Here is a 1,153,433-nt window from a genome sequence, read left to right on the forward strand (position 1 = left end):
ACTGGTTGTTAGACAATTAATGAACTCTAATGATTGACTAGCTAGTAATTTCTCTCTGATTTTCCTGGGCTTGAAAAGAGAGAGGTGTTTGTACTATGGGTACTTTAAGAAGACTTGAAGTCTTCTCTTCCAGGGCATGGCAGGTTAAACCCCACAACGAAGAGTTACTGCATAGAGATGACCAGACATTTATTGGAAAATGGGAGAATCCTTAGCAGAGTAATAGCTTTATAGCACCAAAGGAAGGGGTCACTTTCTAAGGTTCCTAAGTTGAGGAAAAAGTCATGAGGTACAATCTTATCCTGGCAGTGACACCTAATAATTGTGTAGACTTTAAGCAAGATACTATGACGGAGTACTGTTTTGTTGTTGTTGCTATTGTTGTTGTTTTAGGGCCATGCCTGGTGGTGCTCCGGAGTTCTGAGCTCAGGGATCACCCCTGGCAGGCTCAGAGGGCCATATAAGATGCCAATGAATAAACCCAGGTTGGCCGTGTGAAAAGCAAATTCTCTACTCCTTGTACAATTTTTCCAGCACCATGGAGTTCTGTTTTGTGGTCAAAAGGTAGACAATCTCTTACCACTCTGCAGGGGAAAATCTTGTAGTACTAAAATGCTTCGATGGCCTTTCTATTACCGTTTAACAAATCACTACCTTAGTGGCTTGAGAAAAAGTTTATTATCTTAGTTCGTGTGAACTGGCTTTATTGAATCGTATGCTTAGGATTTTATAAGTATCAAAGTATTAGCTGAACTTGTTTTAGTCGAGACTTTTCTGAGGAGGGATCAATATTGCGAGCAGAATTTATATCCTTGCAGCTGACTAAAGGAAATCTTTGTTTTCTTTATTCTGTTATCTGGTGGTCCTCTTCAGCTCCTAGAGGCTGCCCTCAGTTCACTGACACATGAGTCCCCCCACAAAGAATGCCTTGACATGGTTCTTTAAAGCCATGAGAAGAAATGAGTTAGGTGAAACAATTTTATGGAATGCAATTATGACTTCAGTGTACATGTAATCACATATGGCCTGTCACATTGGTCATATTCTACTGTCTAGAAGCAAATTGAAGGGTTGGAACACACAGGGTTATGACCACCAGCAGGACATGAGTCATGTCTGCTATAGAGCCTGAACTTCAGACCAGGGACTTTGTTCAAACAGTCAGCCACACTTCTCCCAGCTAAAACCAAAACCTAACCCTTCTTATCTTCAACCCCCTCTCCTCCCAAGACACAGCCCACAGTTCCCACAATCCATTTATTTACTTCTTCTTTTACTCAGTTACCATTTGAACACCTGCTACTGTGCCAGTAGTATGTAATAAAGCATGGAAACTTCTTCCAATCTTCTCTGTCCAAAATTAAATGCCAGTCAGAGTTAAGGAGTACTTTGATCCAAGAATTTGGGAACAAGATGAAAAAAAAAAGTATTTTTTGAAAGTAGAAACTAGAATAAATATATGCAAATGCTCATTTCAGGAACAGTCTGTCAGAAGATGTAATGTTGAGATTGGGGTGATTTTAGACTCTTGAAAGAAGACATACCTGAAATGTAATTGTTGTAAGCTAAATAGCAATTGGTCTCATATTAAATAGATAGATTGAAGTAAAATGATTATTTTTCTCTTTAAATTAATAAAAATGACCTGTGGTCAAGATTTTACTGTTCCCAGTTACTTGTCACTTACCCATATAAGGATTATACATCCCTGCCTATTGTTGTGTGATTTATAATATCCCTTTGAGAGGAATTTACTTTCTTTTCTCTAATGTAGGCTGTGGTAATGTGTCTTGCTTGGGTTAATGAAGTACAGGTAGGAAATGGGATGGCTTTTCCAAGTCATTACCTAGGGGCCAGAGATACTACAAGGGTAAAGGAATTTGCCTAAACATGGCCAACCTTGGCTGAATCCCTGGAACCACATATGTTATGGTCTGTTCCACCAGTGCTCCAGTTCAGGAGTGATGTTCTCTCTCCATGGTAAGGCATGTTCTAGATGGGGGTTGTTTTTCAGCCTGGACTTTGTAATAAAGGACACGAGGAGCAGAATCACACATGTAGGGACATAAATTGTGTGAGAGAGACTGATCTTACTGCTTTTAGCCCCTTAAATCTTGGGGGTGCTTAGTACCTCGTGTAACTAAGAGGTAAGTTGGTACAATATTGAACCTATTGTGTTTTCTATACATTCGGGAGGGTGCTGCATGGCATCATTTCTGTTGCAATTGGGTTTCTGCTGAGGCATCAAAGCAGAGGAAGTAGAGGACAGAAATTTGAATGATATCTTGAAGCTTTAATTTAGAGAGCACTGGGACTTTCTGACCATTGAAATTTCAATTACGCATTTCAAGGAGACAGAAATAGTTGTCACCAAGGTTGGAAGAATGAGATTCAAGAGATTGTGATGGAAGGCAATGGTGGTCATAAAATGACAGGAGATGTCCCATCAAGGCTGGCTTTCTTCGCATACCTGCCACTATATGTTAATCTCCCTCTTTGTAGAGAAAATTGGAGGAGCCTAAGGCAGCAAGGTGTCCTCTGACCCTTGAGAAAGACACTACCATTCTTAGATAGGATTTTGGGAACGAAAAGACCCTTGAAGCCATCATATATAACCCTTTCATTTTACATATGAGAAATTTGGGAGCCAAAGAATAGAGGCAATTAATTCACTTTACAGGGCTCACCTAGGCCCTGGGGGGAAAAATGGTCATACCTGTATTTCTCCATATGTGGGGTATTCTGAGATTCTCTTTTATCCTCTGTGAGTTAGTGGACTGAGACTTGATTTTGCTAAGTCTTTGTATCTCTAAGTCATCTCACCGATTCAAGGAGTGAAGCAGACTGCACCCTCAGCTTAGGGCTCTCCTAAGATGTAGCCTATAATATGAACCATGGACCCTAGACCCCTTTTGAAATTTAATCAATTTGTTTTTATTTATCTTTCTTTCTACAACTCTTTGCTTCCCTTGAAAGCTTGAAGCGTTCCCGCAGGATGCTGGAGGCTCAGTTGTCCTATGTGAGTTTTCTAGTGGACTCCACCTCCTATACACTTTTCCCTCCTCCAGACGTATGTAACGAAATCACCTATAGGGATAGAGAAGTCCTGGTAAAATATTACATCATTAGACCCATGTACCATATACCATCACCCTTTGAAATACCTGAACAATCTTCCTCCAGTTCCCTGTGCACACTGTCAAACTCACACCACCCACCTCATGCCACATTTTAGTTTTGTTGGCTTGCTTAGACTCATGGAACACAAGTCATCCTACCATCAGTTTGATCTGAACTGAGACTAGCACACCACAGGGAGCTTAATTCTTCTACGAGTTTGTCCTTGATTGCTCAGAGTTCAGCATTATATGGGCAAAATCCACAATATTTTGTGAAGACAATGTATAGAATCAGCGTGTTAGCTACTTTTGTTTCTGGATCTGTGCTGGCCTCTTTGGTGACTTCATTTGTTTGCTTGGTACTTGTATGTGATTTATTTTCTGAACTAAGTCTCACGAGACCAGGTCAGGCCATTTTATGGTACTGATCCTAATGACAACTGTCTTAAATGTAGCTCAGTGGCACATAGTCTTCAGCGCACGCTTTGACGAGAGAAGGGAAAATCTATAATAAGCCCAGAAGATGGGGTCTTTCACCTAGCATGGGGAGGCTGCTGCCCTCAATACTCAGGGCATAATGATAATTAAGGGACCCAGCCCAGATAACTTTCTTTAACTTTTGGTTCCTCTACTTAGAAATGTCATGTTTGTGGCTTCAACTCTATCAAGAGAATTGAAGCTGAAAGATAGGCAATTTGGCCAGGCTTCAAACCCACTTAAACTTTGGTTCTAAATTTAGATGTGATCTGGAAACTCGAGTTTCAGGTTCCTCTTCACTTGGGCAAAGCCTGAATTTCAAACAACTGCACATTTAAATTTATTCCTTCTCATCATCTTTTGCTTCTTTAGAGGGACCACACCCAGCAGAGCTGGGGAGCCACCTATACAAGGTGGTGCTGAGAGGGCATGCAGTACTAGGAATGAAGCCCCAGGCCTTGTACATGCTAAGCATCTGCTCTACCACTTGAACAATCTTTCTAGCCTTGTTTTGTTCATGATTTGTCCAAACATCTTCTTCCCTTTTACAGATAGGAATGAAGTTGGGAGTAGCAAGTGGCCTTGGTGATTACACCCAAGATTCCAAATGTGAAATAATTCCCAATCCTAGTTGTAGCTTTCTGTCTCCTTAATTTTTTAAAATCGAGGCATCATAGTTTATAGTACTATTAAAGTCGTTTCGTAGTTGCAGAACTACCAGCCCCTCCACCAGCATTTCAAAATACCTCCACCATTTGCCCAGATCTCTTTTTCCCAACCCCATTTCCCTTAGTTCCTAGTTCTATTGATAATAGCTCAGATTAAACCTGGGTTAGTTGCATGCAAGGCAAGTATCCTACCCACTGTGTCTCTCTGGTCCCTCCTTTTTTTTCTTTCTTTCCTTTCTCTTTTCTTTTCTTTCCCTTCGTCTTCCTTTTGTTTCCTTTCCCTTTTTTTTCTTTCATCAAATCTAGAAACGGTCAGGGTTTACTGTTGTTTCTGTGCTTCCAGATCATGTCTGGAAGTGCTTAGAAGACCATATGTGGTGACAGTAATTGAACTAGCAAGTGCCTTAACTCCTGTATTTTGTTTTTCCAATGCAATCATCTAGTATCTGTCTTTTACTTTCTGACTCCATTAACTCAGCATAACACCTTACAATTTCATCTAAGTTGCAGAAAACTGCAAAATATCATCTTTTCTTTCAGAGCTGAACATTATTTAATTGTGCATCTATTGGTGGTTGTATCTTCCATTTGATTTCCTGTTCCTTGTTTGTTAGTATGATTCAGTTGTTTGAATTAAGAATTTGAGGGTCAGGGCTGGAGAGATAGCACAGTGGCATTTGCCTTGCAAGCAGCCGACTCAGGACCTAAGGTGGTTGGTTTGAATCCCGGCATCCCTATGGTCCCCCATGCCTGCCAGGAGCTATTTCTGAGCAGATAGCCAGGAGTAACCCCTGAGCACCACCGGGTGTGGCCCCCCCAAAAAATAAAAAAAAAGAATTTGAGGGTCTGGTGAAGTAGCCCAAAAATTGCACATGTGACTCCAGTATCACACCATCTCCTGAGCATTGTTGAGAGTAGTTTTGGAGCCCTGGGCTGCATTGGGGAGACCTGGTGGTCCCTGACAGCACAGGATTTGAGTATCATAGCATTCTTGGACTTTAGCATTGAATTTCTGGCTTGATTATCTTAAACACTACTGCCTAAAACCAACAACTACAAAAGCAAACAAAAGGAGGCTGATATATCTTTTAAGAATTTGACAATAATCTAATTATGGTACTGTTCAAAGTCCAGTCAATTTAGAATAGTTTTGCCTTCTGCCCTGCCAAGATTCAGGGGTTAACTGGTTTGTGTGTTGCAGTGGGAGCAAAGGATTTAAAGGTTATGATTAGGGACTTGTGCAAGAATTTGAGTTTGGATGTTTATGTTATGGCTCACCTTTACTCTTTTGGAGAAAGAGAACATTAATTTCCTGGGAACATACAAAGGGCCTCAGCTGAGGTGGCAGTCTGAAACAGCAACTTCGAAGCTCTGGAGCCTGGAGGCCCTCATCCCTTTGGGTGTGGTAAGTTACTGCTGTGGACTATGAGGCTGAATTAGCTGTTCCCTTCTGCTTTCCTGGCTTCTGGGAATTTGCTAATAATTTTCCTTGTCTCTTGACCTGGGGAGCTCCATCTTCTCTTCACATGCTTCTCCCTGGGTATAAGCAACTGGGTCCAAATTTCTTCTTTTGAAAAAGAATTCCAGACATATTGTTTGAGAGGCTCACCAGAGCCTGGTTTGACTTCATCATAATATATCACAACCACAACAACTTGTTTCCAAACAATGCTGGCACATCTTGAGGGATTAAAGATGAGAATTGCATAGATGATTATGACTTTGAAGCAGGGAGAGCACAATTCAACCCTTAATCATTGTCTTGTTTGAATGTAGTAGTCTCCAAGTCAGGATGTATCTTTTAGATTTAGTCTACAAATTTGGATGGTACACATCTTGAAGAAGTTACAGTTGTGTTCCCTTCTCTCCTCAGTATTAACCTAGCTTCCCTTACATTTATCTGTCCAGTTTCTACCCATCTCTTATTTGTACATGTTATATATCTGTCTGTCTGTCTGCCTACCTACCTACCTACCTACCTACCTACCTACCTACCTACCTACCTACCTACCTACCTACCTACCTATCTATCTATCTATCTATCTATCTATCTATCTATCTATCTATCTATCTATCTATCTATCTATCTATCTATCTATCTATCTATCTATCTATTACCTATTACTTTGGGAATCTTTAACTAGATGATCTTACTATACCAAGGTAGTCTTAGTTGCTTTCTTTTGAGGAGAGAGCCCTGGTTTGGGTTCCATTATGGCCTCAGTGACCTCTTTCTCTTTGTGTCTTGGTCCCTTCTCTTGTAATGCAGTAAACACGGGAGCAGAGTTTTGTCCTAGATAGGTCTGGGGGTGAATTTTTTATTAATGTTATTACCATTAATGAGGTGTGGAGAGAAGCCAAACCTGCAAGTCTGTTTTTAGGTCCTCAGTGTGTGACTTTGAAATGTGCAGCATCCGTCTTTACAGATGTTTATGTAATTTTAGAGGGCTGAAGGCACCTCTTCAGTTTGTTCATGGAGACTAAGAGATTTCACTAGAGAGGCAGCAATCTCAGTTTATTCATTTGTTCATTCTAAAAATATTTCTAGTACTATTAGAAGGACCAAGGAGTCAGAAAAAAAAATCAGACAGAACATTTTTTCCCAAATTGCTTATAGGTATTAAGAACCATAATCACGGGGCTGGCGAGTTGGCGCTAGAGGTAAGGTGTCTGCCTTGCAAGTGCTAGCCAAGGAAGGACCACGGTTCAATCCCCCGGCGTCCCATATGGTCCCCCCAAGCCAGGGGCAATTTCTGAGCGAGTAGCCAGGAGTAACCCCTGAGCATCTAATGGGTGTGGCCCGAAAAACAAAACAAAACAAAACAAAACAAAACAAAAAAGAACCATAATCAGCAGTAGAAATGTTTTCTTTTTACCAGAGAAGCATATAGCTAGAGTTTTCAGGAAGGGAACAATTTTCATTTAAGAGTATATGGGATAATCAAGTGAGTTCAGAATAAGAAAAAACATTTAGTTGGAACATAAAATAATAAAAGTCTACCTTTACCTTGTAGGGGATGCTCCCAGCATCAGTCAACCCAAGAGTATGGTGTTCATCTGTGTGAGTCTCACTAAATGGAACTAGTGGGTTGTTAGATTCCTGAAACACTTTCCCTGTGATAGTAAACATTCCATAGTTATATTTTCTCTTTAGGGACATCATCCTAACTCAGTAGGCCTCTATGACCCAAAGAAAGTTCATTCATTTCCCAAAGCATATAAGATATGGACAGTCTGCCTCTTTACAGTGTTTCCCTTTGCCAGAAGAGAATTTCTGGGGTCTCTGACCAAATTTCTTTGGGATCAAGTTAGCTCAGTTTTCTGGTTTTGTAAACAGGAGTCTCAGGTACCAGCTGGAGACCTCCACTGGGAAAGACCCACCTGTGAGTATGGGTCACTGACTCACTCTCTCTCTCTCTCTCTCTCTTTTTTTTTTTTACTAGACATAATGCTTTCTACCCTGCTTTCTTCTCATCCACACCACACCCATGGCCATGAACTGAAACTTCTTTGAGTTGGAGAACATTCTGTCATGAAGGTTCTGTTCTGTTTCAGTAATGCTGAAAGAATATACATTTGATTTTCATTCATAATAATGCATTGGGATGTTTTGGGGGTGAAGACTTGATTTAGTTCCCTTAGTAATTCAGTGAGGAGATTGGAATTTGAGTTAGCTGTTGGTTAAGGTTGGGCCAGGGTTGAGGCTCTTTTGCTTAGGTTTTTACATGGTTGTTGTTTTTAAGACCACCTTATAGTAAATCATCCCAGAAGAAGAGGCATACATGAAAAGGGGCCTGGTTAATTTCTTCCCCAGAAATTTGTGAAAATTGCTCTGAGTGAGCATGGTGTGTTCTCTGATGCATGGCAACAACAGTGTTTTTTTGTTTTGTTTTGTTTTTTATTCTTGTTAGTAGTTAGGGCTTACTCTTGGCTCTGTGCTCAGGACTTACCCTTGGTCACAGAGGGGCTTTGGAGACTATATGTAGTTCCAGGGATCAAACTGAGTTTGGCAAAATGCAAAGCAAGCAACTTAACTCTATACTATATCTCTGGTCAAAGTGAAGACTTTGAAGAGAAACCAAGCCTCATTCCCTGTGGTAAGGTGGTGGGTTCCATTGTCCCAGGAAATGCGATAAGAAGTATCTTAAATATCCTAAGAAGTTTGCTAAGATAAGTATGCTAGGATAGCACAGGTCACGAGGTGCTTGCTTTGCATGTGACTGACCCTGGTTCTATACCTTGTACTACATGGTCCTACAGCAAAGCATGATTCCTGAGCACAGAGCTGGGGGTAACCTCTGAAATTGCCAGGTGTGACTCCTCTCCCCAAATAACAACAAATAAAGAAATTAGGAGATTGATTTTACTCTGAAAGAGAAGCTAAAAAGAAAATGTCAGAGAGTGGACCATGGATTTACATTGTGACTCAAGGAGGAAATAAAAATTCCCCTCTCTGGGACTCAATTTCCTTATTTTGTTGTCAACTAAAAAATCTTGGCTAGAAATAAAAGAATGTTCAGACACTTTTAAGAGCCAAATGTTTTCTTGCTTGTTTGATAGAAGGCCATACCCTGCGATGCTCAGGGTGTACTCCTAACTTTGTATTCAAGAATCACTTCTGGTAGGACTCGGCGGGGTGGGGGGGGGCATATGCAATGCTGAGTTGGCTGCATACAACTCTTACTTATTATTCTATCATCTCTCTGAACCAAGAGACATATGTTATGATGCAAAGGAAACAACTTTTTTTTTTTTTCACATGAACTTGCCTGGAAGGAAAATATTCCAAGTCTCCTGTCCTGGCCACATGCCCAGTGCTATCTTCATTAAAGCCTGTCTCCTCCATTTCTCTCCTCAGAAAGAAATGTTACCTCATTGCTCACAAATGTCCCCTTATAGTCTCATAGTACTGGCTATAAGGTCTATGTTAGAGGACACCCTGGGTGTTGTCTCCCAATGCAGGGTCATAGAATTGGGGGCCCACCAATCTTACTGCCTCCCACTTCTCTCTCCCCTCCACTTCTTTTTTTCTAGTAGTACTTTGTACTGAGAGTTCCCTCGGTAAGAAGTCCTCCATGGAGAAGGCAATGCTTGGGTTTCCCAAAAGCCAAAGGTTGGACCCTTTTTCAGCAGAGAAGGATTGAACCTCTCCAATCTTGCTGCTTCTGTTTCCCTTCTGGAGAGGGCAAGACTGGGAAAATTCTCTCAAAACCAACATGCAACTATCCTATATGCTCTCCCTAGTACAGAGGTCCAGTTCATCACTGCTCTTTTTTTTTTTTTTTTTTTTTTTTCAGAAAATAAAAGTTAGCACCTTCTGGAAATTTACCTCTTTAAGTGACCAAATAGAAAGACCAACCCTTCCCCCAATTGTACCTGAGATTGCTATTGCTGATCCTGGATCATTTCATTGATCTGAGCAAGTGGGTTTGAAGTTTGAGTCCCCAAACACTTTGAGGTGTGCCAAATGTTTCTCACACATGAATCTCACTCTTTAGATAACAACGGGCTCTCATCAAGTATATATGATTATTTTATTTTATTTTGCAGTGCTAGGTGTACAACAAGGCAAATGGTCTGTCCCTGAGCCTTATCTCTAGTCTCATCTCAAACATTTAAATGGAACTATGTCTGCTTTTAGTTTCTTTTCTTTCCTGGCATTTATAAATGGAGAGCATGAATAGAACCAAACTTTCACCTTAGGGGACCCAAGAATATGGTTCAATGGCAGATACCCTTCTTCCATGCACGAGACAGTGAGTTTAATTTCTAGCACCACTCCATATCACTGAAGCATTCCTCAGGTATGATCCCCATAATAACAACACATTGTCCCATCATCCCCAAGAGCACAACTAAAGTGTGTGAGTCACATTTATTGATCACAACAAAGAGAACAGCAATACAAGAGGAAAAAACAGTGCTTTAAAGAAAATCAATGGTCAACCTTTTGTTTTTCACAGGCAACTTCACAGTACAGCATCTTTCCCTCCCAGGCATCTAGTGACTGGGTAAGCAAAAGGCTAGCCTGGAAAGAAGCCAATGTTTAATTAATAGTAATTATTATTCTAACTGCCAGTTGAGTATATGGTGATGTAGTCAAGGAAATTGACTGAAGTGGAACAATTTGCCCTTCCAGAAAGTGGTCCCAGAAGGGTCCGGCATTTGGAATATCTGGAGGTGAATTTAAATAGTTGCTTTATGATTCCCTCATTACGGAATGCATGTCTTGTCTCTGACTTGGGTGGCCTTTCTTCTTCCCTCCTTCCTCCTCAGCCTCTTTCCCCTTTCCTTTCTCTCTCTCCCTTCCTCTTAGTTTTCTTTTTTGAAGTTTACCGAACATTTTTTTATTAGAAAAAGAATTTGTACCCATTATAGAAAAATTGAGGAAACAAGCACCATCACCCATAACAACATCCAAACATCCAGAGAAACCAGTCTTTTGGAATATATTTATCGGTGTTATCTTTTGGCATTATTTTGAGTTTTGTTTGCATGTTGTAGATGTTGAACTAACTATACAGTAGGTACAATTTTGCATCCTGCTTATTTGGTAATAATTATACTATAAGCATTTCCCTATGGTCATTTGAAAATCATTGCAAACATTATCTCTATTGGCTGTGACTCTGAAAGGTTGATATTAGCTTCTTTGTAATTTGTTGTTTCTAATAGGCTGCGGCTGGGAAACCACCCACAGAGCTGGTTAGGACTGTAGGAAAAGTAAGGGTTAATAAGCCTGTGATCTTTTGGGAAGGCTGGAGGGGGTATGGGGGGGGCTTTCCTTTAGGAGTTTATGCTTTTGAATCTTGTGACTTGCTCTGTAGTTTCTCAAAAGTCCCCTTTCATTTATATTTTCATTCTTGATAAGGTCTGAATAATTGAGATTACCAAATAATTGACCTCTTGGAAATAGTCAAGAAACCCAGCACACTTGAGCCTGGGAGGGAGCTCAGAGGTAGGTTGCTTGTCTTGCATGTGTCTCGTTCCTGCCACTGCAAAAAAAGCAACATCTGCTTTGGTCTCCTTAGAGAAAACTTCACTTGAGGAGGTAGGATAGTGTCCTTGCTAGAAAGTGCCTGCCTTCAAATCTCATGCCTTTGCTGGGGACATCAGGTAAATTGCAGTCTCAGTTTCCCCTCCAAAACTTGGAAGCTGATTAGATCCACCTTGCAGACTTGTCCTGAGAAGTAAATAAATGAATCAGGGTAAAGTGTTTAGGGCAGTGCCTAATGCTTGATTAAATTCTAACCAATGCTGTTACTGGGATCTGTTTATGGAAATGGTATTTTCACATTGCGTTCTCAAAATTTTGAACCTATTCTTTAGGCTTTTATTATTTTTTTAAAATTTAATTTGATTTTTTTGAGATTTGGGAGGGGAAGGAGGAGTTAGCTCAGGGAGGTAAGGTTGAGAGGGGAAAAAGGCAAATGGGTAGCAAAATAGGATTCAAAATTCAAAATTGGTCTCAGATCTCAATCCCTAATACTGGGCTGGGGATCCTCCGGGTTCAAGGACCCCTGATACTGCCAAAGTGATTAGGAAGTGAGGGTTAAGGTTCAGCAAGGGAAGGAACTAGACTACAAACATAAAAGTGAAGGAAGGGGCACAGAGCCAGGATGGCAGGGAGGTGAGAAGGGCACATAGTTCCTCCATAAAGCTTAGGCAGAGAGTTTGCAAATAAAACCTTGGGTTTCTGGGAGGGAAAAAGAAAAAGCCTAACTATAGAAAGTACAGTTTTTCTTCCCAAATATACAAAACAATTGCATTCTGGTAACGAAAGCAACATGAGAAATAGGAACAGGAAATAAATTAATTTAAAAATATCTGCAAACATGTATTCTGTGGCTGGGCTGACTGGCCAGAAGTAGGCTGGCTTGTTTTCCCTCTGGTTGATTAATAGGACAGAAATGAGGAGGTGTGAATTTATTTTGGACCTGGGCGGGGAGCTGGGGGGCCCTGGCCTCCACTCACTTAGGTTAAGTTTGCATCTGTAAGGTCCAAGAGGGCGTCTACCTACTGGCTGTCCTGGGAAAGGAAGGGAAGCATTTCAGACTGAGCTCCATCCTAGAAGCAGTTTGTGACCACTTTTGTACGTAGTATGGGGAAAAGCTATAGGTAACTGAGGAGTAAGACTTCAGGGTCCTTTGACTGTTCTGGTGAAAAACACTGAGCTGTCTAGGGAGGGGAGATGATGTAGGCCAAAGTATTCCCTGGGATGAGCAGAGGAGCAGCTCAGCTCCACGGGGGGGGGGGGGGGCGAGGGGGGGGGGACCCAACAACACAAAATTCCACTGGACTATTTTCTTCACTGAGCATGGAGAATCATTTAGCGCCATGGAAGGTGGTTGAGGAGCAATAAATAATCTTCAAATGAGGGAAGGCGGCCATCTGGGAGGTACAGAGAGGGCGGTCATGCTGAGAGCATTTTAGCTGCATGCGAGCTTTGGAGTCCAGAGAAGGCTGATTTGTTGCAGCCTGAAACACTGATAATTGAAAACAAAGGCATCTTGAAGACCAATCTCAGTAGGCCTCACTGTCTCACTCCTTCACCCTTCAAAGTCCCATGTCTACCCCCTCAGACACCCCCCCCCCCCCATCTCCTTTTCCAGGAAAAAATGGCTGGGAACACCCTCAGAAGTAAAAAAAAAAAAAATCATCCTAATGAGAGAAGACATTTCCTTGAAGAAAATTTGACTTCTAGTTTACAGCTTTATAAGCGTTTCACGAGAAAGGTCCCGTCTCAGGCACTAACTCAAGGGCACATAGTTTCCTTTGGAGCAGTCTGATTATTTGTACAACATCTGCAATTAAATGCAGACTCTCTGCTGCCTCATTCTGACTTCTGGGTCTCTCGACACACACGTGCCTGCATGCTCATAGTTGCAGGAGCACAGACACGATGTAGGGCGGCACGCACTCCAGTGTAAATCGCCTGGGACACGCATGTGCCCACAGAAATCCGCCTCCTCCAAATCCTCTTCATTGGAAACAGATCTCTACTTCTCTGCTCCTTCATTTTGATGATTGAAATGTTCCTCAGCCCAGAGTGTAGGGGGGTAACAATGACCTTTAACAAAACTCTCCAGAAAACTAGAATAAAATATAATTATCTAAGCACATACTTGGCCTCAGAAGGGACGGTTGCATAATGTGTGAATATATAGTCATTTTTATAGATATGTGTGTGTTGGAAATGTGTGGAAGATCCTGGGAAGAAAAGAAGAAAGGGGCCAAGAAGATCAAGGGGTAGGGTGCTCCAATATGCTCCTGTGGCACTGAGAACTTAGTGGAGTTCTAGAAAGTTCCAGATTTTTTTTTTCTTCTGGCATGGCTCATGAGCTCCCATGAGTACAGAGCAACTTTCAGGAGGTGGTGACAAGTAACCCTTTTATCTTGCATCTTAAGGATACTATTGAGAGAAACTGCTCTTTGCTCCCTTTTTTAAGTCAATTTTAAGAGGCAGGCAGGAAGATCAGAGACCACTTACATCAAGCAGACAGCAAGTAGGCAGTGGCACTTCAGGTTTTGAATCACAAAAAGACTAAATTTATGACTGATCATATCATCATGTACAAACTACTCCACCACCTCTCTCCACACCAGTGCTCCCTGTACATTGGAACCAGTGGTCTTCTGGTGGTGAATTTGTTGTGAATGAGGGCATGGAAGCTTGTAGAAGCCATACTCAAAGGAACAGTGCTGCCTGGCGGCCCAGTCCTTCTCTCTGTTTTTGGAATGCACTTGGAGGAAGGAAGGGGCTAGAGAGCCCCTGTCCCTCCCTGTCCTTCCTCTGCACCTGGTCCTGGAGTCTGTCACTCAGATCAATTGGGGGGGGGGGGGAACAAAGAGTGACAGCCCATCTAGGAGATGGGGATGACTCTGGAGACAGGTTCTGGCTTGCTTCTCAATTTTGCCCGAAGCCAACCTAGGGAAATGGTGCTCACTTGTTTTCAAAATAGCTCACTCTGATGATAGGTCCCCAGCTCCTCTTTCTTCTGGAAGCTTCTCTTATTCCAGCTGATCCTGTCTTGACACCTGAGCCACCCCCAGAAAGGCTGAGATGCTGTCCCCCACCCAGTCAGTAATGTTAGGGGTGATTGTCCCTCATTCCTGGGGCTGTATTTGCAACTCATCTGCTTTATCCAGGAGCCCCTTGGGCCTCTACCCCCACCCTCCTTGCAGATCTGTGCTGCCCCCACCCCCAAAAAATCAGAACACCCCTTGGTAATGAGAGTCAAAAGTGATACCCAGGGGTACACAGGAAGGCTCTGTGGGATTGAGGTCATTGATTTGGAAGTTAGATGCTGACAGTATGGATGTTTCATCTCTGGTAAACTGACTTTATCACAGAAAAATAATTTTCCATGAGGCATGATATCCCGTCCCCACCCCTGTCCCCAGCCCTGATCCAGCCAGACCCCTCTGAAGTCAGATTTTGACATTGAGTTTCCAGCTCTGTATCAAGGATAGCATCACTGGAGATCGCCAAACTGCTATTTAGACATTTTAAAGATGCAATTTGAGTTCCCAGCTTGGGGGAAGGGGTGGATAAAAGAGATTATATGATAATGATATGGCTGAGAAGGCTTGTCAAATAAAGTGCCTTTTCTCTGGCGGGCAGGCTATTTCTGGAGCCGGGCATGGGTTATTCGTGAGAGATGTGTTTATCCTAATGGGAAGCAGGACCCAGCGAGGCTGTGGCTCCCTGCACAGTTTGTAAAGCCTTAAGATCCCACAAAGATTTGTGGTGTCCAGAAGACATGCTCAGTCTTCCTTGACCCTTCCTGTATGTGCTGACTTGTTTCTGACAGGGACCAGAAGAAAAAACTGAGTTTGCTGCAGAAACGGGGCAGAAGGGATTTATCTGGTCATGCCCCTCAGTGCTGTGGTAAACAAGAAAGAGAAAAAACTCAGTGCAAATAAACTGAAAAGATAAAGAATTTACTAGAAAGTTTAGCAAGAGTCCATCCAGAGCCAGTGCTTCCAGTGGGGCAGAGATCCTAAAATTTTGTTCCCTTATGAGACTAAGAATTGAAATAAGGTGAGCAGATTCATTATGCATTTGATTTCCAATTAGTTTTTGGTTGCTACAATTCAGAAACCTTTCAATATAAGATTATAGAGACAGATAGGAGATTAGAGAAAGAATGGTTTCAGAGAAAATTTCCTACCCAGAATATGCAGAAGAGAATCTTCTCATCCCTCCTGTTTTTTCTTCAACCCTTTATCTTACCACCATGCATGCCTTAATCCTGAAGAATAGTGCTCATTCATCCCAGAGTTAAGAGAATATGAAAGGTTTTTCATCCTTCCTAACTTTCTACTAAATTCCTAATGATTCCTACTAAATCCCTTTTCTCCCCTCTCCCTCCTCTTTTCCCCCTTCCTTCCCTTCCTTTCTTCCCCTTCCTTCCCTTCCTTTCCTCCCCTTCCCTCCCCTCCCTTCCCTTCTTCTTTCCTCCTCTCCTTTCCCCTTCCCTTCCCTTCCTTCCCCTCCTTCCCCTTCCCTTTCTCTTCTCTTCCTTCCCCTCCCTCCCCTCTCTTTCCCTCCGCTCTCTTTCCCTCACCTCCCTTCCCCTTCCATGCCTTTATCATCCTTTCCCTTCCCCTTCCCTCCCTTTCCCTCCCCTTTCCTCCCTTCCCTTCCCTATCCCTTCCTTCCCTTCCCCTTGTCTTGTGAAGACAATGTGAAGAAGAGAAGGGTACTTCTCTTCCTTCTCCTCTCCTCTCCTCCTCTCCTCCTTGTCTTGTGAAGACAATGTGAAGAAGAGAAGGGTACTTCTCTTCCTTCTCCTCTCCTCTCCTCCCCTCCCCTTCTTTCCCCTCTCCCTCTCTTCCCTCCTTTCTTTTTCCTTCCCCTCTCCTTCCCTTCCCTCCCCTCTCCTTCCCTTCTCTTCCCTCCTCTCACTTTCCCTTCCCTTTCCTTTCCTCCCCCCTCACCTCCCTTTTCTCTTCCCATCCCTTCCCTTCCCTTCCTTTTTCTCCCCTCCCCTAACCTTCCTTCCTTAGTCTCTACTAAATTCAGTCATCTCATTTCATCTCATCTCCAGTCTTCCACTTTCAATCTTGACTGCCTGAGGGCAAGAATCTGAGTGCACTAACACATTTGCTATTAACCATATTTTCTTGACTTCTGCATGCAATTAGGTGGCCCAGAATGGGGTGAACATCTATAGTTTGAGAAGCTTGGCAGGAGGGAGGCTAGGTGCTGGGGGTTTTCCAGTAACCTGCTGCTCTGCCTTTGTCTGTTCTTTGTCCTTAAGCTGCAAGATGGCTGCTGCCTGGGCTCTTAATTCTTTGGTCATATTTGGGGCAATGAGAAGGCACCTCTTCTCTTTCAGCCTGTACTGGTCAACTTCAGTTATATCCTAGACTGATTGGCCTAATCCATGGGTTTGATCCTAATACACATGAGGATCTAAACTACATAGAGGCACCTGAGATAGGTACCACCTGGCAGGGTCAAGTATAGGCCCTAACTGGATTCATAGGGAGGACAGGGAGAGGGCATTGGAGAGACCTCGGCCAAATATGTAGAACCGTGTTCCAGCAGAGCTTGGCTAAGGGTTTCAGTTGAGCCAGGCCTTTCTGAAGCTGTCAGAATAAGAACAAAAACAGAAAAGAAAGAAAGAAGCATAGACATATATACCATGGACCTATTAATATGTACCTAAATATAGGCCCAGAACATTATATCCATGTGCTATTCTAATAGTGAAGCCCCAAGCCTCATCTCAACCAAAACCACATCATACCTCGGTTTATCCTCCTATAATGTTGAAGGAGTCTCTTGCAAAAGACAGAAGCACTAGGAATGTGTTGACATAGGCTCAGAGGATTCACATTTAAAGTCTGAGCCCAGAAAACAAAAGTGGACGCCTATAAATATGCTTAGCCCTCAGTGACAAACACAGTTGCAGAAGCCAGAAGTAGGATTATACTAGAAGAAGATGCTCCTTCCCTCTGGCTCTTATGGGAGGGACCCTGGCCAAGGGACTGCTAGGTGTTAGGTGTCCTATTTAATCTTCCCCTCCCATCCTACCATACTGTATACTTTACATTTCCACATTCAAAATTTCTATCAATTCTTGTCATGCTATGGATGCAACAATGCTACCTTACCATCCTTTGCAAAGGACTTTAAATATGCTAAATGAATGTTTCTAGACACTTTCTAGGTTCTCTTCTCTGCCTGCTCCCCACATTGTAGAGTGGAAATTTCAGCACCTTGCTACTTCCCCCTTGCCTCCACTGCCTGGGAAAAGCTTAACAAATCTCCTCAGAGTTATCCAAATCCCTTCAGAGTTTTCCTCACTGCCTTGTTCAGCACTTGGGGGCTGGGTTTCCCAGGAAGCCACCCATGTTTCCTAGGTCTGGGGAACCGACTCTGACTGGCCACAGTCACTGAGAAAAGCCTGACTGTGAGCTCAGGGCTCAGAGATGGAAAGTGCAGGGCTGTGGGCCCAGGTCCAAGATGGAGCAACCCTGCTAGGAGTGAGGGGTGCTTCTGCTGCTTCCTCTAATCCTGCCCTTACCCCCCTGAAGATAGGCATGGGCTTCTCTTCTTTGCAGTGTACCAGTCAGGACTGAAAGGTCTGAAGGATGGAATTTTCAGATGTGAGGGCAGAACTTCTGGACCACTTGTGGGGATCCTCAAAAGAAAAGCCTCCCTCTAATCCTGCAAACCCATTCAGGATTTCTTAGAAACCGCTCCATGATGTAAATGCTCTGAGGGAAAAGTGGTCCAGTCCCCCATGGTGCATGGCATAAAGTAGTAACTGTAGAAGCTGCTCATAAGATCTGAAAAGGGTCTTGGGATGGATGGACAAATGGGTTTTACAAAGGAAGAATGGAGGCTGAGAGATTGTCTCCCCACAACCACAAAGCCATCTCTGATGAGGTCTGATCTCTCGTGAGAGATAGGGAGGGGAACCCAAAAGCTGGCTCTGTTTCTGTTTCTGCTAGGCTCATTTTTGGTTGTAGTTGGGGCATACCTGATGGTGTTTGGGGTTACTCCTGGTTCTGAGCCCAGGAATCACTCCTGGTGGTGCTCAGGGATGCCAGGGATCCAAGTAGGCAGCGATATTATCTTGCATCATATCTTTTGCACACCACCCCTTAGCTTAAATCAATGGCTGGGGGTCACATTGAGGCACAGGTTTACAAGGACCTAACTTAGGAGTTCTCTTAGGAATAACGGTTCACTGGCCACTTCTTCAGTGTTCATGGCAACTTTATAGAACATGATTAGTGTAGATAAGGGAATCAACTGAATATAAAGACAAACATATTTGTAATTTTATTTGTAATTACATTTTTGTAATCATATTCCAACTTAAAAATGAGAGAAATAGGTTTAAGAGAGAAGCAGAATTGGAAAAGGAAGAATGTATAGTTAATCTATTAACCCTAATAATTTAGGCTCTATCCTTTCACACTAGAAAATAATTCATATACTTAAACACATTACATGAAGTTATAAAAATGTGAACTTTTAATGAGCATAGTCTATGAAAGGACAAGTATATTTATGGTTATCATGTAATATATATGATTTAACCTTTTATTTCTCAGATTAGGGTTGCCAAATGTGTTCTGCAGAAGCCTAGATAATAAGCATGTTTAACTTAGTGAGCCATATTGTCTCTGTCTTTTTCCTTCAACTCTATTCTTAGGTTGTGAAAGCAGCCTTGGACAAGAAGTAAATGAGTAAATGAATGGATAGGACTGTGTTCCAATAAAATCTTATTTATGGACACTGAAACTAAATCTCATGAGTCACAAAATATTGTTCTTATTTTGATGTTATTTCAACCATTTGTAAATATAAAATCTATTCTGAGCTGTTGACTATAATAACATAAGCCGCAGGATGGATTTGCCAATATCTGGCAGTGATGGTGTGTTGGAGAGTTCTTCCTGGGGGTACATGCAATGATCACTGATCTGATGTCTGCTCAATACTAAACTTACAAATCAGCCTCAGTTTATAGAATTGTAATTGGCAGACAATATCTTACTAGGATATTACTCTTTCTGCAGATGTATGTATTTCTATGGTGTGAATCCTAGAACTGGAGTTACTGATAAAAACATGCCAAGCTGTGCACATTTTTAGTGTTGGTGCCTCTTTTTCAATTTATCTTCGCCCTTGCCCTCATTAATTATTTCTATAATTTAGGGTCAAGAGCATGTTTTTTTGATACCTTCTATTTTCTAGTCCAGTTATTCTTTATACCACAGGTAAGTGAGGTTGTTTGGTATTTGATATGGAACCCATTTAGTTGTCCAAGACAAATGAGTGGATGATGAAGAGGTGGTATGTACGCACAAGGAACTGCTATGCATCTGCAAGGAATAATAAAATCATGCAATTCACTGCAACTTGGAAGAAAGTGGAAGATTTAATGTTAAGAGAAATAAGTTATAAGGGCTACTAGTTCACAACAGTGATGGCTCTTCTTCCTAGGTACCTCTCCATCCTAGTCAGGAGGGTGATACAATCAGATTTGACTTTTAATTTATATTATTTTTAATTTAATTATATATATGTTTGGTTTGGGGACCACACCTGGTGATGCTCAGGGATTACTTCTGATTTTGCACTTAGGAATTATTCCTGGAAGTTCTAGGAAGACCATAATGAATACTGGGGATTGAAATCAGGTTGCTTTCATGCAAGGCAAATGCCCTTCACTATACTATCTCTCCAGTCCCTGACTTGGTTTGAAAACATCACTTTTCAGTGTGGAAAATATCTTGATGCAGAGAAAAATTACAAAGATTTCCCACAGAGTTTCTAGGAACACACTGTTTCTCCCACTATTGACATCTTAAATCAGAGTAGTGCATTTATCATCCCTGTTCATGTCATACATGTACCACTGATAAATTTCAAGTAACTGGGCTTCAGACACTTGAAACATCCCCAGTTTCCTTCTCATGTCCCTATTTGTTCCAGGGTTTCTGTCCTGGATCACACCTTGAACAGTTTCTTTCAGTAGGAGAGTAAAATATGGCTGTGTTGAGTACAATGTCTTGAAAGGCCAGGTCTGGAGTCAAAGGCTCCAGGAGGAGTCTGGGACAACGATCCTACCAAGGGGGAAACTCTAGATGCTACAGAAGGTGAGAGAAGGCAGGGAACAAAAGATACAGAAATTAAAGCAGATTTGATGGATGATAAGATTGTCACTTGCTGATGAGTTAATGTAATGAAGGGAAGTTGGGTAACTCTCTTCTACTCCACAAATGTTCTCTAGGCAGCAGCGAAGGTCTGATGAGCTACCAGGGGAATGGGTTCTATACTCTTCAGACATGCAGCCAGGGACTTCACCTGCCATCCTCACATCTTGCTTTTTCCATTTCACAGCACCCCAACCTCGGCTTCCTGTGAATGTGCAAAAACACAACCCCACTCCTTACAAGAAGTTCAACATGAAACTAATTTTCACAGCCTTCCCTGATCACTGCCAAGAATATATATTACCAATTTCCAGTGGAAGCTCAACTGTCTCTTTGTAAGAACTTGGCCGCTGACCATTAAGTTTGTGGGACCTCATGTCAGAGGCTACCTGGGGAACTGAGTGCCTTGCTGCCCAGTGAAAGGAATGGAGGGGGTAGAGCCTGAGATTCGTGGGGTGCAGAGTAGGGGTGGGACATGGATACACACCCCTTCAAGTTGCAGCCCATGGTTAAGAAAAAATGTCCAGAGAAATCCTGGTTGGCATGTTTCTAGCACAGATGGAAGAGAAATAGGACAAACTGGAAATGGGTTCCAAAAGCAACACACGAGGGGCGCCTGCTGCCAGCAAATCTGAGGAATGTTGGCCTGTGCAGCAGCAGAGAAATGTATTCACCCTATTGGAGAGGGGAAGACGAGAAGACAAATGGCTGTTGAGAGAAGTCAGGGTGCTTAGTGCCAATTGCCCAACAGGAGCCAGGAGGAAGGGGCGCAGACAGCCAGGCGACAGGCATCTCGGGCTGCAGGGCTCACAGCTCACCAGCCTGCCCACCCTGTGCCATGTCCTCAGCCACTTAACCCTCCCATCCAGCCCAGCATCCTGCCCCCATGTTTCTCTTGTCCAGCCCCTCTCAGGCTCCTCCTTTCATCTGCAAGTCTTCTCCTCTGCTAGATCCCACTTTACCATCTGAGGGTGGGGTGGGGAGCTGTGTGTCTTCTCGAAGCGCTTCTCTATATGCCTTATTTACAGTATGGATGTAATACATCCTACACTACAAATTCCCATTGTATGAAGGAAGCCTCAAGAACTCACATGTCAGAGTGCGGGTTCATATATGGTAGGACCCCAGTGTCTTCCAGACTGTAGAAGGGATTGGAATTTCCTTTCAAGGGAGAGGGTCCTAGACTGTGGATAAGAGCAAGAATTTTCCAAGAATTCCTTTCTGAGCCTTATTTATGGCCTGTATATCCTGATTATTTTGTAGAATCTCCAATTGTTTTAAATAAGCCCCTTATCCCCTTAAACGAACAAGAATGATCCGGTAGCGAAACGAGACTATTCTGCCATCTGTCTTGGTCATTCTGGTCATGTGTCTCATCAAGTGGGGGACCTAAAGAACAGAAGTTTCTTTGTCAAAGCTCTAGAAACTGATAAGGCCAAGATTAGGATGCCAGCACATCTGAAATTAGAGGGGGAATCCCTGTTCTGGATTTTCAGAATGTTTCTCATACATGCACCACAAGGGGGACTCTAAGAGGTGCTGGGGATTGAACCTGGGTTGGTGTTATGCAAGGCAATTGTCCTACCTGCTGTACTCTTCCTCCTCCATCTTGCCATTTCTTTCCTTGTTAGGCATAGCTTTATTCTAGAGCCCACCTTCTAATACCTTCTGGGATCCTAATCCCTTCCGAAGGGATTAGAAAGTGAACTCGACCCAATCACGACCCAACATATACCGTCAACCTTCAAAAGTAGTTGAAAAACTGAATTTGGACACTTATCCCAATCCCCAGTCTCTACAGTTGTGCCTGTCTTCTGACTTTTATTTCATCCTAACATTGCACACTAGAGTGAAACTAGAGTTTCACTAGTGTTGGCAACTTGGCTATCTCTTCTAACTGTAAACACCTTGAAGGAATGAGAAGATAGGAATGTCTTCTTTGAGCCTGATTTGCAGCTCCTGCAGCTGATGAGGGTGGAGAACATGCTGTTACACCCACCCTGTAACTTAGAGCAGTGACAGTGACTGGGGAAGGACAGGTTGAGGGATGGAGGCAGTGAGAAGATGAACAGAAATATCAGGACTAGATCATATCTTCTCATCTCATTGCCCCTCTGGAAGAGTTTGACACCCAAGGAAGATTCTAGAAAAAGAAATACTTCCCAAGATGTATTTGGAGACGCCGTCTAAGATCCCCTACTGCCACTGTGTGCAACAAACTGAACAAACTGAGTAACTTGGTGATTATTGCAGGGATCACTCTTGGAGAGACTTCAGGGACCATATGTTATCAGGGACAGAATCCAGGTCAGCTACATGCAAGGCAAGCACTATACTATTGCTCTGTCAGGAAGTTGGAAATGAGCCTTTTGGGAAGTTATAACTCAATCCTTCTCATGAGGTTGTGGTCACACTGTATCTGGGACTGAGATCTTCTTGAAGGTTCCTTAAATTTGGTAGTTGTCTGGATACCTGGAGCAGTGAGTCCCCCAGTTCTCTCTCTCTCTCTCTCTCTCTCTCTCTCTCTCTCTCTCTCTCTCTCTCTCTCTCTCTCTCTCTCTCTCTCCCTCCTCCTCTCACACAGTCTCTTTGATGTCTTTGCAGCAAAGTGGCTTCAGGGAGACTCTAGGCTCAAAAGGCTTGTAACCTAGGGGAGCACTGCAGTCAGCCATGGAAGTTACAGGTTTTCACACTGTGGACTGCAACAAGTTAGAAGTGAGTTCTTGAGTTGCTTGTGTTCAAAGGGATGAGAATCAAGTACTCACTAAGAAGTGAGTGTAACACTTTTGTGGACATGGCAACTTAAGATAGAGAGGTAGTTTCTATCAAGTTATGTGTCTAATGAATAGCAGAAGTGGGCTTTGGGAGAGGAGATATGTAGACTTAATGTCTCCTTTTCTTGGGTGGAAATGAGCACCCAAGTAATTCTCTGGATGTCTGAGTGCCCCACAAGGGTCCAAGAGTGAGATGCAACTCAGGCCCCTGTGGTGCTGGGGAACCTGTGTCACCTAGGGAGTGTTTAGTAGTCCTCCAAGGATGCAACAAGTGATGCTTGGGGCACCTTGCAGTGCCATGAATTAAACCTGAACTTGGGGGCATGCTAGGCATGTGCTCTAACCTCTACACTATCTTCTGGTCCCCATCAGTTTTTACTTTCTCTCTTCCCTTCCCCTATCCTCCACTCCTTTTCCCTCTCTTCTCCTGTCTCCTTTTCTCCAACTCCCCTTCTCTTCCCTTCCCTCCCCTTCTATTTTCTACACTTCCCTCCCCTTCTCTTCCCTCCTCTCCTTACCATGTCCTGCCATGCTGAGAGGAGAGGAGCATTTGGTTTTGGGGATCCAGCTCAGACCTAATATGTGCAAGGCCTGTTTCATACCACTTAAGCCATATCCCCAGGCCTAGCTTATTAAGAAACAACAGGAAAATACTGGGAGAGTTTGGGATGAGAGGGTCTAATTTGGAGGTGAAGGTTCTTATATGAAGTTGGTAGAAATCCTTGGTGGGACAAAATACCAGAGGGCTGTTACCAGAAGACAGATCTTCCAGAAGTAATGTCCCTTACTAGGGGTGGAACACTTGTAACAAATGCTCACCGGATGGCAAGGCAGAGTACAGAGAGATCTGATCAACACATCACCATGAGAAGAAAAATTTAGAACCAGAACTTTGTGGTGTTTCAAAACCCTGGTGGACTCACTTACTGCTTTATGAGAATCTTATTATTCTCTTTCCTCATGAAGGTGTAAAGGGCGCTGCACTAACTCCTGGGAACTGTGGGTAAATAACAATTGGGCAGTATGGACCCAGCTGCTGCTGGGCAAAACAAAACATATAGTGTGTGTGTGTGTGTGTGTGTGTGTGTGTGTGTGTGCGCAGGAAGCACTGGTGAGAGATCCCACCACCAATTAATGCAAAAATTGAGATCAGGAGGTGACAAATAGGTTCGGTCTTTGGGTGGGTCATGAAAAAAAAAAAGGGTAGCATGTCTCCTAATATAGAATCAAGTTTGTTTTCCTAGCTTGGGATTCTATTTGAGGTGAGGGTTGGGTTTGGCCATTTCGGGCTGTGCTCAGGGTTTAGTACTGACTTTGAGCTCAGGAGTTACTCCTGGCGATGCTCAGGGGGTCACATACACAGACCCACTGATCAAATGCAGGTAATTTGAATGCAAGATCCGTATTAACTCTCCAGTATTCAAACTTTGTGTTCTTGGAATATATTTTCTAAAAAAAAAAAAAAGTAATCTTGTTTGAAACAGAAACTGGGATTTAATTAACCCAAATTTGTTCCTTTCAGAGATCCTGGAATATTTATTACTTTGCACAAATCCACTGATATTCAATTATTAAGCACCTCCGCATTTTACTACATATGGAGGATACTAAATATAAAATCTTAGTTATCTTAAGTTTATAGGAATGCTTCCTGGCTTAAAATAGTTTTATGAACCAAACCTAAAACATCATTTATCCAAGTATTGATCACAGAGATATGACAAAAAGTGGCTACCTTTCAGAGAAATTACACCTGAGCAGTACTTTCTAGAAAAAAATTTATTCATAATAATTTTTACCAAAATATACAATTACAAACATAGGAGAGTGAACTTAAACACCTTGGGACAATCCAAAAGGTGTGGCAACCTTCAAATTGAAAAGATGGTTTCCTACAAGTTCTGATGGAATATCCTGCTTCTATTTTTTCCTCATAAAACACACTGCCTGAAAGAAATGTGAAATTTATTATGAGAGGGAACATACTAACTTTCCAAACATCTCAGTTTGAGGCAATAAAGCAATGATAACTTGGAAAGCATCTCTCTTTCCACACATATCCATTAACACGTGTCTAGTCCCAGCCCATCACCTCTGCCGGCAGACTGACGGCAGGGGGGATGTCTGGTGAATCAGAGACACACAAATTAAAATTCTCTATCAGATTCTCCACTCCCACCATTAAGCTAATCCAAACTCCAGCTTTGTCTATTGTACTTCCTCCACAGTTTTCCCAGCCAAGGCTTCAATGACTCAAGTTCCACCATGTTCCCCAGAGGGGTTATATGTAGCCAAATAGAACGAATTTACCATTTGGAATTTTTTTGTCTTTTATTGAGTCTAATTTTTCCTTTCCTTCTTTTCCTACTGTCATGTTCTTTCTGGACCCCTTGGACCACCCACAGTACATACTCAAATGTGTGGATTAGAATTTCTCAACATTTTCCTTTCTGTGATATACTAGCAAATTGTTGGCAGTCATAGTTATGAATTTGAGGCTCCATCCCTTAGATTCAGACACTTTGGTCCAACCACCTGGTCCATGAAACCTTTGATTCTTGAAGATACCAATGAACAGATATCACTTCTTCTGCCTGGGAACCCATATCCTGCACTCAATTCTCAAAGTCAATTTGTTTTCCATTTCATTCAGAAGTACAGCAGGTTTCCCCACCACAGGGATGCCCTCGTTCTGTGCTGCTTCAAATTCTCCCCGAAAGCTCTCTCAAGGCTCACCACCCACTCTATCCATGTGATTTAGCTCAGTTTCTACATAGGAGGACCAAAGTGATGGGACATGTTCATGCCTCCAATGGCCTTCATATCCCCTTGCTTCTCACCTTTGGAAACTCTAACTAACATACCTAGATCTTTTGTCACTTCATCTGCTATGGTTTTCAATCTCAGACCATGACTACCTCTTTGTTTCTCTTGACTGTATCCTGGGTCATATCTCCAGTTTTCTCTTTTAGGTCATAGACTTTGTGTAGTCTATGACTAGCTATTAAATGCCCGTTCATTGACTTTTTGTTCAAATGAATTAATTCACTAGCCTTTGTGTGAACTGTGCCCCATGGTTCATGCAAAGGATGTCACCAGGCCACACAAGGTGGTGCTGGGGTGTCATAGGGTGTGGGAATAAAACCTAGGGTCTTGGACATCCTAGCTAAGTGTTCTTCTGCCCCTTGAGCCTAGCCTAGCCCTTCACTGAATTTTCCATTTCTGTTTTATTCACAGGCTTCTACTTTCTAGAACTGTTTTATTCTTTTACCAATATGCTTATCCTTTAATCATATTTTAAAGACAGATTTTTATTTATTGAAAGAGTATATATCCTAACAAATAATTTCTAAGTAAGAAGCATTGCAGGTTGATTTCTCCTGGTTCTCTTAGTACTTGGTTTCCACATAATTATGGTGACTTTTAGTTGTGAGTGTCTCATCTTCCTCGGAAATAGTTAGATATCCTCAAGGCCTAAGGAAGAGATGAGTTCCTGATTGCTTCTTTGGTTACCTCTTGGTTGCTCATCTAGACAGATGGGACCACTTTTTGTTCATTTTGAAGCCACACCAAGGTGGTACTTAGGGCTTATTCCTGGCTCTATTACTCAGCAATCACTACTGGCAAATTTGGGGGCCCATTTGGGATGCTGAGGATCGAACCTGGGTTAGCCACATGTAAGGCAAATGTTATACCCACTGTATTATCACTCTGTTCCCTAGAAGAAAATTTTTTTATTTTTAAGTAAAACAGGTTTTATTTGGAGGTACTGAAGAAGGGTAGAGATGATAATAAAAAAAGAGAGCGCTCCAAATAATGCACTCAAAATAGCATGAGATTCTCCAAAGGTGGCGAGAACCCTGGTACGCAACCCAGCATAAAAGCATAAAAGTCCACATCTCAAGATGAAAATGTGAAAGACATGCTTGGGCACCATTGACCCAGGCAGCTCATGTGCCTAGATGAAATCATTTTAATCTAAATATTTTGTTTTTATTTTTTAAAGAGCATCCATGGAATACATTTTTAAAATTGTATATAATTTATTTCCTTGCAATAATTAATTGCAAATTAGTTTTCACTAATTACAATGAGTTCATTTATTTATTTATTAAATATGGAAGTGGTCTGGCAAATAGTTCTCAGGAGAAATATTCCTCCTTTACATTCCAGTGCCAAGACTCAAGACATGACTTCTTCCTTGTAGGGGCTACCTATTGGGAAGGAGTTTGGGTTTATTCCTAGTACTTTCTTACACTGAGTGTCTGGTCTTTGGAGGTCATAATTTTATGGGACATCTCTTGACCACAAACCCTCCAGACACCAGATACATTCATAGTTTATTGGATCCAAAAATTCTTTCAAGGAAATGAAAACTTTGATGCTCATCTCTTATTTTCTGAGTTCTGCCCTTGTATACTTTGGGTCTGAGTTTTCCATATTTTCACATTAACTCATAAAAGGGTTTAAAAAAATAGGAAATGTTTACCCCTGCAGTTTTAGTTGTCTTGAGCAGGATAAGTCTGAGCTCTTAGTCTACTACACTGTGAGAAGCAGAAGTCTCTCTTCAAATCCTACCTTTTCTTTTTATATTTATTTATTTATTAAATTTTTATTGTGATTGAAGTGAATTGCAATTCTCTCACAGTAATATTTAAGGCACATAATGACAATGAGTGAGGGGCATTCCAACCACTAGTGTTGTCCTCCCTCCACCCCTGTTCCCAGCATGCATCTCACATCCCCCTCTTTTACCCTCATAATGCTAGTGTAACTGTTTCCCCCTTGTACAGATAGGAAACCTTTTACAATCCGTTCAGTGAACATCCAGGGCCCCTTTTCTGTGTCTCAATTGGGTCTAACCACATTAATTTCAGGATATTAAAAAACAATTGTCTCTTCATTTATAGGTGAGGGATGGTCCAAGCTGAGAACACACCTAAACCTGAGGGTGTTTCCCTGCTGTTCCATCCCACTCAGAGCTGGTTCATTGACCCAAGATCATTCAGACTCTCATTCTCTCTTTCTTCTGATTTATTTTACATTCCCCCTTTTCTTTTAGTTCCTTCCAGCTTACTCTCCAATGTGAACACACAATAAATCTTATAGAATTAAAGTCACTCCCTTTACTTTATTTGGGTCTCAACAAAATACTTTTCTCATGAGCCTGAGGAGAGCAAAAGCTTGTTGTTTCAAATGAAAGGAGCAGTAAGTCTAGGGAAAAATATTTAGACACACAGTTATAACATACACTAGTGGGGAGACCTGTGTGTAAGTATATACTGACATTTCAGACTCTTAAATAGGAAGAACATGAAGTTAATTCAACAAATATCAGTCTGCTGTGTGACATGAATACTTGGTACATAAAAATTGTCAGGAGATTCGGAAAATGGAATAGTCTCCCTGAAACCTTTCCAAATTGTTCATCATTTGCTCATTCAGTAAAAAGAGAAAAATCCACTGGGTAAATCCTGCATGCTATACCCTATGCCCTCAGTATGGCCACTGGTGAACAAAAGAGACATAGTCATTAATAGGGGATGCAGTGTAGGCGCATGCAATGGTGGTCATGAGTCTGGACAAGGAAGAGGATAGTAAGTAGTTTAATGGAAAAAGTATCAGAAAGAGTAGTGGGGAGTCGAATCTTAATCAATAATTTCTTTTCATTAAAATAATTTTATTACAAGTAAGACCAGTTTTATTAATTTTTTCACTTGTCTCTTTTCACTGTTACAAAGTTGTTTGTGATTGAGTTTGTCATGCAAAGCATACACCCTTCACCACTGCATATTTTCCACCACCAGCGCCCCCAGTTTCCCTCCTGCATCTCCCCCTATCTTCTCCCCTGTCTGCCTCTGTAGCAGACCGTTTTCTACTCTCTCTCTTTTTTTCCTTTTAGACACTGTGGTTTCTAAACAGGTTGTTTCTGAAGGGGTATCATATATATCACTTTATTTTCTTTCAGCACCCAGTTCTTATCCAGAGTGATCATTTCCAACTATCATTGTCCTAATGGTTCCTTCTCTGCCCTAACTACACTCCCTCACTATTTGTGGCAAGCTTTCTACCACGAACTGGTCCTCTATTGTCTTTGGATATTATTACCATACTATTTTTTTTTATGTATCCTACACGAGTGCAATCATTCTATGTCTATCCCTCTCCCTATGACTCATTTTGCTCAGCACAATACTCTCCATATTTATCCATGTATAAGCAAATTTCATGACTTAGTTTTTCCTAATAGCTGCATAATATTCTATTGTGTAAATGTACAGTTTCTTTATCCACTCATCTGTTCTCAACAATCCCAATAAAATGTTTTTTTTTTTTTAAAGAAAACAAAGAGTGAGTGTTTTCCCAAAAATACTTACACCCAGGCCTCACTTCCAGAAAGTCTGTGTGATAAATTTGTGGGGCAAATTTTCTTTTTTTTAATTATTTTTGGTTTGGGGCCCACACCAGAAAGTATTTAGGACTTATTCCTAGTTCTGTGCTCAGGAGTCAATCAGGGTATAAGGCAAACACCCTATTTGTTATATTAATCTCTCCAGCCCTCAAATTTAGAGCTTTCTAGGGGGTTTAATGACTAGCAACAGTTAGAAACTATTACTTTAATCAGTAATTTAGAACAGAAATAACCAAGAAGAAGCATTGAGGATGGGCATAGAGTACAAAGGCTTGGATTCACTCAGCTGTGACCGTGGGAGGAAAAAACACACCAAAACTCCTGCTGAGTTTTCTCGGGGACATTCCCAATAGCCCCTTCTGATTCAAGGTTGGAGAGAGAGCACAGTGGTAGGGCATTTGCTGGGAAGGACCCAGTTCGATTCCTGACATTCTGTAAGGTCCCCAGCCTGCCACGGGCGATTCCTGAGCCCAGAGCCAGGAGTGACCCCTGAGCACTACTGGGTATGGCCCCAAAACCAACCAATTAATCAACCAATAAATAAAGTTAAAAAAAAAAAGGTCAGTCTCCTAATACTTATCCTTCTCTCTGCTTTTCTCCATTGTTACCCATTATGACGTGATACTAACCAGTCTGTGTAGGAAACTAGTTTTCCCAGAAAGCCTGAGGATTTTATCATTTTTGGGGAAGTTGACCTGACCAAGGGCTCATGCTCCAGCTGCAAGCCCAAAGTAGGATCTCTGCCTTCCTCTGTTGATGGCCTGCAGAAAAAGCCAGGCCTTCTCAGTAGCTCTTGTTTAGCCTCTCATCTCTCCTCTCCTAATCCCTGAACAACTGGCTTGAAATATCCAAGATGAGTCTAGGTGGGAGCATAAGGCCCCAGGTCAGAACAGAGATCATGTTCTATAGGGTCACGATTGTGTCTCTTTCTGAAAAACATGCACAAGACCTACAGGCTAGGAGGGCAGGATCAGCAGAGATCAGCGGAACAACCCCACAGACTTCCATTTGGGTTTAATTTACTGTTAGTGCACCAAATTTTGGGACCTACCAAGACCATGTAGCAAGACACTTGCACAAAACTAATTGAGTTGCAGAGGAAACCATTTCCCATGTTTTCACTCAACTCCCAATTTTTCTCTTTTATTCTTATATTTGGTTTACATTCTTTAACTAATAACCACATCAATGATAATGCAAATGATTTAATAAACACCTTCATGTGTGATCCAAGGGGTTGATTGCTTTATAGGCATTATTTCTATCTTTTTAAGAACATGCAGTATCTAGCCTTGTATGCAGCCAACCCAGGTTCATTTCCTGACAGCCCTGAGTCCACTAGGAGTAATTCCTGAGTGCAGGAATAAATTATTGATAAATAAAATAAAAATAATAAATAAATTCTTAAAAAAAAAAAAAAAAGAACATGCAGTATCACTGGTGTTCCATTGTACAGATATGGGCATTGAAGTCCAAAGAGGCTAAATAAGCTGCTCAGGCTAACACAGGACTGAACAGGGAAATGAAAAAACTACTGCCTGCCCTCAGGTTACTATTCCTTTCTTCAAGCCTCAATAAACCTTACTAAAATCCAGTTCAGAATCTCTCCGCCCTTTCCTCACAACAGTCCCATAGGAAGCATTGCTTGCCATGGCATAGGACAGCAAAGGGAGGACGGTTGGTTCACAGAGCTGAGTTTGTGGGAACTGAGAGAAATCTAGATCTTGAGTAAGAAGGGTCTTTGGGACCTTGGTGGAGGGAAGATACTTTGGTGACGGCTGTGGTGTTGACACAATGCAAGCATGAAACTAACATTCCCAATATTAGAAATCACTGTGCTTCAATAAAGATTGTTTTAAGAAAGGTGATTTGCAACTTCATGATTAGTTTGGCCTCGATGGTGAGCTGACCCTCTGTAGTTCCGTGGGGTTGTCCTGGTTTCTTTTCTATCCCTTAAATCTCATCCATCTCTAAGATACACAATCTTTCACTCAAAGAGTCCCTGGCATCTTTTCTGCTTTGCAAAGTGACGTGGACATAACCATTCTTACTCAGAGGTCAGCACGTGTCCGATACTGAGTGGCCTCACTGAGGTGATTCTAGTCCCAATTTTGATATTTCCCAGGGCTCACTGGAGGACAGAAATGTCTCAGTGGCTGGGTTTCCCCTGATTGTCCTCCTGTTGTTGAAACCAGTAGCAGTCCCCCAATTGCTTCTTCAAGCTTGCTTCAGGGAACTGTAGATAGGATGACTCTAGCCACTCCTGTCTTCACAGACATCCACAGCTCTCTCTACTTCATAACTGCTGGGCACAGGAAGTCCCTTCAGTTGAGGCTCTCATGCTGGGCTCCCTCCAGGAGGGCTCAGGTCAGGAGAGTTTATCATCCCTTCCCCGTCCCATACAATGCTCAGAGCCCTCTTGCCACAGTGCTGACCTTCCATAAATGTGGGCAAAACTCCTGGTTCCAGGAACTGAGCTGTGACAGTGCCATGCCCCTCCTCGGTCTTCCTCACCCCTCTTCCTTTCTCTCTTTGATGGCTGGGTCCCAGGATCCACATATGGTTCATTTTGGTATTTGAAAAACTTTCCTGGCCAGAGGGTTCTGGCTTCCAGGAAGGCTCCCATGGCCTGTGGGAGTCGGAAGCTAACCAGGGGGGCAGGGGAGGAGCCTGTGGTCAGGCTGTCTGTGCTCCCCCTTCAGGAGCAGATGGTTTCTCTTTGACTCACCTCGACTTCCAGGGTGAGTTTTTCTTGCTGTAACCAGCCAGGCCACAGGGAGTAGCCTTGGAGAAGCCCAGAGCCCCTAGTGTACTTCCATTCTGCTTCAAGGACATGAGCATGGCCTGAGCTAAGATGTTCGCTAACCAGGTCTTTCTGCTCAGCTGCCCCAAAGCACATGTCATCTTCTGATCAATAGGGAAACCCTATGATTTTTCCTCCTAACATCCAAGGCTGCCTCAGCCTTCTCTGATTTAGCAAGATTACTCTATGTCAGTTACTTCGTTGAATCCCATAAATAGATCCATCTTTTGGAAACAGCTGACTTCCTCCCACCTACTCTGTCTTTCTTCCCTTGGGTCTCCTGGACATTCACACAGAACACCTCACTCCTGACCCTTCTGCTTTGGTAATGCATAGAAATTTCCCCAGCAACAAGCAAGTCTCTAGGTTATTAGCTGGGTGTCTTACGACACAGCTAAGTTCTGACTCTCTACCTAGAAGTAGCATCAGATTCCCCAAATGGAGGACTCTGGCCTTAAAATGGTACCATCCATTTTGAATGCTAATAGCAAGAAGGAGGTTTCTATTTGACCCTCAAAGCCTATAAGTTTTTCTGATCTCCCCAGGTTTGATCCATTTGCTAGATCAACTTAGATTCAAGGCAAATATGTATGCACTCCAGTTTGTTAGTGGATGACCTCTCTGAGGTATTTCCAGGGCTCTCTCCATCTGCCCATCTATCTGGGCATACCCTGAAATATTTGCTATGGGTATTTTAAAGGAAGCTTCAGCATGTAGTCCTGATATGACTTCAACTCTATTTCAACCCTTTCACTTATTAGGAAAAGAAAACCTCAACCGTGTTCTTTTTCATGACATCCCCAGAACCCACCCAGAGTCACCCCCCAAAACAAGGACACTCCTCTTACGCTTGTTCAGAAATTAATAGGGTCTAAGATCACAGATCAAGTCAATAGATGTTCCTCAGCCTTTTATGACAAAAGATGTCACAGAAGTCAGGGGCTTGGTGCCAGGAGCTGAGTTGCCATCAGTCAATTTCTGGTGCTAGTATCCCATCATCAATATTCTGTTCTTATATTTCACCAACAGTATCCAGTTCTAGTATCATACCATCAAAATATGTTCTAATATCCCACCACCAATATCTGGTTCAGTTTCACACCAGGTCCATTACATCCCTAGCAGTTCTAGTTCTGAACACTTTTTTCAGACAGGCCCACTAGCCTTTGTCATAATGCCTTTTCTGTTTCCTAATCTATGATAACAAAAGTCTTCCATTCTTCCCTCCCTGACTCTTACAAAACATAAGACTCAACCTTCAATCAACCCTCTTTGGTATAGTTCTGGCCTTGTTAGCCAAGCTTGACTGACGGAAGCAAGACAGTTACTGCTCTCCTGGACATCAGGCCTGGATGACACATTTCACACTGCATTTTATTCTCCACCCTCTACATTAGAGATTGTGATAAGCTATGTTCCATCACCAACCCACTGTCCCCAGTGGCACAAAGCCTGCAGCTCTGATAGTTTTTGTTCTGTGCTTTCTGAGAAGGCCGAGTTTCTGCAGACGTCATTCTCTCAGCCACATCATGGCCTTGGTTTTCTCAAGAGTTGATAGCTGGGAAGTGCTCTAAAATCTAGACTCACCCATCTCCATTCCTCAGCCTTGACACTCCCCCTTCTTGGTGCCTGGTAGTTCCACTACACAATTTCCTTTCCTCCTTTTTCCTTCCAATTTTCCAAATAACCAAACAGCTTCTGTTTCTTCTGCTCCCTGTCAGCCGTTGTCTTCACAGAGACAACTCAACCCTAGTTAAAGCCGTAACTCATAACTCTGTAGGAGCCACAAATCTGCACCCCCTCCCCACTAATCCCATCCAAGTCTACTCCATGAATGAAAATGAAGTGGGTATTTGAGCAACAAAATAAATAACACAGTATTGGATTATAAACCAACGTCTAAAATAAATATCCATCAGTCCAAACTTATATAAATAAAAGACTCAATGAATAAATAAATGGTAGCTAAGAGACAAATGTTCCTCTGAAGAATTCCAAATTATGTCTTGATACTCCTCTAGGAGAGGAGCTTGGTTGGAGTTGGAATATGGGCTCCTTAGAGCCAACTGCAGACTGAAGATAGGGATCACAGAGACATCAGCAACCCTTGGATCAAGGTTCACACTCACACACACACACACACACACACACACACACACACACACTTTGAAATTTGTGGAGAGCTCATGTTATCTTGTTTTCTTGCAGGGAGAAGGGTGTTGCATGAAACCTAGAGTATCAGTCTTACTGGACAAACCTAAGTTCAGGGTGCTTTACAAAAATGCCTGGTTCAGTGCTTTTTACAGAGTGAAGGTCATCAGAAATGCAGGCAGAGGCAATGTTCTAGCCAAGAGAAACCAGAAGAGTTAGGCTTGCTGATACCATGGCACTCTTATGAAATCTTGGAATAGAAATAGGCGTGGGTGAAAAACTGGGTAAAATTAAAATGAAGTATGGACTTCAGTAAGAGTCAATGTCCCAGTGATGGTTTCTTTGGACAGTTATACCACAGAGGCACAAGATGGCATTCAGGAAGACTGGAACTGGGTAGAGGCATAAGACCACACTTTGCACTTATTTGTAACTTTGAATTTTTAAATCTTTTTTTTTGGGGGGGGTCATACTCGGCCACACTCAGGGGTTACTTCTGGCTCTCTGCTCAGAAATTGTTCCTGGCAGGCTCCTAGGACCAGATGGGATGCTGGAATTCGAGCCACCGTTGGTCCTGGGTCAGCCACTTGCAAGGCAAAGGCCCTAACACTGTGCTATCTTAAGTTAAATCTTAACTTATTCTATAAAAAGTATTTAAACAGATGAGATAAACCAGAATATTTGTCTTTGGGGATATGATTTATTATACAATTAATATAAACATATAATCTTATTACATATAGAATTCAAACAAAAGCTTACCAAACATTATCTGACAGAATCCTGCCTGCCCCATATCCTGGTTTTCTGTTCATGTTCTCAGAGCTAATAAAGTCAATTATGGCTTTAACCTAGGAGCTACCTGCTGTACCTGTTGCTTTGCCAGAAGTGCTTCATCTTTATAACAATCCATTGAGCTTGGCACTGCTAATCTCATCTCACAGAAAGAAACAGGAATAGGAGATGAAGGACACTGGCCAAGGATGGTAGAACTGGAATGAGAGTCCATGTAGTCGAATGTCAGAGTTCATGCCTTAACCACTCAGGTCACTTTTACTATGTGCATATCACCCTCATTAGTAACAACTCATTAGGAAACACCTTTTCACTTGTATGCACTTTTGTCAGCTTTCCTTTTATTGTTAATAGTACATAAATGCACCTTTCTGTCAGTGATTATACTCACCACCATCTTCCTTAACTGCTCAAAGCCAGTGGTTTGCCCTCAGGGCACATCTAGAAAGTCTGGTAGAATTTTAGAATATTTAATACTTACTTTTCAAATAAATGAAATCCCTGTTTAATGCCAGCCACTGGCCTTTGGTCGGTAGGTGTCAGAAATCCTGCTCAACATCCCATAATGCCCAAGGTAGAAGCCACCACTACCCTTGTACCACAAAGACTTATCTGGCCCCTATGACGGTAATGCCAAGGTTATAAAACTCTACTCTTGTGACGAAACCAGAAGATCTTTAAGATCTCTAAGATCTAAATGGCCATACTAAATGGTCTCACCCAAAGATTTCTTTTTGTTCATATCCAGCATTTCTAACTCTATTTTCTCTGTCTTGTTCTTTCCCTCCTGAATGATTTCTTTCCTCCACTCTCCTCCCAGGCTTCTCAAAAACTATATGTGTGGCACCTCTTACAACAAATCTTACTTTATGCTCAATTGAACTCTAAGCTCTTGAGAGAGAGAATAGTGAGGGGCTCCATTTCTATATCAGCCATGGGTTCCAGCATGAAATGTCTGGTGGATGAATCAGAAAACCACACTACTCCCACATCCCCCAAAGTCTAACTCTTCTAGGTGATGTTTTTATGGGTGTCCCAGCCCCAGAGGGCTCTGTAGAACTCAATGTAGATCTAAACATCATATCTTATTCTCTCAAGTTGGTCTCTCATGGCCATATGGGCCAACTTCCTTTATTGCTTCTTATGTACAACCCGAGAGAGCCACTGGACCAGTGAGGCCTTGCTCCAGAGTTCTCACACATCTGAACTGAATTCTTGCAGTTCTTAAGATAATGCCTGATGATAAATTTGTGTCAAAGAAGGGGTCATAGGCTGTTTCTGTTCTCTAATCCAGGGCTTCTCAAACTGTAATGTGCACATGAATCACCTGGGATCATGTGAGCTACAGACATGGATTTAGTAGGTGGGTAGAGGGCTCTGAGGCCCCTGCATTTCTAGCAAATTTGAGATGGGGGAGGGTGGAGGCAGATGCGGCCAATCCAGGGACCACACTTTGAGCAACGGAGCTTTCTATGTTGATTCAGTGTCTAGGTGCCTTCAGCCTGCTTCCAAAATTAGGCTCTGAAATGTTTGCTTGTGCCTTGGCTAAGCACCCAGCCTCCCTCTTGGAAAACCCAACTCAAGTCCAGCAGGACTGTAACAAAAGCTTGCAGGAGAAACAGCAAATGTTTACTGGGAGTGAAAAAAATTAAACCAAGAAATAAGTCAAATCAAATAAAGCAATGCGGCAAACTCCTCAAGCTCTAAAAGCAAGAAAACAAACAAAAAAAGTTCTCCAACAATCACCCCAGCAGGAACTTCAATGCCCCTTCCAGCTTTCACAGCCACTGTTCAATGTCCATTAGAATGTCTGTTAAGATCCATCAAGACACAGTTTTCTCCGGCAATCCAGCGCTGCCCCGCCGCTGCCGCTGCACTCTGTTCTCCATCAGTGGGATTTACGCATATGGAACAGAGTGTGGAATTGGACCCATTACATTCAACTTCCTAGATCTGACATATTTAATACCTACTTTTCGAATAAATGAAATCCCTGTTTAATGCCGGCCTGAAAAGGTGCAGTTGGTTAAGGGAATTTTCCCGCCAGTACTATGGGAACTTTGCAAGGCAGTTTTGTCAACCTGGCTGCTTGCTCTGAGACTTGGGGACCAGCATAGACCTACGAAAACACTTTTTATCACAAACAAATACAGGCACTATTATAAGCCACTAGAAGAAGAGCTATTTTTGCTGTCAGGTTTGCAATCACTCACATTTAGTGCTGTCTGAGAATTGGGTAGGAGAAATTTCCAGAAGTCCTAGGGTCTTTGTACCTATCTTTATGGCATGCCATCCTAGAGAGATTTGTGGGGCTTGTGTTTGTTAAATCTCATAGCAGAACTATGTTTTGCAGGAGTTGGTTAATGTGAGGGGGCTATTCCTGATTCAGTGCTCAGAAGTTGCTGGTTGTGCGTAGTGGACTGCCTGGTGCCAGAGATCAAACCCTGGGATTCCATATGCAAAGCTATAAATTGGCTTTGCATTGATTGATTCTCAGCTTCATGAATGTTCTGAGCTGATCTTTGAGGACATAGCTCTGGGTATTGGGACCTAGAAGCAAGGCTACCACTCTTCCAGCAGATGAGAGAGAGGGGGACTCCGCACAGTACAGGAAGAGCCCTGGGATACCAGAAAACTGCAATTTCTAAGGGAGGACCAACAGGAGCCCCTATATCCCATCTTCGACCCCAAGAGCCCAGTGGCCAGACCTCACTTGCAGGGGAGACTCTTGACTCGAGGCTGACAGAGAAATGGCATGTGAAGGAATCAAGGTGAGGGAGGGGAAAAATCCAGAGAGGAGGTCATGTCTATTGTGTTTGCTTCCTTTTATGAATGAGGATGACAAGAGACTTAAAAACATCAGAATGTGCTCTGTGAGCTCATAGGCCCAAGTGGAACAGCAACTCAACATGATAAAAGGGGAGAGGATCAAAGGGGAGAGGGCAAAGGGGAGAGGTCAGTGAGAAGGTAGTGTTCTTTCCCTTCTTGTAGGAAATCCAGTGTCTGTATCAGTTGCAGACTACACTCACAGTGAAGCCTCTCATTTTTTTGGGGGGAAGGGAGGAGAGGTCTCTTGATTTAGTTGTGGGCCCCGCAGTGTGATGCTGGGAATCAAACATCAATCCTTAAATAATGGTCCCTGACAATACCTCTCTTTCAACACTGCCCTTGGGTTTGGGGTCCTGCAATGCCTGCAAGTACATGTGGGGTGCCATTAGAGTATGGATGGGATCTAGGTGTGAGAATTGAACTCTTGGTTTTCTCATAGTCCCTGCTGGCTAGAAGCTCAACACACACGGATAGCCTCAAGAGTAGAATAGAAATGCCAGTAAGAACTTGGGGGTGTCTGTAAACATCCTCAGACTCTCAGTTCTAGTTCAGGCCTCAGTTTATCAGATCCAGGCTGGTTCTCTTGCCCTGTGCTGGCATTCCATCATGCAGCAACCTCTTGGCATTGGTGGTCAAGACAGCTCAGGCTGGTTCTCTTCTGCTTTGGCTGTTGCAGGAGCTGTCGGCCCTGCAAGTGCTGAGCAGCTGGGCTGGGAGACAGATGGAGTGAGGGAACACTCCCCCCACCCCCACCCCTCGCAATCGCAGCCCCAACACCAGAGCAAACAGCCCTGTAAAAGGCACTTACATTTATGAACTGTTTCTAAGTGTATGGACATTGATTTATGGCCCTTGGCCGGATCAGATATTGGACTCTATTTTAGGGCTATTTCTTTCTTCCTTTCCTTTTTCTTTTGGATATTTTTAAAAAAGTATTAATATCACCATGCTTATTCTTAATATAGCCATTAAGAACTTCTCAGAGTATAGCTGGGAGTTCTACTATGGACTAGAGTTCACCATTGATTTATGTTGGGGGCCGAGACTTGGGAGAAAGCCTTTTCTGGTTGGCCCAGAAACCCCAGTCACAAACCCCAAAACAGGATCCTCCAAAGGAAAAAAAAAAAAAAGATCCCTAAGTGGCTTGCTTAGGGGAAGTCAGGAGACGCAGGAGGATAACAAACTGACTGTAGAAATGAATGAATCCTGCAAAATGAGCTCTGCTGCTTCTTGGAGGCCTGTGATCTGCCCTTGCAGGGAGCCAAGATTCCCTCCTGCCAGTGCAGGGGACAGTGATGGCTGCTCCAAAAAGGAAGAGAGAGCTGTTTATTAAACTTCAGCTTGTCTTTCAACTGGCCAGGCTCTTGGTAAATGAGGATGAAACCCGGGGTACAAGTTGGTGGGGATGGGATCCTGCGAATCCTAGAGAACTTTTCCAGGCAAAAAAAATTTGCTGGTGATGTGCCTTATTGCTTAGAGACCTGTTTTATGTCAAGTTTAGAATAGAAGAATGTTATTAGCCTCTTCCTACAGCTGCAGCCACCGGTCCTATTTGATATCTCTCCCAGTCAAAGGTCTAGAGGGCTTTGAAAGAAAGTGAGAATGAGGAAGCTCCGTTCACCCCAACTGTTCTGCACACCCACAGCTGCCCCTCAGGAAACAAACAGCAACTTTGACTTTGTCCAATTCTTAAATAAGTTTTCATTATTCCCCTGGATCCATATTTTCTGGTGACTGCTAAGAGAGGGAGCTAGCCTGCACTGAACATCTTCCTGTGTCTACATTTTATTTATTTATTTGGGGGGGGGGCACATTCAGCTGTGCTCAGGAGCTACTATTGCTCTGTATTCAGGGATCACTCCTGGCAGTGCTTGAGGAGGGACATATAGGATGCTGGAGATCAAACCCGGCTTGGCCACATGTAAAACAAATGTTCTTCCTGCTATTCTGGCACCAGCTGTCTAGGACTTGGCAAGACTTTTCTGGTTTTCACGCAGATACTGCTCTCTGAAGTGTGAACTGTTCTCCCTATTTTTACAGATAAAAACAAAAAACAAAACAAAAAAACAGGTTGGGAGATAATGAAGTATCTCAGCCACTGGGAAGACACTGAGATAAGGTAGAAACCCAGGCCAAGGCCTAAGCTACCAACGATGTCCAAATCTCTGTGTACTCATTAAAGGCAAAGCCAACCCTTGCATTACTGACCATGATATGGTAACATTGACTCAGCACAGCATGTCCTTTAGAGAATGTTCTGAGAAAGCTTGTGCCAGCTCGGTAGTTGTCATTGACACAGACCTCACCTTTCACCACTGAGTCTTTCCAGCCTAAAAGAAGAATTAAAAAAAAAAAAAAATGCCAACACAGTTTTTTGGTTGGTCCTAGCCCACTTACAGTAACCATCTTGGGCACCAGGTGGCGATCGAGTAAAGCCAAATGCTGATATTTCAGCAAATGAGGGGAACTTCAGTGAAAAGTGGGCCCAGTTTTCTCGTGGGGTGGCATTTGGAGAAAATAATATGAAAGGCAGACCTATCTATCTCAACACTGAGCTTCCACAGTCTCTTTCTCGCGGATTCAGTGGAACAGGTTGCAGAAACCTGGATGGGAAGGGTCACAACATTCAGTCAGGAAGGTTCCGTGTGTTAGTCTAAATGGCCCTTTTCCAGGTGTTCCAGCACCCCCTCAAATCATGCTCAGCTTCAAGTGGCCCTCCAAGGTGCCCTGAGTGCAACAGAGCTTTAAATATGGTGGCACCGTGGGGTCCTCCTAAGAACCCTGCATCTGGGCAGAGACACACTGACCATCAGAATTAGGTCTGTCTATCTCTTTGTTGTGTTTTGGGGCCACACCTGGTGATGCTCAGGGCTTACTCCTGGCTCTGCACTGAGGGATCAATCACTCCTGGTGGAGGTTGGGAGGCCATGTGCAGTGCTGGGGCTGAAACTGGAAACAGCTACATGGAAGGCGAGTGTCTTAACCCTGTTCTTTCTCTCTGAAGGGCCTTTTGTATTAGCTCCTTCTCTTGTTCTTATTATAATGAGGCTGAAGGTGTTACTGTTGTGCTGCCCCTATTGGGGTCGCTTTCTCTGGTTGTGGTATTTGACCAAGATCTAACACTGATGCAGAATTCCTGAACTTTGTTTCAGGAAACTTTATTTCAGACTTTCTGAACAGCAGAATTCCTGAACTTTGAGCCTCAGGCTCACAAGGCAGATGCTTTTTCCACAAAAAGTATTCCGGAATCCTCAGCTAGAGCTTTCTCTCCGTAGCACCATCCCCTCTCCTGCTATTCAACCACTGGGGAGACAGGGAGATGGACAACTGAAAACCTTCCTTAGGAGCACAGGTCATAACTGAACGGAGAGTTTGCTGTACCTGACCTCCCTCTTCTCCCTGTCCCCTCTTCTTTCTATTTCCTCTATCAGTCCCCCCATTTTAGACATTCCCTGTTTGGGCTCAACATCATTGGAAAATAGGCTGACTAGCTCAATATTGAAGATGGTATCTCTGCAGTAGCCTTTCTATTCGGAAAGTGGCATAGAGCAGTCTTTGGGCTAAATGTTCTGGGGTTGGTTTAAGTGGTAAAGAACAGACCGAGCAATGGTGCAACAGCAGGGTGTTTATCTTGCACAGGGCTGACGTAGGATGGACTGAGTTCGATCCCCTGAGCCAGGAGTGATTTCTGAGAGCATAGCCAGGAGTAACCCCTGATCACCACCAGGTGTGGCCCCAAAACAAACAAACGAAAAACCCAAAAGAAGTGGTTCTGAACTTCCTAAAGGCTAGGGGCTAGGGAAGGGGAAAGGATTCTTTCCTTTCTCTTCTCAGGCAGTGCTAACAAATAAATGGAACCACCCTGCCATTTATTAGCTTCTCTGAGTCTACAAGTTTTAAAGTCTCAACCTTGTGTTTTGTTGACAGAGTGAGTTCATTCAGCGATTCATTACATGGGCCAGAGAAGGGAGAAAACGGAAGGCCTCATGATAACACTCATGTAGAGTTTGTTGTGACCCGAGCTCTTCCTAATTGAAGTCACTGGGTTGGTTTTCGCTTCTGTACCTGTGTGTGTTTAAAATGGGATATTGTAGAGTATAAACGAAGCCACATCACAACCTAACGATCTGGAAAATCTCAGTTTAATAAACAAAGCTGGCTTTGAGCTACTCAGGAGAGCCATTATTCACTTGTGTATACACACACACACACACACACACACACACACACACACACGTATATGTATGTGCCCAGAGGAACAGGATTTCAGACGTTCTGTACTTGTCTTTTCCTCCGTAGTTCAAATGAAATCCAGTTTCTGTCTCTCGCTCGCTCTCTTCCTTGCTTTCTCTTATTACATTTCTTTTTTTAACAGCACCTTAAAAATATAATGAACACAGCCCTCTGTGCCACTCCTGTGCCAGGTGCAGCCGGGGGCACATTTTTACAGCTGAGTTACATGACCTGAAAAATATGGAGCCCATAATGAGGACATTGAGAGGCTCCCTGGCCTCACGTGGGCCCATGCCTGGTATAATAACATTCCTGGAGAGAGCAGTAACTGAGCAGCAGCGCAGTTGGGACCCGAGTCCTTACTCAGCATGAGGAATTATATATATCTTGGAACTCTTTCCCGAACCTAAACATTATTGCTAAGAAAGGGAGCACAGTGTGAACGTCCATGGCTCTGCAGACAGGGTGTGCGTGAGGGCTGTGTGCTGTCCAGAGGCAGCTGGGCCAGGCCCCACTCAGCCCAGGCCAGGGAGATGAAACTCAGCTTCCCACTCTGGAACCATCCCCCACTTTTTAGAGGGTGTTATGGACTTTCCCTCTCACCCCAAAGTCTGAGAAACTCACTGCACTGTCAGAGCTGAGTGAGCATCAGTCAGGAAGCCTGTTTTCTGGAGCTTCAAGTCAGCTTGTCCCCTGACCTCAGCTGTCTGGAACCACAACACGAATTGGTAGGAGAGCAAGACGATGTCTGTCAGCTACAGAAATTAGATAACCAGAAGTGGCTTTTGGGAGGGGTGGCCTAACCTAAAGAGAGTTTGGTTCATTTGTTTATTTATTTACTTATTTATTTATTTATTTATTTACTTACTTAGGTAAAATTCACTAAGCCTAATGAACTATTTCCTGGGAATAGTTTTGTGGCATTTAGTACATTTCCAACATTTTGCAAGCACCAACACCTCTGAATACTACCAGGAAGTTTCCATCAGCCCAAAGATAGTTCTTAAGCTATCACTCACTCCCCATCCCTCTGCTCCAGAAACTTCCTATCTGCTCTATTCTGGAAATTTAGTATCAATAAAATCATAGAATAGAAATCTCTTCATGGAAAGGAGAGATTTTTGAAAATCTTTTATCCGTGTAATAAAATAAGCATGGAGTACACAGATTCTAGCCATCTAGTTTGCCAATATTTCATAACCAGTCAACTCCCAAGTAAGCACCACTCAAATCAAGAAAAAGAATAATGCCAACCCCCAGAAGCCCATTTACTACCTTCCAAGGAGAATCCCAGTGTCCTGGGTTACTTAATCCCCTGAGTACTGTTGTGTGGTTATGTTCTATCTTCCCTTTCCTTGATGTGCTTATATTATACTTGATACATCCATTTGACTGTTGGACTTTGGGTAGATTCAAAGTTATAGTTATTTTTTAATTATAATGATTTGGATCACACATATATGTATAATAATGTTAACATTTACCTGTTTAAAGATTAGAGTAAAGGTCCATTGGAAATAATGACGATTAAAACTTTTAATTTACATTAAAATATAATCTAAACTTCATGCTAGAAATATGTTATTAAATGAATGAGACCAGACTGCTTTATGAGTCCAATTTCTGGGTACTCATTTTTCTCTTCATTTCACACATTATGAAATAATAATAATTTTCTTCTGTGGGGTTATCTTTAAATATACCCAGGATAAAATTTGCATTTGACTCAGAAAAATAGATTTTCTCATTTATTTATGTTTGCTTGAAAGGTCCAATCCTGTATACTCAGGCACTATTTCTGGATCTATGCTCAGAAATGATTCATGGAGGGGCTCAGGGGACCATTAAAAAAAAAAAACATTTATGGTTGTGATAGGTACCATTATCTCACCTCACCACTACCAACTAGCCCCAAAGACCTTCCATAATAGTATCCTTATGCTATTTCCATTCCATCTACTCATTCTTCCTGCTAATTCCTCCAACCCTTTCTTGTGTTCTTAGTTTTGATTTCAAGACTAATGCGGTTGTTATCACTTGAAACTGTCTTATCCCCTGTTTTGTTTCTCTATAAATCACAGATGACTCAGATCATTTGGTATTTGTCCTCTCTTTGGCCGAAGTTACATATTTTTAAAAAAATTTTATATTCAAAGCCATTAGACCTATCTTAGACAAGAGTCAATTGAAAGTGTCAACAGAAAGAATAGGATCATATTGTCTGAGAAAGTTGGTGTCAAATGCTTCTGAGGTCCCAGTGGCTCAGACTTACATATACATAATATGGTGAGGAGTGCTGTGGGGAAGATGGGCAAAGAGAAAAGCTCTCTTTGTGTTCTCTCCCCCAAAGCAAGGAAAGACCTTGAGAGTGAAAGGGCCCTAAAGCTTGAATAGTCCAAATCAGCCTCCAAGGTTCTGACTCACCTACCTGTACCAGGCAATGTCTGCTTCTTTCAACTGAGGCCCACTTTGCGGCCTACCTGATCAGCCCATTCTCTGTCTCTAATTTCTGTGAGACTAAGTGACAGGAAGTCAGCCCACAGTGGGGAAGAGGTCTGCCTGCTTGGATAATTGGTGGTTGTGGAGGCAATTTGTTACAAATCCGGGCTTGCCTGGTTCGAAGTCCTGGGACTTGGTAATCTACAGCTCGTGCCTAAACCTGACCACCATGGAGAGAGGAGGTGCTTTGAGTCTGTGGTCCGAAGGTTTCTGGTAAGACCCAGAGAAAGGCAGGTGGGCCTCAATATATCCCTTTCCCAACTGCCTGGGACACGTTGTCAAATCATTGCTCTTCAGAACAGTCACAGACCAAAATGTATTTCTCCTTCTCTATGACAAACTATGTCTTGTCCCATTACGTTTCCAGTGAGAGCAATGATTTTCACCTGTAGGTTATGCCTTGGTCTGTTCTGTTTCTGGAATAAAAGTTTGATGTAGCTGCTTTGCACACAAGAGACAAGAGACAAAGGTCAATGGCCTGCAATCCCAAAGACACCCAGACCTCTTTCCTCTAGCATATATGCAGAAGCTTATTGTTAGGGAGCCCTGAGGCCCTCCTCTTCCTGCTCGAGAGCCCATGAGGACCTGGGCAGTTGTCTGGCATTTTCTTTTTATGGAAGATGGTAATTACTCCAGCTTTATTTCCTTCCATGCTGAGAATGTTGTATGCACCTTGCACCATTTAACATCCCTTGGCATAGTACATCTCTGTGGAAAGGGGCCATGAATGCACCATTTGCCCAGAAAATCCTTGGGAAGAAGGGATTTTTTTTTTTTTATCTCTCTGGAGAGCCCAGGGCAGGACCTCTCTTTCTGGGTAACCTTGGCTCTTCTCATAGCTTTTTCCACTCTCATCCTTCACGGTTCAACCTGAATTTCTATGTCTTTTGAAATGTCCTTCTATTGTTCCCCTACACCCAACTCCTGTGCCACTTGTCTCTCAGCTTCTGTGTCTTTGGGTAATCACTTTTGCCCAAGATCAATGACCTTTGTGATCTCACTGTAGTCTGACTTCTTTCTATAATGCTCTCCTTAATCAAATTAAAAAAAATAAACTCAAATTGTGGGAGAAGGGAGGAAGTATGGGCCACGTCTTTTGCTAGTATCCTCCTGCCTGATTTTCAATGTTTCCACAAACCTCTAGCTATTGATGACAATGGTGTGAATTAATTATGTGCTTGGATTTCCCCCTCTGCCTCCACTGCCACCATCTATTGTGAATCATGGCTTTAAAAAATACCTATTGAATTCTGTGAAATTTAAGGCCTGAGATGCTAAGTGGATTCGAGGTGATTATTCATTACTTCTGATGGGTGGTGGGTGCCCCAGGATCCTCTGGTGTGCGCAGCCAGTGTGGCTGGGTTTTGTGGGGCAGGGTTTTTAGGTCATGTAGCGACGTCTGTCATAGGCATGGAGAGGTAAGGAGCAGCAAGTGTGCCGCACATTTGCCATGCTTGGTTGGTCTCCCCCAACTGCTTCATCTTACAGTGGAAGAGACGGAGGTGCAGAGAGGGGAAGTGACTTGATCCAAGGAAAATCAATTTCCTAAAAGGACTTTGCGCTTGGGGCGATGAGCTAACACATTGGCACCATTCACAGGCGGCTGTCTCGAGCCTGGTCTCCCTAAGACCATCTTCCGCTTCCCTTTGAGGTGGTGGATTTTGACACGGCAAGACCTATTAGGAAAAGGCATGACTCAGATCTTCTGAAGCCACTAAAGAGCATATTAAGCCATCGGCAGCTTTTTCTGATTTTCGGTTTTCTTGCAGTAGTTGAAGGGACTTTTTTTCCCCCCTTTAATGTAAACAGACGTTCCCTCTCTGTAGCCAGCCAAATGCCCCAGTCCCCCCCCCACCCCCCCCACAACCTCTTCTTGGGGGAATCTGTTCAAGACTAGCAGTTTTTATGACTTCACAACATAAAGACGTGGAAAAAAACCCAACTGGATGTCATAAGAATTTGTGCTGCTCTTTCTGAGTTCCATCCCCAAGGTTCTGCTGCGACTCTGCCCTCCTCATTCCTCGACGTTGGCCATGCCCTGTCATGTTGTTTTCGAGTCTACTTAGCATCGACTTCACCCTGAATTACTTTCTTGTCAGTTGTTTAAACATCTCTAGTCCCCATCAGCTGAGAGCTTCTCCAGGGCAGGGACCATGACTTATTCTTTTTCTAACCACATCTTTCCCCCAGCCCACAGAAGACCTTGAACTATGCCCTTGCACTGCACACTTCTTTATGCCTGCCCGTGGATACACCATCTGTGAGGTGCTGCCTTGGGCTGCCGGATTTACTCAAGGAAGAACTGTCTGGGCTAGTTGAACTGCATTTCACATGGGCTATTTGCATTCTCATGGAATCAGGCCGAAGAAGAGTAGGACCCTTCTTTGAATAGCTAGGTGCCTCTAAGTGGAGTGAAAACACATAGATGGGGTCTAGAAGGATTTGATTTGTTTGTTTTGGGGGGTGGGCACACTGACGGTGCTGAGAGTTACTCCTGGCTCTGCACTTAGAAATCATTTCTGGCAGGCTCCAGGGACCATATGGGATGCTGGGGATTGAACCCTGATCAGCCCCAGGTTGGCAACATGCAAGGCAGACTCCCTACCGCTGTGCTATCACTATGGTATCAAAGTATTTGATTTAAAGGGTATATTTGGAAAAACTGGAGAAGTGATAGCAAAGAAGAGAAAACAGCTTTAGAATCCTAACTATGATGCCTTTAATTTTTTTTTTCTTTTTGCTTTTATACATTTTTCTGTGAAGATGTTCAAACATAAACTAAAAACTGAGGAAAGAGGATAATGAATCCCAGGGCCCTCCATCCATTGATTATCTTAAACTTGCAAGCCATCTTGTTATATCTATGTTGCTGTCTGTGTCCAGTCTGGGTTTCTTTGAAACACAACCAAGAGATTGTATCATGTCACTTACGTTTCAATATATCCTTCCAAAAGAAAGGAATTGTTTAAAAAGCTACTCATTCTGTTGTCACATGTAAAAAATTAATGGCATTAGATATACCTTTCTCTCAAAGATTGACAATCAGTCATGATTGCTCTTACATTTTTTTCCTTATATGTAAACAGCTTACTGTTTACTTATTTGCTTTAATATCTACACATTGAGACTGGTCAAAATGTTTCTGGGAACTAGAGAGATAACACAGGAGTGAAGGCTCATACTATGCCCACAATTGACCCCAATTTGATGACCTCAACATCAAAATTGACCCCAACATCACATGATGCATCTCTGGGTACAGCCCTACAGGCACCCATCACTGTCCATGTAGCCTGTCTAATATTAATAACCAATATGGAAGGGCCAGAGCAGCACTGTGTTACGTATGTATGTATGTATGTATGTTTGTATGTATGTATGTATGTATGTACGTTGGTTTGGGGGTCATATCCTGTGGTACTCAGGCCACTCCTAGCTCTGCATTCTGGAGTCATTCCTGGCAGTCTTGAGGGACCACATGAAATGCCAGGGATTGAACCTGGATGGCCATGTGCAAGGTATATGCCCTACCATTGTGCTCTTACTTGGGCTTCAGCACTGTGTTCTTGAGCTCTTGTACTGAATTTCTGGCTGATTGACTGAGGTTTTCAGAAAGGGTCCCTGGTCATTATGTCTGTCACAGTTTCTCTAGGTGAATCTTGTGCCCTGACTTCTCTCTGTACCTCCCTCTGCTATAGTCCAGCCTTCATGAGGGTCCACATCATGTCTGCCACCTGCCCTTTAGGCAGGAACTTGCCTGGGAGCTCACTGTGATCCTGGGGAACTCTGATGTCATATAAGATGCCCTATCTCCCAGTGCCCCTATTTGGCTTCCTTATGCCTTTGGGTCCCCAGAGGACTAGTTATTCTCTAGCTTAAGCAAAACATTGATCTTTTTGTGGTTTTGAATTTGACACTAAGAAATTTGACCTTTACACAGAATGCAAGCTCTCATAGTAGGTTCCAGGAATTAAAGTTATTCTTAATCAAATGAGCAAGCTCTGGTTTCTGGAGTTGGCATGCCTCCCTCAAATCTACACAAGGTATTTCACGCCCACCCCACACACTATCTGCCCTTTGATGGCCTCCAGCACTTAGCCAAAGGCCAGATATCTGCCATCCCACAGCAGAAGACAAAGCCACATGGATGGTGGGATAAGATATCTATGTAGAAGGAGAACAGCTCTAGATGCTGCAGTTTGGGCCTTTGTTGTTGTTTTGGAGCTATCCCTGGTGGTGCTCAGGGCTTACTCCTGGCCCTTTGCTCAGGGATCTCTCTTGGTGGGGCTCAGAAGACTTTGCATGGTGCCAAGAATTGAACCTGGGTCTACCACAAGCAAGACATGTGCCCTACCTGCTGCACTCTTTCCAGTCTTTGCGATTTGATTTTTTGAGACTAGCTGGTCCATTGCCCAATAATTGCGCATGAAATAAGACACACAATCAGCAGTCAGAGATGAGAACTGTCCACACAAGAACAGATAGGAGTTGGACTCCTTAGTTACCCATTTCTGCACACACACACACACACACACACACACACACACACACACACACACACATATACACACACATATACATACACACACACACACACACAGTCTGGCATTTGGGGTGGAGATGGATGCCTAGATCATGGACTCTAGAGCTGTAATTACCATCCCATCATCATGAGGACATTGTCTGAGGTCCAAGACCCAAGGAAAGGGATGATGAGGCTTGTAAATGTGAGGGGTGGTGCTGCCCTGAAGCACACAGCAGGGACAGCCAGTGACCAGTCCTCTCTGTGTGCTGAGCTCATTCTGTCTTCAAGTATGGTGGGCTAGCTTCCAGGTGGAGTTTCAAAGAGGAGCAGAAACTGTCTGAGCAGGAGAACTCAAGACTGCAGAGGAGTGGGCTGCAATGAATCCTCCAGGGATGCAGGAGAACCAGGCAGGAGAGGGGGCAGGGCCCCAGTGAGGATGCTCCCTGCAGCAAAACACAGTGATCCAAACTAGTGGAGGGAGCAAGGAGATATTATGAAAATATTCATTTGGGGTGAGGCAGAGAATAATTTGCCTGATGAAAAGATGGTTCTGGCTTAAAACTTCTGTGAGAGAAGACAGGAGAGGAGGAGAGAAGAGAGGATGAAGAGAACAGGAGGGGAAAGGAAAGGGGGAAAGAGAGGAAGGAAGGGAAGGTGAAGGGAAGACAAGGGAAGAGGAGAGAGGAGAGAAAGGGAGTGGAGGGAAAAGGAGATGGGAGAGGGGAGAGCGGAGCCTCCTTTGATGTCTTCTGGAGAAGTGATGCTCAGTGACTGTGCAGGAAAGAAAGCAGGAATGTCAACGTCTTGCAAAGGTTTTCTGGACAGTAAAAAGATTGATCCAAGTGTGCTGATTGTGGAAAACCTGGGGGATCAGGCTACCACAGCTTCTAGCCTTAGTGGGGCAGAAAAGACTGGCTTCCAGCCATAGGACCTGGTGCTCAGAGAGAGCCAGCACTGCTCAGGATCAGCAGGGCAGCAGGGGTTCCCTAGAAGGCAGCCTTCGGTCTGCCCCAGAGAGGAGGACAATGTGGGTGGCCTCTGCCCAACAGACCCAGGTCTGCCACCACATGGAAGATGGTGCCAGGCAAAACCAACCAATAGGGACCCCCACCAACCAGTCAGTTCACAGTGAAAAGTGCAGCAGAGTCTCTGGGGGAAGAGAACAGTAGATCTCTCTCTCTCTCTCTCTCTCTCTCTCTCTCTCTCTCTCTCTCTCTCTCTCTCTCTCTCTCTCTCCTCTCCCTCCCTCTCTCTCTCTCCTCTCTCTCTCTCCAAAACTGTAAAGAGCGAGCGAGGGGAACATTCTATTAGCACCATCTGGCTGGTTCTTTAAATAGCTCACTCCAGGAAAGAAATATGTTCTCCTTGCCTTAATTTATGTCTCTACCTTTTTCTTCCAATAGGCCAGCAGAAGGAAATGGGGGGGAAGGGAGCAGGCCTGATGCCTTGCAAGGATTCTGCAATGACTTTGGTATGCTACTGCCTACACTGCAGTATTTAACCCAATTATAGGATAATAAGGGCTCAGACAAATTATCTGCAAATAGATATGTCTATATGTAAACCCTCGAATTTGGAGCATGCATCTGGAGCCAAAGAAAAGTTAAGCGATTAGTCTGAGAGAGGAACCGAGCTCAAGGCTTTCTTTCCCCCACTCCTGCACCCTGGGCATGGAAACCCAGGTAGGGATAGAGAAGTTGGTTTTGGCTTGCTTTTGTCTGGTGAACAGTTTGACACTGAGGTAGAAAGTGAAGTTCTTAGTAGCCCAGCGATACAGGGCACACTCAGGAGCCCCTGCTGAGATGGACCCTCGCACAGATGGCAACTTCTCCCCATCCCCACCTCCATCCTGAAGTATAGATATTCTCTCCTGTGCCTTCTAAGAACTGCAAGGAGCCCCACCTACCCTCTATCCTCCACTCATCCCCCCCCCCTTAGAAATACTCCCACCAGTTTACAAGAAATTGCAATGGGGATTCTGGGGTGTGGGGACACAGCAGAGCATTTGCAAAAGAGTTGAAGTTGGCATTTTATTGCCCAAGCCAACACCAGACCTACACTGAAAGAATTTTAAAAGCCCCCTCATCCTGGGACTCATTGGGACCATCTAGCCAGGAGGCTCAGGAAGAATCCCAGGCCAGGTCCTCTGTAGATGACCTGCCACCTTCAGAGCAATGCTGGAGGTTTGCTTACCTCATCTTTGACAACACACTTTATAAAAGGGGGCTGGAGAGATAGCATGGAGATAGGGCGTTTGTCTTGCATGCAGAAGGATGGTGGTTCAAATCCAGGCATCCCATATGGTCCTCCGAGCCTGCCAGGATCGATTTCTGAGTGTAGAGCCAGGAGGAAGCCCTGAGCACTGCTGGGTGACCTTCCAAACCAAAATAAATAAATAGATAAATAAATAAATAAATAAATGAGGGAAAGCATTCATTTCCTTCCACCACCACCATCCCCCCTCCCGAAAGGGGGAACAAACTGAAGATGAAATCCTATATGCGGCAGTGTAGACTGCAGGCTCTGCCCTTTTCCCCATTCCATCACAGGAATGTGTTGGCCTGTATGTGCAATGTACCCCCAACATCATGATGGGGTCATTCATGTGGGGTTTGTGTTCTTAGAGGAAGGTGTCCTCTCTTGGGCTGGGATGTCCATCTCACAGCTTTCACTTCTCGCACCTTCTCTACTCACCTCTCCTTTGCTTTTCTACTCACACATTTCCTCATCATTATCCGTTCCCCCTATAGCTTCAAAACTGTTTTCTGGGACTGGACCAATAGCACGGTGGACAGGGAGTTTGCCTTGCATGCAGCCAGCCCAGGTTTGAACCCTGACATCCCATGTAGTCTTCCGAGCCTGCCAAGGAAAAGTTTTGAGTCAAGAGCCAGGATTAATCCTGAAGTGCTGGCAGGTTTGGCCTAAAAGAACAAAACCAACCAAACAAACAAAAGCTGTTTTCTTTAGACAGTGTTTGCTGTTTTACATGGACCAATAGATACCAGAGCATAGTCAAGCTGTGGGATATAATTGGGCTTCTCAGAGAGAAAGAAGGATAGCACCCCTCACAGCTTTCCCAGGCCTGGGGGAGTTGGTCTTAGAATGTTGCACTAGTACTGGTGAATGGGGGAGTCTTTACATGACTAAAACTCAAGTACAATCATATTTGTAATCAAGGTGTTTAAATAAAGATTAAAAAAATAAAGAATAAATGAGAGGACACAGATCTGAAAAAAAAAAAAGAAAGAAAAGAAGATTGCTAAAGACTCCTTAGTTTTCCCTCATCATCATTTCTAAGAAAGTCTGAAATCAGTTTGAGCTAGTACAAGAACTGGAAGATGGTGGCAGGGGACAGGGTCTAGGGTTTGGGGAGATGCTATAAGAAGAAAGTAGGAAGAAGAAAGAAGGGCCAGAACAATCAGATGTTTAGCCACAAAAGGACCTGTCTGAATTCTTGCAAGACAGACAGACACATCTTATCTTTCCAGGCAGCCTCTAGCCTGCTTCTCCCACCTGTTTTCTGAAGGTGTGTGTCTGTGTGGGGAATGGTGGGGTTTCAACTCACATCAATTTCCAGAGAGCAGGAGTCACTGAGTAGGGGTGCAGGGCAGGCACGTGGAGAGCACAGCGTGTTGTTTTTGTAGACAGGAGGGAGGCCTGGTTTTCCTCTGACTGGGGAGGTATCCAGGTGTTTTTCTACAGCCCCTGGTGCTGGCCCGGCTAGCAGCAGCAGCACAGTTCAATGTTTCTTTGCCAAATCTACATTTTCAAGAGGTTTCAGGTATCAAAAGCCTCCTCCCTGCCAGTCAAAGCAAACATTTCGGGGAAAGAGGCTCAGATGGAGCTAGAAATGGTGGAAGATGCAGGAGTAAAAAGAAAAAAAAAAATTCTAGAAAGGGGAAAAACAGAAAAGAATAGTCCCTTCAGCTCCCCGTTGACCTTTCTTTTTAAAATAAATGGCTAAGGTGAGCAGGTTAAGTCTGTTCAACTGTGGAAGGAGCTTATCTCTCTCTCTCTGTCTCTTGTCTCTCTAGCTGTCACTATAGCTGTCACTGTCTCTGTCTGTCTGTCTCTGGCACAGATGAGAAGAAAATTTGGAAGACTAAGGAAGGCCCCTGTGACCCAAACAGAGACCATCCCTGCAGGTAGCCAAAGGAAGAGAGGTGTAGCATCAAAGGGGAATATTGGTTTGGAGGCAAAGCCAGGGTGGAAGGGATCTGAGCAAGAGTGAAGCTGTGAGTGGGGCCCCAGAGACTCCCCCAGCCAGCCCCAGATTTTCCCTTGTGTGTCTGTACCTTAGTCTTTAGGGATCAATAACTGTAGACTGCCGCCTCCTCCTATAGGGCTCAGCATTCTTCTCTCTAATGACTCATGAAAGCATAAAATTAAGACATTCTGGGAAGCTAGGGGGACGGAAAGCATTAGAAGAATGCTCGTGTCTGGCCTATTCTGTTGTTTTCTTCGCCTGTTTTCTCTTCGAATTAATGAATGAGTCACGGCAGTCTCTAGGCCTGTAAAATGTCTCCGGAGAGGGAGGCAGGGAAAACTGGGATCTGACAATCTCATTTTCTCCAGCTTTTTTGGACTGTTCCAACCCACGGCTGTTTTTCCTTTCCTCTTTCTAGCTGTCTCCAGAGAAGGGGGTCTTTCCCATTAATAAGCTACACAGTTAGGGGTTCTCCCTCCCCTTCCTCTTCCCTCCTCCCTGCTCCCTGTCCCTATCCCATCCCATGACCAGATGACCTTGAATAAAACCCAGCTGCATTCCGGGTTCTTCCAGAACCTGAGGGTTCAGCTCTGCCAGGGGACACAGATAGGAATCTGAGTTCTCACTGCAGACCTTTGATTTATCCTTGTGATCAGATCCCAAAACGGGTGCCCCAGCCCAGGGCCCCCCTGAAGTGAGTAGGGAGAACCCAAGAACAATCACTTCACTGAACAAACATACTGAAACCTATATACTGCTTCTGGTGTCCCCCATCTTGCCTCCAGGCCCCCTCAATCTGGGCTCACAGCAGCTGTCTTCTCCTTCTGCACCTGGCTCCAGAGTCACTCATATACCAGTAGCTCAGGAGGGGCCCACAATCCATAATTTCTTAGGGAGTCCCTTTTCGTAACCCACAAAACACTCTCCTTTCAATGCTAGCAATAGAGACTCCTCTGATATCAAGAGGAAGAAGCCTTGCATGAGAATTGACTCAGAAGGACCCCACCAGATTCTCTCACACTTTCTCTCTCTCCAACTCTCTCACTCTGTCTAGTCTCTGTCTCTCTGTCTCTGTCTGTCTGTCTGTCTCTCTCTCTTTCTCGCCCGCCTTCCTGGATGATCGCTGTCGATGGCAGAGAAACAACTTTCTGCCTCCAAGAGCCTGTGACATCTGTCTTCTGGAAAATCACCACCACCACCCCCTTTTTAATGGTGCACCTATTTCGTGGAAAGCAGCTAAATTGTGCATACTAACTTAAGCATACTCACTACCAGGCCATGAGATTGAGTCGTAGAGGCTGCAGACAACGCCCTTAAACAGCCCTGAATCATTAGGCAGGTTCAACTTGGAATCAGGTCCAAAACTTCCGGCAGTCCGGGGTCTCTGCAACCTCTTTGCAAAACTCTGGCTCATCCCCAGGCTTGATATTGAGGACATAGTAATAAGGCTGGTGGCCTCCCCACCAAGATCAAAGCTTCTGGAGATGGGCTAGGGGTAGGGCTAAAGAGCGCAAACTTTCCCTCATGACTTCCTCTCTCCTCATCCCAGTCAAAGACCAAAATGCTTGAAATAATTTTGCCAAAAGTCAGTGAGGTACATTCATGCCTTACTATCCTGGCACACAGCGACAAATATGTAAACCATGAATGAGGTATTCCATCCTCTGCACTGTTAAATGAGATTTTGTCATGACATGGACAGTCTGCATTTATATATTTTCTTTTGAAAGGTTCTTGCTTGTTCAATATGGTCATTTGCTTAAAATAAATTGAGGGAATACTGTTTATATATGCCAATCTCAGAGCCAGGAGAGGAAAGCTGATGTTTATGCAAGATGTGATTATAAAAATAATGACCATGTTTGTTCAGCAAACACTCTGGGACTCCAAAGACATTCCAGTGGAAAGCACTGTCCTAATCCAGGGAAGCTGCCCTCGCTCAAGTACCTTGTGGCATCTCTTCTGGAATTGCCTTCAGAGTCCATTTGTGTGGGCCACACGGAAAGAAAATAAACCGCGCCATCCCGTTTTATTATTGACCGAAAAATTCTATTACCCAGCATGATTACTCACACCTAATTCCCTCGAATTGCCCTCAAATGGCTTTCAATTTCTTTTAAATATCAGAACAAGCTTCAAAGATGAAAATGAGCACATTTGAATGGCCAATCTAAAAATGTAGGGTCTGGGGGAAACACTGAAAGAATTAAGATATAGGTGGGGAGGCTAGGGAAGCAGGCAGAGAGATGGTTCTTGAAGAACAGGGAAGTTTGGTGTGACATTCCAACTCTCAATTGACCAAATCTTTTGTCTCCTTACTCCTTCTTTAGAGTCTCTGAACAAACACAGGCTTTATGATGATCACCAGATTGGAGAAATTGAAAGTCCAAGAAAGAATATTCTGTGTCCTAGCAATTGAGATCAAGGCCATGTGTGGCCATAACCCAGGCCCCTGATCCAGAAGTTTAGGAGGCAGGAGGCAGTGGACTGGATATCATGGAAAAGAGGATGTCTATAGAGAAGAGATTCAAGATGAGGCCAAGGAAATGGCCAGGGGAGGGCTGGCTTCTGACATGCCTTTGGGGGCATGTTAAGGAGAAATGCAGAGGAAGATACTGTGATACAAGAGCAGGAGCAGTTTCTTTTGCCTGAACCAGGGTGTACAATGCAGACTGGCTCGCCTTCCTGCACCTAAAGTTCTGCAAATGGCCTGGGCATCCCAGGCAGAAATCACTGTGACAGTTGGCAGTGAGCAATAGGAGATGGTGGCTGGGTGTGGGGACATCAATCCCCATGAATTAATTAATTAATTAATTGATTCTGGAATTATCTTGAATAGTCAGTCCCCAGCATCAGAGATGTGGTCCTTTCTGCTGAAATTGTCCCGGAGTGATTTATGCTGTCTTTCTGGTCTGTGTGATTTTGGGCCTTCCAAAAAATGTTTGAACTCCCTCTGCTATTCTTAACAAATGCCTTTTTGGATAAACCTGCTAAAATGGACTCTACATCTTGGCTTCTTTGTAAGCAATTTCTTCACCATTTCTGCCACCAATGACTTAATGTTAGGTTTGGAGAAAAACAAACTCAGGCCAACTTCTTGGAGATTCTGGGCATCATCATTTCTACTGCTCTGTAGAAGTAGAAAGTGCAGCTCAAAACCGACTGTAAGAGTAAGAAAATGACACACTAGGAACATAATGGAAGACCAGGAGTGGTTTCAACTGGGTCAGGGTAATGCCTCCATTTCTCGGTGATCTTTTTGGTTCCGCAATAGATAGATGCAAACTTCCTATCCATACACCACAGCACTGAGAGCTTTCTGTGACACCACCTCTAAGTACAGCAAGAATCCTGTCCTTCACTCTGATTAGGCCAACCTGAGTCAGTCAATATGGCCAGAAGGAGGGTATTTGTTGCTGAAATGGAAGAATTGGCTTATGCATCTATATGGAGTGATTTATTTCCCCAATAAGTATGGCTGCCCCTATGAGAGAAGATTGGGTGGGAGCAGAAGGTCATGACATTGTCTGCTTTTCTGAGGAGTTGGTATGTGGTCCTAGATACACTAGGACACACCAGGAATCTTAGTCACAATCATCACTGAAAGGTCAAGAATTCAGTTTCTGACAGAACTGATTTGAACCCCTGCCACTCTCAGAAGAAAGATTTTACGAGTGACTTAATCTTAGCACCTTTCAACTTTTTTGCCTACAAAATGGGTACAATTCAACATGCCTTCCAAAGAAGTAATATATGAAGAGTTTTTCTACCAAGAAAGCAATAATGAAAATCTTTGAGATACTTTAAATTCCTAACCTGGCGAGCTGGCACTGTTTGCCACTTGCTTCCTCATCACTGCCCCCTATGGAACGAAAAAACTATATAAATCATCCCCCCATTGCATCCCTGAAAACACTGCATCCCTGAGAGAAAGTTAGGAGCTAGATGAGGTTTTTATTTCAGAGAACTGAAACATGATCTCATTGCACAAGACCATAAGATTGAGATTTGGATTTTAATTCCTGAATAAATGAGGAGCCATTGGGAATCAGTTAAAAGGGAGCTCTATGATGAAACTTGAATTAAAAAAAAAAAAAAGCTTCTGGCTGCCTTGAATCCTGAGGGGAGTGTGGAAGCCAGAAGTCCTTCTTGAGGTTTTTGTTTTATTTTGTTGTGGTGGTAGTGCTCAGGGCTTGCTTCTGGCTCTGTGCTCAGGTATCACTCCTGTTGAGCCTCAGGGGATCATTTGGGGTGCTGGGAATTAAATCCATGTCAGCCACATATAAAGCAAAAACCCTAAACACTCTTCTTTCTCCGACTACTCCAGAAGGTCTTAGTGTGAATAAGTGGGTCATGGACTCGAATGGGGGCCCATAGGAGACATTCACAGTGGTGGGGAGAGAGAGAAGATAGATGGGATAGTATCTGATGAGTCCTTCAGAGAAGAAAGCTGGTGTTTGTTCCAACTTTCTGACTAAGTCCTAAGGTTTTTCAGGGACCTTCTAGTTCCAGGCATCAAGCTTATAGATTCTTTGCATTTGCACAGTTACTGCAAGAGATGAGTTCCAAGTGTGAGCACACCACTGCAAGTGGAAAAATAGGCTCCAGACCTGGGGCCCGAGCAGCCTTATTCAGTCTTTGTCTGGCTGTGTTTTGGAGCCTCCAGACAGTGGTAATGTTCCTGGCCAACAGGTGACAGCCAACCCAGGGCTTAAATTCCCCCTCCCCTCCAGGGGCACCACCCAGGGCATCAGAAAGGTGACTCAAATCCAGCACCACAAATCTGGGCGGAAGGAAACACCCTTAGAAGTTTACCATTGGAAAGCCTATTATTAGGTTTCTAAACTACCTTAATCCAGCCATAGAGGCGTGCCCTACCTGTATGCAAATCTCTTTTCCACCTTTCAATGTAGGGCCATTAGTCACCCAGGTCTTCTGGCTTCCTTGCAAGAGCAGTTCTGCCCTCCAGAAATGAATTACTCCCGGCGGCACTGGTGCCTCTAAAGACTACTTAATTCTAGGCACTCACATCTCAATTCATGGTTTAGCAAAGGAGCAGGCAGACCAGCCTCCTTCTCCTGGGCATAGATGTTAGATTACACCTTATTTTACCGAAAACAAAGATCATTCCTGTTTTGTTTTGTTTTGTATTTGTTTGCTTACGATGTGGTTTCACCCAAAACAAAGATCATCCCTAGTTCCTTTGTATCTGTTAGTTTACAACTTGGTTTTATCCCAAAACAAAGATTGTAAACCTTACATGTAAACCTGGATGGGACTGGCTCAGGATAGCCTGAGCTATCTGTCCTGACTCCCCCACTGAGGGTGGTCTCCATATGCAATAAAAATGGCAATTCTGTCAGGCAGCTTGCTCTTCACACAAGGTAGAAGATTGCCATTCTACCCATGTTTCACCCTCAGCCTGCTTTGGATTATTTCATGTACTACCCTGCTTCAGACCCATTCACCTGAGGCTGGCAATCTGGCGAGTAGGTGATTTTATAGCTAGAGGTCTGGACCTCTTCTTTTAAAGCTCAGCTCAGAGATACAGACCACATTTAGTTTTGTCAGTGCTCTGGCACCGCTAAAAACAAAACAAAACACTTCATTGAGGGCTATAGAAAGTGGAAAGGGCTGTAGTACATATTTTTCATGTTGGAGGCCTGGGTTTCATCCCCAGTACTTATCATTTTCTGAGCACTACCAAGACTGAGCCTGAGAAAATTGATAGAAATAGCCCCCTGAGCATTATTTTTTTGAAATACACTTTGTGTTTCAAATAACTACTGCAGCCCTTATGATGACAGCTGCGTAGTAGGAACCCAGAACACTCTTAGAACATTCATTTGAAGAAAAATCTCAAGTCCCCACATCCAGGATTCTAGAATGGATTCTAAGGGCCATGGTCAGTGCTAGAGAAGCAGGCAATCATGAAAAGAGCAAGTGCTCCAACTTTCTTTCTTTTGGACGGGGGTCACCCTAGCAGTACTCAGGACTTACTTCTCTAGCGCTGTGCTCAGAGATCATCCTGAGAGTATTCATGGGACTATATGGCATGATGGAGATTGAACCCAGGTCAGCTACATGCAAGATAAGCTCCCCACCCGCTGTACTATTGTTCAAGCCCCTCAAACTTCCTTTAAATGCTCCTTCACCATCTGGCCCCCAAAATGTAAAGAGACCTATGATCATGTCTACTTCAAGTGAGAGGGTGAAACAGTTGACTCACCAAGCTGTGTACCCAGTGTCATCTCACTTACAGGAGCAGAACTAGAGGTTCATTGAGGTCCCCATCTCCTGAACCTAAGTCCTAACCACTATACACACACTTCCTCCAACCTCATCTAGGGAGGAGCGTTGTGTCCTAGAAGCAAATATGTGTGTTCTTTCAGGTTACCTTCTTAATAGGGTTCTAGTAAGAACAACTCCAACTTGGCAGAGAAAAACAGAGACCTCTGTCCCTGTGACTATACAATTAAATGAGAGAGAAAGTGATGAGAACCCCAACTCAGGGGCTACAGTGACTAGGTGATTACCTTGGAGGGCATTTGGGGGGGGCACACCCTACCATGCTCAAGAGATATTCTTGACCCTGTGCTAAGGGATGACTTCTGACAGTGCTCAGGGAACCATCTATGGTGCCAGGGATTGAACTCAGGTTAGCCACAGGCAAGGCAAGTGCCCCACAAAGCTGTTTTATCACCCTTGACCCTGGAAGACACTTTCTAAGTAGGATCTCAGTCCAGAACATTGGAGCCAAGCATTCCAACAAAGTCACTTATGTGGAAGGTTTCCTTCTTGTTATTTTTATGTATAGAGAGCAGCTTTGAATCTGAGTCTGCCTAAAGAGACAGAGAGACAGTCTTGAAGGTATAGAGAGCTTTGTCTTGAGATCTGATGGTCCCCCTGGAAGAGGAGATGGAGGGAAGTTAATTAGAGCCTTTGAGAAGACCATGTGGATCTGGGGAAAGAAAAACAATTCTCAATGGGAGGTATTTGCTACTAGGGAGACCCTGGATGGATCCAGGGATGCTAGTCCCGTGGATTGAATCAGAAGCTCCTTTCCTAGACAAGCTGGAGCCTCAGGTTCAAATCCAATAAGACAGTTAGCTGAGTCATCCTGAAAGGACTCTTCATCCAGTCTGCAGGTGATTTTCTATGACAGGACCCAGGATCTGAAAGAGGGGCACAGGCAGGAAATTTGTAAGCAGAGGTTGGATTGGGAGAGAATAAGCTTTGCTGGCTCGGCTGGCACTGTCACCCAATTCCTTATTTTGTCCAGGAGACTTTGATTTCATCCTTTCCTGACTCAGCCAGAAGACACCCAAGTCAGTGCTATTTGCAGTTAGGTTCTTGGATCCTAGGCCAAAGACCAAAGGCACAGAATGGAGGGTAGATAATATCTTCCCTCTTCGAGGGGAGCCAGAGAACTCAACAAGATGAGAACTAATCAAGACCTGGCCTACAAAGCCAGGTGGGAGGAAACATTGGTCCCTTCCCTTTGCTATCCTAACTAATCACCAGGCAACTTTGTGACTTAAAGCAACACTATTTTTTTTTTTTATCTCTAGGCCTAGGGGTCAGAAAGCCTAGGGAACCTGCTAGTAGGGAACCTACTAGAATCCTCTCCAAACAGGCTATGACGATTCTGGTTGTTGGCAGAACTTAATTTCTACCTGGATGCCAGTTCCAATTGCTTTCTTCACCACCAGGCCCCTCCAGAAAAGAGCAAAACTGGGCTGAGTTCCTTTCATACTCCAAATCTGCCTTCCTCTTCTGGCTCTCTGCTGAGCAAGATCTATGATGAAAATCAGTTCATTCAGTCTAGGCTCATATCTTTCAGTCCATTATGATAAGGATGTAACAATGTGTTCTAGAATGTTATAGAAAAAGGGAGAGAGGGGTAAGAGTTTTGTGAGCTTGTTTTCGAGTTCCCGCCCCCCCGCCTTTTTTTTTTTTTTTTTTGGTTTTTCGGGGCACACCCATTTGATGCTTAGCTCCTGGCTAAGCACTCAGAAATTGCCCCTGGCTTGAGGGGACCATAGGAGATGCCGGGGATCTAACCGCAGTCCTTTCCTTGGCTAGCGCTTGCAAGGCAGACACCTTACCTCTAGCGCCACCTCACCAGCCCCTCTTTTTTTTTTAAATTAATATCTTTATTTAAACACCTTGATTACAAACATGATTGTGGTTGGGTTTCAGTCATGTAAAGAACACCCCCCTTCAGCAGTGCAACATTCCCACCACCAATGTCCCCATCTCCCCCTACTCCCATCTTCTGTCTCTATTTGAGACAGGCATTCTACTTCTCTCCTAATCAACATTGTCATGATAGTTGTTAGTGTAGTTATTTCTCTAATTGCACTCACCACTCTTTGTGGTAAAACTTCCCATTCTAAAGTGAGGCAGAATGCTGGGCACTGGACACTGGAGCTACTAGACAAAAGTCAAACACATATTCCCAACCTCTGAAAGAACTTTCTCTCTCTGTCTCTCTCTGTCTCTGTCTCTCTCTCTCTCTCATTCTCTCTCCCTCTCTCCCTCTCTCTCTTTCTCTCTCTCCCTCCCTCATTCCTTTTTCCTTTCCTTTCCCAAATGGAGAACACAAGCCAATCTCAGGGTACATTATGGATGATCAACTCGAAAGTGAATGGAAGGGCCCATCACTTCCTGACCATGACATTGACCTTGATCGTGAGAAGCTGCTCAGGCGCCTGCTCCCTGGCAACTACAGGCTGCTGCACCTCCCTTTGCACTTGGTCGTTCTTCTCATTGCTGTTTTCTCAACATCTAGACAAGACTCCACACACAGCAAACGCTAATGTTTGTTGAATGGAGACACCTACGAGGTTAACACTGCTGCTGGAAGCTGAAAGGGAGTGAGGGAATGTCAGAGTCCTGCTCCAGGTGAACGGGTCTGAAGCAGAGTCACCTTGAGAATTAAGAAAACAAGATGGACACTAGAGAGAAAACATGGGGGTCAGGGGACTAAATGCCTTGTGGGCAGAGAGCCCCGACTGTCCTCTCCATTGGATATTTATTGTTCAGCAATAATTGGTCATAGAAAGAAGAGTAGATAACAACAGATTCTTTAGTACTAACTAAACCTAAGGAGGTTTACAACTTTATAAGGAATGTGAGGAATGAACAGGTTTTAGGTATGATTTCTGGAGTGTGTCTTCCTCTAGGGAAAGGTAACAGATAGGAGACTGGGCTTCCACTACTCCAGGATGTTCTGTGAATAGTGTGGGCATTCCGATGACTTGTGTTAAGAGCCCTTCAGTTTATTATCTGTACCTTTTCCCTGAATCCCAGACCTCTAAATGCTTAGGGTTTTTTCCATTACTGATTTTTTGAGCATGTAGCTTCCTCCTATAGGGGGAGACCACTTTTGGTAGCTTCTCCCCACTACCTTCCTTTACTCTGGCAGGCTCAGGGGACCATACGGGTTGCTGGGAATCAAACTGGAGTCCATCCAGGGTTTGTTGCATGCAAGGCAAACATCTTACTGCTGTGCTATCTCTCTGGCCCCCTCCAACTTTTCTTAAGTGGAATCCAGATGCCATCAGTAGAGGTGTGGTTCCCCCCCCATCCCTGCTCAACACCTCCCTCCAACTATACTGCATGTGAGAAAGCCACACCCTCCCCCATCTTTCACTTCACCTTTTTTTCCTTAAAAAATTTCCTTTTCGGGGTCACATCCAGCAATGCTCAGGGCTTACTACTGGCTCTATGCTCATAGATCACTCCTATTTGGAACTTGGGGAACCATATGGGATGCCAGGGATTAAACCTGGGAATGTCACATGTAAGGCAGAGCTCTACCCATTATACTATCATTCTGGCCCCTCCTTTGTCCCTATCAGCCAATACTTTACTGTGGTTAAGGCTTTCAGGTCAGCAGACCCAGATCCATCTGAGATCCTCACATCTCAGAAAAACAGTGGGCTACCCCAGCCCAGTCTCCCCATGAGGGAAAGGGGAGTCTTAGTAGAGGCAGGCCCTTTCCACAGACTCCCATCTTCTCCAGGATTGTTCCTTGGACACTCTGGGGAGATCAGTCAATCTAGATTATTATCAGTAGGAAGTCAGTAAATTCCTCCCCACACACTTAGGGTTCATTCTCATTTGTATGCACTGTCACCTTCTAAGGGACCCTGCAGTCCACTGCAGGGAGGGACCCCTGGGAACCAAGGCAGTCCAGGATTCTGGACTGTTCTTTCTTGGCTTTCTGGTGTCTCCTTTCCTTGTCATGCACTCTCTCCCTCTCCTTGCTCCCATTTCAGCCAGAACTTGAGAATAGGTCTCTGAAATGGAGGTGACACTCAACAGTGTTATGATCAGTCTAGTAATAAAAAGCTCCACATGTGACTGGAACCATAATACAGCAGGTAGAGTGCTTGCCTTGTACACCACCCATTATGGCCCCAAATCCACCAGGATTGCTGTGCACAGAGAATGGATTATAGATGGAGAGTCCTTTCTAGAGGCTCCTTGTATCTTAGTTGACAATAGTCCTAGCTAGTTGCTTCAATAGCTCCCACACCTGCCCAGGCCTGTCTGAACCTACAGAATATATACCTCTTAAACACACCTTCCAGCATTTTTAAAGCAAGTATGGGATTTATCTAGAATCTCTTAATGGCACAAACTCAACACTAAAATATCATCTTTCTCTTCCACTTCCACAAGGATTCCCTAATAATCTGTTATCTAAATTTTCATAATATGTTATATATAAATCAGGGCCACAAATTCAAGCAACTAGATTAAGGGGGAAGGAAAAGAAATAAGAGAAGAGGAGAGGAGAATATAAGAAAAGATGGAAAGAAGGATGTGATAGAGAAGTAAAAAATGGTTTCATGATGAATAAAATTTACTTTGGAAAAAAATAGAATTAACATGAGGAAGTGAGCCTATACAAAGAGAAATAATGATTGAGAAGTCTGAGTATTGAAGACAATGAATTAAGTATTTGCTTTTTTTTTTTTGGTTTTTGGGTCACACCGGCAGTGCTCAGGGCTTACTCCTGGCTCTAGGTTCAGAAATCACTCCTGGCAGGCACAGGGAACCATATGGGATGCTGGGATTCGAACCACCATCTTTCTGCATGAAAGGCAAATGCCTTACCTCCATGCTATCTCTCTGGCTCTAAGTTTTTGCTTTTTGTTATTGTTTGTTTGTTTGTTTTTGGTTTGGGGCCACACTCAGTGATGCTCAGGGGTTACTCCCAACTATGCTCTTAGAAATCGCTCCTGGTTTGGGGGACCATATGGGCCACCAGGGGATCGAACCATGGTCCGTCCTAGGTTAGCGGGTACAAGGCAAATGCCCTACCACTTGTGCCATTGCTTTGGCTCCAAGTTTTTGCCTTTCTTTAGGGAGGAAAAAGGTAACTTTTCCCTAAAATACATTATATCAAAGAAGATAGTGAGGAATAAAACCTCTTTAAATATGCAAAGTAGTGAAATGTTTTTTTAAAAAGTTATTTTTTTTTGAATTATATACAAAGATGCTCAAAAAAATCAATGAAATGCAAAATTTTGCCAAAGCCAGCTCAGATTTTATGGGTTTATTCATAAACTTTAAAAAATAAAACTTTTGGGCCAGGCGGTGGCGCTAAAGGTAAGGTGCCTGCCTTGCCTGCGCTAGCCTTGGACGGACCGCGGTTCGATCCCCCGGTGTCCCATATGGTCCCCCGAGCCAGGAACAACTTCTGAGCACATAGCCAGGAGTAACCCCTGAGCGTCACCGGGTGTGGCCCAAAAACCAAAAAAAAACAAAAAAACAAAAAAACTTTTTCAGTGTTATTTCAGTGCAGAAGTTGAAATTTTGTTTTCTCTTTACAGAAGTGACAAATTGACCTTGGAACACCCAGTCCACTCTTAACAGAGTAAAAGAATTTTCCTCACCTTCTGCTGAGTTAATAGGCATTGGATTATTTTCACATAGCTAGTTATAAAACTATTTTACTGTTGTAAGAGCGGAGGTTCTTTTAAAGAATTGTCTCAGGGGTCTCAAGACTGCTTCAAGTTTTCTGTCTTGCTAAAAGAACTTTCAGATCCTATAACCAGGTTATAATCATAGGAGAAATTGGCAGAGAGCAAGGGACATAAAACAAGAGTTCTATGTGCTAGGCACAAGTTTCTAAGTCCTTCTGCTACAGGCATATAGGACATGATTTATCTCCGATTATGAATTGTAGGCACATGTAATAAGAAAGTTATGCCTTGGAAATCCCATTTCATCTCAAGTGGTTACGTGGTACTACATAGCCAGCAATGACAACTGGAATTTAGGATGTCAAGGTAACCTAATCAGGCATACCTTATTGATTCTGAGGTAATCTGAAGCTGAGACAATTCTGCGACACGTACCCCGATATCTGACATGTCCCAGTCATCCTATCAAATCCACACAACAAAAGTATCAATGAACATAAAGAACATCCTGAGGGCCATATACCCAGAAGTAGGCCAGTGAGGATTCAAGTTTCCCATGCATGGAAACTTGGCAACAGAAACAACCAAACTTGCTGTGTTAACTCTCTTCTAACGAGGATGCTTGTTGCTTTGTTTCTATGATACACGAATGCACTGCAATTTTTTTCAAGAAGTTAAAAAGACTCGGCATCAATTATTGATACCTTTAAGCAAATGATCAACCCCCTCCTAATAGTTCATTAGATTCTTATCCTACATCAAAAACAAACAAATCAAATTTTTATTGTGTCTTTTGTGCCTACTAAACTCTTTGAGATTTTTCTGACGACAAAAGTGCATTTCTATGTTCTCCCTAGGAATAATGGATTCTAAGTTATTAATTTGTCTTATATGCTCCATATTTCTCCAGTAGCCTAATACTATTTTGAATGCTACAAGTAAAGTGTTTTGTGATTAGAGATTTTTGTTTCCCTGGATTATTTTTGTTCTGTTAAATATTATCATCATAAACATGGTTCAGAGACCTGTATATGCTAGCAGCAACCTAGGAAGATGTGTAAACACTTTTATGAAAATGCTTATCTGATTCGGGAGCTACCCAGCGAGCCAGTGAGTGAGTGAGAAATGGCTGCATGTGGGGGTTTCCAGGCAGAGTGCTGACTGCTCTACCTGCAGAGTCTCCACCCGGCTGTGCTTCTTCTGAGGAAACTGAGCACCGGAAGGGAGCCCTGTCCTACCCTTCTCTGTCTTTCCTGAACTCTGGAAGCTCTCCTCAGAGCCCTGGGAAGCGAACCCCAAAGAAACTACATTCGGAAGCTACCCAGCGAGCCAGTGACTCTCCTCAGAGTCCTGGGAAGTGAACCCCAAAAATACAGCATTCTGAAGCTGCCCAGCGAGCGAGTGAAAACTACGCCTGACCAGTGGGGCCTGACTGTGAAAAACTGTGAGTGCTGCCTGTGTGTGTCTCTCTGCTATCCTGTTGCGTGAACCTCCTGAGAGTGGGCTGAAAAGAGGCTCCAGAAGGCACTTAGCTCCACTTCGCTACGCAGCCGTGCGCTCTTTCTAAAAAAAGAACACCATCACAAGAAGAAAAAAACCACACTAAGAACTGTGCTGGATCACAGAAGCAAGAATTTCTCTCCAGACTGTCTTCTCAGCTGCGTGCTTGGGCCTAAGATTTGATCCTGTGTGAGGCTTCATCCACGGAGAACTCCCCTACCTTGGAGGCAAGTCGGCCCATCCAGAAAGGGCAGAGCCAGAGAAGTGTGTTGCCTGCATCATATAACCAATGAATACCACCACAACACGTAGAAAAACCCACAATACAAGTGTGACAATGGGGAAACAACGCAGGCCAGCATCAGACATAGAGAATGAAGATGACAATTCTGATGACCAGTTAACGACCAATCAACTAATCAATCTCTCAGATAAGGACTTTAGAGTAGCAATATGGAATATACTCAAAGAACTCAAAGAAACCATGAATAGAATAGAACAGAACACTAATAAGAATCAAGAAAATATGAAGACAGAAATCACAAAACTCCAAACTGAAATAACAGGTCAACTAACAGGCCTGAAAAAATCAGTAAACGAAGTGAATGACAAAATGGATAAGCTCTGGGACAGGGTATCAGAAGCTGAGAATAGATTTGGTGCTGTGGAAGATGAGATACATAACAATTCCATACAACAGGAGAGATTGGAAAAAAAACTTAAAACAAATGAACAGACAATGGAAAAATTAGTCAAAGAATGGGAACAGATGAAAATAGAGGTCTATGATAAGATCAACAGAAACAACTTAAGAATCATTGGAGTCCCAGAGACCCAGGAAGAAAATTTCCAGGAAGAATCAATGGTCAAGAACATCATTAAAGAGAAACTCCCAGAGCTAAAGAATATATGTGATCAAATCCTGCATGCTCGAAGAGTACCAACCAAAAGAGACCCAAGAAAAACCACCCCAAGACACATCCTAGTCACAATGACAAATCCCACAGATAGAGACAGAATTCTGAAAACAGCAAGATCAAAAGGGGAAATTACATTCAAGCAAGCATCCTTGAGATTTACAGCAGACCTGTCACCAGAAACACTTAATGCCAGAAAGCAGTGGTGGGATATTGTGACAAGACTGAATGAAATGAATGCTTCACCTAGAATACTGTACCCAGCAAAACTCACTTTCCGGTTTGACGGAAGAATACATGGTTTCACAGACAAAAAACAGCTCAGAAACTTTACAGACTCAAAACCAGTCTTAAGAGAAAAACGGAAAGACCTAATCTAAGACAAGACTGACCAAAAGACACACCAAATTTTGATATAAAGATGGCATTAAATCCCAGGACAATTCTTTCTCTCAATGTCAATGGACTAAATGCACCAGTTAAGAGACACAGAGTGGCTAAATGGATCAAAAAACTCAATCCAACCTTCTGCTGCCTACAAGAAACGCACCTGAATAGTCAGAACAAACATAGACTCAAAATAAAAGGCTGGAGAAAAGTTATCCAAGCAAACAACACCCATAAAAAAGCTGGAGTGGCCATACTAATATCAGATAATGTAAACTTTATACTCAGGAAGGTTGTAAGGGACAAAGATGGACATTTTATATTAATCAAGGGGTATGTAGAGCAGGAAGAAATAACTCTCCTAAACATATATGCACCAAATGAGGGGCCAGCAAAATATTTAAAACAACTGTTGACAAATCTGAAAAACAATATCAATAACAACACAATAATTGTGGGGGACCTCAACACTGCTTTGTCAACACTGGATAGGTCAACCAGACTGAAACCCAACAAGAATATACTAGACCTGAGGAGAGAAATGGAAGAAAGAGGCCTAGTGGATATATATAGGACACTCCATCCCCAGAAACCTGGATACACATTCTTCTCCAATGTACATGGGACATTCTCCAGGATAGACTACATGCTGGCACATAAAACATACCTCCATAATATCAAGAGGATAGAAATTTTGCAGACTACCTTCGCTGACCACAAGGCTCTGAAATTATTTGTGAATTCCAAAGGGACTCAGAAGAAAAACTTTAACACCTGGAAGTTAAACAGCCTCATACTCAATAACCAGTGGGTCCGAGATGAAATCAAGAAGGAAATCAAAAGGTTCCTGGAAACAAATGACAATAAAGACACAAACTATCAGAACTTATGGGACACAGCAAAAGCAGTACTGAGAGGAAAATTTATAGCTTTGCAAGCACACATCAGGAAGGAAGAAGGAGCTTACCTGAGTAGCTTAATGACACAGCTAATAGAACTAGAAAGTACTCAACAAAAGGACCCAAAAATAGGAAGACAGAAGGAAATAACAAAGCTGAGAGCAGAAATCAACGAAGTGGAAACCCAAAAAACAATCCGAAAGATCAACGAAAGCAGAAGTTGGTTCTTTGAAAAAATAAACAAGATTGATAGACCACTGGCAAACTTAACAAAGAAAGAGAGAGAGAGAAACTTGATAACTCGTATTAGGAATGAAAAAGGAGAGATCACTACTGATATGACAGAGATTCAAAGGGTAATCAGAAACTACTTTGAAAAACTCTATGCCACTAAAAATGAGAACCTGGAAGAAATGGATAAATTCTTGGACTCTTATAATCTTCCACGGTTGAAAGAAGAGGATGTAGCATATCTAAACACCCCCATCACCATTGATGAAATAAAAATGGTAATCAAAAGTCTGCCCAAAAACAAAAGCCCAGGCCCAGATGGATTCACTAATGAATTCTATCAAACTTTCCAAGAGGAACTACTACCAATCCTGGCAAGACTCTTTCATGAAATTGAACAAGTGGAAACACTCCCAAATAGCTTTTATGAAGCCAACATCACCTTGATACCTAAACCAGACAGAGATGCTACGAAAAAAGAAAATTACAGACCAATATCGCTGATGAATGCAGATGCAAAGATCCTCAACAAAATCCTGGCAAATAGGATTCAATACCTCATTAAGAAGATCATCCACTACGATCAAGTAGGTTTCATCCCAGGAATGCAAGGATGGTTTAACATCCGTAAGTCTATCAACATAATACACAACATCAACAACAAGAAAAATAAAAACCACATGATTATATCAGTAGATGCAGAGAAAGCATTTGACAAGGTCCAACACCCATTCTTGATCAAAACTCTCAGCAAGATGGGAATGGAAGGAATCTTTCTCAATATAGTTAAGGCCATCTACCACAAGCCAGTGGCAAATATTATCCTCAATGGAGAAAAACTAAAAGCCTTCCCTCTAAATTCTGGCACAAGACAAGGCTGTCCTCTCTCACCACTCCTATTCAACATAGCACTGGAAGTACTTGCTATAGCGATTAGGCAAGAAAAAGATATCAAGGGAATCCAGATAGGAAAGGAAGAAGTCAAGCTCTCACTGTTTGCAGATGACATGATGCTCTACTTAGAAAACCCTAAAGACTCTACCAAAAAGCTTCTAGAAACAATAGACTCATATAGCAAGGTGGCAGGCTACAAAATTAACACACAAAAATCAATGGCCTTTCTATACACCAATAGTAATAAGGAAGAAATAGACATTAAGAAAACAACCCCATTCACAATAGTGCCACACAAACTCAAATATCTTGGAATCAACTTGACTAAAAATGTGAAAGACCTATACAAAGAAAACTATAAAACTCTGCTCCAAGAAATAAGAGAGGACACGCGGAAATAGAAACACATACCCTGCTCATGGATTGGCAGGATTAACATCATCAAAATGGCAATACTCCCCAAGGCGTTATACAGATTCAACGCTATCCCTCTAAAGATACCTATGACATTCTTCAAAGAGGTAGATCAGGCACTTTTGAAATTTGTTTGGAACAATAAACACCCTAGAATAGCTAAAGCAATGATTGGGAAAAAGAATATGGGAGGAATTACTTTCCCCAACTTTAAACTTTACTACAAAGCAATAGTTATCAAAACAGCATGGTATTGGAATAAGGACAGACCCTCAGATCAGTGGAATAGGCTTGAATACTCAGAAAATGTTCCCCAGACATACAATCACCTGATTTTTGATAAAGGAGCAGGAAATCCTAAATGGAGCAAGGAAAGCCTCTTCAACAAGTTGTGTTGGCACAACTGGCTAGCCACTTGCAAAAAATTGAACTTAGACCCCCAGCTAACATCATGTATGAAGGTAAAATCCAAATGGATTAAAGACCTCGATATCCGACCCCAAACCATAAGATATATAGAACAACACATAGGCAAAACTCTCCAGGACATTGAGACTTCAGGCATCTTCAAGGAGGAAACTGCACTCTCCAAGCAAGTGAAAACAGAGATTAACAGATGGGAATATATTAAGTTGAGAAGCTTCTGCACCTCAAAGGAAATAGTGCCCAGGATACAAGAGCCACCCACTGAGTGGGAGAATCTATTTACCCAATACCCATCAGACAAAGGGCTAATCTCCAAAATATACAAGGCACTGACAGAAATTTACAAGAAAAAAACATCTAATCCCATCAAAAAATGGGGAGAAGAAATGAACAGACACTTTGACAAAGAAGAAATACAAATGGCCAAAAGACACATGAAGAAATGCTCTCCACATCACTAATCATCAGAGAGATGCAAATCAAAACAACAATGAGATACCACCTCACACCACAGAGAATGGCACACATCACAAAGAATGAGAACAAACAGTGCTGGCGGGGATGTGGAGAGAAAGGAACCCTTATCCACTGCTGGTGGGAATGCCGTCTAGTTCAACCTTTATGGAAAGCAATATGGAGATTCCTCCAAAAACTGGAAATCGAGCTCCCATACGATCCAGCTATACCACTCCTAGGAATATACCCTAAGAACACAAAAATACAATACAAAAATCCCTTCCTTACACCTATATTCATTGCAGCACTATTTACCATAGCAAGACTCTGGAAACAACCAAGATGCCCTTCAACAGACGAATGGCTAAAGAAACTGTGGTACATATACACAATGGAATATTATGCAGCTGTCAGGAGGGATGAAGTCATGAAATTTTCCTATACATGGATGTATACAGAATCTATTATGCTGAGTGAAATAAGTCAGAGAGAGAGAGAAAAACGCAGAATGGTCTCACTCATCTATGGGTTTTAAGAAAAATGAAAGACATTCTTGCAATAATAAATTTCAGACACAAAAGAGAAAAGAGCTGGAAGTTCCAGCTCACCTCAGGAAGCTCACCACAAAGAGTGATGAGTTTAGTTAGAGAAATAACTACATTTTGAACTGTCCTAATATTGAGAATGTATGAGGGAAATGTAGAGCCTGTTTAGGGTACAGGCGGGGGTTGGGTGGGGAGGAGGGAGATTTGGGACTTGGGTGATGGGAATGTTGCACTGGTGATGGGTGGTGTTCCTTTTTTTTTTTTTGGTTTTTGGGCCACACCCGGTAACGCTCAGGGGTTACTCCTGGCTATGCGCTCAGAAGTTGCTCCTGGCTTGGGGGACCATATGGGACACCGGGGGATCGAACCGAGGTCCGTCCAAGGCTAGCGCAGGCAAGGCAGGCACCTTACCTTTAGCGCCACCGCCCGGCCCCAAGGGTGGTGTTCCTTTTATGACTGAAACCCAAACACAATCATGTATGTAATCAAGGTGTTTAAATAAAAAAAAAAAAAGAAAAAAAAAGAAAATGCTTATCTAACCCTCATGATCATGGATCATGACTCACAGATTACTCTCCTTTGTTCTTATTAGTTAATTTTCAATTTCTTCCAGGCTTGTCTGTAGACTTTATTCTATATTGCTAGCTAGAAAGCAAGTCTTCAACAAGATCTTTGCGTCTCAGAACCTCAGTGAAAACACATGGTCAGAAACAATTTCTTCAAGGAGTGACTCATAGATTCTGAGCTAACATCATCTCCACTGTGTTGAGTGAACGTTTCCAGGATTCTTTTTAGTCCAGGTAGATGACTTCCTAAAAGCAAACTGCTGACAAATGTCCAGCAGAGCAGGAATACATTACTTCAAGCTCAGTAACCTGGTAAAGGGAATCTAATGATGGCTTTTTTGTTTTCTTTTTTGTTTTTAATTTTATTTTTCTACTACAGATTCACAATGAAGCCTTTATTTCGATCTACTTTTAACCATTAGGTCAAGAGCCTCTAAATAATCTTTGTCTACACTGACTCTTCAAAGCATAGGAACAAAGATAGTTTTCTGTCTATTTTGAATGACAATAACTTGCATTAGATAACATAATATAATAATACAATAATAATAATGTAATAATAAAATATGTCTTTATAATTTTTATTTAGGAAGACTTAAATGGTCTGCTTTACTGAACAATCAAAAATATGCTGCAGTGTCCTAACTTAAATTTAATTTCACTTGTCATATCTGGCAAGTCCCCTACTACAAAAAGAGTTGAATGCCATATATGGACTCGGACACCCATAGCCCTCAAGGAAACTGGTCTTATTCCCATTCTATAGCTTCCTAACAGCCCATGAGTCCTAACAGATCCTTCTAGAAGAAAGGAATCGACCAAAAATGTAAGTAAGGAAAATAAAGGAAAATTGCTTGAGATAAGTTTTGGAGGCTTCCTCATTTCAAAAAAGAAAAAAGACAAAATAAGAATAGTTTTTTCAAATGGGATATTGGAGATTATTGAAAATATAATTCATTAGAAAATCTTCAAACAGAATTAATTTTCTGGCCATAATAATGTTCCATACTATATACGATTGAGATCTATTGACCACACTACTAGAATGTTTTTGTTGGTTAGTACTCCAGAATATCTGCTAATAAATTAATCAGACTGAAACAATATGATAAGAATAATACTTGGATATTATTTATCTTCCAAGAAAGGACTATACAGAAAAATTATAGGCAAGGGTATAATTAGATGTTCTTTCAGTGCTAAGTGCTGCCTATCAGGTGGATATTCTCTAGCACATTCTAGCACATGTATATCTTTAATTTTCCACTTAATATCAATTTGGAATGTTTTATAGATTCATAAAAATAGATGTTAATTCTTAGAAAGGTGTGGGTGATGCCAATGACTTTTGTCCAATAACAAAACAAATGAATTTTGCTCACAGAAGATGCAACTACGTCTGCCTGGAGGAAAAGAGCTCTAAAGATTGCGGTGTGATTGCTTTGTGAAACAGCTGCCAGTTATGTATCTAAACTAGTAATCCTATTCGATCCTTATTTATTTCTGTCTGTAAGTAGTTTTCTCTTTTCAATTCCCTTTGAATCAGCCTTCACTGGCCTGATAATCACACATGGTCATTTAAAAACAAACAAAAATCTGAGCACTCTGCCCAATGAAGAAACATCAAAGATAAGTTTCTGAGATAAGTTGCTGAGATAAATTTCTGAGCAGTCCTTTTAAAGCATCATAGGTTCTAATCTTCTGACTTGTCAGGAAAACAAAGAAGATACTGTATTAATCATCAATTGTAACCTTGAATATTTCCCAACACCCTGCAACTAACCCCAAAAGTATGCTTTGGGATACTGGAGAAGCATTGGCATAAAATAAACCAAACAACATATTCCTGAATAGAAAAACAATTTACAACTTGATTATTTCAACAAAAACATGGAGGGTTGATTCTGCTGGTAATAGAAATGTGAGAAGTAAAGAGTACAGAAACATCGTATCACTAAAGTTGAAAGTGCCAACCACTTAAATATGTTTTCAGAATGGCAATTCCATCCCAGAGGAGCTCATGTTCCACAAAGAAAGTTTTTCAGGATCCGAGGGGCCAGAGTGATAGCACAGCGGTAGGGCGTTTACCTTGCAGGGGGCTGACCCTGGACGAACCTGGGTTCAATCCCCGGCATCCCATATGGTCCCCAGAGCCAGGAGCAATTTCTGAGTGATTTCTGAGCACATAGCAAGGAATAACCCCTGAGCATCACCAGGTGTGGTCCAAAAACAAACAAACAAACAAAACAAAAAGTTTTTGATGAACAAGTATAATGTAAAAGATGATCATTAATAAATTTCACATAATACAGTATTTAAAAGCATCAATATTTCTGGGGGAAAGATAATTATTTTCTATTAGTAGAGAAATAAAAGCCTTTTGCTAGACTTTGTAATAATACTAAGCAGTTAATTCAAAAAGCAATACCTAGGGGTTAGTCCTGGTGGTCATGTCAACCTTCCGAGCCTATGTCTAAGAAAGAGATTGTAAAGGGGAGACACTCCACAGCGCTTTTCTGAGCTATATAGATGTTGGTAAAAGGCACTACCTTGGTGTTCTTGTTCAGACAGGCTAATTTAATTTCATTAGCAAGGAAGATTCTACAGGGAAGCGTGGGAGGTAATTTTCCTTTGTGAAGAACATCTGCTCTCTATAATGTCCATTAGAAAAAACCCCAGCCCCATAGGTCTACCCCCTTGTTCCCTGGAAGATGCTTAACAGATCTTGTTGGTCCACTAGATCTCAAATGCTTCTAAACTCACAAATCACTAGAACTTAGATAGGTTCAGGAATGTTTAACAGGCATCCTCATCCACTGCTAGTGGGAATGTTTGATCTTTTGGGAAAACAATATGGACACTTCTCAAAAACCTAGAATTGAACTTCCATTTGACTCACCAATCCCAGTTCCAAGCATCTCTCCTCAGGACCCAAAAACTATTCAAAAAAGGCATCTGTGTCTGGGGCCGGATCGGCGGTGTAAGCGGTAGGGCGTTTGCCTTGCACCCGATAACCTAGGATGGACCTCTGTTTGATCCTCCAAGCCAGGAGCAATTTCTGAGCGCATAGCCAGGAGTAACCCCTGAGTGTCATCGGTGTGGCCCAAAAACCAACCCCCCCCCAAAAAGGCATCTGTGCACCTATGTTTATTGTGCTCCTATAAAAAAAATCATGCAATTCATCTGGAATTACATGGTTGGAACTGGAGAGCATCATAGTGAGCTACCTAAGTTAAAAGAAGAGGGACAGATACAAAATGATTTCTCTCATATATGGAATAGAAGAAGCATAGAAAGGGAGTAAGAACTGGTCTATAGATCCTAGTTTATCTATGGTTGTGAGACAGGTGGAGGTGAATAGGGACAGTGAGATTCTGAGGGCACAGAAGAGGACTGAAGGGAGAATTAGGGACAATGGTGGAGGGAAACACCCAGTGGTGGGGTGATGGTGTTGGAATATTATATGCATGAAACCCCAACATTGACTCTATTGTAAAATTACAACTCAAGGTTACAAAAATTTCAATTTAAAAAGTAAAAGGAAAGACAGTCATGGTTGCTTTAAAAGAAAGTTTTGCCTTTTATGATGGCAGGCTGGGGTGGGGTGGTGGTATGGGATGGACTCTGGAATATTAGTCGAAGGAGGTTGACATTGATGGTGGGATTGATCCTGAAACATTGTACATCTAACCCCCAACTTTTTAAATTAAAAAAAATGAATTTTTGATATGAAATACATAATGCAAAAAAGTCATTTCAACAGAAGTATTTTTATATTAGATTAAAACAGTCATTTTTATCATAGACATAGTTTTATATCCTAGATTTATACAGTCCCACAGATTATAAATTGTTAAACCACTAAAATATGAAACTGCTTTTTTGGAAACTTAGACATCAAGACAATAAAATGTCAACCATTATTGACAAAGTTTCAACCATTTCACATTAAAGTGTTGTAAATAGTTTAGTGATATGTAAAAGTCAAGACCTTGAAGATATTTTAATAGATTTTGTTTATTTTGTGGAACTGGAAGTAGCAACATCTTGAAATAATATATCTAAGTTTGTCCCCAATGCCTGAGAAAAAATATTTTTTACTGCACAACATTACAGGAACATCTTGTTGGATTTAGTACAGAAAACCAGCATAATGCTATGAGAATATTTTCTATTTCAGCCAAAATTTTAGAAAAATTTCCAGATGTTTTAACTTGGTCTAGTCTAAGTCACTTTGTTCAGTTATCTTTGAAAGACACAGTAGGAGCTGTAAATAAAGTAAAGCTTTTAAAAATCATACTTTCATAAGTTGATATTTTCCATTGTTCTCCAAATAAAACATTCTTAGGGATTGACTAATATAACTGAAGAGTTTATAATAAACAAACTGTAATATGAGTAGCAAAGATGGGGTGGGGAGAGTAGCGAAGTCAGTTTGGAAATGGCCTCACAGTTTGGAGATTTGGGGGTTTTGTTTGTTGCTTTGTTTTTTGTTTGTGGGGCCACCACACTTGGCAATGCTCAGGGCTTATTTACTTCTGGCTTTGTGCTCCTGCAAGGATCACTCCCAACAGGGCTCAGGGAACCATATGAGGTACTGGGGATTGAACTGCCTGTGAGGTAAATGGCTTTGCCTGCCATACTATCTCTCCAGCCCCAGGAGATTTGTTTTAATGGAAATTATGGACAAGCAATAGTTGAGAATTTAAGAACAAAAAAACCATTTTCTTTAGAAATTCGCTTTAATAAATTATATCTTAACAAAAATATTAATACATTCTTTTGTTTCATGAAGTAAAAAAGTTTCTTGGGTGGTTCATTGTGGGCCAGAGCATAAAATGATGGGGAACAAGGCAAGAAGTAGATGATCTAGACTCAGAGAAACACAAGACACCGTCTACATTCCCTTACTTCTGGGTTCTGCCTAATGTCCTCTCAAAGCTGACCTGTAAGATCTCTGGGTATAACATTTGGGTTTGCAAACTGGAGAAGCAGCACTAGCAAGAAATGGAGAAGGGAAGGAATCGGAAGTCCAAGCAACCACAAAAGATGCTTTCAGTTGGGAACCTAGAATCCTAACAGTCCTGACTCAGGGTCTTACCACACTATTCTCTCCCCAGATTTTAGTGGCAGCTCTTTGGCCCTCAGGCTCTCCACCTCCTCAGGCCCTAGTTGAGAGAAAATTCCTTACTGCCAGGAGTTTCCTGGGGTTCCCTCCTTAAGAAACATTCCTATTTTAGAAAATTATTTCAAATAAGCTTAATTAAAGGTACCCTGACTGATTTCTATTCATTTGTAGTAACACCAAAGAGTATCTATTCAAAGGAAAAAATTCTATTACATTGGGGGAGAGGGCATTGGTGGGGCTCCCAACTAGTGCTTTGGGGCCTTTAGTTAATCATGGTCATGATTCAGAGCAGGGACAGAAAATGGGCACTGTTCTTGCCCTATAGTGCTCAGGGAGGCCTCCAGGACTGCACCCAGTGTTGCTTGGGGGGGGGGGGCTGCATGGTGTCAGGGGTCAAACCAGTACTGCCACAAAGTACTATGTCTCCTGCCCCTGGAATTTTAAAAAAAGAAATTAATTTTGGGGGGTCTGGAGCAATGCTCTAGCAGGGAAGGCACCTTGCATGCAACTAACCCAGGTTTCATCCCATGTGATTCCTAGAGTCTCAACAAGAGTGATCCTTAAGCACAGAGCCAGGAGTAAGATCTAAACACTGCCAGGTGTGCCCCACAACTCCCTCAAAAAGAAAGACAAAGAAAATTATGCCTATTGTTTATAACAGAGTAATAATGAATTTATTTTTAAATGTGCTGAATTCTAACGTGTAACTGAATATTTGTTTTAAAGATGAACAAAATTAATACAGTCAGGTCAGTTAAGTGTAATATTACAATAGGTCATGTATGGTGTTTGTTCCTTTATTACAGGAGGTGTGGAATATTTGAAAGCCAGTACCATGATTTGTCATAGATACCCAGTGAGTGGGTGCATGTTTTCAATAGTGACCCAAGGCATCCACCAAAACCATGGATGCTTCTAAGATGAGTAAAGCCCAATTGGTGGTAGAAATCTATTTTAGGAAGAACTTTACACAATCCAGAATCTTGTTTGCTTCTTTGTTTTTATTTTATAGTCACATCTGGTAGTGTTGGGGAGATAGGGTTACACATAATTTGGTGCTCAACGGTGAAGGGTCACTACACATAGTAATCAGAAAACTATGGGGTGCTGGTGATGGAACCAAGGCATAGCATATGCTCAGACCATTGAGCTATCTCCCTGGGCCCTAGGAAAAAAAATTTTAAACAAAGAAATCTTCTGATTTCTTTGGGTCATTGCTGGGTTGAATCATCACCACCATTTTTCATAACAGTTAAAAAATGGTTAAGGACCATGATCTATGTGTTTTTCTTGGTATTTGTCTTCCTCAGACAAAGACCGGGGAAGGGAAAATGGATTCTACATTCTAGCTGGGAGTGAGGGCTGACCTGACCTCAAGTCCTGAAGGAGCCATAGGTAGCAGAGGGGGGACCTGGGGGAACATCTCTAGCCTCCTCACCAAATCTCTGGGAAAGAAAACAGCTCCCCACCTCAGTCCTCCTGACTCCCAGAAGGGGTACAATTCCCACAATGTGGGGTATGCATAATTGGAGGGGAAATGGCACAAGCCCTGGGGATATAGCCTGCTGTCTCCTGACTAGACCTTCTCACTTTAGCTGTGGACCATCCTGTGGTCTCATAAGCAGGGGGCCCAAATAGAGACAGTATTCCCATAAGCCTGGAGCCGACACAGGTCCAAGTACGTTCTATGCTCTCTTCATGAGTCCTGGCCTATCAAGTCTCAAGAAGTTTTTGAGTGAAAGAGGGACTTCCCCCACACTGATGCTTCAGACACAGTGTGGGAAGTGGAGTCTGGTGAGAGGCAGTAGGATGGACAGCTGGGAGGGCTGGGGGCACCCCAGGAGGTCTGCCTGGCCCAGTAGTGCTGACCTCCAGCCCCTGGGCTCTGCAAAGCTGGTCTCGATATATGACATATGTTCTTCTCTAAATTTCCTCCTTAGCCACAGGGAGATTAGAGGGAGGATGGTCAGAGTCAGGGGTTTTGAGAGAGAGCAGACAGTTCCCATGGCCAGGGCCTCTACGTGTGTTCCATCGTTGCTTTAACCCTGTCTTCCATGCTTCAAAAACACACCCTGGGAGGCAGAAGAAATGTTTTATATATTTGTGGTCTCTCTCTCTTCTCTCTGTGTCTCTGTCTGTCTGTCTGTCTGTCTGTCTGTCAGTCAGTCAGTCAGTCAGTCTGTCTGTCTGTCTGTCTGTCTCTCTCTCTCTCTCTCTCTCTCTCTCTCTCTCACACACACACACACACACACACACACACACACACACCCTTCAGTCAAGTCATTCTCAGGTTTTGCAAGTGTCACACATTTTATTAATGCGGTTGCAATGATGACACAAACACTGGAAGGCCATCCCCCAGGGGCAGAGGCAGCTGGAGGTCGGGGTGGGGGTGTGCAGCAGGACAGGCAGACTGTGCTAATCCTCTCGCCACTCTCCAGAGCACAGAGGAATCTGTCAGCCATTAGGAACCACAGTGTCAGGCCGGGGCTGCCCCCAGAGGAGGCTCAGAGACAGTTCAGGACCCGGTGGCTGAGCCCGCGGTTTGGAGATGTGTCTGAGCTAAGCCGGCTGTCGGCGCCTGGCCTGAGTGTCCAGCTGCCTTGAAGGTGGGCCAGCCTGCAGGGCTCCTCGCCTCAGGTGACTGGTTCTCTTCACATCTTCTCTGGAAAAAAGAGACTCAAGCAAGAGCAGCTCTCAGGGCTGTGTGAGGGCTGGTGGTTTCTGGGCCAGGTTCTGCTCCTCACCAGCCCATGACTTTTTCTCAGGTGAAGTGGACATACAGTCTGGGGAGGGTAGAGTTTGGGGGTGAGGAGAAGTGTAGAGGTCAGGCCTAGAGTGCAAAGACACCTTTACCCACCAAAGCCACAGAAGTCTACTCACCTTCCTCTTAGTATCAGTGATTTTGCCCTTACACTGCAGCAAAACTTCAACCTTCCTGGCTCCTCTATCTACAGCCACCCCAGGAGCCACCAATCCAGGCTTGTCTCCCCTGGGCTAGCCTCCTTCCCCCATTCATTTCCTACCAGCATCCAGGAAGCATATATTTACTACCTTCCCAGACCAGTGCTAAGCCCGGAAAGTTCGTGAATACAAGTGGTATAAATTCCGATTTGGCTACTGACTAGGTGTACAACTTCAGGCATTGTACAATTTTTCTGAGCCTCAGATTTCCCAGAGGGAGAGAGTGATGGAGGCTTTAGCAAGCTGTTGTGGGGATGGAATCGGGGTTGTCAAGTAGTTGGCAGACTTGACACCGACACTGGCTCTCCTCAGCTTGGCCTTTTCTCCCCAAGGGAGCCATAGCACTTAGCATTCTGTGAACACCCTGCAAAAATGGGGCCTGCATAAGGTCCCAGGTGTGGCCTGGGGAGTCATCAGGGTCAGCAATGATCCATGAGTCTTTCCCTGGACACTTCTGGGGTTGCTGACCCCTAGCTAGAAGCTTTATAGCTACGAGTATCTTTGGAGCTTTGGTCACTGTTCATTGAGTTTTATTGATTTCTCTCTCTTTTATTAGCAAACAAGCAAACCAAGACCAAGGAAATGGCACCTAGCCAATGGGAAGCTGAGTGATTGAGTGGGGAACATGCGGGATGGAGCCCGAAGGTCTGGTTCAAACCACATGTCTCCGAACACATGTGCTCTGGTGCTTCTAAGGCGTTTAGCCTCGCCACATCCAATCCCGCTGCCTCTGACACGGGGCGGCTCCTCCCAGATCTCTTGGTCTTGTGAGCTGGCTGGCAAGAACAAAAGCATCACAGAGACACAATTAAAATGACACGAGGGTTGACAACCTTTGGCAATGGGGCTGCCACTGTTATTACCCCAGCTCATGAAACCACATGCACGATTGTGTTCATGGAGATCTCTGTGGTGTGGAAAGAGCAGGAGGCGCTGGCATCTTGGGTGTAAACTGGGATGCTGTCATAATCTCACTGCATGACTTTGGAGATTCATGGCCTGCTTTGCAAAACCAGAGACCGGGTTTGGTAAAGTGTCACATCCCTCGTGGGTTGATGACTATGAGCAGATACTAGAGACTTTGACGTGCAGCAAACCCACACCAGAGCTGGATGATCCAGACAGTGACAATCTGTTGACAATGTCAACAATTGGCTGCTTTTAGCTGGACTGTCTTGGCGGTCACCGTGGGGGTGCCAAGGGAGGGTTGGGGTGCTGCCCGGGCCATCACTCCCACCATGTGCAAGGCAGCTGTGGGGTTGCAAGCACATATCTTTGGAAGGAAAATCATTTTTCTTCAACAAAAAAATATCTGGGAATTGGAGATGTGGATTTTTTGGCGTTGGGGTTTCTTTCACAAGTCCTGTCTGACTTCTGGCTCCTACCCCGAGTGTTTTTGCTGAGACCAGAGTGGGAAATCTGCTTCACCAGGAACTTCTCACTGGGATTCTCTGCCATCAGCCCCCCCGCTCACAGACCTCTCTTCCTATTTGGTACTATTTATCTCAGTGGACCATCATAATGACCCATCCTCACGAAGAATCACAGAAAATCAGGAAGCCATAAAGCTTCTGCATTGGAAGAGAAACTTGGATCGACTTTTCATATCTTATTTCCATTAGGTTATATGAAATGATAGTACATTTGCCAAAACTGGACATTTTAAAGTTGATGCATCACATTGGCTGACTATTGAGCCAATAACACAAGCACAGAGGGTGCTCTGATGGATCCCCAAACTGCACACAAGGGATTAGGAGTTACCGTCACTTCAACACCAGTGGCCAGTTTATTCCTGCACTTGTTGTTGCAGCAGATCATTAAAGAAGATAAGTAGGTGCACATGGTAATAGTTTATAATTAGCTTGCAATCTCAGGAAGCCCTCAATTACACTGAGAAGGTTAGGCATCATCACTTGAAGACTGTTTAAAAACAAGTTCACCTGTCTCTCTTACTGGGCAATAGGGTAGATTGGCAAATTTAGAAGAAAACAGGAATCACAGAAAAAAATAGAGAATTGCTCAGAGATGTGGACTTGTCTCCCTTCCTCCCTCCCTCCCTCCCTCCCTCCCTCCCTCCCTTCCTCCCTTCCTCCCTTCCTCCCTTCCTCCCTTCCTCCCTTCCTCCCTTCCTCCCTTCCTCCCTTCCTCCCTTCCTTCCTTCCTTCCTTCCTTCCTTCCTTCCTTCCTTCCTTCCTTCCTTCCTTCCTTCCTCCTTCCTTTTTCCTTCCTTCCCTGAAAGTACTTGAGGAAGCATATATAGTGCCAAAACTCAAATCAGGATCAGCTGCATACAAGGCAAGCACCGTAACTGCTGCACTACTTTTCCAGACCCTTGTCTTCCATTTCTTATGTCTCCACACCCAGAATAGCACCTAGCTTCTAAAAAACTTGGAAAGGGGTTCATTGAATAAATAAAGAGCCAGTTCCACTTGGGGGGTGTCTCTGTCTCAAAATCTCATACAACCCCGATCCTCACCACTGAGCTAGCCTGTGATTTAGTCCTCAGTTATGATCACTTTTGGATAAAACTATAAAAGGTCAAGGTCTGGGTACAGTATTGTAATCAAAGGGGAAAATTAAAGCCTCTTCCTGAGCACCTAATCTTTCCTGTGCATGTATAGCAGGAACCAGTGTGTTGAACTGCTAGAAGGAGGCAGAATTTTTTAAAGAAGTGTTGGGAAGGGCACCAAAGAGGTCTCCAGGAGTAGCTCTGAGCCTGGAGGGTCAGCCTTAGGCCCAATCCGATCTGTCCTCAATGGGCCTGGGCAGCTTTTCTAAGCAATTGTGTCTGTAATTTACTGTTCCAGGACTTTCCTCTGTCCAAGAATATTCAAGTCTTGCATTTACCTTCTTGTTTTGTTTTTCTTTATTGTAGGGCCCTACCTGGTGGCACTCAGGGCTTACTTCTGACTCTATGCCCAGGGATCACTCCTAGTGAGTGGGAACCATATGAGGTGCTGGGGTTTGAATCAAGGTTGGCTGTGCAAGGTAAATACCTTCCATGCTGTACTCTTGCTCTTTCCCCAAGTCTTCCCTCTTCTTGCAGAGTATCTGTGGGCATGTATGTGAGGTAGAGGGGAGAATTTTAAACAAGACACCCTCTGACATGCTCTGACTTCTATTTTATATGTTGTGTTAGCCCTTCAGCTGAGCTGCACTGTGGCCCTCATTAGAGATTTGGTTCTTACCTCAGACCTCTGGGGCTGCTGTCACTGGGCTATGTTCTATGCCCTGGCATTGAGTCCCCTCTGCCCAGAAAAATGCCCCCTCATTGTCCAGGACTTCTGGTTCCAGTTCCATCCTAAAGTGTCGAGCAGAAACCTGGCTCAATCACAGATACTCATATCTATTCATTTTCCAGAGCTTCATCTTCCTTCTATTGGATCTTCAGTGACCAAAACTTGGGGGCCTCACAGGAACTTTGATTCATATAACAGAATCCAGCAGAAGGAACTGGCAGCAGATGCCAGGATGCCTCTTCGACTGGCATTGTGCTCAGATGCTTAATAAAACCAAATCCTGGAAACTCGGGAAATAAAAACTGAAAGACATAAATAGGGAGATATTATCATGGAATTCTTGTGATTGTTTTATGCTCTGGAGGGGCAGATGGTGACTAAAGGACTCTGCCTCAGGAAAGAGGACTGGCAGGGTGGTTTGGGCTTGGAAGGCAGTTAGCTGTTTATAGTGGATCCTGGATGAGGCTCCATGTTCCAATAGGGATTTTCTCTCACGAGTTTTGTCAACTTTCCTCCCACTTCTTCCCTGTAAGCCTGTTAGACCTGAGTCCGGAAGAGGGTGTAATCAGATGTAATCAGGATGGGGCTTTGTGGGGTGCTGGTTCCTTTCCCTTAAGTGCATCCTCATGTAGGAGGGCAGGATTGGTTCCAACTATGCCCATCTGGTCAGAGGAAAGGACCAAGTTTTCCTTTGCATCCATGTCTCTGTTAGAAGTTGATTCCACTCTCCTTCCATGATCTCTGTGATCTTATTCTTCTTTCTCTGCTACAGAGAGCCACATCACCACTCTGACCCTGCCCTATTCTGGAACCCAGTCATGGGACTGTGATTGAAGGAAGGAATTTCATCAGGATGTCTGGGGTCTCACTGAGAGTCTAAAAACCAGAGCTGATGGGCAGGAGTAGCTGCAGAAGCTCCCTCTCAGGGAATTTATCTGGGGTGGATCTGATTACAGCTAGCCGTTGAACTTTAACATATTCTTTTTGTTGTTGTTTTAGAGTCACACCTGGAGGTGCTCAGGGGTTTACTTCTGGCTCTGATTCAGAAATTACTCCTGGCAGGGTTGGGGGAACATCTGACATTCTGGGGAATAAATCCCAAGTTGAACACTTACAAGGCCCTACCCACTGTGCTGTCACTCTGGCCTCACTTGAACATATTCTTGACTCTCTCTACACTCTTAGTTTTTCCTCATTTGCAAGATAGGAGTCATGAGTCCTGCCATTGGCAACAAGCTGGATGAAACTTGATGACATTATGTGAGGTGAGATAAGTCAGACTTAGACAGGTTTTTTAAATGACATTTTATGATCTGATATCACTTGAATGTGGAACCTAAAGAAAATGGAAGTCAACCTCATAGAAAAGAGGTTGCCAAAGGCTAGGATATGAGAAAATAGGGAGAGGATGCAAAGTAGTATAGACATTCAGCTATAAGATGGATCAAGTCTGATAACCTAAAGTATACCATGATGATAAGATAATATTGCATTGTTTACCTGACACACTTGCTCAGAATATAACTTAGTTTTTTATATACATACATATGGTGATAGATATTTCTTAATTAGATGGGAGGAATCTCTTCATAATGTATATGCATATCAAACTACCATGATGTATATTTAACATGTGTTGCAATTTTTTCATTTCTACTGCCATAAAGCTAGGGGGTAAAGAAAGTAGCAAGGATTAAATAAAATATTCCATGTAAAACACTAAGCAGAATTCTTGGTACAAACTGTGTCCTCAATTTCTTTTCTTCTTCCTCATCTTCTTGGTCCAGACCTCCATAGGACAAATTAGACTGGCTTCTGAATTCACTAGCATCTCCTGGACCACTGGCTCTGAAGCGCCAAGTGTTGACCTTGGGAAAGATGATGTGAGTCATTTCATGGTGAGGAAAGCACATCTTTAAAAGATTTTCCTCTAATTAAGAGCAAACAGGCACTGCAATATAATTTTGCATGCCATTTTCACAATGATTACTATGAAGGCACTATTTTGTTTATTTTTCAAAAAAGTAAAGTCTAGGAATAACTAGACTGGTGGCCATACATTCAGAAAGTGCTGAAGCCAAGTTCTGCACCAATTGGATCAGGTGTCAAAGTCCTTGGAACATCTTGGCTCTCATGGTACAGATGTGTCCTTCCAACTTTGCCTTGCCCTCTAAAACCATGTGTGCTGTGGCATATTTGGGCCAAGTTCTCAGAATGGGATCCATGGGTTGGAGTAGACCAGACAGGCAAAGACCTGACTCAGGCCACATGGACATTACATGGGAACAATTGGACCAGAATGGTAGAATCTTACTGGGAACATGTTGGAAAACAATAAAGGCCTGATTGGACACATTCATGACCATAGATGAGGTAAAATTACTATAGTGAAAAACTTTCCATTTACACAGAATTTAAACATAAACTGTCTGCTTGCTATCTAGAAAGAGCTTGCCAAGAAAGTGCTAGCATAAACAGATTTTTCCAAGAAGATTCTTTATTCTGGGTAATCATATTCAATTTAGTAAATATTCTATCACACTGCTGGAGACATAGGACTGAATGTATCTCTCCCTTTCAAAGGCAGCTCCCAGCCCAACTTTAGAAGCAAGCTCTTATACAAATAATACTAGGGGTGTGTGTGTGTGTGTGTGTGTGTGTGTGTGTGTGTGTGTGTGTGTGTGTGTGGTGGGGAGTAGTCTGCCTGAACAACGTGACAAGAGAGATGAACTGGGTTTGGCAAGGTCCAAGAAAGCATAAGACTTAGTCAATTTTTTTTTCAGAAACCCATTCCCTTTAGAAGCATCTTTAATTTAAAAAATAAATATGTCTATTAGAATTGTCCTTACCAAATTATTAAAGCAGGAAATCACTACAAATTTTTATAAGCCTGGTTAAAACGACTGTGTGAACTTTAAAGTAAGATTTCTCCTTTTATTTATTTTAAAATAATATTTTATTTTATGACTGGGGGATGGGGGGGCCACACTCAGCAATGTTTACTGGTTACTTTTGGCTCTTCTTTCAAAAGCCACTGCTGATAGTGCTCAGGGGACCATATGGGATGCCAGTTATGGAACTCAGGTTGGCTGCATGCAGGGCAAGATCCCTACTCACTATATTATTGCTTCTTCCTCTAAGACTTCCTCTTTTCAAGAAACATTCTAGAAATTGGGGGCAGGAGGAAACTTTGGCAGTGCTCAGTGGCTGCTCCTGGCTCAGTCACACAGCACTGGGAACAAACCAAGTCTGCCACATGCAAGGCAAGTGCCTTATTTCCTGTCCTATCTCTTCAGCCCAACACCTCCCTCTCAGTGCAAATTTTGATCAGCCTCTTTGTGGTCTGTATGCAGGAAGGTGAAGCATTCCATTTTTTCAGGGAATCTGAGAGCATTTTTCCAATGAATCTTGGACAAAAAAAAAAAATGGTCCAGATGGCCTCCGATTTAAAGTTCAATGAGGCTAGCACGCTAGCACCATCTGAGATAAAGGTCTATGAAGCTGTCATTTAAACACATTTTCTGAAGAGATGGGACAGGATTAACTGGAATAAAGGGCAAATCAAGAAAAGGCAATATACAGATATAAAATTGGCAAGAGGGAAAATGATGCAGAAAGAAGTAATTTTGGACAGTGAAGCCTATTTTGGAAAGTGGGTAAGAACCTTCTGTGAAACAGTATACAAAATCTTGGAATCACAGGGAGTCAGTGTGGATGGCCTCAATGGTTACCTGCCACGGTTGCTGAATCCCTTTTAAGCTCCCATCTCACACAACTGTCCTTGAAAGCTCCCCAAACTCAATAATACTGACTCAGCAGGCCTGGGAAGCACCGAGAAAGCCTTTGGGGGAAATCCAGCGCTCAGATCTTCTCATTCTGAGAAGCTTCACCACCACCGGAAGGAAGAAAAGATCATGAAATTCAGCACTTTTCAGCTCACCATCCCTCTGCACCCGGGTGGCACTGGCCTGGGTTTGTGGCTCTGCAGCTATTTTTACCCCCAGATTTCCGGAATGGTGACCAATCTTGGTTTCAGGACACCACAGTCAACTCCACTCCATCCTTTGCAATCGTAAGAAACCCAAAACCCAATCTAGTGTGCAGCTGTGTGCGGCCAGCTCTTTCTTTCTCCAAACAGCCCCACCCCCCAATAGCAGCATCCAGACTCCATGTTGGGGAGTGAGGCCGCCTTACTTTGACTTTTCAAGGGTCAGTTTAAAAAAACTGACTTTATACATGACAAAGAATACCAGATTCCAGAGTCACCTTTGAATTCATCCCAGAGGGGCAGTTGAATGGTCCTATGGTTTGTGGTGACCTCAATTCAGAACAGTTCCTTACAGTACAAAGGGCTACTTTGAAAGTTATCTTCTCTGACCCTATTTTAATGGTCACTAACACAACTTCTTTCCTCCTTAGAACCTCTCACATCTGACCTTCCAGGCCCACTTCCCTTCCATGAAACTTTCAGGCTACAGCATTTTCCCCCAAAAGATTGACATGTAGCAAGTTATTGTTTTGGGGGAGGTTCACACATGGCTATGATCAGCACTTACTTACATGGCTATGATCAGCACTTACTTTTGCACTCAGGAACCACTCCCAAGGAACTTAGGGAACCACCTGGGGTGCAGGGGATCACATCTATGTCAGCTGCATGCAAGGCAAGCATCTTACTTGTGGTACTATGACTCTGGCTCCTGCAGATGCATTTTGAGAAGGAAGCATTTTCTCACAGGGAGAGAGAGAGAGAAATAAAATATATGCTGAAGAAAAATGTTCAATCCAGGTAGGTTTTAGCCTAGAAGACATGTGAAGGGATCCAATGAAGTGGCAAACTCTACTCAAGATGTGTTCAGGGGGACTATAAGGAAGCAATGAAGGACAAGGAAAAAGACTCCACAGTGTTCTTCTCAACAGTAGCCAATGCCTGTGGGTATCTTGGGGGGCGGGGGGGTTGGTGATAGCTATAAAATAAGGCCAAGAATAATTTCTTATAATTATTGTTAATAGCACAATTAACAATGGTTGGAGACAAGAGAATCCTGCCTGAAGGCCAGAGTCTGGTTATATATATATATATATGTCTTTTCTCCTCCCAGGAGTAAGACCTCACTCCTACTAAACATTTCATATGTCTTGGCACCAAAATGTTGTCACCCCAAAGCAACTAAATAGACAACTATTTTCTTTATTTCTTTTTTGATTGACTACTGTTTTTTGAGCTTTAAGCTAAATTATTAGGCCTTTCCCCATTGGATTTCCCTCAGAAAATTAACTTGTATCAAGAAGGATTCCATATAGGTTAGACACTAAGTCTACCTGCTCAGGGAGCTCAAATACTGGCCACAGCTGCAGCCTCACCGGTCCAGCTTCCGATGACTATTCATCAGGGGATTTGAGCAATGATGGCTATGTTCCAGGTTGGTTACTGAGCTGCCGAGTGAGCAGCCTACCAGCCAGGGCACCCCAGAATTTCGAAGGCCTGGCAGAAAGTGGCAGTGGGGTAAGTTGAGGTGGGAGGAAGCACCTGTGGTAAAAATAAGTTACAAAAAGAACAGACTCCAGAGCCAATGTTTCATCATGTAATATTCAGTCATCAAAGCCTGGCCCCCAATAACCACTCACTGCCCTTTTCCTCTGTGTTGGCTCCAAGAAGCACTGAGCAAGAGGTAGCTGAACAAAATGCCTCATTCATAAGAATCTGGTAAATGCAGGCAAGTTCATGACTTGATAATCCCTGACAGCCCTCATTAAATCAGGGACTGCAGGTGTGAAGGCTGTTGCGGATGGGGGTGGGTGGGTGGGGGTGTCACCAGGGCCTAAGGACCAGAGCGCTGTCAGTTGAGGGACCTTGTAGGACAGGGCAGTTTTCCAAGTGAATAAGGGAACAGTGCCAATTCTGAATGAAGGCTTAAGGCAGAAATATTTTTATGGCAAGAATTCAGGAGCTAGTCTCTTGATTTGCTGTGTGTGTATAAATGTTTGATTTCTTTAATAAAATTGAACTCCGGATTTCCCCCACTGGCAAGAAGCAGGCTGCAGTTTTTGGTGGATAGAGTTCTACCTCTCCTAGGCATTAGTCAGTTCCTTAAAACTCACTTGGTTCTTAGGGATCAACCCTCATTAACTGCAGCGTTCTGTGCAGGAGTTTCCAGAGAGCTGCCCTCAGCAGCCACAGGAGGCCTTCTCTCCACCTAACATAGCCACCATGTTTGGTGTCCATGGATGGCCATGAAGAGAGCGTCTCTCCTGGGCAAGCAGTTCTTCTCTTAGGGAGTTCTTTCTCCCAGAACACCTCAGGATCTTACTAGAGATCTGAGTGTGATTCAGGGCATGGCTGTTAGTTACTAAGGAGTGGGTTTATGTGAGGTGGGGTGGGGTGAGGTAAGGATTAACTGCTGCTGTGGCTGTGTGATTTTTAGCAATGTCTGTAGGAATGTTTGAGGCCCAAAATGTTTCTTTTATACGGAGTTTTGGTTACTGATCCTTAAAATCTCTAAACTCAGAATTTTGTTCATTTTGGTAAGCATGCTCCTTAAGGAACGTAAGGTTAAGGATGTAGTCTAGGGTTCTCTCTCTCTCTCTCTTTCTCCATCTCTCTCTCTCTTTCTCCATCTCTCTCTTCTAAGATGCAGTTTCTAAGTCAAAGGGAACCAAGAAGCAATATCAAGGATTGAAGAACCTAAGTCTTTCCACCAGTGACTTTCTTTCCATCAGCAGACTCCTAACTGGTGAGGCTCAGTCACAAATTTATATAGTATAGATCTAAAATAAAACCTATTTTGAGAATCTCTTTGATCCCTGATTTCTTTACTTATGGAATTGAGACAATATAACAACAATAACAACAACAACAACAACAAAAAAAACCAGAAAAAAAAAAACCACCTAACAGGCAAGAATTACTAAGAATATGTCATTAAATTCAGAAATTAGCATCATACTAATCAAGAGGAGACTTACTCTGTGCCATTTTCCAGAAGAAAAGATGGGTTGGGTGCAGAATTTAGTATAGTGGTTAGACAGCATACTTAGCGTGCGCTGAGCTAGGGTTTCAACCCCTGGCATCTCATGAACTGCCCCCCCCCCCCAGCATCATTTAGTGGATCCTTGGAGGTCCCAAGTACCACAGGGAAGGTCTGGATACCTGTTCACCCTAGAGCTTGAGCAGCATCACATCCATGATTCCATGAATTGAACCAGGAGCTAGGTTATTAACAATAATGGGGACACTGAAATTCCTGAGCTCTACATGCAAGTAAAGAGGGAAGCCATTAAAAGACTTCCATAGATCCTTCTACAAGGTTTTGGTTATTGATGAGTACAGAATTTTCTCTTCAAGAATGAAATAAAAGCTTGGATCCCAAAGACACGACTTTGTGAAATCCCAGAGTCAGTTATTACAGAAAGGAAGCATTGGCTTTAGAGTCTCTCTCAATACTAATCCTTTTGGGAACATCAGAGTTTCAACTTCAATATATTCATTAAAAGCTATGCTAGATAAAAAGTATATGTATTATCAATTAATTCATTCACCTGGTAATCCAGAGTGAAACCACTATTTGAGGAATTGGGAACAAAAACACAGAAGTCATTTAAAACAATCCAAACCATTGAAATTCAACCACCGTGTCAGTACACTTTGTGAGCAGACAAGAAAAATGTAAAACTGAAGCTATTTCTAACAGCTTTAGCTAAGCTAAATAAACCTAGAGGGGAAAATAAAATGATTTCTTCCAACTAAAGGTTTTATAAGCAGAGAAAAATCAAATGCTTTTCTTAAAAATTCTAAAGGACAAACAAAGCCCTTCAAAAGTCCATTAGAAATGGCAGGTATGTTGGTGATTAAGTGTGAGAGGACATGCAAGAAATGTTTTTGGAAAATTGTGGGGCAACTGGCTGGGACAGCATACATCAGAATCTTCAGAATTTGACAGTATTAGAAATGCATGCCTGGAGCTACAAACTGAAACTCAGAACTCAGAAACCAAATCCATTCTTAACTCCCCCGCACAAAACTTACCTCCCCACAGGACAAAAATCTAAGTCTTCAGGAAGCAACAGTTGTTGAGAAATTCCAGGTAAAATATTTGACATCATTAGCATTTATGGAGGCCTTCCTTCTCTGTTTTTCTAATTGGCCTTTCTTGGTGCATTCATTTTCGTTAGGGCTGCCATAAAAAAATACCACTGGGTCACTTAAACATCAGAATTTTATTTTATCACAATTCTGGAGGCTACAAGTCCAAGATCAAGGTGTTGGCAGATCTGGTTTCTCCTGAGGCCTCTTTCCTTGGCTTGCACGCAGCTGCCTTCTCTTGTGTCTGCACATGGTCATCTTTCTATGCATGCATGTTTCTTTGTGTGTCCAAATTGGATTAGTCAGATTGGATTAGGTCCCACCCTAAGAGCCTCATTTTAACTTAACCACCCTTTAAAACCCCAATTTCCAAATATAGTCACATTTTGAGGTACTGGGAATTAGGATTCCAATGTATGTATATAGGGGGAGGTTACAAGTCAATCCCTAGCATGTTATGCTTAATCTCTGTATACCTTTGTAGTGAAAAAATTCTGCTGTGAGTTTTTTCTGTTTCTTGGTTTAGTCTGTTGGTCTTTGTTTTTACCTTCATATTGCTTTGCTTTATGACTCTGTAGCCTCACCTCTCTGTATGTCTTCTGAGTCTTTTTAATCCTACCCTTATTCCAAGAGTCCTCACATACTCCATTTTACCAGTTTTATTCCAATATATAATTATTTCCTATGAAACTATTATGAGTGATGGCAGCAGAAATATTTACCTTCCTTGGGGATTTTTTTTTCCTTATGGAAGTTGCGAGGAGATTTGACCTTAAATAACTATAAATCAAAAGACATGCTGTGAAGAACACAGACTGGAACACAAGATGACAGACTGGAGCCTGCAAGTCACATAATTATGGGACCAGGCAGAATAAGGTTTCCGTGAGAGAAACCTGACCCAGGAAAGTGATCAAAGAGGGATTTAAGCAAAGCAAAAGTTAATGATCGGGTGGAAGAGGGATTATTAATAATAGTAATCATGATTGTTAAAATTTGCTGAGCCTATAGTATGAATTAGGTCCTCTGCTAAATACTTTGCACATTGCACCTCATTTACAGTCATAACAATACTATGAGAGATACGTTTGTCTCAGAGTGAGTTTGAATTGAAATTCATGTGAGGTTAGAGAAGAGGGAATGGGACGCATGTAAGATGGTGAGTAAGGAGATCCCGAGTTTTTCTCACCTGAGATCACAACAAATCTACACAGTGTGGTTTATCTATGTATGAACAGAAATTCTGCAGCTAAAGGACAGAAACCAAACAGAGATATACTCTCATTAGGAAAGAAACCCTGGTAGGGTGTTTGCCTTGCAAGCTACCTATCTAGGACAGACCTTGGTTCGATCCCCTGGTGCCCCATATGGTCCCCTGAGCCAGAAGCGATTTCTGAGTGCATAGCCAGGAGTAACCCCGAGTATCACAGGGTGTGGACCCCAAAAGCAATCAATCAATCAATAAACGAAACCCTATGGTAGGGAAATTGAAAAGAAATGTATACCATGAAAACAAGGAATATTATGCCAATAAATTCAGCACCCTAATCTTATAATCCTATACTTACAGCACTAGGATGTGAGGAAAGAAAATATAGGATAGGGTCGGAGCATTTGAGAGTTGCTATCTTGGCAACCTCTTACAATATTGCTGATATCATTACCAATGGGCATTATAAAGGAGCCCACAATCTGTAATAATAGACCCTAAAGTAAAAATTTCTTACGAGAGTTCCAGCTTCCCGTCCCATATAGCTGAACAAACTAGGAGTATACAGACAACTACCAAGTTGCACTGGTGAAGGGGCATATTCTGTTTATGCCTGAAACCCAACTACAAACATGCCTGTAAACATGCTATATATATATATATATATATATATATATATATATGCATATATATATCCAAGCCGTCCTAGTCTTTATAGAACTGCTTGTAAGCAAGTCACAGACTTACAGCTATAAAGTATCTATCTACAGTTATAAAGTATAAACACACCAAAGATTAGCTTGGGGTCTTGACTGCACCCTTGCCAGCCCAATTGCCAGCCAAACTCTGTTTCCAGTCAATGAGTACACACCTGACACCAGTTAGAACTGAGTTTCCAGTTTTCTTTCATATCTGCCTCAGCCTAGATTCTTCAGCCACTCCTGGTTTCTGCATAACTATGGAAGGTTATGCACTTGCAACAGCAGTCACCAGCTAAACCCACTTCAGCTGCAATGCCACAGTCAGTTGCAGGCATTAATGATTGTGAATCCCCCAACTTCTACCTAGTCCTACTCAAACACTGATCCCCAAATCTCTCCCAGGGTTTCCAGAGCATCAGTTTTAATGAAGGAACTCACTAAGAACCCATCAAAGTCGTAGTGAAAGGAGGATATAGAGAGAAAGGAAATTCAACCAGACACAGAAAGAATGAGAGATTTATGAGAAACTTCCAAGCAGAAATCATAGAACTAAAGAATACAAAAATTTCACTAAAAATACAAGAAAGAAGCTTGACAGTAGCAAAACAGAAGCTGAATAGTGAATGAGTGAGCTCAAAGATAATGTAACAGAAACTATATCTCCACCCAAAACTAGCCAAAAAGAAAAAAAGTTAAATTTAGAGATAATATTTATGGAAAATTATTATAGGAAAAGATTTATATAACAGAAATTCCAGAGGAAGATGTATGGGAGGAAGAAATAGAACTTTTATTTGAAGAAATAATTGTTGAGAACTTCTCCAAACTGAGGAAGGAAAGAGACACACTGATCCAGGCAACTGGAAAAAAAAACAACAAACTGATGTATGTCAAGGTACATTAAACCCAAAATAGCAAAAATCAAAGTTAAAAGGGAATTTTAATAGCAGCAAGAGAAAAGGAAAGCCTTACATATTTATGAACTTCCATAAAACTTTCAGTAGATTTCTTTGGGGCTGGAGTGGTGGCACAGCTGTAAGAAGTTTGCCTTGCACACAGCTGACCTAGGACAGACATGGTTCGATCCCTGGTGTCCCATACGGTTCCCCTAGCCAGGAACAATTTCTGAGCACATAGCCAGGAGTTACCCCTGAGTATCATCAGGTGTGGCCCCAAAACAAAACAAAACAAAACAAACAAAACCCCCAAACTTTCAGCAGGTTTTTCAACAGAAGTCTTCCAGTCAAAGGAAGTGTTGTGATATAAACAAAGGAGTGAATTTGGAAAAGATCTTCAAGCAAGAATACTCTACCCAGAAAGGTTTTCTTGCAGTATTTGAAGGAGTGAAAAGGAGCTTCACAGACAAATTCATAAAAGAATTTATTAATATTAAGTGATCTGTGAGAAATACTAAAGGGACTGATATAAAGTAGAATCGATTCCATTTTAAGGCAACAAGTTACTAAAAAACAAAAAAAACATAGAAAAATGTTTCAGAGCAAAAGAGCAATAATGGGGACTTTTGTAATGTTTTGTTTTGGTCAAACACACCCAGCTGTGCTCAGTGCTTACTCCTGGTTCTGCAATAAGGATCACACTTGGTAGGGCTCTGAAGACCTGAGGGGGTACTGGACATCAAACCCAGGCCTGTTGCTTGCTATACTCTCTTCAGCCCACATAATGCGGACTTCTAATACAAACATGAAATTTATTTGCTTTAAATTTAAAATAGACTACAATCTTATAATCTTAAAACTCTTGATGTAAGCACTAGAACTTATATATATATGTATATATATATATATATTACAATGGAATATTACTCAGCTGTAAGAAAAAAAATAAAAATAATGTAATTTTGTGTTATATGGTTGGAACTTAAAGATATCATGCTGAGTGAAGTCACTCAGATGGAAAGGGAAGATACAGAATGATCTCCCTCATGTGTGCAATATAAAGGAATACAGAAAAGGATCAGCAAATGACCAAGACAACAGAACTGGAGAGTTGCTCTACAGAATAGAACTTACCTGAGGGTGGTGGTGTGGAGTCTTCTAGATATTGGTGGAAGGAAGTAGGCACTCTGCTAGTGGGTGTGCTGTTGGAACAATGTTTGCACAAAACTCTCATGAACAGTATTGCAAATCATTATAAATCATGATGTTTCAAAATAAAATGTTTTTAAATACAACATCAACAAAATAAAATCCTAAAATAATTAAGAGAAGCAGATAAGAAGGAACAAGTAAAACCTAATCACTATTTTATTTGGTTTTTGTTTGTTTGCTTTTGGATCACACCAAGCAATACTCAGGAATTACTCCTGTTCTGTACTCAAAAGTCATTTCTGACAGTGCTTGGAGAACCAGATGGCATGTTAGGGATTGGACCCAGGTCAGATCAGATAAGATATGTCTTATCTACTATACTACCTCTCCAACCCTAACATTTATTTTATAAAGGGAAGATACCATAGTATAAGAAAAGAGAAAAGACAAAAGAACAGAAATAAACTATAGTAATAGCTGCAATTCACATAGAAAATAACAGTGTATATATTTTTGTTTTGTTTTTTGACCAAACCTGAAGATGCTCAGCAGTTGCTCTGGCATTGAATTCAGAAATTACTTCTGGAAGTTCCCAGGGGACCATGTAGGATGCCAGGTATTGAACGAGGGTTGACTGCATGCAAAACAAATGCCCTACCTCCTGTACTATCTCTCTACCCCAACAACAATAAATTATTTTATCTCAATAACTTTTTTGAACCTCAATAATTTGAACTCACAGTCATAGGAATTGAATGGGGCAGAGGATGGACCAGAAGTAATATATTATAAAATAAAATTCACGGGCCGGATGATGGCACAGAGGTAGGGCATTTGCCTTGCACACGACTGACCCATATGGTCCCCAAGCCAGGAGCTATTTCTGAGCGTATAGCCAGGAATAACTCAGGTGTGGCCCAAAAATAAAAAATAAAATTGAACTTTCTGTTATCCACAGGAAATTCACCTAAACTCCACAATAAACATAACGTTAAAGACTGGAAAACAGTCAAATAGATAAATGGTAATCTAGAAATGGTAGAGATAGCCTTACTTTTTTCAGATAAAATAAACTTCAATCTAAGAAAGGTAACAAGAGACAAACATTATATTATAACTAATGGGTTAATCCATCAAGAGGACTAAATACTCATTAATAGGTACAAACTAAACACAGAAATCTCAAAGGGTCCAGAGAGATAGTACAGCAGGTAAGAAGCCCTGAGCACAGCCAGTATGGCCCCCAAACCAAACCAAACCAAACCAAACCAAAAATCCAAAGGAATCTCAAAATACATTAAGCATATATATATATTTTCATATATGACATATAGAAAGATCTCTGAGGAGAGAAATCAGTACAACACAATAGTAGCAGGGGCTTTAATATCCAACAATTACAATAGGACAAATCAATTAGACAAAATGTCAACAAAGAAAAGAACAACAGCCTTAAATGTATACAAGAATCTAATAGACTTTATAGGCAATTATAATGCTTTCCACCCCAAATACACATTGTTCTCTAGTATATATGAAATAGTCTCAAGAATAAACCAAATTCAGTGACACAGTGCTAATACATTTATAAAGATTGGAATAATAGGAGTCAGAGTGGTGGCACAGCGGTAAGGCATTTGTCTTGCATGCATCTGACCTAGGAAGCGTCTGACGGACCGTGTTTAGATCCCCCAGCATCCCACATGGTCCCCAAGCCTGGAGCAATTTCTGAGAGCATAGACAGGAGTAACTCCTGAGCATTACTAGGTGTGGCCCAAGATAAAAAATATTGGAATAAATACTACTGTGAAAGATATGTAAGCCAGTATGATCAAAATAAAAATTAAAAAAATATTGGAATAATATCAATAATATCAAATTGGAAAGGGAAAGGGAAAGCTTTTATTTGCAGGTTATTTACAGATGGTGTGAATAGATAGAAATCATAAGACTTCACTAAAATCTTAAAATTAATAAATAAAAACTATAAAATGTCAGGTTACAAAATCAACATACATAAAATTGGTTTCATTTCTGTATGAACGTAGAAAACTAGAAAAGCAATAAAAGAAAGTAATTCTATTTACATCGTATAAAATGTAAATCCAGGGGCTGGAGAGATAGCATGGAGGTAGGGCGTTTGCCTTTCATGCAGAATGTCGGTGGTTTGAACCCCGGCATCCCATATGGTCCCCTGAGCCTGCCAGGAGCGATTACTGAGCATAGAGCCAGGAGTAACCACTGAACGCTGCAGGGAGTGACCCAAAAACCAAAAACAAAATATGTAAATCCATAATAATAAGTTTAACAAAGGAGGTTAAGGACTTGTACATAGAAACCAACATGCAATGTTAAAAAATAGAAAACACTATGAGGTGAAAATATATTAATTTAAAGAATTAATTTTGTTAAAATAACCATCCTACCAAAAGTATTATAAAGACTCAATGCAATCCCTATTAAATTCCAGTGGCACTCTTTAAGGCAGGGGTCTCAAACTCAATTTACCTGGGGGCCGCAGGAGGCAAAGTGGGGTGATCCTTGAGTGCAAAGTCAGTAGTAAGCCTTGAACATTGGGGGCTGTGACCCAAACAACTAAAACAAAACAAAACAAAAAAAGATTCCTCTAGGGCAGGGCCACAAAATGTATGCAGGGCCGTTTGCGGCCTGCCAGCCGCGAGTTTGAGACCCCTGCTTAAGGAAATAGAACAAATTTTACTGAATTACAAAGGAATCTGAATAACAAAGCAGTCCAGAAAAAAAGAAAAATTATAGCTTGTGCCCCCATAACTTTAAATTTTACTACAGGATTTTAATAACCAAAACTGTTGTATGAACTAAAATTGTACTCATAGATAAATGCAACAGAATTGAGAGTCCAGAGTTAAATCCTAATGTATATAGACAATTAATTTATAGCCAATAAGTGAAGAATATAAAATGGAGGAAGAAAATACTCTTCAACAAGCTGATATTGGGAAAACTGAATAGGCTTACGCAAAAGAATGAAACTAGATCGCTGTCTCATGGCAGGCACAAATGTTAACTTAAGACGGATTAAATATTTCGATGTTAGATCCCAAACCATAAAATGCATTGAAGAAAACATTGGCAAAACACTCTATAATATTGGCTTTAGTGATATATTTGTAGATTTGACTCCAACAGTCATGAAAAGCAAAAATAAACAAGCGGAATTACATGAAACTATCATTAAAACAAAAGACATCCCACTGAACGGGAAAATATACTTAGATGCCATATATCTGATTAAAATCTAATATCTAGATATTATCTATATATGTGTATATATAAATGCAAACAATATCAAAATTGTATTTATAAAATGAAGACAAGAGCTTCATCAAAGAAGACAACAGATACCCAAGAGAGAACAAGATGTAAGGTGCTTGCCTTGCAATACTGCTGACCTCTGTTAGATACCTAGTACCATACATAGTTCTTGAGAACCACTATAGTCACTCCTGAAAACAAAGCCAGAACTAGAACATGAGCACGACAGGGTGTGGAGCCAAAACAAAATAAAATGTCAATAGGTACATATTAAAAAATGCTCAGGGCCAGAGAGATAGCATGGAGGTTAAGGCCTTTGCTTTGCATGCTGAAGGATGGCGGTTCGAATCCTGGGATCCCATATGGTCCCCCAAGCCTGCTGGGGTGATTTCTGCGCATAGAGCCAGGAGTAGCCCCTGAGCACTGCAGGGTGTGACCCAAACAGAAAAAAAAAAAACTCAATATCACTTATTTTGAGGGAAATGAAAATCAAATCAACAAGGGTCAGAGAGATAGCACAGCGGCAAGGCATTTGCGTTGCATGCAGAAGGATGGTGGTTCAAATCCTGCCATCCCATATGGTCCCCCGAGCCTGCCAGAGGCGATTTCTGAGCATAGAGCCAGGAGTGCTGCCATATGTGATCCAAAAACCCCCAAAAAAAAAAGAAAGAAAGAAAGAAAGAAAGAAAGAAAGAAAGAAGGAAGGAAGGAAGGAAGGAAGGAAGGAAGGAAGGAAGGAAGGAAGGAAGGAAGGAAGGAAGGAAGGAAGGAAGGAAGGAAGGAAGGAAGGAAGGAAGGAAGGAAGAAAGAAAGAAAGAAAGAAGGAAGGAAGGAAGGAAGGAAGGAAGGAAGGAAGGAAGGAAGGAAGGAAGAAGGAAGAAAGAAAGAAAGAAAGAAAGAAAGAAAGGAAAGAAAGAAAGAAAGAAAGAAAGAAAGAAAGAAAGAAAGAAAGAAAGAAAGAAAGAAAGAAAGAAAGAAAGAAAGAAAGAAAGAAAGAAAGAAAGAAAGAAAGAAAGAAAGAAAGAAAGAAAAAATTAAATCAAATCAACAGATTTATAATTTTGTTCTTATTTTGGGGCTCATGGATCTGCATTCAGGAACTACTCCTGGCAATGCTAAAGCACCATATGGGATGCCGGAGATCAAACCTGGATTGACCACGTGCAAGGCAAATGCCCTACTTGTTGAATGGTAGATATGATATATCTGATCCCAGAGATATAATTTCATGCTTATGAAAATGGCCTAAATAGGGGCCGGAGTGGTGACACAAGCGGTAGGGTGTTTGTCTTGCACAAGCTAAACTTGGAAGGACTGCAGTTTGATCCCCTGGCATCCCATATGGTACCCCAAGCCAGGAGTGATTTCTGAGCACATAGCCAGGAGTAACCCCTGAGTGTCACCAGGTGTGGCCCAAAAATCCAAAAAAAAAAAAAAAAGTGGCCTAAATAAAAAATACCAGAAAGACCAAGCATTATCACAGGATACAGAGAAATGTTAATTGGTCTAGTCCCTATGGAACATTATACAAAGATTTCTCAAAATATTAAAAATATGTTTAAAGAGATCCAGCAATTTCATAGGTATACATCAAAAAATCAAAACCACTATATATACATACACACACCTAAGTTCATTATATATATAATATATATTATTATTATATATTACTATTATATATAATATAGTATATATATAATACTATTTACAATATTCAAGCTATGAATACAAACCAAGTGCCCAACCCATGCAAGGATGAGAATGATGTGGTACAGATATACAATGTGAATGCATTCAGCTCTAAGAAAAGATGAAATATTTCCTCTTGCTACAACACGGAGAGAATTGGATGGGCCATCCTAAATGAAAGAAATCATAAGAAAAAAAGACAAGGGGCCGGGCGGTGGCGCTGGAGGTAAGGTGCCTGCCTTGCCTGCGCTAGCCTAGGACGGACCTCGGTTCGATCCCCTGGCGTCCCATATGGTCCCCCAAGAAGCCAGGAGCAACTTCTGAGTGCATAGCCAGGAGTAACCCCTGAGCGTCACAGGGTGTGGCCCAAAAACCAAAAAAAAAAAAAAAAAAAAGAAAAAGAAAAAAAGACAAATACCAGATGTCTTACACATACATAAAATATAAAGAAACAAAGCAGGGGTGCATGGGAAGGGAACCGGGGACACTAGTGGCTGGAAAAGTGCACTGGTGAAAGGTGGTATACATTCTCTGACTGCAACTCAATCATGACCAATTTTATAAACATGGTGCTTAAATAATTTGTTTAAAAAATAAATAAAGGTTGGGGCCGGAGAGATAGCACAGCGGTGTTTGCCTTGCAAGCAGCCGATCCAGGACCTAAGGTGGTTGGTTCGAATCCCAGTGTCCCATATGATCCCCCCGTGCCTGCCAGGAGCTATTTCTGAGCAGATAGTCAGGAGTAACCCCTGAGCACCGCTGAGTATGCCCCCCAAACCAAAAACAAAAAAAACAAAAATAAACAAAGGTTGAATAATAAAATTCTTATTAATTATGTCTTTAAAAATTGTACATAAAAACCTCTTTTAAAAAATTATACTGAGGGGTGGGGAGGGAAAAAAAATTATACTGAGAAAACATTTATATACCTACCTAACATGTTGATATATTTCCTTTTCCAAACACAGGTCAGTTACGAGTTCCAGAATCAATTCTCACATGATTTTGAGATTAGTAAAACTTTTCCAAGATTTAGCCTACTCTTTCTATAGCTATTGTTCCTTCTCTCTCCAACCAACCTTGTATTCCCCAATAAATAACATCTTATCTGTAAGAGAGAGAGGGAGAGAGAGAGAGAGAGAGAGAGAGAGAGAGAGAGAGAGAGAGAGAGAGAGAGAGAGAGAGAGAGAACAGAGGACTAGACAAAGACAAGCAAAAACAAAACCCTTGCATGCTGACCCCAAAACTGAGGTTACCAACAGAAAAAGAGAAAAGTGGTTGAAATGATGGAAGGGATTTGATAAATGGTGGCAAAGAAATATTGACACTTGAGTGGCAGGCGAGATAAGTTATAAACATTTTAGATAGAAATTAAGTTATACCCTAAAACATGTTTAGTCCCATAAATCAATATGTGCGTTCAACAAAAAAGGTAGAAAATTCATTTCTAAATATTATTTAGAAATTATCCCCAAAACCTTTAGGTTAGGTTCTCCATATTCTATACATCCAGGTGCTATTGTCCATATTCCATAGATTCAAGCACCATTTTCCAATACTTCATACATTCAAGTTAAAATATCTCCTCCTGCATACATCCAAGTTAATTCTACCATACAAAGTCCTGATCACTACAGGGAGAAGATGGGGGGGGGGGCATCAGGAAGATCTATGAAAAGACTTGGCAAAAGCTGATCATTGGAGGGAAACAGAAGGTCTAGGATTCAGAGTTTATACTTAATAGTTGAATCATTTCCAATTTTTGATTAAAAACAAGTCAGAGTGTGTGAAGGTACCTGATATGCTCAGTAGGTTCACTTGGCTCCCAACTGTGGCGCGTGAAAGCTCAGATTCCCTCTGTGCCCGTGGGTGGAACATGTTCCCCCATCTTACACAGCTTGCATTTTACTTGCCTGAGAAAAGAACAGGAAAAGCTTTTCTTCTTAGAGGAGAACTCTAAAGAAATATCCTCAACACCAGTCAATAGTATGTACTGATACTATAAATTTTGTGCTGGCATTGTTTCCCTTTGGGGTCACACTGGTGGAACTGTGGGCCACTGGGTGGAACTGGATGGATCAGGAGCCATTACAGAGTTGGCCATCAAGCCTGGGCTACTGAATGCAATTTGTAAGTGCTCCAGTCCTTTGAGCCATCTCTTTTGGTCCTATGCCAATGTTTTATTTGTAGGCATCACTCCCCGAGCTGCATGACCTGGCGATGTGGGCTGGGAACTGAGTGCTTGGGGCCAACCAGTGCTACACCTAGCAGTGTTTGGGGAAGGTCATGTAGTTCCAAGCACTGACCTTAGACCCTTGCACAGCAGGCATGTGCTCTACCACTTGAGATATCTTACAGGCCTTGTGCAATGCAAAAAAACTTTAAAAATAATTTTAAAAGGATCTTTCCAACATCCCTCCATAGCACTATACTGGCTATGGTAACAGCACAAACATAGCTGGATGCCTGGCCACCTCAGAAACCTTGAGCTACAAAGAACCATGGCCAAAGACACGACAGAACAGGAGGCCCAGAGCACTAGGAAAGAGCGAGCCTTTGGCAATTGTTGATGGCAAAATGGATGCTGTGTGGTTAAACCAGCAGGATGGCAGCTATGCCTCCTGGCTTCACTGGGGTCTTCATGGGAAAGGTCAGAATTGCCCCCCCCCCCACCAGTGCATAAGGGACCACAGAATGGATTCAATGTGGGGTCTTGGTAGCTCTTTGCACCCCCCTGGTCTGCCTCCTGGGATCCCCACATACCATGAGGTCCTAAATGACAAGCTGCAATTACAGTAAAGTGCTAAAGTTACAAGTTGTTCTAAACACTCCTCAACAAAGAATATTCAGTGAAAAGGAACCCCAGGCGGTTATAAACCCTTTCTGCAATGTAGAAACCATAAGGTTTGCATCCAAGAATGTGTTGTCTGTTTAAGGCTGGCCTTTATTCTTCCAGTCGGGTGCCAGTGGCATGCATTTCAAATGAGCAGTTGTCTGTGGCCCCAGAGTCTGTGGCTGAGGCATATCTAATCAGGTTAAGCAGCCGTTCATCCCAGCTGTCAGCTCGCTGGAAATCAGAACATTATCTGCAACCACACACAACTCAAATGGAAGGCTACAGCTCTGAGCCCCAAGTCTCCAACTCCCCCCCTGACCTAACTGTGGTGGCCCCTGGTTTTCCCCCTCTTCCTACGTGACGATGCACAACAGTAGCAATGCTATTTTAGGGATTAAAACAGCTAATTGCAGATTTCCATCATGACCAGCCTCCTCGAACACAGGTTTGGAGAGCACGTTGGTGGTCTTTGCCTGCGGGAATGGTTTTGACTTGTTTGCCCAGGGAAGTCTCTCGTCCACACCCTGGGCCCACAAAGCTGTTAATTGGAAGTCCTTCCATGTGGGCCGTTGGGTTCTGAGTGTGAGGAATTTGGTAGGAGTGTGAAATAGCAAGTGAAGTTCTCTTGGTCTCTCTAGGACAGCCAGAAGGGCCTTTCAAAGTCATCTGGGGTGGGGGTGTGGGGTGGGGAGGAGAGAGAGATAATACAGTGAGTAGGGCACGTAAGATGAATCTCCAAAACCCCATATGGTTTCACTAGGAGTGATCCTGAGCACAGAACCAGGAGTAAGCACTAAGCACTGTTAGTTGTGGCCCCAAGTAAAAATAAATAAATAAATAAATAAATAAATAAATAAATAAGTAAATCCATCTAGCACCAGAGATTTAGGAGATAAGGCACTTACTTATCTTGCATATACTGATACGCATAGAGTTCCCTGAGCCCAGAGCCTAGAATAACCTCTGACTACTTCTATATGGCCCCCAAACCAAACCATACAGCAAGAAAATAATAAATCAGTCTCTCTGCTTGCTGGCTGGCTAGATGAAGAAACCATGTCACAGAGCTAGCTCATAGAAAGTTGAGGCCAATAGTGGGACTAGATTCTGGATTCCTGACTTCTTTTGGAGATGTCTGTACAACTCCATCATGGAAGTGCATGGTTAAGTTCAGACTCTCCTAAACACAGCAGTGTAACTTTGGGGGAATTACTTTACCTCTTCCAGCTGTTAGAGAAGCATCTATAGAGTGAGGATGCGAAAGCCTGCCTGTGAGATTGGTCAATTAACAAAATGACATCATAACTTAAAGCTCTCAGCACAGTGCCTGACCCCTTGGTAAGTAGCCCCTTGATAGTGCTTCAGGCTCCTGTACTAGGATAATGACATGTGACTTCTTCCACTAAGGAATGTTCTGCCGAGTCTCACCTGGGAAGAGAAACATTAATGCAAGCTGGTTTGCAGGCAGTGATGGCCCCTAGCTCCCTAAACACAGTCTATCATGTATGCAAGGTGGTCTCCATGGGGCCTGTGGGACCTAGTCCTATGAAAGCTAGGAACATAAGGAGACTGGGAGGGGGTAGAGAAATTTAGGAGAAAACATTTGTTATTTTCCACCCAGGGATTATATACATATTATTTATACACCAATGAACTTACCATATTTCAGTGCATAATGGTCATATTTTGGTGGGTTTTTTAATCCAAAAATTGTTTTATAACCTTTTATTGCATAATCATTGCATGGTATAATTTTGCTTGGCTTACCCCTTCACAGCATAGCAGCTATGTATTCATCAATGGCGTATGGATGTGCTTATGTCTTCTCTGGTACTTGAGCTTCGAGCCTAGAATTGTCCATAGCAGCACACTATCATTACATGTAAATAGACCCTTTAAGGATTGTTTGCACTCTTTCTACAAGGAGTGTATGATGAATGGGGCTATGACCACCAATTGATGCCCACTGGAAATGATAAATGCCAATCCTTGGAACTATTATTCATGTGGGTAATTAAGAGTTGGGATCTTAGGCCACATGAAACAGTCAACAAAAGTTACAAAAAGATGTGAATTTTCAAAGGCCCTAGATAGGTCATTATGGTGAAGTGACAAAGTGAACGCATGTTAGGGAGTGATTCTGAAGATGGTGGATCAGATAGGAAACTGATAATAACAAAGCAGAATTGTCAGACACAGAAGATTAAATTTTTTTAAGTCTGTACTTCTCAACACGGTAATAAAATTTCCCAAGTATAATATTTCTACTACAATGAACAAATCAATTACAATGAATAGATATGTTGACTTTTTTCAGACTGAAAAAATATTAGCTAGTCAGTCTCAAAGAAATTCTATTATATTATTTAAACCTTAGAGAGCAAATCAATAATATTTGGCTTAAGAAAGAAAATTCTGAGATTGCTTAGAGAAATAGTTGGGAGAAAGATTATTTAGTGAGTTCAAAGATTTTTCTTTCATTAACTTTATCTGAGTCCTTTTGGGTTCCTATCACAAAATCATCACAGACAGGATGATTTATAATACTAAATACTTATTTCTCATAGTTCTGGAGGCCAGAAGTTCAAGACCAAGTTACTAGTAGATATGATTCCTGCTTTATGATTTATGATTTACCTGCTTTATGATTCCCAGAGAAATCAGGCGAGAAAGGAAGGGAAAGTGGGCACTCTCTGCCTCCTTTGGAAAGACACTGACTACACTGTCCTACTCACGATGTCTGCCCCACCTCCAAATACCATCTCCTTGGTAATTTATTTAAGTTCCTCTCAACAAGTTAATTTTGGAGAAGTGGGCAGATATGTAGAGACTATAATAGCTTCTTTCTCTAACAGGGGTCTTCAAACTACGGCCCGTGGGCCACATATTGTATTTATTCCCATTTTGTTTCTTCACTTCTAAATAAGATATATGCAGTGTGCATAAATATTTGTTCATAATTTTTGTTTTTACTATAATCTGGCCCTCCAACAGTCTGAAGGACAGTGAACTGGCCCCCTGTTTAAAAACTTTGAGGACCCCTGCTAAGAGAACACAAAATTCAACTATATAGTAAACATCTTTATTAATTTAAACACTAGTGTCCTTTACTACCCTTGATTCTCAGCGAGATCTTTATATACAACTTCTTAAAATCAAACAATAACCTTCTGGTGATATGGCCTTGCAAAGAATCTGCTCAGTAATGAGGTTAAATTTTGAGACTTGGGACATTGGTGATGGGAATGTTGCACTGGTGATGGGTGGTGTAAAAAAAAAAAAAAAAAGAAAAAAAAATAGGCTCAAAAAGAATTGTGAGCCCATGCTCCAAAAAAAAAAAAAAAAAAATTTTTGAAAATCACCAATACAATACTAGTCAACTTCATTCCACATTTTATTCAATAACAACTTAATTCCAATCCTGCAATTTACCCAATGAAGAATAGGCTAGTTCAAAACCAGGAAGTCCATTAATACAAGGTCACACTATAGTGGATTTAAGAAAATAAAATCCATATTCCTTCCTCATCCTAAATGCATACAAAGAATTTTCTATGATTCCACAAATATATACAACTTGAAAGCATAAAGCCCTTGCTGTGGACTCAATGTTAGTGTTTAAAATGTATGTGTTCCTCCAAAATGTGCATGGAAATCTTACACCCAATGGCAGCAACGAGGAAGGGAAACTTTGGGAGGGGATTGAGTCATAGAGCTTAAGAGGGGAGACTCCATCGAGTTTTTCTGTTGTTTCTGTCCTGCCCTGTGAGGACACAGTGAGAGGGCAGCAATCTACAGCCTGGAAGAAGGGCGTCCCCAGAGTCCAGCCATGATGGCCATCTGAGCTCTTATTTCCAGGCTCCAGAAAGAAACTTCTGGTGTGTAGAGACTTTTGGTGTGAGGCAGAAATTACTGGTGTGTAGAAGCCACCTAATTGCTGGGATTCTATTATAGCAGTTGCAAAAAGCAAAGAAAACCTCTTCACAAACTAGATTTTAATGGGTATTTCTTTGGCCTAATGAAGGTCATATTATGTGCACAAACCATGATAAATATCACATTGAGAATATGATAAATATTGGGAGTGGGATAATATATGGGGAAGGTTTAAAGAACAAGAACATAAAATTTTGTTTTTGATAACAAAACCTTGATAGAATACAGTCTATCAAGCTCTTCTAAGAGCTGCAAAATCAAGAATATAAATTAATAACTAGGAAGAAACTCTAGATGCTTCCATTGACTGGCCTGACATTATAAAGTTGAAATAACTCCCTTACCCGTGCTACAAAACCAATACCACCCTAAAATAAAAATGCTTTGTTGAGGGGCCTAAGCTACGGCTTAGTGGCAGAGCACATGGCCAGCACAGGAGAGGCCTGAGTTTGTCCTCCAGCACAGCAGGCCCACTCCAAGCACTCCATACAATATCATTTTTGTCTTTTTGTAAATGCCATATAATTTTTCTAAACTTATCGTTGAAACATAGAATTTTTACCAATGATCATGTCAGCAGAAGAGAAGTAAAAAGTAGATTTGCCTGATAAATATTAATCCATACTGCAAAAAAATCTCAAATAGTAAAAAAAGAAAAAAGTAGACAAAGACTTTAGAGGCCATTCACAGAAAAGGGAGATGCAAAAGTCATAGTCATAGGACTTTCCAAAGTCATAGTCATAGGACTAAAAAATGTCCTATGGAGATGCTCAGATTCATCATAAATCCGAGAAATTCAAACTGAATCAACAATAATGTACCACTTTATATATTGAAATGGAAGCTCCATGTACTACTGGAGGACTTATAGATATGTGCGTCCACTGAAGTGTCCTGGCCGCATGCAGTCAAGGAAACACCTCTCAACGCCCCCCTCGCTTGCATGTTATGTCTGTAAATCTATCCCCGAGGCCCATGGAATTCTGTATGAACATGCGCACCAGGGACTTTGGAGGAGGAGGTAGAGGAAACCTTCATGGGTCCAAATAAAACAACGAAACCATGTGCTACAGAATCCTAGAGAGCAGAGCACTGTGCGGTGATGTGGCTGTATCTTTAAATGTGCAGTGCATTTCATGAGGGGGAAAACTGAGAAACAAAGTGGGATTCATAGGACTGTCTTATTTATACAAAGTAAATATTTGCACATTTAAATATTTAAATACCATCCTACTACGCACTTGCAAGTATGTATACACATTCAAGGGAACATCTGAAACACATTAGAGCAGTTGACTATGAGGAGGGAGACAGATGGGGGTTTGGAAACCAGTAATCTATGGACAAGATCTGACCCTCACTTGCACACCTCACTACGGACAGATGCTGTGAACTAAGCATCCTGCCCTGCACCTGTGCTCCATTAACAGGTGAGGGAGAAAAGATCTTTGTGTGTGAAAGAAAGTTCCATTCTTGGCATCTCGTTTGAGATGATGCAAACGTCAATTGGAGTGACTTACTCCCCCCTTAAGAAATTTCTGTGAGTTTGTGGGATTTGGCACCTTTCAAGCTGAGGGATTCTGGCTGTGGTTAAGTCATCTCCAGGCTCTTGCTTGCTTCTGTTATGTCTTAGAGAACCAGAGCCTGAGGTTATTTGAAAGTCAGTAGTTGGAAAACAATACTTCGGAAAGCATAAATATTCATAGCAAGAATTGGTCGTTTTAACACCAAACAGGTAAATTGGAGAGAGATCAAGAAGGCCTAGCTTGAAAGATTGTTTAAAAGGTAAGAACAAAAAATAGAAGCAATAGATGCAGATTAATGCAAATTGATATTTTTTTTAACTTTTATTCATCTTGGAATATTTTGCCCTGAAGAAACATTGTCTCAAAATTTATTTCTAAATGTTAAGTTCCCCCTTCTGTGCAAGACATGAATCATACACTAATACATTTCATTCACTGCCAATCTGGGGAATGAGCTCTTATAATCCCTACTTTAAAAGAGAAAAAAGTTGAAACTCAGGACAAGTTACTTTCCCAGGGCTACGAAGGCAAAAAAGTAAAGGAGAATTAAATCCAGATAAGGCTGGCCAGCTTGAAAGCACCTGCTCTTTCTATGACTATATATTAAAAGGAATTTGAGCTTAACTGAGCTTGTAAAGAGACCTATTTTTGATTTTATAGTAGGGTGTGCAGGATTCAGGGCAGAAAAATAGAAATAATTCTGTGCTTTGAATTAATGTGATTTTTGTGGCATAAAGTAAATACTAATGAAATCTCAGGAAAGGTTAAAGGAACTCATCTTTCACCTGGAAGAGTAGGATAGATCCTCAGAACCCTGCAGAAATGAGCTGCCAATCAGAAGAGAGGGGAAAATGTGAGCTCAGGTGAGTAAAGAATCTATTTGAGAAACCAGCCCAGGAAGCAGGTATCATTACCAATGTTTTTACTAAGCATTCTAGAAGATAGTGACCAGACACTGGGAAGCTGTGTAGAGTTGGAATATGTGCTTCAACTGCCTCCCCACATCCATAAAAATGAAATGATCCGAAAATGATATAAGATTTGAGCAAGAGTTTTTGTCTTATTTTTGTATCTGATTATAAGAAGAGAAATGTCAATCAGAGCTTTGGCCAAAAGGGAGCCTGGGAGGTGCTTATCTTAGTTTCCTGGACTCTGTAGTGTAAGAAGTTGTCAGAAAGGTGTGGTTTGAAGCATTGACTGGAACATGTCAAACTGTTGAAAATCCATAATTATTCTACTAGAGGGAAGAAAGTCAGTGACTAGCCTCTTTCTTTTGAAAGGGGCTACCCCCATGGGCAACACACCCCTGTACTTTGTAATTATTCATGGCAGTACGCATGTATTGGAAATGGAACTTGAGTCTCCTGTATGAAAAGCATGCACTGCAGTCCATGAAGTTATCTCTTGGACCAATGAATGAACCTCCCTTTTTGCTTGTGTGTTTGCTTGCTTGTTTTTGGGGAGACACCAGAAATGCTCAATTGCTTCTTGAGAGGCTCTGGGGAACCTTATGAGGTATCTGTGATTTAGAACCTGATTGGCTATGTATGAGGCAAATGCCCTACCCACTCTACTATCTCTCCTACTCCCATCATTCCATCATTTTTTGAAAGAAAACTTTAATATACCCCATTCCTCCTGAATGGGAGGTCCAGCCTGACCCGGTTTAGTGCCCAGATTCAGTTCTAGGGTACTTGGGGTCTACAGTGCTTAGGAGCAGTACTCAGGAGGCCATGCAGTGTCATGGATCAATTTCAAAACTCCATTTATGCTATATATGCACTGTACTACTTTAAGCCATAATCCTAGAGTCTGAAACATTATTGATTTTAAAGTGGTAGCTTATTTAAAACCATATGAATTATACTCTCCCTTCCAAATTCTAGAAAATAATATCATAAAGGATAATGATACTCTGAGTTAAGGCTTTCAAAATCTCTAGTTTCAGTGGTGATGACTTCTGACTTTTTGGGGCACAGGATGTGTTGCTGGCAAGCTATGGGCAGCTGTTTAAAGGTAGAAGCAAAACATAACAAGAAAACTGAGGACTTCACACACCTCTCTTCAGGAGACAAGGAGAAAGTGGAAGATTTTCAGCCTCAGGAAAGATTCCACATCTTGGGTAGCCTAGGCAGCTAAGACATTTTAAAAAGTAAATGCTCTCCTCTTTTAGATCCAAATAAATATGAGCAACAGGAGAAATGGACATATTTTTCACCAGAAAATTAGATTACTGCTAATTCAATCCTTAGGGTCACTCCAATGTCAGAGTCACATAAGAAGTGAAGTCTGTCCCCCATCCCTATCCCTTCTAGTCCTCCTCCTCAGGTTCTGGCCACCAAGTCATCTCTACCACCTGGTTTAGTTCTAGAACTCTAAACTTGTCCCTGTCTCCTTCTCAGTGTTGGAAGCCAAGCCTGCATTACCTCTTGCTGCCTGCCATTACCTCAATGTGACCAAACATTCACTTTCTACGATATCCAGAAATCATCTCAATGTGACCAGACAACCACTTACTGAGCATTGGCAAGCCATCCCCAGAAATCTGCCAGGAATCTTCAGATAAGCTACTTACCTAACCTCTAATATTTCAGAGTTCTTATCTGTGAATGGATAATCATAGCTCCTACTTAATTCAACACAGGATTGACCTAAACTCAATAAATCATTGTCGAGTTGTGCCTTAGAGTTGTGCCCGAATACAGTTGTGCCTGAACACAACTGTGCGGGGACAGAGCCAGTGGTGGCTTTTATCAAATTCATGGTTCAGGTAAGGAGAGTAATCCTGAAGGTCTTGCTCTCTTGCTCAAGGTCAGAGTGAGTGGATTGGGGCTTACACTGTGAGGCTAAAACTCTTATAGAACATCTGTGTCCACATGTTGCCATGCTGCTAAGGCCAGAGCAGACACTAACACAGGCTGATATATCCAAAATAGGCCAGTGACACCACACATACCAACATTATCTCAACCTGACTGAGTCTTAATACAGGTCCTAGATTTTTCTGGCAGTGTCTGTAACTGACCAAATCAGGCTTGGTGTTGAGAATAAGTGTGGGCTGAGCCCCCTAGATGGCCAGAACTGAGGGCAAGGAGTTCTCAGATACAATAAGCTATCCCTTAGTGATATGGGGAGTTACTAGCCGAAGAAAACTTAAAATTCTGTGAACAGGAAGTGGAACCTGTGACCAGAAGTAGCTAATGCAGGGATGAGAAATAAATCTGGCTGAAGTCCTAAGGCAGGTTGCCCACTAGGAAAGAGGAAATTTGCCTGACAGCCCAAGCAGCTTCTCAGGTACTGATGCAACTCGGTGGATCTCTTCAGCCCATGTGGCCTCTGGCATATCTCCACAGGATACTCAACAATTACCAAAGAGGAAGTTTGAGGACATGGGTAAAGTGGTCAAGGGGGTGAGTTGTGGGCAGCGGGACTAAGTTTCTAAGAGGGAATTGAGAGGTTGAGTCATGGGGTTTCTTGTTTAACTTTCTCTCTGCAGAAGAGCTGTTGAAAAGACCTTCATACCTCAGGAATTAGGCACTGAGCATCTAGGGGATCACTCAAGGTTGACCATCTTTGTTTCCCAGCTCTCCATCTGAAGAACACACTTTCCTCTACACTTCACTACTTGGAATAATGGCTGGAATATGTGCTCTGGGGTCACTGCCCATATCCACATTCTTCCTTCCTGTCTTTGTGAGGTTTTAGCAATCCACACAGCATGAGAGGTGAAGAGTTGTGTCCATACAGGAGAACTGTAAACTCTCTAATGATGCAAAGTGGGCAGAATAAGATAATGGCCATGACAAGAACCTTCTTTAGTGGCAGTCAATCCAGATTTGAACTCCAATCCTCAAAAGTCATCAAATGAGGGGCCGGAGCAATAACACAATGAGCAAGACATTTGCCTTGCACAAGGCCAACCTTCATTAGATCCCCGGCATCCCATATGGTCCCCTAAGCACTGCCAGGAGTATTCCTGAGCACAGAGCCAGGAGGATACTCTGAGCATCACTGAGTGTAGCCTAAAAACAAAACAAAACAAATCTTCAAATGATGGTAAATCTTTGGTCTGGATTACAGAACTGAGAATGCCAAGTATAGAGGTCATGGGAGGGTATATAAGAATGTGGACTTGACATAACTAATAAGAATATTGGTGGAGAGCATGCAGGCAGTTTGGTGATGGTGAGGTTAACTGTGTACAACAAACTCACAAATGTTAGCACTGTGTAAACACATGGTCAAAACTACAATAAATAAATAGACATTAATAAAAACTTGTCATGGACTGGAGAACTTGTATGGTGGATAAGACACTTGACTTTTTTGCATGGAGCCAACCCTGCTCAACCTCTAATACCATATATGATCCTCTGAACCTCCCAGTAGTGATCCCTGAGAGCAGAGCCAGCTCCAAGTAGAATTGGATGAACAAAATAATTAAATTAAATTAAATGTTTGTCAATGGGAGTGGGGAAGCAACCTTGAGACAGTGGTGGAACATCACTAATATAGCAGTAGTGATGGAGATGGGGCATCATATACTTGAAATTCCATCATCAACAGTATTGTAAATCATGGTACCTAAATAAAAATAGAAGAGAAAAAATATCAAATCTTTCAGAGCTTCAGGTTCCTCATCTGGGAAATAAGAATGTTCAAAAAAGGCAAGGTGGATAGAGAAATATTTAGCACAGAATTGACATAGGACCACCAGCCTCTCTCCCCATACACACACACAGGAGATACAAAAGAATCATGATAATAATGATGTTCCTTATGGAAACAAGCTCTGGATGGCACATAATCAGAATGGGGAGTTCCAGAATCCCCTTCTGAAAGCTTTTGCCCCATTGCTTTCAATGTTCATTGCCCTGTTTTGCCACTTTTTAATGCCACATTGCCACTGGCTATGGATGCCCTGGATTTTGAAATCCCCATAAATAGGAGTTTTGTTTTTGTGTAAACTAAGATACAAGACTAGATTCACATCCTGAAAACCAAATATCTCTAGCCATCAGAACATTTTTTCTGGATCAGAAGCAAGTCTCTTGGGTCCATTTTAGAAGATGGAATTTCCTATTTAGGGTCCAGAGTAGGTTTTTGCAGAGGGGGCCTTTAAAGGGGATGTTCTTGGCTAGAGAGATAGCAGAGAGGTAAGGCACTTACTTGTCTTGCCTGCAGCTGGCCGTGGTTCAATCCTTAGCACCTTTTGGGGACCCCTGAGCACCATCAGGATTGCTCCTATGAGCACAGACAGAACCAGGAGGAAACCCTGAGTACCTGGGGTGGGGTGGGGTCGGTGTTCTTTAGGAAAGATCAGTTGACTAGAAACAGAGAGAAGGGAACAAACAGTGAGAGGAGCAAGAAACAAAGCAAGCCTTGGGGCCAGTAGGAACTAAGGGACAGACTGGGGAGAGAGTTTGGGTTGAGGGTTCCATCCACGCCTCCGACTGGAGAGGTGGGGTCTCTTTAGGAAACTACCTGGTTTGTACTCCTCGGAGTTTTTCCAATGCCATGTGGAACTGCCAACATTTTCCACATTAAGAACAAATCAAAAGAAATTTTTCACTAAAAGCTTGAGTTAGTGGAAGGGAACGAAAGCAAATCAAATTCATGCAAAACGAGAGGAAATTAATTTTTAAGAAGTCCAACCAAACACCCTGTAATTTTCAGTGATTTCCTTTCAGGGAAACTGTGACCACTGTCACTATAAACAAAGTCGAGAATAAATAAATAAAAAGGGAAAGAAGGTTGTGTGTGTGTGTTTTTTTCTCCCTCCCTCCCTGATGGATGGTTTATGGAGGCTTCGGGATAAAAGTCCACCCCTAATTGTTCCCAGATGGTGCCTGCCTCTGCGGCAGCAGCTTCGGGGGGTTTCTTACACGCCTCTGCCCCAGGCTGCCCAGCACATGGGGTTGCCAGGATCTGGACCCTGGTCCCTTTGCCTGTGGTTGCAGCCAAAGAAGAAGGGCAGCAGAAGGTCGCAGCCACAGGCGGGAAGGACAGACAGCCACAAAGCCCTGTCACCAGCATGTAAATGACGAACACCCACGTCAGCACCCAAGTCTTCTTTCAGAGCTCTGAGCCCATGTCTGGCTCTGACACCGAGCCTGGGGCTTCCCAAGGGCATTCTCTCTGCAGCCACCTCCCTTGTAGTGCTAGCTGCCATGATCTTTGAACCCAGTCTGGTCCTGACCCCCATGGAGAGGACCTGACAGGCTGATTTAGCTCCTTATTCCAGAGGCTGCGGCCCTTCCTGCGTGTCATCACCCCTGTGGCTTCCAGACTCACCCCTTTCCAAAATGTTCGTGATCATTGGAGAAACAATCAAGTGTCTATGTGCTTTTGAGGCTAGAAGAAAGGTTTGAATCCCCTCACTTCGTATGGTCCCCCTGTGCACCCCACCACCACCAGTTTCCCTGCTGCTGGCCTGCTGCCATTAGCACGTGAGTCCAGGCCTGGGGGATCACTTGTGGAGCATCTCTGGTCTCCCCCACTCCCAGCTTCCCCCATTGAAAAGCGAGTCTGGCATGTCACGGGAAGCCATTCTCTCTCGTGACTTTCTCATTCCTCCAATAGAGGGTTAGCAGAAGTTCATCCTAATTCTGTACCAGGTTCCCACTGTTTGACCTTCTCCTCCAAGTATATTTTAGGAAAAGGTGCTTCTACCAAACTAGTTATTCTTTTTGTATTCAAGATGATGAAGGCTTTTCTCTTTCTTTCTTTTCCTTTTTTTTTTGGGGGGGGGGGCACACCTGGTGGTGCTTAGGGGTTACTCCTAGCTCTGCAACTCAGGGTATCACTCCTGACAGGCTCAGGGGACCATCTGAGGTGCTGGGCATCGAACCCAGGTCAACTGCATGCAAAACAAATAGATGCCTTAGTACTGAACTATTGCTCTAGTCCAATGAAGGCCTTTTTTTTATAAAGAACTTGAAAAATCAGAATCACTAAATATCACTTGCAGCCATTGCCCATTTCTTGCAAAGCAAATATTATGATGTATTGGGGTAAATGAATCAGAAACAGATGGATCACATTGATGATCTAAAATGCACAGAATCGCAACCCAGAGCAAATTAAGAGGCAGGAAGATTTTGGGTTTCCACGAATCCAAAAGGAGCTTGAGCCACTGGGTTGAGCCGAGCCATCAACCTGTGAGTGTCCAGAGCGGGACTTACATGCCCTCTGGTGTGCTCGATTATTGGAAACAGGGAGCTACTCTCAAATTTCTGAAAGACAGATTTCGAAAATGAGCCACTCAGATGTCCAATCAACCTTCTGCGTTATTCCCTTAGTGCACATGGCCCCATGGAAGATGGAAATTAGTTTGGAGATAACCAGTTGCTGGGTTTGGCATCCATTCTGCAACAGTTACATGTGTGATTGGTGGGGTTGGGAGTGTGTTGGGAGAGGTGCCCCCCACCCCCCAGGCTGAAAGATCAGTGGTTTTAACAAGAATGTGAAAATACTTTATTTTGTGACAAAGTTGCTCTAGGCTAAGCAAATCGGTTACAGATTCTCTTGAAATCTGTCCGGACTTCCAAAGCCGAAGAAAGGGGGCTGGGGGCTTTAGGATTTTACTGAGCCCCATATTGAGAATGAAGGTAGAGATGACCAGTTTTAGAATGGCTTTTTTCTACTCAAATGGTGGGGGCTTCTTGGTTATCTTGGGGTTGTTAAGGGGAATACACCAGAGAGCGATTGCCATCTTCTTGGTTCTGCTCTGTGGTGTTGGCTGCGGTGTCCTGAAGCCCCCCCAGGGGGGACCCGGCCAGCAGGAATTAGCTGGAAAGGCTTCTCAGACAACCGCACTCCTATTTTGCTGAGTAGAAGAGCAACCACACCTGTAAAAAATCTGAAAGAGGTTAATAATAAAGACCCAAGGCAGCGTCTCACTGTTCAAGGGTACCTTTATTGGCTACAGTTCCTTCTTATATAGTGAAGGAGAAGGGGGCAGTACAAAGGTGATGTCAGTCATACTTTTGGCGCGAAGGCCCATACAAGGCAAGGATATATTTCAGGTTTCAAGGAACAAAGAAATTTAGGCATTCTCTAAATAAGGAAGTGGGCAGTGGGTCTAGGGGGGCTGGATGACCTTCAAGTTATGATGAACGTGCTGTTTCCATGGAAATTTCTAGTGACCTTCCAGCTGCATTCCTAATTGCTTAACTATCAGGAGGTGGTGCGAGATGTGCCTGCCTCAGTGATCTTGAACAGACAATGTAGCATACACTTATTGATAATAGCCTAGTTCACTCCGAAATGTGGTCTTAAGGAGTGAGGCCTAGTTTCTGATAACGGTACCGGACAGTGTTGCTCTCCTCCGGGCTAGAGTTAATTATATCTACAGTTGCACATTCCTTTCTCTATAGCTCAAAAACTTACAGCAAGACTGCAAAATAGCTTTTAGGTGAAAAGCTGGAATATGGCAGAAAGAACAGCAAAATGGCCTCAAACAAGTCAGTCCCCAACATCTCCCCCTTTCTCTTCTAATAAAAGAAGGAAAGTCGTGAGCGGGTGGAAGAACCGTGTCTTAGGCATACAAGGTTTGACCAGGTCGGACACGGCCAAAGCCGCAATTAAAAGGTGGCTACAAACGCCGTGGGTGTGCACAGGGATCCGAATTATGCGCTGTAGCCTTTTTGGGCCGTGCCCTAACTGGGACCTTGCTAATCCCGTCGTAGGTGTCTCCACAGCCAAGAGCACAAGTGCCGGAGCGAGCTCCGCTTGTTAGCTATGCGCTCTATCTCCTGGAAACTTAGTGGCTGGAAAGGCGGCTTGGTGACTAAAGCCAAGTTTTCACAGGAGTCACGCGGGGTTAGACGCTGGTAGTTAACCTGAATAGAGGTTTTTGTCTGTTCATCTACCTGGTTCTTAATAAAGGCAGTGATTTTGCGGAAAATCCATGGGCCAAGAGAAAAGAGCAGCATGAGGCTAATAAGAGGGCCCACAACGGTGGACAAGATTGTGTGGAACCAAGGAGAAGAGAAAAACCAGCCCTGGTACCAGCCTTGTTCTTCATCGAAATGTTTTTCAAAATCTTTTATACCGTCACCAATGTGTTGAACGCTATTCCTAACTAATCCAGGTTTATCTTTGAAAATACAACATTGTTCCTTAAGGGCTACACAGACTCCCCCCTCTTACATAAGGGCAAAATATAGAGCACGACGATTTTGGAGAACAACATCAGCAAGGGAACTAATAGTATCTGTGAGAAATTGCAGACTAGTTTTGATTTCATTAATGTCTTGTTCCACTGCTTGAGTAAGAGTGCGGAAATTGGATTGAGAGGATACAAGAGAGTAGATACCAGTGCCAGCGCCAGTAGCGCCAACAGCAAGGAGCACTGCAAGTGTAATGGAGGTGAAGGGCTCACGGCATTGTCGAGAAAGGGATTGAGAAGAATAGGAATAGGGTGAGGCGGCAGGAGAGGGAAAGATATGTTCTGAGTGAATGGTGATTTTTGGAATGAGAATAACGAGAATACAGTAATCATGTGAAAGGAGGAAAGAAGAACGAATGACAAAAGGAGTAAGACCAGAAGCACAGGCAAAATAAGTACCATTGGGAGCTAACAGATAGGGTTGTGAGGAGGAAGAATTGTAGATGTTAATAGTTTCGTTGCACACGTCAAGTAATTGGCTAGGAAGCAGGGAGTCGTTAGGCTTAATGCAGAGGCCAGAGCCTACGACTTGACCGACTGTAATGCCATGTTGAGGTTGTGTGTTCCAACGGAGGTCAGAGGGGTTGGAGGTAGAGGAAAGGTTGCCAAACACTGCAACACCTTCATAGAAAGGAGGTTGAGGAGAAAAACAAAGCTAACATCTTTCATAGGCAGGATTTGTAAGGGCAAGAGCAGAAGCATTTATGAGATTGAGAATAACCTGAGAGGACGGAGAAGGACCTGAAGGCATAGTGAGCTGTCTGAGAGAAGGAGAGGCAGATGGAAGAGGATAAGGAGGAGAAGGCATGTGTGATGGACCTGAATGAGGATGAAGAAAGGTGTTAGGACCAACGGCGAGGGGGTGAGAATTCGGCAACTGTTTAAGTAAACGGAGGGAAAAAAGAAGTCCAGGGTCGGTACGCCTAACGTAAAGTCTGAGTCCCCATTGTACGGGTTGAGTCCAGTGATGCTGACGTCCAGCAGCAGTAAATTCGATGATGAGGGGGTTACACCAACCACGGGTAGCAGAGGATGCATCACAGTTCAGAAAAGGAGGAGTTGGGGGGCGTGAAACGGTGATGAAGTCCCAGGAGGAAGAGGGTTTCCAATAAGCAGTTCCGGTGGTTTCACAGCCCCAGGAGGCGCAAAAGTGTTGGTTATGAGCGCCACACTTATAGTCGCTGGAACGGGGCCGGTGGTGACTAGGGCAGACGTAGAAGGTGGTGAAGGGGTGGCGTAGTACATCACGGCGAATAACAGAGTTGCAGCCACCGCTAGCAGGGGAGTAATAGTCATCGGGGTCAACAGCACGAGGTTGAGGCAGGCGGAAATTGGAGGTGCCCCAGTATAGGCTTGCACCCATGGTTAGGGCACAAAGGTCGACTTGCAAGACCGGCCAAGGGATGGAGGTAGAGAGGATGGAGGTTGTTGGTGGCATCGGTGGGCATCCAAGGCAGCTAGGCAGAGTGTCTAATTCAGCATTGTCAAAGGTGGAGTCAGTTAGAAACAGGTTTGCAGGAATGGCGTCTAGCAGGAGGTTTATAAGAAAACAGCTTGGCAGAAGGCAAAATGGTTACTTCATATAAAAATTAAGAATTTGCAGAAAACATTAGCAATTTACATTACACTAGTTATTTTTGAATACCACGGGAATGCTATTTGACCTCTGTTAGACTTTGGCATAAAAGAAAATTTATAATTAACAATTGCTAATTAAAAAAATTTTTTAAACTGAATATAAAGGATTTTTCTTAAACTTCTAGTTATTATGTTAAAGCTGGATGCTATTTTTTAGCCATAAATACATATTCTATAGGCTTGAACTTACACATAGCAGGAAAGCCAGGTGACTGCAAAGTCCAGAAATTCTCCAGGGAAAAGTTATCCCCGATGGCCATTGAGAAATCTGGGGTTTGCCATCCCTCACACTTTCCGCCATGTTCTTAGAAGGACAAAGCTAGCTTAATACATAATTTTTAACACATGATTTTTAATTGTAAGATGCCAGTTTGTGAACTGACCAGACTGAACCAGGTTGAAAAAATTAATTGAAATTTAAAAAATGGATAAGGCTTTAAAAATTGTATTATTATAAAATGTAGAGATAACAAATAAACAGACAAAACAAAACAACACTAAACACAACATTTTACACTTGTGGCCACTTTCATTCATCACAACAGACACATAAACAGACAAAAGGATTGATTTAAGACTTATTTATAAAAAATTGACAAGCGCTTTTAAATATTTAGCTAACATGTTTGTGAGAAGAAGAGAAAAAAAAATTTTGTAGAAAAACTTTTTTAGTTTTGAGAAGTACTTAATGTAGATGGAGTGGAACTTTGCTGAAAATAAATTTTAAGGTTTAGATTTAACACAAAACATTTTTAAAACAATTTTAATTTGAAGTTTAAAACATTAAGTAAAATGGTTAATGAGCACTGTAGAAGGAGTCTCTACTTGGAAGTATGAAATGATTTGCTGTAAATGAATAGGTTTTCTTTAAATTGGTTTTGCAGTAGAACAGTAAGACAGCTGCAATAAAGTGTTAAAATTTTTATGATTAAACACAATAGCATGAACTATGATTATTAAAGGTATAAAAAACTGATTTTAAAAATACAAACAACTGTTTTTACTATGAAGACTTTATGTGAATAATTTGTAAAAAATATTATATACTAAATTAACTAAATGCTTAGATTATTATAAAATATAGTTAAAGACATCTGATACATTTACACACTTAGAACTTAAGACTAAAATTATATTTAATACTAGTTAATTTGCTTATAAAGTTTAGTTACTTTTATATATTACTTATAAAATTATATATAATATATTTTTCATTTATATTATTTTTTTTTACTGCGACACAAATATACAGATTTGTATAATGTGCTGATATTTTGAATGCACTTAAAATAATAGTTTTTTCAATGCAGAAATAAAGAACAACCATTGCTGTAGCACAAAGTTAAAACTAAGGGTACTATAAAGCACACCTAGGTGTTTACTGTGCATTAAATTAACTATATTGTTTAAAAAGGCTAACCACATTATTTTTCACATAATTTTGTAAATACTTTAAAAATTAAAATAAAACTTTTAATAGAAATATAAGATTTAAATTTAACACTTTTGTGTTCGTTTGGATTTTAAAACACAAAGAAGTTTTTCTTTTACCAACATTTTGTTATCTGTAAAGTGACAGAATTATGACCTTGCTCTAAAATTTTCTGAGAGGCATGGAAAAAAAAAAAGTTTATTGCCCTTATCTTCTTGTTGCTTTTTAATGTTTTAATAATTACTTTACACCACTTAATGCACTAAACCTAATAACACATATTTGACGAAGTGTAGGGCTGACAAGGTGAAGCAGAGTTTTTCACTGATAACTCGGGGAGGGGCCAGCACAGTTAACAGCAGGAAGGCTAGAGGCAAATTATTTACAGTTAGCAGGGTGTAATGATATAGAGAAAAAAAAAGCAATCTTTTAAGATTAATTACTAATTTATTGGAATTAGAGGGAGTGGCAACCGAAGAGGGGAGTCTGGGTTGCAAAAGCACCATGAGAATCATGGTTTTATTAATTGATTTGAGAATATGCAAGAGATGCTACTTTTCAGATTTTTTTTTTTTTGAATAACAAAGATTGGGTATTTCAAGGTGAATTGGAAGGCTTAAAGTGGGAGTGTCAGGGCTTGAGCTGGCTGTTCTCCAAGGCTGGCAGGAAAGAGGCTGAAGGAGGCTGAGGATTGGTTTGAGCAAAGTAAAGGGTACATTAGGCTCAGAAGTTTTAACAGCAAAGTGTAGATATCGCAAGGTTTTATGGCTTAGCAGATGATACTTTGTAATTATCCTGCTTACTGTGCCCTTAGAATTTTTTGTAGGCACTGCAGCAGTTTCTGTTTTATGGCACTTAGCCTCACTTTCATTAGTTTGTCTCTTTGAGTTCTCAAGAGGGGGGGCCTGGCCGTGGAATTCAGTGGGCAGAGGACAGACAACTATAGATTTAGGAGGGGGGGGGAACGCCTGAAAGGCAGAAACCTGTGAATTAAGAGAAGCAGCCTGTTTTTGAAGGCTTAAGATTTGTTTAAGATTTTCAATTTGGCCAAGTAGTTTCATTTCTATAGCTTTAAGAGGGGGAGCGGTGAGAGGAGGGAATCTGCCATGGTTAGGGACTGAGCGTTCTCCTCGGTGGAGGCTGCTGAGCAGGCGGGGGAAGACTTTCTCCATTAGGGAGAAAGACAGGAAAGGTAGCGCTGGTTTTTGAGCCAAGAGCATTATCAAGTTTGTTAGAGAGGTGAGAGACCATGGATGTAATTGTGGTGAGTTGGGAACTCAAGTCAGAAAAAAGGGGGGGGGGGAAGAAAGCAGCAACAGTTTGTTGCCGCGTGTGGGGGAGCTGCTGGAATGCCAGCTCTGGGGAGCGACTTCCAGGCACGGAGGGCAGCAAGAGCCATGTTGGCAAGCTGGGACCTGGAAAGTGTGTGCTGTACCTTTAAGGTATGAAAAGAGGCGAGGCCAGCTATAAGAGCTTAGAGATCAGGATTCCTGCCTATCTGCAAGGGCTTTGCAGCGGAAAAAAAAGTTAACTTCCCAAAAGACAAAGAGTTCAGCTTTTAGATTCTAAGCAGGAGAGCGTGTAAGGGGCTTGGGGGCCATAGGAGGTTACGGCTTGAAACGGCTCTTTGAGGCTTTTCCAATTAAAGGCTTTGTATTGTTGCAATTGCTGGCTAAGGAGGGGAGGGTGGTGAGGGGAGTAAAGGTTTTGGTGAAACAGGGACGGAGCTGAAGCTAGGGAAGTGAAGGGCTGTTTAGGATTTTGCACAGAGGGTGCAGCGGCCTCTTCTGTAGGGGTCTGGGTGCATAGAGCAGAAGCATGGACAGAAGTAAGGGAGGGATATAAATGAGAAGCATTAGAGAGATCTTTAAGAGCATTAGTTACTTTGGAGACAAAGGTCAGTGGTGGAGGGAGGACAAGGGGAAGTATTCTCAGAGGGAGAAGGGAGATGAGAGACAGAATTAGAACGAGAGGGAGTCCTGGAACACTCACGGGAGACTTGTTGTACATGAGATTCAACGGCATGGATGATGTCTTTGGCGGTTCCGGCATTTTTAGTTACAATGATATCTCTTAACAGGCTCCAATATTGGAACATAATTTTTTCCTTCTGTGAATCATCATTATTTACAAAATAATCACTCATTTCATGTCCTACTTTGTCCCAAGTGGACGCAACAATTTCTGGACAGGTAATAATAAACCAATGACATACATTATGAATAAACATAAGAAAATTACAAATATTCTTTTTTGGTAACCTCTACATGTCTGGCTTTCAACTCAGACTGTATATATTTAATGAATTTAAGTTCAGTACTCAATGAAAACACCCATGGAAGTGAAGCCAACGGGCGAAGCCCCAAGAGCCAATCAGGGGCGGTGATCAGAACGACTGAAAAAACTGCAGTTTAAATATTTGATTAAGGCTAACTCGTTTCAACGCCTACCCGGATGGGGTATATCCTGCGATTTACGAAACAGCTCCGGACTCGCCGACCCGTAGTCGTTCGGAGTGTGGCGGTGGTCTTCGAGCCCAGCGTTGGGCGCCAAAATGCGGTGTCCTGAAGCCCCCCCAGGGGGGACCCGGCCAGCAGGAATTAGCTGGAAAGGCTTCTCAGACAACCGCACTCCTATTTTGCTGAGTAGAAGAGCAACCACACCTGTAAAAAATCTGAAAGAGGTTAATAATAAAGACCCAAGGCAGCGTCTCACTGTTCAAGGGTACCTTTATTGGCTACAGTTCCTTCTTATATAGTGAAGGAGAAGGGGGCAGTACAAAGGTGATGTCAGTCATACTTTTGGCGCGAAGGCCCATACAAGGCAAGGATATATTTCAGGTTTCAAGGAACAAAGAAATTTAGGCATTCTCTAAATAAGGAAGTGGGCAGTGGGTCTAGGGGGGCTGGATGACCTTCAAGTTATGATGAACGTGCTGTTTCCATGGAAATTTCTAGTGACCTTCCAGCTGCATTCCTAATTGCTTAACTATCAGGAGGTGGTGCGAGATGTGCCTGCCTCAGTGATCTTGAACAGACAATGTAGCATACACTTATTGATAATAGCCTAGTTCACTCCGAAATGTGGTCTTAAGGAGTGAGGCCTAGTTTCTGATAACGGTACCGGACAGTGTTGCTCTCCTCCGGGCTAGAGTTAATTATATCTACAGTTGCACATTCCTTTCTCTATAGCTCAAAAACTTACAGCAAGACTGCAAAATAGCTTTTAGGTGAAAAGCTGGAATATGGCAGAAAGAACAGCAAAATGGCCTCAAACAAGTCAGTCCCCAACAGTTGGCTTTGAAAAAACTTACATAGTTTGGAGGCCAGAGAGATATTACAGTGGGTAGGGTCTTGCATGCAGCTGATGTTGGTTTGATTCCAGACATTCATAAGATCCCCAAGTCCAGCCAGGGGTGATCCCTAAGTTTAGATCCAGGAGTAAGCCCTGACTGAGCCCTGCACACTGTATGTCCAAAACCAAAATCAAAACCAAGACCAAAATTTAGCTGGTCAGTGACTGCCTCTCCCTGCTCTGTGACAGCCATCCCACTGCTCCCATAGGAGTCCAGAGTCCAGTTTGGAATGGGATTCTTTCCTTTTCTTTCCCTTTTTTTTTTCTCTTCTGAATGTCATTCTTTTCAAGTGACATTGACATGACAAGTGACTGAGGAATTCAATCCTGGATTTAGAATTCAAGTGAAATTTCACTCATTCCACGACAGGCCTGAGTGTGATCCATCCTAGAAATGATCAATTAATACAGTAGCACCCACTTAATATAGTTTAAATGTGGATCCCTATGTCTGTAACCCCCTTGGTATTTTCCTCTAAATCAGGTCAGATACGTCATCTACCCAAGCCAGACCACAGATTCCTCGGTGGGAACTCCCTCTTCCTCTTTGCTCGATCTGGTTCATCAGGAAACCCCAAAAGTACTTCTCAGCTTAAAATGTGTTAGTCTACACACTGCAACTATCCTTCCAGGCTAGCAGAATCTTCTCTCTTGATAATCTCAACCACTTCTGCCATTTCCAATTCCAGCCCTTCTGGTTCAGCAGCCTGCCCTCCATATCCTCCATCGAGCTGCCCTGAAACCATTTTTTTCCTTAAAATAGAAGTCCTAGGGGCCGGAGAGATAGCATGGAGGTAAAGCGTTGGCCTTTCATGCAGGAGGTCATCGGTTCGAATCCCGGCGTCCCATATGGTCCCCCATGCCTGCCAGGAGCAATTTCTGAGCCCGGAACCAGGAATAACCCCTGAGCACTGCCTGGTGTGACCCAAAAACCAAAAAAAAAAAAACAAAAAAAAAACAAAACAAACCAAAATAGAAGTCCTAAGGGGGCTTTTCTTTACATGACTGTAATCATACAACTGCAATTGTGTTTGTAATCATGGTGTTTAAATAAATATAATTTAAAAAATAAAAAATAGAAGTCCTGAGCACCAGTAGGTGTGATCTGAAAACCAAAAATTAAATAAATAAATATATAATTATGATCATTTGTTTTACCTGCAAAACTACATAGTTCCCTTTCCTTTATAATTAGATGTAGGTGGAAACTTTTCACGGAGACCTTCATGCCTGGCAAGATCCAACCCTTGTTTCTTTTCACTCCTACCCACTTTTTCCCTTCCTCCAAGACAGCCAGGTCCTTCACTCATATACAAATACTTCATAAGTTTCTTCTCATGATTTTGGTTTCAGTTTTATCTTCCTATTTGCTCATAAATAATGGTTATAAGATCTTGGGGCTTTTTTGTAGGAGACCACATCCAATGGTGCTCAGGGTTTGCTCTTGGTTCTGTGCTCAGAGATTACTATTGGTAGGACTCGGTGTACTATATGTCGTGACTGGGATTGAATGCTAGAGTTGTCTGTGTGCAAGGCATGTGTCTTAACTCCTGTGCTATCATGTCTCCTGTCCAGGCTCAAAGATCTTAATGTAAGTCACTCACTAATTATATTATAAAATAGAAACTTCTGCTTAGAGCAGATCTTAACTTCTGTTCAGTCCCTGGCAGGCATTAGCGTAGGATATATGTTTGTGTCATGCATGTATGTGCTGATTAATATCTAACACACATTGGCAGCTGCTCCTGCAATGAACACATTGGGCAATTGAAGAGGAGTTGATAGGAGCAGAGATTGGGCTCATGAACAAATTTTCACAATAAAATAATCCATCTGTAACCTTCAACCTTCCTAGTGTAGTAACTCCTATGGGGAGCAGAGGAAGGAGAGGGAGACCTATAAGCAAGGGAGCCTCTCAGCAGTTCCCTGGGCCCAAGTAAGTTGAGGATCCTGGGACCCTCAGATGGGTGAGTAATGATGAATAACTATGAACATTCCATTGTACCAGATAAAAATGACAGTGAAGGGCCCGAAGAGATAGCACAGCGGAGTTTGCCTTGCAAGCAGCCGATCCAGGACCTAAGGTGGTTGGTTCGAATCCCAGTGTCCCATATGGTCCCCCGTGCCTGCCAGGAGCTATTTCTGAGCAGACAGCCAGGAGGAACCCCTGAGCACCGCTGGGTATGGCCCAAAAACCAAAAAAAAATTTTTTTCTAAAAATGACAGTGAAGTATAATCCAGATTAATCCTTTGTCACATGAGAGAATGGAAGAAGAATTGACTTAGGACTGGGACAGAAGGAGATGCCTCTCAGAGCATTTGAGTCTCTCTTCCAGTGCCAGTCTATTCTATTACAAAACAATGCGTGCTTTCCTAAAAACAGATAAACACGATAGAAAATTAAGATCCAGTAAAAAAGGGGCCGGAGAGATAGCATGGAGGTAAAGCATTTACCTTTCATGCAGGAGGTCATCGGCATCCCATATGGTCCCCCGTGCCTGCCAGGAGCAATTTCTGAGCACGGAGCCAGGAAAAACCCCTGAGCACTGCCGGGTGTGACCCAAAAACCCCAAAAAAAAAAAAAAAAAAAAAAAAAAAAAGATCCAGTAAAAATAAATCTCTTAAAAGTTACCAATCCAAGAACCAGTATTGCTATTATTTTGATCTATTAATTCCCATTCTTTCTTCTCAATTAAAAGTAATTTATTGAGATGAATTTTTCTCCCTTCTCGCTCCTTTATCTTCATTCTTTCTCCTTCCCGCCATCCTTTGTTCCCTCCCTTCCTCCTACCCTTCCTTTCTCTCTTGTTCTTTAGTGCTCTGAGCAGCTATCATGTTGTGTGCACAATTTTCTATCCTACTTTTTTTTCCATTTAGCCCAAGCATTTTTAGGTTATTACCTATGCACTGAGTAGTTTTGTTTTTATTTTTTGCTTTTTGTTTCTTTGGGTCAAACTGGCAGCACTCAGGGATTACTTCTGGCTCTGTGCTCAGAAATTGCTCTTGGCAGGCTTGGGGGACAATTTGGGATGCCGGGAATCCAATCGAGTCCGTCCTGTGTTGGCTGCATGCAAGGCAAACACCCAACCACTGTGCTATCTCTCCAGCCCTCACTGAGTAGTTTTAACATTATTAAAAGGATGGATTTACCTAAAATTTAGCTTACTTTTTCCTCCAAATCTCCTTTATGTTGACTAATTTTTCACAAAAAAGGGAATATTTTACATAAACAACTTAGTATAATTTTTAGAATATATTAGATGGATTTTTGAAGTTTGTCTACGCATTTTTATATTTGAACTTGCATTTATTTTATTTATGTGGTCAATAATTGTTTTGAAATCTTTCTCTCTCTAAATCTCCTCTTGTCAACCCTTCGATGATAAAGTAACATCAAATGATTGTGTGTGATCTCCCTAGTTTGTCAGTTGCTAGAGACTAAGAGCTGCTCAGCAAAATTCTTTCCTTCTTCTCTTTGGCCATGACAAAAATTATCTTTCCCAGTTTTTTTGCTGTCAAGTAGTTGCATATTAGCCAACGAACTGTGAGAGGAAGGAGAGGATATTGTTCCACCTCTGGGCCTGACTATGCACCAAATATCCCTGTATACTTCTCCAATTTTTTTCTTCCAACAACTGAATGCACGATGACTTAGAGGACCCCAAATAATAATCCACTAGAGAGAAACAACTTGTCCCCAAATGACATAAAAGAGACCTCATTGACTTTCTGGTTTATGTGAACAAAAACATCACTTTTATTGTACTGTGCACACACGGTGTGGTTTAGGTCTAGTCGGTTCACTTTTAAATTATTTTACTTCTTTCTTCCCCATCCCTTTCCCTTTTTTGTTGATGTCATTGTTTCAATAATTGAGGTGGGAGGGTCACACCCATTCCTAGCTATGATGCTCACCCCTCCGCTACGATGTCATCAGGAGTCGTACTCTTCTGGCACTGCTGACTCACATGCATACTTCTGCAAAGTGAATAAAGCACAGCTGTCGCCACTGCTGAGGACTATGGCCCTGGAGCCCACAAAGTCAGGGACATGCTAAAGTTTCTCAGGAACCAGTAGCATGGGAGACCTCAAGATACCAGAATTTAGATGCCTTCCCTGAGCCATCTTCCGGGAGGGACAGGCCACAGGAGGGATCAGAATAGCATCACCCAAGGCCATAGCAAGGACCCCATTTTCGTCTTCCTGAAGCCCCTGACAGAAAGGGGCGGGGAGGGATAGCATAGGCAGGTTAAAGAGGCAGAGGTGAAACAAACACTGAGGATTTGGGGGAGCTCTATAGTTGGGCTTGGGGGGTCTTACTCATAGCAATTCTAGGGTCTTCCAGAGGTGACAAATTATCTTAAACAGTTGGCACAAAATTATAAGGTGTTAGTTCCTTAGCTGCAGAATGTAAAAACCCACATCAATGGCTGGGTAATAAAAATATCATTTCATATCCCACGCAGAACAAAAGTGTCCTCAGGGCCCATGTTTTTGCACAGGAGGAAAAACAGACTCTGTCTGACACCTGGGAGGCTTGGAGAAATTGGTCACCCCAAGACTTCACTGGTCAGAGCTGAGTCCCTCAGCTCCCTGGGTCATCACTTTACTTCTTGTAGAAGGATGCACAAGAACTTGTTTCACAGAGGTTGGGAAAACTGAGAGGAATAAAAGGTAGCATAACTGCCTGGAAAGTAGCTTTAAATTGGCTTTCTTTGGTGGAATTCTATCACAGTAACACAGACTATGACCTTAGATTTAGCAGACACCTGACCCAAGTCAAATAACTGGCCAATTTGGAGAACACTTTTAGGCTTTGTTTGTGTTCCAGGTATGGTTTTTATTTTCATTTTTAAACATTTTTACCCGTCCAATATTTTTTTTCAGAATAGGTTTGCTGGGCTTTGGGAAATAATTTGGCTTAGTTAGTAGCAAACTTTGAAAATGAGCATTTGGGTTTGGTTAGGCTTTTTGTTGAAGGAAGCAGTTCAGGCTGGTCTGGGGTATCTAGCTTGGCTGAGTTCAGAGCCTGACTGTGAGATTTTCATTCCTTTTCCCTGATATGCACTGGGGTGCGTGCAAGAAGAAAGCATAGCAATGCCCCAGTGCAACTGAATCCTGCAAGTTGTTGGGCATCATAAGTTACTTGCAAAAAAAAAAAAATATTTTCAAGTATCTTAAAACACAACAGTTTTAGAAATTTCAGGCCCTAGTGTCCCATTCACATGGAAGCACCAAGGCTGAAACAGTTTTGGTTTTTATTTTATTTAAGAGTTTTAGCCAAAAAAAAATCCCACAGATATTTGGAAGAACCAGTAGCAGAACCAGGTTTTCACCTTGAAAGTTTTGGGCTCTAAATTCTAAAATCAGAACCAATAGAGCCTATTGATGGATTTTAATTTCTGGCCTCACACTGTGAGAAATTCTGAATTTCTAGAACATGTTGGAATTGCCTACCTCCACATTGCTTTTAGATGCTATTTCCCAGTTACTTTGAATCAGAGAGATAAAATGAATCAGGAAGATAAAGCCAGAAATCAGCATAAATAACCCCCCTGACATCCCTATACCCTCACTCGATAACCCTTATGTCTGTATCTTCTGGAAGTGGAGTCATGTCTTAATAAGATTCCTTTATTTCCATTGCAAGCCCATCCATAGTGATCTCTCCAGTGTCTCTGTGGCTTCTCACTTTCCTTTCTGATATCTCAAAAATAGAGCAGAGATTTGGATTCATAACACAGCAGAGACTAAGTAAATGAGTGTGCAGTCATTTGTTTTGCATAGGTTTTCCAGGGCTAGTGATTTGCTTCCTGGATCACACTTTCCCTAGATTAGAATATATGATAATAGCCCAATAATATCTCACCAGTTCTTGGCTCCATTTGATCAGGATAGAACACTGTTTGTTTTTTTTTTTCAAAGTACTTCTTGGAGAACTCATGCCCTCTCTCCTCTTTTAGTTTGGGATCATCCTATTGCTATGCTGCTTCCAGATTTCTCAGTGGAACCTCTTATTTACCCTCTACCCTTTACCTTATTAGATTTCAAACATGAACCCACTTGTATTTTTAGAACCAACATACCAGAATGGCAGATTTCAAGCTCTAACTCTTCAATACCATGATTTCTCTCGTACCTGGGTTTGAACTAGTGTTGTGTATGTAAACATTTTAATGGGATTATTATGTTACTGACCCTACCCTGATCGGTGATTGTGCCCTACCCTAGGGTGTGACCTGGCATTCTGCTCCCACCTGATTATGCTCCCACCATTGGGTGGTACCTGATTCTGGGGCATAAAAACAAGGGTCTGTGGAAGGCGAGAGGCTTTTTGTCCTGGACCTATTCTTAGGCCTTTTGGCTTCGGCCTCTTCACGGAATAAAAAGCTGTTTTCTTCGGAAGCCTGACTGCCTGTTGGCTTTTTTTCCACCGCATTCACCTCAGAACCGCCGACTGAACAGGGTAACAGAAGTGTGGTCCCAGCTGGAGGAGAAAGGCCTCATCCTCCATCCCTCCATCAGTCAACCTCTTCAGGGCTGACTTGCAACAAACTTAGTAGGTCCTTCAGGCTCCAGGTTTCTGTCTCCTCTTTTGAGCTTGTGTTTCTCCAGGTGTTCCTAACCCTTTGGTTAAATTTCGTTCCAGGGGCTAGGGAGATAGCACAGCGGTAGGGCATTTGTTTTGCACACAGGATGGATGGTGGTTCGAATCCCGGCATCTTATATGGTCCCCCGAGCCTGCCAGGAGCGATTTCTGAGGGTAGAGCCAGGAGTAACCCCTGAGCTCTGCCGGGTGTGACCCAAAAATCAATCAATCAATAAATTTGGTTCCATTAACTTTGCTCTTGAGTTTCCCAAGCACACTTAAGTTAATTCAAAATCAAATAGACCTCCTCTGCATATCTAAGGGCATAGGATTGGCAGGGCTGTAATTCAATGGTAATTCAGCACATATCTTGTATATGGAGGCCTTGGTTAGATCTCCGTTATGAGGTGGGTTTAAATTAGCTACATTAGATAAGAAAGAAAATCCTACACTATAGATTCTGCAGAAAATAGAGTTATTTACCAAAAATCAGTTTGCTACCAAATCAATTCGTATTTCCCACTTCACTGCAACCATTATTCGGGAAAAAAAACAGAGGTTCCTATGACCCAAATTATTGCTAGATGAGGCTATTCTACTACTAACCCAAATAATGTTTCTGTGAACTTACAATGTTGACAGTAATTTATGCTAAGTGAAATAGTTCCCACAATCTTTTTTTTACTTCTTGTTTTCAGTTCTAGTTGACTGGAAGTGAAGCACAAGCACAAGTAATCTTGTAGAGATCTTGCTCTGCAGAGCATTCTTCAGAGACACCCCCACTTTACCTTACAATTGCCCAGGTCCTGCTCATAAACACCTGGGTAGAACCCTTTCTGCTTTCACAAAGTAGTTAAATTTCCATCTTGGAAAAATTGTCTAAAGGTCATATTTATTCTAATTGGGTAGGTTATCTGCAAATACAGACAATGACAAGTCTTTCTATTCCTTACAAGAAATAATGATTACTTCATTTCATTTTCTTATATTAATTCACTCTTTCTTCAAGATAACCATAAGTCTACTGTCAATTCTAATAAAAATATATGTACCTTTTATGGATAGCTAAAATAGTTCAACATTTGCTTTTTTGTGTGTGATTTATTTCATTTTTTTTATAATTCTTCTATTTTTCTTTTTACATGGGGCAAAATTTCATCTTTTTAAAAATAGGTCCTGGAGTAATATAGCCTTAATATAGCTAGCCTATGTTCAATCACCAGCACCCTTTTAGTTCCTTGAGCCCTGTCAGGAGTGATCCCTAAGAATGGGGAGAAGATTAAGCCCTGAGTATCATCGTGTGTGCCCCCTATTAAAGCCAAACATAGGTGGAGCCCTCCATTAAAGCCAAACATAGGTGAAGTATTCTATAGTATAAAGATGCTATGTATTCTTTTTTTTTGGGGGGGGGGTCACACCCTGTGGTGCTCAGGGGTTACTCCTGGCTGTCTGCTCAGAAATAGCTTCTGGCAGGCACAGGGGACCATATGGGACACTGGGATTCGAACCAACCACCTTTGGTCCTGGATCGGCTGCTTGCAAGGCAAACACCGCTGTGCTATCTCTCCGGGCCCGCTATGTACTCTTTATTCAATGTTCCACTGAAGGACACTTCTACAGCTTCCACTTATTAGTTACTGCAAGTAACCATGCAACAAACAGTGTGTATATACTACTTTGTTTCATGTTTTCATAAATATACCCAACTGTGGAATTGCTGAATCATATATAGAACTTCATAAAGATAGAAGGTCTATCTTTAGATCTTCTTGGGGACTTTTCATAGTATTTTCCAAAACAGTTACATCATTTTACTTTCCCACCAACAAAGCAGGAAAATTCCTTTTGCTCCATACTTTTTCAAACTCAAGTTCTTACTGCTTTTGATTATGTCATTTTCACCACTTAAGATGATATCTCACTGTGATCTTAATTTGCTTTTCCCTGGTAAACAGAGGTGCTGAGCAGTTTTCATATGTTACTTGGCCTCTTTTGAGAAGGGTTCATTCAAATCTTCTGCCTAGTTTTTAAAATATAATTTTATTTGGTTTTGTTTGGGCTCAGTTGTATGATTATTCAGTTGTATGATGTGTAAATATGTCAATATCTTCTCCCATCCAGTAGGTTGTATTTTTGTAAAACACACATATACACTTAGTTTAGTCCCAATTATTTATTTTTCTTTAATTTTCTTTGCTGTTGGAATTCTCCAACTTCCTAAGACAAAAGTTATAAAGCATTTTTTTATATTATTTTTGTGTCCTTTTAGTTTCAGGTCTTATTTAAAAGTACTTAATGCTTTTTAAATTTAGTTTAAATTTGAGATTTATGAGATTAGAGAATTATTTTGCACGTGGTTGTCAAGTTTTCCCACACCATTTGTTGAAAGAGACTCTCCTTTCTCCACTAATTGATATTAGATTGTTAGTCATAAATTGTAGTAAATGTGTGGGCTTAGTTTTGGGCTTCTAATTTATGCTAGTTGTCTGAGTTTTGTTTTCTTCTAGAATTATGTTTTTATTACTATTGATTTGCAGTAAAGCTTTAAGTCAGTAACACAAAATCTTCGTTTTTCTTTATTTTCCTCAAGATTGCCATAGATGGGGCTCGAGAGATAGCATGGAGGTAAAGTGTTTGCCTTGCATGCAGAAGGATGGTGGTTCAAATCCCAGCATCCCATTTGGTCCCCTGAGCCTGCCAGGAGCATTCTGAGCTTAGAGCTGGGAGGAACCCCTGAGCGCTGCTGGGTGAGACCCAAAAACCAAAAACCAAAAAAACAAAAGATTGCCATAGCTATTTGAAATCTTTTAGATACTATATAAAGCTTCAATTTTTTAATTCTTCTTCCCAAACTATGTTATTAGAAGTTTTCTTGTGGGGTCTGAATGATAATGGAGCAGTAGGGTGTTTGTCTTGCAAGTGGCCGACACAGTATGAACTTGGGTATTCCAGGCATTCCCATATGATCCCCCAAGCCTGCCAGGAGAGATTTTTGAGCACAGAGCCAAGAGTAACCCCTGAGCTCCACCGGGTATGCTCCCCCAAAAGAAGTTTTATTGTAATGGCTTTTATAGTGTTTGATGAAATGATTGTTTTGATTATATTCTTCCCATTCATAACATGAAATGTCTTTTCATGACTAGCCTTATTTTGGAATTTGTTTTGGATTTAAAAAAAAAATTGGGCTTGGGACCACATCTGTAAGTAAACAGGCTCGGTGCTTGGAAATCACTCTTGCTAGAATATGAGGGATTGAACCCAGTTGTCTGTGTGCATTCTTCTGTACACTGTACTAACCCTCTGTGGCCCTTGTTCTGCTTTTTTCTTTTTTTTCTTAACAGTTTCCTATAGTTTTTATTTTATGGGTCTTACACCTTTTTTGTTAAACTTAATCATAGGTATTTAACTTGTAACTGGTATTGATTTCTTGATTTTTTTCTTGTCATTATTATTTGCATATAGGAATGCAACATGTTTTGTATATTGATTTTATAACCAGTCACTTTGCTGTACTCAATGAGTGTCTAATCTTTTTGTCGTTTGTTGTTGTTGTTGTTGCTGGGGAACAAACCCAGGGCCTTACCAATGCAAAGCATGGATACTTTACCAGTTATCTATATCCTTAACCTTTAATCGCCTTTTAATATAAAAGTTTCTTTTTAATAAGTAGTATTATATCATCTGATAATGATAGTTTTACTTTTTGTGTATCACTTTTATTTCTTTGCTGACTATTTTCTCTAACTAAACCCTTTAATATTAAACTAAATAGAAATAGTTATAATAGAACCCTTGTCTTGCTCCTGATTTTAAAGAAAAGGCTGTGAGTTTTCACCATTAAAACACGAGCTATAAATTTATAATATATGACCTTTTTTATACTGAGGTATGTGCCCTCTAATCCTCCATTTTATTGAGAGGTTTATTAATTATCTAGTCACTGAACAAGTCATATGTTTTCCTAGCATCTATTTTTTTCTTTTATTAATTATATATAGTTTTTCTTCTACCTCAATTAAGTTTTCAGGCTATAGATTTATGATCCAAAAAAAAATGACTGCTATTTGAAGTCATTAAATTATAGGGTGACCTGTTATTGCAACAGAAGATAATTGATAAACCCTGAAGCAAAGGGATTATGCTGGCAGGTTACAGACTTGCTGGGAAGAAGTGAGCAAAGTCGCCATAGGAACTCAAGAGCCTTCTAATAAAAAGTAGTCTGATATCTCAATTTCTCCTTTTAGAGAATTCAAATTCAGAATGAATCTGAAACCCAGTTTATAAACCAAGGACATGAGAATGCAGCACATTTCCAGAAATAAAACCGGTGGGTTAGCAGTGATTCAAGCTGAGGATCCTCATGAATAAGTAAAAGGCAGAGGAGCGCTCCAATTCTTTACATAGCAGGGGGCCCACTGAGAACAGCCAGAGGATCACATTGATGTTTGGGGAAGTAGAAGGGAATGAAGAACAGAAGTTGAGAGAAGCCTCAAGCATTTCCTTTGAAACAATACTAGAGGTTACATTTTTGACTCCCAAATAGAGGCGCATTAAGATTACAATTTCCAGTTCAAATTCCCATCTGGAGGAGGAAGACATTGTTTAAAAAAATGTAACAGAAGCTGTTAGAAATACCCCTTCTGTTCACAAGACTTGCCACTCTCTTCCCAAATACTATTATGTGGAGCAGAATACAAGGAAGTAATCTTTAGCATATGAGAAAAATTGTTCAGAACATTCCCACAATGGAGAGTTTGAAAATAAGTTCTTGCCCTCGCTGAATTAATGAAAGGTTAAAATGCTGATTTTTAAAATGGTAAGCCAAGGCTCCAAGAGTAGTTAGTGATTTGGGTGTTTTGTTGTTCTTTTCTTCCCCAGAAATCAGCTAATCAGAACACACCTCCACCTTGCTGAACTTGAACTCTAAATGTATGCTTAAGGGAGGCAAAGCTGACAGCTTGGGGACTTGAGGGTCCCATTAGCAGTCATCCACACCCATTACCTTGTCTCTCTGGATTTCCTCTCATGCCACAGTACTAAAGCTCTTTGCAAAGAGAACTAGCAGACAGATTGTAAAATTTGCATGCAGATCCTTCTTGATAGTCAAAATGCTTCAAGATGTGGCTGGGGAGGTTGGGTGTTGGACTTGTTGGCTTTGAAAGGCTATTCCTGGTCTCAGCCTTGTTTCTCAGGATGGGGTTAGGGCACTCTGGGCAAGCAAACCTTTGCCTGCTTTGTAGCAAGAGATTTCCCAGAAGGGACATAAGATTCAGAGAGGGTGACCAGCTGGACCACTTGCAGATCCAAGCTCAGAAAGGCAGGTGGAAGCTGTGAAGAAAGCTCAGTGTGTGAACACAATGGATGCACAAATCCTGACCCCTGTCTCTCATTGTGACTTGAGTTCATTCAAAGAATGAACTTGGGGCAAAGGCAAGGCCATATTCCCACCAGGTCGTTTTACTGTACCATCAAGAGATCAGTAAGGTGGACCCACTATCTGTCAGGCCTTTGCCTTTCAGCTTTGACCTGGCAGGTTTCTGGAATTTCCCTTCCAAGGGGTCCATGAATTTGAATAAGAAGAAAAAGTACATTTTACTTTTTACTCACCTGAAGTTAAAATTTAATATTTTCTTTAAAGTAGAAATGCATAAAAATGTCTTCATATTTTAATTATTTATACACGGAGTATTTCTGGTATCTATCAGTTATTCAGGAGTATATAAGACATTAATTGTACTAATAAAGCTTGGTAGTTTTAGTGTTATATAAAAAAAGAAAGTGCCATTGTCGGAGCAGAAGTACAGTAGGTAGGGCAATTGCTTTGCACAATGCCAACACAAGTTTGATCCCTGACATCTCATATGTATCCTGGGTCCACCACAAATGACCTCTGTGTTCAGAGCTAGGAGTAGGCTCTGAGCATTGCTGGGTGTAGTCCAAAACAAAACAAAACAAAACAAAAAATTTTTTTTACAAAGATACCTATAAAACTCTGTCACATGTCTCACATTCATTAAAGTGCTGTTATTTAAAAACTGCTTTGGGGGACATAGTTGTGGTGCCTGATATAGAAGAATAGGCCCTGAGAAGTCAAAGTCATTCACATAATACAGCTTTTAAATTTTTTCCTGAAAGGAATTACAAATGTAGAGTAGATCAAAAACAAACCTTATTGAATTTTTGGGGGGTAATAATATACAGGGTTAGAGAGATAGTGTAACAGTTAAGGCGCACTTGCCTTGCACATGGCCAACCTTAGTTCATCGTCCAGCCCCGCCTCTCGTTCCAACCCCTCACACCTGGAGAGATCTTGAGAACAGAGCATGAACAAAAACCAAAAATCAACAAAACCATGGGATCTTACATTTGTTTTGTGTATACCTGGTTTGGATAGACCTCCAGAAGAAGTTCAGAGGTTCCTAATCTTGTCTGCAGCACATTCTGCTGTTCAATGTGTGGGCTGCCAACATCTGAAATGTGATCATTGTGCACATGCCAGAGGAATATCCCAAGGACAAAGGCCTCGATTTTGCTTTAGGTTACATCCTTGATATGCAGGCAAAAAAACCACAGGAGAGAATGATTTTGCAGAGATCAATGGGTTATAATTTGGGCTCTGCAGTTTAGCTGCTTGATCAATAGTTAGAATTCTATTTAAATAAGTGGGGAGGTGGTTAGCAGTCATCCCCCAAATATATAAATTAGCCAATTATGGGATCACAGGCCTTAATCTTCTGGGAGAAAGGTTTTACCCACTCCCTCTGAACCGAGGACAAAGTTCTCCAGAAGTTACATAAGGAGGTGTTAACCTTGAATTGGGGGGATTTCATTTGGGCCCCAGCTTGAAGGCTACTAGTTCTTCTATTGTTTTGTTTCCATTAAACCCTCCTGCTGTTGTAATGACTGTTTGTACTCTAGGTCAACGGCTCTTTGACTTCTGGCTACTCTTACCCACTATTCTTACTGCACTCCCCACAGTAAATTAAAGCTAGTGGGACCTCCCTTAGCCGTTATAAAAACAGAGCCCTTTGAGGGACATGATGCAACCAAGGTTGTATAAAGAACCTCCATACTCCTTCTGCCCTTCCTTGAGTCACTTTCCTTGTTTCCAGCGGTGGTTTCCCTCTTTCCTTCCTGCTCCAAACCCCGTATTAAGGCAGAAGTGATTAGGCACATGAATGAAGGAGCAGGGATGTCCTTTCTTTCTATTTCCTTCAGTCTGCATTAGGGCATCCTCTGTCCTTTTAAAAGGCTTTCTCTCAAGCACTTCCAGTCTGAGAACACATCTTATCCTAAATATGGAAGTTGCCTCAAATTACTAAGAGAGGTCTCCAACTCTGGGCTTTCATTAGGACCTGAGACCCTCCTTAAAGAGGACATTATGGCCAAGGAGTGGCCTCCAGAGAAGCTTAAAGCACCTCTAAGTTTGCATATGAACTCACCTGTTCCTGCTGAGCATGCACTCATACACAGTCATGCAAGGAGACACAGGAGGCACAAGAATGTACATGAAGTTGCATTACATGCCCAACTTTCTTAGGGCTTCCTAGAAGAATTAGGACCCAGGGGTATATGAGAGTCAACCTGGATGTGGTGATGGTCCTGGAAACACTGTCATATCTGCTCCAACAAACCCAAGTGATTTCCTTCAAACCCTACTGGTCTTTAATCCTGTGATGCCCAGTGGCCCCCACTCTCCTGACTTCCATATGCCTTCAGATTCCCATTTATCCATTTTCAGGAGGGGGTACACTAGACCAATGATTTATACCGTGATATTGCCCTCTTAGAGATAATTTCATGCCTAGAAACTGTCAAATGCTCAGCTACTTCCTGGAGGTGAAATATTTATTATAACCAGAATCTGAATGAAATGACGTTTTGCATTTTTGAAGGCTTTGATTTTCCCCAGGAACACCAGCCAGTACATGATTGGATTATATTTCAACATTGTTGACGATTTCGGTAAATTTGTCCCTGAAAGCAATGTGGCTCCCTGTATCTCTCCCATCATTGAACAGATGGTCAGAGGCCTTGTGCATAGGTACAGTGCTGTGCTCCTCCTGGACTTCCAGAACCTTGGTAGTGTCTATGTCAGGGCATGGGAACCTGTCTTAAACAGCCTTTTTTTTTTTTCATTACAGGGAGATGCTGACTTTCAACATCGTGGTATATAGCGGTGTAATCCCTTTTCACTTCCTTTGAGGTTTGCCACGGAACTTTATGAGAAGCTGGACTGCTTTTGAGAAGGTGGAGAATCCCTGTTGAGAGGAAGTGGTGGTTTCCCGCTTTGCCTGGGAATCGGGGCTTGAGAATGGGAAGAAACCTGGAAGATCATCCACAGGTCCCCCCACTCCCATCCACTGCAGTGAGATCTGAGGGTCCTCACTTACCTCCACCTGCTCTCCTTGTAACAGCTGAGGGGACTGCAGGACTGAGGACCCAAACTTGCAAGCTGTGAAGAACTCAGCAGGAGGTGCTGAATCAGATTGGGCTCCAAATTGCTCAGAAGATCTTAATCTTTTTTGGTTTTTGTTTTGGGGCCACACTCAGCAATGATCAGGGTTACTCCTAACTCTGCACTCAAGAGTTACTCCTAGCAGTGCTTGAGGAGTCCTATGGGACTGGGTTGGCCTCATGCAAGTCAAGATCCCGCCCCACTGTTCTCTTGCTCCTGCCCCAGAATGTCTTCCTTTAAAAGCATCAACTCAGAGGAATGCCAAGCTGGTAGCTAAAACTAGCATACCTTGAATGTGTCCCAGTGCCTGAGTTCCACACCAGTGGATGCCAGGAACATTAATTCTCATGCTTCACTAGCCTAGTTGGAAATGGCTAAATAGATGAGACGAGGAGAGAACCCTGAAAAGCTGAAGGTTGGGATACAATGCACCTTCTGCATTCGGCATAGTTCTGCTGCATATTGCCACGGCCTTTCCCTTTTACCTTCTTCCCTCCTCTCTGCCCCCTCACCTTATGGGTTTGCAGCTACCTTGTCCTGTCTCATGCTCTGTGCTGACTCTTCCCACTGGAGGCTATTTCCCACCCATCCTGGGGGCTGACACAGAGCCCTCTGTCTTCCTCTGGAATGCAGTAGCAAATCTGAGTGTGGTGTTGGACAAGGAGTCCGGCTCCCCCTATAAACTTTTTATAGCTTAGGAAAATAAACATGTGGTTTAAGGTCTTTGCATAGGCAATGCTCGCCGAGTTTGAGCTTGCTTTACAGAACTATGAAAGAAAATATCGGGAGAGCTAATAAATTTCTGAGCCAGGCAAGGGAGGGACTGTAGTCCAGAAATCTTGGGAGAGTTTGGGAGATAAAAAGAGGCGTTATCTTTGCAGTCCTCCTCTTGCTCTCTCACACTTGGAGCTGCCTGCTTGAGGCAGCTAACTACATTCCTACGTTCCCTGCAACTGCAAAGCGCGGTCTCTCTGATTATGAGCTAGACCTGGGAAGCAGGGAGAAGAGTCTAAGAAGAAAATGTGGGGGGAGTTGGGTTCTGAAACTTTTCTGAGTTGGCCACCAGTGTACTTCATTCAATTAACTCTCCAGGTATCTGCTCTTCAATGTCTGGAGTTCAGAGGAAGCAGGAGCCCATTAGATGTGTGTATGTCCAGGGAAAAGAGCAGCAGGGAGAGCTTCCTGGGGGGCTCTTTTCACTTTCTGGTTTTGTGTAAGGGCAAAGAAAGGCACATGCAGATTTCCAATCAGGGTTCTGAGCATTTATTAAAAACCATCACCATTGCTCTTGCAAGCATCCATCAGGCATTTACTCTATGCCTTGACTCCAGGTCACCATCACTAAATCACAGTACTGAGAGACCAGCTTTACAATTCCTCTACTGCAATTGAGACAGATTGGTAGTCAGTCCCCTGTCCATAGTCCGCATAGCTGAGAATTAGTGATATCAAGCATCAGCTCAGGCTGTTTGTTTCCCCCAAACCTCTGCACCTGTTGGAACAAGGCTTGCAGGAGCAGGAGAGGGGAAAGGAGAAAAGACTCTATAATTTTATCTATTTATGTGAAATTTGTATTCAAGCACTGAGACTTGCAGGGCTGGTATCAATAGTTTCAGTCAGACCATATTCCCTCTACCACTACCACCGCCATCAGTGGTGGAGTCTCTCCACCAGTGTCCCAAGGGTTTCTCCTACTCCCCACTCTGCTTCTTAGTAAACTTATACTTTGATTTAATTATTATAGTGTGGGTCACATTTTTCCCACTCGTGTTGGCTCTTCTGGTTTTGATGTATAAAATTCCCTCATATCAGCACCGCAAAAGTTTTCAAGGTCACGTCTAATGTCCTCTGTTACTTCCTCTTTCTCTGCCACCTCCCCCCCCTTTACCATTTTCATTTCTGCAATCCAGGACACAAATCGAGACTTTCCATTACCTTGTTGTATTACTCTGTAGACCACAGATACGTCAGAACAATGGTATTTGTCCTTTTCCCTCAGACTGACTTGATACTCCAGGAGATTATTTCCAATGGGTAAATTTGGAGGCCCTGGCGATGGGGAGGGGATAGTGTTATGCAGAAATACAGAGTCCGTCTGAAATGGGAGCTTTAGTCACCTGCTGAAGAGGAGAAAGGGAAGCCAGGGGGAACCTTGGAGAATGGGCAGACTGGGCATATGGCTTTGTCCCCACTAGGATGGATTTACCAGTCATGGTAGATGATCACATCAGAGCCTTCCATAAACCAGGGCCCCAAGAATTCTCAGTTCTGTGTGGCCCCACCAAGTTTGTCCCTGTCCATTCAATGTGCCCCCAGGTCCCACTCTGCACTTTGAACTGCACAAGTATGTGGAAAGATGTTGCACCTCCCTTTGGGGCATTTAAAGGCATGGTGAAGGGAATCCTTTTAGGGAGTCATCAGCTCATCATTTTATTCTCTTTCTATTTTTGCTTTTTGCTCTTTTTGAGGGGAGGAGGGACGTTATGTTGGGGTTACTCTTGGCAATGCATTCAGGAAATACTCCTGGCTGTGTTCTGGGGAATCATATGAGATGCCAAAGATAGAACCCAGGTTAGCTGCATGCCAGGCTAGTGCCCTACCCTTTGTACTAGTGTTCAGGCATTTTGTTTGTTTTATATTTAGGCCACACCAGCAATGCTCAAGTTGGTTACTCTGACTCTGTATTCAGGGATTATTCCTGGAAGGTTTAGGGGTGCCAGGAATAGAACCAGGGTCATCTGCATGCAAGGTAAGCTCCCTACCCACTGTATTATGACTAAATCCCTCCCTCGGTTTGATTTGTAAGTTGAATATTGCTTCCAGGCAGCCATACTCAGACTAGTACCTAGTTGGTTGTGCTCAAAACCCTCACTTCCCAGTTGGCCCAGTCTAGATTCTGGACATGGGTGATGGGATGCCTGGCCTCAGGAAGAAACCCGCAGCCCCAAAATCAACCCAAAGAGCTGAGCTGGTCACTCTGTTTTTGTTTCCCAATTTCCTGCTTGAGACCAAGTGAGGACAGCCAAGACTGCAAGGAAATGCTGTGAATCAAAGATACATCTGGAATCTGCCAGAGAGCCTGGGAGACCAGTCATTCCACAGCTGGGGAAAGTGTGGGCTGGAGGGCAGGGGTTTTCTCAAGGCTTGGGGCAGGTGGGCTGGGAGCCAAGTGAGGACAGGGGATGCTCTGGGCTGGAGAATGGGATGAGTCACCCCCAAGGAGGTATTTTCCTCACATGGTTTCAGTTCTCAGGTCAAGCAAGGGCTGGGTGCCTGAGGGGAAAGCCTGGTCCAAGCCATGAGGAAATCCTGAGCCTCAAGCTCTGCTGGGGTGTGGCTGGAAGGCAAGTGGACTGCCAATAAGTGATTCCCAGCATGTTCCCTCATGTTTTACATTTTCATCATTTCATGTTGCAGCCCCATCTACAGTAATGGGATCTGCAGAGGCGTCAGGCTTCCCAGATGGCGAGCCCAGAGGCGGAATCTGAATTGGAAAGTGACTCTGTTGTCCTGTCCGGTGCTAGACCTTGATGTTCAGTGTCACTCTTGGAGATTTAAAATTTTGTGCCCTTGAGAATTGCGTCCTTTCTGGCATCCTCTTCCCCCTTCTTTCTTATTCCTCTTTTCCCTCATATCAGAGTGGGAGTTGGAGAGGGCTGCTCTTCTGAGCCCACCCTACTCTGGGCAGGAACATGGGTGACATGACAGCTGCAGGTCAATGTTCATGGCCTCCCTCATTTCACACAACACCCCCACCCCCAGATAAATCTGCACTTTCTGTTGATCTGAGGCTCTCAGAATTCTGGACTGGTGTAGAAGTAAATGTCGCAATCTCAGAAAAAGAGACTGCAGTTCCTTCTAAGTTAAACTCAGCAGGAAGAGATTGACTCAAAGGGTCCCCTCTCTTGGACAGCATGAGCCCCTCCATTTGGGAGATGTGTCCACCCCCCCCAAATAACTTTTTTGAAACATTAAAGATGGAATTATTTATTTATTTGTTTAGGTTTAAGGGCTAGACCTCTTAGTGCTCCCAGCTTATTCCTGATTCTTTGCTCAGGAATCATCCTAGTGGTTCTTGGGGGGCTCTATGTAGTGCCAAGGATTGTACCAGGGTTTTCAGCATGCCAAGCAAGTGCTTTATTCACTGTACTCACTCTTTCTGACCCCTAAAAAGAGGATAGTTATGTGACTCAGAAACTCTCATTGCAGTAAATAATATCAAAAAGTATATACATATCAAAATTGGAAGCAATTGTCCATATAAATTCACAGTAGCATTCTTCATTATAGCCAAGGTAGTCATTACAGGCAAGGGGATGAATAAAGCAGATTTTACAATGTATTCATCCAGTGGAATATTATTCAGGTGTTACATATAAATGACTCAGGTGTTACACATAAATGCAGCATTTGTATCCTAGCATTTGTATGTAAATATGTATGAGCCCCAGGGTTTAATCCTCAGGATCTTCCCAGAATAAGATGGCTATTTTTGAACTATGTGGATTTTATTTTTTTTCACTAAAAATTGTTTATAGATGGGGAGAGTGTACAGCAGGTAAGGACTTGCCCTGTATTGCCAGGCCCTGGTTCAAATCCTCGGAACCACATATGGTCAGTCCCCTAATAACTGCAAGGAATGATTCATGTGTACAAAACCAGAACTAACCCCTGAGTACTGCCAGGTGTGCTCCCCCCCCACAAAAAAGGAAGACTAAAGAGAGAAAATAAAGACTGAAGACAGATAGGTAGTACAGGGTATAAGACACTTGCCTAGCATGCAGCCCACTTTACCTTGAGCACAACCAAAAGTGATCCCTGAGCAAACAGCCTGAGTATGCTTGATGGCCCCCAAACAAACAACAAAATGTTTACAGAGGATCAAGAATGTGACTTATTGGTCGAGCATGACTCTTGCAGCCAGATTCCTGGTGCTACAAGTGTAAGCTATGCACCACCACCAGACATCACAATGACAATAATAAGAGCAACAAAGGGAAGGAGTCCCTAATAAGAGATGCTGGGTGTGGCTCTTCAGCATGCCAAAAAGTAAAACAAAACACTACAATGAGAATAGTTAAGGGGGATAAAACGATACATTAAAATATGGTTAGAAGGGACTGGAGAGACAGTAAGGTGCTTGCCTTGCATTGCAGCCAACCTAAGTTGGATCCCCAAATCCCATATGATCTCCTGAGCTTTGCTCGAAGTGATTCCTGAGTGTAGAATAAGGAGTCAACCCTGAGCATCACTGGTACAACCCCAAAACAAACAAAAAAGACTATACCATAAAAAAAGTTTCCCCCTGAGCCTCAGACCTATCTACTCACCTAGAACTCCCTGTTCAAAACAGGATACAAATGGGGGGGGGGGGTAGGAAGGTAGACAGGAAACTGACATCTGCCTGCCATGTGCCCAGAACTGGGGGAACTACAACGATCTCACCCACGCTGCACTAAAGTTAACCCAGCAAGGCACTACCCTTCCCCTTGTCTTCTCCCAGCGGGTCCCCACCATCTCTGTAATTGTTTTTTTTTTTTTTTTTTTTGCTCCTTCCATGGATTATGTGGGGGCCAAGTACTTGGTGATCAGAAAGGTTCACAGGCACATTCTGCAGTTGAGTAGGAACTAGAGCAAATCCGGATTTTGAGTTTGGCTTAGGGTTGAGTTGTTGGGCGCATGCACCACCTGTCTTTCTTCCAGTACTCTCAAAGGTACCAGTGCCTCTGTGTGCTAACTTTGAAGCAGAGAGCTATAGTTTCACCTCTACAACAGTCCCTTCCCTCTGTTCTCAGGAGCTATTCATTGGTCTTTGGGCTTTCCCCAGTTTTTGCCTTTCCCCAGTTTTCCAGGAAACTCCCACACCTGAGCTCCTAAGGACCCATCTGGGTCTTTTCCTTAGCAGTTACACCACCTTGGGAGTGGATACAAGTCAGTCATCTGAAACTTCTAGTTTGATGCTTTGGAGATACTGAAAAGGGAAGTCGTCACTACCTTGGCCCCACCCTTAAGGGAAGTCGTCACTACCTTGGCCCCGCCCTTAAGGAAGTCCTCACTACCTTGGCCCCGCCTTTACCCCCTACCTCACCAATGATTCGTGTTACCGTAGCGGAAGTCCAGCCCTCAAGGACTCTCCTTCCCCTCCCACTTCCCATCCTATATAAGGGGGTAACTGAGAAACCACGAGGTCCTTTTGTCCCCATTCTATTCTGGGGGCACTTTGACCCTGGCCATTCCGAATGGTCAGTATTAAAGCACTTTTCAAAGCATTTGCTGGGACCTCAGCCTCTTCATTTCTCTGCGTCGGGCAGCTAGATTAGGACGCCCGAATCTTTCAATACCAATCGCAGCCACACTTTGCATTTGCCCTAAGAAAGTACACTGCATCTTATGCTTTTATCTTTGTACTTGGTTTAGAGCCAATAAATAATACTCTTTACATTTCCATTTGAGTCATAAGACTTTCTTAAACCTGACACCAAAGTTTCACTGTGGGCTGTTCCTGGGCCACCTGGCCTGAAAATCTTTATTTAGTTTGTTTATTTGCTTCTATACTTCCCAATAGCACTTTGGAGGCCCAGAGCATCTTCCTAGTGATTCTCAGTCAACTCACCACTGATTCAATCTTAGGGTTTGAGGATGCTTGGATCACAAGATATTGAGAATTGCACAAGCTACCCTGGTGGTACTTAGGGGCTTCTACGGTTACACCTGATGATGCTTGGGGGAACCATCTATGGTTGCTTGCATGCAAGACATGTGTTTTACCCTTGCTCTCTCTCCAGCCAGTATCTTTATAGTTTATTGGTACCTCACTAAGAATTACTGAAGTCAAGGCTACTTTGTCTTTGTGGGCCAGATAATTCGGTGGTGGGATTTATTGGTGCTCAGAGGTTTTCAGGTCCACACCTGGAGATGCATAGGGAGCATTGGAATGCAAGGAATGGAACCCAAGACCTGGCATAAATGTTGGCATGTGTTTTATCACTTGAGCTACATCACTGGTGCCAGGCAGCATCTTAAGCTAAAAAGCATTTGCTGCTGAAGAAAGAGGGAAAGTGAACCTGGAAAATACTTGGATTTGGGATGTGGATGGGGATACTCTAGGCACTCCAACCCTAAGCAGAGTCAGTGAACTGCATGCAGGTCCTTCTAGACAACATGGAAGATGAGCACGCCAGCCATCTTTGGTGCTGCAGTTGTTTTATTTAACAGTTCTTTATTTTACAGCTCATGGAGGAATATTTCCCTGGGCTATTGCAACCCCAGAATCAGGAACCTCTGTGCAGGGACTTCAACTCCAACTGTCACTTGCTGCTTAACGTGTGACTGACAGCAACTTGGTCTCCCTCTTTCTCACCACCACTCATCCTCACTCCTCAGTCTCAATTGTCCAGCTACACCATTTGTTGGGTTCTCTTCCAAACTGATCTCATCTCCTACCAGTGTCCTGGGCTTGCTTGTATCTATATTGCCATGCCCACCCTTAACTATTTCTGCTGATGATTGATCACACCCCATTTACCAGAACTTAAAATAACCAATTGGATCATTGTGGCATTCTTCCCCTCATTTACACCCTAGCCCTTACATCCCTAAACGGGAGCCCTACTTGGCATCTCTCATTCTTTCCAAGTCAGACCTTCAGGTGACAGCCAAGCCCCCTTTTATTTTCTAGGAGGGCTGAGAGCACAGGACTAGTCCTGGTTCCTCCTGAGATCTGCAGGAGGTCCCACATTTTCTTTTTCAGGTTGTAATTGAACTTGGGTTTGGGAAAAAACAAAGTCTCAGCATGACAACAAGTAAGGAGGCAGATGGAGCCTGATGGATTGACCAGATCCAGAGCATTAGAACCTATGGACTCCCACAGCCCAAGGCGATATATCCTCTACCGTGCAGTGCTTCCAAAACTGGTTTCTTCATATGGAAGGAAAAAGCCTTTACTTGAAAATAATACAGAGCATTTATCTTATGGCAGAGAAGCCACTGTGGATTTTCTAGGCTCTAAGGTTGGGAGTAAGAGGGATTAGGACAGGGAAAGGGAGCCAGGCAGTCAGAAGAAGGCAGACAATGTAAACTCAAGCCTGGTGCGAAACTAGGAAAGGGGGTTACACTCTGGGGGCAGAACTTGGAGATGGATTGACTCAGGTTGAGAGAACCTGAGAGCAAAGACAGTGTGAGCCCTTGCTCCAAGAAGAACAGGGAAGAAGGAGAAGGCCAGAGCACAGAGGGGCTGGATCTGTTCCCCCAGCCACCAGGAACTGACACCGGGTTCCCCCTCACATATGGGCCTAATTCAGGTGGAGGGAAATCTTGCTTAAAAATTATTGCTTTGAATAATGAAATCTTTGTCATTTGAAAATTCCTAAAAGAAAGGGGTGGGGGGAAAGACCCTTCAAGTCCTGACTTATGGGCAGTGTGGTGATGGAAATGAATTCATCATCTCCTTTGCCCGCATGGGAATGGGAGGACAGGGTTGATTCATAAGGGGGCGGTGTGTGGCCCATCCCCGTGTGGGCAGAGTAGTGGCTGGGCTGCCCAGGGGCCAAAGAAGGAAGCTCCAGGGAGGAGCAATGGGGATGCAAAGAGCTGAGCCGTCAGACTCTCGTTGGCACATTCTGGCCTCAGGTTTTCCTGAGGATTTGCCTGGGCTGTCAAAACATTTCAGAGCTGCTGCATTGGGACTGCCTGCTGCTACAGAGAAAAGCCCATAATAACCCCATAAAATGAACTGTATTTTTGCCTGCTTCACACCCTGAACCTCACAATGATGAGGAGACTTCCAGACACAGTCAAGTGTGCTCACTGGAAGCTTGACCCCAATGGCATGTCCTTGAACAGCTGTCTCAGAGATTAATCTGTGGCAGGACCCTTCAAGGGCTCAGCACCACTCTATGTGATGGGAAGGGGCCTGCCTTCAACCTCGCATACTGAGACACATGTGTCAAAGCCTCTGGGACCAGATTCCAGGTTCACAGATGACAAGGCAGCTCCCAAACTGGGCCAATGGCCCATCCCTTTCTGGACAAAGTTTTGGCCACCAGAAAGCAGGTCCTTCACATTGCATTGAGAACTGCATTTATCTCATTGGGATCTGAAGTGGGGAGGGGGCAGGAAAGGGGGTTGTAGAGCTGGGAGAAAATCTTGGGTGAGTTGAAAGTTGAGGGGAGGCTTCAGAGATGAGGACAAAGGTGGGCAGACTGTTAGAGGTGTCTGAGGAAGTGTGTGGCTCCCTCTCGGTATCTTGTTTCTGGTCGAGAAATTATTTCTCCCAGAGCACTGTGGATACAGGAAAATGGCACAGGAAAGAGGGAAGGCCCAGTCTTGTAAGTCCCTACTATATAGTTTAGAAAAAGTCACAGACACCTTTATAAGAGTTTCCCTTCCTCCTTCTTTCCTCTCCCAGCTACTCAAGATCCTTGAGCTGCTTTGATTTCTAAACAGCAAGGTCCAGGACAGTGTGTCTGGAAGCTGACCTAAGCCCAGGCCAGCACCACCAGGGGGTTCCCAGAGCTGACAACCCTCCCCCTCCAAGACAGGCTTCCTACATGCCCATTCTCTGCAGGAATCCACGTTAAAGGTTGGGCAGGGTGGGTGCTAGAGCTGGTTGACACAAGGCTTTCTCTGGGACATTGGGACCTGATTCCTTGAACTTACAGCTCAGATAAGGACCTTCAACTGCCAACTTCCAACTGTGACCTTAAAGCCTGCAGGCTCCTTCCCAGCCTCTCTCACTGCATGTCTCCTGACACTGAGAATTGGTCTTCTACACCTGGCAGCAAGGTGCTGTGTGCTCTGCAAATCAAGACCAGTAGCTGCAGACATCTGGGTGAGGGCTGATTACAGAACTAGTCTAAGACTGCAGACAGTTCTGGGCAAGGTACAGAAGGAGTGGAGAGAAAATAATGCTGATTGGAAGGGTCTCCAAGGCTGGTGAGAACCCACAGGCCAGGGGGAGCTGGATGGCTGGGCCCTGGGCCAGGTCAGAACTTGCCAGTTTCCCTGACTGCAGAAAGATGTCAGAGAGGGAAAAAGACTGAGGGGGAATGTTTAATCCACTTAAGAGAACAAATAGCTTGTAAGTACTTTAGACATGTCGTTTACATAGAACCAACTGATGTACTTAATTCCACTTCATTCCTCATTGTTGCACCAAAGGAAGTGCTAAAGCACTCTCTTCTCGCCAGAAGCCTTTTCCAGGTTGCTTTCTGTTCTCAGCAAGAATAAAAGAACTGCTAATTGGTGCATATCTTGCAAATTTAAGGTTCAAGAAAGTGGGGGCTTGGGAAATCCTGGCACCTCTATTGTTGGAGTCTGGGAGCTTTATTTTGTTGTTGTTGTTGTTGTTGTTGTTGCAGGTAGATGCTAGTGGAGTAGTGGTGGTTGGTAATATAGAGCAGAAAAAAATAGTATGAAACCCAAACCAATCCAAAACTCAATGGCCTTTGACATACTGAACCATCTAAAAAGGTCTAGAAAACCTGTGAGAAGCATAATTCTGGGCCCAGTGCACTCTGGACTTTTTAGGAAAGAAGGTTCCAGCACTGGAACAAAGGCCACACCAAGGTTATCCAAGATGTTAAGTAAGCTCTCCCACCATACTGTACCCTAGCAAGACTTGGAAGACAACCTGGGAAAATTAATTCAAAACTAGCATGATAGAGACTAAAAACACACAGTTCCCCATTCGTGGAGTCGTGGACATCTCTAGCTGAGCTGTGGGATTCATTTATGTTTCACAGTTCACTTTGTTCATTTTGAGAATTCACTTGCAGTTTCCTTCAACTTCCTCACTCTGGGCAAGCTGTGCTCTCTCTTGAGTTTATGACTCTTTTCCCTCATTTTTCTCAAATAAGTTGTATTTTTATTTTGTTACTTATCTCCTTCCTAATTTTTTTTTTCTGGACAGAGATTAGGTCTGAATGTCCTTTTCCTGAAAAGATCAACTCCTCACTGAAGTCTGAGACTGAAGCTCCCCAAGAAATTCTTGGGTAATTGAAATAAGTTTCCATTGCATATAGTTCCAGTGTGACTCGGACACAGTTTGATGAGAGCTGTATGGGGCTGGTAAGATATCAGGTCTGTGCCATGCATCAGTGCTGACTCTCAGCAGACCTTCTCCATGGTGACTGAGGTGGGTAAAGAAGGTGGAAACTTCCCTCCCAAGGGTCCACCTCTCCTCTCCTCACTTTAACATAACACCTGCAATGCTCTGCCCTCTCTGGCAATTTCCAGGCATTTCATGTCATGTGTGTGTGTGTGTGTGTGTGTGTGTGTGTGTGTGTGAACACAGAAAGTCAAGGGGTAGCTCCATAACCCCCATGAGCACTGCACCACAAACTGATATGGGATTCCTGTCAAGCATCACACACAAATGTGTAAGCACCACAATCAAGCATGCGCTCAATCTCTGGACCTCACAAGAATAAAATATAAAATAAATTATTTTGTGCCTGCCAAGGGGGTGCAGACTTGGGGGAGAGTTAGAAAACTGTGGACAGTGGTGGAAGGAAGGTTACACTAGTAGTAGATTTGTGTTTGGAACAGTGAATGTCTGAACAACTATTACAGACAACTTTGTAAATGATGGCGTTTAAATAAGGTTAAAAGAAAAAAAAATTCACAAAGCATTTCCAGTGTTTGTTTTTGATTTCTTGAAGAATATTCTGTAATTGATAATGAGTTCAGGCAGCTGGCCTGCTTTAGAATTGCCCTCTACTCCTTGAGATGGCTTGCCAGGGCCAGGGAGGGGGCATCCCCAGGAAATGAGGTAGCTAACTCTGTAGAGGAGGGCCATTGCTGGACAGCTCTAGTGTGTTGCCTCATGGGCCTCTGTTGAGCATCATGGGCCTGAGGAGCTGGGATTATGTTTCCACTGCCCACAGGGCGTCTCATAGGTCAGAGTCTTCCCTACTGGTCTGGGGTGATCTCTCAGACATACCCTGTGCACCTCAGCTCTGTCGTCAGATATTCTTCTCACACCCAGTATGAGTGAATTCAGTGCTATTGTTCAAGGGATTGGCCTGAGCTAGATTCAAGCAAGCAAAACCCTTTCATTGCCAATGTAGTTTCCCCAGGGATTGCCAGTTCTCTGCCCAAATACAGATTATGTTTCCCTGCCCCTTATAATGATTATAGGACTTGATCTGACCACAAATGGGGCATGATCAAAGAATTCACCATTCACTGCTGAGTGTGAGCTGTGAGCATGGGACCAGGCCATCTGTCTCAGTGACCAGCAGATGGTGGCAACTCTGAGAAAAGTAGCTTAATCCCTGACGGTTATTCTACACAGCTCTCTCCTCAATAGGTCAGAGAACCCCTTGGGAGACAGCACAACAGGTCAGAGCACAGGCCTTATGTGGCAGAGTTGGGTTCAGTCATTGGCACCCATGGTCCCCTGAGCAGCATCAGGAGTGATCCCTGAATACTTAGTCAGGAAGAGCCCCAGAACACCACTGGTATAAATCAGAAATAAATATTTATTCATAATAAATATATAAAATAAATAAACAACAATAATTTAATTAAAATAATAAATAAAAATAAATGAGAAATAATATCTCTAAGGTTGATGCCTAAGTGACAGAACACAGACAGTTCTCCAAGAGTGGAATGAGACCTAACCCAGCAACAATTGTCTGTTAGAAAAAGTGGCTTCAAAATGCATTCAGGACTCTGCTTAACTTCCCTTTGTTCCTGCTCAGCATTAGAGATTTACCCTGTGCCCCATGGGACCTTAGGGGTCTGAGTCAGATGACTTGTCGTAAAATCCTGGGCTGGATTACAAGGAACATAAATCTCATTTCATTGTGCAGCATACAGGGTTCCACAGGGAAAGAATGTAGCTTTTCCTGGGATAAGAAAGAACCCAATAATGGGAACCTAAAGGCTGCTTGATACTAACGCTTAAAATTGAACTCTTTCCTGGGGCTGGAGTGATAGCACAGTGGGGAGGGTGTTTGCCTTGCACAAGGTTGACCTGGGTTTGATACCCGGCATCCTGTATGGTCCTCCTCACCCCCGAGCCTTCAGGAGTGATTCCTGAGCAGAGCCAAGAGAACCCTTGAGCACCACAAGCTATGGCCAAACAAACAAACAAACAAACAAGTGTACTTTCTCCATCTCCCTCTCTGCCATGACCATCACTGTCCCCGATGATGATGTCCCTGATGTTGTTCCATCAGCCTGATTCAGCTTGATAACAATTTAGAATTCCAGGTCAATTGAATAACATGTTTCATGAGCAAGAAATCAACATTGTTAATTTCTTGTTGGTTATAAGTTACTGGGATTTTTGGTTTCATTGGTTACCATAGCATACTCTTATTCTTTCTTCCAAATGCTCTCTATGGCATATCTTGAATCATTTTATTGAACAAATGTTTGTACATCATGAGCTGTCCCGAGCTTTGAGGATATAGAAAGTAGTAAAGCTTAGTCTATTGGCTTCAAAGAACCGATTGACCATTTGACAAAAGACAGACCAATTGACAAAACATTTTCCATTATCTTCAACCTCATGCAGTTCATGTTGAGTATTAATATTCTTTTACATTTTCTTACTATAGTTTAGTGATGTCTTCACATACTCTCTTCATCAAGACTCAAAGTTCTAAAGGGAACAAAGAGGGTCGATAAAGACGTGACAGTTTTTAATTGACAGTTGGTTGAATAGTTGGAAAAAATGAATGGGGGAAGTAGGTAAAGATGATTAGTAGATATATAGGTGAATAGAACAATTGGATGACTAGATGAATGATTGGATGGATGGTGAGTGGGTGGATAAATGTATAGGTGGAGGGAAAGATAGGTGAATGGATTGTGGTTGTAGGATTCATGGATGATAGTTGTGTGGGTGGATGATGATTAGACGAATGAGTTGATGGGTGAAACCACTTGGAACTGATTGAAGAGGCATCTTCTTAGGGCCAATCCTATACCTTTTCTTCATATCACACAAGTTCCAAACCAAGAGGGACACAAGTTAGTCTTATTGGCAAGTCTGGTATTACTGCTTTTAGACATTTATCTGAGTAGTATTAAAATTCTATCCCCATTTTTTCTTTCTTCTTTTCCCCACTGAGAACTGCACAGGCTCTGTGTTTAACCTCAACTGCAAACTATCCAGTTACCTTGTTTCATGGATTCTAGCTGAAGAGACACCTTCTAGGTAAGTGACAGAGACTTATTTACTCATAGCTTATCAGGCAGCATGAGCCTGATGTTTGCCTAGTTTCTGTGTCAGAACAACAACAACAAAAAAAAACCTAACAAAACAAAGGGCCAGGAATATGACTCTGCACTATAGTACTTGCCTTGTATGTGTGAGGCCCCAGGTTCAGTCCCTGGCTTCACAAAATATAATCAAACCCACTTAGTTTCATGGATCCTCTCCATGTTCCACAAGTTCTATAAGGACCATGCAGGGTAACTGATGGGGACATTGCATCACTGTAGAGGGGCTGAGTTAGGAACCCCCCATCTTTTATATTGGGCTGAAAACAAAATTGCCCAATCTTGGTCATGGAGAGATGCATTGGCTTAATTTTGATTTTAAAATGAACTTTAACAATAAGGGCCAAAAGAAAACCCAGTAAGGACCATCCATAGTGGTACTCAGTGGTCCCAGGTCCACTTCTGGTGGTACTCTGGTTCTACAATACTGGGGTGACCAAAGCTACATCCAACAGTACTTGGGATGCCATGTGGCACGAGGGATCAAACTCAGAGCCCTGCACATGTTGGCAAGTCCTCATCTGTCTCAACTAGCTTCCTGGTTCTAGGAGATACTATCTTAATTTTACGAGATAAAACAAATCTGTTTTCTGCTCTAGAGACACTATATCTTCTAAGGTTCTTTCTATACAAATATCAATGAAGAGACAATCTGCAATGCATATATATATATATATATATATATATATATATATATATATATATATATATATATATATATATATATATATATATATATATATATATTGGTTTTGGGACCATATCTGGTGGCACTCAAGGTTACCCCTGGCTCTGTGCTCAGAAATTGTTCCTAGCAGGCCCGGGGAAACTATATGGGATGCCGGGATTCAAACCAACGTTGGTCCTGGGTCGGCTGCTTGCAAGGCAAATGCCCTACCATTGTGCTATCTCTCCGGCCTCATGAGCATCATTTTTAATGCCTCTTCTCAGAAGATTTGCAGCTACTGACCCTCAACATCCTTTCTCACCGTTCTCTGACAAACCATTGTCTGATGGTTTATCCCAATGGTTACCTAGTTAACTAGCTAGGTAATCACTTTGGTAAGTTAATTGTATGTCTCCCCCCAAAAGTTTCCCAATGCAACTGTTTACAAATGTAAGTATATTTTCTAATCTTATTGTTTCTTGCATAAAAGCAATTATTATACATCATTATACATTTCTTGATCACAATAGGTTTTTCTCGTTCTTTCCATTTTGCGGATAAACCCATTAATTTAGTCAGCTTCTTACAAACACATTTTTGCTATTTCAAACAATAGTACAACAGATGATCTTGAATTATGAGCCATTTAGAATAAAAAAGAATTGCTTACTGGGCCAATAATAATTCACTTTGTAATTTAGGGACACGGGCACTCAATTGGTCTTCATCAAGGTTGTACTATTTGGGGCTCTCACTAACTTCACTTCTTTTATCAGTCAAAGGCCAGAGTCATTCTGAATAGGAAGCAGGAGGTAGGCAGGAAGCAAGATCTAAAGTTTTTATTCCTTCCTTCAATTTTGCAATCTCCTTTCAGTACAAGCTAATGACAGAACAGAGGAGAGAGCTGCTGGCAAGGTAGCAAAAGGGGTAGTATGTCCTAAAGAGGAAAAGAGAATGGAACTGAGAATTCATAATTTAATAACTGACATACTTCAAGGTATACGTACTGTCAAATGCCTGACTTTTGGCCAATCTGAAATTTCAATGGTGAGAAACCACAGATTTTGGTTTCTGTCTCAATAACTTGGGGGGAGCTGGAAGAGGAGGTGTGTGTGTGTGTGTGTGTGTGTGTGTGTGTGTGTGTGTGTGTGTGTATGTGTATGTGTGTGTGTGTGTATGTGTGTGTTGTGCTACCAGGGACTGAACTGCATCAAGGCTTGTGCATTATTTTACCCCCAGAACCCTCTGAATGACATTCTAACGTACATTTCTCTTATTAGGAATAAGATAGACTTTTTTTTTTGGTTTTTTTTTTGGGGGGTCACACCCGGTGGTGCTCAGGGATTACTCCTGGCTATCTGCTCAGAAATAGCTCCTGGCAGGCACGGGGGACCATATGGGATACCGGGATTTGAATCAACCACCTTAGGTTCTGGATTGTCTGCTTGCAAGGCAAGCAACGCTGTGCTATCTCTTCGGGCCCAAGATAGACTTTTTGATATATAAATATTAATGTTCTATTTCTGTGCACACATGGTTTATATCATTGGACCATTTTGCATTTGTCCTTTGCAGCAACATCTGAATGCAAGTAAGCATGATTTTGGAACTGATGGACCTGGTTAGAGTGGGAGAGGAAATAGGGGGTAGCAGTTCTAACAGGGGAATTGGGAGTAAGGTGACATTCAGTGTGGGAGATCACTCAGCCTTCAGGATGACCTTATAGCACACTGTGAGAAACTCTGGCTCTGAACAGCCACCCTCACCTTTGAACCCTAGAGATGTCTTAGGATCTCCAGACACTGAACAGTTAGATTGGATAGTTTGCGCATGCTCTGTCCTTGGGACCTTTGGGAGACCCATACCAGATCCCTAAGATCCCTAAAATACTGGTGGTCTCTATCAATGCCACTTCCTCAAGTGACTCATCTGATATGGGAAATTCTGCAGTAGAACTTTTTTTTTTTTTAAGGAAAAAAGACCTTGGAAAGTACTGAAGACTTTTATTCAAATTCAAGGTATATGGCACTGGATAGGAACCATTCTTTCCAAATGAGAACAGAAACCCTCATAAAATAGTTAAATCATGTAACAGGCTGGGAAGCCCCTTACTTTTCTTGCTGAGAACCTTGAAGAAGGCAGAAAAATTCTTGAACTTCCCAGAGAGAGGGCCATGTGGCAAAGAGCATACACTTGACTCCCCCAGTTGAGCTTCCATTCTGGGCCTGTTTTCGCTGCCAAAGACAGGGAGAGGAAATTACACAGAAAGAGGATGTTTGCCTTTGATTCCTAATAGTCTCTTTATTAAGGGAATGCTATGGAGTGGTTTGGGTTTATTTCATTTTGGTAGGAGTGGAGGCTCAGGTCACACTTGTGGCTGTACTGGGGGGGGGCAGGGTTCACACATGCACAGAGAGCACTCTCAGCAAGGCAACGTGGGATAGGCCTGAATGAACCCCTGTCCTTGGATGCATGAATAAGGCAGGTGTTCTTCCAAAGAACCAGTCCTAGGTCTGGTCCCCTGCACCCACTATAGGTTTTCCTTCTCAAGCTCATAACACCCACCGTGTGATTATTCTCAGTTTACCAATGAGAAACAAACAAAGCCCCCACAGAGAGCAGGAAATTGGTTGCAGGGTGAATGCAAGGAGGGCGAGCTAGTTCTTGGCAGCTCATCCAGGCTGGTAGGGTTTAGTAGAAGAGACTATGGGCAGTAAATCTAGAGCTGGTTGGGAAGGGTTGGGGAGCACCAGAACAATGGGGAGAGATTAGGAAGAGGGGTATTCCTGATGGGTGATGTCTGCCAAGGTAAAAAAGAGTGTGATGGTCTGGGCAGAGTGGAGCCTTTCTGACTCACATATGATGATCTCTGCAGTGTCAGAGACCGTGCCCTATTCAGGAGTACTCTCAAAGACAGTTTCTACACCTATCAACTTGAATGCAAGCTATGTGGAAGGCCTTGGGGGGCCCTAAATCAAAAACTGGATCAAGGGCAATGTACCCTGCCCATCCAATGCTGATCAAACCACACCATGGCAGCTTGGGCTTAACGTCTTCTGGAGGTCATCTTCTGATTGCCTGACTTAAGCTAGGGTCTTTTTATCCCCATTTTGGATAAAAGGCTGAGGAAACGAGAATAAGTCAGTAGCCCAGGTTAGCTGCACATCAAGTCTGAGTTCTGATTTGTTTTGGCCAGGCCAGCTCTTCCTGGGTATTAATCGAAATACAGAGGTAGATATGTGAAATATACTACTCCCTTTAGCCTGACTTCCTCATTTGAGTATCCAAGGTATTTTACACTATAGTAAATAGTTTTCTAGACATATATATATATTTTTTTTTTTGGTTTTTGGGCCACACCCGGAGATGCTCAGGGGTTACTCCTGGCTGTCTGCTCAGAAATAGCTCCTGGCAGGCACGGGGGACCATATGGGACACCGGGATTCGAACCAACCACCTTAGGTCCTGGATCGGCTGCTTGCAAGGCAAACTCCGCTGTGCTATCTCTCTGGGCCCTTTCTAGACATTTTTAAAAAAAATTTTGGGCCACCTGGTGATGGTCAGAGGTTACTCCTGACTATGTGCTTAGAGCTTCTGGCTCTGGGAACCATATGAGACTCTGGGGGCTCAAATCGCGGTTCGTCCTAGGATAGCGGGTGCAAGGCAGATGCCCTACTGCTTGTGCCACTGCTCTGGCTCCTCCTATAAGCATTTTTTATATTAAATAATCCTTTACAAGACTTTAAACATTTATTTTTTAGGGGTACAATAGCACCACACTTACCAGCAAAGTACCAGTATCTCTCCACTACAGTCCACTAAGCCTTTGTTTTCAGCTCACCACTATTTGCAACCTTGGTTCTCTGATTGGATCGAAGTGTTTGTTTTCTTTCAGGTTTTTTTGGGGGGGGGGGTGTGGACATATCTAGCAATGTTCAGGAGTTACTCCTAGCTCTGAATCAGGAATTACTCCTAATAGTCCTCGAAACAATATGAGATATCAGGGATCAAACCTGAGTTGACTGCCTACAAGGCGAGCTCCCTACCTGCAATACTATCTGTCTGGCCTCTCAAAGTGTTGGTTTATCTCTACCCTTGGCTTGCTTCTTTTTATACTACATATGAGTGAGACCAGCTGGTATTTGTTTTTGTCCTTCTGACTTATTTTGTCTAGCACGAACACCCTTCTAGTATTATCCATGTTGTAGCTAAAGGCAAAACTTCTTATTTTCTTACAGGTAAGTAATATTCCACCGTATAGACAGGCAATTTCTTTATCCATTAATATGTTTGGAGTTATTCTCAGATCTTGACTATTACAAATAGCAGGCAATGAACGTAGCTGTGCACATAGGAATTTTAATACTTTTTTGTGTTCTTCAGATCAAGAAATGCAGTAGTTCTGATTTTTGGTTTTGGTTTATGGGTTACACTCGGCGGTGCTCAGGTGTTACTCCTGGCTCTGTGCTCAGAAATTGTCTCTGGCAGGCTCAAGGGACCATATGGGATGCTGGGAATCGAACCAGGTTCTGTCCTGGGTTGGCCTTGAGCAAGGCAAATGCCTTACTGCTGTATTATCGCTCCAGCTTAAGTAGCTCTATTTTTAACTTTTTTGAGAAATCTTCAGACCTACAAAGTGTATGCATGCATTTGCACGCAGAGGTTATTAATTAACCACTTTCTCACCGTTTCTGACTTTTTTCTCAGATAAGCAAATCCTCCCTTATTATCTTTTCACACAGAGAGAGTCATGGTTTAAGAATCACAATTTCAGCTGGAAAATGTGTTTTAAAGGCCTTTGCTTGTTGCCAACAGCAATCTTTGTAGCAAAGAATTGGAATGATTTGGGGGCCCTCCCTGTCCCATATACACGCTCTCTAAGTGGGGTGACACTTCAAAGCATCCTCCCTGCTTTCAGAGGTGCCAATGATCTCGTGATGGACTATTTCCTGAGTCCAGAAAGCTCAAACATTCATTCTCAAAACTGAAGAGTCCTTCAGTACAAAGGCAGTGATACCCAGAGCTCTTCCTGGGTCAGCAGGATCTAAGTCGGCCTCATTCTTCCAGGTAACCCCCCAAAAGGAAACTGTCCCTACTCAGACCCAGGTGAAGCCATTAAAAAATGTCTTTTGCTTTTTCCTCGCAAAAGTGTTTTTTTCTCTCTCTCCTTTAAAGCAAGGGGAAACAAATGCACATTTGTTTGGGGGTGTATCCATAAATTTCAGCCTCAAAGTAAAACATGGTATTGAATGTTTTATTTCTATTGAGAGAAATAGAATGCCTGTCTAGGATACAGACAGGGGATGGGGAGGAGGGAGATCAGGGGCATCGGTGGTGGGAATGTTGCACTGGTGAAGGGGTGTGTTCTGTTTATGATGGAAACCCAACTATAATCATCCTTATAATTATGGTGCTTAAATAAAGATTTTTTTAAAACAAACAAAAAAAACACAATAAGAACCTCCTGCACTTCAAATGAAACAGTGACAGTATACAAAAACTACCCACATAATGGGAGGAACTATTCATTCAATACCCATTAAAAAAGAAAAAAAATTCATTACCTACTGTCCTAGACATAAGATGGGAAAGGAAAGGAAAAGGGAAAGCTTTCTGTTCCCTGCAATAATAATAATAATAATAATAATAATAATAATAATAAAATAAAGGTAAAGACCCACATAAGAGAGCTCCATGCTACAAAGGGGGGACAGCTGCAAATGAGGACAGATTCCTGGGGTCCCGGGGGGGGGCGGAGGCTAGGGCAGCAGCTTGCTAGGAAAGATGAAGTAGAGAGGGAGTTAAAGTAAGGGCCAAGTCTGTCTGCAGGGACGAAGGCATTGAAGGAAGGACGCTGTCTAACCTCTCGGCCCTCTCTGCAGCCAGTCCCTTGGGCCTATGGACTGCAGGAAGCACTGGGCAGGGCACCCGGCCTCAGCTGCCCACGGCTAGGCACCGCAGTGTGGGTCTTGGAGGGGTGCTCCCGTGCTTGACAGAGCGTTGGGCTGAGCGTTTAGAACCCGCTCTGAAATTTTGAAAATATCCACCTAATTCTAGCTGACACCCCGCACTGCACCTGGCCAGTGCCCAGATGGCAGAGAGCACTGGCCCCTTCTTAGAGGGACGAGTCTCCTTTGAGCACATCATCCTGGGGCTGAACCAGCTCTGCAAAAGGGCAAAGGAGCCAGCAGAGTCGAGCTGCTTTTAGTAAGGAGAACCAGGACCAGGAATTCCCTCCAGTCCTGGGCACGGTCCAGGGGCCAGAGCAGACAGCGGCCCAGTGACAGATTCACACTGCCAGGGTGGCCTGGGGGAAGTTAGTGCAATTCTCAGCCTCACTTTGCCAAGTAGGGACAATCAGGATTCCTGAATCATTGACAGTCTATGGCCATCTCGACTACTGGACTTTTCTTTTGTGTCTGAGTGAGTGTGTGTGTGTGTGTGTGTGTGTGTGTGTGTGTGTGTGTGTGTGTGTGTGGTGTTATATTGTGCTGTAAACCCCTTACCTGCTGTAATAGCATTCCCCTGAGAATGCTATTTATTTATATTATTTATTTATTTATTTATTTTAGACCTGAGAAGGGAGAGAGGGACAGTGGGAAGACCCGTCCATGGTAGGAAATTTGCCACAAAGAGAAGGGACACAGGTAGTTGGAACTATCTGATCCGCTGGGTGTTGAAAGGGAGATAAAATGACACGCATGGCAACCCTTCCTTAACAATAGTTTAAATGAGAGAGAGACAGAGACAGAGACAGAGAGAGACTGAGAGACAGAGAGATTGAGGAAGAGAAAGACAGATTGAGAGAGAAAGAGAGAGAGAGAGCGAGAAAGAGAGAGATTGGGAAAGAAAGAGACAGAGGGAGATTGAGAGACAGAGAGATTGAGGAAGAGAAAGACAGATTGAGAGAGAGAGCAAGAAAGAGAGAGATTGGGAAAGAAAGAGACAGAGGGAGATTGAGAGACAGAGAGATTGAGGAAGAGAAAGACAGATTGAGAAAGAGAGAGCGAGAAAGAGAGAGATTGGGAAAGAAAGAGACAGGGAGATTGAGAGAGATTGAGAGAGAGACAGAGAATTTAGAGAAAGATTGAGAGCGAGAAAGAGAGAGATTGGGAGAGAAAGAAAGAGTTAGAGAGAGATTGAGAGAGAGAAAGAGAATGAGAGATTGACAAATTGAAAGAGAGAGAGAGGGAGGAGTAAAATTCCTGCCCCAGAGGCAGGTAGGGGTGGGGTGTGGGAGTGGGAGGGAAACTGGAGACACTGGTGGCAAAAAATGTACACTGGTGAAGGGTGTTGTATGCTCATGACTGAAAAATCATGAGTAATTTTGTAATCACGGTGCTTAAGTAAAATTATTAAAAATAAAATAAATAGAGGGTGAGAGAGAGGGGAGGAAGAGAGTGAGAGAGAGAGAGAGAGAGAGAGAGAGAGAGAGAGAGAGAGAGAGAGAGAGAGAGAGAGAGAGAGAAAGAGAGAGTTCAATGGGCTAAATGTGTTTTGCATGCAGGAGGTCTGGACCAGATCCCCTGAGCAATTCCAAGATTGACCTCCAAGCACAGAGCTCAGAGGAGCCTAGAACACCCCTTGGGTGTGACCCATCCCTCCCTCCCATTCCTACTACTACCTTGCAAATTACTTGTTGCTTTTGAGGGGCAGGACACATCCAGCTTTGCACAGAGCATACTCTTGCTCTGTTCTCAGGAGCAACGACTGAAGATTGAACCCAGAGTGGGCTGTGTGCCAGGCAATGCCTTACCCACTTTGCTCCGCCCCCTTGTTCTTTTTGATCCTTCCTTTCCAGACTCCTCATCCTATCTTCAGGAACATCTTATCAGCACTACTTGCAAAATATCGGAATGAAACAAATATGTTTAGGCATTTCTTGTCAGCTTTTTTTTTTTCTGGTCCAAGCTCAATATATTTTCAATGTGTTCCAAATTTTGCCTGGTTCTTGCTACTTATATTTTTTTTAATTTTTTTTAAAATTTATTTAAACACCTTAATTACATACATGGTTGTCTTTGGGTTTCAGTCATGTAAAGAACACTTATATTTAAAGGTCCCAGAAAGTGCCATGCACACACACACACACACACACACACACACACATTCTTGCACATGTGGATGTATGCATGCTAAACAGTACACAATAAACAAAAAATCTCTCGACGTCTTTTCATTAGGTCCTTCCTTCAACAAGAGTTATTCATCTTAATAACATCGCCATTTCTATCCTTGGCTTCCTGTAGTCCCCCAGCCACCAGAATGATTCTGTTAAAGCATAGACTCTTCCAACTGTCTCCCTGTCCCTTGCTTTGGGGGCAGTTGGCATCCTGGAAGCAAGTCCATTAACATGTTGGTGGAGAGGGTCAGGGTATGAGGAAGCAAAGCCAAGACCAACACCCTACAGGAGAGCCAGCCTAGAAACAAACCCCTCCTCAGCTGGGCCTCTGAAAGAATCAGCTTGTAGGGAGATCCTGACATAAGCTATGTGAGAGGTTAATCAATTAATGGGCCCCAGAATTTCTGAACCCCAAAGGTCACGTCTGCAGATAATGTATTAAACAACGACCAATAACAAACATATAGTTTTGTTATCCAGTAGATGGGTAATATAACAAATTCCTGCAAAGTTGTGTCCAGAAGGAAGATCGAAGATAAACTAGAAGTTCCTAGACTTCTCTGCTTACTGATCCATTTCCAGGGGGTGAAAATCATCCCGTGATCCTTTGGAAACATGCACCTATGCAGAAAGTACCCCTTTCTATTGTACCCAGGATTGTCCCGCTCCATCCCTTTCACCCCATGACACCCACTTTGGCAAACAGTGAGCTAGAAGCACATTGTTAATAAAAGTCAGAAGTGTCTCTCACAGTCTGGATTGGAGGAGGCTGGGGCGGCAGTGGGGTAATGAAACTGCTATGAGACAGAAGGTCATCTCTGTCATGTCATGGCTGAAAATTCAGCCAGAGTCATGGATAATTATGTGGACACAGAGAACAAGCCCACTCCTTCCTTTAATGATATTTTCAGTCAGTGATATTTTCAGTGATATTTCAAGTTCAAGATATTTTCAGTCAATGTGGTCAAAATTTCGCCATTTCTTGCTACTTATACTTAAAGATCCTGGAAAGTGCATACACACTCAGAGACAACACGGCCACACGTGTGAATACATGCACGCTAAAGAGTACACAATAGATGTAAAATCTGAAACTTGCTGATTTAGAAGATTCCTGTCATCTCCAGATGCCAAAGAATGCTCCAGTGCAAACATGTCTTTCCACTAAAAGCTCAAATCAAGGGCACTTCTGGGAAAGCATGGTCCCCAACCAAAGCTGAGGATGTACTTGCCTCACTCTTTGTTAAGTCTCCAAGAGATTAAAGTGGTGCCCTAGAGGAAGAGTACCATTTAACTGGACAAAAAGTCTAAAGTGTTTAAGGACATATTTCATAGCTCTTCTCAATCAACTGGGCTTCTAAGAAGTTAGCTAGTCATTCTCTTAGAAGGTGAGGAAGACAAAAGATTATTTTAAAGATTTATTTATGTGTTTGACTTTTGTTGAAAGGAGACAAACTAAACAGTGTTCAAAGGAACACTGTAAACTTTAAAAAGTCACATTTAGATACTGTGATTTACCATGTTAAGAGTAATGTTTCAACCATCCACTGTTGCTACATCATGTCTACCACGATTGTCCGAGTGTTGTTCTACCTGTCTCTCATTCCCACTCATGACCACCCTTAGCACTTAATATACTCAATGTTGTAGGCCACTTTCAGGGACTTTTCATTCTTTTACTATGTGTCTTTATATTCCACAAATGAGAGAGAGATCATTTGATGGTTGACCTTCCTACCTTAGACTCCCTTTGCTCAGCACAAAGCCCTCCATTTCCATCCAGGTTGCAGTGAATTGCAGGATTACCTCTTTTCTTTTTAGAGAGTAGTATTTCATTGTGTATATAGACCAGATAATTGGGCACTTGGGTTATTTTCAGAACTTGGCTGTTGTGAATAGCACAGCAATGAACATAGGAGAGCATGCATCTTTTTGAATGAATGTCTTGGGCTCTTGGGGTAGTCGCCAAGTAGAATTGCTATATCATATACAAACTTAATTCTAAATTTTGTCGGTAATTGTCACATTGTCTTTTTTTGCTTGACTGTTTTGTTTTTTTGGTGGTGCTCAGGGGATACTCCTGGCTCTGTGCTCAGAAATCGCTCCTAACAGGCATGGGGGACCATAAGTGTCATCACTGGTATGCGGCTTTCCGGTGCTCAGTCCTCTGTTCAGCTTTTATGGGACACAGACAAGGCACTCTGTCTCCCTCAAGCTGTCCTATTAATTACTGCACCCAGCCAGCTGCTGTTAGAGGAGTGCCCCCTCTCCCTGCTCTCATTGTAGTTCTCAATTAAAAAATCACAGTCACTCACTACAAATGACAAATGTAAAATGATATTGTTGGCACCATTAATCATTAAACTCCTCCAAAATATCAAAGAGATGAGAATCCTTCCTAACACCTTCTTTAAAGCTAACTTTATCCTGATAATGAAAGCTACCGAGAAACTACAAAGAGAGAAAACTACAGACAAATCTCATTGATAAACAGTGATGCAAAAATCCTGAAAAAAATCTTAGCAAACAAAATACAACAGCACATCAAAAATATTATACATCATGATCAAATGAGTTTCATCCTGAGATACAAGGATGATCCAATATATGCAAATCAATTAACATCATACACCACATTAGTAAAAGTAAATATAAAAATCATATGATCATACTAATTGATAAAGCATTTGACAAGATCCAACATTCATTCATGATTAAAACACTCAGAAAAATAGGGGTAGAAAGAACTTTCCTTAAGATCATAACAACTATCTATAAAAAGCCCATATCTAATATTATTCTAAATAGTGAAAAATTATTTATTATTATAAATGATGAAAGTATTCCTATTGAGGTCAGAAATAAGACTAGGATGTCTATTGTCTCCGCTCTTACTCAAAATAGTATTAGAAGTCCTAGCAACAGCAATCAGACAAGAAAAGGAAACCAAATTGAAAGAAGACAACTATCTCTACTTGTAGATGACATGATAATATACATCAAAGACCCTTAGGTTTAATTAAAAAAAAAGCTCCTAGAAACAATAAACCAATATATCAAAATGACTGGCTACCAACTCAACTCAACAAACTAAAATTGGTTGCATTTCTGTTTGTTTGTTTTTGTATGTTTGTTTTTTCGGGCCACACCCGTTTGATGCTCAGGGGTTATTTTTGGCTAAGCGCTCAGAAATTGCTCCTGGCTTGGGGGGACCAGATGGGACACCGGGGGATCCAACCTTGGTCCTGATCCTTGGCTAGACCTTGCAAGGCAGACACCTTACCTCTAGCACCACCTCGCCGGCCCCTGGTTGCATTTCTTTATACAATAATAATATATAATAATAATAATAATAATCTGATTCAGATGAAAAAGAAAAAAGAGATCAAAGAATCTATCCCATTTAAAATAGTAACAAATAAAACCCCATCAAATACATAGGAATAAACTTAACAAATGAGGTAAGAAACCTATACAAAACAAAACCTATACAAAACAAAACCTATACAACAAAATCAACTTAACAAATGAGGTAAAAAATCTATACCACAAAACAAAAACCTATACAACAAAAACAATTTAGAAACATTTAAATAATTTGAAGAGAAAATGGAAAAACATTCCATACACAAAGATCAGAAGAATCAATGTTACCAAAATGGTCATCTTACCTATACCTATACTACTATATAGATTCAATACAATCCATATACAAATTCAGACAACATTCTTCAAAGACTTAGAACAATCAATTATAAAGTTTGTGTAGAACCATAAAAAAAGACCCTGGATAGTTAAAATCATATTTAAAAAACACAAGAAACTGGAAGGAATCTCATTACCTAATGTGAAGCTGTACTATAAAGCTACTCAAAACAGTCTGATATTGGAACAAAGATAGACTTTTGGACTGATGGTCAGAATAGTGTATCCAATGACAAAACTCCAACTAATTGAAGTCATTGGTCAACTAATTGGTAATTGGTAAAGGAGCTGAGAACATGAAATGGAATAAAGACAATCGCTTCAACATATGGTGTTGAGACAATTTGATAACAGCATGTAAGAAATTAAAGCTGGGTCCATATCTCACACCTTACACAAAAGTTAACTCAAAGTAGATCAAAGGCCTTACAATCAGACCTCAATCTATAAAGTACATTGAAGGAAACATTGAAGAACATTCCAAGACCTAACCTTAAAGGAACCTTCAACAATATGATGCCATTGGCAAAGGCTACAGAATCAATTCAAAACAAATAGAGCTACATCAAACTAAAAAAGAAACATGGGCTAAAACTAAAAGACAACTAATTGAGTGGGAGAAAATATTTGCATTCAACACACCAGGTTAACATCCTGGATATACAAAGTAATCACAAAGATGAATCACCCCCCCAATCTAAAAACCCCATCAAAATTGGGGAGAGGAAATAAACAGACATCTATCTTTCTGAGGTAGACCAACAAATATCCAATAGGCACATGAAAAAATGTTCACCATCTCTTATCATTAGGGAAATCCAAATCAAGATAAGATTTCTCACATAGGATGTGTGAGGATGGCACATATCAAAAATATCAAGAATACTGGGAACAATCTCTGTGAGCCGTTATATGGTGAAAAGGAAACTCCCAATCAGTGCTTTCTGATTCACTTGAAAAGTGAATATGAAAAGCAGTATAAATTCAGAATTGAACTGCCATATGACCCATCAATCCCACTTTTGTGTATCTATCCCCAGGAAAGAAAAACATTCATTCAAAAGGATGTATGCACACCACTATTCATCCAGTATTCAATATAATAGCTAAAAGTTGGAACCAACCTAGATTGATTGGGAGGCATTGGTGGTGGGAAGATTGGTTGCACTGTGAAGGGATGTACTTTTATGACTGAAACCCAATTACAAACATGATTGTAACCATGGTGTTTAAGTAAAGATATTTACAAAAATTCATTTAAAAGGGTATATATAGATCACTATTTATTGTTGATCTTAATATGATAGCTAAGATATGGACTCAACCTAAGTGCCCAATGTCAGATGAGTGTTCTATAGTTGTGGCACATATACATAATGGAATACTATGGGTCTACAAGGAACAATGCAATCATGCAATTTGCTGCAACCTGGTTGGAACTGAATATCATGTTTAATGAAGTAAGCCAGAAGAAGAAAGACAAACATAGGATGATCTCACTCATTTGTGATTTATAGAATAACTGAATAGAAAATGTAGTAAAGGATATCACCTTGACCTCAGAACTTAGGGAGGAGGAAATAAATCAAGAGAAGAAGAAAGATGATAAAGTGAAGTAACGGGGGAACAGGGATCAGGGTTTTAGTTACACTGTTGATATGGGAGAGTGGTATAGTTACATACATTCAAAGCACGGACTCAACAGCACTGAGAACATGAAATCTATGAGGAAAATAGAGGACTTTGAAATAGTTCCCATTTGTTTTAAATAGTTCTCATTTGTATCTTAATTATTTTTGTTGGTCTTGTTTTCTCATTGCCTTTCATCTGGCTTTTCCCCCTCCCCCTGAAGAAGGGTTTTGAGTGGATCTTAATAAATGGGAGGCAGGAGAGCTTAGGAGAGAGCTGCCATCTAGGCTTGTGGTTCCAAATGGTGGAGTGATTGGCTTGTGGGTGATAGCTTGCAGTGTGAGTTTTCTTTGTTGTTGTTGTTGTTTTTTTTTTTTTTTTTTTTTTTTTTTTTTTTTTTTTGGTTTTTGGGTCACACCCGTTTGACGCTCAGGGGTTACTCCTGGCTAAATGCTCAGAAATCGCCCCTGGCTTGGGGGGACCATATGGGACGCCCGGGGATCAAACCGCGGTCCATCCTACGCTAGTGCTTACAAGGCAGAACCTTACCTCTAGCGCCAACTTCCCGGCCCCAGTGTGAGTTTTCTTGCCTGCTATAAACCCCATATCCGTGTGGATTACTTATTGCAGGGAATTGCTACTGAATCAGCCTCTCCTGTTCTCCCTGGATAGGGGGTATGGGATACCCTTTTTTCTCTGGGAGTTGTGGGATAATCAAACCTCAATCCAACTCTCAAAGAACAACACATTACAACACCAAAACTTGTAATGGGCCTGTCAAAGTGGCAGGCAAGAGTGGGAGCAAAAGGGAGGAAGTATGGAAAAACTGAGGGAAAGCAGTTGACATTGGTGGTGGGGTTGGAGTTGAAATAGTATATGTCTAAAACTATCAATAACATTGCAAATTATGGTTCATTACTTAAATAAAAAAATTACTGAAAATATCTGCCTTTCATTATACAGATTTAATGCCATCCCTCTAAAGATACCCATGACATTCTTCAAAGAAGTGGATCAGACACTTTTGAAATTCATTTGGAACAATAAACACCCTCGAATAGCTAAAGCAATCATTGGGAAAAAGAATATGGGAGGAATTACTTTCCCCAACTTTAAACTGTACTACAAAGCAATAGTTATCAAAACAGCATGGTATTGGAATAACGACAGGCCCTCAGATCAGTGGAATAGGCTTGAATACTCAGAAAATGTTCCCCAGACATACAACCACCTAATTTTTGATAAAGGAGCAGGAAATTCTAAATGGAGCAGGGAAAGCCTCTTCAACAAGTGGTGTTGGCACAATTGGATAGCCACTTGCAAAAAATTGAACTTAGACCCCCAGCTAACATCATGTACGAAGGTAAAATCCAAATGGATTAAAGACCTCGATATCAGCCCCAAAACCATAAGATATATAGAACAGCACATAGGCAAAACACTCCAGGACATTGAGGCTAAAGGCATCTTCAAGGAAGAAACTGCATTCTCCAAGCAAGTGAAAGCAGAGATTAACAGATGGGAATATATTAAGCTGAGAAGCTTCTGCACCTCAAAGGAAATAGTGCCCAGGATACAAGAGCCACCCACTGAGTGGGAGAAACTATTCACCCAATACCCATCAGATAAGGGGCTAATCTCCAAAATATACAAGGCACTGACAGAACTTTACAAGAAAAAACATCTAACCCCATCATAGGGAAAAGAAATGAACAGACACTTTGACAAAGAAGAAATACACATGGCCAAAAGACACATGAAAAAATGTTCCACATCACTAATCATCAGGGAGATGCAAATCAAAACAACGATGAGATACCACCTCACACCCCAGAGAATGGCACACATCACAAAGAATGAGAATAAACAGTGTTGGCGGGGATGTGGAGAGAAAGGAACTCTTATCCACTGCTGGTGGGAATGCCTTCTAGTTCAACCTTTATGGAAAGCGATATGGAGATTCCTCCAAAAACTGGAAATCGAGCTCCCATACGATCCAGCTATACCACTCCTAGGAATATACCCTAGGAACACAAAAATACAATACAAAAACCCCTTCCTTACACCTATATTCATTGCAGCACTATTTACCATAGCAAGACTCTGGAAACAACCAAGATGCCCTTCAACAGACGAATGGCTAAAGAAACTGTGGTACATATACACAATGGAATATTATGCAGCTGTCAGGAGAGATGAAGTCATGAAATTTTCCTATACATGGATGTACACGGAATCTATTATGCTGAGTGAAATAAGTCAGAGAGAGAGAGAAAAACGCAGAATGGTCTCACTCATCTATGGGTTTTAAGAAAAATGAAAGACACCCTTGTAATAATAATTTTCAGACACAAAAGAGAAAAGAGCTGGAAGTTCCAGCTCACCTCAGGAAGCTCACCACAAAGAGCGATGAGTTTAGTTAGGGAAATAACTACATTTTGAACTGTCCTAATAATGAGAATGTATGAGGAAAATGGAGAGCCTGTCTAGAGTACAGGCGGGGGTCGGGTGGGGAGAAGGGAGACTTGGGACATTGGTGATGGGAATGTTGCACTGGTGATGGGTGGTGTTCTTTACATGACTGAAACCCAAACACAATCATGTATGTAATTAAGGTGTTTAAATAAATTTAACAAAAAAAGAAAATATCTGCCTTTGATTTACATTATTCCTTTCTTTCTATTTTCTTTTGAGTTGATGAGATTCATTTTCCATCTTCTTCCAGCTAATGATGGCCTTATCGTTAATATTACTGCTTTTCTTTTTTGAAGAAGAGCGTTTGGCTCATGCCTAGCAGTGCTTGGGATCTACTCCTGGCTTTGTGCTGGGGTGTAGCAACCCAGGACTGCCACTTGGCCAAGCGGCCTGGGAGAGTGAGAGAGGGGTAGAAATAATGTTGTGAGGTTCTGAAAAAGAGATGAGAGAGATGGATAATTTACCAAAGAGAGAGAGATTAGAGAGAGAACCTAGAGAAAGATAAAGGCGTAGCAGGCAGCATCTCACTGATGCTTTATGCCCAGGCCCAATTACCATTACAAGAGGTTAACATTATATATGTCAAAACTGGAGATAGAACTGGGGTTGGCTACATGCAAGGCAGGCACCTTTATCTCTGTCCTATCTTTCTGGCACAACATCACTGTTTTCTTCTATTCTGTTGGGAGTGTGTGAGAGTGTCATGTCACTAACTGCTCTGAAAAGAACCCCAAGTTCTGATAGAGTATTTACATTCACCTGGATTATTTATTTATCTATTTCTCTAGATATAAACAATAAATCCCCTTCACTTTTCTCTCACTAAAGTCATAGCCCAGGAACCACAGGTGGGTGTCTCATCACCCTCCCATGTACCAAATATTCCTGCAAGAGCTTAGAAAAACTGGTTCAACATTTTTTGAAATAAATAATCAGACTTTCTGCTCTGGCTGACCAGTTCATCCTTTTCCAGTATTCCCCTGTCAATTCTCATTTGATCATGGGATCATTTTATGCAAGTAAACAAGCCTTCAGCTTTCCCCATTGCAGATGGGGGAAGTCATCTCAACCAAGAAAAGACAGATTGATTCCAGAACATTCTCCTAATATTCCAGGGTGCTAGTCCCATCAAAGGTTATGATGAAGCAAGGGCGGAAGAGATAGAGGAGGCAAGTTCAGTGGTGTGTCCGAGCAGTGTTGCCAACTAGGAGTCAGTAGACTACAATGAGCTGAAGCTCCATTTGTGGGTACAAAGGGCTCTGATGGGTGCAGGAATGGTGGGAAGAGTGAACGCAGACACCAGATCTTTTTTTCCCTGTCAAGTGCCATCCAGGAGTTTGTGAAGCTTTCCTGCCCCTGGAGACCCTTTGCATATCATTGACCATAAATGATCATCTCCTTCCTCCCACCCCTAGCTCCTAAGTACCTAAGACTAGATGAGTCAATCCTCATCTAGATCCTTGGTAGAGCCAAGTATATCAGTGCTAGCACAAAAGGCAAAGGGTGAGATCCCAGTGCTGCACCTTTCTCCACCAACTTGCAAGATGTCTGAAAGAGCTGTCCTTAGCCCCTGCTCTTATGATCTTCCTTTGTGGCTTTTACTGATGGGGCTGGCCTTTCTCTCTGCCTCTTCCTCTGGCTGTTTATTTGGGTCAACGATCTTCTTTCTTTCATGTCTGAGTGGTTTCCTCCTGATTGTTCCCTGTATGTTCTGATGTCTGCAGGGGAAGATTCATGCCACTCCCTACAAGGGGTGATCTGGTGGGGAGGGTGGGGAGACAAACTCTGCCCTGTGCTGCCTCTTCGGGAGTTACCACGGCCTGCCACAACTGACCCAATAACTGGGCACATTTCCTTGGACTTGGGCTAATAAGAGTTTTCCTTGAAAAGGAACTTTCCATTGTTTGTTTTAAAAGTGAAATGAGCATTTTTTCCAACCGCAAGGGCCATGCCGAAGGAGCCTGTAATTTCTAGGATCCAAGACGGGAACTTAAAAACAAAGAGGAGCAAAGGAAAATAAAAACAAGCATTTCAATTAAAATGGATCATTCCTGCCACCTCCTCACTGGGGGCCCCTGAGGAGCCCTGGGCTTTTTTCCTGCTGTCCCCAACTCTAATGAGCTCGTCCTTCCTTTTGCTTGGCACTGAGCAAGTGGTACCTGTAGCTTATTAGACATGAGGGATTCGTGTCAAAGTCCAAACTACATTTCAATGCCATGCAGAGCAATGCTCAATTACTGACTTTGCTCCCCTCAGCACGACCTACTTCCAGGGCAGGTCTGACATGACCTAGGAGGGAGGACTGTGGAGAAAACTCTACAAACTTCAGCAAATAATCCCAGTGAGGGTGATGGGAGTAGTTGTGCATGCTTATTAGGAGTCAGGAGGCAGGCTGCAGAGAAGGACCAGATTCATTTGGCAATTTTTTGATCTTCTTTCCCAAAGCAAGTCTGGGTACTAGGATGCCTAGGACTTAATTCTTACTTTGGGGGGGGGCGGCAGGTTAAGGGGACAAAAACCCACTTGCATGTCTAGATCAAGTCAGGTTAACTAAATAAGTACCCCACAAAGGTTAGAGCACTGTGCCTGGAGGCTAGAGAAAGCAATGAGACTGCAGGGTTGAAGAGTACAGAGGAAATAAGAGAGCTGGTGTCCCAGGGAAAAGTACATTTTTCTTTAATAAGGCCCCAGGAGAGGAGGGTCTCTGTGTTTGGTGCAGTGTGTCTGAGTAGAACTGGGTGTGTGGGGGGCATATGAATGACTTCCAAGGGGTGTGAAAGGCTGTAGTCAATGTTCAAAAGAGCTTGGAATGGATGAGCCGAAGAGCTCAAGTTCATTACCAGGATGGAGTCTACCTTCCATTTGTGCAGGGTTTGGCTGCAGAATTTATGAGAACTAGTTTATTCTCTGGTGTCTTGGCACATTCCCTTCATGTCTTGATTGGAACCAGGGCAGCTGTAAGTGCAAACGTTTTTGTACCTTAGAGTAAATTATATCTGCATTCCCAGAGAAGGCCGTGCTGAAAGTAGTTCTTGTTTCCAGGGGCCCCTCTCCCCGCCTCCAGAGACCTGAATTCCGTGCCTATGCTACTATAAAGTTGATGAATGCATGCCAGGCCCTAATCCAATAGGCAAAGGCTTTTCTTTTCTCCTCTCCTTTCTGCAGGGAAAGGAAGCTGAAGTTTTTAATAAGGTAATAGCACCTTTTTTATATTTTCCTTTCATAAATTATCAAAATTGAATGTAGAATAAGGCAGCAGCTTGGCCTAAAGGAAAGATTACTGAACTAGGTAGGAGTGTCAACTGGTGGAACCGTTTTCACAGAGAAAATGGCCAATCTCCAGCATAGTTGAGGTCCTGCATGGTGCTTGGCCCATCCACCACTGCTGGCAGGCCAAGTCCCCTGAGGAGCTCTGCCATGTGTCTCGGCCATATGGGGAGTGAGCAACACCTGGGAAAAGGAGAAGGGGGCGGGGGAGAACGGAAAACTCATGTTCCCAAAATGCAGATGGCAGCATTATTTGAAACATTGAAGGGAGAACATCTTAAATGTTCACCAGTAAAAAGATTAATGATATTATCTATGTATGAGAGAAGTGAACCAGTCTGTATTTATTACCATGGTTAAGTCTCAGGAACATAATAGCAAGTCGCAGAAGGACTTACTTGCATGATAAAAGGCTGCTTTTGAGCAAGTTTCAACTCATGCAAGAATGAGTTAGAATACATCACAGACACCAGCCTGCTATACATACATACACATTTTGTGAAAATAGGAAAATCCCCGATGATGCCATACACTGAATCGGGGAGCATGGTAGTCTCTGGAGAGGAGAGTAGAAGGATAGAATTCCCAAAAACTTTCAACTGTCATAGTGTCTTATTTAAAATCAAAACAGGGGCCAACTGTGACAAGAGACCCACAGTTGAGTGTTGGAGTGTGGGCCTCACACATACATATAGGGCCTGGCCGCAGCCTTTTTGGTCACTAAGGCACCACAGGGCTCTGGGCAAGGCCCAAATTCTAAGGACTCAGTTTTCTTACTAAAGACAGAAATTTAAACTTGAATATCTAGTGTCCCCTTTTGTGGCCCCAAGATGGGAACTGAGGCTAATGAGGGAAAAAGTCCCCTGAACAGACATCCAGTGAACTGACACAGTCAATCAGAACAGAGGGTCTTTCTGGTGTCGGGAACTTTTTGGCCTGCATGATCTCAAACTGAGGCACTGTCCAAGATGTGAAGGAGAAGGTTCTTGCCACTCAGGCTTCCCAAAGGCCCAGGAGGAGCTATAGCACAAAGGACATAGACATGAAGGAGCTTGTTTCTGGAGATTGGACTCCAGACCGAAATTCTACTGGCAGACCAGGTGACTGTGGGAGGTCATTGCACCTCTCCTGATTGTTTTACCAATCTCAATTCATTAGAGAGCAATGAGTATCTAATTCTTCCTAAGCAGGGTGCTGGTGATAGCCATAGAGACTAACCCCTGTCAAATATTATAAAATGGAGCACCTGATTTATTTTTCTGCTTCTCCCAGATATTCTACTTTTCTTCCCAAAACTGCCCACTTGAACCAAGGGTCTCTTCTGTTCTCCCTATTCAACACCCCATCGATAAATACACTTCCTTTTGGAACAGAATGGCTCCCCAGCTATACATAGGTTTGAGTAACCTATATATAGGTTTTATTCATTGAGTAAATTATTTATGGAATGTTTGGTTCTGTATTGGGTGCTGGGGACACACGGTTCTTGTTCTCACAGATCATCTATTCTGGTGAGAGCAGACAGAATCATCCAGTAAGTCTTTGTCGGGTGGTACAAAGATTGGCAAACCTTCTGTTTTGGATCAATGGAGGGGGGCTGCCTGAAGTTACAATGCCACCCCCAAAAGTTGTGGTTGAGAGAAGAGCCTATGCAGGTGTGACAGGGAGAAAACAGCAAGAAGATTCCAGAAGCTCAAGTGGGAAGTGATTAGGTGCAGAGCTAGAGCTATGACTGAGGCATGGAAAGGATGGCGCAGGTCCTCTTTGGGCTTGCTAAATTGGACATGGCGGTTGTCCCAAGAGGGTGGTTGAGACTGACACTTTACATTTCGATTTTGAAACCTCCCAACCTTTTCTGGACCTCCTGTAATGACACATTCCAGTAGATGTTGGGGTCATTTACTAAAATTGAGGTGTCATTCACACAAAACCATCAACTACAAAAAGTACAAGCTAATAAATACTCGATATAGTCATGTTTGGGCTACGTGGAGCTTGAGGATATGACAGCCAAGAAGATGACTTGTATGCAACTGGATCTCTTTATATGAATCTATGAAGATATTCTGGGCAAAGTCACGAGAGTATAAGATATCTTTAAGGGGCCGGAGAGATAACATGGAGGTAAGGCGTTTGCCTTTCATGCAGAAGGTCATTGGTTCAAATCCCAGCATCCTATATGGTTCCCCAAGCCTGCCAGGATCGATTTCTGAGCACAGAGCCAGGAGTAACTCCTGAGTACTGCCGGGTGTGACCCAAAAACCAAAAACCAAAAAACAAACAAAAAAACAACAACAACAAAGATATCTTAAAAAGATACAATAAATGGGGCCAGAGCAATGGCACAGCAGTAAGGCGTTTGCTTTGCATGCATCAGACTTAGAACAGACCATAGTTCAATCCCCTGGTGTCCCATATGGTCCCCCAAGCCAGGAGCAATTTCTGAGCACAGAGCCAGGAGTAACCCCTGAGCATCACCAGGTGTGCCTCCCCTCAAAAAGATACAGTGAATGAAAAGCTTTGAATAATTCAACATCAATGTGATGAGAGGGGTCAGAGGGATAGTACAATGGGTAGAATATTTGCTTTGCACATGCCTGACCCAGGCTCAATCTCAAGCATTTCATATGGTCCTCCAAACACTGCCAGGAGTAATTTCTGAGTGTAGAGAAAAGAGTTACACCTGAGCATCAGTGAGAAAGCTGTCCCCAAAAACAGTGAGTTAAAAGAAAAAGGAGACTGAAAGGTGTTGAGAATATCTGAAAGGAAACACCAGGCCATAAAGAGACTCAATAACCTCAGGAGAAAGAAAGAAAAGGAGGGAGTCAAGGTCTGGACCCCAAGAGATCCAAAGATAAAATTTCTACTAAGAACCAGAAAAGGAAGAATGGAGACTCAGTTTGGCAACATAGGGGACACTGATTAGCCTGACCAGATAGGGGACTCAAAGAGTCTGGGAAGATGACTCATCAAGAGAGCACATGCATATTCCCCTGAGCAGCTCAGGGAGGGACCCCACATGATAAACTGAAAAGGTAGGCATCACATTCTCCTGGCATAGGGAAGCTCCCAGGTCCTTTAGCTTCCAAAAGTATGGTGCTAAATGTCTCAATTTCCACACAACTCTCCTTCCCTTCTCTGTCATGTCTACTGGGGGTGCCCTGTGCCCATTGTGTGAATTAAAATGGGTCCTAGGGGCATTTGTGATGGAACAATCCTCTAGCCACATGCAGTTGTTATCAATGAGAGACTTCCCAGTCTCTCTGTTTGGCTCTTTTGGGGGCTGAATGGGCCTCTAAGTCTGTTGTGTTGCCTTGACAGTACTGAGACCCCTTCTTTCGTCTCTCCTGCACTCCTGCCAGTCTCCCTCTACCACATTCCCTTTGTTGGTTCCAGCTGTTTCCTAGTCTCTGGGTTCTGCAGGTGTCGTCCTTTCCTGCTCCCTTGGGACTCTCATTTATGGCGATATTTTGCCCTTGGTGTTTACCTTTTTGTGGTTTTTGGAACTCAATAGATTGTTCTGCCCCAGATTTTTTGGCTCATGCCAAGTCCTGGCTTCTAGAATTGCTGTGAATATCCAAATTCTCCTCTGAAACAGACTCTTCTGTGCCTCTTCCTTTTAGTTCCAGAACTCCTGGATTCCATGGATGCTGCCTACTGAGTAGGACCAGGTCCAAGAGCTCATGCCACTGCGGAACAGAAGCAATGCCAGTGGTCAGATCCAGCAAGATGAAGTCACTGTTTCCCTCAGCTGCTTCTTCTAGTGGTGTTCCTCAGGAAATGGAGGTTCTGCTTCCTTCTCCAAATCCTATTTCCTTAAGCCCCTGTCTGGGGGTGCTGTTTTGCCCCGCACCTCCAATGTTCTATATGGTACTCCAAGCCTGCAAGGTGCAATTTCTGAGCGTAGATGCCATTGAGTGTGTCCCCAAAAACAAAACACATAAAACAAAAAACAACCCTCTCATAAAAAAAAAAAAATCTTCCTCAAAAACCAACAAGAACAAAAATCAAACAAAATCATAAAGGACCAGAAAGATCTAAGCACAAAGCCAGGAGTAGGGCCTGAGCATCTAAATAGGCTTGGAGGAAGAGGATTATTTCTACTAGGCAGGTTACTTCCTTATAGTATTATCTGATTCTTTCCTGTATACAGTACTAAGAGCAGGAAATGCAGCTCAGTTAGGATCAGAGTCAAGCTTGTGTGTCAATACTTCCCCAAGGGTCTATCAGTCCAAGGAAACACACACTTGACCAGATACGCCTCCCTAGTGATGCTAATATTGATTGAAGGTGTTCAGGTGTCATTGTGCTCCCTAGTGCCATTAACACATGTGTGTGAGGGGCCAGAGAGATAGCATGGAGGTAATGCATTTGCCTTGCATGCAGAAGGTCGGTGGTTCAAATCCTGGCATCCCATATGGTCCCCTGAGCTTGCCAGGAGCAATTTCTGAGCATAGAGCCAGGAGTAACCCCTGAGCGCTGCGGGGTGTGACCCAGAAAACAAAAACCAAACCAAAACAAAACAACAAATGTGTGTGAGCATCACAACCAAGCACATGTGTGACTCCAGGTCAACCACAGAAAGACAAAGGGAAAGGGGAAATTTTTATTTTGAAAATAAAAAAACAAATAATACACTAATTTTTCAAGTTTTATTTTTTTATCTTGATTTAGGGATGGAATGTACACTCGAAATAACTACTGGTTTTTCTCTCTGACTATATTAAAAGTACACTTAAATAATCTCTTTCATATGTGGGATATAAAGAAATATAGTGGAGAAAGAACAAATGTCCAAAAGAAAAAAAAAAAGAAGATGAGAATTGGACTTCAATAGGAAGCCTGCAATGTCAGGGTTAAAGAATAGGACAGGGAGGAGAACATTATGACAGTGGTTGAGGGAAGAGGTCACTCTGGAGAAAGAGCAAGTGCTGAAAGGTGGTAAAGTGTTAAGCATAAAAATCTGGACCTGAGAGATAGCATGGAGGTAGCGCATTTGCCTCGCATGCAGAAGGACAGTGGTTTGAATCCCGGCATCCCATATGGTCCCCCGAGCTTGCCAGGAGCAATTTCTGAGCGTAGAGCCAGGAGTAACCCCTGAGCGCTGCCGGATGTGACCCCAAAGCAAAACAAAACAAAAAGGCATAAAAACCCTATGGATAGGGGCCAGAGTGGTGGGGCTATCGGTAAGGTGTCTGCCTTGCAAGTGCTAACCTAGGATGAATCACAATTTGATATCGTAGCATCCCATATGGTCCCCCAAGCCAGGAGCGACTTCTGAGCACATAGCCAGGAGTAACCCCTGTGTGTGGCCCAAAAACCAAACAAAAAAACCAACAACAATAAAACCCTATGGATAACAGTATTGTAAATCACAGGATTTAAAATTTATGGTTAAAGCGCCTCTGATAGAAACAGAAAGGGGTGTGGAGGTAACTAGGGACATGATGGAAAGCAGGGAACTGCTAAAAGAATTGGTGCTAGGACATTAAATACCTAAAACCCAAATGTGAATAACTTTGTAACTCACTGAATACTATTAATTTAAAAATTAGACAAGGGACTGGAGAGATAGTATAACAGATAGAACACTTGCTTTGCATTTGGCTTATCCCGATTCTATCCTTAACATTCCACATGGCCCCCTAAGTATATCGCTAGGAATGATTCTTGAGTGCAGAGCCAGGAATAACCCCTCAGCACAGCCGGATATGGCCCCAAAACTAAAAAACCAAAACAAAACGAAATTAAAAAAAAAAAAGAAACGCAACTTTGCTGTAAATAGCCCATATAATATGCAAATATTTTTAGTATTTTTAATTAATATTAAGTGTAATTCTATAAGTACTTTTAGGCAGCTTTTGCTACCTTTTTTTCTGCCCAAGAATTCGTTGCCTTTTCTTCCACACATCATCAACAGAAGTGGATGCCAGCAGTTAACTCCAGAAACTCGAGTTAAGTCTAGAAATTCTAATTGAGATTTTTTTTTCAAGTCCTTACATTGATTTCTTAGTAGTCCAAAAGATGATCAAAATGGAAGACTGAAATTATTCTGCGTTGGTCTCTCTCTCTCCCTCTCTCTCTAATTCCATATATCAGAAAATTATATGACTTTATCTTTTCTTATGGTTGAGTGTTATATCTATATTCCATTGTGTGTATTTATCATAGTTTCTTTATCCAGTTATCTATTCTTGGGCACATGGGTTGTTTCCAGAGTTTGACTACTGTAGATAATGCTAAAAGGAACACAAGGGGGAAAATCGCTTTGCTTTGCTTTGGGCTTTGGGGGATATATTCCAAAACGTAGAATTACTGGGTCAAATGGAAGATCAGTTCCTATCTATAGGCCTAAAACTCAATCATGAATAACTTTTTAATTAATTATTTTCTTTTAAAAATGCAAGAGGCAAATAGCTAACTTTGGTTTCATCCCAGGCATATAGATTGGGGCCTGGGTGATGCAGGATTGTGTGTGTGTGTGTGTGTGTGTGTGTGTGTGTGTGTGTGTGTGTGTGTGTGTAGATATATACATGCATGTACATATTTTTGTCTTCTTTAAATTTAAACACCATGTTTATAAAGTTGTTCATACTACAGTTCCCCTCTCCCCACAGATAAAGTTATTCATGACTGAGTTTCAGCCATACAACATATAACAACCTTCACCATTTTGTGTAACCTGTCAACAGTTTTTCTCTTTCCCTCCCTGATGCCCTCTTCCCTTCTATCCATCCTCCCCACCTGCATTTTACTTCTCTCTCTCTCTCTCTTTCTCTCTCTCTCTCTCTCTCTCTCTCTCTCTCTCTCTCTCTCTCTCTCTCTCTCTCTCTCTCTCTCTCTCTTTCCCCTAATTAAGAAAACTTAATTTGAATTCACATGAGGGAGAAAAGTTTTCTTCTGGCTGGAGAGAACATGAGAAAAATGAGGACTCTGTGTTTGGAGCTTAATTAATGACACAAAATTATGCATTTATTATCTAGAAATATATTCGCTACTTTTATTTTTCCCAGGAGCTGAATGCATGATTTAATTCCCTTGCCATTTTTTTTCCTTGACTTCCCTGCTTATCTATCTCTTACAAAACCATCTCAAGAGATGACGCCTCACAGCAGCATGGACAAGGAGGGGGAAGCCAAGAGCCACTGTGGAGATCCACAAGCTGTGGCCAGGGTGGCTAGAGAGAGAGAGGATTTGTTTACATCCTGTTCCTGCCCTGTCCAGTCCAATGGCATGTTATTTCCACTGGGCAGTTGCCAGTGCCAAGTTCTGTCCTGTAGTGTCCAACCTTGAACATTTCTCTGGATTATGTTTCACCTAAGGATTAGCAAAAAGCAGCGAGGGGAAAAAATCTGAGAAGGTGTTTGGCAGAGGGGCTTAGTGCTGTGTTAGCACAATCTGTGAACATTCGCTGCTAATTGGAGACCAGCAACAAACTGGGGCTCCAGGAGTCCAGAAATGCTTCATCTTAAATTACTGACAAAGGTGCCTGGACTGAACGATCAAACATCTTTTGTTTGGGGTTTTGATTGTTTGTTTTTTAACTGCTTCCAAGGGAACTCCAAGTAAACAAACAATCTCATTCCCAAGGCAGTTTCTCAGCTCTACTAAACTGCCTAAGCAGTAGTAAACAGCTGCACTAAACTGAAGGTGAGATAATGTTAGGGTGGCGGTGGTGGGGCAATAGCTTCCTTGTAGCCTCCTCATGTGGCACCGGGCAATCTCAAGAAGATCTGGGGGCTACTATAGTCCTTTCATAAGGATTGGAACTGCTTCATTTCTTCATCACTGCTTCATCGAGCTACGAAAAGTGGAAGTCCCAGTAAATCCCCAAAAGGATTTGAAAAATGAAATCATGCTCAGGCCAGCTTTTGGCTAAAGAATCGGAAACAGAAACTTCCTGTATCAGACTCCCTCCGTCCCTACATCTCGTCCATGTCTGCAGAGCAGAATTGGGGGTCAGTGGGTGACAGTGTGGGTGGGGTCCATCACCTCCCCTTCCTCCTTTTGTCCTGAATATACAGACGGATGGACAGGGTCCATCACCTCACCTCCTTCTTCTTGAATATACAGCCTTGGGTGAAGAGGCCTTGGGAGAACTAACACGTGCCAGAGAGAGTAAAGAGGCCCATGGGGCCTGTCTGTGTTCAAGGCCTCTGCTGCAACCAGACCTTGCTCCCGCAAAAAGTTTACAATCCTTCTGCGAGGCCAGGGGGAAGCAACACTTTAGCAGGTACTGAGCTGCCACCAATAGCTCCAGAACCAGAAGCTCCAGGTCGGGTTTCTTAGGAAAACCTTGAGACCCACGGCTTTCCTGAAACGGTTTATAGCCCAGGCGAGTGCCTGAGGTCACCAGCTGGTCCCATAAAAGCTGAATGAGGGTTGCAGTCCTGGGTAAAAACCAACAGTCCCTGAGATGTCAAGACATGGCGAAAAGACTGAAAGTGTGCTCTATAAGTCTGGGGCTGAGCCATGGAGCCAGAAACGACAAAAGTGTAACAACAGAAACCGTGAAAAATACTCTGGCAGAGTTCACAGGGAGAGGCAGATTTCAAGAAAAATAAGAAAATTCACTCTTTGAGAATAGTGGAATAGTGACTGAGGGTGTTTAGGAAAGAGCATCTCGTTGGAATTATTGACTCAGGAGGGCCCATCACTGTGCTAAGGCCAAACAGGAACCAAGAAGAAGAGCCTGTCTTCCCAGCCTGGATTCCTGAAAGGCCTGGGATGTGCTTTGCCTGTGGAGCAGTCACAGATTATCTAGAATGAACTAACTTGTTCTATGATCCTCTTTCAATTGAAATCAGGACACCATTTATATCCACTGCCAGCCTAGACAACATTTAAGAAGGACTTCTTGAGTTTATCATGCTCCTATTTCTCCAGGGCCAGGGCCAGGGCTCCTGCAAGCCCTGTGAATCATGTACAACCAAAGAAAAGTGTCCTCTTGGAGAAGAATTACCAGCAACGTCTTCTCTTAACATAAGGGAGAGAAATTAAGACGAGCAAACTGGAACTGAAGTGATAGAACAACTTTGATCCCCTGACACCTGATACCTGAGTCCTTTTGGCAGTAACCACTGAGTGCAGAGAAAGGAGTCAACCCTGAGCACGACTGGGTATGGTCCAAAAACAAAAACAAAAAAGTGCAAAAAGGAAGAGAAAAAAAAAATGAAACTCCCTGAGGGCACCTTGCTTCTGGTTAACCTCCCTGATCACTCCAATCCCCTTGCCAGGACACAAAATTTGGCACATAAAACTAAGGCAGAAAGTCAGGCCTTATGCATTGTCTGGTGCCTTTGTACAGTGTAACCTCAACTAATTTAATGGATGCCTAGTCCCTAAGAACTAGGACGCCTGCTCCTGGTAGTGACTCTGTGTACTCAGAATAGGACTAATAGGATCCACACTGTGTGGCACTAAGATTAAAAATAGTGAGGATATGAGGAAAGGCTTACTTCAAAAATGGCAGCCTTTGCCCCACAGACTTCTTGGGACTTCTTGTCTGGACTAATTGGCCCCAGGAACTCAGGTGAGCTGAAATAAAGACTATTTCTTCAAAGACAGAAACTCAGTGATTGCTCTCTGCAAGACAAATGTGGTGGCCTGTGAACAGAAAAGAGGCCAATGGGCAGATGGAGTTCTATAAAAACCACATGCGAACCATGCGTCCTTCCTTTGTCGGGGCTCACCAAGATGACAAAGCAAGTGTGTGAGACATGCCCTGCACAGGGACGTGTGTGACCCCTGGAGTGGTCGGGGGAGGCAGAGGTCAGTGCTAACCGCACTCAAGACTCAAGATTCATTTCCTGTCTGGCCTTGAGTTCCAGGCAAGTGAGGAATTCTCCTGTCCCTTGCTTCTCAGTACCAGTGACAATACCGCCGAGTAAGCCAGACCTCGCAGCCATAGTTCAAAGACTCATTCTGTTCTCTCAAAAACATTCTATAGGAATTTTCCATTTTTCTTCCACCATCGACCAGTCTTGCCAAAACAATGTTAAAAATAGATTTGGTAATACTTTTCCCATTTGTAGGCAGTCATGAATGTTTAACAGTGGGTATATCCAGTAGAAAGCACATAGCTTTAGAATAAGCCATTGAATTATACATAACGATCTAGAGGAAATATATATTTGCCGAGATTTATTTTGAAAATTAAAGCAAAACAAATAAAGCAAAAAACAAACTTTGTGCATCGTATACTCACCCAGGGAAGTTACACCTTTTAGTCACTCTATTTTCTTGTAGAAAAACATTTGTTCAATGCACACAATTTGGGGGGGAGTAAAATATGTGTAAACTTATTTTTAAAGTGGTTCTGTTGAGATATTTGGACTCAGCACCTAGGAGAAATTCTCTCAAATCAAGGTCTGAATTCTAGATCTCAAAGTGTCACTTTATTTCAGAGATGTGCTTGTCTGAATCCACACTGCTTGGAAAAGGCGCATGGTTTGGGTTAAGCTGGGAAGTGGTTAGGGTCAGAGGTCCTTCTGCTGGAAAAAAATTTACTGAGTTTGACAGGTGGGCATATATTTTAGCAAGATAAAGCCTACAGAGAATGAGACATTACCTTGAAAAGTGTTAATGAAGTAAAACATAATTATAGTGTTTAAAGTATGTAAGTACCATACATCAGTAACTTGATTTGTGGAGTGCCCTAAAGAACACCAAATAAACCTGCTTCAAGAAAGGTCCAAAAAACTGGCCTAGTTAGTCCTTAAAGAATATTTCCAGTTGGGCCTCCTTAACTTTTTTTTATTTTCTTTTACTTTTTATTTTACAAAAATGTAGATACATAAAATGGAATTTCTTCTAGCTCTCCATTTATCTGTCTATCTATCTAATTCTGCTATAAGCCGTGGTGCAAAAATGTTTCTTAGCACATTTCATTTTGAAACATAGATTATTCAGAAACCCAATGATAAAGGTGAGCAAAACCTTTATAGTTGTGTGTCAGACCCCCTTCTTGGAAGAATCTCCAATATGCTTTTATGCATTTGTAGGACAGAGATATGCCAACTTCCTGAATTTCCAGAGCGACTTTTTGTCAGGAGTTAGAACTGATCAAATGACAGAGAATCACAATTTGGGGGGGAGTAAAATATGTGTAAAATTATTTTTAAAGTGGTTCTGTTGAGATATTTGGACTCAGCACTCAGTGTGGCTTTATAAATACAAAGATGACTATATGAAACCATCCAAAGTTTCTCTTTAACCTTGGTTCACACTTTTTAATCTCTAGATGTACTGCTACAAATGGAAGTTTTCTTGGGCAGTCCCAGGCAGAGATTAACCTTCTTCTTCCCCCAGGCCCTAAAAATTATTTTGACCGAAATGTTTAAGTCAGGGGTTTCATGTAGACACAGCTTAAATGAGTCATTAAGAATTTCATTGGTTAAAGTAGGCATATTTTTTCATGGTAGACACAATGACATAACAGTAATAAAAATGTAATATTCAAGTAATTGCTGTAATGTAATTACAGTTTGGTCATAAAGTAAGATTAGAGGTCTGGGGTGCTGTTTTGTGGGTGTGCATTTTAACGTCTGAATGTAGTCTTCAAGGGGCCTATCCCATCACCCTGGAATGCTGCTGCAGTTCATCACGAGGAGACTGGGAGCCTCGCTGAGGTAGCATTGTTTAACCCCAGCTACCCTTTCTTTGGCTCCAGATATCAGCCACCACAGTAACGAAAAAACTGTGTTTCTGATCCTATGTGAACAACAGAGGAGACAGATAGAGGTCTGATGCCACCTGGCACTTCAGGAGTTCTAGTCTTGGGACCTGTGATGCTGCGGGCTTGGTCCTACTCTAGCCTTTAAAAGAAGTAATTGTGGATTGTCTGAACAAACCAAGAAAAAAAATGGACATTTTCCCAGTAATATATTTTATCAGTGAATTTGTCACTCCTGATAAATCTTTGAATTGGTTTAAGTGAATATTTTTCTTTTTAAAAAAATTAATGGCAAAGACTAAGGAAATAACATTTAAGCAAAAGAAGTACTTTGCCATTTGTGAGTCAAAACAATAGAGACATTTTAATGAACAATATTGCTAATAAATCATAGGAAAAGCATCAGGTTGCATTTTTGTTGCTGTTCCTAAGTTTCCTTTGTAGTTAATAAATAATTGTGGGCAGAAAAGGGGTCTATGTAAATAATCATTCTTTAAACAATCCCCTACTTGTACCATCTATAGTTACTAGTTGGCATTCTATAAAGATGAGCTTTTACTTTCTCCTCTTTATTTCTATTGTTTTTTGTTTTTGTTTTTGTTTGTTTGTTTTTTGGGTCACACCCAGCAGCGCTCAGGCATTACTCCTGGCTCTATGCTCAGAAATCGCTCCTGGCAGGCGCAGGGGACCATATGGGATGCCGGGATTTGAACCACCATCCTTCTTTATGGAAGGCAAACGCCTTACCTCCATGCTATCTCTCCGGCTCCTCTTTATTTTTATTGTATTATTTATACTACATTATTCCATGGGTGATAATACTTAACTATCATTATTTATCATTATTATCACTTTGTCCCAAGTTTGGCCAGTGGAAACCCCTCCAAGCTCCTACAGTGTCATGGTCTTTCAGCAATTCTTTACTTCTTGATAAATGATGATATTCCAGATTCATTTCCCCCAAGCATCTTTCCTGGCTCTGATCCTGGAAGAAGCTATTTCTCCTAGCAGTCTGAATGCCAATGGAGAATACTTAGAAACTAAGATCTGGGAACCAGAGGCAAAGGGACTTCACTTTTCAAATGTAGAAAACTGAGTTTAGTGTGACTGAGGGCATTTACAAGAAGTTGAACACATGGTCAGAGTTGAAGGCCACTTCTGGATTCTTGAAGGAACTGGAACAGTGTATCAGGATTGCTACATCCAATATCATGTGTATGGCACACTGTCGAAGATCTAGTGTCAACAAACGAATCAGATAACCTTTGCTGATACTATTCTAAGAAAATATTGTTCTTTATGTTTCTGATCCACACACACATCATCGTGGACTATTTCACAAACAGAAATGTAAAGTTCTAATAGCTGGAACTTGACATGCTCAGGATCTCTGAATATGAGATCTGTGCTCTACCTTTTTGTTTTTGGTCATCCAATGAGGCTCAGGGAGTCATTTCTGAATGTTGGTGAGCAGTAAGCATCTAGTGCTTGGGAATCATGGGCAACTTATGTTTAAGTCATGCACTTACTCCCTTTGTGCCATCTCTCCAGCTCCTACAATCGCATTCTAAACCTAGAATTTGTGGCCCTGTTTTCCTGCAATGATAAGGGTGCAGTAGTCCAGGTTATGTTGAGCCAGACAGTGGCTACTGTAACCTGGACAAATGTAGGCAGAGGGTTTCCTCTTTTAAATCTTTTGAGTGAAGTCATGGGAAATCAAAGCTTGGGATTGGGTAGACCCAAGAGAACTCTTGGCTTGACTTGACATCTGTTTAAGAAATGTTACTTCCCTTCTCAACAGCTCTCTCACAAACAGTGGTAAGTTTAGAGTGGTTTACCCCGTTAGCTCAGCAGGCTGCTTGAGTTACCCGGATCATGTATTGCCTTATGTGTTGAGTCGAGAAGGGCAAAGAAGAGGCAGAATTTCTAAACTGGTGACCTTGAGGGTCCTGACTTAAGGTGTGTCCGACACAAATGTAACACAACTAAAGAATGTGGGACAACTGGAAAAGGCTCCAGTAAGTGCCAAGTTGGCACTGATGATTTATCCTAAGCAGGAAAAACTATAATGGAAACATAAGATTTGTCTAAGTCACTCAACACGCCTAACACTCAATTTTCATTCTTCAAAAAAATACATGGTTAGAGCACTGAGAATCCTAAGAGGAAATCAGTTTACTTACTATCTTTGCACTCCGATGTGATATTCTCTGAACTTAAGAGTTGAAAATGCTTTGCTCTTCTCAAATCCAAGTGCTCTGTGATGTAGTATTTCAATAGAAATACTACCATTACAAGTTCCTTGTGATCATAATGACTCTTCTTTCCATTGACAATTTGAGGGGGAAATGTCGGAGGGGAAATGTCGGAGGGGAAATGTCAGAACCAGGTTTCAGCTGCCAACAAGTTTCACAGCTCAAGTATTGACAGGATGGTTGCCTAACCAGAAAATTAAACCAAGGAAGCTTATTTTAGGAGCAGGTCTGTTCGCCATCTACAATATGTATAACCAGGAGATAAACAGGAAGTGCTGAGCTGGCTTGGTTTACTCCTACAGGCCCAGAAAGAAATAAAATCAGTGTTTACCAGATGGAAAAGCACAAAGTTGGTACAGAGAGAAGAGCTATTTTCATGGTTCTAAAAAGGTATTACAAATAACAAAGTTTTAAACATATAATTAAAACCTATTTTTAAAAAGCTTTGATTAGTTTTCCTTCAAAAAATAGACATTTTAGGCAGAAATAAATTTCTCAAAGGTCTGACTTGCTGGTTTTTCCTAATCTATACCCTATAAATGTCTTCTTAAATATCAAATTCTAAGAGTAAAAAGAGTGCCTGAGTGTCATTTCGCAAAAACTCAATATTTTTGCATAATAGATGGGGCTTACACAGACCCAAAGGTAAAGCAATTTATCAAACGACGCAGAGCATTTTAAAGGGAAAGAGAATTTAAAATCTAATTTCTCATGAGTCAAGAATTATAGATAGACTGGATGTCTCAGTGTTAGAGGAAGGTATAAACTTTGAATTGAAGGAGCTAAATGCGTTGCCAGTATGGTGTTAGTCAGAAGCTAAAAGACAGTCCAAACCAAGTCAAACTGCCCCATCATCAGAATCTTGGGGTAAATCTCTTTCCTCTTTTAGAATAAAGCTACCCCTCCCCCCGCAAGAGAGGTTGATTAGGAGTCCTGATATTATCAATTTGAGATTAAGAAAATGACTGAAAGGTGATAGGATCCAGGGCAATAAAGAATACACTAATGGAAATAAAGATTATTTTTTGTTTGTTTTTTGGGCCACACTCGGTGATGCTCAGAGGCTACTCCTGGCTATGCCCTCAGAAATCTCTCCTGTCTTGGGGGACCATATAAGAGGCAGGGGGATCGAACCATGATCTGTCCTAGGTTAGTCGCCTGCGAGGCAAACGCCTTAGCACTTGAACCACCGCTCTGGCCCCTAAAGATGATTTTTGTAAGAATAATTCAGAATGCTGCCTGTGCTTCTGAATCCCCGAAGGTTTCCTCAGAGGCCTAGGGAGTGCACCCCCCAAAACTGCATTTTGAAGCTGCTGAGTAAGTACATTCTGGCTGCAGGGGTCACTATCCAATAAGCTGAGGTCTCTGGCCTGTGGAGGCTCCACCCTGCTGTGCCTTTGTTCACTCTGAGGACTGTCAACTAGAGGCAGCAGAAGAGTTCCCTTCGCCGCTGCGCACTCTTTCTAACCAATGAACCCCACCACAACAAGCAGGAAATGGGGAAACATCGCAGGCAAACACCATCCACAGAGAATGAAGACAAAAGCTCGGATGACCTAATAAATTCCAACCACCTGATTAAACTTTCAGATAAGGAGTTTAGAATAGAATTATGGAATATGTTCGTAGAACTCAAAAAAAAAAAAAAAGCATAGATCGATCTGAAGAGAACACAAAGACAGAAATCAGAAAACTCCAAACTGAAATAACAGATCTGTAAAACACGGTTGCTCAACTGAAAATCTCAATGGATAGCCTCGCCAACAGGGTATCAGCAGCTGAGGAGAGAATCGGAGTACTGGAAGATGTGATGCAGAAAAACTCAACACAACAGAAGAAATTGGAAAAGAACCTTAAGACAAATGAACAGGCAATGAAAAAAGTACTCAAAGCATGTGAACAGATGAAAATAGAAGTCTTTGATAAACTCAACAGAAACAACATAAGAATCATTGGAGTCCCAGAAACCCAGGAAGGAGATCTCCAGGAAGAATCAACCGTCGGGCCGGAGAGATAGCACAGTGGCGTTTGCCTTGCAAGCAGCCGATCCAGGACCAAAGGTGGTTAGTTCGAATCCCGCTGTCCCATATGGTCCCCTGTGCCTGCCAGGAGCTATTTCTGAGTAGACAGCCAGGAATAACCCCTGAGCGCTGCCGGGTGTGCCCCCCCCTCCAAAAAAAGAATCAACTGTCAAAGACATCATCAAAAAGATACTCCCAGAGTTAAAGACTACATGCAATCAAATCCTGCATGCCCGAAGAGTACCAGCTAAAAGAGACCCGAAGAAAAACACCCCAAGACATATCTTCATTACAATGACAAATCCCATAGATATAGAATACTGAAAGCAGCAAGATCAAAAAGGGAAATTACATTCAAAGGAGGATCCCTAAAACTTACAGCAAACATGTCACAAGAAACTCTCAAGGCCAGAAGACAGTGGTGGGCTATTGTGACAAGACTGAATGAAATGAAGGCCTCACCGAGAATACTGCACCCAGCCCGACTCACGTTCAGGTTTGAAGGAGAAATACACAGCTTCATGGATAAAAAAAACAACTCAGAAACTTTACAGGTAATAAACCAGCCTTAAAGGAAAAACTGACAGGTCTACTCTAAGACAAGAGAGACCAACAAACACAGCAAACTTATCTACAAAGATGACATTAAATCCTATGACAATCATCTCCCTCAATGTCAATGAACTAAATTTACCAATTAAAAGACACAGAGTGGCAAAATGGGTCAAAAAGATGAATCCAACCTTCTGCTGCCTACAAGAAACACATCTGAATAGTCAGAACAAACATAGACTCAAAACCAAAGGCTGAAGGAAAATCATCCAAGCAAACGACACCCTCAAAAAAGCTGGGGTGGCCATATTGATATCTGATGACACCAACTTTATACTCAGAAAAGTGGTAAGGGACAAAGATGGACGCTATGTACTAATCAAGGGATATGTGCAACAGAAAGAAATCAGACTATTAAACATATATGCACCTAATGAGAGACCAGCAAATTATCTAATACAATTACTGACAAATCTGAAAGAGGAAATCAATAATAACACAATCATTGTGGGAGACCTCAACACGGCCCTATTAACACTTGATAGGTCAACCAGATTGAAACCCAACAAAAACATACTAGCCCTGAAAAGAGTTATGAAAGAAAGAGGACTAGTAGATATATACAGGACACTCCATCCCAAAAAACCTGGATACACATTCTTTTCCAATGTACATGGGTCATTCTCCAGAATAGACTACATGCTGACACATAAAACATACCTCCATAAAATCAAGAGGATAGAAATCTTGCAGGCTACCTTTGCTGACCACAAGGCTCTGAAATTAGATGTGAACTACAAAGACACACAGAAGAAAAACTTTAACAATTGGAAATTAAACACCCTGCTACTGAACAACCAGTGGGTCCGAGATGAAATAAAAAAGGAAATCAAAACTTTCTTGGAAACAAATGACAATGTAGACACAAACTGCCAGAATCTATGGGACACAGCAAATGCGGTCCTGAGAGGAAAATTTATAGCTCTACAAGCACACATCAGGAAGGAAGAAGGAGCATATCTGAATAACTTAATGACGCAGCTCAAAAAATTAGAAAATGATCAACAAAAGGAACCAAAAATAGGGAGACAGAAGGAAATAACAAAGCTGAAAGCAAAACTCAATGAAGTGGAAAACCAAAAAACAATCGAAAGATCAACGAAAACAGAAGCTGGTTCTTTGAAAAAATAAACAAGATTGATAGACCATTGGCAAAACTCACAAAGAAAGAGAGAGAGGGAAATCTGATAACCTGTATTAGAAATGAAAAGGGGGAGATCACAACAGAAATTGCAGAGATCCAAAGGGTAATGAGAGACTACTTTGAGAAACTTTATGCTACTAAACATGAGAACATAGAAGAAATGGAAAAATTCTTGGACACATAACCTTCCACATTTAAGTATGAGGATGTAGCATATCTAAACACCCCCTTGACTACTGAGGAAATTGAAACTGTAATCAAACATCTGCCCAAAAATAAAAGCCTAGGCCCAGATGGTTTTCCTAATAAATTTTTTCAAATCTTTCAAGAGGAGCTAATACCAATCCTAGCTAAGCTCTTCCATGAAATTGAAAAAACGGGAACACTCTCAAACAGCTTTTATGAAGCCAACATCACCTTGATACCAAAACCAGATAGAGACGCTGCCAAAAAAGAAAAAAAGAAAATTACAGACCAATATCCCTGATGAATGCTGATGCAAAGATCTTCAACAAAATCCTGGCAAATAGGATCCAATGCATCATCAAGAAGATCATACACTACGACCAAGTAGGTTTCATCCCAGGAATGCAAGGATGGTTTAACATACATAAATCTATCAACAGAACATCAACAACAAGAAAAATAAAAATCACATGATCATAACAATAGATGCAGAGAAAGCATTTGACAAGGTCCAACACCCATTCTTGATCAAAACTCTCAGCAAGATGGGAATGGAAGGAACCTTTCTCAATCTAGTTGAAGCCATCTACCACAAGCCAATGGCAAATATTATCCTCAATGGAGAAAAACTAAAAGCCTTTCCTCTAAATTCGGGTACAAGACAAGGCTGTCCGCCCTCACCACTCCTCTTCAACATAGTACTGGAAGTTCTTGCTATAGCAAGAAAATGATATCAAGGGAATCCAGATAGGAAAGGAAGAAGTCAAGCTCTCATTGTTTGCAGATGACATGATACTCTACTTAGAAAACCCTAAATACTCTACCAAAAAGCTTCTAGAAACAATAGATTCATATAGCAAGGTGGCAGGCTACAAAATCAACCTACAGAAATCAATGGCCTTTTTTACACCAATAATGATAGGGAAGAGATAGAAGTCAGGAAGGCAATCCCATTCACAATAGTGCCACACAAACTCAACTATCTTGGAGTCAACTTGACCAGAGATGTGAAGGACCTATACAAAGAAAACTATAAAGCCCTGCTCCAAGAAATAAGAGAGGACACATGGAAATGGAAACACATACCGTGCTCATGGATTGGCAGGATTAACATCGTTAAAATGGCAATACTCCCCAAAGCATTATACAGATTTAATGCGATCCCCTTAAAAATACCCATGACATTCTTCAAAGAATTGGATCAAACACTTATGAAGTTCATCTGGAACAATAAACACCCTCAAATAGCTAAAGCACTCCTAGGGAAAAGGAAAATGGGAGGCATTACTTTCCCCAACTTTAAACTGTACTACAAAGCAATAGTTATCAAAACAGCATGGTATTGGAATAAAGACAGACTCTCAGATCAGTGGAATAGGCTTGAATATTGAATCAGTGGAATAGTTCTCAGAGAACATTCCCCAGACATACGATTACCTAATTTTTGACAAAGGAGCAAGAAATCCTAAGTGGAGCAGGGAAAATCTCTTCAACAAGTGGTGCTGGCAGAACTGGTTAGCTACTTGCAAAAAAGAGAACATAGACCCCCAGTTAACATCATGTACAAAGGTAAAATCCAAATGGATTAAAGACCTTGATATCAGACCTTATACCATAAGGTATATAGAACAGCACATCGGTAAAACACTCCATGACATTGAGACTAAAGGCATCTTCAAGGAGAAAACTGCACTTTCCAAACAAGTGGAAGCAGAGATCAACAGATGGGAATACATTAAACTGAGAAGCTTCTGCACCTCAAAAGAAATAGTGCCCAGGATACAAGAGTCACCCATCGAGTGGGAGAAACTATTCACCCAAAATCCATCAGATAAGGGCTAATATCCAAAATATACAGGGCACTGACAGAACTTTACAAGAAAAAAACATCTAATCCCATCAAAAAATGGGGAGAAGAAATGAACAGATACTTTGATAAAAAAGAAATACAAATGGCCAAACGGCACATGAAAAAATGCTCCTCGTCACTAATTATCAGGGAGATGCAAATCAAAACAATGATGAGATACCACCTCACACCGCAGAGATTGGCGCACATCACAAAGAATGAGAACAATCTGTGCTGGCAGGGATGTGGAGAGAAAGGAACTCATATCCCCTGCTGGTGGGAATGCCGTCTAGTACAGCCTCTATGGAAAGCGATATGGAGATTCCTCCAAAACCTGGAAATTGAGCTCCCATTTGACCCAGCTATTCCACTCCTAGGGATATACCCTCAGAACACAAGAATACAATACAAAACCCCCTTCCTCACACCTATATTTATTGCAGCACTATTCACAATAGCCAGGCTCTGGAAACAACCAAGATGCCCTTCAACAGACGAATGGCTAAAGAAACTGTGGTACATATACACAATGGAATATTATGCAGCCGTCAGGAGAGGTAAAGTCATGAAATTTTCCTATACATGGATGTACATGGAATCTATCATGCTGAGTGAAATAAGTCAGAGGGAGAGAGAGACGCAGAATAGTCTCACTCATCTATGGGTTTTAAGAAAAATAAAAGTCATTTTTGTAACAATCCTCAGAGACAATGAGAGGAGGGCTGGAACACCAGCTCACTCCATGAAGCTCACCACAAAGAGTGGTGAGTACAGCTATAGAAATAACTACACAGAGAACTACCATAATCATGTGAATGAATGAGGGAACTGGAAAGCCTGTCTGGAGTACAAGTGGGGGTGGGGTGGGATGGAGAGATATTTGGGACATTGGTGGTGGGAATGTTGCACTGGTGAAGGGGGTGTTCTTTACATGACTGAAACCTAATCACAATCATTTATGTAATCAAGATTTTCAAATAAAGAAGAAAGAAATGAATAAAAACACTTAAAAAAAGAATAATTCAGAATGTTAAAAAATGTAGAAGGGTTGTCTGAGGTTAATTAACAATAATAATTTAGATTTCAGAACAACATCAACATTCATAGTAGGAATAGTGCTAAAGAAGAATGGGTACTTTTTTAAGATCAGGCAATTCAAAACAGCACTTAAACATGGCCATTATTAAAAATGTCCAGTCTCAACAATATTACCTATGTAAGTAAAAGCTATGCTCAGATCTCCCTTTTCTTTTAGCTACAAAAGACTAAAATGAGTAATGATAGCTACTGTTTGTAAAGACATAAAGAAAGCGACTTTTGGGGTTTGTTTTGGGTCATATAAGGCTGTGCTCAGAACTTATTCCTGGCTCTGAGCCCAGGGATTACTCGTGGCAGTGCTCAGTGAACCATATTTGATGTCACGGGTCAAACTTGGGTGAGCCACATACAAGGCAAGTGATTTATATCCACTCTGCTAGCTCTCCAGCCCCCAAGAAAATAATGTTCAACTTCTGATAATAAAAATGAGAATGCAAACTGGAAGGTATGTCAGGTTTTAAAAAGAAAGGGTATTTTCCATGCAGTAATTCCAATTCTAGCAGTCTACTGTAAAGCAAATTAATAGATACTTCCACTATCAGTTTAGCAAATTGCAAATGGCAGCTTTCCTTGGCTGCTTTCTCTTCTTAAGAATTAGAGTCTTGGGGCTGGAGAGATAGTAAACAGTACAGCGGGTAAGGCATTTGCTTTGCATCTAGCTGATTTAGGCTTCATCCCAGCACCTCATATGGTTCCCCTGAGCATCACCAGGAGTAACCTTTAAGCACAGCCAGGAGTAAGATCTGAGCACAGAAATGTGTGACTCCCCTTATCTTCCCTAAAAACAAATAAACAACAACAACAACAACAAAAACAGAGTTTATGGGACCAGATAGTACAGCGGTTAAAGCATTTGCCTTGCACACTGCTAACCTTTGTTTAACCTCCAATACCACATATGGTCCCTTAATGTGAAGTGAACCCTGAGAACAGCTTGGTGCCCTCAAACCAAAACTAAAAAAAAAAAAATCAGGCCTCTCCCTTTCCATTAAATTTGGCAGGCCATTGAGCCAACTATGATCACAAAATGTGGTGGAAGTGATGTGACAATATTAGGGAGTGTCACAGAATCGAGATTGCAGCTAAGGTGGATGAAAGAGAAAGGAGTTTATTCATGTGGACCAAGAGTCCAGGTAGTCCTGGCAACTCTCTGCCCCAAGCCAAGGATATTTTATATTTTAATAATCAACCAAGCTAGCATTCTCACACAAACCAAGTAACAGTGAAATCTGGTATGTCCTGAAAGACAAGACGTTCGTTCTTATGCAGACTTAGTTGCAGTTGAAGCTGATGTGCCTGGCCATGAGGAACAGAAGTTCTGTACAGGGGGTGAAGCAATAGCACAGCAGGTATGGCTCTTGTCCTGCTGGTAGCTGACCTGGGTTTGTTCCCTGGTATATCATATGGTCCCCTGAGCAGCACCAAAAGTGATTTCTGAGTGCAAATCCAGGAGTAACCCCTGAACACCACTGGGTGTAACCCCCAAACAAAACAAAACAAAAACAAACAAAAATGTTTTATACTAATCATACTGCAGGCTGCTATGATCAGCTTCCATGCTTATAAATCCTTGTCATCTATTTTCCACCGCCCAATTTTTCCTCAGCCTCCCCCTCCCCCTATAATCTATTTTGGCCACTAGTTGGTCTTCACTTATTTTTCATCTCTTACATTTAACCTTTAACCTTCTGATTTGATTGGCAATGGGGTTATATTCTCTCTGCACTACTAACTGCAGCCTGACAGTCTCCAAAAGGGTTCTGATGAAACACATCAATCTATTCACAACACATGGCCCAAGTAGGATTAGGAAGAGCAGTGACATTGCTGGGCCCAGAAACCGGGAGAACCACAGGGCCCATGTTGCTCACACATTGGCCAATACCTCCCCTGAGCGAGTCTTGGTTTGCTCCAGGAATCTCTGTGTATCCTCTCGCATGAGTTCTGATTAGCAAGGAAACAGTATTCCTATCATTCAAATTCAAATTCAAATTTGACCCAAATTCCCCTTCCTTTGCAGAGAGGGCTAGCCTTCATCTGTTGTGTAGGAATACTGTAGCTAGGCAGTCTAACTGATCTTATATCACCATTTTTTTTTAATTTTTATTTTGACCAAAGTGGGTTACAAATCTTTCACACTAATTTTTTAGGTACATAGTGATATTGAATCAGGGGCACTCCCACCACCAATGTTGTCTTCCCCCAACCCCTGTTCTCAGCATGCATCCCACATCCCCCTTCTTTACCACCTGGGTTGCTAATATAAGTGGTCCCCTCTGTGTCTAGCATGTTTGATCATTTTTTTTACTTAATGTTCATATGACTGTCTGGTCTTGGTGCCCTCCATTATTTCCCCCTCAATTTGTGAGGCAAGGTAAGATGGTTCAAATTTGATGAACTACTCTCATATATTCTTCATTTTGTTGTTGTTGTTGTTGTTGTTGTTGTTGTTTGGATTTTGGGTCACACCCAGTGACACTCAGGAGTTACTCCTGGCTCTGCACTCAGAAATCGCTCCTGGCTTGGGGACTATATGAAATGCTGGGGGATCAAACCGTGTTCCATCCTAGGTCAGCTGCATGCAAGGCAAAAGCCCTACCGCATGCAACACCACTCTGGCCCTGCCTACCTTTTTCTATTTGTAGAGAAGAGCAGGCTATGTTGGACTTGTGGACACCCAGGACAGCAGGGCTCATTCCAGTTGTGTCTGCCAGAACAGTTCCCAGAAGGATGGGCAGGATGACAGCCCATTTAGCTTTTAAACCAGGCAGGATCACTAGATTCCCTGGAAGGATGTTTAAGTCTGGTATAAAGAAAACGAACCAACTAACTGACTTTTTTGTTGGGTAGTTCCTCCTAGATAGGTGAATCACATGCATTTTCAATACACAGCTCAGACAGTCTTATATAGTTTAAATTTGTACCATTAAAGCAAAATACCATTGTATGTTGAAAATACAATTTAGAGAAGAGAGATAAAGTTTTAGGTTGTTTACTTTGTTCCTTTCATTAAAGACCTTTTTTCATTTAAGATAGAACTCATGGGGGCCGGGCGGTGGCGCTAAAGGTAAGGTGCCTGCCTTGCCTGCGCTAGCCTTGGACGGACCGCGGTTCGATCCCCCGGTGCCCCATATGGTCCCCCAAGCCAGGAGCAACTTCTGAGCACATAGCCAGGAGTAACCCCTGAGTGTTACCGGGTGTGGCCCAAAAACCAAAAAAAAAAAAAAAATAAGATAGAACTCATTTGTCAAAATGTTTTAAATCATGTTTATTTTTACTATTTAGCTTTCCTTATATTCCCATTCTATCCATAAAAGATTTAGAATATTTAACCATTAACACATTGGTTTTCTAACTTTGAAATTGTAACTAGCAATAAATCGATGGTGATCTTCACCATTCCCAGTTCTCATTTGTTGCCCTGAGGAGGGAATCAGGTGACTATTTGGCAATAGGGACAGCGATGCAGGTAGTGTGGTAACTAAAGTACAAAGGCATATATATTATTTTTAGAATCTAAAATGTTCAGACTTTGGTCCTAGATAATGCCTTTTCTCATTGTTCATTAAACCAAATCCCTTATGCAAGGAGCCATGATAGTATTGTACAGTAACCTGAAGGCCTGGGCTTAAGGACTCTCATCCCATTCCCTAGCAGACTTTCTCAAGCTTCATGGAAGAGTTCGCAGGGTTTTATGTGTACCTAGCCCCAATGAATGGCGTCACAAGGGAGAGAGACTCTGTGGACAAGCCACAGATGACTCACAGGTGCTTACTAGACCCCTTGTGGGATCTTAAGCATGTCTTAGCTCAGGACCATCAGCTCAGGAGCATCAGTATAAATCCCTGACAAAGTTCACATCTCAAAGCACTGGAGTTTGAGATGGAGGCCTCTCTCCATCAGGCTGAAATAATGTGCATGGAAGAGCAGGTGGGATCCCAAAGAGGTTCCATGGCCTGAGAACTGTGAGACCAAATCATTCCCTCATACATGCATTAATCTAATCATCTAGAGTTTAAAACATTCCAATATTAAATTCCTTAACTAAGATCTACCAGTGTTATCCCAGCATTCCTAGTATAGATAAATACTCTCCTCTGGATCCATCTCGGAGGCTCTCATATTACCATTCCCAGAACCTAAACTTTAACCAATCAGTGCTATTTCCAGCACACCTATTACCAAATTAGTGCCACCTCTAGATTCATCCTGGCATTCCTTAAATTCCATCAGAAGAGGACCAATGCAATCTCTAATTCAAAGGTTTCAGATGTAATCCTCAAGTAGGTTTCTTAGGTCAATGTCCAGCCAGTTTCTTCAGGTCCTCCTATCCCAACTTTGGTCCCTTCTTGTACACTTACCAGTCCAGATGTCCAGCCTTAAACCAGTATGTTGTTGCTGGTTCATATCTGCAATTCCACCTAACATGTGTTTCACCCAAGGTAAGACAGTTCATTTCTCAGTTTAGAAGACTCTAAAATAGCTTCAGAGGCGCTCACGTCCCCGTTCTGCAGCCAAGTTAGTGGACTGTGGCTCTGGAAAGTGTTGGGGTTGTGGCCAGCCAATCTCGCTGGGGCTCCAGAAACGTTAGGGAATGCCACAGAATCAATATGGCAGCCAAGGTGGGTGGAAGAAAAAGGAGTTTATTTGTGCGACCGTGAGTCCAGGTAGTCTTGGATACTCTTGGCCCTGAGCAAAGGATCCACAGTGTTTTTATACATTATAATAATAATCAAACAAGCAACAAGCATTCTTACACAAATTAATTTCCAGTCAAATCTGATATGCAGGGGCCGGCGAGGTGGTGCTAGAGGTAAGATGTCTGCCTTGCAAGCGCTAGCCAAGGAAGGACCCTGGTTTGATCCCCCTGCATCCCATATGGTCCCCCCCCAGACCCGGGGCAATTTCAGAGCGCTTAGCCAGGAGTAACCCCTGAGCATCAAACGGGTGTGGTCCGAAAAAACAAAACAAAACAAAAAAACCCAAATCTGATATGCCCTTGAAGAATAAGACATTCTTTAACACAAACCAAGTTATGATGTGGTTGGCCTTGAGGAACTAAATTGTTCTGTACTAATATTAGTAGCAGCTACTATGATTAGCTGGTTTGGGTGCCTCTATGCTTGTAAATCCTTGCCAGCTGTTTTTCGCTACATAGTTTTTCCTCAGTTCCCTTCACAGTGGAAATCTGAGTTTCCAAGGACTGCACTACAAGCTAATGCTTCTCTTAAAGGCAGCTGACTTTTAAATCCAACTGCTCTGTGACTACATACTATGGGAAAGTCCAAGATTGTTATAGTAAGAAAAAAAATCAAGTGGATCATGGGGGTTCTAAATTTCCAAACTGATAAAGCTTTAAACATTTAACTACGTTTTTTTGAGATCTCATCTGGCAATCCTGGTGGGAAGGAGTGAAATGCACTCTAGGGGCACTGACCCCATGTGAACCATGTACTCTGCCACTTGTGCTACATTTCCTGACCCTGGAAAAGCCTTTTGATCCATTAGTCCAGCTCAAATACCCCCTGAATGCAGCTGAATAACGAACAAATGAAGTGCAGTGGGGTAGAACCACTCAGCAAAGGTCTGCCTGAATCTTTACCTGCCCTTATGCAAAAATAAGAAGCCATTTTCATAAGCCACTAAATTTGAACTTTTTTGTTGAACAGAAAATGATAATTGAAACAGAAATAGGCAAGATACTAAGATACCTACTTTCTGGAAAGCAAAGTCTTACTGAGGATAAAAGGAGTCTGGACTGACTACTGGGAAAAAGGAAGTTATAAATATATATTGACTATGATCTTTGAGTAGTTGCAGAAATTATGACTGCAGTGGTTAAACAATTCTTTTGCTGCTATTTTCAACTCACTCCCATTATCCTAATACAAAGAGGCAATAGCAGTGATTGGCCATATGTCTTGGTATTTAAGTTATAAGACATCAAAGTGGCAATATTGGTGGTGGAAAATGTGTCCACTGGTGAAGTGTGGTGTACATTTGATGACTCAAATCATAAAACTCAGTCATAAACAGTTTTGTAACCACAGTGCTTAAAATATTATTAAAGAACCTAAACAAAAACAAAGGTAGCTCATGAAATGAAGCAATGCCATCCCAGAGTGGGCAGGTGAAATGGTATTTTATATAAGTTTTTCTGTATTTATATAATGTGAAAATAAAGTTTGCATATACCTCACAATTAGTCTGTTGTATTATTGGATTGAACCTATATTTGAGTCAGATATTCTTGCTTGTTGCCTCATATCCTCTTTCTGCCCCAGAAGCACAGTCACATATCCATGTGATCATCTTCAAGCTCCTTTTGATATTATATTTTGGATTCCAAAAGAAATGGACAGATTTAAGGAGTCCTGGTTGTATCTTGTAAAATGTCCCTCAACTGAGATTTGCTAGATAATTTTCTATGATTAGCCTGAAGGTTTGTGTTTTTAAAAAGTATTATTCTGGCAGGGTCTTCCAAGCACTACTCAGTGAGCCTGGCAGCTAGTCCTGGCAATATGCAGCCATTAGGGCCTGATAACTAAATGCTTGTATCTGGTGATAAGGCACTACATGACATGTCACATAGCTGATGTAACTGGTCATAATACAGTTGTTTCAAAATAATGGAAAGCAAAGTTATTGAGAAAAATAGAAAGAAAAACCCAAAAATAAAATGGAAGAGAAGAAAAAAAGAGAAAGCTCAGTAACAAGTATATTTGTGGAAATTATTGAATCTCCAATAAAGTCATTAATATACTAGCAGAAGGTTTAGTAAGCTCTTTTTCTTAAAGATAAGAAATAAAAAAATACAACAAAAAAGGCATGTGTGTGGCAGTTGTTATTGTTTGCACAGGCACAGCAAAATTTGGGAAAAATAGAAAGGAAAAACCTTTGGCCTAAAAACGGGGCCGGACGGTGGCGCTAAAGGTAAGGTGCCTGCCTTGCCTGCGCTAGCCTTGGACGGACCGTGGTTCGATCCCCCGGTGTCCCATATGGTCCCCCAAGCCAGGAGCAACTTCTGAGCACATAGCCAGGAGTAACCCCTGAGCGTTACCGGGTGTGGCCCAAAAACCAAAAAAAAAAAAAAAAAAAAAAAAACCTTTGGCCTAAAAACAGGGAGACTTTACTGATGAAGTATCCTGGCATAAGACCAACTCCATGCTCCAGGCATGCTAAGTTGTCTAACCTCAAAGTCTTTCTCTGTGGTCCCAGTAAAAGCTCTTCATGATCATGAATGTTGCTGTAGTTAGAAATCCTGGTTTCTGTACAGGTCCTATGTTGAAGTCAAGGTGATGCAGAGTGTCTTCTGGTTTCATCTCACTATTAGATGGCAACACAAAGAACCCTGCCATGAAAGCAGGTTGTTGCTGTTACCAACTTGTCGGGGTATCATATAACTCGCTTTGGAATAAGTCAAGGCCAGAGCAGCAAGTAGGGTCTTCCCTGGTAGAAGTTCGATTCCTGGTGCTGGCGTAGAAAATCATGATTTTTTCCATAGATGCTATCCAAGATTCAGGGCTGAATGCTCAATGTCTGATCTTCTGAAGCCTAAGTCTAGTTAGTCATTATGACAAGTGTTCAAGGTGTAAGGCCTCATTGAAATATAAAATGTATGTATTCCTTCCTCTATTAAATAAGAACTTGTTTGCACATGTAAGATTCCCTATTTTAATGTGCCTAATCTAAAAGGTACAATGCCACATGGTACTACTGGTGAATATGGGGGTAAAAATAACAAGCTAATCAATCCCTATAACCTGGTTCTAACATGAATTATAAACACTAGAGAAACTTACCTACTAGAATTCCCTACTAATTAAATCCCCCAAATGCCACTACATTAGAAGATCAACAGTAAGAGTTATACCTATTAAAGAAATACATCTAAAGAAATATTCAAAGGACATATACATATCCCCTTTAATTCTTTTAAAATAGCCTCGGGGGTGGGGATAATATCTGGAGCACAGCTTTAGCCTGTAATTTGGTCTTGTGAAATCTAAAAAATGGCTCCCAGCAGTCACATATCAGGAAATGTCCTTGACCTGGGGGCTTCTCAGAAACTGAATCTGGTAGCAAGCAACAGTGAAGGGAAGTGAGGGGGAAGAGGGCCACCATGAGCAAAATCAGCAGCAGTGGCAGTGGCAGTTGTTTTTGGGCTGAGAATCTATCTTTTCACTTTGGGAGCTGGTTGGCAGCTGGCTGGGTGGGGGGAATGTTCCACTTCCTCAGGAGTTAAAAACTGAGGGTAAAAAGGGGAAAATAACAGATAGGGGGTGAGAGAGTGAAGGATTAGAAAGGAATTTGTAAGGTGGTAAGTGAAGGGTTAAAGAGGGGTTATATATAACAGGTGGAAGGTCAGTATACAACATAGACAGACATTATGTATATTATATATGGGCACTAGACAGTCATTGAGGTGGCCAACACATACACTCATGTGCACACGTAGACACTGAGGCTCGATCCATGGATTATAGTCGAAAATCTGGCCTAAGTGAAATGGGACTAGCTCGTAATTTGTCTTCAAGTGTGTCTATGTGATTTTCTACCTGTGTAATTCTACGATTATGACTTGCTGACATGTTTTTCAGTTCCTTCGTTTCCATTGGTATGGATTCTCTCATCTTCTGAGAGAGTTCTTCTTTGAGCTGGCTGATTTGTTCATCTTTAAATAATTTAATTTTGCAGGCTAGTGACTCCTTGATTTCCATTGATAAACCGTTAAGTGTTGATTTCAGGTCCTCATCTATAAGGTTCAGGCATTTGGAGACTTGATTCTGACTTGGAGATTAGCCAGGATTTCTCTCCATATCGCCCACAGTCGATGTCTTCTTTAGCTTCCTCATTGATCTTTGCATTTAGTGGTTTGGAGTGCTGAAGTATCAGGGTGTTGAAAAAAGTGCTAGATCCAGTCTACCAGGAAGTCTATGATATATATTGACATGACCACGTGCCCGTGTGGTTTGGGGAAAAGAGGACTGATGGGAAGGAAGCGGGTGTCAGTAATGGTACTGGAACCCAGCAGGAGACGGGGGAAGGCTGGAGAAGAGGCGCTGTTCCCGCTTAGAAGATGGGATTAGGACTTCAGCTTCCCTGTGATATCAGCTTCCCTGTGGTTAAATGCAGTGACAGGATAGACACAGAGATACTGAGAGTTCTGGCTTGTCCTCATTCCTCTACATCCAGCTCTTCTTGCTAAGGGCGATTTTACTCCCCATATGGTGACTGTCGGCCCAGGAAGATGGTGGTTATGAAGAAGCATGATTCCTACAGAATCTCTTATTACTCTTCATTTTGCAGCTACTTTTGGCAGGAAGTTGTGTGGTTGTGCTTTGCTTCTCAAACCAAAGGGTTGGGGACTGTTTTCGTTTCTCCAACTTTCTTCCTTCTGAGGCTTCGTCTTTACCAGTTATTCCCACAACTATGTAAGACATAATTTCTATAATAAAATCTTTATTCATTCGCAAAGGTCCTGAGTCTATGGCCGAACTCTGCTAAACACATCAGTCAGATGGATCTGACTAATGAGAGATTCATCCTTGTCCTGAGAGCAACCATAAAAGCTGAACAAAAGGTAGTGGGGTACAGAGATTGCAAGGGAGTAAGTTGTTCTTGCCTTATATGTGGCTATCCCTCGTTCCATCTCCAGTACTGCATTTAATTTTTGTTTGTTTGTTTGTTTTTGGGCCACACCTAGCAGCACTCAGGGGTTACTCCTGGCTCTGCACTCAGAAATCACTCTTGGCAGGCTTGGGGGACTATATGGGATGCCGGGGATTAAAACCAGGTTCATTCTGGGTTGTCATTGTGCAAGGTAAACGCCCTACCACTGTGCTATCACTCTGTTTCTGCATTTGCTTCTTTAAGCGCTGATAGGAGTGAGCCCTGAGAACAGAGCCAGGTATAAGCCCCAGTGGAGGAGGCTATAAATTCCCCAATAAACAAAAAAAATTGTGTGAAAGTTTTCTCTGCTGTTGTAAAAAGTTATCACAAATTTAGTAGTTCAAACAACACAAAAATTCATTTAAAGTTCTGTCAGTCAAAAGTTTGGTCAAAGATTTATTCTCATGGAATAAAACCAAGGCATTTTTTTTCTGGAAGTTGTAGGAAAGAACAAGTTTCCCCGCTTATTCAGTTTTGTAGAGTATTTAGTTGTTTGTAGCTGTAAAATAAAGGTTCCTGTTTACTTGCTAGATGCAAATCACTATAGATTCCTTAGCTTAAGGCCTCCTAACTCCATCTTTTTGTTTTGTTTTGGTTTGGTTTTTGGATCACACCCGGCAGTGCTCAGGGGTTCCTCTTGCTTTATGCTCAGAAAGCACTCCTGGCAGGCTCAGGGGACCATATGGGATGCTGGGATTCGAACCACCGTCCTTCTGTATGCAAGGCAAATGCCTTACCTCCATGCTATCTCTCCGACCCCAATAACACCATCTTGTAAGCCAGAAAAACCAGTTGTTTTCATGCTCCATCCATTTGGCCTACATTTTATTTTATTTTTGGTTTCTGGGTCACACCCAGTGACACTGGAGGTTACTCCTGGATATATGCTCAGAAATTGCTCCTGGCTTGGGGGACCATATGAGATGCTGGGGAGATCGAACTGTAGTCCATCCTAGGTCAGCTGCATGCAAGGCAAATGCCCTACCACTGCTCCACCACTCCAGCTCCTGGCCTACATTTTAAATGCCCTTATCTAATATTAAGAATTCATGTAATGAGAATGGGTACATCCAGATAATTTTGCTCCTTTACAGCCACTTGACTAGAACTTTTATTCTCTTTTATAGTATCATAAATGCATTCATAGATTTGGGGGATTTGGATGTGAAAATAATGGGAAGTATTTAAGGCATGGGCCTAACAGTCAAGCAATTATAGATTTGAGGAACAAATTTACAGTAGGTTGGGCCCCTGTCTTGCACATGCTTATCCGGGTTTGATCCCTGGCATCTCATTTGGTCTCCTGAGCACTGTCAGGAACAATACCTTAGTGCAGAGCCAGGAGTAAGCCCTCAGTATAATTGGGTGTGGCCCCCAAATAAAACAATAAAAAAGTACAGTGGGTAAGATATTTTCCTGTAAATAACTGGCCTGATTAGATTTCTTGTACCATATATGGTCCCCTGGCACCACCAGAAGTGAGCCTTGGACTCAGAGCCAAAAGTAAACCATGAGAACTCCAAGATATGACACCAAAATGAAAGACAAAAATAGTTTAAAATAATAAGAAAAGGAAAAAAATGGAAATCTCTTTTGCCAAGAGAGAATCTGCCGATGAACAGAGAGAAAGAGAAGCCAGGCAGGAGGTAGTCTTCCTGGGGAGGCAGAAGTCGGAGTGGCTGGGCTGCCACTGGAGCTGAAGGGCTCAGAGAGAAAACTGTGTAGATGTGAGCTTGAAATCCCATGTGCAAGTTCACCTTGGGCCGTATGGCGACTCTAATGCTACATATATGTGAGGCGAGAGCAGAAGCTAGGAAGCTAAGGTGAGCGGAAATCCCATCATTTATGGGGCAGGGAGTTGATACTGGGTTTCAGGACTCACTAAGGTGGAACGGGTTTAGTAGAACAGCGGAAGCTTTCAGCGGAGATCTCATGAGGTACTTTTAAGGAAATAAGGATGATGCAGAAATACATCAATCTTTACCCCACACGGCTCACTTGGGCTGTCAGAAAATTAAATCCACTCTGGAAGAAATAATCTGGAGCTTCTATATTTAAAGACATATTTTGAATCACCGTGAATTACAAAGTTATTCATAAATGCATTTCAGGTGTACAATATTCCAACACTAATCCCTCATAGGGTACACTTCTCTACACCAATATCCCCAATTTCCCTCTCACTCCCTGGTCTGCCTCTTGGTAGGCACTACTTTATTTTTTCCTCTTTTGCTTGTTTCTCTCTAGTTCCCCCTTTTTTTTTTCATATACATACCTGCACTCAATACAAAAATATGAAGCAGAGTAGGATACAAGACAAAGTGACTGAAAACCACAAGAAAAAATACCTAGACAGTCTAAACAAATATACAAGCAACCCAAATATTGGGGGAAAGGGACTTGTAATTTTTAAAAAAAGAATAAGTGGTGATTGTAAAACTGGAAAACTAACAAACCCTAAAGTTAAGAATTCAGTAAGTGAATAGAATTTTAACAGCAAAAGATTCATGAAAATATTATGTATCAGCTGATAACTAGATTCAAGTGAAAGACATGGTAATCACAGAAAAGAGCATAGAAGATACACAGTAGATGGTAGACAGTCTGAGATACTCATGACTAAAGGCTCAGAAGTCAAGAAGGCATGTTTGGTGAAAAGTGACGAAGGCTTTTTCAGGAAAACATATGAAAGAGACAAGGCCACAGATTCAAGGAGTACTACAAACTCCAAGAAAAGTTTTAAATTCCAGTCTACACAGAGACTCAGTTAGAAATTTAATATAACTGGTAGATTGATTACCTTGCATGTGGCCCTTCCAGGTTTATGACCCAGCACTTCAGTTGGTTTTCTGAATATCACCAGAAATCATTTCTGAGTGCAGAGTCAGAAGTAATCCCTAAGCATGGCCCGGTGTGCTCAGAGATCACTTCTGGCAGTGTTCAGGGAACAATAATGGTACTAGAATAGAACCGAGCAAGGCAAGCACCTTCACCTCTGTATTACATCTTTGGAGCCCGGCTAATTCTAATAGTATTTAGTCATCTAAGTTTCTACATATTTCGTTTTACAAAAATTTATTTTAAGGTAGTTAGTTTAAATCAATTATAACTTCATTATAGCAATCAAGAAACACAGGTTAGTATAGGTTATTATATATTCAGGATTATGATGAGGATAAGAATGGGGACAAAGGGCCAGAGTGAACAGAGCTTTTGCCTTGCATATCTTTGATCTTGGTTCAATCACTAGCACCCTATATGGTTGGTCCCCTGATCCACATCAGAACTGAGCCCTGAGCATTACTGCTGTGATCCTAAAACCAGAAAAAATAGGAATTAAATGCAAGAATATTAATAATTACACTAAATGCAAATTAAACACAGTTTACAGGCAGATATAAAAGAGAGTCTTTGAGTCATAAAACTGGGAGTAAATAGGAGCTGGAGTGATGGCACAGCAGTAGGGCATTTGCCTTGCATGCAGCTGACCCAGGACAGACCTGGGTTCAATCCCTGGTGTCCCATAAGGTCCCCCATGCCAGGTGCGATTTCTGAGCTCATAGCCAGGAGTAATTCCTGAGTGTCACCAGGTGTGGCCCTCCCAAAACAAACAAACAAAAACTGGGAGTAAATAGGCTTTCAATAAGAAAACTACTTTAAAGATAAATACATTTAAATTATTGAATATTAAAAGCTAAGTATTTAATATTTAAAAGATTAAAATAGCCATGTCTACATTTGGCGAGTTCCGTAATCTTACTCTGTTCTCAAAAGAGATGTATACAAGCTTTGAAAAATCATGGGTACACAGCTGTGTGGCTGAAAATGGCAATTTTGGGAGAAGAGGGTGAGCCAACTTCCGGCCCTGCAAATACAACCTACACTAGCTGTACCCACTGTCCACAACCGCCACTTTGACCATTTCCCAACTTCACCACTCAACCACAGAGCACTGCAGAAACAACCAAAGTGACCAAAACTCTAGGTATGCTGGCATTTGAGCTGACATCTTCAGGACATTTTTTTTTTGAGTGAGTCTGTGCAACCCCCCCCCCCCCCAATACTCCTCACATTCTCTGTACTTCTGGAAGTCCTGACAGCCAAAACCACCCTCTAAAAGCAGCATTATCAAGCATTGTGCTTGTAATTCCTGGACAACTCAACTATTTTTCCAATACTGTCATCTTAGTAGAAACACACAGATTTAGACATTAACACGAATTCAAAGTCACTTAATGTTCAAAAACAAGTAACAGAATCAACTAGCAATAGATTTCTTGTTTTTTTTTTTGCTTGTTTGTTTTGTTTTGCTTTTTTTGTGGTTTTTGGGTCACATTCGGCCGTGCTCAGGGGATACTCCTGGCTGACTGCTCAGAAATTGCTCCTGGCAGGCACGGGGGACCATATGGGACACCGGGATTCGAACCGATGACCTTCTGCATGAAAGGCAAACGCCTTACCTCCATGCTATCTCTCCAGCCCCAGCAATAAATTTCTTAGCAAATCTTCTGACAATGACCTCAGTGTGAGATACATTACTTTTCTTACTAATGCCCTTTGAAAAATAATTTCACTTCCACTTACCTAAAATAAGAAATATAAAAAATATTATTTCGTACCTGACATGGGGGTGGCTTGGGAATGATTGGGAATCTGGAGGCACTAGTGGAAGAAATTGTTCCAATAGTGGCATGGCAGGATTGGTCTTTGAACAAATGCATTATGAGAACTATATAATACATGGTATTTAAATAAGGTAATTTATTAAAATTTAAAATATAAGCTATGGATACAGATTTATTAATATCAAATCATGTAGATCTCAGAACATGAAATGTTGCTAGATTAAAGAGAAATATAAGAATATATAAAAAATAAAAAGAATGGGGCTGGAGAGATAGCATGGAGGTAAGGCGTTTGCCTTTCATGCAAGAGGTCATCGGTTCGAATCCCAGCGTCCCATATGGTCCCCCGTGCCTGCCAGGAGCAATTTCTGAGCATGGAGCCAGGAGTAACCCCTGAGCACTGCCGGGAGTGACCCAAAAACCACAAAAAAAAAAATAAAATAAAAATAAAAATAAAAAGAAATATAATTAAATGGCATCAAGGGTACTTACACATTAAGATTTATCATTTCAAAATGTGTGCGCAACTAAGAGAGAACTGTGAATATACTGAGCAAAAACTAAAAAATATTATAGAAATGCAGATACAGGCACAACATGAACATAGATATTCAACATATCTCATAATAAGGGATATTTTTCAGAGTATGAAAATCAGTTAGTGTATACAAAAACTGAAAAAAAAATAAACCAAGTTAGACTGACATTTACAGAATGATACCCGACAATGAAATTGTACATTTTCAAATTATAGAGTATAATTATAGAGTATAATATTCATAAAATTTAACAACAAAGTATCTAGAACAATCTCAGAAGAGATGGGCAGTACAAAACAGAAAAGAACCAAAGGTTGCTTCTTTGAAAAATCAGTGCAACTGGGCTGGAGAGATGGTCTAGACAGAGGTTAAAAAGCTTGCCTTGCATGTGGCAAGCCCTAGTGCATTCACTGGCACGGCAGGGGCCCTGTGACTCACCAAGAGTACCCTCTGCCCAACTCCCTCCTACAGAGCCTCTGCACATTTCTGGATGTGACCCCTCAAATCAAAATCTAGCAAAGAAAAAAAAATTAACTCAACTGATACATTCCCTTCAGACTGATTAAGATAAAAAAGAAATATTGAAAATAACAAGAATTAGAGAAGAAAAACTGCAGTTTTCAGATATGTGAAGAATTTCATGAACAATTATGTCAGTACACTTGTTACCATTCAGGGGTCCTCAAACTTTTTAAACAGGGAGCCAGTTCACTGTCCCTCAGACCATTGGAGGATCTGACTATAGTAAAAACAAAACTTATGAACGAATTCTTATGCACACTGCATATATCTTATTTTGCAATGAAGAAACACAACAGATACAAATACAATATGTGGCCCGCGGGCCATAGTTTGAGGACCACTGCTAGATACTAAGACCAAGTATCTTGAAAGACATAAACTATCAAATGTCTGTCAAGAACAAACAAGTAACCTAAATAGACTTACATTTATGATGTAGTCTAGATGGACTCTCTGATGAGTTGGAATAAATGAATAATTAAGTTTGCAGAAATAACATATTAATATTAATTCTGCAGTAAATGACAGAAAGTATTCAAGGCTAATTTCCTACTCATTATTAGCTGATATAAAAATAAAGGAAAAATTGCAAGAAAATTTCAGGTATTTCATGAATACAGACACAAACTACTAGCAAATCAAATCCAGCAGAATATGAGGTTAATACATTTACCTAAAACACACTCAGAAATACATTACACAGTGATAATTGCTTCAATAATGAAAGACTGGCTCAATACTCAAAACCCAACCAATGTATTTTACCAACAAAAGGAAGTAAAAAATGGTATGATCCCTAGCCCAAGAGATGCTCAAAGGGCTGAGCACATAACTTACATATGGGAGGCCTACATTCAATGTTTGAGTACTGCTGAAAGTGACCCAATTCCAGCACAAAATCTATAGTAGCCATTGGACACCACCAAGGTGATTATTTTTTGAGAATAAACAAGCAGCTCTTGTATTAGTTATTTAAAAATACCCAGAAGTAAAGATTTTTGACTTATAATTATTTATAATCCTATTAACAAGTGCAGCATATTTTGATTAGTGTCACCCAAACTATTGTACAATGTCAGTAACATTAAAAATTGGTCCTCAGGGCCCGGAGAGATAGCACAGCAGCGTTTGCCTTGCAAGCAGCAGATCCAGGACCAAAGGTTGTTGGTTCGAATCCCGGTGTCCCATATGGTCCCCCGTGCCTGCCAGGAGCTATTTCTGAGCAGACAGCCAGGAGTAACCCCTGAGCACTGCCGGGTGTGATCCAAAAACCAAAAAAAAAAAAAATTGCTCCTCAACAGTTGACTAAATTTCTTTTTCCTACCTAGTAGTTTAAAAATGCAATCATGAATGGTATAAAGAGGTTAGAACCAGGTTGCAATAAAATTAATTTCAAAAATAGAGAATCTAGACAGTTTTCATCAACTTAAAATGTCTTTCATTGTGATGCAATGGTATACAACTCTATGAACATACATGATCAATGTATTGAAATCAAAATTTAGAAAAGTAAAGTGTGAACTTTAATTGTCATCAAAGTCTGAATTCTATTTTTTTCCCTCGATAGTTTTCTTTTCTAATTTTGTGCAGTTTGTTTCAAATTTCTTCTCTGAAATGGTGGCTCCATTTAATTTCCACTGTAGTTAAGAATATCCAACCAGCCGAGTTTCCACTCTAAAGTCTTGTTGCTGAAGTCACCTGTGTTATTCCACACCCCCACCGCCAATAATATATTCATTTCTAAGAATGCAGAAAAAATATTCATTAAAATTCAACATCCATTCATTATAAACAGCACCCAGCATACAAAGACTAGAAAGTGAGTTCTCAATGTGATTGAGTGTCAAAGAAAGGGACTTTCTTAAGTGATAAAGAGGATGAAAGAAAATCTTAAGGAGAAATTAATGCTTCAATACTCAATTCTTTTTTGAGGGGGGCCACACCCAGTGGCACTCAGGAGTTCCTACTGGCTTTGTGCTCAGAAATTGTTCCTGGCTTGGGGGACCATATGGGATGCTGGAGATGGAACCTGTGTCCCTCCTGGGTCAGTGGTGAGCAAGGCAAACATCCGACCTCTGTGCTATCACTCTGGCCCCTGAAATACTCACTTCTTTACTCGCAAAATGAAGAAATAAAAAGGAAACAGCTAAGATTACTTCCAAAGAGATTAACATGATATGTAATTGTTTGGGGCCAGAACAATAGTACAAAAAAAATCCCCTATGAAATCCATAAAATAAAAAACCCCACAGATGTCAATTCTTCCATTATTACTCAATAGTATATCAGAGATTCTATTCACTGCAATGAAAAAGAGAAAAATAAAAAGCAAAAAATGTTATAAAGAAATTAATATTGTCTTTATTGATCACATAATTTCTTTTTACTTTATCTAAAGAAAATGCATCACAAAATTGGCATAGTTGACCATAATACATTTGTTTCCAGGTAAGTTAGAGAAGTTATTAAAAATAAATAGAAAGAAAAAATTAAAAAATTAAAATAAAGAAGGAAAAATTTAAAAAGTAAGAACAAGTAGTAGCAAGCCCATTTGTGAAAATTATTGTATCTCCAATGAAGTCATTAATACAATGGCAACAGGTTTAGTAAGCTGTTGTTGTTAGCTATCCATTAAGTTAAGTTGACGTGATCCTATAGGTATGACAGCATTAAGCAAATGAAACTCAAAGCACTATTATTGATACTGGTAGCTTTTATTGTGTTAAAAAAAAAAGCACTGTTATTGATACTATTGGCTTTCTCAGCTACAAGGCCTCCTGGAAGAAGAAGGATGTGGGGAGAGGATGCCTACTCTTGCTCCAAAGAGCCTTGGTGATATCAGCCCAAATACCTGAAGTTTAGTCAGATTGGTGTTCTGAAAAGAATTGTAAAGGGGTGATAAGGCAGGGCCATTGGGAAAATGGTGACTCTGGGTGATGGACACGGCAGGTCGGGTTTTGGTAGATGCAGGATTGCCCTGCCCTTTCCTCCCGAGATTTACTACTTTCTGCTGAGTAGCCAGAGTTCATGTGAGTACATGAGTTTCACTGCTTTGTTTACATCTCATTTGGAAAAGAGTGAGTCTATGGAACTGGCTGGATGTGAACATAGGGATTACATTTGTGGGCATAGTTACATTTCTGTTGATAACATGATCATTTACAGAGAAAATTCCAAAGTACATATGAAATAAAACAAAAAGTTATCACAGTGAATAAGTGAGTAACAAGGTTAAAAATAAAATGTTCATAGAAAGACTGAATTTATTTTTATGCACTATTAAGGACAAACTGGGAACTTAAAATAATCTTTTTAATAGCATTGAACATAAAGGAAATATCCATGAATAAGTATAACAAATGTGTGATTTATATGCCGAAACTATACAGACTGAATACTGTATACAAACTATATGACATTGGTGTGGGAAAGGCCTAAATAAATGAAGACTTTAGCATATTGAGTAGAAATTTGATTCTATACTTAATATAGTTAATAACTATACTCAAATGAAGCTTTAGATGCAAAGCATTTCCAATAAGTCTCAGCAATTTTTTTTTTTTTTTTTGGTCACACTCTGTGGCGCTCAGGGGTTACTCCTGGCTCTGCGCTCAGAAATCACTCCTGGCAGGCACGGGGTTGACTGCATGCTGTGTATCTCTCCAGCCCTCAGCAAATGTTTTGTAGAAATTTTCAAAGGATCTAAAATTATTTTTGAAAGGAAAAACCAAAGGATTCAGAGATTTAATTTCATGAGTGTATCATATTTAATGATAATGATATCCGTATGGGATAAACGTAAAAGTTCATCAAACAAACAGAATCTAAAACAAGACTAACATTTATCCATGGGCAACTAAATTTAGAGAGGTGTGTCAAATAAATTGAATGATAAAGGATAATCTTCCCATAAATAATGTTCCAACAATTAAACATTCATATGCAGAAAAAAACAAAATAACCCCTACAATGAGATGAGACACTACCCTAAAAAAGGTGTTCCCCCAACTTCCTATTTCCCTAAACCTCTTCCTTTGATATGTAAAAGTCCACTAGATAGTTACTTTTGTATTTTACCTTATCTTTCCCTTCCTGGGATTGGGCATTGCTTTGAATAAAGCAAGGAGTTCTGGCTTCTGATGAATACAGAGAAGCAGCACATGGCAGAGAGAGATTATGAGGCAAAAAAGCAGACTTTCTCCAGCGACTCTCCTAACAGCTTGGTGTATTATTTCTCCACCACTGCCCTACTTCATCAGACCCGTCCACCTAAGGGATTAGAAACACGGTGTTTGGGGTGCTCTCACTACTTGTGGATTTTTATTTACATTGCCCTTTGTGCCACATGCAAAAGAAAGCCAAAATAAATCTAATATCCCAATGTGAAAGTTAAAAACATTTCATAAAGAAAACAGGAAGAAAGTATTTATGAGTTTTAGTTAGATCAATACTTCTTAGAAAAGAGAAAAAAGTATAAAATAAAAAAATTAAAACTGATAAAAAGGTTTCTTCAAAATTAAAAATTTCAGCTGGTCCAAAGCCACTTTGAAAAAAGTAACATTCAATTTTTGTTGGAAAATAAAACATGTCAGATTTGGTCACCAAATTCACACTGGCCAGCTCAACAGATTCACTCTTTCTTGACTGAGATGAAAGCCAAGCTGTGAAGGATCATGGGTACATTGGCCCCGCAGCAGAAATCTGGCAGTCTCCAAAGAAGAGGGCAGGCCAAGCACCAACCCCAAGCTATACCTGATGCATTATCACAGGAATCATCATTTTGCCCACGGCACCTGCCTCATCATCCCTCTCTGATTCCCTGCAGGGACACCAATATGAGCAAACTTCAGGTGCACAGGTCTTTGGGTTGATATCATTAGGGTTTTTTGGAGCAAGTGTGGGCACAGCCCACTCAGCCATCTTCTGGGAAGTCTGGCAGCTGTAATACAAGAACTGCAGTATCAGTAACAGCGCTTTGAATTTCTGGATAGCTCCATTTGTTTGATACTTTCATCTCTATCGAACACACCAATGTAACAGAATGGACAGCTCACAACAAGAGCTTGCTAAATCTTATGCTATTGTATTAATGATTTCATTGGAAATGCATCATCTATACAAATGTGCTTGCTCCTATACTACTTTTTTCTCTTTTTTTAAAAATACTTTCATCTTTTCCTTTTCCTTTTTTATTTCTTTTCTTTTTTTTTTTAAATAACTTTCCTCTCACTTATTTAGAAACATATGTATTATGGTCAACTTTTCTCTCACTTATCTAGAAACATGTATTATGGTCAGCAATTCATTTCCTTTAAATAAAGTTAAAAAAAAATATAAAAGTCAAAATTGACTCAGTAAATGCAAAAAAAATTGTTTCAACAGCATAAGTATGTTCTACTATAGTAAGAGTTTTTGGTTTTGGGGCCACACCTACTGGTACTTAGGAGTTTCTCCTGGCTTTGTGCTCAGAAATTATTCCTGGCAGGCTCAAGGGGACCATATGAAATGCCAATGAAAGAATCAAGGACACTGCATGCAAGGCAAGTACTCTACCTACTGGGCTATTATTGCTTTAGGTCCCAAGAGTTATTTTTTGCACTGTTTACAAACAACAGCCAGAATATGGAAACAACCCAAAGGCCTAAAATAGAAGAGTAGCTAAAGAAATTGTGGTACATATACACAATGGAATTATATGTAGCTGATAGGAAAATTGAAGTCATGAAAAATTTCTATACATGGATGGACATGGAAACTATTATGCTGAGTGAAGTAAGTCAGGGGGAGAGAGATAGACACAGAATAGTCTCACTCATTTGTGGGATGTAAGAAAAATAAAAGACAGTATGTTAATAATACCCAGAGAAAATAGGAATGAGGGCTGGAAGGACCAGCCTACAATATGAAGTATACCACATAGACTGGTCAGTGAAGTTAGAGAAATAACAATTCTAAAAACTATCCTGACAATGATAGTGAGTGAGAAATAGAATGCCTGTCTCAGAGACAGTCAGGGGGTGGGGGAGGAGGGAGATGCGGGGGGATTGGTGGTGGGAAGGTTGCACTGGTGAAGGGGGTGTACTTTTTATGACTAAAATCCAAATGCAAGCATGCTTGTAACCATGGTGCTTAAAGATTATTATTATTATTATTATTATTATTATTATTATTGTTTCTGGGCTACACCCAGTGGTTCCCAGGTTATCACTGGCTCTTTGCTCAGAAATTGCTCCTGGCAAGCTCAGGGGACCATAAGGGGTGCCACGATCGAACCTGGGTCCGTCCTGGGTCAGCCGCATGTAAGGCAAACGCCTTACCGCTGTGCTATAGCTCCAGCCCCAAAGAAATCAACCCAGGATAGACCAGAGTTTGATTTCTGGCATTTCATATGGTCCTCCAAGGCAGGAGCGTGTCACAGGGTGTGGCCTAAAAACATAACAAATAAAAAAATAAAGATATTAGTAAAAAAAAATTTACAAGAGATCTTGAAAATGCTAACAGTTATTTTTTAAAATAGTTTTCTAAAATTGAATCTGTTTTCATATTTTCATAATTGTGTTTCAGTCACACAATGTCCAACACCCATCCCTTCATCAGTACACATATCCCAGCACTGATGTCCCAGTTTCCCTCCTGCACTCCCTGGTACTTGCCTCCCTGGCAGACATTCTTCTCTCTCTCTCTCTCTCTCTCTCTCTCTCTCTCTCTCTCTCTCTCTCTCTCTCTCTCTCTCTCTCTCTCTCTCTTTCTCAAAATGCTCATGAATACTCATCAGCAAAATGCAAAGTAAAATCACACTGAGATGCCACTATCCCCTTATTGTAATGGCTGATAGTAAAACAAAACAAAACAAACCACCAGGCAAAGAACAAAATAAATCCTACCAAATGCTGGCAAAGATATGGAGCTACTAGAAATCTCATATTTCCGGTGTGAGTGGTATAAATAGTATAAACTACTTTGGAAAAAACACTTTATTATAAAGTGAGATATTCACTTACCATCTAACCCAGTATAAAGTGATGTCTACTCATGTTCATTGCAGCTTTATTCTTAAGAGCCTCAAACTGGCAATAATCAAAATGTCCACTCAATGCAAATGCAATAAAAACTGTTTCACCACAGAAGTGGCACACTTAAGATAAAATCCTTTACAATAATATAAAAATGATTAGAACTCAATTCCTCTCTACCTGTCACATCACATATTGCTCCATTCTCCATTTGCTCATAATTTACCAATCACACTAGCCTTGCAAAACCATTCCAAACTAGGTTTGTTTGGTTTTTATCCCATCTGATAGTTCTGATTCTTACTTTACTTACATGGCGGTTCATTTTCATTAAATTACTATTTTAGATGTAATAAAATCATGTTTATATTATTTCAGAGATTTAAAACCAGCACCCTATAATATTTATGCTAGAAAAATATCTTCCACCAAACTTAAGTGATGTATTGATGCAAAAAGGTACTTTTCAGCAATAAAGGGAAAGGAGTTACTGATACAGCAATGACATGGATGTATCTGCATTATGGTATGTGAATGTCATAAAAAGAGATGAGAGGGGCCGGAGTAGTGGCACAGAGGTAGGGCATCCCATATGATCCCCCAAGCCAGGAGCGATTTCTGAGTGCATAGCCAGGAGTAACCCATGAACATCACCAGGTGTGACCCAAACAAAACAAAAAGACATAATAGAAAGACACATAATAACTTTGGATTAAAATTCACATGATTATTTATTTATTTATTATTTTTATTGTGGTTAAAGTGAATTACAAGTCTTTCACAGTAATATTTAAGCCATATAGTGTCAATGAATGAGGGGCATTCACCCACCACCAGTGTTGTCCTCCCTCCACCCCTGTTCCTAGCATGCTTCCCATATCTCCCTCTGTTACTCCTCATAATGCTAGTGTAACTGTTCCCCACTTGTACAGCTTGTTGTAGATTGGGTATCGATTCTGTTGTCCTTGACTTTGGGTTTGGTGTTCAAGTCTGATCATTTTTTATTTCCACTAAATGTTCGTACAACTGTCTGGTCCTGGTACCATCCATTATTTCCCCTTAAATTATGAGGCTGGACAAGATGATTCCAGTAATGTGGTGCTGTTGGAGATATAAAAGATAAGAGAAAAGAAAAGAAAAAACAAAAACAAACAAACAAACAAAAAACTAGGAGGAGTTCATCTAGTTGTTATAAATATCCATTTAGAAGAAAGGAAAAAAAGAAGAAAAAGGTAACAAAACAAAAAACAAAAACAAAAAGGAAAAACAAGGCAGTAACAAGAAAAATACAAAAAAATAAACCCCAAAACAAAAAAAGAACAAGCCAAAAACCAAAACCAGCCACTATGAAAAAGAAACAAAAAACAATAACAAAAAAACCCAAAACAAAACAAAAAACAAGAACAATCAAAACAAAACAAAACAAAACAAAAACAATCCAGCACCTACTTTGCTATTTTTCTGCCTGGTGGATCTGTCTAGTGGTGATAGTGGAATATTCATTGACTGCATTTGGTGTTTAAGTCAATGGATAGTGGAGTATTGAAATCTCCTACTACTATCACATTTCCTTCCATATGTTTCTCTAGGATTGTGAGTAAATGCCTTACATATTTTTGCTGGCTCTACAGTCGGCCCATAAATATTGATCAGAGTTAGTACTTCTTGGTTTAATATTTCCCTGATCAGTAAGTAGTGACCCTCTTGGTCTCTGAGCACTTTCTTGAGGTTGAATGCAATTTGATCTGATATAAGAATGGCTGTCCCGGGGCCGGGTAGGTGGCGCTGGAGGTAAGGTGTCTGCCTTGCAAGCGCTAGCCAAGGAAGGACCGCGGTTCGATCCCCCCGCGTCCCATATGGTCCCCCCAAGCCAGGGGCGATTTCTGAGCACATAGCCAGGAGTAACCCCTGAGCATCAAACGGGTGTGGCCCAAAAACCAAAAAAAAAAAAAAAAAAAAAAAAAAAAAAAGGAATGGCTGTCCCAGGTTTTTTTTTCCCATTGGCTTGAATGATTGATTTCCATCCTTTAATTCTAAGCCTGTGCCTATCCTGTTCTGTTAGGTGTGTTTCTTGCAGGCAGCAGATATCTGGTTTTTGTTTTTCTGATCTGACCCTCTATGTCTTTTAATGGGGGGGAAGTTAGCCATTTGACATTGAAGGAAATTATTGATAGAGAGGGTTGTTGTGCTATTGTATTGAGTACAATAGTGGTTGTTACAATCGAGAGTTTGAATTGTGTAATACATCTGGGTAGTTCATTTAGAGGGTTTGGTTAGCACAAATAGTGTGAGTTCTTTCTTGTATGAGAATGTTTTTAGTTCTCCCTCCCATATGAATGAGAGTTCTGCTGGGTAGTGGACTCTAGGTTGGACGTTTGTCATTCACTAGTTTGAATATGTCATTCCCGTCTTCTTGCTTGAATTGTTTCAAATGGGAGATCTGAGTTGATTCTTATGTTCCTTCCTTTGTATTTGAGGTATTTTTTCTCCCTACTGCTTTAAGAAATTCATGTTTCTCTTTTTTGCCACTTGAATTACATATGTCTTGGGGTTTGTTTATTAGGTTCTAATTTATTAGGGACTCTTCACCGACAATGGCAACCCTGGTAGTCTGGCCTCAGCTCTCACCCTGGTACCTGCAAAAGGTGCAGACTGCTCCCCACCTGAATCCCCAACCACCGACAATGGCGACTGCCTGCCTCAGCTATCCCCCCCAATACTTTTATTTTATATGCAACTCTGGAAAAGGTAAATCTATAAAGTCAGAAATCAGAGTAGTGGTTGCTAGCAGTTAGTGATGAGCAAAGGATCAATTACAAAGAAACGTGAAAATTTTGGCATTCACATATCTTCATTGTGGTGGTTACAGCTACACAACTGTGCTTATTTGTCAAAAGTTATTGAACATACATCTAAAAAATAACTGCCGTATATGAAGCTTATTTTTTTTTAAAGTTAAAGATGGTTACCTTTACTTTTTTTTGGTTTTGGGGCCGCACCTGGTGAGGCTCAAGGGTTACTCCTGGCTCTGCACTCAGAAATTGCTCCTGGCTTGGGGGACCATATGGGACACTGGACTTGGAGAGCAAACCCAGGTCCATCCTAAGACAGCTGCGTGCAAGGCAAACACCCTACTATTGTGCCACTGCTCTGGCCCCTACCTTTACTTTTTTTTTTTAAAAAAAAACTTTTCTTTTTGATTGAGGTTGTGATCTACAGTACTGTTAATGATGGTTTTCCATAATGTAATTCCAATTCCACACCCCCAACCAGTGTATCAAACTACATCCTCTAAGTACCCCAACTCCCCTCTTGCCCAAACCCTACCCTCTAATTCAGTTGCATGAACCAGTTATCTCACTGTGCTGACTTTGGCCTTTTGTTGCTACCTTGCTATGTATCTTTAAGACCTACATTCAAGACAGATCATTCTGTACCTGGCCCTTTACTTCGGGTTCCTTTCTCACTACAACCTTAACATTGGCTGTTAAACTTTTACATAATATGTCATTCTCAGCGGCATGAGATATTTCAATGTTGTTTAAATTTTGCATTTCCCTAATCATGAATAAGCATTTTTTAATTTTTTTAGATTTTATTTTATTGAAACTATTATGATCTAAAATGTCCCTCATAGTTGAATTTCAGATATACAGTGTGCCAGGACCATTCCCACCACCAGTGTCAACCTCCCTTCACCAATGAACCCAGAACGTCCTATATCGTCACCTTTGGACTCCTGACCTTCCAGTATAACAAGCCCCATCAAGTTTAAATTGTTAAAATTTAGGTCCCGGGCCAGAGAGATAGCATGGAGGTAGGGCATTTGCTTTGCATGCAGAAGGATGGTGGTTCAAATCCCGGCATCCCATATGGTCCCCTGAGCCTGCCAGGAGCAATTTCTGAGTGTAGAGCCAGGAGTAACCCCTGAGCAGTGACGGGTCTCACCCAAACACCAAAAAAAATTTTTTTTAGGTCCCTTGATTCTATTGTCATTGACTTTGGTTTGGATATTTAGTTCTGACCTTGTGGGAGCACCTATTTAAAAGATAAATAAAATAAAAGAGAAGAAAAAAGGGTGTGTGTGTGTGTCATTTTTTTTTCTTTTTTTTGCATAGACACAGCAAAAGATGGGGAAAGTAGAAAGGAAAAATCTTTGACCAGAAAGAGGCAAGACCCTACCTATAAAGCATCCTGCCATAAGACTCTTGGGTAATACTAAGTTGTCTAACACCAAAGTCTTTCTTTGTGGCCCCAGTAAAAGTTCTTTACAATCATGGTTATCACAGTAAGGTTTCTGTAGTTAGAAATCCTGTTTTTTGACAGATCCTATGTTGAAGTCAGGGTGACATGAAGTATCTTCTGGTTTCTCTGACCTTTTGGAGGCAATGCAGGGAACCCTGCCCTGAAAGCAAGTTGTTGCTGTTCTCAAGTCATCAAGGTGTCCTATGAACCCGCTCTGGAGCAAATCGATGTCAGGGCAGCATTAGGGCCTTCCCTGGTAGAAGTTTGATTCCTGGTGCTGGTGCAGAGAACCGGATAAGCACTTTTTTAAAAAATATGTTTAACTGGACATTTGGAAAGTGTTCATTTGTGAATTGGGTCACTGGATATTTTTATTTTTGTGTTTTGTAAGTACTTTATAAACTTTGGATATTAATCCTTTATCTGGTGTATTATGTATAAATATTTTCTCTCATTCAGTTTTATAATAGATTAGTTTTTCTTGCTGTGCATAAATTTTAAAATTTGAGGTAGTCCCACTTGTTTGATTTGGCATTATCTTCCTTTGCCAATATCGTCATTCTTTGTCAGTATCATACTCTTTAATAGTTTTACTAAGACATAAAAGCATATGTAATCTCACTTAAAATAACTTGAGGTTGCAGGAAAATACAGCTTGAGTAAAAAGTGAAATAAACATGCCTGCTCTTTTAATATAATTCTATTGGAAACTTAAATACATTAATCACAAACTCTTGCTTGTGGTGACTCAATTTCTTAGTCTGGAGTGAAGAGAGTACAGGAGTTAATATACTTGTCTTGCACACAGCCTACCCAGGTTCAATCGCTGTCACCACATATGGCCCCAGAGCAACAACAGGGAGTGGTTCCTCAACAAAGATCCAGGAGTGAGCCCTGACTTCCACCCGGGGTGTCCCTGGCCAACCCCTGAAGGGAAGCATATTCTTAGTCTGTGATGCATCTTATTTAGTAAATATAAAAATGTAAAAACATTTTAAATAAAGTTACATTGAAGAACACAGTTGAAGAAATTCAGAGGATGTTGGAAAGTCAAGGAAAAGCTTTACAGTTAAGACTCGAAAAAGGAAACAAGCGAGGATAAAAATGAAAAAGAATCATTTAAAGGGTAAGACAGAACAGAGAGTAAAATGATTTGGAACTAGTGTTGCAAAAATTGCTGCAGAATTAAGGACTCAATAATTTTTTGGGTAAATATTGATGGAATATGCACTCTATGTTAACCCTGCTCTAAGTGCTGGGGACATAGAAGTAGACAAACAGACTCAATTCTTCATCTCAGACAGTCTAGAGGGAGGAGACAGTCAACAAAATAAATCAACATTTGAAATGGAATGTGAGTATGAGAGTGACAAATTGTGCTAGGGCAGAGGTCAAGGTTTCAATACTTAAAAAGGTGGTTACAGAAGGTGTTAGTGGGAAAGTGATATTTGAGAAGACAAAGGGGAGGGAAACAGGAGGATGAAGGTAGGTGATTTTAAACAGAGTAAGTTCAGCTCACATCCATCTAGCTTCCATCATAACAATATAAAAAGATAATCATTTAATGTAATAACTAGTAACACTTAATAAAAATGATTTACAGAAAAAATATAATCTTCATTTTAACTGAGCAAGAACTACTTAAAATTCAACTATAAGAAAAATCACACACTTCAATTTATCTTTAAATTCTACTATACTCCTATCACCTCTTTTCCTAAATCTACTCCTTTTACACTTTCCATTTATATGGGGTTCAGGAAAAGTTGAATGACACAGTTTAGTATTATTGTCTGTGAAAGGGGGTTAGAAAAAATTGGGAGGAAATAGCCTATCCATATGAAAATAATAATCACATAATATTTATTGTCTGGAATTGCAGTTTTAAATAGGAAGGCAATAAAATGTCAGGGAAAGCAAAACTTCCTAAAGTTAATATAATAAATATTTTCCCAAAATAAGACATGAAAAAAGTAGAGGTAATTTTTTATGTAAAAGGAAAAAAATCTACTATAAGAGCCTTCAAATGTAGTTTACTCACCAAGGAGGAGCTCATGAAATAACAGCAAAGACTGTAAAGGCACACAAAGCAATAGGCATCTTTATTGAGGAACCAAAAGTATATATATAATATATTATAAATATATTTAAAATTATATTATATAATATATATTTTTGTCACTCTGGTAATGCTCAGGGATCATTCCTGGCAGTGCTCAGGGGGACCATATTGGATGCCAGGGAGTGAATCTGGGTCTACCTCAGGCAAGGCAAATGGCTTACTTGCTGTGTTATTGCTTCAGCCCGGATATATGTTTTTTTTTTTAAACATAACAAAATCACTAACATACATTCTATAACTTGGGTTTTTGTTACCTATAAAATGAAAAATAAAAGCCTTAAAGCCACCAGGATTTCAGATTTTGTCACTTTCAAATAAATATGTATTTTACAAATCACTATGCCAAATAGGCATATATTTAAAATATGTCAAAATATGTAAAGACAAAATGTTTAACTATTAATCTGATTGAAGTGGACTGACTCACAGTTCCTTTAGATAATTTCACAGTTTCTCACACTCCTTAACAAGCTTGGGAACTGTAGAGTCCTGATTACTTGGCTTTCAACAATGTTGAAAAATGATTATTTTTAAAAGATAAAACCAAATTCTTTCCTTCCTCCTTTCTTTGGGGTGACACCTAGCTGTGTTCATGGCTTTGCACTGAGGGATCATTTCTGATGGAATTTAGGGGACCATTTGGGGTGCTGGGGATCAAACCCTGGTCAGCTGCTTGCCATGCATGTTAAGCACTCAACCTACTGTAATGTCTCTCCAGCCCCAGACAGCTGACATTTTAATTGCAAGTTACTCGAGTTATGAGCTACTGCTTTTAATTAACAGCAATCTCATTATTTTCCAACTAAAAAGGTCATCATAGCCAGGCCATGACCCAAAGCGATCCCTCAAAATAAAAAAAAATAAAATCATTTCTATCTCCTTTAAGTGAATCTCACCCTAAAATGCCTTATTATCTTTACAATTAACTAGGGGGGGGGAGAGGGAGAGAGGAAGGGAGGGAGGGAGGGAGGGAGAGGGAGAGAGAGAAGAGGGAGAGAGAGAAGGAGAGGAAGAGGGAGAGGGAGAAGACAAGGGAGAGGGAGAGGGAGCCTTACTGGATTTTCAAAGATGGTACTGTATATAAAAATTACCGGTATTGCCTGTAGGAAAAAAAAATTACCAACAAATCTATTAATGGTTTTTTCTTGTTTGTGTTGATTGAGGTAGAACAGAAAGCTTCTTTGGTCTCTAGTAGTGCAAAAATGATTGGGGTTGCATTTCTTAGTTCATTCACTTCAAAAGAACTTCTAACATTTAAGTCACACTGGGTTTTGGAGCTATAGCATAGCAAGAAATAAGAGCATTTGCTTTGTACATGGCCGAACTGGGTTTGATCACTGGCAACCCATATGGTTCTGAAGTCTGTCAAAAGTTAATTTTTTTTTTTTTTTTGGTTTTTGGGTCACACCCGGTGACACTCAGGGGTTACTCCTGGCTATGCTCTCAGAAATCGCTCCTGGCTTGGGGGATCAAATGAGATGCCTGGGATTGAACCCAGGTCCGTCCTGGGTGGGCTGCATGCAAGGCAAACACCCTACAGCTGCACTGCTTACTGCTTCTGCCCCAGAAGTTAATTTCTGAGTGGAAAGCCAGGAGTAAAACCTGAGCACCACTGGGTTGGCCCACAAACAAATAAAGAACAAAACAAACAAAAATGCTGAAGTCATGGTGAACTACCACATTTTCAAGATAGCCTTAAAATGACTTTTTGGATATACTTTCATCCCATGCGAAACTCACCACTCATGTCTTCTGTTATTTGGCTTTCTGTGCTTTGGCTTTGGAGTCTTTCTGTGAGACTTGTGAAGTTGATATCATGCTGATTAGGCTTCTGTTGTCACCCAATAAATTGCCAAAACCCATTTGCGTTCACTTTCTCTCAAATTTTTATTATAACACCATGATTTACCAAGTTGTTCATAATATAGTCATTTCAGTATTAAATATTCATACGCCAATTCCACCGCCACTGGGACCTCCCCCTCGCTAGAGTGCCCAATCTCCCACCTACAACCACAGCGTGATTCCCTGCAGACACAAACAAACTTTCTTCATGTTGATTGTTATAATACAAATGCAAATATCAAATTTAGATCAACGCAGGTCAATTTTTTTAAAAATAATTTTTATTTTGACCAAAGTGGATTACAGATTTTTCAAGTAATTTTTTAGGTACATAGTGACATTGAATCAGGGGCATTCCCACCACTAATGTTGTCCTCTCTCCACGCCTGTTCCCAGCATGTATCCCATATCCCCCTCTTTTGCCCCCTGGACTGTCAGTATAGTAGTCCCCTGTAAAGCAGGTCAAGTTGAAATGATTACTATAGCTCTTTATGATGTTACTAAAGGTAGCGTCCAAGGATTGACTAGGCCCTGTGGTTGTCTAGTGGAGCCTTCTGTGTTACTACTTAGGTTCACTGAGGTTGGTAATTGGTAGATTACTATGTAACTTTCCCATCAGATGGTTCATTGCCTATTCACAGGCCTAACTTTCACAAGGGTGGCAAGCTAGACATCAGCTACAGCAGTCATCGCTGCTTAGCTCTGCTTGAATGCTTGGCACACAGAGGTCAGTGAGTTGTGATGAGAAGTGGCTAGAGTTCAACTATTGACAGATTATGAACTTGCCCAAATAAACACCCTGGAAGAAGTCAACAGAAGGGGATTTGTTCTGAGGCAAAACAGATCTAGGGCTGAATTAAAGAGGCTGATAACTATTAATAAAAGAATAATTTCTAAAAAAAAAAAAAGAATAATTTTTAACTAAAATCATCCTTAGTGACTTAGAATTTCTTCTTTATCTTTCTCCACTACTACCCCAAGCACACATTTATTCAGAGCTAACCATGATGAGTGTGTGTGTGTGTGTGTGTGTGTGTGTGTGTAAGTGCCATCTGGTACTTGGTGACACTCCTGGCAGTGCTTAGGGAACTATGTAGAATTAGGCATTGAAACTGGGCTCCCACATGCAGAGCACATGCTCCACTGTTTTGAGCCATTTCTCCAGTTCTTGGATCAACTATCACTGTATTGATTAATTAATCAACAAATACTTAAGGCATATGTTTAATTATCATTGGCCCCCAAATGTATATATTTTTAACAGTCTAGAGAACATGGCATCTGTCTACATAATTATTTTCTATTATATGCCTGCGATCTTCTAGTACACACATAACATTTGACTTTAGGGAAGGAATATTAAATTAAAATAAAATATTTTGTAATCAAGCTATTTCTGGTATTGAGGAGTGCTTTCAGAAAGGTGTATCCTGAAGTTGATCATACCAGAGGGCACTGAAAAAATGGAGGTGGGGTGGAGTAGTAGTAGCTTCAGGTGTAATGTGTGTGTGTGTGTGTGTGTGTGTGTGTGTGTGCGCATGTGTTGCTTAAAGAAGCCAAATTTCCAACAGGTCACCAAGTGATGTTTCCTGAGAAAAGGGAAGTAGACCAAAGAAACTTGGAAAACTGTTTAGGGTTTCTCAGAGCAGCAGTACCTTTGCCTTATCAGAAATTTTCTCTTGGGCTGCAGTGACAATACAGTGGATACGGTGCTTGTCTTACACATAGCTGACCCAGGTTTGATCACCCACACCACATCTGGACTTGAGCTCCAACAGGAGTGATTCCTGAGTGAAGCCCAGAATACTACTGGTCGTGTCACTCCCCTGGCCCTCTCATTCCTCCCCCCAAAAAATCTTAATTTAGTGCCATGTCATAGTGATTTTGAACATGACTTGGTGGTCAAAGTGCTGGGTACAAACACCAGCCCTATTGTGGGGACTCTTGCATCAGGCACTTTATGTTCTAGTCCTCAATTTCCTTTCTAGTGTCTGTGGCCACAGGGAGCATAACAATGCGGATCTTGCATCTCGTCATAGGCTGTGCGTGTTAGGGGAGAACTCGCGTAAATCGCTGAGCTCACTGGGTGGCATGCTGTGTGCTGTAATTACTATACCAAACTTACTATTATTAAAATGCTGACCTATTGTATCGTCATTTATGATAGCAAGTTCAGTGTTATCTGAAAGATGTGAAGTTATGAAAGTAATCATTTTTATCCTTTATCTTTTAACATCTTCTGCTCTTTTTATTTTCCTTTAAAAATAGGAATAATGACTGTTGGGTGGAGATAAGGATAAAGGGAATATGAAAATAATACTCTACACAGAATCTCCATGGCTTCCAACAGTGAAAAATTGTATAAGGGTTTCTTGGGACTCTGTAGGAATTGATTGTTGAAAAATATGTTTCACTTGCCAAAGTCTTCATAAGTTATGACAGTTTGAATACTTGATATTTGCTCCAGAAAACAAATGCATGTCTCTCCCTCCCACCTATTTTCCTTCTCTCCCTCTCTTCCTTTCAGGCCTATAGCATCACAATCTTCACTACATTTGAAACCTATGTCAAGAGATATGATTTTTCTCATATTTGAATCTATAAAGGCATCTGGCCCTTATTTAACCATCACATTTACATCCAATTCCTGCAGGCATGGTTTTGTTGTTTGAGCTTGGCTTGATGCCCTCTGCAGAAAGCCTTTGCTTGAATGAACTCAACTTCTTCAAAACTGCTCAACCCTCTGCACCTCCTCTCCCCTCCCCAGTTTCATGCAGCAAGAGCACAGAAAAGTTCTTGGATTTCAAATGAGCAGATAAAAACAGGAAAATACATTACAGGAGAACCAGCTTTATGTGGGGGCCATCACTATGACATATTCAACTTGACGCCCTTATATTATTTGCAGAAGTGTTTATGTACTATGAAATGTTCAGCCAGAGTATGCAGGAAACTGTAAAATGCTTTATGAGATATATACATGGTTGATGGTAGAATTTTAAATGCAACCTGGGAAGGCTCTATCTAAATTCCAGGAGAGCAGATGAGGGAGTAGTTTTTCTTAGTGACTGAGTTTTACACAAGGGGTTCTACAAACTGGAAAGAAATACCTGATTTGGAAGCAAAACGTTTTTTCATAAAATTATACTTTATAGACAAGAAAACTTGTTTTTCTCGGACCAAGAATCACGTTCTATTAATCTGTCTTTAATTTGCCAAAAGTATTAAGAGTGCCTTGCTTCTAACTTTATAGAAAAAAGAAACAGGAATAAAGAGTTTCCTAGATTCAGGAATTATATGCAATACTCAAAATTACTTGTGTTTCTAGTGACTTTTAAATAAAAACTCTTGGTTCTAAAGCTGTAATATTATTTATTTTTTTAACCTAGTATTGCAAAATATGAAGCCGGTGAAGTTAATGACATAGTTTGCAAATAGCATGCTCAGAAATTCATACTTCCAAATTTAGGTTAAGAAGAAAATATTTCTATTTCCTTACCAGTGTAAACCTTCCACAAGAGGCTACTTATTTGTCTTTTAAAACCTTATCTCAAAATTTGAGATATCTCCAACACCTAAAAAAAAATGTATTTTGTATATTCACCTTTGATTTAGATTTGAATCTGATCACTGAATTCCCACCACAGTGCCTTTGAAGATTTTAATGTAACACTTATGCTTTAGAATATGTTCATAGTTATACCTTATAAATTAAGGTAAATTTAAGGTAAACACGCTCCCTCCAAAATCTTGTTAATATGTTATGCAAATCCATCATGAGATTAAAAGAGACCAACACTAGTGTGAGAAACAGGGAGTGGTGTAAGAAGTGTTTCTGGTCTCTAAACTGTCACAGACATTATGGAGTGCTTTTGTGAAAGTCAGTTTCCTTCTCAAGGCCAAGTTTTTCCATCAGTAAAAGGAGTGGCTATACTCATTTATTTTTAAGATCATCCTCTGTTCTAACATTTAGTGATTTTTACACATAACATTTTAATCATGAGAGAGTCATTGGTTGAAGTTAACAGTTTCTGAAACTCTCCTCTATATCCCCCTATACTCCTTGCTTAAGACAATTTTATTTTACTTTAAATTTAATGTTATATAAAGTGTCAGAGATAGAACTCAAGTGTAGAAAAGGGGGAAAAGAATTAAAATATTAATATTGAGCAATTATAGGAATATCTAGGCTGGTTTGGGACAGACATAAATGACCTTTTTCTATTTCTAAATTCAACTCACTGGCTTGTGATGAACAGTGAAAGGTTATTATATGGACTTACTGGGCAAAACCAGATTTTTATAAATAATTACCTGTCAGACTATTCAAGATAGACAAACATACACCAGACCAACAAAAACACAGTCTTGTCATATTTCTGAGAGAAATGTACATTGAGTCTTCCTTCTCTGGAACTATAAGGAGATCAGGTAAAATAAAATGCAAGAAAAAATATAAGCCCCATATTTTCTGTCTTGTGCATACTTTCAAATGTATAATGTGGGAGAGAAGGAATTTTGATGTGAAAAATTAGCCTCTGAAAATTTTATACCATCTATAAGCTTGGCAGATCGAAACCAAATACAATAAATGCTGTCATTTTAAACGTTAGGATGTTTACTGCAAGCTTATAATTTTCCTTGATTAGGGATGCCAAGAAAAATAAGAATGATGATAAAAAGAAAAGTTTAATCATACATTTCAACAAGCACAGATGGAACATTAAAACCCTGTGGCGATTTTTTGATATTATATATCTGCATTTTTTTTGTTTTGTTATGGACATGAAGATTTTTTCCAGAAGGACTAATACAGACCAGGTAAATGATAGTTAACAAATGTGAATAATATGGCACAGTCACATTAACTGATCTTCAAAAATATTTGGTCACTGGAGGATATCTTTCATGCTTCTCATTTTTGTTTCCATTAATCCTTTACAAAGGCTGTGTCAATGTGTGTAAAAATCGTGACAGAAGTTACACAAAACTCTTACAGAATTAAAGAAAAACTACCAATTTTTTGTGTAATTCAAGTTTAATCAGGAATTAACCAATTACAACTGAGTCATTTTGGTTTGTTACCAAGAGTTTATAAATGAATAAGAACTCTCTGGAGAAAGTGTAGATGTCAGAATAGTGGTTTAGCTAGGAATTAGCAACAAGGAATTACCCTGTCCACACTTTCAGTTTTGGTAGGGTAGAAGAAAAGCAAGCAAAAACCAAGTCCAAGTTTTATTGATTTAGACTACTTTGCTTCTAAATGGGTATGGCGTGTTTGTGACCCTGTGAGAGATAGGCCTAGAAACTAGAGGGCAGAAAAAAGAAGAGAAATAGGGCTGGAGAGAAAGTTTACTAGGTAGGATTGTATGTGGCAGACCTGGGCTTGATCCTCAGGAACCCATATGGTCCCCTGAGCCCACCAGGAGTGATATCAGAGCACAGAGCCAGGAGTAAGCCCTTAGCATAGTAGGGTGAGGTTCCAAAAACAAACAAACAACAGAAAAAGAAAAGAAGTACAGATGAGAAAAGATTGAAAAAACACGAGACAACTAAGTATGAAAGGGGTAAAGAAAGCCAGAAATGACATACTGTATTTTTCATACCATAAGATGTGCACCCCTCTCCCCCCGCCCAAGTGTGTCTTATGGAGTGAATGCCGCCTGGAACTGAAGCCTAAGTGCAAGAGAGGAGAGCATCTAAAACCCATGTGTCCAGGGGCTGGAGCAGTGGTGTAGTGGTAGGGAGTTTGCCTTGCACGCAGCTGACCTAGGATGGACCAAGGTTAGATCCCCCAGCATCTCATATGGTCCCCAAAGCCAGGAGTGATTTCTGAGGACAGAGCTAGGAGGAACCCCTGAGCATCACCAGGTGTGGCCCAAAAAACCAAAACCAAAACCAAAAAATCCCCCCCAAACTATGTGTGTCTTAAGGTCAGGTGTGTCTTTTAGAGTGAAAAATATGGTATTATCTGTAGGGCGAAGGGGTGAGAAATGTGGGTGGGCTACTAGGTCTGATCTTCCATTATTGTGACTTTATAAAGTAAAGATTTTCTTTAAAATATGTGCAGGTAGAGTCAACAAATGCTGGAGAATAAAGTTAGTGAAATAGTTTTAGGGCTTGTTTCCTTTATTCCAAACCTGGATTACAAAATGCTTTCACAATGAAACAGACTAAATGTCGGGGTAGGGAGATGAAAACCCCCAAATCAACCAGCCAAACAAAAGACACTGCTTTTAAGATAAGTGAGCTCAGGGCAGCAAATCCATTCCAAATTAAAATTTCAAAATCGTGTGATGTGCATTCTTGTCCACCTACACATTATCCCAAACATCCTGCAATTAATTAGCTAAACAGCCCATCTAGTAAACAAGACTAAGCATTGAGGGGGCTGGAAAGGCTCTAGAGTCAGCCCCTTGATGGTCACAACAAACGAACCCACTCACAAGGATACACAGAAGGTAAACTCGTCTTTTATTTTGTCTATGGCGAGGGGAAAGGGGGGAAGAAGTCACCTTCCTGGAACACTGCCTTTTCTGTTGTAGTCCCAGTGACATCAGCAGGCCAGAAACGCCATCCCATTTCTGCGGTAGGCACTCTGTCAAAGAGAAAAAGAAATCTGCAATGAATTATCACATCAAGTCAAACCAGGAAAGAAAGCAAAAAGGCAGGCAGAGCTTTCTTCCTGTTTTGTACACTCTGCTGGCTGCAGCTAATATGCTGCTTAACCTGAACATTTCTGATGGCAAAGCTATAGTCACCGTTCTACTACTAAAAAGTCAGTGTGGTTAACAAGTGGTTAGTGATTCTATTTTGGGGGAGCAGGAGATATGCAAAATAAGACCTCCATTTTGTTAATTGATTGGGCTTGGTTAGGCGAAAGACATGTTGTGTTGACTGTTTGTCCTTTATGAACATGTGTTCTCTATTGGATATGCTCAAGAATCACTTCTACGTATCTTAATAGTCTATAAATTACTGACTTATTATGGCCTTCTCAAACCTAATTTATAGTCTCAGAGAAAAGTTATTGAAAGAGACACTAACAGAACCTTGTCCTTCCTCCTGAAAAAGGTGATTTCTAGAAAGTTCTGCATTTTAGAGACATTATAGAAAACTCAAATCTAAATTATTTTATATGTAAGCATGCAGAAATCAATATTTATGGTAGGATAAAACAGTCACATAATAGAAAATGGCATAGTAAGTGTAAAAATTTATTCCTGCAAAGATAGTAAAAATCCATGCTTTTGCATCTCAAAATGCATATTTTACATTTGGAGTGAGAAGAGATGGCTTAAGAGACTTGTTCTGAGGGTCTTGAGACCAAAAATAAAGCAGAATTGGAATCTAGCACTTAGGAATAAATATATTGCCCCTCACCATTTTATTATTTCTACTAGAAATAGTCAATTTCAAAACACAGAATCCTTAATTTATGACATTTTCCTGTTTCCAGGGGAATAGGGAAAATGACAAAAACTGTGGAGCTTTTCTGGAGTTTGAATTCTTTCATTCAAAATGTTTACTTTCAACAGGCTTATTATAGGAAATACATAGTAAAGCATTAAAAAAATCAAGATAATGTTAGGGAAGAGCTGAAGGTTTTAATTTTTAAAATATGAATTCAACTATACTTTTGATTTTTTTAAAAAAGAGAGAAAGTGAATCTAATTTTTTTTTTTAGAAAGACACAACACAAGGTGCAACAAAAATGGTTGCATGGATAACTGCAATTAACTTCAAAACTTTCTTTCCAAATAGCCCGCATACACAGGATTTACTATGGTTGTCAGTCTTTGGGTTCTGGCTGAAATTTCATCAGTTGATTCTGCTGTTATGCAGTTAGTTCTGTCTGGACCAGTATTTTGGAGGATAAGAATTTCATTCCTCTGCATTCTCTCTTTGGGCTCCTTATCATTTCTGGACCATTGGATACTTGTAGATTGTAGCAAATTTTCTAAAAAGGTTTAGAAAATTCTAACTTTACCTCTTAAGATTTTTACAGGTTTAACAGTGTTAAATGAGTTCCTCAGAGAGCCACAAATGATGTGCAGAAATTGATAGAATCTTCCCACACCCCAGGCAAGGACAGCCGAAGGCACTGAATTTGCCTCCTACCACCAGGCTGGCCTTAGAACAACTTCCAAAAGTCCTCCAAGCTGCTTCCAGACCTTGTTGTTTAAAAAGTTTAAAAGCTTACAACTATATTGACATTTTTGACATAACATAATATTTAAAGAATAGGAATGTTTTATATGGAGATAAATGGATGTGGATGTAAGGCTGGATTCACCTTAATGAACATGGCTTGATTGGGCTTAGTTTGAAAAACAACTGTTGACTCAGGGGAAGATCAAGTCTTGGTTAAGTCCACCAGAGAAATGTCCAGATTTAATCTCGTTAAAGTGGACAGAATAAAGCAGTTCTACTCTGACTAAAAAAAGTAGGGTTCCTACCTGGAGATATTGGGGTGGGGCATAAAATAACTATGATATATTATAAAGTAGGCATGATTTATAAACCTATTTTACATACCTGTGCATTTGGGGTCTTATAAAAGTTTCTCAAACAAATAGAATTGTTAATAGAAAATACTTTGGAATCATATGCACTTAGGGCTTCATGTATGCAGAAGCAGACACTCTAGCAGCCTCCTGAGCTACCTTCCTAACCCCAATTTTATTAATAAAAGGGTCACTTTTCAAAGGTCACTTAGCACGGAGAGATAACTCATCACTATTATTTCCTAAAAAGGAGACAGATTACTAGGTTACTGTACATAGTAACAAAGATCCTTGAGTAGTGAAAAATTAATGAGAAAACCAGTGTACAGCTGAACCAGGAATAAAGTCTTCCTGTTCTAAGTCTAAAACAAAGGAATAAATAACTGCATCTAATTAGTAAGAGCAATTTCAGCATATTAGTTCCCATAGGTCTTCTACTTCGAGTCACTGCCTTTCCCTTTCAAGGTAAGGAATTTGTATGTTGTCTGCACAAGGCGATTATGAGAACATCCCATCAGCCATCCTCTCCAAAACAAGCAACTTTAAGGAAAGATTGATGAAGACAGCTCATCTTTATGTCAACTGTGAATTTCTCTCTATTTCTGCTGTGAATGTTTAAACTAAATGGTGTGGGGCCTTCCAGAAACCACATTCTCATGAAAAATTTTGTTTCCCACTTATTCTCTGTCAGCTCATCTGAATGGTTTCCACTTCCGTATCATTATTGACAGAGAAAAATTCAGACTTACCAGAAAGACCTAGGGCCATCTTATACTACTGAAAAGTGTAAATGAAGTGTAATTAAGAATCACGCTTTCTTAAAAAAAACACACACAAAGGAGCATAAAACACCTTCTATATGCTACAACACAAGCTTCTAAAATCTGTTTTATTAATAATTCTATTTGTTTGAGAAAGTTTGGCAAGACCCTGAGTACACAGGTATACAAAATAGGCTTACAAAACATACCAACTTTATAATAAACCATAGGTTAATTTATGTGACACAATCAATTATGTCATCCATATAGGTCATGACTCACAGTTTAAGAAGGCTATTTATTAGATCAACTAACCTGTTATTTTTTTTATGTCATCAACCTCTGTTCTCAACAACTAGTTCTTCCTATGAGAATAGGCTGGAAACAATCAGGTATTCTAGTATCACTCTAAGTAACTAAAAATATATTTCGTTTTAAAAAATTATTTAAACACCATGGTTACAAGGTTGCTCATAATACAACTTTTTTCCTCACAGACAAAGCTGTTCATGACTGAGGTGCAGTCAGATGATGTTCAATAACCTTCACCAGTACGTATTTTCTGCCACCCAATGTCCCCAAGTTTATCATTCTGAGGCTTTTTGAAAAATCAAGGATCAGACTAGCTTCCATTTCTTTATATTTGATTTAGTTTAGCTCCAAATTGTGACCTAATACTAGAACTCCAATACATTTTGCAGATTAAACAGATTCTATCTCTTGCACTGGGCACTGATGGGAAAACGTGGACACTTTCAGAAGAAGTATTTTTTCCTTTATCTTATCAGCATATAAGTAACCTAAATATTTGAATCTCAGATTGGTGTATTTTATTTTATTGATCATCATCAGCTTCACATTTTAAGGAATATAAGCAAAAGATATATGGTACTTAAAAAGTAAAACAGCATAAAATTTCTCTTATATATGTAATAAAAAGAAATCCAAACAATGCCTTCCTTGTATGCTGTGCATACTGGATTGATTCCTGGCATTACATATGGTTCCCTGATCACAGCCATGGGGTACAGACACAGGAACAGCCCCATAAGCTTCATGGGGTGGGTCCTACACACCCCAAAACTAGCACACCCAAACCCCAACTAGTAAGCCCATGGATACAGAGAATTGTGGTGGTTAAAGGTAGGTGCAGTAGTGGAAGAAATAGGTAAATGTGGATCAAAACATAAAAAAAAATACAAGAAAACCAATAAGTTTTAAAGTTATTTTAAAGTCAATAATTTTCCCCTTTTGCAGGCAATAATACTAATTGCAAAAAAGGGTACTTTTTAAAAATAACAATAATACATTGTACTTTTCCTGCCTACTGTGAAAAACAATCTAAAGTTAGTTACTTATTTTTTTTTCTCTGCATTCAGTAACAATAAATGCTATGAGGATGTTCAACTTCCTAGAACCTAGGAATTTGCATTTGGAAAAACCATGTAACTTTTGTCCTGTATGACCATAGTGACAGATATGAAAAAAGAATCTATTTGCTGGCATGAGGATATGTCAAGAGGGCCCAAAGAGGTACTGAAGCGAGCTGGAACATGATGAGGAATGAACAGGGTCTCCTCTGCTGCATGTTATTGATACAATCTAGTTCTTGTTCAAAACTGAATCTTAAACAGACTCAGCTCCTCCCTATCTAACTTTCAGCCTTCTACAAGATCTCTTATTAGATATATCTAGGTACCAGGTACTTGATTTTGAGTTGGAAACAAAGATAAGTAGAACAGTTCCCAATTTTCTGGGGAATTGAAAATTACATTGAAATAAGACATTCATGTGAACAAATCATTACAGTTCTAAGTGGTTAGAAATAGGAACAAGATATGAAATACAGGGGAAGCATACTGCTTGCCTAAGAAAGAAAATAATTGTGCCACAAAACACATCCTGCCATTCCAAGTAAAACACAACTGTGCATATGTTATTTGTGCTATAAGTTTGATTAATAAGATATAACTATAATTAAGATTGCTATAGATAAGATTACATTCCCCCTCTCCAGCCCAGACTTAAGATTTTTTTATTATTATTTTTATTTTAATTATGACAACAAAGATGCAAAGAAAGAGGACAGGGTAAAGTTACAGTGGAAGCCCAATCACCCATAAACAAAATTCACGGTATTCCCATCAATGATATCCCAGCCTTGAACTTTCAGCCAAAGAACATTGAGAAAAACAAAACTAAACCCATGTACAATACAATTACTTTGTCCCTCAAATCCCCAGTTGTAGTACATACTATTTCTTAGCAGCACACAATATAATCTAAAGACATTAGACTTATGTAACTCCTTAAACATTGAGGGGAAAGTACATTTCTCTAGTTCCATGCACATGCTTACTAGTTTAAGTTAACCTCAAAAGTTTTAGTGGGTTGTTTTTCTTAAGGATTGGCGTCAAGGGAACTTGGTAAAAAACGGTATTAAAGTGGCATTTGTTTGCATAGGCCCACCAAAACATAAGGGACATAGAAAGACAAATTATGGTCTAAATACAAGGAGACCCTACCCCTGAAGTTTCCTGGCACAGGACTGACTCTAGGCTCCAGGCAAACTAGTTTGTCCAATTCAAGTCATCGTCTTTAGTGGCAATACACCTCCATTCCTCACATAGTCTCTGTTGTTGGTATCATGCTTCTGTATTAAAGATCCTGGAGTCTGCATATCCCATATTGCAGTCAGGATGGTGCAGAGCATGCTCTCGTTTCACCTCACACTTAAGGGGCACTAGAGAGAACCATGTCCTGTAGAGCAGGTCATTGTTGTTGTCAAGTCTTCTCAGTGTAAACGGAAGTCTCTTTTTAGGGGGTCGATGTCAGACCCTTGGTAGTGTCTTTCCTGGTAGAGGACTGCTTCCAGCTGTTGCTATAAAAGACCTTGGATGTTTCGTAGATAGCTTGCCTGGTTCCGGCGTGAATGGAGGATTCCCATTCTTCTGAGGCCTGTGCCAGGTCATTATATCAATGTTCAGGGTGTAAGGTACATTGTACTGAGATTTATTAGATAAGGACTTATCTGTATGTATGGTGTTTTCCCATTTTAATGTGTCTATGCAAACAAGGATCAATGCCATGAAGCATTATTGGTGCATCTGGAGGCAATAGGAATAAGACCAGCAATTTCCATGACATAGTTCAATCATAGGCATCAAACTGAGGGACAGTTCCAACAACAATCCTTACTATACAGCTTACAAAGAAAAGACAAGATGAAAAGTGGATAGAAACATCATGGTAGAAAAATATATAGAAAGTTACATCAGTTAAAGAAAATACCCATAAAATATTCAAAAGATATATGTGTTCAATATGTGTTCAATTTGTGTCCTTCTAAATAGTTCTGGGATTTGGTAGAACTACTGTATGTCTTAGGTCAGAGATTAAAACTATGTGTTACTAAAGTTAAGAAGGATAAATCTGGGGTACTGATGGTTGGGAGGAGCAAATGTTCTCGCGGGGCTAGCGCCCCCACGCGGTTTGCAAAATGTAAACTGGTATGAAATTTCCAGTGACAGCCTGAGTATAGCTGAGCAGCTATCTGACACCCACCTGATCAAACTCCACCCCCTAAGCCCCACCCTAGGCCAGTGTCCAGGCCTGGCCTGGGAGTGGGAAAAACCCAGGGTGCCCCGTCAACTCCTACCAGGAACCCACCTGGAGATCCAGAGGAATGGGGGAGAGGGGGGTCGGGTGACCCAGGTCCAGCCCCCCCTGACCCTAGGCCGGACCAAAAGGCCGCTGGCCCATGGGGAGGCCTGCCAGCTGCCCGTCCGTGCCGGCTAAAAATCCTGCTCCAGCCAGACTTAAGATTTTATTCTTACTGTGACCCTCCCTGATTCTTACTCTAACTTTAACTTTTTTTTTTTTTTTTGGTTTTTGGGCCACACCCGGCGATGCTCAGGGGTTACTCCTGGCTCTATGCTCAGAAATCACTCCTGGGATGCTGGGATTCGAACCACCATTGGTCCTGGGTCAGCGCTTGCAAGGCAAACGCGCTACCGCCGTGCTATCACTCCGGTCCCTCTAATTTTAACTTTTATGTAAAAGAAAATAAAATTTCCATGGTAGGAACTGTCAGCAAGATACCTTGCTTTTCTCTGCCAAGAAATACCTGAAGAGCTACAAAAAGACTAAAAACAGTTCTGAGGGCTGTCCTGCACTACAACAGAAAAGCTGCAGAGAAAAATGCAGGCAATTTTTTGAGGAATCTCCATATTGTTTTCCATAAAGGCTGGACTAGAAAGCATCTCCACCAGTAGTGAATGAGAATTCCTTTCTCTTCACATCCCCACCAGGACTGATTGTTTGTGTGTGTGTGTGTGTGTGTGTGTGTGTGTGTGTGTGTGTGTGTGTGCGTGCGCGTGCATGCGCACGTGATGTGTACCAGTCTCAGTGGCATGAGATGGTATGTCATTGTTGTTTTGGTTTGTATTCTCTTATGATTAGTAATGTGGAACATTTTTTCATGTGCCTTTTGGCCATTTGTATTTCTTTGAGAAATTGTTCATTTCTTCTCCCCATTATTTGATGGGGTCAGATTTTTTTTTCTTGTTAAGTTCTGCCAGTAACTTGTATATTTTAGATATTAGCCTCTTATCTGATGGGTATTGGGCGAACAGCTTCTCCCATTCTGTGGGTGCCCTTTGTATTCTAGTCACTATTTCTTTTTATGTACTGAAGCATCTAGCTTAATATATTCCCATCTGTTTATCACTGCTTCCACTTGTTTGGACAGTGCTGTTTCCTCCTTGAAGCTGCCTTTGGTCTCAATGCCATGGATATCAAGGTCTTTAATCCATTTGAATTTGAGTGGCAATTGAGCTCCTATATGATCCAGCTATACCATTCCTAGGAACACAAAAATACAATACAAAAATGCTTTCCTCACACTTATATTCATTGCAATGCCATTTATAATATTCAGACTCTGAAAACAACCAAGATGCCCTTCCACATATGAATGGCTAAAGAAACTGTGGTACATATACACTATGGAATATTATGTAGCTGTCAGGAGAGATGAAGTCATGAAGTTTTCCTATACATGGATGCACATGGAATCTATTATGCTTAGTGAAATAAGTCAGAGGGAGAGATAGATATAATAGTCTCACTTATCTATGGGTTCTAAGAATAAAAGACATTATTGTAATAATGCCCAAAGGAAATTGAGATGAGGGCTGGAAGGACTGGCTCACCGCAAAGAGTGGTGAGTGCAGTTAGAGAAATAACTACACTGACAACTACCATGACAATGTCAATGAGTGAGAGAAGTAGAATGCCTGTCTTGGAATACAATGGGGGAGTGGGAAGAAGAGGGAGATGGGGGACATTGGTGATGGAAATGTTGTACTGGTGAAGGGGGGGCTGTTCTTTTTATGACTGAAACCCAACTACAATCATGTTTATAATCAGGTGCTTAAATAAAGATATTATAGAATAAAAAATAAAAACAAGGCAACATTTTAATTCCTCATCCAAAGCAGCTCAATGCAAAAAGGAATTCTTCAGAATTTCAACCTCTGGAAAAGGAGAGCAAGAGTTTTCACCAATAATAAACTCATAAGGACCCCTAGAGTCCCCTTTTTTTCTTTCTTCATTGGGGCTGGAGCAGTCACTGCAGTGAGACCAGTCTCCACAGGCTCCACTGGTTGCATTCAGGTATTAGGACACCACTTAGCCTTGTCATGCAAAGGACTAAAGTGATCATTATTATCTGTGATGCACCTCCAGGGCTCTGAGTCTTGGCTTGGTTTTGCAACCGTAAGGGCTTGAGGTGTTAGATTCCATGACTGACACCTCTTTTGCTGTGCGTCTACAGATGCTGCTGTATATCAGTCCTGGTAAACTAAACACTCAAGAACTTCCTCACATAGGCAAAGAACTAAGACCTCAAACTCCCACCCACACCGATTAGTTCCAATTGAAGCATTCTCTAGTATGATATTGATTCTGTGTGAAATCACAAGGAAAAAAATTGGGATTTCAGAGAAACAAACAAAACATGGTTTCTTTTTTTTTTTTTCCTTTAGCCGCCGCCCAAAACATGGTTTCTCTCTCTGTGTGTGTGTGTGTGTGTGTGTGTGTGTGTGTGTGTGTGTGCGCGCGCGCGCACGTGTGCAGTAGATGAAAGGCCTTCTAACAATATATCTTAGTTTTAAATCTCAAATTTTCATTTTTATGCCATACCCAGTAGTGCTTAAGGCTCATTCCTGGGCCTATGCTCAGTGATAACTTCTGGCAGAAGGATAGCTGGGGATTGAACCTGGGTCAGCTGTGCGCAAGGCTTGCTGTACTATACCTACGGATCTTCTAAGAACATATCTTAGAAGTTACATATTGAATTGCAAGTCCTCACACTGAGACTATAAATGCATTTGTTCAGCAAACAGGTGGAGAATTGTCATGAGTCAATCCAAAGACAAATGTTTTGTCTCTATGGCCTCAAATGTACATTTCTCGTCTACTGAGAATGTCCTACTTGTAAAATATATGAAACTGAAATTTGGGAGGGAGGAGATGGCTAAAAGTCATGCCGGAGCTCCAGGTTTGGTGGCTGGCACTACAAAAACCTGAAGTCTGTAAGTGAGGGAGGTGGGAAAACTTCTCTGCAGAATGTTGTTGGCTTTTTTTGGGACAACCCTGAACTTCAAATTAAAAAATTAAGTTCTTGTTCCATACATACAGCCATGCTATTTAAACTTGTTCAACACTGATTTTAGCAAGTCTCTAAAGTTCCTAGTCTGTGCCTGGTGGTCCCAAGAGCACAAAGATGAGGAACACAGGCTGAGTAGTTGCTGAATTTTCCAATTTAATGCTAATGTTTTAACTACCACCAGGAAAATGCATTGAGGCCATTCTCCAAGGTGGGAAGGAGGGAGAAAACAAGGTAACTTCTTATTTGCTTTTCTGTTTTTAATCATAACATTTAATTTCAAATAACATTTAAAAGAGCATGAGATTTGTATGTTTCTTAAAGCATGGAGGGGCAGGAAAATGCTGATACATGGTTTTATGGTTTATGAGGTACAGTTATATCCATATCTAATTTAGTCTTACCACAGCTAGTAAAAAATGTCTTCTTCTGAAGTGTAGTGTTAGAAATCAAAATATTAGGCCTGTATTCTTCTCATTACATTACCTTCTATTTTACATAAAAAAGGAAAACACCCTCCCCATAAAACTGGAATAATTAATTTTATCCAGGTTATGAGACACACAAATTCCCTTTAGTCCCAAGAAACTAATTTCTAGCTAAATATCCCTAATGGACAGCTAAAATTTTTATTTCAAATTTAAAATAGATCAGTCTGGTAGAATACTTCAGAGTGTACAAACGGATCTGGGATCTAAATCATTTTCCATTTGGAGGCTTTCTTAATTAATGCTTATTTTCTAAACTAATTTTGAGAATAGCATATGGAGAAAGAAACACATGGGGAACATTAAAAATAGCAGGTAGCCTGGCTCAAATTCTTCAGAATCAATGGAACTGAGTGAAATTAAGGCTCTGGAATGTTTTCAAAGCAATCCAGGTGATGGGGACACAGAGTGGGGTGTGTGTTTGTGTGTGTTTGTGTGTGAGTGGGGTGCATGTTTGTGTGTGTTTGTGTGTGTGTGTGTGTGTGTGTGTGTGTGCTAGATGAGACGCAGAATGGTTTTGTCAACAAATGGAACATGTTCAGGAGCTGGAGTGATAGTACAGCCTTGTACGCTGCTGACCCTGGTTCTATTCCAAGCATCCCATATGGTCCTGAGCCTGCCAGGAGTGATCTTTGAGTGCAGTGTCAAGTACGGCCTGCTGAGTGTGTTCCCAAAATCCAAATAAATAAATGAATGGAGCTTTTTTTCAGAATTGGTCATAAACAATATTTCTTAGTGGAACTCTGATTTTGACACTTAATAACAGAAGTTAGCTTAAAAATCATGCTTTTTTGCCCAAACAGCAAATGGGTAATTTGTATCTCTCATAAGCCATGTGTGGATCAGTGTTGTTCTTTCTTTCCAGAATTATCATTACTGAGTACGGTCTACTAGCATAATAAAAAAGAAATTTAATTCTATAATGTAAAAGAAATTTGGAAATAAATCCTTCTAAATAAAGCTCAAGAAGTAGTTAATCTAGAATCAAGGAAGACTAGAATTGTGGAACTAAAAAATATCTTTGGATATTCCAAATATCCAATTTGGAATATTTAGTCCAATTCCTAAAGTAACTGATGAAAAACTAATGACCCAAGATGGTGACCTCTCCTTGCTCACCTGGGGATAGCCCAGGATTTTGAATTCAGTTTAATGATTTTTATAGATGGCTTTTTTTTTTTTTTTTGCTTAAAGCTATGTGTTTAGCTTCTCTGACCTTAATGGGGAAAACAGATGAGGAGAAATAAATTGTTTTTCCTCATTAAGAGCCCTTGGGAGCAAAACAAAAGTGAAGGAACAAGGGAGAAGTGTGTGTGTGGGGGAACCTAGTGATGTCCAAAACAGGGCAGCTGAGTAGTAAGAACAAGAGAGACCATTATGAGTTTTCAGTTGTATTTCTGGTTCTTCTGCCCTATGATTAATTTTCCCTTGGAGAACCACATCACTTCTCTGAGTGTCCCAAATAATAATTTAATAAATGAAAAAAAAACCAAATAATTTAGATCTACTTAATCACAAGATTCTGTAGCAAAAGTATTTAGGTTTAGGAACTTCATGAGGTGGAATTAGAAAGGTGGTGCTCAGCATCAGCTTTAGGCCCAACAACTATCTACCTTATTTTGACCTATTTGGAATTGGCCAAATTGGGTTAAATCCATTTAACAACAAAAACATCAGGCTTATGCTTTCGTTTTTCTCCTAAGCTATCGTTAACACACAAGTAACTATCTGTACAGCAGAGTGTGTTTCGGATGGTTTGTGGTCACTGAATTCTTCTTCATCCCACAGGCATCAAGAGAGCATTGATAGGCACAAGTGCTCTAGCTACTGCATGGCTTTGTTGCAGGAGAAGATAAGGGAGGTAATGGGTACACCAAGTTTTCACTTGTCTGAACTTAATAGGTCAGAGTAGGTAAGTAAGTAAGTGTTTGATTCACTGGGATATGCTGGGACTTAAGGTAAAGTATCTCTTCCTAATTTTATGTCAAAATGCTATTTCACAAGACATGGTTGGCTTTTCTCTCTGACAACCACATTGGTAACGATATCAAGATATCTCAAATTCCTGAACCGGAGAGATAGTATGAAAGTAGGGCGTTTGCCTTGCAAGGAGAAGGATGGTGGTTCGAATCCCCGCATCCCATATGGTCCCCCGAGCCTGCCAGGAGCGATTTCTAAGCATAGAGCCAGGAGTAACTCCTGAGCGCTGCTGGGTGTGACCCCAAAACAAAAAACAAAAAACAAAAGATATCTCAAATTCCATTGCCCAAAGGTGACCCGTGGCTTCACTGGGCCAGTCTCAATTCTCCACCAGTCCCCCTCCATTTTGCCTAAGGAGATGATAGTACTCTGAGACACATATTGTTTTGCTTTAATGCAAATCTCTGAAACTCTGGAACTTTATATCAAAGCTATGCAATAACTTTTTAAAAGATTAAAATATGCCCTCCTTTTTGTTGCCCTTGTGCCTGCGTGTGGGCAAGGGATTTAATTACAATGAATAAAACGGAATGGTGGTCTAAGATTCCTAAAATCAAAGTGGGAATCATGACTGAATTTCATTAGCAAACATAAATACAAAAAGGCACATCTTGTTTGTACCAGTGCCATGTGATTTTTACCCCTTTTGATAATTTCATTCTAAATGATATTTTGGAGAATTTAAATTGAACCATATGATGTATAGCACTGGAACATGTAAAGCTCTTCATTAAACATGTTCTTTTTTTATACTTTCTTGTGTTATCAATATCCTATGAAAATCATGGAGGGTGTTTGTCAGACATGGAACCCTGATTTAAGAATGGAGGGAGTCCTGTTTTTTAAGCAAAAGTCTTCTCTGACTAGCAGAATGGGGAGAGAAAGAAGGTAGATGTAACATTTATTCTCCTTCTATTACATCATTGGGGTCTCTAATACTCGAGGAACATAACATTTTGTGGATGCATTTCTCTAAGTTTGTCTTATTCTTATCATTTTAGCATTCTGTGTATAAAATCTCAAAATTAAAAGTACCACTATAACTTCTAATTACTGAAATTATTTCAGTCAGATACGAGAGATATTAACAATTTTGTTTTGAGGCAAAATAACTATGTGGCTGATACCAGCACATTGCATTTTAGGGAAAAATGGTATTTGGGGAATGTTATTTTTAACAATTTTGTATACTAAAAATGAGCTATTTCTACATATAAACCACCTTTCAAGACATTACTGCACTTTAATCATTTATGATTAATAACAATTTAGTGCTAATAAGATCAAACTATTCTTCAGCTACCATATATATTTTAATTTTTGACCACACCCCATGACGCTCAGGGATTACTCCTGGCTATCCGCTTAGAAATCGCTCCTGGCTTGGGGGACCATATGGGACGCCGGGGGATCAAACTGCGGTCTGTCCTGGGTCAGTAGCATGCAAGACAAACATCCTATCACAGTGCCAAAGCTCTAGCTCCCAGCTACCTTAAAGTATAGCCAATTTATATATGTCTGAAATTATTAATTACAAATACATATTCATATGAACAGTCTCAAAATGGCAAGAGTTAGTAACCCACTGTCTCCATTTGGAGGGGTTCAAGTCCAACAACAGTTAATTCTTATTTTTCTTGTTTAAGCCAAAGACTCAAGAGGGCAGGAACCCAGTTTTGATGGTCCAGAGTATAAGGCAGCAATGACAAGTGTCCATCATTCAGTGCATGAGGGTAAAGGACTAGCAATTGCTTAATTCTTCTGAGCAATGAGAAATTTTACTGTATTTCCTCTGAGAGCAGAAGCTGGGATATTCTCAGCCCCTAAAAACTCGATTTAGGATACACACATATATTTCCCAAGGGAATGATTGTTAAGAAAAAAAAATGAGTGGAAACAATAATTGGTGCCTCGATTAATTCTCAATTACCACTGCAAACATTTCTAATAGGTGGTTAAAAAATAAAAACAATCTCTTTGTATACCAGAAAAGATATTGCAGACATGTAGCTAATAAATAAAATGAAATAGTTTCCTATATGCCAGAAACAAAAAGTTGACTTTGGAATTAAAACCATATTGCCAATTATACTAGTACACCTCAAAAAGAAATACTTAGGTATAAAGCTAATAAAATGTTTATAATATATAGGAGAATAATGCCAAAATCCCATGAAAGAAATTAAAAAGCACTAAATAAATGAAGTAAAAATTGTTATACCCATGAAGTGAACTTCCTTATTTGCCAGAGTAAGAAAATTGAAGCAATCTAAATCAACAAGGTAAAATTGTTTCATTGGATATAGACAGTTTTAGTTGAAAATGTTTGTTTAAGGAGTTACATAAGTCTAATGTCTTTAGATTATATTGTGTGCTGCTAAGAAACAGTATGTACTACAACTGGGGATTTGAGGGACAAAGTAATTGTATTGTACATGGGTTTAGTTTTGTTTTTCTTAATGTTCTTTGGCTGAAAGTTCAAGGCTGGGATATCATCGATGGGAATACCGTGAATTTTGTTTATGGGTGATTGGGCGTCCACTGTAACTTTACCCTTTCCTCTTTCTTTGCATCTTTGTTGTCATAATTAAAATTAAAAAAAACAAAACAAAAAAAACAAAAAAATAAGAAAATGTTTCTAAGTGGCTAGAGAGATAGCACACTGAGGAAGATGCTTACATTGCATGCCACTGACCCAGGTTCAATGCTGGGCACTGCATATGTTCTCCAGAGCCCTGCCAGGAATGATCCTTGAGCACAAAGTCAGGAGTAAACACAGAGTAAACACATACACATAAACACATATTGTGAAAATTGCAATTAATAATGTTTATGCACATAACATACATTTTATTCTTTATACTATTTATTGTGTGGCAATCTTGTGCAGTTTGTTTTCAGTCATTAACAATGACAAGATTAAAAAAAACCACATTGTGTTAGTAGCTTTTGCCACATCAAAAAACCCACCAGCAATAGTTGTTTATCACTAGTTCAGAGGTCCATTTGGGATGTAAAATCATTTCTAATTAAGGCTCTTAAGAAGTCATTGAAGACAATGATTACTAACTTTAGAACACCTGAAGGTCAAGGGTAAGCCCCAGGGTTAGTGGTAGAGCTATCTTGTAAGGATGGAGCCTCAAGTTTGATCTTTGGGACTGCCCCATGTTTTGAATGTGATTTGAAGGGCACTGCCATCTGTGATCCTTTGTGTGGCAACAAGTATGTGGGAACACCACAACCAAGTGTGAGATCCAAGGCAAGCACTGAAAACAAGTCATTGAAATAACAGGGGAGAGGAGAGGTGAGGAGAGGGAGAGGGAGAGGGAGTGGGAGAGAGGAGAGAGAGGAGAGAGAGAGTGAGAGAGGAGAGGAAAGAGGAGAGAGAGGAGAGGAGAGAGAGGAGAGAGAGAAAGAGAGAGAGATATATGCTGAGATAGTGTGGTAAGAATGCCAGGGTGTATTAACTATATATAAGGCAGGTAATTGACAAGGCATTTATTGATAATATATTATTCACTCATTCATTTACTTATTCAGCAATACAGAAAGCAAGATGTAGTGGACTCAGCAGTGATCACAGATGTGGTTTCCATCCTCTGTGTACCTTGTTTAATGAGGGAGAAATAGTGAATATAATGGATGAAAATAATAGGATTAAAAATGAGAATATAACATATATAAAATAACAGTTCCATATAAAAGGGAGCAGAAGTGCATGGAGGTGATCAAGGAAGGCTCCTGAAAGAAAAAAATTCAGCTGAGACCTGAGTAAGTATAGGGGAGAGTGTATCAGAAAAAAAAAGTGTCTTGGAAAAGAATCATGGAGGAAGTGCTTGACCAAGCTTATTTACAAATTTTAGGCTATTGGCTATGATTTCCATACAACTTAAATTTAAACCCAAGGCACTAACTCACACACAGAGGTTCATCAAAACTAAGATAAGAAATGCCCATAGTGTTTGACAAATTATTTGAAATCATCGCTTTATAGCAAAAATATACTTGGCGAATTACATTGGAATTTTCTGAGGTCTTCATGTCTGGCATGTAAGGTTAGAGGTTGTCATTTCATCTTTAAAAGAAGTGAAAAATGAAACCAATGGAAAGATTAACAACTCTAATTATATCCAGGAATGAAAGGAGGTCACAGGGAAAAGTTCTTCTCCTAAAAATGGAGAGACAGAAACACTGAGAACTAGAACTTAAGGGAGAATAAGTCTACAAGCAGGAATCTCTGCAGGAATAAGTGCCAAGGCAGAGAAACCTGAAGTGTCATACACTAACTGCTAGAAGCTCAGAATGGACCAATCTGAGTGTTAGGGGACTCAGATACGTTTTTGTGGGTTTTAACTCCTGGAGCTCTACTAGAGTTCCACAATGAATAAATATCACCAAAAAATGTTCTTAAGCTGAGAAGAGGGAGAAAAGAAAAAAATTAAAACACTGTGAAATATATTTGAGAATTCTGTTCTTTCTAACAGTTTGCTTCCTGGGAAACATTAACAAAAACTTATTCTACTGGGATTTTACTAGAGCCTAAAAGACCTGGGAAAAGAGAAATACTTTAATTGAATATGCCATCCTCTATCCTTTTTTACATGATAGGTGGGAAGAGAAGAATGGATGGATGGCAAGGAAGTAGGAAGCATTTCTTAAATTCACAACCTAGAGATGGAGGTTCATATATCATAGGGTTGACATCATAAAGTCAGATCATAGGGCAACAGCATGGTTCTCCTCTCATTCAATTTTAGTATCACATTAATAAATTTATAGAAGTTCCTTCTACCTAGAACACCATGTGTCTGGCTAATAAGACAAAACTACAAGCTAAAAGTTAAAAAATATACAGTTTGAAGAGAGAGCAGGCATCTAAATCTGCTAAACTGAATAGGATTTTGGCATTAAAAATTTGGGTATTTAAGCCAATGATTAAGATGTAGGAGCAATGGTGGATAAAGAATATTGCATGCAGGTACAGAATAAAAATATACACAGAGATAGAAATCCTAAGAAAATTTATTTAAAAGCAATGATGGGAATAAACATTGTTATAAGAAATGAAGAACTCTTCCTTGGGGCTTATTTTTTTCTATTAAAAATTTTTATTTTGACCAAAGTGGCTTACAAATCATTCACAGTAGTATTTTAGGTACATAGTGACATTGAATCAGGGGCATTTCCACCACCAATGTTGTCCTCCCTCTACCCCTGTTTCCAGTATGCATCCCATATCACCCCTCCTTTGCTCCCGGGTGGCTAGTATAAGTGGTCCCTTCTGTGTCTAGCTTGTAGTTGGCTTTAGATTTGATGTTCAAGTCTGACCGTTTTTTATTTCTACTCAATTAGTAGACTGGATAAGGAAAAAAAAAACTGATTTTGTGGATGTAACAATAAAAATCTCTGAAATTTAAAGCAAAGACTACAAAGACTGGATGAAGTGAGACAGAAAATTTAAAAACTTTGAATCAGTTACATGTGGTATAATATTTGCACAATGGGAATATCAGAAGAAGGTACAGAAAATAAAATTATTTGAAAAAAAAAAAAAGGACTAAGAAGTTCTCCAAATTAATGCTAGATATCACACCACAGATCAAGGTTGCTCAAAGCATACAAATCAAGATATAGTGGGAAAAAAAAAAACACACCCCAAAGTGAAACAGAACCAAACTGCTCAAAATAAAACAAGAACCTCCCCGTCACTCCAAAATCAAATAAAATACAAAGACTTAATCTAGGTGTATCATATTCTAACTACAAAACAAAATCAAAGATAAAATTTTAAAGATTTCCAAGAATAGAAGGCACTTTTACAACTGAGAAGGAAGAGTAAGAATGACAGCTGACTTCTCAGAAACCACATAAGCCAAAAAGGAGTTGAGTGAAATAAAGTTTTGTGAGAAAAATAAAACACCAAACTAGAATTCTGTACTTATAATTCTTTAAAAATAAAGGAGAAAAAAACCCGAGGTTTGTTTTTGGTTGATTTAATTGTTTTATGTTTTTCCATAAAGTATAAAAGAAATTTTTAGGGCCCGGAGAGATAGCACAGGGGCGTTTGTTTGCCTTGCAATCAGCCGATTCAGGACCAAAGGTGGTTGGTTCGAATCCCGGTGTCCCATATGGTCCATCGTGCCTGCCAGGAGCTATTTCTGAGCAGACAGCCAGGAGTAACCCCTGAGCACCGCCGGGTGTGGCCCAACCCCCACCCCCCAAAAAAAGAAATTTTTAGATTGAGGTCAAATTCCTGAATCAATATTAAAGAAAAAGTGAGAGTATAACATAACTTTCAAGTTTGTTATCTGTTAAGCTTGTTCAAAATAACCAAAATTTTGTTGCATATTTAGTAATCTGTTATGTATACTTATGTCAAAATGAAATAAAGTGACAAATAGAATAGGAAGGAGGAATTTGATTATTTTGATATCCAAAAAGATATATTATTGGTAAAGTGGTATAATATTATTGAAATATCTGAATGGACTTGGATGAGCTGCAATGTGTATTGTAAACTCTTAAATTATTTAAAAATATAACTGATCTATTATGAGAGGTACAAAAATGAATTTAAGATATTCAATTAAAAGCACAGATCCAGGTATAAGCATGGACACCACTAGTTGTGACCTTGAAAAACAAAAACAAACAAGTAAAACCTCCCATGAAATCCAAAAGAAAGTCGGAAGACAAAATATGGCAAAGAAGGCAAAAATACAAAATAGAAATAGCAATAAATATTAATTTAATTATAGGAATAATCATTTTGCATGTCATAATCTGAATCAATCAAGAATGAATTAAAAACAAAAACTAACAGTTCAACTTGTCTATGAGAACATAATTTTATCTATAAAGAGCCACATCTAGATTAAAAGCAAATAGGTCATGAAATTTTCCTATACACAGATATACATGAAATCTATAATGCTGAGTGAAATAAGTCAGAGGGGGAGAGAGAGAGAGAGAGAGAGAGAGAGAGAGAGAGAGAGAGAGAGAGAGAGAGAGAGAGAGAGAGAGAGAGAGAGAGAGAGAGAGAGAGAAACAGAGAGAGAGAGAGAAACAGAGAGAGACAGAGAGAGAGATGCAGAATAGTCTCACTCATCTATGGGTTTTAAGAAAAATAAAAGTCATTTTTGCAACAATCCTCAGAGACAATGAGAGGAAGGCTGGAACTTCCAGCTCACTTCATGAAGCTCACAACAAAGAGTGGTGAGTGCAGTTACAGAAATAACTACACAGAGAACTACTATAATTATGTGAATGAATGAGAGAACTGGAAAGCCTGTCTGGAGTACAGGAGTGGGTGGGGTGGGATGGAGGGAGATTTGGGACATTGGTGGTGGGAATGTTGCACCGGTGAAGGGGGGTGTTCTTTACATGACTGAAACCTAATCACAATCATATTTGTAATCAAGATGTTTAAATAAAGAAAAAAAAAGCAAATAGAAAAATTATTCAAAGATATAAAAACTACATCCTCATGGAAATAGATGTGAACATTTTCAACAAAGTATTAACAAATTAGGGATGGAGTGATGGTAGAGTAGGTAGGGCACTTGCTTTGCATGCAGCCCACCCAGGTTTGATCACTGGCACGTCATATGATGCCAGGAGCACTGCCAGGAGTAAATCCTGAGTGCAGGTCAGGAGCAATCTAGAGCATCACCTGGTATGGCCCCAAACCAACAAACAAATTAATAAATCAGTTTCAACAATGTATAAGAAGGACATTTTTATATACCATGACCAAGGTGGACTTTTTTCAAATGTACATGTCTGGTTTAACATTTAAAACTTAATGAATTGTAATCTATCATGCCAACAGGTTAAAGAGTAAAATTTATACAAGCTTATCAATAGAATCAGAAATAGCATTTGGCAAAAGGCAACACCAGGCCATGATTAAAAAGTCCCATAAAGGTAATAAAGATTATATATAAGAAACATAGAGCCAATTTAATGGTGAGAAAGTGGAAGTTTTATACTAGATCATGAACAAGGCAAAGGTGCTTTTTAACACCTCTGCCTTTCAACACTGTACTGATAGTGCTAGATGAAACAGTAAGACAAATCAAACACTTAAATGGATAGAGAATAAAAAGGAAGAAATAGGGGCCAGACTGGTGGTGCAAGCAGTAAGGCATCTGCTTGCACGCACTAGTTTAGGACGGACTGCGACAGTTTAATCCCCTAGCATCCCATATGGTCCGCCAAGCCAGAAGTGATTTCTGAGCGCATAGCTAGGAGTAACCCCTAAGCAACACCAGGTATGGCCGAAAACCGAAAAAAAAAAAATAGAAGGAAGAAATAAAATCATTTAAAATTAGCAGATATGCTTTCTACATAGAAAATATGAAAGAACTGATAAAAAATTCCTGGCATGAACTAATAGGTGACAAAAAAAATCTATATACAAGAAAATATACTGCAGACATGTAGTTAATAAATAAAATAAGTAGTTTTATTATACACCAGAAACAAAAAGTAGAATTTGGAATTAAAAACATATTGTTACATATACCAGTATACCCCTAATAAAATATTTAGGTATTTTTTGAATTTCATATAGCAGGAGATATTCTTTTAATATTTAGTTTTAAAAGCATTTTGCTCTATTAGTAACTGACCAAATTTAAAAATCAAAGATCTTGGGAGGCCTATAAAATGTTGTAATGGTGAAGGGGGATGTTCTTTATATGACTATTCAACTATAATTATGTTTGAAATCATGGTGCTTAAATAAGGATATTATTTAGAAAAAGTTCAACACCAATCTTAGACTAAATGATTAAGAAGCCAGTGAGATTTCTGATACCAGCTGTTTGGCAAAAGTTGAGGTTACATACATTGGTAATAACACAATAGAATTATAGGAGAAAAATAGTTGAGTCAAGACCATTCTGTTTTTTTGTTATTGTTGGATTTTACCTTTGAACCACATTGGTAGTGCTTGGGGCTTACTCCTAGCTCTATGCTCAGGGAGCACTGCTGATTTATATATGATGCTTCGGCTTTGCTTTGTTGCAAGTCAGCCCCTGAAAAGGTTGACTGATGTAGGGATGGAGGATGAGGTCTTTCCCCTCCAGCTCGGAGCACGCGTCTGCCACCCTGTCCAGCTGACGGTTCTGAGGTGAAACGGCGGGTAAACAGCTCGCAGACAGTCAGGCTTGTGGAAATATTAGCTTTATTCGGTGGACAAGACTGAAGTCCAAAGTCTAGCCTCAGTTCCAGCAAAAAGCCCCTCGCCTTCCACAGACCCTTGTTTTTATCCCCCAGAATCAGGTACCACCCAATGGTGAAAACTGAATCAGGTACCACCCTAGGGTGGGGGCAGAATGCCAGGTCACACCCTAGGGTAGGGCACAATCACTGATCAGGGTAGGGTCAGTAACATCATAATCCCATAAAATGTTTACATACACAACAGGCTTCATGCAAGGAAAAACACCTTAACACCTGTATCATCTTTCTTGTCTTGTTCAGAATCATCCTTTTGAAAAAAGAATGTTAGGAGCTGAGGAGATAGCTTAAAAGGCTACAGCACACACATTAGCATGTGAGATCCTGCAGTTCGATACCCTAGGAGACCACATTCCCCTGTGCACTGCCAGGAGCAACTACTCAAGCACTAAGCAGGGAGTAGCTCCACAGTCCAGTGGGCTGTGGCCTGTAAATCAAGAAAACACTTCAGAATGTGGCTGCTATGGTTCAGTGACTCTTATCATGAACTTTTGGAGAAAGGGTTGAATGAATTCTACCATTATGTCTTCTATCCAGGTGAACTGAAATGAAATGTAGGTAGGCATGATATAAAGTATAGCCTTTGAATGCATGATTCCTACACTGAAATTAATTCAGTGAATCATTACAAGTAGACATTCAAGAAGCTGCAAGGAAAGCGATCTTGCAAGTGAGTCTTTCTCTGCATGTCTCATCCATGTTGTAGTACCAATGATGGAGGCAACTAGTCCCTCCACTCTCGGGATTGACTGGCCCCTATGCATGCAGTCTCTTGCTCCCCACAGCTGTGGGAGGTGAGAGGTGGTAGGTTAATGTAGCTGCCAGGAGAAAAGATGAGAGGGGAAAAAAAGCTAAAGAAATATAGTATTTCAATCAAAGTTTGAAATTTGTAGAAGTGGTTTTGGTCTCCATATAATAAAAATATTTATCCAAGAAACTCCTGCTCGGGCGTGAACATTCTACTTCTAGAGGAATTTTGTTTGGCAAAAGGCTGCAAAAGAGTGGAAGCTAATACAGAACATGTCTATAAACAAATTTATTTAGTTAGCACAGATTGACACATTCACTAGAGGATTTTAGCAATTACATGTGTAAAACGATTTCCTACCGTGGTTTCCTTTTGTGATTTTGCTAATTTATTCAATCTAGGCCATTTTCATGCATTGACTGTTAGAAGTCATTTAGCCACCCAGGCTGAAATGAACCTATGGAGACTCTGCCTTCTTTCCAAGTTCTGACATAAACATAATTATATGGTGATATTAAAGAGTCAAACTTCTAATAAAAGAAAGTCAACTTAAGTCATAGTATCTTAAGACATGATGCTATAGTCTGATTTGGAAGAAGACAGATTTGGGAGCTTGGACTATTATAATATACAGGAAAGTATTCAGGAAAATACAAAATACAGTACGCTTATACCTATATTCAACATGTATTTTTAACCTAGTTATCATGACTTATAATCAAATCAGATGCTTATAGAATTGTTATCTTTAACAAATGTTTGAGCATTAAAATGCATATTCTTAATTCCATTAGCATTTGGATTATGATTTTCTAATAATAAAAATTTCTACTTTCACTTGCCTCATTAGATTAAAATTTCTACCTTAGAATTCTACTTAATACTATTTAGATATCTTATGACATGTCTTTATATCATATTCCATAATGCCTAACATTGAAAGTTCAATAAATTTATTGTAAATAAAAAATTGTCATTTAGGTAGTCAAATATAGAAAGCCAATATACATGGACTTACTTTTGCAAAACAATTTTTCATGCTTTGAGGCTTTATTTCTCAAATACATTTTTCAGATGTACCTATAATTAACAAAATACCTAACAGCTTTTCTATGGAATAAAACTTAAGTATATATTAAATATGCATGTGAAATAAAGTCATCATACTTGCCATTTGGTAATCCTTGTCCTTGACCCAGATCATAAGTGGGCTCTAGGTTCAACATGGCAAAGTATGACAAGGTCCTGCCTGGCATTCGAAGGTAGAGGGAATTTGGAAGAGCGAGTAACTAGCCCACTTGAAAATTCTCTAGGCTGAGCACAGAAAAGTAAGATGAGAAAATAATAAAGAGCAACTTCCTTACCACCTTTAATTTTGCTTAAAAAATAAGTCAGGGGCTGAAGTGATAGCACAGTGGGTAGGATGTTTGCCTTGAATGATGCCAACCCAGGTTCAATCCCTGGTATCTCCTATGGTTCCTTGGGCACAAACCAGGAGTGACCCCTGAGTACAGAGCCAAGAGTAACCCCTGAGCACTGCCAGGTGTGGTCCCCCTCAAAAAGATAAGCCAATCTTTTCTATAAATGAACAGGTGAGAAGGAATTCCATTATTTTACTGTTTTAGAGTTAGATGGCAATTATGTATTCCAAAATATTCCAAAATGTCAATTTCTGGGGGGGCACACCCAATATCAAAAGCTTTTATCTGGGAGTCCTATCCCAAGCCAAATATTACAGGGTGTGGCACTTGGCCTTGGTTTGATCCCTAGTACCACATAGGGCCCTCCAAGCAATACTAGCAGTAATATGGGCGTATTCCTGGCTCTGAACTCAGAATTACTCTTGGTGGTGTGTGGAGGACTCTATGTGGTCCTGGGGATCAAACTGAGGTCATGTGTCATATTCCTGTGCTATCTCTCTGGCCCAAAATGAACATTCTTAATTGATAAGAATTAAGAAAAATGTAATGATGACAAATTTATTTATGCATAACTTTAATGTGCCACTTTGAAATTCTTTTCCTATTTGGTTACTTATATCATAATAAGATCAACACAACCATTCCTATGGTCATGCTGCTACAATATTTGTTGACAATTATCTTGTTGATAATAATGGCATCTAGGTGGTGTAACTTGTTGAGTTGTAGTCTAAAAACGATAGGCTAAACTGGTTACTCCCAGAAGCAGTGCTTGTGACTTGACTTGGAAACAGACAATTTGCCATTGTAATTTAGGTGAAGATAAGAACATTAACATAGGGATCACTTTAGAAGAGACAAACATATACAGGGAAATTGCTAATTGAAGAAGAGACAGATAGAGTGATGCATCTTGTAAGCCAGGGGATATCAAGGACTGTTGGTCATCATGCAAAATAAGGAGACATTTTTCCCTTAGATTCTCAGATCAACCTCATTGCTATGAAATAATAAATTTAAATAATAAATAAATAAATTTCTGCTGTTTTAATTCATCCGGTTTGTGGCACTATTACTGTCCTATGAAATAATACAGATTGGAACTAAGAAGACACCAATTTAGAAATTGTTTGAGAGCCTGGCGGAGGGCTCAGTGACAAGCAGCAGCCCTGCAAGCATGAGATTGACCACAGGTGCTCAGAGTGGTTCTTTGGGTTCTGCTGTTCTGGGGCTCCGTGAACACAATCCTACTGCACTCTTCTGCTCAAATGTGTGGGAGCATCAAAGCTACAAGACCCGTGAGCACAATGGCTAGAAGTGCCACTTGAGGGAGTACACAAGTGAGCACCTCAGCAATCCTCACCAAGCATTTACAACTAGGACTTAAACTAGTACAGCTAAAGGAGCATGACCTGTAACAAGCTCACAAAAGACAGACTCCTAGAAAGCACAGAGGCTGGGTATGCGAGTACCACAATCAAGCATGTCTGTAATTCCTGGTCATTAAAATAATGTGCAGGGAGATGAGAATGTAGATTAATGCGAATAACCATGTATATGTAAGGCTCTGGGTTGACTCCTTGTTACCCAAACAAAACAAAAAGTATTCACGCTTAGTGGTACATTTACCTTGGTTTCAATAATAATGACAAACTCTTCTCCTTACTGTACTATGTAGATCTGTGTGGTGTGGAAGAAGTCTGGTTTTTCCCACCTATTAGGCTTAAGTAGGTCAATAGCAAAACAAGGGTCTTTGCTGAAACCTCAAAACATTTAAGTCAGTTCAAGAGGTAGAATCAACTGCTTTTATAATGATGTGATTGCTACTTTTCTGGGATGAGAGCTCAAAAGAGGTCAGTCCTATTTCTATTTAATCAGAAAATGTTTCCATTCAGATTCATGGGCCATCATCACTGGGGACAATGACTGGCCCCAGAGAGTACATTTTAGTATGGCATTTTAGATAATACATCCCAGGTAGTAAAGACAAAGTGAGAGTCTTAAAGCTGTGAAATTTTTATCTCAAAAACTGTATGATATAGATGATAGGAGAACATAAAGTAATAGCCTGAAGGAAGAAATCTGAGGTATTTTAAGAGCTAAGCTGCTGATAATGGCCATTATACCACAGTCTTTTTGCTTTAACTTTAAGTAATTAAGATCAAGTTACTTTAGCTATGGCTAGTAAATCCCTAGGATCAGTACTTCCCATTTTTATAACATATAAAGGAATATTAAACATATATTTTTATGGTGTAAAGTCTTTGCTATGAGGAAATATTAAAATAAATGAAACACTTATATGAGAGTTGTATTCTGGTAAAAATGACTAAGAAAATGTGTAATTAATACTTAAAATCTTTTAAATGAGTCTAAATAACTTTATTACCCACAAACAGGATCTACATACAGCTAAAATACATATCAAGACATGCCAATTATTTTCTCTACAGACAATGCTTTATGTGTCTTTGGGCCTGGGAAGGTTTCATTCTAACTCTAGATATCTTGCAGAATTCTGGTTTACAGGTTTGAAAGTGCATCCCGGGAATCTAAAGGTTTTCTACTTGTTAATTAGTTCACAGACAAGCATTTATTGAATACTTATGATGTGTCATTAACTGGCGGTCAGCTTGGATTATAAACATACTCCATCAAAATTGTTAGTGGTTTGAGATGGTCTGTCAGTAACTACAAAATATGGCAGAGCTGATAAGGGCTAAGAAAATAAATAAGGACACATCTTGCCTGGGTACATGCTGCCCAAGTATATGCCACCTGCATCTCTCCTCTTGAGATATGTACTTTCACACTTTAACGCTGGCATTCTCCGCCTTTGGAGAAGTCTACAATCCCTCAAGTGCAGATTTCTCTCTTTTATCCTCTCCCTTCCTTTCCTCAGTACCTTTAAATAAAACTTGCTTTTACTTAAAAAAAAAAAAAGAAATGAAAATAAATAAGGCAGAGGGAGGAGAAAGAGAAAGATGTCTCTGATACACCTGCATCTCTCCTCTTGAGATATGTACTTTCACACTTTAACGCTGGCATTCTCCGCCTTTGGAGAAGTCTACAATCCCTCAAGTGCAGATTTCTCTCTTTTATCCTCTCCCTTCCTTTCCTCAGTACCTTTAAATAAAACTTGCTTTTACTTAAAAAAAAAAAAAAGAAATGAAAATAAATAAGGCAGAGGGAGGAGAAAGAGAAAGATGTCTCTGATAGAAGCCTGAAGGAAGTTAAGGAAAGACTCATGCATATACCAAAGCACAGGTATCTAAAGGAATGTAAGAACAGAATGGGGACAAAAATAATATCATATTTAAAAGGAAATCTTTGGTAAGATGGTAGGAGCACAACAAACATCTGAACATAAAATTTCAACATAGTCTTGTAGATAAGCCGTGTGAGAGAGGTGTTGAGGAGCTGGTGAGACATGGTTCTTGGTATAAGGAGTCTCATTTTGGATCAATAAGTATAAAGGGGGGGGTTACTTAAGTGAGCATGTGTCTACATATGTGTACATGTATAAGAGTGCCTGTGCTTTAAGCACTCCTAAACATATAAAGCTATTGCAGAACTCCTATTATTCAAGGATGGTTGCAGCCCTGTTCAGGCCACATGGTCATTAGACAGTTTCAGAATCAAAAAAGGAAGATGAATTGATTTTCAGAGGTATGCTGTAAAATCCTCATTGTCAACTGCCAGAGATAATTCAGTCATATCTCGCAGGCAATCAAACCTCTAGCAACATATATTTGCAAAGGAAGACAAAAAGTTTTCTAATCACATTTCAGTTCCTGTTTAATCTCTAAATATAATACAAACTATTGAAATAGCCTGTCTCAAGTCAGATTTCTAGAATATATGTGCTGTTATGAAGTACTTTATTTGATTGTTTTTTTGGGCTATACTTTTCAGTGCACAGGGCTTACTCCTGGCTCTGGACTTAGGGATCATTCCTGGCAGGGCTTCGGGACCAGGCAGGAGATTGAGCCTGAGTCAGCTGTCTGCAAGGCTGTTGTTATTTCTCTATCTCATTCAAAAAGTATTTTAAACATATCAATGACATATAGCATGTGAACGGTCTGTATGTTATGAGGGGAAAAGTGCACTGATGTCATTATTGCTGTGAAAATCATCTGGAGAGAAATGATGTTTGAGACACTTATTTGCACCCTCAACATTGGTCATAAATATTACTATGATGTATGGCCTGATTTTGCTTTTGTTTTTACTTTGAAGTCTTAAAAATAATTCCTTTATCCAAAACAACTTATACAAACTTTTATAACAAGGGACTTGGAGTTTTAGTAACTGTTGACAGTGCTAGGTCAACTCGGTAATAGTTGACATTATCTTTTTTTTAAACTTTATTTATTTATTTATTCATTGTTTTTTGGGCCACACCCAGCGTTGTCCAGGGGTTACTCCTGGCTCTGCACTCAGAGATCGCCCCTGGCAGGCTGGAGGACCATATGGGATGCTGGGAATTGAACTGGGTCCCTTCCGGGTTGGCCACATGCAAGGCAAAAGTCCTAACACTATGATATCTCTCTGGCCCTATAGTTGGCATTATCTAAAGTATCTTTGATTTAGAAATAAATAGTAAAGTTCTATTCCTTTAGAGATAGGGGCAACTAGTATCAGTTTAATAACAAACTTGTCAAGACATGAGATCATGAGAATGATTAATGCTGACGATTGCCTTGGGATTATCTCACTATAAGGATGGATATAGACATTACTAGACATTACTCATTCAAAGGGTTTTTCATGTTTTCACATATGTATATGTATATATATATTTATAATACATGCACCTATATTAGAGGATTTAGAAAGAAAAACAATTCTTTAAATTGTCAGTCATGTGAGAACAATTTGATGATCTTTACTCAGACATAGGGGGATGTGATTAATGTGTGGTGATGTGGTACCAGGAAGGCGGGCAGGCCTGCTTAGCCATAGTCCTGTAAGACAGGAGTGACTATTGATCACCTTACCACATAGTAGAAGCACAAGATTATAGCAGTGACTCCAAAAACAAAGCTCACATCACAATGAAACACACATAATGTTAAATGATGTCACATATTTTTGGCAGAGCAAAGAGACATTGCTTAATGAAATGACTGGTGTTTATTGCCTTTTGAAAAATATTGTTATGTAAAAAGGAACTATTACATGGGAAGACTTTGGACAGTTAACTGACAGGGTGGATTAGATAAGAAAGTATCCAATATCACTATAAGTTCTGAAATATAATTAAATAGAAGGCTGGTTTTAGGACATACATTTTGGTGTTAATAAAAATCTTGGAGGCAAAAGTTATTATCAACTGGTTTATATTAACACTGCGATAAAAATGAGAGAAATGAGAAATTTCAAGATGAGGTCTATTACACACATACAACACAAGCACAAAACAATAAAATAATCTAGAGCTAACATTAACTTTAATCAGAAAAGACTAAACATTTTCATAAGATGCACAATGAAGAGGCCCACACTAACCATTTCTATTAACCATTAATACCAGTATACAAGTCAAGAAAAAAATAAAAGACATATAGTTTTGAAGTACTTGTTATAGGTAACAAAATTGTCTGCCTAGAAAACATGAAAGAATTATAAAATGAGAGATACTCATTGATGATGAGAAAATAATATTGTTAAAAAAAAGTTCACAAATGATTGCAGTTTTTAATTCCAAACAGGCATTTTTGCAGAAAATTACAGATTCCAAATGAAAATGCAAAGACAGCTCATTCTCTAAGCCCATGTTCTCTCTACATAATCTTGCTCACATATCTGTTTCTTTGCTTGCCTCTTTCCACTCTGGGGAAAACTGCTTTCTTTCTTAAAAACATACTTCACTCTTTCTCTTCCATCACAACTTTCTAAGTAAATTTAAATAAAAAATACCTTGTCAAAAGGAAAGAGAAAGAAAGAAGAAAGAGAGAAAGAGAGAGAGAAAATGCAAAGAAATTTGCACAGCCAGAAAATTCAGAAAAAGAATGAGGCTGGAAGATGTCCATTACCTGATTTCAATACTGAGTCTAAAGCCAAACTAATCAAATCAGTACGGTAATAGTATGCAGATAGAGATGTAGATGAGTGGAACAAATAAATGCAAGAGACCTAAAATAGACACACATGCATCAAGTGATTTTTCTAAACTGGCTGCCTAGGTAAGTCAGTAGGGGAAAGACTGATTTTTTTTTCAGTAAAGCTGAAATAAAACATCTCTATGCAAACAAAACAAAAAAACAAACAAACTTGATCCTTACCTCACCTCATATGCAATAAATGACTACAGATGAATCACAGATTCAAACTTAAAAACAAAATATAATGCCTAGAAAAACACAAAGGAAAAATAGTATGTCAAAAGTTATTTTGTCTAAATATCTTATATGTGGATGATGTGTATTTATAAAATCAACTAAAGTTGGAGAACGCTTGTTGAATGCCTAGTATTTATCAACACACCAGCTAGGATGAATACAGATATCTAAGGCATACTAACAGGTATCTCCAGGGTTGCCCAATATAGTAGACATAAGTTATACCTAAAAGCTATGACTGGAAGAGATTAGCAATCAGTGAAAACTCTATGCCGGAAGTGTGATTCTGGAGAAGTGTTCTTTGATAAAGGTATATAAAGGAATGTGCTTTGAAAAATTGTTTTGCGATCATCTCTGACTCTTGGTACATCTTGTATTCTTTTCTACCTTTGCTTTCTTCTTCACTAAATTTATATTTAAAAATCATGAACATCTCAACACAAGTGACTAGTTAAGGAAGCACATAGTTGGTTTCACTAAGGTGCAAACTTTTTTTTCAAAATTGATAACATCCTTTATTTATGTGTTACATGGGGGATCCAGAATTGGTTCATGTGCATTTCAGAATTTTATATAATAACATATACATTATATTAGATTATATATAAGGTACAAACTTCTAAGATTCAAGAGACTCAAGAGTAGTACAGACACTAGAAAGGCTTAGGGAAAAACTTCTGCACCCTCAAATAAACAATGAGGAGCTAAAGGCAAAAGGAATAAGAGCTAATGAAAAGAGAAGCTAATGAAAGAGAGGAATGATAGAGACAGACGTGTATACTACAGGAAAACTGAAAAGTGCCTGTGGAGAGTGCACTGGGAGGCCTGAACTTTGTCTTTTCTCAATTGAAAATATTTTTTGAAGAGTAATGAACGACTTTCATGACATAAGGAAGTTTTGAGAATTAAAGTTTTCTTTGACTTTCTTGGCTTTTATCTATGTTTTAAAACAAAAATTTTAAAGATGCTTTTCTTGGGAACTGATCTTAAGGGTAAGAGTGAACCCTTAGGCATAGATCAGCGACTATTCTGAGAACTGAACCTTGGCATCACAATAAAGGCTAATACCTTATTTCTTACATTTGACTTTGGGGTTGTGCTAAATACTATATACCTTTTCAACTGCTCTTAGAGCTGTTTTGCTACGCATAAAATGCCACCGTCTTTCTTGTGGAAATTTTTTTTTTTTGCATTTCTGTAAATGACCTGAGTCTATGAGTCTGGTCATAATCAAGGTGTCTTTACATTAAAAGGAATCAGCTATAGATCCCAATTTCCTTAACCTTTTTCCACTTGAAACTCCTTTTTGCCCAGGAAATGCAGTATGAGAGTGTTGCCAGAAAACCATGGATCCATCATACCATTGATTTTGAATTAATTTTGATCATAGAAAATTCATAAAACTTTTACAGCTGCCAATTGTTTTGGTGACACCACGATTCAATATGTGAAAATCCAGTTTCTGGATCAATTTTTATGTAGAAGTAGGATCCCACCATTAATTCCAGTGTTCAGTTAGGAAATAAATGATTTAGGAGAAAAAAACCCCAAACCTCTTTGCTTTTCAATTAATTCTGGGTTTTAATTTCCTGATCTCATCCCTTCTGATAAGAAAAATATTGGATATATTCTGGTATATCTCTAGTGTGTCTTTGCCACTAGATGTTTCAAAACAGGATTTTTCTGCCTGGGAGCTTATTAAGTGTACCTTTCTATTTCAAATGGGTAGACAATAAGGTAGTCTAAATTACTCGCTCCTAAGAATGTTCCTTCATTTATTTCATCAACTATGCAGCTGGCTTCAATAAGAATAGATTTTATAGATGGCAGGAGGTTGATATGATAGAGCACAAACCTTGCAGATAGGAGGCTATATGTCATCATTGGCCCTGTCTGTTATGGGCCCTGACTGCTGCTTGTTGTGGCCCCAGCAACAACAACAACAGAATACATTTTGTTTATGTTTGCACAGTTGAGAAGTATTTTTATAAACAGCATCTCACATGATCTATACAATAGATCTGTACCATGATTCTAGAAAAAGGTAAAATTAATGTCTCCATTTTAGATGAGAAAATTACAGCAAAAGGAGCTAAGAAAGACATGCCTAAATCCCATAGTTCAGTAGTAGGGGCAGAGCTAGCAGCCACTACACTTCACACGATTGTATTCTATCTAATAATCCTTAAAAAAAGAATTGTGGAAAGAGAGAAATCACTTTGTTAGCTTGTGGCTAATTTCAATACAGATGTGATATTAGAGGCCATTATAGCTAAAATATAACACATGGGATACATTTAGTAAAATTTAATGAGGTATCAGGAATATAGTATGCAGTCAACAAACATTTATTGAAGAATAAAATTTCAAAATCTATTTATGAGTGGCAATATATATATATATTATATTCTTTGAGAGATGAGCATTCTAAACAAGTTTTCAATTTTTATCCTATGTGCTTGTAACTCCAAATTTCTAGAGAAGTTAGAAAAGGCAATTCAATTTTTAGGTTGGATTAATCAATCTTGGAGGAAAACAGAGACAAAGTCAAACAAAGAATCATAGTCCTTCTTTCAGAAAGAATATTCTCAGAAAATAACTAAATATTGCGGGATAAAATATCAATCAACAGTTTTAAAGACCTATATTAGATGGAAAAAATCATGCAGGAAGAATAAAGGAGAGCTATTCCAGCAGATCTTGGAACATTCTGCCTATATTTTCCTCAATGTATTTTATAGATTCTGGTTTGTTCTCTAGGTCTTTGATCCACATTGAATTGACTTTTGTGTAAAGTGTGAGACATGGATCCAAACTTAATTTTTACATATGGTTTTACAGTTTTTCCAGCACCATTTAAAGAAGAGAATTGCTACATGTTCTCAGTTCCTTTGTCAAAAATTAGCTGACCATATATGTGGGAGGCTTGTCCTTTAGCATTCTATTCTGACTCATTAGTCAGAGAACCTATCCCTATTCCAATACCATGCTGTTTTGATCATTATGGCTAGACAGTATTTCAAGTTAGATAATGATATGCTTTCTAGTTTCTTATTTACAGTATTATTTAGTCTATTCAGTGTCTTTTATGATCCAATACAAACTTTATTATAGACTTTTCTTAGACTTTGAAGAATATTGTCTAAATTTGGATATGTGGATAGGAATTACTATATATATGCGAGTATAAGCCGACCCCCCAATTTTCCCCTAAAAAAATGAAAAAAATTAGTGACTCGAGAATAAGCTGAGATGGAAAATGAAGAACCACTGTAAATTACAAAAATAAAAATATATACCCAAAACAATTACAAAAATTAAGGAATGTTTTTCAATATTTATTGCTAAAGAAAAACTGTAAACTAGCAACAATAACTTTAAAACTTTAAATAAAGTGCAGAAAACAATAGCTTAACAGGTAATCAAGCTAAATCATAGGTTAAAATCTGTCAAAACTGGATTTCTCCTCCTCCTCATCTGTATGTCCAAACAGAGCTTCTGCTATATTTGATGTGAGGGGATCAGCATAGACATTGCTATCATCACTGAGCTTGCAGATATCATATCACTGCTCTCAGTCTCATACATAGCGCAGAATATTGCGGGTTAAATAGTTCAGTGGCATCCAGTTCAGTTCACCGCCTTGTGGACTGAGCTGAAGCACCACCCTCTCCAGCAGAAGGGCAGAAGACCAGAGTCTCCGTGCATTTGATTCAATGCACGCATACCGAATCAAATAATCTGTATGACTCAAGTATAAGCCGAGTTCAGGTTTTTTGGCACAAATTTTTGTGCTGGAAAAACACGGCTTATACTCGAGTATATACGGTACACTGAATTTATAGTAGCTTAGGCAAGATGGTCATTTTCACAATATTGACTCTTTCAGGTAAAAAGCCTGAAATATTTTTTCATTTCCTAAGGTCTTCTATTTACGTAAGTTTTTCAAGTGTTTATGGTATAGGCATTCCACTTCTTTAATTAAGTTGATTCATAGGTACTTGATGTATTGGAACACTATTTTGAATAGGATAGACTCTATAATCTCTTTGTCCTCTGACACATTATTTGTATATAAGAATGTGACTGATTTTTGTGTGTTGACTTTGGAGTCAGCCACTTTGATGTATTGATTTAGTGTTTCCAAGAGCATATTTATGGCATCTATGTATGTCAATATATGCACGTCATCTGAAAACAGGGATAACTTGACTTCTTTCCAATTCAGACCCCTTTGATTTTCCTTTACTGCGTGACTGCTGTTGCTAAGACTTCTGATACAATAGAAGAGTGGAGACAGTGGTCATCCTTGCCTTATACCTAATTTCAGTGAGAATTACTTCCTCTTCTGAATTAAAAATCTAAGAAACTGAAAAAAGTCATAAAGTCAAGAATTGTTCAAAGAATATGACCAAAATCTGAGACATGAAATGCCAGTTAGAGGAAAACTTTTATGCATCAGTCAACCAATTTTAAACATCACTAAAGTCAGAATGTATTTATATTAGAGATCCCCCACCCCCAATCTAGAGATGCTTAAGGAACAACTTTATTCAAGAAAGATAAGAACTTAAAATAAAACTCTGTTTAATTCACAGCCATCTTGCTCCTTTCAGTTCCGCTATTCTCTCAGTTCCTGGTGAGGTACTTAGGGGGTCATATTCTTCTTGACATATATTAGACAGGTCAACATAGATGTCTGTTTTTTGAATTGAGATGGGTTCTTTAAAGTAGTAAGAAATTGTCATAGATTAGCCAAAATTATAGATATTAGGGATGGAAAAGACCTATTAGATCAAGTGTGTCCCTCAGGGCCACTGCTGGAGAAGTAATAGAAATAAAATGATTCACTAGCTCCAAATGTTCTCTGAACAAAACACTCTCAAATACAAATGAATCTTGGAAATTTATGACTGCAATAGTAAACTTTTATTTTTTTAAAACTGTTTATGGAGAAGCTGGGCTTATTTTGTATGGTATATATTGATCTATCTATCACACTACACAATATGTTTCTGAGCCACTGCTTATTGAAGGCTTATGTCCTTCAATTATCCTTTGGTTAACTAAATTTATATTTGAAGAACTACTGATTTATTTAGAAGCTAAAAACAGATTATGTCCAAAATTCAGGGTCTTTTAGGAATAAAACCAGTTTAGGAATCAAACTTACATACTAATTCTTATCTTTTAGGAGACTTAAGATCCAATGACAAGTCTGTGTCTATCTATTAGTTTCTTTACATAAAAATAGGCTAGAAAATATTTTATAAAAGATTCTACAGGTTTATTATATAACCTCACAGGAAATTTACAGAAAAATCATGTTATGAACTACTAGTATAGCCTTCTTAAATTGATCTACTTGATAAAATTATGGTGTCTGGAGTGATTTCCATATAAAGCTGGGCATCAAGTCTGTAGTGATGAATATGGATGATATTGCATCCATATCTTTTACTTTTTAGCCCAGGATAAACATGATACGTTTATATAACTTTTTTTTTTGTATTCTAGTGACGAAGGAAGAGATTGAGAATCAATGTGTTTAAGTATTTGAACCAGAATTAGAAAAATGGACACCTGAAGAAAAGTAGTCATTGGTGATACTAGACAAATTATACCTCCAATAAAAGCAGTCTTCCATTTGCTTTCACCTTTCATATAATTCCATTCTTTGATTTTACACACTGTGCCTGACAGTGACACGCTCAAATCTTGTTAAGCTTTGTTAACTAGTTAGTGAGAGCTCTGCCATGTGCTGTTGATCTCGTCTATGGCACTCACCTGAAAAGGCTCTTTTAGAGACTGAATTTCAGCAATGTTTTAATTCTACACCATGACTTCACTTCTAAACATGACTATCAAGAATGCATCCTTTGGGGCTGGAGAGATAGCATGGAGGTAAGGTGTTTACCTTTCATGCAGAAGGTCATCGGTTCGAATCCCGGCGTCCCATATGGTCCCCCGTGCCTGCCAGGAGCAATTTCTAAGCACGGAGCCAGGAAAAAACCCTGAACACTGCCGGGTGTGACCCCCCCCCCCCAAAAAAAAGATTTCATCCTTTGAAAATCTAAATGAAGAAGGAAAACCCTTGCTTCTCAACTTCTGTAGCCCTGCTTCCCTTCTCCATGCCTTTTTTCCTAATCCTCCCCAATAAGAAACATTTAAAGAAAAGGAAAGAGAGTGAAAATTAAACATAAATTTTGGGGTTGTTGAGTTAGTACAGTAGGCAAGATTCTTGGCCTTTCATGCAGCAGACTAGGGACTGATCCCCTATCTCTGTATATTTCCCTAAGCACCTCTAAGAGTGATCCCTGAGTGTAGAGCCAAGAGTAAGCCTGAACATTGCTGGATGTGGCCCTAAAAGCCAAAATAAACCATATTATTTACTATTCTAATTTGGAAAGCCAAAAATTGTTCACAGAGGAACAACTATAAGTTTTAATAATCTTTGGGCATACAAAAAGCCTGATTCTCTCAAATAACTATTATTTAATTTACATAAAATTAATGATACTTCTTACATATTTGTTTTAGGTATATTAGAGTACTATCACAATACTCTGGTTTGATATCTCTAACTTATAAGGTTCATTTCTGTCACTTCAATAAAAACCAAGTCTAAACTGAAAGTTCTAAGTTCTACAATGAATTTTTTTTTTTTTTTTTTTTGGGTTTTGGACCATGCCTGGTGATGCTCAGGGGTTACTCTGGCTCTGCACTCAAAAATTGATTTTGGCTTGGGGGACCATATGGGACGCTGGGGGATAGAACTGTGGTCCATCCTAAGTTAGCATGTGCAAGGCAGATGCCCTACCACTTGTGCCACCGCTTCGGCCCTACAATAAAATCTTTTAACATTTCTAACTAATGTCTGAGTAGTTATACTAGGTTATGCTTTACTCTCGCTTCTAGAGATTACAGGGAAATAAACTTTTGAGAGGCTGGGAAAGCCTGGATTGTAATTACTGTCTGTGGAAGCCCAGATTTAATTCCAAGTACCCAGATCTGGATGTATCCCCGGAAGTGGCACTAAAACAAAGCAAAAAAGAAAAGAAAAAAGAAGCTTCTGATTCTCCATGATAACTAAAGTTAACATACTATATACTGTTTACTCTGTGCCAGGCACAGACTAAGCATGTGCATTAAGACATTTAATTCTTTTCACAACTCAAAGGTGTTGGATGTTAGTAGGGACACAGAATTTACTCACGGTTGTACAGATACTAACTGGATTGGTGATGTGTACCATGGGCTTCGCTGAGCCTATATTTTATTCTTGTGGGGTGGGAGGTTCTAAGTGGTACTCAGAAGGTAACTAGGGAACTAACAGGGCAGTTGGTTCAGTAAAAGGGCCTGAGAGTGCTGCTTAGGCACTGCTATCCTGGGGATCCTCAGGCTACCCTGGAAGTCCTGGGGACCTCCAGGGCCACATTGGTGGAACTGGGGCCTCATCTGGTAATACTCAGGGGGCCATGTGTTTGGGATTCAAATCTATACTACACTATTTCCCATCTCCACTTAAGTTCTTAACGTTTTGACAAAAATCATCACCCGTTTGATGCTCAGGGGTTACTCCTGGCTAAGCGCTCAGAAATCGCCCCTGGCTTGGGGGGACCATGTAGGATGCCGGGGGATCGAACCGCAGTCCTTCTTTGGCTAGTGCTTGCAAGGCAGACACCTTACCTCTAGTGCCACCTCACCAGCCCCCCTCTTTCTTCTTTTAAATTGATATTTATAACCTCTAGATGAACTCCTGCCAGGTTTTTCTTCTTTCTTCTTTTCTTTTATCTTTTCTTCTTTTTTTCCCAACAGAACCACATAACTTGAACCATCTTGTTCTGCCTCATAGATGGGGGAAAAATGGATGGTACCAGGACCAAACAGTTATATGAACACTGAATGGAAATAAAAAATAATCAGACTTAAACACCAAATCCAAAGTCAATGACAACAGAATTGAAATGCAATCTACAACAAGATGGACACAGAGGGGACCAGTTACACTAGCAGTCCAGGGGGGTGGAGCAAAGGAGGGAAACATGGCATGCATGCTGGGGACAGGGGCAGAGGGAAGATAACACTGGTGGTGAGAATGGCCCTGATATGTTGTCAATATGTACCTTAAATATAACGTGAAAGATTTGTAATTCACTTTGGTCATAATAAAAATTATTAAGAAAATAACCCTGATGTAAAACACTATTTTCTAGGGGCTGGTGCTATAGTATAGCAGATATAGTATTTGCCTTACATATGGCTGACCCAGGTTTGATTCCCAGCATCCTATATGGTCCCCTAAGCACTGCCAGGAGAGGTTCCTGAGCAGAGTTAGGAATAACCACTGAGCATTTCAGGTGTGGCCTCCCGCTGCAAAAAAAAAAAAAAAAAGTCCATGCTATATCCTACTATTATTTTCCTACCTAAAAGATAAAAAATATGGTCCCAAGTATAAGGAAAGAAATGAAATAGAATGGAGGGGAAGAGGGAAAGACATAAAACATAACAAGGATTGGGTAGAATGAAAAAAGGTACATTGAAGGTACTAAGGAATGATAGACCTAAATAGTGAAACCAGAGAGTCAACAACACTGAACTTATGAGAAAAACTTTAACAACTGAACTTAAAAAGGTGTCTATGAAGATGGCAGTCTAGGGGTAGGGGTGGAGAATATGGGAAGGAATTTAGGAATATTGTTGTAGGGAGGTGGGACACTGGCGGTGGAATTAGCATTGTATATCTCGAACTAAATTATGAATAACCTTGTAAATCATGGTACTTTAATAAGACTTTCAAAAAGTAGAAAGCAAAGTACAAAGTAAGAGCACAAATGTGTTCTTGGTGAGGTTTATGCTAGAATGAAAATCATCATATTCTTCATTCAATTGTACAACATGCAGTTGGTGGGTTGTCAAAGAACAGTAAGAACAAAACGAGGAGTTCATGTGCACTTTCAAGAAACAATACAATTAATTCTTCCCCCTTCCAGAGGTCTTTCTGCTATGGAAAAGGAAGGTGCTAATAGACTTGAGCCCCACTTCTTGGGTGAGCCAGTTCTGAATGGTATATGCTTCTACTGAAGTTTTTCCTCTTCCAGGTTTTGTGGTCCATTATAACAGATAAGAGGTAGCAGACATCCTGTCTCTAGTGCACTCTGAAATGAATGCAAACCAAAGGAGAAGAGAATCAGAAAGCACAGTTTTTCTTATTTTACTCTCCTAATGAAACTGTGTCCTTTATTTGTAGTACAGTTTTTTTCATATCTTTCCACTACTTTTACTGTGCAACCACAGGTATTGACCTGAAATACGGTGCTTTTGACCCTTGGTCAATTCCAAATCCTCATATACAACAGGGAATCAAAAGTTAATAAATAACGAAGACTACTACTTAAAAGATGGTATATGCAAGGTTTTGTGAGCATGTGGGCAGAATACTTATATCAGATATACTCATTATCTATGTACTCAATTGAAAAATTTACTTCAAGGATAGCTATTAGGTTCCCTTTCATCCTTTTTAGAAAAAGGGACTTTTTTTTTTTGCCTGTCTGAAAGGCAATGAATGAAGCATTCCCATTTCTATCACTCTTATTTGAGAACAAGACTGAAAAGCTTCATATTATCTGCTGTTACTCTTTCTCAAACTTTTAACAGTTTCAGTGAACGTTGTGCAAGGAAATAATATTCTATGATTTTAAATCTCCAGGGAAGAATATGGTCATTTCCAGAGCAGAGTGGGCCTTTGCTGAATCTGCTACTTTGTGAGTGAAACAGGAAGTTAAGCTCTCTTTTATTATACCTTTTTCATTTTTGAAAAGTTTCCCAAATAGTTCTAAGTAAAGTTGAAACAGTTATTAATGTCAAGAAGCCAAGATCTTTCTCCAGGGTTTGCTGAATGAGGAAGCAAGAAAAGTGTTTATACCAAGCTGTGCTTTGCTGATTCTGCTTGAGCCAAAGCAGCAGAAAAGAGAGAATAAATACGTGAAAAAGAGCTAGTGCTTATCTTTGAACAAAATCACAATGTTCTGCCCTCAGCTCTGGTAGTCAAATGTGGCGATTGCATCCTTAAGAGAGATAGTTTCTTCTCTGAAAGACGACACACTAATTATAGTGCTTCTGCCAGAGGGAACTCACACATGCAAACCATTATGTAAAATATAATTTATTTTTTTTTAAAGAATACTCAAGATCATTAGACACGGTTTCTTCAATGCTAGAAAATCAGGCCAAAAATGAAAACAAACAGTTTCAAGTATTTTGCACCATAATTCCAGCATGCATTTATGGAAATCTAGTAAAAGTGTCTGAAAATGTGGTTTGACATTTTATGCTGCACTGTTTTTCTCTTTTTCCAGTTCTTTTACATGTGTCCTCTTATCCTATATCACTTCAGTTTCACCATATTTCAAATATTCACATGTGATAGCTACAGCTATTACCAAATAGTTGGGCTTTGAGGCAACTAATGAACAACAGGAAGCAGCCCAGAAACTTGCTATAAATTAAACAAACTCCTTATAAATTAAACAAGGTAACATATGAACACAAATGAAGGGCATGACAACATGACATAATTTTTAAAAACAGCAATTAAGTGTATAGCACTGCTTTCCCTAATGATGTGCTATGCTAATTGAAGGCTAAAGTGATGATTCTGATGATTTAACAGTTTGACATGGAATTCATAAATGAGAATAAAATTTGTAATAAAGAAATCATGGTAACTTTGGCATTTATGAGTATAAATTAGGTATATTTATTATGGAAGAAAGATAGATATATATTTCAACTCAATCAATTTTCTATATAATAAACAATTCCCAAAACATTTAGGCTGAACAGTAAGCAGTCTTTTCAAATCCAAAGAACCAATATTCCTTTATTAACTGTTCAGAATCTAAATGAAATATTATATGAAAAATTTCCATTTTTATTGCCATTGGTTCTTTTCTCTAAAACTTAATCTTTTTTTGTATTTTCATCATGTTTTTAATGAATAATTTAAAATTATTTGAGGTTTTTTAAATCTGGTATGAGCAAAACAATCCAGCATTTTTCATACACCTGAATTAATCAGAACATTCAGAAAAAAATGTCATAACTGATCTCAAGTTGATTAAAAACTTATCTGAGTATTCCAAGTATTGAGATCTCAAAAATATTATTTGACTGCATTGTCCCAATATAATATATTGAAATTCCTAGTGAAAGGGTAAAGTGTTTATATACATAATCAATTTTTTCTTGCTTCATTCCTTTTGCTAGTGAATTGGTATGGATATTTCTTGTAGCAATAAAGACATCCGTTGACTTTATGTGAGGAAATAAATTAACAAGGACCACTCAGATAGCTAGTAACCTTCTATTACCTCTGTCCCAGGCTCAATACTGTTTGCGATTCCTAAGCATCCTTGAATACATAATTTCAAATCTTGTGGAGTGGTCCCTGGACATTCTACTTCCCAAAGTTATTGAAAGATGCATTTGGGAAAAGAGACAAAGAAAAGATCACAATGCAGTCCGGATAAAACTTAATCTTTTAACAACTTTTTTAGGTAGATATTCTGAAAATACAGTAGAATCAAGGCATCATTCATAACACCTATATCAAATATGAAGCACTACAACAGGCAAGTAAATTCTACCTTTGTAAAGGGGCAAATGCAGGAAAAAACAATCCCTGAAAAGGCTTAAGAGTTTGCTAATGAAAGGGATATCCTGATTGGGGAAGCATCCTTTCAGGGAGAAATCTGATCCCTGGAGTCTTTTGCACTGACTGTTTTTACTCTGCTTTATGGGGAAAATACTGGTCAGTCAACATTTTTTTTTTAAATTTTTTTGGTCAGTCAACATTTTTAATATTTTTATGTAGGGCCAAATCCCAATAGATGACCTGCTGATAAGGGTAATAATGCTCTGCCTGGAGGTTCTGGGGCCTCTAGAGTTACACCAACATGTAAATGGTGAGTCATGTAGTGTGCTAGGTATCAAATTCAGGGGCGAGTGCTTGGGTTATCTCCATGCTGCTACTCAGATAGATTTTTGATAATAATTTTTAGCTCAATATTAACTGGCTTTATGTTTTATAATTTAAATATATTTATTGTGAAATTATGTTATATATTACATATCACTATATAAATTATTATTTTTTAATTCTATCTTTATCTAAACATCATGATTCCAAATATGATTGTAATTGGGTTTCAGACATAAAAAGAACACTCTCTCTTCACCAGTGCCACCTTCCTATCACCAATGTCCCCATCTCTCCCTCCTTCCCCCGTCTGTATTCGAGACAGGCTTTCTATATCCCTCACTCATTGACATTGTTATGATAGTTCTCAGTGTAGTTATTTCTCTAACTGCACTCATCCCTCTTTGTGGTGAACTTCATAACTTGAGCCTGTCTTCCCGGCCCTCATCTCTAAGAATTATTTCAATGTATTTTATTTTTCTTAAAACCCATAGATAAGTGAGACTATTCCATGTCTCTCTCTTCCTTTGACTGATTTCACTCAGTATACCAGATTCCATGTACATCCATGTATAGGAAAATTTCATGACTTTACTTCTTCTGACAGCTGCATAATATTCCATTATGTATATGTACTGCAGTTTCTTTAGCCATTCATCTGTTGAAGGGCATCTTGGTTGTTTCCAGAGTCTGGCTATTGTAAATAGCACTGCAATGAATATAGGTGTGAGGAAAAAATTTTTGTATTGCATTTTTGAGTTCCTAGGGTATATCCCTAGGAGTGGTATAGCTGGATCATATAAGACCTCAATTTCCAGTTTTTTGAGGAATTTCCATATTTTTTTCCATAAGGGCTGGACTAGATGGCATTCCTACCAGCAGTGAATGAGAGTTCCTTTCTCCTCACACCCCCGTCAGCACTGATTGTTTTTGTTCTTTGTGATGTGTGCCAGTCTCTGTGGTGTAAGATGGTACCACATTGTTGTTCTGATTTGCAACTCCCTGATGATTAGTGATGTGGACCATTTTTTTTTTTTTGTGTGTCTTTTGGCCATTTGTATTTCTTCTTTGAGAAATAAACTGGCTTAATTTTTTATTTTTTGGTTTTTGGGCCACACTCGGCGGTGCTCAGTGGTTACTCCTGGCTGTCTGCTCAGAAATAGCTCCTGGCAGGCACAGGGGACCATATGGGACACCGGGATTCGAACCAACCACCTTTGGTCCTGGATCAGCTGCTTGCAAGGCAAACACCACTGTGCTATCTCTCTGGGTCCTTTGCTCTTTTTTTTTTTTTTTTTTTTTTTGATTTAACTGGCTTAATTTTTTAAATGCATTCTTTGATTAGTCAGATAAAAAGGCACTCCAGCCTCTAGATCATATTACTTCTGCTATTATTATGAGACATTAAGAGAAGATTTTCCTTGTAAGTCCTTTTAAAAAAATAATCCTGGAGTCTCTTTTTTTAAAAGTCCCTTTTCCTATATAAAAATATCTTCTGGTTGTATTCACTTACATATATGTAGGAAAACTGGTTAGAAAACCTTCATAAATATCTTTTAAACTATTAGAACATGCAACTGGAAATAAACTCTTGATTGTATTGGTTGAAATTATATGTATTTTTGCATTAGTGACAACAGATGAAGCCTGTTGATATATGGGGTAACAAGTGCAAAGCAGGAGGAAAGTAGTGACTTTACTCTTTGACTCCCGATCCTGTCATATTTAACTACTTGCAGCTGTCAGAACACATCACACTCTCTTCCGCAGGCCTCTATACTTTATACTCAGGCTGAAGAAGCTGATTTATTTTATTTTTTGCTCTTTTACTGCTTGGCTGACTTCCACTAGTAATTTAGGTTTTATTTGTATTTATTTATTTCTTTTTGATTCTGGGCCATACCCGTAGATGCTCGGGGGTTACTACTACTGGCTCTGCACTCAGGAATTGCTCCCAATAGTACCTGGGAGATGATACAAGGTGCTTAGGATTGAACGAAGACTAGCTGTGTTCAAGGCAAGAGCTCTCCCCATGTACTATCTCTCTAACCCCATACTTGATGTTTTACATTAGATGATACAGCTCTAATGTTACAAGCCTTATCTAATGTTAAGATAAAGTTAGGTTGCATCTTTATGTGTCCACAGCACCTGAAACAGGAATTACAACACTATAGTTGTCCACACACTTGCCTTAGGGAAGGGAATGCAGCATAATCAAAACTTTGCTCCGTCCACCCAATTCTCACCCTACCTTGTATCGATACCAATAATATATCTGTTACAGTAACACATCAGCAAGATGCCAATAATGATCATCTAATCTTGGGATTTACTGTGTATTCTTCATGCGCTAAGCACTATTGAAAAAGCTAAGGCTTATTCATTTACTCTGCAGAATATCCCTATAAGGCAGATGCCACTGTACCTATATTTTATAAAGAAACTGAGACGCAGAGAATCTTCTGGATCTTTCTAAGATGCTTTGTTTTAAAAACAACTTGTTAATTTGGATGAATTTAGTTTGTATGCTAGAAACAAAGGGAGAAAATAAAACAGTTAATTGGTAAGATAATGTTAGGTTGAGGTACCTGAAGCTTTGAGATACAAGTGGGCTTGACATAAATATGGCCATTTCATGTTTCAACATTCATCTATTAGTTAATCTATAGTTTAGTCTTTTTAAGTGTGTCCTAACCAAAATCACTCACAAGCTCCAAAGCATCCAAAGCAGCACCATATTCTCTCTCTCTGTCTCTCTCTCTCTCTCTCTCTCTCTCTCTCTCTCTCTCTCTCTCTCTCTCCCCTCTCTCTCCAAATATATATATTTGGTCTTTGGACCACACCTGGTGATGCTCAGGGATTATTCTTGGCTATGTGCTCAGAAATTGCTCCTGGCTTGGGAGACCATATGGGACGTTGGTAGATTGTCTGTCCTAGGCTGGTGCGTGCAAGGCAGACACCTTAACGCTTGCACCACCGCTCCGACTCCACTCCTATATCTTTTTATGCTGCACAGTAACATGACTGAAGAAAGCATTTTGTTTGCTTTGGGTACATAACCAGTAGTGCTCAGGACTTACTCCTAGCTCTGTACTCAGGGAGCACTACTGGTGGGGTATTGGGGGCCATATGAGGTACAGGGGATTGAACCCAAGCCAGTCATATGCAAGGCAAGTGCTGTACCTGTTGTACTAATAATTCGGTCTGATCATAACCATGTCAGCAGAGTCCAGTTTCTAGAGTGGTCTAAAACTAATGATTTCTCTGCCCTATATAGAACCCTTCACAGAATAATGACATTAGTTGTAAGATAGTCAACTCATGCAGACCAGGTTGAGGATCCCCAAAGAGGTAAAAATCAGTAATACCATGTTTTTCCGTAGTTTTAACTCACGCATGATATAAAGCCCAAGGTAAAAAGAAAAGAAGCTGGAGTTAAAAATGATTTAAATTTGTCGATTTCTAGCACTTCTTGAATAGTGGCAGGTTTGGATTGGGCCTTTCAGAGTTTGCACTGCTCTAACCTGAGGCAGCTTAAAAATTAGACTTTATATAGAAGTTAAAAAAAAAAAAGGCAAAAAAAGTCCACCTAACTCAGTACAACTGACAGTCTGTTCTAAGCTGTATTGCCCCGAACCAGAATGTTTTGTTTGTTATACTCCAGAAGAGGGTGATACTGTCTTTCAGTGAAAGGTATTTGGGATAAAAATAACTTATAGACTACTAATCCAAAGCTATCTAAGGCAAATGCTCATGGGAGGGAATCTGACTTGTTTTCAAAGTGAAAATATTTTTGAGTTCACTGGAGATTTTAATTTCAAAATCTCCAAATTCAACAATTCATTTGCCTCTGTAAACTTTCAAATGGAAAGCTCCAATATTTAGAGTAAATACTGTCTAACCTTTCCCTTCATACCAAGTTTTCTTTTTCTCTCCTGTCATAAGTGTTATATCCTGGCAACCGAAATACAGAACCCCTTTGTAGTAAAGCTATCATACTATACCACTCAGAATGTGTTGCTAATGAGGTTATTGCTTAATAGAACCATAGAAGGATGTTGAAAAAAGAAAATACTCTGACAAATGTGTTGACCAAAGGATGCCAACAACTCTCCCAGGGTCCTGTCCGAAATTCAAGGATTGAAGGGTGGGGAGAAAGTAAAAATGAACTTTAGTGTATGTGAAAAATCATAACATTGAAACATAAGTCCATTTATCTTTTAACTATTTTTCTAGTTCTCTTCCAAAATTTTACTGGTTATTAAAACACCGCTGTGTAAATAAAAATGTTCTGCTTTATAACTCACTCCCTATTTCTTGTTCTTACAATATAATAATGCCATTGTTTGTTATATCATACTTATACTCCGAGTAATAGGTTTTGATGTGAAGTACTTTAAATAGCACATTGAGGAAGGGCTTCTGTAGAAAAATGAGACCGGGTGATCAAATAAATGCAGAGGAGGGAGTTCAAAAAAGCACTCAGAAAGAATTCTGAGTTACTAAAGAGTTTCTATACCACAATTTTCATTGACATAAGCAGCAGTCTTCACAAACATCCCCTTACCTCTTAGAGTTGCCTGAAGTTCAGCTGTCCACTGATATTGGGGAATGCAGTATCAGCATTTTAGTAAAGTTTTAGTTCAGATTCTGAGACTGGGAATGCGGGTGCAAATGAAGCAATATATTTCAATAGCTAATAACCTTTGCTGTGATGAGCAAATGCTGATTTCTCTTCAGGTAAAAAGCAATCGTTTGGGGGCCAGAGTGGTGGCACAAGCAGTAAGGCTTGCCTACACTAGCCTAGGATGGACTGCTGTTCAATCCTCTGGCTTCCCATATGGTCCTCCAAGCCAGGAGTGATTTCTGAGAGCCTAGCCAGGAATAACCTCTGAGCATCACTGGGTGTGGCCCAAAAACCAAAAAGTAAACAAACAAACAAGCAAACGAACAAAAACTAACTGTTTGGGGTATGGGAGGTAGTTCAAAGAGCTAGTGTTCATGCTTTGCATATTAAAGACCTGCCATCTCTGGCACTACATGATCCTCCAAATACTGACAGGGGTGACCTCTGAGCACCTCTGGGTGTGGCTAGAACAAAACTTTCAACTGCTTCATGTACTGAATAATCTAGAGCCATTAGGACCACCAAAAATGAGTGCTTATGACAGCCTATAAAACGTCAACACTCTCAAAGATAAAACACAACATGCACTGTAATTAGAATCACAGACTGTAGGGCTGCAATGGGCCTTTGAGGTAACTTAGTTCAACCTTCTCATTGTACAGTTGAGCTTGAGTGACTTTTCCAAATGTTATTCAGCCAGTTAATGGCTGGATTGGGAGTAGAACCAGGTCTCCTGACTCTTATTCCACTGCTTTTGCCATTATAACAGGCTGTAGCCATGATATACTATTTAGACAAGGTCAGTAAACCCAGGCGCTATCAAACTTAATGGGGAAGGGATTCCATTAAAAAGAGACCTGAACAGAAAACTCCCTGTGTATCTAACTTATAAAAAATCAAGTTGAGCAATATGTTGGTACTTTTCAGTTAAAAAAAAAAAAGGCAAAGTAAACTAGGATCCAATTCTGAAAGAATATGTTAGAAATGCTTAAGATTAATAATATATTAAATGCAGACTTTCAAATTCTAACTTAGTGAATTAGGGGAGTGAGGACTCTGCATTAGGAAATAGCAAACATTTTTTTTTCTCCCCAATGATGGTATGCTTAAAAAAAAAAAGGCACTAAGTCAGGAATGAATAGACCTAGTTCTGAACTATACTCTGCCATCAACTAATTGAGAAACTATGACTTGGTTGAGAAACCTTAACCGAGGGCTGCTGGGAAGATGGCTCAAAGGACTAGAGCACATGCGTGGTATGCACAGGCTGCAGGTTCGATCTCCAGCATGGTCAGGTGTCCCCCATTACCACTGGGGAGACCACCACTCAAAGCACACATGACGAAAAAGACATTTAACCTTCAGAATCACAGCTTTGTAGTCTATAAATGAAAAGAGTTGTTTTCAAGAAGTGCACTCTAAAAGTTCTGCAAAATCGATGACAAGAGAGACTAGGAGCACTGGTAATGGGTGTGGTGCTGAAATTAATTAAACATTGATTTTTTCAAAAGGGGTTACAAGAAATAGGGGGAAAGATCAAACTGAAAATTATTTCCCCAACCTCTATGGGGAGTTCTGCTTTGATCTGATTTTGATAATAAGCTAAAATGAAGGTCTTGTATTAAGAACTAGTTATGTGGTAAAGTTTAAAAGCCACTGAAAAATGTAAAGTACTACAATGTTTCTTATAAATCTAATATTTATGTTCTAGCTTAAAAATACTTCAATGACAACATCCCACCAAGGATGAAGAAGAAGCTTATAAGACGGCACTGCCTGGGGCCGGCATGGTGGCGCTAGAGGTAAGGTGCCTGCCTTGCCTGCACTAGCCTAAGAGGGACCACGGTTCGATCCCCCGGCGTCCCATATGGTCCCCCCAAGCCAGGGGCAATTTCTGAGCGCTTAGCCAGGAGTAACCCCTGAATGTCACCAGGTGTGGCCCAAAAACCAAAAAAAAAAAAAAAAAAAAAAAAAAGGCATTTCCACGACTTAACCTTCCACTCCTTTTCTTCCCATCTTCAGTCATTTCCACCAGATAGACTTCATGCTTTAGTAATTTCAAAACATTGGTTACCATGCAATGACCTTTCATATCTCAGAAACCTTGTTGGCATCTTTTCCACTGTGACTAACCTAGTCCTCCTATCCTTCAAGATGCAGCTCAGACAATCTTTCCTTTTTAAAATTTTCTCTGAATCCCAGACTAGCTTACTCTACCTGCTTCTACTTTATTTTGTGATGGGTTATCACAGTAGTTAAACATTATATTTAAGTAAAATAATTCTATGCTGACTTTCTACTTATACATAAAGTCACTTTCTACTTACACTATATTTACACATATTTTTATCTGTAAGGATCTTTTATTTAAAACCATTTGTTAAAACACTAATGTTTAAAAATTCAGTAAAGATATCTACTTAAAGGGAAAAACCCAACAAAACTTGAACTTGACCAAAATAATAAATTTAAAAAATTCTGAAAAAGTTCTGCTAATGAAGTTTCTTTCTTTCCTTTTTTTTTTTAAATAATTTTTATTGTGACCATAGTGAATTACAAATCTTTCACAGTAATATTTAAGGTACATAGTGACAATGAATCAGGGCTATTTAAGGTACATAGTGACAATGAATCAGGGCTATTTCCACCACCAGTGTTGTCCTCCCTCCATCTTTGTTCCCAGAATGCATCCCATATCTCCCTCATTTGCATCCAGACTGCTAGTGTGACTGCTTCTCTCTGTGTAGTGTGTTGTAGATTGGGTATCGATTTTGTTGTTGTTGACTTAGGGTTTGGTGTTTGAGTCTGATCATTTTTTATTTCTACTCACTGTTCATACAACTATTTGGTACCCTCCATTCCTCATTCTCCCCCTTCCCCAATTCATGAAGCAGAACAAGATGATTCAAGTTATGTGGTTCTGTTGGAAAAAAAAAGAAAAAAAACTAGACAAAACAAAACATAAAATCTGGGAGGATTCTGTCTAGAGGTTATAATAGTGAAATTTCTTATTGAAGATGTATTTTCTTATTTGTTTTGTTTTTTTTTTGGGGGGGCACACTTAGCAGAGCTCAGGGATTACTTCAAGCTCTACACTTAGGGATCACTCCTGGTGAGTTTGAGGGCCCTCTGGGATATCATGGATCAAACCCAGGATGGCTGCAAGGCAACAGCCCTACCTTCTGTGCTATCATTCTGACTGAAAGATGTATTCTCTTATAAGGAAATTCTTTGATAAAGATGAAGTGAATCTCAACAATATCTATTCTTAAGCAGTTAAAAAGTTAAGTTAGAGAGAGCAGTACACCATTTAAAAACTGTTTTAGTTGCTATTCCAAATGGATTAAAGACCTTGATATCAGACCCAAAACCAAAACGAGTCTCAAACTCACGGCCCGCAGGCCGTTTGCGGCCTTCCATACAACATTTTGTATCAGTTCTGTATATTGAACAACACGTAGGTAAAACACTCCATGACATTCAGACTAAAGGCTTCTTCTTCTTCTTCTTCCTCCTCCTCCTCCTCCTCCTCCTTCTTCTTCTTCTTCAAGGAGAAAACAGCACTCTCCAAATGTGTGGAAGCAGTGATAAACAGATGGAACTATATTCTGTATCTCAAAGGAAATAGTGACTAGTATACAAAGGCCACCCATAGAATGGGAGAAACTATTCACCTAATACCCATCAGATAAAGGACTAATATCTAAGATATACAAGATACTGACAGACCTTAACAAGAAAAAAAAATCTAACTCCAGCAAGAAATTGGGAGAATACATTCTCAAAGAAGAAATAAAAATGGTCAAAAGGCATTTGCTCCACATCACTAATCATGAGGGAGATGCAAATCAAAACAACAATGAGGTACCGTCTCATGCCAGAGACTGACACACATCACACAGAACAAGAACAATCAGTACTGGCGAGGATGTGGAGAGAAAGAAATGCTTATTCACTGCTGGTGGTCTAATCCAACCTTTATGGAAAGTGATAAGTATGGATGGGTGACAAGTGCTATGGAGAAAAGTTAATTGGGATGAAAAGCAACAGGGACCTGTTAAAGGGATGGAGTTAACATTATATTTATGGGTTTAGAGAACAATTGATCAGGGGAATCAATAGGAGATGAGGGAGTAACTCAATGTGGGTATGTAACAGGGCAGTAGTAGAAAACTGCAAATGGGGGCCGGCGAGGTGGTGCTAGAGGTAAGGTGTCTGCCTTGCAAGCGCTAGCCAAGGAAAGGACCACGGTTCGATCCCCCGGCGTCCCATATGGTCCCCCCAAGCCAGGGGCAATTTCTGAGCGCGTAGCCAGGAGTAACCCCTGAGCATCTAACGGGTGTGGCCCGAAAAACAAAACAAAACAAAACAAAAAAAAGAAAACTGCAAATGGAGAAGTTCTGAGGTAAGAACCATATGCAGTATTTGACAGTCAGCAGAAAGGCCTGTGTTCTTGCAAAAAAATGAGCAACAGGGTGGTAGAAAGTTAGGAGACAGAGGCCAGAGAGATAGAACAGCAGGTATGATGATTTCCCTGCATGTAGTTGGCCTAGGTTTGATCTGTGGCATCCCATATGATCTCCTGAGCCTGTCAGGAGAGATCCTTGAGCACTGAGCCTGGATTGTAAGCCTGGTGTGCCCTCCAAATCCAAACCCAATCCAAACAACAACAGCAATAAACATTAGGAGTGAATGTTAAGAGGCAAGATGATATAGGACATTATAGTTACAGACTTAGAAGACATCAATTCCAACCTTCTGTTCTTGAAGGGCAGTGACATTAATAGTAACCTGAACTCTCATGAACAGAATTTAAGCGGGGGTTAAATTGTATGTGTTAGAGAGGAAGAAAGGAGATAACTTGTGATGAGAAAGGGGAAGAGCAGGACTCCTACTTAGCAAGAATGAGTATTTCTTCCTCAGAAAAAGGTCTATAAGAGTCAAAGAAAATTGGGTTTGGAGCGGAAACACAGTGGATAGGCATTTGCCTTGCATGCTGTATCCTATGTGGTCTTCCGAGTCTGCCAGGAGTGACTTCCGAGTACAGAGCCAGGAGTAACCCCTGAGCTTTGCCAGGTGTGGCCCCCAAACAAAAAACCCCAAAACAAACAAAAGAGTTAAAGGAAATTAAACACATTTTTTGAGGTGAAAACAAAAATAACTTAGAAACCTATGCTGGCTTTCAATTTTTTTATTTTTTATAAAACTTTTTATTTGTATTTAAAGAACCATGATTTACAAAGTTATTGATAACTGAGTTTTATGCATTTAGTGCTCTACCACCAAGACCATCACCAGTGTTAACTTCCTTCTATCAGTGTTCTTATGTTATTTAAAAGCAGAGCAACTAGGTACTGGGATGAGAGTACAGTGAGTATTACTTATTACTTGTCTTCCTCATGGCCAACTCAGGTTTGATTCCTGGCATCCCATATGGTCACCAAGCCCATCAGAAGTGATCCCTGAGTTCAGAGCCAGGAATAAGCCATGAACATTGCTAGGTGTGTCCCAAAAAACAAAACAAAACAAAAAAACCTCCCAAAGCAGATCCACCTGACTTGAGTGTACAAAACTGAAGGGTAAGGAAGAATAAACAGTTTGGATACAGTCCTATTGGCATGTCAATGAACAATCACTTTAAATTTCTTTACCTCCCCTTACCTAGTATAGAAGGAAAAAGACACTAGGGTCTGCATGAATCAAGTTTACTGCTTAATTGGGAAGCCTGAAGAAAAAAAGATTAAAAATGATGAAAGCAAAAGGTTTTAATGGATGTCAAATGAAGTTCAATTTTTTTTTTGCACTAGTGTATTATGACAATTTCTCTTCTACTCCAGAAAAGCACCACAAGACCTGAAACCAGGATTGCAAGTCCTAGAGAGAGCTCTGGCCACACACATTTATTATTCCCCACAGCCTTCCATGACTACTTGTGTGGAAGTTCTAAATTATTCTTCAGCTGGCAAAACATGAACTCTCAGAAAGGCAAGTAGGAAGGAGGCTGAAATTGGTATAAGCAGAAATTATGATCATGGGTTGTTCTTAAGTTAGAAGAACAGCACATTTAGTTAAGAACTAGCCCTTAATTATAAGATGATTTAAATCTTAGAAGTTTATAGATATTGTGGAAAGAAAGCAAAAGAAAATATCACAGCAATTGTTAAAATAGCATTGACTAAAAAGTATTCTATTTCTAACATGCAATAAACTAAAAACATTCACTATAATTATTAAAAATTGGGCTAGTACTCAAAGAACCATTCAGACAGTGGTCTATAAAGACAGTGGTCTATAAATTCATATCAAAATAAAAGGCTACCAATAATTTTCAATCCAGAATTGAAATATCATTCTAAATTGAAAATTACGTTTTTCACCAACATTTAATGAACATTAAGCCAGTCAGAATTCTAATCTCCTTTGCAACTACCTCTTCTAGCAAGTTCTTTTTAAAAAATTGGTAATAGGGGCTGGCGAGGTGGCACTAGAGGTAAGGTGTCTGCCTTGCAAGCGCTAGCCAAGAAAGGACCTTGGTTCGATCCCCTGGTGTCCCATATGGTCCCCCCAAGCCAGGGGCAATTTCTGAGCGCTTAGTCAGGAGTAACCCCTGAGCATCAAACGGGTGTGGCACCAAAAAACAAAACAAAAAAATTGGTAATAAGCAATTCTACTTCCAATGCTGATTTATGATCATAGCCTGCATATATAAAATCCCACAATAAACTTGCATGACACATGGTGGAATCTCATTGGTTCACACCCTTGCAAAAACCACAACCCCCCTCAATTTTCAATAAAGAGGAGGCCTCTTTACCTAAGTGCACATTAGCTGTTGGCTTAGGCAGGCTGTATGACATGGCTGCCTCCCCAGCAGGCAGGCAGGCACACCACAGCAAGGCATTCATTAAGCTATTGAGTTTCATTCCAGTAACCATTCAAATACATTCTTCATTGTACCAGAAAGTATATTTGTTTGATGCTGGAACTTTGATTCCCCCCTCCCCCCCCCACCATTTCATGCCCCTCACCCTCACTTCTATTTTGGTATTTGTTCCCATGCTGACATAGTCACAAAATTTCAGTAATTCTCAATGGGTCTTTTGGTCATTAGTGCAAATTAGTGAGGTTTTACTGAATATGGTCAGATTTGATTTGCCAAGTTCTTTTCCCGTTAAGGTTTTAAACCCATGTGTATTTCAAGGGAAATCTAATTTGTAGGTTTCGGATTCATTTACACTCAACTCACAAACGTGGTTCTGTGAGTGCCTTCATAGCCCATGTACTAGAAGCCACAGGAGCTGGTTTCCCTTCCTTTTAACAAGTTCTTGTTAGAACGTTTGCTTTGAAGTAGTTATTTGGACCATGGTGGAAACAAATAGAACCAAACCCCAGGAAAATGTAAAGTAAAATTTAAAAACCCAGTTGAAAACAGTTTCTCTTGCCCCAATAATTATACTTTTTAAAGAAAAAATATCTACGGATGGAACCATCCATTTGAGTCCTTTGAGGATGATGTCATCAACCGCTTTGCCTATAAGAACTATGTCATATGGACTCTATTTCAGGGTCATCTGTGAAGAGGTAGCTCTCTGCTCAGACCCTGTCATGTCTGCTCTCAGTCATTCATCCCACTGACTGTTCAGTCACTGATATGGCCAGCAATCCTGTCTCCATCCATATCCGCTGGGTTTGTGTTGCCAGGATTCTTTCAGCCATTTCTTCTTATGGGGTTCTCAGACACATCGACTCCCAACTGTATCCCCCTCTTTCAAATTCCTGATTGCTGTCTATGTGCTGGCACTTCACCACATCAAAAAATGCTCAGCCTTTTCTGATGGTTGCTCTAACAGATAGGGCATCTTTTCTTTCTTATCACTTATCAGAGACTCTCAATGCTATTTCTTGGCTGAGGTATCCAACTGTAGACCGAGAGCTGTTTTCTTTGATCAAATTGAGCTTCTGTGATAAATGATTTGTGAAGATGGTAGGTATGCTGCCGATTCTAGTTTCTCTTTATCACTCTGGACTGCACTGAATGAAAGTGACAAATCTCAGAGAGGATACTAATATCCATTCCCACAGTATGTATCGTCAACAGTGGGATGGGAATGCTAATGTGTCTTCGTGAATGATGGAACCGTGGTTAAAAGGGCAGACCATTACTAGAAGTGACAGTTCTTGAAATAACAAAAGTAAACAGTTCTCAATATTAAGAACCCACCAGTTTGCTTTTTTTTTTGACTCGAGTGTCTACTTAAAGACAATGAAGGCTGTGATACACCAAGGTCTGTGATAATACCAAAATGTCTCTTATGTTGTAATCCATTAGTTTTTTGCTTTTGGGTCACACTAGGCATCTCACAGATGTTAGCCCTGACTTTGCACTCAGGAATAAGTCCTGGAAGTCTTGGAAAACCAACTGGGGATTGAATCCAGATTGTTCATCTGCAAGAAAAACTACTTTACTCATTATACTAATCATTCAGCCCTCTAAAGTCTCTTTTAAAACTAAATGTTACCTTATAAACTAGTCCTCCTATCCAATTTCTAAAGATTCACTTCAAGAGAATTAGGAGGAAAAAATCCATGGATGCTGCTACGTGCTGAGGTGACTCATTGAAATAGAGGCAAAATGGGGTCCATAATGATTGTCTAGTAGATTGGGTAATGCCTTGCACACGATCACCCAGGTTTGATTTTTGATATACCATATGATGCCACAAGCCCAACCAGAAGTGATCCCCTGAGAGTAGAGCCAAGAGTGAACTTTGAGTAACACCAGGTAGTTAATGGGAGCTTCCAGTGCAGAAGTACACCAGGTAACAGATACTCAGGATGCTAGCACCACTCACCAAGCTGTAGTTTGGAGGAGTCATCCTGAAATAGGTACTGACAAACGAAAACAAATAAACAAACAAATAAAAAACCAACCTAAACATAATCCTGGGTCTACAAAGATCAGCTTGTTGAATACTTGTTATTTTTAGATACATGTAATCATATTTCTTGGTAGCTGTCCACACTGGTTAGATTGAGATGCCACATCAAGTGCTAGATATCAGCAACTAGGAACTTTAGACCAGAGTCTGGGCAAGCATTAGAGTAGCTACAGGGCTTGGGTGGCACAACCCATTGTCATCTCGGTGTACATAACTCAGAGCCATAGAAACCAGATTGATCTTGCAAGTATTTAATAAGTCTCACAAGGCATTAATGGTGGCTAGAAGTCAGCAGAGTCAATGGGAACAGGCCAATATTATCAATGGGAGCACTGGAGCACTACTCAGAAAAGCTGTAATACAAACTTGTATACTTTATCCAGAAAGAATAAAAAAGAATGTAGAAATTCAGCAGCATCAACAGTGGAGGAAAAAAGCCTCAAAATTCTAATGACATTCTTCAAAGACTCAGAACAATACTAAATGTAAAATTCCCAAATAACCAAAGTTACCCAGAGAAAAACATGGAAGGTATTATAGATCCTGCCATTAAATTATATATAGTAATCAAAATTTATAGTAATCAAAACTGTGCTTATTGGAATAAGGTAGTTTCTCAGATCAATGAAACAAAATTGAGAGTCCAGAGATAAGCCTTAAGATTAATGGGCAGTTTATCTATGACAAACTAACTAGGTTCATGAAAGGAGCACAAAAAACCTCTCCAACAAATGTATGGAAAAATTGTACAACCACAAGCAAAATATGAAATTAGATCCATAACTCACAATTCACAAAATTTAATTCAAAGTAGATTAAAGATCTCATGCTTAGATCCATAAAATACATTGTTAAAAACATATAGAACTATGCAGGATATGAATCTCAGAGATGTCTTTAATGATTAAATTGTACTTGCAAAGATAACAAACAAAAAATAAAAAAATAAGATTACATCAAATTAAAAAGATTTTGCATGGCAAAAGAAATGTGGGCTAAAATATAAGATACTTTACTGAATGAGGGAAATCATTTGTATACAATTATCAGATAAAGAACTAATAGCCAAGATATATAAAGTACTCATAAAAACATTAACTTGGGGTCATAGAGATAGCACAGCGGAATGCAGAAGGATGGTGGTTCAAATCCTGGCATCCCATATGGTCCCCCGAGCCTGCCAGGAGCGATTTCTGAGCGTAGAGTCAGGAGTAACTCCTGAGCACTGCCAGCTGTGACCCAAAAACAAAACCCATGCCAAACCAAACCAAAACAAAAAACTCATTAACTCCATTAAAAGGTGAAGGGAAGGAGATGAACAGACTCTTCCCTGAAGACAGAGATGGCCAACAGGCATAAACAGAAATCAAAGCAATGTAATATCACCTACACTAATGGAATGGCATATATCAAAAAGTCTCATATCAACTAGTATTGGAAGAAATGTGGTGAAAAAGAAACCTGCATTCACTGTTGATGGGAATGCTACCTGATTTACCCTGTGTGAAAAACAATATGAAGACTCTGTAAGAATTTGTAAAAATGTCCCACATGACCCACTTCTTGGCAATTAGGTACTAATCACAAAACATTAATTCAAAGAGATAAATTGCATCTTTGTTCATTGCAGCACTTAGTACCATAGCCAGGATGTTAAAAACAATCCTAATGTCTGACAGCAGGTGAAAAAAGAAGTTATGAGTTGTTATATATATGTACCTACCTACCTACCTACCTACCTACCTACCTACCTACCTACCTACCTACCTACCTATCTACCTACCTACCTACCTACCTAATCTATCTATCTAAACACATAATGCAGCTATAATAAAAGATAAAACAATGCAGTTTTTTGCACTGTGGATGAACTGCAGGACATTATGATAAATGAAATAAATCAGACGGAGTACAAATACCACACAATCGCCCTTATCTATGTAATATAGAGAGATAAGACAAGGGTATAAACAGTATTGAACAATAACAAACTTTTGACCTTGGATTACAAATTTGATTACCAAATAGTAGAGGGAAAGGCATTGGGGGAATAAAGATAAGATAAAAGATGACACAGGGACCATGGTGGGTGTTCTGATGAACTTTGGTGATGGTGGTAAGCAGAAACTTTGGACATCAATAACATAAACTCTAATACCATTGTAATCATGTTACCAAAAATAATAAAAGCATTAGAAAATAAAGTAAAAATCTTGAAACATTTCCCCCCCATTCTCAGTATTCTCCTTTTAAGTATGAAAATAAAGATGTTTTCATTATTTTAGTATATTAATTATAAGTAGCTTCTAAAAGAACTGTGTCCATTTTCTCAAGATATGATTCTTTTAATTATGGTATATGAAACATAGTAAAACGAACATCTCTGTTTCATCAGAATAGTACAAAACAAATACTTCATTATATGCAATTTTACCTTAAAATATGAGCTTTAGCTAATGTACATGCTTAAGAATTGATGTCTATAACTTTCTTTGACAGGCAAAAATAAATAAATAAATAGACAGTTGACAGATGAATAGATATTTTTCTAACTAAATAAGTGAAACAGTACCTGTAGATAGTGGGTAAACAGATGTTCAATGTAAAACCTTCATTTTATTTTATGTTTTTGTTTTCTGAAGGTTCTACAGTGCTCAGGGCGTACTCCTAGCTCTGCATTTAGGGATCACTTCTGGCCTGGATCCAGACCATAAGCAAAGCTAGGGGTTAAACTTGGATTGGCTCAAGCCAGACAAGAGTCTTACCTACTATACCATCTCTCTGATCCCCTCACTATAAACGCCTATCAAATTTTCTGTAGGTCTATTATTTTATGTTGCATAATTTCCATGACCAAATATTGGGAGATGGTGCTAGAGCAAGAGTGCAGCAGGCAGGGGATTTGCCTTACACATAGCCAAACTGGGTTTGATCTCCAGCATCTCATATGGTTCCATGAGCCTGCCAGGAATAATTTCTGAATGCACAGCCAGGAATAAGCCAAATGCAGCTGGGTGCCCATGCCCACCCCCATTGAAAGAAAGTGTTATATATATATATATATATATATATATATATATATATATATATATGCATATGCCATTCTCATTTTTGTTTCTTGAAATCCTTTGTTATATTTTTTATTTCAGTGACTGGTTTTGGTTTATGAAATGCTAACCTTTTCCTTAAACTGTTTAGTGAATACAAGCCACATGGAATGAAGAGAGACTATAATGTAAAAGAAAGCTGGAGAAATACTGATTAGATTATGTTTACCACCTGCCTTTCTCCCTCTACTCCATTCACACCTTGAAGGCCCAATGTCCAATTCTGACTATTTGAAGACAAAGGTTGTTAGAAGGTAACTGAGGTTAAAGAGGTCATAGGGTGAGGCCACCATCTGATAGGAATTTGTGACTTTATTAGGTGAAATAGATCTTTTGCTTTCTCTTCCATGTTTTTGTACTGAAGAAACACTGTGAGGAGATAGCAAGAAAGCAACCATTTGCACCCAGGAAAAAAGTTCTCATTAGGAATCAGACTGGCTAATACCTTGATCACATATTTTCCAGCAGAACTGTGAGAAAATAGGTATCTGTGGTTTGGGTTACTTAAATCTCTGGTATTTTATTAGTGGCAGCAGAGATGACTAAATATGAAGTCTGGAAGGTAAACTTCCAGATTACTTCTATAAGTAGTTTGCATGCAAATAAAAGAGGGAAAAGAAGAGCTGATGAATTAGTACATTCATAATTAGAATGATGGAATGTTAAACTGGAAGAAATTTTAACAACCATATTGTCAAAATGTCATCAAAACTCTCATTTTATGGTCAAGGAAGCAGAAGCTCACAGAGGTCAAATGATTTACCTGGGTTCTTCAGAGATATTAGTGGCAGAGTCAAGGACATTTAAACCCAAGTGTCTTGGCTTGTGCTTTTTTTTTTTCTTTTTTACCACACCATGCAGTTTCATAACACTAAATGCTGTGAGCAAAGCATTAGCAGTTAAAGCCTAATTTCTTTTATTCTGTTCAAGTCTTTTATTTTCCCCCAGGAATTCCTCTCTAGTTTTCTGATTTTCCTTTCTACACTTAATTTTTATTACATTTTAATTTTCCTATATAGGATAACACTTAGAGATGTCTTCTAAGCAAATACAAAATGTGCATCAGTAAACAAAAAAGTAAGAACTTATATAAAACCCAATACTTGACCTTAGACAAATATTGAGTTATGTATTTATAAAGTAGGCTTGTGTGTCTAAAGGTAAACATGTGCATGCAAAAGGCAAATTACTTCTGAAGAGCTGCTCTTTATGACACAGAAAGATGGTCTGATATAATAATAAAGCTATATTTTCTTCTTAAATCAATAATTTATTATTGAATTTAGCATAGAAATACATCTTTATAACACTTAAAATATCTATTTTGACAAAACATTCTCATAAACAAATCCAGAAAACTAGGAAACTAGATGAGCAAGTCTCAGAATTTTATAGGGTAATAAAATATTTTGTAACATTATTATTTTTGTCTCTTTTGGTTTTTGTTTTTGGGCCAAACCCAGCAGTACACAGGGGTTACTCCTTGCTGTGCACTCAGAAATCGCTCCTGCCAGGCTCAGGGATCATACGGGATGCTGGGGATAGAACCCCCAGGTCAGTCTGGGTCAGCCGTGTACACTACCACTGTGCTATAGCTCCAGCCCTATGTAACATTATTTAAAAATAATATAACATGTAAAATCAGAAATAATGGAACATTAATTTATAATGCTTATAGAACATTTAATCTCATTTTCCACCAGGTATTCTCAGAATGTCAGATGATAAATAACTCTTAATGATGCTCCTACGTGGAAATGTGCCAATGATATTCAGAAATTGGAATAACATGCTACAATGTAGCTTCATTATAGACAGCTACTGAATGTTACAAATAATTCATTTCTAAGTATATTTATGATAGTTATAAGTTGCAAGTATAAATATGGCGCACAGCAATGTGATTTGTCACCACTAAGTCTTTCAAAAGAATGTGCTCTAAGCTATGAAGATAATTACTACCGTAATTTCAAAAATATTTTGAGAAAAAGACATCACTGTTTAGAACTGTAGACATAATCAAGGACGTCTTGTTTTGTAAGACTCAACCTCTGAGGACTATGTTCTGGTTATATTTAAAAACAAAACAAAAGAAAACCAGTCTATGTACTTTCTAGTTTCACTTGTCTCTTAAAAATGACTAAAACAGTATACACATTAGTTGAAGTCATGGTTCAGCCTTAAGCACTGACTACATCGAAGACTAGATTTACCCTTTGTCTCTGCCCAAAGCGGCAATAGAATTAGAGGAAACAACCTACTTCAAAACGTTATTCACTGTGTTAAATGCGTGAAAGTTATTTAAAAGTTATTTACATTCTCTATCTTAAAAAAGTTATAAACATGAATACTTAATAAAGTAGGGGGCAGTAAATGACTGATTCCTTTAAGAACTTATCAGTAGAACTGAAAGAGCTATGATAGGACTTCGGAAATTAATTAGAATTCTATTCAATCTATTTTCATAAAGACAGGTCTTCTTAATTTCAAGAGACATAGCTTTCTTCCAAAAGGCATCCAGAGCTGTGGGTATAAGTAACATTCTATATCTTGTTCTTTTCATTTTGTTTTGTAAACCCACTTGAGTGGAGAGTGATTTGTGATGTACCCATTTAAATGCTACAATAGTCAATGATATGTTTCAAAATTAACTAACATTGCTTGAAATATGTAGTATAAATAATGTGATTTCATGAAAGACTCAAGTTCAAGTCCCAGTTCTACTCTGGGACCTAAATAACACTTACATGAATCTTTGTTTTCTCATCATCATAGTTTTGTGATCATCAATCAGAAAATCATCATCTTCAACTGTCCTAGGATCTGCGCAAAATTACCAAGATCACTAATTACAGAAGACTGACTACAACAATTGTGACTGAGCAGAACGTTTCCTGGGACCATAAAGAAAGACTCTATCCTAGACTTCATCCTAGAATCTGTGCAAAAACCAAGATCCCTAATTACAGAGGGTGACTTTGACAATGGCTAAGCAGAATGTTTTCTGGCACTATAAAGAAAGACCTTGAAGTTTGACAACATGTCCAGAGCCTGTAGTGGATCTCATGACAGTATGCTTCAAAGGTAGAGATACCCTGTATCTCTTAGGCCAAGGGGATTTCCTTTCTAATGTCCCCAACATTTACTGCACCTATGCAAAAACCCCAAAAATCCCAAACAACCAAAAAACCCTTGCCATATCTGCCCTTTTATTTTTAATTAGTTAAATAAGTTGTTAATTTTTTCTTCTTTTAACTTTATTCATATTTATAGATTCTAGACAAAAGCTCTTGCCTGCCTTTTTTTTACAGAACTACAGAACATGAATCATCTTGTTCTGCTTCATATTTCTATAACCCCCCAAAATCCCAAACAACCAAAAAAAAAACATTTGCCATATCTGCCCCTTTATTTATTTTTAATTAGTTAAATAAGTTGTTAATTTTTCTTCTTTTAACTTTATTCATATTTATAGATTCTAGACAAAAGCTCTTGCCTGCCTTTTTTTTTTTTACAGAACTACAGAACATGAATCATCTTGTTCTGCCTCATATTTCTATGTCTCCCTAAAAACTGAGAAAAAAAAAGTGGATGGAACCCAGGTGGTCAAACCTAAATACCCAAACCAAAGTCAATGACAATAGAATCAAGAGACCCTAACTACAACAAGCTATGCACAAAAGGGACCTGTTACACTAGCAGTCCAGGCGGCGAAGTGTGGAGGTCTGGGATGCATGCTGGGAACTATGGAGGAGGGAGGTCAACCCTGGTGGTGGGAATGGCCCTAACTTACTGTCACTATGCATCTTAAATACAACTGTGTAATTCACATTGGTCTCAATAAAATTATTAAAAAATCATGGAGCCAGCTAGGTGGCGCTAGAGGTAAGGTGTCCGCCTTGCAAGTGCTAGCAAAGGAAGGACCAAGGTTCCATCCCCCAACCCATTTCTGAGCGCTTAACCAGGAGTAACCCCTGAGCATCAAATAGGTGTGGCCCGAAAAACCAAAAAACAAAAAACATCATCTTCATTATCACTAACTCTGGGATTCTTTTTTGTTTTATTGTAAGAATTTATTCAAGAGACAAAATTGATTAACATAATGAGGTAAGCTAACATAACATAATATAGTGACGTAACATAACATATAATTGATATAATAATAATACATGTAAGTCAAAGAAAGTTTCTGATTAAAAACATATTTTTTTCCATAATGGCTTACATATCTTTCACAGTAGTGTTTTAGGTACATATTAACATTGAATCAGGGGAATGCCCATCACCAACTATGTCCTCCCCCCATTCCAGTTCCCTTTCTACAACCCATGTACCCCACCATCACCCCCTGGGCTGCTAGAGTAGGTGGACCCCTCTTTGTCTGGCTTACTATTAGTGATCTCATATCTGTTTGGTCCTGGAACCCTCGTTTCCCCTTCTATTTAAGAGGCAGAGCTAGAAAAATCGAGGTATGTGGTTTTGTTTGAAGGCAAGAAAAGCAATAGAATGGGGTACAAAATAAGAGAAAAAAAGAAAAAAAAAGAAGTCAAAAGTCAAATACGCTGAAAATGGGCTGAGTCTCTCTAGAGGCTTCCAACCTCAGTTTGAGAGAGGATGTGAAAAAGGTAATTGAAATACCACAACAATACAGAAAAAATTATCAAATTAAATAACCGGTGAGCACTACAGCAATAAAGATAGGCACCACACAATAGTCTCGGTTCTGAAATCAACTCATGCTCGAATGCAAAAAGAAAGAGAAAGACAAGACAAAATAAAATAAAATAATATTGGAGACATCAACCGTAATCTCCACACCAAAATAAAGACGTCAAAAAAAAAATCAATCAATTGATAAAAACTCTGGGATTCTTACTATAATCCCAACACTACTATAAGGGCTTTACATATTTCAACTCATTTAATATTGAATAGTTATGAGGAAGGCTCTGTTAATGGTCACATTTTTGACATTAAAAAAAGAGGCTAAGAAGTTAACTTGCTGAATGGTAACACTTAATCAAAAGAGTTGTAAGATCTAAACAAAATAATGAAGATAATTAGTAATGGGAGACTGAAGAGATAGTCCAGTGGGTACAGTCCTTGCCTTGCATGTAGCTGACCCCAGATTGATATCTGGCATATCACAGCCCCTTGAGCACTCTTAAAAGAGATCCCTAGTGTAAAGCCAGGAGGAAGACCTGAGCATAGGCAGGTGTGACGCGCGCGCGCGCGCGCACACACACACACACACACACACACACACACACACACACGCACGCACAATATTAGTAATGGGAGAAATCTATGATATCATTCAGTTAGAAACTGCAACTTTAAGATGGTGAACTGAAGGTACTAATGCTCTTCTATTTTCTATCCTAATAGTACTCTATGAACAACTCTCTCTGCTTCATTCTTTTTGAAGTAATTTTTATGTTATTTCATTAAGTTCTCTGTGTAAAGTTCCTCTAGGGTACAGAAGAGGTAGGAAATAGCCATAGTTTAACCCATATTTATATATTTCAACTCATTTAATATTGAATAGTTATGAGGAAGGCTCTGTTATTGGTCACATTTTTGACATTAAAAAAAAAGAGAGGCTAAGAAAAGAGAGGATATCATCAAGTCAGTATATAGTAAGGCTAGAAAAATCCAGGTCAACTCCTTGATCGTGATGATGATGATGATGATGATGGTGATGCAATTTGGATGGCTTCCTATGGTCCTATCTCATTTATCTCATTCTGATTATCTTCAGAGCACTGTGCCAAAGTATCTTAGGCACATTATCTTGTTTGAAGCTAAATTTACCTTTGAATGTGTACTTTAAATGATACTTCATTTTAAAACACAGAATGGCTGAACCTGAGGACTTTTGGGAGTCAAAATTCTAAATCGAGTTGTTTTGACTAAATACAAGGTCCTACTAAAAAGAATAATAATAAAAAAAAACGTTAGGCAGATTAGTTAATGGGGGGTGGGTTGAAGTTTGTCGTTTAGAATGAAAGCTTTTTTATCTTCTAAGAGGCCCTTCACTATTTTTTGAAAGGGGATTAATCTTGACACTTTCAGCAGAATTTGGCAGATTTGCCAAATGTATTAAAAAATAGCTGAATTACCTTATAGTCCATTAGTTACTTTACAACAAAATTCCATTAGAAAAAAGCTCACTTAAGATTGGGCAGGGTACAAATGAAGTATGTTCAGCAGCTCTTGGCTGTGGCCAATTATCCAATAAAAATTTCCTACTCAAAATCACCAGTCACTGGATTAATATAGCTTAATTCAACATTTGTGTTTTATATAGAAGAGATAAGGCTTCTAACTTGGATTAATACCTTTTTTTTTCCTTCCCCAAAACAGGTCCCAAGTATTTCTTTTCCATCTCCAGCTTGAGTTAGAGTCACTTCCTCTAAATTGGTGCCTGATTAATTCTTGCTGCCTGGTATTCGGGTTCTTGTTAATTCTCTCCCATGCTGAAATAGTTGTTGAAAAAAATATTACATGACCTTTTAGGGACAGAGCACAGAATTTCTTTCTTCTCTCTTGTATAGCCTGATTTAGAATAAGCCAGCTATATGCAATGAGAACGTCTTAGCACTATGTGGAGAACAGAGATGCTGCTGCCAGACATTAGCCATTGTTAGCCATTGCTGACATTTGACGGCACCCTTATGAAAAACCAAAAGCCAGAACTGTTAGGCTAAATTGCTCCAAAATTCTTAGCCTGCCGATATCACGGGATAATAAATGATCATTGTTTTAAGTTCTATATTCTGGAGTTCTTGGTTAAAGGTATAATAGAAACAACAGATAAAATAAGATAATGAATACTGTTGCCAACTTCGAGATCATACAGCAGCTTACTGTAAAATTATCTTATAGTTCATAAACCACCATCATTACACCAGTTATTACACTATAATATTACAAATGATCACAGTTGCTCAAGAGGCCAGGATTTAAGTCATGCCACTTGGATTTATAACTGGTTGTTTAAATATTATAATCTTTGTTTTGGAAAGGGGTACTTTTCAAGATAATCATATACATATATACAATAAGGTTATCTCTAATCAGTGAGCTATTGAGTTTATAACATTGTAGAATTCTACATTTCATACAATTATTAGTAATAAATGCTTATCTGTATTTTCTCAGCGAGACAGAAAGAGAAAGAATTTCCTTAACTTACTTTTTGAAGATATCTTATGATGTTGCTGTTTTTACCACAGTGAAGAAATGTTAGATTACTAAAACGAGGAGAATGTAAAAAAAAAACAAACCAGCATAAAAAAACACAAACAAACCCTTTTTTGCTGACAATAACCATTGCATTACATTTTCAAAGGAAGAAATTTTACCAATCCTGTGTACAAAGGTTTTCATTTCAACTGGTGCAAAGATGTCATAAGATTTTCAGATAGGGAATAGGCACTGTACCTCAATTTTAAGCAGAGAAGAAATTATACCCATGAATTAATAGAAATTTTTTGGTTTCTAAAAGTCTGGTATTTCACACTGGAACTTGGGAAAATATTTAAGAGAACTGCTAACTCCACAATACCACTTCCTAAAATTTCTTTGCAAAGGAAAGGTATTTTCACACTTCAAAAAGTCTTTACTAAAAGCTAACTTTGTGTCCTACTATGAAGAGAATTTCAGAAAAGTATCTATATGAATATATATATATTCTGATAATTTAAATACCAGGACATTAATATCCCTGAATGACAAAATGTAAAAATAATCAAAATATTTGGTTTATAAAACACCCTCTAGTTCTGCCTTAAATATTTCATTCAAAATATTTCAAAAATGAGCAAAGCAAAAAATTGGTTTTAAACACTCAAAAGCATAGCAAAGATTATTAGTTAAGCTAGACTCTCACTTCTGAACTTAACCAAATGAACATCATCTTACAAGTTTCAATTACTTGTTCAGAAAATTCTTAGCATACAGACATAAGCAGATATATGTGTAGATAAAGTTTTGGTTCTTCTTCTGAAATAAAAAATAATACAATATATTCTAGTTTCATTGTTTTGATTATCAATATATTTCAAAAATTATTTAAAATATTTTATGTTAAATATACCAACCATATTTAAATATATTTCTCCGTTTTCTAGGCTGGTAATTCTATTAAATTTTTTGGGGGGCCACACCCATTGATGCTCAGGGGTTACTCCTGGCTATGTGCTCAGAAATTGCTCCTGACTTGGGGGAAACATATGGGACTCTGAGGGGATCAAACCACGGTCCGTCCTAGGTTAGCGCCTGCAGGCAAATGCCTTACCTCTAGCGAGCGCCACTGCTCTGGCCCCAGTAATTCTATTAATTTATGTACCAATATCATACTTTGAATTATTATAGCTTTGCAATATCTTAACATATAATATGGCTAATTAATAATCTCCCTACATTATACTTTTTGAGAATTTTCTGGATCTTTCAATATATTTGATTTTTATGAGCTTTAGAATTGCCTCATCAGTATTCCTCCTAACCCATCAACGTTTGTTATAAAATTTGGGTTCTAAATGATTTGATTTTTTTTCTAACATAATCCTCTAAAGTAGGCACTTCAGGATGAGCTTTGCCATATGCTACACTAATATAAAATATACTATTTTATCTTATACTTTATATCTTTATCTAGAATTTTGCTACTGATGAACATTAACATTTGTCATGTTCTTCAATCTTAATCTCTTTAGTACACTTTAGTACTAAGCAGGGCATATATTATGATTCCTAAGTTACAGATCAAGAGGTCTATGGACTTGTACTCAAACAATGGGCAGAGAATATCTACTCCTATCTTTCTGACGTCACTGGGCATGACATCTTCTAGTTCTATCTATGATGATAAAAACAGCATCACAGTTGTTTCTTAGCTAAGGTTCCATAGTATTTCATTGTGTATATAATATCATAACTTCTTAATCCATTGCCAGTAGTCAGAAAGAGAGCATTAGATTCAGAATAATCTCTCCAGATGTGGGGTATGCAAGTAGATGATCTAGCAACAAAGGTCCAAAGGCAACATAATGTTTGAATTGATCCACACAATTGAGTAGGGATTGGTGGATGAAAGGCTTTTCAGGAGCCTCACAAGAGCTGATAAATCCAATGTGCCTCTCTTTCCTTCTCAGTCTGATTTCTTCTCCCAAATTCCTTAACCAGACATTCTGTTAAGAGACAACTTAGTGTATTTTTTCTTAGTTTATATTTCAACATCCACACATCGTTTTCATCTTACGAATTAAATGATAAAACTGAAAACTTCCTTATTTATGCCACAGAATTTAAGTAACGTTTCATAAAACAAGAAAACATAGAGTTGATTGAAACAGCTTTCTTAGGGTACACCATAATTTATATTAGCCAGAAAATTTTTAGTTAAACCATTGTTTCAGTATGAGTTTGTGCCAACTAACTGTAGATAGAACAATTAATTTTGTTAATTATTTTCTGAAGATGTGTTATTTGAGACATATATGTTGCTCTTGGTTTTTTTTTTTTTTTTTGGTTCATCTTACATCTTTTCAAAATTTAATGACTAAATTTTTTGGTTACCATTTACATCTTTTGTTTAAGTCAAGGTCATATTTGGTATAAGGTCAAATTTGATATTTACTTCATCAATATATCCTTTATTGAGGAAGATCCAAATACTTGACCTTTAAACTGTTCCAAAAAATGTCATCACTAATAGTGAACTTTGACCACAATTTCTAATAACACATTTATAATAAAATGCATTGCTCAGGCATACACCCAAAACCTTCTAGAATTTCTGCCAAATATCTGACATGTATATAATTTCCTTTGCTAGTTGTGTTAATACCATTAGGATGGTAGTGCCCTTCAGGTACTTTCAGAATACTTAAACAAAGCTAAAAATCTATTTCAATTTTTAAACAATTTAATGAGGTCTTAGAAAATATTTACCCAACTAGATGCCTATAAAGAAAAGCTATTATGCTTTATGTACTTTACATCTAGACTTACATTTAAGCCAATTTAGAAGTTTTATAAGTTAGTACTGATTTTCAGCCTGTGCCACTGTGGTCAAAGTGTTAATTTATAAATATATTTAAACCTTTAATTATAACATAGATTAATGAGTTGATGAGAACTTTTGAATTTATTTGCCCTTTCTCACTGTTTGTTTGCTTGTTTGGGGCCACAGCTGGAAGAGCTAGGAATGCTCAGGGGACCTTGCAGGCTCAGAACTAAACCCAGGATCTCTTATGTGCAAGGCAGGAGATTACAATGAGCCATATTCATGGCTCCCATTTTTCTGACTTATAAGCTTCTGAAGTACAGATACTTCTCTTATCCTTACTGAGATATTTTCATGGTATCTGTCAGGAAAAATGAGTATTTAAATATATATATATTTAATTTTAGCTATTTTAAAGTGTGTAATATAGCAGTATTAATTACATTAATAATGCTACACCTATCAGTGAGTTTACATTAAAATACTCTTGTTAAGGCTCTGTGATTTGCAAAGTGATTTACAGTTGAGTTTCAGGTATCCAATATTCCAACACCAATCCTATGACCAATTCATTCTATGAATGTCCCCAGGTTCTCTCCATACCCTGCTTGTCTTCTCGACAGGCACATTTTTTTTTCTTTTTTGGCAACACCTGGTGACGCTCAGGGGTTACTCCTGACTATGCACTCAGAAATCGCTCCTGGTTGGGGGACCATATGGGACGTTGGGGGAATCAAGGTTGGTTCTAGATCAGCAGCGTGCAAGGCATTGCTCTGGCCCCTCAATAGGAACATTTTTAAGTTTGTTTATTGTAGAGTATATTGCATGCTTAGTGTTGTTGGCTCTGTGGTTTAGATATATAGGTAAAACACATCTTTATAGCAACATGTACCCAAGGCCCCCAAACCTCTACTCATTATCTCGTCTGCTTCTTGCCTCCTCCTTCCCTTGATTTCTTTCCTTCCATGTCATTTTCATTTCTATGATCTAGGGCCAAACCTGGCATTCCCTCGTTCTGTTATCCATATACAGAGATAAGTGAGACCATCTAGTATTTTGCAATCGTTTTTCTACTCACTTTATGTAACCCGTAATCCAAGTTCCTGCATAATTTTACTGTTCCTTGCAGCTGCATAGAACTCCACTGTGTATATTCCACACCTTCATTATCTACTCATCTATCGCTGGACACCTAGATTGATTTCATATCCTGGTTAACTGTTGCAATGATCAATAATGTGTATTTTTGAATAAATGTCTTTGTGTCCTTGAGTAGATACCAAGAAGTTAAGTTATTGGGTTATTCAACATCTCTAGTATAACTTTTTTTTTTTTTGAGAAATCTCTATACTATATTTTACATAGTGGTAAAACCAGGTGATATTCCCACCAGTGGTTAATAAAAGTTCTTTTCCCATCACATTCCTTCAACATGTATTTTTTTTAATTTTTATTTTAATTATGACAACAAAGATGCAAAGAAAGAGGACAGGGTAAAGTTACAGTGGAAGCCCAATCATCCATAAACAAAATTCACGGTATTCCCATCGATGATATCCCAGCCTTGAACTTTCAGCCAAAGAACATTAAGAAAAACAAAACTAAACCCATGTACAATACAATTACTTTGTCCCTCAAATCCCCAATTGTAGTACATACTATTTCTTTTTTTTTTTTTTTTGGTTTTTGGGCCACACCCTGTGATGCTCAGGGGTTACTCCTGGCTATGCGCTCAGAAGTTGCTCCTGGCTTCTTGGGGGACCATATGGAACGCCGGGGGATCGAACCGCGGTCCGTCCTAGGCTAGCGCAGGCAAGGCAGGCACCTTACCTCCAGCGCCACCGCCCGGCGTACATACTATTTCTTAGCAGCACACAATATAATCTAAAGACATTAGACTTATGTAACTCCTTAAACATTGAGGGCAAAGTACATTTCTCTAGTTCCATGCACATGCTTACTAGTTTAAGTTAACCTCAAAAGTTTTAGTGGGTTGTTTTTCTTAAGGATTGGCGTCAAGGGAACTTAGTAAAAAACGGTATTAAAGTGGCATTTGTTTGCATAGGCCCACCAAAACATAAGGGACATGGAAAGACAAATTATGGTCTAAATACAAGGAGACCCTACCCCTGAAGTTTCCTGGCACAGGACTGACTCTAGGCTCCAGGCAAACTAGTTTGTCCAATTCAAGTCATCATCTGTGGTGGCAATACACCTCCATTCCTCACATAGTCTCTGTTGTTGGTATCATGCTTCTGTATTACAGATCCTGGAGTCTGCATATCCCATATCGCAGTCAGGATGGTGCAGAGCATGCTCTCGTTTCACCTCACACTTAAGGGGCACTAGAGAGAACCATGTCCTGTAGAGCAGGTCATTGTTGTTGTCAAGTCTTCTCAGTGTAAACGGAAGTCTCTTTTTAGGGGGTCGATGTCAGACCCTTGGTAGTGTCTTTCCTGGTAGAGGACTGCTTCCAGCTGTTGCTATAAAAGACCTTGGATGTTTCGTAGATAGCTTGCCTGGTTCCGGCGTGAATGGAGGATGCCCATTCTTCTGAGGCCTGTGCCAGGTCATTATATCAAAGTTCAGGGTGTAAGGTACATTGTACTGAGATTTATTAGATAAGAACTTATCTATATGTATGGTGTTTTCCCATTTTAATGTGTCTGTGCAAACAAGGATCAATGCCATGAAGCGTTATTGGTGCATCTGGAGGCAATAGGAACAAGACCAGCAATTTCCATGACATAGTTCAATCATAGGCATCAAACTGAGGGACAGTTCCAACAACAATCCTTACTATACAGCTTACAAAGAAAAGACAAGATGAAAAGTGGATAGAAACATCATGGTAGAAAAATATATAGAAAGTTACATCAGTTAAAGAAAATACCCATAAAATATTCAAAAGATATATGTGTTCAATATGTGTTCAAATTGTGTCCTTCTAAATAGTTCTGGGATTTGTTAGAACTCCTGTATGACTTAGGTCAGAGATTAAAACTATGTGTTACTAAAGTTAAGAAGGGTAAATCTGGGGTACTCATGGTTGGGAGGAGCAAATGTTCGCGGCTAGCGCCTCCGGGCGGTTTGCAAAATGTAGACTGGTATGAAATTTCCAGTGACAGCCTGAGTATAGCTGAGCAGCTATCTGCCACCCACCAGATCAAACTCCACCCCCTAAGCCCCACCCTAGGCCAGTGTCCGGGCCTGGCCTGGGAGTGGGGAAAACCCAGGGTGCCCCGTCAACTCCTTCCAGGAACCCACCTGGAGATCCGGAGGAATGGGGGAGAGGGGGGTCGGGTGACCCAGGTCCGGGCCCCCCTGACCCTAGGCCGGACCAAAAGGCCGCTGGCACATGGGGAGGCCTGCCAGCTGCCCGTCCGTGCCGGCTAAAAATCCTGCTCCAGGAAGGGAGAGGGACCCAACATGTATTTTTTTTTGAAATGTGCTACTCTCACTACTGTGAGAGGATATCTTATTGTCATCTTAATATGGATGTTCTTTGCTATTTAGTTATGATAAACACTTTTTTTTAGAGAAGTGTTTGTTCATTTCTTCTCCTCATTTGCTGATAGGGACAGGTTAAGAGCAGTGAAGGAAAAAGACAATTTTCCAAGTGGGCATCCCAGTGTAAGCCCCTCTGAACTACCAGCCTAAGTGATTGGTAGGATCTGATTTGAAGGAGCCAATGGACTTTCTGCTCCTTCCACGGTTGATCTCCTGGGCAGTAGGGGAAACATGATAGTGACGTGGGAAAGGCACACTTCGATATTCCAAAAAGCAGTACAGAACCCTGCTACAAATAGTAAATAATACTGAAAATTCAGTCAGTAATAATGCTCTATATAATCTCTGTGAAAAATAATTTCAGAGTGGAAATGCTTAGGATGTTTAATAAACTTAAAGAAACAATGGAATGGATAGCCAATAAAACACAAGAGCATATGAGAGTTTAAATGATAAACCTCTAAACAGAAATGATAGAACTAAAAACTTGGTAAGTGAAATGAAAAACTTGTCTTGCAAGCAATGACTTCTGAGGACACATCAGTTAGGTATTTTCTTCTTGAAGATCCTTTAGTTGTAACGTCACGGAGTGTTTTACCTAGTGTTCCTCCATATACCTTAAGGCTCTGTGTCTGATATCAAGGTCTTTAATTGATTTAAATTTGACCTTTGTGCAGGATGTTAGATAGAGCACTTCTGAGTTCACTTTTTTTGCATATGGTTCATCAAGTGTTTTAATACCACTTGTTGAAGAGGCTTTTCTTGCTCCATTTCACGTTTCTTGCCCCTTTATCAAAGATTAATCGATTATATGTCTGTAGAACATTCTCTAAATACTCAAATCTATTCCATTGATCTGAGGGTCTTTATTCAAATACCATGCTGTTTTAATTACTACTCCTTTGTAATACAATTTAAAGTTTGGGAATCTCCGATCTTCTTTTTCCTAAGGGTTGCTTTAGCTATTCTTAGGCATTTATTGTTCCAAATGAATTTCAGGAGTGTCTGATCCACTTCTTTGAAGAATGTCATGGGTATCCTTAGAGGAATTTCATTAAATCTGTACAAAGCTTTGGGAAGTACTGCCACTTTTAATGATGTTAATCCCCCTAATCCATGAAAAGGGTATATGTCTCCATTTCCTGTGTCCTCTTTTAATTCTTAAAGTAGTGTTTTGTAGTTTTCTTTGTATAGGTCCTTCACTTAAATTGACTCCAAGGCATCTGAATTTCTATGTCACTACTGTGAATGGGATTAATTTTTTAAGATCCATTTTTTTCTCTATCACTATTTGTATATGAGAAGGCCATTGATTTTTGTGTGTTAATTTTGTAGCCTGCCAGTTTGCTATATGAATCTATTGTTTCTAGAAGCTATTTAATAGTCTTTAGCATTTTCTAAATATAGTATCATGTAATCTGCAAACAGAGCTTGACTTCTTCATTTCCTATCTCAATGTCCTTGATATCTTTTTCTTGCCTAATTGCTATGCCAAATACTTCCAGTACTATGTTAAATAGGAATGTCAAGAGAAGGCACCTTATCTTGTACCAGATTTTAGAGAAAAAAACTTTTAATTTGTCTTCAGGAGTATAATATTTGCCATGGGCTTGTGGTAAATGGCCTTGACTATATTGAGAAAATTTCTTTTATTCCATCTGTTGAGAGTTCTTTTCCTTTTCTTTCCTTTTTTTTTTTTTTACCATAAATGGGTAATTTGGATCTTATCAAAGTTTTCTCTATATCTATTAGTAGATCATATGGTTTTTATTTTTCCTTTTGTTGATATGGTGTATTATGTTAATTGATTTATGCATGTTAAACCATCCTTGCATTCCTGGAATGAAACCTACTTGGTCATGGTTTATGACATTCTTGATGAGGTTTTGGGTCTTATTTGCTAGGATTTTGTTGAGGATCTTTACATCTGTGTTCATCAGAAATAGTGGTCTGTAGTTTTCTTTTTTGCAGCATCCCTGTCTGGTTTTGATATCAGGGTGATGTTAGCTTTGTAAAAACTATTTGGGAGTATTTCTATTTTTTCAATTTCCTGGAAGAGCCTGAAAAGGATTGGTATTCTTGAGAGGTTGAATTCGCTAGTGAATTCATCTGTGCCTGGGCTTTTGTTTTTCACAAGACTTTTGATTACCATTTTAATTTTCTCAGTAGTGATGGGTCTGTTTAGACATGCTAGATCATCCTGGTTCAACCATGGAAAATTATAATAGTCCACAAATTTTTCTATTTCTTCCAGTTCTCATATTTCGTGGCATAGTTTCTCAAAGTTGTCTCTGATTACCCTTTCAATCTCTAGTATCTGTAGTGATCTCCCCCTAAAAAATTAGGTCATATTTATAAGAATATAACATCTAACAAACTGATGTCTTAATATATTAATAATCCCATTAATTGTGCTCTTAATATCTAGTTTTCTAAGTAGTTAACTTTAGTGCTTTAAAATTTTTAGACAAAAAGTTATTGAATAGATATTGATAACTTAATGCTATGTCTACCACAATATAGTTTGATATGTAGTCATTCTCATAACATCTATTTAACTTTCAACTTTAACCATATTAAATGTTCACTCGCAAAATAACCAAAGGGTAAAGTGACTTCATTACAATTGAAAATGATAACTCCTGGAGCCACGGCTGATGGAGCACTGGGGACACAGACCAAAGATCTGTGCAGCACTGAAACCCTAGATGTTAACATTAAACCTCTGGCCCAGTTCGCTGAGTACCATCAGGAGTGGTACCCCTAGTCCTTTGAACACTGCTTGGGTATCTCCTTCATTCCAAAATAATACTTAATTCCCTAAAATTTATATTAAAGTTCCTTCATATTGGTTGCGTAAGTGGTGCTCTGTTCCTCAGTGCTGAATGAGCTGCTGAGTGCAAATGTCAACATCAGTCAAGGAAGTATATGTTAGCTTCAGTTATAGTTCTGGCAGGATGCCAGGAAAGGAGATGAGTAATTTTTCCAATATGCTTTGTTCTTCAATGTGTGCTTAATATAACTATCGACTAGAAGGTATTCATTTTAAAATACTGTTCATGAGTTAGCCTTGGCATGACTTTGCCTTTGAGTTCTGTAAAATCATTAATACTTGATAGTTCTAAAGAAGCAAACACAATCATTTGCTATTCTGCTATGATATATAAAATACTTGATTGTTAGTAGTGTGTCCATAATTCTATATACAATAATTTCAGAGGGACCCAAACTAAGCAAGAAGTTATTAGTGTGGGGGCTGAAAAGATAGAGTAGACCATAGGTGCTTGCCTTGCACTTGGTCAACTTGTGTTCAATCCCTGGTATTCCATGTGGTCCTCTGAGCCACACCGTGAGTGATGCATGAGCACATAGCTAATAGTAAGCTCTGAGCACAGCTGACTGTAGCCCCTCCCCCCAAATAAAAGGCTTTTTACTTTGTCCATTAGAAAAAATTTTTTTCTTTTTTTTGGAAATACATATCTTTATTTAAGAACTATGAATGTAGTCATGTTTCACTTATATTAAAAAAAAGAACACCCCCTTCACCAGTGCAACATTCCTACTACCAAAGTCCTCTTCATATCATTATTTGATTCAGCCTTTCACCCATCTTTTAATCTTTTAACTCTAAACCACAGAAAATATTGTACTTTGCTGAGGGAATTACCAAGAAATTTCAAACGTGAGCCCTAGGTCTGCTGAAATGATCCTGGAGAAAGTGGGTTCAAGTGTAGAGGTGGTTCAAAAAGAGTAAACAAGAAAAGTCCAGAAAGTAAGAGATGAGATCTAGAATCCTATGAGCATGTTTACATTACTTGGGGCTCAGATTCTTATTGCATATCTGAACCCTGTGAAGTATGAGCAATCAAATGTTGTCTCAAGATTATGCTGGTAGAAATGCCAACTGGTCCGTATTATTTTAAAAAAGAATACGGAATTTCTCAAACAACTAGAAATTGATTTTCTGTTCGATCCAGCAATACCCCTCCAATGGATATACCCTAGGAATCCAAAAATACAATGTAGAATAAAGCTTACTGCATTCCTATAATCATTGCAGCACTATTCAAAATAGCCAGAATCTGGAAACAACCCAAGTACCGAGAAAAGATGAATATATAAAGAAACTTTGGTAAATCTACACAATGGAATACTACAAAGCTACTAGGAAAAATGAAGTAATGAAATTTACTTACACATGATAAAAATGAAGTATTAAGCTGGGTGAGATGAGTGAAAGGGAGAGGAAAAAACATAGAATCACATTCATCTGATGTCCATAACCCTCCCCAAAGATATAACTGTGTTTTACAGAAACAATTTTAATAGCTCTTATATAATAAATAAAGATAACAAATCTTTATAATATATAAAGACTAAATTTGTGATTTAATCTTAGTGAAAATTCTTTCTGTTTTTCTTAGGGAAAAATTAGGCAGGGCATCAGAAAGCTTGTTTATATAACATTAACTACCTTTCTTTCTCCTGAGAAATAAATATAAAAAATAAATTTAGTTTGTAAAATAAAGAATACAACTTTATTGGATGCAAAAAAGATAGACATTAGAAATTACACAAATAAAATATTATTTTTTTACCCCAACCCCAGGCAAATAAAGGTTTTCTGGAAACATGTGAATTCTCGTTTGTCTTGAAAAAGTTAACAATTCTCCTAACATGGCCTAAGAGAATGAGTAGAAATAATATGCATCACAAACTTAAAGTAACATCAACAAATAATTTTGTTGAAATATGGATTCTGTTATCCAGATATCTGAAACATTACATTTACATGTATAAAATATATTTGAGAAGACATTGACTTGCCATTGGTAGATTTTTTTTTAGAATCAATGAAAGCAAGAGTAGAAGACTCTTTTCTAGGTAAAGGCCCTTCCTTGATTGTCAATTTGGAAACTAGCTGTACACTCCATATTTTACTCTTTCGTTTCACTCCGAAACTTCCAGCTTCTCTAAGCTGTCATTCCTGGAAAAGCCTTTGGCCATCACTTTCTATAACCACAATTTCTGTAGCTTTTCATCTTTTTGCCATACTCTTTTGAATTTAAGCCTCATTTCCCATATGTGGTCAGTAATGCCACCACCACCGGAAGTGAAATTGTCCTTACTATGAGCTTCTTTTGCCCACAAAAGGGCAGATATGTGAGGTCAGAAAAAGGAGTTCAACATTCATGAATCTCAAGATACTTTGAAGTGAAGCATAAAAATACAGTTTTTATACTCATTATAAGTATGGAAATAAATACAGAACCAGGAGGAAATTTCTGAAAATTTTAAAGAAAGTCAACTAGGGGTAATGTGACTCCATTTTCTCAGATGCCAAGAAAGGATAGAGATACTTTGTAATTTTCAAAAGGATGTTGTGGGCAAAGTATCCTTGTCATCCACAAAGTTATATTTTATTAGGGTAATAACGATGCCCTTTTTATGATTGAAACCCAACTACAAACATGTTTGTAACGATGGTGCTTAAATAAAAATATTAGGAGGCTGGGAAAATCTACGCCTGCCCATTGGTTCCCGACTGTGAGAAACTGAGTGTTGCCTGTGCGTGTTTTCCCACTAGTCCTGCTTCTGAACCTCGTGGGAGTGGGCCGAAGAGGGCCCAAAAAATAGCTCTCCCAGAGGCTCATCAAAGGGCTGGAATGCCAAGGAACTGTGTTCGACCATGAAAACTGGCTATCCGCAGTATTCTATAGAAAGGCAGGTCCCCTGGTTGTGATGTCAGGCTGTGAAAGTCTACGCCGGCCCAGTGGGGCCCGACTGTGAGAAACTGTGAGTGTTGCCTCTGCGTGTTTTTCCACTGTCCTGTCTCCTGAACCTCTTGGGAGTGTGCCAAAAAGGGCCCAGAAAAATAGCTCTCCAAGAGGCTCCAGAAGAGCACTTTGCTCTGCTTCGCTTTGCTGCGGTGCGCTCTTTCTGATGAAAGAACGCCACTGCAACAAAAAGAAAAAAATCACACTAGGAACTGTGCTGGATCACTGAAGCCCAGCATTTCTCTCCGGACTGTCTTCTTTGCTGCATGCTCGGGCCTAAGATTTGATCCTGTGTGAGGCTTCATCCACGAAGGGCTCCCCTTCCTTGGAGGCGAGTCGACCCACCCAGAAAGGGCAGGGCCAGAGGAGTGTGGACATGCACATCATTTAGCCAATGAATACCACCACAACACGTAGAAAAACCCACAGTACAAGTATGACAATGGGGAAACAACACAGGCCAGCATCAGACATAATGAAGATGACAATTCTGATGATCAGAAAACAGCCAACCAACAATCAATCTCTCAGATAAGGAGTTTAGACAAGAAATATTGAAGATGCTCAAAGAACTCAAAGAAACCATGGATCAAGTTGAACAGACCACTAATAAGAACCAAGAAAATATGAAGACAGAAATCAGAAAACTCCAAACTGAAATAACAGGTCAAATAACAGGCCTGAAAAACTCAGTAAACGAATTGAATGACAAAATGGATAAGCTCTCCAACAGGGCAACAGAAGCTGAGAATAGAATTAATGCTGTGCAAGATGAGATAAATAACAACTCCATACAGCGGGAGAGATTGGAAAAAAAAACTTAAAGCAAATAAACAAACAATGGAAAAATTATTCAAAGAATGTGAACAGATAAAAATAGAAGTCTATGATAAGCTCAACAGAAATAACTTAAGAATCATTGGAGTCCCAGACACCCAGGAAGAAAATTTCCAGGAAGAATCAACGGTCAAGAACATCATTAAAGAGAGACTTCCAGAGCTAAAGAATATATGCGATCAAATCCTGCATGCCCAATGAGTACCATCCAATAGAGACCCCAGAAAAAATACCCCAAGACACATCCTAGTCACAATGATGAATCCCACAGATAGAGACAGAATTCTGAAAGCAGCAAGATCAAAAAGGGAAATTACATTCAAGGGAACATCCTTGAGATTTACAGCAGACCTGTCACCAGAAACACTCAAGGCCAGAAAGCAGTGGTGGGACATAGTGACAAAACTCAATGAAATAAATGCTTCGCCTAAAATACTGTATCCAGCAAATCTTACTTTCTGGTTTGACGGAAGAATACATGGTTTCACAGACAGACAACAGCTCAGAAACTTTACAGACTCAAAACCATTCTTAAGAGAAAAACTGAAAGACCTACTTTAAGACAAGACTGACCAAAAGACACACCAACTTTTGATATAAAGATGGCATTAAATCCCAGGACAATTCTTTCTCTCAATGTCAATGGACTAAATACACCAGTTAAGAGACAGAGTGGCTAAATGGATCAAAAAAATTCAATCCAACCTTCTGCTGCCTACAAGAAATGCACCTGAATAGTCAGAACAAACATAGACTCAAAATAAAAGGCAAGCAACACCCATAAAAAAGCTGGAGTGGCCATACTAATATTAGATGATACAAACTTTATACTCAGAAAAGTTGTAAGGGACAAAGATGGACATTTTATATTAATCAAGGGACAGGAAGAAATAGAGCAGGAAGAAATCACTCTCCTAAACATATACTCACAGAATGAGGGTCCAACAAAATATTAATACAATTGTTGACAAATCTGAAAAATAATATCAATAACAACACAATAATTGTGGGGGACCTCAACACGGCTTTGTCAACACTGGATAGGTGAACCAGACTGAAACCCAACAAGAATATACTAGACCTGAGAAGAGAAATGGAAGAAAGAGGCCTAGTAGATATATATAGGACACTCCATCCCCAGAAACCTGGATACACATTTTTCTTCAATGTACATGGGACAATCTCCAGGATAGACTACATGCTGGCACATAAAACATACCTCCATAATATCAAGAAGATAGAAATTTTTCAGGCAACCTTCGCTGACCACAAGGCTCTGAAATTATATGTGAATTCCAAAGCGACACAGAAGAAAAACTTTAACACCTGAAAGTTAAACAGCCTCATACTGAATAACCAATAGCTCCGAGATGAAATCAAAGAGGAAATCAAAACTTTCCTGGAAACAAAGGATAATAAAGACACAAACTATCAGAACTTATGGGACACAGCAAAAGCAGTACTGAGAGGAAAATTTATAGCTTTGCAAGCACACATCAGGAAGGAAGAAGGGGCCTACCTGAATAGCTTAATGACGCAGCTCATAGAATTAGAAAGTGCTCAACAAAAGGACCCAAAAATAGGGAGACAGAAGGAAATAACAAAGCTGAGAGCAGAAATCAATGAAGTGGAAACCCAAAACACAATCCGAAAGATCAACGAAAGCAGAAGTTGGTTCTTTGAAAAAAATAAACAAGATTGATAGACTATTAGCAAAGCTAACAAAGAAAGAGAGAGAGAGAAAAACTTGATAACTCGTATTAAAAATGAAAAAGGGGAGATCACTACTGATATTGCAGAGATTCAAAGGATAATCAGAAACTACTTTGAGAAACTCTATGCCACTAAAAATGAGAATCTGGAAGAAATGGATAAATTCTTGGACTCATAACCTCCTACGGTTGAATAAAGAGGATGTAATGTATCTAAACAACCCCATCAATGTAATCAAATGTCTGCCCAAAAACAAAAGCCCAGGCCCAGATGGATTCATTAATGAATTCTTTCAAACCTTCTAAGAGGAACTACTACCAATCCTGGCAAAACTCTTCCATGAAATCGAAAAACGGGAACACTTCCAAATAGCTTTTATGAAGCCAACATCACCTTGATACCTAAACCAGACAGAGATGGTTCCAAAAAAGAAAATTACAGACCAATATCCCTGATGAGCACAGATGCAAAGATCCTCAACAAAATCCTGGCAAATAGGATTCAATGCCTCATTAAGAAGATCATTCACTACGATCAAGTAGGTTTCATCCCAGAAATACAAGGATGGCTTAACATCTGTAAATCTATCAACATAATACACAACATCAACAACAAGAAAAATAAAAATCACATGATCATATCAATAGACGCAGAGAAAGCATTTGATAAGGTCCAATACCCATTCTTGATCAAAACTCTCAGCAAGATGGGAATGGAAGGAACCTTTCTGAATATATTTAAAGTCATCTACCACAAGCCAGTGGCAAATATTATTCTCAATGGGGAAAAACTAAAAGCCTTCCCTCTTAATTCTGGCACAAGGCAAGTCTGTCCTCTCTCACCACTCCTATTCAACATAGTACTGGAAGACCTTGAGATCAGGCAAGAAACAGGTACCACAGGCATCAAGATAGGAAAGGAAGAAGTCAAGCTATCCCTGTTTGTAGATGACCTGATACTCTACTTAGAAAACCCTAAAGTCTCTATAAAAAAGCTTCTAGAAACAATAGTCTCATATAACAAGGTGGCAGGCTACAAAATTAACACACAAAAATAAATGGCCTTTCTATACACCAATAATAATAGAGAAGAAATGGACATTAAGAAAACAACCCCATTCACATTATTGTCACACAAACTCAAATATCTTGGAGTCAACTTGACTAAAGATGTGAAGGACCTATACAAAGAAAACTAAAACTCTGCTCCAAGAAATAAGAGAGGTCACATGGAAATGGAAATACATACCTTCCTTATGGATTAGCAGGATTAATATTATTAAAATGGCAACACACCCCAAAGCATTGTACAGATTTAATGCGATCCCTCTAAAGATACCCATGACATTCTTCAAAGAAGTGGATCAGGCACTTTTAAAATTCATTTGGAACAATAAACACCCTAGAATAGCCAAAGCAATTATTGGGAAAAAGAATATGGGAGGCATTACTTTCTTCAACTTTGAACAGTATTACAAAGCAATAGTTATCAAAATAGCATGGTATTGGAATAAAGACAGACCCTCAAATCAGTGGGATAGACTTGAGTACTCAGAGAATGTTCCCCAGACATACAATCATCTAATCTTTGATAAAGGAGCAAGAAGTCCTAAATGGAGCAAAGAAAGCCTCTTCAACAAGTGGTGTTGGCACAACTGGCTAGCCACTTGCAAAAAAGTGAACTTAGACCCCCAGCTAACATCATGTATAAAGTTAAAATCCAAATGGATTAAAGACCTCAATATCAGACCTGAAACCATAAGTTATATATAACAACATGTAGGTATAACACTCCATGACATTGAGACTAAAGACATCTTCAAGGAGGAAACGGCATTCTCCAAGCAAGTGAAAGCAGAGATTAACAGATGGGAATATATTAAGCTGAGAAGCTTGTGCACCTGGAAGGAAATAGTGCCCAGGATACAAGAGCCACCCACTGAGTGGGAGAAACTATTCACCCAATACCCATCAGATAAGGAGGTAATATCCAAAATATAAGGGTACTGACAGAACTCAACAAGAAAAAAAAATCTAATCCCATCAAAAATGGGGAGAAGAAATGAACAGACACTTTGATAAAGAAGAAATACAAATGACCAAAAGGCACATGAAAAAATGCTCCACATGACTAATCATCAGGGAGATGAAAATCAAAACAACTCTGAGGTACCACCTCACACCACAGACATTGGCACACATCACAAAGAATGAGAAGAAGCAGTGTTGGCGGGGATGCGGTGAGACAGAAACTCTTATCCACTGCTTGTGGGAATACTGACTAGTTCAACCTTTCTGGAGAGCGATATGGAGATTCCTCCCCAAACTGGAAATTGAGCTCCCATACGATCCAGCTATACCACTCCTAGGAATATACCCTAGGAACAGAAAAATACAATATAAAAACCCCTTCCTTACACCTATATTTATTGCAGCACTATTTACCATAGCAAGACTCTGGAAATAACCAAGATCCCCTCAACAGACGAATGGCTAAAGAAACTGTGGTACATATACACAATGGAATATTATGCAGCCGTCAGGAGAGATGAAGTTATGAAATTTTCCTATACATGGATATACATGGAATCTATTATGCTGAGTGAAATAAGTCAGAGAGAAAGACAAAGATGGAGAATGGTCTCACTCATCTATGGGTTTTAAGAAAAATGAAAGATATGTCTCAACAATTTTCAGAGACAAAAGAGGAGAAGGCTGGATGTTACAGCTGACCTCATGAACCTTAGCACAAAGAGTGACGAGTTTAGTTATAGAAATAACTACATTGAGAACTTTCCTAACAATGAGAATATATGAGGGAAATAGAAAGCCTGTCTAGAGTACAGGTGGTGCCGGGGAGGGGAGGAGGGATATTTGGGTCAATGGTGATGGGATTGTTACACTGGTGATGGGGGTGTCATCTTATATGACTGAAACCCAACCACAATCATGTTTGTAACCAAGGTGTTTAAATAAAATTATTATAAAAAAATAGAAGTATTATTATTAAAATATAAAAAAGCACAAAATAATGATGTAATAAAAGCCTGTATGAATTTTTTTGAAGCACACTGCATATTTTAGGCACTGGGCCAGAAACTCTCAAGTGCTATTACTAATACTAAAAATTACTTTTATAAATGATTGTTCTGATGCACATACAAATGATCTAATTAAAAGCCCCTAAAGATTATAGAATGTTAAATAGGAGCCACACAAGACACTACTGACAAAAATTCTCCTGTCTTCAACAGTTTTAAAATTAACTCTACATGGTTGTAGATTTATACATTAAATACACATACATTAAATATACATAAATATTACATGTATAAAGTTAATTGGAAATATAATACTCATATTGCTGGTGCTGATTTTCTTAAAATACCACTTTTTTTTTTTTGTGGTTTTTGGGTCACACCCGGCAGTGCTCAGGGGTTATTCCTGGCTCCAGGCTCAGAAATTGCTCCTGGCAGGCACAGGGGACCATATGGGATGCCGGGATTCGAACCGATGACCTCCTGCATGAAAGGCAAATGCCTTACCTCCATGCTATCTCTCCGGCCCCAAAAATACCACTTCTATAAGTATTGATTCTTAGTACTAGAACTGACTACACAATGTATATATGAACCACAGCTGAGACAACTTTTATCTTGGAGAACACCTCTGTAGAATGTATGCATTGTTAGGATAATAAATGAGTTTATTAAGTTTTTTGAAAAAAAAAAAAAAAAAAGTTCCAGGATTGATGGCACCATATTCAGGTAATGTAGTTTTATCCTTAGCTTACAATAGTTTATATATTATCACACTGAGATACTGAATATTTAATATTTAACCATTTTAAGTGTTTCTGTACCATTTCATTTAAAAATTAAATTAAATTCAATTAAAAATGAAATTAAAAAATTGTAAGTAACATAAAAATTGGGGTGTTATTTCAAACAAAGATTAAGTATATATCTGAAAACTTAAAAACCAATTTTAGGGTTGAAGATATAGTTCAAAAGACTGAATGTGGCATATGACTGGGCTGGGTGGTTTGAGAGGATGCTTGCAGCTGAGTGATAAAACGAAGTGGGTTAGACCAAATGACACAAGGGCTGTTCACAAATAAAAGTACTTTGATTAGAAAAGGCTGCTGGGCCCGGAGAGATAGCACAGCGGCGTTTGCCTTGCAAGCAGCCGATCCAGGAGCAAAGGTGGTTGCTTTGAATCCCGGTGTCCCATATGGTCCCCCGTGCCTGCCAGGAGCTATTTCTGAGCAGACAGCCAGGGGTAACCCCTGAGCAATGCTGGGTGTGGCCCAAAAACCAAAACCAAAACCAAACCAAAAAAAAAAAAAAAAAAAAAAAAAAAAAAAAAAAGAAAAGGCTGCTGCCTCACTCCCTGCCTGTTTTCTTGCATGAGGCAGCAAAGAGGATGACAGTGAATATAACCTCTTTAGGACCCAGTACAGGGTAAGCTGTCTCTGCCCAATAAGGGTGGAGCCAGAGTAGTGCAGCTGCTCTTCTTTGCATCTTCTAGTAGCCCATAAACTCCACCATAGCACATAGTAAAAACCACTCTACAAGTGTCACAATGGGGAAACAACGCAGGACAACACCATGCGTAGAGAATGAAGAGGACCTGAAAAGTACCAGCCACCTAGTTAAGCCCCTCAGATAAGTTTAGAGTAGATATATGGAAGATACTCACAGAAATCAAGAAAAGCATAGTTATAGTTGAACAGACTGCAAAGATAGAACTCAGAAAACTCCAAACTGAAATAAGAGAACTGAAAAACTCAGTAGATGAAATTAAACCTCAATGGAAAGACTCTCCACCAGAGTAACAGCAGCTGAAGACAGTCAAGAGAGCTGTAAGATGAGATGCAGAACAACCCCATAAAGCAGAAGCAATTGGGAAAGAACCTTAAAGCAAATGATCAGACAATGGAAAAAATCCTCAAAGAATGTGAACAGATGAAAATAGAAGTCTTTGATAAACTCAACAGAAACAACATAAGAATCATTGGAGTCCCAGAGACCCAGAAAGAAACTCCCCAGGAAGAGCCAACAGTCAAGGACATCATTACAGAGAAATTCCCAGAGCTAAAGACCGTATGCAATCAAATCTTGCATGCCCAAAGAATACCAGCTAAAAGAGGCCCGAAGAAAAGCACCCCAAAATACATCCTAGTCACAATGACGAATCCCATAAATAGGGATAGAATACTGAAAGCCACAAGATCAAAAAGGGAAATTACATTCAAAGGAGCATCTTTAAGATTTACAGCAGACCTGTCACAAGAAACCCTCAAGGCCAGAAGGCAGTGGTGGGATATAGTGACAAAACTCAACGAAATGAATACTTTGCCTAGAGTAATGTACCCAGTCAGACTCACTTTTAAGTTTGAAGAAAGTATACACAGTTTCACATATAAACAGCAACTCAGAAAATTTACAGACTCAAAACCAGCCTTAAAAGATAAGCTGAAAGGTCTACTTCAAAACAAGACGGGTCTAAAGACGCATCAAACTTCCACACGAAGATGGCTCTAAATCCCATGACAATTATCTCTCAATGTTAATGAGCCAAATGCACCGGTTAAGAGATACAGAATGGCAAAATAGATCAAAAAAGCTGATTGTAACGTTCTGCTGCCTACAAGAAACAAATCTGAATAGTCAGAACAAACAGACTCAAAATCAAAGTTGCAAGCACACATCAGGAAGGAAGAAGGAACCTACATAAATAGCTTAATGACACAGTTTATAAAATTAGAAAACAATTAACAAAATTTTGAACCCAGAATAAGTAGGCAGAAGGAAATAACAAAGCTTAGAACAGAAATTAATGAAGTGGAAACCCAAAAAAACAATTCAAAAGATCAACGAAAGCAAAAGTTGGTTCTTAGAAAAAACTACTAGCAAAATTCACAACAAAACGATGAGAAACTTAATTAACCAGATTAGAAAAGGGGGAGGCCACTACAGATAATATAGCAATCCAAAGGATAATCAGAAACTACTTTGAGAAACTGTGCCACGAAACATGAGATCCTGGAGGAAATGGAAAAAAAAAAAAAAGACATTATTGTACTAATGCCCAGAGATGATAGAGATGAGGGCCAAAGGACTGGCTCACTATATGAAGCTTACCACAGAGTGGTGAATGCAGTTAGAGAAATGACTACACTAAGAACTACCATGACAATATTGATGAGTGTGAGAAGTAGAATGCCTGTCTCAAATATAGGCAGAGGGTGGGGAAAGAGGGTGTAGGGGGGCACTGATGGTGAGAATTTGCACTGGTGAAGGGGGGTGTTCTTATTTTGACTGAGGCCCAACTATAAGCATGATTGTAATCATGATGCTTAAATTAAAAGACAATAAAAGTACTATAATTTAATTTAAAAAAAGGACTGAATGCATCTCTTGCATACAGGAGGCCTAAGTTTAATTGCCAATAATGCATGGTTCTATGAATATTGCAGGCAGTGACCCAGGGCATAGACAGTAGACCCTTAACATCACCAGGTATGACCCTAGACAAACGAACAAATGCCAGAGAGAAACCCACTTTCAAATTATGCAGTGTATATCAGCACAATAATGGCAGCTCAATTTGCAAAATCACTTTCAGTATTAAGTCTAGTTCTAATTAGGATGGTTGTTAGCATTCCATATTATAACCACCTAAATGACTAATAAATATTTAGGAAATAAATTAAAAATGATACAGCACTTATTAGATTTAAAAAAATAGCTCTTATAAATCACCTCAAAACAATTACTACAAATAGCCACAATTTTATGGGAGTCTCTGTGTAGTATGCCCTGTATTACTTGGTAAACAAAGTCAAAGAATGCAATGTTTGGTCCAAGGATGTGAACCTGAGGGGGTCCTACAGTGAGGAGACCTCCACAACCCAGTGGTGCTTTGGGGGCTCCTGTGCCACAATGGGCACTTCTTTAGGTGGAGGACATGTGATGTTGGGGTTTGAATTCAAGTCTTTAATTGCTGGTTCAAATATTGAACATTTTATTTTATTTCAATTTACTTTTGGTTCTACTTTTTTTTTGCATTTTTTCTTTAAACATCTTGATTACAAATATGATTGTGATTAGGTTTCAGTCATGTAAAGAACACCCCCCTTCACCAGTGAAATATTCCCATCACCAATGTCCCAAATCTTCCTCCATCCCACCCCACCCCCACCTGTACTCTAGACAGGTTTTCCAGTTCCCTCATTCATTCACATGATTATGGTAGTTCTCAGTGTAGTTATTTCTATAACTGCACTAACCACTCTTTGTGGTGAGCTTCATGAAGTGAGCTGGAAGTTCCAGCCCTCCTCTCATTGTCTCTGAGGATTGTTGCAAAGATGACTTTTATTTTTCTTAAAACCCATAGATGAGTGAGGCTATTCTGCGTCTCTCTCGCTCTCCCTCTGAGTTATTTCACTCAGCATGATAGACTCCATGTACATCCATGTATAGGAAAATTTCATGACTTCATCTCTCCTGACGGCTGCATAATATCCCATTGCGTATATGTACCACATTTTCTTTAGCCATTCGTCTGTTGAAGGGCATCTTGGTTGTTTCCAAAGCCTGGCTATTTTGAATAGTGCTGCAATAAATCTAGGTGTGAGGAAGGGGTTTTTGTATTGTATTCTTGTGTTCCTAGGGTATATCCCTAGGAGTGAAATAGCTGGGTCGAATGGGAGCTCAATTTCCAGTTTTTGGAAGAATCTCCATATAGCTTTTCATAGAGGTTGGACTAGGCGGCATTCCCACCAGCATTCCCACATCCCCGCCAGCACCGATTATTCTCATTCTTTGTGATGTGTGCCAATCTCTGTGGTGTGAGATGGTATCTCATCGTTGTTTTGATTTGCATCTCCCTAATGATTAGTGATGAGGAGCATTTTTTCATGTGCCTTTTGGCCATTTGTATTTCTTTTTTTTTTTTTTTTATCAAAGTGTCTGTTCATTTCTTCTCCCCATTTTTTATGGGATTAGATGTTTTTTTCTTGTAAAGTTCTGTCAGTGCCCTGTATATTTTGGATATTAGCCCTTTATCTGATGGGTATTGGGTGAATAGTTTCTCCCACACGGTGGGTGACTCTTGTATCCTGGGCACTATTTCTTTTGAGTTGGTTCTACTCTTGACTTTGTGCTCAGAGGTCATATCCTTAGCAATGCTCAGGGGACCATATGCATTGCAGGGGAGCAAATCAGAGTCAGCCACATGCAGGCAAACACCATAACCCCTGTATAATCTTTCTAGCCCCACAACCCGCAATTGAATATCTGCCAAATCACCTGCTTTTCTTCAAGAAACATCCTAAATCCGACAAGTTATTAAAGCCATGGAAAGTCTACAAAGGCTCTATCTTCTCGATAAAATTTGTTTTTTTTTTTCTTTCTAGAGGCTTTATTTTCCCCTTACTGAGAAATGAAGTCCCCATAGGAGATTCAGTTCCAGGCACGGTCTTTTTCTTTTTGACAAAATAAAGTCTCATAAGAGAAGTTGATGCCAAAGAATACTTCTCTGTCACTCTGGTCTTGCCTTGGCATAGAGTTTCAGATGGTATTCATTTGGATCGATGATATAACATGACCAGTCCTCTGTAAGTGGCTTGACTTGAAGTGGGTAAGGGCAGAAAAATATAAATTCATCTGTCCATAGGCAACCAGAAACATACCAACTCATCTTGGAATAATTTAACCAATAAGATGATTTAGAGGACAGTTCAGTGGCACCATTTTTGGAAGGTAAAAGCTTAGCAGAAGGAACATAAATCAAAGGTGACTGGCAGGTAAAGGATATATGCAGCAATCAGCCAAACCATGTGCACACTGGCACAAATTCAATAAGATCATTTATAAAATTTTTAAGGCAGGGATACACAAAAGGGGGTCTGGTGCTAACTAAATCCACAGATAGCTTACATGCCACTGAAATAAACACTTCCAGATGCTGGTGGACAAAAACCTTTCACAGAAAGAAATGTTTTCTTTCATAAATCTGAAAGAAGGACGCTTAGCAGGGAAGGGCCAACAGTCTGAAATTGAGGCTGAGTGTCTTCTAGATTGGAAGAGCTGACTGAGGAGGAATAATAATTTGGGTAATGAACTATATATAGAGGGACATCATTTATAACACTGCCATAATCAGTAGAACTGGCTTACTGTTAAATAAGAAAAAATACTAAAATAGTCAATCAGTTTCCTAAATTTTTATATCTGAGTCAATGTTGTTGTATTTTCTATATAGGTTCTTTATGGAGTGGAGGGTGGTGGTGGTGAAGATAACAAGTTTACACATGAATAAAAGTCACAAATCAAAGTTCAGAAAAATTATGCTTTAAAATTAGCACAAAACTTTTGCCGGCATGATTTCAATGATGGGAAAAAATTAAACAACTCAATTACAATCATCATCACCACCAAACTCATTAAAGGCTTAGAAAGTCAATTTGTTCATCAAAACAGTTTAACAGAATAGGGGACTTTCGAGTCCTACATATTAACACACCTAGAAATCTAAGCAAAAGGACAGAATTTGTTCTCATCTTAATTTTTAAAGTTGATGGATGCATTGACTTCCCTCAACTTCTGCAGGGAATTAATTCTCTTGAAGTTATGTTTTTCTAGTAAGTATTTTCTACAAATTCTTTGTAAGTATTGAAGCTTTAATTTTATTTTTGAGAATATTTTTTAACTGACTTTTATGTAATAACCTTAATTACAAACTTGTTATCTTTTAAAATTATTCTAAAAGAATAGTTTAGGGTCTTGTTCTACTTATTCCTTTTGCCAAATATATCTTACACTGTTTTTCTTTTTTGCCCACACCCGGTGAAGCTCAGGGGTTTACTCCTGGCTCAGAAATCGCTGCTGGCGTGAGGGACTATATGGGATGCTGGGGGATCGAACCACGGTCTTACCACTTGTGCCATCGCTCTGGCCCCTTAACAATATTTTTCTTTGTGCAGAATACCTCTACTTTATAGAGACTTTTCTAACCTCTTGTCTGAAATATTGCAGCCATCACCTACTTAGTATCTTTGCCTATATTTTATCTACTAGGTGAACCTTTACTCCAGTTCACCTAAGTTAGGACTTCACATAAGTTGTTTTTCTATAATACTTCCATTCATATCATCCCCTTGTTCATATTTAAAAATAGCTACCCGGTTATCACTTGCCAGTTGTTTAAAATCTAAATTTAAAGATCTTATTAAAAACCCAAGTTATATCAGAGATAAAATGTATCTGTATTATTTAGAGAGCACATATTGGTATTTGCAAAATATGTCAAGGAATAATTCAGGGTTCCTACAAAGCAGAATTTGGTAAGTGCTGATCTAAGACACAAAGTCTAGGTAAACAGGTTTGGAATTCACAGTCTTTGCCACAATGCATCATCCTAGTTTTGATGCTTTTGTGTCCTCTCTAAACATTCACAGGCAGTTAAATTTTGCCGGAGCAATCAGCCTGCTTTCACACACTGATGTTTTTCTCCTTTTATTCCTAACCTCATCAGACCTGAGCCCTTAGATTTTTCTCCACCTGTTTGTAATTGCTGGCCTAAGACACAAAGTCTAGGTAAACAGGTTTGGAATTCACAGTCTTTGCTACAATGCATCATCCTATTTTTGAAGCTTTGTGTCCTTTCTAAACATTTCACAGGTAGTTAAATTTTCTCCACAAAATTTCTCCACATTCAGTGCAAATTATAATCTTTTTCAAGCAGAGTGTGCCCTCCTCACTGTCTGAGCCACTCTTGTCCATCCTCTAATTACAAAAACAATCATGTGGAAGACTTCCAAGCACCTTTATTTATTTATTTATTTATTTATTTATTTTAGACCACATCATCTGGTTATGCTCAGGCTTATTCCTAGGTCTGTGATCAGTAATTAGTCCTAGTGGTACTTAGGGGACCATATGAATTGCTGAGGATTAAACCTGGGTCAGGTGAATGTCAGGCAAGTGCCTTACCTACTGTACTATCTTTCTGGCTCTCTCCCAAGGACATCTTTCACTATATTGAAACATCCAATAAATAACTTGTCTATATATATGAAATCCCAATTTCAATACACTAATTTGTAAATGCTTATTGAATTAATAGAGACAGAGCTCTAAGAATCTCAGGTCCTGCAGGAATGAAAACTCTGGCTCTATCATTTTAACTCATGTATTGTTGTATAAATACAAATTCTAATATACAGATTGATACACGGTTACACTTAATTCATACTCCATAAATAAACGATGTCTTCTGTATGTGAAATATGCATATGTTCTATGAAGAATACATGGGCTTTGGGTATTTTTCAAGCAAAAGTGACAGAAAGGTTGGTAGAAGTAAAAAATTTTGTTTGTTGTTTTATTAATTATTTAATCTTCCTTTTACCCAAGATGGTTAAAAATATTGCTTCACACCAGAAGCTGAAGTAAAGTTAATTTACCCACAGAAGGATCAATTCTTATATTTAGACAGTGGCTTCAGAGAAAAACTTACATTATCAAGATTTTTTTTTAATCTTACCTTTTAGTCCCTTTTTAAAACAAAACAAAACAAAACAAAAAACAAAAACACACAATCATCAACAGTTTGCTTGGATGAGGAATGCTTGTCAACATTAACTTAAGTAATTAGGCACTTACTTGATTATATAGTCATGGATGTTTTAGGTTAGACCAGGTATTCGAATTAAATCGAAGCCAGATATATAGCCTCTAACTTCTCTACTGGAAACTATAAAATCTGCACAAATGTTTGAATTGGAATTGACAGGAATCTGTAGGCCAGGTTGTGAGTTTCTGGAGACTCAAATATACTCCCTTTGTGGGTAGTTCCCCCATGGACATAGCTGCTCGCTCTACTGCTTGTCCTTCCTTACACCTGGCAAATCCAAAGCCTGACACTGGCTTCTGCCCTCATGGCCTCTGCCAAGTAATCAGTCAAAATATTTCTAGATCTGGAGCATCTACTTCACATTTTGGTTAGATGCCCAGAACTGCAAGTGTACTATGTCAGGTGGGAGAGCCTACCCAGGTGCCAGAGTAAGAATTAACATCTGACTGACATATGGGCTATGGATTTTCTCTTCTCACAGTTTGGGGTCATACAGAGGTGGTGTGTGGGGTGGAAGATTTGATCTGTGCACACATAGCCTAGAGGATTTGGTTTAAATCAAATAATAATTAAAACACCAGCCAGAAAAACAGAGCATAATTATTTTTTTCCTGCACACTTTTTTCTACCTTAAATACAGACTTATATATGGGCAAATAAGAAGAACATATCAGGTTCAGGCTGGGAAGGTGTAAATTTCCTATTGAAAACAATCTCCTTATTATGTTGTGGGATTAACTTTGTAACTCTATCCGTAAATTAAATGGTAGTTCAATAATTATGTTTGTGTGACTAGTACGTGACACTGTTTAAGACATAATCAAAAATAAATCATTGCCAGTTCAACAGACTCTCATGAAGGTTGTTTAAGGGGTACTTTTGTCACATTATTAATAAAGGAGTACACAATTGCTTCCCTTGAAACATGCCTACGAATGCTGGATGTTTCTATTGTGGTAAATCATGAAACTATCTTAAATGTGCTCTTTTTTCCTAATAGCCATCTAAAATAATAACAAAAATGTAAAGAGTATTTTTTTTCCTGCCAAATAAATAAGACCAACTTAATGTACTAATTTTCATGGTTAGGTGAATAGTTACAATCTCCTTAAACAAATTTCTTGCTATTTTTAGAACAGTTTTTGAGTTCTGAAGCATCTCTACCGAATTTAGTAGTCGTCACCTAATCCTTCTCTGTTTTCAGAAATTTATGAGTTAAAGTGATCCTGTGCTTTTCTGAAAATAAAAAACTTTCCTTTTGGGAGCTACTCAAAACATTTTTCCATTCTATCTCCATTTCCTCAAAATATTTCAAAAAGTGGAAATATAATAATATATTAAAATCTCCAGATTTGTTCCTTTCATAGTCTTCTGCTCAAAAAGCTTTTCTTGTCACAACTATTCCTTCCTTGCACTCCATGTTCAAATTCTTCCTTTCTTCTCCAAGAGAGTTTGTTTTATACAATGACCAGAGATTCATTAACTTCTTGAACTACTTCAAATTTAAAGAGACTTTGAAAATACAAACTCGAAGGAAATATATAGGGCTGATTAGGGTGATCACTTTTCATTTCTACATAACTACTTCCATATCACCCGTTTTCAAACTATGCCCCTGCAAATAATAGGATACTTTCTAGGATTATTTAGGGACCTAATAGATGGCTGATTGGAATGTCCATTTAATAACTTTTGTGCTACTCAAAATAAAAGCTGTCATCTTGTATTTTATACTTGAACTTCTTGCAAATGCTTTCATTAGAGAGTTATTTCTTGAAATTTTGGCTAGTTTTACTTTTTAAATATTTAAAATAACCCCAATCAAACTGCAAGCATATTATCTTGGTAAGTAAATTCTATGCTGAACTTTCCTGCTAATAGAAAAGAGAAAATATGTTTAAAAAGTAAAAAGTAAAAAATGCTTATTTTATAGTCAAACTAGCTATGAATACCAGGATTTTTTAAATTGGATAAATCCTTATAAACAAAATGAATAATAAATTCATTGGTTGTTTTAGGCCATTTAACTTGAAATATCAACTAACTACTTACTAACATAACACGACTGAGCCAACTCATACAGGCTTACTATATGGTGGTAACAGCAAATTAAGGAAACAGAAAGCACCAGTAGGACTAAGAAGACAAGTCAAAGCACTGGAGCACATGTCTTGTATGCATTCCTGAAATGGCATTGCCTCCTGGGATCTACTGGTGGCATGAGGGTTACTGGTGAGGGAAGTGAACCTCAGCTGGGCAGAGTATTGCCAGGAGGGTCCTCGGATCTCCTGAGCACTGCTTGATAAGTGCCTCCCCTGCCAAAGTACTGGTAATTTGAACTCAACAGACAAGGTAAAAGAAATCTAACCCTGAGAATTGAAGCAAATATCTCTTAGGTAAGAGTCTTCAAGTAATACATTTTCTTATGACTTTGAAGAGCTTATAATGTTCTGAGATACCTTACAGATATTTTCCAGAGCCAGAGAAATAGTCCTAGAAGTTAAGGCACTTGCCTGCATGCAGCTTTGGCTATGGCAATGATTCTAATCCAAGAGCATCACGCCAGGTGTAGCCCCTAAGCACCACCACATAGGATTCAATTTTTACTTCCAGAAAACCATGAAAACAGCCACTAGACAAGAAATTTTATATATTTATTTCTTCTAAATAGTAACAATTTAGAAAAGTGAACAATATATATTTTCAATAAAACAACGTTTAAGCAGAAAAAATTCTTAACTGTTTCTCTTTAAAACCGAGACAACTGTATTCCTGTGTACAATGTATTTGGGTGTTGTGATATCTCGAATACTAGAACTTTCACCTATACCTTGATATGAAAGTGTCTTCTGGGGCCAGAGAGATAGCACAGCGGTAGGACATTTGCCTTGCAAGCAGCCAATTAGGACCTATGTTGGTTCGTATCCCAGCATCCCATATTGTCCCTCGAGCCTGCAAGGAGTGATTTCTGAGCATAGAGTCAGGAGTAACCCCTGGGCGCTGCCGGGTGTGACCCCCCCCCCCAAAAAAAGAAGAAAGTGTCTTCTCATATTTTTTTGGAGGGGCACATCAAGTGGTTGTTGCATGTGGGAGAAAATGGAACCACTACTGGTGATTCAACAGGTGATTCTTGGGTCTCCAGGCTTGAGAGCTACTAGGTCTCATATAAACCTGACAGGTGCTATTCCACAAAGGCCCAACACTCACTATTCTTACTGGATGGGATTTTAAGAGTAGCTACTCTAGATACACAATTAAAAAAAAAAAAAGGTTTCGTTGAATAAGACTTTTTCTTGTGGAAAATATTTTAATACCACTTGGAACAGTGGTCTTTTGCAAAGTGTAGTTCAAGAAATGCTATTTCTCATTTCCAGAAAATAAAATCACTTAGGAATTGAAATTAGAGATTAGTCTACAGGGAGGAAGTTGAGATTAATGTAGATCCCAGAGAACAAGAGTGCTCAGGGGACCATATGGGATGCTGCAATCAAACCTGAGTAGACAATGTTCATGGCAAGCACTTTACCCAGTGTACTGTTTTCCCAGCTCCTCCTTCGACTTCTTTATTTACATATTTCAAACATTCACTCTTTTTTATTTTTCCACTGAGACTACACCCTTTCCTTCATAACAACTGAAAGAAGGCACGGGTGATCATCAAGAGCAGCGTTTAAAGCCAGCTTTACACTCAGGAGAGGGTGACAAACATTCTCTTAATGATTAATCCTAAATTAAATGCTGTATTAGCTGATATAAAATTTGATGTTCAACATTTTGACATAAGAAAATGTAATTTTACATAATTTTATTAATTTATAACCGGAATTTTATTTCAATCTATTATAAAATTTTAAAACAACAGCATATTTTCCATTATTTTCCTAGGGAATACTTACTCTTAGGCAGTCATATAATAAACATATGACACAATCACTATTTATTCCCAAAAACCATTGACCTAGCAACTATAAGAAGGTTCTTGGCTCCAATCTACAAAACATGGATCTAAGTACTTCTAAAAAATTAGAGGTACTTTTTACTAGTAAGAATAAAAATGTTCGAGAATTCTTACTTTTTCCTTGGTGTTTACATTTGAAAATTATTCTACTATATAGTGACATCTAATTTTCCAGGGAAAATATATAAAATGCAGATATAATGCGCTCATGACATAAGAATTATTCATGAATGTGAAATCCTAGATGAAAATAGTCAAAGCAATCTGCTATGCCACTTTAGTGTTTAAAAGTTTAATATGAGAAATTCTTAAAGGACTTGAGAATTAATCCTTAAAAGGATTAAATTTCATCTTTCAGATGCCTTATTCTTCTATTGTGAACATTCCTGAGTCACCAATGCTATGAGCATCCCTGGCACGCAGTAAAGTCAATGGCAATACTGGCAGAGGGGAGTCAGGCAGATTCCAGAAAGCCCTGTCACTCACTTTATGAGGTGCCCTTGGGAACACTGCAAAGCTTCTCTGAGACTGAGACTAATTAAATTTCAAGTCTTAGGCAGCTTTAAAACACGATGCTTTATCTCAGAATTTGAGAGAGTTGAGAATATACTGAGGTGACTTGTTTCTAGGATGTATTTAAAATATAATTTAGGTTAATGAGAACATTTAAGTAAGTAATTTTATTGTTTCACTATTCTATTTCAATGAAAAATCACCATATGATATGCAAGGTCTGGGAGTTTACATATTTTTCTCCTGCAAATGTCACTCAGGAGAAACTAAAATAGATGTAGGCATCATACACAGGATTATGTCATCATATGCAGAGAGCTGTTTCCTTTCTCTGTCTTGCAAAATTATAGACCTAGTTTTGTAGCCATTTCAAGCACTTTCCCAAAGAGAGCTGGGATTGAGCTCCAGAGCAGGTAACCACTGCTTATAAACATTGAGGCCCTAGATAAAGCCTGCCTGACCATCTCTCTCATGAAAACCAATGCACCGGGTTACTATTTCTTTGGTTGTTTTTCTCAAGGAAAAAAAGATGCTCTAAATCATAAAGGCTGATCACAAACACAAAACTTTTCTTTTTTTTTTTTTAAATTTTTTCAACATATACACTTATTACAAAATATCCTAAGAATATTTAAAAAAATCACAATCAGAAGTATTTGACTTTTTAGATTGCAAAACAAAACAAATAGAAAAAACAGAAAAGCCTCAGCAAAACAAACACCTTCAAGGAACCAGAGAGATAGTAAAGAGAAGAAGGTACTTGTCTTCAGCATAACTAACTCTGATCCTGGTTTGATTCTAGGCACGATATATAGTCCCTGAGCACCAGGAGTGTTCTCTGAGCACAAAGCCTGGAGTAAGTCCTGAGCACAGTTGGGCATACTCATTCCCTTTAATAAGTAACCATAAAAATAATTTAAGGGTAAGGCAGCCATCATGACTCCCTTTTGAGGAAATATGGCAGGCTTCATGATTAGATTTTCCTGTTGTATGAGATGCATATTTTCTTTATGAAATTTTATGGATTACTTTTGGTTACTATTCTAGGCTGCTGCCCCAGAATTTGTTTCCTCTTACAGCCTCTACTTCAATATTATTGTCAAACATGTCTTCTTTGTTCCTCTACCCCAGTGCCTTAACATACTAGTTATTATTTGGCTTAACTTTTAATTGAGTTATGACCATATTTTTAATCTTTGTCCTAAGTATATTCTTTAAAATTCATAGTTTTAAAATTCTTCCAATCAGCTGATATTTTCTAAATCTCACTTTCCTTTTAGTTTATTGATTAAAATAATTTCATCTATCACGTAGAAAAAAACGAAACATGATTTCATTATTTCATTCTTCTAAATTGCGTTATAATAATCTTGAAACATGCATGTAAATGGATATACTGCTTTAATCAGCAACACAATATGTATGATATATTCATTTTAATTGTTAAATATTACAACAAACATAACCAATTCAAAGTTTCTGGAATATAGATAATAATGCCTGACATATTTTTCCTGTCACTATAAGAAGCTACACAATTAACAATATTTACTGAGAACAAAATCCAAAATCAGGGAAAAGATGATATAATTTAGAAGAAATCATTATTACTTCATCAGAAAACAGAAAAATAATCCAGTCTAAGGAAAAACCAAAATTATATTGTACCTACTTAAATATGAATAATGTTAAATGGAACTCTTTTAATACTTTATGGCAAAGTGAACATCTTTTAAATGGTAAATATTACTGTTGTTCAGTAATATCAATTAAATCTCACTTTCTGAATATCCAATTAATTGCATGTAAACAAAGGAGGATTTGGAGAAAGTTTTATTAACATATATAAAGATGAAAAAAGCCACAAGATGAGCATTTAATTGACACACACACACACACAAACACACACACACTTTCTTCAGGCTGTTGAAATAAAGTCTTTAATTCTCTATTAAACAAACCCAAAAACAACAAACCATGATTATAAGCTTTAAAACCATTTGAAGATGTGAAAGACTGTCTGCATTTCAGCCTACTTCAAAGCTACTACAGAAATCATTTCTTCTTCTTCCAACTCCAAGTATGTTTAGGAGTAGGGCATCTGATAGAAGTGGTATTGCCAATCTAACCAATTTTAAATATAAAGTGCTTCGAGCAATATTTGGATACATATAATTTGACAAAAACGTTTTATAAACAAGCTTTGAAAATTAGAAAATATAAGCCTCAACAAAAAAAGTATATTTTGTGATTGAAAGAAAATAATATTTTGTAGGGGAAAAAAAACCTGTCCCTCCTAAGAGACAAAAATGACTAACTTTATTTCCCAAGTGGATTATGCCACTTTTATACAACAAAATTATAGTCACCACAAATTGCTTTCAACAATTCCATTGCTTCTTCATTTGACCACTTGAAAATCAAAATTCTTTCAGATTATAAATATAACTTTTTTATAACTCTGTTATTACGTACTGTGAATGGGGAGAGGGGGCCAATCTTGTGGCCGTAGCGTCGAATCGCCTCTCTGATGTGGCAGGGCTGGATGGCATCGCTGTGAGTCTCGACACCACAGGCTGCACTGCTCTGCAACAGAAAAACATATAAATTGTGACTAAATCAAAAACACACAACAGAACTACAGTGTATAAAATATGAAAATAAACTTCCATAAAATGGATGGCTTTCCAGCCCTTAGGATGCATAGCACTGCTGCCATATACTATCTGAAAAAAAATTCCATGAACAAATCAAAGATGACTTTTACATGACTCCTTCTGAGTGGACCAACAAAATGCGATTTTTATGCTAACAATATTTCACCTTCGACTACATGTCAAGGTACAGTTGGATTGAGCCACTTGCATGAGATGAAAAGTGTCACAGGAACTTGCTGAAAGAACCATAGGAAGTTATTTAGAAAAAAAAACACCTCAATATTTATTATCATCAATGCTTCTTGGGAACTTCTTGGATGTATTTCTAAAGTAACTTTGAATATAATCAATTTCAAAGTTAAAGATGCAAAATTTTAATTTTTTTTTTTTTACTAAGAAACTGAAGACTTACAAAACATCATTTTGATAATGTCTAGGTATGCTCAGGGCAAAACAAAATAAAAACAAAAACTCTATTTTTCTGATTCATCTGAAAAAGTCAGATTTGAAAGCAGCAAAGGACATGAGAAGATACCAACTCAGGGAATAATGATTGTATATAATATGATTTAAGAAAAATTAAAAATGGGACTGGACCTACAGTATAGCAGATAAGATGCTTGCTTTGCACGTGGCTAACCAATTTGATTTCCAACATTCCATATCACTCAAGCCTTTGAGGAGTGATCCCTGAACAATGACAGGTGTAGCTCCCTCCCCCAAACAAACCCCTCAAACAAATCCAAAACAAATAAAAACAAAACAACAACAAAAATGTTTCAATAGGAGCATCATGACTCAGGAGCATGACACCATGTGATTATATACAGCAGTGGTTTATGATTCAAATTAAAAACTAAAAATGGAAGTTCTATATTCTTGAATTCTTAAGATAATTTAAAGTATAGAACATACCAGTTGTTAGATGAGAACTACTTAAGAATTTATACCTTCTATGAAGCTAACATCATGCTTATTCCCAAAGCTGACAGAGATACTACCGAAAAAGAAAACTACAGACCAATCTCACTGATGAACACTGCTGCAAATACCCTTAACAAAATCTTAGGAAATGGAATCCAACAATACATCAAAAAGATTATACACCATGACCAAGTGAGTTTCATCCCAGGGATGCAAGCATGGTTCAATATATGCAAATCAATCAACTTCATACATCATATCAGTAAAAGGAAGGATAAAAACCACATGATTTTATCAATCGATGCAGAGAAAGCATCTGACAAAATCCAACACCCATTGATGATGAAAACCCTCTGCAAAATAGGTGTAGAAGCAATCTTCCTCAAGTTGTAATAGCTATCTATGAAAATCCCACGGTCAACATTATTCTTAATGGCAAAAAACTAAAAGCATTTGTACTAAGGTCAGGCACCAGGCAAAGATGTCCACTTGTCTCCACTCTTTTTCAATATAGGGTTAGAAATCCTAGCAATAGCAATCGCATAAGAGAAGGAAATCAAAGGAATTCAAATAGGGAAAGAGAAAGTCAAACTATCTCTATTTGCAGATGACATGATGATATACATTGAAGATCCTAAAGAGTCCACGAAAGCTCCTAGAAACAATAAAACAATACAGCAAAGTGACCAGCTACAAAGCCAATCCCAAAAGACAGCTGCATTCTTTTATATAAGTAACAACTCAGAGGAGAAATAGATAAAAGAATCCCATTTAGAATAGCGTCCAAAATTATCAAGTCCCTAGGAATCAACCTAACAAGAGAGGGGAGAGACCTATATCATAAAAACTTCAAAAACACTTCAGAAAAAAACTGCAGAAGACCCAAGGAAATAGCAAAACATTCCATACTCATGGATTTAAAAAATCATGATTTAAAAAAAACATGAAAGTGCCCATCTTACCTAAACTACTGCATACATTCAATGGATTCAAATTCAGGCAACATTCTTCGAGGTATTAGACTAATAAATTATAAAGTTAGTGTGGAACCATATAGACCTAGGATAGCCAAATGCACATAGATAAACAAGAAAGTGGGAGGTATCTCATTACCTAATTTGAAGTTCTACTACAAAGTCAAAGTGATCAAAACAGCATGGTATTGGAACAAAGACTTTCAGACTAATGGGTCAGAATAAAATATCCAGTGACAAACCTCCAAGTATATGGTCAATTAATATATGACAAAGAAGCCAATAATTTGAAATGGAATAAAAACAAAATCATTAAATGGTATTAGAATAATTGGATAACCATGTTTAAGAAATTAAAATTGATCTATGTCTAACACCTTACAAAAAAGTCAATTCAAAGTGGACCAAAAACTTTGAGATTAGACATGAATCCATAAAGTTCACTAAGGAAAACATAGGAAGAACACTCCAAGACTTAGACCTCAAAGAAATCTTAGATGATAGGTTGCCAATGGCAAGAGCTATAGCATCAAACCTGAACAAATGGGACTACATCACATTTAAAAGTTTCTGTATGGCAAAAAAGGGCTAAAATTTGAAGACTGGCAAATGAATGGGAGAAAATTTTTGCCATCAACACATCAGATAAAGGTTTAATATCTAGAATATAAAACATATTCATAAAGTTTAATTCCACAAAACCTTAAAACCTCATCAAAAATGAGAAGAGGAAATGAACAGACACTTCTCTAAGGAAGACCAACAGATAGCTAATAGGCACATAAAAGTGCGCAGCATCAATATCATTAAGGAAATCCAATTAAGACAACAATGAGATATCATCTTACATCAGTGAGGAAGGCACATATCAAAAACATTGGGAACAATCTCTGTTGATGGGATGTGGTGAGAAAGGCTCTCACATCCACTGTTGGTGGGAATATTTCCTAGTCCAATTCCTATGGAAGATTCTCAATAAACTCAAAATTGAGCTGCCATATGACCAAGCAATCCCTCTTTTGAGGATTTCTATCCCCAGTATAGAAAAATATTCATCCAAAGGATATATGCACATCACTGTTCATTGCAACTCTCAGTATAATAGCCAAGACATAGAATCAAGATAGATGCCCAACAACAAACAAGTAGATCATAAAGATGTGGTACATATGTATGATTTAATACTACATAGCTCTAAGAAATGATGCAATCATGCAATTTGCAGCAATTTGGATGAAATTGGAAGATATGTTAAATGAAGTAAGTCAGAAGAAGAAAGATAAATACATAATTATGTCACTTATATGTGGTATTTAGAATAACTGCATGAAGAAATGCAATGGTTTAAGTGAGAGTTGTTTCAAACATCCTTGGCTCCAGAGTATAATGAGAAGAAAAGAAACTGAGTGGAGAGGAGAAACACAAATATGAAAGGAATGGGGCCAGGGCGCAGTCTCAGGCGCATTGGTAGTGAGAAAAAAAAGAACAAACTAAATATGCAAACCAAAGTCAACTAAAATGCAATCAAGAGACCCAAATTCTAACAATCTAAACTTCAAATAGGCCTATTATACTGGCAGGCTGTGAGGGCAAGGGAGTGGAATGGGATGATGCACTTGGGGAATACTGGTGGAGGAAGGTAGAGACTGGTGGTGGTATTTGCCCTGACTTCATTTTATGTCTGAAACCAACTATGAAGGACTTTGTAAATCACAATGGTTTCAATAAAATTAAAACAAAAAGAAAGTAAAAATTCATTAATCAAGAGAAATAAATAACTTTTATATTACTATCACTATATTCTAGAAGTTATTCATATACTACTATGTTTATTTTTTCATAATTACAAATATTACCACTCTCAAATTTCTTTCAGAGATGTAACTAGTAAACTTCTATAGATAATACTTTGCCAAAATCAAATATAATGAAAAGAAAGTTAACTGTTCTAGTTTTTTTGGGCCATACCTGTCAGTACCCTGGGATTATGCTATCTCTGCCCTCATTGATCACTCTTGGTGACACTTGGGAGACTGGATGGGGTGCCAGAGATCGAATCTGGGTTGTGTGAAAGTTGTACTTAGTTTCTAGCCTCTGCACAACTATCTTTAGCCCAGAGACTTCTCTAAAAGGTTAGCCTATAGATATATTACATATGTATAAAATTATATATGACATTACATATGCAACAGAAAAATAAACAAATAGCTAGTAGTGGGTTAAAGGAGACATTTTTCACTGTGCTTCTTACTTTTAAAATATACTTATAAGGGTCTTAGAAAGATAGTAGAGTAAGAACTTGTCTTGCATGTAGCTGACTCAGTTTGATCTCTAGCACCATATATGATTCACCAAACACAAGAGTAGTATCTAAACAAAGAGTCTAGCAGGGGTCCTCAAACTTTTTAAACAGGGGGCCAGTTCACTGTCCCTCAGACCATTGGAGAGTCTGACTATAGTAAAAACAAAACTTATGAACAAATTCTTATGCACACTGCATATATCTTATTTTGCAATGAAGAAACAAAACAGATACAAATACAATATGTGGCCCGCGGGCCATAGTTTGAGGACCACTGGTAGAGTAAGCCCTGAGCATAGTTAGGTGTGGACCCATAAAACAAAACTAGCAAAATGCTAAAATATATTTTAGTGCCTTGTGCATATATTTTAAACTTATAAATTAGTAAAATAATTTTAAAAAATCTTAAAAGGAATTATATTTGCTAAATATTCAAAGTAGACTTTAAAAATATTGGAAATACAAAACACATATTGATGATAATTTTTTAGTCACTTCTAAGTGGTCTATAGGAAACTGACAATCCACTGCAGTAAGTCTTGGCCAAATGGGCCTACAGTTCTATGCAAGAGCCTAAGGATGTGATTCTGCTTAAGTTCAGTGGTGCTTGGAATGACCTGGTTTGTTTGTGTGATGCTCAGGAAGCCACATGGTGCTAGGGACTGAATTGGGTTTGAATTGAAATGAATGGAACTGGGACAGATGTAAGGCATAAATCTAAATTCCTTCACTGTCTCTTACTGTGATAATTATTATTTCAACAATATTGGAAAAAAGTCAAATAGGAATCTTATCTAGAGCAAACCTTTCAATTTCATTTGAACAACAGCCTAAGTAGCGTATCAAATAAGTTCTAGTAATATGACTTAAGTTATTTTAACCCCTCATTTAGTACCAGAAGCGCATATATTTTTTTGCTTCATTTCTGAGAACTTTTCTGACTCTCGTTCTAAGTACTTTGTTTCAGCTGAATATATACAGAATAAATTCAGTTATCGGTAGCCATTGAAGACTCTTGTTCATTCATTACCTTCCAAGATAAGAATATGATTAAAAGAGATGTAACAGATGCCTGTAATGTAACAGCATATTCGAACCTTCTATGTAAATAAATGCAAAGATTTAGCTGCATATAAAATCTAGAGCAAATTTTCCCAAGGAAACTCAAGTGGAAATATAAGAGAGTGACATCAAGAATGTTCAGCATCCAGCAGTTGTGGTAGGAGGGGAAGTCTTTTATTCCTATGCCATTATTACCTCCTGCAAACTGAATTCAGTTTTATTCATTCTCACATATAGACAATGGAAAGTCTACTTTTCATCTTCCCCAAATATATTAATTTTGGTTTAGAACCCTGTTAAAAATCTCTCAAGAAATTCTGCTTGTTAACCAGATGGTATGCCCATCTACTTGACAATACTGAGTTGGAAGCATAACTTAGATACTATCTATGGTTACTAATTCAAGGTGATGAGACAAGTAAGCTAATTTGTTTAATCATATTTTTTGCCAAAAGATAAGGAATATTATGGAAAAATTAAAAAATATGGTTGGTTCGAATCCCGGTGTCCCATATGGTCCCCCGTGCCTGCCAGGAGCTATTTCTGAGCAGACAGCCAGGAGTAACCCCTGAGCACTGCCGGGTGTGACCTAAAAAAAAAAATGTTTCACTACATATTAATTTCAAATTCATCTACTAGGATTTTAAACAACTTCAAATATTAACATGATGCTACTAGGTATCTGCATTTTCTTGATTTCTGTTGACTTATTAGAAAAAGAACTAAATTAAATCTATAATACTGTATCACCAGCATTCCTTCTATTAAAATAATTATATTCGCATTTCTATCAATATTCATTTTCTACCATATCAATCATCATCCAGCTATCTCCTAAGACATAATTTGTTCAAATTTCAAGTATTGAATTTAGTAATGATTTAATCATTTTTAATACCCTTCAAAACTTTTCAGAAGAGTTATGATTAAGTTATTATGTATTATGTATTAATTCATCTTTCCCATTCTCCCCACATTTTAGTTTATTCTTTAAATATTCAAAAATTAAGCCCACCTATTTTTTTTCTTTTTTGTTGGTTTTTGGGTTACACCCAGCAGCACACATGGGTTCTTCCTGGCTCTACACCCAGAAATCGCTCCTGGCAAGCTCGGGGGATCATATGGGATGCCAGGATTCGAACCACCGTCCTTCTGCATGCAAGGCAAATGCCTCACCTCCATGCTATCTCTCCAGCCCACATATTTGTCAAAAAGTAGAGTCCTATATTTTAGAAAGTATTTGATAAAAGCCTTATGGGGTCTAAACTCCTAAATATACCTACTGATAAAATCCTTTTCCTTTTGGCTACATTCATACTCTATTCTTATCTATTCTGTTATTTTTTTTTTCTGTTTGTTCACTAGAAATGGATGTTGGTTATTGGGGGTGAAAGTATCTATCATATTATGTCTTCCTTATTGCTCTGCTTCTTTTTGGCTAGCACTAAATACAAATCTCTCAGCTAAATAAACAGTCAACTGTGGTACAAAGAAGTTAGTTTGAATATTTTTGTCACACACGAATCTTTTGCAAATATATGTACCTATCCTTACTCTCCTCTTGCCAAATTAAATTTTTAGCAAAGTAAGGGAGCCTACACTTTCTTATTTTTTCCCCTATAATAGAGGAACTAATGCTTAAGAAGGAATCAAAATATCAAATGTTCTTCCTATTCTTTCCACATCCATAATGCTGGACTCGACTTTTGTTAAACTTGAAATGCTATGTCTTATAGAGAAGTAACACATAGCTCATAATAAAAAAATATGAAACATTGATGAAGTTGTGATGCTTTGGTCAGAACTCTTCTTTTGGTTACCCAAGGTCAGAGACAACATCAATTTTGTGTGTTTGCTGGTGGGGCACATATTGTGGTGCTCAAAGTGTATTCCTGGCTCTGCATTCAGAGATCACACTTGAAGAGTCCGCGGACCAAATGGGGTTCTGGGATAGAATGTGGGTATACAGTGTGTGGCCTATATCGATTATTATGCCAATAAGATTCATTAGAGAAAAAATTCACCTGGTTTTTATTTTGGTATGTAGTATTAATAAGTGAATAAACTGTCCAGCATTATTCTTTAAATTCCTTAAAACAACTTTGTAATACAGAAATTCCGTATACTTAAAAATTTCCCCCTTAGTAAGTGGTGCTGAATTCTATAATTTTGTAACTAGAAAAGGAAATCAGAAATGAGATGAAGGACACATGTGCTTGCTGTCAATTGTGAAATTGGATCTTGGCAGGTTCTCTAGTTGCAATGGCAAATGAGTCTTTATTTTACTGACTTGTAATAATAGTATACTTTTCAGATAAATTATAAAAAGCAAGTATCTTAGAGTAATAATGATTGATTAAAAACATGATTGAAACTGGAAGGGGTATATATATATGTGTGTATTTTTAATAAAGGTAATGACAGCAAGTTGAATTTTGTTTCTATTGTTTTAGCATTAAAAAATAAAGATATTTGAGGTTGCTCACAACAATGAAATGTATAGCTTAATGCATGAGACCAGAATTTGATCCCTGAAACAACATGTACAAAAAATTCAGATATTTAATTCAGCAAGGAAGGATTTTATGTTCTTTTGGGAGGGTTCTGAGGGTTGTTACACTTGGCTATGCTCAGGGCTTTTTCCTGGGTCTGTACTCAGGGATTACTCTTGGGGAATAATATATTAAGGAGATCATATAGAGTCCAGGGAGCAAATCTGCATTCATGATAAATGTCCTACCCACTGTACTATCTCTCTGGCCTTGTTCCAAGCAAGGATTTTATTTTATTTTATTCTTTTTTTGGGGGGTCAGACCTGGCAGCGCTCAGGTGTTACTCTTGGCTCTGCACTCAGAAATCACTCCTGACAGGCTCAGGGGACCATATGGGATGCCAAGAATCGAACCCAGGTCAGCAGCGTGCAAGGCAAACACCCTACTGCTGTACTATCATTTTGGCCCAAGCAAGAATTTTAAAGGGTTATTATTAGTATGCCCAAGAACATATAATACAAATACTTTTATTAAAGGAACAAAGAAAAGTAGAAGCTAAATAAATACTATAATGAGAAATCAGTGCCAGAGAGAAAGTACAGGGGTGCTTACTTAGGTGCTTACTTTGCACATGACCAGTCCTCTTTCAATTCCCAATACTACATACAGTTCTCTAACCACTGCCATGAATAATTTCTGGGCACCACTTGGTGGCCCCAAAAAGACAAATAAGGAGAGGGAGAGAGATAAGTCAAATGAAAAGTAAGAAAAAGAAAAAGAAATAACACAAATAAAATATTACTGGTGGTATAACAATATATTAGATTTTATAGAAAAAAGAATCTGGAAGATAAAGGCCAACATTATTTTTCTAATCTAAAAAATAGATTGACAGATGAATGAACAGAGCCTCAGATATCTGTTGAACATTATCAATGTAATCACAAACATGTACTTGAGTTTTCAAAAGTTACGAGAGAATGAGGTAGATAAAAGTCTGAAAAGAATAACTGGAAATTCTCACTAAGTAACTAGCCTCCTATAGTTATATATTCAAGAATTTTAATGAGTCCTCTAAATGAATAAAAATAAAATGATCTTTATGGTATCATGGCCAAACTTCTTCTTCTTCTTTTTTTTTTTTTTTTTGGGCCACATTTTGTGACACTCATGGTTAACTCCTGGCTATGCAGTCAGAAATTACTCCTGGCTTGGGGGACCATATGGGATGCTGTGGGATGAAACTGTGATCCGTCCAAGGTTAGCGCATACAAAGCAAATGCCCTACTGCTGCGCCACTGCTTGGGCCCACATGGCCAAACTTCTTAAGAAAGATTAGGATACTCCTTAAAAAGCAAACAGAACAAAGAAGCTGCCTTGTAAACATCTAAGAAAAGAATAAATGCATCAAATGCAAGGAAACAATGGTAAATTAACTGGCATGTGACTAACATGGATACAAGAAACAATGAAGTATCATTAGAGTAAAAGAAAACAAAGTTTCCAATAGAATTCTCTATCCAATCAAAATATATTTCAAATAATGGGAAAAAAGCAAGCAAAATTTCAGAAATATGAAACCAAGTAAAATTATCACCAGCAACAACAACAAATGCTAAACAAAACTTACTATAAAAACAAGTGGAAAAATAATAGCAGAAAAAATTATAATCATCAAAATGAAATGAAAAATAGTAGAAATAGAAATATTAAGGTCGATTTTCCAGGGCGGGTCTCCAGAACGTGAAAACCGGCGGGCTTTCGCAGAAGCCAGCTGCCCTGTTTGGGACATCAGGCAGGGAAAAGCCACGAATCTGCGCCCGCTCAGCGGAGCCTAACTGTGAGTGCTCCTTGTAAATGTTTCTCTACTGTCCTCTTGCGTGAAACTCTTGGGAGTGGGGCAAAGGAGGCTCCAGAAATCTGCTCTCCCAGATGCCATTTCCAGGGCGGGCTTTCGCAGAAGCCATCTGCCCTGTTTGGGACATCAGGCAGGGAAAAGCCACGAATCTGCGCCCGCCCAGCGGAGCCTAACTGTGAGTGCTCCTTGTAAATGTTTCTCTACTGTCCTCTTGCGTGAGGCTTCGCTACGTGGCCGTGCGCTCTTTCTAAGAAAAGAACACCATCGTAACAAGAAGAAAAAATTACACTAAGAACTGAGCTATAACACAGAAGCAAGCATTCCTCTTCGAACTGTCTTCTCCGTTGAATGCTTGGGCCTAAGATTTGATCCAGTGTGAGGCTTCACCCACAGAGGACTCCCCTCCCTTAGAGACAAGGCAGCCCATCCAGAAAGGGCGGAGCCAGAGAAGTGTGCTGCCTACATCATATAGCCAATGAATACCACCACAACACGTAGAAAAACCCAAAATACAAGTGTGACAATGGGGAAACAACACAGGCCAGCATCAGACATAGAGAATGAAGAGGACAATTCTGATGACCAGATAATGGCCAACTAAATAATCAACCTCTCAGATAAGGACTTTAGACTAGCAATATGGAATATGTTCAAAGAACTCAAAGAAACCATGAATCGAGTTGAACAGAACACTAATAAGAACCAAGAAAATATGAAGACAGAAATCACAAAACTCCAAACTGAAATAACATATCAATTAACAGGCCTGAAAAAGTCAGTAAACGAAGTGAATGACAAAATGGATAAGCTCTGGGACAGGGTATCAGAAGCTGAGAATAGACTTGGTGCTGTGGAAGATGAGATACATAACAATTCCATACAGCAGGAGAGATTGGACAAAAAACTTAAAGCAAATGAGCAGACAACGGAAAAATTAGTCAAAGAATGGGAACAGATGAAAATAGAAGTCTATGATAAGATCAACAGAAACAACTTAAGAATCATTGGAGTCCCAGAGACACAGGAAGAAAATTCCCAGGAAGAATCAATGGTCAAGAACATCATTAAAGAGAAACTTCCAAAGCTAAAGAATATATGTGATCAAATCCTACATGCTCGAAGAGTACCAACCAAAAGAGACCCCAGAAAAAAACACCCCAAGACACATCCTAGTCACAATGACAAATCCCACAGATAGAGACAGAATTCTGAAAACAGCAAGATCAAAAGGGGAAATTACGTTCAAGCAAGCTTCCCTGAGATTTACAGCAGACCTGTCACCAGAAACACTCAATGCCAGAAAGCAGTGGTGGGATATTGTGACAAGACTGAATGAAATGAATGCTTCACCCAGAATACTATACCCAGCAAAACTCACTTTCCGGTTTGACGGAAGAATACATGGTTTCACAGACAAAAAACAGCTCAGAAACTTCACAGACACAAAACCAGTCTTAAGAGAAAAACTGAAAGACCTAATCTAAGACAAGACTACCCAAAAGACACACCAAATTTTGAAATAAAGATGGCGTTAAATCCCAGGACAATTCTTTCTCTCAACGTCAATGGACTAAATGCACCAGTTAAAAGACACAGAGTGGCTAAATGGATCAAAAAACTCAATCCAACCTTCTGCTGCCTACAAGAAACACACCTGAATAGTCAGAACAAACATAGACTCAAAATAAAAGGCTGGAGAAAAATTATCCAAGCAAACAACACCCATAAAAAAGCTGGAGTGGCCATACTAATATCAGATAATGCAAACTTTATACTCAGGAAGGTTGTAAGGGACAAAGATGGACATTTTATATTAATCAAGGGGTATGTAGAGCAGGAAGAAATAACTCTCCTAAACATATATGCACCGAATGAGGGGCCAGCAAAATATTTAATACAACTGTTGACAAATCTGAAAAATAATATCAATAACAACACAATAATTGTGGGGGACCTTAACACGGCTTTGTCAACACTGGATAGGTCAACCAGACTGAAACCCAACAAGAATATACTAGACCTGAGGAGAGAAATGGAAGAAAGAGGCTTAGTGGATATATATAGGACACTCCACCCCCAGAAACCTGGATACACATTCTTCTCCAATGCACATGGGACATTCTCCAGGATAGACTACATGCTGGCACATAAAACATACCTCCATAAGATCAAGAAGATAGAAATTTTGCAGACTGCCTTTGCTGACCACAAGGCTCTGAAATTATTTGTGAACTCCAAAGGGACTCAGAAGAAAAACCTTAACACCTGGAAGTTAAACAGCCTCATACTCAATAACCAGTGGGTCCGAGATGAAATCAAGGAGGAAATAAAAAGGTTCCTGGAAACAAATGACAATCAAGACACAAACTCTCAGAACTTATGGGACACAGCAAAAGCAGTACTGAGAGGAAAATTTATAGCTTTGCAAGCACACATCAGGAAGGAAGAAGGAGCTTACCTGAGTAGCCTAATGACACAGCTAATAGAACTAGAAAATGCTCAACAAAAGGACCCAAAAATAGGGAGACAGAAGGAAATAACAAAGCTGAGAGCAGAAATCAACGAAGTGGAAACCCAAAAAACAATCCGAAAGATCAACGAAAGCAGAAGTTGGTTCTTTGAAAAAATAAACAAGATTGATAGACCACTGGCAAACCTAACAAAGAAAGAGAGAGAGAGAAACTTGATAACTCGTATCAGGAATGAAAAAGGAGAGATCACTACTGATATGAGAGAGATTCAAAGGGTAATCAGAAACTACTTTGAGAAACTCTACGCCACTAAAAATGAGAACCTGGAAGAAATGGATAAATTCTTGGACTCTTATAATCTTCCATGGTTGAAGGAAGAGGATGTAGCATACCTAAACACCCCCATCACCATAGATGAAATTAGAATGGTAATCAAAGGTCTGCCGAAAAACAAAAGCCCAGGCCCAGATGGATTCACTAATGAATTCTTTCAAACTTTCCAAGAGGAACTACTAACAATCCTGGCAAGACTCTTTCATGAAATTGAACAAACGGAAACACTTCCAAATCGCTTTTATGAAGCCAACATCACCTTGATACCTAAACCAGACAGAGATGCTACAAAAAAAGAAAATTACAGACCAATATCGCTGATGAATGCAGATGCAAAGATCCTCAACAAAATCCTGGCAAATAGGATTCAATGCCTCGTTAAGAAGATCATCCACTATGATCAAGTAGGTTTCATCCCAGGAATGCAAGGCTGGTTTAACATCCGTAAATCTATCAACATCATACACAACATCAATAACAAGAAAAATAAAAACCACATGATAATATCAATAGATGCAGAGAAAGCATTTGATAAGGTCCAACACCCATTCTTGATCAAAACTCTCAGCAAGATGGGAATGGAAGGAACCTTTCTCAATCTAGTTGAAGCCATCTACCACAAGCCAACGGCAAATATTATCCTCAATGGAGAAAAACTAAAAGCCTTCCCTCTAAATTCTGGTACAAGACAAGGCTGTCCTCTCTCACCACTCCTATTCAACATAGCACTGGAAGTACTTGCTATAGCGATTAGGCAAGAAAAAGATATCAAGGGAATCCAGATAGGAAAGGAAGAAGTCAAGCTCTCACTGTTTGCAGATGACATGATACTCTACTTAGAAAACCCTAAAGACTCTACCAAAAAGCTTCTAGAAACAATAGACTCATATAGCAAGGTGGCAGGCTACAAAATTAACACACAAAAATCAGTGGCCTTTCTATACACCAACAGTAATAAGGAAGAAATGGACATTAAGAAAACAACCCCATTCACAATAGTGCCACACAAACTCAAATATCTTGGAATCAACTTGACTAAAAATGTGAAGGACCTATACAGAGAAAACTATAAAACTCTGCTCCAAGAAATAAGAGAGGACACGCGGAAATGGAAATGCATACCCTGCTCGTGGATTGGCAGGATTAACATCATCAAAATGGCAATACTCCCCAAGGCATTATACAGATTTAATGCTATCCCTCTAAAGATACCTATGACATTCTTCAAAGAAGTGGATCAGACACTTTTGAAATTCATTTGGAACAATAAACACCCTCGAATAGCCAAAGCAATCATTGGGAAAAAGAATATGGGAGGAATTACTTTCCCCAACTTTAAACTGTACTACAAAGCAATAGTTATCAAAACAGCATGGTATTGGAATAAGGACAGGCCCTCAGACCAGTGGAATAGACTTGAATACTCAGAAAATTTTCCCCAGACATACAATCAACTAATTTTTGATAAAGGAGCAGGAAACCCTAAATGGAGCAGGGAAAGCCTCTTCAACAAGTGGTGTTGGCACAATTGGATAGCTGCTTGCAAAAAATTGAACTTAGACCCCCAGCTATCATCATGTACGAAGGTAAAATCCAAATGGATTAAAGACCTCGATATCAGCCCCAAAACCATAAGATATATAGAACAGCACATAGGCAAGACACTCCAGGACATTACAGGCATCTTCAAGGAGGAAACTGCACTCTCCAAGCTAGTGAAAGCAGAGATTAACAGATGGGAATATATTAAGCTGAGAAGCTTCTGCACCTCAAAGGAAATAGTGCCCAGGATACAAGAGCCACCCACTGAGTGGGAGAAACTATTCACCCAATACCCATCAGATAAGGGGCTAATCTCCAAAATATACAAGGCACTGACAGAACTTTACAAGAAAAAAACATCTAATCCCATCAAAAAATGGGGAGAAGAAATGAACAGACACTTTGACAAAAAAGAAATACAAATGGCCAAAAGACACATGAAAAAGTGCTCCACATCACTAATCATCAGGGAGATGCAAATCAAAACAATGATGAGATACCACCTCACACCACAGAGAATGGCACACATCACAAAGAATGAGAATAAACAGTGTTGGCGGGGATGTGGAGAGAAAGGAACTCTTATCCACTGCTGGTGGGAATGCCGTCTAGTTCAACCTTTATGGAAAGCGATATGGAGATTCCTCCAAAAACTTGAAATCGAGCTCCCATATGATCCAGCTATACCACTCCTAGGAATATACCCCAAGAACACAAAAATACAGTACAAAAACCCCTTCCTTACACCCATATTCATTACAGCACTATTTACCATAGCAAGACTCTGGAAACAACCAAGATGCCCTTCAGCAGATGAATGGCTAAAGAAACTGTGGTACATATACACAATGGAATATTATGCAGCTGTCAGGAGAGATGAAGTCATGAAATTTTCCTATACATGGATGTACACGGAATCTATTATGCTGAGTGAAATAAGCCAGAGAGAGAGAGAAAAACACAGAATGGTCTCACTCATCTATGGGTTTTAAGAAAAATGAAAGACATTCTTGCGATAATAATTTTTAGACACAAAAGAGAAAAGAGCTGGAAGTTCCAGCTCACCACAGGAAGCTCACCACAAAGAGTGATGAGTTTAACTGGAGAAATAACTACATTCTGAACTTTCCTAATAATGAGAATGTATGAGGGAAATGGAGAGCCTGTTTAGAGTACAGGCAGGGGTTAGGTGGGGAGGAGGGAGACTTGGGACATTGGTGGTGGGAATGTTGCACTGGTGATGGGTGGCGTTCTTTACATGACTGAAACCCAAACACAATCATGTATGTAATCAAGGTGTTTAAATAAAAAAAAAAAAGAAATATTAAGGTCTACGTTTTCCATCATTTTCCTTGAGATATATTTGCTTATTTAAAGCAAAATTACTTCGTACATGTAGGCATAACATACAAAATACACGACAATTATATCATTCAGAATGAACATTAAATTAATTCATATAAACAAATAAAACTTTTTAATATTTTATGTGAATGTGTTAGCACTTCTATCATCCAAAGTATGCCTAAAAATTTAAGGAAGCATACTATCCTCTTTAGCATAGACTGAAAAAAAGGCAGTATCTCTAAGAAATAAGTAGATAAGCTAAAATGGATTTCTTAAAAATATAATTACCTCATGTTTGCACTGGGTCAGTTCCATCAAAAGAGCTATAAAGCAAGCCTTAAAAATTTGTGGGTACATGGCCCTGCAGTAGAAAACTGGCAGTCTCAAGAGGAAAGAGAGAGCCAAGCCTCTGACTGGCCTACACCACGGCTGCTTCATCCATCATCCATAGTCATTACTTTGGCCAGCCTAACCATTCCTTTAGGATTCTCTTCAGAGAAAACTATCAATCCAACCAAACTTCAGGTATGCTGGTTTTGGGGTTGATACCAACAGGGCTTTTATGGAGCGAGTGCAGGCACCTTCCCCATATTCTTCTTCCGGAAGGCCTGGCAGCTGAGGATATGCCCCACAAAAGCCACAGTTTCAGTAGTAATACTTTGAATTCCTGGACAATTTAATTTGTTTGATACTGTCATTCTTGTAAGAACACACCAATATGTAGCTGAGGTCACTTATGTCTGGAAACAAATGAAATAAAAAGATGGACAGTGAACAATAAGAACTTACTAAACCTTTTGCCATTGTCTTAATGAATTCATTGGAAACAGTAATTTTCACAAATTTGCTTGTCACTGAAGTTCTTTTTCATTTTTAAGTTTTTTTCTTATCTTCCTTTTTCTTCCCATTCTTTTTTTTTTTGTTTGTTTGTTTTCTGGGTCGCACCTGGTGACGCTCAAGGGTTACTCCTGCCTATGTGCTCAGAAATCCTCCTGGCGATTTTCTGGGACACCTGGGGATTTAACCAAGGTCCATCCTAGGTCAGTGCGTGTAAGGCAAATGCCCTACTGCTGCGCCACTGCTCTGGCCCCTTTCCATTATTTATTAAATAACTTTGCTCTTACTTATATGGAAACAAATGTATTTCCTAATGGTCTTATTAGAGATAATATTTGGATTAAATACAAAAACTATTTCATTAAAGTCACTTGACTATTTAATGAAATAAATAAAGACCTTTTTATTAAAAAATACAGCAAAAAAAAAAATTAACCCAGAAGAGAAACAGAGAAAGAAAATAGAGGGAACTATTAAAAAGAAATATAATTCATCTGTAATGAGTCATATTAAAACATATTAGATCACACTGAATTAAAGATTAAAATTAAATGATACACACAGAAAGTAACAATTTGCTGTCTATAATATCTGTACTTTCAATATTAAATGTAATGATAAAAACATATGGCTAGAATGATTATATTAATTAGGTAAAACAAAGTTTAAGAAAACAACATAGAGATTAAAATATATTTCAGAAAGATAAACAAATGGAAAATATGCATGTTCATGGAATATAAGGTTTGGTTATTAAGAAGACATTCAGAACACTCAAATGATAAAAGCATTCAATTGAATTAAACTCTCTAAACTTTTCTTTTTGTTGTTTTTGCCTTTATCTCCCAATTTTCCTACTTATTTTATATTTAGTTAAAACTAACAAGTTAATTCTAAAATTTATCAAGAGCTGCACAGAACACAGAATATCCATATTAAACAAAAGAAATAAAGTTTAAAGTTCTACACCACTTGATCTCAAGACTTATTCTAAAGCAATAGTAATAAAATGATACTGACAGAAGAATGAATAAAAAAGACTGAAATTCTCGAAGTAAATATATAAACATGTTACTTGGATTTTAGCAAAACTGCTAAATCAACCCAATGGGAGAAAATAATTTTCAACAAATAAATCTATAACACGTAGGTAACTATGTGTACAAAGAAAACTTGGCTTCAACTCATAAAACAAAAGTTAATTAGACTTGATTACTGAACTAAAGATTAAAGCTAAAGTTATAAAGTTGACAGGAAATAATATCATGATATCATGACATGGAGTGTTAGAAAGGACATAGAAAACAAAACAAAAAATGAACAAAGTATAAGGAGTTAAACATTTCTGACTACCTAAACACACCATTAAGTCATTGAATAAGTAAGTTATAAACTGAGAGAAAAGATATGAAACCAGATCTGACAAAGAACTGTTACAGGCACAAAGAACTTCTAAAAGTTGATGATGAAAGATAGCACTCCCTCAAGCAACGGATGTAAAGAGGATGTAAAAATAAAAAAGGCATGTAAAGAGATACTTCCAAGAGGAAGACAGATGGAGAGTCAATCTATCAGAACTTGAAATATGCACAGTGACACTGTCATCCAGGACTATAAATAATAAACTAGCACAACATATAGAATAGTATAATTAAAATGCAAACCCCAATTATTGATGAGCATGTAAAGTGACTGGATCTGTTATATACATATATCTTGTATGTTGCTGGTAGAAGTATGTTAAAGCAATTGAACAGAGAATGTTTTGGTTTTTTAATCTCTCTGAACAGCAACCTCATTTTTTATACGACATTTTATTGAGTGCTGTGATTTACAGTACAGGTTATTATAGTATCACATATATCCCATAACCACATCAATGACTAGAGTGTATACTTTCCTCTACTCAGTTCTGTGGACCAAGTCTTTGGCTGTTACCGAAGTCATTTATTCCTTCCTTACTCTATATCTTTCTATCTCTCACCTGAGTCAGATCATTTTTTAATCTGTTCCTTTCCTTCTGAATGATTTCACTTAGCACACTCTCTAGTTCCATCCATGTAGCAGCATAGTGTGTAATTCATTCTTTCTTTCAGCATAGTATTTCATTAGTGATAGGACAATAGGTAGGAAGTTCGCCTTGCATGCAACCAACTTTGTTTAACACTCAGCCTCCTATATGGTCCCCTGAGCCCTGCCAGGAATGACTGGAGCGTAGAACAAGGAGTAAACTCTGAACAGTACTGGATATACCCTCGCCAAAAAGAGTTAAGTCACTAATCTTGTAGTATAAACATTTGTGCTAACTATAGTCTACACAGGGTGAAGATGAATGTTCTCCTTGCTTTTTTTCTTGTGTTATAGAAGATATTTTGTGTTTTAATATGTAGGTTTCAAAACATTCTTCTATTTTGTTTAATTTAATTTTATTTTTTTGAAACCATTGTGACTTAAAAATTCCTTCTTAGTTGGGTTTGAAACATACAATAAATAAATCAGGACAATCCTATCACCAGTGTCGACCTCCTTCTACCAATGTTCCAAGAGTATCACATACTCTTTGCCTCTCCCCAGCCTACCAGTACAATAGGCCCATTTGAAGTTTAGATTAGTAGAGTTTGGGTCTTTTGATTGCATTGTAGTTGACTTTAGTTTGCATATTTAGTTCTGTCCTTTTTTTTTAAGCTCCACCAGTGCAACTGAGACCGCTTGGGCCCTGGTCCCCATTCTTTCATATTTGTGTTTCTCCTCCTCCACTCAGTTTCTTTCCTTCTCCTCACTTTACTCTGGGTATTTAAGACAACTCCCATTTAGAACACTGCATTTCTTCATGAAGTTATTCTAAATACCATACGTAAGTGATATTATGTATTTATCCTTCTTTTGGCTGACTTCATTTAACATAGTGTCTTCCAGTTCCATCCAAGTAGCTGCAAATTGCATGATTGCATCATTCCTTATAGCAATGTAGTATTAAATTGTATATATGTACCACATTTTCATGATCCACTTGTATGTTGTTGGGCATCTAGGTTGATTCCAAGTCCTGTCTATTATACTGAGTGCTGCAATGAATCGTGGTGTGCATACATCCTTTGGGATGAATGACTTTCTGTCCTGGAGACAGATACTCAAAGTATGGATTGCTTGGTCATATGGCAGTTCAATTTTGAGTTTACTGAGAATCCTCCATACTGTTTTCTATAGAGGTTGGACCAGGCAGCATTTCTACCAACGTGAGTTCCTTTCTCACTACATCCCCACCAACAGAGATTGTTCCCAGTATTTTTGATATGTGCCATCCTCACTGATGTATGATGACATCTCATTGTTGTCTTGCTCTGGATTTCCTTAATGATAATTGATGATAAGCACTTTTTCATGTGCCTGTTGGCCATCTGTTGGTGGCCAACTTATTCAGATTTGATATGATAGTCCTTGTCACTGGCATCCTATCATCAAAGACGTCTTTATAATACAATTCAAAGTTGAAACATGCAATACTACCCATCTCTCCCCAATCCCTTAGAGTTTTGCTTTGTCTATTTGGAAAGTTTCGTAGCTCATAAAATTTAGTGGTTTACTCAAAAGTCCTTGAAAAACATTATTGTGATTTTAATGGGGACTGTACTGAATGCACACCTTTTATAGGAAGGACCAAGCTATTTAATGAATTAATTACTAGCTCTATAACTAAGGGAAATGAGAGTATTTGTCTATAAATGTGCACAGAAATGCTCATGATAGGTTTATCTGTAATACCTAAAAACTAGAAACAGTTTAGGTATACATCAATATGCTAATGAATCAGGGGCCGGGCGGTGGCGCTGGAGGTAAGGTGCCTGCCTTACCTGCGCTAGCCTAGGAGACGGACCTCGGTTCGATCCCCCGGCGTCCCATATGGTCCCCCAAGCCAGGAGCGACTTCTGAGCGCATAGCCAGGAGTAACCCCTGAGCGTTACCGGGTGTGGCCCAAAAACCAAAAAAAAAAAAAAAAAAAAAAAAAAAAATATGCTAATGAATCAACTTATATATTCATAAAATGGAAATTACAGAATAGAGAATGAATTAGACATACAAAACCATAGGGGTCAAATATACTGAGTGAAAAGAATTTTCCAAAGAGTGTATATATTTTTGCACATACTCTTTTTGTATTAATTTCTGGAGTAGGAAAACTTCATAATGAATAATGGTGCTTTTCTTTAGATGGTGGCAGGAAGTGACTGGGACAAGGTATGCAGCAATTTTCTGAGCTGATTAAAATAGTCTATATCTTCAGAGGAATATAACAATTGGCTTATATATTCATCAAATTTCATCAAGTGATATAACGAAGTATAAACCTTACCTTAAAATTAAAAACAAATTATAAAGAAATATGTGAAATATTTAGACATAAAGTCTACAGGTACCTGCATTTACTTTGCCAAATAGAAAAAAAGTCAATAAAGTAAATACATTAAAATATTCATTGTAAATCTAAATATATGGTAGTGGTTGTTCACTATAAATATAATGTTTTGTAAATTTGAAATGTTAATAATAAATATTGCAAGACATAAATATCTTGTGTTATTCAGAAGAAAGACAAACTTTGAGCAGGCAACTCAAAAAGACTTTTTTCACATTAAACAATAAATTGACATACCTTTTTTCGCTTTCTCTGCTTGGCTTTAGCTGAATCTTGCCCAGCACTCCCGTTCCCGAGGGAAGACGCAGCCGTGCCTTTACCTGAATGCTGTGATGCAGAAGACGGGGCCGTGGGCGTGGCAGGAGGTGTATTCTCCGGGGAGTCAGGGTAGGGCTTCATGCAAGACCCCTGTCCAAAGAGTTTTGGTTTTGAAATGAAGCCATCAGGATTCCTAACACATTTTATTACCAAATTCAGCTTACAATCCCATTAGTGGAAAACTATTTAAAGATTACATTGTGAAAACACAATTTACCCTTACCCAGGCCATAGAAATAATCTCGTTCTCTTCCCAAATGTGTCACTTTTTAATCTGTTTAATCATTCAAACAAAACCAGGATTCCTCAACTATCACTCCTAAAATTTCGCCGTATTTTAAAAATAAAAACATTTTCTGTTCAGTAATTTCTTTCTTCCAGATAGTAAACACATCAACGGTGATCTACCTTCTCAATATCCCAGTTACTGCACAGACTGCTACCATTTCCTGTCTCTAGCTCTTTCCTTCCTTCGTATTGTTTGTCATCTCTATCTGGACTTTTTTGGCCTTGACTGGAATTTTTATTTGTGTCCATATGAGTCTTAAGACATCTGACGGCCTATACTGTACTGTAGTTTTAAATCTCAAATTTCTTCAATCTTTTATTATGAGACATGCTTTGAATTTTCTTTATTCCCTGGTTATTCTCATTTAGAGATCCTCCACTGTGTCAATATTCATCTATAGAATAGTGTTTAAAGACCAAAGCAGGAGTTTTACTAGTGACATCACAAAATGTTTGTATGAATATTTGAACAAAGAAAGATCTTTCCAATCTTTCCATAAATATTATTAAGCTATATTTTCTTATCCTATCATGTATACAAACCATATTATCTATCTACTAACCTATAATTATTTTGACTTTTAAAATTATACTATATTTTTCTAAAATTTAGGTATTGATTTGAAAATATTTCTTTGATCTGCTTTCCTAGAAACACAAAGAAAAAGGAATAAAGTTAATGAGTTATTTTTAGGAAAAATAGGTAAATCCTACCTATGAATTAACCATGTTACTAAATAGTCTAGATATTTAGACTGAAGAATTCATTTGCTAACCTAAAATTGAAAACTCAAGTTTAATTTGTTAATCAGTTACTTACATGGTTAATGCTAGAATAATAAACATTAAAATACAATGCACACATATAATTTTCTTGCCTTGAGTTTCCAATATAATTATATATAAATATATAACATATATATAATTATAATTCACTACACACAGGATTATTATATGAATATTCTTTTTTTTTGGTTTTGTTTTGTTTTATTTTTTTTGGTCACATCTGGCAGCGCTCAGTGACCACTCCTGGCTCCAAGATCAGAAATCGCTCCTGGCAGGCTCAAGGGACCATATGGGATGCCGGGATTCGAACCACTATCCTTCCGCATGTAAGGCAAACACCCTAACTCTATGCTATCTCTCTAGCCTACTATATGAATATTCTTAAAACACGCTTTGAACTCATGCATTCTTAGTAAAGAAGCCTTTAATTCTTCCTAAGTAATTCTAATAACATCTATGGGTCTTACATTTCTTTCTTTAAAAAATTCTTTTAATTGAACGTATCACTGTGAAATACAGTTACAAGTTGCTCTTGAATGAATTTTAGTTATCCTATGTTCCAAACCAATCCCTTCATCAGAATTTATTTTCCACCACAAATGTCCTCAGCTTTGTTCCCTCTCTCCACTTCCGCTCTCCATTCCCAGTGTGCCTTTATGGAAGACTCTCCTTTCTTCTTCCTCCTTCTCTTTTTCTTTTTCCTCTTCATCCTCCTCCTTTCTCCCTCTTTTAGGTACTGTGGTTTTCAATAATGTTATTAAAAGGGTATCAAGCATGTCAGTTCACCTCCTTTGAGAATCCAGTTCTTGTCCAGAATAATCATTTCCAATGGTCATTGTCATAGTGGTCCCTTCTCTGTACTAACTGCATTTACTGACTCCCTATTCCATCCAGTGGCAAGCCTCCTACCATGGCCCAGTCCACTTGGCCCTTTTTTCTATTGTCTTTGGGTCTTACCACCATAGTATATTTTATTTTTTTATATCCTATAATGAGTGAAAGGCCTTAATTTTCTAATCTAATCTTCTTGTACCTTTCTAAAGCAAATTCCTGGATTGAATTGTTAATCAGGGTTTTGATTCTTTGTATGATTATAATTATTTTGTCTGTAACTGAGGATATTCTCTTCAGATTCATCTCATCATAGATCTATCTTGCAATTCAGCTTTAAAGCCTTCTTTGATTTTAATATGGGAGATTTTTACCTCTGCATTTTCCAAATCATTATCTGAAATTAGTATATACTATTTTGAATTGTCTGTTTGCTTTATGCATGTATGTCTCCCAAGAGACCCTGCATGTATGTATGTATGTATGTTTCTTAAGAGATTCTGACCCTCTGCAAGGGAATGGTTCTTGGCTAACCAGGCAGTCTGACCCAAAGTTCCAATGATACCATACTGTTCAGGCCTAGTGGTGCCAATGGTTACTTGGACCACTCAAGCAGTGTTTGGGGGATTCCAGGGCACACCCAATGGTGCTTGGAGACCTCCATGGTGATGTCCAGACAGACTCAAGAGCATGCAAGACAAACACCTTTACTCCTGTACTCTCTCTTTGATCCCATTATTTATTTTAACACAAAGTTCTATATTCTCTAATATATTAATCTCCCTTGCACTCAATTTGATTTCTTCGTTTAAGCATTCCCTTGATACTGTTTGCTTATTTGTAAGATTCTCACTTTGGCCATTATCTTTGTGTTCTGCAATAAAGTACAAGAAGACTACTAGTTTTTCTGATCATCCTGACCATTAGTTACACATGTGGAAAGGACTGTACAAGGCATGTACAAGACTGAGGCTTTTACTACCATATTGAGGCAGGACACAATCTGACACTCATGTTCCCGCCTCCCAGAGAACCCAGGAAATTCAGCACATATTGGCCATTTTTCTTAACTGCTGGGTAGCTGGGAACAGCAGCTGTGGTTGCTGAGTTGTTGCCCAGAACAGCCTGACCACCCTGGAGAATCAAGTTAGTGAGAGAAGTAAAGAATATTCTGAGCCTTGAAAGCAATCACTTGAATGTTAAATGAAAAAACTAGTCTTATTATGTTCGCTGGAAATTTCTTCAATTAGAACTGTTAGAGCAAATTTGTTTTGTTGCTAATGAAAAACATACATATGTATATTCTCATAAAGTAAACAAACATGTACCAAAAACATTTTAAATTTAAAATGTACTCCTAGACATCATAATTTGGGTTAGAACATAAGAAAAACCGAAAATTTTTGATCAGATGAATAAACTTTTGGGACTTTTTAGAGCAGGTGGATTCTGACAATGACATGAAACTCTTTCAAGAAAGATTAAAAAAAAGATTTTTAATGGGCATAAATGTTTTAATTTCCACTTGGATCCCAAGATAACCTAATTTTTAAAAGGGTAAGAAAAGATGTCAAACTTATGATCTGTACTAACATGTTATGTATATAGCATATATTTTGTATGTTTTTCAAGTATCCTAGGACAAAGATTAGTACATCTGTAGTGTTTAAATTTCACAGAACTTTTAGATCCATCAAATGGCTGGTAATACCTGAAGTCATGTGAAAATTTGAAAATGTATTTATTGATAAAGCAATTTTTTTATCAGAGTTTCAAGGGGATTTATGACAAAAAAAGATTAGAAATAGGGGCCTGAAAGATAGCATGGAGGCCAGAGCATTTTCCTTGCATGCAGAAGGATGGTGGCTCGAATCCCAGCCATACCATATGGTCCCCCGAGCCTGCCAGGAGCTGTTTCTGAGTGTAGAGCCAGGAGTAACCCCTGAGCACTGCTGGGTGTGACCCCCAAACCCAAAACCCAAAACCAAAAAAAAAAGATTAGAAATACTTTTCAGAGATTGTTGAAGTCAACCTCTTCATGTTCAGATACTAACAGGATGCAAATACATATAAACATGGAAAAGAAATAAAATAGGACTTAGTCATTTTCATGTTATGTATTTCATTAATCTGAATCAAAGTTTACTTTATAAAAATTATACATGCAGACCCAACATATCCTTGATGCCATGGTTATTCTCCATGGTTAAATTCAATTATATGAGACTGTTGTTTATATTAGTAACAGCAAAAATAATATTGACAAGTTCATTCAATCATGCTATTATATTTCTGAATTTTTGGCACATTTTTTTTAAACCAGGGATTACTCCTGGTAGACTCAAGGAATTATATGAGACACTGGGGATTGAACCAAGATCAGCTACATATAAGGCAAGAGTCCTACTTCTCCAGTTTCAGGCTCAAAAACATTTTTTTTTGTTTGTTTTTGAATGATACCGGGGTGCTCCAGTAGTTACATCTGGCCCTGTGTTCAGAAATTATTCCTGGCAGGCTAGGGGACCATAGAGGATGCTAGGGATTGAACCCCAGGTTAGCCAATCTGCTGTGCTATCTTTCTGACCCCTCCTGTCCCCCCATTTCAGGCTCAAATTTTGAAACACAAACACTTAGAATAATTGAGTAAAACCTAGATAACCTCAGTACAAATGAATCAGATCTAAATAGTTCAGGGAAGGAAACCTTTGGTATTTAAGTGGAGGGCTCTACTGTAGTTCTCCCCACATGAGATCAAGACTAAGCACAATTATGCACTCATGCTGGGAAGAGTGGTGCACAGAATGCAGTGAAGGGGCATGATGTGACTTGAAGGAAGGGGCATGATGTGAGGCATGATGCTGAGGGGACTGTAGGTTGCTTGGGAGGTAGAGGCAGAGGTGGAGATGGAGGTGAAGGCAGTTGTACTATGGTCTATATGTTGGGACACAGAGGTGGAGTGGACTATTTGATATTATAAGTATATATATATATACACACACACATAGATATATACAGATACAAAATATAAATAAAATGTATATTTAACCAAAGCAGCACAGTTATTAAGAGACTTCAAGTAGACAAGAAGACTAATAGGCCCCACAGGTTCAACTGGGTTAGAGAAGGAAATGACCTACATATGATAGGGTCATTCTAAACACTGAGAATAAATTAAGTCATGTTTTTGAAATCACATTAAGGGGTGGAAAGATAACTGGAATATGAAATTAAAAATTAATGTATGGACTTATATATGAATAATAACCCTCTAATCTCGGGGGTCCAAATATATAAATAACTTTGCAAATGTCATTCAATTATCTAAAAGTTATTTATCTCCCACAGAATGAGAACTACTTCACAATTATACAACTGTCACAAATGGGACAGGAATGCTTCAAATGAAATAAATGCAGGGAAAGGTGAAAAAACAACATACTAAGTAGGGTCTAGCACATAATAAGTGCACAATAAACAGTCACTTGGGTATTTTATATATTATGATTCCTTCATTATTATGCACTCCATAATATTTTCCTAAGTGTTTCTTTAAAAAAAATTTTTTTATTGAAACCATTGGACTTACAAAGTTCTTCATAGTTGGGTTTCAGACATACACATTTCAAAGTATTTCCATGGCAAATATCACAAATAAGGAAGCAATTTATGAGTGTGTCAAGGAATTATTTTTGATACTGACCTCAGCAGAGTGGTGATACTGAATAAAGGTCGCAGAAATAGCATGACTGAAGGGGTCCCCTTCAGTCACCATGTCCTGCCTCACAAGAAGAGCCAGATCCACTAACTAGAATATAAGATAAAATAAAGTCACAGAGATGGAAACAGTCACAAATGAAACTGAAATCATACAAGTAAAAGTCATCTAATCTAAATGATATTAGAATACTGTTGTCTAAAAAAGAGTTCTACTGTGGACATGATCCTGCAGTTTCATTGACTGAAGAATGAATAAATGATATATTCTGACTGTGATAGGAACAGTCATCAAATTTTATTTAGTAATAATTTTATTTCATAATTTCCTAGGAAGCAATTGTGCACATAATGGGAGATTGTGTGCCTTCCATATTAGAGACCTGGGTTCAATCCCCAGATGACCATCAAGCACAGAGGCCAGGGGGAACTTTTAGACACTGACAGATATGACCCATCCCAAATAAAAAATTAATAAATATATAAAAATACGACTTAAAATTAGAATATTATTCAAGAGGTAGAGCATGTGTGAGGCCCTGAGTTTAGTTCCCAGCATTGTAAAGCCTTCTCTAAGTACTACTGGGGAAAAGCCTTGGTAGCCTCAGCACATACCACTGAGATTGCACAGTTAAGATTTGAGCATTGCTTAAAGTAACCTCCATTTATAATATGATAATAACTCTAAATATAATATTCATAAGTATAAGAACCCACAAACATAAAATAAAATAATCTTGTTAAAATTAAAATAGATTTATATGCTCCAACACTCAAGAATTAATTCTGATAAGTCTGTTTTGAAGTACAGTCTAGGAATTTAAGGGCCAAGGACATGTTAGTGTTTTGGTTCCATTTCTTGATAAACTTTTATTTATTCATTCATGTTATTTATTTTTTGGCACACAAAGCAGTTATCAGAGTTAACTCCTTCTCTGTCCTCTGGATGATCCTGGTGGATTTGGGGGACTAACTGGGGAAAGGAGCTGGGGATAGAACTTGGGTTGGGCAGATGTAAGATAAATGCCTTACCAGCTGTACTATTGCTTTGGCCCCTATTTCTTGAGAAATTTTTAGAGGGCAGTGTTACCGGATTCAGAGTTTGGCAAGTACTTTAGTAGACTGTAAATTTCTATAAAGGTATTTTTTAAAGATTAAAAGTAATCTCCAGACAATGCAGATCTGTATTTAGAATTCAATGCTGAAAAAACTGTGCCACGATTACCAGTTATAATAAAATTGCTTGAGGCTACTCACACCTACCATAGCTGTGGACAGAACAAAAGAATTAGACTTGAGGATTTTAATAGCATGAATTAATAGTCATGAGAGAAAACTACTAAATATTTTATTGCTATTATAAAAAGAAGAAAAAAATGATTATAAATAGAGAGAAGCACTTAATAAACGGTATGGCAGATTAGAATCTTACCTGTGCCACAGTTTCATATGCTAAGTAGGCTAAAATTTCCATAGCGACAGCATTGGGTTTTATCTCCATACTGTTGCAGTCCAACCAGTCCCTAAACTTGGAGGCTTTCTTGGCTGGCCATTAAAAAAAAAGTACAAAGTATTTAATTTTTGAACTATTTTAATGATGCCTTATTATTATTATAAAATGAAAAATACATCACTTTAAGACTATATGTACATGTAAAGAATACACTAGATAAGTGATAATGTATGTATTAAGATGCACTGTTTTAAAGTTTTATTAGTTCCTAGATATGATAGCTACAAGAAAAACTTTTTTCATTTGTATCCTTTATTTGTATGTATGCTATATACCACTATATTAAACCACTCAAATTTATTTATTGTGGAAAATCTGCATAAAGAAAATCCTATGAGAAAAAGAACATTAAGGAATTCTATTTTTAACATCTTTCAAAATGTGTCTATTACCAGTCAGGCTCAAGATCATAAGCAAAATTAATAAAATAAACTGATATCTGACCCAACCTAAGGCCATAGTAATATTTTCTTGATTACAAAGATGTCCAAATCCCTAAAACTGATTCCCAAAATCACCGAGACTGATTCAAACCTGCCTTTATTTTATCTCTGTAATAAAATGTCACCTGGTTCTAACTATAATTCTCTGTGCTTACTTCTGCTCCTTTTCCTTCACAGAATGCTTTTCAATTACTCATCATTCATAGGAACCCTGCTCACACTGGCCAAATGTGGAATATTTTGCTCAAGCCATTTATTATTGAATGCTTATGCCTTCAGGTATCCTTTCATGTATGCTTATATTTCTCATATAATATTACAAATTCCTGATTTGAAAGCATCGTAGATGATGCTTCTCTATGTACTTAATAGTATCAAGCATATGGAATCTCTAAACTATCACAGAGTAAACAGTATAAATTGAAATGAGACTTTCATTAGATATTACTAATTGAATTAGTAAGACAGAGTGAAAAGATGGATATAGTGAAGATTTCATCACATCACTGGTTTAATTTTTTAAACCAACGATTATTCTTTTGATAAATCTGGTCCCACAGGTCTATAAAACACTTAACAGTAATTCAAAATATGATGTTTTGATCCTTACAGATACAATCTTCAGGATTCCACATACACAAGAGTTTTCTTTTAAATAAATCACAGCAGACGTTAAGTCCTGCTATCAAAGTACATATCCAAAGCTGTCAACTGTGGCAGAATTATGATAATCCTCCTTAAAGCTATCTCCCCGAAGTAACCAATCTTCCAAATACTCTCTGACATGCAACATTCCATCTAACTAGTAAGCTGCAATAGCTCACAAACACTTGTTTAACATCTGTGGAATACTTCTGAAGTTAAAAGCTAACAGGCAGCAATTTGGCAAGATCAGTAAAATATGCCTTATTCCCCTTTTCTCTGACAGAATAGATATTTGATGACTATGCTCTAAATAACTGATATTATTATTCTGGTGTTGTGCATATGCAGCTGTGCTCAGGTCTTGTTTCTGGTTCTGTGCTCAGGTGTCATTCCTAGTGGTGCTCAAGGAACTATATATATATATATATATATATATATATATATATAGAGAGAGAGAGAGAGAGAGAGAGAGAGAGAGAGAGAGTCAAGAATTGAACCTTGATCAGCTGAGTACAAAGCAAACATCTTACTATACAATTTCTCTGGTTCTTAAAACTTTTTTAGAATTGAAGGAAAGAATAGTTAATTACATTCTCTTATTTCTATCCACTAGAGCAACAGAATTAGAGTTTAAAACAGTGAGAATGGAAAGACAGGGATCTTGAATAAGCATGTAGGATGGTGCCAGGTACACAGGACATATTCAGGGAAGATTATTTTCCACTATGGAGAATCCCATGTTCTCTTGTGAACATTACTTCTCTCACACTAAGTAAATTTTCTTAATAGAAGCTATTTGCTTCACTATTTTACCTTCCCCTTGAAAGTTTTTTTCTGCCAGGAAAGAGCCAGACCTTGCCTGTGCTAAGAAAGTTATAGATTTTAAAACTGGGGTAGTCTGATAGTGAGGTCCTCTTTGTGACTCAGAAGAACTAATTTTTACCCTAAGTGAGTGCACTTAGAGGGAATAAGAAGAGGTCACACAACCACACACAGTTCCAAGAAACCAAGACAGACAGACCAGCAGCAGAGCACCCTTTGTGACTAAGAAGAGACATTTTCACACCCAGGTAAAGGTGCCTTGGGAAGAACGGTCACTTTGCTTTGCTCTGAAACTGCATATTTCTTTCTCTCAATGAGCCACACTGCAACACACACACACACACACACACACAAAAAAAAAAAAAAACGACCACACTGCAATTGTCACAATGGGAAAGCAACACGGAATCCCACAACATTTAGTGAATTAAGATGGTAGTTCAGAAGAATCAATTAGCATGAGCCAACTATACACCCTCTGTGATAAGGACTTTAAAGAGGAAATGTTGAGGATGTTCAAGGAACTCAAAGAAACCAGAGAGTCAATAAGAACAAAAAAATCTGAGGGTAAAAACAGAGAATTTCAACAGAACTAAAAGACTATTATGGGAAATGAAAATCTCACTGGATTTACAAGATATTACAAGAGTAATAGCTGCTGAGGACAGAGTCAGTGAGCTTTAAAATGAGCTACATAATACCTCCAAACAATAGCAGAAGATAGAAAAGAGTCTAAACTAAACAATCAGAAGATGTAAAAAATCCTCAAAATAAACAAATGGACAACAAGAGTACTTTGGAATAAATTTAACAAAAACAACATGAGAATCATTGGGTTCACATAGACCCAGGAAGAAAATGTCTGTGAGGAAGCAATAATCAAAGAAATCATTGCTTAAGTTTCCAGAGATAAGAGGGCATGTGCAGTCCTAGTCCTATGATGTTAACCATAAATAGAGCTAGAATATTAAGAGCAGCAAGATAAAAAAAATGAAAATTATAGACAAAAATATCCTTAAGATTGATAGCAGGTTTATCACAAACAACCTTTCAGGCCTTAAGGCAGTAGTCGGATATAGTAAAAAAGTTCAACATCTCACCAAGAATACTTCACCTAGCCAGACTCTCACTCAGGAAGTTACACAGCTTCATGGATAAGAAATAGCTCAGAAATTTTACAGACTGAAAACCAACCTGAAAAGAACTGAGGGAGTACTTTAAGGCAAGACAACCCCCACAAACACAACAAACTTCTATAATATATGGCACAAATTCCATGACGAAATCTCTCTTAATGTCAGTGAACTAAGTGCACACATTAACGAGATCTAGAATCACAAAACAGATCAGAAAACTGAATTTTAATATTCTGCTAATGTGGTAATAATATCTAAAGATAATAGAGATGAGGTACAGGAGGAATAGTCCTAGTATTCCCGTCTGAGTGAGGAGCTTGCCACAAATAGTGGAGGAGTGCAGTTAGGACAGATGAGGGACCACTATGTCAGTGATAGTTGGAAATGAGTACTCTGGACTGGATGCTGAAAAGAGGTAAAATGATAGATGCATGATACCCTTTTGGTAACATTATTGCAAACTACAGTATCTAAAAGAAAGAAAAAGAAGAGAGAGAGAAGAGAAATGTCTGTCACAGAGACAGGCAGGGGGAAGAGTAGGAGAAAGGGTGGGAAGGAAACTGGGCACACAAGTGGTAAGAAATGTGCACTGGTGAAGGGTGTTGGACAAATTTTCTATGCATCCATACAAACTCTTGGGAAATTGTTATTCCAGCCATACATGAAATTATTTGAGCTAATTTCTTCAATATCACAGGAAAAAGAATTGCTCACAGATAAAGCCCCCAATTATCCATCCAATCATCTCTGCATTTTATTTCATAATCTGACTGTTTCTATCTCAATACTTTATAGTAGTCTTTCCATTATTGTTTCCTCCCCTAAATCTTCTGTGGTGTTTATTATAAAGTAAAAAAAAATTCTTCTTTATTTCATTCACTTCAAAAATCACTGTTCAGGCCGTAGAAATAGTCTAGTGTATACAGTGCTTGTCTTGGACGCAACTGACTTGGGTTTAATTTCCAGCAGCCCATAATATTTCTTAAGGTCCACCAAAAGTGGTCCCTGAATATAGATTAGAAATGAGTTTTGAGCCTATCTGAGTTTTTGCCAAAAAAACTGAAACAAAACATAAAACAAAATAAAACACACAAACATGGCACGCTGTTCTTTTGGTTACTTAAAAAGCCTCACTTAAAAAGACATGGTTTTCCTGAGGTCCTTTATATGTTGTGGTTCCTTCTTACTCCTTCTATACTTATTATATTACTTCCTTCTAAACTTATTATAGTATTATATACTTACTTCTATACTCATATAGCATCCATTTACTATAGATCAGTTCTTATTTCCCATTTTTCAAAGGGATAGATAAAAATAATTTTATTTCTAGTCTCTGCCACTGGTAAAATATAGTAAAAGTAGACAGCTGAATTCTTACCAACAACAAAGGCTAATAAATCATCAATTTAACAAATATTTATAATTCTATAACATGCTAGCCAATTAAACTGTCATTTAAGTAGGAGGTCAAAGTAAAACCAGGATTAAACATAAGAATGAGTGCCTAAACATATAAAAAAACCTTAGGGAAACAAAAATAAGACAAGAAGAAACTTTCTATTATTATTAACTTAAAATGATTTCTAAAGCCAAACTATTTTTGAAAAGTTATCTGTACTCCTGTGTTCACTGTAGGAGTCTTCATAATAACTAAAATCTGGATGCAAACCCGGGTCAAAGAATAAGGGGCTGCATAAGAAACTATGGCATATATGTACAATGGAATACTCAACAACAAGAAAAAATGAAATGCTTAACACGCTGCTATGTGAGTGGATTTGCAGAATATTATACTGAGTGAGTCAGTTATAAGCTGAGGGACAGATACAAAGTGATCTCTCTCATCTGTGGCAAGTAGAGAAATGTACTTAGTGAGGATAACAAATAACCAAAGGAAACAGAACCTGAGAACTAGCCCACAGAAATGAACTTACTGTGACAGGGTGGTGGTGGAGATATGAGGTATGGTTGGAAGTTGCATGCACATAACCATATTAAATCATGGTACCCAAAATAAAAAATATTATTTTATTATATGTGCTGAAGTTCTCACAAAGCTTACTTAAAAATGGAGAAGTAGTTTTTCTTGTATAGGTCCTTCACCTCTTTAGTTAAATTGACTTCAAGGTATTTGAGTTTATGTGGCACTTATTTGAATGGAATTGTTTTTTTAAATGACCATTTCTTTCCTATTAGTATTGGTGAATAAGAAGGTCTTTGATTTTTGCATGTTAATTTTATAGCTTGTCACTTTGCTATATGAATCTATTGTTTCTAGAAGATTTTTGGTAGAATTCTTAGGGTTTTCTAAATACAGTATCATGTCAACTGCAAGTAGTGAGAGCTGGGTCATGGTGTAAGATCTTCTTGATGAGGCAGTGGATTCTATTTGCCAAGAGTTTGCATCTGTGTTCATCAGGGATACTGGTCTGTAGTTTTCTTTTTTGCAGCATCTCTGTCTGATTTTGATATCAAAGTGATGTCAGCTTCATAAAAACTACTTGGAAGTGTTTCTGTTTCTTCAATTTCATGAAAGAGCCTGAAAAGGATTGGTAGTAGTTCCTCTTGAAAGGTTAGAAAGAATTCATTAGTGAATCCGTCTGGGCCTGGGCTTTTGTTTTTACATGGATGGACATGAAAACTATTATGTTAAGTGAAATAAGTCAGAGGGAGAGAGATAGACACAGAATAGTTTCACTCATCTAGGGGATTTAAGAAAAATAAGATACATTATTGTAATAATACAGAAACAATAGAGATGACAGCTGGAAGGACCTTCTCCAAGATGAAGCTTTCCACAAAAAGTGGTGAGTTCATTTAGAGAAATAACTACACTGACAATTATCATGACAATGGTAGTGAGAGAAATAGAATGCCTGTCTCTAATACAGGCAGGGGTGGGGAAGTAGGGAAATGGGGGAAATTGGTGGTAGAAACGTTTCACTGGTGAAGGGGGGTGTATTTTTTTTTATAAGTATACCCAACTGCAAACATGTTTGTAATCACAGTGCTTAATTAAAGATATTAAATAAAAAAATAGAGAAATAGCCTAGGAGGTAAAGTGCTCGTCTTGCACACAGCTGACTCATGTTTGATATCTGGTAATGCATATGGTACTCAAAGTATTGCCAAAAGTAATCTCTGAGCACAAAGCCAGTAATAAGACCTGAACATAGCAAGGTATTTTCACACTCCTCCCAAGATAAAGAAGAAAAATTAGATTAAAATATTTAAGTCGGGGGTACCAAGTCCAAACAGTTGTATGAACATTGAGTAGAAATAAAAAATGATCAGACTTAAACACCAAATCCTAAGTCAACGACAACAGAATTGATACCCAATCTACAACAAGCTAGATATAGGGGGAACACTTATACTAGCAGCCAGGCAAAGGAGAGGGATATGGGATGCATGCTGGGAACAGGGGTGAAGGGAGGACAATATTGGTGGTGGGAATATTGGTGGTGGTCCCTAATTCAATGTCACTATGCACCTAAAATATTACTGTGAAAGATTTGTAATTCACTTTGGTCAAAATAAAAGTTATTTAAAAAAAATTTAAGTCAGGGCTTTAGCAACAGTACAGCCTTGCATGCGGCTGACCCAGGACAGACCTTGGTTCCATCCCCAGTGTCCCATATGGTCACCCAAGGCAGGAACAATTTCTGAACGCATAGCCTTATACTTCTGGGAGAATTGAAAACTGATAATGAGAGTAGAGGGACATTGGTTGTGGGATTGGTATTGAAATGCTGACTGCCATAAATATTATTAACAACTTTGTAAATCATAGTATTTTTGAAAATAAAAAATAAGCTTATGTATTGTTTGCAAAAAACACAGAAAACAGATTAAAAAGAAAGAACTGATAAAAGTTTCACCACGTTATAACTGAAGCTTTGTGAATTTTGAATGACCTCAATAAAGCTATGACATGACTAAAAAATACAAAAATGAGTCAATCTGTCCAGCGTTCTGATTCTACAAGATGTTTTGCTCTCAGTAGAGAAATCTATAAATCTATAAAGGTGTCACTTGAAATTGTACCAATAGTCCCAATTCATAAATGCTACAATAAATATTTAAGACACTAGTGACAATATCACAACTCCTGTATTTGTAATTTATAAATTAGGAAAAATTAATCCTGATATATTTTAATATATAATTTTTATATAAAGTTATAATAGATAAAATATTAGTTTAACTTATAAAAATCTGATTTTCAAACAAAGAATATGTATAAGAACATGCCAAATTCTATGTTCTAGTGTGAAATAAAACTTCTGTTTCTTTAAGTGAATTACATTGAAAATAAAATTTAAGGAACATTACTTTATAAACTGGATGTTTACTTATAAAAGTCCTGAATGCCATTTTTAAACCTAAAAATTATAATACAAAACCCCCTCATTTGCTGAAATTACCATGTGATCTGAAGTGTCATTCACTTAATGCTTTACAGATGTATGATGCCAGATTGTTAGTCAGACTGTGAAGTATATTTAGTCAGGGGAAAATGGCTTCCAAAAGATGTTTTTCTATATTTTACTGACATTTACATGGGGCACTATATGAAATGTGTCATTTATTTGTCCTTTATGATCTATAAATAAAGCTCTCATTTTCATTTTCTAAATCAAATACATTGTGAGTGGGACCACAAAATAGTTCGTTGTTTAAAGATACCATTGTGTCTATGATCCCTCAGACCAAGGTCATGTGCTGTTTTGTCATATTTCGAATTGGACTTTTATGACACTTACTCTTTGACCTTTATCCTGTGAGTCCTAGTCATCACTGGACTGTTCCTGAAAAGATGCTGTGCTGAACAATCTTGCTTAATATTTATTATTACTCTTTTAGTACTTTACGTAAACCTACAAGGAATGATGAGACTCTAATTTTAACCTAGCATGACATGAATGAGTACTAATAAATTTGACTAACACCACAGCAGAAAGTTACAAAAAATTTTAGAATAAAACTTATGTATTGGTAGGCTCCTTTGTGGTAATATGATTTACCTATAAATATATGGAATGCTTGATATGTATTAATTTTAGAGGCTTTTAAATATGATATACTAGATTCATTATGGATCAAATAGAGTCATAAAGCTATTATGAATATGATCAAGAAACTAAAACAAAATGTAAATAGATTAAGAAAAATAAAAATTTTCTGAATAAAAGTAGTTTGTGTGAATAACTTGTTTTCTGTGTACCCTTTAAAATCTCAATACTATTAATAGTAAAATAGTAGAGTTAGGTAAAATATTTATAAGCTCCCCTACAGTACAGACTGTTTCTATAATAATTATAACTTGTGTACATTAAACTACCAATATTTAAGGACCATAAAATGTCATACTTTGCGATATATGTAAAATGAAGCAAATTTAAATGATACTTACAGAAACTTAATTGTCGACTTTCACAGAATTCTGCATATTGAGCTGAATCCATAATTCGACTTTGCCTTTCTGCTCTCTATTATATAAAAACACACAAAATGTTTTAAAGTTGCCTGTTACGTTTTCATTTTACTTTTGTACTCCAATTGAACAGTTTAGTACTATCACAAATATAATTGAAACCCAACTACAATCATGCTTGTAATGATGGTGCTTCCATAAAAATTTTATATAAAACATTTTATACTTAATTATGTAAATGAAAAGCATTTAAAAATGAAAAATTACTATGAGAATAGTATCAAATAGAAAAATGATCATTTTTTGCCTATTATATTTTTCAATGTTAAATAGAAATAGATTTCAATGTTAAATAAGAATTCAATGTTAAATGAATGGAAGCTATATATTTTCCTTTAGTTCAAACATGAATCCTGAACAAACAAATTCAAAATTTAAACTACAAAGAAAAATAATCAGAAAGGTAGATACAATATATATCTTTTTATCTGAATCCAGGTATGAGTTCTTTTCATTCGTGGATTTTTTTTAAAATTCAGTATAGCAGATTGTTTGCTGTTTCATTGTCCCATAAGAGGTAGGATAATTGTAATTCAATCAGTTTGGTGGGAAAGAATATTACCATTTCCACTTCCTTGGTAAAAGAAGACTTTGAAAACGAGACAAACTGGTTCTGGGAATGAGTTTCTGGTCAATAAAGAAATTTTTTCCCGAGATTTTAATTTCTTCTTTCTACTTAGGTAGGATGTTCACAAGTTTTCTTTCATTTTTTAATTTACACCTCTCTTCTTTGCAGGGCTGGATCTTCCAAGCACTGATCAGGGTCCCAAGGTCCACTCTCTGTGAGACCTGGTCTACTCCTGACCAGACCCAGCAGGACGGTGAGCCTATAGGGTCACTTTGATGCTGTAACTAGAAATCTGGGCCTAACATATACAAGCCCTTTGAACTCTCCTTACTGCACTAAGGATGTCTATGTTTTAGACCTTGTTTTATTTGCAATGAGGGGACTTGGGGACATGAACTCAGGACCTCAAAAATACAAGGCCAGAATTCTACCAATAGTCCTCAGCAAGTTTTCCTTATCAGAGTTTTTGAAACTTGAATATCATTTCTGATATCTGGATTAAAAATTTTTTTAAACTGAAAAGTTTCATTTTAAGTATAATAAATTCACTTGTTTAGATGAAGTTCAAGTTAAGGTCAATTTAATTTCGATGATTTATCACTTGATGAAAGGAATAATGGTGTACTGGGAAAAATAGATGAAATGGGTAGGAGTTAATGTAAAATTCATAAACTACTGTGATCCCTTCTAAGATTGACTGATATTTTCCCTTCTTTTTCTTCCTGATTTCCCACTCATATACTCACAAACATCATATATGCTGATACAAGTCAAGACTCTTCACGTATATTTATATCTGAGTTCAAGTCCCTTTTAACATGTATAAAGTAAATATTATATACACAGATGTATGCACATTGTATATGTATATATCTCCTGTCTAAAACAGGGGATCTAAAACATCATTTTCCTTTGAGGATGTTTTATTAGGTGAGATTTTATGTACTCGGAAGTATTTTTTGATATATTAAATAACTTAATTTTTTCTTCTCTTTGTATCTGACACACGACAATGACTATTTGCCAAAGGATCTAGGAAGTAAGCAAGAAGAAATGGAAACACTTTATTCTCTATTTTTTTACATGTGTTACTATAGAATTAATCTTTCAGGTCTGAATATCTATATTTTTTGGCCACACCCAGTGACGCTCAGGGGTTACTCCTGGCTATGTTCTCAGAAATCGCTCCTGGCTTGGGGTATCATATGGGATACTGGGGGATCAAACCTGTGGTCCATCCTAGGTTAGTGCATGTAAAGCAAACACCCTACCACTTGTGCCACTGCTCTGGCCCCCTGAATATCTATTTTATAGAAAATATATAATGTGGTAAATAAGCCATAAACTTGTCAAATAAACAAATGCTATTATTTTAATTTAGGATCAGGTTAAATTGCCATCAGTGTAATACAGTCAATAGTCATATTTGTCTTTGTAGCTAATCACCTTAAGCACACACCCTGTTTTAACATCCAGAGAACACACCCTGTTTTCTTTCCATAATCCCTTTACCCATTCTTCCCTCTAAACACAGAAGCATAACCCTGTTGTAATCCTCTCTCACATCCTACTCAATTGAATGGCAGAGTCCACATCTTACTCTCCCCTAAATCAAATATCCCTTTCCTAGCTAAAATAAATGAAGTTACTCTTCTGAAGTGACTGGTGGTTGCTTCTTACTGAGTGCTCTACTTGCCTGATATCTGACCTCACCAGTGACTTCTACATCTTGGGAATATGACCTCACCAGCATCATTTACAGATCTTGCCTGTTATTCTTCATAAGGCACTATCATTCATCCCAAACATGCCAGATGAAAAAGGCTTATAGAAAAGGACAGAGTTCCTAATGGTTTCTCAACACTAATTTTTCACTTACAAAGTAGAACAATTAAGATTTGACTTCTGTATATATGCTTAGGTAGATTATACATCTCCAGTAAACATTGATGAAAATGAATATTAGAAAGACTGATTCTGAGCAGCTATGATTGCTTGAGCTACCCCTTTTCATAAGTAAATTTAGCTATTTGAAATTATTATGAAATGCAAAGCCTATACTCTGATTACATTTCAGACACTAGAAACTTTTAAATTATTACTATTAACTTCCATTCCTTTCAAACACCCTCTTCAGTGTCTGTTCTCTTTTCTTGATTAGTTTGAATTTAATTCTTTTAGGATTTGAGCAGTAATCTTTGATATCAAGAGCCTCATGATGATGGCCTGAGCGCATGAATAAGAAATATTCAGTCAGGGCCTAGCAGCTCCACACAATACGCAAAGCAGAGCAGCAGTGACCATAGCAAAAATTGATGAGCAGTATAAAAATCATAGCATATGATTTCTAGAGGATAGTTTAAATTTCAACTTATTCTATTCCTCTCGTAATTTCAATAGGCTTAAAGCACATGTTATGTGTGCAGGAAGCTTATATTCCATTCCCTCTATCAGTGATCCAAAAACTGTGGGAGTTATTTCCAAACTAAAAAACTAAAAAACAAGGAGTAGCCCAATCACTGTTTAAAATGTCTCCCACACTCAGTAATATCTTATCTCAATATTTCATTTGGTATCCTCAAAATACTATATATTGTCTTACAAAGAGGCATCATATAGCCACTAAATTCAACAGGATCGTGTTCATTAAAATTGAAATTTTTTTTTGCATATGACTGACAAGTTTTCCCATTACCATTTGTTGAAAAGGCTTTCCTTGGTTCACTAAACATTTGTTTTTGCTCCTTTATTAAAGATTAACTGTCCATATAGTTAAGAATCTGTCTCTAGACCAGGGATCTTCAAACTACGGCCCGCGGGCCACATGCGGCCTGCAGAGGAGTCTGATCCAGCCGCCAGTAGTGAGCTCTGATTGGTTGCCAAGATACCTGCCAGCATATACACTCAGTGTATATCCAAATATCAGGAACCATGCACTCAAAATGGTAACCATCTTTGGCAGCACTTAACGCCTGTGAACAGACTTTTTCAAGAATGAAACATCTGAAATCTCCAACCAGATCAAGGTTAACTGATGCCCACTTGCATCACTTTTTACGGCTGGCAGTGACAAATATGGAACCGGACATTGACCATCTCATTAGCCAAAAGCAGGCCCACAGTTCCCATTGAAATACTAGTGTGTGATCTGTTTATTTATAAATGGTTTTAATGTTATTTATATAAGATATGTGCAGTGTGAGTAGGAATTAGTAGCTCATATAGTCCGGCCCTCCAGCTCTCTAAGGGACCATAATCCGGCCCCCACTTTAAAAAGTTTGAAGACCCCTGCTCTAGACTCTCAATTCTATTCTGGTGAGAGTCTGTTATTGTAGCACCAAGCTGTTTTGATTTCTACAGCCTTCTGATATAGTTTGAAGCTGAGGAAAAATAAACCTCCCATTTTCTTTTTTCCTAGGATTGTTTTGACTGTTTTTGGGGGAGGGGTTATTACACCATATGCAATCTAGCAGAATTTGGTCTATGTCTTTAAAAAATTTCATGGGTATTTTTATATGGATGACACAGAATCTGTATAATGCTTTAGGCAAGACTGTCATTTGACAATATTAATCATTGTAGTCCAAGAGTAGGTGATGTGCTTCCATTTATCGCCTGTGTCCTCTTTTATTCTTTTTAGTACTGTTTAATAGTGTTATCTGTGTAAATCTTTCACCTTTTTTCTGAAGCTAATTCCTAAGTATTTGATTTCCTGAGGCACAAAAAATAAGATTGTTCTTTTAAATTTCTCTTCTATTTTGTTATTCGCACATGAAAGGCATGGATTTCTACAAACTGATTTTGTAGTCTACCACCTTATGTGCAAATCATTATTTCTAGGTACTTCTTTTTGTAGTCTTTAGGGTTTTCTAATTACAGTATCATTTTATCTGTAAACAGTGAGCAACTGAGTTCTTTCCCAATGTGATATCCTTACTATCTCTCCCTTGCCAAACGGCTCAAGCAAGGAGCTCTAATACTATATTGAATAGGAGCAGTAAGGGTGTGCAACCTCATCTTGTGCCTGACGTTAGAGGAAAGGCTTTTAGTTTTCCACCACTGATTGTGATGCTTACTCTGGGCTTCAGATATAGGGCTTTAACTATCTTGAGAAAGGTTATTTACGCCTCCATTTTATTGAGAATTTTTATCATGTTTGATGAATGTTGGATCCTGTCAAATGCTTTCTCTGTGTCTATTAATATGACCATATGACGTTTATTGTGAGCCATAGTGCCTAGAATGAAGATATTTTATTTATATAACACATACAAGTTAAATGAGTAAGGTCCTGGTTAGCCAACAGGGACATAATACAACAGGAAATAAAAATTAGAATAGATTTGATCATGCACAGTAGTAGAGTGACACTCATTCCAGGGCTGGATTACTTGAGCAGCCAGCAATTTCACTTAATCCTCATGGTTTCACTGAAGTCAATATAAAGTCCTATCTAGAAGCTATACACTGGTATATCTCCTAGTGATCTATCAAGTCAAATGACCTTATTATTCTTCAACAAAATAGATCACGGATCCTAACTTTTAATCTAATATAACTTTAATTCTTTCTTACTTCTACCTCATAATAGAAAAAAGGATCAAATACAACCAAGTATTATTTTAATTATTTTTAGAAATCTTATAAAAAGAATTGTTATGTTCCTTCTCAATGGAAAAGGCAAAATACCAATGATAATCTACTAGCTATCTCATGTTAGATAGGAATTAGTTCAATTTGAAACTTCTAGCAACATCTAGCAACTTGATTTCATGTATACGGTGAAATGTTTACGCATGCTGATCTATGTGTGTTGTATAAGGATATTAAGAAACTAGTGAACATAAGCTGAAGACACTGAGAAACCATATCTATTCAATGTAGGTAAGTAATGTGAGGTCCAGAAAAATTCAGAATTTGCCTGGATTGTCTCAGAGGCAAATGATTAACACAGTGAAGGCTTATGGGCTAGATACGTCATTTTGTAGTTATATAAATTCCCCCAATCAAGAGTCAGGATATACTCCCCCAAATCAATTGGTAGATTTTCTTTGACCATTGTTAAGTTCCTGGGCCTGGAGTATTGCAATAGATTTGACCAATTCCTCAAAATATTTTCATTCTTCCAACACATCTGGCTATAACTACTTAAATATAAACAGAGGAGTCCACTTTGGCATCTTGCAAGACTTCGCCATAGTAGGCTCTTCTCCCTCCCCATACTACTTCTATTACTCTGTCTCATAAACGGAAACAAATGGCTCTCAGCTGATCACTGCATCAATTCAAACTCAAATGCCTGGCTTCCAAATGTAGCCATAATTGGGTCCATTCTGTGTAGTCAAGCAATGTTCTCACTAAAACCTAACATACTCTTTGCTTCAGTCAGGTTATACTTTGTCTCAAATGCCACATTATACTGTTCTTTTAATCTATCTGATTACTGAGCTACCAGTACTCCCTTCCCCATCCAGATGGTAATTTAACTCCTCTTTCATCATAGGTATTTCCCCCTCTAGGATATTTACCTTGAAATCACAATGATTTTTTTTTCTTCTGAAACTTATTTTTTCTTTCCACGTACTTCTTTCATACCAATGACTTTGATTTGTGTTTTGGGGCCATTTCTGGCAGTTATTTAGGCTTACTCCTGGTTCTTAGGGATCATTCCTGGCATTGCTTGGGATGCCAGGGTTTGAACTGGTTCAGCAGTGTGCAAGGCTATGCTATCTGCTTACTATGTACTTACCTCCTATGCTATCACTCCAGCCCTATACTCTGTACTTCACTTTTCTTTTTTTTTTTGGGGGGGCACACCCCGTGGTGCTCTGGGGTTACTCCTGGCTTTGTGCTCAGAAATTGCTCTTGGCAGGCCAGAGGACCATACAGGATGCCAGGAATCGAACTTGGTTATGTCCCAGGCTGGCTGTGTGCAAGGCAAACACCCTACCGCTGTACTATCTCTCCAGCTTCCTACACCATACTTTTCGCTTTTTTATTTTCTCCTTGAATGTCAGCAGCCTCTTTCCCCCTGACCTGCTTTTTATTTATTATAATAATAATTTTTATTTTGACCAAAGTGGATTACATATCTTTCACAGTAATATTTTAGGTACATATTAACATTGAATCAGGGGATTCCCATCACCAAAGTTGTCCTTCTTTCACCCCCGTTCCCAGCTTGTATCCGATATCCCTCTCCCTTACCACCTGGGCTGCTAGTATAAGTGGTCCCTTCTGTGTCTAGCTTGTTGTAGATTGGGTATCAATTCTTTTGTCATTGGCTTTGGATTTGGTGTTTAAGTCCGATCTATACTTTTCTATGTGAGACTTTTGTCTTCCCTCAAAGATTATAGCTGCAAGAATTTATTATGAAACTCTATATAATATTCTTAATAATAAGCACTAAGAAAAAAATTACAAATGCAAAAGTAAAAATGTCTTAATTCCATTTATGCTTAAACACATGTTGTGTATACAACATTGGGGGAAAAAGTCTGTAAGCATATACATTATACCTTTAATAGTATTTCTACCTAAATACTATTTCTATCATTCTAAATATAATTATAACAAAAAAACCATATAAAACGTAAGTTATGTTTTTCTTCTTTTTTTTTTCCTGTCTTCTTCCAACAGAACCATACAACTTGAATTATATTGTTCTGCTTAATGAATTGAGGGGGAAAATAAATAAAAAATGAATGGTATCAGGACCAAACAGCTGTATGAACATTGAGTGGAAATAAATAATGATTAGACTTAAACACCAAACCTGAAGTCAACAACATCAGAATCGATAACCTATCTACAACAAGCTATACACAGAGGGGAACAGTTATACTAGCACTTCAGGGGACAGAGGAGGGAGATATGGGACACATGCTGGGAAAAGGGGTGGAGGGAGGATAACCCTGGTGGTGGGAATGGCCCTGACTCATTGTCACATGTATCTTAAATATTACTGTGAGAGATTTGTTATTCACCTTGGTCACAATAAAAATTATTAAAAAATAAATATCATTATAGAACATATGATGAAAGGTAAATTTAATTATTTTTGTTTTGCTTTGTGGTCTGGCCACATCTAGCTGTGCCTAAAGCTTACCCCTGGCTCTTCATTCAGGGATCATTCCAGGAAGGGCTCAGAGGTTAAATGGCTCTGGAGATCAAACTCAGGTCTGTTATGAGTAATGCATTACCCTTGTACTATCTCTCTGGCCTCAGAAAAATTCACATTTAGTTACAAATATTTTTACACTTTAATCTTTTAAAACGTAAATTACAATAAAAATTAAAATAAGTGAAAGTTTTCCTTTGCTTGACTTACAAAGAAAATATACAGACACATATGTAGAAACAATTACTGGTTAAAATCAGAGAAACAGCATAGATGCATATATGTGTGTGTGTGTGTGTGTGTGTGTGTGTGTGTGTGTGTGTGTGTGTGTGTGTGTGTGTGTGTGTGTGTGTACAGATGAGAGAGAAGAAAAAATTGTCACTGCAATATTCAGGAAGCCAAATCACAATTGTGACTGATAATCACAAAATTAAGATTTTCAATTTTTTCTTCTGAGTGACTTTTTAAATACAATTCTGTGTATCAAGGTATTAAGAATGTATTACAGTAATCACATGAGATTGCCTAAAGAAACACCTGTTGATTCTAGGAAAATGATCAGTGGATTTTAAAAAAATTTTGTGCTTAAATTATGTGAGTAACTGTCAGCAAGCATCAGTTATTGGAAAATAAAGACATTCGATATGTCACAACAGATATTTCAAAATCCTGATTTTCTTTTTTGTCTATAATAATTAATGAAGATATATAAGAATTTAAAAATTTCTCTATTTTTTTCTTTTTGTTTTTGGGCCACGCCTGTTGACACTCAGTGGTTACTCCTGGCTATGCGCTCAGAAATCACTCCTGGCGTGGGGGGTACCATATGGGACGAACCGCGGTCCGCCCCAGCCTAGCGCTTGTAAGGCAGATGCCTTACCTCTAGTGCCACCTCTCCAGCCCCAAATTTCTCTATATTTTAACTATCAAGAATGAGCATGAAGCATTGTATATGTCAATAAGCTTATTAAAATATACATATTAAAATTAAAATGGGGCTGGAGAGATAGCATAGAGATAAGGCATTTGCCTTGTATACAGAAGGTCAGCAGTTTGAATCCCGTTATCCCATTTGGTCCCCTGAGTATGCCAGGAGTGATTTCTGAGCATAGAGTCAGGAGTAACCCCTGAGCGCTGTCAGGTATGACCCAAAAACCAAACCAAACCAAACCAAAAAACAACAACCAAAATAACCAAAAAAATAAAAAAACAAAGCTTAACGTTCATTTAAAAGTTTTAAATTGTACCTATTAAGCTAGTAATAGGGAAGGGTATATACAGTATATATATATACATATATACTGTCCTGTCCTATGATAAAATGTGTGCTTTCTAAAAAACATATCATTGTTTATCATATAACCTAATTTCATTAGTTATAAATTTCATGTAGCATTAGTAATTTTTCTACTTTTTTTCTGAAATTTTAACATGGTTTTAATAATAACTTGACAAAATATATAAAAAGCCATCTGACTGCCTGAAATAATTCTTCATGTTTTAGAATTTTTTTTTAAGGACCTGAACTTTTTTTTTTTTTTTTGGTTTGCATTTGTTTTTGGGCCACACCTGGCTGTGCTCAGGGATCACTTCTGGTGGTATCTCAGGTATTAAACCTGGGTTGGGAACATGAAAGGAAAAGACCCTGCTTCCTGTACTATTTCTTTATAATCCTTACCCCTACAGTTCTTTAAAGAAATAGAAAACTAGTTTCTATAAATTTTTATAAATGAAGATAACATCTTTTTGGGGTGGCTTTTATTTTAACATATGCCCAGTGTATATGGAATAGTATATGGCTTGCGTATGGCAACTTTTTAGGAGATCTAAAAAAACATTTCCAAAATGTCTCAAAGATTTATATAGTGGTCAGATTCCAGCACAAACATATAGATATAAATATTTGGTTGTTTAGGGTAAACATTATCACATTATCTGATAAATTCATAGAGAAAGATTCTATTGCACAAATTGTAGTTCATATTTTATTCTTATTTTTGAGTTACAACTGATGACTTGTCCATTCTGATTAAGCCAGCATCAAATTCTCTAATAGTCCAAAAGGCATACCAAACAGAGGGAGCCTCCATTTACACAAGAGAAATCTTAGCACCTCTAAATAAGTCCTTAGTGTAGCACAGTTCTCAACATCTTGATCAAGGACAAATAGGAATCTGTAGAAGGACATTAAGGTCCGACTTGAATCTTACTTTATTACTCTACTTACTGTATGGTACATCTAAGATTTTTTATTTTATTTTTTGGCTTTGGGGATACATCTGGTGGTGCTCAGGGGTCAATTCTGCCTGCGCACTTAAGGAAGAACTCCTAGTAGGCTGGGGGACTTTATGGGATGTCAGGGTTCACTTTCCTGTCTAAGTCATCATTATCATATCCTCCAGATTCACTGCAATAAGAACCAAGGGGCCTTCCATGTTTCTTCCCTCTCTACCCTTACAGTAGGTTACACAATAGTGATGTTTTAAAATATTATGACATTCATGTGCGACAACACATGTGAAAATAAAAGCCAAGATCTGTAAGCCAGAATGAGTTATAAATTCTGAGATAATCTGGCCTCTTCATTTCTTTCTGATCCTTTTTTCCTTATCTCATCTCTCAGACTCTACTGGCCTATTGTGACATTTCTTTCTTCTTCTTTTTTTTTTTTTTTTGCAAATAATTCACATTATTTTACTGAGGTATCTCTGTTTCCTCCAACCTGTGTAGAATGAAAATTTTATTCTAGTACCTAAAATTATGAACATTTTATTTTACAGTAAGATTATATCATTGCTTAACTAGATAGTTACTTATGCAAAATCTTTACACATATTTATATGAAAGTTAAAATATGCCAATTTCAGATTTATATTACTAAACAATAGAAATATTGAAAAAGAAATGTATTGAAACAAATTTATTTTCACAATCTAATTAATGATGCCGATCTAAGCTTTTTGAGATGATAATAAATTTATTCAAAGTTCTAATGCTAATGTTTTCTTTGATTTTCCCAAATGCAGGGAGCATGTTATACTGTCAGGAATATTCAACTATATTTAATTTTAATAAACTAAATAATATGTTACTGAACCTGTTTTAACTTTTTTTTTTTATTGTGACATTTCTTGCCGATGCCAAACACATCTCTATCTCAGGAACTTTGCATTTATAATCTTCATGTTCAGAATGTCTTATTTTAAAAAACATGTATGCATGTATGTATGTATGTATGTATGTATGTATGTATGTATGTATGTATGTATGTTTTTGAGCCACACCCGGTAGTGCTCAGGAATCACTCCTAGTTCTGTGCTCAGAAATCACCCCTGGCAGGTGCAGAGGATCATGAGGGATGCTAGGAATAGAACCCAGGTTTGTCCCAAGTCGGCCATGTGCAAGGCAAATGCCCTACCATTGTGCTATCACTCCAGCCCTGTTTAGAATATATTAACCCACATAATTGTCTAGCTTTTCCCCTTATTTCTCGTCAGTTTTTGTTCAATGGTTATCAAGTTATCTGCGATGTTGCTTATAATCAATTAATACAAACCCAGCAACTCACCCCTGTTCCCAGGTCACTCTGCCCACTACCTGGTCTCATTTTTCCTTTATGGCTCTTACTACCATTTGTCATAATAATTATATATTTATTTATATATTATTGATTTGTGCCCAACCAGAATATAAGATATAGTCCTTTTATTCACTGCTAAATCCCTAATACCTATGCAAAATTAATCCACAGTTGGTGTTTAACATATATAGAAGAATGATTCCACATATTTAAAAATATTTTTATGGATAGAAAGCTTATACATCTAAGGCAGGGCTTCTTCATCTTAGAATCATTAGTATTTTGACTAAATAACTCTGTGGTGGGATGGGTCCTTGGCATTCTAGAATTGTTAGAATTTCTGACCTCTACCACCCATTAGATGTGAATAGCATCTCCCCACTATTCCTCGGGTTGGGAAAACAAAAACTTGTCCCCACTGGGGCCAGAGTGACAGAACTGCAGGTAGGGAGTTTGCCCTGTACGGGACTATTCCAGGTTTGATCCCTGGCCTCACATATTGTCTTCTGAAACTGCTGGGAGTGATTTCTAAGCACAGAACCAGGAATAGTTGCTAAGTGCATGGGTGTGCCCTCCCCCAAATGTTCTTTAATACTGCTAAATATCCCCTTGGAAGGAAGACTACACGAAGAACAACTGGTCTATGGAAAGTGGGGCAACTGGGTGACTTATTACACCAGGTCTAGTACTCTGTTTCTTAACATGGTCTCATTTAACTCTTCCAATAATCCTAACTGGTTCCTGTATTTCTATGTCTGGGTTCTGATTTAACAAGTGAGTGGTCACAATATAGAAGGAACAACTAATCTCTGCACATAAGCATGATCTTTAAAATCATGGTGTACTGAAATACTTCTATCAAATGTCTCCTTGGCGATAACATCAAAAATCGATTTATTGATGGAGCACATATGAAAATGTGTTAAAATACAGAATAGAATCAACGATTCTATTTTAAAATATTCTGAGTAAATACAATAGGATTCATCCTCATCTCTCATCAGAACCCTGCTCCCTCACTGGAAGCTACTTGACTGTTTTCACACCCGTATAAGAGTAGCAAACTAATACAAAGATGGATTCCAATGACCAGCTTATGTTTTATAGCTTCAATTTTTTCATTTAAGAATACTTTTTAAAATGTGTTCTTAATAAATTAAACTTTATATATTATAAGAAGGCATCCTTATAAAATAGTTACATTATTCATTCAGGATTTTCTATTCAATGAAACTGCTGCTGTAAAAAGAACTTTAAAAATTCTCGTGATAAAAAAATGTTTAAATCTGAGTCATACTTCAAAAGTTCAAAAAGAAGAAAGATGCAACTATGAAAAGAATAATGAAGGCATTTACATTATGCACCAGCAAAGAAATGAAGTCACCAGTCTAGGACAAATTCTCAAGGGAGTATATAATAGAGGAAAAATAGGCTTTTACAACTGGACACCATCTGAGTTAAGATTAAAAACAAGACTAACCAAGTTAAATTGTTTATTCCTCTAAAAAGAATGCTCTTAATCATCTTAAGAAGTTTCTCTTCTCATAATTGGCTGAGCTATTTTCATGAGTCAGAAATGAGCAAGTTCATCCATAGAAATTTGCCACAGAGACTGAAGTAGCAGAAAGCATGAGTTAATCCAAAACAAAAGGAAGAAAATGGTTTCCTGATTTTGCAAGATTTAATCACTTAAAAAAGACCCAAGAATTAAGAGTTCACCAAATATGACTACTCTGAGAATTAAACAGGAATCATAGGTATCAAAATTGCTTTAATTTCAAATAGAAGAATGAACATTCTTAAATTTTTAACAAGCAGCACATTATATATATTCAGAAAATTAGTGATTTCTTTCATTTCCTATCTATAAAAATCTATCAAAATGATTTAATAAATTTTAAAACAGTATAACCTTTAAAGTAGTTGTGGGTCAAGAGACTCTCTAAATCATAAAGTCCCATGAAAATTTATCTTTTGAATAAACATTTACATTCATCAAGTCAAATAACCTGAACATATGACAGTGTCATGGGCTTCAAAGAATGCAAAACAGCAAAATCTCCTGAAATCATACATGCAAAACCTATAATTATGGTTATTTAACAAGATGGTTTCTGTTAAGACATTTAATGATGAGATTCTCATCCTTAGATGTCAGTGCCCAAGTTTTAATCAGTCTTTACTTACAAGTAAATGTATTGTAACTGTTATTTGATTAAATGTTAGTGGCCATTATCCCCTTCTTAAATAAGAAGGCTTAGAGAAGGCATGCCATAGAGGGTGTGGAAAAATTACAAAGAACAATAAAGGAAGGAGAAATGTTTGCGTAAAGTAGTGAAGGGAGGCAGCGTCTCACAGTAAATAAAGGAGCCATGGAAACTTTAAAGCAAAGGACAACTTTGTGTGAGGGAAAAGAGAGAGATAGAAATATCAAAGGTAGTAAAACAGGTAAAATCAAGCAAGTTAGAATCACTGCACAGAAGAGCATAATTTATGACTTTCATGTATATTGATGGCAGCAGCAGTGTAAGCACTTATTATAAATGATTGCAATGATTATAAATGTTCTCATTTTATAGCTAAAAAACTAAAATTTATAGCTCTATTTTAAAATATTTTATTTGTAATAGTTCGTTTTACAGAAAATTAGTAAGAATAGTGGAGTCAATTCTTTACCTAGCCATATCACTCAAGCACAACTTATTTCATCACAACTTAGAAGTCAAGTGGGTCGGATTGTTCAATACTTAAATGAGAGTTTCTGTGTCTTTTGACCAAGTTAAGGTATATTGCTTAAAGACCTAAGAATCAAACTGTCAAGCCTGTGTTCCTTCAACAATTAATACGGACAAATCTCCTATGACAAATCTCCTTACTGAAATATACTGAAATTATACCATGAGGTAGAATTTTCTCATCTGCACATTACTCCTACTATGTTAGAAGAACCCCTAAATGTTTACCTGAAATGTTCCTTAGTTGCTTGGTTATAAAACTGGTTTAGTTCATTCTTTCTTTTTTGTTTTTGGGCCACATCTGGCAGTGTTCGGGGTCTTTTCCTGGCTCTGCACTCAAGGATCACTCTGGCTAGACTCTTGGGACCACATGCAGTGTCAGGGATAGAAGAATTTGTGTCACTTTGTCTTTTGATCTGTGCAAAGCCCAAGACCACTAAATACTGAGACTGTTTACAACAACCTTCACTGAGCAAAACTTCTGGCACCATAAAGAAGACTCTATCCTAGACTTCACCCTAGGAAATGTGCAAAAATCAAGATCTCTAATATAGAGGACTGACTTTGATAACCAAAACCAAGCAGAACATTTCCTGGCACCACAAAGAAAGACTTTGGGCTTTAACAATGTAAAGGTCTGGAATTGTAGTCCAGCTCATGAGAGTATGATTTAACAGTGGAGACATCCTGTATATCTTAGGCCAAGGGAGTTTCCTTTCTAATTTCCCGAATACTTGATGTGCCTATGCAAAAACAAGACAAAAAAAGCACTCGTCATACGAGTCCCCTTCTATTCTTTTAATTCATGAGACAGTCATTCTGACTACCTGATCAATTCTCCTGTGGCCTGCACCTTGGTTCTCCATGGGGAACTTCTCAGAGACAGGTGAACTGTCCCACCCCTCTGGAAGGAGCTGGTTGCTGCTACAGACCCTGAAGCATGGAGGACAGCCATTCTGACCACCTTCTCAACTCTCCTATGGCCTGCTCCTTGGTCCTCCCAGCCCATCGCTCGCTGGGGTGCTTCTTCAGAGGTGAATTGTCCTGCCCACAAAGTGTAAAAATGGAGGAGTGGCCACTCCGTTTTGCTCCACAGACACACACATCTTCTAGCCAATGAATCCCACCATAACACGTAGAAAAAAACACACTACAAGTGTGAAGTGGGGAAACAACTTAGGCCAAAACCCAGAATAGAGAAAGAAGATGGCAGCTCTGATGACCCAAAAACTGCCAACCACCTAGTTAGCCTCTCAAATAAGGAGTTTAGAGAAGAAATATGGAGGATATTCATAAAACTCAAAGAAAGCATAGATTGAGTTGAATGGAACATAAATAAGAATCAAGAGGATATGAAGATAGAAATCAGAAAACTCCAAACTGAAACAACAGGTCTGAAACTCAGTAGATGAAATGAAAACCTCAATGGAAAGCCTTTCCAACAGGGTAACAGCAGCTGAGGACAGAACCAGTGAGCTGGAAGATGAGATACATAACAACTCCATACAACAGAAGAGATTGGAAAAGATCAGACAAATGAAAGCAAATGATCAGATAAGAGAAAGATTATTCAAAGAATGTGAACAGATGAAAATAAAAATCTTTTATAAACTCAACAGAAACAACATCAGTATCATTGGGAGTCCCAGAGACCCAAGAAGATAATCTCCAGGAAGAATCAACAGTCAAGATAGCATTGCAGAGAAACTCCCAGAGCTAAAGACAACAAGCAACCAAATCCTACATGCCGAAAGAGTACCAGCTAAAAGAGACCTGAATAGAAGCATCCCAAGACACATCCAAGTTACAATGATGAATCCAACAGATAGATAGAATACTGAGAGCAGCAAGATCAAAAAGAGAAGGCCGGAGCAGTGACACAAGCGGTAGGGTGTTTGCCTTGCACATGCTAACCTAGAACGAACTGCAGTTCAATCCCCTGTTGTCCCATATGTCCCGTAAGCCAGGTGCAATTTCTGAGTGCATAGCCAGGAGTAACCCCTGAGTGTCACTGGGTATAACCCAAAAAACAAACAAAACAAAGCAAAACAAAAAGATCAAAAAGGGAAACTACATTCAAAGAAGCATCCTTAACATTTACAACAGACCTGTCACAAGAAACCGTCAAGGCCAGAAGACAGTGATGGGGTATAGTGACAAAACTCAACGAAATGAATGTTTCACCTAGAATTTGAATATATAACTTCTAGACAAGGGCTCCTGACCACTTTTTTTCTTCCTTTTTTCCTTTTTTAATCAGAACCATAGGACATGAATCATCTTGTTCTGCCTCATTTTTCTATGTCTTCCTACAAACTAAGAAAAAAAATGCAGATGGTACCAGGGGCAAAGTAGTGTCTCATGAGCATTGAGTGGAAATAAAAAATGATCAGACTTGAATACCCAACTCAAAGCCAATGACCATAAAATAAAGAGACCCAAACCACAACAAGCTATACACAAAGGGGACCTGCTACATTAGCAGCTCCAGGGGGCTAAGTAGAGAGCTATGGGATGCATGCTGGAAACAGTGACAGAGGGAAGTCATCATGGGTGGTGGGAATTGCCCTAATTCACTCTCACTATGTACCTTAAACATAACTGTGAAAGACCTGTAATTCACAATGGTCTCAATCAAAATTAAAAAATCAGAAGAACCTGTGTCAATCACATAAAACGGTAAATGCTCTAGTAGCTGTACGACTGCTCCAGCAATAATTGATGTAGATTTTATAAAAGCACAGTTCCATTTTTATTGGGTCTAAAAATTCATTGTAATATAAGTTATCCAAAAACATTACAGTATTATTTTACATAATTACTTCTAAAGTCACATGCAATACATTATCTGAGTCATTTCATGGAGGGACATATTAAAGGTAAAGTCCATATACTGATCACTCCTATATATTATCAATTGCTCATATATATTATCAATTTTCTTGTTTTAATTAATTCTCTAGTTTGAATGAGGTCCTGGATTCAACTCTTGACACTGAATGGCACCTAAGTGTCCCCTAACCCAATTCCCACCTATTCCCAGGACTATTGAAGTGGTTCTCATGATTACATAGTTATTATTTCTTTTCTTTTTCTTTGGTATTTTGGGCTACAACTGCTGACACTCTGATGTTACTCCTGGCTATGCAGTCAGAAATTGCTCCTCGCTTGGAGGACCATATGGGACGCTGGTGGGGTCAAACCGCTGTCCATCCTAGGCTAGTGCTGGCAAGCCTTACTGCTCTGTGCCACTGCTCCGGCCCCTAGTTATTATTTCTTAAACACACATTTGAGCTAGATCAATTATATATATTATCACAAATCCTTTCTAACAGTTCTAAGCTGTGAGTTCACTTGAAGAACCCAAGATTCAGAAACTTTAAATTGTTCAGGAAAGCAAGGTCACTATGGACAACATAAAGGACTGGTTTAAACATGTAGGTCTGTCGGACCCCAAAGCAGATGTCCTAGTCGTAATATTGTGCTGTCTAAGCAGAACATTAGACAGGACACAAGCATACAAAAGGTAGCACCATTGAAAAGATTAAAATAGTCTACTTTTTTTCTCTTTGGTGCCAAGGACTGTCTGTCCCTCATAATTGTGAAGTATGTTGTCTACAACTGAGCCTCCTGCCTGACCTACCATATTTGCTGGCATATAAGACAACTGGGCGTATAAGATGACCCCCTAATTTTGCAGTTAAAACATAGGTTGAGGCCTATATTTGCTGTATCAGACAGAACGTTCCTGTGCTGCAACTGTATGTACCACAGTGAGCCAATCACAACAAGCAAAGGTTCAAAGGTTGTACTATCATAGACTTCCTCTCTGACTCTGGCCAATCTGAGCAGGCTTTTGACAGTGTCGATTGGGGTCCAGAACATTGTCTAATTTGCATGCATCAAAAGCCTGCTTGGATTGGTTGAGTGAGAGAGGCGGTCCGAGCAGCCTTGCAGTGATTGGTGCAGAACATTGTCTCATTTGCATGCATCAAAAGCCTGCTTGGATTGGCCGAGTCAGAGAGGCAGTCCGAACAGCCTGGCAGTGATTGGTGCAGGATCGAGTTGGAAAATTCCTTTGGTGGCAATAGTCAGACAATTTTCATTTAGCGACATACTGAAACATTTTTTCGGGATATACTCGGCATATAACCGCTTTTCGGTTGACTTTTCTTTTTGTTCCAAATGTCGTCTTATACGTCGGAAAATACGGTAGTTTCGTCATTCTTCCATAAAAATTTTGTATTATATTTTATGAATACTGATCTCCTTGATTAGAAAATGATGCTAAGGGAACAAATATAATGGATAAAAACATTAATATGTAGTGCCTGCCTGAAAACATGTGAATGTGCAAGTGTTGCCATTTTCAATTTGGATCATGCTGTCATGGTAGCAATAAGGTCTCCCCTGTCTGAGCTGGTCATCCCCTTCCAAACAGTTAGTAGAAGCAAATTATACATTGGGCTGAATAGGATAAGGGTGAAATTAGGGAGAGCAGGTTTTAATTAGTCAAAGCTGTCTAATAATCATAGTATTTAATCAGATTACACAAGCTTTTGCATGGGAATCAGAAAAAGAATGATAATAAAAATAATATAAATATATAAATAAATATAAATAATAAAAATGAATAAAATAAAAATAATCCATGGGAAATACTGTGGAATAAATAGTAAAAAGCATATAATAAAAATAGGATGTTGTCATAATAAATTAAGATTCCTCAATGCACAAGAGCAATAATCCTAGATATCTTTTTCACTTTTTCTTTCCTGACACATTTATAATAAATGGAATCTGGAGGAGTAATCTACAATTTGATCTATACTCAATTTTTAATATTCCTCCTATGCTACATCAAGGAACCCTTATGCACAGATAAACAAAACATACTGCTTGTTTGCATAACCTCGTTTGAATGCAATTCTTCAGAAGAGGTAAACACACACACACACACACACAAACACACACACAGCCCAAATAATAATAATACAGCACAGTATCTTAATTTCTTAAGATGCAGAAAATATATTTTGATCAACATTAAAATTTTCTAAATTAAAATCTCTATTTTGCTCAAGAAATGTAAAAGACAAGTCACACTAAAAATCTGAGTAGTCACCTAAACATTTGATGTTGATGGGTTGATAAATAAGTCTTCAATGAGATTTAAACTCTAATACATTCAATATTATGATCTTGAGAATCTGAGTTTTTAAAAAATCAGTCACACAACAAAACCTTATTTATAAAAACTTATTTTAATATAAAAATAGTTAATCTGTCAACTATCTGGGAAAAAGTAAGATGAATAATCAACATCCTTTGTAAAAGACCAAATGAAGCTTTGGAATGGACAATAAAGGAGCTTTTAATAGAAAGAATAGATGAGCCATTTCTACAACTTTCTTCATGTATTAGCAGTGACAAATTACATGAAAGCTAAGAATGATCTGTCATGCTGTGGCACAAAGAAAGTTTATTTCACAATGTATGAGTTCATTTCACTGATACAAACTTAGAATAGAGAAGAGTTAAGTTCTCTTGGAAGAGAATCTGGATTTCTATCAGCATTAGACATATTAGAGTTCAGTTACTACCAAACAGATTGAACTACCAAATGCTTTCCATTTATGACCGTTTATTTTCTTTATTTTAGGTAGGAGGAAGACTTGTTGATTCCCAATGTTGATTAGGGGCTTTCTCCTGGTTCTGTGCTCAATGATCATTCTTGGTAGAATGTCGGTTGGGTGAGGGAAGGGTGATCATGGTGATCCATAATGATCAAACCTGGAAATATCAAACCAAAAAGAAAGAAAGAAGGAAGAGAGGAAGGAAGAGAGGAAGGATGGAAGGAAGGAAGGAAGCAAGGAAGAACGGAAAGAGAAGGAAGGAAGGAAGAAAGGAAGGAAGGAAGAAAGGTAGGAAAGAAGGAAGGAAGGAAAGAAAAAAGAAAGAAAGAAGAAAGCAAAAGAAAGAAAATACTACCATGTTCTATTACAAAAAAAATCAGATTTGGCATGCTTGTTACACTTTAAAGAAAACATCATGTTAGAGAACAAAATAAACGTTTAACCTGGCAAATAAAAATGGATTTGGAGTTTCAACATAATTGGCAGATAGGTAGAATTTATTTCAATTCAAGTATGCAGAGAAACTAATATAGTATTCAAATATTTGCTTAAGTAATACAGTATTTAAAATAACAGTTGAAGAAATGTTTTTATTGAGATGTATAACAGTACTAGTCAAGATATTTTAACACAGTAAAATCTTGACTGAAACATATTTTACTTTCATTGTCACTATAGACATTGGTGGGGTTTATATTTTTTCTTTCATTTTCCAATTTCCTCTAAATGCATTTAAGGGAAGATTAGATTATAAAAATGACTTAAAGTAATATTTGATAGACAAGATCAATTTTAGTATGGGTGCTGGCATGGAAAAATGATGACTGGATGAATAAGTATCAAGACAACTAAGGCACTGTCTGCTTATCTTCATTGTCTTGATCATTGTAGGTCACCCAAAAGCATCCACTTACATCAAAATGGTACAGGATGATTGTGCCTTCTAGTCCCAGTGCCAGTAGGCCTCATCATCCAACATCACAAACTCAGTCACAGATCATTTCCTACAATTATATTGCTATTCTAGAAAACTGATTCAGCCTCTTCCTAGATGATAAAGTCAAGCAGAAATGAGTACTGATATATATATAATATATCATAAGAATATGTTGTTAATGGGAACCAAGTATTAAAGGGAGAGAGAGACAGAGACATCAGAAACAATGAACAAAGATGGATTTCATTGGTGTATTACTTGTAGTTACTGAGGCTCAGGTGGTATATTTTTATTTTTTTGGTTTTTGGGTCACACCTGGCAGCGCTTTGGGGTTACTCCTGGCTCTATGCTGAGAAATTGCTCCTGGCAGGCTCGGGGGTCTATATGAAATGTTGGAATTCTAACCAATGTCCTTCTGCATGCAAGGCAAACACACTACCTCCATGCTATCTCTCTGGCCCCTCAGGTGGTATTTCTAACCTTGTGTTTCCCAGTATATATATCACCTTTTTCGTACCATTAAGACACACTCCCCCCAAGCCCCCACAATATGGTAAAATGTCTGTGCATCTTATGGAGTGAATGCTGCCTGGAGCTGAAGCCTGAGTGCAGGGGACTTTGATTTTTCTTTTATATTAATGGAAAAGTATTTAAAATTGTTTACTTTTATTCTCTGATTAAAAAAAAGTTAGGTAAATGTGTTTAACCATCTGTGAACCAGTGTATTGTAAATAGACTTGGACCTTGAAGGCTGGTTATTCCCAGCTGCCGTCTTCTGACGTCTCTTGTTTTCCTCATCTAAAACCTATGCATGTCTTATGGTCAGTGCATCTTATAAGAGCGCAAAATATGGTAAATATCCTTACAATAAGAGAAATTTGTTTATATGCAGAGTTCACTCTTTTTCTGAACATTAACAGTGTTAATTTACTTATACGTAAATATAAGTTAAGTACTTGTCATTTCTAGTCTCTATATGAATCTATAATGTCCATATTTTCTACACACATCACAGAAAAAATGTATTTCCAGTATAATCAACATCCATTGATAGTTTTTATCATCATCCTAAGAAAATTAAACTCTTTTCTACATGCAATCAATAATTGTTTTTCTAATAGTACACCGAATTAATATATAATATAGATTATTTCATTTGCTATCAGGATATTGCTTGTTGCTTGGACATAAATTACATAAAGGTGTAAGCTAGTTCAGCCTCTTGGAGCAGGAAGAATCTCAAGAAACTAAAAACAAATTTACCATACAACCCAGTAATTCTGCTCTGACATAACCAAAAAATATAAAAATACTGACTCAATAGGTATCTTCACTTCTGGCCTGCAGATAGTATATGTGATTAACTCTGGCTGAATTACCTGTAAGGTAAGGCTGGAACCTGTCCCCACTCCCCCAAAACATTTATAAAATGTTTCTTCTCCTATGATTAACGCAAATGATGAAAACAACCGAAAAACCCAATTACAATAGAATGGAAGATGTAGTATTATAAACATAATAAAATACTACTCAGTTATAAGAACAGAAAAAATATTGCTTTTTGTAACAACATGGATAGAGTTGGAGGGTTTTAAGTTAAGCGAAGTGAATCAGAAAGAAAGCTTTAACTTTAGATGAGGTATTTTGTGTGAGAGGTTTAAGATACTTATATATGGGAGATTAAAAAGAAAAGCAAAGGACCAGATAGAATCCAGCCAAAGCTAACCTTTTGTCTGCAGAACTGAATGTACCAGGGGAGGAAGTCAGATGGTGCAAATAAGTAAGATGATAATGGAGAAATATTCAGACTATAGTTATCAATTGATTTGGCAATTTATACTTGAAGACAATGTGAGAAGTAATCCTGAAATGCCTGAAATGTATGCAATGATGTAGACAAATGTTACATCAATAATACATATAAAAGAAATTTCTATAGGCTAGAGAGATAGTTCAGGGGTTAAAATATTTAGGGCAACCTTGATCCCAGTTCAGTTTTCCTATACCGCATGGTCCCAAGTTTCCTGAGAATTACCCTTGAGTACTTCCTGTATGAACCCCCCACCCCCCAAAAAAGGAAAAACAGCTGTTCATCTGTTATGATATATGAAGAAAGAAAAACAGAGTAATCAAACCAGTTAAAGGAAATGAAAAGAAAATATTTGGGAGATAACACATAAAAACTCACTAAATATGTTGTTAATAGTTACAAATCAATACAAAAATTGTTATATTAAAATCAATTCAGGAAATAGTTCAGGAAAATTAAAAGGTTAAACTATAAGAAATCTATTAACTGGAAAAAGAGTGGGTTTTAGGTTCATCTATAGAGAGAAAAACTCAAACTTTTCTTAATTTGGTAACTGGATTAAACTGCATCAAAAAAACGGATGGGCCCCAAAAATAATACAGCAGGTAAGGCACTTCTCTTGCTTGTAGGTGACTGAAAATCAGTCCAGGGCACATGTGTGATTTCCCAGCATTAGAAGAAATAATCCCTGAGCATGGAGCTAGGAGAAAGCACTGAAAACTGGTGTCCTCCCTAAAATTAAATAAAAAAGCATGAATTTAAAACACACCAGGATATTGAGACCAAAGGCATCTTCAAGGCGTAAATAGTACTGTCTAAACAAGTGGAAGTGAAGATAAACAGATGAAACTATATTAAGCTAAGAAGCTTCTGCACCTCAAAGCAAACAGTGACTAGAATACAAAGCCACCCACAGAATAGGAGAAACTATTTGCCCAATACCCATCAGATAAGGGGCTAATATCTAAGATATACAAGGTACTGACAGAAATTAAAAAGAAAAAATCATCAAACCCCAACTAAAAATGGCAAGAACTGAACAGACACTTCCTCAAAGAAGAACTTCAAATGGCCAAAAGACACATAAAAAATGTTCCACATCACTAATCCTAAGGGAGATGCAAATCAAAACAACAATGTGGTACCATCTCATGCCTGAGAAACTGGCACACATCACAAAGAATAAGAATAATCAGTGCTGATGGAACTGCTGTCTCGTCCAGCCTTTATAGAAAACAATATGGAGAGTCCTTAAAAAAACTGGAAATTGAGCTCCCATATGATCCAACTATGCCACTCATAGGGATATACCCTGGGAACACAAAATCCCAATACAAAAAGGCCTACTGAACACATATATTCACTGCAGTGCTATTTACAATAGCCAGAATCTGGAAACAACCTACATGACCGACATTAGATGAATAGCTAAAGAGACTTGGTACATATACACAATGGAATATCATGCACCCATCAGGAGAGATGAAGTCGTGAAATTTTCTTATACATGGATGGACATGGAAGTATTATACTGAGTAAAATATGTCAGAGGGAGAGAAACAGACAAGAATAGTCTCACTCATCTATGGGATTTAAGAAAAATAAAAGACATTATTGTAATAATACCAAGAGACAATAGTGATGCAGGTTGGAAGCACTGGCCTATGGTATGAAGCTTATCACAAAGAGTGGCGAGTACAGTTAGAGAAATAACTACACTGACAACTCTCAGGACAATGGTAGTGAATGAGAGAAATAGAATGCCTGTCTCAAATACAGGTGGGAGTGGGGAAGTAGGGAAACAAGCAGCATTGGTGGTGGGAATGTTGCACTGGTGAATGGGGTGTTCTTTTTTATAACCAAAACCCAACTATCGACATGTTTATAATTAAATAATTATATTTAATTCATTTAGATAATAATTTAGAAAAAACATGAATGAACATTAAAGGAGACATTTCTTTACAGGAAAATAATATAGAAGTGAAAACCAATTTCCCCACCTCTTACCAGTGCTCAGGATTTCAACCCAAAGCCTCACACATGTAATGCAAATACTTTACTACTGAGCTATAAATATCAAAAGATCAGAGGTTAGGGCTTCAAGATAATTTTATTTTTTGGGGTTTTTGGGTCCACCTGGCAGCACTCATGGGTTACTCCTGGCTCTATACTCAGAAATCACACCTGGCAGGCAGGCTCCGGGGACCATATGGGATGCCAGGATTCGAACCACTGTTCTTCTGTCTGCAAGGCAAACGCCTTACTTCCATGCTATCTCTCCAGCCCCCAAGATAAATATTTCTGAATGAACATAACTCAGTTATAAAGAGCAGTGTCACTTTCAATGGGGAAGTGAAAGTGACAACAAGTTTGTTCACAGTGAGAAAGAAGTGGAACCTGTAGAAAATTAGAGAAATTTTTAATATAGTTAGTAATTATATATATATATATATATATAGTTAGTAATAATGTGCCTGGCAGGCACAAGGGACCACCTAGAATGCCAGGGTTGAATCCGGGTTGGCTGCATGCAAGGCAAACACCCTACCCACTATGCTGTTGCTCTAGCCTCAGTTCATAAAATTTCAAGTAAGGAAAATAGTGGTATTTTTTGGTGTGAAGAGAAATTAACATACAAATGGAATAAACTGTAATTATTCTAAATTTTTGTTTATAGATGAATCCAGCACTATTTCTATATGTTCTTATTTAGAAATTCTATATCCAAGAAAGATGGATCTTATGATTTAACATGAATGATATAAACTGTAAGAACATTACTAAAGGCAGAATCTCAGAACAGATGCAAACAAAGGAATAGTGGGAAACTGTCTACAGCAATTAAGTGATGATCTATTAATTAATTTCACTAAATAAATTAGCACATAGAGATAAAAAATCCTGCCACAGAATACAACTGATTTCATATACAGAGTCAGTAACTTTTGAAATTAAACAAGTAAAGATAAATAAAAGTCAGACTATGCAACAAGGGTCTGTACACCTACTGTGGAGAATGTGGGTAAAGGAGAAAGAATAGGGAAACATAATCCGTGAACTATTCAGGGTAAAAATAGTTTGGTTACTACAACAACCACAATTTAAGAACTATAAACATTAAATGTAAATTAGTGGTAAACCCTTTGGCATTCTGAAATTCGATGATATTTTAAAATTCTTCTCTGCCAAGGTGTTTTATAAACAAGTTAGTGGCCCTCGCTTTAAAAAATCTTTTGAAATGTATATTTTAAAGGATTTTATTTTTGTGATTAAAATTATTTAAGAAAGAACATATTGATGGATTCTCTAAAAACCTAATTGAAGAGTGTAATTAGAACCATTAGTTAAATATATATTTATACAAGACGAAACTTAGCAGCCTAGTAAGGCCCATACACATGGGTCACAACTGATAGACGTGTTTGCTTTGCAGTGCTAATGTATATCATTACCCCAAGATATGAGTATTTTTTATTAAAGTTGCAATTCCTGGTACAGCAAAGGTACAAGTGAGTGGCAAAAATAAAGTTTCTATATTTACAAAGCACATATCTTAACCTCTGTACTATCTCTGCAGTTCATGTTTCTATATTTTATGTTCAGTCCTCATTTAAAATATTCAGTCCACATAACAAAAGATAATAAAAATAAAATAATAAATTCTAATTTACACTAGAGAAAATATGATTATTGAATCATTTCAAATTATACCTTCTATTCTGTCTGTACTTTAGAAGAGTAGGGCAGGGAGGAGATATCTTTTAAATCTTACTGAGAGACAATCATAATTCCAAGTAGCTATAAAGATGGAAGACAAATGGAAATGACACTAAATTTTAATCACAAATGTGAAGTCATCTAATTAATCTTGCCTTAGAACATTTCTATAGCAAAGGAATAAATGGAGTTTAAACATTCTGTAATGTCAGAAAATGATTGAATCAACAAGAAACTCCAACTACAGGTTTCTCACCTGATATGCAAGATCCTCCATGCAAAGTGAAATCTGATTCTACTTCAGTTAAAGTTCATTTGGTACAAAAAGAGTCAAAATAGCCTTTTAGCACCATCTGTCAAATCTTATGTTAAAATCAGAGAATAATGACATGAATAAAAGTTTCTAAAATCTGTCTAGTTCAGACTTTATAGAAACAAATATGCAGAAAGTCACCATTATATAAACAGAAGACCATTATGGAGGTGGATTAAAACTAATTTTATAGGAACCAAGAAATAACTCAGTAGAAGAATTTACAAATATGAGGTTCTGGGTTAGATCTGTAGCACATAACCCAGTAGAGTTTACATGAAGTCATATGAAAATCAGTCAGATTCAAAACAATACATTTTATCTGTCTCTGGATTCTCCTAAAGTCAGAAAAACAGACTAGATCAACTTATTTTTCTCATTATAAGTACACTTACCAAAACCTTCACAGTGTTTTCTATTAATATTCACTAAATAATGCTTTCACATTGTTTAATAGTGATTGGTTGAAACTACAATTGTGGGACTCACTTATCGGATGTGAAAGAGCAAACAATAATATATTTTATTAATAAATACCTTTCAGAAACCAGTGTAAAGTATTATATTGGTTCATTGTTTAAATGTACCCTAATTTTATTTTATTTTTACTCCCTCAGCTAACTATGGTTCTCTCTGAAGTGCTTTACCACAGAATCAACTAAACTTCAAATAAAGGAGCAAATAAAATAGAAAATATATAATCCATCACAAAAACAATAATCTATTATGACAGTTCAAAATTCAAGATGAAATACAGTACTATAAAAAACCAGCCATTTACTAAACCCTTTATCAGAGTACTTATATTTTGACTAGTGAGTTATTACAAATAGGACTATGAAGACAAAACCTATTTTGTCTTTTTATCACCATAATCCTAGGACCTACTCTTAGAAACCGATTAACAAAGAAGCTCAACAAATAAATTAAAGAATAAAAAACAGAATGACAATTTGCTGGAACCCAAAGAAAATGGAATATATTCACTAAATCTTGCTGTCTCTTAGGAAGACCTGCACGATATCTGAGTAATGATAGAAATCTGTAAAACACCATTCTAGTAATTTTTGCTACGTAACAGAGTGGGCCTTTACATGTAATGACTTTTGTGGCTGCATTTTCAGAATCTATTCCACTTCCTACAGATCCAGGGATAATGCTTCTGTGAGAGTGTAACTATTAACTAGCTTTAAGGATAAAATACATGACTTTAGTTAAGCCAATCAAAACATGTCATCCACAAGACTGGAGGTTTCCTGAATGCTTGTTAAGCAAGCATTTTCAGAGCAAATATTGGGACAACGACCCTGTTAGGGCCTGGAACTCCTGTAGCCTTAACACTCCTATGAGGTTAGTCCTCTAAAGATGAGGCCAACAAAAACAGAAGGAAGGAAAAATAGAAAATAAGGAAATGGAGCCACGCATTCAATGACACATTGTGAATCTTAATATCAAATCTTGAAGTTAAAAATACCTCTCATCTGATTTACCTGATCTGTATAGTGTAGTGATTTAATTCAATTTGTAATGGGCCTTTTGTTCTCTGCAATCAAAAGCAACAGCAAAATGAGCATTTAAATGCTTCACATTATTACAATTCTCCATGGTCTATATAGCACTGTGGTGGGTTACATCCTTCTAGACTTCAATTTCATAGTGGGAGCCTTGTTAATTTGCCTTATAAAAGCATCTTTTGGCATTATATAAAAAAATGCCATTTTTTTTGAGCGTTATTGGGATTAAACTCAGGGCCTCACACCTGCAAGGCAAGTGGTCACCATGAATTGGATCTCAGCTAAATGAGCTTAATAGAAGCAAAGATATAAAATAAAAGATAATGGAAAATAAATTAAAATAGAAAGAAATCAAATGAGCATTACGAGAAATACAAATAATGTGTAAAATAGAAAGAACATATATGCACTATTCATTTGACATATGATAATTTGAGAACAGTCATTATTAACATTTTTGTATGTTAGACACTTCTAGTCAAGTTTTATGTATGTGAGACATTGTCTTCTCAATGAATTTAGGATTCTTTATTCCAATATCTATCTACACTTCATCTTAGCTAAAAGGCCAAGAGGAGATTTTAATTCCATTTTGTTTGTTTGTTTGTTTTTTGTTTCTTTTGGTCACAGCCAGCGGCACTCAGAAGTTACCTCTGGTTCTATGCTCAGAAATCGCTCCTGGCAGGCACTGAGGACCATATGAGATGCCGGAATTCAATCCACTGTCTGTCCAGGATTGGCTGCGTGCAAGGCAAATGCTCTACCACTGGGCTATCTCTCCAGCCCCTTAATTCCATTTCCATTACTATAAATAACATTGTGATAAATATCCTTGCCTTAAAAATATAAATGTGGGGCCGGAGAGATAGTATGGGGATAGAGTGTTTGTCTTGCATGCAGAAGGACGGTGGTTCGAATCCCCGCATCCCATATGGTCCCCTGAGCCTGCCAGGAGCGATTTCTGAGTGTAGAGCCAAGAGGAACCCCTGAGTGCTGCTGGGTATGACCCCAAAACAAAATAAAAAACAAAAACCCCCAAAATAATAATATAAATGTACATATGATCAGAATTTTTGATCATATCTTTTTTGGGGCCTACACTTAGCAGTGCTCAGGGCTTATTCCTGGATCTGTGCTCAGGGATCACTCCTAACAATGCTCAGGAACCAAATTGGGGGGGGGGGGGGATTCAATATATAACTTAAGTTGGTTGAATACAAAGCATATGGCTTCCTAATGGAATATTGCTTCAACCCCATATTTCTGATTATATCTTTTTTTTTTCAAAATCGTATTGATTTTTTTCCATTTTTATTTATTTTTTAAATTGTTTATTGTGAACAAAGTAAATTACAAGTCTTTCACAGTGATATTTAAGGTACATAGTGACAATGAATCCGAGGAATTCTCTGATTATATCTTAAAAAAGAGTGATCATGGGCTGGAGCAATAGGCAGGGTGCATGTAGCTGACCTAGCTTTGATACCTCACATCCCAGAGCTCTACTGGGAGTGTTTGCTGAACACAGAGTCAGGTGTAAGACCTGAACACCACTATGACACAAAAATAATAAACCACCCCCTTTCAAGAAACAAAGAAAAAAAAAAGATCAAATGGGTAAAAATTAGATATTCTTAGGCAGAATTAATATTTTAATAGCTTCTTTTTTTTGGGGGGGGTCACATCTGGCAGTGCTCAGGGGTCAATCCTGGCTCTACGCTCAGAAATTGCTCCTGACAAGCTCAGGGGATCATATGGGATGCCGGGATTCGAACCACCATCCTTCTATATGCAAGGCAAATGCCCTACCTCCGTGCTATCTCTCCGTCCCCAATAGTGTGTATTTTTAATCAATCTAAAATTCTACCAAAAATTAATGTGTACCTAATCTCACTTTACCTTTCACCATTTCTGCAAATCAGACTGTCAATCATACAAAATAAAAAGGGTGTGTATGTAGGGGGAAACCCTTCCATTTCCTAAATTGATGAATTATCTATGATTATTTTGTGGGAGAAGTGGGAGGAGTTAAACTGCCCGAAGCAGTTCTCAGGGACTATATCTGCTTTTGTGCTCTGGGATCACCACTGAAAGTGCTTGAGGGACCAAATGTCATGCTGGGAATCAACCTGGAGGTAGACCAGGATACTTGTATTATCTTTTCAGCCTATATAATTCAACTATTTACTGGTTTTATTTTTATAACTCACTTGTTGCATTAAATAAATAACGATGGGGCTGGATGGCGGTGGATGGAGGCCTTTGTGCTTAGGCCCCAGCCACGTGGCTTCATCCCCCATCCAGCTGGCAAGTTCCAGGCCCAGGTAGTCGGCGTAATCAAGACTCACTCACACGCAGGCTTCAGGAAGAATCATCTTTATTTATGCCCTAGCCACCACAGGTGTGTGGCCTATGTCAACCTTTTAAGCATTCAGCTATATTTTGCTAGCCCTGCATCTTATCTCCTGTTAGCCATCTTCCCTTTGGGCTCCATGCGGCCCAAAGATCCAAAAGCCAGGAAGCCAAGCCGGGCCAAGAGAGGCCCGAATCCCCTGGCTCAGAGGTTTATCTATCCTTTTCCAGACCCCTCCCAGAAATGGGAGGTCTTGCAGGTAGTTACACCTATTATCCGGTTCCCAAGACCCCTCCCAGATATGGGTGGGTCTTAGGGTACACCACACTCACTCATTAATTTACTTGAAATTTACTTCAATCAAGTACAAGGCTAAGAATCAGTTTCAGATAATTCAACAGAGAGATACAAAGTAAAATGACTAGTGTGTCTGCCTTGCATGCAGATGACCCCAGTTTGATCCCCTCATCCATGTATCCCCTTGATACCCACTAAGAATCATTTCTGAACACAGTGCCAGGAGAACTCTCTGAGCATTGTCAAGTTTGGCCTAAAACCTCCAAAATATATTTTTCTTTCTAAATAGTTATTCGACAGGTATCATTTGTCTCTTTCTGGTTCCCAATGTTACTGTGACTAAATTCTCTACTTTTAAGTGTGTCATTTATACTCTTTATTGAAGAACTTCTGGGTCACTAGACTACTTTGTTGAGTAATATTAGTGACTATATTAGTTACTATATGTTAGAATAACTACTTTGTTCTTGTAATATCAGATTTCATAGCATAAAATATTTGATGATTATACTTATCTTTTCATAGGTTCAGATAAATATCATCCTATTTTTTAAAATCCTGCTGAAATTATTTTTGAAATTTTATTAAACCGATAAATAAATTTATAATTTAGGAACTGATAAATTTATTTTTGCCTTGTCACCAGAAAGTTTTTCATTTACAAGCTCCTCATATGTCAATAAATAGTTAAGATGTTTACATATTCTTTATTTTTTAGATTTTTAAAAATTACATTCTTTAAACACTGCTTCAAAAAGTTGTTCATAATACAGCTGGTTTATTATTTTTCAGTTATAAACTTGTTCATGATTGAATTTCACTCATACATTGTACAACACCTTTCACCAGTATACATTTTTGCCACCGATGTCCCAGTTTTCCTCCAGTACTCCCTATTGTCCTCTCCCCTGGTTACCTCTGTGGGTATACTATGGAATACTACATGTTTCTTATTAATGTGTTTAGCTCCAAAAACATTTCTTATTAGTATTACCTATTTAATTATTATTGTCTTCATAACTATGCTACTTACCACTTGACAACTGCTATGTCCTTTTGGGGGTTGGGGCACACCAGGTGATGCTCAGGGGTTACTCCTGGCTATGTGCTCAGAAATTGCTCCTGTCTTGGGGGACCATATGGGACACTGGGGAACTAAACCCAGGTCCATCCTGGGACAGCTGCATGCAAGGCAAAGGCCCTACTTCTGCATTATTGCTCAGGCCCCAACTGCTATGCCTTTTATTATACTGGATAACATTCTAGAATTTACTGGAACTCTTGATATTTTAAAACTGCATTCTTGAAACATGAAGAAGAGCACTGGTTTTACACACCAGTCCATGGACTAACTACCACTAGCAAGTGGTAGACCATGGGTTTCAACCTTCGTACAACTGCAAAATAGCACTAGTCTGCAACTTCAGTGGTTGAAGAATACTGCTTTGTAAATGATAGTGATGTCTGTTAATCGGAGTGAGATATTATTTATCATCACATGAAGGTACGTTAGCATACTTTTAATTGAGTGAGAATTTCTAGAAAGTATAAACTATATATTTTTGGGGGATGGGCCATACCTGGTGACGCTCAGGGGTTACTCCTGGCCATGCACTCAGAAATTGCTCCTGGCTTGGGGAACCATATGGGATGCCAGGGGATCAAACTGTGGTCTGTCCTAGGCTAGTGCTGGCAAGGCCGATGCCTTACCACTCTGCTCCACTGCTCTGGCCCCTAAACTATATATTTTTAAATATATGAAACACTGACTACTAAAATATTCAAATATATAATAATATGCTTTGACTATGAAATTCTAATAATACATTTTCAAATACTGAGGAATACTTAGGTTGGGGGGATTCTTCTAGTTTGTGACAAAGCCCTCATTACTTATGCTAAACTGAGCATTGACTATTTCAGATGCCTGCATTCATATTCAAGATTATGGTATAATACTTTATAAAATGGGACAAAATCTTCTGTCTTTGCTTTCAGATGATAATAAGTTGGTAAAGCATGACAATCAACTGCTTCAAGAATACTTAATAAGAGGTCTTCCACAGTTGGATTCAGGAACTTTTGAGAAGTAAATTCTTTATAGGTGATACTTCTTCAGAAGTGAATATCGTTTAGGCTTTCTATTTCCTACTGAGTAAACCTAATTATTTATGTTCTCTTAGAAAAACACCTAAGATTTACAGACAACTGTTAACTTTACCTGAAAACTAATGCTATATAAACTCATTAAATTCTAGTTTTTAGCAGGTCTCTTTCCATTTTGATTTTCTTTAGACTTGTCAGCTCATTTTAATTTGGCAAACATCTACCTAAATTGATAAATTCATGGTTTTTTTTTTTTTTGCCTTTACCTTCTATTTTCACTTTTGTAATTTTGTATCTATTGATACCAAGTTTCTAAGTTTAGTTCTTTTTGCTTTGTTCTTATTTAATGTAATATTGAAATGTCTTTGCTCAGGACTTACTCCTGGCTGTGCACTAAGGGGTCACTTCATGGATCACTCAAGAAACCATAGAGATTGAACCTGGGTAGGCATAGTGCAAGGCAATCACCTCATCCACACTATTCTTTATCTCTGGCCTCTCTATATAGAATATTTTTACTGCTGTTATTATTTAAATATCAGTAACTTTTAATTTATACTTAACTAATCTACTAATTGCTTCTTCTTCCCGCTTTTTTTGTTTCTGTTTTCTTTTGGGAGTGGTTGTTGCGATGGGCATCAAACCCAGAGAGTCAGATATGTCAAATATGGGTTCTAGTACTGTGTGCTCTGTCTCTAGCATACTTTAAAATTTTCATTCAGGGGCTAGAGTGCTAGTCCAGGGGTAGAGCAGTTTCCTTGCAAGAGGCTTACCCAGGACAGACCTGAGTTCGATCCCCAGAATTCCATATGGTCCCCTCAACCCACCAGGAGTTATTCCTGAGCTCAGAGCCAGGAGTAACCCCTGAGCACTGCTGGGAGTGGCCCAAAAACCAAAACCAAAAACCCAAAAACAAATAAAATTTTCATTCAATTAGAGTTATATTTTTTTAACATCCATTATTACATTCAAGAGTTATTTAGATTTTTGGTTTTATTTTATTTTATTTTTTTGCTTTTGCTCTAGTAAAGTTAGCATATATTATGAATTTGTAGAATCTGGTGATCATGTTTGTGAATATGCTAGTTGTGAGAGAAAGACATCTCATGGAAAAAAGGGCATTTTTAATCGCTTTTAACAAAAATTGTGAAATATTTTCTTTTAATATAAAATATATGTCTTTGTTTGTTTATTTGTTAGTTTTTGTTTTGGGGCCATACCTGTCAATGTTCAGGAGTCTCTCTGCACTCAGAATTATTCCAGGGAGGCTCGGGGGTTCATATATAGGTGCATTATGTAACAACAATGTTTTTCTGGTTCAAGATGTACAGGGAGCTTGTCACCAAATAACCCTTCTTTAAACAGAGCACTGGACTCTGAAGCCACATGGAGAATTTTTCAGTGCCTCTCATATACAAATTATGATCAACAAGATAAATCAGTCTTTTAATATTAAAATACTTTATCCTAATCAATACTGAGAAATTTTGAGAAAGGTTTATTCCAGCCTATACAACTAATGCACTTCTTTGGTTCACCAAATATTACTAGAAGCTTTTACTCAATATGTTTCAACACTCTGTAATTAGAGACCAATATTTTTTGTTTATTATATTTATTATAGTAGGTACCTTTAAATAAAATAAGATTGCTGAGCTTTTCCAGTAAAGCTTTTCATCTTGAACTGTATTTTCTCTAAATGTATACTGATCCAACTAGCAACTGTATATTTTCATAAACCAGATTGTTCTTTCTCTTTTATATAAACAAATCTGGTAAGAATACATTTTTATTCTTCTAGATTTTAGGGTGTGGGTAAGTGGGAATGAAGGGTATTTGGAGGAGAGATGTGAGTATTTTTTAATCTATTTTTATGCTTACCAGTTGCCTACTTCTTTTTCCCAATCTTTCAAATACACTAAGACAATTTTGAAATTTAAAGCTTACTTGAACATTTAGAATGATCTTCAGAGATCCTGGACCATAGATTTCTATTAAGCATATACCCAAATGTTAGTAATTTAGTGCTATTACAAAATAGCTACCTAACATGATGATGGATGAGTAAGTAAAAATAAATATAAAAATTCAGATGCATTTTAAATTTCAACTTCTATCAGATTTAATTGTAATATAGTAAAATATGAGTGAAACACAAAGCCAGGCACAAACAGAAATCTGTTGAGAAGAGAAAATAACTCAGGTTTTTGTAAGTTTGCTTTGCAGTTCCTTGTGAATTTTCATGTTTATAAAATTTTTCTCTTCTAAATTACATTTACACCAAAAAATTAAAAAAAATAAAGAAGAAAAACAATAATAAGCTTGTTGGTAGGTCTATACAGTTTTCATACATTTTAGAGGAGAAGGTAGTAAACAAAGTTTTTGCAATAGTAAGTGATGCTTAGAGGAAAATTAAATCACTGAGTGATGCCAGGACTGATTATTCTACTGCACTTTAAAAGCAAGAGATTGCAGTCTGTGAGTCCAAAGTGGTTTCATATGGACTGCAACAGTTGTGGTTTATGCTTGAAACTATAACCTGTCAAATTAGAAGCAGGCAATGCCTATGTTCTTAATGGTTCCACTTTCTACTGTCTATGGTTATGTCTACAAGCTCAAAATATTTTATTTCGTTAAACTGTTATTTGGATAAATTAGAATCTCAAAATTATTCTTTATTAAGGAGATAACATTTTAGAAAAATTTTAGTTATCATAGAAAGCCTAGAGGAACTGCCAACCCAATTTTTATTGTATAGATGGAACTCAGTTTCATTGCAACTATTTTAATAATTATTGATATTTATTATTCTGGCTACTTCTATGTGATGTCCTGGAACAAAGTGATGAGACACATAAACTGCCTAAGTTTTTCTAACATCCATCTCAAGATCTTTTACTGACCTTAACTTCGACCTTACTGGCTCATCATTTTTTCAGTTCTACAGTAGCTTGCTATTACGAGCTCTTGTTGAATATGCTCCATTTCTCCTTTCTCCTTGATTGCGAAATGCCCTTCCGGGCAATGGGCTTAGTTGACAGATTTTTCCATCAAAATTGAAAAGCTACTAGTTCAATTTTACTAATGTTTTCTGTAGAGTCCTTTCTTAATGCCCATTTATAGAAAAATGTTTAAAAAATAAAGCATAAACAATATTTGTTCTCTGTGTAAAGCACTGTAAATGAAACCATGTCACTAAACAATCATATCCTGTTTAGGCCATAATGACATAAGAAATACATGTTTATCATCTGCTTTGGACAACTTAGCATGTTTTTGGCCCAAGGCAAAGTTGAACTAAAACCATTTGCAGTTGCTCAAACCAAGATAACCACACATTTTTAAGGTAATTGATACCTAAGAAGAACATGGCCCTTAGATCACAGTTCATGATCTAAGAATACTAATTCTTTAAAGAAGATTGTTCAAGTTTATAAAGCATGTATGTCTATTGGACTTCCTCCAAGATTTAACATGAAATAATTATATTTTTAGCATGCATAGAGACTCTGATAATGTAGGCACTTAACACAATCTTCTGAAATTGCCTCCTTTACCCAATTTAAAAAGAAAAAATAGAGACATTTTTAAAATGCACAACTTTCAAAATAGTACTAAGAAAGATAACACTAATACCTTATATGTTGGAAGTCTCTCAAATGTAATCAATCATTATTTTTATTTTTCATAAATATTTATGTAAACAATAATTTTGTGTAGAGATAGTGAAGGTAAATATAAGTCATACAATTTTTATAATCATTATTAAAACATACCCAGGGAATCCAAATACATATTACTAGCTCTGTGTTTCAATGATATCAAGCATGTAATTGAGTTGGATACTACCTAGCATACCGAATCTCACTAAGTCTATAACTGTAGCCTAAAGAATTGTCCTTCGTGTTACATGCCAGAAAGAAAGCAGTAAGAATGACCTTCTCACACGAAGAGCTGGATGATTTGCACAAAAAAGGTTTTATTATAAATTACTTTTATAGACTAAAATAGCATTAGTAAGAGTGAGATCCAGATAAAAACTTAAGAAAACCTATTCACACTGAAGGAAAAATCAGAGAAAGAGAAAATTGAAAATCTCTATGCTCAACTCCAAAGACAGTTTGACTAGAAGGCTATTCACTACACAGCTCTGAGAAAAAAACCACTGATAGAGACATTTCAAATAACATTTAAAGAACTAAGAATGAATCAAATATTATAAATACTGCAATGACTATTCTATATAAGCAGAAAAATGTCCTCTACCTCCATTCTTTCCTGTTTAACTTCATCAATTTCATCATCTTCAAACATTGCCAAGAGTTCTCCAGTTTGGTCTATAGAGTTTAGAAATTCTTGAGCGATTTTTTGTCTTTTGTTTGTGGTATTGCTGCCACTTGTTTTGTCTTCAAGATAAAGGAAGGGAAAAAAATTAAAGGCTTATCAAAGCATTAATAATTACATATATTTAACACTATATAAGAAATTCAGAATGCATTTCTCTTAAGATAATTTTTTTAATATTAATAATTTTTATTTTGACCAAAGTGGATTACAAATCATTCACAGTAGTATTCCAGGTACATAGTGACATTGAATCAGGGGCATTCCCACACTAATGTTGTCCTCCCTCCACCCCTTTTCCCATCCTGTATCCCATATCGCCCCTCCTTTGCCTCCTGGGCTGCTAGTACAAGTGGTCCCTTCTGTGTCTACCTTGTTGTAGATTGGGTATTGTTTCAGTTGCAGTTGGCTTTGGATTTGGTGTTCAAGTCTGATCATTTTTTATTTCTACTCAATGTTCATACGACCGTTTGGTCTTGGTGGCCTCCATTACTTCCGCCTCAATTTGAGAGGCAGAACAAGATGGTTCAAGTTATGTATTTCTGTTTGAAGGTAAGAGAAAAAAAAAGAAGAGAAAAGAAAAAAATGGGGGGGCAAAAATTCAAACAAGCAAAAAAAATTAGGGAGCGGTCCTTCTAGAGACTAAATCTCATTTTAAGAAAAAAAAGGGGAAAAGTAATGAAAACATAAAAATAATACAAGAAAAATCAAACCCAAGATAACTTTTTTTTTGGGGGGCCACGCCCGGTGATGTTCAGGGGTTACTCTTGGCTGTCTGCTCAGAAATGGCTCCTGGCAGGCACGGGGGACCATATGGGACACCGGGATTCGAACCAACCACCTTTGGTCCTGGATCGGCTGCTTGCAAGGCAAACGCCGCTGTGCTATCTCTCTGGGCCCCCAAGATAACTTTTAAAGGTAAAACTCATACATCCAGAATAAAAGTACAAACAAGTCTTGCAGAATGCAACTATTTATTGTCACAAATAAGGCTGAAAGAATAACACTAAAGTATCAATTCTCTTTTAAAAGTGTAAATGAACTGAGTAGAATTTTTTGGGGTGGGGAGAATGGTGGGAAGAGACTTAAATTTGGTAAAAGACTCATAATGGCAAACAAAATTAGGAAAATAGGAATAAAAACATTAATAAGTAATAATAAGTATCAATTTCTATTTTAATAATAAGAAATCAATTTACATTTAAAAACTGTAAATGGACGGACTGGAATTCCTTGGGGAAAGAAAAGGAGTGGGAAGAATCTTAAATTTGGGATAAGACTCATAATGGCAAACAAAATAGGATACTAGAAATAAAAATGTTAATAAGTAAGAACAGGACTGATGCATGGAATCATGTGGAGATAATATGTCGCCCATAAAACATCTAAAACCTAAAACATCTAAAACCTAATTAGTTATTTTATTCTATTCAGAGATAAGACTATTCTACCTGTTTAAGAAGAAACTATTTTGTGAGTTATTGTAGAAGGAAAAAGGGAATATAACATTGTGATGGATGACTAGCAGACTAAGGCATAAGTGGTTCAGAGTGAAGTAATGTAAGAAGAAAAACAATTCTTTTAGTTGTATTTATTTCTTTTGTAGTGCTCTGGATTGAACCCAGAGCCTCATCTGTAGTTATAACTAAACTATACTCTTGGCCCTAAATTATTTTAAAATGTGATTAATTAATTACACACTAATACTAAATAAAGAGAACCTGAGTATCTTACTGCGAAAGCCTCCAATTGCTCACATTAAGTCTGAAAGTGGCTTTCAGTTTTTCATAGCTGACTCTTAATTAGTTTGTGCCACTACAAACCACCACAGACTGAATGGCTTAAAAAAGTAATAGTTAAAGTTCCAAGATCAGGTGTTGACAGATCTAGTGCCTGGTGATATGATGCATCACAAAAATTTCTAAGTTTAAACCAATCTTCCATTCCTGTGCTGTTAGTTTTGGTTAGACTGTATAATCCTTTTTAGTTTATTGATATAAAATATCTTTATTTACCGAATCACTGTCAAGTACCAAGTAACAAAGTTATTCCTGACCAAGTGTCAGTAGTACAATGTTAGAGCATCCATCCCTTCACCAGTGTCCACTTCCTTCTGCCAATATACGTAGTTTCCTCGTGTTGCCCAGCTTGCCTCTATGGCAGACACACCCTTTTTCTTTCTTTCCTTTTAGGAACCGTGGATTTCAACATTTAGTGAAAGGGCAGCATCTTCATCACTTTACCTCCTTCAACACCTAGTTCTTGTCCATAGTGATCACTTCCCACTATCAGTGTCCCTTCTCCCTGTGTGGCAAGTTTTCTAATAGTCCTCCTGGCCTTTGTTTCTATTGTCTTTGGGTATTCCTTTCCTACAATGTTTCTTTAAATCCCAGATTGTGATCCTCTTCTGACTTCATTCGCTCAGTCTCATGCCCTCCATATCCATCCATGTTCACTGCAGCATTATTTAAACTAACCAATATCTGGAAATAACCCAAATTCTCAAGAAGAGATGAATGGATAAAGAGGCTATGGTATATCTACACAATGTAGAATTCTTTTTCGATCTTGCCAACAGACACATTATTGATATTTTTTGAGACTATTATTTAAAAATCTTCTAGTACAGTTTTGTTTTCTTGTGATGCTTTTGTCAGAATTACCTAAGAGAGTAATCAGATTACTGATATTGTAAAATAAATTTAGAAAAGATTTGGCTCCCATTCTTACAGAATTGGGTAGAATTTACCAGCAATGCCATTAGGCCTGCATTTTTGTGTATGTGTCTAAGATTCAGTTTAAGCAACTTGTTTTCAAAGATAAACAAATATGTGTCAATAATTTATTATCTCTATTTTTTTTTGGTCACACCCAGCAGTGCTCAGGGGTTACTTCCTGGCTCTTCACTCAGAAATTGCCTCAGGCAGGCTCGGAGGACCATATGGGTTGCAGGAATCGCCCTTCTGCATGCATGGCAAATGCCCTACCTTCGTGCTATCATCCGGCCCCAGAGTTTATTATCTTAAACATCCAATTTATTTATTATCTTAACCATCAATTTACCTTTTCTTTCACAACTTGATCTACAATCTCATGCTACAGCTTAATTAAGTAAGGTTTTGTTATCGCCCACTACAGTTGTTATTAAATATTAGTGATCTGTAAAACATATCACAGGTATGTTTCAATCCCTGGCCCCATTCCTTAAGTGCTAACAGTCAGATGTGACACAAAAAATTAAAAAGAATAAGTAATAGAGTTATAAGACTTGTAATTATGTTTCCTTATAATTATTACATTTCCCTTATGTAATTATTTTTACAGATGAATTGTATAGTTTTTGCTATTTTTTCATAAAATAAGTTAAAATAACTTTCTGAGACAACTTGATTTCAGTGTGAAGAATTCTCTAGATTTTTATATGGGCATACCAGAAAGATTTACCCCAATTTTTTCATTTATCTGTAATATCTTTATTTTATCTTCACCTCTGAAAGATAGTTTTGTTGACTATTTCTTCATCGAGATCTTTCGATATAAATGTTAGTCATCCTACATGTTGCTGATGAGAATTCAGTTGCTAATTCTGTTGGAATACATTTATATGATAAGGTACATTCCTTTTATAACTTCCTTTTGTCTTTCAGTATTCTTACTATAAAGTATGTAAGTATAAATCTCTTAAATATTTACTTTATAGAAAGCTAGGGATTGTTCCTTGATTTTCATACAAATTAGCAAGTTTTAAGAAGCCAGACCTGGCTCTACACAGGGCTCTTACTACTGGACAAGTTTGGGGGACCATTTGAGGTGTTGAGATTCAGGTCAGCCATGCATGCAAGACAAGTGCCTTACTGGTTGTACTATGTCTCCATCCCCCAAAGTACAAAGTTTTTTTTTTTTTTTTTTTTTGGTTTTGGGTCACAACTGGCAGTACGCATGGGTTACTCCTGGCTCTGGACTCAGAAATGGCTCCTGGCAGGCTCGGGGGACCATATGGGATGCTGGGAATCAAACTGGGGTCTGTCCTGTGTTGGCTGCATGCAAGGAAAATGCCCTACCGCTGTGCTATCTCTTTGGGCCCCCAAAGGTACAAAGTTTATTATCACCTCCAGGGCCACACCTGCTCAGAGTGACCCTGAGAGGGGTGGAGCAATAAAATTGGAGTTGTTGGGCTGCAAAACAAGTATCTTAAAGCCTATATTATCTCTCAGAGTCAATATAGTCATTTTAATTAATAATTTTTAATTGCATCACACTATACAGTTGCAAAGCTGTTCATGATTTTCAGTTATACAATATTGCAACACCCATCCTTTCACCAGTGTACATATTCCGACTCCTATGACTCCAGCTTCCCTCCTGCTCCCCACCTCATGTGCCTCTATGTAGACATTTTTTCCTCCCTCCTTCCTTCCCTCCCTATTTCCCTCCCTCCCTCTCTCTCATAGTCACTGTGAAATTACAGTTACTCACGATTCAGTTTCAAGCATACGATATTCCAACACCGATTCCTTCACTAATGCCCACTTCCCTCCACCTATGCCTTCCCACACCCATTTTCCTTCCATCAGTCTGTTTCTAGAAAAGGTGCTTAATATATGTATATATAAATATATTATTATTAGCATTTTGCACTGTGGTTTAAAGTACTGTTGCTGATAGGATTGCACACACAGCACTTATTATTATTTATTTTACACAGCACTTTATCACCTTTCAGAACTACCTCCTTCTCCTTGGTTGAACACTTTACTGAGTACAGTTATTATTAATTTGGCCATATTTCTCTTCCTCTCCCAATTAGTGGCACTCCTATTTCTGCGAAAATGCTAATTTCTTTACACTCTTTTTTCTATTTTTATTTAGATTATATAATCTTTAACAATCTGTCTTTAAGTTCAAATTCTTTTTTTTAATTAATATAAACACCTTGATTACAAATATGATTGGAGTTGGGTTTCAGTCATGTAGAGAACACCCCCCCTTCACCAGTGAAAAATTCCCATCACCAATGTCCCAAATTTCCCCCCTTACCCCCGTACTCAAGACAGGCTTTCTACTTCCCTCATTCATTCACATTGTTATGATAGTTCTCAGTGTAGTTATTTCTCTAACTGCACTCACCACTCTTTATGGTGAGATTCATGTCGTGAGATGGACCTTCCAGCTCTTCTCTCTTTTGTCTCTGAGAATTATTGCAAAAATGTCTTGTATTTTTCTTAAAACCCATAGATGAGGGAGACTATTCTGCGTCTATCTCTGTCCCTCTGACTTATTTCACTCAGCATAATAGATTCCATGTACATCCATGTGTAGGAATATTTCATGACTTCATCTCTCCTGACAGCTGCATAATATTCCATTGTGTATGTACCACAGTTTCTTTCGCCATTCATCTGTTGAAGGGCATCTTGGTTGTTTCCAGAGTCTGGCTATTGTAAATAGCGCTGCAATGGATATTGGTGTGAGAAAGGGATTTTTGTATTGTACTTTTGTGTTCCTAGGGTATATCCCTGGGAGTGGTATAGCTGGATTGTATGGGAGCTCAATTTTCAGTTTTTGGAGGAATCTCCATATCGCTTTCCATAAAGGTTGGACTAGATGGCATTCCCACCAGCAGTTCAAATTCTTACTCTTCTAGTGAAAAACTCAGACCCTCAAATGAATTTCTTAACCAAGACACTGTACTTTACAACTTCAGAATTTTTGTTTGTAATACATTCTTGTTCACTGTTATGTTCTTTATTTTGTAGCACAATAATTCTACAGATTTTTGGTTCTTTTAACATGATTTCCTCAGTCCCCTGAACAATTCAGCTTTGAAATTTGTGCTTTTGTCCAGTATCTGGGCCTCTTAAAGGCAATATATATTTTCAGTTTTCTTGTTCGAAAATTACACTCCTCATTTCTTCGCATGCACAGTGTTTTGCTATTTTGCTGTTGTTGGATTTGAAATATGTTTTATTTGCTTTGATTTGGTATTTTGCTACTGTTGGACTTAAAAATGTATTTTAAATACATTTTATAACAATTCTAGATTTTCAGTTCCTTCCTGGTAGGAATTGTTACATTTTCTTTTTATGGCTTATTTTGATGTTGAATGATTGGGCTTGCCCAATTCAATGAAGCAGATCTGGATGTTGTTTCTCATAAGACACAACCATGTCTATGCAAACAATTTCCTTAGTCATCAGAGATGACTATGATTTTAGTTTGGTCTCCATTGTCTAGAATATTCCTTGCTTTCTCTGTAGAGTTTCAGAATGGTCTGACTCAGTATCATACTAGCGTAAGCTTTCATTAATTTATAACTGATTTAAGTAGTGACTTTTACAATACTACTGGGAAAATTTGTTCTACATTTTGGTCTAAATTCATGTTGAGTACATTTGCCGAGTTAAAGTGATATCAGCTTTTATGCTTTTCTATGATCACACATGGATTCTTCACTGTCTCTTTGAGTTGATCCACTTGCTATTTATTACTAGTACCACTGAGCTCTTAGTGTCCTCTCATCTGCTCACTACCAAGATGTTGGTCGTGTGTAAATGAGGCTATTGTTTTCCCCTAATGCCCTTTTCAGTAGTAACTTTCAGAAGTAAGAAAAGCTAAGAACATTCTGTTCTTAAGGTATGACTCTCTCTCTCTGGGCTGAATCCTTATTATCAGTGCAATCAAGTGTGATCGAGAACAATATGCTCCTAGAAAACTTTTTCTGGTATGTCATGGATGCTCACCCCTTGTTTTCTAGAGAATTCCTTTTCGTGAATAGCAAAGCTACTAGTAGCAAACTATGTGACAATCAGGACCCAGTATTCTCAGTCCACTACTTTTAGGATAGTGATTGAATGTGATTGAAGGGGGAGTTCCAGCCTCCTCAGCTATCTATGGAATCAGAGGACATAAGAGAAGTCAATGTCTTGTTCCACCTGAGATTAAACTGTTGCCCCAGACTGGGAGTTGGTTTAGTGGATGAGCACTTTGGCCATATAAAACAAGAGTACACTTTCTAGATTACAATAAAAGTTTTGTTTCTCTCATAGAGTTGGGATAGTAGTGAAGAATGGGAAGAGAGAAGTGATAGGAGAAGCGAAAAACTCAAATGCAATAGATTTTTCCATCAATAGGATTTAGTACATTTTTTTCTTTTTGATTACACAACTCTCTTCTTACTGTGTGCCCTTTGACTAGTTTTAGAGACTTGAATTTACTACCAAATTTTATTTCACCAGTTCAGTGTGCTTCCCTGGGTAAGAGTTTATGATACTATCATATGGTCATACAAGAAGTTCCATTTTAGTATGTTATAAAATACGGCACTATTTTATCATTATGTCGAACACTTTAAATTTTATGCAAGCAAAATTAAAAAATTTATAAAGAATAAAACAGAATAAAAGAGATATCTGAAATAAAAAAAAGAAAAAGAATTCAAATAGATATAATAGGGTTAATAAAACTGAACTGAACTTCTCTAGACTTCTTTCTGTTCTAAGCATGGTCTTCCCTACTATAATTAATTCAGTGGCAGGACTAGTACAAGTGCTTTTCATATATTATGCTGACCTCTCATAGGAACTCCTCATGGTAAGCAAAATATTTTACTTTAAATGAAAAAAACTAACTTTTATACTCTTATATAGAAAGCAAGGATTAAATGAAAATCAGATCAATTTTGTTCCAAACCTCTATACTTCATGCTCTCTATAAAAGAAAGCATTTAAATTCGCTTGAAGGACCATTTTCCAGGTATTAAATTCTAAGAGAATTGCAAGAATATTAAATAAGCATCACTGAAAAAATATCTGATCAGAAATATTTTCTTTTTATGGCCATTTCACTTGCTAATTTGTTGAGGATAAATGAAAATAGCTAGCTCTCATTCAAAGTTTGCTAAATCTTTTGGCTTTCGATGGTTTTCTTGAGTGCTTATTGAACCCAGTAACATCAATTTTAGGTATCTTATTTATCAGTGTATCTATTAAGCAAAGCAGTATAAATAGAAAACCTGAGTTATTTCAAAAAATAACATATTAAAAAAACAACATATTTTGATTAAAAATATTTTGTATGTATCTCTAGACTCAGCTTAGCGCTACTTAATTTTGCAATAACAATTTTTTTCTAAATATTTTTAAATGGAAAATTCAGTTGAGTAATCAGGTGAGAAAATTGTTATTAGATTTCAAGCAGCACAAAAATAACTACCAAAATTAGTTAACTTTAAATCATGATATATCACTTCGCATAATAAATTAATAAAATTAGATGTATCAATTTCTAATAAAAAAGCCTGCCTTCGTACATTCACAACGGAAAATTCTGTTTTCTTAATCAATTATGTTTTGAATAAAAATATTTTCTTCATTTTATAATATTTTGACTTGAGGATAAAAATCACATATTACTAAAATAATTATTAAAAGAAAAACAACCAGAAATCCATAAAATCCTATGAACAAAAATAATCACATTATTAAACTATTAACCACCAACACTATGTGTGTATGAATAAATTCTAAATTATGAATTTAAACAAAATAGAATATATTCTACTCTGATGAGAACACCTATATGAATTGCAAAAGAAATATATCTCAGCAAATGCATTCATATTAACAACTTTCAGTTTATCTTGTTTTGGTTACCTTCCAGAAGATCATCCTCATCTATGCCTTTGACAATCTTTGACTTGTAGTCTCGGAAAAACATGTACTTTAGCAGTCTTCTAAGTTTTTTCTATTAAAAATATAAATTATATAAGAAATTTTACATATATATTTTCTTTACTTGTTAAATGCTAAATAAATATAATAAATTGTACCTGAAATCATGCAAAAACATAACAATTCTTAGCATAATAAGACAAATTTAGTTATCAAACTAAAGACAAAAGCTTAAATACACAAGAATTTAAATTTATGTCTCCATATCCTTTAAAATCATAATACATTTTATGCATTGTTTTATAAGATATTTGAAATCTTTCTGAATACTGAGATAAAAATCACTCTCAAACTGGTTTTTCTAAGATATTTTAGAATTCATACATATTCAAAACCAAAAAATTTTTTAAATAATTTATAAACATCTAAACAAGCAACGGCAACAACTGACTTAGAAAGCCAAATACTCTTCCTTTTAATTGTTTTATTATTCTGAGAATTTTTTATTTAGAAGATTGGTTTACATTCATATAGCTGGAAAACATTCGGTAATCCGAGAGACATATTTTTATGAAATTCAAAACTGATGAACTATAGTTGAGCTTAACAGGGTGTTCTTTAGACTTATTAGAAAACCATAACAGCTTAACTTTAAAAGTAACTGAAAAAGCTTTGTAAGTTGTGCTTAAACTTACAAGGTATCTTTATTGGCTTTGACCTTCACATTTAGAATTACTAATTACCTCAAATACTTTACACATGCATTATTTAACGTTTCCAACAGCTCTAAAATATACACAAATATAATAACCTTTCTGTATATACAATCAGAGCTTAGAAAGGATAAAAGTGAACATATCTCTGATTCTCACTGTCCTTATTTACGAAGAAAAACTACCTTAAGTTTGTGTTTGTGAGAAATAAGTAAATCAAAGAATTAGTGAAGTTTCCCAGTTCAATACTGCTGCACGGTAGTTAGTAAATATTGAATATAAACTGAATTTATTGAGAAAAAACACATATAAAGTTCTTTGCTACCCTGTATTCTCTTGGCTCTGACTTCATTCTATGCTTTAAATTTTGCCTATGTAAAAACTAGTTTAAATTGTTTAAGGGACAAGAAAGCAGATAAATAAAATTACTACCATGAGGAGGAAGATGAACATATTAGCAAAAATTTTCTAGTTAGTTCACCTCATCAGTAGAGCAGTATGGTTAATTAGCATACATTATTAAGTTTTAATATGATTTTAAAACTTCATAGTCCATATAGGACATCTCCAGAAGGCAAAAGAAAATGTCAGCATTAATATTTAATTTTAACCTCTTAATTATGAGGAACAAGGGTTAGGGTTACCCTTTATACATAAAGATGTCTAGGGATCACTACTGTGATTCTCACTGCAGAGGTATAGTTCAGACCTAATTGGGGGTTGCTATCATGACGACACCTCGGAGTGAACAGAGCTATATTTGGCAATGTTCAGGGGCCATGTGGAATATCAAGGATCAAACTTAAGCAAAGTTGATTAAGCCTATAAAAAGCAACATATATATGTTCCAGCCTTTGAGCCATATCCCTGAACTGTGCTGTCTCTTGAACTATCAATGAAAAAAATAAAAACCAGATCAGACATAATAGGCAAGATATGAAAATTAAATTAATTGTTTTCAGTTGTCTTCAAAAAGAATCCAAATTCAGGATCCCAATCTCTAAGAAGATCTTCATAGCCACATAATACAAAATCCTTGTTTTACTTTATTGATTGGGTTTTGAGCCACACTAGCTATTCTCAGGGCTAACTCCTGGCTCTGCACTGAGGAAGAACTCCTGGTGGGATCAGGAGAACATCTGGGATGCTGGAGAGCAAGCCTAATTCAGCTATGTGCAAGACAGAAGTCCTACCTACATACATCCCAATATTTGTTTTACTTTAATCCTTAAGTATAATAAAGGAACCAATGCATATTTTCACCGTTCACTATGTCTCTGAATTTTCACTAGTTACTTCAGGCCACCATACAAATATTTTACCTTCATTCCTAAACTAGCAGTCCAGTTATCTCCTTTGCATGTGGCATATTTTTTGTCGACTGAGTATATGTCACACCACGCACAGAAATCTACACTTTAATAAACCCTATAGTTTCTCCATTTTAAACATAAGCATAAATTTCTGCAAAGCTCAAAATACTTAAGCTAAATTATACTGATTTTTCTAAGCATAAATTTAATTCAAAATGTATACTATGATTTTTGCTAGAGAAAACACTTTATTGTTTCTTTCTCTTTTCATCTTCATCACTGAAGAGTTAATGAATTAATAATTTTTAAAAATTTGGGCAGGTTGGTTAAAAGGAAATTTGTGAGACTACAAGGAAAATATTTGATCCATATTTAGTCAACCTAATTCATCCATAATGAAAAGTTTTACATGTATAAAAGAACTCGGGGCTGGAGAGATAGCACAGCGGTGTTTACCTTGCAAGCAGCCGATCCAGGACCTAAGGTGGTTGGTTCAAATCCCGGCATCCCATATGGTCCCCTGTGCCTGCCAGGAGCTATTTCTGAGCAGACAGCCAGGAGTAACCCCTGAGTACTGCCGAGTGTGGGCCCCCCAAACCCTCCCACCAAAAAAAAGAAGAACTTTTAGTAGGAAGTGTCAATAATGTAATCTATCAGGCTAGAGGAAAGGTGTACTGTGAAAGAGACACAGACATATGAGAATGTTGAAAGAGAAATGGCAAATGCAATTAAAAGTAGAGGGAAAACAATGGAAAATTAAAGTGGAGCATTAGGGATATATATCACATAAGTTTTAGATAAAATTTTTTATTAAAAACTTATATACAATTAGTAGCTAATGCATAACTTAAGATTTGTAAATGCCACTATATGTTATGAGTTCAGAGTAAAGAAAGGCAGATCCTTAACTACTAAAATGTTTTTTTGCCATGATTATTTATTATATGGCATATTCATATTGATTATAATATAGAATGAACTGTTAAAACAGCTACTTGTTGGTGGCTCCGAATGGGAATCAGTCAGTGGTAGAGCATATGCGTGTTTGAGGCCCTGGTGTCAAGTCCCAGAACTGCCATAGAAACCCCAAATACCAAAAGTACAAAAATAAACTTTTCTATGAAAATTTACAATCATGAATAAACTAAGGAAAAAATTAAACATTCTATTGAGTTATATCCCAATAGCAGAAAGAAACATGCAGTAATTATGAAGAAACTACTATGTAGTAATTTTAATGTGCATTTATAAGCTGGGTGGCTATGTAGCTCAAGGGTAGAAAATACAGCAAGGCCTATTTTAGTACCTAGAACCTCATAATTGTATCCCCGGCCAAATTGAGAGAACTATGGTGGCCTTAGTGTCATACGCCTGGAATGCTTGTCCAAATGGCCCTGGCACTGAGTAGGGACATCATGTGTCCCCCAAGAACATCTCAAGTAAATAAACAAGCATATAAAGAAATGAGAATTAGCTGCTATTAGTTAGTGGTCTTCTTTATCAGGTGATAGTAAATGTTAATTTTTGGCAGAGTTTTGCAAACCAGAAAAATCAGTTCAATCTTTATGATGCACATTAGAAAGCTAATGAAGGAAGATTCAACTTCCTTCTCTATATGTAATGAAGCACAGAGCATGACATTTTAATGCAATCCAATTGTTTACTATTACCTTATCTTTACGCATCAAAAACAGAAGATCTTCAGCAGAGATCATTCTTGCTCCCCGAAGCTGAGAAACTTCAGCAGCTTGCTGTAACTAAAAACAAAAGAAATTTTGCAAATTTTCTCAATAATTTAAATTAAATATACTACAGTCATGATGTCTCAAAAAAAAAAAAAAGAAAAGAAAAGAAAAGTATACTTGGGAAAAATAGAGCAATCACATTACTTCTTTACAAATCAAATATGTTTTAAGGGAAAAAATGCAATTAAATTAACTTATAAGCCCACCTGTAACTGATACAATAAATAGAAATCCTTGATTTCTTTCATGCAAAAGAAAAATCATGTGCAGCTTCCAGAAATGCATTAATGCACCTGAAAATAATTTTATGAAATTTTATCCTCATATCCATGTGAAGCAATGGTTTCACTCAGTATCACTAGTTGAATAAGTATATTATTAATCTGAGCTCCCATGCTGGTATGATTTGAAATAGGCCCATTCAGAACTTTAAAAGATCAACAAAAACAGTAGCTGTTTCTAATATCCAAAGGAAAAAAATAGCTTTAGTTTTGGCAAGTCTTCAGTGGGCAAAGGATTCAGTCCATAAATCATAATACTAGACTGCATTAATTTCTTTCCACAGTAATCACATGCACACAAAAAGTTAACTGTATCTGGAATGCACAACACAAAACATACTGCATGAAAAGTTAGATTTCCCCTGAAATGTTCATCGGGGCCCTTATATCTACAAAGTAGAAAATTTTCTGGAATTCAGAAGTCCTAGAAACACAATCTTACTTGAAAATGACCTGGAAAATTAAAGAATGTGAAAAATGATAGTCCCTTTCTTTGGCAAAAGCAAAATCAGTTTCTTATTTTGATTACTTGGAAGGAGCATAAAATATATCCAGCTGAAAAAAAAGATGCTGGAAAAAAAACACTACAAAAATGTGTCTACAACTTCTTCCAAATTTGATCAAACCATGGTGATTGTACCAAACCACTCCATCAAAACATTATAAAACATCTTACATATAAAATCTAATTTACATATAGAAACTATTTCTAAATCTGTCCTTCAAAAAGAATAAGTCTAACTCACATACCTATAAACTTTAAAAAGTGGTAAAAATTACTTTAATATTATAATAAATAAAACGGTGCTTTTGTACTAAGGAATTTCTACTAGAATGTTTCAGCAATTTTGCGAAGTAAGCTTCAAATCTTGTCTAAATACACAGACGACAAAATAGACTATAAACTCCCTATGTGTCAGTCTTACCACTGAATATCCTGGATACCAGTGGTTGGTATATAAACATAATTCTACCTAAATATAGAAATTTAAATTTAACTGTGAACCATTTAAAAAGAAATCTAGGGGGGAAAAGCTTTTTTTTTTTTCCTAAGAGATGATGCATCAACTCAGAAAGCAACCTAAAAGTGTTCAGCAGGAAAATTTTAACTATGTTTTCATAAATCTGGGAGAGGGTCATGGACGTATAATGTATAAATGTTTTCTAAATAAAAATATTTTTATTATAGTAGAAAATGCAAGAAATCAGTATAGAAATAAAGAATACCGATTCATTACCTGGAAACATACAGAGAACCAAGGAAGCAATACTGTCAAGTAACTCAATGTTTCATTCAATGAAGGATGGTGACTATATTAAAATTTGAAAGCACTATATAGACAAAAATAATTTTACTCATGTTAAAAAAGGATTAAGATAAAAACACAACCCTCAATATTTTCCTAATTAATCAATTCTTTATAAAGATCACATACGATTTTTATAACTCTGTAAGTTGACTACAAAGACATCACAATAAAAAATGGAAATTAAAAGATACTATAAAGTGTCTACAAAGAAAAAATAGTAAAGGGGGATTGTCTTCCACAGAGGCAGGTGACGGAGAGGAAAGTAGGGAGGAAAGGAGGGAAACTGGGGACATCGGTGACAGAAAATGTGTATTGGTAAAGATATTGAACACTCTATGACTAAAACTCAATCATGAACAAACTTTGTAACTGTGGGGGATAACACTGCATTATGAACAATTTTATAAATCATAGTGTTTAAAAAAGTAATTTTGGAAAAAAGAGTTAAAAGATACTGTACAGTAAGACATTAAAAATCATGTTCTGCCTCACAAATTGAGGGGGAAAAAAGTAGATAGTACCTGGAGCACACAGTCGCATGGACATTTAGTGGAAATAAAAAAAGATCAGACCTAAAGACCAAACTCAAAGCCAATGACAACAGAATTGATACCCAAACTATGAGTTCTACCACAAAGAGGACCGGTTACTCTAGCAGTCCAGGGGGTAAAAGGGGGAGGTATGGGATGCACTAGGAACAGGGGTGGAGGGAGGACAAAATGGTGGTGGGAATGCCCCTCATTCAATGTCACTATGTACCTTAAATATAACTGTGAAAGATTTGTAATTCACATTGGTCATAATAAAAAATTATCTAAAAAACATGTTTACAATACCAGTACATAACAATTTTAAGAATCTGGAATTGTTGCATTTATTCTAAATAGCACGAGAACATTCATTTTAATTTTCAACTATTCAATTCACTAAATTACCTCATTGAACCTAGTACCCATGTACTACTAGCACTACTAGTTTTTTTTTTTTCAATGTGTTTTTGGCATCCCTGAAAAGAATGCTCTAGTAGTGAAAATTGTTCCCTTAGCTATCTTGACTGGCTAACCCTATTATGTCCCATGATCCACAATTACATTTCCCAAGTTCAACCTCTCCTCTATTATTTGAGAAGACCAATTTAATCAACTATGATGCTGGAGAATGCATTCCATACTTAAAAAATCTTTCTCTACACTACAAAGATTATAAAGGGACCCCCCCCAACCCTTAATATAAGCTGAAAAAAATATCTAGGAGCTTAGTGTTTAACATCACTCATTTTCCTTGAGTTAATAATAATATCTTTAAACTCATTTCCCCCTCTAGAAGTTTCTTTTTTCCTTCTAGTCATCTTTGCTTTTTTTTTTTTTTTTTGCAGTGCAGATACTTTTTAGTTTGGTGTGATATATTTATTTTGCTTCTGGTTCCTTAGTCAGTAGCATTAAGGCACTGAAAATATCTCTTACTTTCATGAAGAGTTCTGCTTATGATTTGCTCTATGTATTTTATGAAACAAAACTAATAGTAAGGTGTGAAGGGTTTAGATTAATTTTCTTGCAAGTAGCTAACCAGCTTTCACAAGTAAGAAAGGGGGCTTTTCTTACTCTACTTTATTTACCTTGGTCCTTTGTCAAAAATTTACTGTTCATACATCAGAGGAGTTTTATCTGGGCTTTCAATTCTGTTCTTTGATCTGAGAGTCTTCCTTTATGTGAATGCCACACAATTTTGATACAATAGCTTTATAGTATAATTTACATAAAAGAAAGAAAGTTTACTATTTTCTTTTTCCCAGGATTGCTTTGACTATTTAGGGAGCTTATCTTTTTGCTGTTGTTTGTTTTTGTTTTGGGGACACACACAGCGAAGCTCTGGGGTTACTCCTAGCTATGTGCTCAGAAATCACTCCTGGCTTGGGGGACCATATGGGACTCTGGGGATCAAACACAGGTACTTCCTGGGTCAGCCACGTGCAAAGCAAACACCTTACCTCTGTGATATTGCAATGGCCCTTTAGGAGCTTATCTTTACATATAAATTTTTAGCAATATTTGGCTCATGCTGTCATGTCCTTAAACTAATGCCAGGAGAATTTTGATGGGTTTGCATTGAATCTGTTTTTTACTTTGAGTAGGCTGGCAATTTTAAATTCATCTCATTCATGAAAAAGAATCTTGTTCTGCTTCATAAATTGAGAGGAAAAATAGGATGGTATCAAGACCAAACATTGAGTAGAAATTAAACGATCAGACTTAAACACCAAATCCATAGTCAATGACAACAAAATCGATACCCAATCTACAGTATTTGCTGGCTTATAAGACGACTGGGTGTATAAGACGACCCCCTAATTTTGCAGTTAAAACATAGGGTTAGGCCTATATTCGCTGTATCAGACAAAACGTTCCTGTGCTGCAACTGTATGGACCACAGTGAGCCAATCACAACAAGCAAAGGTCCAAAGGTTCTACTGTGATAGACTTCCTCTCTGACTCTGGCCCATCTGAGCAGGCTTTTGACAGTGTAGATTTGGAGACAGAACACTGTCTCATTGGCATGCATGAAAAACCTGCTTGGATTGGCTGAGTCAGAGAGGCGGTCAGAGCAGCCTGGCAGTGATTGGTGCAGGATCGAGTTGGAAAATTCGTTTTGTGGCAATATTCAGACAGTTTTCGTTTAGCAGCATATTGAAACATTTTTCGGGATTTACTCGGCCTATAAGATGACCCCCGATTTTTGGTTGACATTTTTTGTTTCAAAAGTTGTCTTATATACCGGAAAATACAGTACATCAAGCTATATACAGAGCGGATCACTTAGACTAGCAGTCTGGGGTGGGTGGGTAAAGGAGGGGGAGATGGGATGCATGCTCGGAACAGGGGTGGAGGGAGGACAACACTGGTGGTGGGAATGCCCCTGATGCAATGTCACTATGTACCTTAAATATTACTGTGAAATTTGTAATTCACTTTGGTCATAATAAAAATTAAAAAAAAAAAGAACTGTTTCTACTTCCTTGTGTCTTCAATTTCTTTTAAAGGTAGTTTGCAGTTTTCTTTTTCTGCTAAATTTTCTTCCTAGGCTAAGCTGGTTCTCAGAAATTTGACATGGGCAAGGACGAGGGGATTCAAACATTGAATTTTAAAGATTTCTCTCCTCTACCTCAATGCATATAGAAATAAACTTTATTTCTGTGTGTTGATTTTGTATTGCCACCTTACTGTATAGCTCTATAGGTTCTAGAAGTTTTTGGTGGAATTCAGGTTTTTCTATGCATAATAGCATGTCATCTGTTAATAGGCTACTTCAATTTATTCATTTCCTATTACATGCCCTTTAATATCTCTTTCTTGTCGATCACTTTCAAAAGACTATCCAATACTATGTTGAGGGTAGACATCTTTGTTTTGTGACCGATCTTAGAGAAAATGCTTTCAGGTTTGTTCTGATAAATAAAAAGTTAGCTGTGTATTTGTGACATATGAAAATTTGGGACACACAATCTTTACTATATAAAAAGATACGTTTCCTTCTATTTCCATTTTGTTGAAAATTTTTACTATGAGTACTAGATGTTGTTAAATCGTTTTTAGCATCTATAGATATGATTTTTTATTTCTCCTTGTATTTATGTGGGTTATAGTAACTCACTTATGTGCTAGAACTATTCTTGCATCCCAGTGAAAATTCTACTTGATCATAATCTACTTTAGGTTTTTTGTTGAAAGTTTGTCTTATTATTAAGGAAGAGTATTTGATAAAGTTATTCATAGTTGAGTTTCCGGCATAGAATGCTCCAATATGGATCACGTTATCTATGTTAAATTTCCTCCACCAATGTCCCTATTTTCCCGCCTTTCAGCCTGCATCTTTGACAAACACATTTGAAATCTTGATAGTTTCATTTTTAAGGATGTCTCCATCTGTTAGTTTGTTTGTTGTTTTCTTTTGTTTTGGGGCCACACCCAGTGACACTCAGGGGTTACTCCTGGTTCTGTGCTCAGAAATTGCTCCTGGCTTGGGGGACCATATGGGACACTGGGGATCAAATCGCGGTCCGTCCTAGGTTAGCACGTGCAAGGCAGACGCTATACCGCTGGTATCACCACTCTGGTCCCATCCATTTGTTTTTGATATCAGGAGAATGTGGAACTCACAGAAAGTGTTTGCAAAAATTCATTTCTCTAACTCTATAAGAGAGTTCAAAAATAGCAGGAAGCAAGTCCAATATGTTTTCAATGACATAGAAGGTCAAAAAGAAACAATGGTGAAAGAACTGCTTTCCATATGACTGGCCTGGGTATCACTGGTAGTCTCCAGAGACTGCCAGGAATGAAACCTGAGCACAGCCAAGAGTACTCCCCAAGCACTGTCAGATGTGGCCCCCAAACAAACAAACAAACAAACCAAAAAATAGAAAGTTTGGAACATGACTCCACTTTAAATAATATCCATAGGTCCAGGACCATAATTTTGAGGAGGAAATTTATTTATTTATTTATTTATTTAATTATTTATTTATTTTGGTTTTGGGGCCACACCTGACAGTACTCAGGGGCTCTGCCCTTTATATAAAAATACCCAACAACTCAGTAGTCCTATTTTCTAATTATGTAAGCACTATTACTAACATTACTATTACAATCAACTATATATATATATATAGGGTTTTTGGGCCACAGCGGATGACGCTCCCGGTTATGTACTCAGAAATAGCTCCTGGCTTGGGGAACCATATGTGGTCTGTCCTGGCTAGCCACCACTCCGGCTCCATGGACATCAAGAATATTTTTAATATTTTGTTGTCTAATTTTCTTGCCAATCCTTTTAGAAATATTGGAAAAATATATGGATTTCTTGCAGCTTCATCTTGTATCCCCCAGAGATATCTGGAGTACTCTAGACTCTTTTAAACAGTTTAACTTTAAATTTTTCACCACATTTATTGCTCTTTCTTACTTTACCTCCTTATTTAGGGAAAACTCTTTCTTTGAAAGTTTGTGTATCAGAGTACAGTTATCATAGCTTATACTCAAAATCCCTATTTCCAGGATCACATAAGTGGCTCTACAATAGAGTAGATGCTTCAAATGCAAGACATTCAGGTTTGCTTCCTGGTGACACAAAACTAGAAAAAAATTCCTATCTATTAATTTCAGCATCTGGATGATCTTGAAGCAGAAGCACAATTCCATTTTACCTTTGTTCTTAGGTGTGGTCATTATTATTTTATTATTTTATTTGTATAAATTACTTTAAGACCTATGTCTTACATAGATGATCATAATACATTTTCTTGTGCTATTCATGTTCCAACACCACCCATAACATCAATGTAAAAAGTCCCTCCAACTTTGGCACCAAATCAAACCAATTCTCAAGCCTAACCCTTTGAAAACACAAAATAATACATTTTATACTGCGTGTTTACAGCAATATAAAGAGCAATGGTAATGAAGTTTTATTTAAATACAACAAAAAGAAAATTTGTAAAGTTATTGTTTTTTGCAATGAGGTCATTACATCAACTGCCTGAAGGTTTACAAAATTATTTATTGCTATTTAATCTTTTGGTTATTTGCTGTATTTCTGAACATTAGGCGGTTTTGAATCTATGTCAATGTCTAATACATCTACTGGGATGACAATATTGAAAAGTTTGGAATTGTCCTCAGGCTGCATCTGTAGTCATAGTCTAGGCAGGGGTCCTCAAACTTTTTAAACAGGGGGCCAGTTCATTGTCCCTCAGACCATTGGAGGGTCTGACTATAGTAAAAACAAAACTTATGAATGAATTCTTATGCATACTGCATATATCTTATTTTGCAATGAAGAAACAAAACAGATACAAATACAAAATGTGGCCTGCGAGCCATAGTTTGAGGACCACTGGTAGAGTTTTGGTCAGTTTGACATCCCCGTAGAGAATAAATACAGAGACCAACGGTGAAGTGGTGAAGCCAGGCCATTGGTGAAGCGATGATTGTGGGTTTTGGATGTAGCTGGCATGGCTTCAGTAAGGCAGAAACTTAGTCTGCCTCTCCACCCAAGATGCCGATTTTCACAGCTAGGTTTACTCAAAAGTGATTCTATTGAGCTGGCTGCTGGAGGAATGCAGACACGGCAACTGCATTTGTTGTGTGGTTCAGGCTGCCAGGTCTTCTGGAAGCATGAGAAGGTGTGGTGGGGAGGGTCCTCCCACTCACTCCAAAATAGTCATTATTTTATGTTAAAGAGATCTGGGATTTCATCTGAGAAATGAACAATATGCTGTAAGAATTCTGTATTCTGCTATGTGACTCTAAAGAAAACCAGTATTTTTTTTTTTAAAAGAGGGAGTTGGGGCCAGAGCAATAGCACAGTGGTAGGATGTTTGCCTTTCATGCAGCTGAACCAGGACAGACCTTGGTTCCATCCCAGTTGTCCCATGTGGTCCCCCAAGCCAGTAGCGATTTCTGAGGCAACAGCCAGGAGTAACACCTAAGGGTCACCAGGTGTGGCCCTAAAAACAACAACAGCAACAGAAAGAGAGGTAGTTAAGTAAATGAGTTTAAAAAACGCACATGATAACATCTAACTGTCTCTCATATTTAAACTGCAGATAAAAATATCTTTGATAGTTTTTTTTTAAATCAGGCTCAGGGTAATAGTTTTTTTTTGAAAGAATCTGCATATCTGGAAATGTATTAATTCCACCATTATTTCTATTGATATTATAGCTGGCATAAATATTAATATTAAAATTAAAGTCCTTCAGCATTTAATATTTATGAGAAATTAGTTGTCTTTTTTTTGTTTGTTTTTGTTTTTTGGGTCACACTCGGTAGTGCTCAGGGGTTACTCCTGGCTTTTTGCTAGAAATCACTCCTGGCTGGCTCGGGGGACCATATGGGGTACTGTGATTCGAACCACCATCTGTCCCGGGTGGGTTGCATGCAAGGCAAAAGTCCTACCGTTGTGCTAGCACTTGGTCCTGAGAAACCAGTTATCTTGTTATTATTAAGCTTTTCTATGTTCTTTCCTTTCAGAAACTACTGTTATTTCTTTTAACTTGAAATGTTTAAGTTTCATACTGCTGTGCAATGGGAATGATGTATATTTATTTTTTATGGTAGTCACAGAAATGCCTGCATGTTTGTTATTATGCACGAACATTATTTTGCCATATTTCTAAATTTTCTTTTTTCTGTGTTCTAAATTGTATATTAAATCTAAGATGATGCTCTTTGTATATGGGTTTTTTAATGCTGCAGATTTTTAATAACTAGTTCCAAACTGTGCTGCCAGAATAGTAAAGGGGACCTGACAGTCTGTATGATTTTTCAGGGGTAGGGTAGGGCATTATAGAGTTTCTATAAAATTTTGGGATAATAATTTTTTAACTTTCTATCAATTCATCTATCCAAGATGTTTTTCATCTATCTAAGTCTTCTTATATCAACATCTTTAATCCAGGATATATAATTTTAATTTTCTTTGCTCTATTAAACAAAGCTTCTATAATTTGGAATTGTCTCCCACCTGTTTTAATCTTTGTCATTTTGTCTCTGCACTCTAAAATTACCATACAGTTACTTAGTGGGGGTAAGGAAGTTATAGAGATTAGTACATATACTTCCTATGTTTAAGCAGAATAGGTTGCATTGCTAATATGTACTGAATATTCTATGTTGCATGATTTCTATTCATTTTATCACACACTTTACAACAAATCTAGTACTTAAAACTGGTCACTTGATAGCAAATGCTATGTACATCAAGCCATTCATTGGTAAGGTTAATTAAAAAAAATAAGTATTATTTAGGGTCACATTCAACAACATTTAGGGATTATTCCTGACTCTGCACTCAGGACTTAGTTCTTTCAGTGATTAGGGGAACATTTGGGATGCTGGGGACTGAATTCACGTTGGCAGCATGCAAAGCAAGTGCCATACCCACTGCACTATTGCTTCAGTCCCTGTAAGACATAATTTCCTTTCAGAAGATAGAAATCAACAATAACTAAATCAAGATTTATATTTTATTGAAAAGCATATCCACAAAACATTTTATTGCCTTTCAAGACATTTTTGTTGCTAGCACATAAAAGATTGCCAAAAAAGAGAGAGAAAAAGTGTTTTGGATTAAAACAGTCAAGTCAGTTGCTTCTGTAGACAGAGTTTAAGAATTGACAACTAAGCAAGTATTTTTTAGGAAATGAATTTGTAACCAAATACAGTTAACATTCAGAAAACTATAAATGTAAAATTTTATTTTCCTATCATATGATCTCCTTATTCTTTGTTCGTGATTGGTCTTTTACTCTCATGGGCATTAGAAACATAAACAAGTTTATAAATTGATAAAAGATGTGCCTAACTTCTGAAAGCTTTGTTTTATCTCTTCCTTTTAGAACAGTAAGTCAAACACAGTTAACTTAAGTTTAAATAAAAATAAGACCATAATTAACAGTATCACATGGCTCAAAGAATTCAATTTTACTTTATATATTTCTTAAATTACCAAGCCACAATCAATAAAGCTTTCTAAGCTTAATGTTTTATAAAATATGACTGTATTTTATTGTATAGAAATAGCAACCTTGACACATAACTCATTTTCTTGTTATCAGTTAGAAGTGAAATAAAGGAAACCATTTGAAAGTTCTATTTTAAACTGTCCAACATGTTATTTTTTTTCATAGAAAAAAGTTTGAAGACATACTGATTTGTCAGTAAGCTACAGAACATTTGGAAAATTTATAAGTTGAAATTAAACTAATAAATTAGAGTAAAATACTATACTATACATAAAATATAACATAAAAATACTAAATACTAATGTTTAAATAAAACCTATGAAATTATTTATTAACTAAAATGGTAATACTAAGATACCATTTCATTTTTGAACAAAAATTATTAAAACTTCAGAAAGATTAGAGCAGATCTTGAATTTGTTCATAGTACAGAGATAACTTTTGATTATGAAATGACTGAAAACCACAAATTTTAGAAGTCTAGTAATGTACGTTTAATTTGAATTTAAAATTTTAAAACAGTGAAAATTGAAGCAGCTCACAAAACGTATAAAACATTTGTCCACACTTAACAATGCCTCCTTTTCTTTCTCTGCTTATTTCTTAGTATCTGTACTGCCTGCCATAGTTCCTTCTCTTCAATTCTAAAAACATATCCAGTAAAAGGGTTCCAGCCATTCCTTCACTGTAGGGACAAAACTCTTAAGAGGTAATTGATAGTTCATTCCTTTTACTCAAGAGTTCTACATAATGTTTCACATAGTAATATGATGGAGTTCATTAATGCTTAAAAATAAACATAGGCTGGGGCTGGAGAGACACTTTAAGGTTGCCTTTGCAAATGGTTTACCACAGCTCAATCCCTAGCATCACCTGGTCCTTCAAACATTGCCAGGTGTAGACCTGGAGAACTCCAAGGACTGCTGGGTGTGGTCCTGAAAGTCCTCTAGTGGTGCTAAAGTTACTAAATAATTCCGAGAATGCCAGGGCCTGAATTAGAGTGCATTTTTGGGCATTCTCATCTATCTACTGGACTGGTTAGCCAAAAAAATGCTGGGAGTAGCCTCTAGGCCTCCTGAGCAGTGCTCAGGAAGCCTCCACATTCTCTTTTACCCCAAATAAACAAAGATCTTATATTTAGTCTTCATGGTTAAGTTAGGGTGTTTCAAATACTGGACTATACACTGACTCATGTAATCATTGGAAAAATTTAAAGTAATAACAAAGAATAATCTTAAGAAATAAGGAATACTGATTGAAAATTTATTATCATTTTCTTTTGGCAAAAATTTCATGATTTCAACTTTTTTATTGAGAAAATATGTAAACAAGTACCACCAGAGAATTTCTTAATTTTAGCTTCTAATTTTGGATTTCAGAACTGGACCCATGCACAAGGAGATCAAGGCTCTTCAATAAAATGTAGCTAAGTTATGGTTTCTTCTGTTAGTACTGAATATCCTCAAGAATGTTCTGGAATATTTAATTCATTTCCTCCTGATATCAGATGGTCTCACTAAAAGAGTGGAACATCTTTACATATTATATAAATTGATTTCACAAGTGATTTAATCAAGAAGTTTAAAAGAAATTGAAACCTTTCTAAATTTATCTCGACTTTTTTTTTTTAACGCTCATAAAATACCTTAGAAAGCCAATGTTTCAGGGACAGAGAGATGGTAAGTGGGCAAAGGACTTACTTGTCTTGCAATATGGCTAACACAGGTTCAATATGCAGAATTACATATGGTCCCTTCCCTAAGTCTAATCAGGAGAGATCTCTGAGCACAGAGCCAGGAGTAAGACCTTAGCACTGTCAGGTGTGGCTCCAAAGAAAGCAAAACAAAACAAAAAATGTTTACACGTAGGAAAAGAATTACCAGACAACCCAGCAATACCTCTTCTTGATATCTATTCTCCAAAATAAAAAACATTAAATCAAAATAATATTGCTGAACTTAATAATAAAGCCAAGATATGGAAATGACCAAAGTGCAGGACTACAGATTAATGGATCAAGAAGTTGCACTATATATACACACAATACAATACTAAGCAACCCTAAGAAAGGACAAAATCATGCAGTTTTCTGCCACTAGAACAGAACCAGAAAATGAGCTGCGTAAATAAGCAAAAGGTCAAGATATAGAATGATCTCGCTCATATATGGGACTTAAAAATATACAGCAAGGAGCACTAAAGGTCGAAAGAAAACAATGGGAGAACTGATCCACACTATTGATTTGGGGAAGAGAGAGGTTTTGAGGTGCTTGGGAGGAGATGGTAATTGGTGATGGGGGTGAAGCTGGAATTGAAGGTATAGAAAATAATCATTACTAGCATTACTATCAAACAAATCTCATTTTTTTTAAAGGTTATAGTTTATGGCAGAGGAAATGGCTTAAAGGACTAGTTCAGGCTTTGCAATTCCTGGCACTGCATGGTCCCAAGCACGGTCAGGCAAGCCTCCCAAGCACAGAATCGGCTGCTGTCTCTGAGCATCAAGGGAGGAAAGGGCACACTGGGAGAGAGGAGGAGGGAGGAGGAAAAACTAATATATTTCTTAGTAAATGAGAATTTAAATTTCAGGGTTATAAAATTATTTCTATTATATAGAAAAATTAAAGGCTATTATTTTATGGTTGCATATTACGTAGCATTTATACATTATTTTACCACAAGAAAATTTAGTCTGTTTTTATATCTACGGCATGTCACTAGCATCATTATTTTAATAGTTTGAGAAAAGTATCTAAATTTGAAAAAATAAAAACTAACTTGGCTTTTATTGAAAAAGATTTAATTGCTTCCCAATTAATTGTAGTCATGTAGAATCCTTTCAATGTTTGAAGCTATAGTTTTGAGTGGAATATGTAATCTATATCAAGATCAGCAATTTCCTCAAGTGGCAACTGAAAAGGTGTAGGTGCCGATGACTTCTGAAGAGACTCGGGTTTTGTTTGTAATTCTAGTATTTAACTCTAGTCATCAATTACTTTTGATTGCATAATCAATTTGCATCAAAGAGAGAAGTAAAATGAAAACTCACAAGAAGAAATAGTATAACATGGTGAGGGGAAGATGGGAATCAACTAGCAAGGGAAAATCTCCATAGTTGAAAAGCAATAACAATCAATTCATTGAACTTTGTGAGTCTGAAAATATTCGAGTGCTATTTGAGTATTATTTAGTAATAGTAACTTTTTTTTAACCCTAATACTCACCACAGTCAGTACACAAATAAGCAGGTGAAATAGTTTATTATTCCGGTACCTATCCTCTATAGTCTCAGATATATTTGAAAGCCAAAGATAGTTGCAAAATGGGATTAAAGCAATGGAATCACTAATGTGTAATGATACCGGTCTTTATCCGTTACCAATCTGGCTATGCTTTTATCATGCGATGAACAAAGATAATTTGTATATACTTTCCCCTCATTCTGTCATAGAAATAAGCCCTTATGCAAATTTTGTATCCAGTCTTTGCCTGCATAGGAAAAATTAATAAATGGAATAGACAGCATTTATCAAATTAGATGTAGCTCATGTAAAACTAAATAAAAAATCAAATTTCCTATATTCAGATGTTAGTTCCATATTTTACCATCAGATTATTAAAAATAAATCAGAAAATTGGTATAGTAAAAATCTTGTAAAGACATAGGTCATTATGAAGATCAATTGAAATGAAATGAAATCAAATGAAATAGAAATTGGGGAAATATAATGCAGTACAGAGGTTTAAAATATTATTTAGTAATAATTCATTCTTTTAATAAAATGGTGAAATATAAAGGTAAACAAGTAAAAGAAGAAAATGAAAATACACTAATGATAAATTGATAGCTGGAAAGATATCTTAGATATTAACAAACATCTAAAAGCAAAATTAGGCTCTTCTTCAGAAGTTCATACACAAGAAGACAAAATAGCACAACTATCCAATGGGATACACAGCCATATTCTGAAAAAGTCAGTAGCACAGTGAAGATAGAATGAATCCTTTAGCTTTTAAATAGTCAACTAAGGTGCTGCAGCCTCTCTGAGGTGTCCTTTAACTCAAGCATAGATTCCCTCACCCCCCTGCAATGCATTCCCCAGGAATTTTATTTAATTTATCACTCCATTTTGTACACATCTTTTTATAAGCTTTCCCTTTAAAAATATGCAAACTCCTCACAGAATGAAGTGAAATGACAGTTGATAACCTGTCAAAGTCAAGTAAGCAAAGAAGTTGTCTTAACAGGAAAATCCCTATATTTTTGTTTGTGTTTATTTTTTCTTTTTATTTGGGGCCACACCTGGCGATGCTCAGGGGTTACTCCTGGGCTCTGCAGTCAGAAATCACTCTTGGCATGCTCAGGGGACCATATTGGATACCTTGGATCAAACCCTGGTCCTTCCCAGGTTGGCCACATGCAAGTCAAAAGCCATACCACTGTATTATTGCTTCGTCCCAAGGAAATCCCTATGTTAACAAGAAATAAATGTAGAAACAATAGTAGTGAGATTGCAGACTTGTGGATCCCAGTAAGCATAGTGTGAATGTGATTGACAACTGAACTACAGAGATTTTTTAACTCACACACATACACATAGACAGACACACACACACAATTCAAGGGGGAGGGAGAAAAATAATATAACCAATGGTCTTTCAGATATATTAAAAAATAAATTAGAAAACAAAACAAGAAATAGACAAGATAATTTCAAAAATGCAATTTTTTAATTTCTTCTATAAATATAAAGATCGTGTACTTCAATAAAGAGAAATAACAGAAGAGTAAATCTTCAAATCACAGCTAGTTCAAAAGTTAAAATAAAATAGATAAACCTGGAGTTAAAATTCTATTCTTTTTGTTTTTTTTTTAGCACCTCGTATAGGCTAATAGCTGGGCTCAGAAATGAAAAGTATCTAATTAGAAGAAAAGCAAGCAAGCAATAATGAGAAAGAAAATTAAAATTTCTGTTCTCACAATGTCTACAGACTATCCTTATTTTAGCTAAGATGTGAAGCACAATAAGCCACAAATGATTATTATGACATATTTTAAGTTAAATAAAATCAAAGATTTATAAGAATAAATTCTGTAAATTATATACTATATTGAGGTGCATATCAAGCTGACAAAGTTACAAATGTTCATCAAGGAAGCCAGAGACTATCTTATATTACTAATTTGAAAAGTCTCAAAAACACAACTACAGCCTATCTAAATTGTCTAAAGAAAAATTTTGAGTAACCCATAGTTTAGTCAGATATTAGGCAAGATGAACTTCCAATTTCAAGGCAAAACAAAGTATTTTTCATAGAATCAGGATTTGGAAGAATCTTCAAATTTCAGAATTTATCAGGTTGAACTTCAGCTAATATTTGTGTGACTGTATTATCTCTGGTTATGATCGTGTGGAAACAGACTTTTTTGAATTTATGTTTATTAGCCTTCCTTATAAAGACAGCATGGTAAAACTAGATAATTAAGAAAATTTAACTGACAAAGATTTGAAACAAGCCCATGAGACAATAAGTTTCTGTTTACACTGTATCCTACATTTAGTAGAGAGCTATTTATATTCCTCATGTCAATTATATAAAGAAAAGTTGAGTTTTTTACATAAGCTAATATTGATCAATCAATTTTGATCAATCAATAATCCAATCCTTATAAGACTCAGAATTGGTAATTTCATGCAGGTTGTATTAAAAATTCTAAGTCTGACAAACTTCAGTACATGTTCTTGTTGAAGCATGTTTTGCTTTTGGAGGAAAGGGAAGGATTTTTTTCACATAGTCCATACTAGAATTACTCTCAGAAACACAGCAGTTAGAATTGTGACTGGGGGATCATTGGGATCATGGTAGAAGGATTCTTGTAGACTGATAGTGGGACAGGACATAGAGCAACATCTTGCAAGAATAAAACAGTATTACTGTACTACTGCACTACTAAAAAATAAAATTAAATTAAAATTGTATTACAAACAATTCAAAAAAACCTGTGAAGCACATTGGACTGTTTATTTACAGGGATTTATTGAGAACCGGGCACAATTCTCAATAGTAAGGTTTTCATATTAAACAAAACAGACACGTCTATGTTGACATGTGGCTTATATTTTAGTGGCTAGGAGACAAATAATAAACAAATTGACATGTCACAATAATCTTTATGTCAAAATAATAAAGGTAAGTAGTATAAGCTGTTGGAAGAGAAGCTGCAGACTGTGATTTTACAGAGGATGACAGGGCAGTGCTCACATTTGGCAGAAACTAGAAATAAGGGGCTAAATTGCAGTGTCATTGAAGTAAAATCTATGTGGGGGGGGGCATAGAAAAAACAGGCTTGGTAGAAGTTTGTGCTTGAACCTGGGGGAGAAAAATAAAGACATTCTAAGAAAAAAGACAGCTTAGATGAAAGCTCATGAAAGATCGGGGTGAGACAGGGCCATGTTATATAAAATATCTATTTTATCATCATATAACTTTAGAATTCTTCAGTTAAGCAAGATATTAAAGTCATGTTGAAATATTGGGAAATAAAGAGATCACATAAAAGCATTAAGTAATTAGATGCCATAACAACAACTTTTAACACTAAAAAAATAATGAGCAAATGTCTTCTAATTTCTCAGGTAAAAAACATTTGCATGAAGAGGTAGACCAAACAAAAACAAACAAAAAAACCCATGGAGATTCTAGATGAATAAATCCTAAATGCCATTTTACTTACAACTATATGAGCTCTCCTCTAAGTATGCTTCCAGGCCGGAGAAACCATGTATGGCTTAGGCCAAGGGAATTCCCATTCTAATTTCCCCAATGTTTACTGTGCCTATGCAGAAAAAAAAAAAAAGAAAGAAAGAAATACAACCCTTTTTTAAGAAGTTGCTGGTCTTTTTTTTTTTCTTTCCCTTTTCTTATTTTTGCTCTCGTTTATTTATTTATGTATTTATTTATTTATTTAGGTTTGTTTCTTCTTAGCAGATGGTTTTAGTTTTTGGTTTACTCTTTTTACTTTCTTAATTTTTTGTACTTTTTTTTGTTACTCCCTTATTGGTATTTTTGTTTCATTTTGTTTTGTTTTTGTCTTGTCTCATTGTATTTTATTTTGTTACTTTTTCTTCTTCTTTCCCCATTTTTCTCCCAAAGGGATCCTTACAGCACCTAGACAGACTCCTCTCATATCCCTTCTTATATCTCAAATAGATCCATATTACTGGAATCACCTTGATTAGTATCATATTTGGAGGGAGAAAAATGGATGATACCAAGACCAGACAGTCATATGTCCATTTGGTGGAAATAAAAAAAAAGATCACAAAATCCAAAGTCAACACAAAATCCAAAGGCAACGACAACAGAAACGGTACTTAATCTGCATCAAGCCGTACATGGAGGGAACGGCTGCACTAACATTATGGGGATGGAAGAAGGGGAAGTGGGATGCATGCTGGGAACAGGAGGGAGGACAACACTGGTGGTGGGAATGCCCCTTATTCATTACTACTATGTGCCTTAAATATTACTGTGAATGAGTTGTAATTCACTTTGCCCACAATAAAAAAGTAATCATATATTGTAATACAAATAATAATGACAAAACCCTCTAAAATTTGATGCTGTTAACTACATAAGAACACATTTGATATAAAAATGTTAAAAAAAAACCAGGAAAGCACGGGAGGACAACTAAAAAAGGCAGTATAGGTTCATTTATGTATGAAGAGATTCAAATATAAAAAACCTCCCTAATTCAAAATATTTTATGATACAAAGTAAAATTTGGTTACATTTATTTGTATGAATACAGATATATAAGAAAATCAGATCTTTATCTCCTTATATCCAAATAAATCATAACTGTAATTTTAAAGTAATAAATATAGCTTGAATTTACAATCTGTTCTCAAAATAAATTTAAGAATCACAAAAACAGCAGTGAAGGGAAAAATCAGTAAATTTGATAGTGGTTTAATGAAAATCTATGCATAAAAATAAACCTAATAGAAAAATATTTGTAAAGCAGCTAGTAAAATATTATTATCTTAAACAGAGTTCATGGAAATTGAGAAGAAAAACAAGCAAAGCAAAAGGAAAAGTGAGCAGTAATACGAAATTAGAAAATTTACATAAGAGTATAACTGGTTGGGCTTGGGGGTAGTTCAAAAACCTGCAGGTGATACCTCAATAGTTCAGGCCTAGGTTTTGGATGGCCTGCCAGCACCATTGAATTCTCCCTACAAAAGAATATAACTGGCTAACGTTATATAGAACTGAAAACTGTAAGCTATCTTTTTGCACCTTAAATTATGAGATTTTTACAAAAATTAGTAGGGTGGAATTTAATGTTTATTCACCACTAGGGTGACCCAATGTTCTAAAAGGAGGTTCAGTAGGAGGGGATTTGGGGACACTGGTGGAGAGAAGCTGATGCTGACATATCATATGCCTGAAACTAAAACTCTATCATTAACAGTAATAAAAATAATAAAGCCTCAACACAAATTGGACCATTCCAAGTTGTGTTACAAAAAAGGTAACCTCTCTGAACTCATCATTTTATTTGCACATATCTTAGAAAATTGACAGATATTATAACAATTTATGAGCTGAGAATATTATTTAAAAGTAATATAATGAAAGGGCACTAACTTCCAATGAGAAATGGATTTTATACTATCTTTAAGAAAAAACATTTTTAAGGTTATTAGCAACAGGCGAGATCTGTAATAATAAAATGTTAAAAGTAGTCAGTAAAATAAAAATTGAACAGTGGATGAAAATCTAAATATTAAATTTTATTTACAAAAGAATAGAGAAAATGAGTTTTTTTTTACTTGGTAAAAGCTTACATAGGTGACCTTTTCTGCTTGACTTTCACTATTTTTTTCCATTTTTCTACCACTCATTTTAAAATGATCAATTTTTGGAGCTGGAGTGATAGCACAGCAAAAAGGCAATTGCCTAGCACGCGCTGACCCAGAACAGATCCAGGTTTGATCCCAGGCATCCCATATGATCTCGTAAGCCTGGCAGTAGCGATTTCTCAGTGCAGATCAAGGAGTAACCCCTGGGCACCATCAGTTGTTGTCCAAAAACAAATAAATAAATGATCAATTTGTTAGTACTAAAGAGGTATATTTTGGGGCTTGTAAACTTACATATAATTACATATAAAATGTCTGAATGGGAGGTCATTCAAGATTTCATGAAATTTGCAAAAGACATTCATGACAAATAAATCCCAAAGTTAAAAAGAATGAAGGATATCTATTAGTTTTATAGCCACACCTGGAAGTGCTCGGGACTTCCAAAATTCATGCCTTACCATTGTTCATTTTCAGCCACCAATATTCTCCCAGTTTTGCCCCACCCCTGACCCCAGCTTGACTCTAAGGGAGGCACTTTTCTATTTTTCTCCCTCCCTCCCTTCCTTCCTCCCTTTCCCTCAGTTTCTCTCTCACTCTTTCTCCCATTATTACTTATCTCTTGTCCTTTTTTCTCCTCATCCTCTTCCTCCTGCTCCTCCTCCTCCCCTTCTTCCCCCCCCCCCACCCTCCTCTCCCTCTTTATTGTCTTCCTCTCCCTATTTTTTCACTTTTGTTCTTTTAGGTACCATGTTTGCAACACTGTTACTGAAAGGCTATCAAACTTTCCCTCCTTTCAAGCACCCAGTTTTTGTCGAGAGTGATCATTTCCAACTATTATTATCGTGGTGGTCACTTCTTTTTCCTAATTGTACTTGTCCCTCCATTTCTACTGACTGAGACCCAAAGTAATAAAAATATCCAAAAGATGTTTTTCCATCTTTCCAAAGGTTCTTTTTACAAGGAAAACTTTCTATTTTATCTCCTTGGCTTGGTACTGCTGAATTAATCTGTTAAAAGGGCATTCAAATAAATTCTTTGTACTCCCACAAAAATGTAAGCACCTTCTTACTTTTTAAGGTTTTAGAATTAAAAAACATAGCTGACAAGTTTTAAAACCCAAATGAAAAGGCAAAGTGCTTGATACATACCAATAGCTCATAGATAACTTAAGAGAACTGGCAAATCTTAGTTACTTACATTGAGACACTACTTTTAAAATACAGTTTTTGTCAAAATTAAGAGCTCACCAGAGTAAAAAATTAATAACTTATGTTTCATTGCATTCAAGAATATTGAATGATAATGTTGATTGAGCAAATGCCAAAGTTCATTTTCCTGTTAAAAAAGACAAAATGCCTGCTACATTTTATGTAAATATAAAATAATTCTATGGTTGTTTGGTCCAATGTACCAGATATTCTTTGCTCTAAATCTGCAACTACATGCTTTTTTTTACAGTGTCCAGTAAAATTTTATAGTAATTAAAGAAATACTAATTAAATTGATGTCAAAACTTAATAAACTCATTATTTTATACTAATATATATAAATATATATACTAAAATATATATAAATATATATAAAGAAGGTGAGTTAGTATAGCATATTAAGAAACATCAGTACAATCTGAAGATTAGGCATGATTTTTATATTTAAACATCAATTTTTCTTAGTACAAAACAAAATTTATTTGATAAGAATCACGTTGGAAACTAAATTACATTCACTGTATAAATCTGTAGTATTTTCGTTCTTTTTAAATAATTGGATAGTTGATAAAACTCTGACAGGGGATATAGCTCAGTAATTGTAAATAAGTGTATGTGAAGTCCTGAGTTTGATTCCTAATGCCACAATAATAACTGAATAAAATAAAATATTAGCGGGGCTGGAGAGATAGCATGGAGGTAAGGCGTTTGCCTTTCATGCAGAAGGTCATCGGTTCGAATCCCAGCGTCCCATATGGTCCCCTGTGCCTGCCAGGAGCAATTTCTGAGCATGGAGCCAGGAATAACCCCTGAGCACTGCCGGGTGTGACCCAAAAACCACAAAAAAAAAAAAAAAATCTGAAAAATATATTCAAAAAAAAAATAAAATATTAGCATTACTTTGAAAGTAGCATCTAAGCATAAATGTAACTGTCAGATATTTAAGGAAAAATTCAGCTTGGCTCTTTAAAATGCCTTTTCAATTAACATTCATTTTCCAAAAACACTGATTTGAAAAGGATATTTCACTTCCTTTATTGTAGAGAGAAAAAATACATTTAAACTTTTGAAGGGCATGGAAAAAATAAACAAGTCTGCTGAACATAATTTCCCCTTTATTCCTTCTAAAAGTTATGAAATAAAATCTATTCTTTAATTACACTGGATCAAGAAACAGGAAGAGAAAACTGCACTTAAGTCACAACATCAGTAAAAGAATAAATTACTATACTTCCTTTGGGTAAAAACCTTTTAATATGTAGATGGGCATTATCTAAACATCAAATTTATTTTATGCGTATGACAGATTAAACAAAGATCAACAATAAAATGTTAAACTAAAAAAAGTTTTTAAAAGTAGCTTGCACCATTTTAAAACAGTAGGACTATTTTATGAGAATCTCTGTAATACTGAATTTAATTTTTGCAACCAAACATCATCCCCTAAACACTGCTGAGCTTCAGTCAGGAGCAGACGAATATTGCTATGCCTGGTGAGAATAAAATAAAAAATGTGAAAAGATTATTCAGATTTATACATAGCTAAGAAACATTTTATTAGAACAGTAGAAGTTATTTTCTCCATGTCAGACTAAAATTTAGAAATTGCTAACTCCAAACTTAGTACATTAATTACAAGAATAAATATTTCAACTTTTGAACCCTGCAATAGGATTTTGGAATTGATCAGATTCCAGCAGGGCACTGGCAGTATAACAGGGATGAAGACATCAGACTTAGTCGCTGCTTTCCTGTAGTTGATAGCAGAGGTCCAGAAAGTTTTTTGAGTCAAGGGTCAAAGACCAAATAATTTTTGACTTTGTAGGCCATCCATACATTTCCTGTTGCTTTTGTGAAATGTTACCATTGTAGCATGAAAATAGTTAAATACAATATATAAATAAATTAGAATGGCTGTATTCCAATAAAATTCTTTTACAAAATAGAAAACTGGCCACATTTGGACCAAGTAACACAGCTTGCTGGCCTCTAGTCTACTGCATTAGGAGAAAAATGAAGAACAAAAACAAAAACAAAAACAACTGGGGGCCGGCATGGTGGCGCTAGAGGTGAGGTGCCTGCTTTGCCTGTGCTAGCCTAGGATGGACCTAGGTTTGATCCCCCAAGCCAGGCGCAGTTTCTGAGCTCATAGCCAAAAGTGACCCCTGATCATAACTGGGTGTGGCCCAAAAACCAAAATAAAAATAAATGAATAAATAAATAAATAAATCCTGGTACCTCAGGAAAGATGATTAAATAAAGTTATAAAAAAATACAACAACTGTATTATGTCATGAAAAATACACTATACTAAAAAGTAAGACAAAGAGAACTCAAAATAAATGCAAACTTAAGAGTTTAACTATGCAAGTTATTATGTATGTGCAGATAAAGAATTGTTGTTCAAACAGTTAAACTAGTTGTCATGGAATTTACATGACTTTGTAAACTATTAAAACAAGCCTTCAAAACTTCTACAAATTACTGTACATGCACAGCATATACTTGCAAAATCCGAAGTAGAAGGACAATCATGTGCAAAGACTTCAGGATAGCAAAAACAATTTAGCTTGCATGAAAAACTGAAAAAGGCAATAATGAGTTAAAGACAAAAATGAGAATGAGGATATATCAAACAATAGTATTTATCTATTAAAGAACAGAGTTGGTAATGGTAAAGTTTGAGCTTTTGTATTTTTTTTAAAGTTTGAGTTCATTTTTATGAAAAAAGTTCAATAGTTTTAAGTTAGCCAAATTAGGACCTTCTGAGTAAGAAAGTCAGCTTACTAATCATTACACAGTAACTGGTACAAATAGAATATCTTGGACAAATAGCGGCTTAAAAGAGAAGTAACAAGATATGATGCATTTTAAGAACTGTTAATTGGTGTGGGAAGAATGAACCAGAATTGAATAAAAATGGAGGTTTTACTAATCAGGTACGACTGGGAAACTCCAAAGGGAGAAGAAAGTATTTTCTGATGGCACTGGGAATAAGAAATGGAAGGATTTGACATATATTTCTGATGTAGTCTCATAGATGTATAGTAGGGAAATAAAACTCATTAATGGGTGTGAAGAAACGAATGGGGGATGTTTACCATATATTATGCAACACTTAAAAATAAAATAATCCAAATCATGAACTTCATAAAATCATGAGACTCACACTTTAACAAATCAATCTTAAGGAAGGAATGGGATGAACTCTGGGAACAAATGACACTGCTAGCGGGATTGGTGCTAAATCAAAAATCAAATATGAATAACTTTGTAAATCACAATGACTTAAATAAAAAATAAAAAATAACATATTCCCACAATATAGTATAAAGTATTATAAAGTACTATTATAATACTATTATGTTTGTGTATGAGAAACCACAAATTCCATTTTTCCTTTGAAATAACCCTTTGTGCATATTCATTAAAAAGTAGAGATAGAGGGGCCGGAGCAGTGGCGCTAGAGGTAAGGTGTCTGCCTTATAAGCACTAGCCTAAGACGGACCTTGGTTGGATCCCCTGGCATCCCATATGGTCTCCCCAAGCCAGGAGCGATTTCTGAGCACATAGCCAGGAGTAAACCCTGAGGTCAACGGGTGTGGTCCCAAAACAAAACAAAAAAAGTAGAGTTATTTTTTAGAATAGTCTCACTCATCTGTAGGATATAAGGAAAATAAAAGTGTGGAGATGATATGTAGAGGCAATAAAGTAGAGGATTAGGGGGACTAATCCTAAGAAGTGGTATGAAGCTTGCCAAAAGAGCAGAAATTGCAGTTAAGAGTAGAGAAAAGGTCTACTACAAAAGTGATAGATTGATCACTCTGGACAGGAACTGGGGCTGAAAGGAGATAAAGTGACATGCATAGCACCCCTTCATTAACAGCAGTGCAAAGCACAGTGACAAAAAAAGAAGGGGGGGGGAGAGAGAGAGAGAAAGAGAGAGAGAGAGAGAGAGAGAGAGAGAGAGAGAGAGAGAGAGAGAGAGAGAGAGAGAGAAGTACGGGAAAGAGAAGAGAGGAAGGGAGAGATTGGAGAGGGAGAGAGAGAGGAAGAGGAAGAGGGAGAGGGAGAGGGAGAGGGAGAGGGAGAGAAAGAGAGAGAAGAGGGAGAGAGAAGTAAAAAGTTAATGCCTGCCCCTAAAGCAGGCAGGGGAGGGTGAGTAGGGGAGGGAAAGACACATCAGGGAGGGTGAGAGGGAAACTGGGGATATTGGTGACAGGAAAGGCGCACTGGTGAAGGTTGTTGTACAATGTATGACTGTAACTAGAGCTGACACTTGTGGTGGGATTAGAGCTGAAATACTATATGCCTAAACTCAATAATCACTAACCTTGTAAATCACAGTTCTTTAAATACTTTTTAAAAAATAAGTAATTATTTAAATGTGATATACTTATTAAACTCAAGGTTTTTTGTTCGTTTGTTCTTTTTTTTTTTTTTTTTTGGGGGCCATGCCCTGTGATGCTCAGGGGTTACTCCTGGCTATGCACTCAGAAATCACTCCTGGCTTGGGGGACCATATGGGACACCAGGGGATTGAACCTCAGTGTGTCCTAGGCTAGCTCTGGCAAGACAGACACCTTATCACTCTGCGCCACCACTCCAGCCCCCTAAGCTCAGTTTTATAGTTCTCAGGAAGTTTGAGAATTTTTTAGCATTCCTGGTGTTCCAATGTATCTACTTGCTAAATTTATAGACAAAAACAGAATCAGTAGCTTAAAATTTCAATAAAGGAAGCTCATCATAAAGACTGGTGAATGCTGTTAGGGAAATAACTACACTAACAAGTAGCATGACAATGCTATGAGTGAAAGAAGTAGAATACCTGGCAGGGGCAGGGGAGGAGAGAGGGGGCTTTGGTGGTGGGAAGGTTGCACTGGTGAAGGGGGATGTTCTGTTTAGGACTGAAACCCAACTATGATCATGCTTGTAATTATGGTGCTTAAAGATGTTATTAAAATTTTTCAAAAAAGGTATAGTTATTCATTTAAAAGTCTGTAAGTTCAAAATTTATTTCAGATATGTTTCTTTATTAAACGTCAAGGTGAAAAGTTTACTTTGAGGAAGGAGAAATGATAATACAGCAAATAAGGTACTTGTCAACCAGAGTTCAATCCTTGGCATACTCTATAGTCCTTAGTACTCTATCAGGAGCGAGCCAGAAGCAGACAGTCAATACTTGGGCACCTCTGAATGTGACCTCAGAACCAAAAAAAAAAAAAAAAAAAAAAGAAGTAGAAGAAAAGAAAACAAAAAACTGGGTAGAACTCTCAGACATAAAATATTGAGATACTTTATATTATCAGGACTGATAATATTGTCTCTATGGCCCCGGCTTCTTAATTCAAAATATGAAATAACAACTAGTTGGGGTAATTACATAAGGTTCTCCTATATACAGATAAAATAGGGTAAAATAATTGGAGAATAAATTGCAGCATAACTTTTAGAAGTGTTTACAATATTAGATAATAATTAAAGCATTGTAGTTTTATTGCTACTACAGTTAATCTTAGAAAAAACCCTGAAAAGTGGTTGCAATTTATTGAAATATCAATAAATTTACAGGTTATAAGAGTAAAAAAATGAAGCTAAGTTTTTTTTGGAAAAAAATAATTAAAAATTAATTTTTGTTTAACTCTTTCCTGTAGTAGTAAACAAATGTAAAGAATAAAAGCTTCCTAAGAACATATACTCCATATTTGATATTAATTTGAAAAACTAAGAAAACTGCAAGTACAGTAAAAACCACATAATTAGTTTTATTAAAGAATTCTACCCTTTTCAACATTTTATTCAAAAATATTAAATTGGTCCTTCTAAAAGGCATTGTTTTCCTTTTCTAAATATTTCAAAAAGTGGTATTCTGCTTATTTCAGAATCTTTTCTGCCTCACTGGAGACTATCCCATGATATAAAAACCATTATGGAGATTCATATGTAAAACAAAACAGGTAAAATATAATGTCTTCCATTTAAGGAATTCACATTGAACTTGTCTGCTTCCAAGAAAATGAGAAAACAACACACAGACATAAACAGAAGTAAGTAATTTAAATGTGTATTATTTTATTTTAACACAGCCCTTATGCTCCTCAGGCATAAATTCTACAAGGAACAAAACCAGACAACTAGTAAATTGTAAATTAAGAACCCCTTTATGTATTAAATACTGAACCTTTGCTGGATTTCCCATGCACACAGTACATTAAAGTTCATTTTCTGGGCCAGAGCGGTGGTGCAAACTGTAAAACATCTGCCTTGTGCGCACTAGCCTAGGATGGACCATGATTCGATCTCCAGGTTTCCCATATGGTACCTGAAGCCAAGAGCGATTTCTGAGCACATCGCCAGGAGTAACCCTGAGCATCAACATGAGTGGCCCAAAAACAAACAAACAAACAAACAAACAAACAAAAACAAAATACAAAAAAAAAGTTCATCTTCTTATCTGTGGTGAGAGATCATCCTATTTCTCAAAGGAAATGTGAGTTGTGTTTTAAGCCAATTTATTGCTGTTAAAACATTATTTTAAGATTTTGACATTATTGATATCTCCAACTATGAAAACAGTTACTATACTTGCTGGTCAAGGGAAAGTTTTTTTTTTTTTTTTAAATAAGCAAGCTCTGAATTCATTTAAAAAGTTTTTTAAGTGCTTTAATTTGCCATTAAAGGATGGCTATCACAAAACTTTTAAAAATCATATATATAGTTTAGTATCTCTAAAGTAGTACTTCTCAATTTCACAGAGTGGATTGTTTCATGAGAGAGATAAACAATGAGTGAACCACCATTTTTACCCACTTGCCACTGCAGAGAAACCTCATCATTATTCATGGCAAGAATGGCAACTGAGAAAATACTTCTGAAATGTCATTCAGCAATATATTAATTGAGGTCATAAAACAGACACTGTCATACAATAAACCTTAGAAGAAATTAGCTAGAAGACCACCCAAAGTGGTGGATCCCCTCAGTGGTCTGTGGAGACTGGACCACACCTTGAGAACCACCCATGTATGAAATGAAACTGCTTTCTCTTCAGTAATTCAGGAGCAAATTTTGTGTTATTGCTGTTGGGAGAACACACTATGCTCGTAAGCAAAAAATATCAAAGTATTAAGATTTACAAATTCTCCTAAAACACTATGATTTTAAATTATATTATACGATGCAATCATGTAAGTTAATATATTTTCCAAAATGTGTGGATATGCATATGAATATATAATCTATGTACCCATTAACCACAGTTCTGGCTTTTATTTTGTTTGATTTTTAGATCACACCTGGCAGTGCTCAGGGCATATTTCTGGCTCTAATCTTGGGGACAATTCATGTCAGAGCTTTTGGGGACCATATAGAGCAGGGGTCTCAAACTCAATTTACCTGGGGCCTAAGGAGGCAAAGTCGGGGTGAGGCAGGGCCGCATACGATTTTTCACAAAAAAAAAAAATCTCCTCAAACGTCATTATTAACAGTTTTAATTATTTCTTTTGAACATGAATAGAACAATGAGTGAAGATCATGAACAGTTCTGAACATGGCATCTTTTGCCTATTCCTTGCTGCCAGACTTGACTGTGCTTCTTCTTACAAATCTGAACCACATTTGGCTTTAGAGAGGAAGGAGTTGAGATCCTCAGTATGGCTTGAAGATGATCATCATTAAGTCTAGACCTGTACTTTGAATTATTGAAGTTCAATGTGGAGAATAACTTTTCACACAAATATGTGCTCCCAAAAAGGCACATGGTGTGCTTGAACATTTGGGAAAACTCAGGGAAGCTGGGGGGCAATTCTCTCCAAAATTGCCCATGCATGTCTGCTTTTCCACTAATCTCCCTGAACTTGGCTTTGAGATCAGAGTTGCATTGCAGGTCAATGAGCTCCATTTGAAGCACAGGAGGGGCATCTTGCACATCAAAGGAAAAGGGGTCCACAAATACTTAGAAAGTGGCTCTGTACTTTTTGAAGTCTGAAAATCTGTGATCAAATTCCTTCCCTAGCTTAAAAATAGCATCAACGTATTTCTCACCACTGAATGGTATGCCTGCATCCACAAGTTCCTTGCATGCTGGGAAATGGCAAAGGTTTTTCTGAGAGAGCTGGAATTTCCATAACACAAGTTTTGTGGAGAATGCTCTCACGTTGTCATAGGCAGCACTGATAAGCTGCCCCGGGCCTTGTAACATCTTGTTTAGTACATTCAGCTTATGTGTGATGTCAACAAGAAAAGCTAAGTCCATGAGCCATTTGTGATCACTCAACTCAGAAACAGCATTCCCATCCTTCTCCATGAAGGCTTTCACTTCTCTCAATTCAAAAAATCTTTTCAGGACATTTCCCCTGCTGAGCCAACGAACCTTGGTGAAATAGAGCACATCTCCCTATTCTGACTCCATTTCCTCTAAAAAAGCATGGAACCTCCTGTGCTTTAAGCCCCTGGATCTGATTTGGTTGATGCATTTCACAACAATAGACATCACATTGTCACACGGCAGGCATTTACTGCAAAGGGCCTGCTGATGGAGTGAAGAGCAATGGCCTTCTGTACACCCTCCTCTTCAAGTTTTTTTTGAACAAGTGCCACCAGTCCATTTTTCCTCCCTGTCATCGATGGCGCTCCAATGGTTATTATTCCAACAAACCTCTTCCATAGCAAACCTGCATTCTCAATGGCATCACACAGATGCCAAAATATCTCATTAGCGGTGGTCTGGCCATGCATTGGAATTATTGTGAGCAGCTCCTCTGTCAATTCAAAATTGCAATCAACACCACAGACATAAATTGTGAGCTGCACAGTGTCTGTTATATCTGTGCCCTCGTCAAGAGCAACTGAGTATGCATCAAAACATTTGGCTTTCTCACACAGTTGATGATAAATGTCACTTGACATGTCAGAAATGTGCTCTGCCACAGTGTTGGCAGAAAGGCTGATTTTGCTAAACTGACCTTTCTTTTCCAGACAGATAATACTTGCAGCCTGTAACATGCATTTTTTAACAAACTCTCCTGTGAATGGTTTCCCTGCCTTAGCAATCATCTCACTAACCATGTAACTAGCTTCGACTGATGCAACATTCTCTTTGGTTGCTTTCTTGAAGAAATCTTGTTGCCTCATTAGACATGCTTTAAGACTGGCAACCTACTTGGCTCTCTCATTTCCTTGATATTTTGCACATTCCTCAGAATGTTTAGTTGAATAATGGCGTTTCAAGTTGTATTCCTTGTGCACGTCAACTTTCTCTGAGCAAATAAGACATATGGGGATGCCCCTGTGCTCAACAAAGAAATACTGAGTCTCCCACTTTTCCTGAAATTGTCTGTGCTCGTCATCAATCTTTCTCTTCACTGCAGGCTTTGATGGAGTCATGATGAAGGTATGACAAAATCTAGTTCTGTAATAAACTTCTCTCCCTTAGGCCTCTGATAATGCAAGGGACATTGGACAGGGGCAGCGGAAATGACGTCTGCACTATGCACAAAGTATTCGCGATTATTCTCTTACCGAATATTCGCAATAAAAATCGCATTAGTAAGAAAAAAATCACAAAAAATCGCATTAAACATTTGCATACCCCGAACAGAACTGCTCTGAGTATGCGAATGTTTAATGTGATTTTTTCTTATTAATGCGATTTTTATTGCGATTATTCGGCAAGCGAATATTGTTTCTTTCTTTCTGTTTATTTTTTGAAGGAGAATATAACTCCATACTCAAGGATTATGCCTGGCTCTGTGGTCAGGATCACTGCTGGCAGTGTTAGGGGACTATATGTGGTGCTTAGAATTAGGCTGGGTAGGTTGTGCACAAGGCAAAAAACGTATGCAATGCACTATCTCTCCATTCTGCTCTAGGGTTTTATATTTTAGTTTTTAAAATTGAGCAACCAATTATTCTTGAAAAAACAGAGGTGATATTTATTAAAAATAATTTTAATTGAAAATTTTTTTTTGCATTTTGGTTTTTTGGGCCACACTGGGTGACACTCAAGGATTACTCCTGGCTATGCACTCAGAAATCACTCCTGACCTGGGGGACCATATGGAATGCCGAAATTCGAATCACCATCCATCTTGGATCAGCTGCGTGCAAGGCAAAGCCCTACCTACCGCTATGCTATCATTCTGGCCCCAACTGAATTATTTTTTAATGTAAATATAGTTATCAATATCCTCCAAATAAAATCCCAGTATCACTTCAAGCAGTCTGTATTAATATTTATATTCTTATGCCTAGAATTTTATCATCACAAAAAACAGTTTTCAGCTGTCTTCTCAATAATTTTATGAAAAGAAAGCAGACTAGATACTTTGCAGTAAAAATCTAGTATGTACTGGTCACTGGCTCTGTACCAAGAAATATTTGAAGAGTCAAAGACATTACAGCAAAAAGAGGAAGAAAAGGAAAATCATTATCATCCTAAAACATATATTCTTGTAAGGAGAAGGCTAATAATAAATCAGGAAAAGAAAGAAATCTGACAGGTGGTGTTAAGGTATTCCAGTGATTAAGGAGTAATGATAGTGTTGGAAAAGAATCACCTAAGAAACTGAATCACAAATGACTTTGCATCTGTGGAGAAAAAGAGAAACACAACTGTATTATGAACAACCTTGTAACCATGGTGTTTAAGTAAAGGGAAAACAAAGAATTTATTAAGAAAGTGAATCTTAGGAAGTAAAGGAAGGAGACTGGCCAATTCTTCTGAAAAACAGAAAGGAGAGAGCAAAACAAATGCAAAAACCTAGAAGTAAGTTTTCCAAGTATGTCCAAACAGTAGCAAGGAAGTTGACAACACAGGAATGAATGAATCAGAAAGGTAGAATTAAGGTTGAAAATGTGGTGAGAGAGTAGATATTATGAGAGCTGATAGATGACAATAAGATCTGACTTCATTCTATATAAAGATGAGAAGTGAAGAATTTTAAATAGAGTGACGTATTTCACAAACATATAAAAGGGTCATTCCATCTGCATTGTTGAGATTATAACACTAGAGAGGACCATCCAGAGAAGAGAGACTAGTTAAAAATATTACAGCAAACTGAATATTTGCCTGCAGACCATGTAAGAGTAATGAAGTAGAATCTAATTTTTGGTACTAGGATATATCTGATATTTAATACCAGATACTAGGTAAGCCCAACCAAAACAGAGTAAAAAGTCTAAATAGCAAATAGGATAGGGCTGAAGAAAGCCAAGCTAAGAAAAAATAGTAAATTTACTACTTGAGAATATAAATTTAAAAACAATACATTGGACTGTATTACTGCTTGTTACCACATAATCTCTTGCTACCACATAACTATCGCATCCTATTTTTCAGTAATATGACACATTTTGTAAAACTTCACTTAACAGTTACATTGAATGTTTTTGTCCCAGCCAATGGCATAAATATTTCAAAAATTATGTGGTGCAACATGGAAACTATATTTTGAAACAAAACAAAACAAAACAAAACATTGATCGGTCAAATAAGATGAAGCCAAGCATCACCTCTAACCTCAGCAACATGAATGTTTTGGGGTTCCTCAAAAGAGAAATATCAGAAGAGTGACGAGGTGAAATCTGACAAAAAGAATCTATAAAAACTGTATTCAAACAATTGAATAAGTTAATATATAAATAGAATGCAAACTCCCAAATTTTCTATGCACAATGTTTTAAAGATTATATTTCCAGATATATATATATATATATATATATATATATATATATATATATATATATATATACATACACTGATTCAATGGTCCTCAAACTATGGCCCATGGGCCACATATTGTATTTACTCCCATTTTGTTTCTTCACTTCTAAATAAGATATATGCAGTGTGCATAGAAATTTGTTCATAATTTTTGTTTTTACTATATTCTGGCCCTCCAACAGTCTGAAGGACAGTGAACTGGCCCCCTATTTAAAAAGTTTGAGGACCCCTGTAAGAAATAGACAGAGATCCATATCAATGTGCTGTTGTTGTCTAAGTCATACCTAGTTGAGTTTAGGGCTTATTCCTGGCTGTGTTCAAGAATTACTCTTGACAGGCTGATGGAAATATATATGGTCAGCCATGTGGACTGTGCTATCTCTCTAGCCCCAAATACCTTTTTAAATCTAAGATCTCAAATATTTTTATAACTTTCAAATGCTACACAGCCATTAACACTCACTCTGACCACCAGTAAACTATTGGTCTGTCTTCTGTTACTATAGATTAGATTTATGTGACAGTACACATATAAATGGTTTATTATGCATTTTCTCCCTTCACATCTTTTTTGTTTTGTCTTGTTTTAGGGTCTCACTTGGCAGCACTCAGGGGTTCCTCCTGGCTCTACACTCAGAAATTGCTCCTGGCAGGCTCGGGGGACCCTAAAGGATACCGGGATTTGAACCACCATCCTTCTGCATGCAAGGCAGATGCCCTACCACCATGCTACCTCCGGCCCTTCCCCTCACATCTTTATTGAGGTGCTGTGACTTATAATAATGACAGCTTCATATTTCATTCCAGTAATACACCCACAACCAATCTTCACATCCCTCTATTAATATCCCCAAAAGCCCCTCCTTCATCCATCCTTCCTTCCTAAACTAAGTTCTGTAGAGCAACTCTCCAGTTCTGTTGTCATTAACCATCTTTTGATCATTTACTGTATCTTGAAATACCAAAATGACAGAACTCATTGTCCTTTTTCTCTGACTTCTGTAATTTATTTATTTTTATTTATTTATTTATTTATTTTATTTTTTTTATTGGATTGAGGCCACAGCTAGTTGTACTCAGAGCTTAATTTATGGCTCAATGATCGGGGAATCACACCTGTTTTCAATGATCTATTTTTTTAATTATTAGTATAATGTTATTCAAAAATAAAAGACATAAAAGACTAATTGAGATTATTTTCTATCCAGATATCTAGTAGTTTAAGAATAATGTAAAATGTTATTTATGCTACATTAAATTAACTAAACTTTTAAATTCCATTTTAACATATTAAGTGTGCCATGTTTGTCTTTTTCTATTCTGTTCCATTGGGCTTAATGCTTATTTTTATATTTACAATAGTGCTTTCACTGTGTATCTTTATAGTTAAGATCTAAAAGTGATCTGGCTTTTTTTCCTCCAACTGTATAAATAACTATACAAATTTTAGAATTCACCTTTCAATATGTCTAAACTAATCTGTTGATTTTTAAGTTTTTTCAATAAATATACAAATCGCATAACAGCATTGATTACTTCAGTGAATACATTATCTCAAAATATTTATATATTAAGTTAGCAATTTTTCTAGGTTTTGAAAGTCTTACACAAAAGTTATTAAATTAGAGCATAGGTACTTTATGATTGTTCTAAAACTAGTTTAAAATTTCAATGAAGCTCAGCACAAAGAGAGGCGAGTACAGTTATAGAAATAACTACACTGAGAACTACCATAATCATGTGAATGAATGAGGGAACTGGAAAGCCTGTCTGGAGTACAGGTGGGGTGGGGTGGGATGGAGAGAGATTTGGGACAATGGTGGTGGGAATGTTGCACTGGTGAAGGGGGGTGTTCTTTACATGACTGAAACCTAATCACAATCATATTTGTAATCAAGATGTTTAAATAAAAATATCAATAAATATTTCAATGTACTGTTTACACATAAAATATAACTGATTTTTGTAGATGAATATTTTTGATAATAAAATACATCCATACACCTTCTTATGATTCTATGGGTTTTATGTGCATAAAGATAAAAAGTATACAAACATCCTTTTTTGTTATTTCTATATCTTTCATTTGGGTTAAATTTTAATAAAATACATATTTTATATCTTTACAAATTCAACATTCTTCGTTCTATTTTATCTTACATTATTTCACAAGGCAACATCAGAGCTAATCTGAATGCAATTATCATAAATTGAAAGTGAGACTAATCAGCATAGTTATGCGTTTTTTCTAGCAATAAATGCCTGGGAACTTGGGAACAGATTAAGAGTTGGTAGAAGGCAGAATTTAATCAGCAAAATATTGAACCAATTTTTTTCAGATAAATAAGACAAAGTAGAAGATGTAATGAGGGTTAAGTGCATATGCTGATGATTATAATTATTGATCCCTAAATCTAAATTTAATAGAAAGGAATAGGGAGGTGGTAACAAGTCATTTAAATCTGCATGTTTTAAAGTTAAATTACAATGAAACTCCTGTTATGATGGCTATCTATGGTTATGACAATTAAAGGTTGAAGCGGAAGAACAGCATCACGGGAAACAAAATGTAATATTAAGAGTTTTGAAAGAATTATTTGGATGGGAAGGAGGAAGTTTTAAGAGAGTCCCCCCCATTGCCATAGTTTTGGGTGTGCTCAGGGGTTACTCCTAGTGGTGCTCATGGTAGTATATGGCAGTGCCAGGGATGAACCAAAGTCTTCGGAGTGCAAGCCAAGGGCCTAAGCCTCCATGTTATCCACCAGCCCTAGGGATATAGCTATTGAGCCGATGAGATATTCTAATAGTGCCTGCTTTATGTACAGCACAAGGAATGTAACCAATGATATATTGAGGTAATGATTCAAGACTATGGTGACAGTGACTGATGGAATTATATTTTAAACTTGTAATAGGGAGATAAATGAAAAGTACTTTTGAGTAGTCAGTGATGAAAATAATTAAAATATTTTCTGGAATGGGATTTTAATGAGGTAGGAAATCAAAAATGAAAAAATATATTTTATAGTAAGCTTGTTATGATTTTGTTAAACTTATATTTTATATTCTGAAATTTAAACTAACATTAAAGAAGACATAGGATTTTTGCTTATCAGAGGGAGTAACAGCTAAAAAAGGCTATTTACATTTTTATCCTCGTACATATTCTCATACGTTTCAAAGGTTCTTAGACACAAGGCATATAAAATTTTCAAATTATGGCATAAATAGCTTTCCAATTTTTAAAAAAAATATTAAAATGGAAGAAATCTATTCAATTTGCAGTTTTTCAGTGAATAACGGTTGTTGCTATAATTAAAAATTTGGACGCACAATTCTTATTTAACAATATTTAAAAGAAGAAAACAAAATCTCTACATAAATATAGCTTTTAGAAAAATAACCCATTATTACTAGTAGACATTACCTTAGGCTAACAGTCAGGAGAAACAAATCCATAGACAGTAACTTATCCTTGAACATGAGAGTACTTTTAATGCAGTGAACACTACACCAGAGGCTGGGAATGCAATGATGACTAAACTGTGGTTTATACCTCTAGACAGGCAATATTTTAAGGAACAAAACAAACCAGGAAAGGGGCAAGGAGAAGAGGGTGTTAGAATGAAAAGAGCATTCTCACCATAACAAAATAGAAACAAGGCAAAAGGCAAGAAACGGAATGTGTGTGTGTGTGCGTATGTACGTGCGTGCACGCGTGCATGCACGTGCGTGCACAGTTGACTCAGGACAGACTTGGGTTCGATTCCCAGCGTCCCACATGATCCCCCAACCCAGGAGCAATTTCTGAGCACAAAGCCAGGAGTAACCCCTGAGCAATATTGGGTGTGGCCCCAAAACCAAAGAAACAAAACAAAACAAAAACCTTTAAGTAATGAAAAGAAAAAACAAAATAAGGATAAGTTTATGTATTTTATTTTTATTAACTAGGTGGAAGAAAATAACCCCTCATGAAAAGTGGTATTTTTTTTCCGTCTGAATTTGAGGGAATAAACAGCTAAGGAGTTTGGCTTCAGGTATATATCTGAAATGCCAATGAGTATCTGAGTCTAAAGACACAAATATATAGTGTAGTTGGCATAAAAAATATGAGTAAGGTACTAAAAATGATTGTTGCTTAAAATTCAGTCTTCTGATATGTATTATGTATTTTGCTGAGGTAAAAATTTTTCTTAGAAGAAAAATGTAATATGAGGTCTACATGGCAATAATCTACTGTTGGTTAACAACAGTGTTTGCCACATCAGTGTTTTATTCCATCCCAGATAGAAGACTTACATAGGTTGTGTATTTTTTTAAGTGTACTTAATGATCAGAATACATACAAAAGTGACACTACAGACTAATAAAGGATAAGGAAATAACACAAGTGGCAGAGCAGAAGCCATGTATGTGTGAGGCCCTGAGTTTAATCCCTAGTATCAAAGGCAAAGTCCAATCAATCACCATCTGGTATAGCCCTGACAGCTTCTGAATACTACCGGTCAAAGCCAAAACTGGACCCAGATAAGCACCACAGGGTATTATCATATTAAAAACAAACACTGATGTTAATGCCAATGTGTTTGGGTTGCTTAAATGTTAATTATACCACCTAGTAAACATTACAACCTTGAATGAATAATTTAACATAACTACTTTCTATTTTTCCATTTATCAAATGAAATATGTGTATATATGTGGACATATATGTATATATAAGTGGATTGTAGTAAGAATTAACTAAATATGTATAACCACCTAAAACACTAACACATGGTAATGACTGAGTCAATGTTAAGTGTGTAAGACAAATGTCCTATCACACTATTTCTGACAGCATTTTAAAAGGATGTTTGATTATTTTGGAGCCACAGACAGCAGTGTTCACTAATTACTCCTAGCTTTACTCTCAGAAATGATACCTGGTGTTACTCAGGGAACCATATGGAAAGCTGAGGACAGAATCTGGATCGGACACATCTAAGGCAAGCACCCTGCCCATTGTACTAACTCTCCTTGTGACAAACTCCCTTGCTATTTCTGTAATAAGCCTTAAAAATTACTCTTTTTTTAATATATTTAAACACCTTGATTACAAACATGATTGTGGTTGGGTTTCAGTCATGTGAAGAACACCCCCCTTCACCAGTACAACATTCCCATCACCAATGTCCCAAATCTCCCTTTGCCTCATCCCTGTACTCTAGACAGGCCTCCTACTTCCCTCATTCATTCACATTGTGATGATCATTCTCAATGTAGTTATTTTTCTAACTGCACTCATCATTCTTTGTGATGAGCTTCATGTCGTGAGCTGGAACTTCCAGCCCTCCTCTCTTTTATCTCTGAAAATTATTGCAAGAATGTCTTCTATTTTTCTTAAAATCCATAGATGAGGGAGACTATTTTGCATGTATCTCTGTCCCTCTGACTTATTTCACTCAGCATAATAGATTCCAGGTACATCCATACTTCATCTCTCCTGACAGCTGCATAATATTCCATTGTGTATATGTACCACAGTTTTTTTAGCCATTCATTTGTTGAAGGGCATCTTGGTTGTTTCCAGAGTCTGGCTATTGTAAATAGCATTGCAATGAATATAGGTGCGAGAAAGGGATTTTTGTATTATATTTTTTGTGTTCCTAGGTATAACCCTAGGAGTAGAATAGCTGGCTCGTATGAAAGCTCAATTTCCAGTTTTTGGAAGTCCTAATATACCAATGTCTAGCAAACAGTCTATCTCAATACACTACAGAAAATAAGTAATCAAATTATACAAAATAATCATACAGAGTAAGGCAGACACATAAGCAAAAAACATCTGAGTCAAAATACATGTCTGTTGGAAGTCATTTTCTGGCAGTTTCCCTAACATTTATCAAGGAAGTTCTGTAGAGATATTTGGGAAACCAAACTTTTATTTTTTCCATTGGCAACAGAGAATTCCTTAGGACAGTATCAAGGTATCATGTTTCCTTTACTTCCTTTTTCTTTCTATTCCTTTCAAATATAAATCAATGATTTTCTTTTATAAATTTCCAAATAAATTCAGTCACAGATGTTAATTGGGTATCTGCACTATAAATGCATTTTATTACAAAGCATAAAAAAGAATTAAACAATGTTACTAAGATTATAATCTAGAAAATCCCTAAAATATATATATTTCTCTGATTTAGTAATACTTTGGCAATACTAATATAAAGATACTAGAAAATATCTGGCTAGCATATGAATTTTTAAAACAGATGAGTGAACAATTTAAAAAGATAGAATTGACATTTTAAACATCATTTATGAGAAATAACTTTGAAGAATGACCAAGTGCTAAAGGAGGGCGATATGGAATGCATGCTGGGAACAGGAGTGGTGGGAGGACAACACTGGTGGTGGGATTGCCCCTCATTTATTGTCACTATGTACCTTAAATATCATTGTGAAAGATTTGTAATTCACTTTGGCCACAATAAAAATTAAAAAAAAAAAAGAATGACCAAGTGAAGGGGGAAGTCTGAGTGGATGTATAGTAAGATAGTACAGTCAGAGTAATAATAAATAGGGCAATCTCCTACACCCTTCTCCATTGGAATCTGATATGCCAATAAACTCCTTGTTAGAATTCAGTTACTGAGTTCCTTGGATATATGAGATACTCATTGGGTCATTCCAATCAGTTTCTGTAAATTTTCTTCTTTTAGCATTACAATAAGGCTGTTGGGCAGGACATAATGTTATTCTCATTTAAGAATTCGAGGACGCAGGAGGATCCAGGTTTTTCTTCAAAATTAAAATACCTAAATATGCTGTCAATTAAACTGAAATCACTATCTTATCAGTGACAGTCCAAATATGGGATGTGGCTGAAACTGACAGACATTTAAACTGTTCAGTTTATCAATAGGAGTACTGAAAGTCAGTATTTAGAAACTTTTATACTTTTTGGCCACACTTATTTATGGCCTTACATTTGGATCACTTATGGCGGTGCTCAAAGGATGATAGGAATACCAGGGATTGAACAATGGTCTGCTGTGTGATAAGCAAATGCCCTATCTGTACCATCATTTCTGGCCTCAGTAGTTAGGAACACTTATTTGCTTGTTTTATTTTGTGGCCATACCCAGCAATGTTCAGGGCTTACTAATAGCTCTGTACTCAGGGATCACTCTTGGCCCGCTCCAGAGACCACGGATCAAACCTGGCATAGCTGTGCGCAAGGGAAACACCCTACCCACTGTATTCAGATCCAATATTTAGAACCTTTTGAAAAACATTTTGACACTGCTATCTAATTACTAACTTTAAATTTGTTCTTATAAAAATGGTGATGGTTTGAGTGGATCAATAGTACAGCAAGTAGGGGCTTGCCTTGCACATGGCTAACCCAAGTTTAATCCCCAGTATCCCATATGGTCTCTGGAGTCTACTCATATTCCCTGAGATCAGAGTCTGGAGTAAGTCCTGAGGACCCAAACCTATAAAGTAAAATAAAACAAAACAAAACAAAACACAATTATAAAGGTAAAAATAATAATTGAATATTAACCTCAAATAGTTTACAAGGCTCTGACACAGAATTTTTGACTTTCTAAAATCCTGTCAGACAGTCATAACTACTCCTGTTTCTCTGGGTTACTTCATGACTCTGCAATCAGCTTCTAGCTTTCAAGTAATGAGCAAGCATTTTTCTCACTAGAAGAATTTAGTCACTAAGAACTATATGCAATTATAACATATGCAAACATCAGAAAGTTAAAAGGTTTTTTAAAAATATGTGTCCATCAATGGCAATATTTTTATATAATAAATGATAACAAAATATAAAAAATTCATAAACTTTACTGGTACTCTGCTGCTTGTTTGTCCCAACATAATTGGAAATAAACTACTTCCCTCCTCCAGTCTCTCTCTCTCTCTCTCTCTCTTTTTTTTTTTTTTTTTTTTGATTTTTGGGTCATACCTAGCAGCGCTCAGGAGTTACTCCAGGCTTTAAGCTCAGAAATCGCTCCTGGCAGGCTCAGGGAACCATATGGGATGCCGGGTTTCGAATCACCGTCCTTCTGCATGCAAGGCAAACACACTACCTTCATGCTATCTCTCCGGCCCCCCAGTCTCTATTTTTAATCTTTTATTTATAATATCTTTCTGTCTGATTCTTTGGTCAATGGTCTGTTCTTTTTGTTTTTGTTTTTCAATTAAACCCAGCAGTGCTCTGAACTCAAGGAATCATTCCTGCTGGGGCCTGAGGAACCATATGTGGTGCAAGATATTGACTATGGTCTGGCTATCTCCAAGAAAATTGCCCTATCTGCTGTACGACCACTTTAGCCCAAGGCTGAAGATAATTATTATCTACAATAGTATATTATCTACAAAAACAGATATATAGTCCTCAAGTAGAATTACTTAAATATATAGATCTATGTAGCAAAAATATCATTAAATACAACACATATATTCTAAAAAGCTAATTTTCTCCATTTTCTTCTAGAATACTATGATATTGTGTCCTGTTAATTATTTTGGCATTAACATATTTAAAGAATATATTTTACTGGGGCCAGAGAGATAGCAGAGTGGTAGGGTGTTTGCCTTGCACACAGCCAACCCAGGACCAATGCTGGTTTGAATCCCAGCATCCCATATGGCCCTCTGAAACTCCCAGGAGCGATTTCTGAGGGCAGAGCCAAAAGTAATGACTGAGCACCGCCGGGTGTAACCCCTTCCCCCCGCAAAAAAAAAAAAGAAAATACTTTACTATGGTTACTGTTACTGAGTATTCTCTTTATTTCAGAGTAGGGGTGTTTACAGCCTACATGCAGATGTAGGCTCAGGGGTTATTCCCAGTTCTGTGCATGGAGGATCCCTTCTGACAATGCTCTGGGGACTACATTCAGGATGGTAGAAGAGAATTTGCTAGCTGTAACTCAAGCAAGTTAACTCCTGAAACTATTTCTCCAGCCCAATATACATTAAAAGAATAATATATGTGTGTCTATGGCAGGGTGAAGTAGCAGGAGGCTTGGTCCACAACAGGTGGTGCTTAGGGCTTATTACCAGCTCTGTGTTCATGATAACCCCTAGTGAGACTTTAGGGACCATATGAGGTACCAGGGTTCAAACCTTCACCAGCAACAAGCTGTTATTGTTTTTTTCTCCTATTTATAAAAGGTACAACTCGCTTCATGAATAACACAGAAAAATGTATAAAGGCTTAATAAAAACAAAATGAATGATAATCCAATTCTGTAAAATAAAATAGATTACTTAATAAGACAACACATATGGAAAACTAGTCTTTTAAGACTTCAAAGGTAAGAGCTATGAAAAAGTATTTCATTCTATGAAATCTTACACATGAAACACTGGAGCTTTAAGTATTAGTTATAACATGTCAATGGATTGATTTCCCTACAAATTCTGCAAAGTAGTTTTAGAAAACACTTAATTTCTTTTAGTTAGTTTTGTGAAGTATCAGAGTTCCTGTCTAATCAGTTTTGAAAAGAACAAAAAAAGTGAGACTGTAAGAAGAGGAATATGATAGAATGTAGTAACAAATCCCTCAAAAAGTGCATCATATGGACAAACAGAAGTCTGAATATTTAGTGAAAAAGAACACTATATTCCTGGTAATATATTTTGTGGATATATTTTGTAATATACATTTGTGAACTGTGATAACAAGGATTTTTTATGACTCACTTGTAAAAACTGAAATTATATTTAAAGAAGAGAACAGATATGTTGATAAATTGAAGCAACAGTTTAAAAGTGAGCTAGTCCTTCATCCATTCCAAAAATTGTGGCTAGTACATTTGGAGAGGGAAACAAATCTTTAATTCATCTGAATCTTTGCATGAAAATAAATTTGATATGGATGTATACTTCAGTTGAGATTTTATGGATATAAGATATCCATAAAAATACAAGAAGAAAACCTAAGAGAAAAACTATAGGGCAATGGTAAAACAACAATAACAACGAAGATTTACTGGACAAAACACAGAAAATGTTACCCAATGGAAACAAATTCCTTTTTTTTTTTTATTGGTTTATGGGACTCACCCAGTGGTGCTCAGGAGTTGATTCTCGGCTCAGTGCTCAGGGGTCATTCCTGGCAGTGCTTGGAGGACCACATAGGATACTGGGGATGGAGCCCATGTCAGTCATATGCTATCACTGGAAACAAATTTCTTAAATGAGGGGCTGGCATGGTGGCGTTAGAGGTAAGGTGTCTGCCCTGCAAGCGCTACCCAAGGAAGGACCACAATTCCATTCCCCGGCATCCCATATGGTCCCCCCCAAGCCAGGGGCAATTTCTGAGCACTTAGCCAGCATAACCCCTGAGCATCAAACAGGTGTGGCCAAAAACAAAAACAAACAAACAAAAAAATAAAACAAAACAAAAAACCAAATTCCTTAAAAGAACACTTATATGAGATGCAGGACTGGCCAATGAGAACACAAAAATCTGCTCATTATTAAAGAAACAGAAATAAGACATTATTTGTAGCCCCACATACCTACTAGAAAGTCTAAAATAGAATGACGAGAAACCCATGTAAACCAAATCCAGGACACATGTTATCTGAGCCCATTTCCATAAAATCCAAGAATAGACACATTCATCTAAGGTAACAGAAATCACTGAGAGGCAGTGGGAAACTTCAGCCTTAACAAAGAACTTTCAAGTTATAAAAATGCTGTTCCTTGTTTGGAGTGGTGATTATATGAGGCTGTGGAAACGCCAAATTCTTGAACTGAGAAAATAACATCTGTAGCATTTGTTTTTTGCTATTTGTATGTGTAGAAATATGTATATTTTTATGCATTTATTTTTATGTAAAATCTTTAAAAATGTGGAATTAACTAAACCTTCTCTGTACAATAACTTAATAAGCATATATAATATGAATTCTAACATGTGCTAGATGCCCTAATTTGTTTTTTGGTTAAAATTGACATACTTTAGGTTGATTTAAATATTCTAGTTTAAACACTAGGATTGAAAATATGCATTACATTTCTTTCCTAAGGAATGGTACTTTGCCATGTCTCAGTTAATGACATGATTTGTCACTTCTTAACATACAATCATGACATTCTATTATCTTTAAAAAACAGATCAGGCCATATTATTTCCATAAAAAGTGAATCATAAGAAATTAAACATTATTTTTTCTATTAATTACTTTCTATTTATGTGCTTTTCTTGCACACTGTAGAATACCTTCATAAAGCTGGATGATTCACGAAAGCCTGTTTAAAGCAACAATACAACAGTATGCAGGAATATTAGATATGGTCACAGTTGATACACTACTATACTTGAACAGTTAGAACTGTCCTTGGCTTCTCCGCCTACATAGTACTTATGAGCAATACTGAGGCTTCTGCAGACTGGAACATTTCTTACAAAACAGTATTAATCATTTTGAAAACAACCACTGAATTTCAAAATATTTCTGTGGGAAAGAGATGCTTACTGTCTTTAGTCTAGATGATTATGCCTGAGTCATTGAATTATCTGAAACAATAAGAAGTTCCCTCTCAATACAGTTGTTACAGATATTTGAAAAGTACTTGATGTTATAAATTCCTACTTCTGTGATTTTAAAATTGTTAATTATAAAACAATTGTGTGTTTCAGACAAAAAAATTGTTATTACTGAACATGTACAAAGTATCAACATTAAAAAACATACTACACAAAATGGCCTGATCCTTCCAAATTCCATGGTCCTTCAGATCAAAAGGGAAAAATATCTTTACTTAAAATTCTGAGTCATTTCATATCATAAATAACAATGAACTAAAATTACTATGCTGAATGCACTTAGGTTTATAATAAATGCAATGAGCCAAAGAGGGCATTACTAGAGTAATTTTCAATAAATATAATTAGTTAACATAACATATTTACTGGCTTGTTACTTGTTTAGCAATCAAATTTCTATATAATATCTCTCTCTCTATAACCTTATAGTGTTAACTTAAAAAATTTTATTTCAGTCTACTGTTTTTATTTTGACAGCATCTAAAATATATAAATTATGGAACAAAACAGTAAGACATAGGCCATTCGTTTTCCAAGGTGTGTAAAATACATAGAGATGCCAATTGCATTAATGTTCCTGCCAAACTGTTAAACAGCTAACTATAAAAATCAAGATTACAATAATTTTAATGAAAGGTAAGGATTTACCTTATTATTTTTTTAAAACTTCAGACATGCAGACATGTGAGCAGTAACCTAACGCTGACTTTATAAAACATGAACCATACAAAGGTTTTGCAGCTGGTTTTGATCAGCTTCCTTTGTTTAACATTAAAAGTTAACTTCCAGAAGACACATACAAGTTACATACACATCCTATAGGTAATGATTACCAGACGGAGATATTCTTCCTATTACTATGTCTGATATAAAGAATACAACTGTATGAAATGAAAAAAACAACGTGATATTTTCCTAAGTATATTTAAGTTCTTTCCAACTTTCACTGACAACAAAAGGTAGACTTTTTTAGCAGTAGGATTATTTCATACTTTTATGATAGTGAAATAAGGTTATCTTTATCACATATAGGCAGATACTTATGACATTTAAATGGCCGCTTTTATGAAATCCCGTATTTCTGTCAAAATAATTCAGTGGAGTTTACAAAGCAGTGTTAATGACTTTTTGCAGGGGAGGGTATTGGGCCACACATGCTCAGATTTATTTTTGGCTCAAAGATCATTTCAGAGATCACTGGTGATAGTGCTTGGGGACTGTAGAGAATGCTGGGGATCTTTTTCATTTTCCTTTGTTCTTTTCATATATTTTCTACATTCCTGATAAAATAAACTACTTCTGATTCTTGAACAGCTCTTAAACTCTACCTTCAACTAACCTCGATAAATATTCCCAATCTCTATAACTTCAAATATAAGTATTTCCTGTAACTACTTAATTTGTTCAGAATAACATTTAATTCCTTCAAAAGGCTTCCCTGACTTTTTTCTTTATTATTTGGGGGGTTGCAGGGTGTTGGGCATGCCTTGCTATGCTCAGGAACTATTCCCATCTCCTTGCTGAGGGCATCATAGATGGTACTGAAAATTCTAACCAGTGTTGGAGCCACTGCAGCCACATGCAAATGTTTTACCTCCTGTACTATCTGCTCCCTTTCTATGACTTTCAAAAAAATTATTAATTATTCCCAAACTGAACCACCATAATATATCCTCCAGTAGCACTTATTTATATATGCATAGAATTTATCATGCCAATACTCATAATAACCTCATATGTAAGATGGAAGTAATTCACTAGACAGAAATTATAAACTTTACTTCTGTAAAAAAAATTCACAGAATAAATAAATCAAACCTTGGATTTTATTTGTTTTGTTTTGTTTAGGTAACACACAGCGATGCTCAGACCTTACTACTGAATCTGTGTTCAAGGATCAGCTCTAGTGGGGCTCAGGGACCATATGGGATACTGGAAATCAAACCTAGGTTGGCAGTATACAAGGCAAACCCCATACCTCGACATTCTTTTTGCATTTCTCTCTCTCCATATATATATATATATATATATATATATATATATATATATATATATATATATATATATATATATATATCATATGTATCTCTATATATTTGTTTGGGGTAACAGAAATACATAAAAGAAAACACTGGAAAATTAATAATGAAATTAGTGGGCCAAATCTCCCAAAATTCCTTATATAGAAATAAAACAAGAGTTAGACCTATAGAAAATCAGTTCAGAAAAAAAATCAAAAGAAAATTATCAGAGAGGAAGAAGTAATAACCTAGAAAGTTCTAAGTTTAAAGAGGAAAGAGGAAGAATTAGTTCAGATGGAAGTGACTATCAAGACAAAAACGAATTAGTGTCAGAGATGAGTATAGTGGGTCCTTTCCTTGGACACAGCCAATCCAGGTTCAATCCTGGGCATCTCCAAGTACTGCATGGAGTAATTTCTAAGTTCAGATCCAGGTGTAAGCCTTGACAACTGCTGGGTGCAGCCCCAAAATAATCTAACCACAAAAAGAAATACAATTCTCATCAGCAAAAGTTAAGGCGAATTCACTGAAAGGAGAATTTATGGGTGAGAAGTGGCATGTCCATTCAGAACATGTGTCCCATGTATGACCTAGAACCTTGATTCTCTACTTAGTTTCAAGTCTATCAGTGAGTCTTCACAGAGCATATTCACTAAATGACAGACTATTTGTGAAAGTTCCCACCCCAATGCCAGAGCCTGATAGTAAGGATTAGAACTCTGTATTCTTGTATAAAGTTTTAATTACAAGAGACTTTTGATCAAAGACATAAGATATAAGGGTAGGAAAAAAGAAGACTGTTCTAGAGAATTCTACAATTTCAAATGCTATGAAGTCAAATAATTCTAATTTAAAGCCAGCAGTATATTGGCTTTAGAAAATTAGAAAAATATTTATCAAGGTAAAGGAATTAAACATTTTATAAGGCAATTACTTAGATTTATTTATAATACTCATATATTTATTATAAATAATGGGTTAAGAGATTTTGTTTTAAAATACTGCGATTAACACTAATGTTAATGATAGGATATCTTATGTATCAGAGTTCTTTTTAAAGGAACAACTCCATTTTCCAGTTAGAGAAACTATTTTCTAATATATAAAATATTGAAATAAGTTGATCACATTATGCAATATGAGTGATAAACTTGGAAACTAAATATAGCCAAGATAAAAAAATTAAAGTATGTTGAAGTAGAAAAGGAAAACAAGTAAAAAATAAACTGTGCTAAAGTGATTAAATAAGATTCAATATAGATACTGGTGATAGAAGGATTGTTGGCAGAGAAGACACTTCAAATAATACTCATAAAATTAAAAATATTTATGAATCTCTATAAAATGGAGGAATTCAGAGAAACAAAGAAAAAAAAACAATTGAGTCTAATGTTGTTCCTTTGAAAACATTAACAAAACTCTTAAAAATCTGAGTGTAGGAAAAAAGGACAAATTTACAAATATTAAAAAGATAATATCACTAAGATTCCAGACATTAGAAAAATAATAAAGAATATAATACCCACTACATAATACAACTTTGTTCACAATGTTCTTATTCGTAAAACATTAAAACAGTGCCTCTGATTCAATATCACTATGTACCTAAAATATTACTGTGAAAGATTTGTAATCTACTTTGGTCAAAATAAAAATTAAAAAAAGGAGAGAGTTAGATAAGGGTTTGCCCATGCACCAGATCACTAGGCAAAACATTTCTCAAACTACATGTAATCCCATTTCTCTAATTATACTTCAGTGTCACCCTCTCCCAGGGCAAAATGCTAATTTTACCTCAAGGTCAGAATATCCCATTTCTGGGAGGGGTCTTTGGAAGGTAACAAAGGGGTTGCCTCAGGGGAAAAGAGGGGATTGAGGGGAGTCAGCAAGGAGCTTTGGAAGTAGAGAGGATGGAGAGATATCAAGGAAAGGTTTAAGTTCAGGGTGGCTTATAGAGGCTACTTAAAAGATTAGCATAGGCCACACATAGTGGTTAAGGCCTTATTAATAATAAAGCTTATGTCTTCTGAAAAAAAAATTCATCCTTAAAAATCACATAAAAACATTACACATAAAATCTAAACAGGCCGATATCAACTAGGAAATAATATCACTAGTAATGACTTTTCAAAACACAACGCTCCAAGTAAATTTGGTTTATTGGTAAATTCTAAAATTTATTTTAGAAAGAAACTATATCATTGGTCCAAGCAATAGCACAGCGGTAGAGCATTTGCCAACCCTGAACAGACCTGGGCTTGATCCCCAGCATCCCATATGGTCCCCTGAGCCTGCAAGGAGTGACTTCTGAGAGCTGATCAAGGAGTGAACTCTGAGTGCCATCGGATACCCCCACCCCCAAAAAGAAGAAATAAGCCAAATAAATATTTCCTACCTCATTCTATGCAGCTAGCATTTCCTTGATACCAAAATAAAACAATGTAAGAAAAACATCATTATTAATTTATTGAAATATCATATTCATTTTGCCACATGTCACAGATCACATTCCAAAGTAAAGTAAAAAATGCTTTTTTGAGATGCTTGTTATTAAGATTTAGGAATATTTCTGAAGGATGGGAATTGTTATTAAATTTCAGATATAAAACAGACTGTAGAGCCAAATAAATAATCTTAGAAAATTACTATTTGATATTTAAAAAGCAAAGAGTTTAAGTTATATATATATATATATATATATATATTTTGTTTGTTTGTTTTTGTTTTTTTTTTTTTGGTTTTTGGGCCACACCCGATGATGCTCAGGGGTTACTCCTGGCTGTCTGCTCAGAAATAGCTCCTGGCAGGCATGGGAGACCATATGGGACACCGGGATTTGAACCAACCACCTTTGGTCCTGGATTGGCTGTTTGCAAGGCAAACACCGCTGTGCTATCTCTCCGGGCTCCAAGTTATATATTTTAAAGTAATAGTCAGCAAAATATATTTCTAACACTTCTAATGTGTTTCTTTTCTTTCACATTTCTATCAAGATTTCATAAAGGCAAGTTCACTCTGAAACAGACTTTAACAATACTGTAATTGAAAATTGAGGCCACTTTTTTAAGATAAAAAGAGCTTATTCTCTTTAAGGTGAGAAATAGATTTATCTGCTTCATTGATCTGAATTCATAAGAGAAGCAACCAAATTACCGACTAATCCAGGTAGAAGGGATCCACGATCTAATTTTATATAAACTCAGGAAAAAATATTTATAAAATGTTGCAAGGTAAATCACAATCTGACACTATAATATCAGGTCGAAATCAGAAAATACCAAAATTAGTTTAAAAAACAATTAAGTCTCATCTAGAACATACAAAGCACTCAGAAAGCTGAGCCCCCCAAAACCAAATAAAGCTATAAAAAATTGGGGAGATGAAATGAATAGACACTTCTCTGAGGAAGACAGAAGGATAGCCAACAAACACATGAAAACATGCTCACCTTCACTGATCATCAGAGAGGTCCAAATCAAGACAACAATGAGATACCACCTTACACCAGTGAGGATGGCTCACATCAAAAATAATGGGAACAACCTTTGCTGGCGGGGATGCAGTATGAAAGGAACTCTCATCCACTGCTGGTGGGAATGCCCCCTAGTCCAACACCTATGGAGAACAGTCTGGAGAGTGCTCAAAAAACTCAGAATTGAGCTGCCATTTGACCCAGCAATTGCTCTCCTAGGCATATACCCCCAAGCTGGAAGGACATTCATTCCAAAATACTCATGCACCCCACTATCTATCGCAGCACTCAGTATAATAGCCAAATCTTGGAAACAACCTCGATGTCCAAAAACAGATGAATGGATCATTAAGATGTGGTACCTATACACAATGGAATATTACATGGCAGTCAGAAACGATACAATCACAGACTTTGCAGCAACGTGGATGGACCTAGATCATGTTATGTTAAATGAAGTAAGTCAGAAGACAAAAGATAAACACAGAATGGTAGCACTATTCTGAAGCACCTAGAACATATATTTTATACACAACTAATACCTAACAATCAAATAACAGGGTCTCAGGGTAGAAACTCCAAACACTGTAATAGTCAACATATACTTGCGAGCAGTGTCCAAAATACATGAAAAAGGAACAACACAAACTCTTGACTACACATTATACCACAAAGAAAACAGCAACACCAGAAACAGCAGCATAGAGAAAACAGGTAAGTAATCAGCCTTCTACAACAAAGGCCCACAATAATCCCTTAGAGATCATATACAGGAACACAGGTATAGAATACCACGGGAAATCACTGACTGCAATGGAAACATAGCATAACACTATGTTTTAATGCCTTTATCTTACTATATTTTAAATAACCTCTCAGCTTTTCTGTCCACAGGCACCCTTGGATACAAAGGGCGGACAAACTAAGATGGCAACTCGGGTTACCACACGAGATACCATACCTAGCTTGCACTATGAGATGGCCCCGAGAAAACTCTTTAACATACATTTTATCCCTAGGTTATACCTTCTTTTAGGAATTGAAGCACGTGACCAGTCAGACCATTGAAGCAGTAATTGCGACATACAGACTTAAACTACAGGCTCTATTCATCGAACACATTCAACCACACTAGCATTCCCTTGCTATTCTCTCCTCTCGTCTCTCTACTTTCTTTTTTATTATTTTTTTCTTTTCTATTCTCTTTACTTTTGTCCTTTTCTCTTCTCCCTTTCTTTCTAATGTATTTTCTCTTTTCTCCCTTCATACCCCTTCCATATACCTTCCCCTTTCTCCCCTCTGGAAATCCAACTATCCCTTCACCCCTCAATCCCATCCAGATCTCCCACCATATTAAAACTCTTCACACTCAGTCCTTAATCTATTAGGCATCAAGATTGACCTCCTACCCAACGAACCAGTACCCAGCACCCAGGCGAGGGGACACCCAGTCAAACCCACACCAAGTCTCCTGCAAGAAAAGACAGCCAACTCCCCTGCAGACTCATGCTGCGCGGCCCTCCCTACCAACTCCCCCTAACATGGACTGTTTCTTGAATCCGGACCTAGGTCCAAAAGTATCCCCAATGCAAGAACTCTCCCAAGACCTCCCTGCCGCAAATTTTTACCAATGTAAAGAAGGTCAGGGGGTGTGATAGAAAGATGCCTGGGAACCCACACACAAGAAAAACCCCAAAGACAATGGGAAAACCTGTACTTCCAACATAAGCATAAGACCTATAATACACCACCTCTATACCTGCTGTCCCCCAAATGTAAGGTAGTCTTTTGCATCACTTTGGTCCTTTAAAAACTTCACTAACTCATTTTATTTCTTTTTATTTATTTATTTTTTAAAATGTCTGTCCTACATATACACATGTGAGCACATACATTTTTATTCCCTTTTTTTTTTCGGTTTCTTTCTTTCTTTTTTTTTTTTTTTCTTCTTATCGTTCTTGGGTATGTGACCTGTTTCTCTTATCCCCTCTGTCCACCCCCAAATGCACCGACAATATAATGTAGCACCATTTCTCCCTGCAAAGGCACAATAAAAAAAGGGGAAATCTTAGATATAAAAAAGAGCTCTTATCTACTAGAGATAGGAACTCATAGTTGTTTACAATACAGGGATATTTCCTACCTTGAAAATATGTCATGTGGAATCAACTTAGACCTCAGAAGATTAGATACCATTCATCCAGCCTTGAACCCTGGATCCCAGACATAGAAACGGCACAGTTCTTCACAACAGCTGCAGGAAACAAATCCCATCCAGGACAGCCTTAATACTGCGGGGTCACCAACAAGGGCCAGCTCTAACATGATATCCTGACAATGAGGAAAATGTGAACAACTTGACCTTAGAGCAGATTAGCCTACCTTACCAGCTAATGACAAGACAAAACCAGAAGACTTGTCACCCTTTGGTAGGTCCAAAAGCCAAGATCGCGATTTACAGATGACTGGCTGCTAGAACCATGACCAGACTGTATACATCTTGGGTCCAATAAAAAAGCCCTAGTTTAGGGTTTGAACTTTGACCTGCACAATAAACATGATCCCCAGTTCCAAAGGTCTGGCAGAGACAATTGTAACGGAATGGGGCTTCTGGAAGCACATAGAAAGACACTATTCTAGGTGCCATCCTAGGTTCAGTGCAAAGACCAAGATCACCAACCACAGAAGATGGATTAAAATGACGCTGAGGGAACATAACCTCTAGAACCACAAAGACTGACTTCATCATAAGTCCCACCGTAGGATCTGTGCAGATACTGAGACCCCTAGACACAGAGGTCTGATTGTATCACTCAGGACAGAGCAGAAGTCTTCCACACACCACAAAAGCACTACCGGGAGAGTAAATGATCCTGATCAGAGTCTATAGTTGATCCCAAGACAATATACTCCAAGGACGGAGAAACCCCATATTTGTTAGGCCAAGTGAATTCCTTTTCGAATGACCCCAATATTTACTGTGCCAGGGCAGGAGGGAAAAAACAAAAATACAAAAAGCACAAAACCTTGGTTATCTTTTTATATATTATTTTTTTTATCTTCACTTATTATTATTATTATTTTTATTTACCTATTTTTGGTCAATTTCTCTGTTTGGGTGTGATTATTGAAATTGTTGTCCCCAGTTATACTTATTTTTTTCTCTTCCTTTCTTTTCTTTCTTTATGTGCTATGCCATGTTTCTTATTTCAAGACCATGGCGGGTTTTTTTGTTGTTGTTGTTGTTTTGTTGTTTTGTTTTTGTTTGTTTTTCTTTGTTTTGTTGGGGTTTTTTTGTTTGCTTGTTTTTTTTTTTTTGTAGTGCTTATCGATATAGCTGGAGTCCCCACTGGATATTTGACACTTCTTTTGGTACTGGTGGAGTGTCTCACCTTTTTCTCCTTCATCTCTCAAATCGTTGATGAGAGCCCCTAGAAGGATTCCGCCCATTTTCGGCGTATTAGACTCTTACCCCAGTTTATTACTTTTCTCTTTTTCAAACAAAACCATGCATCTTGAACTAGCTAGTCCTGCCTCCAGTTAGAGGGGGAAATAAGGGAGACATCAAGACCAAACAGGTGCAAGACTACTAAGTAGTAGGTCAGACACAGAGGGGAACATATATTCTAGCCGCCCTGGGGATGAGGGAAGAGAAAATGGGAGGGAGGACAAAAATGGAAGTGTAGGGAGAACAAGTTGGTGATGGGAATCCCCCTTGATTTTATGTAAATATGTGCCTAAAATAATATTGTCAACAATATGTAAGTCAATATGATCAAAATAAAAATTATATTAAAAAACAATTAAGTCTCTCTTTAAGAAGAAACTAACTCTGAATCTTTGAAAGTCAGCATTCATTGTTAACTATAGTTATCTAAAGAAAGGAAGTCTCAAAGTCTTTTATATATTGATAATAGACAAGATTTTGTTTGTTGATGTTTTATATTTAGATGCCAGAATTTAAATTTATGTAAAAAAATAAGGTGTCTAAGGTCATGGGATTGCCATCACTTGATATTTTCCATTCTCTTGTCTCTTTAGTATATATATGTATATATATATGTATATATACAAACACACACACACATACACACACAGATAAGTGAGACAATTACTCCTTCTGACTTGCTTTATTTAATATGACACCATCCAGTTCCATCGCAGAAAATTCCATGGCTAAATAGTATTTACTACGCATTGTGCTCTATTTAATACAACAACTTTTCATTTTATGATGTTTAAAAATATGCAATGTAGCAAATATTCTAGTAGAACACATTAAGCATATTTAAGAGATTCCAAAAAAGTCAGGGATGCAATCATGGCTTTTATCAATTGTAAAATATTTTCATTTTGGTTGCACTGAAGCAGCCTTTTTTACATTACTGTAAATATACCGTATTTGCCGGCGTATAAGAAGACTGGGCGTATAACACGACCCCCTAATTTTGCAGTTAAAACATAGGTTGAGGCTTATATTCGCTGTATCAGACAGAACGTTCCTGTGCTGCAACTGTATGTCCCACAGTGAGCCAATCACAACAAGCAAAGGCTCAAAGGTTCTACTGTCATAGACTTCCTCTCTGACTCTGGCCCATCTGAGCAGCTTTTGACAGTGTAGATTCGGGTCCAGAACATTGTCTCATTTGCATGCATCAAAAGCCTGCTTGGATTGGCTGAGTCAGAGAGGCGGTCTCAGCAGCCTGGCAGTGATTGGTTCAGAACATTGTCTAATTTGCATGCATCAAAAGCCTGCTTGGATTGGCTGAGTTAGAGAGGCAGTCCGAGCAGCCTGGCAGTGATTGGTGCAGGATGGAGTTGGAAAATTCGTTTTGTGGCAATATTCAGACAATTTTCTTTTAGCAGCATATTGAAACATTTTTCGGGATATACTCGGCGTATAAGACGACCCCCGATTTTCAGTTGACTTTTTTTGTTTCAAATGTCACCTTATACACTGGAAAATACAGTAAGCTTCAAATTCTTTGAAAAATTTAAAGCCTGCTCTATTTTAAAATTTGATTTCTTTTACTCTGTTAAACACTAACTTAAATTCCATTAAAAAAACTTTGATGGATAATAAAACCCAACTATAGTACTAGATCAACATTATCTGTGGGAAGTATAGACTCATAAATTATAAAGCAACTGTAATCTGTAAGCAGCAATTCCAATTGTGTCAGAAATAAAAAGTGTCAGTTTATCTGTATATAAAACTATATGCAAGTAGTTTTATATAAATCATATTGTCCAAAATCAAATTGTCACTTGTCAAATGCATATTTTTCTCCTAATTAGGACATTTTTTAAAAAAAGATATTAATTGTGACCAAAGTGAATTACAAATATTTCACAGTAATATTTAAGATATATAGTGACAATATAATTAATTAGGGCCATTCCCACCACCAGTGTTGTCTTCCATCCAACCATGTTCCCAGCATGCATCCCACACCTACCCTTTTGCCCCATGGGCTGCTAGTGCAACAGGTTCCCTTTGTGTATAGCTTGTTGTAGATTGGTTATCGATTCTGTTGTCTTGTCTTTGGGGTTTGGTGTTTTAAGTCTGACCATCTTTTATTTCCGCTCAATGATTAGAACATTTTTATAATATTTTATAAGAATTGTTATTTGGGCTTGCTTTCCATGTAGTAAACACTGCTCCCATAGGACCTTAAAATACTACTTGGCATTAGCCTTCAAAATCAAAACAATTTAAAAAGATATATGCATACCTTATATACATAGCAGTTCTGAGTACAATAGGCAAGATATGGAAACAAGAGCAAAATATCCATTAACTTACAAATGAACCAAAAACTTGTGGTATACAATAACTAAAAGTCAAACATTTCTTCTCCCCATTTATTAATGGAGTCAGATGTGTTTTTCTTGTTACGCTCTACCACTGCCTTCGATATTTTAGATGTTAACCCCTTATCAAGTAGGTATTAATAGGAGGATTAATTTTCTCCATTTAGGTGGAGCTCTGTACACTAGTCAACATTTCCTTTGAGATCCAGAAACTTCTAATTTTATACAGCAATTTTTTTATAGATACATGTAACATCTCAAGTAAAAATTCTAGAAGTTCTCATAGATATCTTTTTTTTTTTTTGGTCATAAGTTAAATCTACTTTATTAAAAGTTCCAACTGGGCCTCCTCAAAATAAGACCGAAATGAAACCTTGGGGCTGGAGCAATAGAGCATGAGTAGGGCCTTTGTTTAGCACGCGGCTGACCCAGGACAGACCTCAGTTCAATCCTCGGGGTCCCATATGGTCCCTCAAGCCAGGAGCGATTTCTGAGCACATAGCCGGTAGTAATCCCTGAGCATCACTGGTGTGGCCCAAAAACCAAAACCAAAACCAAAACAAACAAAAAAAAAACAAAACCTTTTCATCACTTCTAACCCACCAACACATGCAACATCATAAGGCACTAAAGAAGTGCCTAACCAGTCTTGCTTCGTCTTTTAAAAGCTCCCAGAAAGTAGTTGGAATGAGTTGCTTTTTTGTTGTGGTTCTCTTTATGAAGTACTGATTTGGGGGTTTTACATAAGACATGTGTTCTACCATTGCGCAACATTTCTGGCCCTAAAATAGTACTTTAAAAACCTTTAATCAGATAGAGTATGGGAATTCTAATTAATCTGTTGCACAACAATGTGAATGTAGTTGAAAAATATACTATATATCACTGTACAGCCTGACAACACAGACATCACCCTTCAACACAGACATTACTAGCCACTCAACTAATCTCAGAAAGACAAACAAACAGCAGAATTGTCCATGTTGGGACCAGTTTATGGATGGAAAGTGTAGGGAGTTCTTGGAACATAAGGGGAAGATTTGGCACCTGCCCCCAACCCAGCTACCACCAAACCAAGCAATACCTATCCATCATACACAATATTCTGCTTGCCCTAATCTACAACTAAGACCACTAAGTTCAAAGAAATTATACAGAAGACTCAAATAACATCAACTAGCCCAGTATGATGATTAGTTAGTTCAATGATTAGTTTACTAATGATTAGTTAGTTAGATGATTAGTTTAGTAATAACACTGCAATGTAATAATTATTACAAATTGACTTTTATTCATCTTTTTTACTATTCCATTTGTCTTTATATTGTAACAAACAATATTAAATGAATTTTTGTTTCTGCCTGAAATAGGCAACGGGCAATGGGGTATGCTAGGATGGTAGATAGGAAACAGGGAACATGCCGGTGGAAAAATCACACTGATGGTGGGCTTGGTGTTGGAACATTAAATGCCTGAAGTGACTGTATTATGAGCAACTTGGTACACCACAGTGTTATAACCTAAAAAAAAAAAACTACAAAAATGTACTATACTTTCAGAAGCTCTGAGAATTGTGAGAAAATTTTAATAAATTTACTGATGCTTTGGAAACCTATGTGCCATTGCTTAAAAGGCAAATAAATTCTAAAAAATAAAGAAAACATCGCAAATCACTCTTCCATTTAAATACCTCGGTGGTTTCCTGTCCTACTTAACACTATCCAACTAAACCAAACAAACTTCTAAAAATTGTCTTGTAAAATATCAAAGAAAGTAAAAGTGACAGAAGCCTATATAATCTGGCTCTCTAAATTTTATACTATATCTCCTCCCACTTCACCCTTTACCCAATTTACTCCACTGGTATCTCTCACTGTGTCCAAAGCCCATTTTTTTCCTCAATCTAGAATGACCTTTCCTTCTTTCCTTCACATTATTTAAATGTTGGCTTAGATGTCTCCTGAGATAAACAAACTTTATCAATCCAGTATTGTTTTTTTTATATCAGCAGTTCATTATTCATTCATTTATTTTCACTTTTCTGGAATACCAAACTATTCATCCATAAAAACAAGGACTTTGTTTTAGAAACCTTTATCTGTCCAATGCTGAAAAGAATACTAATCATAACTATCCATAAGTCTTTGATGAATTAATTAAGGACCCTGCATGATTGACAATCACCATCCAAACTAACTGTAGCCCCTTGTAACTACAGTATAATTGGAAAGAAAAGTTTTTAGTTGTACACTTAGAATCCATATAATGGGGTAAATTATATTTAAAGCATTCTGTCTTAAGAATGGAAATATCAAAGTGCAGTAGTTGTAGAATATTTTACTCTTGAGTCTGATAAAACATTAATTAGAACTATTCTAAAATAATTGCTTTCCCAATCAGTTTCAACCAATATTTTCACCTGGAACAGATAAAAAAAATAAATCAGGAGAAATTTCACTCATATTTAATGCCTTTAAAATTTTATTCGGGTTTTTAATTAACAGAAGAGTTTGGGGAAAAAATGGAAACCAACATATTGACAAACTAAAAAATAAATTATCTATGCATTTTCATTAAGTGCTATAGTGGAGAAACATCAATTTGAGAATTTAATGATATTTCTTATTACAGTCAGGCTTAAATATTTGGCTAAATATTCTAAAACGTCTGTAGCATAGTTTCATTATTCAACATAAATATATATTGACATTGAATATTTTAATCAATTTATGCCAATAAAATATCAACTTCCTAATTGTTACCCATATTGTTACTAATTTTTGTTATATTTAACAATATTCTTTCTACGTTTTTATGTCACTCATTCTCTAAATATATAGTTAGAAAAATGTACTGGACATTTTTTAAGTACTAATTCCTAGGTTAATTTACTAATTCTAAAAAATAAATTAGAAATAGACTGATATCTAACCACAAACAGGATCATATAATATAGTAAAAAAAGTATTTAAAATAAAGAACTATAATTGTTTGTTTTCTAATTTTCCTTCATTAATCTTGCATGTTTTCTGTTAAGCAAACAGAATAAAAGCCACAATAGACAATTATTTCCTAAATCTTACAATAATATCTAGGAAACAGCAGCTAAAAATTAATGAAGAAATCAAAGAATGAATAAATTTCCCCACATCCTATCCCTTGTGATGTAGTTGATAAAATCATGGTTATGCACACATTTGATTGTGGTGCTTGGGCATTTGGTTGTGATGCCTGCACTCTTTGCTACAATGATTGTGGGGCAAAGTGGAATCCACAAACTTAACAGTAGTGCAAAAGATGGAGGAACTTTGTCAACAATGAAGTTTACACACATTTGGTAATGCTGCTGGAGATTATATATTTTGTTATGGTACAGGGAATTAGAAACAATATAAGAGAAAGACAAAGCTCGTATAACTCATGACTACAAGACAGGCAAGTTCTACAACTGAGCTGTCCCTGCGTAGAATACATTGTTTACTTATCTTGGAAACAATACTAAATGAATTATAAAACAACAGTTTAGATGATAGATTTAACCAAAAGCATTTTCATACCCATTTATATAAATCTAATTTAATTATGATTATCTCCAATGTTCAAAATGGTTAACTTTTACAGCTGTCAGAAAATGAGTCTATTGAAAGATATTAAAATGTACAAATCCTTTGAAGTTTGAAGCAACTTTAGTATTGCCTATTACACTGAGTTAAGTCTTTGTAATTTTAATATACAAATATTAAATATATTCAGGATTTAATCTTAAATAAAATTTTATCATACAATAATATCAGTTACAATTTTAGAGACAGACACATAATAAATAATTTTATGATTGAATATCAGTTCCCTGAAATTTTGCTTTAAGAAATGCCTGCTGTACAATTGAACTATTTAACATTATATATATACATTTTTACTTAAAGATAATATAAAGATAACCTAAATCTTTATAAACTTTATTATAAGAAAAATTGAAATACTGAAATTAGTCATAGGATTGCACATAAATACTGAACATGTGACACAATATGGTCATTATTTTATAAACTTGTAAGAACTTATTCTTCATTCCCAGTCAACAAGTAATGTGAAAACTTCCATTCTTATATGACTAAATACAATTCTATCATTTTCTTACTTTTTAAAAATAAATTTTATTTTCTTACTTCTATCTCTCAGGAACTGTCAGATGATCAAAATTAACTGAAATTGTGACTCAAAGGAACTGTGCCTAGAACAAAATTCTGGGACATTAAGAATCTCGATTTTTAGAAAATCTTTAAAGTTTCTCTAAAATTCTTTAAAATATTTTGAGCTTTAAAGTTTTGTTATGTCTAACTGATTAGTAATTGATTCCTAATGGTATATAACTAGAAAAATCTGTGTCTTTTTGGTGCTGAGTTATGATTTGTGAACAGATTGACAAATAAACTTCCAAAATCTGTTTAATATAATTTTAATTCAATAGCTATCAATAACTAAAATATTCAATATTTACGATAACAGGAATAATGAACACTAGGTGTCAGTGTAAGAAATAAGAAAATATACTTAAAACTTATTTCCGATCAGGTGTATAGCAAATACATTAAAAGCAGCTGTAACTACATTTACTTATAATTACTTAATTCACTTAACTAGTCAATCTGTATTTCAAATGAAAGTTCTTCTTCCAAAAACATCAAGTTGAAAATCAAATTAAAATGGTCACTAGAAATTATTAGTCTCTTGTAAATTCAGTTACATATGGTAATAGTATATAATTATACTTTAAGAATACATATTTGGAAGAATGGTATTATTGAACTTTACACAATGATTATTACATTGAAATAGTACATCACACTTTTATACTGTATATTCACAGTAAATAGTTTAGGCCCAACAACAGAATGCGAGCTAAATATAGCTAATGTAGCAGTCACCAAAAAATATACAATTTGAGAACCAACATATGATACAGGACTTAAGGCTATGGCTGGCATATGGCTGACCTCTGTTCGATAAATAGCAGCACAACATCCCCCAAATATAACCAAGCGCAGGCCCTGAGCACCCTAACAACAATGGGGCTGGCCTGGGTAATCTCCTTCAAACCTAAACACCATTGCATCCTCATGGTGGGCATTGAATCTCTGACCACCACAGTAGCTATGAATAACCAGGAAGGACTGCTTGGACATGAGAAAAATGCTTAGGGGCTTCTCTCATCATAAGAGAAAATTTTTGAGAACTAAAAGTATTTAGAGTTATACTTTAGAAAAAAATACATTGTGGTAATTCTGTACTTCTATTTCATTAATAGTTAAGTCCTGTTCCAATTTGAGCCATGAAGTGAGAAAGCCTGAAATTCATAGGAAGGTTTTCTAAGCCCGATATGGAAATGCATGAAGACATTTTAGACAGTTTAGTATCTACAAATTTCTTCTGAACGACATAAAGACAAATTAAATAAATAAAATAGACAATGGAGCGGTAGTGCAAGCAGGAGTGTCTACCTTGCACACGCTAACCTAGGACAGATCTCAGTTTGATTCCCCAGGCATCCCATATGGTCCTTCCTAGCAAGGATCAATTTCTGAGCGCATAGCCTGGAGTAAGTAAGAAAAAAGAGAAAGAGTGGCATTCTTACTAAGGAAGAAAACTCACTTTGGGGGCAAAGTAGAATAATCAAGAATAGATGCTGAAAGTGTGGAAAGGGTAAAGACTATACATAAAATGACATTCCATCATTGAGAAGACAAAACTCTGGGTTGTCTACATTGAGACCCAGGAAGCACAGGAAACCAGAAGAAATGTTGTACTAGAAATAATCATTAAAGCAATGGGTCTAGATTAGTGGTTTAGAGTACACACCCGTGTAATTGTAGAGCTGTAAATTTGAACTAGTGTACTGGATCAACATTGAGGAGTATACTCAAAGTGGTCTGAGTATTGTTTGTGTCTGGCAGTTCTTCTGTCTATGATTCCTGGCATCCTATCTAGATGTTCCATAGCAGATTGTTTTCAAGCATTGAAATTAGAAAAACTAAAGGTCTTGATAAGCACAGCAGCTGAAAACAAAAACAAACAAACCAAAAAAAAAAAAAAAACAAAAAAGAAAACCAAAACCCAAACAAACATCAAAGTGTAAAGGGCAATTCCTGTTTAATGTATGTGTGAGTACAACAGAAGTCTGTAGTGAATAGCAATCATACAGAGCCAAAGGAGTGGTGAGTCCCAGCAAGTACCTTAGCTGATTATGCAAACATTAATAACTGCTGTGCCTATCCTGGAATATATTATAAGTAAAAGTCGGAGTCAGACAAATGTGAAACTTCTGGTTGTCACAACAAAGGAAAGTATGGGAGTTATAAAATTAATAATAAAATAATAAACAGTCCTTGATAAGTCTTTCAACAAATTCACGTGTCTTGAGAATAAACCAGTAACATGGCATAAAACTCACAAGAGAAGAAATTTCAGATATAATGACCCCTTAAAGTTGAAGGATTTATTTAAAACAAAACAAAACAAACAAGACTTACAAACAAAATAATTTATTTCTACTAAGCAAGTTTTACAAAAATTCTACTTTTGCTTTTTGGGCCATATCCAATGACGCTTAGGGGTTATTCCTGGCTATGCACTTAGAAATAGCTCCTGGCTTGGGGGACCATATGGGACTCCAGGGATCAAACCAACCAGGTCTGTCCTGGATCAGCCACATGCAAGGCAAACACTGCTGCACTATCACACCGGCCTGCAAAAAATTCTTAATGGACTTCTGAACAATGAAAAGAAGCAAACCAGGACAAATATGAGACTGATGGGAAGAGACTCAGAATAAACTGGAGAGTAGCTTGTTTTTATTTTAAAATAAACTATCTGTTAGCAGTTTGCATGCCCACCTCAATGAGACCTTAGGTAACAAAGATTCCTCAAAAACAAATAACCAACCAGAGACAGCAAGAATATCATACAAATTCAATGCTAATTTGCAAATTTCAATTCAGGTTTTAAAAAGAAGCTGAAAATAAAAAAAAAGACGGGGGGGAACGACAAAGCGGTGGCTCAAGTGGTAGGGCACCTGCCTTACCCATGCTAATCTAGGATAAAGCTTGGTTCGATTCCCCACGTCCCATATGGTCCCTCAAGCCAGGAGCGATTTCTGAGCACATAGCCAGGAGTAACCCCTGAAGCGTCAGGGGGTGTGGCCCAAAACCCCCCAAAAATAATTAAAAAATAAAAGAAGCTGGGAGTATAATGAGAAAGATTACAATTGTATTGTACATAAATGCATCTATGATCCATAGATAAACATAAGTTCAAAGTAAAATACATGAAAATAATCCTAGAAGGAAAGGATAGCTGAATAAAATTAGGGCCAGCATCCCTATGTCAGATAAGGTATATGTCACATTAAAATATACAAAATAAAAAAAGAACAAGAGACAACAACAGTCCTTGACAATAATCAAAAACTCAGTCCATCAAGAAGAGAAAACAATTAACTCATTTACATATAAAATATATATATTTTATATACCACAAATACAACAGTTAAACAGTTTAAGGAATGAAAGAATGACACTGACAGCAACACTAATAAAATAAAGGACTTCAATACATACTAATAATAGACAGCTAAGCCCTTATAAAGACAAATAAGCCAGAAATAAACTAATGAAATAACAACCCTAATAGAGTACTTAGACAAAGTGGACTTAAAACACATCAGTAGAGTACTCCACTCCAAAAAAAGGTCAATACACTTTCTTCTAAGTACTCTGGGACATTCTCAGGAAAAACCACATGTTGTGGTACAGAACAAGTTTTAATCAATTCCTAAAAAGCGAATTCACAGTATGCATGATTTCAATGAAGTTTTTTAGTTTGTTTATAGCAAACATGTTGTACTCCAGATTAGGAAGAGACAAAGTTGGCCAAGCCTTTTTTCCAGATGGTATCTGTGAAGTCCTTTATCTAGCTCGAGTCAACACAGAGTATGTATTAGTTTGCAGAGTTACATCGACATGCTATGACTTAGTACAAAATGTGAATGTTTAGTTAACTAGAAAACTGTTTCCATCCTGTAATTCATGGTAGCCCCACTTCCTTGACTTTATGGAAACACAAATTATATGAGTTTGTCCTATTTTGATAACCCTTATAATTGGACTACTGTGCAGGAAACTTATTAGTATTTTAAAACATACTCATAAACCATTACTGAGGTGGCATAGCTAATAGACTCAGAAAAGTGGAGAGGATTTAGCAGTGCTTTACAGGAGCTCCTTCTAGGAGATATAATGCCCAAATAAGATAAATTTATAAACAAGAATAGGTGAGAGACTCATTATATAGTAAATTAAAGAAAAATTTAAGAATCATGCTCTTCCATATATAAATCTATTAACTTTCGTATTTAAATAATATCAAAATATTTCTGATAAATTGATTCTTAGGTGAAAATTATTCATTTCTTAGTAGATTAATGTAATGAAAATAAACTTTTGAGGTGCAACAATATAATTATATTTTCTGCACAAAAACAAAGATTTTAAGTTTGGAGTGATAGTATAGCAACTTTAAATTAAAAGCATGGCAGAAGCAATAGCACAGGTAGGGCATTTGTCTTGCATACGGCCAACCAAATACAGACACTGGTTCAATTCCCAGCATGCCATATGGTTCTCCAAGCTTGCCAGGAACTATTTCTGAGCACAGAGCCAGGAGCAACACCTAAGTGCCACCATGTGTGACTCAAAAACAAACACACACACACACATACACAAAATAAAAGCAACTATATACATACAGATATTAGAAATCAAGAGTTTTACATTGAATGAGCTGCTAAAACATCCTACATCACTGAGTTAAAGTCTACTTTGTCGGGGCCGGGCGGTGGCGCTGGAGGTAAGGTGCCTGCCTTGCCTGCGCTAGCCTAGGACGGACCGCGGTTCGATCCCCCGGCGTCCCATATGGTCCCCCAAGAAGCCAGGAGCAACTTCTGAGCGCATAGCCAGGAGTCAGGAGTAACCCCTGAGCGTCACAGGGTGTGGCCCCCCCAAAAAAAAAAAGTCTACTTTGTCTTGGCATATCTTTTGTGTTAGTAGATTTAGTTAATATTTTATACCTGTGTTGAAAATCACATATACATATATGTGAATATATAGCCTAAAGAGTTTTTTGTTTGGTCAGTTTTGGGGCCATATCTGGTATTACTCAGGGGTTACGCCTGGCTCATGTTCAGAAATTACTCTTGTCAGGCTCAGGGATTCCATGTAGGATGCTGGGAATTGAACACAGGTCAGCTGTGCACAAGGAAAAGAAATGCCCTACAATCTATGCTATCTCTCTAGCCCCCTACAGGTTTTTTTTTTAATGTACTCCTGTCTATAAAAGTATCTGAATAATATTTGTCTCATTAAGAACTGGGAGAATTTCGACATTTTTTACTTTCTGAAAGAGCCTAAAATTAACTAATTTGTTCCTGAGCTTTAATTTTTGGAAATATTTTTGATTAGTGCTTTTCAATTCCCTTGATAATAATAGGTCTGTGAAAATGCTCTATTTTCTCTTGGTTCAACTTTGAAGGGTTATGAGAGTCCAAAAATTTATCCATTTCTTTTGGAGTCCTGATAGCTAGATTATATAAACATCTTCATAATAATCCCTGATAATCCTATGAATTTCTCTAGTATCTGTTGTGATGTCTCTCCTGCTATTTTTGCTTTAGGTTATTAGATATTTGTTTTTATCTTTGTAAATCAAGACAATGGTTTGTCAATCATTTTTAATAGCTCTTGGCTTCACTTATCTACTGAATTATTTTTTTAATTTTCATTTCGTAAGCATTTTTTTTTCCTTCACTTGGATATCCTTGTTTGGTCTTTTTCTAACTACTGTGCTGCTAGGTTATTTATTTGGGACCTTTCTTGCTTCCTAATGAAATGGTGCATTGCAAAGCTATCATGAACATCCTTCTTAAAACTGCTTTTGTTATGATCAATATGTTCTGGTAACTCATGTCTTCTTTCTCATTTATTTTCCTCAATTTTTGTTTTCTTTCCTGATTTTCTCTGGTTGTTTAGAGTAGTTGTTTAATTTCTGAGTCTTTCAGGATATTTTTTTCTATTAAAGAAATAGTGGTTAAATTCTATTTCAAAAGCATGATGGTCTGAAAGAATAGTTTTATATAATTTCTATAATCTTGAAGATAAGCTTTGTGACCCAGCATGTGCCTGTCTATAAAATGACCCATTTACAATGAAGAAGTTTGTTCAGAGGTAGCATGGAGGTAAGGTGCTTGCCTAGCATGCAGAAGGTCAGTGGTTCAAATCCCAGCATCCCATATGGTCCCTTGAGCCTGCCAGGAGTGATTTCTGAACATAGAGCCAGGAGTAACCCCTGAGTGCTGTTGGGTATAACCAAAAACAAAAAACAAACAAAAAAAGAAGCTTGTTCAAATTTTGAGAAATGAGGGGCCCTAATATGTATGGTAGGCCCATCTCTTCCATATCTTTCATTAGTATTTTATTGTTGAATCATTGTTTATTCATCTATCGCGTGATGACAGAGTACTTTTATAGTTCCAACTTACTATTGTATTGTTGTATATCTTCTTTAAGATATATTAGTAGTTTGCTTCAATATTTGATAGTATATATATGCAAAAGGTTTTGTAATGTGAGTTATTCTTGATGTATTTATCCCTTGATCATTATGAAATAATCCTTGGAGCCAGAGCGGTAGCCCAAGGGATAAGGTGTCTGCCTTGCCCGAGCTAGCCTAAGACCAACTGTGATTTGATCCCCCAGCATCCCATAATGTCCCCCAAACCAGGAGCAATTTCTGAGCACAGAGCCAGGAGTAACCCCTGAGCATCATCGGGTGTAGCCCAAAAACCAAAAATAAATGAATAAATAAATAAATAAATAAATAAATAAATAAATAAATAAATAAATAAATAAATAATCCTTGTGCAGGGGCCATTATAATCTTCTTTGCATCGTTCCAATTTTAGTATATGTGCTGCTGAAGTGAGCACAATTAAGAAATAATCAACACAGCATCTTCCAGGATTTCTAAATTATAGTTTATATCATGATATATAAGGATGATCACTCAGGCATTTTAAAGGAATTGCTGCCTTTAAGACTGTTTTCTATTACACGAAATCATTTATTTATACATTCAGTTATAAAATGACCATTTTCTTTGGTTCATGTTAAATAACAACTTCTGAAGTATATTTCAACTTTGAAATCCTATGATTTAAATATTCTAACCCACTCTTGAATAACATCAAGTATCTCTCTTTCTCTTTCTCTCTCTCTCTCCCCATCCTCTCTCTTTCCCAGCATTCTCTTACTTCTCTCACCTCTTCCTCTAAGTTCTCCCCACAGAAATATAGAATTACTCCAAGGGAAAAAGGAAAGCAAAATTTTAGTGGCCCAGGACAACAATCAAATGGACATTTTAAATAAAATGCTTTAGGAAAAAAGGGGCTAGTACATGTACTTTATATATATTAACCCTGTAAAGTTTTTACCACACACAGAATGAAATGCTACAAATAAAACCAGATCAAAGAGTTCAAAATAGAAATTCAAGATTTCCAGAATGAACCAAGCAATTGTACTCACAAGCAGAAGTTGGTATTTTGGTTTAGATACTTGGTAGAGACATTAAATTTGATAAATGAGTAATTCTTCTGATAAATGACATACATAAAATAGGATGCTTAAATGGCATTGATATACATAATATCCCTTTAGTCTCTGGATATTGAAAATGAAGAAAACAGCATTATATGCATCGACACTTGAATTATTCATATAAGTTCCTCAATCACTTTTCAGGGAGTGAGGACTTTGCTAACAGTGATTAAAGGACAGGAGGCCAGTGGTGTTGATAATTTGTCTACTGTTCAGAGTTCAGATCTAGCCAATGCGGGTTGACATCTGATGGCACTGAAAAGTAAAACGTGTGATATAGGAATCGAATATGGACCCCTTGTGAATGCAATGAGTCTAGCGCAGCTATCTTCATGAATGTCTCAGTAATTTGCTTATTTTGGCTACATCTGACAGTGGTTAGGGCTTCCTTTTTTATGGCTCTGTGCTCAGGAATCACTCCTGGAGGGCGAGGGAACAAAACAGGGTGTTGGGTATCAAATCCAGGTCAGCTACATGTAAGGCAAGTGCCTTACCAACTATATTATCTCTCTGGCCACTCCTCAATAATTTTCTTAATAAAAATTTTCATTACTGCACACAGATTTTTAAGTAATTAATGTCTAGAAATATACTACTTTAGGAAGCACAATAAAACTAATTTACACAAAAAGATTATAAAATGCAGTGTTTCATGGAACAAAAATATAGCTTAAGTACTAAAGGACATGCCAACTAGGTATAAGGTCCTGGTTTTGATCCCTGTCATGGACTCTTGCCCTACTCCCAGCCTCCAACATCAATAATTACCACTAGTCGCCCTATTGGCCTCCAAGGATTGGTAGCACATGCAATATAAAGGGCATATATGCATAAACATAATAACATACATGTGTATATAAATATGCTAAAAAGTAAAATATAAAGATTTATATTCAGAATTTCTTAAAATACGTTTTTAGGGACAGTCATCACAGAATTTCTGATTAAGAAGTTAGAAATATTTATTTGTGTGTGTGTTTTTTCAAAAAAAGATCATTGCAGATATAAATACTTAATATAACTTAATGCAATAGAATTGATAATATATAGTGGGACATTTAGATATGTGGTCATGCTCACAGGGAAAAAAAAAGGCAAAAAAAAAAAGAAGTTAGAATATGGTTTAGTAGCTATCCATTGGTATCAGTGCATGGAATTTGTTTTATTTTGTTCTAAGCTCTGCAAATGGTTCTGACATCAACTTCAAGCTTAGAATCACTGATAAATGTCTTGCAGCAAATGATAAAATAAAATTATAATCATTGATCTAGTTGGGGGATGGTTTATTGTATGAAAAATGAAGATCACTCTATAGGATAAACACACATAGATTTTTTTTTTTTTGGTTTTTGGGCCACACCCGGCAGTGCTCAGGGGTTACTCCTGGCTGTCTGCTCAGAAATAGCTCCTGGCAGGCACGGGGGACCATATGGGACACCGGGATTTGAACCAACCACCTTTGGTCCCGGATTGGCTGCTTGCAAGGCAAACACCGCTGTGCTATCTCTCCGGGCCCACACATAGATTTTTAAGTAACATCAGCATTATCATAAAATTGTATAACATCTTAGAAAGTTGTTCTGAAGATGAAAATAAGCAATGAAATATATTTGGGTATAAAATAAACAGCAGTCTCATTATTTGACAACTTCAAGTTATACAAGTGGGTTACATCAAATTAAACAGTGTTACATGGCAAAAGAAGCTATGACAAAAAAATCTTTAAAATACAGCCAAATGAATAAAAGAAATATATGCAAACAATACAATAAAAGGGCTAATATCCACGATATAAAAAAGGCACTCACGAAGTGAAACAACAGCAACAACAAAGGAATAAACCCATCAAACAGATTCACATAACCAGTAGCCATAAATATGTGTTCAGTGCTACAAAATATTAGGAAAATGAAAATCACAATGACAGCGAGATATTATCTCACCTCAGTGAGAATAGCATATATTAAGAAGATCAAAAACAAGTACTGGTGGGATCCTAATTTAATGCTGGAATGTCCTCTTGTTCAGTCTCTATTAAAAAAACAGTAGGGGCGTCCTAAAATAAGTATGAATAAGAACTCCTTGGTGATCCAGCAATTTCATTTCTTGGCATTTACTAACAAGACTCAAAAGCATAAATTTTAAAAAATATATCCATTCCACAATGGTATCCTATATACCAACGCCAAGATTATCAAAACAGTCATAACAAAATGAAGTACTAAATCATTCCAGTGGAATAAAACTCAGCATAAAACACCTTGTTTCCATATTATTTGTTTCTTACCAAATTAATTAGCTGAGTATGTACCACATCTTCTACCAAAACTGCTGTTTCATGAAGAGGCCTCCTAGCATCTCCTAAAGAAAACCTGAAAAAAAATTAAAAATCAACATTAAAAAAGCATAAAAGTTAAAAGCACAAAAATAAAAACTATTTATAAAAAATCTTAATGGCTTGCAACTGTTTGTACAATTATAACAGGATGTACAACTTTCTCTGAACAAAGCACCTAATATTCCTAACAATGTTCAAAATCCAAAGAAAAGTACAGTGATCCCTATGTATTTCCTCATTAGTGTAGTTTTTTAATTTAAGATATAAAATATTAGCAACTATTTTATAACACAGGAACTAGAAAATCATACTACCATCTCTAAATTACTAATATAAAAAGACTGTAGTCATAGACATTTGGAAAATTTTTAAACCATGTAATGTAAACAAAATAAAAATAGTCAAGAAAACTTAAAGTAGTCAATGCAATAAAAATAAAAATAAAATATATATATATAAAAAAATAAAAAATGAAATAAAATGTCATTTTCCAACTCATGCAATACAGGTTATTAAAAAACATATCACAAAAAGGATATTTAAAAGTCAGCTCCTAGGACCAGAAGTACAGCATGATGGTGCTTTGTCTAAAATATGGCTGACCCAGGTTTGATTCCCAGCAGTATATATGGTCCCCCAAGGACTGACAGTAATAATACATGGACAAGAAACCAAGAGATAGTCCTGAGCACTAAATGTGTGCTGTCCTCCCACCAAAAAAAAGTCATCACTTTTCACCTGGCAGACTAAATGCACAGAGACTTCCATGGTACACATCTAAAAGAATAAAAAAACTCAAGTACTTGTAGATCACTATTCACAGATACACTACACATAATTGGCAAAATGCATAAACAACCAAATTGTCCATACAATTTATCCTTATATATCAATTTCAAATTTTCCTTCAAAAGCCTGAAATGCAAATAGTACAATACCCTATATGGTGGTGTTTTTTTTCTCCTCTATATTCATACTTGGGATAGGGCTTAATTTAAAAATTAAGCAGAGTAAGAAAGTAGTAACAGTCATTATAATAAAGGCATTACATAATATTAAAAGTGAACAGTCTTCGAGGTTAGAATAATTTTGCATCAAAGTTGACAATCAGTTACTTGAAGCCATGGGGAAGTAAAACTAAAGATAAAGAAAAACTACAATGTCAATACACAATTGGCAATGGGATCAGTGATTGCTGGGTGGGAGAAACTGGATGTTACTCAAAGCATATTCATCTTTGGTTATAAAGGGCCTAGTCTGGGTATTTAAGGATTGCATGGTAATTATAGCTAATAACATATTTGAAAATTATTAGAGTAAATTTAAAATTTAATCACATACACAAAAAGGCTATGACCTACAATAAATTACAATAAATTAATTACCAACTCAACACACTGTAGTCATTGAATTTATATTATGTGAATTCTAATTCAGTATAAAAATACTATGGAGATAAAAAAAATAGAAAATGCAATTAAAAACAAAAACAGCATTTGAACTTAAGAAAGAGTCAGAAACAAAGACAAACCAATAATCAAGTCGGCAGGCCAGAGAAATAGTGCAGCAAGATATACAGCCAACCAGATTTGATTTGAGGCACCTTAAAGGGCCCCTCACACCTGTCAGGAAGTGATCTCTGAGCACAGCACCCTTTGCCCCTCAAAAACCCTAAAAATATAGTAAGGAAATGTTTTAAGCAATAGGTGGGCGAATATTCCTACTAGTTTTAAAACTAGTTATAAAATTATGTAAAACTATAACTATATAAAGTTATAATCATGGAGTATGTTACAAATAGTTTTAAGAAAAGAAAACAGACAAAACAAATAAATGGCACAATAGCAAAAAAATTTGTTAAGTTCACTACTGGTCTAGAGTGTAACACTTTACAGTGCCTAAATGAAGTTAACTTTTCATTATTTTAACTTACTTTAATTCTCAATATACAAAAATTTATAAATTACCAATATGAAATATTTTATTCAAAACACAGTCAAAGAGAGCTAGTAGACAGTCCAGCAAGGAGGGCACATGCTTTGCACATGGTTGACCAGGTCTGATCTCTGCTGGCATTGCATATGGTTTCACAAGCCTCACAAGGCATTCTTTGAATATATTTGAATATAGATATCTATACAATACTTGAATATAAAGCCATGAGAAGGCTCTGAATTCTAAGGGGTGTGGCACTTAAATAAAACAAAACAAAACAAATTTAAAAAACTAGTCCATATATTTATTAAGAGTATTTAAGAATCTTTCAGATTAAAACATACTCAAATAAGTACTGTTTTAGATTTATGGTCAAACAATAAGTATTTTAGCATCGTAATAAGAACCTGCGTACTGAAAAATATCTTAATATAACTTTATATAGTTAAATTTTCTGGTGTGAGTTTTTTTAAAGCTAAAATCATTTAACTATATAGGAGAATTGATGAATATTGTATTTTAATGTTCAGACTATGTTATTAGTTATTCTATTATTAAAGTTGCAACATTTAAGTAATGTTATCACTATAGGTTTAAATTCACAATTTTCCTCATTTCTGTCCATTTTTTCCCCACAAATGTGAAAAATTGACAAAGTAGTTTTAGGAAAATGGCAATAAAAACCACTATGCCTAAGCAGAGTTATTTTCTAATTTACTCAGCAATATATAAAATAATTCAAGGTCCCTAGAAGAAAAATTCAAGTAATTTGATATTTCCTGAAATATTTAGGATATTTTTCTATTAAAGATCTACTTTAATCATTTACTTTTACGCAAGTAAAATCTTGACTGACTTGTTATGGATCTAATCCCAAGATTTTGAGTATGATACTCAATTTCTGCTAAAACTTCTAGGATTTTTGACACAGCACTACAGCTAGGTCAGTTTCTACTGGTGTTCTTACAGGAAACTACTGTAAATGCAGTTCCTTTCCTGGTCTCCAGAAGAAACCTTTGACTGCTGTAAGACACAACTGTGTGTCTTCTTGGATGCTGAGTTTCTTTCAGCACTTACATTGACTACAAACTCTAATGTGGTTAAATGATTCTGCATGTGGTTAAGTAATTGCTGTGGTCTTGGAAGCTAGTAGCTTTTTTTTTTTTTCTTCATTACATCTGAATTTTCTGAACATTTTTCCACCTCAGGTAATTAACATTGCCTTAGAATGGGTACTGTAGGACTTGAACTTATACAAAGGCCCTCAACAACTTTCTGTACTGTGCTGAATGAAAGTTACCTTTTCCCAGTCAAACCACTTATTTGATTATATATTTATAGGGTAGGCATTACGATAATACCGAAGAATTTTTAACTGGAATTAGAATGACAGCCTGAAGACCTAACTAATATCTATTCACTACACAACACACACAGAAATTATATTGTTGCATTCTTACAATACTTATTATAATATTACAGACAATATTTGTTTTTACAAAGTATTTCTTTTTTTACCCACTGCAAATGGGGCAAGATAGTTTGATCTTAATCAATCTTTTAAGGCAACAGTATCCATAAATACATGTAAATTATCTTTAATCTTTATAATTTAAAAATCCTAACCTACATAACGATAATTTATCTGCTTTTCAAAGAAAGATGAATCAGGTAACACTAGAACTAAGATAGTAGAGTAGATATAGTATTTGCCTTGCATGCAACTGACCCCCCTATCTGAACCCCAAACTTCACCTGGTCTTCCAGCTAGGTTAGGTATAGCCCATAAATGAAACAAACATTCATATTAATAAATATTTAATAAGACAAACATTTTCTAACAGCTTGTTTTGATTTTTCAAGATCATTTCTTTACTACTTTATTATATACACATTTATATATACTAATAAATATTCAGAATGGTTCTAAAATTTTATATTAAGCTATAAAAAAATCTGAAGCCATAAGAAAAGTAAGAGTACAAAGTTTCATATCACTTCAGATATAAAATTGGATTATTTATGGGAAATACCACAAATATAATTACAATTGTCTACAATTAAAATAAATACAACCTAAAGCTTTGAAAAGGTCAGATATTCTATTAACCACTCAGTCGACATATTTTTACTGTGTACCTATTCCAATCACTAATCATTATTCTAGTTAATTAATAAATTAGATAAATAGTGCATGATGTTTGTATTTCAATAAGCAAAGGAAACAATAAATATTATTAAAATTAAATTTAAAATAATTTAAATGTTGAAAAAAAGAAATTTTCTAAATGCTTCATAAACTTAAAATAGAGGTATTGTCATCAGGGAGATGGAAAATCAAAGCAAGGTACCATCTCACACCACATAGAATGGCACACATCACAAAGAACACAAACAATACTTGCTGGCAGGGATGTGGAGAGAAAGGAATTCTCATTCACTGCTGGTAGGAATGCCCTCTCACCCAGCCTTTATGGAAAACAATATGAAGATTCCTCAAAAGACTGGAAGTTGAACTCCCATGTGATCCAGCTATACCACTCGTAGGAATATACCCTAAGAACACAAAAATACAATACAAAACCCCCTTCCTCACAGCTATATTCACTGCAATGCTATTTACAATAGCCAGACTTTGGAAACAAACAAGATGCCCTTCAACAGACAAATGGCTAAAGAAACTGTGGTACATATACACAATCGAATATTATGCAGCTGTCAGAAGAGATGAGGTCATGAAATTTTCCTATACAGGATGTACATGCAATCGATTATGCTGAGTGAAATAAGTCAGAGGGAGAGAGATAAATGCAGAATAGTCTTACTCATCTATGGGTTTTAAGAAAAATAGAAGACATTTTTGCAATAATTCTCAGAGACAAAAGAGAGGAGGCTGGAAGATCCAGCTGATGACATGAAGCTCACCATAAAGAGTTATGAGTGCAGTTAGAGAAATAACTACATTGAGAACTATCATAACAATGTGAATGAATGAGGGAAGCAAAAAGACTGCATAGAGTACAGGTGGGACAGGGGTGGGGAGAGGGATATTTGGGACACTGGTGATGGGAATGTTGCATTGGTAAAGGGGAGTGTTCTTTACATGACTAAAATCCAAGTACAATCATATTTGTAATCAAGGTGTTTAAAGATATTAATAAAAAAAGAAGTCAGAGGGATAGAAATAGACACAGAATAGTTTCACTCATCTATGAGTTTTAAGAAAAAAGAAGACATTATTTTAATAATGCCCAGAGACAACAGCGATGAGAACTGGTTCTCGTTGAGTGGTAAGTTTAGTTAGAGAGATGACTACACTATCATGGCAATGTTAATGAGTGAGAAAAGTAGAATGCCTGTCTGGAATGCAGGTGGGGAGGGCGTGCGGAAGGAAAGAGATGGGGGGTATTGGTGGTGGGAAGGTTGAGCTGGTAAAAGGGGGGGTGTGTTCATTTTATGACTGAAACCCAACTACAGTCATATATGTAATCATGGTACTTAAATAAAGAAAAAAAAAGAAGAGAGGGATTGTGTGATAAAGTATTATTAAATTGGTCAATATTAAAATGGTCAATATTAGTATCTTATCTGTAAAAGAAATGGTCTTCAAGAAATGAGAAAATGACAAATTTAAAATGATAAATACCAAAGACACAGCCTATAAAGGGTCATTTTAAATTATCAAAGCATAAGTCACAGATAAGAGTATTTATAATAATCTAATGTTATTCTTATAATGCATGAGTAATTCTTTCATATATCCTATATTCTTGAAATAAATCTTATATAGGCTAAAGAATAGCAGGAGAAAGAAAACAATTATGAGTACTCCTTATCTGAATAACATGAAAGATGATTAATGAGAAGGATGTCTATCACTGTCAGCAAAGTACCTAAAAGATGATCAGTTCTTTCATCTTACTTTTAAAAAGAAAACAAAGATTAGAGAAGCTAAATAACCTCTAGGTCATAAATCCATCTAGTTGTAAAAGCGAAGTCTTTTTTTTATCCAGAATTCCTGCAATGCCATGTTAAATGCAAAATCTGTAACAAATTAAACAAATTTACCTTAAATGCTCATTAATCATAGATAAACAAAATAATACAAAGGAATCCTAGTTAAAATTAGTTGTATGACTAATTTTAAGATTTACAGAGATATAAAGAATAACTAAAAATTATATTAGTTCCTTAGGCTCTAGTGACATTTAATAATACAATAACTTTATTTTTGTAGAAGTTTAACAGTCAAAAATAAATTTTCTATAACACTTGATACAGCCACAGTGTAATGACAAATTTTAGCCAAATTTCACCACATTTCATGGACTAGAAATCGGAGATTCAAGCAAGTTAAGAGAATTGCCTATGGCTCTAGCAATAGTAAGCAAAGCAACATGCTACAAGATGGGCTTTTAAAGATAGGCTTTTGCACTGTATGAATTTACAAATGGTTCAGAATTAGTTCCTAACATTTTTATTATACACTGTGAGAAATCCCGCAGGAAAACAAACTTGGTTCTCAAAGCAAGTACTCTCTACTATCATTTTGCTAAACTCAATTCTATAACACTGAAATTGAATTTAGAAAGTGATAATGTGCAAAGTAATTTAAATATAACTAAAATGTGATAGGATACTAAGTAGGATGCAGCCTAAGGAGTTAAAAAGTTCTTCAGCTTTAAACAAAAGATGATATTGATGGTAATAGTAGCAAATATATATATATTTAAATTCTTAATTCATTTAATAAATATCTGCCGTGGGCCTCTCATGCTAGGCACTAGACCTTGCACTAGATTTAATAATATAGAAAAATTTTATAGGGGCCATAACTAGTAATGCTCTGGGGGGTCAAGGGTACAGAAACAACTTGAATAATGTTCTGGACCAGAAGTGCTTAAAGGCATGTCTGATCAAACCTTGGACTACCACATAAGTCACTCCCTAAACCCAAGTAGAAAACTGACTTACAGGGTCTACCTCCAGTAAAGCTAAAGACTAAAAAAGAGTCTTTACTCATCGATTGAAAAAGTAAGTTTAATTATTAACATATAAATAATATTAAATTAATAATATCATTTTCCATAAGCAATATACAAATTCATGCAATCCCCATAAAACTCCCATGGAATTATTTAATTATTATATGACAAACACTGCTAAAATAGATGGAAAGTATTTGTTGCACTTGTTGATTTTAAATTATGCTATAACAGTACAATAATCAAAACTGTATCACACTTGAATAAAGGTCACCTCTTAGACCAATGTAATATTGAAGCTCAATGAATAATCCTAAGATATATGAAAACTTCATGACAAGGAGCTACATGCATGAAATGGAGCTGGAAAAATCTCTTCATCAGTGAAGAGTTGGATAAACTCGCTAGCCACATTTAAAAGAATTAATTTGGACCCCTTTTCTCAAACCATATATAAAGTTCACTCAAATGAATCAAAGACCTGGACATCTGACCCAAATATATGAAACACATATAAAAGAAAAACAAATAGATTCTACATGATATTAAATTCAGAGAAAACTTCAAGGATTTGACACCACTGACAAGGAAAATAGAAGTAAAAATAAACAAATGGGACAACATCAAATTAAATGGTTTCTGAATTTCAAAAGTAAAGATGGCTGAAATGAAAAGATATGTAATCTATCAAACTGATGAAAATAATAGCATACTGCAAAGGGTAAAGATACACAAAGCATTCATAGAACTTAGTAAAAAAAAAAATCCAAAAAGGGAAAAGGAATTGAAAAGATGTTTCCCCAAAAAGAACATACTAAATGAAATGTAAATCAAAAAGAGTTGAGATATCACCTGACAACAGGCAGAATGGCCTACTTCATAATAACTTGGAATAACCAGTATTGGCAAGAATACATGAAAAAAGAAATTTCGCTTTTGTTTTAGCCTAGTGGTACTCCAGGCTTTCTCCTAGTTTTGCATTTGAGAATCTCTCATGGTGGGCGGGGTGGGGGGGAGACACCATATGTGATGATGCCAGGAATTTAAACCAGGTGAGCTGTGTGCAAATCAAGCACATTACCCGCTGTACTCTCTCCAGAGTTCCAAAGAAGGAACTTTTATTTGTCAGTGAAACTGTCATATGGTTCAGCCTCAATGCAAAAAGGTACAGGCACGAATGAAATAAAGTATAGAGTTACTACATGCTCCAAAATTCCAGACCTTAACTTCTATCTCAAGAACATAAAAATATTAAGTCAAAAAGATTTTTGCACACCTGTGCTCATTGAAGAACTATTAAAATAAACAAGATCAAGTAATAACTCATGTATCAAAAATATATAAAGAAAATAATCATAGTCTATATACACAATGAAATACTTCAACTATTGCTATTTATATTTTGAAAATGTAATCTTGCAATTTACAACTTGGATGGTACTAGGGAAAATCATCCTAAGAGAATAGTGCTGAAAAATGCATATTGGACAGTCTTGCTTAATAGTAAATATTTTAAAAAATGGGAAAGGAGATACACATTGGCCATTGATAGTAACTCCCCAGTCTGCCGACATACCTGAGAGGGGAAGATATAACAGAATGAGAAGGGTCATAGGGACAGTAATAAGTATATTGGCATACTGCTGGTTTTGTAGGATAGAAATACTGCATGACTAAAAGAACAATGTTATAAAGAATACATGTGAAACAGTGTAAATCTGCTATAATACCAATCAGACAACTCAGAAATTAACTGTTCAAATCTCTGTGACTACCAACAGGAAAACACATAATCTATTCCAGTTGTACCTAATATATTCCATTTGCTTCTTCAGAAAGGGCTTCAGTTTCAATCAGGAAGTATGCAATATTCTTCCAGGATATGTAAACTGGGCAATGATCAATCACTTTTATTGAAAAAAATTAAGTTTCCCACTATTCACAGTGTTTCTCAAATCAGATGGAATTATTATGTTTCCCCTAAAGTAGATCTTAAATCTGTTCCCTAGAATATGAATTAAAGAGAGACAATATAAGATGTTATGACAAATGTACTCCTATTTATATATGCATTGATAATATTATAATCTTTTGAGTCTGCTTTATATTATAACTTTAAAATTCTGACATTTTATATTTTATATCCAAAAAGATTTTTCAGTGGGCAAAATACTTGCCTTGCATGTAGTTGATAAAGATTCAATACCAACAATGTAGGAATATTCCCTAAGCACAAAGTCAGAAGTAGTCCCAGACTATCACCATATGTGGCCACAAAACAGTACAATACAAAAAATCAATAAATAAAATGATATAACAAGTAAATAAAAATCATTTATAGATGTCTATATTCACTGCCACTAAAATGTAAATATTAATCTTCGTAGTATAGAATAAAAATCACAGTATTTTTAATATTTTACAGTAAATAATTGTTTTCCTTTAAATATATTGAAATATAAATCTACATATTACAAAATGTCATTCTAAATATTACCCAGCATTTTATTATTAAATTTTTTGGTATTGGTGGGGCAACTTCTGGCAGAGCTCAGGGCTTATTCCTGGCTCAGGGTTCACTCAGGGTGGGGCTAGGGAGACCACATGGGATACTGGGGGATCAAACTCGTCACCTACAAGCAAGACAAATATCCTGCCTGCTGTACTACCTCTCTCATTCCTCTTACCCAGTTTTTTATAAGTTAGCAATTATGTCCTCATATATAAAACTGATAATAATATTAATAAAATAGTATTAAATACCTAGGTTTAGAGCCAGAGAATTCTACAACTTTAAAAGTTTCTTGGCTATTACATAAAAATCTTCACAATTTGAGTGTGCCTCTGATTCTACCCTAATTTTTAGACAATCTATGACCTTAACTGACAATATCAAACTGGGGCCGGTGAGGTGGCGCTAGAAGTAAGGTGTCTGCCTTGCAAGCGCTAGCCAAGGAAGGACCACGGTTCGATCCCCCAGCGTCCCATATGGTCCCCCCAAGCCAGGGGCAATTTCTGAGCGCTTAGCCAGGAGTAACCCCTGAGCATCAAACGAGTGTGGCCCCCCCAAAAAATTTCATAGGTGACAGGGCATTCCCATGTTCTGCCTCTGCGCCCCTCCCCAGTCGTTTTCTTTATCTATCTTTATCCCTTCCTGTCCTTATTCCATTCCATCCAGGCTCCAAAAGTTCTCATCCAGAACCTCACAAAATATAAGAGAAACTTTAAAAGAAATCACTTTCCTTTAAAAAATATATCACTTGGGGCCGGCGAGGTGGCGCTAGAGGTAAGGTGTCTGCCTTGCAAGCGCTAGCCAAGGAAGGACCGTGGTTCGATCCCCCGGCGTCCCATATGGTCCCCCCAAGCCAGGGGCGATTTCTGAGCGCTTAGCCAGGAGTAACCCCTGAGCATCAAACAGGTGTGGTCCGAAAAACCAAAAAGAAAAAAAAAGACAATATCAAACTATCTATAAATAGGGGACCACATCATATTCACCTCCTCTTGCTTTTGTATCCTCTTCTCTGACAAACTATGATCTTTCATTATTCAACTAATACCTTCTAATTTAAGTACAAGGGGTATACTTGGGAAATTTTCCCCAATCGCCAGGTTAGTTTAGATTCCTCTAAATATACTATTGTGATAGTATATTTAGATATTGTGATAGACCAAACTCTTTAACAAGGAATACATCCATGCCCATTGCCAAATGAACTTAGGTGCCTTGACACAAAGCCTCAAGTTCAGATTTGATCTGTTATTTGCTGAGACTAATAGAACGTTAGCAAATGCTAATAAGCAAAAGTTAAGAAGAACCAATGTATTTGAGCTTGTACTACTACACTCAGTCACTGCCATAAAACATGTCCAGGCAGATCTCCTAAAAATTGAATGTACTTAGAGCAGAGCTTCAGACTCCCATGTAAGGTTCTTTAGAATGCCTCAATCAGCAGCCAGTTAGTTACATGGATGGCAGAATAAGTCAAGTTGGTAGAAATTGCCTATCTATTATTCTAGACACATAAACATAAAGGCCATTATTTAGATTCACTGTTTTATGTCATTCAGCATTTGGGGGGCAATAAATAACAGAATTGCCTCTTACAACATTTAGGAATATATGTTACATTTAGAGTGACCTCTCTTTTAATCAGGATTTTTAGAGGTGAGAGTATGCTTTATTTTAAAATACTCATTTATCTTATACGTGTATGCTGAATATATTGACAGCAATGGATGTGGCTTAATAAAAATGGAAATTCTGGCATCAATGTGTTAAATGTCTCTTATTTTGAGCAACAAATTCAATGTAGTAAAATTTGGGCATTAAATATCTCTTCATAAAAAGAAGGGAAGAAAGGAGAAGAGGAAATAAAGAATGAAGAAAGGGTAGGAGGAAGGCAAGATAGAAACAAAAGCAGAGTCAGGCCATAATGACAGAACAGTACGTGAAGTGCTTGATTTGTCCATGGCCAATCGAGGTTAGATCCCCGGCATCCCATATTCTTCCCAAGTACTGCCAGTAGTGAATCCTGAGCTAAGAGCCAGGAGTAAACCCCTGAACATGCTGGGTGTGCCCCCAAAGTTCAAGAAAAACAAATAAAAATAAATGAAAGGTCAGTAGCCTCTAAAAAAGAAAACATTTTTATGGAAAATTCAAGCAGTAATGCAAAAAAGAATGGGTATATCAATGAGATTTACCTCTTATAAATTTCACTGATATAACAATATTCCCAGGAGTCTTCACAATGATACAAACTTTTCCAAAATACATACATCGTAGATAACTGGGCAAACAAATTAAAAGTTTAAGGCTTATACAAATAGCTGATTCGTTAGGAGAAAATGAACTATAATTCAAATGTGAATATACTAAATATTGTGAATACAGTGTTAACAAATAAAACCCAACAGTTATGGTAATGTTGCAAACAACAAAGGGTAGCTTTTATGATACAAAGGAGAAATGCTGAGACAGGGAATCAAAGGCATATTTAGAAACTTAGTATTTTCATGTTACAACAAGAGAAAGAACTCCAAAGAGAAAAAAGAAAAAGGATTCCCATTTCACTTTTTCTCATAATCCCTGATTTAATAATTTTGTTAGCATCTTGATTTACAAAATTATTCACAGTTGACTTTTAGGCATACATGGTTTTAGCACCAATCCCACCACCACTGTCAACTTCCCTTCACCAAAGTTCCCCACGTTCCCTCCTCTACCATCACCCTCTCCTTGTTCAGTTAAAATAATTTCAGCCTGGGCCCGGAGAGATAGCACAGTGGCGTTTGCCTTGCAAGCAGCCGATCCAGGACCAAAGGTGGTTGGTTCGAATCCCGGTGTCCCATATGGTCCCCCGTGCCTGCCAGGAGTAACCCCTGAGCACCGCCGGGTGTGGCCCAAAAACCCAAAAAAATAAAATAAAATAAAATAAAATAAAAATAAAAATAAATAATTGCAGCGTTGGTGAAATCAGTTGTTTGGATATTTAGGTCTATCATTTCTTAATAACACAGATGTACTTGTGTTTCCTTGGCTCCTCACCCCAGTTATACCTTATCTTTCCATCCCTTCCACTGTATTTTTTTCCATCTCCTCTCTATCCCTGATGTGTTTTAGTTTTGGTTTGGATTTTTTTTTTTTTTAGTAGGGCGCTATTCCCAGCAGTGCTCAAAGTTTACTCCTGCTCTGGTGGCTGGCAAGCCAAGGGACAACATGTAATATTGGGAATCAAACCCAGATCAGTTAGGTGCAAAGCAAACTCTGTACTAACACTCCAGCCCTCCCTTATATTTCTCATAACTTTTGTACCTTTTTGTTTCTTTGGTTCTACAATGCTTTTTGCATTAACCTCCTCCACCTTTAGTCACCTGTTTAAAACAAAATTCCTTAAGATCTTAATTAATGATTCCCCTTTCATAAAATGTTCTCTAACATCTATCCCCTAAAAATTATACACTTAAAAATTTGTACATGCCTGTTAAATAGTTTAATTGGATTATGATAGAGATCTGATATTTCATTTTAGTAAAACAAAATAGTATACTATATACTATATAAATTCAATAAATATTTACTAAATAAAGTAAGAACTAAGCAGAAAATGCCCAAAATTCTAATCAAGTTGGTATGCTTTTAGAAGCATAAAAATTAGTTTACAAGGTACCAAAAAAATTATTTTAACTGCAAATGTTAGATAAAATTAAAAAAATTATCTAGAAGACAAAATTAAATTATAGTAATGACAAGGAACATGACATAATACTTATATTTAGTATTTAACCTTTTTTACTTTCATCAAAATCCTGTTGAGTTGATTTCAATGTCAAAACAAACCAAACAAACCATATTGCCTCTTCCCTGCACTTCCCTCTGTTACAACATTTTGTAGCAGTGATCAGTGGTTGAATACACAACCAACTGTGACATTTACATATTTCCTTGCAGTGTTCATTAAGGGCCACACATCGTTATAGTGCTCATAGATTGTCTAGTGGTTCACTGGAGACACTCCTTTTGACTGAAGTGACAGTACAAGCGCTGGCAGCAGTCACACTACTTCACTTCTGGTGACTGCATATTCTGGCTGAAGTGCTCCCAACGGATGATTGGGGGTAGCTCACCAGGATTCACAGTCCAATATACAACTTTTAAGCTGCAGTAACTGCAGGGTATATCGAACCCTTCAGTTACAGATCTCCTATGCACCGAGCAGGAAATCAATTAGGATGACGATCATTAGGATGCTGACAGCAGAGCTGCCAATCACAAATAGCAAAGACATGACCAACAAGCTGGCGCATGTGGAAGAATCTCGATGGAATTCACCACCTTCTCTCTTACATGACAAGTACTCTTATCACTTCCTTAAGCACTCTATACTGTCTTGACTCTATGAATTATAATCATTTCCATTTCTTGGTTGGATTATTTTATCTAGACTACCAGGGATCACCTATTTAGGGAGCAACAGAAATAGGATTCCAAGTCTCACCAGATCAACTCTAACCTCTGATAATCAAATTCTGATATAGAAAGAGATCTCACATGTAATTTATTTCAACTTCTACCACACACACACACACACACACACACACACACACACACACACACACACACACAATTTAGGTCAGTAAAAATATGTCCCAACTAGTATAGCTCCATTAGGACACTGATGGCAGTTGGGTAAATTACAAATGACTCTCTGACAATAAAATATGTACACACAAACAAGCCAATATATAATGATTCTAAGAATTATGTTTATAATATTAAGGGGTAATTTAAAGAACTAGAACATCAAATAATTTTTCTAATAAGAGATAAAAAAAAGAAATACACTAGAAAGATGGAAAATAAGTTCTCAGTCAAATGCAAATGCAAATTAGTGGCTCCTTTGCATTATTCAAATGACTGAGTTTACCACATGAAATACAATTTCTAAATCTCATCAATTAATTTTAAGCCATAAAAGAGCATAACTGAGAATGCCCATGGCATTCAACTAATATAAAAATTTTCCCAAGAATAAAACATGATAAAAATGAAACTTCCTGCAGAAATACAAAAATAACAACAGGGTGGCTAGGCTCAACATATACCTATTATATCACAGATAATAAATGAAAACTGAATATGATATGTGAGAAAAGGCTGATTGACTAAGATATGTAATTACTATTATATTCAAAAATAAAAATTTTTGTTGCTTAAAGATACCAATACCATCCATATGACAAAGAGAATGATTAACAGAAAACAATCCCAGAAATATTTCTCTCCTGTAATTTCTCTTATAAAAAACAAAACACCAATAATCCAGGATATTTAATTGCAATAATGTCAGGTTCCTACAGAATTAAGAATTTGAGCCTTTTTTTTTTTACTATGAACAAATACTATCTCAAGCTCCTGGGAAAGTATGTTCTTATCCTTAACAGAAAGACTTCCAGCAGAGAAAGAACACAGAAAGAACATAAGAAAACAAGTAGAAGCCCACCAAGGTAAGTGAGTGTAAACACTATACAAAAGACATAAACAAAACCTGTAAATCCTCAGTGTGTTTAGTGACACTTTGATGAAGATGTTTAATGAGGTCAAAGAGACAATGGCACAGATATTCAGCAAAGCACAAGAAAAACTACTACAATCAGAAATTACTGAAAAGAAAAAGCATGATAGGTGACATAAAAAAAAAACTCAGTAGATGCTCTAAATAGCAGAATAACAGCAGCTGAGCAAAATATCAAGGAGCTCTAAGATGACAATTAAAAAAATTGCTAGAAACAGAAAGTGGAAATAGTCTGAACTGAACAGCATACCATAAAACTAGGGGATGAGTTAAAAAAGAGCAATATAAAAATCAATGGAGTCCTTGAAGACTAGAAAGGAAAATGTAACAAAGGAAAAAGTATTGAAGAACTCAATAAGAATGTCTCAGACTTGAGGATCATAGGCAAAGGCCCTTAGAGATCCAAGATGCTCTAAGGGTCTCAGCAAAAATAGATTCAACTGGTTGTAGCATTCGTGTTGAGACACTGTTCACCTGAGACAACTTTTTCTTTTGTTTGAGTTTTGTTTTGCTTTGCTTTGGGGCTACACCTAGCCTAATTCAGGACTTACTTCTGGCTCAGAACTCAGAAGTCATTCCTGTGACAAGCTCAGGAAACTATATAGGATGCCTAGGATCAAAGATGGATAGGCCATATGCCAAGCAAGCACTGAACTAATGGTACTATCACTCTGGCCCTCTATCATTATTTTAATTTAAAAAGAAAAATGATGATAAAATAGCATTTAATACACATGACTAATTTAATTATAGTCATACTGAATTTCACTATGACTAGAACTATATGACAGTAACAAATTTCTTAATATCACATACTTTTTATATTTGAAGCCCTTGTACATTTCCCACTAAAATTTTTGAAAATATTTTGGCAGTATCATTGAATATAAAAATAAGTGTAGTTTTATTTCTAAATATAAAAGTATTTAATTTTTAAATGTATCTACTAAGAAAATAAATGAACTTGAAAGAAAACCAAATACACAGTCATTAATTTTCACTATCATTAATTTTATTTTTGTTTGTAATTTCACTCTAATACCCTAATAAAAGTTATACTTGAAACAAAATATTCATATAGATCATTAAAATAGCAAAGATAGAAGATACTTTTATAATATTTTTGGTTTTTTTATTTTTTATTTTTTGGACATAACCACCCGCATTCAGGGGTTATTCCTGGCTCTGTCTTAAAAAATTACTCCAGGCAGGTTCAGGGGACCATATAGGATGCCAAGGATCCAACCTGGGTTGGCCATGGGAAATGCCCTATTTGCTGTGTCTATTGTTTTGGCCCCAGTTTGTTTATAATTTCTGTATTTGGAAATCAGCTGCAAGTTCTCCTGAAGAGGAGTTGAAATGAGGAGATAATTTCAAATAAACAAGATGCTGGAGTGACAGTACAATCAGTAGGAACCTTGTCTTGCAAGCTACTGATCCAGGTTCAAACTCCAACACCCCACTGGTCTCCTAAGTACAGCAGTGATCATTCTTCAGCATAGACCCAGCAGTAACTTCTGAGCATTGCTGGGCGTGGCCCCAAAGCAAAACAAAACAAAAAACATAATTTCAAATTAAACAAGAAAAAGTGCTTATTTTTACATTTTTTTCTAAGTTTGGTAAAGTTTTTTCTAATTTTAAATTCTATCAGTACTTTAGTCTCAGATTCAACTCAACATCATTATCAAGTCAAAAAAGTTGAATTCTTTATTCTTGGATTGTATGCTAAAGATAAAAATTAACTTTTCATCTATATTCAATCTATATACGTTTATCATTAATATGTTGCAAAACCCAGAAAACAATGTGAGCAAAAACTTCTAAGTATGGGGGCCAGCATACCGCCAACTGTGACCAAAAAATCAGAACACAACAAACAAAAAATGATGATAAAATTCTAGGTATGTATTAATTCATAGGTACTAATAACCAACAAAATCATATATATAAATTTAATATAAATTTAACTCCAGTTAACAATGTTTACTAAATATAAACTATGCATAAAGCCAAAAAAATCAAGCACTTTTAAGTTCATGCTAACTTAAAAATAAACTGTTACATTTGTAAGTGAATATATAAGTAACTGAGAACAACTGTAACCTGTGGCTGCTTAATAAATCTATATTATCTGTTTTCTAATATATTCTTACAAGTCAGGAATAAATCACAGGCATGTTTTTCAAGGTTATTTTCTAGTCAAGTTCAGATAGCAAACATTTTCACCCTCTATTTTGTAATTATAATATTGACAACAAAGCACTGACAACTCATAAATGATGACTGGCCATATCCATATTCTAGAAAAACCTAATTAAATCTGAAAGTCACATATTTGCTATGTATATGACACAAAATATTTTTATATATTTGACATGTGTAGTATATATCATCAATATTTATTTAATGGATTTAACCAATTTTATTTTTTTTATAAATATCTTTATTTAAACACCATGATTACAAGCATGTTTGTAGTTGGGTTTTAGTTATTAAAAAAAAAAAAAAAAAGAACACTCCCCTTCACCGGTGCAATGTTACCACCACTAATGACTTCCATCTCCCTCCTCACGCCCCTGGCCTGTAATCAAGATAGGCATTTTATTTCTCTCTCGCTACCATTGTCATGGTAGTTGTCAGTGTAGTTATTTCTCTAACTAAACTCACCACTCTTTTTTTTAATTTATTTAAAGAAATGCATTGCATAGTTGACATAATTGATATTACATTTGTTTTAGGAAGACCAAAAGCAACATGTTTTAAAAAAAATAGAAAATTGAAGAAAAACTAAGTAAAGAAGAATATTTCTGAAAATTATTGAATCACAATGATTTCATTAAAGCATCAGCAGAGAGTTTAGAAAGCTCTTCTTTTTTTTAAAAATAAAGGATAGTATCAGTTTCTGTAGTTAAAGATTCTGGTTTCTGTGCATTTCCTTCATCAAAGTCGGGATGATATGAACTCACCACTCTCTAGTGGCAAGTTTCATATCTTCCAGCCCTCATCTCAGATATTGTTTCTTGGTATTATTACAATAATGTCTTTCATTTTTTCTTAAAACCTATAGATGTATGAGACTATTCTTACTCAGCAAAATAGTCTCCATTTCCATTTCACCAATTTTAAAATCTGAAAACCTTTCTTAATTTCATATACTATACAAAAACAGGTGTCTATCATGAGTTGACCATTAACAATTTGCTAACTCTTGTTAAAATCAAACATAAAAAATAAATGTATGGATAAATTTACAGTGATAAAAGTAGATACCATCATTGCTCTGAAGTTCAGAAAAGGCTAAAGGAATAAACAGAAAAATCTAAAAAAACTTCCATGAATAACCAGTATTTTTACTTATGAACTTGAGAGAATCTAAACACAAATACAACTCAGTTATCTTGTTAATATATGCAAAAAAGCTATTCCACTATGGGTAAACAATATCATGTTTTTGTCAAAAGTAACATAAAAATTAGGCATCAGGTCGCAGTTTAAACTATATGTAGCAATGACCAAATTTTTAAATATCCTTTATTAAAAATTAAAATTTTGAACTGAATTATAGGTATGTAGAAGATCTAGTTTCCTGTACCTCAGAATACTACCTCAGATGGAAAGAGGGTTTTTACAGAAGAAACAAACTTGAAACAAGATCATTAGGTTGAGTCCTAATTCAGTATGGCTGGTTTCCTTATAAAAGGAGGCTTTGAGAATACAGACAGACCCAGAGGGAAGAGCCTATGAAAACACTTGAGGAGAAGAGCATTGTAAATAGGTAGTGATGCAACTATAAACAAGGCATATCAAGGATTACCAGCAAATTCCAGAAAACAAAAGGAAACTCTTCCCTAAAATCCTAGAGAAAAGTGATCTTAAACTTAGTTTCCAAAATTTGGGAGCAGTGCATTTCTGTTATTGAAAGCTATGCAGAATGTGGTACAAAAGGTATCATTCCAAAATGTGCTGTTCTAAAAGATGGCCTAAGAATCTAATACACAAAGAATTTGTTATGAAAAACTTTCAAATAGAAAAACCTTGAATACTGGTTGTGATGATTGAAGTGTTTTACAACTACGAAAACAATTTTAATACTTATGTGAACTATGACATCTCAACTTAGGAAAAAAGATTATGTACACTATGTAAAACTTCACTACACTATTCAACTAGCATGCCAATCTAATGAATACATAAAATACTAAATTTGAACAAATAAACCATTAACATTTTCGTGGAAAATTTAATTCATATTTTAGCATGATATGGCCCTGAAACAAGCCATTACTAGCCTTTTCTCCTTAATATTTCAAAACCAAATGTTCTGCAGTATTTGCAGCAATATAGACAATTAACAGGCAAAGTCTAAGAAAAAAAATCAAAATTATATTGCTGACTCTTGGCATCAGGTGAAAATACATTAGAGTAAATTAGATAACTTAAGGACACAATGACTTCAATATTCATATGGTATATTTCTGCTATTAAGCCTAGTATGACTCCTGAATCAAGAAAGGATCAGATACAACTTCCTAATCAATGAAAATAATACAAATTATACTCATTTCGATCCATGTCAATTTTTATTTTGATATATAACATCACATTAAAGAACTTTTTAATCATTCTTCTCTTGAAATACTTTCTCACTGCAGTTGTGCTGTAGCTTACATTTTCTGTGATGATTTAAATGTGGGCAGTCTCACTTCTTTAGAGAAACTGGTAAATTGTCTTGGATGAAGGCCATGCAGTAAAAATAAAGACAGAAACAACAGAGCTGTAAGATTGCCTTTTCTTCACACACACACACACACACACACACACACACACACACACACACACACACACACACACACAAGATTGCCTTTTCTTGTTATTTCCAGAGTATATTTAAATTTAACTTGAATAATATAAAATAAATAAAATATTCTAAAACTACCAAGAAACATTTAAAATAAGACATTTTATTTTATTTGATATATCTCTGAATGTGAGCTTAATTAAAGAAAAGTTGCCTTTAATTTTGTTTTATGTTGGCACACCAGAAGCTGATTAATATAGACCATGTCTAACTTTTATAGCACCTTATTTTGTTTTCCCTTCTCAGGCTTCCCATTTATATGCATAATTCATCTGGAATATTTTCTGATTGTTTTTATACCAACGCTTCTATTTTCTATAAAATGTAAAATTGAAACTCTGTAGTAAATACAAATGTAATCCATTAACCATAGCCACAAGATTATATTATTATACAAACCTATATTTTACAAAACCTATATTATAGAAAAATATGAGAAACATATTTGAGAAAAAATGACCAATAAGAGCCATTACATATAGTAATGATCCACTATGGTAATAATTAGTAGATGTATAACATAAAAACTAAAAAACACAGATATTATTTACTTTTAAAGGAAAAGTTAAAATTTACATAAATAACTGCACTTAGCCCTCTTTGAGGTGAGTTAGAGAAATAATACACTAACTACTACCATGACAATGTTAATGAGTGAGAGAAGTAGAATGCCTCTCTCGAATACAGGAAGGGGGTGTTGGAGGAGGGATATGGGGGCCATTGGTGGTGGGAATGTTACACCGGTGAAGGGGGGGTGTTCTTTTCTTGACTGAAACCCAACTACAGTCCTGTTTGTAATCACAGTGTTTAAATAAAGATATGTAAAAAATATTTCATGGATAAAAATTATTTAAATAAGTAAGCAATTAAACTTATTCTTCAATATTACCTCATAGTTTAAGAGAAAACTTTCTCCAGAGTCTTACAGTCTCAAATACAACCTTTATATTCATCCACTGGCATAAAGATTTCCTTGACAAACACCATTCTATCATCGTAGAATGTTCCCACATTTTTCCAAAACAAAAGGGTACTACATCGGAAAGTGTATTTTCTACGTAAGTTTTCTACTTGAATTTTGACCATTGGAAAAATAGCAGGTGCTCTGAAATTCTAAATCAAAAATTCAGGGCCAGGGATTTAGCTCAATACTGAGTGCAGCCTTCCGTGAAGACTGGGTTCAATTCATAGTGCCACAAAAGAAAATCAAATCAATAACTATTTACCCTGACCTAGTTCTAAAGTAGTAGGGTCCTCTCTAGTTTTGAAATAAGTTCAATCAAAAATAAAGCCCAAAGTTATACTAGTATTTATGCTAAAAGTTTTCATCTGAGCAATCTGTTTTATTCCATTTTTAAAACTGTTATGGAAAAAAAGATTCAAATAGAATACTGGTTAAATTTTCAAAAAGATCCAAACGAAAATCTCTTTAAATACGTTTCTAAAGTTTTGAATTTAGGTTAGGACATTTCAATGTCACCTATATACTTAAGTTTAAATTTCAAGGCTGCTTATCAAGCACAGTAACTACAAACTGAAACTTAAATGTACAAGTGTGCAAAGAAGTAAATATCCATTGGAAAGAAATTCCTGATTTACAGGGTGGCCCATTTAAAACAGTTCCTATTTAATAATGTGGCTGTGTACAGGGCCTCTTTTAAATGGGCCACCCTGTATGAATCTTAAGCTCAAGATAAAAAATGTCCTCCCTTGAGAATTTTAAAAACCAAAAACACTGTAGGTTTAGTGGTTATTTTTAAGATTTTAGATGGTTTCTTTGGACTCCTTTAGAACTGAAAAAAGATGGATACACATTTAAAAAATGAAATGTTACAACCACACATCTATAATGAGAACCAGTGCCAGTGGATATTTTTAAAGCAAATTAAAACGGTCAACTTTTTGCTATAACTTAGGCAAACAGCTGCTACACACAGTACACAGTAACTACTTTTCAGCAAAAGTTCAGAAGGAATTTCCTAATGAAGATTTATAAGATGCTCTGGTGTTAATAATTAAGGGTTCCCCCAAAAAGAATGTACATGACAGCAGGAGAAAAGTAAGGGTTAAAGGCTCAGAGCATGCCCTACCCTGGATGGGAGGGGCCTAGAATTTAGAATCAAATCTACATAGCAGTTACCACAAAGGGAAGCAAGGATGAAATAAACATGGAGCAAAGCTTTATTTATCTTCCTCCAAAGCCTTCCAAGTAATTTATGATTTCAAAGTGATTACTGATGTTTAAACATGTCTAATTTAGCTCCTTTTTTTAAGAGGCAATTCCAATGTAAAAGAATATGTCAGAGAATACAGATTCTGGGGCTAGAGCATTGGCTCAGTGGTAGGGTGTTTGCTTTGCATGAAGCTTACCTAAATCAGACCAGGGTTTGATTCCCCTGGCATCCTATATGGTGCCCCAAGCCAGGAGTGATTTCTGAGTGCACAGATTCAGGAGTAACACCTGAATCACCTGATGTGGCCCCAAAACCAAAAAAAAAAAAAAAAAAATTCACATTCACACTTGTAATGCCTTTTATCACACCACACCTGCATTTTAATATATAATTATTATATATATAATATATATAATATATAATATAATATATATTATATTATAGAGTTCCAGTAAACTGGAATATATTAATATGTTAATATATTCTTCTATATAAATATGTAGAAGAAAATCCTCAATTAGAGTTCACTGGAACCCTTTACCAATGTCCTTTGGATTGTCTGGCTTGGTTTTGTCTCTTCATCTGTGCTATTTCCTTATATTTCACATGAGTGAAATCGTCTGGTATTTGCCTTTCACCTCTAACTTATTCCATCTAGTATAATTCTCTTCATATGTATGGTTACCAATGGCTAACTTTTATTTTTATAGCTGAATAGTATTTCATTGAGCATAAGTCTACATCTGTAGGCAATTGTATGTGGTTGAGTACTTAAGTTATTTCTACATCTTAGCTGTTATAAGTACCATTGCAATTCAAAAACAGTGCAAGCCTTTGCAAATTAGTTTTCATCATTTTTAAATAATTAGCTGAACTGATGATTTGTTGGTATTTTAATTTTCCATTCTTTTCTTTTTTGAGGAATGTTTATATTATTTTCCATTGAGATAGCAACAATTTACATTCAACTTACTGTATATGAACCTTTTTTTTACTACCCTATAGAACCATTACCATTTGGGGATTGTTGATATAAGTCATTCCCAAAAGCCTGAGGATTTATCTATCTGAATCTGATTTGCATCTTCCTGATAATAACTGATATAGTATTTTTATCATATGCTTATTAGCCATTTGTATGTTTTCTTTGAATAAATACCATCCTTCTTTTTTGGGTGTGTTATCAGATTCTTGTTGCTGGGTTTTATGAGTAATTTATATTTTTTGGATATTAACCACTTCTCACATAAATACTACAAAACATTATTTTCCCAGTCAGCCGGATGTCTTTTTATTTTAATTAGTTTATTTTAATGTCCAGAAGTTTTTTATTTTTGTTGTTGGACATTATCCAATGATACTTAGGGCTTATTCCTGGCTCTGCACACAGGCAGTGCTCCTGGAGGGCTCAGAGGACCATATAGGATGCCAGGATCAAATCCAGGTAGGCCAAGTGCAAGAATACTTCATGGGTAAGGTCTCCCTGTTTTTAGGCCAAAGTTTTTCCTTTCTATTCCTCTCATATTTTACTGTGCCTATGAAAACAACAACAACTGACGAACACACCTTTTTATTGTATTTTCATCTCTGATCTTTAAAAATAAGAGCTTATTAAATCTTCTGCTATTATATTAATGACTTTATTGGAGATACAATAATTTTCTCAAATATACTTCCTACTGAACTTTTCCTTCTTGTCTTCCAATTTTTTAGTTTTTCTTTCCCTTTTTTGATAACTGCTCTCTTTCATATTGAAACAAATGAATTATGATCAGTTATGTCAAATATGTGAGGCATTTTCTTTAAATAAAATATAATAAAAAAAGTAATCCCTTAGCATCGTCAGGTGTAACCCATACACAAACGAAGGAAGGAAGGAAGGAAGGAAGGAAGGAAGGAAGGAAGGAAGGAAGGAAGGAAGGAAGGAAGGAAGGAAGGAAGGAGGGAAGGAGGGAAGGAGGGAGGGAGGGAGGGAGGGAGGGAGGGAGGGAGAGAAGGAAGGAAGGAAAGAGGAACAGAGAGAAGGGGATAGGGAGGGAGAGAGAGGAAGGGAGGAGGAAGGGAAGAAGAAAGGAAGGAAGGAAGGAAGGAAGGAAGGAAGGAAGGAAGGAAGGAAGGAAGGAAGGAAGGAAGGAAGGAAGGAAGGAAGGAAGGAAGGAAGGAAGGAAGGAAGGAAGGAAGGAAGGAAGGAAGGAAGGAAGAAAGAAAGAAAGAAAGAAAGAAAGAAAGAAAGAAAGAAAGAAAGAAAGAAAGAAAGAAAGAAAGAAAGAAAGAAAGAAAGAAAGAAAGAAAGAAAGAAAGAAAGAAAAGGTAAAAAACTAACTTGTTTATAACAAAGTACCTTCTTTTACTCCTTTTTCCATATATCTTCTATTTTCTATTAGGCTTATGCTCAAGTAATTTATGATTAAATCTTTTTGCTGTGGTTGCAGCTTCTATTGCTTTCTGATTCTTCTACTTTGTGTGCTTATGTATAAAAATAGAAACTTGAAAATTAATTTTATAGTCTGACACTTTAGCATACTCATTGCTTGTAATAGTTTTTCACCTCATTGTTTGGGGTACCACACCCAGCAGTGACCTGGAAAAACTAAAGGTGGAGCTCTATCCTGTGACACTTGCTAATGGTGATAATGGGCCGCCTCTGGTACTGATGGGGAGGGAAAGGGATACTTACCCATGTTTCACATGAAGCTCAGAACCATGCACATTTGGAGCTAGTGCTCTATTATTTGAGATGCATCCCCTCTTAGTAGTATCTTACGAATCTTAGGTATTGTCAGTTATATACTGTCATGTCATCAGCAATTATGACATGATTTCCTTCCTAGTTTTAAATATCGATTCCTCTTATTTCTTTTTCTTACCTCACTGATCTGGCTAGGACATCCCAATGTGGTGCTGAATAATAATGAAGAGTAGATATCCTTGTATTGATCTCAGAGAAAAAGCTCCATGCTTCCATCACTGAGTGTGATAATATCTGGTATTTTGTTATATGAGTCCTAACTGAGTTATTCCATTATTCCTATTTATTGAGAGCTTTTATCATAAATAATCTCAAATACTGTTGATATATCAGTTGACATAAATGTATGAATTTTGTTCTTTTGTTGATATGGTATATAAATGAAATTTTGTATACTGAATCAGCCATCTAATCCTGGAATCTAACATACTTGGTCACAATGCATCATCCTTTCAATGTATTATTGAATTCAATTTGCTAAGATTTTTTGTTTTCATGTTTTGCAACAAGGACTGAAGTCAGAATGCTCTATCATTAAGTCACATCTCAGGGGTTTTTTTGGGGGGGTGGCAGGGAGACACACCCCATAATACTCAGGGGTTACTCCTGGCTCTGCGCTCAGAAATTGTTCCTGGCTTGGGGGACCATATGGGACAATGGGGATCAAACCAATGTCTGTCCTGTATCGACCACTTGCAAGGCATTTAAATGCCCTACTGCCATTCAATGGCTCCGGCCCCACATCTCAGTTTTTATGACATTTCTGCTTTAATGCTCACAATAGATATTTGATAGATTCTTCTTTAGAAAGTAGGAGAAAGCGTCCTACAAAAATAAATGAATAATATATGGAATCTAAACATCATGGAGACCTAGAACTTAGATTCTATACTCAAAACTCTACAGTACTGAATTATTCTACATTATCAAGAGAATTAAAGGACAGTGATGTGGCTCAAGAAGTAAAAGATAATGATTCTATCTCAAGTGAATTGATAGAATTCATGTGCAAAACACTCAGTTCAAGATCTAAAATTACCTCCCCTACCCCTTCTACTGAAACAGCACCACTGGATTTTGCTCTTGCGGGTTCAAAGTACAGAAGACCAGAGAAACACTTGGAGAGGCAGTGATAATAAAATAAAAATAAGCAATATATATAAATATATAAAATAAAATATTTAAATTTATTTTGTAAAACAAAAAACTGCATATTTTCCTAAAAATTCCATTTTGAGGTGATAGCACAGTGGTAGGGCAAATGCCTTGCACACAGCTGGCCCAGGATGGACCTGGGTTCAATCCCCAGCATCCCATATAGTCCCCAAGCCAGGGGCATTTCTGAGTGCAGAGCCAGGAATAACTCCTGAGTGTCACCGAGTGTGGCCCAAAAACCAAAATAATAGTAATAATAATAATAATAATAAATATAAAAATCATAAAAATTCCATTTTGATAAGATCACATTCTGAACATGACCTATTCATGCCCATTTAGAGAGTGAAGCAGCTACTTTACACTTCATTCTCAGACTTAGCCCATTCATAAAATAGTTATAGAACACTTCATTTTGATAACACATTTTAATATGTATTTAAAAATCACTTTATGAAAATTAATTTTATAAACTATCTGAAGCTATATTATAAAAATTGGAGGATGATTACTAAAGGCCTATTTAATGATGATTAAAATGATAAAAAAAAATCAAGTATATAAAAATCAGTCAAGAAAGGTAACTTAGATCAAAGTATCTGATATATAGATAATGAAGAAATAATTTCTGTGGGGAAAGTAGCTTATGATCTATAATCTGGTGACTTATAACTGAAATGATGGCATATAAAAATTACTGGGAACAATAAGAAATAAAAATATTGCCAAAGTGATTAGAACCTTAAACAAAATTATTATGACATTCTTTTCAATTAAAATATGTAGGCGACTTAATTTCTACATGACTTTAAGGAGATTTTACAATTATAATTTTTAGTAAATAAAAACAAAATTAAAAGGAATGATACAAAGTTACTGTATTAAAGAAAAAACCATAATTATGCATTGAGGCTAAGTAGATCTTAGAATGATGTTCAAATAAAGATCGAGAAATATATATATAAACCCACTAAACCCACAAAAATACCATTTCACTTTGAAATTTATATTATGACAAAGAATTTACCTGATATTCAAATATAATAAAAGTAATCTATTACTTCTTAGAGTGACAATATATTTGTAATTACTCATAATGATCTGAGTTCTATACTTAAAATAGCCAAGAAATTAAATGACCTGTTATAAAAAAGTCAATAGAAAAAATTGTATGACCAATTATTATGCTATCAATCTACATGAAACTGAAAATCAACTCATTTTGCATACAAAACATGTTTCCCTCAGCATGAGACAAGCAGAACCAAAGAAACCCACATCCTAAGCCACACAATAGAACCACCTAGTCCTGTTCTTATCTCAGGATGACAAAAATTATTTCAATCCCCTAATGTCACGCAGACATCCTCAAAATTTGTATAGTTTTTTAACTAACAAAACCATTGCATCCTTCCTGAGTTTTAAAGTGGTCAAAGGTTTGATGCAAACACTTCTATGGATAATCTTTGCTAGCACATTTAAAGAGATAGACCCAATGACTAATGCAAATTTCTTTCCTTTTTCTGTTCTCTTATAACATCATTTAGTATGACTTCAAATAGCTTCCATTATGTTGGTTCCATAATAATTTAATAAATGTTAGCCATAGCTTGAAAAAAATATTATAAAAACAGAAAAAAGATTTAATTTCATACTAGCATTTATAAGTAGTATAAGGAATAGGTATGTAACTTAGGTCTTTCTCTAAAAACTTGTTCTCCAAAGTAATAAATAGATTATTTTTTACCTTAATAAAAAACTTTGGGAAATTAACCTAAGAGATTAATCTCTAATAAAACTTTATTTTTAAAAATAATTAATGTAAAATATCTAAATTTAAATTAATTAAAAATAATTTAAAATATTTTAAAACTATTCCATGATCTTAAATACCAAAATTCCTATATTATTGATAAAAAAATATTCTAATTCTGGTACAGGAGTGGTGGCGCAATCAGTAAGGCATCTGTTTTACCCGCGCTAGCCTAAGATGGACCGCGGTTCAAGCCCTGGCATCCTAAATGATCCCCCAAGCCAGGAGTAACTTCTAAGCACATAGCCAGAAATAACGCCTGAGCATCAGCAAGGTGTGCCTCCACCCCAAAAAATTCTAATTCTGATCACCTAAAGTCAAGATAAAATATACATGTAATTAATTTAACAATATAGTAGATCTAATATTTTATCACTATTGAACTGATTGATTATATTAATATGTAAGCAAAATAAAGCTTTCTATATTTCTTATAATTTTATATAAATACAATTTTAATTATAACATAACAACACTTTTTTCCTTCCTTCAACTTTCCCTTTATTTTTTTTAAGTTTTTTATTTTCTTTGTTTTGGGATCAAACCTGGTAGCCCTCAGGGGTTACTTCTGGCTCTGTGATTAAAAATTGCCACTGGCAGGCATGGGGAACCATATGGGATGCCAGAATTTCAACCACCTTTCTTCCTGAATTGGATGCGTGCAAGGCCAACAACGCTCTACTATTATGTTATCTCTCCGGCCCCTATTTAATTTAATTAATTAATTAATTAATTAAATATATATACACATTGCTTTAAGAAAGCTTTCAGTGAGGTCTTAATAAATAGGTATACACATATGATGAAAAAGTTGTCAATTTATATATTTTAAAATCATTTTGCCTAAATATTTGCTTTAAAATCAATTTCCAAAAATAAATATAAGATATAAAATTTCACTTAACGTTGACAAACCCTCTCTTCATTCTAACCCTTGATGAATAATACAATCAATAGATTTGAAAAATATACTAATGCCTGAATTCCACTCTAGGTGTTTCTGATTCACTGATAATATTAAGGGCCCAGCATCAACATTTTAAACATGTTTTAAACAATTTTGGTAAAGAATGTAAAGCACTTTTCTAAATAATGATCATATGTAGTACTAAAGATCAAAGTCAAGTCAGTCATGTGAAAGGTGCCCAAACTGCTATCTTTCTGATTTTCTTTAAAAAATATTTGTGATTTTTAATACCATTAAAACTGTTAACATCAAATGTTCTTTAGAAATAGTTAACATGGAGACTAGATAGAACCATGTAGAACAACCTATAACACATTAATATCCTGTTATTAATCAAACATATAATGCATTATTGGTCAAATTTCTCTATTTTTATTATTATTGCTATTTTTAATGATTTTCTTTGTTATTAATCACTTGGCAGGTTTGCCTTGACCATGCATTATTTTACTCTTATTTATATTAGAAATGTAAGAATGAAATTACATTTCATTCCATCAATAATGTTGGGAATTTCACAATTAATAAATCAGATCTGTTACTTCTAAATTAGAACCAGAAATTAGAATTTCAAACACAGAGACATAAATGTTTTCATATCCCAAAATTAGTTATAGACTTTAATTACATAAATTTAGGGCTACTGATGAATTTTTTATTTTCATAAGAGAAATAAGATGTAACTTTACAATATCATTTGAAGCACAATCTCTGCCGTATCAAGCAGACCCATTTCTATACCTCAGACCCTCTGCTTACTTCTCCACCCTTCTAGGTGGGGTTAACATCCTGGTTATTATCTATAAAATCATTTTGGCAACTGGAAGAGGCTTCTCACTGTCTTCCTCTGAGTAATCTCTATCATCTCAGCAGGCCCACCTCATCATCTTCCAAACTGTATGACCACATAGATGGCAGAATGAAAGATATCCTTATCAGACCTCACAGTGCTCAAAGTTATATCTACAATTACTAGATGACAATAGGCAAGAAAGAATAAGAATACAACCCAGCCTAATCCCGAATTCTGGGGGCTAACTACAAAGATCCACCCGTAGCAAAGCAGGAAAGTAGCAAATATAATAGAGAAGACTCATAGGACCCCACCAACCTCAAGGAGTTAAAATATTAACACAAAAGGCTTTATCAGTACCAACCAGTTCTGAAAATGTTCAAAATAACTATAATATTGCCAAGCTGAGTATGTTTAATGAGTTCAGAGAACTGATAGCATATTGTCATGAGAGCCAAAATGAGAAAAACTACAATCAGAAATTACAAAAATGAAGGCAATGATAGGTGATATCAAATAACTCAATAGAAGACCGTAGCAACTTAATAACAGCAGCTGAGCAAAGATCCGTGAGATCCAAGAGAAGGACAAGATAGAGGAAACTTGTAGGATGAATGTTTGAAAAATGTACAGAGAACAGAGAACCGTGAGATGAGTTGAAAGGAAAGCAAAAAGAAGTCCCTGAGAAACATTAAGAGAAATGAGATGAAGAAACACAAGTTAAAAGAATCATACCTAAAAATTTCCCAGAGTTAAGGAGTGCAAACACTGAGATTCCAGAGCCCTGAAGGTGCCAAAAAAAAAAAAAAAAAAAAAAAAAAAAGGTAGACTCAATAGAAATACAATAGTGGATACAGTGGTCACCTTGTCAATAACCAACCTGAGTTCAATCCCCAGCACTCAATATGGTCATCTGAGCACTACCTGGTGTGGTACCTGAATAGAGAGCATGAATACTGTCAGGTGTAACACCCCCACCAAAAAAAACAAAACAAAACAAAAAAATGACTCAAACAAAATCTTTAGACATACTTTAATAAGAATGACAACAACAAAAGACAGAATACTAAAAGCAGCAAGATCAAAAATGGAGCTTCCATACAAATGGAAGTCCACAACCCTGGTCCCACAAGCCAAGCACATCTCATCTCTGCAAGATACCATCAAGGCCTTGCACTTGGCCATGCAGCTGGAGGAGCAGGCCAGCAGGCAAATGAGCTGCAAGAATCGGCACCTGTGACAACTGCAAATAAAGATGTTTGGTTTCTAGCTGAGCCTCTTCCCCTCCCGCCTAACCCTGGGAGTTTAGGATACATTGGTCTGAGAGGGGTGAGGGGTCTGAGTGGCATGGAACACTTTCACTCTGTTGTGTTTGGGAGCAAGGATAATGGCAGGGCTTTTAGTTATCCTGTGTACAGCCCAACTCCACAAAGGAAGACTCCGAGGGGAGTTTCCGGATGACATCTTGCCAGTGGACTGTTCCCCCAGTGGCTCCAGGGGCAAAGAAAAGAGGAAGAGTTTCTAGTATAGCTTGTAGGCTCTCTTCTCTCTTCTATGTCTGGTCTGGAAACTACAATGTCTTATACTTAGAAAAATAATATTTCTGAGACCTGTCCTTTCTGTCTTGATCCAAGAGAATCCTTACTGTATTCTCTTATGTGTACATTTTGTCTAGCAATAAAGAAAAATCAGTAAAAAATAAAATAAAATAAAGCTGGGTGACCAAAAAAATTAAGTACTATGTCCCAGTCAAAAGATGTAAAGATTTTTCCATAAAAATGAGTGAGTACAACACATATAGATTCTGCAAGCATAGCAGAAGTTGAAACTAAAAATATTATTTTAGCTGGTAAAATATTTTTTATAAGCAAGTGAATTACGGTGACTTTCCTAACTACCTGAAATGAAAATTAAATTGAAACAAAATAAAATAAAATTTGTATGTTAAAATCAGAGGAGCAGAATAAGGTATTAATGTCACTATAAAGGAGAAAGATTAGAAGGCAGTAAAACTACTTCACAATACCAAAGAAAGTATAACTTGCAAGAAATATAATGAATTATGAGACATAAAATAAACAAATTTCAAAGAGTAACAAACTTAACAGGTGATATTGAAAGCAATCGTTTTTGACAGGGACCTGGTAGATGGCTCAATGGTAAAAGGCAATTGCTTTGGATTCAGACTCCTTTGCTGTCTACATGTATCAAGGCTATCCTTACTGTCTGCTCTTAAGGGATCTCAGAGAGAAAAGATCCTAGTCTCAGTGTCTCAAAAGTTGCCAAAACAAGCAAGAGGCCTTGAGTTCAATTCCCAGTGCCATACATGTGGAAGTTCCCAGTGAGTGAAATACACCACCCTGAAACTCTTCTGACACTAACATACCGTTGGAGAAAAAAGTAGCCTCTGTCCTCTGTTAAAATGGATAAGAATAATTGGTTAGTGCATAGTAAAGGGAACAAAGGTGCATGCTTTCCATACAAAGGACTTAGTTCAGTACCCAGCACTAACTACATAGTTTTCAAGCACTACCAGGTATATCCTAGGAGGTCTCATGTACCTTGGTGGTCGCCGAGCACCACTAAAGTATTCCTGGTGTTATCAACACTGCAGGGTCTAGTACTGCCACATCCACAGGACCCAGCATTGAATTTTCCAATCTAGTTGAACAAGATTGATCAGCTCAGGTCTCTGGAGCTATAGAACACTGTTCAGGGCTCCCAAACAAAAACAATATGTAAAATTCTAATGAATTCAAAGAGGCCCAACAAGCAGGAAAAAATTGGGGACATACTAGCCTTGTAGCTAACCTCACTGGGGTCCTTGGACTGCTGGAGCTGCTCACACAGAGAAACTACAACTGCCTCCACACCAATGACCCAGCTTCACCATCTCTCCATTCATTTCTGCAGATACTCCTAGTCACCAAACACTCCAGGTATGTCAGTTTAGTGGCTGCCATCTCCAGGAGCTTTGAGGCCAGGACAGGCAGCCTCCCCCAGGCCTCTGACCTTCAAGAACAACCTGCCAGCTATGTCCATGAACCAGAGCTTTCTGCCATGTAGACGCAAGTGGCCAATGCCATATACTCATGTAACTCTTGAAAGAATGGCCCAATTAGCAGGAAAAACTAATGAACATACCAGCCTCATAGCTGACTGCACGAGAGCCCTGCAGAGGGCCCTATGAATCTGTGCTGTCTCATATGACCTCATCAGTCCAGCACTATAGTCCTCAGATTTGTACATCTCACAATTTTAATTATGATTTCCCAGTAGTAGCATACAAAATGTTAAGTAAATTATTCCTACATGCCAAGGAGCAAGTGTCAGGGAGGATGGTAAAGTGATTACCAGGTTGGTAGAAATTTTGTATTTGTGGAATACTGCATGCCAGAAATAAGTGTATTATAAAAAAAAAAAAAACAACTCTGTAAACCACAGTGTTTAAAATAAACAAATCTAATTAAAAAATAAAAAGGGGGTGGGGAAATTTTTTAAAAATTCTAACTTTTTGAATTAGGTGAGTCTCGTCCCCTAGTAAAGTATGTGTCAAAATCCATCTCCTTTCCCAGACCATTATTTTACACTAAGCAAAAACTTAATGCACCAGAGACATATGAAATCTCTTTGGTTTAGACTTCAGTTGAAATTTTCAGAAGCCCAAAATACCACGTGAGGCAATATTTGATCAAACTGAAGAGTAAATTGATTCAGAGATGCATCCAAACCCAGGTGCACAGAATTCACCTAAGATAAAAGTTGGACAATAACTGAGTCACAGTCTTCCGTGTAACCTCCACAAGCCCCACAACCAATAACTAGAACAGCTGTATAGGCAAGTGAAAAGCAAAAGCACAATCAAGATCATCCCTGTGAGGCCAGAGAGATAGCATGGAGGTAAGGCATTTGCCTGGCATGCAGAAGGACGATGGTTCAAATCCCGGCATCCCATATGGTCCCCTGAGCCTGCCAGGAGTGATTTCTGAGCCTAGAGCCAGGAGTAACCCCTGACCACAGCTGGGTATGGAACCCCCCCCCCAAAAAAAAAGAGAGAGAGAACATCCCTGTGAGGCAACTATTCAAGAAGTATATAAGATGTCTTGAAAGAATAGGAATGGCCTAAGCATAAGGCTCTATCACCTAGAAGAAACTGAAGTCTGGTTCTCCACACACAACTCTAATAAATATATTCAACTCAACTTCTAATTTTGAGCTAACCACTCATGCTGAGAAAAAAATAAGAATTGAGTATATTTATCTGTTTCTCTAAAAAACAATGAAAAGTATTAGATTAATATTATAAAAAGCAAAAAAGATTAAAATACACCCAATTATCAAATGACAAACTGGTCAATGGGATTAGAATGAAAACTTAAGCAGAAAAATTAAAATAACTATTATTTATTTGTTAAAGATTTTATTGGAAAAGGGAAAAATACATGGGAACAAAAGGAGGAACGTAACAAATATAAACTACAAATTTTTTTTTAAAATCAAGAAATTCGTTGCTGAAATTCATTGCTAGTAAGAACACACCTAAAGGAAAAATCAGCAAATGAGAAGACTAGTGAGCAAAAATGTCCAAAGTGAAATTACAGTGGCAAAAAAAGAAAAGGAAAGTGAAGAGAACTCTAATCAGAGGCCAGGGAGACAGTAAAGCAGCCATATTCACTTCCTGGTACCAGTCTCCTGAACAGCAAAATTGATCCCACAGAGAACACAGGAGCACAGCCACGTGTGGCCCAAAAACCAAAAGAGAAAGAGAAAGCACAGATGACCACAGAGTAGTGGGATCGAGGGTAAGAATGAACATACAAGTGTAAGGTGCTTGCCTTGCATACAGCTGACAATGGTTCAAATTCTTGGTACTCTGCATAGTCCACCAAGCACTGCCAGGAGAAATTCCTGAGCACAGAGCCTTAAACTGCCGAGAATGCTCCCACCCATTTTATAAAAAAGGAAGTAATGCTAACGAAAAGTATATATTTCAGTTATAGAGAAGTCAGACAACTTTTCGAAATCCTGTAGAACTTAAAATCTGGTTCAACTTCCCTCAATAACCTTATTAAATAATAAGTATTTGTCCTGTGAAATTGCTAGAAAACTTAATTTTGAGTGGGATGTGGCCTGCTTTTTTTTTTTTAATGTTATCGTTGCTGTTTTTGTGATGGTAGATATAAAACCGACAGAAACACATAGAAGAAAAATGTGCTCTACTGCGAAGTAATATTCACAGTTCTGGGAAGCAGTCAAGCAGAAAACTTTCAAAGGATAAGTTTTTAAAATATGGCCAATAAAATGGGGTTGAGAGAAATGATGGATTTTTTTTTTTAATCCTTTGTGTCTGCATTTGAGCTAACTTAGCTGCTTTTTTTTAGAAGGTTGAGATATTAGGATAATACCATGCAGTTCTCTGGGTTCACTTTCAGTGATACTGAGGGGGACTGTGCAATGCGAAATATCAAATTTGAGCCTCCTGCATGCAGAGGAAGCACTCCATCCTTTGAGCTATCTTTTTAAGTCTTTTATTTAAAAAAATAAAAGTTTTTATTTTTGTCACCATGATTTACAAATGAATAACATTGTCAATGATGGAGTTTCATAAATATAACATTCCAACACCAACATACACACTTCTTTAAAACCATTCTGAATTCCAAAGTGTGTGTGGCACTAAGATTTGAGATAGGAGTCTGAATTGTTACTAAAATAGAAAATGGTTAGAGTTACATGTATTTGCCTATTATTATAGCGCTATTAAGTCTGAATAAAATGGAAGCAGAACTTGCAAGAGTACAACATACTTAAGTAGCTATTTTTAAGTAAATTAATGAGAGCATGTATAATACCCAAGGGAATGCATTAATGCATGTAATTTGTCAAAATCAACTTGGTTTTGATAAATACAAATTCATGATTTGTAACCATAATGCAAATAGATCCAAAAAAGGATTCACGTGGTGAAGCTGTAAAATAATTCAATTTCTATCTCTGAATCCATGAAAATAATGCCTAATCTGAGCTTAAGTTGAGGAGAAATTTAGTGGCGGCATCACAATCCAAAATTTCCTGTGTAAGTAGAGGCTTTTGCCTTTCTGACTTAATGGATGGAGAAGGAATTGGAAGAAAAATGGTCTTATTAACAATAGCCTTTTCACTACGGTATGTTATTTTGTTCCATTGGTAATATTATTAGAAATGTTATTAGAAGCTTATGTTTTAAAGTGTATATTTAGTATATTTCTGCCTTCTCAGATATGATAAAAATAAGAAATCTCTAGGTTCTATTTGATCTATAAAATGGTATTTTAAAGTGTAGGATTTCTTCCACTCTAAAGAAGCTTGCTTTTTGGGTTTTATAATTTTAGGCACAGTGATCTACAATACTATTAAAGTATGAAGTAAGACTTCATGCATTAAACATGCTAGCACCAAACGATATACCAGTGTCAGCTTCACTCCACCATTGTCCCAATGGCCTCTTATCCTAACCCATGCCCCCACCTCAAGCTTTCTATTGAAGACCAGTTGTTTCCACTACATTTGGACATTTTTTATTATTTTTCTTTATGTTCCAGGTATGAGAAAAATGTTATTTGTTCCTCATATTCTAATTTTATTCAACATAAAACTCTCCCTATCTATCCACGTAATAAGCTACAAGAGTTTGTCTTCTCTTATCCCCAGTAGTGTGTGTATAAGTATATGTATGCATATATACTATATTTATATTTAAGTACCACAACTTCTTTATCCAGTCATTTGTTCTTGAATAATTCACTTATTTCCATATTTTGTCTGCTGTGAATAGTGCTGCAGTGAACATAGGAATGCAAATGTCTTCTGAGTAGTTTTTGTGGCCCTATTATTTTTTTATGATTTTCGTTGAGACCAATGTGAATTCCAAGTCTCTCACAGTTAGTTATATTTAAGGTACATAGTGAGTGACTTAGGGCAATTCCCATCACCAGTGTTGATCCCCTTCAGCCCCTAATCCTAGCATGCATCCCATAGTTCCACCCTTAGCCCCCTGGACTGTTAATGTAAGAGGTCCCTTTTGTGTATAGCTTTTGTAATTTGGGTCTCTTGATTCTATTGTCATTGACTTTGGGTTGCGTATTTCAGTCTTATCATTTTTTTTATTTCCACTCAAAGTTTGTGAGATTGTTTGGCCCTGGTATGAAAGAAAGAAAAGGAAGGAAGGAAGGAAGGGAGGGAGGGAGGGAGGGAGGGAGGGAGGGAGGGAGGGAGGGAGGGAGAGAAAGGAAGAGAGAGAAAAGAATGAAAGAAAGAAAGAAAGAAAGAAAGAAAGAAAGAAAGAAAGAAAGAAAGAAAGAAAGAAAGAAAGAAAGAAAGAAAGAAAGAAAGAAAGAAAGAAAGAAAGAAAGAAAGAAAGAAAGAAAGAAAGAAAGAAAGAAAGAAAGAAAGAAAGAAAGAAAGAAAGAAAGAAAAAGGAAGGGGGACTGGTGTGGCAAGGTTTTTGTTTTGTTTTATTTTTACATAGGCAAAATAAGTATTGGTGAAATTAGAAAAGAAATTCCCTTGGCTAAGAAATACAGCATTTCTCCACCTTGAAGTATATTGTCATGAAATCAACTACTGGCTCCAGCCATGTTCATTGTTGAACCCTGAGGTCTTTTTACATTGTCAGGAAATGTTCTGCTCAGTTGTGGTTGTCAAGGTTAAGTCTTTTTGGTTTTTGCACAGATCAAATGATGGAGTGTGTTCTGATTTCATCTTACCTCTAGATGATGAGGTAGTGGCCCCTATTATTTTTTAAAGCTTTAGTCCTCTGCAACTTTTTGCAAGTCTTAATATTTGCTATTTTAGGGCTGGAAAGATAGCACAGCAGTCGGGCATATGCCTGGCATGCGGCTGATCTGGGAAGGACCTGGTTTGATTCCTGGCATTCCATATGCTCCCCAGGTTGCTAGGGGCCATTTCTGAGTGCAGAGCCAGGAGAGACCGCTGAGCACCACTAGGTGTGACCCAAAAACCAATCAATCAATAAGTAAAGTATAAAAAAAATATTTTTTACTTTAGACATTTCAGCATTCAATTCAATTATAATAAAAGAAACTGGAGATTATGCTGATTGTTCTTCCCCAAGTGCTCAGAAATAGATCTAGAATATTTATAAATTAAACGATCCGAATTAGGATGATAAGATATTCTTAGAATTCTTTTATTACCAAGCTTCTGAAACTGGAATAGAAGTTCTTGTATCTCCAGAAAAATGATAAAGTCACAGAAATGGTCTATTTTCTTTTTTTTTTTTTTTTTTTTTTTTTGGTTTTTGGGCCACACCCGTTTGATGCTCAGGGGTTACTCCTGGCTAAGCGCTCAGAAATTGCCCCTGGCTTGGGGGGACCATATGGGACGCCGGGGATGGAACCGCTGTCCGTTCCTTGGCTAGCGCTTACAAGGCAGACACCTTATCTCTAGCGCCACCTACCCGGCCCCGAAATGGTCTATTTTCAAGTACAGAGAGGCAGCACAGCAGGTAAGGCTCCAACCTGAGTTCAATCCCAGGCACCCTAGATGGTTCCCTGAGTCTGCTAAGAATGATCCCTGAACACAAATCAAGTCCTGAATACAGGTAGGTGTGGTCCAAAAACAAAGGAAAAATAAACAGCCTATTTGAATGGACTTCAGGGAAAAATTTACCAGAGTCTTAGAGCTTTGTCAAGTGGTTAATTTCCACCTAATAAAAATTACTCTTTTCCCAACATTTAACTTTTGATAAATGATTACAGATATGTAAATAGCACAATGAAGATTAATATGTAAACACCACAATTTCCAAAAACATTTCTTTGAACTCCTTATAAGTAAGATACCATACTCACCTCAATCCTAGCTAACCGCCAATCTGTTCTGTTCCTCTAGTTTTGTCCTTTTTAAGATATTTTAACTAAATTACACCAGGCAAATTCTTTTATTGCAACATTTATTTTCACTTAGCAAAATGTTTTGGTAAATATTTGTGTAATTATGTATGTCAATATATTGCTGCAATTTATAGTATATTAGTATCTCCATATTTACATTAGAAAATTTTAATTTTATTTGCCTGGTGAAAATTTGCAGATCATTTTCAGTTTTGGCTTATTAAGAACAAAGGTGTTATAAACATAAAGTCTCTGACCCTAAGGTGGTCATATGTGTATTTACCTACTTCCAAGTCTGTCCCACTGTCATCTTTTCAGAATTCTCTGACTACCCTATGATGGATCTTCCCATCATTATCTAGAACTCAGTTCCTACTTTATGTCTGCATTACTATCATTTATTTACAATTCCTGTAAGAAACAAAGCCAATAAAAATTTCAATGTGCTAGATGAGCTAAAAATATATCCAAAAATAATTTTACAGCAAAAATCTAACCCAATTTTACTGTAAAGATAGAGATAGATTAAGCCATAATGGTGATCTAATTTAACATTAATTCCATTCCTACAATTTCTACTTAAATATAGTTATTACTTTTAGAAAGAACAACTGCTCTAGTTATATTTTTAAAAGACAATTCAGAAACCAGAACTATAGTATAGTGGGGTAGGATGATTGCCTTGAATGTGGCTGACCCACTTTGATGCCAGCACCTCATATGGTCTCATGAACCCACTAGGAGTAATCCCTGAGTGCAGAGCCAGAAGTAAGCCCTGAGTACCATCAAGTATGCCCCCAAAACACAAATAAAACAAAATAGGGGCCGGAGCGACAGAACAGCAGTAGGGCATTTGCCTTTCATGTGGCAAATCCAGGACGAACCTGGTTCAATCCTTGGCATCCCATATGGTTCCCCTAGCCAGGAGCAATTTCTGATCACATAGCCAGGAGTAACCCCTAAGCATCAACGGGAGTGGCCGAACCCCCCCTAAATAAATAAATAAAATTTTATTTTAAATATATTTTTAAATCAAAGAATAAGTTTTCTCTTTTTATGTAGACTATTCCCCTTTGTTTCTCATAGAAAATAGATTTTCTGCTCTAAATAAATGATATATTAGTGCTCACAAATCCTTGTGAGATGAATTGAGAGAAATTCTTAATGTCCATCTGTAAAGTTTTCAAGTTATTTTAAATAATATTAAAACACGATCACTACTTTGAAACTTTTTTTTTAATTTAAACACCTTGATTACATACATGATTGTGTTTGGGTTTCAGTCATGTAAAGAACGCCACCCATCACCAGTGCAACATTCCCATCACCAATGTCCCAAGTCTCCCTCCTCCCCACCTGACCCCTGCCTGTACTCTAAACAGGCTCTTCATTTCCCTCATACATTCTCATTATTAGGAAAGTTCAAAATGTAGTTATTTCTCTAATTAAACTCATCACTCTTTGTGGTGAGCTTCCTGTGGTGAGCTGGAACTTCCAGCTCTTTTCTCTTTTGTGTCTAAAAATTATTATTGCAAGAATTTGAAACTTAATAAGCTATCACTAGAAGGAGAACTAAAATCTTGCTAAGTTTTTGTTTTCACTGGAAGTTCCTTTAAATTTTGAATCTGAATTTCTCATTTGTTTCTGTGTTTAGAATGTGAACAGAATTTTCTTTTACTTAACATAAATCCTAAAATAAATTTCATTACTTCTCTATATGATTGTCTTCGACAACCGTACCTTAATTTGTTGTATTTTTGTCTGAAATACAGTGTAAACAATGTAAATGATTTTAAAATGAGTCCAGTGTTCATTGATATTAATATGTAAATCAGGATGTTTCCTTCAGGAATGTAGAAAAGAACATAGAATCTAGAGTCTATTCTGGTATTTTATAAATAGAACCAAAAAGATAACTACACTCTTCTCAAACTGCTGATAAGATCAATTTTAAAAGGACATGGGCTATAAACATTATAGTGAATACAAAAGCAAATTATTGTTGGTGCTTTTAATTTTCATTTCTAAGTAAATCCATAAAAGATGTTATCTCTAACTAAAACTACCAGTAGAGCCATGCAGATTTGTTTCAGATTGCAAACTACCCAAATAAGCACATTCCTACCACATCTAAATGAACTGATTTGAAAATTGTGCATTGAGTTCTACTCAAAGGCCTAATATGTTTAATTGTAAGTATCCATTTTAGTACCTCTGTTCAATGCTAACTGAAAAAATGAGAAAAACAAAAAAAATGTTTTAAATAATCTTGAATTTATAAGGAGAAAATATGGGAAGAAGCAAATAAAAAATAACCTCGTTATTTGCTTAATGAACACTTTGTTAACATGCTGTAAAGTTATGGTTTATATCTTTATTTTTCTTTTATAAGACAAACAAGACAAAAATACACTAAGGAATATTTGCTAGAAATAAAAAGCAGGACCAACACTAAATAAATGTAAACAAATATGGTAAATATGTCTACCCAAGATCAGGACACTCTATTTTTAATCTAAACCCCAAACCACCATGACATTTTTACAGCTTATACTGAAGGGAACCTTTGAATCCAGTACCAACAACTTGAACAGTGAGCCACTTTAAAACTAAGATAAAACTAAGATCACAAACTAGTAGAAGACCAATACCTCACTGTCACAAAATGTAGACTACTCTTTCAAATCATCCTCCATATTTCATAAAATTTACCAAAAAAAAAAAAAAGAGTAGATATTCACAAAGATTCTACATGCATTTTAAATAGTGGTGGAATAGAATTCGCTGGTCACTTATTTTCTTGATTTTATTAAATGTAGGTATTATCCTTAAGTTATGCTATAAATATTTTTGTCAATCTTCTTTGTCTCTGATTTTTGAGTCTTGAAAACAGAGATCATAACTTTCTTACAATAAAACATGAGCACAATATGCTCCATAAAATAAAAATATAATGAAAGTATAAAAATAATTGACAATTTAATAACTATGAAAATTACAATAATATCATCAAATGAAGAAGATACTTTATGAACACTTCCCTGTGTTGGATACTGTTCTAATGGCCCAAATCACTCTGGCTTTAAATGGCACTGAATCATCTCTTAGCTAAAACATAAACTGTTTGACAAACACAGAAAGCCTAAGTTTCTTATAAGGGACCACTAGCCTCCTGAACACTTCTTAGGAGAGTCCCCAAATCTAACTTTTAAAATTTCATTATGAATTGAGCTCTTAGATTGTGTGTGTGTGTGTGTGTGTGTGTGTGTGTGGCCCCAAATCTAACTTTTAAAACTTCATTATAAATTGAGTTCTTAGATTGTGTGTGTGGTAGCCCCCAAATCTAACTTTTAAAATTGCGTTATAAATTGAGCTATTAGATTGTTTTTTTTTTGCAATGGGGGTTGTTTCTAGCAGTGCTCAGTAGCTGAACCAGTAGCAATGCCAATAGCTGAACCAAGAATCATGCTGAGTCGTACACTCAACACCAATAAAATCATCTTTAAACTGGTATCACTGGCAATTTTTTATAAAAAGGAAAAAACATTAAAAAAATAAAATCGGCATTATTTTCCCCTAAATGAAAGTACCTGGGGGGTTAGAAAATTTTATATGAGAAATGCAAAGGAAAGAAAAAAACAAGTCTTTAAATAGTTGCCATATTACTCATAAGTCTTATATGGTAATAAATAATCCCCATTAAATACTGTAAAGTTTAAGTTAAAACAAAGTTTTCTCACTGGAGCAGTGGTACAAACGGTAGAGTGTTTGCCTTGCACATGCTAACCTAGGACAGACCTTGGTTCGATCCCCCAGCATCTCATATGGTCCCCCAAGGCAGGAGCAATTTCTGAGCAAATTGTCAGGAGTAACTCCTGAGCACCACCGGGTGTGGCCCAAAAACAAAAACAAAACAAAACAAAAAAAACCCCAAGTTTTCTCTATATCCTCTTCTGTTACATTTTAATTAATAACAAAAATCTTCTTTTAACTGTTTCAAGAATTTGAAAGTAATTAAGGATATAACATATATATCAAATGTATATACTGAAAAAAATTATGTAAAAAAGATTTTTAAAGAATACATATATGAAAAAGGTAAATACAAGATGATATCCAGATGCAATAGAGATGAAAATCAGGATGACCAATGGTAGGTAGCTTGGCAAAGAGAGTACAGGCAGAGTAGAGAAGGTCTAACATGAAAACAACATTCATGGCACCATTTCATCGGCAGTAGCATAGAGGAAGAGAGGGGGAGAGAGAGAGAGAAAGAGAGAAAGAGAGAGACAGAGACAGAGATAGAGAGACAGAGACAGAAACAGAGACAGAAAGAGACAGAGAAACAGAGAGATCCTAGATGCAAGCAGGAGACAGTAGATGGAAGGAAAGAGAGCATCAGATACAGTAACAAGAAAACCTGTTGACATTGGTGGAAGAAAATGCACATTGGTGAAGGTTGTTATACATTGACTGTAACTCATTCATGAACAACTTTATCTGTGGGGTAAAACTGCTATTATGAACAACCTTGTAAGCATAGAGTTTAAATAAAAATTAAATATTTAAAAAATACATATATGAGAAAGGGCAAAATAAGCGTTAAGGTAAAGATTTTAAAAGCATAAAACACTTTTAAATAATCATCAAAATTCTTTTTCCCCTTGCCATGGTTATAAATAATAACTTGGCATTTAAGGTTGAGATTCTTAAAACAGAAACAAAATCTTTGAATACTAAGCCTCTAAAATGTTTTAAAATTCAATTTATTTGAATATATTTCAGGTTCATTTCAGTTCAACTAATGAAATATGTTATAATAGAAATTAATCCAAGATTTTTTTCAAAAAGATGGTTCCCTCTTTAAAAGCCTTCATATGCTATAATACTCATTTGACTAGATCTATATACAAAACCATAAGCTGAGGTTTGAATACTGCAGGGGCTATTTATTAAAAAGGTAAATCAAAAAATTTGTATCAATCGTTCAGTCTAAAAGACCACCCAAAGATATTTTGATTGATCAAATCTTATAAAAGGAAGTTGTCACTACCAAAGAAAACAATACTCTTTCCAGGATAATTTATTTGTGAAACAAATCAGAAGACTTAAACCTCAACCCTCCTTTTAAAACAAGAATAGAAAAATGGTCTTATTTTGGTTTGAAAGTCAGTTAGTAACTACGTTAGGTTCCTTCATGTCGCAAAAGATGTAACACAGCTGGTAAATTTAGTTTAAACATCGGATCGGATAAAGGTCTATGAATAATCATCACATGAATGAATAATTCATTCATATAATAATGAATAATTATCACCTTTATACTTGTAATAAAATTAAGCATTTTCTGCTCCCATTTGGCACTTAGCCAATTAAATTTCACATTCTATGCAGCTCCAGGGCATGACTTTCCTCATGAAAATTGCACCTGGATATTATATGAATATTTGGGGCCAGAGCAATAGTGCTGTTGTAGGGCATTTCCCTTGCTTAAAGCAGACTCAGGTTTGAACCCCTCACACCCTACATAGTCCCATGAGCCCTCCAGGAGTGATTCCTAAATCAGTAGTAACCAGTAAGCACTGACTGGTGTGACCATAAAAAAAACTGTTATGGGACCAGAGAGATAGCACAACGGTGGGGCGTTTGCCTTGCAAGTGGCCAACTGAGGAGGGACCCAGTTCGGTTCCCGGCATCCCATATGGTTTCCCAACCTGCCAGGAGAGATTTCTGAGTGCAGAGCAGGAGTAACCCCTGAGCGCCGCAAGATGTGACCCAAAAACCAATCAATCAACAAATCAATAAAGTTTTTTAAAAAATGTTGTAATAAATATTCCAAAGTAAGTTCCATAATTAAAACTTCTGAAACTATAGCATTAGGTAAATAATAAATCTGATTACATATACTTAGGTAATTTGATTACAATACTGTTAATTTAAGCATTAATGTTTAAAAGTCACTGTACACACCACCAAAGTATCCACAACCCTCAGCCACAGTCCTTATATGACCTTTAATATACCTCTTAATTTCCTTATACCCAACGCCCTGCTTGTTAATCTGAGTTTTTTAATCCAATACCAATGGTCTCTCATCTGTGGACCATTTCCATTGCTTTGCCTATCTATAAACTATAGATGAGTGAGACCATAGGGTTTTTCTCCTTTCCCTCTGGCATATTTCACTTAAAATGATGACCACCAGTTTCATACAGCAAACTGAATAATTTCATATATTCATAAGCTGCATAATACTTTATCGTAATATATTATGTACCATGACTTATCCATTCCTCTTTCATTGCACATGTTTCCTTATCCTGACTACCAAATTAAGCACTGCAACGATGTCTATGTCTTTTTTTCCTAATTTTTTTTGTCTTTAAGGGTTTGATATCAAGAAATGGATGGAATTTTTGGATCATACGGGAGCTTAATTTCTGCTTTTTTGAGGAATCTACATACTATTTTTGATAGAGGCTAAACCAAATGACATTCCCACTGACAGTAAATAAGGGTTCCTATCTCACAAAAACCCCATAAATAAGGGTTTTCAATCTTTTTTACATACTGTGTTTTTATGATTAATTACTATTTCAATTTCCATATATATTTCTTGTCACAAAATAGCAAGTGGACTTTTCAAAAAATTGTTCAGTATAAAAAGATAAAAATTATTATATCTCAAAAGCCATTTTTCAAGTCACTGTTTAGGATTTACTGAGCTGTATGTTGCTAATAGAGCCTACTTATTTCAACCTCTTAAAATATAATAATCATAGACAAATACTAATTAATAGCAAGAACAACCTCCAAATTAGGAACGCCACAAGGAGGAGAACTTAGAAAAATAGCAAGAATGGTAAAAGAGATAATAGAAGAGAATACCCTCCATCTGAGGAGAGAAATTTGTATATAGATCTAGTAGCCCAAAAGAGTAACAAAGCAACTGTGAACCGCAGATATCTTATAGTCAAATTAACAAGAACCAAATAGATTGACAGACTTTTCTTTGATAGACTTCTTAAAGCAATAAGAATGAAGTAAAGTCTCAAATCCAAGAAAAACATAGAACTCATATCAGATGCAATTCCATTTGATTATTTTTGCTTTTCTTTGTCCAGTTGCATTGAGTATTGAACAGGCCTCTAGACTCCATTTCAAAGGTTCTGCCTATTTTTAATATTCCTTAGGGTTTTTTTTATATATCTTTTCTATTGCCACTTCTTTATTGATAATGTTCTTAATGTGTCCTGAGAATCAATGCAATTCAAGCTTTCTCCATTTTGTTGTTGAATCCTACGTTCTTTAGCTCCTTTGATTTTATATGAATAAATTCTTCAATTTCTTCCCTAACAATTTATTTGAGTTTATTGTATTCCTCTTCCAATGATTTGCTCAATTCGGTGAACATGAAGACTTTCAAACTTATTTTAAAAGCTTTAATGTGTATAGCAAATGTCCATATATGAAGATAAAATAAAGTTTTGTTATACCAGAATAAGGCAAAGGAATATAAATTCTGAGGGTAAACAAATCGATACATATCTTGAAAAATATTTAAATTTCATGAAATGTAAAAAAATGCTATTTGAAGTAAAGTCTTCCACTGGGGAGACAGTACAGGGAGGAGTTAAGTAGTTGGTCTTGAAATCTGCTGAAACCTGGATCAAGTCTTTGATGACATTTTACTCCCCTGAGCAAAGAACCAGGAATAGCCCCTAAGCACCCCAAAAAAGAAACACCAAGGTAAATGAGGAGCTCTATTTGATCCAAGGAAATCAGAGGGTTTAAACTTTCTAAATCAAGGTAAAAAAATTTGCTTTCAAACTTAACATAAAATTTTAAGTTTTTATGTTTAAAGTTTACAAACTAACTGAATCTTTGTGAAAACAGACAGTGTGAGCTTATTTTCAATAAATTAAGCAAAAGATCCTTTAGGTCAAAATAAGAAAACTGAAGTCCACATAAAGAAAAACTTTATAAAGCACTTTAGCTGATAAAAGATTAACAAACAAATATACCCAATTAAAGCAGGGTGTATGTAGTCCAAAAAAACAAGAAAAGGAAGGAATGAACAAGTAAAGCACAAAGGGATTTTAGAGCACAGATACTAGCCTGTATGATATTACAAAGGCAGAAGAGTTGTCATCACTTTTAATATATACATGATACCAAGATTGAATTCTTGGTAATGGAAATAAATATTGTACTTTAGAATACTATCAATATTGGGTTTGAAGAGATAGATAAAAGGCTAGATAAAGTACATGTCTTGCATATGGTATGTTAGGTTTCAAACCTCAATGCTATTTATTCCTCAAGTACCTATATGAGTGAATCCCAACAAGCTGGGAGTAGACACCAAGCACTTTTACATGTACTCCCAAATAATAATAATAGTAATCATAATACTATTTTATTATTGTCAATATTGTATCATTAATTGTAATTGAAATGAGGGAGGACTAGTGTTGGTAAAAAGATGCATTTTTGGGAATCCTATACACTTCAAGCTCAAAATAAATAAGTAAAATGAAAACTATAGGAGACAGTGACAGATTACAAGACTTTTCACATGAGATGCTTTAGGCTTAATCCTTAGCACTATATGCCACTCCCAGGAAAAACAGAGCACTACAAGGTATTCCTCCTCTCAAAAAGTGAGAAACAAATTAGGAATAAAAATAGAGAAGAGAAGAAGAGTAGAAGGACCACTACAATTTTTTAAATACTATAATATATGTCAAGACAAAACTAAAATTTTATGATTTTTTTTCTTAAATCACAAATACTGTGATAAGGACCATTTTATAAAATATGTACCATCTGCTCTAGAAAAAAATGTATTCAAAATTCTCAGTTGCCACAGATTTAAAAAGTCATAAACTGAAGATTTTGTCTATAAAACTGAGTTTACATGGAAGGGAGATTTGAATGGGTCCTTGAGACATGGTGGAAGGAAGAGAGATCTCTGGTGATGAGCTCTACTATTGGAATGGTGTGTGCATGAAATAAATGATCGATTGTATTGTAAATCCTGGCAACTTGATAAAATAATTTTTTAATTTTAATAAAAAAAAGTCATAAAAATAAAATATTCACACCATAAGAAAAATACATTAGTTTTCTAATTGAGTATTTCTGATTAGATAGAATAGCCATCCCTCGGAATAAAATTATAATGAATTCTGTGATTATTGATCATAGCAGCCACATCACACTAAAGTAGGTCACAACACAAACTTTAAGACAAATTACAGTGAGTAATAAATGTAAAAACCATCAAGTTTAAAGACACAAACTAAAATCACTGAACTCCTGTCATTTTAGAATATATGCAGAAATCAAGACTGTAAATTTTAACAAAATTTTAACAAAATCACACTCTCTCACCCTCTAAATTATATTAAAATATGACCTAAAAATGATGACGTTCTAATAAGCCAATATTTGAGATTTGATAGTTATATACTGTAAAATTAAGAACAGAAATGGGGCTAGAGGTAAGGTGCCTGCCTTGCCTGCGCTAGCCTAGGACGGACCTACATGGTCCCCCAAGCCAGGCGCCATTTCTGAGCTCATAGCCAGGAGGAACCCCTGAGCATCAATGGGTGTGGCCCAAAAACAAAACAAAACAAAGAAAGAACAGAAACAATATATATATATATATATATATATATATATATATATATATATATAAAAGATTGAGCCCCTGCCCAAAAAAGTCTTTTGTCCTTTTTCCTCAAACATTACAAATTTGAGAACATTACATTCTCATTAGAAATTCGTGAAAATAGGAGCTGGAGTGATAGCACAATAGTAGTAGGGCATTTGTCTTGAATATGGCCAATTCTGGATGAACCCAGGTTCATTTCTTGGCATCTCACATGGTCGGTCCCCTAACCTGCAGGGAGAAATTCCTAAGAACAGAGTCAGGAGTAACCCTTGAGCATTGCCAGGTATGGCCCAAATACTTAAAAAAAAAAAAAGGTAAACAAAGAAAATTGTGAAAATAGCCACTTAGAAATTAAAAATCAAAATGGAAGTATTCAGCATTTATATACACTGGCCCCAAATATAAAATCTAATCTTTTTTTTTTTTTTTTTTTTTTTTGGTTTTAGGGCCACACCTGGCGTTGCTCAGGGATTACTCCTGGCTGTCTGCTCAGAAATAGCTCCTGGCAGGCACAGGGGACCATATGGGACACCGGGATTCGAACCTACCACCTTTGGTCCTGGATCGGCTGCTTGCAAGGCAAACACCGCTGTGCTATCTCTCCGGGCCCTAAAATCTAATCTTTAAAGAAATAGACTGAACAGAAAAACCTGGGAGTTCTTAGTAAAGTGATTCTAAGAATGCTCTTCCAATGTTTAAATGGATTTTGCTTAGAATCTTTGGTACTTGGGTATCAAGTACGACTCAATGATAGAGCATCTGCTTTCCATTCATGACCAGCCATCTGAGTTTAATCTACAGTAACCCAAGCTTGTAAGCACTGCAACCAAGTGTTTTGCGACCCCCAACACAGCAAGAACAAAAGAATTAAAACCTGGGCCAAGGAAATAGCCCAAAGATCTAGAGTGCATGCTTTCTATGCAGGAGCCCTAACTTCAACACCTAGCACTGAAGATAAGCACTATGCTGCGAGTGGTCCATGACATCAATCATATCAAACATGGCTGAAAAGAAATCTTGCGCGGCCCCCCAAAAAACTTGAAAATTTCTGAAGACCTGACTATGTCCATCTTTTAAATTATAAATGAAGACCTGTACAGAATTTTAAAAAATCCAAAGGCTGAAGAGATAGTACAAAAAGTAGGACACTTGTTTTGCATACAGCCAATCTGACTCCAATCCCCAGCATCCCATGTGGTCCTCAACCACCACTAGCAGTAAGTCCTTTGTACAGAGGAAGGAATAAATAATTCTAAGGATCACTTGGAATGGCCTGAAAACAAACTATGTATGTGTGTGTGTATATATAAATATATATGTATATTGCAGATTCCCAAAATTTGGTCCAGTTTTCAAAGAAAAATTACTCTAGTTTTTATGGCTTTTCAATTCATACTTATTTCTTAAATAATAGTCATACCTTTTCACAGTATTTGAAGCATTTTAGTATAATCAGTGGTTTTATATCCCAGAATACATATATACATATACACATACATATAATCTTAAGAGTATATCATAAAATAATATATAATGTGAAGTATTACTTGTATTAAATTCATTTTTGTGTTCCTAAACAAAGACTCACATTTTAATAATCACTTGTTTCTTAAACAAAATACAAAAAGGTGAGGAAACTGCTACATTTTGTTATATCAACACATCACAGTAGGTCATCATCTACATTAGAAATTCAATCAAAAATTTAAAATTGAAGAATGCGAGCCTTCATTATAATATCATGATAAATTATCAAATGGTAATATTTAAATCTAAAATCTAGCAACTTTCAAAATTTAAATTATTTTATCTAAATAAATACAATATAATATACACAATAATTATAAAATTTATAAAATAATTAATTATAAATGTAATAAATACACAAAATCACTTCCCTAAGTGGCATCAAAACTACCACAAATAATAAATTTTAAGTAAACACAGCTTAGTTATATGCAACAAAAATAATGTATTATAAATACGCAAAAATGCTTGCTTATTAGAGACCATCTCATTGACTACTTGACAAATTCACTCCAAGGAGGTTGACTATTCATTTAAACAACTTTGCTTCTGGGATATAAAATCACAGATAATATATATACTAAGATGCTTAAAATACTGTGAAAATATATGGATATTATTTGGCAAGAAATCAGTATTAATTAAAAAGCCAAAAATACTAGAGTAATATCTCTTTGAAGACTGTGGACCAAATTTTAGAAAACTGCAGCATTTCATGCATGATTAAAATTTTATACAAGGAATAATTGTCAGTGAAAGCTTCTATAATTCTGACATGGCAATAAGGAGCTGAGAAAGCTTAAATATTAAATTAAACTAATATAATATGCAAATAATGGCCAATTAGAATCAGGATAAACTATCTGTAGATTTCATAATAATTTAAAAAAGTAACAAGAAATTAGATTATCACAAAAATTTATCACAAGAAAGATAACAAAGAATAGAGTTGGTCAAGCCAGGGCCTTTGCTACAAAAGTCTCTACCAGATACAGGTGAGCAATGTTCATTGATCTCAATTTATGGAAGGGCATTTAAGACCCTGATGGCCTGTAGCTTCTTGTCAGAAGTTGTCTTGCACTCCATGACCCTATGAACAGTTTCAGTTTAACTTTTGGCCATAAAAAATAAGATGGTAGAACACCAAAAAGATATTAAAAAAATTCTCATTTCACATCAGTTATTAAAGGAGATTAAATGATGGGAAAGAGAACTAGAATCGATACTGGGCAGAGTGCTTGTCTCGCAAAAGGCTGGCCCTAGTTCGATCTCCAGGTGATCTCTCATGCACTGTCAGGTGTTATTCCTGAGTGCAGCGACAGGAGCAACCCAGGAGCATTGCCAGATGTGGCTCAAAAGCCACATGCACACCGCAACACACACTCCAACACACATGCAACACACACACCAACCAAACATTAGGAATCATATTCAGGAACAGATTAGAGAGCTGAGACTGGAGCCAAAGACAAAATTAAGGATGCCCTACACTTCTTAAAAAGGTCGTATTAAATTCAGATAATTTTACTCATGATGATACATGTAAATTATACTAGCTTTAGTAACAAAATAATATAATACCTTTCAAAATCACAATCTTGTGATGAGGATTTTTTTTGATGGGGGCACACCCATTTGATGCTCAGGGGTTACTCCTTGCTAAGCACTCAGAAATGCCCCTGGCTTGGGGGGACCATATGGGACACCAGGGGATGGATCCGTGGTCCTTCCTTGCCTAGTGCTTGCAAGGCAGACACCTTACCTCTAGCGCCGCCTCGCAGGCCCCGTGATGAGGATTTTTAAGATCTACTCTTATCAAGTTTCAAATATTCAGTACAGTATTAACAGTCACCAATAAGCTATTCATTACAACCCCATGGCATTTGTTTTATTACAGAAAGCTTGTCTCTTTTGAGCCCCCTACTCAGTTTCAAAAGTTCTTTTTTGTTAAAATTGAGATCAACATGGATTTTCTTTCCCCTTTTATTGCAATGTATAAATACAAGTTTAAAAAACACAACTAAATTAGTGAAGGGAAGTTGGAGAGAACATCTAAAACTTGGGTCTACAACTTATGTAACTTTGTGATCCTGAAAAGATTTACCTTCTCCTTTAAACCATAACTTCCTCATATATATGATACAAATAATAGTTTTACCTTCATAGATTTCTCTAATGAAGATACAACCCATAAAATTATTAAATCAAGCAACTGATGTATAGTATTAAATATATATTTGCAGGTTATCAAAGAGACTTGCTACTAGGATGCCAAGTCAGCTTCACATCTATCACAAGTATTCATTTATCTAATCTATCTTTGATTAAAGATAAGGGAAACCCAACTGCTTTATGAGTCCACATTTAAAAGGGGGTAGGGGACAGTTACAGGGTTTTAGAGTGACTCCTGCCATTCTAAAAATAATGTCCTGCAGCTGCTTAAAATTTATTTTTTTTAGACCATAGCACCACTGTTTGGTTGTTTCCAATTTCTAAAACCACAAATAGTAAAAGTGTACTCAGTCTACTGCAAACATAAATAGCATATGCACGCTTCAGCACTTTTTAAAGGATATGAAAATTGGCAACAAAAATGCAGTTCATGTTGAAAATTTATGACAGCCTTGCCATATTTCTTCAGAAATACAATCAGGTAAAAATTAGGAAGATCTCTACCAGCTGGGTGGTATTTTTGTTTTTTTTACTTATATTTTCACTAACTGAAAGACTTTCATTATGCAACTTCTGGCACTTGATAAAACAGAGCAATAGTACCTTTGCTAAAAACCACAGTTTCTTTGGTTATGTTTAGCATTACACAAACATCTTTCACCTTAGATATCCTTTTGCATTAGAGTGTTTAATTCTAATTTGACTAAGGAAACTTTTTCAAAATATTGTACTTTTGATTACTATTAAGCAAAATAATTGCATTTTCTTGACTTTTCAAACTTAATTGTTAAGCATTTAGTAATATTAAAATACTGTGAAAATGACTATTAAAAGATGAAAATATAAAATTCAGGAAATCATAGAAAAGACTGATTTATTTTAATGTTACAAATCAAAAGAAGAAAAATGTTATATAATATACAAAAAAGAAAAGCATGCATTTAGATTTTTATCTTTATTTCTTGTAATAACGCAACCTTACCTTCTGAGAAGAAAAAAATATTCCTACTACTAAACAGTGAAATAAAGTCAACAATGAAGAAAACAGTTTTGACATTAAAATAATTCTCCAATGATCTTTCTAATCAGTATTAAAGCCCTACAGTTACATATTAAAACTGATTTATAAGTGCCAGTAGTACTGAAAATCAGGAACTTCAGATATAATCAATTAAAAAGTTGTCTCATTAAAACTGAGTGAATAAATGATTAAATAAATGATAATAAAATGCTACTTGGTTATTTCAGCTAACTTTTACTTCTGATCAAGTTTTTTTAAAGAATGATTCAAAACTGACAATCTATGAGCTAATTATTTAAATGATTTGAAACAAAAATTAAACTACCAAGAAATTTTTTACTGTTTTGCTTTTCATGGTGGTCCTGCTTTCTTTATGTGAATTTTTACCAAGCAAGTTAACCAATAAATAATTTCAAAGATTCACTATATATGTTTATTGGATTTAGTAAGAATTTCATATGTTGTTCATATGTCCTCATTTGTATAAACTAAGAAAAAATAATATTCTAAGGAAGAAGTAAAATTTAAATTATATATAGTACAACAAAATCAAACTGCTGAAAAAGACAAAAGCTCTGGTACACTTACAGAAAAAGTTAACTAGATAAGTTATATTTCTAGTTACCTTCAAAGAATAGGAAATTTAAGACTTTGAAACTATTAATTATGTATTTCTAGGCCTAAAATACGTTATGTAAAGAGTGCTGTTTTCATGCTCCCATTTTGCTAAATAACTGCTATTTCTTAAACTTACAAACTATAAAGTAAATCTTAAATTACTAAATTATACGATAAATTAAGAAAGGTAAAAATAAAATTTTCTCAATAATTAGCATCTCCTCAGACTAAACTATAAAAACATTCTGAATTAATTCTTTCTACTCTTGTACTGTTTAAATAGTGCAATGTTGATAATATTGTGCATTTTTACAGACTCTCTAAATATCTCTCAAAGTTCTTAATTTTTTGGATGATGAGCATACCAGCGGAAAGGCTACCTGCCTTAAGGTACTTACTGCATTATTACCTTGACCAAGTATCATTACATTAATATTTTCCTAAGTAAGAAAGGTAGTCAGTATGAAAGTTGGGAAGAAATAACATCTAAAACTAACTTGAAGTATAGTAATATATATGCTACTAATGCAGTTTTCTCATGATACGATGTGTTATAAAATGAAATTTAATTTTGAATTTGTATTTGTATAATATTAAGTTCTGAGATGGAGAGAAGAATTAAACACTAATGGACTTGAGAAGATAGGAAAACATTGTAAATTAGAATTATAAAATTGCCTCCTAGCACAGAAGTGCTCCAGTAAAATACATATTTAAAAAATTAACTAGAAGAAAATGGAGAGAAAGAGAGAAAATCAATCTAAAAATTGCTGAAATATTCACTTGTAAAAACAAATCAAGTTTTAGAACCTGGGAACAGCCACATACAATTAGTCAATGCGTCACCTATAATAACATGACACATTTAGGTAGCTTGCATTTTTAAGCAGCAGAATAACATATTTTGAAAGAATCAATGCCCTAATATTATAACAATTCACATTAATGATTTAACTATGTAAAAGCTGTTAAGATTTTAATTTTATATCCTCAGTCCTATCTTCCTCTAAATTAAGTAATACTACCTGACATTAATGCATTTAGAACAGTAAATTACTTAATACTGTAACCTATTCTTTTTTAATGAAAATATTTATTTTTAATCTGCTATTTTAAAGTCTAAATAACATGGAACTAAATGATGTCATCAAAGGTGTAGAAAAATTTGAAACAATTGGTATAGACTAATTCTAATAACTATTCCCTATACTTCTTCTGCAAGTATATTACATTTTAAAACTCAAAGAGGATACCATATATATGCACAGACTTGTAATCTTTAGAAACAACTTCCTTAAGTTTAAAAATAACATTTTACATCTTCATCAAAATATATCATTTTACCTCTTCAAATTTATTACTCCCAAAATAAGACACATACATTTAATGAATAACTTTAAATGTTATGAGATTAATTTTATAGTTACTAAAATCCCCTAATAAAGAATTGAATCTCTATTCCTTGCCAGAAAAATATTGTCTGCTAAATTTTAAGCTATTATCATAACATTAAAATTTTAAATTATGCAAAAATAAAGGAATCCTAGACCTAGACTTAGTCTGGTTAACTGAGGAATTGCAAATTATTGCCTAAGTCTTCAATTTTCAGTAACAGCTCAAGTAACTTTAATTTTGCACTTTTGTTTTCTGTTACTTATAATGAAAAATAATCACTTGGTTCATAGTAAATGATACAACAAATAAAGATTGGGACTATTCAACAGACTTTTTTCTATCATTTAATCAGCAACAAATACTACCAACTTCTGAAAACTGACAGTTTTAGGAAATTCAACAGTTAGCTGATGACTCTTCAGTAGTTTCACAGCAACCCAATTTTTCACATTACTTTAAACCACTGTTAAACCTGTAACATATTTTTTGTTTAGCTGTGGGTCGACCTTTTTATTTTTTTTTTTTTTGTTATCCTCAGCCCTAAAAGAAGTATCTTTTATCTGTCTATAGCACAGGAAATACAAATCAGAAATCTTTGTTTTCATAATGCATTACTTTGAACTCAATATCTTTTGGAAATCAGTTAAACTTAATGTTTCCTTATGGCTAGAATCTTATTCCTGTATCTGCTGCTTAACTAGCAAGAAATTTTCTATACTAGGAAAAGCCAGTGTGTTTCTTAAATACCATAATATAGCTCTATCACATAGAGAGCTACTAGTCATTCAGCCAAATCTTAGTCAATGCTCACTAAATCAGCAGTAAATTCATTTCTAAATGGGATGATGGGAAATAAAAAAAAAATAATGGTTGAAAATAAACATAGCTAATGTTAATATGACTATAATCTCTATACTTAGGTAAAATTATGTAACAATAAAGATAGATTAACACTTTTATTTTAATTCAGAAAATACTATTTTTCAGAAAATATTTTAATAAAAACCTAACGTGAACATTCTGGCTTCCATGTTTGGATGGCAAGGGTTTTAAATAATAAGCATATAGAAATGTGAATAATTATTTTACTGTACAAACTATTATTCATGTAATTGTCTCATATATTATCTTTTTGATGGTCTGCTGAGGAATGAAACTTGTTAGAAGTAAGTGGGGTGGGGAGGAGGAGGGATATTTAGGACATTGGTGATGGGAATGTTGCACTGGTGAAGAGGGGTGTTCTTTACATGACTGAAACCCTACTACAATCATATTTGTAATCAAGGTGTTTAAATAAAGATATTAATTTTAAAAAAGTGAATCTATTATTTTATTTGACTTTGCTGGAAGCTTCACAATCCCATTGGGAGAATTCCTAATGCTTAGGAGAGATACTAAGCAAGAAAGGAGACTGTGGTTTTTAATATTTCATATATTATTTTCAAATGTTGATTATAAGCAATTAAGTTACCGATATTAAACAAGTATGTGTTGATGTGCTAATGAAAAATTTCCCTTAAAATACAAAAAAACAAATATACAAACAAACAAAAAACCCACTGCCAGGATCAGACATAGTAGTAGAGCAGTTAAAAAAGGAATTTAAGGGGGCACGGAGCAACAGCACAAGGATAGGTCATTTGCCTGCACACGGGACTGGGGACAGACTGGTTCAATCCCCAGCATCCCATATGGTCTCCTGAGCCTGCCAGGAGCGATTTCTGAGCACAGAGCCAGAAGTAATTGCTAAGAGCTGCCAGGTGTGGTGGCCCCAAATCCTCCCCACCAAAAAAAAAAAAAAAAAGGAACTTAGGCTGAGTCAGGTTTGATCCCTGGCATCTTATATAGTCAATCCCCTAATTTGCCAGGGTTAATTCTTAAGTGCAGAGCCAGAAATAAGTACTGAGCACTGCTGAGTGCCCCCAAAACAAATAACAATAACAACAAAGCCAGTACACTAAAACTATTAAAACAGAATGAATTTTGACTTTAATTTGAGAGAGAAAGAGAAAGGATGCCCAGAAGTACATAGGGTTGTTGCTAGAGAAACTCCAGAGATCATGAAATGCAGGTGAGTGAATCCTGGGCTCTTGACTTCGAAGCATGCACACACGTGGGTAGGGCATTTGCCTTGGAGGTACAATACCTGAGACTGCCAGGAGTGATTCCTAAGCACAGAGCCAGGAGTAAGCCACTTCTCTGAGGACCGGAGAGACCATAATACAGCAGGTTGGGCACTAGATTTGCATGTGGACAACCTAGGGTTCTATCCCTGGTATATATAGTCCCCTTGAGCATCGCCAGGAATATATCACGAGCACAGATTCAGGAGCAATCCCTGAGCATCACCAAAATGGCCCAAAATCAAATGAAAACAAGCAAACAAAAGAAAAATAAAACCATGCACTTGAACTCCTTGAGCCACTCTCTCCAGCGATTAGAACATTTCTGAAAATTAACAAACTTTTAATATTCTAAAACCACATATCTGTTTGAATGAAAATAATTATGTATACTATATAAATAGTACATATGTAGTACTTAATACATGTATGAAACTATTGATAGCACTTCATATTTCTGAACTAATGCTTAAAATACCCATTAGAGAGAATAATGCTGCTCAGATCAGATTAAGTAATTGCCAGAAGTAACACACTAGAACTGGTATTTGGAATGGCAGGTAGACTATTGTTTGGAACTAGTAGGTAGACAAGTTAACTTGTAGGTAACAAGTTCCAAAGTAGATGATTTAAAATCTACCCTTTAAGGCATCAAAGTAACATATGACTTTAAAATATGAGAAGAAATAAAAACAAAAAGGTGGCATTCACTGACATAATCTTCTGGATAAAATATGTAAAAGATCATCATCGGAGCATACATAAAGAGCTTTGGAGTTATGTAAAAATATTACCAGTATACTTGAAAAAATAAAGTAGGCACCCTATATCTTAGTTGTAATGCTAACTTATTCTAAAGTTTGAATACACACATCTATTACTAGTAAACAGTCAAGTGTCCACAGTCATAATCACATGCAAAATAAATTGCTTTCAGGAAAAATAAGAGAATTTACTTGTAGCTAAATTTAGTGGGATCTAGCACAAAAATGTAACTTATAATGAAATAATCCAGTTCATAATTATGTTTATTTACAAAAATTTTAATTATCAAGCTTTTACAAGATAAAATATAATTATTCATTTTACACTTCGCATAAATTAAATGTTATCCTTTTAATTGATTTAATAATTCTGTAATATAATTTGAAAAATTAAAAATAATTATATTTAAAACAGTATAAACAATTTCCTTCAACACTTCCCAATCTAAAAGATAAAAAATGTTCATTTTAATTGCTTCAGTTATTAACAAAATTTGGCTTATTTTGTACAGGCAATGTTTAATACTGAGTTAAATTTAAGTATTTACACCACTTGATGGAACAGATTATCTATAATAAGAACAAGTTATCCCATATTTCTATTTTGAAAAAGCAAATTAACATATCAACACACCCCATAACATTTACATAAACTTTAAAATACTAGCTAGCTGAAAGTGAAAAGAAACTATAATCAAAATAATTTCATACCATACATAATCATTCTTCACAGAATTTTTATTACTCAATGTGGAATGGATTATAGTAAATGTATTTCACACATGCTCTTTCTTATTCAAAAGAAAATACAGAAAAGGCTATAGAAAACTTCTAGCCAAATTTTCCTTCATATCCAACATTCATGGACGCCACTGCAATTGGAAAACATTTCCAAATAGATAGCTGCAGACCTCTTTTTCCTTTGAAAAGAGTATGTCTTTCGCATCTGTTCCAACTAAAACAATCATGTTCTTAAACTTTACCAAGCTAATACTTAGTTTTCTTTATATTATGTATTGTTTTATTATACTCATTTATAAGAGTTATGTTCACAAAGTACATATAGATTTTCTAATTATATCAACATTAAAAAGTTGTGTGTGTGTATATATGTGTGTGTGTGTATTGTCAACCTTAGTTATTTCCAAAGTTCCCAAAACTTCACTTGTTTCTAACTTAAATTCATCTAACATCCTTTAAATGTATAAGTAATATATTTTGTCATTTACAACAAATCTGAAGTCATCTTTAATTTTACTTTGAATATATCTTCCAAAATTTGTCGAAATCATGAGCCAAAAAAAATGGTTCAGGGGGATGGAATGTATGCTTGTATGCCAGAGCCCCTGGTTCAACCCCAGGTTCTATAGAGTTTCAGAGCACTGCCAAACACCCAAATACCTAGCTGGGAGTAGCTCAAAGCACTACTAGACGCAGTCTCAAAACAAAACCAAAACGTTTTCAAAATTAAAACTATTTATTTTCAATATTTCATTTTCCTTTTGACCAATTTAACAGTTAATAGTAAAGTGACTCATGTTTTATTAAAAAGTATATGCATAAATTTTTGAATTGACACTCCTTATAATTTCTATAAAATTAAAAGAATTTAGGTAGTTATGATATGTAGATAGTCAAAAGAAGTTAAAGAACCAGACTGTACTTTAAAAAAAAGGAGAAAGAGGAAAAGAGAAAGATTAAAAGCAAAATCCACAATAACAAAACTTTAAAATTAATTCAAAAGAATTTACAAAGTTAGGGTGTTAGAGACAGCTCAAAAAGCTGGAGCACATACTTTCATGGGGGGGGGGGCCCAGGTGGGATTTCTATCTATGCTCTGTTTTCCAAGCAACACCAGCAGACACCAAAACACTGGTGCAGAAGTGTAGCCCCTGAGTACCACCAGGAGTGCCAAAAAAAAAAAAAAAAAGGCAAAAGAATTTACAAGGTTAAACAGATTGTTTTTAAAACCAAAGTTTTCATTTGCATAAGGTATACTCAAATATTCAGTTTATAGAGGCTGCCTCAATCATTTTATCCATAAACCTTTCTTAAAAAGCTAACTTCAGGGACCGGGAGAGATAGCATGGAGTTAGGGTGTTTGCCTTGCATGCAAAAGGACCATAGTTCAAATCCAATCATCCCATATGGTCCCCGGAGCCTGGCAGGAGCGATTTCTGAGCCTAGAGCCAGGAGGAACCAATAAGTGCTGCCAGGTGTGACCCAAAAACCAAAAACCAAAAACAAACAAACAAAAAAAAAGCTAACCAGAAAAACCTTAAACTCTCTCCTCCAAATCTCTAACTTTCAAATATCTAAGGACTTCAATAATAGCCAAGGCCAGACCAGATAGAGAAAAGTCAAAAACAATGGTCTACCACAATTGTTAAATATAATTTTTAGTCCATAAAATGACAACATACAGTTGATCCACTGGTATAAAAAGGTTGAAGAACAAAGACCTTCTGGGTAATGGTGCAGCGGTAGAGTGTTTGCCCAGGACAGCCTCGGTTCAATCCCCTGGTATCCCATATGGTCCCCCAATCCAGGAGCGATTTCTGAGCACATTGTCAGGGGTAACCCTTGAGTGTCACTGGGTGTGGCCCAAAAAACAAAAAACAAAAAAATCACAAAGATCTTTAATTTACAATTAAGTTACTTGAATTAGAGCATTCATTTAAAATATGCAGTTAATGGTTCTCAATAATACAATAAGGAATTTATGAAAAGTAAAAAATATGCAGGCTACTAGAGTACACATTAATATCACATGCAACTACTTTTAATTTGGATTTTCTGTCTAAGTATTCACAATGTAGGTGGAATTATGACATAATTGGGAATATTTTAACTATTTCTATTTAAATTCTATTTTATTTCTAAAATAGCCCAAGATTTATAAAGAAACACCAAATACACAGTATTGATCAATTATAAATATACGATTAACCAGAAATTACAATTATAAATGGTAGACTGAGAAGAAAATATTAGTGCATTTGTTTAAGTAAAGGTGACAATTTATATTAAAACAAAGAAAGGGGTCAATTTAAATGTATAGACAAAACATCCTGGGAATAGAATGAAAGTATTTAGCTGAGAAAGAAACAGAAAAACAACATTAAAAGAAACTAGCCATAAATTTCAATATGGCATTAACATCTGTTTAAATATTCAGATCAAAATTAAATATCATCAATACTTTCTCTTCCTTACCTATAACTAAACAATCATTATTTATCTCTTTTTTGGAATTTTTGTTGGGGAGTTTTTTTGTTCTTTGGATTTATAATTCCAATGAAGTAAATAAAATGAGTCATAAGTATTTGCAATGAAAAACGTTATCATACTATAAGCCACAAAGAAAAATAATTAGAAACATACTAAAAACAGGTATGCTTATTAGTATAATTTAAAAAAAAATTACTTACCTAAAAATAAAAAACAAGGAAAGGAAGATAGCACAGGGATTAGGGCTTTGATCCCTGGAAACTATAACACCCTACACTGACTTCCATTGGCATAAGCTGTGGCTATGGTGGCACATCAAGGTCCTAGCAGAACAGTATTAACAGTTCAACCTAGTTGACCTCATGCCATCAGGAATAGCCCCTTGGCCCCAAATACTCTTGGGATGCCTTCCCCGACAAGGACAGCTTGACATTTTAAATAATAGTAATAACTCAGGGCCAGAGGAGTGGTACAGTGGTAGGGTGTTTGCTGACCTAGGAGAGACTGCGGTTCCATCCCCCCGTGTCCCATATAGTCCCCCAAGCTTGAAGCGATTTCTGAGCGCATAGCTAGGAGTAACCCCTGAGCATTACTGGGAGTGGCAGTTTTGCTTCAAATAACACTGATAAACTTGACAATAAATAAGATCTTTCATCAGAGATGCCAAGCCAAAAATAAAGAAGGTATATGCCTCTCAATTAAAAAAAGCCAAATTTCAGAAACAAATAAGAAAATAAAGTCAATTTCTGATTTTTGATTTTCATGAATTTTTAAACCCTAAGTCAAACAGAAATTTAATAAGGATTAGTAAGGTGATATGAAAAATGAACAATGTTGTTTTTCTAGTTTTCTTTGAGTATTGACTTTTGTATTCTTATGTATAGAGAACTGTATAAAATACCTATTTTATAACAGTAAACTTAAAATTATTTGGTTATCCCATAACATTTCTACTCAACATAATAACCTTTGAGTAATAGTTACATTTTAACAAATAAACTGTATTTTAAATAAATAAATATATATATATAAATAAATATATATCTGAAAAATCAGAAACAATTTTAACAATGTGTTCATGGGGCCAGATAGGGATTAAGGAGGGAGGGAGGGAGGGAGGGAGGGAGGGAGGGAGGGAGGGAGGGAGGGAGGGAGGGACGGAGGGAAGGAAGGAAGGAAGGAAGGAAGGAAGGAAGGAAGGAAGGAAGGAAGGAAGGAAGGAAGGAAGGAAGGAAGGAAGGAAGGAAGGAAGGAAGGAAGGAAGGAAGGAAGGAAGGAAGGAAGGAAGGAAGGAAGGTCCCCCAAACCAGAAGCAATTTCTGAGCACATAGCTAGGAGTAACCCCTGAGCGTCACTGGGTGTGGCCCAAAATCCAAACAAACAAAAACCATAAACAAAGGTATGAAAAGAAAAAAAAAAATGCTTCACAAAAACAGAATAGAATATTCCCCATTAGCCATTAATTAAATGCAAATGAAAACCACATTATTATCACCAAGCAATGCCAGAATAGCTAAAATTACAACAAAAAATGTAATATCAAAAGTTGACAAGAATTCAGAAGGAATTCACTTATACAATTAATAATAATATATAATAGTATGTATACTCTGAAAAAGTTTACCAATTTGTTCTTTTTAGAGCGATTTATTTAGTCCCAAAATAAAAATTGGTTCAAAGAAGGTAAAGATCAAAACAAATTAAACAGGTACAAATCAAATTCATATAAGTTCCTGAACAGGGGCAAACTCTTGAGAAATTTTTTTTTCAAGCTTTACCACTTAACAAAGCTTTCTTTATTGAGAGATTAAGCTCTCCAAAAATTAGACATGTGTACCATCCCAGAGCATGTAGAGAATTTTTTTTTCATTTTTCATTTTATTTCAGATGAGGGCATGAGATAAACGGATGGAAATATATATTACACTTAGAAGCTTCTTCACCTCAAAGGAATAGTGCCCAGGATACAAGAGATACATACAAGTAAGAGAAACTATTCACCCAATACCCATCAGATAATATCCAAAATATACAAGGCATTAACAGAACTTTACAAGAAAAAACATCTAATCCCTTCAGGGGAATCTGAGTCCATCAGTGGTGTAAAGGAGCAGGAGAGCTAAATATCCAAACCACAGAGTCAACAACACTGAAAACAAGAGATCCAAACTTCAACAACCAAACTTAAAAAATGTGTCAAGGTGGCAGGCTGGAAAAGGATTCAGGGTGGTAAGAAACCTGTGAGTTGTGGAGAAAATAAGACATTGGGGTGGGATGGGTGTGGGAACATTGTATATCTAAAACCCTATGATATATAATTGTGTAAATCATGGCATTTTAATAAAATTTAAAAAAATGGGGAGAAGAAATGAATACTTTGTCAAAGAAGAAATACAAATGGCCAAAAGGCACATGAAAAAATGTTCCACTAATCACTAATCATCAGGGAGATGCAAATCAAAACAACTATGAGGTACCATCTCACTCCACAGAGATTGGTGAACATCACAAAGAATGAGAACAAGCAGTGCTGGCAGGGATGTGGAGAGAAAGGAACTCATTCACTGCTCTGGAGGGAATGCCGTCTAGTCCAGCCTTTATGGAGAGTCCTCAAAAAACTGGAAATTGAGTTCCCATATGATCCAGCTATATCACTCCTAGAGATATACCCCAGGAATACAGCAATACAATTCAAAAATCCCTTCCTCATGCCAATATTCATTGCAGTGCTATTTACAATAGTCAGATTCTGAAAACAACCAAGGTGCCCTTCAACAGATGAATGGCTAAAGAAAGTGTGGTACATATACACAACAGAATGTCATGCAGGCGTTAGTAGAGAAAAAGTCATGAAATTTTCCTATACATGGGTGTACATGAAATCTATTATGCTGAATGAAAGAGAGTCAGAGGGAGAGGGAGAAACACAAAAAGTCCCTCTCATATATGGTTTTAAGAAAAATAAAAGACAATAAAATAATTCCCAGAGATAAGGGCCGGAAGAACCAGCTCAAGATACAAAGCTCACCGCAAAGAGTGGTGAGTGCAGTTGAGAAATAACTACGCTTAGAACTATCATAACAATGTCAGTGAATGAGGGATGTAGAAAGCCTCTCTGGAATACAGGCAAGCGTTGGGGGATGAAGGAGATGGGACATTGGTGATTGGAAGATTGCACTGGTGAAGGAGGGGATCTTCTTTTTATGACTGAAACCCAACTACAATCATGTTTGTAATCATAGTGTTCAAATATATTATTCAAAAAAATAAACATACCCATAGCCTTGCAAAAAAAAAAAAAAAGAAAATAACTTTTTTTTATCCACATAGGACTTCAGTATATAATTCTGAGATATGCTGTGTCAATTTCAAGGTTCACAGAACATTTACTGGTATAAGTGTAAGGTATAAGGATTACATACTATATGTCTTACATATATTAAAAAATCTTATCCTCTCTATCCTACGTATTATTTTTAAAATTAAAAATAAATATATCGGGGCCAGAGAGATAGCACAGCAGCGTTTGCCTTGCAAGCAGCCGATCCAGGACCTAAGGTGGTTGGTTCGAATCCCAGTGTCCCATATGGTCCCCCATGCCTGCCAGGAACATTTCTGAGCAGATAGCCAGGAATAACCCTGAGTGCTGCTGGGTGTGGCCCAAAAACCAATAAATATATGTTAATTATTATAATTATTATATACATTTTATATAATTAAGTTAATTAAAGCTAAATACTTGAGTATGTCAGAACTATAGTTAATATGGTTCACTGAATTGAACCAAGATTCTCACATATATGAAAATATGTAACTAATCAATTCTATGATGTCACAACTAATCTATTTGATATATGTCATCTTTGGTTACTCGTTATGACTTTATATCTTCAATGGCATTTAGTTATAATATGAATGACTTTATATCTTCAATGGCATTTAGTTATAATATGAATGAATGCTAATAATACTCTTCCCTTATACTAATCAAGCCTACTTAACTGACTGATAGGAAACAGTAAAATAAAACTAACATTAGTACAGTGTGTTTTTTTTTGTGGGGGGGGAAGGAGGAAGAGGAGGAGGAGGAAAAAGAGGAGAAGGAAGAAGAATGATGATGAGAGGACGAGGAGAAGGAGAAAGAGAAGGAAGAAGTAGAATGTATGCACCTCAGGGAAGAAAGGTGAGGGCATTAGGGAGAGTGAGAGGGAAATTTGGATCAATGGTAGCAAGAAATGTACATGACGTCATCTCTCCTGATGGCTGCATAGTATTCCATTGTATATATGTACTACAATTTCTTTAACCACACATCTGTTGTAGGGCATCTGGTTGTTTCCAGATTCTGGGTATTATAAATAGTGCTGCAATGAATACAGGTGTGCAGAAGGTAGTTTTGTATTGAGTTTTTGTGTTCCTATGGTATATTTTAGGAGTGGTACAGCTGGATCATATGGGAGCTCAATTGCCAGTTTTTTGAGAAATTTCCATATTGTGTTCTATAAAGGCTGGACTAGATGGCATTCCCACCAGCAGTAAAGGAGAGTACCTTTCTCCCACAACCCCTCCAGCTCTGATTTTTCTTTTTTGTGAAGTGTGCCAGTCTCTGTGAGATGAAATCATATCTAATTGTTGTTTGAATTTGTATCTCCCTGATGATTAGTGATGTGGAGCATTTTTTCACATGCCCATTGTTATTTGTATTTCTTCTTTGAGGAAGTGTCTATTCATTTCTTCTCCCCATTTTTTGATGGGGTTAGATGGTTTTCCTTGTTCAGTTCTGTCAGTAACTTGTATATCTTAGATATTAACCCCTTATCTGATAGACAAATAGTTTCTTTCATTCTGTGTGTGGCCTTTATATCCTAGTCACTATTTCCTTTGAAGTGCAGAAGCTTCTCAGCTTAATACTATTTGTTTATCTCTGCTTCCACTTGTTTGGACAGTGATGTTTCCTCCTTGAAGATGCCTTTAGTTGCAATTTCAGAAGAGTTTTAACTACATATTCTTCTATAAACCTATGGTTTCAGGTCTGATACCAAAGTCCTTAATCCATTTTGATTTGACCTTTGTACATGGAGAAAGTTTGACTTTTTACAAGTGGCTGAACAGTTATCCCAATACCACTAGTTGAAGAGGCTTTCCTTGCTCCATTTTGCATTTTTTGTGTCTTTATCAAAGATTAATTGATTGTATGTCTGGGGAATATGCTCTGAATTCTCAAGTCTATTCCATTGATGTGAGGGTCTGCATTTATTCCAATACCATTCTGTTTTAATGACTATTGATTTGTAGTACAATTTAAAGTTGGGGAAAGTGATGTCTCCATTTTCTTCCTAAGGATTGCTTTAGCTATTTCTGGGTATATATTTTTCCAAAACAATTTCAGGAGTGTTTGATTCACTTCTTTGAAAGAATGTTATTGATATCCTTCAAAGAATTGCACTAAATCTATATAATGCTTTGGGGAGTACTGCCTTTGGGGGGGGCACAATCAGTGGTGTTCAGGGGTTATTCCTGGCTCTGCACTCAGAAATCAATCCTGGCAGGCTCAGGGAAACATATGGGATGTCAGGGATCAAACCTGGGTCCATGCTGCATTGGATGTATGCAAGGCAAACACCCTACCCACTGTGTTTATCCTCCCAATCCATGAACAGGGTATTTGTCTCCATTTCCTAGTGTTCTCTATTATTTCTGAAGCAGGTTTAGTAGTTTTCATTATGTAGGTCCTTCACCTCTTTAGTTGACTCCAGGGTATTTGAGTATTTGTGGCACTACTGTGAATGGGATTGTTTTCTTAATGTCCATTTCTTCTCTATCATTATCGGTGTATAAGAAGGCCATTAATTTTTGACTATTAATTTTGCAGCCTGACACTTTGTTATATAAATCTATTGTTTCTAGAAGCTTTTCTGTAGTCTAAAGCTTTTCTAAATATAGTATCGTGTCATCTGCAAAGAGTGAAAGCTTGACTTCTTCCTTTCCTATTCGGGTGCCCCTGATATCTATATCTTGCTTAATTGCCTAACTGCAAGTACTTCCAGGAGGTGTGGTGAGAGGGGGTAGCCTTGTTTCTTAGCAGATTTTAGAGGAAAGGCTGTTAGTTTATTTCCATTGAGTATAATATTTGGCATTGGCCTATAGTAAATGGCCTTGACTATACTGAAAAAAGTTTCTTCCATTCCCATTCAGTCCAGAGTTTTTATCATGAACAGGTATTGGACCAATAGCTCTACTATTAAAAATATATTTCAACAAACTAAAGTTCTTGCGTCATAAAAACACACAGGGAAATTATGTCTAAAATGTAATTCAATGATTGAAACAATTCAATATATAGATTATTAGAAGTACCCTATCAGGGGTCGGAGAAATAGCATGAGGTAAGATGTTTGCCTTCCATGCAGAAGGACAGTGGTTCAAAACCCGGTATCCCATATGGTCCCCCACGCCTGCCAGGAGCTATTTCTGAGCACAGAACCAGAAGTAATGCCTGAGTGCTTCTGGGTATAACCCAAAAAACCAAAAAAAAAAAAAAAAAAAGTACCCTATCAGATCAATATGCAACAGAGATCAAGATTGACGTTAAAAAAAAAGAAGAAAATCCAACACCTGGAGATTAAACAACATGCTGTTCAACAACAGCTGGATCAAAGAGGAACTCAAAGAAGAAATAAAAAGATTCCTTGAGACAAACAATAATGAAGAGACAAATTGTCAAAATCTATGGGACACAACAAAAAACAGTAATTAAGGGAAAATTCATAGCAATACAGGCCTATGTCGTGAAAGAGGAGAATGGCAAGTTCAACAGTCTACAAGGGTACCTTAAGGTTCTAGAAAAATAGCAGCAAAGAAACCCAAACACAGAAGAGAAATAGTAAAAACCAGAGCAGAAATAAACAACATAGAAACAAAGAAAACAATACAAAAAATCAACAAGACCAGGAGTTGGTTTTCAAAAGAATAAACAAGATGGCAAGACTCACAAAAAAAGGGGGGGAGGGGACATCCAAGTAAGTAGGATCACAAATGAAAGGAGAGAGGTTACATTAGGACCCCAAGATATCCAAGACATCTTGAGGGATTATAATGAACAAATGTACTCAATTAGGCTAGAGAACACTGAAAAAATGACAATTTCTGGAAAAATATCACCTTCCAAGACTTAATAAGGAGAATATAGAAAGCCAAAACAGTCCAATCACTTAAATTTCCAATTTAAGGAAATTGAGACAGTAATTAAGAAACTCTCCAAGAACAAAAGTCCAGGTCCAAATGGTTTTACAGGTGAATTTTTTCAAACATTCCGAGAAGAATTACAACCACTGATCTTTAGGCTCTTCCAAAATATTGAAAAGACAGGAATTTTTCCTAATTCCTTTTATGAAGCGAGTATCACACTCATTCCCAAAGACGGCAAAGACCCCCACCCAGAAAGAAAACTACAGAGCAATCTCCAATGAACATAGATGCTAAAATAAAAAATCCTCAACAAAATCTTAGCAAACCGAATCCAGCACTACATCAAAAAGATTATACCCCATGACCAAGTGGGTTTCATCCCAGGGATGCAAGGATGGTTCAGCATACGCAAATCAATCAACATCATACATCAAGAAGAAAGACAAAAATCACATGATTATATGAATTGATGCAGAGAAGGCATTTGACAAAATTCAACACACTTTCATGATGAAAACACTCAGCAAAATAGGACTGAAAGGAGCCTTCCTCAAGATAGTTACAGCTATCTAATAAAAGCCCACAGCCAACATTATGCTTATAGGCAAAAAACTGAAAGCATTTCCACTAAGGTCAGAAACTAGGCAAGGCTGTCCACTCTCTCCACTCTTATTCATATAGTTTAGAAGTTCTAGCAATAGCAATCAGAAAAGAAAAGGGAATCAAAGGAATCCAAATAGGGAAAGAAGAACTCAAACTATCTCTTTTTGCAGATGATATACACAATAAAAATCCAAAAAACTATTAACAAATACAGCAAAGTGGCCAGCTACAAAGTCAATACACAAAAGACAGTAGTGTTCCCCTATACAAATAATGAAGTAGAGGAGAAAGAGATTAAGGAGATAATCCCATTTAAAATAGTATCCAAAAATATCAAGTACCTAGGTATCAACCTTACAACAGAAGTGAAGGACCTATACCATGAAAACTTCAAAACACTTCAGAAAGAAATTGAAGAGGACCTAAGGAAATGGAAGAACACCCCATACTCATGTGTAGGTAGAATCAACATAGTCAAAATGATTATCTTACCTAAACTTCTATATAGATTCAATGCAATCCCTATCCAAATCCAGACATCATTTTTTAAGGACTTAGAATAATCAATTATAAAATTCATCTGGACCCACAAAAGACACAGGTTAGCCAAGTGGCATAACTTTACTTAGCCTGAAGCTTTACTTTAAAGCCATAAACACCCATAAACATAAAGATCAAAACAGCATGGTTCTGGAACAAAGACAGAGTCTCAGACCAGTGGGTTAGAACAGAATATCCAGAGATAGACCCCCAACTATACAGTCAACCTATATTTGACAAATGAGCCAAGAATTTGAAATGGAACAAAGACAGTCTTTTCAACAAATGGTGTTGGAACAACTGGATAAGCACCTGTAAGAAATTAACAATTGATTCATACTTCACACCTTACACAAAAGTAAACTCAAAATGGATTAAAGACCTTGAAATCTGAGCCAAATCTATTGAGGAAAAAATAGGCAAACACTCGAATACCTACATATCAAAAAAGTCTTTGAGGATAGAATGCCATTGGCAAGAACTTTATCATCAAACCTAAATAAAATAAAAAGTTTCGGCATGGCGAAAAAAACCCTACTTAATACTAGAAGACAGTTAAAGAAATGGGAAAAAATTGTTACACTCAACACGTCAGATAAAGGGCTAATATAAAGGATATATAAAGCAGTCAGAAAGGTGAGCTCCAAAAAATCTAATAAAGCCATAAAAAAATGGGGAGAAGAAATGAATAGACACTTCTCCAAGGAAGACCAAACAATGGTCAACAGACACATGAAAACATCTCACCATTACTCATCATTAGGGAAATCCAAATAAAGACAATGAGGTGTCACATTACACCAGTGAGGATGGATCACATCAAAAATAACATCAAAAATAACAGGTACAATCTCTGTTGGTGAGCATGTGGTAACAAAGGAACTCTCATCCACTGCTGGTGTAGAGTGATCAGTAAACTCAGAATTGAACTGCCAATGACCCAGCAATTGCTCTCCTGGATATCTATCCCCAAGTTGAAAGGACATTCATCCCTAAGTAAGTGTGCACTCCACTATTTATTGCAGCACTCAGCACAATAGCCAAAATTTGGAACCAGCCTCAATGCACAACAACAGATGAGTAGAACATGAATATGTGGTACCTATATAAATAGAATACTACATAGAAGTTAGAAATGATACAATCATGAATTTTGCAGCAACATGGATGGATCTAGAACATATTATGTTGAATGAAGTAGCCAGAAGAAGGATAAATACAGAATGATAGTACTGCTCAAGGGATCTAGAATTTATACCATATATACATGTAATACTTCATCAACAAATATAATGGTCTAACAGGGTAGAAATGCCAAGCACCAGCAAGTTGCCAGCATTTAGTGAGAAGTGTTCAAATTAAGTGGAAAAGGGGCAATACAAAGCCTCAACTATCCATTATACCAGGGGTGACAAACACCGGGATCTTGAGCGGCATGCGGCTCCCGGCCAAAATGAATGCGGCTCTTTGCCTCTTCTCATTAATTCGTATACTGTGGCTCTTTGCCAAGTTTGGATTTTGTTATGCTGCTTCTGAGGAGGGACCTCTGAGGAGAGATCTCCGAGCGTAGTCCTGCCCCCAGGCTGCGTCCTCCCGTCTCCCCATGCGTCACATGTTGGGTCACATCTGGCCGTTAGTTCTTAATGTGGAGGACGCAGCACACGCTCACCATCACTGCAGGATTTTGACCCTCACTCAAAATGGCAAAATGCAATATGTGTTTAATAGATTATTGTTTAAATTAGGTGCTTTTTTGTGTTTGTCTGTTTTGGCAGGTCACTGCGTGGTGTGGCTCTCTGACTCCTCAGTTTAAATTTTTGGCTCTTTGTGTCGAACTTGTTCACATGTATATGCATTATACCATAAACAAACCAGCAACAATGGAAATGGTTTTAGAGTAATCAGGTATGTAATCATCCTCTAACTACAAAGGTCTATAATAAAGTCTTAATGAATTTATCCACAGAACCAGGTGAAGAATAGGACAAGAAGCCAGAAGTCTAGCTGCAGTGATTACTAAAATATGTTTTAATGCCCTAATTCTACCAAATATAAAATAACCCTTCGGCTTCTCTGAACACAGTGGTCTGGGAAACAAAGGATGGACACCTTAAATCTTATACCTCGGTGCTCAGTCATAGTAGATACCATATACAGTGTTCATTATGATAATATCTCAATAAAATAGTTTACCCATTTCCTTTTGTTTATGTCTTCTAGTAGGATCTAAATCATATGATCATTCAGAACACTAAAAAAGTCAACAGTGTACGACAGACTTAAGTTACAGATCCTACTCATTGAATACATCGTTGCAAATTACCACTTCCTCTTCCTCTCTCTCTCATCTACTTCTTTTTTCTTCTCCCTTTCTTCTTCTTATACATCAACTCAATCTAGTAGGTTAAATAAAACCCACACTGTTAGTTTCTCTTTTTTTTTTTTTTTTTTTTTTGGTTTTTGGGTCACACCTGGCAGTGCTCAGGGGTTATTCCTGGCTCCAGGCTCAGAAATTGCTCCTGGCAGGCACAGGGGACCATATGGGACGCCGGGATTCGAACTGATGACCTTCTGCATGAAAGGCAAAGGCCTTACCTCCATGCTATCTCTCCGGCCCCTGTTAGTTTCTCTTTAAGAAAGGAACCACGACACCTAAGATGTAATGGAAAATACTATCTAGGGTAGTCACCTCTTATAGTTCGCTCTACCACATTGCTTAGTACTCTAGACACGAAAACTATGTGTATCGTAAAATGCTCCAGCCACTATCTAACCCTGAAACCTTCATTTAGCAAGGCCCACTCTCAACAGTGATGAGGTGCCTTGAAACTGGAAAACCTTCCAACTCCAATGCAATGGCCAAATTTTTGTTTATTTTAACTTATTTCTACTGTATCTACTCATTTTTCTTTTCTCTTATCTTTTGTTCTCCCTTTCTCTCTAACCTATATCTAAATTAATTATTTATCTTTACGTAATTCAATTATTTCTTAAGAGCTCAGAACCATCCTATGAGGGTCGGGCCTCTAAAAGCAACTTCAGGATAGATAACTAATGTCTGTATTTATGTGGGCATGAGTTTATAGACTGTGGACTCCCCTCTGAGTGCCAAAGCTAAATTGTAAACAATCCATGCCTAAAGTGTAGATAGCCCCTCCTATATACAATCTCTCCTCCCCCTCCTTCAGAAATCCTTCTATCTTTTCAATCCTTGATCATGATCCGATGTCCCTCCTTATTTATCTCTCTTCAACCTCAGTTCTTAACTCATCAGATACCGAGACCAACCTCCTGCCCCAATAAGCCACCGCCCAGCTCCCAAAGCGAAAGGACACCCCCTCAGCCCCACATCTTGTGTCCCAGCAAAAAACTACAACATTCCTGCTGACTCATGCTGTGTGGCCCTTTTTCTCACCCCCCGCCCCCAATGTGGACTGTTGCATGATACCGGATTCAGCTCCAGAAGAACCCCAGTGCAAGGACTCTACCTGATCCCTTTCTGCTGCAAACAATTTATCAAATTCAACAAGACCAAGGTGTGTGATGAAAACGTGTCCTAGATTTCGTCCCCAAGAATATCTCAAAAGACAACGGGGAAGTCTATATTTCCTTTATATGTTTAATACCTCTATAATAATTCCTCTGAGTTTGCTTATTCCCAAATGTAAGGTAGCCTCTTATATCACTGTATTTTTCTCCAATCATTTTAAGTTTCTTTTTATTTATTTCTTCTCATATTTTTTCTTTTTCTCTTTAACTTCACCTGTTTTGGTTCTGCTTAGTATGAAAACCTATAAGAAAATGTCTTGCCTGGATAAAAGTACAGGTCAAAACCGGGGCACAGACATTGTGTAGCCTGCCGTTCTTACCCCCAAATGCACCAGCAATATAACATGGCACCATTCCTTTTTGCAGAGGCATACTAAAAAAGGGGGAAATCTTATGTATAGAAACAAGCTCTTATCTACTAGGGATAAAAATTCATACATTTTATAATACAGGGCACCTTCCACCCTGAACATGTGCCATGTGGACATGTAGACTCCATGTGATCAAACAGCAACCATTGAATCTAGAGCCTAGACATAGAACATTGAGCCCTAGAGCCTAGATATAGAACACAATTCCCTGCAATAACACCAGAAACCAAACTACCCCTGGGAAATTCCTAATACCGCTCTAGCTCCAACTTGCGCCAGTTTTGTTATAACATCCTGATAACGAGGAAATGGCAAAAACTTGATCTAAGAGTAGGTTATCCTATCTAATACCTAAAGTAAGATGAAATTAGAAGATACATCAACATTTAATTTGTGCAAAAAACAAGACTGCTAACTACAGAAGACTGACCCTGAAAACAGTGACTGGGCAGAACTTATCCTGGGACCAATGAGAAAGACCCTAGCCTAGGCTTCGGCCTAGGATTTGTACAATAACCAAGATCTCTAATTCCAGAGGTCTGACTTTGACAACTGAGACAGAGCAGATCTTCTGGAAATATAATAAAGGACTCTATCCTAGGCTTGTCCCAGGATCTGTGCAAAAACCAAGATCACCAATTACAGAAGACTGGTTACAACAACAGTGATGGACTAGAACAGCTAGAACAGTAAAGAAAAACGCTATCCTAAGCTTCATCCTATGACTTGGGCAAATACCAAGATCTCTAGTTAGAGGCCTGATTCTATTAACCACAACTGAGCAGAGAGTTTCCTGGCACCAAAAAATTTCCTTGGGGTGTGAAAAAATGGATCCTGTAGTTATTCCCATGACAATAAGCTTCAAGAGCGGAGAAACCCTGTATTTTTTAGACCAAGGGATTTCCCCTTCTAATTTCCCCAATATTTACTGTGCCTATGCAAAAAAATAAAAATAAAAAATAAACCTGTCACAACAGTCCTCCTTCCTTTTTTCTTTCTTTTGGTCTCGTGGTTATTGTTTGGTTATTGTATTTGTTGCTGTGGTGCTTTTTTGTAGTTGCTGGTTTTGGTCTTTTGTTTGGTTTTTGTTTCTTTTTGTGTTTTGTCTATTTGGTTCTTGTTCTTGTTGATTTTTGGTTTTTGTGGGGATTTTTTGGTTATGATTTTCTTCATTTTTTTCCCTTTCTTCTTTTTAAATTGATATTTATAACCTGTAGACAAACTCCTCCGTTGCTTTTTTTTTTTTTTCCATTTTCTTCTTTCGGTTTTTTCAAAAAGAACCAAATAAATTGAATCACCTTGTTCTACCTCATAAATTGAGGGGGAAAAAATAGATGGTGCCAAAATCAAACCGTCATATGAGCATTGAGTAGAAATAAAACATGATCAGGCTTAAATACCAAACCTAAAGTCAACGACAACAGAATCAATACCCAATCTTCAACAAGCTATATACAGAGGGGACCAGTTATACTAGCAGTCCAGGGGGACTAAGGAGGGGGATGCTGGGAACAGGGTTGAAGGGAGGACAACAAAGGTGGTGGGAATACCCCTGATTCAATGTTACTATGTACTTTAAATATTACTGTGAAAGACTTGTAATTCACGTTGATCACAATAAAAATTATAAAAAAAAATAGATTGTCTCACTTATATATGGCATATAGTGAAGAAAGACACAGGAAAGAAAACAAAATAAAGTTTTAAACCAGAGAGTTGTGGTCGATATGGAAAATAAAGCAGGTGAGAAGGGGCAGAACATGGAGCAATATGGTGGTGGTTATGGTTTCATAATATATATTCTTAAAAAAGGCATGAAAATGCAACCCTAGGGGGCTGAAGTGATAGCACAGTGGTAGGGTGTTTGCCTTGCACACAGCTGATCCAGGGCGATGGAGGTTTGAATTCTGGCGCCCATATGGTTCCCCATGCCAGGAGCGATTTCTGAGCACATAGCCAGGAGGAACCCCTGAGAGTCACTGGGTATGACCCAAAAACCAATCAATCAATCAATCAATAAATACATCCTAAAAACACAGTCATAAAAACTATTATACATATTTTAAAGATTTAATTAAAAATAACCAGTTTTATGGTTGATTTCTACAAATTAAATAATTAACTCCTAAGAAGAAATATTGAATAACTTTACTTTAATCCTACCAGAATGCAATAAAAGTAAACCATTTGCAATAAAAATAAAGCCAAAATATTGCATTGGGCTGCCAACCAGCATCATCAGTTCAGAGAGAAGTTCTATAATAATACAAAAAAATCAGAAATCTGACATATTTTCCTAATTTCATTCTACATAGAGTCCCTTAAAGAAGTAAAATGCATCTAAGATATCCCTATTTTAAGTACATACAACTGTCCTTAAAAATATCTCCAAAGGGTGGAGCACACACATGCACAAAGCCCCAAGTTGGAATCCTAGCCCTGTCAGGCTAAGCATCACTGAACTTCCAGATCTAAGCATGAAACCACATTAGAAACCATTTATCTTTGGAACTAGACCCCAAGTTAGTAAGTACCACTGAATTCCAACCCCCCCACCAAATAAACAGATTTAAAAAATATTTTCTAATTTCAACTGAGATTTTCAGATTTTCAATCTCTTCCCTAGATTGCCAGCTTTTAGCTATGTGCCAGTGTACGCTGATGATATTTTTACAGTTTGTTTTACTTTTCTTTTGAGAATAGAGTGAGTCTACAAAGCTGGTCAAAGGCACACATGGCAACTGATACGTTTTTTATACAAAATTATAAATAAGTCAGATATAAATGTAAATCAAGAAAATTTCAAAGTGTTAATTAACTGCCTACTATTAAGTTAATTTAAATACTATAGTTTATTCTCTAATGTTAAGTTTACCAATTTATAACTCAATACTAGAAGTTAAAAATGAAACATCAAGCTCCCCCATTTCAATAACAAAAAAAATTTTTTTGCTATAGGATTCTTGATGAATCTAAGTTTCATAAAATGGTGAAAATGTTCTGCTATTTAACAGTGGAGAACATGATATAAGCCAAATTTTGATATCTGGCTAAGAATGTGGCTTATCTGACTTGGAGAAATGTTAGGACTGGGCATGTGATGAAACATTTAAATGTAGTCCAGATATGTATTTTCAGTGTATTATACATTAAATGTATAATGTATATGATACATTACATATATTGAATACATTTCATTATACATGAAATGATAAGAAATGGCAGTACCCCGCCTACAATAACTAATACTTGGAAAGCTTTCACAACTCAATATAGATTTCAGTTTCAAATGTCTATCGTAGTATTTGAAACTGATACTTTTCTTAATGAAAAGTGAAATTTAAATGAAAAAAGGAAAATAAAAATAGAAATACTCTTAGAATACAACTGAAAAAACAATCTTTTATTTTTCAAATAGAGTCCATCATATCCATAGTATGATACATGTAAAAAAGTTTAAAATTAGATCATCAAAATGGCCAACGATACTATTGAAAAAATTAAAAACAGTTACTGATTAGTAAAATATATTTCAAATCATGTATCAAAGAAAACACTTCTTAAGTATAGGTATCCAGCAAATATAAAATTAACTCTGAACCCTGAAAAACAAGAAGATAAATCTTTTTTAATAATGAGAAAAGGCTTTAATAGACATTAATCTTTACCTTTGGAATGCACATAAGCACATACAAAGATGTCAAAATCATTCATCACTAAAAAAAAAAAAAATAGCAACGTAAACCCACAAAACTGACCATTCTAAGTACCATTAAGCATCCACAGAACTGGAACTCTCATGTTTAACTAGTGGGAAGGCAAAATAGAAAACTAAAAAACAATTTATATTTTTGTTTTGTTTTGTTTTGGTTTTTGGGGGGGGCATACCCATTTGAAACTCAGGGGTTACTCCTAGCTATGGGCTCAGAAATCGCTCCTGGCTTGTGAGGATCATATGAGATGCCTGGGGATCGAACCTTGGTCTGTCCTAGACTAGCACTTGCAAGGCAGACGCCTTATCTCTAGTGCCACTGCTCTGGCCCCTGGTAATTCCTAATTTACTTAAATAACTGATTTGACTAACATTCAAATATTCTGTACTCATTCTCTGGAGTTTATGTCTTGGCTTCTTATTCTTTTTTTTTTCTTTTTGATTTTTGGGCCACACCCAGTGACGTTCAGGGGTTACTCCTTGCTCTGTGCTCAGAAATTGCTCCTAGCAAGGGGACCATATTGGACACAGGTGTATCAAACCAAGCTCCATCCTGGGTCAGCCACGTGCAAGGCAAACACCTTACCACTTCACTATTGCTCAGGCCTGGCTTCTTATTTTATTCTGCTTTCAAGTTCCTTTTATTTCTTTTTCATTTTCATCTTTACAAATAAAAAAAAATTTTATACATGCTCTTAAAAAATGACATGTCTACTTAAATGTGGCCTATCTATGTCCTACCCTAAAAAAATAAGAGTAAAAATACTACTACTTAGTTAAAATACGGCAATTTAAAGATAATGAAAAGGGAGTAGCTATACAGTATATAAGAATATTAATAATATTTTTGAAAGGTAAAAAATGAATTAGAATCCCAATCTCAGGCAAAATAAGTCAAGAAAAACAAAGGTTTGTACTTATACTACAGAACCATGACAAAATTTAAAAACTGTAGTCAAGAACACATAATTGGCTACAAAATAGTGAAGATTTCATTTCCACATTAGAAGCTTTGATTCCTTTTCCAAATTCATTCAAAACATGCTACTATTCTTTCACCATTAAATTGGTGCATCAGAGAAATTTTGTGGTTGTGAACACCAAGAATCCTATATGGAAGGGAGTATCTAATTAACTCTTTTGAAAAGAGAAATACTACAGAATAATATACAAGACAAATAATCAGAGGTCTCCCATCACCATATTCTCCTCACCCTGGGGTTAGTCAGCTAATAAAATCCTCACCACCTGGGGCCGGAGCAGTGGCACAAGCGGTACGGCGTTTACCTTGCACGTGCTAACCTAGGAAAAGTGGCAGTTCAATCCCCAGGTATCCCATATGGTCCCCTAAGGCAGGAGCAATTTCTGAGAGCATAGAATAGCATGAGCTTCACCGGGTGTGGCCCAAAAAGAAAAAAGAAAACTAGGGCAGGAGAAAAAGCATGGAGGTAGAGCATTTGCCTTGCATGCTGAAGGACGGTGGTTAGAATCTTGGCATTCCATATGGTCCCCCAAGACTGCCAGGAATGATTTCTGAGCATAGTGCCAGGAGTAACCTCTGAGTGATATCAGGTGTAACCCAAAACGAGAAAACAAAACAAAAATTAAAAAAAAAATAAAAAATAAAAAATATGTTCAACACCAGGATTATAAAGCCTAAGCAAGAGTAAAAGCTTCCACCATTTGGGGAGAAATTACAGTTCAAGTAATGAAAAACACAAAATTAATCATATTATTAAAGGATACACCACCTATAACACCTATAAGGAGCCCTCCTAGTTTTTCTTTTTCTTTCTTTCTTCTTTTCCTTTTCCTTTTACTATATCTTCAACAGAACCATATTGATTAAATCATCTTGTTCAGCCTCTTAAATTGAGGGTGAAAAATGAATGGTACCAGGTCCAGACACTCTCATGAACATTTAGTGGCTTTTTGGGCCACTCCCTATGATGCTCAGGGGTTACTATTGACTATGCGCTCAAGGGGGCTATACTACTGACTATGGCTAAGGGGACCATATGGGACGCCAGGGAATCAGACCAAGGTCCTTCCTGGATCGGCTGCATGCAAAGCAAACGCCCTACCGCTGTACTATTGCTCTGGCCCCAAAGGAATTATTTTTTAATTAAATTTTAAATTGTTAGGATTCAAAATATTTCTTCTAATAAAATATCAGTATGACAACACTTATTTTAAGTTTTGTGAGGTCTAAAGTTTCTGAAGGAGTGTAAAACTTAAAATAAATTGAAGTCCTAAATTTTAATAAGTAACAAATTTATAAATTATACTAGCAGGGGGCCGGAGAGATAGCATGGAGGTAAGGCGTTTGCCTTCATGAAAAGGACATTGGTTCAAATCCCAGCATCCCCCAAGTCTGCCAGGAATAATTTCAGAGCATAGAGCCAGAAGTAACCCCTGGGCGCTGCCGGGTATGAGCCAAAAAACAAAAAAAGAAAAATAATCATACTAGCAAGTATATTTTATTCATCGTATTTTAAGCATACCAACAAATTCATAATATAAAAATGGTTTTTGTTTTTTCATAGATTTTCTAATACTTGTAAATTAGTATACATATACTTTATATTTTCTTAAAAATACATATTAGCATCTACTTCTTGGGATGAGATTAGAAAGAGTTTATAAAATAAACTAAATTTGCAATGCAATCCTTTCAAAGTACCTACAGATTCATCATAAAAATAAAAAAAGCTTTAAAGGGAGAGAAACTCAATAATTAGAAACCAGCCATGCCTTTAGATAGAGGATTTATCATGTAATTATAATGATAATCATTTAAAAGCATCCAAAATGTCTCTAGCATTTTCAAGAGCTAAGCACGGTTATTTTTAAAATCAAACATATGTGCTTTTTCTGTTTATGTCTTGGAAAGAACATTCTGTATAATGAAAAACACGACCAAATTTTTCACAGTACATCACTATAAAACCCTATAATTGACTTTTGGGGTTGGTTTACTCTATCTCTATTTTTGACCACGCAGAAAACAGCAATGATGTGGTGAAAAGCCCAAAAAGTAAGTCCCACTGCAGGATAAGACTTCAGCCTGATTAGTAAAAAGTATCAAATTTTCACTGGGAAATCTGCCCACTTACGAAGAGAAATGTTCACTGTCTAGGAACCTCCTCTTTTTTAATCAAGTCATGTATAAAACTAGTGATGCCTCGTCTAGGCCTGGGCTAGAATTTAGTGTACAGTGAAGCCCACCATTAAAGACAATGTAATATTGGCATACAAAACTGAAATTGAAACCCAAAGGTTCATTTCTATCAATTAATAAATAGAAGGTAACACTGTAGATTAAAGTTTAACAGTGTAAATTAGCTCTTAGATATCAATTAATATTGAACATTTTCTCACATCAAAAACAGTTTAAGGAACTTAATCTCCTTATAAAAGCTGAGCTATTCTGTAAAAAAAAAAAAAAAAACTACCTTGTCATCTCTAATAAAACACTGTATTTCTTCAATGAAAAGAAGTCTAAAATATCTCTAAATGAGTCTTCTTGGCTTCATTAATAAAATTTACATATTAGGAAGTAAAATAAACTAAAAGAGGGCGATGGTGTATGGTTTAAAAAAAAAAAAGTCCTGTAACATCTACCACATATTTCTCTCCTGTGAGTTGACTCAATCATTCCTTCTTTTCAGTAAATGAACTAAATTCTATGCAGGGTACTGCGGTAGAGCATTTCAAGGTCCAGGTGAAGGAATATGCTTCAGATGGAATCTTCCAAATTGACATTCTGCCCACTTTTGGTAGGTAGTAAAGAGTCCACAGCACTTTATGAATTAGTGTGGTTTACCTAAAATATCATGGCCAAAGCTGCCATGGTCACTGCATGTTCAATTTATTCCTATCAAAAAAATCAATGACCTTAATTTTTTTCCAACTCATATTTTTTTAACTTCTGTGTGATCTCATTTTTTTTAATTACAAAGTTGTTTAGCTGGTTGAGTTTCATACACACAATGTACAACACCCAATACTAGTGCACATTTTCTACCACAAATGTGAATATCCCTAGTTGGCTTCCCACCCTGCCCCTGTCCTGCCTACCTCTAGACACTGTCCTTTGTAAGACTGTTACTGTAGGGGTATCATGCATATCATATTGCCTCCTTTTTGCACTCAGTTTATCTCCCAAGTGACAGTGATTCCATTTCTATTCTAAGTGACTCACCCTCTATTTGTGGGAAGCTTCCTACCATGAATGGGATCTCCTGACCATCATCTCTATTATCTCTAGATACTATTACCATACTATGTTTTTTTTAATACCCCACAAATGAGAACTATTTCTTTGCCTATCCTTCTGACTCATTTCACTTAGCATAATTCTTCATATTCATCAGTGTATAAGAAAATTGGATGACTTCAGTTTTCCTAACAGTTGCACAATAATCCATTCAATACTACCTCTTCTTTATCCATTCTTCTCTTCTAGGGTACTTGAATTATTTCCAGATTCTGGCTACTGTGAATAGTGCTGCTGTTAACAAAGGAATGCAGAGGACTTTTCTGTGTTATGGTTTTGGGCTCTTCGGAGATGTTCCTAGGAGTGGTAATCTGGGTTATCTTAAAGTTCAATTTCTGGTTTGTTGAGGACTATCAATATTGTCTTCCAAAAAGGCTGAACAGTTGGCTTCACCAACTGTTCTTTTCACCAGCAGTCCCTTTCTCCAGCAATCATGCCAAAACTGGTTGTTCTTGTCCTTTTTGATGGGTTCCAGTTTCACTGGTATGAAATCTTATCTCATTGTTGTTTGTATTTACATCTTCCTGCTAAAGAATGATGTGGTGCATTTTCTCATCTGTATTTCTTCATAGAGATCAAATGTCTGTTGATCTCTTCTTCACATTTTTGAAAGGGTCTAGGTGGGGATTTTTCTTGTTAAACTCTACCAATGCCTTATATGTCAGATAAATTTCTAAGATATCTATCTTACATTAATAATAAATATGTAAGATATATTTACCATCTATACTCGAGCATAAGCTGACCTGAGTATAAGTCGAACCCCCTTAATTTCACCCTAAAAACTGGGAACACTTAGTGACTCGAATATAAGCCGAAGTGGAAAATGCAGCAGCCACTGGTAAATTTCAAAAATAAAAATATATACCCAAAACAATTACAATAATTGAGGAATAAGTAGGTGAAAAAAGAAAAACTGTAAACTAGCAACAATAACTTTAAAACTTATATAATATGTATATTTATTAGCATACATATTAATATATTTATAATTATTTCTATGATTAATCATTAAAATTCATGTGAATCAATATACATATTAATTTATACTGGCAGCTATCCATATATGCAGGAAAATATTATTTAAATTGATATGAGCATTACCTACAGTTAAATATAGCCAAATGACAATGCTACTATTGTATTCAACCTAGAAAATTATTTGTTTCTATGTTCTATTTTCCACAAGTTTTACCATAAAGAACAATCTCTCAAGATGGAGATCATATCCATAGAAGAGAAGTTCTTAGGGTATATATATGTATATATATATATATACATATATATATATGTATGAAAAAACAGTACAGACAAGAAATAGAATTCAGAGAGCTTGCATTTGAACAAAGACTTTAGGAAGAATCTATGAGCATACTTACAATATGAACAGAATACAGATATTAAAAGCTAGAGAAATGAACAAATACTGCTACCCACAGATGAAAGAATACAAACTTTGTCCCTTTGATCTTTACAACTATCACTGATCAGCAGATTTACACTCCTTTTGGAAACTTCCATTTTTGCCTTTCTCTTTCCTTTTGAATTCTGTAATCATTTAACCTCTAATACTTCTCGGGGGGAGGCCACACTCAGCAGCATTTAGGGGTTACTGGTGTATGCACTCAAAAATTATTCCTGGCAGACTCAGAGAACCATAAAGAATATGCCAGAGATTAAACCTGGGTTGGAAGTGTGCAAGACAAACACCTTACCCACTGTGCTCTTGCTTCGGTTCCCTTATACTAAATTCTTAAATGCAATTAAATTTAGTTTAAATTTTGCATTTTATATACTAAAAACAGTTCTTAATATTTTAAAGTATAATAATTCATTGAAAAAATTTGCCCTTTTTCCAAATAATATATAAATTATTCTATATAATTATATAATAGCATTATACTTTTTTTTCTTTCTACAGTAAAGGTTAGAGACGTTGCACATTTTATTAATTTAGGAGGTAGGCCACACTCAGCAGTACAAAGGGATTTGAGTCGGTGATAGAAATCAAGCCCATGCCTATTGCTTGAGAAGCAAGCCATCCAGCCCATGAAAATCGCTCTTGTAATTTCTTATTACAAGAAAACATACCATAAACATGGTGGTAAAAGTTTGTGTTAATTTCATACCTATACAAGTATTGATATATGTTATTATTTTTGTTTTGGTTTGGTTTGATTTGGTTTTGGGGCAAAACCAGCTTGCAAAGGGACTATTCCTTATATTGTCAGGACTTTCTGCTGACAATGAAACTCAGGGCTCATATAAACAAAGCATGTACTCCATCCCTGTAAGTCATCTCCCCAGGCTCTGAATCGTTTGGACATATAAAACTAATATGATGTATGTCAATTATGTTTCAACTTAAAAGGGCATAACAGGGAGAGCAATCAGATGGTGGAGCACATGCCTAGCATGTGTAAGGTCCTTCGTTAGAACCTGGCAAGACACGGTCCATGAACACCACTACTGTGGCATTGGAGGTAAGGTAAGTTCAAGTCAGCTTTCCCACATCCCCAGCAAACCCTGAGGGGACATATGGGGAAGGAAAAGACATTTGGATCACAGAGTCATTAGTAACAAGAAATAGAATTTCTGGTATGTCAGAAATCCTGAAGCTAAAATAAATGTAAAGGTTTAGATGGGATAAAACCCAAGATGAATTAAATCAACAAGTAAAAATTAATGGCAATCAAAGTTTCTCATATCTAATTTAACATCAATCATTTTTCATCAAATATGGATCAAAAGAGTAGACATTACAAAAGAATGCAGATATGATGAAGCAGTAGGAAATCAAACAATTTTAGAGATTATATGGTTTGAATAGATCATCACTACAGAATATGGAAAGTACAAATCATACTTGAATTCATATTCTGCGCGCTGAAATTTCTACACTTAATACTCCACATTACTGCACTTGGCTTTCTATTAGGAAACAAATAGTTCAAGTCCACAGAAGTAGTTTTCTAACTCTGGCATAAAACACAAATTACATACTATATTATATATGAACTGTTGCCTTTTGAGAATTCTATCATTTGGTATTCCATGAAAGTAGCGACTGAAATTTAGTGAATAGAATGTGTAATCTGAACATAATTTTTTCAATAAAAAATCTACTATGAGTAAAACAAGAAGGCAGATGACTTCATCTTCTTCATGAAAATGAACTTATTATGACAACTAGCTTCCAAAGCCACTAACAGTAGCTTGCAAAGTTACAGCTGTTACTTTTCCTAACAAGTAAATGTTTATTTCATTTTTGTTATTTCAAAGAACTGAATGGGACTTCCTGATCCCTGCGAGAGACTACTGAGAAAAAAAACCAGTGAACTACATCAACTTAACCCCATCAAGGGTCACCAACCAGGTTCACCTACCAGCAGGTAGATATACAAGTTCATACAAGATATACAAGTAGATATACAACTTGTCCATACAAGATATACAAATTACTGACAAAGCTCAGTAACATCAAACATCAAACCATGTCAAAAAATGGGGAGAAGAAATGAACAGACAATTGCTCAAAGAAGAAATACAAATGGCCATTAAGAAAACAACCCCATTCACAATAGAACCACACAAACTCAAGTATCTTGGAATCAACTTGACTAAAAATGTGAAGGACCTACACAAAGAAAACTATAAAAGTCTGCTCCAAAAAATAAGAGAGGACACGTAGAAATGGAAGCACATACCCTGCTCATGGATTGGCAGGATTAACATCATTAAAATGGCAATACTCTCCAAAGCACTGCACAGATTTAATGCGATCCCTCTAAAGATACCCATGACATTCTTCAAAGAAGTGGATCAGGCACTTTTGAAATTCATTTGGAACAATAAACACCCTAGAATAGCTAAAGCAATCATTGGGAAAAAGAATATGGGAGGAATTACTTTCCCCAACTTTAAACTGTACTACAAAGCAATAGTTATCAAAACAGCATGGTATTGGAATAAAGACAAGCCCTCAGATCAGTGGACTAGGCTTCAATACTCAGAGAATGTTCCCCAGACATACAATCACCTAATTTTTGATAAAGTAGCAAGAAATCCTAAATGGAGCAAAGAAAGCCTCTTCAGTAAGTGGTGTTGGCACAACTGGCTAGCCACTTGCAAAAAATTGAACTTAGACCCCCAGCTAACATCAGGTACAAAGGTTAAATCCAAATGGATGAAAGACCTCGATATCAGACCTGAAACCATAAGATATATAAAACAACACCTAGGTAAAACACTCCAGGACATTGAGACTAAAGGCAACTTCAAAGAGTAAACTGCACTCTCCAAGCAAGTAAAAGCAGAGATTAACAGATGGGAATATATTAAACTGAGAAGCTTCTGCACCTCAAAAGAAATAGCGCCCAGGATACAAGAGCCCCCAACTGAGTGGGAGAAACTATTCACCCAATACCCATCAGACAAGGGGCTAATCTCCAAAATATATAAGACACTGATGAAATTTACAAGAAAAAAACATCTAATCCCATCAAAAAATGGGGAGAAGAAATGGACAGACACTTTGACAAAGAAGAAATACAAATGGCCAAAAGACACATAAAAAATGATCCACATCACTAATCATCAGGGAGATGCAAATCAAAACAACTATGAGGTACCACCTCACACCCCAGAGATTGGCACACATCACAAAGAATGAGAACAAGCAGTGTTGGTGGGGATGTGGAGAAAAAGGAACTCTTATCCACTACTGGTGGGAATGCCGTCTAGTTCAACCTTTATGAAAAGCAATATGGAGATTCCTTCAAAAACTGGAAATCGAGCTTCCATACGACCCAGCTATACCACTCCTAGGAATATACCCTAGGAACACAAAAATACAATACAAAAATTCCTTCCTTACACCTATATTCCTTTCAGCACTATTTACCATAGCAAGAGTCTGGAAACAACCAAGATGCCCTTCAACAGACGAATGGCTAAAGAAACTGTGGTACATATACACAATGGAATTATTAATGATGCCAATATTAGTTTAAGATGGGATGTGAAACACTGTAATTAAGTGGTAGCAATGCTTTATCGGTGAAATACAATAATTTACCTAAAAAAGAGACATATATGTGTAAGGTTCAAAAAGATAAGAACAGGGGCATGGCAGTAGGGATTTGCCTTGCATGCAGCTGATTCAAACAGATGGTGGTTCGAATCCTGGCATCCCATATGGTCCCCCAAGCCAGGAGCGATTTCTTTTTTTTTTTTTTGTAATGGTTTTTATTTATTTTTTTCAAACAGAAAAAGCCATTTTAATCACACATATACATTCATAGGACTTTAAACAAAATGTAATATAAAATATAAAAAAAAACAAAACCCAACAACAAAAAAAATTGCATTTACTTGTAAACTGCTTAACAGCTGGTGGGTTGGCTGACAGGGCTGCCCAAGAAAAGCAAAAGCAGATATAATGAGGTATATTTTCAATGAATAACCACCACAGATCATGTGAACTGCTCTAGCAGCCCAGTCACCTGTTCCCCAATCTCGCCTCCTTAGAGACAAACCCTTGATCCCCGACATAGAAACGGCACAGCTCTTCACAACAGCTGCAGGAAACAAACTTTATCCGGGACAGCCTTGATACAGCGGGACTAACAACAAGGCCCAGCTCTAACATGTTATCCTGACAACGAGGAAAATGCGAACATCTTGACCTTAGAGCAGATTAGCCTACCTTACCAACTAACGACAAGACAAAACCAGAAGTCTTGGCACCCTTTGGTAAGTCCAAAAACCAAGATCGGGATTTGCAGGTGACTGGCTGCAAGAACCACGACCAGACTGTATACATCTTGGGACCAATAAAAAAGCCCTAGTTTAGGGCTTGAACTATGACCTGCACAATAATCATGATCCCCACTCCCAAAGGTCCGGCAGAGACAATTGTAACGGAATGGGGCTTTTGGAAGCACAAAGAAAGACTCTATCCTAGGTGCCACCCTAGGTTCAGTGCAAAGACCAAGATCACCAACCACAGAAGATGGATTAAAATGACACTGAGGTAACAGAACCTCTAGAGCCACAAAGACTGACTTCATCATAAGTCCCACCTCAGGATCTGTGCAGATACTGAGACCTCTAAACATAGAGCAGAAGTCTTCCACACACCAAAAAAAAAAAAAAAAAAAAAATACCATCGGGAAAGTAAAGGATCCTGATCATGAGCAAAGTCTAGAGTTGATCCCATGACAGTATGCTCCAAGGACAGAGAAACCCCATATCTCTTAGGCCAAGTGAATTCCTTTTCGAATGACCCCAATATTTACTGTGCCAGGGCAGGAGGAAAAAAACAAATACAAAAAGCACAAAATCTTGGTTATTTTTATATAAATATATATATTACCTTTATTTATTATTGTTATTATTATTTTTGATTTATTTATCTATTTTGGTCAATTTTTCTGTTTGGGTGCGATTATTGAAAGTGTTGTCCCCAATTATATTTATTTTTTTTTCTTTCTTCCTTTCTTCTCTTTCGTTATGTGCTATACCATGTTTCTTAATTCAAGACCATGCCGTGATTTTTGTTTGTTTGTTTTAGTTTTTGTTTTGTTTTTGTTGTCCCCAATTATATTTATTTTTTTTCTTCCTTTCTTCTCTTTCGTTATGTGCTATACCGTGTTTCTTAATTCAAGACCATGGCGTGATTTTTGTTTGTTTGTTTTAGTTTTTGTTTTTTTTTTTTGTTGTTGTTGTTGGTTTGTTTGTTTTGTCTGTTCTTTGAGGTGCTTATCGATATAGCTGGAGCCCTCAATTCATGGGAGGACTGCCCTGGTTTGCCAGGAGTGATTTCTGAGTGCACAGCCAGGAGTAACCCCAGAACGTCACTGGGTGTGACCCAAAAACCAAAAAAAAAAAAAAAAGGATAAGAACAGCAACCACAAAAGCACTAAATTGACACAAAGGTCATGTAAAAATTCCTAAGAAAAACTAAAATCTAGTTAAAAGCCTAGAAAAGAATTAAAAAAAAAAAACTGACCTTATTTATAAAGTGAAAAAAAAAAAAAAGTGCAAACATGATAACTAAACCAAAGATAGAATCATTAAGAAATTTTGTTTAGGGCCCGGAGAAATAGCACAGCGGCGTTTGCCTTGCAAGCAGCCGATCTAGGACCAAAGGTGGTTGGTTCGAATCCCGGTGTCCCATATGGTTCCCCGTGCCTGCCAGGAGCTATTTCTGAGCACACAGCCAGGAGTAACCCCTGAGCACCGCCAGGTGTGACCCAAAAACCAAAAAAAAAAAAAGAAACTTTGTTTATAGATTTCTTCACCAATGTAAATATGTGCTTATAATTATGAAACACTAATTTTTAAATATTACCCATAGAAAGTAGAAATCAAGAGAACTGTAGTTACTTCCCAATTAAGAGGCTTTGTTCATCGTAACATGCCAATAAAATTAAGAAAAAAAACTTGCAAGATATGTCTAACATATGTAAATAATATATCTCAATACTCTTTTTTTTTTTTTTTTTTTTTTTTTGGTTTTTGGGCCACACCCGGTAACGCTCAGGGGTTACTCCTGGCTATGCGCTCAGTAGTCGCTCCTGGCTTGGGGGACCATATGGGACGCCGGGGGATCGAACCGCGGTCCGTCCAAGGCTAGCGCAGGCAAGGCAGGCACCTTACCTCTTTGCGCCACCGCCCGGCCCCATATCTCAATACTCTTAAGACAAATATTTCAGAAGTCTACAGAAAGACATTGTTTTTCTGTGTAATATTATGTTTGTCAGCAGCTATTATTCCTAGCAAGCTCCTAGATTATAATTGTATTTATGGACCTTTATAAGACTGAACTGGAGTACCTACTGAGAACTTGATAAACACTTAAACTACATTGATGGGAGTGGTACACCTGACAGCGCTCAGGGCTTACTCCTGGCTCTGTGCTCAAAAATCTCTCCTGGCAGGCTCAGGGGACCATAAGGGATGCCTGGGATCGAACCTGGGTCTGTCTCAGGTTGGCAGCATGCAAGGCAAAAGCCCTACTCCTATGCATGCAATCACTCTGACCCCTTAAACTATTTTAATGTAATTAAAAAGAAAATAAAAGCATAGGTGTTTGTGGTTATTTAAACCTCCTTCTCCATGAAAACTGACAGGTCACATGTATCACTGATCAGGACCAGTGACAGAGAAGGGATGCTATGCAAAAACATAGGACTTTTTCATTCCTTAATGTACAATGACAAAATAATTATATTTCATTAAGAACTGACTCAAAGACATTTAATACTTCTAAGGGACAATATTACAGCCAGAAGTAACTTTTCAGTAATCACTTAGGCCAGAAATGATCCCTGATTATACTGCCAGGAGTAAGTCCTAAGCACCTTTAAGTGTCACTACCCCAAAAAAAACTGACATACACACCCCAAAAAGTAATTTCTCAGGGCCAAAGCCCCTTCACACCAATAGAATGTGAGCCTTGCTAGTATGAGGCAATAAAATACACACATCAAAATGTAATTTAAAAGAACTTTTAGGAAATAAAAGAAAGATTAAATGGTAATAATATAACCCAGGTATGTTTGAAGTCATGAGTGTAATCCTTATACTAACGGTCCCATAAAGCACCATAATGTAGTTATGAATATTTAGGTTGTCCCAGTTCTCTATATATTGCCAAGGGTGGTCCATATGGTGACATTTTTTTTCTCTTAATTCTAAGAAATTTTGTTGTGGGAGGTTCTTTTGCAAGATGGAGACATGACCTCACTGTGCTCAGGGCTAACTATTGGCTCAGGGATCATTCTAGGAGTAGTACAGGGACCATATGTGATATCAGGGATTGAATTCAGGTTAGCTGCATGCAAGTGCTTTACCAGCTTTATTATCTCTGTTCCTCATCTGAGTTTACTAACTCAGGAAGAAGAAAGAGAAATTGGGTAAGGGAAGTCATTTTAATAGTGTTGAAATTAGAATTTCAGCAGTGGGTGTAGTAAGCTTTACATATTAAGTATGAAAATGTATTCCTACTTTATACTTCATAATTAATAAACATTTAAAATTATAAGCCAATGGTAAATTAACAAAATGTTAAAGACAATAAAATAATTTTTAAAAACTTGGGGCCAGAGCAATAGCACAGTGGGTAGGGTGTTTGCCTTGTACATGGCAGACCCAGGTTCGATCCCCAGCATCCCGCATGTTATTCTGAGCCTGCCAGGAGTGATTTCTGAGTGCAGATACAGGAGTAATCCCTGGGCACTTCTGGGTGTGGTCTAAAAACAAACAAGAAAAATTAAAGCTACTACTCTCTACTGGTCTATCAAAATTAAAATGCTAATTTTGAATAAAAATTCACTATTTTAAATAGTTTAAAAATGTATAAATTAAATCAGTACTCAATTGTACTGAAATACACATTTCCATGTAATTAAATATACCTATATTATTTTTCAATTACTTTCTCACTAGAAATGAATGAGTAGTTCTACTTAATATTAAAAGTTTTGATTGCATAGAAATCTAGAATATTTTACGCTATTTCAACGCTAGACCAAAAAACTCAGATTTTGTTTGTCTGTTCATAATCTTAATAAGAAAGAACAAGGAGAAGATAATGAAGTATACAGAGTAAAACCCTCCATGCCATCCTTTACAGTGTCTCCAAGCCTATCTCTACATCTCAAATTCCCTGTTTGCACCTCCAACCTTTTGAGCGAAAGAAGTCTCCCAGTTAACACCCCTAGGTCATTTTTAGAATGGGAAGCAATCCCTCTCACTTCTAGCTGGGTCTGGCCGTCTCCACACCACCTTCTATCACCGAAACAGGTCCACCTCCAAATTTTCTGAACGGTATACCACCACACACAATAAACAACCTGTCACAGGGTGAAAACAGGCAATGGAAGGAAAAGAAAACATCTAAATCATAATGCCTGAGATTACTAGTAAGGGTAACTACAAAGATTCATCCTCAACACAGTAAGTACAGGAGAAACCATCCCTGAAAACTGGAAGGAAACCCAAAAAGAAAGTGCTTAAATCACACATGGCCTGACCAGGGAAATGAAAATTTAAGGAAACTCATTTTGGGGGATCCCCACAGCTTTTGTTTCCCCTTCCAGAGCACAACTAAGTTTTTACATTATTATGACAGAAAAACTCCTTCCAGTACGAGAGGAGAAAAGTAAATTTTGAAGAAGTCTCAGAGTACTTTGTTATGCAGAACAGAAATTGGCCATTACAGGAAACTATACACCAAATTTTAACAAAATTGCTTTCATCAAAAACTGCCTCAAAGAAAGGCTAACATTCAACTCTACCAATCACTAGTCTTTTGCATGGGAGAAGGCAAAAATGCAACTGCTGTCTCATTTGATCTTCCATCTGGTGAAAAATAAACATTTAACCTCTACCCTCTTCGGGCTGGGCTGGAGAGATAGTACAATGAAATAAGCATTTGCCTTGCATATAGCTAACCTAGGTTGGATCCTAGGCATCCAACATGGCACCCTTAGCCTACACCAAGAGTGATTCTGAGAGTAGAGCCAGGAGTAAAATTTAAAACTAAATTTTAAAAAGCCAATTTCTACTAGCAAGACTTCCAACCTAACCCAATTGATGAAAATAGACAAAAATTTATAAAGGTCACAGTCGAGAATTCAGATTCACTAAAATGAAGTTGCTTAAATCCTTTCCATTCATAAACAATTTTCATCAGAGAAAACACTATGTGCTATAGAAATATAAAATAGGTATACAAATCAAACACTTACTGATAGCAAATCATTAATTTAAAAAAAATTTAGGACCCCACACTCAGATACTATACTGGACACAGCCCGATATAATTTAAAAAAGCTGGACACAGTGTAAAGAAGCTAGGCCCAGAACAGAGAGCTATTACAGGGAGAAGGCAAAGGCCTTGCAATCAGAAAATTCAGTTGAATTCCCGGGTACCACATATGATCCCTACAACACAAGTGATCGCTAACCAAAGAGCCAGGAATAAGTCCTGAGTATCATCAAAAACTGAAAAGAAAAAAAAAAAAAAAATATATATATATATATATATATAGGCACTAAATACTTTTAAAAATCTTAAGATTAGGAAAACATTTCCCCTTTTCCCATTCTTTTTTTTTTTTGCCCTCCCTTCCCACCCACCCCTTTTCCCATTCTTATTAACACATAAATCACCTTTTTTTTTTTTAACAATAACCACTTACAGGTAAAAGTCCACTAGCCTCAAGTTGTATTTAAAAAAAAAAAATCTCAGGGGGCCAGAGAGATAACAGAGCAGTCGGGCATTTGCCTTGCACATGTCACCCAGGACTGATGGTGGTGGTTCTATTCCCGACATCCTATATGGTCCACAGAGCCTGCCAGGGGCGATTTCTGAGCTAATAGCCAAGAGTAACCCCTGAGCATCGTTTGGGGTGACCCAAAAACAAAAACAAAAAATAGATAAATAAAATAAATAAATAAAAAGAAATCTCAAAAGAAACATAAACAAGGCCAGAGCAATAGCACAATAAGTAGGGCACTTGCCTTGCATGCAACCAACCTCATTTCTAAACCGGTTGGGAGTGATCCCTGAGTATAGATTCAGAAGTAAGGTCTGAGTATTTCTGAGAGTGGCCCAAAACAAAATGAACAAATAAAAATGACAATAGAAAAACTTTTCCTGACACTAGTTAGAGCAATAGTGTACCTCAGTTTTGTTTAACAGATACATCACTAAATACTTAAAACATTAAAAGTCATCCTACTTAGGCAAAATATTACTCTGAAGAGAAAAAGCAAACATCAGAGTGAAATTTATATGTGGAAAATATTTTGAAATTATCAAAGTAGAACTAATAAAACTAAACAACATACAAAGGCAACTAATGGGACAAGAGGACTACTTGTGAAAGCAAATAGGTAACGTAAATAAATGAGAACCACTAAACAAAAAGCTCAAGAAATTTAGAAAATGCTTTAAAAGATTCAAATCACCAAAATAAATGCTTTGGGGTGGGGGCTCATCAGAATAAGGTAAAAAAAAATCACAGAACTCAAATATGATGTCAAGAAATGACAATACACTAGCATTGAGTGCAGCTGTGTTGGTGACAACCCTCCTTTGAATCCCTAGCACTCCATCTGGATTCTTAAAGACCACCAGGGTCACAACAGAACAAGTGTGACTCAAACCCCATCCGAAAAGATGTCAACTCGTTAAAAAACTTGATGAACATTAAAAAAAAGAAAGAAAATTGTATTCCAAAACTGCAAGGAAAATAATCTTAAAAACCTATATATAATACTAAACCCTAAAACGGAAGAAATAAAGTAAATTATGGTTCAAATTACTGAGTCACCAAACCAAAAATCCAGAAACTGTATAAAATTCAAGTAGTATAAACCTAAAATTGTTGGTGACTACACATCATGTTAAAATCTGAAAAATAAAAAATAAAAATGAAAACAATCTAGGGAGGAGGAAAAAAGAGATGAGGAAGGCGTTTGAAAACGATAGACTTGATTTGGCAAGTCTCTAATTAGGTATACATTGTCAGAGAGGGCTGCAAAAATATGAATAAAAATGATTTCTGTTATTCCCCCATGCCAGAATGGTCTTCATGGCCAGATCTGGTAACCTGGGCCTTGGGGGTTGGGATGGGGTGAAGGAAAATTCCTCCGCTATCCATTCATTCACAAGCTGCAGAGGTGAGACCTGGGCTTGGAGACCCCACATGCAAGGACAGCTAGCCAAAGCAGATTTATCTCAACCATAGCAGACCCTCTGCAGGGGTGTCTTTTTTTTTTTTTTTTTTTTTTACTGATAACCATTTTCAAAAGCGCGCAGGCGCGAACATCGTCCAAAAATATTCTAATTCTTGAGTATTTATAGGAAAGGAAATGGAATATCCTATATGTGGAAGATAGCACTCAAATAGATCTCTGAAGTCAGTGTCTAAGTGAACGTTACTTTCTACACAGTTGTCCTCTCTGACTGCCGAACCTTATCCTTAAACATTTCATCTATCCAATGTATATAGCCCCTCTACTATATTGCCTTTCCACTCCCAGAGACCTTTCTACTCCCCCCATATCCCAACCCGGATTTGTTATCTCCCCCTTATTTAACCCTCTTTACCCTCAGTTTTTAACTTCTTAGGCACCAAGACTGAACTCCTTCCCAACAGACCACCATCCAGCTCCTCAATGAAAGACACCCTCTCGATCCCTCATCTTGTGTCTCAGCAAGGAACCACAATCAATAAGCCTCTTGACTCAAGCTTGTGACCCCTCTTACCCCCATCAAATCGTGAACGATTGCATGATACTGGATTCAGCTGCAGCAAAATCCCCAGCTCAAGGACACTACAGGACTCTGAAATGCCGCAAATCATATCTTAAACTCTAGACCAAAATCTGTGATACGAAAAACTACCTTGGCTTTCACTCCCCACAAGAATATCTCAGAAGACCTAATTGGGAGGCCTACATTGCCTATGTAAGCTTAATACCTTTATAATAATGTATCTTAAGATATGTATTCCTAAACATACCGATAGCCTCCCCCATCACTTTCTTTTTTCAAATACCTTTTCTTTCCTTTTTTTTTCTCAATTTCCTTTCTTATTTTAATCTCAATTTTATCTATATATTTTATTTTTTATATATACATATTCCAGTTTTGGTGCCGCTTAGTACTAAAACTCAAAAAACGTCTTGCCTGGGAAAAAAGCTCAGACCACACCACCCAGATACTGTATATGTAGCCTGTCATCCTTACCTGGAATAGCACCAGCAATACAAAAGGACACCATACGTTTTTGTATAGGCACAGTAAATAAGGGGAAACCATGGTCTCAGACACAAGATCTTATCTTCTAAGGATAAGAACTCACACATTTTACACAGGGTGCCTCCCATCCTGGACATATGTCATGTGGATACAACTCAGTTTCCACAAGATTGGACAGTGTTAGTTCATTCTCAAATCTCAAATCCCAGACGGAGAACTGAAACAACCCCCTGCAACAACACCAGGAACTAAGCTCCGTTGGGAGATATACTTGTGCCAGTGTTAATATGAGGACAGCGAGGAAATGACAACTTGATCTAAGACCAGGAGGTCCTATCACATCACCTAACACTAAGTGAAAATCAGAAGATGTATCATCCTTTGAACCATGAAAAATAAGAGCACTAACTACAGAAAAACTGACTTTGACAACTGTGACTGGGCAAAATGTACTTTGAGACCATTAAGGAAAACCCTACCCTAGGCTATAGCGCAGGTCTCTTCTAAAAATCAAGATTTTTAGTACAGAGGCCCAATTCTGACAACAGAGACTGAGCAGAACCTTTGGAACCATAATTTCCTAGACTTCGGCTTAGGGAACGAGCAAAAACATGGAGCACATGATACAGAAAACTGAACACACCAACAATGTTGGAATAGTACCTCTAGAACCTTAAAGACTCTATCCTAGGCCTTGTACTAGGACCTGCGCAAATACCAAGATTGCTTGCTACAGTGGCCTGATTTTCTCATCCACAACTGAGAAGAAAGGTTCCTGACACCACAAAAACAAAACAAAACAAACAAAAAAAAAAACTGGGATATGGCAATGAGAAGGTATGGAACCAGTGGTTGTTCCCATGACAGTATGCTTCAAGAATGGAGAAACCCTGAATCTCTTAGGCCACGGGAATTTCCTTCCTTCCCCAATACTTACTATGCCTATACAAAAAAAAAAAAAAAAAAAAAAAGTGGGGTAACACCAAACCCTGCCATTGCAGCACTTTTTCTGATTTTGTTTTGTATTATTTTTTGTTTGTTTTTTAATATTATTTCCCTTCTCTTTTTTCTTCCATTTTTTTCTTCCTTTTTCACTTTTGTGGATATTATTCGATTATTTTTTTTCTCTTTTTTAGTAGTTGATACCCAATTTTTTCTTCTCTTTTCCTTAACCTTTTTATCTCCAACAGAATAGCATAACTTGAATCATTCAGTCTCATAAATTGAGGGGGGGGAAGAATGATACCAGGACCAGTCATATGAACATGTAGTGTAAATAAAAAATGACCAAACTGGAACACCAAACAGAATAGATACCCAACCTATAACAAGCTGTAAGGTGGGGAGACCAGTTGCACAAGGATTTTGGGGGATAAAGGAGGAGATGTGGGAGACATGCTGGGAACAGGAGTGGAGGGAGGACAATATTGGTGGTGGGAATGCCCTTCATTCATTGTCACTATGTACTGTAAATAATTCTGTGTAATGAACTTCAGTCACAATAAAAAAAATTACTTGGGAAAAAAAAGAAAAAAAGGATTTCTGTTTAGGGGAATACATAAACTCAGTAAAATAAATCAACAGCCTGGTGAAGAAAACACGATTTTTCAAAGGAAACAATAGTTGTATATACAGTATATAGTTAGCATATACAGATATTATTTTTTAATGATAAACACCAGAAGCCAATATAATGTTATAATGCTATGATACTTTAAAAAAAAAAAAGAAAGAGCTCTTTCTATAGGCCCGAGCAATAGCACAGGACGCTTGCCTTGCAAATGGCTGACCCAGGTTGAATCCCCAGCACCTCCTATGGCCCCCCACACCTGTCAGGAGTGAGCATAGAGCCAGGAGTAACCCGAGTGCCTCCGTGCTGCCGGGTATGGCTCAAAAGATAAAAAAGTAAAAAGTTTTTCTGTAAAGTAACTTCTGCTTCAATGTTATACTCAGTAAATCCTCGGATAAAACGTTTCTGAGTCATTCATATAAGTAATAGTAAAAATCTAATTGTTGAGCTATGATATTTTGGGATAGACTATAAAATCACAGTATTATATTCTGACCCGATCACTAGGAAGATTTTAAGGATGGTTCTAAAATTAACCACAGTATAAAATTACGTGAATAAATATAAAATTTTATTACCTAATTTAATAGTAACAAAGCAACACAGATGTGAGCAAAGATTATATTTTGGGAAAGATTCATTATATATTCTATAATGATTAATACATAATACATAAGCTTACATATAAATTTACATATAATTCATCATTATATAGTACATATGTTTATATATTATTTATAAGTTTAAAATCTTGTCTTTTTTTGTTTGTTGTTTTTTGTTTTGTTTTTCAGCCACACTCAGTGATGCTCAGGGGTTAATCCTGGCTATGTGCTCAGAAATCACTCCTAGCTTGGGGGACCATATGGAATGCCAGGGGATCAAAATGGGGTCTGTCCTAGGCAAGTGCACAAGGCAGGCACATTACACCCTGTGCCACCACTCCGGCCCCAAAATCTTTTCTTTTTTTTTTTTTTAAACTAAATTTGTCAACTCTATAAAGAAGTTTATCTATTGGATCAGAAAGTTCTGAACTTCCAAGTAAAGTTGGCAGGAGTGGGCAAACTATTGCATGTAGCTCTTTGTTGATGAAAAGTGTTACTGGAATGTAACCACCCTCATTCATTTATTTACTTCTTGTCTAAATTATGTATTATCTACTTTCAGATTATAATTGTAAATTTGAGTTTTGGACAAACACCCTATAGCCAACAAACCAAAAATTTTTCTCCCAGAAAAATTGGGAGAAAAAATGGGGGGAGCTGGAGAGATAGGATAACAGTAAAGTCTATCTGTGTTTTATCCCCAGCTTGCCAGATAGCCTCCAAAGCCCATGAGAAATGATTTCTAAGCATAGAGCCAGGAGGAAGTCCTGAGCTCAGTCAGGTGTAGCCCCCCTCCCAAAAAAATAAGCAAAATATAATTAGTATAACATATTTAGATTTAAAATTTTTCACAAATGACCAGGGTGGTGCATGATTTTCATTTGGTTGACTCTGGTTCAATCATGAACATTACATAAGATTGCCTTTCTACTGCCAGATGTTATCTAAATACCCTTCCAAAATTAATAACTTCACATAGAGATACATATACTTCTACTCACTAACATAACTCTTATAATAATGCAATTAAACAGAATAAACAAGACTAGAATATCATTCAGTACTATATTATAATTTAGTATATCTATTAACTATTGTACATATTATAATGACTATTAAAATTGGATGCAACGTTAATATTTTTAAGTATTTTAGAGACATTTCATTAAGAGTAAACAATGTGGGGCAAAAGCTGGCTCCCTGTGTGTGACACCAGGCGGGTAAAATCCGCGAAAGTACACCGGCCCAGTGGGGCTCAGCTGTGAAAGACTGTGAGTGTGACCTGTCTATGTCTGTCTACTGTCCTCTTGCGTGAAACTCTTGCGAGTGGGGCAAAAAGAGCCTCCAGAAACCTCGCTCGCCCAGACGCCATTTTCAGGGAGGGACTTCAGAGCATAAAAACCGGCTATCCTTTGCAAAAGCTGGCTCCCTGTGTGTGACACCAGGCGGGGAAAATCCGCGAAAGTACACCGGCCCAGTGGGGCTCAGCTGTGAAAGACTGTGAGTGTGACCTGTCTATGTCTGTCTACTGTCCTCTTGCGTGAAACTCTTGCGAGTGGGGCAAAAAGAGGCTCAGAGGAGCACGGCCGCGTAGCTTCGCTACGCGGCCGTGCACTCTTTCTAAGGAAAGAACTCCATTGCAACAAGAAGGAAAAATCACACTAAGAACGGCGCTATATCACAGAAGCAAACATTTCTCTCTGGACTGTCTTCTCTGTTACATGCTCGGGCCTAAGATTTGACCCAGTGTGAGGCTTCATCCACGGAGGACTCCCCTCCCTTAGAGGCAAGTCAGCCCATCCAGAAAGGGAGGAGCCAGAGGAGTGTGCTGCCTACATCATATAGACAATGAATACCACTACAACACGTAGAAAAACCCACAATACAAATGTGACAATGGGGAAACAGCGCAGGCCAGCATCAGACATAGAGAATGAAGATGACAATTCTGAGGACCAGATAATGACTGAACAACTAATCAACCTCTCAGATAAGGACTTTAGACTAGCAATATGGAAGGTGCTCAACAGACTCCAAGAAACCATGGATCGAGTTGAACAGAACACTAATAAGAACCAAGAAAATATGAAGGCAGAAATGACAAAACTCCAAACTGAAATAACATGTCAACTAACAGGCCTGAAAAACTCAGTAAACGAAGTGAATGACAAAATGGATAAGCTCTGGGACAGGGTATCAGAAGCTGAGAATAGACTTGGTGCTGTGGAAGATGAGATACATAACAATTCCATACAGCAGGAGAGATTGGACAAAAAACTTAAAGCAAATGAGCAGACAATGGAAAAATTAGTCAAAGAATGGGAACAGACGAAAATAGAAGTCTATGATAAGATCAACAGAAACAACTAAAGAATCATTGGAGTCCCAGAGACCCAGGAAGAAAATTTCCAGGAAGAATCAATGGTCAAGAACATCATTAAAGAGAAACTTCCAGAGCTAAAGAATATATGTGATCAAATCCTGCATGCCCGAAGAGTACCAACCAAAAGAGACCCCAGAAAAACCACCCCAAGACACATCCTAGTCACAATGACAAATCCCACAGATAGAGACAGAATTCTGAAAACAGCAAGATCAAAAGGGGAAATCATGTTCAAGCAAGCTTCCCTGAGATTTACAGCAGACCTGTCACCAGAAACGCTCAATGCCAGAAAGCAGTGGTGGGATATTGTGACAAGACTGAATGAAATGAATGCTTCACCCAGAATACTATACCCAGCAAAACTCACTTTCCGGTTTGATGGAAGAATACATGGTTTCACAGACAAAAAACAGCTCAGAAACTTCACAGACACAAAACCAGTCTTAAGAGAAAAACTGAAAGACCTAATCTAAGACAAGACTACCCAAAAGACACACCAAATTTTGAAATAAAGATGGCGTTAAATCCCAGGACAATTCTTTCTCTCAACGTCAATGGACTAAATGCACCAGTTAAGAGACACAGAGTGGCTAAATGGATCAAAAAACTCAATCCAACCTTCTGCTGCCTACAAGAAACGCACCTGAATAGTCAGAACAAACATAGACTCAAAATAAAAGGCTGGAGAAAAGTTATCCAAGCAAACAACACCCATAAAAAAGCTGGAGTGGCCATACTAATATCAGATAATGCAAACTTTATACTCAGGAAGGTTGTAAGGGACAAAGACGGACATTTTATATTAATCAAGGGGTACGTAGAGCAGGAAGAATTCACTCTCCTAAACATATATGCACCGAATGAGGGGCCAGCAAAATATTTAATACAACTGCTGACAAATCTGAAAAATAATATCAACAACAACACAATAATTGTGGGGGACCTAAACACGGCTTTGTCAACACTGGACAGGTCAACCAGACTGAAACCCAACAAGAATATACTAGACCTGAGGAGAGAAATGGAAGAAAGAGGCCTAGTGGATATATATAGGACACTCCATCCCCAGAAACCTGGATACACATTCTTCTCCAATGTACATGGTACATTCTCCAGAATAGACTACATGCTGGCACATAAAACATACCTCCATAAGATCAAGAGGATAGAAATTTTGCAGACTACCTTCGCTGACCACAAGGCTCTGAAATTATTTGTGAACTCCAAAGGGACTCAGAAGAAACACTTTAACACCTGGAAGTTAAACAGCCTCATGCTCAATAACCAGTGGGTCCGAGATGAAATCAAGGAGGAAATAAAAAGGTTCCTGGAAACAAATGACAATAAAGACACAAACTCTCAGAACTTATGGGACACAGCAAAAGCAGTACTGAGAGGAAAATTTATAGCTTTGCAAGCACACATCAGGAAGGAAGAAGGAGCTTACCTGAGTAGCTTAATGACACAGCTAATAGAACTAGAAAATGCTCAACAAAAGGACCCAAGAACAGGAAGACAGAAGGAAATAACAAAGCTGAGAGCAGAAATCAACGAAGTGGAAACTCAAAAAAACAATCCGAAAGATCAACGAAAGCAGAAGTTGGTTCTTTGAAAAAATAAACAAGATTGATAGACCACTGGCAAACCTAACAAAGAAAGAGAGAGAGAGAAACTTGATAACTCGTATCAGGAATGAAAAAGGAGAGATCACTACTGATATGACAGAGATTCAAAGGGTAATCAGAAACTACTTTGAAAAACTCTACGCCACTAAAAATGAGAACCTGGAAGAAATGGATAAATTCTTGGACTCTTATAATCTTCCACGGTTGAAGGAAGAGGATGTAGCATATCTAAACACCCCCATCACCATTGATGAAATTAAAACAGTAATCAAATGTCTGCCGAAAAACAAAAGCCCAGGTCCAGATGGATTCACTAATGAATTCTATCAAACTTTCCAAGAGGAACTACTGCCAATCTTGGCAAGACTCTTTCATGAAATTGAACAAACAGAAACACTTCCAAATAGCTTTTATGAAGCCAACATCACCTTGATACCTAAACCAGACAGAGACGCTACCAAAAAAGAAAATTACAGACCAATATCACTGATGAATGCAGATGCAAAGATCCTCAACAAAATCCTGGCAAATAGGATTCAATGCCTCATTAAGAAGATCATCCACTACGATCAAGTAGGTTTCATCCCAGGAATGCAAGGCTGGTTTAACATCCGTAAATCTATCAACATAATACACAACATCAATAACAAGAAAAATAAAAACCACATGATCATATCAATAGATGCAGAGAAAGCATTTGATAAGGTCCAACACCCATTCTTGATCAAAACTCTCAGCAAGATGGGAATGGAGGGAACCTTTCTCAATATAGTGAAGGCCATCTACCACAAGCCAGTGGCAAATATTATCCTCAATGGAGAAAAACTGAAAGCCTTCCCTCTAAATTCTGGCACAAGACAAGGCTGTCCTCTCTCACCACTCCTATTCAACATAGCACTGGAAGTACTTGCTATAGCGATTAGGCAAGAAAAGGATATCAAGGGAATCCAGATAGGAAAGGAAGAAGTCAAGCTCTCACTGTTTGCAGATGACATGATACTCTACTTAGAAAACCCTAAAGACTCTATCAAAAAGCTTCTAGAAACAATAGACTCATATAGCAAGGTGGCAGGCTACAAAATTAACACACAAAAATCAATGGCCTTTCTATACACCAACAGTAATAAAGAAGAAATGGACATTAAGAAAACAACCCCATTCACAATAGTACCACACAAACTCAAATATCTTGGAATCAACTTGACTAAATATGTGAAGGACCTATACAAAGAAAACTATAAAACTCTGCTCCAAGAAATAAGAGAGGACACACGGAAATGGAAACACATACCCTGCTCATGGATTGGCAGGATTAACATCATCAAAATGTCAATACTCCCCAAGGCATTATACAGATTTAATGCCATCCCTCTAAAGATACCCATGACATTCTTCAAAGAAGTGGATCAGACACTTTTGAAATTCATTTGGAACAATAAACACCCTCGAATAGCTAAAGCAATCATTGGGAAAAAGAATATGGGAGGAATTACTTTTCCCAACTTTAAACTGTACTACAAAGCAACAGTTATCAAAACAGCATGGTATTGGAATAAGGATAGGTCCTCAGATCAGTGGAATAGGCTTGAATACTCAGAAAATGTTCCCCAGAGATACAACCATCTAATTTTTGATAAAGGAGCAGGAAATCCTAAATGGAGCAGGGAAAGCCTCTTCAACAAGTGGTGTTGGCACAATTGGATAGCCACTTGCAAAAAATTAAACTTAGACCCCCAGCTAACATCATGTACAAAGGTAAAATCCAAATGGATTAAAGACCTCGATATCAGCCCCAAAACCATAAGATATATAGAACAGCACATAGGCAAAACACTACAGGACATTACAGGCATCTTCAAGGAGGAAACTGCACTCTCCAAGCAAGTGAAAGCAGAGATTAACAGATGGGAATATATTAAGCTGAGAAGCTTCTGCACCTCAAAGGAAATAGTGCCCAGGATACAAGAGCCACCCACTGAGTGGGAGAAACTATTCACCCAATACCCATCAGATAAGGGGCTAATCTCCAAAATATACAAGGCACTGACAGAACTTTACAAGAAAAAAACATCTAACCCCATCAAAAAATGGGGAGAAGAAATGAACAGACACTTTGACAAAGAAGAAATACGCATGGCCAAAAGACACATGAAAAAATGTTCCACATCACTAATCATCAGGGAGATGCAAATCAAAACAATGATGAGATACCACCTCACACCCCAGAGAATGGCACACATCACAAAGAATGAGAATAAACAGTGTTGGCGGGGATGTGGAGAGAAAGGAACTCTTATCCACTGCTGGTGGGAATGCTGTCTAGTTCAACCTTTATGGAAAGCGATATGGAGATTCCTCCAAAAACTGGAAATCGAGCTCCCATACGATCCAGCTATACCACTCCTAGGAATATACCCTAGGAACACAAAAATACAATACAAAAACCCCTTCCTTACACCTATATTCATTGCAGCTCTATTTACCATAGCAAGACTCTGGAAACTACCAAGATGCCCTTCAACAGATGAATGGCTAAAGAAACTGTGGTACATATACACAATGGAATATTATGCAGCTGTCAGGAGAGATGAAGTCATGAAATTTTCCTATACATGGATGTACATGGAATCTATTATGCTGAGTGAAATAAGTCAGAGAGAGAGAGAAAAACGCAGAATGGTCTCACTCATCTATGGGTTTTAAGAAAAATGAAAGACACCCTTGTAATAATAATTTTCAGACACAAAAGAGAAAAGAGCTGGAAGTTCCAGCTCACCTCAGGAAGCTCACCACAAAGAGTGATGAGTTTAGTTAGAGAAATAACTACATTTTGAACTGTCCTAATATTGAGAATGTATGAGGGAAATGTAGAGCCTGTTTAGGGTACAGGCGGGGGTTGGGTGGGGAGGAGGGTGATTTGGGACTTGGGTGATGGGAATGTTGCACTGGTGATGGGTGGTGTTCCTTTTATGACTGAAACCCAAACACAATCATGTATGTAATCAAGGTGTTTAAATAAAAAAAAAAATTAAAAAAAAAAAAAAAAAAAAAGAGTAAACAATGTGGGATTTAGCAATGGTACAGCAGGTATGGCATTTGCTTTGCATGTATCTGACCTAGCTTTGACCCCTGTACCACATTACAGTACCCTAAGTACTGCCAGAATCATCATTCAGTGCAGAGTTCGGAGTAAGTGCTGAGTACTGCCAGGTATGGGGAAATAAAAAGAATAGGAGAGATAGTATAACATGTAAGGCTAATGCCTACCACACTGCCAAACCAGGTCTCATCTGAAACACCACATATGGTCTCCTGAGTCTGGACAAGAATTATCCCCAATGTTCTGTTCAACTCAATCTAAGCTTTCTTTTTTTTTTATTGTAAATAGTGATTTTACTTTTTTTAAATAATATTTTCTTTAAACACCTTGATTACAAACATGATTGTGGTTGGGTTTCTGTCAAGTAAAGAACACCCCCCATCATCAGTGCAACATTCCCATCACCAATATCCGAAATCTCCCTTCCCTCATTCCACCCCCGCCTGTACTCTAGAGAGGCTTTCTATTTCCCTCCTACATACTCATTGTTAGGATAGTTCTTAATGTAGTTATTTCTCTAACTAAACTCATCACTCTTTGTGGTGAACTTCATAAGGTGAGCTGGAACTTCCAGCCCTCCTCTCTTTTGTCTCTGAAAATTATTGCAAGAATGTCTTTCATTTTTCTTAAAACCCATTGATGATCTAAGCTTTCTTTGAGTTCTATGAACGTCCTCCATATTACTTCTCTAAACTGATATCTAAGAGACTAACTAGATGGTTGGCAGTTGTTGGGTCATCAGAGTTGCTCTCATCATTCTCTATACCTGGTGCTGGCCTGCATTGTTTCCTCAGTGTCATGCTTGTATTGTAGATTTTTCTACGTGTTGTGGCGTAGGTTCATTGCCTAGAGGGCACAAAGTGAAGCAGAGTGGCCAGGATCCTCTGGCTCCACCCTTGGTGGGGAAAACTGCTCACCTCTGAAGATGAGCCCTCAGGAAACAATGACAGAAAGGATCAAAATCCCAAACCACAGGATAGCAGAGAGGAGGCCTAAGATGTCTGCTGTGCTTCAAGTCACACAGCAAAAAGCCAGGAATGATCCCTAAAGTCAAAGCAATTACTAAGCTTTGAGCACAGTAGAGGTAGGTGTCACCAAAAACAAAACAAAGCAAAGCAAAACAACAAAACAAATGGAGGAAAAGGGAGCTGGAGCTGTAACTCAGTGACAGAACACATGTTTACTGGTTTGGGGCTTGAAGCCCAGGCTTATTCCCCAGCACCAAAATAAATAAGGACAAATAAAAAAAAAAAAACACTAATAAACTGGAAAGATCTATAGATCTTACTAGTCTTTTTGTTTTTTATTGTTTGTTTTTTGTTTTTTTGAGGGGGGGGAGTCACATCCAGAAGTGTTCAGGGGTTACTCCTAGCTCTGTACTCAGAAATCGCTCTTGGTAAGCACAGGGAACCATATAAGATACCACGATTACAATCCCCGATATCCCCACCATATTATAACTCTTCACCCTCAGTTCTAAACCCATTAGGCATCAAGACCAACCTCCTACACCAACGAACCACCGTCCTTCTGCATGCAAGGACCTACCTCATGCTATCTCTCCATATATATATGGGTATATATTTTTATTTTTGAAATTTACCAGTGGCTGCTGCATTTTCCATCGCAGCTTATACTCGAGTCATTAAGTTTTCCCAGTTTTTAGGATAAAATTTGGGGGGTAGGCTTATAATTGGGTCAGCTTATGCTCAAATGTATACGGTAAAAAAAAAAAGTCTGTCAGAAATCTAAATGTACTATTTAAAATATAGTGTTGGGGGTTGGAGCGATAGCACAGCAGGTAGGGTGTTCACTTTGCACACGGATGACAGGGGTTTCATCCCTAGCATCCCATATTGTCCCCGGAACCTTCCAGGTATAATTCCTAAGTGCAGATTCAGGAGTAACCCCTTATCATCGCTGGGTGTGGCCCAAACACCAAAAAAAAAAAATGTACAGAGTAAGGTTTTAATATTCACATAAACAGACTGCAAAGTTTGCATATTATACCTATGCATTAAAAAAGCTAACTTCTATCATTTCTATCTTTTAAGCTTTTACTAAAGCATACAGCTTACACTGGAACAGAGCTGCATTATATCAATTATATTTCAATTACAGTATATAAATATTTTAATATTTTTCTTAAATTTTTTAATCTTAAAGTTTGGAAAAAATTTTGACTACTAAGCTAGGAAACTAACATTCTAATAGGAATGTATCTATATAACAACAACAACAAAAAAGACCAAGATCAGTATTTAGTGATTCATTTTCATATTCATTCTCATTTTCAATATCGTTGATTATGGCTGAATGCAAGTATTTTTCTTTGGGTAAATTGTACAGGAGGCTTAGCAAATGGAGGCCTAAATCAGCAACTGCCTTCACTGAACCAATGTAAAACCTATACACAGCAATGAAATTGGCATGCAAATAAAAGAACTATGAAGGCATGTATCCCTAAAAAAAAGTCTACAATAACTATTTTAAAAGCTGTGTGTGGTCTCACCCTTATATTTTGGCAAGATGCACTTTCTCCAACCACAGCTTGATTCATCCAAAAGCAGTGGCACTGGCGAACCTCTGTCTCACCTGTCAAAGCTCAAGAACATTATTCCAAAGACCACCATGCGTCCATATAGAAAAACCACAATACTACACATGTTATTGATAAGCAGTGTCTAAAGAAAAAAAATTTTCAAATATATTAAACAAATCACCCTTAATAAAGATACAGAAAATATAATCATTTTAAGTGATGATAAATAGTGCCAGATTTGAAAAAGTGACAATTTATGTATTAGACTATTCAGAAGGGATCTTTCCAAGATACTATAAATTTAATATTCTCTTGTATTCTCCCCATGATACATATATTAATTCAAAAACTCCATTATATTCCCTTAATATCTCAGAATTCATCTAAATCACTGATACCAAATTAACCAAAATCATCATAGTTTGGTAGCTATGAAAAAATAAAAGATTAGTATTTAGAAATGAAACCCTAAATATATTGAACTTGACTTTTAAGAGATACCCTAACTTGTTTCTCAACTACATTACAAAAATTGCCTACCTTTTTTTATTTAAACTTCCAACTCTAAAGCACAAAGACTGATCAGGTAAGCAAGTTTCTTTATAATATAAATATAAAGATAATAATAAATTTGTAAACATCTATCTCAAGCCCTTCTCAATGTTGGCTGAAAGCAAAACTAAACAGTAAAGATATATACCTACATAGGTAAAAAGTTTAGATCAAAGCTTCATAAACTATGGATTGTCACCCTATCTGGGATTGCAAGATAAAATGTAAACCACAAAAGTCTTTTTGTAAAATAAATTGCTCTATAATTTTATATCATTAAAAGTTATATTTTGGGGCTGGGAAGGTGGCCCTAGAGGTAAGGTGTCTGCCTTGCAAGCGCTAGCTAGTAGGATGGACAGCAGTTCAATCCCCTGGCGTCCCATATGGTCCCCCCCAAGCCAGGGGCGATTTCTGAGTGCATAGCCAGGAGTAAGCCCTGAGCGCAAACGGGTGTGGCCCAAACCCAAAAAAAAAAAAAAAAGTTATATTTGTGTGCCTACCTTATTGGAGGAAAAAAACAGAAATAAAGCACCACCCTGACACAGTGGTGGTACTCAGAGATAAATTCTGGCTCTGTGCACAGGGACCACTCCAGGCAGAGGTTGGCGGACAATATGCAGAGCCAGAGATCAAACCAGGATCAAACTTCTCCAGTCTCTACCTTTTGTAGAGACTTTTGTGGGACTGAATAAAATTCTCAAATAAAAAGGGGTCTTAAGTGAACATAATTTACGACACACAAGGGTTAGAGAGTCATGGCTCTCTAACTTACTTTTCCTACTAGATGCAATGTCCTCTAAGCCTATTTAACTTTGTAACAATACAGTTGTAAAAGAAAAGGGATGTCCTTTTGTGCCTTTTCCACATAAATTAATATCCAAAAGTTTCTTATTATGACATTTTCACCTAAACCAAATCCCAAAGCACTAAGATATACTTACCACAGGGCTCCAATATACTATAATGGCAAGGATTTAATTTATTTTATTCTCGAAGTTCCAAAAAAGATTAGTTTCACTTTTCCCTAGATATATATAGTACATTAACTAGTAATGCTGGAATATTATTTTTCTTTGGTTTTGTCAGTAGCATGTTTGATATAAATTTTATTAAGTGGAATATATGTAATATTGCATTGTGGGTAGTAGTTTCCTGCTTTAACCTAGCCACATCCTTAGCTGTCATATGAGCATGTTTCCCATATTTTCTGCAAGCTCTTGCGTTTTTTTCTCCTTAGAAAAATGACATTAGAAGATTAATTGTTCCAATAATTAAAAACATTATTTATACAGCCATATTAAATAAAGATCAATACGTACATTGAAAAAGTTAAAGTAATCCTCATAATTGTTACTATCATATGAAACAATATACTGAAGTAAATTAAGGAAGAAATTAAAAACTGGTAAAAGAAAAAAAACTGTAATCAGAAAGCACTACCATTTTACAAATAATCTACCAGAGATCAAGAAATAATGATATGCCATGAATCTTGGAAGTTTCAAACTTGTCAGTTTTCATTAATGCAGGTTTATGTCAATCCTGTCTATTAGAATGTTAAGGATTTAATTAAAGTCTTATAAAAAGATAGTGAGAAACAGAAACAAAAATTTCAAGAAGAGGGAGAAAAGGAGAAACTAATAAGAAGGAGTAAGGGGCAAAAGGAAGAGAAAAATATTTAACATTTTCTTTTAACATCTAATTTTTAAAAAAAATTTATATTTAGAGATCTTTGCTGATAATAACCAAAAAAATTTATTCAGACAATACAGGACATGGTAGCATGTTGGGGTTTTTATACAATAATTAAAACAGGAGAAAGACAAAAAAAAATTTTACTATAATAAGTACCAAAAATTAATGTAAATATACATAAGCAACCACAAACATGTGTATGCAGCTGTATATAACTATATATTAAACTATACATAACTGTATATAGTTATATAACATATAACTATATCCCATTAAAATTAAGTTAAATTAACCTCCATAATAATTTCAAATAAAATTATTTGCATTTTAAGCCAATTATGTTATGTAAGTTATGTAAGTCTATATATTTATACATCAAATCCTAAGAATTGTCAAAAATAAATTTTTTACATAATATGCTAATACAATAAAACATTAAAGTTCTCTGCTAAAAACTCCTAAAAAATTTTTAAGTCAAATTTAGATAATGTGTTCCTATTCAATTAAAAGGAAAATAAGAGTGGCAAATTTAAAATACCTTTAAAAATTAAAGTTAGGAATATAATATTGATACTGACAAAAAAAACTACTGTATTAAAATGGGATTTATTTTAAACTGTTTAAATATAAAAGATAATATAAATAGCATTTAAAACACCACTAAGTACATAGATATACAATAAGAAGTTCAAGCAAAATTGACAAAAAATCATTAATATAAAGTAATGGAACAGAAAGATTTTTTTAATTGCCTATAAGTATAAAGTTTTATTTCATTTTCATGGCATTAAAGTACCTAATTTTACCTATCGTCTAAGTTTTTCACATACTTTCATACAGCAAACACTAATAATATCTGCAAAAACATATGTAGTTTTGAGGACCTTCAAAAAAAAGAAAAAGAAATCTCATTGTTTCCATTTCTGATATTAAGCACAGTATAAATTTATAATCAAGCGATTGATGCAGTGACTCTTTTGAGTATCTTTATTAAATGTGTTTAAGTTTATTCTAACAAACTCTCATTGATGAAAAGCGCTTAAGATATCACCTGTTTTTAAATTTTTTACCAAAGTAATATATTTCTTCAAAGAAAATGTATTTTTAATTTAGGGTAAAATATATGAGATAAATGAATAAACAAACTTTAAAGCACATGAGGTCACTATATCTTGTCAGATATGATGCACCTCCTACAGGTCAGAAGATACTGAAAAATACCTATTAAACTCTTCTGCAGCGAGAATAATTATCCTGGCCAAAAATTACAATGCAGAAAGGATACCTGCAAAGACAGCAAGCAATTAAGAAACATACAGATGCTAAAAATTACTCAAGTACTTATTAAGCCACCTTAGAGAGACCAAATAAACAAATTTGTAGAAAAATATGAAGTAAAAACTTGGGATTATAGCAGAGATCCTTATATGAAAACAAAAAATGCATTCTAAAAGAAAAGCATTAATTACATCCTATAGCAGCCACCTTAAGTTTTACAGTTGCCTAATACTTTTACTATTGTATGACTTAAAAAAATAATTGTTTGGAAATTCCACAGTTTACAAATAAATTATTTTATATATTAATTAGCATTATCAAGCCAATATGCCTTATTAAAAAGACTCACTTAAAATATCTTGCATGAATTGTGTGCAAATGGAAAGTTTTACTTTGCAATTTGAAACTGTTTATATACTCAATGAAAAATGAGAAAATTCTGTGTAAAATAAAAAATAGATTTCTGGTTTTCTAGCACTGAAGGTTTAATATATAAAAAATTGGGACAGTGGATAATAAAGAATTAAAATAATTTCATGTTCTGTCAGTGTATTTTGAGTGAATCACTTTTTTTTGTTCAGACTTATATACACGTTTGTACATTTATCTTTACCTAATATAAAACAGAAGCAGATAGTGATCTGTGCTAGGAGGACCACACGTTAGGATATTTTAGCTCTAACGCCCTCCTATTTCTCAAGTCTTTCGCCCATTGTACACCCCAAGTAATGTATAATTCGCTGACCCGCCCATTCTCCCTGTCATTTATTTCACGCCACTCCTAGTTACTATCACACTAGGAAGAAGCCTAACATGCAAATTCAGAGTGGCATGGATAAATGGCAAAAAAATGCCTAGAAAATTGGTCTGTTCAGCTTTATCAATTTTGTTGAAAAATACCCCATCATTCCTAACTGATGAAAACAGGAAGCTCTATTCATAAATATGAAATTCTCTATGATATATAATCATCCTAATAAGAAAATGAGTTCTCTACATACATGTCCAAAGGGGCAAAAAAGGAGATAGTTTCCCAAAGATGTTTCCAATTTTCTCCTGAATCAGAATTAGCAGATCGAGACGACTAACATACTCTGTGTGCATTATTCCTTACTACACACAGCATTTTGTAATTTATTTCAAAGCTTCTATTATAAACAAAAAATACAGCTTCTGTTAACCCACTCTATTCTGAGCTTATAAAACCTCATTAGAACAATCTAAGTCATAACGTAAGCATTTTACTTTCTGTAAATGATTTGCTCCTAAAGGCTCTTTTAAAGGTAAAACCAAATAAACTATACAAAGAACAATGCAATACATCTCCTTGAAAGATAAAAAAAAAAAAATACTACAGGGATAAAGAAAAGACATCCAATAAACTGTTGCGATTCTTGTCACTCAATAGATTCAAACTGGTCATGAGATCAAGATATATAAACTAGTAGACACTAATTACATTAATCTATTATACTATTCAGCATTTAATACTGAATGTTACATACGCTAGACAGACATGACTTAAAATTTATAAAGGAATCCCCAGACTAACACTTTCATGACAGCCAATTATAGGCAAGCCCAGCAAGCACTTTGCAACCAGACCTTAAGAAAGGTAAACTTCTTTACAATGAGTTACAGATTCACAAGTTAAGGAAGACAGGAAAAAGAAAGGCAAAAGGACTCCAGTCACCCAGCAAATAGGAAGCAGACCCCAGAATGTGAAACAATCCAAAGATGTAAATTACTGTAAATCATCACTGTTGTTCAGAATTTCTCAGAGCCTCTTGAGCCAATTTTGCTCACTTTTCCACAGACATAATAATAAACTAAATAAGGGGAGGGGGGCAAAAACCACTACCGAAGGGTGGGGGTAGAAATTAAAGCCCTTAGCTGCAGAGTTCTGCTCTACAAATGCTTAACCTTACAGGAGTTTGGGCTCCTTCAGCATTTGTATTCTATCCAAATCCTCATGAGTCACAAAAATTAAAAAGCTATATCCTTCTGGATGCCAGGAAGAGCCTTACCACAAGTCGTGTGTGTGTGTGTGTGTGTGTGTGTGTGTGTGTGTGTGTGTGTGTGTGTGTGTAAGAGAGAGAGAAACAGAGAGAGACAGAGGAGGGAGAGAGAGGAGAGAGAGAGAGGAGAGAGAGAGGAGAGAGAGAGAGAGAGAGAGAGAGAGAGAGAGAGAGAGAGAGAGAGAGAGAGAGAGAGAGAGAGAGAGAGAGAGCAAGGGGGGAAAGCCACAGTGGTAGGCAGTCCCACTTTACTTTGAGAACTGTGAGGTCACAAACCACATGATTCTGTCTCTCCAGTAATAGTGCTTGCAAAAAAAGGGAGCTTTAAAGCATTTGCTTTTTTGGATTGTGTGAATGCTTCATTCGCCTCACAAACAACCACAGAACCACAAGTGCGGTGCAAACTTTCTCCAGGAGGACAGCAAGAAGTCTCTGGTTTTTAAATGGTTAATCTCCGCAGGTCACTACCAGCCACCGAGACCAACAGAGTCAGTGAGTGCTCTCTAACCACAGTCTATGCAGTAATAGTAGGTCCTTCAAATATTTGCTCATTCTTTTTGTTTTGTTTCCTTGCTTTTCACATGTTACCAGCTACATAATTTCTTGACAGAAAAAAATAAATATAAAGTCTATGTACTACAGGCATACTGAAAAACTAAAACAAGGTTTGGGTATGGTTTGTATTTTCAGTTTAAGGCTGCAAGCTGTATTTACAACAGAGGGTACAAGTTCTATCTGATTAAAAAAAAAACAGGAGGGACTATGGCATCAAACAGCCTCTTCAGCACAGTGACACCATGTCAGCAAAACTTCTTTTGGGGTAAGTGTTCTCATATTTTAAAATCCTGTAATAGATGAACCTGTTAAAGGTATGTTTCTTGGCTAAATTACTAACTTTTCTGGATGACATTATATTAAAGACTATCTAATGCTATTTTTATCAAGCATTAAAGGTTAAAAATTAAATTGTTGTACATATTTGTACTTGGCATCTGAAACTTATCGAATTCTTAGAATAATAACTTGAGATAGAAAAAATGTCACATTTGTCAAAATGCTTTCTAGAGTGATAGAAATGAGGATGCTAAAACATTTTTTAAAAGTCTTTTATTCTTTACTCTCCCTGAAATAAAATTAGGCATTAAGTAAATTAATCAAAGCATTATAAAGTATTCACTCCGGCATTTCCTAATATTTGAACAAATTTTAAAAAGGAAGCAATTTTACAAAGTAACAGACCACAGAATTATCTCAATATTTTGCTCCAGAAGTAAAAAAGAAATAAACCTTCAGTATAGTTAATGTTTTAAACAGCTCGACTAAAAGAAATCTATTTACAATTTTAACCTGTATAGTAAAATAACTTTACATAACTGAAGTATATATTTAACTGAAATAAAATTTTAAATATGTGGTAGTAATTTTTTAAAGAACTTTACAGTTGCCTCGAATAGCTAAATCCAGCCTTAAAACTATATGCATTGTTTTACACAATTTTAATTTTATATCTATATACTAGTACCCATATGTAGAATCTGATATAAATATACAGCAAACTAAAAGTCTAGAATTCTTTTGATCATATTCTTGGACTTAGCAAATACTGTTTAATCTCAAGAAAAATAAAACTCCATAAGGATATGTCACTTGACTTTAAAGAGCCAAAACTACTAAATTATGCTGAAATTTTTTAATCAAATAGAATGTAGTCTAATATATAATCTCAAGGTAATGTTGATAAACATATGTAAACTAGTTCAACTCGACCACCTGATCACATTATATTATAGTAAAATAGTCAAACACTTACACGATTTTCTTTGTGATATCCAACATGTTCCAACCTCAAAAAATATTATAAAATTTTCTTTCATCCTCAAAACAAATCCTTTTGCTCTGAATACCTGTATTAACTTTACTTTATAACTTTCAACTAACGATTGGAGTATCTTTTACTCCTCCTACTTCACACATTTTAACTGGCTACCAGACCATCGGTCTTAGTTTATATCAGGCAGAAATAATTAAAACTGAAGAGAAAACTATGTTTCTCTTCAAGGGTGAAGATAAGTACTTTGTATGTAACCAAAAAAAGCAAAACTCTTCAGTAACTCCCTCAAAAGCTGTAAGTGGGACCCTTCCGTTACAACATATGCAATATAATAATCACCGATTATTTTTAACAATTTAATGGTACATAATAAGCATTACTTCATAAGCATATTAAGGAAACAGAACATATGTACAACTAGATTGCATTATGGCCAATATTGTAATTACAAATTATACATGGGAACTTTTACTATGAACTACTCAAGAGACGAGGAAAAACAAAGGTTAAAACTATTGTCACGTAGAGGCCAAACTTGAAAACAGTCATCTCGAGCAGTTACATGCTCTTGTGTATTTCTGTTACAGAAAAGGAAATAAATTCTAACTAGCATAAGAAAATAAAGTTATTCATATTGTCACAGAGAATGCATTTGAAGCCTCGCTATCCTATGATTTGCTTCTGTAACATCCTTATGATTTCTACAGTAAAACCTCTAATATTTGGCCAGTTTCTAAACAAGACGTAACATTAAGTTCAAGTTGGCCTTCTATTCTATGTGATGTATTTTTTAAACATCATTAACATTCTTTCTCCTCCACAAAGTCAAATTTACCCTTTCCCACTTCCAGCCCCCAACTTCCCTACCAAATAGAGCCTTGAACAGAGAAATTAAGTTGAGCCAACTGCACTCCGCTAATTACAGGTGCGCAGTAGATATTATGTATAGGTTATTGTCAAACTGTAAATATCTTTCTATTCTATAAACTATTTAAGTCTAAAACCTCACTTTGTTTTATAATATAACAGCATGCTTGTTAAAACAATCTGAAATTATCAATTAGATGTTTCAATATTATGAGTTTTTAAAAACTTTAGGCTTTTAAGCTACAAGTTCAAGCTATGTTGGATAAGAATTACCATGCTATATGAATTACCTCACCACAAATATGAATGAAAGTGTGTGTGTGTGTGTGTGTGTGTGTGTGCATTTGTCTATTTCACTATTTCACTACCCTTGTCTTCTCAGCATATTATACAAGAATTTCCAAACTGAACTACTCAAAACCTGGTCTTAAATTATGTTGGAAGTGATAAACACGATTCTTGAACTCTTACAACTAAGAAGTTTTTATGAAAACATATCTGCTGGCTCATTTAATTTCCACATAAAACTATAGAAATTGACTGAACATGATAATATAACACTGATTTCCTAATTAATCACTGCAATAATATCAATAACCATTTGAGTTTCAAGATTTAATAGATAAGTTCTGTAACTGCTTATAAACTAGTTTTATAAATTGTAAAAAGTAATAAATTCCAAAATACAGAGTAATGATTTAGAAAGAAAACACACAGTTTACTCTAACTATATTAAAAGTAAAAATATCAATTTTATTCCTAAACATGATGCTATAAAGTAAAAACTATAATAATCCAAATTTTACATGAAAAATTATTTTAACTTTTAAATATTTAAAATGTTAAAAAAAATCACAAAAAATATTGTTAGTCTGTATAACTTACTTATAGCCTCTATGTCACAAGGCATAAAATAGACATGATTACTGATACATTTTAATTATTGTAGAGGAACAAAAAAATTAATCTGTTCAATGATACCCTTCAAACTAATCACTATCGTTCGACTTGTGTAAGTCAGTCATGCTAAAGTTAAATTCAGTAAGATAGAAATGTTCCAGTTTGTTAAAAGAACACTGAAATATTTGATGGTTAAATAAACTGCAGGGGAGGGGGGGAAGCTAGCTCATTGAATGCACTAAGATTTTATCAAACACACAGAATTAATCTTTATTGAATAGAACCATTCACAAATCAAAACTCACTGCACTTCAATACGTTCAAGCAGTGCGAATCAATTACAAACCTTTTCTGCTGTTCAAAACTCATGTGCTTTCAATTTTATACACTGGTGGTCCCGGCGTACTGTACTGGGGCTGAGCTAAGACGTTCTATATCACAACTTTTTTTTCCAACAAATATTCTTCTAGAGGTTTTTTTTTTCTCCTCAAGAGCTGCTCACATGAAAACTGTGGTAATATTTTTATACTGTGCCTCTTTGTTGAAGCAAAGGTTAAGGGTTACCTAAATATCCCAACTGTATATACAAAAAAAAAAGGGAAAAGGTAAGTATTCATATTAAAATATCCAATGGGAATGGATTATTTATTTTTGCATTTCCTATGATTAATGATGCACCCGTGGATACTTGAAAACTGATGGCAAACCAGGGTAACATCTCAAATTCTGACTAAAGTATACCTACCATGCTGTTCTGACCCTTGTTTCAGGTTACTAAATTCTAACAAATCAACGTCAATAATGAGATAATGAGGCCATACGAAAGCTCCTTAAATACATTAAAATTACAAATTTTATTATCTAACAAATGTCTTTAAGATGATTTTATATAGAGTTGACTGGAACAGTAACATTAACAGCATCTCTTAAAAAATTATCCATATATTCAAATAAACCATATACCCTTAGCTGGAAAAAACTTTCCAGCAAACTAAATTTACAAACCTGAGAAAGCATAGCTATATTTTATAGTCCTTACCATGCAACACAAAATTAAAAAGATAAAGCGAAATTTAAAAAGTGAAGCTTGCAAAACCATTGCTAATTCTGACAGCAACTACCAAATAAATTACTTTAAGGCTATTTTTTCATTCACAGCATTGTACTTCATTAAAGACCGTCAAATGAATCTGCTATTAAAATCCTATATGAATGACAATAATTTCCACCACTTACTATTTTCAAAAGAGTAAACTATCCTAAGATGTTTAAAGTGAAGCAGATTCTTAATGAAATTTGAAATCATATTAGAAGTAAAACCTTTTCAAAATGAAGTCTCCTAGGATAAAAATGAACACAATATATACACATATTGCTATTGCAAAGATTATGGAATTTGATTCATATGTATTTTGATCTATTTGTCACAGTTGAAGAAAAAGGGAAAATTTTCATGCCTATTTCATTGGAAGCCTTACAATTTATAGGCCCTGTTAGCCACAAGTTTTTGTCCAATAGCAAACACGTAAAACAGTCCATATAAACCCATATGACATTTTAAAGATCTATTTAGAAATTCAGATCAAATGTTTTATTACATCATATGCAATGTCTTTACCTTATGCAAAATTGTCATTAATTTTCTCTTGATAATATGTATTAAGGATAGAACATTAAGGTTTAAAGCAGTGTTTTATGGCTATAAGCAACAGCATATCAAACATTTCAGAAGCTTACTGTTAATGTTGAATACGTCTTTAAACAAATGCATTTTATACATGTGTTTTTCTCCTAATAATAAATAAAATTCTCACCATTTAACATGATGCATAGAAATTTCCAATAAAAATAAGGTGAAGTATTAAAAGAATCCTTTAGAAAATATTTTCACAAAAATATTTAATATTCAGAGTAAACATGCTTAATTCATACATCTGCTCATATAACTTAGATTCTTAACAGTCATAAATCCAGTATACTGTTTATGATTAAAGAACAAACAAGAATGATCTGAGCCCAAATAACAATAGAATATTAGTTTATCTTAATTATTATAAAACAAATACCATCAGATATATTGCTGAATGTAATTTTAATATTTATTATGTTTTTTAAATTACTGTAACTCGATACTAAAAATTACCGATTTTATCAATGTTATTTACCAATATTACCAATATTATTACCAATGAAATTTACCAAAATTATTCTACGAAATATATTTAAGAGTATACTCCCAAGTAGTTTAACGATTCTCAGGTCAGACATGCCTTGCACGTGGTAGACCCAGATTGGATACCCAGCTCCACATTGGTCTCCCAAGGCTGGCCTAGAGTGACCCTCTAAGAGCAGAGACAGGAGCAAGCCCTTATAATCACCAGTGTGGCCTAAAAATCAAAGCAAAATTAAATATATATAAAGTATATATTCCATACATTATTTGCATTGTTATCCTTAAGAAAGTATATATGTGTTAAACTAGATAAGTGACATTCCCAATTGGTGTGTATCTTAGCAAGTTGTATAATTTTATCACAAAACTAAATAATTTTTTCAATTAAGCTGCCATTTTTATGTCAATGATATCTACTTAAATCATCATGGTATCAATTATAAAATATACTTACAAAAAGACTAAAATATTCACTAATTTAAATATACTTAAAGGATATCCTAAGATTATATAAATCCTGAGTGCCAAAATATTTCTATGTTCCTCTTATAGTCAGTATTTTATAACTAATTCTACTTTGTGGTTCAGTAGTTTTTAAAAAAGAAAGGGGAGCAAATGAAGAAAAAGGGCAACCAAACAATCGCAATCATTTGTTAATATTTTTAAAACCATACATATGCAGTCCTTCTCTTAGAGCTACTAATATAGCAACTAAAGCATTCTGTGGAATTTTACATGGACAAGAATATATTTTTGCACAAAAATCACTCATCTACCACGTACTTAAATTTTTTAACTATCAATTCCAAGTTTTAATGTACTGTACATGCTTTTAATCATGTGCATAAGAATGTAAACACCTTATTTAGATTAATGATTCTAAACCAAGGGAGGTGAAACTATAAATTAATGAAGTTTTGTAATTCTTTCATGAAAAATAAATGATATTTTAATAGATAGTATCAAAAATGTTAAAGTATAAAATGAAACACAGGTTAATTCAAAACATAAAAGCCATTCTTATAAAATTCAAGTAGATTATATTTGATATATCTTTAAATACATATGTAATTTTCTACATATAAGTATATTTTAAAACTAAAATCATTAAACAGATAACTACAAATCACAAAGACAAATATGAATGTAATTAATCCATTAAAAAATCCCTATCTATGGATATAATCTCAAAGAAAAACTCTGGAAAAATTTAACATATTTTCTACAGTATCTATTCACCACTGATGTTATAGAGTTGAACAACTCACATTGAACACTGTAATTTTTATTTTCTGATCCTCATTTGATAAATAGAATTAACTTATTAAACTTGCCTTCTGAACAGTCTTAACTGTAAATTACAGTCTTAACTGTAAATTTCCAGATTATTCAAAAAATTAAAAAGCTCTCTATCAGGATTTCTAAATGATTAAAAGTTACTCATTGCAAAATTGGCAAGATCACATTTATTAAGCTACTAATAAAATGCTATACTTTCCATTTTTAACGCATTGGTTTTACTGTATTCGTAAATCCATTTCACAAATATTGAATAGGTAAGGATTTCCTTTTACTAAGATATTGTATGTAAGAATACCCAATGCAAAAGGAGCTGTATTTTGAGGAAATGTAAATTCTTACTTTATTTCATAAACATCATGTTACAAAAATATGCAGTATGATATTACCACATAAAGAAATATTTTTACTTCGGGTAGCCTATATAAATCACTGTTATCGATAAAATGGGTAACTATGAAAGTGTATGTGCGTTTCATTCAATTAACACCCAAAATTAAAAAACACCCAAATCAAAAAGCATATATGAGAAAACTTTTCAAGACAGTAGTATCCTAAGAAAAAGTAAGATACTTGTTGACTAAAAATAAAATGAAAATAATTTTTACTTCATGAAGTATACAAAGCTCTGAGTAATTTACCCTTTGACAGAAAAACGGCAACAACTCTTATAGTAGGGTTCAATATAAAATTAAAAATATGCAAGAAAATAATCCATAAAGTAGATACTACTACTCAGACAATGTACTAAGATACTTAGACAATTATCTTAGGAAACTAATATTAACATAAAAATATAACATAAAATCAATGTAAATCTAACCTTTTGATCATTAACATCCAATCTTCCCTTTATAGTAGGAACTCGTCTTTTATTTCATTATTAAACTCCAATATTCACGAAGTTCTTTTTCTTGTTAAAATTGCATATACATATATACTCCTCTCTCTCTCTAATCCTCTAATTTAGAAGGGATATTTAAATTTTCCAAATTGCTACCTGTAGTATCCATCTCCTTCTAAATTTTAAACTCTAAGCTAGACAAGGACCATTTATATTGTCAGAAGGACTTAACTATTTTTATGAAGCAAAATAGTTTTATTGTAAGAAATTTATGTATAGAAGTGTGAGGGAAAAGTAAAGCACATTCAATTCCCCTTATACTGAATGAAAGTAGAAACATACATAAGTATACTATAAAATATAATCAAGGTGTATAAATAAAGATATAATAAAAAGAATACTTTATACATTTGTAAGAGCAGAGAAAACACACAAAATAAAGTTTTTAATTCTTATTTCCAAATATACAGAAGAAATCTTAGTCAAATGCTAAATACCAGACTTATCTTCATATTTATTTTTAATATAATGACAAATCAAAAATTATTTTAATACACCTAAATATTTTTGTAACAAATTATTTGTTTCAACTGCCAAAAATTTTTAATTATTTGCCATATTATGGTAATTTAAATTAAAAATTTTAATGTGACATGTTCAAACTTTTTTTAGCCATGAAATAAAATCGTGTCACCAATACATAAGATAAACTATTTATAACAATAACATTTAAGAACAAAATCAGAGGAATAGATTTTCTATCAGGAAACTACATTAATATATGTCACTCAGGTTGTCCACCTTGATTTAAACCTTACTCAAATACATGGACAACTCATTACATGATCTAAAAGATGCAACAATATCAAACCTGCTTTAAAGGAATCTTTAAGAAATCATTTTATTCGTTATAAGTTTACTAAGGTATTTTAAGTAAAAACCAATCTGAAAACTAATGTCAACTTAAAACTTACAAACACATGAAATGAAAAAGAAGGTAGCAAAAACATTCTAAAATAAAACTTTACTATACTATATAAAACTTTGTAATACTAAGAAGTCAACCCCAAACAAAGGAGAAATACATGCACTTTTAGATAAATGCTCAAGTTTTGCATTCTGAACTGCTTCAAATGAACAGATAATATATATCCCAGTGATAGGGAAATTTTTGCCTATACTAACAAGACCTTTAAAAAACTCATATCTAATTACTAACTTTGCAATTACAATGTGATTCTTACTTTAATTCAGACTTCCATTTATTCTAAATTGGCTGGAAAGACCTGTCTATTTTTACCTGAATATATATCCTCCTTATCAATCATGATGTATCTTAAGTATTAAAAGAAATCAAAACAAAAAAGCTCTAAATTTTAAGTTTTAAACATCAATAAATCATCATACAAAAGGTTACTTTTCAAATATTTATTTCTAGAAGGCTACAAAATGTTACTTTATTCAACCTGATGCTTTCTACACATAGAAAGCAACTTTTAGTAAGTTCTTTTGCTGTGCCATAATGATCTGCTCCAGAAACTCATGGGTACCGAAAACAACGGGCTACCTGTTTTAGCCATGCTTAGGAATGTGTCCAAATCATTTTTATTGATTTAACCTTTATAGGAATGCTACATATCCTCAGAGAAAAACATTTTCAATGTATTTATAATATGATACACTTCTGAGAAACCATGAAAAGGAAAGCAAAAAACAAATCTAGATGCGCCTCTGCCCTTGGTTGTTATGGGTTTATTTTTATTTCAACACTATCAAAAATATCTAAATATTAAATAATTCTATTTAGAAACACTTCTTTGGCATGAATCTAAGTAGAAATAAAATCTATTTGGGGGAAAGAAAGTATATTTAAAGAAATTCTAAGTTTGGGAATAAAATACCGGACTTGACAATGATGTCACATCTATGATTTTAACAGTCTAAATACTCCTTTCATGCTTTACTTACTTATTAATCATGGAACCTACAAACATATCCAATTTAAAGAATTTAGTCTTCACTGAATAAACTAAGGTGTTCTCTAGTTTACATTTGAGATTTTACACAGAAAGTTCAGTGTTGCCTATCTCTCGCTTTCTGCAAGTGGTACTTTATTAATGGCTTCACCAGCTAATGGTTACATTAGTCATGTTTACCAAATAATAATTCACACTATGATGCTTCCTAAAATTAGGGTTTATCATTTGTTAACATGAACCCCACCTCTAAATGAGTTATACTTTCACTGGAAACTGTTTTCTTAAAAAGGAAACAAGTTTTGAGAATTTCCAGATGTAATACACATGTATATGTGTGTGTGCGGCACACACACACACACACACACACACACACACAAAGAAGGAATAACAAATGTTCACAGAAGTTGAAAATTGTTGATTAAAAGTGTAGTAAAAAGAAATAAGTTTTAAACATCAATACAAGTCACAACTTATTTTTTCAATGATATTAAGCTCAATTAACTTCAATTACTGGTTCAAATTAAGAAACTTATGATAAATCTTTCACTTAAAAGTTTTAAGTTGTTGTCAGAAGATAAACCACCATTTTTCAAAGCTCTGACAGCTAATGAAAGTTCATAAATAAAATTATGTTCTTTTTCAAATATTAAATTGTGAGTAATATAAATGTGAGACTGGCAGCTATTTTCATCTTGTCCATTTTTTATAAAGCATCTAAGCATGCATTATATAACAAATAGTATACTGTCATTACTACAAAAAGTAAAAATTATGCCAATATATACTGCTTTCTTATTATATAGGACTAGTGCCAACTTCTTGGAAACAGGGCTAGGACTAAAGTAATGCAAGGGAAGTGGCTGGGGCACATGTGAGGCAGCTCATGTGAACTATCCCGAAAGGAAGTGCCTCCTTTAATAACAAGCTCAGGTGCCTTCCTTACCTTACACTCTCTAATCCTAGATCCTGCCCTGGGACTCTAGTAGTATATTCACTTCATAAAATATATTCTAAGAAAAAATAAGATTAAGCAGCCTTTTTTATTATTTTGATTTTTAGTTCACATTTAGTTATACTCAGGGATCACCTAGTGGCACTGAGAGGTGCATTACAGAGAAGCAAACCAAGGTCAGGGGAAAAGAAAGCTAACCCCAGTGCTACCTAACGTCCTGATATATCTTTTATGTTTTCTTTCTTGAGTTTTTGGTTTTAGTTTGCCTATTTTGGTGTGTCTGTTTGGGGTCTACACCAGGTGGTGCTCAAGGGTTAGTCCTGACTCTGAACTCAGAAATCACTCATGCAAGTTTGCGGGCCATATGGGATGCTGGGGATCAAACCCAGGTCAGTCAAGTAAAAAACAAACTGGCCCTGCCCAATGTTCTCTCTCTCTCCTCTCCTCTCCTCTCCTCTTCTTTCTCTCTCTCTCTCTCTCTCTCTCTCTCTCTCTCTCTCTCTCTCTCTCTCTCTCTCTCTCTCTCTCTCTCTCCTCTCTCTCTCCTCTCTCTCTCTCTCTCTCTCTCTCTCCTCTCTCTCTCTCGGTCTGTCTGTCTGTCTCTCTCTCTCGGTCTCTCTCTCTCTCTCTCTCTCGGTCTGTCTGTCTGTCTCTCTCTCTCGGTCTCTCTCTCTCTCACACACACACACTCTCTCTCCCTCTCTCTCGCACTCTCGCTCTCTCGCTCTTTCTCACTCTTCTCTCTTGCTCCCTCTCTCTCTCACTCTCTTTCCTCTCCGTTATCTCTCTCTAGCCCCTCTCGTTTATATTTTCCAAGTTATATTTGAACACAAACGTGTACAAACTTTGAAATATTTAGTTTATGTTAGTGAAAAATATAGTTTATGTTAGAGTGTTTGAGATGGCACAAATGGCTGATTTTTTGTTTGTTTTGGGGAGGGGGCAAATTTGGCTGTTCCAGGGTTAGTCCTGGCTCTGTGCTCAGAAATTATGCCTGGCAGGCTCAGGGGACCATATGGGATGCCAGGGATCGAATCAAGATTGGCCCTATGCTAGGCAAATACCCTACTCACTGTGCTCTAGCTCTGGACCCAACAAATTGCTGATATTTTTATAGGAAATATTTGCCATAAATATCTTTTAAAGCATGTTAAACTAAGATAATATTACACTTAAAGAGATATTATGGTATTTTAAAAAATGATGGTGAAGAATAAGCAAATATATTAAAGGCTCACAGAGCTACACAGTCTTGTTAAACACAATGGTGCCCAAATCTAGCTGCTCATTGGAATCACCTGATAAATAGGTATTGAAGGAAAAGGATACAAAAGAAAGAAAACCTTGAAATGCTTTTATACTAAAGCATTCTAGGTAAGTTAGCCAAGTTTGAGAGTCAACTTCTCAATACACCCAGCAATAAGATAAAAATAAGATGTATCAACCAAGTACCATGTAATTAATTTCCTATTAACATAAGTTAAAAATATATGTGCCAAACCGACATTGATTCTAGAGTATATTTTAACTGAAACTATAGTTTGTTAGCTTTTCTTTGCTGTTTATTGTGCCAGTCCTTGCTAAAACCTATACAAACTTATTTCCTCTTTCACAACTCCCTTATATATGATAGGTACTGTAATTACTAACACATGAGAAAATTGAACATGAAGTAATAAAATTTACCCAAGGTCACCCAGTGGAAGAGCCAAGATTCAAATCCTACCCTTCACACTCCTAATTACTACCTTATGCTATATATATAATCTTAATGAAGTTATTTCCTAATGCCCAATTCCATCTATAGAGATGTTAATACTCAGTAGCATAATTAATTTATAGGTACTAAATTGACAAAAATACAAAAAAAGAGACAATCTTTGCACCACCAAATCACCCTAAAGTATATCTTTAAGTACTACTGATAAGAACCATAGTCTAAGAAAAAAAGTAGATCAGTAATATACTAAGAAGAACAATTTATTTTGGATATAATCAGAAGAGTAAAGTTTTAAGGAATTAAATATTTCTTAACAGATCATTATAACCAGAACTTGTACATAAGGTCAAAACCACACAATATGTACCTCATATGATATAAAAAATACTTCAGAAGTTAAAAGATTAAACTGAACAAAAGAAACATATAAGCCTCATTATTTGTAAAAAGATATAATGATGGTTTCAATCATGGGCTTCGGTGGCATAGATCTGGTATGAAATTTCAGTTTCTATAATTATCCATCATAATATTCTCCTTCCCACCTCACTATCCTACTTTAAAAGGTACACAGACACACAGATACAGACACACACACACACACAGACACACAGACACACACACACACACACACACACACACACACACACACACACACACACACACACACACACACACACACACACCATGCTAACCAACCAAGTCAATTTAATTCAAAGTACTTTTTTATCAATGTAATTCTTTTGTTAGTTTTGTTTTGGGGCCACACTCGGTGATGCTCAGGGGTTACTCCTGGCTCTGCACTCAGAAAATCGCTCCTGGCTTGGGGGATCATATGGAACACCTTGGGTGTCCTAGGCTAGTGCTTGCAAGGCAGACACCTTACCTCTAGCTCCTCCGCTCTGGCCCCATCATTATAATTCTTTTCCTTTTTTTTTTTTTGTTTGTTTGTTTTGGGGTCATACCTGGCAGCGCTCAGGGGTTCCTCCTGATTCTATGCTCAGAAATTGCTCCTAGCAAGCTCGGGAACTATATGGGATGCCGGATTCAAACCACTGTCCTGCATGCAACGCAAATGCCCTACCTCCATGCTATCTCTCCGGCCCCTACAATTCTTAAAGCTTTCTTTCACTTAAATCTTTGATGTCTCCCAGATTCAATGATAAGAATGATTTCTTTGCCTAAAAGAGAAATCACACAATTCTTAGAGGTAAATATTTGACATGTCCTATTCATTCCAATTTCACCAATAATCATTGGTTTTCAAAAAATATTAAAACAAAAAATGCTAGCCATTTTTTTCTGGCAAAGGGTACAAATAAAACTGTGAAATTATATTTCCCAGTCTATATAAATGCACTGAGAAAGATTTCCAAGCCAGAAATTATAGGAGAGGTTTGCATATTTCAGAAAGAATAAAAAGCATTTTAGCAAAGAAAAAAAACTGAGTAGAGAAAGTTGTTTTAGGTTTTTACAAAATATCACTAGAGTTCATGGTAATCCTGTACCCATATTCCCTTGGTATTTAATGGTTTAATGATCAAAATAACTTTAAATTTTTGACAGCAGTTACTCAGAGAGAGTCAAGACATAAAAAAAAAATGAAATGTTACAGCTGAGGAAGGAATGACAATGTTCCCAAACATTAAAAAAAAGAAAAAAGGATAAAGATAGAAAAGTTTTATCTTCATTTTTTAGACTGTGATAAGTTAGAGAAAATGGTATACTTTTATATAATATCTAATTTCAATTTTCAAATTATAGCTATGTACAAAAGTATTTGAAACAAAAATATCTAGATAATAAAATTATGTAAGACATTTTAATATTGCCAATATTTGTGAATCTGTCAAAAAATTTAACGTTTAATGTAGTCAACAATATATCCTAATGTCTAAGAGGTTAATTTTCCCAGAACCTACACAATGAATTTGGTAGAAGGAACAATATTTTGTTCTCATAATCATGAAATAGAGCAATTTCCTACAGAAAGTACTTGTACGTATAAAACTTCATATTACAAAACCAGCATCATAGAAACCTGATAGAAGCCCAAAAACAATGATGCAGCTATCCTTTGAGTTTAAATCTCAGCCTTGTTGAATATAAAACTTCAACTTCCTATGATGATTTTATGATCTGTAAAAGTATTACTATCTACTTTAAATATTTTCCATAAAAATTAAGAACTCTCACGTTCACTCTTCAATTTATCCACAATGATGGAACAAGAAAGAAAGAAAGGATCATAGGATGCTTTGTCTTTGATGCAGCCAATTCAGGTATAATCTCAGCCCTACATATGGTCCTGTGAGCACTGCAAACTGGATCCCAGAACACAGAACCAAGAATAAGCCCTGAGTATCGCCAGGTGTAGCCAAAAAGAATTTTTGTGAATTTTAAGCAGTGACAGCTACTTAAATTTAGTAATTATTAGTCACTACTTACTCATGTTATCAATTATGTCCCACCCCAAACTTGTCAAATGACTTACTAAAGTTTTAAGGTCCTATTATCTGTCGCATAACCCATTGTCTAGTAGCCTTAACATAGCGTATCTTTGAGGCATTGCTACTGCTCTGTAGAATCATTTGACTTCTAAGTACTCACCATAGTTTGTGGCTATCTCACAAATTATGCTTTTATAGTACTTCATTCTATCTAGAATTTTATCCAGACCTACAGATTTTCTTTGTGCAACTTCAATTTTGCAATTTTTACTTTTGCAATTTTAATTTATTCCTGAATATTTTACACTGACTGTTGTTACATATTTTACAATCCTATTTGATTTCATCCTATGACTTGATTTCAACCCCATGACTCAGACAACCAATATAGAAAAAATTGTCAGGACAAACAGTAATTTAAATAGCATAATTCAGAGAGAAAAAAGGTTATCTAAAGGATATAGAACAAGAACAGAGGCCAGACGCAGTAATACACCAACAACTCTTTGAAGATCATCTCCTCTACATGGATTTGACTGCTTTAAGCAAAATTTCCAAACTTCTTTTTTAGACCATTGGGAACTCCCCCACTTACCTAAATTTCCTCTTGCCTAGTCATGCACTATTTTATTCCTCCACCCTCCCAGCTGAACTTTTTCATTGACGTACATATAAGTACTGCTCTAGATTCCAAAATTCCAGTCAAGAACTCATGTCTACCATTCCCTTTAAACAACATTATCCAAATCAACAATAAAATGAACAAGAATTTAACTGCTTTATAACAAACACACCAGAAGTTAAAGGCCCCCCAGAAAGTAAAGCTTGCTATAAATTAAAATCCACTAAAAATGAGTAGCAGAGGGAGGCTGGAGAGAGAATACAAAGTGTAGAATATGCCTTGCATATGGCCGACTCAGGCTCATCCCCACAGGGTCTCAAAATTCCCACCAGGAATAAACCCTAAGCATCGACAGGTGTGGCCCAGAAACAAACAAAAATTAAGAACAGGGAAAAAAAAAAAACCCACCAAATTCTTGAACCAAGGAAGTTGTGTATGAAACAGTTCATTTGACTAGGAAGGCTTAGTGTAAAACACTGAGATAATCTTTCAGACTAAAAGAATATACTTAGTGAATGGAGAAAGAAAAGCACTTTAAAATTGTAAGTCATAACTCAAAACAAGAAAGGCATGTAGAAGAGAGGCAGTTTTCAAATCTCTGCAGTATAAGAGAACAATTCAACATTTGTTATATACTATTCTCTACAGCAGGCATCCTTCTACTGAGTGTAGAAATGTCATTATTGAACCTAGTAGAACCAAAAGCTACCAAGCTGCTTTATGTTAATAAAAGGTCTATATATTAAAATGCCCCTTGTGACCTACTTGCTCAGAGCACCCAAATATAACAGTCTATGTTAACCAAGATATCAAAATCAAAATGAAAAACATTAATTCTGTCACAGAACACAATAAATTATTCCTCCAGATTTTTGTGTTTAACATCATTCGGTTTTCTCGAAGCTTTCCACCTCACCTCAATTCTCACTGGTACAAAAGTACTACGTTTTAAGTTAGAAGAACCAAGTTCTAGCTAAGAGTTATTTAAGAAGACAAAGTACCAGAACAGGGATGTGATTTAAGTGGTCAAGTACCTGCCTAATGATCCTGGCACTGACAAGCTTCCCCTAGCACTACCAAATGTGGCCCCTTTCTATGCATAAACACAAAACACTTTGCTCTTCTAAACTTCAGTCTTATCTCTTATCACTAGTGAACTATGTAATAGTCTCAAAGGCTTTTCCAAATTTCGTTTCTACATATCTATTACTTTCTGAAGAAAGATTACTTCCAATATATTTCTTTTATTTTTTTTTTCTAATTTTCCTCCCAAGAAATATTTCAGCCAGAAGACCCATTGGAGAAGTCAATCATAACCCCTGCATAGATTACTGGCTATATTTCTTTTTTATTCTTTTTTTATTATTTTATTTTTTTATTTAACCAACTTTATTACATACATGATTGTATTTGGGTTTCAGTCATGTAAAGAACACCACCCATCACCAGTGCAACATTCCCATCACCAATGTCTAAAATCTCCCTCCTCCCCACCCAACCCCCGCCTGTACTCTAGACAGGCTTTCTATTTCCCTCGTACATTCTCATTATTAGGATAGTTCAAATCACCCACAGCAGACAAGATACAAGGCACCTTTGCCATCTGAGGTTATCTTAAGTAACCATAATCCTCTCAACACAGGACTCAGGAATACACAAAAAAATTAACAGGAATTTTCAGGCAAGAAATGCTTTCAGTATTTCATGGTTAAGGATTTTTTCTTTTACTTTCTTTCTTTCTTTTTCTTTTTTTTTTTTTTTTTTTTTTTTTGGTTTTTGGGTCACACCCAGAAGCGCTCAGGGGTTGCTCCTGGCTCTGCACTCAGAAATCGTCCCTGGCAGACATGGGGGACCACATGGGATACCAGGGTTCGAAGCACTCAGAAATCGTCCCTGGCAGACATGGGGGACCACATGGGATACCAGGGTTCGAAGCACTCAGAAATCGTCCCTGGCAGACATGGGGGACCACATGGGATACCAGGGTTCGAAACATCATCCTTCTGCATGCAAGGCAAATGCCCTACCTCCATGCTATCTCTCCAGCCCCTGGATTTTATACTTTCATTCAAAATTCAATTTCTTCTTAACTTTCACATAACCATGCTTATTTCTACTAAATCTCTGACATGTGTCTTTTACTTTGAGTCTTCGTTTCTGTGATCCTAGATCTATGTTCTCAGAAAGCACTAGGTAGGCAGTGATAGGTAGAAAGGATAGTGGTGAATAAATGAACAAGTTCATTCTAGTGTCTTTTTACTTTCTTGCATGGTTATCAAGGAAAAAATATCTGTGATCCTAGATCTATGTTCTCAGAAAGCACTAGGTAGGCAGTGATAGGTAGAAAGGATAGTGGTGAATAAATGAACAAGTTCATTCTAGTGTCTTTTTACTTTCTTGCATGGTTATCAAGGAAAAAATAACAGCACCTGTCCATGCAAAATTTCCTCATATGTAAAACTGGAGAAAAATGAAGAAATAACCAGCCCTCTCCCTACACCCTGCCTTCCCTATATGTTTTAAAATTAATAATATGCATTTAATTATATGAAGTAAATCAAGTATAAGATTTTGAAATTTAGTACTTTGAGAAAAACTTCAAACATTTATTCACTTGACTAAAAAAATATGTTTGATGTAAATAGTAAATCAATGTCAGAATGCAAGATAGCTTTTACCAGAGGATTAAATTTTAAAATCTTCACAAACCAAATAATTCTGGAGACTAAAATTTACATGTTTAAATTACCTCAAAGTTATCTATTTTAAGTTCATTAGGTATCTTCTTTTTTTTAATAATACACCTCACCAAAATAAAAACATATAGGGGCCAGAGAGATAGCATGGAGGTAGTGTGTTTGCCTTGCATGCAGAAGAACAGTGGTTCAAATCCTGGCATCCCATATGGTCCCCCATTCCTGCTACGATTGATTTCTGAGCATAGAAACAGGAACCCCTGAGTGCTGCTGGGTGTGACCCAAAAACAAACAAAAAAATGGAAACATATAATGATGCTACTATGTATTTATAAATTACTTGTCACATTTCTTAGTGTTTTCGTATAAGTGATTCATAGAAATAAATGTTTCATATAAAATATAAGTCATAATTTCTTTGGGCGAGTGCTGGGCATCAAACCCAGGGCCTGCCAGGAGTGATTTCTGAGTGTAGAGCCAGGGGTGACCCAAATACAAAAAAAAAAAAAAAAAAAAGAAAAGAAACAAAGAAAAGATTATAATAAGTAAAATTACAAGGAACAACTATCATGCTTTTTAAAATGAATTTTATTTCACTGATTTATGTGAGACTTAAGTAACCACATGCTGAATTTATTTTTAGATGTGTTTCTTCTTTCTAAAATTACAAATATAAGGGGCCGGAGCAATAGCACAGTGGTAGGATATTACCTTACACGTGCCAGATCTAGGATGGACCTGGGTTCGATCCACAGCATCCCATATGGTCCCCTGAGCCAGGATCGATTTCTGAGCAGATAGCCAGGAATAAACCCTGAGCGCCACAGGGTGTGGCCCAAAAAGCAAAATAAATAAGTAAATAATGTTACAAATATAAGATTCTACAATTGATGATGCTGGGGCTGACCACCTGGCAGCGGGCGCAGGAGCTGGGGGGCCAGAGCCAAAAAATGGAATTTCTTTCATACTTACGAAAGTATAAAAATATATTATGAAATAAAATTTCTAGAAAACTATTAGTGTTCAAAAATCAGAAGTATATTTCATTTTAACACTATCAGTATTTTGCATACATGATATGGTTATAAATTTTAAATAATAATGCCTAAAATTGAAATAGTAAAATATCAATATAGTTATCTCTGGACAATGAGATTCCTTTCTTTTGTTCTTCAAGAGAATCCAAAACTCTCAAACATGTTACTTTTACAATCATAAAGTTATAAATTTATATGTATGCCTATATATAAGTATATGCATATACATACATAAGTATTTCTAAATATGTGTGAGAATCCCTCCTTAAATAGTTTGCTTTATATCGCAATTAGATTCCACACTGAAAATAGTTTTTGTATAAAAATAAGTGAAGTACAACAAAAATATAATTACCTTCACAGTACATTCTAAATTTCCAAGTCTTTATCACAACTTACAGTTTTTTATTTATGCAAATATATTCACACTGAAGAGCATATCACAGATACTGAATGTTCTATGCATGACTAAATTTATGGACTATATTTGTAATCTTTCAACTGAAATGTTGTCTATCTGATCAGTGTGGCCCTGCTTATAAATACAACTGACTATAATATAAAATATGGGGAATTTTATTTAATTTTAGTACATCTGCATTAGGGGGGAAAGGGTCATTAGAATTTCAACTTGCCCAAAGTCAAAATGACTGAAATAGAAATATTTCTGTCAAAATGACAGAAATAGAGCAATGCTCTATATTGTGTCCTTCAGTCTTCCATCAAATCTATTAAAATAATTTTATTGACAAATCAGGGGCACACTTAAAATTATTAATGCAATCAGTATCAGCAAAACATTGGAATTCATTTAAAATGTCAATAATTGGGTTCACCCATCATTTATGGAAGCAAAATATTTTGAGGTATCTTTTCAGCAGTCCTGTGACCGAAAAGGGTGAATTGTACTGCATGCTAAAGTTTGAAAAACATTCGAGAATTTACTCTTTATAAACCATAAATTGTTTCATACAATTGTTGCCTGTCACCAATTAAATCTGCCAAGTTTTATATTTTATCATCAAAATGTGACATTGAAGTGTAGTCCTCTAAAGAAGTGTTTCTCAATCTTTTTCCAATGTGGTCCTATTCTGACCTATTTTCTTGATCAGGCAACATTATCCAACAGATTGGCACCCAAATCTCATGCTGTAGGCACAATCTACTTAATTTTCACCTATAATCACTCCTTGGAATATTCTGAAGATGAAAGTCATAAAGTTCCTACTTGAGAAATCCTTCTCTAAAGTAACTTTATTGTCTGTCAAACAAGACATCTGTCAGTGATAAAAAAAAGGGGGGGGGGGCAACTGGGTGATGAAGCCAATCTGAGTACAAATGAATCAGTGACTGCAGTCAGAAGTAAGTCCTGATGACCACTGGGTGCAGCCCAAAATCAAAAACCAACAACAGCAAACAGCAACCAAATAATAATTGCATCATACATTGTTCAGCCTGCATATGCGATATGAATGAATGACTTGTGGTCACTTTTCTATTATCAGAAAGTGATTCATTCAACCTTTCCAAAAAAAGAGAGAGACTCCTTCAGAATTAATACAAAGTAAAATTAGGTGGTTACAAAAATACAAATAGTGTTTTCAGAGAAAGAAAGAAAATTCCCCTAACACAAAATGTAATTAGGGGGCTGGAAAGATACAACAGCAAATAGTGATCCTAGGTGCAATCCCCAGCATCCCACATGGTCCCCAGGATCCTATGTGGTCCCTGAGACCACAAGGAGTAATTCCTGAGTGCAAAGTCAGGAGTAACCAATAGCATCTATGAGTGTAGCCCAAAACCCAAAAAATAACAACAAAATGTATTTAGAAGCAGATTTATCACTACATATAAAATATGAATGGGTCTAGGTTAATCTCTATTTTAGATACATATTTCAGAAATATGTTAAAATCATAATAAATTGACAAAACAAGACTAAAATAAAATCATGGTTTAATATCAGGTCATCTATTATCATAGAACACTATAAGTGAAAAAAATATACAACCATCCCTTTCCTTTTTTTTTTTTTTTAAATCCTACTACCTCGAAACTACTTTAAGCCAATAGCTAACATTATACACTCAGTACTCATTCAGGGGACCATGTATGATGCCAGGAAGCAAATCAGGGTCAACTATCTGCAGGGGGAGGGCAAGGTAATGGAGGTTTTTTTAGGGGGCAGGTTGGGTTGGGTTTTTTTTTTTGTTTTGTTTTGTTTTTACACCTAGCCAGGACTGGCTCTTCACTCAGGGATCAATCCTGGAAAGCTCAGGGTTTTTTGGAGGGTTTTTTTTTTTTTGGGGGGGGGGGGTAGGTTGGATTGTTTTTTTGTTGTTTTTTTTTTACACCTAGCCAGGACTGGCTCTGCACTCAGGGGTCAATCCTGGAAGGCTCAGGGGATCATATGAGGTGCAGGGATCAAATGCAAGTCAGGCATATACAATGTGATACTTTCTCTCATTCATCAATTTAAAGTGGTTCAATATTGCAGTTATCTCAAATATAAAAGACAAAAATACTTAGCAATTTAAAAATAAAAAGGCAGAAATAGTTATTATTAAACCTGATTTTAAAACAGCACCCTAAATAACCTTAAAAACATGGAGCAGTACACTGGGCTGATATTCAAAAAACCAAGTATGTATTCCTGAATCCTACATACATATATCATATGGAAAACTTCCTGATCTGTATCTTCATGAATAAATATGAACTGGTCAAACTAATTTCTAAGGACTCATGGTTTTTCCTTTCTGTGGAGCTGATAGTTTAACTTCAATGCTGAATTACAACAGACAGGTGGTCCTAAAAATAATGCTGAAGTTTAATTCCAATTAAAATCATTAAAGTGGGAGCTGGAGCAATAGCACAGCAGTAGAGCATTTGCCTTGCATGCAGCCAACCCAGGAAGGACTCCGGTTTGGTTCCCAGCATCCTATATGGTCCCCCAAGCCTGCCAGGAGCAACTTCTCAACAAAGAACCAGGAATAACCCCTGAAAGCCACTGGGTGTTACCCAAAAACAAGACAAAACAAAAAGTCATTACATTAAAGAAATAAAATCATTAAAGGAAACTAATTTAAAAATTATACATTAGAAATCTGCACCAAACATAGCCTTTTCCAAAGTAAATTAAACTATTTCAAGCTACAGAAACCTGAGGGAAATTTTATAAGTAATAAAATTTATATTGATATAAAAGCATAAGATATAGAATTCATTCATTTTTATCTGTGTACTATTCTTCCACTTATATAAAATATATGATCATATATGTTTTATATACTTTATACATAACATATATAATAAGTTCTGAAGAATCAATAGAAACACTGCTATCTTTAATAAATCAGAGAATATCTAAATACAAAATGTTATACCTAAACAATATTTTTGGTGCAACAAAGACAAAGATATTAAAGTTAATGGAGTACGAGAATAATGGAAATGGTTAACATTCTACTAAAGTTTAAGAGAATGCAAAATAAAAATCTGAAACATAATACTAAAATCTTCAAAACCTTAAAAATAAAATCAAGGTAGCAAAAAATAAACCAGGGATTTTAATTTCTATTATAGGAAATATAATGAAGATAGACTATCACATTCCTTTTTCTTCCTTATTCTATTTTGAAGATTTCAGATTTTTAAAGTTCAGTAACTTGAGAACTTGTCTAACTTCTCTTTGTAAACTATACTGTCTCATAACTTCCTATTCTCAAACTCAGTAACTACTATGCAACTATGAAATACTAGTATTGTAAAGTAAGGAATATAAAGCAAGGAACAGATAGGCAAGTAAAGAGATCCCCATAATTCAGTAAAACAAAGATTTATAATATATTAAATGTATACACACACTCATACATATATTTATGACACAAGGTATTATAGCACACAGAAAAGCAGGATATTTGAAAGACTCAGGAGAGTTCCTAAGAGATGAGATGACCAAACCCACTGCTTTTAAGTGATATTTTCTATTCCTCCAGGTAACTTAAGAACTACTTCTAATTAACATATTGTACTTCACTGGGATTTCCGATCCTCTCTCTTCTTTTGACAAACTATCATATCCTTCATACTTCCTATTTCACTCCTCACCATCAATCTGAGCTCAGTCATTAGAACTTCCAATACCACAAATTTCAACATTATTCCATCACATCCGCTCTTCAAATCCCTAAATCAATCGAATAACTCTTCTCCTGTCCTATGCCTAGTAGCTAAGCACTGCTACAGACATTATAACTTTGCTATCAAGATTTTTCTAAATATTGGCTAATCTTAGTTGAATCCTTGACATTTGGGCAACAGAAAATTCCTTTTCAACTGTATTTCTCCCCTTAATTCCACTTTTGCTGCAGCAAACTTTCACCATTCTCCATTCTTCTATGGCTTCCCTACCACTCATTTTTGCCTGCCCCAACCAGTGGCTTTCAATATTTCTTCAAAATAGTATAAATGCTAATTAGGCATAGCTAAAAATATTACACCAAACTTTTTTAAATCAGTACAAAAAATCTTTTGTATAAATGGCAGCAACCTATCAAAAACATTTCTAACAGTTTTAATGAAAAAAAAAAGTCAAAAATACTGCATTCCAAAAAATTGGGGGGGGGGGATGACAAAGGACTTACAAATGCAATCTGGGAAAGTTAGCTATTAAAATCAAATAAAAATCAAAACCAAAAGAAAACCCAATTCTCAAAATTTGTATAACTCTATATACCACAGACCAAGTAAATTTTTTTCAGAAAAAAAAAATGTGTTAGGGGGCCGGAATGATAGCACAGTGGTAAGGCATTTGCCTTACATGCGGCCAACACAAAGCAGACCCCATTTCAAATCCTGGCATCCATATGGTCCCCAGAGCCTTCCAAGAGCCACTTCTGCCAGGAGCAGAGACAGGAGTAACTCTTAAGGCCGCTGGATTTGACCCCCCCCCCAAAAAAAAAAAGTGTTAGATTTTTTTTTCCTACCTAATGAATACTTATTTTAGATAGGTATCTAAGGAATTTTTTTTGTTTGTTTTTGGTTTTGGGGTCACACCCAGCAGCGCTCAGGGGTTACTCCTGGCTCTACACTCAGAAATCGCTCCCTGCAGACTCGGGGGACCATGTGGGATGCCAGGATTTGAACCACCAGCCTTCTGCATGCAAGGCAAACACACTACCTCCATGCTATCTCTCCGGTCCCAGTATCTAAGGAATTTTATCAGTAATATATCCAAGACTGAAAGAAACATTCAGAAAAGGGGGAAAAAGGTCAGAGCACAGAACCAAAACAGCATCAAAATTAATATTTATTAAAATATAAAATATCATAAATAACTGTATGAATTCAAGTGCCACTAAAAATTAAGTTTTTATCCTATTTAAACAGTGAACTGGTTTCACTGAAGTATCATTATAACACAAGTAAAATGGACTATAACAATTGCTAGCTACAAAATAAGAATTAAGAAAAGACTAACCTGTACTTGACTACCTGTTTATAGTCAAAATAAATACTAGAAAAAAAGAAAAGGATAGAAAATAGTCAAATAATCATTTAATTACTTAGTTTCTGATGATATTCATAAAATATCAACTATTTATCCCTCTATAAGTTATATCACATTTATCCTTGTATATAATCCCAGTCACAGAGTTACAGGGACTGAAGTGATAGTTGGGGTAAGGCATCTGCCTTGCACACAGCCAACCCAGGTTTCTATGGTCCCCTGAGCAGAGCCAGCACTTATACCTGAATGCAGAGTCAGGAGTAAACGATAAGCACTGTTGAAAAAAATTAAATCAATCTTTTGTTTCCATCATGTCCACCATTCGTAGAACAATAATAACTACTTATTTTTCATTGAAGGGTAATTTGGCTGATTTCTACTTATAGCAGACAGAGCACAATTCTACATTCAGGCAAGAAAAACAAATATTAAAGAAACCTAAGTACTTCAGAGTTACCCAATTCAGTTTCTATCTTGTACTGTTTTAAATAAAACTTTCTAAATGTAAAATTTTTTATTAATTTGAGATTGGGATTTAAAAGTTAAATAAATTATGCAAACAGATCTAAAATTTGAGTATACAGCAAAAAGCACAAAAAAAGAAAATAAAAATGAAACTTTAAAATTTTGTACCTAGAATTTGTTTTGGAACTTGATAAAGTGATTTCTAAAAATTCATCTGGAAGAGTAAAAATTGGAAAAAGAAATATTTTAAAAAGAAAAGTTATGCAGATGACCTTTAACAATAACACCAAATATTAAAACATATTAAGAAACTGTAATAACTAAAGTAATGCAGTTCTGGCAAATGAATAGACAATTCAATAAAATAAAATAGAAAATTCATAAGAAAATAGTAAGTTAGGGGCCGGAATGGTGCCACAAATGGTAAGTCATCTGCCTTGCGCACGCCAGCCTATGACAGACCATGGTTCAATCCCATCACATCTCACATGGTCCCCCAAGCCAGGAGTGATTTCTGAGTGTATAGCCAAGAGTAACTCCTGAACGTCACTGGGTGTGGCCCAAAAACAAAGCAAAACAAAATAATAATAATAATAATTTACTATCCCATTAAAGCAGCGTTTCAATTCTGAATGAAAAGGAGAGCTTATATAATTTGTGGTGGTAAGATGACTTGTAAACCTGAAGTAAAACTGTTTTATCTTAAGTGCTCTCTCTAACTATATATTATAAAATATATAGATTATATAGATTTATATAGATATATAAAATAATAGATTAAATAGTAACTATAGAAATTAAAATTCTGAAATGCAAGTACACAATGATATACATAAAATTTGAGGGTAGGACTTTCTGTCAAAGGCAGGAACAATAAAGAAATATAAGAATAACTCAGCCTCGGGCCCGGAGAGATAGCACAGCAGCGTTTGCCTTGCAAGCAGCCGATCCAGGACCAAAGGTGGTTGGTTCAAATCCTGGTGTCCCATATGGTCCCCCGTGCCTGTCAGGAGCTATTTCTGAGCAGACAGCCAGGAGTAACCCCTGAGCATCACCGGGTGTGGCCCAAAAACCAAAAAAAAAAAAAAAAGAATAATTCAGCCTCAATAAAAAACATGTAGGGGAATGGAATGGTGGCGCAAGCAGTAGGGCATTTGTCTTGCACGTATAAACCTAGGATGGACCAAGGTTTATTTGATCCTCGACATCCCATATGGTCCTCCAAGCCAGGAGCGATTTCTGAGCACATAGCCAGGAGTAGCCCCTCAGCATCATCAGATGTGGCCCAAAAAGCAAAAATAAATAAATAAATAAACAAACAAACAAACAAACAAACGTGGCCAAAGATGTGGTCCAGTCGCCCAAGTATATGCCTTGCAAGTGTGATGCACTGAGTTCAATTCCTACCCTGCTTCTTTTACACGAAGTGTAGTGCTGGTGTCACAAAGAACAGACAGGTGAGACTCAACAACTAAACATACAAAGGGACAATTTAACTCTTTTCTAAATCACTACAAATAAACCTTAATCAAAAGATGGGAGAACGGACGAGAGTACAAAATAAAATCAAAACATTTAAGACATAATGAAAAGCGCTTACTAAAAAGAAAAACAAAAATTCATAGAACTGCTAATAGTATGAACTGCCAGACACAATATATAAATAAATACATCTAACCACAATATCTTCAAACTCAACAGTTCAAGTAAAACTATAAAATTCTGAAGGAATCCAGGGATCCCAGTTTCCCAGTACTATCAACTGAGTCCCTATCATCTCCCAACCCCATAGTCCCAAGCAGCATCACAACAAAGCCCTTAGGGCCTACACAACAGGGATAAATAAATATTATGAGCAATGGATCCAGATACTCTCTCACTGAGGAATTACCCACCAAAAGAAAAACATAACTAAAACAATTCTTTCATAGAATATATATATTTTGAGAGTGGGAGATATTGCTGTTGTTAGGTTACTTGCCTAGCATAGACAGAGGTTCAATTCCTGGCACCACATGGTCCCAAACATCACCAAGTGTGACCCCTGGAAGGCCCCAACACGGTAGTAGTATTCGCAGCACTGTGATGTACAAGCAGTACTGCTTCCTCAGACCCCTACACTAAACAGATACTGGGTTGGAGAGAAACTCCAGTGGGGGCTGGGGCCAAACCTTCTAAGCACCACCTAGTTGGCACCCATCATAAAAGAATAAATATTTAAAATGTGGATTAAAATATGTATATTTGTACATATAGTATTATTATTATTGCGACCCAAAAGTAGCAGATCACATTTGCATGAACATACTTCTGGTGGAATTATATTTATAGAAAGTAACCAAACACCATCAAGTACCTAGAGCTAATGAAACAGCTGTCAGATGCTCAAAGCCCTGTATGTAGAAAGGGAAGGAAAGCTAGAAAGAGCAAAAGGGAATTAGCATAAATTCATTACATGCTACTGCTAACACTGAAAACTTAGAACCTAATATATTTAACAAAATTAATATCAAAATACAGCACAGGATAAATTAATTTCTCTTGGTAAAACTGTTCAGCAATCTCATGTCTAGAAAGAATCAGAACTTTGTCTTCATGAACTAAAAAACAGCTAAGGAACATTACACTCAAGAAACAGAGAAAATCAAAATGATTCATTCTTCTGTATTAAAATTTGTTGGGTAGTTATTCTTTGACCAGAATATGGTTCAGTAGTACAATCACATTATATTTCAATAAAATTGACAGTGATGAGGGCATAAGCACATAATCATAAGTAATTTAAATTTATCCAATTTTAATGAATATTAAATATTAAATCAAAATTTAATTTCCTCCCCAATATTAGTAACTATTTTCTCAGATAAAGTTTTAGTTGTATCCACTTTTATCCACTTTTTAGCTTGGTACAATCAAACTTACAGGTTTTCAAAAATCTCAGCACTTTTTTTGTTTGTTTGTTTGTTTGTTTGTTTTCATTTTTGGGGCTACACCCAGTGACACTCAGGAGTAACTCCTGGCTATGCACTCAGAAATCATTCCTGGCTTGGGGGACCATATGGGACACCGGATGATCGAACCGCGGTCCATACTAGGCTAGCGCAGGCAAGGCAGATGCCTTACCGCTTGCGCCACCACTCTGGCCCCAGCATGTTTATTTTTAATAAATTAGTAAAATTCCATGTATGTAACAAAGTTAACCTTTATACCTACTATAAATTTTACAAATTTAACTAATAAAAATGAAGACTAAAAACTTAAAACATTACATATTCAGTTATATATACTGGCATTGTAATGAAGTGCAATACAATACGTGCATAACCAGTCACAATTTTCAGAAAGAAAACTATAAAAGATGATGTTAATGTTACAAAAGAATATTCCAAGTAGAGATTCCCAGGGCTAAACCCAAAATACCATACATGTGAAGTAATACTAAGCCAACTGAACTACATCCCCAGCCTCTCACAAAGAACATTTGTAGGGGAAGAATTTTGGGGTCAGAACCAGAGGTGATCAACGACTATATGACTCTATACTCAGGAATCACCCCTAGTGATCCTGCCACTATGTGGTACTGGGGGTCAAACCAGAATTAGCCACATTGCAAGGCAAGAGTCTTAACCCCTGTATTATGTCTTGATGACATACAAAATATAATAAATGTATTAAACACAAATATATTAAATAAAATATTAAATATAAATAATACAGAAATATTAAACACAAGCAACATTAAGAAGCCAACAAATATTAGCTGTCTTGAAAATCTTCCACATGATGGAACATAAATCTAAAAGTAAGCCTCTCGTTCAATGCTGAAAATCAACATATCCAAGTCTTTATAAAGAACTGTGGCTCAATAACAACCAAGTGTAATGCAGAAGAAAAACCCCAAACACCAAGTGTAACCATCAAAAAGAAAAATGTTATATTTCTAACAGTCAGAATACCATAAATAAAAAGTTTAATTATTTTCATAAAATAATTGATATTTAAATACAAATTCTCTTTAACATTTTGTTACATTTATAAAATGACATATTTTTTCAATGCAGGCATATTATTCAGGTGGAACTATTCAACTTTATTTTTTTTTATAAAATCTTTATATAAGCACCATAATTACAAGCATGATTGTAGTTCAGTATCAGTCATAAAAGGATCACCCCCTTAACCAGTACAACCCTCCCACCACCACCAATGCCCCCCACCCACCTCTTCCCACCCCTGCCGGTATTTGATTTTTGAGTATTAATTTTGCAGCCTGCCACTTTGCTATATGAATCTATTGTTTCTAAGCTTTTTGGTAGAGTCTTTAGGGTTTTATAAATATAGTATCATGTCATCTGCAAAGAGTGAGAGTTTGACTTCTTCTTTTCCTATCTGGATGCTCTTGATATCTTTTTCTTGCCTAATCACTATAGCAAGTACTTCCAGTACTAAGTTGAATAGGAGTGGTGAGAGAAGGCAGCCTTGTCTTGTACCAGATTTTAGAGGAAAAGCTTTTAATTTTTCTCCATTGAGGATAATTGCCATTGGCTTGTGGTAGATGGCCTTGACTATATTGAGAAAAGTTCATTTCATTTCCATCTTGATGAGAGTTTTTATCAAGAATGGGTGTTGGACCTTATCAAATGCTTTTTCTGCAACTATTGATATGATCAAATGGTTTTTATTTTTCTTGTTGTTGATATTGTGTATTATGTTGATTGATTTACGGGTGTTAAACCATTCTTGCATTCCTGGGATGAAATCTACTTGATCATGTTGAATGACCTTCTTGATGAGGCATTGGATCCTATTTGCCAGAATTTTGTTGAGGATCTTTGCATCTGTATTCATCTGGGATATTGGTTTGTAATTTTCTTTTTTGGCAGCATCTCTGGTTTTGGTATTAAGGTGATGTTGGCTTCATAAAATCTATGGATGTATTCCCGTTTTTTCAATTTCATGATAGAGCATGCTAAGGATTGGTAGAAGGAATTAATCAACTTAAATTCCCTTATTTCCCTCTGAAAAAAAAAGATAGCCAACAATGATTTTATGCTCTCAGTCAGTGCTTATATATATTGTCACCTTCAGGAAATATTGTGGTCAATTTTATATCATAATTTGAAAAGTTTCTTCATAGTTATGTATTTATAAAGTAGTAAGAAACTTCAACTAGTCTAAATAAATGCTTTTCACAAAAAAGTAAAAAAAGTTAATATATAAATTTTAGTCAACAGGAATGAAGTGATATCAAAGTAGACATACATTTAAGTACTCAACAATATGGCCAATTATATCAAAATCATGAAATGTTAAAATATGAGTACTTAAAAGAACATAATTACTATCTTGACTTCTGTTGTGCCTGCCCTAACTTAAAAAAGACTGGTTGGAGTCCAGGTAGATAATCAAGAAAAAGTCCTAGGTTCACTCCCCAAAATCACATGGCACTGGGCAAAGCCAGAAGCAACCCCCAAGCAACAAGATGGAAACAGACCCTGAATACCACCAGCTAAGGCCCAATCCAATACTAAGAAAACTTACCTCATTACTAATAATATATTAATTACATAGTAACTAGTTTTTAAGACTAGTAACTAAAACTCATTACTGTATTTAGCTTTCACATTACTTCATTACAACATGCTAGTCACACACAAACTAAGTTTCATTTGTAAAGGCTAAGGAGGGCACTCTGAGACAACAATCTAGTGTCTAAAATAAAACTAAAAACAAAAACAAATAGTTGAAATTCACACAATAAAATTCCCACAACACAAAAACTCAAAGATGCACTTTCTCATTAAAACTACATAAAAGGGGCCGGTGCGGTGGCGCTAAAGGTAAGGTGTCTGTCTGCCTTGCCAGCACTAGCCTAGGACGGACAGCGGTTCGATCCATCCCATATGATCCCCCAAGCCAGGAGCGACTTCTAAGCGCCTATTACCGGGTGTGGCCCAAAAACCAAAAAAAAAAAAAAAAAAAAAAACTACGTAAAAATCAAAAGTATAATGATTCTATTTTTTAAATAATCAAATATTTAAAACATACCAATATAGGGCTAGAGCAGTGGAACAAGCAGTAGGGCTTCAGCTTTGCACGTGTTGGCCTAAGAAGGACCACGATTCGATCCCCCAGTGTCCCATATGTCCCCCAAGCCAAGAGCAATTTCTGAGTGCATAGCTAAGAGTAACCCCTGAGCATCATGGGGGATGGCCCAAAACAATCACAACAACAACAACAAAAACATACCAATATAATACTGCTAAGCTAAAAGAAATCCTCTCCTCCATCCCCAGCAGTGCTTAGAGAACCCAAGAGTAACTTGCTGCTAGAGTCAGCCAACTAGGCAGGAGAATTCAACGAGGGCCCTATGGTACTGGGAACCAGCAGGCAACAGGATGGTGCTTAGTGGCCTCTAAGTGTATGCAAGGATGCTCAGGAAACCATGTGATGTATAGGATGAAAACCAGCTTAAATGCATGAAAGACTTGTGGATTCCCTTCTTTTAACCTTATTTTCCTGTTTTCTGACTAAATCTCAGAAGCCAAAGAAAAACCAGACATTAGTGATGAATTAGAAGCCAGCTTTTCTATTAGAACAAAAGTAGAAGTATATTGGGGCCGGAGAGATGGCATGGAAGTAAGGCATTTTCCTTGCATGCAGAAGGTTGGTGGTTCGAATCCCGGCATCCCATATGGTCCCCTGAGCCTGCCAGGAGCGATTTCTGAGCATAGAGCATAGAGCACCCCTGAGTGCTGCTGGGTGTGACCCAAAAAAAAAAAAAAAAGTAGAAGTATAATAAACATTTCTACCAAACTGTAAGCAAAAAATATCTTTGATATTCTGCAATTTGAGTTAGGATTAGATTCAAAAAATGTGTGCAGAAGAAATTAAGTACTGATTTAGCTTTCATTCTTTTTCATGGGGGGGACATTGGGGAATCACACCAATGGAGCTCAGGATTACTCCTGGCTCTTTGCTCAGAAATCGCTCCTGGCAAGCATGGGGGACCACATGGAATGCCGGGATTCGAACCCCCATCCATCCTGGATAAGCTGCTTGCAAGGCCAACGCCCTATCACTGTGCTATATATCTCCAGCCCGATTCAGCTTTGTTTCTTTTTTTGTTTGTTTGTTTGTTTGTTTTTAGGTCACACCCGGCGGTGCTCAGGGGTTACTCCTGGCTGTCTGCTCAGAAATAGCTCCTGGCAGGCACGGGGGACCATATGGGACACCGGGATTCAAACCAACCACCTTAGGTTCTGGATCAGCTGCTTGCAAGGCAAACACGCTGTGCTATCTCTCCGGGCCCCAGCTTTGTTTCTTATCAGCCACAATATGCTGATGCTACTTGGGCCTACAACCATTCCTGCTAGGTGTTTTGGGTCCTTTTGGGCCACTCCAGACAGTGTTTTCTTTGATCATCATCAAAGCGACACACACTATACATTTTTTCTACCATTTTAGCTATATTCCAAACTCCTTCCCTTTTCTTTTTCTGTCCGTTTTCTTACAAAAGTAGACTGAAGGTTATCAAGTGCACTAATTAAGTCATTTATGGACTTTTACAGTCATTTGTTGACAAAGAGGTATTCTGTCATCTTACAGAAAGTCGTTTTTTAACAGAAAGCTATTTCTATTGATCAATGTTTATCGAAATATCCTGGACAAGGTCAAATATTAAACATTTTCAGCTCTACCAGCATTTGGTCTGATGCAGAGACTAAGCTCTTCTGTGTAGCATGAAAACAGCAATGGGTTAAATAAATAAATATATAGTTAAGTAAATGACTGCAGCTATGGACTACAAAACCTCGTTTTCTAAGGCAAATAGGCAATCTTTGAACATGGACATGAGACAAAATCTTGCAGACCTTTGTAAGAGATCATTATTTTATTTTAAAAAATTAGAGAGTATGTAAAAAATATAAATAAACAGAGTAAGAAAATAATACCCAAAGCCAACAGAAATGAAGGACAGGAAGACTGGTTCTTAATATAAGGTCATAATGGAGAAAGGACAGTTAGATGAGAGAAGGGACCACTATGACAATGATAGAGGGAAGTGATCACTTGGGACAAGAACTCGGTGCTAAAAGGAGGTAAAATGCTGTGCATATTCCACTTTCAGGAGTAGGATTACAAACCACAATCCCTAAAAGGAGAAAAGAAAGCTATTATAGAGGCAGGATATGTGATATGTCAGTGGAGACAGTGGTGGATGAAAGACACTGGTAAAGGAATGGGTGTTCAAACATTGTACAACTGAAGCTCAATCACAAACAACCCTATATCTCAGAGTGATTCAATAGTTTTAAAAACTTTTAAAAAATAAATTTAAAAATGTGGGGATTTAGGTAATGGTTAAATGAAATTGGCAAAACACAACTCTTCTAAAAAGTGAAAAAATATGGGGCAAGAGTGGTGGAGCAGTGGTAGGGTGTTTGCCTCGCACGTGGCTGATCTAGGACGGACCGCGTTCTATCCCCCGACATCAGATAGTCCCCCAAGCCAGGAGTAATTTCTAAGAGCAAAGCCAGGAGTAACCCCTGAGTGTCACCAGGAATGGCCCAAAAGCCAAAAGAAAAAAAAAAGATGCAAAGGGGATTTCATTATCCTATTCTCTGTCATTTTATAGATTTGAAAACTGTCTAAAAGCTTTTTATTGGAAGAATGGGTACAGCAGAACATCCTCAGCAAAGCTCAGAGGAGTGCAGGAGCCTTTCCAGTGATATTCACCCTAGCTGTGTGAGCCTAACAGTTCAGTGCTCAGGCCCAGCAATGCAGAGCTGTTTGATTTCTACAGAGTTCAGGACCACCACAATTACCCCAGAAGTGTCTGAGAGGTCAAACAGTGCCAGAGATTAATGTCAGGCCACACACTCGCAAGGCACACCCCAGAAATAAGCTATCTGCCCAGTCACCAAATTGAAAGCTTTATAAAATACAAAGTAAATGAATAAATGACCTTGCAAAAAAAAAAAATTACTATGAACATTCTACAATAAATCTAATTTTTCAAATGCATTTAACATATACACAGAACATAAAAATACTAAATAAACTGAAAATTATGAAGTGATGTACAAAAGGCGTAATTCCTTAAAACTTTCAAAATTTACAACCGATCCACCACATATAACTCAAAAATGGGGCTAGCCTTATCTAACAAAGCATGCTAATTATAAACTTACAGAGCATGTTATTCATATTAACATATATGCCTTCTATTTTTCAAATAAACTTTTTTATTTCTCTATTTTTTCTCTAAGTAATAAATATTAAGAATATTTTGCTACATAAGCAAAGCATTGAAGACAAGCTTAAAGGTCTTCAAACAGTAAAGGAATTTTTTAGGATCCTGAACAATAGTAAAAGCGAAAAGGCACTTGCCTTGCATTGCAACCAACACTGGTTCAATCGCCAGCACTCTATATGGTCCCCTGAGCCCACCAGGAGTGATCACAGAGTGCAAAGCAGAGAGTAAGCCCTTAGCACATACGCTGGTTGTAGCCAAATAACAAACCAACAAACAAAAAAGGGGATATTTTATTTAAGAACCCCTAACCTAAATGTTTAAAATCTTGTTTCAGTATTAGCTATATGCTTAAATTCATTTCTCCTTTCAATTATAAACATCATATAGTAAAGGCTAGAAATAGTCACAGGACAAAGGAAGTCTTTAATTATTAAAGTTTAATAGAAACATTCTTTTAAAATTGTCTGGTAAGTCATAAATAATATAGCTACTAAAAAGAAAAAACTCACATATATTACCCTATTAAACAGACACTGTCTCCTAAACCAATAATAAATAAAAGCTAAAATGTGACAATAGAATACTTTAATAAAAATGCTATCTTCTATCATATCAAGACACTTAAAGCAATCCATCAAAAAACAAACTGAGGGGTCGGAGTGGTGGCGCAAGTGGTAAGGCTTCTGCCTTGCCTGTGATAGCCTAGGAAGGACCACAGTTTGATCCCTTTGAGTCCCATATGGTCCCCCAACCCAGGAGTAACCCCTATCACCAGATGTGGCCCAAAAACAAAACAACAACAACAAAAGAAATCAAAATGAAAAGAACCTTCAGAAAAGATCTTAGTGACTGTGCAATAAACTGAATTTTTTACATCATGTTTTATTGCATTCTAAAATATTTTAAATATTATTTGATTAAATATGATTTTAAATATCATCAAAAATAAAATCTAAGTTATAGAACTATACAAAGAACTATTATAAATTTTGAGAACTGAGAACTTATCTATGAAAACATTTCAACTATCAAAAAAAAAATAAAATTGGGGCTGGCGAGGTGGCGCTAGAGGTAAGGTGTCTGCCTTGCAAGTGCTAGCCAAGGAAGGACAGCGGTTCAATCCCCCGGCATCCCATATGGTGCCCCCAAGCCAGGGGCAATTTCTGAGCGCTTAGCCAGGAGTAACCCCTGAGCATCAAATGGGTGTGGCCCAAAAACCAAAATCCAAAAAAAATAAAATAAAAATAAAAATAAAATAAAATTTTCTACTGGTAATAATCCTTAACATAAATCTGATAAAAATTAAAACAAAGATTTATATGATAGTTCATGCTTTCAGAGCTAATACTTAATTTTCAAATACCATAATACCATTTACATCAAATTGCACTTTTAAATTTCTTTAATATTTCATATTTATATTTATTTAATATTTCTGCGTCTGGCTACTTAAAATATTACCAAAAGTGTCCTGGGGGCCCAGAGTGATAGCAAAGCAGGTAGGGAATTTGCCTTGCATGTGGTCAACCTGGGTTCGATTCCAGCATCCCACAGGGTCCCCAGAGCCTGCTAAGAGTAATTTCTGAGAGCAGAGCCAGTAATCACCCTGGAACACCACTGGGTGTGGCCCAAATATAAACACAAAAAGAAATGTCCTGGATGTAGCTCACTTTGTCTGTATGTTTGCCTGCATGGCTTTGGTACCCACCACCACCTACAAATAAAAGGACTACTTTATTTTATATTTAATTTTACATGATAAAGCACCAATTCTTTTATTTAGTTATTGCTTTCTGTCTGTTTTTCTGGGTGGGCCACATCTCTGGAGTCATTCCCACCAGCAAATGTTTAGGGGACTATATGTAGTTCTGGGGTCTCTCACATAAAAAAAAGCATAAATACAACCCATGGATCTAGCTATCTGTATTCCAGTTAATTTTTATAAACTATAGTTTTCATTGTCTTATATCAACATGAATTCATTTAAAATAGTGAGAGAGAGTAAGATATACTTACATCATACTCTGTAATTCTGCTGCAAAACTTATAGACTTCCCTGCGTTTCGTCCACTGCTTGAAGCAGCAGTAGACATTGGGCTGGCTGCAGCATTATTCATCTAAATAAAAATAAGAAATAAAGTTAATAAAAATGCATTTAAACTATAAAGGCATGATAAACAGAAACAATTATAAATTACTTTTAAAAGTATAAAGTTTTAAATTATTTTATGTAAGTTCAATTGGTATATATTTACTTATTGCTTATTAAAATGAAATTCTAAGATAAAAAAGAAAATCCAGGGCTGGAGAGATAGCATGGAGGTAGGGCATTTGCCTTGCATGTTGAAGGATAGTGGTTCGAATCCCGGCATCCCATATGGTCCCCCAAGCCTGCCAGGAGCCATTTCTGAGCATAGAGCCAGGAGTAACCCCTGAGTGCTGTTGGGTGTGACCCAAAAAAACAAAAACAAAAGTCCAGAACAATATTTTTAAGTCAATTTGGGGACAGAGGCCTTCCACAAGATCTACTGGGGTTGGAGCCCTCGCACCACATATGATATCCTGAACACCAAAAGGAGTGATCAATCCCTGAGTATAGAGCCAGAAGTAAACCCCGAACACAGCCAGGTGTAGCCCAAAAATGAAAAAAAAAAACCTATCAAAGTGATAAGCCTTTCAGTATGTTATTTAATCAATTAAAGTGATTAATATTCATAATAATTTACCAGATTCCTGTGATTTTCAAAATGTAGTCATTAATCCTAAGGTTCACTTCCATTACTTGATCATTCCTAGTAGATCCTGAGAGCACATACTTACCCGTAGTTCCATCCAAACTAATCTGATTTTTCTGTTTTATATATGGAGGTTCCATATAGGAAGAAAATGGGTATTCATTGTTAGAAGATATCTTCTTTTTTTTAATATAATTTTTATTTTGATCATAGTGGCTTACATATTGTTGACAATAATATTTTAGGTACATATTTACATAAAATCAGGGGGGATTCCCATCACCAATTTGTACTCCCTACACCTCTGTTTTTGTCCTACCTCCCATATCCTTTTCCCTCACCCCTAGGGCTGCTAGAATATGTGGTCCCCTCTGTACCTAGCCTACTACTTAGTAGTCTTGCACCTGTTTGGTCTTGGTGCCTCCCTTAAACAAAAAAAAATTTTTAACTAGAGTATAACCTAATTTCCACTCAATCCAACCCTAAAATACAATAAAGTCTAAAATAAAGTCAATGAGCAGAATCAACCACTTGTAACTTTTATTACTGCATATAACTTATATCAAAATGTGGCATTTGCCACATATTATCGGATATACACTGGGAAAACTCTAATATGTATCACTTTAATTTAAAGCTTATAACAGTCCATAGCAATAATTAGTAAAAAATAATTAGCAAAAGCTGAAGAAAAAACAGCAAAATAATATTGTCTGAGATAAGACATATATAAAGCTTTAAGAGGCAATGAGACAGATCAGGAAAGAAGCATATACTATAGGAGCATATATTATAGTATATAGTATACGAAGCATATCCTATAGTAGTAGCAGCAACTATGTCCCTAACAGAGGATTTGATTAACCTGAAGGTAACAATGACCAAGAGAGAATGCTACAGAAAATGTCAGAATAATGAAAGAGAGAAAGAAACATTCCACTCAAATCAAACAAACTCTGTGCCAAGTAATAGAACAGAGGGTAGAGTACTTGCCAATCTGATTCAATCCCCAAAACCATGTATGACAGCACTCTAGGAGCAATCCTCACTAGGAGTAATCCCTGAGCACAGAACCAGGAGTAAACTCTGAACACAACCAAGTGGGACACACACACACACACAACTCTGAACACACCAAGTGGGACACACACACAACTTTGAACACAACCAAGTGGGACACACACACACACCTACCTGAACAAGTTCTGAACTACAGAAAGAACCTCATGATAGGCTACCATTCACCATCCCATCCCTCTCTAGATACTAAAAAGGCCACTCTCAATAGTGCTCCAGAAGAGTCTGTTATAAATAGCAGGCACTACAGTCACAACCCCAAACCTGATTATCTTTTTTTTTTTTTTGGTGGGGGGGGGGGGTTTGGTGTTTGAATCTGGGGCAGTGAGAGGGCTTGGGAGTTAGGGGTGGGGAAACTAAAAGGGGAAAGAATGAAGGTGAGTCAGGGAATGCTCCCAAAAGGTCTGAGGACCCTGTGATTACCACAGCTACACCAGCAAAACTCAGATCAAAACTCAGTGGTGGTGTGAATGAAATCAAGGTCAGCTACAGCCAAGGCAAGTACCTTAACCTCTACACTATCTCTCTGTCCATCACTATTATTTTAACCTAAAGGTATCCTATATTCTCACCAGTGCTTTTGGAACCAGTACTAGTTTTTCCTACAATATAGGAAGAAAGCATTACCTTTCAGATTCAGGTTTAAAACAAAATCTATATAACCCACACACACACACTGCTCAATTTGACTGGCTTTAAAAAAAAATCAATTCAATATTGGGGGGAAAAACAGCAAATCAAACACCTGGAACAGTCCTGCAGAATCAGAATAAAATGATAAAAAAAAAAAAAAGGACCTTGGCTTTCTCTAGAAACAATCGTTCCTGTTGTCCGTACATTAAACAGAGAAGGGGGAGTAAGTCCCTACCAACATAGATTCAATATCCTGGAGAAAATGTCAAAATCAAAAAATTATATATTAACTCCACCAACCTCTAAAAACACTTAGAATTTAAGCTGATTCATCGTTTGAAGACATGCCATTATCACATGGCCAAAGATACACCAACACTGTTAAGAGTCATCTGCCCATTTTTCATTTCCTAAATCCAGTCACTCTGCCTTACTGCTCTCTGAAGAAAAGACATTTCAGTAAACTCATATTAAAACCACAGCTTTCTGCAGTTGTCCCCCTACTACAAATGTTTCACATAAAAAGTTATTGGTGAGAGGTAAAAGGTCCCAATTCAACTTTATTGTAACCACGATCATCCTTTTAGAGTCAAACTATTTAATTTTTTAAATCAAACAGGTGAATAACATTTTTCTTGACATGATGAGCTGATAGCTCATTAGAATCTTTCAAATAATTCTTTCCCGTGCCCACATTTACTTGATGATTTAGATAATTAACTTCTTCAGACATTAAATTCTTTACACATCAAAGTCCAATCATTCCAATGCTTTATTTCCTTTCTCCAAAACATTAAGAAAAAAGACTGGTTAAAAGCAGAAGCACTCAAGTCAATTTTCTCTAATAAATACAGTTAACATGGAACTGAAAACCTACTGTAATCTTCTCAATGGGTTAATGTCCTGCAGTTGTTTTAGCTTTCAATTGAAATGCAGCTGTTTGCCATATTTTACAAAATGAATTCAGATGTGCAGTTGGAGACCTAGATTATTTCAACATGCCATAGTTTAAATGTGAACCCAAGGAGTGAGTTCATTTCTGATTAATACTATTTAAACCTGATCAAAATACCAATAGCTAATACTATGCTGCACCTCCAAAATCCTCCAATAAAGAAAACTTGAAATCTTTTCATTTAAAACAATGGAATTTAGGCATAAACTCCTTTCTTCATAAAATAACTACAAAATACTAATAAATAAATACTACAAAAAGTTTTAGCCATAGTAAAGTTATATACCCTAAACAAATATGTAATGAATATATTACTGGGTTTCTATTTAGAGTTCTATTTTTGGTGATTAAATAACCAAAAAGAAATACCATCAGACATTTTCCCCTTAAAAGATGGAACATACGGGTAGTACTGTGGAGTTAAGGCCTGACACATAGCCAATTCTGGGTCTAATCACAGAGTCTTCCGAGCACCACCTGTAGTGATTCTAGAGCAAACAGTCAAGAGTAAACTTCAGGCATAAGCTCTGAACAACATAGATGTAACTCAACCCCCCACCAACACCAAATAAATGAAAATTAAAAATAAATGTGAAAAATATCTCATAGCTTTGAAGCCTTCTACTAATTAAAACATCAAAGTCTGGATTGTGAATTACATCAGTCTCCTTATATATTAAAAGATTAAACTTTTTATCATATATCCTGTATCACTGATGAAAAAAGTTAATTCAGGGACCTAAGTATCTATTCTAAGCATCTCAAGAGTCTCAGGCTAGTCATTCATAATGATAACTTCCTGTTTTGATTTGTAACGATTAGAGTCATAACATTTTCATTTTCCAGAACTCCAAAAACGGGGCCAGAGCAATATCATAGCAGTAGAGGTATTTACCTTGCATGTGGCTGACCCAGGATGGACCTGGGTTCGATCCCCAGCATCCTATATGGTCCCCCAAACCAGGAGCGATTTCTGAGCACATAGCCAGGAGTAACCCCTGAGTGTCACCGGATGTGGCCCAAAAACCAAAAAATAATAATAGTAATAATATAATAATAATAATAAATTTAAAGTGTACAAAAAAGTTAAAAATTCCTATACCTAGTGCTTGGAATAACACAATGTCAATCCCAATATATTTACATATATTCCTTTACAAGTGGAGTTTGAAAGGTATAAAACTCAAGAAGTATAAAACTCACTTTTTTATTTATCTTCTAAAAAACGATGTGACGTTAATAACTCAGGTAATAGAATTCACACTTAACTCATTACTTTTTAAATTAAAATAAAATTTCCAAAGTTATTTAATTAAAAACTCATTTAACTAATATATCAAGGTAGCTCAGACATAGATATTATGTGTTTATCATCAAAGCACATAGCACACTATAATAAAACTATTTCTTCATCTTCAAACTACTGTTTAAAGGCATACATACTATTTTTCTCTGCAGATTTTGTAGCCAATACACTGCCTGATACAATAGATGTTCAGCATATGCTGGATGACTGAACAAACAATAAATATAGGAACATACCTGCCTAGTAAGTAGCTTATAGCCTACTGATATTAAGACATATCCAATGGAATGAGCTTGAGATAGGAAATGTACAAGATATCAAGAGAAAGATTAGCATACTCATCAGTTAATGGATAGTAATATGAGACATAAAATGTTCCAATATAAAAATAAATTATATTAAAAAAAGAAAAAATAAGTTATATTTAATTACAGTCTAAAAATAACTGGTAAGTCATTATCAAACTTAAACTGCCTACAAATTAGAGTTAAATAACAGCAAAAGTAACTTCAAATAATTGAAGTACTTATACAAGATAATAAATGATCTAAGGGAGATATGCTACCTTACCATTCAGAAGCAGTTATTTTTCTTAAAAATAACAATAGGTCCTTAATCTGGCTCAAGTGGTGAAATGTGTACCTAGAATGTATAATGCTCTAAATTCATTCCCCGGGTGCATACCCTCCCAGAGAACCACTGGCCAAGTAACAACTTTCAGATAACACTAGCACCTCTAGCACCACTGGATAGAATGCCTACAAAAATGGCAAAAACCTACTAGAACTACAGAGCCTTGGGTCCATCAGTTGTGGCCCTGGTAGTACTAAAACACCCTTCAGGATTAATCACTATCAGGTGGAAATTCAGCTAGGAGTGGTTCTAACCCCCAAGCATCTCTGAACATGGTTCCCATCCCAAATAAAAAAGTTTAACTTCTACAACAGGAATAACAATGTCCTAATCAAAATCTGTTTTGTGCTAATTAATACAGGAAACACCAAATGATGTAAATGACAAGTCATTTATCTGTGCTTGAAGTACAGGCTACTATTTTGGTATAATTTGCCAAATACTTCATAGCAGAAAAGCTCTTATCTAAAATATATTACACAATTTCGTTGGCATTTTCCCCACCAAACCTGTTTTTCACTTCAACATCCCAGGTTCTCTGTGAGCTGCTGAACGAGTTTTTATACAAATTTCAGGTTCAATACAATACTTCTGGAGTTACAGACAGTTCAAAAGGAAAATGTGTACCAATGCAGCTTTGATGCTTCCTCTATGCTTCTACTCCGACATTCAAGTTCTAGCATCTTTTCCTTTCAAAAAAACAATTCTAGGAGACAAAGAGCTTGTACAAAGTTAAGGCTTGCCATGCATGCAGTCAAATGCAGTTCATTCCTGGCACTGCATTACCAGGAGAGGTCCCCAAACCAGAAGTAGAACTGAGCAGCACAGCAGAGTAAGACCCCAAAATAAATAAAAACTAAAAAGCAATACTAGGGGCCGGAGCTATAGCACAGCAGTAAGGCATTTTGCCTTGCATGCGGCCAACCCATTCAAATCCCGGCATCCCATATGGTCCCCGGAGCCTGCCAGGAGTGACTTCTGAGCGAAGAGCCATAGAGTAACCCCTGAGCGCCGTAGGGTGTGGCCAACCCCTACCCCAAAAAGCCATTCTAAATCATTATCTTTCTTCCTAATTTTACTTTATTACCCTTGCTTTACTACAGAACCTTTGAATCCATCTCCTTGTTTTCTATCAGAGAAGTTTTGCATAAAACCTCCAGAAGACCCATCCTAAATATGATACTTCTCTGTTCAGAAGCTGCTGGGCCAAATAGACAGTTGGAGGGCTAAAGGTGCATGAGTAGATCCCACATGGTTCTCTAAACATGTAGGGCATGTCTCCTGAGCAGGTGTGGTCCCAAGCACTGCTATGGACCAAGACACAATACAACCTACCTCAGGCCTTGTCTACTGACAAGAAGGGGACTGAAGGTATCCTGAGCACCACCATAAAGGTCCCTTCTTTTTCTCTATTCTCCATCCAAAATAGTAGTTTCAATGGCTCTCCTTTACCAGAAATAAAGTTCTACCAATAATTAGTTCTATCAAACTTCTTCCTTTCTTAATTCTTGTCAAATCAAATCTTCACTAAATCCCAAGCCATCTCTGACTCTTTTGGACATTTACCCAATATTTTTTTCTACTTCCAATACCAGAAGTCTATAAAAGCCCAACCAAAAAGCTCACTGACTTCAAAAATATTATCAGGAATTTACCTTTCTCTGACAACTACTTGCTTTGGTATAACATCAAATAATTCAGTGCAGACGAACTTTGTTCATCTCTCAACAAGCAGATGAATACACCTCCTATATTACAATGAACAGAGCCTTTTAACTCCATTCCAATCTACCAAAGTCACTACATTGTCTCTTGATTACCTCCTCTTTTTTCTCTTGGGGCTGCCAATCAGTGCTCAAAGGACCCACAGGCCATTTGTAGCAATAACTGGTCTATAGCACAGGACAGCTCAAAATCAGAAACCTCCAGTTACCTTAGGAATGCTATAAGGCCAGCAGGTTACACTTTGCAGTGCTAAGAGTGTGAGGGCCGTGCTGTGCAGGGAGTAAAGCCAGGGTCCTTCACACGTGCCCTTAACCCCTTTACTACCTAACCACTCCCTTGAGCCTCTCCTCTTAATATACAGGCACTTTCTTATTTAAGCTGGTGCATTACCTGTGTGTTTGGGTTATTCTCATGTAACTTGTAAGATACTTTCTACAAGTCAAACTCTGCATGCTGTAAAGATAATATCACTTCTTATAGCACTTATAAAAATCACTTCTTACAGCAGTGATTATGCTAAAAAAACATTAGGGAGACAAGCAAGTAAACAAATACAATTTAAGGTCATGACAAATGCTATGAATACAAATTAAAGGAAAATTTCAATCAGAAAACACATTTAATATAAATATAAAGTCGAGAGAATTCTAGAGAACTTCCAACCCCCATTCCCAAACAAAGGCACAAAAGTCCTAAGTCCAAAACTAAAATGAACACAAGAAATAAGCAGCTGTATAAAATAAAAGGGAGGTAACAAATCAGATAACATAAAAACATATGCCATAGGAGATTTTTTTTTTTTTTTGGTTTTTGGGTCACACCCAGCAATGCTCAGGGGTTACTCCCGACTCTACACTCAGAAATAGCTCCTGGTAGGCTCGGGAGACCATATGGGATGCTGGGATTCAAACCACCGTCCTTCTGCATGCAAGGCAAATGCCCTGCCTCCATGCTATCTCTCCAGCCCCAGGAGATTAAATTTTAGTGGAGCATGATGCTAAGTCATTAGAGTACTGTCAATTGACTTAAACTTCTTAATTTATAAAAAAAGAATTGGCAGGGACCGGTAAGGTGGCGCTGGAGGTAAGGTGTTTGCCTTTCAAGTGCTAGCCAAGGAAGGACCATGGTTCGATCCTCCAGCTTCCCATATGGTCCTCCCAAGCCAGGGGCAATTTCTGAGTGCTTAGCCAGGAGTAACCCCTGAGCATTGCATGGGTGTGGCCCCCCAAAAAAAGAATTGGCAGCGCAAGTAAGGTCTGATTGAGTTGATACCCAGAATCCTATACGGTCCTCCAACCACTACCAGGAGTGATCCCTGAACAAAGCCAGTATAAGCTGTGAGCACAGCAAGGTATGGCAAAAAAATAAAAGGAAGAATTTGTCTGCTATAAGAAGGTAGGCTGTTGCCTTGCCTTCTGCTGCCTCTGGTTCGATTCCTACTGTCTGCAACCACCATAAGTAGTAATTCCTGAGTGCAGAGTCAGGAGTAAAATCTGAGCATCACCAGGTATAACCCAAAAACAAAAAATGAAAAAAAAAAATAGTGGCTTATATTGAGCAACAAGTAGCAATGATAAGAAAAGGTGACACTTCTTTTTTTTTTTTTTTTTGGTTTTTGGGCCACACCCGGTAACGCTCAGGGATTACTCCTGGCTATGTGCTCAGAAGTTTGCTCCTGGCTTGGGGGACCATATGGGACACCGGGGGATCGAACCGCGGTCCATCCAAGGTTAGCGCAGGCACCTTACCTTTAGCGCCACCGCCCGGCCCCGAAAAGGTGACACTTCTGTGAGTGACAAAAAGAAGAATTTGTTCCTAGATAGCTGAACCTGAGTGATTCAGTCCATCTAAATTAATGTTTAATAAAAATTTACCAGTATTCTCTTATTCTAGTGCTTTCTTATTTTTTTTTTTTCATTTAAGAAAGATGCCTATTTACTTTAACACTAAAATTCAGTAAGTACACTAAATTCAGTAAATAAAATTCAGGTAAACTTTGGTTAAAAAGTTGATGAAACAAACTAAACCAAAACAAACTATGAAATGACAATATAATAAGTCGCTTTACTTAAAGTTGTAATTTCCAAGAACCTATCAAGGACTTGTGAGAACTCAGTGTGATGTGAAATTACTGAGAAGTTATGCAAATAGTCATCAGACACTTGGCATTATCCTTCAAGCTGGTTGCTTTAAGAAATCAGGAATTCTATGCTTAAAAGTAAATCTTAGGCAGATGAAATAATAACTTAAACAGCCAAAAGTGTAACTATACAAACTGGCGGGAGGGGGACCAAGACATCTAAGGTTCAGAACTACAGTTTGAAAATCACTAATTTCATCCAAATCCCTCATTTTTTCAGGTGAGGAAACTGAAGTCCAGAGGGGTTTCTTGAACTGCCCAAGGACACATCACTATTTAGTGATACAACTGGGACTAAACTGAGGTCCCCTGACTCCTGGTCCAGAGTTCTTTCTACTATACCACAAGGAACACACAAATAAAAGTTGATTAAATTAATCTCACAAGACCTTCATAATGTGTTTGTCATAATGAACTTTGTTGTTAAATACCTGACTAAGCCAACTCACAATGGGCTCTGGAGTTCAAATAAAGGTTCTAAAACTTATCAGGTGACCTTGGGCAAGTCACATCGCCTCCCTGTCTCAGTTCCCTCATCTTTAAAAATGGAGATTAAAAAATACTCCTCTTTCAGGCTATATATAATACATACAAATAAATGTTTTAGGCAGTGTTTGGTATGTAGAGAGAACTCAATTCATGTTAATGAAGATAAAGAGTAAGAGCTGAAAAATTTAAGCACTAGAATAGCTTCTAAAAAAACAAATTTCAGGGCCAAAGCAGTAGGACACAAGGTAGGCACTTGACTAGCACAAGGCCAACCCAAGTTCCATTCCAAACATCACAGTTGCCTTCCCCAACCCCCCAGCCTCCAGGAGTGATCCCTGAGTATAGAGCCAGGAGTAATTCTTGAGCACTCCTAGTTATGACCAAAATATCAAAAAAAATTCAAATTTTCATATTCTGAGCATAATATAATTAAAAATTGTACTTTAAAGATTCAGAAAGACAATATAAACTGAAATATATAGGATTAGTCATTATACCTATATAGTATTTAAAATTAGCAAAACACTTAGAATTTTTAGTACATGTGTTGCCGAAGCGAGCACACACTTAGAATTTTTAATAGCTTATATTTGTGGGTCAGAGAGATGCTGCAGATAAGGCACTTGCCTTGCAGAGGGCAGACCTGGGTTCAATCCCTCCTGTATGATTGGTCCCCAAGTCTGCCAGGAGTGATCCCTAAGAGCAGAGCCCAGATTAAGCCCTAAACACTTCTGGATGCGGCAAAATAAATAAATGAATAAATAATGAAGTACATTCACATAAATTATTTCAATTTCCTGCCCTGTAAGTTCAATAAACAATTTAAGTAACTGCTACATACCATTTGTCAGAATACTGTTTTTAATGCTTGTTGCCTTATGTAACTATCAATATGCTTTAATTATCAAACAGATCTTAGTATTAACAAAACACCATTACTGTCACAGTATTCCCCTAAGAGAATATCTTGCAGATATTTTGCAGATTTAAGGATCAGTCGTGATGTAGACAAGGTGTGATAAAAGTATAAATTTGTGAATTAAAAAAAATATGCAATTCTCATCTAAAATTTCTTTGGTTTGGTACTATAGTGGACTACCAATATGAACTATGTGGGTCCACTTACACAAAGATTGTTTTCAATGTCAGATGACAGAAACTATCCATGGATTGATTCAACCACTGCAGATGTTGGCTAATGAAAGTCCAGATGCAGAACCCGTAGGGTCGATTCTAAGTGACTTGAACATTCTCTGATTTGAGTATCCCCTGATTACAGTAGCCAACGCAAATGGCTCCAGAAAGCAATAATCCTCAAATATCAAAGAACAACTGTAAAGTTGGGGGGAATCGAAAATTAAGCACAGACTTTATCTTAAGCAAATTCCCCTAATCCTCATGCTTTTCAAGAGTCTACTACAATTCCATTTTATTAATGATGAAACTGAGGCTCAAAAAAAGTTATATACTCAAAAAAGTTAACTGAAAGCACAAAAAATGTAAGACAGAAATTTATTTTTAGGAGGAATGGAAGTGTAGGGGGAGGACATTGGGTTTTTAGGCTAAACCCTGCAGTGCTCAGGGCTTATTCCTGGCTCTATACTTGGGGGTTACTCCTAGAAAATCCTATATGGTGCTGGGATCAAATCTTAGGAAGCCACATATAAAGGCAAGTGCTTTGACCCCCATCTATATCTCTCCAGTCTCATTCAATGTTCTTTCCACCATTTTACTATGCAAATTAAATTTTGTTTTGTAGCCACAACCAAAGGTGCTCAGAGATCTAGTTGTTACTCCTAACACTGTAAACAGGGCTCACTCCTTGAGGGCTGGAGGAAGGGGGGACCATATGAGGAGCTAGAGATCAAACATGGGTAAGATCTGTGCAAAGGAAGGTACTTAGCCTGCTTTCCAGTTCCCTGCATCTTAAATTTTTTCTCTCCAAGACCTATTATTTAATAATAGTTAGGCCACAACAACTTTAATTTTTTATTACAGTTTAAGTAATATGGTTATAATAATGTAAAATATTCTGTTAATGTGCAAAGTTTATGGACACCACCACCAAAGTATCCATGAATCTCTACCACTATTCTTATACCACCTGTCATCCAACCAACAATCTTTTTTCTTTTCTTTTCTTTTTTTTTTTTTTTGCTTTTGGGGCCACACCTTGTGACACTCAGGGGTTACTCCTGGCTATGCGCTCAGAAATCACTCCTGGCTTGGGGGACCATATGGGATGACAGGGATCAATCCAAGGTTCGATAAGCAGCTTGCAAGGCAAACACCCTAGCGCTGTGTATGGCTCTGGTCCTGAACAATCTCTTTTTTAAGTAACAAAAACAATCTAAGACTTCTGCCCAGATAAAAGAAGAAAGGCAAAATTTTAAATAACCACTGGATTTAAAGGATAGGTCACTTTATTGAATTAGTAGAATTCTCCTCTATTAAGTATGCAAAAACTTACTGCTTTCAAGCAAGTGTATCTCTGAGGTTGCAATATGATTAATCTTCCTAAAATATGAAAGATTTTGTTTTCAAGTCTTTCAAATTGCAAGATCACAATTTAAATTTTAGTTGCAAAATGATTAATCTCCCTATTTTATAAATTTTACTACTTAAAAAAATGACAGTATATGGTTCCAAATGGACATATTTTATAGTGAAACAAAATAATTATGCTGGACCAAAGAAGCTCTAAATATCTCATGATTATCCCAGAAAAAGTGAAATGTATAGTCACCCTACCCAAGTCAGATTAGGGTATTCTCTGGACATCCTAAATTCATAAGCTTTTAATCTTTGTTCTAGATCCAATAATAACCATCAATCCTGAAACCAAGGACACCATTTTACATACATCAGGCCACAGTTAAGGGTACTATCTAAATAGAGGATTTTTTCTTCTATTTTCAAAATTATCTTTATAAATATTGCCTGAAAAAGAAAGCAATCCTGTAAAAAAAAAGTCACCAAATTTCAAATTTCAAAATTTCTGAATAACCAGTAAACTACTTCTAAAATAGCCCAGCTAAAGATTACTATAATAATTCATTAAATTCAAACACCATATTTCAAATGGAAAATTTTCAGAAATTGCTGTTTAGCCTAAGAAGCGAAATAACAAAAGATAGTGGAAAGTCATGATAAAAGTGCAGTACATGGAAGAACTCAAGGAAACTTCAGTTAATATTAAGACACTCTAACTGAATCTGACATTAGTTGTAAAACCTAGGAGTCAAATAATGCTTTAATTTGTCAAGTAGTAAATAACAACTAACAGAACCATGTTTTGAACTATCCTATTTGAATGAAAGTCATTATTTGAATTTAAGTATGATTCCCTAAGGCAATAAATGTTTCAAGTACTGACTTATAACTCCACAACGAATCGAATTGATGGTCTGGGCCAGAGTGGTATATAGCGGATAAACCTTAGCCTTGACACAATCAGCCCAGCTTCAAACCCCAGCATCCAATATGGCCCCAAAACACCACCAGGTCTAATCCTAAGTATACAGCCAAGAGTAATCCCAGTGGACAGCCACACATGGCAAAAAATAAATAAATAAATAAATAAATAAATAAAATCCCATATAATTGGTTTGAATGAATGGGTCTAGAGAGGTGGTAAAGTAGATAGAATGCATGTCTTGCACCCAGATGATCAATTTGATATTGGCATCCATATGGTGCTGAAAGTCATGCTAGGAATGAATAACCCCTGAGAACAAAGCTAGGAGTAATCCCGAACACTGTTGGTTATGACCCAAAAACAACATCAACAAAATAATTAAATGATTTCTCAAAGTCAGAGTCTATAGACTCATGCTGTTCAATGATAGCCACAGTCAGATATAGATAATTATAATTTAAATTGTCAGGTGTGGATAATTATATTTAAATTAAGATAAAAGAAACTTAAATCAAGGTCTTCCTCATCTCACTCTTGAACCCTACAGTTAATCATACTGAAAAAACTGAAAGGCAAAATTACAGAACACTTCCATCAGGTAGAAAGTTCTAAGGAACAGCAGAATATTCCTTACTTGAATATACCTAGAGACTTCTTTAAAAGAGCAAGATAAAGTTTGCGGTGTTTGTGCAAATGACTATCAAGAATTGCTCCTTCATTGTCAAACCTGATGCTCTCTGGAAAATCCAACAACATGGCATCTCAATCCTACTTCTAAAGTCCTGTCCCTCACATATACAGACCTTACTTTCTCTCCTCCCTGATTAATGTACACTCATTTTGAAATACATTAAAAATTCTATTTACATTAATGTCATATTGGCAGTATCATTTGCGTGTCAGATATTATACACTACTTAATATAAATCTGCTCTCACTTGTTGGACCAAACACCCTAATTTGTGGAATGGGGAGCCAGAGGGTCTGGGTTACTCGGGGATACTCAGGAGTTACTATATATTACTAGCTGTGCAATCAAGGATCAAGGATCACTCCTGACTGTACTAGGAGAACCCATAAGGAGTGCCCAGGTTCGAATCTGGGTCAGTCTCCTATAAGGCAAAGCGCCTTATCCGCTGTATAATCTTGCTGGCCCCTAAACGCTATATTTTTTTTTTCTGGGACAACATCTATTAATGCTCAGGACCAACAACGCAGTTCCAGTTTGATGCTGGGCTTCGTTGGTGCTAGAGAACCAGCCCACACCTCCTAGCAAAGCAGTGGCAAGCTCTCTCTCAAGAGCCACTCTTCACACGGGGCACCATATATTTCTCAGGGGGTTGCTCCTGGTGGTGCTGGGATTTTACCTGATGGGCAAAATGAAAGAACAAGTGGACCCCTTGAACCCCAGTCCTGTCCTGATTTAGGGTTTGTTTTTTATTTTTATTTTTGAGGCCATACCGGCGAGATTCAGGGCTTACTCCTGCCTGGCTCTGTGCCAGGGATCATTCCTGGCAGGCCTATGGGACCTAAATGGGGTGCTTGGAGATCGAACCTGGTTGAGCAACCTTTGTGCAAAGCAGAGGCCCTATCAACTGGGCTTATCGCTTGGGCCGCTCTAACTTGTACCTGAGGAAAAAGGTCTGTCGTGAAGGACGGTTCAACCTGTGAGGCAGAAATCAATGATCATGTCTCAAGACAGCAGGGCCTGGCACCCTACACCAGACTTTTTCAACCACTGTGCCTCAGTACACCCAGTGTGCTATGAGAGTGTCTGGTGTGTCATGGGGGAAAAAAATCCCAATTTCATTCAGCAACATTCAGCTTTGACTCATAAATAGACCAATCATTAGATTATTTCATAATAAAGTAATGATAAAAATAATTTCTTTGTTTGATTCCTAGTCAAGAGAATGACTTTCTAGATAGTCAATATAGGCACAGAGTTAAAATTAAATTTTTTTAACATTTTCTAATGGTGGTGTGCCTCGTAATTTTTGTTTTCATGAAAAAGTATAGGCACAGAGTTAAAACTTTTTTTTAACATTTTCTAATGGTGGTGTGCCTCATGATTTTTCTTTTTTTTTTCATGAAAAAAGTATAGGCACAGAGTTAATTTTTTTAAAACATTTTTCTAATGGTGGTGTGCCTTGTAATTTTTATTTTCATGAATGAAGTATAGGCACAGAATTAAATTTTTTAACATTTTTCTAATGCTGGTGTGCCTCATGATTTTTCTTTTTTTTTTTTTTCAAGAAAAATGTATAGGCACAGAGTTAAATTGTTTTTAACATGTTCTAATGGTGGTGTGCCTCATGACTTTTTTTTTTTTCATGAAAAAAGTATAGGCACAGAGTTAATTTTTTTAAACAGTTTTCTAATGGTGGTGTGCCTTGTGATTTTTTTTGATGAAAAATGTGTGTCTTTGCACAAAATAATTGAAAAACACTGTGGCCTTGACATTGAATCTATAGAACTGTCCTCATTCTGTCCTAGCCCCCCTTTTATAGAAAAACTGAGCCATTCACGGGCCATTTCCTTTGGGGGAGCACCAATAAGCGGGGTACCCCGCCCCCCAGTCACTAAACTACAATCTAGCTTGTCCTTCCAGGACACATAAGCCATAGTGGCCTGGGAGGCGTTTTCCCGCCAAAATCCAGAAAAGACCGGGCCGGAAGCGGAAGTTGTAGATCACACCTCAGCCACGCCCAGCCGACAGACCACGCCCACCCGCCGAGTGGGAGGAGCCAAGGCCGAGTCCACACACCCGGGTCCGGTTCGCGCCAGTCGCCCCCTCGGGAAGCTCCGGTCTCACGCATGCGCAGATTCCTCCCTCGAGGCCTCCTTCCCCCTCCCCCGGGCATTTTTGAGGTCGGCGCTAGGACCCTGAGGCGAGCCCGCCCGCTCCCCAGACTTCCCTCCTCTCCCCCGACAGACAACCTCTGCTTTAAGGACACTCGTCGGCACGGCTGGCGCGTGGGTAGAGATGATGCGATTTCTGCGACGGCGGCGGCGGCGGCGGCGGCCTGGGGCACGCTGGCGTAGGGGCGGGCTTAGTGGGCTGAGTGGCGGGGCAGGGGCGAGGAGGGGGAGGCAAGATGGCGGGGGGCGGCGCGCGGCGTGGGAATCGCGCATGCGCACACTGCCGCCGTCTCTTCCTTGAAAGCCACTTCCGCCACGCTCCTCCACCTCTACTTCCGCCACACTCCCCGGGGAGGCGGGACTTCCTATCGCTGATTGATTGACACTTCCTTCCTCTTCACCAGCTCTGGTGTGTCTAGAGGAGCCCTAGGCCAAACTCAGGTTCTTTGGTTTGTTTTAGTTTCTTTTTTTTCCAATATAGGAAGGTTTTATTTAGGACTTGGTGTTTCTCTTCTTGCTAACCCATACAGTCATCAATCATATACCAGTTTTATATGTGCATGATAAACAGATATAAAATAGAAGACAATAAACCTTGTTGAAATATAGAAAAAAAGAGATGAATTTTGGGGGACTGCTCCCAAGATTCTTGGGACATAACAAGGCCAGACTAGGATTCTTGTATGGGTTGTCTTGGAGGGTTAGAAAGGAGGCTGGTCTTAGAAGGGATGAAGCAATATCTTGTGAATGAGCAGGATTGTGCTTTTAGAGGGAAGGGAATAGCTGTAGAGCAACTTTTCTAACTGGGAATTTTCTGGCAAGCTGAAACACATGTTCCTCCAGAGCAACCATCACACACACACACACACACACACACACACACACACACACACACACGCATCTGCAGTGGAAGATGAGAGTTTGCCATAAAGCTTTTTATTTTTTCCACTTCATTTTACTAAGCTCAAGCCTGTAATGATCATGTTTTTTTATGATGGAACTTTTTCTTTTTTAAGCCTTTTTAATTTTTATTTCATTCTGCCTCTCCCCATATATTTTTAAATCTACCCACACTATTTAACTGTATCCTGATTAATAAAGATGAGATTCATCAAATAATGTAGCTGTGGACCAGAGATTTGGTTCAAAGGTCAATTGCATCAGTTCAGGGCCTAAACATAGAGGACATGTGGTCTACCACTTGAGTATTATCACTGGCATCTTGTTTTTTTTATATATATTTATCATTATTTTAAGAAAAAAAACTGTATTACCCATTCTATAGCTACCTCCTCTGAAGGCAAATATAAAATACTGCAGAGCAATTCAACTTATTTATCATCAGGATAAAATCAAGTTATTCTAAATATTATTGTTTAGTTATTTTCTTACGTATGAACTTCCATGTTCTGGAATAATCCCTTCCTTATATTTGCTTGTATTGTTGAAAATAGCAACTTACTTACCAGGAATTTCACTTGAGTCTTCTATTAATGTTGTTTAGTTCTCTGTAATGTCTTCATAAATCTTAGCCAAATACTTAAACTTCCAAATAAATATATTTAGAATGTAAAAATTCACTTTATTGTGTAAATAAAACAATTCAGTACTAAGGAAAGGGTTAAGTATAAAGGAAAGTAACTCTGAAAAGTAATGATTTTCTACAAAGAAAACTTTTTTCATACAATAGTTGAAAAATCCTTTCAAATATAAAATATGGAAAACTAAGAAAAAAAATTAATATAACATCTAGAGAAATATAACCTGAAGCAGATTCTTTTCAGTGAAAATTATTCAGTTGATGTTGTTATATCAGTTCTTGTAAGTAAGTTTATTTGCATTACTTGAAGGGCAGATTTACCTAATTTTTCAGAAATGAGCTCAGATCTTAGTCTCTGGCGATTGGTGTCTTAATTTACATATAGTCACTCATAAAGAATTAGTGAAATTAAACCATGGAAAAGGGAAATTGTTAAACAAGGTACATTAGGAGATTAAAAATTCACTATTAAGAATTTGTAAATTGTGCTGCTGGCAGCTATCTTAACTTTGAAATCACATAGTTATTCTAGTGATCCTACCTCCTGGAATCTACTAATGTTAAATTAATTTTAGGAATTGATTTAATCATAATTTTATAGGTAGTTTGAGTACTGCTCTATTTTCAACGAAGTAATTTGCACTGAAGTATTATCAAGTATCCTAAATCATCAGTGCTACTAAGGTATCTTAATTAAAACACATTTAAAGCAATGAAACTATTCCTGAAGCTATAACTACCACCTATACCAGCTATCACTAAATATAACTACCACCTCCCAGAAGAATATGATTTTAAAGCATGTAGAGAAAATACAACAGAAGATCAGATGAACTCATTAGACCTGAGACTCCATTCCCTGAACCAAGGTGTTGAGAAATACAAAATATTGTTTCTTGTAGATTTTTGTACTCCTCTGGCATGATAAGGGTCATAGAGATTTTAAAAAGGGAAGACTACATATTTAAGTAAGATACTTCTTGATATCTTAAAATTACAGTCTTGGGTGATAAAAGAAGCTCTAGCTCTCCAAAGTTTCCTCACTGGTAGATGTCATAGATTACTTATATGACTCATTTTTAGGATGTTTCTTATTTATCAATTATCATAGCTTTTGCTGTATTTGCATTATATTTCTGAAGCTTACTCATCATGGAAGCAAACTAGGTTCATATTGTTTAAATTTCATACAATTGATATATTAAATTAGTTTTCTGGTATTTATAACTATTTTTCAATTTCTATCAAAGGCACTTTATATAGACATTAAGTCATTCTGAACAAAGGATTGCTCAGATACTTGGACAAGTGATTTACTATCACTGGGCCTCAATTTTTATATATGTAAAGTGGGGATATAAAAGGTATAAAATGAACTAAAACTTGGCACCCTTAAACTTCCTTTCTACTTTTAAGTAGGTGTAGCTAGGGCCAGAGCTATGATAGTACAGTGAGTAAAGTACTTATCCTGTACAGGGTCAACCCAGGTTCAATCTGTGGCATACCATATGTACTCTGAGCTAAGCACTGAGGAGTAAGTCCTGAGCACAAGTGTTGCAATTGGCCAGGAGAGATAACTCAAATCAGCTGAAGTGCATGTATTGCATATAGGAAACCCAGATATGATAACTCTCCACCATAGTCTCCTGAGCACTTTGAGGAGTAAGCCCAAGCATTAAGCCATAAACAACCCCTGAGCGTTACCAGATTAAACTCAAAAACAAACAAACAAATAAATAAATAAGAAGAATAGTAGTAATACTCAGCTTATAGAATAATTATATTTCAGATTCATCCATTTAGGAATCTCATTATAGGTTTAATATACCAAATCTGAAATAATGTGTCAGTTAGAAAAAATGATGGGTTTTAGATTCAAAAGTAGAAAAATAGCACATGGAAATTCAAGCATTTTTTTGGTTTTTTTTTTCATTATTTAAACATCTTGATTACTAATATGATTGTGATTAGGTTTTAGTCATGTAAAGAACACCCCCCTTCATCAGTGCAACATTCCCAGCACCAATGTTCCAAATCTCCTCCATCCCACCCCACCCCAACCTGTACTCCAGACAGGCTTTCCAGTTGCCTCATTCATTCACATGATTATGGTAGTTCTCTGTGAAGCTATTTTTATAGCTGCACTCACCATTCTTTGTGGCGAGCTTCATGAAGTGAGCTGAAAGTTCCAGCCCTCCTCTCATTGTCTCTGAGGATTGTTGCAAAAATGACTTTTATTTTTCTTAAAACCCATAGATGAGTGAGACTATTCTATGTGTGTCTCTCTCTCCCTCTGACTTATTTCGCTCAGCATGATAGATTCCATGTACATCCATGTATGGGAAAATTTCATGACTTCATCTCTCCTGACAGCTGCATAATATTCAATTGTGTATATGTACCACAGTTTCTTTAGCCATTCGTCTGTTGAAGGGCAACTTGGTTGTTTCCAGAGCTTGGCTACTGTGAATAGTGCTGCAATAAATATAGGTGTGAGGAAGAAGGCTTTGTATTGTATTCTTGTGTTCTTAGGGTATATCCCTAGAAGTGGAATAGCTGGGTCAAATGGGAGCTCAATTTCCAGTTCTTGGAGGAATCTCCATATTGCCTTCTATAGAGGTTGGACTAGACGGCATTCCCACCAGCAATGGATAAGAGTTCCTTTCTCTTCACATCCCCACCAGCACTGATTGCTCTCATTCTTTGTGATGTGTGCCAATCTTTGTGGTGTGAGATGGTATCTCATCCTTTTTTTTTTATTGTGACTGAAGTTCATTTACATAGAATTATTTGCGATACATAGTGACAATGAATGAAGGGCATTCCCACCATTTATTTTCCTTTGGGATACAATATGTGATTTCTCTTTTTTTGTTTGTTTGTTTTTGGGCCACACCCAGCAGTGCTCAGGGGTTAGTTATTCCTGGCTCTATGCTCAGAAATCGCTCTTGGAAGGCTTGGGGACCATATGGGATGTCAGGATTCGAACCACCGTCCTTCTGTATGCCAGGCAAACTACCTCCATGCTCTCTCTCTCTCTCTCTGACCCCAATATGTGATAACTTTTGTAATAGAAACAAACACCTTTATACTTCTCTAGGTAGTGGGTGCTAATTATCTCATTCATTCACTGACATTTGGGACCTATCACCTTTCTCAGTGTTGCAGATAGGTCCCTGAACACAAGAGACAAAGTTATACCATTGTTAAATACGTTCTAGTAGAAAGAATCAGGCAGTAAACAAGACCATAAAATATGTAGCACATTAAAAGGACATGATTATTATGGGGAAGTTTTCATACAATGGGGAAAGAATATGGAATGAGACAATGCAAAGGAAGAATGGAAGATTCACAATTTTCAATTGTGCAAACAGTATTTGCCTCACTGAGAAAGTTAAATTTGCGTAATGATTTGAAGAAGGTAAAGGAACTAGCCAAAGATGGCTAAAACAGTGCTCCAAACAGATCTAAGCCAAAGTCTTCAATGTAGGAGCAAGCCTGTTAAATTAAAAGAATAGCCTGGGGCCGGAGCAGTGGCGCAAGTGGTAAGGTGTCTGCCTTGCACGCGCTAATCTAGGATGAACTGTGGTTTGATTCCAGGCCATCCCATATGGTCCCCAAGCCAGGAGTGATTTCTGAGTGCATAGCCAGGAGTAACCCCTGAGCGTCATGGGATGTGACCCAAAAACCAAAAAGAATAAAATAAAATAGCCAGATGACATTTGTGTATTTGTTTGTTTTTGTTTGGGGGGCCACACCTGGCAATACTGAGGAGCTACTCATGATGGCTGTGTTCAGGAATCTCTCTTGCTGGCTCAGGGAATCATATTGGATGCCCTGGATCAACCCAGTCTCATTAGCATACAAGGAAAGCACCTTCTTTTGTACTATCTTTCCAGCCCACCAAGAAGACATTTTAAATGAGGAAAAGTGGCCAGGAGAAAAAGTAATATGTGAGGTCACAGAAGTACTAAAAGAGCTGGTGGTGGAGGGAAGGCCAATCTGTCTGAGATGAGGAAGCTATTATTAACAAATAATTGACTTGATGTAATTTAATGTTTTTATTATAACACTGTGATTTACCAACATGTTCATAATACAGGCATTTTAGGAATTAAATGTTCAAACACCAGTCCCATCACCATGGTAGCCTTCCCTTCATCAGTGTCCCTAATTTCCCCCCATTACCCTAGCCTGCCCCTTAAAGACACAAAGACTCTGGAAACAGCCAAGATACCCTTCAACAGATGAATGGCTAAAGAAACTATGGTACATATACACAATGGAATATTATGCAGCTGTCAGGAAAGACACAGAATGGTCTCACTCATCTATGGGTTTTAAGAAAAATGAAAGACATTCTTGCAATAATAATTTTCAGGCACAGAGAAAAGAGCTGGAAGTTACAGCTCACCTCATGAAGCTCACCACAAATAGGGATGAGTTTAGTTAGAGAAATAACTACATTTTGAACTATCCTAATAATGAGAATGTACGAGGGAAATAGAAAGCCTGTCTAGAGTACAGGCGTGGGTTGGGTGGGGAGGAGGGAGATTTGGGACATTGGTGATGGGAATGTTGCACTGGTGATGGGTAGTGTTCTTTACATGACTGAAACCCAAATACAATCATGTATGTAATAAAGTTGGTTAAATTAAAAAAAAACGCATAATACGTTACATGAGTTTTCTCTGTGACCTAAAATAAATAAATAAAATAAATAACCTACTGTGAACTAAAAAAAAAAAAAAGACACAAATTTACTTCATATTGTTTGTTACAACACAAAGGCAAATGAAATTACCAAAACTTGGAACAACAATAGTCAATTTAAAGTAATTGTTTTATTTCTTCATGGTGTTACTAAAGTCAGTGTCTAAGATTTTCCTTGGCTGTGATTGGTGTTGGTTGAACTTTCTGTGTTACTGTTAAGGCTTCCTGAGCTTGGTAGATTTGTATTAACTTTCCCAACAGATTTTTTGTGATGCTACTGGGATGACATTACTATAAAATTTTGAGGTATTCTGCCACACAGTGCAGGATCTACAGATCTGAAACTAATTGGTGGCTTGGCAATTGGATCAGATTAAGTTGTGGAGCTGGGCCATTTCTGTCCGAGTGTTGAATGTGGCTGTGGGCTGCTGTGGTTCGTGCAGAAAAGGGATTCTGCCCACTCACCCCCAGTGCCTCAAAGGTATCAGCCTGTACCAGACTACTTGGGAAGAGTTAGAAGAGTGAAGGGCACTATTTTCTTTTGAAGCTTGGTAGAAGAGCTGGGCTATTTTTCTGTCAAAAGATGGCAGGTGTGGGCAGAGGCTGTGAGTTAAAATTTTTAATAGTCTATAGAGTCACAGGCTTTAAATCGATAACCCAAAAAAGAGATGATGGTAGTAGCTTGGACTAAAATTGTTATGGCACATTTATTGGTTCTGGATAAATTTTGAAAATCAATATTATTTGCTAACAAATTGTATTTGAAATTCTACCTAAAGAGAAGAACCAAGAATGACACTATAGTGTTCGCGCAATTGGAAAAATAAATTGATTGCCACCAACTGATAGATGAAAGACTAGAAAGTGTGTTGAGTGATTGAAAGAGATCAAGAATTTAGTTTTAGGATCCAGAGAGATAGCACAGCAGATAAGGCACTTGACAGACCTGGGTTTGATTCCCTAATACTCAGTATAATCACCTGAGCCCATCAAGAATGATCCTTGAGCACAGAGCACCTCTGAGTATGGCCCCAAAACAAAACAAAGCAAAATAAATAAAAATAATTCAGTTTTAGGGGCCAGAGAGATAGCATGGAGGTAGGGCGTTTGCCTTGTGTACAGAGGTCGGTGGTTCGAATCCTGGCATCCCATATGGTCCCCTGAGCCTGCCAGGAGCGATTTCTGAGCATAAAGCAAGGAGTAACCCCTGAGTGCGGCTGGGTGTGACCCAGAAACCAAAAAATAATTTAGTTTTAGTTACAAATAAATAATTAAATATAATGTTTTTATTTTATTAGTACCTTTGCCCTCGTAAGTACTTATGAAGTTGAATAAAATTTTGTATTTGTAATATTTAATAATTATAGCTTAATCAGTTTATAAAATAGTCCTATCATAGAGGTCAATTTAAATTTTATATAGGGAAAAACATTTTATGTTAGCTTTTTAAACATGTTGGAAAGCCAAAATCATAGGATGGGATTAAAGAGCTTGCCTTACACTCAGCCAACCCATTTTCAATCTCTGGCACCACATATTGTTCCCCAAGACCTGCCAAGAGTGAGTACAAAGCCAGAAGTAAGACCCAAGCACCATTAAGTGTGTCTCCAAAACCAACAAATAGTGACCTTATTTAGAAAAGAAACAAAAACAATAAACTGTTTTGGTTTTGGTCTGTTTCAAAATCTAAAAGTAAAATGGAGAATTAAATTGACACAAATATGCAAACAATCCTGTTCCCCAAAGCATTTCCTTTGAAATGTGTGCATATAAGACTAAATCTATTTCAATGACTATTTTAATAACTCACTCCATTTTCTATTATGCACATGCATTTATTTTACTGTTATGCCTAAAAACAGGGAAAGAACTAAAGCCATGCCATTCATGAAACCAGTGTGGCTAATGTAACCAGCTATTCCTAGTTCACTGAAGCTAAAGATAGGAAACTTATTTTGATTATGGAATGTACTTATCAGGGACTGTGGTTCAGGGAACTCTACTCACATATTTGACCAAGTTATTATATATCTAGTTTTTTTTATAGATGTCATATAAGTTGTATCTTTTTTACTCCAAAATGCTAACTCAGGTATGGGGAGAAACATGGACTAACATGCCACTAATTAACCAAAATACCCAATGCAACTATTCAACTTCTCTAAAAGCAAAGGTCCATAAATATTTTCTGACACAAGGTTAGGAAGTTAGTACATGGGTTAAGGCATCTGTGATGCATGCAGCCAACCCCAATTTGATCCCTGCCACTACTAATAGCACTTCTGAGAGTACTGTAGTTCTTAAGCACCTCCAGGATTGGCCCTTGACCATTACTGGAGATAGCACTGAGAAGGGAAGGGAAGAGAAGGGAATAGGGGAGGGGAGGAATTAGGAGGAGGGAAGGAGATAGGAGAAGGGTGTGTGAATGGAAGGGAAGAAAAGTGGGGCAAGAGGAAAGAAAGGGGGATGGAAGCATCAAGTTTTGGAGCCAGATAGTATTTTAAATTTACTAATATGATCAAATTTAGATCAGGAAGTAAGTGTTCTGGAATAGGTAATAAGGACTAAAGTTATATCAGTGGAATAGAAATGATGGAAGACAGGAAGGGAAACACTAAAGAAAATTAGAATGTATAGGACTTAATTACTGTTAAGATGTGAGGATGGAGGGCCAGAGTGATAAGACAGTGAATAAGGATTTTTGTCTTGCATGCAGCCAACCTGAGTTCAATATCCAGAATTCCATAGAGTCCCCAAAACATAACCAGGAGTAATTCCTATGTGCAGAGCCAGGAGTAACCCCAAAGTATTGTGGGCTATGACCCCCAAAAAAGATATAAGTATGGGACTTAAGAGATAATATAGTGGACAGGACACTTTCCTTCCCTTTTATGTGTCTACGATAGATTAATCCCTGGCATCACTATGGTCCCCCAAACTGAATAGAGCACAGAACTAGGAGTAAACCCTTAACACTACCAATGTGGCTAAAAACATAGATAAATGGATGGATGGATGGATGGATGGATGGATGGATGGATGGATGGAAGACAAAGAATTCAAGAAAAATGATGGATGGAGAGATAATAGAGGATAGATAGATAGATAGATAGATAGATAGATGATAGATAGATAGATAGATAGATAGATAGATAGATAGATAGATAGATAGATAGATAGATAGAGACAAAGAATTCAATAATGATTTCAAAGGCTTGAGTACCAGATTAGGTATGTTAAGCTTACCCTAGCTATAAAATTCTAGATGGCTATAATCAGTAGTCGAACTAGTTTGTTTTATTCTAAATGGTAGAGATAAAATGTATAATGTCTGTGATAGAGGCAGGCTGGTAGGGTAAGAAAAGAAGGGGAGGGAAACAGGAGGGAAACTGGGGACATTGGTGGCAAAAAAAAATAAACTAGTGAAGAGAGGGATGTGAGAGAATTGTGTGACTGAAACTTAATTACTAACAACTTTTCACTCTATATTTTATGGTGATTAAATTTTTTAAAAGTAAAATGAAGTCCGAAGTTCAAAAATGTAGGTGAATATTTCAACTTAATAACTACCAGAATTCAGCATAGAGTAATCCACATAAATATACCACTTAAACGTAGATCATAGTCCTCTTCCTAAATTCAAACTAAAACATTCTCACAAGAATCTGTGTGGGAACAACTGAAGTCAGGGAGATAATGAAATGTTCAGGAGAGCATACTTAAAGAGAAGTGAGTCAAAATTGAACCCTACACCCACATTCATTGGAAGGAAAAACAAGACAGTGATAAGGTAATAGTGTCACAGAAACCAGGAGAACAGATGTTTCAAAGAGAGATTAATAGTATTAAAACAAGAATCAAAGTAAATCAGACTTAGCGAAATCAAAGTGCCCTTCAATAAAGCAGTTTGATAGAGTAGCAGGGTTAGAAACTTGGTTGCAGTGACTAGAAAAAGGAAGAGTAAACAAGGAAGTTGAGAAATCAGTGTGTTATTCTTTCCAAGAACTTGGCCTGTGAAAAAGAGAGAATAGCTAGAGAAATATTCAGGGTCACAGGATAGATTTTCAAGATCAAGAGATTTCAACTTGTTTACAAGCTTTGAAGAAACTAGTAAAAAAGAAAGATTGTGCATGGAATATAAGCAAGCCAATGAGAGAAAAATGTTATAATGTGGAGATGAAATAGATCCTGAACAGACAGTAAGAGTCTAGAAAGTGTACTGAACTATAAAAAGGAAAAGTAGATCGAAAGAGTGAACAGGGCCTTCAGGCATTTTATAAACAATACCCACATTTTCTATATAGCACAGGAAAGAGGGATGCTGAGAAAAAACTGCAGAAAAATAAAAACAGAATGAGAACTTAAGTTTTCTTCAACTACAATGGGCCACAGGCTAGAGATAACAAGAGACATAAAGTCAAGGAGTTCAAAGCATAGAGCACTGGATTTTAAAGCATGGTTGAAACATCATGATATAAAATTAAATTTGTCCTCATCACACACTTACAGAACCAGAAACTGGCTCTATAATTGTTGAGAAGAAACTCAGCAATTCATTTTACCTAGGTAATTTTGAGGTTTGCTAATGTTTGAGTGCAACTTTCACTAGAATTTCTGCAGAATTTGTGACTTTCCTCAGTAACAATGATAAAGCACAAGTATGGTATTCAACCACTTTCTTTTCATTTTTTTAGTAATATTTTCCACACTATAGTTCCTTTGAGAAATATTCTCAAGGATTAAGAAACCCTTGAGAACACTGGATTGTCAGATGCTGGTTTCTCTTTGGAAATGAGTATTATGTCAGCTTTTAAAAATCTGAGCAAACGATTAAGGCAAGCTCCCCACTCACTGTGCTATTGCTCTCGCCTATAAGCTCTGAATATCCCTTTGGGCCCTTATTCCTATTATTAAATCATTAATTTTATAAGTTCCTATCATTTTTTCCTTTTCTTCCTGTTTCTAATTTTTATTTTTAAATATTGCATGCAATGGTAATCTACCAATATTGGTATCTACCAATATTTTTAGGAGGTCCTTCCAAACAGTAATCAGTAATTCTGGGGGCTGCACCAACAATTCACAGACAACAGGACCATTAATCCAATACAAGGATTCAAGATGTGATGCTTCTTGGTTTCCACTGCAGAGTGCTAGGGGCCTTGATTGCCACATTCTGTGGTGTTCATGAGACCATAGGAGCAAGAACTGAACCTATATCCCTAACCACAATACTATTTCCCATTCCCCACTTTGTAATTTTTTTATTATTATCATTTTTTTATTTATTAGAACAAATAGGCACATATGGAGCAAAGACTCCTATGAACTTTGGATAATGCAATGCCACTAGTTAGAATGGACACAGTGGATGCAGAGAAGTTTGGATTAATAAAAGTTTATAAGTTTGGATGTTGGAGCAATAGAACAGAAGATAGGTTGTTTGTCTTGCATTCAGAAGACCTGGGTTCAATGCCCGGCATCCAATATGATTTCCTGAGTTATGCTGGAAGTGATACCTGAGTGCAGATACAGAAGTTACCCCTGTAAACTAACAGGCATGACCCAAATAAAAGTTTTCAAAAAAAAACTGAGCAAAGAGGAAGGAGTCTGGTGATTAACTCAGTGGCAAAAGCTCCTTTCTTGAAAGGTCTGGGGTTTAAAATTGGTATTGCCCCACATTACCTAGCCATCCCAGAGGCCCTGCCATTTGGGGTTACTTGTGCCATAGTTGAGTGTGGTCTCTGGCACACAAGTCACAAGTGAAAGCGACCTCTTATCATAACAACAACCAAAGGGAAGGAAAAGGGAATTGTTTAAATTCCTTAAAAAAAAATTTACCCTATCAATAAATGGGGAGAAGAAATGAACAGACACTTTCTCAAAGAAAAATACAAATGGCCAAAAGACACATGAAAAAAATGCTCCACATCACTAATCATCAGGGAGATGCGAATCAAAACAACAATGAGGTACCATCTCACACCACAAAGACAGGCACACATCACAAAGACCAAGAACACTCAGTGCTGGCAAGGATGTGGAGAAAAAGGAATTCTTATTCACTGCTGGTGGGAATACCATCTAGTCCAGCCTTTATGGAAAACAATATGGAGATTCCTCAAAAAACTGGAAATTGAGCTCCCATATGATCCAGTTATACCACTTCTAGGGATATACCCTAGAAACAGAAAAATACAATACAAAAATACCTTTCTCGAACCTGTATTCATTGCAGCACTATTTACAATAGCCAGACTCTGGAAACAACCAAGATGCCCTTCAACAGACGAATGGCTAAAGAAACTGTGGTACATATATACAATGGAATATCATGCAGGCGTTAGGAGAGATGAAGTCATGAAATTTTCCTATACGTGGATATACATGGAATCTATTATGCTGAATGAAATAAGTCAGAGGGAGGGAGAGAGAGAGAGAGAGAGAGAGAGAGAGAGAGAGAGAGAGAGAGAGAGAGAGACGCAGAATAGTCTCTCTCATCTATGGGTTTTAAGAAAAATGAAAGACATTCTTGCAATAATTCTCAGAGACATAAGAGATGAGGCTGGAAAGTGCACCTCATGACATGAAGCTCACCACAAAGAGTGATGAGTGCAGTTAGAGAAATAACTATTCTAACAACTATCATGACCATCTTAATGAGTGAGAGAAGTAGAATGCCTGTCTCAAATACAGACGGGTTGTGGAAAGAGGGAGCTGGGGGTCATTGGTGGTGGGAATGTTGCACTGGTGAAGGGGAGGTGTTCTTTTTGTGACTGAAACCCAACTACAATCATATTTGTAATCACAGTGTTTAAATAAAGTTATTATTAAAACATTTAATGTAGGCACCATGATTTTCAATACTGCTAATTAAAGGATATCATACATAAAACATACATGCCACACATTCCACCAGAGTGTCAGCTTCCCTCCACCATCATCCCAGTTCCCCTTCCCCATTCTGTCTTAATTTCACCACAGCCCCACTAGTGTTGTGCTTTCTACTAAAAATAAGTTCTCCGTTTCTATTGCCTTTGGGTATTTGTTGTTCCTTAATTAGGTTTCTTTGTATTCCCACCTATGCAGACCATTCTCCGTCTGTTCCTCTCCTAACTTCACTCATCATGATACTCTCTAGATCCATCCATGTAAGAAAAAAATTGGATGATTTCATCTTTTCTTCTAGCTGAGTAGTAGTCTGTTGTGTAGAAGTACCATCGTTTTTTTATCAAGTCACCTGTTATTGGACACTCCAGATTTTGGCTATCGTGGATAGTGCTGTAATGAACATAGAAATGAAGATATCATTACTATAGTGTTTGGACTCATGGGGTAAAATGTCAAGAAGTGGAATTTCTGGGTCAAATGGAAGATCAGTTTCTAGTTTTATGAGAAGTTTCTATATTGTTTTTCAAGAAAGATGAACCACTTGACTACCAAGTAGGTTGATAAGGCCTCTTTTTCCCACATCTTCACCAAAAATAAGTATATTTTATCCGAATAAATAAATAATTAACTTATTAATAAATACTAATCTCATTGGTATACAGTGATATTTCATTGTTGTTTTGATTTTCATTTTCCTGATGATCTGAGATACAGATCATATACCTGTTGGACATCTGTATCTCTTCTTTGAGGAGGTTTATGTACATTTCTTCCTACCATTTAATATTTTTTATTTATTTGTTTTTGGCTAGTTTGTTTTGGGGTCATACCAAGCAGTTCTCAGGGGTTACTTCTGTTTTTGCACTCAGGAATTACGCCTGAGGAGTTACTCAGAAATTAAACCCATACAGGACTGTATGGAATGTGGGGATTCATCTTTGTTGGTTCCATCCAAAGTAAGCGCCTTATCCATTATACCCTCTCTGGTCACTTTTTTGTTTCTTTATTTTGGCAGGGAAAGCATACCTAGCAGTGCTCAGGATTTTCTCCTGACTGATGTACCCTAGAGGGTGCCAGAGATAGAAAACTGGTCAACCTCATGCAAAGCAAAAAGCTTATCATTCCCTCTCTCTCTTTCTTTCTCTCTCCCTACCTCTTTCTTTCTCTCTCCCTCTCTCTCCTTTTTTGTCTCCCTCTCTCTCCCTTTCTCTCTCACTCCCCCTCTTTCTCTTTTTTCTTTTTTGACACTTTTATTTGCACTATTGCTGATTAAGGGATACCATGCATATCACTTTATCCCCTTTCATCACCCAGTCTTGTCCAGAGTGATCAGTTCCAACCATTACTGTCATGATGAAGTGTTCACTACCATAACTGCATTCACCACTCTTTGTGGCAAGCTTCCTGCCATGGACTGGTGGTCCTGGTCCTCATCTCTATAGTCTTTGGGTATTATTACCAAACTACTTTTCTTATACCCCACAAATATGAGTGAGATTATTCTGTCTCTTCCTCTCCTGACTCATTTCACTTAGCATAATAATCTCCATATTCATTCATGTATAAGCAAATTTCATGACTTATTTTCCTAACAGCTGAGGGATATTACATTGTATAGGTGTATCATGGTTTCTTTAGCCACTAATCTATTCCCAGGTACTTTTGGTTGTTTCCAGATTCTGGCTATTGTAAATAGTGCTGCAGCAAACATAGGAATGCAGAAGGCTTTTCTGTATGGTGGTTTGGAGTTCTAGGTATATCCTTTGGAGAAGCATTGCTGGATCATATGGTAGCTCAATTATATTTTTTTTAAGTTCACATGCTAGTTTTTGGCTGTATATAAGGGCTATAAATATGAAGGTTTTGAACAAATTCTGCATTTGAGAAATTTAAAAAAGAAGGAAGTAAGAAGAAAGGCGGAAAGTATGGACATATGCAAAGAAGCATATGTATTGTCCTCTCCTTTTGCCCCACTCTCACCAGGAGAGAGATAGAATACATCTCTGTAGAAAATTTCAAAATCACTCTGAAATGAAACATTTTGCTACTTAATTTAAAGGCAAACATTTATTATTTTATGTTTTATATTTATCTTATAGTAATGAGATGGCTTTAGTGTCTCTTCCTTCCCATTAGATATCCCACAGCATCTTATTTTCCAAATATGAATCAAGTACTCCTCAAATTTAAAGGAGGAAGAAAGATGGGGCCGGAGAGATAGCACAGTGGTAAGACATTTGTCTTGCATGCTGCTGATCCGGGAGGGAGCTGGTTCTATTCCTATCATCCCATATGTCCCCCGGCCTGCCAGGGGGATTTCTGAGTGCAGAGCCAGGAATATTCCCTAAGCACCGCTGGGTGTGGACCCAGTCAATAAAAAAGTTTTAAAAAAATAAAGGAGGAAGAAAAAACTAAAGGAGGAAGAAAGATATATGCTCTGAGTTGTAGCAGAACTTATAGTCTAATATGTAAAATCATTGTAGGTCTTAGACATACGAAACTTACTGTGGAATCATAGAGGAGATGAGTTCTCTTTCTAAATACTTAATACTTCAAAACTAATTCATTTGATTACTAGTTTATTTATTTATTTTTTACCAGTTTCTAGTTCTAACCTGCAGGTTCTGGTGTAATTAGGCTTTTTATTCTTGCTTCCAGTCAGTTAAATCAAAATGCATTGCCTTTTTTCTTTTGCTTGTACAGTTCAAATAGTTTAGGACAATCTAGGGAATTCAGAATTATACAATAGATAATCACTAAATTCAAGAGACTTCGAGTTTATCTGGGTAGATGAAGTTTATAGCACATTTTAATACTCAAATGTAGGGTTGGAAATGCTGGTCATCTGTTCAGGGCTTACACATGAAAAACAAGTGAGGAATTCAACCTCTGAACAATACCCCTGAAGAACATTTTCATTGTTTGGTATTTATATATGTATGTCTTACGGAGTTGCTCCTGGCTCTGCACCCAGGAATCACTTCTGTTGTGCTCAGGGTTCCATATATATCTGAGGGGTTGAATCTGGGGTGGTCATGTACTAGGCAATTGCTCTACATGCTGTGTTATCTTTGCAGTCCAGCATTTATATTTTTTCTTTATTAAAAGTGAAAATAATTAAGCTCTCCAAAGGTCTGACCCCATCCTCACCCCATCCACTCAACTCCCCCCGTGACAATTCTACCAAATTTCTCAGACAGATCACACTTTAGGTCAGAGAGTCAAAAGAGAAAAAAAAATGGAGTTTTAGGAGAGATATTAATTTGAAAACAAAACAAAACAAATTCTTTGTTCTTTAGATATATATATATATATTCCAACTTCTCTTTGGTTTTCTGTAGTTTAAATACAATATGCCCAGTTATTTATTTATTTTGCTTATATTCTGTTTGTTCTTTGAGCTCCTTGGTTTGTGGTTTCTGGTCTGTAGTTAATTTTGTATAATTCTCAGCATTACTACTTCAAATATTTATTTTGTTCCTTTCTTGAGGTCATTTCTGTTGTTACCAGGGATTAAACATGGACTCCAGCCTTCTGCTTTCTCCGCAGTTATCTCCATGGCCTTTTTTTTTTTAATTTCTATTTTTCTTGCTTGCTTTCTTGTACTCTTTCTGTCTTTCTGTCCTAGTCATCTCATTACAATTGTTAAAGTTTTTATAATTGTCCCACAATTTTTGATATTCTGCCTGACAGTTTCTTTCTTTTTCTTTTTCTTTTTTTTTTTTTTTTTTTTTTTTTTTTTGGTTTTTGGTTTTTGGGTCACACCCGGCGGTGCTCAGGGGTTACTCCTGGCTGTCTGCTCAGAAATAGCTCCTAGCAGGCACGGGGGACCATATGGGACACCGGGATTCGAACCAACCACCTTTGGTCCTGGGTCGGCTGCTTGCAAGCAAACACCACTGTGCTATCTCTCCGGGCCCAACAGTTTCTTTAATATTTTTCAGCTTGGGAATTTTGTTTTGTTTTGGAGCCACACCCAAGAGTGCTCAGGGGTTACTCCTGGCTCTGCACTTGGGAATTACTCCTGGTGATCTTGGGAGACCATCTGGGATGCCTGGGATTGAATCTGGGCTGGCCACATGCAAAGCAAATTCCCAAATGAATATTATATCTCTACTTAAATTCCAGAACCCCACTTCTGAAATTTTTTGTTGAATTATCTCCACATTTGCTTTTTTTTTTCTCTTCCCCCCCCCCCAAATTCTGGCAGTTCTCAGGAGTTACTCCTGGCTCTGCACTGAGAAATCGCTCCTGGCACTTTCAGGGGACTATATGGGATGCCAGGATTCGAACCAGGGTTCATCTTGTGTTGACCACATGCGAGGCAAACGCCTTACCAGAGTGAGATCAACAGGCATTATATCTTTCAGGTTCTAACTTACTTTGCTTAGCATAATGCCCTGTAGTTCTAACCAGATTATAGCAAAAGGCAAAATCTCATAATTTTTAATAACTATGTAGTAGACATTGTGCGTATATTCACAATTTTTCTATCCACCCATTTGTTGTTAGACACTTGGACTATTTCCAGATCCTCCCTATTGTTAAAAAATATTGCATTGAACACAGCAGTGAACCGATCTTTTCGAATTCATGCATTGTGGAGAGGAATTTTGAATTTTACCAAGGGGCAGAATTACTATGTCATATAGTAGTTCTGCTTTTAATTTTTGAAAAACAATTTTATATTGTTTTTCATTAATGCTCAGTCATAAGATGGTCCCACTAATAGTGGATGAGAGGTCATTTCTCACCACATCCCCACCAACACCGATTATTTCTATCCTAGAGGGAAATTCTCTCTTCCGTTATAATGGTTTTAATTTATAGCATGTCTTTTATTATTCACTATCATTTTTGAATCTGAATGAGGGCTTGCTGCAGAAGCCTCAAAAAACCACTGTCATGCTGGCTTTGTGAGTAAAAAGCTTTTGTAGCTATTGGAAATACAACGCAGGCAGGAGCAATGGATCAAAACTTATCTCCCTATATCTTAGTTTCAAGGAATACTTTATATAGGTAAGAAGTGCTTGAAATTTCTGCTTTTCCTAGCTCTTGAAAAATAGAGCATTTGTTTTGTTACAAAAGGATGGGAATCTTTAGGGAGAAAGTTCTCGGTATTAATAAAATTAATATTAATTAATAATGTTAATTACTATTTCTGCACTTTTCCTTTTAAAATGTAATTGTTAACAAATCTTTGATTCTTTGGACTGTTTTGAGGTAAAAAAAAACAACAAGAGGATCTCTGAATGAATTTCTTGCTGAAAAAGTGTGAGTTACAGTATTTAGCGAACCCCACTATTCAGTCTCAGAAAATGTTTATGTTCTACTCTTTCAGGTTCCTGGTTTCATCTCATCTCTTTTCTTAAATTCTCCATCTGTTTTTGTACTAGAGTTTACTTTTTCATCAAATTTCAGTATACTAATTATAGTTCCATTAAATTCCAGTTTGATAGTTTCCCAAATTTTGCCTTATCTCGGTCTATTTATAACATTTGTTTCTTTTGTAGTTTTTTAAACTTTAAGCATGCCTTATAATTTTTGTTCAAAATCAGATACTAGTTAATAGATAAAAATAATTTACGTAGGGGTTATATTTATATTTAGGAAGACAACATAAATATGTTCATATTAGAAATATAAAACTGGTTATATTTATGATAAACCAGATAAGTCAGAATAACCAGATAATGTAACCAAATTTTGGTTTGTTTGCTTTGATTTGGTTTGGTTTGGTTCTTGGTTCTCAGGGCTTACTCCTGGCTCTGCACTTAGTGATCTCCTCTTGTGTGTTTACTGGACCATAAGTGATGCTGGCATTGAAAAGGAATTTGTTGCTCTACTATCCAGTCCTAACTTATTTTATATATACCTGGTTACTGTGATTTTAGTGTGTTTGTAGTGTGAAAGGATAAATTTCTTCCAGTTTTCTCCTTTTATTTAAAAAAAAAATTGGGGGGTGGTGGTGTTTGGGTTGGTTTTCCCTAGAGACTTTTCTTAAGGAGGGTCTGAGGCTTGCATGTCATTTTACTGTAATCACTTGCTGTTGTGCAGAAACCTGACTGATGGTGTTAAAGTACCGAGTGAAGGAAATGCCTTATAATTCTGTGGTTATGTTGCAGCTTTGACTTTATCTATGTCACTGTGCTGTGTGACTCTCATAGTTGTTTCTGTTTTCTACCCCACCACCATTTCCTATTACCGGTAAGTAGGATGGAAAATCTGTAGAGAGCTGCATTTGTGTATTTATTTCTGCTCCCTGATGTGAGATGTGACGCCACATTGGGTATGTCCCTTCTCTCAAAGCAGGTATGTGTGTGTGTGTGTGTGTGTGTGTGTGTGTGTGTGTGTGTGTGTGTGTGTGTGTGTGTGTGTGTGTGTTTGGGGCCACATCTGGTGGTTCTCAGGGCTTACTCTTGGGTCTACTCTGTGGGATCACTTCTGGAGGGACTCAGGGACTATATGGAGTGCTGGGGATCAAATCTAGGTTGCTGCATGCAAGTCAAGTTGTATTGTCTCTCTAGATTCCCCATATCAGTTATGACAAAAAATTATCTCTGTCTCTGTCTGTCTCTTTCTGTCTCTGTCTGTCTGTCTGTCTCTCTCTCTCACTCTCTCTCTCTCTCTCTCTCTCTCTCTCTCTCTCTCTCTCTCTCTCTCTCTCTCTCTCTCTTACTCTCTCTCCAGCAGTAGTGAATTGCCCCTTCAATGGTCCTACCACATTTGGCCAGTAACTTCTACTCTTGTACACTGTGGCTGATGTCTATTTTTTTGTTTTAGTTTTTGCTTTGTTTTGAGGCTATATTTGTCAGTGCTCAGGAGTTACTCCTGGCTCTGCATTTAGGAATACTTCAGATGGGACTCTGGGGGACTCATATATGCCATGCCATGTATTGAACCTGGGAAATTACCTTCAAAGCAAACTTTCAACTTGCTGTACTATCACTTTGATGTTTATTTTTATCTGACTTTCATGTGTTTGGGCATTGATTTGCTTGAAAGTCCTGATTCTCTAATGAATTTAAGAACAATAAGGCACCAATTGGCCCTGGTTTCCTTTTTTTCTTGTAAAGTCAAGGTTGATGACGTCTAAGCTTTTAATGTGTCTGCCTGGAAATTGATAATGAACCTCAATCTCATAAATAAAGAATCTATGAATATTAGAATCTGATATCAGTCCATAAAGTCACTATATTATTTTATTATAGAAAGACAAAGTGTTTATATTCAAATCTGGTTCTTAACTTTATGAGTCCTAGATTATTTTAGATTATATTTAGTCCATCTGAAATCATATTTGCTCATCTATAAAATGATGGTAATATCTATTGTTATTACTGAATCAGAGGCTTACAGGGAAGAAAAATAAAAATATATGAGTAAGCACTTGGGACAAAAGGAGCATCACAGAAATCCAGTGAAAAAAGAGTCAGCATTCATGTTTCTTAACTTTACTCTATAGTCTACAAAAGCAAACAATTCAAGTGGCATGCACAATTTAACCCAAAGCATTTTTTAAAAATAATTTATTTATTTAAACACCATGGTTACAGAAATGTTTTAGTTGAGTTTCAGTCATCAAATGAATGCCACCCTTCACCAGTGAAACTTTCCTTCCACCCATGTTCCCCATTTTCCTCTTCCTTTGCCCCCCTTCCTGTCTTTGGAACAGGCATACTATTCCTCTCTCTCACTATCATTGTCATGGTAGTTGTTGGGGCAGTTATTACCACTTTTTGTAGTAAGCTTCATATCATAGGCTGGTCCTTTTAGCCCACATCTCTTTTGCCAGACCATTTTTAAACAGTTTTATTAATTTACAAAAGATTCTTTTCTTTATAAAATATTTCTTAATTGAATAATTGCTTTAGTAGTAAGACAAAGACAAAAGTTGAGGCCTGACCAGGTATACAATAATAGCCTTTAACTAGAAAATTTGCCTAATAGATATTACAGAATACATGTGTTTAAATAAATGTTTCATAAAACACAGATAACATGGGGCCGGGCGGTGGCGCTGGAGGTAAGGTGCCTGCCTTGCCTGCGCTAGCCTAGGACGGACCGCGGTTCGATCCCCCGGCATCCCATATGGTCCCCCAAGAAGCCAGGAGCAACTTCTGAGCGCATAGCCAGGAGTAACCCCTGAGTGTCACAGGGTGTGGCCCAAAAACCAAAAAAAAAAAAAAAACACAGATAACATATTAATAGATAAAATTTTAGTCAGACAATTTCCCAGAATTTAAATGTTTTATTGAAATGTAATTTGCATAACATAAAATTTACCTATTTTACTTGTATAGCTAAAAATTTTAGTAAATTTATCAAGCTATGCAATTAGCTCCTTACTCCAGTTTAGGAAATTTTAATGGTCCCAATAATATTTATTATACCCACTCATAGTTAAATCGTGGTTTTATTTGGGGGCTGGGCTACACCCAGTAACAGGTTACTCCTGGTTCTGTGCTCATTAATCACTCTGCAGGCTTGGGGGGCCCTGTGGGATGCCAGGAAATTATCCAGGGTCGGCCGTGTGCAAGGCAGACGCCCTACCCACTGTGGTATCGTTCAGGACCTGGTTTTGTTTTGCTTTGCTTTTGGGTCACATTTGGCAGTGCTCAGGGATTATTCCTGGCACTGTGTTTAGAGATCACTAGGATGGGGCTTGGGGAGCCATTTGGAATGCTGGGTATCGAATCTGGGTGGGCCACATGTAAAGTAAGTGACTGCAAGGCAAGTGACTTAAATACAGTACAATCTCTCTGACTTCACCATTTCCATTTTATATGATCATTAATCCACTTTCTTATCAGTTTCACTTATTCTAGACATTTCACATAAATAACGATGTGTTGTCTTTAAATTTGACAGCATACATTTAGTGTTTAGAATTCTTCCATTCTAGAGCCTATATGAGAACATTATTTTCCATCCATTTTACCCAAGACTTAGGCATTCCCCAATATATTTATATAAAATAGATAAACAAATCAAATATATATTGATGATAAATCATAAGTTAGTTTTTAACTATTTTTATTTAAGCACTGTGGTTACAAAGTTTTTCATAGTTTTTTTTCCACAGTTAAAGTTCATGATTATAATCATACAATTTACAACAACCTTCACCAGTGCATATTCATCAGTTATTTTTTATTATTTTAATCAAGGTGGATTACAAATCTTTCACAGTAATATTTTAGGTACATAGTGATAGTGAATCAAAGGCGTTCCCACCACCAATATTGTCCTTCCTCCACCCCTGTTCCCAGCATGCATCCCATATCCCCCTCTTTTGATATGAAGTAGAGGTGGTCCTCTCTGTGTCTAGTATGTTGTGAATTGGGTATCGATTCTCTTGTCGTTGACTTTGGATTTGGTGCTTAAGTTTGAACCATTTTTTCTTTCTACTTAATGTTCATGTGATTGTTTGGCCTTGGTACCCTCCATAAATCTGTTAACTTTTTATGACCATGATATGGAAACTTGATTCCATATGCTATCATGACTCACAGTTTCAGAAATGAGGCAAATATGAATACTGTATTATTTTTATTGGTGAATAATAATATCTATTGGTAAAAAACACATTTAGTTTACTCACCCGCCATTTGGTGAACATTTCCACTTTTTGACTCTTTTGAATAATGCTGCTCCTAACGTTATCTGCGTATGCTAGTGCACAAGTGTTTTGCCATGCTTGGTGGTGCTAAGGATATATTCCTGGCTCTGCACTCAGGAATCACTCTTGGTGGACTTGAGAGATCATACAGTATTCAAGGGATTGAACTGGGATCAAGCACATGCAAGACATGTATCTTACATTCTTTGATCCCATGTACAATATTTTTAGATGGTTATTTTAATTTCTTTTGGAATAAACTTCAGTTTAAAATTGCTAGACACATTTGTGTTTTACTCCCCCCACCTCTTCCCATTAATTGTTGTTTGTTTATTAAGGATTGAGTAGTGGGAGAATATATAGTGATATGTTTAGTACTTTTGGTTATTGTGCTTGATAGGGGCTGTATACATTTTAGTTGCATACTAACACATGTGCCCTCTAATGTAGCTATCCTGGCTATGGTGCTTGCACACTTTAGTAGCAGTGCTTACATGTCCCTGGCTACAGTACACCAAAAATCATAGTTTTGCAAGGCGTTTGGACGTCAAAATCGAAATTGCATGTTTATCAAGCAGTTTCTTGTTTTCATGGTACACTTTGCCCCTAAATCACTCTTTTTTAGTAATATAAATAAATAAAGGAACCCTATACTTATCTTCTTAGATGAAAATTGCTTTTTTAAATGTCAGGTTAACAATTTTCCCAATGCGGCTGATCCATTTTAGATCTCTGGCATCCCATGTGGTCCCCTGAGCCAGGAGTGATTTCTGAGTGCAGAGAGATGAATTACCCCTGAGCAGCATAGTTGGGTGTGGTCTGAAACAAACAAACAAAAAATAAATAAATAAATAAAACAAGTAACACTCCTCCGAACAATGTTTGAGAGTTGATTTCTCCATATCCTTGGCTTGTTTCAATATCTCTTATATTAATAATACCCATTCTAAGAGATGTGAAATGAAGCTGGAGATAGCATAGTGGTTAGGGTGCTTGCTTTGCACGTGGTCAACCTGGGTTTGTTCCTGGGTATTCTATTTGGTCCCCAGAGCCTGACAGAAGAAGCCTGCCAGGTTCCTGAGTGCAGAGCCAGGAGTAAATACACTCTGAGCAATGCCTGTGGTGGCCCAAACCTCAAATCCCAAAGATATTTATAGTGATTTTAATTTGCATTTCTCTAGTGATTAATATGGCCAGTGTGTAATAGTTAATGATATATTAGCCATTTGTTTTTCTTCTTGGGTGAAATGTCTGTTTAAATCTTTCACTAGCCATATAATATGCTAAGGAACTAAGATTAAAGAATTAGTGATACATTACTTAGATGCAATTTAATTTTAAATTCAAGAGTCACATATGCCATTAAATATAATTATAGTATAATTATCTTTAAATGTATATCCATCATTAAGTCTGAAAAACACAAAATATCAATACTGACTTGCTAAAGTGTCCGAAACAGGATCCTTAGTAGTCCCTATATTTAGCATAGAGCTTAGCATTGTGCCTAAAATAATTTTAGTATTCAGGGACTGGTGTGATAGTACAGAAGGTAGGGCATTTGCCTTGCAGGGAGCCAACACAAATTTGATCCCTGCCAGGAGTGATTCCTGAATGTAGAGTCAGTAGTATCCCCTGAGCACTGCAGGGTATGGCCAAAACAACATCATCATCACCATAAACTATTTGAGTATTTAATGGATAGTTATTAAGAGGTTTAAACTCAAGTTTCAAAATCTAGATCGTGTGAAGTGATTTTTCTCCTTGGAATTTTATCAGGTCTTACATTAAGTTTTCTCCTTGCTTTCATGACATATGGCAACATAATGTGGTATTTGATGATGCAAGCTACAGAGTCAGTTAAACAGGTTTAACTTTTCCGTGTGCAAGTGGAACTGTGATTTGCCCTCTTTTATTAACTTAGGTTGTTTAACTATTATACATATTTTCTCAAGCATTATAGTCGAGAAATAGATACAACTCTACATGTAAAGCATTTAGCTCAGGGCCTGTTAAGCAAAGATGAGCTATTATCATTGTGGTGGTTAGAATCTTAACATCCAGATTTCAGCCATAGAAACAGAAAGGTAGATTAACTGCTCCCTCCCAAATATATTAATATGTGTATACATTTTTGAAACCAATTTATATAGCACTTCATATTTTAAAACAATAAATGAATAGGAAGGTTTTAAAGAGAAGGAAACTAGATATAATACATTATCTTTATATATATATATATATATATATATATATATATATATATATATATATATATATATATATACGTTCCATACCCAGATATGCTTGATGTGGCATTAACAGTTCAATTTGGTGATTGGATTTGACAGTGTTCAGGGGCCACCATTGCCACCTGATGGCTTTCATGAGAGCCATATCCAGCCATTCTCTGGGGGTCATATGGAACTGGGAACTGAACGCATATGTGCTAGGCATGTGCTCAACTGCTTGAGCCATATGCCCAGTTCTGTGATATGTCATCAGTTATTACTAAATCCTAAATATTCATAATTATTACTCTACCACTGTCTTGCTTTGCCCCAAGGCTTATATAAAACACTGTTTTCTAATTCACCTTACATCTTTATCTTCAGGTATGCAGTTTCCCAAAGGAATGTCTTTAACTACCTGCACCCTTCTAGCCATTCTGTCTCATCTAGAATTTAACTTAGAATTTTCTTCCATTAAATACAAATATGAAAGGATGGTGGGCAGAGGCCAGGCAGTTTAAGCTGCAATGGCAGTGTTAAAAAAAAAAAAAGGGACAGAAGTGGGGCTAGAGCGGTGACGCAAGGGGTAAGGTGTCTGCCTTGCCGACACTAGCCTAGGACTGACTGCGATTCTATCTCCCTGTATTCCATATGGTTCCCCAAGCCAGGAGTGATTTCTGAGCGCATAACCAGGAGTAACCCCTGAGCATCACTGGTTGTGGCCCAAAAACAAACAAACAAAAGACAAACTTAAATATCCAAGTCAAAGTAACAATAATGAAATTAAGAGACCCAAACTTCAATAATTTCAACTTAAAATGGGCCTATTATACTGGCAGGCTGGAGGGCAGGGACTGTAGAATGGGATGTACTTGGGAAACATTGGTGGAGGGAGGTTGACACTTCATGGGATTAGTCCTAATTCATTGTATGTCTGAAACCCAATGATGAAGGATTTTGTAAATCACATATTTAAGTAAACAGAGTAAATATTACTTCTCATACCGTGTATTTATAAAGAGACTAAAATATTTAATATTCTTTTATTTTATAGCATGTGTTCAAAATTCAGGATATAATAGCAGCACAATTAAATTTGGATGCTTTGATTTGATTTGTATTAAATTATAGTTAACCTCCATTGGCACCAGATTTTCCTTAGCTCCTCTGTGAGTAATCTTCTGTCTTGGGGATAGGCATTCTATTTCTCTCTCTCACTATCATTGCCATAATAGTTGTTAGTACAATTATTTCTTTCACTGTGCTCACTGCTCTTTGTGGTAAGTTTCATATCATGGGCTGGTCCTTCCTGCTCACTCTTTTATTTTTCTTAAATCCTGAAGATGAGTGCGACTATTCTGTGTCTATCTATCTCCCTCTGACTCATTTACCTCAGCATGATAGTCTCCATGTCCATCCATGTGTAGGAAAATTTCATGACTTCATTTTCACTGATTGCTGCATAGTATTCCATTGTGTAGACATACCACAGTTTCTTTAGCCACCTATTTGTTGTTGGGCATCTAGGTTGTTTAAAAAATGTTTTTATAACTGTACAATAAAAGATAAAGTCATACACACACAAAAGAATTTTCCTCCTTGCATTATTCATACTATTCTTTATCAAGTGCTCTCTTTCACCTTATATCTGACTCAACCACCACGGAAAGATGATGTTATTGGTCTGTATTATATTAAACATAAGGAAACTTGTTTTTTCAAGTCACAACAAGCAAATAAAGAACCTGTGTTTAGTCCATTATTTATGTAACTCTCAATGTGTTGTCTCTTAAAGAAGAGGTCTTTGAATTTTTTTAGAAGAGTAAACTATAAAGAAATTCCTGATTAGAGATTAAAAGCTATTGAGCTACTGAGACGATGAGACCAAATTTCTAGGACCAAATACAAAGTGTCGGCAAGAAAGATGCTTCGAAAATTTTGTAATATGCTTCACATGTGTTTTTTTCCTCTGTCATTTTTTATCACTCTTCAGCCAAGTTTTTTTTATCCTACTCTTTATTTATATTAAAGAATAGTATAAAGAACAGAAATAAGCAAGATCAGTATGTGGCAGCAGAGGAAAGTATAAAATGTTTTAGACTTTTAGATCTCCAAAATGGTTTTTGTTTCTCTCTAATTTGTCCCCTTCTCTTTACAATTCTTATTTCTCCTCTCTATCATTCTTTACCTTCAAAATAAAGAGGTTAAAGTGAGAGGAAAGCAAAGAGAAAAGGCAGAGAAAGAGGAAGAAATGTAGGCAGGAAGGAAAAATAACTGATTTATTTGGGATAAGTTTGAGATAAGAGGTGAGAATCATTTGTAGTTGGTGGCTGTTCTAGTAGGAACAAATGTTTTCTTTTCTCTCTTCCTTGACTTTCCCTTTCCTCCTTCCCACCATAAGTATTAAAATCTCTTCTTGATGCTAATAAATGGAAGAGCCAGAAAGATAGTACAGCAGGTAGGGCACTTGTTTTGCACACAGCCAATCTGAATTCAATCCCAAAAATTCCATATGGCCCCTTAGCCTGCTGGTGATTACTGTTTGCTGAGCCAGGGGTAACTCCTGAGCATGCTGAGCATTGCTGGGTTTATATCCTCCCCTTCAAATAAATAAATAAATAAATAAATAAACACCCCAATTCCAATATGTGATATCAGGTAGTAGATATATTTGTCAACTGGTTTGCCTGCGTGTAGTTCTAAAATCTAGATAAGATGAGCCTAAATCTCCCATTGGCTAAATGTGATGTTTATTGTCTTCTGGTCCTTTCTGGTTCTGACCTCCTGATCCAATATCCTTCCTTATGTATTTTTTTCCTCCAAGTTCTGCATCAGTTGACACCTGTAAATTAGTTGCTTTTCTAATTTCTGTTATTCAAAAACACCATTCACTAAAAGCCTCTGAGGGAATAACCTTATTAAAAGTAAGGAGAATGTGCAGCACCAAAAGTATATAAAAATTGAATGCATCTTAAGATTTTAAGAAGCCTTGCAGCTAGAGTCTAGCATAGAGCACATGGTGTGGCAGACCCTGAGTTTACCCCCATCACTACATGCCCTCTGTAACAGGCTCTGGTATGTGGCCCTGGTGTCCTTTAACACTGAACTATCAGATCTATCCCACTTGCTGGGCTGAGAATCTCCAGGATTGGCTCCCAGGTTCATGAGTACAGCTAGGTGTGGTCCCTATTTTAAAAAATCCTTGTAGCTGTACTAACATCTGCTATTTTCTCTCAAATCCATTTAATAGATGTCTAAGTGTACACTTGTGATATCACCAGTATAATAAAAAATTAATGTAGAATCTAGCTGGTAAGTAAATGGGAGTTTAGTGCTATTTCTATGAATATTTTCACAATAAGATACTGAAGAAAAAATTTTTTTTAAATTCCCTTTAGTGACTCTGCCAAGACATTCAGCCTTTCACCATATCTTCTTCCTTTTTCTTTTTTTTACCACCCTTACTCCCACCATCTTCAATTCTGAATTGTCTTAACAGTTGCCAAAATTAACTTGCCAAAATTTATGTTTATTCTGATGGAAAGCAGTTTTGCTTTCTGACTTGTATTATCTCCTAATCAAAGATCTTCAAAATTCTTCAAGAGAAATAAAACATATATTTATATTATTTAAATGCATTCAACAAAGCCTGGCTCATCGTGATATTAAATTCATACACATGGGTGTATGTGAAGTTGAAAAGGTCCAAGTCCTGGCTGTGTCTCTCATTGTATGACCTTGGGCTAGTTGTATAACTTTCTCTGAGTCCCTTTTCAAGTTTCCTAATCTAAAAAAGAGGTATGTATTGGTGTTTTTGTTTTTTTTTTAAAGCCTACCTCACAGAAATTCTATGAGAATTAAATTGGATAATGTGTGCTTTTAAAACTATAACCAGTAATTGAAAATTGGATAATGAAAAGAGGGCAAAGCCTGTTTATGTGACTGACTGTTGGGGGGTCCTTGCCTTTCTGGCTAATGAACAACAGGCATTCAAAAGCCAGTAGATTTTCCCAAATGTGGAAGCTCAACCCTTCTCTCTCTCTCAATTCCTACCCTAATGGTAACTATATTAAGTGAGCTATTGGCTGGATGTTTTCACTGTCTGGATGCATTGCTACTTTTGCATGACCTACTTGGCATGAATAAAACTCATGCTATCTTGCCAATTCAAAAAGTGATAATATGGGGCTGGAGCAATAAAATAATGGTAAGGTGTTTACCTTGTATGCGGCCAACACAGGGTGGACCCCGGTTCGAATCCCGGCATCCCATATGTTCCCCCGAGCCTGCCAGGAGCGACTTCTGAGCACAGAGCCAGGAGTAACTCCAGCGCACCTCTGGGTGTGACCCAAAACACAAAACAAACAAACAAAAAATAAACCCAAAAGTGATAATATGGAGCAGGAGAGATAGTATGGGGCTAAGGTGTTTGCCTAGAACTCAGCTGACCTTGGGTTTGATTCCCAGCACTGCATATGGTTTCCCTGAGCACCTCTAAGATTGATCCCTGAGCACAGTCAAGAGTGAGCTTTGAGTGCAGTTGGGTGTAGCTTAAAATAAAACAAATCAAAAACAGTGATGAGATTTATATCTAGCTTCTACTTATTTTTAGCTTTGGAGCTTATTGCCTTGAGTTCTAGTTGTTTGTTACCTTTAGACAACCAAAAATGTCTTAAATTCTGTTCAACATTCAACATTTTGACATTCTGCCATAGCAAGAGAAAGAAATTAAATATCAAAGGAAATCAGTTAATTATGCTCTAAGGAGTGTGAAAAATAGTACAGTAGGGAAGGCACTTGCCTTGCATGCAGCCTACCTGGACTCACTCCCTGTAATTCCATATGATCCACTGAAGCCCTAAGAGTAATCTAAGAGCAGAGCAAATAGGAAGTACAGAGCACAGCTGTGTGACCTAGAAACAAAAACTAAAATTATTATGCTCTAAGACTATATAATAGTCTCTCACTATTAATATTCATCTCCATAAACTTTCTTTCCTACTAAGGGTATTTTTATCACAACTTTCTTAAAAACAAATTAAGCATATCTTATCCCTCTCTAAATTTGTCTTCTTTCTTAGCTGAAGTTCAACATAAATAGCATTTTAAAATTAATTATTCCCTTAGCAAGTGGCACATTTTGCTAATTAATTGTCTCACACAGAATTTGAATCAACAAATCATATATTGTAGCTGAACTATAAAAGATCAGACAATAGCCGGGTGTCTTGCATAGTAAGTTATCTGAAATCTATGATATAATGACTTTAAAGTATCCTGAAATGTCCCAAATTTTGAAATACGTGTTACTATTTTCATATTTCTCTAAATATTTTAGAAAATTGTTTTTGTTTAGGGATGAGGATTAGGACCACACTTGGAAGTATGTGCTCAAGAGTCTCTGTGCTGTGGATCAATCTAGATTGGCTGCATACATGGCCAAACATACAAACCTTAAGCCCTGTACTATCTCTGGCCCTTTTATCTAGGAATTTTATAGCACTTGTAAAATGTGAAGAGATAATAATAAGTTATATAGGAATTACTTTAAAATCCTGGATATTACAATCAATGCTTAAAAAGCTAATGGTTCATTTTAAAGATTGTAGGCTGATTAATTTATTTCTTCTCTTCCCATTGGTGGTGGTGATGTGGCAATGAGGGAACATGGAGCACATAATTGCCAGGGTTCCATACTTTAGTCATAATATTCACACACACTTGGTTGCAGAGATCACACACTTTATTGTGGTACCAGGGATCAGAAACAGAAGTGCTGCTTGGATCACTTTGGACATGGGGAGAGAGGCTGTGTGCTGTGATCTAATTTGCAGCTTCCTGACTATAAGATTTGTGTCATAGTACTATGCTAGATCCATATCCTATTTAATAGCTTTTTTTTTTGAAAGGTATAATGCAGGGGGGCTGGAGAGATAGCATGGAGGTAAGGCATTTGCCTTGCAAGCAGAAGGATGGTGGTTCGAATCCCGGCATTCCATATGGTCCCCTGAGCCTGCCAGGAGCCATTTCTGAGTGAAGAGTCAGGAGTGACCCCTGAGTGCTCCTGGATGTGACCCCTTCCCCCAAAAAGAAATTTGTAATGCAGATTGGGCATTTCTTTAATTTTTATATCAAACCAACACCTTTATCACAATATCTGCAAAACATTTAGCAGACCTAGGCAATTTTTAAAAAAGACACCTATATTCACATATGGTGAATTCACATATGATCATTTCTCTTCTTGGGATTGTAAAATATTCACTGGGATATTATCATAGCAAATTTACAATAAGATATATACATCAGAATAAAAACTAAACCCAAGTTCATTGTATTACATATATCATTAACACAAATATTAAAATTTAAGAGTTTCTTTGATTTTTCTTCAGTAGATTTTAGTGGGATTTAATTTCATTTTCCCTAAGTATTGAAGATGTAGCCCATTCAAGGAACTAAAACACCTTTTTTCATTTATTTATATTAAATTTCTTTTTTTTATTGAGCACCTACTATATGTAAAGCATTGCTGGGATTTGGTAGTAAGCAAAACAGATGTGGAGCTGAAATTCTAATATATGTGAATTGAGGGAAGAGGAAGATAGACTAGAAGCAACTAGACAGGTAAATATATACCAAATACTTAAAGAAGCATTGGTGGAAGGGAAGTAAGTGGACCAGATATAAAAGTTGGGGAAGAGTTTTTATTGTATATAAAGTCTGAAAAAAATCATTTAAATGTTGCCATGTACTCTCTCAACCCCCATCAGAAGTGATTCTGGGGTGCTGAGCCAGGAGTAAGCCCTGAGCAACTGGTGTGCCCTAAAAACCAAAACCATAAATAAAAGTTGTCATTTGAAAGGATAAGGAAATGAACAAGAGAGATACAGTGGAGAAAGCATTTCAGGTTTCAGGAACTGCAAGTTCAAAGGAATCAATCACCTTGAAACTATCTCCTACTCTAAACTGGCTCATTTTTCAATCCCTGTCCCTTCTCTCTCACCTCTGGTGTTTCTTCTTCCCAGAATGAAGCCTGTATGGAGACTGCCTTCTGTTCTTTATTTTTGTCTAATTTCTCATGAATTCTTTCAGAGATTGTCAATTTACATTTATTAATTCAGTCTTTAACTTTTTTGTGCAACTTATGAGAATTTATAATTCTTTAGACTGACTTGTTCTAAGACAAACTGTATGTCTGAAAATAGTAGATATAACACAGTAGACATTAATTTAATTTATTTCTAGGAGATTGAAATAAAAAGCATGTGAAATTTATATGTTAGCTAGAGGAAGGTTCTCAGAAACACCAGATTTCAGAACTGGAGTGATAGCACAGCAGGTAGAGCATTTGCCTTGCCTGCGGCCAAACTGGGTTTGACCCCTAGCATCCTATATATATGGCCCCCAAGCCTGCCAGGAGTGATTTCTGAGCACAGAGTCAGGAGTAATCAACATCTGAGTGTCTCCAGGTGTGGACCCCCTCAAAAAACAGATTGTAATATTCTCTGAATGCATTTTTGAAAAGACAGTGATAGACACAGAAGTCTGAGGAGTTATGAGAACTAGCAAATGAATAAAAGATGTCAAAAGGCCGTAGGTTCATCCTCATGCCTCATGGCATATCAATATTGGAACCGATTCAGGACAATGGAAAAATTTCCAGAGAGAGAAATAATTTCTTTGTAGTCTAGGTATACTAAAGTGATTTTTAAGAACATTAGCTCACTTAAATAGCACCTTTTGTTCATGTTCTTACCCACTTAGAATACCATACAAATTCTTCAATGATTTAATAACATCAATTCTCCATAAAACCTTATTTGTTCCTAAGGCCACTGCTATTTTTTTACCTCTAAAATTAATATTTATAGCATTTATTTGGCAATTTGATGTGAAATATCATTCCTCTTAAAAAGTTACATGTATGACAGTCATGGCAAGAACAAGAACTTAAACTTCTTTTTAGGAACTTAAACTTTTATTTTTTTGCTTTAACATAGCATTTTTTGGTATATATGTAGTCAGCACACGACAATTGTCCAATTTTTTGCACTCTAGATAACTATGTCAACTTACTAAAACCAATTGTTATGTATCTTTTCCAATCCAGTGTTTGGTGACATTATGTTGGTATATCTTAAAGCCAACTGTAATGGCAAATGCTATATATTAGAAGCTGTGTTCACATCTAACTTTATCAGTTACTGATATTTTGTAAAATTCTAGTATATACCTCAATAAAGATGAAGATATTAATTTTTCTATTTCATAAAGTTGTCATGAGGAGTGTATTGATTTGTATATATAAATTACTTAGAAAGTTCTTGGTTCATACCAAAGTTAACTTATAGCTTAATAGTCACTCCATTGTCTACTATAAATTTTTAACTGACCTCTGAAATTTTCAAAGAAATTCACAACTATTTTCCACAACTTCTCCACTTTAGAGAGGAGCATATATCCTTAGTGTATTCCTTTTCACCTACTCCTATGATGTGGGAACCTACGTGTAGGTATAAATATTTTTCTCTAGATAGTAACATAGAAGGACTATGTTAACATACTAACATCAAGAACTGAGAGGCTGGGGCTAAAAATGGTTGGTATGTCCTGGCATCCTGACTTCTCAGGTAGAAATTGGACCCCATTTTCCACTGAATGAATTAAAGAATATGAGTCAGTATAATTTTTAGTTATATCAGATTTATTTTGTTTGGTTTGGCTTGGTTTTTGAGTCATCTCTGGCAGTGCTCAAGGCATACTCCTGGCTCTGACCTCAGGAATCAACTCCTGGCAGGCATGGGAAAACACATGAAGTTCAAAGGAATCAAACCACGACCAGCCTTACCTGCTCTACTATCTCTGCAGCCCCAGTTATATTTCAGCTGAAATATGTTTTCTTTGGCCACATAGAATAGGAAGTTGCCTAATGTTTATGTGAGAAAAATGCATTACTGTTTTCCTGATACTTCTACAAATAAAATTTGAGAATGAAATTCTTTTTCTGAATTTTTAGTTGTGTACATACTTGAATAATGATAAATTTTGATAACAAATAAATTATATTCATTTATCTTTTTAAATTGACAACAGAATTTTAACTAAAACCTTTTCTCTATGATTTTTACTTAACCAATAGAAAATTAGTAGAATTTAAAAAAAACTGATAGTGATAAATTTTCAAAGTAAGTGTTCTGCTGAACCTATAGCAGTATGAAAATATGTACTTTAAATGCACATTTAAAGCTTTTAGCATTCATAATTAAAAATTCTTTAAATTCACTTTTATTAAATATTAAGTAATATAAAAAGAATGTTCGTATAATATGGTTAGGCTAAAGCATAATATTGATATTGTTTTATATTTTATTGTCTTGTTCTTTAGAAGTCATTTCTAAGGAATCACTTAATTCTAGGTCACAGAGATTTGTGTTGTCTTCTAAAAGATTCCTAGTTTTAGCTTTGCCTCATTTTGAGTTCTCTTGTGAACAATATGAGGTAGGGATCTAATCAATCTTTGGAAGCTACTGACTCAGTTTTTGGTTCACAGCTAGACAAGTCACTTGCTTGTCTTTCCTTCTCCTTTCAAGAATTACTTCAAGAATATTTCAAGGAATTACTTTTGCCAGCCAGGTTTTCTTGCCGACTGCTGCTAAGTAGATTTAACCAATGAAGGCACCACTGAAAGATTTGAAGACAGTTGAAGTAGAGGGAAAACCAGGAAATTTGTCTCACTTTTTTTTTTGAGCTTCAGGTAGTGTCTCCAGCAGTTACCTATGGCCTCTGTCGTCCTATAACAAAGTAATTACTCCCAGACCCTCCAGGTGGTCCTGTCATGCTCCTGGCTTTTAGGTGACCTGCTGGTGAATTCAGCTACCAGTCTATTTCCATTGTTTCTAGACTTCTACCAATGGAGTAGCTCCAGTTATTGCTAAACTCTGGACTGCTTCATATTTTCTACTGACTTATCTGCATTTCCCTACTTGTAAATATCTCTCTAAAATCTCCCTTGTTAAAAACACAATACCTGGAAGTGTTTCTGTTTTCGTTCATTAACTTTGAATGATAACTAACATTTGTCATATATATAAATAATTTCTAAGCATGACATTTTCAGTGGATTATAATGATAGTCTGTCCTTATTAGATAACTTTATTCCTATCTCCACATGCATAGATTTATTCAGTCATCATAGACTAAAAGTATGTACTACAGACAACTGCAAGGACATTTAAGAACAAAAATCTATGCATCTCTTTTTTAGGAGTATTCAGTAGAAGCTAAATACCATGATAAGAGCCCCTAGCCATGGTATTGGATAGGGTGCTTGTCTTGCACATAGTTGACTGGGTTTGATCCCTGGCACCCCATATGATTCGTTGAGCACTGCCAGAAGTAGTTCCTGTGTGCAGAGCAAGGAGTAACCCCTGAACATCATCAGATGTGGTCTCAAAATAAACAAACACATAAAAACATTTTCTACATTGTTGACTTCATCCCACTTCAATTTCTCTTCTTTCACAGAAAGTACTTTTATGTAATATATATTATTCTTTAATTTTATTTATTTATCTATTTATTTTTGGTTTGGGGGCCACACCCAGCAGTGCTTAGGGGTTAATCCTGACTTTGCACTCAAAAATTACTCCTGGCAAGCTCAGGGGACCATATGGGATGCCAGGGATTGAATTGGGTTCTATCCTGGGTTGGCCACAAGCAAGGCAAAAGCCCTACCACTGTGCTATCACTCTGGCCCAATTTTCACTTTATTTTCACATATTTGTATGTGTGTATGTGTTTTGAGCCACACCTGGTGGCGCTTAGGGGTTACTCCTGGCCCTGCACTTAGAAATCGCTCCTGGCAGGCTTGGGGGACCATATGGGATGCCGAGGATCAAACCTGGGTCTGTCCCAGATCAACTGCATGCAAATCAAATGCCCTACCGCCGTACAATCATTCCATCCCCCTATGTAATATATTTTTATGCTTTAATGTCTTCAATTATTCATGTTAGCATATTCCTCAAAAGCCAAAATACGTGCATAAATTGAAACGTCAAAATTGATTGGAGGTGCCTCTCAACAGTGCCATGGTTGGGGCAAGATGCATGCATCTAGAAGTTCATTTGTAACAGTTCACTGCCCAGGCTGATAACACTACACTGTTAGACCTGAAGTGCTGAGGATCACCAGGGACACACCTAGTGATTCATTAGATATGTGAGGAAAAGAAAAGAGAGAAAATGAGAAACATCAAGTTGCCACAGAGGTCTCTTACAGAAAGATTAGAAAATTTGGAAACAAATCCTTAAAACTACCTATCCTTTAGAATGCTTTCAGGTTGTGTGAAGTCAACAACATGTGAACATCATTTTGGTGCAGTGGTACCTCTTAGAACATGATGGCTAACTGTTAATCATTGAGCAAATGGCTAATCTAGCTGAATTTAATCAAGGGGTATTAGAAGTGGTGCGGATTAGCATTTTATAAGCTCTGTTTGCTTTCTAATTTGAGTTTCATCTTGTAAACCCTGTACTCATGGTTATGAAAGGGTTCTATGCACTCATGGTTCTACGAAGGGGTTTTACTTATATAACAGATAACAAAGGTACCTCTGAAAGTTCTAAGAAATGCAGTGCATGAGAATGTATTCTCAAGAGAGGACCTTGATGGCAAGTTGAAGGATAAACTATGAATTGATATTGAAGGCATGAATGGAGGAAGAGAGAAGCTAGGAGTCTGTTCTGGAGAGTCAACAGATTAAGGCCTGAACTGAGTTAGCAGGAGTGAAGATGGAAATATCGAAATGATATTTAGGAAATAGCACTAATAAAATTAAGTGATAGACTACAAGAAGGAAATAAAGAAAAAAATTTACTCTACTTTTCTGTGAAAGAGAAGAGGGAATTTTATTCTTTTGATCTATCTATCTATCTATCTATCTATCTATTTATCTATATATCTATCTATCTATCTGTCTGTCTGTCTGTCTGTCTGTCTACTTTGTGTGTGTAACTAGACATATTAGGAGAACTGGGCTACCATGTTATATGTGTCCAGTAGACATTACTCCCACTGTGGACACACAAAGCACAGTAGGAATGATATTTCTTGCACTGTTCTTCAGGGAAGTGGCTCCAAATGATTTCTGTATATAGTTCCCTTCACATTCCTTGGTACTATTGGTACAACTTGGTACTATTAACCGAGCTAGAGAAATAATTAGTACTACACACTAAGTCTTTCGAACAAAAATATTTCACTTTTCTGCTTGAAACAATGAACTAGGAAGAGTAGCCATAGTATGAACTTCGAAGTGTTTTTGGAATGAATCCACAGCCAAGTTTCTGTGAGGCCATAGGACCCATTGCTCAAGTTCATGTTCAAGATTGCAGAGTGAGTTAGTTAAAAAGATGTTCCTGCATACTTCACATTTTGTAGCTCTACCCTTCTAAGATGTGCCAAGAAGAAATATAGTTCACATGTGGTCCTGTTGTTTTGCTCCTGGAAGAGAGATCAAAGAGAAGAGACCAAGTTTACACTCCAATATAAACTTTCTGAAAGTTTTTCTTTCAATGGCTCTATGTTGCACACTCCAACTGAGAAGTTCAAAAAATTGAGGAATTTCTGTTAAAATTATCAAGGCCAAAAAAAAAATTGTGAAGGCCATACAGGTTTTTCACATAATATAATAATTTTAAGAACAAGGTTAATGAATTAGAAGTAGTCTTTAAATTGTTGACAAATAACCATAATTGTTCATTTTGTTCGGACTTTAAAAATATTTAGAGTGACAAGTGTAAAGTAAATTTCCAAATATTTTTCTTCAAGTTTTATGATTTTTACACTGATAGTGAGAAACATTCTATAGATAGTTTGGCTCTGAACTAAAATACTCTGCCAGATCTCTTCCTAGAGAGGGAATTTTTATGGTTGAATTTGTAAATGCTTGCAAAACAAAATTGAAAGATGTTCAAGGTTGGTTGTAAAACGTGTTCTGCTTCTTATGAATAATATTATTAGTAATTTATTTTTAATATTATTTTAACTGTTCAAGTTTATTTCAGATACCTTTGAAAAAGGTTTTTATTTCTGTATAAGCCAACAGTGTTTGTGTCAGAGAAGTTCTTAATAACAACATAAAATAAATTATAACACCTCAACTAGTTTTCATGTTTACAGTTATGGCACTCAATAATAATAGACTTCAAAAAGGATAAAGAGTAATGTTAGAAATAGTAAAACAGGGGCCGGAGAGATAGCATTTGCCTTTCATGCAGAAGGACGGTGGTTCGAATCCCAGCATCCAATATGGTCCCTGTACCTGCCAGGCGTGATTTCTGAGCATAGAGCCAGGAGGAACCCCTGAACGCTGCCGGGTATGACCCAAAAAAACAAAACAAATAAAAAGAAATAGTAAACACCATATTCAATGAAACTACTTAGCTGCAGCCCACATTTTTAGCAATCTTAAGGACTAAATGTAACTCAGAAAATAATTTACATTATGTGTAATTTACACTTACATTTTACCAGTTTCATTTGCTGTAAAATTTTTACTTAAAAATAATGAGAATATGAAAAAGTGTTCAGCATCACTTATCTTTAAGGACATCCAAATTATGACAAGTATGAGATAGCACCTCAAACCAGTGAGAATGGCACATATCCAAAATAGTAGGCGCAATCTATGCTGATGTGGATGTGGTGGGAAAAAGAACTCGAACGCTTATCCACTGCTGGTGGTGATGTTTTTCAACCTTGTGAAAAACTGTGTAGAGTGTCTTAAGTAAACTTAGAATCGAGCTGCCATATGACTCAGCAATTTTGGGACATCTACCCCTAGAATATAAAAACATTCATTCAAAAGGATGTATGTCCACCATTATTCACTGTTGCACTTAGTACAATAGTTAAGATATGAGTCAACTTAGGTGTTGATAAACAACAGATAAACGGATTATAAATACATGGTATCTATACACATCTGAATTCTATGGAGCCACAAGGAACAAAGAAATCATGCAATTTGCTGCAACCTGGTTGGAACTGGAACATATCATGTTGAGTGATGTAAGCCAGAAGAAGAAAGAGAAACAGGGTGGTCTCACTTATCTCTGGTAAATAGAACTGGATGAGGATATATAATGTAATAGATGGGGGATGCCTAGATCACCTTTGACCCCAGAACTTAGGGAGGAGAATAGAGAAGGAAAGAAATCAGGGCAGAGGGAAGAAGATGAGAAAGGGTTTGGGGCTTCTCTTGTACTGTACTGATGATGTGGAGAGTGGTTTATCTAGAAACCTAAAGCTCAATCTCAGCAACTGATAGCATGAGATCTAAATTGCAACCACCAAACTTGGTAATGTGCCCTTCAAGGTGGCAAGCAGCAAATAGGGAGTGATGGTGTATGGGGACACTAGTGATGGGAGTTGACACTAGTGGTAGGATTTGTATTGAAACATATGTCTAAAACTAAGCTATTAATAACTTTGTAAGTTGTGGTTCTTTAATAAAACAAAAAGTTAAAAAAGAATGGAATAGTTTTACCTAATAGGATTTTAGATTTGTTGGTTAACCACATACATATAAATCTGATCTCTCTCTCTCTCTCTCTCTCTCTCTCTCTCTCTCTCTCTCTCTCTCTCTCTCTCACACACACACACACACACACACACACACACACATTTATTTGTCCTTACATTATTTTTTATTTTTTTGCTTTTTTTTTTTTTTGGGGGGGGGGTCACACCCGGCAGCGCTCAAGGGTTACTCCTGGATCTATGCTCAGAAATCGCTCCTGGCAGGCTCGGGGGACCATATAGGATGCCGGGATTCGAACCACCGTCCTTGTGCATGCAAGGCAAACGCTTTACTTCTATGCTATCTCTCCGGCCCCTTGTCCTTACATTATTTAAAGTGATACTAAAGTCATATTCTTCCATTATATCTACTATTGATATGCCAGGTTCTGATGTTTTTAATTTTTTCATGGGAGGTCCCTCAAGCAGGGCGTAAGAAGTATGGATGGAGGCGTGCTCCCAGCTATTTTTCTAAACAACTCATTGCAAGGGCTCAAAGAAGCAGTGTCCCTTGCCCCGGCTGTGCTGGTTATTGCCAAGGGGCCAGGGTGTTGAAACTCAGAGGATCTCTAAGACTGCAATAGGAGATGCTCCAGGGATTCTGGGTTCCAGGGTTTTAGACAGAATTAGCTATTTATAAGGCAACTTTTCCTGTACTGTCTGTTTGGTCCCAAGTTTTGAAAATTAGATATGTTTTTTATGAAAGGACAAAGAATTACTAAAATTTGTATTTACATTTATTAAGTTTTTGTTTTACTTTGTTGGTGTTGTTTTTAGATCTTACCTGGTGATTGGATGGGTGGTTACTCATGGCCAAGTGTTAGGGTCATTACTGGAAGTATTCATTGGATACCAGAGATTGAGTCCAGTTATCCCGTATTCAAAGGTTATGATACAGCCCTTTGAACCATCTTCCTATCCTTATTAATTATAATATATATGCATATGTATTAAAGGAAAGGTAAAGTAATCTACCAAGTTCCGTGAGTCTTTATAGTAACACAGAAGGCTCAATTACTTTGGCACTACTTTATAACACCATGAAAGATAGAACAATTATTTCAAATTGACCCTTGTTGATCTAACTTTTCATAATTCTATTTGCCCTTGATAATTCCATAACAAACAATATGAAGTAAATCTGTTTTTGCCTGAAAGGGGAAAGACTAGGAGGGTGGGAATTGGGGGACACTGCTGAAGGGAAGATCACACAGGTAGAGGGATTGGTATTTGAACATTTTATACCTGAAAAGACTGTATTATAAACGCATTGGTAAATCATGGTATTATAACAAATTTTTTTAAGAAAGAAACTGATAAGTCAGGGAGGTCTCGATCACTTTTAATTTTATATTCCCACAAATCCAAAGGTTAATCTAGGAAAAATTAACTGAGATATTGACCTGGATCTTAAAAATTTAAACAGTTCCAAGAATCTCGCATTTAAGGTAATATTTTTATGCAACATTAACACAAAATTAATTTTGGGGAGGGTTTGGTGCCATCCCCAGATGTGCTTAAGCTTATTTCTAGCTCTGGCCTTAGGGCACCAAAGGCAGATTGAACAGGTAAAGTACCTCATCCCATTCTGGCTTAACACTTTATTAATTTACTAAATACAATTTAATACAAAAAATCAAGACATAGACCAGGGAGATAGTAGAGGAGTCAAGGTGCTTGGTAAGGCACGTGCCATTTATACATAGATGACCCTGGGTTGATCCCAGAAATGCATATGGTCCCAGAGCACCACCAAGAAAGATCCTTGAGTATATATAGAACAGGGAAAAATTTCTAAGCATGGCTGCATGTGGCTAAACATGCCTCACAGAGAAGGAAAGAATAAATGAATGAATGGAAGGAATGAAGGAAGGGAAAAAGAATAAAAAAGAAAAGAAGGAAGGAAAAAGAAAATCTATAAACATAAATCAAAACCTGAAATAAAGAAAGGATCTGACCCTCCACCCATATAACTCTTTGATGTCACTCTTGTAACTGGCCCTACCTGAAAAGCTTCTTTCTATTCAATCAATGTTGGTTATGTGTTAGAATAGCAGGATCTCTAGAAGCAGTTTAAACACTTTCCTTTTTTATGAATGTGTACAAAAGTAGAAATCACAGTACCAGTGCCCTTTGTGAGCAAATCATAGGAAGCCTGAATGAATGCCTGAAGGCCAACACAAATTCTCTACTTCATTGCAATATTCCCATCTAGATAGGATGGTCCCTTTAATGTTTGAACAAATGTTTCTTCCACTTTGATTTAGCTTGACATTTTCTAAAAATACATCAAAGAACCTTAAATCCACTCAGAAGTAATAATTAAATTTGAGAATGTTACGTTCTTAGTTCTTTATTTGGAGAATCAAGATGCCTATGGCATAGTAACAGCTGAAAGAAAATGGGTGACAATCTTCTTTTTTTTACCTTGTTGTAGTCAGTGTTTTCCAAACTTTATTTTACCATAACACCGTGGCAATGCCTTGTTTCTGATTTTAAATACAAAAAGGAAGCATTTAGTTTATCTTTATTCCCATTCCTCCTATATTGGTTGTGATTATTATTTTGCTCCTGAAAGATTGCTCTTCACTTCCCTGCCCAGGGCTCTTCATGAGCTATAAGCATGGAGCAGCACTGGAATTTTTTGCACATGACTTTATTTGTATATTCTAATTGAAGTGGAGGCCATAGGATTGTTTGGAAAATGCCAAAAGGATTTTGGAGTATGAGTTGTGGAATGTTTTGTTTCGGGGGTGTCAGCCACACCTGGTTGTGCTTAGGGCTTTTTCCCGGCTCTGTACTCAAGGACTGCTTTTAGTAGGACTTAGGAGACCATATATGGTGCCGGGATTGAACCTGGGTCAACTACATGCAAGGAAAGCACCCTACCTATTATACTATCTTTGTAACCCCATGGTCTTCTTTTAAGAATATGTCTAGGACCCAGACCTATGACCTGCGCAAATACCAAGATCGCTAGCTACAGTGGCTTAATTTTCTCACACACAACCGAGAGGAAACTTTCCTGGCATCACAAAAAAGCCTTTGAGATGGGGTAAGGAGCATAAATGGAGTCAGGGGTTGATTCTATGATGGTATGCTTCAAAGATGAAGAAACCCTGAATCTCTTAGGCCATGGGAATTCCCGTTCTTCCCCAATGCTTACTGTGCCTATGCAAAAAAAAAAAGGGGGGGGGACGCCAAACCCTGCCACTCCAGCACCCCTACATTTTTTTGTTTTGATTTGATTTGTTAGTTTTTTACTTTATTTTCCTTCTCTTTCTTCTTCCATTTTTCTCTTTCTTTTTCACTCTTGTGGTTATTATTTGGTGATATATTTTTATTTTTATTTGCTGGGTGCAATTTTTTTCTTTTTTCTTCCATTTTTCTTTCTTTTTTTCTCTCCTCTTTTTTTTTTTTTTTTTGGTAGTTGTTACCAAATTTTTTTTCTCCCTCTTTTTCTTATCCTTTTTTATCTCCAATAACGGTGGAATGGATGCTCAATCTACAACAAGCTGTAAAGTGGAGACTAGTTGCACTAGCATTCTGGGGGGGTAAAGGCTGGAGATATGGGATACATGCTGGGAACAGGGGTGGAGGGAGAACAGCATTGGTGGTGGGAATGCCCCTCATTCATTGTCACTATGTACCATAAATGATGCAGTGAAAGATTTGTAATGCACTTTGGTCACAATAAAAAAAAAAAAAAAAGAATATGTCTAGGAACCCAAAAATACAATGCAGAAAACCCTCTGCATTCCTGTGTTCATTGCAGAACAATTTATAATAGCCAGAATCTGGGAACATTTGCTCAAGAATGATGAGAGGCTAAAGAAACTGTGGTACATCTACACAATGGAATATTATGCAGCTGTTAGGAAAAATAAAGTCATAAAACTTGCTTATACATGGACAAAGATGGAAAGTATTATGCTGGGTGAAATGAGTCAGAGGGAGCAGAATAGATATAGAATAATTTCGCTCACTTGTGGGATATAAAAAATAAATGATAGAATGGTAATAATATCCAGAGAAAATAGAGTTGAGGACCAGTCCATGTAGGAAGCTCACTACTAGAAGGGGAATAGTGCATTTAGGGTAGAGAAGGGATCACTAAAACAATGATAGTTAGAACTGATCAATTTGGACAAGAACTGGGTACTAAACAGAGATAAAGTGGTAAGCATGGTATACCTTCATTAACAATAGTGGAAACCACAGTGTCTAAAGGGGAAAGGGAAAAAGAGGGGAAGAGGAGTAAAATGCCTGTCTCAGAGGCAGCCAGGGGGAGGGTGAGAAGGAAACCAGGGACACTAGGACCAGAAATGTGCACTGGTGAAGGGTCGTGTACATTGTAAGACTGAAACCCAGTCATGAACAATTTTGTGACCATGGTGTTTAAATAAAAAGAGAAAAAAATAGAATATGTTTTCTAAGCACTTGCTTAGCAAGGTAAGAGACAAGGCATTGAACAGGTGTGATAAAAAGTCATATGTGTTAGTCTTAAAATGGCCCAAATGAGCTGACCCCAAGTGAAAACCACTGTGAATAAGGACATCTTGGGGGCTCAGAAAATGAAAACCCTAGAATATTAGTCTGAGAACAATGAGGAAAGAGAGACCATACAGTCATTTTTTGGGGTATGCTTTTGAGTCACACCAGTAGTACTCAGGGTTTATTCTTGGCTTTGTGCTCAAAGATCCCCCCACCCTCTGTGGGCTCAAAAGACCATATGGGGTGCAGGAGAATGACCCTTATCAACTGCATGCAAGCACTTTTTGTACTCACTGTACTATTATTCTGCCTCCACTCTCCGCACTGTAAGTTAAGTAAGGAAATTAATTTATTTGGGGTGGTCATACCCTGTGGCCGTGCAATGCTAAATGTCATCAAATGCTGGGATTTGAACCAGAGTTGGCTACATACAAAGCAAAACACCTTAGTTCTGTTCCCTTTGGCTTCTATTAAATACACAAAATTGAATGAGGAATTGTTGACTGTCCCAAGAGATTAGAATGACAAAGAATTGATTAGGAAGAAGTAAAGAGGACTCTAAAAACTATAGAACAATTGCAGCTACACCACTTTAAAAGGCTGATAATAGAGAAGCTTATTAAGAGTCCTCTCCCCACCCCATCCTTGGGGGCTGAAGTCTAGTCCTGGTTAAGACACAGCCTTGCTTCCCTGTATAGACAGAAGGTTCCCTGGTAGACTTGCTGGGAATCTGTTCTCTGGCATGCTGATGAGAACTTTTCCCAACTGTGGTAATCTGGGAACATTGCTACAAAAACAAAGAGTTGGGGGAGGTGCAGGAAAAAGTTTTGGGGAGCAACTGGTCCAGGAAGAATTATTTCTATACAGCAGGTTAATAAGAATGAATTTATTCCTGAGAGGCAATACCATTGGCAAGAGGTACACCCAGAGAAAGGATCTGGAAGGAAAATAGTGATTTATAAGACTAGGATGAAGAACCAGACTTAATCCCCACAAAAAGTAATTTGAGGGAATGATTTAAAATCAAAGAACATAAAAATATCATTGCTAGAAGACTTGATCAATCCTGGCTAGATGAAGAATCCTTGTTCTTGGAGAATTGTAGTGGAAGCCTCACAGACCAATCCCTGGAAATTGGGTAACTCGGGTCTGCAAGCAACGCCAACACAGAAAATAATCCACACAGGTTAGGAAGATAAAATAGGTTTAGGAACTTCCACCACAAGCTGTCTGCAAGCAGGCAAAAGGGTGTTAGCAGGCTGAGAAGCTAGCTGTGGGGACCAAAACCCGAAGTCTTTCTGACCAAAGGTCTTTATTAGAAAGAGTAGGGCAGGTGTAGGAGGCCAATCCAGAGTGGGGCAAGCACATGCAAAGAATTATCCTGAATAGAGTAAAAACCGGTTACTGCAACAGGAGAACAACCTAGTTCTGGAAAGTCTGCGGAGGTGTGGGAGGAGAGGGGTAGGGTGAGAGGGGACATTAAAAGAAGAATTTCTGGAGCCTGGAGAGATAGCACAGTGGCGTTTGCCTTGCAAGCAGCCGATCCAGCACCAAAGGTGGTTGGTTCGAATCCCGGTGTCCCATATGGTCCCCCGTGCCTGCCAGGAGCTATTTCTGAGCAGACAGCCAGGAGTAACCCCTGAGCATCACCGGGTGTGGCCCAAAATCCAAAAAAAAAAAAAAAAAAAAAAAAAAAGAACTTCTGGTATAATTTGGAAGGAGGGAAACACTTAGAATGATGATCTAGAACTGACAGTCTCAAGGATTGCAGCTAATAGAACCAAGCTGGACTCTTGTTATTTTGCTTTTCTCCCCTCTTTCCTTTTTTCCTAACACTCTATGTAATTCAAATTTCTCAGCACAAATGTTATTGCTTGACTTTGTTAGATAGATTGAGAGTATTGTGGTTTACATTTCTCACTTCAGGCTGGTTATGTTTGTGGAGACGGGGTTGGGATTAGTTCAGGCTGCAATCCCAAAGTGAAGCTTTAGAACCTCCTTGGACAGCAGAATTAGAATTGGGCAGCACTTTTTACTGGAAGCCTTGAATATAATAGCCACATATGATAAATGATGGGTAAGAAAATCATAAACATTAAATGTAGAAAATAATAAGATTCAGTTTGCAGAATCCTGATCATCACATGCAAGACTATAAAGAAATGGCTTTTTAAGTCTTTAACCTAAACAAATGTGATATGTCATTATAAATAAAGAACTTGCTTTGCAAGCATGAGGCATTCTGTTCAATCCCGTGTGCGATGAACATGGGCCTAGTAGTTCTGCTGCTTGGGACTATACCCTTCTCTCCTCCAAAAAAGAAAGAACAAAAGAAAGAAAGTAATATGCCTATGCCCATCCATAAAAAAAATACTTAAATTATGACAGAAATTAGGTTGTGTATTAATACAGATATTATAAACTTGCATTTATAAATATTACTTGAGGTAATTGCTACTGAGTTGGGAACATTGCTACTACTAAAATATGGAAATGATAATTTGGGGAAAAAATGCGTGTTATTTCCTGACTTTAGGGTTGTGACTCAGATTCTTTGTAGAAATGACATTGATCTTGTCAGGTGACTTAGGAGTCATTTACTAAGCTGTATTTTGTGCCACTTTAATGAGTAGTATTTCTAGAGAGTAGTTAAACAGGTGCTCCATAAATGTGGTTCTGAAAGATCATCTGGTCAGTGTCAGTGTTTTATGACAGCGCCTTACCCTCTTAAAAGTGCCTGAAAAGTGGCCATGGGAGTGCTAACCAGTAAAAGGAAAGGTTTATGACAATAAATTCTGTGCTACACACATTTCATCTCCTATTACATCCATGCAAATTTATTAAAGGTCCATTGACAAAGGGAAAATTTGAGTCTAAAAAAAATCAGACAGTAACTAACCATATAAAAATTACAATGAAAAATATATATCAGAAAACTTTGGGATTGTTAATTTATTCAACTATCTCTAAAGTATATATAAGATTTGTAAAAATATTGCATACCAGAAAATTCTCAGTAAGCTTGTCTTCCTTCCTCCCTCCTTCCCTCCCTCCCTCTCTCCCTTCCTTCCTTCCTTCTTTCCTTCCTTCCTTCCTTTCTTCCTCCCTCTCTTTCTCCTTTCCTTCCTTCCTTCCTTCCTTCCTTCCTTCCTTCCTTCCTTCCTTCCTTCCTTCCTTCCTTCCTTCCTTCCTTCCTTCCTTCCTTCTTTCCTTGCTTCCTTCTTCCTTCCCTACTCCCTCCTTTCCTCTCTCCCTTCCTTCTTCCTTCCTTTCTCCCTCCTTTCCTTCCTTCCTTCCTTCTCTCCTCCCTCCCTCCTCCCTACTCCCTCCTTTCCCCTCTCCCTTTCTTCCTTCCCTTTCTCCTTCCCTCCCTCCCTCCCTTCCTCCATCCTTTTCTCCTTCCCTCCCTCCCTTCCTTTCTTCCTTCTGTCCTTCCTGTTTTTTGGGCCACACCCAGCAGTGCTCAGGGGACCATATAGGATGCAGGGGATTGAACCCAGGTCGGCTGCAATGCCCTCCCCACTATGCTATCACTTCGGCCCCTTTATTTTGTCCTACGCAATCATGTGTAAGGCAGATGAAATAAATGTATTGGAAACCATACAATTTTTTTAAGTTCAGGTGACATGAAAGTCTCTTTACTCTTATCTATGTTTCATCTATGCATTTGATGCAATTCCAGAATAAATGGTATTAAAAAGTGTTGACACAGAGATGTGTCAGTTTTTTTCTTAAGAACGTAAGGAAAAGCACAAACTCCTTATTCTTTTCTTCGTTTTTGTATACCCCAGATCATCAATTAAAAAAAAAAAAGAATCTGACTAAATCACATGTACACAGAGAAGAATAAACTAAATAGTTCATTTTTCACTTAAAATTGATTCTGGGGTGTCACTTCTGGTCTGTGCTCAGGGATCACTTCTGGGGGTGCGAGGATCTGAACTAGGGCCAGCTGTGTGCAAAACAAGTGCCTTAACCCTGTACTGTCTCTCAGCTCTGAATGATCCCTTTCAAAATATGCTGTGACATTATACACATTACTTCTCAGCATCTTCTTGAATATCTAGTTCTTCCTGTTGTAACATTCCATATTTCTTTCATTTTAGGGCACAAATGGACAAGTCTTTTCTTTGTTTCATTTTGTTTTTGTTTTTGTTTGGGGGCTACATACAACAAGTAAACTCGGAGCTTACTCCTGCCTCTCTACCCAGGGATCATACCTGGTGGTGGTCAGGGGACCTTAGAAAGTGCCAGGTATCTATTACTGGACAGGTGTGTGCAAGGCAAGCACCCTGCTCTCTGTTTATCTCTCTGGCCCTGTAAATCTTTCCTATAAAAACAAAACAAAGCATTGGATGGGAAATAATACTGGGATAATACAAGAGATTAAAGTACTTGTTTTGCATATGAATGACTCACTTAATTTCTGATACAGCATGGGCATTTGAAAACTGCCAGTAGCAACTTCCCAGCACCACTGGGTGTGACCCCACCTAACCAAAGCAAATTAAAAAGTTGTTGGACCAAAAGAAGAGTTAATATATCGCTTCTCGGCCTTTTGGCTAAGATCAAGTGAAGAATAGTTAATATGTTTGTCTTGCACATAGCTGACTCAGGTTTAATCCCAGGCAATACCACTAAAGTGGTCTCTAAGCACAGAGCCAGAAGTAGCCCCTAAGAGCTCCAAGGCAGGGTTCAAAAGTCCCAACCAAATCAGATATTAGACATTTCAGGCTGTACAGCTTATGCATTCTTTGTTACTACTACAGTATGCTGCTGTTCACAGTGGTAGGTGGCTAAAATTCACATTCAAATGACGATAGCTCTGTGCCACTAAAACATTAGAATTTCCTGCTATTTTCATGTCATGAATATTAATTTTTAAATGTTTTTCAACTATTGGAAAAATTCAGAAACTATTCTTCAATTGGGGGTTGTATGAAAACAGGTGTCTGCCAGATTTAGCTATTGATAGTATAATAACTCCTGGTTTATTGGTTGGTGCTTCTTCCAGGGCTAGGTATCTTCCAGCTAATCTCAGTCCAAAGGAAACTTAAGAGCACTCTGTTTCTAAAGCATCCCTGCATACCACAAATGACAAAAACCAAGAACGTAGATTTGTCAATGATTTTTTCCGTTGCACAACTAAAAGATTTTTTCACTTTATTAACTGGTTCACTGAAAACAACTTCCAGATATTATACTTTTTCACTTCTCACCCTCCAAAATATTTATATAAAATATATGTTTTGGGGATGGAAAGGTGTGACCTGAATGAAAGAAGCATGGATTCTATATCAGTTTAGAAGATTCAGGTTTTTAACTGTTAAGTCACTTGACGTAACAGTTTCACATTTGTTCGGGAAGGTTTGTCTGGAAAGTCAGAATTTTTCAGGTGTCAATACTGAACAGTTAAATGCTAAAGAACATAGAGTTTTCTAGAAGAGCCACATTTTGAGTAAAATAAATGTTCTCTCATGCTCTATCACACAAGAGAAAAAGAGGAATATATCTGAAAAGAATTTAGAAGGCGACTTGTTCCAAACATTTTGGGGTAGATGAAAACCTACACCTGAGTGAAATCATACAACTATAGCATAAATTCACTGTACAATTAACTGTACAATTTCATGGTTTTCCTCTATGCCCACTGTTACCAGAACGTCAGTTTTGAGTCCTGTAAAAATGTTTTCTTCCTTTAAATAGAATGCTCTGAGCCAAGATGTCATCAGTTCCAGGCCCAGGCAGTTTCAGAGGAGAGTTTGAATGTTCAGTAGAAGATATTTTGAAGGGAGACTGAAAGTCGGTAGGCCAGATACCTGAAACGTTGTCAGGGTATTCAGTGGAAAATTTCATTTCCACATTATAAATAACTGTAGGATATTTTAAGGGATCCAAGACCAGAAACTTCCAAAAGCCGTTTATATTAATTCCACTGAAATGTGAAATGGAGGCAAGGTCATAAAGTGGAATTAAAGGATATGATTAATTAAAACAAATAATTTACCATTGATTAAATCGTTCTTAAAACCTAAATTGAGGTACCTAACTAGGGAGGCCTGCATATTTTTCTATCCACAAACCAAAACAAAGAGTGCAAAACAGCTATGGAGAAGGAAAGATAAGCCTCCAGAACAGTTATTTAAATTCAAACTGCTATTGAATTTCCTGATTAAAAAAAAAAAAGAAAAAGAAGCAGACTCCTGTATGGTCGCCCTTGTTCAGTTATATTGTTTGTTTGTTTGTTGGGGGCACAGCTGGCGTTTCTCAGAGCTTAGGGATCATTACTGGAGGGGTCCGGGAACCTTATGGAATGATGAGCATGGAACCCAGCTCAACGAGATGCAAAGTAAACAGCCCTTCTTGCAGTATGTTCCCTCTGGTCCCAGGTCGCCCCATTTGATATACTAATTTTACTAGGCGTCTTCAAATTTCTTGCGAGTTCTCTTTTCTGTGTGAACTTTACCAAAAAAAAGTTTCCCCGTGAACTTCCTGACATGAGTAACCCAGGAGAAGGCAGCTGAGATCACCCACGTACCCACCTCTGGTGGTAGTTACTTAAAGTCTGTCTGCTTGGGCCACAGAAACAAATGCGTTTCCTGTGACTTCCCCTCATGATTGCACCCACACATTAAAAAAAAATTGAATCCGATATCTTTGTTAGATAGAGGTACAACGTGTCCAAATTAAAACTACCCACTAAAAAGCAAAAAAATAAAGTCAATCCAGCTTGCAGTGCTTGAGGTGTGATGGTGCTGAGAGCCTGCCAGCAGTAATGCATGTTGTCCAGTAATGCATGCTGTCCGTTTTTTTTTTCTTTTTGGCTTTTGCTTTTGCTTTTTTAATAAAAAGTTTGTGTGGTTCGGACTAACGAGGGGGAAACCAGGCGTCACTTCGTGGATGGGTCGCCTGAGGCTGGGGCAGCCGCCGGGGAAGCAGTGCGCGCGGTACCCAGGGTTAGAGCTCTCCCCTGTGACCGAAAAGTTAATTAAAAAATCCAGCGCGCGCCGCGTGCAGACGGCTCCGCTCCTCGTTGCGCATAGGGTTTCTCTAGCTAAGGGGGTCCTAGCACCCCGGGGGACCCCGGGGGCGCTGGGAGGCCCGTGGGGGAGCGGAGAAGGTTGAGGATGGCACAGAACTGTCACCGGGGATGGATGTCACAGGGCTGCGCCAAGGCAGGCCTAGGAGGCTGCAGGGGCGCTTGGAGAAGACTCAAGTTTTGGGGGGAAGAGTGAAAAGAGGAAAAGAGAAAAAGTTGGCGGCGGGTGGCAGAGGAAGGGGAAAACATCGAGTTGTCTGTAGAGAAAGGAAAGTAAAAGCAGAGCCCCCCCCCCCCCCGAAGCGGACAGAGTTGTGTGCCCAAAGTCCCCTCCTCATCTCCCTCACTGGGGTGCGCGCAGAAGCCACTTGCTTTTTTCCCTCTCACACCCCCATCGCCGCTCAGGTTTTGGAAGTCCGATCGCCTCTTTAAAGGGTAATAATCCTTGTTTTTGATTGCATCAATAACAGCTCTTCAAATTGCTCTGCATGCTGGGGGGGGGGGAGGGAGGGGGTAGAGTTGGTGACAGGCACCAACCAGGTCCCCCATTTTCAGTGCTCGCTAAGTCTCCCCAGTGGCTGCTTAGGGCTCCGGGCGCTGGCAAGGCCAAAGTGGAAGCAATGCTTAAAAAAAAATACAAGAAATGGGGGAGCAGGGTCGAGGCAGGTTGCTGCCAGGGTGAGAAGAATTTGCGCTGTGTCATAAAAACGCCAATTAATGGGTCCGTGTATCTTCTAGGTTGGCAGAGGCTGGGTTTTGGGGGGCGCGCAGGAGCGTGCTGTGGGGAGGTGAGTGATGACTCAATTGTCTTTCTGGCTTACTGCTCCTCTGGGGGTGCATCCTAATATTTCATTAATTTTTATAAAATCGCATTACTGTCAGCCACCGTGTTAAGAGTCTAAAAGGGGCAACCGAGGCTTCTTTTTTTGGCAAACATCTCCAATTTGGAAGGTTCCGAGTTTGACAGGTAGAAATGCAGCAAAACTCAACGTGCAGGGTGGGAAAGGGCCCTCCCTGGCCGGCACCCTGTTTTTTAGGGGGGTGCGATGCTAGTTTCAAGCGGATTTCCCGGCTTCTGAGGGCGCCCCACAATTGTATTATTTGTTTTGAAGGCTCAGGGTTTGAGGCTCCTCGGAGACACCCACGTGCCCCTGAGTCTTCAGCATAATGATCGCCTGAGCCAGAGTCGTGTCTGGATCAACCACAAAAACCTAATCATTAGAAATCCCAGCCTCCAAAAAAAAAAAAAAAAAAAACCCCACATTTGAGGTAAAACTGCCGCTGCCCGCCTCCCCACACCCCGCGCTCCTTCATCCTCTTGACCACAGAGTTTTAGGGGGGGATCCAAAGTCACTTAAAAAAAAAAACCCACACTTGGAAATAAATACATAAATAAATAACCATGGAAGCCTTTTTTGAATATTTTTATTTTTTGTATTTTCATCCCCCCCCCCCACGGGAGTGTCAAAGGAGGAGAGTTAAGACATTCTTAAACTTCGTGGGTCGATGCAGAAGAGATTCAATAATAATAAGATTAAAAATATTCAAATGTAGGGAATTGCATCAGGGTGTTTTTTTTAACCCCAGTTGGAGTTTTCGCAACTACTTTTAATCGCCCAATTGTCCATTTTCCAGCCCTTAAAAAAAATTAAAAAGCATCGTTATTCTCTAGATAATTAATTTGTCCAGCCACCTAGTTAATTCGGTTTAAGTCCTAGAAATGATTTTGACAGATGCCCCCTTCCCTGAGTGTTTTGGGTCAGTGATGGCAAAGAAATAAAAGACACCCTTACTTTGCAAAAAATAAAAATGCACCCCCCCCCATTCGCCCCAGCAGCTTTGCAGAGATAGGGGGTGCTGGGGTAGGGGAGGGAAGGGACACGAGTTGCTGAGAAATCCACTGCAGACACGCAAGGATTTTTTCTTCCTCCTCTGGCTGAAGTTAGAGCGAAAAAATAAAAAGAGCGACAGTGAGAGGGGGGGGGATCAGCCGGCGTCTGTCTCAGCTCCCGACCTCATCGGACCCAGAGAGGGGGTTGTTCCTAGATCTGGGGGAGAAGAAGAGAAGAGAGAGAAAGAGAGGAAAAAAGAGAGAGAGGAGAGGCCACCACCCTCTCCAGCAGGCGGGATCCCCCCTTTAGCCTGAGCGCAGGGCCGGAGCCTCCTTTCCTTCCTTGGGCTTGCCGCTTGGGGAACCGGGGGCTCCTTTCTTCTCCGGCCGGCCTGCGGGCGGCGGCAGCGGCTGCGATTCCAAGGGAATCTGGGGTGGGGGGGGAGCTCCCCGGTCCCCGAGACTTTCCTACCTACCTCCTTGGGCACCTCCGAGTGCCAAGGGTCGGGTTTGGAGAGCTTAGGAGGTGTCTGCGCCGAGAGGGCCCAGGAGAGAAGAGAAGAGAGGAGAAGAAGATCGCGCAGCGAGGAGGAGACGGCCCAGCCAGGGCAGCCGGAGTGGGAGGAATCTGAGGGTGCAGCCGGATTCTGGGGGAGCAGCAGCGGGGAGCGCGGAGGAGGAGGCAGAACGGGGATTTGCGCTCCGAGCGCGCGCGGGCCACACTGCGGTGCTTGCGGACCATCGCGGGGAGCTGGATAAACTGAGCGGACCCCGCTTTCTCCCCCACTCAACCGGACTGGACCTAGAAGGGGGAGCCCGCGCTGCCTCCCCAAGGGACCTTCCTCCTCTTCTTCCTCCTCCTTTGAGCTGCAAATTCAAATCCCACATCTCCACCTCCAGCCAAGACGCGCGCATCCAAGCACCCGCGTCCGTCATCCCGCCTGCAGCTGTCACCCCCCAATTCTAACCTGGGGTTGCTTCCAAAGCTTCATTGAACCCCAAGATCTTCTTCTTCGCCTGCCTGCCCGGGTCCACCCAAAAAATATCACCGACCCGCCTTGTCCCGCATCGTTTCCACCGGCTCCCTCCGGGCCAACTCAGGCCCGGGCTTGATTGCGTTTTTACGCACCTACCTTCCTTCCCTCTCCAGCCTTCATCACCTCCAACACCATCTTCATCCTCTCCTCTTCCTCCCCCAAACACCCACCCCGTCTTCGTCTCCACCACCACCACCCCCCAATTTCCTTCTCCTCCTCCTCCTCGTCTTCTTCCTCCTCCTCCTCGCCCCTCAACCCCCTCCTCCCGGCCTAACTCCACTAGCTAACTCGGGGCTGTTGTGATGCGTATTCCCGTAGATCCGAGCACCAGCCGGCGCTTCAGCCCCCCTTCCAGCAGCCTGCAGCCCGGCAAGATGAGCGACGTGAGCCCCGTGGTGGCCGCGCAACAGCAGCAACAGCAACAGCAGCAGCAGCAACAGCAACAACAGCAGCAACAGCAGCAACAGCAACAGCAGGAGGCGGCGGCGGCAGCGGCGGCAGCAGCTGCAGCAGCTGCGGCGGCGGCAGCGGCGGCGGTACCCCGATTGCGGCCCCCCCACGACAACCGCACCATGGTGGAGATCATCGCGGACCACCCGGCCGAGCTGGTGCGCACCGACAGCCCCAATTTCTTGTGCTCCGTGCTGCCCTCGCATTGGCGCTGCAACAAGACCCTGCCCGTGGCCTTTAAGGTAAAGGGACCTGCCAGCCCTCCTGCGTCTCCAGATGCTTTAGGGAGGGACAGGGGCCTCCCCAAGACCTCCAGGATCTTAAGGGATCCCCCCTCTTCCTTTCCTGCTCCTCCTCTCCCTTCCCACCTTGGAGCGCAACTCTTCTCCCACCTGTGCCCGCTGCTTGCCAACTCCTTCACCCGGACCCCATCACCCCTGTCGCCCTCCCTTGGCATCCCTGCTCCTCCAGGGTCCTTGGCTCTATTTTTGCAGAACCTCACAGGTACCCCCCTTCTCCTGACACCATTGCCTTCCTTACTTTCCTCCACCCGGCCCCTAGATCTCCCCCCAAGGGTGACTGTCCTGGACCAGCTGGTCCCCTGCTCGGATTCCTCGAGCTCCTATCGTCTCTTTTTCCAGCAAACGTTTTCCTCGGGTCCCCCTATCCTTGGCACCCCTTCCTCTGACTTTCTGGATCCTCCTGGGTGAGCCTGGGGGTGCTGGTGTTTGTGGGGTGCCGGTGTAGGGTGTTCGTGCCCAGAGTGAGCCCAGAGTGTCTGTATTTGACTGAGAGGGTCCCACACAGACAGACCTGGGGAAGATTGGGGTACCGCAGCTGGAGATGGGGCGCGGGCGTCCTCCCAGCTCGCAGACCTCGCCAGGTCCCGTTAGAGAGAGAAAGGCGGGGCTGCGGAGCGCAGGGCTTTGGGGGAGCCCGGGTCCCCCAGAGCTCTGGGCGTGGGACCCTCGAGGGCCCGGGAGGCGCAGGCCTGGCGCATGGGTTCTGCAGGGGTTGTACCCCAGATCTCTGAACGCCCACCTTAAAAACCGAAATGAAGCGTTGCAGATGTGATTTAATAGATTGACATTTAAGGGACTCAGATCCCGAAGGTCTCTCTCCTGTGGAGAGAGAGAAGGCCCCGACCCACTTCCTGGGCTCAGAGAAACGACCCTAAGAACCAGGTACCCTTATGACCTTCACTGTCCGGCCTGGCCTGACCCGTTACTTTGAGGGTGGACATATATCCGCGGCAGGATTTTCAGGCATGGACAAGATAGTTGAAGGTGTAGGATCCAGAGCCTTTCACGGTTGCCCTTTGGGCCCACATATTCATTTGGGATTTTTTCCAAGCCAGAGATAGCCGGAGGAAGGCAAGATGAGGGTCACCATGGGTGGAAAACTCCGGACTGACAGGGGAACTGGTTCCTGGTCAGTTCCCATCGTGGGACTAGACATCAGGGGTGCAGGGGGCGGCGAGCCAACAGGGATGAGAACTTGCAGAAAGGCTCTTCCTGGCTCTGTCTAGCTCACTTCTCAACTCCTGAAGGTGGGCCTGTGTGTTCAGAGTTTGAGGACTTTTGGGGGGGGGGGGTTGTGACAAGCTCTTGGGGAAGGTGGGGGCAGAGGAGAGAAGAGCTGGGGGCATGGTGCCAGTTCCTCCAGATGTACCCTGGGGCCAAACTCCCACAAACTCCTACTGGAGGCTCTAAGTTGTTAGCCCCCCCTCCCCGCCCCCACATACCAATTCAGATTCCGTGTGTGGGTGGGTGGAAAGATAGAAGAGTCCAGGTCAATTAGAGTTGGTTATCTCCATAGGTCTTATATCAGAACAGAAATCAGAATGAATTGCTATGGAAAGGGGATGTTGCTTTCTGGGGCAAGTTTCATTTTGCAGCTGGTGCAAGAAACACATTTTTTTTTAAAACCGTCACATTTCTCCTTTTATAAAGCACCCAATTTAATAGGTTTATGTTTTTCTTCCTTGAAAGACTCAGAATATAATGTGAATTGTCGAAAAGAAGGTTTCCAGGAGAGAACCATCCTTTACAATAATAGCTATTGTTCAATGATAGTCATTGCTCAAGGGCCCAGGATTTTCTAGTCAACCTTCCATGAGAATGCAATTTGCTTCCACCATTCTCTCTTAAGCAAAAACTTGGGGTGAGAATTGCAGGAACATATATTAAGTATTTTGGCTCTATAATGCTACAACTTTGGCACGTGAAATACAAGACTAAGAGTCTACATTTTTAGAGATGGCATACAGATGCCTAATATTCTATATACTGTTTGTTCTGTTTTGTTTACGGCATGACTGCCTTGAACAATTTTCTTACATTTGTGATACTGAATTAATTTTGGACATGCTATTTTGAATAGAAAGGCTGTTTTTGGCATAAATATAGAACGCGATATGGGTTCAACTATTCTTAGGCTTTTTCGTTACGTTTATCTTTTCTCACTACCATAACTCAAAATTAGTTGGAAAGTAAATTGCTTTCTTTGCTATCTATTATATTTACTTTTAATTACACAACACTTTGTTTTGGCCAGCAAAGAAAACTATAGGCAACATATGGCACACTAAATAGAATATTTTAATTAATAACAACTAAGGATAAAATTAAATTCACTCAAAACTCAACACCCAGTGTTTCCCAGGCCCATTCAAAAGAAGTCGATAGCTGAAATGTACTTTGTGATTTTTGTCTTCGCTGAAAGAGATATATAGACAGTTGGAACAGCCAACTTTGGACAGTTTTTATTGTTTTCATTAGAATACAGTAAAATGCTCTGTCTTTACCTTTCTTTTGAGATAAAAGCTTAAGAGCAGTAGATTGTCTACACTTGTAGCATAATCAAATGCATCTGCAATGAGGAAATAATATGAAGAAGTCCCAGTTTTAAAAGTGGTGACAGCGATTTGGCTGTCATATTTAGGGCTAAGTATAAAGTGAATTATAGTGTTGTTGGGTAGATTGTAGATGGGCAAATGAAACAAAAACAGACTCTCTGAGCTTAATGGTTGAGAGTTGATATTCAAATCAATACAAGAACTATTGAACCCTGATATCATCATGCCTATGACATTGAGCTTAGTGCTGATCCTCAGGGATTCAAAATGAATAGATGTTTTTGATATTCATTTAAAATGTCAATACAAAATATTGACAGTCATTGTACTGGGTATATATGATTGTGATGATCATACAATCTTTGAGAATTATATACGAACTCTGACCTTGTATTAATTCAATGTATTTGTTCAACACATGAAATGCAAAACCAACCAGAATGCTTTAAATTATGTGAAGCTAGTAGTAGTATGTTTTTAACTAAGTTCTGTATTTGAAACGTCCATTCCTCCCAGGTGTCAAGGAAATGGAAATCAAATCAATATTTTTAACATTTTGTTCAGGTGTATCTCACTTAAAGCTTAAAATAGTTAAGGCATTTTATTAGAGGACCCTGAGTTCTTTCTGTCCTCATAATTCTAGAGACAAAAAAATTTTTTTGCAAATCCAGCTCATCCATTACGGGTTAGATACATATACAGTGAGACAGCGAGGGAGAATGAGTCAACCAGTAGCACCCTGATACTTAGGGGTCTGTCAGCATTTCCACGGTGAAGCCTGGTGTTCAGGGTTCTTAACTCAGTTGTTTTAAATAGATTCAAGCTGAAACACTATGCAGAAAAATTGAAGTCCAGATGTATATTTTAAAACTAAAAGTAGTGCAAACCTGTGGTGCTGTTTTAAGTTAGAGAAGACTGGATTATATATTTACTAGTATCATATGTTTTCCTGGCAATGTTAAAGAAAACACATTTTTGGATATATGATCTATTACTCATAGTTAATTTGGTGTATTTAATGATACTTTTCAGCATTTGTCATAAGTAGGTTTCCAAACTGATGAAGCAATTTCTATTTGAAAATACATATTTTGACATCATTAGCCTTTTTTTCTTTTGAAACAAGTATACAACCAATACATATTTGACTGTGATTTATATTTTTTTATCTATTTAGTAATCAGGTTTTTTATTGATCTATTCTAAAGTAAAATTCTACTTAAATAATGGAAAACAGGTTCTAAGCCTGACAAAAAACATATTAAACCTAATATATTTAAATACTCAAAACATAATACAAAATGTCATGCAAATTTATGCAAATCACCATAGATTTCAAGTTGCCTGTAGACAAACCCATTTTTGTGTTATACCTTTAAAATCTAATAAAAATGATTAAAGGTTCAATTTTATTTTTTTTTTCAAACCACATCAGCTGTGCTCAGAGGTCACTCCTAGCTCTGCTTACAGGAATTACTACTAGTGGTGCTCTGGAGACCATCTGGGAAGCTGGAGATTGAACCTGGGTTGTCCGCACACAAGGCAAAAACCCTATCCACTGTACTATCGCTCAGTTCTCGTTAAAATTTTAGGGTTGAATATGTAGATCTTAATGTTAGGTAATAGAAATAAATAATTTCAAATGAAAAATCAGTACTAGAAAAATTTTTACATTTAATTTTTAAATTTGTAAGTAATTAAATATTTATCCATTTAATTTTAAATGGATTTAAATATTTAAAAGATATTTAAATAGAGGCCTGGCAAGGTTGTTCTTCTACCACCCACACTCACTCTTTGACATTGCTCTTCGTCTCTTTTCAAAGGTCTATAATATTCATTGTTAGCAATGCTCTAAATGAATTTCTGATCTAAAATGAAATAATTTTTATTCTGTCTAAGAATATTTTAAAAATTGTTTCTAGTTTTTCTCCCAAAACTTTCTACAATTTGCCTGGATTTTATTAATCCCTAGGTTTAATACTGAATATTAACTGTACTGTTTGGGAAACTTTTTGATAGTTTGCTCCAAGTTGTTTTAAAATGAGAATAAATTTTCTTTTGCAATTCTCCCTTACATCTCTTATATTTAAAAGAAAAAATATGATCAGATTTTATCTTGAAGAATAATTATATTTTAATTTCCTTCAAGTACTATGTGCCTAATGATTTTGATCAGGAAAAGTAATTGATTAGTTAAGGCTAGATGTCTGTCCATGGAAATGTCATGGGTATTTAAAATTTTCATATAATACCATAAAACTAATTTGAAATTCTGAGTTGATTTTTGGTTGATCCTCATTTAGATTCATAGATTAAGTCATAAGGACTCTAAAAAAATTTAATAACGTTTCTATAGTTAAAGACCATTGATCTTAATTTGGTTCAAGCTGGATATCATGTGATCTAAATACTACTTATAGTGAGGTATATATCAAATAAAGGAACTTCTTTCTCTACTTTGAAATGTCAGAGCGGAATGATACTTCCTTTTTTTTTTTCTTGAAGGTTCTTGAATAAATAGATTTTCTATTTTAGAAACATCTAGAAGTGTAATTTTTAAGATTTCACCACAAATTATTCTTTACAGAACAGAAACAAATTTTAATTTGTATTTACTTATCACTAGTTCAAGAGCAATTTTTGACTGCTTTCTGACCGTAAAATGTTTTCCATTTCCTGGGCTTGGTACAGATAAAATGTGTAAAAAATTGCTTGATTCTTTTGGTTTTCTTTTAAACAAAGCTTAAAATCTCCAAAGAAACCTTTTTAGCTTCAGAAAGAGCTCAAACATATAGTTGTACTTCTGATTGATATAAAATAAAAAACAATACTTCCCTCCTCCTCTTTTTCCTCAGAAAAACATCATGCAGTCTGATTTGGTAATGTGAATAGCAGTATAAAGCAATATATTTGGTTTTTGAAATATAGTTATTACAGGAAAAATTGTCCTTAGATTATATTAGCAATTTCTCCCCCTCAGACTAAGTTCTAAGCCTCATAGCAGAATCATACAATTTGTGATTACCTATTTGTTTTGCTATTAAATGTGCCATGTAAAACATACTGATATTTAATAAGGTCGTTATTCTGCTTAAGCAAAAATAAAATGGATTTATGTATTTCACTTTTATGGACCTTTCGTTCATATTTTTCCATATTGAATCAATTTTCCTTTCCTCCTAACTAAAAAAAAAGTCCATTATGTTAAAAATATGCAGTAAAATAATAATGTTCCAGAGCTCTTGAAAAGTTTTATACGGGTTAGATTTCTCTTTCTCTCTCTCTTTATTTCCTTTTCTTTCTTTCTTTCTTTCTTTCTTTCTTCTTTTCTTCTTTCTTTCTTTTCTTTTATCTTCTTTCTTTCCTTCTTTCTGTTCTTTCTTTTCTTTCTTTATCTTTCTTTCTTTCTTATCTTTCTTTCTTTCTTTCTTATCTTTCTTTCTCTCTTTCTCTCTCATTTTTCTTTCTTTCTTTCTTTCTTTCTCTCTTCTCTCTTTCTCTTTCTTTCTCTTCTTCTTTCTTTCTTTCTTTCTCTTCTCTCTCTCTTTCTTCTTCTTTCTTTCTTTTTCTTTCTTTCTTCTTTCTTTCTTTCTTCTTTCTTTCTTTCTTCTTTCTTTCTTTTTCTTTCTTTCTTTCTTCTTTCTCTCTCCTTCCTTCCTTCCTTCCTTCCTTCCTTCCTTCCTTCCTTCCTTCCTTCCTTCCTTCCTTCCTTCCTTCCTTCCTTCCTTCCTTCCTTCCTTCCTTCCTTCCTTCCTTCCTCTCTTCTTTCCTTCTTTCCTTCCTCTCTTCTTTCCTTCCCTTTCTTTTTTCTTTCCCTGGAAATTTAGCCAGATTGGAATAAAACCCAGTAGCAATCATCCTTTACCTTAACAATTAAAAAAAATATCTCAGGACATGAAGTGAAAAATTTCACATTAGACTGAACTCTTTAAAGATGCTTATAAGTGAAAGCCTATGTTTAGCAAGCAACCTACTTGGAACATAAGTTGCCTCACAAAAAGTACACCCTATACTTGTATAGTATTGCATATATTTTACAGACTTAAAATAATGATTTCCAATTTCTGTTGGAAATTTGTGGTTCCTGGACATGAAGCTAGTTGTTAGAGGCAATAGCAGACATGCAGTGGAGGGGGCAGTAAAGTGAGGCCTCTTGAATTTGGGTACATTCATTTTCTTCTCAACAGTGCAACTTTTCTTCTTGCTTTTATTAATACACTTATTGGTTCTATATTTACTTTGACATTGAAAGCCACACCACAGGTGTTAAAACACAATATGCTGAGTGTGAAAAATGTCAAATATTTATATGACTACTGGCAAAATGTGGTCAATTATTTCAGTATTTTCAAATGTTCACATTTTTTGGCATTGTGCATTTGAAAAATGAAACATCACATTGCTTTCATTAGGAACAGTATTCCCCAGTATCTATTTGAGATCAGAGACCAAATAGGAAGGGAGGGAGAAAGTAATGTTCCAAGACATTAATCTACAACCAGGATGATATCATGGAGTGAGGACAGTAACTCTTGGACAGAAGATACTAACTGGTTTGTAACCTTCCTCTCCTCTTGGACAGCAAATTTTATCAGACAATCAGTTGGAGAGGATGTTGACTCAACTGCTAACTCATTCTCCCTCTTTGAGTTTTATTTAGCTGGTAGCCGTACAGATTACTGAATGTGAGAAGTTGGTACTTTTTCTGGAGATCTTTTGTTTATTTACTTATTTTTTTATTTGGTTTTTGTGTCACACCTGGCCATGTTCAGTGGTTACTCCTGGCTCTGCACTCAAAAATCGCTCCTGGCAGGCATGGGGGAGCATATGGAATACCGGGATTTGAACCATCATCCATCCTGGATCGGCTGCTTGCAAGGCAACCGCCCTACCATTGTGCTATCTCTCCAGCTCCTCTTTTATTTATTTTAAAATATTTCTTAAATACATACTTGGTGCCAGGCACTGCTTGTGAACCTGGGTATATAGTGGTGAGCAAGACAAATGAAGAAAACCTTTCCTTTATGTCATTTTCAATCCGCTGTAATCTGGATTCCTTAGGAGTGAGACACAGAGCTTTGGGCTAATATATCAAAATAAGAGAGATCGTTAATACATGTATATTAAAGTAAGAATTTTTGACTAAAGTCAAAAATGTGTAAATAGGATCTAATAGGTTTTCCTCCCTCCTCCCTCCCTTTCTCCCTCTCTCGTTCCCTTCTCACTCCCCCTCTCTCTCCCACTCTTTCTTTCTTTTCTTTTCCTCCCTTCTTCCCTTTTCTTTCCTTCACTTCTTCCTCCTTCCTTCCCTCTTCCCTTCCCTCCTTCCCTCCAACCCTACCTCCTTTTCTCCCTCCCTCCCTTCCTCTTTCTCTTTCTCCTTCTCTACCTCCCTGCTTCCCTCCCTCTTTCCCTCCTTCCCTTTCTTTTCTTTTTATTTTTGGGGGGGCACACCAGACGTGCTCTTGCCTCTTCACCCTGGTGGAATTTGGAAGATGAGATGGAATGTTGGAAATTGTACTCAGGTCAGCTGAGTGGAAAGAAAGCTCCCTAGCCATTGTACCATTTCTTCATCTCCAGATACTATTTTCAAGTTGAACGGCACTATATAAAGGAAGAGATAGCAGTGAGAAACAACCTAAGAGATAAGAAGAGGGAAATAAATATTGAGGTTTCTCTTGATGATTGGTTGTTTTCTTAGTTGAGTAGAGACTGGGGCTACAGGTTCATGAGTAAGGAAATTTTAATCTAAAATATAGATATAATATCAATTTTATTACACAGTCAGAAAATCTACCTCAATGAGATTTGTACTGGGAATATGGAATTGGATGTTGAGGTTTGCCATCTAGAAATCTTTGTCAGGGAGGGAGCAGTAGTAGAATTCAAAGTTGAGTGGGGTATTTGCCAGATAGGCAGGCACACGAGAGTTTTACTATCAGAGAGTAGAGGGCTGCTCAGTTGATGCCATTGTTTAGTCACTTGTGGGCACCCAGAAGCTCAAGGAGGAAGACCTGGAAAGTAGTTTCTGGAAGTTAGTTGAAAGAAAATAGGTGCCATCTTGGGGCAGGGTCTTGAATATATATTAAGAATATTTTGTTTTAGATATTAATAATGAAGTTCTGTCAAAACATCTTACAAGAGTCCATGCTTATCACAGGGGTACCTGTTGCAAATTAGCTAACTCTGATGAAAAGTAATTAAATGTTGTGAACCTTAGCTTTGGACAGTGAAATGTTTATTGGCCTCAAACATTGATTATTTTAGGTTTACACTTGACTGAGTCTATCTGCCTCTAGTTAACTGTTGAAGATTAAGGAGGCAGATGTGTCTTTCCAAATGGGGTGTGACAGAATGGAATCTGACTAAGGATGTATTTTTCTCTCTAATCTGTTCAATGGTATAATAGCCATTGCTTATTTCTAGCCTGTTTATTTTGCACCTAGACTTTAAACTTGTTTGTTTATTTTTTCTTGGGGGGATACCTGATGGTATTTCTGACTCTGTGTTCAAGGATCACTCGAGGTGGGGCTCAGGGGGACTATGTAGGTTGCCAAGGTTAGAAAATTGCTACTCATGCATTCAACCTGCTGTACTATCACTATAGCCCCAAGACTTTCAGCTTCTTGATGACTTAGTCTAGGCTAATCAGATGCCACTGTAGAATTGTCATTCAGTCACTATTTCAGGTGATTAGAAGTTGAGTAACAGACTGAGAAGATGAAATATAGTTTTGGGTTCTATACAATACATAGGCTTCCATGTAGTCAGGAATGCCAAGGTTTCACTTGATTTTGCTCAGAGGGGTGCCCACATTTTTTTAGCTTGTGATCCTGATGTGCCCGTACCTCAGGGGGCCCTGGCTTCAGACAGGCAGTGGCTTCATGTGTATATTGCTCTCTGCAAAGGGGGCATCACCCTTCCTTCTGCGGCATAATTCCTATAGACAACCTAACATGGGGATTTAATAAAAATGTACATGTATTCTGTGAAGTATTCAGCAACAAATGAAGGAAACTTTTGCCTGCCTTTGAAATGGGTGGACCCTGAAACATTGGTCTGTTTGAAGTGGCATCCCAACCCATATGCAGAGACTTCATTCCTGTCCACCATTATTGGACTAGAGCACTAAGCCCTGATAAGACACATCATTTGCAATGAGAATATAGTCCAAGTTTTTAAACTCTTCTGATGTGCCATTATTGCTGCTGTGTTTCCTGTTTTATGTAGGTGGTAGCCCTTGGAGAAGTACCAGATGGGACTGTGGTTACTGTCATGGCGGGTAACGATGAAAATTATTCTGCTGAGCTCCGAAATGCCTCTGCTGTTATGAAAAACCAAGTGGCAAGGTTCAACGATCTAAGATTTGTGGGCCGGAGTGGACGAGGTAGGTTTCTGATTTTTAATATTGATCATGGAATAAACACATTTGGATTCTCTGACGATATTAATGTTAGTCCTTGTACGGATTGGCCATTTCTTTGCCTAGAATTACTGAATGTTTTAAATATGTCCAGATGAAGTTGGGTGTTATTCTGAAAACTCAGTCTTTTTTCACTTGTCCAATGGTATTGAAATTCAAACAAAGTTTTCAGAAGAATTAGTTCTAATTTCACCGGGTGTGAGCATATACGCTGGAGAGAAGAACATTTAGAAGTTCAAGTTCTGAATTATGAGGAGTCAAATATCTGGGTAAATTGAGTGACAAAGAGGAGAAAGAAAATTGAATGCATTGACTCAATTTCCTGATAATATCAATTTTGCTCTAAGTTGTAGCAAGAACAGCTAACATAATGCTCTTCACTTATCATACGTTACTTCTATGTGATTTGATTTCCTCTTTTAAAGAGAATCTGTTTAAAAATTGTAGTATTTTTTTTTACAGAAGTCTTTTCATTTGAGTAAGTGAATAATGCATTATGTATGTCAGAATCACTATATAGAGCTGCCTTGACTGGTAAATGATTGAGACATTTAATTTTCATATTATCTAAAATTTTCTACCATCTGGATTCCTGGTCAAATATTAAGATGATTATAAAGTAGAAATTAATCCCTTTTAGGGTTTTATAAAAGAGTTATTTATATTTAAAAAGCAGTCTCTAAGGAAATCAATATTCTATATATGATGTAGTCTTACAGAAATAATAATATTAAAATATTGCGATCACTTTCTGAATCTAATATCTCCATTTAAAGTGTTTTGATAAAAAGTGAAAATACACTGTTCTGATATCAAGATGAAATAGATGATCCAAACCTACGAAATGACTTTAACCGTAGTTTGAAGACAAGAAGCATCAATTTTCAAACATGTCTAAAATTGCTCTTTAGTTTGTATCAGATGTCAAATTATTGCCATTGTAAAAACTTGATAAGGGAAATTCAAACAAAGCTGTTTCCGATGAGTAGTTTTAGTTTACTTTCTAGGAACAGGGCCAAGAAGTTGTACTTTTTTAACTTAAAAAAATAATGCATGCTAATGAGATACTGTCATTGAAAGGTTGTTTGAAAATAAAGTGAGGCTTAGAGTCTCTGGTACAATCAAAACTAAAGGTGTTATCATTGCATCAGTTTTAGTTTACTTTCATTAAAAGAAAAATGACAGATCCTATTTTGCTATTGACTGATTAGGTGTAAAATGTGTGTGATTTATCCCCTTCCCACTCAGTTACTGATATATACAGTAAGAATCAAGAAAAATTTTCACAGGATAATTGACCTGAATGCTCTGATTTGTGTCTCTCTTGTTATGTACTGTTTTTTTTAATGTATTGAACTAATATATTTAGAATCGAAGAGATTGAAGCTATCCTTAATTTTACATTACAGTTCAAGCTAGTGTTTTCATTTCTCTTGCATTTATATTATATAGATGCTGCCTAACTTTTCTCTGATCAATTTGAGTAAAAACTATGGCAAAGTGATAGTGTACTTTGTAAACCCTCAACATATTTATTTAAGAAACTTCAAAGAGAAACAAAGGGTGTGCACTGTTTTACTATATTGGCTTTCTGAGTTTTGGCTGGTTTCCCAAATAGCAATTTTTATATTTAAAAAAAAAAGACAGACTTAACTGCTTGCAGACTTTTCACGCATGGAAGATGAAGAAAGCTTCTTTTGATGAAGTGTAATTATGTCCAAACAGAGCTGACCCCCTCCCCCTATATTTCTTATGATCTTAACTGAAGAAAGTAGGATTTTTCCTTTGAAGCAGCCGGGACTTGGTGGAAGATCTGAAATGCTACAGTCTGCTGCCAGAGGCAGGATGGAGAAATTGGTCCAGACTTGTCTTCGAGACTTAGATTGGGAGTGGGGTAGGGGTGTGTGAGTAGAAGAGAAAGAAAAATTGATTTATCACTAATAATAGATTATGGTATCGTCACATTAACTAAGTTTGAAAGGAAGTACCAATAGTAAACTGAAACGAAGAGCCAAAAAAGGACAGAGAACACTGATAAGAGACTACTCTTGGAAGGGATGGGTCAGTTTTTCTGTAGCAGGAAACCCTTCAACCTCCCTGTGTTTCTGACCTGCTTTCTTAAAGACCCTGCCTAGCTTCCTCTTTAATTTTTATACTTCTACATTTCTCTTAGTGATTAAGTTTGGATCAACACTCTGCTACCATCGTATATTGTTTTCCCTAGCTGTTTAATACTGCTTATTTACATTAGCTTTATTTTATTCATCTTTCTTTTTATTTTTTTAATGTAGCCACACCAGTTTTGTACAGTGCTTACTCCTGGCTCTATGTTCAAGGGTTTCTTTTTGCTGTTTGAGGGACTGTATGTGGTACTAGGGATTAAACCCAGGTTGGGGGCTGGAGTGGTGGTACAGTGGTAGGGCGTTTGCCTTGCACGCGGCTGACCTAGGATGGACCATATGTTCCCCCAACCCAGGAGTGATTTCTGAGCACATAGCCTGGAGTAACCTCTGAGCATCACAAGGCCCAACAACCAAAAAAAAAATAAGAAAACAGACAAAAAACCAAACCCAAGTTGGCTGTGTGCAAGGCAAGTGCCCTACCTACTGTAATATCACTCCAGCCATAGCTTTTGTTTGTTTGTTTGTTTAGAGACACATTTGGCAATGCTCAGGTATTACTCCTGGCTCTGAATTCAGAAATTACCCTGATGATGCTTGGGGGTCCATATGGGATGCTGGGTATTGAAGACGGCTTGAAAGCTTGCAAGGCAAGCACCCTCTAGCCCTAGCTTTAAAAAACTGAGAAAGCATAAGGTTCCTCAAATGCTACACATTTTTTTCCATTGGTAGAAATAGAAATATAAAATATTATAAATTTTATAATGTATTATTATATATTATAAATATATTATTATAATTTATGATTTATAAATGAACCAATTCACTGCTTTGGTATTAATATCACCTGATGACCATAACTTTGGAATAAAAGGGTAGCATCGATTAAACATGGATTAAATTCAGGGTGTCTTATGTTTTGAAGTATCGTAGCAACTTCAGTATTTTAAAGAAATATTGAAAATATTAGTACTTGAGTTTTCTTGGTATATTTTCTTGGTATATTTCCTTACTTTGGGAATCAAGCATTCTTTTCATTTGCACATATGTTATAAGTACCCATATTTGGCAAGGTATTTTAATTAATTTAGGATAGAATTCCTGCTGATTAGGCCTAAGGCCAATTAGATCTTACCTAATTGTTTTTTAGAGCCCCCTAAGGCTAGGTTGGAATTGTTTATCAATGATAGTTACTATGTTTATTTTAGAAAAATATGACCTGAGGATAGATTGCAGAACTAGTTCTAGATAAAGCTAGGGATGATACAATTATCTAATGAATGCCAAATTCATAAGCGCCTGAATTTTAAAGTGGTCTGCATTTTTAATTCTTTATGAAAAGTGATTTTAAAAAGTGGAATTTGGGAATTGTTTTTAATGTAAAGAAATGATGCATATTCATATACATTTGATTTAAGAAATTTGCCATTATAAGCTGAAGAATTGGTTAGTTGAGGGTTAATTTCTACAAGTTTCTGGACCTTTATGTTCATGTTATTTTAGAAGGACTAAGTGAAATGCCTAGATTTTTTACTTTAAGTTGGTTAAGTACTTTTGTTTTTGTATTGTTTTTTTTTTTTTTTTTTTTTTTTTTTTTGACTGCATTCAGCAGAGTTTAGGGCTTACTCCTAGCTCTGAACTCAGGGACTCACTCCTGGCTTTGAGGTCAGAGATACCTCCTGGCTGGCTTGGGGGACCATATGGGATGCCATGGATCAAACCAATGTTAGCCCCACATACTCTACCTTCTTTCTGTTCTATTCAGATAGCTCGGATAACCACACACTACATCTCTAATCTTAAGGGTATGATTTGATTTTAGAAGATTTTTTTTCTCTATTTAAATACTTGTGTCCTTCCAAAAAAATCCTACCACTTTTAAAAGGAAATCTCTAGAAACTGACTTTAACCATTTAGAAGTTTTGGGTATTTATAGAACGAATCTTACATTTAGTTAGCATTTGTATCTACACAAGATGCTCCAATAAATTAGGAAAAGCATCGGTGACTTTAAATATCCTAATGGAGTTTTAATCATCTCAAAAAGAAAAATTCTCAGAACCAGTTCATGAACAGTCTCTAGCAGGTTGTTTAGAGTCATTAAGGATGATTGAGAGATCTATATCCTTGATTTATTAAGGTTAGTGCCGTGGATGACAGCAGCCCAAGCATGGCCTTTGGAGCCACAGTTAGGAATGCAGTTCTGGCTCACGGACCATTGATCCAACCAGAATGGCATCTTCTGATGGTTTAATGTAAGTTAACTTTCAATCTAGGGATTCCGCTGGTTCACTCTTCAGATCTTTCCACTGTTTAAGAAGTCTTAATCTGGATCCTAATTGCTTCCTCTTCAATTTTCTCATTTCCATTTCTGTGGAGTTTTCAGTTTTCCCAATTAGTTTAGAATCTTGGCTGTGTTATTATTCTGATTAATCTTTTCAAAATTAAAAAAAATTAATTCAAGTAAATTTTATCTTTTGGGCCTCCCAAGCAGTGACCAGTTCCAGAAATACTTGGTCAGTTGGGCTGGTCAGTTCAGTATAGGCCGAGAATGTTTAACAGCTCAGGTGGTTGCATGGTATTAGGGGGCTACAAATGGTACCAAGTGGTACTAGAGTCTGAACTTGGGGCCCTGATGACTGAACTAGTTCACTCTAGTCTCTCTTCTGGCTAGTCCTAAAATGTTTACAATAAACCTCTGCTTTCAATTATTTAGATCTAAGTAATATTCAACATATAATATTGAAACAACATAAAATTATGTGAAATATGATATACCAGTAATAAATAATATGTATATATATTTTATAAGTCACTATGAGATACAGAGTTAAAAGTTGTTGATAGTCAAATTTTGGTCATATCATGAGAGAGACAGAGAGAGAAAGAAAGAGAGACAGAAAGATAGACAGAGAGAGAAAGAGAGAGAGACAGAGAGAGAGAGAGAAGTATATTCCATAGAAGCAGACACTGGTGATGGGATTAAAGGTGGGACAAGAGGATAGTTGGGAATATGGGTGGTATGAAATAAAAAATGGCTATTTTCATGGTCCTGGCTGAGATGCTTTCTTAACATATTTACATTTGCTGTGTTTTGGCCTCATAGAATTGACTAGCAGATGGAGAAATAAATTTCTTACTAGTTTTAAAAAATTAATTTTTTATAAAATGAAAAAGATCATTAGTTTATAGTCTGACAGACCTGATTTAAAAGCCTGACTTTTTAATTATGTGGGTAAATTACTAAACTTCCTTAGGCTTTAGTTCCCCCATTTGTGAAATGGGGGATGATCTACCTAACTTGATCAGGTTCAATGAGATAATGAGTATGAAATGGCTGGAGCTTAATCAGTATTCATCTTTCCCAGCCCCCTATTATCCTCTCTTTCTGTTCCCCACTCAACCCCCACCACATTCCTATCTTTTCTCTCTTTTTTTCCCTCCCCCTCTTGGCCATAGAAAAGTATAGCCAAGAGATGTAAAGCTATATGTACGGAGTAACAAATGATGTGTGTCTTAAACATATTTTAGGAACTTACATGGTCGAGGTTGAAAAGAAAACCCATTCACTAGACTTGACAGCCAAAGACCTGTTCTACATTAAGCCTTGTATATAACCTGTTCCATATTAAGCTTTGAAAAGATTGCATTAAACTTTGCATTGCTACATATTGTTTAAGATTTGTGTTTTGATTTAATAGCCTCAGCCTTCAGTTAAGGGAAAAACAGTCTCTGACCAAGAAAACAAAGCAAAGCAAAAGGAGCATTTTAAAGGTCTGTTGCAGGAGCAAGCTAAATGAATACTCTGGCCTGAGATTGCTGAATGTTTTATTGAGTCACTGTTTCACGCCCACCTTTTCCTGTCTTGTAACAGTTCGCAGTTTTGACTATCTGACATGACTAACCGTTGCAAATCTAACTGATTACAACTGTCAGTAAGTCTGTACAGCAGAGTCTGGCATCTTCTGGAAAAAGCAAACAGCCAGACTACCAAACTTTGCCCTGTTCTTGCTTCCCCCATCTATTCATCACCTTTTTTTTTCTTTAAAAGCTCATTCATTTGAAACATCAGATGTAATCTTTTATGAAGCACACCTTCTGCTAAAAGTAAAAACGTATATTTCTTTTGGGCTATGTCATGTGCACTTAGAGAAAAAGAAGTCACTGTCAGGCAGGGAGCTATTTAAAGTTTTAACAGCCAGGATATATGTTAGGGAAAGGGTAGGCAGGGAGGAGAGAAACTTGGTTCCAGTAATGATGAAATCATCATACCACAGGCACATTAAGGCCAGGACAGGAGACACTGGCTCCTGTTAAAATGATTCCCATAAGAACTGTCCTCTTTCATCTTCTTATTGTAGTGCAGTTAAGCAAATGAAATGGTAAAGCCATGTGAAGTAAATAACATAATCAACAGTGATTTACTATTGTTCTCTCATGGGGTCATGACCTAATCCTACATAAAGACTTCTAAAATTGTCTCTGCTTGGATGTGTTCCTGATGTTGGAAAAAACTGCAACGAACAGGATCGGCCTCAAGTGGACCAGGCTTTTTGTTTTCATTACAACTGTTGCTACTGAACAGCCTTTTGGAATTGGACGCTTTTTGTGTAGTAATGCCATGGAAATGATCATTTATTTTGAATTGGGAAGCAGTGCTCCAGGGGATTTAGGCACCACACCTAGGGAAATTTGACAGTGCTTGGTCACCCCAGCTTCTCCCTCCAGTGTCCTGTATGCTGAGGTTTGAACCTAGTCCCCCTAACTGCTCAGCTTTCTTCCCAGCCCTGAAAAGGATAATCTTAACACTTAAGGAGTTTAGTGACCTCTTAAAGTGGTCATTAGAGGTTTCTGATTTAGAATAGAGTCCTGACTCTTTTGTCTTGGTTTAATTACTTCCTCAAAGGGGCTAAAATGCAGCTTGGATTTTCTGTGTTGCTATATACAACCTCAGTTCTATCTTTGTATATTCATTTTGAATTTTTCCCTTTTACGTCTGCAGGCAAGAGTTTCACCTTGACCATAACTGTCTTCACAAATCCTCCCCAAGTAGCCACCTATCACAGAGCTATTAAAGTTACAGTGGATGGACCCCGGGAACCCAGAAGTAAGTACCTCCCCCTTCCCCTGTCTGATCCCCTGCATTGGATGTGTATGTAATAAGAGACTGTGGAGACTGGAAGAACTGATCCCAAATAAGTTAGTTCTACTTTCATGTAAATATCTATGCATAGGTTTCTATGCGTAGGCATGAACTTTTAGTGAGAGACAATTAGTAGGACTTCACAGTAAAATTGTTAAGGCCTCCATAACTTTGAGAAGTGAGTGCATTATTATTTACTCACTCTTTGCTAAGAAATTCTGCTCATTCACTGTATACAATAGACTAGACCCATAAGAGCTCAGGAAGAAAACAGTAAACTGAAAAATCTTGAGCTTAGTCAAAAAGCATTTGCGTATGTTTCCCATGGTCTAAGAATGTGTTTTAACTTTTTAACTCGCCCACTCAATTCCCTTTTTAAAGAGCACACAGCTTAATTACAAAGAATTTATTTGCAAATGATAACTTGCTTGATTATTACAACACTGTTGTTTGGTCATGTTCTAATAATTGTTATAGATAGCTTCTTTTAACAGTTAGAGTCAAACAAAGGTAAAAATCCATCTTGGTTTATTTATTTATTTTTTTTCCTGTTTGGACATTCGAAATCAGTTTAAGCTGGTGCATAGAATCCACTTGGGCTCACCTAGATGCATTTTACTTTTAAATCTAAATTGAAACAGGTTGGCTACTTCCCTCCAAAACTGATTTGAACAAACTTGGCATAGAAGTATTGAGAGATAGCTAGAGATGAAAGACTATTTGATATATACAACGTGAAGAAGTCTGTGCCAGTGGAAACGTCCAAGAGAATTCTACCATTGCTGAATGAATACATTAGAACCCTAGTCATTGTGTTCAGAGTTTAAGTTGGTTTCTGGCAGAAATATTTGTTGTATATTAATACATCTGCCTAGAGAGTCTGAGTGACATATCTTTTCTTCCCTAAAACAAGAAAAACAGACTGGGAAGGGTTTGCCTTCCCCACAGTTAGTGCTTTCAAGTAGCAGGAACCTGTACTACTTTCTGTTCCTCTTGGAGCTATCTCTTTCCACCAAGGTCAACTGCTTGCTTGACTAGGGAGATTTCCTGTCCCCCAAACTAGTCTTTGAGGCTTGTCTTTTTTCCTTTTATGTGGATGGCATTCTACTAGTTTCGCAATATTGATCAGAGACAACTCAGTCTGTTCTTTTGGAGAATATTCTTTGAGATAGTTGCCATTCACACGTTTGTCTGCCCCAAGGTACCTGACCTCGGAACCAGTGATGATACAGCACAAGTGTATAGGTCAGGCCAGGAATGGCTTGCCTCATTCAAAGCTTTGCCTGATTTCTTTGGATTGTCATAAATCAGGGATGGAGCCTGATGATGGAAAACAACTTCTAATATTTTACCTAGCTGGTCCTTGAGTTCCTAAAATGTCTGGGACATCCAATTTTTTTTTCTATTGCTGAAAGAAGGATAGTAGTCTTTTAGCATTTAGCACTACTAATACTTATCTTTAAAGATGTTTCCTGCTGATCTCAGCTGCTTTTCGTGGTTCTTGGAAAAACCATTATTGTGTGCGTCTGTGTCTGTATCTATTCTCCAAAGAGGATGTTGGCAGAATGAATTTGTTGATAGGCTTACTGCGCTGTCAAGGCTGAGAAATTCTCTGAAAGCAAAAGTTTTGGTGGTGGTGCAAAATTGTGGTATTTGAAGCTGGTATTTGAGTAATAGTTATTGTAAACTATTACTGTGAGAATGTTATTTCTTAACAGTAGAAGGTGACTTGCTTGGTCTCAATGATTCTCTCTGCAAAAGTGGGTCTGGTGTCAGTAATATATAGATCATATAATGGAACTTAGACATAATCTCTCTCTCTCTCTGTCTCTCTTTCCTTCTCTCTCTCTCTCTCTCTCTCTCTCTCTTTCTCTTCCCCACTCCTGGGTTATTTCCTCCTATGCTTGCCACCTGGGCATTCAATATTTATACTGTCTTTAACAATATATTTTTATTTATTTGTTTGGGGGCCAACCTGCTATTGCTCATGGATTACTGGCTATGGAATCTCCTGCCAGGGTTTAGGGACAATTTGGAATACCAGAGATTTAACCTGGGTTGGCCTCATGCAAGACAAACATCACTACCTGATGTACTATTGCTCTGGCCTCGTTTTTTTTTTTTTTAAGATTCCCAGGTGTTGAAAACACTCAAGATTTCCCCCCCCCCCACACACACTGGGCGTGTCATAGACTTTTGATTGACTGATTACTACATGTTGTTAAAGGGAAAATATGTGGAACATAGATAGTAAACTTTTTCTGTATAGTACCAGGTAGTAAAGAATTTCAGTTTGGTGGGCCTAATTTTTATTTAGTCTTTTATAGTTTTGGGGTCATATCTTGCAATGCTTAGAAGATACTCTTAGAAGGCTCTGAGCCCAGGGATCACTTCTGGGGGTGCTTAGGGGAGCAATATGGATGCTGGGGACAAACCTGGTATGGCCTTATGCCAGGCAAGCCCCCTACCTCTGTAAAACTGTAATGGACCCATTTGTGGGCCTAAGAGCTTTGTCACAGTTTACAGAGCTACCATCATAGCCTTAGACAACACACAAAAGAATGGCTGTTTAAAAACTCTATTGAAAGTAGAACTTTACATAAATGATAGATAGTAAGCTATTTGGTATAGTATACACTTGTATAGATTTTGAACCTTAGCAGTAGGTTTCAAAGAGGTGTGTTTTATTGAGTATTAACAGACAAAGGTTAATTATTAATTAGACAAAGGTTTTCCTAAGGAGAGAATGAAAAGACAATCAATGCAATTGATTTAGTATCCTCCCTCTCATAATTTCTCAAGTAGTCATTATCTGTCTTATAAACTAACCTATATGCATCTGTTTATTACTGTTGTAGTTTGAAGGAGTTGGTGGATTTTGCATTATTGATTGCCGCTAACAAACTATTATTCCTACCTCTAAAAATCTTATTATAATCAAAAAGGTTACTTTCGTTTGGGGTTTTGTAGATCAGTTGAACACAGACAAATTCTGAGTTAACAGGTTGGGATATTTTTCATCATAACATAGTAATAAAGTGTGTGGGCTTTAGTGTCAGACTATCTGAATTGAAATCCCAGGCTCCACCATTCCCCATCATGGTCGGAGAAGTTACAAGTTACCTAACTCCTTGTTGCCTCAGTTTCTTTATCTTTTGAAGAGAGAAAAACAATAGTATCTTCACCATCAGCTGCAGTAAGGCTGTTCAGTGATGTAATAATGTATGTAAAATGCATAGAGACTGCCACGTAGCAAGTGCTCATTAAATACCAGCTATTATTATATCAATTTGCTTCCGTGTCAGAAGTTGACTGTAGGGTTTTGCTTAGACTGTGCTTCCAGGAAATAGATAGCATCTCTAGTCCTTCTCCAGTGTATTATTTTTCCCCACGTATGGCTTTACTAATTTCTGCTCATTAGTAAATGATACTAATAATCATTCTAAAGTGTGCCTTGAACACATATTCATTTTGCATGGGGATATATGTCTGTGCAGAAGTGATGAGAAGCATTATTTGCCTGCAGTGAACAAAGGTCCACGGGTGGTACAGTAGCATAAGGATCCCTGTCTGAGGCCCTGCTTATCACCACTTCTGCCAAGACTGGCTTTTCACTCAAAAATCAGAAAGGTTTCATCTTTCTATGCTTTCTCTCTCTGGCAGCTGAATCGGTGCTGTCACATCACAAACAACTTCTTCTTAATATACACATCTGGCGTTGGCAGTTGGACTAACTTCATAAGAGCACATGATCATCACTCATTACAAGATTAAAAAGTACCCCATGGCATCATTGATGTTTTTTAACTTTGATCTTTTGCAGTTGTGATTCATCTCAGTTATAAAACTTCCCTTTAAAGGAACATAGTCGATGACTTATTAGAACCTTCATCTTAAGTAGTGTAAACATGAAAATGGTGCACATCTTTGCAAAATGCCATTTATTTTCTTGGCCAGCTTATCATTTTAAGACATGACATCATACTTAAGATCCCAAATTTGTAAATCTTGTGTTTAAGGCAAGGCATTCTGACCTTCTGTTGTCAGCTTGGCTCTGAACTACTGCCTTATGTTCACCAGCAGGAGAAGTCAGTGTGGCAGTAGCCGCCACAGCGAGGCATTTGGAGATCTGATTCTTTTATTTATTTTTAATTTTGGTTTTGGGGCCACATCTGTTGGCACTCATATCTTATTTCTGTCTCCCATTTGGAGTGCCAGGGCTAGAATCCAGTGTGGCCATGTGCAAAGCAAGTGAACCTACCCACGGTATGGCTCTGTAAACCTAATTCTTTTAAACATTGGTTTCTGTTAGGATTCTTCAATCTATTAATGCATTTGGTTCCAGTGCCAATCTGATTTAAAGAACTTTTTTCAGGATGGAAAAGTTGGATTTAAAGAACTTTTAAGAAAGGCAAAAGCTTTGTTGGCAATGCTCAGTTCTGTGTTAGTGACTCTTTTTGAAGAGGAGGAAAGGCAAAAGTATTATTGATCACAGAGGGTAGAAAAGGGACATCATCTTCTATTATTGGGACTTAACTCACAGCTTCTCAATTTTCTATTGCTACATGATACCAAATTATGGCTTAAAAATAACTAGTATATTGTTTTCCACATCTCAATTCTGAACACTGATATGGTCTTATATTGATCAGCTTTCTGGGATCTTGTAGTCTTTTTTGGGGATCCAGTTAAATACTGGTCAGTGCTGAATCATCAAGATGGCTTCATTCATAGCTTCTGCCTTCATAGGATGGCTGAAATGTTGAACTTATGGAAAAGTTGAGAAACTTTGGCCTTTCATTTCTTATTGCTCTAGAACCTCTCCCTTTTCATTGGCCATCCCATGAAGTCTCTCTAGCTGTCTAATTTTTTTGCATGGCAATTCAGGGTTTCCCAAAGTCCAAATCTAGGAAATTTTAGGTTTTCCTATGGATCCTTGAGGCATAAAACTAGTATAGCTTTATTGTCTCTATTCTTCTACTAAAGCAAGATAGAGGTTGCAGGCTGCATTTAGGATAAAAATTTCACAAATACATGAATGAGGGGTCAGAGTTTCACTGAATCGCCTATGTCAACAACTTTAATAAAGCTTAGATATGTAACTTACATATATAATGCTATATTACTTACAATATAAGTAAATGTTGATGTAGCAGGAGAAACAATTTTTTCTGAGGCCTCAACTTTTTCATAATAAAATTGTAGTTTTTGCTTTGAATTACACCTGGTGATGTGCAGGGGCTACTTCCATAGACTCAGGGATTACTTTTGTAGGCAGTGCTTGGAGGACCATATGGCATACTGGGATCAAATTTGGGTTGCTAGTGTCCAAGGCAAGTGCCCTCCCCTGATATTTTTGTCTCTGATTATTGCCTTGTTTAGGTTAACAGCATTTACTATCTTGATGTACAATCACCTCCCCTTATCCTCAAGATTTTTTTTCTTTTGAGTTTTGTTTATGGGTTCTACAGTGCTCAAGGCTTACTCAAGGCTCTGTGCTCAAGGATGACTCCCCACAGGGTTTGGGGGGATAATATGTGTTGATAGGGAACAAACTAGGTGGGCTATGTAAAAAGCTAGCACCCTACTCACCATATTATCTCTCAACGCCCAAAGTCTTGATTTTTTTTTAACTGGATAGCATTTAAAATTCTACTAGTTGATTTCTAGTTTCAGTTCTAGAAACTTCATTCTGAATTGAGCAAATTGAGTAAATATCAAATAGTTAAAGGTAGATATTACTTTCTTAGTTTGTCTTAACTGAGGACAAATTAAACTGTACATGATTGATACTTGGAGAAACATTAGGTCTTAGGACAGTGAGAGGCTGAGAATATTTTCTGGTGACAGGCAAGAGTATAGCAAATTTATCCTTGAATTTTCCCATGAACAAGCCTGAAATTTTTTTGTTCTCTCGCATTCTTTAATGGGTGCTGGGATTTTGCTGGTCAGGTAAAGGGAGGAGAAATCAGAGGGTCTATAATATTTTCTCTTCCTTATTCCAGATGATAGTGGCTGTTTGTGTTTACCCTCTGCTACTTCATCTGTGTTGAATGAGGGAACACGGTTTATATAGCAACTACCTTTTGACCCTTGGTACCTGTCATTGGCCTGGGCTTCTGTAGAGGTTGGTCTCCAAATGAGATGGAGAACGTGTAACATGATGAAAGGCAGTCTAAGTTATACATTGTTCTTTGCTATCTCAGCATGGTTCTGCTTTTCACATTCTTGCTTGCCTCTTCATAGATTTTGCAGCAAATATGTGATGCCACAGGCCTGCATTTCAGTTCTTAGCAAAAAGCATTAGTAGAAAAGCCCTATTCTTACAGACTTTCCCTTGGTTCTTCACTGTCTCTGAAATGCCCCAGGACTGGAAATTATGGGTAAAAGCCAGCAAAGACAAGCAGCCTTGGATTTCATAAATATTCATCATTTGGTCACTCATGTACAAAATGTTGAAAATCTTTGGATTATGAGAACAATACCAATTTATAAAGCAGGTCTGTCTCACCGCCCCCCACCATTCCTCTTTTTTTCCTCCAGAAGGATGGAGAGAGGGGGAGTCAGAAGCTCTGGAGGAGGTTATGTCTGGTGGTTGTTGGAATGTGTTCTTGAGAGGAGCAGTTTTAAATTTCTCTTAGTCCTTTTTTTCGTTGTTGACTGACTGTCAGGAGCTGGGAAGATGGCCAAGAAGGAAATGACACATCGAGAGGCATTTTGTGTTGTGCAACATTCTGTGGAACTGATGCAAGGATATACGGCCTGTTTACACATTCCTTTGCTAGCAGACTGCATGGCAGTAATTTAATTCAGCAGCGCATGGCATGCTGCAGCAAGGAGCTATGGCCTTAACATCTTTTCATGGCAAATTATCACAGCCATTAAAACATGCTTGTGTCCCTCTTTTAAACTCTTCCCCAGTTTTGAATGTGCTTTCTCATTGTTTTGGGCTTGTGTTAATAAGGGAGCCCTAGCTTTTACACATGCATTTTTCACATGCATATGTTTCAGTGATATATTTACTTCTGACTAAATATAGCATGGCAGGTTTTCAAGAGATGTGTGTTCTAAAAACACACATAAGCTTGATCCAAATGTGTCAGTAGTTTTATCTTGGTGTCAGCCAGAAACCATTCATTCTTGAAACAGTATTAGGGATGTGTGTGTGTGTGTGTGTGTGTGTGTGTGTGTGTGTGTGTGTATGTATGAGAGAGAGAGACTGTATGTTTGTATTTATTTATAAGAAATTAAATTTGTCTCCCAAGAGACAGAATTCCTGATAGGTCTCTGAACTACTTTTTTTCTATTCTGTTTAATCTATAGCATTATCTTCAAGATGTATTTAACTAAAGGAGAATAAGATGCATTTAAGAGTTACAGAGATAAAAGAGTGTGTGGCCACTCATATTAACTTTTGGCCCTTTCCATATTATTTATAGAATGAATATATGATATCAACTTAACCACACTTAAAATTTCAAGTGTTTGTCTTTAGGTAAGCATAGTAAATAATTGCTCATATTTTTAAGTAGTTTTTAAAAAATAAGAGCATGCATTAAGCTATTTAGATCTAAAGTATTAATTCAAGATCATATACAGCCATTCAAGTAGGATATTGTATTTGCTTGTATTATTTGTCTACTACTGACTGTAGTTGGGAAAGAAAGGATCCCTGGTCCTCTGAGAATTCCTCTACTAGTATCTACTAATAATTAAAATCTATTTCCTACTAGACAAAATAATTTAAGTAAAATTGAAGATGAAATAAATGTCCAATCCAAATACTTCTGCAATAAGTCATTGAGACTTAATTTCATTATATTAAAAAAATAAAAAGTGAGGGGCTAGAGTGATATTATAGCAGCAGGTAAGTCACTTACCTTGCATGTAGCTAACCCAGGTTTGATTCCTGACAACTTGGCGGTCTCCTGAACACCACCAGGAGCGCTTCTGGAGTAATCCCTGAACACTGCTGTGTGTGACTCTAAAACCAAAAATAAGTGATTTAAGGGCTAGGGAAATACTTAAAATGGTAGAGAACATGCCTTGCATAAAGAACCTGAATTCACTATCCAACAATCACTACTTCAGCATCATGCCATGCGATCCTGGAACTCCAATTCTACCACTCCTTGCAGTTCCACATAGCCAGCTGGAGCAGTGGACTTTCAGTTCTGAACAGTTAGGCCAAGTGTCTCCAGGAGTGGTTCCTGAGCCCTCAAACACTGATGGGGGAAAGTCTCTATTTTTAAAGATGAATGATTTTTGAATGAATTAATTTTGGAATGAATGAATCCCTCTCTTGGAATTATAAAGAGAGAATGACCAATAAAGTGCTGGTTGATGGAGATGAGGCTGGTGTGTGGCATTTCCTCCATCAGCGTTGAAGACCTACTTGGTTGACTTCAAGCTTCCCAGGCTTGCTGAGGGTCAGCTCTGACAGTGGGGCTGCCCAGTACATCTCAGGCCTGCTGTCCAATGAGAAGTATAATATTGGGTCATTTGAAAGTGTCAGTTTTGATTTTAATAATTTCATATTTTCTACTTTCACAAATATTTCCCTTTCACAGATATTTGTGTGTGTGTGTGTGTGTGTGTGTGTGTGTGTGTGTGTGTGTGTAGGCTTTCTTTCTCATCTGGTTTGAAGATGTTCATTTCCTTGTTTTCTTTTCCTTTAAAAGCTCTACCATTTAAAGGTATGTAGTTGCCATAATAGAAGTAATTGTGATAAGTTTGTGGATCTGGCTAAGTGGGTGACCCCATACTTTACAAATAGGAGATCTTGGGATTGATCTCTGACACCCCAAATTGTCATTATTTCTGCCCATTTTCTGTTCAGAAACTTCAGTTTCAACTGTATTCCAATGCTGTTGCTGATGTTTCTAAACCAATTTTTTTTTAACTTCCTGGATTGTTTTGTCAGGGCTTACAACAGTTTATTTTATATATGTCTGTATGTCTACCAATTTTTTCCTCACTGTTTCTACTTGTGTCTCAATTTTCCTTTCCTTTCTGAAAAATATTCAAAATTTCCCCCTTGATTGTGTGGTATTTTTCAAGGAGAATCAATAAAGGTTAAATTCTCCATTTTTAATTTTGAAAATATCAATATGGTAGCCCATTATATATGTAGGCTCTCAATTTGATGTGGTGTGAGAGGCACCTAAGAGTTTGTACTATATGCCTTAGAGTCAAACCACTAGCCTTGCTTCTGTGCTACAATTTTCAGGCCAGTACTATCAGATTAATTGAAGTATTTCAGGGAATGGAACACAGTGTCAATACATCTTCATGGAGGATGGAAGTGGTTCTTAGCATCTGTTACTAGGAGTCCAAGACCATTGGGTGGAGAGGAGGTTGGAAGAAAACCAACTCTGGGCTGTTCCTTGGGTTCTTTGGAACTTTCTATCTAATTTATGCTAACGAGCTTCAACTTATTTTTGGGTTCTCTTTGGTCATCTGATCGTTGCTTATTGAACAACCATAGTAGTGTTTCTTAGATGTTAGTGTCCACAAATATTCTGTCTTTTTGGTGAGAGTACAGATTTCAGTATCGAAATATGCTTCTTTTATCTGGTAAGTGAATGGTTGAGGAAGCAGATGGACAGAAACAGATGCATGATCTAGAGATGGATAATTTGAGAAAGCTGGGTGACCATTATTTGGGGTTGAAGTATTTCTAGGCATAGTGAATGGGATGATTCTTGCATTGGTCCAGCCTACCTCTGAATGGAATTATGTGGCTGGTGGCATAGAGGTCAACACAATCAAAAGCAGGTTAATGTGCTTGCCTTATCTTGATCTTTGAATGGTATATTTTGATGCACTATGCATTTTCTCATTCTTACCTTCCTGACGTTAATTTTCATGAATTGCATGTTGGTTGAAAATATTCTAGTATGTACTTTGGCTTAGCAGCACTCCTGATGACCTAATCTAGACTCTATACACCTGTGGGATTGGCCCTGGAAATAATTAGTAGGGAAATATGATCTCTTCAAGGAAATTATGAAAGTACTGAACATGGGTTATTAAATAAGAATGGGGGGTAATAATGATGACTACTAGGAAAGGGGTAAGTTGAAGAAATAATATGTAGCAGGTAAGTCACTTGCTTTGAATACAGATGACCTGGTTTGGATCTTCCACATAATCCAGAGCACAGAGCCAGGAGTAAGCTCTGAACACTGATGGTGTAGCCTCAAATATCATCCAACTCCAAACAAAACAAAAACAAGAGCAGAAAATGATGGTGAAGTATGGGTTTCTAATTTTAGGACTTTTTTAAAATCACACCCTGTAGTATTTAGGACTTACTCCTGGCTCTGCAGTCAGGGATCACTCATGGCGAGGTTTGTGGAACAATATGGGGTGGTGGGGATTGAACCTGTGCCAGATGCCTGAAAGGCTAGTACCCTGCCCACTTCCACCCTACCAATTCCAGCCCTTAATTTCAGAGCTTTGATGTGCTTCCTCTCCTTGTTGCTCCCCCATTTTACAAAACCAATTTACCATATTTTTTGTACTAAGAGGACTCTTTCAGAGAAACCTTAGATTAGAAGGACTTTAACTGTGGAGGTATTTTTATTTAATATATGGGCTCAATGATGGTTAAGAGATCAGAAAACTTGAAAATTCTTTTGAGACCTCAGTGCCATTTAAGCAAATCTCCCAATTTCTCTCCAGGTCAGTTTTTTTTTTCCTTTTAAGTGAGAATAGAGGCGAGGACAACTTGAGAGTAGCTGAGAGAAACTCCTAAGGAATGATCATAAAGTAGTTGGCACACCTGAAGGGCAACTGAAATACCAAATAGTAATTATGTAGCGCCTTTCTGCCAAGGAGTTCCAAACATTTAGACATTACCTCACTGATTCTCTTTGCATCCCTTTGAGGGATGCATTATGCATTTTACAGTTAGATAAACCAAGGCATGGGCATTTGAAAACTTATTTGCTCTGTGTAACTCTGCAGTCAGCAGATGATTTATGGAGGTGGGCAAGAAGCCCAGGTTTCTTCCCATTCAGTTATTCATCACTAAAACTCCCTAATGCTTTGTCATTGAAGTTGTGGAAGCGCCTGGTGTTAAGCTCAGGTATTCTTAGTTGGTGTTGTGAAGTAGCCTGGGAAGCATGCCCAGTGATGTAGTAACTTGGTTTAATAGTGCAAAAGTTCCAGCACAGAGGGCTTCGCATTCAGAAGAAGTCTTTTTGAATACACATTAAATTCATCAAGATGAAAGATGAACATTTCACTAGAAGACTGGAAAACACTGAATTTTGTGAGATGAAAATAATAAGTTCTCTGTTAACCCTCCTTGGAAACTCACCTTGAACAATGAAGCAAAGGTAGTATTTGAATAGAAAGGTTAGCATGCAAAAATTATATAAGTAGAAGAATGTGGCTAATCCCATGGTAGAAAAATTAGGAAATTAAAACCATTCAAAGGTCTGGAGATGTAGATAACTCAGAGGTCGATTGTACGCCTTGAATAGGTAAGGCCCTGCATTTTCTCCCTGGCACAGCAAACACAACAACAGAAAAATGATAGATCAGAGTAGTATTGACAAGCATCTTTCAGAATTTCTGTTAACTTCTTTTTGGATTTGTAACCTCTAGAATACTTTTCTGTCATAGTGCTAGTATTTTTTTGTGACGGTAACAACAGTGAGAAACAGCATCAGGAAGTTGTGAAATGCTCAATATGGCACCACTGTGACTTCATTGAGGTTGGACAGAGAATAAGTAACTAGTGAAGAGAACACTTGCTCTGTAAATAAAGGGACTGACAACGGTTTCCATTTTTAATTTGGAAGAGTCAGTAGTTGTGATAAGAAGGTCTCTTGCCTAAAGAATGACTAGAAAACTCAAAGAGGGACCCCTTTCTTCCAGTATTCATCCTGCTACAGAATTAGCAGCTCCTTGTGTAATAGAGGGCAGAGCCATTTTTGACACTTAGAGATATGCTTTAAAATATAAATACTTTTTTCCATAGAGAAATTTTTGAAAAATTATGATGATGGGGAGCCAGAGAGATAGCACAGTGGTAGGGTGTTTGCCTTGCATGCAGAAGGATGGCGGTTCATCCCAGCATCCCATATGGTCCTCTGAGCCTGCCAGGATCAATTTCTGAGCCCAGAGCCAGGAGTAACCCTGAGTCCACTGGATGTGGCCCCAAAACAACAAAAAAAAATCATGATGATGATGCTGACTTTGTGGGCATCTAAGAACTATTTCCAGAGTGCTCTGGCGGCCCAGGAGCCATTTCTGCTGACCCTTGGCCAATATATCTAGATAGATGATCCACAGGCCAGTGAGATGCTAGGTTGGGGGTCATACCTGTTGGCTACATAACCTGGAAGCATCCTAGGGGCCATTTGGTGCTGGGTATCTAACACAAATCCCTGCAGCAAAGCAGGAATCCCCTACTTCATTGGGCCAATACCTGGACCCTCAAAAACTATTTCTTTTGCTCTTAACTAGGTGCCAGGTATATGAAGTTTAACAGATGAATTTCTTGCCTTTGAGATGAATATATATTTTGTAGAAAAGCCAGACAAGAAATGGGTACATGAACAGGTACTTGTAATAGCATCTAATTGCAAATGGATGGTGATGAGTGCACTGAAGGGAACTAATGTAGTAATAAAGAAAAATGTACAGTAGGGGAAAGAAGGGGAATTCTTTCAAAGCTAATGAACAAGGCCTCTCAGAGGAGATAAATGTTAGAGGAAGAAGAGAGGAAAAGAAAAAGCAGCAATCTGAAAGGACAATGTGCCAAAAGCCCTGAATAGGATCAGTACTAGAGGGTAATGCTTCATTTTAGTAGAAGAGAGGGTGTTAGGCATATTTCAGGGTTGAGAAAAATAGAACCAAGGATTGACTAGAAATATTTGTTGGCATTGTTTTCCAAGATGGTATGGCTTTGTTTGAGGAGCAAAGGATTTTCACATCCTACACTACTCTTATGTGGTTCTTAGCATGGTTTCTGAGATTCTGTGACTTAGGTATTGAGGATAGCCACTCCATAGATGCCATCTGCAAAGGATAGCATATTTTGAGGCATATGACTGATACTTTGGTTTAATTAGGTGGATCTGATAATATCAGCTAGATACTAATTTTATAACAGGGTCACATTGTTATAATGTGGGCTGAGAAAGACCAGGGGAGCTTCTTGCGAGAAGATTGTGTTGGGAGTAGGTGAGACGGATGTTAACTCCTGTGGTTAGAGTTGTGTGAAAATGAAGGATCCTGAAGAACATAGTTTTCTGAGGGAAAACAAGAAGGCTTGTACTAAAAACAATCCATACAAAGCAGTGGGTTAGTGATTCCAATAGATTCTCTTAGGATTGTTGTCAGTGTACTTTCATGGACAACAAGAAATGATTCCAAAGGTGAGCTTGGTTTCAAAACACAATAACAACATGGAAAATTTAAGAATGTTTAGAGAAGAGCACCGATGATTAAAGGATTGTAAAATTGAACCTATAAGGATAAGTTGAAAGACTTGGGATTATTTAGCTTCAAGAAGAGCGGGCTGAAAAATTACTTAATAACAGACTTCGAAATTATGAGGAGTTATTAAGTCGTGTATGGTGACCAGCTGTTTTGTTTCGGGTGCAGTCAGAGAGACAAGAATAGGCTTTAACTGAAGCATGATAAATTTAGGTTAGATTTAGAGAAGGACTTCTTGACTCAAAGAATTGTTAAACAGAACATGTTACTGAAGACTTTGGGCTGGGCCGGAGTGTTTTTCATTCAGACCCTTCATTTCAGTGATCCTGTGTATTTACAAAGGGCAGCAAAACACCACCTTTTAGCTTTTGAAATCAAAGGCCTGATTTCTGTTTCCCATTATAATTCTGAAACTCAAAGTCATGGAAGTTTGTAGACATAAATGATGAGGATAATTTGTCTTGCTTCAATGGCTATTAGAATCTTTAATTGAGAAAACTATGACCAAAAAGAGGAACCAATCTGCCATAAGATCAAACAATTGCTATTGATGATCTGAACGGAGACCTTATTCAGATATTCGGACAGGGGGTGGTGAGGGTTTTATTATTAGAAAACCTTAGGTATATTTGGCTTGTATTTGCCAGATCCTAAAGGTAAGGTTTAATGAAGTTGATTCTGTTTCCTCTATTTCCTCCCTATGGGGAAGAATTCAAAACAGTTCCAGGTGACACTACAATTCATAGAACATGGAATTTAGGAGAGACAACCTAAAGTTTTTTCCGGAGAACTCTGTCTTCATAGAGAATGAAGCAGAGAGGATATAGGAAAAATTGATTTTGGAAAACAAAGATTAGTGTAGTTGAAAGCTGGCAGAACCATGGCGCTGAAGTCTCTGACATAGGTTGAGCAACCCCTTACTGTGGAGTTGGAGCCACAGAAAAGCAGATTCCTGATTTCTTCCCAATTAACCTTTCTTAGCAAAGCCAAGTGCTGGAGGTTTTCCTTTTAGACTTTCTTCCTTAATCCACCCTTTTGATTATTAAATACCTGTCTGAGCAACTTTTGTAATAATAAATTAGCACACCTGCAGATGGTTTGCTTTAAGGACTTGTGATGGCCCCACACTGACGAAGGGAGGAAAAACAAAGTCTACACATATGTAGTGTGTTCACATGAGTGCTTTTGTTCTTTTTGCACTAAATGGGTATCCTTTTCTTTAAAGACAAAAAAGGAAAAATGCAATCAAAGGGAAAGAAACATTCTTAAACAGGTGACATGACTGGGTGTGGTGCTCATATAGGGAAAGGGAAAATAGTCTGAAAATAGATTGTTACTTCTTCCCTAAATAATTTTGTTTTTTGGTACATGAACTATAGTTCAACCCTGGGGTTGCACACTTTATCTTTCCAAAGCTTCCTTGATGTTGGAGAGCCAGTGGCACTACCAAGGTTGGACCAGAAGTCACAACCTGCTTCTTCTTGATGACCTGCTTTCTTTCCTGTCTGTGAGATTTTCTTGGTGGCCTTGGAGCTCTTGGATTTCATTTATTTCATGATTTCTACATTTTGGTTATTCTCATCTCCTTCATTCATCCGCTATAATTTAGTTTAAAGCTCCTTTGAAGGAATCTTAAAAGTGACATTTCTCTCTATTACAGGAAAAGGCTACCAGAAAGGTATTAGATGCCTCTTCCTTTCTGCTTTGGAAGCCATGAAATTGGTAGCAGGAGTGAAAGTCAGGTGGAAAGAGGTGTTATTTATTCCTGTTATGAAAGGAAGCCTCTTCCTGAATACTTTGTGACAGGAAATACACATATACATATGTGGACAGCAGAAGATTTATTCCTTATTTTTTGCTAATAGCTTTGAAATACTGTGAACCAGGGCTGGTTATATTTTCCTAGTGAAACTGATTATTGGCTTATCTGAAACAACAGATGATGTTTTAGTGCACCAATAACATTTTGATTAAATAGGGACAGAGTGATAATATAGTGGAGTAGGGCACTTGCCTTACACGTAGTCAACTCATATTTGATCTTGGCACCCCAAATGGTTTCCTGAAATCTGCTAGGAGTGATCTCTGAGTGCAGAGCCAAGAGTACATCTTGAGCACTAGTGGGTTTGTCCCCCAAACAACAAAAATTTCCCCTGATTTATCGCTCTTTTTTGAGGGCAGGGGTAGATGGGTCTACACAACCCTCATATTTAAGAGCCATAACATGGTGCTTGGAAGTTACTCCTAGGTTAGTGCTCAGGGTTGCTGCTGGGAATAATTGGAGAACCAGATTGGGTCAAACCCAAGCTGCTTGGTTAGGAGCATGTGCTTCAGCATCTTGAGATATCTCCCTAGCCCTAGATTTCTTTACTACTTTGAAGACTTATGGTTTATGAATCAACCAGTTGTAGAGAAACCTTGATGGAGGGAGACAGAGCACTTTTAATGGCACATAACTTTTAGAGTGGTAAGCACATGGCTTTGCTGATAGCTAAAACCCAATCAAGAAGGACAAAGGTTTTTAATCAAGGGCTAGGAATTCAAAGGGAGCAAAAGCAGATGGTTTGGATAGCATGCAAATGAAAGGTCCTGTGCTTTGATCACTTCTCAGGGGATTCCCAGAGGGACTCTCCATGATTGTTTCTCTGTACCAATGAACTCCATATCAGTGGCACAGGTCAGACATAATAATGAAATATAGTGGGACTACGGGTGCAGAATTTTGTAATTAGAAAAAATGTAGATGGTCCCTAATTTAAGTTATGCCCTTTTTATTCCCTTTTTTATATTGTTACTTATATATTTATATAAATTTATATGCAATCTATATTTATATATCAGATATAAATGCCTACTTATTGTTCTTTATATTGTTATTTTTTAAAATTGAATCACTGTGAGATGTACAATTACAAAGTTGCTCATGATTGAGTTTCAGCCATGCAGTTCCAACATCCATCCCTTCATCACTGTACATTTCTCACCACCAATGTTCCCTGTTTCCTCCTGCTCCCTTTATGGCTGGCACTAGTCTCTCTCTCTTTCTCTTGATACCTCTCCTTTTTGTTCCATTTTAGGTACTGTAGTTTGCAATGTTGTACTGAAAGGATATCAAGAACATCACTTTACTTCCTTTTAGCACCCTGTGCTCATTTCATTTCTTACAGAGCATATTCTTGCCTCTTTCTATGGAGTGCATACTGGGTCTATGTATTGTGAGGTCTGATGCAGCATATCTTATAACCAAATGGCCTGAATCACAACGGCAGGAGAGGTGCCTAATGCGCGTTTTGCTCTATCCAGGTTGCGTAGGAGCTATACTGAGGATGTGGTTTGGTTGTAGCTAATTTGTCATCTGCGGTGACATTTAAATAGAAGCAAATTAATAGAAAGGGGCTTTTTGAGATATAATAGAACCCAGCAACAAATTTTTTCTTTTCTTTTCTTTTCTTTTTTGTTGAGAGTCAAACCTCCCTCATCAGAGAAGCCCTTCTAGAATCTCCTTCTTAGAGTAGAACTATAACTAAATAATAGTTTACAACTGAATTGGAAAAATTCTGACACTGAATAATAATATACTGCTTTTGCAGCATGAGATTTGTGGCACAAACTGACCAGAGGAAGGAAATCTGATGTTTTAGATAGATGCCTCTGGTTGTTACCACTTTTGCTATGTGTCTCTGTACTAGGGACTTACACAGGAACAAAAAGAGCTGTATGTAAAAACTTGAATGAGAAGGGAGAGGATCTAATATTTAAGGGAATAGGTGACATTGCTATTTAATTTAAAAATGTTTTTCTTTTCAAAATTGGAATAATTATGCTAAAAAGTCTGTTGGAAGAAATCTGCCCCCAGCCCCCATAGCAGAGAGTCCTGAAGCTCTCCCATCACCAAGTTCTCATCACTGAGTTCTCTTTCTAGTTCAGTCCTTGGTAATAGTGGGACATCAAAATACTTTGCAAGGGAAAGCAGTATTATAGTGGGTAGGTGCTTGCCTTGCATGTGATTGATCTGGGTTTGATCCTGGCACCACATATAATTCCCAAGCCTACTTACTTCCTGAGTGCAGACTCAGGAGTAAGCCCTGAGCATTGCTGAGTGTGGCCCAACCTGCTAACCTCCTTTCCTCATACTTTTGATATTTTTTACAATGAGACAATGAAGTGACATTGGCCTCTTTCATATTTAGCTATAATACTTGAAGGTTCACTGTAAATTAAAAAAAAAACATTTTAAAATTTGTATATTGGGACCTTAAACCATAGATCAGTATACACTTATTGTGCCTGTAGAAAGTGGTGAAATTTTGATACTAATATTTATATCCCTTTAGGTTCAAGCGACTTTGGTCCTTAAAATAAGTTAACCTTAGGAAAAAAATCTTTAATAGTATTTCTACAGTATTTAGACAAGCATTTATAGCAAACCTGCTTTGTGTCAGCTTCTGAATGGTAGGTGTTGAGGAAATAATTTACAGTTGAGAGTCTAACTTGAAAGAGTAATCAGAAAAATTGGAATAAAACTAATAGTACTACCTAATGCCATTTTAAATTTGTCAGGACATTAAAATCTCAGATTGTAGCAGAAATGAGAAAATTCCTATTGCTGTTGTAGTAAGATAAAATTAGTGACCAATACAGTGGATCTTATGGTCAGTTTTCCACTCTCTGGTCCCAACCTTGTCTCCTGTCAGCATCTAATTTCCAACCTTCACAGCCCTTGCTTGCTGCCCTCATTGTGATCCCCAAATCTCTCCCCTAAGACTCCCTCTTTAACCTCAGAAGATTATTCAGTTCAGTTATTCAGTGTGCCATTTCTTCTCTTAGATAGTAAACTCCTTAAGCTGCCTGTTCTGTATACCACTCTCTTCTATCTGAATAGGAGAGAACTCCTCTGCCTTAGAAATGAGGTATTAAGTAGGTATTGAGTTGAAGAAAGGCTTCCAAATCTAAAGAAGCTGAAGAGTGTTATTTTACTTCACCAAAACTCTGTGGGTGTGGGTGTGCGTGCTTGCGTGCATCTGTCGTAGTGTGGTGGTTGGTGGCCATGGAGATAAAATAAAACAATGATACTTTTGTTTTTTTCTTAGAGCTGCATAGTAGTCCATTCAAATTATGTACATGGGAAACAATCATTAACAGCATAGTAAGTCATCATACCTAACTGAAAAATAAAAAAAGTTGAAAACCCCAAACTTTCAAACAGCAACATTTTTCAGTCCTAGAAACAGTTATTAGAGGTTTTTTTTTAAATTAAATTCTCTCTCACAAAGAAGGAACTAGTCTTTTTGGGTCTTAACTGACCCAAGATCTTTATGATAAGACAGTCAACTCTTCCTAATTTCAGGTCTTCCTTTTACTTCAGGTTCTACTTTTAGCTTTTGCTTGAAAACAAAGGCTTTGAAATGCTGCTGATTGATTTTTGGGTGCAAGGAAAATTTTATCTATATCACAGTTATCTATATCAAATCTAAAGGGACTTAGAGCCATAAATATTATTTGGGCTTCTTTTATTTGTCCTTAGTACATTTTAAGATATGAAAAATGATGGTACAAAGAGAAGCTCACTGATAGTCAAAGACTCCTCTGGGTCTTGCTTATCTGAACTAAATCTATTTTTTTGTTAGAGAAGTTGACATTACTGTTATTCACAACAAATAAACATTCTCACCTATTTTCTGGTTATATTGCTAATTTTAGTCCTTTTTGGGGGATTAAGGTCCCACCTGATGGTGCTCTTTGAGGTGCTGGGGCTTGAGCTCAGGGTTTCACTCATGCAAGGCACATACTTTAAACTTAAGCCATATTCCTAGTCAAATTGTTAGTCTTTCCACGAAGTACATATATCCTGCCATTGTGGTAGTGCTACTTATTTTTACTTTTGATAGTTTAGATGGAAACACTGTTTGGGTAAAAATGTAAAATAAGACTAATAATAAAGCAAATATAATTTTTAGTATTATAAGTTGTTTTTCTTTACATGTTAAATAACTTTAAAAACATGTTATTTATTTTAGTTTGACATTTTTATTTATTTGGGAACCATGATTGTCTCTTCAGTATAGCAGCTCACTTATTACCATGAATGGAATAGAAAGATAGTGGTTGGCCTTTCCCAACAGAAAGAAGATGTTTCAGTTAGCCAGTTGACTAGTTGTCTCCTGGTCTATTTCCACAGGAGTTGTTTGGTGACAGGCAAGTTGAAGGAAGACCCAATGTCAGAAAAAGACTTTATTTTATTTTTGGAGTTCTAGAAACATGAAAGGTGATAGAATGTGGATTTAGGATCTTAAAATATCTTGAAATGAAAACATACTCAACTCTTAAGGAGAATATAGTTTTTCTTCATAGATCTTTTAAGTCTATATAGGAATGTAATTGAAATTATTATATTTACCTAAACTTCAGAAAATGAAACTAGCTTTTCTGGTATCTAATTTACAATGTCAGGGCGGAGTAGATAGATAAAGAAGCAGAAACAAGTTGGTGTGTCTAGCCCACTGACGAGGCAGATGAAATAAATAGGGCATTGGTTTAGGAACATGGTTGAGGAAGGTATGTAATTGAGGGGGAAATGAGAGGCTCAGTGAGCCATTATGATCAGAACTTCTCTGAAAAGTTTGCAGAATTTACTCTTTTGTGCATTTCCCTCTAATAATAAGTCAAGAAGGTTGATAGGTCTGGTCTAAGGCAAGTAAAGATGCTCTGTTGATAAGGGAATAAAAACAAATGAGTGATCTCCTTCAGAGTGGGAAATGAAAAAGCAACAAGCAGTGATGATTTATACGCAGATCAAGTATTTGTTAAATTCTAAGAGAAATTTTGTCATTCATGTTTCACTCTTGTAACACTGAAAAATCAGAAGGAAATGTTGGATTACTATGAAAGCAACTATGATAAATTACAAACTTATTCAGTCCCATACATGTATGATATGACAAATATCCTACAACATGCCTTAGCTTTTAGTCCTTTTAGTCCAAAGAAAGTCAATAAAACTGATTTTTGGATATTTGTACTCTCTGGTGAAAATAACTTTATAAATATATACAAATAACTGTTAATTTTTTTATTTAGCTCATGACTTGACATGTTTATTTTATTTTAAAATTTTATTTTTATTTTGATATTTATTTACATACATGCTTCCAAGCAGTGTTTAGGGAGTCCAGAGTCATCTCTAGCAGTACTCGGCCCAGCATGTGAGACTAAATTTTCAATTTTTTTGGCCCAAGACACAGAGCTGCTCAAGTATGGTAGGCCTGAGTGCCACCACAGCCACTTGGCAGCATGGAAAGAGGGTGGCTTGGTAAAGTGGGGGCAAGGGAGAATAATTTGAGAAAGTTATTCTGAAAATATATTCTGAGAATAATATAATTGAGAAAGTCTCTGCTAGACCACCTCAGCCACCAGTGCTTGGGGAAGTGTCTAATCTAGATCAGGTCAATCCAACCTTGGCATGAAGTTTGAGGTCTATTGCATTTTCCTCACCAAAAGGAATTTGAGGAGGAGGTGAAATAGTGAAGCAAGAGAGTTTTTATATTCAATTTATTTAGGACGATGCAAGGGGGAGAGGAAGTACAAGCTTGAAAGCTAACAGAATCTCTCCACAGTGGAAATAAGCAAGCAAAGACACATAAGGACAAATAACTATTCAAGGAAAAACACAAGCTTGAAAAGCGAGCCTCAAATGGCTTTGGGAAGAAATTGTTATGCAATTCTCTTGAATAGTCTTTCTTTCCAGGAATTTTGAATGCATAAAGCCAATCTGGGTGTTGCCTTGCATTATTGATGATCTTCTCATAATCTCTTCCATTGGACTCTTGATGATTTCTTCATAATCTCATAGGCTCTTCATAGCTTCTTATTTTTTTGAGGGGTCCACACATCTTTGGGTTTGCCTTGGAATTTTGCCTTTGGGTGGTACCTCAGTTTCTCCTCTTTAAATAACTCAAGATTTGTATCTTAAAGGGAGGTGGTCTTCATGCTCTTGAGCTATTTCAGGGATAAGGTTAAGTTGTATTAATCTCCCAGAGTACATTTCCAGGGCCCCTTATCTACTTATCTACAATAATCTCATAGCTTGCCACATCCTTTGAACTAGTTTTCCAAGCCCTCGTGTTCATGTCTATAAATAAAATTTACTGCTGGTAGTCTGCAACAGGAGAGAGATCTTATTTTTTAGGAATGGTCTGGAAAAATGACATAAACTTCCAACACCCTGAAATTGAAGAAATGCTATAATCTTATCAATGAGATATAATTACTATGAAACAAAACCTTAAGGTCCATTTATATTCTGTCCTCTAAAATCAAGTAGGTCAATAAAAGTTGTTGCTAGATTTGCTTATTTGTTTCTAAAATCTGACAAGTTACTTCTAGCTTGAAACTAATTTTAACTGGAAAATTTTAATTTTCTTCTTTTCCTTTCTCTTAATTTCTTTTCCTTCTTTGTATGGAATATTGTTCAGTTTTTATTTCTATTTAGATTTATTCAAATTCCACACCTAGCAGTTCTCAGGTTTTACACACAGTTCTGCATCCAGTACTTACTCCTGACAGTACTCAGGGGACTACATGTGATGTTATGGAATAAATCCAAGTCAGCTACATGCAAGGCAAGTGCCCCCCACTGTAGTTTTGGTTTGGCCCTAGGCAGTCACAATCTTCACTGAGCACCTATTATGTACTCTTAATGGTGCCCACTATGTGCACATTTGGAATATAAGAATCACAATTCTTTCTTTATGGAAAGAAAATATGGTTCAGAAGAGAGCATTGTAGTTACTAAACAATTAGCTGACAAGTACCATGTGGACAGCACTTATTCAGTTGTGTGATGCTATCATGCATTTATTTCTTCAACAGTGAATTACCAAGTCTTCTTCTGACAGATATGTTTCCTTTTCTTTCCCTCATGGGGCCTACATTCTATTAGAAATGGTAGTAAAACAAACAATAAATAAGTATATGATATGCAAAAATGTGGGTAATGTTTTAAGGATAATACAGGAGGATAAAGGCTAGAAATCATGGAGAAGGGGGTGAAGCTCTTTTTTTTTTATAGATCAGGCAGGTCTTACTAATGATAGGTCTTTAAGAAGAGAGCTGAAGAGTAACTGAGAATGAGCAACCAACTTAAAATCTTTGGGGAAGGATCCAGGTTATAGAATGTCAATAGCAAGGGTGCTGAGGTTAAGTTCTTTGGCACTATGAGGTCAGTTGCAGTTTAGATGAGACAGAGTGAAGAGGAAAGTGAGTGGTGACAAGACTGTGGAGGTGGTTGTGGTAGACAAATGGTGATGGAAAAATTGAATAGTACCCAGCCGCAAATATGGTGTTCAAGACATCTCAAGTCTGGAGTTTTATTTAAAGTCCTGAGATTTGAAGGAATAACTTTTGATATAGAAGAAAAGAAGACCAAAGACAAAGTTTGAGAGTAATTGTCAACACTTAAAAATTAGAATTTAGGGGAGTAAGGGAAACTCAAGATCCTGCCACATGAAAAGTGAATAATGATAGAAAAATGCAAAAATATTACAGTATTGAGAATAATGTCACCAATCATGTAAAATTCTGTTTACCAAGAACTTCCATGAGATGTGACAATTCAAAACCATTCGTGATCTTGGCCAGGCAAATACCAGTGAAGGATAGATAAAAGAAATTAATCTGGTGCGAGTTTATAAGAAAAATAAAGACCAGAAGAGGCAGGAAAACATATTTAGAAAATGAAGTCACCTTAGGAGTGCTGGCTATAAAAGAGGTGGCATTTACATAGATTTTGGTTCACTTCAATGGTGCTCAGGGGCATATGGGACAGTTCTGGGGATACTTGATCTGGCTACATAGGCCTGATGGTCATATCTAGGAGCTAGTGATGTAGTGAGCTTGAGCCCAGAAGTTTTTGGTGAGGCCATCAGGACCATATCAATGGTGTTGGGAGGAAGATGCCTTTGTTACTGGGAATCCAACTCACGGCCTCACATATGCAGCATATGCTCCAGATCTTTGAACTTTGTTTCTTTAATTAAAATATTTTTCCACACATGAAAGGGCTCAGGGCTCACTCCTAGTGGGGCTCATTGGACCATATGGGGTGCCAAGGTAAGAACCTGGGTTGGACATTGTGAAACGAGGATACCCTGCTTGTTGTAATGACTTCAGGAAACTTGGATTTTAAGTTACAAAACTAAAGTGCCATTGTTGATCCTTTATGAGTGGACAAAATATAGTTTCTTAAGACCTCAGCATCTTCAGAGAAAAATGGGATATCAAAAAATGGTATATATAGGGAATAATGTAATGTATGAGTTTGCCATATATAAAATGCAATGTACATATCTTACTCTATTTTTAGATTAAAATTACTTTATTTAAACGCCATGGTATACTAGGTTGTTCATAATAGAGTTGTTTTGATTTTCACAAAGTGTTCATGATTGAGTTTCAGTCATACAATGTAAACCTTTTATCAGTGCACATCTTTTGCCCAGTAATTTCCAATATCCCCAGTTTTTTTAATATAATTTTTATTTTGATCGTAGTGGTTTACATATTGTTGACAATAATATTACAGGTTTACATTTACATAAAATCAGGGGGGTTCCCATCACCGATTTGTCCTCCCTACACTTCCGTGTTCGTCCTACCTCCCATATCCTCCTCCCTCACCCCCAGGGCTGCGAGAAATTGTGGTCCCCTCTGTACTTAGCTTACTACTTAGTAGTCTTGGTCTTGGTGCCTCCCTTATTTCCCCCTCTAACTGGGAGGAAGGACTACATAGTTCAAGTTATGTGGTTTTATTTGAAGAAGAGAAAAAGTAATAAACTGGGGTAAAAGTCTAATATGCCGAAAATGGGGGGAATCCTTCTAGAGGCTCTCATCGTTGGTTTGAGAGATGAAGGAGAAAAAGAAGGTGAAATACCCCAACAGTACAAAAAGAAGAGTCAAATATCCAGTGAGCACTCCAGTGATAACGATACGCACCACAAAAAAAAAAAAAAAAAAAAAAAAAAGCCATGGTCCTGAGTTAAAAAACATGGCAGAGCACCTAAAGAAAGAAAAGAAAAGAAGAAAAAAAAAAACAACATATATATAAATGGGGAGAACAACTTCAATAACCACACCAAAACAAAGCGACAAAAAGTAGATAGGTAAATAAAAATAAAAATAATAATAAGAAAGAAAGAAAGAAAAAATAATATATAAAAGATAAAAATGTTTTGTGCTTTTTGCCTTTGTTTTTCCCTCCTGCACTGGCACAGTAAATATTGGGGTCATTCAAAAAGGAATTCACTTGGCCTAAGCGCTATGAGGTTTCTCCACCCTTGGTGTATATTGTCACGGGATTAACTATAGACTCCGTTCAGGTTCATTTACTCTACCGGTGGTGCTTTCATGGTGTTTGGAAAACGTCTGCTCCATTCTGGGTGATGAAATAACTCCTCTGTATCTATAGATCTCAGTATCTGCACTGGTCCAGGAGTGGGACTTATGATGCAGTCTTTCTTTGTGGTTCTAGAAGTTTTGTTCTCTCAGTGTCATTTTAATCCATCTTCTGTGGTTGGTGGTCTTGGTCTTTGCACTGATCCTAGGATGGAACCTAGGATAGCTTCTTTCATTGTGTTTCCAGAAGGCCCATTCCGTTGCGATTGTCTCTGCCGGACTTTTGGAACTGGGGATCATGGTTATTGTGCGGATCATAGTTCACCAGTTTTTATCCTGTCTTCTCCTTTGCCCTCTCCCCTGACTGCCTCTATGGCAAACATCCCTACCTTTTTTTTCCTTCTAGACACTGTTGCAATATTGTTACTGAAAGGGTATCATGCATATCACTTTATTTTTTTCAGTACCCAGTTCTTGTCCAGAGTGATCATTTCCATCTATCATTGTCATACTGGTCCCTCCTTTGCCCTAACTGCACTTATTTGTGGCAAGCTTCCTACCATGGATTGGTCCTCTTAGACCTTCTCTCTGGATAGTATTACCATATTATCATTTTTTAAAAATATCTCACAAATGAGTGTGATCGTTCTATGTTTATCCTTCTCCCTCTTGACTCCTTTTACTCAGCATAATACTCACCATATCCATCCATGACATATCTTAATCCTAATCTCTAGGACACAATGGAAATTCTAAAAAAGGGCCCAGGTAGAGTATGTGTTTCCCACATGTGAGAATTTAGACTTGATCCCTGACACCAAAGAAACAAACAAACAAAAAAATACAAAAAAACAAAACCTTGTATAAAATAAAGATTCTAAAAGACATATTTTTGAATGAAGAAGAAGCTGCCAAAAAAAAAGAGAGAGAGAATATAAATGAATTAAGGATCTGGAGTTGAAAAACCACGAGACAAAGTAAGCCAGAGAGGAGCAGGATGAATACTGGAGAGAAGAGGAAATTCTCTGGGTAGGCAGAATTGGGCTCATGATGATGGGCTTGGAAGGCAACTCTGAAATCTAGGTTCAAGGTGCAGGCACAGGATGGTCCTGTGGATTCTTCAGCAGTATAGTGGAAAACTAGGTTTCTACATGAAAGAATTGGAGGGACTGAAGCAATTTTTATTTTTGTCAACTCTGATACTAAGATAGATACAGTTGGGATATTTGTTTTGGAAGTGAAATAGGAGGAATCAGACAGAATCTGTTTACAGATAGCAGATAAGGAATCTATAGCAACAAGGAGCCAGGTGGAAAGGTATTTCCGCAACCCTGTTAAAATGAGAATTAGGATCAAATCTTATGGTCAGACTTTTTGAATCATTGCAGTAAGAAATGGTATCATGGAATATGTGAAAAGATGAGGAAATAGATATGAAATGAGATCGAGTACTCATCACACACCTACTATGTGCCATTGCTGCTCTTGGCACTTCTCAGACCTTCTGAGAAGCAATATTCTAAACAGAGACTCCAGCATCCTTCATGGCAGGAAATCTGTGGGAGGAAACCAGACCGTGACAAAACTGGGCTTAAGTTTCCTTTTCTTCATTTTTGTTTTGAGAGGCCTTTATATTTTGCTGGATTCTGTATACTCGTTTATGCTGATCATGCAGTTTCATAAATATATTTGTAATGTCTATTAAACAAATTAGCAATATGAATCTGTTATTAAACTTTAAAAAATTGTGACTTGTCAATATACATTACCCCTTAAAAATATTTCCTGGGCAGGAGTGTATATGACCAGGGACTATAGCGGTGGTGCAAGCGGTACGGCATCTGCCTTGTGCGTGCTAGTCTAGGAAGGACGGTGGTTCGATCCAAGCCAGGAGCGATTTCCGAGCGCATATCCAGGAGTAACCCCTGAGCATCACCGGGTATGACCCAGAAATCAAAAAATAAAAACAAAAAAACACCCCCACCCATAAAAAAACATGACCAGATGAAACGTATCCAATTGTTAAAAATGCTATTGAATTTAAGTCATTCCAGCCAATCATGTGATCTTCACATAAGGAAAAATCAAAATGAAAGTTTAATATAAATAATACAAAAGATAAATTGGTCAAAATAGTGGAAATATGGATAAAGGTAAGTAGTAAATAAATCACAGTAATAAAATATGCAGCATGGGACTAATGAGTAATATTGTATGGTAGATTTAAAAGTTGTTTAGAGAGTAAATCTTAAAAATTCTTATAAGAAAATGTTTTTGTAATTATAGGAGATTTTGGATATTCATTAAACTTTCTGTGGTGGTTACTTTGTGGTATATACAACTAAACTATCATATAATTATGTTGTATAACTGAAACTATTGTAGTGTATTATGTCAAGATTTTATTTTTAACAATGTACCTTATGGAAATTAGTCTTAGTGCATTAAAAGGAATTAGAACACATGAGTTATATGGTAGTTATTCAAATCAGTTTGCAAACCATTTTCTCTTTTAAATCTTGGAAGGCCTCTGTGCTAAGTACCTATCATCAAAGCACCACCTAGAAAGGAGTTGGTTTGATGTTTACCATGGAACTAGAGAGGTTGTCCTCGATTCATCATTAAACTAATATTAAATCAACATTAAAACTCAGCAGGGTGTGGCAGTTCTTTCAAGGGTTTTCCTTCATCTTGGTGGTCTCAAGTCTTTTGTGTATCTGTGGAATGGGTGTATAAGAAGATTGTATGAAAATGTAGCTCTTAATCCCTGTGTGTATAGACAGATAATTAAAGAAGTGAGCTTTGGAATTGGTTAAAAGCTAACTTTTGGTTCAAGCTAACGAGTGCTTGCTAGTTTGTGCACAATAGTTTTGGAAAATTTGTCAAGAATTAGAACTCAGGTTTTAGTGGTGATTGTGACAGTGACATGCTACTATTTTTTTTATATATTTTTATAGATAGTGCATTTGTAAGTGATGCTATTGAGATGAAGGGCTTGTGTTGTAGTTAAAGCAGATATCCAGTGGTTAAGATTAATTCCTAGCAATGGTCCTGAAGGTTACAATGAAAGTGTGTACAAAAATAAACATCTCTTTTCAGAGCAAATAATTGGAATGCAAATGAGGGAAACATAAGCAAATAGGTATCAACTACAAATTAATTTCAACATAGATGTCTGGAAAGCATCTCCAATTAGCATAGTTTTTATGAGCCATACTGTAATATTGTCTCTTTATGAGCTCGTGTAAGACAAGAAGCAAGTTGCTTGTGTAGGTCTAGACTTGTACTGACTGGCTAGAACCCGAGACTGAAGTCATCCTCTCCCAGGCCTTTGAGAAGTTAATATCTGTTGGCACAGTCAACCTTGCTGAACATCAGCCACTTGGGTGTCTCTCCTAAAAAAATAACTTGCCACAGCCATTCTCTCTTTTCACGAAGCATTGATCAGCGACTTCTTTTTTAAGTGAATTCCTGTGAGATATGAATCACAAAGGTGTTGATAGCTGAGCTTTAGTCACACAATGTCCCAACACTCATCCCTTCACCAGTGCTCACTTTCTACCACAGATATCCCCAGTTTCCCTCCTGCTGCCCTGCCATTTTCTAGCCTCTTTCTATCTCTCTGTCACTCTCTGTCTCTGTCTTTGTCTCTCTCAGAATTCCTCTCCTTGTAGGTACTGTAGCTTGCAATACTGTTACTGAAAGGATGTCATACATATCGCTTTATCTCTTTTCAGCACCCAGCTCTTGTCTAAAATGGAGTCTTTACCACCTCTGACTGGTCTAAGCTTTCTGGGTCACTTCTTTTTCTTTCTGTTCTTATGAACACAGGAAATAAAATACTTGCTGTTACCTTGGAATTAACATTAAAACATACCATGCATCTGCAATAGAAATAAAATCTTTTTGTACTGCAGCAAGAGGAAAAGACTGTAGAAGGAAACATTTTTACCTTACTCATACCTAGTAAAAACTGAGCTATTTGAGAGACAAACTAGCAATGTGGTCCGATTGCTACCTAGATTGACATTGAAGCATTTTAAGTTCTCTTATTCCAGGAAGATGGAGATGTTTCATTTTTAGTTTCAAAGGAAAAAATATTTTCTACTTTGTGTGTGTATTCCTCTCATAAAGGCAAGTGGGATTAAAATGAATGGGTTCCTTCAGAATAAAAGTCATATTAGCAAACCAAACACTTTACATAATGAAACTCGCATTTATTAAATATTATTAATGTATGTTAGGTATTTATTTTTAAAAACATAAATTCTTAGAACATTTTTGATGGTGGTGGGTATACCTAGCATTGCTCAGAGCTTATTCCTGGTTCTGTGCTCAGAGACACTCCTGGCACTCCGGACACTCCTGTGTAGTGCTTGGGATCTAATCCTGGTTGGCTGCTTGCAAATGTCTCACCTGCTGCTATACTGCCTCACTGGTCTGAAAAGGGGGTTTCTTCCTCTTACTAGCTTTTTTTTTTTCAGTTTGCTTTCCCCAGCAAAGGCAGGTATGGCTCAGAGACCAGAGAGATAGTACAGTGTGTAGGGCATGAATCTTGCACATGGCTGACCTGGTTTAATCTGAAGCATTCCATATGGTTCCCTGAGCCTACCAAAAGTGATCCCTGAGCTCAGACCTAGGAATTAGTCCTGAGCACCACTGGGTTTGATCCAAAATCAAGTAATCAAATGAACAAAAGCAGGTAAATTCAGTTTGTTTTTCTTTCTTAGCTGGGCCTCATTTCATTTTGAGACAGACAATACAGTGAAATACTCGCAAATGGATCTTTATTTTACTCTGGAAATAAATCAGGGGACTGCCGTTGTCTATATTAATTTCTTAGCTGTCCTAGATAATAAGTTGTATTTATTGTGGATTATGTTTAAAATAAGGAAAACTTCACAACAACAGAGATTATTAGTTTCTAAAACAAATTTTTATAGAGTTTCTACTAGGGACCATCCTCACTCTAATGTCCGTCCTTACAGTCTGCCAGGCAATAGTTAACAGTAAAATTTTAGAATGAGTAAAGGAACTGTTATGATTAATATAAACATAGTTTCTCCTTTTGAGTGGATGAGGATGATGATATGAAACTAGTATAAAATGAAATGTAAATCCTATGTTGCGTTTGTTATCAATATTATGAATCTGTGTCTAGATTGACCCTTGGTGGCATGAACTGCCTCAAACTAGATTAGTGTCTCCATTTCTTTGCTCTCTACAGAGCTGGAAAAACCAGCTGAGACCTGTGTCACACATTATCTGATACTTACCTTATTACAGGAAAAGAAAGACTTTCCTCCTTCTGACTCTGTGTGATTAAGCAAATTTATAGCCTGTCACTCACTTTCTCCCAATGAACATCCTTTCAAAATTAATAACTTTGGAAGTTGTCAAATCGCTCTCAAATGGCACCTAAAAGTGTCCTAAGGTTTTATAATTTTGTAAGTTTTCTGGACAAAGTTTCTGCTGCTTGTGAATCACACAGTATTTTTCATTGTTCAGTGTGATCAGGTCATCCCTTAAGTATGTGGAACATTCATCTGTAACATGATTGTCTCACTGCTTTCAAGCCCAAGGCGATATGAAGGGTAGTGACACTGATATTTGGGTACACAGACTTGCAATCATTTGTGCCATCTAAGGTAAATGTTTACAAATGGCACAAAGTGTTTTAGAATTAATGTGACTCCTGTTTTTATCTCTCATAGTTTCTTATCCCATTGACCCTATGTACAGTAACTAATGAAATAAGATTACCTATATTATGACATGTTCATAAACCTGGCATAGCCATTTATTCTGGGTCATCCCATAGATATTCTTGAAAGCTACAGGTTTCTGTTATGATCTCAGGGTATCTTTCAGTGATAGTGTTACTCAACCCCAAGAAAAACATGCTGGATCCATGACTTGGAACCATTTCTTTGGACCCAATATCAACTTTTTTTTTGGACATAGATAAAAGATGCTACCTCTCTCTGCATTTGCTTGGTGGGTGAAGTTTGTGAGACCCAAAGAGGGAGTGGATTGGAAACATGCCTTCATTATTTTGTTTAGGGGCCACACCAAGCAATGCTGAGGGGGTAACTCCTGACTCTGCACTTAGGAATTACACATAGCAGGCTCAGGGAATGATATGGGATGCTGAGGATTGAACCCTGATTGTCTGCATGCAATGCAAATGTCCTACCCACTGGACTATCACTCCAGCCCCAAGAAAATTGCCTACTTTTAAATAATTCTTATGAAATAGAAATATTAGTCTTTTCTAATAATATGATATATGTGTATTTGGTTTTGGTCTACCCCCTGTGATGCACAGGGTCTGCATTCAGGGATAATTCCTGGCACTGGTTTGGAAACCATATGGAGAGATTAAAATTGGTTAGTCATGTACAAGCCAAGTGCCTTAACCCTGTAGTATCTCTGGCCCCTATTTTAATGTATATATATATATATATATATATATATATATTCATGATATATTCAACAACAGGTAAATATTGTTGATCATAAAAGTGTTGTTCTTAAGCCTTGTTCTTGAGACTCTAATTTTAGTACCACTCTTAGAAATCAACATAAACAGACACAATCAGTCTGATTTAGGCAAATGTGTGTGAAGAAACAAAGCTTGGAGAGGTTAAGAAATATGTCCAAATTCTCCAAGTCAATGATTTGCAAAGCCAGGTTTGGAAGCCTGCAACAGTACCTGAAATTTAGCTTTTTCTAGACTCCAGGACTGTTCATAGGGTGGTGGAGTAGTCTCCCATGTTCCTTAAGCAAGGCAACCAATGTGGCTTCTGGCACCTCTTCATAGGTAGACTGGGTGAGCCCATTACCTGAATTAATGATTTTTAGTTTATAGTGGCAACCTTAGAAGAAAAGACAAGTGACCTTTTACTTTTTAAAAATATCACAGAGAACAGCAAAGAGATAGATCAATGAACTGAGTGCAAGATCTTTGTGGAGCAAGGCTGAATTAGATGTTCAGCACTGCAAGATCCCCTGAGCATCGAGTAGACCCTGAGCTCCTGGATTTTTGGGTGTGATCCAAAAACCAGAAGCAAACAAATAAATAAATCCTCTAGAAAGATTCAGACCTGTTTCCATGAACCTTATTTTGTTAGGTGCTTTCTATCTTAACTAGTATCATTTGTACAGAATTGTTGATAATGACCGCCAGGGTTCAGCTCATTTATTTGACATATACCAAAGTTCTGCATGTTTTGTTGTTTATTTGGTCAAATTTACTGTCTTAAAAATGCACCCTGCTCCTTTGAGCTAATATCTCATTTCTCTTCCTTCTAACCACTAAACTTCTGAAAGAGTCACTTCGACTTGTCGCCTCCACTTCCTCACGCCCACTCACTCCTAGTCGCCTGCAGTCTGGCTTCCGCTCACCCTTGACTGAAGCTGCTTGCTGTAGGGTTGCAAGCAGCAACCCAGGCCTGCCTCCCGCAGCCATCCCTCCCTCATCTTCCTTGGCTCCTCAGCAGCTGTCATCCCACTGATGCCGCCTCTGCCTCTGTCCTTATTTCTTGCCAGGTCATTTTATGATTTCCTCTTGCCTGTCTGGCAACTTCTCTTTCTCTCTTGCTTTGTCTTTTCAACTCCCACTGTCCTCCTACAAGTGCACATCATCAAGAGTTCTAAATCTGGCTTTCCATTTTTGCCGAATAAAAACTGTCACAGGAACAAGGCCCTATTTTCTGGGCAGCATCCCATTTTCTGGCTTTTGTCTTCATGTCTTCACTAACCCTATTTTCCTTATTCCTAAAACCAATGCCACAAAATTATGTTGGTTGTTAAGTAACTTAACTCTGGTAAAACTTTCCCCTCAATATAACTTGAGGGTTTTGTGTTGTGAAAGAAAGATGAAAAGATCTGAATCAGGTCAGCCTCTTGCAAGGCAAATGCTCTGCCCACTGTGCTATTTCTCTAGTCCCCACTTCTTCATTTTCTTACCTTCTGGTCTAGTTGTTGGCAAATGTATTAGAGTCAATAGTCCTCCCTCCCTTTTTTTCTTTAGTGATACACTATAGTTTTGATTTAATTAAATTTACTTAAAAAGATGTGAGGGGAGAGAAAAAGAGGAATGAGTGTTCAGGAAGGAACATGGACTTGAAAGAGCAAGCTCTTTTCGTAACAAATCCCCATAATTTCCCATTGCTACCTGAAGATAAGGAATGTTATTTTTTTATTTTTCATTTTTTTTTTTTGGTTTTTGGGCCACACCCGGCGGTGCTCAGGGGTTCCTCCTGGCTGTCTGCTCATAAATAGCTCCTGGCAGGCACGGGGGACCATATGGGACACCGGGATTCGAACCAACCACCTTTGGTCCTGGATCGGCTGCTTGCAAGGCAAACGCCGCTGTGCTCCAAAAGAACATAATAATGCCATGATGCTAGTATTAATAATAAAAAGATAATTTTATTTTTCATTTACTTGGGTTAGGTTTGGTCCACACCCAGTAATGTTTTGGGTGATACTCCAGGCTCTGTGCTCAGAAGTCATTCCTGGCGGTGCTCATTACCATATGTGGTAATGAGATATTGAGCCAGAGTTGGCTGCATGCATGAAAAGAGCCTTATGCACTGTATTATCTCTGTGGCTTGGAATTTTATTTAAAACAAAATTATATCTCTATATTTTAGTATTTTAATACTTACGAAGAATATGCTAGAAAACTTAATGATATAATTGCTTGAATGTGTATAAAATTTGAGTGTGACAGCTATACACTGAGCTTGGACAGGTGTGTCCTGTTTTTAGATCCTCAGTGATGACACCAGAGTGAAGATTTTCTGAAATCTTGAGAAAGTATGTATGTGTTCCTTGTTTCTAGAAAACTATAAGTAAAATAATAAACTTTTATGTTTCTACCTAAGTAGGACTAGCTTCTAAGTTATGATAATTTGAACCGGATTCCCTCTGCCTCAGGCCATCACTCCCCCTCCATGCCCCAATACACCACTTAAATGTCCTACCTATGGATTTTCCAAAAGTTCTGGAGGCCTATGGAGAAATTTAGCATTCTATGGGCCATTCCCTGTAGAACAGCTATTTTTCTCAGCTTCTGCTCACCAAGTCACAGTCATGTACCTCCAAACACATTACATCAAAACCACCTTAATAAATTCCTGAAACTCTACAAAGTCTGGTAGTGCATTGAAAACTTGCTGCTCTAGGCAAATTGTCTTTGTTCTCCCCAAACAGGCCTTGCCCTTTCCCAATTCTTTTCATACGGTGCCTTTTGTTTTGAATAGTCTTTTTACATTTTTGTCTTTTGAAACTCTTCTCATTTCTTTAGCTCCAATGATGCAGACTTCATGAAGCTTTCCTGTTAGTAGCAGTTTGCCAGGTCACAACCTTACAGTTCTCTGACAGGATATTTTACAATTCTTGTAACATACTGTTTTGTGTTTGTTATTTATTATAGATGTTATCATATCTATCAGTTTGTAAAGACTTTTGAATATTCTAGACCATATCATGGGAAGTTCTAATTCCAGAGTTCCTAACAAGGTACTTTGCATAGAGTATGCGAGTAGAGGATGTTTATTAGAGGAGGTGAACAGATAGTTTTTTTTTTTAACTGGGGGTGGACTCCCAAGAACATTCAGTATTTCTAGGGGCCACACTTGCTGGAGCACCAAGTAATGCTAGAAGGTAACCAGAGTTACATATCTTGGTGCTCAGGGATCACCAAGGCTTAATCCACTGGCGCTGAGCATGTAAGGGGAGGGACTATGTATTGTTAAGGATTGAATTCCACCCATATACATACCAGGTGTGTGCTCTAGCCCTTTGAACTATCCAGTTCCAAATGGGTATTTTATTTTGTTATTTTTTCCAAATGGGTATTTTAAAGATAATCATGCAGAATAATAATCATAGGAAAAAACAAAAGGAGGGGCCGTAGCGATGGCGTAGCAATAGGGCTTTTGCCTTGCACGCAGCTAACCCAGGATGGACAGTGGTTTGATCCCCTGGCATCCCATATGGTCCCCCAAGCCAGGAGCTATTTCTGAGCACATATCCAGGAGTAATCCCTGAGCATCATTGAGTGTGGCCCCCCCCCAAAAAAAAAAAAAAAAAAGAAAAAACAAAAGGAAAAACGAATTCTTATTTTAGATTCAAAATTACTTAAAAATTTTTATTGGTATTTCATCTGAACCTCATAAATGTTTTATACTATACATTAATATTAGAGAAGCACTTAATCTCTATAGACTTATGGATTTGATCTCTCTTTTTATGTATCTATAAATATTTATTGGAATTATTATTAAAAAATAAAACCATTGTCCATAGCAAGAGACCTGAGCCAAATTCCATCAATAGTCAAAAGTATAGAGAAATTGTAGGCAAAATAGCTAAAGTGCTTCTTTTTTATTCAACTCTGAAGTACAGATAAAATCAACTTTTGAAGTCATTCAGGATGCCTGTGCAATCTTCCTGTTCCCCCTTTTATTCAAGCTACGATGGGTAATTGCCATAAGATCTACTTCTAGCACATATCTTATAAAGAGCAAGCAGGCTTTCCAAGAGTTGAGTGCTTTCAATTTTTACTTTCCTCCAGTTTTGAAAACTTCTCTCCAATGACAGGAGCTAGGAAAGCCAAGTGACTGCTCACTCCACCCACCTTTCATCTCTAACTAGAGGAGTCTGAGGCCTTGGACTATGAAGCATGTGTGTAGTCTTTTCTGCCATGGCTTCATTTTATGTCATTTTAACTCCATCACCAATCCTCAGCCTCCTAACAATATCCTTATGAAAGAAATCAGATTCCTTTGACAATGAAAAACACATTTAAGCTACTGCATACTACCATTACCACGGGCAAAGCTGATACTGTTTTACTCTGTCAATCTATTTGCAGCACTCTGGCAATGTGTAATTTTGATGGTTGTGTTTCTATAAATTAAATGATCAGTTGTCATCGATGCTAATTAACAATAGTGTTCATTACTGTTTGGGATGATGATAAACCTTGCAGCTTTATATATATATATAAGTTATTTTATATATTTATAAACTGGAGTAGGGAGTTTCTGTCTTCGAATGTAGAGACCATGAAAGGTGATCCAAGAAAATGATATGACCAGATGACATGATTGATTTTCATGATTTTCTTTCCATCTCCTGCTTCAGATACATTTGAGCCTTGCCCAGATCTAAACCTGATACAAAAAAAAAAAAAAAAGAAGAAGAAGCTCAGACTGGACAGTCAATTAAAAACAAGTTCTTGAGATTGAGAGACATGATAGAGTATAAAGATGGGCTTTGCTGTCAAAGGTTTTACTTAGAGCTTAGCAATAAGTTTAGCAATAACTGCCAGGGGCTGTTACAAAGAATTGTATGATGCCAGGTGAAGGAGGCAGATGAGAGTAACATGACAATCTGAGACAAAGCATCCCCTTCCCCCCACTGAGTTCAAGATTATCCTTTGCTCAACTTCTCCTTGGTATCTTGAATACTTCTCTTGGCTACTGAGCATCCCTGGGGTAGAAATAGAGCTTCTGGTAAGTCAGAGATTGGGCATTACAGTGTCTCATTTTTAGGGCTGTTTCTTTTATAATAAATATACCACTTTGAAGACATGCTCCAAACTGTTAGTTCTTATATTTGTTAGCTCAAGACAGGTATTGAGAATTTGGGAAGTTGAAAAAGTTTCCACAGAAATTTAGTAAATCCGTCTTAACTCCCTCCTTTCTCTGCTCTGCTTTGAGTTTTTTTTTTTAAATGGACTTTGTGTATAAATCCTCAAAATTTAAGATTTAAGAGATATACACACTAATGATATCATGGTAATTAATTTACTATATCTGTACAATTTTCTCATGGGGGCCAAGGATAAACAAAACAAAACAAAATCAGGAGCTGTCTTAATAAGCAGGTGCATCTTGGAGGCTAAGAATGTTTGGGAGCTCTATTACATATCTCTATTCTTGTTAGCAAAAAGAGCCTCATCTTTTACATTTGGCAGAATCATTCGTATTCATTGACATCAACAGATCTGTTACACTGAAAAGCCGGTCCAAGCCAGAGGAATTTCTGACTGCAAGGAATATGTATGGCTTTAGAACAAAGTGCTACTATGCGAATGATGTAAATCAGATAATTATTCAAAGAGCAGTGCCTTTTCTTTTTTTAACTTATTTTTATTTAAAAATTTGTCATCTTCAGAGTGTCTTTTTCTGTTTGTTTCTGGGTCACTCTTGGCAATGCTTGATAACTCCCATCTCTGCATTTAAGAATTACTCCTAGTAGAGCTCAGGGGATCATAAGGGATGCTGCAGACTAAACTTGGGTCAGTTGCATGCTGAAGGCAAGTACCCTACTAGCTGAACTATCACTCTAGCCTCTCCATTCCCTCCCTTCTTTAGTAATTAATTTTCAGACTTTTTTTAAAGTATTTTTTCTTTGAAACTTAAGATTGAGGTTGGCTTTCCTTTCCTTTCTTCCTTTTCTTTTATTGATGTGAGAATCACATCCAACAGTGCAAGCCATGAGCTCTATCAATTGAACTACATCTCAACACCTAGGCTCCTTTGCTTAATGAAAAATTCTTCTTGTTTTACTTAGCATACTATCACAGTAAAACTTTGGTACTATTTTAGAAAGCCTGATAATGAGGGTAAGTAGATTGAAAAAAAAATTGAACAAAATCTGTTTGACAATATAGTGCTTATGCATGGCTAGATCATTTCTAGTGGTTTCTGTTTCTACACAATCTCAAGCGTTTCAGTCTTTTTTTTTTTTTTTTTTTTTTTTTTTTGGTTAAGCATTCCTGAGTCGTTAGAAACAAAATAGTCTTACCACTGGCTGGTGCACAAGCTTGATGTTCAAGAATGACTAGAAATGAGATGAACAGTTTCTCTGCCCAGTCAGTAAGTAGATAGATACCAGAATTTGATAGCAAAGGTGAAGGACAGCATTTACATTTGGAATGTGAGCAACCGAGGTTGAGTGTCAATTAGATTTGTGAGATACTAGAATTACATTTTCCCTCTCTCCAAAAGGAATCTCTTTTGGTTCTCTCCTGTCCTGCCAAGTCCTCGCCCCTGCTTGTGCTGGGTGCTGCAGGCCACACACACTGGAACAAGGCTGTCGGTCACGGAACCCAGATGCCCAGCTGTGGAAGAGATTCTTTCAGCAGCCTTCCTCTGCTTCTTGGCAAGACTTTTATTTAGTCAAAAGAAAAGAGTTCTGGGACAGCCTTTAGGCCTGCCTTGTGGTTAACGTGCGCTGGTTTGTATTTGGTTTTTGGTCTGACCCTGGGGAGCCTGAATAACTGCTCTCCATACAACTTCTCTCTCTCCCTCTTTCTCTCTCTTGCTCTCTCTCTCTCTCTCTCAGTATATTTATGATTTGGGTTACGTTGGGTGATATTCCTGTGGCTATGTAGGGAAGCTTTACTTGAGATGGGTTGCTGTTTTCCTCGTTCAAAGAGACTAAATAGGAGGGATTGGAAGGCAAAGATCAGATGGAAGGAAAAGAGGATCTTGGCTACAAGATGCCAAGTATCCTGGCAAAATAAAAACTTGTACGGCTTCCTTTTCAAGCTTGGTGATCCTTCAGAGTCTGCAAGGGAGAACGCATTCATTTCATAGCCAGCTGCTATAATAGAATTCAGACTCCGGGGCCACCTGGCATGATTTCGAGTAGTCTATTCTTAGGGGAATATACTTAGACTTAAAGGGTGGTCTTCTTTGAAAGCGCTATTTAATAGTTGTATTCTTTGGTTTAAATCTTTATTTTTACTGCGCTTCTGTTGTTCAGCTTTGGTTCTGAAGACATTTTATTTTTCCCCAATTGTCTTGATTATTTTCAGGTTAGCAATTTGAAAGTTGCTAAAATTTATGTAAGGGAGTGGCTCCTCCTTCTCCAGGTCTCCCCTCCCCATCTGCTTCAGTGGAGCCCTCTCCACTTTTGTCTGCGGTAATTTTTCAGCCTGGCTGTTGACTTTGGGAGATGCAATATTTCTGGTTCTTGGCATACCTGTGTGTCTTTGCTCTAATATCTGTCTGATAATTAGTTCTTACTCAACTTGGCAGCTCTGTTCATCTCTCCCCTCTTTCTTGACCCACTCAGAGAATTAACATATGGCCATCAAAGCAGGGTGCCTTATGCATGGCGACAGGTGCTAATCTTCAAGAAAATTTACCTTGCATTCCACCCATTAAGGGTACGGTACATAAAACTGGCTTAATGTCTCTTTGAAGGTGTCAGCGGGCATGTGCGGACCACACAGAATGGATTTCACTGAGAGTAATAGAGTGAAATTGTCTGCATAATTATTTTCGTTGGATGGAGAATCAGCAGCCCCTCGTTGGGTTCAGGAAACAAACCTCTGTTAAAACCATATGGCACTTTTCTCAGAAGAGATGTTATTTCAGGACTACTTCCCTCTGAAATTTTGACTCAGGCGTTCTTGAAAGGAGTCACGTATGTCTGAGAATGAATGTCTCGAGTTTTCATCCACTCACGTACTGATGAAATTTAGATGTCCTTTGTCTTTGTCACAAATGCAGCCCTGACCAATAGGTAGGCACAAAATGCATGTCTCAGGCCGGCAGAGCTGCTATAGAACCACCATTTCAAATTTACATTTGCTGAATTTACTACTGGTATGTGGGTTTTTTGGTCTTAAAGACAAAATGTTTTTAATCCATTGACATCTGATTTGTTAACCCTGGGCACACATACTAAAGTCAGGGCACTTGCATTCTGTTCAACAAAACTCTTTATGCAAATGCTATTTTTCTTACCCATTTCCTAACTGTGACTATGAAATTTTCCTCTGTAAGAATACTCACATGCCCTAAGATGGCTATATAGAAGTGAAAGGTAAATTGAGAAAGAGTAATTTCTGTGTAAGGGCTCCTCAGTATTTGGGGAAGACTTCAGTAAGGTAACTTTGGCAAATATAATCCTATAATCCCTAAAATATTTTTATCTTATGTCTATAAAAGTATATATAAGTATATATAAAAGTATATAAGCACATTTGAGATTGTGTTTATTGGGGTGAATTTGTCATTTTATCTTTAAAAATTGTTTTAAAGCATCATGATAAACTCAGTTCAGTGGACCTTTTCTCAGACTTTGTTGTTTTGGGCCATTTGTTATTCCCATACTATGTGCTTCTTTACATCTCATATATGAGCCAGGTCATTCTGTCTCTGTCTTTTTTTTTTAATAAGGTGGAGTCTTGATATATATTTTATATATAAATTGATATATTTTTATAAGCATGGAATATGATTAGAATCAGTAGTATTGGTTCTGGTTATTGAAAAGGAAGGAAGCTAAAATATCTCTTTAATTGTTAGACTCTCAGCAATAGATAAAAGCTGAATTGAGCATTTGATTCTTATTGGAAAGAAAGCTTAAGAAATACCTAGGGCTAAGTGGGTGAATAGATCCCATCACCACTCTCTCTCATACCTGGTGGTGCTCAGGGCTTACTTCTGGCTCTATCTTTAGGGATCACTCTTGGTGGTGCATAGGGGACCACATAAGGTGCTGGGAATCGAACCCAGGTTGGCTGTGTGCAATGCAAATGCCCAATATGTTGGACCAGACTTTTCTACTTCTATTTTGTAGGTGTTCTTCGAGTGAGAACTGCATTTTGCTAGGGAGAACAACTGCTGGCATATAGAGTTCTTTAACCAGCTGCCCCTTTTCTGGATTCCTCCATTTATTTATTCAAAAATGCTTTTGGGTTCATAGGATATTATGTTTTTAAAACTAGGTGTGGGAGTTCAGAGATGACTCAGATATGTCTGTGGCCTCAAGTCTAAAAAGGACAGACATATGGGTAATAATGTCTGTGATTGTGTGACAGAAAGTGAAAGAAAATGAGAAAGGCCATCAAAAAGTGGCAGTTAAAGTAACATGCAAGTTCAGAAGCATTTATCCTTCTGTTTGGGGGCAATGGAGAGAAGGTATTACTGAATGACAGCCTTTGAATTAAATCTTGAAGTAATTCATACTTATCAGGAGACATGATTGAATATCGAATTCTTGGTAAATAGATGGTAACTCTTGGAAGACTAAATCTCTCTCCTCTGTCTCTGCCTGTCTGTCTCTGTCTCTGTCTCTGTCTCTGTCTCTGTCTCTCTCTCTCTCTCTCTCTCTCAGCCACATAGCTGGCACTCAGGGGTTACTCTTGGTTCTGTGTTCAGAAATCACTCCTGGCAGGCTGTGGGAGGAGGAACCATATGAATGCTAGGATCAAACCCAGGTTGACTGCTTGCAGTCAAATGCTCTCTCCACCATGCTAACACTCTGATCCCAGCATCTCTTTGTATTTTTATGAAAAAATCCCCATACTTGGGAAATGAAGAGATAGTGCAAGTGTTCAAGCACTTTTTCGTAACCTTGGTTTGATACCCAGCACAGCATATGGTCCCTTGAGCAATGCCAAGAGAGATTGCTGAGCACAAAGCCAGGAGTAAGTAAGCCAATTTTTAAATTAAAAAGTATTACCCCATTTTTTTCTGTCCTGAATGGGCTCTTTTTGCAGGTAGCTTGGCGCTCTGCTCAGATTTTCCTTCAAAGCCTCACCTGCTTCTCTGTTATTCTGGAGGCCTATCTGAACTTCAGGGTCAAGTGCAAATGCTGCTGGCTCTATACTGTTACAAGTTTGTTATTTTCTTTTTTAGTTTTGTGATTGTAGTATCTTCAATTAAAATTCTAACAGTATGATGTTTTGCCATATTATATCTATCAGTCAAACAGGACCGGCTGTTGAATTAACTTTAAAAAATACATATTGGAATATGTTTCCAGATTCCTTAAAGAATGTATGTTTCCATAATTAAATAATGTATATTTATATTGTGAACCAGAACATGAAATTACAGACTAGTCTAGGACCTAATGTTGAATTAATAGAAAGCCTATTACAAAACCAGCAGAGGTGTTTCTCATGTTCTCCACCCCCCATACCTCTGCAGGGAAGTTAGAAATTATTTTAAGTTGTTTTGGAATTTGCCAATGGCTGTAACTTCTGCCATTCATTTTTCAAGGAGGAAAAAGGAAAAACTGAAAATATTTAGGTAAACTTACTAGTGGCTCACATTTTTTTGGCAAAGTCCATTCATATGCATTTGTTAGTCAAGATGTAGTTGTATAAATATCACTCCTGCTATTTCCATTGGCTCCCTGCCATATCTCTATCCATACTAGAATTCTTTTCTTCCTTTTCATATACGTTCTTCAGGGTTTGTTACTTTCTGATGGACATGGAGAGAGGAATGGGGGAGGGATGGAGGAGATTGAGTTTATTTGGTTTATATATTTCTCTTAAGCTGATTGGAATGCCAGTGGTAGGATTGAAGTACTCAAACAGATTGCCCTGTGGGATTCAGGAAGGAACTTCTCTTAGAAAATATGCTGGGAAGAGAGTTAAGATAGAAGAGATTTTTGCCTTTTAGTTATGTTTTATTTTGCTATCCCATATCTTTGATGTTAACTCTGATCTTGACATTGTTAGGTAATGTTTAGCCAGAATACATTTTGCAGATTCATATACTGGTGATTGACATAGAGCCGTGGTCCTGATTTGGGACATGGCCCAGGAAGGGCTTGTTGCCATGAAATTGGTAGGATTTTTAGGCCAGGTACTTCCTTAAAAATAACATGAACCAGACTGAATACAGAAGATACTGATCATGCTTATTGGAAAGCTATTCAGGAAGCAACTAGAAGTATGACTTGTAAGAGCAGGAGAAGAAGGAGATAGACATTTGATGGTCATAGGAACACTAAACTCTTAGTGGTTGGTTGATGGGGTTGCTTGGGGATAGGTAGAAAATGAGTAAAGGAAAGCCATTTGTTTATATCTTTGTGGCTGATTTATCGCTGGGCTGTGGACTCTGAAACAGGAGAAACCCTGCTGCCCTTAATGGGCCTCAGCAGAGTGAGAGCTGTTGTTTTGTTCACTGTGGTTTCATCTGTTGCTTTTGCCCTCCAGAATGAGGGCTGTCCTTTCTTTGCCTACCATGACACTGTCTCCTTTTCATTCTTCCTAAATCTCTTTTCTAGCTCCTTTTACTTCCTTTGCCCTTAAGTGCTTATATTTCTAAGATTAATTTTTAGACATATTATCCATTCATATGTCAAGTAATTGCTTCATTTACACCAATAATTTTAAGTTCCTGTGACTAATGAAAATATCTCTATCCTTTTCCAAATTTGAAACTCTTATCTCTAGTTTTCTTTCTGAGCATCTCATCTTTTCCTGAAGACACTTCAGACTCTACTTGCTCTACACACATTTCAGGATTCTCCAATGAAATTTTTTTCAATAAACATGAGCCCTCTCCAGTTTTACAGTTTATAGTGTTCCATAGTTTGTATATACAACCAAACCAGAAGCAAGAGACATATCCTTTCTATCTTACTTCTATTGTTCCATTGTTAGTATCTTTGGTCTATGCATCAAATGTGTTCCCTAAAGCTTATTATTAGCCCTTAGTTCCTTTTCTCACTGTTTAGCTCCCAGACTATTATGTAAAAAGATTCCCTAACAAGCCTTATGTTCCTCTCTCTACTCCTTCTACATCTGTTTTCCCCGTAAGCAAATTGGTCCTTCTAGACTAAATTTTAAGCTAGACACCCTAGCTTAAAATACCTCAGTGGTTCCCTGTTATTTATGGGATAAAGTTTAGACTTTGTGGCCTAGAGGACAAGGCCCTTCAGCATCTTCCCTTTCCAACTGCCTCACACCCACAAACTATGAATTAGTTCTAGCCATGCCAAATTGCTTCACTCTTCATTTTATAAAAACAAACTGTGTATTTGCACCTGCTGTTCTGCTTGGAATAGTTTTCTTCTTGTTCTTTGCTTGACTTAATTCTATTTATTTATTTATTTTTTATTTTTTGGTTTTTGGGTCACACCCCGTCAGCACTCAGGGGTTACTCCTGCCTCCACACTCAGAAATCGCTCCTGGCAGGCTCAGGGGACCATATGGGATGCCAGGATTCAAACCAATGACATTCTGCATGCAAAGCAAATGCTTTACGTCCATGCTATCTCTCTGGCCCCATAATTCTATTCATATTTTAAACTTATTCAGCTCCTCCTTCTTGATTATAGTGGGAAGTTAAGTACATTTGGTTTGGTTTCTTGTCTATTGCCTGCTTAGCTCTTAGTTATGTTATTTATCACATTTCTATAATAATTTGTTTTAATGATGCCTTCCTCTCTACCAGTAGATTGTGACTCTAGCACACTTTATGATAAATATGTGCTTAGAAAATTTTAGTTGACAAATAAATGAAATGTTTGCATAGTAGTTTTATACCTATTATATTTCATCCTGATGACATGTGTGTGATGAAGATTCTTTGATCCTCACTCTACAGATGAAAAAGTTGAGTCATAGATCATAGAAGGAAGTTGAGTCATAGAGATGATAGATTATTTGACCCACAGTTCCACCACCAAGTTAATAGCAAATTTGGTATAAATTTCCAGGTTTTTCACCCTGTAAAACCAAGGCTTACATATAGAATTATTCTTATAACCAGGCCTTTAAACTGTTCCATTAAGCTCATGAATTGCATGCTATGTATGGAAATGATTCATAGAGAGAGCCAGTGGTGACAGATGATGCATCATATTGTTGATTCATTAGAATTGGAATTAGGTATTCAATGCTTTTCTTTGTTTATTTGTTTTGTTTTGGGGCCACACCTGGCAGTGCTCAAAGGTTATTCCTGGCTCTGCACTCAGAAATCAGTCCTAGTAAGTCTAGTAAGTCTGGGATCGTTTGGGTTGCTGGGAACTGAACCCTGACTGGCTTCATGCAAAGTAGTAACCCTACCTGCCATAGGACAAGCCCCTGGTCTACATTTTAAAGAAGGGAAAGTCTTGCACCTCTGAATTTTACAACTTAGTAGCAGAATTCACATGTATGGATTTTCAGTCATATATTACCTTTCATACTACATGTTATAGAACTATCAGTTCTATTAAACAGAAAACTATAGTTTCTGCATCCCAGGGTCTGTTTTTAGAGCAGAGAAAAATTTTCTTTAAATGGCTGAAAGGTTCACAAAAGAGACAAGATCCAGAAAAAGAAGAATCAAATAATGATGTCCTTTTCTTGCTTTTCTACCTTTCAGATTTGTATCACTTCTTTTCTAGTGAGTTTCAAATATTCTTGAATTTGTGCTATTTTAAAGTAAAAGAGTCGTATAGATGAAGGATAAGCACTCTATATTTTCTGGTAAAAGTATCTAGTGGACAAAAAGGGTTGCTGTGTCTTCATGAAAATCATATGTAATCATAGAGGACATTTAGGGAACAGTACTCCTAGTTACCTGGGAAACTACATGGAATTCATATTGGTGGTATCACTATGCAATTGACTGAGTTCTCCTCCTATATGAGTATATATGCATGTTATATCTAGACATGGTTTGGGAGCTGCTGGAGATTAAATCCAAGACCTCAAATATATGAAGACTGCTTTCGATCATTGATGCACATCTGAAGTCAATCAATCTTTATACATATCAAAAGGAAAAAAGAAAAATTTCTCCAAGCTGCCATTAATCCAATAATTCAGCTTGAAATTATAAAACAAAAAAAAAATCACAAAATGCTACACTTGCTTTTGAAAAAATAGGTGTTCTATATGTTTTTAATTTTTATTGTGGCTAAAGTGACTAGGTGTTCATTTTACTTACTGTGTGTGTCTGAGTATGCTTTTACATGAGGTAGAAGTCATGCTGAACATCAATTGGCTTCCTTTGGTTTGGAAAAAATATGCTTTTCTAATCTCTGGGTCTTGAATAAAAGGGGCAAAATATACTCTCTAACTTCATTTAACATTTCTTTAGATTCTGTTTTATATAACAACAACTTGATCCTACTTAAAATACTTGGCACCTATAGTGACAGAATGGAATGTAAGAACACTTTAGCAGATCTAAATGTGAGTGAACTCAAGAAGTTTTGGAATAAAGAGGTATTTCTTTTTCAGTTCCTTATTTCGAGTTCACAGAAGATAAGCATAAAGGGATTAACACAATAGACTTTCTTCATTATACGTAGCTGAATAAAGCAATTATCTGTATGTAAACTAAAGCAAAGTGTGCAACAGTATTAAGGAAGAGTGGAGGGATAGGGATAGTTAGATGGATAAAAGCTGAGCATTGGCAAAGGATGTTAATATATATGATGGGAGGGAATTCTTTGAATCTAACTTGTATACTTTGAGTTTGGAGTTTATATTATGTTACCCTTGCATCTCAGATAAATGATGCTCATATATATATATATATATATATATATATATATATATATATAAACACAAACATATCTGTATGCATGCATATATATATTTATATAGCTGATAGCATTTTTTACCTCTTTACCCATCTGAATTTTATTAGCAGGGTGATTTCAAAGACATCTCCTGTTTAATCATGTTTCAACAGTCTGTCTTAGACCTGTTGTGTAGATATAAACACAATAGTTCTTTAATGTCATGAAAGCAGACTTCGGATAGACCCAGCACGTAACAGACATCCATCCATTACTGCTTAAGCTGCTGTTCCTTCCATGCCTGACCTGAGAGGATAACCACAGAGCTCAGCTGACAGCATTGGCTGACAACATGCACCATAGTCATGTCTAGCTAGCAGAGATTGCAATGCAGCAGACAATTGGAGAGGCCTTAGACTAGATTAAAACTAAGTACCTTAAATCTATTTAATGGCTGTGTTTATATCTCTTTCTTTCTCATTCCTTTAAAAAAGTAATCAGGTTTTGCAAGCAATGAGAAAACCACCTCTTCTTGCCAGCTGGAGGAGGTCCAGTTGAAGCAAGAAGTCCCCCTCCCCTTTTTATCTGTCTTTTTCTTTTTTCCTCCTCTATGATCTTCACTGCCATTCAGCACAGCAAGAGCAGACTGTGGGAGCTGGCTGACTTTTCCTGAGTTATTCCTTTTTAACATTTTCTTCCTGTTAACAGAAATGAGAAAATTGAAAGTGATCTGCTGCTGTTGTAGCAGCAAATGTCAAGAGAGGAGCCCTTTGCACTTTTAATTACTTCTGTGTAGTAGTGTTTTCTTCTTTGCTTAACAGCCTCCCTCTACTGTCACATAGCATATGCAAAAAACTATCATAGTGAAAGAGAAACAGAGAAGATTGCATGCTAAGGAAGCCTAGCCAGAACCCAAGAACTGTGTGACAGTCTGTAGGCTAGTTGTCACTGGACTCTTTGAAGAATAATGCCATCCATGTTTAGCAGGATCATTGGCAAATAAACAGTGATGCTTTTTGTTCAGCTATGGAAACTACCATTTCCATTGCTCAAAACACGGCCATGAAAAAAATCTTTACATCTTTCAGTGGGGTTTATGTCAGCATGAAAAACACAAAACACCATGGTGGGTATGAACATACTATAGTGGAACGAGGCAAAGAAATGAAATGTTTTTGGAACTAAAATACTTAAGTTTGACTAAGTTTGAATGTAAAATGCAGACATAGAGAAAGATACCTTTTGTTCCTTTCCCAGATTCTGGAGGAAGATGAGCTTTAGATGGCCCAAGATGGCTGTGGATATTGCATTGTGATTAGTAGAAGAACAGCATGTGTTGGAAAGACTGGGTATTATGGAATAAGATTTCTAACCTGAGATCACCTTGCTTTTCCTCATTCTAATCTTTCTTGATCTTTTTCCCTTCACTTTTACTTTCCCTCTTGTCTGGCAGTCTGGCGTATGGAAAAAGAGAGCTTCACCGTCACTGCCTACTTTCCTAGCTTAGGCAAGTCACAATATTTTTCTAAAAGAAAGAATCCAGTCTGGTGTCACTTATATTTGCTTCCGCAATTGAAAAGCTCTAATGCATACAATCTTATGCTGATTGGGATCAAAGAAGAGAAGAAGCATCCCTTGTTTTCAATGATGATAGAATGATAAAGAAAGAACTATAGGGTCTGAAAGAGGCACAGTAGATATAAAGGGCCCAGGGGAGGGGCTATACAGAAGTTAGTGAGGGTCTCTTTTAATCTGTTTTCTCTGTCTGCAAAAAGTATTACTTCCCCCCTGGTGTATTTTCATTATGCTTTCATCTGATCCCTAATTTTTTAAATTCTTTTTTCTTCCTACCTACCATAAGCAACTCTTTAGATGTCTTAAACATTTTGAGTCTCTTATTTCAAGAAACAGGATTATACTCTAAGCATATGTTTATTAGAAGTTGTTCCCTGATGTTTAACTGATAATGGCCTAGCCTCTTAGCTCTTTATTTTTCAGATAGCTATTCTTTGATCATTATAACTTGCCACCACCTAAAAATCTAAAAGACATAAAGGATCAGAGCTTGCATCTATATATATGCAAATCAATATTTCCTATTTCTTTTGTTTCTATATTTTTTCTTTTTTTTTTTTTATTTTTTTATTTTTTTTTTATTTAAACACCTTGATTACATACATGATTGTGTTTGGGTTTCAGTCATAAAAGGAACACCACCCATCACCAGTGCAACATTCCCATCACCCAAGTCCCAAATCACCCTCCTCCCCACCCAACCCCCGCCTGTACCCTAAACAGGCTCTACATTTCCCTCATACATTCTCAATATTAGGACAGTTCAAAATGTAGTTATTTCTCTAACTAAACTCATCACTCTTTGTGGTGAGCTTCCTGAGGTGAGCTGGAACTTCCAGCTCTTTTCTCTTTTGTGTCTGAAAATTATTATTACAAGGGTGTCTTTCATTTTTCTTAAAACCCATAGATGAGTGAGACCATTCTGCGTTTTTCTCTCTCTCTCTGACTTATTTCACTCAGCATAATAGATTCCATGTACATCCATGTATAGGAAAATTTCATGACTTCATCTCTCCTGACAGCTGCATAATATTCCATTGTGTATATGTACCACAGTTTCTTTAGCCATTCATCTGTATTTATTTGAAAACTAAATTTTGAGAGAAACAGCGTTTTCAGTTCTTTCTCTCACATATATCTAATTGTTTTAAGAAATGACTTCACATTTTTTGAGAGTAAGTTTTTTAGGTGCTGTCCTAAACTTGCATCTTTTTTTTTTTATTAAAAGAAAGCAAATTCAGCCCTTAACATTTTTTTCTATGAACTGAAGTTCCTAGAATATTTGTACGCAGTCTATGGCTTAGCTATGTAATTATGTCTCTTGAGTAGATTATGTTTTTCTTCCCATAATTATGTTTTTACCCAAGAGACTGGAAAGCTTTAAACTTCTCTTAAGTGAAATTGTTCTTCCTCTCTTCTTCCTTGATAAACATAATTCTACATGCCTGATTCTGCTCAAGAACTGAAAAGGAGCTCTGGAAGATATTTTGTAGTCTGATGATTTCCTCCACTTCAGAAATTGGTTTATATATTAAGAAGATCCCTTAGAGAGAAGCCCTGCTAGTTCATTTTTGAAATACCATCAGAGAAGAATCTGCTGGAAGAGGATTTGTTTATGTTCTGTGGTCCTCTGTCTGAAGTCACACACTCACATTGCTTCCATACTGTCTCCTTTCAACACTGTCCCGAGTGCTGCAGCCCTTTTGCAGGTCTGTTGATTTCCAGTGGCTCAGAAAGGTTCAAGGCCATAAACATAAAGGCAGTTTCTTAGTCCATTTAATTGTTCTAGTCCAGAAATAGTTTTTGACATGAACCAGACAGTTTACTCCTAGGAAAAAAGATGACTCAGCAGCCTTTCCCAGCAAAGATTATAGACTCATCAGTTTTACTGTGGGAAATGTTTCCCAATAACCATCTCTTTTCTTCCCTCTTCTTTGTCCTTCCCTGCTCAGAAAGGAGAGACAATTCTAAATTTACCCAGGTTCTTAGTTATTATTTCAGCAAGCTTTTGTTGTGTGCTGTCTCTGTCCCCAGGCTCCAAGTGCTAGACATGAGACACGACACTCATCCTTCATAGTCAACTTTAGGAGATTCTAAGATAATAGTGTTTGAGACGTTGTATAAATATTTTATATCAGTTCAGAATAAGTTAATGCTTACTGAATACCTATTCACTTAAGTATAACCACATGTAGTAGACAAAACAGTTGTAGCTGCTCTCAGCTGTTGGAGATAAAAACCAGAGAGTTCCCCACAGCCGTGGAGACAGAAAAGAGCAGAATGATGCAAGGACTATGTTGAGACAGGGAAGGAATTTGGTTTAACGGAGACGATGGGCATGATTGTGTTCTAAATGGAGTTGACAGCTCATGTAAAGGCACTGGGATTCCTGATAGAACTGTAGGTCTTTGGGTGGGAGAAGAACATAGACCATGATCTGTAGAGTTGTAATTTTTAGGTTTCTTGTTGGCTGGTCTTGGATAAATCTATTTAATAGATTTGAAACTAAAGTTTGAAATAGTTTGAAACTAAAGGTTCTAACTAGTTCTAAGTAACAAGGATGTTTAGTTTGAAACTAAAGGTTCTAACTAGTTCTAAGTAACAAGGATGTTTGGCATTAAGGGCTGAATAGGCATTAGAAATGTTGCAGATTCCTGGTAGGTCTTGAGAATTCCATCTATTCCTTCTGATGGTTATACAAATTAGTTTGATGCCCTTTCAAATATGCCAGGCTCTGGTGAGAGGTTAGGAGCAGTTAGGAGTGGCAGTGGAAAGTAGGAGCCATTCCTGTATAAACTGTAGGGCAGGATTTGACTGAATGAAAGGGTCTAGACAAGGCAAGTGGCAAAAATTCCTAAGCTGGAATTTGATCCTGGGAGACTTGAAAAGGTGATATTAAGGGAAAAAAGGAAACCAGAGAAAGGATTAGCCAGAACTGTTTCTAGAGGTGTTGGTTTGTGTGTGTATTGGGGTATCAGGGATAGGCAAAGACTCAACGAAACATTTTTGAGTATCACAAAGTTACAGGTCTTTGAATTTTAGGCTCCCACAAACTATCAGTAGAAAGTAGATACCTTATTGTTAACAGAGAATTTCACTTTCTTACTGATATTTTTAAATTTATGTAAACTTGTGTTTAAAAATAAAATTTAATGTTTTTACATAAAGGTAAAAATTACAGAGCAATGTAGAAAATCATGGTTTCCATTTTTGTTTTATTTTTGTTTTGGGGTCACATCCAGCAGTGCTCAGGGCTTACTCTGTGCTCAAGGTTTATGCCTGGTAGGGCTTGGGACCTATGTGGTGCTGGCATTTTGTTGTGCTTTCTTTTCAGCCCCAAGGTTTCATTTAGAACCTCAATAATATAGGGTGTTTAGATCTGGGCCCTTGTATGACTTATTTAAGAATTCCTTTCAATAATCTAAACTGAAGTCACTAAAATATACTAAGGCACCTCCTCTATAGACGAAGTCAGAGTAATTTTATTTGGAATGGAATTGACTCAATGCCTCCCTACAAACGTGCTTTCAGGTGCCATTTTTCAGGATAGAGAGAGTAGAACTGAAGACCTCATATCCTTCACTCCCGCAGCCTACTACTACTGTTGTGGAATAGCTGTTCTGCTGCTGTTCAACCAGTTTACTCCGAAAATAACCCACTTGAATATGTCTAACCACACATCCCTCTCTCTTCTCTCTTTCACCTCTCTCTAATTTCAAGGGTCATGCCACAGCCTTGGGAAATGGTTATATTCTGGGACTTGGGCCCTAGAGCACTGGAATGGCTTTCATTCTATCACATAATTGGTTACACTAAAAATTAACCACTATCTCCTCAATAATCTCTCTTTTCCAGGGAAGTCTGAGTGTGTGACTGCTCACTCAGGGCAGTCCAAATTTTGCTTTACCTGTCAGAGAATTACAAAGGTCTGTCTTACAGAATAGACTCTCTAAACACTTTGCTTCATTGAAAGAAGCAAAAGTGTAGTTGTCTGCGAAGAGGTATCAAGTGATTTGAAGTCTGTGCCTCTGTTTAGATGTTATCATAGATAAGAAGCACCATCTTATCTCATAGGAACTTGTAATCATGCTTCTATCATTTGTCCTTTGTCTAGCTTTCAACACTCTTTCTCTGCTAGTCATACTGCTACTCAACTTTCAAGGACAGAATGAGCTCGATAGTGAGGGTTCTCACTACCTTTCAGGCAACATCATTGCTCTCCTCTTTTTTTTCTTTTTTTTTCTCTCTCTCTTTTTTTTCTCTTTCTTTTTGTAGCCCTTTCCAGAGAGGAGAGGGGAAAGAGGGGGAGAAAAAGGGAGGGAGGGAGGAAAGGAGGGAGGGAGAGAGAGCGAGAGCAAGAGAGAGAGAGAGAGAGAGAGAGAGAGAGAGAGAGAGAGAGAGAGAGAGAGAGAGAGAGAGAGAGAGAGAGCCTCTGAGCAGGGCAGGAGAAAATGGAAAATCTCTCCCCTCTTTTTTTGACATCACTTTAAAACAATTTTAAAACATTTAATAAAAAACAACCAATATGCTGGCCACCTTCTTTTATATAAGTGATATTGTGCCATATTTGCCTTATCTGTTATTTTTCTGAAACATTTTTAAGCAAATATGATCACTTAGCCTCTAAAGAGAATAAACCTGTTAATCCTTGTGAGGATTAAAATAAGGACAGGAGCTAGAGAGAGCTCAGTGGACTACTCTGCAGGCTTTGCATGCTTGAAGCCTGGGTTGAACCCTCGTTCCCCCAAATACCACTCACTGGGAACAACCTCTGAGCACAGTTGGACCCAAACATTGCTAGGTGTGGGCCCCAATGTTTTTTATTACCATGCCTGGAAATGTTCAGTGCTTATTCTTGCTCTGTTCTCAAATGTATCTCCTGAAAGGCTTGTGAGACCATATGGGATACTGGGGATCAAATGTGGGTCAATTGTATACAAGGCAAGCCCCCTACCTACTCTGTCCCCAAATATTTTTTAAAAAGTACATATTTTTACATAAACACAAAGAACACAATCCCTTTAATATTTTGAAATAGTCTATAGTTGTATTTCCTCAATTCATTTCTAAGCCTTACTTTGTTCAGGAACAATCCACAGGGACACACCCAGTAGTGTTCTGGAGGCAATGCCATAATGGGGCTCAAATCTAGGGAATAAAGCCATATTGTAAGCCCTAAACTATAGCATTTTTTTTACAAAAGTATTTATTTCATAACCATTGCATTTCAATGATTATTCTCCCTTAAATATTTTTCATTTATTTTTGATTTACTTGCTTATTTATCCCCACTCCTCTTGACTAAACTGAACTACTGAAGGGCAAGGACATTAAGATGTATATTTTCTTTCCCTTTCTCCTTAGAATACTTAGTGAGACTCACATGTAGTAGATTCCCAGTAGATGCTAGTCTAGCTAGCTAGATTTCCTGACTCAAGTATGGAAACAATCCTGTTGAATGCTTTATTGCAAGCTATCCTTTCCATGTTAGTTATTTAATTTTAACATTGTATCTTCATGATATTTAGAATGTAAGTGATACTTAATAAAAAAAAGTGATGGTTTACAACCAACTTAGAAAACTATTGGCAGATGGACTTCCCAATACCATATTCAAATGAGCTGAATGACACCTTGTGCCATTATAGGGCATCCAGATGAGGTGCATTTTATTTAAGGTGACTAGTTTTAGAAGGTGCACATGCAGGACCATTTATACTCCTGCCCAAGAAGGGTGCCCTACCTGTTTAGGGCACTAGTATGCTTGGATTCTGATGTTCAGACTAGGGTCCACTTTACTTTCCAAAGTTGTTCAGCAGTTCTCAACCAATTGCTATTTGGGGGGGAATGTTTGAGCCCTAAGTAGTGCTCAGAGGGCCTGGAGGAAACCTCACATTGATATTTGGCTAGCTGGGTCAGATAGTTCAGTATAGCAATTCTTGAGTCCAATAGTGCAGATGGCCACCATGGCCACTTCAGGGCCCTGGTGGTATTGGGGCTTGAACTCATGTCCTAATGCTTGCAAAGCATGTACTATCTCCCCCTACCCATCATCGACTTTTATAATAATAGGCATAACAAGTGTTATTATAGAGTAAAGTTCATTTCAATTATTTACATACCAGTTTCAGAGTTTTATGTGATTCCATTTCAGATACCCTTTTGGGAGACATGTTATTGGTTTATTTTACCTGAAAATATATTGTTTTATTTTTTATTTTAGATAGCCAAAGGAGTCTGAGCTCATGACTCTATCTCAGAGGTGTAACTATGGCAAAGGAATAAAGCAAATGAAAGTTAAATGGAAACAACCAAAATTGCCTCTTAGCATATTTCCATGTTTGGTTTGAGGACAATACCCAGCAGTGCTCAGGGGATACTCACTGCTAAATGCTAAATGGCAGTTGCTCTTAGAGGTACCAGAGGACCATATGTTGCTGAGAATTGGATCAGAACCTCCTCCACTCACAGCATACATTCAGTTCACTGAGCTATCTCTCCAGCAAATAATAACACATAGTAATGTTATTTTGTAGTTAGGCGAAATATAGGCACTTTGTACAAAATATAGTATGTTCAACTCTAGATAATTTTGGTGTGGAAAAGTGGAAAAAAGCAAATTCCTTTGGGAATAGATACAGTAAACACATTAAGATGAGCTGCTAAGGGCTGGAGAGAGTGCATATGACACAGGTAGGGAGCTTGCTTTGCATATGGCTAGCCTAGGTTCACTTTCCCCACACCCTGTGGTTCCCTGAGCCCTAGCAGAAGTGATTCCTGAGTGCACGGACAGGAGAGAGCACAGCTGGCTGTGCATCCCCACCCCTAATAAAAATTGTTTTGCAATCCATTAGTGTTTGTACAATATCTCCGACACAAGAGGTAGGTTTTTATAACTTAGTTTAAAATTGGTCAGTCAGGTTCTTTACCCTTTACTCTCCTTTGGGTGGTTGAGCTAGACTTGGTGAAGTTCAGGGGATACTCGGTGCTTGGGTGGCTAAAAGTTCAAGTTACCAGCTTTCACTTGTCAGAGAATTCTGCACTGGCTAACAGAGCTGCGTGGGGGAAGATGGGCCAATTAGCTGGATTGCTTAGGGACTTCACAGTCCTTATGTGCCTTTGCTCGAAGGATGTGTGAATGCAATGACCTTTGGATCTTGCTTTCTTCTTGTGCTTCTGACTTGACTGTAACAAAAGTCACATTCAACCAAAGTGTGTTTCGCTAAACTTTTTTGAAAGAAATCTATTCTGAAAAACATTCCCCACTCCCCCACCCTTAAAATTTACTTTGGGCTATAATTTCCCCTGAATGAATGCTGTTGCACTGTTGAAATCTAAAACAAACTGGTTGGCAATGGGAGGGGAAAGAGACTTGAATCAGCAATCAGGCAGCCTGAGTTCTAGTTTACCACTAAATGGGTGGCTTTGGGCACATCTTGTCCCCTTGCAGGAACTTAGGGACATCGAAATAGAGCAGCATTGCTTTGAGATTAAGGGTCCAAATGGTTTTTAGTGATCCTTTCTGTTCTATGATTTTCCGTGCCTCACTACCATGTTTTAAGAAGTAAGGTAAAAACAAATGTGTCTTCTTCAGAAGGTATAAAAGTTTTCCTTTAAGGAAACACCCTTTAGGGAAATTTTATAGGAAATTCCAGGTAAAGCTTATCTCAAATGACAAGCTTTGCCATAACTTACTAGATACCAAGTAATCAAATGGAAGCTATTTACTAACTACCAAATAGAATATAATCATTTTGGTGAAACGTAGTATTTTGTTGTTGTTGCTGCTATTGTTTTTGTTGTTTTTGTTTGGCCCACACCAAGCGGCACTCAGGTTATTCCTGGCTCTGTGCTCAGGAACCACTCCAGGCAGTCTCAGGACCATATTGGATGCCAGGTTGGCCATGTGCAAGGCAACCCTACTTGCTATACGATTATTCTGGCCTAGGTGAAAGGCAGTATTGTACAGTGATATTCTGGGTGAGGAAACACAATTAAAAAGAGAAAACATTTTTTCTTCGACCAAGGCATTTATCTACAAAAGAATAATATTCACTTATTTTATAGATATTTATTGAACACTACTATATGGTGGATGAACTGAGTCGTGATAAAGTAGCTATAAATAAGATACAATAAAAATATAAAAATAAGTAGCTATCAATAAGATGACACTAATTTTCATGGGATCTAAAATATAGCAGGGGAGATAGATATATTCACAAGATAATTACAGATAGTGACAATACCATAAGGGAAAAAGCAGAGGTACTCCTTTAGCAGAAGGAAGCATGCTCAGGGTAGAGTAGACAGGCGGAGGCTTTCATGGAAGATGTTGCACACACTGAATTCCCAGAGGTGGAAAGGAGCAGGTATACCAACAGTTGGTATGGCCAATGCCTTAGAAAGGTTTCTTGCTGGGGACCTATCAGGGGACTTAAAGAGAGATAATGGGTACTAGACCAAGGATTGAATGTATTGAGTAGGCTTGAGATCTTTCCAGATTAATAATATTGATGAGAATGATCACAGATTGCAAGTGGGGAATGAGGGTTAAGAAGAAATCAAGGAAGATAGGTTTGGGCATCAATGCCTGAATGACTGGCGCCATGTGCTGAGGTGGGGACTCTTAAGGAGAAATAGGAAAGTCAAGGATTCTCTCCCTTTGTTTTGGGTCCATACCTGGTTGTAATCAGTGCTTACTCCTGGCTCTGTGCTCAGGGATCAATTCTGGTGGGATTGGGGGATTTTATAGGGTGCCATGTTGAACCCAGGTCAACCATGGGCAAGGCAAGTGCCTTACCTGCTTTAGTGGCTCTCTGGCTCTGAGAATTCTCTCTTGTAACATCTTGGGGACACAGTGTCATGTACAGACTTTAAAATAAGGAAGGGAAGCTAGGAATTACCCTGAAATGGGGACAGGTCACAGTGTGAATAGTGATACTGAGTGCATGGAATGGTAAGGGCATCATGGGTTTGGCTCCCAACTTTGTTTGCACATTGGGTCATTTGTTGAACTTTAAAATAATTGATGAACTTGGGACCCACTGTCAGATATTTTTGATCAAATTGAACTGATGTAGGACCTGGATATTTGTCTTTTTGGAAAGAATTTTCTATCCAGATAAGGCAGAAGAGCCAAGACTCAAGGGAAGAAGTGCAGCTAGAGAAGAAGTTTTAGAACCAATGTTTGTTTTAATAATATCTTTATTTAAACACCATGATTACGAACATGATTGTAGTTGGGTTTCATTCATAAAAAGAACACCCCCCTTCACCAGTGCAACATTACCACCACCAATGCCACCCTTCCAATGTTTTATGTAGTCTGATAAAGAGCACAATAGTCTCTCATTGTTTAAAAAACACAAAACACTTCTTAAAAATTTTAAGTAACATTGGTTTATAAAATCTATAAGTTTCAGGTGTACAAACTATACACCTCCCTCCCTCCTTCCCTCCCTCCCTCCCTTCCTTCCTTCCTTCCTTCCTTCCTCCATTCCTTCCTCCCTCCATTCCTTCCTTCCTTCCTTCCTTCCTCCATTCCTTCCTCCCTCCATTCCTTCCTTCCTTCCTTCCTTCCTCCATTCCTTCCTCCCTCCATTCCTTCCTTCCTTCCTTCCTTCCTCCATTCCTTCCTTCCTTCCTCCCTTCCTTCCTCCCTCCCTTCCTTCCTTCCATTCCTTCCTTCCTCCCTTCCTTCCTTCCTTCCTTCCTTCCTCCCTCCCTTCCTCCCTTCCTTCCTTCCTTCCTTCCTTCCTCCCTTCCTTCCTCCCTTCCTTCCTTCCTTCCTCCCTCCCTCCCTTCCTTTCTTCCTTCCTTCCTTCCTTCCTTCCTTCCTTCCTTCCTTCCTTCCTTCCTTCCTTCCTTCCTTCCTCCATTCCTTCCTCCCTCCATTCCTTCCTTCCTTCCTTCCTTCCTTCCTCCCTCCATTCCTTCCTTCCTTCCTTCCTCCATTCCTTCCTTCCTCTATTCCTTCCTTCCTTCCTCCATTCCTTACTCCCTCCATTCCTTCCTTCCTTCCTTCCTTCCTTCCTTCCTTCCTTCCTTCCTTCCTTCCTTTCTCCCTCCATTCCTTCCTTCCTTCCTCCATTCCTTCCTCCTGCCATTTCTTCCTCCCTTTCTTTCTTCTTCCTTCCTTCCTTCCTCCCTCCCTCCTTCCTTCCTCCTTCCCTTCTTCCCTACCTCCCTCCTTCCTTCTTCCCTACCTCCCTCCTTCTTTCCTTCCTTCTTCCCTCTCTCCCTCTCTCCCTCCCTCCCTCCCTCCCTCCCTCCTTCGTTCCTTCGTTCCTTCCTTCACTTTCTTTTTTTTCTTTCTCTTTATTCCCAGAAATGCTCAAGGGTTTCTCCTGGATCTACACATAGAGGATCATAACCATGTGGGTTGATGGGATCAAACTGGGTCTGCTACCTGTAAAGCAAGTGCCCTACTCACTACACTATTGCTCTGGCTCATTCTTCCATTTTCCTTTGTTTGGAAGAGCCACTCTTTGGTATCTAGAATAAGGTTTAGTTTTGGGGCCATTTAATTTGATGTGCGATGTGCCTTTTGTATTCTATTCCTGAAGGAGTTGCTTGAGTGCAGAAGATGTAAGTATATATTCTTTCAACTCATCATTCAAATGTTACCCTGATGTGGTTTAGTGGTAGATAATATTGTCATGATTGAAAGATGAAGAATTTTTAAGACTTTAGTACTATAAACATTTTGATGTGGGTGTACTATGAAGTAGTAGTAGCTATGAAGGGGCAGGTATCTACCAGGAAAAATGCATAATTTTTGCATAAATACATAGACATAGTTCTTAGGTATTTATAGGAATTTTAGTGATTCATTTTTGGAGACAATTTCCTAAAATGTCATCAAGGCTTTTAAAATTTCACCTGCTCTTAAATTTTCCACTTATTAGTGCTGCTCCAAGCTCTTTCATTCTTACCTACAGCCTTCTAATATTCCCAAAGCACCGTTTTAAGGAAAATGAAAACTCACACATCCACATACTGAGCTCATATCTCGTACAGTCTCTATGAAAACTTAATGAAAAGGCTGTAGAAAGTAGAGGGAGAACTTATTAAATTTTCTTGTGACCCATGGCCCACATAAAGTCTCAGTGTATAAAGGAACCATGCAGCATCTTGTAGCCTTCCCCATAGCCCTCAGGGAATATGCCATTCCAAAAATATGGCCTATTAAAAAGAATAACTTCCCTGGACTATTCCATAAGCTCTCTTGTTAATGTTTACAGCTGAATCAACACCACTGCAGTACTTTTTTTTCTGTATGTGGAGCAGAAGCCACATGGATCTAACCGTGACAGTTATGTAGTTCCCTAATTGTGAAGCTGAATGTCACTGCATGTTTGTTACTACTTTTGCTGACATTGAAAACAAATCTTGACACCTTACTTCTTGGGCTGAATACTTAGTTATCTCACTCTTCTTCTGAGTGTTTTCAGTCATCCCTAGTAGCTGGGAGAGAAAGGGAGGCCAAAATTGATGGTGCCACATGATGAATGGAAATCTTAGTCATCTAGGGTTATCCTAGAACTGGGTCCTATCTAGTTGAGGCTGAAGTAGTCAATATCAAATAAAGACAAGCTAATTGTTTCCATCTCTGTAGGCTATAGTAATTTCATCTATGGATTCTTAATTTATCCAAGCTTTGGGACTGTTTTGGATACCCTCTAAAGGCTCTATAAGAGGTCTAAACTCTATTTGTAAACTGGATAGAAAGTCAAAAATGGTAGGGAAAATGACCATTAACAAATGAGTTACCTAAGTTTTTCTTGTTCATTTTTCTCTTACTCTTAGTCCCTCTCTTAGAGAACGTGCCCCCAAAACTTGGATTGGCAGGAAATAGAATAGTGGGTGCATTTCAGTTAATGGGACTAGTTGGAGCATGTTTGGCTTCGGAGACAGCTGCACTCATATTACCAAGTCTTGGCTTCCTGTCTGTTTTCTTTGGGCTGGGTAGGCAATGAAAAAGGAGACAGGAAAATACATTTTGGGGCAAATAAAATAAGGAATTTGTCTTATGAAGACAGCTTATAGTTGGGAAATTCTAATGTTAAACTTAACCCTATGCTCATGTTTTGCTTGTCCTGTACTAAAGGGCAAATGAGGTGTTGTTACTACCCATAAAATATATTTTCTATTCTCTGAAAATTTTGAATAACCTTCCTTTAAGGAGGCTTGTTAATTTTTGTTTTGTGGATAATAATCTTCTATGAATAATAATTTCCCTGAAATGTTTTTAAAGAGCAATTTCTTACTCCAGTCACTTGATGGCTATTTTTAAATGTTGATGTAAAACATTAATTTTTCAGTATTATCAGTCTAGATATAGAAGAAATTTCTATATTCAGCATTGCTATACATGTTCTCCTTAGTGCCTCTCTATAGATTTATACTTAATAACATCACACAAATTCAGAAGCTATTCTGTTGTACTTGCAGCAAGACAACACTGTATTCTTTGCTAATAATGACTTGATGCTTTAATAAGTGTTTTTGATAGTTTGGTTATATTTTAATTGTAGTACTTCTTGAATAAATCTCTGTTACTTTTTGTAGATTTCAATAGGTGAGAGACAAAGTTTTCAGTTTTGTTTCTTTTTTTTAAGTAATGGTTTCTCACAGTTATGTGGGAACCAAGGATATTTTTTTAAACTTCTTTTAAAAAACCACAGTGCTAGATTTAAAGCAAAAAAATATTTTCTCTGCTGTGAGTTTATTAAATGCTTTCAAGCTCTGGCCTATTACAAAACATCCAGGTCCTTACCTCTATTTTCTGTTTTAATTTCATCTTAAAGAGCTTCTAAGTTTGGGTTTTATTTTTCAGCAAAAATAAATAAGTAAATAAATAAATAAATAAATAAATAAAAATCTTTAAGTAACAGCATTAAAAAAATAAAAGAACAGGGCTGAAGACATAGGACAGGGGGCAGGGCACTTACCTTGCACATGGCCGACTTTGGTTTAAAATCTGGTACTTCATATGTTCCCTAAGCACTGCCAGGAGACATCCCTGAGCACAGAGCCAGGAGTAAGCCCTGAGTATTCCTGGGTGTGGCCCCAAAACCAAAAAGAAGACAGAAAAAACAATCACCCTGGTCATCATGGAAAGTTCCCTTCAACCAAAGTGTTTGTCTCTATTTCTCCCTCAACTCTGGGACATCAGGCAAGAACTCTGAACTGCTGAAGGAAGAAGTTTTCTCCTTCATGCATCAAGCAAAGGCACCCCAATATATAGTCATTGTTCCCTTCCCCACCCTGGGGTCTAGAGGAGGCACCTTGAAAGTTCATCTTAAACTCTGGTGTCCTGGCCTCTTTCTAGAAGCTTGGCTTCTGCTCACCCACCGGGGCCCTTATTCCTCATTTATGGGTCCGAACGAGGAGATGATGCTTAAAAATCCATCTGAAATGGAGGGCATTATCTCAGCACCTCATGATAATATCAGAATTGCTAACTACTTAGTCTAACCCCTCACCCCATATGTATGTTCACATATCTATTTAGCATGGTCAATTGTTCAGCTAATTAATATGCTTTTTATTTTATGATTTGCTATTTCCAGGGCACAGACAGAAGCTTGATGACTCTAAACCTAGTTTGTTCTCTGACCGCCTCAGTGATTTAGGGCGCATTCCTCATCCCAGTATGAGAGTAGGTGTCCCGCCTCAGAACTCACGGCCCTCCCTGAACTCTGCACCAAGTCCTTTTAATCCACAAGGACAGAGTCAGATTACAGGTAAGACAGACTCCTAGGTTTCACTTGCACAGACTCTGGCAGGCTGGGGGTGAGGGGCTACCAGACGAGCTGTGTTCACTTCAGAACTCCTGAAGCTGTGGAATGGCTTCTTATTAAAGGATCAAAACTGGAAGACTGATTTAAAACAAACAAACAAACCTCCAATATTTAGTAACTTTGGGATAACATTTTGGAAATGTTCTGCTCATGCTGTACCCTGCCATCATGTCTGCTGCTTACTGGTGAAATGGTAATGATAAGATCCCTGGGAGAATGCTTGTTGTTAAGTTTTAATCTCATGTCCATGTGGTACAAGGGTAACATCACATCCTCATTCTTAGGATAGTAGCATTACCTTCTCCAATTTGGGCTTACATTTTTTTTTTACATGTATCACTCTTTTTATTAGGATTGTTTGAAAATTACTCAGGGCCACAGGAATTCTTGATTGGTGGTTATAAGTAAGGCCAGGTCAATGAGCAGCTCCTAGGGCAGACAGAAACTCATTTCTGATTCACACTAGCTCTAGTTCCTCAAGGGACATTTCTCAAGTGACATTCCTCTTTATATATATATAGACTACTAAGCTGCTTTCTTTCCCTCTCTTCTTAAAAATTAGCTTCAGCATTGCATTACCAACTACTTCACATTTTGTGCATCAAAATTCTCAACTCTTCTCTTTTCTGATAACTTTTGCAACAACAGACTTTACCTTAGGATTAGTCTACTTGATTGTAGGCCATGGTGCCAAGTGAGTGTGTTACTCATCAAATGCCTTTCGTTTGTAAATTGAGAGCTAGAAGCAACTGTATATGCCATCATCTACTTGCTGTTGTTGGAAAAGGTAGGCTAGAATGGAAAGACATATCTCAAAACAAAGCATACAGTAAACTCTCAACATGAATCTTTGCAAATGAGTAGTGATTATTTTGTCTGTAGTTAAGTGTGGAGTGTTCCTAATAGTCTATCAATATTAGTTGTTTATAAATCAAATGACCTGTCTGGTCGCTCTTGCTTGTATTAGTATATCTTTGGATACTAACTTAGAGTATATTTCTGCCAATATATGTATATTAGTTTGCTTTATTCTGTTTTTATTTGGGCACTGCATCTGGCATCTCTCCTGACAGTGCTCAGGGGACCCTCTGTGGTACTAGGGATTTCTTTTGGGTTAACTGTGTGCAAAACAAGTACCTGTACTATCTCTCTGGTCTCTTTCCTTTCTTTTTAATAACCTTCTACTCTGTATTTGTGGGTATATAAGGATATGCATATACTTACATAAACATGTTTATATATGGTTTGCAAGGAACTTATGTTGTCTAATAAAATACGTATGTTCCATAATTTGGCAATTCATGGGTTATTTAACTATTTGATTTCTTATAATCTAATCCCTAACTGCTGGGAAACTATTTTACTAGTGTGAATAATGCTTTTAAAATGGCCTTTGGAAGTTGTGTGTTGTTAGATTCACTTACTCTGATGTCTTTTTCTCAAGACTGTCCTCAAATCTAAAGATGACATCATAAAATAGATCCCAAGGACAGTTTAGAAGAAACATTAGATGCCATTAACACAAAGGCTGGGAAAAGTTGTGAGGAGGACCTACATGTTTGCAGCAACATATTCTCTCAGTCTCGAGTATGTGAGTGAGATGCTAAGCAAGGCTGGGGCACCTGGCTGTCTCTCCAGACTCAGCTCTCTTCATCCTCCATCTGCTGGGAAGCCTAGGAAAATTCAGCTTCTTTTTGTTTGCAGTTTCATAGAAAGCTAGAGAAAGACAGAGAAGAATTAGGTCCTTTGACTTCTAAGGCAGTATTTTATTTTATCATTTCCTAGTCAGTACCAAACTAATTCCATCCTGATTATTTTAAAATAGGGATGGTGGTAGACAATCTTCATGGTGGTGGTTGTATTATTTTTGTAACTCAATGCCATAAAAGTTAGCACCATTATAATCACAGTACCAGACTATTAAAAATAAAAAAGAAAATAAATGTAACTCTTGAAGATAAAAATGCATTTATATATTTAGAGGCAAATGTATTTTTGATATGTGATTTTGCTATTTATTTGCTTTTTAAAAAATAATTTTTATTGTGACCAAAAGTGATTTTATTTGAGGTACATAGTGACAATGAATCAGGGCCATTCCCACCATGAGGGTTGTCCTCCCTCCAACCCTTTTCCCAGCTTGTGTCCCATATCTCCCTCCTTTGCACCCCTGAAGTGCTAGTATAACTATTTCCCTCTGTGTATAGCTTGTTGTAGATGAGGTATTGATTCTATCATTGTTGACTTGGGGTTTGGTATTTAAGTCTGGTCATTTATTTCTACTCAATGTTCATACTAAAGGTAAAAGTATTCAACAAGTTTGTATAGGTACTGATGGCTTTCTGGAATATTTATATCATAAGAATATTAGTTTTGCAGTTGGGAATAATAGCACTGATAGAGTTGATTCAAAGACCAGTCTGATTTTTTTTTCAAATATCAGCAAATCACTGGGCTAAATAACTTCTCAAATATTTCTCAAGTGGATAGTTATATCTACACACTTAGATGCCCACTTGCCCCTACTCACTTTTGCTCAAGAGCACTTTCTCGAGATACTCCCTTGTTGTTAGTGACATTATACAAGTGTTTGACCATAGTCGATGTTGTTTCAAGGTGTACTTCAACCTGAATTATCTGGAACCCTATTAGCCAAAGCAGCAGCAGTGTCAAAATTATGGAAAAGATTTCTATTTTAGTTTTCTTTGGACTGATTTTCTTGTTTATTGAAACCATGCGATTTAGGGTGTTAACACATGTAGAGAACTGAGTTTTAGGTCTTATGATACAGAGAAAAGTTCTATCCTTGAGTGACTGTCTCATGAAAGAGTTAGTTGTCCTTCCCAGTCCTTGCCTGATCATAATAGCCAGACTAGAGTGTTGTTATTATTCCTTGGATACACTCTTCTCTCTGTATTCCTATGTAGGTCGTCTCTCTACTGACAAGATCCCACCCACCACTTAAGGGAACATCATTATATTAATATTCATGAAAAAGTATTGGAATCTTCAGGTTATATGTCCATTTCCTAAAACACTGTCTCTCAACAATTTTCCAGTTGTGACCTCCTTTGACTTTATTTTCTTTTTATGGCCTCCTTGTCCTAGAAGTTGATCTTCTCTCTATATTGGCGGGGGGCTTGGGCTTTTGGGCCACACCCGGTGACACTTGGGGGTTATTCCTGGCTACATACTCAGAAATCGCTCCTGGCCTGGGGTACCATATGGGAGGCCAGGGATCAAACTGAGATCCGTCCTGGGTCAGCCGTGTGCAGGCAAATGTCCTACCACTGTGCTATTGCTCCAGTCCCTCACTTGGAATATCTTGGGAACTCACAGATCTCATATAGTCCCAGTTGAGAAGCATTGATGTAAGCTTTTTTTTTTTTTTAAGATTGCTTTATTTTCCAGCTTTTGTGTGTTTTTCTGTATATTTTCTTTGTATTGCTAGATTGTAAATTCTTTGGAAGCTTTTTTATAGAAAATGGTTTTCTTTTGTGCATAGCACAGTGGTAGTTTCATTATATGTTGATTTAATGAATGCTTAGATGAGAAGAAAGCAGTGCATAAAAGGGACAGAATATCACTTCTTGTTAAGATTAACTGTTGTAATTTCCTATCCCAGGGTGCCTTGTTTCCCTGGTGATAAACATTAATGGCAGAAATCACATTTAGTGTTATTCCAATTTATAATGTATATAATCACATGATTAAATTTAAAATTCTACTTAGAAACTTTACCTATAGTAGATTTTGAGTTCTTTTTGCAATATGCCTCATGTGACACTTAGTTTAAGTAATCCTTTGAAACAAGATTTTTGTTATAGAGTAGGCTTGTTCTCACTGGTTTAGCCTTCTTGGCTTCTCAAAATATAGGTACCCCAAAGTGTAGGTAAAGTTCATGGCTGTATGCTCATTACTGGTTCTTCTACTTGTCACATAAAAGCTAAGACAGACTTTTCAAAAAAAAATAATGAAATTATAAATCAAATTGAGTGAGTTATAAGTATATAATATTTCATATTAATGTTCTCTCATATCCCTTGCAACTCCCAAGGCTAAAGATGCTAGCCATGAGGTGGCTGGCTGATTTTGCAGGGCTGTCAGATGGTGTCACTCTACTAAAGTCTTAATGTTTGAATTTCTGCCTGAAGGACTGGGGCCTCTCTTTAACTTCCTAAATAAGTTGCTAACTCCTTTTTTTTTTTTTTTTTTTTTTGGTTTTTGGGCCACACCCAGTAACGCTCAGGGGTTACTCCTGGCTATGTGCTCAGAAGTCGCTCCTGGCTTGGGGGGACCATATGGGATGCCGGGGGATCGAACCGCGGTCCGTCCGAGGCTAGCGTAGGCAAGGCAGGCACCTTACCTTTAGCGCCACCGCCCGGCCCCAGTTGCTACCTCCTTACCTCTTTTTATTGTATAGGTATCGAGCTACCTGTCTCTGGGTGCCAAAAAACACCTAGTTTATCACAGATGCTCGCATCTTTTGATTCATAATGTGGTTATAGTCATGGAATGGGAATTCTGTGTAAGGAGACTGTTCAAGATAATTGCTGCTTTAAACTCAGTCCACTCTAAATGCATACTGAATCAGATGCTTTGATGGCTTGTGTTACTTCTCTAACTTTTGGGCAGGCATTCTTCTATTTTGCTATTTATTTATTCAAAAGTATTTATCAAGTGCTTGTTATTTTCTGGGCATTTATCGAAGTGAATAAGTAGACATAATTTCTGCCTTCCAGATGTTGACATTTTATAGATATAGTTCATAATTAGAGAGATAAACTCAAATGCAAGATAATTTTAAATAATAATATCAGTGAGAAAGTGAAATAGGAAATACATTAGAATTGACTTTAGGGAGGGAAGGGCCTCATTTTGAGTGGAAACTCGGCAAAGAGTTCTGTGTGCAACAGCATTTTAAGTGGGGAAACCAATGCAGAAGAAGCTTGTAGAAACTACCAGATGTGGTTGTGTTCTGAGGCCAGAAAGGTCACCGTAGATGGAATGGAGTGGACAAGGGGGAATGATATTGAAAGGCAGATAGGGGGTAGATCATGAGGGAGGGTCTTAAAGGTTCTGGTCAGGGTGGGCTTTATTCTGATTGTAGAGGGTGCTAAGGAAGAATTTCCCACAAGAGAGTGATGCTCTAATTAATATGTTTTGGGGTACTATATTTGGTTTGTTTGTTTTCTTGACCTACATCCAGTTGTGCCTAGGACTTTCTCCGAGTCCTGTGCTCACAAACCACTCCTGGTGATTCTTAAGGAACCATATAAGATGCTTGGGATCAAAACCAGACTGCTGCTTGTAAGGCCAGAGCCCTACTTCCTGACTCATGGTTTTTGTTGTTGTTTTTCAAAGAATCACTTTGGATGTTGGATGAAGTTTGAATCCTCAAGAGTCAGCAAGAGAAGTCAGTTTTTCTTTCAAGCAGCTCCTGTGGCAGCCCAGGAGAGAGTTATAGATTTGGCAGCATTTCTAGCAGCATTTATCTTCTTCCTTCTTCCAACTTCTGTCAGGTCTCCTTCACCTTCCCCACGATGACTCCCAAACCCCACTCCATGGAACAATGTTCTTGTCTTTTTCATCAAACTGAACTTGCACAGTCTAAGCCCAGGTTTATATATCTTTGTGCTTCCATTGTTGTCTAGGTGACTTTGGTTTGGTGATAAATGAATAAATAAATCAGCAAGGGTGGCCCATCATTTTTTTTTTTACCTAGAATCTGTTCAAATTACTGTTAGCTCTCATTGATGGAAGGTTCATATATGCCAGGAATCAGTCTAATGCAGTTGGATTATATATTCTTTATAGCAGCCCTACGAGGTTGGTGGCATCAGCATGAAACTGAGAGTCAGTATGGAGAAAGCTGCTCATTCAGGCCTGTTTAAAGCTAGTAATGACTGGAACAGGAGTAGAAGCCAGAGTTACCTCATTTCAGCTGCTTGAGATGCAATCTGATCAGGGCTCAACTTCCACCCATGTGTGTAGCTCTTTACCTTTTACAAACTTTTTTTACAACAAAGTTCTTATTTAAAAAGCTTATGAAAAGTACTCACTTTATAAGTGAAAGAAGTTGAGAGTTCAAGAAATGACATGCAGACAGGTGGCCTTTGCAGCTCTTCTAGCTCCAGATTCTTAGCCGACTGTCACTCTTTGCTTATCCATTTGGGGATGTGATTAACAAGCTACATGTGTCTTAAAGCTAAGCACAGGTTAGAACAGAAGTCAGAACACCAGAAAGAGTAACTTCTATTTTATTTCCTCCTCACTGCCTTTTTTTTCTTTTTTTGCACACTTGGTCACTTGGTTGTGCTCAGGGCTTACTCCTATATCTGTGCTTAAGGGATCACTCCTGGCAGTCTTTGGGGAACCATATATGCTGTTCTGGGGGTTGAATACAAGTATCTTACCTGTAGAACAATCTCTTTCCTACTTTTTTTTTAGGATTCCTAGAGACAATTTTTCCTGAAAGAGACTGATTAGGGATACTTGAATTATGCTTTAAAAGCCAACATACTTATTTTGAATAATTAGAATGTACATTTTATAAGTATATGCATAATATAACATTTTTTAGAACTATCTTGAAAGAAAAACTCATCTGGCATCATGTTGAATAACAATCTTATCAGCAGTTGCCTCCAGTGGAGTAAAGTAGTTTCTACACAATGCTAGACGAATTTCTGGAACACCTTGGACAATAACACCCCTCAAAAATTTAAGAAGTCTTCCACTAATTCAGCTGGTGGGTTTGGAGTATGTATAGGTTGGGTTGTCTTAGGCCTGAGTCCATGGAGCTTTCACAGAAACATCTTAGCTTAATTCTTTCAGAAGCAGGAAAGCACAGCTAAGCAGCGATGTGTCTCAGATTACTTTTAAATTCCCGTGACACACATTTCTTCCATGTGAAATGAGTAGGGACTGAAGTGGGCCTGGAGAGGTCGGTAGATGCCAGGAGTACCATGGAGAATGAAGCCATGAGAGGCCCAGTAGATGTTAGTGAGCAAAGGGACTTCGAAGCAAGGCTGGTGGTGTTCCTCTGAGAATTGTTGAAATGCAAAGGGAGTGATGTGCGAGTTCTCGCTTTACCACTATGGAGGCCCTATGTACCTAAATGGAGACTTGTGTCGTTCAGGAACTCCTATCATTGCACTCAAAGATGGATTGTTGGAAATATTTTTATTTTGGTACTGCTGTGCTTCAAGTTATGTAGTTGCTAGAAAGTTTGTTCTTCTTCCTTTGAGTAGCAGAACCATGTAAATTTGCTGCTGCTCTGCATATGTATAAGCAGAAAATCTCTTGTGAGGAAGTTGCTGGTTACTTAGGAAAGATGGTAAAATCCATTTATAAATACAATTTCCTATGTATTCTCCTCCTTCAACTACCTTATAAAAATACATGTTAGGTACAGTGTGTGCTGGAAGGATATAACTCTGTATAGTATTGTGCTAGACAGCGGTAAACATGTAGTGCTGTTAGATGTTAGAGCATCCATATATGAACTGTGAGTATGTAGTGCATGGATGAAACCCAAGTCTTTTACTGGGGAGCCATGCTTTCTACTGCTGAGATAAATCCCTTACCCTCATGGATTAACTCTACAAATCTTGGACTTCTGATCATTTGAATTACCTTATTAATTGAGGATGTTTTACTTTTAGAAAAACAGGGAGGATGGGGCCAGAATGGTGGCACAGTGGTAGGGCGTTTGCCTTGCATGTGGCTGACCTAGGGCGGACCGCAGTTTGATCCTCTGATGTCCCATATGGTCCACGAAGCCAGGAATGATTTCTGAGCGCATAGCCAGGAGTAACTCCTGAGTGTCACTGGGTGTGGCCCCAAATCCTTCCCCACCAAAAATAAAAGAAAGAAAAAAAGAAAAACAGAGGGAATCATCACAAGTTATTGTATTGAGTTCCAAGATTAGACTTTTTTACTCCTCTTTATCTGGACTAAGAGATGTTTGTTTAATGACTACTTGTTGTAAGAAGAATCCTTTCCTATATAATCTATCATTTTATCTTTCTCTAAAACATTGCTATTTATAGTATGCCTTTAGAGTCTTGATTTCTTTCTCTTGATCTTTTCCAAAACAAAAATTTTTTTTTTGGTTTTGGGCCACACCCGGTGGTACTCAGGGGTTACTCCTGGCTGTCTGCTCAGAAATAGCTCCTGGCAGGCACGGGGGACCATATGGGACACCGGGATTCGAACCAACCACCTTTGGTCCTGGATCAGCTGCTTGCAAGGCAAACATGGCTGAGCTATCTCTCCAGGCCCCAAAACAAATATTTTTTATATTTTAATTTTATGTTGAGTCATAGGTTTTTAAATCTATCTCTACACAAACATACACACGTGTGTATACACATGTGTTTTCATACCATTTATCATTTCTTTTTATTAGCTTACTAGGCATTTTTTAAAACTACTGTTCTGCTTTTGGAATGCACTGTGGATGAAATAAATAGAATTAAGAATTCAACTTTGATTAAAATGTTCGCCTATAAGTGTGTGTGGAGCAAATCAGACCTGCAATTTAGTGTTATGGTTACATTTTTGTTTCTTTTTTAATATTTTTTGTTTTTATTTTTTTGTGTGCCTTTTTCTTTATTTTTTTTTATTTTTTTTTCTCTTTGTCTCTTACTTGTGTAATGGTTACACTGATGGTGTGTTTTGATCAGAGAAATGCACCCAGGACTTTAAAGCAGAGAAGAGAAGACCATATACATTTTATCATCAAACATTAATAGAAATAAAACTTCCAGTGAAGACTATCAAACTCTTTTAAGAACTTAATTTACTTTGATAAATAGTTTTTAATTGCTTAAGTGTTTTAGAGTTTTAATATACAACTTTTTAATAGTTTTAAACATTCAAATAGAAAAGTAGCATAGTGGATCCTGTTTGATAGGAAAAATGGTCACTAGAAGATTTTTGAAACTCTCAGAGCTAACCATTAGAAATCATTTTCTGAGCCTGGTAAAAGCTAATGGAGTATTTGGGCAGGAAATGGAGCATAGATGTAGGAGAAAAAGTTAAAGAAGGTAGGAAATGTTCGAGTTTATTTGTAGGGTGAATGATGGAAAAAAATTGGCTTCAAATGAACATTATGGAGGACCTCACTAAGGAGAGAGATCAATGAAAGAGCCAGTCAACATTAGTTACAGGATTATCTCCTATAGAAATTGTTCTTTGTGTGTGATTATTGTAATGGAATGATAATTTTTCTAGAAAGTTGGGAGAATATTCTGGGGTTATAAAAGGTTTTAGAAAAGATGAAAGAATTTCTCAAGAGCTGTCGACTCATTTTGTGGCCTTGGAGAATAAAATAGGAGAAAAAAAATCTGTGAATTTTCAAGTTTCAGTTCAGGCAAGAAGTAGGAGTAGGTTGAGGATGGATGGGCAGGATTTTGGCCGTTTCCCTAACCATTTTTCACATGGCAAGTAGAAGTGCATTACCTTTCTCTGTCCCTCCAGTGCTTCAATTTGACATAGTCTTGAGAAAACATACCTCCTTGTGTCTAATCAGGTTGGAAGCAGTCAGCTAGTATTCTATGAGTACATTGCAAGGTTGTGTTAAGGTTTTGTCGTTCCATCACGGTGTGATGTTCAGTCTATGAAAGACTCAGCATGTAGTGCAGAATTCCCCCATCTTGACCTGCAGTTGACCAAATGCACTTTTGTTCTTATTTAGTGTCATACTTCACTTCCTATTTCCACTTGGCTAGGGTCATTTTTTTTTAATTTAGTGTGTTGACTTTTGTTTATCATATATATTTTTTTGCTTTTTGGGTCACACCCAGTGGCGCTCAGAGGTTATTCCTGGCTCTGTGTTCAGAAATTGCTCTTGGCAGGCTCGTGGGACCATATAGGATGCCAGGATTTGAACCACCATCACACTGAATTGGCTGTGTATAAGGCAAATGCCCTACTGCTGTTCTATCTCTCCAGTTCCTGTTCATCATATTTTAAAGCTTGTAAAGCTTCCTCTTAATTTTGATAAAGATGCTGTACATGCAATAATGACCTTGAATATTACACATATACTGCTCACAAAGTTGATCATCATTCATAACAATAACTGCTTTATGGTAGACCTTTCCACATACTATGTGGTAGACTTTCCACAGATCAAAATACAAAACAGAAGAATTTACTTCTAATTTATTGCTCTGATAATTCTGAGAAACAGATTGTTAGTTAACCAAGGCTACTTTTCTGATAGGCACTATTAGAGCAAAAAAATAAAATCCCACTGTACCCTAAACAATTGAAAGTGACTTAGTGCTTTTAGTGAATGCTGAGCAAATTGACATCAGCAATGGCTTACAAAAGATTACAATGAGTTGCAATTCTTTTCAGTTTTTTTTATTTTATTTTATTTTTTTTTTACCATGCCCACCTCTGCCCTCAGCATTACTCCTGGAAGTCTCAGGGAACCATATGAGGTGCTAAGGTAGTGCTTAGGGCTTTTACATGGTTATGTACTGAGGGTATCTTCTGGAAGTAATTGAAGGAACATATGTGATGTGAGGGATTGAATCTGGGTTGGCTGTGTGTAAGGCAAGCATCTAAGTCCAGTTTTTTCTCTTTGGCCACCCAAAATTTAAAGATTAATTATTTGGAAGAGTAATCCTAGAGATTGGAATGTAGTTTAGTAGTGAATGGACTTATAGAGACATGAATACTTCATTCAAGGAAGAACTTTTTATCTCTGTTATGTAAGAAGCCTTCTGTTTAGAACTAGTCATATAAACTTGGGCAATAATGTGGAGAGAGAATTCATCTTGGAGCAGACACTTGAATTCATTTTAAAACAGTTACTCTCCCTTATCTCTTCTCTTGTCTGGGAATTTAATTTCCTTTTAAGCATTTTTGTTCTGCACATTCTATTTGAAGCTTGTTCTTGACAGGAAGATCAAATCAAAATTGTATTGGGAAATTTTTCTTTCTAACTGTCATCAGTCAAAATTATGCCTATTGTTGTCAAACTCGGGTGTTACTTGGCATTACTTGGGGAGCTCATTGGAAATACAGATAACCTTGCTTAGGCCCTGATTGGTCATGTTTGAGGTGGAGCTGTTTAAGTCACAGCTGGAGGCCCAAAGCCTGGACAGCAAACTTAGCCCTCTCTCAGAGATCATCCCGATGCTGCTCAGGCACCTCTGGTACCTTATTCCCATGTCTGGAGTATGTGTGTAGCCCCCAAGTGTCCACAGCCTGTCCCATGTCCTGAGTGCTACTCCAGGGCACAACTTCTGCCATCATTTCAGTTGCTTTTTTTCCCCTAAAACACACCCTTCCCTGTGTGTCCTTGACTGGACTTCAGCCCTGTTTCTCTTGTTGCTAGATGGAAGTTTTGAAAATGCATATCTGATTATGTCACCTCAGATTTTTGAACATCTCGGTGACTGACCTTCCATTACACTATGGATAAAAACCCTCTTGCATGGTCCAGCAGGTTCTATACAATCTGCCTCATTCCCGCTGTTGCCAGATACATTTTCCACTATTGCAAATCTTTTGTCTGTAATCCAATGAAACCAGGCATCTAAAAACAACAACAACAAACAAACAAAAAACCCCAAACCCAATCAGAAACCCTGCAACTTCCATCCCAGAGAAACTGATGCATTCTATTTTCTTTATTTAAAGCCCATTTAACCTACCTACTTTTGTCTCTTAGATTTCTGTTTGCTTTTCAGTTCTTGACTTAGTCATCATAGCATTAGAGAAAACTTTCCTGAACCCCGGGCCTGGTTGGAGTTCCTTACTGTAGTTCTTTTCCACTTTTTAATTGTTGGACTATCACCTGGTTGTGCTCAGGGATTGGGTAGACCATTTGGTGCCAGAGATGACACTTGCATCTTTTTCCATGTAAAGTATATGCTGAGCCACTGAATTATCTTGCCATACTACTTCCCCTCTGATTCATTTTTTGGGGTCACATCTGTTCATTCCTTGGGGCCTTGAACAAACCTTCTCTGGGGATTGTTCTCTTTATTGGGGGTGCTCCATCGCAGTGTCAGGAATTAAACCTGCTTCTCTCCAATGCAAAGTAGTTATTACAGTGCTGAGAACATTTCCTTCTTAGCAGTTATAACAATCATGATTCTTTGATTAATGTCAGTCTCTCCCCCACCCCAAACTGTAAACTCATGAAAAATTAGGGATCGCTCTGTGGTAAACTTTTTAACTGATTATGCATAATATTAGAGATAATGTATATATCTTACTAAAGTCAAGAAACTTGAGAGATAAGTGAATTTTTTTTCTATTACCACTGTCAGACAAACTCTATCCACTTTCACCATCAAAATCCCCAGTGCCTCTTAAAGTTCTAGAGTATGAAGTCTGTATTTTTTGAGTGAAGGAATGACTCCATGATTGGGAGACAACTTCTAGAACTATATACCATCATCCATATAGCTGCAAGCTAGGTCATCTCACCTAGGAAATTTAATACTTCACTCACTGTGCTTGATTCCCAGCGTGTTGACCTTAGTCGGATTTGAAACTGAATTTATGTACTCACTTTGGTACTCTAATTTGAACTAAAGCTCACTTTCTCTAGCCTAAAACTCAGTTTTACTTAGTTTTATCTTAACTTCTTTGCCCCTATATAAATTAATCCCTTCCCTCTGCTGATTTTACTACTAAAGTCCAGAATATGCTGGGATATGGAAGAGTTCAGGTATATATGAATAATGGTGTGACCTCTCTTTTTGTTTAAAATTTTTCCTTTTAAGCAGGAAAATATCTTTATTTATATAAATTTAACCCAATCTAAATTTTGTGCTACATTTTTTAAAATTCAAACTCTTATTTTTCTAATATATGTGGCTATATATATTATTTTGTTGTATTACCTTTTTTCAAAATTCATACTGTTGTTTTATTTTTCTCATATATATATACATATATATATATATACATCATTTCTCATTTTCCTCCCTGTGATTTTAAGATTTACTGAGTTCCTCTTCCCATTGTTTATGCTGAAACATAACCCCTTGTCTCGCCTGGTGTAACCAGCATAGCAGTCAATATTATCCAAACAGCTTGCTTAATTTCTTTCCTCAAGTTTCAGTTTAAGTGAATCACATGGATAGGGCTTCAGCCAACAGACCTAGTAGCTACCTGATTAGTTTGAGAAAGCCAATGGTGGGCATCCTAAGAAAACACTCAGTTTTCTCCATGGGGCTATTTTTGTGGAGACAAAATGCTCAGTAATAGAAGATGCTATGTACATCAGCCCAGCCCATCAGATCTCTGTCATAAACATTCCTTGAATATTCAACATGATTTCTGTTGATGTTTCTATTTCTAGAAAGAATTAAGAATAGGGGAGCCCACATTTCTGATTATTTTAAGAACCATAGCATTATTAAGCAGGAAACATTCTATATACTGCTTCCCACCCCCCAGTTTTTACATTCCAAGTGAAACAGTGAAGTCATTTTTCTTGATATACGACAGTATGCAGTGTGCCTCCAAAGTTTCCAGCTCAGTCTTCTCCTGTCTTGGAGAAAGCTATTTGCTTTAAGACATTGTTTTCGATTAGTCAGGAAAACCAGAAGTGAGCGGGAAAGTCCATTCAAAAAGTCCAGTCCTGTTAAAAGTGTTATTAGAGTAGACAGAATTTAACACTTAGAACTGAATATAAATTATTTTGAAATGGGAATTTATGTGTATATATATTTGTATTATAAATGATAACAAAGTGACAGAAATAGTTTAGGATAGGAAGTTGATGATCTGCCTCTCTTTGCTAAGCTTGTTGACTTTATTTATCCCTGGTGGCAATTAAAAGGCTGAGGTCTTAGCTGTGTGAACACTTTTAAAAATTACTTGTTAGTGGGAGTTGGAGTATTAGGTTAAATACTTACTAAGGTCATGCCTGGTGGTATCTTACTCCTCAAATTTAGCAGGTGCTCACTTCACATACACAAAGCTTTGGCATAAGTTATTGGCTTCTGTGCTATATTATAGAAGCCTGCTGGCAGCACAGATGAGGCAAAACCTGTGGCTTGCTGGTTGAGTTTTGTCCTCCATCTCTTTGTCAGCCTGTTTCCTCCCATCTCTGCCTGAAGTTCGGTAACTTGTCCATGGTGTTCCGTTAGAGTGATGCTGGGAAAGCCAACCATTCTTCATACCCACACATTTAAACTAAGTATTGGCAAAAAGAAGCCTGATAATAGCACACACTGAATTTCTATGCACACCTTTCACTGTGTTGTTGTGACACTCTTTGCCCACCATTCTTCTTGCCCCCCAAGTATACTTATTAAGAAAAATCTTCATGTTTTTACCAGAATCAGCTCCCTTCCCATTTTCCCCCCTCTCTCATAGGACCACAAATAATTTGGGTTCAGTTTTGCAGACTTGAAATTTGTTTTTATTTAATCATAGCAAGGATGACTACTCTTAGAGCCCATGCTTCCTTTAGTATCAATTAGAAAGTTCACGGACAATCCTTCCTTTTTCCATGCCAATTATAAAGCTTAAGAAACTCTGATTCAACTCAAACAACAGAGTTTGTTTTCTTCCTATCCACCAGTTTAAATAAATTGTTGACTCCATTTTATTTTTTTGCCTTCATACAAAGACAGCTTGAGACATGTGTCTCAAGACAATCCTACACTAGTTAGCAGTTCTGAACACCCCCTGGGAACAATGTCTTCTATTATTTCCTGTTTAGGGGATTTATAGAATGGAAAGCAGATGTAACCAATCTCCAAATATCCTAAGTTAGGAGGAATAGCACCCTAGAAGAACTTATAAAACCTACTCTGACATTGGTGCTTCAAGGTCTATTTTTAAAGCTTAAAAAAAAAAAAGCAACACAACAAACCAAAAAACACAGCTACAGACTTTGAACATCTGTGAATTAATTGGTGTTTTATATCTGCTAGTTTTACTTTCCCAACTCTTTGTAAACTTTTTCAAGGCAAAAATGTCGTTTGTGTCTTTTCTATCCCTTTGATCCTCACTTTGCCACATAGACATTGAAGCTGTTGACCACTGTACAAATTGCTAACAGGCTGCTTCACCCACACAGCACATAAAAACTCCCTTTCCTCCCCTCCAAAGCGCTGATAAGGTGTAGAAATAACCATTTGGACTTTATAGATGAGGAAGGTACAGCTAAAGAAAAGCCTTACCCTTGACTCAGTGGGTTAGGAGAGAAGTTGAAATGTATATGTAGGCATTTGGACTTTCGGTGCATTTTAAATATCCACTTATGTGGAGTGACAATAATGCAGTTTTAATAGAAGCTGTAAAATTCTGGAAGGAACTATCTGTGTCAGAGGACTGGTTTCTTTTTGATCAGTCTGAACTCTCAGATTCGGTTCTTAACTAGATTTGTTTGACTCTAATAACAGAAGTCACAATTCTTCTGCAGTGTGAGCCTATAGATCTGGTCTACCCAGTAACTAATCTAATAGTTTGTGGAATATATCACATGGCGGTATCTCTTCATGTGCTTTCATAGTTAAAACTATCCTCTGTCTAGGCCATTAGCTGCTTTCTTTCCTCTCCCATTTAGCCATAATAAGTCAAACCCTTGCTTTTGAGTCAAGCAAGTATATATAAAAGATGTAATTTTCTCTTTCAAGCTTATGTTTTAGATCATCAAAATTTCCCCCTGTACCATTTGAAGATGATAGGAAACAAGTTTGGGGGGGGGTATAGATGTGGAGCTATCGTTCACTTTTCTCAAGCTTAAAGAATATGTGTTTCTAAAAAAACACAACACCAAAATTTTCTTATTAGATCATCAGTTTTCTATAGAAACATATGCCAACACTTTGAATTTCTGTAGCATAGTAATAAAAGTAGCATTGATACTGTTCATGAAGGTTACTGTTTAAAAATAATGAGTTCTGCTTTTTAAAACCCCAGTGAATATTAAAATTCAACAGCAATTTTTATAATTTTTATTTCCTTTGAACATTTTTGTAAACTGAAATGAACAGATCCTTTGAGAACTTGTGGATACTAATAGGACATTTCATGTTATTCTGGATGTAATCTCAAGATTATGATTGGCATCTCTAGCCTTTTATAACCTTAAATATGTGGTAAAACATGTTAGTTACTTTTCTCCTGGTTTCTGGTGGGTTGGAAAGATAAAACTCAGTGGACAGGGTAAAGAGAAGGAATGAATTATACTTACTCTGTGGGACCTGAGGTTGGGATAAGAGTAATGTCTTGTTTGATAATTAGGTCTCTCTTGGAGCTGGGCCTTATATTCTTCCCTATTAGTAACCTTGGGAGTGACTGGTGATGCCTTAAAAACATCTGTCACCTGCTTACTCTGACTCATCTGAGTTAAGAATGAATCTCAGAAGTCTCATGTTTCTTCAGGAAGTGGAGTTTTGAAATCATATAGGGATCAGGTTAAGGTGACTTTTCAATATTCCAAACACTAATAGTTGCCCACACCCAAGCAAATATCTGATCCTCTGTATATGATAGTGTTATATTTTCTTGTTGACTAAACACATTCAATGTATTTTATAACCTTCCCACCCACCTTTCTAACTAAAAGTTAACTGGTACAGTATTAGAAAATACACTAAAGACATTAGTATTTCTTGGTCTGGGAGAAAGCATGATTAATAAGGAGTACAATTAAGGTTAAATTATTAAAAAGTCAATTGACATGACTAACACGACTATCTTATCCAAGTTGTTGAACTAAACATCAAAGGAAACTTTCTCAAAATTTTGTTCAACTAGCAAAAGAGGTATCAGGTTGGAAACAGAAATAGAGAAAGAAGCTTCAGCAGAGAAGATTTGAACTCTGATACACTTTCATTGGGCTTTTCTGTGTGTTTTGCTCTTTGCTCCTTGATCTCACTTCATCTTCCTAACAACTTTAGGAAGGAGGTGTTCTTATTTTATTCTTCTAATCCATATTAGAAAGCTAGAAGCTTCCATAAATTGCATAATTTGTCCAAGATCACATAGGTCAACCACAGTGGTGCTGAGATTGATGATTCACAGGGAAGCAGAAAAGGTCTGGGGTGTTGAATGGTCATTACTTGTTTGGTTTTGGGGTCATAACTGGCATTTTCAGTTGTTACTCTGACTCCTGAGGGTTTACTCCTGCTAGTTCTGAGGGACCATATGGTGCGGGGATTGAATTCAGGTTTTCTGCATGCTCAGGTTGCACTCCAGCTTGTTGCACTAACTCCTTGACCATTACCCTCTCTTTTTAAAAGTTACACACAGACACAGACACACAGACACACAGACACACACACAACTGTCCTTTTAAAATGATATGGTGAGGGTTGGAGTGATAGCACAGTGATAGGGTGTTTGCCTTGCACATAGCCAACCTGGGACAGACCTAGGTTTGATCCCCCAGCATGCCATATGGTCCCCCAAGCCTGCCAGGAGTGATTTCTGAGTACAGATCCAGGAGTAACCCCTGAGCGTCACAGCTGGATGTGGCCCCTCAAAACAAACAAACAAACAAACAGAAAATGATCTGGTGAAACCCATATGGCAGTTCTTACATCTTATTTTTCTTTTCTCTCCTTAAGTAGGTCAGTAGTCTAAAATCTTTTGATGGTGACCATGAAATGGATTGGCTGCCTGCAGTTGTTCTACAATACCACCACCAACCAAAACAGAGATCTCGTCTCACTTTTTAGGAACAGGATGGAGTTAATTTTTCTAAACTTGAATCTCTTCAAGAAATCTTTTAATAGGGGCTGGAGCAATGGCTTGGTGGTAGTGTGTTTGCCTTGCATGTGCTAATCTAGGACAGACCGCGATTCGATTCCCCGGCATCCCATATGATCCTCCAAGCCAGGAGCGATTTCTGAGCGCATCACCACGAGTAACCCTTGAGCATCACTGGGTGTCGCCACCCAAAAAGAAATCTTTTAATAGCTTGTCCTATTATATATTCTGGCAGTCAGGAAGTTTATGTAAAAGTTTATGTTTATGTAAAAGCTAAAATCTCATTAAGAGAACTTCTTTTATAGTTGAAGGGGAAGTTGGAGAACGATGAATTTCTACCTTATTAGTATATAATAAAATGCCATTGCTCCCAAGACACCCTGGATGGTTCCTTGGATGGTTGTTCACTGAGCACCTGCCTCATGCCAGGTTCTGCATTCAACTGTGCTGAGTCTGATAGAAAAAAAAAATCTTCAGTAGAAATAGCATCCTAGCTAGATACAGATTTTTAATTTCTTTAATAGTAGTGAGGATGATTTGTCCCTCTCTGTATATTATTTAGTCCCTATGATGTCTTTCTGAGATAGTATTATCGTCTTCATTTTACAGATGAAGAAAATCACAGTTGAGTAACATGAGCATATCATGTCATGAAGCTGGCCCACAGTCATGTGAGCTTTCAAAGGGAATAATGATGGTTTTAACATCCCACTTCACAGTTATCAAAATGCTTTTACTTAAAATTACCTAATCTAATTTTGTAAGCAAAATGACAGTAGTTATTATTTTACTCACTTTTCACATGGCCACAATCACCTGCATCTATTATGTACTTTAATATTAAGGGTGTCAGGTAATGGGAAAGATAAGACCAAGCTCAAAGTATGCTCACAATGGCCCTAATAAATGTTATTATTATTTCCCCTTTACAGATCAATGTCTGTGGTCTCTACAGTTTAAACAACTTTTGTTAGTGTAGAGAGCTGTTATTCAAGCCTAGGCTTGTCTGCCCAGCTAGCATGCATGACCTCTTTGTAATATTCACTTGATGATGTTATCATTTTCCAGATGAGGAAACTTAGGTTTGGAGAGTTTAGCTGAGATCATCCAGCATATAAATAGCAGAGCAGAGACTCTAACTCAGAACTTCTTGTGTTTCTTCTTCTTCTTCTTCTTCTTCTTCTTCTTCTTCTTCTTCTTCTTCTTCTTCTTCTTCTTCTTCTTCTTCTTCTTCTTCTTCTTCTTCTTCTTCTTCTTCTTCTTCTTCTTCTTCTTCTTCTTCTTCTTCTTCTTCTTCTTCTTCCTTCTTCTTCTTCTTCTTCTTCTTCTTCTTCTTCTTCTTCTTCTTCTTCTTCTTCTTCTTCTTCTTCTTCTTCTTCTTCTTCTTCTTCTTCTTCTTCTTCTTCTTCCTCCTCCTCCTCTTCTTCTTCCTTTTCCTCTTCCTCCTCCTCCTCCTTGTTTTTGCTTTGGGAGCCTTCCCTGAGGGCTTATTTCTGGCTCTGATGTCAGGGATCACTTGTGGTGGGATTTGAAGAACCATATAGTTTGCAGGGATTGAGCCAGGTCAGCTGTGTGCAAGGCCAGAATGTTTCCCATTTTACTGTCTCCAACCCATCTTGTTTGACTTCACTCATTTTAATCATTCTTTACAGTTCTTTCTCACAGTCGTTTTTTCTTACTGGTAAGCTGGGAGCCCTGTAACACCAGCAACAAAATGCTACCATGACAGTTTGAGTTTATGGGGTGAAATTTACTTGAGCAGGAAGCCACCAAGTTAGGTTAGAACTCAATTTTATGTTGAATCTTGTATATCCAGTTCTGTGGTTCTTTTTCTTTTTGTTCTTTGAAAATAATTGCTTGAGAGAAGTCTTGCTTTTATGGGCTCCTTTCTAGTTCTGTAAGGAAGGAGTCTTTTCCCATCTGAAGATCATTTGCCATTTTTCTGCATGATGCATTACATTAGTGGGGGCAAAACAAGGAAGTATGTCAATATCAGGTAATTAATATGGACCATTCACTCACATTTGAACTTCTGCCAATCTATACAATCTTTTGGACATTTTACAGCATAAAAGTTTATTGTTTTAATGATGAAGGATCCTGTAGATGTTTGAAGGAAATTCTTGCTTATTCTTTAATAGAGCTACACTTTTATTGAAATTGTAAACTTAGGTCACTTAAAATTGAATTGGATTGAGTTTTGTATGTATCTGTTGATATAGTAAATAGCGGATAAATATCCAGTACTATTTAATTATTTTGACTCAAGAGAGGTATGCCCTACTTACAGTCTTTAAATAGTTTCTGAGTTGAGCAAATAAATAAGAATTGGCTAACAGTGAACTGCTTTGACTGTATAGAAAAAAAAATGACAGAATGAAAAAAGCAGCATCTTAGAAAACCTGCCCTTTATTCTAAGTTTTAATGTTTAAATACATTGAATTCAAATGTTAAGTTTTTGAAAGTAAGCTTTCATTTTCAGAGGCTCAGAGGAGATGTGTGGATAATTATAAACTAGTTTCAAATGTATTAACTTCGATTTTGATGTGCTTTATTTATTTTTAAATTTTTGTCAAATGTGTTTTCACCACAGAACTATTTGTGGGTCAATAAGTGTTTCATTTATTTATTTATTTATTTATTTATTTTTGCTTTATAAACACAAATGACTATTTGTACCTCTGTATTAATCTTCTCTTCTTAGTTTCTTCAATTCTCATTTACCTGTGATTCAATACTTATACGCCACCTCTGTGTATAGGTGAAGAAATTGAGGTTCAGATGGCTACATAATTGACTCAAGATTACAGAGTCAGAAAATAGAATTATAAAATTTGTACCTAATTATGCACATTCCAATTTCTGTCAATATTTTTATGTACCAGACGTTTTAAGAACATCCTGATACATATTTAGAAACTTCCTAGTATATTTAAATTTAAAAATGAGTAATTTTTTAATTAGCAAAAAAAAAAAAAAGATAAAGTTGTTCCTCATTCTATTTGTTTAGACCTCAACTTAGAGCAAAAATTAGTTTGAAATTAACTTTTTTATACTGCAAATTTATGGAGGTTTTTGTTTGCTTGTTTTGTTTTTTGTTTTTTTGGCCACATCCATTGACACTCAGGATTTACTTTTGGCTATGCGCTCAGAAATAGCTCCTGGCTTGGGGAACCATATGGGACTCCGGGAAATCGAACAGAGGTCTGTCCTAGGCTAGTGCTTACAAGGCAGACGCCTTACCTCTAACGCCACTGCTCTGGCCCTATAGTTTTTTTTTTTTAAATAAACAATGATAGCTTTTGTAACAAATCTGCTTGGCCTTGGGTTTGTATCAAGAAACTTTTTAGAGATATGTCAAGACCTATTTTAATCTTAAATGCTAACCCTTAACTTTTTGACTACACAACAGTTGTATTCTTGCAATGACTATGTAACACCATGCCAATTCACAATAAGTACTATTTTAAGACCCATTCTAGTAGGACTAAAATTTTTGCCATTTCTGTTTGGGATATTTTCTTATTGTCAGAAACTTCTATTAGTAGACATTTGAGTTTAAAATGAAATATTTTTAAAATTGAGGCCATACCTCGTTGTGTTCAAGGGCTTACTCTAAGTCTTCTCTCAGATACTATTCCTGAAGGGTCTCAGGAACCATATGGAATCTGGGATTAAATCTGGGTCAGTCACATGCAAGACAAATACCCAACTCAACTATACTAACACTCTGCCAAAGCTTCATTGTATTCTTTTTTTTTATGATTTTATTTTGTGGAAGGGGTTGGGTCACACATCTCAATGCTCAGGTTGGGTTATTCTTGGCTCTGAACTCAAGAATAACTCCTCGCTGGTCAGAGGACCATATGAAAGGCCAGGGGTTGAACCTGGGTTGGCCATGTGCAAAGCAAGCACCTTATGAACACTGTACTATTCATCAGTCTGACCCTGCTTTCTTAAAGGTAATTTTCTGGCAATTAGCATGAGGATAGTGCATTCTTCTTTTTTTTTCTCTTCTTTCATTCTCCTCCCACCTCCCTTCCCCCCATTTCATCTTTGTAATCACCTACTCTCTAATGCTCATACTGGAAAGTGCTATTCTGTTGATCTGCCTGGAATGACAGTGCTCAGTGCAGAGATGGAATCATGTGCACTAAAAACCCCAAAACAAAATAAATAATTTTAAAAAACAAACCCAACAGCATGCCTGAAAATAGGAGTTAGATAGACAGCAATATTGCACACAATCTATGGGTTATTTACCAAGTTACTTTTCAGAACTATTCTTTTTTCTAACTACAAAAAAGTATTACTTATTCACTGGAGTGATATTAGAAACTAACTAAAATACAATATTGCAAATGCAACTTTGTAAAGATAAAGAAGCAGATTACTTTATAAATGATAGTCATACTTTCCAAATAAAAATATTTAGGTATTGAAGAGGTAAATAGTGGTTAGGCTTAGCATATTTTGTTGCTTTCATGATGCTAGAAAGTCCAGAAACTATTGCATTATTCTGGGCTCAAATGGATAGAGTTGCAGGGCATAAATAGTTCTATCACATTTGTATATATACACAAACATGCATTTATACATTATGCATTCTTTATCCGTTTTAAGTTTGTGTTGCATGTTCTAAGGTCACTGTAGCCATTACTAAAGACTTTTCTCTTTTCTTTCCTAGATCCTAGGCAGGCACAGTCTTCACCACCATGGTCCTATGACCAGTCTTACCCCTCCTACCTGAGCCAGATGACATCCCCTTCCATTCACTCCACGACTCCATTGTCCTCCACACGGGGCACTGGGCTTCCTGCCATCACCGATGTGCCCAGGCGCATTTCAGGTAAAGACCATACTTGAACTATAAAACCCACTTCCTATGGAGGGGTGGAGCTGGGGGCTGCAGGATGGGCTAAGGGTGTCTTATACAGGCATGTGGGCACAGGGCATAATGGCTGGTCAAAGGGTCTTCTGACTGATGGGGTAAAGAAATCCTCCAGCACTTTCAGTCAAGAGACTAAAACTTCCCCCAAGATGGCCCAATTTTGTTAAGAAGCTGCAGAGAAAGTGCCACCAGTTTTAGTTTGTGGAGTTTATCTCTCTGGCGGGCACACTCTCATAACCACGGCCTTCTTTTGAGGCTCTTTTGCCAGGCCTTCCTCTGCTATGTTCCTTTCTTTTCTTAACATCTGCTTCTAGAACAAATTATGGAAGGAAGGCCCATCACTCCATATATAAGTAGGAGTCCAGGGTAGCCAGTTGCAAATAAAATATTCATGTTTAAGTGTTTAAGATTCTTTGGGGTTTTTTTGGGGGGTTGGAGGGGCACATCCAGTTGACTCTGCATTCAGGGATCACTCCTGACTGGGCTCAGAGTACCCTATGGGATACCAGGGTTTAAGCCTGGGTTGGCTGTTTACAGTCAAGCACCTTACCTCCTGTACTATCTCTCCAACCCCATGTTTAAGATTCTTATCAGAATTCAGACCTTGGAAATGCACTAGGCTTGGCAGAGTTTTAGAAAGTACCATGTGCCTTTCCATGAAGAGGGGTGTTGTGCTCGATGTAGCAGTCCCCAAACCTGCACTTCTATCCCTCCAAAGGTAGAATTGGTAGCTCAGAGAGAGACTTGTGGCATTGCCATCTGACCTCCCTCTCTGTCATGCAGAATTGCTGACAGAGGGCCCCCAAAGTATCCACAAATACTTGATATGGGCCAAAGGAGAAGAGGTGAAAGTTTTAGGTTGGCTCTGTAAATAACAACAACAAAAATTTTCTGAGCACACCACCCTGCAGACCACAACATTAGCCCCCTCTATAAAGATATTAGACCCCAAAAGTCTCACACACTTAGATCCCTTATTTGTCAGCCACTTTTCTCAGCGTTCGGGGCCCATGCACCTGTTTGACTCCTGGCCAGGTTAATGCTTTTCTTTCTTTCTCTTTGTGTTTCTGTCTCTGTTTCTCTCCCTCTCTCGTTTTCTGCAAAGCTCGAAGCCGTTACTCACTCCGCTGAGTTGCATCACTGACAAGCTGAAGCCCCACCAGCAGGCTTGCAGGTTTTGATTAGTTCAGACTCCTTTATTTCTTTCAACTTGGGAGGAGGGAAGGCTTTCTTTCTCCAGCAAATAGCAGGAAAGGGCTCTTTGGTCCTAGTGCCTTCACATTTTCGGCAGCAGATGGACTCCCATAGGGGTGAGTGGGGAACGAAGAAGGGGGGAGGGAGACCTGCCAATTTATTTGTGAGAATATTTCACTGATTTGTGTCTGACTGCTATAAGTATTTTAATAAACCACGTGGTACTTATTGGGGTTTGTGTAGAGTGTAGAATTCTAGTAGTCGTTCCCCTTGGCAGGCAGGCGTTCATACCTCCTTTAGGCACAAATCAATTAAGATGCAGGAAAGGATGACTAAAAGTACAAGGTTAATGAGAATTGATGTGGGTGTGGGTGGTATTGAATTAGTTCTGCTAATTCCTACTGAGTTCATACTGTTTCACATAGGGCCAAAATAACACTGTGCCAGGACAGATTAGTGAAAACTTGCTTCTGTTTAGGGTTCTCTGGGGCTTCCTTCTGTCTGTGGCTAAGGCAGATTTTGCCACTTGTCTCTGTAGCAGTGCCTGGGATACAACTTCAGGGAGTGTGTATAGCATGAAAGATACTTATACACAGCATTTTTCCTGTGGAAATGCATATTAACATCCATGGAAAGCTGTTGATAATATCACTGAAGAAATGCTGAGGAAGTGGACAGGCATCAGTTCTAACATTTACATATGTAATATAGGACTGCCAGATTATTTTCAGTATATTGATAGTTACTTAACACAGTTTCATAGATGAATACAGTACAGTTCTCATTTCATAGAGGCAGAAACTGGTTAATTACCCAACTGTAAATGAGGCCCAAAGTAGCAAAGATCCTCTGCTTTAAACCAGTTTAAAACTGAGCTTAGTCCAGTTTGTTCCTCCTGTCCTAAACAGTTCTCTGAGTGATTATTGGCAGTAACATGGTGACAGGGTGGCACTGCTCTATAAACATTAAAGTGAAGAGAACAGAACATCATCATGTCAGCTGGTAGGGAAGCAGGAAGAAGGAACTAGTGGACTGTCTGTGAACTGAAGGAGTGCTGTTTCTCTGTCCTTGTTCTGGGTGTGGACTTGTGCCTGGACCCCAGAATACTCCCTGGTAGACTCTGGGGAGGGCTCCATTTTTAATTCTCATGGGTCAGTTTGAGGAATATTAGAAGTTGGTCCCATTGGTTTTAAGGTGCCAAAAAAGTTGCCTAGCTTCTTTTCTATTTCTTCCTTCAATGTCTGAATCTGTCTCCTGATCCATGACATAGAAGGATCCTGAAGATTAGATACTTTTGAGAACTTTTATTTGTGCTTTAGAATAAACCCTACAGGTTTATACATGAGCCTGTCCATGTTCTACACTCACTAATAGCTGTAACTATTTCCCTGCAATGTCACAGTCAGATGAAATGGCATCTTCATTTGTATGTCCATGCAAACCTAGACTGACTTTTCAAGATGTTTTCCAGACCAGTTCATATACTTTTAGTCTAACAAAATCACAAAAGGACGCACTAATGACTTTGTTTAAGAAATAATAAAATCTCCACACTTAATAGGATTGAAGTTTGAGATTCAGTTCAAACACATATTAAGCAAGTTTCTTACTTCTCTGAAACATTATTTGTAAGATAGAATATAAGCTCTATAGCTCTATCTTTAGGGTTTTTCTGAAGATGAAATGAGATGCTTTATAAAAAATGTTTTAGGGAGTCCTACAATAAAAATGTGCTAAATATGGCAAGGGAAAGATTTCAAGGAGTTAGTGTGCTTGCATTGCATGGGAGAGACCTTGTTATGGACCACATGGTCCCCAACCAAGCTCCCAGGATCATCCTCTGAGCACCAGATGGTAGGTAGCAATCCCACCATTTTTGGTCTCCCCCCAAAACAAAACAAAACAAATGCTAGGGATGGAGGCATATTATAAGGGTTAAGATACTTACCCTACATGCAACCAATCACCGGCATAGGATATGGTCTCCCAACTCACTAGGAGTGATTCCTGATTTCAGGAATAGGACTTAGCCCTGACCATAGCTGGGTATGACATCCCCTTCCCCAAAATGGCATTAAATAAATGAGGTTAACATGAAGGTAAACTTTTCTTTTGTAAAATTTATACATCTAGTGTCTTGGTAGTGTGGCTCCAGTTTTAGAGACTTCAGTCAGGCATGGCTTTGGGTCCCTGATCACTCAGCTCTGTTGGAAATAACTCCCACACACCAAATTATATCTTGGTATCATTTATAGGTCAGCTCTAACTTATTTAGGTAAATAAAAACATAAGGAGAAATATCTGCTTTACAAAATGAATTATCATAGAGCATATTAAAAATAAAAATAATTCTTTCATTACAGAGCATGTGTCTTGCATGTGAAATCCTAGATTGGATCCCTGGCTCATATACACATAATGTAAGAAAAATATTTTAAGGAAAATAGATGTGTTTAACAAGTTAATACTCACATGGCATTTATACAGCACTTCACATAGTATCTAGGTAGTAGACATACGCAAGTGTTTGACATTGTTCTTATATTGTAGATTTATAATCAATATTTATAGAGTTAAAAGCAATTGAGAGCCATTCACAAAAGGCTAGTTAAGCATTCAGAGAAAATAACTGTTCAATTACAATGTTGGAAAATAGAAAATGTCAAATTACACTTAAATTGGGAATGAAAATATTTTTCCCAAGGGATCACAGGAATAAAAACAACCAGAAAGAGTCTTCAAAAGAGCTAAATTCCTAAAAAATAATATTTCACTCTTTCATCTGAAAAACCCATTCAAAGTCAGGCCATGTTTTAATATATTTGAAGACTTCAGAGAATCTAGCTTCTTTCTATTTTGAAGTAGTATTTCAGTCATGGCTACAAATGCCAGAACTTAATGACTATAATTAGGACAGTGATATTGTATTCTAAAGGCTTGTGTAGTGAAATCCTTTATGGAAATAAAATAGAAAAATATTGGATAAAACAAAAGTAGAAAAATTCAAAGTAAAAATAAACCAAGAAATAAATAGGATAAAATGGTAAAATTGTGTTTCCCATGGCTTTACCATGAAGAAAGAGATAGAACTAGGTGTCTTGAAGTTCAGAAGTGCAACATATTCAAGAAATATTTTTTAGCCCAGAGTAACCTTGACTCATAAGAATAGCTGCAGTTGCATTTTATGAATTAATAACACATTATTTTGTATTATTAATTAAAATGGTCTGTAATATGCATTTAATTTATATTCAGCTGAGTTATAAAAAAATCAAACCCCACTTATCAGAAGAAACCAATCTTGTGACATTAGAGGGCAGAAAAAGTCATGTTGGGTTGGTTCTCCTCCCCCACAGGATTTATAATAATAATATAGCCTCATTGTAAAATAATATGGATTAGAGAAGCACCCCTTGCCCTTAATTATTTTTATACATCATCTTATTCCATCTTACGAGGTCTTCAAAGACAATTCATCCTGCATGTTTTGTTCTTCAAACTTACTATCATTGACTATATTAATGAGCAAGGTGTGTGGCGAGGCACAGACTGCCTGAACCACTGCATGCTGCATGTCTTTATCTTTGTCATAACATTATCACCTGTGCCATTTTTTGATGTTCAAAGTGCTCGTGAGGCTTGCTAACAGATTATAATTATTTTGTAATTAAATTACAAAATACTATGTAAATAATTACTGACCTCCAAATGTATTTTATATAATTACCCTACGATGAAAAAGAAACAAGGCTGTTTGCGAGTTTGATTCTTTGACTAGTGAGCAAGGGTGTGAACTTATTGTTAAGTTTCCTCAAAAAAAACCCAGTGTAGCATAAATCAACTGGGCTGCAAATAGCACTACCCCACCCATACATATGTGTGACGTCTTTTAGATTAAATGCTAGTTTTTAGGGTAGAGGAGGTGGAGAGAGGATTTGCACAGGTATTTTTTTTAAGTATTTTAAATTTTACTTTAGTTTTAAAATAATATTTTAATTCAAAGCATTGTAATTTACAAAGTTCTTTATAGTTGTTTTAGACATGCAATATTTCAGCACCAATCTCACCACCTGCATCAACCTCCCTTCACCAATGTACTCAGAATCCATCCTCTACCATCACCCCTCATCCCAGCCTGCCATCATAAGAGGCATCTATATAAGTTGGATGTTAAAGTTTTGGTATCATTATTTCATTGTTGTGACTTAGTGGCATAGATATATAGTTCTTCACCCCACCAATATACCTGAGTCCTCTTGGTCCCTGTCCCTATTTCATATCTGTCTTTCTCCTCCACTCAATTTCTTTTCTTCTCCTCACTATACACTGGGACCTTTGCACTGGCACTTTTTATTTTATGTGGTCTGGCTCATTGTTCTTGTGGACTGCTCTGATTTTCTTCATGTCTCTTAGCGACACAATTTCAGCAACACTGGGAAGTTGTGGTGGCCTCGGTTACTCTGGGAGAACCATAGCAGGTTATACCTTTAAAAGTTTTCACATAAGACCATTAAGAGCTGTCATATTTTTGAAGTTTTCTCCCTTCGGTTTAAACAAATAGTCTTGAATATCTTCTTTCAAAATATTTAAAGGTCAGAAATTTCCACTTAACTGCATAGGGAAAAACATGGCTCCATTATTATGATATTTGTTTGCTAGATTCTAATATATCTAAAGGTCAGCAAAATAGAATTTCGCCTATCAACTCTAATAAAATTACTAAAAGTATTTTGACACTACCATAAAATCATAAAATTGCCAGTAGAGGGAAAACCCATGCAATCACTTAAAGTATCAGAAGGCTTGTTCTGTGTCATTGCAAGCCCAGTGGCATTTGATGTAGTTTATTGTGAAATGTCCCATACCATCAACTGTCTGTCAAGTCTACTGAGTCAGGTTTGGAAACTAGAAGCTTTAGTAATGTGCCAAGCATGTGAACATTTATTTTAGCCTGGCCAATCTTCACTCACAGGAGGGAGTGACGCCTTAAGAGAGGTTAAAAGGAAAATGCCAGCAATTAATACTAATAAACCAGAAAGTTAAAGAAACTAATAAAAACAGTAGAACATTTTTACTTTATACTAAAAAACATTCCTCTATTAAGAGCCACCTGTTTGGTGGACACTCTGTTATCAGAGCAGCCGTGGGCTAGTCATTAAGTTTAATAGAAGCCACTCATGTTTCGGAGAAGTTCTCTGTTTAAAGCCACAGAGGGGGAAGCTATTAAGTTTAATGGACCCTAAACTAAAGCAAGTCCTTTGTTACCAATTGAATATGCAGTAGTCTTCTCTATTATATTGATTGTGATTGGTTGGTTGGGTTACTGCTGTAATTCTTTTTCTGAGCTAATCTAAACAGATTTGTAATCATATTGAACTGCAGAGTTACAGAGTTATTCATTATTAAACATAAGGCACACAATTTTCCAACCAATCCTGTCACCAATGTCCTCTTCACCAATATCTCCAATTTCCCTCTTGTTCCCCAGTCTGCCTCTAGAGAAGACACTTTTCCACTCTATCGTCATCCTGGGATCTTTTCCCTAAGTTTTCTCCCCCTGCCATCTTCAATTCACTGGCAAGTTTCCTGCTGAAGAATATGTTTGCCTTCTTCAAGCTGACATTCTTCTTTCTTCCTCAAAACATATGTTCTTCTCTAACATGAGTAGATGGTATCTTTTATGATTATCTCCCCCCTCCCCACCTCAGTTTCCTTTATATTTTGAGTGACTGGTGCTAAGGACCAAAGAGGAGGTTGGAGAGAGGTGGCTTCGCTGACAAAGTTGACAGAGCTGGGTTGCATGACTAAATCCACTCTTACTTGTAGCTAGTTGTAGGTGCCGGAGTGCCTGGTTTGATTCTGAATTTTATTCATGGTTCAAGTCCATTGTTTCTGTGAAGTTGTTGTCTTGATACATGAACAACTCTCCTTTTTCATGGAGAAAAGACCGAGTAATGAAAGATATCATGTGTTTGCAGGAAAGACAAAGCTATAGGTAACTATTGAAAAAGTGGCCACATTCTTCTTTTAAAAGAAAACTTAGAAGCCTGCTTGTCCCTTCATGAACATTATTCAAGTTAGTCTAGTCTTCTAATGACACAGTGGCTTCTGTGGTTTACTGGGATTATAAGAGTGGGAGAATGCAATTTAACAGAAGGAATCTGAGTTTTAGTTTCATAACCAGAATCCTTTGCACTCTTCCCAGATCTGTCATTTAGTGGGCTGTGCCTCAATGGTTTCATGTAAGCTCACAATTGTTTGTCCACATTTCCCAGAGTAACGGTTATCTGGTTCATAGGAATTTAGTAAGAAAGTTTACCTTATGCAATAAATAAGATGGAAACCTAGATGATATTGTAGTTTAGAAAGAGGAGAAATGTACTATTTTATGCATTTCTTTTGAAATTGACTTTTTTTTTGTTTAAGGACAACAGAAAATTTGAACACAAAGCACAGAGTTCCTCTAGTCTTGCTCACCACATTGTCGCTTGCTCTTATTTTTAATATTTTGCTTTTCTGTGGTACATGTGTTACAATTAATGAGCTAATTACAAGTAAGTTATTAATTAGCACCCTTAGTTTGCTTTAGTGTTTTGTGTTTCTGTGGGGTTTGCCTAAACAGCATAGTATCATCTATCCACTGTTAGACTTTCAAACAGAATGGTTTCATTAGCCTAAAAATCCTCTGTGTGCCACTTATTTATACCTAATATCTGCACCGTCAAACCTCCCTACTTAAAAAACTTGGCAATCATTTACCTTTTTCCCTAGGTCTGCACTCTTGCTTTTTAGGGAATATTTTATAATGGGGATCATACCATATGGACCTTCAGCAGACTAGCTTCTTTCATTTTTATCAATGCACATTGATTCCTCTATAGTTTTTCATGGCTTTGTTGCTCATTTCCTTTTATCACCAAATAATATTCCATTATGAGAATGCTATTATTTATTTGTTTATTTATTCATTTTGTGGTACAAGGAATTGAAGTTAGAACCCCAGACATGCAAAGCAGATGTACTACTATGTTTTTGAAAGCCTACAGACTCCTCTCCTTGCACCTCAGAGGATGACTAAGCCATTTCCTTTTGTCACAGGCTTTCTCAATAATATTTCTTGTTAGGAAGCATCTCCTACATTCCTTTCTGGGAAAACTTTTCCTCTATCACAGTTGCCAACCATTAACTATATTGTGGTTTTCCACTGTTTCAGCGCTTTACTTACTTAATTTTGTTAGGTCTATAGGCGAATTTCTAAACAGTTATCTTTAGGTGGTTATTTCTGTCAGTTCAAGAACAGAAGAGACTCAGCTAAAAATAACAACCATTTGAAATGGTTCCTCTCTTGGTCCGGAGTATTCTTTTCTCTTAAGAATGCCTGACCTGAAGAGCTATTATGCATATCACTGTATCTAAAGGGAAAAATGGAAGGGTGAGAGACAGATATTGGTGACAGAGATAAACTGAGAGACAGAGAGAGAGAGAAAGAGAGAGAACGAAAGAGAGAGAGTCAAAAAGTCTGCCATAGAGGCAGGCAGGAGAGAAAGCAAGGTGGAGGGAAGGAAATGAGGACATCGGTGGTGAGAAATGTGCCCTGGTGAAGGGGGTTAGACATTGTATGACTGAAAATAATGAACACCTTTGTAGCTGTGTATTGCACAATGATTCAATAAAATTATTTTATTAAAACAAAAACAAAAAACAAAACACCAACAGTGTGCTGTGCCTGCCATTGTCTACACCAGCCCACTGCTCTGCATTAGGGCCTCCTTGAACCTTTCATGGATCACTTCCCTTACCCATCCCTTTCTTCCAAGTGAATCATTCTTTTACATACTCTCGTTTCTCTTCCCTGCACTCTCGTGTACCTTGGAATGCATGTCAGCTGATCACTCGCTTTTTCCTTCTCTAAGAAGTTTATTGCTCAAAGACAGGCTGCACGTCTTCCACCTTCTTGCCTACACACAAGCCTGGGTTTGGACACATAGTAGGTGCTTAGTAAATGGCTAGTGAAATTACTGTGTGTAGGAACACAGGCAAAATAAAGCAGGAAACAAGGCATGTCGAAGAAAAAAGGGGAAAAGAAGGAAAGAGCATTTTGTTCACCTGGAACAACAAAGAAAGGGCAAAATGAGAAACGTTTCTTGCTGATAAGGACAGGAAATAGCACAGTAAGAGTGTGCATAAGCAGTATATATTTTTATCTCCAAGTCTTTTTTTTTGCAATGTGTTTCAGATTTAGAACACATATCAAAACTGCATCTGCTTCCAGAACTTGCTGCTAACAGTTAGTAATCATGCCAAAACATACTTTCGGTCCAACTTGAAACCAAATGATCAAATAGAACTTTTTTATTCTTAATTTGGAATCTGACATAATTTATAGCCATCATATAATAAAGTGTCAAAGTCCTTTCTGAGAAAAACACGATAGAAATGGAATTAACCATACTGTAAACTGAAACAAGACTTCCTCTAAATAAAATAGAAGATCTAGTTTGGATGACTGGTTTTCTCACAAAGCCTTATCTTCAGACAGAATCCCCTCCCTTTTCTTTAACTTTTGCCATATGTCAGGGTCTCATGTCACCTCAACTTCCTATCCCTGAACTCTGGGCTCACTGAAGTTTTCAGTGTCCTCCATCATACCTGGCTCCCAGGGCACCCTTTATTTATTCTTGGTCTGTGTCACGGCAAGCTAGAGTGGCTTTTGTTCTTAGAGTAATCACAGTCACGCTAAACTTTTCTCATACCAGCCACTTTCTGCCAAGCTGCCATTATTCTGGCTTTTTCTTTTACAGTTTTTTTTTGGGGGGGATTTTAGATATAAAAATGTGTTCTCAAGTTATATTAGTTATTTTTTCTTTTTTGGGGGGAGGTGTTCTCCAAATTAATGTACAAATTGCCTGGGGAGCACATTGGCTGAAATGTTTTAATGCCAGGACATCCTAAGGATGTGTTGCCTCTCTGGTTCTGTGATGCCAGGTAGTACTTAGGGGACCATATGGTGCCAGAAATCAATCTGGTGTCCGCCATATTTATGGCAAGAACCTAATCCCTGTACTATCTCTGTGGCCCTCCGTTAAGCTTTATCTTAATTCAGCTGATAGCTCTGTTTGTCATGATCATTTTGGATTTTTAACTATCATCCAGTGCCTCTTGCCTTTTGGGTTGTTTTCTGGCAACCCATTTCCATGTCATCACACAAAATTCTTTGTTCATACTTGAAATGTGCTGATGCAAACAATGAATAAAAACAAAATGGAGGCCTAAGATAGCTCAAAAGACTGAGTAAATGCTTTTGCTTGTAAGAATCCTGGGTTCTATGGGGCTCGGAGAGATAGCACAGTGGCGTTTGCCTTGCAAGCAGCCGATCCAGGACCAAAGGTGGTTGGTTCAAATCCCGGTGTCCCATATGGTCCCCCATGCCTGCCAGGAGCTATTTCTGAGCAGAAAGCCAGGAGTGACCCCTGAGCACCGCCGGGTGTGACCCAAAAACCAAAAAAAAAAAAAAAAAAGAATCCTGGGTTCTATCTCAAGCTTTGTATAGTTCCCTGCCAGGAGTAATCTCTGAGCACTGAGACCAGCATAGTCTCTGATCTCAGTCAGGTATGACTCAAAACAAAGGAAAAAAAGAAGAAGAAATGGAAGACAATGTATCTGCCCCCTGAGAGCTTTCAGTTTCATTGAGGAGACAGGTGATGCAGATATGAGAATTACCTTTTGCACCAATTTGTGTAGGTTTTAGACTGTACTGAACATGGTCAGGGTTTTATTAAAAGATCTCTCTTGCTCCTGGCTCTCTTAATTCTTATCCAAAACCAACTGAAAACATACTCTGTCAGGGACAGAACATAATTCTGCTCGGTATATACTTTTACTCTGAATTGCTTCAGCAAGTACATTTCAACTTAAAATAATTATACTTGTTGAGACATGTGCGTTTACTATGTTTTTAAGAAATGACAAGAATATATAGATAAGAATATTGTCTTTTCCTACCTAGATTGAGTGCTCCTATGCTAAGGGTCTGAATTTACTCTTTGCCATTTTCCATCATTCCCATTAGATTGAAAGCTTTCCTTGAGCCAAGAATCTAGCCTTAACACTCTGTTTTACTCTCCTTTCTTGCCGTCTCTTTCTCTTCTCTCTCTCTTCTTCCTCTCTCTCCCCCTCTTCCCCATTTTCTTCTATCTCTGTCTCTCCCCCACTTATTTTCCCTCCCCCCATCTTTCTCCTAGTTCCATCCTGTGTGTGTAGGTCTTTGAAAGTACTAAAATGCAGTCAACATCTACTGGCATCAGGAAACCATGGTCTTTCATTGAAAGGCTGATGCCTGTCATTTCCCTTTATATTTTACTTACACAGATGTGGTCCCAACATGTTCTGATCTGATCTCCCTTTAGTGGTAATACAGTATTGTTATCTCTGAGCTATAAAATACATATGTACACATATGTTGTGTTAACCTAGTTGCCACAGTCAGAATTGAGTGTAAGTTCTGTTATTTTGGATATTATTATCAGTCAAGGTAATATCTTTAAAAAGAGAAAAAATAAGAGTGTTGAAGCTCCCATGACTTAATATTATTTTGTTACTTCATTATGTGTAGATTTCTCAGGAATTAGTAATAAATCATTGCTATTAGATAATGAAAATAGAAATTGCATGCTTATTTTAATTTAGTATTTTTTTTCTGGGAGGGTTGTTAATGTGTAGAGAGCGTTTAAAAGTGAAAATTAGAAAGATATATTTGAAAGAAGTAACTAAACCAAAAAATATATTTGTATAATTAAAATGCTATGTGATGAGATGCAAGTGACAGTACTAAGTAGGTCAAAGCCACTTGGGGGACATTTGATTTCAAACAGTTTCAAACTCATCTTTAGACTCCTTTCATGTTTATTTTCTTGAAAAATTAATAGGAAGGCATATAGCAGGGGTCTCAAACTCAATTTACCTGGGGGCCGCAGGAGGCAAAGTCAGGGTGAGGCAGGGCTGCATAAGGGATTTTGCTTTCCGAATATTCGCAATAAAAAATCGCATTAGTAAGAAAAAAAATCGCAAAAAATCTCATTAAACATTTGCATACCCCAAATGGAACTGCTCGGGGTATGCAAATGTTTAATGTGATTTTTTTCTTACTAATGCGATTTTTATCGCGATTATTCAGTAAGCGAATAATCGTGAATACTGCGATATTTGAAGGCTGGCCACGGGCCACAAAATGTTATATGGAGGGCCACAAATGGCCCGTGGGCCGCGAGTTTGAGACCCCTGGCATATAATGTTGAATCAAAATTTAAGTCTAATTGGTGTGAGGCAAATCTTGGATTCCTTTGACTATACTAGACAATTTTTAGAAATGGAACTCTAAAGAAATTTTTGAATCTCAAATCCATGTAAAATATATCAAATGATGCTCCAGCCACATGATCTCTAAGTCTACTACAAGATATATTAACTTTTGCAGAGACTTCGGTCTCTTGAGAGAAACTTAGAAATGCAGCTAAGATGTAGACCAAGTAGACTAGAAAAGATTAATATTTCTTTTAAAAATTTTTATTTAAAGCATTGTGATCTACAATGTTTATTTATAGTTGGGCTTTAGACATGCAGTGTTTCAGCACCAATCCAACCACCAAAGTCAACCTCCTCCAACAATGTTCCCAGAGTCTACCATGCCACCACCACCCTACCCAAGCCTGCCATCATAACAGACCTTTGGGTCTCATGATGTCAAAAAGACTAATATTTCTATAGTCAAACTTTACCACACACTCTCTAACCAAAATGATCATCATTCCAGTTCTCTGTTGTAATTAGTAATAATGCTATCTTTAATGGAATAATAATAACAAATATAATGATGGTTATAAACACTCTACCCTGTGTCAAGGAGAGCCATGATTCATGATAAATCAATAATAAAGCCATTGATGTGGTCCCAATAAACCCAGACATAATTAAGAAGAACCCTTTCTAAATAAAAACTACAAAGGGAACAAAAATAGGGTTGGAAAAGAAGAAAGGTCTGATAATAGTTTTGTGGTATTCATCATTAAAAAAACAAACAAGCCTGTAAGCTCCCAAAATACACCTTAGGCAAACAATACAATCTCAGTGTTGCTTAAAGGAACAGTGGAAAATTGACCTAAAAGACGCCAGGAAGGAAAGAGTTTGATCCGTGGGCAATTACTAGAAAAGATATATAGTTTTCTCTGACCTTATAAGTTGGTAGATGATACAGTTACCATAATTCTAAAAACATTAGTTGGGTATTAATTGTTATTCAGTATTTATATTATATTCTAAAAATATTGGTTGGGTTTTACTTGTCATTTGTACAATCTCTAATCTTTATTTGATTCATTTAGACCATTGCCATTCAAAGTGACCATTTATATAGCTGCCTAATTGTGACCACAGATGTTATTTTGTCTTCTAATTGCATTTATCCTCTATTCTATTCTATTCTATTCTATTCTATTCTATTCTATTCTATTCTATTCTATTCTATTCTATTCTATTCTATTCTATTCTATTTATTTTATATTTCTTTTCTATCTTCTGTGGTCTTTATTAAGCATTTATAAGATTTCCTTTTCTCTCTTTTTTTTGGGGGGGAGGCACACCCAGCGATGCTCAGGGGTAACTCCTGGCTATGCACTGAAAAATCGCTCCTGGCTTGGGGGACCATATGAAACACTGGGGATTGAACTGAGGTCCGTCCTGGGTCAGCTGCATGCAAGGCAAGTGCCCTACTGCTGTGCTACCCACTTCGGCCACCCTTTTCTCTCCTTTCTTAACATATCAATTAGACTTTTTTAAAAAGATATTTTTGTGTGTTTGCCTTAGGGTTTGCAAATCCATTTGCAAACTACTTCAAGTTTACTGTCAATGATACTATACTGATTCAGGGGTAGATGTCCATCTTAGAATCTACATACATCTTTGGACATAGTTTTAAGCTCCTTTGTTAAAAATTGGGAAAATTCTGGATCATACAGAAAGAGAATAGTTTTGTAAAACATTGCCAACATTTCTTCCAAAGTACTGTACTTTTCTGCATTCCCATAAACAATGAATGATATTTCCTATTGTTCACATATGTCTTTATTTTGAGTAGGTTTCTTGCAGATATTATGTTGTTGTGTCTTATTTTTTTTGATCCACTCTGACAATCTCTGTCTTAATTGATGTACTTAGACTACTGACGTTCAAAGTGATTATTGATGTGGTTGGATTAATATCCCTTTGAAGAGTTAGTAAAACCCCAACTAACATCTTTAATTCAGCAAATGATTAAAGCATTTAAATTAAGACATGCTTTCCAAATAACAACTGTTCCCAACATTGATAAAATGGAAGCAGTTCAATAAAATTACGTTGGGCTAATTTCATTGGTCAGAAAGCGATTTCTTCCCAATCCTTAGGCAGATGGTATATTGAGTGATTAAACACTCAGTATCTTTGACCAACCAGCAGTATTTGGTTAGATAGTAAGAAATCTTTCTTTAAAGTTTGGATGTGCCTCGGAATTCTTGATCAGATCATTTAATTTCTGTGGTCTCAACTTCCTCATGTATGAAGTAAGAGTATCACCCTTTATACTATCTAGTATTTCTCAGCTGGATATTCTCCACAGTAATGCTGTTAAGGTTTGAATGTCTGATTATAAAAGAAGGATAGAAAAAGGTCTGAACAGGTGTAGTTCTTTTTATAGTATGATTTGGTAATCATCACATTAGAAAATGAAATGCTGCCATCCATAATAATAATAATAATAATAATAATAATAATAATAATAAAGGGTTTATGGTACTTAATTTGTGAACTAAAATAACAGGAATAACTGCAACAGATGTCAAGAAATGCTTTGCTTTGTGCTTCAGTTGTAATGAGCAGCATCCTATGATCAAGTCAATTAATTCAGAAAACCACATACCCAGTGCTTGACACTTAACTGCAACTGAATGTCTGTTCTGAGGAGAAGACTCATATTGTACATGTGTGCTAGAGACTACACACACATTTGGAAGCTTTGGGTTTAATTCTAAACAAAGAAACTGCATTCCATTGGCATTTTACATACTTTTGTATGTTTGTCATGTAACATATGTTTATCCTCTTTAAAAATGGTTATAATGAAGTAGAATTTATCTTGCTAGAGAAATGAGACTGCTAAACTCAGGGTGGCTGCAAAAACTAGACAGGTGAATTCTGTTACTAATTTAATAAGTGATGTTAGAAAGGCTGAGATTTTTTTTGTTAAAGGAACAAATTACATTTAGAGAAAATAAGATTTGATTTACTGAGAAGTTCCTTTCAGTGAGGCATTGCCATTAGATAAAAAAGATATATTAAAGTGCTTGAGCAATAATACAACAGGTAGGATGTTTGCCTTACATGCATGAGTTCAATCACCAGCATCCATATGGTCTCAACAAGCCTCACCAAATGTGATTCTAGAGTGCAGGGCCAGGAGTAAACCTGAGCACTGCTGCATATGTTCAAAAAGAAAAAAAATATCAAAACAAATTATTTTCAAAATTAAAAGGACTCCTTTATTGAAACTATCTAACATGAATTAACAGTGATGAATAAGATAAAAAAAAAACTTGGAAATTGTTCTACTGGTATTAGATGTTGGCTTTAACCACTCTCTCTCTCTGGAACCACAATCCCTGGACTGAAATTCAGACTTTTTTGATGAGAAAGTGAAGTAATGAATCAACAGGAGTTGGAACTTTCATTATCTTGGTGATGTAGCTCATACAATTGACCAGTTAGTGTGAGGCTCTTTAGTTGAGAAAAAGTTCTAAGCTAGAGATGTAGAGTTGGACTTGAGTTTGGCCCAGGATGTGTATGGCCTCTGCTGATATGGATTAGAAATTTGCACTTGCTAGTATGTGCCATGACAAGTGATGGTCAGATTTTAAGCAGGTTAGTGAACTCAGTGAATTTCACTTTTAACAGGTTCACTCTGGCTGTTCCTTGGAACACTGTGTAAAAGGGTGAAAGAGGCAAGAGGAGCCCCTCCCAAAGACTTGCTATATATTATGGGAAGGGAGGCACTCTGAACTGAAGGGCACATTGCGCTAGTGTCATCAGAACATTTGTCCTTGCTTCCCCCCCCCAATTATCAATTTATCTTAAAAGGATAACCTTACGTCTGATAAAAAATTTTACTCTTTGACCTTTTTCACACACCCCTTTGGGAAGTAGTAATTCAAGTAGTAATTCAATTGTTTGATTTATTAGGTGAATACAGAACCACCAATCTGGAAAAAATCAGGCCAGAAATCCACTTCTGAGGACTGAAATATGTGGTTTATTTTCAGTGACATCAATCTGATCATATCCAGTAGCCTCCCTTTCTTATTGCAATGCAAACATGGATTCATTGATCACAAGTACAAGGAAGACAATAACTTAGGGAACTGACCAGCATTATATATTATTCTCTTCCTCTTAGAATGTAGTTCCTACTGATTCGTTTGACTGCTATTAAGATAAAATAAAATGAAGGGGGCTGGAGAGATAGCACAGCGGTTGGGCGTTTGCCTTGCAAGCTGCCAATCCAGGACAAATGGTGGTTCAAATTCTGGCATCCTATGGTCTCCCCAGCCTGCCAGGAGCTATTTCTGAGCTCAGAGCCAGGAATAACCCCTCAGCACTGCCGGGTGTGACCCAAAAACAAACAAAAAAGATGGGATAAAATGAAAATTATCTTTTGGATGTGACTACATGGTGCTCCCTTGACCTTCACCATGGGAGTGCATGGAAATAACTGTGAAGCAACCAGATCTCTGGACCAGGAGTTTGGGATTATATCAGCCTTCAAGCTGATCTACATCAGAGGAAAGTAGTAAAGCTTTTACCTGAGACACCAGCACTTGTCATTCCTGTGAAGGGAATAAACACCCATGTCAGCTTTCTCACAGAGGACTGAGGATTTGACATAGATGTTAATTTTAAGGAAGAGCTTGAGCAAATAATGGATGAGGAACTAACTTATTCCAAGCAAAATTTTATTGGTACAAAGTCAGGTTAAAGGAAAAAACTTTGGTTAGCTGAGTCTATTAGTCAGCTATCACTTCCTTCCTAGATCTTTAAACTCGTTTCATTTATTTTTTCTCCTTAGACCCTTTTGGTGCTCTAGTAATTAGCTTTAAGATCATGGTTAGGAATGTAGCTCAGCAAAAGAACACTTGCATGTGTGAGGTCTTGGGTGTAATCTCTGGTTCCTCCCCCAAAAGGGTTTTATTGGAGTTATGAGTAGTTTTTCTTTTTCTTAATTTAAAATTAATAGAAATCCTTCCCTCCTTGGATGTCCTTCTCTAATATAGATGTTCTCTTAGACCTCAAATCTGGAATTGCAAGGTATCCTAAAAATAGTTACAAATAAAAATAGTTTGCCAAAGTGCTTTAAAGGGGGGCTGAAATAATATCAGGGCCTGGATGCACATTTGATTTGCCCCCCCCCCATATGCCTTATTTCCTTAATGTCTTTGATGAATTTATTTTGGAATTGCTAAGGATTCAAAACTAGATAACAATCCAGAGAGGGGAAAGCCTGTCCCAGTATGGGAAATCTAGGATAATTCTGAGGCTTTAAAAATGTTACTGAAAGGAACTTTGATAAGCCGGTTGTTTCTTTTGCCTTCAAACCTAGTTTTTAACCTTTTGTCCCTACCTTGTCATTTATAATAGAAGAGTAAATAGAAATAGTAACAGAAGCCAAACCCTTAGTGTGAGGAGGATGTAAAACTCCTAGTGAGAGACAACAGATAATGAGGGAAAAAAAAAAAACTTCAAAAATCAATAGCATTGAAAGACTGTACCTTGCTAAAAACTTTCTCCACAGGAGTCCTGATGGTAAGATCCTCAAGGCACAGGGCATCGAGGTATATGAGGCATCTTCTCTTAGTAGAGTGGGTGGTCCTATTCATATTTGGACTTTTGCAAGCCTTAGGATGTATAGGGTTCTTGTCTACAACATACTGCAGATGATGCTGGAAACCACAACAATGGCTAAGGAGATCAATAACTCAGCCTCTGTTTAAGGAGCATAATCAGAAAATTGGACTCTGGTTATATTTTATTTTCCCTTTTTCTTTTCTTTTTTTTGGGGGGGTGTGTGCATACCTAAAGGTCCTCCTGGCTCTGCACTTAGGCATCACTTCTGGAGGGCTCAGAGGACCATATGGGTGTTAGGGATTGAACCCAAGTTTTCTATCTGGAAGGCAAGCACCCTTCCCATTGTACCATACCTCCTTCCCTACTCTATGTTTTTATTTTTTATTTGTATTTTTGCTTTTGTTTTTGGGCCATACCTAGCAGCACTCAGGAATTACTCCTGGCTCTGCACTTAGAAATCGCTCCTGGTGGGCTTTGGGGACCATATGGGATGCCAGAAATCGAACTTGGTATGTCCCGGGTCAGTTGTGTGCAAGCCCTACTGCTGTGCTACTACTCCAGCCTCTCTGGCTATGTTTTAACAGACTTTTTAAACTGGTATTTGACATGGCACTTGGAAAGCCTAAACTTCTGCCCCAGGTCTCCAGGTGAAGCCTTTTAATACTGCTGTGACCATATTCCCTGATCAGGTCCAAAGAACAAAAACAAAAAAGGACCAAAAAAATTTTTTTTTGCCAAAGTAAACCCCACCTAAATATCATTCTGCCAACATTTTAATTAAAAGGTAAAATTGTCAGGAAAAAATGATAGAGCTTCTGGTTAAATGTTTGGAAATTATTTTTTCTAAAAATGTATAAGAATCAAATATGTGGTCCCAGTTTAGGTGTGGCCAAAGGGAAAGTAAAGCCATTCAGGTTGTGGTAAAAAAGACTCTTGCTATTGAAAGCTGGAAAGCAAATAAATACTGAAAAAACAATTCAACAGGTGAGCATTGGCGTTTGAAATGGGAAAGAACAGAGAGTTGTACAAATCTTACTGTGGATTAGGGTTTTGGACTCCATGACCTTGCACATGTGAGGAGGCCTCTGGCCCAGAGTTCTTAGATGACAAGGGGACTCCCGATTACTTCAGTAGATGGGCCAGGAAAGATGGACTATCAGGGAAGATGTCACCTGGAGGCTGGATCAACACAGGGTGGTAGAGGTTTGGACAGATGCAACAGAACGTGTGATGAAAAAAGACCAGGAGTAAGAGGCATCCATATGGGGAAGGAGAATATATCTTGAGCTCTTGGTATGCTCTAATCCAGGACTATGGAGAGGAAATTGAAAATATGGAGAACACTCAGATAATCTGTTATATTGGCTATGCTGATGGTAGAGATCTAAGGCAAATTGGGTGCAAAGGAAAATAGCAATTAAGTCCAAATTTTTTGTTGTTTGTTTTTGGGGCACACCTGGCTGCACTCAGGGGTTACTCCTGGCTCTACACTCTTGGCAGGCTTGGGAACCATATCGGATGCCAGGATTCAAATCATCATCCTTCTGCATACAAGGCAAATGCCTAACCTCCATGCTACCTCTCCACCCCAAGTTCAAATTTGATAGTAAAAATAAGTGCATTATATAGTTTAGGATTGATCATGATGACCTGATCTAGACAGTTTCAAACATAGAGAAAGCACTCTCTAAGAAATGATCTTATCTCTCCTGGCAGGCTTGGGGGACCACTCCAGCCTCTAACCCCCTGACTTGCTTCCTTTATGAAGAAAACTTTTCTAAGAAGCTCATAATAGGATTGGAATGATAGCACAGCAGGTAGGACGATTGCCTTGTACACAGCCGACCCTTGTTCTATCCCTGGCATCTCATATGGTTCCCTGAGCCTGCCAGGAATGATTTCTGAATGCAGAGCCACGAATAACCCCTGAGCTCCACTGGATGTGGCCCCAAAGCAACAACAAAACGAATAACAAAAAAAGAAAAAAGAAAAGAGAAAGAAGCTCATAGTAGTCTCAGTCTCTGTTACAAACTTTATTAACAATTATACATATTTATTTTGTGGAGAAATATACTAAATTTGAAATATGCATTTTGTATTTCTATAAAATTTTTTTGCATAGTGCATCACATTTTTTATACCCAATTTTAAAAAATTGGAATGGCTGTTGAGATAATGCAGGGGTTAATTTAGTGCATGTGCTGATCTGGGTTTGAACTCTGGCTTCCCATGAACTCCTTAGCATCATGGGGTTTAGCTCTGAGGGACCCTAGCACCATGAGGGTGTCCCTGTTGTTATTTGGCACCACAGGGGCCAAGAAGAACTGCATCCTTGGGCTTTGTTACTGAAACACTCGTTTCAGTGGTAGAATCATCCAGAACACCTCTAGGAATGCCTTGACAACCAACATTATAATTTTATTTCTTGATGAATGGGTACCTTTCTTTAGAGGAACAGTATTTCTAACTGCTGGAAACCCTCATCATTGTTCTAACATGTAGCAGAATCACAGTTTTAGAAGCTGGAAACTCTTAGAAGTGATTTAATAAAGTTAGTTTCATGGCTCTACCACTGAGGAATGTCAGAGAGGGAAGGGATTCTGCCTTTGATAATTCTGGTTGTTAGGGTCAGCAACCGCTATCCCAGCTGCTAGAATGGTGTTCCCAAATGAATTTCTCCTTTTTCATTTCTGATAGACTTAGTATAGCCATATTTCCTCTGTACATATTCTATATCCTCTGTAACTTGAAGAAAACACAATAGAACTCGAACTACCTGCCCCTCATCTTATACCTCCTCCTTTTGTTGTTGTTGTTGTTGTTGTTGTTGTTGTTGTTGTCGGGCTGTGGTTGAATCACACCCAGCAGTGCTCAAGATTTACTCCTGACTCTGCACTCAGGATTCATTCCTAGCAGGCTTGAGGGCCATATAGGGTGCCAGAGGTTGAACCCAGGGCAGCCATATGCAAAAAAAACTACTCTACTCTCTGTACTATCACTCCAATCCTTCTCCTCTCCTCTTTTACTCTGACATCAAATTGACATGAAGAGACTGAACAATTTTTATCCTATATATGTGACAGCACTCTCTCTCTTGAGCCATCCTCAGCTGTTTTGCTCACATCTGGAGTGGACTGGCCCCACAGGCTGGGAAAATAAGGCTTGGCTTCTCTGGGCCTGGCAGAATGACTGAGTTCCAGGAGCTCCTGTTCATTTGTCCCCCTGCCGAGTTAGCAGACCAATTCTCCCCACTTGGCTTTCAGTGATCAAAACAAGTAGCTCTTCTTAGCCACCTTTAATACATAATTAGGTGTGTCTGTTTATATTTGAGAGACACAGGGCTCCATGTCCAAAGAAATACAAGGAGCCTGGGAGCAGCCACAAACAGATGTTGAAAATGTCCATTTGTAGGGAGTTTATTACTCTAGCGCCAGGCATAAACATTGAAGATTGAAACCCCTTCTGAAGGGCTGAATGTACAGATCGAGAGGTGAATTGTTAAAAGAAGGAACGAAAGTGAAAGGATCTCCTTTTTTTTTTCTGATTTGCTCTACTATTTGTTTATCTCCTAAAGGAAAATTTTGCTCTTTGGTGTTGGCTGCTTGAAGGCATTTGCCAAATGCTTAACTATCTGGAGGGTTTTCTTTCTTTCTGAGAAACCACTTTGAGAACAAGGCTCTATGTAACTAAGATGTGTTTGTTTTTGTTTAAGTCACTCAGAAGAGAAATCATCTCTTGTCCATTGTTAAAAGAGAGGTTTCAATCAAAGGAAAATTCTACATATTCTAAAATATACAAACAACTCTTTGAAACTGATGCCAAATCAAACTCTAAAAGGCACGTTTTTCTTGCAGAAGTTTTGAGTTAATTCTGTGTGCAGGGCTTGAGTGGAAAACTCTGAGACCAACAGAGGAACGAGTTACTACAACACTACATTGGGATACAGAAATTATATAAGCAGAATTGTCTGATGAGACTCTAGACTCTCATACATGGTTTCAGATTAAATCCTAGCAACCAAGATAAATGACTTTCAAAGCAGGTCAGTTGTCAGTTAAATTATAGGTAGCTCTTTGGTCTCTGATGTTATTGGATATAAATATTCAATAGGAGAAAACATGCCAGTCATCGAACTTAAAGTTTTCAGTTGAAATATTGCCTCATATTAAAGAGTCACCATCTTTTCATCTAAAAGGGATTGTATTAGGATGAAAAGTAGTAGAATCTGTGGGAGAGGCAGAATTTAGGAACCAGATAATAAGGTTGTGGTTCTATTACCAGGTAGCCATGCCACTAAACTTCCATATCAGTTAGTTTTCGTTCTACTTACTTCACAAGGTATTTGTGCAGTTAAACCAGATCAAGTAACAATAGTGATAACTTAAAAATATACATAACTCAATTTCAAGGGACTGTTATAGAAGTGGGGATACCATAACTGAGGGAATAATGTAAACAAGGCAAGGGAAAAATGGGAAAAGGGTCCCTTAGACCTAGAATGTAGAGTTGATGAAGTAGATTAAGACAAGACTGATGAGGTAAGTTGGGATGTATTCTTTCTTTTAATTTTAGTTTTAAAAATTTGCTTCCATGTTTATTTAGGTACCATGATTTACAATGAAGTTAATAGTTACAACACTATCTTCATCAGAATTTCTGTATTCCTCTATTATTGTCTTTTAGATCTCCTTTCATTCTACACCTCTCTTTTAGCAAACTCACTTAAGTAGACCCCTGACTTTCAGGGTCATTTACCTTTGATCCTTTTTACCTTTGGGATAAGAATTTTCCATCAAATTTTTGCTACATGCCCAATATGGAGATATAGAATTGTACATATACCTGAGTAAAAAATGTGATATAAAGGGGCCAGAGGAGTGGTGCAAGCGATAGGGCATTTGCCTTGCACACGCTGACTTAGGACAGACTGCAGTTTGATCCTACAGCATCCCATATGGTTTTCCAAACCAGGAGCTATTTCTGAGTGCATAGCCAGGAAAGCGTGGCCCAAAAACAACAACAAAAAAAGTGACATAAAGTAATAGAGCAGGTAGACAGTCATGAACAAGGAAATTCATAGGAATCAGAAAGTTGAACCAGGATTCAGGAGCCCAGATAAGTCATCAGGACAGAAGATACAACTCACAGATAAAAGTGTGTCTTGATTCCAAGCCAAGCCTTTGCCTCTACCAGGAAGCTTTTTTAGATTTCCCTGCTGGGCAAGAATCATACCTCATGGACAGTTAACACAGCCCTCCCTGGGGCAGGTAAATAAATAGCTAATCTGAGTGTAGAAGGAAAGAGGCAAAGAAGAGACTGAGTCTTAGAAGCATGAATCCACTTCAAGTTCTGGATCCTAGAACCTGGGTCAGTTTGAGACACGTTTTGAAGATTTAGAATTACCTCAAGACTGTTGGTTGGACCACACCAAGGCACTAAGTCTTTTGGGGTCTTTCAGAGAAGTAAATTTGCACACCGTATGGCCACACTTATCAGGTTTGAGGTTCACTGCTTGGGGATAGATGACTGCTATGGGGAAATTCTTAGGCAGGGCTTGCACCCCTTACATATAGAGCTTGAAGATCTATGCCTGTTGGAGAATGTAGAGAACTGGCACTCCATCTGAAAACATGAGGTGTTCATTAAGACATTAAGAGGTGCTGTTTAAATAAAAAATTAAAAAAGAAATCTTTAGAAGAATTTCTTTCTTTTCTTCTTTTCTTCTTCCTTCTTCTTCTCCTTCTTCTTCTCCTTCTCCTCCTCCTCCTCCTCCTCCTCCTCCTCCTCCTCCTCCTTCTTCTTCTTCTTCTTCTTCTTCTTCTTCTTCTTCTCCTCCTCCTCCTCCTCCTCCTCCTTCTCCATCTCCTCCTCCTCCTCCTCCTTCTTTTTCTTCTTCCTTCTTTCTTCTTTCTTCTGACATTAAAAGTGTGGTGGAATGTGGTCTCTTTTTCCAGTTAAAATACATCTTCTAAAGATTTGCTTTTTTTTTTTTAAATCAAGCCTTGGTCTAGGACAGGGTGGATGAAGTCAATTGATTTAGGATTCTGACTCAGGGTTTTTTGTTTGTTTGTTTGTGCCATGCCTTGACCAGTGCTCAGGAGTTAATCCTAGCTCTGACTCAAGAATTATTTCTGGCAGACTCTGGGTTCCATACGGAATGCAGGGGATCCAATCTGGGTCAGCTGTGTGCAAGGCAAAGAACCTATCCTCTGTACTATCACTTGTCAGATTCTGATTCTTTTTAAAAATATTTTATTTAAACCACTGTGATTTACAAAATTCTTCACAGTTAGGTTTCAGACACACAATGATTCGGAACCAATCCCATCAGTTTCAACCTCCCTCTACCAATGGTCCAGAGTACATCTCATGCTGCAACCCTCTACCCCTAGCCTGCCAGCATAACAAGCCAGTTTAATTTTGATTATTAAAGTTTGGGTCTCATTAAAAGACATTATTGTAATAATGCCCAGAGATGTGGGCCTGAAGCTCACCTCGAGGAGGGGTGAGTGCAGTTAGAACACTAACAACAAACAAGACAAAGTTAATGAGTGAGAGAAGTAGAATGCCTGTCTTGATTACAGGAATGGGATGTGGTGGAGAGATGGGGTACATTGGTGGTTGGAATGTTGCACTGGTGAAGGGGGGGTGTTCTTTTTGTGACTGAAATCCAACTACAGTCATGTCTGTAATTATGGTGTTTAAATAAAGATATTATAAAACGTTTGAGTCTCATGATTTTACTATTGTTGACTCTGGCTTTGCTAGTTAGCTCTGTCCTTTCTTAATACCACCAAAGCACCTGAGACCCTTTGACCTTTGTCCCTCATTCTTTCATATTTATGTTTTTCTTCCTCCACTCAATTTTTTTCCTACTCTTCATTATATTCTGGGAACTACAGTGTTCTTGACAACCCCCATATAAACCATTTCATTTCTTCATACAGTTATTCTAAATACCACATATATATGATATCATTCCATAGCCTTCTTCTGGCTTACTTCTTTTAATGTAATACTTTTAGTTCCATCCATATTGCAGAAAATTGAATAACTGCATCATTTCTTCCAGCTCTTTAGTATTCTATATACTCTGATCTTCTGAAAGATCCCATCTTTTCAGTATCTGGATCTCTTAGTTCAAATATTATGGGAAGGAGGGACTATTTGGAGGTGGAGCTATTTCCCCTTTGCTATCTGCTTTTGGTAAGTTCTTACTTCGAAGAATGTAATCCGATGTTATATCCTGGGAACAATGAATGATTTACTTAAGATCCTTGTAATGTATGAAGACTGAGTCAATTGTGACAAATACAAAGTCCCCACTAGACCCCCTCTCAGTTGCACATTTCATACTTTATCCATACCCCAGAATGTCACTGATAATTGATCAGAACTCTTTGATCATGGCCCTCCAAGTAGGCCTCTCAGTTAAAATTTGCATGGAAATGATACCACATTTCTGCACCATGTGGTAGGCCATGGTTCTTGGCCCTACAAGTTTAGACACAGTTCCTGGCCACCAGTCACTGATCTGAAACTTTGAAAAAGTCAACTACCATAGCACCTTTTAGCCTGTCTTGCTTCTTTAATGTAAAGTAGGTGATATTGTCTGCCTCACTGCACAGAGGTTTACTTATTTACACATTTTACTTAAAAAGGCCAAGCAGTGGTATGTATGGTCTGTCTACATATCTAAACCACAAGCCAAGAACACTGAAAGCATGAGATCCAAATGACAATAACAAACTTAAATATCTGCCTTTTAAGAAGGCAGGCTAAGAGGGAGGAGGGAATGTGGGGATATTTGTGGAGGCAAGTTGACACTGGTGTCAGATGAAACTCAACTATGAATGACTATATCTATAGTGGTGCCTTAATATTAAAACATTTTAATGTAAAAAATTAAGGACATCAGTGACGTAAATGCTTCTGGATTGAATTCCTGGAATCTCAGTTGCTGAGTTAGACACAATGCCTTTTAGTAAATTTGGGTCACACTATGGGATAGTGTGAATCTTATAACACTTACAAATTCCCTATGTTTGAGGAATAGCAAAAGACTGGCCTGGTAAGCAATAACTATGCTGGTGCCCAGCTCTCATCAACCTCAAGTCAGAACATTCCTAAACAATGGAGCTAGGCTTACTCCCAAACTTGCAAGAAACATTTAGACTTTTCCATTGAAGTACCACCAAAACAAAAAGAAACTCCAGGCCTCCTTCACTGCCCAAATTATTGCCAACCTGTTGATATAACCCCAAACAACCCCAAGTTTTTCAGGGGAGAATGTTTTCAAGTCTCTTGTTTTTTCTTAAGATGCATGTGCATTTTTTTTTTGCTTTATCAAATGCCTCTCTTTGTTTTAGTATCAAAATATTGTTTTACTTAACAATATCAACTCAGTGGCCCTCTCTAAAAAAAACCCTCCTCCATGTGAACCCTCTTGTATTTCATGCCTTCCAATCAGCTAGGCTTTGGTGTCTAATATATAACATCTCAACCAGTTCATAAATTTCTGCTTTTAATATAGCCCTTGTTACCACTAGCATGGGCTGCAAGAAAAATACCAGCCTGCCCCTTCTGCATGCAGTGTCTTTTTTTTTTTTTCCTTTTTGGAAAGATTTATTTAGGAACAATTTATCATTTAGTTGCAATTTTTTTTTAAATAATCTTAATTGGCCACATATGTTATCAAATAAGAACTGGTCTTCTGGCTCCTGCCGCCCCTCGGTGGCCCCGCCTTCACAAGCGCACATGCGCACAATGTTCTGCCAGGATATCAGAAAATTAATTATGCCATTCTGGGCAGATACCATCACAGGAAAACCTCCCTCAGATTTAAGATAAGATTACCAATGCTGAAACTGTTATTTTTAGGATGGAATAGCTATTGCTTTCAAACCTCTTTCCCTCTTTTTTCCCCCCCAGTTCCTCCTCTCTTAATTGTGGCTCCATGTTTTGGTAGCCATAAGTCATTAGTGGTTTTTAATTTCTCTGAAACTGAAATAAGGTCTGAAAGGGTGGATTTGTCCCCCTTTTACTCCCTTTTTTTCCCCTTTTCTCCTCCCCTACACCCTTCCCAGCTAATCGGAGGAACGCAACCACATCTGAAGCCACTTGGCTCATTATGAATTTCATGGAAACTGATTCTCTGAAAGCGTTTCCATATGTGAGTTCCCAATATATCCCATCCTCTCTAAATGGGAGCACAGACGTGTGCAAGGGCTGGAAATGGCTTCAGGATGTGACAAAGCAGTCAGATGACCGCCACGGCACGGTGGGTGGCCCCTTCTGAAAGACACGGTGTCCTGGGTGCTGGCCTCCTTCCTGCATCGGATCTGGTTTCAAAGACCATCCACCCTTCCGAGCCTTTAAAAAGTTCTTAATCAAGACCTCGCATGAAGATCTCTCTTTTTTCCCCCTCTCTATTTCTCCTCCCTCCTATCCCTCTTGGCTCCTTCCTTCTCTCCTGCTCTCTTCCTATAGGCCCGCACATAGTGCTCAGACATCTATAGAATGTCTCTTTCCCTTTCCCAGAGAGGAAATCTAGTATTCCAACAATATCTTGAAATTTGGGGGTGGGTTTAAGAAATGGTTGGAGTTTCTGAAAATTGCCAGATTTCCCCACCCCCACCCCTTTTTTTTCCATCACATACTTTTTTGTAGCCTTAGGATCAGCTGCTTTTCCAAAATTTGTGAGCATGCAGTGGAAAAGTACAATTCATTACAACACGGAAAATAAATATTTATACTGGATAGTTGAGGCACTTTTCCTCTCCTTTGCAAAACGATGCAGTTTGCTAGTCTGACCTTTCATTATCTTTTTTTTTTTTAAATAAAAGGATTTCAAATTCTCATTTGCTGGTTTCATTAGCGTGATCTCATATTTCTCCCACATACAGGTACATATTTCCAATTATCATCTAGTGAAATTCAAAATAAAACTAATGATAGATCTTGGATCAATTTAACGTGAGATGCCTAATTTAGGGATATCAAGAAATTGATGTAAAATTCCTTCAAACTTTCATCTGATACATGCAAAATAATATACATAGAGTATAAAATTTATCTTTGGATAATGTATACATAGCTTTCTCTCTTGTGTATGTTGCCTGCTTGAGATTATGCTAGTGATTCATTTTCAGGCACAAATTTAAAATCATACCTATCTTAGAGCTTTACTATGCCCTTGGTGGAATTTCAAAGAAGAAACATCTGTTTTCAAGTTTCTTATTCCTCATCTGCTTTCTTTTTTGTTGGAAAATGAAGAAGATTACTTAAAGTCAATGTTTCTTTCTCTGGTAAAGGATGGCACACCTGGGGTGTCCTTGTCTTGTGCAGCTTTTAGGCTTGCTCTGGTTTTGGGGTGCCATACCCAGCTGTGTTCAGGTACCTAGCTCTGTGCTCAGGGACCAACTGTGATGCCAGGCATAAAACCTCAGGTGGCCGTAGGCAAGGCCAGTGTCTTACCAGATCTCTCCAGCCCTTCCGGTGAGCTTCCTGGTCAGGCAGAAAGAAGAGTAGGGCTCCTGTGTCAGGGGAGGGCAAAGCGAGGCTCTGGTGTTGGTTTTGAGTCTTTGGCCTTAAGAGGAGGGTTCCTCTAAAGGAGTACCGGGGTGTGAACTTGGAGAAGTAGGATAGAGGACTCTGAATATGCCAACAGCCTCCTTGTTCTTTGTTCCTTCTTTCAAACTTGCTTAGTTGTGCCTTGTGCAAAGCTGACTAGCATATGCTTCAGCAGGGGCAGAGAGGGTGACTCTGGTGGTCAGGTTTTGTGGCTTGTGTGACCTGAGAAGTGGTGTGTAAGTGGAAGGATTTCTTCTTTTGTGGATTCTTAGAATGCAGATGTGAGGAAGCACAGGGCTGCTCCCTTACGTAGCCTCATGGGAGTGCCCTATGAGAAAATGGAGCACTTCACAATGACTGACCTAAGATCCAGCACCATCTATTAGTCTTGTGACATTGCTCAGTCCCATTGAGTCATCAGGCATCCATTTTTCGTCTGTAAACGTCATCTACAATTCCTGATGATTTTGATGCACTGACTGTGAATTCATCTATAATGAATCTAGGTCACATAGGAGTTGAACTTCTATTGCCTTTACTACCCACATCAAATACATCCTATACCTAAATGGTCACATTTGCCCCAGGATGGGCTGGAGAGATAGCATGAAGGTAGGACATTTACCTTGCATGCAGAAGGACGGTGGTTTGAATCCCGGCATCCCATAGGGTCCCCCAAGCCTGCCAGAAGTAATTTCTGAGCGTAGAGCAGAAAGAACCCCTGAGTGCTGCCGGGTGTGACCCAAAGACAAACAAACAAAAAAACAAAACAAAACATTTGCCCCAGGATCTTGAGAGGCTCAGCCAGTCTTCTCCTAGGTCAGCACTTTTGTCCTTACCTTTTTATCTATCTCTTTACCTACCCTAGTGTAGACATCTCCCACCATACCCCAGCCCCATACAGCCTTTGAAGCAGGACAGGTGCTGGGAATGAATACCACTGGTGTCAAACGAAAGGGGTCCACTCTGCTGGTTTGTGACCCTGTGAGAAAGATTACATAATGATGCTGGAAAGATTTTCAGTATTCTCTAATATTCTAGGTATGGAGTGGTTTTTGAATTATGTTTTAGTTTTGATAACAGCATGGCTTAATGCTTATTATAATAATTTTCCCCTAATGAATCAAAAATATACTAGCCACTGTATAGAATTTCTAATGTTGAAATAGTTTGCATAACTATCCATCCAATACATCCATGTTTACAAACTTTAGTATGTATAGTAAATTATATATAGTAAAATATAGTAAAATTAGGGGACATGAGAGGAAAATAAATCATAACTAAATATTTAAAGCTTACATTGTCATTGAAAAACAAACTATGAAACAGTAACAGTTAAGCTAATAATTCAATAATATAAAAGACTAATATGGATTATAATGCTATGCGTGGAACAAGAGAGAAGTAGGAAATGACATATCCAAAAAGTCACAGACTGGCAACATGTATGTGGGAGCACAGGTGAGAACTTTCAGAGAACTTTCTTTGGTTTTTGGGCTACACCCAGTGGTGGCCAGGGGTTACTCCTAGCTTGGGGGACCATATGGGATGCTGGGGATCGAACCTGGTTTTGTCCTGGATCAGCTGCATGCAAGGCATATGCCCTACCGCTGTGCTACCATTCTGACCCCTTTCAGAGAACTTTAACAGCAGAATTTGAAGTACTCACACATAGGCTGGGTTCTTATAGGAAGGTTAATACAGTGCACTGTGCTTTGTGTGAGATTTGCCCCACTAGCAATTCCTGCCGTTTTAAAGGCCCCAACTGAAGCTTTGAAGTTAGCACCTCATTGCCAAGAAGCATGATGACTTTTCATTCTGTACTTTTTTGCCCTGACATGGAAAAATTGGACAGAGGAACCTTAAATGCGCTACATATGTTCCACCTACATTCAAGCAAGGCTCCTTTTCCTTCCCTCTCCCTTAGTGTGCCAGTTCCACTGCTCAGAGGTACCACACGTCCCCCTACCAGACCCAAAGGCAAGTCCTGAAACTGTTATTATTTTTAAATTCTCATTTTCTTTTAATTGGAGCTCTCCTTGCCAGTTTTCAAGCAACTATTGCTTAATGAGGACCTACTAAGTGAGAATGAGAAAGTCCTAACCTGAAAGGTGCTATTTCATTGTATCTAAGCACTGGGCAGGAGATCAAGCTCATCCAGTACAGTCTGACGTGGTTTTGCTTTCCATTCTTTTCATTACCCACTATCAGCCAGTGTCCAAACATTATGTAGCATAAGATTTTTTTTTTCTGTTGGTTCTCAGGATTTCCTCTTGACTCTGCACGTAGGGCTCAGAAAACCATATGTGGCTCTTAGGATTAAACCCATATTGAATTTGTGCTAGGCAAACACTCTACTCACTGCATACTTCAGCTCTCATAAGATATTTTATGATATCATAGCCACAGAGCTTTTATGACAGCATGTTGTTCTAATAAGTTAATCCTATATTTAGTCATTGTTCATCCCTTCCAATGCTTAGTTTACAAATGTGACTATTAAAGGTAGGGTTCTATAGGAAAACCTCTTGCCATAAGGTTTGGTTTTCTTTTTGCTCCACATGCAGCTGTTTTCAGGGCTTACTCCTGGCTCTGCTCTCAGAAATTACTCCTGGTGTGCTTTGGAATCATATGGGATGCTAAGGGATTGAACCTGCATTATCTGCATGCAAGGCAAATGCCCTTTCCACTGTTCTATTGCTCAAATTCCATATCTGCGATTTTCTCAAAATGAAGAGGAGACTTACTGCTTCATTAGACTTTTTTTTTGGGGGGGGTCATTCCCAGCAGTGCCCAGGGGTTACTCCTGGTTCTTCACTCAGGAACTACTCTTGGTGGTGCTTAGGGGACTGTCTGGGATTCTGGGGATGGAACCCAGATCAGCCACATGTACGTCAAATATTGTGCTATCTCTTTGGCCCCTAGACATCTGTCCTTTCAGATCACCCTTCATTAAGGAGTCAAGACAACCAGCCTTAGAAAGCAGTGTGAGAAAGGTGTGAAGTGTGGGACTTCAGACCATGAGAATCAGAGATCAGAGGTTCTATTTTATTTTCCCTTATCTTGGTTTCATTTCTTCCCACCACTTTTTTCCATTTGCTCTGAAGATCCAACAAACCTGTTTGGGTAAAAAAGAAGCTATTTTCTTTTTTCCTCAGAATTTTTTTTTGGGGGGGAAGGGGTAGAGAGAGATGGCTTAATTTTTATTTGGGCTTCATGGGCATTTTATTAATATATTTTCTCCAATGCATGTTAGGGCACTGAAACATTGGCTGCAAGACTCTTGTCGCTCTCTTTATGACAGCTCCATTTGTCTGCCAGCTGCCGGCCAGGGGCTGGGAGTGCAGACAGCAATTCTGGAATGAAATGCATCGATAGGAAACCAGCAAGTACTAGGGGAATTCAACCTTTGCCCTTACTCTCCTGCACAATATGCCATAAGCAACTGAACTAATTGCTTACTATTTAGCAGATTAGATCAACAACAAGACCTAAAGGACTTGTTAATACTAATCCAAACATAATAATTTACTGGAACAACACTTAGGCACTTGCCAATTTTGTTTAAGTATTTTAAAGAAAATTTGTCCATATAAACAGACTATTAGGGCAGCATGCATATATTTTATATAATGTATATCATGTATACCTATATAGTATTGTATTACAGTAAACTACAATTATTTTATTTTAATTATTATTGTTTATCTCAGTTTACTTATGTCAATCTTTGTAAACAGTGTATCTTTGTCTATCATCTGTCTATTCATCCATCCATCTCTATCTAGCTATCTATCTCTTTATTTTTGTGATTGTGTCAGATTTCTTAAGATCTCAGTGATAGAATCATATATGTACTAATGACTAGGCTCTCCCAAGCTTTATAATTTTTTAGAGTAAATGACTTCTGTGCTCTGGAGTTCAACTTCTCTCTCTGTCAACTGGTTATAGTGGGACTAATCTCTAAACCATAAAGGAACATATGAGATTTCTCCCTCAGACTACCCCATCTAAGGAGAAGAGGATAAGTGGGGGCATTGGTAAATCTGAAAGCATGGTCTCAGACTTTACAAGTGCAAAATTTTCCTCAAGTCACTTAATTTATGTAAAAAATATATAAAAATATGTAAAAAATACTTTAGTGTAACATTGTACTTCATGTCCTATTCATGTTTACAGTAGAGTATACTATCTCCAAGTTGAGTAAAACTAACCCATTGGAAAAATTAACTACGTTCATCTTGGGATTCAAATAAGTCTTGGAAGTTTCCTGACTTTATCAATCATCAGTAGGCTGCAGTAAGGAGTTTTAAACACTGAGTTTAAGACTACCAGAAACATTAGGGGGAGTTACCCTTTTATAAAATTAAGGGGACTTAACCCTTTATAAAACTAGATTGGAATAATAGTACTTTCAGAATTCTTCAGGTATTCATCTGACCCTTTTAATAAGTAAACCTTCTATTTTCTTAATTTTAATGGATAGAAACTCTACCTATTCTTTAGGTTTATAATTGTAATGCAGCTAGGAATGGGCAGAAAAAATGGTGTACTCAAACCAAACTCAAAATAACCCAATAAGGTGGCCTGAAAATAAAACTAAATACACGGACAAAGCAGAGATGAAGAGTGTAATCACAATCCTATTTCAAGAAAATGTAATAGTATTTACTTCTGCAAGAGTGAATATTAATATATGGAAGAACAGGAATGCTTTTATGGCTTTTTTCTTTTGGTTGTTTTGTTTTTAGGCCACACCCAACTCTGTCAAGAATTTATTCTTGGCTCTGTGTTTAGGGTTCACTCTTAGTGGGGCTTCAGGAAACCATCTGGGGTACCAGGGATTGACCCCATGCCAGCTGTGTGCAAGACAAGCACCCTACTTGCTGTACTGTCTATCTAGTCCTTTATTTGATCTCTTTATAAGTTCAGGATTGCTTCCATCTCTCTATCAGACTGGCACAGAAAGTGATATTGACCCTGTGATCCTGTGTGTGGAAAGTTTTTAATATTTTTTCTTCCAAAACACACTGCTGTATCTTTTAGAGACATTTGTTGGTAACCCTAAATGACTAGGCAAATTCCAGAATGTTCTATTTTTTTTGTAAGTTATAAAAATTACCAGCTAATCCCTTTAAAGTCCAGAACTTCTCTTTGCCCAGAAGGAATTAATCTCAGGACATTACGGTCTCAAGTGACTTAAAAACAATTGGTCAGAATTCTGTAAACCTAGCAGAAATTTGTTGCATTGTTTTCTATAAACCATAGCCAGAGCTTATTAATTGGAAAATGAATGTCAGTTTGCATTAGTTGGCATCTATAAACCAAAAAAAAAAAAAAGGTTATAATGAACCTGGCATGTGATGTATAATAAAAACATCAGCAAAATGTATCTCAGGTGAAATAGGAATAGTTTGGGGGGAGTGGGTAGATAAATTTGAAACCATATTGGAGTTTGCTGACAGGGTCCCCATAAATGGTTTTAATGGGCTTCTGCATCAAAATCAAGGAAACCGCATGGAATTTTAATCATGGCTATTGTATACTTTAAGTACAAATATTCAAGGGAAGTATTTTTCACACTGAGAAGCCTATCTGTGGCAGATCTGTGCTTGTTGGGGGTCAGACCTTGCTGTTTTAAGTGTGACTTCTTTCCCTTTGAAATTGCTCATGTTATTCTGCTTTCTCTCACACGATTGCAGAATTGAACTTAATGAGTCCAGAAGTGGCCTGCCTCCAGCTATTAGCTCCACTGCCTCAAGTTCACCTAGCTGCTCCACAGTGAGCTATCTGGCCTGGGAGAACATCTGTGGCCTCCATTTAGTGTCTGTATCGTGTCGGCCGTGTGTCAGCTTGGGGCGGGTGCAGACGGTCCATCTCATCTGCTCTCATTTGAGATTCTGTCATAATTACTACATCTACAAGTGTTGAACTTGAGCTTGTCAGAAGTTGGTATTGTGGGGGCTTAGGTAGAGGCCAGTTGTGGATGGAAGAATTTATAAAAAAAAAACAGAGTAACAGTCTGGGCTGTGTTAGTTTTGGTTTGTCATCTTGAAAGTGTTTGCTTCTGGTATGAGAAGCTGCTTACTGCTTTATTATTTTTTTTTAAATCCTCTGCTTATGGGCCTGTAGATGTGGGGAAAGCCCTAACGTGGGGTGGGAATGTTTCTGCCTCCTTTTTCCCCATGACCATTGCTTCTTCTAACATGGACTTCATGGTGCTTAGAATGTTAGTGCTGGAAGGGAACTTAGAGCTCATCCCCTCATTTTACAGATGATGACACAGCCACGTCTGACTTCTGCCTCTGGCCTTCCACTCTCAGTAAGAAGAGCCAGGCAGGTGAGACTTTTAACCATTGCTGGGCTGGGCTGGGTGGGGCTCACTGATCAGAACTCTCCGATTTGTGAGAATAACTTGGGTTAACTGTATGTTTTCTCGTAAACAATTACTTTTTGCCACGAATGCACATAATGATTCTTAGCCCTAGTAGGGTATGAAGGTCACAGACAACGTGTCTTTAAGGAAAATGAACAGCCTTTCATAGAAAAGTTTCACGGTGATTTCTTTCAGAGTGTTGGAGAGCAAGGTCTAAATAAAAATAGGCCGAGGCCTTTGAACGACTTTTGAGAGTTGCTTTGTGCTTTTCTGTATAGCTAAAAGTGAGAGGAAAAGCAAATATGCGAGGTCCAAAGAATTGTTAGATGATAGAAGGGATCAAAATGTCAACCAGAGTCCTGGTATTATGAAAGGCCTCATCTCAATTTTTCTCTATTTTAGAAATATTCTAACCCAAGTTTAAAGATCACAGCTCTAAAATTTTAGGCATTTCAGATGACTAATCCCCATATGAAGTGGTTCCTAATTGTGGTTTCATTTCATTCATTTATATTGCTTAATGCTACATTAAAAAGTAAAATAAAGTCTACTAGTATTGTAGTAAACTTCAAATGTAGTACCAGGAATATGTCAAGGGGGTAGGTAGTGAATTTTGGCAGTTGACTGACTTTATATTTTAGGGGAGAACCATCTTTGCCTCTCAGATATGGGTTCAAATTGGCCTGAAGTTACTTCTTTAGCATAGGTGGTACAAAGGTCTGATGACTGGATGTTGATGTATTCTCTGGTTTTCCCCAGTAAGCCTTATAAAACAAAACAAAACAAAACAAAAACCTATCCTCCACACCTGCCTGAGCTGCCATTCCACCAGCATGTCTTGAAATGCTGAATTCCTAGAAATGGCTCCCCAATACACGGAAATATGGTTTGATTTCAATATACTTTAATTTTTGAGGTCTTTAACTTAGTCAAAGAATATTATAATAATAAGACTTACAAATTGAAGATTAAATGTTGAAAAAAGTTATAGGGTGTCTTTTTGGTATTCGTTTATTAATGAAAGGGCAGACCAAGAACACCAACATTGATTATTTTGGAATTTTTTTTATATTGGGTTGAAGAAATAAAAAAGTTTGTCCAAATTAGTAAAAACGTTCACTTTCAGATATCTGAAATGTACCTAAGAAAAGATAAAATAAGATCATTGAGGAGTCTGTAGTAAATTTTGGTGAGTGATTCTGTGTAATTAGTATGTTGAGTTGGTTTATACATATGACCTAGCACACACTGGGGTTTTTAAAGCCCTTTGGGATGATCTAGGCAAGGGGATGAACAACTTAAGATAAATACTGCTAAGATTGTAAAGTGGAAAGAAAAAGAAAAGAAGACTGCATAGTGACCAGTGCTTTGGAAGGTCTGATTGTAGCTTGCTGTTCCTTTTTTTAATGTTTTTTTTCTTGTAAAAATTCTATCATTATTTTAATTAATATTTACAGATTTTTCCCTCCCATCTTCTGTTATAATTTTTAGGTGCATCAGAACTGGGCCCTTTTTCAGACCCCAGGCAGTTCCCAAGCATTTCATCCCTCACTGAGAGCCGCTTCTCCAACCCACGAATGCACTATCCAGCCACCTTTACTTACACCCCGCCAGTCACCTCAGGCATGTCCCTCGGGATGTCTGCTACCACTCACTACCACACCTACCTGCCACCACCCTACCCCGGCTCTTCCCAAAGCCAGAGCGGACCCTTCCAGACCAGCAGCACTCCATATCTCTACTATGGCACTTCATCAGGATCCTATCAATTCCCCATGGTGCCGGGGGGAGACCGATCTCCTTCCAGAATGCTTCCACCATGCACCACCACCTCGAATGGCAGCACGCTATTAAATCCAAATTTACCTAACCAGAATGATGGTGTTGACGCTGATGGAAGCCACAGCAGTTCCCCAACTGTTTTGAATTCTAGTGGCAGAATGGATGAATCTGTTTGGCGACCATACTGAAATTCCTCAGCGATGGGAACCATATCCCAAATGTATTGATATATACATATAGAGAAAGGGTGCACATATATATATGTATATTGATTAGCTTTCTACAAAGTGCCTATTTTTAGAAGATTTTTCACTTCGCTCAGTCGTGGTCTTGCAACCATAAGAGGGTAGAGATACTCAGAAGCCAAAGGCCCAAGAGAGACAATCATACATATCAGGTTTCACATGGTTTTCTGTTTAAAACGTATTTTCTAAGCCAAGGAAAAAGGTATTTGTGGTGTTGTTGTTGTTGTTGCTGTTGTTTTGTGTTATCACACATAACCTGTTCATATGCCAATTTAGAGAGGTGGACTCCAAGTTCAGGAGGAAGAAGAGCAAAGCCACTTCCTCTCTGTGCTTTGAAACCTCACACCCTCATGGTTGCAGCTGTGTAAGGACCAGTGCATCCTACAGACCAGCTTACAAAGCCAGGGGAGGTGCACGTAAAGGAGACCCGAGGTAGAAGGATGCTTCTATGACACCATGATCCATTCAGAAAAGCTGTTCCAAACTTGATTTCAGACTTGTTGCAGGTACTCATTGGAACTGTTTGGTTCAGTTTTTATTTTTTTAACCTACATTAAAGAAAGTTGATCTCAAAAATATCCATCAGGATAGATTCTTTTATTTTACATTTTGATTCATTTTTCCCCTTTCCCATCATACCAAAAAGGAATCCCATTCTGAACCTCCCAATCCCATCTCTGGGATACAAGACTGAAAATGGCAATACCTTAATATAGCCATAATAGTATAGATAGTGTTTGCGTTTGGCTGTGTGTTATTTGTTTTCTTTTTTAAATTATGAATATGTGTAAAATTTGAGGTAACTTGCTAACGTGAATGGTCATATAACTTTAAAGATATATTTATAATTATTTAATGACATTTGGACCTTTGAAACATTTCTTTGTGTATTGATATGTTGACTTCGGTCTCTAAAAATGCTCTTTATTAAATAACAATTTTTTTCAGTGGGCTAGAGCCATATCTGAAATATTGCCGAGCAATTTCATTGCTGGATTGATCAATCCAGGCACAATGTGATTTTTTTTTCAAAAATACTTCCATCTCCAAATATTTAGTTGTAGCTTGTTTTTGTGATGTATGAAGGAAATGTTTAGTTCTTTCGGATCTTTGCCTTTAACACAGCTTTGCCTTTTAAAGCAATAATTAAGGATTTACAAAACAATTCAGCCCTTTTTCATTTATGTTGCCCTTTATCAGCATGAAATGCTGAAATGTAGTGGTTTCCTAATTTCTCTCAAATGATGATGAATCCTGTCATATTGAAAAGATAGTGAACTATAGAAAAAATTTACTGTGGGTTTCACAGTGAAAGCTAAATTACCATCCATCACAGGGTAGTTCTGGTCAGCCTAAAGCCACATCTATGGCTAAGGGATCATTCTTGATATCCATAGTATAGGAAGCAAAGGTACATCAGGAAATTTTAACCAACCTGCTTTGGTAAACGGTACAACTAGGGAACCTATATATCTGTCTTACCCCGGCCCCATTGGCAGTTAGATCTCCTTTGAATTTGCACTTAAAGCAGCAAGAATAAATTTATTCTTTTGGGAGCAGGTTATTGGAAATAGCTAGCAAGTTCCAGCCCAGCATTGATCTGAAAGTAGAGCCTGTAGGGACTGAGAGAATAGGACCTTGAACAATGGAGGGTGAAGGGAAGGCAAGTTTAGGAGTTTAGTGTCAACTATTGTGTCTGAATTTGAGCTAAAACACTTCCGTAGAATGATGCACTTTGACCACTCTGGTGGCCACATGGTAAATTCACAAGTGTGAAAAATGAAACCAAACCAGGACCATTGAATGACATCACCTGGCAAAGCCTTGGTTTCTGCTGCCAACAGTTCAGGGCTTCTTAATTGGAATCCTGTCCCCACTTCCCAAATAGAATTTTGTAGGATTATCTCCAGGTCCATAGGCTCCTTTTCTAGGCATTCTCAAGCCCCTTTTGATACACCACCATCACTGTGTAATCACAGCAAAACATGGGGCATAGGCAGTTGGACCTCTACTTCTTGTCCAGGAGTCTTCCTTGGAATTCACCCTATTAAAAATTGAGGGGAAACCAAACAAAACACTTTGCCTTCTGAAGGTTGTATACCAAGTTTGCTTAGATAAATAAGCCACTTTCCTATTACTTAAGTAAAATGGAAGTAATAATTCTTTCTATTTATTGTTTGTTTGTGGTAGCTTGAAGCATGCCACTGTCCATTTATTTGTAAGTGTAAAATGTGTGTTTTTGTTTCAGCAGCACTTAAAAAAGCCAGTGTCTGGTTACACATTTCAATTTTAATTAATTGACATGAAAATGTTACAGCCAGTGCCAGCTGTATCCTATTTAATAAAAAAGGTACTCTATTTGTACATTATTTTTTAATGTTAAAGGGCTTTTTTTTAAGTTTACATACAGTACACAATTTGATTCTGAGTGACTGTAGGGATACTTTTGTGTTGAAATGTTATTATAGTGGCTGCAGGCAGCAACCCAAAAACACTTTAATAGTTTTTTTTCCTTGGGAAAACTTCAAGCACTTCTTCCTTCTACCCTTAATTCAACTACCCCAGTGAGGGCAATTTAGTCTTCTTATTTTTTTTTTATTCTTAGATCAAATTCTACTCATTTTTGGCCTGAGGGCTAAATTTTTTTTCCAAGGGTTAAATTTTTCTTAACATAATCCTTAATTTACACTGGGTCATGTGAATGTTGTGATTCCAAGACAAAAGCAACACCTAGGGAGCCATGCACTAGCCAACTTACCATTTCCTTTACATTCAAATGGCTTGGCTTATTATGTAGCATAAACATTGCTGAATTCACAGCATGACAAAGCTACTTCTTTTTTTTTCCCCCTTCTTTTTTCTTTTCTCTTGATCTGTTTCAGTTGTCTCACCATTTTTAAGCTCTCTGTCCCAGAATAGGTACCACTGCTTTGGTTTTTAGATAGTGAACTGATATCTAGCCTGGAACTGAGATTCAGCAGAGGAGCTAAGTTCCCTCTTCCTGTCTTACCCTACCAGGGCCCTTTAAACATGAGTAAAAAAATTCACAGGGTATAGAAAACAACCTTTGTAGCCTCAGAGGGGATATGTGTGCTGGCTTAAAGAATTCCCTCCATCCCCAGGAAAGAGACTAACTCAGACTCTTGGTTAATACATGGAAACACAAAGTATTAGTAAAAACAATAATTTTATCTGCAATATTTTATTCTTCCTACAACATTTTAAAGAACATTAGAAAGTAAAAGACAAATTTTTCCGAGCCTTAGATTTGTTGTTCTTAAAAAAAAAAAAACGTGATTCATTTAAGAGATATTTTCTATGTGAGACATTTTTAGATGTTTGTTTACTTCATGTTTACAAATAACTGTTTGCTTTTTAATGCAGTACTTTGAAATATATCAGCCAAAAACCATAACTTACAGTAAGTTCTTAGGTATTCTGAATAAAATTCCATTTTTTGGATATGCTTTACCATTCTTAGATTTCTGTGGAACAAAAAAATATTTGTAGCATTATGTGTAAATACAAGCTTTTTATTTTTTCCAATTGCTGTTGCCCAAGATTGCTTTCCATGCACATATTGTACAAATTCTGCTTTGTGCCACAAGTCATGATTGTGGATGAGTTTACTCTTAACTTCAAAGGGACTATTTGTATTGTATGTTGCAATTGTAAATTGAATTATTTGGCATTTTTCTCATGATTGTAATATTAATTTGAAGTTTGGATTGAATTTTCAATAAAATGGCTTTTTTGGTTTTGTTATGTGTGTACATTGGGTCTTTTCTCCGCGGTTCCTTCTCTTGTCTGACACTTCCTTCTGCTTACACCTGGCCACTTCATTCTTCATCTGTTATAAGATTTGTCAGGGCTGAATGTGAGCTGAGATCCTATATTACTGGTGAGGGGAGGGAGAGGGAAATCTTAGAAAGCATGGTCTTGTTTTATCTTACTCCTAGGGCTGCAGGGTGGTGGGACAGGCTTGGGGGAGAAATATAGCAGTAAATTCACTTCCTTAGCCTGTGTCAGAAAGGAAGATTCCCTGCATGCTTCCATGATTTTAATCTTTGGCAATGAATCCATGGTTGTAGTTAGAAGGTCCTAGATAGCCCAGCTATACTAGGTGGTTTGTTTTACTTGACCTATTTTTTTTTTAAAGGAAAATCAAACCATAATCCAAGGATGAGAATTGAGAGATTTTAGCCTCAGCAAAATTTTACCTAGTGAGTAAAATTATTATTTGGAGATATTTTTTCTGGACCATTGTTTAATCTCCTATCAGGAAAGCTGAAGGCCTGGTTGCTCTTTCTGCCCTTTGCTTTCTGTGGGCCTCAGCTGACTACAGCTTGAAAGTGAGACCCAGAAAATGTGGTACAGTGCACTCAGTGCCTGGGTGGTGACCCACATCACACTAAGCACGAGAGACCTTTGAGACGATCTGCTCATTCTTACCCTTTTGACACTCTTTCTGAGAAATCGTGGAAACAACTCATTTCTAAGATGAAACAACATCCTAAAATCACTTAGTGAGCGCAGGCCAGGACACTTGTTTGCAGATCTTTCTCTGAGGGTATCTTTATTTCTTTGTAAAAGTTAGACAGCAGCGTGATGCAAACAGATGGGCAACACGGCTCTTTCCCACTAACATTGTCCAACAGCAGGGTGGAGAGTGAATGACTGGATTCCTTCATTTCCTGCTTTTGGAGGCTCTAAGCTATACCATGGAACTGTTGATGTGGCAGGCCTGATCATTCCTTGGGTATTTGTGTAGGGAGAGCTGTCCTTTGCATTAGAAGACATCTATCAGGACCTCTGCTTAGTATATAAGTAGCCCCTCTACCCAGATGCCATTGCACTGCCCTCGTTGTGACAAGGAAGACTATCTTCAGATGTCAGATGTTTCCTGGGAAATAAAACACACACACACACACACACACACACACACACACACACACACACACACACGAGAACTTCTGAATTAAGAACTCTCTAAATTCTTAGGTCAGACTGTATTAACAGGGTTATTATGAGAATTCATAAGAGCCAGGTTAACACAGTGATGAGTGAATATCATCTTTCTCCTCTTTTCACTTGGTGGTACCCTGATGTGTTGGGATGTGTGGGGAGGGAAGCTCCTGGCTTTCTCTCATATTTCTTCTCTTCTCCTTGCTTTACTGGGCAGCACAGCTGCTCTGTTTTGTCAGGTCTGCATGGCTTGGCTGTATTTATCATGGCTAACTCTGTTACTCCTGGAAACACCAGGCGGAAGAAGAAAGTCATTTCTCCAGTGTTTTTGACCCTTGTGCCCCCTACCCCCAAATATTTAATCATCGGACATTTCTTTGAGAGTGGGTGTTTCCTGTTAACTCGATCCCAGCCGAGACTGGCCCAATAAACACCTCAGCTCTCTGTCACAGAGTTTATTTGGCTGGGAAATGGGTATTGCCATGTAAACAGGAAGCCCCCTGAAGTTATTATCTACAGATGCGGTTGAAGAGCCACATGTTTATATTTATGGGATTTGAAAACAGTCTGAAAAGGCAAGAGAGGAGGTAGAGGAAACCCTTCTTCAGTCAGTGAGAACAGGCCCTAAAGATCTCCAAGAGTTCATTTTTCATTCCCTCTTGAAACAGTGGTTAAAGCTAATGACTTAGGTAGCAAAGAGTAAGAAAGAGGCACCTGCCTGTCTCATTTAAGCAAATAACCCTACCCACATTATCAGGTACAAGTGGGCACTCTGGTCAACTGGCCTGACTGTCCCAGTGATTTTAAAATCACTTAAGAGAACATGGTTTGGTGCATCAAAAATGGCAAAAATTAGACTGGTAGGCTAGAGTTGCCATTTTTCTGGGGAAGTGGAGGGATGACTCTACTAACTGCCATAGTTTATTGAGTGTGGGCCAGCCTCTTTGGGAAAGTCCAGCATACTCCATACTTCGACATGTTTGCTCACAGTTTCTGAGGAGACAGGAAGGAAGCTGGTTGACCCATCTGGCACAGTGAGTATGCAGGCATGCAACAGTCTGACCTGCGCACCAGACCAATGCATCTTGTTTATTCCAATTTTTCCCCTCCCTCCACCTTTGCCCTTTCTTCTTAGCTCTCTCCTCAGACAGTGCAGAAGAAAAATTAGGTTGGAAACAACACAAAAGTAGTAGTCATTTTCTGTTACATCTTGAGCTGAGTAAAGATAAGTTTTCCCCGTCACTTGTCACCATTCCTCTGAGCCTGAAAAAGACTGACTTCCTTGGGCTTCATAGCAGCAACTACTCAAATGACAGTCTTGGAAATGAAATTTCAAAAAAAGTGTGTGTGTGTGTGTGTGTGTGTGTGTGTGTGTGTGTGTGTGTGTGTGTGTGTGTTTGCCTGTGCCTGCAGACTTAAAGGTAAGGAGAGGAGAAGGTTGAAAGAGAAAAATCTGAACAGCCATTCTTGGAAAAATGGCCACAGAACTCCATGTCCACAGCCACAGAGTATGCTCACTAACTCACACAAGTCTATACATGTTCTTTGAAACCATATTCATTTGCCTTCAGTCTTTGTTGTTCCTACAAAAAAAAAATCACAACCTTCATCCTATAAGCAGTAAAGAGGCAAATACTCTTCTTCAAATAGGCTCTTTATATAGAGGGAACAAGAGACACAGGATGGACCCTGAGATGTCAGGAACACAGAGAAGCTGACATCTAAGAAGGGTCATTATTAATTTTAGTGAGGCCTTTATTCAGAAACTTTGTTGACTCAACAGCACCTCTGTTCAGACATGCTCAACTGGTTGGAGAGGAGAAGGATCAAGTTTCTGGAAAACCACTTAACTTTTACTAAAACATATTTTAATTCATTTTCTTACTCTCTATCTTGTTCCAATAAGTCTTGCCACTTAGCAGAGTTTTCTGGAAAACAAAACAAAGCAAACCTTTCTGTTTTAGCATTCCAAACATAGCTCATTTTGTGATTCCTTTTGTACCAGGCTATTCTGTTCTACTCAATAACCAATAGAAAGAGAATGCTCCCCTATTTGTCATTCTTATTATATCATTTCTTACAGGAGTCACATCCAGCTGTGTGTGTGTGTGTGTGTGTGTGTGTGTGTGTGTGTGTGTGTGTGTGTGTGTGTGAAGGGTGGTAGTGTTGGGGGGTGGCAAATAGCAGAAAACACCAGGATCAAACCTAGGGCTTCACAAATATCAAACATACATTCAACCTCTTGAGCCAGGCTCTTTTTCTTTTTTAAAAAAATAACCAAATTTATCTTTGGTTCATAACAAGCTATACATTTGGGAGGACATTTTCACACTTCTTATAAATCTTGCCATTCAATCCCTGTAAGGTTCCACCTGCTGTAATCTAATCCCAGGTGAACAGATCTGAAGCAGGGGCGCTGCATGGATTAAGAAAACATGACAGTCATAAAGGAGAAAAGCATGAGGTCCAGGGGACTTTCAGCCAACTGTCCTTTCTGTGCAATCTTTATAGTACAGACTCAATCTACATGGAAGGGGGGAGGAGCAGATGTAGTTAACAGACAAAAGTACCTATCTCATGCTAATCCATCCTAGGTGGGTCTTTTACATCTCAAAAAGAGTGGGTGAAGGGAAAAGAAAACTAGGGCAAAGTTTCTGTTTTGGGGAAAGCAGGGTATAAACTCTGTATATCTGGCTACAAATCCCTTTTAGTTTTGTTTTCTGAACGAGAACCAGATTTGGGGGGATTGTGAGTGCCGTGTACTCCTTAAGCCCTAGAAATGCTCTTCTGGTGAACCAAAGAGTGGGAGGTGTCATGTACTTCCTGAACCCTATAAATGTTCTGAAGAACTTAGTTTGCCAAGCTGGGGGTGGGGTAGAGGAATGTGTCTAGTGGAATTATAAGGTCTAGACTAGAATAGCAGTCCTTTTTGTTTTTATTTATTTTATTTTATTGTGTGTGAAGAGATGCTCCCAGCTGTGCTCAGGGTTTACTCCTGACTTTGCATGCAGGGGTTCACATGGCTCAGGGGACCATATGTAGGGTTGGGGACTGAAAGAGGTTAGGCCACAGGCACTCTCTCTCTGGGTAGGGTTTCATGTTTGTTCTTTTCTTTTTCTTCTTTTCTAAAATTAAATCACCTGCAAGATACAGAGTTCAAAAGTTGTTGAGTTTCAGCTCTACAATTTTCCAACACCCATCCTTTCACCAGTGCTCATATCCCATTACCAATTTCTGTAAGAGACTTTTTGAATGGTGAGGGTACCAGGGTCTTCCCAAATGCAAACGAATGTTAGGTTGATGCGAATGTACAAATGTATTGTTTAAAAACAGCTCACAGCCAATGACAAAACCACAACAAAAACATGTAATTGTGGGGTGTTAATACAACATGTGTAGTACTTAAATCTCCTTTGACATTCTTTCCTTCCTAAATTAGGTCATTGCTTTTTTTTTTTTTTTTTATAACTACATCCATGCCTGACCAACCAGTTTCACTTTCTTTTTCTCCATGTTTCTCTCTATTCTTCTAACCCCACAGCAGAGGCATCTTTTGTGGGATTGCTACTTATTCCAATAGGACTGCTTTAGCCTGATTCTGTTTCCTCTAATATTATTATTTCTGCCAGACAAAGGTCATTTAGGGCCATCCTCTAGAATTGCTCATGGCCTTCACCCTGCTAGTTACTTACTTATGGGACCATATGGTGCCTGGGATGGAATCTGGGCTTCCCACATGAAAAAGCATGTATGTACATTTGCCCTTTGAGCCATATCCTGGCGCTCATTTAATTCTTAAATCTTGAAAATCGCAGCAACTTTTCTCCTGTTCAGCGGTGCACTCAAGGAATCCTTTCCATTCCGGATCTAGGGGGCAGAGAAATTGTGACTCCTTATCGAAATCTGTTTTATTAGTGGTTTCGCAGATGAGAAAATCAGTGATTATTATTGAATACAATCCTCAACCGCAAACTTCTGAAAGGCAAACTCTGAACTTAGAGAGCATAAATGGAAAGATAGAGGGACCAATGTGTATTTTTTTTTTTCTGGTAGACAAGAGAGGGGGAGAAAAAGGCTCATGGAAGAAGCTAGTGTAGAACTTGAGCAAGGAGTTAATAGGAACTAAGTTTTTTTTTTTATTGACTAATAAAACCTCTCTGAGTTTTTTTTATTATTATTTTTTATATTATAGGGCTCCTTCAGGCTCCCAGCCCAATGCTTAAAAAAAAAAAGATGAAAACAACAACAAAAAGCTGGAGTCTAAATACCAGTGCTGTCTCAGGCTTGTTTACTTTTTCATTTCCGCAGTTGTTACCAAAAAATTCCTCTGGTAATTCAACTTTATCGTGCTGCAGGAGCCGGCCAGTGTCTGAAGGCTCCAGTGAACCCGCCTCCTGGGGAAGGGTTGGGGAGATGTCCACTCTATTTCAGAAAAAAGGAAAGGAGGGCTCGGATGCAAAGGATGGATGCATCAGGGAATTTTGAACCGAGAGCTAAGGGGAGAAGGAGAGAGAGCAGAGATTGAGCTGAAATGCAACCCTGGAAGTCTGTGCACAGATGCTGGGGTTCTTTTATTGCCGGTGGTACTGTTCTCCCGACAGAGCAGGATGTTCTTGTTTTCAATAATAGCCAGACCAGATGCTAAGTTTTCTTCAGAAACATGCTGTAGAAGTGAGAAGGCAAACAGCTGATTCCTGTTAAGATGAACACCAGGAGAATGAGCCAGAAAGTATGAGAATTCTCCGGAGGTTTTGCTTTGTAAACCCCTGTTTGGCAGAAAGATCACAGAATCACAGAAACTGCAAACAGTGTGTCCTCCTGCACCCGTTCCTCATCCCAGCAGCTTGCTGTCCCCCCCACTCCCCATAACCCTAACCCGCCCCCATCTTCTAGCCTGCTCCATCCCAGCCCTTTGCCAAGTTATCCAGAGGACTGGCTCAATGGTTCCCCAAGAGGGCAGGTTGGAAACTTCAAGCCTTTTGGCTTTCGATGACTGTAGAAAAATACTCACCAATAGGAGGAATTTTGGAGCTTGCCATTGAAAATAGTGAAATCCTGAACATGAGCCAGTGCTTTTTAAATGGCATCTTTGTTCCATCTTTGTTGCTCCCTCCCCCCACCCCGTCAGAATCCATCAGATCTCTGGTTCATTATTTTGTTTTTGATTATGCTATACATGCAAGATGCTACTTTTTCCTTTCCTGGGGAGCTGCCAGAGCTGATGGTTGAAGGGGGCTGCAAGGGGTCTTAGGGCGGGGGAGGGCAGGCTAGTACAGCAGGTAATACTTGGGTGCACAAAGCCAGGGCTCCAACTATCTCGGAGGGTCAGGGCAAAGTGCTTCCCAGTGGGCAGGGTACCTGAGGCACCCATCGTACCAGAGCTCTCTCCTGGGACCTTTTCTTCCAAGGCCAGCAAGTGAGTCACTGAGAGACAAGGGACGCCTGGTAGAAGCACATAGAGAGGGTTGTACCAGCTCCAAAAAGTTTCCATTGTTCCTTTTCCTCTTTATATGTTTCCTTCTCCTAAGAACCACCCCCTTCCCAGCAACCCACCACGCACAGCTATCTAGCTACCCTTTCTTACCACTTCTTCTAAGACTGTTCACTCACTCACTGCTCCTTTCCTTTTGTTTTCATTTTTTAAGCTTTATTTTATTTTATTTTATTTTGGGTACTACATCTGGTATTACTTGGGGGACTATCTGGTACCAGGGATCAAAATGGTGTCCCCATATGCAAAGCATGCGATTGAGCCTTTTAAGTCATCTTTCAAGGCTGCTCCTTGAAGTTCACTTGGTCTTTATCTCACTAGTAGGAATTACTTGTCAAAAAGGAATGGGGAGCAAAGATGGTTTTCCTCTTTCCCCATTTTGGATGGCACTGAAGGTCATGGGGGAAAAGTAAAATTTCATACTGTAGCATGACATGGCAGCTAAAAGTAATAATGCCCATTATTTACTTTTCATTGTACACTTGACATCTGACTTATTTTATTATTGTTTATTATTATTATTTCTTTGCTCAGGCCTTACGCCTGACTCTACACCTAAGGACCACCCATGACAACACTCCAGAGATTATATGAGGTATGAGCAATCAAACCCAATTGGTTTACATGTAAGCACCCTGCCTGCTGTACTATTCAGCCCAGCATCTATTTTTTTTTTTTTACTGATATGCAACTGAGATTCAGATTTGCCTAAGCTGACTCAGTTATTTAGACTAAAGCATAGATCTGTCTGATTCAAAAACTAGGTCCCTAAGCTAAACTTTAGGCACAATCTCTTTATCATCAGTAATGGTGGTGAAGAGATGTAAGTGAGTTAATGAGATAGGAATAAGTCTATCAAAGTGTCCAGGACATAATAACTATAACTTAGATGGTACTGATTATTAGCCATACTAATTAAGATGATTATTTTGAAAAGCTTATATAAACTCCTCAGTTACTTTCAGTCACAGTAGGGTTGGCGCTCCAACTGGAACAACTTTTAAAAATTATGATTTTGACATTTCAAAGAATGTTGTTCTTTGAAAGTAATATTTTATATACATTTTATAAACTACTTTTCTACTAAGTATCATGTAGAAACTTGGCAGTTGGCTTACCTTGGACTCCTTCTTTAAAAGAACTCAGGCATCATATCATATGAACTGTCAATATAAAACACATCGACATATTCAGAACAGAAATGTTGACCCTATCCTGACCTCAGTCCCCAATCTGTAATATCTTCCAAGCCTTTTCATTTAGATGTGTTGAATTTCGTGTAAATGTTGCTACTGGAAACGACATTGAACTTAATTTGGCAGCACTGGCCCTCATCTCACCAAAGAAAGACCCAAGCCAAGAAATTACAGTTAACTTTAGAGCTTTACTCTCCAGGAGTGGTTCTCTGTTCCTTCTCAGTACCTGACAAAGGGGCAGTACACAACTGTCCCATTTCTGAACAAGCATCATTGCCGGGCAATATTGCATAGTGGTGAGAACTGGGCCACCAAAGGCCTGGAGAAACTTGCTACTTCATGTTCAGGGTTCTATGCTTGAGGAACCCAGAATGGAGCAAGAGCACTTTCTATGCCAAATTATTCAGAGTTCTTTCAATGGGTAGGCTTCTCTCTGATCATCTCAATACATTTTATACCCGATTTCCTTAAAACTGTGACTTTAAATGGCATTAACACCTCATTTTACTGAGATTCCAGAGAGCAGAAGTGACCTTTTGCCCTCTCACACATTATGCCTTTTTTTTTTCTTGTTTCTGCAAAGATCAATGACCTACTATATAGTTAGAGCAATATGTTGGAAGACTGACTGCATATCCAACTTTAAATAGCATGTTGGAAAGAACCTCTGTTATTTTCTCTAGTGAATAAGAGACATCCCTGATCTCGGTGTCAAGGGTAGATGTCATGATCTTTCAGTGGAAAGTTTTTATTTTTTGTACGTTTCAAGCATTGGAAAGCACCTCTCTTATCCAGTCCAACTAGAGTTGCCCATAGAGCTATTCACTTTTAAGGAGATGCAGGAATACTTCAGATGGCTAAAAACAGATTAAAAAGTGAGCCATTCATTTCTAGAGAGAATTCAGAGTTTTGATTTTTGCTTATAGCCAATATCATTTCCTGTTTCCTCAAATAATCAAGTGTTAGTAAGACACTTGGCACTTATATTTCCACTTCAATATATGGGGAGGGGGCTTGCTGTTTAAGAAGTGGCTGGCTTTTATGTAGGCTAGGGAGGATATGTTGCTTCTCTTTTCTCTTTCCTGTTGGAACAGCCATGCAATTAACTACATCAGGGGGTTGAGTGGTGTATTGAAGGGTCAGAGAAAGAGGCAAAAAGATCTGGGTTCCAGATCTTTAACCACTACTAACTGTGTGACCTTGCGCAAGCCACTTAACCTCTCTTGGCCTTCTTGAATCTGAATGATGATATATCACCTGCCGAATGGAACGGAACGTTAAGGGACAATGCAGTGGTTCTTAGCAGTAGATTTGGAGCAGCTTTTAGAATGGAAAAATTATGAGGAGTTTCAAGAGGCAGCTAGAGTCTGCCTAGCATTAAGAGGGAGAATGAAGCCCATTGTTCCTCACAGAATTGGTAAAAGTGGTCATTTGTAGAGGATGAGGAAATGGAACCCCGGAGAGGTCAAGTCTCTTAGGCAGGATCACCCTGTAGATAGATGAGGGGAAGTCAGGGGTTGGACATTAATTTCCAAGCAGTCCCCTTATTTATTCACTCAGAGAATAAATATTCTTTCTTTAAATAGTAGCATCTTCTGCATTATCATTTCCTTAAACATGGATACTCATTTACTTTTTCTAGTTTTAGGAATCTATTGTCATTTGTGAAAAACTTTGGCAAGCTGATTCTGTTAATTTTTAATACTCATGCATTGAATGTTCAATATACTGAGCATGGATAATTTTATTAAAATTTTGTTACATATTACTGAATAAAAATAAGGTGAACCAATAGATCAATTCTGTTTCATGAGCTAGAAACTTTTTTTGTTTTTTTTTTGGGCCACACCCGGCGTTGCTCAGGGGTTACTCCTGGCTGTCTGCTCAGAAATAGCTCCTGGCAGGCACGGGTGACCATATGGGACACTGGGATTTGAACCAACCACCTTTGGTCCTGGATCGGCTGCTTGCAAGGCAAATGCCGCTGTGCTATCTCTCCGGGCCCATGAGCTAGAAATTTAATCTAAGATTATTAAGGTCTGGTCTTAGACTTATAGAAAAAGATGACTTATAAGTTGGCCATATGTTTCAAGCCGACTTTCCTTTAGTGGAAAAGAACACCACCTGCCCAACTCTCAATATGTAGGGTAGATGTTATAATCTATTTTTTGTTTCAAGTTCTGGATATAGATATGAGGTCATTGATTTCATTAACATGTTACCTGGCCACTTAAAACAAAATGAAACACAATAAGTTTTGAAAAAATATAGATGTTTTATTTCAGTTGTACCTTGTTTTCTGCTTACTGAGTTAGCGCTAACAATGCCTCTTGAATTAAAAATGCAAGAGAGGGGCTGGAGCAGTGGCGCAAGCGGTAAGGCAATCTGTCTTGCCTGAGCTAGCCTAGGACGGACCATGGTTCCATTCCCCCAGCCTCCCATATGGTCTCCCAAGCCAGGAGTGATTTCTGAATACAAAGCTAGGAGTAACCTCTGAGCATCACAGGGTGTAGCCCCAAAACAAAACAAAACAAACAAACAAACAAACAAAAACCTCCCCAAAAAAACAAGAGAAAAACCACAGTCATGGGTAATAATGGATACATAGGTATTATGTGTAAGATTAACAAATAAAACTCACAACATAGTTATTTATTTTTTTTGGTTTTTGGGCAAAACCCAGTGACACTCAGGGGTTACTCCTGGCTATGCACTCAGAAACCACTCCTGGTATGGGGAACCATATGGGACATCGGAGATTGAACCCAGGTCCGCCCTACCACAGCTCTCTCACTCTGGCTCCCATAGGTAAATTTCTAAGCATTGGGTAATTACAGACTCAAAGGTATTATGACATCTGATTATCAGAAACAGTAATAGTTTTACAATTGGTTTGTCTATGAAAATATTTGATATTGCTTTTATTTAAGACCACTAACTCTGGTCTGGTGTTAAAGATCTGATGTTAAAGGTCTGATGTCTTTTAAATCCAGTCAAAACTGATCAGCTGCTTACTACATGAGGGAAATAAAAGAGTGAGCTACATCCTCACCTTCCAGAGATAACCATCTGATTAAATAGAGAAACATACTGGGGGGCCAGAGCTATCGTATAGTGGGTAGGACATTTGCCTTGCATGTGGTCAACCTGAGTTCAGTTCTTGCATCTCATATGATCCTTGAAGCACTGTCAGGAAGGCAGAGCCATGGTACCCCTGATCATTGCTGGATGTAGCCCCAAAACAAAAGGAAAAAGAAGAGAAAATGAAACTGGCAAGCAATACAATTCAGAAAATGCTCTTGCAGAGATGAGTCCTAAGAATAGAGGTGCCCCATGTAGTTGACAATTCCTGTCCAAGGCAAGGAGATGATACAACTTGACTCTGGAAGGACTGAGGCTCCTCTTTGTTCTGAGTCTGCCTTCATTGTTCTAGGTCTGCTGCTAAGCTCATGCCTATTCCTCTCTATCCCCAATAGTTCCGTGCCTGGAGGTGATAAATTCCCCTACCATGAAGACCCCATGTACAGATTGCCAGAAAGAAAAATAACATGTCCCCAGGCATTGTTGTGTCTTTAACGCACTAACTCATATCTGTGCTCATAAGATGGGTAACAGGGATCCTTAAAGAGTGGGAAGAGATAGAACCTCTGTGGTTTACTTAAGAAAACCATAGTCAATATTAGAATGGCACCACTAAGGACCAAAAACACTTAATCTATTAAAGGATGGAATGTGGAATCTTAATGCTTACCAGTTGAGTGGATCAACATAAGAAATGCTTAGAAGCCTAAAACCAAAGTTTCAGTGCAGAGAATAAGTGATTGGTCTGATAATTTGCTTAATTTTATCTACCCAGACCCAAGCACATGGTGATAGTATCAGGCATAATGTGGCCTAAACTGGTTCAGCCTTCAACAAGGAAGGGGGACAGGTATGAATGACTGAGATGTTTTCTCTCTGGACTGATGCATGTTCAGTGCGCTCCAGTGAAGTAATATCTATTTACTATGTGGAACTTAAAACAGAATCCTGGGATCTTTTCTACCCACCCAACTAGCCTTGGTCTCTGGAGTCCCCCCATGTCCCTAATTGACCACATACTCCACTTCCTGTACAAATCCATCATCATCTTCATCTTTGGGAATTCAGAGTATTTTCATTTCAGGGGTGTATTTTTTGAAAACCTAAGTTCTCACCTACAAAGCCACATACATAACCTGCTGAACAGGTAGAAATTACCTTTAGGAGGTATTAGACAGACCTTTCATTCTCCCCAAAAGCTGTCTTCTTGCAGGATAGTCATCCAAAGTTAGTCCATCCCCTCCCCTTCAAATTCTCCTACACTTTTATTTTCTCCTATTCTAGCTATTTCTCTCATTCTCTTTCTCTCATTCTCTCTCTTTACTCATTCTCTCTTATCTCCTGCTCTTTCATCTCCCTACTTAACACCCTACCCAGATCCCTTAAGGAAGAAGAGGACCTGTACTCTTGGCCACTATGGGCTTGGAGTAAAAAATGAGAGCAGGTTTTGGCTTTATCTCATTCATTTTAGGGGCCTTGCATTTATGTCTATCTCTGCAAGACATTTTTATTGACTAATGCGATCTTTATTAGAGTTATTAAGAAAAATAAAGCACCCATGCACACACACATAAATCTATCTCTTCCCCTCCCAAACCACTGGCTGGCAAAATGGGTTCTATTTCCAGCCCTGATATCCTGCCAGTTTGTCATTCTCCTTCCTGGCCCCATCGAGTTCCATCAGGTTTGAGTTTATTGGCTACACAGAGAAGTTTATGTTGTCACAGAAATTAGCCTTGATGGACAGGGATATGGCCAGGGGATCAGGAGAGCTAGGCAGTGTCGTGGGGTTGGCATGGCTGAGATGTTAGGGTGCCTGGAGTCCTCTCCAAGAAAAATCAAAGCTGGCTCATTGCAGCAGCAATGAACGCAATGAGACACTCCTGAGGGAGGGCAGCTTGGACGTGATTGTGAGCCAGCCAGTTCCCATTCCACCCATCCACCCTCCCCTTTTCCTCTCCAGCCCTCTCAGTGCCCCCAGTGCCAAAAATCTTTCCCCATACAATAGAGGCAAGGCCGGGAGGCCTGAGGTTAAGCCGCTCTCTTCTGCAGTTCGTGGTTAGCTTTTGTAGGCTCTTGGCTGGTTGACAAACTTGGATAATAATTCAATATTTCTTACTGAAATACTTGACCTTATTGTTAGTTTTTGTGACAAGGGGAATTTAAAGGAGCTGCAAAAATTCAAGCAAGTGTGGCTGAAAAAGGCCAGGGTATGCCATTGAGTAGTGAACAGTTTCTTTTTCTGACATCTATAAAATTTAGGTGAAAACAGGTCAAAATTGATGTTGGCAAATGAGAAAGTCAGTTCTATTGTTAGCAAATGAACTTCAGATATAAATGTAAGTCAGATTCAATCAAAACCACGTTTGGTTTGTAGAGTCGAGTGATGTGCTTTCTATTAAAGTTTTTATGTGGACACACAAAGTAAAAAATACTTTTCGCCAAAGGCTCACTTCCTTGGTATCAGATCAACTTGTCTACATACAGAATGAGACCTCTTTCATTTTTTCTTTAAATTGGTAGTGTACAAACTCCCAGCAGCCTCTTTTCTTTTTAGTTTGAACTGGTAAAGGTTGATGAAGATCAAAACCATATATTAAGAAAAATCCTTCCTGGCCTGATGCAGGGCTTTACTGGAGAATTCTAGCTAATGGCTGAAAAGGAAATTAGGTTGTAGGATTCAAATATAAAGTAGCACAGACTTAGCCCAAGACTTATCATTTGTTTATGAGCAACCTTTAGGGGTCCTCTAAGTCATATCCGAGTTCACAGAAGGAAGCATGAGAGAATTGCAGGCACTTGCCAATTCCAGACCATGCAGATCAATTAATTTTAGATGCTTGTTGATCTGATTTACTCTGTTTTGAGATTCTTTAAAATTTTGATTTTGTGAGTAACGGAAGCAACTCCAGAGTGCTTTCTCCTTATCGGTAGATAAGGAGACAGAGCCAGAGAAAAATATATATTGGTTGACAGGATCCTGGAAGTATTTGCTTTCTTAAGAGTTCTTTTTAAAAAAATGAGATGAAATTCATAGAACACAAAATCTTAACTATTTCAAGTCAAGTATTCTATGAGGGTCGTAGTATTGAACCAACATCCAATTTTTCATTACCCCAAATGGAGATCTTGTACTCATGAAATACTTCCATTACTTAGTCCCATAGGTCATAGCACCTGGTGAGCTTGGTTCCCCTAGATCGTTATATTGTTTTAGGCTAGGCCATGCTACTTCTGCTTGAGAGGGCAGGAGGTCCTGATCTGGGTGGAGCCCTGCACAAGAAATCCAGCAAATGGAGTGGCTCATGCAATAACCTAGCACCAGAGCCTCTGAACTAGAAGGGACCATCTGTTGGAGTAGCTGCTCTTTCTGAGACTGATGTTTTGCTCTCCTGCTGAGGTGATGATCCCTTTAAAATTCTCAGCATTTTCACTCTCCAGTGTCCTATGTCCCGCCTCCTGTCTAGAAGGCATTTTATTCCTTTAGTTTGTGTTGGTAGGCCTCCAAGTCTGGCACCAAGCATTCCCCACTAGAGAAAGCAGGAGGTGGTGCAGGCTCACCCAGGTCTGGAAAGGGAGCTCTCCCCGGGATGTTAACTGCAAGCTGTCTCCTTCAATACACATCATCCTGCTGGCTAATCATTTTCAAATGGCAAACAATAATAAAAGCTTTCCTCTCTTTGACTCCCAAGTGTCAACGTATTGACACAAGCTGTAGATGTCTTTGTGAATTGTCTGTCTAGGCAAAATAGGTTTGGGGGGCATCACTGGAGTATGTGGGGGAGAAGGCTGGGAATGGCCTTAGGCTTCTTTCTTTCGTGGGGGGGCAGTGTGAAGGTCAGATATGGAAGAATGAGATTTTGGGGTGACTAGTTTTTAAGCCACATCTGGATGCAGTCTGCAAGATCGCTTCTCAGTCATATAGCTCAAAGCTGGGCATGAACAGTGTGCCCAGACAACATCATGGCCAGGAGAAAAAAAAGGACTGTTGACCTGCAGTGGCAGGAGTGGCTGTAGGCTGTGGGCAGTATTTGGACTAAAAATCACCATATGAACTAAACTGGGTTGACTGAGTCCAGATTAGAGCATGGGTACTCCACTTCACTCTTTAGCCAAGCATTTTTTCTAATCAAGGAGTCCCACCACAACATGTAATAAAAACAATACCACACCTTAAAGGTCACAATGACAAAGCAATGCAGAATTCCACCACACTCAGTGAATGAAGATGGTAGTTCTAGAGATACAACTTGTAACAGTCAGCTATATAGCCTCTCTGATCAGGACTTCAGAGAGGGATTGTTAAGGATAGTCAAAGAACTCAAATAAACAATGAAATGAACAGTCAATTAGAAGTAAGAGAATATGAAAGTAAAAATGAGAAAACTTTAAACAGAAATATTAGGACTTAAAAACTTGGAAGGCAAAATGAAAAACTCACTGAAATGCCTCACCAACAGAGTAACAGATGCTGATGACAGAATCAGTGAGCTGGAAGATGAGCTGCATAACAGTTCCATTCAATAGAAGAAGCTGGAAAAGAGCCTTAAAATAAACAGAAGATGGTAAAAATCTTCAAAATAAATGGACAGACAACAATAGACCTTTCAGATAAATTCAACAGAAACAACATAAGACTCATTGGGGTCTTAGAAGGCCAGGAAAAAAAAACACCTATGAAGAAGCAACAATAAAAGATATTATCGCCAAAGTTCCCAGAGCTGACGAAAGCGTAAATTCACATTCTGGATGCCCAAAGTGCACCTAAGCTGGAGATCCAAATAAAAGTATCTCAAGGAACATCTTAGTCACAATGATGAAAGTCAGAGATAGATATAAAAAAGAAGCAATGTCAAAAAGGGAAATTACATACAAAGAAACAAACTTAAGATTCATTGCAGATTTATCACAAGCAACCCTCTGGACAAAAGGCAAATGATGAAATACAGTGAAACACCTAGATAAAATAAATGCCTCACCAAGAATACTTCACCCAGTCAGAGTTTTATTTAGGTTTAAAGGAAGGATACACAGCTTCATAAACAAACAACAGCTCAGGAACTTTACAGAATAAAAAACATTAAAAGAAGTACTGAAGGATCTACTTTAAGACAAGACAAACCCCACAATCACACCAAACTTTTAAAAAATCATGGCACAAAATCCCATGACAATTATATCTCTCAATATCAATGGACTAAATGAACCAGCTAAGAGACACAGAGTGGCAAAATGGATCAGAAAATTGAACCCGATAGTTGGATGCCTGAAAGAAACACTTTTGAAAAAGTTAAAAGGTTGGAAGACAATCTCACAAGCAAACAAATCTTTAAAAAGGCTGGAGTGGCCATACTAATATCAGAAAACATAAACTTCTGGCTTAAAAGGTTATAAGACCCAAAAAGGTAATTTCTTAATAATAAAGGGATATGTATATGAGGAAGAAATCATACTACTAACTATATTTTCAAGCAATAAGGGACTATCAAAGTACTTAAAACAACCACTAATAGACTTGAAGAAAGGTATCATTTAAAATATATTATTGTAAATAAAATATATTTTAACATAATAATATAATAAAATATATAATTTAATAATATTTTTAAACACCTTGGTTACAAACATGATTGTGGTTGGGTTTCAGTCATATAAGAGGAAACCCCCCCATCACCAGTGCAAAATTCCCACCACCAAAGTCCCAAATATTCCTCCTCCTACCCCGCCCCTACCTGTACTCTATTTCTCTCATACATTCTCATTGTTAGGATAGTTCGCATTGTTAGGATAGTTATTTCTCTAACTCATCATTCTCTGTGGGCTGTAATGTCCAGCCCTCCTCTCTTTTGTCTCTGAAAATTGTTGAGAGATGTCTTCCAATTTTCTTAAAACCCATAGATGAGTGAGACCATTCTCCATCTTTCTCTCTGACTTAAAATATTATATATATATATTATAAATAAAATAGAATAGTGGGAGATTTCAGCATGATCTGTTACCACTTGATATATCAACCAGGCTAAAACTCAACGAGGATTTACTGGTTTTAAAAGAAGAAATGGAAGAGAGGGGCTTAGTATATACTATATATAGTCTTTATATAGGGTATATATAATATAGTATGTATGTATGTATGTATATATATATATATATATATACCATCTATATAGCGTTCTTCAAAAAAAGCTGGATACACATTCTTCTCCAATGCACATGGAACATTCTCCAAAATAGACCACACTAGACCATAAAAACATATTTTCATAAGATCAAGAAGACAGATATTATATTATATAGATGTATAAATAGATATAATTATATAGATATAATAATATATAACATAGATATTATATCGTCTCAGATCATGATGCATTGGAAAAAAAGTGAATTAAAAACAAACAGAGAAATAACTTTAACATCTGGAACTTAAACAGCTCACTAATGGGTCATAGAGAAAACAAAGAGGAAATCAAAAGATTCCTAGAAACAAATGAGAACAAAGAAATGAATTATCAAAATTTATTTGACATAGCAAAAGTGGTACTAAGAGAAAAATTTTATACCTTTATAAGCATTCATCAGGAACAATAAAAAGACTACACAGATAATTTGATGACACAACTTAAGAAATTGGACAGTGACAAACAAAATGAGCCAAAAGCCAAGCAGGAGAAAGGAAATAATAAAACTTAGAGCAGAAATGAATGAACTGGAAATCCAAAAAAACAATGAAAGCAACAGTTGGTGTTTTGAAAAAATAAACAAAAATCAATAAACCATTAGTAAGACTCACAAAGAAAGAGAGAGAAACTTGATCAAATCAGAAAAGAAAGGGGAATGTCACAACAGATACTATAGAAATTCAAAGGATAATTAGAGATTACTTTGAGAATCTTTATGCCACAAAACAAGAGAACCTAGAAGAGTGGATACATTCTTGTACTCCTATAATCTCCCAAAGTTGAACCAGGTTGATCTGTAATACCTGAATAGACCTATCATTACTGAAGAAATTAGAATGGTAATCAAAACTTCCCCAAAAGAAATGTCCAAGCTCATATGGTTTTACTAGTAAATTCTTTCAAACTTCTAAAGAGGACAATACTTTTTAGTCTCTTTGAGGAAACTGAGGAAACAGAAACACTCCCAAAATGTTTATATGAATGTAACATCACCCTGATACCAAACACAGACAGACATACCATAAAAAAAAAGAGAGAGAATTATAGGCTTATATCTTTGATGAACAAAGAATCAAAGATCCTAAATGAAATAATAGCAAATAGAATCCAACAGCTCATAAAGAATTTTATACATCATGGTCAGTTGAAAAACATTTTAATTATCGAGTCCTAGATGGGGCTGGATGATGGTGAGATGGAGGAATGGTGAGGCCTTTCTCTGCAGGCCTGGGCCACGGGCCTGCACCTTCTACCATCTGGTGGGCCTCAGGATATCAGGATTGCCATGAGGAAATGATCAGGCAGTCAGGTTTCAGGAGACATGAAGCTTTATTGATAATACACCCTAGCCACCTAGGCTAACCTTTTCAGCAGGCTCTCATCAGCAGCCCTGACATCTCAACCTGTTTCTGCCAGTTATCTCTCTTGCTGAATCCCCTCTGAATCTCTTTACACCCATGAGGCCATCCTTTTGTTTTCTCCCAAAGACTCCTCCCAGAAATGGGCTGGTCTTACCATCAGGTAAGGTTACACAAGAAGATGGAGATGAGGTGACAATGGTCAAGTAGGATTTATCCCAGAGATTTAAGGATGGGGGGGCAGCGTGGTGGCGCTAGAGGTAAGGTGCCTGCCTTGCCTGCGCTAGCCTAGGACAGAGTTAGGTTTGATCCCTCAGCATCCCATATGGTCCCCCAAGCCAGGTGCGATTTCTGAGCTCATAGCCAGGAGTAACCCCTGAGCGTCACTGGGTGTGGCCCAAAAACCAAAAAAAAAAAAATGGTTTCACAGATACAAGTCAATCAATATAATATACCATATCAACCCAAGAAAATATAAAAATCATCTGATCATAGCAATAGATACAGAGAAAGTATTGAGATCCAGCACCATTTCATGATAGAGTCTCAACAAGATGGAAAAGGAAGAAATTTTCCTCAATATAGTCAAAGTCATTTACCACAATTCCATGGCAAAGATTATATTTAATGGGGAACAACCTAAAACCTTTCCTCTAATATTTGGTACAAGACAACCTTGCCTCCTCTCACCACTTCTATTTAAAATATTACAGAAAGTACTTGCCATAGAAATTAGGCAAGAAAGAGATACTAAAGGCATTCAGATAGGAAAGGAAGCTCTCACTGTTTACAGAAGACATGAAAATCCCAAAAAAAGCTATTAAAAACAAAGGATTTGGATAGTAAAGTGTCAGGATACAAATTAAATATGCAAAACCTGTGGCTTTTCTATATACAAATAATGAAAAAGAAGAAAGATATTAAAAAAGCAATCCCATTCACAGTTGTGCCTCAAATCATCGAATATCTTGAAGTTAACTAAAGAAGTAAAAGACCTATACTAAGAAAACTATAAAATATTACTTCAAGAAATAAGAGGAAACAAGGAAATGGAGACATACACCCCGCTCATGGATTGCGAGGATTAACATAATTAAAATAGCAATTTACCCAAAGCACTGTACAGATTTAATGCAATCTCTATAAAGACACCTTTGACTTTTTTCAAAGAAATATATCAAACATTCCTGAAATTCATATGGAATAATAAATATCCATGGATGGCTAAAGCAATTCTTGGGCAAAAGAAGATGGGAGGCATCACTTTCCCAGCTTTAAACTGTACTATAAATCAACAGACATTACAGCAATATTGGAATAAAGCAGTATTGGCAGAAAGACAGACCCTCAGGTCAATATAATAGACTTGAATATCCTGAGACTGACCCTTAGATATATGATCAAGTAATCTTTGATAAAGGAGAAATAAAAACAAAATGTAACAAGAAGACTCTTCAACAAGTGGTATTGGGAAAATTGGTCAACTACATGCAAAAAAGTGAACTCAGTTTTCTCTCTAATGCCATGCACAAAAGTCTACATCAATTGGTTTAAAGACCTTGATTTCAGACTTGCAACCATAAGATACATAGAGGAAAATGTAGGCAGAACGCTCCATGACATTGAAACTAAAAGCATCTTTAAGGGTGAAATACCACTGGCCAACCAAGTCAGAAACAAAGATAAACAAATAGAACTACTTTATTCTATGAAACTTCTATACCTCAAAGGAAATGGTGACTAAAATACAAAGACTACTTACAGAATCAGAAAATATTCACCCAATTCCTATCTGATAAATTCTCATCTGAATATCCAAGATACACAAAGTATTGGTAAAAAAAAATTTAACCTTATTAAAAATGGGGAGAGGAAATCAACAGACATTTCCTCAGAGAAGAAATTCAGGTGGCCAAAAGACATGGCATGACAAAACTCTGCATATCACTAATCGTCAGGGAGATTCAAATCAAAACAAAAAGTAGGTATCATCTCACACCACAGAGACTGGCACACATCACAAAGAATAAGAAAAACCAGTGCTGGCACAGATGACAGGAGAAAGTGACTCTCATTCTCTGCTGGTGGGAATACTGTCTGGTCCAGCCATTTTGGAAAACAATATAGATAGTCCTCAAAGAACTAAAGAATGAGCTTCCATATGACCCAGCAATCCCACTTCTAGTAATAATAACTAAGATCCCCAAAACACAATGTAGAAAAGCCTTTTGCACCTCTGTGTTCATCACAGCACTGTTCATATTAGCCAGAATTTGGAAACAAGCCAAGTCCCTGAGAACAGATTAGTGGCTAAAGAAACTGTGGTCTATCTGCACAATGGAATATTATGCAGCTATTAGGAAAAACTGAAGTCATAAAATTTCTTATACGTATGGATATGAAGATCATTATGCTGATTGTAATGAGTCAGAGGGAGAGGTATAAACATAGAATGATCTCACTAAATTGTGGGATATAAAGAAAAATGATAGTATGGTAATAATATCCAGAGACAATAGAGATAAGGACCAGGAAGACCAGTCCGTGGTAGAAACTTGCTTCAAATAGTGGGCGAGTGCAGTTAGGACAGAGAAGGGATCACTATGGCAATAGAAGTTGGAAATGATCACGCTGGACAAAAATTGAGTTCTGAAAGGAGATAAAATGATAGGCATGATACCCTTCAGTAACAATAATGAAAACCACAGTCTCTAAAACCAGGGGGTGAGGGGGATAGAGTGAGAGAGACAGAGAGAGACAGGAGAGACAGAAAGATAAAACTGTCTGTCCCAAAGATAGGTAGAGAGGAGGGTAGGGAAACTGAGGACATTATTGGTGGGAAATGTGCACTGGTGAAAGGTGTTGAACATTGTGTGACTGAAACTTAATAATGAATAACTTCATATCTATGTAAAAAACTGTTATGAACAACCTTGTATCCACTGTGTTTAAATTAAGTAATACAAAAAGCTGTGCTTGAGATAGAACCAACCCAGAGTTGGCTGCTGAAGATGTGTGACTAGATTCTAAAGGAAAACAAAAATTTCATCTTTGATCTCAGAGGGAGAGTAAAGCTGACATTCCCACTCCAGCTGTGTTCTGGGATTTCATTGTGACTCTTCTTCCTGGATTGTCTGTTTTCCTTAAAGAGATTGGGATTGGATTAGATTAGAAGTCATTTCAATCACTTTGTATATAAAATATTGATGAATAATTCATGAAAATTAATACAGAATTTTGGGGAGTCATAATACTAAAGTAGTACTTTAGAGAAGTCTACTTGTAGTAGGATATTTGAGGCCATTGGGCCAACATTCCAGAGTTAAGGGTTTGCTTTGTGCAGACAAATGATTGCAATAGAAATCATCGTGAAGTTTTGTCAATATTTGGGTTATTTTCCTAGAGGCCTGTGGGAATAGTTATAGTTTGTCAAATTTCTTCCATCAAAACCAGGTTGCTTTAATAGTCCAATGCCATCTTTTTCCAAACTTTGGACTTCCCTCTCTGTGACAAATTCCTGACCTATCTGTCGCCACTCTTAAAATGGCAGTTTATATAGTCTCTCCTTGATGCTCAAATCCTCTTGTACTTTGCTTTAGTTTTCTATTGCTGCTTAACCAACTATGCATAAATCGGTGATTCAGAATAACATTATTTTAGTGGCCCTGAATTTGTGGATCACAGCTGCAGCAAGGGCTTATGGGGCAACACTGTCAGGGGATCTTGGACTTTCTCACAGCATGGTAATCTGGGAAGAGCAGAAATTCATCTCCAATACAGGCTCCTGAGTAGCACAAACATGGAAGCTTGCGTGTCTTATTTTGGGACCAACCCTGTCACTATTCGGGTTATTCCTGGCTCTACATTCAGAAATCTCTCCTAATGAGGGGATACTATAGGATGTCAGGAATGGAACCTGGGTTGGCTGTGTACCTTACCTGTGAAACTACTGCTCCTGCTCCTAGCAGTTGCATTTTTTTAAGGTCCTTCTAGGAAGATATGGGGAGGGGGCAATTCCACTATGGTCAAAGCCAGTCACGAGTTGGGGGTTAAACCAGAGTTAAAGGGAGGAATGAAATAGGATTCCTATTTCTTAATAGGAGAGGAAGCAAAGAATTCAGAGTTGTCTTATATCATGTAGCTAAATCCCAACTTTGAAGGCTATAATTTTGTTGTTTTTATTTTGGCTCATACCAAGAGTTCTCAGGGGTTATTCCTGACTCTGTGCTCAGGACTCACTCCTGGTGGTGGTAAAGAGGGATGTATTTGGTGCTGGAGTTGGCCACATGCAGAGTTAGTATCTCATCCACTATTCTAACTCTCAATCCCTGAAATTTATTATCTTTGCTGCTCTACAGTCAGACAGGTTCTCTACCATTCACAGTATTAGCAGTAATGGGACTTCAAGAGACACTTTGGGATTCTGTCAGGATCCAGGCTCTTGATTGAGTTGGTGAGTAGGCAATTGGGGCATGAGGCACCCCTACAACAGCTAGACCCCCTCTTCATCAAACATAAGGATAAAAGGCATCTTGGTGATGAAGAAAGTGTGTGTCTGTCAGGATAGGATGAAATACTTCAGCTGTTATGTGCTTCTTTGAGTTCTGTGATGGACTGAGATTATCTCAAGCTCATGCACTCAATAGTTTCCACCATTGCAGCAAAGAGTGGGGTGACAGGATTCCTCTCCTCTTGACTAGGGCACCTGGCAGCAGTAGAGCTGGAAGGGCTACTTTGTCATTCAGAGCTTCTGCAGGGTCCCATGAGCCACTCTTCCAGGAAAACAGAGAAAGAGACTATTGTTTGTGGCCACTTGAAGGAGCTGATGACAGTCTCTAGGAATGCAGTCAGGACCCTCCCTCCTAACTGGAGGATTAGAGACTGAGGAACCAGACTACAAAGCCTCAGGGTACCAGGTGTGGGAACCACTGTGGATACAAAGGGGAGTGACTGATCCAGGGCTATGGGGTTGGCCATGTGGATTCTAGAATTTTTTTCACCCACTTCCCTGCTACTGATACCTCTATCTCTCTGGGCCTTGCTATTTTCATAGGCATAATGGGAGGCTGGGTCTTAGATTTCTATTTATCTATTTAGAGGATAAAAATTTAGGGACTGGAGAGAGAGAGTACAGTGGGTTGGGTACTTGCCTTGCGTATGGCTAATCTGAGTTTGATCCTCATACACTAGATAGTCTCCCAAGCCTCCCAAGGAGTAACACTTGAACACTATTGGTTGTGACCCTGAACCCCCCCCCTCCCCAAATATATATAGAGAGCCTAGCCTGTTATCTATCACAGGGTAAGCGTGTAATAAAAACTAAATTATTCACTCTTACTCTAGTTAGAAAGGGGACCTTAGAAGTCACTGACTCTAATTTGTATATGGCCTGGAGATGTAAAAGGATTTGCCAAGGTGGAAACAATATTTTTTTTTCTTGTCTTGTCTCAGGGTTCTGTCTTTTGGCCAGAAGATGTTTAATTCCTTTCAAGAATAGAGAGATTATTTTCACCTCAGCTACATTACAACTCACACTGGTCACTTTTTGCCTTTATTCTTTCATGGGTGGAAAGCACCCCATGAGCCTCAACAATGTGGAGTAGTTTGAATGTTAAAATGAAACAGAACATCTGAAACACTAGAATGTTTCACCGTGGAAATTTCTGAATAAGGCAGTTCACTTAAATTATGTCAGTAAGTTCTGGATTCTCTATCAATTTCTTTTTTTTTTCTATGTTTTGATTTTGCTTGAAGTCTACACCCAGTGGTGCTTAGGATCTATCTCATGAGGTATTCCTACCTCATGGTTCTAGATTTTTTTATGGGGTATTCAAACTCATGTCTCCTGCATGCCAAGCACATGTATTTTGAGTTATCTCCCTGGCCCCAATATTATTTTTTTCAAAATAATTATTTTTGAGGATGGGTAGATGCCTTAGAGAGATACAGTCTGTGAATGAGTTAAGCCCTAAGATTGGTCCTTGGTACCACATGGCTTTCTAAACATTGTGTCACATGGTCCTGTTAGCCTCCCAAAAACCACCAGCAAAAAAAAATCTTTAATTTTGTCTTTTGGGTTATACCTGAAAATGTAAGGGATTACTCCTGGCTCTGTGCTCAGGGGTTATTCCTGGTGGTGTTTGGGACACTATATGCAGTGTCATATAGAACCAGGTTGGCTATGTACAAAAAAGTGACTTAAACACTGTCATCTCCCTGACTCATCCCTCATCTCCCACCTCTGAGCACTGCTGGGCCTGAGTAGCATTGCCTTACAGACCTGACCACTTAATTGACAAGCCAGTTTTGCCAGCCTTAGTATTGCTGAGAGTGGGCCCCTTCTGTCCTTCAAAATACATAATACATAAAAATATTTTCAAAATCAGAGTTCAGGTCTCTTGTCATTAGTTTTTTTTTTCTTTAGGTGGGGTTGGTATGGGCCATACCTGGATGTGTTCATGATTTATTCCTGACTCTGAGCTCAGGGATCACCCCTAGCATGAATTCTGGGGATCAAACCCAGATTGGAGATGTACAAGGCAAGAAGTCTTCTGTTGTACTATATCTCTCCACATCTACCACTAGTTTTCCATTGGACGATTATACAGTTTCAACTTGCCTTTTTTTTTCTTTTTTAATCCATAATTTTCAAGAGGAAATTCTGGCAGGTATTTTAGTCTATGAAGTCTAGGGTACCTGTGGGCCGAGACTTACAATACCTGGATGCTAGGACACTTTGTGTAATGGACCCCATGACTTATGATTGTCCAATACATCACTCCAAAATTTAGGGGCAAAAGAACACTTTTTATAATAATACAAGATTCTCTGCATCTATAACTTGTATAGACACAAGTAATAAGGCTCATCTCTACCACAATGTGTATAAAAGACCTAGAAACCAAGGAACAAGACTCTAGAATCTTCCCTCAAATGTTAGGTGCTCAAATCAGTGAATAGAAGAATGCTACCAATAAAGATTAGGCCCCATTCTACCTGGTGTGACCTAGCCTTGAAGTCATATGGGCTCACTTTTGCCAGGCACACTTGACTGAAGCAGTCACAAGTCTGTGAAAATTCAAGAAAAGGAGCCCCACATTTCAAGACTGGGGTGCTTAAGGATCAGCATCCACATTGTTGAACTCCTGCTTTCTGCTCAACGAAAGATCAAGGTCTAATCATGGAGTCTGGAACTTTTTCTAGGTAGATAAACAACCTGGAAGGTGAGGATTGGATCTTTGATACGTTTAATCATTGAGACAAGAATCATTATAGATAGAATTTACTCAATGGAATCTTTGAAAGATCTTAAAATATTTATAAAGTTTTCAGTTGTCACACTGAAATAGGACCACACCAAAAGACCCCAAAGCCATTGCCCTGATGCTTTGTAGAGGAGTGATTAAAACCATGTATCTCATCACAGCTCTCAGGGAAACTAAGAGCTAAGAAAAAAGCAGTTGCGGGTTCATTTTGAGGAGGTAGTGGGACCTCACCCTCCAGTCTCTCCCTGCCCCTCCCCTCCTTTGTACATACCTGGAAGGAACATTGTATGGAATCCAAAGAGATGTCTTTGAAGTCTTCAGAGCTTCATAGCAAAGTGTGGGTGAGGTATGGGCATTAAGGAGTCCTGGGTAGAGGGTGGAGGCTGGGTGTGCACCAACTTAAAGGCCAGAGGTGAACTTTCCTCATGGTGGGGCAGCCACAGCAGAGTGTGGGCAGGGTAGGTACAGGATTCCAAGTGTCCCCAGGCTCCGTGTATTCTTGAAGTCAAAAGGGAATCAAAAAATTCAGAGCTGACTTTGTGCCTAGGCTTGCATGCACTAGTTTTATTTCATCTTCACAACAATACCATGATGTAGACCATAATATTTTTCTATTACTATTGAGAGAGGTGCAGAGAGGTTAGATATTTTTCTGAAGGTTACACAGCAGAATAGGAGTGGTGCTGAAATTCTAAAGGGGCAGATTCTTGTAGCTTTTCAAAATCCTCTTAGTCACCTTAACAAAACAGTTTTTCTACTCTATCAGTTTTCACTTCCTCTCACACTTTTGTTCATTCCTCAGAACTACTTTTAGCTCACCAGTCTTCAACACCAAGGACCAGAAGTTTTCTGCAAATTTTTTGGGAAGAAATAATATCTGGAAGCTATACTATTCGGTACCCGCATATGACTGTGTAAAGAAAACTTAATAAGTTAAATAAGTTAAAAATCTTGTTCCCCATTAATGCTAGCCTTATTCCTATTCTGCAAGTCAATAGTGGGTCAAGATGACTACTCTATCAGATGCTATAGACAAAGAGTATTTGTATCCTGGGGAAAAATTTTCTTGGATAATTCTGAAATAGAATATAAGTGGTAGAGGAAGAATAACATAAAATAACTAGTACCTTGCTAGTTTTATTAATACTTTAAATGGTACTTAAGCTATTTCATTTCTCTTAATCTTTTTTAGAGGTAAAATAAAGCAATACATTTTATACAGTACTTTAGAACTGACAAGCTACATTCACATTAATGGTCTTTTGAAATATAATAATCCTGCAAAATAGGATAGGTAATGAATTTTATAGGCAGCATAACAAATATTCAGAGAGATGAGGAATTTTGACCAAGATTTTATAATCAGTAGGTTACAAAGTAGAGCCACAATATCAGTACAGGTTCTGACAGTGCTCTTGCACTTGTCTATGATGTCTGAAGTTTTTCTTCAACTAAATTATCAACTCCAAAGTCAGCTATTAATTTTCTGATAGCTGAGGGGAGGGGAGCAATTTTTCTTGTTAGTTTCTTGTGAAAGCAAACCACTAAGAAATGCCTTTGTTTTCTTTCCAATGCTATGAACAGATGTTTTAATTATTTTATCACAAAAAGACAGTTTAGATTGATGTATATTTACTAAATAAAAATTGCCTTTTCAAATTAGTTGATAATAAGAATTATATTATTTGTCACCCAGAAAATTGGTAGATAAAAAGATGAAAAAATTAAAAAATTTAGAATTAGGTGTGTTGGAAAATACATATCCATGGAAAAGGTAGCCAGAACTACCTCGTTAGGTAAGGTATGATATATGGAATAAGAATATGTAAGGAGCACTTCAATTTTTTACAAATTATTTATCTGTTGTAAAATTTGTAGCATATATTGTTATAGATACCAGAATCATAGTCAAGGTAAATAAAATAGTAAATGAGTAATCAGATAAATAACATAATGTCAAGTCATGATAAGCACCCTATGTATACCAAAAAAGACAGGAAGAAAAAAGAAGATAATAGAATAGTAGGGATATTAACAAAATTGCTAGGGAAAATATTTCTGTAAAGATTATACTTGGATAAAATCATTCTGAAGAAAATGAGAGAGTAAACTCTAGTTTTAAGCTATAGGAGTCATCAGTGCTAAAGACTTGGAGACAGTCACCTGCTTTGTTTTTCTTCTTACATTAACACAAATAGTAGATGCTTTATCACAATTCCATACTTATTGTACTTTCCCAGTTGCAGTGCTCCATGATTGACTCCAGAAACAACAGGGAGGCTCCTGGTCTTGTAACGTAGGGAGGGAATGGGGAAGAGATCAGAGATGGGGCCCAGTAGGGAGCCAGCATCTGTGGAGCAGCACAAGTAAACTTTTTTTGTTTTTGTTTTTGATTTTTGCTTTTGGGCCACACCCAGCAGTGCTCAGGGGTTACTACTGGCTCTGTGCTCAGAAATTGCTCCTGGTAGGTTTGGGGGACCATATGGGATCTGGAGATTGAACTTGGGTTTGTCCCAGGCCGGCCACATGGAAGGCAAATGCCCTACCGCTGTGCTATCACTCTAATCCAGAAATAGTTTTGAAGTGCATGGAATATAATATTGAAGTGGCTCAGGAAGCTGTTGGATGTTGGGCGTGAGCTACTTTAGACTCTATTTGTCACATCACATTGCTTTGTGTTTTGAGCCACACATGACTTACTCAAAACTTAAAACTTACTCAAAACTCAGGGCTTACTTCTAGATCTCTTCTCAGGGATCATTCCTGACTGGGCTTAGAAACCATTGGTAATAGCCAAAAGCATTGACTAAATAATGTTATCTGTTATTATTTGAATATTAAAATATAAATATTAAAATAATGATGTTTCTACATTATAGATGCAGAATATCAAAACAGATATAGTTAGTAAATTTCTCAAAAATTTTCATTATATTTTTGTTATGCATGGCTGGACTTTTCCTCCCTCCCTCCCTCCCTCCCTCCCTCCCTCCCTCCCTCCCTCCCTCCCTCCCTCCCTCCCTCCCTCCCTTCTTCCCTTCTACCAGACTGCCCCCTTTACCCTATAATATTCTTTGTCCTGCACACTGAGTATTGAACCAGGACCTCAGACATACACAGGATGCATGCTGCTCTACCACACTGAACTGCATCAACTCTGAATTATATTCTTCATAGTTATATTTTTTAAATCCCAGGATTTGAACCAACATTAGTTCTCATGCCTTTGCTATGCATTAATTTTAAGTAGGCCAGAACACACAGTTCAGTGGAGCAAAGTCTTAAATGCCTGAAAAGCAAGAGAAGAGCACATTTGAGTGGAAGGGGAATGTGCAACTTGGGGGAGATGGGAAAAGGAAATGAGTTAGAGAAGAGAATTGGAGCCCAGTAAGGTGGACTTATGGTAAAATGCTAAGCTTTGAAGCCCAAGGAAGTCACTGAAAATTTTTTTTGTGGTTTTTGGGTCACACCGAGAAGTGCTTAGGGGTTACTCCTGGCTTCAGCTCAGAAATTGCTCCTGGCAGGCATGGGGGACCATATGGGACACTGGGATTTGAACCGATGACCTTCTGCATGAAAGGCAAATGCCTTACCTCAATGCTATCTCTCCAGCCCCACTGAAGACTTTTTGACAGTGCAATGGAAGCAATATTTGAGGACAATTTATCTGGCTTGTAGAGCAGATTTCAACCAACGACATTTGCCCTGCTGTTTTGTTTCTGATCCCACCTGTTTCTTTGCTCTATTTTGCTTTTCAAGGCAAAGATGCTATTTTCTCTTTTGCTCCTCTGCTTCTAGTTGTCCTTTTTTAATTCTTTTTTTTTACTTCCCTTTACTAAACTTTTTTTCAGACCCTTCACCTAACATGTAGATCTGTGTAAGATGTGGAGGTCCATGTCAGGAAAACTTTGCCCCTGGTATATGCCAGCACTGAGGAAACCTTGGGCTTCTCATATGAAGTTTCTCATGTGAACTGTCCTCTAAAAACTTGTAAGAAAAAGAGATGCAGTACTCAATCTGGGAACTTGGTAGTTTGCATTGTTCCTTTATCTCTCTCTTTCTTTTTTTTTGGTGCCATGCTCAGCAATGCCATGCTCAGGGCTTACTTCTGGCCCTGCATTTGGGATCATTTGGGAGCACAAGGGAACATGTGATATTGGGGTTTAAACAGGAGTCTGCTGTCTACTGCATACAAGACCTTAACCCTTAACCCTGTCTCTAACCCATACTTTGTATCTTAAGTCCTTAGGAATCATGAAACAATGAAGAGCTTAGACTTAGCTGCTGCCCTCCTCAGTTCTTTTCCTATGATCATACCAGATGGTTGGTGTTTGTACTAACAATTGCCTCATTGGGTAAAAGGATACTGACTGTCTCTTTGGAAGACAAGAAAGGGGGACAAGCTCAAATGGACAAGTGGTATTCCAGAGAGGTATCATGACCATAACCCTTTGGAAGAGCCTTTACTTTGTAGCCAAACCCTGAAAAATTGCCTGGATTTGGGGGATGGCCCTGGCAGGTGGGGTGCAGCATGGAAGATGAGTGTGGAAAATGTAGGATTTGTGAGAATTTCTCAATTAAGCTGCCTACTATGTCCTTTATAATGATTCTTGTTCTTGCAAATGTTAATTAATGTTTAGTAACTGGCCTTTTGGGAAAAAACAGAGAAAAGGAAAAATTAGGTTACTGCACTTTAAACATTCTTTGGAGTCAAATTCAGACCTACATTCAAATGTTACTGTGGCCAGCATAGACAATGACACCTCCCTACAGGGTGGTTCTGACTTACTGGTACCATCTGCCAGCTCTAGACCTCTTTTTTTTTTTATTTCCTCTGGACAGTGCCTGAGAATTCTTTAGTAGAGAGGGTATTCAAAGATCCTGAAATTTCTTTTGAATTTTTTGATCATAAATAAAACCTTACAATTGCATATTTGTTTGTTTTTTTTTTTTTGGTTTGTTTTTGGGTCATATTCAGTAGTGCTCAGCAGCCATACCTGTCTTAATTCTCAGAGGTTGCTTCTGCCAGAGCTCAAAGACCATTGGGTTCTGGGGTTTGAATTTGGACTCCAGTATGCAAAACATGTATTCCAATCTTTTTCTGCTGCCCCCCCCCCCAGGTATGCTTTAAACTTATACTTGTGAAAAGTTTGTATTTTGGGATATGTCACCAAAGTTGAAGGAATTATTTCATGTTTGGTTGTGTCAACTATAAACTATTAGTTCCATGAACTGTGCATCTTGGTTGACATTATATAAATCTCTTTATATGTATTCCAGAAAGCCAAGCCTTAATGGTAATTTTCAGGGAAATGTGGTAAAATAAAAAGGTTTTACCTGGCTATGGTCAAAGTTTTTATACTAGTAATATCACTTACAGAAACTACTTTTCTGAGAAAATAGATGATAAATTGAATAATGTATAGGCTTGACAAATAGCTGGATATGATCTGATTCTCCCATTTATCTTGGACATGTGTCACCCTATGTTAAAATTTATTCCATATATCCATGGACATATGTTCTATGTTAAGATTGTGGTAAAGATGATATGAGATCATGTATGTATAAAAATATATACAAAATACCTAGAATAATGTTTGGTCTGAAACATGCATTTGATTTCTGATATATCCAATATAAAGAAAAGTGGACCCTACTGAGACCCAGTGAAAATATCTCTTATTCCTCTGGGTTCTTCTTAGTCTAGTCCAATAGAAAATTAACACCAGATAGATCAGGGGAAAAAAAGGTCAAATCAATTACCTTGTATAGAGAACTTGAATGACTATAAGTTCTAAGTTAACTGGGACCAACTGGGCCTCTATATTTTGTGTGAACAAATGGGATAGGAGTCTGGGCTATTGCAGTGATGAAGGAGGTTTCACAAGACATGGAAGGATGATGTCATATGACCAAGTCTAGCTTCTATATGTTTGCTTTCAGATTTCTCAGATGAAAAGGCTATTTATGGAAAGATCCCTAAATATGGGTAATCTAACTTTTATAAGGTTATGCTAACAGTTTATCTTGAGACTCGCAAAGCTTTAAGAAATTTTAGGTCTATATAACAAGATGACATGTGTTTGATTAAAAATAAATTCTCAAAGGCCAGAGAGATAGTGCAATGGGCAGAGCACTTTCCATTCATATGACTGACTGACCAAGTTTTTGTTCCCTGTACCCCAAATGATCCCTTGATCTCCACCAGGAATTATCTTTGAATGTAGAACTGGAAGTAAGCCCAAGTACTGAGAAGTATTGCCTACAAGTGAAAACAAACAAACAATAATAGTAACAAACAAAAAAGCCCAGATCTAGATATTTCAGAAAAATTCAAGCTAAACAAACCTTTGGGACACTGATATGACCCTGAAGTAAGAATAACCATAGAACTGTGTTTTTTCAGAAACCCCATAGGAACTGCATAGTCATTGTGCTCTGAATGGTAGTTTTTGCTGTTCTCATGAACCAAAATGGTAGTGACAGTTTCACTAGATGGATATCTGAGGGGAAAGGAGGAGGAAAGATTGCTTGGTTTGCCAAGCAAAACGTAAATGAAGGGCCTGCTTTATAGCCTGAGTAATTAGGTCTAGATCTATGGGGTGGAATTTCCTACATCCTTAGAATCATAGAAGCTAATCCAGGGCTGGATCCTCTTTTCAATATTTTGTGATTGACACTGAATTGACATAGGAACAGCATGTTGGCTTAGAATGAAACAGGACATTTCACAAGCCAATCAAAACAAAGAGAGCAGACAAAAAGAGCTTGAGAAAGCCAAAAAGGAGGGGCAGGAAAACATTGCTTTAAACAGAAGCCAGCAAGGGTTGGCTCTCAAATGGCAAAGGAGATGAGCTCTGAAGAGGCCAAGTATGACATTATGACAATTAATAAACACAAGCAACTAGGCTGTGGACCATGAAGAAGCAGGTGGCCTAGAAACAAAAGCACCTTTTCTTCCTGTACATTCCAGGGAAATCTAGTGTGTCAGACTGGGGCAGACTTGAAGCTGCAGGAACAGGATACATCTCTTAGTGTAGCCTAAAAAGTGTATAAGCCTGAACTCACATATTTCCATTGGAGTTTCTTTCCTCTGGTGGCTTGACACCACCTTTGAGTCCTTTTACAACTTGCTGCTCTTGGAGAAAGAAGAGAGGGTTTCCTCATGTTGAAGAGTAATGACATGGAGTGAAAGTCAACAGACTCAGGGGTCTCAAGCTCGTGGCCCGCAGGCCGCAAACGGCCCTCCGTACAACATTTTGTGGTCCTGCCCTAGAGGAATCATTTTTTTTTGTTTTGTTTTATTTTAGTTGTTTGGGTCACACCCCCCAATGTTCAAGGCTTACTACTGACTTTGCACTCAAGGATCACCCGACTTTGCCTCCTGCGGTCCCCAGGTAGACCAAATACTATTCTTTATTCAGATGGGGGAGTCTCTATGTACCTGATACAGCATGGAATAAAGGAGACTTGGTAGGAAGAGGAGCCAGGCAGTGTGCACTAGAATCCTCTGATTTGCTATAGGAGGGCCTAGTCATCTACATTCTCTCTCAGACACTGGGTTCTCAGCATTGCTGTGCTGTGGTTAATCTTGTTGAGCAGGGCAGTTCTCTTTAAAGTTTGGATGCTTTACTTTTTATTAGATGGTGTCCAAATTCTTGTTTAATTCCCTCATTTACTTTATTTTTTTAATCAGTTTTATTTCTCATCGCTTTCTGAGCAGTGGTGCTGAGCTAGTGTTCAAAGTATCTAGTAATTGGTGATCCATGTATAAATTACACTAGTGTCGCCCCCTCCACTGGCTAATGTTGGTTGCATCTATGTTATATCCAGTGGAGAATAAGCCCAGCCAGGGACAAGCAGTTCACATTCTGTCTGCTACATATAGCAAAAAATATGCATGGATTAATAGTCTTTGGTTTTCCCACTTCATGTTGGTTAGGGGTTAGGATATTTATTTGTATTCAGGTAGTGTTCATATAACTGCTATACTTCGACATGGTTAGCCATGATCTTATATTTGGACTGAATAAAAAAGAGTTTAGACTTAGAAAGTTCCTCAATCTATGGAGAGCATCCATGACTCCCCACTCCCTGTTTATAGATAGCTTTCACACTCTCTGAAAATATCTTCATGAGATCTCATGATAATTTCATACTATCAGCAATTTCATGAAAATCAGAAGGCCCTCATAAAAATACGGCACTTACTTTCTTATCAACTAGTTCCTTACTTATGCACCAGTCAGTCCTGTTATGCTGTCGCTTAATGTAACATGGATATAATATATGCCCTGGCTTTAAGGTTCTGAAAAGTACTTGGAAAAATAGCAGCGTGATGCAACTATAGGGTTATTAATAATGTTTCTATCTTACATTTTGATTGATGAGATTTTGATAAAGGGAAAGTCTACCTTCCCTCCTCTGGTCATAAGACCTGTTCCCCTAAGCACATCTCAGTCTACACTCTAAAGACATTTCTGGGAACCACATTTTTAGTGCAGTTCACCCAATAAAAAGCTCCTCTGGCTCCAAGTGGGCATGAAAGTTCATCACAACATTTGCCATCAATAAAGAACCAATTGATTCCAGATGAAAAGCATTACTGCTGTCGAATGGTTATTGAGTGATGATACCCGAATAATGGGAATACAGGAACAGGGAAATGTACAAAGGGAAACTTCACAGGGATGCTAAATGGGAAAGATAGAAATGTCAATATCAGAGGGAATTAGTTAAGAAGAGAATGAAAGAGGAGGAGAGCTGGAGGAATGGAAGGGGAAGAGGAGGCAGGTAGAACAGTAATTAAATTGGTGCTGTGGGACAGAAGTCACAGAGGAGGGTGATACATCCAGAGAAACCATGACAACCTCAGACTAGGGCCTCATTATGGCCTGTCCTCTCTGTACAGGAATTTATCAAAAGTTATTTTCTGGAAAATTCTATCACAACAGCTCTTGCCTTTAGAGTTAGAACTTAGTTTTTTAGATGGGAGCTCTGGGGTCACTTGAGTCACATCCTTACCTGAGGTGAGAGAGCTGGGTCAGGAAGCTGAAGAAATTTAACTTGCGAGTTCCTAGGGCAGCTCAGTCTTCTGAAGGAAACCCATTGGTTGCTAATGGACCCACCTGGCCAGGATATCCTGGCTGCTCTCTCACATAGCTCTTCTGTCTACTATCCTTGATTCCCATCCATCTGATGGTTCTTCCACACTTACTCATCTGTTTCCACTCCCCAGTAAATTTATTTATTTTTGGTTGACATAAAAGTAAAGGTCAATGTATTTGCCCACTGCCTGCAGGACTGGGGAAAATTTCTTAGCGTTTAAATCTCAACTGTTTTATGTATTAATGGGAAAGAGTATTCTGTATGGATGACTCATGGGCAGATAAAATCATGGTGTGAATGTCCCATGTAAAGACCTGCTCACAGAGGTAGGTGTAAAGAGCAATAAAGGAAAGCAAGATGACCTTTCTCCTGGTTTTCCTGAGACATTTCTGTTTACCTGGATGAAATCAGTTGTCAGACACCATTTTATACTTGAGGGTGATCTGGTTTGGGTGATATATATTTTCCTTTGAACATGAGGACCAGAAGCAAATCTGGAAGAGAAATGAGGCTGGGTTCTCATGTGATGACCTCCAGCTCTTCAGAATCTTTGCCCTTTCCTCCAACGGTGCAGGGAAGAACTTCATGCCTGTCAGTCCAGATTTGCTTTCAGAAGGAGAATTCTCTTCAGTTAGTCTATTAAAAGAAATAACAGCCCTGTCTTAATTTCAGCAACGGCCTTGCAATGAAAAGACTACTAATTACTCCAATTAACCAAACACATTAAGCACACATGTTCAGACAAATATTAAAATAACATGAGCCCTAGTCTGAAGTTCCTGAGATGCTGGAATGCATAAACATTTAGTGGAAGAAATTGTGACTTCAGAGAAAACACAAACAGAGCAGTTTGTTTGTTTGTGCGACTGCCTACTTGTGGAGAAACAACCAGGAGACACAGAAAGACAGAAGGATGACTCCTCCAGTTTATGTTTCCAATTATAGCCCAGAGGAGACAGAACAAAGACGTTTCTATTTATAGCCAGTCTAAAGTGTGTGTGGGATGGGGGAAGAAGGAAGGGGTGCTTAATCATGAGAAAACACAATCCTCTATTGGCATTAGTAGAATAAAATAGACTAAAGCTTTAGTTTGTTAAAAGAACAGAAACTGACTTTAAGTAGAAGGAGTAACTCCTTCCATGTCCCAAAGGTTCTCTAAAACTATGTTACTTCATTGTGGTGAGAACCAGGAAAGGAGCTAGTTAATGCTCCCCTAATAGAAGATCTTTTGGTTAATGGAAGTCTATGGCAGAGACTGTCTAACAGTTCCAAACTGGGAAATACTGGTGATGCTGTTTACCAGTATATCCCAGTATGGTGGCCTAGTCCCTTGGGGAACAGAGTTCAAGGGCAATGTGAGATACTTTGAGAGAATTCTGGCTAATCATGTCCACATGAGGCCAGAAAGATAGTATGGAGGCAAAGTTGCTTTCCTTGCCTGAGTACAATCTGATTTCCTCCATACCACAGAGGGTCCCTCAAACAATGCCAAGAGTGATTATAGAAGATAGATCCAGGCGTTGTTCAAACTTTCCCCACCACACACTGAATAATATGCTTTTGGCCACAGCCATCAGAGTCTCATAGTGGGGCTGCCATCTTCTTCTCTGCAGACCAAAGTATGAAGAGGGCACTGGCCCTATTTTATGGCTCATCCTGCCTCCCTTCTGCTCCTTTCCTCTTCATACTAACTTTGTATGTTTGTTCATTATGTATTATGTGTATTCCAAACAAACTTGAAAGATTTTACTTGAGCTAAAATATTTTTATAGCTGTGTGCTATGCTCAGTGCTATGGTGAGGAACTCTCTGTCTTGCCTTTGATATCTTACAATCTCATTAAAGAGACAAGGATGTTTCCTGACATCTTTATTTTGTGATCAGTAATATAATTTACGCAATATACCAGGTCTGTTTCCTGATTTTGCAGAGTCCATTGCTTTTATCTCTCCCCCTCATTCACTATTTCTTGTTTTCTTTTATAAAATATTTATTTAAACACCATAATTACAAGCATGATTGTAGTTGGGTTTCACTCAGCATAATAGATTCCATGTACATCCATGTATAGGAAAATTTCACGACTTCATCTCTCCTAATGGCTGCATAATATTCCATTGTGTATATGTACCACAGTTTCTTTAGACATTCCTTTGTTTAAGGGCATCTTGGTTGTCTCCAGAGTCTGGCTATGGTAAATAGTGCTGCAATGAATATAAGTGTGAGGAAGGGATTTTTGAATTGTGTTTTTGTGTTCACAGCATATATCCCTAGGAGTGTTATATCTGGATCACATGGGAGCTCAATTTTCAGTTTTTTGAGGAATCTCCATATTATTTTCCATAAAGGTTGGACTAGACAGCATTCCCACCAGCAGTGAATTAGAGTTCCTTTCTCTCCATATCACCACCAGCACTGCTTATTCTCGTTCTTTGTGATGTGTGCCAGTGTCTGTGGCATGACATGGTACCTCATAGTTGTTTGATTTGCAGCTCCCTGATGATTAGTGATGTGGAGCATTTTTTCATGTGCCTTTTGGTGATTTGTATTTCTTCTTTGAGAAATTGTTCATTTCTTCTCCCAATTTTCATTCACAATTTCTTTATAAAAAATATTTGGAATGTTCTTGGTTGTGTTCGAAGCTAACTCCTGGCATTATGCTCAAAAATCTCACCAAGTAGTTCTCAGGGAAACTTAAGGGGTTCTAGCATCAAACCTAGATCAACTGTATGCAAAGCAGAGTGCCTTACCCACTGCGCTATTTCTTAATCATCTCTTACCCATTTACTCCTTGTTTGGCACCTGCGTTTCTCCTTTCTCTTTCTTTTCCTTCAAATTTTCACCAACACAGAAACAGAAAGACAAGTTAGCTTCTCTTAAACATAAACCAAAGAAAATATTAAGTTATTTCATGGATAAGAACTATGCCAAGCAATTTCTACATCATCATCCCATTAACTCTCATAATACATTTGTAAGTCAGGTTTTTGTTTTTGTTTTGTTTTTGAACCATATCCAGTGATGGTTCAGGGGTTAATCCTGACTCTGAACTCAGGAATTATTCCTGGAAGGCTAGGGGGACTCTTTGGAATGCCAGGGATTGAACTCAGGTTAGTTGTGTGAAAGACAAATATTGCTATGTGCTATACTTGTGTGTTATACTGGCCCTCTGGAAGTCAATTTTTGACATTCCAATTTACAAATGAGGGAACTAGGGCTCAGAATCAAGGTGACCTGCTCAGGTTATGCAAATCGATTGTTAGGAAACCTGGACAGTGGCAAATTTGAATATTTCTGGAGCCAGCAAAAATGATGATAAAAATGTCCACTTTCAGGTAAATATTTTCTTGCCTTTTAGATATCAGGATCTAACCACTGGACATGTTGCTCCAGGAAACAACACATCTAGGGCACACATGCCAGATCCATACAAAGGCCCAGAGCATGGCTATGGAGCTACCCTTTTCCTTCCAAAAATTCAGATGAATTTCCAAGATCATTCCAAATTCCAGTTGTTATATCCTGGTTGTCAGGAGGATTCTTGGAGATCATAAAAAAAATTAACTTTTCTTTTTGCATTTCAATAAAATTGGTCCAAATTGACCTATTTTTATTTTATTTTTTCCCTATTTTTAAAGATTTTGGGATGCCAGGGATTGAACACAGGTTGGGCACGTACAAGGCAAAAATGCCCTTCTTGCTATGCTATTGCTCTGGCCCCATCACCATCATTTTCTTTGGTGGATCTGAATCTCTTTTATTTTGGTGATGACATAGCTCCATCATGTTTTGTGGTAGCATGTAGCTTTATCTTATTCTGTGGAGTAGAAGTTTGTTTAGCACGTTGCTGTGTGGTCCTTCAATACTATTGACTTTACTTACTGATCTCAACTCTAACCTTAATTCACCTTGGTCTTCAGATTTTGTCTCTCATGTGTGGAAAATGCTGACTTCAGTCTGTAACAATGTTTTTGGGTTTAGACTTTTAGAAGAAAGTCAAAAAGTGACTTAACTTTCTATCCAAATTTATTACATATTAAAAAGTTTAAGATCTAATTTGTCACTCTTAAATTTTCTTTGACAATCTACTGTCACAAAAGATTTACCTTTATTTAGAATTGAACCTACTACTTCTTTGAACTTTTCTGAGGAAAAAATATGATACTAAGTGTAAATGCCTCAGATTCATAATATATGATGATAATAATTGTTACTACGTTCACCTTTCCTCTATGATTCTTCCTCTTCTCTTCTCCTCTCCTGCTTGTCTTACGTCTGCTACTGAAATCACAAAAGGCCAGTTATTCCAAAGTGCATCAAAGAATTAGACAGTTAAAGGAAAACACAGTTGCTTTGAAAATAGTAAAAATCTAGCTTTCTGAACAGGTCCAGAAATATGTGTATAAACTTTTTTTAACACTACCTTTAAGTACCAATCACAGATCTCCTCCTGTAGGACTGAGCCTTGTCGCTGAGCTATCCCTTGGATAGACTCTGTGTGTGGGCTTCAGTCAGAGTCCACAGTGGAAATACTTCCGCTCCGTGCAGTCTGGGTGGGCAAGCTGAAAGAACACCATTTATTGGAAGAAAGGTGCTACACATATACAACGAGGTGTTATATTTATTATTATTTCTATTTTAAATTATCCACCGAAGAAAGAAGCCATGGCAGAAATTCTTAATGAGGCCTCGGGTCAAACTGGGTTCAGAAACCCAAAGTGAAACAAAATAGAGTTCTGAGAGGGATGAGAGTGATTTTGAGCAGGTCAAGTAACATCTTAACCTCATGGCCCTTGAGTGTAAAACAGAATGGCAGGACTGTAGAGTTTTAGAAAACATATGTATCTTAGATTTTCAGCTCTTACCGACCAATCTCCTAGATTCCCTACTTCCCTAAGCTCTAAGACTCTGCAGCAAAGTCACATTACAAAAACAGAAAGCAGAGTCACTGGAGAAACTGAGACCTTAATGTATTTTGTTTTATTTAATAGATATTTTTATATAACTATTTAAGCACCATGATTACAAATATGTTTGTAGTTGGGTTTCAGTCATAAACAGAATACCCCCCTTCACCAGTGCAACATTCCCACCACCAATGCCCCCTCCTCTCTAGCTCGACACGATGCTTGCCTATCTCAAATATGTGGTTGGGAGTTGAACAGCTATGCGGAGTTGAAGGATCCACAGTTACCTTCTAAGAAACGAAGCAGTGGAACTGTGTGGGTAAGGTTAGGTAGTTGCAAAAGTTAGCCGCATCTAGAGACAGTTTATGGTTTACTCAGCGGTGTTGGCATGAATGTGGGGAAAAGAAACCCTCACTCACTGTTGGTGGGAATTTCAACTGCTTCATCCTTTTTGAAAACGACTTGGACACATTTTTTAAAAATTAAGAATTGATCTTCCATATGAATCAACATTTCTTTTTGACAGTTACTCCAAAGTCCCAAAGCCCTGTTTAGAAAAGACATTTGAGTTTCTGCATTCATTGTAGCACTACAAACAATAACCTGAATCTGAAAAGAACCCAAGTATACAAAAATCAATAATGGGATAAAGAAATAGTAGCTGTATATTCACAATGGAATACTACTCATATATAAAAAAAAGATAAAAATCATTCATTTTGTTACTACACAGATAGAACTGGAAGTATCATAATGAATGAAATCAGCCAGAAGGAAAGGGACAGATATAGAACTTTGTATCTCATAATATAGGATATAAAGAAGCCTATAAGGGAATTTCAAATGGCCCAAAACAAAAGAACCTGAGAATTTATCTATAGAGTTGGATTATTATGGGAGGTACCTACAGTGAGATTTGGTGGTGGTAGTGGTTTGAGGGGGGCATCTAGAGACAATGGTGGAAGGAAATGGAAACTCAGGTAGGGGGTGGTGTTGTAATGACATATAAAAGAAACCCTGTTAACTGTATTGAAAATTATGGTGATCAAAAAAATTAACAAAAAGTTCAAATAAACCAACAAGTTGATCCTGCCAACAAGACAGAGAGGCATACTTGAGCCTAAACTGGAAGTCAGGGAGTGAAACTTAGCCATCATATATGTCCTTATAAGAAGAGATTAATTGAAGTTTAGTGGTTTATTCAGTATGAAAATGGTGGTTGAAAGTAAAAACACTTCAAGTTACTAATATAAACTTCAAAAGGAAGAAGAATTGTGAAGGAGGTAGAACCAGGTTGAAAATTTGGCTTCAACCATTTTGTAGCTGGAGGCTGGATATTATAATGTAAAGGTAATTTGACTCAGATAGGGAGTTTGTCTCTCAAACTTGAGTCATTTGAATGCCATCACCAATATAATTTCCTCAGTATTTGTATCTAGATTGATTTCTTTTAAATTTAAATGTTTTTATTTTAAAAGGAAGGGTTATTTTTTGTTTTCATAAATGAAAAGCAATATGATTTGGCACAATTAGAAGCTGATCAGTTTTTCTCTATTTCTCATACACATATACCACAATGGAAATAAAAATAAAGCAATGTTGTTGAGTCCTAGCTAGTATCACTGTCTATGGAATATTCTGAGCCCAAGACCTTTACTTTCTGTTGAAGGGGAGATTAGCAATATTAGATCAGCACAGTTAACTGAGATATTTTTTCTTGGTGTAATTAGAAAGATTGATAGATAGTTGTAATGGGTAAACTTTGTTGGATACATATCACCAACACCTTCACAACCATATGATATTAATATATTTATTTATTGTTCAAAACATACAGTTATTTAGGACCACAGACACATGGGACCAAAGTGATTTATCTCCAGCCACTGAGATTCTTTATTATAGGAATATTTCTTCTTTTGTGACATACAACAATTATATTTAGGACAATTGTAGTGAGTAAGAAAAAATAGAATGCCTCTCTCTAATATAGGCAGAGCATAGGAGAGGAGAAAAATGGGGGATATTGGTGGGAATGTTGCACTGGTGAAGGGGGGTATTCTTTTTTTTTTATTCTTTATTCTTTTTATTTTTTAAACACAGATTAAAATTTTTTTTTAATTTTTTTTAATGCATAATATTTTTTTATTTAAACACCTTGATTACATACATGATTGTGTTAGGGTTTCAGTCATAAAAGGAACACCACCCATCACCAGTGCAACATTCCCATCACCCAAGTCCTAAATCGCCCTCCTCCCCACCCAACCCCCGCCTGTATCCTTAACAGGCTCTACATTTCCCTCATACATTCTCAATATTAGGACAGTTCAAAATGTAGTTATTTCTCTAACTAAACTCATCACTCTTTGTGGTGAGCTTCCTGAGGTGAGCTGGAACTTCCAGCTCTTTTCTCTTTTGTGTCTGAAAATTATTATAACAAGGGTGTCTTTCATTTTTCTTAAAACCCATAGATGAGTGAGACCATTCTGCGTTTTTCTCTCTCTCTCTGACTTATTTCACTCAGCATAATAGATTCCATGTACATCCATGTATAGGAAAATTTCATGACTTCATCTCTCCTGACAGCTGCATAATATTCCATTGTGTATATGTACCACAGTTTCTTTAGCCATTCGTCTGTTGAAGGGCATCTTGGTTGTTTCCAGAGTCTTGCTATGGTAAATAGAGCTGCAATGAATATAGTTGTAAGGAAGGGGTTTTTGTATTGTATTTTTGTGTTCCTAGGGTATATTCCTAGGAGTGGTATAGCTGGATCGTATGGGAGCTCGATTTCCAGTTTTTGGAGGAATCTCCGTATCGCTTTCCATAAAGGTTGAACTAGACAGCATTCCCACCAGCAGTGGATAAGAGTTCCTTTCTCTCCACATCCCCGCCAACACTGTTTATTCTCATTCTTTGTGATGTGTGCCATTCTCTGGGGTGTGAGGTGGTATCTCATCGTTGTTTTGATTTGCATCTCCCTGATGATTAGTGATGTGGAACATTTTTTCATGTGTCTTTTGGCCATGTGTATTTCTTCTTTGTCAAAGTGTCTGTTCATTTCTTCTCCCCATTTTTTGATGGGGTTAGATGTTTTTTCTTGTAAAGTTCTGTCAGTGCCTTGTATATTTTGGAGATTAGCCCCTTATCTGATGGGTATTGGGTGAATAGATTCTCCCACTCAGTGGGTGGCTCTTGTATCCTGGGCACTATTTCCTTTGAGGTGCAGAAGCTTCTCAGCTTAATATATTCCCATCTGTTAATCTCTGCTTTCACTTGCTTGGAGAGTGCAGTTTCCTCCTTAAAGATGCCTGTAATGTCCTGGAGTGTTTTGCCTATGTGCTGTTCTATATATCTTATGGTTTTGGGGCTGATATCGAGGTCTTTAATCCATTTGAATTTTACCTTTGTACATGATGTTAGCTGGGGGTCTAAGTTTAATTTTTTGCAAGTGGCTATCCAATTGTGCCAACACCACTTGTTGAAGAGGCTTTCCCTGCTCCATTTAGAATTTCCTGCTCCTTTATCAAAAATTAGATGGTTGTATCTCTGGGGAACATTTTCTGAGTATTCAAGCCTATTCCACTGATCTGAGGACCTATCCTTATTCCAATACCATGCTGTTTTGATAACTGTTGCTTTGTAGTACAGTTTAAAGTTGGGAAAAGTAATTCCTCCCATATTCTTTTTCCCAATGATTGCTTTAGCTATTCGAGGGTGTTTATTGTTCCAAATGAATTTCAAAAGTGTCTGATCCACTTCTTTGAAGAATGTCATGGGTATCTTTAGAGGGATGGCATTAAATCTGTATAATGCCTTGGGGAGTATTGACATTTTGATGATGTTAATCCTGCCAATCCATGAGCAGGGTATGCGTTTCCATTTCCGTGTGTCCTCTCTTATTTCTTGGAGCAGAGTTTTATAGTTTTCTTTGTATAGGTCCATCACATATTTAGTCAAGTTGATTCCAAGATATTTGAGTTTGTGTGGCACTATTGTGAATGGGGTTGTTTTCTTAATGTCCATTTCATCCTTATTACTATTGGTATATAGAAAGGCCATTGATTTTTGTGTGTTAATTTTGTAGCCTGCCACCTTGCTATATGAGTCTATTGTTTCTAGAAGCTTTTTGATAGAGTCTTTAGGGTTTTCTAAGTAGAGTATCATGTCATCTGCAAACAGTGAGAGCTTGACTTCTTCCTTTCCTATCTGGATTCCCTTGATATCCTTTTCTTCCTTCCTGATGTGTGCTTGCAAAGCTATAAATTTTCCTCTCAGTACTGCTTTTGCTGTGTCCCATAAGTTCTGAGAGTTTGTGTCTTTATTGTCATTTGTTTCCAGGAACCTTTTTATTTCCTCCTTGATTTCATCTCGGACCCACTGGTTATTGAGCATGAGGCTGTTTAACTTCCAGGTGTTAAAGTGTTTCTTCTGAGTCCCTTTGGAGTTCACAAATAATTTCAGAGCCTTGTGGTCAGCGAAGGTAGTCTGCAAAATTTCTATCCTCTTGATCTTATGGAGGTATGTTTTATGTGCCAGCATGTAGTCTATCCTGGAGAATGTCCCATGTACATTGGAGAAGAATGTGTATCCAGGTTTCTGGGGATGGAGTGTCCTATATATATCCACTAGGCCTCTTTCTTCCATTTCTCTCCTCAGGTCTAGTATATTCTTGTTGGGTTTCAGTCTGGTTGACCTGTCCAGTGTTGACAAAGCCGTGTTAAGGTCCCCCACAATTATTGTGTTGTTGTTGATATTATTTTTCAGATTTGTCAACAGTTGTATTAAATATTTTGCTGGCCCCTCATTCGGTGCATATATGTTTAGGAGAGTGAATTCTTCCTGCTCTACGTACCCCTTGATTAATATAAAATGTCCGTCTTTGTCCCTTACAACCTTCCTGAGTATAAAGTTTGCATTATCTGATATTAGTATGGCCACTCCAGCTTTTTTATGGGTGTTGTTTGCTTGGATAACTTTTCTCCAGCCTTTTATTTTGAGTCTATGTTTGTTCTGACTATTCAGGTGCGTTTCTTGTAGGCAGCAGAAGGTTGGATTGAGTTTTTTGATCCATTTAGCCACTCTGTGTCTCTTAACTGGTGCATTTAGTCCATTGACGTTGAGAGAAAGAATTGTCCTGGGATTTAACGCCATCTTTATTTCAAAATTTGGTGTGTCTTTTGGGTAGTCTTGTCTTAGATTAGGTCTTTCAGTTTTTCTCTTAAGACTGGTTTTGTGTCTGTGAAGTTTCTGAGCTGTTTTTTGTCTGTGATACCATGTATTCTTCCATCAAACCGGAAAGTGAGTTTTGCTGGGTATAGTATTCTGGGTGAAGCATTCATTTCATTCAGTCTTGTCACAATGTCCCACCACTGCTTTCTGGCATTGAGTATTTCTGGTGACAGGTCTGCTGTAAATCTCAGGGAAGCTTGCTTGAACATGATTTCCCCTTTTGATCTTGCTGTTTTCAGAATTCTGTCTCTATCTGTGGGATTTGTCATTGTGACTAGGATGTGTCTTGGGGTGGTTTTTCTGGGGTCTCTTTTGGTTGGTACTCTTCGGGCATGCAGGATTTGATCACATATATTCTTTAACTCTGGAAGTTTCTCTTTAATGATGTTCTTGACCATTGATTCTTCCTGGAAATTTTCTTCCTGGGTCTCTGGGACTCCAATGATTCTTAAGTTGTTTCTGTTGATTTTATCATAGACTTCTATTTTCGTCTGTTCCCATTCTTTGACTAATTTTTCCATTGTCTGCTCATTTGCTTTAAGTTTTTTGTCCAATCTCTCCTGCTGTATGGAATTGTTATGTATCTCATCTTCCACAGCACCAAGTCTATTCTCAGCTTCTGATACCCTGTCCCAGAGCTTATCCATTTTGTCATTCACTTCGTTTACTGACTTTTTCAGTCCTGTTAGTTGACATGTTATTTCAGTTTGGAGTTTTGTCATTTCTGCCTTCATATTTTCTTGGTTCTTATTAGTGTTCTGTTCAACTCGATCCATGGTTTCTTGGAGTCTGTTGAGCACCTTCCATATTGCTAGTCTAAAGTCCTTATCTGAGAGGTTGATTAGTTGTTCAGTCATTATCTGGTCCTCAGAATTGTCATCTTCATTCTCTATGTCTGATGCTGGCCTGCGTTGTTTCCCCATTGTCACACTTGTATTGTGGGTTTTTCTACGTGTTGTGGTGGTATTCATTTTCTATATGATGTAGGCAGCACACTCCTCTGGCTCCTCCCTTTCTGGATGGGCTGACTTGCCTCTAAGGGAGGGGAGTCCTCCGTGGATGAAGCCTCACACTGGGTCAAATCTTAGGCCCGAGCATGCAACAGAGAAGACAGTCCAGAGAGAAATGTTTGCTTCTGTGATATAGCGCCGTTCTTAGTGTGATTTTTCCTTCTTGTTGCAATGGAGTTCTTTCCTTGGAAAGAGTGCACGGCCGCGTAGCGAAGCGGAGCGGCCGTGCTACTCTGAGCCTCTTTTTCCCCACTCGCAAGAGTTTCACGCAAGAGGACAGTAGACAGACATAGACAGGTCACACTCACAGTTTTTCACAGTTGAGCCCCACTGGGCCGGTGTACTTTCGCGGATTTTCCCCACCTGGTGTCACACACAGGGAGCCAGCTTTTGCAAAGCTTAGCCGGTTTTTATGCTCTGAAGTCCCTCCCTGAAAATGGCGTCTGGGCGAGCGAGGTTTCTGGAGGCTCTTTTTGCCCCACTCGCAAGAGTTTCACGCAAGAGGACAGTAGACAGACATAGACAGGTCACACTCACAGTCTTTCACAGTTGAGCCCCACTGGGCCGGTGTACTTTCGTGGATTTTCCCCGCCTGGTGTCACACACAGGGAGCCAGCTTTTGCAAAGCTTAGCCGGTTTTTATGCTCTGAAGTCCCTCCCTGAAAATCGGGGGTATTCTTTTTTATGACTAAAACCCAACTATAAACATGTTTGTAATCATGGTGTTTAAATAAAGATATTATTTTAAAAAAGACAATGATATTTAACAGTATAATTTGACAATACCTAAGAGCATCTAAAGTGCTGCTTATAAGCATTTCTTACATAAGGAGTCATAGGCAGCCTGCATATTATACTCTATATATATATATTTGGTAGTTGTATTCTAAGAACAATACTTTTAATAATAAAATATCAATACTTAGTACTCTTAGGCTATATCTATCTCTGTACTTAATATTTGAATGGTGTTTTATTTTCTTAATGACCACATAAAGGGGTATTATTCTCTTACATGTAAAAAAATTGAAACTTGAATAGTCATGTAATTATCTGACTCCAAAGTCTGTGGGGTTTTGATGTGTTGGTAAATGCTGCTCAGGCCCTTTGAGCAACAACTGACTTACTGACAACATAACCTTCAAATCTGCACAGATCTTCACACGGTGTGGAGGTTTCAAGCTCTGGTCTAAGGTTTGTGTCTCAGACCTGAGTCCAAATTATTAGTTGATAGTTGTGTCTCAAGACCAGGTACCTGATTTCTCTGTGCCCCACTTTCTTCATCTTTAGTAGAAAGAATAGTGTAGAAGAGCACCTGAAAAGCACTTATCGCACAGCATGTAGAACATTGCTAGAATTCAGGAAAAGACATTTTTTACTGGAAAGAGGTCAAGAACTCAAACTAACATAGGTTATTTTAAGTGGAAAATGGAGAATGGAAGCAAAATTATTTCTGGATTTTCTGAGCTTTGGTGAAAGTGTCGCATTGACCTTGGAATGCTAATTTCCTCTTTTCTAAGAAATGCACAGAAGGACAAAACTGTCCTACTTTAAGTGTCCCCAGAAAGAGTATCCAGAATCTCTTGTTGTAGTGTACACAAACTTTAGAACACGTGGCTCCACTTGGTTGACCACTCCTGAAATAACCTGCTGAGGTAGTGACGTTTTAGGGCATGCATTTTCTCATTTGGCAGCCAGTGCTGGAGAAACACACAACAGGCGTCAGCATTACTGTGATGATGAAGTGAGTTTGTGCATTTGCATGTGTGAGTTTGTGTGTACATGTATGTCAGTAAATGGATGGACTGGCACCAAGAAGCTGCAGGAGGGCTGCCCAAGTCTGCAGGAAAGAAAGAAAATAACAGTGGAGTTAGTAGAAATTTGGCCGACTCTTGTAAGAACCCTGGAGGGAATAGGTCCTTCCCATTATAGGCATTTTATTCAAAGATGGGTTTTGCCATGGGCTGTGAGTTTTGAACCTGAGGAAGAGTTTACTCTGTCAAGAAAAATATGGAGCTGGACAGATAGTACAGTAAGTAAGGCACCTGCTACATGTGGCTTTTTGGCTATGATGCTGCCTTGAATTCCTGACACCATTATAAATATCCTGAGAACTTCTGGGGGTTCCTTTTGAGAACATAGCCAGCCAGAAGTAGTTCCTAAGCAGCAGCATGACCTACATCCCACACACACAAAAAAAAGAATATATAAGATCTTTCTTATTACCCCTCTTTTTCTTTCAATCACTGTATCAGCCTTCACTTGCCTGTTTACTTGGTTTTGTGGGTTTAGCTTAGATGTGGTTAGAGAGAGATGGGGCGAGAGGACAAGTTCTCTACCCCACCCCTCCATTTCTCTCCCACAGACAGAAGTCACCTTGCACTTAAGACCACAGCATTATAATTGGCATAGCAGAAACCAATTCAGATTTTTTTGGGTAGAGCCTAGATATTAGTATTTGTTCAAAGTTCCCAGTGATTGAGGGCCCCTGGTGCAGTTTTGAAAGAAACAAGATGACTGCGTACTTAGGGCAAGTTATGAGGGAATAGAAGTTAGAAATTCTTATTCCTATATATTTGCTAAGGACGGTTTGGTACTCTAGAATCCTTTGCCCCACCTCTTATAAGCTTATTTCTAACATCTCATGAGCATGGACAAAAAGGTTCCTACTGTTCACCCTCCTCCTCCCTCTGTCACCCCTGTGTCCCATCCCTATTTATTCTAGCCAAAGTGGCAGTGCTGCCAACCTCTGGGAGAACTAGAAAGTTACAAAACCTGTGAGTTTAGTCCAGGTGGTGTTGGTAATGGTAAGAGGCACTAGTTAAAGCCAGAGAGGTTCAGTGCTCAGATCTTTCCAGAATTTTTCAGTGTTATTGAATGGGTAGGTATACTCTAGAGAGGATGACACAATTCATCCAGACAGAGTTCTGGGTGCTGAGGTTATTTAAAACCTGTCAGGACAGCTAGCAGCATAAAGAGAGAAGAGGTTCTGCCAGTGATTAATCTTACAAATAACTCGATAGAAGAGATTACAGAAGAAGAGCTTCAGTAAGAGCTTGGGCGAACTTTAAGGTAAGGTCTCCTTGGTGGGCTTGCTTGTGTTAGGAGGCAGAGCCAGATGTTTGGTGCCAGGAAATGGCAGGTGTCTGAGAAACAGATCCCTCAGTTATGAAAAGCAAGAAACACACTGATACTGACACAGATAACAGCCTTCCCTGCTCACCGGGCCCCACCCGGCCCCACCCGACCCCACCACAGGCTTTCAGAGCTCAGGACCAGACCCCAACTCCACAGTTTGTGGCACAGTGTGTGGTCTGTGACGGGTCCAATTCTGTTTCACTTGTCTTTTCCCTTCCCCAGATCAATTGCCAGATTTGACACATATCATCTACCAGCAATAACCAACTAGGAAACATGAGAGAAGAACAAGTTGCTATTCATAGCAGCAACAAAACAAGCAACAAAGCTGGGAATTAAACTAACTGGAGATTTTTCCAAAATCTTCTTGGGAAAATTTAATAACTTTTTCAAAAATGTAAAAATGAAAGGATGTTACATATACCAGAGTCACTTTAATGCCTGATGAGACAGAAAGAGCATTTTCAAAGGGCACATTCAAGGACTTACAATAAATAAATATGGAGGTAATAAAAAAGAGGGTATAAACAAAGATGCATATATATGAACTTATAATGTTTGAACACATCGCTTCTATAAAGAGTAGTCTTTCTTCTAAAAATACAAATGAATAGCCAAACAGGCAGGCTCTCACCATTATTATGTATACCCAATATTTTTAATGACCAGAGATTTCCTTGAAGATTGCAATTATTTCTTCTATATCTTTGGAGTCCCTATGGTGCTTAATGTATGTAAAAAGTGCTCAATAACATGTTTGTAAAGCCCCACTAAAAATATAATTTTTACTCCAGGAAAATGTAGTATAGGTACATGTTAGAGAAAAGAATGTAGAAAATAGTATATGCATAGTAGTTATGATACATAATAAAATATATACTAAATTTATGAAATATTAGATAGTCATTATATGTTTATTAGATTTGCTATAGTTGGAAATTGGCAGATTATGAAAATGTAGACAGCCAAGTATTTATTAAATTACCCTTAATACTCAACTTATGAAACATACAATATGAAACACTAACAGCAGATTTTTGGAGTGTTTTTTGGGATCTCTTCTCTTATGATGGCTCTTTGGTTTCTCACCTCATAGCTTCATTATAATTCAGTTTCAATAAAAAAGCACATCTTTTTATTTTCAATATTTTTGGTTTAAAGGACAAAACCTAGTTGGCTCTGTGGGATACTGCCATATGACTGGAATCTCAAGGGGAACGCCTGATTGTGCATGAGGGAGCCGTGCAGTGCTTGGGATTAAGCCAAGGCCCTTTGAGTTATCTCTATGGCCCATGGAACATTATTTAGAAATGGATTCAACATACAAAACATTTGCCATTCAGAGTCTTTTTGTGAATACTGGTCAGTAGAACCTAGCCTGATTTAGAGGGAGAGGAAAACCTTTTGGCTCAGTTGGTGTGGCAGGGTGAAATGGGGGTGTAGGATGTAGTAATGAGGGGTAGGGGTATAGACATTGGCAACCTTTTTCTGTATGGAGCCAGTTGGTACTTAGTTGTGGATCATAACTCCATGTGGGACACCGGGGCATCTGACCATGGTCTGTCCTAGGTCAGCCACTTGCAAGACAAACACCCTACTGCTGCACCACTGCTCCGGCCCCATGATTTATTTATTTATTTTATCATTTATTATTTTATCACTTCATGAAGGCCTAGCTCAGAGACAAAGGGAAGCTCAGCAAGTCCAATGGCCTCAGAGATTGTTGTGCATAACTGAATGGGAGCAGGAGATGAAGTCTGCACAAACAAATTGGTTTCAGCCACTGACAGCTTAGTTCCAGGAGAGTCAAGGATGGTTTGAAGATTTGCAGCTAGAGCCACTGGAAGTAACTTTAGGAGTGGATTCCTGGGACTTCACCAATATTTGAACCTTTGCTACTTAATTTAGATCTGAAAGTCTGCTTTCAGTGTCTTTGGTATGCCTTGAAGAAGAAAAATGGTCAAAGTTGAAAAAAAGGCCAGAGAATGACCGAGGTTGATAGCAACTAACCTATTTAGGGTAATACAAGTTGGGGGAATTCCTGTCAAGTCAATATGGGGTAGTTTTCTCCTGAATTTTTTCAGGGTCCATCACTATTGTATTCTTATCCTTTCCCACACTTCCTATAGCTTTCCCAATTATTAAATCAGATCACATGGTTCTCAAAACTTTGCGACTTGACTAATCATTTCTATCCCTATTTGCATGCTATTTTGAAACATTCCTAAATAGAGGTTTACTATTTCCTTCATCATTTCTGATTTCTGCCCTACCTTTCCCATGCCTTGTTACCTCAGGCAACAAGTACATGCAATGACCTGAACTGGGCAGAGTCAAGGTTATGCCTAATCTCATTTCATAACGTTGCACTGAAGTTAAATGCATGCCTCCACAGTTAAATGTATGCACCACAAAACACCAGAAACCCTAAGCAGGTTCTTTCTTTTCTATGCTGTGAACTTAGTATTTGAGTTGCAACGCTTGCCCACTTGAACTCTATTGCACTTCCAACTGTTAAAAAAAATGCTTTCAGCATTTGGAATTTAAGATTTGGTTACTTAACTGGGGGAGACATTAAGAAGTGACCTCAGAGACATGCTTTGCACCTTGCAAACTAACTTAGTATTTTAAGCAGGGAGTTTTCCAAGTGGACTTGCCTCCCTGTCCTGGTTTGCAGGCCTAAATTATGAAGCAATTAATATACAGCACATAAAACTGTCCAGTCTGTTTGTTCTTGCTGTCATATCATCACTAATGATGGCAGGAACTGACTAATGAACCGGCCCAAGTATCTGTGTACACAGAGAAAGAGAGGAAGAAAGAGGGCATGCAGTAGAGAGCTCGATTAACAAATAGAACTCATATTTCTCCAAGAACGCGACTCTTCTATTTCCTGATGCTTTTCTTCTCCATCGTTCAGGTTTTTCAGAAGAAAGGGGGGAAAAGCACTGACACAAGACCTTTATGAAATTTAAGCCCCAATTCTCAATTCATTGAAAAATCTTTAAGGAAAGTCATTTTTCATACTTAAGACTTTTTCAAATCTCTCCTAACCAGATACACTCCGCATTGTATCTTTTGAAGCTGGCAGCTTTCCAGCGACAATCCTTAAAAAATCCCTTTACAGTTTTAAAGGAAAATACAAGCTCTCATTTACCACTGGATCGAGTCAGAAAATAAAAGCTTAATGCCTTGACAGCCCTGGATAGTTTTTTGAGGCCTAAGTCTGATTTATGGCAGTAGCCGGCAAACCAGGCTGGTGAAATATTTGCTGCTGCTCCCAGGGATATGGAAAAATGAAGTGTGAAGTTCTGGGGAGAGCAGGCCACGGCCTTCCAGTCACTAAACACTCCCACCAAGTTGGCAGGGGAACAGAGCCCTGGGCTACAAGATGAACCTCAAAGGAATAGGGGAGGAGAAAGGGGCCGCGTAGCGCGTCAAAATACTGCCAAGGCTTAAAACTCACCATACACAGTGTGACATGGGGTGGGATGTTTATGAGGAGGGCTTGGGAGGAAAGAGAAGAGAAACATTTTCTTCCTTCTTTCCTTCTTTTATTTTCTTTACAGCTTCCCTTTAGGGGTTTTGCTCCAAGTAAAAGAAATTAAGAGCAACAACGGGAAAGGAAGTTGTTTAAGCCCCTACTATAAAATTGTTCAGTTTGAAAAATACAATATGGTGAGAGTGAAAGCCACTGATTGCCCTATTTTGGCTTGTAGCTTCAAGGCAGGAAGACAGACCCAGATCCCCACCCCTTAGTCCCCAGATCGTAGATTGAGAGCGTGGGAGTTGGGAATTTTATTCTCACAAGAAGGGAATTTCCTACAGGTAAAAATGAGGTAGCCCCTTGCCCCCCTCCCAAAGATGTTCTTTAAGTGAATCATCACGATCAGGCATGCCAGGTAAAACAGTTGCTTAGTTGTTGTTTCTTTTTCCCTTCTTCTTTCCCTCTTCTATTTAATTTTTTTTTCATTGTAGATTTCACAAGCACAATACTGATGGCCAAGCTTGTGACCAAGGGTGTCATCTATAGTCAGTATTAATCACAAAGGTGTTATAGGCAGCCCATGAAGAAGCGAGGGCTGATTCTTCTTATTTCATGATGAGAAAGAGTCATCTTCAAGGGGGATATTTTTGGTAAACAGGCAAGAACAGGCCAACATGGAAAACGCATAACTCATTTTCTCCCCATGCACCCTTATCTTTGGAAGATCAATGTCAAAATCTGATTCATTTGAGAGCTATTTTCTTCATTTTGTGTCTCCTTATTATTACTGTTTAAAATATTTGTTAGCAGCTGTCTCTGAGTCTGCCAGGTGGAGGTGACTGTTCTAGTGAAGTCTGTGGGTCAGTCACAGCGTCTCAGTAATTTTTAAAGACTCTTCCTCATGCACAATCATCACTGTGCATCTCTCTAAATCACTAATAAACACACCTACTCTCACTCGAACAGACATCCCCAGACTCGCTTTAACACCTCCACAAAAACGGCCTCAGTGATTTACTCCCTTATCATAAAGTTAAACTTAGAGATAATTCAACTTAATAAACATTTATTGATGCAGACCATGCATAAGGTGCTGCTGGGCAAGGGAAAGGCAGAAAAGAGGAAGCTTGGAATGAAACATGCAAAAACAAGATCTGGCCCTAAACTGCATGACCTTTGCTATTAGGAAGAAGAAAACTGATCTTACCCAATTGTCTTTTAACATTATTGTTGTTGTTGTTATTATTATTATTATTATTATTATTTTGTGTTTGGACCATACTAGGTGATACTCAGGGGTAACTACTGGCTCTACACTCAAGACTTATTCCTAGTGATGCTCTCTATATGGGATTCCAGGGATCAAAACTGTTACCAGTGTTCAAGACAAGCGACCTACCCACTGTACTATCTCTCCTGTCTCCAATGGTACTTCCCCACTCCTATTCCTCAGCAGGGACAGAAGAGATGAAAAGTGACCTCCTTGTCCCATGTCCCATAAAGGTGACAATACATAGGATTGGGCTCCTTTGTAGGGCACTAGCTAAGCCCTCCTAGGCCTCTTTGCTTTCAATTCTTAACTGCTCACTGAGGCAGAAGAAAGTGGGTCTGTCTCTTACCAAAAATCTCATAGCAAGAATGTGCATATTTGAGTAATTAGAGCCTCTGGACAGATCTGTTTTTCCTTCCCATAAAGACTCCTTCCCCTGCCCATCTAGTTCCCAAATCTGGGGGAAGAGGTGAAAGAGTTAGAATTTTAAAGAACAGTTCATTACTGCCCCCATCCCCACTTTACTGGGAAGGGATTTGGAGTAAAGTGGCTATCTGGTGTGATTTGCAAGTAACTTTGTTTCATGAAGTGCCTAGATCAGCCTTAAAGAACTATATAAAAACTTGAGAAAAAAATTGAATATGTGTACATTTCTAAGTTATATTTTTTGTTTGGTTGATGGGTAAGAGCCAGCTGGGTTTAGCATTTACTCCTGACTTTGTATGAGAAGATTATTCCTAAAGGGCTTGGGAAACCATATAAAGTGCTGGGGATTGAAGCTAGGTCAACAGTGTTCAAGCTTACTCACTGTACTATCTCTCAACTTCAAAGTCACATCTCTTAAAAAAAGAAAAAAGCAAAATAACAAAACAAATTAAAATTTCCCTAAACAACTCATGCTGGGAAATGTGAGGTGAGGGTACCAGGGAACCAGACCTCCAGAGTGGCTGTCCTGGATTTTGGAAACTGACTTGCAGAAAGAGATCATGGAACACTCAATTTCCTTCATGGTGACTACCACACACACACACACAGGCTTTAAAACCCACACCTAGGGTTCAAATATTTTAGTAAATGTCCTGGCTTTCCTCCACCACTAAAATGAAAGTGAAGGTGAAATCATTTGGGGGCCACTAGAGTAGAATTCTCATCCTTGATAGCTGCCCATAGATTTAAATGTCTCACAGGAGACCCAATTAAACATTAGCAAGTTCCCAATTCACCGAAGGATCATATTTTTCCTGGCCATTTTCATCACTCACACTTCCCAACAATTTAACAATGAGTTTTAGATATGACCTTTTCCCACAGGCACCCCCTCCTCCATACATTATTTTATTCTTTTACTTTATTTGGGATCTGAAATCTAGGTGACTCGAGTGTCTGGAAACACCACAGGCAGATTTTGTTTTTAACTAAGCAACCAGTTGCCTTCTCTCCACACTTTCGTTTTGCTGTAATATGAAGATATGAGGGTGGATAGATATCCCCACATTTTGCTGACAGTGGTCATTAAATTTGGGACATGATACATAAGGAACATATGCCCAAGGGAGTATATAAAGCATTGTATTTCACATACAGAGTGTGTTCATTGAATGAATAAATGGACAAATGAGTGAAGATGTGACTCTTGCCTCTGATAGTTGGAGTAATAGGGCAGATGGTGGTATGATAGGTACTTCTTACATGCCTTGAAATAAACCACATCATCTGTATTTATACAATAACAGACTCTTTGTACTTTGGTATGGCTTCTCTTGGGGTACCTGACGCTTTTTCAGGGCTTATGCAATTGTAGGTGACTTAAACAATATTGATTTTTAGGTCTGTAACTTCTATTGCACTCTTTTAAAATTCACCAGCCTGAGATCAGAGCCAGCTTTTCCCTTTTCTCCTTCCTTTCAATTGTCTTTCCCAATTGTCCTTTTATAAAAAGTGGCATCTTTTGACCAATTCTAATATCTATAAAATATGCTACAGGAAGGTCAAGGGATAGCACAATGAGCAGGGTGTTCGCCTTGCATTCGACTGTCTCAGATTTATCCCTGGCATTATGGGAGTGTGGTCTTTTGAGCCTTCCAGGAGTAATTCCTGAGTTCAGAGCACTGCATCAAAAACAAAAGAGAAACAAATAAACAAAAAGAATATGCTCCATGATCTAAATATCCTTTGGATTTCTAAATAACAGGATTATTTTAATGTCCCCAAAGGGCAAGTCCTAAGAGAACAAACAGGTCAGGGAGATTTAGGGAAAAATAGTGAAGGGGGAAAAACTCCATAATTTGTTTGAGTCACACTAGCTGAACATAGGGCTTTCTCCTGATTCTCTGCCTCAGGGATCACTCCTGGCTGTGCTTAGAGGACCATTTGTAGCAATTGTAGATAGATCCAGAGTTGATTATGTTCAAGACAAGTGCTTCATCCCTGTACTGTCTTTCCAATAATAAGAACTTTATCTCATTCCATAACAAACCCATGGCTATCTCTTTATTAGTATGCCTTCTGGAGGCCTAGGTTCAATCCCTAGCAGCACGTGGTCTTCTGAGCATTTCTGGGAGTGTTTCTGAGCTCAGAATTGGGAATAGCCCCAGAACATCATAAGGTATGGCCCAAAATATTAACCACAGAGAATGACAATTCAGAAATGAATCTTCTGCAATGGGAACATTATTAATACACATACTTGAATTGATAAATGAAGTTGTAATTTTTTTGTGAGAAAGTGAGTCTGATTTGCATTGACAAAGGAGAGTGATTTATAATTTAGGTAGGTCGTATGGCAGACATTTCAGTTTTTGATGAAGTACAGTTAAAGTCTTAGTAGCTAGCTGACACAAACTGCCAGATGGGACGTCATTTGTAAGGATAAAAATGTCTGATGATGAAATTTAGGTGCTATCTCCGAAATTCATTTTTAAAAGTTCTTTTAGGGTGTACACGCATCACATTATTTGAAATTCTGACACAGAAAATATAGCGACAAAGAAAATGTTCGTTAGTAGACAAAGCAGAGTCGTATGAATAGAAATATACTCTGAAAATTGTGGAAATCGGAAAAGCCATAGTAATCAAAGGTGTGAAAAACAAGGAGTTCTGCCAGAGAAGAATTTGCTACTTTCACTTGGGGATGGAATTTCTCTCACCTTTCATGGTCTCTGAAAATTGTTCTGTCTAGAATGAGAATACTGGATAACTCAGGTTTCTACTTTATTCAACAAAATACTCTTGCATTTAACTTTACTTTTCTTTCTTTCTTTCTTTCTTTCTTTCTTTCTTTCTTTCTTTCTTTCTTTCTTTCTTTCTTTCTTTCTTTCTTTCTTTCTTTCTTTCTTTCTTTCTTTCTTTCTTTCTTCTCTTTCTTTCTTTCTTTCTTTCTTTCTTTCTTTCTTTCTTTCTTTCTTCTTTCTTCTTTCTTTCTTTCTTTCTTTCTTTCTTTCTTTCTTTCTTTCTTTCTTTCTTTCTTTCTTTCTTTCTTTCTTTCTTTCTTTCTTTCTTTCTTTCTTTCTTTCTTTCTTTCTTTCTTTCTTTCTTTCTTTCTTTCTTTCTTTCTTCTCTTTCTTTCTTTCTTTCTTTCTTTCTTTCTTTCTTTCTTTCTTTCTTTCTTTCTTTCTTTCTTTCTTTCTTTTCTTTCTTTCTTTCTTCTTTCCTCATTTCTTTTTCTTTCTTTTTCTTTTTCTTCTTTCTTTCTGTCTTTTCTTCTTTCTTTTCTTTCTACTTCCTTTCTTCCTCCTTCCTTCCTTCCTTCCTTCCTTCCTTCCTTCCTTCCTTCCTTCTTTCCTTCCTTCCTTCCTTCCTTCCTTCCTTCCTTCCTTCCTTCCTTCCTTCCTTCCTTCCTTCCTTCCTTCCTTCCTTCCTTCCTTCCTTCCTTCCTTCCTTCCTTCCTTCCTTCCTTCCTTCCTTCCTTCATTAGTCTATCTATAGTTTTTGGCCACACTCAGCAATACTCAAGGGTTACACCTGGTTCTGCACTCAGGAATTACTCCTGTTTGGACCCAGCTTGACTGTGTGCAAGGCAAGTGCCCTAGCCACTGTACTATTGCTCTGTACTATTGTGCTCACCCTTAGCTTCCTTTTAAACAAACTTTATTAAAAGAATCGGGTAATAAAATGTATGAAGGAATATAATGAGTTTGATCTTTTCTGTTTCCTCATTATTTTCTAGTTAGCTATAGTTTTTTTTTTAATTTATTTAAACACCTTAATTACATATATGATTGTGTTTGGGTTTCAGTCATGTAAAGAACACCACCCATCACCAGTGCAACATTCCCATCACCAATGTCCCAAGTCTCCCTTTGCCCCACCCGACCCCCGCTTGTACTCTAGACAGGCTCTCCATTTTCCTCATACATTCTCATTATTAGGACAGTTCAAAATGTAGTTATTTCCCTAACTAAACTCATCACTCTTTGTGGTGAGCTTCCTGAGGTGAGCTGGAACTTCCAGCTCTTTTCTCTTTTGTGTCTGAAAATTATTATTACAAGGGTGTCTTTCAATTTTCTTAAAACCCATAGATGAGTGAGATCATTCTGCGTTTTTCTCTCTCTCTCTCTCTGACTTATTTCACTCAGCATAATAGATTCCGTGTACATCCATGTATAGGAAATTTCATGACTTCATCTCTCCTGACAGCTGCATAATATTCCATTGTGTATATGTACCACAGTTTCTTTAGCCATTCGTCTGTTGAAGGGCATCTTGGTTGTTTCCAGAGTTTTGCTATGGTAAATTGTGCTGCAATGAATATAGGTGTAAGGAAGGGGTTTTTGTATTGTATTTTTGTGTTCCTAGGGTATATTCCTAGGAGTGGTATAGCTGGATCGTATGGGAGCTCGATTTCCAGTTTTTGGAGGAATCTCCATATCGCTTTCCATAAAGGTTGAACTAGAAGGCATTCCCACCAGCAGTGGATAAGAGTTCCTTTCTCTCCACATCCCCGCCAACACTGTTTATTCTCATTCTTTGTGATGTGTGCCATTCTCTGGGGTGTGAGGTGGTATCTCATCGTTGTTTTGATTTGCATCTCCCTGATGATTAGTGATGTGGAACATTTTTTCATGTGTCTTTTGGCCATGTGTATTTCTTCTTTGTCAAAGTGTCTGTTCATTTCTTCTCCCCATTTTTTGATGGGGTTAGATGTTTTTTTCTTGTAAAGTTCTGTCAGTGCCTTGTATATTTTGGAGATTAGCCCCTTATCTGATGGGTATTGGGTGAATAGTTTCTCCCACTCAGTGGGTGGCTCTTGTATCCTGGGCACTATTTCCTTTGAGGTGCAGAAGCTTCTCAGCTTAATATATTCCCATCTGTTAATCTCTGCTTTCACTTGCTTGGAGAGTGCAGTTTCCTCCTTGAAGATGCCTGTAATGTCCTGGAGTGTTTTGCCTATGTACTGTTCTAAATATCTTATGGTTTTGGGGCTGATATCGAGGTCTTTAATCCATTTGGATTTTACCTTCGTACATGATGTTAGCTGGGGGTCTAAGTTCAATTTTTTTGCAAGTGGCTATCCAATTGTGCCAACACCACTTGTTGAAGAGGCTTTCCCTGCTCCATTTAGGATTTCCTCCTCCTTTATCAAAAATTAGGTGGTTGTATGTCTGGGGAACATTTTCTGAGTATTCAAGCCTATTCCACTGATCTGAGGACCTATCCTTATTCCAATACCATGCTGTTTTGATAACTGTTGCTTTGTAGTACAGTTTAAAGTTGGGGAAAGTAATTCCTCCCATATTCTTTTTCCCAATGATTGCTTTAGCTATTCGAGGGTGTTTATTGTTCCAAATGAATTTCAAAAGTGTCTGATCCACTTCTTTGAAGAATGTCATGGGTATCTTTAGAGGGATGGCTTTAAATCTGTATAATGCCTTGGGGAGTATTGCCATTTTGATTATGTTAATCCTGCCAATCCATGAGCAGGGTATGCATTTCCATTTCCATGTGTCCTCTCTTATTTCTTGGAGCAGAGTTTTATAGTTTTCCTTGTATAGGTCCTTCACATATTTAGTCAAGTTGATTCCAAGATATTTGAGTTTGTGTGGCACTATTGTGAATGGGGTTGTTTTCTTAATGTCCATTTCATCCTTATTACTATTGGTGTATAGAAAGGCCATTGATTTTTGTGTGTTAATTTTGTAGCCTGCCACCTTGCTATATGAGTCTATTGTTTCTAGAAGCTTTTTGATAGAGTCTTTAGGGTTTTCTAAGTAGAGTATCATGTCATCTACAAACAGTGAGAGCTTGACTTCTTCCTTTCCTATCTGGATTCCCTTGATATCCTTTTCTTGCCTAATTGCTATAGCAAGTACTTCCAGTGCTATGTTGAATAGGAGTGGTGAGAGAGGACAGCCTTGTCTTGTGCCAGAATTTAGAGGGAAGGCTTTCAGTTTTTCTCCATTGAGGATAATATTTGCCACTGGCTTGTGGTAGATGGCCTTCACTATATTGAGAAAGGTTCCCTCCATTCCCATCTTGCTGAGAGTTTTGATCAAGAATGGGTGTTGGACCTTATCAAATGCTTTCTCTGCATCTATTGATATGATCATGTGGTTTTTATTTTTCTTGTTATTGATGTTGTGTATTATGTTGATAGATTTATGGATGTTAAACCAGCCTTGCATTCCTGGGATGAAACCTACTTGATCGTAGTGGATGATCTTTTTAACGAGGCATTGAATCCTATTTGCCAGGATTTTGTTGAGGATCCTTGCATCTGCATTCATCAGTGATATTGGCCTGTAATTTTCTTTTTTGGTAGCGTCTCTGTCTGGTTTAGGTATCAAGGTGATGTTGGCTTCATAAAAGCTATTTGGAAGTGTTTCTGTTTGTTCAATTTCATGAAAGAGTCTTGCCAAGATTGGCAGTAGTTCCTCTTGGAAAGTTTGATAGAATTCATTAGTGAGTCCATCTGGACCTGGGCTTTTGTTTTTCGGCAGACATTTGATTACTGTTTTAATTTCATCAATGGTGATGGGGGTGTTTAGATATGCTACATCCTCTTCCTTCAACCGTGGAAGATTATAAGAGTCCAAGAATTTATCCATTTCTTCCAGGTTCTCATTTTTAGTGGCGTAGAGTTTTTCAAAGTAGTTTCTGATTACCCTTTGAATCTCTGTCATATCAGTAGTGATCTCTCCTTTTTCATTCCTGATACGAGTTATCAAGTTTCTCTCTCTCTCTTTCTTTGTTAGGTTTGCCAGTGGTCTATCAATCTTGTTTATTTTTTCAAAGAACCAACTTCTGCTTTCGTTGATCTTTCGGATTGTTTTTTGAGTTTCCACTTCGTTGATTTCTGCTCTCAGCTTTGTTATTTCCTTCTGTCTTCCTATTCTTGGGTCCTTTTGTTGAGCATTTTCTAGTTCTATTAGCTGTGTCATTAAGCTACTCAGGTAAGCTCCTTCTTCCTTCCTGATGTGTGCTTGCAAAGCTATAAATTTTCCTCTCAGTACTGCTTTTGCTGTGTCCCATAAGTTCTGAGAGTTTGTGTCTTTATTGTCATTTGTTTCCAGGAACCTTTTTATTTCCTCCTTGATTTCATCTCGGACCCACTGGTTATTGAGCATGAGGCTGTTTAACTTCCAGGTGTTAAAGTGTTTCTTCTGAGTCCCTTTGGAGTTCACAAATAATTTCAGAGCCTTGTGGTCAGCGAAGGTAGTCTGCAAAATTTCTATCCTCTTGATCTTATGGAGGTATGTTTTATGTGCCAGCATGTAGTCTATCCTGGAGAATGTCCCATGTACATTGGAGAAGAATGTGTATCCAGGTTTCTGGGGATGGAGTGTCCTATATATATCCACTATGCCTCTTTCTTCCATTTCTTTCCTCAGGTCTAGTATATTCTTGTTGGGTTTCAGTCTGGTTGACCTATCCAGTGTTGACAAAGCCGTGTTAAGGTCCCCCACAATTATTGTGTTGTTGTTGATATTATTTTTCAGATTTGTCAACAGTTGTATTAAATATTTTGCTGGCCCCTCATTCGGTGCATAAATGTTTAGGAGAGTGAATTCTTCCTGCTCTACGTACCCCTTGATTAATATAAAATGTCCATCTTTGTCCCTTACAACCTTCCTGAGTATAAAGTTTGCATTACCTTATATTAGTATGGCCACTCCAGCTTTTTAATGGGTGTTGTTTGCTTGGATAATTTTTCTCCAGCCTTTTATTTTGAGTCTATGTTTGTTCTGACTATTCAGGTGCGTTTCTTGTAGGCAGCAGAAGGTTGGATTGAGTTTTTTGATCCATTTAGCCACTCTGTGTCTCTTAACTGGTGCATTTAGTCCATTGACGTTGAGAGAAAGAATTGTCCTGGGATTTAACGCCATCTTTATTTCAAAATTTGGTGTGTCTTGTGGGTAGTCTTGTCTTAAATTAGGTCTTTCAGTTTTTCTCTTAAGACTGGTTTTGTGTCTGTGAAGTTTCTGAGCTGTTTTTTGTTTGTGAAGCCATGTATTCTTCCGTCAAACTGGAAAGTGAGTTTTGCTGGGTATAGTATTCTGGGTGAAGCATTCATTTCATTCAGTCTTGTCACAATATCCCACCACTGCTTTCTGGCATTGAGTGTTTCTGGTGATCGGTCTGCTGTAAATCTCAGGGAAGCTTGCTTGAACGTGATTTCCCCTTTTGATCTTGCTGTTTTCAGAATTCTGTCTCTATCTGTGGGATTTGTCATTGTGACTAGGATGTGTCTTGGGGTGGTTTTTCTGGGGTCTCTTTTGGTTGGTACTCTTCGGGCATGCAGGATTTGATCACATATATTCTTTAGCTCTGGAAGTTTCTCTTTCATGATGTTCTTGACCATTGATTCTTCCTGGAAATTTTCTTCCTGGGTCTCTGGGACTCCAATGATTCTTAAGTTGTTTCTGTTGATCTTATAATAGACTTCTATTTTCGTCTGTTCCCATTCTTTGACTAATTTTTCCATTGTCTGCTCATTTGCTTTAAGTTTTTTGTCCAATCTCTCCTGCTGTATGGAATTGTTATGTATCTCATCTTCCACAGCACCAAGTCTATTCTCAGCTTTTGATACCCTGTCCCAGAGCTTATCCATTTTGTCATTCACTTCGTTTTCTGACTTTTTCAGTCCTGTTAGTTGACATGTTATTTCAGTTTGGAGTTTTGTGATTTCTGTCTTCATATTTTCTTGATTCTTATTAGTGTTCTGTTCAATTCGATCCATGGTTTCTTGGAGTCCGTTGAGCATCTTCCATATTGCTAGTCTAAAGTCCTTATCTGAGAGGTTGATTAGTTGGTTGGTCATTATCTGGTCCTCAGAATTGTCATCTTCATTCTCTATGTCTGATGCTGGCCTGCGTTGTTTCCCCATTGTCACACTTGTATTGTGGGTTTTTCTACGTGTTGTGGTGGTATTCATTGTCTATATGATGCAGGCAGCACACTCCTCTGGCTCCTCCCTTTCTGGATGGGCTGACTTGCCTCTAAGGGAGGGGAGTCCTCCGTGGATGAAGCCTCACACTGGGTCAAATCTTAGGCCCGAGCATGCAACAGAGAAGACAGTCCAGAGAGAAATGTTTGCTTCTGTGATATAGCGCCGTTCTTAGTGTGATTTTTCCTTCTTGTTGCAATGGAGTTCTTTCCTTAGAAAGAGTGCAAGGCCGCTCCGCTTCGCTACGCGAAGAGGCTCTGCTGGAGCCTCTTTTTGCTCCACTCGCAAGAGTTTCACGCAAGAGGACAGTAGACAGACATAGACAGGTCACACTCACAGTTTTTCACAGTTGGGCCCCACTGGGCCGGTGTACTTTCGTGGATTTTCCCCGCCTGGTGTCACACAAAGGGAGCCGGCTTTTGCCAGCTATAGTATTTTAAAGTATAGCAAGTACATTTTTTTTTTTTTTTGGTTTGGGTGTTACTTCCACTATTGGCCATGACAATATATATTAACTGGGTAAAACTGGGTGTAGAGGCAATGGACTAGTATATATCAGTGGGCCAGACTCCCCACAATAGCATGCTGAGGCATCTTGAAAAGCAAATACCTCAAGGGCCAGAGATATAGTACAGAGCATAATGCACTTGCCTTGCATGTGACTGACCTGGGTTCTATTCTCCAAATTCCATATAATTCTCTGAGCTCACAAGGAATTATTCCTGAGTGCAGAGCCAGAAGTAATCCCTAAGCAGCACTGGGTACGGCCCAAAACCCAAAACAAAAAGAACACCTCATAAAACAGATATACTGAAAAACAGCTATGAGAGGTGACAACATACTGTGAAAGACATGTGATTTAATGCTGATGTTATGTCAGAGACAACTGTATTTAGCTTCCTAATTTACTGCTCTCTGGCCTCTGCTACACCCCCCATTAATCTGTCAGCCCAATGAGCTCTAATTATGCGTCTTGTAACCTGTTGTGCTGTGGCACACTGCTCCGGGAGTCGGGATATCTCTTCAAGATTTACTGCACAACTGTGGGTGATTTCACTGGGTCTTTGGGCTGGGGGTTGGGGATGAGGCAGGGAGGATTCAGATTTTTTCCTAATTACTGAAAGTGCCTCCATCACTGGCAAAAAGAAGTAGATAGGATGGTAGAGAAGCTAAGTTTCTGCAGCTGCATCAGAGTCCTTTTGACAACTGTACAAAATGCAAAATGCATTCTTAGCTGGATTTTAATGTATATGGTGATGTTTGGCCCATATACATTGATATACAGAATATGTTAATCTAGTAATATGATCATTTAATAGAATTATTAATGTATACTAATATATTAATAGAATATATATTCTAAATACAGTATATAGAATCTGTCTGTGTGATGGTTAGAAGCCCAACTCTTCTCACTAAGCAATTTTGCTGTCACCTATGTTCTGTTATACATTGATATACAGAATATGTTAATCTAGTAATATGATCATTTAATAGAATTATTAATGTATACTAATATATTAATAGAATATATATTCTAAATACAGTATATAAATCTGTCTGTGTGATGGTTAGAAGCCTAACTCTTCTCACTAAGCAATTTTGCTGTCACCTATGTTCTGTTTCTTTCTATGACTAGCCCTATTGGGGGATGTGTGTATGTATGGGAAAGGAAAGGATTGAGGAAGAAAATGCCTCTTAATATGAATCAAGTATTTCCCCCTGTACCTCCTTGAATCTACATCAAAATCTTGCAAGGCATGTATTATACTCTCTGGGGAAAAAATTAGTCACAGGGGGCTAATGTAGTGTGTGTGTGTGTGTGTGTGTGTGTGTGTGTGTGTGTGTGTGTGTGTGTGTGTGTGAGTGTGTGAGTGTTGTGGGAGGTAAGCAACTCAGTATTTTTTGGGAAAATTGAGTGTTGGATGCCTTTCATTCTTTTTCCCACTAACTAACTTTATCTTGAGCAATTAATTGATATTTTCCAAAATAAATTTTTCTTCTTTTATCCTCCCCTCACCATCCAGAATGTCTGAATAAATTAGATAGATAAGGGACATTTTACTCCTTGGGAAAAATTTGTCCAAATGCAAATACTGTATTCTCTATAGTTTTTCTCAGTGTTTAGTGCTGGAAATTCCTATAGTAAAAAAACCGGTAAACATTGTTGAAATTAGAATGTATCAGTTTTACATGCTTATTGGAGAACATTTTTTTTTTTGAGTCCCATCCAGTGATGCTTAGGGCTTACTCCTGGATCTGTGCTCAGGAATCACTCCTGCAGTGTTCAGGAAACCAGCTGGGGTGATGGAGATAGAATCTAGGCGAGCCCTATACAAATCAAGTGTCCTTTCCCACTGCATTTGCTTCCCAGCTTTTATCTTTTAGTTCTAGTATTAAATCTCATTTGTTTGACTTCATTCAGGGACATCTTGACTCGCCAAAAGAGAAAACAAAATATTTCATGTCATCGTAATTATATTGACTAAAAAAATGTTAAGACTCTGGAGTCTGGGACACATGACAGACCCTCAGACACTAGTGAAAAGGGAGTCTTTAAATGACCCCAAACATATTGAACCTTGGATTTCATGGGCTACCCTCAAATTCTCTGCCAGCAGTCCTTGAGCTCCGTTGACCACAGCGGAAACCAAGTTCTCTAAACAGAAAATGCAACCATGATAAGTTGTGTCACTTTGGTGATATATTTCTCAGAATATTATAAACTGGGTAGCTGAATTTTTCATTGCCTTAGAGACATCCACAGCCCAAGATCTAAGGATAGAAAGTTCATGTCTCTCTCCATTAAAAAATTTAATTTACATTTTGCTCAGTCTCTGCCTTTGGTTAATACCCTGGATACATCATGCAGCAGTCCGTAGGATTATGAAAAGTGATTTGTCTAATCTGCATGTCAGTCTCCTTTGGGCTCTACAGATGGGAAAAAACCCAACTCTCTATAACTATTGATTTCATAGCATTTGCTTAGTGTTTGCCTTTAAGTTCTGGCCAAGTCAAGTGGATAAGGGAGCAATTTGATCCATTGAGTGTGGCGAGAGTGTTGTCACCATCTACAGAACCAATTCATCTGGAGGATTTCATGTTGCACATATCAACACTGGAAGTGGGTTTTAATAAAAATCTCTAGCAAAATGAAGTTAATAGGAAAGTGAATGTAAAAACATATGGTTCCAGCTGGCTGGCAGAAGTGCAGTCAAGGCTACCCAGGATTTTGGTCCCCCCACCCCCACCCCCTTTAGAAGCTTGGTCTTCGGGGAATTAATTTTTTGTGATCCGAGTCAAGTCTCAGGGCAAAAGGACAATTGTGAAGAAAAAATGTTTCTTTGCCACTTGCTCTCACTGCTGCTTTCATTCCTTCCTCAACAGCATTTACTTTCTTTACTTCTCCACAGAGGTAAAACAATCTGAACCTTTGTTACCCATAAGTCAGACTTCTGATCTAAGTTGACCTTTACTTAGAATCATTTCTACCTCCAAAGGGTAAATTTAGCCAATCTGGGGTGCACATCTATGGAAAGAAGTATGTCTGAGGCGATGCCTGTGTTTTCAGTAGTCACATTTTAGAAACATTGTCTTAACATATCCTATGAAATCAAGTTAGGGGTTTTCCTGGCATTTTATCAGGGAACTATGTTAGAGTGAGAGGGTCTTTTCACTGCTCTATGTGGTAAGTCGCCTCTCTCTTTTGAATATGGGTTTGTCCCTGACTTAAAGGTATATATTGATAGGATCTTAATTATGGTTAGTTACACATAGCAGAGAAAGACCTGCAAGCCCTAGGAAGAGCAGTATCTATCCTGATGGTAGATTGGATAGGTAACCTCTTACTCTGATCTGCAAAGTGCAGGCAATGCTCTGTCTTGGAAGTCATCCTTTGCTTTCATCTAAGGATAAGCAGTTACTGTACATGAGTGCACACAACCTTTATTAATATAAATATATAATATCTTCATTTAGGCACCATGATTACAAACATGTTTGTAGTTGAGTTTCAGTTATAAAAAAAAAGAATACCCCCTTCACCTGTGTAACCTTCCCACCGCCAATGCCCGCCATCTGCCCTCCCCAACCTGTATTCGAAACAGACATTCTATTTTTCTCACTCACTACCATGGTCATGATAGTTGTTAGTGTAGTTATTTCTCTAACTCCATTCACCACTCTCTGTGGTACGCTTTATATCATGTGCTGGTTCTTCCAGTCCTCATTTCTATTGTCTGGGTATTATTATAATACTATCTTTTATTTTTCTTAAATCCTACAGATGAGTGAAACTGTTCTGTGTCTATCTCTCTCCCTCTGACCTATTTCACTCAGCATAATAGCTTCCATGCCCATTCATGTATAGGAAAATTTTATGACTTCATTTTTATTCTGATGGATGCATGGTATTCCATTTTGTATATATACACCATAGTTTCTTCCATCTGTTGTTGGACATCTGGGTTGTTTCCAGATTCTGGCTATTATAAATAACGCTGCAATGAATATAGTTAGTGCACACAATCTTTGAGGCAACAAACTTTAACAATGTCTGAAATCTGGAAAGAACTAAGTCTTTCTGCTAAAATAGAAATGTACTCCTATGGTCTTATTTATGAAATTTTCCTTCAGCAAACATTATTTACTAGTGTCAACCAGTAAACACAGTTCTCATTTTATATACTAAGCAATGTTACTTTGGTTCCCGAATATTGAAGATTTCTCTCTTGATTTATATTTCTAAATATTTCATAATTTTTACCAATTTTTTCAGATCTATTTTATGTTACCCATTTTATATTAGCTGGATGACATCCCAAAAGAAGCACAAAAAGTTATGTACAATACTAAGCGCTAAGTTCTGAAGACTGTTATTGAATTCTACCATCATCACACAAAAAGTTGAGATATGTGACTCTCAGATTTGAAGATCGATTGAACATGACTAAGCCACCTCCCCTTCCTTCCTGCCTTGCTGGGAGGAAAAAAAATGTCATATAGTATCATGTCTGTCACTGGTTACCTGGAGCATGGTTAATCATGATAGAAGAAAGTTTTATCTGCATTATATACAATGAACATTATTTACTGAACTATTTTCTTATTAAAATTTCTTCTTTTTTATTCTTCAAAATTTTTATAAGGGTAAGAATTAAATACAGGTACAAAGCCCTCAAAACTGTGCATTGTTTTTGAGAAGTAGAAATCAGAACTTTTAGCCAGTTATTTATCTTCCATGATAACTAGTTTCTTTCTTTTTTTAACAAATTTTTTATTTAAATAACTTTATTACATACATGATTGTGTTTGGGTTTCAGTCATGTAACAAACACCACCCATCACCAGTGCAACATTCCCATCACCAATGTCCCAAATCTCCCTCCTTCCCACCCCACCCCCGCCTGTACTCTAGACAGGCTTTCTATTTCCCTCGTACATTCTCATTATTAGGATAGTTCAAAACATAGTTATTTCTCTAACTAAACTCATCCCTGTTTGTGGTGAGCTTCATGAGGTGAGCTGGAAATTCCAGCTTTTTTCTCTTTTGTGTCTGAAAGTTATTATTGCAAGACTGTCTTTCATTTTTCTTAAAACCCATAGATGAGTGAGACCATTCTGTGTTTTTCTCTCTCTCTCTCTGACTTATTTCACACAGCATAATAGATTCCATGTACATCTATGTATAGGAAAATTTCATGACTTTATTTCTCCTGACAGCTGCATAATATTCCATTGTGTATATGTACCACAGTTTCTTTAACCATTCATTTGTTGAAGGGTATCTTGGCTGTTTCCAGAGTCTTGCCATGGTAAATAGTGCTGCAATGAATATAGGTGTAAGGAAGGGGTTTTTGTATTGTATTTTTGTGTTCCTAGGGTATATTCCTAGGAGTGGTATAGCTGGGTCGTATGGGAGCTCGATTTCCAGTTTTTGGAGGAATCTCCATATTGCTTTCCATAAAGGTTGAACTAGATGGCATTCCCACCAGCAGTGGATAAGAGTTCCCTTCTCTCCACATCCCTGCCAACACTGCTTGTTCTCATTCTTTGTGATGAGTGCCAATGTCTGGGGTGTGCGGTGGTACCGCATAGTTGTTTTGATTTGCATCTCCCTGATGATTAGTGATGTGAAGCATTTTTTCATGTATCTTTTGGCCATTTGTATTTCTTCTTTGTCAAAGTGTCTGTCCATTTTTCTCCCCATTTCTTGATGGGATTAGATGTTTTTTTCTTGTAAATTTCTGTCAGTGACTTGTTATTTTGGAGATTAGCCCCTTGTTTGATGGGTATTGGGTGAATAATTTCTCCCACTCAGTGGGGGACTCTTGTATCCTGGGCGCTATTTCTTTTGAGGTGCAGAAGCTTCTCAGCTTAATATATTCCCATCTATTAATCTCTGCTTTCACTTGCATGGAGAGTGCAGTTTCCTCTTTGAAGATGCCTTTAGTCTCAATATTCTGGAGTGTTTTACTATGTGTTTTTCTATATATCTTATGGCTTCGGATCTGATATCGAGGTCTTTCATCCATTTGGATTTAACCTTCGTACATGATGTTAGCTTGGGGTCTAAGTTCAATTTTTTGCAAGTGGCTAGCCAGTTGTGCCAACACCACTTGTTGAAGAGGCTTTCTTTGCTCCATTTAGGATTTCTTGTTCTTTACCAAAAATTAGGTGATTGTATGTCTGGGGAACATTCTCTGAGTATTCAAGCCTATTCCACTGATCTGAGGGCCTGTCTTTATTCTAATACCATGCTGTTTTGATAACTGTTGCTTTGTAGTACAGTTTAAAGTTGGGGAAAGTAATTCCTCCCATATTCTTTTTCCCAATGATTGTTTTAGCTATTCTAGGGTGTTTATTTTTCCAAATGAATTTCAAAAGTGTCTGATCCACTTCTTTGAAGAATGTCATGGGTATCTTTAGAGGGATCGCATTAAATCTGTACAATGCTTTGGGGAGTATTGCCATTTTAATGATGTTAATCCTGCCAATCCATGAGCAGGGTATGTGCTTCCATTTCTGCGTGTCCTCTCTTATTTCTTGGAGCAGAGTTTTATAGTTTTCTTTGTATAGGTCCTTCACATTTTTAGTCAAGTTGATTCTAAGATATTTGAGTTTGTGTGGCACTATTGTGAATGGGGTTGTTTCCTTCATGACCATTTCTTCCTTATTACTATTGGTGTATAGAAAGGCCATTGATTTGTGTGCGTTAATTTTGTAACCTGCCACCTTGCTATATGAGTCTATTGTTTCTAGCAGCTTTTTCATAGAGACTTTAGGGTTTTCTAAGTAGAGTATCGTGTCATCTGCAAACAGCGAGAGCTTGACTTCTTCCTTTCCTATTTGGATTCCCTTGATATCTTTTTCTTGCCTAATCGCTATAGCCAGGACTTCCAGTGCTATGTTAAAGAGGAGTGGTGAGAGAGGACAGCCTTGTCTTGTGCCAGAATTTAGGGGAAAGGTTTTCAGTTTTTCTCCATTGAGGATAATATTTGCCTCTGGCTTGTGGTAGATGGCCTTAACTATATTGAGAAATGTTCCTTCCATTCCCATCTTGCTGAGAGTTTTGATCAAGAATGGGTTTTGGATCTTATCAAATGCTTTCTCTGCGTCTATTGATATGATCATGTGATTTCTATTTTTCTTGTTGTTGATGTTGAGTATCATGTTGATAGATTTACGGATGTTAAACCGTCCTTGCATTCCTGGGATAAAACCTACTTGATCGTAGTGGATGATCTTCTTAATGAAGCATTGAATCCTATTTGCCAGGATTTTGTTGAGGATCTTTGCATCTGTGTTCATCAGCAATATTGGTCTGTAATTTTCTTTTTTGGCAGCATCTCTGTCTGGTTTAGGTATCAAGGTGATGTTGGCTTCATAAAAACTATTTGGAAGTGTTCCTGTTTTTTCAATTTCATGAAAGAGTTTTGCCAGGATTGGTAAAAGTTTCTCTTGAAATGTTTGAAAGAATTCCTTAGTAAATCCATCTGGGCCTGGACCTTTGTTTTTGGGCAGACATTTGATTACTGTCTTAATTTCCTCAATAGTGATTGGGGTGTTTAGATATGCTACATACTCTTCATTCAACCGTGGAAGATTATGAGTCCAAAAATTTATCCATTTCTTCCAGGTTTTCATTTTTAGTGGCATAGAGTTTCTCAAAGTAGTTTCTGATTACCCTTTGGATCTCTATCATATCAGTAGTGATCTCTCCTTTTTCATTTTTAATACAAGTTATCAAGTTTCTCTCTCTCTTTCTTTGTTAGTTTTGCCAGTGGTCTATCAATCTTGTTTATTTTTTCAAAGAACCAACGTCTGCTTTCATTAATCTTTTGGATTGTTTTTTGGGTTTCCACTTCATTGATTTCTGCTCTCAGCTTTGTTATTTCCTTCTGTATCCCTATTTTTGGGTCCTTTTGTTGAGTACTTTCTAATTCTATGAGCTGTGTCATTAAGCTATTCATGTATGCTCCTTCTTCTTTCCTGATGTGTGCTTGCAAAGCTATAAATTTTCCTCTCAGTACTGCTTTTGCTGTGTCCCATAGGTTCTGATAGTTTGTGTCTTCATTGTCATTTGTTTCTAGGACGGTTTTGATTTCCTCTTTGATTTCATCTCGGACCCACTGGTTATTCAGTATTAGGCTGTTTACATATAATTTCAGGGCCTTGTGGTCAGCAAAGGTAGCTTGCAAAATTTCTATCCTCTTGATATTATCGAGGTATGTTTTGTGTGCTAGCATGAAGTCTATCCTGGAGAATGTCCCATGTACGTTAGAGGAATATGTGTATCCAGGCTTCTGTGGGTGGAGTGTTCTGTATATATCTACTAGGCCTCTTTCTTCCATTTCTCTTTTCAGGTCTAGTATATTCTTGTTGGATTTCAGTCTGGTTGACCTGTCAAGCCCTCAAAACTGTGCATTGTTTTTGAGAAGTAGAAATCAGAACTTTTAGCCAGTTATTTACCTTCCATGGTACCTAGTTTCTTTCTAAAAAAAAAAACCCTGGAAATAATAACTATATCAAAGTGCTGTGAAAATAGAATGAGATATATTTGTGGAATTTAAAGAGAGATGGAACAAAAAGCTTCTCAAATACTTCTAAAAACAATGATAAAACTGGAAAAATCAATCAATACCCTATTTAGCATTACAAAAATTATTAAACAATGCTTCAAAATATTTGACATTTGTAATTTTTTGTTATCATATTAATAATGGCTTCTCGTGGACATAATTCCACCATAACACTCATCACTTGTGTACCCATCCTCCCCCTTTCAAGGATACAGATTCCTTCTATACTCCCACTTAACTGAATATAAAAAAGAGTTACATCTAAGTACATTATTGTCTAACTGAATTATATGAGTCAGTTCTTTTATTATATTGTCTTTGGATCTTTGTTGTTACCTCACTATATTTTTAAATCTCATATATGAGAGAGATCATATGAGACAAATCAGCATCTGTTCCTTTTCTTTTGACTTACTTCATTCAGCATATCCTTTAATTCCATCATATACAAAATTATTCAAATATAAATAAAAATCAAAAGTATTTATTCAGGGGGCCGGCGAGGTGGCGCTAGAGGTAAGGTGTCTGTCTTGCAAGGGCTAGCCGAGGAAGGACCGCAGTTCGCTCCCCCGGCGTCCAAGCCAGGGGCAATTTCTGAGTGCTTAGCCAGAAGTAACCCCTGAGCATCAAACAGGTGTGGCCCGAAAAACCAAAAAAAAAAAAAAAAAAAAAAGGATTTATTCAGTATGAAACTATGAAACTTGGTTAAAACAGAGGGAATCTATATTATAATGGTGCTCTTTCCATCCATCTTGCTGCATAAGCTCCATCAGCAAAGTAGACAAGGAATGGAGCTGAATAAAACTTAATCATTTTGGAGTTAAATGTAGAAGAACCCACCTTCCAAATCAAACAACAAAAATCACTTTTGTGGCCAGAGATCTGTAAAATCCAGGAATCAGAGGAATAGTAGAATGGGTAGGGTGCTTGATTTGCTGAACTGAGTTCAGTCCTTGGCATTCCATATGGTTCCCTGTGCAATACCAAGAGTAATTTCTTGAGTGCAAAGCCAGGAGTAAACACTGAGCACCACTGGGTGTGGCCAAACACAAACAGACAAAAACAAACAAATGAATTCAAAGATCTGTGAAGTCCAACATTGCATTACCCGTAGTATTGGGTCAAGGTTTAAACAGGCCAGCACTGGACAGGGAGTTCCAAGGAGTAATGTAGCAATTGGAGCTATACCAAACTGTACACCCATAGCATCCTTCAAGCCTGACAAGACTGCAGAGTGATATGAGTGTATGCACATAATTAAGAATAATAATCCATACACCTCTGGCAACATTTGAGATTAAGAATGCTAGCTTTAAAAGTTGAAATGAATTTCATCAATGGCTGAGGATAAGTCTATATATATTCCATATATTTTTTTTGCATAACATAAAAAGGGAAAATCTGTTGATGTATGGAAGTTGGACTTGGACATGCCCCTGTCATGCCAGGCATAAAACTTGGAAAACTTGGAACTTTGGAGGGGTGGTAGGATAGTGAACAGAGAGCAGCGCCTGCCAGTTCGCAAGGGGTCAGAGATAAAACATTGGCAAGAGGCTGCCTGCTTTGTATCCCTCTCTCTTTTTCTATTGAACCCAGGCCTCTGCCCCCAAACACCTCTGATCTGACCAGTGAATCTCTTTCGCACTCCCCCTCTCAGAAATCCTGGGGCAGCAGCAGCAGGCCTCAGGGTCTAGGATGAATAAAAAAATAATACTTGGTTTCTAAAAAAAAAAAAAAAGATAAAAAAGAGGAGCGTTCACTTAAGCAACATATATATTAAAATTGGAGCCACAGAGAGATTAATATCCCTAACATACATCAGTATGTTCTAACTGGTGTTATATATATAACTGATGTTATATATCAGTATAACATACATCAGTAGCTTATTTCTATAGGAAAATGGAATCTACAGAATTCATCCAAGGAAATCATTAAGCAAGCAAACAAGCAAAGCAGCAATAATAGAATGTGGGAAAGGAAAATCATAATTCAAAGTTCTTACAATATATTAAATGTATTAAATGAAATGTTCAGTTTTCATCAAAAAATTATAAGATGTGAAGAAACAGGAAAATATGACCTCTATGCAGAAAAAATTAAAGCAGCCAAAATATGCTGTCTTTGAGAAAATCCAGGTTTTTGACTTAGCAGAAAAAGACTTCAAAGCAGATATCAAAAACATGTTTAAAGTACTAAAAGAAACCATGTTTAAGAAATTAAGGGGAAAATGATGATGACATAAAATAGAGAATATCAATAGAAATGAAATATATAAATAATTAAATTAAAATTCTGGAATTTAAAAGTACAGTAAGTGAAATGAAAAGTCATTAGAACTAAAAACAGACCTGAGATAACAGTAAAAAAATTAAAATTTGAAGAAATGTAATAAAAACATTCATTTTAAATAGTGGGAAAAAACAGCAACACAACAAATGGACCAAGTCTAAGATATCTGAATATTTTGAGTCCCTGAAATCAGGGATCAGAAGGAAAACAATTATATAAGGTAATCATGTCTGAAAAGTTCAAAATTTTGATTTAAAGTGTTAAGTTAAACATAGAAGCTCAATAAACTTTTCATATAAAAATGAATTAGAGGTATATTATAGTCCTACTATAGAAAGACTCAGAGAAAAACTTAAAAACCACAAGAGAAAATAACATATTATGTACACAGGAACAAAAATGTGATTAAGACAGAATTATGTACATGGGAAACCATCATTAATAATATTATAAATCACAGAACTTCAATTGATTAAAATGTCAAAAATTGTAGGTATATAAAAATAAATTTTTGACAGAACGTAACAGAAAATACATTTAAAGCTTTAAAAATGTAGTCAACCCAAAAAACTATAAACAATAATACTGCTCTTCATAAATGAAGGTAAATGAAATACTCTTTCAGGTAAGCAAACATGAAGAAAGTTCATTGTTAGTATGAAGGTTTACTGACCTTATAAGAAATATTAAAGCTTTTTGAACTTACAAGTGATGATACCATTCTTCTTAATCCTCATGAAAAAATAAAAAATGCTGAGAAAGATAACTATTTAGGTAAATATACAAGACTAATGTTTTTTATCCTTACATCATATTTAAAAGAAAACTATATAAAGTTAACTTTAGTATTATAACACATAAATATGTAATTTATATAAAACAATAGCACAAAAATCAGGAATTTTAATAAATCCAAAGTGGGTGTGATAAAAAATAAACTAAACTCCCTAGAATATCCACTAAGAAAATAACTTTAAAATAAAAATGTTAAGCCACAAAGGAATTAATAAAATATCAATTTGACTCAAAGAAAATTGTGAAGGAAAATAGATAAATTAAAAAGCTTACAAAGCACATTAAAGACAAATAGATTTTTTTTTTTTTTGGTTTTTGGGCCACACCCGGCAGTGGTCAGGGGTTACTCCTGGCTGTCTGCTCAGAAATAGCTCCTGGCAGACACGGGGGACCATATGGGACACCGGGATTCGAACCAACCACCTTTGGTCCTGAATCGGCTGCTTGCAAGGCAAACACCGCTGTGCTATCTCTCCGGGCCCAAAGGCAAATAGATTTAATACTCTCACCAGAGATTTAAATATTGGAATGAATCAAGATCCAACTGTGTGCATTTTACAAGGAAAAACTTTAGGTTCAAAGGCAAAATAAGTTGAACATAAAAAGAATGGGCAAAGGTATACCATACAAACAATGATAGTAAGAGAACTCTATTAATGTTGGACAAAATACACTTTAAGCCAAAAATGTTGTTGGAGTTATAAAAGAACCAAGCAACATAAAAAATGACTAACTTCTTCCACAGTGCTTAAATAAAGCAATTGTATTAAAAAATGATTCACCCCAGACTCTCTCTCTCTCTCTTAAATGTATTGCAAGAAACTTAAGAAAAAGAAATGTTAGCAACCAAAGAACAGGTCTCCAAATGTATGAAGCCTACACTGATGGAATTGAGAAAAAAAAAAGATCATTCCACAAGATTAGTTGAGGTCTTAATATTCTGCTCTAGTATAAATAGATAATTGGACAGAAAATTGGCAAGAATAGAAGAAATCTTGAAGAACATTGTCAACCAACTTGAAGTAAGTCACATCTGTAGAACATTTCACTTAACATCAGTAGAGTACACTTTCTTTTTAATCATACATAGAACATTATTCACTACAGACCATATGCTAGGCCATAAAGCAAAGTGCCAATAAATTTAAAAACATTTAAATAATACAAAATATTTCTCTTAGCACAATCATGTTATTTTAGAAATTAAAAAATAGAAATAAATGCTGGTAATCTCTAAATCTTTGGAAATCAAACAACACAAGTCTAAACAACCAGCAGGTCAGACAAAAAATTAACAAGGAAGAACAGAAAGTATTTTTAACTAAAGGAAAACAATCATAATATCAAAATTTAAATGATGCAGCTAAAAATCTTAGAAGAAAAGTCATTAGTATTATTAAAACATTCTTCAAATATACAGAATATCCATCATTTTAAAGTGTACTGCTCAGCAATGTTTTTTAGCACATTCACAGAATTCTGCAACAATCATCACTAATTTTAGGACATTTGTATTATTCCAAAGATAATATATATCATGCTTATTGTCAGTCACGCTAGAGTCTGTCACCTTAAATGTATTTATTTGCAAATAATTATGTAATTTTTGCTATCTCTTATCTATTTTGAACACCTTATATAAATATAATCATAAAATTTTTGTATAGCTTTGAGCCACACCCACTGGTTTTCAAGGCTTACTCCTGGCTCTTGACTCAGGGATCATTCCTGGTGGGGCTTGGGAGACCATTGTGTATCAAGATTGAACCCAGTTTGGCTATGTGCAAGGTAAGTGCTTTATTATTGCTCAAGTTCCACGTCATACAATTTATATGACAATTTTTTTTGTGTTAGACAAATTTATAAAGTTTATTTGTATTGTAATATGAATCAGCATTTGATTCCTTTTTAGGAGGAATTTTTTTTTTTTTTTTTTTTTGGTTTTTGGGCCACACTGGTAATGCTCAGGGGTTATTCCTGGCTATGCGCTCAGAAGTCTCTCCTGGCTTGGGGGATCATATGGGACGCCGGGGGATCAAACTGCGGTTCGTCCTGGGCTAGCGCTCGCAAGGCAGACACTTAACCTCTAGCGCCACCAAGCCGGCCCTTTAAAAGGAATTTTTATTGCAGGGGTCACACCTAGCAGTGCTCATACAAAGGTCATGTGGTACAGGAAATTGAATATAAGTGGTAGTCTTGTGCTCTATCACTTGAATCCCAGCCCCAGCCTCTTGATTTTCATTATTGCAACTGAATAAGACCGTGTACTGATATACTGCATTTTGTTTATTCATTCATTAGTTGACAGATATTTAGTATAGTTTTACTTTTGGGGATCATAAATAATACTGTTATACATTCATGTACAGGTGTTTATGTGGTATTGGAATGTTCGGATATTGAAATGAAATTGGTGACTTAGAGAGTGAGTCCAGCTTTAAGATTTTGAAGAGGTATGGATATTCCAAAGCAGCTACATCACTGTATAATCCCCCAGTGATAAGACAGACAGACAGACAGACACACACACACATATAGAACCTAAGCTAAACTCAAAATTATTGTAGAAAGACTGGAAGCTTTATTTCTAAAGTCAGGGACAAGACAATATAATCTTATTTTTTATTACATCTGGAATTTTTAGTCAGGGCTATTAGGCAAGAAAAAAATGGAAGGAAACCATCCTGGAAAAAAAATGAATCTATCTCTGCAGATGACATGATCTTACATATTGAAAATCTTAAGAAATCCATAGAAAAGCCTTTAGAGCTAACAAAGAGTTAATAAGGTCCAGTAAGATTGCAATTAGAATGCAATGCAGAAAGTCAATTTAATTACAAAGTAAGGTGAAAGTAAGAAATAATTTCATTCATAATAGAATCAAAAATAAGAAAATATTTAGGCTTACATTTAACTTAAGAAATGCAATATTGGGCCAAAAATATAGTACAGGTGTAAAGGTGCTTGCATTGTATGCAGCAGACCTGGGCTCAGCCTTTGGCATTGCATATGACTCTCCAAGCCCTGCTGGAAATGGTCACTGGGAACAGAGTCAGAAATAAATTCCGACCATGTTGGAGCCAGAGTGGTGGCGCTAGAGATAAGGTGTCTGCCTTGCAAGCGCTAGTCTAGGATGGACCCCGGTTCGATCCCCCATTGTCCCATATGGTCCCAGAAGCCAGAAGCGATTTCTGAGTGCATAACCAGGAGTAGCCCCTGAGCGTCACTAGGTGTGCTCTCCCCAAACAAAAAAAATTATAAAACTTTATGTTAATACAAAGGTCATCAATCCAATTGTATTTGACTTATGCACATGATGTTAGATGGAGGTCCGAGTGAGTTGGCTTTTTTGCATGTGGCACCACTTGTTGAAGAGGCTTTCCTTGTTCCATTTTGCGTTTCTTGCCTCTTTATCAAGGATTAATTGATTGTTTCTCCGGGGAACATTCTCTGAATACTCAAGTCTAGTTAATTGATCTGAGATCCTGTCTTTATTCCAATACCATGCTATTTAATGACTATTGCTTTGTAATGCAATTTAAAATTGGGGAAAGTGATGCCTCCCATCTTCTTTTTCCTAAGGGTTGCTTTAGCTATTTGAGGGTGTTTATTGTTCCAAATGAATTTCACGAGTATTTGATCCATTTATTTGAAGAATGTCATGGGTATACTTAGAGAAATTGCATTAAATTTGTACAATGCTTTGGATAGTATGGCCATTTTAATAATGTTAATCTTCCCAATCCATAAACAGGGTATGTGCCTCCATTTCCTAGTGTTTTCTTTTCTTTTTTTTTTAATATTGTATTTTTTCTTTTTCTTTTTTTGTCTTTCTTTAAACATATGTATGGACTTATCTTTTTTTTTTAATTTTTATTGTGATCATAATGGCTTACATGTCTTTCACAGTAGTATTTTAGGTACATATTAACATTGAATCAGGGGAATACCCATCACCAAATTTGTCCTCCCCCATCCCAGTTCCCTTTCTGCAATCCATATACCCCACCATCACCCCCCAGGCTGCTAGAGTAGGTGGTCCCCTCTTTGTCCAGCTTACTATTAGTGGTCATATATCTGTTTGGTCCTGGTACCCACCCTTGTTTCCCCCTCTATTTAAGAGGTGGAGCTAGATAAATCGAGTTATGTGGTTTTGTTTGAAGGAAAGAAAAGCAATAGAATGGGGTACAAAATAAGAAAAAATAAAAAATAAATCAAAAAAGAAGTCAAGTACTTTGAAAATGAGGGGCCAGTGAGGTGACGCTAGAGGTAAGGTGTCTGCCTTGCAAGCGCTAGCCAAGGAAGGACTGTGGTTCAATCCCCCAGCATCCCATATGGTCCCCCCAAGCCAGGGGCAATTTCTGAGCACTTAGCCAGGAGTAACCCCTGAGCATCAAATGCGTGTGGCTGAAAAAAACATAAAACAAAAAAACAAACAAACAAACAAACAAAAAAAAAACAGAAAGAAAATGGGCGGAGACCTTCTAGAGGCTTTCAACCTCAGTTTGAAAGAGGACATGAAAAAGGTAATTGAAACTTCACAACAATACAGAAAGAAATATTAAATTAAATATCCAGTGAGCACTACAGCAATAAAGACAAGCACCACCCAATAGTCTCGATTCTGAAATCAAATTATGCCGGAGTGCAAAAAGAAAGAGAAAGATAAGATAAAATAAAATGAAATAAAATAAAATTAGAGATACAACTTCAATATCTACACCTAAATAAAGACATCAAAAATCGATCAATCAATAAATAAATGTGTGGAAAGATGATTATTTTGTGCCCCCCCCCCCTGCAGGCACATTAAGTATTGGGGATATTATAGAGGAAATTCCCTTGGCCTAGGAGTTACAGAGATCTCCACCCCTGAAGTATACTGTCATGGGATTAACTGTAGACTCCTTGCATGATCATTTACTCTCCCCTTGGTGCATTTGTGGTGTATGGAAGACTTCTGCTTCGTCTTGGATGGTAAAATCAGACCTCTGTATCTAGAGATCTTGGTGACTGTGCAGCTCAAGGAATGAAGCTTATGATGGAGTCTTTCTTTGTGGTTCTAGGAGTTCTGCTTCTTCAGTGTCGTTTTAATCCGTCTTCTGTAATTGGTGATCTTGGTCATTATGTTGTTCCTAGGATGGAGCCTGGGATAAAGTCTTTGGTTATGTTTCCGGAAGACCCGTTCAGTTGCGGTTGTCTCAGTCAGTCCTCTGAATTTGGAGATCTTGTTTGTTGAACAGATCGTAGACCAAAAGCTAGGCTAGAACTTTTCGTTGCTGTTGTTGTTGTTGTTGTTGGTCCCGGGATGCATACTGTCGAGTCCTGGTTGTAACAACCAGTCATCTGTATACAGTGATCTTGGTTTTTGCTCATCTGTATACAGTGATCTTGGTTTTTGCTCAAAGGGTGACATGTTTTCTGATTTTGTCTTATCGTTGGCTGATGAGGACAACTTGCTCTTAGATCAAGTTGTTCCCACTTCCTTGTTGTCAGGTTATCAATTTAGAACTGGCTTATGTTGGCATCATAGCAGCATTATGAATGCCCTGGAGGGGTTTTGGTTCCTGGAGCTGTTGTGGAGAACTCTGTCATTTCTATATCTGGGATCCAGGAGTCAAGGCTGGACAGTCGGTGTCTAGTTCCCTGGAGTCTAAGTTGGTTCCACATGACATACATTTAGGGTGGGAGATGTCCCTGTGTTGTAAAAAAGTATAAACTCTTATCCCTACTAGATAAGAGCTTGTTTTTACACGTAAAATTTCCCCTATTTTTAATATACCTTTGTAGGAAGAAGTGGTGCTACATTATATTGCTGGTGGATTTGCGGGTGGAGAGAGAAGAAAAAAGACCCATGACAAAACTAAAAATATATATGCTCAGACATATCTAAAGAAAAGTTTCTTTTTTTTTTTTTGTGGTTTTTGGGTCACACCCGGCAGCGCTCAGGGGTTATTTCTGGCTCCAGGCTCAGAAATTGCTCCTGGCAGGCACGGGGGACCATATGGGATGCCGGGATTTGAACCGATGACCTCCTGCATGAAAGGCAAACGCCTTACCTCCATGCTATCTCTCCGGCCCCAAGAAAAGTTTCTTAAAAGAAAAAAAAAGATTAAATAAAAGACGTAATTAAAGGAATAAAGTGGGTCCAGGAGTGATAGCATGGAGACAAGGCGTCTGTCCTTCCTGCAGAAGGACGGTGGCTCAAATCCCGGTATTTCACATGGTCCCCCGTGCCCACCAGGGGCTATCTCTGAGCATAGAGCCAGGGGCACCCTCTGAGCACTGCCTGGAGTTACCCAAAAGAAGCAAAAACAAATCAAATAAAAAAAAACAAAACAACAAAACAAAACAAAACAAAACAAAAAAATGGACAAGAATAATAAAGAAAAGAAAAAAAGAAAGAAAAAAAAACCAAAAAGGGAGGAAGTGAAACAGGAGATTATTTTACATTTGGGGAGAAACAGGGTAAAAGGCAGTATTATAAAGGTCTATACTTATGATGAAAGAATAGGGTTCCCCCTTGTCTTTTGAGATTTCCTTGTGAGGTGTGGGGTCCAGGCAGGGAGTCTTGGGTAGAATTCTTGCAGTGGGAGTCCTTTGGAGCTAGTTCCAGTATCAAGCCACAGTCCCCGTTAGGGGTAGGTGATTATGAGGGCCACACTGCATGAGTCAGTCAGGGTGTTGGTTGTATTTTCTTGCCAGGAATGAGGTAAGAGCTTGAGTGGGTGTCTCTTCATTTGGGTAGGGTACTGGTTCGTTGGGGTAGGAGGTCGGTCTTGATGCCTAATGGATTAAGAACTGAGGGTGAAGAGTTACAATGTGGTGGGAATATTGGGCGTGGGATTGAGGGGTGAAGGGATAGTCGGATTTCTGGAGAAGGGGGAGGGAATAATACATGGGAGGGTTATATGGGGTATAGGTATGGGTTGTTTGTGATTTAGGTTTGTCCCTTAAGGAGGATTCTTATCTCTGTGTACTCCTGCCCAATATAAACATATAGAAGTTAGCTTAGGTATGTGTTAATGTAGAGAGGTGGGGAGGGCAAGAGGTGCGCTGAGTACAGAAAGATAGGTAAGTATAGTACTTGAAAGGAAACTAAAAGATCAACTTTTGGATATGTATAGGTTTCGTGTCTCAAGTATTGACCGCTGTGTTAGTGAGGTCTATCTATATAGGTGTTTACCCGTTGCAGTATTGTCTACAGCACCCTGTAAGTCAGCTTTCCTTTCCTATAGAGGAGGTAACCATGTGGTTTTTATTTAATATAGATTGAATTGATTATAGTGAGGAGGAGAAGGTAGAAGAAGAGGGAGACAAGAAGTGAGAGAAGGAAAAACAAAACAAAACAAACCAACAACAACAGCAATAAAAATACAAAGTAATGAGAACAGAGGGTACAAGAGCAAGGGCCTGTTAGTTTGCTTGAACGTATTCAATGATTAGGCCCTGTATTTTTTTTTAATTTTATTGTGACTGAAGTTCATTACACAGAATTATTTATGGTACATAGTGACAATGAATGAAGGGCATTCCCACCACCAATGTTGTCCTCCCTCCACTCCTGTTCCCAGCATGTCTTCCATATCTCCCTCCTTTACTCCCCCAGAATACTAGTGTAACTGGTCTCCACTTTATAGCTTGTTGTAGTTTGGTATCTATTCTGTTTGGTGTTCCAGTCTGGTTATTTTTTATTTATACTACATGTTCATATGACTGGTTCTGATATCATCCTTTCCCTCCCCCTCAATTTATGAGGCTGAATGATTCAAGTTATGCTATTCTGTTGGAGATAAAAAAAGGTTAAGGAAAAGAGAGGAAAAAAATTGGTATCAACTACTAAAAAAAAAAAGAAAAAAAGAAAAAAAAACCCACCGAATAATATCCACAAGAATGGAAAAGAAAGAAAAAAGTGGAAGGAAAAAAGAGAAGGAAAATAATATCAAAAAACAAACAAAACAAAACAAAACCAGAAAAAGTGCTGGAGTGGCTGGGTTTGGTGTTACCCCACCTTTTTTTTTTTTTTGTATAGGCACAGTAAGTTAAGGGGAAGAAAGGAAATCCCTGTGGCCTAAGACATTCAGGGTTTCTCCCTCTTGAACAACCACTGGCTCCATACCTTCTCATTGCCATATACCAGGGTTTTTTTTTTTTTTTTTTTTTTTTTTTTGTGGTGTCAGGAACCTTTCCTCTTGGTTTGGATGAGAAAATCAGGTCACTGTAGCAAGCAATCTTGGTATTTGCTCAGGTCCTAGGACAAGGCCTAGGATAGAGTCTTTAAGGTTCTAGAGGTTCTGTTCCAACATTGTTGGTGTGTTCAGTTTTCTGTATCATGTGCTCCATGTTTTGTAGTTTTCTTTGTATAGGTCTTCATCTCTTTAGTTAAGTTGACTCCAAGGTATTGGAGTTTGTGTGGCACTAATGTGAATGGGATTGTTTTTTAAATGTCCATTTCTTCTCTATCATCATTTGTGTATAAGAAGACCATTGATTTTTGCATGTTATTTTGTAGCCTGCCACTTTGCTATATGAATCTATTGATTTCAGACCCAGAACTATAAGCTTTATAGAAGAACACATAGGTAAAATACTCCATGACATTGAGACTAAAGGCATCTTTAAGGAGGAAACATCACTGTCCAAACAAGTGGAAGCAGAGATAAACAAATAGAACTATATTAAACTGAGAAGCTTCTGTACCTCAAAGGATATAATATTAGGATACAAAGGCCTCCTACAGAATGGGAAAAACCATCCACCCAATACTCATCAGATAAGAGGCTAATATCTAAGTTCTACAATATACTGAGAGAACTTAATTAGAAAAAAAGCATCTAATCCCATCAAAAACTGGGGAGAAGAAATGAACAGACACTTCCTCAAAGAAGAAATACAAATGGCCAAAAGGCACATGAGAAATGCTCCACATCACTAATCATCAGGGAGATGCAAATCAAAACAACAATGATGTACCATTGTTGGTACCTCTCTCAATGTACCATTGTTGATATGTGTCTCATGCCACAGAGACTGGCACACATCACACCAACCGCCCTGAAAACAAAAAAGCAAGAACAACTAGTGATAGTGGGGATGTGGGGAGAAAAGAACTCTAATTCACTGCTGGTGGGAATGCCTTCCAGTCCAGCCTTTATGAAAAACAATATGGAGATTCTTCAAAAAACTGGAAATTGCGCTCCCATATGATCCAGCTATGCCACATCTAGGGATATACCATAAGAACATAAAAACACAATACAAAAATGTCTTTTGCACACCTATACTCATTGCAGCACTATTTACAGTAGCCAAAATCTGGAAACAACCCAGATGCCTAACAACAAATGAGTGACTAAACAAACTGTAGTACATATACACAATGGAATACTATGCAGCCATTAGGAAAAATGAAGTCATAAAATTTTCCTATACATGGATGGACATGGAAACTATTATGCTGAGTGAAATAAGTCAGAGGAAGAGAGAAAGACAGAAGAGTCTCACTCATTTATGGATTTTCAGAAAAATAAAATACATTATTGTAATAATACACAGAGACAATAGAGATGAGGGCTGAAAGATCCTACCCTCGGTATGAAGCTTACCACAAAGAGTGGTGAGTTCAGTTAGAGAAATAACTACATTGACAGCTACCATTATAATGGTAGTGAGTGAGAGAAATAGAATGCCTGTCTTGAATACAGGCCAAGGGGTGGGGAGGAGGGAGATGGAGGGCATTGTTGTTGGAACGTTGCACTGGTGAAAGGGATGCTTTTTTTTTAAATACCGAAAACCCAACTATAAACTTGCCTGTAATCATAGTGCTTAAATAAAGATATTATAAAAATAAAACTTTATGTGAACTGATGAGACACCTTAGATAAAATGGATAAATTCTCAGAATTTGTGAATTCATAGAAACATTACCAAAATAGTGTAAGAAAAGAAAAGAAAATATGAATACCTCTGTAACTAAAAATCTTCCCACACAGATGCATGGTACAGAAAATCCCAATAAGGGCTGGGCTGATAGCACAGCAGGTGGGTGCTTGCCTACCATTCTGCAGACCTGGGTTCAAACCCTGGTATTTCATATGGTCCTGAGCCTGCCAGGAATGATTTCTGAGCTCAAAGCCAGGAGTAACCTCTGAGTGTTGCCAGGTGTGGCCCCAATACAAAGAAAACCAAAGTAAAGAAAGAAAATGCCAATTAAAATTTTGGCATAGGCTCAAATAAATGAGTACATTTCTTTGGTTCTTCCATGTAAAAATATATCAAAGCCAGGCAATGCTTATTTTCTCCTCCATGGTAGCATTTGCTAGCATGATTTGAAAACTAAAAATCATTTAGTAAAAACGTTTGGTCCTCATTCTGATAGATAAATACTGAGATCACAGAATCAGATAAAACTCAACCTGATTCCACCATCAGCAAGGACAATTTTTAATAATCTTCATCAAAATAATTAAGACACACACATCTCCTCTTAAACGAAGCACTCTTTTTCTAGAAAAGACTGGAATCTGGGACTGTCAAAAGAAGATCACATCTACAGATAACAGGTAAAGAAACTGAAGCAGAGTGTGCTAGTTAATATAATATTCTAGAAGCTATGTTAATATTTAAAGACTTACCTCTTGATTTTCTAAATTAGACTTGCAGAAGAGACAGAGAAGTAGCTAAATTCCAGTTTGACTTTTTCTTACTTTGTTGTTGATCTTTGTTCGAACCACTCTCTCCAGGAGTCAGAGAGACCCTAGAGTAGATAAGGCTCTTGGTTTGCAAGTGAATGACTAGACTACTATCCCCAGGGTACCACTTATGGTCCTTTTTAGCACTGCCAGGGGTCACTTCTAAGTAAGACCTGAACTCTATATGATATGGTTGGTACCCTCCCTCAAATAATTAAAATGAAAGACTCCTACTTTATCTGAGCTTCAATGTCTTTAAAAATGAAATATAAGAGCCAGGGATGTATTTGAATGGGCAAGGGCATATACGAGACCTTGGGTTCAATCCTTAACCTCAAAATAGTAGTAATAATAATAAGATTAAACTAAAAATGTAGAATAACACTTTTCTTACCAGGAAGTACCTTGCCTGCTACCACACTGTGTGTCCTGTTCCATATTCTATTAAGTGAAATGGTCCAAGGAACATTTATTGTGAGTCTGTAACCTTACGTGTATTTTGAGTAGAAAATTAATTTAAAAACCCACAAACACCTCTTTATAGTAGTGATTTCAGTGTCTACCTTAGGAAGTTGAGAAATGCAAGAGTAAAGGTAAAGGAAGATAAAGGAAAAGAAAAACAGCAGAACTTAAAGAAACCAGGAGTCTAGAGGAACAGCATAGTCAAACACTGGTCTTTTGAAGGTATGAATTTCTGGCAAAATTACACACACACCTTCCATATGGCACAAAGCATACTTGAAAATAGAAATTTGGTGATAAACAGAGAAGTCAAATTATAGGATGCCCTCAAAAAGTATGCCATAAATTAAGAAATTTAATTGGAAAATTTCTTCTAGAGTGTAGAACCAAAGTAGACTCATAATGAACATCGAAATAGAATTGACCAATTAGCACTGAAACAAAAATTAGTTTGGATTGGCCTCGGCTAAGGAGATCTCTTTGAGACCTGATGAATCTATAAAAATCTCTCTTCTTCCCTCTTTCCTTCTCCTGCCTCTCACCTTTGTCTTTGTCTCTCTGTTTCTCTCAATCTCCCTACTTCTCTTTGCAGGAGAGGTATTATTGTCTTAAAAGAACAATTCTCTTTTAGGATGCGTGTATGTGGCCCTGGTTTTCTATGGCCTGTTGTTAATTTGTAATTCCTGAAAGGCTGGAGACAAGAGTAGTGATGTGAGGCAGAGTTTATGCTTGTTTCTAAGGTGTGAGCAGAAACTTCTGAGTGCCACGAAGGACATCATGGTGATGGCGACAGTCTAAAACTCTCAACCATGACTTCACTGACTGAAGGTTCTTTGAGAAAGACCCAATTTAACATTGTTACTTATCTTATATGGTCCAGTTGATGAAGCCAAGTTCTTTTGTGGAGAAAGGCATCATGAGGGGATAAGATGCATCATGGGACCAAGAGCCACTGCATAGGCTCATCTCTTAAAGAACTTCTGTTTTGGGCAGTAATTAAGGGCCAGAGGCAGGGGGTCTTCTGAAGTACTAACTCTTCTTGGGGTGAGAATATCACAGGGGCTATGTGCCTCTTCTCCAGAGAGCCTGCATATGTCCTGTCTATTAAAATGAATTCATCTAAAGTTAGATTTTTGATGAAAAAATAGAGTATTCTCAACTTATATAGGAAAGAAGGATGTTGATCAAACAGGCTGTTGGAGACGGAGCAGGCGGAGAGTCAAGAAAGGGGACAGGTGGTTTGGGGTCTTGGGCTGGAAAGTCTTTCTCCATTATGGAGGGCTGGCCTAAAACAAGTATTGTGTGTGCTCAAGTGCTTTCAGAGAGGACGTTCAATGAAAATGGAGTTGGGGTTTTAACCCAACTGTCGCCTTTCCTGTTGGGTGAGCTACATTGCATTTTGAATTTTCTTTTTATCTTAGATAATGGGTGTGCCTGGTTCTTTTGCTATGAACAATGGCCCAATTGTTAGAGACCTTGCTTACATGTATATATCCGTGTGTCTTTTGCCATGACTCCTCTGTGTTTTGGAAGTCTTTGGGGATAGAAAATATTTATGAATGATGTCCCAAGGGTATAATCAGCATGACTCACTCTTGGAACCAGTTTGATCCGTTAAGGGTGCCAACTGCACCCAGTTCACGAGGCATACTTGAAATATCTTCCCGCACCAACCTGCTTTTGGTTAGGGGTCAGAAGGGCAGGTTTTAGAGGCTCTGGTGCTTTTCTAGGGATTTTATTTCTTATGATGCTGCCTTTTCTGGACCTTTCTGTTTAGTGTTTTACCAAAACAAAGATATTTATTTTGTTCAGAAATAAAGTGTGCACCTAGAGTTCAGGAAATGTACCCCCACAAGAAGTTTTATGAATTTCTTCGTTTTAGCAGTAACAAAATCTCTCATTTGTTTTCTGTCCATTATTGAAATAATTGAGAAGAATTTCCTGATGCTATCATCTCTATTTATAGGAAATCAGATAAGCAGGCAATGTGGACATGATTAATCTCTTATTCTGTTCTTATCTTCCCAGAAAGGGAATATGGAGATACACATGGGTTATGCATTATTCCAAGGGAAAATAGAGGTATATGTGGATATGTAATATTCTCCATCCCCTAAAAATGCAGGGTCAGGTTTGGTGAGACAACCTTGAGATCTAAGTTGCTAAGCTTGTAAGTCTTTTTATAAGTTTTCCCACTTCCCTCAAAGTCCAAGTTCCAGACAGCATTTGAGACTTTATTTTAGACATTGAGCAGAATATCTGGATATTGTTTCACATCTGATATGTACTTCAGAGAGGACCTGACATGGGTCAGAGACTTTTATTTCTCTTTCCAAATGTATTTTAGTGTTTGAAGATTGACTCATAGCTACTGGCATCTTCATGACTCTCCCCATAGGTAATGTTCCTGGGTGGGCCTGATCATTGTGGTCCCTCTGTTTTCCCTGTCATCTGTGCTGGACTCTTCATGACTCCAGATAAAAATTTCCAGGAGATTTTTCTGTTTCACATATTATACTCAATCAGACATGCTACCGGTTTAAAAATAGGTAGTTCCATTATCACCCAACCCCCACTTCTGACTCATCTTTGAAGAAGCTGCCTGATCTCACCTCTTAAGAGAGACGACATGTGCAGGATGGATGCGTTCTTCAAATTGCACATCTGGTGGGAGAATTCCTGGATTGCTTCCTCGGCTCTTGGTCTCTGGGGATTGCTTGTTGAATAACTTCACATCATATCACTTCACAGATAAGGAAGATGTCATCCCCACGGCATCTCTGATTTCGGCACTGGCTTCAGAAAAGCCCAAGCAGCTAATCTAGAACATGATGTTTTAAGCCGCCGTAATCACCAGCCAACTTGGAGCATGTGCCATGCACATGACAGCCTTCTCTTCTCAGCAACACAAACTCCCTTCCTGAGCTTGCTTCCAACTTCCTATCAAAGATTCTAAAACTGGATCTTGGATGTCTGTCCCCAGCCAGGGACCTACATTTTGCTGCAAGGTTCTGTGGGAATGGACATGATGTAGAGGTCAAGATCCTGAGATACAGTCCTCCACTAACATCTGCATCAATAGTTACTGAGTTTGTAGGCAAGTTCCCTCTCAAAAAAAAATTCCGTATCTGCCATATGGAAACCTGTCTTTTAGGAGACTGGGAGGGAATTTGAGACACTGAGTCAGGACTCATTGGAGACAGGCTGGACCAATGGATCAAAGAAGATAAACTAACAAAATCAAGTTTAATGGAAACGGATTTAACATCCCAACATTGGTTTTGGAAAACAAGGGAACCAATTAGGAAGGGGAAAGAGCTGAGTCAGCAGACACACATGGGAACACATGCTGGATGTTTTAATTCAGTGCAGTGGAGACATGAGGAGTTCCCCAACGCAAGTATAAACAGAGCCTGCATTTGTAGAAATTGTTCTCAAAACAAGGGAGGTGATGATTACATTGGCCATTTTGGTGCTGGAAAACAGGGTTATCTCAGGGGCTCCTTATTTTAAAAAGACAGTAATACCCTGAGTCCCTTTGGGGAAGTCTAATCTATGTGGTGAAAGAATGGGAACCAAGGACAACTAGAGTTCAGTGGGAAGAAGTGCAAATTTCTTTTCCAGTCCTGGGAAATACCCATTTAGCAGATCATAGTAGCTTTTCAGAGAACTAACTAGGGCCCAAAGCTAAAAATTTTAGAAAAGCAGGATTTTTTTTCTCAGTTTAAGGAAAAAATTGTAATACTTTTGTTCTTTTTCCCCATCATATTTCCCAGTTTATAATATGGCTTCTTCATAGGAACCAGAGACAAATGTACTTTAGTGTATAGTATAGGCACATGTTTTAAAATCCATCTAGCCAGTCAACCAAGTGAATGAGCAACCAACGAATACAAAGAACATAAATAGAAAAGCAAATACATCAGGGACAGCTTAGCATTCAGTCTTGCATTCAGTCTCTCTAGTCATACTACTTATGCTTAGATTTCATTCTTCTTGCTGTGTGATCTTAATCAAGTTTCTCAATTTCTTTGGTTTGGTTTGGTTCGATTTGCCTCTTTGCCTCATTAGAAACTATTCTATGATTATCAATTATTGTCTTTTAATTAAAAATAATCTCTGGAGCCTGAGAGATAGGACAGTGGGCAGGGAGCTTGGTTTGCATGTAACTAATTGGAATTCAATCCTTGACACCCGATATGGCTCTTGGATCACCAGTAATCTCTGAATGCAGAGTCAGGAATAAGCCATGGGTATTCTCTCCAAACAAATAGACAGGCAAAATTTGACACATTATACCCTTTGTTTCACACTGGTTATCCTTTTTTCATTTGATATTATACTTTGGACATTTCATGTCAGCACATAGTGAATTTCCTCATTCTTTTTTTCGCAGCCACACCTAGAAGGAAGAAACCTCCTAATAATTAGAACTTGTTTTAAGATATAAGCTCTGTTGCTGGAAGCAATCAGTTGAAAACTAGTACTCAGTTTTATGTCAATGAGGTAGTTTGTGTTAATGATTCTACTGTTGCTTCAACGGAGATAATGTGCTCTTGTTTTCCAAATCATAGGACTATCATTGTTGCTTGGGGGTCTCTCACTGGGATCTGATGTGGACTCAGATAGCCGTGGGAGTTTGCCTTCAGAGATAATTACTTGCAAAATTTACAAGTATCATTTTAAAATATGTATTTGTTTGGCAGGTTGTTAGGGGAGCTGGAGCTAAACTCTGTTGTTAAATACTTGCCTTGCTATTTGAGGCCCTGTGTTTGATCTCGAGTACCTAAAACAAGAACAAAATAACAAGGTAGAAGTGGGACTCTTGAGTCAAGTTCTTGGCATTCAGGAATCATTCTGAGTGGACTTGGGGGACCATATGGGATGTTGGTGCTTGAACCCGGCTTAGCCATATGCAAGGCACATACCCTACCCACTATCTCCCCAGCCCTGAGAAGGATTTCTTTGAAGGGAGATTTGTAGGCCTACTGGAATTCTCTGGAATATAATCTTCCTGAAATATAGTCTCCATATAGAACTGACCTCCTCATCCCTTATCCCAGCTTCTTAGCTTGGTGCTGACCATCTCAATTGGCACTCAAGTGATGACCAGTATGGCTGAGTTTCCTGATGAGAAGGCTCTAAGACTTTCTCCCCACCAATTCTTTCCTAAGTGGTAGTTTGAAGAGAGGGAATTTTGATCACCTTCCTCTACCAGCAGGTCTCTAGAGAGCTAGCAAATGCCTCATGCCTCTAATTAAAGAAAATGATGGGTGATTGTTGGCAATTGTCCATGTGATGGTGAGGCAGGTCTCAGAAGCCTCCTAGAGTTTGAAATGTCCCTATGGAAATAAATTCTTTTGAGCATGTACATTCTAGAGTAAAAAAAAGGCTGTTAGCACTGAGAGAAGCAACTCACTTTTTCCAGGCATAGATAGTCCTTGAGAGATAGTTGAGAACAGGTTCCTCATCAAGATACTAGAGAGCAGAAAGTACAGATGTTAGGGGGCAAGAAAAGAGGGGACAGCCCCAGTGGGCTGACTCTGGGTGTGGATTATATGAAACCAAATCTTAAAGGAACGCTTAAGTTTGTTTACATGTGTATTTTCAGAAGATGTAGCTGCAGCATTCGCCCCTAAAGGTGAGGCATGGGGGCATTAGCTTCCCTTGGCATCCATAAACCACCCAAATATAATATTAAAATAACCCAGAACTTTCCCATATAAACTCAGTTTCAAGATTAGTTACCATATAAACCTGGTGCCATTTCATCACTAATACCATCCTATAGCCCTCATTTTATAGAAAATTTAGAGCTACTTTTCATTGATTGTTTCCAAGGAACATCATGGGCTTACTCCTGGCTCTGCACTAAGAGATCACTCAAGATGTTGCTATTATTCTATAAGGGAATCTATAGGGTACTGAATACTGAATTTACGGCAGCCTTGTTCAAGTCAACCACATTGCCTGTTATTTCTCCAACCTTTATCACGGCGGACGAATCTTGATTATAGAATTTCTGTTGAAAATTCTCTGAGGGAAATGTTCTGAGGGAAGAGACTATTATATTTTGTCATCATTTTTTCCTCTTCTGTTTTAATGCTGGCAACATATATTATGTATTTAATGTGTAAATGTATCAAGTTTTAACCTATATGTATATACCCCTGAAACACAATCACCATAACCAAAGTGATATGCATATTCATCACTCCAAACCTTTCCTTGAGGCCATATCATACTTAGCCTTTCTGCCTTGCCCAATTCCTCCTAATATTAACTTTCTGGTTTTTTTTTTTTTTGGTTAACATAGGCAAGTTTGTATTTTTTTTACACTTTATCTAAATGGAATCATACACTATGCATTTTTGGCCTGACTTTCTTTTTGCTAAGCAAAATTATTCAGAAATTCAACCACAGTGTGCATGAATGTATGTAGTTGATACCTTTTCATTGTTTACTAGTCTATTGTATGGATATTATATTGATTAATATTTAGGTTGTTTTAATTTTTATGACTCCAACAAGCAAATTCAGTGATGAATATTTTGGTATGAGTCTTTGTATAGCCATACACTTTTATTTTTCTTAGGAGGGGTTAAATTGTGGGAGGTTATTTAATTGTTATTGGGTGTGAAGACTTAGCATGCAGTCTGAAGATTGAACTCATGACCTCACACACTAAACATATGCTCTAGCTCTGTGAGCTATTTCTTTGGACCCTACTTTAGCTTTTTAAGAAAGTGCCAAACTTTTCCAAGGTGATTATATCATTTTACCTTTCCATTAGCATGGCATGAGAGTTTCGAATGCTCCATATTCTCCCAAACACTTGGGCTAGTCAGTTCTTTTAAGTTTTAAAAGAAAGTTTTTAAAAAGCCATAATTCTAAAAAGTCATTGATCATTAGGTTGTAGCTTTATATTGGTGGCATTTATTAATTACCAGAGAAGATGGGAAAATGCTGCAAATCAAGGATTTTCCTCATGCTTGCCCATTGTTGGAACTTTACCAGCATACCCTGAAAAGGCTTGAACATGTCATCATCCCAGTGAGACAAATGCTTTCTCACATTGTAAGTATTCAATAAAAACAGCTATATTTTATAATGATTGGAAACCTGAACATGTAAGATCAATCCTATCCTTTTAATTCAATCTCAAGAGTGAAGGATGTGGTGCTTAAAAACGCACAATATGACTTCCTAAGTTTTTCCCATACACCTTTGCTTTGTTTTTCTATGCTGAGGGTTGAAGCATGAAGTTAAAACCAAGAAGCTATTGCTGACTGTCAGTAGAGCCTTTGGAATAAAGTGATTCTTAAACTATCCTCATTTCTATTGCTCTAGAGACCAAGATGGAGAACGAAGGCTTTAAAGCTTATTTCTCAGTTATTTACGGCAGTTCTCTCTAGGTGGTGGAGATTTTTGTTTTGCTTCTCTGCATTTACTAATTTTTCTACACCACTTTCAGTTTTAAATATGCTACTCTTAAAAGAAACAATTGCAAATTATAAAACGTCTTCAAAGTCCTGAGAAGAGTGGGAACAGGCGGATATTAAGCATGAAAGGATTTTCGCTGGAATAGATGAGTCTCTCTGCCCAGTGTTTGGGGATGAATCAATTAAAAAGAGGTGAAGCAGGAAGCAGAAGACAGCTCTCCATAACCCCTGGAGGTTTTTGGTGGAAGTCCCCTTCCTCCCACACTAGAATGCCCATTCATCCTCTCGGATGACAGACGGGATGTCTATAATAAATATGGATTTGATGTGATTTCATCTCTCTGCCAAACTAACTCACAGAACTAATTCCACTTTAGACTATGTTAAATGAGGTTTTAAAAAGTGTATTAGAGGATAACTTTTGAAGTCTTTAAGCTAGATCAAGAGGTGCATTTGGGAGAAATTTAGGGGGACCACTCTTTCCTCAGACCTATGGTTAGAACCATTTTGGATATTTTTGATTTATTAGGGTGAGAGACTGTGGGGATCTACTTGAGAGACTTTGACATTTAAGGGATTCAAGTAGTTGAAACCTTATGTGCATTTGGAAATAAAGCACTTTTTATATCAGAGTCTAAAAGCTTGAAGGTGGGATGATATCTCCAAAGGTCAATACTCTAAACCTAATTGGATGCCTGAGTCCTCTCCTCTTTTCAAATCTATGTTCATTTTTTCAGTTTTTTCCTCCCATGTCAGTCCAGTTAATCTGAGGTGTACATAAAGATCTGCTCTTTCTAAACACGCTTTCCTGTAATATATATGCATTGTTCCTAGTTCTGGAAGAAGGGGTCAGAGAGACACATGGATATGAACTGTGTGAAATGAAGAAGAACTATTTAGTTTTTTGTTTGTTTCTTTTTTCTAGCACCATATCCAGCTGCGCTCAGGGTTTACTCCTAGCAGGTTTGGGGAACTATAGGCATGCTGGGGATCAAACCCAAGTTGTCCATGTGCAAGGCAAGCACTCTATTTGTTGTCCTATCTCTTTGATTTAAAAACATACTTATTTGATAGTACTTAATTCAACATGATGTGATCTTGCTGCTGCACCATCCTCTATAGGCCAGTCCCTGATCTTGGCACTCTAGGGGAGATGAAAACAAATAAAGGAGAGGTTTCACTTCAACTATGTTTGTTCCCATGTCACAATGTGATGTGTATGCAACAAATTTATAGAAGGTGGAAAGTAATCTGATGAAGGAAAAGCAACCCCAAAGTCATTGAATGCCTTCGACACGCCAGACCCTCCTGCCTTGTCATGCGTTTCATGTAATCAGCCCATGGTTGTGCATTTAACTTCCTAAACTTCAATTTATTTGTAAAATCTGGTTTTTGACTGCATGAATTCTAAAGTCTTTTTCAATTCTTATATCCTCTGACTCATCTTTTCTTTTCTGGTGGCTTTAAGTTTCCCTCTCCTGGGTTGGACTGGCCAAAAAAATGGACAGCAAGTGACACTTGTTCTTTTATTCCCTCCCTAGGGTTGTATTGCTGACTAAAACCAGTTTGAACAAAGCACTTAGGAATAAACTGCAGAGATATAATTAGAATCAGCAGAAGGTAACCCTCTGACCTGAGAGGCCTTTTCCAGCTCTCATTCTACGATTCTCTAATTTGCCACACCACACTCATCTCTGTATGGGAATTCAGAGTTTGAAAGAGATGCAATGTAAACTGCTAGAGGTAATGAGAAGTCTGCAGGCACAGTGAGGCCAGCAGCATTGTTTTCAGTAAAATTAAATACAGAGAGATATATCAAGAAGCCAAAGAAGTTTTTCTTTTTTCCTTGAGAATTTTCAGGCGGGTAGGGTAGATTTTAGATTTTTTTTCTAGTGGTATGACAATACTTTGTCTGTGTTATGACTCTGATGGAATTGCTTGTCTGTTTTATCACCTCCCAAGAAGTTATTGGATACAGACATAGTTTAACACACTCATTTCTGCCATAATATTATAAGTAACTTTTAAGTGGGAGGTACTATAGATAGACCAGGGATCTATCTGTGCATTGCTTTGGAGGAATTTGCTAATGACAAGGAGTAGTTACTGTCTATTGGTTGAGTCCCATAAGATTTTACTGCTTTCTTTGGGAAATTTCATGTTTGTTTTTTTTTTTTTGGTGGCTTTCATGAAGCATCAAAAAATTGTAATGAAAATGAGCTCTAAGCAGAATCATTGTTCTAGAATTGGGGTCGCTGGAAATCAGTGAGTGAGTAGACTTTGGTGCCTATGGGAGCATTTCGTGTGTTGATTCAATGGTGAAAGGACAGGACTTGTAAACCTGTGTGTAGTGGTGTGGAGGAGGTTGACCAGTCAGAACAGTGGAACCACAACTCATCTGGGTCTATGTTCTGAAATGAGCTGTAGGTGTATACCATTCACTTGTAGAATTGTTGGTGAAAATTCCATAATAAGATACTGCATTAGAGATTGATATTACTAGGCAATTTTTGCTTTTTGTTGGATCATTGTGATTTTTTGTGATCATTTGGGATCTTTTAAAAATAGGCACCTCTAGTGGCGGTCAGGAAACTGTGTGGTACTAGGAATCAAACTCATGTGCTCTACTACTTCAGCTATCTTACTAGCTCCATACTGCTTATTTTCTAACTTCAGCTAGGAACTAGCTCAAAAAGAATATTCTCTCTCCTCTCTCTCTCTCTCTCTCTCTCTCTCTCTCTCTCTCTCTCTCTCTCTCTCTCTCTCTCTCTCTCTCTGTGTGTTTTGGGACTATACTCTAAGATAACATATTTTTTGGCCACACCCATTTGATGCTCAGGGGTTACTCCTGGCTAAGTGCTCAGAAATTGCCCCTGGCTTGGGAGGACCATATGGGACGCCGGGGGATCGAACCATGGTCCTTCCTTGGCTAGCGCTTGCAAGGCAGACACCTTACCTCTAGCGCCACCTTGCCGGCCCCAGATAACATATTTTTAAAAGTTGGACTTGGACTCCAGTTCTTGGACGTGTTCTGAGTCCCAAGAAGGATTAGTAAATTCATTTACTTCATTTCCACTGCTCTCTGTGGTCAGTATCTGTAGTTCAAAGTACCATACTTAATGATCAGCACCACCTATTGCTATTTTTTAAATAATTTTTATTTTGACCACAATGTGTTACAAATCTTTCAAGTAATATTTTAGGTACATAGTGACATTGAATCAGGAGCATTCCCACCACCAATGTTGTCCTCCCTCTATCTCTGTTCCCAGCATGCATCCCATATCCCCTCCTTTGCCTGCTAGTATAAGTGGTGTCCTCTGTGTCAGAGACACAGAGACAAATGGTCTCCCTGCTGTAGATTGGGTATCGATTCTGTTGTCATTGGCTTTGGATTTGGTGTTTAAGTCTGATTATATTTTATTTCTACTCAATGTTCATATGACTGTTTGGTCTTGGTACCCTCTATTATTTCTCCCTCAATTTGTGAGGCAGAACAAGATGGTTCAAGTTATATGGTTCTGTTAGAAGGAAAGAAGAAAAGGGGGGATAAAAAAGCAAAAAATGGGAGGAGTCCTTTTAGAGACTATAAATATCAATTTGAGAGAAGGAAGGGAAAAAGGAAGAAAAACATAAGAAGAATACAAAAAAAAATCAAACAAAAAACATCCCGAAAAGCACCACAGCAATAAGCATCACAGTAATAAAGACAACACCAAACAATAACCATGGTCCTGAGATAAAAAACAAAACAAAGCACTAAACAAAACAAAACAAAAAAACTTTTTAATTTTCTTTAAAGAAGGAAAGCTGAATTTATAAGGTAAATGGGGATACATTACAAGCTAAATGTATCAATATTGATCTCCCTTGCTTTCTATAAAAATTTTACCACATTTGTGATTTCATCCCTGTTTTTCAGTTGGGAAAACTGAGAGAAACTACCTCAAACGCTAAGAAAAGACTTAGTTTTCTTAGCTGAGTATTGGTGGGAGATTAAGGTTCCAAAGCCTGTGCTCCTTTTTTATGTCTTACAAATGAAAAAAAAATTTAAAGGCAGATGTACAAATTAAGTGTAAAAAAGGAAATGGCGTAGAGCATGCAAGCGAGAAGCAAACATTTACTAACTTTATGATGAAAATCATTCATTTGCTATAGGCATTGTTGTGTCTCTGTGTTCCAGGCTCTCACTTTCTTTTGGCTACTCTAATGAATTCCCACTAAATTAGTGGCTTCAGCAACAGAAAACAATTCCAACAATTTTTTTTTTTCGGCAATAGAAAGCAATTTTGGCCCTAGAAGTCAAAAGTCCGCCTTTAGTATTACTGAGCTGAAGTCAAAGTATCAGCAGGGTGATTCGCTAGGTGTGTTCCTTGTCTCTTCTATCTTTTTTTCTGCTATCTACTTCCCTTGGCTTGAGAACCATTACTCTTCTTCCCCTCCCCACTCTTTTCACATTATCTTCCCCACTTCTATTCTTGTCGGATCTCTATCTCTACATGAACACAATAGTTATGTTTCATATTCTCAGTTTTTGTTGTTGATAAAATTGACCTCTTTTGGGTCAATTACCTCAACTAGGTAAGTTGAGGGAGGCAGTGATTCAGCCTACCATGCAGACTAATAATAAATGCTATGGAAATAGCTTAAGCTAACAACTTGGCAATTTTTATTTCATTGTTGTTGGTGTTTATTATTGTGACTCCCCTTTCTCACAGAATTATCAGCTGGACACCTCTACTCTAAAGGTTATCAAATCAGAGACACTTCCTTAAACTAGTTTCTGTAATTATTGTGTGTGTGTGTGTGTGTGTGTGTGAGAGAGAGAGAGATGTGCTATTTATTCATAGTATATATGTTGTGTATGTAAATATTTTATGGGATTATTATGTTACTGACCCTACCCTGATCGGTGTGACCTAGGGTGTGCCCTGGCATTCTGCCCCCACCCTAGGGTGGTACCTGATTCTGCTTCCACCATTGGGTGGTATCTGATCCCACCATTGGGTGGTACCTGATTCTGGGGGATAAAAACAAGGGTCTGTGGAAGGCAAGAGGCTTTTTGCTGGAACTAAGGCTGAGACTTTGGACTTCAGTCTTGTCCACCGAATAAAGCTAATATTTCCCCAAGCCTGACTGTCTGCAAGCTGTTTACCCGCTGTTTCACCTCAGAACCATCGGCTGGACGGGTGGCAGACGCGTGCTCCGAGCTGGAAGGGAAAGACCTCATCCTCCATCCCTCCATCAGTCAACCTCTTCAGGGGTTGACTTATATATATATTGCTTTTGGCATAAAATTGACATTATGTTTTGATTCTTGGACTTATGGTCATCCTTGGCAAGTGATTCCTTAGAAGATAACAGCGAGTTTGGCATACACAACTTCTGCATAAAAGCATTATGGTCCACATTGCAAGAGAAATTTGATTAAACAATATAGAATTGCTCATCAGAGGGACAACTGAAAGGTTCCATGAGAGCTTCTAATCTTGACAAGATGGAGTTAGAGGAGGCATGCGAGGATCTAAGCTTCCAAGACCAAAGCTATAGAAAAGAAAATGATGTTTTAGCATGTTCCTTGACCTCTAAGTGGAAGATGATTGTTAAAGTAGATGATAAAATGTACAAGCAGGAGGACTGAACCACCAATCAATGCAAAACATTAATAGCATGTTGGCACCATGATAAGGCTAGAGTACCATTCCTAAGTGCCAACCAATTCTTCTGGTATAGAGGAAACACTCCTCTCTACAGAGAGGGCAGGTGCATGCATTGATCCAAGTGGGTTAAGCATCCAAATCTTAGAAATACAAGGACTTGACAGCATTTTTTAACCTTGAAAATTAGATACTTGACTGTAGGTTTTTGAATTCAGGTTTTTCCTACTTTCTTGCCCAAAGCAATTCATTCTTATGATGCTCCCACTGGGACATGGTTAAGAACGTTCTACTTGCCATAAAATAGATATTAAATGTACATGCCAAATGCTGTAAATAAATTACTGAATAAGCATAAGAAAAATTTAAAAGTAGCCATACTCATATTGACATAAGTGGTGATGCTTAGCGCTATGAAGAGAAAATGGGAAACAGAGGAGAATGAATGACAGTGCTCTTGGAATCATATGGTGAGAAAATGTTCACAGATAAGCTAATATTTGGCATGAGACTAAAATTCAGTGAGGGAGCAAGCCATGCAGATAGCTGAGAATAATTTGACAAAAGCAGTAACTTAAAAGAACTTTGAACTTTGTGATGGAGAGCAGCAGTGGAGGGAGAGAGAGGTCAGTGAAAGTGTTCAAAGACATAGAACAGTGAAGTCATTGTGAGAATTTTGAGTTTTATTTAATGTGTTCTTCATAAAAGAAACTTATTGAGTATATATAACTTTGAACTCTTTTTGGATGATTTCTTCTTTGTGCTCTACTATCTCACTAAGCTGCTCTAGATCTGAGTTCACATTATTGTCATTGGTGATAAAAAAATTATCCAATTATAGCTTGAGAAGAAAACGGATCTCTACAATTTATCCTCATCCCACTTATGGGGATATCCCCAGGCCTCAAGCTGATATCATTTTGGATGACCTTTTAACTTTTTCAGAGCATTGGTCTGTTGGTTTAGCTAAATATACCTCATTGGTCTAGTACCTTCCAAATTCAGAACGCAACAAAGGAATTCCCAATTCACACATGCGGGCGAGCCCAGCACTATGATAGGTCTGTCCTGATATTTTCCAGGAGTTGTAGAAAGTTGGCTTCATAGATTAGCTGGGGTTTGTACACAGGTTACAGCTATTTCTTTAAGATATTTTATTAAGGGGCCGGAGAGATAGCATGGAGGTAAGGCATTTGCCTTTCATGCAGAACGTCATTGGTTCGAATCCCGGCATCCCATATGGTCCACCGAGCCTGCCAGGAGCGATTTCTGAGTGTGGAGCCAGGAGTAACCCCTGAACACTTCTGGTGTGACCCAAAAACCAAAAAAAAATTTTTTTTATTGAGAAGAGCTATTTTCCCATTTTACACAGTGTGATTTAAGAGACCTTGCAATGTCACAGCTCTTGTTCTCCTATTGAAAGACACGATACTCTGGATGCCTGTCTCAGGTTATCCTTCCTCATCTGAAATTGTATTAGCGTCTATGTTGTAGATATTAGCTGGGGAAGGTTTACCATGCTTTATTAGGACAGAGATAAATATACACCAATGCTTTTAGCCATTGAGAACTCGCTGAGAGCTGGGGTGATAACTCAAGTAGTATAGTACATGCCTAGCATGCACAAAGCCCTGAGTTCAATCCCTGGCATTTCATGTTCATACATCCAGCATTACCAAGTCAGAGCAATGGGTGATCCTATAAAAGTGACTTAATAGAAACCACTAGGGTAGTTTCTAATGTTAATCATTTATACATAGCAGGAAATAAATGCATAAAACAGCATACAAATTATTCTAAAGTAAGACATAGAATTTCTGTTTCCTTGGTATAGAGATCTAAAAGTGAATATACTGGGATATATGAAAGCTCAATACTAAGTAATCACTACTTGTAGTGCTGGGGGTTGTACCTGAGTCATCTGCATGCAAGGTAATCACCCTACTTGCTGTACTATTATTGCTCTAGGCCTTTAAAGCTCAATTCTAAGTTTTTATTTTTTAAATAATTTTTTGTGACCAATGTGAATTAAAAATTTTTCACAGTAATATTTGAGGCACATAGTGATATTGAATCAGGGGTATTCCCACCATCAGTGTTGTCCTCTCTCCACCCCAGTTCCCAGCATTCCCCTCCTTGGCCCCCAGGACAGCTAGTATAACTGCTCCACTCTGTGTATAGCTTGTTGAATATTGGCTATTAATTCTGTTGTCATTGACTTTGGGTTTGATGGTTAAATCTGATTTTTTTTTTTTGTTTCTACTCAATGTTCATACAACTGCTTGGTTTTGGTACCATCCATCCCCCCCCCCCCATGAGGCAGAACAAGATGATTCAAGTTATGTGGTTGTGTTTGAAAAAAGAAAAGAAGAAAAATAAGATAAACAAACAAAAAAACCGGGAGGAGTCTGTCTAGAGGTTATAAATATCAATTTAAAGAGAAGAAAGGGAAAAAAGAAGAAAAACATAACAAAAACCCAAAAATACAGAAACCAAAAACCTACAACCAAAACAAAATAAATGAAACAAAAAAAGAAACAAAAATTAAACCAAAGACCAAAACCAGTAACTACAAAAAAGCACCACAGCAACAAATACAACAACCAAACAATAACCATGAGAACAAAAGAAAAAAAAAAGAAAAGAAAGGAAAAGAAAATAAAAAAGGAAGGAGGGCTAGTGTGGCAAGGATTTATTTTGGTTTTGTTTTTGTAACTCTAAGTTTTTTGAGAAATGTCCATATAGTTTTCAAAAACTTTTGAGCCATTCAATACTCACAAAATTAGTACATAAGGACTTCTATTTTCCCATATTCACACCAACACTGGTTGTTTTGTTGTGTGTGCCAATCTTACTGGTGTGAGGTTATATCTCATTGTTTTGAGTTGTATATTCCTGATGCAGAAAATTTTTTCATTTACTTATTATCCATCTTTATGTATTCTTTGAAGAAATTTCTGTTCATTTCTTCTCCCAGTTTTTATTAAGTTTTAATTTATATTTCTTGGATATTCACCCACTGTCAGATGAGTAGTGGACAAACATCTTCTCTTAGTCCATACATGTCATCATAGCTTTTGAGATACAGAAATTTAATTTTATGTATTCCTATTTGTTCATCTTTGCATTTATTTGGTCACAATTGACTCATTAAGGATGCTTATAGATTCAATGTTAGGAAAGTTTCTGTCTATATTTTCCTTAATATAAACTATATTTATCTATTTTTGAGGGGCCTATACCAAGCTGTACTCAGGGCTTTTTATTTTTGTTTTTGTAATTCTAACTCCTGGCACTGTGCTTAGGGAACTCTCCTTCTGAGCTCAGGGGGTTACATGGGGTGCCAGTGATCAAAACTGAGTCAATACTGTACAAGGCAGGAATCTAATTCACTCTAATATCTCTCTGACCTTTTTCTTTTTGGTTTTTATTTTGGGGCCACACCTGAGCAGTGCTCAGTGGTTACTCCTGGTCTGCACTCATAAATCACTCCTGAAAGGCACAGGGGACAATATGGGATGCTGAGGATTGAACCTGCATCTGTTCTGGATTGGCTGCATGCAAGGCAAACGCTCTACTGCTATACTATCACTCTGGCCCTCCTCTGGCCCTTAATATAATTTATGGATTCAGGTCTGATATTGATGTTTTTTTAATTTATTTTAACTTGACTTTTATTTATGGTTTGATATAGAGGTCTGAGTTCATTTTTAAATGTGAAATTGACCAATTTTCTCAACACCATTTGGCTTTGCTTTATACTCTTTGTCAAAGATTTACTGAGCTTATAAAGGAAGATATGTCTCAACAATTTCAATACTATTGCATTGGCCTGAAAATCTGTCCCTATTCCAGTACCACACTATCTTGATTACATAGATATTTGTTTTTATATGTTTATCGTAGCACTATTAACAATAGCTTAAATCTGAAATAATCAAAGTATCCGAGAGTAGGCAGCGGAATACTACTCAGCATAAAAAAAAACCCCACAATTGCCACTAATTGGGCAGAACTGATAGTATCATGTGGAGTGAGTTAGTCAGAGGAGAGAGATACAGAATGATCTCTCTGATACGTGAGATATAAAGAAGCCTAGTAAGAAATAAATGGCTCAAGATAACAGAGCCTGAGAACCAGCCTACAGAATGGAGTTTACTATGGTGGGAGACGGACTAGGGGAATATTTGAGGAAGAGGTTTCCTGAGCCAATAGTGGAAGAAAGCAGTCCACACTTTGGTGGATATTGTTTATACATGAAACCCTAGAAATAACAGTAATAAGTCATAGTGGCCAATTGTATTTTTTTATTTTTCATGATGTGAACAATGATGCAAAGAAAGAGGACAAGGAAAGTTACAGTGGAAGGACAATCACCCAAAAACAGCGTTCTTAGAAGAAATCCCCCTGCTGACACCTTAATTTTGAACTTACAGTCAAAGAACATTAAGGAAAATAAAACAGAATGCATGTACAATTTCTTTGTCCCTCAAGTTCCCAGATTGTAGTACATTATAACATTTCTTAGTGGTATACCAAGCAATTTAAGCCATAAAATTTATGTAACTCCTTAAACTTGAAGGCATAATAGTTTTTTACATTTCTGTGCACATGCATATTAGTTTAAGTTAACCTCAAAAGTTTGTGTTTTTTTTTTTAAGGTTTAGAGTCAAAGGAGCACAGTAAAAATGGTGTTAGAGTGGCAATTATTGTTTGCATAGGCCCACCAAAATATGAGGGACATGGAAAGGAAAAGCCTTGGCCTAAATACATGGAGACCCTACCCCTGAAGTTTCCTAGCATAAGACCAACTTTAGGCTCCAGGCAAACTAGTTTGTCCAATTCAGGTCATTGTCTGTAGTGCCAATACAGTTTTATTTTTCACAAAGTTTCTGTTGTTGGTATCATGTTTCTGTATTGAAGATCCTGGAATCTGTATATCCTACATTGAAGTCAGGATGGGGCGGAGCATCCTCTAATTTCAACTCACAATTAAAGGGCAATGCAGAAAGCCCTGTCCAGTACACAGGTCGTTGTTGTTGTTAAGTTTTCTCAGTGTTAAGGGAAGACTCTTTTGAGTAGATTGATGTCAGAACAGCAGGAGGGTCTTCCCTGGTAGAGGATTGCTTCCAGGTGATGTTATAGACAACTTGGGATGTTTCATAGATGGCTTCCCTGGTTCAGGTTAAATGGAGAATGCCCATTCTTCTGAGGCATGTGCCAGGTCATTATGTCAATGTTCAGGGTGTAAGGTCCCATTGCACTACAAAATTTGTGTGTTCCTATCTCTATTAGGTAAGAACTTATTTGTATGTATAGTATTTTCCATTTTAATGTGCCTATGCAAACAAGAAATAATGCCATGTGATGTTATCAATGCATATGGGGGCCACAAGAACAAGTCCAAAAATCCCTGTGACTTGGTTCAAACATAAGCATTGAACTGAGGAACTCTTTCACCAGAATTCCTTATTGAACAGTTCACAAAGGGAAGAAAGGATAAAAAGTGGGGAAAATAAAAAAAATCTAACATAAAACAGTGGACATAATTATCACCGTTTAAGGAGATATTGGCCAATTGTATTTTAAAGACACAAAATCTGAATTAAAATTTAGAATATTCATTCTCAGTTAGATTGAGTACTGGGCTACCTGCATGTGAGTCATAGGAAGGGGAAGAACTCCTAAGCAAAACAAAAAGAGGCTCATTCTCTCTTCAGCACTGTTACCTTTGTTTCCCATTTCTGCTTTCTTTTTCTTCTCTTGGTGGCATGTTTTTGTTCAGTCTCATTTTCTCTATGTTCTCTCTGTCATTTATTTTCTCCCTTTCCCTCCTAACCAAAACTCAGTATTCTCAATATTGGAATAGTCTGATGAGCCTACCGGAGAGCTGTCATCAGGCTTCAGCACTCCTATAGAAATCTAACTGCTCATCAAATGTTAGAGAACATCACCCCAAAGGCATTTGTTAGAGCTGTGTAACTGTTAAAATTTTAATCGCCATTATACTGTTAGGGACTAGTACATATTTCTGTCATCTAATGGACTAGTGACATGAACTGTTGCCTAGGATCACACAACTATTGGAATCAGAAGGATGAAAGAAGTTACCAACAGAGTGACCTTGCTCTTCCCACTATTACATTATCAATTCAATTTGCCTTGTAATGTATGTATCATGTTAAACCAACCTCTAGGCGGTTTTCACCCAAATATGGAGAGTTCTTGGGGTAAGAGAGGCCAACAACTGATGTTTTTAAATTTCCATCTTAGAAGAAGTGGCCTACCTCAGTTTTTGAAAAGGGCTACCCTGAGAAGAATGGGATGAACTATAACCTAGTATCAGTACAGAGACACAACACAGACACGTTGGGATGATCAAGAAAATAAGAGGCAAAATTCTGGAAAGGCAACAGATTTTCCTTTCAGCAAAAATATTGCATTTGGTCATGTAAGACACAGAAAAGAGCAGATATCTACTGGGTGACATTTGCTCATGGCACACTGGACTTAACTGATTCTTTCATTCGTAGTTGCATCCTGAGAGTTTTACAGTAGCTAGGTCACCTCCAGAATTATAGGTTAGAGTGCTGCAGAGCTGAGTTAATGGACCCTAAGATTCTCATAGTATCATTTCTGCCCCTGCCCCCAACCACCCGAGTGCTTTGAACTCTCCAGGCAAAATTCACTTTGCTCCTGAGCTCAAGCACACTGGGCACATTCTTGAACAGAGTTCAAACTCACAGGATTTCCCTAAAACAAGTAACTCCCTGGATGCCCTGAGAAGCACGGTGACTACTGGGGGGGATTAACATAGCCAGAACAATGCGTCTCTGGTCCAGAAAGAAAATGTATGTGCTTTAAAAAAAAAGCTGGCTCAGAGTCTTGGGAAACCCATAATCAGAAGCATATTCATTCTGACGGTTTCAAAAGACCCAACACCCACCTCAGTGTGACCTGGCGAGGGTTCAGAGAAATACACCCCTCCTTTGTCTTTGGATGGAATGCAAGAGCCATATTAGACTTCCTGCCTAGAAGGCAGATAGGGGGCAAGCCTTTGCCACTGTCTCAGCAAGATGGAGGAATAGTCAGAGTCCATACTTTGGCTTATTTTTGTATAATATTGTCATTTTGTCTGATGGCATTTCCCTGATGATATTCCTTATTCATTTTGCATGGGGCCAAACTCATTGCAGGTATACTCTATAAATCTTATTATGTTTTTAAATAAAAATGTATTATTGGTTTCTTTTGCTTTTTCTTTTTATACTGCCGGAGAACTACTCACAGGTTGGGGTATGGATGGCCTCTTGTCAGGAATGAGCATGCAGAGATGGAATAGGAATGGAGACAAGAGATCCCCAGGTCCAGTGTGGTGAGCTTGATATTCTTAGAGGTCAAGGAAAAGGTTGAGACTCAGGGGAGTCACTGCAGTACAGGGCAAACAGAGTACAAGGCAAGCAGACTCAGGAACCCAGGTGGTTGGGTACAAGGGCCCTAGCTGGCAAAGACATTGATGTCATGTCAATGGAGTCACCTCTAGATTCCTGATTTTTCTAGCATACTGGGCACAAGGTTAAGCCCAGGAAAATCAGACCAAAATTCCAAGGTCTGGAAACAAGGAGAGTCTTATAACTAACTGATACTTTTTGTGGTCTCCAAGAGTCTGCCCCAAGTTTTGTAGAGTGTTGAGCTTGCAGGTCACTTTGGCCAAAGAAGACAGAAGACCTACCTCATTGCAGTCCTGTATTTTTTGCAACTGAAAATGCCAGTGGGAGGATTTTAAATATCTGTTGTACATCAAATCAACTTCTTGGGGAGTGAGGAGTGATACTCAAAAAAATGAATGTTTCAAACAGGTCCTTAGAAATTCTGGGTTTTAAAAAAATGGTTGAATCTTAGGATAAAACTAGTTAACTAGTTTTGCAGGTCTGTTCATGCTAGTCAGGCTTCCTGTACATATTTTGGACCTATTTTGTGTTTAAGGATAAGTCAGAAAATGGTGTGTGTGGTGGGGGTGGTGGGGAAGGTCAGCATTATTTTTTATAATTTTTATTTCTAGTATATACTTGCAATAACTATCAAGGTGGGCATGTTACTGCCTTTAAAGGAAGATTTCTTAACTAGTGTTTTGTAGAAAATGCATAGTTAACACATTAGTGGTTGCTTCTGACTCCAAATGAATCATCTGTTAATCCACATGTTTAATACACAAACATTCCCTAAAGACCTTGTTTTTATCAGAGCCTTTCAGGTACAGAGGAAATACATGTAACTGATTAAAACAGAAGAGATGGAGTCATTATCTGGGGAATTTGAAATGAATTAGGTCCCTTGTTCTTGTAGGTCTTGGAGAAAGAGGAATAGGGAAAAAAAAACCCAGATTAACTTGGTTTTTGAGCCAAGCACACAGTGCAGCAAATGAATATGAAAATGTCCATCCCAGGAAAGTGGGATAAATGTTGAATGGAAAAATTGCTTTCCCCTAAGGATGCCTATTATTTTATTATTATTTATTATTTATTTTATTATTATTATTTATTATTTTATTATTCATTATTTGAATAATCCTAGTAATAGCTATTGCATGAGGATAAATTTAAAGAGTTCTGCCCGATATCTAGGAATACTTCAATCTAAGGTACTTCAAAGATTTTAGTTATTGACAAATTGATGCAGCTGATTTAATGGGAACTGATAATTCTAAGCAATACCACAGATTCAATCCAATAGAGCCAGATAACTTCCCTTCATTCCTTGGTATGTGTGCACGCGTGTATGTGTGCACATACGTTGGAGATGAAACTCAAAGTCTTATACACGCAAGGCATAGAATTAAGCACTGAACTACATTACTTAATTTTTCTTAATTGTCAAGGCTGATCCCAGAATTGATCACAATTACTAGAATAGAAGTTCCTTGAGAATCAAGGACATCTTCTATCTTCAAGAGCTTGCAAGTATTTGACATATTCTTATGAATGTATAAAAATAAAATTTAGGGGCTGGAGTGATAGCGCAGCGGTAGAGCATTTGCCTTGCACATGGCTGACCCAGCATGAATCTAGGTTCCATCCAGCATCCCATCTGGTCCTCGAAGCCAGGAGCAATTTCTGAGTGCATAGCCAGGAGTAACCCCTGAGCGTCACCAGGTGTGGTCCAAAATCCAAAAAAAAAAAAAAAGGAATAAAAGAAATTAATATGATTGTATAAGACTATTCTTACCTGTAGTAATTCACTACTAGTAGAAATCAATGATCAATACTTGAGAAATTCTAGTCACTGTCATCTCTTATTGAGTTGTCAGGAAGATGATGACTCAATCTCTCCATAATCTCAGTGCTAGGTGCAGAGTAACCATTTTATTTCTCTCTTCTGCAATGTTTCTGTAATATTGCTAGCCCCGTGACCTTAGACAACTGGGAAGGAAGTCAGTTTTGGCAAATTCTAATCCCAAGGGTTAAAGGCATCTGTGGTAGCCAGTGTGTCTCAAGGAAAAAAAAACCCATTTGGAGTAATTTAATAGAAGGCATTTGACATGGAAATTAGAAAGACAGTTTTGTAGAAGAGCTTCAAGAAGAACTATAAAAGGTCATAAAACCCCAAAATGAGCAATTATAGAAATCATTCTTGCTAGGACAGGAGGATTAGAAGTGTTGTTTGAGCTCCAGACTAAGATATCTGCAGAAGTCTGGTTTTAGGGGGGCCGGAGTGGTAGCACAGGTGGTAGGATGTTTGCCTTGCACGCGGCTGACCCAGGATCAGACCTTCTGTTTGATGCCCCGACATCCCATATGGTCCCCCAAAGCCAGGAGCGATTTCTGAACACAGAGTCAGGAGTAACCCCTGAGTGTCACCGGGTGTGGCCCCAGAACAAAACAAAACAAAACAATCTGGTTTTAGGGGAGCACTTCTGGTTTTTCATTTCTGTATATTTTTCAGTCTTGCGCTTGTTTTCCTGTTGACAACACTAAGCAGGAAACAAGTGCTAAGGAGGCCTTGATTGATTTGTTTCTTTGTTTTTGAGCCATACCTGGTGATGCCCAGGGATTACTCCTGCCTATACTTGGGAACTATTCCTAACAATGATCAGGTTACTATATGAGATGTTGGGAATCAAATGCAGGTCAGTTGCATGCAAGGTAAGTGCCCTACCAGCTATACTATTGCTGCTTTGTACTATGGAGTCCTTGATTGTTTCCTGAGGGCTCATACTCTGAATATAAAGGAAAGCCTAAAAATTTTGGAGACTGGATTAGAGTACTCCATCAAACATGTACACCAACAAACAATAGTACCACATGCATCCATCCATCTATAAACTACATCTTTACATTCATTATAGTGTAGATTTCAGGGAGTCTGAGAATATTCACCATAAGCATTGGAACCTTGGAAGTGTTGTTCTAAACTATTTCTTGATTTCTCCCATATTGGCTCCTCACAGAAAATATAGGCTGCTTTGTGAAGCCACTATATCTTCATCCAACCCTGCATTTAAAACTGAAATTTACACATGTGGATCACTTTTCAAGGAAAATTCTCTCTTAAATTCACACTATAGAAGAGCCTGGCTGGGTAAAGAACATTGCTCTGTTTGTTCCTCTGTCAACTCTCCCTGACATGTGATAAAAGTGAGGAAGGAGGGCCCGGAGAGATAGCATAGTGGTGTTTGCCTTGCAAGCAGCTGATCCAGCACCAAAGGTGGTTGGTTCAAATCCCGGTGTCCCATATGGTCCCCCGTGCCTGCCAGGAGCTATTTCTGAGCAGACAGCCAGGAGTAACCCCTGAGCACTGCCAGGTGTGGCCCAAAAACCAAAAAAAAAAAAAAAGTGAGGAAAGAGAGGATTAGAAATAGATTCACGATAGTCTAGAAAAGAGGCTCAGAAGATCTTATAAGAGAGAAATGAGGGAAAACATAAGGCCCATTTAGACTGTAGATTCTATTTTATATGCCTTTTCAGTTTCCTAGGGATGAAGTTCTTGGTTGGGTTTCCACACCTTTTTTGATGGTTCCTATCCATTAGGCAATATGGAGTGGGACTTCTGAATGCTATGACAAATGGGGATTTTTCTGTATGCTAGGCACATTTGTTGAAGCTGGTGAAGAAGTCTCCGGAGGGCTGGTGCCTCAAAAGCCATTTCTGTCCATCAATACTGGCAATTGAGAAGAAAGGTTGTATGTAATGTGGGAGAGAGTCAAGGAAAAATGAAAACCACACCTTTAAGAAGCACAAGAAAAAAAAATAAAACCTGTGTGCCTCTCGTCACTTCTGACCTCAGTGAGGCAGGAGGCTGGCAAAAGCAAGAATTCTTTTGGTCCAACACTCAAAGCAGTGGAAGGCAGACAGACATACTGCAGGAATTGAAAGAGACACGGGCCCAGCACTGTTATCCGTCAGCAAAGTGATCTAATAGAATAGCAACTATAGGTATGAGCCACAGAAGTGCCTGGAGCCGTTAGCTTCTTCCCAGCAGAAAGAAGATTACTCCAATGCTCACTTCATCCCAAACCATCTCCATGTTCCCTTTTGGCAAATTGTAACCTAGAAACAGAGAGAACGTCATTCTGTGAGTCCCAGTCTCCCCAGTTCAGTTATTACCACATTGGAAATAACGAGAGTATATTGCAGGTGGATGGTTGAAAATGAATGAGAGATGCGTACTTAGATGAAGAAATGAGTTTTCATCACCCCTGAAGAAGAAAGTGTTTCAGTTCTTAGAGAGTACCAACAATAAATTGGGTAGGCTGTTTATTAGAAAACTCCTGCAACTCAGTTGATAACAGGGAATTTAAAGCCCATGGTGAATGGAGGGACCCATATCTGATTAGAGTTTGTTCAGAATTTGTATTTCCAAGAGACCTTGTTCTAGCTGGGGAACTTGGAATCCTCTTCAAGCCACTACCTCGCCTCTCTTTAAGGCAGATATAATCACACCACTCCAACAAAGCTTGCTGGGAAGAATCATAGTTGATGCTGAAAAAAGGGCTTTGAAGATGAGGAGTGTGTGGTAAGTACTGCCATGATTGCACACAGATGCCTGAATCCAGGCTCAAAAGGCACTTTGCTGATTCTTTTAGAGTTGGTGGTGACCTTTTCTCCCTATTACATTTCTAAATATTTTGGTTGTCAGTTGTAAACAAGCCCATTTTAAAGCAAAAACCAGATTTCTTACTGGTGCTTTAGAATTATCCTTTTTCTTGAGGTCAGAGAAACAGTCCAGTGGATAAAGTACTTTGCTTGTCTTGCATGTATGTTACTGATCCAGGTTTGGCTCTGGTACCCCATATAGTTCCCCTCAAGGAATGGTGCCTGAGTGTAGAGAGCCAAGTGTAATTTTTGAGCTTTGCTAGGTATGCCTTCAAAACAATAAAATAATATAATAAAATTCGCCTTGTTCCTTAGAGCTTTTCTGCTTCCTTTCTTTGTCTCTCAGGCCTCTCTTATGGGGATGACCAATAGGAAACCTGCTGCAATTCTACTTCATTCAGAGAAGAGCCCAGTGATGAGGCATTCATTTCTCCCTATTTCCCTACTTTCACCCTATTTCTGACTAGTAGGACAAGATGCCAAAGCTATGTTGGTATAGCAAACATACTAGAAATACATTTTTAGTCTTTCCTTTCTAACGATAGGCTATGCTTTGTGTTTTTTAGTATAAGTTTCGCATGATATAGATAGGCTAATGCTCAAATTTCTGCCTTTTTGGCCCCCCTTTTTATTGTTTCAGTGACTTCTGTATTGTAACCCTGACATATATATATATAAAGACAGAAGATTGTAACGAACACATAGATCCTTTATCCACACCTATTTCTTAAAAGAAATACACTTTTCTGGAAACTTCCAAATTGGTAAGGAAAAATGAAAGTGAAGAAAATAAATGAAAAAACAGAGCTCATTCAATACAAACAATGAAGAGTAGAGTCATGAAATGGGCAGCGAATGAGACCTGGAAGCGGCCATGACTTGGGCATCTAAGGATTGTTTGTGGGCCAAAAAAGAGAATGAGTGAATAGATTGGAGTGGCAGTGGTAAAGTAGAAAGATATAATGAGGTATGAGAAAACATAGTGTGAAAGATATCTAAAGGGGATTATACTAGCTTCTAGGATTGTCAAAACAAAATGCCACACCCTGGGTGGTTTAAACAAGTGATTTTCATTTCATCAGTGAACTGGTGAAAATAGGATTACTATTTTTCAGGTCACTAAGGAAACATCAATCCATTATTTATGGTAATCTTTCATTGTGTTGATTTTAAATCCAATGTTATCAAATGAACATTTATACAAGTGTACTAAGTGTTAAATTGCAATCACTTTATTGCAGACTAGCAGGAGATTTTTGTGGACGGGTACTGGTCTGCAGACTGGTGATTGAAAACCACATGCTTAACCCACTAGGAATTATCTCATGATTCAGGAGGCTGAGAGTCCAAGGCTATACTGGTGGCAAGGTGCAATGTTACCCGAAGCCCCTTTCCAGGCCTGCTGATGCCATCTGCTACCTGAGTGCTGACTCACCACATTTGCTTTATGCATACTGTTCTAGTGCCTCTCCCTTTCCTTACAGAAACAGCAGTTAAGTTGGATTGGGGACTACCAGCATGGCCTCATGAAACCTTAATTGTCTCTTTTATTGGGGGGGGGGGGGCACACCTATCTGTGTTTAGGTGCTCTGAGCATACTCCTGGCTTTATGCTCAGGCTCACTCTTGGTGGGGTTTAGGTATCATATATGGTGCTAGGGTTGACTGTGCGAAAGTCACGTGCCTTTCCCCTGGACTATCTCTTTGTCTCTGATAATCTCTTTAAAGGTGTGAATCTCCAAATACAGTCACATCAGGGACTAAAAAAGGGATGCAATAGTAAGGGAACTTTCTTTGGGAGGGCATTGCTGAATACATGATGGATTTGAAACCATTTTATTGTGTTGACTATGTTTATAAATAAACAATCCTCTAAATTTGATGCTTTTGGGAAAAGGAAAAATGTAATTTGTTTTCTATTGCATTTATGTTTTTTATTTAATTTAAGTCAAACTCTCTAACAACCTGGGTCACAGGGTCTCAAGTTTAATATGAGATAAATATATATTTATGAAACTCTGCATTATTCAACTTTCAAAGAATTTAAATATAATGAAGCTGATTTACCAGGAAAATCAGAGGGAAGAAAAATTGAATCTCTCATTTGTAAATTGAAAGGTCTCCCAGGAGTTACCTTTAATCCAAATATGAAAATTACATGTGTGAAAAAGCCTAGATACAGTCATGCTGTTGAAAAATTAATGCCATGTAGCACTTTTACTTTTTGTTGGCCTAGATAAGAATTTGCAATCATATGTAAGTCCAATTTCTTATAATCCAGAATTTCTTTGACTATTTGGAAAAAGAATTACAGCCTCCTCTCTGTAAGTTTTCTTTTTGATAATCATCTCAACAAAAGTTGTCATTTGGTGGCTGACATTTAGAAGTATCAAAAACTTGGAAAATAAGAAAACCACAATATGGATAAAAAAAAAAATAAAGGTCTTGTCCTGCAATACCTTATTCTGCCTCTCTGATTACTGTTGGAAGTGGCTGCAGAGTCACATAATAGCCCCTTATCTCAGTGTGTGGTGCAAGGACCATGAAATAGGCAGCTAATTTTGCTGAGACTGCAGACACATATGTGTCAAAGACACAATATAAGTCAAGGTACAGTCTGAAGACTCAGTGACCTTCTGTCTTCAGTGAGATGGATGCATTGAAAGGATCACAAATCTTTTTCTGTAGGAAGCGAGAATACTGTCTGTTGTCATTGGAGACATCTGAGCTACTATATTACCTAGAAGCAGTGCTTGGAACATTCCAGCCTCAGATCATATGACTGAGAAATGCCATAGAGCAAATATGAGAGAGGTGAGCAGAAAGTGGAGGCAGCAAGGGAAAAGAGAGAGAGAGAAGTGTGCTGAGTCCCGTGGTCTGTATAACTAGAAGAAGATATGAATCTCTTATTCCTCTAGGACAATTACTGGGGCAGTTATAAAAACAAACCACTGTACATGGCTACGCTGGGATTTATTGATGAAAGCAGGATGGTATTGAGATATATTGAGATCGTATTGAGCCCATATTTTTGAATACCATAAAATTCTACCTTCATTTCCCTGGTAATGATCTTCCATTTTTAAAAGTTACTATTATTTATAATCCATTTATAGATGGAATATGAATGTTCCTTCTGGGATGAGTGATTTAACTTTGGGCCTTTAAAGCCAGGCATGATTTATTTGCACAAAGAAGTCATGTTTTCTTTGGAGCTTTTCAATGGAGGCATAATTACAGTGTAGAAAGTACAGTGCTCTATTTAAGGGTCTTTCAGCATTTCCATAATAAACCTCTATTTTCAGTAGTTCAGAATATTGCCAGAGAGACACGCATGTGGAGGAACACAGAAAGAAGTCTTAAAATATAAACTTGGTGAGCCCTTCTGAGGACTTTACATTGACTCCAAATCTCTGTATGTGTTTGTAACTACTCATTCTTTTTTTTAATGTGTGGTGGTGACAGCTATGTGCCTGGCATCTTCGGTCTCTGTCTATGGGGCTTTCATCTTTAAAGTAGGATCTTCTCGGGGTAGAGCAGCATACTGGGTGGCTGACCTGTTTTCTTCCAAATCCCAGCCGATTGCCAAATTGCCTCTCAGCTTTAAGAATGAAAACAGTTTCCTCTTGCTTTGGAATTGTTTGTTTGTTTTGATTACTTGAACATATGCTAACCTGAATAGTTATCATCATCAACACCATCAAGATATTATCATGAGTTTTGTGATTGTTAATAACATATTAAGAGTAATTTCAGTGTTCAGGAAGTGCCTGACATTTTACGAACATCATATAACAATCCTGAGAAGTAGAAATGATTCTCTCTGCTATTTGGAGAATGAAAACAGGCTGGGAGGAGGATAGCTCGTCAGAGGAGCTCAGTTGAGGGTAACAAAGGAAGAATGTGGGTTAGCCCGCCACTAGACTCAACAGTCTACACAGATTCAGAAGAGTTTCTCAAATAGAAGCAGCTCCTCAAGGGCAAAGGTGAAGGGTAAAGGGTAAGTGTGAAGCTAAAAGAGGAAGTGGGTTCAGTGAAGACAGAGATAGGCCTAAACAGGTGGGACACTGGCCAATCAGTGAAAAAGGCTTCAATAGATACACAGCAAATTTTCAGAACATAGATTGAAGATTATGACTCTGGTAACATTTGGATAAAAATACTGCAACTTGGGATTAGAGCGATAGTGCAGCAGCAGGGCATTTGCCTTGCACGTGGTTGACCCAGGATGGACCTAGCTTCAATCCCCCTGTGTCCTATATGTTCCCCCAAAGCCAGGAGTGATTTCTGAGCGCATAGCCAGGAGTAGCCCCTGAGCATCACTGGTGTGGCCCAAAAACCAAAAATAAAAACAAAGCACACTGCAACTTTTTTTTGAGTCCTACTATGTGGCCAAGTTTCTTTTAATATAGGTTAAGTAGTACAAGGTCAATGGTTTATTATTGTTTGATATAGTCTATTCTCTTGTATTCTCTCTACATTTCACAGGAGAATGAGGTCATCAGGTTATTTGTCCTCTCTCTGACTTAGCATGACACTTTTCAGTTCTAGCTACATTACAGTGAGCAGTATGGTTTTTATCTATTTCTTTGGCTTCCCTGTGTTCTAGTGTGCATATATACCACACATTCTTTTTATACATTCATATGTGATTGAACATTTGGATTATTTCATTGTCCTGACTATTATTGTACTTAGTCCTGCAAAGAACATAGCTGGGTATGTATCTTTTCAAACTAATGTGTGTATGAGTTTTGGGGCAGATGCCAAGAATGAAACCTCAGGGCAATATTTTGTATTCTTTTCAGTCTATTCTTTCTTTTGGGAGAACTCTTCATAATACTTGTTATAGAGGCTGACTCAGGTGGCATTCCACTAACCATAAATGAGGATTCCTTTTTTTAACCACATTTCTCAAAACACTAGTTGAATCTATCTTTTTGACATGTACTGTTTTCATTAGCATAAAATGTTATTTTGATTTGCATTTCTTGATCATAAATGGTGATGAATAGCATTTTTATACTCCAACTGTCTGTGATATTCTAATTTTAGGAACGGAGAGAGTGAGTTTTATGGAGATAGGACAAAGTATCAGGATTATACAATCAGAGGTGCTGAATTTCCAGGTTTATTATCCTGCTAGAGAGATAGCATAGTGGGTAGGGATCTTGTTTTATATATAACTGCCCTGTATTTGAGTCTCTAGCACCGTATATGGTCACCAAACAACACCAGGAACAATCCCTGAGTTCACAGCCAGAAATAAGCCTTGAATTTTACAAACAAAAAAATTTAGGTTGGGTTGAATATATGTCATGTGGACCCAACTTAGACCCCAGGTGATTAGACGCTGACCGTCCAGCCTGGAACCCTGGATCTCAGGCATAGAAATGACACAGTTCTTCACAACAGCTACAGAAACCAAATCCCATCTGGGACATCCTTAATACTGCACAAACACCAACATGTGCCAGCTCTAATAGGATATCCTGACAACGAGGAAATTGGGAACAACTTGACCTAAGAGCAGGTTACCATACCTTACCAGCTAACGATGACACAAAATCAGAAGACTTGTCACCCGTTGGCCTGTGCAAAAGCCAAGATCGTGATTTACAGATGACTGGCTGATAGAACCATAAACGGGCAGTATGTATCCTAGGACCAAGAAAAAAACCCTAGTCTAGTGTTTGACCTACGACCTGCACAACAACCATGATCTCTAATTCCAGAGGTATGACTGAGACAGTAGCAACTGAATGGGTCCTCTGATAACATAACAAAAGATGCTATCCCAGGCTCCATCCTAGGATCAGTGCAAGGACCAAGACCACCACCCACAGAAGATGGATTATAATGACACTAAGGGAACAGAACTTCTAGAACCACAAAGAAAGACTTCACCATAAGTTCCATCCTTGACCCGTGCAGAGACAGAGATCTCTATGTACAGAGACCTGATTTTACTACCAATGATGGAGCAGAAGTCTCCTATACACCACAAAAGCACCAACGGGAGAGTAAATGAACTAGAAAGGAGTCTATAGTTAATCTCATGACAATATACTCTAAGGGTGGAGAAACCCTGTACCTCTTAGGCCAAGGGGATTCTTTTTCGAATGACTCCAATGTTTACTGTGCCTATGCAGGAGGGGAAAAAATTGAGAGAGAGAGAGAGAGAGAGAGAGAGAGAGAGAGAGAGAGAGAGAGAGAGAGAGAGCAAAGAGCACAAAATAATCCTTTTTTCTTTTTATCTATCTAGATTTGTCGATTTCTTTGATTTGGTGTGGAGACTGAACTGGTGGTCTCCATTTTTATTTATTTATTTTTTCTTCTTTTCTTTCGTTTTGTGCTCTGTCATGATTTTTATCTCAAGTCCATGGCAAGTATGTGGTGCCTATCTTTATTGCTGTAGTGCTCACTGGATATTTTATTCAGTACTTCTTTCTATACTGATGTGGTGTTCCACCTTCTTTTTCCCCTTCGTCTCTCAAACCGAGGATGAAAGCCTCTAGAAGGACTCTGCCCATTTTCGGCATATTTGATTTTTACCCCATTTTATTACTTTTCTCTTCTTCAAACAAAACCACATAACCTTAACTCTAGTCCTGCCTCCCAATTAGAGGGGGATATAATGGCGGTACCAAGACAAATAGTTGAAAGATCACTAAGTAGTAAGCTAGGTACAGAGGGGACCACTCATTTTAGCAGCCCCCAGGGGATGAGGGTGGAGGCTATGGGAAGCAGGACGAGAGCAGAGGTGGAGGGAGGACAATTCGGTGGTGGGAATTCCCCTGATTCAATGTTATTATGTATCTAAAATATTGCTGTGAATGATATGTAAGCCACTATGATTAAAATAAAAATCATAATAAAAATTAGGTAGGGATAGAGAAATTATACATATATAAATATATTTATAGAAATATAATACATAAACAATGTGTCAAAAGCAATAATTAAAATGCAAAGTCCCATAAAAACAGGAAACAGAGGAGTCTAAATCCAGTAGTCAAAGTCAAAGTTAGAAAATTCAATCAATAATGTCATCTAGATAGTGTGTGGTTTTTACATGAAAGGAAAAATTTCCAAAAGTGGCATTTGCTGGCATTTATTCTATACATCAAGAATTCAAGACTTTTTAATGCATTTTCTTTTCTTTTCTGTTTTCACTTCTTTTCTTCTTCTTCTTCTTCTTCTTCTTCTTCTTCTTCTTCTTCTTCTTCTTCTTCTTCTTCTTCTTCTTCTTCTTCTTCTTCTTCTACTACTACTACTACTACTACTACTACTTCTCCTCCTCCTCCCCCTCCTCTTCCTCCTCCTCCTTTTTTCTTCTTTTTGGTTTTTGAATTACAACCGGTGATGCTCAGGGGTTACTCCTGACTATGAGCTCAGAAATTGCTCCTGGCTTGGGGGACCAAATGGGATGTTTGGGGATCAAACTGCAGTTTGTCCTAGGTCAGCATGCACAAGGCAAATGCCCTACCACCTGCACCACCATTCTGGGCCCTCTTTTCTCTTCTTTTCTTTTTTCCATCTCAGGGTAATGACTTTGTTCTTGGGTATAGCTTCATAGTTACAGAAAGGCTGTTGTGACCCTGAGTTCATAGATAGAATGCTTGGGGGAAGGAGGGCCTTCCAAAGAACTGACTTCCAGAGAACAAACTTTTTCTGTAAAATAATTGTTTATTAACAGCAGCAATATTTCTCCAAACTTTTTTTTTTAGTTTTGGGTCACACTCAATGGTGTTCCGGACTTAGTCCTGACTATGCACTAAAGGATCTCTGGTGGTGGGTCTCTGGGGGACCATACTGGGTGTTAGGGATCAAACCTGTGCCAGAACTGTACAAGACAAACTTTGCACCTACCTGCTATCTCTATCTCCTCCCGAATACATTTCAGCAATTTCTCCATTAATTTATTAGTCAGAGAATTTGTTTTTATTTGTTTCTTTTTGACTCTTGGGTCATACTCAATGGTGCTCAGAGTTTACTCTTGGCTCTGTGCTCAGGGATCACTCCTGGTGAAACTTGGGGAACAATATGGATAACAAGGATTAATTCTGGATTAACTGTATGCAGAGCAAGTGCCTTATTTGCTGTACTATTCTTCTGTTTTTTTTTAAGTGGTTCCTATGGAAAAGACAAACACAATGACAATTATTTATGTAAAGCTGTCAGAGTGTGGTATGATCTACAAACCATATTCATATGTGTGAAGTTGTTTAATCGTTTGCACGTAAATCCTATGAGGAAGAAGCGAATTTTCAGATGAAGATGTTGAGGCTTGAGTGATGGATGTGACTAAGAAACTAGTCTTCTTTCAATCAGAGACCTTCACTCACTCATTTCTAGTGGCTTATGGTGAGCCTTTCTGGACATTGGAGAATGAAAACATCTTAAATACAGAAAATTTTAAAGAGAATAGGCAAATGTGTGAGGGTTTGCAAAAGGATTGGAATTTCCTTCCTGAAGAGTTGCTGGGGTCCCACATGTTGAGGATCCTCTGAGAGGTTTTTCCTCTCCTTCTCTGGATCTGAGAGTCCTATCATGAGAAAGTTGGCCAACAAGAAAGGAAGTAGCATTTGTTGCAAAGCCAACATTTCTCTCACTGGGAAGAGAAAGCCTCTGAGGAGAGTGGGGGTTGGAGGGGGTGCTGACTTATCAGTATATAAAAAGCAGGTAGAGGAAATAGTAATTTATGATAGGCTTATGACTCTATTTATAGATTACATCGGAAGCATTGCTTTTGAATGTCTAGTTCTGGAGACTAGAAGGGTTCTAAGAATGGGTCCTTGGCCACTCCCAGGGAGTCTTGGTTAATCAGACGGATACTCAACCCAGCAATTTGATGCTGCCCAGCCTTGCAATGCTGGGGCCCCCAGGGCCACACCAGAGGGACCCAGGGGTCATGTTACACTCACAAAGAAACTTGGATCCCTGCACACCCACATATGTGTCCCTGACAACTGGATTATCTTCCTGGGTTCAATGTTAAATGTTTCTACATAAGTGTCTCCAGTCCTCAGCATCAAATCCAGCCAAAGGCAAGGTCCTTCACATCTAGGTTAAGTGAGTGGATATTAAACTCTCAGGCTCTTGCTGTATTTTAAGTCATCCCTCAAAAGGCAATCTACCAATCACTGCCATTCCTTATTCTGTTCCCCACCTCCCAGCCAGCCCTAGTATAATATTGTCACAGTAGGAGAAATGTCCTAGGCCCCTTTTATGCTCCCTGCCTTACTGCTTCCCTTGCTTCTTAGATCTGTGCTCTGAGGCCACCTTTTGTCTGTTACTGAACTGATGGAAGTTAGAGACAGACCAGTGAGCCTGTGATGGTCTCATGAATGCCAGGATGGCAGGCTGCCCAGAGACTCACCAGCAGCCTCAGGTTATGCCAAGGAAACAAGAGTCAGGTATCACGAGTTAAAGAACATATAAAACTGACACTGTGGACCAGATGTGCCAGGTTTTATGAACTTTCCAAGCCCCCTACGCTTTTTTAAGTAACATGTGTTTATGTTTCTTTTTTTTCTTTCTTTCTTTCTTTTTCTTTTTTTTTAAGTAAATCTCACCGCTGAGTGGAAAGTTTTTTTTTTTAAATCTTTTTGGATTATTTCTGCAGCACCTGTTTGCTCAGAGGAGCTCTTGGTCTTCAAGGGGGAGGGGCAGATCCTGGTGAGTGACAGGCAGAAGAGAAGTATGTGACAGGCAACCTGGTTTTGATTTAAAGGCCAGAGACTAGAGACCCAGGTGAATGGAGGCAGAAACACATATATACCAAGGGACACAGATGTACTTGCCTCTCTTTAATAAAATAAATATGCTCCTGAAAAGTCAGGTCCAAATCATTTCTGTAACTCAAAAAATCATATTTTTCTTTTTTTTAGGCATAGACTTATTTTTATAAACAAATAGTTAGCCTCTAAGTTATATTTAGTGTACATGTAAACTTTTAACACTTTGAAAGATGAGTTGATCATTACCCCACAGTGGATATATATTGACATGACACTGTTTTTTGACGATATCACATAAGAAGGTGAGTAAATGCAGGTACAGACAGGCATAAAGAGCTCAGTGCAGAACTTGGCCAAGCCACTCAGGTGAAGAGCAGGAGAATGATACACTTCAATATGATTATGTACTGATAAGCAATGGGACTATGTTTTGATAAAGGCATCATTAAGTGACTTGATTATTGTGACTGCCATAGTGTACCATCACAAAATCATTACAGCCATAACCTCTTACTGCATACTGTCATCATATATGTGATCTTTCATGGGCTTCTCTGAAATGTACTTGAGAGATATCATATCTAACTATGACTAAATATTGAAGAAGACTTAGGGGAGGTTTGTGTTTGGGGACAGGAGCTAGCAAAAAGACTAGTCACAATCCGGTTTGATACCACCTTGTCCAAATCACTGTGATATATAGAAAACAAATGGGATAAACTGCCTGAAAGGACTTTAGGGGGAGTCCAAAAATACATAGAACTCCTTTCACTCCAACATGTTTTGGGATAAAAAGTAGAGAGGAAGTAGAATACACTCACACTTTGCTATCATTGTCGCAATATATTCTGAGCAGAATTTACTTTGACTCACACACTGATTCCAACAATATCTAAGATTACAGCACCTGTGATTTTGAGACCTTTTGACTTCTACTCTGAACTTCCTTATTTGCATATGTGACTCCATGCTCAGGAGAGGAGCAGAGCTTATGTCACACATAGACTGGTTACTGTGTGGGGGAAAGAATAGGGATCAGAATACAAGAAGACACACTGGTTGGCTTGAGTTTCCTGTAAGGGGATCATGAAAAAGAGGGAAGTGTGAAGTGAGAATAAAGTACTTAAAAGGTATGCACTCTACATACAACCCAATGTGATCTCCCTTTTGTATAATAAGTGTGTTTGTGTTCCTATAGAGAGAGAAGTAGGTTATCAAATGTTAATAGAGATGAGCCAGCTAGTGAATTTCAGGCCAGTTTTAATGTCTTTCTTATTATTTTTTAGAGTTTTAGGCAGACTAGGTCTCATTGAGCCATGGGCATTTCAGGAGGATTAAGTGGGAGGTTTATTTTCATAAGGGTTGGAGTCATACTGATTGCTTTGTTATAATAAACAGGGAAGAAGAGAGAGGTCTACCCTGTATTGCATGCCAGCTTAGTAAGTAGGTATCTTGGCACCTGAAGTAGGAGGAGAGAAATAGTGCTTGAAAGTCATCTGTCAGGTATTCTCTAATCATACGTGTGTGTGTGTGTGTGAGACAGAGAGAGAGAGAGAGAAAGAGAGAGAGAGAGAGAGAGAGAGAGAGAGAGAGAGAGAGAGAGAGAGAGAGAGAGAGAGAGAGAGAAAGGGTGCAGGGGATTGATGTTTTGGACCTATATTGACCTTGATATAAGGTTTGTCAGAGTCTTTTTTCTTTTTCTTTGTTTTGGTTTGGTTTGGAACCATACCTGGCAGTGTTAAGGGCTTATTTCAGACTCTGCACTCGGGAATGACTGCTAGTGGCTTCAGAAGACCACATGGAATGCCAGGGTTTGAATCGAGATCAACCTCATGCAAGCCAAATGCCCTACCTGCCATGTTATTTTGTTCTCAGTCTTTTTTTTTTGGTTTTTGGGCCACACTAACTGATGCTCAGAGGTTACTTCTAGCTATGCACTTAGAAATTGCTCCTGGATTGGGGGACCATATGAAATGCCCAGGGATCGAACCATAGTCTATGTTAGGCTAAAGTGGACAAGGCAGACACTTTACCCCTTGTGCCATCACTCCAGCCCTGAGTCTTTTCTTTAAGGTAATGTTTTTCTGAACTTGAGCTGTGCTACTTTCATGTTTCCACTTCCTGGAGCCAAGAGTTAGCTGTCAACCTTGGGTCTCAGGTGTGGGGTCTTGCAGAATATGTTCTATTCATGTCATTGGTACAAAGTGTGAGCATAGATTGTACAGCACATTAACCACTGTTCAGAATTTTATTCTTCATAGTTTGGTCAAAGTATTCATATTCCTGACATTGAGGCTTTGGAGATAGGTGATTAACAAGCAAATATAGATTATACTTACCCTCTGGCATCTTGAAAGTTTTTGGGGATCCTCCTGTTGGAATCTGAGCAGCTCTAACTGCTAATTTAGATTTGACCAGGGGAATCCTGCCTCAATTCCTTCTGATTCGCATTTCCTTTTTGGGACTCTTCTTTCTCCTTCACAAAGAAGACATTATACCAACTTTTTTTTGGGAGGAGGGGGTATGTCTGGTATTACACTAGGCTTGGGATCAGGGGATCATTTAGAGTGCCAGTGATCAGATCTGGGTGAACTCCATTCAGGGCAAGCACCTTACTCTCTGTACATCTCTTTGTTCCCACATTATTAACTTTTAAAATACAATGAGGATCAGTTTGAACAGAATCTAGAGAGTATTCTCCAAGAACTTCTAACCTCAGAGAGAATGGTAATACAGAAATCTATTACTACATTAGGTAGAATCTGCTTTGGTCCAAAGCAAACTGTGACCTCCTCAAGGTTGTTGTCACCCTGCACAATATTCCTGCACTTGGGGCTGCCTGCTACCTTGCTACTTTACCTTACTTTACATGATACCACTTGCCATCTATATGCATACCCCTTTGGAGCAAGTTTTTCCTCAGCTTCCAGGGCTCCCCTCCCTTGAACACATTCTCTAGATAGGAGGGGGAAGGGCAGGAAGCGCTGTGTCTTGGTTTTTCTGATTCCAGGCTTACTCCACTGCTCAAAGTGGTTGGCCAGACTGTCTGCGGAGAGTTAGGACCAGCCCTGAAGTCTGCTCATGGGATCTGGCTGTCACCCACGGCCAATTCATGCTGACCGTGTCCATGTCTGTGGGTGGAAAACAACAGCTACGCCAACTGCAAGAGTAACCACCAAACACTGGCCAAATAGAGCCTTTGCCCGTGTTCTCCTCGGGTGGTCAGCAGGCATGGAGAGAGTAATACCACACATGTTTCCCTATGATATTAGACTAAGATGCTCAGTGGTTGTTTGGGGCCATTTCCAACAAACACTTGGAAAATGCCTCACATTTGAGAGCTGAAGTCCCAGGTTGATTTTATTGGGTGATTCCACCGTTGCCAAATATTTGTAGTATAAAGACATCATAAAACATGCTGGTGGTCCTGTAGGTTGGGGTCGACTGGAGACAACTTCGGATTTGAGGACAGATCTGCTTGATCTCACCTTGAAATCATTTTGGATCTGCCAAAGAAAGAATGAAAAATCCTTGTTCCAGCATCTTACTCCTGCTGGTCTCTTTCCCTCTTATCTAGGAATACCACAATGTTTCCACCCCCAGGCATGATTTGTCTTTAATTATCACAGCTCCAATTTTTTCTACTATGCTGGAAGCCTGGATCAGCTTCCTCTTTGCCCCATGTTGGAATAACACGGCTTCCTGTTAGCTATTATCTTTGCCATTTGGGTAGGCTGTGGCAAGCCCGCATACTGCTGATCAGTTTGCTTTAATTAAGCTTCAAAGGAGTGGCCCAGCTTCCATCTTATCTCCAGTTTGCTCCATAATTTCTTTTCCACGGTTCCTGCTGTAGGTGGGAAATGGAGCCTGTGGTCTCCCATGGAGGGTGGGACCCTTTGGTCCCAGCCAGCTTTGCTGATGAGTGAGCTTCTTTGAATCCCCTCCAAAGGCCTCCGTTGGACTTTTCTCCAATTTCCACAGGGAGCTAATTGCCAATGACCTTTAAAAATATCCCCTTGGGTGCTTCTCACTGCTATAAACTCAGAAAAAAAGAAAGAAGGAAAAAGGTGGGATCTGGCAGGAGGAGGGACACTGTGGTCAGCAGCTGCTAACCCCCCTCTGAGAGCAGCTAGTAGGATTCACATTTCACAGCAGGCCTCATGGACAGCCACAGGGTGAGCCTGATGCATGATGCCCCTATTCACTTTTGCAGGATTTTCCTTCTCAAACTAACACGGGGGCCACAGGGAACGTTTTTTTTTTGTCCCTGGAGATCACTGGAAGGAATTTCATTTTATTTTATTTTTTACTCCAGCCACCAGTTTCTGTGTTCCCCACATTTTGTAACGATGAATTCTTGATGTGGTCTTTGGTTAATAAACAGGAACACACCTTTCTAGACCGATGGGGGAAACCGTGTTTTTTGTTTGTTTGGTTTTTGTTCTTTTTTTTTTTCTTTCTGTTTGCTGCTTCTGTGTGGAGGGTCTATGAATGGAGGCTTTGAGAACTGGCTCTTTCATGGCTAGATATCAAAGTACTACTCACACATTTACAGGGGTTGTCTGGAGGTGGAGCCTGTGCCACTGCCGGGGGCCGCCAACTGTGGTTCCTTGTTGGCTGCCCAGTGGGCCGCAGGGCCAGTGCTGTTATAGTCCAGCCTGCCCACCTGGGATGAATGCCCGACCCACCGGGAAGAAGTGGGAGACCACCAACATCCATTTTCCATGGAGTCCTAAAATTACAGAATTTATCTGTGTCTGGGATTCGAAGCCTTAAACTGGCTATAACACCACACATTATGGGGCTACCAAACATAACTTCACTGCCCTTGGGAGAGGAGGAGGGAGATGCATAAACTGCCTTGCATGTAAGTGTCTGGTATAGATAGGCATGGCGCTTGCTGGAGATCTCTATGCTTAGAGATCCATGTAATTATCCAGAGATCACCATTCACCTTATTCTCACATTCTCCTGTATTTCTCCCAGCAATCCCCTCTCTTTGGAAGAACAAGTTCATTTGTTAGGACTTCCTGGTCTGGTGTTCCAATTTTTGTTCTCTTCTTTTATTATCTTCCATTTTCTTCTCTTTATATTTTCTTCCTTCCTTCTTCTCTGACCTCACCTCTCCCATTCCCTCTTCTTTTTTCCCACCTTTTCTCTCTTCCATCTTCTCTCTTTTACTCCCCCTTTTTTATATCGCCTCCCCAAACTCATTTTTCTTGATTTCAGTAGTACATCCTAATGCCCCGCTTTACAAATGGGGTTCTGCAACCCCAAATTGCAAATTATAAATTAGAGTATGTCTGCTGAGAGATATGTCTGAGAGTTCAGTGGACCAGGTAGCACTTGTTAGGAACAGTGAATTGCAACAAACAGGTACCTGCAGACAGAACTGTACCCTGTCTGGGTATCTGAGAATGGACTGCTGAAGGCTTGTGACTTTCAGTTCAGGGATGAAGGGATTAAAGGACAGTAAAAGGAAACATCTATGCAGAGATTTTGGTCAACATTTGGGTGACCTGGAGATTGTATTTTTTTAAAAGGCATTTTCTAATCTTGGGCTATTGGACTTATTCTGGGAAACCATTTTAGAGCATCTCAGTTGAAGCACTGGTCAGCCAGTTGACTCAAGGGGACGGGAAAGAAAGCCAAATGGAGCTCATTCTTTTCTTTTGTCCTCCTGCCCTCTCACTTGCTAGGGACTTGTGAGCAAGAGAGAAGTATGGTATATCATGGATTTCATCTTTGATAATAACACTCTGTTAGCATCAAAATTTGGGGAAAACAATGGTTAATCTCAGAAGACATGCCAGAAGATGAGCATTTATACTCATGTTAACAATAAAAGCATTGAGATTCTAAGCCATAAACTGACTATAGTATCATATATAATGGGGCTACAAGAACATGACTTCACTGTCCTTGGAAGAGGAGGAGAGTGATGCATAAACTGCCCTGAATGTAAGTGTCTGGTATAGAGAGGCATGCCACTTGCTTGAGATCTCTATGTTTAGAGATCCATGTAATTGTCCAGAGATCACCATTCACCTGTTTTCACACTATCCTTAACCCTCTCAGGAGAGACCATGTTAGGAAGGAAGTGAGGAGGAAATAATAGTAGTAAACACCCCTCCAAAGTGATGCTGCTGAGAATATTTGTGGTCAGAAAGATCTTTTCCCAAGTGTGATCTGTTTTCTAAATTTCCATATGGAGAGTGACTCCTGGTTCACAGCACTTTCAAATGTCATCGATATTCCCAGCCTATTCCAAGCCTCTCTTCTCTGCCTCTATGCTTTGAAGAAAAACAAAATTGGTCCATGGATGTGCCCAAGCCAAAAGGTAGTTCAGAGACTTCACAAAACAATGATGTGGTGTTCAGATATAGTCACATGAATCATCCCAAAGTGAGCCCTTGGGTATACAGCAGATAATTAATGAGAAATTAGATTAGATACAAGAAGTTGGGCAGTAGGAGAAGAGCATTTACACTAAGAGTCATCCCAGCCCAGTGCTGGATCTATACTTTTCTAGGCTTTGTAATGCTTTTATGTTGTTAATGTTAGTACAAGTAGGGTGTGAATAACTATAAAGTGTGGATTTATATAAGGACTTGTGTGGAAAGAATAGCATTGGAAATCCCCTTATCACTGCAAGCTGAAACATACCTCTCCAAAAGACAGTCTTTCATTTGCCAAAGGGATTCTTCCAGCTGGGATTGTCTCAGGTCTGGAAGAGAAGACTAAATGTTGTTCTGTTTTTAAGAAAGGTAGAAGCATTGATCTTTATCAAGGATTAGTCTGTCTACGATTCTCTGCCGGAGACAACATCATTCAAGAGAGAAGCTAATGTCTATTGCAGCATTTGCCAAAGAGACAAGAGTGCCTCCAAAAGTGGTTTTCAAGCTTAAGTAAATTTGGAAAACTCTATTATATGCTTCCTTACTATAGCTGATTGCCATGCTACTTTTCACATCAAAATGCTGATATACTGATAAGTCCTATAGTTTTTTGTTTGTTTGTTTGTTTTTTGGGGCCACACCTGGCGGTGCTCAGGGGTTACTCCTGGCTGTCTGCTCAGAAATAGCTCCTGGCAGGCACGGGGGACCATATGGGACACCGGGATTCGAACCAACCACCTTTGATCCTGGATTGGCTGCTTGCAAGGCAAACAACACTGTGTTATCTCTCCGGGCCCTGATAAGTCCTATAGTAAATAAACTAATGAGTTGTGATCAATTCAGAATGTATTAACATTACTTGACTGTGGAGCATCATTTTCCTTTCTTTTCTTTTTCTTTCTTTCCTTTCCTTTTCTTTCTTTTTTTTTTAGGCCATATCTGGCAGTGCCCAGAGCTTGCTCCACAAGGAGGGAATCACTCAGTTCTCAGGAGAGTAAATGCAGTGCTGGAGATAGAAATCCAGTTAGCTCTGTGCAAGGCAAACACTCTAACCAATGTTAGAGTCTTTCCAGCCCCCATAACACTCCAATAACATACCCCCAAAACAGCTCCCATAATACCATTTTCATGGGATGCCATTGAGCAGTGCATAGGAAATAAAAAATAAAAATGCATTCTTTAATAATAGATTTTTATTATAGACTAGAAGAGTAAGATCATTAAATACAGGTTAGAAGTTAAATTTGGCTCTAGGAAAGAAAAACACAGCAAAGTTCCCCCCCCCCCCCCCAAAAGCACAGGGTTTGGGAAAAGATATCTTACACACACTCACACATATGTGAATGCATAAAGGCACACATCTCAAGATAATTTGCTATCCCTAAGATAAGTAGTTTCCAGAAAGGGAGAAGCTAGAGATGTGGGAAGTAAAGCAGGAAGAAGTAGCAAGATGACCGAAGGGCAGAAGGGTGTCTGCTACTGTCTTGATCCAGACAGAGGCCCATTTTCTCTCTCCTTTTCTTGGTTCTTCTGATTTCAAGAGAACAGAAAAGTTGACCTAGTCTGACAGCTGCCTCTGTGGGAAGCCAGCTGTCAAATGCCAACTATTAACTTTGCTGGGGACACTTCCTTTTCTGCAGCAAGTCAGATAGGAACAGTCAGTTGTGGGAATTCTCTCTTTTTCTCAGAGCACCATGAGCAGTGGATGTGTGTGTGTCTCTGGGTGCTTCTCTCATTTCTAAACTCACGCTCACAATCACCATGTCCTCAGAACCGACTGGGGGTAGTTGGAGAGAGTCCACATGTGTGACCCTAATCCAGGACAGGTTCCCATGTGCTAGAAGAGGATTTGATACTTGTGGGCATGGCAGGCACTGGGCAGCACCTGTTGGGGGGCACAGCTGCACCCAGTAAGGACATTCTTGGCCACTCTCTCTGTGGCCACAGCAGCTGCCTGGGTATTTTCCTACATTTTTAGGGTGACCCTGATGGTAGGAAGAGCCTTTTGGCGGAGCTCTTCTTTGACAACTCACCAGTCACTTTCATCCTAAGACGACCTCAGTTTGGCATCAATAAGCATCAATGCATCATTGAGCATGTTCAAGACCCTAGTCCCATTGTCAGATCAAGATGAGCAGCACATCACATGGCCCAGGGCCCAGAAGCAAGGCTGTTTGAAATCACTAAAGCATTTGCCTTGTTAAAAGCAGGAGGAGAGAAAAAGATAAAGATGAAGAAAGGATGAGAGAAGATGCACCGAGTTGGGAATGGGCATCTCCAAACCACTGAATCCTGTTCTGATAATACACAGCTTGAGGGAAATAGTGCTGGCAGCCTGAAGAAGAAATAAAACCCGAAGTTGAATAATGTTTTTAAGGTAAAGAAAACATGCCAAGAAAATACTTTATCTCTGAAGACTACAGCTTATGGTACTTGCCTTAAGATAACACTCTTCAACCTTTTCACACCTGCTGTGTCCTTCATACTGATCCATAGACTAGGAATTTCTAACCTTCCTACACATGTGGATGACACCTGTTAGTTCGAAGGTCTGTGGCTGAAGACCCTCTGCTCTAAGTCATGTGACAAACAGGAGGGCAGTGACAGGAAATAGGAAGACTAAGTAAATTTGTTCCAGAATAAGATTGTTTTTCCCACAAGGGCCTAAAAGCCTTCTGCAGATTTGCAATAATAAAACCTCATCACTTACCTGTAGAAGGAGGTTGCTTTGGTCATTTCACTTACAGATTAAATTAAATTATCTAGATATCAAAATAAAATGTTTCTGGAATCCACCAATAAGAGGGATTTTATAGGTCTCTGAGAAATACCACAGTGCCTTCACTCCTGGCAAGGTTGCCCAGATACAACTCACCACAAGCAGATGACAAAGCTGCTACATGGTCAGCAGGATATGGAAAGATTCTTTATATATAATTTGATATAAAATATAAAATTAAAAGCACAAATGTTTAAAAACTATAATTCACAAAAATTTGAGTTCTCTTTACCTAATGGCATCTTTTTCTTTTCTTTTAATTTCTGCCTTTGCAACTAATGGCAAAGGCAAAAATATCGTTCTGAGTAACGGCATTTTTCCAAAGCAAGAATTGAAGTGTTATTTTTTTTTCCATTGGTGGTGTATGATGGGTCTGTCTGCCTGAAAAGGAGAGGGATGAAAAGAAGGTTGGGAAGGGAAAGGGAAATAAGGAACAGTACCTTCCAGATCTTGGTTCAAAGAGTCCTGGAAAATATTTTCCTCAGGTTTACCTCAGAATGGCAGAAGGTGAGAGGGTACCACCAGCTTTTTAAAAATTTGGTTTTTTTATTGAGTCACCGTGAATTACAAAATTATTTATGATTGGGTTTTAGGCCTACAATGTTCCAGTACCTGCTCTTTCTCAATGTGGGATATAAAAAATTATAATAGGAGAATAAAAAAAATGTCCAAAGATAATAGAAATAAAGAATATGAGAACTGGGGAACAAGAAAAGGAAGGAAAGCTAAGACAATGGTGGAGGGAAGTGGTCACTCTGGAGGAGGAGGGCCATATAAAGATGTTAAAGTGTTATGCATGAAACTCTATCAGTAACAGTTTAGTAAACCACGATGCCTTAATGAAAATAAAGTGTCACCAGCTTTCACTTCACACTGAGCTTTTTCTTCTCAAGTTAGATTTTCTCTAGTTATGGACTCTTGGCTTATCTAACGGGTCAGATGAGAGCTCAGTTGTGTGACCAAGGTCCTGGAAAAGTGTCACCTCATCTTGGCCTACCCAGGCCAATTGTAGTCTATGCTTCATGCCTTCATTTAAAGGAAGACATCATCGTCTCCCCTACACCACATGAACATCACAAGTTCTCTGCTCTATTTATAAAAGGCTTTCATCTTCTTCCATCTTAAAGTGGTGTGTTAATGGCCCTATCATGCATAATATCAACAATTCCTTGCTGTTTGCATGGTGTCTGACAGTTTATGAAGTGTTTTGACATTTATTTCTAGAAAATAAGTGTGAAGCATCAGAGTTCACAATCATTCTTGATCTCCATGTCAATACTCCCATTGTTTAAATTTCTGTATCTTGAAGGATGTCATGGATTCTCAATCTTGTCTCCCAACTTTTTAGGGGTCATTTTAAATGACCAATAGCAGAGACTACTCCTACCTGATATTTCCTGGCAAGTGGATTTTGGGAGTCTGATTACTTTATACCTGGAACTATAATTGATCTGTTGTGTTTGACAATCTTAGTATCAGTACAGGCGAATCAATAATTCTATCTGACTACCTCATTTCATTCATTGGGAACTTAAGTGATGCTCTAGATTCCTGGATCTTGTGAAGATCTTGTACATCTGAGCAATACTGTTCCCCTCTTCTCTAATCCTTTCCACCTCCCTGATCCTCTGCCTATTCTTGAATATCCTCCCATTTAAATCCCCAACAAGAAAAAATACAGTTGAGCTTATTTTGGAAAGGTGGTGAACTGCATATATTGAGATCTTTCTGTCCTTGTGGGGAATACCAATATCCTTAGGAAATGTGGTATAAAGAGAGCTCCTTTATCTCTTCTAAGTTGGGGGTTTTGTCTATGAGATTTCTGTTCCTGCTTACTCATCAGGGAGAACTTTTCACACCCTTCTGGGAGTGAAGTGGGTGCACTAAGAACTACATCATAAGGCTCAGTGTGTCACATTGACTAGAGGCCAGATCTGGAGAAAAATTCACAGAAGTCAGGAAATTCCAGGAGAATGCTCTCATTTCACCCCCTGCTGACCCTGCAGTGAGAGCATAGGTAGGGTCAGGCTGGAGGGCTTTTGAAAGAAGAGAAATTATAATCCGTCTGTTGCTTATGCATGTTTCTGGCATCATAGAGGTCTGGCAGGCCTGACTAGAGAGGCAGCAGCAGCCCCGGGTTCCTAGAACCTGATATAGCCAGACTCGGTCTCTTTCTTCCTTGGAGTCTTTGACTGTGCAGTAGAGTTTTCATTTCTTTCTTTTTCTTTTTTTTTCCTCCTTGGTTTGTTTATCCTCAGGGAGCAGCATGTTTTCTCTTGGGTAAAGCCAAAGTCCAAGATCACTGATGCCAATGGAGAGGGCCCAATTTAGAGCTGGGGTTGCTCATTCATTCTTTGTCTATAATTGAGCTTGGCACAAAGGTTATCATTAGGAGAAAAGGCCTGAAAGAAATATGAGGAAAGGCTAGGGCTCAAGAAGCTCTCCTGAAGAGAGACATGTGGCAAGGCGGGCATATGTGTTATTCCCAGGAGCTTTTATGAGAAAGAACAGAGTGGAGCTATGCCAGGAGTTGACCAGCAGAGCACAGCTAGCTCTGCCATTGCTTAGGAATACTGACTTCTGGAGAGGAGGAGCAGGGCTGCTGAGGATGGACTGTGGTACTAGAGGCCTGCTTTGGGTTTCTGGGCCTTATAGTTGTCTCTTCATATCAGGTTCAAAGAGTTAGCTGCCTTTTTACAGATAGAATGGCCTTTGGTGCTGCAAGAATGAGGTGCCAGGTCCATTTTTATTAGTGAAAGTTTAAAAAACAAAATGAAGTTCAAAGGGAAGTGAACCTCTAGGAAGAAATATTAGGCACATTGATTTGAGAACTGTTTATGAGTGATCAACTTGTAGAGGAAGATCATATATTTTAAAATTGTTCTTCTTGAGCCCAACGAGATAATGGTGTGTAAATGGCTTTTCCATTTTACTGGCATGCTTTGAGATATTCTTGCTGAGGCATCTGAGGCAGATTGTCTGAACATCTCTTCAAAAGCTCACATGAAGATAGAATACAGCTTTGCCATGTCTCCTTTCACAGGCTCATGATCAGAGAGACATCAAGATTTCCTTTACAAAGGAAAAAGCTTTACAAAGCTTTAGATCAAGCTTTCCTTTCTTTTCTATACAAAGAATATAGCTTATTTTTTAATTTAAAGCATCATGATTTACAGTTTAATATTTGAGTTTCAGATATACAGTGATGTTTTAGCAGCAACCCCACCACCAATGTCAACTTTATCTACCAATGTTCCACAGTCCATCCCATACCTCCCCCTCATAGCCTGCCCATCTTTATAAGTACCTGTTTAAGTTTGGCTGTTAAAATTTGGGCTTCATGATTTTAGTGTTATTAGTGGTTTGTATATTTAGTTCTGTTCTTCCTTAATACCACCAAGGTACCTGTATCCTCTTGATACTTGTCTCCTGTTATTTCACTTCTGTCTTTATATACTTCCATTCTATTTCTTTCCTTCTTCTCACCATACTCTGAGGCCAAGAATGTTAATGAAACCATTGCATTCCCTCATGCAGTAATGCAAAATACCACATCTAAATGATATCATTCTTCTTCTGACTCACTTCATTTGACACGGTATCTTCCAGTTCTATCCATGTTGTAGTAAGTTGCATCATTCCTTATAATATGTAGTAGTGTATTATATATATGTACGACTTCATAATCCACTGATCTGCTGTTGGGCATTGATTCAAAAGTCTTAGCTATTTTACTGAGTGCTTCAATGAATAGAGTGCACACAACCTTTTGAATGATTTTTTTTTTCTTTTTGGGGGAATAGGCACCCAAAACTGGAATTGCTGAGTCACATGGCAGATAAACTCTGTATTTACTGAGAACCCTCCATACTGTTTTCCAGAGGAATTGAAACAGACGTTCCCACTAGCAGTGGGTGAGAGCTCCTTTTCTCACCACATCCAATCAACAGAGATTGTTTCCAGTATTTTTGATATGTGTCATTCCTTTTGGTGTAAAATGATATTTCATTGCCATTTTGATTTGTATTCTCTTAATGATAAGTGATGATGGTTATTTATTCACATGCCTGTTAGCCTTCTGTTGTTGTTCCTTAGAAAGGTGTCTATTCATTTCTTCTCTGCATTTTAATGGGTTTTTAGATTTGGGGGGAGATTAATCTTTGTATCTTTTAGATATCAACCCTTTATCTGATAGGTTGAGTGAAAATCTTTTCTCCCATTCAGTTAGCTCTCTTAGTTTTAGCTTATGTTTTTTTTACCATACAGAAACTTTTCAGTTTGCTGTCCATCACTCTAGACTCTCCAATTGTTTAGTTTTAATTCTGTAGCCTTTTAGCCTTTGCCATTGGCATCATAACATCGACAGTTCCTTTGAGATCTAGGTCTTGGAGTATTCTGCCTATGTTTTCCTCAATGTATTTTATAGTTTCAGGCCTGATCTTGAGATGTTTGATCCAATTTGAGCTGACTATTGTGTAAGGTGTGAGATATGGATCCAGCTTTAATTTCTTATATTAATTAATTGCTCAACACCATTTCTGATGAGTCTGACTTTATTTCATTTCATATTCTGGAATAAAGGATATGATAAATTTATATATGTCAAAAATTAGTTGACCATATATTTTGGGGTTTGTCATTGGATATTCTATTCTGAAGCACAACACAGCTCATTTAAGAGCTGGCAGAGAAACTCTGCTTAAGTGAGTAGAATAGCTTGTCTTGGGGCTTAACAATCCCATAAATTCCAGGATTGCTTTTATTGAATGGTGATGCATGAAAGACCAAGGCTGGCCAACTGCATCAGGGGCAAGAGTCAGCTTTCACAGTATTATCCATAAAGAAAGGCAGAAAGTTCCTTTCTGCTAAAATTTCTATTCCAAAATTTTTTTTAAAAATACTTTTAATATTTTCTGGCTGAACTTCACTCTTGTTTCTTTCCTCCATTATATTATTCCAGTACATTTAATGTCCAAGATGTTACTTTTATATTTAATCTTTGTGTATCTAAGCTCAGCCTGTCATTCTCCACAAGCTACTAGATAAAACTTAAAAACACAAACCTAACTTCCCACTCTTTGACTTAAAACCTTTCAGCTATATGCATGATACCCTTTTAGCAATAATATTGCAAACCATGGCATCTAAAAGGAAAAAGGAAAATAAAAGGATCATAATAGATAGCTATAGACAAAGACAGAGACAGAGTTAGAGAGACAGAGACAGACAAATACACAGAGATAGAGAAGAAAAATGTCTGTTGCAGAGGCAGGCAGGGGAGAGAGGGCAAGGGAGGAGTAGAAGGGAAAGTGGGGACATTGGTGGCAGGAAATGTGCACTGATAAAGGGTGTTGTGTGACTGAAACTCAATCATAAACAACTTTGGAACTCTGAATAAAAAAACAAATTGTATTATGAACAACCTTGTAAATCATGGTGTCTAAATGAAGCAATTAAAGAAAACATTAAACCCTATTGATAGTTCAGGCTCAAATTCCTCAGCTTTTTGTGCAGGATTTGCATGCAGGAGTCTCTCTCTCTGGCACTGTACTAAAAACTGCACTAAAAACCAAGGGTTCAAAAACAAATAAACAACCTCAAACAAATCTCTTAGTTTAATCTACAAGTCCCTAACCACTCCCTAAGACTGACCACACTTGTTAACATCAAGTCATTTCGTGCAAGTTCTTTTGCCCAGTACATACCACACACCAGCTGTTTCTAATGCTTTTTCAGGTCACAGTCTCCAAGCCTCATATATTTGATCCTGCAACGGGACAGGTATGGGGCAACAATAGTATCTAATGCTGTACAGGGCAAGGGGAGCAGAAAGCTGGTGTGGGTGGTGGTGGTAATGGTGGTAGAGGGAGTTGTCTTGCAGCACATTGTAGACCTTTCCAGGTAGGGGGGAGAGCAAATGTTAAGACCCTGCCCTGGGAATGCTCTCAGTCCCAGATAAGAGCTGAATGTCCCCAGAAAGGGGAATGACAGCCAGCAGTCTGGCAGAGGTGCTTCAACCACCACAATTCTCAATATTTTTCCTGGGCCAGTGGTGTTAATGGAATGCCTATCTGCTGTTAACTTGGCCATGGAAATTTAGGAAGGTTGAGAACACTTTGCTTAGGAAAGTTGAAAAAAATGGAAAGGGTCAGGGTCTACTTCCTTTTTCACAGAATCTACAGTCTCTTCAAAGCTATTTCTCTATGGTTTAAAAAAAGAAAAAAATATGTATTTGAGGATATAGGTCATTGTAAGCCTAGGTAAGGATAAAGAGGTTCTATCCTGGGGGCTCTTGGAGACATTTGGCCCACATCTTATCCATTTCTTTTATTTTTAGTAGGAGAAACTGATCGTTCATTTTTGGGATTCTCCCCATTTGATGAACATTCTCAGAAATGCCATAAAGAAGCATGACGATATTCAACAACAGTCAAATGTTGGATAAAATTGAAAACTTGGGTGATGTGTGAGTCAGAGATATCTAGATTTGACTCATCAGATCATAAAACCAAAAGATTGCCCCCTGGGTTGCATGATGTTTCTGGAAAAGAAAAGAAATGAATATTATTGGGTTGAGTTCATCAGACACCCAGCTTTTCCACTTGTGCTGGTATTGTGAAAAGAACAAACAGCAAACTGTCCAAGACAAAGAACTCAAAGTAAGGGGAATGGTGAGGCCTTTCTTGGCCTGGCTCTGCTTGGCTCTTGCAGCCCCTACAGCCTAGCAGTGGTCCTCAAACTATGGCCCGTGGGCCACATATTGTATTTGTATCTGTTTGTTTCTTCATTGCAAAATAAGATAGATGCAGTGTGCATAAGAATTTGTTCCTAAGTTTTGTTTTTACTAGAGTCAGACCCTCCAATGGTCTGAGGGACAGTGAACTGGCCCCTGTTTAAAAAGTGTGAGGACCCCTGGAGGATCTGAAGGTTGCAGAGTGATGGTGGAGAAATTCCCAAAGCAGTCAGGTGAAGTTTCAGGAGTCAGCCAGCTTTATTTCACAGTCCTAACTGCCATGTACACTTCCTCACATGGCTTCTAAGCTAAGCCTCTTCCAAGCAGCCACTTCTCTGCTCCTTCTCTGTCTTTCTCTGCCTCTGTCTCTCCTCCAGCTGCTCTCCAGGCTTCCTTGCTGACTGACCCCTTTTGCTAACTCTAACTCTCCTTCTGGAGCCTAACTGCTGAGCTGAGGATGCCACCTCTCTTGTAGATGGTCTTATCTTCTCCCTACTTCCCTGACTCCTTAAGGCTCGCTGTTTCTTCTTCCTCCAAGGACTTGGGGTGACTGTTTCCAAGGGCTATGTCTCATGAAGCTTGTTGGAATTGAGCTATGCTTAGTGTGTGATGGGAAGGGGCCACCAGACTCAAAGAGCAGGAAAAAGAGTTCCTTTTCAGTCACCAAGAAGCTTGTCCTGAGCACGAAGCCCACCTATCCCCCCCCCAATGTTTTCTCTCCTTGCATGGTTATGACATGAAGTCTTAAGGTTTCCATGTCCCATTATTACTAGTATTTGCCTACTTCTTTGCAACCTCAGTTACCACCCCAGCATAAATCATTTTGTCATTTTGTCACCTGTAGCTTCTAATTGGCATACTTATTCCTACTCTCTGTTGATATCCTGCTCAAAACAGTTGATTAAAGTTTTCTAAATCTTAGAGCTCTCTCTCTCCCTCTCGCCCTGTCTTGCTCTTGGTCTTACTCTCTGAAAAGTCCTCCTTAACAAATTCAGCAAGCTATGTGTATTGTGATCTGACTTTGCTCTGCACAAGCAAAAAATAACAACACAAACAATTGAACAGGGGCATAAACAGATAAGATTTGTTCTCTTATGAAGAGTAAAAAGTGAATATATGGTTCTAACTCATAGAAAAGGGCTGATGAACTCTCAGTCATTGCAGCCAAACCCTGGCAGAGGAAAGGAGGATGTATACATAGTACCGTATTTTCTGGCATATAAGACGACATTTGAAACAAAAAAAGTCAATGGAAAATCTGGGGTAAAAAGCCTGCTCAGATTGGCCAGAGTCAGAGAGGACGTCTATTACAGTATAACCTTTGGACCTTTTTTTGTTGTGATTGGCTCACTGTGGAAGATACAGTTGCAGCACAGGAACATTCTGTCTTATACAGCAAATATAGGCTTAAACCTATGTTTTAACTGTAAAATTAGGGGGTCGTCTTATACGCTGGAAAATACAATACTTCCAATTGCATCCTTCTGCCCAGAAGTCAATGATATGTTTATAATTAGTTGGAAGAGAGGTATAAAGTTAATCATTATATTACTTGGCAATCTACTTTAAGTGGTCATGGCATCCTTAAATGGAGTAAGAAGAGAAGAGATAGGAAAAACCAGCAAGGCTTTGCAAAAGCCGTCTCCCTGTGTGTGACACCAGGTGGGGAAAATCCGCGAAAGTACACCAGCCCAGTGGGGCCCAACTGTGAAAAACTGTGAGTGTGACCTGTCTATGTCTGTCTACTGTCCTCTTGCGTGAAACTCTTGCGAGTGGGGCAAAAAGAGGCTCCAGCGGAACACGGCCGCTCCGCTTCGCTACGCGGCAGTGCACTCTTTCTAAGGAAAGAACACCATTGCAACAAGAAGGAAAAATCACACTAAGAACGGTGCTATATCACAGAAGCTAACATTTCTCTCCGGACTGTCTTCTCTGTTGCATGCTCGGGCCTAAGATTTGACCCAGTGTGAGGCTTCATCCACGGAGGACTCCCCTCCCTTAGAGGCAAGTCAGTCCATCCAGAAAGGGAGGAGCCAGAGGAGTGTGCTGCCTGCATCATATAGACAATGAATACCACCACAACACGTAGAAAAACCCACAATACAAGTGTGACAATGGGGAAACAACGCAGGCCAGCATCAGACATAGAGAATGAAGATGACAATTCTGAAGACCAGATAATGACCAACCAACTAATCAACCTCTCAGATAAGGACTTTAGACTAGCAATATGGAAGATGCTCAAAGATCTCCAAGAAACCATGGATTGAGTTGAACAGAACACTAATAAGAACCAAGAAAATATGAAGACAGAAATCACAAAACTCCAAACTGAAATAACATGTCAACTAACAGGACTGAAAAAGTCAGTAAACGAAGTGAATGACAAAATGGATAAGCTCTGGGACAGGGTATCAGAAGCTGAGAATAGACTTGGTGCTGTGGAAGATGAGATACATAACAATTCCATACAGCAGGAGAGATTGGAAAAAAAACTTAAAGCAAATGAGCAGACAATGGAAAAATTAGTCAAAGAATGGGAACAGATGAAAATAGAAGTCTATGATAAGATCAACAGAAACAAGTTAAGAATCATTGGAGTCCCAGAGACCCAGGAAGAAAATTCCCAGGAAGAATCAATGGTCAAGAACATCATTAAAGAGAAACTTCCAGAGCTAAAGAATATAGGTGATCAAATCCTGCATGCCCGAAGAGTACCAACCAAAAGAGACCCCAGAAAAACCACCCCAAGACACATCCTAGTCACAATGACAAATCCCACAGATAGAGACAGAATTCTGAAAACAGCAAGATCAAAAGGAGAAATCACGTTCAAGCAAGCTTCCCTGAGATTTACAGCAGACCGATCACCAGAAACACTCAATGCCAGAAAGCAGTGGTGGGATATTGTGACAAGACTGAATGAAATGAATGCTTCACCCAGAATACTATACCCAGCAAAACTCACTTTCCGGTTTGACGGAAGAATACATGGTTTCACAGACAAAAAACAGCTCAGAAACTTCACAGACACAAAACCAGTCTTAAGAGAAACACTGAAAGACCTAATCTAAGACAAGACTACCCAAAATACACACCAAATTTCGAAATAAAGATGGCGTTAAATCCCAGGACAATTCTTTCTCTCAACGTCAATGGACTAAATGCACCAGTTAAGAGACACAGAGTGGCTAAATGGATCAAAAAACTCAATCCAACCTTCTGCTGCCTACAAGAAACGCACCTGAATAGTCAGAACAAACATAGACTCAAAATAAAAGGCTGGAGAAAAATTATCCAAGCAAACAACACCCATAAAAAAGCTGGAGTGGCCATACTAATATCAGAAAATGCAAACTTTATACTCAGGAAGGTTGTAAGGGACAAAGACGGACATTTTATATTAATCAAGGGGTACGTAGAGCAGGAAGAATTCACTCTCCTAAACATATATGCACCGAATGAGGGGCCAGCAAAATATTTAATACAACTGTTGACAAATCTGAAAAATAATATCAACAACAACACAATAATTGTGGAGGACCTTAACATGGCTTTGTCAACACTGGATAGGTCAACCAGACTGAAACCCAACAAGAATATACTAGACCTGAGGAGAGAAATGGAAGAAAGAGGCCTAGTGGATATATATAGGACACTCCATCCCCAGAAACCTGGATACACATTCTTCTCCAATGTACATGGGACATTCTCCAGGATAGACTACATGCTGGCACATAAAACATACCTCCATAAGATCAAGAGGATAGAAATTTTGCAGACTACCTTCGCTCACCACAAGGCTCTGAAATTATTTGTGAACTCCAAAGGGACTCAGAAGAAACACTTTAACACCTGGAAGTTAAACAGCCTCATGCTCAATAACCAGTGGGTCCGAGATGAAATCAAGGAGGAAATCAAAAGGTTCCTGGAAACAAATGACAATAAAGACACAAACTATCAGAATTTATGGGACACAGCAAAAGCAGTACTGAGAGGAAAATTTATAGCTTTTTTTTTTTTTTTTTTTTTTTTACAACTTCACTTTACCCAAAACAAAAATCATCCCTGGTTTCTTTTTTTTTTTTTTTTTTTTTATTAATTTTTTTTTTATTTAAACACCTTGATTACATACATGATTGTGTTTGGGTTTCAGTCATAAAAGGAACACCACCCATCACCAGTGCAACATTCCCATCACCCAAGTCCCAAATCACCCTCCTCCCCACCCAACCCCCGCCTGTACCCTAAACAGGCTCTACATTTCCCTCATACATTCTCAATATTAGGACAGTTCAAAATGTAGTTATTTCTCTAACTAAACTCATCACTCTTTGTGGTGAGCTTCCTGAGGTGAGCTGGAACTTCCAGCTCTTTTCTCTTTTGTGTCTGAAAATTATTATTACAAGGGTGTCTTTCATTTTTCTTAAAACCCATAGATGAGTGAGACCATTCTGCGTTTTTCTCTCTCTCTCTGACTTATTTCACTCAGCATAATAGATTCCATGTACATCCATGTATAGGAAAATTTCATGACTTCATCTCTCCTGACAGCTGCATAATATTCCATTGTGTATATGTACCACAGTTTCTTTAGCCATTCATCTGTTGAAGGGCATCTTGGTTGTTTCCAGAGTCTTGCTATGGTAAATAGAGCTGCAATGAATATAGGTGTAAGGAAGGGGTTTTTGTATTGTATTTTTGTGTTCCTAGGGTATATTCCTAGGAGTGGTATAGCTGGATCGTATGGGAGCTCGATTTCCAGTTTTTGGAGGAATCTCCATATCGCTTTCCATAAAGGTTGAACTAGACAGCATTCCCACCAGCAGTGGATAAGAGTTCCTTTCTCTCCACATCCCCGCCAACACTGTTTATTCTCATTCTTTGTGATGTGTGCCATTCTCTGGGGTGTGAGGTGGTATCTCATCGTTGTTTTGATTTGCATCTCCCTGATGATTAGTGATGTGGAACATTTTTTCATGTGTCTTTTGGCCATGCGTATTTCTTCTTTGTCAAAGTGTCTGTTCATTTCTTCTCCCCATTTTTTGATGGGGTTAGATGTTTTTTTCTTGTAAAGTTCTGTCAGTGCCTTGTATATTTTGGAGATTAGCCCCTTATCTGATGGGTATTGGGTGAATAGTTTCTCCCACTCAGTGGGTGGCTCTTGTATCCTGGGCACTATTTCCTTTGAGGTGCAGAAGCTTCTCAGCTTAATATATTCCCATCTGTTAATCTCTGCTTTCACTTGCTTGGAGAGTGCAGTTTCCTCCTTGAAGATGCCTGTAATGTCCTGTAGTGTTTTGCCTATGTGCTGTTCTATATATCTTATGGTTTTGGGGCTGATATCGAGGTCTTTAATCCATTTGGATTTTACCTTTGTACATGATGTTAGCTGGGGGTCTAAGTTTAATTTTTTGCAAGTGGCTATCCAATTGTGCCAACACCACTTGTTGAAGAGGCTTTCCCTGCTCCATTTAGGATTTCCTGCTCCTTTATCAAAAATTAGATGGTTGTACGTCTGGGGAACATTTTCTGAGTATTCAAGCCTATTCCACTGATCTGAGGACCTATCCTTATTCCAATACCATGCTGTTTTGATAACTGTTGCTTTGTAGTACAGTTTAAAGTTGGGAAAAGTAATTCCTCCCATATTCTTTTTCCCAATGATTGCTTTAGCTATTCGAGGGTGTTTATTGTTCCAAATGAATTTCAAAAGTGTCTGATCCACTTCTTTGAAGAATGTCATGGGTATCTTTAGAGGGATGGCATTAAATCTGTATAATGCCTTGGGGAGTATTGACATTTTGATGATGTTAATCCTGCCAATCCATGAGCAGGGTATGTGTTTCCATTTCCGTGTGTCCTCTCTTATTTCTTGGAGCAGAGTTTTATAGTTTTCTTTGTATAGGTCCTTCACATCTTTAGTCAAGTTGATTCCAAGATATTTGAGTTTGTGTGGTACTATTGTGAATGGGGTTGTTTTCTTAATGTCCATTTCTTCTTTATTACTGTTGGTGTATAGAAAGGCCATTGATTTTTGTGTGTTAATTTTGTAGCCTGCCACCTTGCTATATGAGTCTATTGTTTCTAGAAGCTTTTTGATAGAGTCTTTAGGGTTTTCTAAGTAGAGTATCATGTCATCTGCAAACAGTGAGAGCTTGACTTCTTCCTTTCCTATCTGGATTCCCTTGATATCCTTTTCTTGCCTAATCGCTATAGCAAGTACTTCCAGTGCTATGTTGAATAGGAGTGGTGAGAGAGGACAGCCTTGTCTTGTGCCAGAATTTAGAGGGAAGGCTTTCAGTTTTTCTCCATTGAGGATAATATTTGCCACTGGCTTGTGGTAGATGGCCTTCACTATATTGAGAAAGGTTCCCTCCATTCCCATCTTGCTGAGAGTTTTGATCAAGAATGGGTGTTGGACCTTATCAAATGCTTTCTCTGCATCTATTGATATGATCATGTGGTTTTTATTTTTCTTGTTATTGATGTTGTGTATTATGTTGATAGATTTACGGATGTTAAACCAGCCTTGCATTCCTGGGATGAAACCTACTTGATCGTAGTGGATGATCTTCTTAACGAGGCATTGAATCCTATTTGCCAGGATTTTGTTGAGGATCTTTGCATCTGCATTCATCAGTGATATTGGTCTGTAATTTTCTTTTTTGGTAGCGTCTCTGTCTGGTTTAGGTATCAAGGTGATGTTGGCTTCATAAAAGCTATTTGGAAGTGTTTCTGTTTGTTCAATTTCATGAAAGAGTCTTGCCAAGATTGGCAGTAGTTCCTCTTGGAAAGTTTGATAGAATTCATTAGTGAATCCATCTGGACCTGGGCTTTTGTTTTTCGGCAGACATTTGATTACTGTTTTAATTTCATCAATGGTGATGGGGGTGTTTAGATATGCTACATCCTCTTCCTTCAACCGTGGAAGATTATAAGAGTCCAAGAATTTATCCATTTCTTCCAGGTTCTCATTTTTAGTGGCGTAGAGTTTTTCAAAGTAGTTTCTGATTACCCTTTGAATCTCTGTCATATCAGTAGTGATCTCTCCTTTTTCATTCCTGATACGAGTTATCAAGTTTCTCTCTCTCTCTTTCTTTGTTAGGTTTGCCAGTGGTCTATCAATCTTGTTTATTTTTTCAAAGAACCAACTTCTGCTTTCGTTGATCTTTCGGATTGTTTTTTGAGTTTCCACTTCGTTGATTTCTGCTCTCAGCTTTGTTATTTCCTTCTGTCTTCCTGTTCTTGGGTCCTTTTGTTGAGCATTTTCTAGTTCTATTAGCTGTGTCATTAAGCTACTCAGGTAAGCTCCTTCTTCCTTCCTGATGTGTGCTTGCAAAGCTATAAATTTTCCTCTCAGTACTGCTTTTGCTGTGTCCCATAAGTTCTGAGAGTTTGTGTCTTTATTGTCATTTGTTTCCAGGAACCTTTTTATTTCCTCCTTGATTTCATCTCGGACCCACTGGTTATTGAGCATGAGGCTGTTTAGCTTCCAGGTGTTAAAGTGTTTCTTCTGAGTCCCTTTGGAGTTCACAAATAATTTCAGAGCCTTGTGGTGAGCGAAGGTAGTCTGCAAAATTTCTATCCTCTTGATCTTATGGAGGTATGTTTTATGTGCCAGCATGTAGTCTATCCTGGAGAATGTCCCATGTACATTGGAGAAGAATGTGTATCCAGGTTTCTGGGGATGGAGTGTCCTATATATATCCACTAGGCCTCTTTCTTCCATTTCTCTCCTCAGGTCTAGTATATTCTTGTTGGGTTTCAGTCTGGTTGACCTGTCCAGTGTTGACAAAGCCGTGTTTAGGTCCCCCACAATTATTGTTTTGTTGTTGATATTATTTTTCAGATTTGTCAGCAGTTGTATTAAATATTTTGCTGGCCCCTCATTCGGTGCATATATGTTTAGGAGAGTGAATTCTTCCTGCTCTACGTACCCCTTGATTAATATAAAATGTCCGTCTTTGTCCCTTACAACCTTCCTGAGTATAAAGTTTGCATTATCTGATATTAGTATGGCCACTCCAGCTTTTTTATGGGTGTTGTTTGCTTGGATAACTTTTCTCCAGCCTTTTATTTTGAGTCTATGTTTGTTCTGACTATTCAGGTGCGTTTCTTGTAGGCAGCAGAAGGTTGGATTGAGTTTTTTGATCCATTTAGCCACTCTGTGTCTCTTAACTGGTGCATTTAGTCCATTGACGTTGAGAGAAAGAATTGTCCTGGGATTTAACGCCATCTTTATTTCAAAATTTGGTGTGTCTTTTGGGTAGTCTTGTCTTAGATTAGGTCTTTCAGTGTTTCTCTTAAGACTGGTTTTGTGTCTGTGAAGTTTCTGAGCTGTTTTTTGTCTGTGAAACCATGTATTCTTCCATCAAACCGGAAAGTGAGTTTTGCTGGGTATAGTATTCTGGGTGAAGCATTCATTTCATTCAGTCTTGTCACAATATCCCACCACTGCTTTCTGGCATTGAGCGTTTCTGGTGACAGGTCTGCTGTAAATCTCAGGGAAGCTTGCTTGAACATGCTTTCCCCTTTTGATCTTGCTGTTTTCAGAATTCTGTCTCTATCTGTGGGATTTGTCATTGTGACTAGGATGTGTCTTGGGGTGGTTTTTCTGGGGTCTCTTTTGGTTGGTACTCTTCGGGCATGCAGGATTTGATCACATATATTCTTTAGCTCTGGAAGTTTCTCTTTAATGATGTTCTTGACCATTGATTCTTCCTGGAAATTTTCTTCCTGGGTCTCTGGGACTCCAATGATTCTTAAGTTGTTTCTGTTGATCTTATCATAGACTTCTATTTTCGTCTGTTCCCATTCTTTGACTAATTTTTCCATTGTCTGCTCATTTGCTTTAAGTTTTTTGTCCAATCTCTCCTGCTGTATGGAATTGTTATGTATCTCATCTTCCACAGCACCAAGTCTATTCTCAGCTTCTGATACCCTGTCCCAGAGCTTATCCATTTTGTCATTCACTTCGTTTACTGACTTTTTCAGTCCTGTTAGTTGACATGTTATTTCAGTTTGGAGTTTTGTCATTTCTGCCTTCATATTTTCTTGGTTCTTATTAGTGTTCTGTTCAACTCGATCCATGGTTTCTTGGAGTCTGTTGAGCACCTTCCATATTGCTAGTCTAAAGTCCTTATCTGAGAGGTTGATTAGTTGTTCAGTCATTATCTGGTCCTCAGAATTGTCATCTTCATTCTCTATGTCTGATGCTGGCCTGCGCTGTTTCCCCATTGTCACATTTGTATTGTGGGTTTTTCTACGTGTTGTAGTGGTATTCATTGTCTATATGATGTAGGCAGCACACTCCTCTGGCTCCTCCCTTTCTGGATGGGCTGACTTGCCTCTAAGGGAGGGGAGTCCTCCGTGGATGAAGCCTCACACTGGGTCAAATCTTAGGCCCGAGCATGTAACAGAGAAGACAGTCCAGAGAGAAATGTTTGCTTCTGTGATATAGCGCCGTTCTTAGTGTGATTTTTCCTTCTTGTTGCAATGGAGTTCTTTCCTTAGAAAGAGTGCACGGCCGCTTAGCGAAGCGGAGCGGCCGTGCTCCTCTGAGCCTCTTTTTGCCCCACTCGCAAGAGTTTCACGCAAGAGGACAGTAGACAGACATAGACAGGTCACACTCACAGTCTTTCACAGCTGAGCCCCACTGGGCCGGTGTACTTTCGCGGATTTTCCCCGCCTGGTGTCACACACAGGGAGCCAGCTTTTGCCGAAAATTTATAGCTTTGCAAGCACACATCAGGAAGGAAGAAGGAGCTTACCTGAGTAGCTTAATGACACAGCTAATAGAACTAGAAAATGCTCAACAAAAGGACCCAAGAATAGGTAGACAGAAGGAAATAACAAAGCTGAGAGCAGAAATCAACGAAGTGGAAACTCAAAAAACAATCCGAAAGATCAACGAAAGCAGAAGTTGGTTCTTTGAAAAAATAAACAAGATTGATAGACCACTGGCAAACCTAACAAAGAAAGAGAGAGAGAGAGAAACTTGATAAATCGTATCAGGAATGAAAAAGGAGAGATCACTACTGATATGACAGAGATTCAAAGGGTAATCAGAAACTACTTTGAAAAACTCTACGCCACTAAAAATGAGAACCTGGAAGAAATGGATAAATTCTTGGACTCTTATAATCTTCCACGGCTGAAGGAAGAGGATGTAGCATATCTAAACACCCCCATCACCATTGATGAAATTAAAACAGTAATCAAATGTCTGCCGAAAAACAAAAGCCCAGGTCCAGATGGATTCACTAATGAATTCTATCAAACTTTCCAAGAGGAACTACTGCCAATCTTGGCAAGACTCTTTCATGAAATTGAACAAACAGAAACACTTCCAAATAGCTTTTATGAAGCCAACATCACCTTGATACCTAAACCAGAGAGAGATGCTACCAAAAAAGAAAATTACAGACCAATATCACTGATGAATGCAGATGCAAAGATCCTCAACAAAATCCTGGCAAATAGGATTCAATGCCTCGTTAAAAAGATCATCCACTACGATCAAGTAGGTTTCATCCCAGGAATGCAAGGCTGGTTTAACATCCGTAAATCTATCAACATAATACACAACATCAATAACAAGAAAAATAAAAACCACATGATCATATCAATAGATGCAGAGAAAGCATAATTAATGATGGGGCTGGATGGCAATGGATGGAGATGGATTTCTCTGTTTGCCATCCCAGGCCACGTGGCTCAGCAACCCCCATGCAGCTGGTGGGTTCCAGGCCCAGGTAATCGGCGTAATCAAGACTCACTCACAGGCAGGCATTAGGAACCATCAGCTTTATTCATGCCCTAGCCACCACGTGTGTGTGGCCTATCTCATAACCTTTTAAGCATTCAGCCATTCCAGGCTACCCTGTGTCTAAACTCTTTCAGCCATCTTCCTCAGAGCGCCCAGCAGGGCCAAAAGGCAAAGCCCCTTAATCCCCTGGCTTCCGGGTTTATCTACCTATTCCAAGACCCCTCCCAGGAATGGGCCGGGTCTTGCAGGTAAAGTCACACCTATTATCCGGTTCCCAAGACCCCTCCCAGAAATGGGTGGGTCTCAGATAAGTACCCTACAAAGGTCCAACACCCATTCTTGATCAAAACTCTCAGCAAGATGGGAATGGAGGGAACCTTTCTCAATATAGTGAAGGCCATCTACCACAAGCCAGTGGCAAATATTATCCTCAATGGAGAAAAACTAAAAGCCTTCCCTCTAAATTCTGGCACAAGACAAGGCTGTCCTCTCTCACCACTCCTATTCAACATAGCACTGGAAGTACTTGCTATAGCGATTAGGCAAGAAAAGGATATCAAGGGAATCCAGATAGGAAAGGAAGAAGTCAAGCTCTCACTGTTTGCAGATGACATGATACTCTACTTAGAAAACCCTAAAGACTCTATCAAAAAGCTTCTAGAAACAATAGACTCATATAGCAAGGTGGCAGGCTACAAAATTAACACACAAAAATCAATGGCCTTTCTATACACCAACAGTAATAAAGAAGAAATGGACATTAAGAAAACAACCCCATTCACAATAGTACCACACAAACTCAAATATCTTGGAATCAACTTGACTAAAGATGTGAAGGACCTATACAAAGAAAACTATAAAACTCTGCTCCAAGAAATAAGAGAGGACACACGGAAATGGAAACACATACCCTGCTCATGGATTGGCAGGATTAACATCATCAAAATGTCAATACTCCCCAAGGCATTATACAGATTTAATGCCATCCCTCTAAAGATACCCATGACATTCTTCAAAGAAGTGGATCAGACACTTTTGAAATTCATTTGGAACAATAAACACCCTCGAATAGCTAAAGCAATCATTGGGAAAAAGAATATGGGAGGAATTACTTTTCCCAACTTTAAACTGTACTACAAAGCAACAGTTATCAAAACAGCATGGTATTGGAATAAGGATAGGTCCTCAGATCAGTGGAATAGGCTTGAATACTCAGAAAATGTTCCCCAGACGTACAACCATCTAATTTTTGATAAAGGAGCAGGAAATCCTAAATGGAGCAGGGAAAGCCTCTTCAACAAGTGGTGTTGGCACAATTGGATAGCCACTTGCAAAAAATTAAACTTAGACCCCCAGCTAACATCATGTACAAAGGTAAAATCCAAATGGATTAAAGACCTCGATATCAGCCCCAAAACCATAAGATATATAGAACAGCACATAGGCAAAACACTACAGGACATTACAGGCATCTTCAAGGAGGAAACTGCACTCTCCAAGCAAGTGAAAGCAGAGATTAACAGATGGGAATATATTAAGCTGAGAAGCTTCTGCACCTCAAAGGAAATAGTGCCCAGGATACAAGAGCCACCCACTGAGTGGGAGAAACTATTCACCCAATACCCATCAGATAAGGGGCTAATCTCCAAAATATACAAGGCACTGACAGAACTTTACAAGAAAAAAACATCTAACCCCATCAAAAAATGGGGAGAAGAAATGAACAGACACTTTGACAAAGAAGAAATACACATGGCCAAAAGACACATGAAAAAATGTTCCACATCACTAATCATCAGGGAGATGCAAATCAAAACAACGATGAGATACCACCTCACACCCCAGAGAATGGCACACATCACAAAGAATGAGAATAAACAGTGTTGGCGGGGATGTGGAGAGAAGGGAACTCTTATCCACTGCTGGTGGGAATGCCGTCTAGTTCAACCTTTATGGAAAGCGATATGGAGATTCCTCCAAAAACTGGAAATCAAGCTCCCATACGATCCAGCTATACCACTCCTAGGAATATACCCTAGGAACACAAAAATACAATACAAAAACCCCTTCCTTACACCTATATTCATTGCAGCACTATTTACCATAGCAAGACTCTGGAAACAACCAAGATGCCCTTCAACAGACGAATGGCTAAAGAAACTGTGGTACATATACACAATGGAATATTATGCAGCTCTCAGGAGAGATGAAGTCATGAAATTTTCCTATACATGGATGTACACGGAATCTATTATGCTGAGTGAAATAAGTCAGAGAGAGAGAGAAAAACGCAGAATGGTCTTACTCATCTATGGGTTTTAAGAAAAATGAAAGACACCCTTGTAATAATAATTTTCAGACACAAAAGAGAAAAGAGCTGGAAGTTCCAGCTCACCTCAGGAAGCTCACCACAAAGAGTGATGAGTTTAGTTACGGAAATAACTACATTTTGAACTGTCCTAATAACGAGAATGTATGAGGAAAATGGAGAGCCTGTCTAGAGTACAGGCGGGGGTCGGGTGGGGAGAAGGGAGACTTGGGACATTGGTGATGGGAATGTTGCACTGGTGATGGGTGGTGTTCTTTACATGACTGAAACCCAAACACAATCATGTATGTAATTAAGGTGTTTAAATAAATTAAAAAAAAAGAAGAGAATAGATAGATGGATTTAGGTGACAAGTATAGGTATAGATCTCTTCTGACTCTTCCTTTTCGCTCTGCTCCTCTTTCATTATTTAAGTCTCTGTTCCTATCATACTGGCTTTTTCACACAGCTGCACATATTTGTAGCACTTCTTTCTCATATAAGTCATTGCTCATGCTTCAACACTCTGCCCTTTCTTAATACTTATCCATGAATCCTTCACAATTCTGCTCAAGCAGCATTTCCTCAGGAAACTTTCCTTGATTAGTTCAAAACCTCCTGTTTTAGTTGTTTATAGCATAATTTATGTCACTGTTGCAATGACATATTTGTTTATAAAATTCTTTGATGATTTTATGCCTCCACATTGAAATCAGGATTTTGTTCTAATTTTAGTTCTAATTGTGGAGTATTCTGCGTAGAATACTTTAGGAGCTTAACAAGTATTAGTTGAATGAAGTCATGTATAATTTTAACTATTATCTAATATCCACAAAAATATTCATATTGATCAACAAAGGATTTTGGAGGGTCAAGTGGTAGAAAGAAGTCAGAAGATTTGGAGAAATGTAATAAGAGGCAAAGAGTGTTAGATGATTCATTTGAATCCAGTCAGTTTTGGGTGTGGCAGAGAAAAAACTGACCTGGAACTCAAGAGATTTACTTTCCAAGCTCAGCTGAGCTACCACCAATAGTTGGATCAGTGCCTGGAGACAGTGAAAAGTGCCTTATGCTGGATAAGAGCTAATAACCATTGCTGGCAGATTGGATATGCAGGGAGAAAAAGGGAGGGAAAGGGAAAGTAGTCAATGATCAGTCCTATGGGACTGAACTAAGACCTAAGAAGTTCTTAACTGGAGAAGGGAGGACAATGATGATGACAATGAAGACAGAAAAAAGTTTTAAGGAGGTCATTATCAGAGCTTTCTATTACAGGTTCCCGGAGCAATTTTTATGCTTCACCTCTTGGACCGGCTAGGGGAAGCCTAAACCCCTGGCTGGTGGATATCAGTAAGGACAGAAAACCCTAAATGGGTGTAAGAAAGATAGAAAATGTGGCTGAAGAGATAACACATAGGAGAGGGTATTTGCCTTGAATGCAGCCAACATGGGTTTGATCTCCAGCTCCTCATATAGTACCCCAAGTACTACCAAGGATGACTCCTGAATACAGATCTAGGAGTAACTCAGATGCATTGCCAGGTGCACCCTCCAAAATAAAAGAAATATATAAAACATCTGCTTTTCAAAAGCCATAGTGGTCAGCAGAAAAATAATCTCCTTGGCTCTGCAGTTAGATTGAACAGAAAACAGTGAGAAGCCTTTCATCTGCAATTACTTTCTGTTAAACTGCAGTGACAAAAGGAGGCATTTCTTTCATACAGACTGCAGAAATAAGAAAAGTCAGAAATGTACCAGCTTTGGGGGCTGGAGTGCTGGTGCAAGCGGTAGGGTGTGTGCCTTACACACACTAACCTAGGACGAACTGCGGTTTGATCCCCCAGCGTCCCATATGGTCCCCCAAGCCAGGAGTGATTTCTGAGTGCATATCCAGGAATAACCTCTGAGACTCACTGGGTGTGGCCCAAAAATCAACCAGAATGAAAGAAAGAAAGAAAGAAAGAAAGAAAGAAAGAAAGAAAGAGAGAGAGAGAGAGAGAAAGAAAGAAAGAAAGAAAGAAAGAAAGAAAGAAAGAAAGAAAGAAAGACAGACAGAAAGAAAGAAAGACAGACAGAAAGAAAGGAAGGAAGAAAGGAAGGAAGGAAGAAAGGAAGGAAGGAAGGAAGAAAGAAAAAGAAAGAGAGAGAAAGAGAGAGAAAGAAAGAATGAAAGAAAGGAAGAGAAAGAAAAAAAGAAAGAAAGAAAAAGAAAGAAAGGAAGAAAGAAAGAAAGGAAGAAAGAAAGAAAAAGAAGAAAGAGAAAGAAAGAAAGAAAGAAAGAAAGGAAGAGAAAGGAAGGAAGGAAGGAAGGAAGGAGGGAAGGAAGGAAAAGAAAAGTACCATCTCATCCCATGTCTAATATTTTTTATATCACTCCATCTTTGCCTTAAACATTTTTCCCCCGCAACAGCAAGATTGGGTAATGTCCTTTTCTCACTAATGTAGAAATAATTATAGTTCCTAAAGTGCTTTTTGGGTGTCCTAATTCATTCTGCTCCAAACAGTGTGTTAGGATGCCTCTCTCTCAACAGTATGTCTTGTCAGTTATGAGCAGTTGAAAACCACGTAGCATGAGAAAACTTTGAAAAATGTTACAATAAATCTTACATGTTAAAATTAAAGTCAGTTGGGCCCGGAGTGATAGCGCAGCTGTAGGGCGTTTGCCTTACTTGTGGTTGACCTAGGATGGACTTGGGTTTGACCCTTCAGCGTCCCATATGATCCCCCAAAGCCAGGAGCAATTTCTGAGCGCATAGCTGGGAGTAACCCTTGAGCGCCACTGGGTGTGGCCCAAACTCCTCACATCAAAAAAATTGAAGTCAGTTATTTTATTCTTGCAGTTCTTTTATTTCTAGAGACATTGACACTTCTCAGATGCTTATTAATGAATCGTATATTTATAGAGATGTATGCCTAAATGAATCACATAGCAAGTTTGCTGAAAAATTGCTTCGTTCAATATTATCTAGATAACATCGATTTAAAAATAAATTGATTCTACAGGGGTGTATGTGTGTGGTGTTTGTCTTATCTCTCCATATTGGATGGTTTTTCTTCAGAGTCTCCAGGTTCCTTTTATATCTCAAAGATATGTAGTTGGGTTTTCAGGCATGTCTTCATGTTTCTGGTGTGATGTGAGTGCGCAAGAGTGTGAGTCCTGCAAAGGCAAGACAATGCATCCAGGATTGGTACTGCCTTGCATCCTCAGCTGCAGGAAATGGATCTGGCCAACTGAAACCCTGAAGTGGAGTGAGTAATCCAAATCAGGGATGAATAGCTCCATTTAATAGTAGAAGTATTGTCACTCTTCATTTGAAATTAGATGATTTTCTTTTGGTGGCCAGAAATATGCTATAGAAGTTAAACTGTTATCTATATCCATTGACTTATGGTTGCATTAGGCTTTGGTCTAGGTCATCTCACATAAAATCACAGTTTCCAATCCAATGCCCTCTGGACAATGCTAAGTGAGGACTTCCCATGTAAAATTTTTTTTCCAAGAATTTGAATCGGAACTGAAGTCACTGAAATGTTGCTAATTCTACCTTCACCGTACAAACAGTTTTTCTTCAAAAAAACTGACTGGTGTCTGAGGGCAAGGACAATTTATAGGAAGAAAAGGAGGGATTGTGATGAACATTTTGCAATTTATTTATTATCTCTTTTTCTTATTTATTTATCTTATTTATTATCTCTTTTTTAATTTTTGGGCCATATCAGCAATGCTCAGGCCTTATTTCTGGCTCTGCATACGGGATAAATCTGATGAAACTCGGGAGTTATTTCTGATTCTGTATTCAGAAATTATTCCCGGTGGCATTTGTGGACCCATATAGGATTCTTGGGATTTAACCCAGGTAGGTCGTGTGCAAGGCAAGCACGGTTCCACTGTAATATCTCTATTTCCTGCATTTAATTTCTGGGCTGTCCTTCACATCCAATCTTTGAGAACATCTCTTTAAATGTTCTCAGTTTTGAGAGTAAAATTCAAAAAATGTCAAACCTGCTAAGTGTTTGGAAGTCCTCTGTTGGGCAGCAGTACTGTTGGCTCTTTGACTCAATCTGACCCCTACATGTGTTTTCCATATCCACTGAGAGGCAACTAACTAGACAGATCATGGGCCTATCTGCTCCTATAGGCCAGTGACTCTGCTCCTCTGTGTCTCCAAGCTGGGGCAGCACTTGAGGCACAGAAGGGTCCTCCATGCATATTTGTCCTGGCAAATCCTTGTCTTTTCCTTGCTTCCTGCCCCACATCTTAAGTTGTTGCTTCAAACAATGGTTGAGGCTCTTCCTAAGTCTGAAATTCTGAACAAACCCCTAACTCCTTTTGGCTTTCACGTCCTCATTTATGTAATAGGATTTAAAAACAAAGTCAACCTCCCAGAACATTGGCAGATAAAATGTGGGACTCTCAGTTCAATTTGGATAGCAGACAAATATGGAATAATTTTTCTGTGCCATTGTGGCTCTATCCCCAACAATGCATGATGAAACTACGGAATGTCTAAATAAGCAGGGTGGGGCCCATTTGTTGCATTTGAAATTGTGTTTCTGGCCTTATGATGATTTCATGATGGTGGGGTTCCTTCTACACAAAACTTAGTGCACTTCTTGCTAGATGCCACACACCATTTAGGCTCTGGTGATAATAGCAGACAATGCATTGGGCAGTATTGCTCTTTTGTGCAGTGATTTGAGATAATATAAAAAACATTTAGGTAACACACCTAAAATTGCAGGTGGTCATAATGTTCAGAAAACTAAAAAGCAAGATAAACATCAGATACCATGTGAGGGGATGAAGGATGGAATCATAAAGTCTGATTAACGTATCCTTTGCCCATGAGAACCCCCAACCTGTAATAAAGTTCAGTGTTTATTGCCAACAAGACCTCAGTAGGATATTGAAATAATAGTGAAGCTATGTAAAACTGATACTGTTGATTCAAAAGCTCCTATCCCAAATCAGGATTAAAGTGATCCTTTGTTGGATGGAGAAAACCTATATATCATTCAGCTTGGATTTTAGCTCAACTGGGATTATAACCAAGTTTCCCACCCAAGAGCCAGAGGAAAGTTCTGGAAGGTGAAATTCTGGTCAAAAAAATCGTTGTTTCTGCTCTTCAATTCTATTTGCCAGACAGATTGAGTCGATGCCTGACAATTTGACATGCCTTAGAATTGCAGCCAACAAAACTGTGGAGTATTTTCCTCTCTAAATCTTTACTACTACTTCTTCCTGTCCAAGCCAGTGCTTTTCAGTTGAAGATTTTTCTAGAGACTATGAAGCTAATGGCAAGAGAGACCATTCCTTGCTCTCCCCAGCAACTCAGAAGATACTCAGCATCCATGCTATCAGTCTTATGTGAACATGCTGGACTGCTAGCTTGCTCAGGAATATTGTGCTTCAGGGACTGGAACCATAACAAAAATGGAACATCACACACTTAGCATAAAGTTCTGGGTTTGAGGCCCAACACTGCATGGCTCCCTGAGCACTAATGGGTGAAGCCTTGGGTCCAAGAGCACTTCAGATATGGCCACCAAGTACTGCTAAGTGTCCCCCTTACATCTCTAAGTGTGAACTCAGGTGGCCCTAAAAACCATTTGAGCATTACAGTCACAGAGGCTGAACTCCTCTCGGGAGATTTTGGGCCTCTGAGCATTACCAGGTATGACCTCTGAAAAAAGAATACTAGAGGCCCGAGAGAACAGCCGATAACAGCTGACAAGGTACTTGCCTTTCTTTTGCAGCTGACCTATGATTACGATTGGCCATCTCATATTGTCCTTCAAATTCAACAGGAGCACTGAGCTAGGAGTAAGTTCTGAGTACACCAAATGTATACCAACTTAAAAATGAACTAAGGAGGAGAAACGTATAGAAACCCTGAAGGAATAGTTCAGGGGTTAAGGCATTTGTTAGACTTGCAAGTGCTAACCCCAGTTTAATCACCTATGATGATAGAAGTGGTTCCTGAGCACAGAGCCAGGAGTAAGCCCTGAGCATGGTTCCAAAACCCCCCGAAGTTAATTTTTAAAAAGAAGACAAAGTGTTTAAAATATTTTAATGTCATATTATTTTCTGTCTTATATCATTAGCTGTTATTTTTATATTATAAATTATATAGACTACTTGGAGGGGAAGGGTTCACACGTGGGGCTGATCAGGGCTTACTCCTGCCTTTCTCCTCATGGAATCACCTACCTACATTCGAAAAAGATAATGCAGAAAAACATCATTAGCAACAGTATCTGGGATCTGGAGACAGGCCTCAAAGACCTGACTTCCATAACACTAAGAACTATTTCCAAGATGAGCACCCTGATGCACCCAAAGGCAGTGAAGAGGGTGGCTGCCGAGCCAGATTAGTTCAGATTCTTGGCACTGAGGTGGAGCCTTATTTAAAATTGGTGAACCCAAGGCTCATACCAAGGCATCAAGAGCTCCTGCTAGCCTGTTTCTGACCTAGAGGCTTTGGGGATTAGGGATTGGATAGAGGGGGCTATCAAGTGCTTCCAGATCTCTGAGGGCATCTCCCTGTGAGTTGGTATCTTGCTTTCACTTTGCAGAACTTTAAAGGCAGGTGGATCAGTTTTGGTTGTCACTCAGTCTAACTTCCCTGTACCAAAATGGAGACAAAAATAAGTTCTTGGTCGGGAGGGGATTAGCCCTAAATTCTATCATTTCCTGGCAGGGTAAGAACCATCAGGAAGATTTGATGTCTCCAGGTCTCAATCCCTTTCAACTTTACCCCGCAAGTCTGGCTTTGAAGGACAGTGCAGTGGCCTTCTGTTTAACCTTTCTAAGAGTAAGGCAATATCTTTCTCAGTTCCACCTAGTGCCCCAAACAAGATTGTCTCCCTGTAGGCTGCAACTGGAGCTCCTGCCTAGACTGAATTATCAACACAGGTATGTCTCCTCCCTAGACCAGAGTGGAGAACCTTCTGGAATTGAGTGCCTGAGTGGCCCCTGGAATCTTCCCTTTCCTGAACTCCTCTGATGTTGAACTATGGTGATGAACTCCTATGAACACCCTACTCCTATGAACACCCAGTTCCCACAATGTACCAGAAGGTGATTTTCTTTAATAGATTTCAGGTTGAGGCGGTGAGTGAGTTCTAACTTCAGGTTCAGTCCCTACTGGGTCTGTGCAAACACTTGGTACTCAATGCATGCTGATGAGCACTTCTGCCTGAATGATGCTCTTTGTCTCCTTTCTCCCTTACAGATTCAGAGTCAAGTACCTTGGACTCCCAGTCATCGACCACCCTCTTCCTCTCCTCAGAGGAGCCAGGCCCCTCCACCGCTGCCTTGCCTTCCCCGTCTTCCTCCTGTGAAGCCCAGGCATTTTCCCCGAACCCCTCTGTGTTGTCCCCACTGCTGCTGCCACCACAGCTTCCCACTTCTACTGTACCCCTCTGTGCCTCTTCAGGCACCACGAGGCGCACCGGACTTTATACTGTAGTCGCCTCATCCCCAGAGGTCACCCCACGTCTTGTCAACTGGATACCAAGTTGCCCATCCACAACACCACCCAGCGTCCAGGGCAGTGAGCGGGACCTGCCATCCCAGGACCCCGAGAATGGCCACAACCCGCGCCTGGGAGCAACGGACAGGGATGAGGGCTCAGAGGAGCCGGGCACCTCCCCAACGCCCTGTGTCCACCCTGCTGCCACATCCACCATGAGCTTGGAAGCAAACGTTGGGCACATCCTTGTGGAGCTGAGGACAATGAACGGCCACCTGGACATCATAGCCAGAGCTCTCACGAAGCTGGCTTCTACCCTGGGACCTCAGTCTCAGACCCTGCCAGATGCCCCGGACACCAACTAAGGGGTTTGCCATCTGAATAAATCTGTGTTCAGTAAAGAAATCCCCTTAATGAAGTCACTGCCCTCTACCACCACCCCCGAAAACTAATCAACTCAGTTGATGTGTTTGGATGGGTACTGCTCAGAATAACCCACTTAGTGGAATGGAACCCTTCTTTCAAGCTTCCCAATCTAGAATGTCCTTCTAAGTGGTTGAATTCATGGTCTCCTTTCCTGGGTTCTCTCTTTCCCTTTAGTCCCTCCGAATTGATCTTTCATCTGGGTTTCTAGCAGGGCTGGACATCTTGGCAGGAAAAATAGCCCCAAGATGAAAGTGGGGTGCTGGGAAAGCAAGGCTGTCAGGGAAACCCCAGTTTTCCCTCGAGTTGTTAATAGTATAACTGATCTATGGTGACTTTTTACATATCTATTGTAAAACAATATTGTTTTTGGAAATTAATTGTTTTCTCATAACCACATATCAAGAAGTTTGGAAAGCTGAAAGGTGAAAAAGATGGGATGGTTTGGGGAAAAAAGTTATTTAAGTCTTCGTATGAACAAGAAATAAGCATATGTAATAAAGTGTTTTTCATATGCATGAGCAGGATGTGGCCCCTCGTATGACATTCTTTCCTGTAGAACAAGTTCTGTTTTTTGTTTTTTTTTTTGTTCCTAGACACTCAGCCTTCCCAACTTTATTCCTTGAGTCTTTTGTGAACTTCTCTCTTACTGGCAAAGAATAATACACTTATGGGGCTAAAGAAATAGTATAGGTTTAATGTACCTGCCTTGTGCATGGCAGATACTTATTTGATCCTATCACTGTATGGTCCCCCCAGTACTGCTCCAAATATCATGGGTATGACCCTAAAGCAAAACAAACCAAAAATATAATTATGGAAATTTTCTTGGGATTCTCTCTTATAACTCTTAGAGCTGTCTGAATTTCGTAACTCTATTCCCTTGATGTCTATTCCAGGTAAGGCACCACCGCCTGACCAGATTTCAGGCAGGAATGCAGTGTCCCTGGTCTCTACTTACTAAAAGCCAACAGCTACAAATTTACCCAGTTATGACAACCAAGAGCATTTTTTGACACTGTCAGTGCCACCGATTAAAACGTTGGTGGCATTCCATGAATCTGGACTAAAGAGTTCCCTCCAAGATCTGATTTCTTGTAAAGAGGCAAGGCCAGAGTAGAGTGCAGTGGTTCCTTGAGGCCTGGACCTGCCTGATCTCCATTTCTAGTCCACTGGCATTTTGTAAGACAACATATGCACACCACAGCTTCATCTGGGACAAATTCCCTCTCCCAGAAGGAGAGTATAGTGGCTTGTCTGCTCCCAGAATCCTGCTGGGTTCTGGTGGATGCAATAATGCCTCCTTGACACAAAACCTATATTCCTCCAAAATGACCAATGACCAGTGTACTTGTTTGGGGGACTTCATCACTCCCTCCTTACTCTTACTCCTCCTCCTCCTCCTCCTCCTCCTCTTCTTCTTCTTCTTCTTCTTCTTCTTCTTCTTCTTCTTCTTCTTCTTCTTCTTCTTCTTCTTCTTCTTCTTCTTCTTCTTCTTCTTCTTCTTCTTCTTCTTCTTCTTCTTCTTCTTCTTCTTCTTCTTCTTCCTTCTTTCTTCTTCTTCTTCTTCTCTTTCTCCTTCTCTCTCTTTTTCTCACTCTCTCTCTGTCTCTCAGGTCTAGTTACTGACTTTTAAAGAAGTTTCAATGGAATAAAACATAGCAACCAGAAAATAAAAATTGATTATAGACAGTACTGGTGGTTTAGAGGACACAAAAAGGAAGAGAATTGGGCTATAGTCTTCCAGTGGCTCCAGCTTTCAGCTTCCATGACCACATTCACAGAGGAACTTTTAGATTCTGGTGGTAGCAGGGATGTTGTGAATGGTGGTCACATTTAGTGAATTTGGGACTTGACATGGGGAGAGTTAATTATCTATGAAAATTTGAAGTCTTGTAATCTATGTACTATGAAGAAGATGAGGCTATCTCCTCAGTATGGACTAGAAATAGCAGACATGGATAGAGCATGGTGTGTGCTCCCAGAAGTAGCATCCAGCTACACATTCATGATGACTCTTCTCCTCTTCTTGATGTATTTTGGAAGAGTGAATCACCATATCACCCCTGGTCTAAACTACCCATCCGTCATAAAGAGATTATGCCTTGCTCCTTTTTTATTCTCCAGGAAGAGAAAAGAGACCAAAGTTTCAAATTCCAAAGTGACCAATCATTGGTCTGTTCTTTGGTTGAAGAAACAGCAGAACTGGGATTCAACGGCATCAGCTGGGATTGAACACTGGGTCATTCCAAAAGGGTTTTGTTCTAATTTTAACTGCTTTTATTTTTTTTTGCATTAGTTCAACAACTACAAAACTATTTCCTCAAATATCAGCAGCAAATAAACCATTCAACCTTTTCACAACAAAGAGGGGCTGTCATATATAGAGAGATCCTAAATGCAGCAGCTGATTGTTTTGCTCCAAATTTTAGCACAGCAGTTTGGTTTATAGGCTTCCGTCTTTGGAGTTTCTTGTTTGCCCTGTCTTGTACTGCCTGCCACCCATGTAGATTCTTGCCAGTCAGCTGGCTCCAGACCCAGTCCTGACCTCTAATTCCATGATTTATTTCTTTTTTTTCCCCTTTTCTCAGTGAATGGCCTGATCCTCCATGCTCTGTTCTATGCTCTTAGGGAGAATGATTGAGGAATAAATATGTTGTGGGTGTGTGGATGAAAGATCTGATACCCGCAAAAGACCAAGCAGGCCCTTATCTCAATCAATTCAAGGAAATAAGTTGTTGCCATGGAAGCCTCACATATTAGTTCACCCTCCCACAGTTAGTAAAATGTTTAATGTCAGCTAAATATTTGACAAACATTTGAGTGCCTACTATATCCAGCTGGATTCATGTCGTATATAAGGACTAATGACTCAAAGCTTCACATGTCATATTTCTCTTCAATCACTTAGGGTAAAATAAGGAAGAATATTCCAAAGCAATATGTGTATACAACACACTGAGACAGACTTAGGAGGAGCTGATATAAAGCTCTTTCCATCTGGAGAGACAAGAGGCAGGTTTGAGCTCCCACCCTGGGTGTGAGAGCCTTAGGAGTTGGGTCTGGATTAGAATTTTTGAAGATGCAATTTCAGGAGTGATGAGTAGAAGATTCAGTTGGGGGAATTTAGAAGGAGAAAAATGTAAGTGTATTCCAACAAAATATCAGCTCCTAGGAGTAGAGCAGAAAAAAAGAAAGAATTGTGTGAATTCTAGATGGAATGTTCTTTGTGAATGATGCTTAAGTGTTTTCCCAAAGCTTGGTGTCCTTAAAGTTGGCACTATGTTAGATAAGAACAGGATGACAGAGTGAACATTAGTATAAGACCTAGTATGAAACCAATAAACTGGGCAGATAGTGTAAGTGATAGATCATATGTGTAGCAGGTTTGTGAGACCCTGAGTTCCACCCCTAGTGTCACATGATGCACCAGAATACCACCAAGCCTGCAGTGTTGGGTTGAGCACCACTAAAGTTAAGGAACCATTTGTCAACATTTTAGTAGCAAGAGTTCTTTTCCCATAGGCATTCAAGCAGAAACCTTTTTAGGAAAATGACAGTGGGGCAGCAGAAAAGATTCTCCCCTGTGTGAGGCAATGATTTAAGGATGCTTTAACTTTGAAACCCTTGTATTTTTTTCACTCCTGCTCACATCCTATCCAACAGAAAAGAAATTTGGTACTGCCTTCTAAGAGTTGCAATATCCAACTCTTTGTACAACAGTTACTGCAATCACTTCCAATTGGCTTCTGTATCCGTATCCTCACAGAGCAGAGTGATTTTTTGAGAAGACTTTTGACTAAGTGACATCTCTATTTACATTTCCCCAGGGACTACCATTTCATTCAGAGTTTTACAATCTAATTGTCTATCTGCATGGCACTGTCTCTCATTGTTCACTGCACGTCAGCCCTACACTACACTCATTTCCACCTTGGTAGCTTGCACTGGATTCTTCCTCAGTATGTCTAAGTCTTCACAACATTGTACTTTTTAAAGTTTCAACCCTCAATTTCAGCTTCAGTCCAAATGTCAGTATACTGCTTAAAAAATAGGGCAACCGGTTGAGAAGATAACTCAGAGACCAAGAGAAATGGCCTTGGAGTTTGATCCTCAGTCTGTCATGGTTCTTCTAGCTGTACAGCTCTAAAGATGACCTGAGCACTCTCATAGCACAGGACCCAGCATTGAGTCATTTGGCTCAACTGATCACTTGTGTCCAGTATTGGCCCCAGGCTGTCCTGAACATTGCTTAGGAGAATGGTGTTGGGAATGATGCTTAGAAAGAAGACCAAAGAAGATGCTTTGCATGTGCAAGTCCTAAATTTGCTTCAGCACTACACTACCCCATTCACTACTAGAGTTGCCTTGGTCATCCCTAGCACTGGACCAAAGCAGCACTGTATTGGACCATCTTGCTTGGTTTGCAAAATTAATGTCAAGAGTGACTCCCCCCTCTTCACTTCCCCAGGTTTCTTGAGCTCTGGTTGGAAGCTCCCTTGCAAAAAAGTAATTATAATTTTATAAAAAGTACAAAATGAGTATTGTAACAGTTCAAACAAGATAGAAGAGAACCAAAAAGAATACAAAATCCACCTAAAGTTTTATTGGAAAGAGATAATCCATGTCAGTATTTTGTCTCCTGCTGTTAGAAACATCTGCATTTGCACAAATGCACACAGAACCCTCTCATTTAAACACTCCGCAGTATTCTTGCTGCTTTGTGGCTTCATTTTGTTTGTATTTGCTTTGTTTTGCTACTATTACTCACATCGGTTCTTAAGGCAAACTAGTTTTGTCTGTTTTTTTTTACCAACTTGATTATGATTATTAATAGAATAATAGATTACTGCTCATTCTACTTCTAATAATAATAGATCATTACTTTTTCTTATGGTCTATTAGATGAAGCAAAATGTTGCTAACCTTTTTTTTATTTGTTACTTCTACTATGTCGCAATTATAAGCAATGTTGTGATGCCAATAACAGGGCATACATGCTTTTCTCCTGTAATTACCTTGTTAAACTTCTAGAGATGAATTGCAGGGGCCTTGTGTATGTGTTCTGACATCTTGTTTAAGAGAGCTACAGTAACTTCACCAAATTTTAGTAAATGAAAAGTAGGAGAACCTTGGGCACTTAGGGCTTAGACAAAGAGGAAAGCAGCAAGGCTACCTTCTAAAAGCTCAGCTTTGGAATCAGCACCAATGGGCTGGACAGAGAGATACAGAGAAGTGCCAGATCTGGAAGTGATCACTCCAATGGAGGACTGGTCAGGGCCTGGTCAGGAGGTGGGGTGGGGGGACGAAAGGGATATTGGAGGAGGAAGAGAGGGGGATCTAAATCAGAAATTGGAAATGGGGTGTGGGAAGAACCAGGGGGGTGTGATGGCAGAAGAATGGAATATAACTACAGATCAGTAAGTGCAAGAAAGTGCTACCTTGGATTGGAGGGAGGCACCAAGGAGAGAGAGTTTGCTTCCAACCCAGAACCTGTCAGACTCTGATCTGGTAGAAGTGGAAGGATGTAGCAACAGGTGAATCAGTTCATTTAATCAGTCACTTTATTTTTATATTTAATCTTAACTCTTTTATTTATTTATTTATTTTAATATATTTAAGCACCATGTTTACAAACATGTTTGTAGTTGGGTTTCAGTCAAAAAAGTATACTCCCCTTCACCAGTGCAATCTTCCCACCACCAATGCCCCCCTAAATCTTACCTACAGAGAAGGCCTCTAGTGAAATAGATAATGAGATGGTTGGAGACTGGGGATAGCAGCAGATAAAAGGAAGATTTTAGGCCTAGAGCAGGGATTGGCAACCTTTGGTGCTGCTTGGTACAAAAAGCCTTGACTTGGATAAAAGCTCAACACAAAACCAGACAACAGAGACTGTGTGTGCAGCCTGTCATCCTTACCCAGAATAGCAACACAGTGTTACACCATACGTTTTTGTATGGGCACAGTAAAAAAAAAAGGGGGAAAACATAGACACAGAAACGAGATCTTATCTTCTAGGGATAAGAACTCACTTTTTATAGCAGAAGGGTGCCTCCCATCCTGAGCATGTGTCATGTGGATACAACCAGTCCCCAGGAGATTGGACAGTGTTAGTCCAATCCAAACCCCAGATCCCCTAAGTAGAAATGATACAGCTCCGGGCAACACCACCAGGAACTAAGCTCCATTGGAAGATTTATAACACTACTCTGGCACCAACTTGTGCCAGTTTTGATATGACAATGAGGAAAGGAAAACTTGACCTAAGACCAGGCTGTCCTATCACATCACCTAACACTAAATGGAAATCAGAAGTGATATCATCCTTTGAACTGTGAAAAATAAGAGCACCAACAACAGAAAACTGACTTTGACAACCATGACTGAACAGAGCCTACCTTGGGACTAATAAGGAAAACCCTACCCTAGGCTGTAGCCCAGGACACATAAACAACAACAATAACAACAACAAGATGTCTTATTGCAGAGGTCCAACTTGGACAACAGAGACTAAGCAGAACCTTTGGATCCATAATATCCTAGGCTTCGGCTTAGGGACTGAACGAAAACAGGGAGCAAGTGTTACAGAAGACTGAACACCACAACAATGATGGATAGGAACCTCTAGAACCGAGAGACTCTATCCTAAACCCTGACCTATAACCTGCGCGAATACCAAGATCACTAGTTACAGTAGCTTGATTTTCTCACACAGAACTGAGAGGAAACTTTCCTGGCATCACAAAAAAGCCTTTGGGATGGGGTAATGAGTATATATGGAGCCAGGGGTTGATCCCATGATGGTATGCTTCAAGAATGCAGAAACCCTGAATCTCTTAGGCCACTATGCCTATGCAAAAAAAAAAAAAAAGTGGGGGGAACACCAAACCCTACCACTCCAGCACCCATACTTTTTCTTGTTTTGTTTTAATTTGTTAGTTTTTGACTTTATTTTCCTTCTCTTTTCTCTTCCACGTTTCTCTTTCTTTTTCACTCTTGTGGTTATTATTATTATTTAGAGATTTATTTTTATTTTTATTTGCCGGGTCCATTTTTTTCTTCCATTTTTCTTTTCTTTTTTTTTTTCTCTCTCTCTCTCCTTTCTTTTCTTGGTAGTTGTCATCAAATTTTTTTCTTCCCTTTTTCTTATCCTTTTTATCTCCAATGACGGTGAAATAGATGCTCAATCTATAAGCTATAAAGTGGAGACCAGTTGAACTAGCATTCTGGGGTGTAGAGGAGGGAGATATGGGATGCATACTGGGAACAGGGGCGGAGGGAGGACAGCACTGGTGGTGGGAATGCCCCTCATTCATTGTCACTATGTACCATAAATGATGCAGTGAAAGATTTCTAATGCACTTTGGTCACAATAAAAATTAAAAAGAAAAAGACATAAGAGCCAGTTGAACTCGTTTCCGAAGGGAAAAAAAAAACCTGGAAGCCACAACCCAAGGGAAAAATAAAAACCTGGGAGCCTCAAAACCATGAGGACATTTAAAACAAACATAGCACTGCATACATTGTTTCTTATCTTAATGCTGTATACAGGATCGTGCAGTTAGCTGTCAATCTGAAGAAAAAAACTTTTTCACTTGACAATGTAAAATATATATTTGTGAAAATTAATAGGCAATTAAAATATTTAAGTGATACTGCTTCCTGCTCCTCTGCTATCAGCCCTGCTGACGGAGCTGCAGCAAAGCTTCAAAAGAGCCGCATGTGGCTCTGGAACTGCTGGTTGCTTGCTCCTGGCCTAGAGTGATAGAACTGGTGGTAGGACACTTGCCTTGCACATGGCTGACGCAAGTTCTATCTCTCACATCTAAAATGGTCCTCTGAGCCCTGCCAGGAGCCATTCCTGAGCACAGAGCCAGGAGAAAACTCCTAGTATCACCAGGTGTGCCCCCCAAAAATCCTCAGCCAGGCAGCACCTTCTCATTCTATGTCCCTCACCTATGCCCAGAAATAATGACAACAGGAAATCCCCATACACACATGTTACTGAGACTAAGAAAAAACAAGGAAATGGGGGAGCTGTTGCAATATAGCCCTAGAGAATTCCAGTGGTAGTTTTTAGAGCAGAACATCCAAGAAAGCAGACCTGGGTAACAGGGCTTTAGCTGTAGATTGCAATGTACACTAGACAGAACAAGTACAAACAAGTCCAGGGCAATATACATTGGAGTCAAGCAGATGGTCAGAGATAGAAATTAGAATGTCATATATTGAATTGGATATCAAGGGATAGGAAGAGTGATGTCATCCATGGGTTAAAAAAAAGAGGCATGGATATTAGGAGAAAACTAGATCCATCTAGTTGAATTGCACAATGAACTTTAACTTCTGAACTTGTTTGTTTTGGGGAACATCTGGTGGTGCTCCGTTCATACTCCTGACTCTGCTTTCAGTGACCACTTCTGGTGGGATTCAAGGAACCGTATCTGGTGCTGGGGATCAAATCAGGGTTAGCTGTGTACAAATCAAGTGCCGTATCAGCTGTAGGAACAGGAACAAATCTATTTTTGAGATAAGTGCAAAGACCTCAGGCTGCGTCATTGAGCATATTTTTACCTTGGAAGTCACTACTGTCTGAGACCTTCACAAGAAGGGGTACCTTTTAGCTAGCTACCAGAGTCCCATCCCTTTTCTTTTTCCCAGAACCTGCTGATAAGAGGCTGAGAGGGATTTGAAGTGTCCTAGCTACTCTAATATAGGCAAAGTCAGGATCGGCAGTGCCAAAAGACTAACAGCAATGAGTGCAGCTGTGATATAACTAGAGGCTTGTTGTCCATTGGAGAGCAGGTATATTTAAGTCTGGGAGCAGCAAAGAGCAGAGGTCAAAAAGGCCCACATGACAGAAGATGATGACCCTGGACAAGCACAGAAGGGAAGATACTAGCCTGCTTGTTCTCACGTCTGATATCATGCAACAAGTCAAGTGTTTGGCAGTAGGAGAGTCATTGTAGATGGGGCTTTGCTGCCTCATGTGGACAGGCTACAAGACTTCCTGCTGGTCTCAGCCCCTGGAAACTACTAGATGAGCCCACTTGGGGCTTTCCAGGGACTTGCCCTCAGTCAAACTCCTTTATCTAAAGGAGACTTGCATTGTCCTTTATCTACCACCTCTTTGGTGTGAGGCCTGAGCCTTTGTGCTCTGTTACAAGGACTCACGTAGATATTACAGACACTCTTGAAGCTCAGTTGGAAGTTAGTGCTGAGAATGTTGATCAGAAAATCAAGTATAAAGAGATCATGGGACTTATCCTGGGCCACACAGCTGGTTACACAGGCCTTGGATCTTTCTGTCTCAAGAATTCAGGCTTCCTCTCACTGGGACCTTTGCTTGTCAGAGAAAGAGAATGCTGTAGGGCTTTGAGCTTGCAATTTTCCCTCAGGGTGAAAGCAGGGTTGCCCTCTAGTAGGAACTGGTCTCTAGGAACTGAAAAGATGGCAGGAAATTGGAACAGGAAGCTAGAAAACAGAGGTCTCCCCTACCTCCCACACTCTCAGTATCACTGTTCCTATAGGGATACTGGTGGCCCAACAAGTTACAAATAGGAAAGAGAAAATGGTGACTCGATGGAAACAACGTACATTTTTTATTAATGTCTTTATTTAAACACCTTGATTACAAATATAATTGTAGTTGGGTTCAGTCATGTAAGGAACACCTTCCTTCAGAAACAAAGTACTTTTAACCTCTGGGTTCTTTAAGATTAATCATATAGATAGCTTACTCTTTTTTAAAATTAAATAATTTTTATTTTGACCAAAGTGGATTACAAATCTTTCACAGTAATATTTTAGGTACATAGTGACATTGAATTAGGGGTATTCCCACCACCAGTGCTGTCCTCCCTCCACCCCTATTTCCAGCATGCACCCATATCCCCTCCTTTGACCCCTGGGCTGCTAGTATAAATGGTCCTCTCTGTGTCTAGCTTGTTGTAGATTGGGTTTAGATTCTGTTGTCATTGGCTTTGGATTTGGTGTTTAAGTATTATCATTATTTATTTCTACTCAATAATGTTCATACACCTGTTTCGTCTCGGTACTCTCCATTATTTCCCTCTCAATTTGTGAGGCAGAATGAGATGGTTCAAGTTATGTGGTTCTGTTTGGAGGGAAGAAAAAAGAGAGAGAAAAAAAGTGGGGGGGGTGTGTGTAAAAATCAAACAAGAAAGAAATGAAAGGAGTACTGAGGCTATAAAAATCAATTTAAGAAAAGAAAAGGGAAAAAGGAAGAAAAACATAAAAAACACACTTGGGCAAACTGATTAAAATGACTAAATCTACTCAGAGAACCAGAAAATGAAAGAACTGCCCTGTAGTCCCACAGTAGAACCCTGGTTTCCAGGGGCATTTGCTCAGACTTCTCTAAGGCAGCAGCCAGCAGACTGACTCTGGCATTGGATTTCCTGGATTTAGGCCGACTGGGTACTCACTAGGCTTATAGCATTTACACAAAGCAAAGGTGCAAATCCCCCGAGGAGAGGCCACTGGGAACATCTTCCAAGGCTCTCTGCTTCTGCTTCCTCCTCCCAAACTGCACTAAGTACTGTTTCTGTTGCTTAATTGCTTCTTAGGGAAACACTAATTTACTGACCCAGACCTGCCCTGTGGAGCAGACACTGGATAGCCTGCTTAGTCACTAGTCCCCACTCACCCCAGCACCATCCAGGCAGGAGCCGGTGCTCTGTGAAGCTGATGGAGGTCTGGGCAGGCAGCAGGACACTACTCCATTGCCTGCTTCCTGAGGTCTGCCTGACTGTTCACTGGCCAGTCTTCTGCTGGCCCAAGAGAGAAGGTCATGATGACCAGACTGCACATCAGCTTCCAGAACTTGTCTTTGCTTGTTTTCTGGGAGCCTCAATGTCTACCCACAATGGTGTGGTTCACTTGTCAACCCAGATTCTTGGCACAGGGGCAGGCTGCATGGCTCGTTTTTTTGGTAAACCTGGAAAGATGGTCTTAATTCTCATGGACTTTCCAAGCAGAGTTTATTCTGAGCACCTTACTCCCAAAGTGGAGTTTTCTAAAAGGAGAGTCAGCTCTAATTTGGCTGTGTATCACTCTGAAATGAAGAGAGTTAACAGAGTTTATTACATTTGTTTTCTTACCCAACGTGTTGAAAATGCCTACATGGAAATCCCATTTGGGAGAGACCCTGGATGCCTTGGCTACACCTACTTTACTGCCGTGTTTGTAGAAGAAAGATGATCAAAACATATCCAGTCACTTTCTCAGGGGTGCCCGCAGATGCCAACTTACACTTGGACAGACATTCTGAGACTCTTGCTTCTTTTATTGGTAGTACACCCTGCCTCTCTTGAGGTCGATCTGTCCAGTCTGTGGGATTGGACTCACTGGACTCATCTGCCTACCTCCTTCTCCTTTGTCCCCATGTACACATACTCAACACACAGGTGTATATAGAAGATGAATTGAAACTGTTCTGAGAAAAACCATGTATTACCTAAAATTTCCTAAGCCACCACTATAATTTATGCTAACTATGTCCCATTTCTATTGTTCACTTTGAGGACTAGGAAAGATTGCTTTGCATCCTAGAGTAATAGAAGAGGAAGAAAACATGAACAGAGATTGTGGTTCTTTGTCTATCTAAAGAATATACTAGATTCTCATTTGCAGAAGAAGTTTGCCCATACCTGGTCTGAACATGGTATTCAGCTGTTCATAGAGTGACTGCAAGAAATCTACCCCAGACCTAGAAAGCACCCTGTTTAGAAAAAGCTGATAGGCTTTCTTTTTGGTTTGGTGCTACAACTGCTGAAAACCTCAGTTTATTCCCGGTACTGCTCTAGGACACACATGCAGTGCTAGGGATGGAATTGGAGTCCGTCATATGCAACACTACTGCCTTACTCCCTATTCTCTAGCCTCTGTACTATCTCTGCAGAGATAGTACATTTTTTTTTCTTTCTACATTAGGTCATCTTCATAGAATTGACTCTAGTATTTTATAGCTCCTCCTTCATCCATCAGGTATACATGGTTTTTCTGAGCAGTGATTTGCTGTTGCTCCATTTGTCTCTTTGCAGGATAATTCATCTGGAGATGATCATCTGAAGATTTTCCAAGGTGGCTTCAAGATCAAGGCAAGTAATGGACATTGGGTATGGATATCCACTCTGGGGTTGGGTAGTAGGGCATTGATGCCATTGGGGTGAATGAGGGGTCCTGTAAAGAATGTGGATAGGGGATTATCTGGTGTTACTTGGGTTGACGAAGCAGTGACACAGATGACAAAGTGTTCCCATCAAAGATTTAAAAAAAAGGGTAGTTTGTGATTTGAGTACCTCTATTTCCTCTCCACACATCAACTAGTTCTTGTCTATCCAAGCCGCTCATTTCTTTAGAGTCACTGAACCAGAATAACCACAAATTGAGCCGGAAGCACACAATAACCTGCTGAACTCTACATGGCCTTGGCCAGACTTCTCAGAGAGAGTATGCACTCATCAGACAGTTCAGCCGCTACAGCTTCTAAGGATCCAACCAGCACCCAATAGAGACTGCAGTGCTAACCTTGGGTGAATGAGTTTCACAGGAGGAAGAAACAGACAGGCAAACAAAACCGGGGCCATTTGAAACTATCTAAGCAGTTCCCAGTTGATAGAGATTTATTGACATTTTGCATTTTAATATAAGATGCATTTTGCATTTGAATCTAAGTTTAATAGAAGAGGTTACCAGAAGTCTTTAATATGCAGCGGAGTTTTGAGTCCAAAGGGAAGGAGAAAGTGGTGAGTGAAGGTCTGTTCTTCAAGATCTTCTATACTATCAACTCCAGGTAGGGTTTCAATCCTAGTAGACTTCATGGGCTAATAAATAAAACATTATTAGACAAAAATACCAATCCTACTCAAACTGATTAGGCCCAGCTTGGCCAATCCATAAATCAAACTGCATAAGAGCTATAAAGTTGTGAATCAATGTGACCAAGATCTCCAAACTGGAATGAAAAAGCCAGAAAATAAATAGTTGGAGCTCTTCCAAGATTCTGCTCTCTATGGCTTTCCTCCTCCCCAGCTCCCTGTCCTCATACAATCACTCATTTAAGAAGTGTGCTTCTGTTTTTCGCCTTGGCCTGCCTATGGACAGAATTTCAGGACAGGAAATTTGGTCTAGAAGCTAAGTAGGAGACACAGAGGGCTGTGAATTTGTTTACAGTCAGGACTGATCTATAGTTATGCCATGTGTCTTGTGTTCCATCCATAGCTGAAAGCAATGGCATTTATCACCTGGGTCATGGAGACCAGAGGGTACAAGAGGTTGTTTGTGTAAATGTCCTATAGAGGGTGATCAGAACATGTTTGCCTGATAGATGGTAAATTAGAACCAATAAATTTAAGGTCTCTGTGACCCTGCACTAAATTACTAAATATAATGATCTATTTTCCTCTTAGATTTGCATATCAGGTTCAAAAATGCCATCTGACTTTGCTGGACATGAGCTCCCTTTTGGAATCTCAGTTGAGGTTTTCTGCTAGGAATATTTCACACAAAAAAGAAAAACATTTTGTGCTTTAAATATTCTGGAGTTCTATCTTTTTTTTTAGAGGGAAGTAAGATAGGACTACAGTTGGCAATGTTCAGAGGTTACTCATGACTCTGCATTCAGGAATCAAAAGACCATATAGGATTCTGGAAATGAAACCCAGGTTCGATGCATTCAAGGCAAGTACTATCAGGCCCCTAATCCTCTGGAATTCTAAAACAAAGTTTGTTTTCCAAAACCTCCTGCAAAGGTCATTCAATTGGGCTGAATGTATGCTTCGCACACAGAAGGCAGGGATTTGATCCTTAGTACTGTGTGGTCCTCCAAGCAATGTTTGGGAATGATCCATAAACACAAAACTGGGATCATCTGAATGACTTATGGTCCCAGGAGCAATTTCTGGGAATCACTGAGCACAGGGTGATTCCTGCACACTAAACTAGGAATATGCCCCAAATTGAGTACCATATACACTCCCCTAAAATTAAAAAACCCAATAACAGAGGTGGAGTAGCCCCTGAGCACTTCTGAGTGTGGACTCCAAATAAACAATCTATTTTCCAAATAGATTCCCACTATGCTCTCTCTCTCTTAGCCTAATTTTGGGGATACCCCAAAGCAACCTTCCTGTTCCCCCAAGAATTTTTCTTTTGACAAAAGTGCTTACTTTATCATAGTCATGGCTGCATGATAACTTTTTCCCATTGATAAAAATTCCTTGAAGTGGAGGCCTCCTGATCTCCCAATTTACAAGGCTAGAAGGGATCTGAGTCCCTTCCAGTCCACATGTTTATTTGGGGGCAAAAGAGGGGCTAGGGGTACTTACCTATCTAAAATAGACCTATTGTCACTCATTCCTATTCATCCTATTACAAGCCTTATAATGACAGCATTCTTTTTCATTCATCTGGCTGAGGAAAGTGTGGTTTGGAAGTAGGGATCGATATTTCTGTATAGGTGGCTGTTTTATATGGATACTACCTTGACTCCATATTTCCTCAGTGATTCATAAGACTTCAGATAAGTCCAAGATTCTCAACTTCCCCTAAAGTTTGTGCTTCTTGAAAAGAATAAGATTGAATGGCAGCGCTGCTTGATAAAGGGTCTACATTTTGGTGTTTAATCTCCCATGGCCATACTTACAGGAAGTATCCAGGGCAATAGATTTTGTTACTAAAATGTTAAGATTTTTTTAAAAGTCAGTAAATTCATCATATTCAAACTTACTTGCAGGCCTACTAACAGTAGAGTAATATCCCAGCAGCATAATCACATTTTTTCCTTCATTTTGGGAAATTACCTCTCTTCTCAGAAACTGAAGAGATACTGTTAGAATCTTCAAAAGGTAGAAGCCATGGCGCATTACTGCTCTGCTCTAGTAGAGTTAGAATGAGGAATAAGAACCCTTTGGCCAAAGAAATAATTCTTCATATGAACTTGGCTCCTCCTAAACTAGAAACTCCAAACTAAACTTGTTTCTAAGTTGCTTTCTCTGTGTAGTATTTTTGCAATGAGCAGTACAGAATTTGATACAAATTCTACAAAATCTATTTTCTTGGACGCTTCCCGTAAGGGTTCTTTGACCAGTGGCAATAAAAGAAAATATTGACATTTCTTTTAACTCCAAGAACCCCAAATGAAGGGATAGGAAATGTCATAAAAGTAACCAAAATTATTCACTCCACCTAGATTCGTGACCTTTACTAAACAATCTTATGTTGTCCTGAAAAATTACATCTGGACTTCGTCATGAACATGTTCTGATCAAAAGGCTAGAATAGATGTGTAGCATATTCAGTCCTATATCTCAGGAGGCCCTGTGCGCTTCTTGTTGCTCTCTTGCGCATCTATGACTTTCATGAATACACTCCCAAAGTAGCCTCTTGGAGAAGAAGAGCAGAGATCACTTGCATCATAGTAGGCCTGTGAAGAACAACCAATAGCTAGTCAACCCTCACATATGCAAGTATGCCCAACTGAGGGATTTTCTCTCACAGAACCACTTACTTGACTCTCAACTCACCTTAGACATTTATTGCTACATGCCACTTAGATTTTGTAATGGTAAGGAGACTATTCTATAGAATTATATAATTGACAGGGGATCATACCAACCTTACTATATTACCAGTTAAAAACCTGCATTTTTCTATTTCTCTTGTAGAATGGATTGTTGTGTTGAGTAGAGAGATAGTACAGCAGGTGGGATGTTTGCTGTGCTTGAGGTATAACTGGATCAATCCCTGGCATCCATATAGTCCCCCAAGTCTTGCCAGGAGTGATCCCTGAGCACAGAGCCAGGAGTAAACCCTAAGAATCCCTTTGGTGTGTTCTTAGAACATACTCAAATATGCACTAGCTAAAAATAATAAGAATAATAAGTTAATATGTTTATTTCACATTGTTTTTACTGCCAAAGTTGTTTTTGTAATAATCATGAGAGATGAACAAGGATTATAAATTCCATTTTTTAGACTAGAAGACTGAGTCTTAGAGAAGTAAAATGATTTTCTCAAGACCACACAGTTGGTAGGTGGTCAAACCAAGGTTAGGCATTTGGTATTTTTCCCACATTGCAATTTTAGGACTTCCTAGTTTGATGTTATAAAAGCAAGCGGTGACCTCAGAGGGAATGAGGATCTCCTGTATAGAGTTCTGTAGATTAAATTAAACACCTCGAAGGACTAAAAGTCTAGGTAGCCAGTACAGACAGGTGTAGTACACTCCAGTGGCTCATATTCTTAAGTCAACAAGCTGCAGGCATCCTGTGACTGACTGGGTGGTCCTGGCTGGGTTGGGGAGAGGGGAGTCTTGGACCTAAGTCTGAAGGAGAGCAGTCAGGTGTGTAGATTTCCAATCTAAAACCACAGGCCTTAAATTAAAGACCAAAAGTCACATGTTCAAGGTGAAAACCGCCAGTATATCCTAGAGAATCATATCTTGATTTTCTTTCCTTAGTTCCACATGACAATAATCATTCTTCTTTAGAGAATTCTTTATATTGTACACAACGCCTCACCATCTATTTTCTCATCTGAAGCTCACAAAATGAGTTCCAGCTTCCTTCCTTTGCTCCTAATGGGGAAACTCAGAAGGCTGATTTGTTGTAATGTAATGACAGAATTCTGCTTCTGAGAGTAAATTTTTTTAATTGAGTACATGCTATGTATACTATCTCATTCAATCCCCTAAGACTAGTATTAGTAGGCCTATTAACAGTGAATATTCTAAGGAATAAGAGTTTAGCTAAGAAAGCATACAATGGGCAACCTCCCTCAGCAGTGGCACAAGTGGTAAGGCATTTGCCTTGTAGGTGGCTAACCTAGGATGGACCACAGTTCAATCCCCCTTTATCCTGCGTCCCAACTGATCCCCCAAGCCCAGGGCAATTTCTGAGCACATAGCCAGGAGTAACCTCAAAACCAAAAAACAAAACAAAACAAAAAAACAAAAAGCATATAATGAGCATTTATAAAGCTTCTACAAGAATTCTCAAAAAGATATAAAAGAAAAAAGAAGGGTAAAAATGTTAATTATTCTATCCTATTCTTGGGATGCCCCAAAAACATCCAAGTAACTTTTGGTAACTTTATTAGCTGTAATCAATTTTACACATTTTGCAAACGTTGACAGTGTTTGATTACATCACCATTCGAAGGAAGAGAATTCACAATCTTTGTGGTCCCTTTTGTAGAAAACAGAGTCTCTCCTTAGAAAAACTGTTTTCTGTCTAACCGACCAAAGGCATTTTTGATTGCAATGCAAGTGCCTGACATTAAATATGTTCAGACAAATTTATAATTTGGTATTGTTTATTTATAAACCTGTGTATATCTTACTTAGGAGTATAGTTACAACTCTTTAGATAGATGGTCTCAGACTACCTACCACCAAATCATCTATAAACTTTGACCACTGTCCTTTGGACCCTCTCCACCCTGGCTCCATTTGCCTATTCTCTCTTAGTAACCTCAGTTCAGTGGTCAGAATTCAAGAGTTGTTTTGGTTTGGCTTTATCTATTCTATCATGCTGTTTATTTATATTCCAGATATGAGTGAGATCATTTGGAATTCACTTTGTGACTTGTTTTGCTTGGTATGATCCACTCTCCTGCCCGTAGTTCCATTCATGTTGTTGAAAATGGAAAATTCTAATTTTTTTTTACAACTAAATGGTATTCTATGAAGTGTGTATATAAACACACACACTACAATTTTCTATTAACCAACTGTCATTGTACTCTTGGATGATTTCTACATCTTAGATAATGCAGATATTTTTTCAATGAACACAAGAGTTGGACTATCTCTTGGACCTAACATTTTTATATCCTTGTATAGGTACTAAGAAATAAAATTTCTGAACTATATATTGTCTGACATAACTTTATTTTTTAAACTTTATACTTGTTTTCCAAAATGGCAGTAACAATTTAAATTTCTGCTAACAGTCCAGGAGAATTCTTTTTTCTTCAGTAACTTACTGTTGTTCCTTCTTAAAAAATTTATTCTCCTAAGTATGAGTGATATCTGATTTTAGTTTTTACCTGAATTTTTCTCATTCTAAGTGATGATAAATATCTTTCCACTTTACAGCTCAATGTTTACTTTGCATAATTTTCTAGTCTAGTCTGGGTATTAATTTTTTTGTCTTATATAGAGTGTGCAAATATATTCTCCTATTCAGTGGGATTTGGGGGGATATTTTTGTTTATTTCTTTATATGGGTTTTCAGGAAAAAGACATGAAAGTAAATAGTATTTTTATTTTGTTGGTTTGAAGGCCAACAATTTTTTTTAATTTTTATTTTGACCAAAGTGGATTACAAATATTTCACAGTAATTTTTTAGGTACATAGTGACATTGAATCAGGGGCATTCCCACCAACAGTGTTGTCCTCCCTCCACCCCTGTTCCCAGCATGCATCCATATCCCCCTCCTTGATTACCCAGGTTGCTAGTATAAGTGGTCCCCTCTGTGTCTAGCGTGTTGTAGATTGGGTGTCGATTCTGTTGTCTTTGGCTTTGGATTTGGTGTTTAAGTCTGATCTTTTTTTTTTTTTTTTTTTTTTTTTACTTCTACTTAATGTTCATATGACTGGTCTTGGTACCCTCCATTATTTCCCCATCAATTTGTGAGGCAAAATAAGATGGTTCAAATTATGTAGTTCATTTTTTATTTTGTTAGTTTGGATAGTACTCAGGGATTACTACTGACTTTGCGCTCTGGGATTACACTTGACAGTGCTAGACAATTATATATGGTGTCAGGCTTTATAATGGGGTTGACTACTTACAAGGCAAACATCTTACTGTACTCTTCCAGCTGAAGAAATAGTGTTTTGAAACAACTTATTTCATGACAAGGACAGTTGAAAATTATCACTTTGGAGAAGGACTGGGTGCTGAAAGAATATAAAGTAATATGCATAGTACCTTTTTCATTAACAATAGTGAAAATCATACTGTCTACAAAAAGAGAGAGAAGTAAAATATCTTCCCCAGAGGCAGGCATGGGGATGGGGAGGGCAGGAGGGAAACATGCGACATTGGTGGTGGGAAACGGGACTGGTGTACATTGTATGACAGAAACGCAAATGAGAATAACTTTGTTTAAATGGTGTTTAAATAAAATATTTAATTAATTAAAAATTGTTGTGATTTCAGGGATCCAACCCAGGATTTCACTTTTGTGAGACAGACAACATATAAGCCACATCATTTCATTTTCATGATGGTTTCATTCTCTGTGCAGAAATTCTTCAGTTGTCTGTAGATACAATTTGCTTATTTTGGGCTTCTTTTTCCCTTGTCATTTGAGTGACGTTAAATTTCTGACTGCCAATCTATATGTTTCAAAGACTTCCAAGCACATCACCAGCACTATATAATGAGATAGAAAGACTGCCCTATCTTTAAGTGACCCTTCAAAACTCCCAGGAAGCTAGACTGGCCCTGATTTTCCTTTCCTCTGTTTAATTTCCATGCCTATGTTTTAAAATTCACCAATAAAGAATAAACCTGTGAAAATCTAGGGACAGTTTTGATAGCTTTAATCTCAATAAAAGCAGAATCTCAGGTCCTTCTCTCCCTCTACCCCTCCATGGTGTATAGTGTCAGGTTTGCACTGAACCGTATAGGGCTTATTAATAATAAATTTATACTTTTAAGTTTCCTAAATTGTGGTTATTAAGACCCCTTTTCAACTATAATACAAATTCCAAATTCACTACACCCCAGATAAGAACCTCAAATTGAGTAAAACATTGCTTCTAGGCTGGTAAATGGCCTTGGGTCAAGGTGACTTTCCCAGGTTAGAATTCAAGAATTGTTTTGTCTTGCTTTGTTTTGTTTGTTTTGGTGATATGTCCAGTGTGGTACTCAGGAACTACTCCTGGCTTGTTTGGGGGATCATATGAGGGTGCCAGGGATTAAACCAGCAGCATGCAAGGCAAATACCTCATCTGCTCTAATATTGCTCCAACTCCAGAATTCACGAGTTGTTTTAGTTTGGTTTTAACTAATGTATCACTTTGTTTCTTTATATTCCACATATTAGTGAAATAATTTGGTACTTGACATTGTCTTTTTGGCTTATTTTACATAACATCATTCTCTTCAGTTCCATTTATGTTGTTGCAAATGGCAATATTTTCTATCAGTCACTGAGAAGACAAGAGACCACCTTCTACAATCTCTTTTTCTAGGGTGGCCAGAATCTTCACATTTGAGTGTTCTTTCAACTCTGGGACCATTTAGGTGACTCAGATCTCCAGATCTTTTCCCTTTCTTGGTCAAGTTCTTGAGAGTCTTGGCCCACAATCTGATGAGCCTGAATATGACAAGGACCAGGCACTTCTGCATGCAGTTAGTTGGTGTCTTCCTTTCATTCTTGGTCATGGGTGCATTTTTATTTATCACTTTGTTAAAGGAAACTCTGGCTTTAAGGACAGGAAAACAGCCTCAATATGACACTTTCAATATACTTGCCTCCGTTTGCCCAACTCCAGAACACTGATCACTTTGTACTCTTAACTCTTGTATCCTGGTCAGCACTCCATACACTTGGGTTTTTTATTTATCCTTAGCCAATTATTACAGCTCACTCATAACTAATTTGTCTGCTCTGGTATCATCCTCCTACATTGCTCTCCTGTTTTATAGCAAGTGATTTACCCCCAAAAGACACCTCTAATAAATGAAGTCACATTAACAAGTGGTTTTGCCCACTTGACATAGGAATTGAGGCATTTGGTATCATGATATCTGCCGGATTCTCTAGCTTTTCCTCTTTCTGAGTGCCTCTGACATCCAGAAAGATAATCATTTTGTCTTTGTTTTTTTCCCCTGTGGTTGTAATTTCTTAAGTTTTATTAGTTACTAGAATCTCATTACCAGGACCTCCCTATCTGTCTTCAACACCAGTACAGGGGAGATGAGCAGTGAAGTAACAAAATGCATTATTATAAGATATGGAGGAAGGAGAGGATGAAGATGAGAAAACAACAGAGTAGCACACTCAAGAAAGAACACAGGCTTCTCTAAAGGTCGAGAAAGCCTTGGTATGAAGGAATGTCCCATTTCAAGAGGAGAAATGAAGGCAACATGTGCATTTGGGGATCATGTTCCCGGACCCAGGGAATACATGTTCATGTGTGTAGACTTATGCAGTGAACATTTCAGAGTACTTTTGTATTGACCAGACTCTTGTATTTTTAATAGACTCTTGCTGTATTTGTCTCTCTTTACTCCATTGCCTATATGTCTTTGCTCCACATTTCCTCTGTCTTATATAACCTCTGTTTATGGACAGTCTGGATATTCATCTAGACTTGTTTTAGAGCCTGACTCCTAAAAGTCTTTGTAACACTCCTACCTCTTCTCAAGTTCTTGTTCTCAATGCACACAATCCCAGGCATTGCTACTGTTGTGAAGCAGCCAATTTTGTGTGGGCTGGTAGTTGCCCTTAGTGTCATTTTGACTCACTGGACTCTAGATTCTATAAGATAAAGATTTGAGTACTTAGCATGCAAAAGGCACCCACTTTTCAAGAAGATTACTGAGAGAAAAAATTATTCAAATATATTGAAGAAGAAGAAGAAAAAAAAGAAGTGTTCTCAAGGGAGTAACTGACCAACCAGGGAGCAAGAAGTGACTTTAGAGAAGAAATAGGGTATTTCATGTTGAAAGGAGAAGAGAAACTTATGGAAGGGGAATGGGTAAAGGGCTATGCCATTAATAACCCACTAGAAAAAGTTTATTTCTGTGTCTGAGATTTTATGCTCTGCTGTCTTAGAGGCATTAGTTTCAGATGAAAACTACTTCCACCAAGAGATGCAATAGTCATTCTATTGCGCTAAAAAAAAGTTAAGGCTATCACTTCATCAATTTGTGATCATTGTGTCTCTGAATCCACAAAGAAGGGAGGTACAGTTGCTGGTTAGATTCAGTGATATGACTATTTAGTGATATTATTATATTCAGTTTATTCCATACACTGAAAGAAAGGAAGGTCTGAATTAGAAACAGTCTTTAAAGACACATATTGGGATTATCATGCCCTGTGATTAAGGCCAATAGAAAATTACAGCAACTCAATCCAAGCAGTAAGATGAATCTCAGGGAAAAAGGTTTGTATCACCTCAGCTGGTAAAGTATTCTGACCAGTTGAGTTGCTAAAGATGCAAAGGAATGCAGAATGGGTAGCAGCAGAATGTATCATCTAGGACAACTGCTATAGATAACTGCTACAACTATCTAAAGAAATGAAAACTCTCATTGTTATGTGTTTTTCTCCTTATTTGGGTAGGAAAACATTTGCCTGGGTGTGACATAGAAAAGGACCAGTGATAGCTTTTCTCCATTCATCTTGCCTAGGATATACTTTCCATAACTTGGCAGACCTCATCTCCCAGTGTCTTTTCCTAACCATCAGCTGAATTCTACCTTCATGGTGCAGAGCAGTAGCCGGGCTTTTCAAAGAAAATGTACTACACACACATTCAAGAAAAGATCGGTGAGAATTTTTCGAGAGTGAATGACTGTAGCAAGATGAGTCAGTCACAAATTGTACCCACCAGTGGTTTCACAGTCTAGTAGCAAAGCAAATATGTTTTCTATTTTTTGATTGTGTTGACACGAAGTTCAGAAACTGCTAGAGGGGAGCAAAGGTGCCTCACGGACTATTATTTGAGGGTTCTAAACTCCTCTTAGCTAAGCAGATCATCTGGCTGGTCACTGCCAAAAATGATGGATACTCTAGTGTTGTCCCCCACTTTTTCCTTGGGAATAGATCCTTCTAGATTTGGAGAGCCATTAGGACTTCAATGATACCACAGCTATCCTCACCAGCATTCCCTCCCACATCTTGCTGAATTTCTTCTTGGTCAATGTCATGTTCTTTCCTGGTATTCCTGGTTGGAGGTTACGCAATTCAGAAGAAAGGATGTGGCATTTGCAAAGAATGGAATTTCAATCCTAGCCTTCCAGGGGCAGTTAATTTCAAATCATACTAAATTTTTTTATAACAATAAACCTCAGGCCATGTCCATAAAGCTTAGGGGTGGGCACCAAGAGTGTTAGGCTGTGTGCATTTCTCTCCATACAGAGCAACACAACTCAGCAATAAAGGGAAAAGAATGACAAAGCATGCAATAATGTGGGTGAATCTCAAAATTATCACACGATTACAAGAAGCCAGGGGAAAAGGAGTGTCTCCGACAGGATTCTATTTATATAAAATCCAAGAAAATGCAAACTAATTTGGAATGACAGAAAACAGAGCAGTTATTGCTCAGGAAAGGATAGGGTGGAGAGAGGGGTGATTACCAAAGGGCATAGAGAAATGCATATGGGTGACTAATAGGTTCATTATCTTGATTGTGGCAATGGTTTCTTGGGTGTACACATATGTCAAAAATTATGAAATTGGGCTCTTTACATATGTGCCACTTATTATCTATCAATTTTATCTCCGTAAGTCTGTCTTAAAAACTTTTAAATGTGTATACATTTTGACCCAATAATTCCATTTTTAGGGACCCTCGTAAGGAAATAATTGAAGTGCACAATTTATGTTCGAACTCTCCGTCACATTGTTTAGAATAGTGAAAAAAGTTAAATGAGAGGGCATGGTTAAAGAAATTAATGCTTAAATAAATTCCAGATGATGAAGGAATATGATGTAGGCTTTTAGAAGAGCACAATCTTGCTATGATGAAGAAAGTGTTTACCATGTAGAGTTCTGTGGGAGATTGGTTTGCAAACTAGTGTGAATGTTAGGAGATTCGTATGTTATAAAGTAAAGATATGTGTCCAGAGACCAGAAAGAGTCTAGAAAGACCGGAGAAGTGGTGAGAAACATACACAATAGTCATTACCAGATAATGGGTGGGGTGACAGGGAATTTTTATTTTCCCCAATGTGTTTTGCATGCATTGAAATTTTCTACTTTTGAAATGTCTCACTTTTTAAAACATTAGACAACAACCTAAAAACCTGTATGTGCCTATTTGTGTGTGCATGTGTGTGTGTGTGTGTGTGTGTGTGTGTGTGTGTGTGTGTGTGTGTGAATGTGAATGTCCTACAGCAACTTTATTCTGGGAGAAGCTGCTTGGTCAAGGCTGTCTTTAGTCATCTCTTCTCATATTGCCAAGTAGATATTATTCCATGCCCATCTGGAGAGCCAGAGAATATGAGAACACCAGTGTCTAAGGTTGTTTAGTTCTCCCTTGGTATACTTCTCACTGCCTGGTTACTTTGTAAAAGGGGTTGTTTTGTTGCTTTAGCTGTTGGTGGCAAATATTGAGATATAGCTATGGCCAGATAATGGGAGCCTAGGCATTAGGAATATAGAAAACTTAGGTTTTTCTTAATTCCTTCCCAGTTCTGTTACTTCTGGTTAAATATAATTGCTAGATGTACTCAGGAAGCAAACTATTAACCACCATGGTCTTACATAGGCCATATGCATATTACTTTTTTAAAAAAATCTGTTGCCATAGGATGAAGAGGATGGGTATAATTTGATTGTGAAGGTCAGCCTATCTTTCTCCAACATCCTGAATTAGGCCTGCCATTTTCCATCAATGGAAACCCAGGACTATTGAGAGAAATGCCCTTTGCTTTTTGCTTATGGGCAATGTTATGCCTCCCTTTGGATTATCTAACTTTCTGGCCCTGGAACTTTAGTCCCTGACCTGTATCAGCCAGATTAAATTTAAGTATAAAAGTTTTTTTTAGAAGAGGATTGATGCATATTGGAAATATACTATAATGACATAGTAGTGAGTGAGAGAAATAGATTGTCTGTCTCGAATACAGGTGGGGGAGGTGAGGAGGGAGATGGGGGCATTGATGTGGGAAGGTTGCACTGGTGAAGGGAGGTGTTCTTTTTTTTTATAACTGAAACCCTACTACAAACATGTTTACAATCATGGTGCTCAAATAAAGATATTATAAAAAAATACACTTCTTGTTCTAATGCAAATGATCAGATTGGAAGGGCTAATAGGCAATCTTGGAATCAAAGATAAGGAGGGACTGTGACCTGAAAACTGCAGTTATCCAACTGGATGGATAGGCTGTGGAGGCCAAATTTATACCATTGACCAACCTGACTGTATGAAGAGGATGACAAACTCATAAAATTGGGTTTACTTATCTGTCAAATGAGATAAGAATGGCTATATAATAAGGTATACTCAGTAATTCATTTATTTTCTAAACACCAGTTGAGCACATATTATGTATATCAGGCACCATTCCATGAGTTGTAGACCTTACACACTATTTGTGTTTTCTTTTTTCTTTATTGGCTTGTGGTTAGATTTTGGGATTATATAAAAACATGCTTATGGACACTCAGGAATGCTAATGTTGTTATCAAATTTAAGGCCCTCAAAGAGGTATAATATCTGAACCCAGTCTTTAGGCTTTTAGCCACAAGGAAGAAGGTCAAGTATTCTAGCCTGTTGATAGGCTAGCTAGACAATCTTTAGGAGTCAGGCCCAGGCTGTCATAAATAAATAAATAAATAAATAAATAAATAAATAAATAAATAAATGCTGAAAATAGTGTTTCTGAATGTGAGCACATACATATCATTCACACGAAAGGATACATTTTATCTGTCAATCACATATTTAAGAAGCATTTCATAAGTGCTAAGTCCATGCTTATATAACTGAGGAAGATATTAAATAAGTATGACACATAGCACTCCAGAAACTTCTTTTTTCTGAGAGTTTCTTTTATCCATGTGCATGTATTGATTATGTTTGAAAAGATAAGCATAAGTTCACCAAGTGTCAACATTAGTAATGTATGGGTTGACCAAATGTCAAAAATTTCTTTATTCAATTCCTCAAATCAAATAGATGAAAATTTTTTCAAAACCTATTGGAGAATTCTGGAAATTGGAAGGTACAAGTTTTGAAAATGAATAGTATTTGTTTTATATCTTTAATTTTATCTTTTATAGGAAATGTTTTACATTTTACAGAAAATGTCTGTCAGATATCCAACTCTGAAATGAATATGATTTTCATTTTTTCAAGAATTTATTCCATTGGTAAAAAAGAAGCTAGCTTACTAAGCTAGCTTCTTAATAATTTCACAGGTATAACTAGTACATTCCAGTAGATTATAGAAAACTTAATGTATACTTATTAGAATGCTGAAAAGACTCAAGAATCAAGATTAAAAAATAAAAGTAGGAGGAAAGTGGTCACTGGGGAAGGATTTAATGTTGAGAAATTGTATGCCTAAAACCCATTCATGAGTAACTTTGCAATTTCATGGTGACTATATAAAAATACATTAAAAATATTGGCATTGAGAAAAAAATAAATGAAAACACACAATTAGCTCAGGGACATTCTTAAATGAGACTAGCATATGTATATTGTGTGTGGTCATAAATAATACAATATCTAGTAATGCAGTTAGGTGCCGCCAACTTAATTCATGCAAAGATGCTATCAGTTTATCCACCTCTAATTTTTTACATTGCCATCAATGTAAATGATGACAGGAAAAATGGCAAGTGTCATCTAGCATCATTATAAAACTTGTCTTAATATTTCTCAAATAGCTTTAGGAGTTTATGCAATACATTGAGAACTGCTGATATAGATTATTTAGGTATTAAGGGTAACAGAAGATTCTATTAAGCATGAGGTACAAGTGGAGAGATGTGAGTGTGCTCACTGCTAACTGGGTTGTCAAGAGGAGCTTCAAGAAGCAGAAGACTTATAAACAAAGATTCAACGAAGGTAAGGGTATGCACTCAGGGGTGTCATGGAAATCGGCAATCAAGGTAGGAAATATATTCATTGATAAGGCTCTCAGGCAGAAGCACACTCAGTAAATTATGGTAACAGTGGAAAAACTAAGGTGGCCGGAGGAGGGGCCTACCGGTACTGATAGAAAATGATGCTACAGAGAAGACGATATTTTGTGGGAACCTGCAGATCACTGGAAAGAACTTGGACTTTAGCTGAGTCAACTAGAGAACCGCCATTGAAAGTTCTGAGTAGAAGAGTGTTGTGACCAGTTTCTATAGCAGATGTAAATGAAGCAGAATAGGAATGCAGTCAGATTGTATATTTAAATTTTATTTTTTCTTGGTTGACATTCTTTGATTAACATTACTGTTAACTATGGTTTTTCAGCACATAATTCCATCATCACACCCCAGATTGAGTACTTTTAAGGTTTATTATTCATATATCCATGAACAATGCCAAGCACATTGTATTTAAAAGGAATATCTTGAAGCAGTGGAATAAAGGTATCAAATGATGGAAAACTCTTGACCCTGAATTTTCAAACTGACAATGCCAAGTAAGAGGAGTGTGTGTGTGTGTGTGTGTGTGTGTGTGTGTGTGTGTGTGTGTGTAAGATAAAGCAGATTGGTTATAACATAAGAATGTTGGTGGAGGTCTTGGGCATTTCATTGGTAGAGAGGTTAGAGAGCTGTGTACATCAATACCATAAACACTAAAAACTATTGTAAATGTGACCCAAACTATACTAGTTAAAATTAAAGAATAAATTTTCTAAGGGTAGTGGGCTGGGAATGGGTGAGGGGTGCTGACTAGTGGTGAGTATAAAATTGGAAATTTATATTCCTGAAACTCAATAGTTAATAATATTGTAAATCACCATTGTGTCTTAGTAAAAATTATTAAGAAAAAATGTATGTTGAAGAAAAATGACCTTAATTTCCATGCCTATCAAGGAAGAGGATTGTGTATGATAAACACTCCAATGATTCAATAGTTTAAGAAAATAAATATTTCTTTATCTTAAGAATATTTAACTTCAAACCCCAACTTCAGTCTCCACACATCATTATTTTAAAAAAATTCACTTCTACATATTCCACTATCACCAGAAAACCATATACATTAGATTATCTGTTGGATGATTTTGTGAGACTAGAATCATGGCCTTTAAACATATTGGATAGTTATAAATGATTCCTTCTGAAAGAGATAGAAGTTTCTCCTTTTCACCAAGTCCCAACAACTTACAGATACCTCCAGAGGTTCTATTTGTGAACAGAGTGATTTATAGCAGCAGCACTACGACATTGAACCACCACCACCACAACAACAACAAAAAATAAACCCCAACAAATTAGTACCCAGATGTTTTTCCAGTAATTCCTTTGAAAAAAAAAAAAAAAGGCTTTGACTTGGGGCCAAGATGTGGGAGGTAAGATGTTTTCTTGTTTCCATCTGACTTCATTGGATGTCAATCTCAGGGATGACACCCAGCTTGGCTTGAAATCAGTATTGGAATACTGAAAATAACTACATACACAGAAACTGAGAAACAGAGACTATGGTAATGAGCACTGTAAAAGTAGTCTCTTCATGCTTTTCTTTCCAACATTTTTGGGGGGTCACATCCAGTAGTGCTTAGGGCTTACTCCTGGCTCTATGCTCATAAATTTCCCCTGGAAGGCTCAAGGTACTATTTGGGATACCAGGAATTAAATCACCTTAGATCAGTTGCGTGCAAGGCAAACACCCTACCTCTGTGCTATCTCTCAGGCCCTGTCTCTTCATTCTTGATAGGGTTTTGGATTATTTTGGTTGATCTTTGTGAGTTCTTTATATATTTTGAATACTAACCTTTTAACTTATGTGTTGAGTGTAAATATTTTCTTTCATTCATCTGGCTTTATTTCAATTTCTGTTCTTTTTCTCTTCTAGTTCATAACTTACAAATATGAATGCAACACATTTTGTGTGTTGACTTTGCTCTAGTGCTTTGTTGTTTTTTGGTCGTTTTTAAGTGGATTGTTTAGTGTCTGCTACATATATTATCATATAATCTTCAAATATGATAATTTGTTTTATTTATAATTTGGATTCCTTTTATTTCTTTTACTTGCCTGATTGTTACTTCCAGTATATTGAGTACTATGTAGAATAAAAGTTTCGACAGTGGACATCCTCATGTCTACTGATATTCCTTTTTGTTGATATATATCTTGTGAAAGTAGAATGTTGAAGTCTTTCATTACCATTGTGTTTCTTTAGGTTTATGAGCAGAATCTTTATGAACTTAGCAAATTCTTTATTTGGTTTATATATGTTGACAAGAATTAGTATTTCTTCATCTGTTGTTTTCTTAACCAATAAGTAATGTCTATCCCATATCTAATTATTTTATTTAGATCAAATGCTATTTAGTCTGATATAAGTACAGCTCTTTTTTTTTTGAGGGGGTTACCATTGGTTTGCATGATTGTAAATTTAGGCATATTTTCTGTAAGCAGAAAATAGATGTATTTTTTCACCCTTATCTATACAGCTACTCTATGCTATTTGTGTTTGTTTTGTTTTGAGGACACACAGAGTAGTACTCAAGGAACTCCTGGCATTGTACTCAGGGATCTCTCCTGGCAGTGCTTGGGGAAAAGATGGGGTGCTGTGGTCAAACCTGAGTTGGCCATCTGCAATGTGCTTGCACCTTACCTGCTTTATTTTTGCTTTGGTCCCTATTCTGTGCCTCTATATAGGAACATTTAGTTTGTGAAGATTCAGAGACATTATTCGTGTAAAGGGGTATATTGCCATTTTTCTGTGTGGAGTTTGACTTTTTTACAACTGGGCATTTGCTTTTTATAGGCGTAATTTCAGTAATTCTTGAAGGGCTGGTTTAATTATTGCAAGCATAAATGCAGTCAGCTCTCAGAATATTGTATATCCCTCTCTCAAATCTACATGGTAGGGTTATAGACACTAGGTTAAATGTTATTTTCATTCGGTACTTCCACTGTATTTGCTTGCATGTTTTCATGAGGAAGATCTTTCATGATTATTTTATTTCCCATATTTTGATATTTTTTTCTCTCATGCTTTAAGTACTCTTTCTCTCCTTACCACCACAACGTTCTTTCCATTTTTATTATGATGTGTCTTGATGATGTTCTCTTTGAAACTATTTTACATGGTACTCTTTGATCCTCTTAAATATATACAGAACATTTCCTCCAGAGACAGGGAAGTTCTGAGCTATTATCATTTCTATCACTATTTCCTTCATCTTTTCTTTTTTTTCCCCTGGTATTCATATAATTTGTAGACTTTCCTCTTGTTATTCCTTAAATTTCTTACATTCTCTTCTATTCTTTTACTTCTTTTTTCTTTTGCCATTGATTACTGGTGATGGATTAATTATAATTCAACTTAATGTTTTTATTATCACACCATGATTTGCCAAGTTATTCATCACTCAGTTAATTGTTTCAGGTAGTGTTGATCATCACTGTGACCTTCCCTTAACCAGTATCCCTGATTTCCCACCTATGACCTTAGCCATGCAGGCACAAATTAACTTAATATTCCTTATTACAACAGAAAGGGCAAATAGAATTATCAAAATTTAGAACAATAAAGGTCAACTTGAAATAATTGTTATATCTCTCCATCATGTAATTAAAGTCATTATTTAAGGATTTATTGCATGTAAATTGTGTTCATTGAGATTTCTGTGTTACTGTTTAATTTCATGGCGTTTCTATGTAACTTTCCCATCCAATACGCTATCATATCATATCAACTCCTAAGCCAGAACTACTACAAAATTTTGAGGTGTTGCATGCAAATAGCCACACAGTCCTGAATCTATAGATCTGGTGGCTTGACAGTATGATAAGGTTAATTTGTGGATCTGGGACATCTCTGGCGAAGGGTGTCTGGAGTGGCTATGGACTGCTGTGGCTTCAGGAAGAAAGGGCATCTGCCCTCACTCCTTCTGAGGAGGCCTCAGAGTGCTCAGTCTGAACCAGGCTACCTGAGAAGCAGGTGATCATCTTTTTTTTTTCTTTAGGAGTTTAATAGAAAAGCTGGGCCATTTTTTTGCTGAGATAGCTTGTTATTTTATCCTCAATTTCATTGGTAGAGCTCTTTTCACTTAGAGTTTTGTTGTTGTGGTTTGATATTGGCTGTTGCTTTAGCTTTTTCATTTCCATTTGTATGGATTTTTTCATAGTCTGAAATTCTTCCTTAAGTTGAAAAAATTTATTTTTTAGAAATTGCTTAATTTCCATTATCATCACTTAGAGTGTGGATTTGAGATCCTCCTCACCCAAGCTCAAGACTTTTTGATAGCAAGAAGACTTGCCTGGACTTCTGCATTGTTGTCCAGTATAACTGAATTCATATTTTTCCATTGGTTTTAGTGTTCTGTGAGTGTTCACAGTGGAGCTTTCGATTTTTGATTTTCTGAATACTGCCCTGACTTTTTATTTTACATTAACAGATTTCTGCTTATGCCTCTATCGTTCTGATTGTTTTCCTTACCATATAATGATATTTCAGCAGGACAGTCACATTTAGATTTACTTCCTTGCCTTCTAGTAAAGGCTTTTATTCTGGTACTGAATCAAGAACCTGTACCTACCCAATAGCACTTTTAGTGTGTACAAAGAGTAGAGTACATCATTTCTGGGGCTGAGATTAAGATGTCCCTAAGACTGGGCATAGGGACCAGTTCTCCGGTCCCATTAGCACACCTGACTTAGAAGGATTTAATTTTTGTTGGTTTAAGTCTGTGTAATTGTGCAGCAGGCAAGTTCAGGTGTGGTGCAGGCAAAGTTCTAGGTGTCAGTTTGGTCATTGAAGTCTGAGTTATTTCTTATTATATATATCCATATATATGCCCACATATGCATGTATTAGTTTCCTACATCATAACATGTCCAAATGGTAAATTAAGGACAAAGGAAATGAGGAAACAATACTTGATATATAATAAAAAGAATGATATATAGCAAAAACATATCTATTTAATCATTGAGCAAATGCTTTATTGTACCATTACTGTCAGGCACATAGTAGATTTAGTACTTGAACTACATTATTGAGCAAAAGCAATTACAGTCCTTGTCCTCAAAGTATTCCGAACATTAATATATGACAGTTTGTGATTATGTAATCTAGAGACCAACAGCCTTGTTGACCTATCGAGCAGTGTTTGAAAGCATCAACAGATAACAATCCAGTTCAAGAAGTGATGTTTATTTTAAGTATCCAAGAATACTTAATGAATTATAAGGACAATAAGTTGAAAAGCTTCCTGTACAAGTAGCTTAGAAGTTATGTGAACTTTCACATCTTTTCCTTGAGTTGGATAACTGTCATTTTATAGGATAATGTTCCAGAATCAACTGGTGGCATAAATTCCTTGCTGTATATGAGTTTACACTATCTTTTATTTCTTTTATACTGGTTTTTGTCTTCTGGTTCTGCTCCTTGATAGAAAATGATAACACACTATATTTTTAAAGTATCAGTTAGAATGTGAAAAAGAAGCAAAAGGAACTCATATCTAACTGTGTGGGTGGCATATATTTGATCAATCCAGAGACTGAAAATGAGCACAAAGTTTTGTTGAAAACTTTCTGAAGAAAATTGGGACCAGGAAGAATTTTTTGAATCCATAGTATTTCATCCCTTTCCCATTTTCCCCTGTTCACTTCCCCTAAAAAGGCAATGGATTATCTTTCTACTTTTCCAAATTGTAGAAAAACCAGCATCAAGCATATTGCCTATGAGGAATTATTCAACTATAACATAAAAAATAGGTGTCATGGTCCCCCGTGCCTGCCAGGAGCTATTTCTGAGCAGACAGCCAGGAGTGATCCCTGAGCACCGCCGGGTGTGGCCCAAAAACCAAAAAAAAAAAAAAAATAGGTGTCAATGCAGGTTCAGAAGAAATTATTCTTTATAGAATACTACAGGTTTTGAAAAACATAATTCTTCAGGTGATGGAAGTAGTTTATGGAAGAAAGAGAAGATATATATCTAGTTTAGTTCCCAATCAGGGTTGATAATGCCTAATTTTAAAATGCTGTCCAAGATAAGACATATATATATGTGTGTATATATATATGTATGTATATATATATACGTGTATATATATATATATTTTGGATCACACCCTGCAGCACTCAGGTGTTCCTCCTGGTTCTATGCTCAGAAATCGCTTCTGGCATGCTCAGGGGACCATATGGGATGTTGGGATTTGAATCACCGTCCTTCTGCATGCAAGGCAAGCACCTTACCTCTGCTAACTCTCTAGTTCCAAGTCCTATATTTTTTATTAAGGGGAGATAGGTTGGTTGTGAAGGGGGTAAAAGCACAGACTTTAGAGAAAAAAACACAACTTACTCAACTTCAAACTCTATTGCTTACTTGCTGTGCCACCCTACCTAAATCACAGAGCCTCTCTGCATCTCACTTTTTCTCATTTGCAGTATAAAAAGTGGAAGAATGATAGACCCAAACATACAGCCCATTCACAAGTGTTCAGTGTCAGAATTTGTTTGATGTGTCTGCTAATAGCAGACACTTGTGTAGAGCTAAGGGAGCACTAGTAGAGGGTAGAGGTAAGTGTTGTGTGCTGGAGGTGTGGTTTGACATGTATATTTCTTGTTTGGGGATAGAATGAATACATAGAGCTCTTCCATTCTATCTATTTCAAGACAGAATATAAACTTATGAGGCCTGGCGGTCATGTGTTTGGTCCACTTGGCCAACCTGAATAGAACTTCAAATAATGGCCTGAGGATGTGATGCTGCACATGTGATTCTGGGGATACCCTGACCACCCCCAAGGCATTTGGGGCCTACAGGATGCAACTGGTGATGTTTGGGAGTCATTATATGGAGTCATGAATCAAAGTTGAATATTCTAGATCTCTCTCCTTTTTTTGCCATTCAGCCTCCCAAGGAAGAATGTCATCCTGCTCAGAAAGCCCAGGTACCACTTCTGGGGCCTGAAAATTTAGTGCTGGCGTTAGTGATGTGATGGTGGGTTTTAGAGGTCTACTAAGTGTTAGGAAATAAACGTGTATCCTTGAACATTCTGGTATATAACTTTGTTAATCAACTTATCTATCCACTCTTTCCCATATTTTGTTTTGTTTTTGTTTTGTATTGGGGGCCACACCCAGCAGTGCTCAGGACTTAGTCCTAGCTCTGCACTCAGGTATTACTCCAATTGGATTTATGGGATTATATGCGGTGTGGAGAATCAAATCTGGGTCATTTTCATGCAAGGCTAGTGCCCTACTCACTGTATTTTCTATCACTGAAGTCTCACCACATCTTATCTTAACAGTCCTCCAAGTGAGCCTCATTTAGTTTCATTCACCTGACCCTGGTGAGAACTAGTCAGTTGACCTTACCTGTGTTTGAGGAGAGCTACAAAATATCTCGGGGCAATGACTGCCTCTTAGCATTAAACATTACCCTATGGAATGAGTGCCTAATATTTTCAAACAACACTAACTGTTTTGCCACAATGCTCAACATACGGCAGTTGTTTTTAGAGGATTTGTTATTAAACACACAGTCAAGTTAGCTATGGATTTGTTGACTAAAAGTCAGCTTCAGAATGCTGAAAGATAAGGAAGGAAGAATAGTTAATTCCCAAATAAAAAAAAAACAAAATGAATCAACTAGGCTATATGGTTCAATTGCACTTTATAGTATGTTTGGTTACATTAAAAACCAAAAAGTGTAGTGTCTTTATTAATCCATCAAACCAACATTTATTAGATGGAAGGTTCTGGGTTAGGCCACCTTGGGTGTGGGATGGGAAAGGGGTACAAAGATGAGTAAGACCTTCAAAAAGTCTAGTAGCAGAGAAAAGCAATGCACATCCTCAAAGAACCACATCAACAGGCAGGATGGGCAGGGCCCTGAGAAGTGCAAAGTGCTAAGGGAGTTGAGAAAGGGTGGGATGATTTTTGTTCATCATGATTCAGTTTGCATGAGAACATTCCACACACTCAGAGTGTGAGTCTGTTCTTGACCATTTATTATCTCTTGTCACCATCACTACTGACCCCATAAAGTTCCCAAATACGTTCTCTTATTAACTTGTCAGCTCTATTTCTTCTAGCCAAATCCTATGGTCTTCAATGCTCTAAAGCTTTGATTTGTTCCTCCTTCATGGAAAATTGTGTTTCCAGACTTCAGTGCCTGCAACTCATGGCAGCTCTCATGAGCTCTGTTTCAATGTACTGCCCCTCCTAGAGATGGCCTGGCAACCTGGATGCCACCCAATATCCTCAAATCCTTTCTCTATTAGTGTTGGAAGGAAGGAACATTTTATAAATAAAGTTATATTTGCACTAGACTTTGAAGATTGCATAGAAATTCTTAAGCCATGACAAGACTAATTTGTGTGCCACTTGACTTAATAAAAATGTATTTTGTTGCTAACTTCTCAATTTTTACAGGACTTTTGTTTATTTTGTTTGGGGGCCACATTTGGAGGTTCTTAGAGCATTCTTCTGGCTCTGCATTCAGGGACCAGTCCTGGGGATTAAATCCAGGTTGGCCATATGGAAGATAAGCACATTGCCTACTGACCTCTACTTTCTCAATTTCTCTAGCCTGTACTTTCTCAATTAAAGGCAATGTTTTTAGTTCTGTATGTATTTTGGGGACAGTTACTGTAAGTCTGACACTGTGTTGAATATACTGTAACAAGTAATATATAGTAGTTGGTATCATACCCATTTTATGAACTAAAGGGAACCTGAGACTTGGAAAAATCCAGCGTATGTAAGTGGGATCTATAGAATTCATATCCAATTCTTGGACCTTTTCCAGTGTTCTTTGAGTTTATTAGAAATAATACTACAATGGTTCAATTTGTGAACCTGTTTCTTTTTTAATTTTTATTATGATCATAATGGCTTACATATCTTTCACAGTAGTATTTTAGGTACATATTAACATTGAATCAGGGAAATACCCATCACCAAATTTGTCCTACCCCATCCCAGTTCCCCTTCTGCAACCCATATACCCCACCATTACCCCACAGGCTGCTAGTGTAGGTGGTCCCCTCTTTGTCTAGCTTACTATTAGTGTTCATATATCTGTTTGGTCCTGGTATCCTCACTTGTTTCCCCCTCTATTTGAGAGGTAGAGCTCGATAATTCGAGTTATATGGTTTTGTTTGAAGGAAAGAAAAGCAATAGAATGGGGTACAAAATAAGAAAAAATAAATAAAAAACAAGAAGTCAAATACTTTGAAAATGGAATGAGATCTTCTAGAGGCCTTCAACCTCAGATTGAGAGAGGACATGAAAAAGGTAATTGAAACACCACAACAATACAGAAAGAAATATCAACTTAAATATCCAGTGAGCACTACAGCAATAAAGACAAGCACCACACAATAGTCTCGGTTCTGAAATCAAATCATGCTGAGTGCAAAAAGAAAGAAAAAGATAAGATAAAATAAAATGAAATGAAATAAAATAAAATTGGAGATATCAATTTCAATATCTACACCAAAATAAAGATATCAAAAATTGATCAATCAATAAATAAATGTGTGGAAAGATGATTATTTTGTGTTTTTTTCTCCCCCCCCCCCCCCGCATAGGCACATTAAGTATTGGGGATATTATAGAGGAAATTCCCTTGGCCTAGGAGTTACAGGGTTTCTCCACCCCTGAAATATACTGTCATGGGATTAACTGTAGACTCCTTGCATGATCATTTACTCTCCCCTTGGTGATTTTTGTGGTGTATGGAAGACTTCTGCTTCATCTTGGATGGTAAAATCAGACTTCTGTATTTAGAGATCTTGGTGACTATGCAGCTCAAGGAATGGAGCTAATAATGGAATCTTTCTTTGTGTGTGAACATGATTTCTATAAAATTAAATACTATTCTATAAATACAAAACCTTGTCAGAATAGTTGCCAATAATAGGGCATCCTGGAAAATTAGATTGTAAATCTCTTAGTGATCAAAGAAATCAACTTCCCAATCTGACCTGCTGTGTAATGGAAGGGCTGCATTAATGAATTAGAGGGTGGAGAACACCACCACAGTAAATCTATATTCTGCTATTCTGAAACAGTTGTCAACTAGGACTGAGCTTCAAGAATAGAGCACAGAAGGACCTGCTATTTGTGTCTTTGTTTTCCATCTGCCTAGTAGGCAACATCTGAAAAATCTGGTGAAAGTGACCTAGAGGATGAGTTGAAACTGACACTTCATGGCTCTATGTTTGATTTTTCTTCTTTAGATTCTTAAGGCATGTGGGGTAATAAAAAGGGCTGTGCCCTAGAAAGAAAGAATCAGCAGCAGAGATTTTTAAGAGAAATAGAAGCTGGACTATTAAACTTATATAAGGCAGCGAATATATGGCCAATCTGAAAAAAATTATTTAAAAAAAAAGGGAGTCTTTGAAAGCAGATTAGTTTGATACTACCACAGAAACTGATCATCCACAATAGAATAGGTATACTCTGGAAAGCATAGAACTGTAAAGTTGGAAGAGAAAAGGGGGAAAAAAAACCACTTTCTAGACAGGGAGCAGGAGCAAGGAAAAGCAGGTTTTGAGTATTTGTAGTGAAATGAATGTGAGGCCTGAAACATGAGCAAAATATGGGCTGAAGAGACAGTGTAGGGATTAAGATATATAGCTGGTCCTAGTTCAATCATATGTCTTTGCATATGCCCCCCATCAGAATCTCAAGACTAATTCCTGAGCACAATGCCAGGATTAAGCCTTGAACATTAATAGGTTTAGCCCAATCTCCCAAAGTAACCAACAACCAACCAGCCAAACAACAAAAATATGAGCAAGGAGTCGGAGAGATAGTACAATGAATAGCCACATGTATTTGCCTTGCATGTGGCTGACTAAGGTTTGTTCCTCCTCATCCAATATAGATACTCAAGTTCTGCCAAGAGTAATCTCTAGGTAGTGTCAGGAATAAATAAGCCCAGAACATATTTGTTGTGATCCCCAAATGAAGCAATTACCTCCAAACACGAGACAAATATTCAGAAGAACTGGCAACTATTGTGGGTGAAAGAAAAAACTCAGAGACTAGGTCTCTGAAATGAAAAGTGATTGAGTTCACTGCTAGCCTGTGTGTGTGAGAAAATTTATCTAATTTGGTGAAACAAAAACATTGCATTTATATGCTTGGGATCAAGCATGCTTGGTTTCTTTAACTTGAAAATTATGGTCAGGAATTAGAAAAGAATCTCTCTCAGTTATACTAGCAGCTCAGGGGCAAAGGAAGGGTATATGGGATGAATGCTGGGAACAGGGGTGGAGGAAGGACAACATTGGTGGTGGGAATGCCCCTGATTCAATGTCCCTATGTACCTAAAATATTACTGTATAAGATTTGTTATCCACTTTGGTCAAAATAAAAAAAAAGTAGCAGGGGCCGGGCGGTGGCGCTAAAGGTAAGGTGCCTGCCTTGCCTGCGCTAGCCTCGGACGGACCACGGTTCGATCCCCCAGCGTCCCATATGGTCCCCCAAGCCAGGAGCGACTTCTGAGCGCATAGCCAGGAGTAACCCCTGAGCGTCACCGGGTGTGGCCCAAAAACCAAAAAAAAAAAAAAAAGTAGCAAAAGAAAAGACATTCTTAAGTGCTCTGTATTTGAAAGGCACTGAAATCCATATTCAAACTTAGAAAAGTGAATGAATAGCCAGAGAACTGGTATAGTGGGAAGGCTCTTTGCCAGGATGACCCTGATTTGATCCCTGTCACCATACACTGTCAGGGTGTATGTTCAATACTGCCAGGAGTGATTCCTGAGCACAGAGCCAGGAATACAACATGTGGCACTTCTCCCTCTCCCTCCCCCAAATAAAACTAAATGAAAAGGAAAACCTTTCACCAGAAAGGAAATGTAATGTGTCTGGAGACAGCTGAGCTCCTCTGCTTTCCCTCAAGAGTGAAATGGCCACTTGTCAGTGACTGAAGCCCAAGAAAACCTACTAGGATCATAGAAGTAGTACAGAGGTTAAGGCACTTTACTTGCATGTAGACAACCCTTGATCAACATACAGGTCAATTAAGGCTCTCAAACCCATCCAAATAGGACTTACTGAGAAGAAGAATCATGCATAGGGTTTCTCAGAGGAAGGGATATTTAGTCTAAGAAAGGCAGAAAGGTAGCAGGCCTCCCCCACTTTGTATTACTGGCTAGTCCCATATCTTGTTCTGGGTCCCATATTAATATAATATATACCGGTACCTTGGAATTTCCTGAGGCCCACCGGTGACTATTTGATTATGGGTCAAGAATTGCTGGGATAGATAACAGCACACACATAGGCCCAATGGCAGCAAGAGGCTGTGACTGTCTTATGTCTGGGAAGCAGAGAGTTTGGGAAAAGGCGACAGGAGTCTAAAGAGAGGGGTCAAAGTTGATGAGAGGCAAGATCTTCTGACATGTGGGGATAGGGGGTTTTAGTTTGAATGCCGTAGCCAAAGATGAAAACTTTCAACAAGGGCAATCTTCTCAGATTGCCATTCAACCAGTCTGCTGCATGTGAGGGCTTGCTTACAGGGTGCTAGAGTTGTTTCATGACCAGAAAGGACCCTGCAGGATCCAATTGATCAAATTGCAGCAGTGGGAATTGAGTGTAATAGGAGGGTCAAGTTATTTATTAAAAATGTTTGCGGAGCCAGCGAGGTGGCGCTAGAGGTAAGGTGTCTGCCTTGCAAGCGCTAGCCAAGGAAGGACGGCGGTTCGATCCCCCGGCGTCCCATATGGTCCCCCCAAACCAGGGGCGATTTCTGAGCGCTTAGCCAGGAGTAACCCCTGAACATCAAACGGGTGTGGCCCAAAAATACCAAAAAAGAAATGTTTGCTTTTATTTTTGTGCCACACCCTGCAATACTCAGAGGTTACTTTTGACTCTACTCTAAGGAATTATTCCTGGTGGTGTTCAGGGAATCCAATGGAAAGCTGGAGATCAAATCTGGGTCAGGTTCATGCAAGGAACTTCCCTATCCTTGGTACTATACCACTCTAATCCCCAAATCTGTTTATCTGTATAAACCCTCATCTGTTTATCTGTATAAATCCTCCTTTGACTTTTTTTTTGACAGTATCCATTTCTGCCCTTCCCCATTAAGCTAGCCCCACTTCATATAAAACCAGGGGCATCGGGCCAGTGTGATTTAGGACCCTGATCCTATCCCCTCCTGTCTAGGGGTCTGACAAGTCTGACCAAGTCCTTGTCTTCTTGGAGAGGTGCAAAATCACTCTGGAGAGTATTGAGTGAAATGACAAGGACCAAGGGTTGGTCTCAGTGCCTAGATGGGGAGGCAGTTTAACAAACACCAGTTTCAGACTTTTCAAATGAGTCAGCTTTTAATGAAAATGAATCTCTTGAAATCAAGTTTCTATTCTACAAAAGCACTGAAGAGAGAATGAAAAATACGATGGTGTGAGATATGGGGAATCCTGACCTTTACTTTGAGTCTTAACAACCCACTGGTACACTGAGAACTGAAAATATGGACACCATTACGGAATGTGAGTGAAAACACTGAACAAATGCAAGGTACAATAGTTAGAGGATTGAAGTGATTTCTTTTCATACATAAGTAGATTCCCAGATTAGTAAACACACTTTAATATTTTAGCTCTAAAATATTAATGCCATCCTTCCTAATATCTGTTTTCCCTAGTAAAATATAGAGTTGTAGTATGTGCTTAATATATCATTATTACAATTCTTGATTTGGAGCCACATCCAGTAGTGCTCAGAGCCTACTCTTGACTGTGTTTAAGGATCATTCATAGCAATTACTGGGAGAACCACACACAATGCAGAGGATGGAACCAGGGGAAACTGAGAACAATCAAGACAAGAAGCATAATAAATCAATTTCTGAGACTTTAAATATTTAATTGTACTTTATTTAAACTTATAACATTTTTTGGTGGAGAATGTGGGCCTCGGGTCTGGGAAGGTGGCGCTAGAGGTAAGGTGTCTGCCTTGCAAGCACTAGCCAAGGAAGGACTGCGGTTCGATCCCCTGGCGTCCCAAATGGTCCCCCCAAGCCAGGGACGATTTCTGAGCACATAGCCAGGAGTAACCCCTGAGCATCAAACAGGTGTGGCCCCCCCCAAAAACCCGAGAATGTGGGCCTCGATCCCACCACCTCTTGCAGTAAACTTATAACATTTTATTGTCATTTAGGTAACATTTACAATCATGTCAACCTTATAACATTTACAATCATGTCAAGAATATTATGAAAATTTATATGGTTTTATTTTTATTATTTCGTTGTACCTTCACTATTACCAGCATTTTTAAGTCAAAAATATTGTAAAAATCTTAAATAGGAAATAGTTCCCGAGGCACATACTTATGTTCAACTTGCAAGACCTGCATATTTAAAAATGTTTCTATGTATACAATTCATTTATTCATTCACTCAGCAAATGATGGATTACCTCCTATATTACTGAAATTATCAATCAGTAAGATATTATTAATCAGTGGCAACATTAGGCTCCATGTCTCCATCTACACAAGAGACAATAGGACTTTTTATTTTGTTTTAATTGGTAGTTGGGGTTACTCTTGGTTCTGTACTCAGAAATTAGTCCTGCTGGTGCACAGGGGAGGATATGGGATACCAGGAATTGAACCTAGGTGGTCATATGCAAGGAAAATGTCCTACTTGTTCTGGTCCCTATGATAGACTTTTTAACTGGAACCCGTAAAAAGCAGAGCACAAAACTTGGATTTTCACCTTCACTAGCCATTTCCTTTGTTCCTATAAAGTGTCAAGGTTTAGTCTTGTGCATCAGAACCTCTTAAATTGAATTCAAATTTAAAAAATATTTACTTATTTTGAATTGGGAGGCAATACTAAAACTTGCAATGTGCTCCCCAGCTCACCACAACTCAGCACCTACATGATACACTGGTTTCTGGTATTAAACATAACTTCTTAAAGCAGGGACCTTCCCTGTTAGAGCGTTACCAGACCTTTTCTCTTAATGCCTCATGCCCACGAAAAACATGTACTTGTCAAAATCATGATCACACATCATTCTCCAGGCAAACTGTGAAATATGATTTCACAAACTGTGAAATATGAGTCATGATTCTATTTGTTCTTTAGTTGTAAAAAAATGTGAAAGTTTGATTAAGATAGAAACTGAAAACTGAGTGTCACCTGTGGGAAACCCTACCACCTTCATATAATTTTTTTCGTCTCATCTCAACAGTATTAACAATGTGCTTCTGCCTTGAGTTATCTATTATTTGGTGCTCAACAGCCAGAACATTGCATGGTGTGGCCTTTGTGAGTGGGCCTCACAAGAACTTTATTGTTAGTTCTTGCCTGTGAGGCAGGAGCTTGCACAAGAAACACAATCTCTCCACCCTTCCATTTTCCTGCTTTCACATTCTGGTGGGTAGCCCTTCTTTGCCCCAGATCTACATTGCCCATCAACCTTGTGCTACAGTGGGGAACTTCCCATCAACTCCTACCCAGCCAATGTCCCATTCCTTAAAAATCACTCATCTGTGGAATTCAGAAAAATAAAATACAGTATGATAATAATACCCAGAGACAATAGAGATGTAGGCTGGAAGGACCAACCCATAATATAAAGTTTACTACAAAAAGCGGTGAGCACAGTTAGAGAAATAACTGCACCAACACCTACCGCAACAATCATAGTGAGAAAGAAGTAGAATGCCTGTCCTGAAGACAGGCAGGGGGTGGGGCAGAGAGAATTGGGGAACATGGGTGGCAGGAAAGTTACACTGGTGAAGGATAGGTGCATGTTTGATGATTAAAACTCAACTACAAATATTTTTGTAACTACGTGCTTAAATAAAGAAATTATTATTTAAAAAAAAAAACCTGGTGTTTAAAAGTAGATTTCACCTCTGCTCTACTTTGTTACCACTTCTAGGATGAAGTGTTACTACCAATTATTCTTCAGTAGATGCAGCTTTCAAATGCCACATTAATAACATTATAGGTTAGGTTCATTGGGAATCCACGAGGAGTGCATGTGTCTTGTCCTGGGGAGTAGGGTGAGAAATGCAGCCTAGATATCAAGGTCCCCTACCCACTGATGACTCCCTTCAGATGTTCTTACCTGAGTTTAACTCCATTCCCAAAGCCCCAAACTCTTCCCATAAGCAGTTGTGCTGATATTCCTAGCTCAGGTCTTGGGCCTCCAAGGCAGAAAGAAAGGGTCATGATACCAGTGTGGCACTTGGTTTCTCTACTGTGAGCTTTGCAGCACTCTGAGCTTACTCTTAGGGCACTCATCATTCTCTTCTGTGTGTATGTCTTATATTCTCATGAGAGCTTTTGAGGCGTGGGCCTATGTCTAGTTCATTCTCCATGTCCCTGGATCTGTTTGTGACCTGCAATGTATGGAGGTGATTAAAAAGTTGGTGAAATAATAAACCACAAGCATACTTTCAATATGGGTGGCAAGATGACATTAATTAAGGTGGGCCATCTTTTCATATTGAAAGTTATGCACTTTCTTTACATTTTTTTGTTTTGTTTTTCGTTTTTGGGTCACACCTGGTGGTGCTTAGTGGTTCCTCCTGGCTCTGCACTCAGAAATAGCCCCTGGCAGGCTCAGGGGATCATATGGGATTCCAGGATTCAAATCAGGGTCCTTCCTGGGTTGGCCGTGTGCAAGTCAAATGCCCTACCGCTGTGCTATTGCTCCCACCCCTTTACATTTTGAACATGTATGTATATGTGGATTCGAGGCATTTACTACATGATAATGTAAGTCTCATGAGCAGGAGCAACTGAGATGGGGTCAGTGTACTAATTACAGTTTTAATCATTTCCACTTTCTAGTTTTTGTGTAACTGATAGTGGCCTAATGAACACCAACCTGAGAGCAGAAGAAAGGCAAGGAACAGAAGTGAAGCACAACCATTGAATTCCTTCCTGACATTGGGTTATTGGTGACATAATGTCCAACATATACCCAAATTTCACTCTAATGGTCTAAGTAGGGTCTAAGGATTTCTTTACCTGATTTTAATTTTTGGATAAGGGAGAAAGATTTGGGCTATGCCTCACAACACTTAGGGTTTACTCCCTGTTTTGAGTTCAGAGGTTAATTTCATTGGTGTGTGTGGGGAGGTAGCATTGTGTCATGTGTTGTATCTGGACTCAAAGCTGGCTTGTCATGTACAATGAAAATACCTTACCTGCTGTACTATTTCCTTGGCCACTAACTGTTTTTGACCAGACTAGAGAGAGATTCAATCTCTGTGTCTGATTTCAAGTTTAGGAGTGGCTGTGAAGTTTTTTTCACCTGAGATGTATTTGTTTCTTGATTCTTCAATTTTTTTGTACTCTATGTTGAACTTATGACTTAATTCCTTCTCTACCTTAACTGCACTGTTCCACTATTTGTGGCAAGCTTCCTGCCATGGACTGGTCCTCCTGGCCTTCACCTATATTATGGTAATTGTTTTCCAATTACCATATTGTCTTTTATTTTATATCCTACAGAAAAGTGAGATTATTCTATGTCTGTCTCTCTCCCTTCAATTGTACAGATGAATTATAGTTTTATTTAAATTTTATTTTATTGAAACAATTGTGAGCTACAGAGTCTTTCATATTTGAATTTTAGATACAATGAATTAGGGTCCTTCACACTACCAGTGTTAACCTCCCTTCACCTATGGACCCAGAGTACATCCTATACCACCACCCTTTACCCCCTGGCCTGCCAGCAAAATAGGTCCCTTTAAGTTTAGATTGTTAAAGTTTAAGTCCCTTGATTCTATTATCATTGACTTTGCTTGGATATTTAGTTCTTTTCTTATTTATTTCATTTATTCTGCCACCAATGCATCTGAGACCACTTGGCTCCTGGCCTCTAGTCTTTATTCCTTTCCTCTTAGTTTTATAGAAACATGCAGTAATAGGTGATAAAATAAAGTAATCCGTGTCCCAATTTTCTATAATTAAAAATATATAATAAAATGGTGTGTGTCATGTTTTGTTTTTATTGTTTATTTGTTTTTGAATAGGCATTGCAAAATATAAGGAAAATAGAAAGGAAAAACCTTTGGCCTAAAAACAGGGAGAACTTACCCATGAAGCATCCTGGCATAAGACCAACTACAGACCCCAGGCACATTAAGTTGTACAGATGTATCCCCAATTGTACAGATATATCCACTCATCTGTTCTTAGGTTTGTTTCCAGATTTTGGCTATTGTAAATAGTACTGCAATTAGCATAAAAATGCAGAGGAATTTTCAGCACTGTATTTTTGGGTTATCCCTAGGAGTGGTATTGCTGGATCATATGGAAGTTCTATCTCTAGTCTTTGGAGGAATATCAATCAATACTGTTTTCCAAAAAGGTTGAGCCTTTAAACCACCTGTATTTCATATTTGAGAAATACATTCTCAAAGAATGTATTCTCTATTCATTTCTTCTCCTCATTTTTGGATGGAGTTATATGTTTTTCTTTCTTGCCAAGTTTTATCAGTACCTTGTATATTTTTCATATTAACCCATTAACAGGTGGATATTGGGTGAATAGTTTCTTCCATTCTATGAGTAGTCTTTGTATCCTAGTCACCATTTCTTTTGAGGTGCAGAAGCATCTGAGTTTAATGTGGTTCCATTTTTTTCTTTGTTTCCACTTGCTTGGACAGTGGTGTTTTGTTCTTCAAGATGCTTTTAGCTTCAATGTCATGGAGTTGTATGCCTTTGTTTTTCTCTATGTAGCTTATAGTTTCAGATCTGATATCAAGATTTTGAATCTATTTTTATTTGACCTTTGTGCAAGGTGTCAAAGAGAGATCTGAGTGTACTTTCATCAGTTGACCAGTTTTCCAATTGCCACTTGTATTGGGAAGTTTTCTTGCTCCACTTTGTATTTCTTGCCACTTTATCAAATATTAATTAGTTATATACATAGGTCAGTCTTAGGATGTCTTTCATTGATTTAAGTGTCTGTCTTTCTTCCAGTACCATGATGTTTTAACGAGTACTACTTTAAAGTATAGTTTAAAGTTAAGGAAGTGATACATTCCATTTTATTTTTCCCAAGAATTTCCTTAGCTATTCATGCACATTTATTGCTTCATATCGATTTCAAGAGTATTTGATCTACTTTTTTGGAAAATTTCATGGGTGTTATTATAGGAATTTTATTAAATCTGTACAATGTTTTGGAAAGTATTATTATTTCAATGATTTTACTCCTCCCAATCCATAAACAGGGTATAGTCTCCATTTCTTTGTGTTCTTTTTTTATTTCTTGAAGCAGTGTTTTGTAGTTTTCATCAGATAGGTTTTTCATCTTTTTAATTAAGTTCACTTCATGGTACTTGATTTTCCGAGGCACAAAGGTGAATAAGATTGGTTTTATAATGTCTCTTTATTCTCTTTTATTATTTGTATATAGAAAATGGATTTTTTTTTGGCTGGAGCAATGGTGTAGCAGTAGGGCATTTGCCTTGCACATGCTGACCTAGGACAGACCATGGTTCGATCCCCTGGCATCCCATATTGACCCCAAGCCAGGAGCAATTTCTGAGTGCATAGCCAGGAATAACCCCAGGGTGTCACTGGGTGTGGCCCAAAAATTTAAAAAAATAAAGAAAATGATTTTTTTGTGTGTGGCAGATACTTTTCTTCTTCTTACTTTTTCTCTCCCATTTTTCCTTTTTTTATTTTGAAATAAAGAGTATCATGCATATCATTTTATCTTCTTTTACCATCCAGTTCTTGCTCAGAGTGATCATTTCTTTTTCATTATTAATATATTTATTTAAGCAAATGACAACAAATATGTTTTAGTTCAGTTTCAGTCATAAAAAGTATATCCCCTTCACCAGTGCTACCTTCCTATAACCAATACCCCTGTCTTCCTCCTTCCTTTGCATGTCTTCGAGATAGGCATTCTATTTCTCTCACTCACTACCATTATCATGATAGTTGGTGTAGTTATTTCTCTAACTGTACTCACCAATCTTTGTGGTAAGCTTCATATCCTGGGCCAGTTCTTTCAAACCTCATCTCTGTTGTCTCTGGGTTTTATTACCATACTATCTTTTATTTTTCTTAAATACCACAGATGAGTGAAAATATTCTGTCTGTCTCTCTCCCTCTGACTCTGTTACTCAATGTAATAGTTTCCATGTTCATCCAAGCATAAGAAAATTCTTTTATTTCTTTTAAATACCTGGTTTGCAATACTGTTACTGAAGGGTTATCATGTAAATAACTTTACTTTCTTTTAAGAGCTGAATCCTCTTACACAGATTATCTCTAATTTTTTTCAATAAAACATCTATAAAAGTGTGTCCCATCTTATTTTTATTAATATCATTATTTAAACACCCTGATTACAAATATGATTATAGTAGGGTTTCAGTCATGTAAAGAACACCCCCTTCTTCACCAGTGCAACATTCCCACCACCAATGTCCCAAATCTCCCTCCGCTCCACCCCACCCCCGCCTGTACTTTAGACATGCTTTTTACTTCCCTCATTTCAATGTAGTTATTTCTCTAACTGCACTCATCATTCTTTGTGGTAAGCTTCATGTCGTGAGCTGGACCTTCCAGCCCTCCTCTCTTTTGTCTCTGAGAATTATTGCAAAAATGTCTTTTATTTTTCTTAAAACCCATAGATGAGGGAGACTAGTCTGCATCTATCTCTCTCCCTCTGGCTTATTTCATTCAGCATAATAGATTCAAGGTACATCCATGTATAGGAAAATTTCATGACTTTATCTCTCCTGACTGCTGCATAATATTCCACCGTGTATGTGTACCACAGTTTTGTTTTTTTTTTTGTTTTGTTTTTTTTTGGCATTCATCTGTTGAAGGGCATGTTGGTTGTTTCCAGAGTCTGGCTATTGTAAATAGTGCAGCAATGAATATAGGTGTGAGGAAGGGATTTTTATATTGTATTTTTGTGTTCCTAGGGTATATCCCTAGGAATGGTATAGCTGGAACATATGGGAGCTCAATTTTCAGGTCCCATTGTATTTTACAGATGAACATGTGAAGGTTTAGTAAAAGAAAATGACTTGTTCAAGATTCTCTATGTGGAAGGATATGGTATGTTTTAATTATGGTGCTTAAATAAAGATATTACTTAAAAAATAAAGCAATGTCTTAACCCAAAACCGTCTTTCCCTCCCTCACCCACTCAAACTCTCCTAAGGAACACTGGGCTTTTTTTTCTGTAAAAACTGTGCCTGGTTTCTCCAAATGACTTGGTGTTTTAGAAAATACTTTGAAAAATTTCACTCAAATAGACCAGGAAACACATCTCTTGAGTAATCAGGCTGTTACAATGGTCAGTTTGTGGCCTGCTAACAAATTTTGCTTGTAAATTCCCCCATTTCTTGCTCTTTTGTCTATTCAACTTGTAAACCAACCTCAAGGAACAAAATCTTCACACAGCTACAAAGTCTTCGATCCTCTGCTTTTTCACAAAATTACTGAGCTGCCCAATTTGTCTTCCTTTATTGGAACAGGTGCTATTCCTGCCAAGGGGGGTGAGCTACCTCCTACATGCCCTTCTTCATCCTCTCTATGCTTTTAGGAACTTTAAGGGAAGAGAAAAGAAAGTGTGTGGGATGCTACTGAAGCTGGATCTGAGCACCTTTCTGAATCTGAAAGCTCAAAGGGTACATTCACAGGGGAAAGAGCCATTCTGTGGAAATCTGCTGCCCCCACCCTCCCTCACCGTGGGAGCTCATAGCCACCGGCCTCTCAGCATCTCCAACTCTGATCTCTGAAGAAGCCAAGACAGAAATCATAGGAGTTGGAATTTCCGAGGAAGTCTTTGTTCTCAGTTGCCATGCTGAGGCCATTTGAGTCTTGTTTCTGAGAAGATGGTTAGAGATTGTGGACCACAGAGTGTGTGTGGAGGGACTGGGGTAGAGAATAATCTGTATCTGAGGAGGGCATTTGAGCCTCTCTTGTCAAAGTGGGAAGGGAAATGGTACTCATAGAGAAACATTGAATAGAGAGAAGAAGCACTTTTTATTCCCTTAAATAAATGAGGTGAGACGCCCTGGGTTAGGGTCACAGACAGTCCTGGTGTGTCATGGGTTTGCTCAGGAAAAAACCATCTGGAACTTGGGGGCCCCTTTTGAGCAATTCTAAAGATGTTGTTCTTGCTAGGTGCCAACTTTGGACACCTGAAGAGTTGGCTTCAATGTCAAGATCTGGAAATGGGCAGGGAAAATTCTTCACCACGGCTCAAGGCTCAGAAAATCCAAGGATACGGGGCTTCCCCTGGTTAGGCACAGAGGTGCTGTGTGATAACTTCTGTCTGCAGGGGATCCTGAAGATGCCACAGGCTGGGAAAGAGGAAGCCCTTCGAGTTTTGACCCTCACGATAACAAACCTGGGAGATGGCTTCTGTGCAATACCCCCCTCTGCTGGACTAGTGCAGGGAAGCACAGCCTGAAGGCTTTCGCCTAGGCTGGATCCTACCTTCTCCTCCTCTTCCTGGGCTCCTTCACATGGAAACACTGTCTACTTCTGATACACAGGCTCACACTTATCCTCTCCCCTCCTCTGCCATTTCTTTAAATACACACTGGGAAGGTCAGACCCAAAGCTAAGACAGTCGTATGAACATTAACTAGAAATAAAAAAAAAAAAAGATCAGACTTAAACACCAAATCCAAAGCCAATGACAATACAATCGACACCCAATCTACAACATGCTAGACACAGAAGGGACCACTTATACTAGCAGCCCGGGGGTAAAGGACAGGGATATGGGATGCATGCTGGGAACGAGGGTGAAGGGAGGACAACATTGGTGGTGAGAATGCCCCTGATTCAATGTCACTATGTACCTAAAAAATTACTGTGAAAGATTTGTAATTCACTTTGGTCAAAATAAAAAGAAAAGAAATACAGCTAGTAAAGGCACATGGGCGCTGAGGCCCTTTATTCGACTCCCTCTCTGCTTCCCTCTCTTTACTGTCAGAGTAATGTCTACCTATGCAGGTGACTGGTCTCAAGAGAGGCTTGTAGTCACCTGAACACCGGTCCAGTCTAGGAAGTTGGTGCTACTTTAGGTGGTTTCTCTTACTCGGTCCCCTTTCCTTCGGGGACATATATGGCAACTCCACGCCCTGCATGCCATCAGCCCTGCCACTTCTGTAGTAGTCGACCTCTCTCACTTGCCACAACCAAAGGAATTGTCTTTACCTGCCCTGTAAAATGGTAGCACCGGCAACAGCTTAGCTCTGGAAGGGTAGTTTGTGTGACTGAGAAATTGAAGTCTAAATGTGACTTTATTTTGATTGCTTTACTTAGAGATTAGGGGAATAGATCTGGGATTAAGGTACATGCTAATGTACATTTAACCCCAATTCAATCATCCTTGAGCATCATAGGTAGCCCTGGAGACTTTTAATTAATTAATTAATTTATTTTTGGTTTTTGGGCCACACTTGGTGACTCTGTGCTCAGAAATCACTCCTGGCAGGTTCCGGGGATCATATGGGAAGCCAGATTCAAGCCACCTTTGGTCCTGGGTTGGCTGCTTGCAAGGCAAACACCCTACCATTGTGCTATCTCTCCGGCCCCAGCCCTGGAGACTTCTAAGAAGTACTAGGTGTCTTGGATAATCCCTAGCACTACAGGGCTAATGGAGCATTGAACTACCAAGAGTTATTGGGCACCCTGCACTCTGGCCTCTGAGCACTACTTGGGAGACACAAAGTTCAATGGCCACATGTATACCTCATGATGACACAGCTCTGTTGACCTAGGTGCATCCTCTGCCAACAAGGCAGTTTCCTTATCTGGTAACAGCTGTCAGTGGGACTGTATGGAAAGGACAAAGAACCAAAATGTGGCAGAGAAGTCTGGAAAACACACTGCAAGCAAAGCACAAGGCTATTATTTGCAATTTTGTTTCTGCTCCAGAGAAGATGCATGATTTTGTAGTGGCATAATTACTGGGACTTGATTTGCCTATCAGTTTGGGGGTTAAGCGGGTGCTGATGGTCTTCAGCCAGTTTACTACCAATGAGCCCTTTTATAATGTTTACCCCTCAGGAATCACCTTTTCCCTGCCACACACACAACACATTTAAAAATTAATTTTTTAAATGATAAACTCCAAACCAACACTTACTAGAGCAATCCAATTAAATTGATATAATTTTATTTCAGAGACTGGAGACATAATTAAGCTGTCTGGTTTCACTGGAGACACATCTGCTTAGTCAACTACTTTCCAATATATTGAGACTATCTGCAGGACCTCCACCATTGCCTCCTAAGACATTTAGGGGCTCAGAGAATTTAAATTTGTATCTGAATGGGATTATCTCTAAATCCTGTGGACCTTAGAGTTCTCTAAGATTTAAAATTAAGCTTTTCATAGAAAGCATTCTAGGAGGGGGATGAAAAACCTGGTATAGTACCTCTTAAAGGAATCTATGCCTTGTGGAGTCAGGGGTACTGAAACAAAAATGGGAAAATCACATGGGCATTCCCCTGGGCCACTCTTTAGTTTAGGGCACTGCAAGGGGGTATGCAGAAGATGCCAAAGGCCTCCGTTCAGTGCTGCTACCAAGTCCCACCTCAGAAGGTGCTTCCTGTCCTCTTGGCATTGCCTCTACCAGCAGGGGACATAGACTGAGGCAAAGGATCATTTGGTTCCCAGCATGTGATTCTCCAAGACTCTTTGTGGTGCCAAGGGGAGAGGATGGTAAGAGGAAACCCAGGGCAATGAGGCAGAACTGGAGACAAATTTACACAGGAAACTATAAGGAAGCTCCTTCTCTCCTGAGCATGGAATGGTTCTTTTGAAGGTCTGGTTTTCAATACCTCTGTGTGTTCTGGCCTCTGAAACTCATTGCATCTTTACAGAGACCCTCTAGGAGGAGGAAGAATTAAATAGACTCTACAATATATAAAAGAAAACTAAGTTAAAGATAATTATTTAGCTGGTAGTTGGCAGCTCTGGAATCATCAGCAAGAAAGCCAAGATCTAAACCAGTAGGACTGAGCCCTCTCATAGAAGAGCATCACTACCTGATTTGAACCTCAAGTTTTCTAGAATCATGGTGACAGGACGTCACCTTTAGCAAGAACCTTTCTTGGCTCTCACAGTCTGTTCTTCACTTATTGCTGCAGGCTTATCCATATAAGTTTTCACCATCAAAAACCAGATTTTTTTCACACTTGTAGAATTTTATTTTCCCAGGAATCCTACCAGGTTAAATAGAGCCAATCTCTGTGTTCTCATTTATTCTTAGATTTTTTTTTAAGTTACATTAACTGAGATCTGAGGGACTGAGATGCCTGTCAATGATAGTAAGTTTGGGTTGAATTAATGAAAGAGATTTTTTTCAGCTGCGACATTTGCCCCTTTGACTTCTATGGGGTCCAAGTATCTAACCTACAATGTCACTCTACATGCCACAGGTCAGTGTCATTTCGGAATTATATTTTTGCTGCCAGTGTTGTTAAGAAAGTGATCTGGTCTTAATAAAGAATCCGTGTTCACAACCCCAGCAATTTTAATTGTGTTGACAGAGGTTCCAGAATATTTGCTAATCCCAGAATTTGTAGAACAATGTTTTCTTGAAGCTTGTGTGCGTGTGTTAGGAATTCTGCTTTAATCCATTCATTTAGGGGCACAGTGAGCTATATTTTCCCAAGGTCAGGTGAATGCTTTGATATGCTGCTTGAATCAAACCAACTAATAAGCATGAAGTTGCATTTGCAAACCACAGCACCCTAAGTCCCTGTGAGGACTTGACTTACCCATCTTGTTTGGACAGATAGGGCCTAGTCAAGCGTGGTCCACAGGGGTACTTTGTAGATGTACTTATTTATTTTTAAATAAACATTAACTGAGCACCTATCCATTGCCAGCTATTGTCTTATGCACTTGAACAATCATCAACCCTTTGAATGAAGTTCATGTTTAATTTGGGTTTTGTTTGGGGAGAGTACTTGAGCATCTGGAATAGGATTAAAATAATCATAGCCCTCTCTTTTCCCTTCTTAACTTTGCAGATTTTATTTCCCATGAGATGTTGTTCAGTTGTTTGATTTCACGATTTATGATGATGGAAGTTTCTTTCTTTCTTTCTTTTTTTTTACATTAAATGCTTGCCAAGGAGGTGTGTTCTGTTAAGGGTATACATCAGGCTGGAATGAGAGTCTGCGGTGAGTGCAGCTTAACCGGGGGAGGGGAATGCAACATTAATAAACTGAGATCATAGAGCAATGGGGGTGGGGAGCCAGGGCCTTTGTTGGAAAGATATTAATAGGGATAATGCTTACATTCTTAGCTGAAGAAACTATTTGATCTCCTGAGCATGGCTCTGATGTCTCTTATGATATGTATTAAACGTAAAACCCCCTTTCACTCAAAAAGTCATTTGTCAAATCAAGCGGCTGGAAGTTTCTACAAAGTCCCAGAGCCTCAAAAAGAAAGACAGGTCTGGCTGGTCCATCAGCAGCTGAACTGAGACCATGACATTGTAAACGACCTGAGGCAGGCATGGCTGGACCAGGGACCTTTGCTGTCAGTTCATTATGTAGGCAAATGGTCTTTTGGAGTCTGCACTTGATGGCTTTAAAACTAATTCACCTGACATTAGTAAACTGTCTATTTTGTGCCAGACAAGACTTTTAGAAATCTATTTTCTTATCTACTCTTGACAATGGTCTCATCAACTTTGGAGTTTAGGACGTGACTTTCTTGAAAGGGTGGGGACAGGGGAGGAGGATTAAGGAGGCAGAAGGACAGAGAGAGAGAGGCCTCAAACTGCTCTGAGGCTTCAGTCTAACCTATGTATAATTATTCACTGTCATTGGGGGTGAGGTGGGGTGGGGTCAAATTTAAAAAAAAATTCTAAGCAAAACCATCACCTCCAGTAAACTAAAATTCCAAACAACAGAGCTACCATAGAAAGATTTTAAACACAAGCCACTGAGCTCCTATTAAAATGGCCCTATATTTCCTTGTGAGTAAAGAAAAAAATATCACTGGGTATTTATATGAAAGTAGTTCTCAAGTTAACAGAAAATTTAGGAACTGATTTAGTTGCAAGGGACAAAGACCCAGTATTTTCCACAGATTGATCTCACCTCTCCTGAACAGCCAGGTCTGCAGAAATACAGCAATCCCACCTGAAGCTTGTCAGATCTTTGTGCTATTTTATGGAGGTCAGGTCCAGGCTCTAGTGCCATGAGTGTGTCTGTGGTGAAGGAAGCTTAGGGAGCGGTGATCTTTGACAGCATTTTTTTCAGCCCAGGCCATCGTCTGTCCCTGGGATGGCCTGGCAGTTTGGGAAGAAGATGATTCCTCACTCTCTTGATCCCAGCAGCCGACTGGACAGTTGGCTATCTGTTTACTATCTAGTAAACAGACATTTTAGAAAAACCAGTAAAAAGAAAACAGAAGAAAGCAACAAGTCAGTTGAAGACTGTAAGCAAGTTCTTCCAAGGGAAGACAGCAGGTGAGTAGTGATCTAATATAGTGGCTTTTAGCATTTTTATATGCACTGGTCCACATACTGGCAGTTCATAACCACTGTGGTAGACCACTGGTTTTCAACCTTTTTAATGCCTGCAGACTCATGTCTGTCCAGGGTCCCAAATAGAAAACCACTCACTGACAGTGCACACACAGAGGTGGAGAGCAAAAATCTCCAAAATTTTCCCTGGAGTTTCATAGGCATGTTGGGAAATGCTTAATCTGAACTCAAAACTACAGAGAAAATATGATTAACACACATATTTTACCAAGGAGCAAATGGAGTGGAAAGGATTTTCTACTCTAGAAATAAAAGAAATATGATCAGTTGCATGTTCATTGGAACTATAAGATCTGAACAAACCAGTAGCTTAAGAGAAACATAAATCGGCTTGGTATTGAAACCAGAGAAAATGTCTCTTGTGGGCCAGCATTGTAGAGCAGCGCCATCTTTAAACCATATGATGCCTACATCTGGATCCAGATGAGTGCTGCACACTGCCATTATTAATGGCGTAATAGCTGGAATTCCTGGAGGGAAATGTCTCTCACTTCTACTGAAGAGAGTATTATGTATGGAGGAAAACTTGTCCTTCATGGAGATCATAGCCAACTTGCCCAGTGATACCACCATAACCAGCAATATGAATATCTTGAGTAGTGGCAGGTTGTCACACTGAGAAAAAATGGTTTTAATTTAGTTGAAGTCAATTCAGGTCTAATGAATAAAGTCAACGTTGAAACTGACCCGAGGAAGATATGACAAGGCAAATTTTCTTAGATGCTTCATAAATCAGCTCAATTTCTAGAAAGGAATTCCAAGAATATTTTGGCAACAGCCTTTGGAATAAATGGTTATGGCTTCCCAAGTTGACAGCTTTGGGGATAGTGTTCATTTGTAGGAATAAGTTCTGATGTATCCACAAGTTATCAGTTTTGTTATCTGTGTGTCTTGTTTTTCCAGTTGAAACACAAGAAGGCTGTGGGCCAGAGTAAGCAGAGCTTAACTTTTGTTAGGGGAAGAATTACTTATTTCATCTCCTGCATCCTCAGCTTCTCTAGGCACCTAGACCTCCAATACAAAACCCATTCTACGGTGTTCTTAATACACCATTTGAATCACTCCAGCTCTTTTCTGACACTCTATTCATCCAATCTTCAAGAAACTCTTACTTATTATATTTAAAATATTCCCACAGTTAAGGCCGTTGATCAAAACCTCCCCAATCTTCCCTCTCACCTAGGTAGCTACTCTAGCCTCCTCACCAATCTCTTTCCCTCCACCTTTGCCTCTGGGGTCTTATGTGTTATCACATCAGAACTCTACTCATACCCACCTAGTGCAGGACCTTCTACATATTTTCAATTTATGATCCTTTTGGTCTAAGAAAAAAATGCAACATAGATGAAGAATGTCAGAAATATCTTAGATATATTATGTGCGGAATTTTTAAATTATTTTGGTTGCGCATACAGAAAACTTTTTATGGGCACTTGCTTTGCATGCAACTGACCTTGATTTAATTTCCATATGGTCCCCAAAGTACCACCAGGAGTGATCCCAGAGCACAGAGCTAGAACTAAACCCTGAATACTTCTGGGTATGTCTCCACACTACAAAAGATAAGCTCAAACAAACAAGTCAGAATTCTAGCCCTGCTGCCCTTACTGGCCTGATAACCTTAAATAAAGCATTTTCCCCTTTGGGCCTTTCATTTCCTCCTGAGGATTTGATGATTATTCATTAGGCCTCTTCCAGCTTTAAGATCTTTAGCACTCACTGATTCTGGAATCGTTCACTCACTCACTGGAACTATTTGACCTCTTTAGGTGATCAACTGTAAAGAGATTTTAGCACCATTTTTCCGGGTGCCCCTAAAAGACAAACACTCCTTTGTGTTCTGTCCCTGGAAAGCCTCCAGGTTCTTGGAGCACAGGTGGGATGTGGGTGGGTGTCCATCAGCATCATTCAGGAAGGTGGGGAGAGAGACGTGGAGTTCAAGCAGGGAGGAAACAAGTAAGGCAGGGTGCCCGGGGGGAGATGGCAGGGATGAACAATGGGGCACGACACATGAAAGATTCTTCAACTCTTTCTGGAAGAGAAAAAATTTTGAATCAGACGGAAGGAAATTAATGGCCGGCTTATTGAAGAGATATGTGGCTGAGTTAAGAAGCCTGCTAGTGGCATTCATTTTGAATTAACTCTTTGGACAACAGTTTGGTAATGTTGAGTCAAGTTAATAATAGCAATTCTTCTCATCTTTGCATTCAATTGTATCTCCTCCCCCACTTATTTTATCTTGTAAATTCAAGTTCTTGCTACTTATATGATGGTCTTTGGAGATGAACACTTTGGTAGTAACTTAGATTGAGAAGAGGCACTGAGGGTAAGACTTATAATGGGATTCATGCCCTTAGAAGAGTTTGTTCTCTCTCTCTCTCTCTCTCTCTCTCTCTCTCTCTCTCTCTCTCTCTCTCTCTCTCTCTCTCTCTCTCTCTCTCTCTCTCTCCTCCTGACTCGAGGGATTATGAGAACTATTGGTCAGTGGGGAAAACTTTCACCAGACACTGGCTCTGCTGACATCATGATCTCAGACATCAAACTTCCAAGTTGAAAAATTAATTTCTGTTGCTTAATTCCCAGATTATTGTATTTTTAATGTCAGTCCAAGTGACTAAGGCATACTCCTAGAATTTACAGTCAAAATAAATTCTTGTATGTGCAATAAGAACTGAATAAATTGATAGAACTATCGGTATAGCATAAAGTAGGAGCAAACTAGATATCCATGGATAGTATTAAAAAATTAATGATGGTCTATTCACACAGTAAAATACTATTTAGCAATGAAAATAAGTGTATTCCTCTACTCATAGTAACTGAGATAAATCCCCCAAAGTACACAATAATATGAATATATTAACTTACATGATAAAGTCCAGAATTATAAACATAATATACCAATACTTTATACATAGTCACGGTACATATATGTTATATGCACGGTAAAACTAATAAACAAAAATCAAGTTGAAAAACAGACCCATAAAATTCCAGAGATTGGTTACTCTGTAGAAGGTGGTTAAGGGAATGGGAACTGGGTGGTTCTCACGTGGTTTTCAAAGTATTCAGAATGTACTGTTTTTATCTCTGTGGTGAGAACATGGGCTTGTTTAGATATTCTTTATACCTTCTATTCAGTATAGTGTATATTATTATGTATATATAAAATATTTAATCATTATAAAAACAATTTAAGCAAAGAAACAAAACATAATAAAAACATGGGTTTTGGAGACAGGCCAATCTGGGCTTTGCTCCAGGCTTTGCTACTTTAATATCTTGGGATTTAAGCTGGGAGCTTCCCTCTGTGACTACACATATCTCCTCATGGGGATCTGAGGAGAAAAGCCAGAATATAAATGATAGGAGCTCTTAAATCACTAGATGCCCATCACTGGGAATGAGGACTACAAAAGTAAGAAGCAGAGTGAGAAAGAGAAGTAGAATGCCTGGGGATAAAAAAAAGTGAGAAGTAGGCATGAAGAACTGTTAAGGATATTATTCTTCTTCTCAAGATGATAGGTGTAAAAACTACAATATAATACTTAACGTGCACACAAAACTGCTAGTTTGCAAATCTCTCTTCCTTGGCACTGACAATGTTGCAATATGTGGCAGCAAATATATTTTCAAAAAAGACAAAAGACAAAAAGAAAAGACTGTGAGTCCTGGCATGACAGTGGGCCATATTAAAACCAATGCCCTTTCTCTACAGTTAGTTCAAATCTATAGTTGAAAATTTTTATGAGAAAATTTATTTAATGAATACATAGAAAGGCCTGTATTCCTTATTTGGGATTTATATTTTCCTTTATTTATATTTATAGATGTAAAGCAGGGTCACAATTTTTAAAAAGTTGAAAACACATAGATGGTATTCTGAATTCAATGCAATTAGTTAGAAATAGTCAAAGGATAAAACACACATTTAAGCATTCTTATAAATAATTTGAAGGATCAAAAAAATGAAGGAAAACTCTAGCAGTCTATAAAACATGCAAGTTATTTTACTTCTTTGAGAAACGTGGACTATTCTGGGGAATATGGCTAGATAGGTAATGTCTGCCTTTCTTATTTCTTCTTATAATTCATCTTATCCTTATCCAAACTTTATGTGATTGTATATTTTGAGACTAATGCACAAAGTATATACTGCTTCCTCCCCATTATTCCCTTTACACATAAAATCTCCCAACTCACTCACTATCACATGTGTTTTGCTAAAGTTCGTAACAGACGTTGGGATTTGGGGACTATGATGAAGAAGACAGTCCTTGGCCATAAAATCTCATAGTTGAACAGAGAGGAGAGATTATTGTAGCCATTGTAATCACATAGATTAAGAAATATAATATTTTATTTTTAAATAATATCTTTATTTAAATGCTATGATTACAAACATGACTGTAGTTGGCTTTCAGTCACCAAAAGAACACCTCTCTTCACTAGTGCAACATTCCCACCACCAATGTCCCCATATCCCTCCACCCACACCCCCTGCCTGTATTCAAGAGAGACATTCTACTTCTCTCACCAATTAACATTGTCGTGGTACTTGTTAATGTATTATTTCTCTAACTGCACTCACCCCTCTTTGAGGTGAGGAATATAATATTTTCTGAATGTATGAGTCTATGTGAAGAGTGTCTTTGTAGCAGTCTTCATAAAGAAATTTTGGGATGAAGAGATAGGCTGAACAGTCATGCAGAGGGTGAGACCTCATCATGTGGGTGAATATATATAACAGGCAGATAAAAAAAATGGCAGTAAAAGTGCATGGGGGATGGATAGAGGCATGGCTTATTTGGGAAAAACTCACGATGAGAGTGAGGAAGGTCACTGACCTCCCCCTCCACTTAGCAGCTAAAATATGCTTGAACTTAAATTCAAGGAGTTCAAGTAATATTATAGAAGGAGGGAGTCAAGTAATATTATATAGAAGGAAGGAGTGGGGTACACAATAGCTTTTAGGTAGAGAAACAATTAAAGCTTATTTTTTTAAACATCAATTGCTGACAGAAAAGCAGAAGATGAATGAGAGGGAGGAGAGCAGCAATGCAGTCAGCAATGGGGCTTTTGTGAAGGCCAGTACGAAGGTGTTGAAAAGATGATGAATGAATATGAAGATACTAGAGACTGATTTGCAATGTGCTGTCCCTCCCAGGGTTGTTTGCATTTTGATAGGGACACTCCTAACCCAGAGGAATAAAACTAAAAGTGAAAGTTTCTGGGATGATAGAAGAGTGGTTTTTGGATGAGAGCTCTACAAGAACCAGGGTTTTTTTCAACAGATACCATGGGGTTGTTGTTGTTATTGTTGTGTAAAAGGGAGTTTGTCATTATTCTCTGGCTTCTATGCTCTTCTTGTGCGTGACCAGCAGAAATTTTTGTATGTCTTTCACTGTTCTAAAGTCATTAGAGATCTGAAACTTCAAAAACTTAATTCAAGTGGATATGAAAAGGAAAACTCCACTAATCTGTTCCAAACTCAAGTCATATCTTAGCCACTTATTCTAGTCCCCTAGATCAGTGGAATGACATGACAAATGAAACCTAAGATAGGACCAGTTCAGAGACAGGAAGCTCTGCTTTCAAATCATTCTCAACATAGTGGTGTGATTTTGGGCTCTGCCAACTGGGGAAGAATGGATTCATGGGGTGAGGAGGAATGAGGGGGCATCTTTAGGGAAGAACACTTGGCACTGGGGTCCTTTTGTGTCATCTTCAGGTTTGGTGAAGGATGCTTGCAGAAAAGATTTTTTTTTTCACTCTGAGCTTTGATATTCTTGGCGACCACTTGAGTGATAGAGAAGGGGATTGAAACTCACTGTGATTGAGAAGAGTGGTACATTTTACATTTAAAGAACAGATGACTAGATACAGAAAACCTAGGGCACATACACAGTGAAATATGACTAAGCTATAAGAAAAGATAAAATAGTACAATTTGTAGCTATATGGTTGTATTTAGAGAATATCATGCCATAATAGAAGAGAGATGTCAAGAAAAAAGTAGATGGTACCAGGGTCAATCAGTCTCACGATTGACGTGTTATAACAGCAGTCCAGGGGCTAAGGGGGGAGGTACGGGATACATGCTGGGATCAGGGGCGGAGGGTGGTCAACACTGGTGGTGGGAATTGCCCCAATTCACTGTCACTATATACCTTAAGTATAACTGTGAAAAACTTGTAATTCACATTGATCTCAATAAAATTATTAAAATAAAAAGAAAGAGAGATGGACACAGAATGATCTCCCACCTATGTGGGATATAAAGAAATATAGTAAAGAAACAACAAACACTCAAAGGCAACAGAGTCAGAGAAGTGATGTTTAATAAGAAACATATCATTATAAGAGGATGGGGAAATGGGGAGAGCAAAACACTGGAGCATGGTGGAATGAAGTTGACACTGGTAAAGGTGTGGTGTCAAAATATTTGTTTGTTTGTTTGTTTTCAAGCCATACTCAGCAGTGCTCAGTGCTCAGTGGCTCTATTTTCAGGAATCACTCCTGGCAGTTTCAGTAGATAAGTTTGAGTTCTGAGTTCACATTAGAACCCAGTTATCGGAATTATTTAGCTTGTTATTTTTTTACCTCATAAACACCAGTAGTATCATATGTAATTGTTCCTTTGTGCATAAGCACATTAAAATGGGGAAATATTACATATGAAAACAAGTTCTTATCTAATAGGGATAGGAATTCATAAATTTTATATTGTAGTGGGGCCTTTTGTGAGATCAGACTAACAGCCCTAAACAAAAAATTTACCCCCAAGTTCCTTTTCCCTAACCTCTTTTTTTAGTATTTAAAAGCCCACCTAGATTACTAGACCTCCCTTTCCTGACTTTGGGAATTGGAGCCAGAAAGGAATCTGGCTTTGGGCTGGGGAGAATGCGCACATGGCAGAGAGAGAACATGGTTTAGGCAGCACATGGCAGAGCGAGGCCATGAGTCAGAAAGGCCAAGAGGAAAAAAAGCAGACTAACTCCAATGGAACTTTAACTCACTGGCTTGGTATTACTTCTCCACAGCTACCTTGCTTTATTATACCTGTTCACATGAGAGACTAAAAATATAGTGCCTGAGGTGGTCTCACCAACACATGGATTTATATTTTTATTTTATGGGCTTTAACCCTGAAAATTTGTCATAGTGACTTGGCTTAGATTTCAGAAGATTAGACAATGGCTATTCATCCCTAAACCTTGGAATCCGTCCATGGAACTAGCACGGTTTTCTGTACCAGCTCCAGTAATCTATTTCTACTGGGGAAGGCCCTAATGCTGCCCTGGCACTGGCTTGCTCCAGAGTGGGATCATATGACTACTTAGAAACAGCAACAACTTGCTTTCAAGGCAGGGTTCCCTGCATTGCCACCTCCACCTAACAGTGAGATAAAATCAGAAGACACTCCATGATACCCTGACTTTGACATAGGATTTGTGTGCAAAAAAACAGTATCTTTGATTATAGAAACCTTACTGTGACAACCATGATTGAAAAGAATGCTTCCTGGGCACAGGAAGAAAGATTTTACATTTAGACTACTTAGTTTTCCTGGAGCCTGGAGTTGGTCTTATGGCACGATGCTTCATGGGTAGGGTTTAGGCCAAAAGTTTTATGCCAAAGGTTTTTCCTTTCTATTTTACCCAACTTTTGACATGTCTATACAAACAACACAAAACAAAATAAAAAACCCTGCCATACACACACACCCATTTTTCCTTTTATTTTCTCTCTTTTTATTTCTTTTTATTTATTATCTTTTAAATAGGGGCTCCCTCCTTTTTTCATAGACCCTTGAGATGCAGACTACTTTGTCTTATCGCATATTTCTGCATTTTGTTTTTTATAAAACTAAGGAGAAAGGGTAAAAGAAAGACGGGTATAGGAGCCAAGTTTTCTCAGGTACATTGGTGAAGGAAAAAAATGGACAGAACTAAATATACAAGCTAAAGTCAATGACAATAGAATCAAGAGAGCTAAACTTTAATAATCTAAACTTAATTGGGCCTGTTACACTGGCAATCCTGGAGGCAAAGGGTGGTGGTATAGGATGTACTCTGGAATCTTCGGTGGAGGGAAGTTGACATTGGTAGTGGGAAAGGCCTAACTCACTGTATATCTAAAATTCAACTATGAAGGACTTTTTAGATTACAATGGTTTCAATAAAATAAAATAAAATAATAAAAAGAAAAAAATCACTCTTGGCAGGTTTGGGGACCATATGGGATGCTGAAGATTGAACCCAGGTTGGCCATATACAAGGCAAATGCACTACGAGCTGTGCTATTTTTCCAGCCCCTGGAATGTTTTCTTGTATGAAACTCTATCATTATTAATATTGTAAATAATGGTGCATAAAATAAAATAAAAATAAAATTATTTTTTTTAAATAAGATGCTATGAATTTGATTATTTCTCTGCCATCCCTAACCTGATTGGCTTCTTGCTTGAATAGGGTTAAGTTTTCCTGATTTTTTTTTTTTACTCTCATCAGGCTTCTTCATTATTTTTTTCACAGACACTGAAGGAAGTTGATTCTACTTGAAGATTGGGGTGTGTGTGTATGGTTTGTCTAATATTCTCACTTTAGGCTTGGGAGCATAGTATTTGTGTACTTGGCAGTGGACTCCTCCCTAAATATCCTGGGATCTATTTCCCATTCTATTGTGTTTTTTTGAATGTACCAACAAGAATAAGACAGGTGAACCCAATGTAAACATAGTTCCCAAAATATAGAAACTCATATTTCTCAGAGACTGGAATTCATCAGAGGACAGCTGACTTCTGATGCTGGGAGCTTGAATGCTCCATCATGGTCGAGTGTGAGCTGAGAGTTAGGAGGGAGATCCACAAACAATCCTGTAGCTGTTTTGGACTTGACTTTTACCTTAACCTGTGAAAATGGAATGAAAAAATTACATATAATGGGGCTGAAGGCTCTGGGCAGGGGAAGGGAGATTAGCCTGACACTTATAAATTTATCAAATCCTAACTTCTGATGTGGGTAGGCCTGATCTGGTTTTATTTTAATCCCTACTGGATTCTCTTAAGGTTTATATCTTAAAGCATGAATTATAAAAATAATATTTGATGGTCAGGATAGATATTACAGTGGTTGCTTTGCATGCAGTCAACCCAGGATTGATCCCTGGGATCTCATATGGTTCCCCAACTCTGCCAAGAGTTATTCCTGAATGCAGATCCAGGAATAATCCCTTGATACCACTAGGCATGGTCCCAAAACAAAACAACAACAATACAAGCTTTAAGAATAAATTTCTGGAGCCAGAGAGTTAGAACAACCTTGATTTCCTCCCCAGAACCCCATTCAGTCTCCCCAAGTACCTAAACATAGAGCCAGGAGTAAGTCCTAAGTACAGTTGGGCCTGGCCCCCAATACCAATGTGAAACAACTAAAAATTAATTTCTGACTGTGTAGTTAAGTTGCAATGATGGAAATATTTATCTGAAGACACATAGGCATGGGATGAGGGAGTCTAATCCAGAGGAAGGGCAGTAAAGAATTGTGTGTGGACTCAAAATAAAATATTTAAAGTGTATAGCTATTCACATGGGCTATGCCTTTTCTTTATTTTCCTCAACTCTGTTTAGAAAGTGATTCACAGATATTGTATTACATAGATAAGAAAATTAAAAACTAGAGAAGATAAGAGACTTTCTCTTGAAGCCTCAGAAAGCAGAGGTAGGATTAAAATAACTGCCTCTATGACTAAAAACCCCACTGTATTTTCCAGTGGCTTATGGAGCTATAACTCTTTTGTAGATGCTTTGAACTTAACAGTTTCAGGCTGGCATAATGCCTCTTAGATCTTTATAAAGTGGTTCTAGATTTCCTCAGTATGATCCCTCCTGCTATGGACATGTGGGTATATTAAAATTTTACCAGGCTAACTTGTCTAAATTCATGTAACCTCCCCAAATAAAACTTGATTTAGGACAAACACTTTTATGTTTTCTTCCAATATTACCTTGCTCCTGTTTTTGTCCCAATCCATTCTATGATCTCTATAACCATGTGACATTGGCTTGGATTATTCAGCTTTAAACTCTCTAGATTTTTCACATATCTTAAGTGGTGCAAAGGTTGAATTTGAATGGAAAGGTAAGGGGAAAGGGGAACTTGGGGTGGAGAAGAACAAGAACTTGGAGTGGAACAAGATTTGGCCAAGAATTGGCTATTGTTCAAGGGTCAATTGAGAGTAGGATAAAGGAAGAAATCCTAGATAAAATACTGAAGCCTTATAGGACAGATATGTTGGTGAAAGGTGCTCTGTATGTGTGAGAATCAAATTGTGTGTGTATGCTTGTATGTGAGGCAAGAGAGTATACAGTTGAAAGAGGTTGTTTAGAACATTGAATGGTGCCAAAACTTCCTGCCAAGTGTGGAAGTGGGTCTGGATCTAGGACTACCACCGAACAGCTGGCGTCAGGACTGTACATGAAACTCATGAAGAGTTTCACATCCTAGTAATGGTCAAAAGGACATAAAGGCAGTCTGGGAACTACAATTTTAATAACTTCCTTCCCTAGCAGTAGCTACGTATTATCAGAACAATAATAATGTAATGAATGATGAGTAGGGATCACAGTGATGAATATGACCTAATTGATGTTTTTCCTCCAGAAACTAGTTACCTGTATTATGATGTTGGTATCTGAGTTTATAAGTCAAACCAGGAAATGTCTATTTACACTAAGATATCTGAAAGATATCAAGTATTGGTAGACTCTTGAAATAAGGTTGAATTACCATATGCTATTTTGCATGAGGCCAGTGTTCAGGGTATGATGGACACTACTATTTCTCCTAACTCCTCTCTTACCTTTCTCCTTACTTGATCTAAAAAGAATTAGATCTTTTAAGCTAGATGCATTTCTGCCTGAGCATTGAAATTTTGAACCCACCCAACTGGGCCAAAAATCATGGAGGGCACCAATCTTCCTGAGTTTTGTGTGCTATACACACAAAGAATGAGTTTGTATTTGTTCTTTTACTAATTTCTAGGTTCTCAGTGACTTAATTTCTTCACAAACATTATTTGCCTAAATCTTTACACGTTTAAATCATATCTCTCCTATTTAAGAAGTAAGAAAACCAAAGCACAGTCAAGTTTGTTCACTTCCCCAGTGTCAAACAGCTAGTGATGAGAAGACTGGATTTGAATTCAGGGTTCTAAGGTGTGTATATTTAAAAATTAAGTTGAATTTACCAATCTAAAAGCAGGACCAAGTAAAGAGGTAGTTGGGCCATAACCAGACTCTTCTGTGTTGTTTCAAGAGCCAGTGATTTTTTTTTTAGAGAAACTATATCCAGAAGTTAGAACCAGAAATTTGTTCATGGTGATGAGAATGAAATACCAAGAGAAACCTCTCATGGTTACAAAATTATTGGAAAACTTTTAAGCAATGTACTTCCATCAAGAAGCCAGGCAGAAAGTGCAAGCAAGCTAGCAGAATTGGGAATCACATGTTATTGGGGATGGATCTCTTCTCTCAGTTTTTTTTTTTTTTTTTTTTTTTTGGTTTTTGGGTCACACCCGGCAATGCTCAGGGGTTCCTCCTGGCTGTCTGCTCAGAAATAGCTCCTGGCAGGCACAGAGGACCATATGGGACACCGGGATTCGAACCAACCACCTTTGGTCCTGGATCGGCTGCTTGCAAGGCAAACGCCGCTGTGCTATCTCTCCGGGCCCTTCTCTCAGTTTTGACCTCCAATCATTCTAAGTCTGCACAGGGGGCTATGCTTCTGATACCATTCTTTGCTCTGTCTGATCTGTTCTAGAGGTTGAGATCGCAGAATGGTTTGCTTTCAGTTAACTGTATTCCAGAGAGAGTTAGGGAGTTCATTCTCCACTTGACTTGGGTATCCAAGTTTGGCATAATTCAATGAGATGCTGATGTGAAACTTGATAGTTAATTGAATCAAGAATAATCAAGGCAACTTTATAGAAAGATTTGTCATTATCTTTCCTGGAGAGGGATAATATGACTATAGAAGGGGCTACTCCTTGCTTAAAATCATAGAAGAAAAATGTAACCAAGATTTGAATCCAGATCTCTCTACTCCTTATCTCTCCCAACTTAAAATTCATGACTTTATGCTGAAAATACTTTGAAATGCATGGGTTTCCCTAGAGGATGCATCTCATTGAAAGAGGAAGATCTCATTTATTTTTTTCATGCATCAGAGCTGTTTCAGTCATACCCTATGATGCAGGTCTGTGAGAATGGGAATGCGTTACAACATATACATGGGTTTCTGTCATTGCTAAACACAAGCAGCTCTATTTTCAAGGGTCTCAAACTCCCGGCCCACGGGCCATTTGCGGCGCTCCCTCCGTACAACATTTTGTGTCCCTGCCATAGAGGAATCTTTTTTGTTTTGTTTTGTTTTAGTTCTTTGAGTCACACCCCCCAATGTTCAAGGTTTACTACTGACTTTGCACTCAAGGATCACCCCAATTTTGCCTCCTGCGGCCCCCAGGTAAATTGAGTTTGAGACCCCTGATAAATGAATCAGTATGATGTCCACTTATCCCAGGGTTTACAAAATAGTATTGAACTAGCCTGAGGCCTCAGAAAAACTTCCCTAATTAGGAATATAAATAACAATTCTTAGGAACATGTACTGGTGGGAGGGGGTATAAAAGTCAATAGAGAATTGAAGCAAAGTGCAAAGAGAGAAGAAATAGTAGAAAACAATCTTTTAAAAGATACACTGTTTATCATCCATATCATATTTTTCTAGGAAGTATTTAACATAAATAACAAATGAAGTGGAGATGTATATAGGTTGCTTAAAAATGGATAAATCCCAATAATCTGCCTTTCCTTACTAACTTTTAGGCAGTTATTAATTTTTCTGAGTCACTCAATTTTCCAACTGTAATGTGATGGTTAAAATTTAAATAAATCTATTAATGGTTAGACAATTGCTCATCAGGTTTCTTCTAGTCACACAGTAGTTCTCAACCAAATATATGATTATGTTGCTTTCAAAAAAATGAAAAAGGAGCACCTTCATCCTCCTATTTATTATCCATATCACCACTTCTTTTTATGGTTGCCACCATTCTTATCATTCTCAACACCACGTTCATTACCACCCCGTCACCGCTACCAATACTCTTATCAGCATCACCAGCATTGTCATCTTCCTCACCATCACCATCCAATTCTTACTATCACCATCATCATTATTGAAACCACTACAGATATTGAATATTCTATGTCAAGCTCTATATTAAATTCTTTGTAACATGAACCCATTTAATTTTGTTCAACTCTACAAGCAGGAATGCAAAGAAAGATATATAGCAAGAGATTAACTTGTCTAAAGTCACCCACCTAAATTATGTGCCATCCGTTACATAGGGCGATGGCCCTGTCAGCAACAGGTTTGATATATATGGTCCATCTTATTTGAACTCCAGAGCATAACCAGAAATAAAGAAGAGAAATAAATAATAAGGAAATAAACAAAGGAAAGCATCTCACTGTCCTGCTATCTGGTGACCAAGAGAACAGGTGAAAGAACCCTTATCTCCAAAGTAATAATCAAAGAGAAGATTACTACAGTGATGACTTGGACAAAATATACTCAAGCAAACATGCCATATTTTAGAAAAAAAATACTCTAAACCCTGTCTTCCTTGCATAAAACTAGCCCTTTCTTTCTCCTCTGTGCTTGAGCAATGAGAAGCAGAGGAACTCCACTGATTTCCAATTCACTCCCTATAGCCGTTATCACACATCCCACGGCAAGCCAGTCATTTTGCCCCAACAACCGCAGATTAGATTCAGCAAATTTACCACCCTTTGGCACTCGTGCTATTGGAAATAAACACACAGAGGAAATCTCTGGTTAAAATGCATGCAATGTTCCTTTCAAAAACACAGGCGCTTTCTAAGACAGCCATTTCACTCGGCAGTTGGGCGCTCAAGACTCCAAATTAAACAGGAGTGTGAGTGAATTGAGCTAATTCATCTGCTGCTTCCCAATGTAAATTATACACGAGTGTGGCCATGGGTGTCTGTGTGCAGGCAGGGAGTGTTTACACGGGGAGAGTCAAGCCTAGACAGTTGGGATTGGATCCATTCTTTCCACTTTGCCTCTGGTACTCAGTGGATTTGACCCTTCCTTGTTCAGAGATGGAAATTCTCCACATGGTAAGCTCACGGTCGGGGGTTCTCCCTACTTTCTGAGAAAGCAACATAATTCTTATAATGATGACTTTTTAGGGTTTCAGACTATCCCTACAGGTGTGAATCCTAGATCCCCACAAATTGAAGGACAAGTTTAAATGTTCCTTTGAACCAATTATAGAGTTTTTTTTGTGTTTTTTGTTTGTTTGTTTTGGTTTTTGGTTTTTGGGTCACACCCAGCAGTGCTGAAGGGTTACTCCTGGCTCTATGCTAAAAAATTGCTCCTGGCTTGGGAGACCATATGGGATGCCAGGAATCGAATCCAGGTCCGTCCTGTGTCAGCCGCGTGCAAGGCAAATGCCCTACCATTGTGCGAGGGCCCCTTGTTACTTCATTTTTAAGCCAATCCATTACTTTAAGCTTCATAAAATGCAGCTCAAGTAGGAATAAAGTTGCACTTAAGAAGAAAAATGATTTTCTTAAGATCCATGCCTTAAATGAGGTCTTGTAACTACAAGCCCAAGGAATTTCTCAATGTCAGGGATCCGTTGGTTTGGAATAACATAGACAAAACTATTTTTTAAGTATTTATGATCATTCAACAGAGTAATTTGAATATGGGAGAGATTTAGTTTGTTTTTGACTAAATGAATCATAATTGAATGGAGAAGAGAATTTATTAACAGAAACTTGGGAGAAATGCAAGTTTTGATTGTGTTCCTGATAAATCTAGGGTATTCTGTACACAAACTTTAAACTATAACTAAAAACTTCTAGTTCACGCTTTTTCTCTTTGGAAGAGAAATGTAGTACATATGAATAAATATCTATTTGTTGCCTAAGGTTTTAGAATGTTTCCTAGTCAGGCAGTTATGAGACTGTTAGTGCTAGAATGCATTTCAGAAGTCATCTATGTTTCTGTTAATGGGTAGAGTCCCTTTTGAAACTGAACATATAAACTGAAGCCAATCTATGCCATACTATCACTTTCCATATTGAAGTTAGATAATACAAATTCAAGATAATATAGATTCATTTATACCAAATTTGACCAAGTTCTTTATGGATACCCTGATTTACTTTCCATATTTATAAAAATCACTTTGATGGATTGCTATTTTTATTTAACTATACTTTGGGGGATTATTTATCAATATATAGGAAATGACACTTTATACCAGGGGTCCTCAAACTTTTTAAACAGGGGCCAGTTCACTGTCCTTCAGACTGTTGGAGGACCAGATTATAGTAAAAACAAAAATTATGAACAAAATTCTATGCACACTGCATATATCTTATTTAGAAGTGAAGAAACAAAATGAGAATAAATACAATATGTGGCCCGCGGGCCGTAGTTTGAAGACCCCTGCTTTATACACTTATATCAAAGATAATTTATTTAAACAATCTCCAGTCAGGATAGATTACCATAAAAAGAAAGGAAAATAAATGACAATAAAAAAGAAATAGTCCCTATTTTATAAAATTTATTTTATAAATAGTCCCATAAAAAGAAAGAAAAATAAATTACAATAAAAAAGAAATAGTTCCTATTTTATAAATTGTGGTGGCAACTTAATTGATATATATAAAGCAGTGCATTGTACATAATAAGCACTCTATACATGCAAAATATTATTTTAACTTTTGTGAACTAAATAATTGAAATATTGGGATAAAATACAATAACTGAAAGAGTAAAAAAAGAAAATAGGCATGTAATCTATAAAGGGTGTGTGAAAGGACTGCATCAGTTACATTTTTAAGCTTAGCTATATGAATAACAGGATCAACAAGGTATAATTTTGTTTATACTTTATATTTAGAAGCATGGGGGCAGCCCAGGACATAAAAATCTATGCATCAGGGATTCCCATGGATCCAGGGATTCAGGATAGCTCATGGATTCAATTTATTGCTATTGTTCTATCCATTTATAGACTATTCCAGAGTGCATTAAATAAAAGGCTAGAGAAACAAGCAAAAAAAAAAAAAAAAGGCACCAAAAGCAGGTGGTTTGCTTTTAAATTGCTCTCAGGAAGTTACACATACCACTCTAACTCCATTTCAGGCCAGAACTAAGTCCCAAGGTTACAGAAAACTCAGAGAGCGCTGAAAAATAAAGCCTATAATTAGGCAGCCAAATGTTCCACAAAAAATAGCATGATGTTAAGTAATGTGGAAAAAGGAGAGAGAGAGAGAGAGAGAAAGAGAGAGAGAGAGAGAGAGAGAGAGAGAGAGAGAGAGAGAGAGAGAGAGAGAGAGAGAGAGAATAATCATGGTTGCAGGGAAACTTGAGGAAAGGGAGGATATGAGTGTTTTTATATGTGCTTTGCTTTGGTATCTAGGTGTCTTTTGGTTTCAGCTAATAGTTTTTGGTTCATACCTCAGATCAGAGAGATAGCACAGAAAGTAAGGCACTTGCTTTGCATTAAGTCAACTTGAGCTTGATCCTCAGCACCACACAGAGTGCCCAGTTCTATCAGCAATGATTTCCGAATGCAGAGTCAGCAGTAAGTCCTAGCAAAGCTGATTATGTCCTAAATAAAAATAAACAAATAGAATGACCACCTTCTCCTTAAATCCTCACCTCTCTGTCAAAGTCTAGAATGCCATTGCATAGGGTAGATATCTTTCCCATTTTCATGGTTGAGCTTGCATGCTTTGGTTGCTTAGTCATTGAGTTGACATGATATTATTATTAGATGTGAAAAGAGCTGCATATCATTGGTGGTTGTCTTATCCGCTCACGTGTCTTGGCTTGTCAAAAACTGGCTTGACTCAATACTGAGCAAAGGACCTTGAGAGAAGAAACTGCCTTTCTTCTAAAGAGAAAACAATACCCGATAGGATCTCTCTAAGTTTCTTTAAACCATGTAATGTAGACCTTCTGGTTACTTGAAACATCTAAAAAAGCACATTCACATTGATGGTGATTAGAGGATATTAGAGATCCTCCTCTTCGCCTGGACCTGATCTCTCCTTTTCTTTCCAATACGTGATCACAATCTAAAGTAGTTCCACCTGCAGCGGGAATTTTGTCCGGATGCATGCTGATTAATTTCTGGAAATCAAAGCAACCTTAGGAGCAGTTATTCTCCTCTGGTGAAGATTAGAGAAATTTTCTAATCTTTAAAATGGCATTTTTTTTTCTGTCTTCCTCTTTCCTTTACTACATCTATTTGGAAATGGCATGTAGCATGGGACAGAAATGTTGACCACCTTGTAATTCATCTCAGCAGCGGAGACTTGATAATGGCAGGATGTGATTTGCATGACAGATATTCTTAGTAAAAACAGGGCAAAAGTGAGGGGCCATTGCAGACACAGATCCTGTGGGATGGGTTTTTCTGGCTTTGCTGAGTTGCTAAGGATATTTGTAAGAGGTGCTCTTTGAACTCAAATTTTAGACGAGATGAGATTGGCTTCAACTTCCTCCAGTCCCGCATCTTAAAATTCTTATTAGGCTCCTCCAGTTCTAGATTTGACTTCTTCATGCTCTGCCTAACACTTTTCCTCTCAGACATTTAGCAATTTCTCATTCTCAGAAGTGTTTAACTACTGCAATATTCCCTTACTAGCTTCTCCAAGCCCACATTTCACTTTCAGGTAACTGAACCAGTAGAAGACAAATGAGTGTCTATCAGATATGTTGATTGACTAACCAAACTTGGAGAAATAGTATGAGCCACAGTAGCCAGGCAAATATCAGGGAATTTTAAAAACTCATTAATATTTGTGTCAAAAATTAGGGAATCCATTTCCAGATTATTATTCCAGATAGTAAATTATAAAGCTGAGTTCAAATTTAGATATTCTGCCATTCATCATCTCCAGCTCCAGAGTTGATTTTTAGATGTGTGACATTTCAGGAAAGATGGGCTTTGCTCCTCCTTACAAATTTGCTGTTTTTTGTTTGTTTGTTTGTTTGTTTTTCAGATTAGTCCTGGTCTTAGGGAAAGGATATGTAAGCTAAACTAAATATATAGGGGTCTCAGTTTACACTTTAACTGGGGGGGGGGTGTGATCAGGAATCTAAGGGCTCTGGAGGTAAATTGGGTGCAGGTCATTATAGAAGAAAACTGGAACGGGCCAACCTTTCTACCTCTTTGTTCTCTTCAACTCAATGTGAAAATATGTTAAAAAGTGTGGTTTCAGCTCTGTTTAGCTTCTTTCAACATGAAAGTCAATGCTTTTCTCCAGAGGAGGGAAAACCTGCCTGAACTGAAACTGAATTAAGTTCACTCAAAGCCCTGTGAACTGAAACTGTCTAATTTCACACAGTTTCCATTCATTTTTCTCTTCTCCCATCCACCCCCATACACTCAAATTATATTCATTCAGGGAACAAGTCAGATTTAGATATTTTTCCAAGAGCAACGACAAAACCATCTTCACATAAAACTTACATTCTGTTGGCTACATAGATTCTACATATAAGTTGGCTAAAAGTAGTCAAGAACACAGTCTACCACTAGATGTAACATAATGGTTTTCCAAAGGAATTATTTCTTTGGGGAATAGAAAGATCCTGCGTGAAGAAGACGATTAGACAAATTCCAAGTTACCTGGAATATAGGAAGGGTTTTTAATGATGTCAAGGGATTGTCTACTTTGTTTCTTTGTTTCTCAGCAGCTTTTCTTCTCTATGAAAGAATGAAACATCCGGTTTTCCCAAAGTTGTCTACTAGAAGGACCTAAGACTTTGCTATAATTTAAGGTATATGACTGAGTTAATAAGGCCATATCAAATACTAAAATGTACTGTGGAGGAGCTTGTGATGTCTAAATGATTTCCTGTAGAGGTTGCCTCCAAAATATCTCTGATTAGCCCAGATTTACTCATTATAATCCCAAAGGGGGCTATCAATACTGGGAAGAATTTGAAGGTAGAAAACCTTCTGTAAAATGAGCAACTCTATGTTTCTATTGTGCTTATGAATAAAAAATTATTTTATTGGACAGAAAAATAAGCCAAGTATAATTTTTTGTGGGTAGGGTGTGAATGACTTTGTGCTATACATTCTTGATATCTCTGACAACTTCTCTGTCAATTAAAAAAGAATTAAGGAAGAAATTTTTTTTTTTAATTTTGGGGCCATACCCAGCAGTACTCAGGGATTACTCCTGGCTCTGCACTCAGGAATCACTTCTTATGGTAGCCAGGGGTTCATATGGGATGCCAGAAATTGAATCCAGGTTAGCTTATGCAAGACAAGTGCCTTGTCCACTTTATTATCGCTCTGGCCCTTAAGGATGAAACTTGAAGGAAAGAAATGGGAATGAATCTGGAATCAAAAGAAATGGGAATGAATAATTTACTATCCATGTTGAAAATACGTATGCCATCTGAATTCTTTATTCCAATACATATTTACCAATGAATGTTATGATGCTAAACTTACTGCAGGCACCATTCCTAGTGCATTTTGGTGTAAGAAGAAACTATAAGTGCATTACTAGTCCTGACACTGAATTAACTCATATATATATACTGTGCCTCATACTTGCATGTACTTATACATGAACATTGACATATATACTCTTTTTTCAAAATTAATGAACCATGATTTATGAAATTATTCGGAGTTTTAGACACAGTGTTCACAGCACCAATCCAAGGACCAGTGTTTACTTCCCACCATCTATGTTCCAGGTTCTCTCCCCTACCCCTACCCCCAGTTTGCATATATACAAACCTTTTTAAATTCTGTTGTTTATAATTTGGATCTCATGAGTTCAGTACTGTTGACTCTGAGGTTTGGATATTCAGCTATATCCTACCCTTCCTTTACACCACCAATATACCTTAGTCCCTTGACCTCTTTTCCCTATTGCCTCCTGTCTATCTCTTCTCCCCTACTCCCACACCTACATTCAATTTCTTTTATTTTATGTACTTGTCCTCCCTAGATACATGCATATTTCTTAACTAAAACTATTATAGATATTTCTTTATTTTTTTTCACTCATTGATTTTAGTAAACTGTGACATATGATTTCTGGAGAGAGATTTCTTGCCTCTTCCAGTACCTTGGTAAAAATAGTGCTCAGAACAATGCTTCTTCTGTGAAACACTCTCCACAGAAAGCTGTGGATATAAATCTTCCCTCTCACCACTCGAGCTGGAGTCAAACCCAGTAGAGCTCAGAGGCTTTGGAAGGATTGACACTCAAAAAAAGAGAGAACAGGGTTCTGAAAGGCAAATCAGTGGGGGACAGCCCAACAGAATGTTAGCTTCTGGTCTTCCTTCTGTGGCACCATGAGGATATGAGTCAACGCAAATGAAAATACAAAGACTCTCCTAATAAATCCTCAACTTTTACCTCTCATTACCTTTTAGAGTAGAATATTATTGAGTGGAAGTGAACAGAACATGGTTCTCAATTGGTCTTAACTGCCTGCAGGCAAACCAGATCCAGCACTCCTGGATCCACATGATCACATGAAGACTGGATTTTAGGGCTGGCAAGTCCCCCAAAGGTAGGAGAGCAGGATATCTTATGGGGGGAAGTGTTTTAGGATCCCACTCTTTACCCTACTGATCTTTCTGTGAAGCCATTTGCTGTCCATTTGCTGTGAGGGCTAGATAGCAGGTGTGAGAGCAGGCAGGGTGTAAAGATGTCCTTTAAGAATGAAATTGGTAAATAATATCTATACTATTGAATTAATGTAAAAGTCATTGACCCATAAACTCAGCCTTTTCAGCACAAAATTGCTCTTAGTCCCTCCAAGCTTTTCTTTCCCCTTTTTATCTAGCAAATAACAAACAGGAATCTGTTTGCATATTATTGTTTTGTTAATTTAGGCCACACCTATTATTGCTCAAAGCTTCCCTCTGGATCTGTATTCAGGGATCACTTCTACCAGAGCTCAGTGTTTATCATATGGGGCACTGTTGATCAAATTCAGGTCTGAGTGTGCAAGGTAATCCCCCTAACTTTTGTACTATCAGTCCAACCTCTGCTTTGTCTCTTCCAGATAAGAAACAAGTTTACACATGTCCCCAAGATGGTACAGAGTAGGTACTGAGGCTTTATATGTAGTTTCAAGAATGAATCAGAAATCTACCCACGAGATGGGCACTAAACTAAGCAAGTGTTTGAATAGTAATTTTACCGAATCCTGAAAAAATACCTCTCAAGGCGTTTTAAACATTATTTTCACCACTTCAGTCATGAAGAAACCAAGGCTCAATGAATTTAATGGATTGCCAGAAGCTGTCTGAGCAACTAACTGTTACTAGCAAAGATGCACCAAACAGGGAATTGGCCCCTCTTCTCTGTGTCTGACCCCTCTGTGTCAAAGGGCTGAGCTTCCAGAAATTTCTCTTGAAGGAGAACCGGGTGTTCTGTGGTTTTTGAGGCACTTTTTGGCCTTGCTGTGGGTTCCTGCGACCTGAAGTCCCAAACAGAGGCATTTGCTAATTTCCTGAAGAAAGCTCCAGGAAGTCTTGTCTTGGAGTAAAAGCTGTTCACAGTAGGTGAGAAAAAGGGAAGTTTTTAGACCACCACACACTTGGAGGTTTCGTTTTCAGTGTTGTGTGGAGCTGACAAATAAACCAACCTATCTGCATTGGCTCTCCTTCCCTTCCTGCCTCGGTCCCTGCCTCTCCTAATTTCCAGATTCATGTGAATGTTTTGGTTACTTTATCCCCTCCTGTGTTATTGTTGTTGTACCACATATGAATGTGGTGCTTCTGTAGCCCAGAGGAGTACGGTTGAGTTACAGCAACAAGCTACAAGCTGAAGGAAAGTGCTGCGGTTTTGGGCTAGTCCAGTCCCAGATAGACACCCCGCACATCTGGACAAGAGATCATGTGACAGTTTAGAAAAGCCAGAAACATATCCTGGATACCATAAAAAACGGGGTTTCTGTCAAATTAAAAAGGCTTTAAATACTGGCTCAGCTGATTTGGGGGGGGGTCTTGATTTCACTCTTTTTTTTTTTTTTTTTTTTTTTTTTTACTGTTCGGGAACATACTGTAAGATTTGTGCTTGCTGAATGCTTACTAGGGTGAACCCATAATCTTGTGAATTTGTAAGCTTTTCTGAGATTCGACCAGCCCTTCTTCAATTTCATAACTTCAGGCATGGCTCGTCAATTTTGGGATCAGGGGTTTCATCTTGGAGAAAATAAAAACACTGAGAATTAACAAAAAGAATCTCTCTCCCTTTGCTCTTGCCAACAATCCCTTCTGTTTTCCTCAAGAAAAACTTCACTGCTTACCTGGCCTTGACCACCCTGGACAAAGTCTGGATCCTTTATTTATTTATTTTTTTTTTGGGGGGGGCATACCAGGTGATGCTCAGGGGTTACTCTTGGCTATGCACTCAGAAATCGCTCCTGGCTTGGGGGACCATATGGGACTCCAGAGGATCAAACCGTGATCTGTCCTAGGTCAGCAGTATGCAAGGCAAACACCCTACCACTGCACCACCACTCTGGCCCCATATTCTGATTCCTTTTAACAATCATACAGAAATATTCTGTATGGTAGTAAACTTTAAAATATGACTGGTGATGAGAAATGTCATTGTTCCCTTCAGGTAGAATCCAGACCATATTGGAAATAAGGTTTCTTTAGATGAGCTATGCTCAGGACCAAAGTATCATCAAGTCTTTATTTCTATAGCTCTGAAAAATATATATCTATTTTCCTTCTTATGCAAATAAAACATTCTTGAGTTACCCACTGGACATATCTTTCTCTCCAGTTTTCCAAGATTGCAGGAACTAGTATTAAATAAGTCACCCATTCCAAAACCAAAACTCAGTTTTCTCAAATTTTCAAAGAGAAAATGTCTTTGGAAGTGAACATATTATTAAAAACTAAATAGGAAAATATTTCATAAAGATATAAATATTCAATTAAGTAGAATACTCTCTCTCTCTGGAATTTGTATTATCAGCTGGTATGGCTCATTTTTTAAAAAAAATTATTTATTTATAGAACAAGCATCATATAGTTGACATAGTTGAGCAAATACATTTGTTTCCAGATAAGTGAAAGCAAAATTATTATTTTTTTACATTTTATAATTTTTAATAAATCTTTATTTAAGCACCATGATTACAAGCATGTTTATAGTTGGGTTTCAGTCATAAACAGAATACCCCCCTTCACCAATGCAACACTCCCAGCACCAATGTCCCCCCTTTTCCCCCACCCCTGCCTGTATTTGAAACAAGCATTATACTTCTCTCATTCTTTAACTTTGCCACCACTCTTTGTGGTGAGCTTCAAATTGTGAGCTGATCCTTCCAGTCCTTCCAGCCCTCCTCTCTTTTGTCTCTGAGAATTATTGCAAAAATGTCTTTTATTTTTCTTAAAACCCATAGATGAGGGAGACTAGTCTGTGTCTCTCTCCCTCTGGCTTATTTCATTCAGCATAATAGATTCCAGGTACATCCATGTATAGGAAAATTTCATGACATCATCTCTCCTGACAGCTGCATAATATTCCATTGTGTATATGTACCACAACTTCTTTAGCCATTCACCTGTTGAAGGGCATCTTGGTTGTTTCCAGAGTCTTGCTATTTTAAATAGTGCTGCAATGAATATAGGTGTGAGGAAGAGATTTTTGAATTGTATTTTTGTGTCCCTAGGGTATATTCCTAGAAGTAGTATAAGCTGGATCATATGGGAGCTCAATTTCCAGCTTTTTGAGGAATCTCCATATTGTTTTGCATAAAGGCTAGACTAGACAGCATTCCCACCAGCAGTAAATAAGAGTTCCTTTCTCTCTACATCCCTGCCAGCACTGATTGTTCTTGTTCTTTGTGATGTGAGCCATTCTCTGTGGTGTGAGATGGTGGTACCTCATTGTAGTTTTGATTTGCATCTCCCTGATGATTAGTGATGTGGAGCATTTTTTTCATGTGTCTTTTGGCCATTTGTATTTCTTCTTTGACAAAACGTCTGTTAATTTCTTCTCCCCGAGTTTTGATGGGGCTATATTATTTTTTCTTATTAACTTATGTCAGTATCTTGTATATTTTCGATATTTGACCCCTATCTGATGGGTATTGGGTAAATAGTTTCTCCCATTCTGTGGGTGGCTTTTGTATCTTAGGCACTATTTCCTTTGAGGTGCAGACGTTTCTCAGCTTAACACAGTCCCAACTGTTATCTCTGATTCCACTTGTTTGGAGAGTTTTGTTTCCTCCTTGAAGATGCCTTTAGTCTCAATGTTCATGGAATGTTTTACCTATGTAGAATGTCTTAACATTGCTGGGTCTGATATCAGGATCTTTAATCCATTTGGAATTGACCTTTGTGCATGGTGTTAGATGAAGGTCTGAGTTCTCTTTTTTGCATGTGGCTGACCAGTTGTCCCAACATTGCTTGTTAAAGAAGTTTTCTTTGATTCATTTTGAATTTATTGCCCCTTTATCAAAGATTAATTGATTGTATGTCTGGAATACATCCTCTGAATACTCAAGTCTATTTCACTGAAGATACCCTTAGTCTCAATGTCATATAGTGTTTTATCCACATGTTGTTCTATATATCTTATTGCTTCAGTTATGATATCAAGGTCTTTAATCTATTTGGATTTGATCTTTTTGAGTGGTGTAAGGTCAGGGTCTGAGTTTGCTTTTTTGCAAGTGGCTAACCGGTTGTGCAAACACCACTTGTTGAAGAGGCTTTCCTTGCTCCATTTTGAATTTCTTGCCCCTTTATCAAAGATTAGCTTATTGTATGTCTGGGGAACATTCTCCAAATATTCAAGTCTATTCCACTAATTTGAAGATCTTTTTTTATTCCAATACCATGCTGTTTTGATAACTATTGCTTTGTAATACAGTTTAAAATTGGGGAAAGTAATGAACCCCATATTCCTTTTCCCAAGGATTGCTTTAGCCATTCTTGGGTGTTTATTTTCCAAATGAATTTCAGGAGTGTTTGATCCATTTCTTTGAAGAATATCATGAGTATCTTTAGGGGGATTGCATTAAATCTGTACAATGGTTTGGGGAGTTGTGCCATTTTTATGATATTAATCTTACCAATCCAGTAATGGCTCATTTTTAAAGGAAAAAGTAATAGAAACAACATTGGTAAAATTCATCCATTTCAAAAATGTGAAAATTATAAATATTCATTTGTTTGGTAGTTTCTTCTCTCCTCTGGACTTTTGATGAGCAAGGACCTTGTTTGTCTTGCACACTGTTGAATTCTTTGCCTTAGTGCTGACCAACCTTAACGTTGATGTCCAGATGGTATCTCTGTTGGCCCTCCTCAAGGAAATTGCATCCTTCCTCACTCCTGTCTATGCTCCATAACTGACATTTATGAACTGTTGTGGGCTTGTGATAATTAAACTTATGCAGCAACTTGACTGGACCAACAGATGTCCTGAGAGCTTGGTGGGTTGAGCAATCTCAGTGAGTGCACTTCTAAAAGACTTAAAGGGCCTGTTCTTCAGTAGACTGAGCATAGAAACCCATTTTTACCATTGAGAACCTGAATGGAAACAAAGGCTAAGGAAGGGAAAATATTTCTCTTTCTGAATTGAGATAGCCATATCTTCCTGCCTTGAGACATAAGAGATCGTGCTATTGTGGTCTTTGGAATTCTGCACTTATACCAGTGCATTCCCAACTCTCAGTTATTCACCTCTGTTTAAATGATATCTTCAACTGTTTGCTTCTTTAAATGACAGATGTGGCCAAGAATAACCCTTCTCAAAACTTCATGAAGCAATTCATGATAAATATTCTCTTTTATATATTTTTCTGGAAAACCCTGACCAGCACAGGCAGGCTACTGATTCTCTGGTTTCCCTCTGGATAGAAGAGCCAATGGAGACATCAGCATTAGAACTAGTAGAGTTCCTCACTGTAGCTGTAGTTCTTGTCAGGTGCACGAATGGTAAATTAGCTTTCATGACCCTCCCTCAGCCCCACCACTTTGGGTTTCTAATTTCAGTGTTCTACAAAATTTCTTGTTATAGTTTCCTCGTTAAACCACACAAGACTCCATTGGAGTCTATCTGTTTTCTCCATCACAGATATCCTGCTGAGGTCCTGACTGATGAAATTAAGATTTATTGAATGAGCAAATGAATGAGACATCACCAATGTGATACATATTTCAGAAAAATTGAAACAAATAATTTCCAAAGCCATTTCCTCCTCTATTTGGTTCCCTGGAGATGTAGTTGTCACCATTATCAAGCATGTGCTGGAGTCATAGCACCCCACCACCACTCCCATAAAAATCCCAGAATGAGCCTCAATACATTTTATCCTTTTTCCTTTCTTTCCTACTCCTTCCCTCCTTTCTTTCTCTTCTTTCCTTCCTTCCCTCCCTCCCTTATTAATTATAATTTTCTTTCTTTCTTTCTTTCTTTCTTTCTTTCTTTCTTTCTTTCTTTCTTTCTTTCTTTCTTTCTTTCTTTCTTTCTTTCTTTCTTTCTTTCTTCTTTCTTTCTTTCTTTCTTTCTTTCTTTCTTTTTCTTTCTTCTTTCTTTCTTTCTTTCTTTCTTTCTTTCTTTCTTTCTTTCATTCTTTCATTCTTCTTTCTTTCTTTCTTTCTTTCTTTCTTTCTTTCTCTCTCTCTCTCTCTCTCTTTCTTTCTTCCTTCCTTCCTTCCTTCCTTCCTTCCTTCCTTCCTTCCTTCCTTCCTTCCTTCCTTCCTTCCTTTCTTTCTTTCTTTCTTTCTTTCTTTCTTTCTTTCTTTCTTTCTTTCTTTCTTTCTTTCTTTCTTTCTTTCTTTCTTTCTTTCTCTCTCTCTCTCTCTCTCTCTCTCTTTCTTTCTTTCTTTCTTTCTTTCTTTCTTTCTTTCTTTCTTTCTTTCTTTCTTTCTTTCTTTCTTTCTTTCTTTCTTTCTTTCTTTCTTTCTTTCTTTCTTTCTTTCTTTCTTTCTTTCTTTCTTTCTTTCTTTCTTTCTTTCTCTTTTTTCCTTTCTTCAGTTGAATCTTTACACCCAAAATCCTATTAAAAAAAAGTGAGCTCTAGGCATTGTCTCTGAACCATCTTGTATTTTCGCTTACCAAGAGATTGTAGGCTACTATTATTATTTCTCGTGCCATATAAATCCTACCCCTCCTTCATGATAGATCTCAGAATCACTCCTCAAAAAATTTCTCCCTCCCCACCTGTGTGACAATAAACTTTGTACCACCCAACCTCTCCAATATCACCTACTTATTTTGTTTGGTTTTGCTTTTGGGGCCACAACCAATTTGCTTAAGGCTTACTCCTGCCTCTGAGCTTAGAGATCACTCCTGGTAGGCTCAGAGGACTATATGCAGTGCTAGAAATTAAACCTGATTTGGCCTCTACAGGGCAAACACCCTATGTCCTGATTCTATAATCTACTTCTTAATTATAAATAATAAAACAAAACAAAGTAAATTTTTGCATGTTATTTTCACTATTTTCTCAACTTAGCATACAATTTTGTAAGGTGCCATGCTTTGTAATTCTTCTTTTATTCTTCTACACCAACACAGTATCCTGCATCTATTTTTATTGTAATTATATAATATTTTATTTAAGTTATGGTTATAAATGTTTATAATTGGGTTTCAGTCATAAAATGTACACCCCTATTCACCAGTGTCTGCATCTGTTTAATAGATAAACATTTCCTGGTTTTCTCTCTCTAAGGTCACCTGCTCATTTCTAGAAGAGGAGAGGCTTTATAACCTTGTCCTCAGTTCTTTTTCCAAATCTGTTGTCAACTTACCTGTGCTATTAATCTTCTTAGAAGCATCATTATGGTTCCTTATTGACAATATACTAAAATCTGAGCTCTTAAAAACAGCTCTGCCTAGAATAAATAGCTAGTTGAATTTTAGTTTTCTATTTTTCTTTAACAAATTAGCATAAAGGTAATACCTTAAAATAACTCACATGTGATATCTCACAATTTTTCCGTCAGGAGTCTTGACATGATTTTAATTTGGTTCTCTGTCTTAGAGTCACAAACACACTGTAATCAGGCTTTAACTGGAGCATGGTCTTACCATGGACCCCATTGTAAAAGAATTTTTCTTTGAACTCACTTTTATTGTTGGAAGAAATATTTACTAGGCTATAGTGTGAAGTCATAGTATAGGACATCCCTGATACCAAGGATCAATATAGACAAGAAATGTAGACTTTAAGTCATTCCATTCTGGAGCTTATACTTTAATAGCAGTGAAATTACAAATTAATACAGAAGAGAGATCTCTACAGATCTACATGATGAGCATGACTTGGGGCATAAATTCAAAGAAGAGAAGTATCACAGGAAAGGAATGATTATAGACAATGGAAAGAATTAGAGAAGGTGATGAAACAGGGGGAGACAATCCAGTCAGGGAAAAAAGATTATGAAAACATGTAAATTCCCTAGATTCATGAAAGGTCTTGGTATGTATTTGGAAGTAGAAACCTTTAATATTATTGGAGTTTACTTTCTAGCAGCAATAGAGAGAGAGAGAGAGAAAAAGAGAGAGAGAGTCTATGGCATCTCTTCTTCTCTTTTGATTTCCTAAATAAGACTGCATACAACAGTTTCTTGACATTTGTGGGAACTTGTTTTCTCCTAACTACCAACAGAAATGAGAGCATTATTTATGATTATTTCTCTTTAGGGACACCATTCACACATTCTCTGTACTAATCACTTTCAATATTAAATTTGAGCCCTGGAGATTAAGAAATGGAGTCTACACTTTAATAGCAGTGAAATTACAGATTAATACAGAAGAGAGATCTCTACAGCCTGATGAGCATGACTTGGGGCATAAATTCAAAGAAGAGAAGTGTCACAGGAAAGGAATGATAACAGACAATGGAAAGAATTCGAGAAGGCGATGAAACAGGGGGAGACAATCCAGTCAGGAGCAAAAGATTATGAAAATATGTAAATTTCCTAGATTCATGAAAGGTCTTGGTATGTGTTTGGAAGTAGAGACATTTAATATTATTGGAGTTTATTTCTAGCAGCAATGGAAAGAGAGAGGAGGGAGAGAGAGAAAAAGAGAGAGAGAATGAAAGTCTATGGCACACAAATCCTGGATGGAAAGCACATCATGGCATTCATTCCCTTTAATAATCCTCTTCCTTTGTGAATGACTAAGGTGTAGGAACTTCTAACAACAAAATGGAGCTTAGGGCTGAAGTGAGAGTACATTCCTTGCATGGCAACCTGTGTCCTATTCTCAGCATGCCTTGAGGTCTCTCAAGCACCACGAGTAATGATTTTTGAGTGCAGAGATAGGAGTAACCCCTGAGTATCACCAAATATAGCCCACTCTCTCCCCAAAAAAACAAAAACACCAAAACAGGGTTGAAGTGATTGAGTGATTCCATTCCATTGCATGATACTCCTAGAAGATTTGGCATTTCTCTTGGGAATTGGTAGCATGCACATGTACTTTAATTATTGTACTATATCTTTGGACCCTCTATATAAATTTTGAAACAATACTTAACCTTTCAAATATTTTTTCAATTTATTTCAATATTAGTTGGTTTTTGTAGGCTATCTGCTATAACACACACACACACACACACACATTCCTAGGTTCTAATAGAAAAGTCTTAACTTTTTACCTGGGATTTTGATGACAGGTTGTTTATAGCTCTTTTTTTAGGGACTGTTTCCAAGGACCCAAGCTGAAATTGTACCTACTGTTGGGTACATACCATTCTTATGGCAGAGGGAACAACTCTGGCAGTCCCATGCCATGAGCTGTGGCACATATCACTTCATAAGTTTATTAGTTGCAGATGCCATCATTTCTGACATTGACATATGCAAATGCTTAAAAATATTTTAATCATATCCTTAAACTCATTTAGATTGTGAAAAATGTCCAATTACAAACCCCTTTGGCAAAAGTGGCCCACTATTACAAATAAATGAGTCGAGTCAGCCTTATTTTTGTCAGGAAAAGAAAATCTAATTTAAATATTCCATTCAGATATGCTTGTTGATGAACTCTTAAGTCGACTCATTTCCAACTCACAGGCATGTAGATAGTCATATCATTAAGGGCACAAAGTTTGGTCATTAATTCTTTCCTGGAATGACTTAATGAAAAACCCTAGAAGATGATTCCTTTTTTATATCTGTCAAGTTATTCCTGGAAGGAACGTATTTACTACGTATTTACAAAGTATTGACTAAATTGTGCATTTGTTTGATGTCCCACAGGATTTGACTCACCAGACAAAGGTAGAAGCAAAATTTAGTTGGGAAATAAATGTGTCATATTTCTCCTGAGGGACATTGGTGACTGTGAACAAGGTCATGAAAAGCAACATCACAGCTGTGGAAGGATGTGTATTGTTTTAAGTGTTTATCAGTAACATTGAAGATCTGGAAAATAATTTTCTTCTCCATGCTAGTGTGCTACCTCTCCTGAACATCTGTGAGTTGTGTAGGGGTGCATTCAATTTGAAGATAACCTCTGTAGTCTAGGGCTTGCTCTAGGGCTGGTGAAAAATAAATTAAAGGGGCCCCATAAAAAAAGAAAGTTATGTAACTGGCTCAGCCCTACAGAAAATGTATATAGACTTGAACAGAAAAAATTTTCTCTGGATAGAAGAAGTTCCACGTCTTCCTCTTCCAGGGGTGAACGATATACCAGTGGTGAGGTTGAATAAGGAAAGAGAAGTTGGGGGTGCATCCTAGAGTGACGAAGGAAACAAATCTGAAAGCTGCTGGCCAGCAGCCCTCGAAGAATGAACAGTTTGGTGCCAGTTTGAGGAAATATCACGTACGTGGTTGATTTCGGAGGAAGTTTCAAAAATCATTGATTTCATCTGCTCGTCACCAGCATGATTAATACATGTTTCAGGATACATGCACACACATATGCTTTCTTATTAATGAGGCCCGTATGCTGAATTGAAGAAACATCACAAAGTTCTGGAAATACTTTTGAGGACATTTCCTGTCCCTACCCCCACCTCTCCATCACCCACCACTTCTGGTGTTTCTTTTCTTCACCTTCCTTTTCCTTCTGTTTTTATTGTTCTCTGATTCTTTCCTATACTCTCCTTTCATTCTCATCCATGGCCTCTATGACCTTGTCTCAATTTTTTTACTTAGCAAATTATACTGATTTCTAAAATCAGTTTAATATGAACTCCATCTTGAAGAATCTTATTCATGAATATGCTAGAGATAATATAGGTCCCACCACTTTATCTCCATTTTATTGGAAGTTTGATGGAATATAGTCAGCTTCTATTACCTGAGAGGAAACTACCAAGAGAATTTCAGCATCCCACTTTCCCTTTTGTAACCACGTGATTATGGCATAGGCCAAGTGGGAAAGTAATCAGGTTTTCTGTACACAAAATTTTTTATCTAAATAAACTTCTCTCTCTCATAGAGTTGAATAAGCAATACCCAGTGATGTTCAGGGAATACTCTTAACTCTGTGCTCAGGGATTGAACCAGGGTTGGTGATATGTAAGGCAAATGCCTAAACCTCAGTAATATCTCTGGTCCCTGAGTAAATGTTTCTAAGTTCTGAGGTGCACATATTTGATTCACATTAAGTAAAATATGTTGCACACCGGGATTATCCAACATAATATATTTATGCTCCAGAGGAGATTTTAATTAAGACTTACAGGAGCTGTATTTATCCAGTGTCATAATAAACTTTCTGGTGTTGGGAAAGTCTGTATCTCTTTGGCCCTCTCATTCTCTCTCCTCTCTTCTCCTCCCCTCTTCTTTTTCTCCTCTCTTCTTTCTGTTCTTTCCTTTCTACTTTCCTTTCCTTTGGATTTATTTCCCTTCCTTTTCCTTTCTTTCCTTTCCTATCCTTTTCCTTTGCTTTCTTTCCTTTATTTTCCTTTCATTTTTTAGAATCTTTTTTTCTTTTTCATTTATTTCTGTGGTATCAGGGATTAAATTTAAGGCCTCATACATGGGAGGGATGTGTTTAACCACTGAAGTATTCTGAGCTCTGAGCTCTAACTACAGTTAATCTCTGGCAAGTGACCAACCTCTGAAGAGGCTCTCTGACCAACTCATTTCTGATATCACCCTTCCCCTCTTTCTCAAACCAGTGTACTCATCAGGTAGGACAATGTCTGCTTTATACCTTTAGCACATAGCACTTCCTGCCCTGTTAGGATTCCTTTCTTTCTTCCTTTTTTCTCTCATTCCTACATTTGTTCACTTGCCCCTTCTTTCTTCCCTTCTTCCTTCCTTTCTTCTTCCCTTCCTCCCTCCCTCCCTTCCTTCCTTCTTTCCCTCCCTCCTCCCTTACTTCCTTTCTTTGGTCCCTCCCTCCTTTTTTCTTCCCTCCTTTCTTCCTTCTTCCCTTCCTTCCTTCCTTCCTTCCTTCCTTCCTCCCTCCTTTCTTCCTTCTTTAATTCTTCCCTTCTTTCCTTCCTTCCTTTCCTGTTTTCAAGCAACACTCAGGAGATACAGGGTTACACCCACAGCTATAAATAAATAATAAATATAAATACTCATAAATCAGGTTGGTGAGTTCCATGTTTGGCCTGGCTATGTTCCAGAGTCTTGATAGTGTGAGGGATCAAAATTAGAGCCCTGCTATGGCCTTTTTGATGCTTTTTTTATTCATCCCACCTGAACATATAAGACATGAGAACAGTTTCTCTTAACTGCCTTTTTCCTGGCCCAAAATAAAAAGTGCCTGGCACACGACACACATTCACTAATATTGATCAAAAGGATATGAACTCTTTATGGGTTTTTATGTGGGCATAGGTGACATAAGGTTTAAGTGAAGAATGAGTGATTCAGTGAAGGTAGATGGTGATACCCTGGGGCAGGGGTCCTCAAACTTTTTAAACAGGGGGCCAGTTCACTGTCCTTCAGACTGTTGGAGGGCCAGATTATAGTAAAAAAATTATGAACAAATTTCTATGCACACTGCATATATCTTATTTAGAAGTGAAGAAACAAAATGGGAATAAATACAATATGTGGCCCGCGGGCCGTAGTTTGAAGACCCCTGCCCTGGGGTATCCACACACTTAGAATGTGTGGCCCAAGTGCTCAGAGAAAGAACATTTTTGCCAGAAGTATGAAAGAACAAGAGAAATTGCTGAGTTCTACCGCTTTTGCTGGGGTTGAAGAAAAGGTGCAGGGTTGCATACTAGGTGCACAGAACGCACTCATGAACCTAATATGGTTTCTATTTGCATGTTTCCCAAAATTTGACAATTCAGACACAGATCTGTCTGTCAACAAATGTCAGTCATTTTCTTTACCATTCTTGTTTTGTGGCTATTCTTGGGAAGGATTGAGAAACTGTCATGAAGGGGCTGCCTTGGAAGGAGGAGAGGGAGAACTGGGAGACAGGTGGGGGATATTCAGAAACAAGCACCTGGGGCTGAGAGTTCTAGGAGGCAGTGGAGGAGAGACATGGAGCCCTAGACCTGAAGATTTCTGAAGCCTTGGAAAAACATAGGAAAATCTCACTCCATCCCTGTTTTTTTCCTTCCCACTGCTTCTCTGTCCTTTGATCAAGAGTGAGATTATCAGAGGCCTCTTTGGTGACACCAGGAATCCCTGGCTTCAAAATAATCCTCCTATCTTAGAGCTCTGGGATCCATAATAGGACCATATCCGTTTCCTCTGAAGATCTGAACAAGCTGCTTTTCAACTCAAGATGCTCTATCCTGCCCGCCAAATCTTGTTCCATTGAGGTCATGGGAGATGGATTATTTTACATAGGTATTTGGAAATGACAGCTCAAACTTGAATCTACAAGTAGGTGTTGATGGCAGAAACTTCCAGGCATCTGTTTTCACCTCCTTGGCACCCCTGACCTCCCAGCATCTGCTCCACACCTTTGGGGCTGGCAGATCATTTCTAGTCTCGGTAAAATTTCCATCTTTTTGGGTGGAAAATAGGGCAGGACTGAGAACTCTGCAGAGATAGAATCCAGAGCTTGGGGGGTGTCTGGGAGGGGAGCCTCAAGGTGCATGGGGCAATGGGGTTACAGGGATGACTGGCACAAGAGATCACCTGTAGTAACAGCATCATCACCCAGCAATTGCCAACAGCAGTGAGGAGGACCACACACACCGCCATTGTCTATTGTCACTTGTGCCCTCTGGGCCCCCTTCCTGTTGCTAGATTCCATGCTAAGCTCCAGCCAGAGGAAATTTTTCTTGGCCAGGTGACAGATTTGTCTCTATATGGCCACATAACAATTGTTATGAAAGACTGCAGAAGGCAGGGCAGGGAGACAAAACAGCAGTTAAGCACATGCCTATGATGCATTGAACATGGGTGTGACTCCTGACAACAAGTGACCCTTGCTCACTGCCAGATGCACCCATGGAGGCCTCCAAACATCACCAGGTGGCTATGGAGACCCATAGCACTGTCAGGGTGGCCCAAAGAGCCCCAATTCTAAAGAGCTCTAGTAACATCACATCACATCTGCAGACCTTTGTACTAAACTATTGGTCTGGTGGGCCAAGAATCACTGGTGTTCCCTTAATCATGACCTCCTGATTATTTTTGGAAGCCCCCTCTCACCAAAGACTTCAAAATAGAAAGGAGGCCAATAATGAGTTGAATAGTATTTCTCTGACTCCTTAGTAATATCCTGGTCTCATAGTCTGACCCTTCTCTCCTGTGTTTCTTCAGACATTATTAGAGTTTTAAATCGGACACAATATGAGACAACTGTGGTAGGTTTTATTTTTGAAAATTTCCCCTTATTTATGACTGGAACACAACTACAATTATGTTTGTAATCACGGTGTTTACATAAAGATGTTCTTTTAAAAAATAAAAATTTCCCTTCTAACAACCTCCTCTTCCTTTCTTCCAGTCTTCCTCCACCACCCACCACCAGTTAGTTCTGTCAGTTGAGTTAGTTCAGTTCACTCCAATCAGTTCAGAAAAAGTTAGCTTGGACCAAGATTTAATTTTGTTTGTTTTGTTTTGGGACTATACACAGTGGTGCCCAGGGTTTGTGCTTAGTAATCACTGAGTTTGCACTCCTGGCTTTGCATTCAGTAATCACTTCTGGTGTCCTTGGGTCAGCCATAGGCTGTTTAGGCAAGTGCCTAAACCTCTGTACAATTTCTCCTGCCCCGTGGACCTGGATTGCTCAAAGTCCAAGAGATGTGACTGTAAAGAGTGAGGGCTTGAAAGCTCCCTGGCGCCTTCCATTCTCTATGCCTGTATTTGAGGTCAGTTATGTCATCAAGTTACTGCTCTTCTTTTTTTCATTGCACTCATGTTGAATGCTTTGTTCTTAGTAGTATATAATAAAAATTAGATTCTGGTACCCAGTAATGTTTCTATTGTATATTAGGTTACATCAAAATAATGTTAACGCCTGTATTGTGAATGGGGGGACAAAAAATAATGTTAACAGTTATGGTTTTGACTTGCATTTCGTGCACTTTCATTTGCCACGAAATACCGAAGTTTTCTATCGCTGTTGGTCTAGTTTTTAAATTACTTATTTTTACATGAATATTTTGCAACATTGCAAGTATTATTATTTTATATTTGCACTGCCAAACCATACCCATCCCAGTGTCAGGATCTAGTTTCCATTTTCCAAAGATCTCTTTTTGAGACATGACCTATCATTATTCCCCCAGCCTTCAACCTCCACATTCAAACACAAAAACACTTAGTGCCTCCAAATATTCTGCAAGGATTCAAAGAATTCACCTTGATAAGTCCAGTTGTTTAGATTGTACACTGAACAGTTCTCAGATGCATCATATTTATACCACCAGAATGAGGTACCATAATAAATAGAGCATTTGAGACTCTTCGTGTTTTTATTAATTTTCTATATAATAATAATTTTTATTTTGACCAAAGTGGATTACAAATCTTTTACAGTAATACTTTAGGTACATATTGACATTGAATGAGGGGCATTCCCACCACCAAAGTTGCCCTCCCTCCACCCCCTTTCCCAGCATGCATCCCATATTCCCTTCCCTTGCCCCCTGAGTTGCTAGTATAAGTGATTTTCTCTGTGTCTAGCTTGTTGTAGATTGGGTATTGATTCTGTAGTCATTGGCTTTGGAGGCTCTTCATTTTTTAAAGCAATACTTATGATCTCTAAGACTCAAAGTGTATCTTATCAATTGGATTGACTCCTTAAGACACACCTTGAAAATTTTACACGTAGACTTTTACAAAGACTCTTCTCTTACCAGAAGCAATGGCATTTCCTTTATTCTCATTCTGTCTTCTTGGGTTTTCAGAAACCACTTTCAGCTCCACTTTTTCCAGGATATTTTATTTTTTTGTCTTCTCATCACCAAAGAAACCACTGCCATTTCTTCTGCACTTCTGTCAATAGTCAACAGTCTTCATGAAACTCATGACACACAGCTGGATTTTCAGTTTTGTCACATGTATTCTATATTTTTAACCAAACTTCAATCATTTGAAGACTGAGCCTATATTTTATGTTTTCTGAATTTTCTATCGCACCAGAAATGGTGCCTAATACTCAAAGTGTTCTTCATGAGCTGTTGCTCTGTTGTCTGGTATTGTGAAATTTGCTTTTTATTGACAAAACCATTCTCCCTCTCTCCCAACATGTATTTTATTCAAGTTCCTAAAATTTCAAAATAACAGAGATGGTTCCAGAAAGCTGTTACAGGCTATTTCCTCCAAATAAACCCATGTTTTTATATGACAAGTGGAGGTTTCCATAAAAGAAACCCTTTGTTTAAGTTTCATCAAATATATGCCAAATAATAATGATAAAATAATATCAACTTATTAAGTTCTTTCTAGCAATATACACAGGAACTAATGTTTTATATACATTATCTTTTTTACTTCTCAGCAAACAATGGAGATTTGGGTTTTGTTGTTCTTATTGTTTCATTTTTACAGATGAATAAGGCTTAAACAGGCTTTAGTCTTCAGTCAGTCAACAAGTGACAGTCCCAGGATCTGAACACAGTTTTTTGAGCCACAGTGCTGGTATTCCAAGGTCTGACCTCTATCCCTTTTGAAGAGCATTTTGGTGGTCAGGCACCCTGTGGACACTGGGCTAGCCCCTAGGTGAAAGGGACTGAGCCCTCACAACTCTGCCAGAAAGGAGTTAATAGGCCTTATCTTTAAACTGAAGCAGTTGGACCAGGTCCCTTCCTGTTCTAAGAATTTATGAAGCTACAAATATGTGAAGACACGGCTCTGGCTCTCAGGAATTTACACTCTTGTTGGGAAAGGAAGCTATAATAAACTTCAGTAGAGGAAGAAGGAGCTTGGGCAGCAAATGTCAGAATCAGGTGAGTGGCTGAGGTCAGTGGGGTCAATCACATCAAAGGAATTCGGGAACCAGAGCTGTTGCTGGCCCAGCAAAGTGTGTCTGGCTCTGCCACCACAGGGTCCTTTCTTAGAGAAAGTGGATGAATTGGACCCACAGCACCAGGCCTGGGAAGACCTGCCAGGGGAAGGGGGCATATCATGACCCTGGATGTTTATCAGTCAAACCATTTTGACCATTCAACAAGCTGTTTCTTGAGCAAATTTTTTGGAATTTTGGTGGGCTCTGACCTGCAGTTTTCACTTCCAAAATAACTTGACTTTTCTAAAGTGGTAATTTCATTTTCATGATAATACTAAACTGAAGCCACATGATCTCTAATTGGAAGCAGGTCTTGGGCTGCAGAGTTGCCAAGAAGCAGTAAGAAACATGCTTATTCTACTACTTTGCTTGAGGCACTCAGCATTTTTGAATGCCTGGGCAGAAATATAGTTTTTTAAATAAAGCCAATCCCGGAGAGAGGAGGAGGGTGTGGGGAGGGGAAAGCAAGGCACGAGGAGAGGTGATTAGACATTGGAGAAGGGTTTGTTTGGTTTTTTGTTTTGTTTTATTTTCAATCCAAAGAGAGCGAAATAATACCCTTATTTTTGTATTTGGGTGTTCCTCTCTGTGTCTGCCATTTTTGGTGTTATTCAAATTGGGTTGCATTCTGCATGTGTTGGGATAAGGGGGAGAGAGAGTAGCTGAATTTTCAAATTTTGAATTTGGGGTTGTGGCTTCTTTCCACCTAGCAGAGCACAGGATTAACTTTAGAAGGGTATCCAGGAGTGACCCCCCCCCCCAAAGGCTCCTGAGGGGGTCTGGAAGGTTGTTTTACTGAATCCTTTTGGAGAAGGCAATGAAGTGGCCCATCTTTGCCTTTCCCAGAAGCTCTTCAGGAAATACTCAAGAAAATACTGACATAAAAAGGCAACTTTTAATGACTTTTGAAGAGATACAACTCTTTCTCTACAAACAAACATGACATAATAGAGTCAATGCAGATTGGAGCTTTGTGCTGAAAATCCACACAGGAAGTGGGGTTATTACATTGGGGGAGTGCCTTTCTTCCCTGTTGCCCTCACTGTCCTAAAATGAGATCTTGCTTTAGACAAATGGGCAGGAGAGGACGCTGAATTTTGAGGACCTGTCCCATCTGTTGGTAATTAGTACTGACTGTGGAGCCACACCTCAGCTGTCCTGCATCCCTGTGACTCTATCTTTGGATGTTTGTCCCTGAATGTCCTTAATGTTCTAGTCCTTTCTTTATCCCCATTCTTTCTGCTGCCTTGACCAATTTCAACCAGAAGCTTCCTAGCAGGATTAATTATCCCCCTTTACATCAGGGGAGGGAAGATGATGGATAAAAGGAATTAAGAAGGGGGCAAGAAAGGGCCAATAGGAGAGAGAGAGAAATGAATGAATCTTAGTTTTTTTTTTTTTTTTTTTTATAGCTTTTGCTAGAAACCACTGCACCCTGGGCTGGGACAAAGTATCCCAGGGTCTTGGTTAAAAGAGAAAGTCTTGGGGGGGGTATTTAGAAATGCAACCACAATGCCTCAAGAAATGCCTCAAGATAGAAGTGACTCAGTGATTTCCCAAAACATGGCTCTCAGAGAAATATCACATTACATTCTCCTTGTACTTTTCATTTGATTGTTTGAAGGCTACTGTGGGTACCTTTAATTTGTACCCCACTGCCACATAACCACCGCAGTATTTAGGGAAGTAGGCAGGCAGGTGGCAAAAGCCCGGTGGTGACAGTGACATTCTCCTGTGTCCCCAAGGACTCCATAGACTCCAAAGTCAAAAGAAACCAGAACATCTGGTCCATCTCAGCAGCTTATTCCTGAGTTGAACCAGTGATCTGGATATTTGGTCTATGCAGTGCCAGACATCTGGGTTCACATATTTAACCATATTTATTAGATGTTTTTGCATAATGTAAAAGGAATTTGACTTTTTAATAGTTATTACTGTACTCATCTGAGGAACCCTGTAATTGTTCTCTGATATAATGAAGAAGAGATATAAGAAGAATTTTCTTTTATTTCTTTCTTTTTGTTGATAGACTTTTTTAATAAACCTTTTATGGAATAAATGAAAAGCAGACAATTTTGCCAATTACTTAAAAATTATGACTTTATTTAAACAATATGGCTTACAAAGTTGCTCGTAATATATTTGCTCCTAGTGTTCCATATTTCAACACCAATCACACCATCAATGTAACATTCCATCCACCATTGTCCCCAGTCTATCACCCATCTCCAAACCTTCCCTCTTGGCAGGCATAAAATCACTTACTGTATATTTCTTGTCACAAATAAATAATAATAGAAATATGAAAAACTTCAGTAAAAGATAATTTGTGAAAATTGCTATAGCTCACAATGGAGTCAATAAGTCATTGCCTGCAGTTTTACTAAGCTTTTGCCTGTTAAGCACCAAATGCTATTGGCTCGTTGGTTGATCTTAAGGTGTATCTGTGTTACTTTGACATCTCATTAGGTGCATTTCTACTGAAATATCAGTATTGAAAAATTTAGAGGTGTTTAGTGGCCTCATGCTCCACGAATTCTAGAATCTGTGTGGCTACAATGATGAGTTGACATGGTGATAGCTGAGAGATGTGTCCATGGCTATTTTGGCTTCCAAAAGTACAAAGGGACAGGAAGAGGATATCCACCCTCCATCTGAGAGTACTCTAGATTTCTCAGCCTCCTGAAAGTTCTGTTGGTTAGGAAAGTTTAATGGAAGAACAATGAAGTTGGGTCATTGGTATCATGGCAATTGCTGATAATGAATTTTTAGGTGTGTTCTATATGACCATACTTAATTTTTATTTTTGATATAGCACTATACCACAATTGTCTTTTTATGAGTTTAAGAGAAATTGGGTCAAATAATATTCTTAAAACATAGCCTTAGCTGTTCCAAATTTATCTAAAAAGAATTAGACTATTAATACTTTTAGCAAAAGCTTAAAAGCATAAGAGAATATAGAATCCTTGAAAATATTAATTTATAGTCTAGGCTATCTTTAGATTTTTATACTTTTACTTGGAAGTAATATTGTAAAATTTTTGAGGGAAGATAAAATTAAAAACTTTCTTATTAAATGGGTCGCTGTTGACTGTGGCAGCTAGAATATAAATTAACTGTTTTCTAATTTATTTAGCTTTAGGGTTTTGTTTGTTTGATTTTTTAGCCACTCCCAGCCATTTTCAGAGCTTACTGAAAATAAAGTTCCAACTCTTTAGTCTTACTGAGAGTCTGTGCTCAGAAATCATTCCTAGCATGGTTGGAGGACTATGTGTGGTGCCAAAGATTCAACCCAGGTTGGAGACATGCTAGTCAAGTGCATTTCCTACTGGCCATACTTAGATGTTTTATGCTGCTTATTTTTCCCTTTTAGACATGACACTACAAACAAATAAAAATGTATTGATTTTTACATTAAGAACTTGTATGTGCCCTTTAATAAAAATGTGAATAAAAACATTTTCTTTTTAAAACCTTAATAAAATTAGATGACTTGCTTTATTTATATTTTACTAAGTTGCTTCAGTCTTAGGGGAGGAAATAGTAAGCATCTGGAGAAGGTTTTCTACTGATTTTTACTCAGCTTTACCATTTACTCTCTGTGTAAATCTTGGAAGATTTTTTTTCTCAGAGTATAAACCCTGGTGAAGGGAGGCAAAACAAGTGAGAGGTATTGGTCTGACTGGGAGATTTCTGAACCCAGGACTCTTTCTCCTAAAGAAAGCACAGAAATAAAATAACCAAAGACATCTATTAAGAGTTTGACTCAAGGGACCAGAGTGATAGTGGTAAGGTGCTTTCCCTGCAATGGTCAACATAAATTCAATCCCTGGCACCTTATATGGTTCCCTGAGCCTTCTACAAGTGATCCCTGAGCATAGAGGCAGGAGTAAGCCCTTAGCAGAGCCAATGGCTCTGTATACCCCAGTAAGCAAGTTTGACTCAAGAGCCAGGGTGGCCAAGAGTAAAAAATAAAGAGTAATGGGCACTAATATTGGAATTGAAATAGTTGAGGATAGAACAGCTGAGGCCACACAAATGTGTTTTGTTTTGTTTGTGCATGACACATAGCAGTACTAGATGAACCATGCAGTGCTAGCAATCAAGCCTGGTGCTCCCACATGCAACAAATGTGCTCCCTGAGTCATCTCCTAGGCCCCCAAATAGATTTTCAAGTACTTGACATATAGCCCTGTTGGAGGCCAGGTATATAAAGGGCTAGAATGAAATTATTGCTTTTGGAACTTTCCCTGGTTAACTGAGATCTTGTTTCATTTCTACTCTGAAATTCAGGGTGATTTACTACCCCTGAAAACATCATTGTTCACTGTGCCTTTCAGTCTCATTCTCTAATACCAGCATGTATGCCTTTTCAGGAAAACCTAATCATTCATTTCTAGAAGCAGACATTTATAAATAAAATAGATTGATGGATAAGTAGAATTTAACTCAAAGGTAAATTGAATGTCACACAGTGAAATTTAAGACTTTGAGGGATAAGATATAGGGTTCTAAGCTGACTCTTGTGCACTCTCTCTTTAGAAGGTGATATTCTCTTTTTTTTAATTTGTCCTCGTGAGTATGTTTTAAGATCAGAGTACTTGGAAAAGCATATATAGATATGAGAATGTGTAGAAATGCCAAGGTATTCTCATTCATTATGCATTTAGCTCCTCATGAGGATTATAGTTTTGACAATACTCCAGAGAGGAAAAAAATAGTTTTTGGGACCCATCTCTATTTACAAGACCTTGCCTAGCTCTCAGTGGTTTTTAGATTTTCACTAGAATAACTCTTTTCCTTGTTGCTACTTTATAAATGTTCTGCAGGCCACTAGTAAGTATTCATTACACATGTGACAGAATTTCAAAATTATTTTTCATGTCCTATAGTTTAGACTAATTATAGTTTATACTATTAGATTACTGTCCAGGCCTTCCACCATAGAAACAACACAGAATCTTTTGTGCCTCTTCCTTTGCCAACTTAAAGTTGTTTTGTCTGGATTGCATCAGGACAGGTGAGTATGAATTAATTTTTGATGCTAAGTATGGGGAATACTTGGAAGACTTAACTGCATGACACAAATGATAATAAAACAGAGAAAAATGTAGTTACAAAATCAGAGCAAGTTTTGGACGTACAGAGATAACATCTACACTTGCTGGATTAAATATTAACCGTTTAGTTTCTGGATAACTGAATAGTTTTAGAGTCTTATGGAAATGACTAAGGGGTAGACAGAGATGTCTGGAACATTTGGGAAGCTTTTAAAAATGGCTGTTTACCAAGGCCTGTGTCAATATTTTAACAACTTGGAGCTGTGCTATTGCATCTTGGCTGATTATCAGACAACACAGTAAGTAACTATGATTTTGTTTTGTTTGGAAATGGTGAAGAGTAACATTTTTAAATACTCTTGAATTTCTTAAACTAGTGAAATGTAGCCAAAAATACAAGCATGATAAAGGGGTAGGATTCAGATCATATTTAGAGTTACTTTCCTACGCCACAACATTTTTTCTCTTTGCAATATGATCTTGCTAGTAACCAAAGAGACACAAATTTAAACAATCAGTTATTTTTTACCCATTATATTGGAAAATATAATTTCTGTTGTTGGAGATCTAAGTGACTTCCCTGTATCTTTGATAGGATACACATAGTAGCACAGTTATCAAATATAAATTTGTAAATAATTTTTGTAATTTGTAATTTAATAATTTGTAAAAAAGAAAAATTATTAAAAAATTTAATAATTTGTAAAAAAGAAATATTACGGATTTTTCTTTTATTTTGACCAAAGTGGATTACAAATTTTTTACAGTAATTGTTTTAATTACAAGATGTTATCTTCATTTTGGAAAATTCAAAATGAAGATATTAATTAGAATGGATGAAATATGGTATAATATTTCTGGAAGGTTTTATTCAATAAAATGTTTTAATAATGGAGTAATTACATTGCCAGCAAAAAATAAAATATCTAATATTTAAAATATGTTAAATATTGTTTATAGTTATTCAAAGTTTTAACCACTTATAAAAAGTAATGATAGATATTAGGCAATAAAAATCAGATGAAACAGTGTGAAATACACAGATGAGAACTTAAATGCTCAAATTCATTTTTTAATTTTTTAAAAAAATTATCTTTATTTAATCACCAGAATAAGAAACATGTTTGTAGCTGAGTTTTAGATAAACAAAAGAACACCTTCCTTCACCAGTGCAACATTCCCACCACCAATGCCCTCCATCTCCCTCCTCCCCACCCCTTGCCTGTATTCAAGACAGGCTTTCTATTTCTCTCATTCACTACCATTGTCATGATAGTTGTGAGTACATTTTTTTCTCTAACTGAACTCACCATTCTTTGTGGTGAGCTTCATAGTGTGAGCCAGTCCTTCCAGCCCCTATCTCTATTGTCTCCGTGTATTATACAATAATATACAATATAATGTCTTTTATTTTTCTTAAAATTCATAGATGAGTGAGACCATTCTGTACCTCTGACTTACACAGAATGAGAGAAACTATTCACCCAATACCCATCAGATAAGGGGCTAACATTCTAAGATATACAAGGTACTGACAGAACTTAACAAGAAAAAAACATCTAACCCCATCAAAAAAGGGGGAGAAGAAATGAATAGACAATTCCTCAAAGAAGAAATACAAATGGTCAAAAGACACATGAAAAAATGTTCCACATCACTAATTATCAGGGAGAGGCAAATCAAAACAATGAAGTACCATCTTACACCACAGAGACAGGCACACATCACAAAGAACAAGAACAATAGTGTTGGTGGGTTTGTGGGGAGAAAGGAACTCTCCTTCACTGTTGGTGGGAATGTTGTCTAGTCCAGTCTTTATGAAAAACAATATGGAGATTCCTCAGAAAACTGGAAATTGGCTCTCATATGATCCAGCTATACCACTCTTAGGGATAAACCCTGGGAACACAAAAACACAACACAAAAATGCCTTCTGCACACCTATATTCATTGTGGCACTAGTTACATTAGCCAGAATCTGGAAACAACCCAGATGCCTAACAACAGATGGATGACAAAGAAACTGTGGTACATATATACAATGGAATACTGTGCAGCCATCAGAAAAATGAAGTCATAAAATTTTCCTATACATGGAAACTATTATGCTGAGTGAAATACATGCTCCAGTTCTTAATATGGATAAAGAATTAGGGGCCGGAATGGTGGCGCAGCATTAAGGGGTTTGCCTTGCACACGTCTGACCTAGGAAGGACTGTGTACAGTTCGATTCCCTGGCGTCCCATGTGATCCCTCAAGCCAGGAGCGATTTTTGAGAGAATAGCCACGAGTAACCCCTGAGCATTACTGGGTGTGGCCCCCCCAAAAAAACAAACAAAAATAGAATTAAAAAAAAACTGAAAACATGGGCCCGGAGAGATAGCACAGCGGCGTTTGCCATGCAAGCAGCCGATCCAGGACCTAAGGTGGTTGGTTCGAATCCCGGTGTCCCATATAGTCCCCCCGTGCCTGCCAGGAGCTATTTCTGAGCAGACAGCCAGGAGTAACCACTGAGCATCGCCGGGTGTGCCCCCCCCCCCAAAAAAAAAACTGAAAACAGTGAAGAAATAGGAAAAATTGGCTAGTTAACCTAATGTAAAATATATGCTAACAAGTTTATTCAAGAAGATGTATCATAGGAAAACTTTGTAACTTCAAGAATGAAGACTATCAAAAATGGAAAACATGTATGTAAGTGTTTTAAGATTACTTTTAGGTTTCCTAAGTAATATTTTTCTCAACTTGACTGCATAGATTGACAACGGAGGCCATTGCATATCTTTTTATCCCACAAGGTATAAACAAGGTATTTGATTTTACCTCCCATTTTTAAAAATAATTCCTAAGGGAGTATATTTTGAAAAGCCAGAGAATCGAACAAATCTTGTTATGGAACTTTAGCCCCAAATTAGAACTTCCCGTTTATCTCTGAAGTTATTAATTAATATTTTAGTTTACTATAGGCATTAAATTGGTGTAGATAAAATTAAAAAAGGTATATTATAGTCTCAGTTCCATGTTATATTAACCTACCTTCATTGACTAACCCACCAGTGCCTGTAATTTTCGAAGTTTAGCTTATAACTAGAAAACACTTTAACAATCCATCTTGTCCTGGATTCAGGGATTTTGTCTTCTAAAATGTTTCTGTTTTTTTTTTTTTTTGGTTTGTTTGTTTGTTTTGGGCCACACCCAGCTGTGCTCAGGGGTTAATCCTGGCTCTGTGCTCAGAAATTGCTCCTGGCTTGGGGGACCAGATGGGATGCTGTGGATCGAATCGTGTTCGTCCTGGGTCAGCCACATGCAAAGCAAACACACTACAACTGTGCTGCCACTCAAGCCTCAGTGTTTCTATTTAATAAAATAAGAACATGAGTGCTCTAAAATATAGGTCTCTTCCATCTTTTAAGGATTTCTCTCAAATTTTTTTGATTTTTTTTTTTTTAGATTTGAAGAGTTAAAGAGTTTCTGCATTAAAATACATAGGAAATACTACTGTGAGTGATTTGTAATCCACTTTGGTCAAAATAAAAATTATTAATAAAAAATCTATAGGAAGAATGAATGATAATATGAAAGGTTTTATATCAATTTTCTGTGACCTGACCTTCCTTATCCAATGTCCTCAGATTCTTCAAACTACTCTTTCTATAAGTTATTTTCACTCAGAGTCTATTGTTCATGGATGTCAAGGACACCCTGGATGATTAGGAAAAGGGCTAGAAATTTACATAACTCAGAGAAGAAAAATAAATACAAATATTTATCTGAATAAAATACATAAATTAATTCATTTTTATTATATTGTAATAATTTCAGTCTAGAGTGCTTTGGCTGGTGACTCAGTCAAGATGTTCAATAAAAATTTTATCTTACATTAAATCAAGTAAAATTATTTAATGTAATGACAACATGATGTTGATTTACAGAGCCTACATGCTGAGAATGTTTTCTCTTTGAACTCTAACATCTAAGTATGAGTTGACTCATCATTGCCAGCTATTTAAAATAAGGCATAGGATCCACTATGATAATGATTGTTGGACTGAGACAAGATCTGGATGCTGAAAAGGGATAAAATGATACCCCTTAAAGGAACTGGAGTGATAGCACAGTGGTAGAGTGTTTACCTTGCAAGCAGCTGACCTGGGATAGACCAGAGTTCTATCCCTGACATCCCATATGGTCCCTTGCACCTTCCAAGAGTGATTTTTGAGTGCAGAGACAGGAATAACCCTTGAGCACTGTTGGGTGTGACCCCAAACCAATAAATAAATAAATAAATACAATAAAAGAGTTTGGACCAGAATGGTAAAACAGCTGTAGGGCATGTGCCTTGCACCCAGCTGACCCAGAATGAATCCGAGTTAACTTGGGTTCAATCCCTGGCATCCCAAATGATACCCTTCATTAACAATAGTGCAAACCACAATGTCAAATAGGAGAGAGAGAGAGAGAGAGAGAGAGAGAGAGAGAGAGAGAGAGAGAGAATGTCTGCCCCAGAGGCAGGCAGGAATAGTTGGATTGGAGGGAAAAGTGCACTGGTGAAACTGATGAATGATGTTGGATGTTCTATGACAGAAACTTGATCATGAGCAATTTTATAACTATGGTGCTTAAATAAATTAATTAGATAATTAAATAAATAAAATTAAAAAATAAATAAGGCAGGAATGACTGCCATGCTTAATAAAAGATATAATTTACAAATTACTGTGACAAATGATGGTGTCTTTCAGGAAGGAGATTTGAATTCTTATACAGACAACTGAGACAAAATTTAAAACATTTGGGAGATACAATAGAACTTAGATAGACTTTAGGTTCAATGATTTCTCCAGACACCTTTGTAAACTTTTGTTCTTCCTTTTGCCTTCTTGGACCAGTATTTCTCAATTGGAGACCATATGTTCTCCCTTTGTGGGCTTACAGGATATTCCAGAGGGGGCACAGGCAAATATTACATAAAAGACACGAGATAAAGGGACCAACTTGCAAGACAGTAGGGCCTCAGGAAGGAAACAATCTAGAAAGTACCATAAGTAGAAAAAGGTTGAGAAACATCTCTATAAATCCCCTTAAATGACTTAAAATTATGGAAGTTCAGTTTATCTGGGATAATTAATTCTGTTAATTGAATACTTACTGTCTTTAAAATCTGTTCCATTTGGAGTATTAAGAACGACTGAAACAAACAAACAAACAAACAACCCAACAATGATAATCCTTCCCCAAAGCACAATCACCTGAATGTTGTAGCCAGAGTTCTACGTATACGAACTATAAAAGAAAGTTAAAAATAATATTGATTTTAAAGAGGATATCATTATAAAAAGGATTTAAAAATCTATGATATAAGAAGGAAGGATAATTATTCTCATAAGGAATAAGTAGCAGCCAATATTTAAAATTATTATTATTACATCATATTTATAAAGTTATTTATAGCTGACCCAAGTTTTAAAATCTGGTTCTTAGAATCTTCTGTCAATAGCAGTCAAATGGATGTGCACTCTCTACTTCTATTCGAATACTGATCAGGACCCAGGCTATTTACCAATGAGACTGGCATCAGATCTGTGTAGTCTCAACTCTCTCTATGCTACTATTTCTGGGACATCAGTTCTCTGCCAAATTAACTCTCTGTAGCATTATTAACATTTTCATTTAATTAGTTACATTTCTTTTTAAAAATAATTAATAGAAAATGGCACCCAGAAGTTAGGCCTGACATTTCTTGGTGAAGCAGTGCTACTTGGGTCCAGTGGTGCTCAGGGGGAACATGGTTGAAGGACTGAGCTCAGGACAACATATTATCTCCCACTTGCTCTCCGTTCTATATCTTAAGAAAACTAGGAAAGTCATTGAAGGATTTTAAGTGTAACAAGATCAGATGTAAGTGTAGAAGATAGTGTGTAAAAAAAAAAAGCCATTGAGGATGTAGGTAGAATTTAGGTTGGTTATTCCTAAGAAGAGAGACTATGATTTTTGTATGTGGAGATGAAGAACCATGATGGATGACCCTGGTCTGTCAACTGTTTGATGGAGTCTCTCTTCTTACAGATAAAAGGAAAAAAAGAACTCTAGAAGTCTAACCTTATTAAGATGCAATACATTAATTTGTGGATAAAAATGCCAGAGAAGTTAAATGACAATAGTGGCCTTTTCAAAAAACTGCGGGAAATCATACAGAGAAAACAGTCTGATTCTATATCTCACACTGTATACAAATTTTCCTGGAACAGGTCATAGAGATAAATATAAAGCTCAAAACTAGAAAGTTTTGAGAGGTAAATATATAAAATATTATTTTGACCCAGAGGAAAAATTATTTCTGATAGAGAACATAGAACAAACAACTGAAAATTCATATATTAGTTTTTTTAAATTAAGAACTACATTTCAAAAGTTATTGAGGAAATGAATGGACAAGGCAAGTAGTAGATTAGTAGATAATCGAGATACACTTATTTGTTATAAGAATATAAAACATTTATTGCTTCACTATTCACAATAGCCAGGCTCTGGAAACAACCAAGATGCCCTTCAACAGACCAATGGCTAAAGAAACTGTGATACATATACACAATGGAATATTATGCAACCCTCATGAGAAATGAAATCATGAAATTTTCCTATACATGGATGTACATGGAATCTATTATGCTGAGTGAAATAAGTCAGAGGGAGAGAGCGAGATGCAGAATAGACTCACTCATCTATGGGTTTTAAGAAAAATAAAAGTCATTTTTGCAACAATCCTGAGACAATGAGAGGAGGGCTCGAACTACCAGCTCACTTCATGAAGCTCACCACAAAGAGTGGTGAATGCAATTATAGAAATAATTACACAGAGAACTACCATAATCATGTGAATGAATGAGGAAATTGGAAAGCCTGTCTAGAGTACAGGTGGGGGTGGTGTGGGATGGAGGGAGATTTGGAACATTGGTGGTGGGAATGTTGCACTGGTGAAGGGGGGTGTCCTTTACATGACTGAAACCTAATAACAATCATATTTGTAATCAAGATGTTTAAATAAAGAAAAAATAAAAAATAAAATATAAAATAAAAAAGAATATAAAAAATTTCCTGAGATCTTAGTAAAAACAAGTCAAAACTTAACTAGCTTTTGCAAAGATTGTTGAAAAGCACATTTTCACACATAAATAATAGCCCATCAACACACTAACTAGAGTGAACATCTCTGATCCTTAGAGAATTTCAAGTGAAAAGTCACATGTATGTCAGATCACTAGAATGACAAAAAGTAAGAACTCTGCCAATATGTAGAGCATTAGTGAAGATGTGAAGAAATCAGAACTCACATTGGGAGTACAAACTTGATGCCAACTTGAATTGGTGTCTGTGACTGTCAAACAAAAACACAGACACTCCAGAGCTAACTTCAGATCACAGCCTCAGAATTTTGAAAGCTAGAAGTCTACAAACAAGGACTCACAAGGTTGATTTTCTTCTAAGACTCCCCCCCCCTTGGCTTACAGATGACAGTCTTCTCTTTGGGTCCACATATGAATATCTTTCTGTGTATATCTGTGTCCCAATTCCTTATTTTCATAAGAGAAACCATCATATTGGATTAGATTTATTCCAATGAATTTTTCTTAGTTTCCTCTTTAAAGACTTTGTCTCTCCAAACATTTTAAGTTATAGGGGGCTTAGAATGCAATGTGTAAAATTTGGAGGTATGTAACTCAACCATTAACATGGCACTTTGAAAAACTTTGTCAGTTTCTACAAAAAGCTAAGTAGACCCCTATTTTATGACTATAATTCCAAGTAAAAATCACATGCCACAACTCAGCAATAGAGTATATAATGGTATTTAAATTAGCCGTGTTCATAATATTCCTTAGGTGAAAATAATCCAAATGTCCATCAATGGGTAAAAGGATGAAATGATAGTATGTTCAATATATAAATTATTAATCAAGAGTAAAAAGAAATGCTCTACTGAAATATGAAACAATAAAGACAAGTTTATATTTATTGAGTTAAAGAATTCAGATAAAAGAGGGTCTCTATTGCATTCACATAGGTAAATGCTCTGGCAGTTCATTTGTTCATTTGTGACTGTTCTCCTACAGGCTCAGAGCAGTTTTCAAGGCCAGAGAGCTACTTTCTTTTTCCTAATACCAGAGGCAGGTATGAATACAACTCTGGGGGAGAATCCCTACATCTCCAAGATTGAAGGTGTACTTTTTTATATATGTAATATGTATTATAATATATATCATATTTTATATATTTTCATTTTTATTATAAAATTTTATTTAAACACCTTGATTACAGATATGATTGAAGTTGGGTTTCAGTCATATAGAGAACCCTCCCCTTCACCGGTGCAACATTCCCACCAGAAAATGTACTTCTTGCCTTTTTGTTTTGATTTCTCACTTTCATTTCTCTTTTTATCCTTCCTCTTCCCACTGCCCACCCAGATGGCTTAACAAAGCCATGAACCCCACTTCTAAGATTGTTAGACTTACCTCAGGGCATATTTTCTCCTATGACATTCACAGAAATCGCATGTCTGCTGGAACCCTGATTGATAATGGAACTCAGCTTTGGTACTGGTGCCAGACTGTAACAGGAACTGGAAAGATACTTCCAAACAATGGGAGAAATTACTAGGGAAAGAGTGCAACTTGCAAAGAGCACATGAGTTGGTAATAGGAGCATAGAATTTGTGTCCTGACATTCCTCTTCCTTACCATGTGATCTCAACCAAGTCACCTAATCCAGGTGAGCTTGCAAAATGGGGGGGTCATGATACCACTTCTCATTGCCTTGTTGGACTCCCAAGAGTTTTTACAAAATATCTGTTGTGATTGTGATTATTTCCTTCCTACACTCCAGCAGTGTGGTCTTACTCAATTAGGTGCTGGGGAGGAGGTGTCTAGGCCTTTCTGGCCTGTTTTGGATCCTCTCAAGACCTTTAAGTAAAAGGAAGAAAATGTTAAAATAGAGGCTAAATGGAAAAATGAGGAGCTCAAGGAAACAGGAAACTTGATGTGCTGTGGGATTTCATTTCTCATGTGCAAAGCAGATTTTCTCCAACCTATCATTTCTGAAACAAATGATGATCCACAATCATTTAATGTGAATGCATCCCAGACCTGGGCTGGGCCCATGTAATTTGGAATCAAAAATGACTGACGGGTTGACAGAAAATTTCTGCCAATAAATTACATACATCCTGTGAGTTCAGTTTCATACCTAAAAATATCTTGAGAGACCAAAAAGAAACTGGAAATGGCTATGGAGTGACTAAAAAAAAGTCAGCTATAAAATCTAGGTGAAATTAGATCTACACTCCCAGAGCTGTAGTTAAAACTAATTTGCTTTTAGACCAAAGTCAAAAATGCCGGAGCAACATGTCGTTCATTGAATGCCCTCAGTAAAACATTCATTCAAATTAAATTTTGAGAAGGTCTATAGATTTGGCAGATAGAATTTGTCTTCTCTTATTAGCAGAACTGCAGAGTATTGCCTTCCTACCCACGTGGGCACACAAACTTTTTTGTGTGTAGCTCCACAAAAAATTTCTGTTTATAGAACTGGGGAATAGTGTTGGAGATTATATGATTTTGTACTGGGCAATCCAGTTTGTTTACTTGGTCACATTTTCCATCCAAAAGGCAGGATGTTTAATTTAGATTATAGTAGCTACTGACTACCTTATAGTTGGAAGTCACTTCTGCAGAATTGGACAAGGTACCATTGGCCCATAGGAAGCAATTTAGGGCTTTAGACATTCTCAGATAACGCCTAAAAATGGCTTCCTGCCACTCTGATGGAGGGCCAGTATCTGATCGTAAAGGAACCCAAGGTGAGCATGATCTGGGCTGAAATTTGGAAGGTTATTCTTCAACTATGGCTCCCCAACACTGTTGCCAGTTCAGGTCAGGAAAAGCTAAATAATTTGTTTAACCTTATCCCCTTTCCTTACCTTGAGGGAAAACTTCTATAAATTCACTGTAAACATAATTATGTCATGTGGGACTTTCATTAATCTAGAACAAACCACAACCTGACACGCATGGGGCAGAATCTACTTTATCTTTTTCTTAGGTAATTTTCAATACCAACTTATCCTCACACTTTTTACCAGAGGTGTTTATTTATACAGATTGGGGGAAGAGACACATCACCGAAGCCAGCTTTGTCATTACAAACACTTTTCCAAACCAAAAATGATCATTGGTTCTTTGGAGAGTTCTAGAGGGAACTCAAAGTTCCTCGAAAAGTGTTGAAAACTCATCAGTGAGAGGACTCTGAGCTGACCCAGCTGTGAGAGACTTTTATTTATTTATCACATTTTCATTAGACAATGCAATATGGCCAGGTTATAGTATGTAAGATAGATCTATCTACATTTAGTCTTTCTAGAGACTTCTATAGACTCAGTCATTAGCTACAAATAGACACAGAGTTGTGCTTGTGAAAAAAATGTTCAGTAGATTTTTAACCATAATCCATAATAACAAAACCCCTTGATGTTCTATTTTAAAGCATGAAAATATGCATATAGATATAGGAAATAAATATTTAATTTTAAGTACTATTATTATTACTATTGGGGCTGGAGCAATAATACAGTGATAGGGCATTTGCCTTGCATGCAGCCGAACCAGGAAGGACCTGGGTTCGATTCCTGACTTCCCATATGGTCCCTTGAGCCAGGAGCAATTTCTGAGCATATTGCCAGGAATAACCCTGAGCGTCACCAGGTGTGGCCCCAAAATCAAAAAAATAAAAAAATTCCCAAACTTATATTTATATTTATTAAACATGATGAGTTCTGATATTTTCTGTTTCTTTCTTTCTTTTTTCTTTAAACAAATGCTGATGAAGATATTCTGCTTTAGAAAGTGAAGGGTTGGTTTGTTTCTGAGTGTTCCTGAAGCTTAGGGGTGTGGTGATATTCGTAGAATTGTGATTTAATAAAGCCTTCTAAGGATTTGCAGGATTATGGAGTAGAGGATGAGGAACCAGCTGCTTTTGCTTGCTTGAGGCGCTGGGGACTGAGGTGGAGGAAGTGGGTTTAAATGGTAAAGGCTCAGTAAAAGCTGCCAGAAGACATGGAGAAATCTCCTTCTTGGGGAAATGCCATCTGTTGGAAAGAGGAGAGTGGGAGGATGACAAGTTCCATAGAATCTGCAGCATGGGTGTTTGGTGGCTGATAAGAGAAGGAATAAGGCTTTGGAAAGTAGCCATGCTAACCTGACTCAGGTATCAAACACTCGGAGGTAGATACTCAAAACTTCAGTGGGAGACCACTCCCTCCAGCTAGATTCTACAATCCAGTCCCTTATACAACTTGTTTTCTCAGAGAAGTGAAAGAGAGGAGATAATATAGTATCATTTGCATCAGGTTGGCCCTTTGAGCTCTATAAAAGGACTGGGAATGTGGTTACTGGAGAACAAAAGGCTAAAACAGAAATGTCTCCAAAGGTACAAAGATTGGTGACAATGGGAGAAACAGGAAGGAAGACTAACTTAAAGCAAGAAAGGAATTTTTTAAAGGAGTTAATGTTGCTTAACTTTGCAAAGGAAATATAAATGACCAAGGTTAAAAAGTGGCTGGATTTATTTGTTCATCCACCACCTTAATGGAGTCCTCCCATGTGAAGCAACACATAGTAAGCGAGCTCAGGAAATACACTGCCTTTAATACCTTTTAAGTTCTTGCAGAAAAAAATTCTGCATTGATTGAGAAGTTTGGTGACTAGATTTCTTCCAATTCTAAGATCTTTATGGCTCTAAGGATTAATATTTCTAATATAGGATTAAGAACCATTAATATCATGTGTGGTGACCAATCCTCTGTATGGTGTTTCAATGGCTACTTGTAGCAAGTCTAGTAGAATAGTAAGTCTAAATAGTTTTTCTAGTAGCTATTGCTACCACTGACAGAAATGATTAGTATCTTAGACTCTTTTTTTTGGACATAAAAGAATTTATCATACTTGTTTTTCTTTAAGGATTCCCTACTATTCAAAGTATCAAAGTATAAAGTTAAGTTGGTTAGCTTGACCAGTGATAGACACAATCATTATGTCATACTGATGCCAAACAGTGATTCTCTATGGCCTAAACATTCTCCTCCGACATTAGTGCTATATTAATTTGTCTAGCATCTTAAAAGTCTGCCCACTGTCTACAGTTCATTTATAATTTTACTTCTTGCTGAAGCCTGCCCGCATCTGCTTGTCCATACTTGATCTTTGTGTTTATTGGGCACAATGTCTGTTAGACAGTCTTGTATCTCCAATATTTTAGAACGGCTTCTTCTGCGAGAGAGCTTGACTTCGGTCACTAGTATAATTTGCCTTGCCAAATTGAACTCTTCTTGTAAGCAGATGCCAAGCATTTTACTTTGTTAGATCCTTTCTGGTCATAGAACAAAGCATACCTTCAGCTAATACAAGATTTGTGTCTGCTTTACAAGGTCATTAATCTTTTAGTGTTATAACTGAGTTATAAAATATCACAACTCAGGTCTACCTTTATATATGAATGGGGAAAATCCAGTAGATAACAATATCACAAATTTTTCAGATGTTTGTGGCTGACTCAAATTTTATATGTTTTGAACAGCAAGAACTTGACTTTTATTTATTTACAAATATGTCTAATAGCACTTACGAGGAGCCAAACATGAGCCATTCTTCTAACTGTGCTTAGAGTATACTCCTTGACTTTTGATCAGAGATCACTCCTTCTGGGGTTTTATGTCCAGGGGTCATTCCAGGTAGGGATTGGGAGATCACATATGGTTTTAGAGATTAACCCAGGTTGGCTGTGTGTAACCTGCTATACCATATTTCTAGCTGAATTCCCAAGAATCTTAGAAGACTAATGCCTTTTCTTTTCTCATTTTCTTGCTCTAAAAATAGATCAAGATGCAGCATAAAATGTGATTTATTGACTTTAGTTTTATGCAATTGGTAAAGAATTAAAATTCTGGAAGGATTGCATGTGTTTTTAGTTTTTAACAATGAGCCACACATCTCTGACTTCTCTGGCAAGTCCATGATCTTCTACAGTCCATTTCTTCTTATAATTCTATTAAACACTCTGTTCTTTTCATAAAGGATTCTGTTTTCTGCCTTCCTGGGTCATTTTATAATGACATAATAAAGACTCTTCCCTCCAGGAATTATTTGGCAATAGTAGAGGTATTCTCAGAAAAATTATTTCTCTCTTAGAGAATTGTATTATTGATAAGTATAAAGATGAAGATGTGGAATGATATATGTTCAAAAAGCAGAAAAATCATTTTTATAACCAAGGAAAGATCATAAAACGTTTGCTTCATATAATCTTTCTATATACACACAGACACATAGATATACCTGGTCTCAAAAATAGAAGTTAAAACTTTATTTCTGAAACAGTATTTTTATTAGATTTTTGTTGTTATTATTGTTATGACCTTGGACAGATTTATGCATAAGGAAACTGAATCACAGCAAGGCTAACTCATTCACTTGAGACTTTAGTATTTTCCTAGATTTCCCATCTTCTATGTCTTAGTTGGTTGCTTCTCCAAAAAGGGTGATGACAAGTTCTGATAGCTCATAGATGCTTTTTTCTTTCTCAGGCTCAGCATCAAGTGTCATGCTCTGAAGAAAATGATTGGTTGACTGCCGTTTTCTTTGGAGGTATTAACATGAGATTTGTATTGACATTTATTAACGCTGACTGTTTTCTAGTTTCAGAATTGACCATGGCTGAATTTATTCTGTTGTTATTCAAATTGCACACTTTTCTAAAAGGCAGAAATCTTTGGAAACCAAATAGGTTGGCTCTTTCAAGGAAGCTTTAAAAAAAAACAACAATGTTTTCCAGATGACAAAATGTAGTGAGTATAAAAGATTGATCATATATAGAGCTATGTACATATAGATGATATATATTCCAAGAAAACAATGAAAACACCAAGATGGCTTGAAGAGAGAAGAGCATTTTTGTTAGCAAAGGCAAATATTTTAGGACAATTAGATTTGATTCAGCAAGCACTGATAATTGATGGATATATATATATATATGGTAATGTGATAAACAGAAATTTTACATCAATATGTAAAATTTAATATGTAAAAGGAGTATGCAATTTAGTTTCTGTTTCTAGGCAGTAGCTGATTAATGGGAAGATTAGAAGTCACTTGAGCAATGTTTCTAAAATAATTCTCCTGGCTCAAGAAGACTATTTTTCCTATAAGAGGGTGATTGTTTATTACCAAAGAGGTGAAAAAAATTGTATTATCATTTAATCAAGATCTTCATTATTTCCATAAAATTTTCTAACTTTTCACTTTAATTATTTTATCTGCCTCCTTAAAATATTCCTTTATTTTATTCCTCCTTAAAATGCCCTTTATCCCTCACTTCTCCTTAAAATGCCCTTTATCCCTCACTTCCTTTTGTTTCTTAGCTCTATTTTCTTTGTTTTCTAAATTTCCTTGTCCAGCTCATTATGCCTTGTTATGGGTAGAAAATGAGAACAATGCAAATTGTCCTCATTGGGTTGAGCCATGCTTTTACTTAGGACTTGGGTAAAGTATGTCTGCCTGTCTATATGTGTCTATTCATCATTTAATATGTCATGCTGATGATATACCTGGAATTTTATTGGTCTTTTGTCATTTGATTCACATAAAAATGATGTTTTCAGCTATTAGCCCATAGAGCACGCTGCATTGCTTTCTTGTAACTAGACGCTGTGGAGATGTCAATTGAGTTATAAATCTATATGAAGCCAAGAGTTTCTTTTTGTCATTGTTAGGTTTCCAGCATTCATGTAGAAATGTTTTTTTTGGCTGAATTTTTACTCACTTATATCTGTTGTCTAATTAGGTGTGCAAATAAATTGTCTCGATTTCCCTTATGTGAATAATTCTCTCCACATTTAAAAATTTTTGTCATTTTAAAGCCTGAAGTCTTCCTGTTGAACTCACACTCTATTAGAGTAAAGGACACCTCAGTCCATGATGATTGATTAGGTAATATCAATACCTTGTCTTTATATTTGGGGAAACATTTTTAGAAGCCACAATTTAAACCATAAATGGAAACTTACTCCAGTAGCATTAGTTCATGCATTCATTAAATCATATGTATTTATATGGATATTTATGCATTAGGTTTAATTTCTGGTACCTCATATGGTACCCTGAGGACTACTAGGTATAATCCCTGAGCACAGAGCCAAGAATAAACTCTAAACACTGCTAGATGTGGCCCAAAAACAAAAGAGAGAGAGAGAGAGAGAGAGAGAGAGAGAGAGATATGAAACATGTTAATAGGAAAGATAACTGATTTTAGTTCTTTTGGATTTTTTTACATTATGCATTTGGGTTATTTAAAGTTGAATATTTTAGCTCTGTAAAATTTGTAATTTTCTTTATTTTGACCAATTGGTCAAATTTCTTTGACCAATCTTAAAATACTACAAGTATAAACACCTGAATTTAGAGACAAGGCCTGATAGCCTTTTCTCATCCCTACCTGTTTTATCTTATCTTACACAGGTTCCAAGACCTATGTTAATACATGAACTAGAAAAAGTCTACTCCGTCTCTGAGGAAGCCTATATTTAGAGACAAAGCTGCTTTCATTATGTTAGATCACTTGCTGATTAATTAGAGTAAAAAACTAAATTTCTACTACCTCAGATTCTTCAGATTATTACTCTGAAAAGTAAATATTGACTTATGACTTATTATTTTCCTTGGCTTAAATTATTTTTAAAGTATCCTCTACAACATTTGTAATTATTTATGTCCATGATATTGTGCCACTTTAACTCAAATTGACATAACAAGGCCTACTGATACCAAATATGCTGTTAATATGCTAGTATTCAGGAGACACCAAACACCACACCTTTCTATCAAGTGTTGAAGTTTAGCATTTTCTATTATAACACTTGTTCAGGCTTTGCTCAAAATACAGTCTTCTAGAACACGTAACACAGTTTTCTGGTGTTCATCACCTATCAATGAACAAAGTAGGAGATCTATACAATGGGCCCAGCTCTGTTAGCACGATATGAAAATAATATTTGTTGACATTTACATCAACCTCTGGATAGGTACTCTTTACTATCTTCCAGTTGAGAAAATGAAGCCTAGACAGATTATGCAGAAAGATTCATTGCCAAAATCTGAACTTCATTTTTCTGCATAGAAAGCTGCTGTTCTCTATTTTCTCTCTTGCCTCCCAGTGTCTGAGAGCAAGATTTACTTTTGCCACCAGCGCCCATATTTACTTATTAAATAAATATAACTATTTTGCAAACTGGGGAAAATGTGTGTGTTTGCATGTGGGGTAGGGGGGCATGTGTGTGCTTTACAAAACAGCCTAAAATGATTTCAACTCCATTCTGTAGAGCTAAGGATGAACTTGTTCATCACATTCTGAAATTCTAAGGCAAGAAGACAGTATGGAAGCTTGAGGTAAGTTTAGGACAAACAAGGAAATAATACTTCTCCTAGCACATAATAAAGTTATGGAGCTCATTACCCTGAGAGGTGGTACAGACAGGAAATGTAAATGGATTAAAAAAGTTTGTTCAAATTTATGAATGACAGAGCCATAAAAGGCTTTTAACAGAAGCTGGAATATACGAGGTGTGACTATAAAGCAAAGAAAATCTATTTTTTTAAACAAACACCAAGACCTGCATATTGAAATAAATCTAATTTTTCATCAAAGCAGTTTTTTTTTGAGAAAACCCTTGTTTATTCTAATATTGCTTGCTTGCTCAGATGAGCTCATGAGAATTTAGATGTTTAAATCTGTGCCCAGTCTTCCCTTTTATAGATGAGGAAACTAAAACCTAAAGTAATTAAATCACCAGCCCAAGGTCACACAGAAGCAGTTTGGGGGTTAGAATCCTGGTTGTGTGACTTTGGTTTTATTGTTCTTTTCATAGCTGCACACTCTCTCACTATAGATTTCTTCAGAGTCCATGACTAATTCTTTAGGATATTCTACTGGTGGTAAATCTTTATCCTTTGCAAATGGGTTTTGGGAACAGTCAAAACTAATTTAGATTTAACATGGTTGATTAATATGTGTGTTCAAGCTGTATATTAATATTATTTGCTCCAAAGCTGTGTTCTTTTTTCACCCTGAAAGATGAAGTCTATAAAACTGTTACGTTTTTCTACCTATAAATAGGCTCCCTGCTGGCTAACTCAGTTGATTCAAAGGAATGTTGAACACACCTCCACTTGTGTATCACTTTTCATAAACCACATCTTCAAGCCAGACTGCAATGGCACCTTATTTTTGTGGTAGGCAATGAAAACACAGCTAAGGTAAATTGCTCCTTCGGGGACAAAAGCAATGCGCATAGAAGCATCACCTCTGGGACTGTGAATAGATAACTTTGGAGCTCTCAGAACTTATAAAAAGAATATCGTAGGTAACTATGAGTGCTACTTTAATCGTACCAAATATATTTGTTTTGTTTTTTTTTTGGACAAAAATATTTGCTTTAAAAAAGGAGAAAGAGAAGAGACAAAACAGATTAAAATATGAACATGGACCTTTGTTGTCATTGAAGAGATGAGAAGAAGGTCTTAGAGTTCAGATCAAAAAGAGCTTTTTTTTTTATCTATGATAATAAAAAGGGATCTTTTATGTGATCCTTTACAGAGCAGTAAAAACACACTTTGGAAATGGATCTCATCCAAAACTAAAGTCAGAAAGTCACTGTATTGACCTGTATTCACTCATACCCTTTCTGGTATTTGAATTTACTTTGATCACCAAATATAGTTTCCCTTTGTATTTCTAAGAATAAAAGCTTGGGAATAGAAAATGTAGGAAAAAGGTGTCACAGAGAAATCCCAAAGTCCTTTGAAATATGTGACTTTTGCTTAGATTTGGAAACTTTTCTTCTCCAAATGGATTCACAGCCTTGTACCTAACTTGTTAGCCTTGAAAGCTAACATAGGAAAGACAAACACGTCACTGAAAATAACATGCTGACATATGTACATATCTTAGCCAAAATTATAACATAACCCAGAAGGAACACTTGAGATGCATGGTCATGCATCCTGGTTAATGGCATTTCTGGCAAATTCTTATGGGAGATATCAGAGTTGCCAACAAGGAAAGCTGGGAATAACAGATCTGCATCTGACAACTGTAGCTTTTATAAATATTAACTTTGTTTTATGATGACTGAAGTAGATGCAACAGAAAATATGACAGAAAGAGATGGGAAAATGGTTATTAGCTTTGGTAAAATCTTTGGAAGAGTATTGGTAAGGAGAGAAAGGCTACATATGTACATAGAACACATGTGAACATGCTCATTGAAAACACTGAAAGATATCCACATGTTTTATTTCCTCTGGGCTTGAGTAACTTCACTGTAGTAAAGGACAGGATATGGCCATGCACTTGTGGCCATATAGGTGCATATATTTTATATAAAGATGGATATCACTATCTAGCATAGTTATATGCTGTGCAAATGCACACACATGTACACACAGAGAAACCATGTGTCTCACACAGAAATGCTATATGTCTTCCTTAGTTAAGGAAGTGCAAATATTTGAGTATTGGCTATAGGTGTGAAATGGCAAATCTTAGGAAATCGCTAATTTTGGAAACTTCTATAATTTCAGTCAATCCCAACTTGGTTCCAACCCAAGCTTCTCAGAGCCTTAAAGATAGTAAATTTAGAAGATTTGGAAGATATAAAGGTTTACCAAAAAACTTTTGCATAGAAAAACTCTTTTTTGGAAAAACTTTCATTTCATAGATCCCTCATTTGATTTCTATAATGAGGGCACCTCACTCCTTCACTGAGACTACTGCTTTGAGCACTGCTATATTTGGGGAGGAAATTTGGCAAACTCTACAGTGTTTGGAAGGTAGAATGATATCTTTGAAATCCTTTTTGCTCTTTTTCAGAGAGGCAGTGTATTTTTTGTCATAAAAATAGTTGCAGAACCATAGAACTCGAGTCATTTTGTTCTGCCCCATAAATTAAAAAAAAAAAGTGGATGATACCAGGGACAAACAATCTCACAAACATTGGGTGGAAATAAAACAGGTCAGCCTTAAATACCCAACCCAAAGTCAATGACCATAGAATCAAGAGACCCAAACCTCAACAAGCTATACACAAAAGGGACTTGTTACACTAGCAGTCCAGGGGGTTAAGTCTGAAGGGATGTATGCTAGGAACTGGGGCAGCGGGTGGTCAACATTGGTGGTGGGAATCGCCCCAATTCACTGTCACTATGTACCTTAAACATAAGTATGAAAGACATGTAATTCACATTGATCTCAATAAAACATATTTTTAAAAAACCTATACTTCTATATAGCAAAAAAAAAATACTTGTGGAGTTCAGAGGCAGAGCATATGCCTAACTCACATATATGAAGACTGTGTTATGATACTGAAAATATACTCATACACACAATTCTGTGGGGTGTAAACACAGATGTGTTGTGCACCTATCTCTGTGTTGTTAATCACAAAGTTGAATAAACAACTTGTCTTCTTTCTGATTCTTTGACAGATGTGTTCCTGGAAACATCACTGCCACCCTCCACAAGCCGATGTCACTGCCAGGCATAGTGGATCCACAGGTACGCTGGATCCAGAGAACATAATTCCCATCTTCCTATTTATCACCATCTCTGTTTCATATTTCTGGCTATTTCTTTATTACAAATGATATGTAACAGGGGGAGGTTTTAGAATAGTAGAAAATACTATATTCTTAAAGAAAATCTATTCATTTTCAAAATCGGGCACATGTTTCTAACAAACAAACAAAAACCCTTAAAAGTATCTAAAAAATAGTCAACCAATGCCTGACAGACTTGAAGTTCAGAATAAATTCTGAAATACCTTTTTCCTTTAGTGACCTCAGGGCTAGAAAAGGAGTTTCCTTCCCATTGTACTTAGTTTCATGATGTGATGTAATGTGATTGTCAGATGGGCCAATGACTACCTGGGAAGCTTGCTGTCCATTAGAAAATGAAATAGCAACTCTTCTCACCTTTTTCAAAACTTGGAATCTCCAGGGTTTCCCTGGGCCACATGCCTGGGCAAGCCGGTGAGTTGGGCCCCTTGGTGGAGCTTGAAGGTACCCTAGGCAGTCCCCCATTATCTATTCAGCTCCTTAGGGAGGCTCTGGGTAATCTCTTTCCAGTCTATATTTTCAAAATTGCGCGGGGGCTACTGCCCCCATGTGCACAAGAAACATTAATAGTATTCACTATCATTGAATTATGCTTTTATGTATGCAGAATGTCCATTTTGTACTCTGCCCTTTTGCATACCCCTTCAAAAGATCATATTTCTCTTTAACTTCCTTAACCCCTATCATCATTACTCCTCATTTACCCTTTCTAACTTAAGTACCATAGAGTCCTAAGTCACAGACCAAAGTGGTGCCCTGGAGTTAACACCCACCCAACTATTTTAAAAGGCATAAAAAGGACACATGTCTTTTCAACATTTTATGGGTGTTTTCTTTGACGGCTATAACTTTTGCTGAATATTTTCTTTTACAGTGACAATCCCCCCCATTTTTTTTATCTTCTCTTTGTGAACTGCTCAATATGGAATTTGGTGTGAAAGAATCCCTCAGTTTAATGCTTAAGTTTGAACCAAGTCATGGGTATTGTTGGAAATGTTCTTACGCCCCCATATGCTCTGATAGCGCCACGTGGCTTTATTTCTTGTTTGCTTAGGCACACTAAAACGGGAAAATACTATACAATCCAATAAGTTCTTATCTAATAGAGATGGGAACACACAAATCTTGTAGTGAAATGGGACCTTAAACCCTGAACATTGACATAAAGACCTGGCACAGGCCTCAGAAGAATGGGCATTCTCCATTCACCCCTGATCTAGAGAAGACATCTACAAAACATCCAAGGTTGTATATAACATTACCTGGAGGCATTCCTCTACCAGGGAAGAACCTACAGCTGCTCTGACATCGATCTACTCAAAAGAGACTTCCCTTAACACTGAGAAGACTTAACAAGAACAATGACCTGCTTACTGGACAGGGCTTGCTGTATTGCCCCTTAATTGTGAGGTTTGTCTATAACATCACCTGGAAGCAATCCTCTACCACGGAAGACCCTACCACTGCTTAGACATCGACCTGCTCAAAAGAGACTTCCCTTAACACTGAGAAGACTTAACAACAATGACCTGCTTACAGGACAGGGCTTCCTGCATTGCCCTTTAATGATGAGATGAAACGAGAAGATGCTCCACATCATGACTTCAATGTAGGATATGCAGATTCCAGGATCTTTAATACAGAAACATGATACCAACAACAGAGACTGTGTGAAAAGTGTGTTGGCACTACGGACAATGTCTTGGATTGGATGATAACTTGCCTGGAGCCTAGAGTTGGTCTTATGCCAGGAAACTTCAGGGGTAGGATCTCTTTGTATTTAGGCCAAGGTTGTTCCTTTCCATGCCTCTCATATTTTGGTGGGCCTATGCAAACAACAATTGCCACTCTAACACCGTTTTTACTGTGCTCCTTTGGCTCTAATCCTTAAAAAAACACTTAAAATTTGAGGTTAACTTAAGCTGATATGCATGAACATGGAAATGTAAAAAATACTATGCCTCTAATGTTTAAGGGGTTACGTAAGTTTTATGGCTTTAGATTGCCTGTGTGCTGTTAAGAAATATTATAATGTGTTACAATCTGGGGACTTGAGGGACAAAGTAATTGTACATGGATTCTGTTTTATTTATCTTAACGTTCTTTGGCTGAAAGTTCAAAGTTAAGATATCAGCAGGGCCGGGAAGGTGGCGCTAAAGGTAAGGTGTTTGCCTTGCAAGCGCTAGCATAGGACGGACCATGGTTCGATCCCAGCGTCCCATATGGTCCCCCCAAGCCAGGGGCGATTTCTGAGCGCTTAGCCAGGAGTAATCCCTGAGCGTCAAACAGGTGTGGCCCAAAAACAAACAAACAAACAAACAAAAAAACTTTGGGGCTGGGCGGTGGCGCTACAAGTAAGGTGCCTGCCATACCTGCGCTAGCCTTGGACGGACCGCGGTTCGGTCCCCTGGTGTCCCATTTGGTCCCCCAAGCCAGGAGCGACTTCTGAGCGCATAGCCAGGAGTAACCCCTGAGCGTCACCGGGTGTGGCCCAAAAACCAAAAAAAAAAAAAAAAGATATCAGCAAGGGGACTTCTTCTGAGAATTATGTTATGGGTGATTGTCCTTCCACTGTAACTTTACCTTGTCCTCTTTCTTTGCATCTTTTGTTCTCATAATTCAAAATAAAAAAAATTAAAAAAAAACTTGGAATGAATGTCATCCTTGTTTGTTTATTTGTTTTTAGTTTAAGGATCATATCTTTTGGTGGTGCTCAGGACTTACTCCTGGTTCAGTGCTCAGAGATCACTCCTGGCAGAGGACTATGCCATAGATGGAACACTGTACCTGCTGTACTATTGCTCCAGCTCCAGGATGCCAATTCTTGTTTATTATGAAATTGTTAACATTAGATGGAAGAGTATTGCTCTTGTTTCAGGCTGCAAATGAAAACTTTGCAAATCAAAGCAATAAAACAAAATAGGGAAGAAATTTCTGAGTCCCACCAGCCCCAAACATTGCAACTTGGGGATATCCTCCAAGTCTAACTTAGTTCTCAAAGATTCTTATGGCTTTTCCCATCTCAAAAGTTCTTCCTGCCCACTAAAGATCTGAAAGGGGATGGATGGAAATTAAGTTTTTGGTGAACATAATGGGTCCATTCACCCAATTCTTATTAAAAAGTTAATAACCGGGGAGGGGGGGGCTGGCAAGGTGGCATAGTAGTAGGGCATTTGTCTTGCATGTAGCTAACCTAGGGTGGATCTCTGTTCAATCCCCTGGTTCCCTAAGCCAGGAGCTATTTCTGAGTGCATAGCCAGGAGTAACCCTGAGTGTCAATGGCCCCAAAGCAAAACCAAAAAAAAAAAAAGTTAATAACTGGGATCAGAGATATATGTACACAGTTGACCTGGGTTAAATCCCTAGCATTCCACATGGTCTTCCAAGCCCCTCTAGGAGTGACTCCTGAGTGCAAAGCCAGGAGTAACCCCCAAACACCTCCAGATGTGGCCCCAAAACAAATAAACAAAGAAACTTAATAGCTAGTCTACTTTAAGTCCATGTAGGTTTTATTGTTCATTTGTTTTAGGATATACTCCTGACTTTATACATAGGAATTACTCCTGGTAGAACATGAGAACCATCTGTGTTGTTGAGGTTGAACCCTTGTTTGCCTAATGCAATACCACCATCTATATGATGTATAATAGTAGCCCGTGGGTCTTTAAAGAATAGTACTGGTCCAAAATTTTTTTTCTTGTAACAATTTTCTTATTTTATTTTTAAAAATCTCTCAAGAATGTTTTTTTTCTCAGCATTCTTCAGACCTTTTCTCCATAATAATTTGCTGGTACATTGACAAGGGAAACTAAGACATGAGGGTTTTTTGTTTGTTTGTTTGTTTTGTTTTGTTTTTGGGTCACACCCGGGTCACACCTGGCAGGGCTTAGGGTTTACTCCTGGCTCTATGCTCAGAAATCACCCCTGGCAGTCACAGGGGTCCATATGGGATGCCAGGATTTGTCTGCATGAAAGGCAAACACCTTACCTCCATGCTATCTCTCCGGCCCCAAGAAATGAGGTTTTAAGGAACTCATACTTATTAATTCATGATCCTGACATCAGAGATGTTCTTAATTCAGACTCATATGAAAGTAGGAGAAGGTGAATGGTTGACCTCAGGACTGTCATTCAACCTAGAGACCTAATGGAAACAAGAAGCATATGATTATAGCCAACACTTAGCGTAATCAAACCAGCACACAGGGCTTTGAACTTGACTCCCTAGCTATCTAACTCTGAATCTGCTCCCCCTTTAAATCTTTCTGCCATATTATCTGTAAAATGGGGATAAGAGAACATAATATGACTATTTGTCTCTACCTCTTTAATGGATATGGTTAGACTTTTATCATCTATACTTTGTTTCAGGATACTAAAATAATAGTCAAGATTTTCATGGAAATTGTTAAATAATTATAAGACACCATCCTTTAGCCTCATCTCATGGATAAGAAGAATTAGAGAAGGGATAATGTCCTTATGGATGGACAATGAATGGATAATGTCCATAATGATGAGGGATCAGAGGTGGGGTGAATTTGCTAGAAGTACTGAGGTTTCAGTTTCAAATGAAGCATTTAATCATATTACTTTTGAGATTTGTCCAAGGGTCCACTTCAAAATGCCCATTTTTCAGATGATAAATTCCATTGGGCTGGCTGAAAAAGAGGTTTAAATGAAGTGTGTGCAAAATATGGCAAGGAATGAATTAGTGCTAGTACTCTACTCTTGCATTTCTTTCTTTTCTCCTTTCACTTCTCTGTCCTCCTTTCTCTCCCTTTAATGACTTTAAGAGACAATGCTCTTAACTACAAGTTAAGTTTAAGACTCAAATAACTTAAAAACTGAGACTTGAAGCTGCACAAGGAATTTGGCCTTGTTTTCCCAACATCAGCACAGCATGAAACTGTACAGTCCTTAGCCATTGGAAAGATTGTAGTGCATTGTCCCTTGCATGTGTGAGGTCCTGGGTTTATCACCCAGAAGAGTAGTCCCAAATCCTGTATACTTCAACAATAACAACAAAACAAAATGTTTGGGGAATCCCTCTCAGCTCAAATACTCTCCTCTTAAGAATTAGTTAGGTCTATGCACCCTTCCTCATTCAAAACTACTCAGATTCATTATGCCCAGTTGGTTAGAGGAAGAATAATAAGACACTGTCCAGCATTCTTAGAATATAGATAAGATGGGCCCACAAGTAAAATGGCCAATAGTAGGGACCTGAAGACCATGTTAGAGAGTAGGGATAAGGAAAAGAAATGGAATATGCAGGTTAATTGAGAATCCTATACTGGCTTTGGTTATCTAAACTATTTCTTGGGCTTAGGGATCTACCTGACACTTAGTAATAGAGTATTGGTGAAAAGTTATTGCTTTCCTGCCCTATAGCAACTTACTTTCAAGCTCTAAAGGCATAACCTAAAGAATATATTCAGAAAAAGTGATGTGGTCAAACTTAATGGAGGAAGTCAATAGAAAAGCTTCGTCCAGTTCAGAACTGCCCCATTCTGAGAAGCCAGAAACCTGCCTCACAGGCATGCAGGGATTTCATATTTTTTCTGTAAATGGAACTGGATCCATAGTTGCACGGGGAAATACAAAGGTCATTGAGGTTTCTGAGTATTGGGTTAACGAAGTATGCGGATGCTTCACGCTAATATAGACATGTAACTATTATATTCAATGAGGATCTCTTACCATGTGATTTATATCAATTTATACTAATATAAACATGTATATTTATGTAATATTCTAAGGTCTACAGTGGCATGAAGGCACCATTTGTTCATTTATTTATATTTGGTAAAAGGGATTGAACGTAGGATCTCATGTACATAAAGAGTGTTCTCTAACACTGAGATATAACCCTAGGTTCTTTATTTTTATTTTTTTTGCATCATGACTTCTCTTTCTATGATATTAATGATGATTTCTCAGCTCTTCTCTAAGTGGTTTAAGGACCAGGGAGAAATAAATTTCACAAGGCAACAGAGACTGACAGGGATGATGCTCCAGTGGTCCGTCTTTGCCTAAACTCATCTACCTCTAAGTCAGACAGAGGAACCCCAATATGTTTTCAGCCATAGCAGTAGTGGAACTTCGGCCAACATACACAATTAGAACTCCTTAATTAGAACTCTCTCTGTCTACCAGGGAAAGCCTCAGATGCTTGTCAATGAAAACATATTTGTAACTGTGGCTTTAAACACACACACAAACACACACAAACATAAATTGCCAATTATTTCTCATTCATAGACTCTGGCAACACACAGGGGGAAGGTTGTTTGCTTTCCCTTAGGCCGAATTAAGACTTGCCTTTCGTGGCAACTTATTTTCAGGAGTAATTTTCCACCTCATTTAATTAGGCTAATTGATTCCGCAGTTCTGTCAAGGGGTAACACAGTGTTGAGTGCTTAGGGGCAAATTACTTCTGTGCTCTTTGGACTAGCTTTGAGCTATGGCCTGATTAGTTTTCCCGCTTTCAAACCCACATTGGCCAGATCCGTATATCTGACTTTGTGGCACATAGGTAAGTAAATGTAGAGAGCCACAAATTTAGGAGGAACTTTGAAAAGCTCTGGGTAGATGATTTTATCTAGCCAAGAAGTGGAGTCCACTGAAGTATAAGAATGCATTTTTAAATTAATATCTTTATTTAAACACCTTGATTGCAAACATGATTGTTGTTGGGCTTCAGTCATGTAAAGAACACCCCCTTCACCAGTGCGACATTCCCATCTCCAATGGGACATAAGAATGAATTGTAATATGGAATCAGATCAGAGAGAATGATCAGAGTCCAGTGCAACTAATGATCACCATCTTCCTCAATTTGCATTTTATAGGAGCCTTGCTATACACAGACATATTATATGCCCTCAAATTCATGGATTGTTATAAAAGATTTTTAGGAAATGTAAGTAAGAGGTAGGTGTTTAGATCTTGCTAAGTTGCAAATAGATTTTCATTATCATTTCCCTATTTGCCTTTGTCCTTTTCAGAGAGAAGTATGTTTTGTCAACTGTTCAATATGGCATACTTGATACACAATGAAAACAAACCATTTAATAAGCAATGTTCATTGGGGCCGTGCTGTGGCCAGGTACTGTTCTTTGCTCATTTAATATTTTCTACAACCTCCTGAGCTAGACATAATCACTGTACTACAAAAAAGGAGGAGAAAGATCAAGTATAAGAATTTAAAGAACTGGCCTAGAGATACATATGTGGGACATATTAAGGTAGAACTCCAATTCTCTGCTTCTTACCACATTTCTTCTAGAAATGGAGGACAGTGATGTATTTACTGAGGAAGGCCTGTGCATTCTACACGTATATTTATATATAAAATTCCTCGTTTTAATTAGCATGGAAGATGAGACTGTGCATCAATGTTGCTGTAAAATAGAACTAGCAAGCAGAAACGAAGATAAACAAATGAAACTGCATCAAACTAAGAAGCTTCTGAAAAATACTGATCAGAAAAAAAGACACTCCACAGGCTGAGATAAAATATTTCCCCACCATTTATCTGATAAATGGCTAATATCTAAGTTATATAAAGCACTTGTAGAACATGAAAAAAAAACAATAAATAACCCTTTCAAAAATGGGTGGAAAGAGTCACCATGTTTGAACCAGACCAGTTCCATAGATTCACTCTGTTGCAAATGAAATATAAACTGAGCTGTGAAAGATTAGGGGTACACTGGCCCATGTAGCAGAAAGGCCATTTCAGAAAGAGAGGATGGGCCAACTCCCCACTCTACCGAAGCCACTCTTGCTGTCTCCATCACCCATAATCACCATTCCCCTATGGTCCTGTTTCATCACTGACCCTCTACTATTCCCTGCAGGGACACCAATGTAACCACAATTCAGGCACACTGGATTCTGGGCTTAGATCACAAGGGATTTTTGGAGGTGAGTGAGGGTATCCCCACCATGTATTTTCCTTCTTCCAGGAGGTTTGGCAGCTAAGTACATGCCCCTAAAAGTTATAGAATCAGTAATAGTACTTTGAATTTCTGAAAAAATGTATTTTTTTATGTTATCATCCCTAAAGGAACACCTGAGTTTAATAGTGAACAGCTAACAACAAGAGCTTACTAAACCTTCTGTCATTGTATTAATGGCTTCATTGGAAATACAATAATTTTCAAATATGTGCTAGCTACTGTAAACTTTCTGTTTTCTCTCTTTTTTTCTCTTCCTTTTTCTTTAATTTTTCTCTTTTTTTCCAATAACTTTGCTTTCATTTATCTGGAACCAAATGTGTTAAGATCAACGATGTCAACTATGTGATGCATTTTCTTTAAATAAATACATATTTTATATAAAGAAAACAATGAGATGGCCAAAAGGTATATAAAATACTCTATATAAATATATATTAAAAAGTATATAAAATACTCTATATCAAAAAGGGGGGGCGGAGCGATAGTGCAGTGGTAGGGTGCTTGCCTTTTATGTAGCTGATGCAGGATGAACCTCTGTTCAATCCCTGGTGTCCCATATGGTCCCCAAGCCAGGAGCTATTTCTTTTTTTTTTTTTTTTTTAATTTTTATTTTGATCATAGTGGTTTACATAGTGTTGACAATAATATTTTAGGTACATATTTACATAAAATCAGGGGGGATTCCCATCACCAAATTGTCCTCCCTACACCTCCGTTTCTGTCCTACCTCCCATTTCCTCTTCCCTCACCCCAGGTCGGCTAGAATATGTGGTCCCCTCTGTATCTAACCCACAACTTAGTAGTCTTGCACCTGTTTGGTCTTGATGCCTCCCTTAGTTCCCCCTCTAACTGGAGGCAGGACTAGCTAGTTCAAGTTGCATGGTTTTGTTTGAAAAAGAGAAAAGTAATAAACTGGGGTAAGGGTCTAATACCCCGAAACTGGGCGGAATCCTTCTAGAGGCTCTCATCAACGATTTGAGAGATGGAGAAAAAGAAGGTGAAATACTCCACCAGTACCAAAAGAAGTGTCAAATATCCAGTGAGGGCTCGAGCTATATCGATAAGCACCACAAAAAAAACAAAAAACAAAAAACAACAAAAAAAAACAGGCAAACCAACAAACAACAAAAAGCAAAACAAACAAAAAACAAACAAAAACAAACAAAAAAAACACGCCATGGTCTTGAAATGAGAAACATGGCATAGCACATAACGAAAGAAAAGAAAGGAAGAGAAAATATAAGTATGATTGGGGACAATTTCAATACTCATTCCCAAACAGAGAAATCGACCAAAATAGATAGGTGAATAAAAATAATAATAACAATAATAAATGGAGGTAAAAAAATATATAGATAATAACCAAGATTTTGTGCTTTTTGTATTTTTATTTTTTCCCTCCTGCCCTGGCACAGTAAATATTGGGGTCATTCGAAAAGGAATTCACTTGGCCTAAGAGATATGGGGTTTCTCCGTCCTTGGAGCATACTGTCATGGGATCAACACTAGACTTTGCTCAGGAACCTTTACTCTCCCGGTGGTGTTTTTTTTTTTTTTTTTTTTTTTTGGTGTGTGGAAGACTTCTGTTCTGTGTTTAGAGGTCTCAGTATCTGCACAGATCCTGAGGTGGGACTTATGATGAAGTCAGTCTTTGTGGTTCTAGAGGTTCTGTTACCTCTGTGTCATTTTAATCCATCTTCTGTGGTTGGTGATCTTGGTCTTTGCACTGATCCTAGGGTGGCACCTAGGATAGCGTCTTTCTTTGTGCTTCCAAAAGCCCCGTTCCGTTACAATTTTCTCTGCCGGACCTTTGGGACTGGGGATCCTGATTATTGTGCAGGTCATAGTTCAAACCCTAAACTAGGGCTTTTTTTTTTTTTTTTTTTTTGGTCCCAAGATGTATACCGTCTGGTCGTAGTTCTAGCAGCCAGTCACCTATAAATCACGATCTTGGCTTTTGGACCTACCAAAGGGTGCCAAGACTTCTGGTTTTGTCTTGTCGTTAGCTGGTAAGGTAGGTTAATCTGCTCTAAGGTCAGGATGTTCGCATTTCAGGAGCTATTTCTTAGCACATAGCCAGGAGTGACCCCTGAGCTGCACAGGTGTGGCCCAAATCCAAACCCAAAACAAAACAAAATAAACACCTCCCAAAAGAAACCCTTGGAATATGATTCAGCAATTTTATTTCTGGGAATCTATGCCAAGGGCATCCAAACTCTATCCTTCAAAGATTTTTGCACTTCTACACTTGATCTTAGCAGAAGGCCAAGAAGCATTGAGATTTTTACACTCCTATATTCATTGCATCACTAATCACAGTTGTTAAAATCTGAAATCAATGCAAGTGCCCAGAAAAATGACTGGATAAAGACACTCTGGTACACACACAATGGAATATTACTTGGCTATAAGAAAAGATAAAATCATGCAATTTGTGGGCATATAGATGAATCTAGTGTGTGTTATATTGAGTGAAGTTAGTTAGGAGAGGAACAGACATAGAATAATTTCTTTATATGTGGGATATAAAGAAACACTGTAGAAAATAACAATGGTCTAAAGGCAATATAAATTAAAAACTGACATTCAGTAGTGAGCCTTCCGTAGGGAGACATGTGGAGGACACTGGTACAATGTTGGAGAAAAGTACCTATATACGCGAGTATAAGCTGGTGCTTCAGCTCAGTCCACAAGTCGCGGCTGAACTGGATGCCACTGAACTACTTCATCCACAATGTTCTGTGTTTTGTATGATACCGACAGCAGTGATGATGATATCTGCGAACTCAGTGATGATGACAATGTCTATGCTGATACCCTCACATCAGAGACAACTGAAGCTCTGTTTGGACATACAGATGACGATGAGGAGGAATCTAGTTTTGAAGGATTTCAACCTGTGATTTAGCTTGATTACCTGTTAAGCTACAGTTTTCTGCACTTTCTTTAAAGTTTTAAAGTTAGTGTTGCGAGTTTACAGTTTTTCTTTAGCAATAAACATTGAAAAACATTTAACCTACTGATTCCTCAACTATTGTACTTGTTTTGGGTATATATTTTTATTTTTGAAATGTATAAATGGTTGCTGCATTTTCCACCTCGATTTAAACTTGAGTCACTAAGTTTTTCCAGGTTTTAGGGTAAAATTAGGTGGGTTGGCTTATACTCGGGTCGGCTTATACTTGAATATATATGGTAAATAGTGGAGGCGTGGTGGTAGAGGCTTGATGTATGAAAAAATACTAATAACAGTAAACAACCTAGTGGTGCTAAAAAACAAAGAAGTGAAAAACAGAACTGGTCAATTTTTCCTATGAAGTCTAAGTGGTAAATATTGTCACATTTTAGGTTATATCTGATCTCTATGAACTCTGCCCATTACTACAAAAACAGCCATATATTCAAATGTGAACAAGTGGGTGTGGCTATATTCCTATAAAACTTTATTTACAAAAAAAGATGGCAAGCCAGAGTTGGACCTTAGGCCATAGTCTGCCAATCCGCACTCTAAAAAATGGTATTGTAGGAAGGTAAACCATCACAAAGCATTTTGAAATTTTAGAAAATAAATCTGTAAGTTTTATATTTTTTTTATAAACTAAATGTATTCTCCTATTTTCTTTTTACAGATGATAACTTAGGGCATTTCAAAACAGGGACACATATTCACCATGTTTTCAACCTAAAATCAAGGGTGGTCAGGCCACCCAGGGCAATAGCGAATGGTGGGTAAAAGGCAGAGCTCCCTCTCCAATAAAATAACTGGGTTTTTTAATTGGGTTTGTGAGGCCAGAAGGCCTCAGGGAAACTCTGGGAGCCCAAGGTTGGTGGTGACGCCCATAAGGTATAGAGGGTAGTTGTTGACCAATGGCAGAGGTACCTTCATTTAGAATACCATTAGAACACCTCTGTAAAACCTTCTCTGTCCTCATTAAGTTTGAGTTTGCAAGAAGACTCTCTAAAGCCAAGTTAAATATCTGAGGCTTAACATCTGCAATTCGGGCAGCTGCCACCCAGAGAGGGGAAATGCCTAGCATTAGAGTTTCTCCCACAAAACAAGACTTGGGAGGGCAGGGAATGGGCATTGTGGCTTCCGCCCTCAAAATTGACATAACGCAGTCAACGTTTCACTTTAAACATGATCGTCTTCAGAGGGAAAAAAGATAAAACAACTTGCACACTCAAATATAGGAAGGCAACAATGAAACAGTGTATGGCAATTTAAGGAAGTAAAGAAGAATAGCTTCAAGCATGAAAAGAGAAAAGGAAATCATCTGCTTTTCTTTGTCTTTTCTAACTGGAGGTTGAAGTGGGCCAAATGGCAGCACTCAGGAGCATCTTGGGTCTTTGCTTATGAATGATCTCAAGTAGTGCTTGGGGACTGGAGATCTAGCCCATTCAGTCATAGGGTCACTCAGATGCTTGCATCACCTCATTACCTTTGCTTTTCTTCCCCTTCTATTTTTCTTATTCTATACATATACATTATTGTTTAATAAAAACACAAAACACAAAAAACTAACCAACAACCCAAACTTATTTATTATTTATTTATTTATTTATTTATTTATTTATTTATTTATGTTTTTGAGCCACCCAGCGATGTTCAGGTGTTACTCCTGGCTCTTTTCTCAGAAATTACTCCTGGCTGGCCTGAGAAACCAAATGGGATGCCAGGGATCGAACCCAAGTCCACCCCAGGTCACTGTGTGCAAAGCAAACACTACCACTATGCTATTACTCCAGCCCCAACCCAAACTCATTTAAAGAAAAATAAAAAAAATAATGCTAACCCATAAAGAAGGAAAATTTATATTTTACAAAGTTCATAGTTTCTGGAGTCAGAAATGCCTATGGGACAGATTGGTAGAGGTACATTATATTACCCAAGCAACAAGAAGAGCATCACCATATCAGATAACGAAAGTCAGCTTGTCTAATTTCTATTGCTTAGACAAGTCATTCTTGATTGCTTTTTAGTAGTTCCATTGTGTAGGGCTAGCTCATATTATCATTTTATTAGGACAGTCACAATTATACCTAGGAAATAATATGTTACCTTTAAAGAATTATGGTTAACTTTCTCTTTTGTCTAAAAAACACCTTATTATAGTTGATGAGATGATAAAAAATTTTTAACAGCAACCCTAATGAATGACTGGACATAAGAAGACTGGTTTTTCTTGAGTCAGTTCTTTGGCTTGTATCTTATTGAATCAGTCCTGATTGGTTCCGATTATTGTTTCACTAAAACAGAGAACCAATCAGATTTCAGCATTTTAAAATATTCTCTGAGATGCAGAGGTAGAGCCATATGAAACTGTGCAATGAGGCTAAGGGCAAGTGGGGAGGGTAAATCAGTTTCCCAACTTTATTAATACAGATATAAACCTTGATAAGTATAACATGGTTCATTCATGTAATAAATATCTGTTGTATTCTGGGTCCATTACAAAATATCAGGTTTCATACAGTATCTAAATTAAGCTGGTCTCTGTAAGAATAGTATGAGTTCAATCATTAAATACTGTAATGAATGGTGTCGTAGAAATCATCTCTTACTACTCCCCTTCCTTGTCATGACAGTGAATGAATATCAGAGTGAAAAAGAAGGATGTAGGTATTCAGATTTGTACAGGAGATAAATGGCACTGGGCAGGACCCTCAGGGGCAAAGCAGTAACACTTGCCTTGCACATGACAACTGACCTGGATTCAATCCTGGCAACCCATATGGGTTCCCTGTGCACTTCCAGAAGTGATCTCTGAGTACAATGTTAGGAATAATGCCAGGTGTGGCCCCCAAAACGAAATAGATAAAATAATCTTCATCTTATTCCCAGGCCAGAATTCACATTCCCTGAATAGAAATTTGAGGAGTAGGTAGCTGCTTTAGTTTGACTTTCCAGGTCTTCCTGAAAACTTTCAACTTTCTTTTTTTTTGTTTGTTTGTTTTTCGGCCACACCCATTTGATGATCAGGGGTTACTCCGGGCTAAGCTACATTTCAGGTTTCTCACTACCTCTCCAGTCTGCTCTCTATCCTGGAAGCTGATGTGTATCTAGAACCAACCAAGGGACTCTGGAATTTTCTGCTACTATGTTAGTGAGGAGTCTGACAAGGAAGGAGCAGGGAGCAGGGTGTGTTCTAGTGGCTGCACAGGGATAGAGCCTCTGGCTGTGCTGTCTCTTCTTTTCTCTCAATACTCTTTCTTTTTTTCTGGCCATTAGTATCTCTCTTCCATGATACTCCTTTCTGTTCAGGCCAAAAAAAAGGATGTGGGCTCATCTTCTTGTTCTTGTTCCCTCACTTTGCCAGTGGATTATTTCTTTCTTTTTTTTTTTTTGTGGTTTTTATTTTGTTTTTTTTTTGGGGGGGGGCACACCCATTTGATGCTCAGAGGTTACTCCTGGCCAAGCGCTCAGAAATTGCCCCTGGCTTGGGGGGACCATATGTGACGCCGGGGGATCAAACCATGGTCCTTCCTTGGCTAGCGCTTGCAAGGCAGACACCTTACCTCTAGCGCCACCTCGCTGGCCCCAATTTTCAACTTTCTAAAACTGACTTATGTGACATTATCTGGATTGTACTTCTTTTTTTTTTTTTCCTGGATTCTGGACTGAGGTATAGCAAAAGTTGCACTGAGATAAGAGAATAATTTTTATTGTGCAACAGATATGACATGGTGGGTTTAGAACAGGGGTCTCAAACTCACGGCCTGCGGGCCGTTTGCAGCCCTTCCTACAACATTTTGTGGCCCTGCCCTAGAAAAATCTTTTTTTGTTTTGTTTTGTTTTAGTTGTTTGGGTCACACCTCCCAATGTTCAAGGCTTACTACTGACTCTGCACTCAAGGATCACCCCGACTTTGCCTCCTGTGACCTGCAGTTAAATTGAGTTTGAGACCCCTGGTTTAGAACACAAATTTTTACTGTTATCATGAAGAATTTAGATGCTCATTTGTTAAGGTCACACATTCTTTTTGTTTTGTTTTGGTTTGGTTTTTGGGCCACACCAGGCAGGCAGCGCTCAGTGATTTTCCTATCTCTGGGCTCAGAAATCACTCCGGGCAAGTATGGAGGGACCAAATGGGGGAACATATGGAATGCCAGGGATCGAACCTAAGTCGGCAGTATGCAAGACAAACATCCTAACCATTGTGTTATCACTCCAGCTCCAAGGTCATACATTTGGGTTTTTGTTTTGTTTTGTTTTGTTGTTTTTTGGGTCATACCCAGTGATGCTATGGGGTTACTCCTGGCTCTGTGCTAAGAAATCACACTTGGCTCAAGGACCATATGGGACACCGGAGATTGAACCCAGGTCCATCCTGGGTTGGCTTCATGCAAGGCAAACGCCCTACCTCTGTACTATCACTCTGGCCCCATGTCACATATTCTTAACAGAAATTTGCTTCCAAGGGGGGAAAGTTAAATAAGGTTATTAGATATTTTCCTTTTGCATATTTATTTACTTATATTGATTTTGGGCCACACCGTGCAGCAGCCAGTGATGCTCAGGGGTTACTCTTGTCTCTGCACTCAGAAATCGCTCCTGGATGCTGGGGGTTGAACCCAGGTCTATCAGGGGTTGGCTGCGTGCAAGGCACATGTCCTACTGCTTTACTGCTATGCCCCAGATTAGATATTTTAAAGGTTTATGATTCTCCAAATCCTAATATTAACATAAAGAGATATTTTATGTAACTGTAATATGATATTTTATGGACACAGTAGTACAATTAGGAAAGAAATGTCTAAAAAGGTCATTAAGGTGAGATGTAGTGAAAGTCACATGAAACACTGATATAAAGAAGATAATTAGAAAACATAAAATGCTGAATAATGTTTTTCTACATTTTTCTGGATATAAGCTCCTATAGAGATGGCCCATGTGAAAGAATTATGCTTAAAGCTGTCTTACCCTCTATATAGAGTAGAGAGTCATCTGTTTTCTGATTTATCTCAGAATTTAGACAGATGGTTTTCTGCACACCCAATTGTATTCATCTTTTCTTTTTTCTTTTTACCCCTGGAAACTTAAATGTTACTCCAGCTTTGGGCTGGAAGCAGTAGTCTCTAAAGTTCCAGTGAGGTCTATGGGTATTTTTATGACTTAGCACTAGATTAATGTAACAAAGTCTGGATTTGTTGAGGACAATTTATTCCACGCAAAAATTCAGAATGAATTCTTAGAGTCTAGCAAGACAAGCAAGCTAATGTAAATTTGAATGCATGAGTACAGCATTTCAGCAAAATTGAATGTGTTACCCCTCCTCCTGCTTTGCATGCTTATGAGCCAATTGAGAATTAATCAGTTATATTATTCTCAAGTAAGAATTATTGGCCAACTAAGAGCTAGTACCTCTCTGGGTCCTGCAGCCAGCAAGGTTGGCGAAGTGACATATTTCCTCATTCCTCCTCCTCTCAACCTAATGTTTAAACTTTTTTTTTCTGGCATGCTCAATACCCTATGATACTTGTCAGCACCAACTTCTCTAAAAGGTGAGAAAATGTGGTAACACTCAGAGAAAGGATGGTTTCAGGAAGCCTAGAAATACCACAACCACTAATAATTTTGCACTAATAAATTTGTCTTCTTTACCAACCAAGAACACAAGCTGTTTTAATATTCTGAAACCAGTCAGTGAAATTCACCAAAGTAACAGCATAAAGAAAAAAAATCACTTTATCATATCCATTTATCTAGAAAAAAATTAATAAAATGTCACACAGCCTGGAAAATAGAAAGGAATGGAATGAAGTTTCTCAATTTAAAAAAGAATATTAAACTCTATATAACAAGCAATACACAAAATGGACCTGTTACACTAGCAGTCTAGGGGCTAAGGGCAGAGGTATGAAATGCATGCTGGGAACTTTGGTGGAGGGAGGTCAACACTGGTGTTGGTGGGAATGGCCCTAATTTACTGTCACTATGTACCTGAAATACAACTATGAAAAATTTATAATTCACATTGGTTTCAATAAAAAATTTTAAAAAAAGGTTATTATCACAAAAACTCTTATAGTGGATGATGAAAAACTAAATTCCTACCCTAAAATTGGAAAATGTAAAAAATTTCTCATTTTTTTACATTCTCATTTAACATGATGCTGGAAATGTAAGCCAGTGAAATAAAAAATAAAATAAATTTAAAGTCTTGCAGATTTAAAAAAAAATAATAAAATGATTTGATTTGAAGAGATATGATTGTCCACTCATGGAAGATCTTTAATGGTCTAATAGGACTAATATATTTTAGTAAAGTAACAGGACACAAGAAAAACATACAAAAATCAGTCATATTCCAATATAGTTGAATAATGAACACACAAAGAGCATTATTTAAAATAATCAGAATAAAATTGTAAACAACAAAAATCATATTAAGAGTGTGTATGTTAATAACACAGATTACTAATGAAATCAATCAAATATGATATAAAGAGGATGTCACATGTTCACATAAACATGTTGACTCTTTCCAAGTTGATATATAATCTAAGTTATATCCCACTGCCAGGTTTGGTTCCAAAACCAAAAAAACAAAAAAAAACAAAGAAATTAAAAAGTCAAAGCCTAAGGGAAAAAATATATCCAAGATTGCTCTAAAATATACATATTAAGACCAAGGATAATATTAATCAGTTAAAACAATTTTGAAAACTAAATGGGAAGAAATGAACCCTACCTGATTTAAAAGCCAGAAATTACAGCGATAATATCTGCAGAATAAATGGAGTTAAAGATACATATATCCACAGAGATGACAGAAGATCTAGGAACAGACCCTCACAAATATCTCCAACTAATTTTGAATGAAAACACAAAAGCACTTCAGTGGAAGAATGGTAACTTTTTCATATATGGTAGTTGAACAATTAGGCATCCAGGATCTCTGCCCCAAGGAAATTAATCTTCAAACTCACATAATTCACAAAAAAAAAGTCTCAAAACTGATAATGGTTTAAATATAAAGTATAAAATTATAAGACTTTTTGAAAAGAATATAGAACCAGGAAAATAATTTCTAGACTTGACACCATAAACATGATTTATTAAAAGAAAAATATTAAATCAACTTCATTAAAATTTAAAATTTTTTGTCTGCAGAAGACCAAGGGATAAAAAGACAAGTGAAAGACCTGGGAGAAATTCCTTGAGAACTTCGTAGATGAATAGGCCTAGTATCAGGAATATTAAAAATTCAAAACTTAATAGTAAAAAATATCTAATTAAAACATTTGTGAAATTTGTTTCTGTTTCTTGGTAGCAGGTGGTTTTAGCTTTATAAAACTATTTGGGAGTGTTTCTGTTTCTTCAATTTCCTGGAAGAGCCTAAAAAGGATTGATAGTAACACTCCAGAAATTTATTTGGAACAATAAACACTCATAAATAGCTAAAGCAATATTTAGGAAAAAGAAGATGGAAGTCATTACTTTCCCCAACTTTAAATTGTATTACAAAGCAACAGTCATTAAAACAGATTGGTACTGTAATAAAGACAAACCCTCAGGTCAATGGAATATACATGAGTATCAAGAGAATGTTCTCCAAACATATAATCAATTAATCTTTGATAAAGGGGCAAGAAGTGCAAAACAGTGCAAGGAAATGCTCTTCAACAAGTGGTGCTGGGAAACTTGGTTAACCACATGCAAAAAAGTGAACTCGGACTTGCGTCTAACACCATACACAAAGGTAAAATCCAAATGGACTAATATCAGATCCAGAAGCATAAGGTATACAGAAGAAAATGTAGATAACACACTCCATGGCATTGAGACCAAAGACATATCCAAGAAGGAAACACCACCGACCAAACAAATGGAAGCAAAGATTAAAAAAAAAAAAAAAGGGACTACATTAAACTGAGAAGCTTCTGAACCTCACAAGAAGTAGTGACTAGGACACAAAAGCCAGCCACAGAATGAGAGAAACTATTCACCCAAAATAGCTAAGATATACTAGATACTGACAAAACTTAACAAGAAAAAAATATATAATGCAATCAAAAAATGGGGAGAAAAAGTGAACAGACACTTCCTCAAAGAAAAAATACAAATGGCCAAAAGGCACATGAAAAATGTTCCATATAACTAATCATCAAGAAGATGCAAATCAAAACAGTAAGACATCTCACACCACAGAGACTGGCACACATCACAAAGAACAACTAGTGCAGGTGTGAATGTGGGGTGAAAGGAATTCTCATTCACTACTGGTGGGAATGCCATCTAGTTCAGTCTTTCTGGAAAACAATATGGATATTCCTCAAAAAATTGGACATTGAGCTCCCATATGATCCAGCAATACCTCTCCTAGGCATAAGCCATAGGAACACAATTCAAAAAATTTCCTCTGCACACCTATGTTTATTGCAGTGTTACTTAAATAGCTAGGGTCTGAAAACAACTCAAATGTCCAATACCAGATGAATGGCTATGAAACTTTGGTACATATACACAATGGAATGCATAATGGAATGGGATTTCTAATACAGCCATTAGAAAAAATGAAATCATGGAATTTTCCTATACATGATGGGCATAGAAACTATTTGCTGAGTGAAATAAGTCAGCAGGAGAGAGAGAGACTAAAAATAGTCTCACTCATCTTTGAGATTTAAGAAAAATAAAAGAGGCGTGCAGGCGGGAGGCGTGAGTGAGGAGAAGCGTGAGTGAATTTCGGCCCCTTTGCGCGGCTTGGGTCGGCACCTCCCCCCAGGGGCTCCGGCGTGCAGGAGGGAGGCGTGAGTGAGGAGAGGCCTGAGTGAATTTCTCTCCCTTTGCACGGTTTGGGCTGCCCCCCCCCCCAGGGACCCCTGCGTGCCAGCCGGAGAGGGTCCAGTGACTCCCTTCCCCCAGGTAGGTGCCTAGAAAGGCAAGTTGAGCTACCCGAATAGACGGGAGAGATAGGGCCAGCCATCTGGACTCGCAGGTGACCTAGAACAGTCCACCCCCCTGGACCCTGGAGTGGACCAGGGACTCCCCAAGGGTGAGGACAGAACCCAAAGTGTTAGACTGAGGGAACCCTTCAAGGGAGGCGTGGAGGGGGCGGAGCCCCAGTGACTCCCAGAGAAAGGAGAGGGGATTGAGAGCTAGGCTCAACAGCGCCAGTAACCATTGTGGCCAGGAGTGGAACTGCACCGCTGACACAAATAAGGAGCAGAAAGGGACAAGACCCACAGCAGGAAGGCTGCACTCTAGGTAGCAAAGGGGAGGAGAAAGGGCTAGGCTCAACAAACTCACCCAACAGGCCCCTCTAGAAACACCTTCAGGAAGGGGACCAAAGCAGGCCAAAATTAGAAGCCACAGCACTCCAAAATACAACATTAAATACAAAGAACAATGCGTAAAGCAAGGAAATCGCTAATAACTGGAGACACCATGACAAACCCTATCAAATTTCCAAGTCCACCAAAACGCACAGATCCATGGGAAGAAGACCTAAAAGCGGTCATGAGGAAGGAAATGCAAGAATTACTAAAAGAATTAAAAGAAACCCTAACAACCGAATATAAAAAATCCATGGACGAACGAATCAGCCAAATTAAAGAAGAAATGTCAAAGAACATGAGAGAGTCCATACAAAAAGAAGTGAAGGAATTAAAAGACAAGGTAACAAGCCTTACGAGCAGAAACACAGAGTTGGAGAAGCACATAGAAGAGCTCGAAGGAAAACTGCAATCATAAAATGATCAAGAAACCAACAAAGAAATAAAAGGCAAAGCACTGGAAGGAAAAATCCAATATCTAATGAACAAGGACAAAAGAAACAATCTAAGAATTGTGGGTATACCAGAAGGGGAGGAAATAGGGAAGGGGGTAGAACAGGTAGTCAGGGAGATAATAACAGAGAACTTTCCCACCCTCTGGAAAGACAATTCAGGACAAATCCAAGAAGTCAAGAGAGTCCCTAATAAAATAGACCCCAATAAACCCACACCAAGACACATAATAATCCAAATGGCAAAAAACAAAGAGAAAGAGGAACTCCTGAAAGCAATAAGGGAGAAAAAAAACCTCAAGTACAAAGGAAAGGACATAAGAATCAAACCAGATCTCCCATTTGAAATAATTCAAGCAAGAAGACAGTGGAATGACATATTTAAACGACTGAATGAAAGAAATTTCCAACCCAGGGTCCAATACCCAGCAAAACTATCATTCATATGGGAGGGCAGACTAAAAACATTCTCAAACATGAATGAACTTGAACTATTTGTGCAAACTAAGCCGATCCTAAGCGACTTACTCAGAGAAGAATTACACAATCCAAACCCCCGATTGTAACAACAACCACTCCACACAATACAACTGCACAACAGTCCTCTCTATCAATAATTTCCCTAAATGTAAACGGACTAAACTCTCCAATTAAAAGACACATAGTAGAGAACTGGGTAAGGAAAAATAAACCGGACTTCTGCTGTCTGCAAGAAACACACCTACAGCTACAGGATAAGCACAGGCTTAGAATAAAAGGATGGAAAGTAATTATTCAGGCCAATGGAAAACAAAAAAGAGCAGGGACAGCCATTCTTATATCAGACCAAATTGTATTCAACCTCAAGAAAGTGATCAGAGACAAAGAGGGTCACTACTTACTGGTCAGGGGAACATTAGATCAAGAAACACTAACCCTGGTCAATATCTATACACCTAATGCAGAGTCACCAAAATATGTGAGGCAACTACTGGCAAACCTGGAGAAACACATGAAGGGAATTGTGATAATAGTAGGGGACCTCAATACTCCACTATCACCACTGGACAGATCCTCCAAGCAGAAAAATAGCAAAGAAATAAGAGCTCTAAATGAAAAATTAGAAGATTTAGGGCTAATAGACTTATATAGAGCCCTCCATCCCCAGAAAGCAGAATACACATTCTTCTCAAACCCACATGGAACCTTCTCCAGAATAGACCATGTCTTAGGATACAAAGCCAACCTATGTAAGATCACAAAGGTAAGGATCATTAGAAGTACCATTTCAGATCACTATGCAACAGAGCTTAAAATTGATGTCAAGAAGAAGCAATGGAGGAAAACTAATACCTGGAGACTAAACAACATGCTGCTTAACAACAGCTGGATCAAAGAACAACTCAAGGAAGAAATAAAAAGATTCCTTGAGACAAATGACAATGAAGAGACAACATGTCAAAATCTATGGGACACAGCAAAAGCAGTAATTAGGGGGAAACTCATAGCAATACAGGCCTATGTCAAGAAACAGGAAAACAACAAAACCAACAGTTTAAAAGATCACCTCAAAGAATTGGAAAAACTGCAACAGAGAAATCCAACCACAACCAGAAGGCAAGAATAATAAAAACCAGAGCAGAAATAAACAACATCGAAACTAAGAAAACAATACAAAAAATCAATGAGACCAGGAGTTGGTTTTTCGAAAAAATAAACAAGATAGACAAACCATTGGCAAGACTCACCAAAAAAAAAGAGGGAAAACACCCAAATCACTAGGATCACAAATGAAAGGGGAGAGATTACAACAGAACCCCAAGAAATACAACATATCATGAGATCATATTATGAACAACTATACTCAAGTAGGCTAGAGAACCCAGTAGAAATCGACAGATTCTTGGACAAACACCCTCCTCCAAGACTGGAAAAGGAAGATCTAGAAAGTCTAAACAGACCAATCACTTCAGAGGAAATTGAAGAGGTAATTAAAAAACTCCCTAAGAACAAATGCCCAGGCCCAGATGGATTTACAGGTGAATTCTATCAAACATTTAAAGAAGACCTATTACCACTGTTCCAAAGGCTTTTCCAAACCATAGAAAAAACAGGAATCCTCCCCAACTCCTTTTATGAGGCTAATATCACACTCATTCCCAAAGAAGGCAAAGACACCACCAAAAAAGAAAACTACAGACCAATCTCACTAATGAACATAGATGCAAAGATACTCAACAAAATCTTAGCAAACCGAATCCAACACTTCATCAAAAAGATCATACATCACGACCAAGTGGGTTTCATACCAGGAATGCAAGGTTGGTTCAACATACGCAAATCAATAAACATGATACATCACATCAACAACATGAAAGACAAAAACCACATGATCATATCAATCGATGCCGAGAAGGCGTTTGACAAAATCCAACATCCTTTCATGTTAAAGACACTCAGCAAAATAGGGTTAGAAGGAACCTTCCTCAAGATAGTTACAGCTATTTATGAAAAGCCTACAGCCAACATTATACTTAATGGCGAGAAACTAGAAGCATTTTCACTAAGGTCAGGAACTAGGCAAGGCTGTCCACTCTCTCCACTCTTATTCAATATAACCTTAGAAGTCCTAGCAATAGCAATCCGACAAGAGAAGGGAATCAAAGGAATTCAAGTAGGGAAAGATGAACACAAGCTAGCTCTATTTGCCGACGATATGATGATATACATCAAAAACCCTAAAGAGTCCACAGTAAAACTCCTAGAAACAATCAACCAATACAGCAAAGTGGCTGGATACAAAGTCAATACACAAAAGACAGTAGCGTTTCTATATACAAACAATGAAGTTAAGGAGAGAGAGATTAAAAATACAATCCCATTTAAGATAGTATCAAAAAATATCAAGTATCTAGGACTAACCTTACAAGAGAAGTGAAAGACCTATACCAGGGAAACTTCAAAACACTTCAGAAAGAAATTGAAGAAGATCTAAAGAAATGGAAGAACATCCCATGCTCATGGATAGGTAGAATTAACATAGTCAAAATGACTATCTTACCCAAACTTCTATATAGATTTAATGCAATCCCTATCCAAATTCAGACACAATTCTTTAAAGAAATAGAACAATCAATCACAAAATTCATCTGGAACCACAAAAGACCCAGGATAGCCAAACACATACTGAAAAACAAGAAGCTGGGAGGCATCTCCTTACCTAACTTGAAACTATACTATAAAGCCATAGTAATTAAAACAGCATGGTACTGGAACAGAGACAGGAACTCAGACCAGTGGATCAGAACAGAATTCCCAGACATAAACCCCCAGATATACAGCCAACTAATAGTTGATAAAAGAGGCAAGAATCTGAAATGGAACAAAGAAAGCCTATTCAACAAATGGTGTTGGTACAACTGGAAAACCACATGTACGAAAGTGAAAATTGACCCATACCTCACTCCTTATACAAAAGTCAACTCAAAATGGATCAAAGACCTTGAAATCAGACCTGAATCTATAAAGTTTATCGAGAATAAAATAGGCAGAACACTCGAAGACCTATATATCAAAAAGGTCTTTGAGAACGGAGCACCAATGGCAAGAACGTTAGCATCAAATATAAACAAATGGGACTACATCAAACTAAAAAGCTTCTGCATGGCAAAAGAAACCCTACTTAACGCAAGAAGACAGCTAACAGAATGGGAAAAAATCTTTTCACTTGACATATCAGATAAAGGGCTGATATCTAGAACATACAAAGCACTAAGAAAGCTGAGCCCCTCAAAACCAAATAAAGCCATAGAAAAATGGGAAGATGAAATGAATAGACACTTCTCTGAGGAAGACAGAAGGATGGCCAACAAACACATGAAAACATGCTCACCTTCACTCATCATCAGGGAGATCCAAATCAAGACAACAATGAGATACCACCTTACACCAGTGAGGTTGGCTCACATCAAAAATAATGGAAACAACCTTTGTTGGCGAGGATGCGGTATGAAAGGAACTCTCATCCACTGCTGGTGGGAATGCCCCCTAGTCCAACATCTATGGAGAAAAGTCTGGAGAGTGCTCAAAGAACTCAGAATTGAACTGCCATTTGACCCAGCAATTGCTCTACTAGGCATATACCCACAAGATGGAAGGACATTCATTCCAAAATATATATGCACCCCACTATTTATTGCAGCACTCAGTATAATAGCCAAATCTTGGAACCAACCTCGATGTCCAACAACAGATGAATGGATCATTAAGATGTGGTACATATACACAATGGAATATTACATGGCAGTCAGAAACGATACAATCACAGACTTTGCAGCAACATGGATGGACCTAGATCATGTTATGTTAAACGAAGTAAGTCAGAAGACAAAAGATAAACACAGAATAGTAGCACTATTCTGAAACACCTAGAACACATAGTTTATACACAACTAAATCCTATCAAATAACAGGGTAGAAACTCCGAACACTGTAATAGTCAGCATAGACGTGGGAGCAGTGTCCAAAATACATGAAAAAGGAACAACGCAAACTCTTGTCTACACATTATACCACAAAGAAAACAGCAACAACAGAAACGGCAGCATAGAGAGAACAGGTATGTAATCAGACTTCTACAACAAAGGTCCACAATAATCCCTTAGAGTTCATATACAGGAACACAAGTATAGAACACCAAGGGAAATCACGGACTACAATGGCAACATACCATAACACTACCTTTTAATGCCTTTATCTTACTATACTTTAAATAACCTCTCAGCTTTTCTGCCCACAGGTGCCCTTGGATACAAAGGGCGGACAAACTAAGGTGGCAACTCGGGATACCACACGGGATACCATACCTTGCTTGCACTACGAGATGGCCACAAGAAAACTCTTTAACATACACTTTATCTCTAGGTAATACCTTCATTTAGGAATTGAAGCACGTGACCAGTCAGACCACTGAAGCAGTACCTGAGACGTACAGACTTAAACTACAGGCTCTATTCTTTGAACACATTCAATCAAACCAGCATTCCCTTGCTATTCTCTCCCCTCTTCTCACTACTTTTTTTTTCTTTTTCTTCTTCTATTCTGCTCATTACTTTTCTCCCTTTCTCCCCCCCTTTTCTCTCTAAGGTATTTTCTCTTTTCTCTCCCTTCAAACCCTTCCCATACACCTTCCCCTTTCCCCCCTCCGGAAATCCAACTATCCCCTCACCCCTCAATTCCATCCAGATCTCCCATCATATTAAAACTCTTCACCCCCAGTCCTTATTCTATTAGGCATCAAGATTGACCTCCTACCCAACGAACCAGTACCCAGCACCCAGGCGAGAGGACACCCAGATAAACCCACACCTCGTCTCCTGAATGAGAAGACAGCCAACTCCCCTATGGACTCATGCTGCGAGGCCCTCCCGACCAACTCCCCCTAACGCGAACTGCTCCTTGAAACCGGGCCTAGATCCAAAAGTATCCCCAATGCAAGAACTCTTCCAAGACCTCCCTGCCGCAAATATTTACCAATCTGAAGAAGGTCAGGGGGTGGGTTAGGAAGATGCCTGGGAACCCACACACCACAAGAAAAACCCAAAAGACAATGGGAAAAACTGTACTTCCAACATAGGCATAAGACCTGTAATACACCACCTCTTTACCTGCCCTCCCCCAAATGTAAGGTAGTCTTTTGCACCACTTTGGTCCCATAAAAATTGCGCTAACTCATTTTATTTCTTTTTTTTTATTTATCTTTTTTTAAATGTTTGTCCTTCATATATATTTGTGAGCACATACAGTTTCAATCCCCCCCCCTTTTTGTTCTTCGTTTTTTGGTATGTGACCTGTGACTGTTATCCCATCAGTCCACCCACGAATACACAGACATTATAATGTAGCACCACTTCCCCCTACAAAGGCACACTAAGTAAAGGGGAAATTTTACATTTAAAAAAAATAAAAGAGAGCTCTTATCTACTAGAGATAGGAACTCATAGTTATTTAAAATATAGGGATATCTCCTGCCTTGAAAATATGTCATGTGGAATCAAATTAGACCTCAGGTGATTAGATACCATTCATCCAGCCTTGAACCCTGGATCCCCGAAAAGAAACGGCACAGCTCTTCACAACAGCTGCAGGAAACAAACTCCATCCAGGATGGCCTTAATACGACGAGACCAACAACAAGGCCCAGCTCTAACATGATATCCTGACAACGGGGAAAATGCGATCATCTTGACCTTAGAGCAGATTAGCCTACCTTACCAACTAACGACAAGACAAAACCAGAAGTCTTGGCTCCCTTTGGTAGGACAAAAACCCAAGATCGGGATTTACAGATGACTGGCTGCTTGATCCACGACCAGACTGTATACATCTTGGGACCAATAAATAAGCCCTAGTTTAGGGTTTGAACTATGACCTGCACAAAAATCATGATCCCCAGCCCCAAAGATCCGGCAGAGACAATTGTAACAGAATGGGGCTTTTGGGAGCACAAAGAAAGACGCTATCCTAGGTGCCACCCTAGGCTCAGTGCAAAGACCAAGATCATCAACCACAGAAGATGGATTAAAATGACACTGAGGTAACAGAACCTCTAGAACCACAAAGACTGACTTCATCATAAGTCCCACCTCAGGATCTGTACAGATACTGAGACCTCTAAACACAGAGCAGAAGTCTTCCACACACCAAAGGAAAAAAAAAAAGAAAGAAGAAAAAAAAAAAAAAACACCACCGGGAAAGTAAAGGATCCTGAGCAATGTCTAGAGTTGATCCCATGACAGTATGCTCCAAGGACGGAGAAATCCCATATCTCTTAGGCCAAGTGAATTCTTTTTCGAATGACCCCAATATTTACTGTGCCAGTGCAGGAGGGAAAAAACAAAAATACAAAAAGCACAAAACCTTGGTTATTTTTTTGATATAAATATATATATTACCTTTATTTATTATTGTTATTATTATTTTTGATTTACTAATCTATTTTGGTCGATTTCTCTGTTTGGGTGTGATTATTGAAAGTGTAGTCCCCAATTATACTTATTTTTTTTCTCTTCCTTTCTTCTCTTTCGTTATGTGCTATGCCATGTTTCTTAATTCAAGACCATGGCGTGATTTTTGTTTGTCTGTTTTTGTTTTGTTTTTTTTTCTACTTGTTTGTTTGTTTGTTTTGTCCGCTCTGTGTGGTGCTTATCGATATAGCTGGAGCCCTCACTGGATATTTGACACTTCTTTTGGTACTAGTGGAGTGTTTCACCTACTTTTTCTCCATCTCCCAGATTGATGATGAGAGCCTTTAGAAGGACTCCGCCCATTTTCTGGGTATTAGACTCTTACCCCAGTTTATTACTTTTTTCTCCTTCAAACAAAACCACGCAACTTGAACTAGCTAGTCCTGACTCCAGTTAGAGGGGGAAATAAGGGAGGCATCAAGACCAAACAGGTGCAAGACTACTAAGTAGTGGGTTAGATACAGAGGGGACCACATATTCTAGCTGCCCTGGGGTGAGGGAAAAGGAAAAGGGAGGTAGGATAGAAACGGAGGCGTAGGGATGACAATTTGGCGATGGGAATCCCCCCTGATTTTATGTAAATATGTACCTAAAATATTATTGTCAACAATATGTAAGCCACTATGATCAAAATAAAAATTTATATTAAAAAAAAAGAAAAATAAAAGACAGTATGGTTATAATACCCAGAGATAATAGAGATGAGGGATGAAAGGACCAGCCCACAATAGAAAGCTTATCACAAAGAGTGGTGAGTGCAGTTAGAGAAATAACTACACTAAGAACTATCATGATAATGTTAGTGACTGAGAGAAATTTAGAATGCCTGTCTTGAATACAGGTTGGGGAGGAAGGAGATGGGGGATGATGGTTCCTGGAAGGTTGCACTGGTGAAAGGGAGTATATTTTAATGACTAAAACCCAACTACAAACATGTTTGTAACCATGGTGCTTTAATAAAGATATTATTATTAAAAATATTTGTAAAAGACATATAAAACTATTTCACTAAGGAAGATATACAATAGGCAAGTAAGTGAATGAAAGCTATCCAGAAATAATTATTCATTAGGTAGTTGTGTGAAAAACCACTAGGATATACTGCTAAAGTCCTACCAGAACAGAAAAAGAAAAACAAAAGGAGAGAAAACTTCTTCGGCATGACCATTTTTTGTATATTAAAAAATATTTATAAATAATATTTAAGTGAATCATCATGAGAATATTGTCATTTGTACAATGTAAATACCATTCATTAGTTGTTTTGTAAATTTGTATGGCCATAAGATTTTGTAAATTATTTTAGAAAATGAATCCCTAGGGTCTGGGGAGACAGTACAGAAAGTAAGATACTTGGCTGGCTTGCATGCAGCCAACCCTAATTCAACCTATTGCTAGGGGTTACTCCTGAGCACAGAGCCAAGAACACAACCCGAGTACTGTCAGGTCTTTACCACCCCTCCAAAAAAAAAAACACAATAAAATTAAACCAAAAATCTAACTATTATACACTCTCTCCCACTTACTCATCAATTCTATTTTTAGTTTTTACCTCAAAGGAGAAAACATATATTAACATTCAAACCTCTTTACACAATTGTTTATAGACTTTTATTCAAAATACCCTGTATATAATTCCAGTATTCTTTAGTGAATAAATAATTTTTGAAAGAAAAAATGGGGTACACACAAACACATACCCACATTTACACACACATTGCAACATTATTTAGCAGTAAGTATTACACTCAACATGGGATGACTCTTCAGAGAAGCAAACAGTGGACATTTAAAAAGAAAGTCAACCCCTAAAAGTTAAACACTGTCTTCTTGCTTTAAACATTTTAAAACTTGAATTCGTGGTTGCTCAGGTTAGAGGCTGAGGAAAGATGGAAATGATCGATTGGTAAGATCCTGGTGGTGATAATAAAACATGGCATTTTTCTGTAGTTATAGTTTGCATTGATCTATAAATTGAGCATATTTTCATATAAAGATGAGTGTGGATTTTTAAATGTTGTGTTTATGGCATTGTAATTAAAAAGTTATTTGTAGTTGAGTTTTAGACATACACTGTTTCAACACCAATGGCACCATCAGTGTCGATCTCCCTCCACCAATGTTTCCAGAGTCCAGAATCCATCCCATTCCTCCCTTGTGCTCTATCTCCTCTGTCCCCTCTGCCTGCCATTATAAGATGCACCTTTTTAAGTGTGGTTGTTAAAGTTGGGTTTAATGATTTCAGTGTTGTTGATTCTGTGGTTTGAATCTTCCTTAATACCACCAGTGTAACTAAACCCCTTTGCCCTTGGCCCATTATTTCACATCTGTCTTTCTTCCCCTTCACCATGTCTTTCCTTCTCTTCACTGTGCTCTAAGTCCAAGAGTGTACTAGGCAACCCCATTTAAACCATTGCATTCTTTCAAAAAGTTATCTAGAAATTTAAGATATTTTAATATAAACTGGCTTATATAAACTTGATTTTGATTTTTTTCACTTTGATGCTCATGAGAAATAAATGAATTATGGTTATAATGTAGTAGTTTAGTCTTTTGACCAAAGCAAAAAAGAAGCCTTCTGGAGAAAGGTACAAAGAGAAAGAGAGTGACAAAAAGAGAATTAGTGATACAGAGAAAAAGTGAGAGAAAGATGTAGAGGAAGAAAATATATAGTAATATATGTAAACTATACTTTTTAAAGTGTCATTTTCTGAACCAAAATAGCACATTATTCAGCTTCATAATATATAACTTTA

General features: G+C 38.0%; 2 protein-coding genes and 2 non-coding genes across 4 annotated transcripts; 1 reads left to right on the top strand and 3 right to left on the bottom strand.

Moving 5' to 3' along the window:
• Positions 1 to 121,580: 121,580 nt before the first annotated feature.
• LOC125996870 (small nucleolar RNA SNORA22) lies at positions 121,581 to 121,710 on the bottom strand. The gene has a single exon (XR_007491533.1). It is a non-coding gene; the product is annotated as a small nucleolar RNA SNORA22 (small nucleolar RNA).
• Positions 121,711 to 143,428: 21,718 nt separating this feature from the next.
• SUPT3H (SPT3 homolog, SAGA and STAGA complex component) lies at positions 143,429 to 651,069 on the bottom strand. Its single transcript, XM_049765516.1, has 13 exons — positions 650,954 to 651,069; positions 634,919 to 635,019; positions 485,934 to 486,018; positions 417,076 to 417,162; positions 413,362 to 413,452; positions 404,633 to 404,772; positions 367,597 to 367,672; positions 359,051 to 359,163; positions 357,605 to 357,709; positions 351,919 to 352,089; positions 330,944 to 331,054; positions 232,179 to 232,277; positions 143,429 to 143,439 (listed from the first exon to the last, which is right to left on the bottom strand). The coding sequence occupies exons 2-12, from the start codon at positions 635,017 to 635,019 to the stop codon at positions 232,236 to 232,238; spliced, it is 1,122 nt and encodes a 373-aa protein (XP_049621473.1). The 5' UTR covers positions 650,954 to 651,069; the 3' UTR covers positions 143,429 to 143,439; positions 232,179 to 232,235.
• Positions 482,870 to 482,976, bottom strand: LOC125996804 (U6 spliceosomal RNA). The gene has a single exon (XR_007491479.1). It is a non-coding gene; the product is annotated as a U6 spliceosomal RNA (small nuclear RNA).
• A 54,010-nt stretch (positions 651,070 to 705,079) lies between the features above and the next one.
• Positions 705,080 to 844,073, top strand: RUNX2 (RUNX family transcription factor 2). The gene is made up of 7 exons (XM_049765547.1): positions 705,080 to 705,555; positions 715,404 to 715,560; positions 722,719 to 722,823; positions 784,152 to 784,325; positions 806,779 to 806,940; positions 841,949 to 842,014; positions 843,542 to 844,073. Exons 1-7 carry the CDS (start codon positions 705,166 to 705,168, stop codon positions 844,018 to 844,020), a joined length of 1,533 nt encoding a protein of 510 aa, XP_049621504.1. The 5' UTR covers positions 705,080 to 705,165; the 3' UTR covers positions 844,021 to 844,073.
• Positions 844,074 to 1,153,433: the final 309,360 nt, after the last annotated feature.

The sequence above is a fragment of the Suncus etruscus genome, chromosome 18, assembly GCF_024139225.1.
Source record: "Suncus etruscus isolate mSunEtr1 chromosome 18, mSunEtr1.pri.cur, whole genome shotgun sequence".
NCBI classification, from domain to species: Eukaryota; Metazoa; Chordata; class Mammalia; order Eulipotyphla; family Soricidae; genus Suncus; species Suncus etruscus.

Excerpts from the sequence above, each read along its gene's own strand:
- RUNX2 (XM_049765547.1), top strand. The coding sequence starts at position 705,166 with ATGCGTATTCCCGTAGATCCGAGCACCAGCCGGCGCTTCAGCCCCCCT. Across the intron at positions 705,556-715,403 it reads CCCTGCCCGTGGCCTTTAAG|GTGGTAGCCCTTGGAGAAGT; the intron begins GTAAAGGGACCT and ends TGTTTTATGTAG. Across the intron at positions 842,015-843,541 it reads CAGTAAGAAGAGCCAGGCAG|GTGCATCAGAACTGGGCCCT; the intron begins GTGAGACTTTTA and ends TATAATTTTTAG.
- SUPT3H (XM_049765516.1), bottom strand. The coding sequence starts at position 635,019 with ATGAATAATGCTGCAGCCAGCCCAATGTCTACTGCTGCTTCAAGCAGT. Across the intron at positions 486,019-634,918 it reads GCAGAATTACAGAGTATGAT|GTTTTCTTTAGGAGATGCTA; the intron begins GTAAGTATATCT and ends ATTTTTTTTCAG. Across the intron at positions 417,163-485,933 it reads ATACTCAGCTAATTAATTTG|TTACAGCAAGCTGCTGAAGT; the intron begins GTAAGAAACAAA and ends TTTTGTTTTTAG.